The sequence below is a fragment of the Podarcis muralis genome, chromosome 12 (assembly GCF_964188315.1).
Source record: "Podarcis muralis chromosome 12, rPodMur119.hap1.1, whole genome shotgun sequence".
NCBI lineage: Eukaryota > Metazoa > Chordata > Lepidosauria > Squamata > Lacertidae > Podarcis > Podarcis muralis.
The window spans coordinates 43,388,239-44,537,338 of NC_135666.1; the positions used below are offsets into that span (position 1 = coordinate 43,388,239).

Genomic DNA, 1,149,100 nt, shown 5'->3' on the forward strand with positions numbered 1-1,149,100 from the left:
TCCCAACTGGTTTTAAGGGGCTCTCTAGGCGAGAATCTTGTCACGGTGACGTCACTATCGCTTTATCCTCCGAAGCTCCTCCCATTAAGAAGCCGGTCTGGAAGAGGCCGGCATTCGCCCCGCCCCAATAGGTAGAACCCCGCCTTTTTCTTCCCTAGCCTTCCGCGCGCACGCGCCCTCCCGCGCTGTTCGTTCGCCTCCTTCTCTTCCGCTTCCTCCCTCTCTTCGACGCGTGCGCCGTGATGCTGTCAGGCAGACGGGTAGCGCGCTGAAGCTTCGAATTCCGCAGCCGGCGCATGCGCCGAGAGAGTGTGTGCCTTAAAAAAAACAAAACCCCAAGGTTGAGGGACTATGACCATGTTGTTGCTGCCGCCGCGACTTCTGTAGCTACTGAGGTGCTTCCCTCCCCGACCCTAAAGCAGGGAAGCTGGTACATGGAGTCTGCCCCTGGTGCAGCAGGTAGGGGCGGTTGCTACCCCCTCCTCTTGACGTGCCCGGGACATGAGAGTGCAAGGGGGTTAGGCTGAGGAGCTGCCAGTCCAGACCCGTGAACTTGCTCCTTGGTTCACGTGTGAACCCTTGTTCACGGGTTTACCGCCGACTCAAGGGCTCCCAGCCCTCACGTGCTCTTAGTTCCCTTCGTTAATGAAATGGGTGTAGTTGTCTGACTTTTAAGATGATTGTTGAGATTCCTGCACTGCAAGGGGGTTGGACTAGATGGCCCCCCGGGATCCCTTCCAACTCTACAGTTCTATGATGAATGCCTCAGAAGGTTGTTCCACTTTTAAATTTAAATGTATGAAGAACACTCAACATTACCTCTACAAAATAGCCTGGTAGTGGGGCGTGTCATTTCAGGGGGCAAAACTTAATTTTTGCAAACTTCTTCAGTGAAGGGTCTTAAAAATATGGTGTTTTTTTTGAGGGGGGGGGGATTCAAATCTGCTCTTATTATTTTTTGTGTCCAAACAGTATTTAGCTTGGTAAATCTACATTTGGTGAAGAAGCACATAAACGGCTTTTGGAAAACCAAAGAACTTTAGTTTTACCTTCTGAAAATGTAAGGTAATGTTTAATATTAATATATAATATAACTGCAAGAATTTTTAATGATTTCTGTGCAGTTTTACACACATTTTACTTACCAAGCAAAAAAGCTAAATTATATTAATTTAACCAAAACATATTTTGAATTCCCAAGTCATGATACAACTTGTAAGCCCTCCTCATTTTTTGGGAATTTGAAAGTTGAAAAATTCAACATGCTTTACTGGTAAGGGCCTTCTTGGTAGTGGTTGTGGATTATGCTCCCCAGAAAGTTTTTTCTGTCTCCTACCTTGTTCGCCTTCTGATGACGGACATAGAATTTTTGTTTTCCCAAGCTTTTTAGATACTATTTTAATACTGCTATCTATTTTATGGATTTTGGTCTCTCTCACACACCCTGGTATTTATATTTTAACTGACTTAATCTTTTTCAAAACCACCTTGGGAATGTAGTTGTAGTGTAGCATTAAAATAAGTATAATACATAATAAGGTACACTTAGTAGTATTATCTTTTGTAATGCAGATAGTGGGACTGAGGCTAGAGAAAGGGGCTTACCTAGGGAGTTCATGGCAAAGGTAATACTTCCTGGTTGGTATAGCCCAGCTACACTATACCAGTTCTCAAGTGTACTAGATTGTGTTGGTGCTAAAAGGGAACAGTGAACTTGTCACTATACTTCAGGACTAGCTTGATCCTCTTTGTTGTTGTTTTTCAAATTATTTCTTAGGATTCATGGGCACATTTTATTTGCACTTTAGCAGTGGCCTTTGCTTATGATTCTTGCTACCACTACTGCTAGTTATATTTTGTACAAAGATGGCATGTAGGCAAACACACCTGGGAACATAGGAAGTTGTATTTCAGTAGGGCCAGTTTGTCTGTCTTTTGCCTGTAGGTTTGTTTGTTTATGGCATTTATAAGTTATCCTATAACAAGTTTTCAGGGTAGGGCTGGTTTTTGTATTGTTTCTTTGCATTTTCTCAATCATTTGCAACTGGTGTAGATAATCTTTAACTTGCATAACACCTTTCCTATAGTTTCATAACTTAATGGTTTTGCTATGTAAACCAATTGAGCCATTTGTTCCTATGTACAGTGGTACCTCAGGTTAAGTACTTAATTCGTTCCGGAGGTCCGTACTTAACCTGAAACTGTTCTTAACCTGAAGCACCACTTTAGCTAATGGGGCCTCCTGCTGCCGCCACGCCGCCGGAGCACGATTTCTGTTCTCATCCTGAAGCAAAGTTCTTAACCTGAAGCACTATTTCTGGGTTAGCGGAATCTGTAACCTGAAGCGTATGTAACCTGAAGCGCATGTAACCTGAGGTACCACTGTAAATAGCTTCAGGAAGGCAATTTTAATCTTGACCATGGTGTTTGGGTTTGGGTGGAAGTTAAATTCTCCTCATGCAGAGGTCTTGCCTACTGTACCTCACCCCAGCTTCCAGTTACTTTTTTAAAAAAATGACACATTAATTACATTCACAGAAAAAAGTTGCCTCTAGCTTTACTCTCATTTTGGCCTGTTAAAAATAACGATGATTAGCCTAAATCTAAGGGACTGATAAACAAACTCCTATTCGGTTTGCCTTCTATGGAAATAATATATCCCAGGAGAAGGGCTGGATGTAGCAGACCTCACAACTGGTCATCAGGATTTTCTTCACTCTTGAATCTCCAAAATATTTTATTAGCAGCTCTTACATCCCTATACAATATGCCTCACATTTGCCAACTTTTCTGTGTTATTTGACTCCCTTTGTATTTCAGTTCTATCTCGGATTATTTTTGCTGATATGAGGAATCATCTTGTTTCTAACTTAGAGAATCCGGATCAAAATGTATTGTACCCACTCTTGTCTAAAGCAGGATTTGATGGCTTCAAAACAATCAAGGCAGTTGACACCAAACTTAAATATGGTTAATACTACAGTATTTGAAACTGGTTTTAAAACACTGACTAATAGCAAACCCAGGCTAGCATTAACCGTAGCTATGATTAGTGCCCAGGTTTTAAATATGTTTAATATGCTGTGGGTTAAACCACAGAGCCTAGGACTTGCCGATCAGAAGGTCGGCGGTTCGAATCCCCACAATGGGGTGAGCTCCTGTTGCTCGGTCCCTGCTCCTGCCAACCTAGCAGTTCGAAAGCACGTCAAAGTGCAAGTAGATAAATAGGTACCGCTCCGGTGGGAAGGTAAACAGCTTTTCCGTGCGCTGCTCTGGTTCGCCAGAAGCGGCTTAGTCCTGCTGGCCACATGACCCGGAAGCTGTACGCCGGCTCCCTCGGCCAATAAAGCGAGATGAGCGCCGCAACCCCAGAGTCGGTCACGACTGGACCTAATGGTCAGGGGTCCCTTTACCTTTACCTTTTTAACATGGGGTGGGGAAATGACCACAGAAGAGGGGTGTTAATATAGTATGTAAGCCTGAGGCCTGCTTCTGACTCCTTACACCAGCACCCTAGTTGAGAACCACCCTGAGATGTACAGGTATAAGTCAGTAAAGGTAAAGGGACCCCTGACCATTAGGTCCAGTAGCGGATGACTCTGGGGTTGTGGCACTCATCTCGCTTTGTTGGCCGAGGGAGCTGGCGTACAGCTTCCGGGTCATGTGGCCAGCCTGACTAAGCCGCTTCTGGCGAACCAGAGCAGCGCACGGAATAATAATAATAATAATAATAATAATAATAATAATAATAATAATAATAAAAATAAAAATAAAAATAATAAAAAATTTTATTTATATCCCGCCCTCCCCAGCCGAAGCTGGGCTCAGGGTGGCTAACAACAAACAAAATAATCCAACATTCTAAAAACATTCATTATAAAATTAATTAGATCAAATTAAAATCAAATTAATGGCAACCATCAAGCAAAATTCTGTGCAGATTGCCAGAGGAGGGGGTCAGGCTGCACCCTGACCAAAGGCCTGGTGGAACAGCTCTGTCTTGCAGGCCCTGCGGAAGGATGTCAGGTCCACCATTTCCCTTCCCGCCGGAGCGGTACCCATTTATCTACTTGCACTTTGACGTGCTTTTGAACTGCTAGGTTGGCAGGAGCAGGGACCGAGCAACGGGAGCTCAGCCCGTCGCAGGGATTCAAACCGCCGAACTTCTGATTGGCAAACCCTAGGCTCTGTGGTTTAGACCACAGTGCCACCCACGTCCCGTAAGTCAGTATACCAATATAATAAATAATAATAGAAAAGCATAGACTGGGTTCAGCAGCACTGGCTGTACTCCTTTCTATTCTTCTCATCCAGAATCCAGCTACATGTTTTATGTTCATCGCTTAGCTCTCATGTTTATTTGTTTTGTTTTCCCCCTACTATAACAGTGTCATACCGGGGGGTGCAAACCTTCTCTCTCATGTTTTCACCTTTGCTAGAAAAACACTTTTTTATTTTTTGAGGAGTTCTACATGCCCGGTTCTGTCAAGGCACATTCTCACCTGTGGTTGGTGATGTGCTAATAAGTGTATGACTGATACATGGTTGCTGGAGATCTTCCTCCTGGGACCATTCTTTCCAGCAGCAATATGTGCTGAAAATGTTGTGCTTGGCTTTGGCAATGTTAAACTCCTTAAGTGACTGCCATTGCCACTTTACCTTCGCTGTCATGTATACCTATCTCTGCTTGAGGTTACAATGAAAGTGGTGATGGTGGTGTACTTATCATACAGAGAGAATGACGCTTTGCGTTTAAGAAAGTTGAGGAACATGTACTTTGCAAGCCAAAACACTCAAGTCTGAAATTCCCTGTAATTTGCTTGGTCTTACGACTTTCACTAATGCTGCAGTCCTTGGCATACATACTTAGGAAACAGGTCCTGGTAGGGAGCTCTCAGGTCTCAATGTGTCATTTCCTCTTCTCTTGCTGGAATTTGTTCTAGGAATCTCAGGAGGTGCTGTTTGCAACCAAGAGGACCCAGCTTTGCCTGGTGTGTCCCTGCATCCTTTCCTTGATTATCAGGGCCTCATCTCCTTATCTCAAGAGCTGCTAATTTGTGGCCCTCCCAGCCTTGCTGGTTTCCAACTTGCATCATCCCTGGCCACTTGCACCATCCCTGGCAGGACCTGACAGGAGCTGGGAGTCCCAACAACACTTGGAAAGCCACAGATTCTCTTACCCTTGCTTTAATCCATATCTAGGTAGTGTCTTGATTTGGAAGGGGTAATATAATGTGCCCTTGGTTTAGCAGCCTTTGAAGAGAATTTGGAAATGGCTTTCTATAGAAGGCTGCAGCAGGAATTGTAGCTTGTGCAAGGCTGGAAAACGAGGAGTGGGGACAGGGAATGGAAGGGCATCTGCTAGAAAAAGGGAAGCTCCATAGCCAGACACTGGAGAGACTTGTCAGGAATAAGCATGGACCAATGGTATCAAATAGTATGGGAAACAGCCTTATCAGAAAAACTAACCAACAAACTGACACAGGGACAAATAGAAGAAGACGCCTTCACCCCAGTTTGGTTCCCCTTTATCATATATACAGCCCAACAAGACAACAACAAGAATCCCCCGACAGCATACGAATCAATCTGTCTAACCTGATTCAAAAATACACACTCATACCCTGCTCACACACAAAAACAATTCTCACTACAGACAACCAAAGACAACCAACCACACCCTAAGCCACACCCCACCTCTTTCACCACCAAGGAAATACAACAAGTGAATTGTAAGAGAACCCATACAAGTAACACTGACACAACCCTTCACACACGCTAAGTAGAATAATAGAAGCATAACCACCCCCCCACCCCACCTGCCACTCCGTCCTTCACCTCTTCCTCTTTCTTTCTTTCTTTCTTTCTTTCTTTCTTTCTTCTTCCTCCTCCTCCTCCTCCTAATCGTTTAAACCAAATCATAAACCAAGAACTCATACCGTTGACCACTGATAATGAAACATATGTTGTGGATATTTTCCCACATTTATTGTGCTATTTTTGTGATATACAAATGACATGAAAAAATATGGTATACTTATTTGTATAACATCATTCTTGTTTATAAAACCCAATTAAAACAGCAAAAAAATAAATAAAATGGGAAGGCTGGCATATCGAACAACAGTATTCCACACTGCAACATTTTGTTGTGGATGTAACTTGCATTTAATTGCTGTATTTACTGATTGAAGGTTCAACCACATAGAAAAATTGGCTTGATGTGGAAGGAGGGTAACTGTTCTAGATAAAGTTCCCTTTCCCCACACACCCCAGGCTCGCTGTATTGATTAGCATTAGAATTTGATGGGGAGAGCTTCTCAGGGTTTTAACCGCCTATGACAAATCTGGACATGCGTTTCCAGTTCACCCTCCAATTGATCGGTTCGGAAAGAAGTCAGAGGTTAAGTATAGTGTGCCACTCCAGGGGATATGATAGGATGCTGTGTAATTAAGGTGGCTAAACTTGGCCTTCTACATGCATGGCTCAGAGTGGATTTGTTTGGTGTGTGTGTTGTTGTTGTTTTTTTAAAAAAAAACTTTGCAAAGGGCAAGAAGAGAATGCATGGCTGTAAAATGTAGTTTCTGTGCAACAATATTTTCTCTGAAGCTCCTATAATTCCCAGGGGGCTGTCTGATCTGCCATCTCTCAGCAGTTAAGCTGGCTATTCTGAGATGACTGTAGATAAAACAGGTCAGATGAAACTACTTGCAGAAACAACTCTCCCCCTTCTCTACTGATTATATTGTTTTGTATCCGAATTAGTCAACATCTATAGTTGCGCTCTCCCTCTGTTCATGTTTTTACTTTTATGTTTCCCCAAAATGTTAAAGAATTGGTTCAGAATCTGATCCCCAACCTACAAGAATATAAGCATTGTGACTTTTTTTTTCTTTTTAGCAAACATGCTTGTCAGTATTCTCATAATCCAGTACTGCTATATTGCAAGAACACATGAGCCCCAAAGCAAAATGTAAGATAACAGATTCAGCCAGTGAAAAAGGTGAAAATTGACTTCAAGGTGATGATAGAATAGTGAGAAGTTAAAGCTTTGAAATTTTTTCCCTGGTGTTGTCATCCTTACTCTCTCTCTTAATTTAAATTGATGCGAATCTAAGGTAGTACAATCTCAACATTTGGAACTTATGGAAAACACAAATGTATACAATTTTCTGGGCTATTTTTAGAAACAAACCTACATAAAAGCAGCTAAAGGAACTACTAAAGGAACCAATCCTGCGTATGTTTCAGTTGCTGGGAAATTTCCCTGAATTCAGTGGGGCTTACTCCCAGGAAACACTGCATAGGATTGTACCAAGCTGCATAGTGGTTAATAGAATGAGAGTTTCACGGTTCTAATAAGCCACTCATATGTAGCAATTTCTGCCTACCATTAACTTCTGGCCTGTTTTATCAGAATGCTGTTTGCAGGTTTTTCTTTGTCAAGGAGAAGAGCTAATGTCCCCTAATATGCAACCTTTTTTTCCAGGTACAACTGCTAAACCCTTTCTTCTTCTTTAGTTAATTTTTATTGAAAGTTTTCAACATAAAATACAATAAAAGTCAAACTAGATAAAGAAAAGAGGAAACAAAAAAGAATTAAAGGCCTTTCATCACAGTTATATCATATCCTTTATCCACACACAGAAAGGTAGGCCCTCCCAGCTCCCACCTGGGAGACCCTATTTTACCCTGCCTCTCAAACAGGGACCACCATCTTCCAACTGTTACCTTCCTGTGGAACAAGGCACGAGTGCTAAATTGATGTTTGGAATGATTAATGGACCGGGTGAAGGTTGCTAAGCTGAAGCTCAGTCCTGAAAAGACAGTATTGATGGGTAGTTCATATGTTTTGGAAGTTGGTGTTCAACCTGCTCTGAATGGGATTGCACTCCCTTTAAAGTAGGGGTGGCTAACCTGTGGCCCACCAGATGTTGCAGGACTGCACATCCACATCATTCCTGACCATTGGCCATGCTGGCTGGCACTGATGGGCACCGGAGTCCAACAACATCTGGAACACCACTGGTCTTCAGGATCAGGCCTGCAGTCTTAAATGCTGATTGCTCCAACTCTGCCATTGGAGACTTCATGGCATGCTGCACCTTTTACCAGGTTAAGGAAGTACACCAGCTGCAACCCCACCGAGGTAGAGATAGCCTGGCCACTTGTCACCCATGGCTTGGTAACCTCCAAATTAGATTAGTGCAGTGCGTTATATGTCTCACCAATCTGTCAATCAGTTTTTGTGCGCAAACTGAAAATGCTTTAAAAACAATGCTTTGCATGTGTCATATTAGCTACAGCAGGGATGGGGAACCAGTGGCTCTTAATATGTTTGTGGACTACAACTCCCATCACCCCAGGCCAATGCATGTGATAGTTTGAGGCTGATGGGTGTTGGAGTCCCAACTGCAGCTGGAGGGATCATAGATTCTCCACCCCTGAGCTGAAGTGATGGAAAGGTTATCGTTCCTGGGTCTCATATTGTGAAGTTATCTGCTGTTCTTTATTTCTATAAAGATGAAAGTTATAATGCTGCTTTTTCTGTGTGATTGGTTCATATTCCTAAAACCTGCTTATGAATATGCGTATTGCTATGAGCCAGTGTGGTCAACTAGTTAGATTAGTGCAGGGATCCCCAAACTTGGCCCTCCAGATGTTTTGGGACTACAACTCCCATCATCCCCGACCACTGGTCCTGTTAGCTAGGGATGATAGGAGTTGTAGTGCCAAAACATCTGGAGGGCCAAGTTTGCCTATGCCTGGATTAGTGGAATGGGGCTATGGCGAATGGAATTCAGATCCTGGTCACTGAACAGCCTTGGACATGTTAGCCCTTCAGAGGATAAGATGGGAATGACCCTGGCATGTCAGACTCCTTAGGCATATTGTTTGCAAATACAGCAAAAGAAGGTATTGGGTGGGAGTCAAATAAGTTGTTCTGTGCTTGGAATGAGATCCATTCACATGGCAGGACTTCCCCTTCTGCTCCCCGCACATACCACCGGATGCTGCCTAGATCACTTTGCGGTTTGCTCTCAGTCCTCCACAACAGAAAATTATGTGGGAAGACATGCAGGAGAAGGAGGGGGTGGGAATTCTATTGTACAAGCAGACTTTCTATGTTGAATTCCACCCATTGTCATCTTCAGTGTTACCTTGATATATTTTCCAGTGGAAACCCAGCCAGATGGGTGGGGTATAAATAATAAATTATTATTAAATTATTATTAATTGTTGATAGTAGGACGTTATATACATACATGTGTTTTGTTTCAGAACTCCGGATGTATTAACATCCCTTCTAAACAGCATTCTTGTTCTTTCAGTTCACCTGCGACTTGCCATCTAAACATAGAAATATTTTTGTTCTCTTGCAGAGGAGCCACAGCTCAGGCACGTAGAAAAGGATGTTTTGATTCCAAAAATGATGAGAGAGAAGGCCAGGGAACTATGTTCTGATAAAGTACAAGGTGAGAGTGAAATTCATCAAAATACGAAATCTAATCACTTATGTGACCTGAATTTTATCATTTTCCAAGCTGTCATAGGAGCAGTGATCATAGGTGTGTGATTTTTATCTCTCTTCTTTATTGCATGCTCAGTACTATGCATTGTAGAATGCTGGGCTGAAATAATTTGCTGAAAAGGGTTTGCTGCAACGTGGGCACCATACTGAAGAAAGGAAGCATTCCGTACTTTTCTTTGGGAGGGATAAAGACAGGATCATAACAATGACTGCAACACAAAATAGATTAAAAGAAATTAGGCATGCTGTTGGGCTGAACCTAGTGGTAAACATCAATGGCAAATATTCTCATTTAATTTGCACTGAAGGGCCAGGATATTGTTCCCAGCTACCTTGATTGCCAGAAATCTGGAAATCTGTGGGCATGTGCACTTGCTTGCAAACTCCTAAACAGCTTAGGGTGTACCCTTGTTTCTTCACCCCCACTGCTTTTCCTTTTAGTGCAGTGGTGCCTCGCAAGACGAAATTAATTCGTTCCGCAAGTCTCTTCGTCTTGCGAGTTTTTCGTCTTGCGATGCACGGTTTCCCATAGGAATGCATTGAAAATCAATTAATGCGTTCCTATGGAAACCGCCTTCAGACCAGGTCCGGGGACAGTCTGTCCCCCGACCTCTTCTGAAGGCTGGGGGGGGGGGACAAGGGCTTTTCTTCCCACCCCCAGCATTTTAAAAAACCCCGGGACAGCGGAGGACTTCTCCGCTGTCCGGGGCGATCTTAAAATGCTGGCGGGCGGCATTTTAAAATCGCCCCGGGACAGCAGAGGACTTCTCCGCTGTCCGGGGCGATTTAAAAGCCCCTGGGAAGGCAGGCAGGGGGGACAAAGACTTTTGCCCCCCGCCAGCCTTCAGAAGAGGTCCCGGGAAGGCAGGCAGGGGGGAACAAAGACTTTTGCCCCCCGCCGGCCTTCAGAAGGTGTTCCCGCCCCGCCGCCCGGCTTCGGAGCATCGTTCCAAAGCCGGGCGGCGGGAGGAGGCGTTCCCGCCCCGCAGCCCGGCTTCGGAGCATCGTTCGGAAGCCGGGCGGCGGGAGGAGGTGTTCCCGCCCCACCGCCCGGCTTCGGAGGAGCCTTCCGAAGCCCGGCGGCGGGAGGAGGTGTTCCCGCCCCGCCGCCAGGCTTCGGAGGAGGTCCGAGGACAGTGGGGAAGACGCGCTGCGCTTCCCCGCTGTCCCGGAGATTTCCCTATGGGCTGTCGTCTTGCGAAGCAAGCCCATAGGGAAATTCGTTTTGCGAAGCGCCTCCAAAACGGAAAACCCTTTCGTCTAGCGGGTTTTCCGTCTTGCGAGGCGTTCGTCTTGCGGGGCACCACTGTGTCTGTATAACAACACAATGGCATATTTGCAGAGAAGTGACATCATAATTTTTGAAGTTGTCAGATGCTTCAATTCACCTGGAATCACTAACCCAGTTCTATACTACAACTCTCATTGAGGCAAACACATAATGGTCAGGTACCTTAGAAGAAGCTGATTAGGGTTATCCAGTATTATGGCATCTAAAATTCAATTGGAGCGGTCTGGAGAATGCTGTTGTACGCTGCATTGCACCCGTGCATGTCGGGCCATGAAAGATCCTCCTTCACAGGCATTGATAATCTTCAGATTGAAGGTGGAGGAGATTCCAGTGGCTGCCAGAAATGTATCTCCCTTTGCAGAAAGCATGCTGGAAGCTCTTTAAGAGCAGGAACCTGCTTATATTTTGCCTCTTTGAATTCTGTAAGGAGCCATATACACAGTCAGACCTGTATAAAATGATAATAACTGGCAGAGATCTAAAATAATAAAGTCTGTATTTTTCTTTGTTGCCTTTAGTTAACACTGAGCTTTATACAAGTTAAATTTGATTTATAATAGTGCATGGCTTTTGAGGGAACGAGAAAATGGCATAAGACTCTCACCTCTGCATTCAGCTAAACTGCCAACGTGCAGAGCAACTCCCCATATGTTTTGGAATTGCAGGGGAAAGAGGTGTGATGTTGTGAAAATTGCAAAATAACCTAAGTCCTGTGAACAGGAGAAAAATAGAGAGGCTGAAAGCATTCACTCAGGGGAAGTAGGTCATATAACTGGGGGTAGTTCCTGTACTTCCAGACGTTGTAGCTGTTACCTTGGGTATGCAGATCAGCATAAAGGACAATCAGTGATTTGAGACCTTAAAACTATTTCAAGTATTTATCATTGAAACTTTTGACACTTAAAGAACTTGGGAACATGATTCACTGTGGTGTTGGCGTATGAAGAATAGAAATAGCTCTGTACTATAATGCTTTTAATATGAGCCAAATAAATTGTGTGTGCATTGGATAATTCATTTGATTTGTCAGAAGAAAAGCCAGTAACACACTTTTGAGAGTTGTGCCATGTTTAACAGAAAGCAAAAGAACAATCATGCTTCTACTGAAATTACATATTCAAGACACTGTTACAATTCATTGACTTTTTGACTTAACATCTGTGGTGTGTTTTTTCAAGGTTACCCAGACAAAGTAAGATTGTATTCTGTTGTTTAATGCACAATAAATATTGCCAGGTTAAGTACTTAAGGATAACTGAAAGTAGAATCTTTGAAAGAATAATTAAATTAAATGTACATTTTTAGGTATGGAAATCTTAAATGCTTTGCTTGGTGGTATTTATTGTGCATATAAGATTGTTCCTAAATATTTAATTTTTATCCTGGTGTGTGAATATTATGCTTAGCATACCATATTGAGTATAAATCCCAATTATACTAATCAGTGGGAGCTTAACCATTGACTTTGATAAGATAAAGATTTCCAGAGGGGCAGCCATGTTTATTTATTAATTAAATTTTTATATCACCCTAGTCCCTTGTAGCAAAAAAACAACAGTTTTGTGGTACCTTAAAGACTATGACATTTTCTGGTGGCATAAAATATTGGTGGGTGGTATCGAGAATGGTATTCTGGAGTTAGCCGCTGCCTTGTGGGGCATCTTTGGGAGAAGAAAAGGCTAAGGAGTAAGCCCTACAGCAATCCAGAGGGGAATCACTAAAACGGTTGGATGGTATCTTGTATGCCTCCTTCCAGGAGCTCCTGCAGCCAAGCTGGTGCCAACTCTGCTTTCCTCTGCTCTGCTTTCCTTTGGACCATGCCAGTGAGGCCGAGAGGGCAATATTGCCGCCTGGGCATCCCAGGACCTGTACACACTGCCCAGGCTTGTGCCCCTAAGGCAGGTCTAGCTGCCCCTAAGGAGGTCACTTCACGGCAGCTAGAACAGTGGTTTGACTTCATGCCTGGAGGTGTACTCCATTGTCTCTCAAGACAGATGGATGCCAATCTCTCTGGGTGGGTGTATACAGGCATACTTTCTCTAGTCATCAAGACTTCATCCTAAAATTATTACCCCAATTTTCTGCTGACATCATGAAGGGAACTTATCAGGAAAATATGTGTAGCTTTGAAGTAAGCTACCTCCCTCTTCCCTGAAAAACCTGTTCCCTAACAGTTAGGTGACCCTTGGTGAATATTGTGTTGCCAAGGGGGAAGTTGGGCAGATATTGACCCTCTGTGTGAGTAAAACAGCAACTTAAGATCCAAGCCATTGTATAGGTAAAGGTAAAGGTACCCCTAACTGTTAGGTCCAGTCGCAGACGACTCTGGGGTTGCGCGCACATCTTGCTCTATAGGCCGAGGGAGCCAGCGTACAGCTTCCGGGTCATGTGGCCAGCATGACTAAGCCGCTTCTGGCAAACCAGAGCAGCGCACGGAAACGCCGTTTACCTTCCCGCCGGAGCGGTACTTATTTATCTAATTGCACTTGATGTGCTTTTGAACTGCTAGGTGGGCAGGAGCTGGAACTGAACAATGGGAGCTCACCCCGTCGTGGGGATTCAAACTGCCGACCTTCCGATCAGCAAGCCCTAGGCTCTGTGGTTTAGACCACAGCGCCACCCGTGTCCCTAAGCCATTGTATGTTCCATACTAAATACAGTGGAACCTCGGTTGTCAAACGTAATCTGTTCCGGAAGACGTTCGACTTCCAAAACGTTCGACAACCGAGGCACAATGGGTGGTCGGTCAATTTCAATGGAGAAAATGGAGAAACACGCCTCAGAAGCCCTTTGACTTCCGAGGTGCGTTCGAAAACAAGCATTCACTTCCAGATTTTCTTCGTTCAGGTTCCGAATCATTCGGCTTCTGAGATGCTCGAAAACCGAGGTTCCACTGTACTGGTTGGTTTCATGTGACAATAACATGAATGTATGTATGAATGCATGAATGTATGCTGTCTCTAACACTGATTTTGCTGTTCATTGAAAAGTTACATTCTTATTCCCAACTGCATTGCAATCTGTTAAGAAAGCTATGGAATATTGAATATAGGTGTTCATATAATTGTGATACATTGTTAAATCCACAGTATTCCAAGCTTGCACTTCCACATATGTTACTTGATTGTGTTGCCTAGGTGTGACTAAAACACAAACAAGGAGAACTCCCTTTCTGTATATTTTTATTAATCTGATTACTCTGCTGCAAACAGTCCTTTCATTTTCTCCTTTCATTCATTAATGTATTGAGCCAACTTTGTTTACAGGGTCTGTCTCAGATTTAGACTCTCGATTCAAGTATATGTAATTTGTACATTAATTATTTTCTTTTTAAACTAGCATTTCAGTGCAAGAACGTTCAGATTCCACTCAGGGATAATCCTTGGTGCACTCTGCACTAGTGAGTATGCAAACATGGTCTCACCTTTTCCTGTGCTAGGTAGGCTCACTTTCACTAAAGCCTGAATATCCAGGTTACAGCAATTATTTGGCACGTTTTCGATAAAGTGGGGAAATAGGCTTTTGTGTATCTCTGCACCTGATGACTCTTTGGAGACTTTCACATGTGCACAGTCTGCTGTGGCCTGTCTTCTGAAGGAGAGAGATCAGAAGCTCATTACGCCTGTCTTCAGTCCACTGGCTTCTGTTGCCGTGCAGACTCTGTTGAAGGCACTGATGAAGACCTGTAAAGCCCAGCACCCCATCCTCCCGCCCTGTGATCAACCATGATGATCTTTAAGCCAGCCAGCACTATTATCTTAGATATGGAGTGGGTGGTGCTGTGGTCTAAACCACTGAGCCCCTTGGGCTTGCCGATTGGAAGGTTGGCGGTTCGAATTAGTGCCACGGGGCGAACTCCCGTTGCTCTGTCCCAGTTTCTGCCAACCTAACAATTCAAAAGCATACCAGTGAAAGTAGATAAATAGGTACTGCTGCGGTGGGAAGGTATACAGCATTTCTGTGCGCTCTGGCACTCGTCATGGTCCTCCTTGCGCCAGTAGCGGTGTAGTCATGTTGGCCACATGACCCGGAAAGCTGTCTGTGGACAAACACGGCTCTCTTAGCCTGAAAGGTGAGATGAGTGCCACACCTCATAGTCGCCTTTGACTGGATTCAACCGTCCAGGGGTCATTTACCTTTTTTTTACCTACATAGAATCATAGAGTTGGAAGGTACCACAAGGTTCATCTAGACTCCCAAGATAGGGCTCAAACCTTTGACCCTGAGTTTAAAAGTGCCATGCTTTACTGACTGGCTGATTCGGAAAAAAATATTGGGGAAGCTTTAGGTTGTACTGATCCATATTATTTGTAGGCATGCATTCAGACCAGCCTTTGCTTAAATTAACGTAATATTTTCCATTTGATGGGGTAAATAAAATGAGAAGATAGAGAGAGCAAATTAGGTGAGAAAACAAAAAAATCCTTTTTGCTTGGGGTTCCTGCTAACTAGAAAGTCTTGATAGTTAATCTAGGAAAACGGTTTGGAAATTGTGGTCACCTGGTGTCTTCTGGAACAGTTTAAGAGAGCTCCGAATGCTGGGAATCATTTTAAACACATGGCAAACAATGCTAATGTTGGACAGTCATTCCCTAGGATACCCAAATAATACATTATTTTCTACTTGGGTTTTGTCCTCAAGAATTGGTTATTGACATTGGGGGTGGAGTGTTAAAGAAAATCATGATGGGATTCATAAGGAGAGTTTATTTCTATTGTTATTAGTTCTTCGTTGATGAAATGTCCACATTTTAATAAAAGCAAGTGTATTCTGAATATTTAAAGTGTGCAATTGTGATAGTCATAGATCTATGGATTGCAGAATAACCCCATACAGTTACAAATACTTGGCCAAGCCGAACAGCTATAATTAGGAAAGTATTCTGGCAAAGGCTGTTTCCAAATGCCACCATTCTTCCTCTCCCCAGGGACAGCATTGATACTTAGTAAAGTTGATGGGATGAAACACCACTTCGGGCTTTCCTAAAGTAGAGTAAGGCCAATGTCAACCATTGTTTTAGTAATACACACTTAATCAACAGTCCACTAGTAGCTGGGATCTTATCTGTCCCTCTAGGGGCCACCTGCACCAGAGCATGACCCTTGCACCTGACACATCAAGCTCCATAAAAGGAAAGCAATTCCAAATCCTTGGGCAGATGTTGGCACTGCCTGTTTAAATGCCCAAGGACACCTGGAAAAAAAACACTTTATAAATGTCTTGTGTTCTCTCATCAGAAACACAGATAAGGAAATGTGTGAAATACTTAGTAGCATCATGCTGGGATAGGTTTATGCCCATCACTTCTACTCTCTATTAATTAAAAAAAAAGGACCAGGTTCTATTAACTGAACATAATATGTGTCGGAGGCTAAGGCAGAGGAAATGTCTTGGCACAAGAACATGGGGATCTAAAGTGCCGTTAACACAGTTTGATGCGAGGACTTGAGGTGCTAAAAGAGCCGGAGTAATATAGTTTAGAGTGTCAGGCTACGAACTGGGGAAGCTTGAGTTCAAATCCCCACTTAACCATGAGGGTCACTGGATAGTACTGGACCACTCTCTATCTCTCAGCCTAGCCTACCTTGTATGGTCCTTGTAGGGAAAGAATGGGAAATGGAGAGCACCATGTAAAGGTAAAAGGTAAAAGACCCCTGGACAGTTACATCCAGTCAAAGGCGACTATGGGGTTGCGGCGCTCATCTTGCTTTCAGACCGAGGGAGCCGGCATTTGTCCACAGATAGCTTTCCGGGTCATGTGGCCAGCATGACTACACCGCTACTGGTGCAATGGGACACCATGATGGAAACCAGAGTGCATGTAAACACCGTTTACCTTCCTGCCGCAGCGGCACCTATTTATCTACTTGCACAGATGTGCTTTCGAATTCATAGGTTGGCAGGAGCAGGGACAGAGCAACGGGAACTCACCCCTTTGCAGGGATTCGAACTGACAGCCTTCTGATTGGCAAGCCCAAGAGGCTTAGTGGTTTAGACCCTAGAGCACCATGTATGCCACCTTGAGCTCCTTAGAAGGATATTAATTTAATTAATAAATATTTTGAGAGCCTGAGATACTAGTGCATTAGCAAGCTGCTTTGAAAAAAAAACACAACCCTGTAAATTCACTTCCACATTTACTGTTACTTTGGTTTATCATTTATTCAATACAGTAATGCCACAGTTTATCTGCATTTAACTGTGCCCATTCAGCTTTATGTGGTTGGCAAGATAGTTTTAGAAAAGGGGCAGGCGTCCAGGGTAAAAATACATTGGCAATCCCATCTGCCATTGGACCCACTGTGCTTTGACTATTATGTGATTTTGGCTTTAGATGCGATCCCCCAAATGTAACCCCCATGTAAGTTGCAGGCTTACTGCATTGCAAAATGCTCAACTGATTTTATTTTATTTTTTGAACCAAGCAATGCATTGTCTGCTATTGCAGATTCCCTCTTAATTTTCAGAGTGTGCTTTAAATGAAATACTAGTGGGGGCATCACTATCACTCTTTTGTTTCATTCTAATTCTGTTTTTATAAAGTATGGGATTAAAGAGCGGAGATGAAAGTGAAAGGCAGTATTTTTCCATAGTTTAGAAAGATGCACATGACTGGCATGAGCCGAAGTGAGACTCAGGCCTGCGCTATTCACACACTTCATGAGTATCAGTTTTCCTGAGTCTCATTTTGTTGTGTTTTCTTGTCTAGAGATCTTGGTTTGTCATAGACTCTGGTCAGGTTCAAAGCTAACCAATTTCAAGCCATAGTTTATGAAGCTGGCTTGTTAAACTGACAGCATGTTTGGCTATACACTAAATATTTCACATGTAGCCGTTTGAACTCCCTACCAGTAGCTTCATGCTACATATCTGCATTTATCATTACATCATGCAATTCAGGGAGCATAGTGAAATAAACTCGTATAAACACATCTCATCTTATGAGTAGACAATGGTATGTGCTAAAGCTTCAGTGTGCATTCTTCGATACAGTATTGTAATGTGTGAAGCATCCTAGAGAAACTGTGTGAAAACTATACTTCAGAGAGAATTCCTTATGCTGTGGGTGATATCACCTTCTGCATTAAACAGTTATATGTCGCTATGGTTCATTTGGATATTTGCGTTCATTGATGGAGAAAACCTAGATACTCATAGGCCAGTATTAGGGATTCCAAGGAAAGTTGGTTGAAATGAAAGGTGTGGCTGAGCAGAGATTTTCCCTGTTTGGTTTTTCCATGTCATTTCAACCCAGCTGATCGCAAGAAATGGGTCAGGCAGCTAACATTAACACCGCAACTGCATGTATTTTTTCCCCTTAAAGGGAATGGAACAGCTTTTGCGAGGACAAAGAGAAATGAAATCACTTTCAGTGAAAGAAAGAGGCCTCATTATAGCCACCAACAGCAGTTATTGACAGCTACACTTCCTATTAACAAGGAGCATTTAAGAGTTTGGCTGTTGGATCTTTGGACTTGATCTAATTTGCTAGCATTAATTAGTTTCTTTTGAGCACAGACACTTGGTGCTCACAGCTATAGATTTAGATGACTAATTAGGACAGAAAATTGAACAGAATGGGGTAAGGCATTAACCTTCAACCATTACCAGCTGGGGCTCTTTTAAAGACGACAAAGTCCAAATGCTTCCTATTCATATAAGGAGTATCCTAATGAATATCAATTTCAGCCAGGTTGCCTTATTCCTATCAGCACTGTCTTAAATTTTATATTACCTTCAATAAAGTTTTAATTGCATCTCTCTCATTATCCAGATTTTTAGTGTAATGTCCAAAGAAGGCAAGCATGATGGCAGATTAACTTGTATCTCCTCAATTATCTCTCATTTTGGTTCTTTAAACAATTGACATTGGTCTAGGGCTTTAACCAAGACTTGAATAATTTGGGGTCAATATGCCATTACTATCTTAATCATTATAATGTAGGTAGTTAAGCCATCAAGTTAAAACACCGCCATTAACTGAGAGGTGTTTAATCCTGACACATTCCCTGAATATATTTGCATTAATATCCGCAGCAAGAACTCTGATACAACCAACTCCTGAGGCTTAAACAGTAGCTTGCTAATTAAGTACATCTTTATCATTAGCTATTCTAATGATATGCGAGCAGTGTGGTGATGTGTTAACATGAGTATCTAGGTTCAGGAGCAGGAATATTCTTTGGGCCCATAAACAACATGCATCCTGTACATGCTTACATGAAAGTAAGTCTTCATTGAGTCCCATGGGTACATCATAAGATTGGTTTGTAAGAACTGACAGACTCACATCCATAGAAGAACAATACTGTGTCCTTTAAGAGAGAAGGTATTGAAATCTTCTCAATTTCCCCAGTGAGACTTCTCAAAGAGCTTGTGTGTTTTAGATGACACTGATGCTGGTAGATTCTTCCACACTGAAGAAGGCTGGGGGAAAGTTCAAACTTTCTCTGTTTCTTATTCAGTAACATCTTTGGAAAATAGTTGCTGACATGTAAGACTGCTTTTCTAGGACGACTTCTGGAATATAATCTAGGCCGGTGGTGGCCAAACTCAGCCCTCCAGCTGTTTTGGGACTACATTTCCCATCATCCCTGACCACTGCTCCTGTTAGCTAGAATGATGGGTGTTGTAGTCCCAAAATAGCTGGAGGGCCAAGCTTGGCCACCACTGATCTAGGCTGTTCCTTGTGTCCTGTGTATTGCTGCCATTATGATCTTTCTAGGAGATAAATGGGTTTTAGTCCTGCTAAGAAGGGAAGCAGGGTTTCAGTCAAGGTCAGAACTTCATAGATGCTCCATAGTGTTTCAGTGGATGGAGAAAAACTGGTGGCCAGGTTCAGAGTGCTTTTAAAAGGGATGAAAATCTTTGCCTTTCAGATAATGGTCATCATGCTGAGATGACCACCATCACTGTGTCATCTAGGTTTTAGAGTTCAGTGTCACTGCTTCATCTCTGGTTTTAAAATCCCCAAACATGTGCCACAGCTTGTAACCTTTATTTTTGACCCAAGTATGTATTTTCCTCTGATTTCTCTTTACTTTCACTGATGTTGATTAATGCCTGTGGTTCTTTCAGAAGACTTTGCTGTTAAGGTGCTTGGGCTTTCAGTTGATGCTTAGGACAAAAATTGAGTTTCATACATAGAATTATATTTCTAAATCCATTAAGAATGTGATGCAAAGAGAGATAGCTCAATTTTAAAAAAAACATTAAAATATAATAATAATAATTTTTTATTTATACCCTGCCCATCCCGGTTCAGAAAACCAGGCTCAGGGTGGCTAACAACAAATTTAAAACACTTAATTGTGATACAACAAAAAACAGCATAAAATACAATATAAAAGTGTGAAAAACAATAAATGCAAAGTTCTAAAATCAAAGTTCTAAAATCAATTTAGGGGAAAATCCATCCAATAAACATTAGATGATCACCAGGGCTAGCTGGCTAAATTGGTCCTATTTGGGCCAGCAAGGAGGCCAGGGGAGAATTAGCTGTGGGATCTCAGAGCGGGTAATCTTCATAAAAGGGGAGGGGGAGGGAAGGAAGGGGAATAAAATATCAGGATAAATTCAAATTGAAAGCCAGGCAGAATAGCTCTGTTTTACAGGCCCTGCAGAAGGAGGTTAAATCCTGCAGGGCCCTGGTCTCATGGGACAGAGCATTCCACCAGGTCGGAGCCATCACTGAGAAGGCCCTGGCCCTGGTGGAGGATAATCTGACTTCCTTAGGGCCCGGGACCTCTAAGGGCTATACGTTGATTCAATAAATCAGCAGTGGCTCAAAAGGGCAGGGTGTGTGTGTGTGCTGAGAAGCATAAGGATTGAAGGCACTACTTTCAAAGGAAGGTGGATGAATGGGGGATATTGCTCCCGGAGCTCCTCCACATTCTCTCTTACAATGTCTCTTCTTCCTGAGGCACCAAAATACTTCCAACAAATACTGACACAGAGATACTTTTCTGATGCTGCATTCAGGTTGCGCTCCTTCCTCCTTGGAGACCTCTCCCAAGCCCTCTTCGGATGTTGAGAATCAAGTAATTATGCAGGGTGCGAGAAGGAGAAAAAAGCACACAACTTCATGTCCCCCCATTTGGTCACTGTCTCTAAGTTGGATCGCGACCTTCTGAAGCAGAGAGCTGCTTCTACTCCTGCAGGCCTTCTGTGGTTGTGGAACCCTGGAAAATCGACAGGTTGTCCAAAGTTCATTCTACCCAGAGTAAACCTATTGAAATAAATAGACATGACTAACTTGGGTCCATTAGTTTCAGTGGGCTTGCTCTAAGTAGAACTTGGTTGGCCACAACCCTAAACATACTCATCACTTCGGTTGCTTTGTTGCAATGATTACTTCACACAGTTTCTGAATGCCTGAAGAATCACTCCAATCTACTCTCTCCCTGCGCCTTAAAGCGTTTAAGGTGTGCAGTATCTGGCAGTGCTTTATTTATTGCAAAACTTTGCACAATACAGTACCTTTTTTTTAGTCGAGTGATGATATTTATGGGCTAGCATAGCTATATTTGAGGATCTTATTAAATTATACTTTTGTCTTCTTTCCAGACAGCATGCAATAAATACTGTGTTAGCTTTTTGTAGCTTTTAGATGCCCTCGCTATTATGTGTAATAGGTTGTCTTTGTCTGTGTGTACTTGGCAGCATGTAAACGCAATAGCTTTTAACAAATTGTCTGTAGGTAGGGGTGTGAATTGTGATTATGTGTGCTTGTCACTACACCCCTTTATATACTCTCTATCCACACATGCAGATCCCAGCTTGCGTAGGATTCACTTTCATGACTTGTGCAGCATGGCACTGCAGTGTACAATTGGTCTCTATACAGATGTCATAATTAAAATGTGGATGTTGTGGGTGGAGTTAGCGGCATGATCATAATTCTCCCCAGTGAACAGTTGCCCAGAGCTACTGCCACAGAATCATAGAGTTGGAAGGGACCACGAGTACCATCTGGTCCAACACCCTTTCAGGCCTACCATGCTGGAAAAGAAAATTCAGTTGTGTGTAAATATCCTATGCTCCCTTTCCCCTTCACTCCATCTCTAGATTTTTCTGTTTTGACTTCTGCTGCAGAGAGATGAACGAATCTTTGCATTCAGTCTTGTGCTTACTCACTAGTGGAGACGCAAATTCTCTTTTTCCTTTTCTCTCTTCATCCCGTTGCCAAAGATTGGAGGGTTCTGAACCTGGGGCTTTACATATGTAGAGCACATGCTCTTCCGCTATAGCCATTCTTTGTTGCTTACACTCTTGCAAAATATTTAGAAGTTGTCTTAATAAACCATAAAATCTGATCAGAGAAAGCATTTGGAACGTGGAGGCAGCATCTGCCGATTCCCCAGTCTCTCCCTTGTTCGTCCTCTCCCCGCCTCCCCAAATGTATCACTCGGTTACTTGTTTACACTAGTTAGTCTGTCATTGGTGGTGGTTTGAGGATTTTACTTGGTTTTGTTTCAGAGCAATTAATATTGCACTTCTAAGTGAGAATAGAAATATCTGCAAATACTGTGGCATATGTCACTTCGACACTCTAAAAATAATATAGCAGTGACATGTTGCTAGGATAGCTGCATATGAATGCGTATTGTTGATGAATGCTTGCAACAGTAATATGAAAATAAGAGAAAAGGGGGGCTTCTTTCTCCTGTTTTGGCAATGACATATGCTTTACAGTCAAGAAATCTGCTTTATAACTGCTACATATGCCTGACATTAAAGAAATCTGCAGAAGCGGCTTCAGTCCTCCCCCCGCCCCTTGTTTCATTCAACATTGTGGACTAATGCAGTTATCTGTGTGTTTGTACATAAATAAATTTCACCAGGAAAGTCCTACTATGTTTTCTGTACATATGTGTAAATATTTATATAGAGTATAAATTATTAACACTGCCCTAAGGTTACTTTCACACTAGAAATAGGTTGTTTTTCTACTGTTGAATCTGATGCATCTTTTCGTGGAAATTATTTACTTTAGTGTTGGAAAACTGCTTCTGCTTTTGATCAAAAGAGCTACCCATTTAAGTAATCCTCGTTTTTCATTCAAAGCTACCAGTCAATTGAATGGCTTTCCAACAAATGATGGCAGTGGACCTAATAAAGGAACCATTATTTCTCTCCAGTTGTCAACAGTTTAAGCGGCTCTCCTAACCCCACCTACCTGGGCCAAAGCCACATTGAATTTTAAATATTTGTGAACATTGGACTGTGCTATTAGACTATGTGCCTTCAGAATTAAAAAGAATCACACTTTCTAAATTACAAAAAAGTTTTTAACCAACAAAGTCCTGCAGCACCCTAAGATTTGATCAATTTGTACCGTGGTTTATGGAAGTTTGCTGCAATAAAATCTGTTAGCCTTTAAGGTGCCACAAGACACTTGGTTGGTTTTGCTGCAAAGGACCAACATGGCTGCCTTTCTGTAAGCTGTAAATGCACTTCAATTACGTAAATAAGTTTTAGTAATACCCTATAACTGTAGATGGATATGGACGCAGGTGGCGCTGTGGGTTAAAGCCTCAGCACCTAGGACTTGCCGATCGAAAGGTCGGCGGTTCGAATCCCTGCGGCGGGGTGCGCTCCCGTTGTTCGGTCCCAGCGCCTGCCAACCTAGCAGTTCGAAAGCACCTTTGGGTGCAAGTAGATAAATAGGGACCGCTTACTAGCGGGAAGGTAAACGGTGTTTCCGTGTGCGGCTCTGGCTCGCCAGAGCAGCGATGTCACGCTGGCCACGTGACCCGGAAGTGTCTGCGGACAGCACTGGCTCCTGGCCTATAGAGTGAGATGAGCGCACAACCCTAGAGTCTGGCAAGACCGGCCCGTACGGGCAGGGGTACCTTTACCTTTACCTTTATAACTGTAGATATTGCAAACAATAATGTGTCTATCAAGCTCAGACTCTGCACTATAACTGATGGCACTATTCCTCTCCAAAACATGCTTAAATCTTTTCTTTTCTCACATACACGGGCAGGTGTAGAAGAAACAGATTTGACATGCCTGAAGCAAACCACTCAGCCAGACATAGCCTATCTAAAAATACAGTGTACCTTTTGAATTATGGTGTATAGGTTATTGGCTTACAGGACATGCATGTTAACCTAACATTAACACATGGCCTTGGACCACCAGGAAACTGGTGCACATTCCTCAATAAATCTTGTTGAATCTCTGCGCACATGGTTTTAAGTAAGGCAGCAGGGGTTGGGAACTTGTCGGGGGGGGGGTCCCCTCCCGCCCTGGATGTTGTGCGGTTCCAGCTCCTATCGCCTCCAGCAAGCATGAGCAGTGGCAAGGCGTTAGGGAAGCTGCAGTCCAACAGCATCTGGAAAGCCAGTTCACTGTCCCTGGTTTTATCCTATAAAACGGCTCCAGAGACCCCCATGCCGATCTAATTGCAGTTGCTTGTAAGAGTAAACAAGAAGCATAGAATCGTAGAATTGTAGTGTCGAGAGGGGTCCCATCTAGTTCAATGCCCTGCAATGCAGCAATCTCACGTAAAGCATCCATGACAGATCCACTGTCCCAACAGCTCTTACTGTCAGAAAGTTCTTCCTCAGAATCTGCTTTCTTGTAACTTGAAGCCATTGGTTTTAGTCCGAGCCTCTAGTGCAGGCATAGGAAAATTCCGGCCCTCCAGATGTTTTGAGACTGCAATTCCCATCTTCCCTGACCACTGGTCCTGTTAGCTAGGGATGATGGGAATTGTAGACTCAAAACATCTGGAGGGCCAGAGTTTGCCTATGCCTGCTCTAGTGTAAGAAAAACACTGGGGCCTCATTTGATCAGTAGAATTTTTGGTATCTGGTGGGCGGGGCTTGTGTGTTATGCCCCTCCCTTCAGTGTGTTCAGTTAAGAATGTCAGTTAAGAGGGACCAACTGCCTCTTGCTTCTTGCCTCAAGATTTGCCTCATGTTATTACACTAAGTTTCATGTTGCTGTACCGTGGTACCTTGGGTTACATACGCTTCAGGTTACAGACTCTGCTAACCCAGAAATAGTGCTTCAGGTTAAGAACTTTGCTTCAGGGTAAGAACAGAAATCGTGCTCTGGTGGCGCAGCGGCAGCAGGAGGCCCCATTAGCTGAAGTAGTGCTTCAGGTTAAGAACAGTTTCAGGTTAAGTACAGACCTCCGGAACGAATTAAGTACTTAACCCAAGGTACCACTGTATTTAGTTTCTCTCATTACGTTATTTTGTTACAGTGTTATTAAAGCTTAGTTTACATTTACGCGAGCCACTTATTTTTCCTCAAAGAAAAGGAAACTCTGCTGAAGAATGGTGGACTATCCTAAAGTTGGGTGAGTGAGGGAATATTCCCAGTTTGCCAGGAGTATTGATTTTGTTAATCATCCTTCCATCTAGAGCAGGAGAAAACAAGCTTGCTCCATCTTCTATGTGGCAGCCCTTTAGATATTTGAAGGTGGCTATCCTATCTCCTTTCGGCCTCCTCTTTTCCAGGCTAAACCAAACTCCTTCAACTGTTCCTCATAAGGCTTGGTTTCCAGACCCTTGATCATCTTGGTCACTCTCCACTGAACATGTTCCAGCTTGTCAATGTCCTTCTTAAATTGCGGCTCCCATAACTGGACATAGTATTTCAGGTGTGATCTGACCAAGGCAGAATAGAGTGGTACTGTTACTTCCCTGGATCTGGACACTACACTTTTGCTGATGCAGCCTAGCATAGCAGTAGCTTTTCTACATGTATTCTAATTCCTAATATTTAAAGTGGTGCTAATCAGCTTTTTGTCGAATGGAAAATACTTCTATTTAGCCAGCTTTAGAACTGCATTTTTAGAACTAGATTTTGCTGAGCAACTGAAAAGGAAAAAATAGTAAATTGGCAGCACTTTTTGTCAGTCCATATGGCTTCCTGCCTAAATCAGCTGCTACTCACTGACAAAGTAGGTTTCTTTATTGAAATCTATGGAGTGTCATGTAACCAAGCCCTTTATTTCATTTAATCTTTGTATGGTATTCTAACATTTGTTCCTTAAAAAAAATGTTTTTAAAAAATATTTCCATGCATTTTTCGGTCTTAACATTATTACATTGGGCATTCCAGCACAGAATAAACGGAGTGCGTTTTGCGGTTAGTTGCACAGAAACTTCAGAGTCATTCCTTCATCACACTTTATTCATCAGTTTATCCATCCCAATGATATCTGGAACGAATTGCTGCTGTTGACTCAGCTTTCTAATGGTGAACTAATATGGTCTTACCAGCAACAAAAAAATAGTTTGCAGTAATAACTTAATAGCCTGAAAGGCAAATAGTGCAAAAGAAAAATTTCCTTTTTTTAAAGTCTTGCACCAGTTATTTGAAAAATACCACTTGTATTTAGCTTGCTAAACATTTGCTTCATTGTGTTATTTCCAACACCTAAAAATGTATTTTTTTAAAAATGGGAAGAGTGTTGGTTGCTTAATTTGTACTGTGCAAATTAGGTGACTTTGAGGGAAATAGTCTGATCAATATACAGATGTTCCACCATTTCCTGTATTGGAAGCTATTTCATAAATTCCATGCCAAAAAAATGTCACTCTGTCTCAGTCACTAGTTTTGACTACTTCTCTTTCATTCCAACTCTTTTTTCCTATTTTAAAATTGTTCACTCCCTAATGATTTTAGGCAGTTGACTTCTCAAGCCTATACATGCCTACTCAGAAGTAAGTCCTATTGAGTTCATTTGGGGTTTTTTCCAAATAAATACATGTAGACTAGGAAATAAAGCATTGGTGAAATTAAAGACATTGGGGGGGGGGCTTTTAAAAATAATTAAGGAACTGATTGTTTAGGCCTACTCTGAAACTTAGTTGCCCTCTAGAGGTTTTCATATAGCAGTACAGTGGAACATATATTGTTCATTTGTCTTTTTTTGAAAGAGAGAGAGAAAACCGTCACAGTTTAAGGAGGTAAGATTTATATAAAATAAAATGGACACATACTCATTTAGCTGTGTTAGGAGGTGTTCGTGGCATTTTATTTTGACAACCTGGAAATACTCTTGATTTTATCAATCTTCATGCTAGTTTGGAAGTGCTGAAGTATTTACAATGTGCTCTTCACCTGATGGGCTCATGTGCACTTCATGTACATCTCAGATAGGCATCATTTCCATTATCTTTTTTATGCCTGTTGGAGCTTTTCCTTTTTTTTAGCAAGTGGAAAGATACATCCCAGAAACTTCATTGGCCTAGAGATGGTGTTTAATATATGAAATTGTGTGGCTGTTTTTATTGTGCAGTTGCTTTCGGATATTTTATGGGAAGGGATTAATAAATGCCTTTTTATGCTTATTTCCTCATCTTTTTAAGTGTGATGCTTCATGAGTGTAGAAAAACATGTGGTTGAAGATTTCTTTTTAATCCCAGTACTGGTTTTGACCCAGAAACGGTTAAGGACTGCCTCTCTCCATATGAAGCCACCCAGACCCTGAGATCATCATTCTTCATGTGCCTCCTCCACAAGAGCTCTGTAGGGTGGCAATACAAGATTTTTTCTGAAGTGGCTCCCCATTTGTGGAGTGGTTTCCCCAGAGAGGCTTGCCTGCTGCATTTGTTACATATCTTTAGGCACCAAGCAAAAACGTTCCTCTTCAACCAGGCCTTTGGCATCCGATGCCGTTTTAAATGTGTTGTGGGTTATTGGTTTGTTTTTATTCTTATTGTGTATTTTGTGTTTTTTATATTGTAGTTTTATGTTGTGAACTGCCCTGAGGTCTGTGGATGAATGGCAGTATACAAATTTAATAAATAATAATAATAATAATAATAATAATAATAATAGGTGCAGAGCTTCTTCTGTTTCAACTACAGTGGTACCTCAGGTTAAGTACTTAATTCGTTCCGCAGGTCTGTTCTTAACCTGAAACTGTTCTTAACCTGAAGCACCACTTTAGCTAATGGGGTCTCCAGCTGCCGCCGCGCCGCCGGAGCATGATTTCTGTTCTCATCCTGAAGCAAAGTTCTTAACCTGAGGTACTCTTTTTGGGTTAGCGGACTCTGTAACCTGAAGCGTATGTAACCTGAAGCGTATGTAACCCAAGGTACCACTGTAAATGGTAGAAGAGGCTCTGTCTTCCACCTTTTCCATGGAAAAGAAAGCCTTCTCTCATGAAAAGTAGTAGGAGATGTTAGTGAAACATGGAGTTATATGCCTCAGAGTGGTGGCTGTAGCATGAGTTTGGAATACAAAAGCCTCTGTACAGATAAACTAATTTAAAGGCATTGGTTAAATATAATCTGCTTTATCCCCATCTGGTGGTGAAAAGAGGTGTGTTCACCACCAAGAATCTCATGGGTTTTTCCCCCCTGCCTTGCATACGGACATGAAGCCTTTTGAAGGCCAATTTAGGCTGCGGCTAGAAGCCTTAGTGCTACAAACTGTCTCCGTTTTAGATTCTATATCGCACCCGCTGTTGCCCAACTGTAGGGCACTTGATCCTACAGGATATGGGAAAACTGAGACTGAGGCTATGTTGCCGTGTTGGAGTTTGACACAGGTTAACGTAGCAATAAGCCCTGATGGGAGATAGCTGTAGGGGAACTTTGTGTGTGTTCTAGTTCTGCCTCGTCCAGACCCTGGTGCTATGATGCCTGATGTCAAGAATTCTTACTAAGGAAACAGGAAACTAATTTACTAGCGCTCTTGAAAGGGACCAGCCTAATAGGCAAAAGAGGTATGTTTGTCACAAAATATAGATCTCTTTCTTGACAAAGCCTGCTTCATTTTTACAGGTGTTGGGACGTGAGGAAGGAAAAGTCTATAAAATGAGTGTTTTTGGAGAATGATATCCCCAGTGGGCTTGTTTAGCCTACTAAAAAGGAGGGCACGAGGGAAGAGGGCATGTTCACACATTCTCTAAAAACATTGGAGGGCTAAATGCATTGGAATGTGGCAACTTGGTTTATGTTAGTAATTTTGAAGAGGCCACTTGTACTCAGTTCTTAGCTGACGCAAGGATTAAATGAGGGTATTTTTCCTCAGCACTTTCCCACAGGCACTAGACTAACCCAGCTCCCATAGGTGTAATATTGTGGTGCCAAAAAACAGTTGGTTTTAAGATGCAGCTGGGGACATTTTCTGAGAGATTTCAGTATCTTTCAAACTGTGTTGTGGTCTCTTTGGTTGTCAGAAATGTCTCCAACTTCCAGGGTGTGGGACAAAGGTGGCCACAAGACAAATACAGTCGTACATTGGAAGTCAAATGGAATCTGTTCCGGAAGTCCGTTCGACTTCCAAAACATTTGGAAACCAATGTGCGGTTTCTGATTAGCTGCAGGAAACTCCTGCAGCCAATTGGAAGCTGGTGAAGCCCGGTCGGACATTGGGTTCCAAAATAACATTTGCAAACCGCAACAATCACTTCCGGGTTTGTGGCATTCGGGAGCCAAAACGTTCGACTCACAAGGCATTCGAAAACCAAGGTATGACTGTAGTCCAAAAGAACAACGTCCTCGAGTGGGTGGTTGCGGACCAGATCTTGGAGGAAACTGATTTTCCAGATCCATTTCAATCAGGATTTAGACCCAGTTAGGCACAGAAACTGCTTTGGTCACCCTGTATGGTGACCTCTATTGGGAAAGAAACAGGAAAAATGTGTCCTTGTTAATTCTTCTCAACCTCTCATTTCTTCTCAACGGGCCTTTTCTGCAGTGGTCCCCAGCTTGTACAATGCTCTCCCCAGGGAGGCTCGCCTGACACCTTCATTGCATAACTTTAGGCGCCAGGCAAAAACATTTCTCAGGCTAATTAAACCATCTATGGCCTTTTAAACTGTGTATCGGGGTGTAATTGTTTTTGTTTGTTATTATGGTATGTATTGTAGTGTTTTTATAATGTAGAATGCCCTGTGATCTTCAAATGAAGGGCGGTATAGAAATTTAATAAATATTGCTCATTATTTTGCTACGTCTTTCTCCAATCAGTCTCTGCTTCTGCTGCCTCTTGCTTGCTGTTGTGTGCTCTGAATCCACAGCACAGTATCATGTTATACTCTTCCGTTTCTTCAACGAGGGTTGCAGTTGTAAATGATTATCTCGAGCATTCAGGTTGATCTCCGTTATATTTTTAGTTTCAGAGTTGGTGTTGCTCATTAACTTGGATTAGATCTGCAGACGTGCCCCTTGAAGAGGGATACTTGGTGCTGTCAGATGCTTGACAGCGCCAGTCACCTGCACACAATTAATCTACGGGCCCTGGCTCTGTGATCTCCTGTTTCAGTTGAAATGTCTCCTTGAGTCAATGTTGCTTTCCCTGCAGTCTTTTCATAAACGTTTTGCTTGTCCCTGTGTCTGACTTCTTTAGGGCCTACCCCAGAGGCACCCCAAATAATGCATATCTATCTGATTGACTGGGCTAGTCTCGATTTGAAGCAGGAAGGAGAAAGGGACTCTTTGCTGCCTGCTGTTCACTTTTCTGAGATCAGTGTGCAGGCTTTGTGTGTAAATGAGGAAGGGGCTTGAAGCTAGTGAGAGATGACTAGCAAATGCAGTTTCGTTAGAAGATAAAATGGTGTGAAATGCCAGGAGTCTGCTCTTTCTGAAGCATTTTGCATTGAAAAGAGAGCAGGAAACCCGTAGCTGGGGGCCACCTTTTAGTAGGATCCCCTTAGTCCTCTAAGAAGTGTTGCATGGTGTAGATTACCTGAATTTGCCTGGTGCTAATGTCATACCTGCATAAAGGGACTACCCTGGCTTTCTCAGGGCACTCACTGGAAAAGCTGTGTTTTTACCATTGCAGTTGAATCTAGCTAACTTTTCTGTCAACAAATTGGGATTAATGTTCAATAAGCAGGTCTTCTGAAAGTGCGCCACCCCGAAAGATCTGCAGAGAAAGGACACAGACTCACTTGGTCTTTGTTTTTGCAGATAGTTCGGTGTCAAAGGCTTGTTGCTTCCTGGGTATTGCTTTTGTTTTCATTATTACTTTTTCATTAATTTTACTACTGGCCTTTTGTCTTGCCAAGGCTGCTTTTAACTCCTTTGCCCGGCACTCGTCTTTCTAGGCCGGGACTAAATTTAGTTCCCTTTCTGAGAAGGCAGATCGTCTCTGGTTTAGTGAACAACTTCTTGGCTCTCCTCCAGGTCATTCTAAAAACAGTTTTGGAAACTGGAAAGGTCATTCTTGGGGAACTTGGTGTGTTCTGGGTGTCCTGCGACTTTAGCTCAACATGAACTGTCTCTCCTCTCAGAAATTGCTATGAATTCCATGAGAAGCATTTCATGAACGCGACAAGATGCATTTGGCCAAGGCTGCTGCTTCCATATGGGTCACTTTTAGAACTACCCAGTTATTATTATTCTGTTGCAAGCTAGAATTGGAATTGACTTTCTATACTATTGAGAGTATTGCATTTTGCTATATATGCACCTCACTGCATTCTGTCCACACCAGTGGGCATGACATGTGACTTGGGCTAGTTGAATCTTAGCACACACAAAGAAGAATGGATAACCAAGATGATGGACTATGCTGAATTGGCAAAAATGACTGTGAAGATCAGACACCAAGATGATAAGAAATTTAATAAAAAGTGGGGGAAATTTATAGAGTACCTTAAAGATCACTGTAGATACTTTAAAATGTTAGCAGGATTGTTATAGCACTTATAATGTAATAAGGTTAAATTTAAAAGTGGACATAAAACCATTTGAAAATGTAATTACATGCAGTAGAAAGACTAGACAAATATTGGAAGGCGGGGGGGGGGAGCCCAGGGATTCAAGTAATCCCATATGTGTAAAAAATTGAAAATGATTTAAATGTAAACAACACTGTTAAAAAATGGAAAAATATCAAAAAAGAGAAAGAAACTTAGCACACAATCACTAAACGACCGCCCCATTTGTTCATTTTGAATCTGCCTTTAATTATTACTACAACACTTTCATTAAAACAGAAAAGATAGTGCCATAACAATATAATACTATAATAATTGATTCTGGTGCTGTAACACTATACTACCATAACACTTTGCTTGGCTTTTGTGGCAAAGCATCCGTGCAATAATTAAAAGATTGTTTATAAAACCAAAAAAAGTCACAAAATGGGGTGTTCACTGCAAATGTCATGTAATAATAAATATGTGCACTTCTGACAGTTCAAAAAGAAACTGAAGATTCGGAACCAACCCTTTTTCTAGTTCCCCTATTGTTCTCTTTGTGGTGTTGTAACTCTGCTTGTATGTGTTAGCTGAAAGTCACTGAGGATGGTGTGCTTGTGAGTTTTCCCCAACTCCCAACCTTGCTGTGCATGGCCTGTGGTGAGAAATAATGAGAACTGTAGTTCATAACATCTGGAGAACATCATCCTGGGTACTCCTGCCCTAGAGTGACTAGTACTGTGCCGTTTAATTTCAGCTGCTGCTCTAGTGCCGCAAGCTGGTACAGTGGTACCCTGGTTCTCAAACTAAATCCGTTCCAGAAGTCCGTTCCAAAACCAAGGCACACTTTCCCATAGAAAGTAATGCAAAATGGATTAATCTGTTCCAGACCTTTAAAAACAAACCCTAAAACAGCAATTTAACATGAATTTTACTATCTAACAAGATCATTAATCCGTAAAATGAAAGCAATAAACAATGTACTGCAGTCAATCAATCAATCAATCAGTAGCTGAACTGGGTTCCACACAGTCACAAAAACAAAAAAGGCGCAAAACAAAAATGCAAAATAACTAACAAAAACAGACAGACCTCAGCGTAACTCTCAAAACGGAAGTGTGGCATTCAAAACGGAAGCATAACACTCAAAACGGAGTATGTTCGGCTTCTGAAAAAAGTTCGCAAACCGGAACACGTACTTCCGGGTTTGCAGTGTTTGGGTTCCAAGTTGTTTGAGTACCAAGGCGTTTGAGAACCAAGTTACCACTGTATTTGCTGGAGTGGTAGCATATGTGGGATTGGTCTACAAGAGCCTATAGCTCAGAATACCCCAGTTTACCAGAAGGAAATAAAGTGGCTGCGTTGTGGAGTAAGGTTAGATTGCAGGGCTGGCAGAGAAAGAGACCTGTTAAATTTGAGCAGAATTTGATTTTTAGTAGGCTCTTGGTCTTTCTTTCTCCTGTCCCTCTAGAGTTTCCCACACGTGCCAATTTCTGAAATGGTTCTGTTAAGGAAGATGTGCTGGGTTTGTTGTAGGGACTTTGTTGGAGGTAGGGTAGAGGATCATTATTTAATATGGGATTATAAACATAGTACGGCAGGCATGAACGCGAAGGCAAATGGATGTTCAGATCTGACAAATGAGGTAAATTTTTAGAGAATAAGAGTTTATGCTATGTCAATCTTCTGCTTGCCCTATAATTACTTCTTTCCATCTCGCCATATTCGGATTTAATCTTGTTTTTTTCTATATGTCCTTGCTCAAATTAGAATAATTCTTTAATCAGCTCTGTTATGCATGCCATAGTGGGCCAAGCTGGGAAAAGCCACTCCTGGCACACGGCGATGTGTATATTTTATTTGTTGCTATAATTTAAAAGTAAAATAAGAAATATTGATTTCTACTTGACTGGAGAGATGATTTAGTTTGAATATCAGTCTGATCTTAATCAGGTGAGAATTAATTGAGTTGGAGGTATTAGATATTCAGTGATGTTAACCGAACCGTGATCAATCTACAGAGAAGCCGCCTTTTGTACTGTGTCAGAAATATCAAATAGCTCACACACGACAATTCAGAACAGTCTTTTCATGTTTGCTGTACCTTCTACTTGCCTCATTAAATGCGCCCGTAAATCCATTCTTTGCACAATGTGTAATCTTCAAAATAACAAGTTAATAAATCACAAAGTCAAAGACATAACTTTGTTTTTATTTTATTTTTTAAAAATCAGCATGTTTATAGCTTCAGTCATTAAGTATGAGCCTTTAGATCTCTTACAAAATACATGATTTCAAATACCCAATACTCTGTAGCACCTAATCACTCCAGATTCTCGCTCCCCACCCCCAAATTGAATCGTACAGCAAAAAAGAATGATGTGAATCTTAGGGGATATGCTTTTTTTCTTTTCCTTTTTTTCTTTTTGGTTCAAAGGGGGGGGGGAGCTAACTTTAAGCTTGTTCTGGTTCATGGTAGATTTTCTTATTTTAAGAGTGTGATAGCAATATCATAAGTGTTGAAGAAAATATAAATGGTGAGGTAACACCTCCATAGGACCAGCTCTTAAGTAGTAAAATTGTAAACCCTTTATATATAAACCACAGAGGCAGGTCCTAAGATCGCCAGTGTTACTTTGGCAGTGGTTTACTTGCTAAGTGTATAGGGGAGAATGACAATTAAATCATAAATCTGAGTGAGACACTTTCTTATTACATTATGAACATTTTAAAATTTGATATACTGTGTTTCTCTAGTGTGAACAGCAGCAAAACTTTTATTAACAAAGTAGCTGAGGATGGTAATAATCTCCCATTTGTGTACTTCCATAGACTATTTGAACTTTCCCCAAATGAATGCATATCCTAGTTAGATCCAGGAAGACCGTTCTACAATGTTTCAGTTTATAAGTTGTTTGATGTTCTTTTAAACTATACAGCCTCCCTCAGTTAAATAAATAAATAAATAAATAAATAAATAAATAAATAAATTTTTAAAAATTGCATAAGGGAATAGCAACACTGACCTACTTTACAAGGTTGGTGCAAGGATTGTCGGAGATGTTACATTTTGAATATTCTCAGAAGTGCTATATAAATGCTAGTTGGCATTAAGTAATTTGACATGAGATTAGCATCAGTTTTCTTGTTTCAAAAACAGCTTAATGAAGTTAACACTTTGTTGTGAAAGTTCCTCACTTCCACAAAATTGACACACCAAAATAACCAACAGTGGGATACCTTTTTGCATATTAAATATTATAGGACTTATCAATTTTAAAAGGCATGCACAACACCACTTTTTGAGCTTTCCTGGCCTGTGAATCTTGCCTTCTTTAAATAAACAAAACACCATCCCCTCTGTAGTTGTGCACTGAACCTCCTTTTTGTAGAAACCTGAGTGCTGTAAAGTGACTTTGTATGTGGGATGCTTAGCTGCAAAGATGCCTATTAACTTGATAGGTTTGGTCAAGCCACACACGCCTGCTGAATTGGCTCAGTAGCTGTAAAACAGGGAATGCTACCCTTAGTGACTTACCTTTGCAGGGTGGATGGTTCTCTGTGAGGGCAAATAGTATAGCTCTATTAAAGCACATTAATTGCTATAAATATACACAGTGTCATCTTCAAATATCTAAAGGGCTGTCACATGGAAGATGGAGCAAGCCTGATTTCTCCTGCTGTGAAGGCTAGAACATGAACCAATGGCTTCAAGCTACAAGAAAGAAGAACTTTCTTATAGTAAGAACTATTCAATGGTGTAACAGACTTTCATGAGAGTTAGTGGACTCTCCTTGGAGATTTTTAAGCAGAGGTTGTCGTGTATGATCTAGTTAAGATCCTGTCATGCAGGGGGCTGCAATAGATGTCCCTTAGGATCCCTATGATTCTATAATTTACTTCAGTAAGTGACTGACTAGTTGCCATGGAAGCTCAAAATGATTCAAACACTAGAATTAACCAAATTACTTGGTGGGGCAGGTATGTTGTTGTTTAGTCGTTTAGTCGTGTCCGACTCTTCATGACCCCATGGACCACTGCCTCCCGCAGTTTGGTCAAACTCATGCTGGTAGTTTTGAGAACACTATCCAACCATCTCATCCTTTGTCGTCCCCTTCTCCTTGTGCCCTCCATCTTTCCTAACATCAGGGTCTTTTCCAGGGAGTCTTCTCTTCTCATGAGGTGGCCAAAGTATTGGAGCCTCAGCTTCACGATCTGTCCTTCCAGTGAGCACTCAGGGCTGATTTCCTTAAGAATGGATAGGTTTGATTTTCTTGCAGTCCGTGGGACTCTCAAGAGTCTCCTCCAGCACCATAATTCAAAAGCATCAATTCTTCGGCGATCAGCCTTCTTTATGGTCCAGCTCTCACTTCCATACATCACTACTGGGCAGGTATATGTACATTCAAAACTAAAGATTCCTAGGTTCACATAATATAAGTGTTACAGTATTCAAATTTAATAAATAAGAATGAATGAATGAATGAATGAATAAATAAATAAATAAATGATGTTAATAATATCTACATAAAAATAACACATGCATATAGCTTTTTTCTTCTGTTTTGCTACTACGCTTCTATACATAGCTCTACACCCATGAAGGCTGGAAAAGCAAATTGTTTTGTTTTTTTAAATGAGAAGCAACATTTCTAAACCGATAAGCCACACAAACGTGCAGCCATACAGAAGCTGCATGTTTTTCCACATCTGCTATATGGTAACTTAAAAAAACAAAAATAAAACCACAGGAAGTTAAGTTTCATTATTTTGCTACAAACCTTGTGGGTTGTTGTTTCTTTAAGAGTAGGCTCAAAAATACAAACGATGGTTTATGGATTATTGGATAGCCTCGTCCCTCCTTTTCTTGCAGTGCGAGACTAGACTTGAAAGGCCAACTGTTCCTCACTCAGCATGCAGTATATGTCAGCAGATTGCCGCCTGATTGTGAAAAGGGTAGTGCCCTCCAGTTATTATCTCAATTGGTAGCTTGTGGAAAATACTGTGAAAACATGGGGAACGCAATATTCATCTTTGGTCTGTCCTTCAAGTTGATGAGCCTTCTATTGACAACATGGAAAATAAGTAAAGCTGAACGGGTAGTAGGGGGTTGATTTCCTGGAACTTAATTTTAATATTTGGGAGTTGTATACACCTGGTTTTCTGTTTGATTTCTGAATCCATTTTATCCCCCTCCCCCAAAGTGGATTTCAATTATAGCTGTTCTGAATTTTCTGCCCGGAGAAAAGAAGCTTCAAAATCGGTTAATAAAAGTGAGAGGTGCAGCGCTTTTGGACTTGAATCTAGTTAACATTTGTGTAGCTAGTCTTTTGTAGCTTCTTCCCCCCCCCCCCCAAGTATTTGCGGGATTTAAAAGGGTTTGGGATACAGAAGCCAGCAATTAAGCTGTGTGATACATTCGCATGGTAGGATTCTTATATCCCCGTGCCTGCTCTCCCTCCCCATTTCTTTTCCTTTTTAGTTAGCATTAACAACATTAAAACCATATAGCTGGAAGCAGTTTTATCACTTTGTAATGATGCTTCCTGTGTGCGTGGCCATGGCTGTGTGTAGCTCAGGCAGGGCTGCTCAGAAGCTGGGGTGTGCTCTCTGTAGCAGTTCAGGCTCCGTTCACTAGGACATCACACCTTTAACCAACTGAAGCTGGTGAGCTAACAAGTGAGAGGGACCTCCTGTTGTCTTCGGCTTTTATTTTATTTGGTGTGCATGTGGGTGTATTTTACTTCACAGCTTTCAGGGGGAATGATTGCAAAAGGAAGAAGAAAAGCTGGCCAGTGCCAGTGGGAAAGCAGAAATCCAATTGCTCTCTAGACCAAATGTTAAGCTCGAGAATCCCATCAACATTTTTTACAGCTTATTATATCCACTGTGTTTATATGAAATGAGAGAAACAGTGTATATCTATGATACACATTATATTTTAAGAGCCAGATGTGAAATTTTTAGGTTACTAGATTCCTTGGTCTTGCTTTTGGTTACCAGCACAGAACTTTGACATGTCTAAATGCAGAGCACACAGGATTGTCACTGAAGAAAATGCATTTTACTTTTGACAATGCAATCCCAAATCTGTTTACTCCAAAGTAAGACCTACTACATTGAATGGGGTTTACAGCCAGCTAAAGCATATATAGCATAGCAGCCTGAGTTTATTAACTCATTCATTCATCAGTTGAATTTGCATATACATAAGAACAACAGTACTGAAGAAAAAAGCATCCTTTATTTCTTTTTTCAGATGATCTGCATATGATCGTAGCAGGCACGATCTTATTATGTAAGCCACATAGAGATATTTTGATTAAGCAATATATAACATCTTAGAGGCATTCCTTATTGTAGGATGTCCCCCGCCCTCCAAATGATGTTGGACTACAACTCGATATTAATCCCTTGCCATTGGTCATGCTGTCTGGGGCTAATGGAGGACTTGGGAGTTCAATGACATCTAAAGGTCCACAGGTTTCTGATCCCTGCCTTACTGTGTGAGAGAGAAATGTCCTGTAACCCAGTGCTTGCTATTTTCAGAGTTTGTGCAGACATGTAATTTTTAAAAATAGATCTTTTTAACCCAATGCCCAATTAAGCAGGTTAACAGTTTTCATTGATCAGAAATGCTCTTTATTTAAACTATCCCCTTAAACACCAGAGCTCTCATATGTATTCCGGATTCAACACTGATCAGAACTATTGCAAGCCCACTAGGAGACCGAATATGTTGGAGTTCCTTTTTCAGAAATTTCCTGGAGGATAAATAATACCACTCTTGCCATCTGAGCACTTCTGGCTTCATAGAAGATACCAGGAGTGCTTTTTTTGCACGCCAGAAGTCCTGGGTGACAACCATACGAGAGCTGGTCACCTTCTGGATTTTGCACATGGCAAAATACATGTGTGTGTTTATCGCACGTCACGAGACACAATGGGCTTTCAGACACGGAGGTTGTATCTGCAAAAGAAAACAGGCTTGCGTGAAGTGGTCCATCGGAATCAGCGGTGCAAAATGCTAATCAAAGTCTAGCTGTGTTATCACACGGGCCCTGACTTGTTGAAAGCAGTATGAAAAGGAGAAGGGTTTCACCTCCTGAATTTGTTACAGAATAAATACTGTTTCATAAATAGTTTAGTAGTATTGAAGATCACTCCCAAGTATGAGCAGTGTTAATTTGTTACACAGTGCGAAGCGGCGGGGGCGGGGAGCCTAATTACAACCTTGTTGCTAAACAAGTGAGAAAGACCTTACAAAAAGCTCAAGGCAGCAGGCCAGGAGTGGCTAAGCTTGAAGATCAGAGCGGTCACCGAGTGAGAAAATACTTCTCCGCGAAGGCTTGTTTTATTTTCGACTAATACAATCAGGCATTATCAGTGACTTGGACAGCTTCCCAATGCACATTTTAAATGGCTGGAATCATTTGATGCATTTGGAGAGTACCGATAAAACAGCCTAAAAACACACACACACACACACCATCAGAACAGTGGAGCCCTTCTCTCCTCCCCTTGTGCTCCTGCACTTGTGGGCTTCCCATGGGCATCTGATTAGTCACTGGGAGACCAGGATGCTGGACCAGGTGGGCCATTGGTTTTATGCAGCTGGGCTCTTCTTACATCCATGTGTTTTCAGTGCACCAATGTAGTGACTGCCGAGTTTCTGGTCATTCAAAGCTGAGCAGCACCAGGGGTTGATCACCAGGCAGCCTCGAGACCTGTGGCTACTGCTGGAAGATGAAATCCCTCATGAGCACTGTTTGGCTGCTTCCCTACCTCAGCATGGAAAAGTGATATTATTTAGCGAGACTATGTGGCAGGCAATATCTGGCTGAGCTTCCTGGGAAGGGTTAGAGGAACTTTGGAGTTTTCCCCATGTGATCTAGTAAGGTCATAAAGTTGTAAAGGGAGGGGAATAGGTAAAGAGTGGAAACCTTGTTTAACAAGCTTAGGGTGATGGCAGGGTATTACAATACTGTGCACAGGGTTTTAAAATGTCCACAGCTAGCCCCTTTCAAGCCCTCTTCCACTACTACCCTAGCAGAAGCTAGCACAATCAAAAGGTCAAGCTGTGTGCATCTATAGCCTACACTGTGTTTATTATTCATCCAGACTAAGGAAGATTTTATACCAAACCCATTTGACATAGAACAGCTGGTTTATTGGGGCAATATGGACTGCTTTGTTTCGGCCCCAATATAAATGTTGCTTTTTGTTTTGTTTTTTCTTGAACTATTATGGGATATGTAAGTTTAGTCCATTTTGTATGGGATATTACATCACTTTGTAATAGGAGCAAGTTCATTGTAACAGTTAAATTTATAAAATTCACAGTGCAAAGATGGAGAAGAGTAATTTACTAGCAAATGAAGGTGGGGTGGGTGTTGTTGTTTTAAACACTTTTACATGCTGTACTGTGGAACAGTCCTTGAGATTGTACATTAGCAAAACTGCTTGTTTGAAAATTATCTAAATCTTCCTGCACATAAAGGGGTTGCCCATTGGGCAAATTGTTATGCAATATGTATAGTAGTGAAGGAGGAGATGGTATTCAATCTTTTTCTTGAATACACTGGGGATAGGCATTATCATCAGATTCTCCCTTCATCCCTCACCATTGGCCATACTGACAGGGGCTGGTGGAAGTTGGACTTCCAACATCTGAAGGGTCACAGGTTTATTGCCTCTGATGTAAAACTTTATTCCTCAATCAAGCCAACATCCCTGTAGTCCAATACTGCCTCTAATACTGTGACCAGTCAATAGCGCAAAAACACTCTACAGTATTACCGGTATTGAAGAGGTACCATTGGAGCATTCTGCTTTAGTGCACAAAGCAGTTTTCAAACAAGTGACATCCCACATGTTCAGGGTGATAGTTGTGTGATAGACCTCTGTCATTTTTCAGAAACTTAAGTACACTACTGTGCTGAATGTGTACTTTGCTGCAGTGAAGTTCTATTAGACTACTGATAAAGAGCAAGGTCACAACCTATTTACACTTGACATGTTATTCAGTATAACCCCAGTTGTCCCAAATTTTGTTTCAGCCTTCACCAAATGTTGCCAGGATTCAGGCATTCTGATGGTGGTAAAATGCAGAGAAGAAAATGCAGCCCTGAAAGAATGCGTCACTGGCTAGTAAGTACAATGCATGGAGATAAGTCCACACCAAGCAATAAATTAAAGGAAGAGTAATCTAATACCATCTTGCTCTGTGTGTGAGCTAATTTAGAAGAGGACTAAAAATAAAGTGGTCTCTAGAAGCTGACAAGATAGATCATCTTAGTCTCAATAGGTAGTATATGATACAAAATCTAGATGTATCTATACTAGCATAGCTAGTGCTCTTTTTTGTAACAAATGAGATGCAAATACTCTTTTACATTAAGTGTCAGGTGTGCCAGCACAAAATGGCTGCCATGGCAAGCAAAAAAAAAAAGTTACTCCATACTACTGAGTACTTAAAAAAAATATGCCCTGCGTATAACTTGTATGGGCTGTTACCCTTCTGGTTCACTAACTTGATAAAGCATCTACCTAGGTTATACCATTGCATCTTCTGTCACATTAAAAAGCTTGAAGACCCAGTCCTATGATGAACAGTTTAGGCTGGAGAAGAGATGATTAAGAGGTGATATGACAACCATTTTCAGATATTTGAAGGGATGCAACGTAGGATGCAAATGTACGTTGCTTCAGGGTGTAGGAACTGAACCAATGGGTTCACATTACAAGAAAGGGTTTTTCGACTAAACATTCGGAGGAACTTCCTGGCAGTGTGAGAACTGCCACTTACAACAGTCAGAGAGACTTGCTTGGAAAGTGATGGAGCCTTCCTGCTGTAAGTTTCTAGTCAGTTTTAAGAACAAAGCAGCTATTGTGAAATGCATCCTTCTGCTCTGAGGTTGCCTGTTTAGTTAAGGGGACGTAGGGTTAAATCCAATGTTGTGTGAGCCTTAGTTCCCAACAGCGCCTTCATCTCCCCCCCACCTACACATGCCTAACCCTCTGGGGAAGATTGAGGGTGTAATGGAGGGTTGCAAGGCGCAGAATCTGAAGTTCCATTTTGCAAGTGCACAGACCCTAGAATTAACAAGGCAGTACTATTTTTTCTCTCGTACTCCTCTTTTCGTATGAGTTTGGACCATATATTGCATTCTACACCCCTCCCCCATCATTTGTAGCAAGATGAAAAGAGAAGGTCCAACTGCTAAGTATTAGAAGGAAGGTGATTTACTCTCTCTCTCTCTCTCTCTCTCTCTCACACACACACACCCTTGCAGGCAATTCAACACGAACTATCAATTTGTGGTTGTGGGGTGTAGGTATCAATGCAGTCTCCTACACACATTTCACACATCTCTGCAACAGCAGGCTAATGAGTTGCCTTCTCTTAAAAATGAGCAAGAAGTAAACACCAGCTATGGTTGCACACTCACACAGAATACCCACCACAGAATTAGTATCGCTGTTGTTGCTTTCCCTGCACCATTTCCTACATATTTTAAGTAGTTTAGTAACTAAAACCGAGTAGAGAAATTGTTAGACCTAATGAACGCATTTTGCCTGTCTTCTAGCTACAATGATCCATCCTTTTATGAAGAATGCAAGGCTGAATATTTGAAGCAAAGGGAAGAGTTCAGAGAAACAGGAAATCGTCGAAAGCAGCAGAGGCTTCCTACAAGCATGTAGTCAAAGTCTTAAATGTTTTGGCTGACACTTTAACTTTATATACCTTTGATATCATGGAATTGAATAGATCTTACAATCACTTTTCCCTAACCCAATCTTGCTGAAATAAATGGAGCTTGTATGCTTTCATATTGTAATACAGGAAGCCAGAAGGCGTGATCCTCTGCTTAAAAACCTCAAATGAAAAGTCTTCCAAGGAAGGTAAACTATTCCAGTTCAGTTTTACACATTTATTCACAGTAGAAGCAATTTTCCAGGCACCTTAAGCTAAATGTATACTAATTTTTTTCAGGATACCGCATTTCTAAAAGCTCTGATGTCATATGTAACATCAGGCATGAGGGCAGGTAGAAAGGGCTGCAGAAAGCGGGATAAGCTGATGAGTGGAGAGTTGACTCTTCAGTTCTGCTTGGGAACTGGCTCATGTGCCCAAATTCTGCACACCAGCTGATGCTGAAGTATACTACAAGCCCTGCTCCAACTTACCAGGGTTTCGCAGAAGCTGTACTGATTTGTGTATACGCCAAGCATGGCAATCTAATCCTCACTTCCTCTTGCAGTCTCCCCACCCTGGTTTTTATTCATAAGGCCATGAACTGTGAAGGAAAATAAAGTCAAGATACATTCAAATGTCCATTGAGGTTTTCCTCCCATCTCTTCAGGGGAAGCCCCCTTAATTGAGATGAACTTACTAGCAGGGCAAAAAGGCACTGAGCGTCTTGTTTTGGAGTGCAAATAAGAGAGCAAGAGGATCAGTGTAAAAAGGGGGTGTGGAGCAGCAGCCTCCACATGTTTGAATGCAACACCCCTTGTTACCAAGGATTGGCCAGACTGGCTGGGGCTAAGTGGAGTTTGGAGTTCATCATCATCTGGACAGTCACAACTTTCCCTTTCTGATGTAAAGGAAAAGCGGGGGGGGGGGGGGAATTGTAGAAGTGCAGGATAGGAAAGTGTAAAAGTGCTGTTAATTAATGGCATGATACTGTAAACCTGACTGTCCAGACAGGAAGTATCGCTATACTAACTACACAAAATAAAAGGTTTGTTTTAACATTCCACTTATTTTTATTCACCATACCCTAACTTAGTATATTTGTTTCAGTTCAATTCTGTAATGATCATTGGATATGCAGCAAAGCATATTGCTGACCAAATCAAATTTACAACAAAACTTTCCTAAGTTTTTTTTTTTTTTAGTTTTTTTTAAAAAACACACCCTGCAACTAACCCATTTGCAGAGGCATCTCTTTCAACACTTCTGGGAATTTCCAACTTTCACACCTACTTCCATATTGATCAGACCGGCTGGATTTGTGTACGAGGCAGCCTTTAGACTTTCCATGGTACCTCAAGGCAAAAAGCCAGAGCAGGAAGCCTTTGGTGTTTTAAAAAGTAGAAAATGCTTAAAGGGGGCAGAGCCTTATTTGTCTAATTGAAGACCTTGCTAAAACAGCAATGCATGAATGCTTCACAAACTCACAAGTTCCGAAGTGATTTTAAACTCAAAAGTTTTGCTTGGGAAGGGAGGGAGAACTGTGAGAAGCAACTGAATGGCAAATTCAGATTACAGCCATTCTTCCCCTGCTAAAAGCTACTGGTTTTCCTCCTTAAGTTAGCCCCATCTTTTTTATTGCTGTATCCCACAGCAGTGTAAAAAGCCATAGGAAGTTGCCCTTATGCTAAGCCAGGACACTTATCCATCCACCCACTGTTATCTATGTTGAACAGCAGCAGATACCAAGGGGAGGGCCTTCCAGCTGTTAGTGGAGTACAACTTCCATCAGCCTTAGCCAACATGGCGGATGGAATGTGCAGGCCAGAAACATTAAAGGGCACTGCAATGGCTTTCTGTGCTCCAGGGTTTCTTACAGGATCCTTCCCAACTTTATCTTCATAGCCTGGAGATTTGAGTGTGGCATTTTCTGCATGCAAACCATACACGTTCTACTATTGGACTTCTGCAGGTTAAGACTCATGTAGCACAAATAGGCTCAAGGGTTCCTTGGTATGGTAACACCTAGACTAGAGTGTCAATGTATGGAATCGGAAGGTGAAAGAGAAAGAATAACCACTTCAATGAGTAGCTCACCTAAAGAAATTGAGCTGGTTAATGTTCCCACTACTTCATGGCACCTCATAAAACATACAAGTCTCCTCCCACTTAGGAATGCATATACCTACACAATGTATTTAGATGAATATTGTTATGCACAGTAAGGGAGCAACAAGCGGCCCAGCAAGAAAATTAAAAATCTACAAAGAGATTGCTGAGGTGTAGAATTATGCACCAGAGACTAAAGTTTCATTCATGCATCTTGCAGTTGTGGACATTTCTGAGGTACAAAAGCTACGTAGCAGTCAAAAAAATAATGACTACTTGCATCAATTTATAGAAAGCCATTTTCAAAGAAAAATAATTTATTTAAAAATACAACCGTTTCTCCAGTACATTGTTTAAAACATTAACTGTGTCAGTGTGCTGGACAGTGATACTTATTCAAGTCCCTGTAACCCCAAGAAGCAGCCTTGAGAAACGCATCAGAGCTCTGCAGCCACATGAGAAATGGCTTTTGCTGCTTTGTTATTACACAGGTAGTTGGTTCTATCAGCTAAAGTCTAGTGACTTGGATTTATTTTATGCATATTGGATTCTGTTCTATTACTCTTCAGGAGATTGTACTCCCTTGAGTCAGCTATGTTCATTGGTCAGAATAAATTCCAGCATCTGACACCATTTCCATTAATCACAGACAAGCCAGGTTATGTGAGCGAGTATCGGGTGAATGGTATGTACCTTATTTATGTATGCCATTCACTAACACAGTAGAAGTCATCCTTTCTCCCTCTTCCACAGATAAAACTCTCTCCAGTATGAGACAAAGAATAAATATTTAAACTGCAATGCAAGGAAGGGAAGACTTAGCCATGATTCCTTTTACAGAAAATCACTGATATGCTTGCACTGCTCTGGCACACAGCACCCAGGCAAGTGATTTTTATTATTTAAGAACATGCATCTTAAGTGGGGTGAAGAACATTTTCTGTCTCCTTTGGGGTATCTGTCAGGGGCCACATGCCAAAAGCAGGCAGGGCCAGAGTCAATACTGGGTGTGGCTACACTTTTTCTCTCCACTCAGCAAGTTACCAGGAAGGGACATTATTCTACCAGATGATATGAGCATCAGCAGAGGGCTTTTGGAATTGGGCCAAGGCTTGCAGTTGCTCACCCCTGATCTCTTAGGTCCAGTGCAGATTTTACTTTTCCCCAGTCGTGTTTCAAGTCCAAGTTGGGAAGGAAGGAGGAGGGTGGCATAATGCATTCATTTGTAACTGTTGAAATGATCAGATGAGATTCTGGCACAGAACTAGGGAAGCTCGGAGCTGATCTCTCACTGTTATCAGCCCTCACCAGCCCTTTCCAACATGAGAGAATCTTACTCCACTGCATCTCACAAGGCCAAGCAGGAAAAAGTATTGCTGGAAACCCGGACATTAACAGGCTCTGAAACCATCCACTATTCTCTGCTTGAAAACAAATCAATATTGATTAATAGGTTTTGCTACAAAATCTTAATTTCAGCTAATCAGTAATATAGGGTAGGGACCAGGAGCTTAAGAATTATCTGACTGCCAATAGTTAGAATATTGAGAGTATGTACATAATGTTTCTGACATTTCAATGCACCTTATGAATATAGGACATAAATTTTATCATAGATTAAATGCGTTTATCATATTACAGTTCTTCCTGCTTAAGGCGCCTGGAGGTTTCTACATCAAAGCAGTCAGTGAGCTTAGGAGTCATAAAGCAAAGTTTTTGGTAACTGGCAGATAGGCACCCGAATGGTCACTGCATTTTGGCTAGGATCATACCAGAACACCACTATTTATGAAGGAAGTATTTGCCATTAAGTTTTTTACTCCATTTCTACTACCTCAGATTCTTCACTGTAAGGCTAAAGATGACACACAGCTGAGACAGCAAATCTACTCATTTGGCTTATTGTTTTAGTCACAATCACTTCAATCATTTACCTGTTCTTCCCTGCGCATGCCACAGAGTAGGGAACAAAAACCCGACACTGTTTCAGAACTGGAGGTAAAACCTACATCACATTCCATTGTTTACTTGAGAGGCCTGGAGGAAGAGACAGTGTCAAAAAAGGAGAGGGGGAAGGACATTCTCGAAGCTTGTAGAAATGTCTGAAGATACTGTATTTTACGCAACATTCACACAATTAGCTGCAATGTACAGCTTTTGTTTTACTCGGAGGCTTAATATTCTAGTAATTTGCAGGAGTGCAATCCAAAGACTGACTCGTGTATTCTAGGCCTTACACCATACGCCATTTCTATTGATGTACATGGCCTGCTTTCAAAATTAGACAAGGGAAGAGTAAAATCCTGCTTGGATTACCACACTTTCACCCTCCTTCCCATTAGCTATTTTCCTCTTAGGTGTATGGGAGCCCATTCAGAGCTAAATCAAGTTCCACAGTTCTTAGCTCTTGTGCAGGCAGTTTTGGTTACAGTGATCCAAACTGTTTTCTGGAAAGTTTAAGTGAGACGCTCTGTTTTTCGTTTCCCAAAACACAGTCTCACTAGGTTTTGGAGGGCTTGGGAAGACCCAAGAATTATCTTCCAGAGAGCTCTTTCCGTACGAATTAGGTTCCTGAAACGGAGAGTCATGAACTGGGACAAGTCTCTCGTCAGTACACGAGGGGGAAGACACAACATTGCTGAAAGTGTGGTCACTCGGCGGAAGTAGCCTCTTTTTGTACACAGCTCCAGAAGCAGCTAAATAAAGATCTGTGGTGTCCCTTTCAAGGTCTTCAATACACTGAACAGGAGCATGTGATGGCACTGTGGAAATAGCAGAAAATACCTAATTAACACAAGAGACACTCAAAACTAATACAATTGTTATACTTTATTTCAGTAGACAAAAGCCAATTATAATGCATTTCTTAACTTCTGTCCATTCAGTTGGCTTTACTGCAACTCAGTTCTTCAAGAACCTCAATACCCCACTGTTTTAACTCGTTGAGAATTAAGTACATCACCTACATACGGGAATAAATCCAATCTTCTCATTGAATGGGACTTCTGGAGGTGACAGAGTAAAGGAGATGGCAGCTTCTTGCTGTAGTTTCTTGAGGGCTGATTGTTCCTCTCCAGGCTAAGTCTCATACGTCTTCCTGCTTTGTTAACACACTCACCAGTTCAGCTATAAAAGTGTGTGTGCGAGGAAGAAATGCTAAAAAAGAGGGTGACAGGAGAAAAGCTCACCCTCTACTTTAACAGCCCAGCCTTCTGCTGCTCTCCTAAGTAAATCAGCAAGGGGGGGGGGGGAGCCTTAAAGCAGCAGAGCACGGCATGTAGAGTAGGGGGTGGGTTTTGGTTCCATCCCTGTGGGTTAACAGTTAACACTCAACCCCTGCTTTATAGCTGAACCAGTGAGCCTGTGCCAATTAGCTGGTTCAAAGTTGCATGGAAATAGGCGACCGCTTATGTTCTTGAGCAGGGATGACGAAGCTGTGCTCTCCAGATGTTGGACTCCCCATTTCCATCGCCACCCAAACAGGAAGGCCCATAGACCAGGGATGATGGGAGCTGTAGTCCAGCAAACAACCTAAGGGCATCTAGGGTGGGATTTAATGCTGTGCTGTTCCAAGTGGTCCACAAAGAACAATAACCCTTCCTCCCACTGTGCACTATTCTAGGGGTTCTGTCCCCACACAAAAATAATAATTTGGGGGAGGCACAGGGAAGAGAGAGGAAATCCCTGTGGAGCAAGTGGACGTCCTTGCACAGGGCTTCCCCTGACATGGCTGGTTAGGTGAATTTCAAGCCTAGATTGTAGAAGTGCTTTCTGGGTTGAGGTTTAACTGTGTATAAAGCAGCCCTGAGGATTAATGAATTGTCCCAATAAACAGCTAAGGAAAATGTAACATGAATTTTCTTTTGGGGCGCGGGGGTCTGCCTCACCTGCTTTGGTTTGTTTTAAGAGGAGACTATTTGTACAGGAATGCATTTGAAAAATGAAATGTCTGTTGCTGCTTTTTCCAATATGAAGTACTTGTGGTAAAAAAGGTCAAATACAACTAAACTTCACACCTCAGCCTCGTACAAATAAGCAACACTTGACCGAGGAAGAAAGCCACATGGGAAGAGAAAAACCACATTTAAAAAAAAAACCCCATCAGCAACACCTTTATGTGTTAAGTTGACCATTATGAGACGGAAGTCAAGAGAGAAAACGGAGGTTTCTGAGCTTCAACTGATGAGGTTTTGAGAAGGAGCAATAGGCAGCTGTACTCCAAAATGATGCAGCTTAGGTAAGCAAGCGACTTGCATTTCCAAGACCTCATCCTGCAAACTCTGACTTGCCTTTCTTGGTTGCAGATGGGATCAGTTTCAGTTTCCTGAGCATTTCCGCTTGCACTTCCGTCACCAGATGCAGATTAGACATCTCCCGCTTCAACTCCCAGTACGCTTGCTGAACGTTTTCACTGAAACATTTTAGAAGTTACAACATTTCAGCTTTGCTGTTTGTCTCAGTTCCTGTACTACTATGATCTACAGAAAGCTGCTCTAAACAAAAGTAGGTCTGGCTGGGGGGGGGGGGGGCGGATCTCACAGCACTATTTAGCATGTAAACAGTTGTAATCAAAATTATTCAACCCCCATTGCAAATCAGGTTTATTAACAAAATTTACAGACTTTTAGCTGTTTGCAATGAGCAAATCAAACAAAAGCAACGGAAATTGCTCAACACCTATAATTTCTGTATACAGCAAGTTTTAACATCTAACAATCTAATGATTCAAATTCCTGAAATAGCCAGGCTAGCTTCCTGGTGTGATAATGGCCCTCTAACTATGGGTCGTTAAGGTAACAAAGGAAGTGGCGCTGTGCCAGATGACAAGTGAATGAGTCCTGCTCCCTCAACATGCTGGTAGTTAGGAAAGACAAAGGCCAGAGTTGAGGGTGAGGGGGTGTGTGTGTGTGTGTGTGTGTGTGTGTGTGTGTAAGCTAGGAGCTGAAGGAAGAAGGAGGTTGAAGTCTCTGAGAAGGAGATATGTCTGATTTCTACTCACATCCAAGGCTGTGACAAAGGCTGAAGCAAGACCCGCTTGGGGTGTTAATGCTGTGATACTGTCAGTTGTAGGCTCAGGTTGTATATATGCATAAACCATATGTCTTAAAGACGGGGGCGCGGATGACACTGCGGACTAAACCACTGAGCCTCTTGGGCTTGCCAATCAAAAAGTCGGCAGTTCGAATCTGCACAACGGGGTGAGCTCCCGTTGCTCTGTCCCAGCGTCTGCCAACCTAGCAGTTTGAAAGCATGCCAGTGCAAGTAGATAAATAGGTACCGCTCCAGCGGGAAGGTAAACAGCGTTTCTGTGCACTCTGGTTTCCGTCACGGTGTTCCATTGCGCCAGTAGCGGTTTAGTCATGCTGACCACATGACACAGAAAGCTGTCTGTGGACAAACGCCAGCTTCCTCAGCCTGAAAAGCAAGATGCGCACTGCACCACCTTTGACTGGACTTAACTGTCCAGGGGTCCTTTACCCTAACCTATATCATAAAGACACCATAGTCTCCGCAGTGCCTCATTTGAAAAGGAAACATGAACCCAGAGTAAGCACCTGGAACGCCTGGAATCTCATACAGCTTGGAGATTGGGTGAGTGTGCAACAATAAAATACTCAAGCTTGGGACCAGAAACTATATAGGTCAGCAGGAGAGAGTCCTAGATAAGGTGAGAGGTGAAAAATGTCATTTCTCCCTGCCCACCTAAAAAAAAAAAAAAAGTCCAAACAACACACTGCTCCATTTCTAGGCTGGCTAAACAGAAGCACTCCTTTTGCAGGACAGGGATACATCCCAACAAGTAATTAACGGAATGATATTTAACCAAGTCATACTCAGAGTATGACTTAAATCCACTAATTTCAATGGATCCCCTCTAAGTATGACTAACATTGTATCACCTCCTAACTTTGAAGTGGTGTTTAGCATTACAAACCCCATGCAGAAAGAAAGCCTTATTCATAAATGGAAGAACACCTAGTTTCTGTGAAAAATGCAATTTGTAGCTTCTTGCAGAGTGCTTACAAGCACAAGACGTTGCTCTTGTACAGACCATGACAGTCTGAACTCTAGATAAAACATTGCTCTGATTCAGACTGCCCAGCACACATCCCACCCCCACCCCACCCCCAAAAAATCAGTCTCCACAGAACAACTCAGTTGCTTCTTAAATTACAAAAAGGCAAGAACTCTGTTTCCCATGTGGATCAGGTCATATATTTCTGTCAGCATCCACAGAGTATTTGCATCTCTGAAAATACCCAGTCAACACGTCACTGGGAACAGAATCTGGCAGATGCCCCCTCACACTCTTTGGGTAAAGAGTTCCCCCATAAATATAGGAAACTGCTTTCACCAGTCTTTAGGAAGATAACAGATTGGCCACACTCAATGTGGACAGAGTTCTTGAGAAGCAGCATTTCAGGTAATTACAAGTATCTCCTTCAACCCAGAAATGATAGAACAGAAGTCAAGAAGCACGTAATAATAGGCAAATACACAAGTTTACAGTCAAGTAGAGACCACGATTAGTTGCAATGTTTGATGACCAGTTTAAGCAAACAGTGCACCCAACTGCTAGCTTAACTTATCTGCTAAGCCTGTATTTCTTTGTTGAAGCAAGACTTTTAAAAAGCAGGATGCTGTCACACAAGGGAAACAGCTTGAATATTCTTTTCTCTCACTGATGGACTGGAGTTCCAACTGTGTGTGTCAGTATCCCTTAAAACTCTCAATTACTGCACAGTGTTCAGTTAAGACTCATTGACCAACAAGAACTATAACAGTTCTCTCCAAACTAGGAGCAGCATAATGAGTTCTGCTGCTGTGCTTTGTATGGGTGGATATATTATACCCCCAGAATTCAAATCTCAACAGAAAAATGAAGGTGCAGAATTTTGGCCTGAGACTTCGGGGGGGGGGGGGACACCCATCAGGAATCCTGACACTGCAAACAAGCTGAAAGATATACAAAACTTTCTAGAGAGGTAATAAGGAGTGGTCAGGTGTTATATCCTGTATACACCAATATTTCTTAGTTGCACCAACAAACAGATGCTCATAAGATGCAAGCTTTCATATGTTGCTTTTCTTTAAAGCTACTGCAGTGTCATTCAGTGTTCCTCAGTTGTGCTTTAGTTGAGATATATTAATGTGAAGTATGTTTTTTTCCCCTTATGACTCCATCATTGTAATAAAAGCAATTATTAAGAATTTGCCACCACAAATTATATCACTCTAGTCAAAATAATTCCCGTTGGCAATGAAGTCGCCCAGCCCTATCTGCAGAAGTGCTTAGCTGCTGATAAGCAACAATTCGTATTCAAAGAATCTCTTGTGTCACTGACAAGTGACAAATATTTCACAAGAATATTAGGTAAGTGAATATTGACATTCATATTAAAGCAAAGGGTACTTGCTGAAAGAAACATTTCAAAGAACTTCCTCTAGGTGTGAAAAGAGCTGTGGACTTGTTTTCACAGTCGATGTGAATTACATAAAATAGTTGGATTTTTAACATAAAAGTCTGTATGTGCTAATTTACATACCAGGCTGTTATCAGAGAGATGCTTTAAAAAAAACCACACAACTTATTTTAATAGAGTGAAGGGCTAAAAGTGTCACTTAGCAAATTACCTATTTGAACATTGTTCTGGAGAAGCAAAAACATTAGCTGGCTAGCTCATTAAGACGAATAAAGGATATACCATATGGGTTATTAACATAGTGGAGGCCCAATGAAATGCCTTTCCTTCCATTTTTTCCAATGCAAGCCACGGAATAGCGATCATGTCCTCTTCTAACCAAGTCCTACTACTCCCTCATGTGGAAAACAAGGAAAATGCATTTCTGAGGACTGAAAACATAAATAAGAATCTTACTCCTTTTCTCAATATTTAGAGGAAGAAGTAGGGCTTGGTTAGAAGAGGCGTAACTACATCAACGGCACTTTGAAGAGAGAGAAGGTCACAGATTGGGTTGTGTGCTCTCTATACTAATTGTCTCCAGGACAACTGCTCCTGTAGGTTATCTCTGTTCTGCAGCTGTACAGGTTTCTCTTGCAGTTTCCACCCAGACAATGTGATGGAGGGTTGCTAGGCAAGAAGCAATGGCTGAATAACAAGACAGCCCTGTGCAGCACTCCAAATAAGAGCTTCAAGTAATACGTTACCACATAAAGTCTTACAGAAAGGGCAATTTAGCAATATGGTAGAGACAATGTGATGGATTCCCTTAATTTCACAAGGCCTGCATTATTTCTTCCAACGTGCTTCAAGTTTGGTTTCATCCACGTTCAATGTTGACTGCAAGCGCTAGAGAAAAGCCACTCTTTCTTATAAGTCACCTGAACTCTGACTTGAGATTTGTGAAGATGTTTCACATTAAGCTAGATCTGATGTTGCAAGAGGACCAAAGAAGAATCCAGCAAATGCCTCCGCGCGATTGAGGGGATCCCCGGCCATGTCATCCCCTGGCCAGCCAATTGGCTGGCCTAGGGGGGGCATGGCTTGCGCGATAACACACTGGTGCGGCTGGGGATCTCCCTCTTTTGCCGCCTCAGCTCAACGGGTTTCCCCCCCTCCCGCCCTTTAGGTTTTCCTTTTGACCTTGCTATGGACCTCGGTTGGGCGCCGTTAAAGGGCCTGGTAGGAATTTTTTCCACTTGGCAAATTGGCACCAGCCACTTGGTTTTTCGCCTACCTCGTAGCAAATCGTCAAAACTTCCTCGGCATTGGCAGTTTGGCATTGGTAGGGGTATTGTCATGTAGATGAAGGGGGGGAGGAAGCACCATCACCTCCCCCGAATATCGAAGGGTAGTCCGATAAAGGATTCCGGGGGGCGTGGCCCTGTCTGAAGCCTATGGAGGTGAGCGCCTAAGGCACGCCCCCGAGCGGTGACCCCGGGGGAGTTCCTAGTTGATGTGCATCAGCAGGACTCCCCCTACTGGTGGTTAACCCTTTCCAGTCTTCAAGCAATCGGGCTGAAGCCGGATAGTCGGTTAGGACCAATGCCTAAGCCAATACCGCTCATTCCTGTAACCAATAAAGTTGTGGCCATTTTTTGCCCATTAATCTAAATATTTGTGTCACGTGTCTTTATTTCCACTGGGGGGAGGCGGGAACTCGCCACGCAAAGGACTTTAACTTGCAAGCACTTAGGGGTGGAACCTCAGGGAGGTGCCTTCAGCTGCAAATAGGATTTTTGGATCCTATTAATGTGATTCACTATATAACTGTGTACTGGTTAGATTCTCATGTAACAGATATGCTGCAACCGGTTTATCATTTGCCTTCAAAATCTGAGACACTGAGTTTTATGCAATGTAGTGCTATGGTAAACATTCCATTAACGCACGGATTTCTCCCTGCACAATGGGACATTTCCTTCCCACGCATCACCTAAATTTGTTCCGGTGTTAACACTAAACCTTGCGCCAGCACAAACTATTTAGTTGCATCCTGTCCATTGCTGGATAGGTTTTCCACAATTAACAACTTATTTTGTCAACACAGATTGCTTGTTTATTTTAAAATTTCTACTCCACATCTTTTGAACAATAAAAATCTCCGTATGCAACGAAAGAGAACATAGCAGCAGCCAATGAAGAATGAGAAAGCACAGCACTTAGTGTACTGTAAATATGGAATGTAATTCTTTTCACTCATCATCTACGCAGGGGTGCCCAAACTTTTTTCAAAGAGGGCTGGATTTGATAAAGTGAACATGCGTGAGGGCCAACCAAAGTTGTTGACCATTTTTAGGGGCTGGATTAAGCCGAACAGCGGGCCGGATTAGGCCCCTGAAACGGATTTTGGATCCTAGGGGAGCTAATTTACAGCCTTGGTGCCACCACTGAAAAGGCCCCTGTTCCATATAATCGCCTACTGTACTTATGATGTCAAGAGAACACAGAGCAAGACCTCCATAGATTTCCTGAGTGAATGGGTAGACTCATATGAGAGAATACGATGCTAAGATTATCTGGTCCCGGACTGCTCAGGACTTTAAAAAGGGACAAAATCTGCACTTTGAATTCAGCCCAAATCAACTATAAGCCAATAAAGCCATCTCAAAATTCATGTTAACATGCTTTAGATAGTCCTGTCTTGCTTTTGCATACTGGGTGAACTGTCAGTTCTGAATAGTCTTCAAAGGCAGCTCCACAATGAACTAGTTTTAACATGCTCTACCTGGCTGTCACTAGGGTATGCCTAACTGTGTTCATATCTTTCCCAATTTAGCATGTCTTCAAAGCAGTGTCTCCTTTGGATTTAAGTAATCTCACTTAGAACTAACACAAAGATGACTAATCTAACATAAAGTGAAAACAAGTTCATGGGATCTACATACCTATGAATGCTTATCTGCTGTTGGATACACTCTCCATTTGTTAAAACTCCTTCCTGGGATACAACCTGGTGGGGGAAACAAAACATTTGGCTTTGAAAAAAGAATGGGGAAAGTCTGCCTTACTTGAAGCAAAAGGAAAAGAAAGCTTTAATAGCAAAGTTGGAAAGCTTAGCAGGCAGTGGTGAGGCAGGCTTTCAATGATATTTTTGAATCAACCAAGTGCTGATACTTCATTGCCTCCACCACAGTGGTGCCAAGCGGCATGGGACTTATTAACATGGCAAAGTAGAGTATTGGAACCTTCAAAGCCCTGCTGTAACAAGCCTGAAAAGCACTTTTGGGGATAAAGCTGGTCCCCTCCATGACAACCTAGATGCTATTGTGTGATATTAGAGTTCCGGTTAACATGTTGTTAGAGGCAAGAAGGCTTCCTTCAAAAAACCGAGGTCTGAACGAAGAGAACAAAAAGGAATACATATTAGCAGCGTATGTTAGAAGTATGATAACAAGGCATATAGAAGAACAAGCATTACTGAGTTATCATGGCTTCTACAAGGGCATGTAATATCTCAAGAACCTATTAGGGTTCTTTGAGAGGGTCAAGGAGCATACAAATAGCAGTGAGCTGGTTGACACAGTGTACTTGATTAAAAAATAATAATCAATGAAGTAGCTCAGCCAGGATTTCTAAGAGGAGAGGTCCTTTTGTGGATCACAAATTGGTTAAGTTGCAGGGTAGAAATAAATAGTCCAAATGAAGAAATTAGAAAGTGGAGTCCCTCCAAGGATCAGTATTCGGACATGTCCTTTTTAAGCTGCTCATAAACAAGAGGGAGCAGTGAGATGGGCAGGTTTCCTGACGATATTAGATTGTTCTGGGTTGTTAAAGCAGAAAGAATTTCAGAGGGACCTCTACAAATTTAGAAAATGGGTGGGAAATGGAAAATGCAATTCAGTGTAAGTAGTATAAAGTGATGCCGGTTGGGACAAAAAAATATTAATTCCACATATATGCCCGGCGGGTATGAACTGGTGGTGACTGACTAGGAATGAGGATGTCAAAGCAGACAACATGAGGAAGACATCAACCTAGTAGGTGGCAGGTGTGAAAAAAAGGCAAATTCCATACTAGGGATCACTAGGAAATGAACTGAAAAGGAAATGTTATCAAAGAAACGTATGGAGCAGCTGCATTTGTAGTAGTACTGTAAACAGAATTTTTAAAAAGTACTTTTAATGGGATAAGTAATGTATGTTGACTTCTCTTCCAATTTGTGATTGATATTCAATAGGTCTGGTGTGTGAGAACAATTCTAGTCCTTAACCCTGTCAAGGTTAGTTACACCACCAGAGTCACATGTGAGTAGGGCTCATTTGATTACTATCATAAAAAAGGATCACTCACACAGGCTAATCACATTAGATAAACTACATGTGCAAAAATCCTTATTCAGAAGCTAGTGACAGCTGCAGTTATCCATTCTGAATTTTCTTCCAACCAGCGGTTTCATTCTAAAAAATCAGAACTTCCTAGCTGTCAATAGTGCTTGCACTTATCTCCAATATAATCATAGTGATTATAGGGTGAACTTGCTTGAGTCATACTACACTTACAGATGGGAGTTTACCGAAGTAGAATAGCGTGACCGTGTGACAAGAACCCACACGTAATGAAATTACGTTTCAATCAGCTTCTACAGGGAAACAACTGGAAGAAAGGATTATTTATGAATAATCCCACCCAAATCAGCAGAACCCATAAATAAGCGCCATAAATTACATGCTCAGTTCAGCAAATTTTAAGCAATGGGATTGAAAAGGAGCCAGTTTCGATATCTGCAGGGCTAGCTAACAGGAATTCAAGTCAACATCTTGTGCTTAGCTCCATCTAGTGGAGCTTCTTGAAATTTGCAATCTAGTTTCTGCTATGTGAGAGACATTTATGTTAAACTGAGTTGTCATGTTAAACCAAAATAATGGTAGATGTAATCAGCAGATTCACAGATTAGCCATCAAACAAAACCGATGTGATAGACAGGGCCATGACATTCTATTTGCCATCCCTCCCAGGCTGTTGGCAATTCATCCTTTGCGGCTTTAAAACCAATTGAGACTGCAAGTTGAGGTAGCACCTACTAATGTGTGTAGTTATCTAGGCATGAGGCGGCCAGAAAAATCAGCATCAAAACAGAGCAGAGTAGCATATCCACTGCATTCCCCTCATGCAGATAACTAAGTACTAAGGAGGAAAATACACTATAGTTGTATGAACACATTTAGCAGATAACTGGCAAGAATTAAAAAAAACCTGAACAAACTATTAGTTCTGCAAATGCAAATAACTCTGGGAGGGTGACAGAGGGCTTGCTCAATCACATGGCGAACCTCTTTTGAAAAGACTACCTTCAAAAGCAGTTTGGCATGGAAGTCAGAAGCTGAAAATCTTTAAAAGTCTTTTAAAGCCTTTAGGTGTGCATCACAACAACTGCCTCAGCCCTGGCCAATAATACCCTTATTACAATTAGTCTTCCACAACAGAAGGGCACCAACATTAAATTTTACATTTTCACACACCATCTCCGCAACAGAAGCCATAACGCGCCAGTACCTTCTGAACAGATTTTTGTAGTTCTTTTCTAAGATCATTGCATTCGTCCCTCAGCTTCTCCAAATCCTGCTCCAAGCTGTGCACTTTTAGGGCATTATTCAGCTTTTCTATTTCCCAGCTAGATGGGGTAGAGTTCAGACTCTTCATCACTGCAAAGAAATATGAAAAAAAGCCACTTATCATTCAGTCAGAACATAATCAGGCATTAAGAATGGCGTGGTTGGATTCAAAGTTATGGTCCCATGAGCATAGCAAAGGCCCAAAATTCAAACCTTGGACGTTTTTGAATTTAATTAGAGTGATCACATTATTAAGAAACATGTGGCACTGGAATAATTCACAGATGTTCATATGTACAAAGAAGACCATGTATTACGTTATGTGTCTTTTGTAATATGCTATAGGCTGTACATGTGGCTCATTTCAAAGTGCTGGTTTTGACCTCTGAAGGCATTCATTACTTAGGATAAGGATACCCAAATAATAAATAATGATGTATTTATTTATTTATTTATTTATTTATTTATAATAATAATAATAATAATAATAATAATAATAATAAATATTATTATTATTATTTATACCCCACCCATCTGGCTGGGTTTCCCCAGCCACTCTGGGCGGCTCCCAACAGAATATTATTATTATTAATAATAAAACAACAAAACATCAAACATTAAAAACTTCCCTAAACAGGGCTGCCTTCAGATGTCTTCTTAAAGTCAGATAGTTGTTTATTTCTTTGGCATCTGAGGGGAGGGCATTCCACAGGGTGGGCACCACTACCAAGAAGGCCCTCTGCCTGGTTCCCTGCAACCTTACGTCTTGCAGAGAGGGAACCGCCAGAAGGCCCTCGGAGCTGGACCTCAGTGTCCTGGCTGAACGATGGGGCTGGAGATGCTCTCAAAGAACATTTTATCTCTGTGTGTGCTACCATTCACCCAAGAGCCTTCTTTGGAAGCACCAAACCTCTGAGGCACAGATTACAGGGGAAAGGCTATACATGGTGTTGGCACAACCATAAAATGCTCTTCCAGGTGGCCTTACCTGGCACATACCTCAGTGTCATTTTGGCACAAAGCAAGCATCTTATTTTACCATGCTTTTTAATCCTGCAGACAAGCTCCTATGCTGCTTGGTATTTGGTTATAATTTGGTATTTGGTTATGGCATTTTATGTTATTGTACTAACAGCTTCTGTTTTGTTTTTACTGTAATGTTAATGTTTTGTAAGCCACCCTGGGAACTTATTGAAGGGCTGGGAGTAAAAATCAAGACTTTTTAAAACAACATATTTTTCTGAAAGGGCTTTGGAATGTGACTTTAAACTGACGGTTTGACCAATTTTATTATTACACCTGTGCTGTATTTTGATGTTGCACACCACTTTACTAATTTTCCTATGCAAGCAGTGTTAGTTTTGACAAGGTGTAGTAAGATGTGGAGGGAAGATTTCAACGTGCAAGAAGCGGCAGTTAGATCAGTGCAAACATATGGCAGAAGTACATTCTTGCATTGCAATGTTTCAGCTACTATGGTGCCTATGGCACGAACACGTGATTTCCTTGCATAATCAGTCCACATCAACAAGTTGTGTGCAGGGCTGATGTAAACATAAAAGCAAAAGCAAAAGGTTTCTTCCCATTGCCAGAGGTCAACTCAGGAGGTATTTCTGGGAATTCCCAGATATGCACATGCACTTCCTGTATGAGAATACACTGTCAATGCTAACTGGAGCATGCAAAGGGTGTTGATATATTAATGTAACACCCAATGGTAATGCCAAAGGATTAATATGGCTAACAACACAGACCCTGCTCCTTGCTACCCTGGCAGACCAAGGAACATTGTGGAAAGGGAGACCTTGGGGTCTGTTACAGCAGAAAAGCTCTCTCTCTCTCTCTGTACATATAATATATACCGTATTTTTCGCTCTATAAGACACACCAGACCATAAGACGCACCTAGTTTTTGGAGGAGGAAAACAAGAAAAAAAATATTCTGAATCTCGGAAGCCAGAACAGCAAGAGGGATCGCTGCGCAGTGAAAGCAGCAATCCCTCTTGCTGTTCCTGGCTTCTGGGATAGCTGCGCAGCCTGCATTTGCTCCATAAGACGCACACACATTTCCCCTTACTTTTTAGGAGGGAAAAAGTGAGCCTTATAGAGCAAAAAATACGGAATATGTATAGAGAGAGTAAACTATAACTATATAGTTTGAAAAGTTGTATGCCCTTTGTCTGTTCTTTATGCATTTGGATACTCTTCAAGCTACTGCAACCAAATTTTGTATGATGGTTCCTTGTATCAATGTTTTCATCTATGTTTGGCTACAACCGGCTGCCATTCTGAATCAAGATGGCAGACTGAAACTGCCAAAACTGCACTGATTTTAACAACTTACTTTTAAAAACTATTATTTTGGGGTTTCTCAGAATGGCACACACGAACGCCCCTACCCGTCCCAGCATTGTGAAGCAATGCATTACTTGGCAAAGTTAACAGCCAAGATTATGAACCAGAAAGAGGGCCTTCTCGGTAGTGGCACCCCCCCCCTAATGAACACCCTCCCATCAGATGTCAAGGAAATAAACAGCTATCTGACTTTTAGAAGATATCTGAAGGGAGCCCTGTTTAGAGAAGTTTTTAATGTTTGGTGTTTTATCATGTTTTTAATATTCTGTTGGGAGCCACACAGAGTGGCTGGGGAAACCCAGCCAGATGGGTGGGGTATAATTGGCATTATTATTATGAAGTTGCTCTTGTAATTATAAATGGGGGCTACAATGTCAAGAACTGCTTTCTATTTCTACTGTTTCACTATCTATTTAGCGCTGGCTTTTGACGTTAGCGCTGTTATAAGTAGAGATTTTACGTTTTACACAGTATTCAGCTTCTTATTTTTAGCTATGTTGCTCAAAATGTTGATTACAAGTCTTTCAAAATAAAACACATAAATGAAACTGACAGGGAAAAGGAGGCAGGGGCAGCATATGCAGACCCATCCTCTCCCTCACACAGCCATAATTGTCTGAGAATGAACACCATAATGTTTTGCTTCTGAACAGTGATCTGTAATAATATTCCTTTATGCAAATTGAACACGTTAGCATACCGTATTTTTCGCTCTATAAGACGCACCAGAACACAAGACGCACCTAGTTTTTGGAGGAGGAAAACAAGCAAAAAAATATTCGAATCTCAGAAGCCAGAACAGCAAGAGGGATCGCTGCGCAGCGAAAGCAGCAATCCCTCTTGCTGTTCTGGCTTCTGTGATAGCTGCGCAGCCTGCATTCGCTCCATAAGACGCACACAGATTTCCCCTTACTTTTTAGGAGGGAAAAAGTGAGTCTTATAGAGCAAAAAATACGGTAAATGTATGCATACTGGCTACAGGCCTTCTTATACGGAAGTACAGCTTCGTAGTCAAGCACATAAATTTACACTCTGAGAGACAAGGGGCACCTTGTTGAGTTTCCACTTCCGTTCTGAGCTGCAGGAGCTCCACTTCTTTGGACTGCAACTGCTCATTCAAATGTTTCAGGGATTCGGTGTTCTCTTTCATCTAGTTCGGGGAAGGAACACATTGCCAGGATTTAGTCTGTCCAGCTTTCCAATCAATAATAAAATCCATACATGCCTAACTCTTAGAACTAAATGCTAACCAGCTCTACTTCTTGAAGAATCGGCCAAGCTGTCAGATGCTCGGTTTCTAAAGCACTGAAGTCAAGATCAGATATACATGCTGCAACCTTTCAGAGTATGAAAAATAGCACTTTTTCTTCAGGCACAATACCAGATCCTGTGGCTATGAGGTAAGGCTCTCCAACTGAGCTCAATTAGTTAGCAGGTTTTCCAAATTAACTACCCCTTTTCTTTGTTTGTTATTCTTTGCTTTTATCTGTTCTTTGCCTTCTCTGCACCACATGGGATTTTTCCTCCAGTTGTCGCTGGCTGCGCACTGCATCTCTGGAAGGATTCTGTAATCTGAAACTTCTACAGCATTTCCTTTACTGGTGAACGCAGGTGGTTGAGTGTTGACAGAGTTGGAGCCAAATGTGCCCACTCAAAGACGACTGAGACACGAGAATAGCTGGGTGACTTCTGAAGAATGCAGAAGTAAAAACACGCACACACAAAATTAAAACCAAAAGGTTGCCAAAGAAGAAAAGGAAAAAGGAAAACTTTTAAAAAGGACCAAGCATGCTCAGTGGCCTCCAGTAACCAGAGATAACTGAGTGTCAATTGGAAAAGAAAATAGCACCTCAGAGAGGGAGAGTAAGCAGGGAAGAGTGATCTGGCCTGCTTGAGTCTCTTACACCTTAGAGCAGGGGTAGGGAACCTGGTACTCTCCCGATGTTGTTGGGCTACAACTCCCATCATCCCTGACTTCTGCCGATGCTGGGTGGGGCTGTTGTGCAAGCGGGGATTATTGAGTTGTCTTTTTAATTACATACAGCCATACCTTGGTCGTCGAACGGAATCCCTTCCGGAAGTCCGTTCAACTTCTGAAAACCAAGGCGCGACTTCCAATTGGCTACAGGGGCTTCCTGCACTCAAGCGGAAGCCACGGAGGATGTTCGGCTTCCAAAGAACATACAGAAACCGGAACGCTCACTTCTGGGTTTGCGGCATTGGGGAAACAAAACATTTGAGTCGCAAGGCGTTCGGGATCCAAGGTACGACTGTTATTTTGTAGGGGGGTTTTATATTGTGATTTTAAGTTGGAAACCACCCCAAGGTATAGGGTGGTATACCAATTTAATAAAACAACATCATCTTTAAAAACAACAATATTAACATCTGGAGGGCCACAAACTCCCTACCCAGCTTAGTATCACAGAATTGCAGAGCTGAAAGGGGCCCTGAGAGTTCTCTGGTCCAAACCCCTGTGAAGCTGGCGTAACTGGCTAGAAACCTAACATCAAAGTCACAATATCCTTTTATAAACAGCACTCGCATGGTATCTTTCTTTTAACCTACTGCAAAGCACGTACCATTTTATCCAGTTTACTTTTCAGATTATCCCGTTCGATACAAGCCTCTCGATAGGCTTGGTAGGCTTTGTTAACCTGCTCGCGGCCAACGGAGCTTGCGCTTTCTTCCAAATGGGAGCCAAGAACCTAGACGATTAGAGGAAAATGCCAAAATTACATTTTTCCTAGCTTTGTTACTCTTAGAGCATCAAATTTAAATACTTCAAGTGAAACAAATTAACTGGCAGCCAGGAAACATGGGTTTACCGTGGGCTCATTGTACACAGCATCAGTTTTGCCTACAGAGCAGCTCAGGATCAATCCCCAGCATCTCCCAGTATAGCTGGGGGAGAACCTGCTCTGAAATTCCAGATAGCTGCTGCCAGTCAAAGTAGAGAGAACTGGGCTACATAAACCAATGGTCTGACTCAGCAGAAGACAGCCTCTTGCATTATGGTGCATATTTTTTTTATTAAGAAGTCTCCTACCATCCCCTTTGTGTTCAGTTATCCTACTCATTGCTAAAGAACAACATCCAGGTACTAATTATAATCATACCAGAAAAGTAATGTTTTGCTACTGAAACGTTTGGCAATTACTATTTTCACATGTAAAGTGCACAGGGAAATCCCAGCCATATCTACAATGGATTCCATAGGAATCACTCCCAGCTAAGTGTGCATAGAGTTGCAGCCTTAAGATACCTTATCATTCCCCCCCCCCAAAAAAAAGGCATGTTTCTGTGAATTGCTAAACCGTTACTTACCTTTTCTTCTAACACTCTTACTCTTTTCTTTAAGAGGGAGTTCTCCCTTTCTGTCTCTTTCAGTCGTTTTTTGATATCTTCATAAGCAGTGACAAGTGCAAAATGTGAAGCAACAGACTCTTCGCCTGAATACACGGGAGTAGGAATTTCTCCATCTTGCTTAGGATGAGTGTCTGCTTTTTCATGGTTCAAAATATAAATGTCATCTTCGGCTAGTTCATCCATGGCAGCTGAATAAAAAAGGCATGTTGTTAGGAAAGATCCTAAGTATATATCACAAGCATTTAATATCTTTCAAATTGGAAGAAATGCTATAGAGCACTTGTTATAGTTTAGCCTTTACCAGAAAATATCACCTCAAGCTTACAGTAGATTTCCCACTATAAAATTCTGAAATGGCTCTCAGATGACGGTAAAGTATTGATGATAAAAAAATAGCTATTTGATTTTGTTTTTTTATCTAGAACATATTGGAAGGGTTCCTTCCACAAAGCTTCCATTAATATGCTATAATACAGTGGGCAAGCAGGGGTGGGCATTTGAAAGTGAGCCGTACAGCTTAGAATCCATACAGCATCAATACACACTTCAACTGGAATTTGATTCTAAACCAGCCAGTTGATTCCCCCTCTCCCTACAGATTTAGTGTTTATTTTTCACTCTTTGCGAGCTACATCTAGCTTTGATTCAGTTTGAATGCATATTTTGAAATCCACTCATGGTGTTGAAATGCCTATTCCGAAGTTTAGAAGGGAAAGAGAGGGTCCAGGGAATTTCCTTTTGGTGCAACTTCCTTTTGGTGAGATCAGAGCATAATTTAAACACATACATAAACCACAACCTCCTCCTTTCATTAAAAAAATAAAATAAGCTAATGAGAAATGCTAGGTTACCTCTAAAACAGGATGTTCAAGAGAGCATCAGTTTCCAACTTGTCTTAGTAAATAAAGTGTTCGAATCAGATGTTTACAGTGCTCTTAGACAAGAGATGCAAGAATGCTGTATGGTGGAAAGGACGGTAGCTCAGTTGGTTAGAGTGTGGTGTTGATAACACCAAGGTTGCAGGTTTGATCCCTGTATGGGACAGCTGCATATTTCTGCACTGCAGGGGATTGGATTCGATTATCCTCAAGGTCCCTTCCAACTCTACAGTTCTATGATCTCAGAATTTTAAGTTGAAAAGAAGGACTGTTTGAAAATATTTGTCTGAGAAATGGGATTCTGCACAACACATGTAACAATATCTAATGTTATGAAAACTTTACATTGCAGTTGTTGATGAGATCTCTGGATTAGATCTCATTTCAAAAGTTCTAAAGTTATATCATGGTCTGGAGAAGCAAAGCTTGGGAACAAGAGTCTAAAAAATATATATCTTCTAATGATAGTACTGTTTACATAAGAACTTCTTCAACTAAACATTCCCGGAGTAAGAGCCAAGTCTTAGAGAAAAAATATATCCTCACCAAATCCCTTCGGCTACTTGCGTCCATGTCAAAGTCTCAAGTCCTTTCCTATTTTACATAGATGTTGAGTTTTCTGAACAGTATATGGTGCATGGGCTAGCTCCAACTTTCTTCCCTTTTTTTGGCAAGGGGGGGGGGGAAGGGTGCCAACTTGACCTAGTAAAACTCCTTATCTTTCTTAGGTGGGAGGTTGGAGAAGAAAAATGAACACACAGCTGAGAAACCATCCCAGAGTCTCCTGCAACTTCACAAGCAACTGTAAAGTAAGTCACTTGATTTAAGAATAGACACAAAGCAGTCGAGACTAGAAGCAGAGGTCAGTAGTTTTGGAAAGAAACCTCGACAGTTGCTTTGACCCATTAAGGCGAGAGAGAAATGAAAGTGCTCTTTGGGCATAAACTGTGGGCAAAGACTTCTGTTCTTCCCCACTGATCTCCAATTCCAAGTGCCACAAAGCTGACAAGGAGAGGGGTATGAAGCTATAGATACAGGAAGAAACATTGTAGACTGTTTTACAGAATTGTTTTTTCCTATGTAAATATTTCAAGGCAAGGAAAGCAAGTGTTGTGGGTCACATTAAAAGTTTAATTCAACATATTGAATAACTTAGTGAAACACTTCTATTAAGTTGATTAACATGTCCTTTAAAACATGTTGTGTGTTGGGGGTGATTGTTTTTGCTCCAGTTTTTATGTCTTTTTATGATGTGAATGGCCCTGAGATCTTCGGGTGAAGGACCATATACACATCTATATTCACACACACATAGCAGGCAGTCAAGTGTGCATCATCACAAAATTTGTCCCAGCTTCCCAGTCTGTAGCAAAAACAAGCACATTTCTTCAGCCTTGTAGGGCCATTTGCAAGATGTCAGCTTCCCACCACGAACAAGACCTAGAAAGGCTCCACATTCTTAAGGCCAACATAGGAGATGGGATGTTTGCCAGAGCTGCGACACTTCACACGACCGAGCATTTATTTAAGACACGCACGTTATTAAAACAATACCAAGGTGCTGCACCACAAACTTAGGTGCAGCAAAACCATTCAATAAAAACCGCATACTGCAATTACAGTAAGAGGGGATCGTTCCAGCTGGCATGGCGGGGGGGGGGGGGGGAGAGGGAGAAGCTGGAATCAATCGTTTGTCTTTAACAGCTGGATTCTTCCATATGGTTCCCAACGTGGGGCACACGCCACGCAAGGGGGCAATTTGATTTTTAAGGGGGGCAATTCGAGAATGAGTTATTAACAGTGGCTTCCTCCACGTGAATACTTCACTTTTTGAATAATAACCATTATATGTCGCGGGGGGGGGGGGCAAATCGGGATTTTAGAGATGCTTAGGTGAGGCACAGCCCCAAAAAAAGTTGGGAACCACTGTTAAAAACACATGAAACTCTCTACACACATCGGCAGCACATCAAAGGGAGGGAAAGGGCTAGGCGAGAGGTTCACGGACGTGCTAGTTTCCTCCATTCGCTTGTTTTGTCCAGAGGGCCGCTTAGGTTGCCTGCCGTCCGAAAAGCACACCATGGAGCGCTACCTTCCATGCGACATGGCGGGACTTTAAGAGTAAATGTGAATTATATGAGCCACCCCCTCTCCCCCCACCCACCCACTCGCCTGCCTACGTTTTGCAGCAGTTGCATCCAGACACGGGTTTGTCCTGCCCCGTCTCGTGAGAAACAGGCCACGATCTGGTGGTGGGCGATGCGAATTGCGGGGGAAAGGGACGCGGATGCCCCCCCCCACAGGTATACTAGGGATGGCGGGGGGGGGGGGAGCTGGGGGGGGACCGAGGCGAGCGGGCGCAGGAGGTGCGCCGTGAGGGGGAAAGGGGTATTACCTGCAGCCAGCGAAGGGTTACCTGCGGACAGCGAACTCATCGCGGGCCTTTCCCGGGGCTCCCTCCCTCAGCAGCGCGACGGGGCCCCCGCTCCCAAGCCCCCGAAGCTCTTCCTCCTCCGCCGCCGCCGCCTCTCGACGCTCATCGTTCTCCGCCCAGCCCGAGAGTAGAAGCAGCAACAGCAGCGGCCGCGGAAGGAGCAGCGGCGGCAGCAGCCAATAGCGGAAGCGCCCGCAGGAGCCCTTTCCCCTTTCCCTTTCTCTTCCCCGCCTCCCTCCACGCAGCGCCGGCTTCCGCCCAATCTCGCCCGCCTCATGTGACCCTTCACAACGGCCGCCGCCCCACCTGGAAACCAAAGCCTCGCGACGGCCCGAGCAAAGAAGCGAGGCACGCCGGGATTTGTAGTCCCACGCGGCTCCGTTCCCCTTTAACTTTTGCGCGAGGGTTAAACGGACGGCGAAGGGCGCTGTTCCCAGCGTGCAGCGCGGGCGCGCGGAGCATGGCGGGATTTGTAGTGCCGAGTTTCTGTCAGGGCTTCGTCTCTGGGGAGGTCGTGTCGTGAGGGGAGGCTGTTTCTCGTCTCTTAATGCCACGGCCGCGTCCACCCTGAGTGGAGTCACTGGAATGCGTGTGGCTTACTCGCGAGTAGGCATGCATAGGTCTGTAGTGCCAGGATGCTCCCAGACAAAGGGCTTGGGTGCTTGGTTTTGTTTTATTTTTAAAACACTTCTTCGTTATAATGCTTTGTAGTCGAAAGGATTCCATAAGCCGTAAAATATTTGCAGCAAGACAACATTTAAAATAATAATAATTATAACAACAACAGGCATAGCGCTTGGGAGACCATGGTGCAAGTCTCCCCTCAGCCATAATGCTCGCTAGGTGACCTTGGGCCAGTCACCATTTCTCAGACTAGCCTACCTCTCAGGGTTGTTGTGAGGATTGAAATGGAGAGGAGGAGAACCTTAACTCCTTGGGAGAAAAGGCAGCGTATAAATGTAATGAACACCAACACCCATAGCAGCCGCAGGTCAATGCCTGGGAAAATGCTTGGGCAAACTAGTGTTTTTTATTTATTTATTTATTTATTTATTTATTTGGTTTGTCAGATTAAAGTTTTACTATCACATATCCAACATACATCATAAAAACAAGATTCCAAAGTATCTCCTGGACTTCCCTCCTCCCCTTTGTGGGTCCTATTGTAAATCATTTCCTCCTGCATATTTTATAATATAATCCAAATCTTCTACATCTCCGTTATGTCCAAAATTCACCGTCAAACTACAAGTGTTATTCCAATCCTCCTAAGAATTTTAGCTGTTTACAATGGTTTTTAAGGTAAATTATAAATTTCCTCCATTCCTTGTTAATATTTTGGTCTTCTGGTTGTTCTGGTCAAAAAAAAAAAAGGCAAACTAGTGTGTTTTAAGCATGGGCTGGAAACTCTATGTAGTTATTGGAGCTAGTGTGGTATAGTGGTTAAGAGCAGTGGACTCGTAATCTGGTGAACCGGGTTTGCTTCCCTGCTCCTCCACATGCAGTTGCTGGGTGACCTTGGGCTAGTCACACTTCTCTGAAGTCTCTCAGCCCCACTCACCTCACAGAGTGTTGGTTGTGGGAGAGGAAGGGAAAGGAGATTGTTAGCCGCTTTGAGACTCCTTAGGGTAGTGATAAAGCAGGATATCAAATCCAAACTCTTCTTCTAACTTTACCTCGGCTAGGAGAGTATTTCACAAGGTAGCTGCCACCACAGAAAAGGCTCTCCTGGTTTCCATAGTTTGGGGCACAATCAGAAAAGTGTCGGCTGAAGATATTGGTGAATGGTGGCAGGTCTATATTAAAGAAGGTGTTCTCTCAGGTAATCTGGTCCAAGTTACTGCAAATGAATCATTCAGATGCCACAAACAGGCCACTGGCATACTATGAAAAAATAATAATACTGGCTTTTATTTTGATGCTGAGGATACATGGAAGTTGTAAAAAAAAAACTTACATGCGTGAGCAGCACCAGCCCATCTGGAAGCACCCTAAATCACCCGAGTTCCCAGAATAAAAACCCATCTAGAAACACCTGAAGTCACCTGGCTTGTTTTAAACCAGTCTTCAACAAGCTGATGCCTTCCATGTCTTTTGGAATCAGTCCCAGGCATCGTAAAAACTTCCAAACATGTCGGCTTGGTCATGTGGGGAGGAAGGGGAGCAATTGAGCCCAAGGCTTGCAGCTTATTCATGTTATGCTATACTTGTCATAGTGCAGCAAGAGATCTTGGCTGGTTCATCTGTGCAACCAAGTTCCACACAAGGAAGTCAATCAGGCAGGTGGTCGCTGCGGAAATCCATTTCCCAAGCCCTAAGCTTGATATGTTTTCTGAGCATAAGGCTGGCAAGGCTCCTTGTGCTGCAGTTCCCAAGTACCTGGCAACCGGCTGGTTGGGACAACTTACCTGCCAGTTGCCAGGTGTCATCATGAAATCAGATGACTGACAAGTGGGTTGACTGCCCACATGTCAAAGCTGACCCACAGGGGTGGAGACAGATGACAATCTGGTCCACCAGGCCAAAAAGGTGTGCTAAACCAAGGCTTAGCGCGGTATTTTAATATGACCAGTGAGTTGAAAAGTACGGCTTGAATTTGCAGCTTGCAGCATGACAACCTAAATACACTCCTAAGACAAATTTTGCATAGAATGTTCATTCCCATCTTTTGTGGTATTGAAATGGTAGACAAAATATGAAAGCGATACACCTCTTGCCCACCAGTTTTTGAGACTCCCAGTCTCTTCACTGAGCTGTGTGGGTCGTCATCTGCTTCATCACCAGCCATTTGTACTCATTTTGTCTCAGCTGGGACATCATCTGCTTTACTACTACTGTATCTCTAGTCTCTAGATTTCTCCTAACCAAGGATTCCACTTTATCTGGGTAGAACCTCATATTATGGCCCTGTTTCTACCATCCTTTCGGCCTACAATAGCCATGGTTTTTAGTGAGCAATGGTTTCTAGCCACACAGCCATCAGTATGTGATGAAGATCAATCACTGCTGATCACCGTTTGCTAGGGCGAGAGTGAGGACCCACGGTGGCTCTCCAGATATTTGAGTTCAATATCTGGAGTTCAACTCCCATGAGCCCCAGCCAGTGTGGCCAGTGGTCAGGGACGATGGGAGTTGTAGTCCAAAACATCTGCCATAGGTCGGAGAAGGTTGGCCTGGAGTCTAGTGACACCTTAAAGGCAAACAAATTTTACTACGGCATAAGCTGTCATAGAGTAGAGCCCACTTCATAAGATGCATGGAGCATGCTCCCAACTTACCATATGCATATAAAACATGATTGTAAAGAAAGGGAAAACATAAAGGTTGGGGTTAAATGGCAATATAATACAAATACTAGACAACTGAGTTAGAGCTTATATGCAAAATGACTTTTCACAGAAACAGTAAGTAACTGGTTGTTATAACAACCAACAGCCTGTGGAGGGTTGCAGGCTTTTCATCCTTGTGCTAAGGGAAGGAAGGTGTCGGTGCAGTCATTTATTATTCACAGTCTTCATTTCTAGGAATGGTATAGTGATGAAGGGTTGTTGGCATTTAATTTTGGTATCTACTTTGTTCTCTTAAAATTTACCCCTTCCTGACCCCTTTTGCATAATTTTTCTTCATAAATGTTTTGACTAGTAGATGTTCTACTTTACCCTGGAAATAGGTCAATACGTGCTAATTTTCTGCAGTTTCCATCAAGCTGCAGTCAACTATCACTTGCTTTTGAGAGCTTAGCTAGGGTTTTACGATTAATGGAGTTTAATAGTAGTTATTTGTTTTGGGGGTTTTGGATTTGTGTTAATTTGATCCTGTTCTTTTCTTTATATTTCAGAGGACACAAGTATTCATCAAGCTGTGACCTGTAAGAGTGAAGATCCTATATTATATGGATTCTGTAACCGAGCATAATTTTTATTTAGATAAAGTATGGGTGCAGTGTGAGAACAGCAGCTGTTTAAAATGGAGACTCTTATCACATGATGATGCAACACATATTGCTCCTAATGAACCATGGTATTGTTATATGAATCCTGATCCTTGGTTTAACAACTGTTCTGTTTCTGAAGAACATTTTCCAGGGGAGTCTCAGTTTCAAAAACATGGATTAAAATATGTGTATTCAAAGCTTCCTCTAGGAAGCTTAGTTTTGGTGAAAATGTACCGGTGGCCAAGGTAAGGTTTTAAAAAGTTAACATTTAATTGCAGGTAACACAGATTCGCTATATATTTTGAATGCAGTAGTCTGAGAAGACATAAAAACAATTCTAGCCTTGAAGAATGGGGGACAAAACAATTTCCCATTCTACTTCAGTTATTCTGTTCTGATATTGTCTCAGGAGGCCTAGTTAAAAAGTATACCAAAACAGTATGCTTCAGAAAAAAATAGGAGAAAGTGGAAAACAAGTTTGTTTGTTTTGTTTGTTTTAAAAAAAGATTGTTCATGATAAGCACAAGCAAATGTTACCTCCAAACTTGTGACAAAAACAAGGAAAGGAAGTAGGGGAGCAATCCTATATTCCCCACAAGGCTGGCTAAAGAGTCATAGGATGTGGCAGAAATGCTGCTCCACCAGCAGAAAGAGTGTTGTGCCAGCAGGTCAGCCCTGGAGGTTCCTCCCCAATGTACCTGTGAAAAGTTCAGTGAGTGTAAATGTACCACTAGCATTGTTCCCACTAGTGGTGGGCTCCAAAATGAGGTATTCCAACAGCTTGTCAGGCATGGGCTTGGACCTAAAGTATTCCTCATTCTCTCAACATGCCCCCAAAGTGAGCCTTTAACTATGACAGTCGAGGAGCTGGCATGGTTATTTTAGGATTTCATTTCATTTTTTTACAACAGGATGAGAACATCCATGTACACACAGCTTCTGCCTGGCCATGCCAAACTAGCAGGCTGTGGATTTGTGAATGCTGTACTGCAGATCCCCATCAAGTACATAGGATTGCTCTGCAATGTGCCTTTATTTTGAAAGACAAGTTATTAAAGATCCCTGTGCTGATGGGTGTGGGTGGGTGTGTAACGTTGCCAGTTATTGATGTTTCTGACTAAAAATAATTTGGGAGCATGTGTATTATATGCTTTTTCTTTCCCCGAACTGATTTTTTGAAAACATTTTATTTTAAGATGGCCTGCCATTCTTTGTCCTGATCCTACAAATGGACAGTATGTAACATACGACTCGGATGGAGATGTTGAAAGTCATCATGTAGAATTCCTGGGAAAACCCCATTCTAGGAGCTGGGCTGCTATAAAATATATTAGCGTTTATCCTAGCTCATTTAAGGTAGGAGTTTTTAAAACTGTATTTTTTTTCTCATTGATCATAACTTTAAAACCACATAATACATATCTGCTAGATATGAACTTCCCTCATAACTAAAAAACAAAAACAAAAAACACCTCATAGAAGCAGAATGTTGGGATTGAAAATTTAGATTTGTCAACAAACTCTTTAGGGTTATACAGAACACCCAGAAGCATTACCTCTGACTTATAGATTCCAATGTACGGCAGCTTACACCTACCACTTGAATATTCAGCAAGGTAATTTTTGAAAAAAAACTGGTTTTTATTTATTTATTGCTTGCTTTATTCTAGGCATTTGTACCCCAACAGCTGGTGAATTATTAGGCCAAAATTCCACCGATCCTCTCTTTGGAGTAGCTGGAGAAATGAATTTGGTTTCTCCATTTCTCCAAAGGATGGTTGGTACTGTCAGAAATGACTTCACCCATTTGTTAAATAATACACAGATTCAAACTTGCAAGAATCACAGTTCTGGTTGGTGGCTGTAGATTTATTTTGAAAATTCCATACACTTCTGCATGGAAAAGGTTCTGCTATTATAAGCCTTAAAAAATCTATGTAAATGGCATATATTGAGCTAATAATGTGAAGCCTGCCGGACCTGATGGGGTCTGTAAATGTACCAAATTCTAAATTGATCTAAAGAAAATTGCCACAGATGCAGCAACTTTCACGAAAACTACAGATGCACTTTATTCAGTGCTGAGGAAGGCAATCTTTCACTGGTTTGATGAGGTTCTGAGCAGCGTTAAAAAGGTTATTAAGATTTTCATGCCCCATCATTGAAGGCTGTAGCAGCAACTGTGGGCAAAAAAAGGAAGATAGGATATGCACAGATTGATTTTTGAAGCAGAATTTTTGCCAGGATTACAACAGTATACAGTGGTACCTCGGGTTACATACGCTTCAGGTTACATATGCTTCAGGTTACATATGCTTCAGGTTACAGACTCCGCTAACCCAGAAATAGTACCTCGGGTTAAGAACTTTGCTTCAGGATGAGAACAGAAATCGTGGTCCGACGGCGTGGCAGCAGCAGGAGGCCCCATTAGCTAAAGTGGTGCTTCAGGTTAAGAACAGTTTCAGGTTAAGAACGGACCTCCGGAACAAATTAAGTACTTAACCTGAGGTACCACTGTATACAGAAGCTACATACTGGATGTTGTGTGCAATGCCTATTTATTTAGTTATGAAATATGACGGGTGCAACGGTTTGGCAAGTGTTTGTCAACCTTTAGAAATCTGAGACGTATTTGGAAACCTGAGATGATTCCCTGTAACAAGATTGCTCTAGCATTGCAGTAAGGCTCTGATGCTTCATAAGGCAATACAGGACTAAGACGTGGGGCATTTTTGCTGACCCTAGAACTTCATCCTCACCATCTGGATTTGGCCTAAAAGACCAAGGAAAAGTATGGGAGCATGGAGGGTAAGTTGTAAGTAAGCACAATTTGTGATATTGCATTACATCATTATGGTGTGCATCCATTATGTGGTATATCAGCCTTAGCTTCCAGTTGCCTGGCTTTGTGAAGCCAACATGAGAGAGCCTTAAATCTGGTCCTAAACTGGATTTTAAAAATAATAGTAATAATGAAATAGTAACAGACAGAGAGTCACAGTAATGTGGTACTCTTGTAACCCCAGACAAACATTTATTTCAAGCTCATACTGTGGCAAGGAGAATGAAGTTGAAGTGGAGGAGAGCAACCAACCTTAGCTTGCAGTTTGTCTAGATAAATTCTAAAACTGGAGAATTACAGTTCATTCACTACCTTTAATGCACAAGATTTAACTTTTGGAATTCAAAACATGCTTTGCTCATCTAGGCCAACAGCAGGTAAAGGTAAAGGGACCCTTGACCATTAGGTCCAGTCGTGACCGACTCTGGGGTTGCGGCGCTCATCTCACTTTATTGGCCGAGGCAGCCGGCGTACAGCTTCCAGGTCATGTGGCCAGCATGACTAAGCCGCTTCTGGCGAACCAGAGCAGCGCACGGAAATGCCGTTTACCTTGCTGCCAGAGCGGTACCTATTTATCTACTTGCACTTTGACATGCTTTCGAACTGCTAGGTTGGCAGGAGGGAAGGCCAACAGCAGATAGATGTTCCAATTATATAACTTTATTCCAACAGAGATTAGGCAATCCTCATCTGTTGTTAACTTTAAATTAGCTTAAAGACTCAGGTTTATTTCATTTTATGTAAGAAATTTATATACCACCCTTTGCCAAAAGGCCACAGGGTGGTTTACTGCATAGTATCATCTTAGCATGATTTAGGTACATAGAATAATGTCCACAAAATACAAAAAAATTAAGAGTTATATAACTGCTTCATAATACATAGTTGGCCACAGTGTTTAATTATTCACAATGTCAACACAGCAAAAATCCACAATTTAACCCCTCCCTGCAAAATACAAGAGTCTAATAACATTATTATTTACTCATATCAGGTTCAATTGTGGAATATAACGTAACCTAAGATATTGGATGCGGTTTTCAGAGTGAGGTGTGTGACTTTGTTTCGGTATGCTGGTCTAAATGCTTTTGGGATGGAACTGGATACATTAAACTGTTTAACATAATGTTGCTGGTGGATTTTATGGACATGTACTGTATTTGTATATGGTTGTAAACCATTTTGAGAAACAATCTTGCCTAAAAAGCAGTCTAAACGTCTATAAAATAAAGCATGAATTAAACTGTCAACATACCTTTACTAACAGTTTTGAGCAAGTTAGCTGTCTACCAACAGATGGATTTTCCATACACATGCTAGCGTTTACGGATTTTGTTTTTACTAGTCACAAGGGCTATATGTTAGCTTCAGGATCAGAGGCTGTGTATACATTTTGTTTCCTCATTTGCACATTGTTGTACATGCTAGAACAGTTGGATATGTTTCCACATCACCTGCTGTAAGTCTACATCTGTGGCTGGAGAGGGTTTTGAAGAATATACTTCAATATATTTTCATAGTCCCAAGTCAATTTATGTGGTTAGTTGCATCACGGTTGGGAAGTTTTGATTGTAACCACTTTCCCATTCAATCTGATGAAAAAACTGTACTGGTTTTAAGTTGATTTCACCACTCACTTGTGTTGAGCGGTTGTGGTGTGATGTTCTTTTACCTCCTTAATATTCAGCTGTCAGAAATGGTTTTCAAACAGCAAATGTCAAGATCCATTCGCTTTTTTATGTTATCAAAGTTAAGTGTTAGTTTTGGTACAACATAAAAATGCTGCTCAAATCTTTTCTTTTGCTCCTTTTAGTGCGGGTAAAGTTTCTTCCTATTTATTGTATGAACTCTTCTGTAGCTAAATCTCCTGCCAATCATTTAGTAGTTTGATAAAACACCCTTAAATCTCCTCTTATTTCTGCCATTTCCACTTCAAATGCCTGCCTATCAATAAATGCTCTTCTGTCCTCTGATTGATCTTTTAAACTCCATCATATTTTTTTCTTTATTCTTCCTTTCATTCTCTACTTGGCCTGTTTTCTTTTTATGTGACATTGCAAATCTACTCCTTTCTTCTTCCCTTACCAAATTCAAGGACAGTCACTGTTGACTAAAGAAATGACTGATGACTGTTCTCAGGCCTTTTCCATGTCATTATCTGAGAGACGGAAAAGCCTGAAAGCAGATATACACAGTCAGTCTTTATTTGGCTGTTGTCATACTGTCTCCACTCAAGGCCATAATCTTATAGCTCTATTTGCAGGAAGTAAATGTGGTTTAGCTTCAGCTGCACCAGCTTACAGTCTTTATTCAACCTTTCTTGGAACATGCACCAGGCTAATGATCTATTGGTTTCACAAATTTGTGTATCCTTAAGCCATCCTTTAGGACAGGAACGCCCACCCTCTGGAAATGTAGGTTCACATTAAGAATTATGTAGAAGAGGGAATTTCAGCAGATGCAAGTTGTACTGCCATAGCACTGCGGGTGTTTGAAAAGCTTTGTCGCTTGAAACGCCCCAATTCTAAAATGCTTGCTATCACTGCTTTTAAAATATTCCTGGCTTTTTAAAGGCAGCTACTCCAAAAGCCGCATATGAATACTGTTATGTATTGAAGTACTCACCCTGGCCACCAGGGGTATTGTGTATATAGTTTTCACTCAGGTCCACGTCAGTTAATTTAGATGGGAAATCCTGGGATGTTGTTACAATGTTGACAGCCAGCTGCCTATAAAAGCAGGCCAGCTGTTCAGTTCAGTTCAGTCCCAGCTTACTATAAAGAACCACTTGGAGAAATTTCTGTGTCGTCTGCTTTGTCAACCCACTACTTAATAAATACAGTAATTAATATATATATATATATTAATTGGCACCAACATTTGACCTCTGCTGTGTACCTCTCTCTGAATCCTATTTTCAGGACATTCTTCTTTGGGAGAGCTTTTTGATTATGCATTATAGGGAAATGGTTGTGATTCTCTGTCTCAACATGTAATAAACAGATGACTTAACTGCCGGCTAGGTATGGGGTGGGGGGAAGCTTCTACCGTTGAAGGAATACTCTAGCTGAATGGGTAACCATAAACAATTATACTTTTGCAGCAGAATTCTGAAATACATTGCTCCAGAATTAAAAGCACAGGTAACAACTTATTATTTTATACTTTTTAGGCCAGGCTTCCTCAACCTCGGCCCTCCAGATGTTTTGAGACTACAATTCCCATCATCCCTGACCACTGGTCCTGCTAGCTAGGGATCATGGGAGTTGTAGGCCAAAAACATCTGGAGGGACGAGGTTGAGGAAGCCTGTTTTAGGCCATACAGTTATTGGAACATCTGTATGGCTCCTCAAATGTATCCAAGCAATAGTGCTACATTTTGATGGCAAAAATGTGGGAGGTTACAGAGCCTAGTTGTAGGGTTCATAGATGATTCAAACAGCTTCTAAACACAGGATGGTGCTCTGTTGATCAAGAAGTGGCTCTACTTTATAAGCAGACAAGCCTGCTATTAAGATTAACTCAGATATAATTACCACAAATTGCACTTGAACCAAAGGCTTCTTGACATTGTGAATTCCTTTGTCGGCTTCTGAAATTAGCCTGTTCCTGATATTTTCCTTTATCCCCAAGTGATTTACTATCTTCACAGATATGAAAACACCACAAGATAATAATAAAGCACACTATAGTGAAAACAACAACAAGTAAACATCAATATCTTTTAATTACTGGCCAGAATAATTGGATATGCATAAAGTAGATTAGTCTTAAAAATAGAGGTGGCAGAGATAAAATGTGAAACCCAGAAACATTACCAATTAATAATTTTCAGAGATATTTAGAAATTGTTATCCTATGCAATCCATTAAGGAAAGCTTAGTTTAATAAAATTGTCTTAACTAGATCTTGTAAAAATATTAACTAAAGGCTTAAACATGATGTACCATGTTTTAAGTCCACTCCAGCTTCTGGTTCTGACAACATCTGAATACTTGTTTTCAGTGCCATAGCTCCTGCTTATGGGTTTGCTGCTTTCATTGGCACAGCTCCAGGAAAATGCAGGTATCTTTTTATTTTTGTCAGTCCTGGTAAGTAAGTTGTACTGCACTTGCCCTACTCACTCGTGTGAGATCATAACACTTGAATGAGCATGTAAAATATCCATCTGGGAGATGCTGCCATTCAGGGGCCAATATAGCATTTTAGAGTTTATCTGTGCTTTAGTTTGAAGTTTGACTGGTATATCTTAAGCATTTTAATTATAAGTTCCTGAGTTATTCCGAAGTTGAATATTTAATATTATGATCTAGAAATTGCTTTTCAAAAATCAGTTGCTCTTTTCTCCTGATGAAACCTGCCCAAAAGATTCTCAGTGACGGCTGCCAAGTCAATTACTTTTGGTGAATTTCTGTCCTGTTTATAAATCCAGATAATTTGCACTTTGTAAAGGCAAGTTTAAATAATGTTGCCTTTGAAATTTCTGGGTTGGGATCTATGTATCAATTCTGGATTGGAATCCATGTGCTATAGATGTATAGCTGTTAGGTGTTAATACATGCATTTTGGAGATTGGTGAATTTTCCACTGATTAAAAAGTACTTGAATCTGTTTCCAAGCAAATATGAGGCTCAGATAATAAACCCTTCCTGCCAGCAGCACTTTTCTGGTTGCAGTCTCAGAAAGCAGCCAAGGTAGAAGGGAGGGAGGCTGCTGGTATATGCAGAGAGTTTGTTTCTGAGACTGCACACCAAAGAAACTGGTATTGAGAGCAACTACTACTAGGGACCGTTGCACTCCAGCAGTAGCTTCCATGGGTGTAACCCTTCAGAGCAGCATTAACTAAAGATCGTAATTCGAGCTGTGAAAGAATTTGTGGTGGGCTTCTGATGCTCATCTCGTGTTTGAAGTAAGCATTGCCAAGCCCCCAAAGTTAATTCCCAGGCTGAGCCTAGCAAACTTCAGTGGCATTGGTACCTCAAATTTTAAAAAGGAAAAGGACCCCTGACAGTTAAGTCTAGTCGCGATCGACTTTGGGGTTGCGGCGCTCATCTCGCTTTACTGGCCGAGGGAGCCATTTGTCCACAGACAGTTTTTCCGGGTCATGTGGCCAGCATGACTAAGCCACTTCTGGCGAACCAGACCAGCGCACGGAAACGCCGTTTACCTTCCCGCCGGAGTGGTACCTATTTATCTACTTGCATTTTGATGTGCTTTTGAACTGCTAGGTTGGCAGGAGCTGGGACCGAACAACGGGAACTCACCCCATCATGGGGATTTGAACCACTGACCTTCCAATCGGCAAGCCCTAGGCTTTGTGGTTTAGACCACAGCGCCACCCACATCCCTGTACATTAAATTTACTTCAGTTAAATAATAAATGATGCCTCATAATTGATGCTCCCTTGCACCATTAGCTCATTTAACATGGATTTCCCTTAAAATGCAATCTTTGAAAGCACTTCTTGAATAGTTAAGTCAATTTCTGGAAGTGTTTAGTCACGTAAGCAGATTGTATCTGCCTGTAAAAATAGCAGTACCCTGTTTAAGCTGAAATGACATTTTTAAAGATATCTGCTTCTAGATATTTGTTTCATCTTTTTGATATGTTATAAACACACCCACCCACCCACATGCACAAAGTGAGAAATAAGTTTTGTAGAGGAAAAATACCCCAATGTGAATAGAATAATCAATACAAAATAGGATAATTCTACTAAGTGGAATATTTGAAAAGCTTTTTATTTTAAAAGGGAAGTTTCATTCTGATTCCAAAATCATTTACAGCCTGAAATACAGTTCAGTTAAAACCTAAGAACTAGGATTTAAACATATACTGCATAATCAGCTTAGATCTGTATGTCATCTTAATTGGATAATGGATTAGAGTTTGAAATGGTTAAGCTGGAATACACAAATGAGGTATCTTGAAAGAGCTGTAGTGAGGTTTTTTAAGCCCTAGGAATTGCTTTATTAGATTAGATCAAATGCCTATCTAGTTGCACGTGCTGTTTAAAACAGTGAGTAAGTCAGATGTGTGGAAGCTTGCAAGCTGAGTAACCATGGAGATGACTATCTCCAGTAATTTCCCCCAGTATCTCAGTATCTGGTTATTAAAAGTATGATGCCTGAATATGGAGGCTCTATTATTATTATTATTATTATTATTATTATTATTATTATTATCATTTACTATCACAGCTAATAGACTTACAGATCAATGACTTTCTGTATTAAGTTTCCATCTAATTTAGCAGCCATCACTGTTTCTTAGCTATGGTTTGCACAAGTTGATTCCTTTTGCTTATTTTAATTGAAACGAGTGAGCATTTTTATTGGATGGGCTGGGAAACTAAAATTTAGAGAGAGAATAATTTCTCTACCTATTTCAACATTTTATGAATCTATATCATGTCTCCCCTTAGTCATGTTTTCTGCCATCATAAAACCACTGCTTTAGTTCCCTAATCATTTTAGTTGCTGCTTTCTATACCTTCTCCAGTTATCCTTTTAGAAATTGAGTTACCAGAGGTGAACACAGTGTTCTGAAAGGCAGTGCAGCTTCTACTAACACATTTGGATAGGAAGACTATCTTTAGCTGTTTTTGTCCCAATGGATATCTGAGATCAGTTGTAACTCCTCTTAGGGGAGAAAATATGGAAGAGAAACAATCTGAGGAAAGAACAATTTGAGATTTGAGGGAGAAAGTTTAGCATCCTCCTCGCCATGGGTGTAGCCAGCATTTTTGTTGGGGGGGGGACAGGCCTTTTGTTAGAACTTGGGGAGGAGGCACAAGTTTCCTACCCTTAAGTTAGGTTTTTTCGTGCCTCAGATTCCTTGCAATCAAATTTTAAGATGATCTTTTAAAATATGTATTTCACCACAAGGTGGCGCACACGTATATTGAAAACGCACTAGCTTGAATCCTTTGTACAGTACTGTAAATAACTTTCTTGGAAATTCCTTATTTGTATGCTTGTATTGTCAAGAAAATACCTTAAATCAGGCAATACACATTTCATCACAATGTCATTTCTTTAAAAAGTATGCATTACTACATTATGTGCGCACATAATTGTTGTGCACATCAAACTTAAGAGGTTGTGAATGACGTCTTCCCTTGTAATTAGCATGTATCCGCCTTGATAGACACACAAAAGGCTGGCTACTTTTGCTATCATAATTCTAGTTTTGTTTCGTTTTTAATTACAAGTATTCAAAGGGCAAACGGGTCTTTCATTAGGCATAGTTATTTGGAGCAATTAAGGGAATTAAAATAATTAGGATTTTGTGTTAGCTGTTGTATTGCTGTTCTGAAAAAAAGGTGATTTTTCAGGAAGATTATGTTAATTGAACCAACTATGGAGATCTAACAACACAATTTATTTTAATTTTTGTTCTTAACATTTGTGCTTGGGTTTTTTTAAAAAATAAATAAATCGAAAGCTTGCAAACAAACAGTGTAGTTCATTCGGTTTATTAAAATAATTACCCTTTTCTATTCTGTGTATGGGACGCGGGTGGCGCTGTGGGTTAAAGCCTCAGCGCCTAGGACTTGCCAATCGAAAGGTTGGCGGTTCGAATCCCCGCTGCGGGGTGCGCTCCTGTCGCTCGGTCCCAGCGCCTGCCAACCTAGCAGTTCGAAAGCACCCCCGAGTGCAAGTAGATAAATAGGGACCACTTACTAGCGGGAAGGTAAACGACGTTCCGTGTGCTGCGCTGGCTCGCCAGATGCAGCTTGTCACGCTGGCCACGTGACCCGGAAGTGTCTGCGGACAGCGCTGGCCCCCGGCCTATAGAGTGAGATGGGCGCACAACCCTAGAGTCTGTCAAGACTGGCCCGTATGGGCAGGGGTACCTTTACCTTTTACCTATTCTGTGTATGCTCCTAAGTAATATAAAGTTGCAGGTTCAGGGAGGACCATGTACACATGCAACGAGGATGCAGAGCATTCCTTGCAAAGAGCAAGTCGTTACTTTTGTATGGTGTGTATACTTAAAAAGTTAGCTTCGCCTATTTGAACAGCTTCATGGTTTGGACAGCTATACAGAATATGTAGGGTTGGATTCAGAGATAGGCATGCTTAAATTAGTTAAGTATTCCAACTTAATCCCATTGATTATAGTGGGTCTGTGCTAAAGTTGACTTAAGTTTAGATTCCATCCCATTGATTTCTCTGGGTCGGTTTAAAAAATACTAAACTGTATTTAACTCAGAGTTTAATAATAATAATAATAATGGGAGTTAAAAGGATGTTAATAGAAAGCCTTGGCCTGGGGTAAGAGCATTATTCATCCATCAAGCAACATTCATCTGAAGCAACACCATTCATTTTAGTAAGACTTGTATGTACAATGGATTGCACCAGAAACTGAAGTGGGTACAAAAATAAAAAAGCCATACTGGGAAAGCCTGCGTAATTGTTGTGGGTTACTCTAATTTTCCCAAACGCAGAGAGGTGAATGGGAAGCTAAACAGCTGCTCAACCTTGTTAGATGACACGAAGCTTGGAAATGTCTCCTAAAGCTACAATTCTAAATGAATTTACATGTAAATAAAGTGTAATTCAATCCATTGGACCTTACTTCCAAGTAAACATGCACAGGACCAATTTGTAATCTTAAGTGATTCTACAGTATGGAAAAACTGGTTTCTTTCCAATGTGTTGTCATTTTGGCTGAGGTTGGCTTGGACTAACGTTATTCCCCTTCTTTTTGTTTGTTGCAGGGACATTTATTTCAGAAGTTTAGGAAAGCAAAAACAATTTAATAAAGTGTTTGTGTGCTGGGTACATGTTGTCCCCTTTGTTGTGATCCGTGGTATTACTGGCACTTTGATTATTTTTTAATGCAGTAGTCAAGGCTAAAGGCGAAATGAGGGCATTCCCACAGCTATTCCTTTTGAAGCCTTTACCAACCCAGAATAAAATAAAAATAAAATCATATGATTGATCCTATTTGTGCATGAGATCTTAACAAAACTTCTGGGTTCACAACATCATCTGTGAATGTGCTTGGCTTCCCAAGGCAGAATTGCTAACCAAGGTTGTGTACACATGTCAGGAGTCCAATCCCTGGCTTGATAACACAGCGAGCGTAGCTAATTTAAAAGGATGATTTATTGTCAAAACAAACAGACAACTCCGGACAGCTCTAACACAGCCCCCGCCTTCATCCGTCATGATGACCCTTCTGAAGCCTGCTTCCGGCGAGACCAGAAGCAACTGAACTTTCGCTTCACATATCTTTTTTACTTCCTATCTTGGAGCCCTCCCATTCGTCGAGACCTCAGACTGAGTGCGTCAGCACCCTACTCTTTCCCATTCTCTGAGAAGCTGTCTCTTAATTCTTCCCTACCTGTTTGTGTTTCCGGCAAGCTTTGACTGCATTCTAGCTGGCTCCCCGCCATTCCCTTATCGGTTGGCATTCCAAGGGGCGGGGGAGTTGGCACAAGCCGATACTCATCCTGCATGGCAGTTAACCCTATCTGTTCCTTGCTGCTGTCTTCCGCTGGCAGCAACCCTTCCCTGGGAGGTGGCTCATTCATGACAGCACATTACTGGTGTAAAATGCAACCAGGTTGTTATTTTTCTCAATTTGGATCGAAGCTGGGCTGGAGAAAAACACATCAGAACAGTAATTCAGCAAAAACACCACCACCAGATCGTGTCTAATGTTGTGGGTGAACCACTTCCCAAACTATCAGTTGGAGTGTCATGGTCTGGTTTACAGGTGGTCGAAGTCCTGGCGGAGGACATCGAGACTGGGGGAAAGACAGCGGGGTGGGAGCAGGAACGAGAGTCCAGAAGCCAGGAGTCAAGAAGTCGAGGATCCGAGGATCAGGAAGCAAGGAGTCAAGAAGCCAAGGGTCCGAGGGTCAGGAAGCAAGGAGTCACGAAGCCAAGGGTCCGAGGGTCAGGAAGCAAGGAGTCACGAAGCCAAGGGTCCGAGGGTCAGGAAGCAAGGAGTCACGAAGCCAAGGGTCCGAGGGTCAGGAAGCAAGGAGTCACGAAGCCAAGCACAGCAAGGCAGGAAGTGTGTTGCTGTGGCAAAGAGCCAAAGGGAAATGCTGACCTTATATCCCTTCCCGGCTCTTGCCGCCAGGTGCTGTGAGTTACCAATCGGCCTCACCTGTGCGGCCGCGCCTTGCCTCTTGAGAACAAACTTAGGAAAGCCCCAGTCCTGCGAAGCCCTACTGGCCACAGGGCCTGGCTCCTGCACGCACTCCTGATACGGAGTGCCTTGGGTGCAGAGTAAATGGGAGTGTGTACACAGCCTAAGTGTTGAAAAATGACATGCTTCAAAAGTATTTTGACTTTTAAAAATTGAAGCCAGTGGTTCCCAAAGGGGGCAGGTGCCACCCCCTGCGAGATGGTGGGATTACCTAGGAGGGCACTTAGAGGCATGGGGGCAGCAGCTGGAGGTGTAAATGACTATAACAGTTTGAAAAGCTGGTATTGCCGGATCAAGTTTGTGAGGAAATTAAACTAGTTTTAATTAGGTTTTGCATAAGTGTGCAATTAATTTTTTACTGTGTTGAATTTTATTGTGTGATGTTCCTCAGTGGGTCTTGGAAACCACTATTTAGAATAATATTCTTTTTTTTACAGGGTAGGGGGCACTGGGGAGTAGCTCATGGAACCAAGGGGGCAATGCCCCCCCCCCCAAGTTTGAGAACTTGGTCTAGGCTCTATGAGAGCATTGATTGGAAGCTTTACTTGCAATGGTTGAGGCGAAAATCCTTTCGTAAATGTTTTTTGGTTTTGATTTAGAATGTCACTGTGCACACTAATTCTCCCAATACTGGCAGTTGTATAGATACCTTAGATCATCCTTGCATGGACCTAGAAGTTTGAAGGCTGTCAGAAGAGAAACAGGAAGCCCAGGACCATATGTCTACAAGGCAGTGCAATCTTAAATGTTTCAATAACAAACACTTTTAGCCAGGGCTCCCCCCCCCCCCAGTCCAAACTCACCAGAACTCAGTTCCAGCACCTCTTTCTCTAGAAAAATAGTATTGCTTTTAGCCATTTTACTCTGCTTGGTAGCGCATTTGTATTTTAAAGGAGTAGACGAGATCTGGATAAAGAGACAAGCCTATTGTGAAAGGGGTATACCCAAGACAGGCGAGTCAGCTTGTAGAAGAGAAAGAGATGCCACCATTTTTGATAGGTAGGAAAATGAATTATTATTTTTTTGAAAGGTTCAAAGTGACCTTGTGTATTAGGAGCTGATCTATAAACCCATGAGGGTACTATAGTTGAGTGCTTTATTATCTCAACTTTGAACTGGAACTCTAAAGTGTTTCTTAGGCTGCTTTTATGCATTAACTGCAAGATGTACAGTATACATAAATAATTTGCTTGCTTCCTTTACTCCATTTTCCCGGATATAAAATGTGTTTCTTTTTATAAATCCACATTCGCTGGAATATGAGCGGTATGGTTTGTTTCTTTGCTTTGTGGGGGTTCCAGAGAACATATGGGGCATCTGTATAAATATAGTATATAAATAACTAAATAATTGATAGGGCAGATATTCCTGGTCAAAGGTAGTTCAGTAAGCCTGCAACTTATGTTCACCTTACCTACGTGATCTCAATAAATAAAACACAGGAAAAATCAAAATATTTTCATTTATCTGCACTTTGGACTCAGATAACTAGTAACTGAAGGGGTGTTAGTTGAAGAAAATTATGTTGTACTGGTTTCATAACTCATAGTACCACATGGGTATAGCATAGATCAGAACTGAGCAGAGCCAACACAAGCTATTTTGCTGCTTGAGAAAAAGGTCAAGATGGCACGCTCCCTGTTCCAAATGCAAATGCCAGATCTTACTTGGTGAAAGGACCACATCCTCTCGCTTACTTGAGGGCAACATAATAACTTAAGAGGTGCAAAGGGAATGGTAGAAGGATTCCCATCTCTGACATTAGCCACCTGAGGCAGCTGTCTCACTCTGTTTAATGGTAGGAGCAGCCCTGGAACTAAAGAAGAGCAGGGCCCAAGACAATAGTCAAGAAAGCATGCAGAAACTGTTTCCTTCCCTTTTCTGAAAAGATAACATTGGTGAAAGCAGCCTTTTGTCTATAGAGGACTAGATTGAGATTCCACGCTCCCCTACACAAACTGTATCTTCCTGTAGGAAACTAATCCAACAAGCCGTGCTTCAAAAAATAGACTGACTGTTGACAAGATGATGGTAAAAAGAAAGAAAATATTAATAACTTCTAATCAGTTCTCTTTATTATCAAGGAGAATGCAATTTACAATTTCTGCATAAGCAGGGATTAGATGTTGAGTTTAGTTACTGGTGCCTAGCAACAAGCTAAAGGCATTTCTGTTAGATTTGTTTTCTATAATATTAAGGTAACCCTCTAAACTTAAATCTCTTTAATCATATAGCCTATATTTTGGGATTGTATAAATTAAGAATAGGAGCCTTTCATCTTTGCCTCTAAAGACTTCTTTTTTCCCTCCCAACTTTGATTTCAGTTCAGTAAATGCAAATGCTAACAAACAGCATTACCAAGTTGCAATATATTGTTTGATCAGCAAGTACTGCGTTGAAGTTCATTGTTTCAAAGGTTCCAGGTCATGCTCATAGTTTTGCTAACTATTGTGCCTTAAGCCTACAAGAGAGATTGCATAACAACTGAAATGGTTATGACACATAGTTTAGATACCAATAAATGGCTCTGTACATAGCAGAACTGGGCATGCTCAAGACTATGTGAAAAATTGCGTGGCTTCTACAGTTCAGCTTCTAGTTCACTGTAAACTACATTTTCCTTTTGTCTAAAGTGTTTCCCAACCTTGGGCCTCCAGCTGTTTTTGGACTACAATTCCCATCATCCCTTGCCACTGGTCTTGCTAGTCAGGGATGATGGGAGTTGTAGTTCAAAAACAGCTGGAGGCACAAGGTTGGGAAACACTCTAAACTATGCTGTATTCCTTTTTTCATTAATACAGGAGTCTTCTTTCTCACCAGTGCTTCATCACACCGGAAGTCCTCAAAACAGCTTTCTTTTTACTTCACTTTCACTTTATTTCACTTTCCACTCAAAGCAAAATAATTCTCAAAGACCTAATTATAGTTAGTACAAAACTTAGTAAAACAGCATATTTTTATTGGTTTGGGCTGAAGTCATATCTACAGTACAACTATTTGAACTCAATACGGCTTTCTTCTGAGTAGACTTGTATAGAATTTCACTGTTAATATGTTATTTCAAATGCCCACGTTTAAATTATAAAGTTGTAAATGACATGGGATTTTTTAAAATGATTGATGGCATATGTAGTTGATACTGGATTTCACAGTGTAGTCAAGGCAGGTGTCTGGATTTACATTCATTTATAAGCTCCCAAAAACGAAGAGTTCAAAACTCTACCAACAGGACCTAACTCAGGATGAGGCAAATACATTTTGATCTATGAGACAAAATCAAATAATCCTCTTCCTCGTTTAAATGGGAGAAATAGACAACTTGCTGTCCTTTAATGTCACCCAAAACTGCCAAATATGGGTCAGCTGTGTGTGTCTCTGCCTCATGTAAGTTCTAAAAACTGATATGGATAGCTAATTTTTTTAAAATGGATGTTTCCATTTGGGGGAGGGGTATTAAAATGGGTTCATAATCTTAGATTTATAAATATATAATTATATATATTTGCAACTGCAGGTGTATGTAATACATCCAAGACTAGCTGAGTCCATGCATATATTTTTTTGCAGGGATTTGTAATTTCAGAAACATAGTACTAATACTTTGATAGCTAATATAATGTGTGTGTTTTTCTGTAGGCAAATGTATACAAGAAGGCGAAAGTCTGGTACGAAAGTGCATTAGAAGAAGCAAACAAATTGCTGGCCTGTTCTGCTCAGCAAAGGCTTGAAATGTGCTACCTCTCAAAAAAGGGTACAGTTATCTGCCTTTCTGTCTCTATATATTGACTTCATTGTTTGTTTGTATGCAAAGTGGATTCTTTCCCTAGTACAGTAATTGTAATGTACTAGTAATTGTGGTATACAGTAATATAATGATTTCAAATTATTAAATGAAAACTAAGGCTTTATATGTATAAGTGCTTCATGCGGATTGCTTGTGACCCTCGCTCTTTTATCTGTCTTCTACTTTGAGTGCTCATTCATGACATGCACCCGTTTGATATGTGGGGGTTGATTCTGCACAACATGTGTCTCTTCAAGGAGTGGCTGGATTGCTGCCATGGTCCTCCCTGTAACATCTCAACATCTCATCCATGTTGACCGTGTCATAATCCTGAATGTAGACATCTCCAGAACATATCAGTTGTAGATAGTGAGGCTGGTGCTGCTTACTGGGAGGAGGGGTGAGGCAGCAGTGAGGTCAGCATGGTGCGAAGGCGCTGGCAGAGCCATTCTGGCACTCCTGGCAGTGCACTTCCATGGCACTAACCTCCCCACCACCTCCCCGCTTCCCTTCTACTTTCCAGTAAGCAGCAGCAGCATAGGCAAATGGAGGTCAGGTGAGCAACACAGCCCCCCAAAACCATCCACTGCTGGAAAACACGACCACCAGAGGTGATAAAGGTAAAGGGACCCCTGACCATTAGGTCCAGTCAGGACCGACTCTGGGGTTGCGGCGCTCATCTCGCTTTATTGGCCAAGGGAGCCTGCGTACAGCTTCCGGGTCATGTGGCCAGCATGACTAAGCCGCTTCTGGCGAACCAGAGCAGCGCACGGAAACGCCGTTTACCTTCCCGCCAGAGAGGTACCTATTTATCTACTTGCACTTTGACGTGCTTTCGAACTGCTAGGTTGGCAGGAGCAGGGACCGAGCAACGGGAACTCACCCCGTCGCGGGGATTCGAACCGCTGACCTTCTGATCGGCAAGTCCTAGGCTCTGTGGTTTAACCCACAGTGCCACCAGAGGTGATAGCACTGTGTAAAACAATTCCACAGGCGGGGGCTACATAATTGATCACAAGATGTGGCACATGCACACCATTTGAATGGCAATGCCCTTCAACTTGGGACGGGGGCTCAGCCCCCTGAAATCTTTCATGGGGGGGGGGGGCAAAGGGACCTCAGCCCCCAGGAGTTTGCTGTTATGTCCACAGCAGATTAAACTATTTGTGTGTTTGGTGCATATTTGGAAAACTTGTGCAGGTAGTTACAGCAGTACAGAAAGGTACCATGCAATCCGTTATAATATAATTATATATTTAATAAAATATTTTTTTGTACCAGTACTACATCTTGTTATTACAACTTGATGTATCAGAGAACAGATTGGAATAACTATGAAAAGTAATTTTGTTTGCCAGTAAACTATTTTTACTCAGTTATTGCTTTTGCTCATTTACCAATGTTTTTTTTTTTAATAGATGCAGTAAAGAATAAAGAAGCCGAAACCAAATCTAACATGATCACTTGCAGAAAAAATGTAAGATTTAATATGTATTCTTACATTCTTAATGGATTGGTGGACCTACTCGTTTGCAAACCAAAGTTACACTTTCAGCTTCAATTTCTTGTTGTTGCTGCTGCTGCTGTTTTGGTGCTGTTATCATTATCTCAGTGGCATTTCCTTGATAGTGGAATTCACTTCCTAGGGAAGTGCAGTTGCCTCCCACACTATTAATTTTTAGAAATCAGCTGAAGGCATGCGAGTTTTCCCAGGCTTTGGGGAGGTAAATCTTCCTTAAATCTAGCAGTATTATTGTGCTGTTGTCCTTTAATGTTGTTTTTAGTTTTGTAGCTTTTAGACGTTTAAATTATTCTGTGTAAATGGTTGTTTTTATTATGCTGTGCACCGTCCTGGAATCCTCCAGGCGAAGGTTAGTGTATAAACACAATAAATAATAATAATAATAACCTGTCTGACACAGTTGTTTCATTTTCACCGATCTCATACCTGGATTTTTTATTTTTATTTTTTTTGCAACCTTGTTTGAGATACAGTATTCTCCTTAGCTTATTTAAAATCTGCTTGAATTTGAGGTTGGTGCCATTAGTTCATACATTTTCCTATTTTCTCTGTGTATTATGCTTAATCAAAATTTTAAGTGAACAATTTTGGGGAAGGGGATGAGTGTGTAAAGAGATAAATATAGAGAGAATTTAAATATAGAATCTCACTTAGGAATGAAACAACAGAACACCTCTGTCACCTTACCATGGTAACACTTTTTGACATTATACAAATTGGTAACCAGCATACATTTTGGACAGGTGTCGACTGAAATATGTGATGGGAGTGAAGTGGACTGGAGCGGGGTGGGGAGCAGTGATTTTATGAGTTTGTGAATTCTAATAAAATATTGGACACAACTGTTTTTGACGTAGAGGAGAATCAGCTTCGCTTTTTCAGAAAGAGTAAAGAGCTGAACTGGGATGCGGGTGGCGCTGTGGGTAAAAGCCTCAGCGCCTAGGGCTTGCTGATCGAAAGGTCGGCAGTTCGAATCCCCACGGCGGGGTGCGCTCCCGTTGCTCGGTCCCAGCGCCTGCCAACCTAGCAGTTCAAAAGCACCCCCGGGTGCAAGTAGATAAATAGGGACCGCTTACTGGCGGGAAGGTAAACGGCGTTTCCGTGTGCTGCGCTGGCCCGCCAGATGCAGCTTTGTCACGCTGGCCACGTGACCCGGAAGTGTCTCCGGACAGCACTGGCCCCCGGCCTCTTAAGTGAGATGGGCGCACAACCCTAGAGTCTGTCAAGACTGGCCCGTACGGGCAGGGGTACCTTTACCTTAAAGAGCTGAACTAAACCTTCAACAAAGGTATTGTCAAACACCACCATGCGTTGGTGAATTTTCCCCAGCCAGCTGTTTCAACTAGTAAAACTCCCTATGTGAGTTGCGCTACCCAAACGGAAAGATTCTCAGTCCCCAGTCGTTGTCTGTGATGGCTCCTGGTGAAGATGGGGAAAATGACCAGGTTGGCCGTGGCTCACATTTTGAATCCTATTGAAACAACACGACTAGGGTGTACGAGGGAAGTTTAGCACAAGCATCCCAGCAGCAAACATAACATCATGTTAAATAAAAATATTTAATATGGAAAGCTTCAAAGTATGGTTTTTTTTGTTATGTTTCTTAGACAAGAACCTGGACAAAAACTTGTGGAAGGGAAAGTAGCTCCACAATTGGAAGAAAGAAAAGGTAAGCATTGGGTTAGTTTGACTTTATTTGGTTACTTTTTTAAACCATCCCTTCGGCAGCCTATTAACACTACGATTACTGGGCCAAGTTGTGTTGTTATAAGATGGTGGTTCCCAGTGTGATTTTTCTAGAAAAAGAGGAGTTGGAACTCACCATGAACTCCTCCTTCTCTTATATTGGCAATGGTGCCTACCTGAGAGGTACCATTCTCCGGCTGAGAAAAATGCCCTGGTGGCTCCCATGATGCTGAGGGAAACGATTTTTGCACTTGTTGGCACTTGGCATTCATTCTGATTTGCTTGCACAAAGCTTATGTGGTGGTTAGACCGTGTTCAGTCTCTACTGAGCATCCCTTCTGATTTGTTTGCAAGGCGGATATATGAATTTGATCATACATCATGATTTGCTGGTGGGGTGCTTATACGTCTTCCTGTTATGTTCATCGCATTTCCCCTTCATATTCAAGACCACAAAAGTCCAGTATTTTAAAAGTGGATTTGTTGTGCTAGGGTAACAAAATACTTCCCTATTCTTTCCGGGGGGGGGGGGGTGTTTTCAGTAGAGAGAAAACTTTTTAAAAGCAGGAAACTTCAAAACAGATGAAGGAGCAAAAGAGTGTTTCTTCAACCTCACTTCTGAGGTTCTGAGTGGGCAGTTAAATTTCCTTCAGATTCCCACTCTCACCCCATTTAGGATCAAGCCCTATAATATTTAATATTCATGCTTATAGATTAAACATTCAACTTGTCTCTTACAAGCTTTTATTTTTGTTTAGTTAGAGCAGACGGTCACTTTCACACATAATTTGGACTATTTATCTATCTGATTAGTGGATACAAAATGACTAAAAACAGTGACTAAAATTTAGCCTGCAATTATTGTTTGAAGATTTAGCTCAATACAGCTATAGATAAAAATTGCCCCTTCTAACATTTCCTCTTATCAAGGGGACACCAAAGGGACATAATCCTATTAATAAATGATCAAGTGGTTTGTGATAAATTATGCCTACAAGTAGTAACCGAAAAGGTTTTAAAGATGAGGTGCTTTTCACAAATACCTAGCAATATTCTTCTTGTATAAAGGCAGGATTTGGAAGAGAATGCTTTCTGCATATAGAAGTATATGTTTCAAATATTATCTGATTCTTCTTGATTAGATATTCACAACAAATACATCAACTTCCTCTCTCTGTGTGTGTTTTTTAGGAAAATAACATTAAGAAGTTCATTTGAAATAGCGGGCTCAGAAGATGTATTGTCAGATGAAAATCTAGGTTTGTATAAATGTGTAACAATATATTAAATCAGGACAGCCATATTTTCAAAGAATTTATTCATATCTAAGTAGGATACAGGACATGCACCTTTCACTGTGAAAACTTGTGCTTGTTTCTGAAATATAATATTATGTCAGCCATATATGTGTGGTTATACGGAAAGAAACTGGGAAGTGTACATAGACAGTAACATTTTCACATTGTTTGCAAATAAAAATGGTTAAGCAAGGGTGCAATCCTGTGTGCCACGGAACTAAGTTACACTTTTTTCTGTGTAGATACTGTATGTATAGGGACACGGGTGGCGCTGTGGGTTAAACCACAGAGCCTAGGACTTGCCGATCAGAAGGTCGGCGGTTTGAATCACCCCGTGACGGGGTGAGCTCCCATTGCTCGGTCCCTGCTCTTGCCAACCTAGGAGTTCGAAAACACGTCAAAGTGCAAGTAGATAAATAGGTACCGCTCCGGCGGGAAGGTAAATGGCGTTTCCATGCGCTGCTCTGGTTCGCCAGAAGCGGCTTAGTCATGCTGGCCACATGACCCGGAAGCTGTACACTAGCTCCCTCAGCCAATAAAGCGAAATGAGCGCCGCAACCCCAGAGTCGGCCACGACTGGACCTAATCGTCAGGGGTCCCTTTACCTTTACCTTTACTGTATGTATAGAACTGGGCTGTAGAAGTGTAATTGTTTTTTTAAATTGGCATTTTCTAACTTTGAGACATACAGTATATTTAATTGGCTGTTGATCAATGTGATGTTCAATGGGGAATGGTAAATGCTGCCAGTTAAGGGAATTTAGCTTCAGTCCTTCTCCCTCTCTTCCTGGCCTCTGCTGCCCGTCTCATTTGTCTGATTTCTGTGTCCCTTGGTGTCCCTTCCTTCTTAACAGCATATAATTATACGGGGGGGGGGGGGATATTGTTCCTGTTTCCATTTTCCATTGTTTGCTGTCCTTTCTCTTTCACAGGTCCTTTAATCAGATCTTTGCTTCAAAATCCATCACATACTCTTTCCATCCTTTGTTGGCTACCTTGCCCACCTCCATAGCCCTCATTTCCAATGTCCCCTTGCCTTTCATCATCCTATTCTTTGGCACTCGCCAATACAGAAACGTCACCTCTGCCTCTATATTCTACCTACAGTGTACAACCTCTCTCGACTCTTAGAGCTGTGTGTGTTTTGTTCCCCTCACCCCACCCCTGCTATCCTCTCAGACAGACTTTTCACTTCCTTTCACAGAAGCTGCATTCTTTCTTTGTCATAATTCAAAGGTTGTGTAAACAAATACAGTGGTACCTCGGGTTAAGTACTTAATTCGTTCCGGAGGTCCATTCTTAACCTGAAACTGTTCTTAACCTGAAGCACCACTTTAGCTAATCCGGTCTCCTGCTGCTGCCCCGCCGCCGGAGCCCAATTTCTGTTCTTATCCTGAAGCAAAGTTCTTAACCTGAAGCACTATTTCTGGGTTAGCGGAGTGTGTAACCTGAAGCGTATGTAACCTGAAACGTATGTAACCCGAGGTACCACTGTATCAACATAATACACAGCTAGGTCACCCTTTTAGTCAATTCAGATTGAAACTGGTTTGGGGGGAAATGCATCAAAATGCAGTTTTTCGTAAGAAATGGCAGGATAGATATGGATTGTGGCTAACGTCATGTGTGAGAGGGCGCTGGATGCAGAGTTAACTAGCTTAAGTCCACAGCCGAAGAGTAAGTATTTTGCACACAGAAATTAAAATGTACTTGAATATTCCATGGAATCACAGCAGCTCAGCCAATGGCTGGGGAAAGACTCACAGTTTAAAGAGTATTTCCATCTCGATACACCTGAACTGTTTTGCAGTTGCAGCTTGATTTAAAATGATATGATTGCTAAATCAAACTTATAAAAGATGAGTGACTACAACTCCCATCATTCCTGGCTAACAGGACCAGTGGTCAGGGATGATCATCTGGAGGGCCAAGTTTGCCTATGCTTGCCTTAGTGGATCAGATAAGTGATTGACCTGAATCAGGGACCAGGGCCTTATAGGGGACCTCTCAAATAATACAAAACAGTTAAAGTAAATGTGTCGGGCTAAAAGGGCTTTGCAGTCAGATTTGATTATAAAGCTGGCTTTCTACAAAGTTCAGAGAATGCTTTCTAATATTGTACTTCAAATTAGGAGGTGTGACATACCAATATCTAAGCATCCGTGGTTGTAGCTAAGGTGGGGCAGAGTGACAGCTGCCCTCCCCTAAACCAAGTAAATCAATAAAAATACTTAACTAACTGAGTTTCTGCCCCCCTAACATAAATCCTAGCTACTCCCATGTAAGCATTAATTGCTAAATTTCATTTATTATCTTTGGTCCCTGTTGAACTGGCACATCTTTGGTTGGGTCAAGGAACAATGTTATTGAAAGGGAGCGGGGAAAGGAATAGCTGCTGTTGTATCACCCAAGACTTTTATTATAAAGCTGTGTTCAATTGGGAAAAGGTAAGAGCAGTACACTTGGCAAGGTGAGGTTGTTTGCCAGCCTGTAGACTGCTTATACAGGATTTCCCCCAATCCCAAAGTTTAACCATGATCATGTTTATATTTCACTCCATTGTCAGCTCAATGCAAATTCTCTAATACGCCCTCTGAGTTGCTGCAAATCCAAGCCATTTCAGTGCTGACAAGTTCAATTTTAACCTTATTGTGCAGTTGCTGCCTAATGTATCTAAGGAATATGAGATCCATACTGCAAGGCAGGCCCTTCGTAATAAGCTCCCAGGCTATTACATCTGTTACCAGCTATGGAAACATACAGATCACAGCATGTATTGCTAGACATTATTTTAAAAATACAACCCATCTCTTTTAAAGTAAAACATGCACAGTTGCATATCTTCTGCCTATTCTTCTCTGCTCGGTATCAAAGACCAGATATTAGCTGTTCTCCTGATGGCAGAATTTTTAACAAAGATGCAGGTGACAGAGATAAAAGAAAAGAGGGAGGAGAAATCACGTGTACAAGGTGAAAGATAGTCAACAGCAGCATTGCTGTGATTGCGTGCAGGTAATAGCAAACTGAACATGATTCAGCAATGTTGTATTTGTGGCACACAAATATAGTGCTATCGGGTTATAGTATGAGCAGCCTGATAGCAAAAAAAAATTGGAGAAAGAGAGAAAGTGAAAGAGAAGCTGTCTATTCAGAACAGGTTTAAAATACTGATTTAATAATGCTATGTTCACTTTTTAGCTGCCAGAATTTAGGTAGTATATTGACAATTGACAAATGGTTGAGAGGTGGAATTGTGACATATAGATAAAACACACAGGTAACATAAACTATAGATACGTTAAACTCTTAGGAAAGCATCATAACTTTAATAAATGATTAACAATCAAACAAGCTGCCCAGGAATGAAGCTGAATTTCTTTTCTCAGATCCTTTCAGAAAATCCTGTATCTGGAATCTGTCAGGGAAATTTTAGGCAGGAATACTATTTCTCAAGCAAAGGATATACCTCATGTTTTATAAGTGAGTTTCCTTCCAGTTCTACGTGCATAAAACATTGGGAAACATGTTGCAAACTATTATAATCATGAACATTCTGAGATATATGCAACATTTTGAAAGTTGTCAATTTGTACATTCTGGATAGTGTAAAGGTACCTTTCAGTCTTGATTTCATTCTACCATGTGAGTCTAAATTGGCTTAGGTGCAAGTTCATATATTATTGCAAACCAGCTGGATTTCCTAGTGGATTCACATAGCCATTTTACACAGTGATAACGATGATCATGTAATGGCTTGATAGTCTAAAACAGCCATGTATTGACTTCTAAATACCTTTTAAATATGTATAAAGTGTAAACAATAGTGACTGAGGGGAGTAAAGCTTTGTAGGGCATGATGATTGAAATAACCCACGTATGCAAGGCATTCTATTACCGTGAGAAATTACATTATATTGATTGTTTAGGATATTCTACATTCAAGAGAACTTTAAATTCTGCTAGCTAGCATGAGAGTTTTGATTTTCCCCGTCTTCCCAAAATAAAAGTGTGTTGTTAGGTTCTTTTAATGGTGTACAAAATGTTTGCTTGGTATGCTGACAGCCATACTTGCAATAACTACAAGAGGCTCCTGTAAATTAAATGCTTCCTGCTGCCCCAGTTCTTCTAAATCACAGCAGTAGGGGTATTAGCTAACATTAAAGCAGACAGAAGTAGTATCTGCTGACTACATTTATTAAAGTTCTGTTTACAGCCTTAACTCCTCTCTACTTTCCGATCAGTTCAAGGCAGGGCTTTTTAAAAGGAAAATTTAGAACCGCCCAGAGGTATGTGATTATAATTTGCAGGCAAAGCATGTGTCACTACAACCCACCCGTGTATTTTCCTTGTGTGCACACACATGCTTTCCTCCGTAATAATTGGGAGAAAATTATCCAAACTTGGATTTTGACAGCTCTAATGCAGAAGGATTGCTTTCATATCAGGAATACTCTATGGAGAGAAGGATTGGATTATATGGACACTGCCTTTGGCAGGGAGAGGAAAAATTGGTATGCCTGATCAGCGTCTGGAGTCCTAGGGGAGACTGGACTACTTAATTTACTTTTCATATTGTTGACACTTTTTGCATCACTTAACATAAAATAGCGTCTACACGACTTGAATTTTTGAACTGCCCATTTCCCTCCCTCTAACTTCCCATTCTGAGTTTGGCTGCCCCTTAAAAAAATTCCTGGTTCTGATATTATGACTAGTAATAAAGGGCACCATCCAACTTCATTAAAAGGCATGCAGATTATGCTGTTGATTTCAGTGGGTTTTGGAAAATATGGCGTAGCAAAAAGCTTAAAGAATTCTGGCAACTATAAATGACATAATTGTGGTTTTCTGTCCTTTGCCTGTATTATACAGGAGGAGTCTAGATGGGAAAGCTATTAGGCAGTGGATATTGAGAGAAAGGGATGCGGGTGGCGCTGTGGGTTAAACCACAGAGCCTAGGATTTGCCGATCAGAAGGTCGGCGGTTCGAATCCCCACGACGGGGTCAGCTCCCGTTGCTCGGTCCCTGTTCCTGCCCACCTAGCAGTTCGAAAGCACGTCAAAGTGCAAGTAGATAAATAGGTACCGCTCCGGCGGAAAGGTAAACGGTGTTTAGGTGCAGTGCTCTGGTTCGCCAGAAGCGGCTTAGTCATGCTGGCCACATGACCTGGAACATGTACGCTGGCTCCCTTGGCCTATAGAGCGAGAAGAGCGCCGCAACCCCAGAGTTGGTCACGACTGGACATAATGGGCAGCGGTCCCTTTGCCTTTTTATTGAGAGAAATGTAGTATGGGGACAAGGGTCCCCCCCCCCAAGCCTGGATTTTAGAATTGACAGATGGGTTTCAAAGAAGACAATAATTCATTTTTATAGTGAAAAGAATTGTGAAGCACTTCTTCAGTGTGATATCAAAGTAGCATTGAGCTTGTGTGAATCTCCAGAAACAGAATTTTACATCTCCATTGAAAAGAACACATAACCTACAATTCTTAATTGCTAGGTAAATGGAAGCCATACCTTGACACACTTGTAACTAGTGTGACTAATAATGCATAGAGGTTAACACAATAAGTACCAGCTGAATAAGCCATAAAAAATACCTTTTCAGTGTAAAGCCTGCTATCAGTAGCTTCTGAGTGTCATGCACTAAATTGACTAGATATCTAACACATCTAAAGCTTTCCTAAGGTAACTTTAAAGGATGACACCAGTGAAAATTGGATTAGATTGTATCTAACCCTAACTGTAAGGTTTTATTTGATGCTTAATTAACTCTGGCTTCTAAGAACACAACTGAGACTTTATATTTCGACCAGTAAAGTTACAAAGAATAATTTTCTGTCCTCATATTGATTTATTTGGCTTGTTTGCTTTTACTTCAAATATAGTTGTCTTCTGAAAATTTCAAAAGCTAATTGTATCATAATGAGAATATTGTTTACCCCAAACACACTGAACATGGTTATCGTTCACCTCACTTGAAACCAAAGTTTGGATAGTAAAGAGATTCAAACTGTACACAAGAAAGATGGATTGGTGAGAGGGCAAGAAGTGAGTGTAGCTGTGATACAACCTTCTTTCTATCTTTTTTAAAGAAATGATGGTGGTGGTGATTATGACAAATTAGACAATATTTTATCAGGAAAATAGATATACAAAGGCAGAATCAAACAAGACAAGATTAACACTTATAATAAATAAAACACAGGGTTTGTATTCAGACGAACAGCACAATCCTGTGTATGGGCATGATCCAGCACAGCACAAGGAGTATCCACTAGCACTTCTCTGTCCTCTCCACCCCATTCCAGCCCCCTGCCTAACTCCAAAAACTGTTCTGGTATTTTTGAGAACCCTCAGAACAGATTTATCTTTCTGGGGGAATGGAGGATGGAGGGAGAAACTGGAAGTGCCATTGCACTAACAGAGGCTACAGGTGAATGTACGTAATTGGATCTCATGACTAAGGCAGAGGGCCTTGTCGATAGTGGCGCCCACCCTGTGGAACACCCTCCCATCAGATGTCAAGGAAATAAACAACTATCTGACTTTTAGAAGACATCTGCAGGCATCCCAGTTTAGGGAAGATATTAGCATTTGATGTTTTATCATCAGCCCAGAGTGGCTGGGGAAACCAAGCCAGATGGGTGGGGTATAAATAAATTATTATTATTATTACATTAATTTATTACATAATTTATTACATAAAATTATTACATTAATTTTAGTGGGTCTACTCTGAGTAAAGGTTAGTTGGATGGAACCCAATAGTTTTGGAAATGATTTCAGGGTTTTTTGTGTGGGGGGGGGACTTTCCCCCCATAATCTTTATCTGTAACTTAAATGCAATTAATTAATTTTACAGAAAAATTACATTCATAATTTATTTTTATTCATGCTTGGGATGTTATCTGTCCTCCAATACTTTGTGTACATTATTCTACCCATTTTAATCATGTATGCAATCATTTCACACTGTGTCAACAAAAGATTTTGTCTTTTTTGCCCAAGTTAGTGCAATTTATATTTGGATTAACTCTACCACAAATCAGATCATTCTGTTTGTTGCTATTTTAATATCAGACCAAAATTACATGCTGTGTGTCTGCCAAATATGATAAGAAGTTACTATTTTTGTTTACATTTCCAAATAAATAGGACTGTAATTACTGGTAATTTCTATCTGCAATTTATTTTAACTGAAACAGTTGGAATAATGTTCATTAACTCTATTTTGGCACCAATGCACTCATTTAATCTATTTGCTTCAGTTGGTTGAGTTGTAGGATCTGTCTTTCACATGGCTATCCTAACCATGTCTAGTCAAAAGTTAGCCCTGTTGAATTATGTGGGTCTTACTTCCTAGGTATGTGAGGTTAGAATTGCATCCTTAAATTGTTAAGTGATGAGTACAAATGGAGTTTCCACCAGAAGCCAGTCAGGTTGACCCCAGTGAGAGCACTTGACTTCATTTTGTTGCACAGGAGTACAGTGCTATCTTGGTTCTTAAACTTAATCCATTCCGGAAGTCCGTTCCAAAACCAAAGCGTTCCAAAACCAAAGCATGCTTTCCCATAGAAAGTAATGGAAAATGGATTAATCCATTCCAGACTTTTAAAAACAATCCCTAAAAGAGCAATTTAGCATGAATTTTACTATCTAACGAGACCATTGATCCATAAAATGAAAGCAATAATCAATGTACTGCATAGCTGTGAACGTTTCCCTTTTTTAAAGGGAAATTTCCTTATTCCGAATAGGATTCCTCGCAAGAAAAGGCAAAAGTTGACAGCTATGATGTACTGTACTATAAAATAAATAAGACAGCATTGTAGATGATAAAAATTAAAATTGATTCTTTTTACTACCTGCACTGATGATAGTCATTATTTGAAGGGGGGGTTATCCATTTCCGCAGTCGCACAATCAATCCACCAGTAGCTGAACTGGGTTCCACACAGCCACAAAAACAAGTTAACCAAAAAAGCCTCAAAAACAAAAATGAAAAATAAATAGCAAAAACAAAAGCACCAAACTCAATCCGTTCCGGAAGTCCATTTGACTTCCGAAATATTTGAAAACCAAGGTGCAGCTTCTTATTGGTGCAGGTGCCCTGGAAACAATAGCTGACAGCTGCATCGGACGTTCGGCTTCCAAAAAGCGTTCCAAAACCGGAACACTTCCAGGTTTTCGGCGTTTGAGAACCAAAGCGTTTGAGAACCAAGGTACCACTGTAATGTCATATAAAACACTTTTCTTTTTGTATCTAGAATTAGGATGCTTGCCCATTCCACTTAACACTTGTAGTCCAAGCAGTTGACTGAGCAATAAATAGCATTGCATAAATGTACAATGTATATGTTAGCTAAATTATTAATATTGCTGTTTTTATTAGGTGTTTCTGAGACAGAAATGATACTAAAAGAATTGGACCACATTCTCAAGCATGTTGCAGCCCCCTCCTACTCATCTTTGGCATCATTTGTGGATGGAGAGAACAATAATGGGAGAGAAGAGGTATAAATTATTCATAGTTTCTCTACTAATTACTAATGACTGGAAAAACCACTTTAGTAGAATCCTTATTTTTGGCTAAAAACACAACCTGAAATATTTGCTTATCTTTTAATGTACTTACAAAAAGCATCCACACCAGGCGCTAAAGGGTTATATTTTAGGGAATTATAAGACTGTTTGAAAATGAAATAGTTAAAAGTGTACGCCCTGCAATAAGTAGAAGTACATGCATCTAACAAGACCATTTTTGAAATATTTATCACTGGGATCCCAGACCAGGGAAGCTGCAATCACTGATAACCTTGTTTTTATTTGCATTGCATATATCTGCATACAAACAGGCAAAACAGCTACTACTATAATACTCTGCCAAGCCAAGTTCCATATTTTTTAAAGGGGTAGAGGAACTTATGGCACTCTGAGAATTTTTAGTTCTTTGTTTTTAAGGAAGGAGGAAGGAAGGGTAAAATATAAAATATATTATCATTATCATTATTGTTGTTATTGTTATTATTGCTGCAATATAATTCCTGAACATTTTCCAGGCATGCTAGAGAACAAACCTGCAACATTACAATTATTTAGATATTTATGTAGCATTTTAGCAACTTCAGCCTAGTGCACGCATTCAAAAGCTACTCCATGCAAAGTGTTCTGACTGTTTCCAAGAACGCACAGAAAATGTAAATTATGTTGTAGGTCATAGAAGGACTTGTACCAGCAGTGGACCTTGGTATTATGCTATCCTGTGCAAGGCCAACATTTGACGCCCTCCTCCCAGTCCTGGTGGCACTGGCTTAAGCCCAACTTTGGGAATGAGACACAAGGCTCTGGCAGAGTCCTAGAGCCCTCCTACCTCCATCCCAAAGCCCAGTAAGTGCTTGCCCAGCTTTTGGAAGGAGGCAAGACAATTCTAGGACCCTATCAGAGCCTCACACCTCCTTCCTGAAGCTGGACAAGTGCTTGCACCAGGCTTTGAGAAAGTGCCCTCCTCGACTATGCCCTATATCTGCCTCTGTATGTATCAAGCATGATACAATGCCATTGAATTTTGTTCTGAAATTTGCATGACTTTCTTATCCAGAACCAGGAAAGTACAGTGGTACCTCGGGTTAAGTACTTAATTCGTTCCGGAGGTCCGTTCTTAACCTGAAACTGTTCTTAACCACTTTAGCTAATGGGGCCTCATGCTGCCGCTGCGCCGCCGGAGCACGATTTCTGTTCTCATCCTGATGCAAAGTTCTTAACCTGAAGCACTATTTCTGGGTTAGCGGAGTCTGTAACCTGAAGCATATGTAACCTGAAGCGTATGTAACCCGAGGTACCACTGTAGCAACCTTTTAGTATGAGTTTGCAGTTAATTTTTTTACTAATTGTTTCTTGGTTACATTTGTGTACCACTTTCCAGCAAAGCTCACAGTTATCTTTCTTGCCATTAATCCATCCAATATGCTGAATCAGAAAATGAAATGAGGGGAGGGATTATAACCGTTTTTCCCTGTTGATCTTCAATAACCCACATAAGGTTATCCAACAGTGTGAATGTATAACAATCCATCAATCAGTATTTGCAGCCTGTTCACATAACAGTTTTGTGAAAGGTTTAAAAAATAGCATTCCACTTTTCTAAAAAGAGAGAGAGAGAGAGATTTAATGTTGTCTGTTTGCATATGGTGTGTACACATGAACTCACGTTTTTAGGTACATAGGAAGCTGGTGTATATCATTAGACCATTTCTCAATCCAGCTCAGTGTGGCTGCCGCTGATTGACAGGAGTCTGCCCAACCCAGGACTGGAAGTTGAACCTGGGATCTTTTGAATGCAAACAATGTGCTCTGAGCTGTGGCCCTCACCCAATTTTCTTCCATACATTTTACAGTATGGAGATTTGAAGGTTAATTTACCTTAAAACATAAATTAGGAACCAATGACCTTGATCCAGCACTAGTTGATTACAACTATTTTAATGCAAGAAGAGCTTCTGGATAAGAAGAGTCGTAATTCCCATCTGCATTAGAAGAAGAAATAATAATAATAATAATAATAATAATAATAATAATAATAATAATAATAATGCAGTACTAGCTGATACTAGATAAACAAATGCATTCAGATTGGTGATCCATGTGTATGTCTGCTTCTGCTGGTAGCTCTCCATTCCTGTATCAGGTGAAGATTATCTGTTGCAAAATTGTATTTAATTTTAGAATACGAATATTTCCCCCCTTTTAGGTAGCTAACTTCTGCCTGGAGTATACTGAAAAAAGGCCAATGGAAATCAACGCCCAAGAGGACTGTATTATAATTGATGGAAAAGCTTTCAAGGCTGGAGAGTGCATTGAGAGTATAACAGACAGGTTTAAGGAAATAGAGTCTTTAATGGCTGAATTCCAAGACAGCTTGTAGCGCTGATAAGAGAGAACCTATTATACTATTTACAGCTTTAGAGTGCATTCTTTTTCACATATAGAGGGAGATCCTTAACAGCAGTTCAACAATATAGTTACTGTGAAGTTTAACAAAAAAATTTTGGCCTGCTCATTGATAAAATTGATATCAAACTTAGTCCGTGTTCAGATTAAAAACTGGAATCCAATAGCACAGTCATGCACGTTTAGATGTCTTCCCCTGACAATTATTTTCTCTCTCTGGCTTTAAGCAAATTGTAGATTTCTATAAATCAGAATGAAATAAAGAGCTATTTTACTTGAATGTAGAGAGATTCTAAGCATTGTATTTCTCAGGCTTTCAAAAAAAATAAGAGTTGTTTGCAACTCTTCAGGAAGTCATATAAAAATATCTTATAGGAATTTTTAGCTGGAAATTTCAGTTTTACATCCTCAGCCATATGGCTTTTCTAGTATGAACCACTGATGCCTCCTTTATTCCATATATATAATTACAATTGGGTTGTTCTCAGTGGGATTCATCTGTAGACAACACAGAGGCTGAATATTTTGTTTAAAGATGTGTCCTTTCATAAATGGTAGTCATGCTTTCCATTTTGGATAGATGCTAAAAGTTGCGTAGGAATAATTGTGACAAATTCATACTGTTGTCTGTAGTATTATAAGTAGGAACCATAGGTCAATTCACAGTATCTTTTTTATGTGTCGATCTGCAACTCCATGTATCACTTGACTCAGCTAAAAAGATTCAGAAATAGGTTAAGCCAAGATGAAGGGAATTGTGATGTAATGACATATAACAGTACCCACAGGATCAGTTCATTATGTGAGATATAAATTCATGAAGACTAGACCACACAAAATACGGTCACATGAGCTATCTTACATGTCAGTCATTGGGCCTCCCCAGACTGGTGTTTTACTGTGGTTGCATTCTGCAATATATTCTTGGCACAATAATTGTGCATTAATGGTGGATTTCTTCTGCTTTAGTTTATTCTGTGATGCTTCCCCAATGCTACCACTTTGTTCCTGTCTGGGGCTGGGGCCACCTTGCAACAATATATAAAATGTTACAGGATTTCAGCAGGAATTTATGTGATATACACTAATTTGAAATAAAACTGTGTGACCATCCCCAAACCTTTGCAGGCACAAACAGTATTAAAAGCAGGATCATGTGTAACCATCCTGGTAGCATTATAAGCACAAATCATCAATGTGCAATAAAAAGGATGTCTGAAGGAGCCCACTTTTGGATGAAGAAAAAAACAACAATATTTTAAAGCTCCTACCTTCCCACCCCACCAAAAAAAACCCCCTGCCAGATCCTATAAGTTGTGAATAGGTCTACATCTCATGAAAATAAGCAGATAAATAGTACAAATGGTCTTTACAGGATTAATGACTTGCCACAGATATTTATAGAAAATATTATAGCATAGAGACAAGTGGGTGAGGAAGCAGTTGACCAAAGGAAGCAGTGTATCATACCAAATGAATTTGGTAGTATCGCGATGAGCCTAACAAAAGCAACCAGGAGCCAGGAATCTGCCAGAATGCAAAAGAAGAGCTGGACCACTGTTAACATCAGGATCTGGGAGGCAAATTTTTGCAGGATCTGGACTGAGAGAGCCAGAGTTGGAAGATAGGTAAGCAAGACCGGGGAAGAATTTGAGTCAAATAACAGGCTAATAACAGAATTTTAGTCAAATAACAGAATTTGAGTTACGTAAATAACAGGAGTCTGGGAAGGGGGGGGGGGGATAAAGGACTAAGAAGACATTCAGTGATACATAATGAGCATAAAGAACTTCAGACGATACCTGTTGACCTGCATGTCCACAACCCCATCCCAACCGTGAAAGCCAATGTGGTATGATCGTTTTCTTACAGAAGTGCAACAGAATCCAATGGAGAACCTAAGGGTACTAAGGCAGTAGCATAGTGGGCTATTTAGTCCAGAAAAGGATTTTGTTTCACTGAACTATATATTGAATTATGCAGCCATTTAACCACATACCTATTCCTGGAACATTATAATCTCGATAATGTGAGTTGTTTCTATTAGGGGTACATAACATGTGGCATAGACGCTGATTAATTTGTGGACTAAAGGGAATGAGGAGCCAATCAAAGGGTTAGGGCTTTGAATCATTTGGTATTCATCCTCTTCACTCAGGTTTATTAAGATTTGAAACAGTGCTAAATGCTGAACATGTCTCCATATGCAGGATGCCTGGCTAAATTCAGGAGGTCTCCTATCTAAATTGTGATGTTAATTTTTTAGCTGTGTGAAATAGAAGAGGAGCCAATTTTCTGTCATAGGTTAATTTGGACCCTGCTAGGACTAAGGAATCGTCATCTAATGGATCATGATGGAAACGTACATCTCTATGCCATTTTGTGGAAACTGAAACTCTTTCTAACTCTAAATGACAGTTGTGTGAAACTGTGGCATCTTGAGGTGATTAGAACCTGATGATAAGGAAAAAGGGAAATCATACCTATTAACAGTGCTATTTTTCTAGAAAAAGAGGGGCTGGAATTCACCATGAACACCTCCCTCATTCTCTTAGAATGGCAATGGCGCCCACCTGAGAGGTGCCGGAACTGAGTTCTGGTTAGTTCCAGATGGAAAAAAGCCCTTCCTATTAAGCTGCTATAAAGAATACCCAACATCATCACAATGGATGTGGAATTACAGTATAAACATTGTTGAATTGTTTGAAAGAAAATGCTGGATTATTTTTAAGTGATTAAGACCTAAATACAGAAATACCAGAAAATAAGGATCCCAGTTCCTTTCCCCAGTTACATTATGGATATTTGTAGGCTGCATCTTATGGGAGCATTGACATAAAGGGTGGAAAAATATGTTCTAGTCCCAGATCAATTAACGGGTATACAGGGAATAATTTTTCCTCTCTTTTTCCCAGTTGCTGCCTATCCAGCGCTTTTTCACTTGCTCTCCCCCAGCTCTATATGGTTAATTATGAGCTTTATTCTAAAATGCTATGTATCATAGGGAACTTAAGAATTTGGATATGCTGCGAAATTTAGAAAGTCTGTTTGCTAAACTATATGACCATATCTTCCATTAGAATAGGAATCAGCAAGCCCAAAATTCTCACTCAAACGGCTTTTATTACTTTGTGAATGCAATTATGCTGCTATTATGCAGTTTCTAATCCATATTATTTTCTAAGTACTAAATTGCTGTCTTAGATAATAATATGATTTGAATGAAGCATTGTAAATCAACAAACCCAACTGATTTGTTTCAATTACAGTCTGTGAATCAGTGATCTTTTATCACTGGTTGTCTTCACTTCCTGACCCCCTGAGGTTGCTAATGTGCAAATCTGAACCCTGACTAGATCACTAAATTAACACAATATAAAGCAGGGAAGAACTAATCGAGTGGTGTTCTTCACTCAGGCTTGTTAGGATTGTGTGAAGGTGCTAAAACGAGTAGGGAACGTGTGACCCTCCAGAGGTTGCTGAACTCACATCACCCCTACCATTGGTCATCATGTCTGGGACCAATGGGAATAGCAGACTAGCAACATCTAGAGGGCCACAGGTTCTGAAAGCCTATGCTTTCAGAGAATAGTTTCAGAGAATATGCAAGAATAGTTGCATATAGTCTCTAGAATGAGAAAACCAGCCAGAAGGCAGAATAGATCTATTTACTTGCACGACCACCATTCACGAATAAATAAGAAAACCCAGCCGTTACTGCAAAGAGTCATGGCTGCAACTGCTGACAGACATGGTTAGGATTGAACTGTTGAGGCCATGTGCTTCAGATATAACCAGTGTTCTTTGACTAGATCAGACTCGTGAAAACTATCCAGTCTTGCCTCCAAACTGTGCCTTGATCCTCCCTTAGCTAATTTCTCAAGCTGTTCCTGTTTCAAAACCTACCTTGTTCTTTGACAACCTATGGCTTTGTTCCATCCTTCTAATTTGGCACTTCGTTCCATGGGCACAAAGCTGTGACTTGATGTTTACCCTGCCCTGCTACTTCTATTTCTGATTCCCGTTCCCTTTATTTCTAACACTGACTTCTAAACGTCCTCTGCCTATTCAGAGCATTCTCTTCCCGCAACCATCAAGGCAGCACGCAGGTGCCTTCCCTGGTCCTAATCAGTGGCGTAGCGTGGGGGGTGCGGGGGGGGGGCAGCCGCACCGGGCGCAACATCTGGGGTTAGGCCAAATCCACAGGTTAGGGGGCACAAATTCACGGGTTAGGGGGTGCAAATCCACGGGTTAGGGGGCGCAAATTACTTGCCTAGCCCCGGGTGCTGACAACCCACGCTACGCCACTGGTCCTAATGCTAAATGGAACATTTCATACCAGATTAGGCTATTTTTCCCAGCCAGGAATTGGAGAGAAGTTTGATTCATTTCGCATTTAAAGGGGAAACTGCTTAACTCACATGTTGCAAAGCCATACAAGAACTAGAACACAGTTGTCCTTCAAAATCTGCACTTCTCCTAATTTTGTAGCGCAGTTCTCCAGTCCACTGTGAACAAAAAGGCAGGTACCGGGGTAAAGCACCCATTAAAAATGTACACATTAGTGAAAATTATATAAAACAATGCATTATTTGGGGGGAAATTGGTTTGCAAAAATGTGTACCTTAGGCAAATTGCATACAAATGTTTCTATTAAAATGCTGATTAATTTTCATGAGAGCATAAAAAAATAAAAAAATCACAAACTGAGTGGAACGGTGGAGAATTGAACTTCAGATTGGAAAAACAAGAAACCAAAGCAGACACACATTCAACCCCAATACGGCTTATAGTTACTGGCAGCAGTTTTCAGAGTTTTGGACAAAGGTCTTTCACATCACCTGATCGTTTGAACTGGGGATACTTAGGGCTTGAAACTTAGGATGTTCTACTTGCAAAGGATGTGCTCTAATACTTACTGATTGGTTAGAATGGAGATTGAAAGTGTGTTAAGAGGTAAATTGTTATACAGTGGTACCTCGGGTTACAGATGCTTCAGGTTACGTGTTTTCGGGTTGTGCACTGCGCCAAACCCGGAAGTACCGGAACGAGTTACTTCCGGGTTTCGGTGCTTGTGCAGAAGCACTAAATTGCGCTTTGCGCATGTGCAGAAACGCTGAATTGCGACCCACGCATGCGCAGATGCGGCACTCCGGGTTGCGAACACTGCGGGTTGCGAACGTGCCTCCTGCATGGATCACGTTCACAATCCAAGGTTCCACTGTATCTATGCAGGTATTAAAAGTGACAGAGTGAGGGCATTTTTTAATAGGGGACCCCTAAGAATGCATTTCAGTCTAACAAGAAACATATTTTAACGTTTTTGATGCAAGACATGGCAACGTCCTTCCAAAGCATATGTACTTTTTATCCAGTGTTGCTTTTACATTTAAACTACAGATGAGGGAAACGGAAGTCCTGTTTTTTTCAGAAAAAAATGCCCTGTTGTTGTTGCTCTCATTACTGTACCAAATATCACATGGTTTAGGGCAGGAGTGGAAGATCATTTTCATGTTGGCTCAAGTCCATAGTGACCTGATTGTAAGGTCTTACATCACATACTAACTTTCACTTTTTGTATGTCGCAACAAACTCCATTAATATGGCTTATTAATGGCATGTATATAACGGGGAGCCTCTGTGTTGTTGGACTCCAATTCCCAGCAGACCGACACTGTGTATCCAATGGCCAGGGATGATGGGTGATGCAGTCCACCAATATTGGGAGTGCCACAGGTTGCAAAACATAGATGGAGAAATAAAATGCTTAAGTTTCCCTTCCCTTCCAACGTATGCTGGACAAAGTGCTGTAGTTCATCTCTAATGCTATTGCTGCAAATACTTTCCTACAATTACTTTTTGGCGAAAACTGTGACCCCAGGGGTTAGGGCGCCGAGGGCTCATTTTATTGCCTACTGTGAAATGTGGGGTTTGCACTGCCAAACGTTGCATGGGGCAATTTGCAGTTGTTTGGCACCGCTTTCGTTTTTGTTTTTTTTAATAAAGATTTTTATTGGTTTTCCAAACACAAAATAAACACAAACAATATACAATACACAAACAAACAAACATTAAACATGTATAATTTCATAACCCTCTTTTCATAAACCTTACTTCCCGGACTTCCCCATGCCTCCCCCTTTCTGCATCCTTATTTTTGCGTTTCTTCAGCAACTCCCCCAATTAACTAATTATTCAGTTCATTTTCTTTTTAGTTCTCTAACTTATCAATTACAGCTGCAATTCTCTATTTCCCCATCCCTTGACATTTTAACACTCATCAATTTTACAACAGTTTTTAAGGTATATTTTGAATTTCTTCCAGTCTTCTTCCACCGTCTCTTTCCCTTGGTCACGGATTCTGCCAGTCATCTCCGCCAGTCCCATATAGTCGATCACCTTCGTCTGCCATTCTTCCAGCGTGGGTAGTTCTTGTGTCTTCCAATACTTTGCTAAAAGAACCCTTGCTGCTGTGGTAGCATACATAAAAAACGTCCTATCCTTCCTTAACACCAATTGGCCAACCATGCCCAGGAGAAAAGCCTCAGGTTTTTTAGGAAAGGTCCATTTAAGGACCTTCTTAATTTCATTATAGATCATTTCCCAAAAGGCTTTAATCTTCGGGCAGGTCCACCAAAGGTGATAAAAGGTACCTTCAGTCTCATTACATTTCCAGCATTTGTTATCGGGCAAATGATAAATTTTTGCAAGCTTGACTGTTTGGCACCGCTTTCGAGTGAATCGGGTTTTTGGCGAAAACCGTGACCTCATGGCTCATTTATTGGCTGGAGAACAGCATTGCAGAATTCAAAGATGTGTAAATTTCAAAAGATGGCTCAGTTTTAGTTCATATATGAAAAAGCAAATGAAGTTTGCCTTTAAATGCAAATTGAATCATGTTTCTCTCCTGCCCGTAGTAGCCCCATACCAATAATAATATTAATTTTTCTAATGTTCTTGTCTAGATCTTGGGAACTACCCTTAATAGCCTATGCATGTAGATAAGATAAATAAAGGGGAGTTTTTAAATTTTTCTTTAACAGACACAGTAGCCTCTGGAACTACTGCAGGACCAGGAGCCTTGCTTTCCTTTTTGCAATTGGGAAATTTTGGAGCCAAATTCCTGAAAGACCTTTTAAAAAACAAAACAAATTCTTCCAGATGTGTCTGAATCCGTCTCTGAACTCAACACTTCAGACATTTTGCAACATCCCGATGAATACATCCACTTAGTTAAGCTAGACTGTGCCGCATTGGAAAAATAAAAGGAGCTGCCAACTTGATTTCATAGAACTTGTAAGTGTGTGTGTGTGTGTGTGTGTGTGTGTGTGTGGCGCACGCTGGCCTTGTGTGAGAAATCAATAAGGTGCAGAGCCACTCAAAGCTGCCAGTAATCTCTGATACTTTGCTTTAACAGAACAGATTTTTTTCCCCACCATACCAATCCTCTAGCTAATGCAGGCCCCCGCAATTTACAATAACAGCCATTTCTCCTTCTCTCCTGCTCTCCAGGCAATTCTCTCATATTACGTGAATGAAGTCAAATGCACTAGATCATCGTATTGTTCAATTGTTTTATTAGGCTTCAATTTTCACGTATTGCTTTTTTCCCTTTGAAAAAAAAGAATGTGCCTCCAATACAAGTGAGTGAAAAATGGAGGTATATATCTCTAAATTTGCTGCTTATAAGCAAATGTGGGAAATAGAGACCTATAATATGCAATTTTCACCACGCTTTTTTCTAATGGGGTCATAGCACACACTGTGTGGGCTACTATCTCGAGTCTTATATTCATTGACAGTTGAAGGCTTATGCTACAATGTTGTCTATGAGCTGGCTCACTTGACATGGTAAGTCAGACATGAATGCATTATATTAGAGGAAAAATGAATTATATTAGAGGAAATCGCTTTGCAAAAATGTGTTTATTGTTAGAAATTTGCACTAAAATGCTGATGAATTTCCATGACGATTTATTATTATTATTATTGCTAATTGTTACAGAAATGTGGAGTATTTCATTTCCGACTGGAAAACTGAGCACCTGAAATGTACAGAAGTACCAATTCCTAGTCTTCACTAGCTACAAGCTTCAGCCAAGGTTACCTTACCTGCATGTGTCCATCGACATCGGGTTATGTGTGAGTTGGCTTTTGCGTGTGTAGATTCTTTGCCAGTAAAAGAGTAATGAATGAACAAAACTCTGTCGGTGTGAACAATTTGCATCCTATAAAAGGAAAGGTGAGTTTGAGTATTAACCCTCAAGGCTTTCAGGGAGCTGACAGTGTCATGCCCCATTTAACTGAGCATTTCACTTGACCTGCATTTTTTTATTTCAGTTCCAGTTTATGATCTTTATGTCCATTACTGTGTCTATTTACATTCTATCTGTCCTCAAAATGCCTGATCTTTGGCTAGTTAGCCTGACTGTTTCCATATAACTTCTTAGGGAGTAGGGACCTGCTTCTCAGGCATTACAATAATCCTTCAAAATTAAAACACTGTTTTCTGAGATAACTCATGGGGCTTTGAAAAGATCAGGGGAGCAATTTCACCTAACTGACATTTGGCACTCTTGCTCTCAAAGCTATTGATGAGTTTTCAGCACTGAACTGTTGCAATTATCTTAAATTAACTTCATTGAGCACAGTTTGCAGAACAACTGCCACCACCACAAAAAGCTCGCTTTTTTGTTTTTTGTTTTGCTTTTTGCAAAATCTGCATGCACATTTTAATCTCCCCACCTGCACAGTAAGGACTACAAACATTTTCCATTAAGAAATACAAAGACCGCCAGCATCTTCCTTCCCAGGGCAAACAGCAACCCAGGGCAGAAAGTATTCTTGTTGGGACCACATAGGGAAAGGGTGGTTGAGTTAAGCCCCTCACTGTATGCTGGCCTGATCACTATCCCTATTGACTGTAATTTAAAAGAGAGAGAAAAAGGCAAGTTAAATTGCACTGATCTGAATATAGGTTGCCTTCAAATATAGGTTGCACTTACATTTATTGTAAGCCAATTTTTTTTTGGGGGGGTAGACGTGCAGCCTATATTTGGGTCAATATGATGTACATTTGACACCCCATCTATATGTCCCCAGCATCATGGTTCACCTGCTGTGTGTCTCACTCTCTATTTTCTCATTTTATGCCAGTTTTATGTCTTTAAAAAAATCTATGTATCTATAATCTATCATCTATCTATCTATCATCTATCTATCTATCTATCTATCTATCTATCTATCTATCTATCTATCATCTATCTATCTATCATCTATCAATCATCTATGTACTTATCTTTCATTGCTCTCTATGGGTTATCATTTAAAGATGGGATGTTACAAGACCAGAAGGAGAAATGGTGCCTTTTTTTTTATGTCTTGGGATAAACTCCAGAAGTGCCTGGGGAACACTGAGGATGCAATCTTAAACCAGCTTACTAGGGCAGACGCCACATTGAAATGAACGGGGCTGATTTTTGACTGAACCTACATAGCTCCGGCAGCCTAGTTAAACTAGGTATTCCCTAACTAACTGTATGCATCACCTCTTTACCATACACATATCCTTTTGCCTAAGGAGAAATAACAATGAGATGTAATGGGGCAAATCTAAAAGGGGAAATAAATTGAACAAACGTTGGAAGAAACTGCCCTGAATGAGCACTACGTTTAATGAAAAATATGTGAAGAGCGTGTTTATGTTCAGATAGGTAATAGAAGGCATATAAGATAAATCACTCGTTGTGGTTCAGCTCGGAGAATAATCTAGCCCCAGATTATGATAGCTTTAAATAAACATCTATATTCTAGATTGAAAAGTAGGGGTAGAATTTTAGAAGACACCTGAAGGCAACCTTAGGGGAGTTTTTAATGCCTTGAGTTGTTAATGTTTTTAATGTCTGTTGGGAGCCACGCAGAGTGGCTGGAGAAGAGATGATGATGATGATGATTTGCATGTATTACTGATATGTTTCCCTCCTACTCATCCTCCAAGGAGCACGGTTTCACTCTCAAAAAATGGGAACTTTAAGATGAGGCATAATGACTTTTTCCAGGGCAAACCAACAACTCCATGCCTGCACAGGGATTCAAACTGGTATTTTTCTCATCTAGTCCCGACACTTTGGCTACTGCATAGACACCCTTCCCCTCCCTCAAACACAGACTGCTATAAAATGCTCACTCTTCAATCCAGGTATTTGCAGAAGAGGGAACAGTTGGAGATGAAGAGACCAGGATGCTTGTCAGATTCTCAAAGGCATCTGGCTACTGTAGGAGACAAATCTCAGGACTGGACTGAGTGAATGGATGGAACTTTAGCTCTCCTGACAGCAGAGGCTGGGACTTGATGACCCTCCAGATCTTGTTGGACTCCAATGCCCATCAGTCCCAGCCAACACGCCCAGTGGGGAAATATAATGGGAGTTGTAGTCCAATAGTACCTGGAAGGCCACAGGCTCCCCATGCTGCCTAATAGATTTATGTGTGGACTTTCAGTGTGCAAACTGTATCCATTGTTCCTTGTGTTTATATTGACTGCTGTCCCATAGGCTAGATCCCTGTGGGCCTTGCTTTACAGATGACACACTGAGGCTTTAGAGAAGGAGATTGTGCACAACAGCAGACGTTGAACTCATCTTCTCTTGGCCCTTATTGCTTTTCTTCACCACTTTTTCCGGCACAGATAAGAGCTTCTAATGCTGTCTTAGGTAGTGTATGGTTGCTGTATTCATTAAACTGCTCTTGGCAGAGGCATCTGATGTGGGCAATATGTAGAGCAGATGGTAGACTTGCTGAGGGAATGGATTGCGACTAGTGTAATCTACTACAGGAAAGCGTTTCTGACACTTCCTGCTGAAAATCAAACGGGTGCCATGTTGCCTTTTTGAAGAGAGCTCAGACAGCTGAAGCTCTTTGTACTGGGAGTCGCCATGAGACACCCCGTTATCAGCAAATCATCCCTTAGGCTATCTATCCCTTAGAGCAGGTTCAGATATCATTTGTGAGTACATCATTTGATGCTGGATCACAAAGGGTCCCGGCGTGATGCATGATTACCAGAATCCCTGTCCTTGCTTACTCTCCACACATCCAGACGATCTGTGATTTGGGAGCAAGGGGTCACGCTTCAGATCCTTTCCCCACACATCCACCGGCTCTTGAATAAATTGAATAAATTTATTACGGTCATAGACCAGAAGAAAAGAAAAAGAAAAAAAAACATAAAAGGCAACAGTAGTTTACGAGGGAATGATGGTGTCAATTAAAAGTTGTAAAATTATACATAAAAACAATACACATATGCACACACACACACGCACACACACATATATACTCATATATGCACTACAGTATATGTATAAATTTAAAAAAAGGGGGGGGGCTTGTCCAGGGGTCAGATCTTTTACTTTTTTACAACTAATGCCCTCCGCTTGATCGCAGCCGCAGAAAACTTGGCCACTTTCAGTGTTACTTCTGGGTTTTTATCTCCTAGTAGGATTTTCAGCCGCTGAGATTCAGATCGACCTGGAAATTTCTGAACGATAGGGGAGATAAACAGCGACCTGATATCCCCGTAAAGGTCGCAGTGTAACAACACATGTGAAGCCGTTTCCACCTCCTTCAGACCACATGGGCAAACTCGTTCAGCATAGGGTGTGCCCTCGTATCTGCCCTTTAGTAAGGCAGATGGCAGTACATCAAATCTGGTAAGGGTAAACGCCCGCCTATATTTTGCGATTTGTAGATCCAGCAAATATGGGGTTAGATTAAACCCTTTTCCATAATCTTGGATAGCTGGATATTTATCTATCTTGCTCATATGGTCCTGAAGCTCTACATCTCCTATTCGCTGGCTCACCATCATTTTAGCCTTTTCAAAACCTGAGGCTATAAGTTCTTGTGGGGAAAGCCCCAGGCCCTTCAATTTTTCATAAAGCGACAATCTCCATTTAGACTGGAACGGGTCTAGTAGAGTCAATGGAGCCACTCCCACTGGGAAAAATATGAGTTTTAGCCAGAAGTGAATCTTCAGGATCCATATCCTGGCATTAATAGGGAGTTGACCTACCTCCAGCCTAATGGCAGTGTTGGAGACACAGGTAGGTAACCCTAGTAGGGAGCGGTAAAATTTAGTTTGTACAGATTCCAGGGACTTGAGTTTTTGACAATTAAAAATCTGGGTGCCATACATCAATTGTGGAAGTATTTTTGCAACAAAGACCTGGGAGGCAGCAGGAACATATTGACCTCCTTTTCTGTAAAAGAATCTTATGATAGCTCTGAAAGATCTTTGCGCATTTACAATGGAATTCTTAATCTGATGGCACCAAGATCCCTTCTCATCAAAAATTATTCCAAGATATCTAAAAGATGTTACTTGCTCAATAGGTTGGTTATTAATTTTCCATTTATGTCGGAGTTTTCTCTTGGAGAACACCATAATTTTTGATTTAGTGTAATTTATTATTAGGTGTTCAGCTTCGCAATACTCTGTAAGAGCTCGTAAAAGTTTTCTTAGACCCACACAAGAGAAGGAAATAAGTGCCGCATCATCTGCGTACAAAAGGACTGGGATTGGTATATTATTTAGGTTTGGGGAATGAGTACTTGCTTCCTCCATCTTTCCGACTAAGGAGTTTATATAGAAGTTAAATAGAATAGGGGCAAGAACACAGCCTTGCTTGACACCATGGAAACTTTGGATTTCCTTTGATAGGTTCCCATAACGGTCGCATCTAACACGGATCCGAGTATTTTCATGTAGTCTACGGATAAGAAGCAAAAGACGTCTATCGATGTTTGTGGCATTTAATTTTTCCCAAAGTCTGTGCCAGGGTATCAAATCGAAAGCTGATTTGAAATCTATAAAGGCTACATAGAGAGAGCCTCCTTTCTTTGAGGTGTATTTCTCCACTAGATGTTGCAATACCAGTCCTTGGTCTAGAGTTGATCTATGTGCCCTGAAACCAGCCTGGGCTTCCTTTAGGATGTGCTCCTGTTCCAGCCAGTCCGCAAACTTTTCACGTAAGTGAGTTGCATAAAGTTTGCTAATGATGCTTAAGAGACTGATTGGTCTGTAATTGGCTGGATCAAGTTTACAGCCTTTCTTGAATATGGGAACGATGATTGCCAATCCCCAGTCCTCTGGTATTATTGCTGTTTGATCTATGCTGGTGAAAAGGGTGGCAAGGACTGGGGCCCACCAGTCAATATTGGCTTTGAGAAGCTCAGGAGAGATATTATCTGCTCCCGGGGCTTTTCTGTGTTTGAGTGCCTGAATAAGCCTCCTAATCTCCGCAACCGACACCGGAGGCCACTCATCACCTGCTGCACACTGTATTAGTGGCTGTGTCAAAGGCAGAGCTGAATATGAAGATTGGAAAAATGCCTCCCAAGTCCCTGCAGGTATAGTATACTCCACTTCTGAGGAAGTAGATCTCACTCCATTTGCTACCAGTCTCCAGAAGGTGGCCGAATCTCTCTCTCTGGATGCATCTATTAGGCATTTCCATTCTCTTTTCTGTGCCAGGAGTTTTTTGTTTTTGATCAAAATTTTATAATTTCGTTTATCTTCAAACCAGCCCGTGGGGAGTTGGGGTAAATTGGCAGATCTATAATTCTTGTATTTTTTCAGTAAGTTTAGCTTCATGTCCTGACATTCTTGATCAAACCAGGGTTTGGAGTTTTTATATTCTGAGGATTGCCTACTTGGCCTGTTCCTTTTTTCCTTCAGGGAATCTTGAAGGAGTGAAATTAACTCCTGAAATAAATTTATCTTTAATTCATGGCTTGAGGAAGTTATAAGGTTTTCTCTCTTAGTGAGGAATTCCTTTGAGCATAGCCTACTTGGAATTTCCTTATGCAGTTCATCTGTCCATCTGATACGCGAATATCTGAGCTCCAATGCTGTAGGGCTCGAATGCTCGATTTTCTCAGCGCAGGATAAATCCTTTCCCGCAGCTACGAGTGCACTTAATGGCAGATGGTCACTGTCTAAGCGCTCCTCCACTTTGCATTCCAGAACTTTGTTTTGAAGATCATACGACACGATTATATAGTCTCTTGTATACCAAACTATATTAGGCTACCACTCCATCCCATAAGCCCCACTGAAGTGGACACCCTCCCTCCCATCTATTCTAAACAAGGGAGGAGTGCAAAGAGCTTCTGTCTGTGAGTGAGCACAGCAGCGACTGATGTGAGTGCCTTTTAAAAAACCACATACCTGTTGATTGGGTGGTTGGTGGGAGAGCATGCGGGCACCATTTTGTGTCCTGCATATTCTGCTAGTTTAGATGTGACAGTCTTTTTGTGTTACGCCATGCCCCACGGCAGCCATTTTGTGACTGGCTTTGTGGCACTTTCCTCAAAATTCAAAACATGCCCACTGGCCCAGAAAAGGTTGCCCATGGCTGTCCTTGTGGATTACGTTCCATGTTTGTTATTGGAAGAGAGGTGTTATTCCTATTCCTCCAGTGTAAGCGACGAAAAAGATTAGAATACCCAAGACAGTATGCCATATTTTTATTTTTATTAAACATAACTCAGAAGTGAAGGGAGGAAAGTTTTTCAAAACTACTCACCACATATACATCAACTTCATAGTTACTTCAGCATTCTATGAAGTGCTGTTTTTTAAAAGTTACTTCAGCATAAAAATAGTCATTTAATTAGAATATATTTGGGACAAATTAATGCAGGCATCTGAAAAGGAAGGTGCCAAATGTGATTCAACTATTCCTTCAAAAAAGCCAAAGCCTTCAAAAATGCTCGAAGCGTCTTCAGAACATCAGGGCAGTTGAGTATTTTTCAATTAAGTTGCATGAATACCTCTCCATTTTCCTATCCCTGTTTAACTGATAAATCAACTTGCTTATAATTAAGCAGGATTTCTAAAGGTACACTATCCCAAATCCATTTTAATATTGTAAAGAACTCATACCCTATGTGCATTGTCATTTGGAATAATGAATGCGTTGCTATGGTAAACTCTTGCCTTTTGCAAGACATGAGCTTTTGTTCCAGTATTTAATATATAGGATAAAACCCCCGCTTTATACAGAAATCTAAATGCAAAACAGCTGAATACAAAGAGAAGGGAAAGTTCCTACCTGCACCTTAAGGCCATTAACAACAGTACAACATGCTCTGATGATAATTGAAAGGAACTAAAACTCTGCTAAAGATAACTCTCACAGATGCTCACCACGTGCAGAATGTACTCAAATATCTGCTTCCTCTGTCTCAGCAATTTGTTTTTAGTTTCAACATCTCTCTGTATCAGATGTGGATGGTTTCATTGAGATCGGGGAGCCCTTTATAAAATTTTCAAATCAATGAACTGATGAATGGCAGCCACCAGAATCACAAACTTGCCTTTGGTAAGACCTAGTAGACTGAAAATCTGTTCCATGAGTAAGGGTAATTTTGTTGTATCTGTAGCAACTTTCCTTTTGTGTATCCTGTATTCTGAAAAATCAACACAACTTGTTATATTTAAAAAAATAAATCTCAGTATCAGATGTGGGGAACCTTTGGCCCTCCAGATGTTACTGAGCTTCAACATCCACCATCCCAGGCTATTGCCATGCTTTTATGCCACCTAAGTGATAGTTTAAAACCTGTAAGTACTGAAGTTACCCTAATGTTTCAGTTCTACAAATCAAGTACCTTCTAAATACTGTAATTCATATTCAAACTCATTAAGATCTTCCTATGTTCTAGCCTGTGGATTGTTTTCAACTGGTTTTGAATTATTGGTTTTATTGCAACATGACGCAATATTCGATGGTTGTTTTTATGTAATCTACCTTTTCTGAAGGCTTTGCCCTAAAAGGCAGCATAGAAATCATTGCATTCTGCAAGGGGGCTAAGAGTTGGTTCAAAAGGAGAGGGGGGGTATAAACTTGTGGGTTTCATCCCTTCGTTGCCTCACAATGACCAGCACTGATTTAACTGTCTTGCCTTATACAGTGGTACCTCGGGTTAAGAACTTAATTTGTTCTGGAGGTCCGTTCTTAACCTGAAACTGTTCTTAACCTGAAGCACCACTTTAGCTAATGGGGCCTCCCACTGCTTCCGTGCCACCACTGTGCAATTTCTGTTCTCATCCTGAAGCAAAGTTCTTAACCCGAGGTACTATTACTGGGTTAGCGGAGTCTGTAACCTGAAGCGTCTGTAACCTGAAGCGTCTGTAACCCGAGGTACCACTGTATATGGATAGGGCTGGCCTTGAGTTATTCTGCTAAACACAATACAAATGCTAAAAGCCTTAGATCACACCTCTTTAAAAAAATTAGCAGAGGCTTCACAGATGTACTATTCAAAAAACAAAACAAAACAAATTTGAACATGAATTAAATCCGCTGGTGTCGTTCACATCAAAAGAAATCCGAAGTCTTTGCCTCCTGTGAGAATTGCGTAAAGGAGTGTGGTGGTCTTTCCCCCTGTCCCTGGTAGACTTGGGTTGTTCTGCAGGATATTTCTGTCAGGTTAGCAGTCTGGAAATGTAGACAAAGGCATTCCTCAAAGGCAAATCTCGGAAGGCCTGTATGTAAAAGCTCAAGCATGACAGTCTCCTCTGGGCTGCTGGATGTTTTGCGGGCTTGCTCGAAAGCCCCTCAGAGGAGCCGAGATCGATGGATGGGGAAACGACTCGATGTACATCTGTGTCATCTGCTTTGAAATGTATAGTACAGAGGGAATTATCGATAAGGCCGACTTGTGCTTGAGGAAGCAGCCCTGCACATCCCAGACTGCAAGAGCTGGGAGTGCCAGCTGACAGATATGGCAGCGTTGACGGAGGCCCCAGGGAGTTTGAATCAACACGAGGAAGTCTTTGATTTAAACTGTTTGAGGGTGGTAAAAGGTCAAAGCGATTCAAATGCCCATTGTGGCTTCTACACCCTGCGACACAATGCAAACTCCGAAGAAGGTTTCAAAGTCTTTCTGTTTAGACAGCCCCATAGAATACAACCAACGTAACAGAAGAATGCTTGCTGGTTGTACAGTTTGGTTTTATTTTAATCTAGTTTTGAATTTGCGCAGTGGCGTAGCGTGGGGGGGTGCAGGGGGGGCCGGCCGCACCGGGTGCAACATCTGGGGTTAGGGCAAATCCACAGGTTAGGGGGCGCAAATCCACAGGTTAGGGGGGGAAATCCACGGGTTAGGGGGCGCAAATTACTTGCCTTGCCCCGGGTGCTGACAACCCACGCTACACCACTGAATTTGCTAGACTGTTTTTTCATGGTGTTAATGGAGAAGTGCCTGGGTTTAATGTAAGGTTACAGAATGTCCCCGTTTCCGGGGAAAGTCCCTGGATTTACAAATCAGTCCCCATACAAAATCAGTTGAAGTTCAAAAGTGTCCCCGGATTCATTGAATTTTTTTTGGTAAACTTAGTTTAACGCCTGCCTCCCCCCTCCTGCCCCCAGGAGGCCCACACGTGATAAAAGGGCAGTACAGAAATCAAAATGAACGAACAAATATAACCAGAAAGGCAGAGCATTTTGTTTGTAGCAAGATGAAGGGCTGCTTTGTAGATGGTATTTCTCTCGCGCGGATACAAAATGCTTCCCTCTATCAGCCATGTAGAGTCAGCTCTCAGAAGCTGCCCTTGCTGCCAACGAGGCACCAGAGACTTGGTTTTACTGTCTATCAAAACTGTCAATCTTGGCAAAGATGCTCAGGCACCAACTGGGAGGCTGAAAAGTGTCTCTGCGTCATTTGAGACCCCTTCCCAGACTGGCCAGTCTTTTGATGCCTCTCTCTCTTCTGCCACATACAGTGGTACCTCGGGTTACATACGCTTCAGGTTACAGACTCCGCTAACCCAGAAATAGTACCTCGGGTTAAGAACTTTGCTTCAGGATGAGAACAGAAATCGTGCTCCAGTGGCGCAGCAGCAGCGGGAGGCCCCATTAGCTAAAGTGGTGCTTCAGGTTAAGAACAGTTTCAAGTTAAGAACAGACCTCCGGAACGAATTAAGTACTTAATCCGAGGTACCACTGTACCTGGCAAGATGTGAGGAAGGCCTTCCGTTCTAAAGACCAAGGAAAGGTTGTGTGTACTTTACAGTGCAATTCCCCCACCCCTCCACCAATAAAATAAAATAAAATCCCAAGTTTTAAAATTATTCAAACTGAGCAATTTTAAGTAAGGTTTAATCCCCCTCCCATGTTCTCACTGTTATGCACCATAACATTTGGGATTGTTAATTACAGAGAGTTTGTGTAGCACTGAAGTCCGAATGCAACCTTTTATTATTATTATTATTTTTAACAAAGATTGTAAGATTGTACGGAGTATCTGGTCTTGGTTTTATGTAAATCACTCTGGGAGTCTTTTTGGCTGAAGAGCGGGGTACAAATGCTATAAATAAATAAAACAAATAAACCCAAAAATCTATTTTAGTAATCTCTCTGGAGCCTGAGATTCAGCAGACATTTACAAAACAGCAGTTAGTTGCATAGTTGAAGCCATTACAAAACATTGCCCACATAGATTCAGGCACGTCCTCAAAGCACTGAGAACTAGAAATTTGCTTTTAAAAACCCAGCCAGTTTTTCAAATGTTGAATTCTGCTAGCAGTACCACAATTCTGAATTTTTATTTTGGCATTCCTGTGTAATTGCACAGTCCATCACAGCCTCACAGGTAAGGGCCCAATTTGTGTGATGTTCCTTAACCCTCTTCCTTTTGGAAGGGATTTGGCTTTTGCACAAAGCTAGGGATGGGCAAATTCCCCCAGCTGGAACTCACATGGGGGGGGGTCTACACTTGTGATTTATAACGTCAACAATGTCTTATTAAAATGTGACACCAGAGGGCGCTGCAGAGCAGCAAGCCACCAGCAAAGGGAAAATGTATGTTGTCCTAATGACATTTAAAATGGCGCCATTGTCATTCTAAGATAACAAGGTGAGTTCCGGCACCTCTTTTTCTAGAAAAAAAGCAGTGGGCAAATCTCTCAATTCCATTTTCACCGAATTTCTCATTTTCCTACTCTTAAGCTCAGTTCATGTCAGTTTGCAAATTCTTTTTTTAAAAAAGTTCTCATGAAAATTCATAAAAATTTTAGTGCAAATTTTTCCTAATAATATACATGTGTTTGTATGGAATTTTTCCCTAGCGTACACCAGCTAGATTCTGCCAGATTTCCAGATGTGGATTTTGCATCGTGTGGAAGATCAAACAAAAGCACAGAAATTAACAGGTAAGGAAATGTCAGGAATAAATTGCTATCTGAATGCAGCAGCAGATGTACAAAGATCTCTCTTGAAATGGAATGCCTACATGCTCTTTCACCCACACATGTTGTTCCAATAAAAGGCAGCTGTTGTCTCATTCTCTTGGACCAAGACAGGGAGAAGTCTTCCAAGCTGATTCTCTTAGGTCATGGACTTGCACAGTTCTGTTCAGCTGACGCCGGACTATTGAGCTGAATTGGCTTGTGCTCTCATTTTTCCACTTCTCTGTTCATGTGACAAGCCAGTCGTTGTTGTCCACAACAGTTTTCTCTTTGGAAATGGCACAGCCAAGGGTTCCATCCAATTGCCTGCCATGTTTGAGCTGCAAAGGCAGCCAATGTTTTACAAGCTGATAAAAGACTACGAGTCTCACATTTCGGCTCTACGCCCACTTCTGAAAGGTTGGATTGCAAAGTGTGATGGAATATTTATGTAAAGTATAGGAAAGGGGGAAAAAGAAAACAGGCTCTAAGCTTTAGTGCTGAAAAATAGCTCCTCCAAATTTATCACCACAAATACTGAGGATAGATCATGGAACACTAAATGTTTTCTGCTTGACATTTCGCATTGTGCGTTAAGAACCAGTTTGGTATGACTGGGCTAAGACATAGGAAACTCTGGCTAACACCCTCAATGACCCATGTAGTTCACTGGGCGGCAATGGGCAAATTGCTGGGTTCCTGGGTGCTGGAGTTCAACAGCATTAGCAGGGGTTGAAGTTAGCCATGCTTGCTATAAGTCAAGGTCTTTGCTAAACAAATGTACAGTAAGCATTAGACCAGGGGTCAGCAAACTTTTTCAGCAGGGGGCAGGTCCACTGTCCCTCAGACCTTGTGGGGGGCTGGACTATATTTTGGAAAGAAGAATAACGAATTCCTATGCCCCACAAATAACCCAGAGATGCATTTTAAATAAAAGCCCACATTCTACTCATGTAAAAACACCAGGCAGGCCCCTCAAATAACCCAGAGATGCATTTTAAGTAAGAAGGTGTAAAGGTAAAGGGACCCCTGACTGTTAAGTCCAGTCGCGAACGTCTCTGGGGTTGCGGCACTCATCTCGCTTTACTGACTGAGGGAGCCGGCGTTCGTCTGCAGACAGTTTTTCTGGATCATGTGGCCAGCATGACTAAGCCACTTCTGGGGAACCAGAGCAGAGCACAGAAACGTCTTTTACCTTCCATAAAAGGACACATTCTACTCACGTAAAAACACGCTGATTCCTGGACCGTCCGCGGGCCGGATTGAGACGGCAACTGGGCTGGATCTGGCTCCCGGCCCTTAGTTTGCCTACCCATTAGACAATGCAGACCAGAAGTCTTTTCCAAGTTAGCATTAGATATCATTATCCTCTGAAACATAAACATGGGGGGGGGGGGACCTAGAATCTGACTGTGTGTGGACCACCCAGATTTTTCAGAAGATCATTGTTGACATTTGGGGTTAAATGTTTCAGGATCAACTGAGGACTCCTCCTTCCTTGTGGGTACACGCTTTTGGAATGGGCTTGCCTTGGCGCTCTGCCAATCCCCGACTCCAGTAAGTTCAGGCACATACGGTAAGATCTTTGTATTTATTTTAGCCCTTTTCCTGGTTTTCGTTTTAGCCTCAGGGGCTGGAGAATTTGGGTCTGATTTTATTTTCTAACAACAAGAAGACACCAATTCTTCATTGTCCCCCCCATTACAGAGAGACTTGGGTGTAATTTATCATTTTATTAACTTTGTAAACAAGTGGCTAGCAACTATGGCAAAAGTTGCTGTGTAAATCAATAAAGCAACAAAGAAGACAACACTTTTAATTAGCTTTAAAATGGTATTAGTTGCACAATCTGTCACCCAGGTAATGTTTGGGAGGCTGCACATATTAGCACAATTGAGGTCCAGGGTGGCAGAACCGGGTGCACCCAACAAGGAATATTTACAGTAAGACATTAAACAACTCCTCTGATGCAAGTCTATGGAAGAAACTGTGAACAGACCAAAAGCTGTTAAGCGGCTGGGAAATTCATGTTCTACATAGAATTGCAGAGCTGAAAGGGACCCTAAGGAGCATCTAGTCTTGTGGTCTCGTTGTGAACCACCCTGAGACCTCTGGGTATAGGGCAGTGCATAAGTTGAATAAATAATAATAATAATAATAATAATAATAATAATAATAGTCCAACCTCCTCCAATGCAGCTGTCCCATATGGGGATCAAACCTGCAACTTTGACATTATCATGCTTGTATGAAAAAAAGAGGATTCTCTGGATAGTTGTATCAACAACCTAACAACAATTTAAATGGGGATATAGAGGGGGAAATATTGTTGTTGTTCAGGGCATGACAGCAGTGTCAGAAATGATCTTAAGAAAGATCACCTTAAAAAAAGGTTTAAACATTATGTATGTGTTGAATCAGGACACGGGTGGTGCTGTGGGTTAAACCACAGAGCCTAGGACTTGCTGATCAGAAGGTTGGTGGTTCGAATCCCCACAACGGGGTGAGCTCCCGTTGCTCTGTTCCTGCTCCTACCAACCTAGCAGTTCGAAAGCACGTCAAAGTGCAAGTAGATAAATAGGTATTGCTCCGGCGGGAAGGTAAACGGCGTTTCCGTGTGCTGCTCTGGTTCGCCAGAAGTGGCTTAGTCATGCTGGCCACATGACCCGGAAGCTGTACACCGGCTCCCTCAACCAATAAAGCGAGACGAGTGCCGCAACCCCAGAGCCGGTCACGACTGGACCTAATGGTCAGGGGTCCCTTTACCTTTATGTGTTGAATCAGCCTTGTTAATATTAATAAACCCACGAAAGTTACTAGCCAGAAAAACATTACTGACCTGCTAGAGGCTAACACAGAAGGTATAGCTCTATCACTTCTGCAACAGCCCCCTGTATTTGTATTCTGGGTCCAGAGGAGGGACAGTGTGCTCCACCTCTCCAATGCCAGCCTGCATGTGACTCATTGTAGTCGGTGTCTTGTGCTTAAGTACAAAGCTCATGGAACATGCACACACTTAGGAAGACCTTCAATATTTAGCTGAAGCAGAAAGAGGAAGCCTTGAAGTACATACAAGCATTTTAACTACCTGACAATGATTTACAGATGGTATCTAAGTCCGAGTAGACTTGCAAAGATGTATAAGACTGAATCAGATAAGTGCTGGAGATGCAATGAGACTGGGGGTACATTCTGTCATATGTGGTGGACCTGTAAAAGGGTGAAAGAGTATTGGGAAATAATCCATAATGAATTGGAAAAAATGTTTAAAAGTACTTTTCCAAAAAACAAACAAACCCTGAGTCCTTTTTGTTGAGGATAATTCAGATGGAAATTCCCAAGTGTCAAAAAATGTTATTTATGTATGCCACTACTGCGGCTCGAGTTTTGTTAGTCCAAAAATGGAAATCGAGTGAAGTCCCAACTAAAGAAGAATGGCAACTTAAACTGTTGGAATATGTGCAGCTTGTGGACCTAACATATAAAATAATAGAACACGAAGAACATACGTTTAAAGAAGATTGGAAAATGTTTACTGAATATATGGAGGGAAACTGTGTTTATTTGAAAACGTGGACAGCATTAAGATAAATTCAACAGTGTAAACAAGTAAACAAGTTTTGATGGCTGCAATAATACAATACTGAATGGTATAGTTTCTGTAAAATATGCAGGGATTTATGATATGTAAAATGAACCATGGAAAGAGAAGGGAAGTCACTGATATTTTTAAGGTTGTTTAAATGAATATTCTAAAATGTAAAACAGAAAATTTAATAAAAATTAAAAGGGAAAAAAGTAGAAGTACAAGCATTTTGATGGGCTCTTAGAAGGTGAATGGTTTCTCTTTTAAATGCAGCTTGCCTTTTTGAGGGGGTGGGTGGGTTATGATGGATCTTTGGTAGAGGAGGGGGCACTGCTAATGTTTCATCCCTGGCTGTCTTCCTTTCTATTTCAGTTGCAAGATCTGCCAGTGTAGATGCAAGCTAACAAACCATTTTAACCATTCTGGATCTAGAGGCAAAGTTCCATAGGGCTCCATGTCATGCTACACAAAGGGCATTTTCTCAGAATATCCTTGGGTCAGGGCATCAGCTGATGCAAGCAGGGTGGCGTGCGAGTTTCCATGAACTGGGAAAATATTCTACAGCTACATGGAATGAGACATTTTCTCCTTAGAACCATGCATACTGTGGATTAAAAAAAAAAAAGTATGCTAAAATTTGTCGGCGTATGTTTCCAGGTAACATCCAAAGCAGCAATGGCAGCTCTTTAAGGCAATGTTAGCTTATATTTGGAAATTTATATTTAGAAACGCAGCCTAGTCACCTGATAAAAGAGTCCTGATTTAAGAATGATCAGATCAAAGCTTGGCTTTCATTCAAGAGAACACTTTCACACTATTTATTGGCTTGTTGGGAACATCATACACACGGGTACTTTTCAAGTTGCTGAAAAACCCAGAGGCCAACTCTCCATTGGAGCACCCTGCTCAGTTCCTATCCAAGCATCCTGCGTCAATGTCATCCCTCCTCAACTGAACTGTAAAATCTGTCCGTGGTGATGTGTTGTCCGAGTTAATGTGTTGTCGAATTGCAGAGTTGGAAGGGACCTTGAGCGTCATCAAGTCCAACCCCTGCAATGCAAAAATATGCAGCTGTCCCATATGGGGATTGAACCTGCAACCTTGGCATTATCAGCACCAATGAAGCTATCCACGCTGTGGTATTGATGTTTGTTCCAGGTGCAAATGCCCATACAAATTAAAAACAATTACTGTTCTCCCTCCCCACTTGTTTCTAATATCGGTAAAAAGGTAAAGGTAAAGGAGCCCTGAATGGTTAAGTCCAGTCAAAGGGGACTATTTGGTGCGGCACTCATTTCGATTTTCAGGCTGAGGGAGCTGGCATTTGTCCACCGACAGCTTTCTGGGTGATGTGGCCAGCATGACTAAACCGCTTCTGGAGCAACGGGACACTGTGATGGAAGCCAGAGCGCACAGAAACGCTGTTTACCTTCCTGCCGCAGCGGTGCCTATTTATCTGCTTGCGCCAGTGTGCTTTCGAACTGCTGGGCTGGCAGGAGCTGGGACAGCAGCAGGAGCTCACTCCATCACGGGGATTCGAACCGCTGACCAGCAAGCCCAAGAGGCTCAGCGGTTTAGACCACAGTGTCACCTGCATCCCATTTTACCTTTTTGGGTGGCGCTGTGGGTTAAACACAGAGCCTAGGACTTGCCGATCAGAAGGTCGGCCGTTCGAATCCCTGCGACGGGGTGAGCTCCCGTTGCTCAGTCGCAGCTCCTGCCAACCTAGCAATTCGAAAGCATGTCAAAGTGCAACTAGATAAATAGGTACCGCTCCGGGGGGGAAGGTAAACGGCATTTCTGTGTGCTGCTCTGGTTCGCCAGAAGTGGCTTAGTCGTGCTGGCCACATGACCCGGAAGCTGTACGCCGGCTCCCTCGGCCAATAAAGCGAGATGAGCGCCGCAACCCCAGAGTTGGCCACAACTGGACCTAATGGTCAGAGGTTCCTTTACCTTTACAAGCTTCTTTCACTTGGTTTTTTTTTCTGGGGGGGGGGGTACACTTGTAAAACGGAAGGTTTTAAAGTGTAGGTATGAGACCACCTCGGAGCAACTCTCTGGGGACAGAGTCCGAGGAGGAGGAGGAGAGGCCCTCTGCACATGCCCAGAGGCGCCCATCCTGATGACTCCACATTTTCACAGCTGGCATTCCAAAGAAGCCCCTGAGCTTGGGCTCGCCCTTCCTTTCAGAAACAGCAACTATTAATCTGAAGAATCAATCACGAGAGCTCATCAAGCCGCGCGTGCGCGGGGAGGGGGGCGTCTCTCTCTCTCTCTCACCCGCGCGCGCTCCCCCCCCTCACGCCCGCCCTTTACTCCAGTTCCTCATGCGCTGCGCTGGCCGTCTGGAGAGGGAGCTCCAGTTGCGCATATATGTATAGATACACGGAGAAAGGAGCGCGCGCGCGGGCACAGCGCAGAGATTAGCATCAAGGAGACACAGAGGCTTGGAAGAGGTGGGGGAGAGGGAGCGAGCGGGGGGGGGCGCTGTCTCCTTCATAAACCAGCCTCTTCCCCACTCGGGACTGAAACCAGCGGCTCCCTTTACGCGCGCCTGCCTGGGGTCCTTGTGGCGACAGGGCGGGGCGCGCGCGGTGCGTTTGCGCGCGCGAGAGGCGTTTTAACTTTTCCTCGACATTCTCCTCAGGACACCCCCGAGTTCCCCTTTCCCCAAGCCCCTCGGCGGCTTCTCTCCCTCCCTCACGCCGCCTCGAACTTCTCCATTCAGAGGCTCCCCTAACCGCCTCTCCAAAAAGAGAAACAGCGTCGGAGGAGGAAGGGGTAAATTCAGTAAGAGAGACCCATGCAAAAGGCTTGCCCGGGCCTGGAAGCCCCGGCTGGCGGTAGTAGCACCACCACCAAGTCTCTAATCCTCGCCGAGGGAGGAGGACGGTGGGAGTTGGGTCTGGCAGGGGGCCGCGCGCGCTTCGCGGGCGTTTTCGCTGCTAAGGGGCGGCTGGAGGCCACCGTACCCGCCGCCGGCAAGACAGCGAGGCGCACACGTTGGCTGCAAAAGTCCGGTGGATCTCAAGTCTGTGTTTGTGCATGAGATCGCAGGCGCCGGATCGGTGCAGGAGAGGAACCATGTGAGTGATTCTCCAAGCCAAATAAATGCACGCGCATAACCGGGGAAAGGGAATCAAATCCTAAGAGAGAGAGATTGGAGAGGGAGAGAGACGCCGGGGTGGCGGAAAGTCTCTTTCTCCTTGGCTGCTTTTGTTTGCAAATCCGGCGGCTTGGAAGATGGAGATGGATGTTCGGGGAGTTTCTCCGTGCCCGGAGCCCATCCCCCACGCCGCGCAGGGGTCTGGAGGCTGTCAGCAGCAGCGGCAGCAGCAGCAGGATGGGCAGGCAGGGGAAAGCGCCGGTGACAGCGCGCAGCAGCAGCAGCAGCCGGAGAAGAGGCATAGCGGCGAGAAGGAAGACAAAAAGGTAGGTTCCCCCACCAACTCTGCGTCCTTCCCCCTTTGCCGAGGCGGAAATCGCCGAGCGCGCACAGGAGGGGTGGGGTGCGGGGTGGGGAAAGCCGCCTTTAAGAAACTGGGAGGGTCGAGCGGGTGGGGGAGAGCAATCTGGATATAGGAAGCAAATGATCGTGGATGGGGGAGGAAGGGGAGTGGGAAAAAAAAAGAGCCCTACGTCTCTCCGTGCAGAAATGGTGCCTTGGATTTTAAGCCTAAATGTATGCGTTGTATGCATTTTTTAAAAACTTATGTTTTAGAAGTGCTCTTGTCATCCCCCACCCCCTTTAATGCATTGCTTTTCTTTCCTTCCTTCCCCAAATCGAAAACAATGAGTTATTCGGCGCAGACAAGGGCGGTCCTAATGTGGTTTAAGGGCAAGGCAAGATTAAGAAGTCTGAAAGAGCCACTTGTTAAGGGTGGGACCCTTCTCTGTAAAGGATTGTGGTTCTTTTTCAACGGCGTTGTTCTGGGTCCAGTGTCGAGGGCGCGGTGAGGGGTGGGGCGCTTTACGAACTGCAACGACAACGGAGGAAAAACTGCTGGCTCAAAAGTTTGCTTTAACAGCACATCCCTTGCTGAAGTGTCTCCTCTGGCATATAGGGAACACGGGCCTAGAATGTGCTGAATGGATATCAAAGGGAGAGGAGGAAAGCCTGCACGGTTTGGGGTTTTTTTGCTGCTACATCCTTGCTGTGTCATTGTAGATGGGCTGCTTCATCTTGTACCAAGAGCAAGAATCCTTTGGCAAACTGAAAGAAATGGGTCAGGCTTGCCTTCCTTGGTGGTGCTGATAGATCTTCTGCTCTGCGAATTCTCTGAAGCAGGCTTCCAAAGAGAGGGGAGCATGTCCCTGCTAAAGATAATGCTAGTGAAACACATTGATCAGTCCTCCTGTCTGTAGGCATGCCTGCCTTGCCAATAATGTTTCCCAGCATGGGTTTCATAAATGGAAGGACTGGTGTGCTTGCAGCAGAGATGCTCACAATGGCCTAAGCTTGCCTGCAACGGTGAATGTGGACTACAGTATTGATCGAGTGAAAACATTTGCATGCTGCAAAAGTTGACTAACGTTCCATTAGAGTTCGTGTGCTGCCTATCCGCTGTGGACGACTGGGGCGTTAGTAGTAGGTTGTTTCCTTCTTAAATATGAATGGCTGCGCTATCCTGGGAACTGGTGTGTTTTCATGGTGTAGTTTTCTCATTCATGGGAGAGTTCTGATGCTTGTATTAAAAGATGTATAAGGAAAGAGCCACTCAACCAACCAATGGAGAAACAGATAACAGCCACAAAAACTTATACATGGGTCAAAGGAAAGAGAATCTAGTTACTTCAATAAAGTAGTGTTTATGAAGCAAGAGATCCTCTATTGCTTAATAAATTCCAGTTGCACCTGGAATTAGATCTTTTCTGATCTGTGTCAATTGAGTGCCTCCGCCTTGCTGTGCTATATAATTAAACATTATGTGCCAACTATATAGGACATTAATTTTTATTGTCAACGGGAAAGGATACTCATTCTACTGAATTCTCTCTCTCTCACACACACACACACTAGAGGCTGTTGGTTGACAACACTACATTTAATTCTTGTGCCTCTACTTGTATTGGTTACTTCCTAACATTGCTGCTGCTGATATTATTACTACTACTATTAGGATCTTTCCTCCCTACGCTCAAAAAACCTGGAATGCCAATCTTGCATTCTTGCTCTTAAGCTTCCTAAGGTGTCCTGTGTTCTAGTAAGTGCTAGTAATTTTTTGACTGTTCAGGCCTACAGAACCATTCCAGCTTGTGCATATTCCTCAAATATTAGCTTGCACGCATTAATTAAATATACAGCGAGAGCTACTACTGAAATGTTTGGCGGCTGTGCCAGACAACGCCTTCAGCATTTCAAAAGCATGCCATCAGCAGAAATCAGTGATCAGTAGTTACTTCTAGATGTACTGTGCACTCTGCCTAATGTTTTACTAGCAGCCGGTAGCAGGAAGTCAAATAATGTGTGCCTGCAGGTTAAAAGACGACACTGATGATGCTTGGCGAGATTCATAGCTAATTAAAACATACGTAATTGAGCCTTCCACTGAGATGGGTTTTCTGTTGTGTTTGTGAGCAACTTCTTGACACAGTTAACAGTACAGCTTTCCCTCTGGTGTTGCCTTTCAAATAACATGATGACAGCATTCCTCTTGGTGCCCGGTATCAAAGCTGAACTTACCTTATTTATTGCCTAAAGAACTCTGTTTCTTGGACTGGGTGTGGGGAGAAGGGAACTACTAATCAATTATGGGTTTACAGTGCTTTCACCAGTGCTAAACTGTTCCAGGTCTTTTTTAAGGATACCACTGATTGTCAGCAACTAAATCACTTCTGTTTTATTTATTTCAAAATATTAAACGGACCATTTTCCAAATTGATACATCATGCACATGTATGGGCATACACACATAGTCTCTCTTCCGTGTATTGAAACGCTGCATACTTAGTTGTTCTATAGCACTCTTAGTGTGAAATTTGTGCGATGCTCACTTCAGTCGTGCTCAAAGCTATCTTGTGAAGTGAGTCAGTAAGGCTGCAATATTACAGATACTTTCCTAGAGTAAACCCCTGTGAAAACAGCGGGATTTACTTAGGAGTACATTTGTAGGAATGTGCTGCAATACTGCCTTTGCATAAGATGCGGCTAACTTCTGCTTAAGCCAGGCTTTAAATCCAGGTCTAAGGAGCAAGGTAACATTCTGCAAAATCATGTTTTTGAATTCTTCTCTTCTGCAAAGCTTGAGTGCAGAAAACAGTACAGTGGTGCCTCGCAAGACGAAATTAATTCGTTCCGCGAGATTTTTCGTCTTGCGATTTTTTCGTCTTGCGAAGCACGGTTTCGGAAAAGTTTTGGAAAAGCTTCAAAAATCACCAAAGTCTTCAAAAACCTCAAAAAAGGCTAGTCGCAACTGTATTAACGGTTTTAAGAAAAAGTAAACAAACTTGCAAGACGTTTCCGTCTTGCAAAGCAAGCCCATAGGGAAAATCGTCTTGCGAAGCAACTCAAAAAACCAAAAACCCTTTCGTCTTGCGAGTTTTTCGTCTTGCGAGGCATTCGTCTTGCGAGGTACCACTGTATATTGGAGAGAGACAAAACTAAGTCTCCCTGGAGAGCTGGCTTTCTACAGGAAAGTATTCCATATTTTCCCTCTTTGCAGCGAGTGAATGTTGGTTTTCCAAGCAGGGTGGCTGTGGTGGTAGTTTCAAAGGTGGCAGCTGGGAGGCAGGACAGTATTTCTGCAGTTTCTGGCAAGGTTTCCAGACAGTCTATAGTAGTACAACCTGCAATGAATTGTTGATATTTAAGGAGGTATATTCAAAACATCTGTGAACCCTATTGATTTGTAGAATGATATCTCAGTTGGTAGAGCATGAGACTCTTAATCTCAGTATCGTGAATTTGAGACCCACGTTGGGCCAAAAAAATCCTGCATTGCATGGGGGTTATAATAGATGACCCTTGTGGTCCCTTTCCAACTCAGCCATTCTGTGATTCTCAAGTCAAGGCTTGAAAGCTGAAAGAACATGCATTGGTTTTCGAACGATTTCGGGAGTCAAACGGACTTCCGGAACGGATTAAGTTTGAGAATCAAGATTCCACTGTACTTCTTTTCAGGCAGACCTCAAAAAGTGGCTCATCAATGATTAAAGGAGTCTTCAAACTATTAAACAGAAGAAAACAACACTTTTCATTACAAGGCATTTCATCAAAACTCTGTAGTTTTCAAAAACTTCCCCAGACATTAAAAAAATCTTCCGAATTGGACGTACTTTACAGGTTAGCATAAGCATTAGAAGCATCACTCTTGCCTTGCAGATCATACAGAATAAAGTCTGACAGCGGGAAGAGAAAACGAGAGGGAAGGAACTAGAAGGGGACCAGGCCTTGTACCCCAACAGAGATGATGGGCAGGGGAGAGGAGGAATTCTCTCTTATGGGAAACATCAAGTGAGCTGTTTAATGGGTAGGAAGAGAAAGGCGCTGAAGCAGAAAGGTACAAACCCAAGTTTTGAGTGAAGAGAAGGTGGGGAGCTGTTTCAAAGGCAGCAGAATGGCCATGGAGGAAGCAGCAAAGAGTAATTCAGGGAGGTGGTTTCTTTGACAGTGCAGAAGACAGTAGCCAGCTTGCTAGGGATTAAACAGAGTTGTCAGAAAGAAAGGAGAGACAGATAAAGCAGAAAAGGGCTCACCCAATGAGGCAGTCATAGCAATGGCCGCCTGGCAGCAGCAGCAGCAGCTGGGAGGGTGAGTTGGATGGGGGGGGGCTGCAGGGGCTGCATGGCACACCAGTGGAGTCAATCTGGCGTTCCCCCTTGTGTGCTACTGGAAGGTCCTCTGGTAGCAAGGCACCAGGGCTCTACTACCAGAGTTGCTAGTTTGACCCTCCCAGAGTCTTACAGGGGGTGTCTAAATAGTTGTCCATTGGTTAGAGCAGGCACCCCCAACCTTTGGCCCTCCAGATGTTTTGGATTACAATTCCCATCATCCCTGCCCACTGGTCCTGTTAGCTAGGGATCATGGGAGTTGTAGGCCAAAACATCTGGAGGGCCACAGGTTGGGGATGCCTGGGTTAGAGGCTTCCAAGACTTCATACCAACACTGTTCTCTGATCTATCCATGCTTGTTCTTCCTATTCCTTCCTGTTACTGTGCAGTTACTGTTGAGATGTTGAGATGAAACACAAGCAGAACTAGGCTAGGGCTGGTGTTCAGGTTGTACTGAAATATGTTCACTATGACTATGGAGTCCAGCATGGAACTAAGCTGAAGCTTGTATCAAATAGTGAGCTAAACAAAATTTAATAATTGCTAATCCATAATACTTGAAGGGTATTTCCTGTTTTGAATAGAGCATGCCTTCCTTGACCCGTAAGCTCTGGTTACTCTAGATCACCAAGACAATTTGCAGTGGACACTGCCATGTGTCTTCTTTTGGAAGCCTATTAAGACATGGGAAAGTTAGATCTCCAGTAGCAAATCATTACCTCTGTGTTTCAAGTTAATTCCTGTGAGAAGGACATCTTTTGTTTCTATATTCTTTATTTCCATGCACTGTCTTTCCGTTACCTTTTCAAAATTGCTTTTTTGCTCAGTCTAATGAAGTTGGTTCGTCAGCTTCTCCCAAATGCAGAGAAATGATGTTAACAAAAGAGGGTTCTTGCAGAATCCGTTTCTGAATTATTTTAAATTGAGCTCATGCTGCAGACTAGCAGAGAGAGCCTTTGGTTAGACTTCATAATGGCTTTGTCAAGTCTCATGCAATGTTGGGGGATTCTGCAAAGGGACTAATAAATACACTATTTTTAAAAATTACTTGGTCGCTGAAAAGAATTGCGGAAGCACACTGAGCCTGAACAGCTGTTTGAATTTTTTTCAGCCAAATGATCAATAAGTGGATGAAGCTTGAAAAGCCACTCACACCGATGATGATTCCTGGGGCAAGTGCAGAAAATGCTATTTTAATGGGGTGGGGGGTGGGGAATCTCATTAAAATAGGTACTATTTTGAGCAGAGGCGATCACAGAGTGGAGTGAGGTGTGTCAGTGAGTGTTTGTATGCATGTGCAGAGAAGATTGATTATATAAACATTTGCACAGTTAGAAATAATGAACAAGAAACAGACCACATGGAGAATGCCCTAGAACACACATTTAATGTAACTACAGCTTTGTCTATTAACACGTGAGCTTTTATATTCATGCCCTGGAGCTAAGGGTGTATGGATTGGCTTATACCCGGTCTTGCATTTTTTCATTCTTAACTCTTGTTTTCTCTTGTTTATGCGTCAGTCTGTAGATTAACTTTTAAATGACCCAGGAATGTGTATTATTTAACCCCAATGTACGTTTTACCCTAAAATGTGCATTTTGTCTGATGCATCATATCCTAGAATATAGACTTTTGTATCCATTTTATCGTAAAATAGGCATTTGAGTGTGCGTATTAACTACTGGCAATCCAGCCATATGGGTGGGGTATAAATAATAAAAATTATTATTAAAATTTATTAACAAATGCACATTTTATCTGCTGTTTTTCTGCACGTTTTCAACTTGATAACTCTGTTGCAAAATTTGGTGGTGTGAAAACTAAAGGATAGCTGGACTTTGATTAGTCCAGGAAGTGCCAATGAGGTCCTTAAAAATGTCGACCAAATAATTCATTGAGCATTCTGCACCTGAAGCAAGTCTGATATTTTCAGTATAATTCAGTAGGGGCTGGCAGATGTCCATTGTTTTAAAGGGCACATCTTACCACAATAGAAAACCACGTCTGTCTCCCCTGAATTCAGCTGCATTTAACTAATAGAACAAATGCCAGCTCTTCCACCTCTACTTGAGTGTCTGCATATACTTGCTTCTTAGAAACTTGGAGGCGTTGTGGTATCTCCTGCTGCAGCCCAACCCATTGTCGCCTTTTTCCCAGTCAGTCAGATACCCTACAAAAAAAGCAGGAATAAATCTCTGCTGCAATACACATTTTGCAAAATGTCTACTACATTTTGATGTGTCTGCCATGGATAATGTCCAAGGTGAATAACACAGTCCCCTCCATAACACGAAACTTACATTTGAAATGACATTTGCCATTTTTAATGTGTGAATTTACAAGAAAAAAAATTGCCCAGTTTTCATTCAAAGTGAAATTAACTAGACCAGAAGCTGCTCTTGATCTTCGCTAGTCCATTTCACTTCACATTTTGATTTTATCAGGCTACAGAGAATAACTGTGCCTTCATAGACGCTTGCCCTTGCAAAGGTTTTCCTCCCCCCTCCCCAATTTTCTTCTTACTGTTGTCAAGGTGCTGATCAAGGCTAGAGCAATAGGAGCAGGAACAAGTAAGTTGCACTCCCAGGAATTTTGCCACGGGGGAAAAAATGTATCTCTGTACAGGCATCCAAGTATTACCTTCTGAAAACCTTGCAGGTTCTGATTTCATATCTCTGCTTAGCCAGCTGTGTGATGCGCTAGTGATGGCTGGTGGGTTGGGGTATATTGCAGTACCAGCCACTGCCACTGAGTGGCAACCAAGAGGAAGGGGTTCCACAACCTCAGTCCCAAGTGTTGCATGGCATGGCAGTGGACTAACGGGGAAAAGAATTGGCTTGTAGAAGGATTACCTGTTGCCACTGGTGCCCCCCACTGTCTGACGTGTATTGGCGACATCCTGGGAAGAGGGTCTTCTTATTTGTGGCATCATGTCTTTGGAAAACTCTCCCCAGAAAAGCTCACCTGGTGCCTTCGCCTTTTCAACAACCTCTTTCTGTTTTCCTTTGGAACTCCCACAACTCGATTGTTTAGGCCAGGGGTCAGCAAACTTTTTCAGCAGGGGGCCGGTCCACTGTCCCTCAGACCTTGTGGGGGGGCAGGACTATATTTTGAAGGGGGGGGGGATGAACGAATTCCTATGCCCCACAAATAACCCAGAGATGCATTTTCAATAAAGGGACACATTCTGCTCATGTAAAAACACGCTGATTCCCGGACCATCTGCGGGCCAGATTTAGAAGGCAATTGAGCCTTAGTTTGCCAACCCATGGTTTAGGCCTCAGTTGTACCTTCTGTTTTTACAATGCTTTTGTTGTTGTTGCTTTATGATTTTATTAGAATTTTTAAAAATTCATTATTGTTAGTGTTCTTGCTACCTGTTATTGAAGGGTGGGATCGTCATTTGCGAAATAAATTCAACCATCTGCAGTCCTGTGCACAGTGGGACTTAACTTCTGTGCAAAGTTGCCTAGTTGCATTTGTGGCATGCCTGCCTGTTACTGCTAAACTATACATGGTGATTTTATATATAGCGACTAATGCCACAGGTAGTTTGCTGCTGAATAACAACACACACCAGAGATTTGTGGACAGAGTTTTCATGCCAGAGAGCCTTTGACTAATTACATTCCAGTCCAAACAACATGCTTCAGTTCCTTCTTGAACATTCCCTAATACATATGAGCATATTCCTAATATAATTTCTGATAAAAGTAGTGCAGTTCGTCTTCCAAAGTAAAGAACTAGAATGCAGGAGCTGTCCACCAGCTTGGAACAGATGGACACCAATTAGTGTTTAATGCTTTTGAAAATGTTGCTCTGTAGTTCTGAAGAGATTTCAGGTCTTTTGTGCTTGCATTGAACAACTTAGGATCTATTCCACACCTGAGGTTTAAATCAGCAATGTTTTAAATGGGCTATTCGTTGGAATTTATATCCAGTTTTTCTTCTAAATTTCCTCCTGTATATACAGCATTCATTTGTGACGCTAAATTAATGAAAGTGTCTTAAATGTGCTTCGTAGATTGCAGTCCTGTGCACATTTATCTGAGAATACCACTGAAGTCAGGAGGATTTACTTCTGAGTAGACATTATTTTTATTATTATTTATTGAATTTATATACCACCCTATACCTTGGGGGGGGTGTGTCTCAGGGTGGTTCACAGAATAAAATCAAGATATAGAACCACAAAATACATAATAAAAATAAAAATAACAACCCAATAGTCCAGTGCATAAGATTGTGCTGTTAGTGTATCACATATGAGAATGTACTTAGGCTGCAATTCTCAGCATATTTACACGGGAGCAAGTCTCTTTGTATTCAGTGGGACCTAATTCTGAGTAATGTTTGGGATGGTGTTGCTAGGTTCCAGATTGCTTCTGTGTTGCTGGGATATTTATCATCCCATGGAAATGCAATAGCCAGTAATCAGTGTAAAGGGTAAAGGGACCCCTGACTGTCGCGGACGACTCTGGGGTTGTGGCGTTCATCTCGCTTTACTGGCCGAGGGAGCTGGCATTTGTCCGCAGATAGCTTTCGGGTCATGTGGCCAACATGACTAAGCCGCTTCTGACGAAACCAGAGCAGCGCACGGAAACACCATTTACCTTCCCGCCAGAGTGGTACCTATTTATCTACTTGCACTTTGACGTGCTTTCGAACTGCTAGGTTGGCAGGAGCTGGGGCAGAGCAATGGGAGCTCACCCCGTCGCGGGGATTTGAACCGCCGACCTTCTGATCGGCAAGTCCTGTGGTTTAGACCACAGCGCCACCCGCGTCCCTTCAGTAACTGGTGTAGGTACTCGCAAAAGAAAATAAAAAATTATACAGCTCAGATCTCCCTAGACTCTGGCTGCAGGAGCACTGCTTCTATGATATTTTTGTGTGTGTCTTTAATACCTGTCTGGCATGCAGCATCCTCTGCTTTGAATTTTTTATAATTGTGGGATTCTCAAACTTCTGCAGAGTGTATCTGGCCAGATAATAAATAAACTGCCCCCCCCCCCAACTTGAAACCAAGACAAAGGCATGATGCCAAGCGGGTCCCTGGCTGGGAGAGAGAAGTATGTTTATTCCTGTGCTTTAACTTCTCCCAAAGAGTGAGTTGCTCAATAGGGTGTCATCATTCAATACAAAGGAAGTGAAGATACATAGTTGATAAGGATATTGAGGGAAATCCGGTCCATTGTCTGCCGCTACTCACTCAAGAGATACACAAAAGCTTCTTAATATGTGTGTGCGTGCAAGGGAGAAGCTCATGCTTCTCTGCATGTAATCCTTGCAATTGTTTTCTCATGCAGAAAACCTCCAAACCTGCCTGTGAAAATATAGCAAAGCCATTTTCCTGCTGAGCATTTGTCTGTTCTGGGTTCATCTGGGGTCTTCTTCTTCTTTGGCGATCGCTCACAGGCGAGTAAGATTGTCTTCCATAAACACGGTTTTAACAATGAGTCCGTAAGTGACTGTGGAGGCCAATTCTGGATCCACACGTCCTTCCACAGTGGGGACATTGGTTTCCGGGTAGGAGTTGATCATGGTAAGGGTTTGCCAAGCGTGCCTTCCTCTTAGCACGTTTCTCCCTTTCATCCTGAGTTCAAGGGTCTTCAAAACCCATGACACCTTTGGTAAAGGCTGTTCTCCAATTGGAGCGCTAGCAGGCAAGTGTTTCCCAATTATTGATGTTTATACTACATTTTTAAAGATTTGCCTTGAGACAGTCTTGAAACCTCTTTTGTTGACCGCTAGCATTACGCTTTCCATTTTTAAGTTAGGAATAGAGTAGCTGCTTTGGAAGACGACAATCAGGCATCCGCACAACGTGACCAGTCCAACAAAGTTGATGTTGAAGAATCATCGCTTCCACACTGGTGATCTTTGCTTCTTTCAGTACTCTGGTGTTAGTTCGCCTGTCTTCCCAAGTGATGTGTAAAAATTTTCAGAGACACCGTTGATGGAATCTTTCGAGGAGTTGGAGATGGCGTTTATAAGTGGTCCATGTTTCACAAGCATACAGTAAGGTTGGTAGTACAGTAGCTTTGTAAACAAACATTTTGGTTTCCTGGATCATTATTATGGGGAAGGGCCATAGTGTGTTTCCTAGATACTTCCAGGTTCAATCCCTACCCCAGCATCCCCAGTTGGAGAAATCCTGTAGCAAGGGAAGGGGAATACCTGTGCCTGAAGCCCTGGAAAGCTGCTGCCAGTCAGAATGCGCAGTACTAGGTTACATGGGCAACTAGTCTGACCTGGAATAAGGCAGATTCCCATGTTTCTAATTTTCAGTGGCCAAATGAGTCTATAACTTATATCAAGGCACAGGAGTATAAGGTCCAGAGGGAGTGATGACTAGAGTTATTAGTGAGCATTTGGAGTACTGCCTTGCTTAGGAGCGAAACTTTGTGCCCCACTGTAGCTCATTACTTTCATGTCTACCTCTGCAATCTTTCTTTATCTAGCGCAAAAAAAAAGGGTACAATTTTCATCCACATAGAGGTTGATCCTCTATTCAGCGCTGCCAGTAGCAAGACGCTTTGTGTGGCCCAAGATCAGAGTGAGTGGAAATAAAACCCATTAACGCCTTCAGGATGCACAGCTGAGCAAGGGCAAGGGAGCTGCAGTCCAGGGTTGTCGCTAACTGTCCACTTGTTACCGACTGCAGCGTGTTGCCTTCCATGGGAATTCAAGAACAAAAGTCTGCTTAGGGAACGGGAGTTGAGAAATCATGGCTAAATGATGCTACTAATGTGTAAGGAATATACAACGGTAGATCTAACTGCACGAAATAGAATATATGGCCATATTTCCTTCCTTCAGCTAGAGAATCTCAGGGGCAAATGGAAATATTTAACGTGGTGAACCTGATACCACGTGGTAAGGAAAGTGAGTGCTATGCATTAGTAGTATGGGGCCTATACAGTGGTACCTCAGGTTAAGCACTTAATTCGTTCTGGAGGTCCGTTCTTAACCTGAAACTCTTCTTAACCTGAAGCACCACTTTAGCTAATGGGGCCGCCGCGCCACCGGAACACGATTTCTGTTCTCATCCTGAAGCAAAGTTCTTAACCTGAAGCACTATTTCTGGGTTAGCAGAGTCTGTAACCTGAAGCGTATGTAACCTGAAGCATATGTAACCTGAGGTACCACTGTATACGTAGGATAGGTTCCCTTCCTCTAACAGAAGCCTCTTCTTCTGATGAAAGCATTCCTTTCTACGATGGAAGGAGAACACCTATAAGAGGAAGACTTTTCCCATCTGGTCAAGGATGGGGAACCTGTGGTCCTCAGGATATTGTTAGGCTCCAGCTCCCATCAGACCCAGCCAGCAAAACCAGTGCTCAGGATTTGTGGGAGTTCAGTATGAATGCATGAATGATGGGAGTTGTGTTTGATTTACAGCAGGAGAGCACTGGGTTCTTCTTCATCCCTACTTTACAATCAGCCCATAGCCTTGTCCTTTCACAAAATCTCATATTATGTTTAGATTGAGAATGAAAGGTTTGGATTCCTGGGTCGTCTGGCAGTTTTACACCTTTGTCCCTTGTGACGCGAGACACACTCACACACACACAAACATATCTCTATATCTATATCTATATTTATCTTTTATTCGTGCTGCTTTGTGTACAAATGGTGATGAATGGTAAACAGAGCAAAACGGAAATATTAAGTCAATTGTTGTTGTGTGTATATCTGTCTGAAGCCTTTAAGCAGATATACACACAGCAAACATCTTTCCTTGATTTTATTGTTTTACCTTTTTGATAAACTGCTTTGAGGTAGAATCAAATGGTTTATAAATTTTATGAAATAAATAAAATAGATAAATTGGATATATTTTATGATAAATGATTTTAAATAGATAGATACCTCTGGGTTCAGGAAGGGCTGATGTAGGGGTCAGTGGTCACCTCTGCTTTCATGGAAGAAGGCAGCACATCATGATTGTATGTCTGTGTGTGTGTGTGTGTGTGTGTGTGTGTGTGTGTGTGTGTGCAGGGTCTGGCACTTTATAGCTTCCGCTGGTAATCTTAATTTAGGCTTGCAGAGTTGGAGTGGGTTGTTTGATGCAAGCTGCCTTGAGCTATTTAAACGGAAGAGACAGGTTATAAATTTAATGAACTAAACAACAATGACAACAAAACCCCCTATTGGCAATAACTGCTCAAGGGTCGTCGTTACCACCCACATTTCTGTAACTGGAGTATTCAAGCTCTGTGATAAGGACTAAACAAGGTGTGTGTTGAGATGGTCTTTTTCCGTCAAAGTGCTTTTGCGCCGACCAGCTCTGGGCTAGGTTTCTTGGCACACCTCTTTGTAACATAAGAAGTTGCCTCCAGACAACCTGCTTACTTGAGCATTCATCCTCATTTGCCTGCACAAAGCTTGTGCAAAGTTAAGACTGTGCCCGCTCTGTACTGAGCATTCGTCCTGATTTGTTTTGCAGGGACATTATATGACAATGGACATTCATCCTGGTTAGTTTTCCCAGTGTATATACATTTTCCTATTTATCATTTGTCCACCCTGCACTTCTTAGTGTAAAAACACAGGAAATCCTTAAAAAAAATAAAATTTTGTGCTAGGGTGATAGAGTGCCTTCATCCACTTTAATTGCACGAGCTTGAATTTCCACTGTGCGTTGTGATCCCTCCCCCAAAATATTGACAATCAGCCTATTTGTCCTCTTAGCTTAGCTTGTCTGTTCTGACTGGTTGCATTCTTCCAGCATTTCAGGCAGACCTGTTTTCTTCTACCTTTCCTTTTCATTGGCCGCGCTGTGGAGTGAACCCGGGACCTTCTGCATGCCAGCCATGTGCTCTGATATGCAGCCACAGCCCCACTGTTAAGTTGTGGGTGAACATATCAGACGACACAGCGATTCTTCAAACAGCTCTTGTTTATTCACAGGCCAGAACAGAACTGAACTGAAGGGTTCAGCCAGCCTGCTTATATAGAGCTCCACTAGAACGTAACAGTAACCATTTTCTGTAACTGCCCAATCACTGAACGTCACTTTTGATCCCTTATTTGCATATGTGGACCTGAACTATCTACAGTATCCCCCTGCTGGCCCAGGGTGAGAACTTCAGTACATAACACCCACCTTTTCGCTGAAGCTGGGAGTGATGGCAAATCCAGATGCTCAATGCAGAATGGAGTTGGTGGGAGCAGTGTTAGGGAACAATTCCCCAAGAGTCATTTTTCGCACTCTTAGCTGCTTGTCTTCCATTTTTAGCATTTTGATCTTATTTAAGTGTACAATAATGAGGTGTATTTCGGCATTCTCTTTCTCTGTATTGCATCAAAGCTTTTTCTAAATTATTTTTTAAATCGCATCTTTGGACGTACTTGTGGGATGGAAGCGGAGTTGCAGCAAAATGTCTCCAACCAGTTACAGGAGTCGTCATTAGCACACACAGCATATTGGCCTAACAAAAGGAATCAGGTGTTTGAAGTGCCTTGGAGAATACGGAGCCATGTTCTGAAGTTGAAACTGTCACAAGAAATAGCGCGTTTTTGAGTGATATGTCTTAAAAAGCTTTTCCATTAGAATAAGCTCTTTCATGTTCCGAGCACTTCCTCCTTTTGCATAGGAGGGTCACATAAAATGTCAGATGTCGATATTGATGTACTGCACCGAGTTTAACATGTTTAAAATTAATGTGCATTCAACGCTGTGCCCTAATGTCATGTGCGGGAATGTCTGTGGTATATCAAACAGGCTGCGGGAAGTGAAAACCCCTCTTTTATCGGCATTTGGTAAGGAATCTGAACAGGAGGCCGGATTCCTTTGACCACAACAATATTACAGTTTAAATACATACATACATACATTTCAGTCAAATGTTTTCATTCATTCTGGGCTTAAGGAATCCTTTCCTCCAGCACCTCTTTGGGATGAGTGCCTACCTATTTTTTAGAAATTGTTGCAACATATCCATTTCTGCATTTCAGGGTACGTTTACCTGGGAATAAGCAGGGGGACTTACTTCTGAGCAAACCCATACACAGGATCTTGCTGTTAATGCACACCCATGCTGTCTATAATTTCAGTACGGCTACATAGGTGGCAACCCAGGCTTTGCAAAAAGCAAAAACTCCCAAGCACAGGTGAAGCTCCGCTCTAATTTGTATACAGGGATTTCTCCTAAATTTGAATTTATGGGGTGCATTCAGAGCTCATCTTATATTCAATAATCAGTCTGCCATAATATATAGCGGGACTATCTAACTTAGTATTTCAGCCTGAAAACCTTGGCAACAGCATCGTTATTTTTATGCAAATTGAGAAATTTGGGAGATTATAAAGTGAGTAATTTCTATTCCGTAGGCACTGACAGCGCAATGTTTTTCTTTGACACTCCATCTGAACATGCAGCGCTGAATTAGTCAAAAGGCAGTGATGGCTTTTCTGGATGAAACTAGACTTTCACAGGGCCGGCTGAAGACGTTTTGCTGCCTGAACACAGGGCAAAATGGTTCTTCCTCCCCTTTCTGTGTACAGAAGCAGACTGGACTGTCACTTTAATCTTTACTCGTTCGCCTAGCGTCCTCCACCGCCCCTGAGGCTGCACATGGCAACAGAGAGGGGTGCCTGGGGGCTGCTGCTGCCCCTCAACATCTGCTGTCCGGGGTAGTTGTGTTTGTCTGCCTAATGGTGGAGTTGGCTAGACAATTCTGGCCAAATTGGTTCTATCCACTGCATATTGTTCACTTTGGCTGTTGAAAAGAGAGCCATTGAAAACCAAGCCTTTCCATATCTGCATATTTCCACCCCCTTCATCTGCATAAATTGTGGGTTTTTGTTTTTGCGCCATGCTGGAGTATGAGAAAACATGGCACCTATAAAATCTACATAGACAATGTTGTAGGCTTTGTGTTACCTTGCAGCCCTCAAAAGAACTCTCTTCACACAGCAAGCTCCAGTTGGTTGTCCAAGGTTTCAGAAGTCAAGAAGCACCTATTGGTCTTTTCCTTCATGCTTCCATGTTTGCTGAGAAAGCAGTTCAGGAGACCCTCCATATGCCACTTACAGGAAGTCCTCTAAATTGGTTCCCATTTCCTTTTCCAATCCCTACACTCTACTGAGTGGGCTCTTGCTCTGCCTTGCTTTTCGAGTGGGTTTCAGTCTTTGCTCCTGGCTGAGGAAATGTTTCGGGCGCTGCTGCCTGTAGCCCCAGACTCCTTTCCCTACCTCTCCTGCCAAACTACCAGAAAAGCATCTCGGCCACCAAGGCCGTCTGAGACAGAGCTGAAAATGGCGCTCTCGTGTTCTGCAAGTCAAGGTGCATGAGACCCAAGGCTGATCAAACGGTATTGCCGCCTGAGGCATAAAATTATGCAAGCGTGTTACCCTCACCCTCCCTGGCAGGGAAAGTAAACAATTGATTGCCTTTTCATCACTCCTCACATCAGCCACTCAAGGCAGTTGCCTCACTTTGCTTAATGGTAGAGCCGGCCTGCCACCCACGGTTTCCACAGCCAGTCAGCTGTTCCCTCTAGCGGCTCACCTGTTGGCTCCCCATCTCCTTTGCCCCCTTCCCCACATTCCTGTATCCCATGGCATTGGTACAGTGGGCTTATCACTTAGTTGCATTGCCCTCTTACCAACCTTGGACACAGTACAGGAATGCTATCAGGAAGCCTGTGTTAACTCAGACAGGAAATATTTCCTGTGGTTCTGTTTCCTGTTCCTTATTTTATGAGCATTTTCATTTCTTTTATATATCTATGATACAGCACAGTGCGGTGTCCCAAAATGAACAAAAAGTGACAGGTGCATAAAATGTGCAGCTGAGCAACTAAAAATGAACAAAGTGCTGCCAGTGTGTGTGTGTGTGTGTGTGTGTGTGTGTGTGTGTATTATAAAGAGCTTGACACATGGTACATTTTTCTCTATAGCTTGTGTCCCATTAATACAATGTCTTTCCCAAGGAGAATTGTTTTATATATTTAATTAATTAATGTATACACCTCTTCATATTTCAACAGAAATCCGTAAGCAATTTACAAATGCGGTGTTTACATTACACTTTTGCTTTGACAAGCATTTCCAGCTGGAGGAAAAGGTCTTAGGTGCTGTAGGTGCGCATTCTGCATTCCTTGTAAAAATCTGTCTTTAATTTTTATTTTTATTTTGCACTCGTATCAAAACTATTTTTAGCTGTTTTTCTATAGTCTTTAAGAGTAATTTAGAAACCCTGTCTGACTCAGTGACTCTATTTAAAATGGTGGTTGCTTCCGCCAACCAAGGAACGGTAATTGCAATAAGCTTTATGCCATGTGATCATAATAGGGATCAAGACATTAATGAGGTGCACCGTTCTCCATTTGCAGTTGCCAGTAAAACCGGGTGGGTGGGTGCGTTGAAAAGTCAGTAGACTTCCTTGTAAACTTCCTTGAGACGCATGTGGAAGCCGAATCATTATTTAGAAGCTAATAACATTATACCCACAAAAAAAGAGAAGCAGTAGAAGAAATGCAATGCAAATTCCACGTTCAAAATCAAAGAATGCTACTGCTAATAATAATAATAATATTCTCACATTTTAAGTAGCTGTTATTAAATGCCTCTGAACAGTGTTCCTCAGTAGAACAACTCAGAACCACAAAACAAACACCACCAAAATACATCTAATGCAACACAAATTAGGTACGGTGGTACCTCAGGTTAAGTACTTAATTCGTTCTGGAGGTCCGTACTTAACCTGAAACTGTTCTTAACCTGAAGCACCACTTTAGCTAATGGGGCCTCCTGCTGCCGCCGTGCCGCTGGAGCACGATTTCTGTTCTCATCCTGAAGCAAAGTTCTTAACCTGAAGCACTATTTCTGGGTTAGCAGAGTCTGTAAACTGAAGCGTATGTAACCTGAGGTACCACTGTATGTCATGAAAATCTCACAAACATTGCAATCCCCTGCCATATAATAATACAGTCACCAAAATACACATATTCACACTACACCAAGCAGTAAGAGTGGAACTTATATGATACCTTATCTGACATTGTCATTATCTGACAATATTTAAGTTTAACACAAGCCATAACATGACAGCATCGTGCTACGCAGTGTATGATTGGCTAGTAGGAGTTTGCAACAATATACAGTGCAATGACGTGATGTCTGGGGTAAGGTAGACCAGGGACAGCCAACATAGTGCCCTCCAGATATATCTGGACTACAAATCTTATCATCCCTGAGCATTGGACATGCAGTCTGGGGCTGATAGGTTTTGGAGTCCAAGAACATACAATGATTGCTGTACATTGGCAGTCATGGAGCCAGATATTGCGAGGGAGTGAAGAAGCTAATGGGTTGTAGCTGTGCTGTGTCTCTTGTGACATCTCATTCCGCCCTAAGGCTTGGAGAACGGTGCATTCAGTGTGAACAATTGTTTTGGAGGCAATAGTAAAGCTGTGCGCAACAGCAGTGTCAGTTTTGTCACCTGAAAAGGCCTCCACTCTACAAAACTAGCAAGTGTTCCTCTCTAATATGACCTCCTCCCGTAAATCGTGTCCTCCCTTAAAAAGGGCATGTGTTGCAGTGAGACCTGAAAACTGAACCCCTGCGTTGTGGGTGGGTAAGATTGGTCAGCCACAACACCCAATTGGTAGGTCCCTCGAAGCTGGGTTCAATCTGGCCAATGGGGCGCAGTCCAAACGGATTGAGGGACCTATATATACCCATGCATGTGACCCAGAGCTTCCTCTTTCGGCGCGTGCATTTGGAACAGCAACAGCATGTCCTCTGTGCAGCCGAGAGAGAGCGATTTACCTTCGACAGATCGTCCTGGTGATATCTTTCCGTTTCCCCTTCTTTCCCAAATCCAATTTATTTCCTTTGCCCTCCTTTGTTAATTTTGCTCCTTCCCCTTCCTTTCCCTTTCCTCCCCTATACAGGGGCTTTTGCCCCATGGGGCCTTCGGCCCCTGAGTGCTTTTGCTTTGAGTCAAGCGTGAATTTATTTAGGGGGGAGGTTTCTGGGTCTGAACACGCAACAGCCTAACCAGCTCAGCCTTCAGTGGCTGAGATACCAGGCCCATTGAATCACAGGCAGCGCTGCCTGTGATTAGGGGCTGTCACAATAAATTTAGCCCTCATCTGTTAGAGCAAAAACCAGGTTAAAGGTCATTTAATGCTTTTATTTGCTCTAATTGAAAATTATAGTCAATAAGAATAATTTAGAAACCCTGTCTGACTCAGTGACTCTATTTAAAATGGTGGTTGCTTCCGCCAACCAAGGAACGGTAATTGCAATAAGCTTTATGCCATGTGATCATAATAGGGATCAAGACATTAATGAGGTGCACCGTTCTCCATTTGCAGTTGCCAGTAAAACCGGGTGGGTGGGTGCGTTGAAAAGTCAGTTGCTGCAAGCACAACTGATTACGGCTTTGACTAGCTCCTTCCTTTCATTGTTTTATCGCAGGAGATGAGAGTCCCTGGCTGTTTACTTTAGCAAAGCATCGCTAATAATTGCATCAGACTTCTCTGTTAAAATAATAACCAAAGCAACTTGCAATAAAGTAAACCCCCCAAATAAATTATATAGGGTTGCAGACCGAATGAAGTTAATGGACACGACAGAGGGGTTATCCACACTTCCTCTCGTCCCGTTGCATTCCCCTGTTTATTACTCTATCGGAGCAAACAGCAATTTGTGTTTTCTTGAACTTGACATTTGCTTCGATTTAGCTCTCTAAAGAGTGGGTTTTCCCTGTGAAAGTAACAGGGCAAGTGGAAAGCTGCACAGCTCCGTGTTTTCTAGGCAGCGGACAAGTGGAAACATGGGTGAGCCCTAACTTAGGTTCATTCATTTCAGTGGGGCTTCTTTGAGTAGCACTTGCATTGGTTACAACCCAAAGTTAAAACACACACACACACACACGATTCCAATTACGCATGTTATAACGCATGTAAAGCAGTTTTTCTTTACCGATGTAGCTGACTTCCTTGTGTGGAGTGGGATGCTCTTACCTTCTGATGGGGACAAGAGGGAACATGGTGAATCCCCTGGTGTTCCATAGCTGAGAAAGCCTTAGCCCAGGCACCCCCAACCTGTGGCCCTCCAGATGTTTTGGCCTACAACTCCCATGATCCCTAGCTAACAGGACCAGTGGTCAGGGATGATGGGAATTGTAGTCCAAAACATCTGGAGGGCTGAAGGTTGGGGATGCCTGCTGTAGCCTCTTGTAGGTAAAGGTAAAGGTAAAGGTACCCCTGCCCGTACGGGCCAGTCTTGCCAGACTCTAGGGTTGTGCGCCCATCTCACTTAAGAGGCCAGGGGCCAGCGCTGTCCGGAGACACTTCCGGGTCACGTGGCCAGCGTGACAAAGCTGCATCTGGCGAGCCAGCACAGCACACGGAAACGCCGTTTACCTTCCCGCCAGTAAGCGGTCCCTATTTATCTACTTGCACCCGGGGGTGCTTTCGAACTGCTAGGTTGGCAGGCGCTGGGACCAAGCAACGGGAGCGCACCCCGCCGCGGGGATTCGAACCGCCGACCTTTCGATCGGCAAGCCCTAGGCACTGAGGCTTTTACCCACAGCGCCACCCGTGTCCCTGTAGCCTCTTGTACTCACCTGCTTAACATCCTGTATGAATGGGATAGATAGTGGGGCCTCCAATCTTAAACTATGGGTAGGTTTGTATGGGGGCAGGTGGTTTGGAACCTAAACCATTGAAAGCTTTCAAGGTTAATACTAGCGCTTCAAATTCAACCTGAAAACAAGCAGGCAAGCAGATGAATGTAGGTGATGTATGCTGGAACTCTTTGCTTTAATTAAAGCTATGCAGTTTCACTTGAGAACATAAGAAGAACAGCACCCTGTTTTCCAGTGTAGTCAACTAGGGACACAGGCAGCACTGTGGTCTAAACCACTGAGCCTCTTGGGCTTGCCGATCAGAAGGTCAGCGGTTTGAATCCCCATGGCGGGGTGAGCTCCCATTGATCTGTCCCAGCTCCTGCCAACCTAGCAGTTTGAAAGCACGTCAAAGTGCAAGTAGACAAATAGACCATTTTGCGACGGGAAGGTAAACGGTGCTTCCAAGCGCTCTAGTTTCCGTCATGGTGTTCTGTTGCTCCAGAAGCGGTTTAGACATTGGCCACATGGCCCAGAAAGCTGTCTGTGGACAAACGCTGGCTCCCTCGGCCTGAAAGCAAGATGAGTGCTGCAACCCCATAGTCACCTTTGACTGGACTTAACCGTCCAGGGGTCCTTTACCTTTACCAACCAGATGCACCCAGGAAACTCCCACAAGTGGGAAATGAGGGCACTGCTGTTCCCTAGCAATGAGCATTCAGAGGCATGTTGTCTCTGATTCTGGAGATAGCATTAGAGCAGGCCATCAGCAACCTTGTAGCCCTACACATGTTTGGGACTACAACTCCCAGCAGCCCCGGTGAGTTGTAGTCCTAAACAACTTTATGTTCTTGGGGAGTTGCTCCAACCTCGTTTTGGTTGCCCTTTTTCTGAACATTTTCCAGTTCTACGATCCCCTTTCTGAGGTGAGGCAACCGGAACAGTTTTCCTAAATTCCCAATACTTAACTCATGTCATAAGTTAAGAGAGCCAGTGTGGTGTAGTGGTTAAGAGCGGTAGACTCGTAATCTGGGGAACCGGGTTTGCGTCCCCGCTCCTCCATATGCAGCTGCTGGGTGACCTTGGGCTAGTCACACTTCTCTGAAGTCTCTCTGCCCCACTCAACTCACAGAGTGTTTGTTGTGGGGGAGGAAGGGAAAAGGAGATTGTGAGCCGCTTTGAGACTCTTTAAAGGGAGTGAAAGGTGGGATATCAAATCCAAACTCTTCTTCAAACTCTTCATAATCTTTAGGAATGGTTATATTCAATTTTTAGCCGATCATTCTGGTTCAGGAAATGCTTAAAAAGAACAATTGCTGTCAAATAATTTTTTAAAATGAGTCCTTGTTGTGCTTAGTTGCAGATGCAGCAATATATCATATATCCTACACCCCATGCTGGGTTCTCCCAGTTATTGGATTGAGAGCTATTGTAGATAATTGCCCAGTCCGTCCCCCCCCCCCCCCCCCCGCCTTGCTGTCTGTCCTTGTGGAGGTTTAGATTCTGTCTGAGGATTAAATAGAATCGAAACTCTTGCAATCTTAATGACAGGTATTTCTAAGTGCTGGAGCATATGCACATATGATTCTCTGTTGGAAACATATTAATTAGCAGATGTAGCCATTTTTTAATTAGAAGTTATATTGTTAGAAATATTGCAGATTATTCTTTCCCTGCCAAAACACCACTATGCATCAGTTTCAAGGCCCAAGGCAAAAATACAGAACAGTAATTCAAGAAAGATTTAATAACAAAGTGAGGAAGGGCGAGAAATATTATTGCATCGGATTTTATATTTGGGAAGGAAGGAGGGGGAGAGCTATGACTTTGGTGAGAGATTTATAGCACAATCCTGTACATGTCTACTCTTAAGTAAGGAAGGGGGGTTTTTAATTCAGTTCTTAATTAAAAGCAAACCCACCTTATTTGCACTTTCCAAATCAATAGAACTGAAACAGCCTTTGAAATTCCCACTTCTCCAAATTTTGCAAGCAGCTCTCCAGCCAAAAATGTGTATAGAAGTGTCAATAAAATGCATATATTACCGAAAAGAACCATACACAATGCACTGTATTGGAGAACTGGCATTGCAATAATGTGTATATTAGGCAAAATTGCATATTAACCCATGTGAATTAGGAATTGGAACCAAAATGCTTAACATTTTTCATGGGGATTAAAAAAAAAACTGATGTGGAAATGTATTTATTTTATTTCGGTCAATGACCGGTAGAGAAGATAAGAAGAAAACACAGCACATAAAACACAGGAAAATACGTTAAGTATACCATTAAATGTAGAGCTAAAAACAATGTAAAAGATTGCTCTAAGATTAGATGGGTTAGATTAGATTAGAAGATTAGATAGATCAGCATCAGAGTCATGGCTTGGGACCATGGTACCTGAAGGATTGCCTCTCGTTGCATGTCCTTGTGGGTGCCCTGAGATCATCAGTGGAAGCCTTACCGAAGTGCTTCCGTAAGGTTTGATATTGCATACCTTGTACTTACAAAAACAAACAAAAACAAAAACAAACAAAAAACAAACAAACAAACAAACAAAACCAGGGCCTTATCAGCAGTGGCCCCTTGTTTATGGCATATCCTGCCCAGAGAGGCTTGCCTGTGATGTGTTTCAATGTCTTTTTGGTACTAGACTTTTTTATCCTCAGCGACTTTTAAAATCTGATACTTTTAATCCTGTATTGTGCTGTGATTTAATACGGCTCTCTTACTTTCCCTAGAGTTTAATATTTTGTATTATTTGCTGCTTGGTATGACTTTCTTTTTTCTTTTTTTAATTGATACAGCAAGAAAAGAAAGAAGAGAAAACACAAATACCAAATTTCTTTCAAGTTTTCCCTCTCTGTTTTATAGTAATTGTCTTAGCGCTGCTGCACAGAGCACACAGTTCCAATATCTTTAGTGGGCCTGAGTAGCATTCCTAATCTGGCACTAATGTCTGTTCACATGAGATCATCAAGTGCCATTCAGTACATTTTCAGTGCATTTGAGTGGTATTAATAGCAATGTAATGGCACAGTGCCAGCCTCCCCTAGCTTAAATTTGGTCTCTGTTGGACTCACTTCTTCCCCTTTAATAGCAGAGCAGCCTCAGGACTGGTCTAAAATATGTTGGCTTCTGTCTTCATCATTTAAAAGTCCTTGAATTTGCGTTTGATAAATTCCGTTAGCAGTGATGGCAGTTGCATTTCCATTCTATACCCACGGCCTTCTTGCAGGGGATTTACTCTAAGACCCCTATTACTCAGCGTCTATGTCCATGCACAATGAACGAAGTAGAGGACTTCATACATTTCTTTTTCTACTGCCCTATCTATGAGCCAATAAGAACTAAGCTCCTCCTCTTGATCCCGTCCACCATCACATCTAAGGAAGACTGTTTGAAATCGCTTCTTGTGGACGCAAATCCCCAAATTTCACGTGGGGTGGCAATCTTTATAGTGCAGGCTTTGAAACTCAGGGCTACTCTGACTGGGTAGTGTGTTCTAGACCTGGACCTGTTTTAATTCTTTTATTACCTCTTAACCTAATGTGCCGAGCCTATTTTGGGGCCATTATATGCTTTATATACATCCGCATTTTAGACTCCCGGCGCTGGCAACTAAACTTTTACTTTATTGTCCTAGGGTAATTTAAATGTCACAACGCCAGTAATATCGCTTTGAATTTTGTTTGGTTGCTTGTCTCTAGCATTTTTGTCTTATCCTGCTATGGCTGTATGCTAATGCAATAAAGGTTTGATTGATTGATTGATTGAGCTGCATTACCGGATTAGGATTGGTTGCTTTATTTGTTTATTAGCAGTCTTTTTTATACTGCCCAACAACTGACATTGACTGATGTTACGTTAAGTATAAAATGGTAAAGCCGTAAAGGTTAGAAAGAGCAAAAATTTGGACTACAATCGAACAATCACAATGTAAATTAAAACAAAAAAGATTCTGTGTGAAATAACTCTCTTTCCTGTGTTTGAATGTTTTGGTGTTGATGTCTACGACTTTGCTACAATTTCAACATCTCACTATGAGATTGCCCAAATTGTATGTTTTATATCTTATACCCCCCTTGTGCAGGGTATGTCGCAGGCCTTGTAAGATTAGGCTGAACCACATATAAGAAAAAAAGGCGTGTTTCTTGGAGACAACACATACTGACTGGAGAAAGTGCATATTGCCTAGAGAATACACAGAATGTACACCCCCCACCACCAAAGCCTGTTGGAGATTATGTAGAGTTTACAAAACACAGCCAAGACTTGCACATTCCCCAAGACCTATGGGGGATTATGCATAATGACCAGTACAAAATTCCACCTAAATGTGAACATTCTCCAAGGCCTGCTGAAGATAATGCATGTCGCCTGTGAAATGTGCACAGTTCTCTCTTCATTGATGAATTGTGTGCACATTCTCCATGAGGTCTGGGTCATTGTTACGCATATTAACTACTCAGTTTAGCTCATTCACCTTAACAGATACACACCTGTCAAGTCAGGTGCTAAGATATATGTGCTCTCTGAGTGTTTAGAACACCCTCCTAAACTTCTAAAAGGGGCTCCTAATTTGTTGGGAGTTCAGAGCAGCATTTCTGCAGTTCATTTAGTTCAGCAGGAGAAGGAGGAGGTGGTGAGTGTGTGCTGCCTTTCCACAGTTCAAACCGTGCTCAGTGCGGCTTAGAACGTGAAAAAAAAATGCATAACAAAAATAGTCATAAACAATAACTAAAACATTTTTAAAGTGCACAACCAAACTGAACAATTTCCACATAAATTGCAAGAAGATCTAAAATAAAGTTGTAAAATAGCAACAGCAACCCTCTTCCCCAGCCTTTTTGTAGCTGGAGTCAATCCTCCCTGGCGAGGTGAAAAAAACCCTGAAAAGCAGGCAGCAGATCTTCCAAGATTCACAGCCAATGGATGGAACAGACTTATGAATAAGTGCACGTGAAGCTATATCATGAACTGGAAATATACTTGTCAGAGACTGCCTCCAGGTCCCAGCTCACAGAGGACCAACGCTAGCCAGCGGTAATATACAAAAGTCTTTATTAAAGTACATTATCCATTTTCAAACCCTAGCGTGCGTCTCTACGTCTGGACACTAGACCGGCGAAGCTCCGTCTGAGTCTCCGCCCCCTGTACACCAGCTTAAGACTCTAGCCTTACTCCACCTTTTCCGTCTCTCCTTCCGCCTCTGGGTCCTACCACCCCCCGGGGTCCCTTCCTTCCTGGACGCTTCGGAGGCGGACCCCTCGGACTCTTCCCCCTCCCTTCGTCGGGCTTTAGGACCTGGCTCCCTATCCGGGCTGCTCATTGCGCCACCCTCTTGTACATTTGAACTTGGCGCGCGCGCGCTGCCTCCGACCTTCCTTTTGACCGTTTCCTCGCTCTCTGATGCAGGCGTGGCTAACCCTGACTCATGTCCTTCCGCTGACGGAAAGCTGCCTGCTGCCGATGCCTGGGACTCCTCCCCTCTACTGCTCTCCGGTGGGGAAGCTGGTCCCGATTTCCAGCTGCTGCTCTCGGAGTCCCCTCTGGCCCCTCCTTCCTGAGGTGTTCCCTCTGGCAACCCCCTAGCTCTGACCACTGGAGCCCCTTTCTGTGAATCCTCCGATTCGCTGGAGAGACTTAGAGACCTCGGGCGGCTCTCATCGCTCACTTCCCCCTCGGATTCCTCCCCCTCGGTCTCTAATTCCTCCCTTTCCTGTCCCTCTGCTCCTGAACCCCTGACAATACTGATCGTCCCAATCCTAACGGGGAGTAAGGAGCTGGGATAAAGGCTTCATGGAAAACATGGGCTTTGAGGAAGGATTTGCAGGAAACGAGAGGTACATTTCCTGGGTGACACTTCTAGGTGTAATGAGCAGCAAGGAAGAAAGAGATGACTTTCATAAACCTCATAGGCTTAGTTTGCAACAGGGCCAGCCCTACCATTGGGCAACGTGAAACCCAGCTGCTTGCTGGGTTGTAAGGTTGAGGGAACAGCGATAGCCCCTCCAGCCTTTCGCCTATTTACCTCTGCCTGATCTGTCCCTCTTACCATCAGCTGCAAGTTTAGTTGGCTGCTGCACATGTAATAGGCTTGTCTGGAAGCAAACTGTCTTGGGCCAAATGGTCTTAGTTCTTGATTCGGTTTCAAATTGTTCCGGGCTGCTTTTATGCGCCACACAGCACCAGCATCAGACGTCTGCGTTCAGCTCTATTTATTTGTCTTTGTCTATTGATTGGCTGTCATTGTTTCCTGTATTCCATTTGTTTTTCCTTGAGTTTAAAAGACCAGAACATTGAGTGGTTGATAAATAGATTTGAAAAGTTGCCTTCGTTCCATGGCGGCTCCTCTCAGGAATCTCCCGTTATCCTCTGGTGAAATGTTACCAGGTACTTTGTTACATTAATGGTCCTCAGTGATACGTTACAGGTATTGTTTTGTCTCAAACACAAGCAATGCTCTTAGAGAGAATTGTTCGCCCTTGTCTCAGAAGCACATCCATTGCCACAGAAGTGGATACTTGACTGGAGAGCAGTTCTCATGATCAATAGATCATGTCAGCTTCCCTCCTCTGGAGCAAACCTTCCTGATTTTTAATTGTACACACACACACACACACGTAGTAGCAAGTTCCATCAAATGTTTTGTAATGTGAGAAGGGGTGTATATATCGAGCTTCTCATAGAAATTCAGAAGGGGTGTGTGTGTGGGGGTGTGTGTGTGTGTGTGTGTGTGTTTGTATCACTTATTCATCCCTGGCTAATCCCTTCCTGATTTTTATCTCCTGGAAAGCGATTTATGTATCCAGCAGAGAAAATCATGCACAAGCTACCTAAATCTGATGTGCAATTGACCATGTGCATCTAGGACTTTGCCAGGAGTAAGAACCTTGGGGGGGGGGGGGATGTGACGCTGAATCACTGCTTTTGCTGTAAAGCCAGTTGAGTTTGAATGAATAGCAGGCTAACTGGTGCAATTTCCCCCTTGAAGATTATCTAATCTTCCCCGAAGATTATCTTCAAACAGGTGTTTTACTACTTTCGGTCAAAGCCTTTTGTCAGTGTTTGATTGGCAGAATGGCTGTTGAGATTCAGTGGCAATAAGGTTATACAGTGGCACCTCGGGTTAAGTACTTAATTTGTTCCGGAGGTCCGTACTTAACCTGAAACTGTTCTTAACCTGAAGCACCACTATAGCTAATGGGGCCTTCTGCTGCTGCCACGCCGCCGGAGCACGATTCCTGTTCTCATCCTGAAGCAAAGTTCTTAACCTGAAGCACTATTTCTGGGTTAGCGGAGTGTGTAACCTGAAGCGTATGTAACCCGAGGTACCACTGTACTTGCTTGAGGGGGGATGTTCACATAGAGAGGTGGCATCGTTTAAACTGACTACGGTTGCTGGTGGTGTAATAGTTCACAACTCAGTCAAGTGCAAAAATGGCCATTCAACATTAGGGGTAATTAGTTATATGCTTGTAAGTTCTCTCAGAAGGCTGGCATCACTGAGCCAGTGCCAAGGCCCTCAATATAGCAAGAACCCCAGTGCCAGATTCCTGAAATTCCTGGCTTTGCACTGTAAGAAGTGCTGGGCTGGTGCCCACTGGTGCCACATAGTTATATATGTAAAGGTAAAGAGACCCCTGACTGTTAGGTCCAGTCGCAAACAACTCTGGGGTTGCGGCGCTCATCTCGCTTTACTGGCCGAGGGAGCTGACGTTTGTCCGCAGACAGTTTTTCCGGGTCATGTGGCCAACATGACTAAGCCGCTTCTGGCAAACCAGAGCAGCGCACGGAAACACCGTTTACCTTCCCGCCAGAGCGGTACCTATTTATATACTTGCACTTTGATGTGCTTTCGAACTGCTAGGTTGGCAGGAGCAGGGACCGAGCAACGGGAGCTCACCACCTCGCAGGGATTTGAACCGCCAACCTTCTGATTGGCAAGCCCAAGAGGCTCAGTGGTTTACACTACAGTGCCACCTGCATCCCTTAGTTTTATATATATAGTGTGGTTATAAAATCTGCCTGTTTGCTGAGAACTTCCTTAAAGGTACTGTTCTGTCATTGGAGATGAGATGAGCGGTTCTGGGAGAAAGTGTCTTCTCAGTTGTCCTGTCCCAATTGCTGAACGCGCTATGGAAAAAAATAGCTGAACCATGCACCAGTAATGTGTCTGTTTTACAGTTTTTCTCCATGCCTTTTCTGTTTACTGGCTGGTCAGTTTCTTGCTAGGTTTTACTAGTGCTGGCTTTATTATTGCACTGTAGCACGGAGTTTTGGATTATTGTTAAGGTTTGAGCTTTTTATGGCATTATATGCATTAAATACTTTTCTGTCTAAATGCAAGTCAACTTGGCAATTAATTGGGAAAATGGACTATAGTTATCTAAGCTGCTTGGAAAGTATAAACTGGGCCAAAAAACCCCCCTGTAATCAGTGAGATATAAATGTGCATCCCTTATTTTTGTGGTTTGACAAAGCCCAGATTTAGTGTGCTATGAACCTAAGTTGTACATATAGAGTTAGACGTTCTGAAATTAATGGCCCTAACATATTCATGCACATTCATTTCAGTGAGACTTCTCTAAGTAAGGCCTGGCAATTTATAGCCTCCTTACATTGACTAGCTTTTAGTAGCCAGAAAGGTGCTGATAATTATATAATTTAAATCAATGATATATAATTTATGACTTCAGGTTATAATTCTAAACCAAAAGCAAAACAAACAAAAGTTAGAGTATGGCTTTGAATTAATATTATTTTTGAAATGTTGAAAAGCAACCAGGGGCCACAATCCAGCCCTAGTCACGTGCAAGTCATTTTTCTCTCTGTCACTCACTCACACATTCCCAGAGAAATTGAACCGAATGATTCTGAGCAACATTTCGTTGCCCTGGATGCAATATGGATCAGCTGCAGGCACGCAAACCTGTTTTTGCATGCAGATCTCACTTGCCGGATCAGGTGAGTGCATAATTCAGTTTGATGGATGAGTTCCCCGCTTGTTGTTGTTTTGCCAACGTTCTGAATACGAATATCTAAACCGTTGCTCTTTGGAGGGAGTGTCTGGGGAAAACGTATGTGTTTGTGTTTGAGGGAGTGCAACAGAGAAAGTGGGAGGGTGTTGAACCTCATTATGAGATGTCAAATGTAGGGGCGGGGGCAGGAATTCGGATTCGTTTGCATTTTTATGCGAACCTACTTCATTCACTCTTCCCCAAACAGTATACAGTGGTACCTCGGGTTAAGTACTTAATTCGTTCCGGAGGTCTGTTCTTAACCTGAAACTGTTCTTAACCTGAAGCACCACTTTAGCTAATGGGGCCTCCTGCTGCCGCCACGCCGCCAGAGCACGATTTCTGTTCTCATCCTGAAGCAAAGTTCTTAACCTGAAGCACTATTTCTGGATTAGCGGAGTCTGTAACCTGAAGCATTTGTAACCTGAAGCGTATGTAACCCGAGGTACCACTGTACAAGCCAAATCATGACTAGCCTTCAAAATGTGCACTTCTCCAAATTTTGCAGTGCAGTTGTCCAGCCAAAGATATACAGTGGTACCTCGGGTTACATACGCTTCAGGTTACATACGCTTTAGGTTACAAACTCCGCTAACAGAATAGAGAACAGAAATTGTGCTCTGGCGGCAGCAGGAGGCCCCATTAGCTAAAGTGGTGCTTCAGGTTAAGAACATTTTCAGCTTAAGAATGGACCTCTAGAACGAATTAAGTACTTAACCCGAGGTACCACTGTATAGCTAACTTTGGGGGAAATGTGCATTTTGAAATGGATGGATGCATTGGTGAAGATGCCATTAATAATTAAAAAACAACAATGGGCATTACATTAGGGGAGCTCGCTGGCGGAAATGTGTATATTAGGCTAAAATGACATCCTGTGTATATGAGAAGAGATTGGCAGGAAAATGCTGATGATTTTTACAAGGATTTGGTGCAGGGTGGGGAATTGCAAACTGATTTGGAAATATGGACTGAATTAAAGATTGGGAAACAGAGAAATTAAGAGAATCCAAAAGGGACAGACTTGGGCATTCCAAGTTAAATGTGGAAAAGAAAGACCATTGCATAGCAAAAGGTTTGCAATGGAGAACCTCACTTCCTTCCCCTTGCATGGTCCCGCCTCTTTATTTCAGCCAGTCAGAATGTAGTTATTTGCATAGTGAGGGCTATGCAGTTATTTCTCATTAAGCCAACTAGGTTTCTTGCTCCCGCCAGAAACCTGGTCGAAAGCCCTGTGGGTGGGAGCTGTGGAGCTTTATGAATAAACAACCTATCCGCCTTTCCAGCATCTCGTTCAGCACCGAGGGATTATTATGACTAAGGTAGAGCTCTTAAAATGCAACTACCCAGGCTTTAAAAACCCTTATGAGTGTGCAATGGAGAATAATCCTTATTGAGCTGTGGGGAGGGGGTTTGAAAAGGCACGGGAGACAGAGGATCAAAGAGGTTAGCAGGAAGAGAGCACGTTTCAGCAATAATGAGGTTGCTCTCTGTCAACTCAATATATTAAATGTACCCTACTTTGACAACCCTCTTGGCCTCTGCTGGTTGGCTTATTTAGCCCTAGGTGTCTGCAAGGCTTGCCGCTGTATCCAGCCGGAATGAGGGCCTAAATTCTAATTGGAAGCACGGAGAGCAGGAAGAAGCTTGCGGCCTCATATAAGGCACAAGTGCTCTTAAGTTATTATCCTAACCAATGCATTGATCCATTCCACTGCCTATGCTGTTGGGATTATTATAGTGTGTTTCCTTGCTCAGTGCCAGGAAAAGGAGCCAAAGTTCTCTGATTAAAAGCATACATCTATGCTGACCTGAAATAACTTGTGCTTTTCAGAACCGGGGGAATCCAAGACAAATGTCCGTTTCCCTTAATAATTCCTTGCATTGTGGTTTTCACCAAAGAAATCTTATCAAATCTGAATGCCTTCTTCTGCTTTTAATTAAAATGTACTTTAAAAAAAAATTATTAAAGATTTTTTTGGGTTACAAAAGTACACACACTGTCTCTGTTTTCAAATCATGAAAGCTCCTTTCTACAAATCAGTTCTACTCAGTACTTTTTTTCTGGGCGTATTCAAGGGTATGCAGTACTGGAACCTTTTGTTTTGTTTTCCTAGAAGAAAAGCACTGGTTCTACTCGGCGTGAGTGAACCCAGGCTGCCATTTTAGGGGTAGATTTTCGTATATGTATTCCTTTTCTGGCTTTAACTTTTAAAAATCTATGCGCTTTGCATAAAAGGGCATGAGATATTTATGAAAAATAGCAATAAAATAGACTTTGAAAACAGGAGATGTCATATAATCATCAAAATATAGTTAATAGTGATTTTTTTTTTAAAAAAAAACACACCCAGACATTGCTGCCGCATTAACCATTTTAGGATTGGACACAATGGTTGTACCTCTGCAGAGTTAAGGCATGGCATTGTGCATTAACCCAAGAGCATCATTGCACCCACACAGTCCTGCAATGCCAGGAAAAGCCACTATAAGGAGAAGAAGAGTTTGGATTTGATATCCCGCTTTATCACTACCCGAAGGAGTCTCAAAGCGGCTAACATTCTCCTTTCCTCCCCCCCCCCACAACAAACACTCTGTGAGGTGAGTGAGGCTGAGAGACTTCAGAGAAGTGTGACTGGCCCAAGGTCACCCAGCAGCTGCATGTGGAGGAACGGGGAAGCAAACCCAGTTCTCCAGATTACGAGTCCACCGCTCTTAACCACTACACCACACTGGCTCTAAGGAGGGCAACTGTTGTGGCTGGGGTGGCCTAGCATGTGTTTTTCTTTTCTTTCCGCCCATGTGCCAGAAAGGCCAATCTCCACCTGCCCAATTTTGCTCTTTTTTTAGCTTTACATCGGGGATGGGGAACAATTTTCACCCTGGGAGCCCCTTCCGAGCAACTTTCTTGGGAGCTGCATGCAAGTCCTAGGCAGGAGCAGAGCAACAAATATGAATTAACCTTTGTACAGTGGGGTAGTTTCTACACACACTCATGCACCTCTCTGCATTCTCCATTCCAGACAAACAAGAAGCATTATCATAGTTCAGCGTTGTATTACAGCTAGGCAGAAACATTCAGTGAGGGTGCAGAGCAGCAGCAATTAAAGGAGTACAGTGGTACCTCAGGTTACATACGCTTCAGGTTACAGACTCCGCTAACCCAGAAATAGTGCTTCAGATTAAGAACTTTGCTTCAGGATGAGAACGGAAATCGTGCTCCGGCGGCGTGGCGGCAGCAGGAGGCCCCATTAGCTAAAGTGGTGCTTCAGGTTAAGAACAGTTTCAGGTTAAGAACAGACCTCCGGAACGAATGAAGTACTTAACCCGAGGCACCACTGTACAGAGCTACCAGCAGAAGTCCCAGGGTGGTTTAACAGGGAACCTTGGGAATTGTAGTTCTGTGAGGGAAATATGTGCCTCCTAACAATTCTCAACACCCCTAACACACTACAGCTCCCATTTTGGGGGGAGGCAGGGTGGAGCCATGACTGTTCAAAGTGGTATCATAGTTCTTTAAAGGTAGTTTAAAGGCAGTTCGAAAGCACGCCAGTGCAAATAGATCAATAGGTACCGCTGTGGCAGGAAGGTAAACAGCGTTTCCATGCACTGCTCTGGTTTCTGCCATGGTGTTCCGTTGTGTCAGAAGCGGTTAAGTCATGCTGGCCACAGGACCCGGAAAGCTGTCTGTGAACAAACGCCGGCTCCCTCGGCCTGAAAGCGAAATGAACACTGCAACCCCATAGTCGCCTTTGACTGGACTTAACCATCCAGGGGCCCTTTACCTTTTTTACCTTTTACCTTTGTCTGCCTCCTATGATCTTCTCCTGGAATGTGCACATCTCCAAGGTAGTGTGAATGCATTGACATCCTTCCAGGGTACATATGGCAAAGGTGAGAGGCACTGCAGGCCTGGCCGTCGCTCCAAACACATCTTAACATCTTCTGCAATGTACAGTCGCGCTGCATGGCAAATGACCAAAGGGGTTGCCTTCAGACTGTAGAAGTGAGAGGAGGTATTATCCAATTTATTCTGCTGCCCATCAGAGGAACAATGTCTGCCAAGTCAGCTGCAGCACCTTTGTACAAGTATGAGAATACCTACCTGGTTCCAGGTGGCTATAGATGCCCATTTACAACTCACCACTTTGTTTCAGTGTTACCCACTGGGTCTCTCTTCTTTAACAACGACTTCATTCCCCTTTCCTTGTATACCTGCTCTGCCCTCTCTCTTTTTATAGATGTGAACCATTCTTTGGTGACGATATATGGCTGAATGGTGGGATAAAAATATGGGGAGGTATAAGGGGATTGTTATATGCATTTTCATAAACCGAATGTTTAAAATATGAAGAATACACACACACACACACACACACACACACACACAGAGTCATACCTCATGGTACGTTTGCTTCATGTTACTTTTTTTCAGGTTGCATCCCGCGGCGACCTGGAAGTACCGGAAAGGGTTACTTCCAGGTTTTACCGCATGCGCAGAAGTGCCAAATTGCGCCACGCACCTGCGCAGATACGGCACTTCAGGTTGCGGGCTTTTCATGTTGCGAATGGACCTCCAGAACGGATCCCATTCGCAACCAGAGGTACCACTGTGTATATATGTGTGTGTATACAAACACACACACACACACGGAAATAACTAGAAAATAAAGCAATCCCTGAGGATAACAAGGCTTCTTCTTCTTTTAATGCATGACATGGGCTTATTTATCATGGCTCCTTTAAAATATATACCGTATTTTTCATCCTATAGGGCGCACCGGCCCATAGGACGCACCACGTTTTTTTGGGGGGGGGGATGAATAAAAAAATATATATTTCCCCCCCAGCCGCGGCTGCTGCCCCAAGCCTTGCGCACACCTGCCAGAAGCACGGGGCGCCCTCCGGAGGGCTCCCCGTGCTTCGGGCTGCAGGCTGCCGCCCCAAGCCTCGCGCGCCCGGCGAGGTACTTTATAACATTGATATTGCCTCAAATGGGCATGAAGTTCTAAGCCAGGTTTTGTCTACAACTCCCATCATCTCTAGCATGCAGGACCAGTGGTCAGCATGATGGGAATTGTAGTCCAAAAACAGTTGGAGACCCGTTTGGGAAGCCATGTTTCAAGACATGGATGGGGAACCTGTGGCCCTCCAGATATTGCTGCATTACAACTCCCATAGCCTCTAATCATTGACCATGCTGACCTAGGGCTGATGGGAATTGGAATCTAGTGCCATCTGGAGAGTCACATATGTTCTAAGCCCTCATCAATTGCCTTAAAAAGGTATGTATGCTGCTTGTGCAATATGCTTAACAATCTGTAGATATGGGAGTTAAGTCAGATACATTATGTGTTCTTTCATATTCTGCTGGAAGCCACCCAGAGTGGCTGGGGCAACCCAATCAGATGGGCAGAGTACAAGTAATAATTTGTTGTTACCAGTGAGTTTCTTAATCTGTGGTTGCAGGGTAGAGTCCCTCCCGATATACTGTATTTTTCCGTGTATAAGACTAGGTTTCCCCCCTAAAAAAAATATGCCAAAAATTAGGGAGCATCTTATACATGAGGCCATCTCCCCCCATTTTCTTAAATCTGAGTCCCCCAAAATTGGGGGTGTCTTATACATGGGGGCATCTTATAGACGGAAAAATACGGTACTTAGGCTACTTTGGGCCATGCAGAAGCAAGTGTTGAATAGGAGAAGAAAGCAATGGATAATCACAGGCAAAGAAGTACTTTGTGGTGCATATTGTTAAGGCAGAGACTAAAGGCTCCTTTTCAGAAGTGACAGGTTTAACAGATGGGATGGTTCTTGAAATTGTGGGATAGGAAGATGTGGTGATATTGGGAACAGCACGAAACAGATGCCCTAGAAAAGGCCAAGAGAGAGGGTCAGATGCAATTCCTTTAGGAAAGTCGTTCAGAAGAATGCATTAAATTTAATGAGTGCATAATGGAGTGCTACAACAATTCTGTACGTGTTGTTACTAAAAGCTGGGAGATCTGATAGTGTGAAAATCCGCAGGAAGGTGCAAGAAGGGACAGAGGCCACTATGAATACTGCATTAGAAGGGAAGGTGGGAGTGAGAATGGGCGTATGATGTGACATTCTGCCAAGAGAAAAATGTGCAGGTAGATTCAAGAAGGTACAGGTTAGCTCATAAGTATCAGGAAGTTGACATTCTCCCCCTGGATTCAAGCCACTCTGTTCTGGTCATGTTAGAACAGCAAGAATACAAGTAGGTGAAGGTTGTGTTGGTATATTGGTCAATCTAGCTCAGTGTCATCTATGTTGACAGGTGAAAGTTCTCCAGAGTTTCCGACAGTGATCTCTCTCAGCCTTACCTGGAGATGCCAGGAATTGAAGCTGGCCATTGCCTCCTGGATACAAACCTTATGCTCTACACACCTTCTCTTTCTTTCCCAGCCATTTGTCTACTCAATCCATTCCCCTAGCTGCTCTTTTTCCAGACGGATGGAAACACGTAGATCCATGTATCTTTCACATTTGGGGGAGAAAAGGAACCAGGGGTAGGGGAATCTGAGGCACAAAATGGCTGTTGGGGAAGAAAGAGATAAACCAGGGGTAGCCAACACGGTGCTTTCTAGAAGGACTACAAATCCCATTAGCCCTTAGTCAGGATGGGCAAGGTTGAGGGATGATGGGATTTGTAATCCACAATATCTGGAGGGGGCCATGTTGGCTGTCCTTGGTTTAAACCAGCCCTTTCTCTGCCCTCTACCTTGCCACTACCTTTTCATAAGACTTAACAACAACAACAAAACTACACTGAATTGTAGAACAACAACAAAAAGATGAAAGAAGCTGGATGAGAGTTGGAGGAACCAGAATTATAGTCCCACCTGTAGAAAGTCTCCTGAATTGTAGATACATAGGCATTCGAAGGAAATACACGGCTGGTCATAAATGTCAATTTTCCATCGACCTTGACCATCAGTGCATTTCTTCTTCAGAAGGAAAATTTAGCTGAAGCTGCAATCCTACTTGATTAAAACAAGATAGAGAGAGAAGATGAACAGGGAGGAGTCAATAAATGCAAGCAAAGGGCAGTGTCCAGAAATCGCTATTTTAAATCCGAACCAGGTTATTGTTTCTTAAAATTTGACTTGATGCAAGGTACATGTTCTGATTAATAAAGTACATCAGAGGCCTTTTGGGGAGAAAAAAAAATATTAAATGATCCCCGCAGTGCTATAAAAGCTAAATCAGAAAGAACTACACTGCATAGCAGAATTCTGTAAGATAAATCAATAACTCTACATGCTCTAGCAGTGCTTTGTAAGCTAAAGCCGGAGTGCCCTTCCCCGTAATCCACTGAGGATGGCTTCAAACATTATGCATTTCCTACAGGAAGTGTGAAATTCCTACGTAGCATGTTCCATTTCAGTTATAGGTTGGGGGAGAAAGAGGTTTTCAGAACAGGCTATAGCTTTGTCCTTAGAAATACTGATGACAATAATAATGGGTTTTGAAATTAAATGGCAGAAAAAAGCAATGTTTTTTTGGGGGTTTTCTCATAATTAAAAGGGGCTAAGTCGTCATTGTTCTTTTTAAGCTAAGGGACTTGTGCCTTTCTTGGCATGTGCCGCCACGCAAGCTGATTTCCTTGTTTATAACTACAGCTATTCAGTGCATAGAACCAGTGAGCTTGCCAGGTATGTACGTGCTACAGAGGAACAATTACAGAGCTCTGAAATGTGGGGAGCCCCTGGTCTACTCTTAATGGTATTCATGCTAGATAGGCTTCCTCTTAATCTATTGTCATGGGATCTGCTGAACAGGGTTGCAACGTTTAGTTGATTACCTGGTTAGATTAATTAACTAAAAAACATTTGATCCACTAAAAAGGTGCCCCTGGTTAAGTTGGCAGCACATTATTTTAAATAAATGATACTTATTTTGAATACATGTACTTATTAAAAAATGCAAATCACAGGCACTGTCTTAGAAGAGGCTCCCCCACTTTTAATGGAGCTGTAGCTACCAGGTCAGTAGCTTTCTTTGCCTGAGTGTTGTGCTGGATCCTTTGCCCTGCTGTTGGATTCCTGACAGGAAGGAGCCAGCAATAAATCACACTGCAAGTTGGAGTTAACTCTTCATTAGCAAGAACACGATCTGCACAGACTTGGAGGAGTGTCAGGCCTAATGAGCACAGAAGCTCAGGCCTAGGTCTTGCCCCAATGGCTCGGTTGTTGAGACCGAAAGTCCCTGCCTCCCTACACCATCCCCTCCTCTCCAGGGTTTCCCCCCAAGCAATTGGAGACTGCGCCTACATGAAGCCAACCTCTCCTCCACCCTTTTGATGCCTCTTCTGGTTCTGGGAGGCAAGGGGGAAGGGGAGCTTGTCGCAGGAGGAAAGCAAGACACCCATGACTCTTCACCAGCCTGGATGATAACTGGTTTTCAGTATCATAATATATCACCAGCTAAACACCATGATATAGCACGATATCTGAATTAAGGAAGGAACTACGCAGAGACGATCAGGACAATGATGATTTGGTTTAGCTGGTGATATGGTGAGGTTTAGTTGCTGATAACATTGCAGTGTTTAGCTGGTGAGTTATCACAATGTTTAGTTGGTGAGTTATCGCGATGTTGAAAACCCTAGGCATAGGCAAACTCCGGCCCTCCAGATGTTTGGGACTACAATTCCCATGATCCCTAGCTAACAGGACCAGTGGTCAGGGATGATGGGAATTGTAGTCCCAAACATCTGGAGGGCCGGAGTTTGCCTATGCCTGGCCTAGCCCTTACACACATTGTGATTTGCGATACATTGCCAGCTCAAATATTATGGAACAATTAACACAATGTGAACTTCAAACCAATGTTAGACGATATATTTATATATCGCCCAGCCCTACACCAGCCTGACGCATCTATGCCTCTTGGCCCTCCTCTCCCTGCTTCAGCTTCTGCCTATAATTCTGGTCTTCTTTCTGCCACAGATTCTCCCAGCTCACTAAGCCCTGTTACCTTTTCAGCTTCCGACTCTTCTCCCTCCCTCTGACCACTCATTGTTGTCCCATCACCACTCTCTGGGCCCTGAGCCTTCTTTCCTTAGTGGTTCCCCAGCTGGTTCCTCCCACCATTCTTCTGCATCCAACAAGTCCATGACATTTCCTTAGTTTGAGATCCCTGTTGCCTTAACCCGGGTCCCTTTGTAACCATAAGAACTGGGCAGAGACTGGAGAAATCTCAGAATCAAGAGATTCCTGTGGCCGGTGGGTGCAACTTTATGTCCCTTCCAGTCCCTCCCTCCATCTGGTTAGCAAGAGCAATGCAAATTTGCATCAGTTATTCAGTATTGTATATAGTTTGAGGCAGTGTGTGTGTGTGTGTGTGTGTGTGTGTGTGTGTGTGTGTGTGAAAAGTCAAGAGTTTCCTGCTCTTACTCTGTTCTTGCTGAAGAGAGGCAATGAAGTTTTTGCCTTGGCTGCTGTGACCTTGACAACAGGGATTGATGGGAATGGGTGTTGCTTTGTAACATGCACCTCTTAAAAGGCTGTATTCTGCAACCTTTGTACTTTAGGAGCATTTGAAAGATCTGCAGTTAAGCTTTTAAAAAACCCTGTCAGAAAATACTTGACCAAGACATGTTCATTATTTCATTAACCAGTGATTGAGGATGCTGTCTCCCTTCTGTCAACCAGAGTTGCCGCATTGCACCTGAGGCAAAATATTATTACAGGCCACATAATGCACATTATCCTTTTTGGTTTTACCTTGTACTTTTCCTGTATAACTTGAAGCACCAGCATTTACTGTTGAACCCTGAACGATTTCACTTCTTAAAGCCAAGCTGTAATTTGCTCTCAAGTTCCTTTTCCAAATCTTCGTAATTACACATTTTTAAACAAAATTCCTCTTAACTCAAGAATTACAAGCACAAAAGGATCCCAGGAAACAATCAGATAAGTATTCATTTATTTAACTCAACATATAGAATTATGTTGCCAACAGTTTTTTTTTTACAAAAGTTAAACTCTTAATTAGCTAAAGAAGGTTTTAAAACTTTTTTTCCTCTTTTTTCAGAGATTCACACTGAAATCCTCAGGAGTTCATTGACTATGGTAAGAAATGACCACCATTCAATACATGTTTCTGTGCCAGAGTTCCCTTTTGCCCCTCCATATACTGTACCTCCCAACTAATGAGTTGACTGTAAACACATTAAAATCATCTGCTTCGGCTATTGGACATGAATGAGAAATGGGTTAAACCTGGGAGATTTTGCTTGCATTTCCATAAGCCATTTCAGTTTTCAATTGGCACTTCTTCATCAAGCATAATCATGCAGCTTTTGTGTTTTGGGTGTGTGTTTCTTCTAGGACTAGCATTCGGAATATGAATTAGTAGGTCAATGCATTGCCGTGCTGCTAGGAAAAAAAATATTTGGAGAAATATACACACCCCGCTCTCAACGTAGGGCGTTGTGTTTGCTGAGCTATCAGAAATCCAGAAAGCTCTTTACAGACTCAAAAGTCCTCATTTGAAGGCTTAGGATTTCTTTGTTTTGCTCTGCAATCTACTTAGTATAGCTGAACATGTATTACAGGGAATCAGGAGAGCAGCACCACAATCACACCAGTTTCATTTACTCCCCCCATTCAAATCTGCTTGTAAGGTACCCCTGCCCGTACGGTCCAGTCTTGACAGACTCTAGGGTTGTGCGCCCATCTCACTCAAGAGGCCGGGGGCCAGCGCTGTCCGCAGACACTTCCGGGTCACGTGGCCAGCGTGACGAAGCTACTCTGGCGAGCCAGAGCCGCACACGGAAACGCCGTTTACCTTCCCGCTTGTAAGCGGTCCCTATTTATCTACTTGCACCCAGGAGTGCTTTCGAACTGCTAGGTTGGCAGGCGCTGGGACTGAACAACGGGAGCGCACCCCGCTGCGGGGATTCGAACCGCCAACCTTTCGATCTGCTTGTAGCACAACTGAAAAACCCAAAGCTCTCAAGAAGTGATTGTTTAGTCAGCAACCTAAGGCCCATGGGCCAGAAGCGGCCCGTGGAGGTCGTTTGACCGTCCCCAGAGCCTCCCCCGAACCGAGTTTCCAGCTCGTGCGCTGTGCTAAACCAGTGCAGTGAAGCTTCTGCGGCTCCAAAAATCGCGTCTATGCGTGTGCAGACGCCGGAAATCGTGTCTGTGCATGCGCAGAAGCCAAAAATTGCATCTACGCAGACGCCAAAAATCGCGGGCAGGCGCGATACAGCCCACAGAGGGATCTCCGTGGGAATGATCCAGCCCAGGCAAGATAAACCTTGCTGACCCCTGGTTTAGGCCAAATCAGTGTGTGAAAATCAGACCACTCTCCAGTATTTCCTAGGAACGCCCCCCCCCGCCCCCGGCCGCTTAGGATTGCCAGCTCACAATACAACAATTACAACAAAAACAGCAACTGGCCTCAGGGGTCTTTGTCCCATAGCTTCCTTTGCCCCCGGGGGCACAAGGCTAAGATGGAGCCAGCAAGTATGGGCCCATTCCATTCCAGCCATACCCTTGGAGATATGTGTGCGGAATCTGCAAAAAGTTTCTTTGCAAGCTGGCTTGAATTCATGGCAGGCTGCAAAGGAAGATCCCTTTGCTGATCCCAGCAGAATCTGCAGTCAGCACTGCTTTTCGCCATGGATCTGCTGCACCCAAGAGCTCCAGTCAGGAAATCCTGTGTTGGAACCAGTCCCAGTGGGGCTTGTGTTTGGTGCCAAATTTAAAAGATGCCAAATGCGAGCCCTGCATTTTCTAGGGACAACCAGGAACACAATTTAAGGCTCTTCCTCCTCCTCCTTTTGCAGATGTGTCTTCACCTGCCACATACCTGACATTACATATTATTTCATTACACCTGGATACGATTTGGAGGAAATGGCCTCATGGACTAAAGATTGATCTCACTGCTGCCTTTAAAGCTTTATAAAACTGTAATGAGCAAAAATAACAACCATGTTTTTTTATTCATTTAAAAAATGGCTCTTGAATTTTAGCAATCACTATACAGTACTTTTTTTTTTAATGGGACGCGGGTGGCGCTGTGGGTTTAAACCACAGAGCCTAGGACTTGCCAATCAGAAGGTTGGCGGTTCAAATCCCCGTGATGGGGTGAGCTCCCGTTGTTCAGTCCCTGCTCCTGCCAACCTAGCAATTCGAAAGCACGTCACAGTACAAGTAGATAAATAGGTACCGCTCCGGCGGGAAGGTAAACGGCGTTTCTGTGCACTGCTCTGGTTTTGCCAGAAGCGGCTTAGTCATGCTGGCCACATGACCCGGAAGCTGTACGCCGGCTCCCTTGGCCAATAAAGCGAGATGAGCGCCGCAACCCCAGAGTTGCTCACGACTGGACCTAATGGTCAGGGGTCCCTTTATACAGTACTTTTAAAGCATTCTTGTACTACTTTAACAGTCCTGGAGAATCCTGGGAACTGTACAGTCATACCTCGGGTTGAATGCGCTTCGGGTTGAGCGTGTTCAAGTTGCGCTCCACGGCAACCTGGAAGTAACGGAGTGCGTTACTTACGGGCTTCGCCGCATGCACATGCGCAGACGCTCAAAATGATGTGCGCATGCGCAGAAGTGCCAAAAAGCAACGCACGCGTGCACAGACGTGCCATCACTAGTTACGTTTGCTTCTGGATGCGAACGGGGCTCTGGAACGTATCCCGTTCGTATCCAAAGGTACCACTGTAGTTTGTTACCAATACTGGCAATTTTAGGTCCGTGAGGTCAGTTTTATGGACATGCAAGTGTCATACTCCGTGAAGGACACAACAGAATCCAACTTTGCAGAGGAGACTTGATGAGACACTTTCTCCTTTGTTGGAGGAGATCTGAATCTCGTCTCATCATGCAGGTTTCCTTGAGGCTTAATTATTCCTGCGAGGCTTAATTCCTATACCAAGTTTTACATACATCTATCCTTGCACTCAGGTGTCTCCAGGCCTGTGCAGTTGCTAGATTAACAACCACATGCGTCTAGCCTCACCTTGCTTTTCTTGCTGCCTCTGTGGAGTTCTCCTGAAAACTCCATCATTCACTGCTGCTGCTGTTGCAGTTTGTCCTGACTTCTCCTTCCTCCATCCTGCCCCTCGCCTCCTTTGCATTCAGGGAACGAGCCAACATCTTTAGGCTGCTCTGGCAGCCAAGTTTCATCTTCTTGTGTCCAGCTGTGTCAGATCTAGTGGAGTGTGGGAGTCGAGGCTGTCCCTTCGCTACTTCTCACCAACTGAGAAATGCTGGTGAAGGGCGTTCCTTTGTTAATATTAATATGCAGATGCCACAAGTTAGCCCCACGTCTGAAAAAATTATCATGCCATTTTCCTGATGAGTTAACAGCCCTTTTGGACAAAGCAGATGAACGTGCTGGAAGAAATTAGGTTGGTGTTAGGAAACATGCGGCCCTGTAGATACAATAGGGGTCCATCATCCATCAGTCCCAGGAAGAACAGTCAAGGGTGGACAGGTGGTTGTAGTCTGGCTTCACCTGGAAGTCAATAGATTCCCCACCTCTCAATCAGAAAATGCCTGGTCTGTATCTCCACTGTCTAGACCAGGGGTAGTCAACCTGGTCCCTTCCGCCCACTAGTGAGTGTTTCAGGATTCTGGGTTGGTGTTAGGGGGTTCTATGGCATGTTACTGCAGCACTGGTGGGTGGTAAGGAAATTTTACCATTAAGAAAGATGCATTAGTCGGAGGTAGGTATAAAAAGGTTGACTACCCCTGGTCTAGACCATAAAACGAATCTTTGTCTTCAAGCTATTTATATTGTTGAAAATACAGATTTCAGACCGCAAGCCTATACCCGCTTACTTGATCCTAAGGCCTATTGACCACAATGGCACTTCTGAGTAGACATGTCTAAGTCTGCATTGCTAGTTACTCAAATTACTATTTAAATCATTCAAGCACATGCTATTTTTAAAAGCCAGACAAAACCTTTATCAGCAGGTATCTTACATGACTGCATAATAGACCTACCTAAATATGAAACCTTTAATAAAGCACCTTGGTATATAAAAGTGTACAGGTATGAGCAAATGCCATTGTTTTCTTCCCACTTAACTCCTATGGAATGGATGCTATATTATTTAGGAAGAAAACTCCCCCATGAATTCTTCCTTCGTGAGATTTCTTGCCTTCCTGTCTCTGCTCAGTAGGATAACTTGGACTTCAATTCATGTTTTCCCTCCAGTTCCTCTGCAACACAATTCTTCTAATTATTGTGATTACTGCATCTGTTCAACAGCTTTTGTGCCCCTTTCTAAAGAGATTTATCACAGAGGCACACCTGCTGCCTTTACATTGAACTTGATGTTCTGGTGTTAATTTCAGCCAGGAATTTAATTGTATTATTCTGCGAAGAACCAACCAACCTGGTTGTAAAGGACAGGCACATCCATGCGTGTGTGTGTGTGCGCACAGGTTTCGACCAACCAAGAATCGAAACATAGGTGCAACCATTAGTATCTCACCTATCCATCCTTTTGTGAACCTTAGGTATGGGGAACCTTTGGCCTTCCGGATGTTGCTGAACTGCAACTCCCAACATCCCTTGCCATTTGCCATGCTTGCTGAGGCTGATGGGAGTTGCAGTTCAGCAGCCTTTGGTGGGCCAAAGGTTCCACACACCTACTTGGCCTTATTCAAGACAGAGTCTCTCTCTTCCCATGCCATATATGAGGTCCACAGACTGGGATATTGGTCATCTGGAAAGTTGGATGGGTGGCAGGTAACGTCCATAGAACAGTAGCTTATTTAAAGCAAATGTGGCCTTCACATTTAACATTTAATGCTGGGTTTTTCCCTGACAAAGGCTCTGTGCACAACAGTCAGAAATGCAGCGAGTGCAGACTTGCTTAGCATGGGATTTGTGCCGGGGAAAGCTTCACATGGGAGTTCCTTTGCAAGTTTCCCTTTGAAAGGAAAAGATAGCAATCCTCTCACAATGTCAGTAGAGCATCATCTCCAAAGGGGCTTCCAAAGTTAACGACTCAGCTCCCCACAGTGGCATTTTCTCATTCATACAATACATTCAGCTGGATTTTTCTTTAAAGCTATGAGCCTGGAACACTAAAACAACTTCCACTAATTAGTTTTGAACTGTGCTTGGGAGTCGCTATCTTTTTCCTACCACTGTACAGAATTTAAGATAGCATAGTAGGTCTCTTTCAGCCATGGCTGTATTTGAGAACTAGCCCTGAAATATCCACCTGGTGGCTATGTGTATTCAGAAACTGTGTGTTCGTTGCTAGAGATCTGACCACTGTGATTTAAATCAGCAGCCTCTTCAGTGTGGTAGGTCTTAGGTCTCTCCCCCTCTCTGTTCTTTCCCTTTTGAAAGTTTTGGTTTCCATCATCCCTGACCACGGGTCCTGTTAGCTAGGGATGATGGGAATTGTAGTCCCAAACTTCTGGATGGCCGGAGTTTGCCTATGCCTGGCATAGATTATATTAGGGGAGCAGAGTCAAGGATGGGGTAATCGCAGGAGTGGAGCAAGGCGTGATCAGCTGATGGTGTTGGAATCACCTTAATGAGGTTAAGATTGATCAGGGAGATCATACCTGCCTTTAATGATTCCTCTTATGCCTTGCACAAACTTTTCATTCCTCCCCATTTTTTTATTAGTTTTCCACATTTTTAGACAAACAAACAAACACAAATCATAACTAAAATCGATCCAATATTAATATCATAGTTAAATGACTTCCTCAAATTCCCTTGACTGAATTTCATTATGTATCATTGTAATGGCTTTCCAAAATAATATCTCATAAAATTTACTTAATCCTCTTAACATCTTTATCTCTTTTCATCTTAACTTTAAACATATTGTTTTATAATTTCACATATTCAGATCCTTAGCCTAACTATTATTTTGCAAGTATTTCTATTTAATTTATCTTAGCATTTTTAGATAAATAGTCTTTGAATTTCTTCCATTCTTCCTGATGTTCCTCCTCCTGCTGGTCGCGGATTCTTCCGGTCAGGTCGGCTAGCTCTGAAACGTCCATCATCTTCATCTGCCATTCCTCCACTGTTGGTATTTCTTGTGTTTTCCAATTCTTGGCTAATAAAATTCGAGCTGCAGTTGTGTCATACAAAAACAATCTAACATCTTTTTTGGGAAATTCCAGACGTATTATTCCAAGAAGAAGGGCCTCTGGTTTCTTAACAAATGTGTATTTCAGCATTTTTTTCAGCTCATTATAAATCTTCTCCCAGAAATCTTTCACCTTGGGACAGGTCCACCACATATGGTAAAAGGTACCCTCCTTTTCTTTACATTTCCAGCATAGATCATCACTATTATGATAAATCTTTGCTAACTTAAGTACCATCTATACATCATTTTCATTATATTTTCCTTTAACATTGTACATGCAGTAAACTTGACCCCTTTCCTCCACAACCTTTCCCAATCTTCAAACATTATGTTATGTCCCACATCTCTTGCCCAATCTATCATCACAGATTTAACTTGTTCATCCTTTGTATGCCACTCCAACAACAAATTGCACAAGCTTTTCAAAGCCTCTTCAGATCTAGCTTCAGAGAAGACACTTCTCCAATGGAGACCAAATCACTGCCAAGTGGAGCAGTCTAGCTCCTCAATCTGTCTGTTAGAGACTATGCTTCTGCTAAATTTGTGGCAGAGGGCATTTGCCATCCTTGCAATGTTTCCAATATTGGACTCCTGTTTGCAATTCACAGCGCCTCATCGCATCCTTTTGACCAACAGCTCTGCTTGGTTCTTTACCATTCATTTGTCACTTGGGTGTTTATTCTTCCCCAAGTGAAATAATATTACTTTTATTATCTAAAAGCATTTTTAAACCACTTAATATTTTAAAATCTCCAAGCGGTGTACAAAAATAAAACATGGAACAACGAACAATATTATTTTAAAAATGCAACATAAAAAGCCAGTTAAACAGTATTATAAAAATAAAAATAGGAATTTGGTAATAACAGGGTCCAAGCTTATGAGCAAAAATATATGTCTTTAGAGGATGCCTGAAGCACATGATGGATGATGTTTCACATATGGTAGAAGGAAGGGTATGGTACAGTACAGAGTCAGTAGCAAAAGATGCCTGTTTTCGGGTGTGGTACCATGAATCAAACTTCCCCAGATGATATAAGATGATATAGGTAAAGGTAAAGGTACCCCTGCCCGTACGGGCCAGTCGTGTCCAACTCTAGGGTTGCGTGCTCATCTCGCTCTAGAGGCCATGAGCCGGCGCCATCCGAAGACACTTCCGGGTCACGTGGCCAGCATGACGAAGCTGCAGCTGGCAAGCCAGCACCAGCGCAGCACACTGAAACGCCGTTTACCTTCCTGCTATAAAGCGGTCCCTATTTATCTACTTGCACTTAAGAGTGCTTTCGAACTGCTAGGTGGGCAGGAGCTGGGACCGAACGCCGGGAGCTCACCCTGCCGCGGGGATTCGAACCGCCGACCATACGATCGGCAAGTCCTAGGCACTGAGGTTTTACCCATAGCACCACCCGCGTCCCCAGATGATATAAGATGATATACAGGTCTATAAAAGGGCAGGTGGTCTTTCAGATAATTTGTAGTTGATCGACAGTTCCCCCATCACAGGTGTAATCTGTAATATACTCTATGTATCTAGGGTGCCAGGTGCAAAAGAGGACAGGGCTCCTGCCCCCTAATAGTTGTGCAGTTCTACACAACTATTAAAACTGTAGCATCCTTGTCGTCTGTTCCCTCTGACCATCCTATGTATCTTCCTTTCGTAGAATTTCATTCCTCGCTTACTGTCCCAAATTACCCATGTTGGCAGAATCATTCTGAAATTCAATCCTGCCCTTTGGTCTTCCTCTGGAGTCAGACAAATGCACTTTGGACATAAACTTGTGGAAACTTCCCACTGAAGTATTTCTCCCCCAATATGAAAACGGCTTTTAAATCAGTTTATGAGTCTTTCTGATTGCAAGTTGCCTTTTGCAGTTCTGTTAAAGCTTCCAAATGATTCGATTTGGTACATATCAACTTGCTCATTGCTTTGTAGCTGCTGTGGAAGAATGTGTGTTGGTAAGGTAACTGTTTTCTGCTAGCAAACAGTGGCATTCCCCAATTTATCCTTAGATCCCCTTTCTCCCCTCCCAAAAGAAAACTGGGTTATTTCCAACAAAGCCGTTGCTTGAGTGGAACGACTTCCACTCGCACAAGAGAACTTCCCTTTCCCCTCTCCTCCCTCTCATGCTCCCCAGCCCAAATCTGTTCTGAAGGATCCCCAGTCCTGAGAAACAGATTTAGGGCTGCAGGGAGCATGAGGTGGTAGGAGACACTCACACCATGACTTCGTTGGGTACAACCCACTGAAATTGCATACTTCTCCAGATTTCTGGCTTTACATGCTTTCCCCCCACCAAGATCCTTTCTTGGGTTCACATTTAGCCAGTTCTTCTGCCGTAAATTCATTCTGATTAGCAGAGAGATGGATATGTTCACTTTACTAACATTTCCATTCTCTTTTCTTCTCTTTCAGGAACATTGTTGAAGGATCCCTAGCTGGAAATAGCTCCCAGAAGAATTTCAAAACCTGTGGCCAGGCGGGCAAGGATATATTGCCAACCTGTTTCAAGTGTTAAAATCAGGAAACCAAAAGTGGACAATGTCCTCTGAAACTTTTTATTCTCTTGTAGCATACAATTTGTTTTGTCTAACGCTATGTTAAAATTTTTACAATATTGTCAAATGAAAAACCGCATTGCAAAGCCAGTGTTCCTCTTTCATCTGAGACAACTGCATCAAGTTAAATAACCCAAAGTAATAATAACATTTTGATCTTTGTTCTGTCTAAACCGACTGTATATCGTAGTGTGTGTGTGTGTGTGTATATATATATATAGTGGTACCTCGCAAGACGAATGCCTCGCAAGACGGAAAACTCGCAAGACGAAAGGGTTTTTTTGTTTTTTGAGCTGCTTCGCAAGACGATTTTCCCTATGGGCTTGCTTCGCAAGACGGAAACGTCTTGCAAGTTTGTTTCCTTTTTCTTAACACCGTTAATACAGTTGCGACTTGACTTCGAGGAGCAACTCATAGCACGCGGTGCGGTAGCCTTTTTTGAGGTTTTTGAAGACTTTGGTGATTTTTGAAGCTTTTCCAAAACTTTTCCAACACCGTGCTTCGCAAGACGAAAAAAATCGCAAGACGAAAAAAATCGCGGAACGAATTAATTTTGTTTTGCGAGGCACCATATAAAGTTATAGAGATATCAAGAATAAAATACATGCCTATGTTCAGACCTGCTACATATTTTTAAAGGGTTTGTTTTTAGTTGTAAAGTGCATTTACATTTCTCCGGTAAAGCTTAAAAGACTGTGGGATCTGAAATGGTTCATGGTGGTGTGAACGTTTCAGCCTGCTTCATCAAATGCCGGATACAGGTATAGCATTACCTGAGATGTGAGTAGCAAGGTATGTAGATCCAGATAACAACCCCCCCTTTTTTTAAAGGAAAAGCAAATACACAAGTATAACAGAGTGACTCTGAAATATTCTGTCACTCTAATTCCAGTACTTTAGTTCGCAACCCTGCTCTCTGATACCAGGGAATGAGTCCCATTGAATTCATTGAGGTAGACATATATAAGATGGTATGGGGCGCCTAACTCTCCAGCATGCTGCAGGGCTTCAGTTCAATCCTGATTGGTTCTGCCAGCCTCTGGTGGTGCAGCAGAGGCCTTTTCCATCCCCATCTGCACAACCTTCCACCTCATCAGGTCTTTGCAGCAGGGCTGTTGACGTGGTGGAAGTCACCGACTCCCTCCAAGCCCAGGGGTTTGGATTGCGCTCCTAACCTATTACCATACCAATTGTTGTTGTGAGGGCGGGCTGTAAATAGCACCTTAAACTCCTTTGAAGGGAAAGCTGGGATATACCTATGTAATGATAAGGTAAGTGGCTGTAGGATGGCAACCTCTCAGAGCTGTCTCACCATAGTGAGGAAGAGAGAAGTTGTGGTGGAGGAACCACCAGATCTTAGATCATAGGCTTGCATGGTTTTCTTGCCTTTCTGGGTGCATGCCAAGGAAATGGTGAGGCACTGGATCCTTTAGCATCCAAGCATCATAGCAATACACACTCTCTTTTTTTGTCCTTGTGCCACTGAAGATGAAGATGGCTGCAGAGTTTTCCACAATAAGGAAGCTTCCACAAGTACACCTCATCTCCTCCGCAGGTGGAAGGGGAAATCTGCTGGGATGTCCTTCCCAGGGACCATAGGACTGGTCCCTTAATAGGCTTAATTTAAATCCTTTTGAGGCAGTCGTTTGGGGATATACCTGATAATCTCACATTTGAACAGCAAAACACCATTTGACTGACTGCAAGATTAATTAAATGTGCAACTGTATAGCCTTCCCCTCAAAAAGAAAAGTCTTACACAGCTTCCAAAAAATAAGAAAGATAGCCTAATATACATAATGAAAACTGGATCGCAGAAGTATAAACACAAACCTGAATAAAACCCAACCAAAACCCTTGAGAATAGAACCAGAAGTTAATAAAAAATGGTGTTGTGTGCTGCATTAATTATCCTTAGAGAACAGCCATCGAAAATAATCGACATGACGGCATGGGTCTAACATGTTAATTTCAATGGGTCTGTTCTGAGTAAAACTTTGTTGGCAACAACCCATGGTATTCTGGGGTTAAAATCTCCTGGTTTTGCCTGCTGCCAGAAGGACATCTGCATCAGCGCTAGGAAGCCTAGGCAGGACGTTCCACAAATTGGATGGGCCACCTCCACCACTTGTTCCCCAGTCACCTCTAACCCTGCTGCATCTCAAGATGTAAGCGATGCTAAAAAAAGGGGTCTCACTAAGGACCACTTCTCCATTCCCTCATCTAAAGAGATGACAGCTGCAGCTGTTGCATACCCAGCCTTTGCAGAGTTTAGGGAAATCAGTTCATCTCCAGTAATTGCTCATTTTCCACACCCCCACCCCTCTCTCCTTGCTTTCATATGCACAAAATCCTGTCATTTCAAAGTCACACCTCTCTCTCTCTCTCTCTCTCTCTCTGTCGTCATATTGCTGGGGAAATTAGTCACTTGTATAACTGTCTGGCATATTTCATCAGCTTTCTCATCTTGTGCCACTCTGTTCCATCTTGTGGGGTGTTTGGGTGCTCTGGCTTTTGTGTGTGTGTGTTTCAGTTAATTTATTTGTCTACGTGCAAATCAAAGTGACCTAGAGACCTATAGTGCAGATACGGCAATGGCAAAAAACCTAGACATAAGGCAGCTTTTGTACATGCAACCTGGTCCAGCAAAGGAAATGGTCATCATGGGAGATCGCACACCGTAGGCGTATCGTGTCACATCAGTGATGGTTTTTCAGTAGAGCTACTTCCTGTTTTTGGCCTCAAGCACCCGCTTGGACAGTTGACTTCTATAAAGCGTGGGAAGGGAGATAAACCCTGTTGAATGATTGCCGTCGCCGCTGGATCAGACCAAAGGTCGATCTACTACAACATCATGTCCTCGCCTTAGCTAGCCAAAGGCCTGTGGGAAGCCCAGGCAGGGTATTCTCAGCGATATTATTGTCCTGCTTGGATTCCCCAGCAACTGGTATTCAGAGGTCTACTGTCTCTGGTTCTGGAATAGTATATAGCAATCTGTACAGTGGTACCTCAGGTTAAGTACTTACTTGGTTCTGGAGGTCCGTTCTTAACCTGAAACTGTTCTTAACCTGAAGCACCACTTTAGCTAATGGGGCCTCCTGCTGCGCTGCCGGAGCACGATTTCTGTTCTCATCCTGAAGCAAAGTTCTTAACCTGAAGCACTATTTCTGGGTTAGTGGAGTCTGTAACCTGAAGCGTATGTAACCTGAGGTACCACTGTACTAGTAACTGTTGGTAGCCTTATCTTCCATTAATTTGCCTAACCCATTTTAAAGCATTCTAATTTTGTGACCACTATCGCTGCATCTTGCGGTGGAATATGCCATAGCCTGTTTAGGGCTTTAGAGGTCAGCACCGACAATTTGAAATGTGCTTGGCAACATACACGGTGTTATGATAGTTGCAGATCCTGTTGCAGTGAAGTTAAAAGTTGCATCCGCAACAAACCCAGGGTCTCGTCTGGTTATTCCAGGTGTGATTACAGTCCTCCTTCTCCTCCCCCCCTCCTTTGGCCTCCCCTTAGCCTAGCAACTGATATGATTAATGGGGTGTGCTGGGTTAATGCCTTCTGTTTTGGTACTTAAATTACCCAAGCCATTTTGAGCAAAGCTTTTAGTCAGGATGTGAGATTGGAGGATATTTCGAAGCAAGCGATTGGTTGGAACCCTCACTTCTATCAATTTTGCCACAAATCAGTTGTGAATTATGCTCCCCCCCCCCCAATGATAATTTTTCACGAGATTGGAACTCCGGTGATGAACATTCCTGTTTCGGAGGGAGAAAAAGTGTAATTTCCCCCTAAACCAGACCTTGTTGGAAAGAATATCATGATTTATGAAAGGAGGTAGAGGCAAAAACGTATTATACTTTTACCTGCCCACCTTGTGTACCTGTCAGTCCACTCTCTCTTCCTCCCTCTTGCAATACTCAAATAAAGCTGTTTCCATGAGGATACTTGGTATTACTTTTGCTGTAAGGGGCTGCTTACGATCAATCATTTTCTGATGCTTGACACCCAAGAAACTAGTAAGGTAACATGAAATATTGTACTTGCTGTGTTGGTCATTTAGCAGTGTCGTCCGATCTGGTTAGGTAACATGGTGAACATTTGTCTATATGATTATGACATTTTTTTCTTTTTAAAATATTGAGAGAGATCAGTTTTGCATGTGTATAATAATAATAATAATAATAATAATAATAATAATAGACACCCTGAAAACCCCAACTAATACCTGGCGTATTGGAGCAGACTTTGCCAATCTAGTGCCCTCTGGAGGGCTACAGGCTGAAGAAGGCTGTTGTAGAGGTTAATCAGCAGTGGGGTCTATATTAATTGTAGGAACATAAGAAGCAGACATACTACTTGCCAATGAGGACTAATATTGCCTACTATAGCAGGCAGCTGAATTATGGTGCTGGCATATTCCACCGCGAGATGCTGGAGGAGACTCTTGAGAGTCCCATGGACTGCAAGAAGATCAAACCGATCCATTCTGAAGGAAATCAGCCCTGAGTGCTCACTGGAAGGACAGATCCTGAAGCTGAGGCTCCAATACTTTGACCACCTCATGAGAAGAGAAGACTCCCTGGAAAAGACCCTGATGTTGGGAAAGATTGAGGGCACAAGGAGAAGGGGATGGCAGAGGACGAGATGGTTGGATAGTGTTCTCGAAGCTACCAGCATGAGTTTGACCAAACTGCGGGAGGCAGTGAAAGACAGGAGTGCCTGGCGTGCTCTGGTCCATGGGGTCACAAAGAGTCAGACACGACTAAACGACTAAACAACAACAACAACATAGCAGGCAGCAGACCTCCAGGGTCTTAGGCCTTTCCTATCACTTCCTAAAGACGGGTTGGAAACGGGCTGGCGCAGAGATTTGGTGGCCAGGGCACGATGATTTGAGCATATTACACCGATCCTGGCCCAATTAGCTTCCAGGCCCAATGCAAAGTGCCGGCTTTGACACTATAAAGCTTGAAATGGCTCTCAGGACTGCAGTACCTCAAGGACCGCCTCTCCCCATAAAACCGGCCTGGACTCTGCGACCATCTTTTGAGGCCCTTCTTCATTGTGCCGCCTCCGTGAGAGGTCCAGAGAGTGGCAACATGAGAAAGGGCCTTTTCTGCAGTTGGCTCCCCCGTCTGTGGAATGCTCTCCCCAGGAAAGTTCGCCTGGCGCCTTCATTTTACATATTTAGGCACCAGGCGAAAACATTCCTCTTCATTAACATTAATATCGTACGGCCTTTTAAATGTTTTTGTAGGAGGCGGGTTAGTGTTCTGTTTTGTTTCAAACTATTTATTTTGTGCTTTTACCCTGTGAAAGGGATGTGGGTGGCACTGTGGTCTAAACCACTGAGCCTCTTGGGCTTGCCGATCAGAGGGTTGGTGGTTTGAATCCCCGTGACGGGGTGAGCTCCCATTGCTCTGTCCCAGCTCCTGCCAACCTAGCAGTATGAAAGCACACCAGTGCAAGTAGATAAATAGGTACTGCCGCGGCGGGAAGGTAAATGGTGTTTCCATGCGTTCTGGTTTCTGTCACGATGTCCCGTTGTGCCAGAAGCGGTTTAGTCATGCTGGACACATGACCAGGAAAGCTGTCTGTGGACAAACGCTGGCTCCCTCGGCCTGAAAGCAAGATGAGCGCCGCAACCCCATAGTTGCCTTTGACTGGACTTAACTGTCTAGGGGTCCTTTACCTTTTTACCTTTTTTATGTTGTGAACTGCCCTTAGATCTTTGGATAAAGGGTGGTATATTAATTTAATTTAATAATGAACAACTGCTGATGCCCAGAGTTGAACATGTGACCTTCAGTTGTATTCAGTTTGTGGGCAAATATTATTTCTTATTTTGGAAAAAAAATCCTCCCTGTTACCCTTCCAGACCCACTTTCAGATTAAAAGCTTGCCAATGTGTTCAAAGGGGATGCCCTTCCCTCTGTCATACGTGAAGGTCACATCCGCCAGTTGCTTCAGATACTTTGCAAATACTTCATTTTTTTGCCCAAGTTTTCCCTGAATTGGACCCTGATTTATATGTGTGAATCCCCCCCTGAATCTCTGTTTTATTTGCTTTTGTAAGCTTTTCTGTTTTTATATTGTTTTAGCCTGGGCTTTTCCCCAGCCAGAACTCATGTCCGGCACCTCTCAAGTGGGCACCGTTGCCATTATAAGGGAACAAGGGAGGTGTTCATGGTGAGTTCATCCCTCACCTGTTTTTCTAGAAAATTAGCACTGGTTTTAGCAACTTTAGGGTTATTTCTTGTTTCATTTTAACAGATCTTGAGGTTTAAAAAATATTAAGCAGCTTAAGAATGCGTTGAAATAAAGAAAGGTAGTCATTGGTGGGCATCACGAAATTTACTGCATGAAATAATTGTATTTCAGCAGGCACTTTTCACTTGTAACACCTCATCTGACAGCATAATATTACAGAGAGTAAGAAGCTTCATAGTACTGAATAAGACTATGAATAATAGGAGGACAGGAAGCTGCCTCATACAGTCATACCTTGGAAATCGAACGGAATCCGTTCCGGAAGTCCGTTTGACTTCCAAAACATTTGGAAACCAAAGCATGGCTTCTGATTGGCTGCAGGAAGATCCTGCAGCCAATCAGAAGCCACGGAACTCACATTGGACGTTCGGGTTCCAAAGAAGGTTTGCAAACCAGAACACTCACTTCCTGGTTTACGGCGTTTGGGAGCCAAAACGTTCGACTCGCAAGGACTTCTGAGGTACGACTGTACTGAGTCAGACCATTGGTCCATCTAGTTCAATATTGCTTAACACTGACTGACAGCAGCTCTCCAGTCACGCAAGGCCTGTTCCAGCCCTTCCTTGAGATACCGGGAAGTGAAACTGGGGACATTCTTCAAGCAGAGCTCTACTATTGAATTATGCCATAAGTCACAAAACGCTGCACACACTGTCTGCACCCAGTATTCAAAAGCTTCTCCTAGGCCTAGTTTTGTGTACAATTTTAATGCATGATATTTAGGAGACTCAGCAAATGCATTTTAAATAATTACCAAATTACAGCAAAAATCATTACCACGAATTCAACTGTACTTTTAAACTAAGATTTTTTTTTTAACTTAAAAAAAAAAAACATTCTCAATGACGTTTCCATTTCCTTAATCTCCTAAAGCAATTTCCCTCCATTATAGCAAAAGAGTAGTATGCAATTTTCAGTAATTATTACCTGGGGTGACACCTTTCAACACTGAAGGAAATAAACAGGTGGAGTTAATTAGCTCCAAAATAATTTACATCTTCATTATATTCCTTGTAAAAGGCTATGAAAACTTTTAGTAGCAGGAGAGGGAACATTTCAATGCCATCTTTGGTCTCGAAACTGTTTTGTAATATTTAATGGAACTTTCAGGGTTTAGGAATGATTCCAACTTGATGGTCTCCTTTGCAAGTCATAAACATCTATTTATCGTACGATCCTGTGCATGTCTACTCAGAAGCAAGCTCCAGATTTTGCAATGCAGTTTAGGTCCCCCCAAAACATGAACAAAAATAGGAATTTTCTGTGTGTTGCGGGGGGAGGGGGAGTATTCAGACTGCATATTTTAGGGAGAAAAAAATGTGTCAAAAAGCATTGAAATTTTACTATGTTTTTATATTTTATGTAAGCTGCCCAGAGTGGCTGTGGAAACCTAGCCAGATGGGTGAGGTATAAATAATAAAATTAATGTCGTTGTTGAAATGCATTGAAAAATGCACATCTAATGGGAAAAGTGCATACAAAATGTTTGTTTGTTAATTGCATTTACCTAATTGAGGTAGCTTAGGCCGTAAAGCAGTGATTGGTCCAAAGTCACTCAGTGAGCTTTGTGGCTGAGTGGGGATTTGAACCCTGCTCTTCCAGATCATAGTCTGACTCTCTAACCATTACACTACATTGGCTCTCATGAGAGGGAACCTTGCCGCCTTAGGGTTTGCAGATGCAGAGGAAGCTTCTAAATGACTGCATGCACTTCAAAACCCTCTTCAGACCTTTGTGCTAATCTGAAGAGCAGTCAGTGTGCCCAGGAATGCAGAACTTGTGTGCACGGCCCACCTCTGTTTTTACACATCTCATTTTCAGGCACACACTGGAACGCGTATTGTTGACAACATATTTGCACCGGCAGCCCCATGTTAGGCATGGTATATATTTCTGCAAGGAGCATAAAAGAAGCAGGAGGACTGCATAAATTTTCTGGCGTGTTGCTTTCTTTTCTTTTTCCAAACATAGCAGCGTTGCTACCAGTTTTTCTGCATTCCAGCTTCCCCCCACCCCCAATTAAGAAGGAGTGGTAATTTCTGAGTGCAATTCAAAGTGTTGGTGCTGACCTTTAAAACCCTAAACGGCCTCAGCGCAGTATACCTGAAGGAGTGTCTCCACTCCCATCGTTCAGCCCAGACACTGAGGTCCAGCTCCGAGGGCCTTCTGGTAGTTCCCTCCCTGCGAGAAGAGAAGCTACAGGGAGCCAGGCAGAGGGCCTTCTTGGTGGTGGCGCCCATCAGATGTCAAAGAAATAAATATCTGACTTTTAGAAGACATCTGAAGGTAGCCCTGCTTAGGGAAGTTTTTAATGTTTGATGTTTTATCATGTTTTTAATATTCTGCTGGGAGCCACCCAGAGTGGCTGGGGAAACCCAACCAGATGGGCGGGGTATAAAATAATAATAATAATAATAATAATAATAATAATAATAATAATAATAATAATACCATTTGGTCTGTCTAGTTCAGTATTTTGGACATTGATTGGCAGTGACTCCTTGGGGTATCAGACAGGAGTCTTTTTCCACCTGGTGGTGCCTGAAATTGAACCTGAGACCTTTTGTGTATAAAGTTTATAATTTGCTACTGAGCTGCACTCCTTCCTCTCCCTCCCTTTGTTCCGCGAGAGAGGGTCTGCATTTTTAATGGCTACATGAATAGCAGAAATTAAATAGATGCAGAGTTCCCTATCATGGCATCATCACGCTGGGGAAAGCTTGCCTACTGTGATGGAAACAAAGATGGCCAGGTGTGTCGTTAAGAAAGCAGAACCAATGGGTGTAAGAAAGATGTATTAACCAGCTGTTCCTTATTTTCTAGTACATTATATTTCTTCATTCCAAATATATGCAACCCCCTTCTCCCAGTTTGCAAAACATTGTCTTTAATTCTATACCCACTCACCCAAGTAATCTCCATTGAACCTAATGGGGTCTACTTATGAGTGGACATGCATAGGGGTTGTGCTGCAAGGCTGCTGTGCTAAACACAGTTATCTGGAGGATAATGCGGGTGGTGATGTGGTCTAAACCACTGAGCCTCCTGGGTTTGCCGATCGGAAGGTCGGCGATTTGAATCCGCAAGACGGAGTGAGTTCCCGTTGCTCTGTCCCAGCTTCTGCCAACGTAGCAGTTTGAAAGCACACCAGTGCGAGTAGATAAATAGGTACCGCTGCGGTGGGAAGGTAAACGGTGTTTCCGTGTGCTCTGGTTTCCATCATGGTGTTATGTTGCGCCAGAAGTGGATTAGTCCTGCTGGCCACATGACCCAGAAAGCTGTCTATTGACAAACGCCAGCTCCCTCTGTCTGAAAGCGAGATGAGCGCTTTGACTGGACTTAACCGTCCAGGGGCCTTTTACCTTTTTTTAATCTGGTGGAAAATCTAGCTGAACTCAATGGGATCTCTATATGAGGAGACGTATCTATAGGATGGCACTGTAACAGCAGTGCCACTCCTTTGGGGCTACAAGCACATGCAGCTGTACATTTGTATGCATCAAATAATCCAGCAGAACCACAAATCATTAGTATAAGGGGGAAAACACTTGCATTATTGAGGAATATCAGCCTGCTTAATGTGGTACAAAATAGAACACACTTAAAATAGAACACATTATTATTATTATTATTATTATTATTATTATTATTTATTATTATTATTAATAATAAACTAACATCTCAAAGCAGAGGAAATTTTTTCAAACAAGAGCAGCAGTAAAACACAATAAAATAAGAGCAGATAAAGTAAAAATGATTTTGACATGGCAGCTAAAGGAGAACAAGCAAAGCACCAAATGGACCTCTCTAGGGTTGATGTTCCATCATGTGGTGCCACTGTTGAAAAGGTGCTCTCCCTGCCATCGCCCACCATAGGTAGGGTTTCTGAAGGAGGTTATAATGCCCAAGGCCAGAAAAAGAAGCCAGCCTGAAACCCAGAAGTGTCATTGCCATGCAATGTAGATGGCACCAAGCCAGAGCTGTCCCAATGGTTTGACTTTGTATTAATCAGTATGCAGAGTGCTGACCCTCCAAGTGTCCCTATTTTCCAGGGACACCCCAGATTTAGAGAAACCGTCCTAGTTTCTGATTGGATCCTGGAATGTCCTAGTTTTCATTGGAGAAATGCTGGAGGGTATGGACTTATCTGACCCCCCAAGCCATCTGTAGGCAATCCTGTATAGGGAAGTGTTGCTGTTGTTGTTTTAATTTATATACCGCCCTATACCCAGAGGTCTCAGGGTGTTTTTTTAAAATTTTAATGGATTATAATTTTATATATACATGTTGGAAGCTGCCCAGAGTGGCTGCGTCAACCCAGTAAGATGTGTGGGGTATAAATAGTAGAATTATCACTATGGAATGAGACATCCCTAATTTCAACGGAAAAATGTTGGAGGGTATGAGAGTGGGGGAGGGGAGTTCAATATCCAAAGTGTTTTGGATCTCCCAGGTCCTTCATCGGGGAGCTTCAAATGCAGAAGTTCAGTCTTTTGTCTACTCCCCGGTAGAAGGTATAAAAAAGTGGAGATGTACAGCGGTTTACAGTGGTACCTCAGGTTACAGACGCTTCAGGTTACAGACTCCGCTAACCCAGAAATAGTACCTCGAGTTAAGAACTTTGCTTCAGGATGAGAACAGAAATCACGCGGCGGCAGCGGGAGGCCCCATTAGCTAAAGTGGTACCTCAGGTTAAGAACAGTTTCAGGTTAAGAATGGACCTCCAGAACGAATTAAGTTCTTAACCTGAGGTACCACTGTACTTTTCAAACTCCCTGATGATGCACCTGGGAGATTTAGAATACTCTGGACATTAAACTTTTCCTCCTACCTCTTTGCTCCCTTCTCGCAACCCCCCCCCCCCCCGCTGCACATTTGCCTGGAGTTTCTCCCTTTTGCTGAAGTGACGTCATATAAGGCCAATTTCTGTGGGAGCAGGCATTTGTCCTCCTTCAGGGAAGTCCTCCTCACCCAAATAAGGAGCTCAATATTCTGACAGGACTCATCCTCCTTCAGTTTACTCCTGAATAAATTAATTTAACAGTTGTCATAAAACACATTTCGTTTATATTTCCCTAGTTAACTTTGAAGCTGTCTTCTTCCATCTCTTGCATAATAGCCGCTTTTCAGTCGTATCTGCTGAGGTCAAGTGGCACGTGCTCCTTTTGTTTCAGCTATGTGTGCCCACCACCCAAAAAATGCACATACCGATTGGTTGGCTCTGTTGCAATGAATGGGGTGGCTTTGTTGGGGAAAGATGAGTGCATTTCAGTGTTGCTGTGCCTGTTTTTAAAAAAAGGCCATAGAGCTGAGCCGTTCTAAGCATCAGAATGACAAAATGTGTCTTGTCTCTAAGGAGATAGCACACCTGCCATCTAGAATTGAAGTAATACCAATACCTCTTGTATCCTTCAGATGCTTTTTATAAAAGCACAGTGTCATTTTAGCAGGAAAAGCTGTAGGTGTTGGCCTTGAGCTCCATGCTATATCTTCCTTAATTAATTTCTTACATCTAGCTGGTGAGATGTGTCCTGCATCTTAATTTTAATGCTTTCCTACCTTTTGGATTCAGTTTTGTGTTATTGATACTAGAATAAAATGTCAAGTGATTATGAGTGTAAATAAAATAATAATAGAGAGGGTGCTAATTTCAGGTCACGGTACAAGCAAAATATACAAACAACCACTCGCAGCCTACAAGCAAAATAGCTGCTACCAGCATATTGTTATTTTTTTCTGGTAAAGAAAGAACCGGACAGATTTCCCCCACTTCTCATGCTGCTTTTACGTGTCACAAAGAGGGTGATCAGATGCAAAAGAAGACTGGGGGGCTGGGACTCCTTCATCTTTAATAGCATGAAAAACTATACCTGAAATTCTCTCTTCTAAGTGCTCCTGCCAACCTAGCAGTTCGAAAGCATGTCAAAGTGCAAGTAGATAAATAGGTACCACTCCAGCGGGAAGGTAAACGGCGTTTCCGTGCGCTGCTCTGGTTCACCAGAAGCGGCTTAGTCCTGCTGGCCACATGACCGGGAAGCTGTACGCCGGCTCCCTCGGCCAATAAAGCGAGATGAGTGCCGCAACCCCAGAGTTGGCCATGGCTGGACCTAATGGTCAGGGGTCCCTTTACCTTTACCTTTACAACTATTAAGGGTGCAGGAGTTCCCTGCCTGTGAGCCACAAAGCAATGCCAATATTTCCTTCTAGAAAAGTCTAGCAAGTACACCTGAAACTGAAAGACCTGCTCATATCGATGGATCTCGCTTGACAAAACAGGCTGCTGACTACATCCACCATGCTTCATGTTGTAAAAAATAAATAATGACATCCCTCACGTTGTTCCTTGGCTGTGGGGAATGTAGCCTTCCGTGTGGGTCTCACTTTTTGCAAAGCTTGCAGTGACATCATGAGAATGAGCAACGGCAGTAAATTATTCCCATTTATGAAAGCATTCTTCTGGGCAGAGGGCTATTATGACACCTTCAAAGATTGGGTGGGGAGACTTCAAGGTTAAGTGCCTATTTCCCATAATTCCCTTTTGTGGCTTTGTAAGGAATTGGTTTCTAGCTCTCGGTTTTGCATAATTGTACAGCAACTGGCATGCAACTTAGCTTGCACCTTATTTTTTATTTTATTTTTTTGTCTGCTGCCAAATGCCTTTGGCTGAATTTTGTAAAGCTGCTGAACGTGCACATCTTCTTGTTGCTTTGCTGTGTTCTAAAGAAATATCAGTGAACTGGGCTTCTTTAAAGTTCACAATGACCTGGGAAGTATGAGGAGCTGTCTGCTGTTTATTACTCGTACCAGATTGTATCTGGTTTGAAACATCAGTTTGGTTGAACAACATGATCTCTGTCTTTTTTTTCAGGGATTACTTTTCAGCTAATATGGTTTTCGGTGAACAACGTTTAGATAAGATAATATCTTAGGGTGTGCACAGATGTCCATAATTTGAGCAGGGCACCCAGGGTATCACTTAAGCAAATCATTTCGCTCATATGTACAATCTTCTGCCCACAACTGCACTCAGGGAAAGTCAGTCTGATGCGTTTACAGTAAGTGTTAGCTGTGTGCAGTGGTGATTGGCAGGACACCAGTAACTCTGCAAACCAGTTTTACTCCCTCCCCCCTAAAAGGATGGGACCCTCCCATTAGCCCCTGCCATTATAACCAGTGGTCAGCGTTGATGGGAGTTGTAGTTCATCAAGCAGCTGGAGAGGGTGCAGGTTCCCTGGCCCCAAAAGAGCTAAATCACTGGCTTATGATTGGCAGTGAGACCATATAAGGATGCTAAGCTGTGAGGAGAATTTAGTAAGGAGCATCTGGAGCTGACTAGAGAATTGCCTGTAAGCCTGACTCAAAGGAAAGCAGCTGGATTCTAGAGTAGCTGGTTGTGAGATTGATGGGGGAAGAGGGACTAAGAGTAATTGGCATGTAAATTAAATAGGGCTAGGAACTACACTTTACCAGCCAGTCTTATATAAAACCTCTGTCACTCTCATTTAAATACAGTCACACCTCTACTCCTGAACACCTCCATTTTGGAACGTGTCGGCTCCCGAATGCCGGAAACCCAGAAGTAACTGTTCCAGTTTTTAAATGATTTTCAGATGCTGAATGGCTTCCGGGGAGTATTTTTCTTTTTCTTTGTCTCCATTGACTTTGCTGACCGCCCTTTGATCCTCGGTTGTCGAACGTTTCGGAAGTCGAACAATCTTCTGGAACGGAGTACGTTCGACAGCCGAGGTTTGACTGTAAATATTAACCGTATTAGAGCAAACATGAGTCTTACAGAAACAGAAACAAATCGCAAGTACCTCATTTACATTTCATTTACCTCATTTACATTTCTGTCTCATAATAAATAATATGTTGTTAACTTTTATTTAATTGTGGAAGTGTGTCTGGCTGGTTTTGTATCATAACTAAAGTACCACAGCTATATTTAAAATCATTGGTATGTTTAAAAGCATCATTAAGCAGTATAGTACAAATAATGTACCTTTCCATCTATAAGACGCCCCCATGTATAAGACGCTATTTTTGGGGACTCAAATTTAAGATAATGAGGGGAGATGGCACAGAGTTGTTGAGCTTATTTTGTGGAAGATTGCCCAGAGTCGTTGAGGTTTTTTTTGGGGGGGGGGTTTGCCGAAAATCACTCAGCCACACGCATCACGAAATCCGCTTCCATTTCTGTCCCATCATCGGAAGAAGCTGCTAGCTGCCAATTGCCTGCCCAACTACCAGAGCGTCAGCCAATCAACATCACCCATTAACGCAGCAACCAATAACACGCACAATAGCCACTGACAGCCGCGGCAGCAACCAATCAAACGTCCACCCTATGCACTACCCATGTATAAGACGACCCCCACTTCCCCACTTTTTAGCATGATCATTAAAGAAAAAACATAGTCTTATACTCAGACAAGTACAGTATTTGGTGGCAGTGGGTTGAAGGGGAATCGACTGGTTCTCCACATATAAAGGAAAGGTAAATTCTCAAAGGGGAATGCATGTCTATACCTCTGACACTTGTGTGGCTGGAATGTCACCAAGCGTGCAAAGACATGGAGCGACAACATTGCTCCGCCCACTTTTGGCTCTACCCTGACCCACTACTCGCATGCATCCCCGAGAAGGTTCCCCACAAAGGCATGGGCTGCAAAAGGCTCCCCTCCTGCAGGGCTACTCGATGGAAAGAGACGTTATCCCAACATGACAGATTTGCCTTGCATTGCAAACTGCTGGGCGTGAATCGCTTTCTAAATAAATAAATAAATAAATTCTGCGAAATTTTGACGGCACACTGAATGGTGCTGCTAGATTATAGTGCTTTAACCGGTCTAGTTCAATTGATGCAAATTATGTTGTTAGTTAGCTTCATTTATGTCAATTACGCAGACAAGTAATGTGTTTGCAAATCCAGCCCGGAAAGTCTTTCCACTGGCAAGATGTTTGTGCCAACTCTGGCGGCGAGGTACAAAACATTCTACCCAGAAATTCTCTCGCTGGCGTTATGATTTCTTTAGAGGTTTTCTCAGAGTGGACAATTCGATTATTAATTATGAATTATGTTATCCATTAACTCTCTGAGCAGATTTAGGAATCATTGTGGAAACAGAGAAATGCTGTTATGTTAAAAGGCAGTTGGTACAATGGGGCAGTAATCTTTATTATTGTACTTTAAATACTGAAAAATATTTATTTTAACATTTTCGTAATTTTATGCTGACAGTTTTTCCACTGAACACAAAGCCACTTGTTCAGACATGACTGTCTCTCAGTTTGAGGATTGTAAAAGCTGTCTTTCCCGATTTGCATTTTTTATTCCTTTATTCACTGTTTGTACTTATAGTCTGCCCACGGTGAGTTACAAAAATATTGCAGTGAAAACAAGCACAAATTGTAATAAATTTATAAAGTAAAACTATAACCAATAACAGAATTAATTTGTGATTCAGAAAATCTGCAGGAATGATGGCCTGCAACGGAACTTATACTCCAGAAATAAATAGGAATTAAAAACAACAGACTTAATTTCAATCTCTTTATTTGCATAAAAGTTGAATTAGAGGTAGGAGTGTTTATGCTACCAGGAAAATTCGGGGTTTTAGACTCCTTTCTCTCATCTTGATCTACATGATAAGCAGAATGAAATAAATTCCCTGTACAAAGAAATATAACCAGTCATGGAGCAGACTATGGTAGAATCCTTTCCCCTGAAATGCTCACTTGCCATGAGCAGGGCTTTAAAAAAATACATATGTGGAAATCATTCAAACACAGACTCAGGTAGTACAGTCCAGCAAGAAACATGTGTGGCTCTGCTTTCTTTCAGCCCAGGTGAAGTAATAGTGCAAACAACAGCATGTTCGTTATCCGTTAAATGGTCTGAAAGTGTCTATTGAACCACTAAATCACAGTGTGCATATAAATATATACAACTAATATCATGTGCATATAAATTCCTAGCTCAGTGGGGACTTACAAAAATGCATCATAGTACAGAGAACTGTTGTGTAAAAATGTGTAAATTAAGAGAAGTTAACCAATGAAGTCCTAATTAATTTTCATGATGACTTTAAAAGCAACAACAAGAAAATTGTAGACAGGGAAATGTGGGAGACTGAACTTCATATGGGGGGGGGGGAAACCCCCACGAAACTTAGAGAAACAGAAATTGACATATTCACCTATCCCTATACATAGGGAAGAATTCCTGTCTTAGGACAACTATGCAGAGATAACTTCTGAATTGTGTGTAAATTCTGGATCAAGTCTCTGAGTTCAATGGAATCGCAGCAGCATACATCAGTGGTATCTGGCAAACTACCCAGCTGTATCTTTCCATCACATTATTTGCTTATCCCGTCTATAGATAGGTGTGGAGATGTAGTTGCTTTCTAAAACTATTCTGCAAAACCTGTGTGTTTCCACTGAGTGATGGCGACTCCACGCCCATTACCCTTAGGAGAACAAATTATAGTGTCTCATAAGGGAAGCCAGAGATCTTGGGTAGCCAAACTGGGGAGCATCTCTGAGAAACCAGAGGGCCCCCCCCATCCCCACTCTGATGGACAAACATTTTTCAGCACTTCCCTGTGTTTTCTGCATCCAGGTAGCTTACTATTTTTGTAGCTTATTTTTGCATTAGATTCCAATATACCGTATTTTTCTGTATATAAGACTATGATTTTTTTCAACCAAAAATTAGGTTTAAAATTAGGTTTATACATGGGTAGTGCTGAGGGGTGTTTTCTGAATTTGGAGTCCCCAAAAATATTCATGGGAGCATCTTATACACAGAAAAATATGGTACGTCCAAGGAATACAGAGAATGGATGGGTAGCAATATATTTATAGTTTCCTTACACATTTGGTTAATAATAAGCCTGGTTAAAGAGTAATAGGCTCACATTCAGTTTAAAATAATTGCTGATGGACTGTAATCCACTTAATTGGCATCCTGATCAATGCTAGGCTTGCTAAATAGACAGTGAATCATTTTGTGTAATGCATCTCAATTGCGATGTAGATCATACAGTGTGTTAAAGCAGTTTGAATGTTGAAGTGCCTTATGTTGCCTGTCATAAGGTTTGAATAAGAACTAATAGGCGAGAACTGGAGGGCTCAGTACCTTTTATCCCTGCAGCCGCCTTGTTAGCTTTTTTGTTCGGAAATTGTTGTTGGCATTTGCCTGACTCGAGAGACAATGGAGCGCACGTCCGAGAGGGAAGTCAAACTGCCGCATTAGCAGCACCGAATTCAAGCCTGGGCTGTGTGTATGCCGGTTCTGGGATGCCCAGATGATAAGACCCCCCTCTCGGCCTCACGGATGTGATGCAAAGGAAAGCAGAGCAATACGATGGGCACCAGCCTGGCTGCAGGAGTTGCCGGAAGGAGGAGGAGGAGGAGGAGGAGGAGGAGAAGAAGAAGAGGAGGAGGAGGAGTTTGGACTTGATATCCCACCTTTCACTCCCCTTAAGGAGTCTCAAAGTGGCTAACAAATTGCAGTTGACTGAAGCTACTCCACTCAGTGCACCTCAGAGAGGCTCTGCTCAAAAGCCAGCCGTCCAACTGCTTCCTAGGTGTCAAGGACTGGCAAGATGAGGAACAGTGGTAGAAATCACCCACCCAAGGGAAGAAGAGGAGTTTGGATTTGATATCCCGCTTTATCACTACCCTAAGGAGCCTCAAGGGGATGCGGGTGGCGCTGTGGGTTAAACCACAGAGCCTAGGACTTGCCGATCAGAAGGTCGGCGGTTCGAATCCCCGTGACGGGGTGAGCTCCCGTTGCTCGGTCCCTGCTCCTGCCAACCTAGCAGTTTGAAAGCATGTCAAAGTGCAAGTAGATAAATAAGTACCGCTCCGGCGGGAAGGTAAACGGCATTTCCGTGTGCTGCTCTGGTTCGCCAGAGGCGGCTTAGTCATGCTGGCCACATGACCCGGAAGCTGTACGCCGGCTCCCTTGGCCAATAAAGTGAGATGAGCGCTGCAACCCCAGAGTTGGTCACGACTGGACCTAATGGTCAGGGGTCCCTTTACCTTTAAGGAGCCTCAAAGCGGCTAACAATCTCCTTTCCCTTCCTCCCCCGCAAGAAACACTCTGTGAGGTGAGTGAGGCTGAGAGACTTCAGAGAAGTGTAACTAGCCCAAGATCACCCAGTAGCTGCATGTGGAGGAGCGGGGAAGTGAACCCGGTTCACCAGATTACGAGTCCACCGCTCTTAACCACTACACCACGCTGGCATACATGGCATACAAGGTGCCATCCAACCATCTTAGGGACTCTGCTTTGGATTTGTGTAGGGTTTACTCCTTAGCCAAAGATTTCCTGCAAGGCAGCAGCGGTTTAGGATCAAAGTATTCCTTCTCCTAGATGGGCTACCTTCCCAGGTTGATGAGCCCCATCTGCCCCTCACTTCCCTCTTCAGCACAGGTAGATGCTGCTGCTCTGACCATTATTGGAGGCTCTCACCTGGTTTATCTGGCCAATCGCAGCCGTTCCTGGGGTGTGGCCGCTGTCACATACTGGCAGCTTCTAGGAGCCGCAAGTGAGAGCTGAGTGCAAGGTGGGGACCAAAGGTTGATAAACTACCCTGGGAGGAGCATGATGTGTCCCACACCAGAGATTCTGCCCCTCCCCTAACACCCCATATTAGGAACTGATGATTGCACAAACGTATGTGTATGGAGTGGTCAAGTAGAGCTCGTTGGGCTTGGACCATGGAAGTGTTGGGTTCAAATCCTAGCTCTGTGTGTTTGTGAAATGTACTTTTTAAAAACACCACTAGCCAAAGGCTGCACCATAGCGCCTGGTTCATGAGGTAAAATGTTATTAGGATCAACTGTAGTCCCTTCTGGTCATTATGCCACTAGAAGACAACTGCAGGTGAGTACAGTGGTACCTCGCAAGACGAATGCCTCGCAAGACAGAAAACTTGCAAGACGAAAGGGTTTTTTGTTTTTTGAGCTGCTTCGCAAGACGGTTTTCCCTATGGGCTTGCTTCGCAAGACGGAAATGTCTTGCAAGTTTGTTTCCTTTTTCTTAACACCGTTAATATAGTTGCGACTTGACTTCGAGGAGCAACTCATAGAACGCGGTGTGGTAGCCTTTTTTGAGGTTTTTAAAGACTTTGGTGATTTTTGAAGCTTTTCCAAAACTTTCCCGACACTGTGCTTCGCAAGACGAAAAAAATCGCAAGACGACAAAACTCGCGGAACGAATTAATTTCGTCTTGCGAGGCACCACTGTATAACAGCAATGTCTCTTGAGATCAAGAGGGATTTTCTACTTCTAGGACAACCGATCGTCCTTTTCGGAAGTTTTGTTTCTGTGCTGCCTTCCTTCCTTGGCAACCCTCAAGGTGGGGTTCACTGGATTCCCAAGTCACTTCCTATCCAGGTACTGACTAGATCCAGACCAGCTTAACTTCCGCAAGATTGCTGCATCAGATCCTTTCAGATTACACCCAGGACTTGCAGTTGCCAGAAGGTAGTCACTTTGAGAAAGGTTTCCTCACACGTTCAAGAGTTTTGAGATACCACCACGCTCACACATTTACAGTGTTGTAGAACCAGCTTCCCCATGGAAAACAAATTCCATCATACTTATTTCTTACCTTTGATTGATTTTTGAAGGCCAATTGAGCCAGCCAGCACTTGCCTCTTTTTGTAGTCTATGATAATTTGTTTCTCTCGCCTCCTAACGCGAGTCGGGTCATTCCCTTCTTCCATAACAGCAGAAACAACTGCTGGCAATATAATAGTGAGCAAATAAAAAGAGCTGGCACACACAAAGTGGGATTTCCTAGAGAGAGGGGAATTTGGTTCCCATGTGTAATTGCTACAATTTCCCCCTTCTCGCCGATGCAACAGCGCAGTGACATTCGCGAAATTGGAAATAGCGATGAATGGGCAAACTCTGTGTCTTTCCATTACTTAGCATGCCTGTGAAATGGGACTCTTTTATTATATGTATCAAACTCCCCAGATGGCTGCGTAGACATCTACATTCAATTGTATCACGGCTTTGCAATAGATGCGCGGTCCTATTATTGTCTTTAAATATGTAATTGTCAACCCCCCTTCCCCCAGGATGAGCTTCATAGCCGTGTAATGATGTGCAGTTGCTGAATCTGTTTTTCCAGAATTTTATTTTACAAGTAACCTTCCTTCGTCTGACAACTCACTGCCGACGTTGTCGAGATAATGAAGTCCCTCCTTCCTCCCCATCTCAAATATTGCTAGTGACAGTGATAAGAATCATTTTGTAACTTTAAAAATAACCACGATTCCCTCGACATATCTGAACAGAAGTGAGGAATCAGTTGGAAGTGTAAAAGAACATGAGTTATGAGAGCTTAGGAGCAGGAGGATATGTACGGGAAGGGAGGAATTAGGAGAGATGGATGGGTTTCCTCATTCTCATTTCCTTAGGAGCTGTCTCCTCCAAATTGAAATCCGCACTTTAACTTTGAGAATCCGTTGAACACAATTGAAGGTTCTGTGCGGATGCTGTTGAAGAGGAAATGGCATGATACACACTTATACATCTGGCAGGGACACACACACCTCCAGACTTAACGTTCTTCCTATTAAAGTTTTGGGTACTGCTGTGCTGATATTTCCCCCATGTTCTCTCAAGTTGGAGAACGTGGATGACATTTTCATGGGGGCTTGCAGGTTGTGTGCGTGTGAAGGTGTTGTCTCTTGCACTTACATTAAAAAGCACAATGAGATAGCTTAGTTGTGCATTTTCTAGCTTTTGCACTTTTTCTTCATAGCAGTTTCTCGTTGACTTTCCAGCTTGAATAATAATAATAATAATAATAATAATAATAATAATAATTTATTTATATCCCGCCCATCTGGCTGGGTTTCCCCAGCCACTCTGGGCGGCTTCCAACAGAATATTAAAATACAATAGTCTATTAAACATTAAAATCTTCCCTAAACAGGGCTGCCTTCAGATGTCTTCTAAAAGTCTGGTAGTTGTTTTTCTCTTTGACATCTGGTGGAAGGCCATTCCACAGGGCGGGTGCCACCAATGAGAAGGCCCTTGCCTGGTTCCCTGTAACTTGGCTTCTAGCAGTGAGGGAACCGTCAGAAGGCCCTCGGCACTGGACCTCAGTGTCCGGGCAGAACAATGGGGGTGGAGATGCTTCTTCAGGTATATTGGGCTGAGACCGAGCTTCTTGAAATGCTGGTTTGGAAGGTGCTATCTCAGGAGACATCTTCAAGAGGGCTTTCCAAGAAGTTGGGCCAGCCGGCCAGGAGGCAGCCTGCTGAAGAGCTCTGGCGGATGGATTTGTTGTTGTTTTAAAAAGGAGAACTGTGGAACTTGACTTTTGGCAAGATCCTCAGCTGCTCTCCTTACCCTTCATGGGAGGATTCCTCTTGCAATGATACAAGCAAGTGTGGGGAATCTTTTAGCTCAAGGACCACATTGTCTCATGGGCAACCTTCAGCAAGTCTTCGTGTCACTGGTGGGTGGGGCAACAGACTTGACACGTACCTTTATACGGTAGGTTATTTGCCAACTGTGCAAAAGCCATTGTCTGCACAAGCACACCTCTCTCCATCCAGGCTAACAAGAGTTGTGTGTGTGTGTGTGTGTGTGTGTGTGTGTGTGGTGGAGTGTGTATAATGGGTTTTAGTGTGGGGAAGGATATGTGGGGGCAGTTGGAGTGTGAGATAGGGAGTGAGGAGATTCTCCACATGAGTGAGAAATCTAGGGGTTTGGGGTGTATGGATATGGTGGGGGGAGGCTATTTAATGTGATGTTGGGGCTCTTCATCTGGGTTCAGTATGGGGCAGGATATGTGAGGTTTCAGTGTTGAGCTGTGTGTGTTTCATATGATATGGCTGCAGAAAAACTGGAGGTAGGGAGGATCAAAGTGTCAATTGTCAGCACGTTTAATCTTACCATACCTGTGGCATTACATATTGAATTGGCTTGACCTGTGGCACATTCATAGACCTCAGTGGATTGATGATATATATCAGTAGGGAGCAGTGGTAAGAGCACTTGACTAGGACCTGGAAGATTAGTGTTCAAATCTCCAACCTCATTCACAAAGCCCACTGGATGACTTTGGGCTAGTCACTGTCTCTCAGCGCACCGTGTTGTGAGGATCAATGGATGCTGTGGATACACAACCTCACTGATTGCCATCAGGCACTATGGTCATCTGCAAGCGATTCCCACATGGTGGGGTTGATGTTGCCAGCCTTTGTGCCTCGTTTGCAGACATCTTTGTAACACAGAGTTGGTTTGCCAACGGGCCTGGTGCCTGAAGCCAGTTCCTCGTAGCGCACATCCTTGTGGATCCTGCTAGCCGAGACCACATAACACCCGTCCTGAAAGACCTACATTGGCTCCCAGTACGTTTCTGAGCACAATTCAAAGTGTTGGTACTGACCTTTAAAGCCCTCGGCCCAGTATTCATGAAGGAGCGTCTCCACCCCCATCGTTCAGCCTGGACACTGAGGTCCAGCTCTGAGGGCCTTCTGGCGGTTTACTTCCTGCGAGAAGTGAGGTTACTTCCCTAACCAGCCAGAGGGTCTTCTCGGTAGTGGCTCCCGACCTGTGGAACGCCCTCCCATCAGATGTCAAGGAAATAAACAACTATCTGACTTTTAGAAAACATCAGAAGGCAGCCCTGTGTAGGGAAGTTTTTAATGTTTGATCTTTTATCACTTCTTCTTCTTCTTCTTCTTCTTCTTCTTCTTCTTCTTCTTCTTCTTCTGCTAGGAGCCACCCCAGCGGGGTATAAATAATAAATTGTTATTGTTATTATTAGCCTTTTAAAGTAGGTGGTGTGGAACGAGTTGCTTCTTATTAATATGAAATAATAATAACAACCTAATACATGAACAGGACCTCTGACCACATTGAGTACTGGTGTACCATGCATGGGTGGAATATATTATGATCTTTGTAATTCATTATTCAACAGCTAAAAGACACAGAGAATAACACCACAGTGGTTGAAATGAGAAGAAACAGGCACATCGGGGGTGTGTGTGTGTTGTTTTTGTTGTTGCTGTTTGTGTCTGATTGCTTTGGGCAAAGAACAGGGATTCTAAGCAAATACAAATAACTGGGAATTTGCTAACAAATAGGTAATTTAGGTCTCACTTGAAATTGGTTTCCTTTCATAATGTACATTGCTCAACATTTTAATTGATTTTGCTATGAATGTGTCCAGATGAGTTAATACATTGCGCACACTTTGTGTGTACACTACATAAATTTTGAAGTTCCACAATGCAGAGATTAGAAAGAGCAGACAATGAGCCAGTGACTGAGAAATTCATAAACTTAATAAAATTAATGTCCCCCCTATCCTTATTAATTTATAATCATAACACAACAGATAAATCAGCAAGAGCTCTGTAACAATAAGGGATGAAAAACACCCTACCCAGTTCCCTTTCTCCTTCCTCTGGCTCAGTACAACTATCATGCCAAGTCACAATGTGTGAACTTTAACTGGGTCTTGGTGCAGCATCCAAATTGGCAATCCATGGTTTCCCCCTCCCCAACGGGAGGCAGTATGCCTCTGAATCACAGTGGCAATCACAAATTAACACCCCGGTCTTGCTTCCCTTTGGATGGCTACTGTGAAAGCAAGATGTGTTGAATGCTGGTCTAGGTGGGTTTATGGCCTGATCCTGGTCTTCTTAGGTTCTTATGTAAAGTCATGGCAGTTAAAAGTCTTTGCCTCTTTCTTTTTGCTTGTTTATCAGAAATTTTAAAATAAACGAAGTTTTTGAATAGGCAGAGGGCCTTCTCGGTAGTGGCACCTGCCCTGCGGAACGCCCTCCCACCAGATGTCAAGGAAATAAACAACTATTTGACCTTTAGAAGACAGCTGTAGGCAGCCCTGTTTAGAGAAGTTTTAAATGTTTGACGTTTTATCATGTTTTTAATATTCTGTTGGGAGCCGCCCAGAGTGGCTGGGGAAACCCAGCCAGATGGGCGGGGTATAAGTAATAAATTTATTATTATTATTATTATTATTATTATTATTATTATTATTATACACTTGACGACCATTTCGCATGGGGCTTCCATTCCCATCCTCTGCATGCATCGGCAGAGTACATATAAGCGCACCCTTTCCATGATATTTTGGTTGACATTTTCAGTCACTTCCAGGTTCAGCATTGTGCATGCATGCGCGGTCATGCGTCTTTTGGACGTGCATTAGTTGGTCGTTTCCTGTAGCTATTTGGGTTTGGGGTTTTTATGTTCATACTTTGACTTTATGATTTGGGTTTAGATCAGGGGATCGCTGCATATTCATTTTATTTATTTGTTTTATTGTTACTGTTTAGATTTTTTCTGTTCATTGACTGAAAAGAATGTTTGTGTGTGTGTTTTTAAAATAAATTCCCTGGGAGGAAATTCTAGGCAGCAAGTAGAGGAAAGGAAAAATATTGTAATAAGAAAGTAAGAGTCCTTGGGGCAGCAGAGGGTGGCAGAATTGACTTGGTGTAATGATTGTTATTTGCATCCGATTTTACCTCTTGATAAGGGATCTGTCAATTTCAGTTCTCCCAGTTTCTCACGCTTCCAAAATTAATTTCAGTTCTGTAGTGTGGAGCTTAATAAACCAAGACTTGCAGAGCTCTTAAAAGATCTTCTTTGGCAACTATTGCTTACACAATACTGAAGCTACTGTACATTGTGAAGTATGTTATTGTGTGTTGGCTGCGTGGGCGGGGGGAGACACATCACAAGCAACAGATGCTGTGCTTCTAAACTATCTGAACTCTCAGATGTTCTTTCGTCTTTTGATCTGCATTGTGCCACATCTGCTGTCAGCTTGCTCACGAAGCAGGGAAATTACCATTGATTCAAGCGAGCTTTATTTTACTTCTGTCCCAGTACTTATTGCCTTTGCCTATTGCACTTTCACGAATTCTAATCTAAATCCCCTACAAAACTAATAGCCCTGAGAAAGGAGAATGTAATGGCAGACTTTGTATCGCATTACAAAGCCATCTGCTGCCGGGCCAGGAATAGGAAATCATGAATAATAATTTCAGGTGATTCAGGACACAACCATGAAACTTGGCCACTTGCTTGGCTGGTATCAATAATCTTGACAGATATCACAGCCAGCCATCTTCCTTTATAGCTTGGAAGTATTGGTGTCACCCTCCGAAGAATTGATGCTTTTGAATTATGGTGCTGGAGGAGACTCTTGAGAGTCCCATGGACTGCAAGAAGATCAAACCTATCCATTCTGAAGGAAATCAGCCCAGAGTGCTCACTGGAAGGACAGATCCTGAAGCTGAGACTCCAATACTTTGTCCACCTCATGAGAAGAGAAGACTCCCTGGAAAAGACCCTGATGTTGGGAAAGATGGAGGGCACAAGGAGAAGGGGAAGACAGAGGACAAGATGGTTGGACAGTGTTCTTGAAGCTACCAGCATGAGTTTGACCAAACTGCGGGAGGCAGTGGAAGACAGAAGTGCCTGGCGTGCTCTGGTCCATGGGGTCACAAAGAGTCGGACACAACTAAACAACAACAACAACATTGGTGTCACCATCACTATATTGGTAACGTTAGTTGTCACACTCCTATCACATTTCCATGCTGCTCAGAATATCCTACATTGTTGTCATCCTGCACACTACTTTATCCCCAGAAACTGTGAGGTCGGTTAGGCTGAGAGATGGTGACTGGCCAAGGTCAGACAGTGAGCTTTATAGTGAACAGAGATGTCAAGTCACCACCTTCTGGTCTCAAGCAAAACACATCTTATCTGATACATTGCAGTGGTTCATCGTATTGTAAATTGAGTGCAATTAAACACAGCAGAAGAGAAACTTGGTTGGGTGAGATCCCAACCAAGTTAGTCCCTTTCTAGTGCCACTGAAATTAGTGAGGCTTGGATAAGTTGCGACTAACTTGCCCCATAGGTTTCACTGGGAGTAAATCATGACTTAATTTTGGTCTAGATCCACATTTTTCCCTTAAACACAAATGCAAAGAATGGGAACCGTGAACAGTCCTTTTTGATAGGCATTCTATTATTATTATTATTATTATTATTTATTATTTGTACCCCGCCCATCTGGCCGGGTTGCCCCAGCCACTCTGGGCAGCTTCCAACAAAGACCAAAAATACACTAAAATGTCACACATTAAAAACTTCCCTTCAGATGTCTTCTGAATGTCAGGTAGTTGTTTATCACTTTGACATCTGATGTGAGGGCGTTCCACAGGGCGGGCGCCACTACCGAGAAGAAGAAGAGTTTGGATTTGATATCCCGCTTTATCACTACCCGAAGGAGTCTCAAAGCGGCTAACATTCTCCTTTCCCTTCCTCCCCCACAACAAACACTCTGTGAGGTGAGTGAGGCTGAGAGACTTCAGAGAAGTGTGACTAGCCCAAGGTCACCCAGCAGCTGCATGTGGGGGAGCGGAGACGCGAACCCGGTTCCCCAGATTACAAGTCCACCGCTCCTAACCACTACACCACAAGAGAAGGCCCTCTGCCAGGTTCCCTGTAGCTTTGCTTCTCGCCATGAGGGAACTGACAGAAGGCCCTCAGCGCTGGACCTCAGCGTCCGGGCAGAACGATGGGGGTGGAGCTGCTCCTTCAGGTATCCTGGTATTCTAGCCACCCAAGGAATGCTAGATGGTTGGAGCTATCAAAGTGTGTGTGGTCAACCTCATCATTGCATTTGTATTCTACCATGCCACCTTCCCATAGTTAAAACCATGCTCAAGGCACCTTGCAACATGAAAAGTTTTACGTAATTACAAAAGAAGTCGTAAACAAACAAAGCACACAACAAAACTGAACAATTTCTACATAAATAATAAGATATAAAATGTAAGATACGGAATAACTGCAACAACAAAAAATCTTAAATGATACCCCAGCCTTTGATTCTGTTCAGCAGCTTCAGGATTTGTAGCTGGAATCAGTCAGGGCCCTGCTCTCCCAAGCCAGATGGGAAAAACCCTGCAAGGCAGGGTTCAGGACTCACAGCCAAGATAGTCTTTGGCCTCTTCAGCTGCCTTGTAGCTGGAGTCAATCAGGGCCCCGCCCTCCCAGGCCAGGTGGTGCAAGGCCAGCAAGGCAGGGAGCAGGTCTGTGAATGGCAGGGAGGAGGGATCAAGGCTCCCGAACACAGAGCAAGGAAGATGAATTGAAACAGGACCATAAGGTCCTATTTTAGAATTATATGAAGGTGATGGCAGCACAACCTAGGAAAAAACTGTTTTGCTGAAAAAGGTAAACCATGTTGCATTATACCACCACGTACAATTGTAACTGTAGCTGTAAATACAGCCGGCATAGTGTGGTGACCATGAGACGCATCTCACTTAAATGGGGGAATCTCCGCCTACTTCATTATCAATCTTTTCAGGGGCAGAAATGAGGCACGGGTGTGTTACAGATAGAGGTGCAATTGCATGAATGGCTTAGGTGATTAACAGGAACCCAGTCCATAGTAACCTTTTGGTTATTGTAATCTGCATGCCCTATCCGAGCCCTTTGCTGATTACCACAATGTAATTTCATTTGCTTTTATTAATTACAGCTTTCTTCTTTCACTGTCAGATTAATCTGGAAATATTTCCATTGTGCGAGCTCTTTAACCTCCCTCCCTCATATCCATAGCAGATAATCAGTGCAATTTGATTAAAATGAGATTCTGGCTTTTTGATTCATGCTTCCTTTCAAAGACACTGGAGGAGGGAGAAAAATCCAGTCCTGTTCTGAACTGCCTAAAATACTAATTAGGGTATCATGCCAAGGAGAGCCTCTTGGTATGACTGGCATTAGCATATTTGCTCCCCTCTTGTATTTGTTCTCAACATTCATGTTAAGCAATGTACTGTGTGCATTTGCCCGATGTGCTGTTTCTCAAAGCAAAATTTGAGGAAGAGATTGAGAGAGAGGAGGGAGGGAGCGCTCAGTCTAATTAGTGGAAACTCTTGTTGCTAAGAAATCCCATACGTTGTAATACAAAGGCGTTTGCCTTAGCGGGATGTGAAGGATCCAAACTAAACAATTCCAGTGAATAAACAGCCAGCATTTTTATATAGTTTGAGGCTTTCAAAAGCAATTGGCCAAGTAGCTCATGACAATGAGATCATATAGTGATGGATTAAGTGATGGTTAGAGGAATTTGAGTGTAGTGACAGACAAGCACTGCGTGGCTTTTAGTTCTGCCCAATTTTTTTAAATAAAAAAAAAATCATGCTTAAAAACAGAAGAACAAATTTGCAGATGGCAATTATTTTAGTTCAACATGGCTACTCTCTGGGAAGCTGCAGCAGAAAAATAGCAGGAGGAAACGAGCAGTTAAAAAACAAGGTGAAAATTGGGAGTTGATAAAATGCAAAGTAATAAAACAGTGTATTCAAACTCAGCTAGGATCAAAATTAGAGGACATTGCTTAGAAATAGCAGCACTGGGTGTCTAACGGGTATACATTGGCTCAGGGTTAAAAAAACCTCAGGGTCCCTCTCCCCCAAAAAAGGTTTTCTTTGGTAGAGAGAGAGAGAGAGAGAGAGAGAGAGAGAGAGAGAGATTAAGATTTATTTTCTACCCAAGAAAGACTATGGCACAAGAAACCTGGACATTTTGGTGAGGTACTGTAGCTAAGTGGTAGACAGCATTCTTCTTTGCAGAAGGACCCAGATTCCACCTCTAACATCTCAGGTAGCAAGTGATATGAATGACCTCTGCAGGAGACCCTAGTGAGTGGCTTCCAGCCAGAATCGATAATTCTGGGCTAGCTGAATAAATAGTCCAACCTGGTCTAAAGTGACTTTTTCCAGTTTCTTTATGGTACTGAAGGACCATAAGAAGCTGCTTCATCCTGAGTCAGATCTTTAGTACATCTAGCTCAGTGTTTCCCAACTTTGGGTCTCCATCTGGTTTTGGATTACAGCTCTCATAATCCCTAGCTAGCAAGACCAGTGGTCAGGGATGATGGGAACTGTAGCCCGAAAATAGCTGGAGACCCAAAGGTGGGAGACACTGATCTAGCTGAATATTGTCAATACTGGCTGAAGATGTTTCTCCCAGACCTACCTGGACATGCAGGGGACTGAACCGTGGGCCTTCTGCACGCAGAGGAGGTGTTCTGCCACTGAGCTTGTTGTTGTTTAGTCGTTTAGTCGTGTCCAACTCTTCGTGACCCCATGTACCAGAGCACGCCAGGCACTCCTGTCTTCCACTGCCTCCCGCAGTTTGGTCAAACTCATGCTGGTAGCTTCGAGAACACTATCCAACCATCTCGTCCTCTGTCGTCCCCTTCTCCTTGTGCCCTCCACCTTTCCCAGCATCAGGGTCTTTTCCAGGGAGTCTTCTCTTCTCATGAGGTGGCCAAAGTACTGGAGCCTCAGCTTCACGATCTGTCCTTCCAGTGAGCATTCAGGGCTGATTTCCTTCAGAATGGATAGGTTTGATCTTCTTGCAGTCCATGGGACTCTCAAGAGTCTCATCCAGCACCATAATTCAAAAGCATCAATTCTTCGGCGATCAGCCTTCTTTATGGTCCAGCTTTCACTTCCATACATCACTACTGGGAAAACCATAGCTTTTACTATACGGACCTTTGTTGGCAAGCTGATGTCTCTGCTTTTTAAGATGCTGTCTAGGTTTGTCATCGCCTTTCTCCCAACAAGCAGGAGTCTTTTAATTTTGTGACTGCTGTCACCATCTGCAGTGATCATGGAGCCCAAGAAAGTAAAATCTCTCACTGCCTCTATTTCTTCCCCTTCTATTTGCCAGGAGGTGATGGGCCCAGTGGCCATGATTTTTGATGTTGAGCTTCAAACCATATTTTGCGCTCTCCTCTTTCACCCTCATTAAAAGGTTCTTTAATTCCTCCTCACTTTCTGCCATCAATGTTGTGTCATCTGCATATTTGAGGTTGTTGATATTTCTTCCGGCAATCTTAATTCCGGCTAGGGATTCATCCAGCCCCAATTTATGAAACAATACCTGCCTAGACCACTGTTCCCACTTTTGGCACCAGCAGAATCCTTGTCGAACCTGCCTGCAGCAGTGTGATATGTGCAGAGCCAAGAAGCAAAATAAGCCAGATGTGAGCCTCCTGTAAATTAAGCATTTCTGTTTCCCGCTTGAGACCACTGGGTGGGAGGTCAAAAGCGGTGGCTTTTCATATGCCAGATCCAGCAGCAATGTAACTCACACCTCTGTTTTGGACGAGTTACAAGTGGAGAAGATGAGCTCAAGCTGCGACGCTTTGGCCAGGATCCAGATTTCAGACATGGCCTACTGGATCTGGACGGTCTAAAAATATGAAGTTAATCAGACCTCTTGCCTGTTTCTTTTAAACAGGTAACCTGCAAATCAAAGGCATGATACATAACCCTGTGGTTTTCAACATGAATGTGTGCAAAATGAGTGATAGCCTATGTTGACATCTAACAAGACGTGTACATAAAACGAAGGCGATGCAATGAGAGGCTGGATGGCCAAACACAGTGAAACTGCACATGGCCAGATCACAGGCAACTCTTGACTCACAAGGCTGCTGCCATTTGGATGAGATGCAAATGACGTAAGCTCTGTGGAATAAGACTTTGGTTTGACGGGAACAGGAAAATTGATGGTAGTACTTGGAAAAAGCTATAAGAGCATAGTAAATATAAGATGGTTCTGTGTGTTGAGATGTTCCCCTCTTAAATACCATCCAGCTGCATCTCTTAATATAGTACCTAGCTTCCGGAGTGAACTAGATTTATATCTAACACTTGTCAGCCATCTTTATCTCTTAAGCCAGTATTTTATCTGTGCTTTTATTCCACCTGACAACATTGCTAGCGTTCCTTCTGAAGTTCTGATTTGCACACCAGATGGAAGGATATATGGCGTTGTGCTAACTGAACGATACATATGTAACACGACAAGGTTCATCATCGTCGTTAATAATCACACTGTGATATCAAACCGTGTAACGCCCTTCTTTGAGTGAGCTTAGGTGGCAGCGTGCATAGATGTGGGCTATCTCACATTATCCTCATGGCAACCCTGTTAGCTAAGAAACAGTGAATGGTCCAAGATCACCCAGTCAGTGAACTTTATGGCTGAGCAAGGATTTGAATTTGTTGTTGTTGTTATCATCTTCTGAGGCCTTTCTTTGGGTGCCTCCACCAAATCAGGTGAGGCAGATGGCCATTACAGAGAGAGCCTTTTCAGTAGTGGCACCCCAATTGAAGGATACCTAGCAGAACCAGGGTACCTAGCACCCATCCTCCCATTCAATATCTTTGCATTCTTCAGAGGAGACCCTGACATCTTGAAACCTTGGGCAAACAGGCCTTTTCAACTGTAAACACCCTTCTAAAAGAGATTCTGGAATCTCCTTTCGGTTGGATATTTTAAATGTCTGTTAAAAAAACCCTTCTTTTCTTTTACTCAGGAATTTTCTAATTTCTGGAAAGGTCATCTTGTTCAGCTGCTGACTGTGTTGTTTTCAAGGGATACATTTTGTAATGTCTTCCTTGTTTTCTGACTTGTTTTGGTAACAATTTGTGATACTTGTAAACCACTAAGAGATTTTTTATGGAGAAAAATGCTAAGCAGTACAGTATATAAATTGTCTAAACAAAGAAATGGTAAAATCTTATTCTCCAAGGAGTTCTTCAGCAAAAAACTCACACCTGTTGATGCTTTTTAGATGCTTGCACTGCTGTTGTCCTCTGCTATTGGCTTTCTCTGATTTTATTCTGTGGTGGTTCAAATTAGTTTCAAAATTTATGTTATGTTTCATTGTTATGCATTTTATGGTGCTTTTTTTGCCACATTGGTGCAATACACACACACTTATAGTCTTAACTTGTAATAATTGATCAGGAAAGAGATCTTAGGGTTCTGGTGGATAGCTCCATTAAAATGTTGATCCAGTGTGCTGAAGCTGTGAAAAAGGTGAACTCCGTATAAGGGATCACCAGGAAAAGGGCTGAAAATAAAACTCCAAATATTGTAATGCCATTATGCGAATCTATCGTGTTTTCACATCTGGAATACTGCATGTGTTTCTGGTCATCTCACCTCGAAAACAATGTCACAGACTGATAGAAAAGGTTCAGACAAGAACAGCCAAAATGGGCATGGGGCTGGAAAAGCTCCCCTATGAAACAAAAAAAATAGTTACAAGTTTTGCAACTTTTTAGTTTAGGGGGAAAACAGTGAGTAAGCACTGCATGGTATGAAGAAAGTGGATAGGAGAGGGTTTTCCCCTCTCCCACGTAATACTAGAAGTCACCCAATGGGGCTGAAAATTGAAAGATTCAGGACACTCAAAAGAATTAATAATAACAATAATAATTTATTTGTATCCCGCCCTCCCCGGCCAAAGCTGGGCTCAGAGCAGCTAACAACAAGTAAAAATAGCACAGTGTACATAAAACCACACAGTCAATTAATTAAAATACATTCTAAAATCAATTCGGAATCAAATTAATGACAGCCATTGGGTAGAATTCTTTGAAGATTACATTATTATTATTATTATTATTATTATTATTATTATTATTATTATTACAGAAGGAGAGAGGGGGTCAGATTGTGCCTTGGCCAAAGTCCTGGCGGAACATGGCTAGACAATGGCATTCACTACCCAAAGATGTAGTAATGGACATCGACTTGGATGGCTTTAAAAGTGCTTTAGACAAACTTATGGAAGGAAAGACTGTTAGCCAAGATGACTGTGTAATACCTCCCGTATTGGATGTGGTAAGCCGCTGAATGTCATTTGTTAGGGAACATGAAGGAGAGAGTGCAATTTTGCTCATGTCCAACTTGTGGACTTCACTTAACATATTTGGTTGGTCACTGTGAGAATTGGGTGCTGAACTAGAAGGACCTTTGGTCTGGTCCAGAAGGACTTGTGCTACGCTCTTAAGTTATTTGATGCCACTAAAGGCTGAGACAGGGGAGATCCATAGCTGCCTCAGTCCCCTAACCACCTCTCCTATTCAGGGATGCAACTATGTTGTCCCTCGAGTGGGCATAGTGAATGTCTCTTCCAGGAGGAGGGCATCATGAGCCAGCAAAACCTTGAGAAAGGATGAAGAAGCACAGGAACGAAACCCCACCCTCACTTATGCTCTGCTTGGGTGAGCTCAGCAGGACACTGAAAAAGTGATGTGCTGTGTCATGTTTCAGTTCACTCCTTTGAACTGTGGCAAAAGATATGCATACAATTAACACATCTGTTTGTTGTTGTTTTAGTAGTTGGTATTTAAACTGCAGCTGTGAGGTAGTGGTAGACATTCAGGTAGAGTGGTCAATCCTTTCTCTCAATGGCATGAGCTCAACAACAAAAAATCCCTCCAGTGATAATCAATACTATGAGGGGCTGTTTGTTGTTGTTGTTGGAACAGTGTCACGGGGAAAGGATATAATGTTGGTTAAAGGAAAAAATAAAATAAGATATAGGTGTAAAAGGGAAGAATTTCTGGATGCCATATCCATGTTTGGGGCACGTACTCTTTGGTGAGAGAACCCCAGCAGAGATTTAAAATCACAAAATATGCAGCAAAATAGAGCACTTAAATATAGGCTGTTAAACTTTTAAAATATGCCCTTGTGAGTTCCAGAACTTCCCTCTTTCCCCAGCATAGAAGATCAAACATTTGTTAAGTTAAAATTTGGTTTACTTACAAACTCTTCAAAGGTCTGGTTCATGTGCTTTTCCTTACAGCATTCAGCTAAAGTTGTACAGACAGCAAAATCATACAGTGGTAGTTTTTCCTAAATTATTGGTATAGGAAGTGTGGCTTGTGAGAGCCATGTGCTCCAGCTTTGCCTTTTCATGTGCTGAGCTTCTCAGGTACTGAATACAACAATATTCTTGATTACCCTTTTCACCCAAGGTAAGCCAAAGTGACCTCACTAAGCCTGGCAGGATAGCTTACTCTATGGTATTAACCCCTTTATACATTCATTGGACTTCAGCTTGTTGGCTGGTTATCCCTCATATAATACCCTGATGGTCCTGATCATGCCCCGCTCAAGTTTAAAATCAACAAACATATTAAATATAATATTGCATTTAACAGGTTATTGTGTCGTGATGTAACAAAAACCAAATGTGCCTGTTGTGTGTGTGAAGGGGGACTGTAGCCAGTATGTGATACAGGAGCAGTGGAAGTCAGTTCGTAAAAATAATATGCTTGAAAGCAATCGAACTTGATACAGAGCAGTCAAACGACTGAGCTGCAGTAACCTTGAAAGTGCAGCAGAAAACTGCAAATGCAACAATGCCCAGGGAATTGCAGGCATTGAGAATTCAGGAAGACTCTGGGCTTTGCACTTAGGTCTTAAGGTATGGCTGAATGTTTAACCTTGTCTCTGGGGCCACTCTGGGCCTGCAGCCAAGGCTGGACTGGACGATACTCTCTGGATGGGATCTCCTGCCAGAATTTCCCCAACACACTTTACAGAGTCTCTGACGTGACAAAAAAGCATTGCACTGTGCTGTGTTTTCACTCCAGCTGGAAACTTGAACTTAAGCATGGGAACCTGGCTGCTGTGCACTGATCATTATTCCGTCTACTGAGTATTGTCTGAACTGAGGGTGGGAAACCTTCTCCCTCCTCAAGGGCGTAATGTGTTTGGGTCTGCATGCCAACGGCGTCCGTGGCCAGAGTCAAAATTTGATGTGGCCTCTCTCTCAGTTGTGTGCATAAACATGATCTCACTGCAGTTTGCATTGGGGCTGAAGCCCCATTCACTCCAGTGAGAAGTGCCCTCCCTCCATGCAAATAGCAGGGACTGAGAGACCAATCCAGACTGGAGCTTCAATGTGTGTGGTTTTATATTATGGTTGGCATCCATCTGTCTTGAGGGACAATGGAGTGTGTGTGTGTGTGTGTGTGTGTGTGTGTGTGAAGTCAAACTGCTGTGTTAGCAGCACTGAAGTGACCTTCCTCGGGCGCAAGCCTGGGCAGTGTCTTGGGCAGCTCAGACAACAAGACTCCCCTTGGCCTCACTGGTTTGGTCCAAAGGAAAGCAGAGCAATACGTTTGGCACGAGCTTGGCTGCAGGAGTTGCCGGAAGGAGGTGTACAAGGCACCATCCAACTGTCCTAGGGACTCCACTCCAGATTTGTATAGGGTTTACTGTTTTGCCTTTTCTTCTCCTGAAGATGTCCTGCAAGGCACCAGAGTGTCAGGAGTGCATGCAGGAGCCAGGCCCTGTGACCAGTAGGGCTTCGCAGGACTGGGTCCTTCCTAAGTTTGTTCTGGAGAGGCAAGGCACGGCCGCACAGGGGAGGCCGCTTGGTAACTCACAGCACCTGGTGGCAAGAGCCGGGAAGGGATAGAAGGTCAGCATTTCCCTTCGGCTCTTTGACACAGCAACTCGTTTCCCACCTTGCTGCGTTTGGCTCTTTGCTTCCTGATCCCTGGACCTTGGCTTTTTGACTCCTTGCTTCTTGACCCTCGGACTCTTGACTTTGTGACTCTCTGCTTCCTGACCCTTGGACCCCTGGCTTCTGGACTCTAGTTCCTGCTCCCACCCTATCATCTTGCCCCTGGTCCTGACGTCCTCAGTCGGGACTTCAACCGTCCGCAGACCGGACCGTGACACAGAGGTTTTCCTTCTCCTAGATGGGCTACCTTCCCATGTTGATGAGCCCCATCTGCCCCTCACTTCCGTCTGCAGCTTTTCTGCTCAGTCCTCCGGAGCCTGCCTTTGGTTGTAATGTATCTTATCTAGCTATAGATTTCTGTGGAGACAAACACACACACATACACATGCATGCCCCTGCTATAGTCTCCTTACCTGCAGTTTGCATTTAAAAAGAAGGATCCATGGGAAGTCTAAACTGGATTGGGATTGGATTGGGGGCCAAAAGGTCTGATCTGCCTGTGCATGTTTATGCAGACTGAATGAAACGCTTCATCCGTTTTGATGGCACTGAGAGGGTAACAAAAGAAGGGTTAATGGAAAGTGCCAGTGTGGTGTAGTGGTTAAGAGCAGTGGACTCATAATCTGGTGAACCGGGTTCGCTTCCCCGCTCCTCCACATGCAGCTGCTGGGTGACCTTGGACTAGTCACACTTCTTTGAAGTCTCTCAGCCTCACTCACCTCACAGAGTGTTTGTTGTGGGGGAGGAAGGGACAGGAGATTGTTAGCCGCTTTGAGACTCCGTAAAGGTAAAGGGACCCCTGACCATTAGGTTCAGTCGTGGCCGACTCTGGGGTTGCGGCGCTCATCTCGCTTTGCTGGCTGAGGGAGCCGGCATACAGCTTCCGGGTCATGTGGCCAGCATGACTAAGCTGCTTCTGGCGAACCAGAGCAGTGCACGGAAACGCCATTTACCTTCCCGCCGGAACGGTACCTATTTACCGTATCTACTTGCACTTTGACGTGCTTTCGAACTGCCAGGTTGGCAGGAACAGGGACCGAGCAACAGGAGCTCACCCCGTTGTGGGGATTCGAACTGCTGACCTTCTCATCGGCAAGCCCTAGGCTCTGTGGTTTAACCCACAGCGCCTCCCGCGTTGAGACTCCTTAGAGTAGTGATAAAGTGGGTTATCAAATCCAAACTCCTCTTCTTCTTCTTAAGACTTTCTGCTTTCAGATTCTTCTTTCAGGTTTAGTGCTCCCAAGGTGCCCTTGGCACAATGCCGACATTGGTCTACCCGACCTCCCAATACACAGGTTCAGGGCAAGATCCAGCTCTGCTTTCAGTGGCCACCACATGTTTACTCTACCCACTGTTGAAAAGATGCCAGGGAGGGCAGTGCGGGTGGGTTGGACTGGTGAGGACTCAGTCCAAAAACCTAAGGCCCTTGGCCAGTGTCCAACCTGGCTGACTGCTAGCACTGGGCCTGAATGTTCCTGTTGGAGGGAAAAGAACAGGAGGATGGAAAAGCTCCTTTGCCTGAGGTCCAGTTCCTATGTTACCTGAACAGTGGGGTGGGGGTGGGGCACTGGGATGCTGCTGCTTCCATCATGAAGGAAGCCATCATGTGGATGGGCCACCAGTTGACATGGTACCTTCCTGAGCCAGCATGTCTTCTGGTTATGGTCTGCAGGCGAACTTGACAGAATCCCTTTAAAATACAGGCTTTCGTTTGCAAGGGGAAAAAGATATTAGGAGGAAATAGTTCATTAAAAGGGAGAGGCAAATTAGAGTTCAAGCACTTTAGGTCAGTTTGATTGGGAGTTATACGGCACCCAAACAAAAGTGCTTATAAAGATGAATTGAGAACTTTAAATGCTATCTTTAAATCAGAGTATTCTAGGCAATCAAAGGTTTCCTTATCACTCCCCAAAATGACCTGCTTAGAGAAAATTGAAGTGCTCTGATGGTTCGGATAGCTCTACAATTCATACCCCCAGAGTAGTGATCACCTTTACATTTAAGCACTTAATTTAAGAGCTTCAGTAATTTTAAATTGCTGTGTGCCACTCAGAGTGACAGACGGTGACTTGAGTGCTTCAGTAGTTTCAAAACACTTCAGCGCACACTTGAAATGTATTTTTCTACAGAGATTTATGGAAAACTGGTTCAGATTTTGTGATTAACACTGAAAAGTGAGAAATTGAACCATAACACACTTGTCAAAATACAAGGGAGCTCATCTAGGGGGCTGCCTCAGTTCCTTCAGATCGGAGAGCAATTTTCATGTTATGACTAGGGTTGCCAAGTATTTCCCCAGCAAGGCTCCTGTGCTTCAGCAGTTCCAGCGCAATCAGAACCCCAGCATGTGACGCTTTTCTCCCAAAGGGGTTTGCATTCCAGAAAAAAGTGTCTGCTGTTATAGCAATTATTATAAGGTTTGGCTTTTAAAAGGCAAGTTCTTTTTTCCTTTCGAAACAAGATACCTGAATAGCATGTTACAGAAATTCCTATTTGAATGTCTGGGGTGTTCTCCTCATTCTCTTTAAATTTGTATCTGGTACCTCCTTGGCCTTGGAAACGAGAAGGAGGGGTGATAAGGAGTTTCTCCTCCGCATCCTCCCCTTGCAGCCTCCTATGAGTCTCCAAATCTGCTTCAGAAGATTGTAGGGCCCTCTGGAGTAGACTGGAGGGAGAGGGAAAACTGGAAGTCCCATTGCTCAAACAAATTATCAATCTGCAAGCAGGTGGGAATCATTGTGGAATTTTCTTGCTGTATTTTATTTTTGTGCAAGTGAAAATCGGAATAGGGATGGTCTGATGTTGTTCAGGTTCCAGGAGGATGCACCCAAAAAAAAACCCTGTTTGCACCTCTTTTGCCTTATGCAGACAGTGCTCCCAATTACAATATTAACTGTACTCATCATTTTCTAAATTAGCGTATAAGTTCGCACATTCAAATCTGCGTCCTTGTTTTTATGGCTTTTGGGCCAATGCAGTAGTAGCCACCCTATAGTCTACTGTAGCAAAGGCTGTTGCTGATGCAACAGATGTCAAAGAGATAAACAACTACCTGACATCTAGAAGACATCTGAAGGGAATTTTTTAATGTGTGACATTTTAATGTATTTTTAATCTTTGTTGGAAGCCGCCCAGAGTGGCTGGGGAGGCCCAGCCAGAAGGGCGGGGTACAAATAATAAATTATTATTATTGTGCTCATGACCCTTTTTTGTTTTAGAGAGGGGGGGGCATCCTATGACAGCAGCAAGACAAGGGACGGCCACTTAAGACTGTCATACACCTGGATTTTCCCAACATTACCAGGATTTCAAAGTCAGAACTGACGTCCAGGGGAGATTTCTGAAATATGGTGCTTTGTCCTGGATCTTAGGCAAGTCAGTTGAAAAATTGTGAGGGGTTTTTTTGGGGGGGGGGTTTACACCTTTTATGTAAAAAAAAAAAGAGTTCAAAAACTTTGGGGTTTTCCTAAAGAAAGGTAAGCAGTTTTTGTGGTGTCCTGGGTTTTACTTTTTGAAATATATGGCAATCCTCCTCCTTCATTCTCTCACAGAAGCCCAGAGGGAGAGAGTGCTAATGGTGGTAAAATTCACCACTGCACTGCTTGGCAGGATGCACCCCGAAGTAGAAATTCCCTCTCGTAGTATTCTGTCAGTGCTAGCAGTCCACAACTTGGGGCTGATCTGGTTCTTATTTTTTTATTACATTTATATACCACATTTATCTTCCAGGGATCTGAAAGTGGTATACAGTGGTACCTCGGATTAAGTACTTAATTCATTCCTGAGGTCCGTACTTAACCTGAAACTGTTCTTAACCTGAAGCACCACTTTAGCTAATGGGGTCTCCTGCTGCTGCCACGCCGTCGGAGCACGATTTCTGTTCTCATCCTGAAGCAAAGTTCTTAACCTGAAGCACTATTTCTGGGTTAGCGGAGTCTGTAACCTGAAGCGTCTGTAACCTGTAGCATATGTAACCCGAGGTACTACTGTATATGGTTCTTCTCTTCCCCATTTTATCCTCAGAACGACCCTGTTAAGGCTAAGAGATGGCGACTGTCCCAAGGTTGAGTGGGGATTTGAACCCTGGTCTCCCAGGTCACAGTCCAGCACTCTAACCATTATGCCACACTGTCTTAACCTTCCATGACAGGTGGAAGAGACTTTACTAGTAGAGAGGTTACTTGTATGGAGCCTTCCTCAGCCTGGTGCCCTCCTGGTTTCTGGGACTACCATTCCCATCATTCCGTTTTTTTTTAAAATAAAAATATTTTATTGGTTTTTACAAAAACAAACTCAAAATGATAAAGAGAAAAAACTTTCCCCATATCCATATATGAGATTCTCTGAATCTCGCAACTTCCCGCCGCCCCCTGCCTGAGTCCTTAAAACACTTTTTCTAAAACTACATATCATCACATTCTCCACAGTTTTCATCTCTCTGAATTATCCATATTTTTTATTTCTTTACAAGTTATTTTTAAAGTCCAGCCAACGTTTTTATTTGTTTACAATAAGTAAATCATAATTTCCCCCCATTCTTTTAAAAAGTCATTATCTTCTTGATTCCTGAGTCTCCCAGTCAGTTTTAACAAATGTTACAGTATTTAAAACATTTTTTTCCAATTCATTGTATATCAATTTCCAAAAAGACTTTGTTATCTTTTGTGACCACCACATATGATAAAAGGTACCCTCCTTTTCTTTACACTTCCAACAAATATTCAACTTGTTTTATACATTTTGGATAACTTAGTAGGAGTCAGATACTACCCGTACATCATTTTCATATAAATTTCTTTCAGCGTACAACATGCTGTGAATTTCAAATCTGTTCTCCATAGCCTGTCCCAATCTGCCATTTGTATGTTATGTCCTAAGTCCTTTGCCCAGTTTTCCATTCCCATCATTCCTGACCATTAGGCCATATTGGCTGGGGTTGATGGGAGTTGCAGTACAAAACATCTGGAAGGCATCAGGTTGGGGGAATGCTATTTTGCAGAGATCAGATTTTGCTCCGCAAGATGATGTGCCCTTCAAGCCTTCCGTGTTAATGCAAAAGATAACCTAGTAGTTATCTGCGGATCTGATTTCACGGTGACTGTAAAAAGCTACTGTGTTGTGGGAAAACTGGAAAGCGCTCATCCAACTTCTGTCGTCAGACACTGCCAAAGGGTGATGTTTTAAGGACATGCTTAGTTTTTTCAAGCATGACAAGACACATGGCCCAAATCTTTCTGCTTGCTTACTTCTTGAGATAAAAACAAATTGAATGTTTTGTGTTCAGAACTAAGTTGAATCCTGTACTCTGCTGTGGTTCAGTTACTTCTACAGTATCCCAGGGAATTGATGGGGAGCAGAGGTTATTTCCTACATGTTCATCCTTTTTTTAAAGGTAGGATTCATTTCCAAGGAGCTGCATTGATACCTCCTTTTTAGTTGAACTGACCTGCTCCAAACTTTACTGTCGCTGGGTGTTTTCATCATGCTTTTCTGGGCTGAGACTCCAGTTCTTGAAGGAATGTTAGCAACATTTTGTTATCAAACTTGTTGAAAATTGCAAAGAAGTCAACGTAATAAAAGCACAAACATTTAACTCCCTAGCTAGTGGTCAATCTAATTTATTATCCCGCCAATGATTTTTAAAAAGGAGGATTTGAAACTTAGATACTTACAGGCCTGGAGTAGACACTTAGAGAATAATCTAAATTCTTCTTCCTAAATGCTGGCAGCTAATATAACTCTGTATCCACAGATTTATTTCGCTTGTAATATATTAGCCTTTTCTAATACAATTTTGACAAGGAGATTCCCATCACCACCACTGTGGTGCAGTGGCAGAGCGCTGGACTAGGATTGAGGAGACCTGGGTTCGAATCCCGATGCAGCCATGAAGCTCATGGGATCACCTTGAGGTAGTCATAAACACTCAGCCTAACCAACCTCACATGGTTGTTGCAAGGACAGTAGAGGGGGAAGACCACTCGTGATACAGTAGATAGAGTGTCAAACTTAAACTGAGCAGACTAGACGCACACCCATTCATGAAACTTGATGGTTGACCACAGGCTGGGAAATGGTGCTTGGCCCAACTTACTTATTCTTGATATTAAAAAAGGTGCTCCTAGACATTATGTTGTTGCTCCCATAACCTGGGTTTAAGGTGCCATTTAGCTCCCAGCTTTCGTATCTCAATTTCTATCACTGAAAATGAGGGGGAAGGCACATACTGTACATGCTCTCTTGAGATGCTCTCTCTTCCTCTTTGGAGGAAGGGTGATAGAAAAATGTAATAAATAGACAAGTGAGACCACAGTAGCATTGTTTTATTGTTACATGGTGCACTGGGAAAACTTTTTGGGAGAAGGACGGGGTGAACACATTCTTTGTTGGATGACAAACAAAGAGCCAAATTAGTTTACTTTGCAAGGACTACTAAATGGAAAGTATTTGTTCAGTTTTTAATGCAGAACTTTTTTCTAATCATTTAAACTAGTGCCCCTTTCATCTATTTTTGCTTGGTTAATGTCAACAGCGAGCTACAGGTAGGTAGGTAGTTTTGATAAAATGGCACATCTACCTGCTTGTATTATTTCAATGATGTGACTTCGCTTTCGCACACTGCACACAATCACAAAATGACCGGGATTACCACACTCCCCCTAAATATCCCTGTTAGAAGGGGGGAGGGAAAAGAGAAATTAAAAGCATATGCACACTGCAGAACACCATCAAGTTTAATTTGCAGTTTCCCCCCATAATCTGTCATTTTGGAAAATCCATAACGCAATCATGTTAACGTCGTGGGAGCAGTTTCACAATTTAAGAGCGTGTGAGACCCTAAGAGTAACAATGTGGACACCCCTCTGTTTCTCTGCAGGGCTAAATTACCATACTCAGGGATGTTGATTGGAAAAAAGCTAAGATGTCAGTGTTCATCTTTGTTTTAGACTGCAAACTGAATACCTGAAGGAGATAAAAGGGCTATATTTTAATTGTTAGGAAATCAAACCAACTGCAGCAAATTTTTGGGAGCTTGTTCCTGAGAAACATAAATAAAGCATTGTCTTGATAGGTATATGAGAGCAATAATGGGCTTCACTGGCAAATTACCAATATTTTGGAAGCTCATCATATATTTGCATGACTTCTCTTTAAAGATTGTTGTCTTATACTGTACTTGAAACTGGATCATATAGTGAAGAAAATGACTAGCCTATTCATAACTATGCTTTGCAATCTCCAACACCTTCCTTTACAAACAAAATCTTTACTACCCAAGAGTATTGGCTAACTGAGCACAATCTGATCTATATTGTTCACAGAGTTTTTTAACCTTGATTTAGTTTCTGTATGACTGCTTAATATATACTGTTCGCTGCCCCCAAAAAGAAAAATTCAGAATAGGTGACTTGTTTAAAAGCCCAAGGTTAATGCCAGTGGAAGTTTATAAATTCATGAAGGCAGGGAAAGACTTCAACAAAATCAGTATGTCTTTAATTCTAAGCTTATGCTTGTAGCAGCTCCGCTCAGCACAGCATAAATACACTCCATTGCCATGCCATAAGACATGGATGGGGAACATCTTACCAGTGGCATAGCGTGGATTGCCAGTGCCCGGGGCTGCCAGGTGGGAGGGAGGGAAACAGACAGAGTATGTATGCTCATTCAACTGTGTAATGGTGTCCGAGTCATCCAAGAGATTGTAGACACAGAGATAAGAAAAGAAGAGTTGTTCCATTGTCTGGAGAGGTCACTTCCTGGTTCACATGAAGAAGCCGTTTTCAACAGAGCCCAGTGACGGAAGTGTGCAGCTGTATTGAAGCAGCACGGGGTGCTGAATTTTTTTGGCCCTAATAATTTTGTTCCTGGGGCAACCACCCCTGTGCCCCCACCGCTGCTATGCCTCTAGATGATGCCAAACGACAACTTCCATCATGCTGGATGAGGCTGATGGGCGTTGAAGTCCAACCACATCCAGAGGACCACAGGCTCCCCCATCTTGCCATAAGATGTGGCTGCAAAACATCTACTTAAATTCTCTTGCATGAGTGATAACAAGTAAACTCCCCTATGATGAAGTTAGGTTAAGCCAGAGCATTTCAACACAATCTCAGAGGTGAAGTTGCCGGTAAGAGCAACTGCTTAGCATCAATCTCCTACCAAGTTGACTTTGGTAAGTGCTATCTAGAGGGCAGGGGATTCAGGTGGCACTGTGGCTTAACCACAGAGCCTAGGACTTGCCAATCAGAAGGTCGGCGGTTCGAATCCCCGCAACGGGGTGAGCTCCTGTTGCTCGGTCCCTGCTCCTGCCAACCTAGCAGTTCGAAAGCACGTCAAAGTGCAAGTAGATAAATAGGTAGGGAAGGTAAACGGCGTTTCCGTGCGCTGCTCTGGTTCGCCAGAAGCGGCTTAGTCATGCTGGCCACATGACCCGGAAGCTGTATGCTGGCTCCCTCAGCCAATAAAGTGAGATGAGCGCCGCAACCCCAGAGTTGGTCACGACTAGACCTAATGGTCAGGGGTCCCTTTACCTTTATCTAGAGGGCAGAGCCAGCATCCTTGGGCATTTGCCGGGATCCCAGCAGGTAGTTTGCTGGCACAGACCGCTTTCATTTTCTGCTACTGCCCCTGAGATAGCACTGCTCTGGGGCATCGTGGAACGCTAAAATGGTAGGTAGCTCCCAGCCGCCACAACCAAGTAAGTTTAATGGGGCTCTCTTGACGTAGAAGGGAACCCATCACACCTAAAGGCCTGTGATGAAACAACTAAGTAGGTTTACAAAATTCCACAATATAATGTATACTGGATTAGTTCAATCTAAGAATAGATTGGGATGAATATTTTATGTTGTTTATGTCTGAGTTTTCTTTTTAATGTACTAATATAACTTTACTGTTAAAAATAGATTTTTAGAGGCAATGCGATAACAAGTACAGGGGCAGCCAACTTGCTGCCCTCCATAATCAGGCCCAGCCGGCATAGACAATGGTTGGGGATGATGGGAGTTCTAGTCCAGCAACATCTGGAAGCCACCTCTGGTGTAGTGGATAGTGTTGGCTTGGGAGACCTGGGTTCAAATCCCTGCTCCACAATGATGCCAAATGGGTGACTCATTGTTATGCATTGCATTTATATCTCGCTATTCTTGCAGGCATCATCCATGGTTCTCTATTCCCTTTTATCCTCGCAACAGTCTTTTAAGAGTACGTAGGGATGGGTGGATCAGTTTATTTCCAACGTCTGCCCTTTCATTATGTGTGCCACCCCATTTCTGCATGAATCTCTCTCTCTCTCTCTCTCTCTCTCTCTCTCTCTCTCTCTCTCTCTCTCAATCAATCATAATACTAATTTTATTATTTATACCCCATCCATCTGGCTGGGTTTCCCCAGCCACTCTGGGCAGCTCCTAACAGAACACTAAAAACAGAATAAAACTTCAAACATTAAAAACTTTCCTAAACAGGGCTGCCTTCTGTTTGTATTTAAATATGTATTTTAAACACAAACCTAAAATGCATTCTAATCGTAAAATATTATTTCACTGCATATTTTATCTCAGTGTACACATTTCTAAATATATCTAATCTTAAAATATACCTTTTAATCCGAAGGATAGTTAACATTCCAGTCCGCACAGTGGTTGGGGATGGGCATAGATGAGGTACAAGCGACCCTTGTTTTGTCTGAAGGTTATGTTCCAGACCCCTGCACACATTGGTGGAGAGCATGTGTGAGCATGTTCTGCCCTGTCCCTTTTTGTGGCATCTTTATGACATTTCAGGGCTACTTCTGGGTTTGATGCCATGCACGTGTGTGCAATTGCGTGTCATTCAGACACGCCTAAATAGGTTGTTGCCTGTAATTCTATATTAGAATCCATATAAACTAATTTCCTAAATCCTCCCTAGAGCTTTGTTGGGCTGAGAGAGAGTGGCATGCCCAAGTTTATCCACATAGGTAAAAAAAGGTAAAAGACCCTTGAACGGTTAAGTCCAGCCAAGGCGACTATGGGGTTGCTGTGCTCATCTCGCTTTCAGGCCGAGGGAGCCAGCGTTTGTCCACAGACAGCTTTCCGGGTCATGTGGCCAGCATGACTAAACCACTTCTGGCACAACGGAACACCATGATGGAAACCAGAGCTCATGGAAATGCTGTTTACCTTCCCACCACAGTGGTACCTACTTATCTATGTGCACTGGCATGCTTTCAAACTGCTAGATTGGCAGGAGTTGGGACAGAGCAACAGGAGCTCACCCCGTCGTGGGGATTTGAACTGCCTACCTTCTGTTCGGCAAGCCCAAGAGGCTCAGTGGTTTAGACCACAGCGCCACCCGCATCCCGTTTACCTCATCCAGATAGTTCATTGGCTGCACAAGGATTTTATCCTGGACCATCCAGGTATTTGTCCAGCCCTCTAACCTTTGCTTCACCAAACTTGATACTGAGCCAGTCCCTATATCTGAGATTGACCTACCTCATAGAGTTTGGTTGTAAGAATTTTTGCAAGCTGCCTCAAGGAACATGGGAGGGTGGTTTAGAAATATTTCAAGTAAAACAATGTATATAAGCTGGCCTGTGCACTTGAGCTTGAAAGGCAAACCAGATGGTATGTGCTGTGTATGTGCTACACAGAGGTAAATGGCTCAAATGAGCCAAAAACCCCAACATTTTCTATTTTCCTGTCATTGGTTTTCTTTCATACTCGGTGTCCCTAGCCTAGTTCCATTTGAGTGGCATTTTATCAGAGATAATCTAAAAGCATGGTTGTGAATGACATGCCTTCCTTTTGATTAATTGTTTCATTCATATATTATTATTATTTTGTACCGTTTGAGGCATCCTAGATAGGGAGATAGCCCTGGGATGCTCACTATTGTGAATCTTAATCGGTAGGCAATTGACAAAAGTGACAGAGCTGAAAGAGATTTGTACTTATCAGCTGAGACTCCCACTCCAAAAAAATAATAATTTCTAAGCAGTGTCTGCAAACGCTTGTGCCTTATCACAGAGAAGTCACTGTAGTTAATTTTGGACCACAGAATCGATTAAGGCAGAAAATAAAACATTTAAAATATGTTTATTTCTCTTTTGAACTTTTTTTTTAAAATAAAAAAATGGAAGTCCTAATTTAGCAGATGTATGATTTCCCTCAAAGTAAATTTATCTTTGATCCATTTCCACCCCACTATTCCTAAACATCACAATTTTGATAAGTGAGGGGAAATCCCAGTATTGTGTTTGGCTATTTAATCTTGGATTAGCTTCTCAGAGCTTTGTTTGTCTTTTTCTATCTAGGATAAACTTTACCTTGTAGTAGTTTTGTCTCATACCTGGTGCCAGGGAATAGCAGGAAATAGGAAAGAGTGATCAAAACAAAGGACACTGAAATGCTTTGGGCAAAATATGGAAGGAAGGAGAGACACTATATGGCATGTCCAAAATGGCTGGAGGCTTCTCACTCTTTTTACAGCTTCTAACATATCATACACATATAACAACATGTGGAAAATCATGGGGGAAAGACATCACTAAAATATAATGTGCCAGTAACTGGCATTAGGAAATTCGAGACTGGGGATAGGTTTGGTTCATGTAAGAACGCTATATTTTTATACAACTTGTATGAAAAGACTGGGCCCCCTTCTTCCTCCCATGTAAAACATGGGTGCTCACTGACTGCAAGGGTGCTGATAGGGGGCTGCAGGAGGTACATACCTGTCTTGCCCTCTGGACCATGGGTAGGCAAAAGACCCGGGGGCCAGATCTGGCCCAATTGCCTTCTAAATCCGGCCCACGGTCGGTTTGGGAATCAGCGTGTTTTTACATGAGTAGAATGTGTCCTTTTATTTAAAATGCATCTCTGGGTTATTTGTGGGACCTGCCTGCTGTTTTTACATGAGTAGAATGTGTGCTTTTATTTAAAATGCATCTCTAGGTTGTTTGTGGGACCTGCCATGTATTTTTACATGAGAAGAATGTGTGTTTTTATTTAAAATGCATCTCTGGTTTATTTGTGGGGCATAGGAATTCGTTCATTCCCCCCCCCCTTCAAAATATAGTCCGGTCCCCCACAAGGTATGAGGGACAGTGGACCGGCCCCCTGCTGAAAAAGTTTGCTGACCCCTGCAGTCTGGACACTCGGCAGCAGGGGGGAAACAATTTTGAATACGTCTATTCTTTTCTGTTTTTCCCTTTTCTTTTTTGAAAAAAACATTTCCTTCCCATTTGGAACAATAGGCAATGGACTATACCACTTCCAGTGTGGTGTAGTGGTTAAGAGCGGTGGACTCGTAATCTGGGGAACCGGGTTCGCTTCCCCGCTCCTCCACATGCAGCTGCTGGGTGACCTTGGGCCAGTCACACTTCTCTGAGGTCTCTCAGCCTCACTCACCTCACAGAGTGTTTGTTGTGGGGGAGGAAGGGAAAGGAGAATGTGAGCCACTTTGAGACTTCTTTGGGTAGTGATAAAGCGGGATATCAAATCCAAACTCTTCTTCTTCTTCCTGGGGTGGGCATAGTTTTCTTCCAGGTTAGGGTGCATGCCAGGGGATTTTGGATCCATGCTCTGCTCCTGCACACCCTTAATCTGTCCTTCTTTTGTGCCCCTTGAACCAGCATTTTGCATCTGGTCCCAACTAAAGTTCTAGCAAGCAAAGGAATGAACAAGCAGAATCAGGAAGTTTGTATCCGAGATATAAATGTGCAATCCATCCGTTTCTTATAGGCACTAATCCTCCGCAGTACCCCGCCCTGCCCTGCAAAAAGTGCTCCAATTATATTGGTGTAGGAAACACAAGCTGATTTGCATGCCTCTTACCTGGTGGTGTATACTGATCTGTTCTCATTTTAATGAATGGGTTCGTGTCTGTACACTGTTCATGCAACACACTACAGCGGTGAATGTTATACTGGATTGGAAGAACTGTAGACCTGAGTATAGCAGGGGTTGGGGGACCCGTGTTTCACATCCCCCAGCATTGCTGGACTGCAACTCCCTTCATCTCTGACCATTGGCTATACTGGCTGGGACGGATGAGAGATGGAGTCTATCAAAATCTGGAGGGCTATGCACCTTTTACAATCCTGGAGTACACGGGGGGGGGGGGGAGACACGGGGGGGTGGACTTACAGAAGACAACAACCCACAATTGACTAAAAAATGCTTTAGTTTTCTTTTTCAGATGAAGGCATGGTGTATATTCGCAAAAGAAAATTGCAGTGCTTATTCCACCCTGATCACTAAAAAAAGGTCTAGACCATTCATTCAAACACCATGTCCTTACTGTCCATTCTATTCTGTTTTAATTAAAATTTCTTTTCTATCATCTGAAGTTGAAATGAGAAGTTATAGTCAGCTTGTTAAGATATTTTTGTCATTGAAATATGTGAATTATATACTAGACGTTGCAGCATCAGATTTACTTCATAGAGAAGCCTGTATTTAGCTTGACTTCTACCCCTGGTTCTGTTGCGATAAGTAGATGTTGGCAATGCATGATAGATGTAAAGTGAATAATAATTTAATTGTCATTTTAGGGTTGTTTTTTTTAGAAACAGCTGTAAAATCCCAGAATGACAATTTTGCTTCAAATAAATGAGGCTGATCATAGTTGTTACAAATTCAAATGTGATAAGAGCCAATTACTGAAAATTCACGTGATTGTTCAGAGCACTTAGATATATGACAGTTTAAGTAAACACTAGACTGAAACAACTCCATTAATTGCAGCTCTGCATTTCAGCACATGGTTAGCTGTCCCACTAATATTCACGTAGAGTACCTGTATTTAGAAAGGACGCGGGTGGGACTTCCGGAGGCGGCGCGAAACCGTGATGGCGGACCTCTTCGAGCTCTGAAGAGGGGCACCGCAGAAAAGGGTTGTTTCGCTACGGCGCAGCGGCAACCCATCAAGATAAACCACGGACAGAGTGAGTTCGTGGCCGTGGGACTCGGCGGGCACCTGGAGCGACCCCAAATTCGCAGAAGGGACCCCGTAAGGGGCTCCGGAGTGAAGGAGGGGGAGCGGTGCTGTGAGTTCATCGCTCTTTCTGCGGAGGCGAAGCCGCGCGGCTGTCACGGATGAGCGCTGACCTTTCTTCCAAAAATACCAGCCTGAAACAGCAAACCCGTGAGTAAGGATTTAAGATTTGCTAAAATAATTTGAAGAAATTTGGCTGAAACCGGGAGACGAGAAAGAGGAAGTCCGTCTTCCGGCACTGCTTTCAACATCAAAGCAGACGGTTCAAAGAGCGGAAAGCGCTGTGAACAGGGAAGCCTTAAGGCTTTAAAGTGGGACTTTCGTGCACATTTGAATTCTATCTTTAAAGAAAAAATACAGCTAAAAATATAGCTTAAAAACTGACTTGGAGCGGTCTCCCAAGGGGTGAGGGAAGACTCTAACCCCAAATCTTCGGGTGGCCGGGTGAAGTTGCTTAACTGCGGAACTGTAACAAACTTCCAGATACTTTTGTAACTGAAGTGCAACTTTTGAGCTTACTTAGCTTGAGTGGATACAATTGCAGGCACCTTGTTGGAACTTTGTTAAATGTTTTAAAGTGCTCTGCAGGACTTTCTTCTTAGTGTTTTGGAACTAACTTGTTTTTAAAATTGTCTTCAAAAATGGAACAAAAGGGACTTTAATGGCGGAAAAGTTACCTTCTTCTTACTAAATTTTGGTGGCACTCCCCCTAGAGGATATTGGGATAACAAAGGCCTGGGAAAAGTTTTTTCTGTTTACCTTCTCTCTCCAGACTGTTTTTAAATTTGGGCTTGTCTTTCCCATGGGATTACAACATTTGACCTTGAACATTGACTGATGAGTGGCACAGGAAAGACAAGAGCAGCCAAAGCTAAGGAAGCTAAGGAAAAAGAAAAAGCGAAAAAGCAGGCACAGCTCTTGCAAACAACTTTAACTCAGGGACGCAGACTATCAGTCCCAGCTGTGCTTGCAACACAAAAAGTAGAAAGTGAAAAGCCTGAAAAATCTGAGGAGGAAGATATGGCATCAGGAGGATCAGAGGCAGTACTGAAACAAGTCTTGGAACAATTGTCAGCATTAAACCAAAAAATTGATAACCAATCAATAAAAATTGACCAAGCTACATCCTCGATCCAAAAACTGACAGATCAGGTTTCCCAACATACCCAAGCAATTGAAAAATTGCAAGGTGCAACAGAAGAGAATCGTAAATTGGCAGGGGAAGCCGTTCAAATTGCAACAGCAGCTAAAAAAGAGGTTGAGGAAGTCAAAGCAGAAGTCAAGCCTCTGCACAAACAGATAGGGGACCAACAAACCTACCTCTCTTTGGTGGAATTGAAAAATCGCCAGACTAACCTTAGGCTGAGGGCGGTGCCAGAAATCGAACAAGAAGATTTGATTGGATTTTTGACAACAGAGTTTTCAAAGTTTTGGGGCCTAAAAGAAGATAGTGATTTTAAAATAGTATCGGCTTTTCGATTGGGAAGATTGGTAAGAAAAGACAGATCAAGAGACTGCTTAATAGCTTTGAGATCAAGAGAAGAGAGAGACAAAATATTAGGCCTACACTTTAATAACTCAATTGAGATACAAGAGAAAAGGGTGGAAATTTACCGAGACATCCCTAAACAGCTACTGGATTTGAGAGCCACCTACTCAGAATTGGCCAAGCTGTTGAGACTCAACACAATTCCTTACAGGTGGGAGTTTCCACAAGGACTATCTTTTACTTACAAACAGAAGAAGGTTAAAATAAGAACGCCAGAGGACCTACAAAAGTTCCAGCACGACCACGGAGAAGATCTCCAAAAAGAAGCAGCAGCCCATTGGCCTCTACCTAAACCAGGACCCATTCTGCCAGTAGGCGGAGGGACGCCTATACCCTCGGAACCAGAGGAAAAAGAAGACACACCGCTCTAGGTGTAACAGAATAGTTCAGGATGTCTCTGCAGCTACTTAGTTGGAATATAAATGGCGGAAATTCCCCGGAGAAAAGAAGGAGGCTATTTCATATATTGAAGAAAGAGCAATTGGACATTATTTGTTTACAAGAAACCCATGTAACCAGGCTCCACAGGAAAGTTTTGGTTAACAAAAGACTAGGCCAAGAGTTTATCTCTTCAGATAAGGTGAAGAAAAGAGGAGTGGTGATCTACGCTAAGGAGAGCCTGACACCTAAATTTCTATTTAAAGATGAACATGGAAGAATTTTGGCAATTGAAATTCAGACCCAAGGAGAAAAAATATTGTTATTAGGAATTTATGCTCCAAATGACGGGAAATCGGAATTTTTCAAGAAGCTGCATGAGACTTTGCTGGACTATCTGGACTATGCTAACATCATAATGATGGGAGACATGAATGGAGTGGTGTCTACACATATGGATAAGTCTTACAACCAAAATTTAACATCAGACGGCAGACTGCCTAAAACTTTTTTTGAAATGACTGACAATCTGGATTTGATTGATATATGGAGGACAAAGAACCCCCTAGGTAAAGAAGGCACTTTCTTCTCTGAGGCCCACCTGTCCTGGTCAAGGATCGACCAAATCTGGACCTCCAGGGGGCTGGCACCCAAGACCAAAAAGGTGGAAATCTGCCCAAAAACATGCTCCGACCACAACGCCTTGAAAATAGAACTCAGATTAACTCAACCCGGTTCCTTCAGATGGAGAATGAATGACACACTACTAAGAGATCAAGAGATTGTGAAAAAGGCCCAAAAAACACTAAAGGACTACTTTGAGATAAATCTGAACACTACAGTAGAAAAAAGAACAATCTGGGACGCAAGCAAAGCTGTTATGAGAGGGTTTCTGATACAACAGAATACAATTAAAAGGAAGCTCTGGAATGGAAAGAAAGATAAAATATTGGAGAAAATACACCAAGGAGAGGAAAAATTGAGAACCAAACCAAAGTCAAAGGAGCTGCTGAGAGAAATTAAATTCCATCAAGCAGAATATTCAAAATTGATTAACCAGGAGATTGAATGGAAAATAAAACAGATGAAGCAAAGATCTTTTGAATCAGCAAACAAATGTGGAAAGCTGCTAGCCTGGCAGCTGAAAAAAAGACAAAAGTTAAATACGATAACAAATCTAGAGATTGAAGGAAGGATGGTACAGAAACCAGAAGAAATTAGGAAGTGCTTCCACAGATATTTCAAAGAACTTTATACACAGGGGCCTCAGAAAGAATCTGAGATAGATCAATTTTTAAAGATAAATGGACTATCAAAAATAACTCAAGATAAAAGATCAATCTTGAACTCTACAATAACTACTCAGGAAATTGAAGGTGCCATTCAGAACATGCAACTAGGCAAATCTCCAGGCCCGGACGGGCTTACCTCCAAATACTACAAGACTTTGAAGGATTATTTGATACAACCTTTGTTGGAGGTATGTAACCAGATTTTGGATGGGAAGAGGGCACCAGAAACGTGGAAAGAAGCCTTCATCACATTGATACCTAAGACAGAATCTGAAAAGACTCAGCTCAAGAACTACCGCCCCATCTCACTCCTGAATGTGGATTACAAAATTTTTGCAGACATTTTGGCAAGTAGACTTAAAAAAGTTTTAAATGAAGTAATTCACAAAGACCAAGCAGGCTTTCTCCCTGGTAGACATTTATATGAGAATACCAGAAACATCATTGATATTTTGGAACTTTTACAAACCAACATGAACACAAGGGCGGTGTTAATCTTTATTGATGCGGAGAAAGCATTTGACAATATATCTTGGAGGTTCATGAAGAAAAACTTGGAAGGGATGGGAGTGGGGCGGGGGTTTGAAAATGGGTTACGAGCAATATATTCAGAGCAAAAGGCTAAATTAATAGTGAACAATGTGGTGACGGAGGAGTTTAAAATTGAAAAAGGGACACGACAAGGGTGCCCTCTATCCCCTCTTTTATTCATTTCAGTCCTGGAGGTGCTATTGAATATGATAAGGAAGGACCGGTTGGTACAAGGGATAGAGGTCGGAGTGAAACAATATAAATTGAAAGCTTTTGCAGATGATCTAGTTTTGACACTGCAGGAGCCAGAATCCAGTACAAAAAGAGCTCTTGAACTTATATCTGAGTTTGGTCGGGTGGCGGGATTTAAGTTGAACAAACAAAAAACCAAGGTTTTGACCAAGAATTTGACACCTACAGAAACAGAGGGGTTTCAGAGAGAAACAGAACTGAATGTGGTAAAAAAAGTGAAGTACCTAGGGATCTATTTGTCTTCCAAAAATTTGAATTTATTTAAGGACAACTATGAAAAATGTTGGTCGGAAGTTAAGAAGGATTTAGAAATTTGGTCAAGATTGAAACTTTCCTTGTTGGGAAGGATTGCAGCAATAAAAATGAATGTGTTGCCGAAAATGTTATTTTTGTTTCAAACCCTACAGATCGTGGACAGAGTGGAATGTTTTGGAAAATGGCAGAAGGATATATCTAGGTTTGTCTGGCAGGGCAAAAAGCCCCGAATAAAGTATAAAATATTAACAGACTCAAAAGAAAGAGGGGGGTTTGCCCTGCCGGATTTGAGGTTGTATTATGAAGCTGCAGCCTTCTGCTGGTTGAAAGATTGGTTTTTGCTAGAAAACACCGATGTCCTAGATCTGGAAGGTTTTGATAATGCTTTTGGCTGGCACGCATACCTATGGTATGACAAGGTTAAAGTTCACAAATTGTTTAAAAGCCATATTGTCAGAAAAGCAATTTTTGCAGTCTGGACGAAATATAAAGACTTATTAGAGAGTAAAACACCGAGGTGGCTGTCACCGGTGGAGGCCAAGGCTCAAAAAAGACCCAATATGGAGGCCTACTGGCCGAAATATTGGGAATTAATTGAAAAAATTGGAGACAGTTGGAAGTTGCAGAGCCAGGATAAACTAAAAAACAAGGTGCGAGATTGGTTACATTATGCTCAAATGCAAGAGGTTTTTAAAATGGATAAAAAAGTTGGTTTCCAGGAGGAGAAATCGAAACTAGAGACAGAATTGTTAGAACCAAAGACCAAGATTCTATCTAGAATGTATAACTTGCTGCTTATGTGGAACACACAGGACGAGTTAGTTAAATCTGCTATGATAAAATGGGCACAGGATGTTGGACATAATATTATGTTTGAAGACTGGGAGAGGTTATGGAACACCGGAATGAAATTCACGGCATGTAGTGCCTTGAAGGAAAACATTATGAAAATGATATACCGGTGGTACATGACCCCAGTCAAGTTAGCTAAGATACATCACCTGTCTGACAATAAATGTTGGAAGTGTAAGGAAGCAGAGGGGACTTTCTTCCATCTCTGGTGGACCTGCCCAAAAGTGAAGACCTTCTGGGAAATGATTTATAATGAATTGAAAAAGGTATTTAGGTATACCTTTCCCAAGAAACCAGAGGCCTTCCTGCTGGGCATGGTAGACCAGAAAATGCCAAAGAAAGACAGAACCTTGTTTATGTATGCCAGCACAGCAGCAAGAATACTCATTGCTAAGAGCTGGAAGACACAAGATTTGCCCACGCTGGAGGAATGGCAGAAGCAGTTGATGGACTACATGGAGATAGCTGAACTGACCGGCAGAATCCGAGATCTGGATAAAGAAACAATTGAGGAGGACTGGAAAAAATTTAAAGACTATTTGCAAAAATACTACAAGCTGTATGAATCTTAAGATAGTGCATGATTAGGAAAAGTTATGCTTTAGCAATCATGATTAAGTAAATTGTAAAATAAGTGATAAAAGAGAAAATGAGACAATTTGAATCGAACATGTTATGTTTATTTTAAAGGTATGGAAACTGAGATACAATATATCGAATCTGGGTACATAACATTTGAAAGTTACAATAAGACATGAAATAAGGTAACAAAATGCTGACATTGTTAATTTAAAGAACGCAGAATCGGAAGGGGTGGGGAAGTCCAAGTTGTTTTTGTTTGTTTTTGTTGTTAAAAAAAGGGAAAATTTGTTTCTTGCAATTATGTTATTTGTTTGTAACCTATAAAACTATGGAAAGAAACGCAATAAAAAATTTATAAAAAAAAAAAATAGAAAGGACGCGGGTGGCGCTGTGGGTAAAAGCCTCAGCGCCTAGGGCTTGCCGATCGAAAGGTCGGCGGTTCGAATCCCCGCGGCGGGGTGCGCTCCCACTGCTCGGTCCCAGCGCCTGCCAACCTAGCAGTTCGAAAGCACCCCCGGGTGCAAGTAGATAAATAGGGACCGCTTACTGGCGGGAAGGTAAACGGTGTTTCCATGTGCTGCGCTGGCTCGCCAGATGCAGCTTTGTCACGCTGGCCACGTGACCCGGAAGTGTCTCCGGACAGCGCTGGCCCTCGGCCTCTTGAGTGAGATGGGCACACAACCCCAGAGTCTGTCAAGACTGGCCCGTATGGGCAGGGGTACCTTTACCTTTACCTTTAACTTAACCAGGCATCCTTTAATACAGGTATGAAGAATCTGTGTCGCTTCAGCTATGGGGACTCCAACTCTCATTGACCCCAGCCAGCATGGAATTATGGGAATTGTAATCAAAGAACAACTGGGGGTCAACACAGTTCCTACTCCTGACTTTAATGCATCACCTATGCTTAATAATGCTTAACATTTGATTTCTACACACACACACACACACACACAATTTCTACACACACACACATTTATATCCTGCTTTCTCCCAGTGCAGGACCCATGGCAGCTCACAACATAAACTGGAAAAAAAAATACAGTTAAAAAAACACTGATTGCTTTTTAATAAACATTTTTAAAAAGCAATTAAATAAGTCATCGTACTGAATAAGAGGCAATGAATCAGTCACTATCTCTGTTGTCTTTTTGGCAGCTACTCTTTCAACAAGCCTTTTAAAGTTGAGGTTTGAATTCTAATTGTTTTCAATATGTTTTTATTTATTTTTTGGGGCTTGTTGTTTACACCCTGGACCCCTATGGGAGGACGGGCTGGATAACAAGCAAGCAAGCAAGCAAGCAAGCAAGCAAGCAAACAAACAAACAAAATGGTGTTCAAAGCCCTTCACATTCATTATTGTCCTGCCATCCTTACAACAATCCTGCTGTGAAAGTCAGTATTATTATTGCCCTTATTGCAGATGAGGACTGAGGTTCAGAGACAGTGGCTCTAGGGAGCCAATGGCAGGGACAAGATTTGAACAAAGTAATTTGTGCTTTTTAGCCAGTAGAGAATTTCACCCCCCAAAAAAACAACAACAACAACAACAACACAGAAAGGGGAGCAGAAATTGTTGTTGTTTGCCTATTTGTCCATGTCTAGAACAGAAATCAATAAATGCCTTACTTCCCAATTTGCATGGGTTTCCTTTGCGTTGAAATTAATGGTGTGCCATGATGTAACAATCATGTAATGAAGTATGTGTTTAACTACATTTTGCCAGTAGATTGAGCGAAAAAGAATTGGATAAATGTGGAAGAGAAAAAATGTTGAATCACTGCCCTTTCAATCATTAAAAACACAGCATATTAATAATGAACATACAAAATCACTATGCCTGGGCCTCTCTAATGGTATGGAAAAGAAGAGCAATCTAGGCTTTCCCCAATGTCTTCACTACTAATTCCCTTACAAGCATACCCCATGACTGCCATGGCAGCTCAATGGGCTGAGAGGGGTTACTTGTGGGCTCAAATTTTTTTTGCGTGGCAGGGAATCCAGTCCCCACTGAACAATTGAGTATAAATGTAGGTGTGATGGACACCTGAGCTAGAGCAGAGTCGAGTGATGCAGCGTCTCAGAATGCTGGAGCCGCTCGCTCTCTGATTGGCTGCTATTCTGCCAGAGTGCTGGAGCTGCTCTCTGATTGGCTATCGAGACCTCTAGCTGGAGGCAGGGTGGAGCCTGAACTTTGGGAGGGAAAATAAAAGGAGCAGTTTCTGAGAGAGAGTTCAGATAGTTGAAGGGGGTGAGTTGGTGAGTTGGTTCTGGTCTGCGCGCAATATCCACTCTGAGGAAAATACCTGCAGCTAGAGAAAGGAGTCTCTGAGCTTATATTGGAAGACAGTGTTCAGTGTCATGGGAGAGTATTCTGACAGGAGTTAACTGGGAGGCTGAGTTTGAGCAGAAGAAGTAGAAGCTGTGAGGTTACAGTCTACTTAGGTCTCATTTCAGTCAGGAGCTGAGAGATCTTTCAGAAAAAGAAGAATTTCAAACCAGTTAAGAGGGGTGTGGGGACCCCCTGGTCTGTTACACTGCTAGAAGTACCTCAGGAGTGTGATTATTAAAAGGTTGGGTAACTGATGGAAAATAACCACCTTGGTTAGGAACCAAAGTATTAAGCTGTGCATTGAGCTTGTTTAAGAACAAAAGCATCCAGCTGTATAAAACCTATACAACAACTAAGTTAAGGAACTGAAGCAAAAAGTCCAAATGAGCTAAGCGTTTCCCATCTAGTCTAGAAACCTGTAACATCTAACTGAAGTGTAAGCAACTGAAGCTTGTTTAGAAGCCTGTAACATCTACTATATTCAGTATACATAACTGTTTCCTGAAATAATTTTTTATCTCCTGACACAGTCTTTGTTTTTATCAACTTCGTGCTGTAAAACAAACCTTTCTTATTTGTTCAACTTCTACCTGAGTCTCACAAGTATCTAAGTTTACCCTCACACAAAAACAAAAAGGTAATCCGTGGTGGTTATTAAAGAGGATATGTAGAAAAACCGCATGCAAAATAAAATACAGGGCAGAATGGAAATTGATGCTGTCTTACATCCTTATTAGCCAGCATCCTAAGCCATTTCCATAGGCGCCGACTCCATGGGGCTTGAGGGGGCCCGAGCCCCCTCAAAAATTCGTTTGGGGGGGCTCCGCCCCCCCAATAATCTCCGGCGCCCCTCCAGCAGAGCGCCATCGCCGCCCCTCCCCCAGCCCAAAATGCACAGGGAGGGGCGGGCTGCATGCCTCCTGCCCTCCCTCCCGAGCAAAAGCTCCACCCAATTTCCTTTGGAGCTGATTAATAGGTGCAGCACGCTCTCCCCTATTCGCTCACGAGGAGGCGGCGCCACTTTATTTGCATATTCATGAGCTTATTTATTATTCATGAGCTTTCCCGGCCCCCCCCCCCAATATTTTTTATAAGTCCGCGTCCCTGGCCATTTCTCCTGTACACCAGCTTCCCCACTTCTTGTGTATAAATATAGATTACTACACACACATTACTGAATGCATGTATTTCCCACTTCAGCGGAATTAACTGTTGTACAGTACAGTGGAATATGGACTATTTAGTAAAGTTTCCCCCAAATGTTTGCTCTAAAGGACATTTAGACCCTCTTGGCACCTTTTTTCCCAACTTTTGGCTGAAGAGGGCAGCCTTTCATCATATTTTTGGAACTACCGTAATCTGAAATGGTTACTGTGCATTGTGAATATTTTTTGCACTTCACACTTTGTGCAGACTGGTGCATTTTGCTGTTATTGTTGGAAAAACAGCAACAGATTACTCGTCACAAAAATACTGTTTGATAGGAATTTTGTCCCTGAATCTAAAAAGCAATGGTCATATGAAACAAACACATTATTGTCTGCATATACACAGGGCAGGAACATGCTCTCGATTGCTACCGATCTTCCTCACTTTAATTCTTTTTTTTAAACCCTAAAATGCTCTGCAGTGACCTTTTGGAAAGATTAGTCCAGTGCAGTGTCGCTACTGTCTATAGAGTTTTATGCTATGGGCCGCCTAGGGATTCTTCCTTGAAACTTTTCAAAGCACAAATCTGTGTCTTACGATACTTCTAGGACAAGACAAATGGCTACTCCACATTTGCAATTAGCATGATAGATTTAAGGGGCTCTTAGAAGAATTTACTGCTGAGATGCATTTCTGTCGTATTGCAGGGAGGGGTGCTTGAAGAAGTAAGAATGATAGATTTTCACTGTTATTGCTGCTGCAGTCCCTACATTGCATCACTTCTCCTGCAGTGACAGACAAATTTGAATGCCTGTCTAACCTTTCCCCATGTCATGATTTAGATTCTTTGACGGGCTTTGGAGAGAATAAGAATGAGCTATAGAAGGAGTGAACGTTTCAGCAAAGGAATCCAGGACTTAGTCCACCAAGGAGCTTCCATTCCTTTGAATGAGAGGAAAGGTCAGCAGATTGTGCCCCAAAAATATTTGGCAGTGAAACAAAGCTTCCATTTCCAATGTATTTAATGTCTCAGTTTATACCCTGCTATTCCACAGGTTCCTTGGGTTGTTTATATAGTGTGAAAATTGCAAGAAAAGAACAGAATGTGAGAAGTCTGTTGAATATTAAGTTGCAGCTACTAAGTGCACCTTGCCTTTTTGCATCAGGATGGGGGTGGAGGTGGGTGGTCTGGTCTGTAAATTAGAAAATTACCAGTTGCTGGAAACCACAGGGACAAGGGTGCTGTTGTGTTCAAATCTTGCTTGCAGCTTTCTCATGGGCATCTGGTCAGCAACTGTGAGAACAGGATGTTGGACTAGATGGGCCATTGACCTGATGTTAAAATCATTTTGCAGGTTGTTGTTCAGATTAATTGAATGCCACGAAACAGAGTGAATTGTATCATGTATAATTTTTAGGCTGCCCAATGAAACTGGATAGTGTAGCTGTCTTGAAAAAATATCAGTTGGAATCCTAGAATCATAAAATTATAGATTTGGAATCCTAGAATCGTAAAATTGTATATTTGGAGGGTCATCTAGTCAAAACCCCCAGAATGCAGAAATCTCAACTAAAGCATCCATGTCAGATGGCCATCCAACCTCTGATTAAAAATATGTACTGAAGGAGAGTCCACAACCTCCTGAGGGAGTCCACTCCACCGTCGAACAGCTCATACTGTCAGAAAGTTCTTCCTGATGTTTAGTTGGAATCTCCTTTCTTGTAAGTTGAATCCGTTGGTTCTGGTCTTACCCTCCAGAGTAGGACTATCACTGTTTTGCCATCTTATTTTATATGAGGTTCTATTTATTTTTGTAGCTTGTAAGGCAGATGGGAAAAGTTGTGGCCATATAAGCAAGTGTACTGGCCATGCGGCTCTGAGGAACAATCAGCAAAAATATGTGGCATTGAAATTGATGGGAGTTAGTCACTTGCAATCCTATCCATGTCTACTCTGAAGTAAGTCCTGCTGAATTACTTCTGAGGAAACATGCATATTATTTCTTAACTGTGAACTTACCCCATGGATTCTTCTTTGTTTACCTGTTTAACGAGAACCCATTAGAATTGTTGTAATGTGATCATTGCAGAGGCTCATGTAGCCAGTTGTGACAGTGTGGCAGTGTAGAAGATTGTCTACTCAACCCTAAAATATCATTGACGTTTAGCAACTCAGACGTGATTCATTGGAATACTGGAAGTTGCCTTATACCAAATCAGCCCTTATAGCAAATCATTTGCCAATCTAGTAGAAATGGATGAATTTGTCGATTTCCCCCCTAACCTAATGTGCAGTTCACCCCATATCCACACCGCATATACACCCCCCCAAAAAAATCTTCATGGAAATGTGTATGCATTTTAAAGCACAGTTCCACCAATTCTTTCACACAATTTTACCCAGTTTTTGGAAGTACCGTTAACTACCTCTAGTTATGTAGTTCTGGGACTTCATATTCACTAATATATGTGTTTTTGTGAACATTTTTGGGTAGGAAAATTGCATCACAAAATTTGGAGAAGCTTGAATGTCAAAGGATACCTCAGTTTCAGTTTGCGTATTGGTTTGGGAAGTGCAAATGAGAGAGGACTAATATCTCCTCCATCATCAACGTCTAGTTCAGTATTGTCTTTGTTGACTGAGAGGGACTCTCCAGACTTCTAGCCAGGGACTGAACCTGAGGCATTGTGATTGGATAAACAGATGCTCTACCACCTGGGCTTTCCCTACCGATAGCAATATATTTGTTTTATTTTATGAAATGAAAGACCCACAAATATGACCATAACCTCCTGTCTCATTTTCTATTTTGCTTTGAATAAAAATGGTGTACTAAATAATCTTGCTTTCAAATGAAATGTAATACCTTAAAAAGGAAAGGAAAGAACAGAAGTCTGAAAATGCTAATCAATAAATCTTGACAGGAATTCAACCAGTCTGAGGATCCCCCCCCCCCTTATCCCATCAGTATAAATGATTTGAACATCTCAATGGTTATTTGCTGGTAAAAAAAATTCAACAGATATATAACATATCTGTAGATATTCATTGCCAATGAGATGCTATACTCCCATAAATCCATTCATTATACTCAGACCATCAAAGCTCATCCCCGCAGCTCCATAGAGACTCTGAACTGATGAATTTTGATGGAATAAGTATAATGAATGGATTTTTTAAAAAATGACTGGCATATCCGTATCTGTTCCGGCCTTTTCTTGTTGCACTGATTCCTGTAAAATGAAAGTTATCTTTGATATTACTGCCCACAATAGTACCTTTTCCTTTTAACCCCTCCTCAGTACTTTATATACAACAGATAAGTCTGAAATAGATGTGTACCAATGTATACATGCTAAGCTTCTTCATACATTGGTCAAATCACAGTAGTAGTTTGGGCAGCTGCGGCTGCTGAACATGTCATGATGGTGCAATGTGAACAGTGGTTTAAATTACACAGTGCTTGGCCTCATGTCTTGAGGAGCACATCCACCATGTTCTGAGATAAGGATGCTGGGTGCACTGGGTTAAAATAGCAACCCCAGAGAGGTTGAGTATATGACTTGTTGCGTCATTCACTCTCCCATTGGTTTAGGAATGTAGAGATGGGTATAATAGTCTCTAGGGCATTGCTTTCATTAGGTCTTGTTGCATGTCCTGATGCTGTCCTGTTTCTTGTCAGGATCTGACTCTGAATCTGTGAGAGTCAGGGGAAGAGACTGTGAGTTGTTGTTTTTACACAGCAGAGTTAGCTAGCACACTGATAGTGTTAGTAGTTCTCTCTGTATATATGTATCTTTACTTTGAAGACTGGAATAAAGGTATATAGTAAAAGGTAATGGTAATGGACCCCTGGACGGTTAAGTCCAGTCAAAGGTGACTACGGGGTTGTGGTGCTCATCTCTGCTTTCAGGCCAAGGGAGCCGGCGTTTGTCCACAGACAGCTTTCTGGGTCGTGTGGCCAGCAGGACTAAACCACTTCTGGTGTAATAGGGCACTGTGAGGGAAACCAGAGCGCGCGGAAATGCCGTTTACCTTCCCGCCACAGCGGTTTATCTACTTGCACTGGTATGCTTTCAAACTGCTAGGTTGGCAGGAGCTGGGACAGAGCAATGGGAGCTCACCTTGTCATGTGGATTCGAACCATCGACCTTCTGATCAGCAAAGCCAAGAGGCTCTGTGGTTTAGACCACAGCGCCACCCATGTTCCCTTGGTCTATAATAGATTGCAGCGATTAGCTTTGTCTTGAGTCTGGAGACAATAAACACCTTTTTACTTTGAACTGTGCGGGAGGGGAGTTTTTCCGTTAACCAGGGACTCTGGAAGAAGCCGTTTCCTGGGAGCAGGAATTCTCTGAGGACTCCGCTGGGGTTCTGCATACTCTGATGATACATCACACTGTTTGAGGTGTGGTGAACCACCAACTGACTTTCACAAGTCACCTTCAGGTGGCAAGGGTGCGGCTAACCAGCATACCCTTTCAATGCATAGGAGAAACAACTCAATCACATCCTATTTTGCTTCTTGTTAGCGTGAGTTTCTTGAGGTTTAATTTTTCAGTGTTCTACTCCTTCCCTGGAGTCTCTTGGAATTAAATCCATTCTATTATGATATTGTTCTTGTTTGTTTGTTTGTTTGTTTGTTTGTTTGTTTCAAATATTATTTGGGAACCAAAAGGAAGAACGCCACACAGCCCTTAAACAAAACCACAAATTAAGGAAAAAGGAAACTCACTGATCACAGTTCTTAGTATAGAACAGATTAAAAGAAATTCACTAACTGTTGAGAAAGTTTGGGTGTTATCTCCTTACCAGAAAGTGAGCCCCGCTGAAGTCAATGGGACTTACTTCTCAGTGGACCTTGTATCAGATCGCACCATAAGTTAGGTAACCAAATCATAGTCAGAAAAAAAAAATATGAACTTATTATTGTTTGCATTTACCTGGAATCTACATTTCCTCAAAATATTCAACAAGATTGTGCTTTGATGCTACAAATGTACTCTAAATGGGGGGGGGGGGGGAGAATCAAAATATGAAGTGTTACTAGAATAATTTTTTTCAAAATATGCTCTGTTGGGAGTAGGTTACTTGAATTCTCTATCCTGCTTTGGAAGTTACATTTTTTTCTACACACTGCAAAATTTTCTTAAAACAATCTCTAAAGGAATCTACTTTTCCCCCAACCATCCAGCTCACTGTTTAAACATTCTTTTGTATTCTGATGGTTTCATTAGTAAGGAGCTGTCTGGAGCTTTTTAAATTTTTATCTTTTTAATTAAAGTAATTTGGATTAAAGGGAGGCAGTTGCCATATTAATAATTCCGTAATACAGCAGTATTTTACACTAATAGTGGCTTCAAGGCCTTTAGTGCTTATAAAAGACAGTATATAATGGAGCCTTGGTATAAAATGGAATGAAGCGTATGAGTGCCTTTTTAAATTTCAGGAAAAATAGCAACAAGAAAACAGGTTATTACAAGTGGATTAATGTGTCTGCTTCCTGAACTACATTGCTGCTTTTTGCAGTGTCAACTGGAAAGCTCTATTCCCCTCACAGAACGACAATTCCCAGAGTTCCCTGGGAAGAAGGATTGATTGTTAAACCACTCTGGAAATTGTAGCTCTGTTGAGGGAACAGGAGTTCCCTAACAACTTTCAGCATCGGCAAGCCATGACTGTTTGAAGTGGTATCATGTCATAGTACTTTAAATAGAGGGTGCAAATATGGCCCCAATAAAAGGGCCTCAGAGCAAGGATTTTTCTCACCCTACTCCTTCATATGTGTTTCAGTCAATGTTTAATGAGATTTAAGAGGCATCTCTGTGTCTGGGCTACACTTTGGTTTTATTCCTGAATGGCTGTGCGGCAGACAGTTTATCTGGAAATAAGGTTACCTAGTAAGCAAGTTCTATACCTGCTTCCTGGTTATGGATGGGGGAGAAACTCAGTTCAGTTCACATTTAAAGGCAAACCTACCTTACTCACATGTTTCATAACAGTATGTGAACCAAAACACAGCAGTCCTTTGAAATTCTCCAGATTTTGCAGTGCAGTTCGTTAGCTAAGTGATGTTTCTACAAATACACATATTAGGGTAAAGTTTGCATAAACATGCAAACGTTGGCATTAAATTAGGTGAATAGCTTTACAAAAATGTATACGGTATTTGTATAAATACTGGTGAATTTTCATGAGGAGTTTTAAAATTAATAAAAAAATTGCAAACTCGTGTGGAAATGTGGAGAACCAAATTTAAGATTGGGGAAAAGGAGAACCGGAGGACTGAAATTGACCGATTTATCCATCCCTATTTCATGTTGGTAGAATTTTCTTTTCCTTTAATAACATTGCTCCCACTTACTGGGTCTTACGTTCCCTCCTCCAGCATACCAGGCACCTCTCGGTGCACATTGAAAGCAGGCCATAGTGTCATCTTCCAAATATCCATGGCTTAATCTTACTCTTGGTGGATTAAAACTGTCACTTGTGTTTTGATCATCTGTAAAAAGGTACCGAGCATGTAGATTCAGTGAAGTGGTCTATTCCTGCCGTACCAGTTTCCCCCCACACCAACAGACCTATCTTCAGAATGCACTTCAAGCAAGGGAATAATGCAAAACCAAAACTAGTGTCTCTGATAAATGGAAGACAATATTTTGGTTATAGGAGGATAGCACTTGACTATGCAAGAGTGCTGCTTCCATATTGTTGAGGCCCACAGGTTACCCCTCTCTTCACAAGCACTTTGACAATATTGCCTTGATCCACTGTGTGCTGTGATCCAATAACTGTAGATTTATATTGGCCCAGAACAGTGGTGAAACTAAAGAAATCTATGAAAGCTTTTTTAAAAATTTCTTTACTTTACGAAGTTGTTATTGTACTTCACCAGATTTTAACCTATTACAGCATTTGTAAGAATGGATTCCAAACATAATTGAACTTTTCCATGGCAAGTCTGCGTTTATATGCAAGTTATCCATGTGTTGCGTGTTTGTATAAGTCTTCAATCTAATCGTAGAAGGGAGCCACGTTTTTATTTTTCCAAAACAAAAAAAATTCCTTCCAGTAGCACCTTAAAGACCAACTAAGTTAGTTCTTGGTATGAGCTTTCGTGTGCATGCACACTTCTTCAGATACACTGAAACAGAAGTTGCCAGATCCTTCTATATAGTGAGAAGGTGGGGAGGGGTATTACTCAGAAGGGTGGTGGGAATGGGTGATTGGCAGATAGCTGTGATGAGCCTGTTGACGACTCTTAACGACTGCAGTCGGTCTTACAGGAAAAAGCAAGGGGTGAGAAGGTGAAAAATGGCTTTGTCATGTATAATGAGATAAGAATCCAATGTCTTTGTTCAGACCAGGTCTCTCCATGGTTTTAAGTTTGGTAATGAGTTGCAATTCAGCAGCTTCTCTTTCCAGTCTATTTCTGAAATTCCTTTGTAGTAAAACAGCTACTTTGAGATCTTGTATAGAATGTCCTGGGAGATTGAAGTGTTCTCCTACTGGTTTCTCTGTCTTGTGATTCTTGATGTCAGATTTATGTCCGTTTATTCTTTGGCGTAAGGTTTGGCCTGTTTGTCCAATATAGAGAGCTGAAGGACACTGTTGGCATTTGATGGCATACACAATGTTAGACGATGTTATTTTTCCAGTTCATCAGTATCAGTCTTTTTGCTGTGGTAAGGGCACGGAGATCTATAGAAATCTATGAAAGTTTAATTATATCAAGCATCAGCACGGACATTGAGATACAGCTCCGAGGGCCTTCTGGTGGTTCCCTCACTGTGAGAAGTGAAGTGACAGAGGGGCTTCTCAGGAGAGGTTCCCACCCTGTGGAATGCGCTGCCATCAAATATCCAAGAGTTAAACAATTATATGACTTTTCATAGACATGCTGTATTGGGAAGTTTTTAATGTCTGATGTACCTTTATGTCTTTTTATATTCTGTTGGAAGCCATCCAGAGTTGCTGGGGCAACCTAGTCAGATGGGCAGGGTATAAGAAAGTATTATTGTTGTAGTAATAAAAATTACGTTTTTCCTTTCTTTTCAAGAAGTCCACAGCCAGCAAGACTTCAGGTGCTCCCTCGTATAGCAGATGGTCAAGTTCACAGCCACATCAGGTAATATTCCTTTATACTGCTTTTTAATCATCTTTTATGTCAAAGAAAAAAATCTGTTTAATGTTATTCATGGTTGAGGCCTTTTTGTGTATGCTCTTCATCTGGCCATCACAATCAATAAAATTCAAGTGGTGTTTGAGGACCACAAAACATGAAGTACTTTGAATGGCTGGCTGCGGCTGCAAGCTGTTCGTGTGCCATCACACAAATTCCTCCATGCCATCACAAACACCCGTACTAATTTGGACTGTGAAGAGACTAGTTTGGACTAGTTTCCACTGCTGCCTCCCCGTGTGCTTCCTGAAAACCGGATCACCATGCTGGAAAAAGGCTAATTGCCTCAACTCAGCTGAAGTTAGTCATGACTATGTAACACTGAATCAATGGAAAATGTTCATTGCAGGTTATTTGCATTCTATTCATTTCAAGCTCTGGTGTTAACCTGGAACAAAGTCAATATGATTACTGTCTGCTATAGAAAACCAAAGCACTGTATAAAGCCATTCCACATTGCACTGTCTCTGCAGAGTCAGGGTATACGTTTTATTACAAAATGTTGGAGGGACTTTTAAAGACACCTTATAATTAGCAACCTCGCGCATTCAATACAGAATCTACTGGAATCTATAGAACACAATTTTATAAAAGGACTCTACTGTGTTTTCCAGTTGGAATTAGTTTTATATGCTGAAATTGTCAGTGGATTCCTACTGATCTGCTTAAGGCAAAGATGTAATTGAATATTGTTCTTTCATTGTACACTTCCAGCACGCTCTCGCCTGTTGATAGCAAATGCACTCAAAAATTAAAAGATGCACCTTTAACATGCCCAATTGAATCCACTTTAGAGTGCATTGTTAATTCTTGGTTGCTTTTCCTGGGAGAAAAAGATAAGCGTATATTCAAGATTATTGTTTTGGAGCTTTAAAATCCTGTTAGCAGTTGAACAGGGTTGAAAGATTAACTAGCAGGAATGTTGTTTGAAAGTAAATCTGAAGTCATTCTGCATCTATTGGAAAAGCTTTGTCCTATTATATTAAAACATGCCTGTGGTACTGCTTCTCCACCTCCAATATTATACCACATGCATTATAATCTTTCTCCTCCGTTTTGTCCTTTGTTTTATAATCTCCTTTCCCTTTTTATCTCTTTATTGTAAAACTTTATCATTAGTGTTTGGTTCTAATAAGCCTATAGACTTGCCTGGTGGATATTAAAATGCCAGTACCACCAGTGGAGAGAAAAAAGAAAGTGTTACAGCTATGTAAAGAAATCCCAAGGCACAATTTTCTTTTTATGCTAGGGCTCAGCAAAACATTTATATTAGATCATAGATTGTATTCCATGTGGTCCTCTAAGGGTCTTTGTTGTTTACTTACACATTTAGAAAATAGTTTTCCAAGAACAAACAAGATTATGGCGCCAATTCATATTGTCTGCATTTTCTTTGCCTCACGCTGGGAACTCAATGAAGCCATATACATCTTAAAAAGAATCCATAGAAAATTGAATTGAACTACACAAGTGTGACCTTTGGTGCATCTAAGGAATGTTAAAAGTTAAATTGACTTCCTCTGACTTTATACTAACCTTTCTTTCATGTTTTCTAAATTCATGTTGGAGTAAAAGTGGGGACTGAGGTTGACTTAGGCCTCTATAGGCCAAGAGAAACTGGCTATTTATTTTCTGTGGTTCACATGAATTGCAGTACAGTTGTCAACACATACATAATTAGTCCCACTGAGTAAACAAACAAAAAATCTCAAGCCAACAGAGGCTAGACTGGGGGTGATTCCCCCTCCTCAATTATTTGTTTGTGTGGATCATAATATAGCTGGAAGAGTCCAGAGTTAATTTCACCCAAGTGCTAGATCAGATGTATACCTACCCCAAACCCCATGTAAGGTGTGTTCTGTGCAGAGTTGATGGGTGTTGATGATGAGCCTGACAGAATTCCTTAGCTTCATCACCCATTTTCCTGTGTAAATGGATTTTTCAGAAACACTGACATATGAACAATCAAATAAGATAGTTCTGAAGGATTCAGACTTCAGTCTTAAGTAAGCTAACTCAAGAGTAAGCCCATTAAAGCACAGCTGAAACGTCTAACTAAATATACATATGGTTTATTTTTATCTTGCAAATAATAATAATAATAATAATAATAATAATAATAATAATAATAGTTTCATTTGTTCACCATCTTATTTTTTTAAATTTCTCATGGCAGCTTACAAAAAAAGAGACACCATTCAAATAAAAACGTTTCCTAAAACATTGAACGCTCAGTATGTAACATAGGTAATGTTGGTCACTTTCATTTGAAGGCAATATCCGACAAATGGGTCAGTATGATTCACAAAGTGAGGATTTCTCCATCTCATGCTGAAAATGTGTACTGCCTCTGTTCCAGGCATTCAGAGGATTTGTTGAACAGAGCAACTCTACAGTTCAGGCCAGACCTAAAGTCTCTATTAGCATGCTATCAATCCACTTTCACCTGTGCTATTATCCTTTCAACTGCTACCTTGGGTTTGCTATCAGATTCCTGTGAGTAAGACTATCGGTGTGGATTGCCCCAGGCAATACCCGGCTAGCATCTTAAGAGTTGATAAAAGAGTGTTGATAGCTTGTGATGTTCCAATGATGTGTCTCTGTGGGAGCTAAGAAGGCTAGATGGTCAGAAGAGATGATTCAGCCAGATTCTCCCTCTAGCTGGGGTGGGGTGAGCAAGGTGTCTGCATAGGAAGAGACAAAACAGAGAGAGACAGCAGTTTGAACAAGGCTGAGAAAGGCATGGAGAGCTGAGTTTGGTCTCTGAGAATCTTATTTATTTATTCTTGTGTATTTAATACATTTCTAAGCTGCCTTTTAAGAATAAAATTATCCCCAGGGTGGTTTCACAGGGTGCTGCCTCCAAGAGTAGCTGGTGTAGCTCCCTTATTGGAATGTTAAAGTTTGTCTTCAACCTACACGCAACCTGCATAAATTTAAATAAATTAGAGCTGAGCTGAATTGCTCAGAATAAATTTTCTGATATATCTTTGAATTTCCTTCCTTCCTTCCTTCCTTCCTTCCTTCCTTCCTTCCTTCCTTCCTTCCTCCTTCCTTCCTTCCTTCCTTCCTTCTGAACTGTTTGAGAATTTCAGTCCTCCCTTGAGAACATTTGGTTCAATTTAACAACCCATGTGTTTTGTGCAGAAATGAGGATCCACTCACAAGTAGGGGGTATCAGCAGGCATTCAGGAACTCCTAGGTTTGCAGAAGTACACACCAATATTTAGGGAGGGGGGATATTGGGGGGAACCCTCTCAAATCAGCCTAGTGAGGACTAAGTTGACTAGGGGCAATTGATTGCTGACTGTTGAAGGCACAAGTGTGTTGGGAGGAGAATGGGAAATGGGGGGGCAGAGGGGGGAATGGCATGGGGTATCCTATAAATGAGCAGGTTTCTAGCCAGACAGCCATGAGCAAGAGCACTCCACCTGCAATGCTTCATTGCAGGCTATACTTCTATAGCGTAATGTCCACATGGTTCATGGTGGGCATATGCAGCTATTGTAGAAACGGATTGCTTCCCAAACAAGCAAGCACAATACTGGAACCATTGAACTGAATCAACTTCTGTACATGGTATATTTAGAGCCGATTGGAATTATAGAATTGGAAGGGACCCCAAGGGTCATCTAGTCCAACCCCCTGCAATGCAGGAATCTTTTGTCCAATGTGGGGCTCGAATCCATGACCCTGAGGTTAGGAGTCTCATGCTGTACCAACTGAGCTTTGTCCCAGATTGAATGGTTCTGTGGCACCATGTGTTCCTGAAGTTAAACCTGTATGCAGTTGATGAGTCCTTGGATTGCAGAGCTCTCTCTCTCTTGTGTTTTTCTTCCTTCCGGGCAATTTACTCGCTAGTCATGTACATTGTCATGAATGATCCCACATTTACTTTCCTGACGTTCCGCAGTAGTATGAAAACTGTTGATCAATACTACAAATATGTTATTAGTGTTCATTGATTAAAAACACACACACACATAAACCCAGAATATAACTTTCTCTGACTTTACAGCAGAATTCTATACAACGTGTTTACTCAGAAGTAAGTCCCAGGATGTCCTGTAGTGCTTAATCCTATGTAGGGCTGCTTAGATTTGTGGCCTTCTGTTCCCAAATCTTGAATGCAGTGGATGAATAAATCATGTGACAAGTGAAGTGGGATGAGGTAACAAAGCAGATTTATCTTCAGAAAGAGGCAGCAAACAATTTTAATAGCTGTGTAGAGAGACAAAAGAGGAAGGGATAATGCAGCTATTGGGCTTTCATTTGAGCTCCACTTCCTAGGTGCTGCTGGTGAAAAGAAGCAGAGGACTGTGGTGAGGCTGAGGCTCCTGCGAGTAATGAAGATGGTATGATAAAAGACTCAGCTATTCTGCCATCATGTGGCTAGATCCCTGTGGTGAATCCCTAAGCCACACCTGAGTGCAATAGTGCTTCCCCATCTTGTGATTCCCAGCAGCTAGCTTTGAGAGGCATATACCACCTCCAACACTTCAGATAATTTGTAGAAGTGCATTTGTGCAACTAACTTTTCTCCAGGACTGTGCTCAGGGGAAGCCACTTTACAGCAGATGTGTTTTTATAGCAGAAACTGGCTGTGCTGGCTGTGAACCAGTGTGATGCCACTAACCAACACTCCTTCCTTCCTTCCTTCCTTCCTTCCTTCCTTCCTTCCTTCCTTCTTTTCTATTTAAAGGAGGGGATAAATATACTTTTAACTCAGGTATGGGAAACCTGCGGCCTTCTATGTGTTGTTTCATACCCTTCAACATTTCTCCAATGAAAATAGGGGCCTCCTATTCCATTCTGCTGCTACTAATAATAATTATATTATCTATACCTCACCCATCTGACTAGGTTGCCCCAGCCACTCTGAGCGGCTTCCAACAATATTAAAAGATTTAAATACCCTATAAAAAGGTAAAGGGACCCCTGACCGTTAGGTCCAGTTGCGGACAACTCTGGGGTTGTGGCGCTCATCTCGCTTTACTGGCCGAGGGAGCCGGCGTACAGCTTCTGGGTCATGTGGCCAGCATGACTAAGCTGCTTCTGGTGAACCAGAGCAGCATACGGAAATGCCGTTTACCTTCCTGCCAGAGCAGTATCTATTTATCTAGTTGCACCTCATGTTTTCGAACTGCTAGGTTGGCAGGAGCTTTGACTGAGCAACGGGAGCTTACCCCATTGCGCGGATTCGAACCGCCGACCTTCTGATCGGCAAGTCCTAGGCTCTGGTTTAACCCACAGTGCCACCCGCATCTCAAAAAGCAAAACAAAACAAAAACCCTATACAGGACTGCTTTCAGGTGTCTTCTAAAGGTTGTATAGTGACTTATCTGCCTGGCTCTGTAGTCGCTTTACTCCAGCTCACATCTGCCCAAGCCATCATAGCCCAATGGCCAGAGATGATGGGAGGTAGTTGCAGCAGCATATGGAGGGTTGAAGCTTACCTACCACTGGTTTAGAGGATAGTCTTAGTTATCTGCTGAACGGATTAAGCACATTGCACGTGAGGAAGAGGCAAAAGATTTGACTTGGGCCTAGTACATAATTTGAACAGCACTGTTGAGTCCTCCTCTCTTTATTATTGCATTGCTCATCGAACTTTGTCCCTTTTACTGATAGATCTACCACTCGAGGAGCTGAATGGTAATATATACCATGATCCAGTTTCACATAACCGTTTATTGGAACAGGTGACCATGCAAATCCCTGGAGAAGAGATCGCAGCCACTGCTTCTCCCCTGGCCCTTCTGCTGCCATACTGCATCATGGTTTCGATTAGCATGTCCTCCTAAGCTGGGCTTGTGGTTTGTCTGGAAAAGGACAAACCATAAGCTGTAACTAAGATTTGTTCTTGATTTGCAGCTTGATTTTTCCGGAGGAGACAAACCATGACAAATCAGGTTCAGATGACACACTAAGCCAAACCATGGTAGTGCAGCAGCAGGAGAATGAAGGAAGAGCACTGTGGCCATTGTCTCCTAGCCTGGAAACTACATGATTTGCTCATTCATGCTGAGCCATAGTTTGGGCAAGGAGACGCCTACCCTACTTGAAGCATTTTGCAATGCATTTAAATACGCCAAGGGCATTTCAATACATCTCTGCATTTGAGTAAACATGAGGAAGACATTACCAGAAACAGCTTGCAACCTGAAGTCCTACAGAGACAAATCCAAAAACTAGACACATTAGCGGTTGATACAGTCTCAGTGGAAATTAATGTGGCTCTGTTTACTGTAACAGGAAAAAAAACCATAGAAGGGTAAAACAGGGGGGACACCCTTCATTCTGTTATTAGACGTGAGAAGGACACTCATTCATCCATTCAACCTTGTGTTTTACTTCACCGAAACACAGTTGTAATGGGGAAAGATTTGTTGCTATGCATACTCCATCCTAGTTGACAGAGAGAAATTCCAAGTTGAATTGCACAAATACGACGCATTTGATTCATTTGTATCCTCCTTTCAGGAACAATTACTTTCTCCCATTCTTTCCTGCCTACTGCAGCTGTGATGCATTATCTAAACCGAATTACATCTGCTCATTTAAGTCTGTAAAGAAAATGAATGAAAATAGATTGCATGCTATAGACAAAGGGCAGATATTCTGAATGTTAGAGCTGCTCGGCTCATTCATACTGCCAATGGCTGCTTAATAGAACAAAATGCAGTAGTACATAAAGATGCTTTTTTTACCAGTCATGACATATTTCATATCTGATCAAATAGTGACTTCAAAGATGCCTTATAATTTGTTGCATTGATCTTTCCAAGCAATCAGATTACATGAGAGCGAGGGAAACAAGAGGGGCTGGTGTCTATTGGGCACTCCATTTACAATTTAATGTGAACAGTAAAACTAGAAGCCACTTACCAGCTCTTCTTATACCGATGAAAGCACATTCCCACCAAAATAGCTGGAGACTTGTGATTCCACTAACCAACCTTGCTTCTTACTTCCCTTCCCCCCCAAAAAAAGAGAGGGGGGGGATGGATATACATTTAACTCAGGCGCAAGAAGCCTGTGGCCTTCCAAATGTTATGAGACTCCAACTTGCAGCATCGCAAGGCAACGGACTGTTAAGTCCAGTCAAAGGCAACTATGGGCTCATCTCGCTTTTCAGGCCGAGGGAGCCGGTGTTTGTCCACAGACAGCTTTCTGGGTCATGTGGCCAGCATGACTAAACCGCTGCTGGCACACAGGATTGTGACGAGTGCCACAGCTCACAGAAACGCCATTTACCTTCCCGCCACAGGGGTACCTATTTATCTACTTGCACAGGCGTGCTTTCAAACTGCTAGGTTGGCTGAAGCTGGGACAAAGCAACAGGAGCTCACCCCGAAGTGCGGATTCGAACTGCTGACCTTCCAATCGGCAAACCCAAGAGGCTCAGTGGCTTAGACCACAGCACTACTCACATTGCCAGTTGTCAAGGGTGGTGGGAGTCCAACAACAGCTGGAGGACCAAAAGTTCTCCACCACAACTTAAGTGACCTCATATACTGTAGGAGGATTAGTAGAGACCTCTGCTTAACACCCCAGAAACTCACCGCTAGTAAAAGTTCATAAGACCAGGCTGGATGCATCAGTGGTCTGACTCAATATATAACAATGTCATATATTTACTTGGGGTTGTCTTCAACCCACCTTTAGTCAAAGTAGACATGAGTGGACTTAAGATAGTCATAGTCATTCTTTTCAATGGGTCTAATCTGAGTAAATGCTAGTTGAAGGCAACCCTTGGTTCAAATGATTCCAGTTGTTCTCATTATTCTTCTTCCATATTTTTGTTAAATACAGTGGTACCTCGGTTTTCGAACGTAATCCGTTCCGGAAGACTGTTCAACTTCTGAGACGTTCGAAAACTGAGGTACCACTGTATAACAATGATGTGCATACAAATATAAACTAAACAAAACAAAACATAGGCACAAATGAGGTGTAAACTGAGGTAAACTAATAATTCTTCCCTCGATTATGAGGAAGACTTTTTCTTTTAGCAGATTTCAGACCTTTAGCAGGAGATAGACTTTTAGGAATACAGTGGTACCTCTGGTTATGTACTTAATTCATTCTGGAGGTCTGCTCTTAACCTGAAACCATTCTTAACCTGAGGTACCACTTTAGCTAATGGGGCCTCTCACTGCCGCGTGATTTCTGTTCTCATCCTGAGGTAAAGTTCTTAACCCAAGGTACTACTTCCGGGTTAGCGGAGTCTGTAACCTGAAGTGTTTGTAACCTGAGGTGCTTGTAACCCAAGGTACCACTGTAGTGTTGTTCTGTTATGCTCCGTTACATAACGCAACTTGCATTAAATGCTCACAGGCTTCTGGTGAGCAAACTGGCCATTGAGAGCTTGACAGTGCTTTAAAAAAAAAACCCACGCACAGCCACTTCATAATGTTTGTGACAGAATCCGATAATGGGGAGGGAGACTGAAAGTGAAAGCTGATATTTTGCCTTTAATTCTCCCTAGTTTGCTTAGGTATTGGAAGTACTGGAGCACATACGGCAGAGGAAAGGTCACTTAGTTATGTGAAAGCAATGAAAGAGTCTGCCGCCCTGGCATAATGGGACGTGTTAAGGAAAGTGTGTCATTCTTAATGTCAGATCTCCTGGCTATTATCATTTGTGTTGGAGCCTGAGCTTAGTTTACTCTGAAGTTTACTAGATTCTTGTCAACCTCGGCTTTCACAGTCAGCATGTGCTCTTGGCTCAGTCTTTTCCCCTTTTCTCTTGTTTGCTTGATTTTGAAATACAGTGGTACCTCGGGTTAAGTACTTAATTCGTTCTGGAGGTCCGTTCTTAACCTGAAACTGTTCTTAACCTGAAGCACCACTTCAGCTAATGGGGCCTCCCGCTGCCTCCACGCCACCGCTGCACGATTTCTGTTCTCATCCTGAAGTAAAGTTCTCAACCCAAGGTACTATTTCTGGGTTAGCGGAATCTGTAGCCTGAAGTGTCTGTAACCCGAGGTACCACGGTACACATACTGCCCTTCAGTGTTGTGCAGTTTATGGATGATGATAATAATAATAATAACAACAACAACAACAACAACAACAATTTTCTTATTTGTACCCCTTCCATCTGGCTGGGTTGCCCCATCCACTCTGGGCGGCTTCCAACATATATAAAAACGCAGTATAACAGCAGTCGAAATAAATAACAAAATTAAAAAATTGTCCAGTAGCACCTTAGAGACCAACTAAGTTTGTTCTGGGTATGCGCACGAAAGCTTATACCCAGAACAAACTTAGCTGGTCTCTAAGGTGCTACTGGACAATTTTTTAATTTTGTTATTTATTTCGACTGCGTCAGACCAACATGGCTACCTACCTGAATCTGGTATAACAGCAAACATTAAAAACTTCCAGAAAAGCAAGGAAATAGGGTTACACCTTTAAAAGAAGGGGATAAAGGAGAAAATAGATTTCATAAATTTTGCATGTGCTCATTTGTATGTGTAGATGCAAACTTAGAAAGAATCACTGTAATTTAAGTTGGAATACAGTAGTGGGGAAGATTGTCACCAGGTGTCCTAGACACCTGTCCAGGTGTTCACTGTTGACAGGCAGCATCAAAGCCCCACCCCCCTGCTCGCCACCCATTCAAATGCTTTCCTTAAAAAGCCAAAGCTCATGTGGGACTTGACTCTGAAAGGATATCATCCAAATACATAGAACCATAGAGTTGGAAGGGACCCTGGAGACCATCTTGTCCAACCCCCTGCAATGCAGGAATATGCAGCTGCCCCATACAGGGATCGAACCTGCAACCTTGACATTATCAGCACTACGCTCTAACCAACTGAGCTATCCGTGCTTATATATCTGATATAAGTTTGGCTGAATCTGCTACCCTGTGCTGGTGGTAGTCAATATGGGGGCGTGAGGATAATGGCTATTAATGGGATGCTTTTTAGTGCCTTTTGACAGAGCTAGCATGCTGCCTTAACACCATAATGAACTGTGGTGAGTTGTTTATTTTACATACCACACACAGCATGTGTATACACTGACATTTTGACTTATTGCTATGAACTGAGCCCTTGTACATGATTTGATAGTTTAGGCTCTAATTGAGCTGGTGGCATGATGCTGCTGACAAAATGAGTTTTTAATGTTTTTCAAATCTGTTTAGTCATAATTATGCACCTCGGTGGCTTGCTTACTAATAGATATGTATGAGGTTTTTTTTAAACCCCCCCCCCCCCCGCTTCTAAACCCAAGAATAGCATGAGAGGATCTGTATTTGGGCAAAGCTAATGCACTTTTCATCGGTGAAAGTCGATGAAATCAACTTGTAACATAAAATATGCATTATTAATACAGGAAGGCAATGGATTTTTATTGCCTCTTTAGTCACCTTAATCCATGTGTGAATATAAGTTGATAGTTTGCAGCAGTAATTCACATACCCTGATGCTGAAATCTGCTTTTTAGTTCCCTTCGTCGTCCCCCCCCCCCCTTACTTATAAATCAAGCGGAGTTTGGCAGGAAGGCGAAAAACAGTCCAGAGTTGCAAACAATTATATTACCTTTACTGTCATTATTGCGATACTTTATAAGCAAAATAAGTAAATAGCTGCGCTGCAGATCACATGCTCAGTTCATAATCTTGTCAAATGCACAACCATGAGAGCTTGACTGCACAAACTGGTACTCAGAGAGGGTGGCGTGGTGGGTAAGGGGGCAAACCTTCATTTCTAATTTTGTTAGGATTATTTCATGCCATGTACCCTAAACTAAGCCTTATCCTTTGAATATGTAGCTGCTGTTTCTCCTGAGGTTACTGAAAGCCATTCATGGAAAACAGAAATTGCCATGCTAGGTTTTTCCATAAGTAAATAAGGTTTCCTGTAACATTTTCCCCGCCCCCTCTTCCCCTGCCCCAGCTTGCTGTTTCCTGTGGAGAATGTTTAAGCCTTTTGTGAAAATGTCTTTTGTGAGCTATTCACAAACAGCTGAAGTTTTGCAAGCCCCTGATGGATCTTGTTAGGGATTAGAGGCATAACCCACAAGCAAGGATGTGAAGAAAACAGCAATACATCTGTCAGCAAAACAGTTGATGAAATCTGCACTCGGTGTGTTTTGGCTGGAATGAAAGGAAGTGTGTTCCCCCCGCTACCCCATCTTTCCTTCTCCTCCTCCCCAGACCCGACTGTAGCCTCTGGTAAAAGGTCTAGTCGTGTTGGTTGTCAGTGGGTTCTTTAGCACTGGGTTCCTCCCTAATAGAATAAATGGCAGAGACATCAGTGTGTTTGGTAATAACATGTGGAGAAGCTGGCAGGTCAGATGCGGGACGAAGCGGCATTTCCGATGCCTTCTTTGAATTAAGGTTGTTTTCCTAGTACATAGCCTTGTAGGAAACAGACCTCCTGAATGGAATAATATTTCATGGCGTGGAAACGGAGGGCTGCTTAGAACTGAAGCAAAATGAAACGGGCTTATTTTGTTCTCTTCCGCAGCCAGAATTGCCGGTGGCTGCAAAGGGGATGAGAAAGCACGGCATGACCTGGGTAATCAAAATAGATGATAGCTAGGACACAGAATGCACAGAATGCTCTCCTTTGCATGGGGCTGCCATTGAAGATGGTTTAGAAGCTGTAGCTAGTGCAGAATGCAAGTGTCGGGATGGTGAGTGGGCCAGCCCAATGGGACCATGCGTCGCTCATCCTGAAAATGCTGTACTGGCTGCCCAATTCAAGGTGTTAGCACTAGCGAACCAAGTCCTAAATGGCTTGGGAACTGTGCATCTAAAACATGGGTAGGCAAACTAAAGCCAGGGGCCCGGACGCGGCCCAATAGCCTTCTAAATCCGGCCCGCAGACGGTCCGGGAATCAGCGTGTTTTTACATGAGTAGAATGTGACCTTTTATTTAAAATGCATCTATGGGTTATTTGTGGGGCCTGCCTGCTGTTTTTACATGAGTAGAATGTGCTTTTATTTAAAATGCATCTCTGGGTTATTTGTGGGGCATAGAAATTTGTTCATCCCCCCCCTCCAAAAAAAATATTGTCTGGCCCCCCACAAGGTCTGAGGGACGGTGGACCGGCCCCCTGCTGAAAAAGTTTGCTGACCCCTGACCTAAAAGATCACCTCCTTCAGTAGCAAGCATTTCAGACCTTAATATTAGCAGCAGAGGCCTATTGTTGGTATCACCACTGTGTACTGCTGCTGATCCATGACAGGGCCTTCTTGGTAGTGGTTACATGCTTGTAGAACGTCCTCCCTGATGAGATGCATCTGTCTTCCCCCATGATTAGCAGAATTTTAAAACGTTCCTATTCACCAAGACATTTGGCGGCTGAAAGCTATTTTTCCTGTCAACCTTGGGATTAGTTTTGAGGACACCTGATTGTTTTTAAATGCTTTAGAAATGCTGTATTGTTGATTGTTTTGCTGTTCTCTGACCTGGCCTCCTTTGGGAGGAAAGGCAGGTTACAAATTTAGCTACTTACTGCTGTTTTCTACTACTGATCACAATAATTTCAAACATTGTGAAGTCAAATAGCAGTAAATTGAACAAACCACATAGAATCAGAAAGCTGGAAGGGAACAAAGCCATGGCTACTTAAAGTGATACAATAGTGCTTCAAATGTGTGGTGCAGATGGAGCCCAAGTGACAGGTGGGGAACCTGTGGCCCTCCAGATGTTGTTGGACTCCAACTCCCATCAGGCTCAGCCCGCGTGGTAAAGCCTGGTGGGAGTTGTAGTCCAACAACACTTGGTGGGCCATCGGTTTCCTACCCCAGATCTAGATGACAGTGTGCTAGATACCCTACAGAAAAAGATGTCTGCTATCTAAATCTCTCCACAGAAAGCAAGGAGACAGCCAGAGAAGAAAGAAAGAGAAAGAGAAAGAAGAAGTCCAGGGTCTCTGAGTAATTAGACCTGAAAGCACATACAATGGTACATCGGGTTAAGAACTTAATTCGTTCTGGAGATCCGTTCTTAACCTGAAACTGTTCTTAACCTGAGGTACCACTTTAGCTAATGGGGCCTCCCGCTGCTGCCACACGATTTCTGTTCTCATCCTGATGCAAAATTCTTAACCCAACTTACTATTTCTGGGTTAGTGGAGTCTGTAACCTGAAGCATCTGTAACCTGAAGCGCCTGTAACCTGAAGCGTCTGTAACCCAAGGTACCACTGTACACATCCAGATCCCCAAAATGGCACAGAGATTAAGTATGAGTAAAATCTACTCATGCAGAGAGATATAACTTATGATATCTTCACAAATCCTGCAATTTGACCCAAGGTGTCAGAATACAGAGATGTTTCTTCTTAACAAAAGTGCAGAACAGGAGACAACATAATAACTCAACATTTAGCTTGACACTTAATAGAGCAACAAGAGACGTAGAAATATTAGAGAAGGAAGACCAAGATCAGAAGAATAAAAGTACAGCTGAAGGTCATCGTCACAAAAGTGATAACAATTGATAACATTAAAAAAAAAAATTGCTCCAAGAAGAAGAGAATAAAAAGGAGAATCCAAGAAAGCTGCTTGAGGAACTCCAGTTAAAAAAATAAATGTGAGGAGGGATGGAGAATCACTGTTAATAGATACAGAAAAAAAGATATAAGAGTGAAACCAAAAATGTACCCAGAGAACGTAATGATGAGAGTATAGCTGGATCAATGGTTTCAAAAGCTGGAGTTAAATCAAATTTTAAAAAAGCAAAGAGCGTGGGATTTAGCAAGTAAGAGATCATGGAAGATGTGAGTAAAAGCAGATTCAGTGGAGTGACAAGTGCAAAAGCCAGATTGGAAAGGACCTAACTAAGTTGTCAGACAGAAAATTGAGAAATTGAATAAGAACAAGATCTTCAGTAAATTTAAAAAATGAAACGGGGGGTTTCATTTAGGTGCCTACAGCACCTGTTTGTTTCCTTAGGCATATGATGAATGGGGAATTGTGTGGAAAATGATGTGTGTAATAGGGATGATTTTATATGGTTATACGAGAGACCTCTGCACTTCCATCAGTGCTTAATTTCCAAAATAAGAAGTGCTAAGAGGGACTCGTGCTGACCTGGTAGTTGGGGAGAGTTAAACACCCAGTGGAACTGCCGAGTCTTATACTGACTCCTGGCTTTGCCAGGTAAAAGCACTGAATATTAACCTGGAAACCAAGGCTGGTAACAGTGTAAAGTTGGGGTATTAGTACAGTCGTACCTCGGAAGTCAAACGCCTTGCGACTTGAACGTTTCGGCTCCCAAACGCCGCAAACCTGGGAAGTGAGTGTTCCGGTTTCTGAACGTTCTTTGGAACCCAAATGTCCGACGCGGGTTCCGCAGTTCTGATTGGCTGCAGGAGCTTCCTGCTGCCAATCGTAAGCTGCGCCTAGGTTTCTGGACGTTTTTGGAAGTCGAACGGACTTCCGGAACGGATTCCATTCGACTTCCGAGGTACAACTGTAAATGTAAAGCCACGGAGGTTGTTCTGTTCCCCCTGGAAATATTCCTGTTGATTGAGTTGCCACATAGATTGATGAAGGCAGAAGTCTTTCCACTTGCTTGGCCAATTGATGGAGTCAATCTAAGGTCTGTCTATCTGTGTTGCTGAAAAGAAAAGCTTCTTTGGGACTAATGCTATCTATCCTGGCAGCTACACCCTTGTAGTTTTACAGACTTTGTTTTAAAAAATGCCAAAGGGCATTAGTTTTCTCACTTGTATTTTTCTTTCAAAGGCTACCTTGAACATCCAAACACTCAGAGTATATAAGTATTTAAACCTCTCAAGCACACTTAGTCTGCCTTTTAAACAAATTTATGGCCCACTTTCTCCCTTAGCTGAATGCACAGTAAGCATCCTGTAACATGCTGTTTAGCCCTCAATAAATTGGACATTGTTTTATTAATTTTCAATATTTTATTGTTATCCTCATTTTCACCATTTATTGTCATCCTCTGTCAGCACTTTATAGCCTTAGCATACCATTGTGTACATAAATTTTGTATGACTGGCTGCAGCACATCCTAAGCGCTGTGCTAATCAGTAGATTACAGGCATAATTCTGTTGCTGTTTGGATCTAAAATGGATTATTGGTGCAAGGAAAATGGCGTTATCCTTCCCACCCCACCTCCAAGAAGGCAGTATTAGGAACCACAAAAAAAAATATGTTTTCATTCTGCTTAAAAAATTTTGAAGTCACTGAGACTTCTTCTGACAGGAAATGAATCTGAAATAAGTTGTGATTTCTGGCTTTGAAATATGAGGACAAATTGGCCTGTTTTGACAGTCTTAATGTACATTACAAAATGTTGTCAATAATGTCTAGACAGGTGACTTCATTTATCTGTGTCTATTTACTTAAGTAGTACATCTGAATATTTTTACAAGAATGTAAGAAACATGAAACAAATTACCTGTGTTGTCCTAGTTCTCCAGCACCTGACACACGTTATGAAACCTTAAAAATACCATTTGCCTTTTCCTTCATAATGGCTAACGAAGGGCTATGAAACTGATGTTGCCAGATACACTATTGTGTTTTTGTTTTGTTTTGCACGAAGCGGAGATACGTGTGTGTAAAGTCGCCCCTTTCATTAAGAACTTCTGTCATTTAAATGTATTTGCATCCATTCGAACCCTCCTGTGATGCATCTGGCTGTTAACTGGAAGGCTGGTGGTTCAAGGATTCTTGTGCACTGCAGGGGGTCAGTCTACTCTAGACGATCCTTGGGACCCAATTCTAGAATTTTATGATTTAGGGTCTTTGCGGATAATAGCTCAGCCAGAGTCTCAAAATGGGGCTGCTTGATTTTATGTCTTGTGTGGTTTGCTGATTGTGGCAGGATGGAGTTATTGATGTATGAATGTAAACAAAATGCCTATAGGAGCAGCAGATATGATGCCCTCCAGATGTTGTTGGACCAGAGGGCTACAGGTTAGCGACCCCTGCTTTAGAACACTAACCTTATTGAGTGTCCAGCTTTTATATTTTGACACATTATTGTGTGGTCAACATGTTTATCCATCTGTGTTAGAACTATTCTCTTGATAACTTATTTTCTGTTTAGCTGCAGGTTGTATTCATTTGGGGGGGGGGGATCCCAGAATGCAATTAAGTAAATAAAATGGACATCTAATCTGTTGCCCAGATATGCTTTTTTTTTTAAAAGGTAATAGGACTATGGACACATTTTGTTAAACTCACAATCCCAGTCAAGTACGACTGCAGGATTGTAGTAGTGGTGAAATCAATTGCTTCCTCTTTCATATCTAGTTACATTTACTAGGGAAAGGCCTACAAAACGTTTTGTTTAATTTCATCTTGGGTGTTTTCTCCAAAGGTTATCTCTGTTAATCACCAGCCTTCGTCAGGTAATCAGCATTATAGGATGAAAACTCTGAGAAGGGGAGATCAGTTAAACCAAGAGGGAGGCAAATGTTTGTAGTAAATATTTTATTGTGAGCACTGTCGCAGCATTAATGAACAGTCATTTTTACAACTTTGTTAGTTTTCTCTTTATCTTCTCCAGTTGAGTCTATAAACTCAACGTGCCTTATGTAAATGCAGAGCTAAACATGCTGGCAGCGAAGTCACTGCGGAGGGGTGATTTGCCCGTGTAATTTACTGAAAGTGTGTAAACAAGGATGAATGGAATGGATTGACGGCACTTCTGGGGAACAAGGAGAGAGCAATGTCAAAAATATACACCAGATGAAGCTGTGAAAACTTAATATAGCATCATGCAACAAGGTCTATTTCAGAGCATTGGGTGAAGCCAATTACTGTAGTCTAGCCAGAAGTGTACAATAAATTCAGCTGCCTGTCAGCTGAACTTCCTTGCCTGGGACAGCGAACAGACACAGAATCTTCAAGTTGTTAGGAAATAAGATTTCTTTAATTTTTTTTATATAACATTATTAGGCCAGAGATTAATGTTGCATTTTGTTGCGTTGCTTTATTGCTGTCTGGGCATCTCATGCTGTGTCATTTTGTGCCAGGTGTTGAGCAGCTATTGCACATGGGATTCTAAGTGCTCCCATTGAAAAGCAGCTGTACTGCACTGCTGCCCTTACCGTTGCGTCCAAGCGGTCCGTCCAAAGACCTGATAGAGAGCGTAGCTGTGGGAGAGAGTAGCTGGGAGAGAGTAGCTGTGCATCCCAAATTATTTCAAGTGGGCCCATTTTAAGCAAACCACAGTTAACAGTCATCCCAGTTTGTTAGTTCGGATAAGATGGGATGCTGAAGCTAAGCACAAATGAAAGCAAAATTTTCCCAAACTGCCCCTAGTGGCTGTGCCAGAGGACAAGGCAGAAGGAGGAAGCATCTGAGCCCAAGACTCACCTCGGTTCATTCAAGTCATACTAAACTAAACTTTTGTACGATTTCTACATGCAATCATTGGGTTGCTGCAGTTGACTAAAATTGCAGTTGACTGAAGCTACTCCACTCAGTGCACCTCAGAGAGGCTCTGCCCAAAAGCCAGCCGTCCAACTGCTTCCTAGGTGTCAAGGACTGGCAAGATGAGGAACAGTGGTGGAAATCACCCTCCCAAGAGAAGAAGAAGAAGAGTTTGGATTTGATATCCCGCTTTATCACTACCCTGAGGAGTCTCCAAGCGGCTAACATTCTCCTTTCCCTTCCTCCCCCACAACAAACACTCTGTGAGGTGAGTGGGGCTGAGAGACTTCAGAGAAGTGTGACTAGCCCAAGGTCACCCAGCAGCTGCATGTGGAGGAGCAAGGATAGATGAAACTTTATTCGCATTAGCCAATGGCCATAGCAACAATAAAACATTACAGTATACGCAGAAAAGGAAATTTGATATAAGAGCACAATTTAAAGTCCTGAATCAGCCGTCAGTTAGCGGCTCTTATTCTGCCATGATGTCCTTTCTTCTATCAGATGAGCAGACAACAGCAAAGGTTGCTAGGTTCATAGCAGGGGCAATCAGAATAAGGGAGGAGCAGGGACGCGAACCCTGTTCACCAGATTATGAGTCCACCGCTCTTAACCACTACACCACACTGGCTCTCCAGGGAAGGCACAGAAGAAGACAACTTAGATCCTGGATCTTGGTGGTGGGATACTGGGCACACCTCAGAGGAGAGGTCAACCGGGGAGGTCCTAGAAGCAGGAAGCTTGAGGGATCATGGCAAGGGAGAAGAAGGCAAGTGACTCAGCACAGGTGAGGTTTCCAGTTTGGATGCAGGCTCTGACAGAGGAGAGCCAGACCCTGAATGTCTCCCACAGCTCCACCATGGCAGGTTCTCTGCTGATGCCTCTCCAGCCCCAGAACGTGAAGGATGATAGATGTTGCCAGGCACCATGCCAGATAGGCACAGAGAGAGGCTCCTGGGGCTTTACAGGGGAGGAGCCCTGATGGAGAAGGCTAGAGAGCGAAGGAGGGGCTGTATGCCAGTTCAAGAAACTAACTGCATGTTAGCCTCATGTCTCCCTCTCTGATCTGTGAATGACCTGATCTTCCTGTCAGCCCTTCAGTGCTAGTTGTAAGATGGTGCCCTGTGCCTTTGGATCTGAAAGACCAGAATCCTTGGCCTAGGGCACTGAAGCGACAAAAAACACACGGAGACGCCTATGTTTGCAATACATCACCTACAGGTTGATCTTAAAATAATATATTTTAAAGCATAATATAGGGTGAGTGGCTTTGATGTCCCTGCATATCCCCCCTCCCCAACAAACGCAGCGGTGCAGTGCATAACTTTAACAGGCACAGAGCTATTCCTGGCCGCTGTTTCCTATGGAGATTAAGCAGAACATCTACTTAGTCAGCAAAGCTGCCATGTTGCTGTAAAAAGGAAATCTTGATCCTTGTATCTGCTTGGTTGGAGGAATAATGTTCTTCGGCAGTCTGACTGAGAGATCCTGTTATTACTGTTACTCTAAAGCAGCAGAGCATGCTTGACACTTATACCAGTGTTTAATTTTGAAAAAGAAAGACTCCAGAGTTCAAGCTTGCCTGCTTGAAAAGTTACATCTTCTGGTCTCTTAGCCCTGAACTTAAGGTGTGCAGCAGCAGCACTAGGTCTACGGAGGGATGAGGGAACAGCACTCCTCAAAGACTCAGAACCACTAGGGCTGAGCTCTGTCACTGAAAACAGGCCCCAAGGTTGAGCTTCAAGCTTCTAGGGTTAAATCTAGACTTTTTATTAATCATTGCACGATTCATGTTATTGAGGGCTTCTGTTTCTCTCTCTCCCGTATTCAGCTCAAGCCATGGAAGAAATCATGCTCACATTTGGTAAATGTTATGGGGGAAATGCCAGTACGTGAGTGGAACCTGCAAATAAAATGTTGCAGCTTGGAGTGGTTTTGTTGATGATGCCAGCCAGCCATTCCCTTTCCCAGAACACTCCATTCAACTCCCAACAGTCAACCAGCATTCCAGGGCCATTGAGCATGCTAAGTCATCAATGGGGTGTTTAGGGATTCAACTCCTGTTAGGGGTTTTGTTATTAACTATTTTCATCTTGCACACATATGTTGGGGTTCCACCGTACCCACTGACATCTCTCTCTATCTTGTGCATGGATGGTGCTATTTTGGTGCCATTTTGGAACCACAATTAGAGAATGGGTTTGTGGTTTGTATAGAGTACATGAGCCCTTGGGGCGTGCTTGGCCCAGCACTCTGGACAACTGGTATTATGCTGTGAAAAAAAGAGAAGAGAAAGGGGAAAGGCTTTGGGTCACTGCTATTTACTAGCTTTTTAACCTAAGAAGAACTCTGCTGAAAGGTCTAGCTAGGGCATCTTGTTTCCCATAGTGGTCTATTGGATGTTTGGAGGTAAGGTAAAAGGTAAAGGACCCCTGGATGGTTAAGTTCAGTAGAATTTGACTATGGGGTGCGGCACTCATCTCTGCTTTCAGACAGAGGGAGCCAGCATTTGTCTGCAGACAGATTTTCCAGGTCATGTGGCCAGCATGACTGAACTACTTCTGGCACACGCAACACATTCCGTTTCCCACTATAGCAGTACCTATTTATCTACTCATGCTGGTATGCTTTTGAACTGGACATGTTCCTTCCAGCTTTTGTAACCTGGAGGCTCCTTGTAATTTAGCTTTGTAGAATATTCCGGCCCACACACCCTCAACCACCCATGCTTCTCCAAGACTTGATGTTTTTGAACTCAACTTTTTACAGCCGAAATGTTGCTATCACTTCTGCTTACCAAAAATTCCAAAATAAGTCTGTCTAGAAACAACTGCATCCCTGTGATCTGATGAACAGAATGTTGGATCAAACTAAAACTCTGTTCTTCTGAGGCATAAAATGCTATATCACCTACCCAACAAGATCCCAAAGGACTAGCAAAGTCTTTTCCAAATCAAGTATTTAGAAACACAATGGGGAATTAACAGTGTCAGAAATATAAAGGTTCTTGGAGTTCAGATGTATCACAGCTGTTAATTCTACCATCACCTTTGACCTGGAAGAAGAAAAATGAAAGGGCCATTGATAAATGATATAATTGCACCTGAATTATGCATTAAGGCTTACAAGAGTGCAGTATCGGCCACCTCTCACTACATTGGTGTTTTTGCTTTTGTTTTGAAGACACATGCATAAAGATGCAAATGGGAGAATGGAAATCATTCTAATTAAGTACTTGAATTGAGGAGTATATTACAAAAGCTACTGGAACAGAAGAGAGTATGAATGAAATAAATAATAAAACAACCCCATTTATTCCTTTCTCCCTCCTTTCCTTTAATATTTGATGCTCATCTTATGAACTCTTTAATTTATATGAAATATCAAATTTATCATAAACAAAAAAAAAACCTTAACAGTTATAACAGTAGGATCTCCTCTGGAGATTCTAGGACATTTTCATAAGGGAAAAGAAATGACAAGATTGTCTTCTGTTTTACAGCAGTCTTCTTGGGGAAATATTCTTATAAGATCTGCCACGCAAAGTGTCGTGTTATGCGGCTGAGCCAATCTCTAAAATTCTCACACTGTGGTTGCAATGTTAGCCATACTAGGATTATCTCATGGGATAATTGTTGCAAATAGTCATAACACAACGTTGCTAGATAAATATAACATGATCAGTCCAAGTTCATAGTAATATAATTCCAGAATACTTACTTACGATGAGCTTGTGCAAATAATATGGAAGAAGACCTACTGTTTTATCAGTATTTTGTCAGTATTTCGAGGCGAGACATAGCACTGTGAAATAACTGACAATCATTCTAGATTAGGGATGGCCAGCTGCCAACCTGTGGCTCAGATCAGGTCCCAGAGGCAATTTTATCTTTCAATAAAGGTGTGATCAAATGTTTGCCCACAGTTTCATAAAGGAAAGGGAAGCGTTTTCAAGTTCTAACACACAGAGTTTTTCCACAGTTTAATATTACACCTTCTTCTGATTTCGTATGTATCAGGGATGTAATATTCATGTTTTCATGCATGTTTGCTCATCAACTGTGAAGGGACATCTATATTACAGTGGAACCTTGGTTCCCGAACGCCTCTGTTGTTGTACATTTCGGTTCTCAAACGCCAAAAACCTGGAAGTAAATGCTTCTGTTTCCAAACATTTTTCAGAACCCGAACGTACAACGCTGCTTCTGCTGAGTGCAAGAAGTTCTTGCAACCAATGGGAAGCTGCGCCTTGGTTTTTGAACGTTTCGGAAGCCAAATGGGCTTCCAGAACGGATTTCATTCGAGAACCGAGGTACCACTGTACTAGATGTACCTGAACTAAGAAGATGCATATGTCACCTGCTCACAGTCTTCATCACCAGAATGAGCTGCATTGTATTTATGTCTAAATTGTAGCAATCATTTTAAATTGGCACCTATGTTTATAAATTAGCAGCTACAAATTTTATGTACATATGGGTCCTCTGAAGACTTTTCCCTTACTTTGGCCTTTGTTGGTTCTTAATGCCTATTGAGAGTTACAATTTATTTGGATTACTGATTGCATTATGATTTCAGTTTCATTGCCTTTTATGTTGTTGTATGCCACCTGGAAATGCTTGTTAACGTATTTAAATAAATAAGATCTTATGTGGTTCTAATTAGAAGTAATCTCCAGTAATAAGTCCAGTGGAGCTTATTCCAAGGTTGAGTTTGCATAGGATTAAAGGGAAAGGTAAAGGGACCCCTGACCATTAGGTCCAGTCGTGACCGACTCTGGGGTTGCGGCGCTCATCTCGCTTTATTGGCCGAGGGAGCTGGCGTACAGCTTCCAGGTCATGTGGCCAGCATGACTAAGCTGCTTCTGGCGAACCAGAGCAGCGCACGGAAACACCGTTTACCTTCCCGCCAGAGCGGTACCTATTTATCTACTTGCACTTTGACGTGCTTTCGAACTGCTAGGTTGGCAGGAGCAGGGACCGAGCAACGGGAGCTCACCCCGTCGTGGGGATTTGAACCGCCGACCTTCTGATCAGCAAGTCCTAGGCTCTGTGGTTTAACCCACAGCGCCACCTGCGCCCCTTTGCATAGGATTACAGCCTAAGAAATCCGGAGAAGTTCTATTCAGAAAACAGTAACGGTTTAATAGGGAACCATTGCGATTTAGTAAGTTATTTGCAGCTACTACATTTACTGGGTCTAACCAATAGCAAAATTAAGGGGACGGTGCTCAGACTGCCCCACCTCCGACATCTCCTCTGATCAAAAGCAGGCAGTTCAGTCCCTGGCAAAGCAAGCTGGATTTCTAGTTTATACCTAATCTGATTAAGCAACTTCCTACTTCAGTTTCACCGGGAGGAAGCATGATTGATATACTTCGCACACACAAAAAATGCTACCATTACTGCATTGTTTCTTTATTTCTTTCTCTCCCCCCACTTTCTCTTCTTGAAGCATTCCTGACTCAATTCATTCCCAGTTCTTGTTGTGTGTGTGTGTGTGTGTGTTTTTTTTGTTTTGCAGATGTTTGTTAAGCTTGGGCAATACCGCAGTGAATCAAATGAGTGGGAAATGCTATAATGCCCAATTATACAACTCGCTGAATGTCTGTAAGATGAACAATGGAAAGTACTAGGCCTTCTCTACCCATTTAACTTCATTTAAACTGTTCTTGGCATCCATGTTGCATTAATGCGATAACTTTTGTGTAGCAATTAACAGACTGTGGCAATTTGGAAATGTTCAGGCAGCTCATCGGGAAAAAGGGCTGTGGAGTGATAGTTCAGAGTCTGTGTTAATGTACTGGCTGCTTGGGATTTAAAGACACATACTCTACTTTCTTTAAGAATTAAGAGAAACAAAACAAAATAAAATAGCAAGAATATAAGGAAGAGCAGAGAAGGGAGGGGATAGCTTCATCTGCCTTGTGCCATTTAGACCATAGTTTTTAGTTTGCAAATAATGTTGGCAAGAATATAATTCCCCCCTCCTGAACTCTGGTAATTAGGAGTTAATTTAATTTATAGCCAAGTGGCTAATTGGCCAGTTTATGATGCCTGGGAACTGGCTGTTTCTTTCATTTGCCTATTAGATTTCTGGTGTGTGTGTGTATTTAAAAAAAGATACATTTCTGGAAAGAGCTGGGCAAGACATGGACAAAGAGCTGGCCTCTTGACACGGAAAGTCTCTCCAATCCTTTTCCATCCACAACCCTTTCTGTCGTCCCTTGGCACAGTTTGCCTTCCTCGTTACCTTGTGTTTGATGGGAACGTCTGTGAAAGATGGATCTGTTGCACTAAAGTCTGGGATGGGAACTGGCAGAAAGTGCTGCTCAGTCAGTGAGGAGGCAAAATAATTCTGTGGCAGAATCCGGAGAGAGAGTTTAAAGTAAGTCTGCATGTTTGCTTCAGCATTTAGTCTGACCAGGTGGTGTTGTTGTTTTGAGCCAGGTGTGGTCATGTTTTATTGCAGCCACACTCCACCAGAAAGCCTTCACCTTGACCATGTCAATGCGTCTCCCCTTAAAACAGGCACCTCCAAACTCAGTCCTCCAGATGTTTGGGACTACAACTCCCATCATCCCTAGCTAACAGGACCAGTGGTCAGGGATGATGGGGATTGTAGTCCCAAAACATCTGGAGGACCAAGTTTGGGGATGCCTGCCTTAAAATATATATATTGCCCGATTTTCTCCATCAAGGGAGGGAAGCCTGTGTCCCTCCAGATGTTATCCAACATCTCTGCCTCAATTCTGCATCCTTTCTGGAAATGAGCAGGTGCCCAGATTTGCACAAGTGTCTTCTAAATTCATCTACGCTTTGAAAACACACACACACAATTTTAAAATAATAATAATTTGAATTCTTTTTCTAACAGTTTCTTACCAGGATTACATTTGCCTTGGTCACTGCTACAATACCCTGAGTTGATGAAATCGGGTTCCTCTCTGTTCATTAATATTTGTGGTTGTGGTTATATATTTATCCCAATCGACACCAATTGAATTCAACCCTCCTCTGTCGTCTTGTTACACGGTCACTGTATGTGGACAGAACCACTTGAGTCTAGATTGTGAATATAATCAACAAAATAAACTCCCAGTGCACATCTGTGTCGTTTCCTCTGTTGATTGCGGAAATTGCCCATCTGTTTCTGTCCTCCCTATGCTGTCTTCCAAGCCATAGATCAGCTGGTATTTGGTTGTTTGATATGAAGGGAATAATAATTTAGGTTTGTTTGTCAATGATTCTGCAAGTTTATGTACCATATTTTTTGCCCTATAGGACGCACCGGCCCATAGGACGCACCTAGTTTTTTGGGGGGGAATAAAGAAAAAAAAATATCCCCCCCCCCAGCCGCGGCTTCAGCGCGCCCCGCGCTCCGGGCAGCAGGCTGCTATCCGCAGCCTAGGGAGCCCTGCGGGAACTCCCGCGGGCTCCCCAGGCTTGCTGATACCTTCCTGAAGCCTGGAGAGTGAGAGGGATCGGTGCACACCGACCCCTCTCGCTCTCCAAGCTTCAGCGAAAGCCTGCATTCGCCCCATAGGACGCACACAGATTTCCCATTCATTTTTGGAGGGGGAAAAGTGCGTTCTATAGGGCGAAAAATACAGTATATATTTTTCAAAAGAACTCAATTCTTTCACTATGTATTTTTCAAAATCAGGGTTTTTAAAAAGCATTTCATTGTAAAATTATCATTATCATCATTATCACTATTATTATTCTGGTTCTAAAATACTTTCTGTCTTGGCACTGTTCTTCTAGTATGTTATGTATTATGTCAAGAATAGCTGCACATCAGAACCCTTTTATATTCTATTAGATTCAAACCATAGCAATGGCTTGTTCTCTCCAGTGATTACAGCTAAGTCTGCAGTTGTTGAGAAATACTGCATAATGTTATGCTTTCTTTTTCCTTCTTTGCTTTTGCTTTTTCCTACTTAGACAAATCATACCGTATTGCATCTGTCATGTTTTGCGGTAGTTGAACTTGATGTGTCATCCATCCTCCTAGCCATTCCTTTTTTTCCTCTTGGCTTTCTTTTCCCTTTCTATTTTTAAAATTTTTCCAATATTTTTAACAAAAAATAATAGAATCGTAGAGTTGGAAGGGACCCAAGGGTTATCTAGTCCAACCCCCTGCAACTCAGGAATCTCAGTCCCCCATCCAATTCGAAACCATACCAGACCCTGCTTAGCTTTGCAAATGTGCCAGCGGTTTTATTGCTGCACTTCTCGTAAAGGTTTGCTAATCCAGCAGCCCTGAAGTTTGTGCCTGATCATTTCTGCATATGGAACTGTTGCTCTACAGGGGCAGTGCTGCAGGAGAAAATCACAAAGTGTCATTTGTGTGGAAGCATACTGAGACATGGTACCTGTGGGTGGCCGCACAACAACAGCGCCTATACTTTGTTTCACCCAGGAGTGTTGGCGTGCAGCCTTGCTGCTGAATTTGTATGCCACGCTTGGTTGTGACTGCTCAAGAATAATGGCTGTGTACAGTAACTTGCCCGTGTTACTGGCATGTGGGTAGATTTGCCTGAGTGGCTTCTCAAATCAAATCTAATGTAAGTGTGAGGAAGTAGCTCTTTTATGCACATATACTGTGTATGAGCTGTTTAATCATTCATGGCTGAAAATTAGCCGCACGCCATTATTCACTAAGTTACATTAACGGCAGCCCATGTTTTATTGTACTCCCGCTGCAGAACGAAATATTGGAACAAAAGGCATGTTCTGGGATAATGTAGTCTGCTGGATAAATATGTATTTCAAAGGGGGCACACCATTAGCAAACAGTAAAAAACCAAAATCAAAAATCAAATGAACCTATTTGCTGAGTTGAAATCCCTCCCCTCCTTTCCAAATAATGCAATATGGCAGGACTAATGGTCAGATTGTATCTGGTGTGAAAGTATTTGCCGGGGGGGGGGGGATTGCTCCATACACAGCCCCACTGCCAAGCACAAACATTTTTATTCTTCTTCAGTTAATGTTCTTCATCATTGAAATGTCAAACTATGCGTCTGGTAACATTTGGGGTCAGGTCCTGAACTTTTGGATTCTTTTTCCCTTTCTGTTTTCTCTCTTTTTATTACCATACTCTGACATTTTTAGACTTTGCGGCAGTGAGGACTAGAAACCTAACAAGGAATACTGGGACTTGCACATGGGATGAAAAGGGGGCTAGGAGCCACATGCAGGCTGGAGACAGTTACTTGTAAGAAGAAAGGTCTTTATAAGTTACGAGACTGAAATAGATCTTGTTATAACTTGCATTTCACCTGTGGCTCATCAGGATCATGAAATATTGTGCATTTTTTCTTTATGGTCCTTACGTCCTTTTCCTGGGCGTTAGGAAACCATGGAAAGGATGTTGACATTTTGGAGCAGTGACTAATCACATTTTCCTTGAGGTGAATCCTTTAATGGATTTTAGTTGCTTTCAGAGACTAACGGTAATACTGATATCTAGATAAATATATGTTAGGGTCTGGTAGGAATTTTTACCCAGATTATATCACTAGACAGTGCTTTCGTCGCTTCTGTTTCTTTTCTTTTTGCCTCCCACTTTAGAGAATGTGGTTTGGCCTCGTTTCATGAGTCATCTAGAGGTGTGAAGCATCTTTCTGCAGTACATGTTCTCTCTGTTTATGATGTATTGTAGTCTGGGTTACAAAGGCTGATGACTGAGGGTCTGACAGCCTTACCTTATGTGCCTGAGGGAAGAGTAGAAGTTTTCTTGCAGATGACTAACTGGGGGCGGGGTGGCGGACGGTGGCAGCAGCAAGCAGGGTCTCCAGAAATGCATTTTCGGCTCAGAACACTTGGAGACCACCAAAGCACCTCTGGGTCTAAGATCATTGTCGTGCAGATACGGAAAGGTCCACAATGTTTGAAATTCACTTACTACATGGATGGCACAGAATGGATAGAGGATGTTGTTCTTGTTTAGTCGTTTAGTCATGTCCAACTCTTCGTGACCCCATGGACCAGAGCACGCCAGGCACTCCTGTCTTCCACTGCCTCCCGCAGTTTGGTCAGACTTATGCTTCAAGAACACTGTCCAACCATCTCGTCCTCTGTCGTCCCCTTCTCCTTGTGCCCTCCATCTTTCCCAACACCAGGGTCTTTTCCAGGGAGTCTTCTCTTCTCATGAGGTGGCCAAAGTATTGAAGTCTCAGCTTCAGGATCTGTCCTTCCAGTGAGCACTCAGGGCTGATTTCCTTCAGAATGGATAGGTTTGTTCTTCTTGCAGTCCATGGGACTCTCAAGAGTCTCCTCCAGCACCATAATTCAAAAGCATCAATTCTTCGGCGATCAGCCTTCTTTATGGTCCAGCTCTCACTTCCATACATCACTACTGGGACAAAACTCCGTGGACAAAGACAACAGGCATAGACGACACCCATTGCTATTGACACACTTTCCTGTAAAAGGCATCTCAACTGTCTGCATGATTAGGGCCACTCAGACTGTAAGCAATTTCATACCTTACAGTCCCTTCATTGAGCAACACCACATGCTGTGTAATGTTTGTAGTTGTCCTTACGTTTTAGAGAGAGAAAGAGAGAGGTTGCCTAGTCATTCAACACTTTCATGTTATGTGAGTTAGAATTATAATGTGGTTTTCTGTTCAAACTGCTTAAAGGTAAAGGTAAAGGTACCCCTGCCCATACGGGCCAGTCTTGACAGACTCTAGGGTTGTGCGCCCATCTCACTCAAGAGGCCGGGGGCCAGCGCTGTCCACAGACACTTCCGGGTCACGTGGCCAGCGTGACGAAGCTGCATCTGGCGAGCCAGCGCAGCACATGGAACGCCGTTTACCTTCCCGCTGGTAAGCGGTCCCTATTTATCTACTTGCACCCGAAGGTGCTTTCGAACTGCTAGGTTGGCAGGCGCTGGGACTGAACGACGGGAGCACACCCCGCTGCGGGGACTTGAACCACTGACCTTTCGATCGGCAAGTCCTAGGCGCTGAGGCTTTAACCCACAGCGCCACCCGCGTCCCTTCCTTACTCCACAACTAATTGAAGGTTGCGGCACATAATACCAGCACTATTCGGAAGCTACTTCCAGTTTCTTCTCATGATGGCTGCCTTAAAATGGCAAGCCATTCATGTGCATCTACTGTAGATTGAACAATTTTCTCCATGTCATCACATCATCTGAGAGAGAAAGAAGCTAGCAGTGGAATGAGGGTGGGAATTAAACCAATCTGTGATGAGCTGATTATTTTGTAGAAAAGTAATTATTGGAGAGGTAGTTGTGTTACCCGGTTACGGTAAAAATAATAAGATGTGTTGCAGAACCTTAAGTCTAACAAATTTATTGCGGCATCGACCTCTTCGTGCATGTCGTGGGTTTACAATTTTTCTGCTCCCTTGGCATGTGCGTTTTATATCTGACAATTGAGAACATACTCAAGTGAGAACTAGATGACGAAAGTTTATGTCACACTCATCTTTATGGTGCCTCAGACTAGTAAGGACCGAAGAGTCCTGTTGGATGAGACCAAAAGCCTATCAAATCCTCCAGTATTCTTTTTTTACAGAAGCCAACTAGGTCTTCTGCAGCCCAATTAGGTGGGCTCTCAAATTTCAGCAGTGCCCTGTGCAATGCTAAAATTCAGTTCAATCCCACCCACCCCAATCTGATGTGCTCCGTTCTACAGCATTATTGTGGGACCCCCTGCAGTGTGGCACCCACTGTGGCCATATTGGTCATGCTACCCTAAACCTGCCTCTGGCCTCTGCGAAGCACAAAGGCAGAAGCACTCTCCTTTTTTGTTTTGCCAGTGAGCTAGTCTGTAGTCTGTTATCCACTTACCTAGGAGCAAGCCTCATCAAAATCAGTAGGACTTACTTCTGGGTACATATGTATAGGATTGTGGTTAACGGTTTATTGTCTATAGAAGAAGAAGAAGAAGAGTTTGGATTTGATATCCCGCCTTTCACTCCCTTTAAGGAGTCTCAAAGCGGCTAACATTCTCCTTTCCCTTCCTCCCCCACAACAAACACTCTGTGAGGTGAGTGGGGCTGAGAGACTTCAAAGAAGTATGACTGGCCCAAGGTCACCCAGCAGCTGCATGTGGAGGAGCGGAGACGCGAACCCGGTTACCCAGATTACGTGACTACCGCTCTTAACCACTACACCACACTGGCAGAAAGTCTCTGTGGCCCTCCAGATTACATCTCACAGATAGTCTCTGTGGCCCTCCAGATATTGCAGCATTACATCTCCCATCACCCTGGATCATTGGCCGTATAGACTCAGGCTCATGACAGCTGGAGTCCAGCAACCTCTGGAGGGGCATTGAATCCCCAACTCCTGCTTATAGACTTTCATTGTCAATTTTATTGGCTTGTTTTTAACTGTAGATAACTTTACTTTCCCCTTTATTTATGCTTTCAATTTATATCCTGCCCTTCCTCTTAGAGGAGCCCAGCATTTGTGGAATTATGTCCAGAAAGATGGCAAGCTTCCACCAGACCTTTCAGATTAAAGAGGAATGCTGGACATTGAAAATGGTGAATGCATTTTTTAGCAGATCAGATGTAGCAATCAGAGAAGGCATTTCCTTTCATTCCCTTCCTTCTAAGGAATCGTGTCATTGCCTTTTTCCTCTTAGTGCCTGCTACCCTCTCACTTCCCCTCGGTGACCAAATACATATTAGTTACGGGCAGGTTCTTGAAATTAGATAGACACTGGCAAGCAATTGTTTATTGCTCTCAGGTTTTTCATTCTTTGCGATACCCTACTGGGAGCTTGAAAACACATTTTTATTTCCTTATGATTTTGCCCTTTTCTGCTTGAGAAAACATTGATTCTCATTCCCCTCTAGAATGGAACACAAGTCAACATAAATGCCCTTTCTTTCCTGGCCTGCCCCATCCACATTGTTAATGTCAGCCTAGGGTTGGTTAACCTAGATGCTCTTTCTAGCAGTGTTAAAGCTGAGATCCTGCTCTATAAGTGGTGGTCGCAGCACAGACAACTGCACTTGCAGCAGACAGATTCAGGGCCACTGCTGGCACAAACAGAGGTGTCCACATCACAGTAAGTAGAGTGGGAGCTAAGGAAAAGAAGAATCCTGAAGAAGAACACAGGGAAATGTCTTCTATTGAGTCAGACCATTGGTCAATCCAACTCAATATAGTCTACATTGACTGCCAGGGGATCACTAGAATTTCAGACAAGGATCTCTCCTAGCCCTACCAAGAGATGCTGGGGATTGAACCATCTGCATGCAAAGAAGATATAATACCACTGAAATTGGATCCTTCCTCTTCTGTTTACCCCCTGCCAGGAGATCAATGTTAGGGTTTCTGAGTCAACACCTTCACATTTCTGATTGTTTCTTGAAAAGAGAGAAGGTGGTACCTGACCCCCCCCCCACCAGCCCACACATTCCATTCCTAATAATAATAATAATAATAATAATAATAATAATAATAAGTTATCATTTATACCCAAACCATCTGGTTGGGTCTCCCCAGCCACTCTGGGCGGCTCCAAACAGAACATTAAAACACGATAAAACAGCAAACATTAAAAACTTCCCTAAACAGGGCTGCCTTCAGATGTCTTCTGAAAGTCAGATAGTTGTTTATTTCCTTGACATCTGATGGGAGGGCGTTCCACAGGGCGGGTGCCACTACTGAGAAGGCCCTCTGCCTGGTTCCCTGTAACCTCACTTCTTGCAGTGAGGGAACCACCAGAAGGCCCTCAGAGCGGGACCTCAGTGTCTGGGCTAAACAATTGGGGTGGAGACGCTCTTTCAGGTATAATGATACAGACTGTGGGTGGCTTCTTCAGGAAGCCTATGGGAGGCTGTAGAAACTGCCCTACGCACCTGGAGCAATACACAGCTATTGCTTTGTTTCAGGACTTGTTGCATGTTTTTGTGGCATCCTTGAGCGCAGAGTGTCTGGCCTCTTGTTGTGACTCCCTTCCTCTCCCCTTCTCATTGTGGCTTCCTCCTTCTCTCCATCGTAACTCCTTTCCCCATCCTCACTGCACACCATGGTTTCTTTCCACCCTGCCACTGCCTGTGTTGAATATTTCTTGGAGGGAGCAGAGCAGAAGGGGGATGCTGCCCTATGGACCTATCCTATCATGAAATAGGAGCGTGCCTCCACAATGCTGCCTTGGCAGTGATTTCCCATCACCCTGTGGGAGAGGTGCCTGGAGGAGGCAGTGGCGAGTGGCTCTTGCACTCTGTTTCTCCTGCTTCCAACCAACACTTCTCCCATTGGGAGATGGGTCCAGCTTCTTGAGTTGATGGTGGGCCCTCTGACAGGCTCTGGGTGCCTAGCCCTTGATACCATCCCTTTCCCCTTCCCTTCAGCTGAACAGGAGCGGCAAGCCTGTTTCTGCTGTCAGCTTGCTCTTGCTAAACTGAGTTGATTGAGCCTAGTACATCCCCATTGGATGTAATGAAGTTACACTGATATACGCTATCTGACGATCTGGTCTTGGTTGTTTCATTCCGAATTCTGAACGACTAACCCAGTGCCAGTGATTCAGAGGGTAATACACGATATGTGAAATTGCAGTAATTTTTTTGTCACAGTAGGTCAGAGCCTGCCCCTTAACTCACCAAGTGCTCCAGTTATCTTAACGTTTCCTGCTATGTTCTGTCTTTATTGTGTTTTTGTAAATGCAACTTTCAAATGCGCTGAGAACAATCTGTTTCTGGTTCATTTGCTGTTAAGTGAAATGAAGATTTCTGCAAGTTGGACATGGATACCACCCTCTCCCCTTTTAACAAAAAAGTTTGTGTTTACCAAGGTGATGAAAAGCATCCCACAAAGATTGTGCCCTGCTGTTAGGCATGTTGGTATGAGAGGAGTGTAGGCTTTTTCATCTCTCATCTCTGCCTTCCTTTTAAACAATGAATAATGGACTTTGTATTTTAAAATGGCATTTCAGTGACTGTGCTAGATTGAGCTATATTTCTTTGGCGCGAATATATTCGCGTGGTGATAAACTACTTATGGAGTTTGCCTTGGGGGTCTGTTTAATATAATGTACTTTGATGCAGAAGAGCTGGTGAAATTTGTCAGCTCCTTTCCAGTGCGGTTATACCCAACCTTCTTGTAATATTTTCATTTATTCATACAAAGCTTTAAATATTCTCCAAATAAATGAAGCATATATGATCCCCGAGAGGCTCATCAGTTTAAATCTGCAGAAGTTGGTGGTTAGAGAACAATATTAGTCCTCTCTCTGGGGGGCCTTTCTGGTGTTACCTGCATAGCAGGGGAGCCATTATCGTAAGTGTCCTTTTCTACTCCTAAAAACAAGGACGATGGGAGGAGTATGGTAGTGCACCTTCCCCAGGGCTGCCTCAAGAAATTTTGCTGCCTGACACGAAGAACAAGATGGCGCCCCTTCCCTTCCCCGCCATTTGTTGTACCAATGGAAACTGGATTAGTAGCTGAATATTACTTCAGTAAAGGTAAAGGGACCCCTGACCATTAGGTCCAGTCGTGGCCGGCTCTGGGGTTGCGGCGCTCATCTCACTTTATTGGCCGAGGGAGCCGGCGTACAGCTTCCGGGTCATGTGGCCAGCATGACTAAGCCGCTTCTGGCGAACCAGAAATGCCGTTTACCTTCCCGCCGGAGTGGTATTTATCTACTTGCACTTTGACGTGCTTTTGAACTGCTAGGTTGGCAGGAGCAGGGACCGAGCAACGGGAGCTCACCCCGTTGCGGGGATTCGAACCCCCAACCTTCTGATCGGCAAGTCCTAGGCTCTGTGGTTTAACCCACAGTGCCACCCGTGTCCCTATTACTTCAGTACTGGTGACCAATTAGCAGTATCAAGCAGAGCTGGCCCAAGACATTTTGACAGCTGAGGTAGTCCCCAAAATAGCATCCCCCCCCCCCAGCCAGGGAAGATGGAGTAAGAGGAGAACTATATCAGTGACAAGGGGGAGGGAGAGACAGACATTGGAATCTGCTGACTTGGTGGATTCTGCTGCCTGAAGCAGTTGCGTCACCTTGCCTCATGAGTGGGCCGGCCCTGAATAAAGATCTGCATTGGGATCTGCTGCCCCAGTGTATCCTGCTGCCTGAACTCCAGTGTTGATGAGCTCTTTGTGTTTTAACAGGAATTGCCAAAAGAAGAAAAGCAAGCATTCTGTGCCTCCTGTTTTTTGTGTTTCTGGGAAATGCCATGTCTTTGTTTTATTTTCTTGTTCTTTGCTGCATTTTGGTTTAATTTTGATACATGACTGTGTAGCACTTAGCTAAATGGAAGCAGTAGCAGTGACTACAGGTCTTATTTCTAAATATCTGAAAGGGCTTTCAGAGAGTTACTGACCTTTGAACATCAAATGAAGGTGTTCTTTTTAATTGAATTGATTTTGACTGGAGTTTTTAAACTTTTTTTTATTTATTTTAAATTTCATTTGGAAGTTTAGAAGGAGTCCAGCTACAGAGGAGGTAACATCCGATTTGAATGATCTGGTTATTTCTTACAGGTATTATTTACATAATATAATAAGATAAGCTAATTAAATGTCAGACCATTTGTAAGACAAAACTCAAATGAATCGAATAGGTCAAATGAAGCAGCAATTAGTTATGCATGTATAATTCAGTTACATTCATATTTAGAAAAAGGAGATGTCACGTCAGGTCAACATTTTATTCTAATTACTTTTTCATACTAATTTGTCATACAAAATTGCTGAGAGCAAACCAAATATTTCTTATTAGAAGTTTATATTAACTTTAAAAAGTTTGGATTTGTGGTTATTGCAGCTACAGGAAACTTGTATTTCGGAATATTGGATATGTCGCTATGATGTGGGACATTGTAGAATAAGGTTCTATCTGCCTGCAAGTCTGTCTCTCTGCTGCCCTAAACTGTTACGCCTGTGTAGAAGTGAAATTGAGTAGACTAGATATGAAGGACCTGAAACCAGTTGCTTGAGAAAGAACCTCTCAAATGCCCCGTCTTTATAAATGCCAATGTTATGATGGACCACATGTCTTTTGAATGGATGTTACCAGCTTCAGTTCCCAGGTTGGGTGGGAAAAGATACCTGTTTGAAACCCTGAGACCATTGCCTGCATAGCCAGTGTGATGACCTCCAGATGTTGGTGGCTTTCAACTTCCACTAGCCCCAACCAACACGACCAATGAGGGCTGGACTAACAGGAGTTGTAGTTCAACAACACCTGGAAAACACTATCCCTGGTATAGTCTGGGCTAGATGAACCAATGCTTTTGTGTGTGTATGTCAATGGAAGCTGTCATGGACTGGTTGGATGCAGAAGAATGGTGGGAGGAACCAGCTGGGGCACCACCATGGAAAGAAGGCTCACAGCCTGAGGAGTGGTGGTGGGACAACAACGAGTGGTCAGAGGGGGAAGAGGAAGAAGACTGGGCAGAGGAGGTGTCGGAAGCTGAAGAGGTAATAGGGCTTAGTGAGCTGGGTGTGCTGGTCCCGAGAGTTAACCGAGAGGCGAGGTCCTAGTCCAGTCCATGGTCAAAGGTGCACAAGGAGGCAGTCCATAGAAGCTGTAGCTGGGTGCAAGGCAGGGAGTCAGGTGATGTCAGGAGCAGGCATCCAAGCAGGGAACCAGGGCTGGTCAGGAGGTCCGGCAGGAAAGCAGGACAGGGTTCAGGCAGGAACTGGCAACCAGCAATGTTGCTCCCGCAACTTGGGACTGGGGCTGGCTGGCTTTTATCTGCCCCGAGGCATAGGGTGGCCCCGGTCCACAGGTGACTCGCCTCTCCTGGCCTGGAGGCGAGCACTTCTCCTGCGGGAACTTAGTTCCCTTCACCTCTCTGCCCTGACCCTCTGTAGCTCAGGAGAGGCTGGAGGGTTACCGGACCCAGAGGAAACCTCAGCTTCCCCTGATGGGGCTGAGAGTGGAGCACCTGCAGGCAATGGGTCCTCCATCACCTCAGGAGCCAGAGGAGACACAGCTGGTGCCTGCACCTGAGGATCCAGCACAGGTGAGGACCCTTCAGGCTCATGCCCCAGCCCCAGCTCAGCTGGTTCTGGAGGCGGGGACTCCTGTGCAGGCTGGGATTCCTCAGGTTCAGCATCCGAGTCCGAATCCCAGGCCACCACACTGAGAGAGTCTGTGGCAGAGAGAAATCAAGAATCGGAGGCAGAAGCTGAATCAGGAGAGGAGGGAGGCCGAGGCAGAGGTGGGTAAGGCTTGTGAAGATGGCTCAGGCTTGTCTTCGCCTCCTGCTGCAACAAGCTACCCTCCCCCCTGGTATCCCAGAACCAAAAGAGGCATAACAAATGGTGGAGGGGAGGTTGGCTGCATGCAGGTATGGTCTCAGATTGCATGGGAAAGGCACTGGGGAGGAAGGGAATTAGATGGCTGTGAGGAGGCCGGACCTTTCCGTCTCGGCAACTGATTTTCATGGAGTAAGACCACCGGAAATGAGCTTCTCTGCTTAATTGTATTCACTACACCCCCCTGCACTGCAAGTGTCATTCAGTGCATGTTGCAGAGAGAGAGAGAAACCAGTTTGCCAGCGTAAATTTAAAAAGATAATAAATACTATCAGCGTGTACATTTTCACATTTTCCTACTCTTGGCACCATACAGATACCATGTTGCTTCTGCTCTGTTCTGGATGTACGGCAAGAATACGTTTAGTAAGCTGCTTTGAGAGGCTCCTTGGGTCTAAAGTGGCATACAAGTTCTCTCCAGATAAATAAATACAAGTGTATAAAAGTTATTTTCTCTTCTACAGTGGCCTAGATTTCTCTGGAAATCTTTTGCTTGGATATGTCCAGATGTACCCAAAGTTTGGGTATACCTCTAACATATTTTATGTGTGTTTGAGAGAGAAAGAGAGTGCGCAATTTATCAATGGTGGAAGAAGTTGACCTCGTTTTCTGACTCTTCCTTGTGGGTGAGGTACAAAGCAAGGTTAAATAACTAGGGGCATAAGCAAAATCTAATGAATCCCTCTCCACTAATTAAATTGACTTTTACAATAGATCAGTTTAATTAAATAAACCATTGTGCTGCGTGGGCATGCTTCCCTGGGTCTCCTCCTTCACTCTGCCACCACTTCCTGAACCTTTTCAACATACAGCAATTATGCAAGGATAAAGGAAGACTCTTGCCCTCTCCAAAGGATTCCCAACTAAATGATGAAGTAAGGCAGGTTCATCCCCTCCCCATTGTATGTACCAAAAGAGTGAGTGAGTAAGAGAGAGAGAGTGAGCAAGTGTTCGTTTTTAGATTGCTAGCCAAGACACTCATCTGCTTTCTGTTTCAGGACCCATATCCACCTGATCCAGCCCTTTTACAGCAGATCAGGCAACCTAGTCTACTTGCTAATTTAATCGCGTTTCTAGAACTAGACCGTACCTCCAATGATCTTTTGGGAGCGGGTGGCGCTGTGGTCTAAACCACTGAGCCTCTTGGGCTTGCCGATCAGAAGTTTGGCGGTTTGAATCCCTGCGATGGAGTGAGCTCCCATTGCTCTGTCCCAGTTCCTGCCAGCCTAGCAGTTCAAAAGCATACCAGTGCAAGTAGAAAAATAGGTACCGCTGCGGCGGGAAGGTAACCAGCATTTCTGTGCGTTCTGGCACTCATCACGGTGTCCCGTCGCGTCAGAAGCGGTTTAGTCATGCTGGCCACATAACCTGGAAAGCTGTCTGCAGACAAACACCAGCTCCCTCGGCTTGAAGCGAGATGAGCGTCGCACCTAATAGTCGCCTTTGCCTGGACTTAACTGTCCAGGGGTCCTTTACCTTACCTTTCCCAATGCTCTTTATATTCCCAGTCTTCTCCAAAAACCAGTTCACTTTAATGTAGAAATAGAAGGCAACATGGGGATCAAATTATTAATCTACTTAATAGTGTTACACTCCCCTCCCACCCCATCTTTGCCGAGCGATGCGAGAGTCCAGGGATATCCAGCGGTGCAAGAGTCCAAGGACATCAGGACCTGTGTTCTGTTTTGGGACAATGAGGCACAGCAGAGGCTGTGGTGTCTTTATACTATTTGGTTTACTTACATATGTATACGGCCTGAACCTAGATGAAGGGATTGCAGAGCGTTCACACCTCCTTTGTAAGCGCCACACTGAATTCAAAGAACAGCAAAAGGCCATGCTCTGTGTCTCTCTTGTTCCAGCTTGATACAGCCAGCCCACATCATATTCTGGCACCCTGCTCCTCTGCTTGCCAAACTGCTTGCAGAACGGACACTCCCCCCCCCCCCCTGTTCGCTTGCATCACCCACCCTGAAATCCTAACCCCTTTGTCTCCAGAAACACACAACAGTGGTGAAAGGCTGTGCCCCTTTATACTCACATTGTCTCTTAATGCAAATAATAACTGAATAGGGCTAAAACGACAGAGTAATCCTAAAATGGATATTTGTTGAGAGTTTTCTATGACTTTCTGGATTTATTTTGTTTCAGACAGTAGCACCAATGGCTGCTGAAGGAAGTAGGGGTGATATGGCCACCTATTTTAAAACCAGAAAGATGGGGAGTAAATGAAGATTTGTAGAAGTTGCTTCTAATCAACCAAGAACATTTGCTATTTTTTTTAGGAAATGCTGACCTTGGCTGTCTTATCATCCTGGTACCCAGAATCCTGTTACATGTTCCTCCATTTCCACTGTGCATCAATATTATTGTATATGATGGCTTGAAAGCAGACGTACAATTATTATTAAGGATCAGCCATAGTTTTGAGGAGGGGAGAATATTAAACTCTGTAATTCAAGAAGGAAGAAGCAATACTATTGAGATAGCAAGGGGTCATAATGGAAATGCAATACTTTGGCAGGTGGGTTCTCCTATTCTGGTGCTGGACAGCCACCTGTCAGGGATGTTGTAGTTGCAAGATCATAGGGTCGGAATAGATGACCCCCCATTGTTCCTTACAACTCTTAAAATTCGCTGACGATAAGTTGCCTCCATGCCAGTAATCCTTTGTGGGGTAACTGCTGCTATGGAGGAAGGGGAGTAGCAAAATTTATGGCATGAATCTGCCTCTAGGTTCATGAAACTGATGTGGATTTCCATGTGCATTAGGTCTTTGCCTTTACCTAAGTTTGCTACCATTTTTGCAAATGGGAGGAACTCCTGTGTTGCCTTAAAGAAAATTCTTTTGAAAGCTATTCATGACCTTTCGTATGAAAGATGCTGTATTCTGAAGTAAGTGGCAGCTCTGTTCAAAGTTGGCTGAGTGTGCGTTCATTAGCATGCATGAAAATTCTGCAAATTAAGTTAAATAAAACTGGTAATTGCACTATTTGACTGCGTGATTCTGAAGCTGTGTGCTTTCATCAGTGGCCGTCAGGGAAACAGAGTGCAAATTTACTCGGCAGATTTGAGATGCAAAGTTCGGCTTGTTCTCCACAGTTAAGCATGCATTTGGAGCACAAAGTCATTCTTGTGTTTCCGCAATTGCTAATGGAGATCCTGGCGTGAATTAATGTGTGTGTATGTGAGTGTGTATGTGTATGTGTATGAGAGAGAGTGTGTGTGTGGCTCAATGCACCTTTTAGGTACACTGATGAACAGTAAAATATAGACCTTATTACCAGAACAACCAGCAAGCTGTACAAATTGGAGCTGTTAACAAAATTTAGCAGGAAAAGAAATTGCACAGCTGCAAGAGGTCTGGTAGACATCTTATACCTAGAGTATTGCAGCCAGATGTCTGTCCAGCCTTTTCTCTCTTTTCAAAAACTGAAAGGCAGGGGACACCTTTATTCAATTGCTGAATCTAGGACATTTCTCTCAGAGTTTCCTAATGTTTAACTCTCTCCATTCTAGTGGTTTTAAAAAACCTTTGCCCCCCGAAGAATGAATTCCCTGTATTAGCCACCACGAGTTGCAATCTTATGCTCAATTCCTGCAGCATGTCCACTTACTCACCACAAAAGAGTGAGGACGGTGCAATTTGCATAAAATGCATGCATGCTAATTTATATGTATAGATGCAAATTTAGAAATCACTTCTATAATTTAAATAGAAACACAGTACGTCTCACAGATGCTGGAAGTTGAAGTGCAAAACATTTGAAGGTCACACAGGTTTGCTAACCTTAGGCTGTTCACTTCAGAAACTATTCATAGACTCATAGAATCATAGAATTGTAGAGGTGAAAGGAACTATTAGGGTCATCCAGCCTAACACTCTGCAATGCCGGAATCTCAGCTAGATCATACATGACAGATTACCATCCAACCTCTACTTAAAAACCTCCAGTGAAGGAGAGTCCACCATCTTCTGAGGGAGCCTGTTCGTTCCACTGTTGGACAGCTGCTACTGTTGCGTTCACACAATTAAGGCCAAATAGATTTGGATCTAAAATAATAGCTGTTGTCCTTCTCTGCATCTTCTCTGTCTTCTGGACCTAAACCACTGAGCCTCTTGGGCTTGTTGATCAGAAGGTTGGTGGTTCAAATCCCCACAACTGGCTGAGTTCCCGTTGCTCTGTCCCAGCTCCTGCCAACCTAGCTGTTCGAAAGCATGCTAGTGCAAGCAGATAAGTATGTACCACTGTGGCAGGAGGGTAAACAGTGTTTTCGTGCGCTCCGGCACTTGTCACGGTGTTCTGCTGTGCCAGAAGCGGTTTAGTCATGCTGGCCACATAAAGCTGTCTGCAGACAAATGCCAGCTCCCTCGGCTTGAAGCGAGATGAGTGCCACACCCAATAGTCGACTTTGACTGGACTTAACCGTCGAGGGGTCCTTTACCTTTACTACCACTTCTTCTTCTTTACCAAGACATGCAATATGCTTGGGATAGCGCTGATTCTTTTTTGCCTCTGTACCTGTTCTCCGCATTCAATATTTTATAATAATCTCTGACATTTTAAAATAAGCTTACATGCACATGGCAGTTACAAGATTCCACGCAACACTTGGGTCAAAGTACTGCTTACTCACTTCAGGAGAACTTAAGAGGGTGATCTCAGTTCCCCCTTGTTCTCCCCTTAGTGCTAACCAAGCTTTTGCTGTGCACACCCACTTCTCATCTAACATTCCTCTACATCTATACTGCCTCCACATAATAGCAGCGCCATATGATATGCAGATCCCTGATGAACTGAGGCAGTTTGATGGGGAAGGAAGGGGAGAGCTTTTCACTACAGAGGGAAAGCGATGATAGTGCCTGCATAGTTAGAGGAATGCCTTTTCTTCCCCCACTTTTTTTTTTTTACATTACATTTGTATCATAAGTCTTGTAAGCACACAAACAGGACTTAGTGTCATGCAGGTCATTATTCCTCATTGGGTTTTGTGTCAGTTTAGTTCTACATTGTAGGATTTGGAATGAGAAATGCTTACTTAAGCATATGCAATGCGTTTTATGGGAAGGAAGAGAGTGGATTAGTTTTTGTGACCAGAATGAAAGATTCCACATAAAACGTTTGGAATGGATGCAGCTTTCGCCTCAGTTTAATGCTTGTAGAGCCAGTACCGGAGAACTAAGCTGTGTAATAATTACTTGCGGGAAGCATGGACTTGCAGAGGGCATCCAGCAGACAACAGCTCCATGGAAAACACATGCTTTACACAGACAAGGTGCCGGGTTCAACCCCTGACATCTCAATTTAGAAAGATTCAAGGAACAAGTGATCATATTTGCTTTGATATTGTATTCCCATGCTGCTTTTCATTCAAATGAATCTCAAAGCGACTTACAACCAATGTTTGAGACCATGGAGATGACCCTACCAGTCAGTGTAAAAACAGAACAAAACAGAGGGCTAGATGAGTGATTAGTCTGACTTCAAGCAAGACAGCTTCTTGCATTCTGAAAGGCCACTTGGTTGCTTAAATAGAGATTTCAGACCTCAGTTAAGTATTTTTTTCTTGGGGAGGCATTAGCAAGCAGGCATTAATGTGACGCATATGACGCATGCAGTAGGAGGATGATCTAATGTGCACACGTCCTGCAAAGGAGGCCATGTGGACCATGTCTTCCCAGGCTTGTACATGCAGAAATGTGTACATAAAGGAAGTATCATAACTTGTGGTCCATAGGGCAATCTCATGTTAATTCCTACAAGATTAGGCACTGCATAACAAGTGAAGCAACTCATTGTTCTGGGGTCTCTTGGATTTTTGCACTCAGATGGGTTCAGCTCCAGATTTGAGCAAGGATGGGCAAAGTCTACTCCAGTGGGTCCCCCTTCTACATAGCTGGGCCTCTCCAGGCAGTGCCATACAGCTGGGTCTGAGAGTCATCAGAGCATTGTGGAAAATTAAATATACTTTACCAGGTGTCAGGGACGTGGCTGAATCAAAGATGGTTGACCCCTGTAGTGTAGATGAAGGAATGCCAATACAAATGGCGACAGAGTCTGACTCTGGAGACGAGGAATTGCAGCCACAGCCAGAGCAGGATTGGGCTAGTTCGGGGCCCCTTCACCAAGAGTTCTCAGACTCAGAAAGCTGACAGGCAGAGGGAGGGGAGGAGATAGATTATATTGAGGGGGTTGCTATCATTGTTTAGAGGAATCTTCATTTGATAGTGGGAGGGGGATTCACCCATCTTCTCCTTGAACCAGAAGAGCTGAAACGGTTAAAATGCAATGGAAGTGTAAGAGAGGAAGCACTGGACTTTGGCACCCTTTGTGCTGTGACAGGGGCGGAGCCTCAGAGTGACCAACTCGTAGATAATGACGGCAGGTCCAGAGCTGCTCTCTGGATGTAAATTGTAAATAAACGTACATAAAACTGCCAGAGACTCATTAATTCATATCAGAGCTTGCTTGCCTGCCTGAGATCGCTACGCCAGGTTTTGTTAGTAGGCCCTGTTAGGGTCTTGGTATTAAATTCCAGTAGCAGACAGAATGGTGATGTGGCAGCACTCACTTGAAGGTTGCATCATTGCTGTTTACTGGGAGGCAGAGATGAAGGAGGAAGGCAGCAGTGATGTGTTGCAGGGTAAAGACATCAGCAGGAGCACAAATTTGACTGTGCTGGTGCATTTTCACCATACCGAACTCTCCACCACTTTGCCCCTCCCTCACTATCTCCTGGTAATCAACAGGACCAACTGGAAATCCACCAGCTCCTTCAGGATGCTGTGCTGGGTTTGGATGTGGAAGATCTGGGTTCAGGACCCTGCTTACCTGTTTAGCTGGTGTATAATTTCAAAAGGATTATGAGGATGATAAATAAGATAAAAAACAACCCTGAAAGTTCTCGATGCTGAAGAAGAGGTGGTAATGATACCAACCAAGAAGATGGTCGTCACATTTATACTAAGACATAGGAATCTGAGACTGCAACATACTTACTTAGAGTAGAGGCAAGCCCAGTGGGTTATACTTAAGGGTAAAACATGCATACAACTTTTGCTGTGAGTATTTGTATTAGGAGAAAAGGAAGAGGAAATTAATTTGCAGCTGTTTTCTGCCTACTATGTTTCCCTAAGAAACAAGGAAAACCTATCTCACCTTGAGGGACTTGAATGATCTTTTAGAAAATTCCCTCACCCTAAACGCGTCAACCCCAGTTATTGATGTGCATAAGGAATTCTCTAAGTCCATGCTCACTCTTTTGCTTTTCTCTGAAGCCTGGTAATAGGTCAGGCTTTCTCTGAATTTACTGCTGCTAAAGAACTTCATTCCACCTGCTGATTTTTCTCTTCCTTCTGAAATGACAGGCAATCTGGGTGCTTCCTGTTTGGGGCTACTTAGTGCTGGATCTGTGCTTAAGAGGCAAATCCACATGGATCAGCAGGACAGAATCTCAGGCACTACTCCCAGTGGAAATACAGTTTTCAAGTGAGCTCAGGCAGCTTTCGAAGCAATTCCACTGCTGTGGAAACAGTAAAGTGTCCATTATTTCGCAGACCCCATCTGTTAACAGCACATTAAAATAGAAAAGGCATAAAGGGGGAGATTCTACTTTTCGCTAGAGGATAAGCTATTGAGTTGGCTTTGTGGCATGCTTCACAAATCTATAGCAGTGGTGAGGAGGGCGAAGGGAAGCATATATATAACAGCTCTAGGATTGTCAACTTTTTTTCTGGCAGATTTCTGTAACGTGAACAGCTGCTCTTCAAGCAGCAACTGCTACTAAAAGTAACAGGTAATGTTCTTCACAGTATAGAGAAAAGGCAGGGGGTATGGAAGTTCATCGGCCAGATTTATGTCCAGCAGCCAGTAAGAACATAGATGCTCTGCCAGAAAAAAAAATCTGGCAACCCTAGAACATAAGATGCAGGACAGGGCCTTGTCAGTGGCTGCTCCAAGACTTTGTAACTCCCTTCCTAGAGAAATTAGATGAGGTCCCTCCTTGTTATCCTTCTGCCACCTGGTGAATACTTTCTTTTTTCCAACAGGCTTTTGGGAACTAAGTGTTTTAAGGAAAGGGTAGGTGCTGTTACGTTTTTATTGTAATGGTCTTTATGTTTTAATAAAACATTTAATAGAATATATACAGAGGGAATATATATTCTATAATGTTTAATTGTTTTTTAATGATAATGTTTCCCCCCTGTGTTTTTAGTTGTTTCTGTTTTAGCTGTAACCCACCTTGAGTCCCTACCAGAAAATAAGGCAGCACACACACACACACACACACACACACACACACACACACACACACACAGCTTCATTGTGGTAAATCAGGTTCCTAAAAGAGGTAAAGCTGCTTGCATTCTTTATGATGAGATTTATCTCCCTCAAAATTATTGGTGCTTATAATGTTTTCGATCAGTCACTTTCAGGACAATGTTAGGTGTTACGCCCATTCTCCATGACTTGAGAATAGATTTTTCTCTCTCTCTCTATCTCTCTCAACTAAAAAGAGTGTTCATGTGAATATTGTGGTTATCTAATAAACATTCAGGCCTTTTCTTTTACTGGATTTGCACTCCAGCCCTATGCAGGGATCAGTTCATTGAAATAAATGGTCTTATGCCTAGCCATACAATAAGACTGAGCTGTTGATGGTGTAGCTAAGAATGTATGGGACTCCCTTGGGGAAATTTGTACAGCTCTTGAAATTTTTTCTTTTTCATTTTCCTCAAATGTTTCACCTAGGGAGAACCCCTCCCCAAATTTATTTTTGAATCCCACTTCAAGTGAAATCAACCTGAGACATTTTGCAATTCTTTTGTCTCCCCTAGGAATTCCCCAAGTTGCATTGCATGGCTTTGGAAAAATTGTGACGGCAACTACTACACGTGTACCTATTATGTAAGGATCAAGGCTTGAAATGACAAGTTGTGACAGCTATGTCTACCTGGGGGAGACATAGCTATTTGTGGGCTATGTCTCCCCAACTGGATCAGGCAGATTTCTCTAAGCCAGGGCTTAGGTAAAAGGTAAAGGACTCCTGACAATTAAGTCCAGTCACAGACGACTCTGGGGTTCTGGCGCTCATCTCGCTTCACAGGCCAAGGGAGCTGGAGTTTGTCCGCAGACAGTTTTTCCAGGTCATGTGGCCAGCATGACTAAGCCACTTCTGGTGCAACAGAACACCGGAACCAGAGCAGCACATGGAAACGGCGTTTACCTTCCCGCGGGAGCAGTACCTATTTATCTACTTGCACTTTTTTGGGCGTGCATTCAAATTGCTAGGTTGGCAGGAGCAGGGACCGAGCAATGGGAGCTCACCCCGTCATGGGGATTCGAACCGCCAACCTTCTGATCGGCAAGCCCAAGAGGCGCTCAGTGGTTTAGACCACAGCACCACCCGCATCCCATTTGGTTACCTGAGGGTAAATCTATATCATGAACAAGCCCAGTCAGTTCGACAGGCTTCAGCAATCTGGTGCCCTCCAGATGTTTTGGACTATATCCCCCTTCATCCCCAGCCAGCACAACCAGTTGTCAGGGATGATGGTTATCGTAGTCCTACAACATCTGGGGAAACCTGCTTTAAAAACAAAAGTGTCTACAGTGGCCATCAGTTGTATTGTCATGCTGGCCTGTATCTGAGCTAAAATTGCTTCAGTCCAAAACTGACACATAATACTCCTGACTGATATATTGCTTCAGGAAATATCCATGTGATGTGAGGCAAAGAGGCTCTGCCCCAGGCAGTCTGCCCTGTTTTTACTTTTCTTTCACCTGCTGTGGCTTTTATGTGAATCCTGTTTTGTGGCATCAACTGCAATTGCTGAGCAGTCAATAGCTCCCCAGTTGATCAGTATTCTTTTCCCTATCTGTGAGCCTGAGATAATGCAAAAGGTTAACAAGGCATTCAGTCTGCAGAGATTTTGCTTCAGTGTGTGTGGGATTATGACACTATCTGCTCTTTTACTAAAACTTAAGTGCAATTGAAACATACACAACAGAGACTATGGATGGGGAGAAATGCTGTTCGGTTTACCTGTTAATGCGAACCTAAGTCATTTGCATTTCCCAACCAATAGGCAAGTCGATTCACAGTCCTCTGAATTTTGTGCTGCAGTTTTCCCACCAAAAAAATGTACAGAAAATGCATATATTTGGGGAAAGTGTGCATAAAAAATGCATATATTCATGAAAACAAGATGGGAATGAATTATGTTAGGGAAATTGTCACCTGCAAAATTGTAAATACTAAACAGAAAAAAAGATGTTGAAAGTAGCAGTCTTATGATTCAGAACATGGTTTCCCAAACATGGGTCTCCAGCTGTTTTTTTGGACTACAACTCCCATCATTCCTAGCTACCAGTGGTCACAGATGATGGGAATTGTAGTCCAAAACCAGGTAGAGACCCAAGCTTGAGAAACCCTGGTTTAGAAATCACAAACTGAGATCACTCAGACTGAACACTGTGTCCGCTTACCAGAGAAACTGAAACTAACATATTTGACCATTCATATCAGAGAGGTCTATATTCAAATGGAGGCATCCAAAATATTTGGGTAAATGGAGGACCCCATCATAAATGAACAGACAAAAGACGGGACCCATATTATGCTTGCCTCCCCCTGCCCACAGCAAAGCTATTAGTAGTTTCGTTGGCAAACTGCATTTTGCTTAGGAAAATGGCATGGTGGGAGGAATTCTAAAACGCATAGCCAGTTGTCTTTCCCACCCCACCCCTAAGCTGCTTTTGAACTTTAGAAAAGACATCAGAAATTTGATTAGATGACTGAGACATGGAGCAAATGATATTTTGCCTGGCAACCATTCTTCATGTTCTGTCAAACGACAGTCTCGACTTTGAAATTGTTACTGTTTTGTTTTCTAAGCAGTTGTAAAATGGTCGTGGATTTATAAAACACAAACCGGACTAAAATTACAGGAAAACAGAGCTAGAATACAAATAGGTCTTGTGTGTGGGGAAAGAGGAATTCCAGAGCAGAAATCCCTTGAGACTTCTTGTAGGGTCTCTTGAAGTTGCTTAAAAATCCATTTTAGGGAATTCATTCATTCAGTGGCTTAATTGGGAGTGTTGCCAGTAGGGATGTATTGATGATGCATGATGGGAACACTGGGTGGGAGGCATCACTAATACCAAAAAGAATTGGGAAATTATGCAGAATTAATCAGATGACTTCATGAAATGGAGTAACAGAAATCTGATGAAATTCAGTCATGCAAAAGCATATGCTCATAATGCTGGGACGTAATGAGAAATCTTTGGTTGTACATGAGGATTTTCCAGCAGAAAATAGCAGAGGAGGGGAGAAGATCTGGGGGTGTTGGTCAGTGTAATGATAATATTCCCTTAATAATGAGAGCTTCAAATTTTAATAGGTAAGTCAGGTGGCATTTGGGCTTAGTTCGGGTTACAAAGAACAGAGAGACATGTAGAGACCACCCAGAAGTTTGAAAGGTTTCACCTTTAAATAAAATCTGTGGTTTGGATCCTGAATAGGTTAGCCATGCTTTAGCGCCATTGTGATCAATGGCACTTAAGTTAGTGATTAACTTTCTCTGGGTTCATTGTTTATGAAGTAGTAGTCTTCACAAAGTTATGATAACCTAATAGTCAAGGTCTCTGAAAGCCATCAATGATGTGTAGCTTCAGAAAGGAACTTGTACTTTGAGTAATGGTAGGCTTAAACCCAGAGTAGAGAACCTTTTCCTCCAGATGTTGTTGAACTACAACTCTCATCAGCCCTAGCAGACATGCCAGAAGCCGGGGATGATGGGACTTGTAGTTTGGCAACACCTGGAGGTGTTCTCCACTCCTCAAATGATTAAGGCTGCAATCCTGTGCACACTTATTTGTGAGTGAGCACCCATTCAGTGAACACCATGTTGTAGAATGGTGGGGTCTAAATTTAACAAATAAACACATACTGGATCTTTTTTTTAATCAAACCCATAGAACGTCTGAGTAAACAGAAGGGCTGTAGGGTTGTGCCTGCAGTTTATAAAAACATGACTTTCCCAGTGCTGTGTGTTATAAACCAAACCTGTTGCTGGCCACAAAATGCAACACAAGGTTACCATGTTTACAGTCCAACCAAATTTATTCCTTTGTTTACATGGTTGGCTGTTTCTGGGCCTGGCTCGCCTTTTCTGTCTTAATTAATACAGATGTGCTCCTGAAGAACCCCATCTGGTTTTGTCCATTAAATGTGCAAGCACAGATGTTTAAATCAAATATTGATAAATACAGCTTGGAATACAAAGGCTTCTCTTGTAAGCAAAACTTGTGTAGGTGCATTGCTTGTGATGCGTCACTCAGTTTTCTGCTTTCCCATCTGCTTGCATCAGGTCTTAGAGAAGGAGAGGATGTGGGTTGCCTAAATTGACTATGGAATTAGGCTTGGAACTTGTGTTCACTTTCCAGTCTCCAAACTATACTGATATCAATATGTTTCCTATGGCATCTCCCAGTCTCTTTCCCAATTGCAGCTGTTCAGCATAGATACACTATTTTAATCTGTTTTATAGTTTGATCCCCACCAAGGGCTTGTTTAATTATGGCCAGAAAACTTATTTGAGACACATCTTTGTGGTATTGAGCCCAGAAAGTTTTTTTTAAAGCCCATATCTGAGTTTCTCATTAGTTAATGCTTTTACTTGGGGTTCTTATTTCATTTATTTGTTTATTTGTTAGATTTATATGCTAACCTTCACCCAAAGAACATGGGATAGTTTACAACAACTTTGCAATTTGGCTGAAGATGAGTGCCTTTAGGTACATCGCAACCATCTCCCATGTGTACAGATTTAGGAGACAAAACGTCTGAATCAGAGGTCATGGCTTTATTCAAACTAGAGTCAAAAGAACATAAGGAGAGCCTGCTGCCATTGGCCCACCTAGTGCAGCATATTGTTCTCACCGTGGCCAACCAGATACCTGAGGGAAGCTCACAAGCAGGAACTGAATGCAATAACACCCTTTCCTCCTGCCATTTCTAGCAACCCAGTATTCGGAAGCCTACTGTCTCCAGCAGAGGAGGTAGAAATGTGTGTCAGAGTTTGCAGCCACAGATAGCCTTATCCTCCATTTATTCGTCTAATTCTCTTTTAAAACCATCTCAGTTGGTGGCCATCAGTGCCTCCTGTGGGAGCAGTTTCCATAATTTAACTGCCCACTCTATGAAGAAGTACAGTGGTACCTCGGGTTACATACGCTTCAGGTTACATATGCTTCAGGTTACAGACTCCGTTAACCCAGAAATAGTACCTCGGGTTAAGAACTTTGCTTCAGGATGAGAACAGAAATTGCGTGGCAGCAGTGGGAGGCCCCATTAGCTAAAGTGGTAACTCAGGTTAAGAACAGTTTCGGGTTAAGAACGGACCTCCCGAACAAATTAAGTTCTTAACCCGAGGTACCACTGTACATATTTGCAGTCTCGTCTTGTTCCTGAAGCAAACTGAGTCCTAGAGGACCCAGGTTCCAGTTTAACTGGGACATAATTTTGTCCTTTTCCAATGCCCAGGCTGTATGTGCTGTTCGTTATGTAGCCAAAATGGTGCCAGCTTTGCAGAATGTGTGTGTGTGTGTGTGTGTTTTGTTATCAGGAGGCTTGCACAATTGCTAAAGCAAAAGCAAAACAAAACCCACAACCCAATCAGAAAGGAGTCTACTCTGTAGCCATGGGATGCTGGCGTTATTGCTAAGAGAGAAAAGTGGAAAATAGATTGGCGGGAAATAGAATAGCATAGCTGCAATTTTGAGCAACTGCTCCACACACTAGATCATATATATAAATTATGTTTTCTCTTTGAATGTGATTGGTATATTTTAAATCCCAATAATCTATGGACCTGGCTCCGCTGTGCAAAACGCAGTGAATTGGTACCTGTCTTCAGAGTTCACAATCTACGTGAATTGAACAGACAGAATTGAACATGCAGTCACATTTTCTGCAGAATAAATTATATCCAACAACAGCGTTCAAGTAGATGTGGCCGCAAATAGTTTATTTTGGGGGGGGGGGGCGGAAACACACCACGAACATGTTACTACTGTAATCCTGTATTTGCAGTCATGTATACCTTCCTGAAACCTTTATCTCACAGGCTCAGAAAGAAGGGATTGTTTGTTTTATCTGGAGCTGTTTTGTTTGCTCTGTAATAAGTCGAAGAAGCTGAAGAACTGCTAGGGGCCAGAAGATGAAATTTGATGGGCTTAGCTTTGATTTGGGAGGGTTTCCCATGAAAATCAGTTAGGAGTTATGATCCACTGGAAAATGCACAAACTTTTCTCTCCTAAGGCTTGCCAGATAACCGGCTAGCCATAATTTGTGTACAAGGGAGGGTTGTGGGTTTGAGCTTACTCATTTATCCCTTCTTTATTCATAATAAAAACAAATGGTTTATAGTGCAACCCTATGCATATCAAGTATATAGAACTGCAGTGTAGGGTTGCCATACATCTTGAATTTCCCAGACATAGCTGGTATTCGGCCCTTGTTAGCAATACCCGGGCAGAAATCGCTTAAATGTCTGGGAAAATCCAGACACATAGCAGCCCGTGGAAGTATAGATTTTGGCAAATTTAATTAAAAATAGCTCAGAAACTCAACAACTTTGCCAAAAAAAGCTCCAGGTTTCCAGCTTTTGAAATATGGCAACCCTAGTACATTGGTACCTCTGGTTGCAGATGGGATCTGTTCCGGAGGTCAGGTCAGATCCCGAGGTTTCCGCAGCCTGAGGACTGCTTCTGCGCATGCATGTGCGTGTGGTGAAACCCGGTAAAATACTTCTGGGTTTGCTTCGCACGCATCCCGAAGTTTACGTAACCTCAAATTCAATTGAGCTGTCATTTGTACATGCACAAGGGGCTAACTCGAAGGCACACACCTCAGTTTAATTGTGGCTTGTGTTTTCCAATCAGATGGAAGAAGGTTTGAGGGGAAATGTATCAAACAGCAGTAGAATTTCTTAAGAAGCTACAGGCTAGAGATGGATTGTAGCTAATGTCACTTCAAACACCAGTGGTGGGAGTGCACTGGAACTGGAGTAAATGATAAGAATATGTGACCAAAGATCCAACTTCCACTTTATCTCCCACCCTGTTTGCAAACAAATCAATATTGCTGGCCACCACCCTTGGTCCTCTGCACTGCATATTGTGAACAAGATTCTTCAGGAATACAAGTAATTAGGAATATGCAGCACTAGACACTGTGCCTGACAAATGGTAGAGTCCCTAGATTTTGCTTCTGGTATATGAAGCACTAAAGAGTTGAAGACCTGCTTTTCTGAAATATCACATTTCCCCATATGATCCTGCTGGAGTTCTTACGTCATCCAATGAGACTCTCTTGTGGAAGCCATATGCTCCAGAAGTTAATTTAACACAGCTTTTAGTGTGTTGGTATCCACACATTGGAATGCACTGTCTTGTTGGTACAATACCAACAATTTGTTCTTTAAGGTGATGCCTCCTTAAGAATTTTTTTATTCCTTAAGATATATCAGGGTAGCACTGTCAGAGATTGTTCAATGTTGGTTTTACAGACGGATATACTGTGTTGTTATTGTTTTAACTTTGCATCTTGCTTTTATTATATTTTTATGATGCAATTTTTGAATAGTGAGTGCTTTATAAATTATTTAAATAAATAAGCAATAATTTAAGGCAACAATCCTAAATATATTTAGCAAGGACTTCAAGTAGGAGTTATTGTCCGTAATGGGATTTCATCTGAGTAAACATGCATAGGATTCATCTCTTAAAATCCTTTCTTACCTCACCAGAAAAAAGTACGGTAGTTTAAATGGCATGTAAGCATTCCATTGTGAACTTAAAAACTTCTCTAAGAAAATGTGTTTGCTTTCCTACAGATCAATATGTACAGTATACATGGCAGATGCTATTATCTCAGTGTTTTACAGAAAAGTGACTGATTAAGGGTTCAATCCTATATTTGCCATCTGAGAAGGCATAGGATTTGGCAGAAACCTTGCTATGCTGGCAGAATAACAGGTGTCCCCCAATGCCATGATAGAAAAACCCAGATAGTCAGTGGAATACACTTGCAATGGAGCGAAAATACACCGCTGAAACATACGAAACAGAATCCCCCAGTGTCGTGATATTATAGGATTGCTCTGCCGAATACTTCAATCTAGACAAAATCCTTTGTTTAGTGTACATTCATACCAGTAAAGCGCAAAATAGATTGAAGATCAAATGTTTTATGCTGTAAATTGTGCTTTCTCTAAATTAACGCTAAAAATAATACCAATACTTTGAATTCTGTCTTTTTCCCCACAAACAAAATCGCAAAAAAATAAAATGGCAACAGAATATGTGAAATATATGCATGTGCTTTATAAAAAGTAACACTATTAAATATCAGGCTTTAAAATGCTTGCAGTATGTGCTCTGTGGGATTATAGTGCCTTCATATAAATGCTGCGAGCATCAAGAGACTTAATTCCAGCTTTAAATTAAGCAGTTTGGGGAAGCATGTTCTGGTATTAAATGGCAAATCCTATGAATTGCTCTTAGGACACTTTCCTGGTGAATAAAAGGAGAAAGATATATATGTTGGATTTCACAAGTCTTGAAAAGTATACACACACACACACACACACACACACACACACACACACCAGAGTCTTTTTGTATGGATTGGTGAAGCTTAACAGTAGATAGTCACTAATTTTGTTTGTGTGCATGTGCATGCACACATACACACAAATTAGTAGGAAAATTGCTTTATTCTTGTAAGTTTTTCTGTCTTCTTTGTTTCTTTTAGGGGAGCCCTCCATGGTAGTGTTATTGCTGTGAACAAATCCCAATAGTTTATGCTGTTTAATTTATTTGTTGTTGTTGTTGTTGTTGTTGTTGTTAATAATCTTATGAAAACAATTGTGGCCCTGTAAAATATGGCCTTCCTTTCACTTTGATTAGGCATTCACAGTGCAACCCTCTATGTGTCTACTCAAAAGTAGGGACGCGGATGGTGCTGTGGTCTAAACCACTGAGCCTCTTGGGCTTGCCAGTCAGAAGGTCGGCCGTTCGAATCCCCATGACGGGGTGAGCTCTCTTTGCTCTGTCCCAGCTCCTGCCAGCCTAGCAGTTTGAAAGCACACCAGTGCAAGCAGATAAATACATACCGCTGTGGTGGGAAGGTAAATGGCATTTCTGTGTGCTCTGTTCTCCGGTGTAACGGTGTTTCGTTGCGCCACTAGCTGTTTATTCATGCTGGCCACATGATCCGAAAAGCTGTCTGTGGACAAACGCTGGCTCCCTCGGCCTGAAAGAGATGAGCGCCGCAACCGCATAGTCACCTTTGACTGGACTTAACAACCCAGGGGTCCTTTACCTTTATCTTTTTTTTAACCTACTCATTGATAGCAAGGCTTGTTTCCCACCAAATGGGTATAGGATGCCATCCTAAGATAAAACTATTATTAGATCATTCCACTGGAATATTGAAACTCTACTGTTCCTATGTAAGAAGCTAACAATTCCTGCATGTTCAGAGCATGCTTGCCACAGGCAGCCTTGCCAAATGTGCACAATCTGACCCTGAATGCTCAGGGTTCCAGCTTGCACTCATTTAGCACTGCAGACATTTTCTGAATGACCATTAGGTGCTGGGGAGGGGTTGGCACAGGGCATGCTGGCTGGGGCTGATGGGAATTGTAGCCCCAAACAGCTGAGGGCACCTGGTTGGGAAAGGCTGGGCTAGAGTCTATATAATTTCATGAGAACATGGGAATAATTAAATCACAATACACTCATTCTGCATAGAATACCCCATGATTTGCTAGGGTTGGGGGTTTTTTTTGGGGGGGGGGGTTGTAGTGAAAAAAAGAATAAAACTTTCCACACTGCATATTAGAAAATGGCTCCGGAAACTATGTTATTTCGGTTTCTACTAGAATGCAATTTGGCTGGAGCACATTTGTATTAATCAGTCTGCTCTAGGAAATAAACACCTACATTTATTGTGTCATTTTAACTTCACTCCTAACAGCATTTGCACAGGAAAATAGATATTATGCAACCTGATACTCGTTAACTGGGTGTTCACGAGCTGTGATGGATTACTTTTAATGGTTGGTATTTACCTACTTCATTAAACGTTCCTTGATAGACTGCTATATAGGGACATGGAGAGAAAAGAGCTTTTAATATTTTTCATTCAGATTAGCGCAATGCAGTTTGCGCGCGTGTGTGTTTTAAAATAAAGCTATCTAAACTTCAGCGTTTTCCTAAAGCCCTGGACTCCTTACCCTTACATGCTTTTGTCACTATCTGACTGGCCAGGTGCCATTTTCATGCCAGTATCCATGGCAACATCTTTAAGGATAAAATAACAGAAATGTGAGGAAGCCGCTTGCCCACAGAAAAATAAAAAAGCTGCCACATTCTTGGTGCCAGAGCCCTGACTAGACAGAATCCCAGAGCACTTTGCATTCCAGAAGAGTTAGGCAGGTTTACTACAGCTGGTTTCACTTAAAGGGGCAGTGTCGCCCTCCGCTCCAGCAGAGCAGGGGAATGTTTTGTAACTGATTTTCTCATATTTCGAAGGTTATCTATTAATATCTCCATACGAATTACCCTCTCCCCCCCCCCCAACTACCTTATTGGCTTCTTTGCATAATATCATTCTGTTGGTTAAATAGGTTTCTTATAGGCTCCTCAGTTTTAACATGAAACACTACTTCCAATAAGCTAGGGAATTTTCCAGGGGAGCTGTTTACTGGCAGATAATATCTTACCAAAACATTTTCTGTGCTGGCTGGCCTGGCTGGGTGTTTTACAGCGTTACCCTGTGTGTGTTTTACTCAGTCTCATGACTGCTATGCTGCATGGGGCTTTCTCCCAGGTAAAGGTGCTCACAGGATTACAGTCTCAGTTGGAACTTGTGACCCAACAAAAGGAAAATATTTGCACTATTCCTAGCAGTGTATGGTGAATTATAAACTGTAATTCTTACTTTAAGTTCATAAATCACTTTGCATCTTGCTCATCAAAAGTACTGTAAAGTTTTGATCTGCACAGGATACGTGTTTCCGTGCATGTAAGTCATACTGTGTGCATTGGTGCGAATTTTCAGATAAGTGAGGATGCAATTGAATTTGCAGTCATAGAAGTGCATACCCCCCAACATTTCTCCAATGAAAATAAGGACATCCTATTTTTTAGTAGTAGTAGTAGTAGTAATAATAATAATAATAATAATAATAATACAGTGGTACCTCGGGTTACATACGCTTCAGGTTACAGACTCTGCTAACCCAGAAATAATACCTCAGGTTAAGAACTTTGCTTCAGGATGAGAACAGAAATCGTGCGGTAGCGCCATGGCGGCAGCGGGAGGCCCCATTAGCTAAAGTGGTGCTTCAGGTTAAGAACAGTTTCAGGTTAAGAACAGACCTCCGGAACGAATTAAGTACTTAACCTGAGGTACCACTGTAGTAATAATAATAATAATAATAATAATAATAATAATAATAATAATAATTTTATTTGTATTCCGCCCATCTGACTAGGTTGCCCCATGTGTCTTCATACATATATAAAAACACAATAAAACATTTAACATTTAAAAAACTTTCCTATACAGGGTTGCCTTCAGATGTCTTCTAAAGGTTGTTTAGTTACTTATCTCTTTGTCTCAGGAGTCCATAGGTAAAGGTAAAGGTACCCCTGCCCGTACGGGCCAGTCTTGACAGACTCTGGAGTTGTGCGCCCATCTCACTTAAGAGGCCGGGGGCCAGCGCTGTCCGAAGACACTTCCGGGTCACGTGGCCAGCGTGACAAGCTGCATCTGGCGAGCCAGCGCAGCACACGGAAACGCCGTTTACCTTCCCGCTGGTAAGCGGTCCCTATTTATCTACTTGCACCCGGGGGTGCTTTCGAACTGCTAGGTTGGCAGGCGCTGGGACCGAGCGACGGGAGCGCACCCCGCCACGGGGATTCGAACTGCCGACCTTTCGATCGGCAAGTCCTAGGCGCTGAGGCTTTAACCCACAGCGCCACCCGCGTCCCCAATGGGGACAGGAGTCCATACCCTCCAGCATTTCTCCAGTGAAAATAGGGATGCCCTAAGGAGAAGCGAGACATTCCAGAATCAGATCAGAAACCAAGACAGCTTCTGTAAATCTGGGACTGTCCCTGGAAAACAAGTACACTTGGAGGGTCTAGAAGAGTGCTGAGCTCTGAATCTATGTTACCAGGTAAAAATTAGCCACACAAAAAAGCAAGATGTTTCCCACATCGTGGTCCTGACACGACAAGGAACAGATAGCTGTACAGCTATAGGAATGGAAGGGCTTTGTGGGTTGCGATGGGTGATGATTCTGTCGATTTTGGTTTGGCTAAGTTCACATTAAAATGCAAGTTGAACAAAATCCTCCCCCTTTCCAAGCTGTGGAACGAGCAGTGTGATCTAAAATAGGTTCAGTATGGGAGGCAATTAAAAAACAAAACAAAACAAAACAAAACAGACAATGCATATTACTTAAGTAGATGGTGAGATTTAAAGCGAAGTCAAGAAAAGATGATATAGTATGAGTTTTTAATACCATCACACTTAAGGGCTTTGCCAAGTAGCCTGCTAAGCCAAAACTGGTGAAGTAAATGGAACACTGACTTGGCATTGTAGCTTATTCCCATGTAGTGACTTTGTCTGTCTGTGTGTTCAGGGGAAAGAGACATACTGCAGTGGTTCTCAGACTTTTTTCTCTGGGGCACACTGTCAGAATAAAAAATTTCTTGCACCACACCAACATTGTTTAAATAAGAAATACATTGGAAAACAAAAAAGAAACAACTTCTACAAGTGCTAAATTTTTAACAAAGAACACAACTTTATCTTCTTCTTTGGCGATCACTTGTAGCCGAGTAAGATTGCCTTCTGTAAACACAGTTTTAACATTGAGTCCATAAGTGACTGTGGAGGCCAATTCTGGATCCACACATCCTTCCACAATGGGGACATAGGTTTTTGGTGGGCAGGAGTTGATCACAGTGTGGATTTGCAAAGCGTACCTTCCTCTTAGCGCGTTTCTCCCTTTCGTCCTGAGTTCAAGCATCTTCAAAGCCCACGACACGTTTGGTAAAGGCTGTTCTCCAACTGGAGCGCTCGCAGACCAGTGTTTCCCAGTTGTCAGTGTTTATACTACATTTCTTTAGATTTGCCTTGAGAGAGTCTTAAAACCTCTTTTGTTCACCACCGGCTTTATACTTTCCATTTTTAAGTTCGGAATAGAGTAGTTGCTTAGAACAACTTTATAATATGACATTGGGACTTCTAGAAAGTATAAAACAATGCATCTACATAAGAAGATGAACCATTCCCAAAGTATAATACTAGTTGTCCTTGATTCTTCCTGCCATACCAGTGTGGTGCTTCAGGCACTTTGAGAAACACTGGGCTACGGTAACAACCTGTTGCTTTTTTACATGGATGGATGTATTTAAAGGGAGAGATGGTTTTTGAAAGGTGAACAAAACAAATCTTCAAGGGTTGGTTCCAGGTTTGTGGGGCCCTGGGCAAAAGGTCTTCTGGTGGGCTCTCCTCCAACTTCCTTGGAAGCAGTGACAGGCACCTGGATTCAGCAGCCAACATTTTTAATTTCCCATAATGACACAAGTGTAGTGGCACTCTGAAGCATCATGGGAAATCAAAATGGCAGCATCTGGATCCAGACACTTACTCCAAGTAGTGCAGAGGCAGGCTTGAGTGGCAAACATGGTGGGGTAGTGGACTCCTGACAGCTGTTTGGCTTTCTCTCCTCCACAGCTTACCCTTTCTCATGTCCTCATCAAACTTTGAGCTTTGTTCTAGACTTGCTGTTTATTTGCTTGCTTGAACCGTTTCTACCCTTCCTTTCCTCAAAAAGACGTCCAGGCTAGCCAGTTGTATCAGCACCCAGCAGTATCTGTGCCAAGCGTCTGGATGGCTTCACAGCTGCATTGGCCTCAGTTGCCGCTTCTCCTTATTTCCAAGGCTGGATTCTCCCTGAAAAGTGGGTTTTCCCCTGTGGCATTTTGGGGAACACAGAATGTCACAAAGAGACAATTTTTGTTTTTTTAACTCTGTGAACAAGCGCTTTCCTGACACTGGCAAACATCATTAAGGTCACAATCCTATGTGCACTCGCTGAGGCTGCTTTGATCACAGGGCAGCTGGGTTTGTGCCTTGGTTTGTTCTTCGTGACACATGCTGTTTTTAAAACTTCCTTAAAGCCAATTTAAAATGATTTAATGTTTTTTGGTCTGAGATTCCTCTGAAAGTTTTGTTCTGCTTTGCTTTTAATTTCTAAAGGGGCCTCTATTTACAACCATCTTGAACAGGGTGAGAAAATTGCTATGGCACCAAATTTCTGGCAGATCAGTGTTGTCTTTGCCATAATAATTGGAATCATTTTCGCCAACATGTGTAAAAACCATTCTGATTGCTCCCCTGTAAATGCACTTGTCCCAATAAATAACTTTATTCTTTAATAAGAATAAAGACCCCTGCTAAGATAAATGCTAGTAATTGGGTATTAATCTTGGTGTTATATTTTTTTTGAACACCACCCTCCCCTTTAAAAGAATCCCTCTCCCTCTTTCTAGATAATTGTCTCATGTCTGCCTGTATCAAAGAACAAGGATCATTTCTTAAGTCGCAGATGCTTGTAGCATAAAGAACTGTTTGGTCATTCTAAACCGGCAGCGTGTCTTGTATAAACCGCTACATCCGACATTGGACAAAAGCACGTAAAAGCATGTAGAAATAGGTTATCATAATTGCACTCTTCACAGAGTGCCCTTCAGAGCAGCTATTAGTGAAATGAGGAGAAGAGGCAGTGAAGTGCTCCTTCACATTCTCCTTCATGGGGGAAGAATTCTTTCGGAAAATATGGGAAAGCCGTACCCTTGAATATGCCCCCCTAAACGGGGGTACTCCCTCTCATGTGAATTTATGGGACCTTTCCAATAACAACTTCCCTCTCTTTAGAATTCACTGCTGCTGAATAATCAGGTGTCTGTCAAAGCCAAATATGTTTTTGGTGGCTGTGTGTGCACAGACGTCCCCTTTCTCCCAACTCTAATTCATTGGTGACTTTGGCGCGGGCAGCTTCATTCCTGTATTGTCCACACACATGGTTATGTAAAGACTGAATAACACTCCCAAGTTCCTCCTTTTTGTTGCATTTCAGGCTGGAAAAATGCAATGGTTATTGTACCCTCCCCTGCAGAATGGGTAGGGGCAGTTGACATTCTTTGTTAAATGGAATTCCTAGGGCTACCTAGAACCTGTTAAAGGGAAATCCTAGGGCTACCTAGAACCCCACCCCCAAATTCACTCATAATTAAGTTAAGACAACTTAAAAAAAAAAATTGGCCCTGCTCCAATTGCTTCCAACTTTTGCACATAAATACAAATCCTGCTCTCCTGCAGTCACAGACTTGTGCAAAAGTGCAGCTTCTGAGGAATTTCTGCACCTGAGGAATTACCATGTAGGATCTGAAGCTCTAATATGAATAACAATCCAGGTTACTCATAGGGTAACCAGAATGGGTCCTGGAGATTCGCACTATGTGTACTTTCAAAATAAATGGATGATATTAGAGATGAATCAGAACCCACTCAACCATTATTTCCTGTTTTTTTATTATCTCTTCCCTAGCTAGTACTACCCAGCCTTCTGTGTAATCCATGTAGAACAATATACCCTTTCTTAATTGCGAGAGAGAGGGGGAGAGAGCGTGCACGCTAATGTTAAGAGGTGGAAATAACAGAGCAATTTTTGTTTTTTCAGAAGGGAACCATTCCTGTTTAATTAGTTGACCAGATTTGTAAGTTCTTTAAAGAGTTTTCTTTCTGTAGGGGTTAGAGACAGACAAGAAGGGAGACCTAGTACTTCTGTGTACTTAAGACAAAGGAATGTCTCTGTTATAGGGAATGATGCAACGGATAAGTTCTTATAAACTTATCCAGTGTTAGAAACTGAGATATGAAAGCTGGGAGCTAAATGGCACCTTAAACCTGGGTTACAGACACAACAACATAATGTCCAGGAGCACCTTTTTTATAACAAGAATACAAAGCTGAAAATGAATGAACTGTAGCTAAAATAGTCAACCTTTTTATAATACCTACTGCCCACTAATGCATCTTTCTTGATGGTAAAATTTCCTTACCGCCTACCAGTGCTCGATGGAAGGAGGATTCAGCTTGTGCTGTAGAACCCCCTACTGCCCACCTAGACTCCTGAAACACCCACTAGTGGGCTTTAGGGACCAGGTTGACAACCCCTGGTTTGGTCCTTCTCCTCCCCCCCCCCTCTAATATTCTTCTCCAGTCTTCAGAGAGCAGCTGGAAGTGGGGAGGCAGAAAAAGGTCCTCCTTTCCTTCCACTCTGCAGTTTAAATCAGAAATCTTGGGCTCAGTACTGCACCCAGAACTCAGAAACTGCTCGTGCTAATGAAATTCCTAGTCGCACAATGTGCCTAGAACAGTGGGGGTTTCGAACATTGGCTCAAAGAAGCTACAGGGAAGACAAGGGTTACTAGAGCTGGAACTTGCAGGATTTGGTAGAGCAAATACAGTTGTTGTTTTTATTGTTATTTTGGTCCACCAATGCAACACCTATAGGTAGTTTCTGCAATCCCAAAATGAAGATTATAATTTGGAAAGACCCTAGTCAGGCTCGGTCCACAACATTTTGCTGCTTGAGGCAAAGGACAAGATGGCGGCCACCCCCAATTCCATATACAGAAACTGACTGCTCTAGCAGTTGAATTTTACTTCAGTGCTGGTGACAGTTTAGCATCCTAAACCAAGCCTGAGACAGCAGGCCAAATTAGGAGAAGCCATGTGACAACAGAGTGGAATGGCTAGAAGTTCAGGAGGGACAGCTATAGGATCCTGCTGCCCCTGAGCACTTGCCACCTAAGGCGGTTGCCTCACTCTGCTCAATGGTAGAGCCAGCCCAGAGCATCCTATTGCAGTTGCTTTTGCTGCATAACTTCTTCACAGAATGTCATGTTCACATGATTACTGGAGTGCATTGGTAAAGGAAGCCAGGATTTGGCTGCACACACCAAACACATTGACCATTGAAACATTAAACACTATCATAAAATACGACCTAATGCGCAATAATTCAAATGCATTGTTATAATATAGAAGGGTGCTGCTAGCTTAGTACTGTCAAGCTGGCCAATCCTTAGCTGTCAAATCAATATAGTCAAGGTTCATTCCAATTGGGTTTAAGCATTCTCTGCCTATGCCATAACAGACAATGTTAATCTGCAGTAGGACTGGAATGTAGGTCAATACCCACCCATCATTGTTCAGCCTTCTTCCCTGAAAGTGATAACTGATTGTGTGGCATGAGTGAGGTCACAGTATAAGACTTATGCATTACACTAAGGATCTTTTTGATTCCTAGGAGGATGAAATATGGATGGGTGATTTGGGGCTACATAGATGAGAGCAGAATAGCTTTGCCCTTTATGCCAAGCATAGATGCTATGGTAGCAGCAGTGGTACAAGACTTAGTCACAATTGCTGTCATATATGCATAAGTCTGGGTGGTTGTATTTTGAGAGAGTAGATCGCAGCAGTTCTTTTATGCAAATCTGCCTATTTGCATGTTGTCATAATCAAAAGTCCAAAGTGCTGTATTCTTAAAACATGTCTTTGCATTTTGGGGGGATATTAGCATAAATTATCACAGTGTGTTGTTACAATCTTTGCATGCTATGGAGTCCATTAGTTGTGACTAATTATCATTGAAGACTATTTTTCTGTCATTAAGGGGAGGGAGGGAAGCCCTTCTTCCATCTGGCCTCATTGTTGTGATTTGTCTTGTGCTAAGGTAAGGCACGGCGAGTGGGGAAATATTTCACTTCATATACCGGTACGCATGCAGGAGTAAAATTAAATGTAAAATATGTTGTTGTAGCATAAAAACCCATTCAGTGGAAAGAAGGGGAGAAGTTATCACTGGTCAAGGCTAGCACTATCATTTTCTGTAGACAACAAGGATACCATATGTAAGATTTAAGGAAATGCACTTCAAAAGGCTATTTTAGATCAGGGATAAGGATAAGAATTTGTTGCCTTGTGAGAGCCAGCGTGGTGTAGTGGTTAAGAGCGGTAGACTCGTAATCTGGTGAACCGCGTTCGCTTCCCTGCTCCTCCACATGCAGCTGCTGGGTGACCTTGGGCCAGTCACACTTCTCTGAAGTCTCTCAGCCTCACTCACCTCTCAGAGTGTTTGTTGTCTGGGAGGAAGGGAAAGGAGAATGTTAGCTGCTTTGAGACTCCTTAGGGTAGTGATAAAGCGGGATATCAAATCCAACTCTTCTTCTTCTTGTACCTGGAGTGCTATAATCCATATGTTTGCAGTTTGTTGGTTCATAAAAGTAGGTTTCAATACAATTATTTTTAAAAACCAAACCAAACCAAAATAATAGAAACTTGACGTCGTGCCATATTCTGTTGCCTGTTCCCTCCATTAATTAATGACTTAGCAGTTTCTGGTTTGACAATGATGTACTCAGAAGCCCCTTCACACATTAGACTCTTAGTGCTGCCCTGATGTTTTGGGGCTCCCCAACTCTTCCCTTGAGCAACCACACATTTTGAGCATGCATGTCTACAGCAGACAAGCCCATGTGCATAGAGCACCAATAATGCTTGTGCATAGGATGCGGCCCTGCTGCAGACACCCCCACTCAACATGCAGTGCGTGGCGCTGTGGTCTAAACCACTGAGCCTTCAGCTTGCTGATCAGAAGGTTGGCGGTTCAAATCCCCGCGGCAGGGTGAGCTCCTGTTGCTCTGTCCCAGCTCCTGCCAACATAGCAGTTCAAAAGCACGCCAGTGCAAGTAGATAAATAGGTACTGCTGTGGCGGGAAGGTAAATGGTGTTTCCGTGTGCTCTGGTTTCCGTCACCGTGTCCCGTTGCACCAGAAGCGGTTTAGTCACGCTGGCCACATGACCCGGAAAGCTGTCTGTGGACAAACGCCGGCTCCCTCGGCCTGAAATAGAGATGAGTGCTGCACCCCATAGTCCCCTTTGACTGGACCAGGGGTCCAGGGGTCCTTTACCTTTTTCTACCTGCAACATGCAGCTACTGGAGGCAAAGCATGGCCATGAGGCATCAGGGGCAGAACCTGAGGCATGGCCCCATGACCTCATCAACACACAGAACCTTCCCTCTTCACACATATACAGTGGTACCTCGGGTTAAGAACTTAATTCGTTCTGGAGGTCCGTTCTTAACCTGAAACTGTTCTTAACCTGAAGCACCACTTTACCTAATGGGGCCTCCTGCTGCCGCCGTGCCGCCACCACACGATTTCTGTTCTCATCCTGAATCAAAGTTCTTAACCCGAGGTACTATTTCTGGGTTAGTGGAGTCTGTAACCTGAAGCGTCAGTAACCCGAGGTACCACTGTAATTCACAAAGGGATGGGGCAAAAATAGAAACCAAACTCTTCCAAGATTTTTGGCCATTCAATATACCGCTTTTGCTGAGAGGGGATCTGCATTCAAAACCACACGTTTTTCTGACAATGTAGAGCCATTCATTCTCAATATTTCAGAATAATTAATACTAGGTTTATGCAAAGTCTAGTTGGAATAGTCTTGACTCCAGTTTTCACCCTTGGCAGGGATGCTTTATGAGTGGTAGCAAGGGTAAAAAAAGATTTTATCAGGAAATGGTTTGGTGCAATTTCAGTTTGACTTTTGTTTTGCGACTGTTAGCATCACACCAGGCCTGTGCTTTTCTCAACACACCCTGCATTTATGTTATCTGAATAAGGATGTTCTTGACGACAGTCTTCAGTTGCTTCCTTGCATAGAGATTTTTGTACTCTTTGGAAATAACAGCCAGAATAACCGGGTCCTGGGAAGTTTCCTTGGAGTTCATATTTGACTTTAATACTAAGGTCTTGGTGGACAGCCCCACATGAAGGCTATCTTATCAATATACTGTAAATAAACACCAAGAGACCAAGAGACTCAAGCATGATCAACACAAACTGTTTATGCTATATAGAACTAGGTATTGATTATATCATCCTTTTAAACCTGCAGACATCTGATGCCTTAATCGTCTGCACCCAGGTTGTATATCCTTTTAATATATATTTTTAGTGCCATCTTCATTTGTAGTTCAGACACATTTAAAAGAAGAAAGAATCCCAAACAAAACAAGGAGATGCTTCAGCTGAAATGCTAGGAAGGCTTTGCAATTTGTTTTAGGGCCAAGGGTCAGTTACTCCTTTGATGTTTTCCCTTTCCTTTCCTTCATGCACGGGCCATTAAATTCCCTGAAAGGATGCTTTATATTGTGCAGATAAATGAAACAGCAGTGTTAACAAAGTCTCATCATTTAGTGCTGGAAACAGGTACAGAAACCATAATGTGGAAATAAATACAACAACCAGGCTATATGTTGAATGGGGCCATTTTTAGGCGGAAACAACTGATTAAGTGTATCTTGATATATATTTTGCATTGGGTTTTTGTTTTTGTTTAACAAAACCATAAACAACACTGAACTCAACTACAGGAACAGTATTGCAGCAGTAGCAATATCTGTGGCTGATAGAAGGTTGTTGCTTGTCAGCGGATCATTTCTAGAATCAGTAGAGCAGGTTGAAAAGTTTTAGAATTCCCATAACCATCGCAACTTCCTGAATGTCAAGGCTGTAAAGGCTGTGGGGAGAGGACTCTTGTCTCAAATCTGAACCAGAGGAAAGTTTTGTTCAGCTCTCATGCAGATTCCAGATAAATGCATGGCCGTGCCAAACCATCCGAAACCCCAGAAACAGAAGTTTAATCAGACTTATATGTGTGGCCCAGAAGGCTGATCGCCGAAGAATTGATGCTTTTGAATTATGGTGCTGGAGGAGACTCTTGAGAGTCCCATGGACTGCAAGAAGATCAAACCTCTCCATTCTGAAGGAAATCAGCCCTGAGTGCTCACTGGAAGGACAGATTGAAGCTGAGGCTCCAAGACTTTGGCCACCTCATGAGAAGAGAAGACTCCCTGGAAAAGACCCTGATGTTGGGAAAGATGGAGGGCACAAGGAGAAGGGGACGACAGAGGACGAGGTGGTTGGACAGTGTTCTCGAAGCTACCAGCATGAGTTTGACCAAACTGCGGGAGGCAGTGGAAGAAAGGAGTGCCTGGCGTGCTCTGGTCCATGGGGTCATGAAGAGTCGGACACGACTAAACGACTAAACAACAACAACAAATACGTGTGGCCCATCAACTCCCATCAGCCCCAACTAGCCAAGGATGATGGAAGTTGTAGCTCAGCAACTTCTGGAGAGCCACAGGATAACTACCCTTCTGTTAGAGCTGTGTGTGCATGTGCAAACACACACAGAGAACTATATATATTCTCAAACCATCAAAACCTGCATCTAACACTTAATGTCATATAACATGGCACACAGAGCTAGTTTCCTCAGTTCATTAGGGGAAAGCTACGATATAGCTAATCCAATTTTCTTTACTAATGTTGACCTGCCCAATGATGCCACTGCTACTTATATATTGTCCACTACACTGACATTAAAAAAAATAATTAATTGAATTTTCAGTTTTACATCACAAAGTAAACATTTTAAATACTGTTAAATATCCAGTGACTTCCCTCCTTCTCCTTCCCTGGTTCATTTTGCTTATCTATCATTCCTGCATATTTTGCTATAACCATTTTAATCAGTTCTCCACTTTTACATCACTCAGACATTAATTACACTGTTGATTTTATCTTAATACTGCCAGCGTTTTCAGCTGTGTACAATTATTCTCCATATACAGTGGTACCTCGGGTTAAGTACTTAATTTGTTCCGGAGGTCCGTACTTAACCTGAAACTGTTCTTAACCTGAAGCACCACTTTAGTTAATGGGGCCTCCTGCTGCTGCCGTGCCACCGGAGCCCGATTTCTGTTCTCATCCTGAAGCAAAGTTCTTAACCTGAAGCACTATTTCTGGGTTAGCGGAGTCTGTAACCTGAAGCGTATGTAACCCGAGGTACCACTGTACTCCATAAATATTTTCCACTCTTTTTCAAAATTGTGTGCTTCTTACTCTCTTATTCTCTGTGTTAAACCTGCAAGTTCTGCATATTCTATCATCTCTAGTTGCCAGTCCTCTTTGCCTGGGACCTCCCTTACTTTCCATTTTGGGGCTAACAAAACTCGATCCACTGTTGTTGCATACATAAATGCCGTATTTTTCGCTCTATAACACGCACCCGACCATAATACGCACATAGTTTTTAGAGGAGGAAAATCTGTAGGCATGCCACCCGTAGGCATTCCCTCCATAACACGCACAGACATTTCCCCTTACTTTCTAGGAGGAAAAAAGTGAGTGTTATGGTGCAAAAAATACGGTATATATTTTTTCTGACACCTAGGAACATCTGCCTGAATTATTCCCAACAAAAAGGACTCTGGTCTTTTTGGAAAAGTTGTTTAAACATTTTTTTCAGCTCATTATAGATCATTTCCCACTATTCTTTTACCTTTTTACATGTCCCACTATGTTGACAATTTGATCATCTGACTAGCACTACCAGCTACTAGGAAGGACAGTGTATCTACACTTGGATAGATGTTTGCTTGGTATTACCACTTTAGGCAGTACACACTGGTGCATTGATGAGCAGATAAAACTTATTTAGTTTATTTATTTATTTTAAAAACTTGCATCCTGCCATCTCCTTCCTTTGTTACTTTCAGGCACTGGTGGCAAAGCACTATTAATGCATTTTCTGTTCCCTTATTGAAAACATTTAATCTTGATGTATGTTATCCTTAAAACATACCGTATAGTGAAAGCCATGGTGTTCCCAGTAGTGATGTATGGAAGTGAGAGCTGGACCATAAAGAAGGCTGATCGCCGAAGAATTGATGCTTTTGAATTATGGTGCTGGAGGAAACTCTTGAGAGTCCCATGGACTGCAAGAAGATCAAAGGAAATTAGCCCTGAGTGCTCACTGGAAGGACAGATCGTGAAGCTGAGGCTCCAATACTTTGGCCACCTCATGAGAAGAGAAGACTCCCTGGAAAAGACCCTGGTGTTGGGAAGGATTGAGGGCACAAGGAGAAGGGGACGGCAGAGGACGAAATCGTTGGACAGTGTTTTCGAAGCTACAAACATGAGTCTGACCAAACTGCGGGAGGCAGTGGAAGACAGGAGTGTCTGGCGTGCTCTGGTCCATGGGGTCACGAAGAGTCTGACACGACTAAACGACTAAACAACAACAATATCCTTAAAACATTTCTTTACAATGTGGAAATACGCTGAGAAAGAGAGTTAGAAAGCGTTGAAAGAAGAGAAACTTAATAAGTGTTCTTTTATTTTTCTTTGTCTACTGAATTTTCTTAGTGAATTGTTTGCCTTAATGGAAGAGTCTCCTCCTCAAGGTATTTCTTTAAGAGCAATTAATAGTAAATTGTGAATTTATCAGCAACTCTAAGTATGCAGAATTAAAGAGCTGACAGAGTAAACCAAACTATTTATTGTTAATCCTACATTTTCAATATATGAAAAAATATAGTTATATGGACATTATAGAGCAAGATCTTCCCTCAGATAACAAAAATAAAACGAGTAATTATACTTCAGTTTTGGTTCAAAATTGCTATTGTCTTATATTCATGGAACCTGTCTGGTAGAAATGCAGTTATTGCTAAGCAAATACAATCAGAGCAATAGTTTGGTGTCCACATAATCTGATGGAGCACAATCACATTTCTAACGTTTTTAAGGATGAACAGAGTTGCAAAGTTTGGCCACGGTCTGAGTGTTGATGAATCATTAGGCCATTTCCCAAAGTGCCTACTTGTGCCTTTCAATTGTTGCCATCTTCTCTTTGAATAGATACTAGCTGACACCCTGACTGCCTTTATTGTAAATCCAGTTGCAAAGAACAACCAGTGAGCAACATGCCACTTTGATACTTATCCTTGTGGAAAGCAGTAGCTTTAGATTTTTGTAAAATGTAGACGTTCCAGACATATTGACTTACAGCTGCCTAGCCATGAAAGCTCAAGCTGGGCAAGGTTAACACTACCAATTGTGATTTCCTCTCTGGAGTTTCAGCTGGATGACTCTCCATCCTCTCTCTCTGTTCATGCCTTGTGAAGCTGGTGTGCCAATTCAGCTTGATCTTTTTTCAAGCTAAGCTCTTCTTCGAAATGTACAAAGTGTACAGGAAGCACAGTCTTTGGATAGGGCGGTTGTGTTGATGTGCTGACACATCGCCTCAACATTTGACGACCTGATTGATGAGTGTCAGGCTTTGCTAACGAGCACTAAGGAGACATGGTGTGCATTATGCAATTTGATAACTTAAAACGATATGCGGACAAGATGCATACATGTTGCAAAATCACATATGCTGTGTTTGTTTGAGGTGGGGAGGAAATACTGTCAATTTAATGCTTTGCACAAAATGTTTTAAGACATGTAAAATAGAAGTCATTGCCTTGTGCTGGGAGCCAGTGTGGTGTAGTGGTTAAGAGCAGTAGTCTCATAATCTGGTGAACCGGGTTCGCTTCCCCGCTCCTCCACATGCAGCTGCTGGGTGACCTTGGGCTAGTCACACTTCTCTGAAGTCTCTCAGCCTCACTCACCTCTCAGAGTGTTTGTTGTCTGGGAGGAAGGGAAAGGAGATTGTTGGCCGCTTTGAGACTCCTTCGGGTAGTGATAAAGCGGGATATCAAATCCAAACTACTCCTCCTCCTCCTCCTCCTCCTCCTCCTCTTCTTCTTCTCCTTCTTCTTCTTCTTTACTGTCTGTGTACAATAGCTTCTCCTTGGTTGGTTCTTGACAATGGCACCCCCTCTGCCTTTGGCCTTTGGCCGTGTTCCTCTGATACAACCAAATATTGTGGTTAAGCTCAGGGCCGGATTTAGGTTTGATGAGGCCCTAAGCTTCTGGAGGTACTGGGGCCCTTTATATGTCCAGCTGTCCTTTGTCAACAACAAATTGTCACTGTTTCTTTGTGTTGAATATATGCTATATGGTAATTTATGGACCTAATAGGCATCTAAAGCCATTTGCACATGTTCCCTTACTATTACTAGACAAAAGAAGTGTAAACTAACAACAGAACCACCAGCAGCAGTTAGAACAGGGGTCAGCAAACTTTTTTAGCAGGGGGCCAGTCCACTGTCCCTCAGACCTTGGGGGGGGCAGACTAAAAAAACTTGGGGGGGGGGATGAACGAATTCCTATGCTCCACAAATAACCCAGAGATGCATTTTAAATAAAAGGACACATTCTACTCATGTAAAAACACACTGATTCCCGGACCTTCCTTGGCCCGGATCTGGCCCCTGGGCCTTAGTTTGCCTACCCATGAGTTAGATGATCGGAATATAAATAACGTTTAGCTTATAACAGGCAATATTTCCTCTAGTCCACTGTCTATGTGCTCTATATATTGGCATTTACTTAGCTTCATGTAGCTTGTCATCAAGTTATTACTAGAAAGGTTTCCCATTAATATGCAAGATAATCATGGGAGTGAAAATGAATTATTTAAATATCAAATAGAAGCCATCACAACTTAATTGCAAATAAGTGCTACTTAAACAGAAAAGGTGCTCCATTCGGTTCAATATCTTACGTTTATCCTGGTCTAATTCAAATTGAGTTCTTTAAGATGTATATGTCTAACAACCCTCTAATGAACGCTAGACACAAGATAGAAGTTTATTACCAATTTATATTTCTCTCACTATCTTGTTTATCACATCTGTTGATTTGTCTTTTTACAAGATTATCTATCTTTGTATTGAGTTTGTATGCATTAGTTTGTTTATGTGTGTGGAACGATTTGTTGTACTGGTATGGCTGACCTTTTTTGAAATATCAATAGCCTTAGTGTCATTCCCACTATTTTAGGAAAATTATACAGAACTGAGGTATTCATTCTTTCTCCACTTTTCTACTTGTTTCCTCAAGATTTGGGGGTGTTAGCTGTTTTCCCCACCCTACCCCACAAACACTTAATGGGTGTTTGAGAGCTGCAAGCAAACATATAGACACACCTTTGTGCCTAAGAAGAAGACCTATAGGGTGGTTGTTTTATTGGATAAAATGGCATTTATAATATTGGCAGCAAATTTTCAAGTTACACAGAACTCTTCATCCATTTGAATGTCCAGGAGGGGATATCAGCATTCACTCAGCAATTTATGCAAATGCCATTGGGCTTGTTAGCTTTGCATCACTTATCACCTCTTTATGGCAAGCAAAAGGGCTTTTAACCAATAGAATGAAAGATTTTGCTACAATAGGAAATGAGATCTGATCCTCTTGCTAGCTAAATTAAAAAATAATGGTGAGTAGCAGCAATGCTTGACAAGGAAGGGTGCATGAGATTTAAGCCCTTGGCTAATTATAGGTAATTGACTTATACTTCACTCTGATAGTTTCCAAATTGCAAAACCAATCAACCACACTTAATTGTCCCCGTCCATGGCCAGGCAACAGCCAAAAGCATGTTGATACTCATGCTAATCAAATAAGGCAGCAGGAACTGAGCAATAGGAGCGTTGAGAAAGATGCATGAGGACACCTCTGATTCACATACAGTCCTAAATAAAATGCAGCAAAACCTGTGATTACCGTCCCTTCAGCTTTTGTAATTTCAGCAGCACTTTGCCTAACAGGTCTATTTTGCAGTGACGTGGATGCACAGCAGACTTCAGTATTGTAGTTTGTTTTGCTTGGGATGGACTGATTTCCCAAGATGGGGATTTTCTGAGGAGGTTCAGGCACGGAGTTGGGGAGTTGTTACCCTCCAGATGTTGTTAGACTCCAACTGCCTTCATCCCTGACCAATGATCATGCAGCCAGGGCTCATGGGAGCTGGAGCCCACCAACATCTGGATGACTATGAAGTCCCCATCCCTGTAATATCATGTTATTCGGGGGGTGAGGTGGGGAGAAACTAGAAGCTAGAGAAAGAGAGCAGGGAGGCAACATATCAAAAAGATACTGAATTGTCCCAGAATATTTTTTTCCCATTCCCAATTCTGCCTCTGCCTTTTTTTTTTTAAATTGCCTTCTCTAGAGGCAAACTCAGACCTTATAAATAGCTCTCATGATTGCCACGCAAGTACCTGTTGATTCCACCAGGACTGATGGTGTATGATTTGAGTTCTTGTCACTGATTTCCTTAGTCTGTGTTTGTTTCAGAAGGCAATACAACACAGAATAAACGGAGCTAGATACATCTGCTCTTCCTACTGCTGATTTCCACAAAGTCAAGCGTGAGGCAGTGGATGGGGCTGGGAAGGTTATTGTTGTTTAGTTGCTGTCATTACCATAAATTTCAACAATGCTTTTACTGAAATTCTGTGCATGTTGTTCTTGGAAATAAATTTTTGTGTTCTGTACCAAGCACGGACTTCTGAATAACTGAGGGTAGTCCTATATGGTGTGCAATGCAGCTGTCTAATCTATGGATGGATAATTTTCATTTTCTGCACATTTTTTAAGCAAACCGACCTCGTTTGCACCTCCTGGAATAATGCACAGATTGGAAAGTAATTATCTTTCAGACCGTGCAGTTCATAGCTCAACAGAGCAAAATGCATTAAAATGTGGTATATTTAAGGACAAAATACATGCAGAAATACATACATTGAGATAACATATGTATTGAATAACATTTTCATACAGATTAAAGCACAGAGGGGATGTGATTCTATGATTCTGTGAAGGAACGCATGTGAAATTGACATGGAATGGAATCTAACCTTGGGTTATGAAGGCATAATTAATGTAATTCAGTAGTTCTGCTGTATTGAGAAAAATAATTTGTAATGCCAAGATTTAGCACACTATTTCTGTGCATGAAACTGGATAAACCGGAATGAGAATCTAATGCTGCTTCATCCAATTTTTTTTATTGTCTTTTAATGAATACCTTGCATAATTTTTCTCCTCTCCAGGATACCGAAGATTTAAAACGTCCACAGCCAGTATAGCCAATTGTTTTGAATACTTTTAATGTTGAAAACAAATTCAAGAAGAGCTTAGCACTGTTTTATCTCTTCCATCTCTCTAATCCCTTTATAAACAAGCAAGATTAGTAAAGATATGGAAGAATTTGTATAATTTGTATAAACAGCAATTTTGTAGCCTGGGAAGAAGAGGTGCTCTGCTCATCACTGATATTTCATAAGAGAGAAATATTGTAATGATAGCTTGATCAGTCCTTCCAGCAGACATTGCCCTCTAATGCCAAAAGACTGGCAATACAGTGGTCAAGAAAATTAACAGCTATTGCATCAGACCATACAATTGTAATAGTGTTGTACAATATTCTGAATTAAATTGAAACTGTGTTCAAATCTCATACCATAATACATGAACTGTTTCTCTCTACCTTTCCAAAGAGCTGATTCGTGTTATACCTCTTGTCTTTCTGTTGTTGTTGTTTAGTCGTTTAGTCGTGTCCGACTCTTCGTGACCCCATGGACCAGAGCACGCCAGGCACTCCTGTCTTCCACCGCCTCCCGCAGTTTGGTCAGGCTCATGTTTGTAGCTTCGAGAACACTATCCAACCATCTCATCCTCTGTCGTCCCCTTCTCCTTGTGCCCTCCATCTTTCCCAACATCAGGGTCTTTTCCAGGGAGCCTTCTCTTCTTGTGATGGGATGATGAGCTGCTTGTGCGTAAAAGCGTAGTCCCTCAGAGTCTGTGCACGTTCACAAACCTCTGTCTGTGACGGAGCCCCTCAGACATGGCTGCTCTAGTCACTTGCAGATTCCGACAGTGGTTGCTTTCGGAATCGTTTCCAGCATAAAAGCTCCTTAACGGAAACACGTCTTCTGGACTCACGGCGTGACAGTTTCCGGCGAGGCGTGGGTCTCCCTATGGGAGCTTCAGATACCTCCCCACTGTTCTCGCTGGAAGCGTCTCTGAGCCCTCCCTCCTGCTCGCATTCCCTCAGAGATCCACTCCTCCCCCGGCTGGTTCCTGCTTCAGCTGTTGAGTCTCTCCCAGCCTCCCTGAGCCCCTCCACCACCTGTTCCTCCGATGGCAGTTCCCTGACATCCACCTCCCCTCCAGGGCCCCCTTCACCCCCTCCCGTTTCCTCTCCTCTGGGAGGTGAGGAGGTAAAACCCCAAAAGGAATCTTCTTCATCTTCAGACGTCTCGAACATTTCCCTCCATCGGTCGCCGTCCCGGCTCGCTGAATCCTCCTCCTCCTCGGACTCTGTGAACCCCTCCAACTCCTCTTCTTCGTCGGTGGTGGCAAAGTATTCCCTCCGGAACCTCGCTACAGGCTGAGGCTTGCGTGGGAACCTCTGATGAAAAGTTTCTATTAAAACCTCGTCATTGACATCCTCTGCCCTGACCCAGGTGTTTTCCGACTCCGGTTCCCCTTCCCACATTACCAAATACTCTACTTGATCTCCCTTCCACCTGGAATCGAGGATCTCCGCTACATGGTAGCTTTGTTCCCTTTCCTCCATTGCTGGTCCCCGAGTGACCCTCCCTTCTCTGTCCCCTTTATACAGTGACAGCAATGACCTGTGGAAAACTGGGTGCAGCTTCATGTGGTTCGGTAACCGGAGTCTGAAAGCCACTGGGTTGACCTGTTGTGTGATTTCAAATGGGCCCAATCTTTTGGGTCTTAACTTTTTACAACCCCCTTTGAAGGGTAACCCTTGGGTTGACAGCCACACTTGGTCCCCCACCCTAATGGTTTCACCTTCTCTCCTGTGTTTGTCTGCCTGCCTCTTATATTCCTCCTTGGCCCTGTCTAAGTTAAGTTGGAGCTGGCGATGGATCGCTTCCATTTCTTCTACGAACTGTTCGGCAGCTGGAACGCTCCATCTCTCCCCTTCCCCCCCTGGGAAAGCCCTGGGATGGCACCCGTAATTAGCCAAAAAGGGGCTCATCCCCGTGGACACGTTCTCCGCATTGTTGTAGGCAAATTCCGCCAATGCCAACTTCTCCACCCAATCATTCTCTCTGTCATTGACATAACACCTCAAATATTGCTGGAGGATGCCATTGGCTCTTTCCGCCTGCCCATTGGTCTCAGGATGCCGGGCAGTCGAGAAATTAACCTCTACCTGCAGTAAGCTCATGAGCTTCCTCCAGAACCTGGAAGTAAATTGTTTCCCTCGGTCAGAAACCACCCTCAAGGGGGCGCCATGCAACCTAAACACATTTTCTACAAACAATTTAGCTGTTTCTTCTGCCGTGACAGCATGTGAGCAGGCTATAAAGTGTGCCATTTTGGTTAACAGGTCTACCACAACCATGATGGCTGTTTTCCCTCTGGACCTTGGCAGATCAGTCATAAAATCTATGGCCACTGCTTCCCATGGTCTTTCTGGTGTGGGTAGCGGTTCTAATAACCCTGCCGGCGCCCGCCTTTCCCCTTTGGCTCGCTGGCATTGGTCACAACTCCTCACATACTCCCGCACGTCTTCCCTGACCTTGGGCCACCAAAATTCCCTGGTCACCAGCCACATGGTTCTGTGATGCCCAAAATGCCCCGCTGTGGGGCTATCGTGCAGCTGCTTGAGTACCTTCCCCCTCAACTCTCCTTCAGGTATATATAACGCTCCCTTGTAGTACAAGGCCCCGTTTCTCTCCTCAAAACCTCCGGGTTTATCTCCCTCCCTCCTGAGTCCCCTGAGTTTGTCCTGGGCGTATTCATCATTCTCCGTTCCCTCTACCAGTTCTCTTTGCCCCACCAATGCCGCCCCACACACCCAGCGGTCCTCTGGAATGACATGTCTTTCTTCGGGTGCTCCCTCCCCCTCCAAATATTCAGGTTTGCATGAGAGAGCGTCCGCCCTAACGTTCTCTGGGCCTGGCACGTAACGAATCTCAAAGTTAAATTTGGAGAACTCCTGGGCCCACCTCAACTGCCGTTGGTTGAGCACTCGTGCCGTTCTCCAATACTCTAGGTTCTTGTGGTCAGTGCACACTTGCACCTTATGTTGTGCGTCAATTAGCAGGTGCCTCCATCTCCGAAAAGCCTCATGAATAGCAAGAAGTTCTCGATCGTACACCGTGTAGTTCCTCTCGGATTTGTTCAGCTTTCGCGAGAAAAAAGCACACGGCCTCCACTCTGACGCCTCCTTCCCTGGCTGCAGAAGAAGCACCGCCCCTATGGCTCTGTCTGATGCGTCCGTTTCGACTCTCATCTTTTTTTGTAAATCCACATGCAGAAGTTGTTCTTCAGAGGCGAAGGCCCTTTTTAGCTCCTCAAAAGCTCGCTCCGCCTCCTCAGTCCAAACGAATTTCTTCTTACTGCTGAGACAGTCCGTAATGGGCGCCGTCAGGTGGGCAAAGTTTCGGATGAACTTACGATAAAAGTTCCCAAACCCTAGGAACCTCTGCACATCCTTCTTTGTTTTGGGTGTTTTCCATTCCAGCACTGCCTGGACCTTGCCGGGATCCATGGCCAATCCCTTGTCTGACAGGCGGTACCCCAGGAACTCCACCTCCTTGGTATGAAACTGACACTTCTCCAGTTTCACCCACAGCCGGTTGGCTAGCAGCCTGCTCAACACTTCTCTGACGTCTCTTACATGTTGCTCCTCATTCTCAGAATACACCAACACGTCATCTAGGAAGGCCACACAATTCTTGTAAAGCAAAGGCCCTAGTACGTGGTTCATCAGCGATTGAAAGCACGCCGAGCCTGCTTGTAATCCAAATGGCATAACGAGATATTCAAATGCCCCCAAAGGGGTGAACATGGTGGTTTTCCATTCATCCCCTTTCCTTATACGTATCAGGTTGTACGCCCCCCCTTAGGTCCAGCTTTGTAAAAATCTTTCCCTTCCGCACCCTGTTCAAAATGTCATCAATCCTGGGCGTGGGGAAAGCCAGGGGCTCTGACACTGCGTTCAGGGCCCTAAAGTCACACACAAGTCGACTTCCGGAGGCGGCGCGAAACCGTGATGGCGGACCTCTTCGAGCTCTGAAGAGGGGCACCGCAGAAAAGGGTTGTTTCGCTACGGCGCAGCGGCAACCCATCAAGACAAACCACGGACAGAGTGAGTCCGTGGCCGTGGGACTCGGCGGGCACCTGGAGCGACCCCAAATTCGCGGAAGGAACCCCGTAAGGGGCTCCGGAGTGAAGGAGGGGGAGCGGTGCTGTGAGTTCATCGCTCTTTCTGCGGAGGCGAAGCCGCGCGGCTGTCACGGATGAGCGCTGACCTTTCTTCCAAAAATACCAGTCTGAAACAGCAAACCCGTGAGTAAGGATTTAAGATTTGTTAAAATAATTTGAAGAAATTTGGCTGAAACCGGGAGACGAGAAAGAGGAAGTCCGTCTTCCGGCACTGCTTACAAGATCAAAGCAGACGGTTCAAAGAGCGGAAAGCGCTGTGAACAGGGAAGCTTTAAGGCTTTAAAGTGGGACTTTCGTGCACATTTGAATTCTATCTTTAAAGAAAAAATACAGTCTAAAACTGACTTGGAGCGGTCCCCCAAGGGGCGAGGGAAGACTCTAACCCCAAATCTTCGGGTGGCCGGGCGAAGTTGCTTAACTGCGGAACTGTTACAAACTTCCAGATACTTTTGTAACTGAAGTGCAACTTTTGAGCTTACTTAGTTCGAGTGGATACAATTGTAGGCACCTTGTTGGAACTTTGTTAAATGTTTTAAAGAGCTCTGCAGGACTTTTTTCTTAGTGTTTTGGAACTAACTTGTTTTTAAAATTGACTTTAAAAATGGAACAAAAGGGACTTTAATGGTGGAAAAGTTACCTTCTTCTTACTAAATTTTGGTGGCACTCCCCCTAGAGGATATTGGGATAACAAAGGCCTGGGAAAAGCCTTTCTGTTTACCTTCTCTCACCAGACTGTTTTTAAATTTGGGCTTGTCTTTCCCATGGGATTACAACATATGACCTTGAACATTGACTGATGAGTGGCACAGGAAAGACAAGAGCAGCCAAAGCTAAGGAAGCTAAGGAAAAAGAAAAAGCGAAAAAGCAGGCACAGCTTTTGCAAACAACTTTAACTCAGGGACGCAGACTATCAGTTCCTGCTGTGCTTGCAACACAAAAAGTAGAAAGTGAAAAGCCTGAAAAATCTGAAGAGGAAGATATGGCATCAGGAGGATCAGAGGCAGTACTGAAACAAGTTTTGGAACAATTGTCAGCATTAAATCAAAAAATTGATAACCAATCAACAAAAATTGACCAAGCTACATCCTCGATCCAGAAATTGACAGATCAGGTTTCCCAACACACCCAAGCAATTGAAAAATTGCAAGGAGCAACGGAAGAGAATCGCAAATTGGCAGGGGAAGCCGTTCAAATTGCAACATCAGCTAAAAAAGAGGTTGAGGAAGTTAAAGCAGAAGTCAAGCCTCTGCACAAACAGATAGGGGACCAACAAACCTACCTTTCTTTGGTGGAACTGAAAAATCGCGAGACTAACCTCAGGCTTAGGGCGATCCCAGAAATCGAACAAGAAGATTTGATTGGATTTTTGACAACAGAGTTTTCAAAGTTCTGGGGCTTAAAAGAAGAAAGTGATTTCAAAATAGTATCGGCTTTTCGACTGGGAAGATTGGTAAGAAAAGACAGATCCAGAGACTGCTTAATAGCTTTGAGATCAAGAGAAGAGAGAGACAAAATATTAGGCCTACACTTCAAAAACTCAATTGAGATACAAGAGAAAAGGGTGGAAATCTACCGAGATATCCCCAAACAGTTACTGGATCTGAGAGCCACCTATTCAGAATTGGCCAAGCTGTTGAGACTCAACACAATTCCTTATAGGTGGGAGTTTCCACAAGGACTGTCATTTACTTACAAACAGAAGAAGGTTAAAATAAGATCGCCAGAGGACCTACAAAAGTTCCAGCACGACCACGGAGAAGATCTCCAAAAAGAAGCAGCAGCCCATTGGCCTATACTTAAACCAGGACCCACTCTGCCAGCAGGCGGAGGGACGCCTATACCCTCGGAACCAGAGGAAAAAGAAGACACACCGCTCTAGGTGTAACAGAATAGTTCAGGATGTCTCTGCAGCTACTTAGTTGGAATATAAATGGCGGAAATTCCCCGGAGAAAAGAAGGAGGCTATTTCACATATTGAAGAAAGAACAATTGGATATTATTTGTTTGCAAGAAACTCATGTGACCAGGCTCCACAGGAAAGTTTTGGTTAACAAAAGACTAGGCCAAGAGTTTATTTCCTCAGACAAGGTAAAGAAAAGAGGAGTGGTGATCTACGCTAAGGAGAGCCTGACACCTAAATTTTTATTTAAAGATGAACATGGAAGAATTTTGGCAATTGAAATTCAGACCCAAGGAGAAAAAATATTGATACTAGGAATTTATGCTCCAAATGATGGGAAATCAGAATTTTTCAAGAAGCTGCACGAGACTTTGCTGGACTATCTGGACTACGCTAACATCATAATGATGGGAGATATGAATGGAGTGGTGTCTACACATATGGATAAGTCTTACAACCAAAATCTAACATTAGATGGCAGACTGCCTAAAACTTTTTTTGAAATGACTGACAATCTGGATTTGATAGATATATGGAGGACAAAGAACCCCCTAGGTAAAGAAGGAACTTTCTTCTCTGAGGCCCACCTGTCCTGGTCAAGGATCGACCAAATCTGGATCTCCAGGGGGCTGGCACCCAAGACCAAAAAGGTGGAAATCTGCCCAAAAACATGCTCCGACCACAACGCCTTGAAAATAGAACTCAGACTAACTCAATCCGGTTCCTTCAGATGGAGAATGAATGACACACTATTAAGAGATCAAGAGATTGTGAAAAAGGCCCAAAAAACACTAAAGGACTATTTTGAGATAAACCTGAACACTACAGTAGAAAAAAGAACGATCTGGGACGCAAGCAAAGCCGTTATGAGGGGGTTTCTGATACAACAGAATACAATCAAGAAGAAGCTCTGGAATGGAAAGAAAGATAAAATATTGGAGAAAATACATCAAGGAGAGAAAAAATTGAGAACCAAACCAAAGTCAAAGGAGCTGCTGAGAGAAATTAAATTCCATCAAGCAGAATATTCAAAATTGATTAACCAGGAGATTGAATGGAAAATAAAACAGATGAAGCAAAGATCCTTTGAATCAGCAAATAAATGTGGAAAGCTGCTAGCCTGGCAGCTGAAAAAAAGACAAAAGTTAAATACGATAACAAATCTAGAGATTGAAGGAAGGATGGTACAGAAACCAGAAGAAATCAGGAAGTGCTTCCACAGATATTTCAAAGAACTTTATGCACAGGGGCCTCAGAAAGAATCTGAGATAGATCAATTCTTAAAGACAAATGGACTATCAAAGATAACTCAAGATAAAAGATCAATCTTGAACTCTACAATAACTACTCAGGAAATTGAAGGTGCCATTCAGAACATGCAACTAGGCAAATCTCCAGGCCCGGATGGGCTCACCTCCAAATACTATAAAACTTTGAAAGACTACTTAATACAACCTTTGCTGGAGGTATGCAACCAGATCTTGGATGGGAAGAGGGCACCAGAAACGTGGAAAGAAGCCTTCATCACATTGATACCTAAGACAGAATCTGAAAAGACTCAGCTCAAGAACTACCGTCCCATCTCACTCCTGAATGTGGATTACAAAATATTTGCAGACATTTTGGCAAGTAGACTTAAAAAAGTTTTAAATGAAGTAATTCACAAAGACCAAGCAGGCTTTCTCCCTGGTAGACATTTATATGAGAATACCAGAAACATCATTGATATTTTGGAACTCTTACAAACTAACAGAAACACAAGGGCGGTGTTAATCTTTATTGATGCGGAGAAAGCATTTGACAATATATCTTGGATGTTTATGAAGAAAAACTTGGAAGGGATGGGAGTGGGGCGGGGGTTTGAAAATGGGTTACGAGCAATTTACTCAGAGCAAAAGGCTAAACTAATAGTGAACAATGTGGTGACGGAGGAGTTCAAAATTGAAAAAGGGACACGACAAGGGTGCCCTCTATCCCCTCTTTTATTCATTTCAGTCCTGGAGGTGCTATTGAATATGATAAGGAAGGACCGGCTGGTACAAGGGATAGAGGTCGGAGTGAAACAATTTAAATTGAAAGCTTTTGCAGATGATCTAGTTTTGACATTGCAGGAGCCAGAATCCAGTACAAAAAGAGTTCTTGAACTTATATCTGAGTTTGGTCGGGTGGCGGGATTTAAGTTGAACAAACAAAAAACCAAGGTTTTGACCAAGAATTTGACACTTACAGAAACAGAGGGGTTTCAGAGAGAAACAGAACTAAATGTGGTAAAAAAAGTGAAATACCTAGGGATCTATTTGTCTTCCAAAAATTTGAATTTATTTAAGGATAACTATGAAAAATGTTGGTTGGAAGTTAAAAAGGATTTAGAAATCTGGTCAAGATTGAAACTTTCCTTGTTGGGAAGGATTGCAGCAATAAAAATGAATGTATTGCCGAAAATGTTATTTTTGTTTCAAACCCTACAGATCGTGGACAGAGTGGAATGTTTTGGAAAATGGCAGAAGGATATATCTAGGTTTGTCTGGCAGGGCAAAAAGCCCCGAATAAAGTATAAAATATTAACTGATTCAAAAGAAAGAGGGGGGTTTGCCCTGCCGGATTTGAGGTTGTACTATGAAGCTGCAGCCTTCTGCTGGCTGAAAGATTGGTTTTTGCTAGAAAACACCGATGTCCTAGATCTGGAAGGTTTTGATAATGCTTTTGGCTGGCATGCATACCTATGGTATGACAAGGTTAAAGTTCACAAATTGTTTAAAAGCCATATTGTCAGAAAAGCCATTTTTGCAGTCTGGACGAAATACAAAGACTTATTAGAGAGTAAAACACCGAGGTGGCTATCACCGGTGGAGGCCAAGGCTCGAAAAAGACCCAATATGGAGGCCTACTGGCCGAAATATTGGGAATTAACTGAAAAAATTGGAGACAGTTGGAAGTTGCAGAGCCAGGACAAACTAAAAAACAAGGTGCGAGATTGGTTACATTATGCTCAAATTCAAGAGGTTTTTAAAATGGATAAAAAAGTTGGTTTCCAGGAGGAGAAATCGAAACTAGAGACAGAATTGTTAGAACCAAAGACCAGGATTTTATCTAGAATGTATAACTTGCTGCTTATGTGGAACACACAGGACGAGATAGTTAAATCTGCTATGATAAAATGGGCACAGGATGTTGGACATAATATTATGTTTGAAGACTGGGAAAGGTTATGGAACACCGGAATGAAATTCACGGCATGTAGTGCCTTGAAGGAAAACATTATGAAAATGATATACCGGTGGTACATGACCCCAGTCAAGCTAGCTAAGATACATCACCTGTCTGACAACAAATGTTGGAAGTGTAAGGAAGCAGAGGGGACTTTCTTCCATCTCTGGTGGACCTGCCCAAAAGTGAAGGCCTTCTGGGAAATGATTTATAATGAATTGAAAAAGGTATTTAGGTATACCTTTCCCAAGAAACCAGAGGCCTTCCTGCTGGGCATGGTGGACCAGAAAATGTCAAAGAAAGACAGAACTTTGTTTATGTATGCTAGCACAGCAGCAAGAATACTCATTGCAAAGAGCTGGAAGACACAAGATTTGCCCACGCTGGAGGAATGGCAGACACAGTTGATGGACTATATGGAGATAGCTGAACTGACCGGCAGAATCCGAGATCTGGATAAAGAAACAATTGAGGAGGACTGGAAAAAATTTAAAGATTATTTGCAAAAATATTACAAGCTGTATGAATCTTAAGACAGTGCATGATAAGGAAATGTTATGCTTTAGCAATTATGGTTAAGTAAATTGTAAAATAAGTGACAAAAGAGAAAAGGAGACAATTTGAATCGAACATGTTATGTTTATTTTAAAGGTATTGAAATTGAGATATAATATATTGAATTTGGGTACATAACATTTGAAAGTTACAATAAGGTACGAAATAAGGTAACAAAATGCTGACATTGTTAATTTAAAGAACGCAGAACCGGAAGGGGTGGGGAAGTCCAAGTTGTTTTTTGTTTGTTTTTGTTGTTAAAAAAAAAGGAAAAATATGTTTCTTGCAATCATTTTATTTGTTTGTAACTTGTAAAACTATGGAAAGAAACGCAATAAAAAATTTATAAAAAAAAAAATAAAGTCACACACAAGTCTCGGCTTGTCCGTGTTTTTTTTATCCACAAAAAACACTGGGCTACCTCCCACCGCTCTTGACTCTCTGATGAAACCTCTCTTCAGGTTTTTGTCAATAAACTCTCTTAGCACCTGTATCTCTCTGTCTGACATGGCATACAACTTGCCTACAGGGAGCTGTGCCCCAGGCAGTAAATTGATTTGACAATCAAAGGGTCTATGCGGTGGTAATTGGTCAGCTTCCCTTTCGCTGAACACGTCGCTGAGATCTGCATATTGTCGTGGTACCTTCACTTTCTCCGTTACTTCCGTCCCTGCTAGGGTAGCTTGGGCTCCTGCTGAACCCTTTCCCTCCTTGCAGTGTTCTAAGCAATGTGCGGAGCCAAAGGAAACCACTCTCTGATGCCAGCCCACCAGCGGATCATGTAACGCCAGCCAGCTCATCCCCAAAATAATGGGAGCCCCTCCCAAGGTGGCCACATTAAACGCTATCAGTTCTGTGTGCCTTGCCACCTTCATTATCATTGGGACGGTCTGCAAGCTGACTTCTCCTCCCAACAGTTCCCTGCCATCGATCGTGGTCACCTGCAGGGGATTGCTTAAAGGGATCGTCCGTATCTGGTGTTCAGCTGCAAACTCTTTGCTCATGAAATTGCAGGAGCTGCCTGAGTCCAACAGCGCCTTTATCTTTAGAGGGTATCCGTTTTGCAACTCTAGTGACACTTCTATCACTAGGGCAGGTTTAGGAGGTTCTGGCGTGGGCACTTTCACTGCTCTTTGGCCTGGCTGCTGTGCCCCGACGGTGGCAGCCAGGCGTTGGCTTTTACTTGCTCCAGTATTTCCTCCACTCCTCCCTCCACAGCCCCCACCATCCCTTGCCATTCCTTCCTCTGGGGGCATACTCTGGCAAAGTGACCTGGCTGTTGGCAGAGATAGCATTTCCGGGCGCCTTTTCCCTCCTTCTTCCCCCCTTCACTGGGCTTTGAAACTGCGCGCGCGCGCGCTGTTCCGATTTCCATCGGCTCTGCCGGCGGGAAAGCTGGCTCTGGAATGTCTGGAATGCGGAACTCCTTGCAACGTTCCCCCTTCCCTTCCCGCCTCTCCAAAGCTCTCGCCTCCTGGCGCGCTCCTATGGTCAGCGCAGATTTGGTCAGCTGATCCATAGAATCCGCCCTGGGCCCCCGGGAAAGCTCATCTTTCACCGCCGAAGCAAGACCTTCTTCAAAAAGCATTTGAATGGGTTCCGCCGATAAGTCCCACCCCAATCTGTGCACCAGCATGGTGAATTCAGTCCAGTACTCACGGACAGATCGGCTTCCCTGCTTGCAAGCCATTAGCTGTCTGCGCACCACTCCCTTCTCAATATCGCTGGAAAACATGAGATCCATTGCACGAAAGAACTTCATTGTGTCCTTTAGGATGTCATTATGCGTTGCCATCAGGGGCTGAACCCAGTCCCGCGCCCCCTTTTCAAGATGCCCAATCACGAAAGCCACTCGCGATTCCTCGTCAGGGAATTCCTCAAACTGCACATTGAGAGCATATTGCATCTCTGTTCTAAAGGCATGGTAGTCCTTGGGGTCCCCCCCAAACTTCTGCACCAATCCTGGTACCTTTCTGGTGAACTGGGTGGTTTTCCCCTTCTTGTCTGCATCCTGCGCCCTTCTCTCCTCAAGCCTCGCCGTCTGCAGCGCCAGTTGGATCTCCAACGCTCGGTACCTTTCTTCCAAGCTTGGACCAGCTCCAACCCCTGCTCCTCCGGTTCCGGCTGGGTCACTCATGATGCCTTTTCCTGCACCAGCAGCTTACAAAGACTATCGGAATGCTGTGATGGGATGATGAGCTGCTTGTGCGTAAAAGCGTAGTCCCTCAGAGTCTGTGCACGTTCACAAACCTCTGTCTGTGACGGAGCCCCTCAGACATGGCTGCTCTAGTCACTTGCAGATTCCGACAGTGGTTGCTTTCGGAATCGTTTCCAGCATAAAAGCTCCTTAACGGAAACACGTCTTCTGGACTCACGGCGTGACAGTTTCCGGTGAGGCGTGGGTCTCCCTATGGGAGCTTCAGATACCTCCCCACTGTTCTCGCTGGAAGCGTCTCTGAGCCCTCCCTCCTGCTCGCATTCCCTCAGAGATCCACTCCTCCCCCGGCTGGTTCCTGCTTCATCTGTTGAGTCTCTCCCAGCCTCCCTGAGCCCCTCCACCACCTGTTCCTCCGATGGCAGTTCCCTGACACTTCTCATGAGGTGGCCAAAGTATTGGAGCCTCAACTTCACGATCTGTCCTTCCAGTGAGCACTCAGGTCTGATTTCCTTAAGAATGGATGCGTTTGATCTTCTAGCAGTCCACGGGACTCTCAAGAGTCTCCTCCAGCACCACAATTCAAAAGCATGAATTCTTCGGCGATCAGCCTTCTTTATGGTCCAGCTCTCACTTCCATACATCACTACTGGGAAAACCATGGCTTTAACTATACGGACCTTTGTTGGTAAGGTGATGTCTCTACTTTTTAAGATGTTGTCTAGATTTGCCATCGCCTTTCTCCCAAGGAGCAGGCGTCTTTTAATTTCGTGACTGCTGTCACCATCTGCAGTGATCATGGAGCCCAAGAAAATAAAATCTCTCACTGCCTCCATTTCTTCCCCTTCTATTTGCCAGGAGGTGATGGGACCAGTGGCCATGATCTTCGTTTTTTTGATGTTGAGCTTCAGACCATATTTTGCGCTCTCCTCTTTCACCCTCATTAAAAGGTTCTTTAATTCCTCCTCACTTTCTGCCATCAAGGTTGTGTCATCTGCATATCTGAGGTTGTTGATATTTCTTCCGGCAATCTTAATTCCGGTTTGGGATTCATCCAGCCCAGCCTTTCGCATGATGAATTCTGCATATAAGTTAAATAAGCAGGGGGACAATATACAGCCTTGTCGTACTCCTTTCCCAATTTTGAACCAATCAGTTGTTCCATATCCAGTTCTAACTGTAGCTTCTTGTCCCACATAGAGATTTCTCAGGAGACAGATGAGGTGATCAGGCACTCCCATTTCTTTAAGAACTTGCCATAGTTTGCTGTGGTCAACACAGTCAAAGGCTTTTGCATAGTCAATGAAGCAGAAGTAGATGTCTTTCTGGAACTCTCTAGCTTTCTCGATAATCCAGCGCATGTTTGCAATTTGGTCTCTGGTTCCTCTGCCTCTTCTAAATCCAGCTTGCACTTCTGGGAGTTCTCGGTCCACATACTGCTTAAGCCTGCCTTGTAGAATTTTAAGCATAACCTTGCTAGTGTGTGAAATAAGTGCAATTGTGCGGTAGTTGGAGCATTCTTTGGCACTTCCCTTCTTTGGGATTGGGATGTAGACTGATCTTCTCCAATCTTCTGGCCACTGCTGAGTTTTCCAAATTTGCTGGCATATTGAGTGTAGCACCTTAACAGCATCATCTTTTAAAATTTTAAATAATTCAGCTGGAATATCATCACTTCCACTGGCCTTGTTATTAGCGATGCTTTCTAAGGCCCATTTGACTTCACTTTCCAGGATGTCTGGCTCAAGGTCAGCAACCACACTACCTGGGGTATACGAGACACCAATTTCTTTCTGGTATAGTTCCTCTGTGTATTCTTGCCACCTCTTCTTGATGTCTTCTGCTTCTGTTAGGTCCTTTCCACTTTTGTCTTTTATTATGGAAATCTTTGTACAAAATGTTCCTTTCATATCTCCAATTTTCTTGAACAGATCTCTGGTTCTTCCCATTCTATTGTTTTCCTCTATTTCTTTGCATTGCTCGTTTAAGAAGGCCTTCTTGTCTCTCCTTGCTATTTTTTGGAAATCTGCATTCAATTTCCTGTATCTTTCACTATCTCCCTCGCATTTTGCTTGCCTTCTCTCCCCCGCTATTTGTAAGGCCTCGTTGGACAGCCACTTTGCTTTCTTGCATTTCCTTTTCATTGGGATGGTTTTAGTTGCTGCCTCTTGTATAATGTTACGAGCCTCCATCCATAGTTCTTCAGGCACTCTGTCCACCAAATCTAAATCCTTAAACCTGTTCCTCACTTCCACTGTGTATTCATAAGGGATTTGACTTAGATTGTATCTTACCGGCCCAGTGGTTTTTCCTACTTTCTTCAGTTTAAGCTTGAATTTTGCTATAAGAAGCTGATGATCTGAGCCACAGTCAGCTCCAGGTGTTGTTTTTGCTGACTGTATAGAGCTTCTCCATCTTTGGCTGCAGATAATATAATCAATCTGATTTCGATGCTGCCCATCTGGTGATGTCCATGTCTAGAGGCCTCTCTTGTGTTGTTGGAAAAGCGTGTTTGTGATGACCAGCTTGTTCTCTTGACAGAACTCTATTAGCCTTTGCCCTCCTTCGTTTTGAACTCCAAGGCCAAACTTGCCAGTTGTTCCTTTTATCTCTTGATTCCCTACTTTAGCATTCCAATCCCCTATTATGAGCAGAACATCCTTCTTTGGTGTCATTTCTATAAGGTCTTGTAAGTCTTCATAGAATTGGTCAATTTCAGTTTCTTCAGCACCAGTAGTTGGTGCATAAACTTGGATTACTGTGATGTTAAAAGGTCTGCCTTGGATTCGTATCGAGATCATTCTATCATTTTTGAGATTGCATCCCAGTACAGCTTTCACCACTCTTTTGTTGACTATGAGGGCCACTCCATTTCTTTTACGGGTTTCTTGTCCACAGTAGTAGATATGATAGTCATCCGAACTGAATTCGCCCATTCCCGTCCATTTTAGTTCACTGATGCCCAAGATGTCAATATTTATTCTTGCCATCTCATTTTTGACCACATCCAACTTACCCAGGTTCATGGTTCTTACATTCCAGGTTCCTATGCAATATTTTTCTTTACAGCATTGGACTTTCCTTTCGCTTCCATGCATATCCGCAACTGAGCGTCCTTTCGGCTTTGGCCCAGCCGCTTCATCAGCTCTGGATCTACTTGTACTTGTCCTCCGCTCTTCCCCAGTAGCATGTTGGACACCTTCCGACCTGAGGGGCTCATCTTCCAGCGTCATAACTTTTATATGCCTGTTGTCTTTGTCCATGGAGTTTTCTTGGCAGGGATACTGGAGTGGCTTGCCAGTTCCTGCTCCAGGTGGATCACGTTTGGTCAAAACTCTCCACTATGACCTGTCCATCTTGGGTGGCCCTGCACGGCATAGCTCATAGCTTCTCTGAGTTATTCAAGCCCCTTCGCCACGGCAAGGCAGTGATCCATGAAGGAGCTTGTCTTTCTAGTGCACCCTAAAATATATATCCCATGCTAGTCTCCCCAAGGCCTCTGAGATCCATTAACTCAGGGGTGGCTAAGCTTTTTCAGCCTGAACGCCAAATTCATAGTTGACCACTCCTCTGAGAGCCACATGCCTGGCGTGGCCAAAGTGAAAATGTGCAGCACATGTTGCCTCCCCCCCCCCCACTGGGACACGCACACACCCTCACCACACACATAGTATTTAACACTCATATAGATCAGACACACACTTGACACACAGAATGGCCGATACACATACACACACTCAGCAGGAGAGGCTGGCAGGCAGGTACATACATTCAGGCAAGCAGGTAGACAAACACACAGTTCAAGGAACTTGCCTGAAGGCAGCTGCAGCAGATGTTGCTTAAACAATAACAACAACCACATGGACGCCAAAGAACATGAGCTTTTTTTGCCCTCTTCTGGCTTGCACGGTTCCCTCAGTCTGATGCAGCTGACTTGTGTCAGCAGGGGCTCCACTCAGTGTTGTTTACCTTTTCAAAGCCTCACCTGGAAAGCACAAGAGGAGCGGGGAATGGGAATCTATGTATGTATAAGTGAAAGAGAAAAGTCAGACACCTAAACTTTAGCATAACACATTCCCCTGCTTATCAGATCGATCTGATAAACGGGAGGGCGGTGATCATGTCCCCACTGTTAGGTTCGTCTGATGGAGAGGACAAGATTTTGCACACAATAGTGTGATGCTGGAGTTCAACATCACTCCCCTCCACGCCAGTGTGGTATAGTGGTTAAGAGCAGTGGACTCGTAATCTGGTGAACCGGGTTTGATTCCCTGCTCCTCCACATATAGCTGCTGGGTGACCTTGGGCTAGTCACACTTCTCTGAAGTCTCTCAGCCTCACTCACCTCACAGAGTGTTTGTTGTGGGGGAGGAAGGAAAAGGAGAATGTTAGCCGCTTTGAGACTCCTTTGGGTAGTGATAAAGCGGGATATCAAATCCAAACTATTCTTGTTTGTTTGCCGGACTGATTTCATTAGCAGTAGCAACAGGGGCAGAATTCATCCCCCTCATTGTATCAATCTTGATGGAGAGGTTGAAATCTCTCCATTCACCCAATGTGCCACCCGCCACAAGCAAAATAAATAAGTGTCTTTAAGGATAATAATGATAAACCCCAATACAGCTGCCACATTGTTGGGGAGTGGGGTAGCAGAAATTGTTTGGGGAAGAGGTATGGCCCATGTGCTATGGCTCAACCACTACAGCTGTACTTCAGCAGACCTACTAAAGTGGTTCCTTGGGTTACGAACCTAATTCGTTCCAGAGGTCCATTCTTAACCCGAAACCCTTCTTAACCTGAGGCATGCTTTCGCTTATGGGGCCTCCCGCTGCCACCACGCCGCCAGCGTGCGATTTTCGTTCTCATCCTGTGGCAAAGTTCTCAACCCGAGGTACTACTTCCGGGTTAGCGGAGTTTGTAACCCGAAGTGTTTGTAACCCGAGGTACCACTGTACAGTCAACTGTGCATAAAGATAGACAAGATTGGTACCCATTTGAAAACTGTTGCGTGCATCATTCCCCTAAACAGGTACTGCAACAGTGTGGAACGTTTGACTCTCCAGATGTTGCTGGAGACCAGGCGTAGGCAAACCTCGACCCTCCAGATGTTTGGGACTACAATTCCCATCACCCCTAGCTAACAGGACCAGTGGTCACTGATGATGGGAATTGTAGTCCCAAACATCTGGAGGGCCAGAGTTTGCCTATGCCTGCTGGAGACTATAAGCCCCATCCTACCACACATAATGATCAGGGAGGATGGGCATTGTTGTTAGAGAAGCAAAGGTTCTTCACCACTGACCTGAGAGGCATATCATTTGAGATACAAAAGATAAGACACATCTATCGTGATCCAGGAAGACTTGCTTGCTATACAAAGCTTAGTGCCGTCCTGCCTCAGCAGTGGTGTAGTGGAAGAGGATTCCAAGGGATCATCTGTTAAAATGCCAGGGTAAGTGGAGGACTCTCTTTGCTCTGGCCACTGGCTGAAGTCATAATGAGGCTTTCAATTTCCTTCGTAACAGATTAGCATAGAGCGCAAAGAGTTCCCAACATATATTTTTTTTAGCCAAAGGGAACAATTGTAAGTATATGGAGCTGTCATGGGCACCACAAAATGCCCATTTCACAGAATGAAAGCTGAGGGTACCATGCTGCCCATGGCGCTACATTAAAGACCCAGGGCATAGAAGAAGTCAGAGAATGTGAAATATAATCAAGCAGAGGTTTAATGCTTCTTTTTTCTTTTCTTTTGATGGCGTTTTCCCTTCATGCTAGCAGTTTAAATGGAAACACTTTATTGCAAGATGATTTGCATTTTTAATTAAAAACTAAAGGCTGCATTTCAGCTGCCTGAAGATTCCCCCTTAAAGCTCAATGTATTTTACAAGTTGGATCTTTGCAGTCAGAAAGAAGCACAACTGAGTTCAATGGAGCTTACACCCAGCTAAATATTCATGCTGATCCTAATACATTTGGAGTATTATGATGTATATATAGTGTTGTTCTTTGGTATGTGTCACACACAAACACCCCATGGCTTTTAATTCTCCTTGGGGTGTTTCTATGGAGGCAGTCATTATGAGTTCCTGCACTTCAGAATTTACTACTGCCTCAGAAGTTATTACAAGCAGCCGATAGGCAGCAGAAGTCACCTATTAAATAGGCAAGAGAACAATGTTGACCCAAGATATTTTGCTGCCTGCTTATGTATGCAACAGGGAAGACAGTGGGCTAGTTCAGACACAGGCTTTCTTCCTCCTCTCCCTCCTCCCTTGACACAAACTGATCCCTTGGTTATAGGTTCTTGGCAAACCATAGTTTCTCATTTTGTCTGTACTGGGCAGGCTATTATTTGTGTAATGGGACTGGAAGCAGGAGGAGGGAGGACACTGCTACAAGGCTTCTTCACATGCCCCCAAACCATTCTTTGGCATTCCATCTGAACCAACCCAGTATGCAGGAAAGCCTGTGAGCATTTTGCTAGAACCTAGTAATTGTACATTTCTTGCATGCGTTTGATACATTTTAATATAATTATTTAACTGCTCTATTCCGAACTTAAAAATGGGAAGCGTAATGCTGGTGGGTCAACAAAAGAAATTTAAAGACTCTCTCAAGGAAAATCTAAAAAAATGTAGTATAAACACCGACAACTGGGAAACAATGGCCTGTGAGAGCTCCAATTGGAGAACAGCCTTTACCAAAAGTGTCATGGGCTTTGAAGATGCTCAAACTCAGGACGAAAGGGAGAAATGTGCTAAGAGGAAGGCATGCTTGGTAAACCCTCACCATGATCAGCTCCCACCTGGAAACCTATTTCCTCACTGTGGAACGACATATGGATCCAGAATTGGCCTCCACAGTAACTTATGGACTCACTGTTAAAACTGTGTTTATGGAAGACAATCTTACTCAGCTACGAGTGATCGCCATAGAAGAGAAGAATAATATAATTATTATATACAGCCATGGCAGAAGTTATTCTACCTGGTTATTCAATCTGTTTATTCAGTCTGAGACCTCAACAGCAGTCCTTGTTTGTGTAGATCTGCAGCAACAGGAGTGCAAAGACCATGCGCTGGTGTGGGACCGCTGATATGAATGATAATTGTTTACATGAGGGATGACTCCAGTGTCTATAGCATGAGAGCCACACATATATACCAGTATCTTCAGTTGCAGCCCAGTTCACTCTGATAAACTGTTCTATGGAATTCAACATCTCAAACTGTCATGTGACATCAACACAGGGGACCTTGTAAATGTTTTTTCCAAGGATATGTTGGGAAGGCAAGAGTTTCATATGTCGCTGTACTACTCAAAGAAACTGTAAAAGACATAAGAAGAGGAAATGTAACGAGAGACAGTCCTGTGACTTTAAGCATAGGAAGGTTTCAAAGATTCCCCCACCCCTTGTTGACACAAATCTAGTTGAATTTGTGGGTGTTTGTGGTTAAAATGTTGTTAGCAAAAATATTATGAGAGGGCAAAGTAATTCTCAAGGATTTAAAGTAATAAAATACAGGAGTATTTTGAAAATTATGATACTGTGCTCCACTGTGGCTTTTCCAATCTTTGGGGAAAGCTACAAATATAAATGGCAGCTATGTTTCCCCCCCCCCCTACCTTATGCCAGATTTTTTTTTATTTGTGTGTTGACAGTGGCTGCCAGCAGAAGCACAAAGAAAGTTCAAAGTAATTTTTGAGTGTCCATCTAAATCCAAGGTTCCTTATTTAAAACCAGAAATACGCTAAAAACAACAAAGAGCTGAGAAAGATGTGGGAATTGACATTGCAGATTCAGATAAACAAAGAGGACTGGTCAAAGCTGAGGGGCTTTAGATCAATCTCAGCACAATCTAGGGAATTGCCTTTAAAGCTTTTGCATGGCTGGTATCTAATGCCCAGAAGAGTGGCATTTATGAAGCCTGGTACAGTTCCTTTATGCTGGTGGGGCGTGCCAGCGGTTTGGCACCTACCACCACATGTGGCGCAGCTGCATGAAGACCCATAAATTCTGGGGGTCAAAGCAAAATATCTCAGAATCTTCAACACTTGACCTTACTAAGCTTGTTTGATGGGACTGATATTTCCTATCTTTTATTAGTAGCCTGATCCACCATAGCCAAAATCTAGAAGAATTTTACATTTCCTAATTTGGATTACTGGTAGCGAAAAGGCGTGGAGGGTGGAATTATTTGAAAAGTTCACCTGTAAGATGAGAGTACTTAAAGGTCAAAGGGAGTGAGATCCATTTCTGGGGACATAGTAATCCTTTATTGAACATCTGAATATGCAAAGTGGTCATAGACTGGATCCAAGACAATGTTTGGCTCTTTCAGGTCTGAATCCCCTTTCTTTACTTCATTATGTCTGTTCCTGCCATAACCAAGTATCATGAATACACTTTGGATATGCTGATGATATTACGCTCTCTGGGGAAGGGGTGGAGAGTGGATTAGTGGATGCTGGGGGAGAAATGGGACTGATGTTTTTCAGATCTGACTACAGTATGGTTTTAATCTCTGTGTTGATGTGTTTGTTCTGAAACACACTAAAAAAAATATATTAAAAAAAACACACCAAATTTTTTTCTGCGGCACCTTAAACACTAACGCACGCATTAAGGCACAGGCTTGTGGGGATCACAGTCTGTTTCACCAAATGCATAAACTGTTGTTCTGAGTTACAGAATAACACTCAGGATGACCCTTGATGCATTAGGATAGCTTCATGAGCCTGTTAAAGTGAACTGTAGTCCACAAAAGCTTATAATAAGTTCGCAAATCATTGAAGTGCCACAGGATTCTTTACTGTTTCTGATGCAACAGACCAACATGGCTATTCCTCTGGAAATCGTTACTAAAAATGTGATGGCCTAGTGCAGAAATACATTTAGGACAGTCTGGCGAGAGAGAGAGAGAGAGAGAAAGAGAGAGAGAGAGAGAGAGAGAGACTTGTTATTATTCTTTGTTTCATCACTGTTTTTCTCATTTCTATTTAATCTAGCCCTGATTTGCCTAAGAGCTCCCTCGATTTTTGCTTGTCAAACCTAGTCTTTTACTTTTGTTAATAATTACTAGTCACGTGAGTTTCAGGTATTTCTGTTAAAAGTGTGTGTGTGTGTGTGTGTCTGTGTATGATTGTGTGTAGGTTTCAGATGGTACTGTGGGTCGGTTGGGAAGGTCATGAGGAAGCCTGGATTTTAATAGTACTATAATAAACATACATTATAGATGGCTGTTGCTATATTTGACAGGGCTCCCTATCATTAGCCAATCCACCCCAGGCAGCAGGTTTTGGGTACCATGAAATGGCAATAAATTGTGAATGATTTAGTTTGTTATTTTATTTTTACCATCATGGAAAGGCATCTTGATTATCTGCCTCAGGCCCCAAAATGTCATGGTTTATTTGTCTGATTCTGGGTACTTAAAAAATTGGCATGCCTCTGTGATTCTAGGTACTTCAAAAACACAAGGAAGCAAAAAAGTAAAAGGGAGTATGGAACTTTATTGTGCAGAGTTATGAAGGAATCATATGCATAATTCCCTTGATAAAGACACCATTGAAATGTGTTGGGAACACCAATCTTAGCAGATGTCCTTTCTTTTTAATGTGTACTTCAAACAAGCCTAACAATCCGATTTCTTTCCCCCTTTTCTTTCTTTCTTTCTTTCTTTCTTTCTTTCTTTCTTTCTTTCTTTCTTCTTCTTCTTCTTTTTTTTTTGCATTTTTGTAAGCTTCATAAATCTGCATTAAAGATGGACAGATTTTTTTCTGACACAGAGGACAACATCCAAAGTCATGCTTTTCAGCCTTGGGCTTTCGGAAGCCCTCTGGGGCTTCTCTAGAGCTGGGAATGTTACTATACCTGTTCTATTTTGCTGTGGAATTATGGGACTTGTTGGCATCTGTCTGTCTCACGAGACAATAGAGGAGCACACCTTTGAGGGTGAAGTCAAATGCTGGAAGGGGAAATGGGGGGCAGATGGGGCTCTGGGAAGGTAGCCTATCTAAGAGAAGGAAACCTCTGATCCTTAACCTTCTCCTTCTTGTGGCTATACTCGTTCATGAAAACAGCTTTGGGAGCAAAACCCAAGGAACAATCCTTACCCACTGCCTTGTGGGACATCTTCGGGAGAAGAAAAGTCTGAGGATTAAACCCTGCATAATGCCAGAGTGGAGACCCTGAGATGGTTGGATGACACCTTGTATGCCTCCTTCCAGCAACTCCTGCAGCCAAGCTGGTGTCAAACATATTGCTCCACTTTCCTTTGGATCACATCAGCGAGGCCAAGAGGGAGCCTTGTCTCGGCGGTCCAGGACCTCCATCCACATTGCCCTGGCTTGTGCCCCAGAGAGGTCACTTTGGTGGGACTCGTACAGCCCATGATTCCTGTACAGCATTGGTGGTTAATCTGTGGCCATCCAGATGTTATTGGACTTCAACTCCCATCAGCCCTAGCCACCACAGTCAGTGATCAGGCATGATGGAAGATGCAGTCCAGCAACATCTTGAGGGCCACAGGGTAGCCATTCCTGCTCTACAGCAAAAGGGCCCAGGGAAGTTCTGTTTCCTCCACCTCACCACATGAGATCCAGTGTGGTGTAGTGGTTAAGAGCGGTAGACTTGTAATCTGGTGAACTGGGTTCGCGTCTCCGCTCCTCCACATGCAGCTGCTGGGTGACCTTGGGCTAGTCACGCTTCTCTGAAGTCTCTCAGTCCCACTCACCTCACAGAGTGTTTGTTGTGGGGGAGGAAGAGAAAGGAGAATGTTAGCTGCTTTGAGACTCCTTCGGGTAGTGATAAGGCGGGATATCAAATCCAAACTCCTCCTCCTCCTCCTCCTCCTCCTCCTCCTCCTCCTTCCTAGGAGTTATCTTTGTGGGGAAAAGTAAAGATAGAGGAGAGGGATGCAAGATGGTTTTGCATTTATCCATTGTTATAGTTCCTACTGCCTATTTTTAAAAAATTGTAATCAGACCTGGAATCTTTTTGATGGAGGGTGCTATAGAAACCTAACCCCGAAAAAACCTAATAAATATGAACCTGCATTGCATTTTTGCTCTCACCCAGTTTGTGATGACAGTCTTAGGATGCAATTTTTAACCTACTTATCTGTAAATTAGCTGTCCTGAATTCAGTGAGACTTTGGTAGACATGCATAGGATCGTGCTGTTCGGGTATCTCCTGTGGAAGTTAACCATACAGCATATTGCGCTAGTTACCTGCCTGTGTGTGCGCTGTAACCTCTCAAGATAAAAGAAGCTTCGAGTGAATACTACGGAAACGGCACTCAAGTGAGCATTCAAGGAAATATTTTTAGCTAGCTTATCTCAACCATTAAGACTGTCTGTTATATTGGATTCCCTAATTGCTTGTGTCACAGTTGTTTCGCCAAAGGCTTGGTAGTGCTGTCTGTAATTGAAAACTTTCTTTCGAAATTCCCTTCACAGGATATACCTGGCAAAAGCTCAAAATATTTCGCTCTGCAATCTTTCTGCTTATCAGCGCTGAATAACAGGGATAACCCTGCTGTCCTTTTCAAATGTGTCACCCTGTGGTTCGACCCTTTTCTCCCCATGTGAGGGTTGGGGGAACCTTGAGGTTCAAACAGCATTAGCAGCGAAGGGACTTTTTTGAACCCCTGATAATTTTAAGATGCAGTTTGGGGGAAAGAGGGGATGGGTAGGAATAGATGCATACTTAGCTTGTACATGTGCATCATGGAACCACAGCTTTAGGGCAGATTCACACCAGACATTTAAAGTGGTATGATACTGCATTAAACAGTAATTGCTTCTTCCAAAGAATCCTAGGAGCTGTCGTTTGTAAAGAGTTATTATTATTGTTATTAATAATAATAATAATTTTTATTTGTACCCTGCTCTCCCCAGCCGAAGCCAGGCTCAGAGCGGCTAACATCATACAAATAACTCAGTATACATAAAAACAGGCATCAATTAATTAAAATACATCTTAAAATTAATTCAGTCAAATTAAAATTTGGACAAATGACAGTTATCAGGTTAAGATTGAGAGCAATTAATACTTTCCAGGACCAGCTGTTTTCACTGAAGAAGAGTTTGGATTTGTTACCCCGCCTTTCACTCCCCTTCAGGAGTCTCAAAGCGGCTAACAATCTCCTTTCCCTTCCTCCCCCACAACAAACACTCTGTGAGGTGAGTGGGGCTGAGAGACTTGAAAGAAGTGTGACTGGCCCAAGGTCACCCAGCAGCTGCATGTGGAGGAGCGGAGACGCGAACCCGGTTCCCCAGATTACGTGACTACCGCTCTTAACCACTACACCACACTGGCTCTCAACTGATCATATAAGGACCTGTGAACAGGCTGGGAGGCCTCCTTCATGCTTGTTCTTATACAAAATAAAATAGGTCCGACTACCCCCTGGCCAAAGGCCTGGCGGAACAGCTTTGTCTTGCAGGCCCTGCGGAAAGATGTCAAATCCCGCAGGGCCCTAGTCTCTTGTGGAAAGCGTTCCATCAGGCCGGGGCCATGGCTGAAAAGGCCCTGGCTCTGGTCGAGGCCAGTCTAATTTCCCTGGGGCCCGGGATCTTCAGAGTGTTGTTTGCAGACCGTAAGGTCCTCCGTGGGACATACCAGAGGAGGTGGTCCCGTAGGTATGAGGGTCCTAGGCCATAGGTTAAAACCAGCACCTTAATCTTATTATCCATTATCATTCTTATCTATTAAATGCAAGCTCGTGTGTGACAAGATGAGCTAACTGGCTTCATAGATCTAATTATTATTATTATTATTTTGCTCAATTTTTAATAGTTAGCAGATGTTTATCTCTACTCATCAGTGAGCTCAACATGCAATTCGGAGTAAAGGATTTTCTCCCCTCCTCCCCTTTCCCAACTTGTTGTTCAAGGAAAGATACATTATCATTGGGGGGTTGGTCATATTTTATCATTCCAGTCGTTTGTGGATTAGGCCTGCAATCTCTACTGGGGCATGTTTCAAGTTGGGGCATCTTGCATCTCGGCCAGAGGCACCTACAACAATGTCATCCATTCCTGCAGTGGGTTTTTGTCACATCCAGGACTCCTCTGGGGAGTCAAAAGAGAATATGCTGGTGGTTGAAGAGAAATGTGCCTAATAAGAATCTCCAGGCACAATTCTTGTGGTTTCTTTTTCTTCCTTTTTACAGAACTACAGACGAAGTAGCCAAAGGCAGAATGCTTTTAATAATAATAATCCAGGGATTGGAGAGACTCAAATTTATGTCATTTCCCCCAGACCGCTCATACTTCTGAGAAGTTCATTTTAAAGGCTTAGCAGCTAAGACAGCATGGACTCAACTTTGGAAGTCATTTGCACACTTCTTCTGAAGTCTGATGGAATAGTGGAACTTGGAAGAGAGTTTTGACCTATCTCATTAATATGTCAACTGTAAAAAGGGAGTGAAGCTACTTGAAAATTTTCTGGGAGAAAAATAATAATTATGGACTGTAGTCAATTAAGGGTTTCAGTACCTTCTGCAAGGAAATACTAAGGGGGGAAAGAGAGAAAGATAAATGATTAATTTATTCCATGTGTCCTTTCCAAATCTTTTAATGATCAGTGGTGCTTCTGTGTAATTTTGAACTACCTGACCGCAGATATAGTGCATATGGGATTCAAAATATATAACCTCCCGCCCAAATTATGCATATTATTTAAGTGCAAATGTGCAAGGAAATGATGGGCAGGTGTTGACCTAAAGGCTGCATGAAATGCCTGGACCAGTCAGTTTTCTGACAGTTTAAGTGTCTGTCAGCTTTGAAGCTGAATGCTGTTCTCTAAATATATGGGGGGGGGGGGCTTTTTAAGTATTGAAGGAACAGTCCCTCAATGAATTAAGAGTACAGTATGCCATGACTGAATAAAAACAACCACTGGTTGCTGGGTCTTCAGTGGCACAGAGAACCAACAGGATTTTCTCCATGATAAACAAGTCACATAGTCCAAGGACCTGCCATTAGATGAGTAATGAATGTTGCTATTCAAATCAGACCTTAGGAAACTAGATCAGCTCATAGCTTGGTTGGATATAATCAATGGACTTTAGTTGTCAAAGCTATCCACCTCCTATTTTGGACTCATCACAACCCGCCGTGTGTAACATGTTTACTCAGAAGCATCACCTAATTGTGAGGAATGGGGATTAATCCCATGTAGTCTAAACCACTGAGCCTAGGGCTTGCCGATCAGAAGGTCGGCGGTTCGAATCCCCACGATGGGGTGAAGTCCCGTTGTTTGGTCCCAGCTCCTGCCAACCTAGAAGTTCAAAAGCACGTCAAAGTGCAAGGAGATAAATAGGTATCGCTCCGGCGGGAAGGTAAACAGCGTTTCCGTGTGCTGCTCTGGTTCGCCAGAAGTGGCTTAGTCATGCTGGCCACATGACCCGGAAGCTGTCTGCGGACAAACGCCGGCTCCCTCAGCCAGTAAAGCAAGATGAGCGCCACAACCCCAGAGTCGTTCACGACTGGACTTAACGATCAGGGGTCCCTTTACCTTTACTTTTAAGTATTCCTAGGATCACAGCCTTAGTTGCACTGGTTTGTCCATGCTTGTGCCCTTTTTAAAAGCTTCACAACATTACTGTTTGCAAGTTGAGAAAAATAGCATCTGATAAGGCAGGTGATGTTACATGAACTGGGTAAACTCTTGCAAGGAGCTGGTATGTAAGAGTAAAACTTTATATGTGTAGCTACGGTCTCCTAGGACATTACACACACACACAAACCAACAAACCCCTCAACCCTCCAGGAACTGGGAACCTCACAACCTACATCTGGGTGAATTACCTAAGACTACACACACCTTTGACTGCCTTCTTCATACACCGAAGGGAATAGGATCATACCACATTGTACTCTGCAATCGGCAGGCTGTATGAAGCTTTGGAATTGGCCAGGTTTAATATAAATATGAAGAGTCTGCACTTCTGGCCTTGCCTGGTCAACAGCTGCTTTCTGGCCTTGCCTGGTCAACAGCTGCTTTCTGGCCTTGCCTGGTCAACAGCTGCTTTCTGGCCTTGCCTGGTCAACAGTTCTTACTTCCAGCAACTGATTTCAGGGACCTTGGGTTAGAAAAAATCCACTCCAGGTTTAGGATTTGGGTATGGGCCTTTTCCAACTTTCTCTGGTACAACTGCTATAGCCATGCCTGGCTAAGAACAGGCTGGCCACAGTAGGACTACTGTTCACTGGGAACCTTGAGACTGGACTACTGCAATGTGCAATGGGCTCTATGTGGGACTGCCCTTTGGCCTGGTCTTGATACTCCAGTTATTGTAGAATGCAGTGGCTAGACACCTGATGGGGAAAGACACCTAAGAGCATGTGGCACTTCTGCTAAAACGTTAGAACTGGCTGCCCATATGCTACCATGCCAGGTTCAAGGTTATTGTGTAGATATACAAACCCCAAGGACCACTAGAGCCCTTATGTCCTAGCTTGATCACCAAGATCATCCCTGGAGTGTTTTATCTTCAACTAGAAGTTGGTCTTTTCATGTCAGCAGGCAACATCACTGCTAATTTTCAGACATTGTCTTCATATGCTGAAAGGCTCTTGAGTTGTTTAAACTTTTTCAGTGTGGGGTAGTCATATTTATTTTGTCTCATGTTTCTGGTAGCTTACATTTTATTGTACTTCCATATTTTGTTGTGCACTGCCTTGATATTTTATGTTAGGGGGCGATTTATAAATTTTTCCTCTAAAATAAATAAATAAACTAGAATGGCTATCTGGTCTCTTCTGATCCCAGCCCCACCCAGAGCCCAGTGCTCTGTTCGTTGGGAAATATGAAATTTCTTTCTGATGAATTTATGAGATAGGCCAAAGAAAAGAGAATTTATATTGCATTCCTTTGGGGAATTAAAGTGAAACCTTTCCTTTGATATGCCAAGATTCATAGCTCTATAAAAGGCTTAATTGAAGAGTGGAGGGAAGATCTTCTTCAAGTATGAGGGCAGTGTTTCTCTCCAAAAACCTCTTCAGAATGAACAAAGTAACCCCTTGTCATATACTGTGACTAATGAGAGTTTAGGGTAGCTTTTAATGTTCATTTGTATGCTTTGCGTTTGGAGAGTTGTAAGTTAAATCTGCAGAAATCGCACCACAGGAATCCCTTGACATGAACCAAAAGGGAGCAGCCCTCTGCTTCAGATACCATAAAGTGTTGCTGAGGGTAGCGTGGGGAATATCTGCTCTTTGGTGGGATCTCTCCTCATCAGCTGGAAATAAGCATGCATCAGAAGGCATGACAGAAGTTGACGTGCATTGTGTTTGCTAGCTGTGCCACCCTTGCATTTTACAATTTATAAAGCACAATTAGAGCCAACAGAAGGTGTGGTTTCATTCAGGGTGGCTTGAATGTCAGAAAGAACAGGGTGCAAGTGCAAGGAATTTAGAAGGACCCTGTTTCCAACTTTACAGTTAAAGGCCTGAGGGGTCCCAGCTAGATTTAAGGCAAATAACCCTAAGAAGGGGGAGGAGGAGCCTTGAAATTATTATCAACAATTAGCACCTGCACAGCAGACTGAGCAGGCACCCAAATCACCTGGCCAAAGTCTTATCCACTATGGTGAGATGCATTGTATTTCCACTTCTTCTTTTTTTTAACCTTTTACCTATTTCCACCTAAAGTATAGTATTGATTCTTAAATTTTCATCCCGATAAATAAATCAGCACATGCCAGTATTATGCAAATTGGTTTCCTTACTTTTTCTTCGTTGTTTGGTGATGCATAAGTGGCCCCCTTAGAGGGATTGTGCAGATTTGCTCTGTACAGTACCTCCGTATTTTCAGAAGCTGATTTGATAAGAGTTTGCAAAATGATTGTGAATGTCAGCACTTGCGGCATTTTGCCCGTCTGCTGCAGGTCGCCACATCTGTGCCCCCTCTGGGGTCGGGTCACAGGTAAACTTCACTTGCAAGCGATTACAAGTCCACTTCTCTCTTGTCTTCTGGAGAGTCACTGTTCCCCAGTACAGCATTCCTGGACTCTTAGCTTCATTGACTTTCCAGTATTCTTTCATTTTCTGCAGGGGGGGGGGAATGTCTATGTGCTTTCCAAATGCAACATTGTGTGTGTTTATGTGGAGTCCAATTATTTGCATTTTACATTTGCTTTTTTCTTTCTCTCTCGATAGCCTAATTCCACAGTGAGAACGTACCAAAACAGTAAATACCGAGTGACCATGAGTCCTGGCTTTAGTTCCCAGTGGAGCAGCAGCCAACCTCTTTGGAACACATACACTTTCCCAAGGACAAGCTTGCACTACCAATCCCACGCTAGCTACACCTACTGTGCTGGACACACTGCGGTGAGTAACTATAGCAACCTGCATCCTGTTGGTCGGTGAAACATAGTAGGACTTGCCATCACATGCTGACAAATGATTGGGCTTCACCAGTGTTTCCTCTATGCCAGTATAATTGGAAGTGGCTTGTCCTTATGTGGGTCAACTGTTGTCATTCTACGACCATATACTGCCTTCCTCACCATGGGTCTTGCTGCATCTGTGTTCTGTGAAGATGAGGCACTGGCTATGATTTAGTAGTTGTATTAGTTGTAATGAAGGTGTATTAACTGTTTTCTATTCTAGTCCTTAACTTTTGAGACTTAGCATAGCTAAATGGCTATTCGTTGAGCCCAAAGTCTGTAGAGTGTTCGTTAATTATAATGGTTCTTCAGTAGAACCTATTATCTTCTGTCATCATCTTTGGTCAATTTGCTCAGCACACTCGATAGAGAACATAATTGCCACCTCTGTGCTAAGCTGCTGAACATATTTGTACCTAAACAAGTAGTGAACAGTTGGGAAAGAGCTGAGAACATAATGCTCACCTCATCTTCCTAGTTTGATATCAGTGAAAGGACAATTATGGCTGTCATTATGAAAACAGTTTGGGGACCACTTTCCAAAACTTTAGTGCAGTGCTAAAGAAAAGGCTACGTGTTTTGGCTTCAGGAGGAATCTAAGAGTGAGAGCAGATGTTATGCAAGCCACAGGAATGCTGTCAGAAACATTGTGATGTATATCCTCCACCCCTCCTCCTAATTTTTGGGCATGCTCACCAGATTTTTGTTGTGGCTTACCCCATTCCACATCATTGGCCAACACTGGCCAAGAACATCTCCATGGAAGTGTTTTCTGCATCACATTCATGGCAGATGCAACATATTGCCCTTAGTGCTGATTCGCGTTTGCCTGTATATCATTTGACCTGGGCTAGAATTGTAGAGATGGAAGGGGGGCAGGGGGTCATCTTGTTCAACCCCCTGCAATGCAGGAATCTTGCCTACAGTTGTCCCTGGGTGAGCTTGAACTTGGTATGTGATGACTCACAGATGAGTTCGTAAGTTGTGTTCTTTGGGTAGTGTCCAGTGTGACGTGGGAGCAGAAGACTCAATGGATATTTTTATTCCCCTCATTCCCCCTACAGTCAGGTGTAAATCCCCACCCCAAAATAAGCCTTAGGAAGAGCACCTATTATATTGTGTGGGCTGTGTCACCTGCGGCTGCAGTAGGAGATGGAAAATCTCTCCGAAATGGGGAGAGGAATTTTCCACTAGATTCCTCTCCTGATTTCAGGTATTCCCCCATCCCAGAGCAGCCCCAGGTGACAACAGTTCACAATGGTCCCCCTGAAGTGGGGAGGGATATTGGTTACATAATCTTGCCTTCTACCCACACTGTGTTTGAAAAGTATTGTGCTTGACGTGATGTCAGCTTTATGGAAGCTCCATCTGTGGTGTGTGGTTGTGAGGGCTGCTTTGTACACGTCAGTTGCCGACTTGATGAACTTGTGTATGAGAACTCTTTCTGAGGAGGTCAATGAGATAGGGGCATGGGTTTTTCTTTTGCAACTCTGTCCATGATCGTGGCTTGTTCTCTCATTGTAGTTTGCAAATCAAAATGCATCAATAATTGTATGGTGCCCTGTAACTCAAAGTGTAAGTGGCTCTCTTAGCATCGGTTGCATTTCACCAATAATGCCAATGCATGCTCTCTCTCGTATATTACATTGAGGTGTCTTTGAACAATTTGTGATTGTGTGAACTACTTCCAGTCTACAACACTCCTTGGTGAAGTTTGGACTCAACGACAGCTATCCTAAAGTTGGGGGGATGATTAAGATGATCCACCCTCAGATATTTATGGATCCTGATGGAATCCTGAATACTCTGGGGACTTTCTAGTAGACAGAGCAGGTGATCCAGCCTAGGCTTTTGTCTTAACTGTGGAACAGTGAGATACAAAGGGTGGTTTTCCAGGCCCCTGGCCTTCACTACTGACTGAAGCTTTGGTGTGTTAGCCTTTGCCCTGTGGAACTCCCTACCAGCATGGCTTCAGCAGGAACCACTCCTCCATTCTTTCAGAAATATTCTTAAAACTTTTGTTTTCGTTGTTTACACACTCCTTTACAACACAGTTTTTTTCTTTTAACCAACCAGTGTCTACTTAGTTTTACTGGTGTTTTAATTACAGTTTATGGATATTGTAGACTGAGTGTGTGTGTGTTTGTGTGTGTGTGTGTGTGTGTGTGTGAGAGAGAGAGAGAGAGAGAGAGAGAGAGAGAGAGAGAGGTGGAAGTTATGCATACTAAAATAAACATGGTGGTGTGAGCTACAACTGCCATCATCTTCACACATTTGTCATGCTGGCTGAGGCTGTTGGACACTAGAATCCAACTTCTGGAGGGCACAACCTTGGCTTGTGATCTTCTTCATGAAAGGGTTTGCTGGAAAGTTCATTACGAAGTTTACCTAGCGTGTGTTGCATTAGGGAATTAATTCTAATTCTGAATCACTGTGCAAATCTGAAAGCACATTTAAGTGCAGTGCTGTGGAATGCAGCTAACTTTTGCACTGGAAGAGGTTACTTCTGCATTCCTTTTAATTTTAGTTATTGCTGATGAGCGCCTCCAGAACTCTCCCACATCTCTTAAAAAATGCTGGAGAAGAGAACAGCGGAAGTGCTCTTGACAAATAGTGTAAATGACCGAAGTTAAAACGGCCTGCAAGAAGATGGGCATTGCTTAAGTTTAGGCAATAGCCCATTTCCCCAGCGATGCTCAGTTAGGTCCTAAATCAATGGGAAGGTCTGCATTCTCCCTTGGCTGCCTAACAAGAAATGGCTGCAATTCTGCACCCTGTGGCTAAGGATAGCAGGGTGTACTATGACTCTCACTATCCTGCCAATTGGCTCTGTGCACAGGGGTTTTTTTTAAGGCTTTTGCTTCCATGGACATGACACATCACAGATTGAAAGACTATTTTGGATATTCCTTACTTTGGATGATAGAGGTTTTTTCCCCCCTCTCTCTCTTACACACACACACACACACACAGAGAGAGAGAGAGAGAGAGAGAGAGAGAGAGAGAGGTGTTTGAGAAGCTTCCTGGAGTCATGAATGAAAAAGCACGGCTTCAAGATTTGCAAAGTACCGTATTTTACGCACTTTTCCCCTCCTAAAAATTAGGGGAAATGTGTGTGCGTCTTATGGAGCGAATGCAGGCGGGAGGCTCTGCTCAGCGCTCCCTTTAAAGAGCCACATGGAGCATGTGTGCGGCTCTTGGGGGCTTTTCCCCGGCCAGGAAAGGCTGCGCACGGCTAAACAAAAAGCCAGGACAGCCAGCGGGATTGCTGCGCAGCTTGCTGTCCTGGCTTCTGGGATTCAGAATATTTTTTTTCTTGTTTTCCTCTTCCAAAAACTAGGTGCGTCTTATTGTCTGGTGCGTCTTATAGAGTGAAAAATACGGTAAATCAATATAGACCAGGGGTCGGCAACGTTTTTGGGGCATGGGCCAGTTTGCGATCCTGCAGCCGCCACGGTGGGCCGGAGTGCACGTGTGTGCTTGTGTGCGCGTGCATGCATGCATAAACGCCATTTTCAGCGCTTCTTCCAGCGTGGAGGAGGCGTGTGCAGCTTCCCATTGGCTGGAGGAGCTTCCTGCAGCCAATGGGAAGCCACCCAGGGTCGCGGAAGGTGGTTCCTGCTCTGCTCTGTGCCGGTTTAGCGCGGTGCACGGGAGCGAACCGAGTAGCTGGCGGGGTCCATGGGCTGGTTAAACGACCCCCATGGGTCGCTTCTGGCCCATGGACCTTAGGTTGCCTATGCCTGATATAGAGAGTTGCAGGAGAACACCTGGGGCAACATCAGGGCAACCTTCCACTTTCCAATGCTAACTGCTGACATTTTTATTTTTTTAAAAAATGTTTATCTGCGAAAATCATCTTAGAGTAACAAAGTCACAAACACCAGCTTATTAGGAATAAATAGAGAGCCTACACATCCATTGTGTTGGGTTCCTTCAGGGGAAAAGATGTCAGGATCAAACAAATGCATCTCTCAATTAGCTTACCCTACCTAAACCTTCCACACTTCTTTGCATCTGAAGCAAACCATCCCAGTGGCTTCTTAGATTGCTTTTGCTGCTGCCTCTTTAGGCCAGCTTTTTCAAAGCAGCAATCTCATGCAGTTAATTCAAATCAAATCAGCTTATCAGCTTGGTTCATTGTAAGTCTTTCATAACCGCTCGTGTGTGACAGCCCATTAAAACTTGGCCAGAGTCTTTAAAACATCACTGGGGGAAAAAAACCTGCAAATATATTTTACATTCAAGCTTTTGAGCTGCCTGGGCATATTTGTTTTGTACTATTAACCTTTGAAATTGAGCTTCTTTCCAGGGGTTGTAGGGACAAGGCAATGGGTAATATATCGGTTTAGCCTAGGTAATTTACCCAATTTTACTTTATATGGGATTAGCTTTATTACGGAGTGGGGAGGCAGGGGGGAACACCATCAGAAAAATCTGTTACCTACATGGGCAGGGTTACATAGTTTGTCCAGCAATTCTTCTAATGGGTACTTCACAATTCATGTGAATGTTTACATCTTTGTATTCAGTTTAGGGGAAAAAAAGGTACACTTGGATAGCCAACACACTGTCCTCTGGATGTTGTGGACTACAACCCCCATCGTCCCTAACCATTTGTGATGCTGGCTGTGGATGATGGGACTTATAGTCCAAAGCAACTGGAAGGCCACAGAATAAAAAAACAAAACCCTTCCAGTAGCACCTTAGAGACCAACTTAGTTTGTTATTGGTATGAGCTTTTGTGTGCATGCACACTTCTTCAGAGACCAACACGAAAGCTCATACCAATAACAAACTCAGTTGGTCTCTAAGGTGCTACTGGAAGGAAATTTTTTATTTTGTTTCGACTATGGCAGACCAACACAGCTACTTACCTGTAACTGGAAGGCCACAGGTAAGGCATCCTTGGTGTGCAGAAATCATGAGATGGACTGTAAGTCCCATAATTCTGCAGCAAGATGTAAGAGCCACAGCATCATTTCCAGCCATAGATAGGCCCAGCATGTCTGAAACGTGACTTGAGTGCTATTTCAACCAGGAACCTGCTGGAGAAGTTGTATACTCATCAGGGTCAGCCCTACTATTAGGCAAAGTGATGCATCTGCCTCAGGTGGCAAATACAGTGGGGTGGGGTGTGAAGGAAGAGCTATGAGGACAATGCTCTAGTCTAGGTCAGCCTTTACTAGGAGAATAGGAGAAGTTGATCTCTCAGCGACTTCTGACACCTTCTGGAATGACTCAGCGGGTTGGAAGTTGGAATTTACTGTTATTACAGTGATTATTTTCCTACCTGAAGAGTTGCTGCCAGAAAGTAGCACTGGGGACTGTTACTTAGTCCCATGTCTTTGGGGCTATGGGATCCCACAGCAGTATAGTCTGCCTCCAGTGTTATTCCATATCTATATGAAACGGTTTGGAGAGGTCAGCTAGGGATTTTCAGCTATTCCATCTGAACCAGGAGAGGTTACGAAGGTATTGGACCAGCGCCGGGAAACAGTGAAAGACTGGATAGGTACCAATAAAGTGAAGTTGAATTGCAATCAGATGGAGGTTCTGTGAATGGGTGGTTGGTCATATTCAGGAATTAGGTAGTACAACTTGGTCTAATAGGGGTTGCACTCTGAAGGAACATATTCATAGTACATCTGGGTCCCAGTCTGTCACTGGAGTCACAAGTAGCCTCTGTGGCTAGGAGTGTTCATCCCCAGCTCCAGCCATTTCTGGACCAGGATAGCTTAGCTGCAGTAGTCCATGTTCTAGTGACATCCCACCTGGACTACTGTAATGTGTTCTATGGGGGTTGTCCTTGCAGACGGTCAGGAAACTGCCATTAGTGTAGTGGAGAATACGGCTTGTCAGGTTGGTGTGTGGAGCAGTTCAATGGGGGACCACTGCTAGTAATCTACCAGGCCCAATCCAAGGTGTTAGTACTAGTGTATAAAGCTCTGATAGTGTTTAAAGGGTAAAGGGACCCCTGACCTTTAGGTCCAGTTGTGGCCGACTCTGGGGTTGCGGCGCTCATCTTGCTTTATTGGCCGAGGGAGCCGGCGTACAGCTTCCGGGTCATGTGGCCAGCATGACTAAGCCGCTTCTGGCAAACCAGAGCAGCGCACGGAAATGCCGTTTACCTTCCTGCCGGAGTGGTACCTATTTATCTACTTGCACTTTGATGTGCTTTCGAACTGCTAGGTTGGCAGGAGCTGGGACTGAGCAACAGGAGCTCACCCCATTGCGGGGATTCGAACTGCCGACCTTCTGATTGGCAAGTCCTAGGCTCTGTGATTTAACCCGCAGCGCCACCCGCTTCCCTTGTGATAGTGTTTAGGCAGGCTCTAAAAAATAGGGGGGGGATAATGAGGGGGTGCAATGGACAGTTTTCTCCATTTTTAGTCTTATGACTGGCTATGATAATGATATATTGATCTGAAATAGCTTTATGCTCCTATTATGCCAGTGATCATGTTGCTTTCATTTTATAGTTTCCAATTGTTTTGAATCTTACGAGGTGCCATGGGAAGCTACTGTATTCTGAATGGCCGTGAATAATTTTGAAAGTAAATAAATAAAAAGAACAACGCAGTCTGCTTTTCCAAGCATAAGTGTTTATTGTTCAGCAAACATAATCATCTAAGGAGGAGAGGAATATACTTTTTCTTTCTGAGTTTGATAGCTGCCTTAGAAAAGCAGTCAAACGAGAATTGCATCTGTAGATATTGTACCCATAGAGTGTTTCAGCACAAGACTGCTATGAATAATCTGCCCATACAACAAACCTATACAGCACTATATAACACAGAGACTTAAAAAATATTTTCTGAATGCCAAAGATCACGCCTCAAAACCTCCTAAAGAAACTATTAGTTGGGGTGGGGGGATTCAGTGTAGGCCCAGTTTTTATTTGGAAAATATTTCTTATTTGAAGATGGAAAAATAACCCTAATTTAGAAACTTTGAGGGCAGGGGCAGGGAAGAACTTCCTCACCCAGCCTTTATACCCTGTGAGTTACACATAAAATAAACAAGATGTGTTGTCCCTGTAAATTTTACGTTAGGGAATAAATTTAAAAAGCTTGGACTGAGTAGCTTTCTCTTCTTTTCTAAAAAGATTATATATATGAAATCCATAAACATATTGTAATTTTGACTGGTAAAGTGGTAAGGAAGTTGGCGTAACTTTGCCTCCCCCACCCCCCACTAATCCATTTCATGAATGGGAAAAGCACTTGCCTTGTGTACTTACCTTGTTTCCATTCCAGTCATGTGTTCAAACTGTTTCAGGCGCAGTGACATTCAGTGCACCATCAGCAGCGACCCATGCTTGCAGGCTGACTCACTTTGGTTACAGGCCCATTGTGCTCTGGGTTTATGACCACTTAAAGCAAGGAAGCATCGGTGATGCAAATAAGTTGTGGCGCATAAGGCAGTTGCCATTGATGGCATTGTCAGAGAGCATCCTTAAACCCTGAAGGTGGAGTAGGATTCCTAGCTTAGCTTATACAGTGCCATGTATACAGAAAAAGGACTCTGTTGTCCAAAACATCGACAAGTCTTGTACAGTAACCCATTTACTCACCTATTTCAAAGAAAACAAATATAATCGTACCTTGTTTTGCGGCCGGGATCCGTTCTGGAGCCCCGGCTGCCAGCCGAAAAGGACGCAGGGCAAAGTACCATGTCTGTGCATGTGTACGGAGCAGTTTGCACTTCTGCGCATGTGCGAGCGGCAAACCCAGAAGTAACCCGTTCTGGTACTTCCGGGTTTGCTGCGGACGTTCGCTGGAATGGACGCTAGACAAGGTGGACGTTTACAGAGGTATTACTGTACTCGAGTTGGTGCAGCATATCCTGAAGAGATCAGGCCTTCTTCTTTGAACTCAAGAAAGAATTGGAATGGTTTTCTGGAAGGGATGGACTGCTGTTCCTTGACCCAGTCTTTAATGTTTGAGGAACACCTTATACTTAATATATTTTACTATCAAATGATTTTTCCAGACCCAAGTGCCTTTTGGGGGGGCATGGGGTAGGGATCAAAGTCAGAAATAGTATAATTTCTCCCTTTTTCATCGGCTGCAGTAACAGGCTCACAGAGTAAGTTGTTTTTCTACCTGACTATGAACATTGCTTTTTCTTTAAATCTCTTCCCATACAGCCACTACTTAGTGTCTTTCGTCTCGCCAAGTGGGACAGGTGTAATTATTCACCTCTGAGCTGTGGGAAGGAGAATATAATTCAATGCAGTGCTCCATCAGCCAGTGCAATTCATTGCTTCACATAGCGTTTACTTTATGTGGGTCAGTTAAAATGTTGAAAGGGTGCATTGTGTGAGCCTCCCCACTGTAAACAGACGTAGCAGATCATCCTTAAAATTTAAGCATACAAGGTGACACGGTACGGTGGATCAGGGCTTTTCATTCAGGCCTAAAATGACTGCAGTTGCTTGAAGTAATCATAGAATCATAGAATTGGAAAGAGCCCTGAGGATCATCTAGTCCAACCCCCTGAAATGCAGAAATATGCAGCAGCCCCGTACGTACCAGCATTTAACCTGCAACCTTGGTGTTATCAGTGCCATGTTGTAGTCACCTGAGGTGAAATGGTGTTGTAGAAGATGGGTCTTTGTCCCCTAAATAATTTGGCTGGACAGGGTCGAGCGCCATTATGCAGTATAGTTGATGACTCTCACAACAATACCAGAACAGGTATTCCATTCCTCCCTTTGCCCCAAAATAAGTATGGACAACTTTTGTTGTTTCTGTTGGTTGGCCTACGATGCATTACACTCCAAGAGGTTACTGCTTCTCTCATGGCCACAGTTTTGGATTCCAGCAGAAGTCAGCCAGGGACCTCCGTCCCTCTGCTCAGCATCACTGCAAAAACCCAATCCCTAAACTCTGTTTGAAACTGTGCCGTGTTGTCTTCTAACTAACTCTGAGTTGAAGGAGAGACCACTTTCTCTGGCGAGATTCCTAATGACTCATCACTTTCCTTTTGTTCTCACCCCATGCAGTCTCCTGAACATAGGAAGCTGAGTCTGATTTTCAGTTTAACTCTCTAAGCATTGATTAAATTCTAACACTTACTAAATCCAGGAATTTAGGGAAACCTGGCGCCCACAAGGGCTGGTACTCCCAACACACACAAACTTACCGTGTCAGAGGCAAGTAATGCCAGAGCCAACAATGGGCCCCCCTTTTCTATCTTTCTCGCCCTTGTTCCTTTCTCTCTCTCTGTCACCCCCTTTTCTACCATCTCCCTCTCTTTGCCACCAGCATGAAATTAGACTGCATGCCATATGAAACTGAGGTTGAAGCCATATGCAGCCCTAAGGCTACAAGTTGCCCACCTCTGAGGCTTAGGAGAATTATTACTTTAGTGGCACACAATGAATGTGAGATTACCCCCTGAAACTATTAGACAACTAGTTTATATTGAGTCAGACCATTGCTTCAGTATTGTTTACACTGACTGGTAAGAGTTTCAGACTGAGGTCTCTCCCAGTCCTATATGGTGATTCCAGGGATTACAGCAGAGACTGTTGCCACTGAGCGACTGTAACCACCCTTCAAATTCCATTGTAAAAACTCATTCATGAATTGGTTCTTTGCTACACACATGTATAAGCTATGCTGGTTATTTCCAACTTTTTGTATCACTTCCCCATACGGTTGGCCAATAAGGAACCAGTACTTCTGAATCTATGCATACAGCAGAATCAGAATGGGACACGATGTAAACAGAACATATATGCAAATGTCTGCTTGCTGTTAGAAATGCATTTTGCTGAAGAAGAGAGGGGGGGAAACACAATTAGCTACAGCAAAGTGGAAAAGGCTTGAGGTTGGGGAATAGCCAGCTGTGTTCCTGCATCATGGCTTCATATAGTCAGGACATTACTTCCCACCCCCCACCATATGGCAGTGCAGTCGAAAGAATCATGTTACGTTAACAATAGACAGGAAGCATGTTAAAGCTTCTTTAAGACATTTCTGCTATCTGAAGCCAAAACTTTGTGACGCACAGACACACACACACACGCCTCCAAACCTGTTGGAAGTCGTGGCATCAGCATAAAACTCAGGAAACAATTGTTTTCCCAAATCTCAATGACACTTCTCTTTGCTAGTTTTTGAGCACCGTTATAGCCAAATACAAGGTACTCTGTCCAACAAAAACTCCCTTTCAAAAGCTTCCATTTAAGAGCACAAATCATTTACCTATCAACTTGGATGCAAGTCCCACTGATGTCAATAGGACCCACTCACAGGTTTAAACAGGACACTTTGGACTGGGAAAGTGTGTGAACATATTTTCTGATTTCCAAAATAATAATAATAAATGGGGGGGGGGAGGGTTGAAACCGAAGGAGCTAATCAGGTTCCATGGGGCTTTCATGACATGATGATTGCAAAAATCTGTGCAACAGAGGAAAAATTGTCACCTTTGGATCCTACTCTCTCTATGAGTAGGCATATGTAAAGCATGACCTTTAAAATAAATCCTCTCTCATCCTTTGGAAAACAGTAAATTTTTCATGAACCCAGAAATCGTTCTTATAAAAAACTGAAGCCTCTTGGTTCTTGGTTATCGTTTCAAACTGAACGGTCACATGCTGGAATTTACAATGGACTGGAATCAACCAACTTGGTGCACTGGGCTCTCACCAGTATATACCTGGGGTTTTCTTCCCTCTTTGACCCATTCCCACTTGCATTTCCCCTACAATTGCTTTGGAGGGTCGGGCAGGGAGTGGGGTGGTTGTTCTGTCTGGGAAGTCGAAATGCTTGCGCAGATCAGAAGACTGCAACATTTAATCCCTTTTAACGGTTCAAATATTCTGCTTTTTAAACACAAGAGAGACTGATTCATATATTTATGTATTTATATTTACACTATTTATAACCCCTGTTTTCCCAACCAGCATGGGCCGCTCCAGGTAGCTAAGGAAAGTATAAAACTAGTTATTCAAATGACAAAAGGTAAATGTAGCCAATGCTGTTTATGTATTCTTGAGTGCTGCTCCAAAACAAAATGCCTTCAACATTTTCCTAAAAACAAGATAAAATCAGACTTAGATAAGCTTCCTTAGGGAAGGTTTTCATAATTGTGGTGTCGCAGCTGGAAGCTCCATACACTTGGAACTAATTTGAAAAGTAGATGGGGCTCAGTGCAAATAGAATTTTTGTGTAGGATATAAAAATGGAAACAGGTTTTTTTAAAAATAATTATAATAATAGAATTGTTAAAGAAACAAGGAATTGGCAATGGGCTGGATGTGGATTTCATTGGTTATGCTTTAGTCCCATTGACATCTATTAAGTTGCTCAGGACGAGAATTCAGTCCCATTGATTGTGGCGAAAGCATGGCCAGCTCACAGAACGGTTCTATATTTCTACTCTTATTTTTTATTCTTCAGTTTGGTTGTGTATTTTTTAATGTATTATTTATTGTTTACGGCTGCTTTTGTTATGCTGTAGTTATGTATTGTTTTTATAATGCAAGCCGCATTGAGCATGGTTTGAACTGTGGAAAGATGGCGTGCAAATAAAATTATGTACGTATAATAATTTAATAATAATTTATTATTTATACCCCATCCATCTGGTTGGGTTTCCCCAGCCACTCTGGGCGGCTCCCAACAGAATATTAAAAACACGATAAAACACAAACATTAAAAACTTCCCTAAACAGGGCTGCCTATACAGGGTTGTACATACATATGTACGTAAGTAAGTCCCATTGAATTCATTTGGCTTTACTCTCTCGGGGGAGTTTGAATTCTTGGGCAAATTCTGGATACAACCCTATGCAATAAAAATGAGACAGTGAGAAAGAATGGAGGTGGTTAGATTGGTGGAACTTTCTGATTCGATGTTTTCTTTAACTTTCTGGTATAATTGGATCCAGCATGCCCTTTTTACATGTGTACATGCAATTAAGCACTTAAGCTTCTTTTTCAGTATATTGTCATGCTGATTACCAGGTGCATGCCCAGACTTTGCATGTTTGTCCCAAAGAGCCGTTTTATTCCGTTATATGGATTACATTCCATGTGAGTTTTAAACACCTTTAGTTGCTGGAATTTTGGTGGCAGCTGTTTTATGTGCTCGTATTTCGCTGCGTTTTGCATATGATTCTGTCCTGTGCATGTCACTGGATTCTGGTGGTTGGATTTAGATTCTGTATTTGTGTGTTTGCTCTTTGACTATGTTTTGTTGCATCTCAATAAATATGTAGGACAGAGCTTTCTAAACTTTTCATGTTGTTGACACACTTTTTTAGACATGCATCGTTTTGCAACACAGTAATTCAGTTTTACTAGCAAACCAGAAGTAAACTAACCTCTTTCCAGCCCCGGGAGGAGCGTAGGAAGCAATGGTATGAAACACCTACACACGGCAGCCGACACACTAATGGGTCGCGACACACAATTTGGAAAGCTCTGATGTAGGACAACAATGATATCTAGATGGCAGTCCAACATTTCTTTCTTACATAAGAATTTTGTTACTCAAGGAGCACTGGGGTACAAGATTCCCACCCCCATACTTTATATTGACATTACATTTATATCCCACTTTTCCATGAAGAAGCTCAAGGTGGTGTACATGGCTTTCTCACTCCTTACAACAAATCTGTGAGGTAGGCTAGGCTGAGAGGAAGTGACTGCCCCAAGGCCACGGAGTTATCTTCATGCTGGAATTTGAACCCTGGTCTCCCAGGTCGTAGCCCGACACTCTATAACTGCTACTCCATATACTGGTTCTTGTTAAAAGCTCTGCCATTTCTGTTGCTGCAAATGAATATTGCCATATTGTACAATTCGTTTTCATTATTTGCCACCCGCATCTACCGAGTAGAATGAGAAACGTGCTTAAGAGTGTAAGTTAGAAGCATCTATGAAAAGGAAGTCATAATATGTTTTGAATGCGTGGAAAGGGTGGAAGGATAAAATAATACAGTTTGAGAAAAAGTTTGCTCCGTTGAAGAAAGGAAGGTGCAGCCAACACAAAATCATTTACCACATCCTGGCTCCAGGCTGTATGGCAAGACGGGAGAGGTGTCGGAGAAAAACACGCAAGTCTTGACAAGGGAAGGGGCGTGTTGTCTCAGTTTTATTGGTACGAAAACAACTTGCATTAATGCTGCCAGTCTTGTGATGTATTTTTATCTTTTTGTCCCTACATCCGAAGATGGAGCATGATCTAGCCTCCCCTCCAAGGGATGGTTCACAGGACAATTGTTTTTCAGAAACATTATAAGATCGCCTGTTTGAAACCTCTACTGCAAGCCAGTTAAGAGGGAGAGTTAAAGAGGTCAATGCTTTTCCATCACTTAAGTCACAATGCTGTCAAATAGGGAAGGATCGCATGTTGGGCATGGATTCATAGGTTATGTTAAGTATACATGCACAAGGAATTCTGGAGTCAAATTCCATTTCTGATTATCTTAGGTCAGGAATAGATCACTGTCCTTCTCTCTGGAAATGTGATCTACTGTTTACTAGAGATAACCTTATTATTTGTGCACAGCAGTGGTAGGTTGCCTTTCTATCCTGCTTCTAGACGATGATATCCTGTTTGAAGGGCTCCCTGGTCCAAGTCCAGTTTAAATATGTGAGAGCAGGCACCCAGCCATCTGGTCACAGCATTCCCCATTATGGTGAGATAGATTGCATTTCTGTTTAAGATAGATTGCATTTGAGATAGATTGAGATAGATTGCATTTCTGTTTAATATTTCTAAATTTCCATATACAGTCGTACCTTGGAAGTCGAACACCTTGCGACTCAAATGTTTTGGCTCCCTGCAGCCAATCGGAAGCCGCGCCTTGGTTTCCGAACATTTTGGAAGTCGAACAGACTTCTGGAACAGATTCCGTTTGACTTCCAAGGTACGACTGTACACTTACAAATTCTGTGCAAATCTATGTCCTTTTTTTGTTGTTGCAACTGATGAAACCTGCTGATTTGAGAAAACATGAACAGCCTTTGTAAAAATTGAGAGTCCTTGCCTCCGCTTTCTTTCAATCCATGCTTAGTGAGTACACACACTGTACACTAGTGGCCAAAGAGAGGAGGAGCATTTCCATTTACTCACCAAGCAACAACTGGGTGGAATTTTTCCTAGACCATGAAAGTGTGGAACCAGGGCGAAGGAACGATGACTTCACAAACCAATTACTGTACCGTGTTCCGTGCATTGTAGTGTCTATTGAAGACCTAGAACTGTCATACCCAAACTTCTAAATTGCATAAATCAGAAGTTGTCTTTTTGAACAAAGTGCACGACACGGAGCACCTGAGAGGAAGGAGTTTAGGTGGGTGGAAAGGAAGCAGGGCGTGTTCTGTGTATAATTATAGAACTAGTCCTGAACTTGTCGGTGTGTTGTTTTTTGGCATTCTTGGCAGTCTTCGGAGGAAGTTCCTATCCTTGTTTACTTCCTCCCATTTCAAAACGGGCCCTCCGTCAGTGATAGGGGGAAAAGCAGTTAATGTATGGCAAGATTATGATCAGCTAAGAGAGGGTGGGGAGACACTAACACCAGAGACTGCATTCATGGCAAGCAGCCCAATGTGAATCTCATCTGTGGCTAGTTTCATGAAGTGTAAATGTGCCTGCAAAATAGAAATGATGCACAGAGGGATGTGCATTCTTTGCACTCCTTGGGATCTTTAGCTTAGAGTTAGCCATCAATCAAAAGAAGTGGCGCTGTGTGGGGAGGGAGAGCCTGCAGTCCTTGCATACTAACAGCTTAGTCTTATAGATGTCTGCAAAGGGTTGCTGCTGCTGCTGCTGCTGCTGCTGCTTTCAAGAGTGCACAAGCTTGCTGAGCATCATGCTCCCAGTGTCATTGCCTGCCATCCTTGTGGTGGACTGTTTCTTTAGCTGGCTTCCTGTTCAGTGCTTTTTCTCTTCCCCCTTTTTTTGTGGTTTCTGCACAAAAGGGTGAAGTCTGTGACAATAATCAGCGATATGAGTTCCAAGACATAGCATAATGCGCTGTGAGATGGATGTTTGGGCTTGGCACTTGGTACCCACAGTTTAGATGTACAGTGGTACCTCTAGATATGAACGGGATCCATTCCGGAGCCCCGTTCGTATCTAGAAGTAAACGTAAGTAGCGGCGGCACGTCTGCGCACACGCATGTCACTTTTCGCCGCTTCTGTGCATGCGTGTGACATCATTTTGAGCGTCTGCGCATGCGCAAGCGGTGAAACCCGGAAGTAACGCGCTCCGTTACTTCTGGGTTGCCGAGGAACGCAACTCGAACGCGCTCAACTCGAAGCGTATTCAATCCGAGGTATGACTGTAATGCTCATGTTTTGTCTAATATACACAGTAAGCTAAGGGCCAAAATAAACATGACACAGAGATGAGTTCAATGTAACTCTATGGCAGAGAGACAGCTGAAGAAGGTGGGTGCTTAACGTTTAAAGCCCTAAGCAATTTGGGATGAGGTTACCTAAAGAATCGTCTCACTTGCTCCATGTATCCCTGCAACTGTGTTCCTTAGATGGGGCGCTGCTAAAGGTATCATAGCCACCAGGGGCATGCTTAGTTTGTACTAGAAACCCGGCTTTTAGGTTCTAGGAATCAGTTACCGATTCAAATTAGACAGGTGTCTAACCTCTTGACATTTGTTGTTGGTACCCGTCTGTCTTAAGAGACAATGGCGTGCACCTTTTGGGGTGAAGTCAAACTCCTGTAGAATCACAGCGCCTGTTGTGGCTGCAGAGACCAGTCACTGCTGCCTCCTGTGTTGTTTTTGCTGTGTTAGCAGCACTAAAATGACCTCCCTGGGATGCAAGCCTGGGCAGTGTGTATGGAGGTCCTGGGCTGTCCAGATGACAAGACCCCCACTTGGCCTCGCTGATGAAACCCAGAGGAAAGAGCAATCCTTTTGGCACCAGCTTGGCTGCAGGAGTTTCCGGAAGGAGGTTTACAAGGCGCCGTCCAGCCATCTTAGGGTCCCCCCTCCAGATTTGTGTAGGTTTACTCCTTAGTCTTCTCCCAAAGATATCCCACAAGGCAGCAGGTATGGATTTTTCCTTGGGGTTTACTCCCGAAGCCTTTCCCTTGAATGAGTATAGCCTTAAGGCAGCGGAGTTTTAGGACCAGAGTTTTCCTTCTCCTAGATGGGCTAACTTCCCAGGTTGACAAGCCCCATCTGCCCCTCATTTCCCTTTATAGCACTTGCGGAAACCACCTTCTTGACTACAAATACCTAAATACAGACATTACATTAACCCTTGCTAGATTCAACGTGCTGCCATCTGCCTTATTGCAGGGCAGATTTGAGGGTAAACCATATGCGGAACGAGTCTGCCCCTGCGGCTTGATGGAGGTAGAAACTGTCTCTCATGCCTTGCTACACTGCCGTTTCTACAGGGATATACGCTCGGTATTTATTACCCCTGCTATGCAAAAATCTCCAAATTAATCCCAACTTCAATGTCTAAAATCCCTGGTAGAGGACAAGGATCCTGAGATCACGTTAAGGGTAGCCAAATTCTTTGCAATTGCCATAAAACTTAGGGAACAAGCTGTGCTACCATAATGATTAAGGTTTTAAATGATAATTTTAGGTTATATGTTAGTGACTAATTTTTAATTTATTTATTTTTTAACTGTTGCTATATCTGTATTGTCCCTGTTATACCTAATTGCAAATTCAAATGTATCCCTATTGTGTTTTATGACTTCCTTGATATTGTATGTGGGCTGGAACTGGTCTGTGACCGAAATAATAAAATTCATTCACCTTCTTGACGGCTGGACCCACTATTGGTCTCGTCCGCTCAATCTGCCTATATTATTGCAGGGGAATCCCTAACTCACCATGGATTTGAGACCCATCAGCTACCCGCACCTGGTTCAGCTGCCCACTCAAAGCTGTTTCACAGGGGATGCCCGCTTTCACATGCTGACGACCTCTAGGAGCTACTAGGGCTGGGCGATGTTAGGTTTTCAACATTGCGATGTATCGCCAGCAAAACATCGCGGTTTGGCGAGAAACCACAATGTTGAAACAAGGTGCACTGGCCCCAGCTGGCAAAGTGCTGAGAGATACTGTCTCAGCTCTCACGACGGGAGCTGAGGTGCTTTCAGCCCAGTATCTGTCAGGCTGGGGACAATGCAGCTGGCCTCAGCCTGCTGCTCAGCTGTGGGGCAGAAAGGCTCCTGCCCCCAACTGAGCAAGCCCCGATGTTGCAGTGAGCAGGAGCGGGATTGAGGCTGCTCAGCGCAAAGCCCCCACTTCTCAGCTGAAAGATCCCTGCACCCCTCCTGTTTGCATGCATATTCTGCTGAGTGAAACCGCCATCATGGTCTGCCCCTCATATATCGCCCAGGCCTAGAAACCACAGGTGATTGCTGAGTGCAGGGTGGGGACCAAAGGTAGACAAACTACACCAAAAGGAGTATGTTGTATCCCCAACCAGAGGTACTACCAGAGCCGTAGCTAGGTGATCTTGTGCCCCTGGCAGAACTGTCCAAATTGCGCCCCCTAGCCGCAGACAAATTATCTCTTCTTTCCACCTCTCCTCCAACCCTCCCCTTCCACCCACACAATTCATCCTCCATTTAAAACCATTTCTTATGAGGCAATAACTGATATTTATGGACATATTTTTGGCCAGTTTTGCGCCCCCCCCCCCCCCGCATCGCCTGAGCCCCTGGCGGGGGCCCACCTCACCACCCCCTAGCTACGGCCCTGGGTGCTACCCCTCCCCTAACACTCCAGACACCACACTCTTGACATTTAAATGGTTGTTAAATATCTTTTTTGTTTTAAGGAAGCTTCCCCTGCAGTTTGAGCCAGTCAGCTTATTAATTGTAGAAATGGTTGTATTGCTTTTAGAGTTTCTGCCTTTTGTCTTGCTGTGTAGGACCCCAGTAGCTTCTTGTTGTGAACTGGTTTATAAGTCAGTAAAATAAAATAAAAAATGCTTTCCCGCCTGCTTCAGCTCTCCTTGAGGACGCAAAGGCGTGCTTGTCCTGAAACCCAACACCAGGAAATAGGGTTTTTCAGAATGCATTGACCTTGCCTTTTCTACCCAAACCTATTCAGTTCTTTTCTAAATTGTTGTGACCATCCAGTCATGGGCTGTGCTGGTTTTATTCTACGCTCTCTCCTCATTTTTCAATAAACATAGGTTCTTTTGTATTGTTCGTACTTTTCCCAAGCACAGTCAAGTCCAGTCTATGGGAGTTTAAGAAAATAATCTTTTAATGTGAAAGCACTGTATGCCATCAAGGAAGGGTAAATGTAATTTTGATTCTCTCCAACCTTCACAAAATGGCAAATGAAAAACTTAGTGAACAGAGATAAGTCTGTTTCTCAGCTTAGCCGTGTTTGAATAGCTTAATTAGACTTTGGATTTAAGGTGTTTTATGGGAAGAAAATTGTTTTTCAATAGTTCAGTTGCAAAAAGCAGACGGGGGGGGGGGGAGTCCAGGGCACTTTCCCATGTTCTTTAACTTGATTAAATGTAGCAAGGGGGCCCTTTTCCACAGAATAAATTACCTTTGTCCTGCACGGATGTTGATATAAACTTTAAACGCTAAATGCTGTGCTTTGCTGTTTCATTCCAAGGGTTCCTCTCACAGGAAATCTGGTTTTGCGTAAAGGATAGATTTATAGTTTCTCAAGAGAGACGGGTGGGGTGGGGGAATAACATCACCCCAAGGTTTATGTATTCAACAGTAATAATAATAATAATAATAACAACAACACGATAAGCCTCATCAGAGCACATGCACGACATCACTTAGAGTCTAAACATTCCAAACATACCTTCATTACCGCTGTGATGACAATTAATATCTGCCCATGAATATCCTGGAGGGGAGATTTAACGGTGCCGTGAATTGATTGTACATTATTATCTTGAACTAGCTTCTGAAAAACAATAAACCCTTCAATGGGACTTGGTGTTTATCGATTCTCCTGATCAGGATTTGATTGGACTAACAAGTAACATTTAGCTTTTTGTGTGTGTGTAATTCATGTGTTTGTGTTGAGATTAAAGGTGATGTTACATACATCCTTAAGCAGCACAATTGTATGCATACCTACTCAAAAAATAAACCCAATTCAGTTCAGCAGGGCTCACTCTCAGGAAACCTGGAATATGATTGGAGTCTTAATCTCCCTCTTTTCTTTTTTTAAAATCGAACATAAAATATATGTGCTTCTTGAGGAAATGTCCTTCAATCATATACACATTTACTTGGAAGTAGGTCCTATTGAGTTTTAAGCCATAACTGAATCCTCTGAAGACTATTGACATATGTCATAAACATTGATAACTTTCTGTTTACTTTCCTGGATGTCCTTGGATTTATATTATGCTCGTAGAAGCACAGTACCAAAGATGGTAATCACCTGTACTTGGATAATTATTTAGGTAAAAGGTAAAGGTAAAGGACTCCTGGGCAGTTAAAAGGTAAAGGGACCCCTGACCATTAGGTCCACTTGCGGACGACTCTGGGTTTGTGGAGCTCATCTCGCTTTATTGGCCAAGGGAGCCAGCGTACAGCTTCCAGGTCATGTGGCCAGCATGACTAAGCCGTTTCTGGCGAACCAGAGCAGCACACGGAAACGGTTAAGTCCAGTCAAAGGTGACTATAGGGTGCAGCACTCATCTTGCTTCAGGCCGAGGGAGCCGGCATTTGTCCACGCAGACAGCTTTCTGGGTCATGCAGCCAGCATGACTAAACCGCTTCCGGTGCAACAGAACACCAAGATGGAAGCCAGACCGCATGGAAATATCGTTTACCTTCCCACTACAGTGGTACCTATTTATCTAATTGCACTGGCAAAAGGTGGGACAGAGCAACGGGAGCTCACTCCATCGTGCGGCTTCGAACAGCCATCCTTCCGATCGGCAATTGCCTAACAAAGGGATGTACCCATCACTTTAGCAGTCCTCTTCCCCAGATATAGAATTGGAAGCGACCTTGGAGGTCACCTAGTTTAAGAGTATAGTACAGTGGTACCTCTACTTACTAACACCTCTGGTTACGTATCCTTCGGGATACGCACGCGGCAAACCTGGAAGTATTTCCCCGGGTTTCGCCACACTCACATGCGCAGAACAGGCACCTCCGGTTGCGAAAACCTTGGGATCCCACCGGAGTTCCGGAACGGATCCCATCCACAACCGGAGGTACCACTGTACATTTACAATAGTACCTTTGGTGAACTCAAACATAAAAGCATACACAGATGGGCCGGCAGAGTTTTGGTTCCTTGTTTTCATTTTCCCAATCTTAAATGGCAGCCGCAGTATGTGAACTTTGTGTAAAAAGGTTGTGTAAAAAATGGGGCCATGAAAGAGAAAGATAATTACAAAACATATGAGTCTGCTTTTCAGACCCTACTACAATGGGGAGGCTATGCAATAATCAGCACCAACGTTTGTTTGTTTGTTTGTTAAGTCAACATGGTAGAATAAGTAATGAGGTCCATTTCAGATCCAGTTTCTCCTTGGTAAATCACTCAAGTCTCTGAATGTTCATTGTATATTTTATAAACATGTTTTAAAGAACTGAAACAGAAATTCATTAGTATGGACTCTGGGATTTTAACACACACACACCACACACCCCGCATTTATCTTCTCTCCTGAAAAAGTGGATTTTCTGCCCACTGCATGGTTTACAGGCGGGGGCTGTTGAATATTGCTTATTCAGGCTATAGACTTGGTGGGCTGAAGCGTTAAAAGTTTATTAGCTCTGCCTTAGGTAGTGTTATATTAGATCCCGTGTAATTCCTGCAAGTTTATAGGAAAACATGTTAGGCCTTCATGAAGGAATGTGAGATTCTGAACAGTAGAAAGCTGTGTGGGTATTATTGTGATGTTGTGCACCATCGTGTTAAGCTCTCTGGGACCTGGTTATTTTTATTAGCGAGGACATTATTTATCCTACAGCATCTTTGATATTTGACATAAAAACAAAAAAACACTCATGCAGAGGTGGGAGTTGCAATAAGATGCCCTATAACTGTGTTAATAGGAGAATTATGTCACACTGAATACATGAGAAATATAACCAGTGCGCCCAAGAAAATGTGTTTCGTACTATCATTTCACACACTACAGGGTGCCGGTTTCTTGAGTGGATAGCAAGTCTCAGCATTCAGGAAAGGCATTTTCTGCTTTTAAAGTGGGTGGGGGTTGTTTTTTTGAGGCGGGGTGGATAACAAAGCATAAATGGGTTTTTCAGATTTATTTACCACCCTATCAAGACAACTGTTGAATTGGGTTCAGTCAGGATTCCACTAGGATTTTCTCAACCAACTCGCTGCAGACTTCAATCTTGTTGTACATCACAAATTCAGCAAGGATGAATCTCTCTGTCCTACGTGAAGATCCCACAATATGGAAAGAAATAGGCTAACCACTTGGACGCAACCCAGTGGAACAGAACTCAGGATTCATCCTTCAGTGAACCTGCCTGTCTTCCTTTTGGCAGGGGTCAGGGCAGACAAATATTGGCAGCAGTACAGCTTTAGCTGTATATTGCAGGAGTTAGATATGCTCAATGGCAACATTTGAGCTCCTGGGGCGGAATATTTTTTTAGTGGGGAGAGTTGAGCAAGACGTACCTAGTTATTGGAGGACAACCAACCTAGTTGTTATTATCTTGGAGTCTCATAATAATAATATATTATTTATACCCCGCCCATCTGGCTGGGTTTCCCCAGCCACTCTGGGCGGCTTCCAACAAAACACTAAAATGCAATAACCTATTAAACATTAAAAGCTTCCCTAAACAGGGCTGCTTTCAGATGTCTTCTAAAAGTTTGGTAGTTAATTTTCTCTTTGACATCTGGTGGGAGGGCGTTCCACAGGGCGGGTGCCACTACCGAGAAGGCCCTTTGCCTGGTTCCCTGTAACTTGGCTTCTTGTAGTGAGGGAACCGCTAGAAGGCCCTCCGCTGGACCTCAGTGTCTAGGCAGAATGATGGAGGTGGAGACACTTCTTCAGGTATACTGATACTCCATAATCCTGGAGTGTTGGAATAATAGAAAACAGTAGAAATATTTAGAAAACTTTCAGTTTATGTTTTGAAATTAATTTTAATCAAATATCACACTCTGGGCTCCAGAATGGGTTTTGATGAGGTTACTCTCAAACTCGTATATAGTTGGTTGTTGTTGTTTTTCTGGAAAGCAAGTGAAAGTAACTCCTTTCTGACTTCAGTGTGCTACATACATGCGCGCACACATATGGCAGAAGCTCACCAATTTGTTCTCAGACAACCAGAATTAGGCAGCTAGACCACTGATGGAGGCAGACGGTCAACTGTACCTGACAACTCTGCTAAAACATGTGCACAGGCTTTGCATAGGCCAGGTTAAAAGTTTTAATTTGACCCAGGCCTCTTCAGGTGTTGGGCAGGTAAAAATAATGCTGAAAGCACAGTTTGCAGGTACCACCTAGCAGCTGGTTGGAGGTGCCTACAAAGCCTTTGCTGACGTGATTTGATTTCAGACTGCATGGGCAAAGGAAGCAGAGTTTGCAAGAGGTGATAATCAGATGACTGGCAGTGCTTTCAAAGCCTTGTGCCTTTGCCCGTACAGTTTACTAGGTTGATGGGCTGGAGGTTTCTCGCTGCTGATCTAGGGCCTTTCTCAGTAGTATACAGTGGTACCTTGGGTTACATATGCTTCAGGTTACATATGCTTCAGGTTACAGACACCGCTAACCCAGAAATAGTACCTCGGGTTAAGAACTTTGCATCAGGATGAGAACAGAAATCGTGCTCCGGCGGCGCGGCAGCAGGAGGAGGCCCCATTAGCTAAAGTGGTCTTCAGGTTAAGAACAGTTGCAGGTTAAGAACGGACCTCCAGAACAAATTAAGTACTTAACCCGAGGTACCACTGTATTGGAGATGTTAATTTCCATTGCCTAAAATTGCCAAACTGCTAGAGTGAGAATAGCAGGAGGGCAAGTGGACTTTGGTGGCATGGAAAAACAACAACCCCAGTCTGCATGGAGGTTTGTTTGTTTGTTTGCTTGCTTGCTTGCTTGCTTGCTTGCTTGTTTGCTCCATAGACACAGCCATACCGTGAAGTTCTTTAAAATAGACCCAGGTGGGGGTAGCTGTTTCATCTGCACCATAGTACCTCTGTCCTTAATGCATCATTTGCAAGACTCCAGTTCAGGAAAAACAAGTTCATCAGGGACTCTGAAAAGTAGATGCTTGTTTGGAAGCTAAGTTCCCTTTTTACTACCAAAGCTTTGCAAGACAGGGACCTAAGTATGACGTGTGGCGAATATATATATATATATATATATATGCAGGTTTTGGTGTCCTCGGGTGTCTTCCCGTGTAAAAGTTGGGGTGTCTAGGCGACGTTTCGACGAGGTCTCACTCGTCATCTTCAGGCTGGTGTTTTCGGCTTCTTGTTACTGGAACAGAACCTCTGTTCCAGTAACAAGAAGCCGAAAACACCAGCCTGAAGATGACGAGTGAGACCTCGTCGAAACGTCGCCTAGACACCCCAACTTTTACACGGGAAGACACCCGAGGACACCAAAACCTGCATTCCTGTACCCGTGAAAATCTACGAAAGCATATATATATATATATATATATATATATATATATATATATGATTTCAAGGGGTTTTTTTATTATTTCCCTTGATACCTCTAAAATATACAGGCAGTAAATAAAGTTGCAGCGGAGCAATAAGGAGCTTGAGTATTGTATGATCATAAAGTAAAATTTTAGAGGGAGGGAAAGAAAAAAAATAAGGATTACTCATTTAAACAAGCTGTCTGATAATACCTCTTTGCTGTACCACTTTCAGAATGCACAAGTAATAGTTAACATATCTGCGAAGGCTGTACTGTTCTTTTTTGCAGTGGCCATTAAAAAGGAGGTGTAATTTTGAGGATTTAAAATTCCTGCATCTCTGGGATTTGATGAGGAGAAATGATTTGGGTGTTCCACTCTCGTTTGATTATAACCATGTTAGGGGAAGAGCGGGGTTATGTTTGCTAGGTGTGTTCCCACTGCACCCTATCCACAATACATACATAGGAGGAAGGTTTGAAATGGGAACCTGCCACTAATCCTATCCCATAAGGGCCCTGAATTATGTGGGTAACCTATGAAAGGAGAACAAGATTAAGGCCTTCATCCCTAATCGTGGAGGACAGGGATGTGCAGGGGAACATGGTCAGTGGTCCCAGCCCCATTCTCACCAGAGTGCTCCAAATTGCCACTCTTACCATGCTTTGTGCCCAGTGAAAATAACAACAGCACATACATATTTCAAGCAATCATTTGAAATACTATATACTATATCACATTCCACCTGTACAGGTTGGCTGATTATTTAATTTGCAGAATGGTTTGTGTGATGCCATTCCTGTAGGGCCCAGTGTTTTGGTACCCTCTATATTTTAACATGGGGGACGCGCGTGGCGCTGTGGGTAAAAGCCTCAGCGCCTAGGGCTTGCCGATCGAAAGGTCGGTGGTTCGAATCCCCGCGGCGGGGTGCGCTCCCGTTGTTCGGGCCCAGCGCCTGCCAACCTAGCAGTTCGAAAGCACCCCCGGGTGCAAGTAGATAAATAGGGACCGCTTACTAGCGGGAAGGTAAACGGCGTTTCCATGGCTCTGGCTCGCCAGAGCAGCGATGTCACGCTGGCCACGTGACCCGGAAATGTCTCCGGACAGCGCTGGCCCCCGGCCTCTTGAGTGAGATGGGCGCACAACCCTAGAGTCTGTCAAGACTGACCCGTACGGGCAGGGGTACCTTTACCTTTATATTTTAACATGGCTGAAGAAGCTTTTGAGGTCACAGGAGACCACAGAATCCATAGCTGTTCCCAGAAGTTTACAAAGAAAATTTCTGTTCTCATCCTGAAGCAAAGTTCTTAACCTGAAGCACTATTTATGGGTTAGCGGAGTCTGTAACCTGAAGCGTATGTAACCTGAGGTACCACTGTACTACTTTACTTGTTGGGTGTGGAAAATGAAAAGATTGCTGAGACGTTGAGGGGATGATAGCCTATATCACTGTTATACATGTGGGTGCTCCCTAAAAAATGGATAACAAAACATCAAATTGTCACTCTCCACTCCCCCCACAGCCCACTCTTAAAGTGTATGTATGAATAAGCCCAACGATGAAAATAGGAATCTAACACACAGGCCTTTTGATTTATAGTGGGATGTAATGCATATCTCTCATGTCAATGGCATTTTGAGGGACATCTTATTTTCAGCGAAGTCTTGGCTGCTCTCCAAATGTTAACTTAAGAAGTATGGGTAGATGCAGCTTTGCAAACTAATTTGGGATTGGAAAGTCATGTTGTTGTTGTTTTAAAAAAAGAAAATATGTGACATTCATCACCATGAAGGACAGTTGAGAGCCAACCCCTCCCCCCCAAAAAAACCCTCAGCAACTCCTTCCCTCTTTCCCTTATAATTCTCCCCAGTAAAAACAGATCTTTTGTTTTCTTGCATTAAACCTTCCCCCCCCACAACTACTTTCTGGTTGTAGGAGTATATACTTTATAGTCGGGGGGGGGGGACCTGTGGCCCTTCAAATGTTGCTGTACTACATTTGAACAGGCAGCCCTGTTCAGGGAAGTTTTTAATGTGTGACATTTTAATGTATTTTTAATCTTTGTTGGAAGCCGTCCAGAGTGACTGGGGAAACCCAGCCAGATGGGCGGGGTACAAATAATAAATTATTATTATTATTATCTCTCCAACCACATCTGGAGAGCTACAGGTTCCCTATCCCCAGACCAAACTTGGGTCTGCCACTGTTTTCGGACTACAGTTCCCATCATCCCTGACCACTGGTCTTGCTAGATAGGGATGATGGGGAGTTTTAGTCCCAAAACAGCTGGAGACACACGTTTGGGAAACACTGCCATAGACCAATGAATGTATACAGAGCTCGCATAGGAAGATCTTTGTAACAAGACAGTCTATTTAGCCCAGTATTGTATACTGTGACTGGCAACAGCTCTGCAGGATTTCAGGCAAGGGTCTTTCTTGACCGTTTTAACTAGAATAACAGGAATGAGCTGGAGATCTTTGGCATGCAAAGGATGTGCTTTACCACTGAGCTGTGTGCCTTCCCTTATGGTCACTGGTTCTCATCAGTAGCTCACTTCCAGCACAATCAAGGGCAGCTTACCATATTGAGGTAGAATGTAACAAAAATATAATTTCACATATTTTTTACCTTGCAAAGTAGTACTGTTGCACAACCAAAGCTGTGAGTTACCCCTTCTTCCCGTGGTGAAATTTTTCATAGGGGAACAGAGGCACTAGCTTGTAAGGGTAGAAACTTGCCAGGCTTTGGGAAGGAGGTTCCAGACTTTAATACTTTAATACTCTACTGGGAACATTTATGGGGCTAGTCTAGTCCCTCATCTCCACTGACCACACACCACTGCCACCTTCTTTTTTTTGTCAGCTTTATTATTCTTCCCCAAACAGTTGTGTGATTCAGTTCAAGATTAGGTAAAGGTAAAGGGACCCCTAACCGTTAGGTCCAGTCGTGGACAACTCTGGGGTTCCGGTGCTCATCTCGCTTTACTGGCCGAGGGAGCTAGTGTACAGCTTCGGGGTCATGTGGCCAGCATGACTAAGCCGCTTCTGGCGAACCAGAGCAGCACACGGAAATGCCGTTTACCTTCCTGCCACAGTGGTACCTATTTATCTACTTTCACTTTGACGTGCTTTTGAACTGCTAGGTTGGCTTGAGCAGGGACCAAGCAATGGGAGCTCACTCCATCGCGAGGATTCAAACCACTAACCTTCTGATCGGCAAGCCCTAGGCTCTGTGGTTTAACCCACAGCACCACCCGGGTTCAAGATTAGGTCACAGTAATCCAGGGATGGGGAACTTATGCTCTTCAAATGTTGTTGTATTACATTATCCCTGACCATTAGCTGTGCTGGCTGGCTCTGATGAGAGTTGGAGCCCAACAACATAATTGCAGCAAACTTAGCATAAAGCACACATTAAAACATAGGTCTCAACTGCAGTACTTCTAAATGACACAATTGAAGTCAACCGGGGCTATTGTAGAGTTAAGTGATGGCAAGACAACTTTATACAGCAACACAGTTTTGCTTCAGTGCAGGAACAGTGGTATAGTATGACCAGGTCAAGCAAAAAATGTTAGCAATATGTTTTCAGAAACTTTTCAAAATTGAATCTCCAATCTAAACAATTTAGGCTGTCCAGTAGATAGTGGCTCTCGGAATATTAGAGGTGACATAAGGGCAAAAGCTCGCCTGCGAAACCTCTGCTCTCCATTAATCTTCAAAGTATTCATAATAAAATAAGAAAGCAAATCTCATCAGACAACTTCTTCGGACTTTGTTCATTTACTGAAAAATGACTCAGCTGAAAGTCAAAAGCAACAGCACAGTCGAAAGAGAACTAATAAAGTTTATTATGTAAACAGACACATAGCCAAAGAGAAGAGCTGAATTTTGAGTAGCACCAAATGAAAAATTAAAACAATTCAGGGTCAGTAATTTGGGACAGTGTGGTGGCTCTCTTTGGGATTCAGAGCACCAGGTTAGACCTTTATGAAATATATTAGACTCAGCATCAGTGTTGTCTGTGATGTGCCATTTTCTACTGCGCAACTGAAGGAGCATCAAGGGCAGAATCTCTTAGGACAGATGTTTTCAACCTTTTTGAGTTCACGGCTCCCTTGACCAACTAAATTCTTTCTGAAGCATCCCTGTAGGGCTCAGGAGCCCAGTTATGTCACCCCTTGCCTGCAGAGCCAACAGCCTCTCACCCTTCTCTGAACACCCTCCCTTGTGGAGTGGTCCGACAGCCTCCTCTCTTCAGGAGTCCTCTGGGAATCCACTGGTGCTGCCCCTGGTCTCTGAACTGCCCACCCCCACCCCAAAGAGAGGTGCCTCCTCAGACTGCCCCACTGGAGCCTGAGAAGCACCCCCTGGCCAGCCCCAGAGGCACCATTCACCTGGGGAGCTTGTAGCCAGGGCTGCTGCAACAAACAGCTGTGCAAGCCTTTGGGAGGCGCTGATGCGAGAGGGCATCAGAGGAAGGGAGGGAAGGAAAGAGGGACAGAGGCCAGTGTTGCCCGCAGCACCCCTGACCATCATGCAAGGCACCCCAGGGTGCCAGGGCACACTGGTTGAAAACCACTGTCTTAAGAGATTCTCCTGTGTATAGACCAATGAAATGGGTCTAAATGTGTATGGGCTTGCACAGGCTTCCTCAACCTCGGCCCTCCAGATGTTTTGAGACTACAATTCCCATCATCCCTGACCACTGGTCCTGCTAGCTAAGGATCATGGGAGTTGTAGGCCAAAAATATCTGGAGGGCCAAGGCTGAAGAGGCCTGGGATTGCATATAAGTGTTCCAGCCTTCCAGCAGAAGGTAGCAAGCGGCAGAAAGATGTATTTTGGGAACTGTAAGGAAGACCAATTTCATCAGTTGTCACTGGCTGACAGCCTTCCTCAACCTTGTGCCCTCCAGAGATTTTAGATGGGGGTGGGGTGGGGATTTCAGCCCAAGGACTACATTCCCTAGAGGGCAAAATTCCAGGGGCCACTTGCCAGTGGGGATGGGGCCAGAGGCAAAAAAAAGTGTATAGAACAAGGGGTGGTGACTCTTACCCACAATCAGTGGCGTAGCGTGGGGGGTGCAGGGGGGGCCGGCCGCACCGGGCGCAACATCTGGGGTTAGGGCAAATCCATAGGTTAGGGGGCGCAAATCCACGGGTTAGGGGGCGCAAATTACTTGCCTTGCCCCGGGTGCTGACAACCCACGCTACACTGCTGCCCACAATAGACTTGTGACAGGAGTGAGCAGGCAGTAAATCACACCATTCAATTTGGAATTAACTCTTTATTAGCAAGAACATGATCTTCGCAGTCTTGGCAGAGTGGCAGGCTGGCAGCCCTAATGAGCACAGCAGCTCATCCCCAGTAGGTTTTGCCTCATGCTGAGACTGGAAGTCCCAGCTTCATCACAGCCATCTAAGTTCCCTTCTCTCCAGGGCTTTTCCCAAGCAATCGGAAGCTGCGCCTGCATGAAGACAACCTCTCTTCCACTCTTTTCATGCCTCTTCTGGTTCTGGGAGACAAGCAGGGAAGGGAGCTTGTCGCAGCAGGAGGGGGATACACCCATGCCTCTTTATCAGCCTGACTCCTCTCTGCCTCTTGGCCTCTTTCGTCCCACCTACCTGCTTCCTCTTCTTCCTCTAATGCTTGACTTCTGCCTGCCACAGTCTCTCCCAGCTCAGAATGTATGGTAGCATTTTGAAATCTCCCCCACCCAAACATTTGAATAACACTGATCGAGAAGATAAACATATGGAGAATTCCTGCCAAAAGAGTCTTCCTAACACACCTTTTGCAAACCTGATATTTGTCTATTACTTATTCCTTCCTGTCACTGCTAGTACAGTGGTACCTCAGGCTAAGAACTTAATTCGTTCTGGAGGTCCGTTCTTAACCTGAAAGTGTTCTTAACCTGAAGCACCACTTTAGCTAATGGGGCCTCCCGCTGCCGCTGTGCCGCCGGAGCTCGATTTCTGTTCTCATCCTGAAGCAAAGTTCTTAACCTGAAGCACTATTTCTGGGTTAGCGGAGTGTGTAACCTGAAGCGTATGTAACCCGAGGTACCACTGCACTCATTTTCATCCAGATGGATTGATTCATCCCTATGTTTGCATGTTGCTTCACTATACACTGCCTCAAAAGTCCACCCGTATCAAGATTTGGCATTTATTTATCTATATTCTAAGTGGTTTACAACTATAAAACGAATTATAAAATTAATATATTATAAAAACAGACAGTAACAATTCTCCTGGGGCGTTAAAACCTCCTTAGTTAAACTATACCATGAATCAAGCCAGTCCGAAAGCATGGCAATTAAAAGAGTGAAAAAAGCAATAAGATCAGAACTTCAGTTCAGAGGAATGCTCAATGACACGATGAAGTCACTGAGGACGAGTGAAGTCAACTGAGAGTAAGGACAAGGCTTCCTGGATGAATTGGATGTGGCTACGCACAACATCACTGAGAGTAATTAACTAATATTTAGGAATGAAACACTTTTGATGCTTTCAAATCCATCCCCATTCTTATTGTCAAAAGCATGGGTGCTTTTTAACATTGCCAGAAATATTTGTAGAAACTGCTTTTCTTTTATCCAATCCCCAGTATTTATAGAAACTGAAAGGTGGTGATAGATTTAAAAACAATGTTTTGAAGAAGACATTGAACAATAGCATCAACACCACAACTGTGTGATAAAGCTGGAGTGGCTTCAAGCCTCTTCATTGTATTACTTGCAAAGCAATCATGAATGGATTGTTCTTCCATTCCATGCATATTGTGAATTCACGTCAACTTTTCTCATTTTCTTTCTCTTTTTCATTGCTCTGCAGATTCCCCTCCCCCGCAGCTTGAATGGTAATTAGTTTATTGTTTATCCAGTGTCATCAGGTCCATATTTGTGTGTGTGTGTGTGTGTGTGTGTGTGTGTGTAAAATCCCAAATGGAACAGAAAAGATAGTGAAATTATTATTTCTATATAAATCATATTTAGAAACATCATTTGCATTTGAAGCACATGAAACATGGTACCAGTCCAAATGCCAAGTTAACTGAAATTGCATTCTTAGGTCAATAATAAAAATGCATATCTCATCATGGATTTTGTCACAGATTTTATTGTCTGCTCCTATGGGCTGTTACAGATTGGTCACCCAACACGTTTTCTGATTTGACCATTTTATGTGACTTAAACCTAATGAATGAGATCCAAGGAGCAAAAGTTCCGTTCACCAAAGGATTCTTCTCACTCGCATATGACTCCCACTGCTTTTAATGGAAGTTCCTTCCATTTGTGGAACAGAGACTTTGGGTCCATCCTGTTGCCCCATAATCTGTGAATGCTCTCAGTAATTAATGGGTGAAACGGCTAATAAGCCAGCCTTCCCTATTCACACCCTTGTGGCTCGCTCAGACAATTGGAAGAGATCTGACTGGCATTGCAATGAGTAAGGAATGCTTTGTGTAAACTGGAGAGTTCCTGTGACTAGGAAGAGAGTCAGGGTTTTAGTCTTACACACGTCTTGCGTCTTACCAGATGCCCCTAGTAATTGTACCAGGCAAAGGTGTGGTATATTAGCAGTCCCACATGCTTGTCAAATTCTCCCCTTTTGGGGGTAGATATTTGGGAAATTTTTCATTGGCCTGTGAGAGCCAAAAGTTAACTCTGGTGTGGCCGTTTCCCAGGCTGCCTTTTCATGTTCTCAGAGAGATGCTTCTTTTGGGAAAAGGGATGCTTGCAAAGTTATGTAAAGCCAAAAAGGTCCAATTATCTTGTCAGAGAATGTAATACATTATGAAATGTCAGGCAACGAATGAAGTCTGGCAACAGACTTGAGGAGGATCAATAGCAATTTGGCCACATCTTTAAATATTCCATTATTGTGCGTTACACTCTTAGCGTGGAGCACGGTTGTGTTTTGTTTTTTATAAAAAAAACCCCAAGGGGGGGGGGGGGGCTTTAAAAAACTTTAAAAAAACCAAACCCAAAATGCATAAGTGTAAATTTCAAAGTGAACCGCTTCTGCTTCCAGAGGATTCAATTTTGGAGACCCGAAAGCTTGATTTTTTCCCAAAATGTGCTGGAAGTTTCAAGTCATGTTCCATACTTTAATATCAATTGCTTGTGTGCCGTGCTGGACATTCTCAATATAAGTTCTGCTGAACAGATGAGAGATGACCAAGTAAGAAAGCAGGTGCAGTATAGTACAGTATAGTCTTGCTATTTTTCTTTTCAAATGGAACATGATGTTTGAGTTTGTTTAATGTCACTGATGGCATAGAAATGTGTGCCCCCAGTGTATGCCAGTTTAACTTCAAGGTGAGCCTCACACACTCGATAAGATAACCTAATGCATTTTGAATAAAAGCAGTGGAAAAAAATAAGCAAAACAAATACTGTTATATGAATATAAAACTATAACAGGTGTATGCCAGGGCTATGATTCAGTGCACCTGATCATGTGGCTGGGTGCAGGGATCTGAAATACCAACAGTACAAAAAAGCATTGTATTGGTATGCAAAAAGGGAAAATACGGCATACAATTCCCCCCCCCCCTGAAAAACAAGTACTGTATGTACTTCTATAGCAATAAAAAGCAATAAAAGGAGTTGAGAGGGGAAGGAATCCTTAGAGCTTTTGAGTCAAAAGCGGACTCACTTGATTCCGTCAGGGTGGATTCCTTTATGAGGTGGTCCGAAGGCTTCAGCACTGCCTCTGTCATCATTAAATTAAAAAAAAAGCTACAAAACTCCAGTCTGCAGAAGTCTTCCAGCCACCCACAGCCTGAAGCAGCTGATAAACACCAGTGGGAACTTCTTGCCGTTGCACGATTTTGAGAAGAGTTGAGGACCAGGTTTCCCTGGAAGCAATGGGATCATAGCTGTCAACCGCCCCTTATTTGGCGGGAAAGTCCCTTATCCCAGTGCTGTGTCCCGCTGCTGTCCCTTATTGATGTTGTCTCTTAAATTTCCCGGGTTTCAAAGGAAGCAGCTCCTCTCCCTCCCTCCCTGCCTGCCTGCCAGGGAGGAGGGAGGCTCCAACTGTGTTGCTTGGCTGCGTTGCTCACCCAATAAGGAGTCTAAGAACGACTGGGGGGTGGAGCTTGCATGCCTTGTGCCGATCAAATTGGCCGCGTTGCCTGGGGACTCGCCTTTGCTCAGCGCTTCCCAGCGGAGAGGTGACGGTGGTTTCCCTTGCTGCATCCTCTTTGCCGGGTTGCTGTGCTGTGGGAACCACTGCTTGAGGCTTCGTTTGGCTGCTGGCTGGGCTTTCTGCCTTTGGCTCGGAGGGCCTCGGAAGTTGAACATACCTGTGCTTGGAAAATCCCTTATTTTGGCTGCTGATCCCTTATTTTTGAGGCTGCTGGTCCCTTATTTTCAAATCTGTAAGTTGACAGCTATGAATGGGATTTGAGTACATTCTGTTGCTCTCAGAGGCCTTGTACGGGGAGTGGGAAGCGCGACTGCCTGCCCCCCATGTCATTCCCAGTTTCTCCGATTGTGTGCACAGAAGATAACTGTTTGATAAATTATTTCATTTTCAAAGAAAGAGTGGGCCTAACTCAATGATAAGAGCACATACTTTGCATATGCATAGTCCCACATTTAATCAATGGCATCTCCAATTTAAAAGTTTAGGCAACAGATGAGGAAGGAATTCCGAAATGCAGTCATGTTGGGATTCCTTATGAAGTGTTTGTTGAGAAGTGAGAAAGGAGCCTTCTCTTTCAGCATGTGGGCTTGCTTTGGCTGCATGAGCTATTTGACCCATCAGCATCTTTCTGCAATGCACCTGCTGCCTGGTTGTGGCACATAGTTACCTGGATACTTAGATCTGATTCCCTTCCAACCTGAAGGGTTTTTCCAACTTAGCTATACTCAGCATAGGCCCACCGAAATTAATGGATCCAATTTAGTCATCTCCATTCTGAGCATGGTTAACATTGGAAACAATCCAAAATTAGGATTATAGATGATTGCTTCCCTTTTTTCAGTACTTACAAGCAGAAATCACTTCAGGTGTTTAAAGGCAGCATGCTATTTCATAGCGGGAGTCTATTTTCAATTTTATTTTCGAAGCAGAATATCAGATTTCCATCACAGAGGAAGTCATTAGTCCTGTAGTGGTTACCCTTCTTAGGCAAACTGGCATGGTGACCATGCGATTGCTTATCCTGGAATAATCTTAAAATAGCAGAAATCAAGGTAGCCACAGGTGCTTAGGAAATTCGGCTTGGTGACTGACGCTTGAATTCCTGTAGAGATCAGACATTTCTCCACATACAGTGGTACCTCTGGTTAAGTACTTAATTCGTTCTGGAGGTCCGTTCTTAACCTGAAACTGTTCTCAACCTGAAGCACCACTTTAGCTAATGGGGCCTCCCACTGCTGCTGTGCCGCCACCGCACAATTTCTGTTCTCATCCTGAAGCAAAGTTCTTAACCTGAGGTACTATTTCTGGGTTAGCGGAGTCTGCAACCTGAAGCGTATGTAACCTGAAGCGTATTTAACCTGAGGTACCACTGTATATCTGGCTTGTAGAAAATGTCACTGTCTGCTAAAATTTTTAAAACATTTTAGATTCCCAATCTGAGGTAGGGGGTTGGGTGTTTTTCCTTTCTGAAACATGAACTCTGGTAATATTAGTGTACTTTCTAGCATCCACTTGACAATTGTAGACGAGGAAATATATCCAGTTTGTTTTCTGACAAGGGAAAATAATGGTGCTTACCTTCTTTTTGCACCATATTTTCTCTCACTCATTTGCCAGATCCCTGAATTTTTACCCAATTACTTTCTACTGTGGAATTATCTTAATCACCATGAGTAGATAGAAGGGCTGCATCTAATCCTCATCAGTTTTGCTGAAGTTGTTTAGAAAATTAAGTATGTTTTGCAGTAGGTTGGCCTAAGGTCTTTTATGACATCACTTTGGCACAGAAGTTGGTACTCCCCATTCTAGAGAGGTACATTTCTGAAGAAAATGCTAGGAACATGCTGTGAGCCTAAACGTTTGATAAACTGCAGCATGCTAAAAAGTGCATTTAGCACATCTGTCTGAAAGGCTGCTTCTATTTACTAGTATTTGCATCGCTAATGTTGAACTCTCACTACATCCTCCCCCCCCCCCCCGGAGTCTTCCCATTTGCTATCAGATTAAGTGCAATAATAATAACCCCTTACCCCACCTTTTTATTGTTACAAATTATTACTACTACTAATAACAATCTTCTTAAAGCTATTTTTGCTTCTTGCTCTGTCCAAAGCTGTCTTCGATTTTTAACATTTCTCTGATAGCCAGTTCAAATGTTTTCATTACTCATGAGTTTTCCAGAGGCGAGAGCCACTTGCTCTTCAGAATCCTTGTTAGCAATGTAACATAATGTTATTTTTTTTAAAATAACTTTTTTAAAAAAACCTTGCACCCCAGTCAAAATGCATAATGGAAATACAACATGGCACAATGGCCAGGATCCAAACAGCAACCTCGTGCAAACATCTCCTAATACATAGCTTTTGTGTGCAGTTTTCACTAATATACACTGTCAGAGCTGCCCTAGGTCCCAGCTCACAAAGGACCAACGCCAGTTCGTTGTTATATAAAACAGTCTTTATTGAAGCTCAGTTTTGCTTTCACAGCCGCGGCGCGCAGCTCTACGTCTCAAACTCTAGACCGCCGAAGCTCCGTCTGAATCTCCTCCCCCCAGACACCAGTTTAAGACTCTAGCCTTGCTCCACCTCTTCCTCTGCTCTCTTCTCCTCTGGGCCCGCCTGTCCGCTGGGGTCTCGCCTCTCCTAGACTCTTCTGACGCTGAGTCTCCTGAGTCCCCCCCCTCCCTCCGGCGGGCTTTAGGACCTGGTTCCCAATCCTGGTTTCCTGCTGTGCCGCGCGCCTGTACATTCGAACTTGGCGCGCGCGCCCAGCCGGCCACCTTCCTCCTGACCGTTACACTGCTCCTGTCACTGCTTCCCCCTTCGGGGAGGCTAGCTGCACCTGACTCTCCCTCCGTTCCCTCACTCTGCGATGGAGGCGTGGCCACCCTTGACTCATCCTCTCTCCCTGCTGGAGGGGAAGCTGGCCCTGATACATGTGACTCTTCCCCCTCACTACGCTCTGGTGGAGGAGCTGGTCCTGCTCTCCCGCTGCTGCTTTGGGATTCCCCGCTGGCCCCTTGCTTCTGGTGTGTCCCCCCTGGGACCCCCCTTGCTCTGGCCATCGGCGCCCCCCTCTGGGAATCTTCTGATTCGCTGGAGAGACTCATGGAATCTCTCGGGCCAGTCTCATACTCCCCTACGCTGCCCTCAGATTCTTCCCCTTCGCTCTCCATTTCCTCTCTCCCCTGTGCCTCTGCTCCTGAGCCCCTGACATACACATTTTTGCCAGCAGTTTTCCCTAATGTAATGCATATCATTATTGGACTGCTATATGCACTTTGTATCATATTTTGACTGCTATATGCACTTTGTACACAACTGATTGGTTGGAAAATTGCATTGCAAAATTCAGAGAGGTCCGGATTTTGAAGGATAGCTGTGTATTGGTTCCCATAATGATGTGAGACGTGTGAATCGGGCAGTTTCTCATTGGGTAGTTTCTCATTAAAATGCAAGCAGAATCAAATCTCTCCCTTGCCCCTACTCACAACAGCCCCTTAAGTCAATTTTGTAGGCAGAGGCCTTCTCAGGGGATCATACTCATGCATTTCCTTCCCTTTCAAGCTCAAGGCAGTATGGCTGGCAGTTCCAAGCTGGAAGTCCTCGCACAACCCCTCCAGCAGATCTGTGAATATCTGTGTTAAACCTCTTAAATTTAAACCCCTCTTACAGCAGCGCGACTTGAAGCTGAGAGCAGGCTGGGCATAGGTACATGCCAGTAATGTGTACATTGGCATTGCTATGTCTCGGTTTACAAAAGTTTTTCAATAAGTTGCTCAGTGCTGTTGTTCTGTTGGTTTCTTTATTGGTTGGTTTTGTGGTTGTCATTTTATGATTTTAATTGCAACCCGCCCTTGGACCATTTGGTGAAAAAAGAAAGAAAAGCTAAAGGACCCCTGGACGGTTAAGTCCAGTCAAAGGCGGCTATGGGGTTGTGGCGCTCATCTCGCTTTCAGGCGAAGGGAGCCGGCATTTGTCCCCAGATAGCTTTCTGGGTCATGTGGCCAGCCTGACTAAACCGCTTCTGGTGCAACGGAACACCGTGATGGAAACCAGAGGGCATGGAAACGCTGTTTACCTTCCCACCGCAGAGGTATCTATTTATCTACTTGCACCGGTGTGCTTTCAAACTGCTAGGTTGGCAGGAGCTGGGACAGAGCAATGGGAGCTCACCCCATTGCAGGGATTTGAACCGCCGACCTTCTGATCGGCAAGCCCGAGAGACTCAGTGTTTTAGACCACAGCACCACCCGTGTCCATTTTACCCATTGGCGAATGGCAGGCAAAAAGATAACAACTACTACCACAACAATTACTAACTCTACTTTTTATGCCCAATATGACTTTTTGTCCAGTTTCTTTAAAAGTGGCTCTTTCCCCCCACATGGTAATCCACTTTTGGAACTAAGGAGTTTTTCAAAAAGAGTTTGTAATATGATACAGGGACCTGCTCATTACAGCAAGGAAATCAAAATCAATCAGTCTCACTGGGCATCCCTTAATCAGCCTTCCACCAACATGGTTTTTCTCCACATAGCATTGGACTCCAACTTACGACAACTCCAGCTAGCATGGCCACTGGTCAGTGATGATAATGGGAGTTGTAACACAACATCTTGTATGGCAAAAGGCTGGGCAAGGCAACCTTTTTATCTATCTATCTGTCTATCTATCTATCTAATCCTAAGGCCCGTGGGCTGGATGCGGCCCAATTGCCGCATCAATCTGGCCCATAGACGGTCCAGGAATCAGCGTGTTTTTACATGAGTAGAATGTGTCCTTTTATTTAAAATGCATCTCTGGGTTATTTGTGGGGCATAGAAATTTGTTCATTCCCCCGCCCGCCCCACCCCCCAATATAGTCTGGCCCACCACATGGTCTGAGGGATGGTGGACCGGCCCACAGCTGAAAAAGGTTGCTGACCCCTGATCTTATCTATCTATCTATCTATCTATCTATCTATCTATCTATCTATCTATCCATCTTTCATCTATTATCTTTAGCTTACACTCTGCTGTTCTTTCATGATGGAACTCAGGGAGCATATATCAATTTCTCAGGCAGTCTCCCATCCAGCCATTGACCAGGCTCATACTTGCTTATCTTCAGCAGTCATTGGATCAGATGCCATGGTTTAGCTTAGTACGACATGCAAACCCGGCCGGTGACCAAGTAACAATTGCTCTCCCCTGATAGTCTACATAGCTCAGCGAACAGCCAGATGTTCAAGCAAAAAATTGTTTGATTTGTTAATTGTTCTGTATGATTTGTGCTGCGCTCGTGATGTTCTATCACATTTGTTATTATCTAATGTTTGTAAGCCGCTTTGGGATTCATTTGGACAAAAAGCGGCGCAGAAATGTCATAAAATCAAAATCCAATGGAAACATTCAGAAGCATTGCCGGCGGGAGCGTCGGGAGCTGGGTGGGAGAGAACCGCAGGAGCGATACTTTACAAAATAGTGAATGAAATATTTATACGTTCTGCTGGAGCTGAGCTTATGTTCTAGAGGGAGAAGCCCTGTTGGGATGGGTCTTCCCCTTTGTTCTGAATCTATTTTTCCAATTGCTCCGACACAGCTGTTGGTTTCACAATCGCTCTGACATTGATGAGATTAGAAAGGAGAGGCCTGCCTGCTCAGCATGTCCAATGACAAACATAAAGTTTGTATGTATTCTAAGCATGTAGCCCAAGAGTGAGCGAGTCCTTTGCACTCCGCTTCAGCATGCACAAATTGGTTCTTTCAAAATTTAGTAGTACAAGGCTGGCACGGCAGGCATGCTCTGAAAAGAGCAAGTTTAATGTCCTGTAGGACACACATTTACGGGTGTTTCAGACGAGGGTTACCTATCCAAGGGCTCAAGCAGTTTAAATTAGGACGTGTGCACATTGATTCCAGACAAGGTGCAAATCCGGTTTATGACACACAGAGAAAATGAAATTCCGTGGATGAATGTCAGAGTGTTTACCTTTCTTGGCATAAAAAAATGGGATTGGGCATCTTGAAGACTAATCCACACAGCCCAGTTCCACCAATGCACATGGAATTTAAGTTGCTTTGAGTTGAGTAAAGGTAAAGGACCCCTGACCATTAGGTCCAGTCGTGGCCGACTCTGGGGTTGCGGCGCTCATCTCACTTTACTGGCTGAGAGAGCTGGTGTACAGCTTCCGGGTCATGTGGCCAGCATGACTAAGCCGCTTCTGGCGAACCAGAGCAGCGCACGGAAAAGCCGTTTACCTTCCCGCCGGAGCGGTACCTATTTATCTACTTGCACTTTGACATGCTTTTGAACTGCTAGGTTGGCAGGAGTAGGGACCGAGCAATGGGAGCTCACCCTGTCAAGGGGATTTGAACCACTGACCCTCTGATCGGCAAGTTCTAGGCTCTGTGGTTTAACCAACAGCGCCACCCGCGTCCCTTGAGTTACATAGGATTTAATTAAACTCACCTGGTTTCAGTCTAGATAACTTCTTGGTCTGGTGCATGTAATGTATTTCCTTCTGTAGCTCTGTGATTTGTGCTTATATTCTATTGTGATGGCCATTGGCTATAAACAATAAAAATCTATTGATTGATTGATATTGGGATCCAGTCTAGATAACTGAGGATCAGGTTATAATTTCCAGAAGATAAGAGTGCCTCAGTTCTTTCCATCTTTGATAGGCTCTTAATTTTAGAGGGCTGCATCCAATAGTAAATTATCTTGTAAAAGCCATATTAGGAACATAGGAAATTGTCACATATACCATTTGTCCATCAGTCTCTGTATTTGAGTTGGAGATACCAGGGATTTCCAGTTGAACTTTGAGGAAATAATCAATTTCCTCATCCCTTCCAATCCATTTTCCTTTCGTGTCATATCTTTATGGGCAGAGACTGTCTTATTTAAAAAATGATTTGTAAGCTGATCTGGGATCCATTTTTAGCTGACAGGCAAGCTAAACAATAATTTAAGCCAGTGGTTTTCAACCACTGTGCCGTGGCACCCTGGGGTGCCTTGAATGATGGTCAGGGGTGCTGCTGGCAATACTGGCCTCTGTCCCTCTTTCCTTCCCACCCTCCTCTTATGCTCTTTGGCCTCCCAAAGGCTTGCACAGCTGTTTATTGCAGCAGCCCTGGTTATAAGCTCCGCAGGTGAATGGTGCCTCTGGAAGACACTTTTCTTTGGGGTGAAGGCGGGCAGCTCAGAGACCAGGGGTGGCGGCAGCAGCTGCCCAGAGGACTCACAAGGAGAGGAGGCTGATGGAACACTCCACAAGGAAGTGTGTTTGAAAAAGGGTGAGAGGCTGCCAGCTCTGCAGGCAAGGGGTGACATAACCGGGCTCCTGAGCCCCACAGGGGTGCCGCAGAAAGAATGTGTGGTCAAAGGAGACCTGGACTCAAAAAGGTTGAAAACCTCTGATTTAAACAAACAAATAAACCCAGGCCCTTTATATGCAGAGCCTGTGCTCTTCCACTGAGTTGTGAGCAGTACCCAACTGAAATAAATTGGGTCTGCATAGGAGCTTGGCTCCCATAGCTACAGTGGTGAGCAATTGCAGATTGATTTGGGGTGCAAGGAATAAAGGAAGCAGCCTTATCAGTCCATAGGTCCATCTGCTTGGACTTGCAGTGGCTTTCCAGGGTTTCTGGCAACAGCTTTCCCCCAAACTGAACAGTTTAGGGACCTGCAAGCTTATGGTTGTTTATCATTATGCCCAGCTGCCCTGTTATACGAAAGAAGCTCCTCGCAGGTGCTAACTCTAACACCAAGGCTGATTCCCTTAATGACAGCAGTGAACGGAAGAGACCTTAAAAGCTAATTGACTCAAGTGCTATATCATTACCAAGTATATCAATGCAGTACAAATTTCCCGCCACATGGTCATAAGCGGGTCTTTGACAATCCAAAATCACAATCAGGTGACTGCGGTGTCCCTCATGAGGGGAAGTGGTGGCACTTTCCCAGAAAACCCAAATTTAGACTAATTCTAACAACATTAGATATATCCAGCAGCATTAGCTGTGACTAAGGTTGCATATTTCTGGAGCATGTGCAGAGTTCCAGCTGAAACAGCTTCTTGGCAACACAGCTTGAAGGGGCAATAGTTTGCCCTGATAGAATCGTTTCCTGTGTTTTTCCCTGAGCCAGTTTCCCCTCAGGAGATTCCAAGCATGTTTTCAGGGGGCAAAATACATTTGGAACTTGGGAATGTGGAAACACAGTGGCATAGAGTAGAGAAATACATTCCCAGCTTCAAGCTGCCCCTTCACAAAGGACTCCTCCACCTCTTTCAAAGGTCCAAGGTCAGTTACATATGTTTCCTAATATTTGGTTAGGGCCTAGGACAATGAAACCAGTGAAAGAATAAAATGTGTCATATAAGTAATAACGTTGAAATACGATTTTTGTCATCTTGATTGCCTGCCTTGGTTGCATCTTCCTTATCTGTAAAATGGGAACAGCTCTTTCTACTTCTTCCCGGCTTCGGAGATGCTTAGAGCATTGCATATTTGTGAAGGGGGGGGGGGCGGGGAGATGTTGCTAGCATAAAACGGACACAATTAAAAGAATAATAAAATTATTTTAATTTGGCTGTTTTGTTTCTTCAGCAGAAATCATTATTTCCCCCTCTTCTTTATTGATTGCCCATTAATGCAGCTAAACAAAGGAAGGCCCATTCATCTCAAGCTCACTGACAATTAGCACTGTTCTAAGAGATTCTGCTACATGGCAAATAAATGGAGGTTCCTACCTCCGCCCCATGTTTTTTCGTTTGATGTTATGCTTGGAGGGCTAGAATGTTAGAGCTCATACACTGTATTTTATGTGATATCCCTTCCAGTTTAATTGAATATTAAAGAGAAAGAGCCGGAAGCCTTATGGGCAGCCGAGTTGCCAGCAGCATGCATCATATCCTATTCTTCTAGGACAGTTAATGAATACCACTCCTTCTTCTTTTCCTTTACCAGAAGAAACCATGAAATATGCTTTGCTACTCTAAGTGTGAAAGCTGATAGTTGCTGATTTCCATGCAAAATATTTAAAGCAAACATTAGCATGCTAACAGGTAAGTTAAACTAAAGGAAGAAGGAAGTTCTGGGCCATTTAAAAGGATAATGAAAAAATTATTTGGGCCAAGATGGTTAATTTTATAGCGGACTTATACATGTTTAAGCAGCTGTGAAATCTGTAGTATATTGTGAAATGGCAATATTCTATTCCATTGCGGCAATGAATGCAGGTTACCCTCTGGTACTTGTTTAGAGGACTTCAAACTTCTTTTGAATGACAAGGAGTATCTGCCATGCAATGCAGCTATAAATAGAATGAAGAGCACAAAGGCCATCCTTGTGGAATGGAGAAAAAACTGCATTGGAGATGGACTCCCCCCTTATTACCTGTGTATTCACTTCTTAATCAGCATCCCTTCAGCTTTGAGTAGAGACAACAGACCTAAGTTGCTTAAGTTTTAGTTTGCATACTGGTGTTGCTCTTGGCATTGTATCAGTATTGGTATTTGGGGAAATTAGAAATCAGTTCACACTGAGTTTCTCAGTGCCCCCATTCCTAGTGGAGCTGTCTCTGACACTGCAGGGACTGAAGAAGCCCCCGATCTCCCAGAGTTCTAGGTGTGCATCTGCACGATCCCTGGAACTATTAAATCGAGGCCCATGTTAACGGTCTTGCTGGTCTAGAGATGCAAATCGCATTACAAGTAACTTACCGTTTACTGTTGAGCTATCACTGTATCCAGTGCCTCGAGAAAACGTTCTGTGTTGTACTGCTTTCTCTTGGAAAGCATCAGACGTTCATGGCATTATGAGTTTTGCTCATGGTTTTATATTGTAATATGATATAATTATATCCTCTCCACTGTGGCTCCCCTAACGCAGCTTTCTTGCCAGAATTAGTAACTTGTTGGTGCTGTCAGGACTGTTATTTCTCCACAGGACTTATTGCTTCTGAGGCAACTTCATGCCCTGGCGTTCGATTAGTATTGCTCCCCTAAGGCAAGAAAGTCGCTGATTTTTCTCCCTGTCTTATTTCTGCCTTTCTCACTGCCCTCCCCTCAAATTTATTTCTAATACCATTCTTGTTGCTAACTGCTGGTGATGCTAATTCACTGAGAGAATTAACGCACCAAGTTTTGCAGTTGAACCGCGTTCAGTGGCTGCTAAGAGAACTCGGCGCACTTCAAACACAATTCTGAGATTATAGCTAAATGTAGCACTTAACATCTTAAATGAACACGCGAAGCACAAAATAACGGTAGTGCAATGGCTGTATCTTGCAATAAGCTTTTGTTGTTGTGGTGTTGAGCCAAAATGCCTCCAATCCTGCTCCCCCGTACATAAGACTGTGAAGTTGGGGATGCCGTTTCCGTGAGGGATGGGGGTGGTCACAAAAGGACAGAATGAATTTACCCAACTCTTGGCAGAAGCAGCAGGCCTAGAGCAAGTTCAGGAAGCATTGCCCTAACTCTCTTCGGCTTAATAGTGATTCTATGTGTTCCACAGTTCCTGCCCTCATTTGATACCTCTGTGGGGAGGGGGGAAATGATCATTCACTGGCAAGGTTTTGGTAAGTTCACTGTTGGATATGTTGTTGTTTAGTCGTGTCCAACTCTTCGTGACCCCATGGACCAGAGCATGCCAGGCACTCCTGTCTTCCACTGCCTCCCGCAGTTTGGTCAAACTCATGCTGGTAGCTTCGAGAACACTGTCCAACCACCTCGTCCTCTGTCGTCCCCTTCTTGTGCTTTCCCAACATCAGGGTCTTTTCCAGGGAGTCTTCTCTTCTCATGAGGTGGCCAAACTATTGGAGCCTCAGCTTCAGGATCTGTCCTTCCAGTGAGCACTCAGGACTGATTTCCTTCAGAATGGATAGGTTTGATCTTCTTAGAGTCCATGGGACTCTCAAGAGTCTCCTCCAGCACCATAATTCAAAAGCATCAATTCTTTGGCGATCAGCCTTCTTTATGGTCCAGCTTTCACTTCCATACATCACTACTGGGGAAACCATAGCTTTTACTATACGGACCTTTGTTGGCAAGGTGATGTCTCTACTGTTGGATATACACCACCCATTTATTCGCCTCTCAGAAAACACTTAAGTGATACACACCCTACCTCATGGTCTGCAAGTGGAAGATGGGGATTCGGGGACATGGAAACAGTTTCTAGCTTTTTTTGTTGGGAATACCTCTATTAAATTGAAATTAGTGCAGAAACTGAGAAGCCAGTTCTTCATTTGGTCAATCTCGGAGCACACACTTTGCATTCAAAAGATTTGGGGTCTAGTCCCTTGCCTCTACAGCCAAAGCCACCTTCAGTACCAGGACTGGGAATGATCTTTGTCTGAGATCTTTCTGAAAGGCGCTGCCTGTCAAAGCTGAGAGTTCTGGGCTAGTAGATTGGCCACCATCTACTCACCCCAGCAGTGCAGCTGCTGCTTTGAAAACGTGGGTCTTTGTAGCAGAACAAAGCATACAAAAACATAGTAGCTTTTTATCATTTGCTTGTACCGTATTGCGAATGCCCTAGGAGTGCAGAATATGGCCACCCATAGTTATGGGATCAGATTGCAGATGAAATGATGAAAATGGAAATAGGTTGCTCATACCTTTGGGTTCTGAACAGATTCACACACTCACACACATACGTACTTGTGTTTGTATTGCTTTACCCATGCTGTAAAATTTATATGTCACGGGCAGCGCCTTATTTAAAGTTGTGACCTTAACTCTGCAGAAGACTGTGATAACCTGATGTACAAAGTCACTCCTGACAGTGGGTCTCTTTCCCCCCACCCTCTCTCTCTGGCAGCAATCAGCTAGTAGACTGCATTAAGCCTGCCTCAAGCTGTGACTTCTTTATTGCAAATAGAATTTCTTTTTACCAAATGTCAAGAGATCAACATGCATATAAGCATGCAGACTGCATAGCAAAGGTTGCTACACAGCTCAAATTAGGATTCCGGTCAGGCTGACTATTGCAGAGGCTTAGGGACCTGTGGCAGCTTTTTTTGGTGACCCTAGTAGCTAGAGTGACAAGGCATACGGACAAGCCTACACGCTACCTAGAAATGTTGTGTTGTCTGGGGAACAATGGCAAGCTCAGATGTTTCATTGCTCTCCATTTAAGGCAAACTTTAATACTGTGGCTCTTTTAAGTTATGAATAGATAGTTCTTGAATACTGTGCATATGTTTTGTATTGGGAAAAATGGCATTTCAGTTGACACGTTACCTTTGAAAATAGCTCCCTGTGAACATGAAGGATTCTCATTTACAAATACTGCCAGTTTAAAAAACCCCCAATAATAATGTGTTATTATTCTTTCCCCCAAAAAGAAACCAACGTTGCTGTATTGGAGCAAAATATCCTAGTTTTGTACGTGGGTGTTTTGTTTTTGCCACATACGTTTTTGGGAGGGCAAGGGGGTGTTAACAGGGAACTCCAACTAGATACATCGGGTACACACTTGGCAGTACAAACTCTCAGTTTGTGGCACAAAACTATTGTGAAACTTTGGCTGAAGTTTTAAGGGGTTATGACAAAGTTTGGGTTGGGGTGTTAAACTGCTGTCTGGATATGTCTGGTACACACTTCTAAGCCAGTGTGGTATAGTGGTTAGAGTGTTGGACTAGGACCTAAGAGACCAGGGTTCACATCCCCACTCGGCCTGAAGCTCACCGTGTGACCTTGGGCCAGTCCCTTCCTCTCAGCCTCATCAACCTCAGAGAGTTGTGGGGATTAATTGAGGGGAGGGAGAACCATGTAAAATGCCTTGAGCTCCTCAGAGAAAAGGTGGGATATAAATGCAACCAAAAAATAATAAAATAAATCTTGATGTTTGTGGCACAAAACTAGCACTTTGGCTTCATGGTTTGTGCTTAACACTTCTAGGCTTATATAGGGTCAACATCATTAATGGTCTCCAATTCCATACTGGAAGATTTTACTTAGAAGTTCTCTATAGAAATGTCATGAGCTGGAGCCGAACTAAGATTGGAATCCTATACTCTTACCTGGGTGTAAGCCCCTTCTTGCTGCCCAATGGGACTTCTGAGTAGGCAAAGTCTATCCCTTGAGGCAAAGAAGAAAGGGCTGGCTGGCTGGTTGGTTGGTTGTAAGTCACTTTGGGTTGCCTTAGGCCAGAAAAAGCGAGTAACAAATATAACAACAACAACAACAACAACAACAACAACAACAACAACAACAGGGGGAAGTGTTGACTTTCATTGAGAGCATTACGCAGAAAATCTTGAGAAAAGAGAAAATAATGTATAAGGCATTTAATTATACATTAAGAGATACTTGATTCGATTCCCTCCTTGCTTTATGAACTTGGTGACAAGGTTGTCTAGTTCCGTTGGCCAGAAAACTTTTCATCAAGTTTCTGGATTTCTCCAAAGATTGAACAGGATAGAAAATAAGGACCCACAAGTGCATTGTCCATGTTATACAGCAGGGGTGGGCAAATTTTACTAAAAATAAATAAATCATTGAAGGTTGCATGGGACAGTGGACAGTAAGCTGGGAAGCTGCATACATGGGCAGGTCCAATGGTGGGCAAACACCATTCCACTCTTATCTCTCCACATGGGGATGGGAGGTGGAGTTAGCAGGGTGTGCTGGAGACTGAGGTTCACCAGGCCTCAGTTTACCTCTAGCCTTCATTGCAGTGAGTTGCTCACCAGGAGCTGTCTGTGGTGCTAAAAGTGCTTGACTTTCTATAGTGACTTTTGGGTAACTCAAGAAGGATAAAATTGTAGAGTGATCCTGATGGACCCCTTACTTTGCAGATGGACCCCTTGCTTTGTACAATAATGGACCATGAGGGATTCTAGAAAAGGGACTGCAAGAGGCCCACCCATTTTTTAGTTCGGGGATGGGAATACTGTGGCCCTCCAGATGTTTTTTGTATGCCAACTCAACTCAGCCCCAGCCGGCATGGCCAATGGTAAGAGATTATGGAAGTTGTAGTACAAAACATCTAGGGGTAACCATGATGGAGAAGTTTGCGTTAGCACATTTGCAGCCCCAGCACATGAGCAATATTCTTCCTGTCTGCTATGAAATAAATATTTAAGTTTTACAGCACACCTTTTCAGTCAACCTGCAGCAGTTATTTACTGAGTAGCTTGGGGCTTGTAATGAATACCTGTACAGGCCCTGAGCATCAGTGACCTCCTTCCTAATGATCCTTAAGCTGAAAATTGAATTGAATTAAAAATCACCCCAAGTTCCACTGCAAAAAGGAAATAAATTCACATTCATTTTACCTGGAAGTCATAGGAACTACTTTCAAGTGTAATGCAGAAATATTTGAATTAATGAATACAAAGTAGTTTGTTTGAAGCACTGGAAGACCCTCACTAGATGAAGTCAGAAAGTGGGCAGGTTGATACAAAGGAAGTTTGTCCTCTGGTATTGTAGTCCTAAGCCGCTCAGAGCCTTCAAAACTCTTTTGTTGTTCCCAAATCATATTGGAATGACAGGACAGCAAACGTGCAACATCTTCCAGCAATGCAGAGAGGGTCAGAGAGGGTCTTCTACTAACCCAAGTTTTGGTTGATGGGGAGGAAAATGCCACTGCCTTTGAATCCTACCCCTCCCTGGAATTTTGCCCTCCAAACATCCTGTTCTGAATTTCAGTATAACTACAATAAAACAAAGTGCTACTTTTAAATATGTTGCACTTCAGAGCACATATGCATCAAAGACTGCCCACTTCATGGGGAGACTTAAGTTGTTACCAGATTTTATTACTAGGAAACTACTGCATCTGATGCTGTTGATTAGTATAAATCTTGATCCTGTCGCATCTTGCTGCTGGGATTTTAGTCAGATTAATTGGGGAGGAGGTGGAGAGAGAGGATACAGGTTGTTGAATGAACTACAAGATTCCAAAGATTGTATTGGTACATCTGAGTTTGAAAGTATTTGAATTGAATACGATGACAAGACTAGAAATAAAATCAGTATTCTTCTTGTAACCCATTTTAAACAAGCTGTCAGACATCACTGCGGACTCTTTAGAAAACAGCTCTTAAATAAAGAAAAATAAAAGCATAAAGATGATGTCAAAATATAAGCTCAATATCATACTTATCTGAGTATTGTGTCTTTTAACTCTTATATTTCTTTAGTAGATGGCAGATTGCTTTCAGATGCTGAAGATGAGCATTTTTGCATTAGCTTTCCTTTAGACAGCTTTGATGTTATTTTGATGTTGGATAATGCTTCTAGAATATTACACTCCTGCTTTAAAGGAGGGTTGGATTCATAGTGATTTCTTCTTAGCTTGGGTGCGTGAAAACTGCTTATGGGCAGGATTCACCTAACCAGTTGAAGCTTCCCATTGGTCCGCACATTGAGCCAAAAGTGATCTAGCATGAGTTCTGCAGATAATGCAGAAGTCTTCCACAACTGAGTTCAGAAAGGGCAGAGCTCATCATGGAAAGGGTGGGGGGGGGATAAGTAAAGATAATTCCCTTTGACTTGGATACACTATGGATACACAGAGTGGCTGGGGCAACCCAGTCAGATGGGCGGGGTAAAAATAAAATAAAATAATAATAATAATAATAATAATAATAATAATAATAATAATAATATTAATAACAACAACAACAACAATAAACAACAACAACAACTTCCTGTGCTCCCCAGTGTGTCATGAGAAGCTGCCATCTTGAAACATCTATAGTTAATGTGTTTGATCTGAGATTAAGTTAATCTGATCTGAGACTAAGGCTGCCAATTTTTCATTTTTAAAGATACTGGCCTCCTAGGTGGAGCCAGAAATTGAAGGTCAGGTCTTGGAGAAATGTGGATTTTATCCCATCCATTTTGAAAAAGTGGTGGGTTGGCTGCTGTCTTTTTGCATACTTACGCCCCTTTGTTTTGCTTTTCATCGAATAATAGAATTGTAGAGTTGGAAGGGACCATGAGGATCATCTAGTCCAGCGGTTCTCAACCTGTGGGTTCCAAGATGTTGGACTACAACTCCCGTCATCCCTGAGCTCTGGCCTTGCTAGCTAGGGGTGATGGGAGTTGTAGTTCAACAACATCTGGGGACCCACAGGTTGAGAAAAGCTGATCTAGTCCAACCCTCTGCAATGCCCAATATGGCGTTTTTCCTCCAAAATGGGGTTGAACCCATTAACCTGAGATTAAGACTCCCATACTCTACTGATTGAGCTACTTGATTTGTACTTTGCAGCTCAGCAGAACAGCATGAATTAAACAGAAGTGATCAATGCCTTTATGTATATTCACTTGCACCCTCTCCATGCCTGCATCCCGTGCGGAGAGGTCCTGAACTCACTTCTCCCATGTTTCTACCTCACTGGCTCTGCTCCTTGAAGTCAACTTGCCCCTTGGCCATGCACCAGTAAAATGTTGGATTAATTGGTGCTGGCAGTTGCATGATGAGGTTTCCCTGTGCAGGTGGTATTAAGATTCAGGTTTTACTTTCAGGTGCATTGGAATTCTACTCACTTGCAGGCTTTTGCTTCCTAGGCTGCTCACAAGTGGGTTCATTCTTGAGCTGATCGTAGCCATCCAAAGCGGGGAAAGAAAGTTCTTAAGTTAGCCAGCTGTTGCTTACTGGGACTGAACAGCTTGCCTTTTCTTTGCTGAAGCATTGACACTTAGCGCTCGCTCTGCAGGCAAACTTCTATTTGAGCTCACAATTTGATTCTGTTATTCAGATGCACAGGGCAGAAAATGAAGGGATTTCTATTTAAGCAGTGTGCTCCTGAGTCACAGATGATCTTTTTGATGTCTATATTTTGCAGATGGGTTTTTATATTTTTTTTTACATTTTCTAGCTCCAGCAGCCTTTGAGCAGCTCCTGTTATCTGAATTTGCTTTCATAACTGTTTATCTGCATTCCACCCCAAAATTTATTTCCCCCTTCAGTCGCTCACATTTTCTTCAAATCGCATTCACATTTTTATTCCATTTGTCAACTCACCAAGGGCCCCATTCCATGAAGTGACTTCAGTGGAAATTAAGAATGCCTAGCATCTTGGGGAATCAAACCTTTCTTTCTTTCTTTTTGTTTGTTTGTTTGTTTGGTCATACTGTATAAAGAATTTCACTCCCACGTACTATATAGACAATACAGTAAACTCCTGGTAGGTAGAAGCAAATGGTTTTTCATCTTGAAATCTTTTCCCTTTACCCAGTTACTAAGATTAGCTGTGATTGCTGATTACAACCTTGAGTTGATTTTTATATAACTCGGGTATACAGCTATGATATAACAACATGGCCAAAAAATTCCATTGCAAGGGGATTGGGACCAGCTGACCCTCATGGTCCCTTCCAACTCTATGATTCTGTACCATAAGGAGAGCCCTGTTGGCTCAGACCATTCTAGTCCAGGATCCTGTTTCTCATAGTGGGCAACCAGAGATGCCTACGGAAAGCCTACAAGGAGGACATCACGGCAACACCACTCTCCCACTTTTTCTCCCCAGTATCTGCTACTCAGAGTCATGTGTCACCTCTGATCCTGGAGGGAGTATACAACCAGCATGATTCAGAGCCATTAAGAAGCCTTTGTCTCAATAGCTTTTCAAAAGCCGCCCAAGTTGGTCCCTATCACCACATCTTTTGACAGCAAATTCCATACCACCATGTGAAAATGCGGGTGGTGCTGTGGGTTAAACCACAGAGCCTAGGGCTTGCCGATCAGAAGGTCAGCGGTTCGAATCCCCGCGACGGGGTGAGCTCCCGTTGCTCGGTCCTTGCTCATGCAAACCTAGCAGTTTGAAAGCACGAAGTGCAAGTAGATAAATAGGTACCACTTCAGCGGGGAGGTAAACGGCGTTTCCGTGCTCTGCTCTAGTTCGCCAGAAGCGGCTTAGTCATGCTGGCCACATGACCTGGAAACTGTACGCCGGCTCCCTCGTCCAATAAAGCGAGATGAGCGCCACAACCCCAGAGTCGTCCGTGACTGGACCTAATGGTCAGGGGTCACTTTACCTTTATGTGAAAATGTACAGCCTCTTGTCCATTCTGACTCTTAGCGTTCAGTTCAAATAGGTGACCTTGGGCCCTGTTATTATGAAAGGAGGAAAGAAATTTCTCCCTGTCCACTTTCTCTATACCATGATTAATTTTATACATCTCTGTCATGTCCTCCGCTTCTTGCCTCCACCCCTAACTAAAAATGTAACACTTTATCATAAGGCCACTTTTGGAGTTGACATACATAAACTTTGTTTTTGACTTTTTCTGAACTTCTGCAGAGGCTTGCTTGCTTGTCTATTTATTATGATCAGAGGCAGCTGCCCACCCTTCAGTGATAAGCTGATGTTAGCTGTTTAACTTGTATTCCACCTTTCCTGCAAGGAGCTTAAGGTCACAAACACTCCTCCCCATTTTATCAGTGCGACAACCCTGTGAGGCTAAGAGACAGTGACTGGCCCAAAGTCACCCAATGAGCTTCATGGCTGAGTGAGGATTTGAACCCTGACCACTTTCTGGACATGGCCCAGGAGGAAGGAGCGGAACCACTGTATAACAGTGCCCCCAGCTCCCAGCTCCTCTAGACAGTCCAGAAGGATATTATGATTGATTGTATCAAAAGCCACTGAGAGATCCAGCAGAACTAGGAAACAGCTCTCACCTTTGTCCCTAGCCTGCCAGAGATCATCAACCAGTGCGACCAAGGCAGTTTCAGTCCCATGATGAGGCCTGAATCCCAATTGGAAGGGATCCAAATGGGCCACATCCTCCAGGCGTGCCTGGATTTGTTCAGCAACCACCCGCTCAATCACGTGGCCCAGAAGTAAGCCAAGCTTTTTCCTCATTTAGGGGGAAATAGTTTGAAGTATTTTGACTCAACATGATGTGAACTGTGGCAGTGGGTTAACCCATCACTCATTTTCTTGCACTGTAGCTTTTACTGTTTGTTGAAGAGGGGTAATTTCCAAGGAGCTGAGCTCTGTTGAGGAGTGGCACTCTCATTTGGTACAGTTTTATTCCACTGCTAGTGTGGTAAAAATGTTGGGGTTATTGAACTGGAAGCTCTGGCAGTAGGACCCAGCCTCTCTGTATAACCATAGCAGCTGGCAAGAGGACATAGCTGCTGGTCTGATCTCTATTGAACTTCAGCAACACTGCTGTGCATGGCTATAGAGTGCTACTGTGGCTGACAGCTCAACAAAGATCAGGTGATACATACAAAAGGTGAATGAGGATTCATCTGGTCCCATAAAACTGCAGACTCTGGCTGGCTCCTCCACCTGATCAGCTCTCAGGCTCCTTGTTTGCTTTGTGGTTCAGCTCCTCATTTGCCACCTGATCATCAGCCATGACAAAAGAAAGTAGAGGTTTAGTGTTAAAGAGTCTATATTGTGAAATTAACAAGGAGTCTGGGTGAATGCCAGCAAAAAGAGCATCTGAAATGGATCCCCATGGGCCAGCTCCATACAGTTAAGCTATTACATTGCCCATATTCCATATGTATTCATTTCCCCTTAACCTGACTGAATTTATGTAGGAAACAAGATCCTTTCTAAAGTATTATACCGGTGCTTCCCCTGGGGGTTAAACGTCTCTATGGAGACAATGGCTTGGGGCATATTGCGCCACATACTTTTTACTGCCTACATAGCAAAACTGAAAGCAGCAGCAAGTTCCTTCACATGTCATGAAAATATCATGAGAGCAGACTTTAACTGGATTATCACTGTTTTCAGATGCAGGTTATAAAGTAGAAGCCTCTGAAGTAATAGTAACTGAGCACAGAATATGGTTAAAAGCTTGGGAAAGGCTGCTGCATACTGACGCGATTCATCATTATCCACCGCTGAAAGATTGTAGGATATTGTTGTAACGGGAGACAAGAGGGTTCTTTGGGTTCAGAACCAAAGAAAACATAAAGTTCTTGAACTTGTGTTCTGGCTACAAATGGAGCATTGCTTTGTGATTTGATTGATTGGGAATTTAGTACAACGCATGATAGTCAAACTCCAGCCAAAAAGGGGGTGGAGGATGACAATCTAATCAAAGCAGTGCATGTAAAGGATACTGTGTGGAAGTGGACACAGGTGTTTTAGGGCAACAAAAAGTTATCCTGGTGTAGAGAACTTAGAGGCAGATATAACGATGACATTCCATACAGCTAGGTTCAAGGTCCATACCTGCCCAAAGCTCTTCTTTGTTGCATTATTGGTATTTATGATGCAAGGTCAACTTCAGGGTTTTATCTAGTGCAGGATATGCCCTTGCCTAATGTAGTCATGAAATTGAAAAAGACGCCTGTTTCTTGGGAGAAAAGCGATGACAAACGTAGACAGCATCTTAAAAAGTAGAGACATCACCTTGCCGACAAAGGTCCGCATAGTTAAAGCTTTGGTTTTCCCAGTAGTGATGTATGGAAGTGAGAGATGGACCATAAAGAATGCTGATCGCCGAAGAATTGATGCTTTTGAATTATGGTGCTGGAGGAGACTCTTGAGAGTCCCATGGACTGCAAGGAGATCAAACGCATCCATTCTTAAGGAAATCAGCCCTGAGTGCTCACTGGAAGGACAGATCGTGAAGCTGAGGCTCCAATACTTTGGCCACCTCATGAGAAGAGAAGACTCCCTGGAAAAGACCCTGATGCTGGGAAAGATTGAGGACACAAGGAGAAGGGGATGACAGAGGATGAGATGGTTGGACAGTGTTCTTGAAGCTACCAACATGAGTTTGACCAAACTGCGGGAGGCAGTGGAAGATTTTCTCAGGGTCTTGTGAAAGAACAATGTTAAACAACAATTGATGACTTCCTTCTACCAGTCCACAATAGAAAGTGTCCTCTCATGTTGTATCACAGTGTGGTACATTGGCTTGACAGCCACAGACAGAAAGTCTTTACAGAGGGTGGTGAACACAGCACATGATATCATGGGCTGTCCCCTGAGCCCGCTAGATGACATCGCAAGGGATCGTTGCCTTAGGAGAGCGAGAAAAATTCTCAGGAACGATTCACACCCAGGAGAGCACCTCTTTAATCTTCTAACCTCGGGTAGGAGATCTAGAAGTATAATCAGTCGTATCAACAGGCTAAAAAGCAGTTTCTATCCGTGGGCTGTTAGGCTGCTGAACAGAAAATAATATAGTGCAACTGACTTTCAGGGTTAGTGTGTTGTGCGACAAACACACAGAGTGCAATGAGATTGAGTGTTTCCCAATGGGAAAACTTATGGAAGATCAATTGGAAATTCACAAATTGTTATACGATTAGAGAGAACTTTCAAAAAATGCAACACCGATGGTACCTAACACCATGGAAACTTTCGAAAATGTATAAAAATGTGTCAAGTAATTGTTGGAGATGCGGAGACTCAGGAACTTTCTACCATGTGTGGTGGATATGTAGGAAAATACAGGTATTCTGGGAGAGTATCCATGCAGAATGCTAAAGATCTCTTTCAACAAAAAAACAGAGGCCTACCTCCTGGGAATAACAGATTTGGATATTCTGCAAAAAAGGAAGGGTATCTTTTTATATGCGACAGCGGCAGCAAGAGTTCTGATCGCGGCAAAATGGAAGAGTAATGAAATCCCCTCTATACAATATTGGATCCAAAAGCTGACAGAATATGCCGAATTAGACGGTTTATCAGAAAAAATAAAGAATAAATCAAAACAGGAATTTGTTTCAAAATGGGAGGTTTTCAAAGAATATTTGAAAAATATAGTATAAATTCTGTAGCAGCATTCGAGGAACTTCAGTAATAGTTGCAAGGTAGATATAAGAAATTAGATATATTAGAGAAGAAGAGTTTGGATTTGATATCCCGCTTTATCACTACCCGAAGGAGTCTCAAAGCGGCTAACATTCTCCTTTCCCTTCCTCCCCCACAACAAACACTCTGAGAGGTGAGTGGGGCTGAGAGACTTCAGAGAAGTGTGACTGGCCCAAGGTCACCCAGCAGCTGCATGTGGAGGAGTGGAGACGTGAACCCGGTTCCCCAGATTACAAATCCAGCGCTCTTAACCACTACACCACACTGGCTCTCGAAAAGAAAAAGTTTAATTATGAAAAAATGTGTATTGGCAATAAGTAATATGAAATCGAAATATGGAATAGATGGGAGGTTGGGTCTTTAGTGTTAAGACCAATATATGTTTTATTGTTTGTTAAGAAAATTATGTGTCTATGGTTATTCCTGTGTGTAATTTGGTATTTGTTTCTTTTTTCTTATTGTATCAATAATTTTTTTTAAAAAAATTTAAAAAAAAGAGATTGAGTGTTTGTTTGTTTGGGAGGGAGACTCAGTTAATTTCATTGTACACAGCTTGTACATTGACAATAAAGGTATTATTATTTTAGTGCCTCTTTCTGCTAGATCTAGAAGTTGTTGGGCTACAACTCCCTCTGTCTGTGACCATTGGCCAGGCTGGCAGGGGCTGATTGGAGTTGGAGTCTAAAAACATGGAAGTCTACAGGTTCCCTGCCCCTGTGTTAGATGAAAGATCTATTCTACCCAAACTCAGATGGATTCCCAGCTACCAAGAGCACATCCATTCATTAAGCATCAGGAGATCATCCTGGGACTATTAGCCAACCATCTGCTGTACAAATAACCTTCTCCAAGGCACCATAACACAAATGACTTGAAACCTGCTGCCTTGAATAAGTCCTCTGCTTGCTTTAGTATACTTTGATCCTAAGTCTTAGACTAAATACATTTTGGTTTCTTTTTTATTAGCCTTAAGTTTCCAAAACTTTATGGCACACTTGTGTCACATTTTCCAGCATTTTCTCACAGCTGTAAGTTTTGGAAACACAGAGAGTACTCCTTAACGTTTTGCAGCGACGGACGCTGTCCCAGCAATGAGGCTTTAACTAGTTAAACAGTGTCCTAAAGATTACTTTTCAAAGTAAATAATGGCAAAGCAATCACCTGACAACAAACTCACCAAACATGACAGGCTGTAATTTTAAGAGGGAGACGAAGTGATACATACTAAAGCTCTAAGTCAAAGCTGAAAAGATTAGCTAAACAAGTTGGACCTGTAACAAAATGTTGCTGTGTGGAGTATCCCCCCCCCCAATAGTCTGTACTTCTGGAAGCCTTGTGATTTCCCCCAACCCCACGGATACTTAGCTATTGTGTGCAGATGATGCCATTTTGGTTACATAAGGTATGGTACTTGGTAGAAGCATTCACTATTACTATAGTGGATTTAGATATTTGTGAACCAGTGTACAGTATTCCAGTGCAGGGGTCAGCAGACTTTTTCAGCAGGGGGCTGGTCCACTGTCCCTCAGACCTTGTAGGGGGGGGGTATATTTTGAAAAAAGAAAGAATTCCTATGCCCCACAAATAATCCAGAGATACATTTTAAATAAAAGGACACATTGTACTCATGTAAAAACACGCTGATTCCTGGACCGTCCATGGGCCAGATTTAGAAGGCGACGGGGCCGGATCCAGCCCCCAGGCCTTAGTTTGCCTACCCATGTTCTAGTGCCATCATTTTTAGATCCACAGATCACCAGTAGTCATCAGAGCATTCATTAGAAATGCAAGCACCATGTTGTTATATTATCAGTTTAATCAATGTTATTTATTGTACATTGATATTTTGGATTATCACCTTATCATATATCATATCATATTTTAGTGTATTAAATTACACGATACTTCAATAATAGAGAGCCAGTGTGGTGTAGTGGTTAAGAGTGCTGGATTTGTAATCTGGGGAACCGTGTTCGCGTCTCCGCTCCTCCACCTGCAGCTGCTGGGTGACCTTGGGCTAGTCACACTTCTCTGAAGTCTCTCAGCCTCACTCACCTCCCAGAGTGTTTGTTGTGGGGGAGGAAGGGAAAGGAGAATGTTAGCCGCTTTGAGACTCCTTAAAGGGAGTGAAAGGTGGGATATCAAATCCAAACTCTTTTTCTTCTTAATACTTTCCCTTTTTACATTTGGTTAGCTTAGTACAATAACAGCAGACTGGCAATGTGATGCAGAGTATGATGTTTGCTTGCCCATATCACGTGCAGGCATGTGCCCACAAACCAAAACACAGCTGGCATGTCTAATTTTAGCCCTATCCAGCCTTGACAAGTGTCCCCTAAAAAAAAAAAAAAGGAAAAAAAGATTCCCTTCCCCTTCCCTTTAACAATTTGCTTGATAATATAGCAGCTGACAACAGTCCAACTGGGGTATTACACATGCTTTAAATAAAAACAAAAGAAACCACTGCTGCAGTGCTGTTTTATTTTCTTTTTATATACAAATCTCAGTCAGCAAAGCTGAAGATAGATCTATGAATGGAGTGGCAGTGTAAAGGAGTCTGTACACACATAGCCTGTGTACAGTCAATAGATATTTCCATGGACTTGAGATGTGGCATTGGTAAAAAATATTGTTGCTCACTGCACACATTATTATTTTGTTGTTGTACATCATTGTTCCTGGTAAAACTTGTTTGCAGGTTTTTGCAGCTCTAATACTGTATGTATAATTTGTTGTATTAACTGTTTAGTGTGGCGCTTACTGGATAGTGCTTATGATAAGTAATATAGCGTCTCCTTTTTTCTCTCACGCTGTGATGTCTGACTCAGTTTTATAAGTATTTGGGGTTTAATAATAATAATAATTAATAAGCAGGATGGGTGAATATTTTCAAATATGCTCATGTGGCCCTTTAAAAGGATTGGGGATGGAAAAGTTTCCTTCCAGAGTCAAATTGAGTAGACCAGAAGCTTCTTGCATCTACACTAGTCAGTTTCAATACCATACTGGTTTGTGTGGGATTAGTGGAAGTGTTTGCAACAATCTTTTCCTGTTGACAGCAACTGAAGGGGTTGGGTATAGGTAAACGTACAAGGTAAATATCCTCTGGGCGGTTAGGTCCAGTCAAAGGCAACTGTGGGGTTGCAGCGCTCACCTTGCTTTTCAGGCCAAGGGAGCCACCGTTTGTCCACAGACAGCTTTCTGGGTCATGTGGCCAGCATGACTAAACTGCTTCTGACGCAACAGGACACCGTGACGGAAACCGGACCGCACAGAAATGTCATTTACCTTCCCACCACAGTGGTACCTATTTATCTAATTGCACTGGCGTGCTTTCAAAATGCTAGGTTGGCAGGAGCTGGGACAGAGCTCACCCTGTCACAGAGATTCGAACCATTGACCTTCTGATCAGCAAGCCCAAGAGGCTCAGTGGTTTAGATCACAGCACCAGCTGCATTGGGTATAGCACATCACTGTGCATGGAGATACAGTTCTCATATATACCCCACAGCCAGTGAGACAGTGCACAAACTATCAGGTATGGAGAGCAAGTTTTGCCCTCACTACAGCTGGGTTCTCCTAAGTGCAGGGTTTTCTTTTATTAAGTATGTCCTTTTAGCTGCGCAGCTGCAGTTCGTACTCTCTTGTATTGGACACCCACAATAGCATATTGACCATATATCAGGGTTGACCATATATCAGGCTCGATGCAAACTAAGTCAGATGCTTCAATTCCATTCTAAGGATATAAGATAGTGATGAAATCAGTGTGACTTAAGTTTGTCAACAGGATGTAAAGGGGACTAGCTGGATCCAATCCAGTGTAGTATAATATAGAATTACCTTCTTGGTTTACAGGAGGGTAACCATTTACATGCTTGCTTGGAAGTAGCTAGCACTGAACTTGAACCACCTCAAACACAGTGTTGTTCTATACATGCCTACTCATAAGTAAATCTTGCTGAATTCAATATGGCAGAGCATGTTTTCCTGCCAGATTCTCCCATGAAGACACTGGCTGAATCATACCCAGCAGGTTTGATAGAAAAAAACATCCTGCAAAACTGGACATGTTGCGATAAGGAACGTCAGAAGAAGATGCACTGGAAAGTGCGGGGTAACAATTACTTGGTGCAACATCATATATCCTCCCTGCACACAAATCAGAATGAAATCCTCAAGAAACAACTGGAGTTGTCTAAGCTTCCTGCAAACTTTGTGCAAAGAAAACTGGATGAAGGCTCAGGAAACAGACCACCTGGATGCAACCCTTTGCATGCAAATTCCTTCTAAGGTTGGGATCCACTTGCAGGGATTGAATTTAGTGGAACTTATTTTCAAGCAAATACATAGCTGTCAAGTGTCCCTTATTTGAAGGGACAGTCCCTTATTCCAGTGCCATGTCCCGCTGCTGTCCCTTATTGATGGATGTCCCTTAAATGATGTCCCTTAAATTTCAAAGGAAGCAGCTCCTCTCCCTCCCTCCCTGCCGGCCAGGGAGGAGGGAGGCTCAAACTGTGTTGCTTGGCTGAGTTGCTCACCCAATAAGAAGTCTAAGAACGACTGGGGGGTGGAGCTTCCATGCCTTGTGTGTGGCTAGTTAATGCAAGCTGAGGGGGTTTTTGAATGCTGGACGCCATTTTGTTGCACGTGCTGCTGCAAACTTTGCAGTACAAAGCCAGGCCGGGGAGCCATCTTAAGTTGAGGCTGCATAGGCCTTGTGGTGCATGTGATTCAGATTCTATTCAGCTGAACCTCTGGTTACAAAGTTGGTTGGACAGTGTTCTCGAAGCTACCAGCATGAGTTTGACCAGACTGCAGGAGGACAGGAAGACTGGAGTACCTAGAACAGGTGAAGCTGCAGGTCCCTTATTTTGGCTGCTGGCTCCTTTTCAAGGCTGCTGGTCCCTTATTTGCAAATCTGTAAGTTGACAGCTATGCAAATAGGCATAGGATCAGACTCTTCAATTTCACAAGCCAGCAACATCCTGAGTCAGTGACCCAAACGCTACTCCCAGCAATCCACGCCTGAAGTATATGGCTCACTATTTGGCTAAGCCAGGCTGCAATGGATATATTGTAGATCTCGAAAAGTTCACCCAAAGTGGGAGTGACTGGTTTTTAATTTTGAACCTCCTAAAAGAAACACACAGTCTCGCCAAAGCATCTCTCCAGGAGCCGTTTTCAGCCCTGAATGCCTGCTTCCCATTCTTTCGCCTCTTTTGGAGGGACTTTGCTGATGCGTGTTGTGCTTTAGCGTGCGCTTTTTGGGTGGGGGGAACAATACTAATTAAAAATCCCGCAGCCCCTTTCTTGGAGGTGCTGCAAAGGTCCTCCTTAGGGGAACCCTCTCTCCAGCTTTCAAAATACAGGCAAAACCCACAACCCCGTCTTGAGGTGCTTCACCAGCGCCTTGGAGGAGAAAGGGTAGTAGTGGCAGCGGCAAGTATTGTTATTTAAAGAGACAGGCAGGCTTTCCCCCTTCTCTTTTCCCTGGCTTGACTTTGCTTCAGAAGCGGCAGCTACCGTGCTTCTGCTGCTGTTTTCACGGGTAACTTTGAGAAGAGTCTGCAAACAGGGGAGAAGGCTGAGAAATGCGATCGCTGAGCGCCCCCACCTCCTTTCCTCCTCCTCCTCCTCCTCCTCTTCCTCCTCCTTTCCCTGGGTTTTAGCAGCAGCAGCAGCAGCAGCGTTGCTGTAAAAGCGCTCTGCTCTCTGCGATAGCCAGCAGAGGGAAGCGGGGCTTTGCTTGCAGCAGGGGCTGGAGCGAGCCTTCTTGGAGGAAATACTGCAGCCTTCTGGACTGCGTCTGCTTCTCGAGGGAGAGGCTGGCCGTGGAGTTCCACCCACCGGCTGGAGGGAAGGAAGGAGGGGTGGGGGTTTGAATGAAAGGCAAGGCGAGACCTTAAACACCATGCCGCTCCGCAAGGGAGGCAGTAGCAACTAGGCTCTCGCAAGCCAAGGCGCCTTTTTTTTTTTTTGCTTCCCCCCTTTTTCTTTTTCTTCCCCCCTTCTCCCCCCCAACAAACAAAAAACCCCCGCTCCCCGCCCCCTTTTTGGCAAAAAAAAAAAGAGGGGGTAAAAAAAGGTGGAGGGAGAAGGATCTGCGAGGACGCTGATCTGCAGAGATCCTGAGTTTTTAACCCGGTCTTCCTGATTTCTCCAACCGGAATCCCCCCTCCTCCCCCCCCCCGCGCACCTTTTTCTAGACACTTGGCAATTGACATTACTTCAAGCCAAAGCGGGTGGGAGGCAGGAAAACCCCGCTGTGTGGGAAGGAGGGGTGGAAAGAAGAGCGCAACAATATATTTACATCTCTCTAGCTATAAATTCTTCCTTCTGCAATTTTCCCCTTCTTCATTTTTAATTATTATTTTTTTTAAACACAAAAACCTTTCCCCCCACCTTTTTTCTTTTTCTTTTTTGCTTCTTGCTGTGTTTGGAACTAGCGAGCGGTTTAGAAGGCAAGGAAGTCTGGACACAAAAAAAGAAAAGAAAAAAGAGCGCCTCTCACCAGTCATCCGTACTGTCAGGAATAGTGGGGTTTTAAGCGGAAGAAAGGCCTGAGGCTCTACAGTCTTGTCAACGAGTTTCCCTGCATCGGAGATAAAGATTCCAGCTACATGGGCAAACGCTTGGAACAGCAACCAATGTACCCTCAGTACACTTACTATTACCCTCATTATCTCCAAACCAAGGTACGTGGTGGGTGTACTTGCAAGAAGGACTTCCTGGGGTTCTCCAGCAGCGTCGATATGATACCATTAGGCACTTAGTGGATGATGGATAGTTGATTGGCGTAAATTACAGGCATGCTTGCTTCCTTCCTTCCTCTCTCCCTCTCTGTCTCTCTCTCTTTGAATCATGAAGGAGTAGAACTAATGCCCAACAAATGCAGCCAAAGGAGAGAAAACATTATTATTCTTAATAGTAGCAATGACAATCTATGGAACTAGCAAGGTCAGAATGGATTTAACAATCTGTTGTGTGTTAAAAGCAAAAAAGAAGAGGGGGGGGAGGTTTTGTTTAGTCGAGATCTTTTTATTTGCGCTTGTGGGTGGGAGCGAAGGGGTGTACATGTGTGCGTGTGTGTGTATAGACACACACATTATTTTAATTAAAATGAACCAGCAGTACCCAGGTAGCACCCTCATTACGCGACAGGAACTGTCTGGATAGTGTCAGCCCTGCGCCTGGTGGGTTTAAGGGGACTTTGGAAGGTGATCTGAGCTTGTGTGCGTTTGGAGTGGTAAAAGCATTTTTTTGCTGTTAGGAGAGGCATTGTGGGCACTCCCAACTTTTAATTTGACACACATGTGAAAGCCCGGCCGGGGTTAAGGGAGGGCAGAGAGATGACCTAATAAAATCCTTGGGAGTTTTTGTGCTTGCCGGTCCGAGGTTCTATTAAACATTGATAATGGGATGAGCATGCACTGTGTTGTTTTTGAAAGGTTTGCAAATAAGTGCTCGCTACTTATAAATAGAAAGCAGGAACCCTGGTTGAGGTGTCTTTCTCAATTTGTGTTTTACGTGTGTGTGTGTGTGTGTGTGTGTGTGTGTGCGCATCAAATAGCAAGTCCGGCCTTTATCTGCTAGTAAGACTGAACTGCACCCCACCACAAAATGAATTAAATAGTGCATTGTAGATATTTTTTCTATGGCTGCTGCATAGTTCTATTCCCGGTAACCTATATTATTAGTGAACTTTCCAAAATACAGCTATGCCTCTCACCCTCCCACACATGCTCACAAACATGAATCATTTTTATGCCATCTTTTGAAAAATTACTACCTCGAAGTTTGACCTTAGAATTGCTGATTAACATATGTGAACGCTTTTCCGGGAGATTACAAACTTGTAATACGTTTGATGAGTTGAAACACATGGGGTGCAATGCTTTTTTGGGGGGTGACTGAGCATTCGGTGCTTTTGGTTCTGGGTGTGGCAAGATCATCACGGTTTTCTGTTGCTGTGTTCACTTTTACCACTTCTGGAATCACTTTTCAGTTTGGATTTATCGTTTGACCTCTCAGGATATGAAATGACCAGTCATGAGCAACAAGCGTGTAGTTAGGTATCTGACACTCACACGGATGTGTGATGAGAACCTTTTCCGTTTCTAACCTGGGTACCACTAATTTGATATACTGCAGCACTTGGGGAATCTTTGTGCCACATCAAGCCCTTTTTGAACAATTGTTGTCACTTTTTCCTCCTCCTTCTCAAGGTCGATTCAAATTGCATTTTACCTCTGTGACGATTTGGTATATATTGCTGCTACTACTGCTGCTGCTGCTTCAGCAGAAGCCTGTAGCTAGCTTGACTGCTATACAGTATTGTCTATAGTTTTAACTGTTTGGAGGAATGGGGATGAGATACATGGCATTCCTCAAAACCTGGCAAGCGAAGGACAGGGAACAATTTATAGGGATTTTGTTGTTGTTGTTGAAAGAACAATAGCTTCAAGTACTTGATGAGGCATTCCATGCCTTTTACTGATGTAGCTTAAATGAAGCGACTCTTGCTGTTCTGGAACTCCTTGTTTCTACTTTGCAAAATACGCTTTGGGGAAAGCCTAACCTTGTGGATGGGTCAAAAATAATAACAGCCATTTATTTGTACGGGGACAATTTTTTTTTTAAAAAAAGGGCTCTCTTGAAGTATACCTTGAGGATGCCAATATTCTTTCAAAGCATTTGGCATTAAAAAAAAAATGGTTAGAGGCATTAAAATGTGGATTAACAATAGAGCATATAACACTGTAGATGAATTAAAACATGCTTTTTTCTTCTTTATTGCTGTTGAATTAGGTGGGTACATTCATAAATATAGACATTGTTACAAGCTGTTCAGAGTTCTAGTGAAAACATCTGAACACAGAGCGTTAAGTTTTCTTTTACTTCATGTGTGTTAGTAGCTACACACATGTGTTTGTTCATGCACGCACACAAACAAAAGCCAAACAAATGTACATAATGGATATACAATACAATGAATACACATACATGTTTCTGCGGTATCTTACTAAAGATTTTAAAGCAGTGCAGACAGGCAATGTCTGGCTATCTTTTCCTTGAAGCTATTCATCAGATTATGAGACTTTTTTAAAAAAATAGAGCAATCATTTCTGTCAGACTAATATTTTGGTAACCAAATAACTGTAAAAGTGATCATTATCACAGAAATAGATAATAATATATTGCCAAATTACTTCATCCATACCAGGAATATCACTATTAATATTGAGGGAACTCAACAAAATGATATAATCAGAATGTGCACCGATATGAACTCCCATTTGAAAATCAATACATAGGTTAGTGGCAGTGCAGTTATTAGAAATTACAGAGAGCTGCAAGATATTAATGTGTAACACATGAAGCACTCATAATGTGGCTTGCCTTTTTCAATACAGTATATCTTCGACGTTTTCCTCCAGGTTTTTTATTCATTTAATCTTCCCAATTTGAAAGCTGTCATTATAAACATACTTGCAGGTGCATAAGCCCCACTGTCCACAATGGGGCTTACTTCCAAGTAAACATGAATAAGGTTGCACTGCACATTTACAGTGTAAATGGGCACTGGCTCTGTTGTTTTAAAAGTATTCTTATATGGTGCCCAGATGAAATGTTGACTTCAGGATTTGTTACAAAATTAATGTCTGCCTTTTTCTACACACTTAAGCCATTGTTATCAGATGGGTCGCCTATCCTAGACATTCTGCAGAATACTGAATGCATGCAGTTGGGTTTGAGTTCCTGAAATAAAATGTCTTGTGTTAGAATATAAATGTTAAGTTTGGGCAAACTCAGTCTAATCGAATATAAAGATCATGTGTGTGTTTTTTCCAAAAATGTCTCTCCTTTCCACACGTTAATGAAAATGTCATGTAATATCTTCTTTCTGATGGGGAATTGTCCATGTTAATTTAGATTGAAATTATAGCAGCATTGTAGACAAATCTTCATCCCCAGACTAGTTATTTCAGGCATGCTATGAATCTAAGTCCATCCAAACACATTTTGCTTCCATAATAAAATAGAATATATGGCCTTAGACTGCAAAATCATATTTTAAAAGGGATTCATGCTCGTCACACAAAAACAGGATGATTTACTGTTTGCTTGGAACTCATGCTAAAAATATATATGTTATTGCTGTGGGTTATGTGGTTTTAACATAATTAATAAAATTAAGGGATTGTTTAGCTGTGTAGCACAAATCATTGCTAACAATGAGAAGAAAGAGATGTCCCTTCTGTTTGGTGGCTTGTTTTCTAGATGAAAGGATTTGACATTTATATATTGGAAACAATTCTAGCAAAGCTCGTTATTGGAGTTGAATCCGTTCTGTTTTCTTCACTTGGGAGTAACTATTTTCAGCAGTGTGCCAAATCAGCAGTGGTGTTTCGGTTCATAGTTATCTGTGAATGGTTATTGGCTTAATAATTTGAAGCCTGGGTGAAACACTGCCCATTAGTATAGTCCTGCTCACCTGTACATTCAGATCAGCTGTGTTGGGTTTTCAGTTCTAGCCTATTGTCTGCTTTGGGGAAATTTTGACTGTTGTCTTAAGTCACATGGCGTTTCATTGCGCTTTCGGATGAAACAACTGCAACTTCAGAAAGAAGCTGTGTGCAATACAGTGAAACAAACGTACAGGTTGTAATCATGTCATGGGAACAAATTTAATGAAAAGATGTTATTTCAATGATGCGTATGTGCATATGAAATGTATGCAGCATTGAGATTTTATTTCTTTGGGACCCTAAGGCTCTGAAAAGCAACCCCAATAGGCACGTGAGCAGCAAATGGGAGATAGAGATTGCTTTGTATTTCACTGCTGAGAATTTTTGTGTGGCTACTTTTGCTTATCCCTAAATCACCTCCAGCAGCTATGAGTTTATAGGAGGGAAATCACCAGAAATGTGCGTATAATTGTGAGAAATGTAAAAGGTGTTTTTCCCAAAACAGGTTGCTTTTTTAAAAAGCATTTTTAAGTCACTGTTTTACATCAAATGAACGCCCCCTTGTGCAAACTTGCAAGAGCTCCGCACTTTTAGGAACAATAACAAGCATGCACCATTAAAAAAAAAATACACCACAAAACTAACCACCCTCCTGTTTTCTTTCCCCCCATCTAACTAATCAAGTGCTCGTTTCTCAGTTTACTGCATTTCCCCCTGTTTTGGCCATCTGGCTTTACCAAATGCCTTGAGGAGAGACTTCCAGATACTAAGATGCCTGACAAAGCTCCCCCCCCCCCCACTCTTCTGACTGGTAGTGTTCAGCTAGTGTGTTGGTGCCTGGTGTGAAGTAGGGGTCAGGTGTAAGGAGTATTTCATCAACCGCACACTGATTTCAGGCTGCATTTCAAACCATCTGCAGCTTGGATTGCCGCCAGGGCTCAAAAGTCTTGCTGGAGCTTATAGTGCCAAAGTAGAGGCAAATGTGTGCAAATAGAGAGAAACGCATTTCCAGGAATGAAGTTGGTATTCACTTAAGTCCTTGTTTGGGTTGATAAATGGTAGCATTTCTGTCTCCCTCTCTTCTCCCCACCTCCCACCCCTCTCAATGTCTCGCAAAGCTGCCAGAGCCGGAACCTTTTATTAAAATACATGGATAATAATGGATTGACCTTTGATTGTAGTAAAGTTTTTGGATTAACATCCAGCCTTGGCACAATGCCATCATTTTTGATATGGAATAGGAAAGCATGAAATTTGTTTCCCTTAGACACCGAGAAATGCAGACTTGTCCAACATAATTTTCGCATACTTACTGGTTTAAAATTATTTCTGTTGATACCAAGGGCACGGCATGTTTGAATCATGTTTTGATGATTTTTTCAGGTTCTTGTGCATGAGAAGCTGCATTTCCCCCTCGCCTCCAAACCCCAGTCAACTTTATACTCCTATGCCTGCCATAGGGCTGTGCTTTATAAAACACGCAAATGGTTTTGCCCCCTGAAAAAAAAGATGCACGTGTACACATTCGCCAAATCAGGCCTCGAAGTTCAGAGGATAAAGATCTTGCTAAAGCAAATACCCAGTATTAATATTCGTTGATGCATAGCAGCATATTACACATAGCATAGTTAAAAAGTCAACAGCCGTTTTAATTCCAAGAATGTGCCCTGATTTGCATGAAAGTCAGATGAGGGCAGCTGTCTAGAAGGAGCACCTTGGGTTCACTTTGGGTCTCATTGTAACAGGCAATGGACAACCTTAACTTTGTAATGATAGGATGTCTTCTAGTCTAACTTTGCGTTACCCGTACAGTGGTACCTCGGGTTAAGTACTTAATTCGTTCTGGAGGTCCGTACTTAACCTGAAACTGTTCTTAACCTGAAGCATCACTTTAGCTAATGGGGCCTCCCGCTGCTGCCGCGCCGCCGGAGCACGATTTCTATTCTCATCCTGAAGCAAAGTTCTTAACCTGAAGCACTATTTCTGGGTTAGCGGAGTCTGTAACCTGAATCGTATGTAACCTGAAGCGTATGTAACCCAAGGTACCACTGTACTTCTGGAAGGGAGTTTCAAGTTCATACACAATCCCGATCTAAGGTATCTGAAGTCCATCATGGGAAAATACAAGTAGTCATTCCAAAGAGGTACACAAAGCTGTGAATGCGCTTTAAGCTCTCTTTTGTGGCTAGTCGATGATGCAGCTACTGGCTGGCGGTTCCATTGCCTCCTGTTGGTGGAACCAAGCATCTTACGCCTCTTTTTCTAGGGTAGGATGCTTCCAGCTCAAGCAGTAGGTGTGGGGTGCTTTTTTCCTCTAGTAACAGAAACTCTAGGAGCTTCCAGCTTATTTCCCCATTTATTGTCTGCTCTGACTTGTAGCAGCTCTCTAAGGCAGCTGATGCTCTCCAGATGTTGGTTGGACTCAGCAAGCATGACTTGTGGTCAAGGATGATAGGTGTCCTATTGCAACATCCCCCATGGGCAACACCTTGGCTGTATCCCTGCTCTAGGGTCTCGCCACAAAGTTTTTTCACATTACCTGCTACTTGAGGTGTTAGTGGATAGAAGAAACCAGGATCTTCTCCATCACAAGTATACAGAAGGTCCCAGGGGTGTTCATGTGAACACACATAGTAGGATGAAGAGGCAGCAGCAGTGGTGGCAAGGGGACAGGTGAGCAAATGTACTTGGTTTCAAGTGTTACTCTGATATACTGCAGTCACATACACTTTAAAAAACACATGCGTTCAGGATTGTGGGCCCAGTTCTGTGGAGCTCATTTGTGGCTGACATATCCCCTTACTGCTGAACTTCAGGCACTTGGTGAAGACTTTTTTTTTTATTTCAGCAGGTATTTAAAGATGGGTTTTCTAATTTTAGTTAATTTTAACCGAGAATATCTTTTGTGACCTCATTGTACACTAACTGAGACTACTGTATTAAGTGGTACACACATTGCGGAAGCAAGTAGATAACTAAATACAGTAGACCCTCCGGATACAAACTTAATTCATTCTGGGGGTCTGTACGTACCCCGAAAAGTCAGCATCTAGAGGTGCCGCTTCTGCGCACATGCGCAGTGCGATAGAGCGCTTATGCGCATGCGCTAAACGTGCTTCTGTGCATGCGCACGCGTTCGCAACCCGAAAGTTACATTACCCGAAGGTAACGTAACCTGAGGGTCCACTGTAACAGAATTCAACGTGTGCTCATGGTGTGTTCATAGCCTCATGCACATCTGTCTTCTTTCCAAGTTATCACAAATTGATACTCCATTTCAAACAACAACAACAAAAACTGGTGTCCGCCCTGTCACACCCACCCCACCCCATGATGAAAACATTGCTAATGGTTATAGGGGTAAATAATAGCAAAAGTTTCGCCAGAATTTGCTGAGTTTTTAAAAAACCTTTTTGTTTTCTAAGAGTTCTCATAAGCTGCAGCTGTGTGCGATTAAATGCAGTAATATCGAAAGCATGTGTGAATTAGGGCTATTGTAATATACCAATAAGATGCAGATATGGAAGAGAGACAGTTGTCCTATTTTGGAAGAGAGACAGTTATCCTATATTGTCATTATGTCTGTGGTAGGTTTATTTATTTATATATTCTGTCCTTATGTTGAAGAGTCTGTCTGTGTGTGTGTGTGTGTGTGTGTGTGTGTGTGTGTGTGTTCCAGTTTCTACTTATGTGTCCCCCCCTTTCGACCTTGGGAACGAACGACAGGGTGTCTTTTCATTGTGATACATTTGAGTGGATTGCCGAAGGGATGATCAGAGGGGAGAGTGATCCGTGTGGCCTGTGCAGACAATGGCTCATATATCTCCATGCACAGTAGCAGAGTGTACTTACGCAGTTGCATATGAGACTCGATCTTCCCCTCTGAGTAGATATTGCTGTTGGTTTGCGCAGTGATGGGTCATTTGTTGAGGGGAGAGATGCCTGCATCAGCCCCTCCTTGTGGACTCTAAAGAGGTGGTTCTGTTGTCGAGGCCAACAGTGCAAGCCCTCTGTTTGAAGGGGCATGCGCAAGCAGGAGTGTGGTGCTGTGTCCTCACACAGGCGCAGGGCGTAATATTCTTACCTGCACAACACATGCACACTATTCCGTGAAGCATTTTCCTATGCATGCATTCATACTATATCCAGAAAGGTACATTGCTCATGGGAGTCTCTTCATGCAGAAGGAAGGGGAATGAATGGGATTAAATGTGCAAAACTTGGAGAGAGACTCCAAATGAACTTGGAATGAATGCTGCCATAGCTTTCAAGTTGCTTTCTGAGATTATTTGAATCTCAGCCCAAACTGATAGGGCTTCTGAAATTGCATGTACGCTTACTATTGAGAATAATAATTAAAAACAGGAACCACCTTATTCTTCAGGTCATATATATATAGGCTTGCCCTGGAATGAAGATCAATCAAAGCCCTATCTCTCTGTGCCAGTTCTTCATGTCCTGGAAGTGAACAGGGGAAACAGTGCCTTTTCTGTGGTGGTGCCACAACTCTGGAACACTTTCCTTGTGAAACTCTATCAAGCTTTTTGTGTCTCATTCACCACTGTTATCTCAATGACCTCTTAATGTACAACATATTCTGCCCTTTCTGCTGTAATTCATTTAAAGTGTTGGTTTTCTCATACAGGGCTTGCCTGCTCTTTTTTATTTTTGATGGGGAGGGGCCATGGGCACAGCAGCTTAAGTTGGTGCCGTTAATTTGGAAGAGGCAGGATATGCAAAACAATAATTCACTTAGGAAATAAGTGGAAAACTTGAGCAAATAAAATGGCGGCACTCTTAGGGCAGTGGGCACTTTCCTGGTGTGGGGGTCCTGGAAAATGCCCAGCCTTGCCACCTTCTGGAGCTGGTCTTGATATTATATGCTCTGCCTTTTAAAAACTGGCTGTTTGTTGTACTTTTATAGTGATGCTGTATGCATCATCACATTTAGTAGAGGAGTAGATATAAATAGGCTATTTTAGGTAACATGCTCAGTTTCTGAAGGGGCACAATGTTGAATTAATGCCTAGTTGAATTAATACTGTTGATTTGCATTTGTCTGGTGGTGACTTTCATTCTTTTAACTCTCGCTGTCTCAGCTCAGTAACTTGTTAGAAATGCAAAAAATGAGCATACAACCCTTTTGACGTACAATAAGAGTCTGAACAAAAACTTTGTTTTAATAAACATGATTGTTTCAGGTGAGATAGTGCACTCAAGGTTTTCAGAAAAAGAAGAACTCCAGCAAAAACAAAAAAAAAAAAAACCCAAAAAAAACACGACTTCAATGACTAAGAAAAATAATGTAGTTAGGGGAAATGTTCTGTTGTTTCTCGGTTAGGTTGTATTGTTGTGCATGTATATGTCTCTTCTCGTTTGATGTTACTTGTTATAGCTGTGTATAGGGTGAAAAGGAAAAAAAAGATCCAAAAATGTTCATTAGATGTCTGAGAAAGTCATTTGAATGTAAAGCATGTTAATTTTGATTCACTTTCAGCCTGTCCTTTTGAAAAGTTACAGGTGTGCTGTGCTGTGAAATTATCTAGTTACAAGCTTCTGTCTCGCTGAGAAGGCATCACTTGCTGGCATTGTTCTTCTGTCCCGTTTCCCTCCCTCACTTGTCTGCTAAAGTTTTCATTTAAGGATTTCTTTGATAGGAAAACAGTAAGCTGCCATTTTGAGTCAGACCCATTGGTTCATCTAGCTCAATATTATCTTGATGCTATCTAGGGTTTCAGACAGGAGTCTTTATCCCATTGCTATTCTATTAGTCACACCCTTTCCTGAACATTTCTTCTTTGAATAATAAAGAGAAAACTAATCAAAAATCTGTCAATATCATGTAATAACATTATTGCCATGCTTGCAGAACTTGTGAATCACCAGGCTGAGGACTTCTCACAGGCCATGTGGCCAGCAGGCACTTTGTAAGACTCCCGTTTTGGGTGCCTGTTTGGACCTATGCAAATAAGGTTCTGGCAGGCCACAAAAAAATGGCTGGTGGGCACTAGTCAGCATGCAGATGCACATATCTGTGCATATTTTCGATTGTTCCATCGCTCTAGGGAAATATATATTGTGTTAGAAAATACCTTGGACTTCTGTTGGATTCAACATGCCCTCCAGGTGGCTGGGGCCAATGGGAGTTGTAGTTCAAAATATCTGGTTGGTTGGTGCCTTTTAGGTGTCATTCCCTGATCGTTGACTCTGCTTGCTTGGGTTGATGGGAATGGACAACATCCGAAGGATACCACCCTTGTCTAATCATTCATATGTTTAAGTCAGCTGCATTCTTGACATGGAACAAAGGGCTTCTTGGATGACAATTTTCCAGTGTGATAATGTCAGCACAAAAGTTTTGATGAAGCACTGTATAGCTACAATAGACACAAAATATTGGTATGTGAAAGTTAGGATTGATAAGATAACTTTTTATAGAAATGCAAACATTATATTCACTTTGAAATAGCATTATTTTCGGTTGATAAAATTGTATTAGCCAGTCTGTTTAAATGCTGCATCTTTTGGGTTGTCAGCCTAGGAGAAGACGTCTGGTGAAAGGTACATAGTTCTATGCCTGTTTCCATATAGAGTTACCTCGTTTTTTGTAGAGTAATAAGTTTCTCCATGACATATCTTTTATCTGTGTTAGTCAGTGGTGAGTGTTTATTTTTATGTTGCTACATAGGGAAATGACCTCATTTCACTGTGATTAAAATTTATATAAGAACGCAGTTGTGAGCTTTTCTTTCCATTGGATATGAATCAAGCACTGCTTTGTTCATAGCTCGTACTTCTCTAAGTTGGCATCTTCGGCAGAATAAATCATTGCGAATTGAAACTGCATGTGTAAATGAATCTATCAGGTTTGTGTGTTATAAAGCATTTTCCAGGGTTATACTGTATTTATATGACACTGATGAAATATTCAATGAGGTAGATGCATGACGCATCTGAAACATGAAAAGAACCTTGCCAAAATTTAAAACCAAGGTTTGCAATCTCCTTCATTGGCACTTGGATTGGAAAGATTGTGTAGTGCCTGCATAATGCCATGCTTTGTGACACCTCTTTGTCTAGCAGTCATTGTGCTCCATTTATGTAAGCAAAATAGGAAGTATTCTCCTAGGGTGAACTATGAAATTCACTACCAGAGATCAACTTGGATGGCTACAACAGAGAATTAGACAAATACATGAAGGATAAGGCTATCAATGACTTCTAGTCATAGCTATATATGACCTTTTGTATTGGAGGCTACATACATGTGACCACAAGTCGCTGGGCAGCACAAACAAGAATGTGCTGCTGTGCTGAGGTACTGCTTATGGGCTTTTCTCATTGGAAGCTGGTTGGCCACTGTGAGAACAGAATTTTGGGTAGGCCTTTGGTCTAACCCAGCAGTATAGGTGCAGCAGATTTTAGAACAGCAGGTTGAGCTTGTCTGACCCTTTTCGACTGGAAAAAAACTCATAATGATTCTTCCCATAGTAGTGGTGATGGTTTCTCAAAGATGTGCATGGCCCAGGATTAATGACAACTCAGCCTAGTTCAGACCATGGCCTGAAAGCTTCTGCCTTTGCAACACATGAGAACAATTGTCTATCTGGTTTTTTAGTGAATGAGATCTTAAGCATTTTTTTGCAGTTCTGCATGGATACTCTCCCAGAATACCTGTATTTTCCTACATATCCGCCACATATGGTAGCAAGAGTTTTGATTGCAGCGAAATGGAAGAGTAATGAAATCCCCTCTATACAAGATTGGATCCAAAAGCTGACAGAATATGCCGAATTAGATGGTCTATCAGAAAAAATAAAGAATAAATCAAAACAGGAATTTGTTTCAAAATGGGAGGTTTTCAAAGAATATCTGAAAAATAAATATAGTAGTTTAAATTCTGATGCAGCATTTGAGGAACTTCAGTAATAGTTGCAAGGTAGATATAAGAACTTAGATAATTTAAGAATAAGTTTAATTATGATAAAAGTGTGTATTGGCAATAAGTAATATGAAATTGAAATATGGAATAGACGGGAGGTTGGGTCTTTACAGTTAAAACCAATATATGTTTTATTGTTTGCTAATAAAATTATGTGTCTATGGTTATTCTTGTGTGTAATTTGGTAATTGTGGTTTCTTTTCTTTTTTCTTGTTGTATCAATAAAAATCTTTTTTTTAAAAAGAGAACAATTGTCTACCCACATGACTCTGGTGGGCAGGACTTATTTTCATCTCAACTCCAGCACCACTCAGATGGACACCGTTGCCCTTCTAAGAGAACAAGGGAGAAGTTCATGGTGAGCTCTGGCACCTCTTTTCCTAAAAAAAATTAGCACTGATGGTGGGAGTATCTGCAGGTAGGGGGAGATTTTAGGGGGATTAGGTTCTCAAGGAGATCAATACCATATCTGAGGAAAATGTGATTAATGTACCATATTAATGTGGCTTCCATTGTTTGACTTAAGGTGTGTGTGTAGCATTTAAGGACTTGATTAGATTCACATTACTTGCTAGCAGGTTTGGGATAACCCAACAGTGGAAGAGCAATAGAACTCTTGTTAATGACCTGTGATGCAGTAAACTTTTGGAAAATGCCATTGCAGGGAAGTTTGTGCATCAAATTCATGTAATCAAGACACAAGCAAAACACACTTACTTTTTATTTGCAGAAAGGAGTATTTTATTTTTCATACTAATAAGACTGGCTGTACAATTTTGAAAAAATAATAAATAATGATTCATGTTCCTTAGAGGCTATCATCAGTAAATGTTGTTTATGATGCCTTAAGTCCCTCCGCCTGGTGTATTTCATAGCAATGGTGGTCTTCTTCCATTAGAAACATAATCTAGAAGAATATTACGTTAAATAAAAAGAATTTTAAAAAATCAACTTGCAAAATGGTGACCAAGATATAATGCTTTTTTTGTGGTACGATTGTGTTTTCTGCTTTTGGGTCAGGGCACATTGTAGAATCAAAATAACAGGCAAGTCAAGGCGGAAGACTGCATGTTTCAGGACCTTGTTAATTAAAGAAAAATGGAGATGAGTCTTCATTGGGTGATACCGGGGTTGCTAGGGCTTCTCACTTTAACCTTCTCCTTACCTTCTTTGGAGTTTGAAGGTCGCCACTTTTTCTTCTGTGAAATGAGTTCTTTGTGGTGCCCTCAGCAGTTCCTTAGATTTCCAAATGTGCTTCTGGACCATAAAATGTCGGGCATCCCGAACTTACTGTGTGAGCATGAAAATCTCGCTGTAAAGGATCTGGAGCTGCTTTTCCCCTTTTACTGAGGCTGCTTGTCTCTCAAGGATGAGAGCAGGTCTGCCTGCGAAGCCGATTTATTGTTGTTCTGACTTTACTCCCAGGAGGTATGGAGACTGAGGCTGTATTAAATAAAAAAAAAGTATGTTTGCTTAGAAGTGAACCCCACTGAGTTTAGTGGGATCAAATAACTGTGCTTAGGATTGCTGCCTGAGTGAGACTTGCTACTTGTCTCTCTGTTGTTACGGTGAGAAGCCCCATTTATAATTATTTTTAGTTATTTAAAATATTATATTGTATCCTTACTCCAAGGAGCTCAGGACATCTTACAGAGTCCCCCCCCCCCCCTTTCGCTCATGTTTTCCTCTGTCAGGTAGGTTAGACTGACAGAGTGACACACATCAGTCCTTAAATATGTTCTAAGCCCACTCCCACCCCTCAAAATTTAGATGCTCTTGGGGAGCTCGTGGCAGCTATAAATGGAAAAAAGTAGCCTTGAGAATCTTTGCACGTTAAGGAGCAAAGGTTATTTTCATGTGTGGGCTTTCTATTGATTTCCTTTTTATTTAGTTATTTCTCGGCCTCCCAAAAGCTGCTGTCGCTGAATTTGCTTTGCAAGACAAGGAATCATTTCTTTCTGTGGAAACTGAATCTGTGATTCTTATTTGGGCCTTCTCCTGGTTTGCTGGAAAAGCTTGTCAGAAACTCCCAGTGTGGAAGGATGCTTTTAGAAGCAGAAACAATAGTGGAGAATGTAGTTTTAATCTTAATTGATTTATTAAATGTGTATACGGTTCTTCGATTTGAGGATCATAGCGGTTCACAACATTAAAATACTGTTATGAGTTTAATGAGGGGGAGGCAGACACCCACCCACCAAATAACAGTGTGTCCCTATTTTCCAGGGGCAGTTCTGGATTTACAGAAGCCGTCTCAGTTTCTGATCTGATCCCAGAATGTCCTGCTTTTCCTCAAGAAGTCCCTATTTTCCTTGGAGTAATGCGACCCCCCCCCCAAGCCAAAGAGATAAATAACTATGCAATCTTTAGAAGACACCAAAAGGCAGTCCTGTATAGAGAAGTTTTTAAATGTTAAATGATTTATTCATTTCTTTATAGTATGTTGGAAGCTGCCCAGAGTGGCTGGGGCAACCCAGTCAGATGGGCAGAGTATAAATAATAAAATTGTTGTTATTGAATAGCTTGGCCCTATTTTCATCGGAGAAATGTTTGAGGGTATGCAAGAATCTCTACATCCAGTGAAGGGTCAGAATTTGAGCAAACTCGTAAATTCATAAATTTAGCAAGGGCTGTGATAACACCAACTAGCTTCCTCATGAGGCCAGCCTGGCGAAGTTTCGCTGGGGGACATGAAAGGCTTATAACTTGTCTTGGTTTGTTTGATAATGGGCGCCATCGGCCAGGCAGAAGACATGCCGGCATGGAGGGGGAACGGGAAGACATGCACCCTTTTATACCAAGGAGTCATTTTTCTGCAAGGGCTTCTGGGAAGCAGGAAGAGGAGGAAGTAGGTGGAATTCCATGCGGAGCCTGAAGGGCAGCAGCTATGTTGGTTGGTTGGCTGGAGCAGGCTGTTGCAGAGAAGACACAAGGGCGTAGGATGCCTCTGAATCCAATGCTGTGCTGCTAAGAAAGACCCCTCATAGGAAGTGAGTGCTCTGCCATCGCTCCATCTAGGCTCAGATTGTATATATGTGTAAATAAGCCATAGATCATAAAGACATCACAGTCTCCACGGTGCATTTCCAAAGAAACATGAACCCTGGTCAAGTGCCAAGACCCCTGAAATCTTGCTGCCACTCAGCAGCGATCAGGGTGGCCTGTAACAATACATAATAAAACAAAAACAAACCAATAAATCTCTCTTTTTCTTCTCCTACGACGGGCCTTTGGTTTGCCGCCAGTGAATGGAGTGCACAAACTTGCCCCTCCATCTTTTGATTTACGACAGAAGTGTCGAGGCTTTTGCTGTGTTTAGTGATCTCTTGTTTTATCCCTTAACAAACTATGAAATATTTAACACAATGTAGGAGAAGGAAGAGAGAGGAGAGAGGGCTGACGCTCTTCTAATATGTCCAGGATTTGGAAGCACGATTTCATATTTAATGAAGACTAATGCAGGCATTAAAATACAAATAGGAACGTTAGTGAGCATGTCTTGGGGAATTCCACATGTGAGAATAAATCAGTATGCATTTTTTATAAACATCTTGGAATTTTTTATTATTTTATTTATTTTAAGACAAGCTATCTAAACGGGTGGAGGTTGGGGAAAAGTAATCTGTTAAACTAGAATTATTCAAACCATTCGGATCCTTATTAATTCCAGGAAGTTCTTTCCCTATTCAGACTCCTAAAAAAACAGTTGTTCTTCATTTAAACTTCGTCTAGAAACAAGACACTTACAATGGGAAGTGTATGGCAGATTCCCAATCTTTTCTCTTTCTTTCTTTTGGTTGAGACGCCGATCAATTACCTACATTGGTTATTTAGCTATATATATAGTGTTCTTACACGCTTTGCTTGCAAATGAAACCCATCCTTTTAGGATGGCTAAGTGAGTGAAATGCTGAACCGCATAAATGGCTCCTATGCAGTCCTGCAGTATACATAGGAAGCTGAGTCAGAGTTGTCCCTCAGTTATGTCTACAATGACTGGCCGTGGTTTTCCAGGCTTATAGATAGAGGTCCCTCCTAGCCATACCTGGAGATGCCAGGAATTGAAATTCAGACCTTCTTCACACAGATGCTCTGCCACTGAGTTACAGCCCCTCCTTGGTTCTGATGACACCTAACTAGCCTTTACTGTTTAGGAGAATGAATACAGTGGTACCTCGGGTTAAGTACTTAATTCGTTCCGGAGGTTCGTTCTTAACCTGAAACTGTTCTTAACCTGAATCCCCACTTTAGCTAATGGGGCCTCCCGCTGCTGCTGCACCGCCGAAACACAATTTCTGTTCTCATCCTGAAGCAAAGTTCTTAACCCGAGGTTGGGACGCGGGTGGTGCTGTGGGTTAAACCACAGAGCCTAGGACTTGCCAATCAGAAGGTCAGCGGTTTGAATCCCCGCGACGGGGTGAGCTCCCGTTGCTCGGTCCCTGCTCCTGCCAATCTAGTAGTTCGAAAGAACCTCAAAGTGCAAGTAGATAAATAGGTACCGCTCCGGCGGGAAGGTAAACAGTGTTTCTGTGTGCTGCTCTGGTTCGCCAGAAGCGGCTTAGTCATGCTGGCTACATGACCCGGAAGCTGTACACCAGCTCCCTTGGCCAATAAAGCGAGATGAGCGCCGCAACCCCAGAGTTGGCCGCGACTGGACCTAATGGTCAGGGGTCCCTTTACCTTTTTACTATTTCTGGGTTAGCGGAGTCTGTAACCTGAAGCGTATGTAACCTGAAGCGTATGTAACCCAAGGTACCACTGTATGTTCCGTAACTGAAATAAAGGAGAAAGAAGTCTCTTTGTAGCCACGCATCCAGCAAAACAGTCAATGTGATCTAGCAGTCTAGACACACTCATCCTAAGCACACTTCCTGAGAGTAAGCTTCGTTGCAATTACAACATACCCTCCAACTCTTCACTGATGAAAATGCAGGTGATGTATATGAGCTTCACCCCAACCAGTATCATACATTGCTGATGGCTCTGCTAACCTCCTTTATGTTGTAGTTACAGTGGAACCTCGCGTTACATTACCCTCAGGTAACGTAAACTTCGGGTTGCGAATGTGGCCAACCCGGAAGTGTTTCGCTGCTTGCGCATGTGCAGAAGCGGTCTACCGTTGTATGCACAGAAATGCTAAACTGCGCTGTGCGCATGTGCACAAGCGGTCCTCCGGTTGTGAAAACTTCGGGATACGTCCGGACCTCCGGAACGGATCCCATTCACCACTGGTGGTACCACTGTATTTGCACAGTAGCTACAACCTCCATGATTTGAAAGCCAATAATGTGCTTTGTTGGGACGCGGGTGGAGCTGTGGGTAAAAGCCTCAGTGCCTAGGGCTTGTCGATCGAAAGGTCGGCAGTTCGAATCCTCGCGGCGGGGTGCGCTCATGTTGTTCGTTCCCAGCGCCTGCCAACCTAGCAGTTCGAAAGCACCCGTGGGTGCAAGTAGATAAATAGGGACCGCTTACTGGCGGGAAGGTAAACGGCGTTTCCGTGTGCTGCTCTGGCTCGCCAGATGCAGCTTGTCACGCTGGCCACGTGACCCGGAAGTGTCTCCGGACAGCGCTGGCCCCCGGCCTCTTGAGTGAGATGGGCGCACAACCCTAGAGTCTGTCAAGACTGGCCCGTACGGGCAGGGGTACCTTTACCTTTTAATGTGCTTCGTTAATTATGTGTGTGTGTAATGATATTCTGAAGGGAGCAGAATTGTTCAACCATACATTATCAACAATTCAATTTTTAAAAAATGTATCATTACGTTTATGCCCCACTCTTCCTCCAAGAAGCTTGAGATGCCGTACATGATTCCCACCCTCCTCATCTTATCCTCACAACAAACTTGTGAGATTGTGACTAGCCTAGCCTTTCTCCACCCTGGGTCTCCCAGATGTTGGACTAACACTCTCATCAATCCTAGCCAGCATGGTCAGTGGTCAGGGATGATGGGAGTTGTTCAAGAACATCTGGGGACCCAAGATTGAATAATACTGAGCCAGAACAGCCTATTATGTGAATTGCAGCTCTATTGTGCGAATTGCCGGGCTATATGTTGAACTGGCGCATTTGCCTACTTGGGCACTAGAAGTATGATCTGAGCACTGAGCTGTTTGGATATTTAGCTTCTAGAGACCCTGGGAAATGAGCTGCCACTGAGCTGCAGGTGTACGTAGGTAAAACTCTCTGCAGGTAAAACCGTCTTTGGGTTTCGAAAGAAAGCGCCTATGAAAAAATGAGGACGGCAAGGGAAGCAGTTTTATGCAGCGTGGTAAAGAAAGTGCAGGCAGCTCTGTTGCACGATATCATTACAAGGATGCAGTCAGACCCATTCTGCAATTCCCAGCTTAGATACTCTTGGCTCCTGTTCCCGTTCTCCATCTTCCAACTGTGACCATGCAAGTAGGTCCTAGCCAGAAGAACAAAAGCCTCTGACTTTTGTAAACTTAGAAACATTTCATGTAGGGATTAATTTTTATTAACAGAAGAGGTTTGCTCTAGGAAAATTGCCAGTGTCTGTGATACCTTGTTACTTTGAGGGATAACACAGGATAGGAAAAATAATTATTTATTGGGAGGTGTTAAATAAGCAACATTAGATACATAAGAAATGATTAGAGCCAGCTGCTCCTGGGTATCACATGCTGTGTATCTTGCAAGGGTGTTTTGGGTTTTTTTGGTGTGTTTTTTTACCCTCTCAGTTTTCCCTCACCCTTTTCCTTAGTCATATTTGGTTCATATGTTTTATATTGGCTGTGAATAAAATTTGAAAAGTGTGCTTTCTTAAGAGCAGATTCAGTAGGCGTTACATGAAAACATATTTACTTAATGGAGTATGCATAATTTACATCCTATTAAGCAGATCTAGATTGCCTCTAAGACAATAATGAGAACGCTCATATTTTTCTGTATTTCTTGGTTAAGATGTGGGGAAGAGCTGACCTGCTCAATCAGCAGACCAGAGATTGGGAAGTACAAGTGAAATACAAATGTCTCACTTGGACACTGTCTCAGTTCTCACATAATGTTAAGCCAAACCATGGCTAAGTGAGAATGAATGGGTACATACAGGAAAATTCACAACTGCTTTGCTCCTTCCCCAGTTTTTCTCCTGCCATGTTGCCTAGAACTAAGTCATGGTTTCACTTAGCTTTACAACCTGCATTTATGGTTTGCCTTACTCCAGAAAAACCATGAACTATCAGGAGTTGTTAATTGGCTTACCACAAGTGGTGCATTTGGGGGGGGGGGGGGACTATGAGCCTGGGTTTGGACATAGTGCTAATCCAAACCATACCCTTTCTCTGAGTCATATGAAGATTGAGGGAGAAGTGAAGCAGCCATGATTTTTCCTGTGAATACCCACGTGTTCTTACCTGGGGTAGTTTGATAAAAACGATGAATTTCAGGACTTGATAAATCAATTACCACAGTTTTGTCCTGCCATTGAAATGCTGGTATACCTGGTTTTTGGAAATTCATTGACAAAATTCTCTTGAAGGGGGATAATAATAATAATAATAATTTATTATTTATACCCCGCACATCTGGCTGGGCCTCCCCAGCCACTCTGGGCGGCTTCCATAGAAACCAAAAATACACTAAAATATCACACGTTAAAAACTTCCCTGAACAGGACTGCCTTAAGATGTCTTCTGAATGTCAGGTAGTTGTTTATCGCTTTGACATCTCGTGGGAGGGTGTTCCACAGGGCGGGCGCCACTACTGAGAAGGCCCTATGCCTGGTTCCCTGTAGCTTTGCTTCTCGCAGTGAGGGAACCGCCAGAAGGCCCTCGGCGCTGGACCTCAGCGTCCGGGCAGAACGATGGGGGTGGAGACGCTCCTTCAGGTATACTGGACCAAGGCCGTTTAGGGCTTTAAAGGTCAGCACCAACACTTTGAATTGTGCTCGGAAACGTACTGGGAGCCAATGTAGGTCTTTCAAGACCGGTGTTATATGGTCTCGGCGGCCGCCCCCAGTCACCAGTCTAGCTGCCGCATTCTGGATTAGTTGTAGCTTCCGAGTCACCTTCAAAGGTAGCCCCACGCAGAGCGCATTGCAGTAGTCCAAGCGGGAGATAACCAGAGCATGCACCACTCTGGCGAGACAGTCCGCAGGCAGATAGGGTCTCAGCCTACGTACCAGATGGAGCTGGTAAACAGCTGCCCTGGAAACAGATTTGACCTGTGCCTCCATGGACAGCTGTGAGTCCAAAATGACTCCCAGGCTGCGCACCTGGTCCTTCAGGGGCACAGTTACCCCATTCAGGACCAGGGAATCCTCCACACCTGCCCGCCTCCTGTCCCCCAAAAACAGTACTTCTGTCTTGTCAGGATTCAACCTCAATCTGTTAGCCGCCATCCATTAGCCGTTAGGCTTCTCTCTGAATTCCTGTTAATGGATTTACAGTGGATTGTGTCCAAGCTTCAACTTGAGTGTTGCAAAGAGTCTTGTGATCCTTTCCCACATCCTTTTTGAAAAACCCAAAGCAGCCTGAGAAAGATCCGAATTTTTAGAGAAACCAAGGTGCACACAAACAGGCTGATTAACCTTTCTCCCCAGTCCTTTTCTGACTCAAAATCATTCCAGGTTGCTTGGGGTTCAAAAATAATAAAGAAGAAACCTGGAACTCAGTGCTCCTGTACCTTCATCCCCCTGCCCTCGTGCAATTCCTGTCGTTTGAGAAGAAGGCAGTGTGTAGGATTGCCGCCACAGCTTTTATGTGCTTTGCAACTGTACTTTTAACAGGCATGTGCTCTAGCCGCCTTGAGCTGTCCTGATTCTGTGCCAGCTCTCATGGTTATACAGGTGTTTTTACTAACTGTTCAAATTCTTTAAATAGTTATGGAGTGAAAATTCGTTTGTTTTTTAAATGTGAAGGCTAACCGCCTAGGAGAGCATGCATTTTGGTTTTAGCGGAATGGCAATTTGGAGAATGTTTCTTGAGGATGCTGGAAGCAGACGCTGCATGTGGACTTACCTGTTGTGGCCAAAATGTGTCAAATTGCCTGCTTCCCAGAATTCCTGGTGCAGGGCTGCTTGGCAGCAGATTGCAGAACAATGTGATGGCTGGTGCTGCATGGCCACAGCCAGGGTAGGTTGTCCTGCTTCTAGAAGGATCTGTTTGGTGTTAGGTAATTTGTTCAGGCTCTCAGTGTGGTTTAAGTCACAGCTGAGATGTGGTCAGTGTGCTGCATATATTTTATGGAAACATTTATTACTGTATTATGTTTATTTATAGCCCATCTTTTTATCTAAAAAGCTCAGGGTGGTGTACAGTGGTACCTTGGGTTACATACACTTCAGTTTACATACGCTTCAGGTTTCAGACTCCGCTAACCCAGAAATAGTACCTTGGGTTAAGAACTTTGCTTCAGGATGAGAACAGAAATTGTGCTCTGGTGGCGCGGCGGCAGCAGGAGGCCCCATTAGCTAAAGTCGTGCTTCAGGTTCAGAAAAGTTTCAGGTTAAGAACGGACCTCCGGAACAAATTAAGTACTTAACCTGAGGTACCACTGTATATGGTTCTCCTCCTCTGTGAAGTAGGCAGTGACTGGCCTGAGGTCACCCAGTGAGCTTTGTGGCTGAGTGGGGATTTGAACCCTCGTCTCTCATGCCTTGGTATCATAGAATTGTAACGTTGGAAGGGACCCTGAGGATCACCTAGTCCAACCACCTTCAGTGTAGGAATATGCAGGTACAGTCGTACCTTGGAAGTCAAACGCAATCCGTTCTGGAAGTCTGTTCGACTTCCAAAGCATTTGAAAACCAAAGCATGGTTTCTGATTGGCTGCGAGGAAGCGGCGGAAGCCCCGTTTTACGTTTGGCTTCCTAAACGACGTTCGAAAATTGGAACAGTCACTTCTGGGTTTTGATTGTTCGGAAGCCAAAACGTTCGAGAACTAGGCTGTTCGAAAACCAAGGTACGACTGTATTCTATGTGGGGATCGAACCTGCAACCTAGCCATTACCGGCACCGTGCTCTAACCAACTGAGCTGTAAATCCTCCTACACTCTAACCAGTCCACACTGGTCGAAAATATTGGCACCAAAAAGGAAGAACACCACGTAACAACACAATGCGATGGCCAATTAAGAGAGGGGAAGTGAGAAAGGACACTGTGGTTTACAGGCCGTAGTTATTTCACAGTGGCCTTGGCTGTGTCGCTAAGCTTCCAAGCAGAGGCCTATTCACTTCATGGTGCCGCTACAACACTTGTTTGCTTTAATGTGAAGCAAACTGATTTTCACCTGTCAAATGTTGGAGAACATTTCTATCTGAGATTTGTCCTGCTTCTGATTTTTCCTGCTTAGCAAACGCTGCAGGCTTACATCTCAACCATTTAATCAGTCCTTTCCCCTGCTATGACCAATTATTCCCAACTCAAATGGCTGGGTGAGTGACCCACAAGAGCTCAAAGGTAGCAACCCCACTGTAATTAGGGATCTGCTTTTCTGTCGAAAATGTCTTTGAACACAGAGTCCGTTTGAGAGAGTGTGGAGCTTGCAAGAGACTCCTATTGAGACTCCTATAGGTATGCTGTCCTGAGTGGAAGGAAGATCAAAGCGTCATGCAGAATGTGCCTCTGTGATGTGACTGTTCAGAAAAGCAATCTGCATCGAACGCCTCCATTTCGGAGTCCTCTTGAGCTGATTCTCTTCCATTAGTTTTCTTGCAATAATAATAATAATAATAATAATAATAATAATAATAATAATAATTACTTATACCACGCCCATCTGGCTGGGCACCCCCACCCATTCTGGGCAGCTCCCAACAGAATATTAAAAACACGATAAAAGATCAAACATTAAAAACTTCCCTGTACAGGGCTGCCTTCAGATGTCTTCTAAAAGTCAGGTGGTTGTTTATTTCCTTGACATCTGATGGGAGGGCGTTCCACAGGGCGGGCGCCACTACCAAGAAGGCCCTCTGCCTGGTTCCCTGTAACATCACTTCTCGCAGCATTTTATCTGCAGCATTCAAAAGAGAAAAATACATTTTGCATAGATATTACAAAGGTGATACATGCTTTTAACCACTGAATGGCCCTCTGTCTGGTTCCCTGTAACCTCACTTCTCGCAGTGAGGGAACCACCAGAAGGCCCTCAGAGCTAGACCTCAGTGGCTGGGCTGAATGATGGGGGTAGAGACACTCCTTCAGGTATACTGGGCCGAGGCTTAACACCTCTGCTATAGCCTTTTCTTTATATGCTTTCTCTGAGATCAGGGTGCAGGAACAAAGGAGGACAGGGCAGGGCAGGGTAGGCTCCCATATCTTTTAAATAGTCCTCAGATGTTGCTAAACTATAACTATCCCTCAACCATTGGCCGTGTTGGCGGGCCTGATGGGAGCTGCAGAGTCGAACAGCATATGAAGAGCCACAGGTTGCCCACCCTACCTTAAAGAGCTGTGTCAAACCAGAAATTTGGAGAGGTACTGCTTGTCATGCACAGGGAACTAAAAGCTGCACATTTTGAAATTCCATCTTCTTGTGCAACTATTGAAGATGCAGGAACCCTGATTAGTCCTTAATTATATCAGGCTGCTGTAGTGAGAGCTGGACCATAAAGAAGGCTGATCGCCGAAGAATTGATGCCTTTGAATTATGGTGCTGGAGGAGACTCTTGAGAGTCCCATAGACAGCAAGAAGATAAAACTTATCCATTCTTAAGGAAATCAGCCCTGAGTGCTCACTGGAAGGGCAGATCCTGAAGCTGAGGGTCCGATACTTTGGCCACCTCATGAGAAGAGAAAACTCCAAGGAAAAGACCCTGATGTTGGGAAAGATGGAGGGCACAAGGAGAAGGGGACGACAGAGGGCGAGATGGTTGGACAGTGTTCTCGAAGCTACCAGCATGAGTTTGACCAAACTGTGGGAGGCAGTGGAAGACAGAAGTGCCTGGCATGCTCTGGTCCATGGGGTCACGAAGAGTCGGAAACAACTAAACAACGACTGTAGTTAGGGACCAGTAGCACTATCCTTCGTATAAACAGTGACCAAGAAGAGCCTGGCTAGACATAGTGTGGCAGCTGCATCCGTTTGATCACCCGTCTGTTCTCATCACAGATAAGCAGAAAGGGTGTTTTGTTTTTAGAATGTGAACCCTGCCTTCTAGCTTCTGGTTATACCATGAGCCAGGGCTTTGTAGAGGAGCCTGGGAATGTCATAAGCACAAAGTACATGAGCTACTGGAAAGAACCTGGGCAAAGCCTCAAGCTCATGCACTCATCCATCCTTCTCTTTCTACCTTGCAGCCAGGGGACAGACACCACTAGTGGTTAGTTTCACTTTCAAGGAATCCTGGCTTCTTCTCCTTATGCACAAACCAAATACTGTGGCTTAAAACCAACACTTGACTGTTTTCTAAACAGGGGCACCTCCAAAGCTGGCCTGCTTAGCTAACCCAAAATGTTCTTTGTATGTTTGTTTTGAACCACAATTTCTGATTCATGCCTAAGAAGAAGTCAAGATTCTTTGAAAGTGAATGCTAGTGAAGTCCTTCTCATGGCCACATGGGAGAAGACAACGAGAAGTGGAAACCTGACAGCCCCAGCTTTCGCTCAGGCTTATCCTAGCTTGTGAACACAGTGCTAAACCATGGTTTAGCATCTCCATGCAAGCAGGCTCATCATGTCTGTGTTTCCTGTGTAGAATCGGTGGTTGCAAAATTTTCCAACCTTCTCCCAGATCAACATATTAGCAGCGGTTTAAGGCTTGCAATTGTTAACTGAGTCAAAATGAAGATGGATCAAGATATAAAGTTCACTTATATCCCAACATTATGCGAGGCGAATCAATAGAAAAGGGAAGAGAGAAAGACAGAACCACTTGGGCCTATGACATGCCTGCTTCTGAAAAGTCTGGCTGGTGTTTCAAAGGTAATATCTATTGCTGGGTTTGCTTGTTCATTTTTTAAAAAGTAAATACATATGCTGAGTGGAGGAGACAATTCAAAGATATACTGTCAGAATGGGGGGGAAATTGTTATAAAAGAGGTTATAAGATGTCTATGCAGATATTAGAAGCATCAATAATGCTGTAGCAGATGTATTATAAAGCACAGATAAAACCAATTTTACTTCTGTTTTGAACCTTCACGCATATGGGATAATAGAAGTATTTTTATGCATCAAGTTGTTCACATTTATTTATAATGTTTAGCTTTCAAGTGCAGCAGAGAAAAGCTGCCTTAAAATTAAGGAAATATTGATGACATATTTATAATAATCTGAAGCTGTATTTATTTTACACATTTGTTGTTGTTGGCGATGTTATTTATAACATCCCGTAACTTCAGATATCTAATGCAACTTGAATTATTATGCATATTCCGCTTCATGTTTGGCCTTTACCCCCAGGTCAGGGATTATGAGAGTTCTGGCTCCAGCAACATCTGGAAGGCACTGGGTTGGCTACCCACAGTCTAAGGAGAAGATAAGCTGCCAAGGTTCTTGACTTTCTTTGACAGCTTTGTGGCATCATTCCCTGGAAGGGGAATATTTTCTATAGCTTGAGAATAATCCATCATTTTCCGTGTTCTACTGATAAATTAATCCTGGATGTTTATCTGGTGTAGGTATTTTGTTTAATGTAGACACTCTGATATAATTTGAAAAACCTGCAGTCATCTTCCATTTTTTCTGATGTTCTTGCCAGCCTTTAGGAGGACTGAATTAATTTGTTTATACCTATCTGTTTGTTTGCATGTGCAAGTGGGTGTATCAAATGCCTGGACTTCTAAAGAAATGACTGGGGAGGAACAGATTAATCAAGTTGGAAGTTTCATAGACCGATGACATCTGTGATTATTCTAGTAGCTTTCAAAAATGCACCAGGGTGGTTGTTTTTTTCAGAGTTTTTACTAAGGAGGCCCAGCAGTGGAACTTTGACACCATTTTGCAATTCATGTGTTGCTTTTGCTTCCGCACTCCGACCTTGCAGTAAAAATCTCCTTAGGGAAGGGATGAAAAAGTATGTCGCAAAATCTTTCATCCCTAACCACTTGCCATGTTGGCCAGAGCTGATGGGAGCTGGAAACTTACAACAAATCTGAAGGGCTACCTGCCCCTTCCTTGGAGTCGTATTCTGAGAGAAGAATCCTCTCATGTTTGGAGATTGTTTCCAAATCATGGTGTGCAATTCCTAAAATGGTTTTGGTCACAGTCTAGTATGCTGCCTCCTTGCAATTTCTGGTACAATCGTTCCTTAACATGATTTTCCAGTGCCTTCTTTCTCCATGGAAAATTTTCCATTTCGTAAGTTTCGTTCGTAACAGTGAATGGGTGCCAATGGCAAGTACGATATTAGGCAAGTCTGGCAGTTCCAATGTTTTTAAGCCTTGTTTACTAAATACAAATAAAATAAACATGCTCAATTACATCAATCTCTCAGGCATCAGTTGTTGTTGTTTTTGCAAACTGAAACATTTCCAGTGCAAATCGGTCTAAAAATGTGGGTTTTCCAGAATGTTTTGATGTGGGGAAAAAATTATGAAAACCCCACATAGGTTGGGAGGGATGCTGAGGGAGTGATGGTGGAAGGCTCACCTTTAGTATTTTAGAAGGCAGCTCCCCATTCTGTTGAGATGCAGCTCTGAGAACAAAGCCTGGAGAATGGATGTACCTTTTTCTTATCACACAGTTCTTGTGACCTTCAGAGCACAGCAGAGGACTTCTTTTGAGTTTGTTGTGGGCTTCCTTGCTTACCTGAAAGAATCGTGTGTGTTTCAGTAGCTCTGGTGACTGAAAAGAGACTGGAAAGAGAAGCTGCTGAATTGCAACTCATTACCAAACTTAAAACCATGGAGAGACCTGGTCTGAACAAAGACATTGGATTCATATCTCATTATACATGACAAAGCCATTTTTCACCTTCTCACCCCTTGCTTTTTCCTGTAAGACCTATTGCAGTCGTTAAGAGTCGTCAACAGGCTCATCACAGCTATCTGCCAATCACCCATTCCCACCACCCTTCTGAGTAATACCCCTCCCCACCTTCTCACTATATAGAAGGATCTGGCAACTTCTGTTTCAGTGTATCTGAAGAAGTGTGCATGCACACGAAAGCTCATACCAAGAACTAACTTAGTTGGTCTTTAAGGTGCTACTGGAAGGAATTTTTTTTGTTCTGGTGACTGAGAAAGAGGAAAAGAACCATCACACATAAGCAGGTTTTTCTGGAGCCCAAACAGTAGCACCAGAAGACTTTAAAAAGTGAAAGAGGCAGCCAACCTTTCTTCTTCTGTTGTCATCTTCTTCTTCCCTGCAAAACCTCATATATTTTCTCTGGAAGTAGCTTTGCCTCTTGGCCTCCAATCAGTTCAGCAATTGGCAGGGGAGGATCCCAGTGGGGCAAGAGAGTGGAGGACTGATCAGTGGCTGAGATGGAGGGGGCTAAGGGAGACAAGGGGAGCTGCAGCAATGGCTTCTGCCAAGGAGTTCATCAGCCTAGCCAGGCAAGCAGGGGTGGCCAAGCTCTAGTGACATGTGTTCATTCTTTGGGCGGGGGGAGCTTGTTTCAGATCTTCTCATTATCTCCTGGGAACCTGTAAGAGACCAGGTTTCCTTGCTGCATACTTGAAGGTGAAATGCATTCAAACCCAGCCATTATACCCAGAGCTGCTGTGTGTTTTTCCTGTAGCAAGCAACGAGCCTCATGTCTTTCCCCCCGCATAAACAACAAATCCATATCTTGCACACAGTGGCATCCTGAAAGTTCATATGGCTTGCTTTTGATTTGCCTTTGTGTACTATTGACAGCTCTGACAGCTCCAGTGATCCGATGCCACAGGGGTGTTTTCTGTGTTTGGCTCCAGGATTTCCTCGAGCCCTGGAGGGAAAGCAAATCACAAAGCGTTGTGTAGCGACTGTTCCTGGAAACTTTAAGAAGCTTGACCCATCATCAGGGAACCCTGCTTAGGTGCCACGTTGCACCTGTATAGTTGTGTCAGTCCCCAGAGAAAGAAGTTGGCAGCACATTCCGTGGTCTCAGAGAAGAGTTTTTCTCAGCCTACCTGCAAATGCCACCTGGGACCTTTCGCATGCATAACACGACTTCTACCACTAAATTAATGCCCCCCCCCAAATCCATTCACATTACTGTTTTGTGTGCACACATCTGGATGATATTTAATGAGGTGACTTTCTTGAACTGAGTAGAGAATAGAGAACCCTGTGAATGTATACCTGGAGGCGTTAATCAGACTGAAATTACTTGTGAGTCTTTTTCAACAGCAGGCAAAACCCACAGACTGTTCCTTTCAGTGGCTGCATTGCCTCTCTGCTCCCTTCCATTGGCCACCAGGTTCAGAACCTGAATGCAGCTGCAGGATGTTGATAATATTCGCCATCCACTTTGATCCCATACGGCCCTTTCAGCACAGAACAAGTAAATGGAAAGCTGGACCGGGCTTGGAATGTCATCATGCTGTTATCATGCATGCTTCATATGTGATGATAATGCTCCAGTTCCGGAGTTACTGCTGAAGCATTTTCACTGCTTTGAGGGTTCTTTTTACCTTAAAAGCAGTATATAAATTTTGTGAAATAAGTAAATTAACCAGTTTACCATCAGTCATTCTGGAGTCTGTTGGCCATGTGTTGGGATGGCAAGATGCCTAGGAGCAACTCAGAATCTCATCCTCCTGGTCATGTATTAAGTGCCAAGCAGGTAATGCATTTGTCGATAGATTATGACTATCTTTGGACAGCTTAGTTAACATATCCATTGCTATTGTTTGGCTCAAATTCTTGTGCACATTTTGCTTAAAATTGCTTGGAGGGGGAAAAATCAAATGCAAACAGGAGGTACCAAAGTCCTCCTCCTTTCTTTCTAGTTCTATCTTTCACGCCTTCTTTCTTCCTGTGTCAGGAGGAAAGTCAGGAGGGCTCTATGTTGCCTGGGGTTTGTGCCTTCAGAGTTTTTAATTTAAAAAACCATGGCGTAAAAAGAATCAAGGGTTTAGGTGCCACACACAATTAAAAGTCCAGCTTTTTCTTGCTCTGAATGTTTCCATAACATAGAGCAGAAGAATGAAACCTGCCTAATAGTGTTGTCTAACCGAATGTATTTCCAAAGAGCAGAAGTAGTGGTATCTGGGGTGGGGGACACCCCATATCCTAGCACAGGCATAGTCAAACTCGGCCCTCTAGATGTTTCGGGACTACAACTCCCATCATCCCTAGCTAACAGGACCAGTGGTCAGGGATGATGGGAATTGTAGTCTCAAAACATCTGGCGGGCCGAGTTTGCCTATGCCTCTCCTAGCAGGTTCTGAGATAGGAGCAGGTATGGGCGAGACTAATGTGAATGCTTTCCTTTCCCATTTTGCGTGTTCCAGGCAGTGCCAGCCCTGCCATTATACAGAGTGAGGTGACCTCCTCAGGTGGTGGAGTTATACACGCGGCATGCCACACAGCCTGCCCTGTGCCCCTAGGCTAGCATGCTGTGCTCAGGTGCTGTGGAGGATGTTATCCTACCACTAGCACTGAACTGATACTCAAACACCAGTCTGTTTGACAGTCTGCCTCAGGCAGCAAAATGATTTGGGTTGGCCCTGGTTCCAGGTCTGAGCCCTGGTGCTGAAACTGACTTCCAGGAGCAGGGCCTTGCTCAAATTAAGTCCTGGTGTCACTTCTCAATATAAAAGATTTAGGAACCTTTTACAGTGGTACCTCGGGTTACAGACACTTCAGGTTACAGATGCTTCAGGTTACTGACTCTGCTAACCCAGAAATAATACCTGTGGTTAAGAACTTTGCTTCAGGATGAGAACAGAAATCACGCGGCGGCAGCGGGAGGCCCCATTAGCTAAAGTGGTACCTCAGGTTAGGAACAGTTTCAGGTTAAGAACAGATCTCCAGAATGAATTAAGTTCTTTACCCGAGGTACCACTGTATAGCAGAAGATGCTCATGCTTACATGGGAACAAAAGATAGCTAAGACCTACTGGTGACGTCCTCTTTTCCACCAGTCCTTTCCTAACTGCTATTCAGAAACATAATTCTTGCTTCGAGGAGCGTCTTCTCCCCCGCCAAAGGAGAGCATAATAACTTCAACCACCTTCAAACAAACAATGAAGCAGCTACTGAGACAGCTGAAAAACAGCACACCTCTTAAATACGGAAGAGTGTTTTTTTATATATATAAAAAGAATGTAGGCAAAAGGTGCACCTGAGAGATTTTATTTTATTTTTTAATGGAGGAGTCATATTGTCAGGCTGTATTAAGGAGAAGTGGCTCACAGATCCACTGTACTGTGAGCGAGGCTAAGACTGTTCTTCTTCCTTGCAAATCTGCCGCTGCTCGTGTGAGACCCTGCAGCTTCAGCCATCTGGCATTGACTTCCTGGAACATTCTCAGGTCAGAACTTCACCTTTTTTTCCAAGTCTGTCCCTGACAAATTACCAGTGTCAAGAAATAGCAGTAGTAAATACCCTCTCTCTTACACACACACACACACACACACACACACTCACTCACACTCAGATTGATGAGGAGCTAGGGGCTTATTAGATCCCACCTGACTTATCCTATCTTTGTACATTTAGCAGTTTACATGCACACACATTTCTCTCTCTTTCTCTCATCTGCTCTAATGCGTAGATGATATTTGCCACAAACACCAACGTGGGCTGTGAACCGCACAGAACACCAGTTTACGCAGCATACTGCCAGAACGTGCTAAACTTAGTTGGTTAATCTGGGCATGCTTGTTTTGGGTCCTTTGCATGCTGCAGAACAGAAAAGTGGGAGCTGGATGTCAGGGTGATGTATGGTGTCGACGACGTGTCGGTTCAGATTTCTGCTCAGTCATAAATCTCACTGGGTGATCTCTTTCATTCCAGCCTACCACACAGGGTTGTTGGGAGATAAAATTGAGATAACCCCTCTGAGCAGCAAATGGCTAAATGGAAGTAAATCCATAGGCACATGGTATGAAATTATTCCCTAGGCATTTGTAGATCTAGAAATATACCTGCAATTATATGTTGCAAACCACTGTGTGATCCTCAGATAAAAGGTGGTATAGAAATTTTAATCATCATTGTTATCATCATCACCATCATCATCATCATCATCATCATCATCATCATCATCATGAGATTTGGAGTGAGCCTTCACGAATATGCAGAGGACACCCAGATCCATCTATTTATTCCACCTACATCCATCCTGAGAGGCAATTACAGGTGGTGATGGGCTGGGTGTGGAAAAGATAGAGGTGTCATGTGTGTTGAGTTCTTGTGTCTGCGAGGTGAGGAGATGGCCTATTCTGGATGGAGTTTCATTCCGCTGGAAGGAGCAGATCCATAGCTTGAAGATACTTCTTTAAAATAATAATAATAATAAACATTACTCATTTTTATCCTTTTTATCGCAAATAAATCATAATTATGTATACATAGGATTCTCTGAATTCCCAGACTTCATGGTTTACATTGTTACCCTTTTCCAACTGCATCTTATAATGTTCTCCATATTTTCTTAATACTCAGTTCTCACCATGGTTCTCGCTACATTGCAAGTGAATCCTGCCAATGCTTTTAATTGTTTACAAATGTTCTTTTAAGTAACTTATACATTTTCCCCATTCTTTATTAAATTTATTATCTTCTTGATCTCTGATCTTCCTGGTCATTTTTGCCATTTCTGCATAGTCCATCATCTCTATCAGCCATTCTTCTTTTGTAGGTAGTTTATCTTCCTTCCATTTTTGGGCAAGTAGCATCCGCACAGCTGTCGTAATGTACATAAACAGTCTCTTCTGCTCCTTTGGTATTTCTGGACCTAAAATTCCTAGTGAAAAAGCTTCTGCTTTTTCCACAAGAGTTTTCAAACATTTTTTCAACTCATTGTAAATCATTTCCCAATATATTTTTGTCATGTTGCACGTCCACCACATGTGGCAGAAGGTGTCTTCTTTCTCTTCACACTTCCAACATGTGTTTGTAGCAGTTCTATACATTTTTGCACTTGAAGGTACTTCTAGATCTAACAATAAATAAACAAAGTTGTGCACATAATTGTTCATAAATGTACACATAATTACAGTATCACGTCGTTTGCTGTTTTCCCCACAGATTTGCCCATTGCTTCGGCCATCTTTAGCCCTATTATCGTAAAGTGAAGACACATGTGGTGGCAGTGAGGATGATCATGCTAGCTCCACGACTGCCAACGCTCATCCTCACCATCACTGCCAACCAAGGGAAGGAGCCTGTATCAATACAGGAGGCCCTTTACACAGTCACCCTTCATGAGTTGAGGCAGAGCCAGTGTGCTCAGCCCTGCTGCCCTTCTCAAGTGTTTTCATAGCACTTAGTGGTAACACCCAAAGCGGGCTTTAACACAGAAATTATGTAGTGTGCAATCCTGTGCATATTTACTTGGGAGTAAGACCAGAGAATTTAGTGGGACTTACTTGAGAGTAAAAAGGCATTAAAATGAGCAGGGAGACAGGCAATAATATAAGCAAAAAATTAGGATGGGGGAAAAGTCGGAGGCACATTCCCAAAGGTTTCCTTAGTTTTGTTTCAGAAGTCACGTAGGTGATGTATTCCTTTTCTCTATCCACAAATGAGACTTTTGAGGTTTTGCATTTTTATTTCTCTATTGGGAAAGAAACCTTCTTGAACATGTTCCTTGCAGTACAAGATAAAACACCCACTAGGTAGACTATCTGTCTTCTTGCTGTAGTCAAACAATACTACTTTATCAGCACAGCACAATGCCATTTCAAAGCATAAAGATGTCCCTTTCAGGCATATATGACATGTGTCTCTTTTAAACCTTCATCTGCTACATTGTCAGGAAGACCCGGATCCATGTTCCAGCGTTCTTTTCAGAAGGCAGTTATTTAGGCAGGAATATATCATTGTTCCATGGGTGCGAAAGAGAGAAAGAAAAAGCTTCAATCTCTCTCTCACTATAGGGTGCTGTCAAAATCTGGTATTTCTGTCTTGCTGTGAGTAACAAGTTTGGGATATTCTATGAATCTTTGTTTTGTGTTGTCAGGTTTGGTAGAATGTGATGGGTTCAGCATCTGATAATTTCAAGGTCCTAGAACAACAATGGGAGCAGGTTTGTTCAGCATGTAGAACCATGTAAGAAATGACTAATGAGCTGGGTTGCTGCACTTAACCTGAATATTTGTGAAGCATGTAATCAACATAATGTACAAATATTCGCCTTAGACGTGAGAGATGTCAAAATATGGCCTTTGGAATTTATCTTGCAGCATTCTTCAGCAGATGTTCCAATTAATATATAGTTCACCAAAACCATCAACTTGCAATGGAAGGAGATTTCCCAACGCAGAATGGCTGTTTATGGCATTCAAATCCATAATCCTTGAGACCACATTTAACAGAGGAAATAACTTATTCTGTATACAGTGGTACCTCAGGTTACATACGCTTCAGGTTTCAGACTCCGCTAACCCAGAAATAGTGCTTCAGGTTAAGAACTTTGCTTCAGGGTGAGAACAGAAATCGGGCTCCGGCGGCGCGGCAGCAGCAGGAGGCCCCATTACCTAAAGTGGTGCTTCAGGTTCAGAATAGTTTCAGGTTAAATACGGGCCTCCAGAATGAATTAAGTACTTAACCTGAGGTACCACTGTAGATCTAATTGGCCACTAATATATTCAAATGAGACCCTCCCGGTTGTTCCACAGGCTGCGTAGGCCTATCTTGCAACAGCTAGAGGCCTTTTTTGTTGTTGTGGTACCCACAACACATGGATCAACCTCCCCTCTGAGATAAGGCACACACTTACTATTTTGGGTTTTTGGTGCTTGCTAAAATCCCATTTATTCTCCAAGGTCATTGCTGTGCATCAGTCCCAGCATGTGGAGTTTATCCTGCCTTTGCTGTGTTAATTATGGCTATTGTTGTATCTGCATTGATGGATTGTGGGTAAAAGTATTGGTGGTGTTCTAAGAAAAAAAATGTGGGTAGTCCTGTCTTTTGGACAAGGTAATTGGACATTTCCCACTTTTCAGTTCTATAAACATTTTGTTCAAAAGCTGAGAATCTGAAGGAGACCAAGAGGTACCTGTAGCCAACACAAAATTTCCCAGGGTAATGCTTGGGTTTCATTGGTTGTGCCTTGTTCACTCTTGGCCTAGACTTTACCAAATGAAACTTTAAAGGAGATCTGAAGCAATGTCTGCAAAACATTAGGGACTGAGCAACTGTTCTAAGCTTTATTGGCGAGAGACATCTGGTTTCTATGCCCTGATCCATACTGCATGATCTGCCATGCATGGACAAAGACTTTACAGTCATACAATTTTGGACTATGGCAGAAGGAGATAGGTATTTTAAGTTCTAGGATTACCTCCTCACCCACACCCAATTTTATTTTAAGTTTACTACAGACTCAAACAGATCAAGCCTTTGCCTCAAAAAGGGCCTCTTCATATCATGAATAGCGAATATTACATTAGCAATTTGGATCCTTGGAGGACAATTTGAGACTAGAAAAATGGTGAAATGGAACCCGGATATGCCTCTTTTGATCCCTAAACCCAATTAAGTCTGCTGTCTTTTTTCTCTCTCTCTCATCTGCTTCTCCCTAGTGCAGGTCCAATACTAGATTGATATTATTTCCTGGAATAGAAGTCATTTCATTCCAGGAAGAGAATAATAATGATCCTGTGAAAAATGAATCTGGCTTCTGAAGGAAAGCAGAGAGACAATTAAGTTTCATATTGGCTCTTCCTTTAATGCCCTGCAACTTTCCCCAGTATCAGTTACTTCCTCTCTCGCTTTCAGATGGACTTCATTAGTGCTGTTGTTCTGACATGGCATTAGAATGCATTTGAGTTGACACAGCCAACGTCTGTTACAACATCACCACTTACTCCGTGATGGGGGAGAAAGTCCATATGCTGAATTAAATAGTGCATTTTTAATTTTTTTTTACCTTTCAAGAGCTTAATATTTGTGGATAATTTTTTTTTAAGGAATAACATTTTGTGTTATGTTTGTTATTCTGGGATGGAGCCAAAGCCTGTGAAATAGATTGGTTCACTCTATTGGAAGTTGGAACTAGCTTCTCTGAGAAGTGGGTGGATTTGACGTTCCATGTTTTTCCCCCTTGACATTTATCATCATAATGTCGTTTATATCTCAGAAGGTTATGGTGATGCAGACTTATATCCGGAAGCATAAAGAAAACAGTGCACTTGGGGGTAGGGGAATCAATTGTGGGGGTAAGCGCTGGAGAGGAGAAAAATGGCATAATATGAATGTCTTAGGTGGCTAACTTGGGCATGCTTAGTGGACATTTGAGGATGTCTTGTGAAGCTTCTATATGCCCTTATGAATTTAAAGCATTAGGCAACAAATGCTCCCCTTCTTTGACTTCAGTGCTGAAATCCTAAGCATGGTTGCTGGAGGAACTACCAAGTAAAATATGTGTAGGATTAAGGGCTAAGATGCCTTGCTTGTGTAGTTAGAAAGTTTGTTATTTGTGGGTGGTATTTTAATGGAGCTAATAGAGCTCTAGGGCTGGCCCAAGACATTTTTTGCCTAATGGAGTACAGGATCAGGTTTAAGGTGCTGGTTTTAACCTTTAAAGCCCTATACGGCCTAGGACCCTCGTACCTATGGGACCGCCTCTCCAGCTATGTACCACAGAGGACCTTACGGTCTGCAAATAACAACACCCTGAAGATTTTGGGCCCCAGGGCAGTGGCGGAGCTTCATGCTCTGGCACCGGGGGGTGGAGAGCAGGCAGGGGCAGGGTTGGTGCGCGTCCTGGGGGCGTGGCGTGCTGCCCGCAGGGGCATGGCGCATGTCCTGGGGGCGTGGCGCTCAGTGTGGGTGGGTGGGGGCAGCCACGATGGCACCCCACTGGAATCACGCTGCCAGGGGCGGTGCGCTCCCTCCGCACTCCTCTTCCTCTGCCATTGCCCCAGGGAGATTAGACTGGCCTTGACCAGAGCCAAGGCCTTTTCAGCTGTCGCCCCAGCCTAGTGGAACACTCTCTCACAAGAGACCAGGGCCCTGCAAGATTTGACATCCTTCCGCAGGGCCTGCAAGACGGAGCTCTTCTGCCAGGCCTTTGGTCAGGGTTCAGTCTGACTCATTTTATCTTGGTATAAGAACAAGCATGAAGGAGGTTTCCCAGCCTGCTCACGGGTCCTTATAATATCCGTGGAAACAGTTGGTCCTGGCAAGTATTAACCGCTTTCAATTTTAACCTGAGGGTTGTCATTTGTCCAGTTTTAATTTTAATTTATTTGAATTAATTTTGGGATGCATTTTAATCGATTGATTGCTTGTTTTTATGCACATTGTATTATTTATATGATGTTAGCCGCTCTGAACTCGGTTCTGGCCGGGGAGGGCGGGGTACAACTAAATTGTTATTGTTATTATTATTATTGCAGAACAATAATTATTATTATTTGAATTGATTACCCACCCTTCGCCCATAGGTGCCAGGTTACAACAATTAAAAATACAACACTAAAAAAAGTTTGGAACAACTTTCACACACAAAATAGAGTGGGCTCTAAAAATATACACCTTTGCCTCAAAAAGGGCCTTTTCATATCATGAATAAGTGAATGTTACATCAGCAATTTGGATCCTAGGAGGACAATTTGAGACTAGAAAAATGTTGATTTTTTTCTAGTCTCAAAGACCAGAGTGTCAAAGACCAGGGGGAGGTGTCTCTTCAGCATTCACCAAAAGTTTTGTAATGAAGTTGCCAGACACATGTCTCTGGAGAGGAAGTTCCATAACTTGGGGGCTGCCACAGAGAATGGCTTCTTCTGGGCTGCCAAGCCCCCCCCCCCCCCCAGCTTTTGATGATAGCGGAACTGCCAAAATCTTAACAACCAAGAGCATCTATTGGGAAAGAGCCAATCTTTCAGATACTTGGGGCCTGAGTAATTTAGGGCTTTAAATAAATGGAGAACCAATGCAGCTTTTTAAAAAAACTGGAGTTCTGTAAGATCTAAATAACAAACAAACAAACAAACAAACAAACAAACAAACAAACAAACCCTAGCCAGTAATCTTACCACATCGTTCTGGATCAATTGAAGTTTCTGAGTCATCCTTAAGGGCAGCTGCACATGGAACACATTGCAATAATCCAATAAATGTCAACCTCCCAGGTCAAGGTGCAGAACACCCAAGGCTAGCCATCTTAAATAAACATCTCTACCTCCCTGGCAGTAAAAAATAATAATACAATAATAATAGTAAAATTTAAAAGTAACTTCAATTTTCTGCCATTTTATGGCAGCCAAAATCCACTGCCTCAGGTGATCACTTCATTCTGGTGTTTCTTTTATTTGTCAGATGCAAAGAATGTGTACCATACAGTATAGAACATATAACATCAATATGCTGAAGTCAATACACACACACACAAAGTAATCTGTACTGAAAATAGAGCTGGGCTGAATTTTCAGGTGTTTTGATTTTTCCTGCCAAAACGTGCATCTGTAGTTAGGGAGACCCTTATGTCCAAATGCACACAAATGGAAAAGTATTTCTCTGCTTTTCATCCAAGTCCTAGATGTTAATCAGAGACCAGGCAGAGCTTTGTAAAGGTCCCTAAAAGCAGATGCTAAAAGTCTGTGGAATTGTGTGAGGTTCCTTGAGCTAGTTCAAGGGCTCATCTCAGAGAAGCCACAGAGTCTTCAAAGCAAAGGAGCTCTGTTATCCCTGGTTTTCTGACTAAGCTTGGGAAGGGTCCCCAAGCCAACTGAGCTAAAACTTTATGCAGAGTTATTCCCTGTACTTTCTGTGAGTATCTTTATACAGCGATCAGGGTGGGACAGTTACCAGGCCATAGTGCTAAAGTAAAATAAAGTCTATTATGTGATATATACAGTATGTAGCTAGCTATAATGATGATTAAAATCAACACGTCTTCTCAAAAAAAAAAAAAAAAAAAAAAAGTCTAGGTTTCCTGCTGCAAAATGTCCTGAAGTGATTTACAGCCAGAATAAATAAATAAATAAATAAATAAATAAATAAAACCATGCTGAAACCATAGTCAGAATGCAAACATCTTATCATTGGTGCTGCCCAAATGCCCAGGAAAACAAATATGTCTTCACCTGGCATGAAAACAGTGGCAAAGTTCATGCCAGGCAGCCCTTCATGGGAAGTGCATTTCATAGACTCCTACAGAAAAAGGTTGTTCCTTTGAGATTATCCTACAGACATCTTACAGAACTGACATGCGCAGTAAAGCCTCAGATGATAATCTGATTCATCTGGGGGAAAGGTGGTTCTTTAAGTATTGGTCCCATGCCATACAAAGCATTAAAAGGGTTATTGCTTTGCCCAGTATAGCAGATCAGGCAGTATTTTTTGTTGAGTACCGTATTCCTTTGAGGGAAATCTGTCAGAAATATGGTTGTGGGCAGAGTCAGAAACAAGGGTGAATATGCTACCCACATGAAATCGTGTTGCCCACCTGGGCTGTATGGGAACAAGGATGGAAATAGTCAAATTAATGTAGTGCTTATCAAATCAACACAACCCAGGTATGGCTGCCAGAGTTGTACAGGATTAGAGAGAACCTGGGAGATAATTATAGAAAATACAGAGCAACAGCATCTACTACATGAATTAAGATGTCAAAAAGGATATCAACCCTAGTGCCATAATTCTAGTCTTATTTCAAGCAGGTGAACCAGAAGAATTCAAAATCATTGTTTTAGTAGGAAGTCATTTGTGCATTCCTGTAAAATACAGTGGTAAGGAGATTTTTGTCTGGCAGTAAAAAAAAAGCAAAGCAGCAATGCCAGCCATAACAATGAACGGTACTAAATAAATTTAATCTACCCACTTACCCCCCCAAAACACACCCACCCAGAAATTGTTGTTGGAGACAGCTGGAATTAGAATCACTTTTGATATCAAGACATGAACAGAAAATGTAATCATCATCATCATCATCATCATCTGTACCCCGCCTATCTGACTGGATTGCCCCAGCCACTCTGGGTGCTTTCCAAATGAACATGAATAAATAGAGGTGACAGATGCGGAGCAGAACTTGGTGATGCCTGTCTCACTGCAAGTTATATCACACTATTGGTGCTTATAAATGTTACACTGAAAACCTATGTCCAGCAGTTTGATTGGTAAAGACCATCACATAGAATTCCTGCCCATCTAGGTATTCTACCAGTTGACTGTGTGGGAGAATATCTCTCTCCCATCCATAGGAGCCAAAATATTTGAGGGGGCTGGGCTCCCACAAAACCGATGAGCATTGCCATTCAAATGGTATGCGTGTGTAGTGCATCACGTGATTGATCATGTGGGGCAGGCCTTACCTGCCCCCCCAATATTTTATTCAAGTTGGCATCCCTGCTCCCACCTCTTTCAACACCTCCACCATCAATGCAGCTTTCGCCTTTGTTAGCTACCTCCTTCTCTTTCTCCCTCTCCAATAAAACAATCAAAATGATAGTTTATGTGTTGGGATATTCCATTACAGTCATTTCGTTGTGTATGTATGCAATCAAAGGGAAGGGAAATTAGCTTAGAGATAGTCTAGATTAGAACACCATGCTTCAAGGGAATGGATGGAGAGAGACGTCGTCCTGGGCTGGCACAGGGATCTTGTGTTGTGCTGCATTGGACTACTAGACCAAGATGGTATTTAAATGTATGGTTTGGGCTGGCTTGAAACTATACTAGGAATTACCCTTCATTATGCCTGCTGCTTTGTTGAAACCAATTGTATATTATTCCTTCCCTAAAAGCAAGATATATTTCTTGTTTGCACTGGTTGACAAGATTTAGTCTCTAAAGATGGTATCACATCTCACACTCGTGGAGAGTTGTTCCGTTCTGATCATCACTATACTCGGTTAAATATAATGTGTGTTGATATCTTTCTTGCCTCCCCTGTGTTTTGTTTACTCACTAATGTACTATGTCTCTCAAGAGATGAATAGACTGGGAAGCAGCAGAGGTTCTTGTGAGGTTTGGCATCCTTTTGGCATGTATGAGAGTTGCTCTCTTCCACTGTCCCTGCCGCTTGCCCTGTTTTTGGCTCGTGTCCTGGCTTCTTCAGTATAATCCTTTTTCTGCCTCACCTTGGGCTTGATAAATGTGTCCATTCTAAAGTGCAGTGACTTTGTTTGCTTTCCTTCAGCATTTCCCCCCAAATCAGGCAGCAGCTCTGTAACTAAAACCATAAGATATGATATTTCACTTCGTAACTAAAATCATAAGATCATTGATCCTCATTGAATAATATGTTCAGAATGGTTAAGGATTTGAAATCACAGAAGTCTTTCTTTTTTTGGTTGTTAAGAATTTCCATAGTTAGTAAGAATAAACTTGGGGATAGAACTGTTACGTCGGTGGGGAATTAAGTTGTCATGATTCGTCTCTTAAACTATTCAGCCAGAGAACAGCTTTCTCTTTTCCAACCCCCAACCCATTCCTTAGAAAACATTTGCCTGGCTTTAAAAATTTCATTAAAATTCTCAGCACACCACTTTCAGACCTTCGTTCTATCCACAGGTTCCTGCAGTGTGTCAAACCTTAACATACAATAGAGTCATTTGATGCTGGACCTTTGCAAACACCTCATAAGTGCTATGCCAACAAAGACATTGCCAACAAAGGTCCGTATAGTTAAAAGCTATGGTTTTCCCAGTAGTGATGTATGGAAGTGAGAGCTGGACCATAAAGAAGGCTGATAGCTGAAGAATTGATGCTTTTGAATTATGGTGCTGGAGGAGACTCTTGAGAGTCCCATGGACTGCAAGAAGATCAAACCTATCCATTCTTAAAGAAATCAGCCCTGAGTGCTCACTGGAAGGACAGATCCTGAAGATGAGGCTCCAATACTTTGGCCACCTCATGAGAAGAGAAGACTCCCTGGAAAAGACCCTGATGTTGGGAAAGATTGAGGGCGCAAGGAGAAGGGGACGACAGAGGACAAGATGGTTGGACAGTGTTCTTGAAGCTACCAGCATGAGTTTGACCAAACTGCGGGAGGCAGTGGAAGACAGGAGTGCCTGGCGGGCTCTGGTCCATGGGGTCATGAAGAGTCGGCCACGACTAAATGACTAAACAACAACAAGAAACAACATAAGTGCTGAACTTGAATCAATATAACACCCCCCACTTTATTCTTGGGGTGAGCCAACACTCTGCAAAAAGAAATATTAAATGAAATCTATTCATACTTCAGTTACAGCCTTTTTCATTCTTCCACGTTTGCTTTGTTAAAACAAATCACATTCTGAAAGTTAACACCAACATTCTTGAGAAACATTGGGCGAACTCTTAATACTAATCTCTGAGTCGAGTAAAATTTGGATCGTAACGGAAAACATGTTTGGTTTTTAGCTATTCATGAAGGATCTTTACTTAAATTATTAAAACTGCTATGAAGCAGGTTTTCTGATCTGTGTGCTTAAAGATTTGCATCTTATTACATTCTTCTTCCCTTAACACTGCTTTACTTTAATTGCTGACAAAATCTTTTCCCCACCCCCCACCCCTTCACTTGTCCAATGTCATAAAGAGGAAGGGGAAGACAGTGACATGTAAAGGATGTGAAGAAAACAAAAAGATCTCATTGAGCCAGTGTCATCTGCAGGTTTGGGAGAGACCATTGGTGGACCTTCCCTGGGTAGTAAAAAGGTAAAGGACCCCTGGACGGTTAAGTCCAGTCAAAGGCGACTATGGGGTTGCGGCGCTCATCTCGCTTTCAGGCCAAGGGAGCCAGCGTTTGTCCACAGACAGCTTTCCGGGTCATGTGGCCAGCATGACTAAACCGCTTCTGGCACAACGGAACACCGTGACGGAAACTAGAGCGCACAGAAATGCAATTTACTTTCCCGCCACAGTGGTACCTGCACCCGCCACAGTGGTACCTGCACTGGCGTGCTTTGAACTGCTAGGTTAGCAGGAGCTGGGACAGAGCAACGGGAGCTCACCCCATTGCGGGGATTTGAACCGCTGACCTTCTGCATTGGCGGATCGGCAAGTCCAAGAGGCTCAGTAGTTTAGACCACAGCCCCATCACTTGATCTTTATCTCTGTTGCTTCTGCCCATTTGGTTAACTCTACCTTTTTGGCCTGAATCCACACAATGGGCCAGAGCAGGAATGGGATCCTCTGATCAAGAAAGGAGGCCAACTGTTGCCTCCTTGGCTTCTCTTTCTCCTCACATCTCTCTTTTTGGCCCTGCTTTGCACCCAAATATTTTTGCTGGGATGAAATGTTTCCCTGAACTTTCAGAAGGAAAGGAGAGTGAGGGATTTTGGTCTTGCACTTTGCTTCTGACATTGCTAATTTGCTTAGTGAGAGCTGTTAGCAGGCACCGGCATCTAGGCAGAAGAACAGCAAAGTCAGGAGGCTCCCACAGATGGGATGTTGGCATTGGTGGATACCTGGTAATGCCGACTACTGGTTCTTGACCTGCATAAAACCATTATATATTCTCCACTATTCGTAAAACCTTTTTGGCTTGTGTTATTTAGTCCCTCTCCTTCTCTGCAGGAGAGTTTGGAAATCTCTTTAAATGTCTGCCTGAAAAACAATTATAGCAAATTAAGAAAACAATGTTTATGTTCCATTTGCTCATGAAATTAATGGTGAACTGACTGGAAAAAAGGCAAGTAATTATAGGGTAATTTTTGCAGTTTCATACAGAAATGTGAAAATAAGGGGAAACAGTCAGATATGAAGTACCAGTAAAAGATTAGTAGGTGGAACAAAACCATTATAACACAAAAAAATTGCAATTATAACAAAACAACAGCTGCGTGAGCAGTCTTCAAGCCCTTAGTAGGCTATGGTCACATGAAGAGTTGCTTCAGTGAAACGTATCCTTTATATACCTTAACTCACGCTCTGTTTTCATTGAGATCTGCCTCTGCAATGATTAGCCATGATTCTAGAGAAATGCGCATGGCTTTCCTTCCTCTACCCATCAGAGTGTCTCCTAAATTTGGAGGAGCGCTACACTGTCATATCAGCATTTACATAGCATGTGACTAGAACCTTTTCCCGCATCATTTGCAGCTTATATTTGGTGCTTTTGTTTTTGCTCTTTATTTGGGGGGATGTTTATTCTGCAGGCATCGGCTGCTGGAGGCGTGGGAGTTTGTCCTGTGGCCTTCTGCAAAGTTTGGAACGCAGATCAAAGCAAGGAGAGCACTAAGTGACTCAAAAACAGATGAGAATTTTTAACCACATACACAGATACAAGTCAAATCTTGGGGCCTCTGTACACTTACTCACATTTCCCATCTGATTTTCAATGTGGCTAGGAGTGACCCCACCATTAGGAAGAAAGTAGTCTTGGCTAGCTGGTTTTGTTGGTGTCGTGAAGAGGCAGCAAAGTTATTTTTCTGCCGTCAGGTGCCAAAATGTTCTGGGTTGACTCTTCTTTGACCATCACAAATGTGACTCTCTAGAAAGCAGAATAATAGACCACAACAGTATACAGTGGTACCTCAGGTTAAGAACTTAATTCGTTCTGGAGGTCCGTTCTTAACCTGAAACTGTTCTTAACCTGAGGTAACACTTTAGCTAATGGGGCGCCGCAGTGCGATTTCTGTTCTCATCCTGAAGCAAAGTTCTTAACCCGAGGTACTATTTCTGGGTTAGTGGAGGCTGTAACCTGAAGCGTATGTAACCTGAAGCATCTGTAACCTGAGGTACCACTGTATGCTGAAAAGCCTGAGCTGGTCTTTGAGTTTCTGTTGCTTGCTTGCTTGATCAGGGAACATTTTAATTCGGGCCACGGTGGTACAGAATGAGTTACGTTGTTAACTGGATTTAGTATTTTTATTCTCTGCGACCTTTCGTATATCGAAAGTGTATTTCTATTTGTTGAGCAGCAAAGGGAACCTTCTCTCCTCAGTTCCTCTGAGGGAGTCAGCGGGCATGTGAAGGATTTGCTTTCAGAACGGCAAATGTAAGCCTAGATCAAAAACCAGATGCAGTTAATCCTCAGAGTTATTTTGCAACAAATTACTCTGGTCTTAATTTTAGAGTCTGGTTTGTCTTCTGTTTAAAAACCACTGTTAAGGTTTCCCTGGTATAAAATGTACAAAACTGTACTGATCCATTCAGGCCTAGCCAGATGTGAAAAGCAGTATGATAACTAAAAAAACAACAATCTAAAATGTACTACCACATTGGGTAAAAAAAGGTTGCTGAACATCTAGAAAACCCCCCAAATATTGCTGAGGATATATATATATATATACTGTATGTCTCCTCTAACTACAAGCAAATTGCAGCTTTCATTAAAATCTTATTACTTGATTTACAAACTCTTCAATTCAGCCCTTTAAAAAATGATTTAAATATATTTTGTTCTGCCTAGCTCCAAGACATTAGAGCTTGGATGTGTAACTTAATAAGCTGGCCATATTTGTCTTTCCCGAATTGTTCTTCCTATGAAAAGCTGTCAAATAGATTGGCTGTATAATTCTTCTTCACATGAAATAATATGATAAAGATCTTGGTATCAAATTGAATGCTTTACTGGAACTAGCATTTGGAATCTTTCATGCATGGGCTGGAATCGTTTTACAATAAAAGTATTGTTTGGTGACAAACATACTCATTTCCTAACATCCATCAATTATGCTTTAATGGTATATATTATACTGCTAGCCATTGGTTTCCATCTCAGCTGTAATCCACTGGAAAATAGAGTGTGCTTTCCAGTTATTCTTGACATTGTTAAAATGGGTAAATGTTCAAATTATGCTCGCAGTACTGCATCTGTTTTTCTTCCTGTCCCTTGTGCAAAAACGGAATTTGTTCTATTTTGTGTGGTATAGAGACTGGGGTGGGGGAGTGTGTGTACAGGGGGCTCTATGCTATAAATTGGATTCTGCATTAACGACGTACGCTATTATGTTATGAGAACATATTTTCCCATTTGTTGTGATTATATTGTTCTTAATGAAATTGTTTAGGCCTCAGTTCACCATCAAAAGAAGCCGTTTTCTGCCATGTGAGCCTCAAGTTGAGGTCACAGATTTTGCTTCTGCTGTCGTTTGAATCAGTCAATGTGGCTGGGCAAGAGGATAATTTGCAGCTAATTTCAGGATTATGCAGTAAAGTAACCATGCGTAAATTGGGTGGCCACTTAGACATCACTAAAAAAGAGGGAATGTGTCACCCAAAACGACACCGACTTGTATATGCTACTTCTATATGTGTAGATGCAAATTTAGAATTAGTTTCAATGACTTAAATAGAAATACAATACATCTCACTATAGTGTGGAAGATTGTGATCTGCATGCCTGCCGAGTCTACTGTCTAGATTGCTAACCAGGCAGAGGGCCTTCTTGGTAGTGGCACCCGCCCTGTGGACCGCCCTCCCATCAGATGTCAAGGAAATAAACAACTATCTGACTTTTAGAAGACATCTGAAGGCAGCCCTGTTTAGGGAAGCTTTTAATGTTTGATGTTTTATCATGTTTTTAATATTCTGTTGGGAGCTGCCCAGAGTGGCTGGGGGAACCCAGCCAGATGGGTGGGCTATAAATAATAAAATTATTATTGTTGTTATTGTTATTGTTATTACTGCTACTAGTACTGTTGATTGGCAACTTCTCTTCCTTCTTATTGGTGGAGGCTGGGCTACTGGGGCAGAACCCTCCTGCTGAAGGGCATTAAAAATGCCCTGTTCAGAATCTCAAAGCCTGTCCCCTCCACCTACCCAGTTTTTATTGAATTTACAGAGGCATTTCTGTGAATCCCCTGTTCTCTGGCCAATCGACTATCTGCACTACTCAATGAATCCCAATCAACTGCTATGTCAGTGAAATCCCTCTCCATGTTCATTTAAAGGGACACAAGTGTCACTGTGGTCTAAACCACTGAGCCTCTTGGGTTTGCTGATCAGAAGGTCAGCGGTTCGAATCCCTGTAACGAGGTGAGCTCCCATTGCTCTGTCCCAGCTCCTGCCAACCTAGCAGTTCAAAGCACGCCAATGCAAGTAGATAAATAGGTACCACTGCGGCGGGAAGGTAAACTGCGTTTCCATGCACTCTGGCTTCCGTCACAGTGTTCTGTTGTGCCAGAAGCGGTTTAGTCATGCTGGCCACATGACCCAGAAAGCTATCTGTGGACAAACGCCGGTTCCCTTGGCCTGAAAGCGAGATGAGCGCCACAACCCCATAGTCGCCTTTGCCTGGATTTAACCGTCCAGGGGTGTTTTACCTTTACCTTATGTTCATCTAAGCAAGAAAAGCTTGTGACTGATTGAGCTGCCGGAGACTCAGCCCTGATAAGAAAGTTCTTGTTCTGTTGTTCATGAGGCTTGCTCACCACAGCTGCTATAGCAGATACGGGAGGAGCCTGGGTTGCTTGAAAATTCAGAAGAATACATTGGTTCTGAGCATGGTCAGAGATATTTCCCTGAAGGCCAGGGAAAGCAACAGGGAGTGCTTCTTACTTTAGTTTTGTATTTGTTTTGTGGCCTTGCCGGAATGAGAGAGAAGAGCAAGCAAAAAGCCTTTTTCTGTAATATCTATTTTTTACTAAATAGTTTTGCTCTCTTTCAAAAAAATGTGGAATTAGGAGGCAAAATAGTACATAGCTTTTTCTCTGTGTTGCAACAAACTCTGTGTTAACCATTGCCTAATTATAAGTTATATAATTATAAGAGAAGAGAAGTCTCCCTGGAAAATACCCTGATGTTGGGAAAGATTGAGGGCACAAAGCGAAGGGGACGACAGAGGACGAGATGGTTGGACAGTGTTCTCGAAGCTACAAACATGAGTCTGACCAAACTGCGGGAGGCAGTGGAAGACAGGAGTGCCTGGCACGCTCTGGTCCATGGGGTCACAAAGAGTTGGACACGACTAAACGACTAAACAACAACAAATTATAAGTTGCAGTAGCTGTTGGATGGTGTAGGGCAGTCAAGATAGATCTGGGCCTTGTGAATTCCATAGTATCTCCAGAGAAAAAGTCTGCTTCCAACAAGAAACATATGTCATGTGGTATGGATTAATTTCTTTATAAAAGGTATTGAGTCATTCCCCCGCCCTTCGAAAAATTGTAGTTGGGCCCCCTTTCATGGAAACATAGATATGCAGAAAATAATTGATTTTTAAGAGAGAAAGGAGACAGTGGATTCCATTGCATGTCATTGGGTGTGTCGTAAGCAGAGTGCTCTCTCTTTCTTTCTCACTGTTTCATTTGATTTCCCATTTTGCACTGGAGAGAGGGAAGGAGGTGCAACATTTCTGCATAGGAAAGTCAAGCCATGTGGAAGATGGCTGAACCCCCATAAGAATGGAAGGTTGTGCCAAGAAGAAACTGGAAGAATTTCTTCAAAACATTGACAACAGAGACTTTGTGTGAATGAATGAGATTTTGAAGGGGCTAGCAAGCTATTCAGCAGCAGCTACAGTTGTGAACTTGAGCTGATGCCAAAAACACTATCGCAGAAGAATCATTGGGAAAAGAAGCATTGTTTTCTTCTGTTATGAATGACCAGTTTGCTCCAAAAGGTTGTCAGAAAAAAGAGTACACTCATACCTCGTGTTACAGCCGCTTCAGGTTGCATTTTTTTGGGTTACGCACCCGCCGAAACCCGGAAGTACCAGAATGGGTTACTTCCGGGTTTCGGCGCATGCGCAGAAGCGCCAAATCGCAACCTGCATGTGCGCAGATGTGCCGCTGTGGGTTGCGAACGCTGCAGGTTGCGAACATGCATCCCGCACGCATCACGTTCGCAACCCGAGCATCCACTACTAGCTTTTCTTCCAAACTGATTTCCCAAAGTCTCCAGCATAAATGGTTGGAAATCAATCAGAATAATATAGGGAGTGCTTCTTGTTGTGTTACTAGATTCTGGGCTGCTTCATCTGCCAGTGTCTCAAAATGCTCCCCTTAAGAAAGTATCCATGACTTTAGCCCAAAATTGGTTACCACTAGTAGTAATCAGTGCTAATGAGAAGTGTAGTGCAGAACTGCAGAAAGGAAAAGCAGCACCTCAAATAGAGATGATTGCTTTGAATCTTGTCTCATGTGAGGAGGAGTCTCCTGTAAAGAGATCACAAGGAGGGACAGGGAGTGTGGGAGATGAAAACAGCAAATGTACCCAGTGCCACTGAAAACAAAGAAACCAACACTTGAGAAATTGTGTTTCCAGCACCAAGTGGACAGGCCAAGCTTCTGAACCAGAGGCTGTGCAAAACCTCATCAGGAGCCCACAAACAACCACCACTTGAAGAGCAAACCATCACTTGGTCCATCACACTCCAGCTGAGAGATGCTCGCTACATAGCAAAAGGATCCATAAATCTATAAATCTGTTGGGAAGACTTTGTCAAAGCGGGAAACATCCCAGCAGACATTGTCATTGCTTCTAGGCGTGTAAGCTGGGGAAGTTCTGAAAAGAGCGATGAGGTGCAAAAGCAACCCCAGAGTGCCAGGAGAAAACCAAGTTATAAAAGAGCAGCCGATGAGTGAAATGAAGGACAATACTCAGAGGAGGACTTCACCCTCCTGCAAAGGAAATGGGCTACATCTCCAGCATGGTTGTCTGCCCTTTCAAGACATTCATGCGCACAGTGCATAAGAAACAAGGTGAAACTGTCAAGCTCCCTTGTTATTTTTGCTGCTTGATGTTATTAATGTAATTAATGCAATGTACTATTTATAGTACTGAAATGTTGTTTTGTGTGTTGTTATATTTGCTAATGTGATGCTGTTTTATTATGCTATTGTGTTTGATTTGGAACTGCATTTCTGTTTCCTTTGTTGTAAGCCGCTTTGACCATGATTTCTTTTTTGGGTGGAAAAGTGGCAAACAAATAAAATGATGGGTGGATGGATGGAATGACGTTCTGCGCACTTAAATATTACCAGCCACCACTGCTGCTTAGGATTCTTTCCTTTAAAATGGACTTGGACCAGATGGGTCTTCAAACAGAGGACTCCTTCAATGATTATTCAGTGTTGGTACAACTTAGCAGGAGTGCTCTGAGATCCAGCGCCTGTGAGTGGGACACAACTGTGGATCTAGTTTTGCTACTGCTTGATGTTATGTAGGAGAGGAAGAGCCAGGGCTTTATGTAGGAGATCTAGCGCCGAGGGCCTTCTGGCAGTTCCCTCATTGCGAGAAGTGAGGTTACAGGGAACCAGACAGAGGGCCTTCTCGGTAGTGGCGCCCACCCTGTGGAACACCCTCCCTTCAGATGTGACGGAAATAAGCAGCTATCCTATCCTTAAAAGACATGTGAAGGCAGCCCTGTTTAGGGAAGTTTTTAATATTTAATGCTGTACTGTTTTTAACATTTGATTGGGAGCCGCCCAGAGTGGCTGGGGAAACTCAGCCAGATGGGCGGGGTATAAATATTATTATTATTATTATTATTATTATTATTATTATTATTATTATTATTATTAAATCTGAGGTCCCAGTTATGGATTCGCATGATCACACTGGAGATTTATAATCTGCTTTTCTAGAGGAATTTCTACAAAATGGCTTACATTTTATATACACATCCACAAATACACACATTCTCAACACTTGTGAGCATGCATCTGTCTCGAGAAACAAAGGAATGTACCTCTGGGGGTGAAGTCAAACTGGAGAATCGTGGTGGCTGCCGCAGAGACCGGTAACTCGTAACTGCTGCCTCCCACATTGTTTTTGCTGCCTTAGCAGCACCGAAGTGCCCTCTCCAGTATGCAGGACTGAGCAGTGTGTACAGAGGTGCTGGGCTGCACAGAGGACAAGATCGCCCTCTCAGCCTCGCTGATGTGGTCCAAATAAAAGCCGAGCAATACTTTTGGCACCAGCTTGGCTGCAGAAGTTTCCGGAAGAAGGCGTACAAGACTCCATCCAGCCCTCTTAGGGACTCCACTTTGGATTTGTACGGGGTTTACTTCTTAGCTTTTACTTCTCCCTTTTCTTTCACCATGAAACTCCATTAGATTCCTGGCCAGACCCAGCCTTACTTTGTTGCAGCAAGCTTTCTATATCATGTGCCATCAGTCCATATCCTGAGATCGACATGTAAAAGGAGAGTGAAGCATATTTCTGATAACAAGAAGCATGCAAGTGTTGGGACAGTGATGAAAAATAAGTGTATGGACACTAATGGATGCTTTAAAAACCCCTTGACAGGCTCTGAATAGATATTATGCAGAATGAAGTGAGAAAACTCTGGATCATATATAGACTGCATGGTAAAGGTAAAGGGACCCCTGACCTTTAGGTCCAGTCGTGACCGACTCTGGGGTTGCGGCGCTCATCTCGCTTTATTGGCCAAGGGAGCCGGCATACAGCTTCCGGGTCATGTGGCCAGAATGGCTAAGCCGCTTCTGGCAAACCAGAGCAGCGCACGGAAACACCGTTTACCTTCCTGCCAGAGCGGTACCTATTTATCTACTTGAACTTTGACGTGCTTTCGAACTGCTAGGTTGGCAAGAGCAGGGACCGAGCAACGGGAGCTCACCCTGTTGCGGGGATTCGAACCGCCGACCTTCTGATTGGCAAGTCCTAGGCTCTGTGGTTTAACACACAGCGCCACCTGCGTCCCTCCAGACTGCATGGTACATCTATCAAATAGATCACAGGTCCAATATGAAACTCTCCTGGTTGTTTTAGCTACTCCCAGGATGTGTAATGTTGCTGTATTTATATAGTATTGACATGTTTGTTGAATGCTGTTACACTTACTATATTTTTTCTGTTTTATTATTGCTAAGGTTATTAAAACTATTATTCAAATACTTGATTTTGTGTTCATGTCCTTGTAAGCTACTTTGAGTAATTTTTTTGTAGAAAGGAATTGATGATAAGCATATATTTTAATGTTGCTTGAAGGAAAGTAGAACGTAAGAAAGAAAATAAACCTATTCCTTGCATGCGCAGAATGTCCTTTAGCGGATAGAAATAATGTTTGTTTCATCTGCTAAGGTAAATTGTATTGAAAATTGTGTTTTCCTTTGTTTTAATCTTCTTCTGGTTTGAGATGCTCCCTAACTGGTGGCAGGTACTGAGTCAATTTAAACAAGAAATAATCTAGTGACATCTTAATAACTACCAAATGTATTATAGTATAAGCTTTTGTGGACTAGAGCCTACTTCATCAAATGCAATCAGATGGTGGTAGTTTGTCTCTCTTCATTACTGTGTTGTCTCAGTTTAGGCAAAGACCTTTGTGTGGGGAAATACTTTAATGAAATTGTTTCCATTTCCTCCACTGGTCTAGTTGGGATTATTGTTATTTGAATGTATGGACTTGTCTTGGATATAGAATTCCTCCAGGGTGGATGGCGAGAACATTTCTATGTGTGGCACATAGTGACTGTACTATCTGCCAGCAACTAAAATTGCAGTTGGAAAGGAGTTCTGTGGTGCACTGAGTTTTGTTGAAAATGCCAAGTTTTCTGTTTTCCTTGAGTAAATGAATATGAAACAGAGAGACTAGAGTTGAAAATTACTGAAATGCAATGTACGCAATCCTCAACTTTTGTAAACACATTGGTACCTCGGGTTAAGTACTTAATTCGTTCCGGAGGTCTGTTCTTAACCTGAAACTGTTCTGAACCTGAAGCACCACTTTAGCCTATGGGGCCTCCTGCTGCCGCCGCGCCGCCGGAGCACAATTTCTGTTCTCATTCTGAAGCAAAGTTCTTAACCCGAGGTACTATTTCTGGGTTAGTGGAGTCTGTAACCTGAAGCGTATGTAACCTGAAGCGTATATAACCAGAGGTACCACTGTATAGCTTTTAGTATTAAAAATGCTTCATTTATTAAAACCATCTTGTACTGAACTGTTAAAGATGCATAGATTTAATTGCCTTTTTTCAGTCTCGCTTTTGTGTTCTGCAATAAATTATTTATTATTATTATTATTATTATTATTATTATTATTATTATTATTATTTTCACCTTCCCTCCCACCCTCCGCTCTCAAAGGACCATATCATAGAACAGAGTAGCATGCAACAATTCTTTCATTCAGCCACGTGGCAAGTTGGAGCTGGCGAACAGAACAGAACCGTTCTCATTCATCATCTCAGAGACTATTTTAATGTCATATTTGATGTTCTAAGTGGATTTTAAGGTCCCCACCCCCTACCCCCTCCTTTGCAAGGCCACTTCAGAAGACCTAGGAACCTTCTGCACTGTATGTGGAGAATCTTTTAAAAAAAAAGTCTGATGGGAAGTGTTGTGCAAATATTTTTAAAAAACCAGGAATTCGTTTGGGTATATTTATGGTTTTTAGTAGGTGAAAGTGAGTGGTGAAAAGTTCAATTCCAGCTGAAGCTTTTTACTTCACTTGCAGCCTGTTGTTAGTAATAAGAGAGCTGTTATAGGCCTCCGTGGTTCACAGTTAGACCTGTCAGGTTATATACTAGACAATTAAAGCCTGTTTTTTTGTCTTGTTTTGTTTTTCCGTGAAAGCTGCTCATTACTGATGGCCATCATGGCTAATCATTTTATTTGGGTCATAGGCTATTGTGGGGTGGGGAAGGCTACTTCATTTAAACCTTTCAAGCTGGTAGCAACCACCCCTTCTGGCTTGCACTTGAAGATTCAGCAGGTTAAGTTGAGATGGGCCAATTATCAGACATTTTGTTGGTTCTCATTACCTCATGGGTAGGGGCTAACGGGATAGCATAGATCAAGGTAATTATAAGGCACTGGTCAGGGGGTCCTGGCTGAAATAGTATTGTTCAGGGTCGATATAGTTTATGTGTGTTCTAGTGGTCAGCAGAGAGATGGAAAAAAGTCTGCCTAGAGGCTAAAGAAGATCTGATTCACTGTAGGCAGAAGGTTATTAAAAACACTTGGTTCAAATGGAACTTTGTACGTGCCCTATACTACCTATGCTGGCCACATGACCCGGAAGCTGTACGCCGGCTCCCTCGGCCAATAAAGTGAGATGAGCGCCGCAACCCCAGAGTCGGCCACGACTGGACCTAATGGTCAGGGGTCCCTTTACCTTTTATACTACCTATATGTAGGTAGTTTGGCATTCTTCTGAGCAATGGGTGCAACCATTGTTGAGATAAAACCAAGGAAACTGTTCAAGGCAATTCTTATTCTGGTAAGATAACGGTGAGCAAACCACAAACATGAAGAAGCTGGATAAGCGTAATTAATCCCCCAGAAACTGGTGCCATACCTACTTAAGAAAATGCCTCTAATTTGGCCATTTATTACCCCACAGAGCCATGTAGTTCCTCCAGAAGGCATATTCTTTCCTAATTAAAGCAAGCACTCTAGTTTGCCTTTCCTGGGAAATTCAAGCTCAGTCTCTGCTGTGAACACAAGGGTACCTCTTAAACCATGATCTGATGGGCAAATATGTTTTTGTGGCTCTGCCACAGCTCTGTGGTGGGAATCTTATGTATTTATTTATAAATGCATGCCACCAATTCATACGATACTACATTGCAGTTCACAACAATATATGCAAGCTATATCTACATAGCTGCTATTTTCATTTAAAACACATGCACAGTAATATTGTTCCATGCTTGCTGCTCATTTTGCAGCTTAATTTTTCTTGCTCTGACTGCAGGTTCTAATCTCATTATGTAATTCCTTTCCCTTTTCTTTTGAGATTTCACTGAGACATCCTGGGTCTTCATTTTTATGCTTTTAGAAACTCAGCTTTAGATTTCATCAAGCTCTGCATGTGTGTGCGCTACTTCACTGCCTTATCTTTACGTTACCAATTTTAAAATACAGTGGTACCTTGGTTTTCGAATAGCTTAGTTCACGAACAACTTGGAACCCGAACGCTGCAAAACCGGAAGTAGGTGTTCTGGTTTTCGAACTTTTTTCTGGAAGCCGAACGTGGTCCGTTTTGAGTCCCCCTGTGTTTCCTGTTGCGCTGCTAATTTGTGTCTCACCCCCGCCCCCCATTATAATTCAAGCCTTCCGTTTCCGATTGCAGTGTTCTGAGGTGATATTTGGAGCTTATATTTGGTGCTTTACTTTTTTCTTATTTATTTGGGGGGATGTTTTTGAGGCTTTTTCAGTTAATTTGTTTTTGTGACTGTGTGGATCCTGGTTCAGCTACTGATTGATTGATTGATTGATTGATTGATTGTGTGACTATGGAAATGGATAAAAGCCCCCCCCCCCATCCAAACAATGACTATCATCCATGCAGGTAAGAAGAAAAAATAATAAAACACACTGTTTTATTATTTTATAGTACAGTACATTGATTATTGCTTTCATTTTATGGATCAGTGGTCTTATTAGATAGTAAAATTAATGTTAAATTGCTGTTTTAGAGGTTGTTTTTAAAAGTCTGGAACGGATTAATCCATTTTACATTACTTTCTATGGGAAAGCTCGCCTTGGTTTTGGAACGCTTTAGTTTTGGAACAGACTTCCGGAACGGATTAAGTTTGAGAACCAAGGTACCACTGTATACAATAGCCAGTTTTGGCCAAATATAATTGAAGTGGGGAAAGTTTCAGCCGTGTTCATTCTAAAAGCTCAGTATAGACTGGGTTTTTACTATAGTAAACATGGTACAAACCTCTGAGGAAAGCCAACAAGAATGAAAATTTCTTTTTCTTAATCCCTACAAATAATCCACTCAGTTATCTCTGTTTCCCATATTTACTCATCCATATTACTACTGTAATGCTTGCTTTGGTTCATCGTGTCCCTCAAACATTTCCCCCATATCTTCCTAGTATATATTACATGATATATGTTGCAGAACTTAGGTGTTTTTTTTGTATAGCACTGACTGCTGAATTTCTGAGGATGAGAAAGTATGTTACTTTGTTCAAAACAGAGGTGCTAGCAGGGAGGAGAGATCTGTGCCCCTTGGCTGCCTTTAATTTATGGGACATAAAGTTAAGTAGCAACCTTAGGTCATACCACATAGGAGGTTGTGTGAATAGATGGTGGATATTTTTGGCTTTGGTTTTTAGAAACCACATTATTTAAACCAGAGTTCTAATATTTATTTTATTTTCAGTGTGTGTGACAGTGCATGAAGAATTATGAGCGTTACTTCAACAGAACCACAATTTCTCTTGCAATCTTATTCCTGTTTACCTGGGAATAAGTCCCACTGAACTGAATGGGAATTGCTTCTGAAAGAAAAAAGGTTTAGGGTTGTGTTGTAACCAGTGGCGTAGCGTGGGTTGTCAGCACCCGGGGCAAGGCAAGTAATTTGTGCCCCCTAACCCGTGGATTTTAGCACTGATTTTAGCACTGCGAGTGCGAGCGTGCCCCCCCCCAGATGTTGCGCCCGGTGCGGCCGGGCACCCCCCACGCTACGCCACTGGTTGTAACGCCTCCACTTAGACCTGTGGTGTCTTTTTTTGGAGTAGTCTGTTAGAATAGCTTTTTGGAAAGTTTGCCAGTTTTAGGATTTGGTGGGAAACAGTAAAGGAATTCCAGTGTATCGAAGCGTCAAGAGGATGCATATCTCTGTGTCTTAAATCTGGAAGGAACTGTCCTGAAGTTGGGGATACAGTATGGTTTGGTAGATAATGTAGGAAATAGATCTGAGAAACTATGTGTGTTCTGTATCAGGCTCCTGTTTCAGTGATTGCTGGCACCAAGGTACCTCCAGCTAATGGTATTGTGGAACGTAGTTCTGTGCCCAGCCCTATAGTGGCTTACACCGCTGGTTCTCCTGAGCTAGCTAGCACTGGCAGACTGGCAGACTCTCAGACGTCACTCTGTGTGACACTAAAATTTGACTTTATGCTGCCTTTTGTGTTCCATTCTACAGCATTGTTTCGGCATCTCTTGCAGTACAGCGCTCAGTGCAGCTAGCTCCTCTTGTAGAAGTCCACTCTTTGAGGTTTGTCCTAGCATTAAATTGTTAGGAAAGGTGGTGTGTTTATTAACTTGGTACAACTTAATGTCATAGGCTGCAATCCTATGCATACTTACTCCCAAGTCCTATTGAACACATAGCATTGGGCTGTGAGTGCATTTGGATATACAGTGGTACCTCGGGTTAAGTACTTAATTCGTTCTGGAGGTCCGTTCTTAACCTGAAACTGTTCTTAACCTGAAGCACCACTTTAGCTAATGGGGCCTCCTGCTGCCGCCGCACTGCTGGAGCACGATTTGTGTTCTCATCCTGAAGCAAAGTTCTTAACCCGAGGTAATATTTCTGGGTTAGCGGAGTCTGTAACCTGAAGCGTATGTAACCCGAGGTACCACTGTAGTTGAAGTTCTTTAGTTAACACTTCTTGTGAAGTTTATGCTTTGTCTGTTACGTTCTATCTATCCCAGAAAATAATATACTCACTTCGTCTTAAGAGAAAAAAAATCTCACGTCTCCCTTACCAACAGATTCGTGATTGTGCCGCGCGGTAATATAGGGACCTGGAGACATGGCCTGGTTTGAAAAGGTGCTGAGCACCCAAAAGCTACTAATGAGGACAACAGGGACTACTTTGTGTTCAGCAGTTTTCAGAATCAGCCCCCATGTTTGGGGGGTGATTAACAGCGAGATTTCCTGTGTGTTGGATAAGGGTCCTTCCCTTCAGCTTAGCTTTGCAGTGTTCCCTACAGTATTAAAACATTCACAGCTTAGCTCCCCTAAAAATCAAAAGAAATAGCAGTACAGAGTCCTAGTATTCAATTGTCTGCTGTAGTCTCTGATTTTAAAAACTCTTGGGCTTTACTCTTCTCCACAACTACTAGTTACTTTTTTTTTTAAGTGTGCCTGAAACCTCACACCTTTTCCTCCCTACTGCTCAAAGGAAAAGAATAGAAACAATAGTATATTATAATGGGGTAATTTAACAACTGAAACCTAATGGGAGCCATTCCATCAGGCTGCTGAGAAAGAGGGAGATAGAAGTATTAGGGTTGTCCCATTCTCTCTGCCAAGAGATGAGCATCCTGCAACTGTCACCTAGGGACATAAGGCGCTCTCAATTGCTACTATCCTAGCTGGTTGTTTATATAAACTTTAACTTGAATTGGCTACAGTGGTGCCTTGCAAGACGAATGCCTCGCAAGACGAAAAACCCGCTAGACGAAAGGGTTTTCCGTTTTTCGATGCGCTTCGCAAGACGATTTTCCCTATGGGCTTGCTTCACAAGACGGAAAAGTCTTGCGGTTTTTTCCGCTCCCCCCCCTTTTTCTAAGTCGCTAAGCCGCTAATAGCCGCTAAGCCGCTAATAGCCTTTTAGCCGCTAAGCCGCTAAGCCGCTAATAGCCGCTAAACCGCTAATAGCGCTAATCCGCTAAGCCGCTAATAGGGTTGCTTCGCAAGACGAAAAAAACCGCTAGACGAAGAGACTCGCGGAACGGATTATTTTCGTCTTGCGAGGCACCACTGTACTGGCAGAGTTTTGTTTCCCCCCTCCTCCTTCTCCATTCCCCCTTTCCATGTGTGATGTCTTTTAGATTGTAAGTCTGAGGACATGGACTGTCTTTCCACTTGGGAAAAAAATAACTTTTACTGTTCGGTTTTGGTGTGATTGTTGATGGGAATCCCACATTTGTGGGACAGCCACTATCTACCGCCTTTCTTGCACGTACCAGGATAATACGGAGAATGATAATTTTTCAGCTAATTTTAGAAACTAATACAGTGGTACCTCTGGATACGAACTTAATTCGTTTCGGAGGTCCGTTCTCAACTCGAAACCGTTCTTAACCTGAGGCGCGTTTTCGCTAATGGCGCCTCCCACTGGGCGTGCGCCTCTGGCGTGCAGCATCCGCTTGCATCCCGGGGCAAAGGTCACAACCAGGAGCAACTACTTCCGGGTTAGTGGAGCTCGTGACCCAAAGTGTTGAGCAGGTCTTGCCCTGTAAGTTGTGTGGGTGGGAGATCACTCATCTTACTTCTTGAAGGAAGAGTAATGGCATCAAATAGTAAATGAACCACTGCAAGTCTTGTGTTTGTCTCTCCCATAACATTTCATAATGTTATCTTCACAATCTATTCCAAATATATAGTGCATTTAACTCCTGCCTTTTCTTTCTTTCTTTTTTGCCTATTCAAAATACTGATTTGTTGACTATATTCTGTTCTTCCAATAATTCAGCATGGACTTAACTTCCCAGGTCTTCCCTTTGCAGATTGAGTGCTTAGCTCCAGCAGAAGTCAGCTATTTGCTGGAATTGTATCATTTATCTAGGCTCCATTATTATTTGAAAAGTGCTTGAAAGGTAATAGGTGGCAATTTGCATCCTTTTGTTCTGTGATTTCTACCTTTGCAAGCTGCCTTTTGTAGGGTTCTTTGTTAGGGTGAAAGAAACATCACAGGTGAAGGGAGAGTGGAGCAAAATCATGATCCGATTATTGTCTGCTTTTGTTGCTTTGAAACTCTACCAATTTGGAACTGCTTTGCTAAGGCAAACAGAGAAACAGGAAGCCACATTTTTCATACCATGAAGAAAGGAGACTAAATTGCTTCTGGGGGCATGCATCGTGACTGCTCATTCTTCTTCTGTCATTCAGGTAACTCTCTCTCTCTCTCTTTCTCTCTCTCTCTCTCTCTCTCTCTCTCTCTCACACACACACACACACACACACACACACACACACCACACACAAACACAACACACACACACTTCCAATACACAGACCCTCTTTCAGTTATTTACTAGGACTCTACTACAGTCTCTCTCCCCCCCCCCCCCCCGTGTGTGTAAAAAGAGGAAAGGAGATACAGATATAGATAGATACAGTGGTGCCCCGCAAGACGAATGCCTCGCAAGACGAAAAACCCGCTAGACGAAAGGGTTTTCCGTTGCGGAGGCGCTTCGCAAGACGAATTTCCCTATGGGCTTGCTTCGCAAGACGAAAACGTCTTGCGAGTCTCGCCATTTCCCCCCCGCTTCCCCCCCCCCTTTTTCAAAGCCGCTAAGCCGTTAATAGCCTTTTAACAGCTTAGCCGCTAAGCCTTTAATAGCCGCTAAGCCGCTAAATCGCTAATAGCGCTAATCCGCTTAGCCGCTAATGGGGCTGCTTCGCAAGACGAAAAAACCGCTAAACGAAGAGAATCGCGGAATGGATTCTTTTCGTCTTGCGAGGCACCACTGTATAGATATCCTATAACACCTAAATTCTAATGCCGTATTTTTCCGTCTATGAGACATATAAGATGCCCCCTATTTTGGGGGACTCAGATTTCAGAAAATGGGGGGAGGTGGCCCAGAGTAGGACGCCTCCTAATTTTTGACATTCTTTTAAAGGGAAAAAAACCTAGTCTTATACACGGAAAAATACGGTAATTCTTTCTGCCGTGTGCCTTATTTTTTATTGAAATGTGACAACTATATGTTTTTTGTTTTAAATCGAAAGCCAGGCATGTATGCTACTTACCTTTATTCAGAGAAGTCAACAACCCCACTCTTTTTAAAGATAACTTTATTAACATGTTTTCCCTGGTTCTTTTCGTAACCTGTTTCAGTTTTCCATTTGGTTGTGATGTAAAGGTGGATTATGAATTACTGATATATTTTGTATCTTTCTCTATAGATAGACAGATATAGATATAACCAGTGCTTTTTTTCTGGGGGTACGTAAGGGTACGCATACCCCTAAACATTTTGTGAATCTTTGTACTTTTGTCCATTTACTATATTTATTTTTCCCGATTTGAACTATAAAATGGTGGTTTTCTTGAGTCAAAATGAGAGTACCCCTAAACATACTTTTTTTAAAAGAAAAAAAGCACTGAATATAACGGTTGCCCAATTCAGTATGTATTTCAGTAAGTGTTGCTTTTATATGAAGAGGTTGTGCATAAAAACGTATGCCTACAGAATCTTGCTAAAGAAACAGGTTTGATATGAAGCCCTAATGCAGCTGTTGACAGCATAATTAAAGTGATTAATTTGGGGCTGGAGAAATTCTGTTGACATTAAAAGAAAAAAAGAAAAAGCCAGGACAATACATTAGATCAGAACAGGGGAAAAAAAGGAAAGAAAATTTGTGTAGAATGTGGGAAAGAGAATGTGTCCAGAATTGAACTGGAATCCAGATGTTTTTACAGACCTAACATAGTTTTAAAATAAAAGCTTCAATTAGGCAGGCACCCTTGCTATATTGTTTTAGAAGCCTGCTGAAACATCATCATCATCATCATTATTATTATTTCAGCATGGCTATCAAGACATATACTTTAATTACTTGTACTGTATTTATAATTTCTTTTTTAAGATTATATGTGTTCTAAATAATTATTTTATGCACTTCAAAATTAGTTTTGATGCATTTTAGCTTTGTGTCATCTGCTTCTTAGAAAGCTGTTGGATTCAACAGTTTGTAAATCTTTCTAAATAACAACAAAAACAAAAGTGGAATCTAAGAAAATGAGCTTTTATTGAAATGCATTTGCTCTCCTAGATAACGCTGCATATGCAAAGCTGATAGTTCCTACTGTTGATTAAAATACTTAGGTTGCTTCCAAACAACCACCAAAGAAGCATTTTATACCAATACTATATTAGTGTGAGCACTTTTCAGGGCAAGTTTCACAGTGTGAAGTCTCTGTTTTTATTTTGTCTTATGGATTTCATAACCTGCCTTAAAAAAGTCCTTCGCATTCTAACAATATAAAAAATTACATACATATAGTAAAAAGAGCACAGCTAGAAAACTAATTCAAAACATACTAAAAATCTCGAAAGAGAGAGGGAGTTACTAGAGGCTTACTTAGAGAGTTCTGGATTTGGGTTCTAGTCTGGCAACTGTTGTGGTTAGAAGTACCTTTTGACCAGCTTGTGCCAGTTGTGTTGGCATGTGTCCTACTTTACGGTTCTCTATCTGAAGTCGTCTTATAGTTGAAGGGCTGTTCAGTCAAAACCCAGTTTGAGAAACTGAGAAGAGCAGGGACATTGAAGTTGCCCATCAACAGTTAGCAGACACATGGGTCGCTGTTCTGAGACGTGCTGCATTTTCCACTTTCTGCTTCCCAGAAAGAACTCCGAGGACTCTGTAAATGAAATAAAAGAGAGCACAATTCTCCCTCCCATCTCTCCAATAGCTATGAGATTAATTCCTGCTGGCTTGTGCTTTTTTTTTTTTACTTCCCTCTCAAAAATCAGAAGTGCGCTCAAATCAGAACTGCACAGTTGTGCCATAGTGTAAGAACTCTGTTGCGTTTCATAACCGCTAATGCTATGGAACTGCCCTGCATGCCATCAACTTAGAGGGCTTTCAGTATAATAAATGCCGCCTAGTTGTAATGTACTATATTAAGTTGTTCAAGTAGGGCTTCATTTCAGTATGTCACTATTGTGAGGTGTTTTATTTCTGTAGTGTTTCATTTTCAGTTCGCAAGAGACAGCTTAAAAACGACAACACTCAGACAAGTCAGATGGTCACGAAAACACTGCCATTCACTTTCCCTCATAAAAAGTAGTACACCTTTTCATGGTTACAGGCTGCTGTTTTCTTGTAAGCAGGGCTTTTCCACCATCACCCATTCTTTTCCCCAACAGTCTTTCAAATGTCTGTGAAACACACTCTGTCCTCATTGGGTTCTTCTTCTTCTTCTTCTTCTTCTTCTTCTTCTTCTTCTTCTTCTTCTTCTTCTTCTTCTTCTTCTTCAGTTGCTCTTTTTCGTAGGGATGTCCTCCTTCCTTTTTTAATAGTGTACTCCTGCAAACTTGCTGATATCACCCTCTTGTTTCTCAGTCTCCCTGCTTTTGGCTACAATCGTAATGGCACTCGCTACCCGAGTTTGCCATTAGAAGACATGGCGAGGGAATCATGTAGCCAGACATTTGTTTGTAAGTTTGCCTATGTGTAGACACAGCTTGTGAGGTTTTGTGATTCTGCTACGACCTGTTGCACTGGCCAGACCTTGGCATGGTCTGAAGGGACGTGATTTAGCAACCTTCCTGAAGTTGGGGCAGGTTTGGGTCAGTGCCTGGAAGGTAAAGAGTGGGGGGAAAGGTAAAGGACCCCAGACGGTTAAGTCCAGTCAAAGGCGACTATGGGGTTGTGGCACTCATCTTGCTTTCAGGCCAAGGGAGACAGCATTTGTCCACAGACAGCTTTCCGGGTCATGTGGCCAGCATGACTAAACTGCTTCTGGCGCAACGGAACACCGTGACAGAAACCAGAGCGCATGGAAATGCTGTTTACCTTCCCGACGCAGAGGTGCCTATTTATCTACTTGCACTGGTGTGCTTTCGAACTGCTAGGTTGGCAGGAGTTGGGACAGAGCAACGGGAGCTTGCTCCGTCGCGGGGATTCAAACTGCCAACCTTCTGATTGGCAAGCCCAAGAGGATCAGTGGTTTAAAGCACCTAGGAACCCAATGGATGCCATCATGAGTTCCTTGGAAAGAAAGGCTGGAGAGAAATGTCCTAAGTACAGTGGTACCTTGGGTTACATACGCTTCAGGTTACATACGCTTCAGGTTACAGACTCTGCTAAACCAGAAATAGTACCTCAGGTTAAGAACTTTGCTTCAGGATGAGAACAGAAATCGTGCTCCGGCGGCACGGCATCAGCAGGAGGCCCCATTAGCTAAAGTGGTGCTTCAGGTTAAGAACAGTTTCAGGTTAAGTACGGACCTCCGGAATGAATTAAGTACTTAACCCGAGGTACCACTGTGGATATTTCTGTACCCCGTATCAGAAGCAAGCAGTTGCTAACTTGTGTGCGCCCTTCCCCAACCTCATTCTCCTTGAATAGAAACTAATGTCTTTTTCCCCCAATGCATTTTTATTCATATTATACAAAAAGCAAAAGAAAATCAAACTACAAAAGTGTAACAATGTAAATACATATAAGCACTCAAGATCCAACATAGATATATCCATGACTATATCAATATAGAAATAGGTATAAGTATAGTTCATTTACAAAAATTATTGTTTCCCTTCCCCAAACTAAACCGAAAAAGGAAACATAAAATAGTCCTAAAAAATCATAATATGTTAGGCTCTATCGAGCCTTGGACTCCCCTCCACCCTTTTGGTAATGAATAGAAACTAATGTCAACGCAGGTTTGAAATCTTCGCAGAATTCCTTCCCCGCTTAGCTAGGTCAGGAAATGTTTCAGGAATGTAACGGGAATGCCCTTTGACATGTCCTGGGTCACCCATGTGCACAGAATTCTGTGTATGCTGGAGACCCTTCAGGCAGAGTAAAACAAATTAGCTGGTTTAGGTAAATGGTGCTTGAAAGTGCTTAACTCCTAGCGGTTCATACATTCGCCTTCCCCCTTAGAACGAAGGATTGATTTCCAGCCATTTTATTTGCAAGCGGTAGTGTTAAGGACTAGAGTCTGCATTTCTGTTCCCAGCCATTTTTTTTGTTTCCTTGTTGTTGTTTTTCAGAGAGTGCAGGCATCTTCCGCCAAAGGATCTGTTAACTTTTTTTCTTTTTCTTTTTTTTGGTGACTGAACTTTGTGTATAAATAAGTGGTTACTAATTTCTCTTGGGAAGAAGGAAGTTTGATGAATCACAGGAAATAGTAAATTATATGGATTCTAGAAAATTCCCAGGGTTTGCCACAACTATCCTCCCCGCTACTACCATATAGGGGCTTCAGATGGTCACTGGTTCGGCTGGAATGTGAGATCAATTTACTGCTTGGGGCAGAGAGTGGGTAATCTCACAGTTTTTACTACCCGAGGCAGAGGAATATGTTTCATTTCTTGAGAAGGAAACGGATGCATTTTTTTTAAAACTTAAAAAACCAAAGTTTAGTGTTACTTGAAATAGAACTGTCATTTTCTTCATCAGAGGCAACAAATATAGATGCTCCACTCCTATGCTGTATTTTTTAAATAATTATTATTCTAAATCTGATTTAGAGGGTTAACTGTATACATCAGTGATGGCCGAACTTGGCCCTCCAGCTGTTTTGGGATTACAACTCCCATCATCCCTAGCTAACAGGACCAGTGGTCAGGGATGATGGGAATTGTAGTCCCAAAACAGCTGGAGGGCCAAGTTTGGCCATCACTGGTATACAAAAACTGACAATAACATGCACAGGTTTGGGCACATGTGCTATATTTTTTATGCTGTGAACTGCCCTGAGCTCTTCAGGTGAAGGGTGGTATACAAATTAAATAATTAATAATGAAATAATAATAATAATAATAATAATAATAATAATAATAATAATATAAGCAATATTAACAGTGAACCTAGAAGCCCACTCTAGCAAAAAGTCTACTTCTGTCTTTTCCTTTCTGTTCTCTGGACTTCTCTGTCACTTAGAGTAATTGAGGCTGAATATATTTCCCAAAAGGAGATATCCATGCTACAGCATTTCAGGCAAAATTGTTTGCAAGGCTCATAATCTCTCTCTCCTCTCTCTCTCTCTTCCTCCCTTCCCTTTTCTCTTTCCTTCTCTCTTCCCCACCCCTAATGATGCTTGTAAAAATTCACCATTCTTCATGGTCCATCCAACTAGACAAAGCATTTGTTACGACTAGGAAAACGTAACTTTAATTTATGCAGCTCATCAAAACATTCTGTGGTGGGTCATGACACAGTTTTAGCAAGGGGACTTCTACAGTTTTCTTTTGGCCTTCCACGACTGAACTGTGATTTATTTAAGGAATAAAAAACAAGCAATCTTTTTTTTAAAAAAAAGAATAAAGAATCTCAAATTTTCCTTTCTGTCTTAATTATTGCATTCATGGTAGTTGCCCATAGGGAGTTACTTGTTGATTTACTTTGAGACCATAGTGGTCTCGTGGGACCTCATGGAAACATTAAAACACTTGGATCTGAAGAGCAGCAGACTAAAGCTTGGTGTCAAAGCATATCTTATGCATGTAGAAGATTGAGGTTCAGTGGCTGATGCCTTCATCTAGGGTCAGGTGATGCAAAAGTCCTTCTTGTGCTCTTGCATGCAAGCCTGGTAACACATGGAGAACTTATTATTGAAACTCACATACATTCAGTTGAGGCTGCAATGCTACACACACTTACTGGTGAGTAAGCCCATTGAATGGGGAACTTGTGGCCCTCCAGATGTAATCGGACTGCAACACCCTTCATCCCTGACCATTGTCCAACAACATCTGGAGGACCAAAAATTGCACTGTAACATTATGGTAAGGCGGATGTAACAGTGCCCTAAAACCTTATATCTATTTGTTCTATGGTGCTATTTTTAAACCCTCCTTTGATAAGCACAGACTTATATTTTGGGCTGTCTCCTGAAGTCACACTTTGCTGAAATGATTACTGAGAAAATAGGCTGGAATGAAAACAGTTTGTTTTCTCTGATTTCCCTTTTTTTTGGGGGGGGGGGGTCATTGGCATACAGAATTGCCTGCCCCAAAGAATTTACAAGCTAAGAAGCTGATTTTGCAAATGGTTAGCTCTGTGTGCAGTATGCATAAGCATGAGTAATTCCGCCGAAATTGTACTACCATTGGCAACTGACCAACAGCAGGCCTGGCAACGTTGCAGTTTTATTGCAAGGCTTTTTTTCTAGGTGCTTTATAGAGCTGTAACAGATATCTGTTGTGTACTCAAGTGATGCAGAGTTGTTAGGTATGAATTTGAATAGCACAAGTCCCTTTGCTTTTGTGTGCAGTGCTAGTGTGTGCTTGTGCACACACACGTACACAGGTCACTGGAGGTCACCCTCCCAGGTAATAACAGGGTCAGAGCCCCCAACAATGGAACTCTGTTATGTGTTTTTAAAGGATTGTGCTGATTTTTTGGATTATATGTATTTTTCTTCTCTTTGCCTTGTTGAAAGCTGCCCTCTGACTTATGTCAAGGGTGGTGTAGGGTATAAAACATCTAAACAAAAATAAATAATGATGGAGGTGTCCACTTGCTTCTGAGAAAGCCCAGTCAACCAAAGTGGGCTGCTTTGCAAAGTTTCAGGCTTCAAAATAATAATAATAATAATAATAATAATAATAATAATAATAATAATAATAATAATAATAATATATTTATACCCCGCCCATCTGGCTAGGTTTCCCCAGCCACTCTGGGCAGATTCCAGCAGAATATTAAAATACAGTGATTCATCAAATATTAAAAGCTTCCCTAAACAGGGCTGCCTTCAGATGTCTTCTCAAAGTCAGATAGTTGTTTATTTCCTTGACATCCGAAGGGAGGGCAATCCACAGGGCGGGTGCCGCTACTGAGAAGGCCCTCTGCCTGGTTCCCTGTAACTTCGCTTCTTGCAGTGAGGGAACCACCAGAAAGCCTTCAGGGCTGGACCTCAGTGTCTGGGCAGAATGATGGGGGTGGAGACACAAAGCAGGTCTTCTCTAAAGGAGTTTGAAGCTAACTGGGCTGACCCTGAACCTTCATATGCAAATTGAAGATTCACATGGGTGCAAACATCCCAGATTCCCAGATTAAAAAGAGTTTAAATTCCGAGGGCTGGTTTTACTCAAAGTAGACCCATTGAAATCAATGGACCTATTTTATTATTATTTATTAAATTCCCATACCACCCTTCCTCTGAAAATCATAGGACTTACAATATAATAACAGAAAAATACATAAAAAGAATACCCACCCCCCAGTTTAAAAGACCATAGATCACTTAATTAGCCAAAGGCCTGGGACAGTGTTTCTCAAACGGATCCTCAGCTGTTATTGATCACTGTTCCTGTTAGCTAGGGATGATGGGAGATGTAGTCTAGCAGCCACTGGCGACCCAGGTTTGAGAAACACTGACCTGGGAGAAGATGAATGTCTTTATCTTTACATAAAGATATGTTACAAAGGTGCCAGGCAAGCCTCCCCGGGGAGAGCATTCCACTAGTGGGGAGCTACCACAGAAAAGGCCCATTCTCGTGTTGCCACCCTCTGTACCTCTTGTGGAGGACACACAAGAAGAAGGGCCTCAGATGGTCTGGGTTAGTTCATAAAGGGAAGAGGCAGTCCTTGAATACAGTGGTACCTCGGGTTACATACGCTTCAGGTTACAGACTCCGCTAACTCAGAAATAGTACCTCGGGTTAAGAACTTTGCTTCAGGATGAGAACAGAAATCATGCTCTGGCACCACGGCAGCAGCAGGAGACCCCATTAGCTAAAGTGGTACCTCAGGTTAAGAACAGTTTCAGGTTAAGACCTCCAGAACGAATTATGTACTTAACCTGAGGTACCACTGTAATACTAATTGATTTTAGTGGGTTTACTCAGAGTAAAACTTAGCTCAATATTACCATATATTTGCCTCCCAAATATAAAGAAAAACTATAGGTTAGGTGAATGCCCTCCCTTTCACACACACACACACACACACACACACACACACTTCACTTTCAATGTGTTGGCCATTGAAAGTAATTAAATCCTTTGTGGTATGTATGTATGAAAGCTCCACATGTTATGGGGGGAAACAAGAAGGTTAGGGTGTGAGCATGCCTCCCCTAGGAATAGAGGGGAAGGAATGGCAGAGAAAATAATGAGGACATGGAGACAACAAAGAATAGAGTTGATCAGGCAAAGGTTAAGAGAAATGGAGGCCATGTGAAATGGGGAGAGAGCAAGGGGGATGCAGCTGTTGGCACTTGAGTAATGATGTAGCAAATTATTATGTAGAGGCAAACAATTGTGTATAGCACCCGTTATGATTGAAAACAATCCTCATTCCCCTGTTGGCACCAATTGCCATCGTTTTCCTGCCTCCTTCAGCGAACAACATACTCTGTAATCCCTCCTTGAGTGAAAATGGCGACTTTGTCATAAGAATCACCAAGCTCACTCCATCTACTCCAATGCTCTTTCCAGCCAGATCCCTCTGGAAGCTCACAAAGAAGTCCCATGGGTAATGGGCATTATCCTCCTCCTCCTCCTCCTCCTCCTCTGTATTTATTTAGAGCAGTTACCTTCAGCACTTTCCTGAAAAATCCATGTGGTGACCAATGCTAGCATAATTTGGATCTGCCTCCACTTGGATCTAAAGGCGCTCCTTTGGATAAGTTTTTTTGTTGGAGGACATACAAAGTAAAACCAAACATTCATTAATTGTTGTCAGAATCATATAATTTTAGGCTTGGAAGGAGCCTTGGAGATCAGTGCTGTCCAACCCTCTGTTCAGGGCAGGAATCTTGCAATGCCAGCATCCTTGACAGATGCCTATCCAGAATCTGCTTGAGTACTACCAGGGAAGGAGAGCTTTGTAATGAAAATTACAAATTTGTGGAATATAAGACTTTGCAAGTAAAGTGTGGGTTAACCAGTGAAACACAATAGCAATACATCCAATTGAAACATACGTTGGAAAGGCAGTTTTGCCCTGACGCTATAGCAACATCCGAAACACCCATGCTGCTACAAGATTTAATCTCTGCAACAAAAACAAAAATCTCTACACTTGCACTATATAAAACCCTACTCAACAGGAAGAAATATGATTTAGACTATGATAGACAAAAATGTAGAGTTAGGGGTACAGTTAACAAATGATATATGGGAGTCAAGTAGAAAATCAACAGAAATAGCCTCTATGGATCTAAGACTAAGGCTTATTCAACAGAAAATAATATTCAGAGACCACAGGACTCCAGCAAAACTATACCAGAAGAAAATAACAAGTGCAGACAACTGCTGGAGATGTGGGAGTAAAAATGCGAACTTAGTACATATGATGATTAACTGCCCGATGATAAGATCATTTTGGTGCGAGGCGAGGATATTTATAGCAAGAGTAATAAAAAGAAATTGTTATTTAGGGGAATTGAATTTAATTCTAAATTATATTCCGGAAATGTGGGAGATTTCAAGGGGTAAAAAAAATAATGGATATACCGTGCTATATTAGAAGCAAAAAAACTTGTTTTGATGAATTGGAAGAGCTGCAAAAAGATTCCATTGAGCACATGGATTGATAATATGGACAGATACATACGAACGAATTGCATGTTGATGCAAAATAAGAATGGAGAAATATGAAGAAATCTGGAACGAATATTTAAGCGATAAGGCAGATAATGGTGGGAGGAGAGAGAGGTGGGAAAATATTGTTAAAAAAAGGTGTAGTCATAGGTATATCAGTGTATTCAAATCTGAATTGTCAAATTGTGTTATTATTGTTATTATGGTTTTGTTCAATGTGTCTTTTGCAGTTGCTCTTTGTATTTTTTTTAAAGGAGAGCTCACCTTTCCCAAGGCAGTCTGCTTCATAGTCCACAGCTCTTACAGATAGGAAGTTGCTTCTAATGTTTAGTTGGAACCCTGCAGTTTCTACCCATCCATTATGGTTTAACAGCAGCAATGAAGTCGTCTTCGTCTTCAACATGACAATCTTTCAGATATTTAAAAACAGTTGTCATGTCACCCCTTAATCTTCTCTTCTCCAGGATATACCTAGCTTCTCCATCCTGGTCATCATCTGAACGTGCTGTAGTTTAGTAGCAGCCAACATTTGTCAATGCCCTTCTTAAAAAGTGGTGCTATCCTGTTTGAGAGAGCCTGAAGCTTACTAAAGGGAAAGCTAGGGTCGTGTTATGGGTAGCTGGCAGTAGGTGGAATCACAGATCTTACAAGTTTAGAAAACCATATCAGCACTTTGGAGAGTTCCCAGAGTTCTTCTTTCACTACACATGGGAAGATGTTTCCAGAGCAAGGACTTAGAGTCACCTGCAACCTTATAAAGACAGATAATGCCTGTTCTGCTCCAACCACTGCTCTCTGCATTGAGAAGGTTGTATGCCTTAAAGAGGCCTTGCCTGGGTTTGTATTACAAGTTGCAGGCAAGCCGATAAGCAGGCAGTGCAGCTGAGACTCATCTTCTGAGTCTGAAGGTAGAGTTAAGGCCATGTTGTCTGTCTGGAATGGGTTAAAGGAGATTCCCCTATATGCCAGAGTTGTCCACCATGCCTTGTGAGAGTGTCCAGCTTATGACAGGCACCCGGAACATGACAGGCACCCGGAACTGGACACAATTCAAATATGCTCTAGCCACCACAGAATAGTATGGAGCTGTTTCTTCTCATGAATGGTTCACATGATAGATCTAATTTATCTCCAGTTGTACAGCTAGGGAGAGGAAGGTGCTCCAGAAGGTCATAACCACAGCCCAAAGGATTATTGGTCATCCTCTCCCATCTTTGGAAGAACTGTACGGTTCCCGTTGTCTTAGGAAAGCAAACAACATCCTGCAGGATTCATCTCACCCGGGACACAGTCTGTTTGCACTACTGCCTTCTGGCAGGAGATATAGAAACATCAAGTCAAGGACAAATAGACTGAAAAACAGTTTCTATCCAAGAGCTGTGGCCTTTTTGAATGCTGTAACTCGATAGTGTGACCTGGGAGTTTGATGGGTGTTGGTGTGGGTGTGGCTGGAATGTGGTTTGTTTGGTTGTTGTTGTTGTTTTGCTTTTGTTGTTTTTAAGGGATGGCATCCAATTTCGTTGCACTTGTGCAATGTTGCACTTGTGTAATGACAATAAAGAATCTATTCTATTCTATTCTATTCTATTCTATTCTATTCTATTCTATTCTATTCTATTCTATTCTATTCTATTATAATTATCAGTGCCCCTGAATCCAGATTTGCTGCTTGCAGAGACTACACTAATCTCATGTGCACATTTTACTGAATTTCTGCAAATTGGGACTCTTGAGTTAGAAACTATGAGGAAAAGGTCACTAAATGGTATATATATATATATATATATATATATATATATATATATATATATGCAGGTTTTGGTGTCCTCGGGTGTCTTCCCGTGTAAAAGTTGGGGTGTCTAGGCGACGTTTCGACGAGGTCTCACTCGTCATCTTCAGGCTGGTGCTTTCGGCTTCTTGTTACTGGAACAGAGCAGGATCTCAGTGTTTGAGTTCCTATAAATACTGTTGAGGAGGTGTTCCCAGGCTAGTGTGCCTTTTCTTCTTTTGTTCCTTAATTACTTGAGGGATATCTTGAGTGATTTCTTGAGTGATATCCTGAGTACCACTTAGGTGGGTCATTAGGTGTGGATTAGTTGCTAAGGCCTTTGTGTCTTGACCTCTTGAACTTTGTGAAGAGTTTTTCTGAGAAGATGGCTGTACTGAAATTAGTTGTGTTCTGGCTTGGCTTCGTGTATAGGGGCGAGCTGTGGTTTTGTGGCCTGTGCCAGCCAGATCTGTGTAGGGATTGCAGGGGGGTGCAGCATCCGGAGGTGCCACCATGGTTTGGCTACTGGATGGTGTCTGTAATTTATCTGTGGAGAGGGTCTGGGTTAGGGTCTGGTGTGGTTGATTGGTGATGGCGTTCTGTGTGCCTCTGGATCTGGTGTCAGTTTTTGTGGGGAGGGCTAATTTCCAGATGTCTGGCAAGCGGGATGTGTCGTCACGCTTGTTCATGTTGTGAGGGTGTTTCTCTATCTCGATGGCTTCCATGATTATTCTCTTGTGGTGATGTTCCATGTTAAAGAGCAATTTGGAATCTGCAAAATTAATTTCGTGTCCTGTTTCTACGAAAGCAATCTACGAAAGCATATATATATATATATACACACACACACACACACACACCGGCCATGCTAATCCTTACCCAAAAAAATCTGTTTTAGTGCATAGCTCATATGGCTTTGCTGCAGTTTTGCTTTGCTTTATTTATTCCAGAAGCGTGAAGGACCCAAACTTGCCTTGCTAATATGAAAATAGGAATTCCAGATGGGAGTTGTAAAGCTGAAGGGAGTTAGACCAAAGCCTGCTGAACTGTCCTAGCATACTAAAGACCTTGGGTCTAGCCACCCTGTTTGATACAGCTTGTCAGTTTACTTGTCACATAAAAAGGAGAACAGCTTGCAGCTCCCAACAGCAGTACTTTGGATGCAGAGAAAAGTTTGGTCCAGACTCTCACCCTGATGTGCTTGTAAGGAAGGAAGACTTCTGAAGGCTATGCAGCTTGTACATGGAGTATTAGGGGTTTTCAGTGGATGTGGATGAATCCCAAAGTGAAGTGGGCTACTTCAGAGGTATTCCGAGCTCCTCTAAGACAAAGCAGGACCTGTCTGAGGTAGCCCAAACCACAGTGGAGACGTTCAAAGTGCTTAATGGTGCCTCAAAGATTCCAAACATAAACAAAGCAAAAACTGCTGCAAATAAGCGTCTATGAAAAGCAAAACTGTATTTAAGCTTCGTATATAAGGAAAAGGGATGCGGGTGGCACTGTGGGTTAAACCACAAAGCCTAGGACTTGCCGATCAGAAGGTTGGCGGTTCGAATCCCCGTGACGGGGTGAGCTCCCGTTGCTCGGTCCCAGCTCTTGCCAACCTAGCTGTTCGAAAGCATGTCAAAGTGCAAGTAGATAAATAGGTACCGCTCCGGCAGGAAGGTAAACGGTGTTTCTGTGTGCTGCTCTGGTTCACCAGAAGCGGCTTAGTCATGCTGGCCACATGACCTGGAAGCTGTACGTTGGCTCCCTCGGCCAGTAAAGCGAGATGAGTCGGCCACGACTGGACCTAATGGTCAGGGGTCCCTTTACCTTTATATAAGGAAAAGACTAGGGTGGGGAGAGGAGGTGGGGAGGGCTCCTTTGTAGCTTGTAATTGGAGGTAATGATTCTATTCAGATTCTGCAATCCCTATTCCCCCCTTTTAAGTTGTCATGAAATTTCTTGAGGCAATATGGCAAAGCTTAAACCATTCACCAGATCAGAGAATGAGTGCTCATAACAGTTAAGTCTTGTGGGAAGAGTCTGGGAGAAAGTTACAAATGATTAAAAAAAGAAAATACAAGAAAGGGGCATTTCTTTGTTTTGGAATTTATTTCTCTTTCCATTCAAAGTCACTATGTTGCTCTAGATGAAATATATTCATCCTTTCTCCACCGACCACATAATATAATCTTCCTGTATACATATTGAAGTCATCAGAATATATAAATGCTCATCTGTGGGTTTTTCCCTAAATAAAAATCAAGCATGGTTGACTTGTTGCATTGGTGAATTCTTCTGTAGAAACTTGTCAGGCGTTCTTCATCTTTTCTTGAAAGAGAATCAGAATGAAACTGGGGGTGTGGGGTGGGTGAGTTTGCCCTAAAGGTGAGAAATATGGAAACTCTTAATTTAAGGCTGGGCAGTTTTTGCTTCAGATGGCAGGTGATGCATCTGTTATGCAAACTACTTTTTGTAATATTTTGTGTGAGCCTGCTATGTCTTCAATCTCAACCCAATGGGAAACCACAGGAAAAATTGGTTTTCCATCAGGGGAAAACTAACATGCTACTTTTATAACATTTCTAATTGATTGGAAGCAAATTTATGCATAAAAAGGAAAATGTAAACAGAGTTGAAAGGCATATATATTTTAGCAGTTATTCAGAAGATGTACAAAGGGAGATTCTGATATTTAATCTTCAGAAATATGTTCACTGTAATGAGTCCTCTGGTGTCTAAGATAACATAAAGATTTTATAAAACTCCAATGAAAATTTATTTTCATTGTTTATCTTGGTGTGATAAATGGGGGAAAAGTATGGTTACCAATAGACAATTTCTTGGTGCAAAATACCTGAATAAAAATGGTTCGCCAACAGACTATTTTCACAGACGAGTACCGTCTGGCTATCTTACTCTTTTTGGAATAGTAACAGCATCCTTTCATTCCCAAATGACACCAAGAAGTTTCTTACCATTGAGAATCAGACAGGAGTGTGAGGGCTGCGACTTTCACACAATCTGATAAGTATTCATAAGTCTCTGGCAGTTTCCGCTTAGCTAGCATTTATGAATAACAGTCTCTTTTATTGGTAAACTGACAAAACGTCTTTGACACCAGAAGCACGCAGACAATTCTGATGAGAAAAGAATAGCGAGTGTCCGGTGGGTTTTTTTTAACACTCTCTTTACTTTCGGGCAAGCCTTGCAAAGCTAATAATGTGCAGTGAAGGGGAAAAAGAACACTCTTGAAAGATATCTAAAAGATACATATTATCTAGTCTCTAGACATGGTGTGAAAACTGTTTGCGCCCAGCTTGTCTATTTACCGAGATAAAAATCAAATCAAGGTTACTCATAATTAGAGATGGGCCAAGGATGTGATGTTGAGATCTGAATACGGATTAGAGACAGGCTGCTGTTTAGATTTGAGGCGTAATGATTTTGTCTGGACTTGAGAATGCTCTTCCAAATAGCATTTGACTCTAATGTCAAAATGGTCATGGGCAAGACGACTTTTTTTTTTAGAGCTGGGCCATAACTCTTCTGGGGGGGGGGGGTTGAGATTCTGATATATTTTTTGAACTGTTGGATAGTTCCACCCCCCTCTTCACCAATAGTATATGAAATAATAATAATAATAATAATAATAATAATAATAATAATAATAATCTGGCTGGGTTTCCCTAGCCACTCTGGACGGCTTCCAACAAAAGATTAAAAATACATTAACACATCAGTCATTAAAAACTTCCCTAAACAGGGCTGCCTTCAGATGTCTTCCAAATGTCAGATAGTTGCTTAATTATTTGACATCTGATGGGAGGGCATTCTACAGGGTGGGCGCCACTACCCAGAAGGCCCTCCACACTCTTGCTGCCTGTGAATGGGACACAACTGTAGATCTAGTTTTGCTACTGCTTGATATTATGTAGGAGAGGAAGAGCCAGGGCTTTGCTTACAAGGGGATGAAGTCCCCCTGACCACCTACAGCAGCAGCAAGAGCAAGTGCAATGACATACCCACTGCCGTGTGCTGGCTGCTTGTGACAATTTGGAGTATGTTTCAGCCCTCTGCACACTAAAAGCAAGTCGTATAAAAACTGGTGACACTTCTCAGCAGGACCACAACCTCATGGGCAAATGCAGCAAAAAGAGGAGAGGGAGATAAGTGTGCCATCCCAGTATGTTTCTGAGCACAAAGTGTTGGTGCTGACCTTTAAAGCCCTAAATGGCCTCGGCCCCAGGATACCCGAAGGAGCGTCTCCACCCCCATCCTGGAGGTCCAGCTCCGAGGGCCTTCTGGCGGTTCCCTTCCTGCAAGAAGTGAGATTGCAGGGAACCAGGTAGAGGGCCTTCTCGGTAGTGGCACCCGCCCTATGGAATGCCCTCCCATCAGATGTCAAGGAGATAAAGAACTATCTGACTTTGAGAAGACATCTTGAAGGCAGCCCTGCTTTGGGAAGTTTTTTATGTTTGAAGTTTTATTGCTTTATTATTAATAATAATATTCTGTTGGGAGCCACCCAGAGTGGCTGGGGAAACCCTGCCAGATGGGTGGGGTATAAATAATAAATTATTGTTGTTGTTGTTTAAAAGGTAAAGGTACCCCTGCCCGTACGGGCCAGTCGTGTCCGACTCTGGGGTTGTGTGCCCATCTCACTTAAGCGGGGCCAGCGGGGGCCAGCGCTGTCCGAGGACACTTCCGGGTCACGTGGCCAGCGTGACGAAGCTGCTCTGGCGAGCCAGCACCAGCGCAGCACACGGAAACGCCGTTTACCTTCCCGCTAGTAAGCGGTAACTATTTATCTACTTGCACCCGGGGGTGCTTTCGAACTGCTAGGTTGGCAGGCAGGTTGTTATTGTTGTTATTATTATTATTTAGTTATGGGAGATTTATAACATTTTATTCCCTGGGCTTTTGGGACCTGTGTCTTTGGTCCTATGAGGAGAGGAGTCAGTTCTTGCCAATAGACGCTGGGTGCGGCAGAGAACCCAATTCCGTAGGCATCTCTGTCTCTCATCTAGAATGGCCAGTATCCTCCTCCAACCCGCAACTCTATCCATAGGTACCTAGCTCTAGTACCTAGCCCTAAAGTACCTGACAATGGCATTATTGCCTGTCTCCAGATGCTCTGCTTCTTCTCTTCAGGGTGAGCTGGTTTGGAAGTAGGTTTGTGGGGACACTTAAACGGAGGCCGGAAAGGCCCACCTTAGTTGACCCTACTTGGAGCTGGATGGTGGGGCATTCAGCAGAATGTTGTGTTTCCTTTCTCCCAGGGGAAGCTGGTCTTCTTAACTAGACTGGTGCTAACAGTTGTGGAAGGAAAAGCTACCTCAGCTGGAATCAGCAGAAGCTGGCTAGTAGGCAATACCTTCTGTCACACCTCACTAGGTCATGCTTAGTCTTCACAACACTGGGTCTTGAAAACATAAGCAACAGTTGCATTCTTAAATCCAGGTAGCAAGGTTGGCATCCTACTAATCAAGCAATTCTAGATTAGGGTTGCCATATTTCAAAAACTGAAAATTGAAGTTTTTGAGCTTTTTTAATTTTTTAAGTCAATTTGCCAAAAAAACCCAACACTTCTGACTTAGGTTGCCATACACCTGGGTTTCTGATCTACAGAAATTCCGCCTGGATGCCATTTTCAACGAACAAATCACAGATATTTCCAGGAAATTCCAGACATATGGTCGCCCTGTCCAGATTATTGTTGGATGCTTTGGCTCCAGTATTATGTAGAATTTAGTGTGTATCGTCGGTAGGTCCTGTTGAGAAGTACGCTAGCCTATTTTAGGAAGCATACAAAGGGAGGGTGAATTATATTTAAAAACACTGAAGGTGGTATCAATACGGTTTTGCTTCTTATGGTATGCATAAGTTTCTTTTGCTTCACTATCATCTCAAACAGGTTACCCCCCCTCCCACCCTAATAATAATAATAATAATAATAATAATAATAATAATGCAGAACTTGTTTCTTCTGTCTTCAACCCAGAGCATGCTCCCATTTGGTTCTGCAGTTCCAAGGCAGCCAAGTGTGTTTTCTAGCAGGGAGTGAGGAAGCAAGCTCCCTGTAGCATCTTCTTTGGGGGGTGGGGGGCAAAGAATAGGAGCAGGCTGGTGCTCCTCTTGCTGTGATGCACAGCCTCCCAGTGGTTGTTTACAAAGGCCAGAGTGTGCTTCTCATCTGTTCTGCCAGTTCCAGGACAACTTTATTCCTTGGGATAGTCACTGGAAACAAAATCAACCTCATGGGAATAAAGTGAGCATGCCTTTGATGTTAAGATTGGTTTCTTTTCAGGCTTATGGATAATGGAACAGAGAAGGGTTAACAGCCCAGTAGACTAGATGGTATCTATCTAAATGCCTTTTTACATAATTTATATGTTGCTTGCTATAAAAAGATGATTTGGAAATGATTCAGTATGCCCATCAGGAATAGTCCCAATCTCTGCAGTCTTATTAAATGCATACAGCCACGTCTCCCCGAGAGACACTCATGCTGCGAAACTCATTAGAATAATAAATTAAGTTTCTATGTATACAGACATTTTTTAAGATTCAGGTGAAAATGCCTCCTATGTTCTGTTCTACTTTTCAGTAGTTATCTGCTGCAATAAAAGGGGACGGAGACAAAAATCCTTCCAGCATTCACAGTTGGCTAACACATTGAGGGGTAAAACTACAGTTCCCATGATCCTTTGGGGAAAGTCATGGGCTTTAAATGGGCTTCCAATGCATTGTATGGATGTGGAGGGTGTTGCAGCAATCTTGGGGTTATTAGACACAGTTCTGGGATCTGTTAAAAGATGAAGGATGGTTAGAAAATAATAATAATTAAGAAACAAATTGTATGTGAGTGGGGCTTACGCAGGCAGCACCAACCATTGGTGCAACCCCTTGGAATCTTCATGCTCGCAAAGAGATGTGAAGCAAGCACTTTGGGCAGCAGACTCCAATTGATTTTCCTAGCCAATGACTTCCAGTTGCAAGGCAAATACTCTCCTCCTCACAGAGGGGAGGTGTTGTGATCGCGAGCCGTTCCCATGCGTTGCAGGGGGCGTTCCGGCCCCTGCTCAACGTCACTGCTGACGTGCCACGCCCCCGGTCAGTCTTCCTGTCAGTGGGAAGTTCGGGCCAGGGTTTAGCCGCTCAAATGCAGCCGCGGCAGGTCCTTCCCTCATTGCGCTGCCGGGTGGCGGTTAGGCATTGGAACTTATTGTTGGTGTATGGAAAGGCAGGGTGTGGCCATCGCCTACCCCTTCACTTTGGGTATTCCGTTAAAGGAATCTGGCGGTCATGGATCCTGTCCGGTGCCCTGCTGGGGCTGGTGGCCATGGCACGACCCCCGGTGACATCAGGGGAGATGTATTTGCATCAACAGTCTCCCCCTACTGATGGTTAACCCCCGCTAGACTCACCTCTCCCAGACTGGGTGGAGTCAACTTTGCTGTTATTCCAATGCCTAAGCCAATACCTCTCACATGCTGTAATCAATAAAGTTGAGGCCTTTTCTAGCCCATTAACCTAAAATACTGTGTCCATGTGTCTTTCTTATTTCCAAGCAAAGGGGGCGGGTCCTCGAATCACAACTTTCTCTTGCAGTGAAACAGTTACAGGCAGCCACTGGTGGTGGGAATTTGGCTGGGCAAGGATTTTGCGTAAGGGCAGCACTGCTGTGATTGAGGCCACAGTTGGAGGAAAGAAAGAACTGAATGTGAAATAGCTCAGCTGGTAGAGCACAAGACTCTTAATCTCAGGGTTGTGGGTTCAAGACCCACTTTGGGTAAAAGGATTCCCACATTACAGGGCTAGATGATCCTTGTGGGTCCCTTCCAACTCTCCCATTCTATGAACGGAAAAGTCCCAAACACCATTCGATGAAGCTTTCGCCTAATAATTGCTTTCTGATCAGGGTACCCTTTCCCCAGTTTAGTTTCATAGCTGTAATGCAGGAGAAAACAAAGCTCTGGCTTTCCAGTCTGATAGTCCTTTCCAGGCGGTGGGATAATTATAGCTTGAGGAAGGTTATACAAATGGGCATAGGTGTTCAGCAAAGGGATGGCTCAGCAAGTTTCTAGTGTGCTGTGACACTCATTAGATTAATTCAGTTTAGTTGGTGTATTGTCTTCAGTATAATTCTGTCTTCTCACTGGAGTGTTCAGACTTTCACAGTGTATAGGTGGAGCTACGGGATTGCTTCCTTCGCCTCTCTGTTCTTGTTCTGGAAGCCCTGATCCTACAATGTTCATGGGGCAGCTGACATATATCCAGGGTGGGTCAGTGTTAGAAACTCAGATATATAAGCTAGGTGGCCAAATGGCTCCTTAACCCAGGGTTACAGTCACCAAAACAGAATGCCTAGTTGCCGTTTTTGGCCCAGGTAGCTTTTCCAGTACAACTTTTTGGTTCCTGAAACCTAACTTGATTGTGCAGATAAAATATAACAGATAGAATTCTACAGGATGTGTTGCTTGTGTGTGAAAACAGTCGATATCCAAGGATCCCCAGGAATCTCCAGATGGTGGAGATGTGAGGTGCCATCTTGGCATCCAGACGTCTTCACCTGGTTGCAAGTGGCCGACAGACAGGTGCAAAATGCACTGGGGATGGATGGGTGTGCTGGGGAATATATCTTGCAGGGCTGGAAAAAACCAGTGGTTCTGCTAAGATCTGTGAGATTGGGCCAGTAATTTTTTTTGGGGGGGAGAGGGCGTTCTTACTCTTGGTTTCATAGTCATTGCCCAACAAGGAATGCTAGCAGGTGTGGCTACCAGCTTAGGAAAGGCTTGGAGTAAGGTGAGAGTGGGCTGCTTTATGCCATTGCCTAGTCATTAGCAATCAACACAGGAAAACAACAACAACAACAACAACAACAACAACAACAACAATAATAATAATAATTTCATTTATATCCCGCCCTCCCCAGCCAAAGTCAGGCTCAGAGCGGCTAACAACAGTAAAAATAACACAGTTTACATAAAATCACAATCAATTAATTGAAATACATTCTAAAATCAATTCAAAATCAAATTAATGGCAACCATTGGGCTAGAGTTCTATGTGGATTACCGAAGGACTGTGCCTTGGCCAAAGGCCTGGTGGAACAGCTCTGTCTTGCAGGCCCTGCGGAAAGATTTCAAGTCCCGCAGGGCCCTAGTCTCTTGTGACAGAGCGTTCCACCAGATTGGGGCCACAGCTGAGAAAGCCTAACCTCCCTGTGGCCCGGGATCTCCAAGATGTTTTTATTTGAAGACCGTGAGGTCCTCCATGGGAAAAAGAATGCTAAAGTGGTGCCCACCCTGTGGGACGCCCTCCCATCAGATATCAAGGAATTAAACAACTATCTGACTTTTAGAAGACATCTGAAGGCAGCCCTGTTTAGGGAAGCTTTTAATGTTTGATGTTTTATGGTGTTTTTAATATTCTGTTGGGAGCCGCCCAGTGTGGCTGAGGAAACCCAGCCAGATGGGCGGGGTATAAATAATAAATATGTTGTTGTTGTTGTTGTTGTTGTTGTTGTTAAATAAACTGCTAGATCTGAGTGACACTGTTTGAGCCACTGTGCATTTAAAAGTTTGCAAACAAATAAGCAATGTGATCCTGTGCATGTTTCCTTGGAATCAAGTCCCACCTTTAATCAGTGAACTTGTGTCTAGAAACCTTTGCAAAGAATTGGCAGCCTGAGGCAAGAGTTTGGGCCTTTACGATCTCCCCCGCCTGGCCCCCTATGGCAGTGCCAACTGTGGGGAAACCAACTCCACCCACATTTATTATTGCCTTTAATATATATGGTAGACCACAATGTGGGTGAGGCATGTGGGTGAGTTAATCGGGGTTTTCACATAACTCCCTCTCTCTCCAGATCCCAAACCCAATGGCTGTGGTGTTAGGATGTGAGAGCCACGTAGCAAAGCCGCAGGATGAGTGTGGGCCCAATTTGGCATGCCATGCTTTGAAGACTGTCCCGCAATTAATGAGAAAAGCCGCAGGCTGTCCCACACTGGTGTTTGCTTCAGCGCTGTGGGCAACAGTATTTCAGAGAGAAGGTGACAGACGTCACGGGTTATTACCATTGCTGTGGTGAGCGTGATGCCTCTTGGCTGCTGCCCGGTGTTCCAACTTCCTTTTGTTTTTGAATGTCTCCCAGGTTTAAAAGAAACCACCTGTGTGTGAGTGTGTGTCTCCTGAAAGTTGGAGAAAACAGGAAGCAGGTTGATGAGATTGCTTTATAATAAAACCACTTGCCACTGTTTAATGCTGCCTTTGAATGTCTGGAATTGTTCCTTACCCAAAGCGAGTCAAATTGCAGTATAAGAGAGAGAGAGAGAGAGAGAGAGAGAGAGAGAGAGAGAGAGAGAGAGAGAGCTTTGCTTCCTTCCCTTATTTCAGCAAAAGAGGCCAAGCTGGTTTTTTGACAGGTGGTAGGGAAAGTTTGATTAATTGACTTATTGGGGGTGGGCGGGGGGAGAACTGTAGCAGTCAGCAGTCTGCAGGCTTCCTCTTCCCTGATACAGTTTTTTTGTATAACAGAGCAGTCAAATGACGTCCACATTCACGCACGCCCCCCCCCCCCCAACCTCTGGTGTCTAATGAGTTTATGCTGAGGCTGTAGATCTACTTGCAACACATTAATCGTTTTATAATTGAAAAATAAGCCCCTACCTAGAAGTCAGGGCTACTGGTGTGCAGGTGAAGTTCAGAGACTGGAATATCGCTTTCATAAATCCTGCCACCCTGTTCTGAATCCGTTTCTCTCTTTGTTCTTGTTTTCTCTAAATAGCCACACCTTATGGTTTCGAGGATGTCATTTTGGGGCTGGACTTTGATGTTTTGCTAAAGCGTGCACGAATACCGAAACCTTAAAAGTTGCGACGGATTTTTTAAAAAAATTATTGTGATGTGATAAAGGAAAGTTGGCTCTTTCTCTAGTGTGACTTATGTCTGGGAGGCCTGAAGTACAGCTTGCTAAAAGCATAATTAAAAGCACCCTACAAATGGGTGTGTAAATCAGCCAGACAGAAGCGTAACTCATCCGAAATGGCTGCGTTTGGGCGCCCGGACGGCCATAACTTATACTATTACAGCAAAATTGTTTTGGTTTTCTAAACATAATAAATGACACAGCAAATAGCATTTGGCCAGTGGCGTACAAGAAGCAATCCATAGTATATGGATTTGTTCAATGGCATTTAAAGGACCTTGATTAAAATTCAGCCCAGGCTGGAGTGATGAGAAGACTGTTTACTGAAGGCTGTTTGAAGTCATAAGTTGCTCTGCAGACAGAGACCACAGGGATACATAGATTGAAACATTTCTTACCTTGCACGTCTGGAAACTAGCTGTCAGGAGCATCTGACATTTTAAAAGAGGGGCATAAAAAATTCTAGAGCAGTATGACTGCTGCGGCGGCTGCAGCTTATGAGTTTTCGTTTCCATTGTTATGCAAGTTAATGGCTCCGCATCAAAGATCAGGGCAATAATAACCATCTTGTTTGCCGGCTCTGTGTTCCTTCTGGAATTATTGCAGATGTTGCACTATGCATTCTCTCCCCCCCCCCTTTTTTGGTAAGTGGTGTGCATCAGAAAGCATATAATGTAAAGCAGACAGCTTTGTCAGTTTCCCCTGTGCACACTAGGACAAAATAGCCTTTCTTAGCGGCGGAGGATGAAATAATTAGACCACGGCTCACCATAGAGAGGCCAGGCACCATTTTTTTCCTTTTCAAGCACGAGTCGCACTTGCGTCTCCGGCCAAAGATTTCAGTTTACGGTTGGAGCAGGAGGGATCAAACTTTGCCAGCTGCTTTTGTCCCCCACTCCCCGTCCTCCCTTCCCCTCCCCGGCGCTTCTCTTCCATCCTACAAGCCGAGACATGTGTGACCAATTGGAAAAGAACATTTTGAATATGGTATTGTAAAATACTTTGAAGAAAATATTTCATGTTTAGTCTAGATTTCAGAGCAGTTCATTCTTTAATCAGATAAAGACTCGGCTATTGTGTGAGAATGGAGACTTAGCTTTTCTTTTCTCTCTCCTCTCCACGCCCCCCCCCCCCCCCCCCGGTCTCAAAATAGGAAATGTGGCAGCGTACTGTGCTTTAGATGTCACGGAGAGTAACATGTTGATCAGGTGATCTTTTTGTTTTGCATCGGCTGGGTTTCTCAGCTTGCGTGGCGTGTGAATTCCAAACGAAAAAGTACTCTTCCGCAAGAAGCTGGAGTGGCCAGGACAGAACGTAGGGCTCTAGGGGAAGACAGACAGACATAAAAGCGGTTCGAAATTGCATTCTGAGGCATCCATTGTCTGGCCAGAGAATGTCTGTCCTTTTAAAGTGCTTCTACCACACTTAGAATGTCCATCTCTTCTGGCTCTAGGCTTATTGACTGACCAGTCACTGCTGTTGGCACATAGCAAGCCTGCTCTCTTGTTAGAAGAGTATGTTCTCCAGACATAAAGTGACCTGATTCACATGTTCTGGGTTCCCTCCCCCCCAAAAAAAATCTTAAACTGAAAATAAATTATGCAAATAAATAATGTGCAGATTTGAACCACTTTCTCACCTCTTGAATGTTCCTATGCAACTCTCAGCTCAAAATGTGCTTAGAAGTTCATATTTTGCAATAAGTTGTGAATTCAAAGCTGTGCTCCTTTTTTCCAGTTTCCTGGAAGTAAGCCATGCTGAACTCGAGGAGATGTGCATTTGAGTAGACATACATGCGGTTGTGCTAAGTTTATGTGCAGATGCAACAACAATGAGAACACAGATCAGTGTGGAAACAGGATATAATTTACTGTGTATTTTGGATAGCTGTTTGTTCACTTGCTGTGCATTTTGACACCTCTTAAGATGCCATAGCCAAGTTTCACCTATTTATTTATTGCATTTATAACCCACCCCTTTCCCAAGGAATTCAAGGTACTCACTCTCATCTAATCCCCACAACAACTCTATGAGGTAGGATAGGCTGAAAGGCAATGACTGGATACCACAAAGGAGCGTAGCTAGAAGAGCAGATAAATAAGTATGAGGTAAGAGAGAATTGACAATATAGAAGTAGCCAATATGGTGCCTTCCATTTGTTATTGGGCTCCGAACTCCCAGCAGTCCAGGCCACAAAGTATAAAACAGATTAGGCAGGCTGACAGAGATAGAGGAGGCAGAAAGGCCAAGCAAAAAGAATACTGAAACAATGGAAGAAATAATGGAATAGTGGAAATAATAATAATAATAATAATAATAATAATAATAATAATAATAATATTTTATTTCTATCCTGCCCATCTGGCTGGTTTTCCCCAGCCACTTTGGGCGGTTTTCAACTGAACATTAAAAACAGAATAGATATTACAAAGGTGATACATGCTTTTAACCACTGAATGGATATGTGGGCAGAAAGAATTATAAAAATCAGATAACACTGAGCTAAACACCTAGAGGAATGGAAGTAGAGTTACCTGGTAGAAGAAGTGAGAGTGGAGGAAAATAATGTGTTTGGGAATGGTATCTGAAGCTCAGTCCCGTCCTTTTTTAGGAAATAGCAGTGTAAGCATCAGAAGCCCTCATTAAGGATGGAGAACTCAGATTGGGCAACAAACAGCAGACTGGGAGGTTGTCCGTACAGAAATTATATTGTGAGACCGAAAGAAGGAACAGGGGAGTCAAGGCTACGGAGAGAGATAGCGGGAAAGGGAGAGGGGCAACAGAGTGGAAAAGGTGAGGGGAAAGGAAACACGGTCATAGCAAAGTGAGAAGAACTGCAATAAGCTAAACAATTCAAGATGGTGGAAGAGAAAGAGAGAGGGATGCTTGGACCCAAGAAAGCTCAGTACCAACGGAGTCTAGAGTGTGCAGAGAAAGCAGTGGAAGTGCACAATCCATCATGTTGGGTGAAGCTTCAAGTTGAGGACCAAAAGAGGCTAGGAAACAGCAAGGCATCAGGCCGAGTTTAGAGCAGTTGCAGCTATGCTGCTAGGCTAAATCCAATTTCTTGGTAACTGTTTTACATCCCTGTGCAATGGCTTAAGCAGTGTCAGGCTGATGTCCACTGAGACTGGTAGCGCAGAAGGCATGGAACTCAACAATAGGTTGAACGAGAGCCAATGACAGACAGAGCCGGTTAATTCTAGCTTTGCCCCTGTTCTCTCTGCTGAATTCTCTGATGGCAGCACTGAGACAAAAGACATTGAGGCTAATCTGGGCTCTGGTTGAGGCTTAACTGAGGTTGTTGAGGCAGTGTTCATTTGCCCTTATGACCAGCCTTCCTTGGGTTTAACAGGCAGAATCTCCTATTACAGCTGCCAAAAACACAGAAAGAAGGATAGATCTGCACAGCATTGTAGATGCACATCAGTTCCATGTGGTAACAAGCCATTTATTGTGAACAGCAGTTGGAAGCTGCCCAGAGTAGCTGGGGCAACCTAGTGAGATAGGCAGGGTAAAATTATTATTTTTATTATTGCAACTTGAACACACAATAAAGGACCACCTCCCTCCATATGAACCTACTTGGACCCTGAAATCAACCTCTAAGGCCCTTTTTCATGTGTCTATGTGTCTCCTCCATGAGAGGTTCAGAGGGTGGCAACACGAGGATGGGCCTTTTCTGTAGTGGCTCCCCATTTGCAGAATGCTCTCCACAGGGAGGTTTGGCTTCATTTTACAACTTTAGGGAGAGCCAGTGTGGTGTAGTGGTTAAGAGCGGTAGTCACGTAATCTGGGTAACCGGGTTCGCGTCTCCGCTCCTCCACATGCAGCTGCTGGGTGACCTTGGGCCAGTCACACTTCTTTGAAGTCTCTCAGCCCCACTCACCTCACAGAGTGTTTGTTGTGGGGGAGGAAGGGAAAGGAGATTGTTAGCCGCTTTGAGACTCCTGAAGGGGAGTGAAAGGCGGGATATCAAATCCAAACTCTTCTTCTTCTTCTTCTTCTTCTAGGTGTCAGGCGAAAACATTCCTCTTCAACCAGGCCAGGCATAGGCAAACTTGGCCCTACAGATGTTTTGAGACTACAGTTCCCATCATCCCTGACCGCTGGTCCTGTTAGCTAGGGATGATGGGAATTGTAGTCCTAAAACAGCTGGAGAGCCGAGTTTGCCTATGCCTGAACCAGGCCTTAGGCTGATTAACATCCAATGCCCTTATTAAATGTCTTGTGGAATGAGGGATTATTGGTTTGTTTTTGTTTTTACTTTTATTATGTATTTTGCATTTTTTAAGTTGTGAACTGCACTGAGATCTATGGATGAAGGACAGTACTACTACTACTACTACTGCTACTACTACTACTACTACTAATAATAATAAAATAATGATGTCCCTTTGTGTTCTATGGGGCTTGCTTCCAGGTGTGTGTTTATAGGATTGCTGCCTTAAAGGTTATATTAATATTGGAGTAACCATGTAGGGATGCGGGTGGCGCTGTGGGTAAAACCTCAGCGCCTAGGACTTGCCGATCGCATGGTCGGCGGTTCGAATCCCCGCTGCGGGGTGTGCTCCCGTCGTTCGGTCCCAGCGCCTGCCAACCTAGCAGTTCAAAAGCACCCCCGGGTGCAAGTAGATAAATAGGGACCGCTTACCAGCGGGAAGGTAAACGGCGTTCCGTGTGCTGCTCTGGTTCGCCAAATGCAGCTTGTCACGCTGGCCACGTGACCCGGAAGTGTCTCCGGACAGCGCTGGCCCCCGGACTCTTGAGTGAGATGGGCGCACAACCCCAGAGTCTGTCAAGACTGGCCTGTACAGGCAGGGGTACCTTTACCTTTACCTTTAACCATGTAGACATGATTCTGTTGGAACCTGGAATAAATACAGTATTTGACATTTGTGCTCTTGGCATAGATGCAAAGTGAATTTGAATCTGAATCCGTGCAAAAGGAACTCAATAGCTACCTATGCTGGGTATAATTCCATCAACCATTTGGTCACTGAAGCAGTACCAGAGCAACGTCTTCCCAGGACAGCAGACTGAATCACTGTTTGCTTTGACAGAGGTCAGTCATGCAAGCAGCACAGATCCAAAACAGTTCAGAATGATGGTGGTGGCTGTTTTTTCAGCTGCAAGGAAGCTTTCAAAATGCTCAGGTTTCAGCCTCGCTCATCAAACAATCCTTCTTGTAACTAGATCAGGGTAGCAGGAAATAAACCTAATGTGTGTGATGGGTTTGGGGCAGGGATGTGCAGTCACAAAAGCGCTGAGGTACTGCTGTTTAGTATTTATTTGTCAGGAATGTGCAGCTGAGATGGTTTATCTTCTGCACATTGAGATAGATGTACAGGTGGTCTTAACATTGTCAGGCATGTCTTGGCTGAAAGCACTTTCAGAGGTCTCATTCTCTAAAGAACTTGGTTGCCAATTCCTTTGTATGTAAGCTATGCTGAAAACTGGAGCGGGAGCTGCAAATCTAAACCAAAATCTCACTTACTTGGATATTTTCCTGCGAGATTTTAAAAGCAAAAACAAAGTTCACCTTGTATTTTCAAATCTCCTTGTGGCTTCAGTAGGCTCTTGGTTGACAGGATGTGCAATGAGAAGAGTCAGATAACTATTCTGATTGAGCAGCAATGCAAACATTTTAAAACTGAGATGCTTCTACCAGTGAAAGGAATACCTTGCTGGTAAATAAATGAATTATATAATCCTGCAAAGGAGAAATCATGAAGCTGTTTGTAGAAATAATTTCCTTTGACTCCATATTATATACAAATCCTCTAGGAATTCAGTTTATGGTTTAGTTTATGCTAAAGGAATATAACCTGGCTTTGTTGCTTGTATGAAGAAATGTACATAACCTGTTGAAAACCACTCTGTTTGTGTCAGTCTTATGAGATTCTGTATTTTTAAAAGCCTGCTGTTTTAAATTGGCAGCTGACTGACTAATCACGCTGCTTAATCTTTTAAGCAGGAGCTAATGTAAGTGGAAATCCGTAGAATATTGGTCAGAGGAATCTGTGGAGCAGCACCAAAGATAATCACCAATACTTTAAATGTATTTTGGTCATTCACATGAAATGGATCACATGTTTTTTTTACAGGTTTGTTTAGACAGCATTTCTCTTTGTTGGCATGCTATAGCCCAAGGAATATATAGCACACACTGGATACCCTTGTGCTCACTGCAGAAAGTCACCTCTGCAACATGCATTTCCCAGTCGTCATCATCTAGGTGGATCGGCAAGGACTGAGATGGGATGAATTCCCCCCACAGGTCTGAGTTACATGGTCCAGAAATGCTGAAACAGGCCTTTGCGGTATTTGCGGAGAGTGCGCTAGATAAAATTAACTCGGGTGACTACATTTCAGTTCACTTCTCTTCTCCTTGATCTGATCCCTGGTTATTTTCGGTCCCGAAAGGATGGCTGCCGTTCCCTTTCCCTTCCCAAACGGCATACTCTGGCTTGGTGATCCTGTCACAAGCAACATGCTTAATGCCTGCTAACTTTGTCTTATCAGAATGATATTTGCGTTGGCACTTTTCGTGACCTACTATGCAAGAGGAGTCATTTGCAGAACTGCTGATACAGGACAGTGCAAGGGGAACTCTTGTCATTTGAAAGGCAGTTACTGGCTAGAAAAATGATCTTCTAATCTTAAGTATTATACGCAAGGTCCTCCAGTATAGAGCAGAGCCTTTCCAAGTAACAGTAGTTTGTGCTGTTTATGCTGACATTACTTGCAGCATTTGCTGTGGTGTCAGCTGTTTCATCCGTAATATGTTAACTTTAAAAAACTGACTGCCTTCAAATTTTTGAAATAATACAAATAAGCTTCCTCCAAGGTGTTCATTATTTGTTGGAAAAATCTGATTTGTAATATATTTTTTGCTCACCCTGAATATCATAGAATCTTTTAAAGAAATTTATTTTCCACCTTTAAACACTAATTGCTATAAGCACAAGCACACAAACTTACATAATATATGACTATGTGTGTTTTATTTTTACATGCAGCAGGATTCCCCCCCCATAGTATAATATCTAAAGAATGCTTTACACATTTTTATGACCTGGTTTGCCCCGCTATGTAATGCCAATAACCCACCCTTCTAACGTCTCAGGTTGAGTTTATCTTCTTTTTAGGATTCATTTCTTTAAATCAGACCTTCAGTTATTTTATGGAATCACGGATTTCGAAGAGACCGTGATGATAGTAGCTCTGTTCTTTATCAACCCCAATTATGCTTTTAGTTAATAAGTGCTTAAAATGTTTCTTATGCATAGTTCAGGCGATGTGGCTTAGCTAACATGTAACACTAATAAACCATGGTTTGGCACTATGTGGATGAACCTCAATGAACCCAAGTAAACCATTGGGCTTGCCTACTCCCCAGTCCCTTTCCCCGTGAACTCGGGAGGAGAACTTGAATTTACTGTTAAAGAACCTTAGTTTATTTTTGCTGGTTTAAAACAAACTCTGGCTAATTTAATAAGCAAGCTTATTAAGAAACTGTCCAGAATTTGTTTTAAATCTGGATTCCAGATTTCAACAGTTAGCTGAGATTCTTTTAAAAGAGAACGTAAACTCAGCTGACCTTCTTGTCCTAGAGCCCTGTAAGAGGAGAAGGGAATGGGAAGCTTGGAAGTCCAATACTTAATTTGGGCTCACTGATGCTTGTTCGTGTAATACTAAGGCATGGTTTAGCATTATGTGGAAATGTGGCTTATACATCTAATGCAACAACAACAACATCCCTCCACTGGGGGAAAAAATTATATGTGTGATTGACATCTGCGTTTAGGTTCTGCATTATTTTCTACATTGAAGTGTCTTTCATACAGGGACTTGCTCGTGCATCTCTTAAGAAGTCAACACAAGCATATTGATATGCTGTGTTACACAAAGTGCATTGCTGATATAAATCTGTCGGTATCTTTTAACGGTGCACTGCATGCTGTGATTTCAGTGTGAGTGACTTTCAGGCCAAGGTACTCAGCAACAGCAGCACAATAGGCTAACTAATGTGCACAAATCCCAGCAGAAAACATTGAGAGAAGAGCATCCCTAAAAGGAAGAACAAATCAAAACGAGGCAAAATCTTATCAAATAGATTTGCTGGGGGAGAAGCTTGACGTTCCATTGGTACTTGGTTGTCACCCTGTGTGAGCAGGTTCAAAATGGAGCTTAGAAGAAGAGAAGTAAGTTGTGCGGACTGCCAAATGGGTGACTAAGCCACAAAGGAACTGAGGCATTGTTAAACTTTGTGGGTTACATGAGGCAGACAATGGCATCAAATTAGCAATGGTATAGATCATGGGTAGGCAAACTAAGGCCCGGGGGCCGGATCCAGCCCAATCGCCTTCTCAATCGGCCTGCGGACAGTCCGGGAATCAGCGTGTTTTTACATGAGTAGACTGTGTGCTTTTATCTGAAATGCATCTCTGGGTTATTTGTGGGGCATAGGAATTCGTTCATATTTCTTTTCAAAATATAGTCCAGCCCCCCACAAGGTCTGAGGGCCAATGGATCGGCCCCCTGCTGAAAAAGTTTGCTGACCCCTGGTATAGATAGAAATACTTCCATTTAAAGACTTCTGAAAGACTTAATGAACTCTATAAATACTCTTTCAATTCTCTCCATAACCCTCAATACTTCTGCACTTAATGAATTATTTTTCTTCTTCCCACAAAATTCCTGGATATCTCTCCCCATGACTTGAATGGAAACCTTGAGGTAGCTGAGAATTACTCTCTGTGCGACCTTATTCCCATGACTTCTGCAGGGAAAACTCCTCTTGCTCTGTGAGCGGATTTTAAAAATCAGTGCAGGTGACAAGTTAAAGGCACTGATGCTCAACCCCTCCGGATTCAGACGCAAGAGGGTGGGATGGGAAGCAGAAAGGAGAAAGACAACTCAGTGATCAGAAACATGGTGGGCTGATGGGCTATTATGAGCAAATGATATGTGATAGGAAAAGAATTTCCCTAAAGCAAAGTATTTTCATATCAGAAAGATTCACCAGAGGGGGAAGAGGGAGTTAGTTCAGAAACAGTCATACCTGGCACTGTTGCAGGAAGAGACCTTTGATGTATTTCCCTTCCAGCTGGATTTATTCACCATGCAGCTAATGCTCTTCTTTATTATAGTAAAGTTACACCCCACTGCATGCCGTGATAATAAGACTACAGTGACTGGCTGTGTTAATATAGGTAGTGAGATTCTATCTCTGAACCTGTGGTCGAAATGAAAATGTGTGATAAGATGCTCACATTCCAGTCACTTAGAGTTGTGAAACAGTGCGTCTCACTGAGCCCAGGGCTTCTCTGAGTGAAGTGTTGTCAGGAGTCTTCAGGGCTGTTAGCGGGAAAGGGGAAAGAATTTCTTTCTTGTTAGCTCAAATTACCTTGTTTGGGGCAAATGAAGTTTCTTCGTTAAGCTGTTCTGCCTTGTTATCGTTTGTCTGTCCATCAGACGGACTTCCATCGCGCTGCTCTCAAAGTGAGACGCAGAGCTATGTGACTGTCCCTTCAGTAAATCATGAAACATTTTGCAAAGCCACACTGACTTAGCCTTGCCCATGTGAGCAGGCTGACAATGGCTTGCTTGTATTAAGAAAGGAACTTACGGAAAGCAATGTACTGTACTTTTCCATGTATAAGACTAGGGTTTTTTTTTACTGTAAAATAATGTTCAACATCTGGGCTTGTCTTACACACGGATAGTGCAGCTGGGGGATTTTCTTTAATTGGAGTCCCCTAAAATAGGGGGTGTCTTATACACAGGGGCGTCTTATACACAGAAAAATATGGTAATCTATAAGCAGCAAGGTTAGGGGTGCCCCCAGCCCAGATTTCAGACTACAGGTGAGGTGCTGGTTTGAAAGGCTCCACACATGGAACCGCAAATAAAAATGAAACAGCAAGGTACAGCTGGTTAATATTTCCATGCATGGACTTTTTCATTCAATTGTAGCACTGTAATTCATTCTGACAGCAGGTGGACAATTGCCCTAGAATTCTACCACTTTGTATTGTTGCATGTACAGATGAGGCCCTTCATAGTAGAGTGGTACCTCGGGTTACAAACGCTTCGGGTTCGGGAGGCCCCATTAGCTAAAGTGGTACCTCAGGTTAAGAACAGTTTCAGGTTAAGAACAGACCTCCAGAACGAATTAAGTTCTTAACCTGAGGTACCACTGTATATTTATTGGTCTTGCTATCTGTGGTGACAAGTTGAGGTCCTGACAGGAGTCTAAATTCTCAAGCGAGGGCTTATAAATGGGTTGGAAATGTATGTGCCATTTCTTTTGAAGGTCCCAATTTATTTCTACAATTTTCAAAAAAAAATATGGAGGATGTAAATAGTCACTCCTTAGTCACCTGTGGTAGGCAGGTGTTGCTTCCAGGCAACCAGAAGGGAGGCTTGGTTGATCAGCTTGATTCTCTTTTAACCAGAGAAGTAAATTATATTTGCAGAGAGAGATAATTATTGAAATTAAAACACTGGGATAGGAAGTGAATAAGAAAAGTTCCATCAAATTCATTTCAATAGATTTTCAAACCAGTGTTAATATATTAAGCTTAATCAACTACTTAGATATTCAGACCCTTTTGCTTAAGTAGTCAAAGGGAAAGCTATTTCTAATTAATGCATATATTCTAATAAAATCAATGAAACAGAAACCCTTTTCTTTTATACTTGGGTCAATTGGGCATATATTATTTGAATCTGATTTCAGCCCATGCTGGATCAAAATGGGAGGTTTTGATGCATATACAGGAATGATATACCATATTATTTCTGCAAAATTCAGTATTTATTTGATTATTCTTCACCAGGTATACTGGGAACAGAGATAACTTGATGACCACAGTTGTCCACATTATATTATACCCCTTTTGGACATAGTTCATTTTTTTTTTATCTGGGTGTGATAAAATTGATGTAGTTGATTCAAAATACAGTGGCTTTGTTACTTTCTGGTCATATGGATCGTATCCCATCAGTTTGTAAACAATGACAATAGCTTCTAGTCAGTTTCTGAGCACCAGAGTGCTGGTTCTTATATTTAAAACCCATAGAGACTTGCAACCAAGGCGATTTAAGAATCCTCTCTATCTGCAGTAACTTGACTGGGTCATGCTCTGAAGGATGGTAGGGTTGCCATATTTTGAAGAGCAAAAAACGAGGACACATTGGCGGGAGGGGGAAAGGGGTGTGGGAGAGAAGATGCTGGCCTAGATAGCCCTATAGTTTGATCCTGCAGGATCCTTTTTATGGCCCTATGGGTTCAGCCTAGAAACTCTAACAACTGTGTCATGTTGGTTCTCAGTTTAATTATTGAGAGAATCTTCTAAGGTCCTTTCTGCACAGTAGGTGAGCCACAGGATGGGAGCTTTCTGATGTTGACGGCAAGAAAGGAACCATAGCTCTATGGTTGGATCCTGCAGGATCCTTTCTATGGCCAAACACTGAATTAGCTCTTGTCCAATTTTAACACTCCCAGAACATCAGTTCCTGAGTGTGCGCGTGCTCCCTTGCTACCAAAGAAAAAGAGGACATTTTGGCAAATTCAAAAAAATCTGCCAGGGCAGAAATCTTTCCCCTGAAGAAGAGGACATGTCCTGGAAAAAGAGGACGCATAGCGACCCTAAATGGTATCTCTGCAGGAGATGAGGTTGGTGATTGGAAATAGAACCTTTTCCATTGTGGTGCACTGCCTCTCAGGAACATATTCTTCAGGCAAGTTCATATGGACCTAAGTCTGTCTTCTTCTTTTTGGTGCCAGGTGAAAAGCTTTGTATTAGCCCAGGCTTTTTAGATGTGGTTTTAAGACGGGGTAGGCAACCTAAGGCCCGGGGGCCGGATGTGGCCCAATCGCTTCTCAATCCAGCCTGCGGACGGTCTGGGAAGCCATGTTTTTACATGAGTAGAATGTGTCCTTTTATTTAAAATGCATCTCTGGGTTATTTGTGGGGCCTGCCTGGTGTTTTTACATGAGTAGAATGTGTGCTTTTATTTAAAATGCATCTCTGGGTTATTTGTGGGGCATAGGAATTTGTTCATCCCCCCCCCCCCCCAAATATAGTCTAACCCACCACAAGGTCTGAGGGACAGTGGACCGGCCCACGGCTGAAAAAGGGTGCTGACCCCTGTTTTAAGACCATGTTACTGCTGGTTTTTTTTAATGTGTTCTGCTTTAAAGTTTGTTTGAATGAGCTTCTTATTGATTTTTATTTTTCATTGCATGCCACTCAGTAAGCCCTGTGGGCTGAAGAACAGGGCAATAAGTGCCTAAAATAAAATAAATGAAGCCAGTGGATAAGTTCTGAGCTAGAACCATTCAAATTAGCTCATAAATCCAGGTTGTAGATGAGCCACAAATAACTGACATTGGCATGTGTGGTTAGCTGGGTCACTAAAGGTTGTTGATGGGCTAATAATATTTGTGGATTTCTTTGTACTTCAGGCCCGTTCTTCATTTAGGAGAAGCATATGATGAAGCTATTTTACTGTAGAGGGGGCACCGAGGAGGAAGAAGATATTTAAAAGAAATTAAATAATAGTCTGGCTTTCATATGACAACGCTTAATCTTTTTCAAGTATTACAATTTCTAAGGGGCAAAATAATGTAATGGAAGCAGGAGGATTAGTCTGGCACTACACTCTGAAAAAAAATGATAGGCAAGAAAAAGGATTTTCCTTGGAGAAGATACTTTAACAGACTCTTGAACAAGATTAATTTTAGGGATTTTATTTGCTATTAAGACACATTACAGAGACCTATTTGCTATGTATAGCACACTGCACATAATGCAGAAAACAAACATGAAGAACAGAAGAAGGTTGCTCTCATTCATTCTTGTCTGTTTCTCTAGGTATAGCACATAGCAGACTATTAAGCTTAGATTTTTATCAAGTCAGGACCATGAATTTAAACTAAGGAGCTTCCTAGTACAGGAAGAAACTTGTTACATTCCCCGTAGGATGAAGAGATGGGAGTTTGAGGTTGATAGGCAAGAATGGATTTTTTGAGCCGTGTTCTTCCCTCAAAGAGGACAAGCCAGGCAAAAAGTAGTGTTGTTTGATACGGGTGCCATAGGAGAGACAAGAGATGTGAGTGTGCGAGAGGGAGACCACAAAATGACAAATCTGTACCCACTTCAATTCAACTTCCTTCCTCACAACATCCCTCTGCATTTCCTCATGGGCTTAGATCCGGCGATCCTGTGAACACACAACTCACGCGATGCTCCCATTGGAGGAAAGAGGAAGGTTATATCCTCTGATTCCACTAACTTGTGTGGCCTGAAAAACTGCTCTGGGAGTGTTGTGGGGGCTTTGGGGGAAAGTGGGAATTGGCAGAAATTATGGAATGATTGCAATTCCTTATGTGGAAGGCACAGTCTGGATCAAACCCCTAATATTTAACTGGCTTATTCACGATTTCTGCTGTGGTGGCTGTTTCCTCTCTCTGTGTGATTTTATTCTGACATGTGGAAGGTCCTAGGTTCCTCTCCAGACAGAGCTGGAGAAAAAAGACAAAAAACACTGTAGTCTGAAACCCTGGAGAAGCCATTGCCACCCGGTGGAAGAAAGGCTCACCTAGATAGACCAGTGGCCTGACTCAATATAAAGCAACTTATATTCCAAATTCAGTTGTTGTTGATCAACTAAACTTATTGAGATTGCTTTTAGCTTCACCGTTTTTGAAAATTATTTCGTAAAGCTGCCATAAAAAATATATTTTTTTAATGAATGGTGGAGTATAAAGATATAAAGTAATAAAATAAGGAAAGGTATAATTGGGCATTTCTTAATCTCAAGATTTGCAAACTTGCAATTTGGATAAGGACCAATCCAGCAAGTGGCTCCTGTCAGCTTTCTCAATGCTTGCTAATAAAGAGAGGTTAGTAGATGCTTTTTGCCTTCCAAGAGTTCAAACGCGCTGCTTGATCTTTCCCAAGGTCCCAAATGTGGTGGGTGTTTTGATCTGAGCGCGTCACAAATAAAACCTTTGAGTCGAAATTCCCGCCGCTGTGCCGCCGCTGCTTCAAAAGAAGACAAACAATAACAAAAAAACTATATATCCGTTCCTTTTTTCTTCCCTCAGAGTTCAGTCTAGTCGGGCCCTATTCTCTGTAGCTTAAGGCTATAGTTACAGCAGTTAACTTTTTTTAAAACAAGGAATTAATGTACATTAAAGAAAGGCTTCTTTGTGCTAAGCACTGTACAATATAGTGTTTTTAAAAGTCGGAAAATATGTTAGCAGAGAAGCCTAGGCTGTAATTTAGATAACAACCCTGACAATGAGCTAGCTTGTTAATTGTAAAGACTTGTGGAGAGCTGCCAGGTCCAGAACTCTCCTTTTTATAGCCTGCTATGAATTCCTCTTGTAGACAGAGAATGACGTGACACTGGGTTCTGTGCTATATTTTGGACTCTTTCTCTTGGTTTCTTGCCTCTGCGCCGTGACAGTCATTTGACGGACGCTTTTACAGTGCAAAAAAGAGAGGCACCCAAACCAGCATAATGGGTGGTCCTTGAAGCAAGGCAGGCCAAAAAAAGAAAAAAAGGGGGGGGGGAGCGCTGCAGATTGCATGTTGATGCTCCAGACCTCATTGTAAGCACTCCTTAAACCCAAGAATGCAGGACGCAAACGGGGAACGCTCGCCAAATTACTCATCTCGAAACCATTCTACAAATTGTGGTTGGTGAGCTATGCTTTCCAGCTTTGTACTTCACAGCAATTCTGTCAGTAATGCTGTGTGCTCGGAGTTGCAGGGCTGTTTCCAGTGCACGCACACATCCCCTCCAGTTAAACGCCGTAATGAAGAGGAAAGCTGTGTTTTCTTTGATCTAGTTTGCTGGATTTGTTTTCAAGTACGTGTGGGGAGGGGGGTGAGAGGAGGAGGGATTGTTCCTTTCCAGCAACTTGTGGAATAAATTTGCTTCGTGTATGAGATGTTAGCGTCCTTGCTAGGAATGGACAAATCAATCTGTTTCGGGCCTGTGCTACTTTTTTGTTGTTGTTGCATGTGTTCTGTCTCATTTCTCCATTGGATAAAAAAAAACCTACCAAAAATTGTCCCTGTAATAAAAAAACACCAGATACAATACATCACATAATTTTGGATTGCCTTCTTCTTGACACCCCTCTTAGTGACTCCCTTACACCTTAAAATATCGATTTACGAAGAGTCTGTAATCCAATATTTGTTGAGGGATGATACTCCCGAAACTACCAAGATTGTTTTGGGGTATTCGGCCACGATCTTTAAAGCTAAATCTAAAGTTTCCTGATTTGTTCAATGGTGGCTGTCTAGATATCTAGTCTTATATAACGTATGTGTTTGGATTATCAATGTATTTGGATGACTTTGTATGATTTTATTGTTTAATCTTATGCCAATAAAGGCCAATAACAACAGCAGCATTACAATTAAATGTGCATTTTGGACTCCTTTTGAAATATGCATGTTTAAAAAAAGTATTTTGATCTTTTTGGGGGGCTGACAACAGCATTTGAATGTTTAGGAAGTGCAAAAGTTAGTAGATAACTTAAGTTCTGATCCCTAGATTAGTCCCGAAGATATGGGTTGGGTCAGCTTCAGAATTCACAAATATCTAATTTTCAAGGCATCAGTAAGTCTTTGCATTTTAACTGTTGCCAGCTTTGGCTTATTAGTTCCTTTCATTAAGGGTTGAATAGCAAGGTTGAACTGAAAAAAACTTTTTTATTCCTGTGCAGTGCTGGGCATGTGAATGGGTGAAGATGCTGTGTTATTGTTTTGTTGCATACCCAGCTTATAAAAAACAAAAGACAAGGATGAAATGCGGTTGGCTCAAGACTAGGGCTGTGCCAAATATTCCTTGGGGACAGGATATTCACTGGGTCATGTTCAAAGCATGCAGAACAGGGCCAGATTTAGGTCTGATGAGGCCCTAAGCCACTGAGGGTAATGGGGCCCTTTATATGTCCAGCTGTCAACAACAAAATGTCACTGTTTTTGGTGTTGAATATATGCTCTATGGTAATTAATGGGCCTAATAGGTATCTAAAGCCATTTGCACATAACAAATAGGAGCCTACACAACACAAAACACTGTTGCTGTATGTAGGTTTTATTTTATTTGTTTTTTATATTATGTTTTGGAAATGTACACCCAGTTTTTTTCCCCTTTAATTTTTTGGGGGGCCACCCAAGAGAGTGGGGCCCAAAGCAGTAGCTTTATTAGCACTGATGCAGAAGCCAGTTGAGCTTGGAACCAAGCTGCTTGGTGATTTTAAATGGTTTTTAAGATGCAAAGAAAGGGAACCCTCCCCACTTTGTCTGTCTGTCTGTCTGTCTGTCTGTCTGTCTAATTATCTAATCTATCATCCACTTACTTACTTACTTACTTACTTACCCAAAAGAAAATGATATTCAACCCTCCTCCCAACAAAATTTTCCACCTCACCTTCTCAGTAGGCAAAATTTTTGCAACGGTTGGAAGGTGATGTGGAGGAGATGGGTAGCAAGTCTTTTAATTGTTTATTTTTTATACCCAAGTTTAAGCCAATACATCCCTGGGTTTATTGTTGTAATTGGAAGTGCTATCTACTTAATTATGGCATACAAAATAGAATTACATCATTTTAAAACCAAAATTATATGATTTCAAAGACGTGTTGAAATGTTGCGGCTCTCACGTGGATGACTACAGCCCCCAAATGCTTTTCTACCTAGCAATAATCCACATGGAAGCTGTATTATTTGGACCAGCTCTCCATAAAGTCAAGGGATACTTATTTTCTCCCTTCAGTTGTGTACCCTGTACATGATTACTTTGTCACTATTCACTGGTGCAGTGCCTTTTTTTAAAAAGTATTTAAAAGTGTTTATTGAGTTTGGTTAATTATAACTTTTGAACAATTAATTTTCGAACAGTTAACAAAAGCAGTCACCTCCTGAAGGGGAGAGGAGAACGATGAGATCAAGAAGCCAGTTTGCTAAATCAGCCAAATAAAATAGAAAGAAGAATAAATTTAAGACCTGAGTGAGGGAAAAGGTTAGAATATTGGAAGCAGAGGTGCAGCAACAGTGGAGACCAAGTGATGTGTGAAGTGAAATACTGGATGCATCATTGATCAAAGAGATACAGAAATTCATGCCATTTGAAACTGAAAGTCTCCAGAGGGCATCCCTCTTATTGTAGATTGTTTGTTTAGCAGAGACAACCTCAGTGTCACTGAGCCCTTGGCCCACTGAAGAAGATACACTAGACCTCTGGTGTTAACACAGATGCTCTTGACTCCTTGTGCAACTACGCAAATCTATAATTCCTAGTTCATAGGGAGTGTCCACAATGCATATGCATAACCTAGAATTTATCTGTTAAAATAATAATTTAAAAGAGGCAAAGTGAGATTGATCCTAGGTTCAATGTCATCCTCAAAACATGCAGTCAAGGTGAGCACCTGATGCTAATGACAGGACCAGCAACTGTCTGTCTCACAAATTCCAAGATGCTGAACTTTGATTAGGTATCAGTGCACACACAACAAATCATTTTGGCGAATGAGTCTTAGGCACAAGCCTAATGTAGCAGATCTAATAGATTTTAGCACATTTTGACACTGAAGATTATTGAGTTGAGTGATAAATAACCACTGATGCGGTGATGAATATTGTCCAAATCAGGTTTAAATTAGTTGGTGGAGTTAGCGGAGCGCCTCTTTCATTCTTAATTAAAGTAGTTTTTACTTTTTCCATTATTTGATCTTGATAGAAATTTAATTCTTCCCAACTCTGTGGTAGCTGTAGAGGAAATATTACAATTTTCTTTTCACTTATCAGTTTTATAATAATGGCATTGTTCTATTAGAAAACTGGCTTCTTGATTCGTGTACCAATATTTGAAATCATGTCAGCCTGCTCGTCAATGTTGTGTATATAATTCATGCTGCCCTTTTCTTTTAATTTTCTATTCTGATAGGTTAACACAGTTGGGGTGTAAAAGACTCAAGTAACAAGTCAGGTGTAAATATACATCTAGAGCACAGAACACAACTTATCCCTCACTGGAGACCAATGGGAATAATAAAGTGTGTGTGGCCTGTCTCCTCAAGAGAAACGCCTAGTCTGTCATAGAAATTCTGCTCCCCTCTCCATAGCTCACTGGGGACTAGTTGGATCCTTAGGTGTGTTCACATTACTGTTTACTGAGGCTCTAGCGTACTCCCAACACTGTTTTTTTTAAAGCAGGGTTAACATGACATTAGCCACAATCCATCTGTATCCTGCAGCTTTTGAGAGAAATGCTCCTCTTTGATGTAAAGTGGTACCTCGGATTAAGTACTTAATTCGTTCCGGAGGTCCGTTCTTAACCTGAAACTGTTCTTAACCTGAAGCACCACTTTAGCTAATGGGGCCTCTTGCTGCCGCCGCGCCGCCGGAGCACGATTTCTGTTCTTATCCTGAAGCAAAGTTCTTAACCTGAAGCACTATTTCTGGGTTAGCGGAGTCTGTTACCTGAAGCGTATTTAACCTGAAGCGTATGTAACCCGAGGTACCACTGTATTTTATCGCAAACCATCTTCCATGCAGTTTGAAAATGGAAGTCCTGGTTATGCTGAATAAACATGGCCCATACAGTTCCGAAATTGCCACGCTTTAAGATGCTTGAGGTTCTGTTGAAGTTGTCTTGGCTAAGGCAGTCCCAGTCTCATGGGATACTACAAATGCAACTTCAGCTGGCTCCTGGATTTCTCATCACCTTTGCTCCAAACCTTTGCACTGAACTCTGGTGATGAAATCCACATCTTAGAATACCAAGGAATGCATTGTTCATTGTAAGCAACCCCGGAGTGCTTTCTCCCTTCCCTCTTGCGGTTAGGAGCATTACGACAGATATGCCGAGTTGACTATTTTGAGAGGATGTGTCAGCGATTAGAAATATTATGGAATTCATCTTGATCTACCTTGCACTACTTGTTAATGCAGCAGGTACAAACAGCCCAGGTTATATACATGTTAGCTGTCCTGTGCAATCCTATGTGTGTCTACTCAGAAATAAGCCCCATTGCTCTGTGAGATTTATTTTCAGGTACAGTAGTACCTTGAGTTAAGAACTTAATTCATTCCGGAGGTCCATTCTTAACCTGAAACTGTTCTTAACCTGAGGTACCACTTTAGCTAATCGTGCCGCCGCACGATTTCTATTCTCATCCAGAAGCAAAGTTCTTAACTCAAGGTACTATTTCTGAGTTAGCGGAGTCTGTAACCTGAAGTGTCTGTAACCCGAGGTACCACTGTAAATGAGTACAGGGTCACAACCTTAAGGAACCAATTCCCTTGAATTGATAATAGGAAAACCTACATTCTCCCCCAAACCAAAGGTGTGAATGTGCTCCCTGAATATTTACCGGCTTAATTGGATGTGATGTTGATTGCATTAATGCATTTAATGCGTATGTTGGTTATCTAAACAGGTTTAGCTTGAAATACAGACTCTGCTTTTGAGATGTGATTTTTGTCTGGAACTTGGCCAGGAGAAAACTTCCCCTCTCCACCAGTCTTAAGACTTCTCCATCTTCCCTTACTTTATCTATCAAGAAGATGTTTGTGTGAATTGCATTCACAGAATTTAACATCATGTTTACTTGGGCTTTCATATTGATATGTGTACGAGAGCAATGTTACTTATTCATTTGATGATAATGATGATGATATAATGAAATTTATTGAAAGCAATTGCTGGTGTGGAGTTCCAAGTATGGATTTGAACACCAGGGAGTGTCATATTTCAGCCATTGTGTGCAACTCAGTGAGTGAGTGTTCCATTTGAATACCACTGAAATGAATGTGAGCACACTCTTTGTAAGATTGTGCCGATTTTTAAAAAAGTAAGTTCAGTTAGATCCATGAGATTTGTTCATGTGTGAATAGTTGTTTTAGAGTTGACACTAATATTTCAGTCATCATTTGCATGACAAACATGTTTAAAGCTAAGTGGGAAAATAGCTTTTTCAATGTAGATAGAATTGGTTGTATCCAGTTGTAGCCTTCTGCTCATGGATCCAGCACAGCTTTCACAAACTGAATGGAAGAGGAGATTTTATGAAGGTTCCACTTTTACCTGCAGCCTCCCCATGCCACCTACTGTGTCCCCCAACCTTTTGATTCAGAAGGGTGTAGCAGGGTTGCAGAGAAAAGGGAAGAATCAGTGGAAATTACCTGCCTGCTGATGGCTGCCTCTGCTGGATCAAAAATCCTTCTATCAGTCAAATGACACAATTGATTACAACCCAATGTCTTCACAGTATGCTCTGTTGCCTCACATGCTGTTTTGCTCAGGTTGTTTGCTGTTCAAGAAATATACCTCTTCCACCTATTATAATCAGATGGGACATTTTGCTAGGTAGAAGTTGGTTTGCCATATCTGCAGCCTTCCTAAAGGAGTATTTGCATAGCTCAGTTTCAGTTTGATGTCTACTAAAACAAAAAAAAACCACCCCAATTGCATGCCATCAAACAACAGTACAGTGGTACCTCGGGTTACATACGCTTCAGGTTACATACGCTTCAGGTTACAGACTCCGCTAACCCAGAAATAGTACCTCGGGTTAAGAACTTTGCTTCAGGATGAGAACAGAAATCGTGCTCTGGCGGCACGGCAGCAGCAGGAGGCCTCATTAGCTAAAGTGGTGCTTCAGGTTAAGAACAGTTTCAGGTTAAGAGCGGACCTCCGGAATGAATTAAGTACTTAACCCGAGGTACACCTGTATCATCAGGTGATGATGTAGTTTAATAATGAAATCAGACTAAGTTTTTATGAGGTTTTTTAATTAAAGCCAATGGGTGTTTGTGTGTGTGTGTGTGTGTGTGTGTGTGTGTTTGTGAGAGAGAGGTTTGCAATTATCAGGTGTGTTGCAAGACATTCTGTAGAAGTCAGTAGGTATTGATCTATCCTTGCATGGAGGAAATGAAAAGCAGGAGCCATCTATGAGATTTTAATATTAAAGAGACCGATCATGCAATGTGCTCAGCAGTCAGATTTCCCTCTGAAGTGAATAGGAGTTAAGGCTGTTCAACAGATGTTCAAGAAATCTCACAGCTTGGCACTGTTTAGTCACCAGAGCTTTGTTTTAAAATACTGAAAGGTAAAGGTCAGGTACAGTCAGAATATTTTATTCTCTTCAGCATGTGCCTATGAACTCCGCTTAAAAACAAAACGAGACACCACAAATCCTTTACCAAGAGAGCAAATTTAGGAAGCCAAACATTCAAATTCAGAGGTCATATTTATATGCACATGAAGGGTATTATACAAAGAGTACTAATTTCGAACTCTTGGCTACAAAACTTGTATTGACTTTTCAATTCACTGTCTGGAAAATGACCCCTACGCCAGGATTTTGAGGGCCCTGACTAGCACAAGGAGAGCTCTGCTTTGTGGGCCTCTTGATTTTATAGTGTATAGTTATCAACTCTTTGTTCTTCCTACTACCTTTTCCTGGTAAGTAGAGGGAGCATAAAAGAATCACATGGTGGCCAGGGAAAACATTTACCCCCCCCCCTACAAACACACACACACACACACACACACACACACACACAGGGACACAGGTGGCGCTGTGGGTTAAACCACAGAGCCTAGGACTTGCCGATCAGAAGGTTGGCGGTTCGAATCCCCGCGGCGGGGTGAGCTCCCATTGCTCGGTCCCTGCTCCTGCCAACCTAGCAGTTCGAAAGCACGTCAAAGTGCAAGTAGATAAATAGGTACCGCTCCGGCGGGAAGGTAAACAGCGTTTCTGTGCGCTGCTCTGGTTCGTCAGAAGTGGCTTAGTCATGCTGGCCACATGACCCAGAAGCTGTACGCCGGCTCCCTCAGCCAATAAAGCGAGATGAGCGCCGCAACCCCAGAGTCAGTCACGACTGGATCTAATGGTCAGGGGTCCCTTTACCCTTACCTTTACCTGTACCTTTACACACACAGGAAGAGAGGGAGAAAGATCATTTTGATTTAAAAACAAACAAAAAACAATGCTTCTCTCCCTCATTGTGGCAAAGTTCGCTTAAGAATATAATTACAAAGATAATGAAGGATCTCTCACTAATGCTCGTTTATTTGGTTGGTCAGTCGAATTAAGTGCACTTATTTCCGAATAAGTGCCACGGCCACCATTTGCAACTGCTTTCTTCCTTGCAATCCTGTAAAATGTCACCAACTTTTTGCACCTGAAGTACTTCTCTGGCTCTCTCTGGCCCTTCTGGCTCATTGCGTGCTTCCAGTGGGGTTCCTCAGCAGCAAAAGAGGTAGCTGCTCTGTCGTATGCCCATTTGCTTCCTGAGCGTGCCATTTGTCAGGTGTCAGTTTAAAGAGACAAACCTATCTAGCCCATCTCTGGAACTGTGGATGGTTTAGAAAGAAAATGGATTTAAACAATAGGAGTGATAATATTTAGTTCAGGCAGCGATGGAGCTGAACTCGATGCTCTATTCCAAGCAGGGTAGATTTATGACCTCGGAGCAGCAGTCAAGTAAAACATTCTTGTATTTCTTTTTTCCCTCCACCCCCCCTTTCCCCCTTCCTAACATATAAGGCAAGCGGTGAGGAGTGATATTGTGTACAAGGCTATTACACTTTCTCTTTGGCCTGTTTAATGTCCTTGACACATACCAATTTCATCCAGCGACAGCAAGTATGCAAATTGGCGAAAAGCTCCATTAGGTTGTTTGAGGCTAGGGAGACCCATCTGTCAGTGCCTGTGACATTTCCTAGCCTGGATCCTCATGTGGGAAACTGTCCTTGAGATACCCAGACAGATGAGTTTCCTCTAGTGTCTAATGTTCTCGGAATCTCTAAGGAAGTAGCCATACATTTTTTATCGCCCTGACACTTTTGGTGATATGTGGTTCCCCTCCTTTTGCGCACATGCACAGAGCACTGGTAGAGACAAAAATATATATTAAAAAAAGAGAGGAATGGGGGAGGTTTGTATCTTTCTGCAGTGATCGCCTTGTTCCTGGACAGTGTTTCTACGAGAAATCTAAATAATGTCTAGGAATGTGGGCAACAGGTTACTTTAACAAATTGCCTACTGTCTTGATGCTTGGCTGTTTGACGAAGGATTTAAAGCAGGGAGATGGGGAGCGAAACAGATCTGCAGCCGGCCAGAATCTGAATTCGGTGTGCTGAATTTGGTGCCAGTTCGGTGTATGTCTTCGCAGAAGAGCAGGATGTTAATGTTTGAAAGAAACGAATGAAGATAGCAAGTTGGGAGTTCAAAGTACAAGTGGGGTGAGACATTAAAGTAAAAAAAAAATTACCAGAGTGGGATACAACAGGTCCTAAGACCTCTTGGTGTAGACGGGACCTGCCAGTGATCATGGTAAATCATCGACTCTGCCTATTGCAGTTTGGGTAGCTGGAAATAATGATGGGGTGGCTGAAGGTTATGCCATGCGGACAAGTAAACACCACCTTGTGTCTTGTGTTTGTGTTCCTTTCCTGTTATTAGGGGCACATGGAAATTACTGCCCAAGCTCTGGATTGGTGACTTTAGAAGTGGCTGTCCTGGCGAAAGGCAGAGTTCTGTCCTTTCCTCTAATGGGGTAGTTAAGGTTTGTATGTTATTCTACTAAGTGTGGTAAGAGCGGTAGACTCGTAATCTGGTGAACCAGGTTCGCATCCCTATTCCTCCACATGCAGCTGCTGGGTGACCTTGGGCCAGTCACACTTCTCTGAAGTCTCTCAGCCCCACTTACCTCTCAGAGTGTTTGTTGTCGGGGAGGAAGGGAAAGGACAATGTTAGCCGCTTTGAGACTCCTTAGGGTAGTGATAAGGCGGGGTATCAAATCCAAACTCCTCCTCCTCCTCCTCCTCCTCTTCCTCTTCTCCAACCCCACTGCCAGTAATTGTCTGTTTACTTAAGCAGCAGGAACTAGGATTACTGCTATCTGTGATATATTCCCTGAAATCTCTCGCTCTCTCCTTTTTGTTCCAGTGAAGCGTTTTGCTCCTTGAGCAGTGTTGGGTTCAAAAACTGTAAACATGACTCTGGTGGAATCTGTGGGTCCTACCATACAATTGCATAGGAGTATAGGAAGCTGCCTTCTGCTGGGCCAGACCATTGGCTCATCTAGCACAGTACTGTCAACAGTGACTGCCAGTGGCTCTTCCGAGTTTCACACCTTGAGTCTGCTGGAGATGATAGGGGTTGAACTACATGCAAAGCAGATGCTCCACCACTGAATTTCAGTACTCCCATAGTAGCAGCAGCAGCAGCAGCAACCGCTGTATGTTCTTTATGCAAGACCTTCCTAATGTTTGATAAGATATTCTTCTATTAGCTGAAAGTATCTGGTCTCTAGGGGCCTGTCCCTTGGGTAGCACAAGGTGTGCTGTGGATGAATATGCCCTTGTTGCAATCTTAGACCTTTGGTCCTCCCAGCCACCTGTCTAGCAGCAGAGTGAGCACTCAGCTGCACATCGTTGTTTAGATACATGTGAGGCATCACAGACAGAGTGTTTCTATTTTCTTAAATGCCAAACCCCCCACAACATAATGGCTTTATCATATCTCAGAAGACATCGCGTCTATGCAAGCCTTCCCTTTAATAAAAGAAAGACCAGGATTGATTTGGCAATCCCAGTGACAGCGTTGGCCAGAGACATTTTGGCACCTGAGGGGCACCCCAAAATGGGGCACCCCCCCTTCCTGCCAGGGAAGGAGAGGTGAGTGAAGATCAGAATCAGGAAGGGTCAACCTTGGGATTTGCTGCCCCCGTGGACCCTGCTGTCTGAGGCACTTCAGCAAACGTTTTTACAAACCGTGCACCTCCAAAATCATATTGATTAGTTAGTCACTAGGCAAGGTGAGGCCAGATAACTAATCAATATAATTTTGGAGGTGCACGGTTTGTAAATAATAATAATAATAATAATAATAATAATTTATTATTTATAACACACACGTCTGGCTGGGCTTCCCCAGCCACTCTGGGCGGCTTCCAGAAAAATATTAAAATTCTGTAATGCATCAAACATTAAAAGCTTCCCTAAACAGGGCTGCCTTCAGATGTCTTCTAAAAGTCTGGTAGTTGTTGTTCTCTTTGACATCTGGTGGGAGGGCGTTCCACAGGGCGGGCGCCACTACCAAGAAGGCCCTCTGCCTGGTTTCCTGTAACTTGGCTTCTCACAGCGAGGGAACCACCAGAAGGCCCTCGGTGCTCGACCTCAGTGTCCGGGTAGAACGATGGGGGTGGAGACGCTCCTTCAGATATACTGGACCAAGGCCGTAAAGACGTTTGCTGAAGTTAGCGTGCTGATCTGCAAGCGGAAATAAGGATTTAAGGCAGCCTACCTGGAACAGGCCCGGCGCTGCTTCACTGGCTTGAAAGTATGCCGGCGTGTGTGCCTTGCTGTGCGCACTGGAATCCCTAGAGGGAAATTATAGCAATAACAGCAATTCTGTACCTTCGCTACAAATCCACAGAGGCACCGAAGGAAAGGAGCCACTCACTTGCTTCTACTTTTTCTGCCAGGTCGCAAGGGTAAGATGATGCTTTTGTTATTTCCACAAAGGAAGGATGGAAACAAAGCTTTATTCAATGAGCTTCGAGAAGGTAGATAAAAATAGTGCAACAGAAGAAACTGCAGTGGGTGATTGGAAGAATTAGTAGGCAAGGGGTGGGAAGCGAAATGTTGTGGGTTTTTTTCTTCCTGTGTGAAATCAAAGGAGAAAAATACAATGTTCCTCTTCCCCATATGTTAGATCAGCAAGGACTGCACGTTATCAACAGAATATCATTTGGAGGTGTATCTTATATGTGACAGCTCCTTTTTTAATTTCCTCCTGGTGACATGTAAGAAGCCTGAATACAATACTGTGAGCAAAACAGCTAGTCAGACATTCGTGCCAGCGGTGTTCAGATGCGCGAGATAATTGTAGCATTGTCCACAGCAGATGCCCTGCTCTTCTGTCTGGCAGTTTCCTTGTCCATTGTGCAGATAGTTTCTAGCTCATCTATTTTGATGGTGCTAATATTTCATGTCCATCAGAAACTGGACTTTTTGCATGGATATTTACATAATTTGAAAAGCAATGGAAGTCTTAAATTAACTTTTACATCAGTTTTCGGCATACCGTTAGAATATTCAATGTCTTTATAAAGGTGTGGTAACCATAAATATTCAGTGTCTTGAAATAGGTAGTCATAAAAACATTTTTAAAAATTTTTTAGTGGCATAAGCTTTTGTGAGCCAAAGTCGACTTCATGTGATGAATGTAGACTCTGGTCCATGACAGCTTATGCCATAATACATTAGTTACATACGTACATTCTTTATTTCGGTCCGAAGACCCACAGAAACATTTTCAAAAGCAAAATAAAATGGAAATGCAGGGAAAGGATTCCAAGGTGTTCACTCTGTTTTATCCAGAGCATGTAGGTTTCTATTTCTTATTACTTCCGAGAAGATCTTAGCCACAGCCAGGGTCCTTATGCTGTGGTTGCCTCCATCGTTCTGAGAATATTGGGTTTGATTTTTTTTTGGTTGAGCAGACACCACAGTCCAAGGTGGTTGGCACTGGCAGCTGAACGCAAGCTTCCCTGCACATTCCCTAAACTCTATGAGCAATTTGTGCATGCAAATTGAATATTGTCCACAAAGGTCCTCACCAGATGCAGCTGCCATGTATATAAAATTGGGAAGAATTGCAGAGAAAGTCTAATTTTTTTAACTGCTATTAATAGCAATAAGATATGTAGAATTATGAGACAAAGAATGCAAAGTTCTGAGACAATGTTGCTTCGTAATTGTTAACTATTATTAAAAGAAATGCAGTCTTCATATAAACATACAGTGGTACCTTGGTTTTAGAACAGCTTAGTTTATGAACAACTTGGAAATAGAACGCTGCAAACCCGGAAGTAGGTGTTCCCATTTGTGAACTTTGCCTTGGAAGCAGAACATATTCGACTTCCTGTTGAGTGTGTTCTGTTTGTAAATGGAGTCCCCCGCTGCTAATCAGAGGCTTCCTGTTGGCTCTGTCGGCAACACAGAGGTGATATTTGGAGGTTTTGTTTTTGCTAATTTTTTGCATTTGTGTGGCTTTTTCGGTTTTTTTTACTGTGACTTGTTCTTTGTTTTATGGGACTGACTTGTGACGGTGGCTTGTTACTTCGTTTTTGTGACTGTGGAATCCAGTCCAGCTACTGGTTGATTGTGTGACTGCAGAAATGGATAAAAGCAAACAATGACTATCATCAGTGCACATAAGAATTAAAAAAATAATAATTATCATCTTCAATACTATCTTATTTATTTTATAGTACAGTACATTGATTATTGCTTTCATTTTATGGATCAATGGTCTCATTAGATAGTAAAACTCATGTTAAATTGCTGTTTTAAGGGTTGTTTTTAAAAGTCTGGAACGGATTAATCCATTTTGTGTTACTTTCTATGGGAAAGCATGCCTTGGTTTTGGAATGCTTTGGTTTTGGAACAGATTTCCGGATTGGATTAAGTTTGGGAACCAAGGTACCACTGTCTTCTTCCATTGTGTTAATCCTGATTGGGGGGAAAATCTGTAAGAGTATGAGTCATGGGGGTGGGAATCTGGAATTATTTCTCCTAGAGTTCTGATTAGTATGATTTCTGATTTGTAAAAAATAATTATGTGAAATGGATGGAGATTTATCTCCTGTGTGAGCATACGGATGGACAGCTCAGTCCATGTCTGGACCATGTCCAATGCACCTGTATATATTCATAAATCCATTCTTGTCTGTTCTCTATTATTTTTTGTTTTTTAAAAAGATAAATATTACACACACACACACACACACACACACACACACACACACACAAACATACACACTGTATAAAGATTTTATATGTAAAATAAATATTTTATCTTAGGCTACATGCATTGAAAGCACATGGCTTTCCCCCAAATAATTAAGGGAAATGGAATTTCCTTCTCACAGAGCTACAATTCCCAGCACCCTTAACAAACTACAGTTCCCAGGATTATTTGGAGGGAAGGTATGCGCTTTAAATGTATGGTGTTTATGCAGTCTCTCAATGTATGCTGTTGTAGATAACTGTATCAGAAAATTTAGAGAAGTGCAAAATCTGAAGGGTAATTCTGCGTATTAGTCTGGGAAGTGAAAATTAGGTCAATTCCTTTAGGAATGACATTTCCCTCCATCCCTAGTTTGCACACATGCACACATATTCACACACACACACCTAGAACCTAAACATGGACGCAGACTTTCCCCCCTGATTTGCTTTTAAAAAGGTAAAGGGACCCCTGACCATTAGGTCCATTCGTGACCAACTCTGGGGTTGCAGTGCTCATCTCGCTTTATTGGCCGAAGGAGCCGGCGTACATCTTCCAGGTCATGTGGCCAGCATGACTAAGCCGCTTCTGGTGAATCAGAGCAGCGCACGGAAACGCCGTTTACCTTCCCGCCAGAGCGGTACCTATTTATCTACTTCAGTGTTTCCCAACCTTTTTTGGGCAAAGGCACACTTGTTTCATGAAAAAAATCTCGAGGCACACCACCATGCCAGATGGGGAAAGGTCACTTTTTACTTATGTTAAAAAAAATAAAAAAATAGTAACAGCATAGAAGGTAATGGTTAGGCTAGCATCCCTCTTCCAAATATGCTAGGTTTTTATTTGCAGGGACTGTTCTACATGGGAAAGCATTCAGCACTGTCATTCTCCCATCTGCCATCTGAATTGGTACTATTCTGGGTCAACTTACTCTGCTGCATGTGTAGATGAAAATGGCACCAAGTGTGGGGGAGGGGGCAGAACAGGTTTCAGATACAGGATATTAAGCATACACGTACTTCAGATTGAACTGGTTGCTTGCTTTGCAAGTTTTCATTTCCCAAATGACTGCCTTGGCAAGCGCAATACCTACCAGGCTCAACGCCGGTCTCGCGCTGCCGCTTCCCGCGCTCTCAAGGACCCGGGAGGAGGAAGGCGTGAAGGGAATCCCGAAGGCGCGAAAACCTCGCGCATGCGCAGGCCTTCCGCCTGCGACAGCCCAGTAGGCCGGCCGAAGCGAGCGGCGATGGGATGTGGGAGGGAGCTCGCTCGCCGCCCCGCGTGTGCCTATGTGGGGCACGTTACAGCCCCGTGACGTCAGCGCCACGCAGGCAGCCAGGCAGGCAGACGGCGAGAGCCCCGCGCTGGGCGGCCTCTCCCCGCCGCCCCGCCTCTCGCCGCCCGACTCGCCCGCCTCCCTCCAGGCAACATCTCGCGGCACACCAGGCAACGTCTCGCGGCAACACCGGTTGGGAAACACTGATCTACTTGCACTTTGACGTGCTTTCGAACTGCTAGGTTGGCAGGAGCAGGGACCGAGCAACAGGAGCTCATCCCGTCGCAGGGATTTGAACCGCTGACCTTCTGATCGGCAAGTCCTAGACTCTGTGGTTTAACCCATAGCGCCTCCTTTGGGGGAACCACTTATTCCAGGAAGCAACCAGATAGTGATGGAAACCCTACATCATGTGATATTTGCATTCAAACCAAGAAAAACATTTCTTGAGCAGACTACTGCTGAACTGTTGCTGGTAAAATGATAGCTATTAATTTCCTCCATGAATCACTGCACCGAGGACAGTTTTGAAATGAATGCTAAGAAGATGTCTTTTTTTTTTTTACATTAATGCAAATTACCAGTACTAAATGCTTGCTAATAGACGTTAACAGCAAACGATGTTGTTGTGTATTTATTTATTTTAATGGGGGGGCGGACTGGTTTTGTTTCAAGAAGACTAAAGAGGTTATATGATGGCTTGTTATAAAGAAGCCTGGAAGGTAAATGTGTCAAAAGCACCACATTAAACAAATATCCAAATGACAATAAAGCCTTTAATTTTCCTCGCTACCGTCTCATTTCCCCCATTTTTAATAAAAATCTTTTGCCACTCTTTGAGTTAATTATTGGTTTATGGTAAATGTGTTGCTCTCAAAATACAAGCCAACCATTTAATGCTCTCTTTTTCTTACTGCTATTGTGTTACTATAATACCAGAGGAACATTATTGTGGCAATATATGTGATAAGTGCGGCCTAATCCACAGGAATGGTCTACCCCATAATAAAGCTGTTAGGCTTTAAGGTACTGCAAGACATGATTCTGAATATAAGGATCAGTTTTCCCATCTCTCTCTCTCTCTCTCTCTCTCTCTCTCTCTCTCTCTCTTGTATTAGATTTTGTGATCTTGTCTTGACTGATGAAAGGTAAGGGACATGGGTGCTAAAATTTTAAGGATACTCCATGAGGTTGCCTGGTCTAGTGCAGAACTGAGCTTGCTCTCATTCACAAATTTTTGATATTGACAAATTGTCGATACTGGAGCCATCTTAAGCAGATTTCCATTGGTTATTCATAAAAACAGCCTGCTGAATCAGCCCAGTGGCCCATCTAGTCCATCATCCTTTTCTCACAATGGCCAACCAGATGCCTGTGGGATTTAGAACATCAGAACCTACAATACTTTCATAATATATATATATAATGAAAACCATTCATCTAGCCAAGTGTTGTCTTCTTGAGCTGGAAGGTTGCTCTCCAAAGTCCCAGGCAAAGGACCTTCCAGAAATCCTTTATGTTAAAAACAAATAAAAACCTGCCATTCAAACTGGTTTCTGATGCAGCCCAACAAAGGAAGTTCTAGTCTCCTTAGGGAGAGGTAGAAAACTTATGTCAATTATTTTTTAGACTTTTCCAAATTTCTTTTGCTTTTCCCAGTGCTTCTCAAATATCTCTTATGTTTCCCCAACAAACCTTGAAAATTGCCTTGTGTTTTGCTTTAGACGACAGTTACTACCACCTTTAGTCCCAGATTTTATCAACATTGGCCACTATGTGATATTATTTCCCAGACTGGACCAGCTAATGCTGGTGAGATTTGTATGACTATACCCTAATGAGCAACTGCATTCATGTTGACACCAGGTCTCTCAGGTGGCCTCTCCTGAGAAATTTGCCTATTCTTTTTGTTTCCCTTGAAATATCTTCATTGTTGTTCAGTTTCAGTTTCAGTTTCTGTTAATTGGTTCTCGTGGGAAACTTGCAGATTCTGGCTTCTCACAATTAACTCAAGGTGGTGTCAATTTACTCTTGGCAGAAAGCCCAGGTCTGCTTGACCTAGAAACTACTCACTCTGATTGGTTAACGACCAGCACTCTGCTCTGTTATCAAGGGATTGCTAGCTCAGTTTGAAGTGAGGTGTTGTTAGGAGTAGAAGTGCTGTGTATGGTTTTGAGAGAGAAAAAGAGAGGGTTTATTTTACTTTTACTTGTATGCAGAAACTCTGCTGTTTTATTTTCTCCTTTTTAATAAATCCTGTAAATAGTTATTCTGAGTCTAGCTGACTAGTCATTACTGCCGCAACTAGCTTCTTCGCTGTGCAGGAAAACTCTGCTACGTTTGGGCTAAAGCCAATAGGGCTATGCCTGACACTTCAAAGTTCCATGAGGTTATGGGCATTGTGCTGCCAGCCTGAGTTGCGGTGGTGTCAGCATCAACGGCGTTGGTTCCAGTAGTTCCAGAGGTGGTTGTTCCTGGCTGGTTCCTGACCGTGGTGAGCTGGTGACGCAGTGGACACAAGGACAACAGCTGCAGCGTGTGAGTGCTGGGTGCTGTGGTTCCTGTTCTCTCTCTCGGTGGTCGTGAGTAGCTGGTTCCGGGTTCCAGGGACATCGCTCTCAAGATGGCCTCACAACCAGGTCAGATGGCTTTTGAGCGTCTGAATGACTCCAATTACTTGCTGTGGTCGGAACGCATGCAGGCAGTGCTGCAGAGGGATCGTCTCTGGCAAGTGGTGAGTAAGTTTCCTGCGAAGCCTGATGATGAAGACCTCGATAAAGACCAAAGAGCAAGGGCCACAATTGTCTTGGGGCTGGAAGATTCCCAGTTGCCGTATGTGAGGGGAATCAAGACAGCTAGAGGTGTGTGGCAAGCACTTAAAGAACTCCATGTGCGTGAGACAGCGGTTTCCAAGCTGTTCATTCGCAAGGCATTGTACAAGGCAATGTTACAGCCTGGGGTTACAATGCAGGAACACCTACACAGTTTACAGTTAAAGTTTACTGCGCTACAGGAAAGAGACTGTGCGTTAGACCAGCAGGAGAAGGTGGCTATTATTTTGAGTTCTCTCCCGGAAAGCTGGGATAATTTAGTTTTCTCTAGAAGGCATGCAGGAGCATGATTTATCAGTCAGTTACGTTACTGGGCGTTTGATTGAAGAATGGCAGAAGAGGCAAGAAAGGTCGTTGGCTGCAGAGGCTTCTACAGGTGGGCGGTTTGAAAGGAGTTCTCATGCCGTGCCAGAGGTGGAGCAAAAGCAGCGTACCGGTGAGGAGTCAGCGTTTGCTGTTAGGCGTTGTTTCCAATGTGGGTCTTCAGCGCATCTAAAACGACAATGTCCGGAGTTGGTCAAGTCTCAGTTGCCGGTGCAGGAGCAGAGACGAGATCAGCAGCAGCAGCAGCGTAAAAAGAAATTCTTCAAACGAAAACAGTCGGCTCAGCTGGTGACCGGCGAGGTCAAGATTGTTGATGAGAAACAAGCGGTCTGGGTGGTCGATTCGGGAGCATCTCGCCACATCGTAAATTCAGATGAATTGTTTGTTTCCAAGAACTCAGCACAGTGCAGCCAGGTGGCTCTAGCAGACGGAAGTACTTCCGAAGTGATTTCGGGGGGTGCAGTTTTTGTTCCTTGTCTTCGTGAATGCCTGCAAAATGTACTTTGTGTGCCGTCATTAAGGAGCAATCTGATGTCTGTAGATTGTTTGCTAAAAGCTGGGTTTAAAGTGCATTTTGAAGGAGACAGTTGCATCATTAAGAAGGCTGGTGAGATTTTAGGCACTGCTAAGTCAGAGGGAGGCTTGTTTTGGCTTAAAGCAGGTTCTCAAGTTGCAGCAGTAGTCAGTAAATCTCAGCCTGCAGTGAATAACAAAGCTATACATGACAACTGTGTGCACTTATTGCATAGGAAAATGGGGCATGCTTGCTGGAAAAGTGTACTAAAAATGTCTGAATTGGCTGATGGGGGTAATTTAAAGAGTTGTAACAAGTACCTTGATTGTAACGTTTGTAAAAAGGTTAAAACCCACAGAGTCTCTTACCCCAGAAGTGACAGAGTTAGTGAGTCACCGCTACAGCTGGTTCACATGGACGTAATTGGTCCATTTGCTGTAAGCAGGGGTGGATCGCGCTTTTCACTAACAATTGTGGATGACGCCACACGTTATTCCTGGGTTTTTCCCATGAAGAATAAGGGTGACGTGTTCACTAAGTTTAAAGGCTGGGTGGCATCTGTGGAAAGATTTCTGTCCATTAAACTCAAAAGGATTCAGACGGACAGAGGTGGCGAATTTATGTCAAATGCCTTTAAAGATTGGTTACAAAAGCGTGGCATTGGGCATAGAAAAACGAACGTTTTTCCCCCAGAGGAGAATGGCGTTGCAGAGCAAAAAAACAGATCTTTGCAAGATATGATGTTTGCCATGCTTGACGATGCTGATTTGCCCATGTCTTATTGGGGGGAGAGCATGCTCACCGCGTGTTATCTCCAAAACAGGCTCTTTCATCAAACAATAGGTACAACCCCGTACTTTAAATTGTTTCAGAAAAACCCCAAAATTGACCATTTGCATGTGTTTGGATCAAAAGCCTGGGTATTAATTCCAAAACAAATGAGGAAGAAGGGAGATCCTAAGACCAAACAGTTAGTGTTTGTGGGTTACCAGGAGCTGGGAAAAGGTTTCCGCTTTGCTGAAGGGACAAATGGCATTGTGATCTCCAGGAATGCCAGTTTTTGTGAACATAGTGGCTGGGAGAGACTACATGCCAATACTGAGGTTTGGTTTGAACCTTCCCAGGAGCTTCATGACTCTGAAGGTAAACAAAGAGAATCAGAGTCTGAGGGGGAGGAAAGTTCAGATAAGAGCTCTCAAGAAAGTGGAGTTAGCCAAAGACCAGTTGCTAAGCAACAAAAGAGAGGTCGTAGTTCTGAGGAGGAAAGTGGGTCAGAAGAAAAATTTTCTCCCAGAAGATCTAAAAGACAAAACAAAGGAGTGCCTCCGGTGCGTTTTTCCCCAGATACTGCAAATGTGTTTAGTGTAATTGCAGAACCCAAGAGTTTTCAGGAGGTGTTAAAGTTACCAAAAGAGGAGGCAGAGCGCTGGAAACAGGCAATGGAGGAAGAGATGTCCTCTCTGAATGAGCACAAGGTCTTTACACCAGTAGCAGCGCCTGAGGGGGCAAAGATTGTAGGCTGCAGGTGGGTGTACAAACTTAAACCTCTGGTGACAGGAGAGTACAAATACAAAGCTCGTTTAGTGGCTCAAGGATACTCTCAGAGGCTTGGAAAAGATTATGACGAGACTTTTCCCCCTACTGCTAAGGGAGACAGTGTAAGGCTGATTTTAACGCTTGGAGCAAAGAGAAAACTCCTGTTAAACCATTTTGACATTCAGACTGCATATTTACATGCATCAATATCAGAAGACCTGTATCTAGCCGAACCGCCTGGTTATGAGACAGGTTCCAATAGAGTGTTAAAATTAAACAAAGCTCTATATGGTCTCAAACAGGCTGCAAGATCTTGGAACAAATGTTTCCATGAGGCCTTAGTGTCATTTGGTTTCAAGCAGAGTACAGCTGACAATTGTGTTTATGTACGTGGTACAGGCAGTGATCAAGAGTTTTGTCTGATTTATGTAGATGATGTTTTGTATGCTTGCAAAACAGATAAACAAACTAAAAGGTTTGCCAAGCAATTGTCCAGTAAGTTCAAAGTGAAAGACTTAGGCCCGGTTAGGACATATCTAGGGTTGGAAGTGTGCTGGGCCCAAGATGGCAGCTGCCTAATTAGTCAGCAGAACAAAGTTAAACAACTACTGACTACATACAGGATGCAGGATTGCAAAGGGGCAGTGGTGCCTATGGATCCAGGTTTCATAAAATCACTTCATATAGATGAGAGTCCTGAATTTGAACATCCTGATGTATATCACTCTGTAATTGGAAGTTTATTGTATCTAGCACAGTGGTCCAGACCTGACATTAGCTATGCAGTAGGCATATTAAGTAGATTGGTCTCAAAACCCACACTAAATGCATGGAAAGGGGTAAAACAAGTTCTGAGATATCTCAAACAGACAATTGGCTATATGTTACAATTAAATTCTTCAGAGGATGAAATGTTGAGTTGCTTCTGTGATAGTGACTGGGGAAATTTGCCGGATAGAAAATCTGTCACAGGACTAGTCATAATGGTCGGTGGAGCTTTAATCAGCTGGCGGTCACGCAAGCAAGACGTTGTAAGTGTGTCATCAACGGAATCAGAGTACGCCGCATTGAGTGAATTGTGCAACGAGGTGATTTATTTCAAGCATTTGTTAGCAGATTTAAATGTAAATTGTGGAGAACCAGTACAAGTTTACATTGATAATCAAGCTTGTATAACCTTAAGTAAAACAGAGGGTTTCAAATCGCGTTCCAAACATATCTCTGTAAAATACCAAAATGTACGTTGCTGTGTACAAGACAATATAATCACCTGTACTTATGTATCAAGTGAAGAAAATGTAGCAGATGTGTTAACTAAACCATTGGCAAAGGTAAAGAACAAGCGAATGTGCAAGGGTTTAGGTTTGCTGGAAAAATGATCTTCTACATAGGTGTATTTGGTGTTAATTGTTCAGCAGAATCTGTGAGGGGGTGTTCAGTTTCAGTTTCAGTTTCTGTTAATTGGTTCTCGTGGGAAACTTGCAGATTCTGGCTTCTCACAATTAACTCAAGGTGGTGTCAATTTACTCTTGGCAGAAAGCCCAGGTCTGCTTGACCTAGAAACTACTCACTCTGATTGGTTAACGACCAGCACTCTGCTCTGTTATCAAGGGATTGCTAGCTCAGTTTGAAGTGAGGTGTTGTTAGGAGTAGAAGTGCTGTGTATGGTTTTGAGAGAGAAAAAGAGAGGGTTTATTTTACTTTTACTTGTATGCAGAAACTCTGCTGTTTTATTTTCTCCTTTTTAATAAATCCTGTAAATAGTTATTCTGAGTCTAGCTGACTAGTCATTACTGCCGCAACTAGCTTCTTCGCTGTGCAGGAAAACTCTGCTACGTTTGGGCTAAAGCCAATAGGGCTATGCCTGACACTTCAAAGTTCCATGAATTGTTTCACCTGAGGTAAAAGGCAAAGGAACCCCTGACCATTAGGTCCAGTCGTGGCCGACTCAGGCCGCTCATCTCGCTTTATTGGCCGAGGGAGCCGGTGTTCAGCTTCCGGGTCATGTGGCCATCATGACTAAGCCGCTTCTGGCGAACCAGAGCAGTGCACGGAAACGCCATTTACCTTCCCGCCGGAGCGGTATCTATTTATCTACTTGCACTTTGATGTGCTTTCAAACTGCTAGGTTGGCAGGAGCAGGGGCCGAGCAACGGGAGCTCAACCCATCACGGGGATTCAAACTGCCAACCTTCTGATCGACGAGTCCTAGGCTCTGTGGTTTAACCCACAGCGCCACCCGCATCCCGTTTCACCTGAGGAGGGACCTCTAAATTAACTTCAGCACGTCTTTCTGTGTCACCTCTAATTCTCCTTGTTCTTCAGCAATGGAAAAAAGTACCAGCACCTCAGCCGCAGGGGGTTGAGATTACTACACTCTGAACATTAGGAATGGTTCTGAATGATTAGCCTTTCCCGAAAAGATTGTCTCACTTCTGCGCTTATCCAGCACTGCTTTGGACTCCTTTGTCTTGATTTTATTATTTTTAATTTTTATTTTGTCCTTGTTTGATCTACTTCTTTGTATTTCATCCATGTCTTAGCTTCGCAGAAACTTCCAGTTTCTCCACTTAGTTTTATCTCTCTGTTCATCTTTTCCAAAACTGACCAAGTTCTCGACATACTCTGGCTATGACTCCAGGATGAACCCTTAGTATTCAGTTCTGCCAAAATGGCTCCTATTTTCACTGCCAAGACACTTCTGCAATCATTAGTATCTCTTGCCTTAATTACTGTAATCTTGTACTGTCTGTCCTTCCTACTTTTAAAGGTCGTAAATCTTTCTAAACTAAAGCAACATAGGGGTTGTGAATTTTTTCTCTTAGCGTAGCTGAAAATATCTGCCACTTGATGGACAAGCAAAGTTGCTTCCTAACTCCTGTTTCCCATTCAGTTCACCCGCAAAGCTTCTTTTTAAAAAACTTATAAAAGTGATAGAATTTTATACTACTGTTTTCTCCAGACTGTCAGGTATTAGTTATAAACCTCTTATTAAAGAACCCACAAATTATTCCTCTTGACTGGCTAGCCCAGTCAAAACAGTTAGTGTGAAGAAAAAATGCAGTTTTGAAATGAAAAATAAATGGTTTTTTTTTATAGGAACTGGAGCTCACATAAAACACAGGATGTGTTTTTAAGAAATATCCTCAAGATAGTTCTCTTGGTGCTGCCCCTCTGCCTTAGTCTCTCTGCTTAGGAGGCAAAAAGAGCTTCAATTACACTCAGAAGTGGGGTTGAAACGGTCAAATTTATTGTCAGGTCGCAGGGAGAGGGGCGTGACAAAAACATTCATAGGAATCAATTCAGGAATCAATTCATGTGATCTTGAACTGGAAATCAATTGCAATCGAGGTCTAATTAATTTTAAGTCAAATTTCAATCAGGTTGATTAATTGAATACACCTTAAAAATCACAAATTACCCCAATTGTTCATCCATTTAATTGTGAACTCTTTCAAGTTTTCATGCAAATGAAATGAATGTACATGCCATAGAAAATAGTGAAAGTTAGGAACTAGTAAGGTAGCATGGAACCAGTGGTGAAATTGAATCACGGCTGGAGTTCAATCTGGACTCTGCCTCCACGAAGAAAAGGCAGGTGCTTCACACATTAATAAGTAAAAAGGTAAAGGGACCCCTGACCATTAGGTCCAGTCGTGGCCGACTCTGGGGTTGCGGCGCTCATCTCGCTTTATTGGCCAAGGGAGCCGGAGTACAGCTTCCGGGTCATGTGGCCAGCATGACTAAGCCGCTTCTGGCGAACCAGAACAGTGCACGGAAATGCCATTTACCTTCCCACCGGAGCGGTACCTATTTATCTACTTGGACTTTGACGTGCTTTCAAACTGCTAGGTGGGCAGGAGCTGGGACCGAGCAACGGGAGCTCACCCTGTCGCGGGGATTCGAACCGCCGACCTTCTGATCAGCAAGTCCTAGGCTCTGTGGTTTAACCCACAGCGCCACCCGCGTACCCTTTAATAAGTAGGTGTAGGCAAAAGAAGTGGTTCTGGCCGCCAGACAGAGGGATAAGAAAAGGGCAAGAAGTATACCAGAGCACGCCAGGCACTCCTGTCTTCCACTGCCTCCCACAGTTTGGTCAAACTCACTGTCCAACCATCTCGTCCTCTGCCGTCCCCTTCTCCTTGTGCCCCCCATCTTTCCCAACATCAGGGTCTTTTCCAGGGAGTCTTCTCTTCTCATGAGGTGGCCAAAGTATTGGAGCCTCAGCTTCACGATCTGTCCTTCCAGTGAGCACTCAGGTCTAATTTCCTTCAGAATGGTTCGGTTTGATCTTCTTGCAGTCCATGGGACTCTCAAGAGCACCATAATTCAAAAGCATCAATTCTTCGGCGATCAGCCTTCTTTATGGAATACATAGATGGTCTAAAAATTGTTGGCGGAGATCATCATACATTTTACATTTAAGGGCCATGTGAGCTAGAGTTTCCACCAGGTGGGCATCACATGGGCAGATCCTATCTCCTTCTGCCATACCCACAAACTACCCCAAAGGAGGTTAGAAGGATTAGAATTGAACCTAGCCAGCGAAAAAGCCCTTCTTTCTTTTGGGTTAAATAAAAATTGTAAATAATTAAGGTTAAATTCCTGCACCCAAGAGAGTCGAAAATAAAGAGGGGAACATGTTTTTTCCGTAGCTGAGATTAGTTCCTGGCAATCTATGTCCCACATCCTAGTTTTTAACATGGCCTTTGCGATTGGGAAAGCCACAGCACCCAGGAGATCCTCTGAAAGCCCAAGTTGCCGTATCTTTGTGCAAAACAGTTGTAGCCCTGGGGAAGGGAAGGAGCCTAACAGAACTTCGCTAAGTAAAGCATCTTTGTCTGCTGAAAAACAAATGTTTAGCCAGCATAAAAGAAAACTCGTACCTGAACTAGTTCAATCTACGCTCACGTGTGTTTCCTCTGTAAATAGCAGCTTTGGAGAAGCCTGGGCAGCCTCACACATTTTCTCACCATGCTGAGGTCCCCACAAAAAGCACTCGCCTAAATTTCGGAGGAAGTTTCCATTCACAACAATGGCACATTCCCTTGAAATGCAAACAGTAGCTTCAGAGAAGAGACTTTTGTCAAGACCCTGGCAGGGTTTGTGTGAGAGAGTTAAACTTCCTCACCCACCAAGGTCCTGACGATGTTCAGGCTTCCCTAGCACTATTTACATACCATAAATATGCATGTTAATTGCATTCACACAAATAATGTCTCATTGTTTCAAGATGCTTCATAATAAAACAATTAATTAAAAGTAATAGTAGTAGTAGTATTAACCTACCTACCCTTATATGTTGCATTTCTGTGCTGTTGCAGGTTTGCATTTGGATAATATAATCCACTAAGAATCTTAGCCCTAGTACCTTCATTTTTCTTACGTTGCTTACTAGAGTTTGGTGAGGTATAAAATTTGATTAGAGAATTAGCTGCGTAAGCATAAAAGTGTGTTTGCAAATGTTCCCTTTGGCATAATCTTTTGCCCATTTTCACTCAGTGATATATCATTGTGAGTGCAATTATCCATTAGGGATCTTGTGCTTCTGTTTCTGTTTCGTTGCTTTGTTGTTTTGTAGGGTCAATTTGAGCGTTGTGCCTAGGGAGGTGGAATGTTTTTGCTTTTAATTTCATTGAACATTGGGGCTTCCTCAGATGTTACCACTTATTGCAAAGGCATAATGGCCATCACCGAGTGTGCAATTGTACAAGGAAAAATAGCATGCGAGCCAAATGTTCCTAAATATGAGCTGCAGAAAATCTAATGGTTTCTGAAGAAGATTTAACAAGCAGAGGCTTGATGGCATTTGTCAATAGCAAGACTCAGTAGTATTTCTGCCTCACACATGAACCTGCTTTGTACATCATGGTAAGCCAAATGGAGGAGGTCCTTCGCTAAAAACAGGAGGTCTTGTTTTGCTCCTTCCTGGTCTTTTTAACCATAAGACAAATATTGGCTAGAGATCATGTTTAGAGATGAAAGACCATTACAGTGGTACCTTGGGTTACAGATGCTTCAGGTTACAGACGCTTCAGGTTACAGGCTCCACTAACCCAGAAATAGTACCTTGGGTTAAGAACTTTGCTTCAGGATGAGAACAGAAATCGCGTGGCGGCAGTGGGAGGCCCCATTAGTTAAAGTGGTACCTCAGGTTAAGAACGGACCTCCAGAACAAATTAAGTTCTTAACCTGAGGTACCACTGTACGGTGATCCCCGGTTTGGATGATACACTAAGCTAACCTTTGGTTTAGCTTCTGTGTCGCCCATTCAAGAAGACTGCCTGTTCCTTGTAATCAGATGAAGAGGCCCGCCCTTGTGTTCCTTCTATGGTGTGAGCATAGCTGGTAGGCAGAGCCTTCTTAGTGGTATCACCGGTATTGTGGAACCGTTTACCCAGTGATGTCGGGATGGTCTCTTCTCTGGCTGCCATCTGTTGACTTGTGAAGACTTTTTCATATTGGCAGGTTCTTCACCTGGGAGGCTAGGGATTTTTACTTGTCCACTTAGTGGATGAAGTTGTCATTTGCTGTGCCTGCCTATTTTATGATTTGCTGTTAATGCTGTTATATTGTCATATGGTGAATCTGGGTTCCTCCAGATGACCTGCATATTGATCATTCATCCTGATTTGCTTGCACATAGCTAATGTGGAGGTTAGACAATGTATTGTCTTTATTGAGCATTTATCCTGATTTGTTTGTTCATTCATCCCCCACTTTTCAGCGCACATCCTTGCCACTTTTCTAAGCACAAAAAAATCATTGAGCGGCAGAGTTCTTTAATCCACTTTATTGTGCCAACCTAAATGGAACCGATCTTTCAATCAGAGCTTCCCAAACCATGTGTTGTGACACATTATTGTGTCGGTTGCAGTGTGTAGGTGTGTCGCGCAAACACACCCCATGCTCCTCCCAGGGCTGGAAAGGGGTTAGTTAAACCTCTGGTTTACTAGTAAAACTGAATTACTGTGTCGCGAAATGATGCATGTCTAAAAAATGTGTCACCAACATGAAAAGTTTGGAAAGCTCTTCTTTAAATGCTTTAAGCCACCTTCAGTAGTTTTGCAATAGCATTAATAGGGGGAGTATATCTTAAAATAATATAAAGGTAAAGGTACCCCTGCCCGTACAGGCCAGTCTTGACAGACTCTAGGGTTGTGCGCCCATCTCACTTAAGAGGCCGGGGGCCAGTGCTGTTCGGAGACACTTCCGGGTCACGTGGCCAGCGTGACAAAGCTGCAACTGGCGAGCCAGCGCAGCACACGGAAATGCCGTTTACCTTCCCGCCAGTAAGCGGTCCCTATTTATCTACTTGCACCCGGGGGTGCTTTCGAACTGCTAGGTTGGCAGGCGCTGGGACCGAATAACAGGAGCGCACCCCGCCGTGGGGATTCGAACCGCCAACCTTTCGATCAGCAAGTCCTAGGCACTGAGGCTTTTACCCACAGCGCCACCTGCGTCCCATTAAAATAATATACATTATAATAAAAAAGTAAAATAAATGTTGCAGTGCTGGAGGCATCACTGCTCCTATATCTGTTCCTTTGGCCTCTGGGAATAATAATCTCAAATCATTTTGGTAATCTGAGCTGTATTTCACTGTAAGAATGAGGTCCAAATAAATCTTTCCCTGAAGGTAGGAAGGTTTCCTGGGACCAGAGATGAAGGCATAAGAACTCTAGTTGCTACAGGAAGGTAGCCGATCTGGTCAATGAGGCTAATGCCTCATTATAGACTTTTTGGGGGGTTTGCTATATTAATGTCATCCTTCAATGCAAGGGAGTAGCAGAAGTTCACATTTCAAATCCTGTTGATGATCGTGCTGCCGGTCACTGAACTCTATTGGACATATTAGAATATGGGGCTGTTTATCCTCAAGCAAATCATCTCATTTAGTGTCAGGCTGCAACCCTTTATGAAACAGTTTTCTCTATCTTTAGCAAAGTTCAATGAAACTAATTATTTATACAGTGTAAATAAAAAACGATATTGTCCAGCTGGGCAATGTGCTTTTACTGCTTATCTGTCAAGACCAGCAGCCCTGGCAAGCAAAAGGCTGAAATGTTTCATTTGAGCAGTGCCTCTTTCTCAGTTGCAAACCAGAGTAGTTCTTATCAATTCATTTGTCAACTGGTGAATTTCCGTGATTCTGCTATGAATTACATTTACCTAGATCTTACATATCCTTCCTGCTAGTGGCAACTCTCTCTGAAAGATAGCTATGGAAACCAAACAGTTGGCCTTTGGCATGCACCGGATTGCGTGAAAAGCACATACTTTCAGATAGAATTTTCCTAGGGGAAAATAACACTTTACAGGAAAAAAATGAGTGGCCTTTTTTCTATTCTTCTATTCTCATCTCAAATGGTTGCTTTATAACAATATCTGGATGGAGCAAGATGTTTGTAAAGGCTGAACGCTAGTCAACATTGTGTTCCTGTAAACTGCTAAGAGGAAGGTCAACTTGGTTAAAGAGGAGTTACGAACCCTACTCACAGTCCGTACCAGAATATAATCCCTTTCTATCCACTATAAAGACAATACTTCTGTTTTTGAATGCCCAGCAGGGCAACTCTGGGAGAGCTAAATGACCCCACTAAGTGGATTTATAAGGATGTTCTTCACAGAGAGAATTACAGCGTGATCTTCTCAGATTCCTTCATACAATAAATACAGATGTGGTTATGCAAGCTATGGATGGTGCATATCGGACTCAACAGTGTTCATTCTTACATTGTGCAATGTTTTTTTTAGTTTATTATGATAAGAATCAACATTCACTTCAAAGATATTGTGCGCAGGGCTATCTCACAGATAGACAAAGGTTAATATGTGCAAATGGCCAGTTGACCAAGGTTAGTTGTGGAGGCACTTGGAATATGCAGAGCTCCTCCAAAGCTGCTAAACTGATATCTGTCAAGGAAACAGAAGGTCAGGGTGAGAAAGCAAAAATCTTAAATGAGGACTGAGATTTTCATCTAGAGGTAACAGGTGGGGGGAAAGAAAGCTGTCATCTGTTGTAAGGAAAGTATTTAAGTTATAAATCAGTAGAAGGGGGAAATGTTTGGGATCAAAGGTTTCTTATATAAAATGTGGACCGATATAACAGCGGTAAAACACTGCAGCTTTAGCCTCCTATCAGATGAAATGTTTTGCTTTATTTCCCCCCAACAAAACTGGCTCTCTTTCAGCATTGACGGATCATTAGCTATTGGATAAGAAAGCTGAAGCATTTCATTACTTCTGCTCATTGGCCAGTTTATTTACTGCAGAGTGCTCAAATGGAATGACTTGCTCTGCCTGTAGCCAGGTGAAATGAATCTAACAGTATGCTTTCCCTCATCTTTAAATAACGGGGAAGAGGGGGCACACATTTCAATCCCCTGCCCCAAAGCTGGGTGGACTGAAATAATGAGTCACTCAGAACACTTCATTTTTAGTTAACATTTGGAATGGTGAAGCCCAACAATCCTATAATTAATCAGTCTCTCTCTCTCTCTCTCTCTACCCAATGATTTTTCAATTCTTCTAGAATAGGTATGCTGGACTATAGTTCTCATGTGTACAGTATTCCCACTTACCCCCCGTGAATGCTTCAGCGTTTATAATGATACAGAGAACCCCCGTGGTTTGTGGAAACTTTGGATTAGTCTGTGTTGCATGTGTCCCTCTTGAATCTCTTTAAAAGTTCTAGTTCTGTGATCACTGCACCTCCTGAAGAGATTATCAGGGTGCCATGCACCATCCCATATGCTTGCCATGCCACAACCACTTATGGAAGGATAATCAGAAGAGTATTCAGGAAGCACTGGCAGCATAGCAATGCATGTTTATGGTATCATGATGAACTTGGCAAGTATCATAAGCTGCACCACTGGAGAATTGGGCAAAGCTATTTTATGCGATAGAGAGATGTGCATTTTAATTATTTATTCTCTCTCTATATATACATATGCATATGCATACTACTTGTGTTTTTAAAAAAGTGGTTTACATTCTAGGGATGAGACTCAGAGCAACTGTCCTTTGCGCAGACCTAAAGGCATAAATCTATGTTCTTATCATTTGTTTAGAAAGCACTAAGGTGGGATTTTAGGGACACGGGTGGTGCTGTGGGTTAAACCACAGAGCCTAGGGCTTGCTGATCAGAAGGTCGGCAGTTCAAATCCCCGTGACGGGGTGAGCTCCCGTTGCTCGGTCCCTGCTCCTGCCAACCTAGCAGTTTGAAAGCACACCAAAGTGCAAGTAGATAAATAGGTACCGCTCTGGCGGGAAGGTAAACAGCGTTTCCGTGAGCTGCTCTGGTTTGCCAGAAGTGGCTTAGCCATGCTGGCCACATGACCCGGAAGCTGTACGCCAGCTCCCTCGGCCAATAAAGTGAGATGAGCGCCGCAACCCCAGAGTCGTCCGCAACTGGACCTAATGATCAGGGATCCCTTTACCTTTACCTTTAAGGTGGGATTTTAGTAGCTGTGTTGATGCACATTTTCAGCCAGATATATATTCAGAAATGGGGTACCACTATGGTCACAGGAATTGCTTCTGACTGTCTGTGATTAATTACCCAGTTCTTACATTGTAATTACTCTTGTAAGCATGTGTTCATGGATCTAGGGAATGCTCAGAGGGATAAAAGGAGTGTTGTGTGAATTAGCCATTAGATGGAAATTGGCCATTTTTATTTCCTCTTTTGCAAGACGCTGATATTTTGATAAGCCCCCTTGTTTCCCCAGTGAAAAACTAACTGAATAGACTTAGTTTTGATAGCTAATATTTTCTCTATGAAAGGCATGCAATAATTCCAACTGTGTTCAAAAACAACTAAACCATTTTCTTGTTTTGGATTCTCAGAGAGAATTAGTATTTTTTTAAAAATAAAATGATACATTTTTGGAGATAATTACTTTGTTAGCACTTATTTGCAAAGTACAATGCTGAGTTGACAATGCCAGATAAATTAAAAACAATAACTTCCTTACTTGATGTTTCTTTGAAATATCGAAATATGACCTTAAGGTACTGTTAATTAATTTGCAATTATAATCGGGCTCATCCTTAGAAGAGATCAGTCATTCCATGGTTAATTTTTCATAATTATTGCCATAGTTTTGCTAGGCACAATAGAGTGAAGAGGACTATCATGCCATGACAATTATATTTAAGGTAACACATGCAGTGCTGTATAAATGATGTGGGATAATAGTCCTACTGCTAAAAAGATAAATAATCATAATACAATACAATGGATAAGGCAATGGTTCTCAAACGTTTTCTCTCTGGGTCACACTTTCAGAATAAATTTTGCTTGCACCACAACATTTAATTTATTTTTTTGGTAAGAAATTGGAAAACACAACTAGGATTGTCCTCAATATCGCTTGATGTTCTTGCTCTCATTTTGAAAAGATCAATCCGTATTCTGCAAATAGGGGGGGGGGGAATACTTTGATATAATACTGTACTATACTACACTGAAATGTTTCTTTAAATGTCCTTGAATCTTCCTGCCACAGTTGCCATCCTCTCCTGCCACAACACCACCCTTTGAGAACCACTGGGACAAGGTGTTTTCAAACAGTACCTATAGTGTGATGAATCACAGCATTTGTCAGAACCTTCTCAATGACCATCTCTTATCTCAGCCGTGTTTCATTTGTCTGAAGTGATAAGAGGCACTGCTGCCGTTCCTTGGCATCTTCCTCTATCTCCTCCAGTTCGAAATACTTCCATTCTCAACATACAAATTCTGAAGAGCACCACCACCACCTGTGATTCATTTATGAGTTTTTAATGACATCCAAAGCAGAGCTAGTCAGTGTGGTCAGGTTGTTCCAGACCACTAGCTGTGATGTCTGGCGCCGATCGTAATTGAAGCCCACCAGCATCTGAAGGGGACCGCATTCACTCCCCCCCTGTTGGACCATGTTTCCCTGACAATTGGTTATGCTGACTGAGGCTGGTGGGAATTATATTCGCCAGGATGCAGAAGGTTGTTCTTAATTTCCAGAACCTCACATCCTTGAGATTATTTCCTATTAACATATCTAATTGTTGCCATGACAGTGATATGGGTTTTAATGATGATATTACTTGATTGAACTTTTGGCAGTAACTTCATTCTTTCTGACAGCTTTTCTAGGCAATGAACTTTGATCATTTTCACTTACTATCCTCCATAGTGAGCTCATATAATGTGTTTTTGTTTTTAATTCTCTTTTCTTTGTATATCACAACCTGGACAACAGGTTGAAAGTCAGCACATGCTCAGTATCGGAGGTAGAGGGACAGATTTAGTTTGCCAGTCACAGGAATATAGGAAATTGCCTCATAGACTATATGTTCATCTAGCCCTAGATTGTCTCCTTTGAGTTTGAGAATGGTTCTCCCAGTTCTCAAGCCGCTAGGGATTCTTCCCATCCCATTACCTGCTTACCTAATTCTCTTTGAGATGCTAGGTATTGAACCTGGGACCTTCTACAAGCAAAGCATGTGTTCTACCACTGAGATGGCTTCCTCATTTTACAGGTCTTTGTTTGACACGCCTCTGACACCCCACTTCTTCTCTTACAAGATATATTGCATTACATGTTCTGACTTCAGGCATATCTTGAGTGTCTTGTGTGAAAATACTTATATCCTGCTTTTCTGTTGTATGTAGTAGATAGGAGCATCCAAGGTGGCTTACAATCAGTAGGAAGTTATATCTATATCTATCTACAGAGGTGCCTCGCAAGACGAAATTAATTCGTTCCGCAAGTTTTTTCTTCTTGCGAGTTTTTCGTCTTGCGATGCACGGTTTCCCATAGGAATGCATTGAAAATCAATTAATGCGTTCCTAGGGAAACCGACTTCAGACCAGGTCCGGGGACAGTCTGTCCCCCGACCTCTTCTGAAGGCTGGGGGGGGGGGACAAGGGCTTTTCTTCCCACCCCCAGCATTTTAAAAAACCCCGGGACAGCGGAGGGCTTCTCCGCTGTCCGGGGCGATCTTAAAATGCTGGCGGGCGGCATTTTAAAATCGCCCTGGGACAGCGGAGGGCTTCTCCGCTGTCCGGGGCGATTTAAAAGCCCCTGGGAAGGCAGGCAGGGGGGACAAAGACTTTTGCCCCCTGCCTGCCTTCAGAAGAGGTCCTGGACCTCTTCTGAAGGCTGGCGGGGGGGCGAAAGTCTTTGTCCCCCCTGCCTGCCTTTAAAAGCCCTCCCGGGAGAGCGGAGAAACGCGCTGCGTTTCTCCGCTCTCCCAGGAAGGCAGGCGGGGGGACAAAGACATTTGCCCCCCGCCCTCCTTCAGAAGAGGTCCAGGACCTCTTCTGAAGGCTGGCGGGGGGCGAAAGTATTTGCTCCCCCCCGGCCTGCCTTCAAAAGCTGTCAGGCCAAGGCTTCGCGGACCTCTCCGCAAGCAGCGGAGAACAGCTGCCGCTGCTTGCGGAGAGTTGCCGGCATGCCAAAGCCTGCGCGCGCTGAGATCAGCGCGCCCAGGCTTCGCGGACCTCTCCGCAAGCAGCGGCAGCGCTGCCGCTGCTTGCGGAGAGTTGCCGGCATGCCGAAGCCTGCGCACGCTGAGATCAGCGCGCCCAGGCTTCGCGGACCTCTCCGCAAGAAGCGGCAGCGCTGCCGCTGCTTGCGGAGAGTTGCCGGCATGCCGAAGCCTGGGCGCGCTGAGATCAGCGCGCCCAGGCTTCGCGGACCTCTCCTACCTTCAAAAGCCGTCCGGGATAGCGGGAAGCGCTTCCCTGCTATCCCGGACTGCTTTTAAAATGCTGGCGGTGGGGAGCAAAGCCTTTCGGCCCCCGCCAGCCTTCCTGGACCTCTTCTGAAGGCCGGAGGGGGGGAAAAGGCTTTGCTCCCCACCGCTAGCATTTAAAAGAGGTCCCCGGAGATTTCCCTATGGGCTTTCGTCTTGCGAAGCAAGCCCATAGGGAAATTCGTTTTGCGAAGCGCCTCCAAAACGGAAAACCCTTTCGTCTAGCGGGTTTTCCGTCTTGCGAGGCGTTCGTCTTGCGGGGTACCACTGTATATGCTTTGTCACTATATGTTCAGTGCAGTGGAGTGGCCTAAATCTAACCTTGAGACAATGGCATGGTGCTTCCATAAATGCAGTAGAGGGTAGTCCATCAGCGAGATGCACTTAGCTAGCTCTCCATTGCCTGCCTCTTTACAACCAACCAACCCTTGGGCTTGCCATGGCTGTCAACTTCTTCCTCCTTAGTTTTGCCCTTGCAGAACTCAGCAGAGAGGAGGACAGTGACATCACTAGAATTAGTTGACCACTTGTCATTGGCTTCGGTTCTCCTTACCATTGCCTTCCCCACCCCGGCCTTTTGCCATTCCAGTCCCCAAGGGCACTAGCTACCACTGCTTTGATGTCTTACTGAAATCATTTCAGCTTCAAGGGGGTGGTTTTGTGGACTGGCTGGACGCAGAGGAATGGTGGGAGGCATCAGCTGTGGAACCCCCAGGGAAGAAGAAGGCTCAGAGCCCAAGGAGTGGTGGCGGGACAGTGATGAGTGGAAACCTGGGAGGAGGAGGTGTCAGAAGCTGAAGAGGTAACAGGGTTTAGTGAGCAGGGAGAGTCTGTGACAGAGAGAAGTCTAGAAGCAGAAGGGGTAGCAGGCGAGGAGAGAGGCCAAGAGGCAGAGATGAGTCAGGCTGGTGAAGAAGCCAGGGTATCTGCCCCGCTTGCTGCTACAAGCTCCCCACCCCCCATCTCACAGGACCAGGAGAGGTATGAAGAGGACAGAACACTGGCATAGTCTCAGATTGCTTGGGAAGGACCTGAGACAGAGGGAGACTTAGTTGTGTGAAGGCAGGGATCTTCAGTCCCCGCAACTGCCTCAAGACCTACTGAGAAGAGTTGCTATGCTCATTAGACCTGGCACTCCTGAACAGATCTTGGTTCTTCTAATAAATTATTCCATGTCATTTATTGCTGACCCGCTCCTGACAGGTGGAAACTAGTTCATACCATGTCGGCCTGCAATAAAGGCTTGGGTTGAGGAAGTTGCTTCACAGCTGCCATTAAATACACATGATCGCTCAGGGGGACACTGTTGTCTCCTGTAATGCCACTGATCCACTGATGGTTTTTATTTCTTTCTTCTTTTTTTGCCAATAATGATCTTTCTTGTTTTCAGCATTCCTATGCACCAGCTCCCCACCCCATGGCTCCTCCCAGCCCCAGTACTAATAGTAGCAACAACAACAACAGCAGCAACAGCAGCAGCGGCGGCGAGCAGTTGAGTAAAACCAACCTGTACATCCGAGGCCTTCCACCCGGCACCACCGACCAGGACCTTATCAAGCTGTGCCAGCCGTAAGTATAGTGATTTGTTACCCTTCCGGCGGCTAAGGCATGTGCCTGAGTGTCACGTCTACAAGGACAAATTGTCCCAAGCAGCTTCTAACCTCGCAGAGGCAGGTTTATTTATGTGCAAATGAAGTAGTTAGGTGCAAGGTATAGCTGACAGTGGCAGCACCCGGTAAAGGATAACTTGCATCTTTTTAGCTCAAGTGTGATAAAAATCTTCCTGACAACCTGAGCTGGAAAGAAGCATAATTTGACCCGCAGAGTCTTTGGAGAGTGTGAAGGAGAGGCAGCTGCTTGATCCCAGGTGGGGGGGATGCATTAGTGGTTGCTAGGGAAACTTGCTGGGGTTGGAAAAGAGAGGGTATGGCAGGCAGGCAACAGATAGAAGCCCCCGCCCTGCTATTGCAGCAGCAACTTTTTAGGATATGTGGAATGGCCTCTTGAAAATCTTAACGCTGCCAGATTAGTGCATTGGATCAAAATTAAGTTCTTTTGAACAAGAGCTACCATAAATCTTCTTAATTGGAACGAAACGGAGGGACCGAAATATATCGGTGTCTTATTTCTGCATACCTCTCTGTAACTGAACGTTATAGCAGAGAACATTGAATGACAGTATTCATGCAACCAAACAAAGGGGAATTTTTAAAAGAGAAATTATGGGGGAACCCATGGCAGCTCACAGAGATTTGTGCTTGCTGCTCCCTGCTGCAAACCTCCTCCCCCGCTACCCGCTTTCCCAGAAGAAAGCAAGTCTTAAATCTGCTTCACATGGCACTGCGACATCAGTGTTTGCATGGTGTGTGTTGTGGAGAAGCTTGTGAAATGTGAAGGGGAGATGCCTGTCTCTGAACACATAGTGAGCATATTCCTGGCAGCCAATACTTTCCTTAGCACATATATCTCCACCCCCAGCATGATCTCCTCTTCAAATGAATAATAATAAAAAAATGGCTGCATTCATACTGCCAAACATCTCCTATTCCTCCTGGAATGGGGAGTAAAGGTAAAAAAAGGTAAGGTAAAGGACCCCTGGACGGTTAAGTCTAGTCAAAGACGACTATGGGGTTGCGGCGCTCATCTCACTTTCAGGTCGAGGGAACCAGCGTTTGTCCACAGACAGCTTTCTGGGTCATGTGGCCAGCATGACTAAACCGCTTCTGGCGCAATGGAACACTGTGATGGAAACCAGAGAGCACAGAAATGCCGTTTACCTTCCCACTACAGTGGTACCTATTTATCTGCTTGCACTTGGCGTGCTTTCGAACTGCTAGGTTGGCAGGAACTGGGCCAGAGCAACAGGAGCTCACTCCATCAAGGGGATTCGAACCACCAACCTTTTGATCAATATACGGTGTTTCCGTGTGCTCCTCTGGTTTGCCAGAAGCGGCTTAGCTGGCCACATGACCCAGAAGCTGTCTGCGGACAAACGCAGGCCTCCTCGGCCTATAGAGCGAGATAAGCGCCGCAACCCCAGAGTCGTCCGCAACTGGACCTAAAGGTCAGGGGTACATTTACCTTTAAGCATTGAAGTCTTGTAATGGACTAATGTATGTGCCTGACTTCTGGATATACCGTAATTGCACTGGGTGGTGCGCAACTGCATTTTACTCAAGAGTAGACCTGTTGAAGTTACTGGACCTAACTTAGTCGTGCTCATTAATCTCAGTAGGTCTGCTTTAGTTCCCTAGCCCATGTCAACTTTTATATTTTAAACAGAAGGCCATAATCACTCAATTATAACTCTCGAGCGGCCCCTCTTTCTGTCAACAGCGCGCAATTCTACCTTGGCTCTGCAGCATTTCCCCAAAGTTCACATTTGTGTCAGCCCCTCCTTTACCTTGATCTTCTGTTGTTTGGATTTCTGCCTCCTTTCGGGCCTGACAGCCATTTCGGTGGTGGGAGAGAGATGCTGGAGGCAGCAGTGGGAGCTTGCTGGTAGTGAATATTTTGATTGGCTAAGCAGAGGAAATGGGCAGAAGCCTGTCTGTCGGTGGAAATGCCTTAATAATGACTGTGGGGAAAGACACTGATTCCAGCAGTGACTTAGCAAGTGAAGTGACACTGGGAAAGCAACATGGAAGGGATGCAGCAGCAGTTCTTCTCTGTTGTATTTCCGCTGTTCAGAGGTGTCCTAGTATCTAGAGCCATAGGAGGAGCTTCCATAGCTGGAGCAAAGGGTGTGTGATGTATGGAACCATTCAGTAAGGAAGCATTGCTGAATTTTTCAAAGATCACTTCCTGATTGTTGGGTCTAAAGCTGTGAGTCTGGAGCTAGCAGGGATCTATAGACATGCTTTGTTGTCTGTGCTTGTTGTTTTGTTCCTATTCATGTTGCATCCTTTTGAGCTTCAAATAAAGTTATTTGAGTTTGTATGCTGCTTTTGGCTTGAAGCCGACACTGAACAGTGTAGCAAGAACATTTAGCAAGAACTTTGAGCAGATGGTTGGGTTGGAGCAGCTTGGCAGGAGAAATGAAAAATACTTATTTTCATTTTCACTTTATTTATTAAATTTGCATCCTGCCCTTCCTCACAAAGGAGCCCAGGGCACACACACTAGATAGATAGATAGATAGATAGATAGATAGATAGATAGATAGACAGACAAGCTGGGATGCTTGGAGAGGAGGACAACCAAATGATAAAGGATAAGGAAATCAAGCCTTGGGAGGAAGGGTTGAAGGAATTGGGTTTGCTTAGCTTGGCAAAGAGCAGACTGAGAGGAGCTATGATAGCAGTCTTCAGATATCTAAAGGGCTGCCGCATGGGAAATGGAGCAAGCTTGTTTTCTTCTGCTCCAGAGGCCAATGCATTCGAGTTACATGAAAGGAAAACCTGACTTAACACCAGGAAGAATTTTCTGACAGTAAGAGCTGTTTGACAATGGACCCTTTGGAGGTGGCGGCCTCTCTTGCTTGGAGACTTTTAAGCAGAGATTGGGTGTAGGGTTGCCATATGTTCTCTTTTTCCAGGACACGTCCTCTTTTTCATGGATAGTCCTCACAGCGATCCATAGTTAAAAGTAGAAGTCGGAAAAAGTGCCTTCTTTTTTTGCTTTTCAAAATATGGCAACCCTATATGGCCATCTGTCTTGGATGCTTTAGTTGAGATTCCTGAGTTGTAGGGGTTGGACTTAGATGACCCTCAGAGTCCCTTCCAACTGTGCAATTCTATTCTGGCGAACTGGCCACACTCCCTTAAATCTGCCTTTGGAAGGAGTATTCACCCATGGCCTGTTGAATAAGGAAGCTTGAAGGGGTTGGCTTTCTCTGCAACAAAGCCCTGCCACGTCATTCACCTTGCAGTGTTCTCTCACTCGAATGCCCCACATTTCCTAAATGCTAACCAAACTTTTCTGCAAATCCAGCCACCTAATCTCCACCACAAGGGCCTTGCTTCATTCTGAATGGAGACGTCAGCTTACATGTTTTCTTCATATTTATAAATTTGATAGGCAGGTTGCCATCTTGTTAAGAACAGAAGAATAAGTAGAGCCTGGCCAATAAAACTTGATGGTTTTATTTCTTACCTGAATACAAAACCTGATCGAGCGCAGAATGGCCAAAGATGCCAGTCAGCCATTAAAATGTCTAATCTGCTTACATATTTGCTTTATTTTACTGTCACTGTTTACATGCCACCCAGTAAGTCTCTGGGCAGCTTATAATGAAAGTTAAAAGCAGTTGTATTAAAAAATAAGAGCATGAAATATAATACAGCATGAAACCAGTGGCCATAAAACAAAGCTCACAGTAGCACCACAGATTCACAGGTCTTAAAACCCCAGATATATCCACTAAAATATAATTACCTGAAAGATTTTAGGGGAGGAGGGAGAGGGCTTACAGATTCCTGCTATTCATCTTCTTGTAAAAAAAAAAAAAGAACTTGGGTATCCAAAGTATCTAATACATGCCTGTACTTCGAAAATCAATTTTAAAAAAGAATGAAATGATTGAAAAAATCTTTGATTGATTATTACATTTATATCCTGCCTTTCCTCCAAGTAGCTCTAGACCAGGGGTAGGCAACCTAAGGCCCGGGGGCCGGATGCGGCCCATTTGCCTTCTCAATCTGGCCCACGGACAGTCCGGGAATCAGCGTGTTTTTACATGAGTCGAAGTGTCCTTTTATTTAAAATGCATCTCTGGATTATTTGTGAGGCATAGGAATTCGTTCATCCCCCCCCCCCCCAAAAAAAAATATAGTCCGGCCCCACACAAGGTCTGAGGGACAGTGGACCGGCCCCTGCTGAAAAAGTTGCCGAACCCTGCTCTAGACTAATGTACACAATTCTCCCTTCCCCTAATTTTACCCTGCTTCCTTCCGGGGTACATGAAGCTGAGAGATAGTAACCGGCCCAGCATTACCTAGTGAGCTTCATGGCTGAGTGTGGTTTTCAAATCTGGGTGTTCCTGTAGTTAATATAATACAGTGCCGGATTTAGGGTTGTGTGGGCAGTTCCCCCAAACAGGATGCTGAGTCTAAGGGGTGCAAAACAACAACAACAACAACAACAACCTATATTTATACGGGTACCTACCTAGAAGATCCATAAAAAAGCAAGTGTACCAAAATGAATTATAGTGAAAATAAAAAATATTTGAAGAGGGGGGGAGCCAAATTTTGTTCTCGCTCAGAGTGCCGTATTACAAAAAAATCCAGGCCTGCCCCATACTGTTGCCACTTTGCCATTCCACTTCCAAACTTACAACCATCCAAAGGTTTGGCCAACCTTTGGCTGGGGTTTGGGTGAAATCACTTCTCCCCTTTCACATTTTGGGGGCATCTGATTGGGCTCCTTACAGTTCCATTTGCCCGGAAGCAGCCATTCTTGTTTTTTTCTATGAATACCTTGTCTGGAGAGGGGAGTTTTGAGGGGAAATGGTGGCTGCTGGAGCAACGAAGAGTTTCAGTAGGTTTTACTGCTGAATATTGCGTGCTTCCATGCTTCCAAATCACCGAAATATGACCGCCCTGATTTGCCAGTGGGACTGCATTTCAGATTAGCCCCATTTTGTGGCAGACTAAACGATGTAAGCAAGAGTTCATGGACCTAGGAGTTGCGGAGGTGATCTGTGGAGGATCATACAATAAACTTACAGGATATAAACAATATTCTTTGGTCTCTCCCAGATCTGCAGTTCTCTGATATGCCCCCAACACCATGCTTTCATTTGTCTTTTCACTTGTGACAGTCGCAGAGAATTTCAGAAAAGATTATATGGTCTAATCCACAACAGGTGTAAAAACACAACTAGCGGTAGTCTAATTTATACCAGCTGGCATTTTAACATTCAAGAGTCCAAAAAAACCCCCCTCCAAAACAACCCACATTTTTTCGTTTATTTGCTCGTTACCTTAGCCATATCTCACAAGGTAATGCCTAATACCACAGGACTGTTGTGGTTGTCTAGGGTAGCTTGCAGTCCATGGGACATATGGCACAGCAAACTTTATGGCCCTTCTAAGTTCTTATAGAATTATGGAATCATAGAATTGTAGAATTGGAAGGGACCCTGGGGTCAACTACACCCAACTCTGTGCAATGCTGGAATATAAGAATCCCTCAGATGGCCACTTTCTGTGCCATCCAGTCATAAATGTGTTGTGGTTGTTTAGTCGTCTCCGAATCCCCATGGACCAGAGCCCGCCAGGCACTCCTGTCTTCCACTGCCTCCCGCAGTGTGGTCAAACTCACTTTGGTAGCTTCGAGAATACTGTCCAACCATCTCGTCCTCTGTCGTCCCCTTCTCCTTGTGCCCTCCATCTTTCCCAACATCAGGATCTTTTCCAGGGAGTCTTCTCTTCTCATGAGGTGGCCAAAGTATTGGAGCCTCAGCTTCAGGATTTGTCCTTCCAGTGAGCATTCAGGGCTGATTTCCTTAAGAATGGATAGGTTTGACCTTCTTGCAGTCCGTGGGACTCTCAAGAGTCTCCTCCAGCACCATAATTCAAATGTGTACGCAGAACTAAGTCTTTGATGGGATTTGCTCCCAGAAAGTGTGCATAAAACCATATAATTGTATAGTTGGAAGGGGCTACCAGGGTCATTTAGTCCAACCCTGCTATGCAGAAATCTTTCACTCATTGTGAGACTCGAACTTATGACCTTGGGATTTAGAGTCTCATTCTGCACCATCTGAGCTATCCACAGCCTTAATGCATATTCACAGGGTAAATAGACACTTGGAGTTTTGCATGCTTTGTGACAGTGAGTGTGGGTGGGTAGCAAGTATCCCTCTTTTTGCCATTATGCTCTGAAGGTTATACAGACTTTGAGAGCATTAGAACCCCATCATTAAGCCCAGCAAATATAAAGGGAAATGATATGAGGCTGGAGAACCCTTTCTACATGAATGTGGGAAAAGTTCTTAACTAGGCGCTTTGTTTTTTTGTCAACAATCCATTTTTCTAAGCCTCTGCTGTTAATAAAGGCCGTTATTTATATGGTCCCAAAGAATGGGATGGCACTTAGTACAGTTTTAATTGGCCTTAATTGGTGTGTAGTTCTGGAGAGTGAAAGAAAGTAGGTTTTCATGTTTGATAAGTGTCATTGTTATCTAAGCCTCCTGACACTTCCGCATCTCAATGGTATGCCTTTTTGTGCGTGATGTGTGCAGCGCACTGAATAGAAAATAGCCAGCTGGAATGCTAGTGACACTCCTGCTGCAGAGTCCATTACGCACAATGCCAGACATTTTTGACAAATGGATCGACACCATCAAACCTTTTATCAATTTAAGGGTAACCTTGTCACAGTAGTCTGTCAAGCACTGCAGATAGAACTACTGTACAAGAAAACAAGTCGTCATGAACTCAATGGTAACCAAGTAAATAAGAAAAAGGGAAAAAATGTTGCTGGGAGGTTTTTCTTTGCTGCGTTACATTTGATCTTGAGAAATGTGTAGACTCTTTTACGGTGGAAGAAAGGCATCTACATTTCCTGCTTCTGGCGGGGGTAGCCAGTGTGGCACAATTGTTAGAATGTTGGGCTAACACCTGGGAGTGCAGGGTTCGAATTCTCTCTTAACCATGAAGCTCACTGGATGACCTTGGGCCTGTCAGCATCTCCTAGCCTAACCTACCTCACAGGGTTGTTGTAAAGATGAAATGGGGAGGAGGAGAACCATGTGTGCCACCTTGGAAGATAAAGGTGATCTATCTATATATCTACCTGTCAAATAAAATAAAAATTAATTTGTTGCAGCAAAATCAACAGAGTCCTGTGGTACCATAATGACTAATTAATTAATCATAGCATAAGCTTTCATTGACTACAGTCCACTTCCTCAGATACGTAAAGGTTAAGGGACCCCTGACCATTAGGTCCAGTCGTGACCGACTCTGGGGTTGCGGTGCTCATCTCGCTTTATTGGCTGAGGGAGCCGGCGTACAGCTTCCGGGTCATGTGGCCAGCATGACTAAGCCGCTTCTGGCAAACCAGAGCAGTGCACGGAAATGCCGTTTACCTTCCTCCCGGAGCGGTACCTATTTATCTATTTGCACTTAGATGTGCTTTTGAACTGCTAGGTTGGCAGGAGCAGGGACCGAGCAATGGGAGCTCACCCCGCCGCGGGGATTCGAACCACCGACCTTCTGATCGGCAAGCCCTAGGCTCTGTGGTTTAACCCACAGCGCCACCCGCGTCCCTCCTCAGATATGTACACATATTTAAATACATATTTCACCTACAGTTTCATTTTCGTTGTACATATGTGTACCATATGCCACAAGAACATTTGTGTTCTTATAAAATGGTCCAGTAGCAGTCTGATTAAATGAACTCTGCGATCAACAATCATATTTTCCCCTCTTGTGTGTTTTCTCAGGCATGTGCCCAAAGCATCTGTCTACCCCTTTTGAATCTTTTTTTTAAATTGACATCTATCCCAAAGTGTTTAATTTTTGTGTTTGCAAAGCTTTATAAAGTACAAATTTCATAGATACCTTTTTCTGTAAGTGTATATAGCCCTATATACAGGGATTGTAAACCAGTGTCCATCTACATGTTGTTGGACTTCATCTACCATCAGCACCAGCCAGCAGGACCAGTGGCCAGGGATCATGGGAGCTGTAGTCCAACAGCCTTTAGAAAGATGCAAGTTTCCCATCTCTGCCATTATATAATCATGGAAATGGTAGGTTGGATCCAGAGGAACTTCCTTAAAAAGAGATACTTGCTCTACAGGAAGAAAGGCCTCCATTTGTGGAATATGTCCAACACGGTGTTAGTGCACATTCATTAATATGTATTACTGTTGTTGTTGCTTTTTTAATATAATTGGTTTCCTGAGCTAAAGAATGCTTAACTTTCTGTGGTTCTGGCCAGCTTTGGAGCACTGAAGTATAAACTGCACGACAATTCTCCCGATTACTTTTCCTCTTCAAACCTAAACTTGTCCAAAATCAGAAGTGATCTTAACTAACATCTTTGATTCAGGGCCAGCATAAGATTATATTTGTTGAGACAGCATTTTAAACAGTTATTCCATTTTAGCCCTGTTGACTTTGTTGGAAATCAACTCTTAAGTGAGAGATCTGGCAATATAAATCAATTCAAATTAAATATTATGAATACCATCAGCATTTGAAAAAAAAGTGTTTTAATAGTTTTGCATACTTTAAATGTCATTCCTCTAAACTAGTATTTTCCTCTGACCATAAATTTGAATGAATTTGATTACCTCAATCTTCAAACTATTTATACCTGAACAGTTTCAGTACCTCTGATAGGACTGCTATAGGGTAAATGACTTGATTGCAACCATGGCAAAATTGAAGTATTACTAGTCTTGTTATCTTTTCTTTTAGTACCCACTTTGTTTTCCTTATTTATATTAGATACTGTGTCAAGCAGCCAGATCTAATTTCTGTAAGGTATGGACCAAAGTCAAAGAGCTTTAATTTATAAACGCAAACAATTGCACATAAAGACAGAGAAATCTGAGTAGTAGTCTGATGAAGTTGTCTGAAGGAGAAAAGAGAACTTGACTCCCTAAGTTTATTAGCATCCATGCTGTCATGATTATCATTGGTGCTGCGTTTACTCAGTAACTCCCACATTCCATTATCAGAGATACACTTGTGCATTGAGTCATAGCCCCATTCTTTTCCAGGGACAACAAAATTGCATTGATAACTTTATCCGTGTTAGTTGCTAGAGAATCCATTACTCTGCAGTCACTTTGCATAGCTCCACCCTCATGGAAGTTGATGGGCACTTCTTGTGTTTTTTTAAAAAACTATGTGTGGGAGCTATTTCTCTGTTTTGTTTTGCTTTTTTAAAAATAAAACTGGTTACAATGCTGTGTTAAGCATTTTTTTTTTGTAAACTTGAGAATATTTTGATACATTTTAATGCTTCAGTAGTCTGCTATTTATTTATTTATTTATTTGTTAGTTACTTTGAACAGTTTAAAAGGAAAAGTGGGATATAAATGCTTTTAAATAAAACAACATTAAATGCTTATTCCCCAAACAGATTATTACACTGTTGACTGCAAAAAGCTCTCAGAAAAAGTCTTTATATAACCCAGGTTGTGACGTCATCAGAGGCATAACAATGTTTCATGCTTAAAATAAAGCATGGTTGGCAAAAAAAATAATCCTACTCATATTAAAATACTGTTAGAAGTACAGTTGTGGGGGGATCTGTAAGAACCATTTCTGTTCTGTGTTTACGTATTTAGAAGTAACGTGTTGAAATTATTATTATTATTATTATTATTATTATTATTATTATTATTATTATTATGAAGAAAGTTGCCAGCCCTGGATCAGCAATCCACAACTGAATTAAGCAGCTCTATTATTTTAACCTTGAGCAGAGTCGTAGAGCTGGTGTCAAAGTATTTTAAAAGTATCCAGAATTCTCTGGCTATGAGCATCTTAGCTTTTGTAGTATTTCACATTTTAAAAACTCTTAACAATAATTCTTCGAACAGAAATACTCTCCAGGATTCCTTTGGACCTCTGTTCTGGATTCCTCATAGTTAGCTGCTTATTTTATAACTTGGGTTTCGGTTCCTTTAAAATGAGCAGGAGTGGACCCTGTGATGATCCACTCTGTTACAAGCCTTTCCCCAGAGCTCTGCTGCAGGTGGAGACAATTGTTGTCTAATGAAGCTAGCTAGCTAGAGAGCAAAGGCTGTGGGACCCCTTTCATGATGCTTCTGAAGTCAGGCCAGGGCTTCTTCTCAGCCAGAACTCCATCTTGGCACCCCTCAGGTAGGTTCTGGCATCTCTCAGGTGGGCGCCATTGTGAGGGAGAGAATGAGGGAGGCATTTGTGGTGAGTTCCGGCTCCTCTTTTTCTAGAAAAATAGCACCCCTGGCACTTGAGGCCTGCCTTGTAGAGTACATTTCCTGCTTATTCTGCTGTGTGGAACGAATCTGCTTCCTGAATGGTCCTCACGAGAAACAACTTTGTTAGGTATGCATGCTTGCCTCATTTTCTACCACCATGCCAGTTCCCAGAGGCAACATTTGGCACAACAAGTTATATTGACAGAGGAGACAGATGCTGTTGTACATGTTTGTGGTTGTGTTCCATGGTGTTTTTTATGTTGCTGTACACACCAGAGAGGGACACGGGTGGCGCTGTGGGTTAAACCACAGAGCCTAGGACTTGCCGATCAGAAGGTCAGCGGTTCGAATCCCCGCGACGGGGTGAGCTCCCATTGCTCGGTCCCTGCTCCTGCCAACCTAGCAGTTTGAAAGCACATCAAAGTGCATGTAGATAAATAGGCATCGCTCCAGCAGGAAGGTAAACGGCGTTTCTGTGCGCTGCTCTGGTTCACCAGAAGCGGCTTAGTCATCCTGGCCACATGACCTGGAAGTTGTACGCCGGCTTCCTCAGCCAATAAAGCGAGATGAGCGCCTCAACCCCAGAGTCGGTCACGACTGGACCTAATGGTCAGGGGTCCCTTTACATTTATGTAGGCACCAGGTGTGTGTGTGTGTGTTTTTTTAAAAAAAAATCATATTTGACCAGGATTTGGTTTGCTTAGTTTGCTTTCTTGTGGATTGGCTGCTGGTTTTAGATGTTTATGCAATTCTTAATAACAGGTTTGTTGCAGAGCGTGTTTCTAATTAGGTTGTAAGCCTCCACTAGCTAGGTAGCAAGGAAAGATAAAATGTTCAGCATTAGTGATCAGGAAACATCTGGGCAAATAGGTATTTTTCAACTGCAAGAGGCATAGGAGTCAACTCCTAGGGGCCATGGGGGCTTTGGCCCCCACAACAAAAAATTAGAGGGGGCTGCCCTCCCCCAAGTTGATAGGCATTGCCATTCAAATGGTGTGTGTACACTGTGTCATGTGATCGATTATGTGGGGTGGGGATTACCTGGGCCCCCATAGTATTTTATTCCATTTGGCACCCCGGTAAGAGGAAGTTAGTGCCCGTCTGAACCTCTAAGGGAAGATATTCCACAGGGTAGTTCCCCATGACATTCATTACACTTTGTCTGTTTTTATACCTTACACGTTGCTACAGGTAGAGATGTCATAGAAATAAAAACAATGCTTGGTATTTCTCTGTCGGGGATGCCTTTTGTGACAAAATAATACAGGGCCATTCAAATGAACAGGCATCCTGCTGTTCACTCCCCACTACCCCACCCACCTCCGGCAATAATCTACTTAGCTGGAAACAAGCTTCAAAATGAACCTTAACAAGCAATCAGCCAGTCTTCCCAATACCTTTCTGTTTCATCGAATAGTGCAGAGCCCTGGGTCAGTGTGTGCCTGAGGCAGGCATGGCCAAACTTGGCCCTCCAGCTGTTTTGGGACTACATTTCCCATCACCCCTGACCGCTGGTCCTGTTAGCTAGGGATGATGGGAGTTGTAGTCCCAAAACAGCTGGAGGGCAAAGTTTGACCATGCCTGATCTAGTCCAATCTGAATATTCAGCTGTCCCATACGAAAATTGAACCTTGGCATAATCAGTGATATTTTTCAAGAAAAAGAGGTGCTGGAGCTCACCACGAACTTATTCTTTTACATGAACTCTGGTGAGCTCCGGTGGCGGCGGCGGCGGGGGGGGAGCCCTGGGTATTGCTACTAAGTTAGCTAGGGATGATGGGAGTTGTAGTCCCAAAACAGCTGGAGGGCCAAGTTTGGCCATGCCTGGCCTAAGGCATTGCAGGAAGTCCCTTCTGGGAATTGAAACTCTGCGCCATATAAGGAGAAAGAACAAAATAAGCTCAAACCCGAACACCTGCAAAAGTCCTTGTCTAGAAAGTTAGCCACCTTTTTCCGCACTGGAACGTGGCTGTTTTTCTTTTTTCTTCTTTAAACTCTTTTGTTTTCAGAAACAGCCCCGACACTGAAGCACATACTGTGCGCACATTTCCTTCTTCTCCTCGCACCTTCCGAAAAAAGGGCACATAGGAAAGCAATGCAGAGAGATTAGCTTCAGTTCAGTATTTTTAGAAGAAATCCTTCGTAAAGATTGAAAGACTGCCTGTTGTAATTGAAAATATATTTTATTTGTCTTCTTTGATGGAAATGGGATTGAGTTCCCTGATCTCACTGGTCTCTGCGTTCAAGGTGGTGGCGGCGGCAACAGATCTATAACTCTGGCAGAGACTTGGCCAGAGTTTCATTATGGAGGAATAGTCCATTATGGAGGAATAGTCAGGGAAGCGCCATGGGACAGTGATTGAGCATCTGCTTTTCATGCAGAAAATCCCAAATTCAATCCTTGGCATCTCATGTTAAGGCTGGGGAAGATCCCTCTCTGAAACCTCACAGAGCCATTGCCAGTCAGCGTAGACCAGGGTTTCTCAAACTTGGGTCTCTAGCTGTTTTTGTACTATAATTCCATCATCCCTGCTAGCTAGGGATGATGGGAGTTCTAGTCCAAAAACAGCTGAGACCCCAAGTTTGGGAAACGCTGGTGTAGACAATAGTGAGCTAGATGGGCCAATGGTCTGATTCAGTATGAGGAATCTTCCTATGTTTCTAATAAGCTTCCAGCATTTTGTGACCTTTTATCCCAGAGTTTAAGGTGAATCTGCTGTATGGGGATCTCTTTTTTCTGCTGGTATCTGGGCTCACAGCATTCCTCACAAGACCTTTCCTATGTGCACAGGTGAGCTGAAGATTAAGGGCACGTAATTGGAGAACAGATAAGAGGACTTCTCAAGAATTAGGCACCTCTTCTAGTTTGATGGAAGTGATTGATTGATTGGACTGGATAGGAAGAAATAATCATTCGGCTGTAATGTAGAAGTGCATACAGCTGGTTGATGGCAAAGGCACAGTGAGCCCTGAGCGGCTGGGGACCGGGGACAGATACAACAAACACAGGGTGCATATCTTGGGATTAAACAGGCTACAACTTTCTTGATTACAGATGTCGGTAGGTTTTGGTGTAGACATTGGGTGTGTATCTGGAATCATCAAGCCCAACTGTTGGTTGATGAACTGTCGGAGTTGATCCTGGCTTAAGGATCTCCCTATGACATACATCAAGGGACGCAGGTGGCACTGTGGGTTAAACTACAGAGCATAGGACTTGCCAATCAGAAGGTCGGTGGTTCGAATCGCCGCGATGGGGTGAGCTCCTGTTGCTCGGTCCCAGCTCCTGCCAACCTAGCAGTTCGAAAGCACGTTAAAGTGCAAGTAGATAAATAGGTACTGCTCCGGGGGAAAGTAAACGGCGTTTCCGTGCACTGCTCTGGTTCGCCAGAAGTGGCTTAGTCACGCTGGCCACATGACCTGGAAGCTGTACGCCGGCTCCCTCGGCCAATAAAGCGAGATGAGCGCCGCAACCCCAGAGTCGGTAACGACTGGACCTAATGGTCAGGGGTCCCTTTACCTTTATGACATACATCAAATGCTGGATTGCCATCAAAGGGAGTACTTTGGCCCATTGGCCCCTATCTGGACAGAAACACCTCCCCCTGGATCCCTTTAATGGGGCACCCTACTTCTTTTATATGGGGGTCAGGGAAGGCTCCCAGCCCCCACCCTCCACCCTGACTTGTCTGCCAACAAGTTGTGACAATTGCTATGAGCTACACAGGCTCAATTTGAGTGGAGAGAAAATTCCTGCCTGGCCTCGAATAGGGTGGCCAAGTATTTCCATAGCAAGGTCTAAGCATGACCTGCCTTTTCACTTTCGGGCAAGGGCAAGGATGCTGTACAGGGTGGGAGATCGAGCTCTGACTCATAAGCAGGCGCCAGTTTATAAACTGTGCCCATGAAAGCAAGACCTGTCTCAAAGGTCTCCCCCTGGAACCTCGGCATTTGCCTAATTTGCCCGATAAACGTTTATTCCTGGAATTTCCTAAGAGAAAAAAAGGGCTGTTTATCCGGACAAAAGCAAACCCATCGGTTAGGGTTACATCAGTGGTCACTGCTTGTTGCTCTCCTGTTCAGAAATGCATTGGGTTGGTGGGGATTTTATTTTGTTTTAAAGCAATACTGGTTAATTTTTAACAACTCGCCCTTTGCTTATCAGGGGGTTAAGGGACAGCCACATCAAGGAACCAGGAAGGCAAGCACATTTAATGAGTGTCTTCTGACCTCTTGGAGACACTGGTGGTTCCTATTCTTTCATTATCCTCTTCATTTCTGCTCTCCCCCAGCCTGTATTCTGCATCTGGCCAATCAACCGTAGCAGCACTGCTGGATACGTCCATTAGGCCCTGAGCTGTTTGCTTATTATTAATGTAAATGTTTGAGAATCTGAAAGCACCCATGGCCTGCCCAGGCCAAAGAACAAATAGCAGCTGCATATGTCTCCATCTGGAGTCCCGGTTGCTTGCTCCTATACCCCTTTCCAGGATGAAACATGAAACTTCGTAGCTTGTTGTCTCTCCGCCGATCAGCATAAGCAGAGGATTCAAACTATTAAAGTGAAGTTGTGTGCTTTTGAGTATTCTGGAGTTCAGCAATCCTTCCCACCTCTTCTCCCATAACTTGGAAAGTCATGCAATGCAGGCAGATGAAGGGACGCGGGTGGCGCTGTGGGTTAAACCACAGAGCCTAGGACTTGCCGATCAGAATGTCGGTGGTTCAAATCCCCGCGACGGGGTGAGCTCCTGTTGCTCGGTCCCTGCTCCTGCCAACCTAGCAGTTCGAAAGCATGAAGTGCAAGTATATAAATAGGTACCGCTCCGGCGGAAAGGTAAACTGTGTTTCTGTGTGCTGCTCTGGTTCGCCAGAAGCGACTTAGTCATGCTGGCCACATGACCCGGAAGCTGTATGCCGGCTCCCTCGGCCAATAAAGCGAGATGAGCGCCGCAACCCCAGAGTCATCCACGACTGGACCTAATGGTCAGGGGTCCCTTTACCTTTACCTTACTTCTTTGAATGCCAGATTCTGGAGAGAGTCTGAAAATCCAAATACCCCATACACATGTGCGCGCGCACACACACAAGTTTCTCTACTGTGAGAATGGGTGAGCTAATGTTGACCCACCTTTTCAGTTTACTAAGTATTTAATTTTTTTTAGACTGCCCCTTTAGGAGACACCCTCCACCTTCTGCGATCTATAAATTTAAAAACTGGGTCCAATATGTCTATAAGAGCAGGCTGAGGAATCAGCTCCTGGAAAATAGCAGACATGCTCCTGGCACATCTATTTATCCTCAAAACAAAAACAAAAAAACTAGGTCTGGAGAAAAAGAAAAGAAGATTTTTTCCCCATAGCAAACTCACTCGCTGTCACGACTGAGCCTAGCCTCTTCCAACTTCTCCCCATCTCCAAATGTTTGGCATCAGCCCTTTCATCCATCAATTTCCCCTGCTCATTGCTATTCTCTGTGGCCGTCTTGTTTTCAGCACCTGCTGAAAACCTTATATAGGCAAACCTACCCAGACATGTACTTTTAACTTGCAATCTTAACATGTAGTTTCTTTATGTATACAGTCGTACCTTGGAAGTCAAACGGAATCTGTTCTGGAAGTCCGTTCAACTTCCAAAATGTTTGGAAACCAAACCGCAGCTTCTGATTGGCTGCAGGAAGCTCCTGCAGCCAATCAGAAGCCACAGAAACCCCGTCGGACATTCGGCTTCCAAAAATAGTTCGCAAACCAGGACACTCACTTCGGGTTTGCAGCGTTCGCGAGCCAAAACGTTCGAGGACTAAGCTGTTTGAAAACCAAAGTACAACTGTATTTGTTTTTAAATTACTGATTTTTATTTATGATTTGATGAATTCCATGTCCATTTGCTTTTAACAAATCAGTATATCAAGTAACATTTCTAGGGTTGTTGAGGTTTTTCTTTTGCGGGGGGGACTTGTTGAACTTTTTATAGTTTTGCTAGTTTGAGCTATTATTATGGAAAAACAGCACAGCCAATCTGGGCTGCCGTACACCCGGAATTTCCCAGACATTGGATTGATTTCCGCCCGGACACTGCTCCCATACAGAAGGGAGAAGGTTGGAAAGCCCCTACCTACAATTCACACTTTACGAATCTCTTGGTACCACTCACGTATAATTCCCCAAGGAGCACTTTACTTCATGCTACCATGTCATATGTTCTCAGTGGACCTGCTTGGCCATTTCTAGAGTGGAGTGGAAGAATGCCCTTTGTGATTGGCTAGCATCCCCCAGATATGATAGTCTACAAGTTCCAGACTAGGGAGCTGTGGGAGGGATTAAGTGTGTGCTCTTTTGATTATTCTGTCAGTTCTTCTTGCCAGGTGGAACATTTCCTCCTCCCCTCTCCTTGTGTACTGTGCTGGGAGTGGATTTGGGGAGATACAGAGAGAGTGCAAGAGGAGGGAGGAGAGGAAGAAAAGCCCTGTTGCTCTAGCAGGACACTGGTTTTTGCTAGTGTGCTGGGCTAGTTGAATCCAGGCCTATAGCACTTTTCTGGTGTGAAATGCACTTGCAGGAACGAGAGTGCATGAGGTCTGTGCTAGATTTTCAGCTATGCTTCCTAACCAACTTAAAAAAATAAAATAAAACAAAGAACCCTTGTCATCTTGACACATGGACCTAATTCCAATCAATATTTACTAATGTGCAGGCATTAGGAGAAGAATGTGGCATTCGCCTTTGATTTCCATGGTGGTCACAGAGTAGAAAGTGATCTTTATTCCCTGCTCTCTGCAGAAAAGATGTGGAGCAGTTCTTCAGAAATGTTATCTTAATGCCATAATGTGACTAGTAATAATATTTATAATGAAACGTCAGAAAAACCAAACATTCTGAGCATCGGTTTCTGCTAGCACTCAGAGTTTAAGCATATGGCCTCCCTTTTAACAAGGGGAAACAGAATAAGGGGCTGATGCCTTCAGTATAGTGCCATGCTATCAGTACACAAAACAAAAATGCCATTGTTCTCCAAATAGCTAGATTCTCCCCCAGCCGTTTTGAACAAGCAGCAACAAGAGCTTTGCCCCATGCAAAACGCAGCAATGTTTATTCCAAGTATTTGGTAACTTCCTGGAATTATTTGACTGAGAAGCATTTATGTATGATTTATATTTAGAAAGCAGGCAGCTATAATGCTACTTAAGAGATATTTGTTGGCACGGAAGGTTCTTCCCTGCTTTAGCAATGAGCGCTGTGCACATGTTCCATGTTTACTCTCGCTCCAGTTCACTCCCACTTCCATCGTGGGTTCACCTTAGCCACAATCCATATGTATCCTACAGTTTCCTGAGAAATACTCCCTGATGATAATGCTTTCCCTCAAACCTTCTTTCTTCTTTGGCGATCACTTGTAGCTAAGTAAGATCGTCTACCATGAACACGGTTTTAACAGTGAGTCCGTAAGTCACTGCGGAGGCCAATTCCGGATCCACACATCTTTCCACAGTGGGGACATAGGTTTCTGGGTGGGAGCTGATCATGGTGAGGGTTTACCAAGCACGTTTCTCCCTTTTGTCCTGAGCTCAAGCATCTTCAAAGCCCAATACACCTTTGGTAATGGCTGTTCTCCAACTGGAGCGCTCGCAGGCCAGTGTTTCCCAGTTGTCAGTGTTTATATTACTTTTTTTTTTAAGATTTGCCTTGAGAGAGTCTTTAAACCTCTTTTGTTGACCACCAGCATTGTGCTTTCAATTTTTAAGTTTGGAATAGAGTAGTTCCTTTGGAAGACGATAGTCAGGCATCTGCACAACATGACCAGTCCAACAAAGTCGATGTTGAAGAATCATTGCTTCAACACAGGTGATCTTTGCTTCTTCCACTACACTGGCTTAGTTTGCCTGTCTTCCCAAGTGATGTGTACATTTTTTTGGTGACACCGTTGATGGAATTTTTCGGGGAGTTGGAGATGGTGTTTATAAGTGGTCCACGTTTCACAATCATATAGTAAGGTTGCTAGTACAATAGCTTTGTAAATGAGCATTTTGGTTTCCCTGCGAATGTCCCAGTCCTCAAATACTCTGCACTTCAGTCGGGAGAAAGCTGCACTCGCAGAGCACTTGCACCTTCCATCTTGTTTGAAAACTTAAGACTGCAGTTAAGCTGAGGTGTGTACATCTGAGACAGTCATTGCACATGTGCAGATCACAGCTTCATTGAATGGTGTTTGTCGGTGTTGTGTTTGTGTATGTCCACAGGCTTTAGCCTAACAGTTAGGAAACAACACTAATGAAAATGGAGAGTTGGGAGGGGGGGTTATGAAAGCACCTTTCAGTTTTGCTTCTTTATACAATCACACAGGCACAGTACTTTCTAACAGAGAATATAGATAGCACTGAGCTACTAGAGCAATAAATAGAAAGGAAAAACAACAAAAACAACCCAGGGACACAGAGGATAATTCTATTGCTCACTCATTGTACAGAGGGTCTCTTTAAGATGTGGTTGTAATTCTCACTGATGGAAGAAAAGGGCAGGCTGTAGCGATGCGGCTATTAAATACTGCCGACACTGAAACAAATATTTTATTTTATTTAATTGTATGATTTCTCCTTTGCCATCTCCAGTAAGCTGAAAACAATGGCCTTGTCCTGTGTAATAAGGGGAAGGCGGCCTAATAAATATTTTATAGCTCTCCTGAAATTGTTTGGTCTGTTGCTGTCATCTTTATTACACTTTACACAAGGCGGGGGGGGGGGGGGCGGCTTCTTAATTATGTGAAGGTCCCTAGCCTTTTTATGCTGCTCTAGCAACACCTTAAAAAAAGAACAAACCACTGGCTGTTAATTCTTCCAGTTATTGCAGCTGTATGCCCATTCTGCTTTTGAACAAAGACCCCCGTTCGACTCCTGGGCTTGCATTCTTCTGCTGAATGTCAGCCGTTCAAAATCAGGCTGGCTCAATGCAAGGGGGCCTGGGAGGATGTGAACATACGTTGATGCCTTTTCACAGGACCAAGTACCATATTGGTGACACCAGTGGGTGGGTGATGTAGTTGCAAATATATCCACTGTAAGTGGAACTCCAGGCCGTGGAAGTAGGATGCTACCCAGTGCCTTAAATCTGGCAACAGGCTCTCTTAGGACCCCTTGTATTAAAAACACACACAACCAAAATCTTATATTTTAGATATAGATATTATTATTATAATCAGGTGCTGGTGTGGTTGTTCGAGAGCAAACAGTTATATATAACAGCAAGCAGTTATATTGCTACAGAAATGTGAACTGAATTTAAGATTGGAATAGTGAGAATCTGAGGGAAATCAAAATGGACAAATTTGGCCATCCCTTCTACTCACTAATCTGGTTCATACATAATACTAACCTAAGGTTTTGCATTATATGCCCAAAGCTCTGGAGTAGAGTAGAAGCTTTTACTTCCATTTTCAAATAACCAGTTACAGTGGAACCTTGGTTCTCGAACGTCTCTAATGACAAACGTTTCGGAACCCGAACGCTGAAAACCCGGAATTAAATGCTTCTGTTTTCGAACGTGCATAAGTCTAATAGCTTCCGCTGCATGTTTTTCAATTTTCTCAGCTGAATATGCCAACAGCCCTTTGCGCCTCGTGGAAGTTGAACAGTCTTCCGGAACGGATTATGTTCAAAAACTGAGGTTCCGCTGTACTTTTTAATGTCTAAAACCAGAGAAACTGTGGTTAGTTTAACTGTGATTTAGGGAGACTAACCAACTTCTACATTAATTATCCCGCATCGTTTCCTTAAACAACAGCTAACCCTAAGCACCATTCTTAGTTTGGAGGAAACAAGTAGCCACAACGTATGGGAAATCTTATGGAAGTGAAATCTTCTGATCTTCCCATCTTCTGACCATGCACAGAGGGGGAAGATGGGGAAAATGCGAGCCTTGGGCTCACCCAAATGCATTCCCATAGCTCTGAAATATGACTTTGCATGATAGCACAACACCATTGGACTAATGAAAATAAAGGCCACCCTTTTCCTCAGTTAGATCCTTAAGGATTGTGTGTGTGAAAGCCTCACAGTCAGCTAAGGCAGATAAGTGGTGCAGGCTTACTTTAACACAGCTGGGGGTCTGTTTCTTTTATTTTTCCCTTGCTTGCCCCCTTTTTCCCTGCAGCAATTCTCTGCAGCAAGAATTTTCGCTAACAGGCAGGCTGCGCTTTTTCAAATCTCAGTGGCCCTTTTTCACATTCCCCAGAAATAGGACACATTTCAATCTCTTCCTATCATTAAAGTCTGCAGAGTGACTACAATTCATGCACGACTCTCTATAAAGAGAGAAGCAGCCACCCAACCTGTCAACATGTTCCACTTTGAATGTTGAAGATTTGCCGCTTGCTTTCAATAATGCTGTGGACTTTGTGGAAGAGGGCTTTCGCTTACTTCAGTGGGAGCTTTTATATGCACAGGGCTTGCCGGATCAGGCCGGATGCCAACCGTAAAGTGCTCTTTTGTCTCATGACGTCGCTGTCTCCCAGTTCTGCTAACTGGAGGCGCACGGATGGGGCTTAATACTGCTTGGTAATTGTGTGTGCTGAGAAGTATGTGCTCTCGTAACCCCTCAGATCCTCTTAATGCTGTGGATAATTCAATCACAATCACAAAAAATGGCATTATTATAACATTAGGGCCTAGTGCAGATTAGCGAAAGACAGGAAATTATAGCGTGCAGGACCGAAATTCTATCCTTGGTTTTACCATAGTGTGCGGAGGTGTGCTGAAGGCCCCTTGAAGAAAGCTGATTCACATATGTCCAGCTGGATATTCATTTGCATGGAGCAATGCAGATTTCAGTTCAGTGTTTTAGATCCAGATCAGGAAAAGGAGAAACTATTTGGTGTGGGTGCATTGCATTCTGGCACGGTTAATTAGGAGTGTGCCGTATTCTTAAGACCCACCATAGGTTGTTGCTGGAAGTGCCCTCAGCAAGAGCTGGTATTTAAGATATCAGAGAGCAACTTTTCATAACCCACCTATTCTCAGCAGCCAGAAGCATCATAGCCAGACACTGGAGAGACCTGTCAGGAGTCAGCATGGACCAGTGGTATCAAATAGTATGGGAAACAGCCTTATTAGAAAAACTCATAGGAGAAGACGCCTTCACCCCGGTATGGTTCCCCTTTACCACATACACAGCCCAACAACACAACAACAAGAATCCGCCGACAGCATGCGAGTCAATATGGCTAACCTGATCCAAAAACACACACATACCCTGCACACACACAAAAACCAAATCTTACTATAGCCAACCAAATACACCCAACCACACTAGGTCTCCCGCAACCTCCCTCACCGCCAAGGAAATACAAAAAGCAAATAGTAAGAGAACCCACACAAGTGACGCTGACACAAAACCCCACACATAATGCTAAGTAGAATAGAAGCATTGCCACCCCACCCCACTCCCCATTCCCCTCTCCCCCCGTTTTCTTCCTAACCTAACATACTATGCAATACTAAAGTTCTCACAACAAATAAAACTGATCTGTGGAAAACACAACTTGAGAAAGAGACAATGCACATATTTTTGTAAACCAAGAAATCTTTCATATAAATATATATATATATATATATATTTAAAAACACAGCACAACTTTTTAATTTTTGTAATCTTTGCTGTTATATTATGTTTTTATATGTGTTGGAAGCTGCCTAGAATGGCTGGGACAATCTATCCAGATGGGTGGGGTATAAATAATAAATTTTATTACTATTATTAACTTAGCCTTTAATAGCTCATGGAGTGCAAAAAAAGGGCCAAAATACAGCAAAGGTGCATTTGTTCAGTATGGAATCACCATACTAAATGGATGTGGCAAAATTACCTCACAGGGACTTAACCATTTTAAAAAAAAAGTGTAAATTAGATCTCAGTCAAGGAGAAATGTGGAACCAACAAATACCATTTTAATTTTTTAATTTTTTTTAAAAGCAATTGGTAGTCTACAGAGTGCAGGATTTTGTTACTATAAAACGCAATTACGTTATGGTTGTTTTATTTGTTTCGGCTGAAATAATTGCATCAGAGAAAAATGTGTTTGAGTTTCCTCTTTGAGGTGTTAAATACACCCTTTTGAAATGAATAAAACTTGATATATCCCCCTTGAAAATAGAGTGAATAGAAATATTTAATGAGCCGAAAGCTTCCTCTGATACAGTTCCTATAAATAATTTCTGAAAGGAATAAACTCATCTGGAAAAGCACTGGTATTAGAATTTTACAAATAATTATTACTATAGAAAGCCCAGACAAGTAGACATCCATAATTTGTAAATAATGAAAAGAAGTTTCTAGGCTCACGTGTGATTCTTGCACACGCTGTGTGAACTCTATAAAATGCTTAACTTGCAGTGATTTGTTTGTTGACAGTCCCTGGTGGTAGAAGACTTTCATCTTTTCTCTCTCTCTCTCTGAAAAATGGAGTTTTATGTTATTCTGTTTTTCTACCCAGAAGCACTATATGTTTAAAAAAGCGAAGGGGAGACTAATGGATTGAATGGAAAAGCCATATAAAATGCAGAATGAGTCGTCGTCTTAGATTAAACACTGTGCAATCCTACACATGCTTACTCAGAAGTAAGTCCCATTAATGCAGCTTACTCAGAGGTTGTTAAATGGGTATAGGATTGCAGCCTGAGGCTGTTGCTAGATTATTGGTTCATTTTTGGCAAAAACTGGATGTGGTTGAAATACTACTGTACTTTGAGCACTTGCTATCCTTCCCAGAGATTGGGTGAAGTTTATCATCTGATCTGGATCCTGGTGTCCCAAGATTTGCATACCTGCAGGAATATTTAGTATTTTCAGTCTTTTCACTTGGGGAGGGGAAGCAGTAACTGGATGAATGACCTGCTGTTCAGAACTTCTATAATTGTGAACAACATGTCCTCTCTCTCTGAATTTCAGAAAACATCCTCTAGTGATTCTCTCTGCCCCCACTTCCCCCCATGGTAGGGCTTTAAGCCACTGGTTGTTCACATGTAAACACAGATGCGCGCGCACACACACTATTTTTTAAAAAAATTTTTTTTAATGTGCCTCGTAATGTTGTCTTTTGATGTTTATATTTTGACAGCGTAATCCTATACATGTCTAGTAAAGGTAAAGGGACCCCTGACCATTAGGTCCAGTCATGGCTGACTCTGGGGTTGTGGCGCTCATCTCGCTTTATTGGCCGAGGGAGCCAGCGTACAGCTTCCGGGTCATGTGGCCAGCATGACTAAGCCGCTTCTGGTGAACCAGAGCAGCGCACGGAAACGCCGTTTACCTTCCCGCCAGAGCGATACCTATTTATCTACTTGCACTTTGACGTGCTTTCGAACTGCTAGGTTGGCATGCCTACTCAGAAGTAAATCTAATAAGAAGTAAATCCAGGGATTGGACAAAAACAAGGTGAGCCCCTGGATTCCTTTAACGGAATTCCCTAGCATTGGAGGGGCAGGCACAGCCTAACCACATCCCCTCCACCACCATTGAACAAAGGCCTAACCTCCAAGCCTTACAAAGTTGTGACGATTTGCTACGCAGCAGGCGAAACCCAAGTGGCACCAGCCAATCAGCCAAATGGGAAAATTCCTACTGGGCCCCTGTCCCAAGAACAGACGACCCATGGCGGCATAGCAAGGTCATAAAGACCCCTCACCATTAGGTCCCGTCGTGACCGACTCTGGGGTTGTGGCACTCATCTCGCTTAATTGGCCAAAGGAGCCGGCGTACAGCTTCCGGGTCATGTGGCCAGCATGACTAAGCCACTTCTGGCAAACCAGAGCAGCGCACGGAAACGCCGTTTACCTTCCCGCTGGAGCGGTACCTATTTATCTACTTGCACTTTGACGTGCTTTCGAACTGCTAGGTTGGCAGGAGCTGGGACCGAGCAACGGGAGCTCACCCCGTCACGGGGATTCGAACCGCCACCCTTCTGATCGGCAAGTCCTAGGCTCAGTGGTTTAACCCAGAGGAAGGGTGGGCGGGTGATCCAGTGCACGAGGTGAAAAAGAGGAAGCTCAATGCAACGTGCAGCAGTATATATGGGTCCCTCGGTTAAGACATGAAATGATTCCATTGGCCAGATTTATGCCTGCAACCGAGGGACCACCAATCGGGTTGTTGTGGCTCTCCAGTCGCTCCCACCCACAACAGCAGTGAGGTCAGTTCTGGTGATCTCACCGCAACACGTGCTCTCCATGAGGAGGACATGATTTATTTGAATTGCTTTTACATGGTTTTGTTTTAGTTGTATTTGCATTGTACAGGTGTTATTTATTTATTTATATATATCATATTGAGAGATGTCCAACTAACCAGATCCACTAGCTGACGGACTTGCAGATGTGCAGTGGAATTTCTCTATCCTCTTCCCTTCCCTGTGTGTGTGCCCCATAAACTTGTTCCAGAGGAATAGGGTAGGGGAACAGATTTAGGGATTGCACAGGTTGAGGGGAGGGAATTTCCTTTGCACAGCTGCAAGTCCTTCCTTGTGTTAGCAGATGTGTTCCGTTGGATATTGCCCTTTTGTTTGTTAAGTTCTACCCTATTTTGACATAGACCAGTATCTAATCTTTAGAAATACAATAAAACAACAACATATTTCAGTGGAGATCTGACAGCTGGCAGGCATATTTTGGGAGAAATTCTGGAGTTACTTTGCCCATTATTTCCATTTTGAAACACATTCTCTCTTGAATATTGTCTTAAGCTGCAACGTGGGACCCATTTAGATTGGTTGAAGCTAATTGAAGTGGGTGAGATTTAAGCAGCTGAACTGAGTGCAGGATTATAGCCTTGGTTAATGGCTGTGAGTACTGCATCAAATCACCAAAGTGACAGGCAGCTATATCCAGCACTTTTTTTTCTAGAAAAAGAGGTGCAGGAATTCCCACTCTTTTTTTGACAGACAACCCTAAATTGGTGAACTGGGGGCGGGGGCCAAAGTTGATGAGTTCTGGGCGTTGTGCCACTATACAGTTACCAGTATGCTGCAGAGAGGTGGTGGAACTCTGTTCCAGTGAGTTCCAGATGAAAAGAAGCCATGACTATACCTGCAAAGGAGTAGAGTAAGTGAAATTAAGATAGTGGGTTTCACCTTTGTCCCAAGTACCTGAGCCATTTGGAATAATTCTCTAGTTAACTAGTTTGTAGAACTAAGCTTTAGGAACATCCAGTGAAAGGACACAGGAGACCGCAGGTTAAATTACCAATCAAGTTAAATCACCACACAGTCATGAAATCCACTTGGCATTGGCATAGTAACTGGAAATAATTCTGGGAAGTCAGTGAAATTTAGAAACAGAGTTAAACATTTGGTTCCCATTGATCTCAATAGGAACTTAGTATGCTGAATCCAGAGAGAATTATGCCTACTTACTCTTGCAAAAGCAATATTAAAAAGGTAAAGGGACCCCTGACCATTAGGTCCAGTTGTGGCCGACTCTGGGATTGCGGTGCTCATCTTGCTTTATTGGCCGAGGGAGCCGGCGTACAGCTTCCGGGTCATGTGGGCAGCATGACTTAGCCGCTTCTGGCGAACCAGAGCAGCACACGGAAACGCCGTTTATCTTCCCACTGGAGTGGCACCTATTTATCTACTTGCACTTTGATGTGCTTTCGATCTGCTAGGTTGGCAGGAGCAGGGACCGAGCAACGGGAGCTCACTCCATCGCGGTGATTCGAACCGCCGACCTTCTGATCGGCAAGTCCCAGGCTCTGTGGTTTAACCCACAGCGCCACCCGTGTTACATGACGTTAAAATAATGGGAAATAGGGATGCACTTTAGTCTGGTCTGACTAGGAAAGGGCAGATTAGCCTATTTCTGTTTCATGTCAGTCTTGCATACAGTCAGTTTAAGGTCTAGACCCTTTAATGACTTTAAAAGATGTGAAAAAACTTAATTATAAAATGTGTACAAACTGCCTTTACTGCTACTACTTCTAAAACACTTTTTTGTATGCTTTCCAATACAGTTTCCCTAAAATACAATTTTTTGTGCATACTTATCTGAAACCAAACTGGCTCACAAAATGGGATCTGATTGACAACTGTGTTCTGATCCATGGTCCAAGAAAGCAGAATAGGTTTGCTTGCTTTAAAATGCAGACCTTATGATCTTCTCTTCCATCTGCTGTCTAAGTCTTTATGATAAGGTGGCAAAAAAACCTTTAGCAGTAATCTCCGAGCGCTTGCTCCAAAGCAGTCTTGAATTTAATGAGAGAAGCCTCATATTTTCTAATTACCAAAAATTATCTTAAAACAGATCTTCTGTGAATACTCTATGTGCACATCCCAAATCATGGTCTGAGCACAGAATCATTCACCCAGCTATTTAAAGGGGGACGGGGTGGAATTGTGTATGTTGTCGCATTGCTTCCTATTATAACAAGATTATGTTGCAATCTTCTTACTGGTAATTATTGCAGCATATTATTCTTCTTTCACATGTAACCAGTACATATTTCTGTGCTTATTTGCCAAGGCATTTGCCTTTTATTTTTACTTCCAAATTGCTTAACTTGTTGGAGGCCTTGGAAATCTAATTACTCCTGTATCAGTAGCATAACCAGATTAAAAAACAACAACCACGTTCCCCCATGACATTTCTGAACAAGACATCAATCAAACTTTGTTGGCTGAGGAATATTGCTTCAGTAAGCCTTGTTCCATATATTAACTTTTAATGTGAAATATCAGGGCAAGGATGGATTGGTTTTTATAATTATTGTAGATAATTATTTAAGATAATGCAACTCCTACGTCTTGGTGCATATTTTAGCAACACTATTTTCTGGACAAAAGAGTCTTGTGAATTGCCAATAGATTATGGAAGCGAAGTACAGGCAACATTTACATGTGTTCAGTTGATGCATGACTGTGCACATGTGTATCGCAGTTACTCAAAAGTGGCCAGATCAGGGCAGGGGCGTGGGCATGATGAGGACAAGGCATAATGAGCTTATATACACTCAACTGTTGCATGTGATGACCAGGAACGCAACTCCCATGCAATTGGAGGGTTGCTTGTACAATATCATAATAAAATAAACCATGCAAAATCTTAAACTAACAACTTAGGAATCAAGAGTTCTTAAAATATCAGCAACAAATTTATTGTGCTAGCCATTGACCTTGACAACTGCTAAATACCTTGGTTTTCAAACAGCTTCTTGAACGTTTTGGCTCCTGAACGATTGAAACCCGGAAGTGATTGCTCCGATTTTCGAACGTTCTTTTGGAAGCTGAACATCCGACGGGGCTTCTGCGTCTTCCGATTGGCTGCAGGAGCTTCCTGTCGGTGACAGTGAATGAAGGTCAAGAGAGAGAGGCTGACATTCAACTCTACTCCTACTCAGAATAGACCTATTGAGGTTTATGGACTTGACTAGAAGTCTGTGAAATTTCAAACTGAAAATCTACACATGTGCACACACAAACCAGTGATACAAGAATACAGAGTTAAATATTTTTTACAGAGTTTTAGAGGTTGTTGTTGTTTTTAAAAAGAACAAACAAACAAACAAACCATGGTTAGTATCAAAAATTAGCAGGCCAGCTCTGTTATGCATTATGCCATTCCATGCTATTTGCATGTAGATTCCCATTGTGTAATGCCCTTTTGGTATCTCTGCGTGACAAGAATTAAAATTGCATTGCTTGCAATGATGAGAAGAGCCATATCCCCAAAGACAAATTACAGCGCCAGACATCTAAGCAAGAAAAATTGGTTATCAGATGTTATTGTTCCATTTATGACCAATTATCAGAACTTGGGGTCTTGGACGCTGCAATTAATTATTAACTTTTATTTAGGAAAAACTTGTATTTTTCGCTCCATAAGGCACTTTTTTTCCTCCTAAAAAGTAAGAGGAAATGTCTGTGTGTCTTATGGAGCGAATGTGGTGTCCCTGGAGCCGACTCGCCCGAGTGCAGGGGCAAAAATCGGATTGTGCGTCATGGAGGAGGGAAGGCTGTAGAGAGGAGGCTGCTGGGGTTCCTGTATCGGGCATATTTTGGTGTGTGTGTGGAAGCGTGTGAGTCGTGTTGCTGCACAAGAGAGTGTGCGGTTAAAGTGGGCATTTGGGCATTTGAGTGTCCTTGTGTGTGGAGCCCCTCGATCGCTGTACAGCATCCCAAGGCTACCGTCTGTTCACCAGCCCTGTTCCCCTTGCCTAATTATTGTAGCGCCTTCCTAAGGATTCAATTGCGACTCCTATTTTGTTTTGCGCTCCCAGCCATGTATGGTTTTAACTGGGCGGTTAAAGTCAGCCTCTGCTCCCCTCCTTTTGTTCTTGTCCCTTTCTGGCAGGGAGCGCACAGCTGCAGTGAATTCCTTTCCTGCCCTCTGCCTCAGGGTCTTACTGCCCACCCTTTTGTGCTTTCCGTTGCTGTGTTTGCTCGGATCGGGCCAGCGATGGCCCATTCCCCTTGCTCAGCGCGTCTGCTTGCTGCGAGGTGATGCGGCTAGGAAGGAATTAGCAGGAGGACACAATCCTTTTCCCTTCCATTGCTCAGCACCGGCCGTAACAGCATCACCTCGCAGCAAGCAGACGTGCTGAGCAAGGAGGCTGGTGGAAGACAAACGCAACAAGGAGCAGGGAAATCCCCTGCCTTCATGGCAAGCAGAGGGGAAAGGACCGTGTCCTTCGTGCTAATTCCTTCCTAGCCACATTGTGTGCAGGCTCCAGCCCACCCGGATCAGCTTCCGGCGGCTAGGAGCACAACTGACGGCTGCTGCCACCGCCTCCTCCTCTCCATGCTCCAGTGCTGCTGCGGTGTCCAGGGAAGCATGCCAGGGACGCATAGGCAGCCGGAAAACATGCAGGTGGGACAGAGAGAGAGAGAGCGAGAGAGAGAGCGAGAGCGCTGGCTTGAGTGGTGGTGGGCGAGAACTTTTGCCTTCCTTTCCTCCCTCCCCTTAAATCCCTCTCCTGCATTGTTAGCCACCTCCTCTCCACACACCCCACGCGTGCCGCTTGCCCCTCCAGTGTTTTTCCTTCCCTCCCCACTTAAAACTCCTCTCCTACAACATTTGATTCAGACTATTTCCCCCCTTTGTTTTCCTCCTCTAAAAACTAGGTGCGTCTTATGGTCAGGTGCGTCTTATGAGGCGAAAAGTACGGCATGTCCGATTAATTCGGATACACCATTGCATTGACATTTAAGTGCTTTGTTGCTATGGACAATAAGTACTGCTAGGAATACTTCCTTGGGCACCAGGTGTGTAAGGCCTGTTGACCTGGAGCAATGAACAGGATGGGGCATGTGTAGGTTAAACATGACCACAACTTTATTGGTTGCAGAATATCAGGATTTTGCACAGGACAGAGCAAGGATCCTATTAGTGGGCAGCCCAACTGTTGGCCAATGTCTCTCCTAACCTGTGTGCTGGGTAGCCCTGAGGGCAGGGTCAGCCTTGCCCAGGAGAAGGACTGAAGCAGCCATCTTGTGTGGTGAAATCCCACAATGCATTGCCTTTGCTGGTACTCTACTACCAGCCACTTCCAGGGCCGCTCAGCTGCTGCTGCTGCTGCTGCTTCTGGCAAGATGCCGCTGAAGATTAAGCTAACAGCCACATTCTATAAGTACATTATCATATACATTGTACGAAGAGCTTTCACAGACAGAACAAAGATTTGGCATCATTATGCTTTGGAAGTTTTTGCTAATGCAAAATCCTGCAACTTGCCTTTTGACCAGGACAGGACTTATTCTGGCTCCCTACTGGCTTCCAGACACAATTCAGAGTGCTGACAATGACCTTTGAGTTGCTACATGGTTTGGGGCAGGGGTGGCCAATGTGGTCCCCTCCCAGATGTTGCTGGACTCCAACTCCCATCAGCCCCAGACAGCCTCTTCCAGAAGAAGAAATATAAGCCCTTTTTGTGGAATTCCAGCTTTCAATTCTATCAGAATTGTGTCCGGCCACTTCTTTCTTTGTGTTTCAGTGTCTATTTAAAAACTGGGAGGGCATTTAGTATTGGCTGAAAGTTTCTTGATTTAATTTTATGGTACGCAGTTATTTGGTTTTAAGTGCATTTTTAGACTTATTGATTTTTAGAAATAGCTTTTAATTTTGTTTCAATGGTGATTTTTGACAAAAAAGCACAGCTTTTGTGGCAATGGCATGGTGCTAAGTCAAGAAATAAATGCAATCTGGCGACCTTCCAAGTTCTCATATTTCGAGAGGGAGAAAAATTCCCTCCATTCACACCAGTCATAATTTTAGAAACCTCCATAATGTTCTCTTCCCTTAGTCACCATTTCCACCCCAAAAATGTAAAAATCCCTCCATGCGCAATTGCACACAAATCAATGCGGTGTGTTCTGAAAACAGGCATCCCCTTGGGCTGGCTGCTGAAAGTCTCCCATATGTTCCACTCTGGCATTGCCAATTTCAGAGAGTGGTCTATTCTGTGTCTTGGAAAATCACCCATTCATCTCATTTAACCAAGGGAAAAAACACAGGTTTAGCCTGATCTAATCAACACTCAGGAAAAAAACATCTTTGTTTGCCTTGACATCCCCCAAATCTGCCACTGTAATTGGTCTCTTTGTTGATTATCAAAGTGCAAGCATAGAAAATTAACCACCTTTGTAAGGGTAGCTTTTGAAGGTCAGGTGAGAAATGCAAATACAGCATGCAGGATATTACCATACAATATTGTTTGTGCTGCACTTTTCAGGAGCACTTAAGTCTCATTTTCTTTTAAGTATGCTTGACAACTGGATCAGGTTTGAAACAACAATAAAATGAACATCCCTATTTCTCTCCCCAACTTTTGTTTTTCAGGTATGGAAAAATTGTATCCACAAAAGCAATTCTAGACAAAAACACAAATCAGTGCAAAGGTAAGTGCCAAAAGTCCTCCCTGCAAATTCCACATCAGATTGATTGACTGGTGTTTGCGCTGCAAAAGTTCAGACTCTGGCGGTGCAATCAACATAATGTACAGTATATTGAAAACATGTTTAATAATGCTGCGGCTTCGAGTTCTACTTCCAGTAACATTGCTCATTAATTTTTTTCATTAACAAACAAAATGAAAATCACAAATCAGAACAACTATCAAATTGCTTCGGCAGCAAAGTAAATTACCTCCTAACCACACAGTGTCATCTGATTTGAACAATATTATCGGTGATGCAAATTGATTTCCTATGTAAAAATTTGAAACTCTTGGGAAAGCTTTCCCAAGCAAATCCTCATTCTGCTTTTCTCTCTTTTGATATCTTGTGCTCCGTTCTTATAAGAAAATGTTAACTGTGGCCCAACTGCATCGCTTCGGAAATAGTGGCGTAGTGGAATGAAAATGAATCTGTGTAGCTCTTGCAGTTTATTTTCATTTAATGGCTAATGCTTTAAAATATGGTTTGTCGTTTAAATGAATTTGAATGCAGAGTGCACCAGTGTGGCATAGCATGGTTGCCTACATAATATTTGTATTCCTACATGTTTTGTTTTTTTCTTGATATGCAAAATATACTTATGGCAGGGAGTGGTGAACTTGGGCCTAGCGGCTGAATTTGGCCTTCCAGGCTTCTCTGTCTCACCCTAAAAATTCACCCCAGGTCATTCCCCTTACTTGCCCTTTTCCACACCATCCCCAAGTGCCGAGAGCCAGTGTGGTGTAGTGGTTAAGAGTGGTGGACTCATAATCTGGTAAACCGGGTTCGCGTCTCCGCTCCTCCACATGCAGCTGCTGGGTGACCTTGGGCCAGTCACCCTTCTTTGAAGTCTCTCAGCCCCACTCACCTCACAGAGTGTTTGTTGTGGGGGAGGGAGGGAAAAGGAGAATGTTAGCCGCTTTGAGACTCCTTAAAGGGAGTGAAAGGCGGGATATCAAATCCAAACTCTTCTTTTGCCCTTGTAGGCGTGTGTCCTTGAACTCCCTCTTGCTTGCCTGCATGGGTCAATTTGTGTGTGGAAAGCTACAGGGAGGTGAAACTTTGCACGACTGGAATGCGGTCCGCTGCTGAGAAACAAGAGCCATGTCTGTTGCTCTGTCTGCTTTTCCATCTGCCCTCCCGCCCTTCCTTGAAAGGTTGGTTATGAGGAGAAGCTGCCCTTGGCCTGAAAAACCCCCCACCACATATCCTACCCCTGTTCTAAAGCGTGATAATGGAATTTGTAATTGATTTATCAACACATTATCTCTTTTGTGGGGAGATGTTTCACCGGAGTTCCGACTCTTGCAGCGCAGTTTACATCTTTATACCATAAAATATTCATTTTGCACGTCCGGTATCCACCATTAATCTTCTGTCTGGCAACCGTTGCTCAGACAGAAATAACAAGTGTGGATTATAGTATTAACTTGTTAGGGTGCCAGATATCAAGGCGTAGCGGCGGCTTTGATTGACATGTTTTGCACTTCCACCACAATTATTTCAAATCTGACGCCATCGTGGTTCAGGTCCCGTTTGGAACGGGCTCGATTCTTTTCTGGCCTTCCTTGCTACTGCCCATCCCCTTTCTCAAGACCCTACCTTACTAAGTCAATGGGAACAGCCATGCAGAGAGGCCTTGACTCTCACAAGTGTTATTGACAGCGCCCCATGGAGCAGCATAGATGGGGCACTGATGCTCTCCCTGTGCCCCTTTCTCCTTCTGGCAATTGCCCATCACACGCTGTGTTCAGAAGCTGGGAGAGCAGCAAGGCTCCACCTACATCTCCACAAGGTCTGCTACTGCTTCTTGACATTGCTCACTGAAATAAGGAAGTGGGGACAATATCATTTCCAGAAGTTAAATCAAGCAACATGGGGACTGCGTTTCCGATGCCTCTCTGTTTCATTGTGTGTCGAATCCTTTTGTGTGACAATCCAGGCCACAGGGAGGTTGTTGAGAAGCCATCTCATCATCCTTTGGCGAGTTCTGCGTTTGGAAAAAAGCAGGTAGCAGGGAGGGTTTCTGCCATGTTTGGGAACACGATAGGTCTCTGCTTGGAATCGAGCGAAGTTCACACGAGTTGTGGTTCAGATCCAAAGTGAGAATTAACTTGTTGAGGTGGGTCCCTCATAAATCAAGCTGAGGGGACGGAGGCTGGGATTTCAGGCCCAAAGTACATGGGGTGTCAGGGAAGTCTTGAATCTTTAAACGCAGGCCTGCATTTCAATTACAGTGGTACCTCAGGTTACAAACACTTCGGGTTACAAACACTTCAGGTTACAGACTCCGCTAACCCTGAAGTAGTACCTCAGGTTAAGAACTTTACCTCAGGATGAGAACAGAAATCGTGCGGCGACAACAAGAGGCCCCATTAGCTAAAGTGGTACCTCAGGTTAAGAACAGACTGAGGTTGAATCCTGACAAGACAGAAGTACTGTTTTTGGGGGACAGGGAGCGGGTTGGTGTGGGGGATTCCCTGGTCTTGAATGGGGTAACTGTGCCCCTAAAGGACCAGGTGCGTAGCCTGGGAGTCATTTTGGACTCACAGCTGTCCATGGAGGCGCAGGTTAACTCTGTGTCCAGGGCAGCTGTCTACCAGCTCCACCTGGTACGCAGGCTAAGACCCTACCTGCCCGCGAACTGTCTCGCCAGAGTGGTGCATGCTCTAGTTATCTCACGCTTGGACTACTGCAACGCGCTCTACGTGGGGCTACCTTTGAAGGTGACCCGGAAACTGCAATTAATCCAGAATGCGGCAGCTAGACTGGTGACTGGGAGTGGCCGCCGGGACCATATAACACCGGTTCTGAGAGACCTGCATTGGCTCCCAGTACGTTTCCGAGCACAATTCAAAGTGTTGGTGCTGACCTTTAAAGCCCTAAACGGCCTCGGTCCTGTATACCTGAAGGAGCGTCTCCACCCCCATCATTCAGCCCGGACACTGAGATCCAGCGCCGAGGGCCTTCTGGCGGTTCCCTCATTGCGAGAAGTGAGGCTACAGGGAACCAGACAGAGGGCCTTCTCGGTAGTGGCGCCCGCCCTGTGGAACGCCCTCCCATTAGATGTCAAAGAGATAAATAATTACCTGATATTCAGAAGACATCTTAAGGCAGCCCTGTTCAGGGAAGTTTTTAATATGTAATGCTGTACTGTTTTTAACACTGATTGGGAGCCGCCCAGAGTGGCTGGGGAAACTCAGCCAGATGGGCGGGGTATAAATAATAAATTATTATTATTATTATTATAACGGTTTCAGGTTAAGAATGGACCTCTGGCACGAATTAAGTTCGTAACCAGAGGTACCACTGTATATCTAAAATAGAAGGTAGCACACAAATGAAAAATGTGTGTCCAGTGGAGTCTTTCTCGCTTCAGCTATGTCATTCTTGCTTGGACTTTTAATATGGGCGCCTGGTTAGGTAAAGAGGACTCTGCAGGATGAGCTACAGCTAACATGGTGTCCCCTATGCTGCGGGTCCAAATTCTCATCAGCCTGCACTGCCAGCGTTCAGGGATGATGGGAGTTGTAGTCCAACAGCATCTGAGAGGGCAGGGGTAAGTATGATGAGTGAACAAAAGTCTGCACTATCCTTTTGGTCATTTAAATTGCATCATCTCCTTGTTAGACTAAATTGAGTTGGACCCACAATTTGGAGGCACGGGTCTGCATGCTAAATCAGTTGTGACATATTCTTGAAACAGAATCACCTGCATCTTCGGCATCTTAAAGGCAGCCTTACTGGCGTTGGACTGAGCAGTGGGTGATAATGACGTAAAGGTTACTGTGCATAGTCAAAAGCTTTTGAGAACCTTGGGTTTTTGATAGCCTTGTAATTTCTGATCAGAGTAGCATTTCACATTAGCTTCACTGTCTTATCTTCGCTTTTTGATCTCATTATACTACCTACACACATCCTTTCCCCCCTGGAAATCTTTCCAAATTACTTCAGTTATCATGATGTAATTCTCTAGTGAGGATGTGAGAGGAGTCCTACTTCCATGACTATATTCATATAACACTTTAGAATAGAAGTCCCCCCCCCCCCAAAAAAAGACCCCACCATATACATATCTGATAATTTGTTCAATGGAGAGCAAGTAGCTAGAGCACATGTGCGAATATCCAATTGCCAACTCACCTAGGGGGGTTAAATGAGGGTTTTCTCAAGGTTATTACAGTCTGTCTGGAGCTGTTGCAGCACCACACTCCAGGGAGAACTCACTCTACTTTCTTGTAACATTGACAGCGTGAGGATATTTAAAAGTTCCCCTGTTCCCCTGCCAAATTGTACAGATCTTCCTCAGAGGTGCTTCCCATTGGTACAGTGAAGGGAAAAGACTGGGTGTGTTTGTGTGCAAAGTTACTGGTCTTTTTTCGGAACACCAGAGAAATTAATAGAATCTTAGAATTCAACCCTCTGCAATGCAGACTCTTCTTCCTCTGACAAGTAAATAATAATAATAATAATAATAATAATAATAATAATAATATATTAATTATACCCTGCCCATCTGCCTGGGTTTCCCCAGCCACTCTGGGCAGCTCCCAACAGAATATTACAAACACGATAAAACATCAGACATTAAAAACTTCCCTAAACAGGGCTTTGTAGCTTGTTTGCATGAGATTATTGCAGTGCGAAGTCCCCAAGAATGAGGGGAAATAAGTGGAGGCTGGAAACCTCTTTTCTTTGATGGCGTTCCCATTTCACACACGTAGTTCAAATGGTAGTAACACTTCCTTGCGTCGTGATTTGCATTTCTAAGGAGAAGCTAAAGATTTGCATTTCGGCGGAGGGAATATATTTGTTGAAACTCGGTGCGTTTCACAAGTTGAACCTAAGCAGCCAGCACTGAGTTCAGTAGTTTGTTCTCAGAAAAACTGTGCATAGGATTACAGCCTTGCTCTTCGCTGCGTCCCTGCTCCTGTGTGTTGTGAGTCAATGTATAAGTGGATCAATGTGTGGATTCTCGTGGTGGGCATGGCTATGAAGGCTGTCGAGATGAGCTCTTGCGCTTCGAAATTTACAATACCACTGATTGCCCTACCTTTGGAAGTGAGGAAGGTGGTGGGATTCAGGGTTTTGATGTGTTGAAACCCCACCTCAGGTCCTGTCTGAAGGTTTCCTGCAGGCCATTGCAAGAACAAGATGCTGGACTCAATTCTCCATTGTCCCTATCTGGCAGGCTCTTCTTATGCAAGCATGGAAGCCTCCCTCTGGTGCTGTTCACCTGGCACCAACCTTGCAAAGTTTTAAGCGCCAGGTGAAACGTGTCCTGCTTCCTGTGCTTTCAGTGGGATTGCGATGTTTGCTTTTGCTGCTATTACGAGATCCGGTTTTTATTATTCCTGTTATTTGTATCTGGCTGCGGGCTGCTTTCTGTTTTGAAGTTCTGTGCTCCACTGGAATAATTTCTGAATAGACACACAGGAAAGATTCACTCTGCACATCTGTTTCATTTCGGTAACTTTGAAAATGGCTCCCCTTCCACTCCCCAAAAACACTTTTGTGTTTTGTTTTAACGTAGAAGCTACCCTGAGAGTCTTTTCTAAGATTGAAAAGTGCGCTAGGAATAGGCTAAATTAATAAATGGTTAAATAAATAAATGCATTTTATTTATTAAATTTATACCCCACTTTCCCTCTAAGGGACTCAAAGCCATACATGTGATCCCTCCATTTTTATTGTCACAGTAACTCTGTGGTGTCTAGGCAGAGAGATGACTGGCCCTATTGACTTCTTGACTGAGTGAGGATTTAAAACTCCCCAGTGGTTCTGTCTCCCAGTTGCTCAGCCTGCAGCCGGCCAGTTGCTAGCTGCCAGCTTCTAGCTAACATAGTTCTCAGCTCCGTCCTTTGCCCTTCTAACTACCAGAAATTCTAGATTCAGGGAGGTAGCCGTGTTGGTCTGCCGCAGTCGGCATAAATAAATAAAAAAATTAAAAAAATCAGTAGCACCTTAGAGACCAACTAAGTTTGTTCTGGGTATAAGCTTTCGTGTGAATGCACACTTCTTCAGATACACTGAAACAGAAGTCACCAGACCCTTATATATAGCGGGAGGGTGGGGTGGGGTTTTTCTCTGAAGGGTAGTAGGAGATGGGTGATTGACTCAATGGGTATGGTAAACCTGCTGACGACTGTTAACGACTCCAATGCATGGATCAAACCTATCTATTCTGAAGGAAATCAGCCCTGGAAGGACAGATCCTGAAGCTGAGGCTCCAATACTTTGGCCACCTCATGAGAAGACTCGACTCCCTGGAAAAGACCCTGATGTTGAGAAAGATGGAGGGCACAAGTAGAAGGGGATGACAGAGGACGAGATGGTTGGACAGTGTTCTCAAAGCTACGAACATGAGTTTGACCAAACTGCAAGAGGCAGTGGAAGACAGGAGTGTGTGGCGCGCTCTGGTCCATGGGATCACAAAGAGTCGGACACGACTGAACAACAACAACAACAGCAACAACAACAACAACTGCAATTAGTCCTTCAGGAAAAAGCAAGGGATAGTATGCAGATGACCAAAAATAGCTTTAGCATATGTCTCATTACCTGCATACAGGTTTACCATACCCATTGAGTCAATCACCCATTTCCTACTACCCTTCAGAGAAAAACCCCACCCCACCCTCCCACTATGTATAAGGGTCTGGTGACTTCTGTTTCAGTGTATCTGAAGAAGTGTGCATGCACACGAAAGCTTATACCCAGAACAAACTTAGTTGGTCTCTAAAGCGCTACTGGACAATTTATTATTATTATTTAATTTATTTTAACCACCAGAAAGTTGAGGAAGGGCCCTCCACCCTTTTGTTATCTGGCACAGAGCCACTTCCTTTGTTACCTTAATGGCCCATACTTAGAGGGCCATTACCTCACCAGGAAGCTAGCCTGGTTATTCCAGGAATTAAATCCCATCTGGATCCAGGAATTAGAAGGGGGCTCAAGCATACAGCCTACATCTCCCCCCCCCCACACCTCATAACACTATAAACAAGTGCCTTTAGCGACCCAGTGAAGGATTTGCCCATCTACCTGGATGTTAATGCTACCACCTTTGCCTCCTAGTTGTAAGGAGGCAGTTGGGTGTTTGGTTTCCCAGCTTGGAAGAGAAGGAGGTGATGGTAACAGCAGCTAGGCAGAAGCAAAGTAGACCCATTAGCATTTGCTTTGCTGTTTAATATTAAACCCAGAGTGTGCTGTCTGTATAGTGTCATGATTCTAGCCTCTTGTTAAGCAGACTTGATGGCTTAAATGTTTGGTGTAGATGTAAAGTTCATTGTCTGTAAACTGTATAGCAACGAAATCAGATTTATTGGCTGCAATCCTCTGCCTATGTACCTGGAAGTTTGCCCCTTCGAACACAGTGGGACTTACTTTCAAGTAAACATGCATAGGGTTGCATAGAATAGATAATTGCCACAGTCTTTATTTCAAAACACACACACACACACACACACACTTGTGAATTGAGCCATCAGACCTCAGGAAATATCTTCACTTGCTGCAAAAGGGTTCACTGGGGACGCCTCTTGATGAAGCCTCTCGTTTGAGACTGTTCTTCCTTGGGTGGCGTGCATACTAATTGACGCATAACAACAGCAAGCGAGCGTTCTCTAATAGGACTGCATAAAACAAAACAAGAGCTGTCAGCATAGAATGGCCCAAAATCATTGAATAAAGCAAGGAACGGAACTGCATATGGGGAAGAATGAAAAACAGATACATGATACAATCAGATGCAAACATTAAAAGATGCTCAGTAAGATGTAAAGTTGGGAAGTAGTTTTTTGTTGTCGCCTCCCTGGTTTATGATTTGCATATTTCTTTTCTTTGCTAATTTGAATGGTCAGGGAAGGCGAACTGAAGAATTTAACGACAACAAACATGTATCTTAAATGCATAGTGGGGCTGCAAGGTTAGCAAGCACACGCGCTGAGCCCTGTCTGTGGAGCTTACCCCCCCCCCCCCAAAAAAAAGAATGAGATGAGAGACCAAAGTACAGTGGTACCTCGAGTTACATACGCTTCAGGTTACAGACTCCGCTAACCCAGAAATATTACCTCGGGTTAAGAACTTTGCTTCAGGATGAGAACAGAAATCGTGCTCCGGTGGTGCAGCAACAGCAGTGGTGCTTCAGGTTAAGAACAGTTTCAGGTTAAGAACGGACCTCCGGAACGAATTAAGTACCACTGTATGGGTTCAAGTTGGCCACAACTTTATTCAACTTCAGCATGTGGGAAACTTGGCCTTGGCCTTGTCATGTAACCCTCTCAGCCCGACTGGGATTGAGGATGTGCAGGGCAATGAGGTGCAGTAGGAGGGGACTGTAAAGCACGAATTTACACAGCTTGCCCTCCCACTTTACCTTGGCCAGGAGTTTGACCTACATGTCGCTGCTCTAGGGCCAGGGGCTCCTGCAATCAACCCTTTAATGGGCCATGTGTCCCCTCCCCAGCGCCGCCATCACCAAAAACAAAAGGCCACCATGCGGCCTAAAGAGGTCGACGCACACTGCCTTCTCGGGCTCGGCGAAGCGTTCCACGGCAAACGGCGGCAAGGGAGGGGCCTTGCGCTCCCTCCCAAGTGCCGCCGCTGCTGAAAACAACAAAAAGGCTGGCAAGCAGCCTGTAGCTGGGGTGCACGCTGCCCTCTCAGGGCTGGCGAAGCGCCCAAAAAACAAAAGAAACCAAAATTACTCACCTCAACCTGGCTGCTCACAGGAACACGTCCTGAACCTGGAAGAGGAGGAAACAGAGTGAGGTTTGGCCAAAGGGGTCAGCCTCTTTTCCCTTGGCCCTCGACCCACCCCCAGCCATACATCCATTGTCCTCCCAGGCCGGGGGTGGGATGAGGCCACCCTAAAGCAGGTGGGAGGCACCCAAGCAGGTAAGCCCGCTCAGTGTCGCTAACCCCGCCCACCTGTTGGGAAGGGACGGCGGAAATTCTCATATAATCCTCCACACCCCCACACCTTTCTGATATAGCTAAGTGTTCAGAGGGATTGAGTAGTGGAAGTTTCAGTACACTGTTTCCATACTTCATGGCAATGTTCATCTGCCATTTCTCAGAGTATGAATTACTGCCCTCTGCATCTGGCCTTGTGGGCTCTTTATAACTGTGTGCATGCCAGTTTGATTTCCTGGTTTAATCAAGAACTCTGACTAGCCCCGTACATCTGCTTAGGAACTGAAATGGACGTGACGTGGGAGAATAATATAGGATCCTAAGCACCACCATTCTGATAGGCACCTGGTGCTTGCCATTCCTTTTGTAGCCTACACACAAGACAACCTCAAGGTTTGCAGAAGTACAAAACATCTTTTAGAAATAAAGGGAAAACAACCCTAAGAGGAGGAAAACCACCCAAGGCAGACCAAGTGATGTGTGCTCAGGGCCCAGACTGGATGTTGGGTTCATGAATAATATGCCACTGCATACCTTGGTTTTCCTTAATTAATTACACGTGTGGGGAGGAAGGGGGTTCTTACTGGGAAGATGAAGAAGATAATTTCTTTATTCCCTCTCATACACGTGTGGCTTTCTTTCTTGAGCTCCAAACCAAAGGCGTGTGTGTATTGAATCTCAGACTAAAGGCCTATCTCATCTAATTGGTTGTGAATTGGTGCCCAGTGCAAAGCTTTCAATACTAGTGTTTCGTGTGTGTGTGTGTGTGTGTGTGTGTGTGTGTGTGTGTGTCTAGCCAAAGATAGCCACCAGCAGCATCACTGCCAATTCATTACCAAGTTCGATTCAAGGTATTAATATTGACATTTTAAAGCCCTAAATGACCGGGGTCCTCAAATATCTGAAGCAGTTCCTCCTCCCATGTCCATGTATCCGGATATTAAGATTTGCAGGGGAGGCCCTGCTGCCACTACTGCTGCCACTGTCTGTGGTTTGGGGGGCAGTGGACAGGGCCTTCTCTGTGGTGGCTCCCAGCTTGTAGAAAGACCTCCCTTCTGTAGTGCATTTTTGAACCATCACTTTATTCTGTTTGACAGTTTGTCAAGATACGCCTCTTTACCCAGATTCTCTGCATGGCTATGCACTGCAATTCTGGTTTGGAGTTTTCTTCTTCTGTTGTTGTTGTTTTGATTTGATTTTATGGTTTTAGTGTATATTGTACTTCTTTGGATTGTGATATTTGTTACCTGCCCTGGGTGTTAGGTGAAAGGTGCGAGCTGTGAGTACAAATAAATAAAAGAGCAAAACAGAATAAATTAACTTTTTAAAAAAGCTAATATTACTAAAAAGAGCATATAGCCCCCCAAAACACATTTCAGAATAGCACATAAAACAGACCCAGCATGCTCTTCCCCTGTTCACAGTGTGAACAGATGGGCCTTGAATGGATTCCAGAAAGTTTCCCAGAAACAGCGGTTCTTTTAAGAAGCCAGTTATCTCCCATTCCTAATAATTTAGCTGCTGTCAGGTACCATTTCCCCTCACATGCACAAAACTTCAGATTGATATTTATTTACTTGTTTTTACATTCACATTCCACCTTTCCTTCAATAAGTTCCAAGTGGTGCCCATGGTTCTGCTCCTCCTTGTTTTATCCCCCAAACGGCCTGGTGCTCTTAGTTTTACTAATCATAAGTAACATACAGTGGTACCTTGGATTACAGACGCTTCAGGTTACAGACTCCGCTAGCCCAGAAATAGTACCTCGGGTTAAGAACTTTGCTTCAGGATGAGAACAGAAATTGTGCGGTGGCAGCGAGAGGCCCCATTAGCTAAAGTGGTACCTCAGGTTAAGAACAGTTTCAGGTTAAGAACGGACCTCTGGAACGAATTAAGTTCGTAACCAGAGGTACCACTGTATTTCTAATTCTGTGGTTCCATGATAACATGGGGTAGGGGTGCAGGAGGTCCCCAGTGTTAAGTTTTGTCCAAGTTACCTTTCATGTGAGCTCAAGGCTTGTATCAGAACAAGGCCATGTTGTTGAATGCAATGCAATGATGAATCCCCAAGTTCTGCACAAGTCCATGTGGCCTCAAGGTATCAGAAGAATGTGGCAAAAGGGACAGTAATATTTCCAGTAAGGTGCTACTGGAAGGAGTTGTTGTTGTTGTTGTTGTTGTTGTTGTTGTTGTTGTTAGTAATACCTCATACTTTGAGCCCACTGGGGCCAGACCAGTGGAGGAGATCAGCAGAAACACCAGCCCATTTTTAGATTGGAGAGCCTCTTCTTCCCAGCTCCAGAGCAAACTCTGTGGTCACTCGGACTGAAAAGGGACTAAAAATGCACCAGGGTTTGATGGTCTTTTTGTTGTTGTTTAGTCGTTTAGTCGTGTCCGACTCTTCATGACCCCATGGACCAGAGCACGCCAGGCACTCCTGTCTTCCACTGCCTCTCGCAGTTTAGTCAAACTCATGTTGGTAGCTTCGAGAACACTGTCCAGCCATCTTGTCCTCGGTCGTCCTCTTCTCCTTGTGCCCTCCATCTTTCCCAACATCAGGGTCTTTTCCAGGGAGTCTTCTCTTCTCATGAGGTGGCCAAAGTATTGGAGCCTCAGCTTCACGATCTGTCCTTCCAGTGAGCACTCAGGGCTGATTTTCTTAAGAATGGAGAGGTTTGATCTTCTTGCAGTCCATGGGACTCTCAAGAGTCTCCTCCAACACTATATTTCAAAAGCATCAATTCTTCGGCGATCAGCCTTCTTTATGGTCCAGCTCTCACTTCCATACATCACTACTGGGAAAACCATAGCTTTTACTATACAGAGCTTTGTTGGCAAGGTGATGTCTCTGCTTTTTAAGATGCTGTCTAAGATGGTCTTTAGCTGCCACTAATTATGAGCCTCATGCTGAAATATTCCCAGGTAACCTTGGATTTTTTCATAGACTTTGCGTCATGGAACTTCAGTAACGTCACCATTCTTAAATTAGGGCCTTACCTTTCAAGGTGGGTGATGATTATATGTCAACATATGAAGAACCGCCATAGTGTTTTCCTGTTCTTAATGTTGAGGGACTTGGATGAGTATAGCAATATGGAACAGGTCCATGTGAAATAATAAAAGTGGTGGAGAAAGTGGCTAAGTTGTGCCGAAACCTCTTTTGCTAATAAATTTTATTCATTGGGTATAGCAAAAAATTGAAATAAACGTGCTACTTTATTTATGTTTCTCCCAACTGACATTTTTGTCAGTGGGAAAATTTGAACCAAATGGGTTCATACCTATTTAATGACTCTAGGCTCACCACATTGGGCAGGGGATCAGAGCTCCCTTTGGAGTAGAAAGGACCTCGTAGAAAGTAAATAATTTGCAAAACTTTGGATTTTGAAGCTTAAAAAAAAAAGTTGTACTGTTTAGCCGCCAAAATGTCTGGTGGGTATGATGGTAATCCTGTCCTCCTAATTATTTTCTTTTGCCTATTACCTTTAAATTTTTTAGTATCGTTACTGGTGACATAAAAAAATAACCTAGGAACTCCCTTAAAAACAGATATATATATATGACGCTGAAAGTGTGGAAATAGATGGCTCATTTATAAATTTAACACAGGTAGGCTTTCTCCCCATGGTGCTGCCACCATGTTTAGGATTGGCACCCAAGAATCCATACTAATCCAGACTCTGGAGCACAGTGTGTGTGTGTGAGAGAGAGAGAGAGAGAGAAAGAGAGACTTAAGTTCTTCCAAATTTGGTAAGGAAGCAAGTCTTGTAAGTTAGTAGGAGATTTCATTAACTGGCTGGCGACAATTAGCAATTACTCTATACTGTTTGGTAGCCTAGCTTGATTATAGGACCTATGTCTGTAGAATGATAGGCATTTAATATGTGCTAGAATTTGTCAGTAGTCTCTGACACTTATCTCCTTCAGTTTTTGTTTCAACTATCACTGCAGATAAATTCCAGTAAGTTTATTTTTCCCTGCTGTGCCTTAAACAATTATAACATTTTAAATGTAATCCTGAGATAATAGTATTGACTTGCTTCCCAGGGCAATAGGTACTTAAAGGCACTTTTCCTGATTTGAAGAGGGCTTGGCAAGGTAAAATATCAGATTTAGTAGAAAACTGTTTGGATTGGCAGGTGACCTTACATAACTCCTGAAGGTCTTTTGATAAAACAGATTATGTGCTTACAGCACGAGAAGATGCTTCTAGGTATAAAATAGCACAGTATATCGGATCATGTCCGCAGCACCACCAATTTCAGAACTTTGTGTTCATTTCTACACTTGTATGGGGCCACCTTGATTTAGGGTTAACCCATTATAGGACAAGAATACCAAAAACATGTGTTGTCTGGCAACTTTGACCAGGAGTTCTCTCAAATTGTATTCTTTCTTTGGTGATCACTCGTAGCCGAGTAAATTGTCTTCCATAAACATGGTTTCAACAGTGAGTGACTGCGGAGGCAAATTCTGGATCCACACCTCCTTCCACAGTGGGGACATAGCTTTCTGGACAGGAGTTGATCACAGTGAGGGTTTCCGAAGTGTGCCTTCCTCTTAGCACGTTTCTCCCTTGCGTCCTGAGTTTGAGCATCTTCAAAACCCATGACACCTTTGGTAAAGGCTGTTCTCCAATTGGAGCACTCACATGCCAGTGTTTCCCAGTTGTCAGTGTACACTTTTTAAAAAGATTTGCCTTGAGAGATCACTCACTGGATCATCACCTTGTCATGGTGAGTGGGCTTGCATGTTCCTGTGACCCTTGTGAGCGAAGCCATCAGGACTCTTGTACTCCCAGCAGGGTCCAATTGTGTGCACGTTGCTGTCAGAACCAAGTGCCTCCAGTTGTGCAAATTAACTGTGCCCCTTCGGGTATTTACACAAGTGCCGGTGTGAGCTTTGGAGCTGGCAGCTGCATCTCATTAACTTCATCAGCCTTTGGAACTTGGCCCACTGAACGAATCTTTAAAGGCAAAGTCTGGTCAGCTTGTCTCCAACACTGTTGCAGCTTTATTAGATGGTTGGATTCTTTAGATACACTCTTTTTTAGGAGGGTTAGAGAGCAAATACAGGAGCGGCAATAAGCAGGTAGATTGTTTTCCTTTGTGCTTGTACTTTTGACATCTTTCGTGGTTGCCTGAAGGCGTTCTGCATGCCAATCGGGTCTTGGCACCAAACTGGGGACTTGGTGAATGGGACACTCGAATCCCTTTGTTGGGTTAATTAATTCAGTGTCTTCACATTGTGTACATTTGTACATGTCACCAAGACCACCCTTACAGTTACTGGAGCATCTCTGAAAATTGGCATATATATTTATTTATTTATTTATTTATTTATTTGAGGACTCTGCCCCCTTTTAAAATAATGGTCAAATGTTGCTTCACATATGGTGCAAGAATAACTGGTGGCAAATGAGATCCTTGATTTCATTTAAATTGTATTCTGTCATAAGTCGTGTATAGTTTTCTCCCAGGGTTTAAGGTCAAATCTTGGGGAGAGGCAGCTTCATCCTAATTAGTTCCCTAGGCTCTTCACTTCCCCCCCCCTCCCTGAAACATAACTTTTTGGAGCCTATTTCCTGTACTATGTTCTTCTTAATAAATGCACTTCTGGGTTTAGCAGCCTTTTCAGACCTATAAAAACCTCAAAATGTTCTAGTCTAGTGCATGAGATAGGTTAGAGAGTGCTCCTGATATGATAGTCACTTCCCCACAATATTATATACACGGTTGGGGAAAACAAATTCAGATGTTAATCAGGTTTAATTGACAGCCCTTTAAAAACAACAACCAACAACACATTTTCCAGCCGAACTAGTATTTGCTGTGTTAAATTTGTTACTCATAGAAAATTGCAGGTACTTCACACAAGAGCTGACATTTTAACAGTGACTGCTTTAGTTAGCTCTTGGTTTTTTTCCACTCTGTTGCATGCTAAGCTTAGATGTCCACCTGAATTTGAATATGCCCAAAATATAACAGACCTCCACAATTTGTGACCTGGAAGCTATTCATGCATTGTTGTTGTGTTGGGTGCTTGATAGCTTCTTTTGCTTTTTCAGCCCCAGATCAATAAAGTTTGAAAGCCCTTGCAACAATCCACTATAACAGCTTGTGTTACTCACAATAGACTCTCCAGAATGCTCATCAATGAAATTAAGTCTACACTTTTTGCTATGCCAACAGGCAGAGAAGTAATAATCTTTTTGCTTCCCACTGTTTTCCGACTTTCGGTTATGATTGTGGAGCTATTTTTGTCTTAATGATAAAGGGAAATGTTTTGTTTTTTTCTCAGTGGGTAATTAACTAAAAACAAAGCATTAATAGACATCCTGGCCACGCCAGCATAATCTTCGTTTGTGTTTCAAGATGACACGGTCAATTTTAGATGCCATTCATATCTGCCAGAAGGTGTGTAAGAGGATAACAGAAGTGAGGCAGAACAGCTGTGGCTCGGGGTCCCATTTGTGGTTAGGGGACCAGTGGGTGGAAACAAGTCGTCCAAATACTGCATTGTAAAGTGAACCAGCAGACTAAAATGAAAGAGAATCTAGAATGTGTTTAATCTCTTCTGAATTTTGAATGGGGAAACAGCTAGAGAAAGAACCTTGCCTCCCAAGGCAAACCTTCATTTTTATCCTTCCCTCCAACAGAAGATTTGTAGTTATCAGCCTTATCTGAAAACATAATTCTGCTGCAACAGTGAGACCTACTTGAAACGCTAAAGAAAAGGACCCGTTCCTGAACAGAACACAGAAGCTCTGCTAATAGTTTTGCCGCTAATGGCAATTTAAAAAGAAAATGCACCCCAAACCATAACACAGCAGTATCTTGAGTTATTGTTTGGAAGACAGTGTCCATCTGTCTTCATTCACGGGAAGAAGATAGCAAGTAAACAATCAAATAATGAGCAAAGCACCAGTGATGGAATGCTACCATCAGCTGAAATAATTGTGAATTTCACTATTGACCTCAGTAGGGCAAGGTTTTATCTAAGGGTGGTTGAAGAATGGGATATTGTGTCGCTGTTGGATTGTTCTTCCAGTTTCAAGAGCACTGAAAGCACAGCGCCTCTCCAGCAAGGGCAATATGCAAGTGTGGACACTTCAACAAAACAAGCGAGAGTTCTTCTTTACTTAAAAATAAAAATAGGGGAAGAAGAAGGAGCACAGTTATAGGATTATTGCAGTTTTCTAGGATGGTTGGAACAAGTGCATGCATTTATTTAGGTTCAATATTTGTGTGTGCCACCCTACAGCCTATCAATCTCTTGGTGGCTTGCAATAAATAAGAAAACCCTCCAAATACAAAATAACCCATTGCAAGCAATAGTAATCCAACAAAAGCAAAACTCAACTCAACCTCAAAGCTTAAACACATGTACGCATGACCAAGACAAGATCTCCTCTTCCTACGTAGGAATGCAGCTGCTGTACCAAAGTAAGCTGATAACAGACACTCTTAGTCATCCAAAATTTAAGAGATGGTAGGTGGATTCCACTCTGCCCTGAGAAAATACATGATATACCTTGCTTGAATTTTCCCCAGTTTATGCAATGCTACCAAGGTTTGTGCTGCCAGCGAAGGAAGCAAATTAAGGGGTGACCCCCTCCCACCCCAATTGCTAGAGCTCAGTTTTTCAAATTAAGCTCTTTGCAAAGGTTTATTTCAAGTTGGATTGGACCCAGGCTACCTGAAAGATCAGGTCTCCCTTTATGAAGTTGCCTGGGTGCTACGATCCTCGGGTGAGCACCTTCTCTTGGTCCCATCTACACCAGAGGCATGATTGGTGGTGAAACCAGAAAACCTTTCTGTGCCTGTTCCCATATTGTGGAATTCTGCCGACAGGCTAAGAGCTTCCTATTTAGACAGGCCTTTGAAACTAAGGTGCCTATGATGCTGACTGCTGGGCTGATGTCAGGGCAAACTGTATTTTAATACTGGTTCCAAATGTGTTCTGGTTTATTTTAACTAGTCTGTTTTTATTACTTTGTATTTTACAACAGTGTTTTGAAATGTTGCAAGCCACCTTGAGTTCCATCTTGGGAGAAATGGACAAAAGAATGAGTCAGTTAAAAAGACAAACACTTTGCAAGTGGCCCATTTCAAGAATGTAATTGTTAAGTTATAATTCTGTGCTCCCTTATCTGATAGTAAGTTGCATTGCACTCAGTGGGACCCATGAATCATTATGCATAGGATTGGGATGTTTGAGACAAAAACTAAAGTAAGTCTTTTACCATTGCATTGCATTGCAATGCAATGCAATGTTCTCAGCTCATCAGCTGCAAAAGACACAATTCTGCTGTTCACAATTGTGGCTTTTTATTTTACACTTCTGAATGTGATATGAATTTAGGAAATGATGGAAATAGCCGACTTCCTGCCCCCTGTAAAAATAAAATCTAGATCAGGTTTTTAATGGTTCACAGAGAAGACATCACAACATGGAGGGGGACAATGGGAGAGGGTAAGAAAAATATATATACTTAAAGCCATACTACGCTCTTAAGGCCTGTGTGCAGTAAATGAGGCAATCAGCCGATGATTTCTTAGTTATGGGATTGCTGCATGTGAGCAGGGGAGAAAGTTCTACTATGGATTTTGAAATATTGGCAAGCGTGCATATAGCAGGGACTGTCATCAGTCATTTTTCTGGTAGTAAACCTCATACCAACATGAGATTTTCTAATTAGGGCTTGAGAACTCAGACTTTCAGCTGCATATAAGAAAGAAGCAACTGTAAGCACATGTGACCACAGGACTAAGTAAAAACAGGAATGTCGTATCTGTTCCTGCTTAGATAGTATATTTCCCCCTGTCCTCCTAACATTCTGTTCTTCAGTTTGGCGTTCCTGTAATGGAAGAGAAGTGAATGGAATGCAAAGAGGAGAGACATTCCATGTAACATTTCGTTTGAATTTACATACACTAAAATGAGTTGCATGTTTTGATTCTAGAGCTGTTCCGTTCCACCCGCAAAAAAACCCCATGTTTGCTGCTTTGTAAACCTAGTGTTTCATGCGTTGCTTATGTGTCTCTGGTTCATTACTTTGTCATAATGGATAAGAGTTTAAGGAGACAAAATATGGGAGTCAAACAGAAATTTACCTGGCTGCCACATAACTCCATGTACCTCCGAGCACAATTCAAAGTGTTGGTGCTGACCTTTAAAACCCTAAACGCCTCAGCCCAGTGTAGCTTAGGCTTGGACTTTCTTACATGTGCAGAAAGTGTATATGGGGGAGATGGGTGGATCTTTGCCCCCTCAGTGGTGTAGTCCCAATCCAATTCGTCCTCAAGGGACTGGTTGTAACTCTGGAAAACAAACAACCACTTTCTTGGCAAAAGAGAGAGATTATAATTTCCCACCCTGTGTTATAACACGCAGTATGTTTGCTCAGAGGTTCCACTGGGTTCAAGCGCAGGGGCAGAGGAAGAGGGGTGTGGGGGGCAGTCTGCCTTGGGTGTCACCACTGAGGTGGGCGACAAAATGTTGGGTGGTACACACTGGGGTTTATTGCAGCGCACCTGAACCATGTGTTCACCTGGGAGTGACGCGGTAGCTTGGGTGCCCATAGGCTCCCCACTGCCCCAAATGGTCAGAGGCCCAAGGGAGCGTCCTGCCCTGGCTGGCCCCGCCCCTGGCCGCAGGGCACACGCACCGCACCAGACACCCAATCGGCTTGCTCCGCCGCTGTTCAAGGGGGGGGGGAGGTTCTGTTTTCCTCCATTAAGTGTGCATAGGATTGTAGCCGGAGCGCACATAAAAAAAGTTAAATCTATTTGAATTAGTTGTACTTCCAAGCAAACATGTTAATGACTGAACCATAAGAGCATAATTTAGATTTCCAGCATACCTTCAAAGTGTCCCGATTTTAAAGGGATTGTCCTCGAATTCCGAAAGCCATCCTAGCTTCTGATTTGATTCTGACATGTCCCTATTTTCCCCGCCAGTCCTGGTAGTCATGCCGATTATCTGGATAACCTAACTAACCAAATATCAGCTGCTCTTTTCTAGAACTAGATTGAATAGCTTTCCTTTGGTCATACTGGGTGTCTGTTTGGGGGGGTACAACACAGCTTGTTTCTGTTCTTAATTAGTTTATATAAATACCATCCATGTATGTTAGAAATTGCATGTTTTCCCCCATTTTAATTTGCTTTTACTGGATCTGTATAATAAAAGTTCTGGTTTTCTATAATGGCTTCAGCTAGAGAAATTAAGATTTTAGAATATATTAGCAGTCTGAAAACAGAACTAGAGTTGGTGGCACAGCTTTGGATTTTTTAAATTTCCACAGCTATATATTTTGGGAGTAATAGACAGATATTCAAATACTGATGAGCTGCTTCTATGCGCCTTCAGTGTTTAGAAATGGAACTCAAGGCCTGGTTTTATTCTTGCCGAGTATTTGATTAGGTCTGACTAGTACTTTCCTTGCCCAGTAGTGGTACCATTCATTTATTTTATTTTTTGCCGTGCATATGATGTGTTGTTTGTTGAAGCTTGGAGTACTGAATCAAGCTCCATATGAGTGTTGGTAATGGTTTTATTAACACGGTTTGATGCTGCTCCCAGCCAGTGCTCTAAATCACCAGTCTGCAGCAGAGTTTCTCATAGAGCAAATGAAGATGGGTAGCAGGACGTCCAGAGGCGTGGCTGCACTTCAGAGGACGGTGCAGCATTATTCACTCTCTCTGAAATTCAATAGAACACAGCCATCAGGCTTCCCAGGCTTGTCCTCTGCAGATCCTTTCCTGTGCTAGCTATCGCCATCAAGATGCTTTGCTGCTCGCTAAGGGGAAGGAGAATTGTGGCTGCCTGGAGATTTGGCCTTTCTAATAGTGCGAGTTGTATCTTTAAATGATAAACAACTGACCCAGTGTTTAACGTGCCCACTTCCCCTCTTCCCCACAAAAAAACCTGGAAATGCATTACTAAAAGAGAACAAATTGCATGAAAAATGCATGTGCTAATTTATGTATAAATAATGACTCTATATTAACCAGAAATACATCACTAAGAGTCACATAAAAATTGCACATGCTACTCTATTTACGCGGTGGCGATGCGGGTGGCACTGTGGGTAAAACCTCAGTGCCTAGGACTTGCTGATCGTAAGGTCGGTGGTTCGAATCCCCGCGGCGGGGTGAGCTCCCGTCGTTCGGTCCCAGCTCCTGCCCCCCCAGCAGTTCGAAAGCACCCTTAAGTGCAAGTAGATAAATAGGTACCGCTTATAGCGGGAAGGTAACGGCGTTTCCATGTGCGGCGCTGGTGCAGGCTCGCCAGCTGCAGCTTCGTCACGCTGGCCACGTGACCCGGAAGTATCTTCGGACGGCGCCGGCTCCCGGCCTCTTAAGCAAGATGAACACGCAACCCTAGAGTTGGACACGACTGGCCTGTACGGGCAGGGGTACTGTAATGGTTCTAGGGGTTGCTTGTGCGTAAGCCGGTGCCAACACCTGGCTGGGTTGCCTGAGTGAACCTTTCCTGTCTGGACAGCCACTCACCCGTGGCTGTCTCAATCGCTGGCAGAATCCGTCAGTGGGCGTTTCTTAAACTTCTTCCAACATAGAAGTTCCTTCACACCCAGTCTCCTCCTACTCTCCCTGCGCGGAAGCCTTCTGCGCAAGGAGGGTGTAGGCAGCGGAGGACCCTTCCTCCCCCCCCCTGGTTCCCGGCAAGGAGTCATGTGACTCCCTCTCAGATTCCCCCATCTGCCCCCCTTCTCCACTGGAGCTGAGCTGATTCCCTTCCCCAGAAGATGGGCTGCCTCTCCCAATCCCGGGACGCTCTCTGGGATCCCTCTGGAGCTTGCTCTCTCCCTCTGGCACTGATGGCAGTTCCCTGACAGGTACCTTTACCTTTTACTTTATTTATGTATATACAATGCCTGTATTTTAAATATAAATACATCTCACCAGTGGCGTAGCGTGGGTTGTCAGCACCCGGGGCAAGGCAAGTAATTTGCGCCCCCTAACCCGTGGATTTTAGCACTCGAGTGCGAGCGCGCCCTCGGATTTTTCCGGTAACACTTGACTTTATAGAATCATAGAGTCGGAAGGGACCCGATGGTCATCTAGTCCAACCCCCTGTGGTGATGATGATGATGATGATGATACATTTTATTTATACCCCGCCCTCCCCAGCCAGAGCCGGGCTCAGGGCGGCTAACACCGGTAAAATTACAATAGAAACATAATGGGGGGAGGGACCAATTTAAAATACAGGTTAAAATGCAATTTGAAAAGCAGCCTCATTTTAAAAGTAGCCCACAAATCAAAACTGTAAGGGGAGGGAAGACATAAGGGTCCCACTGAGTCCAAACCAAAGGCCAGGTGGAACAGCTCTGTCTTGCAGGCCCTGAGGAAAGATGCAGGACCACGCAGCTCTCCTGTGCGGGGATCGAACCTGCAACCTTGACATCCCTATTTCCATAGGGTTCGGGTTTCCGAGTGGCTAGGGAAACCAAGCTGGATGGGGAGGGGAAGCCACAAACATGAGTCTGACCAAACTGCGGGAAGCAGTGGAAGACAGGAGTGCCTGGCGTGCTCTGGTCCAGGGGGTCACGAAGAGTCAGACACGACTAAATGACTAAACAACAACAACAACAACAATAATAATGTATGAAGTTACATTGAAAGACCTACATTGGCTCCCTGTACGTTTCTGAGCACAATTCAAAGTGTTGGTGTTGACCTTTAAAGCCCTAAACGGCCTTGGCCCAGTATACCTGAAGGAGCGTCTCCACCCCCATCATTCTGCCCGGACACTGAGGTCCAGCGCCGAGGGCCTTCTGGCGGTTCCCTCCCTGCAAGAAGTGAGGTTACAGGGAAGCAGGCAGAGGGCCTTCTCGGTAGTGGCACCTGCCCTGTGGAACACCCTCCCACCAGATGTCAAAGAGAAGAACAACTACCAGACTTTTAGAAGACATCCAAAGGCAGCCCTGTTTAGGGAAGCTTTTAATGTTTGATGTATTAATATTTTTTTGGAAGCCACCCAGAGTGGCTGGGGAAGCCCAGCCAGATGGGCAGGGTATAAATAATTTATTTTTATTTTTATTAGACACCCCCCAAGCCAAGGAGATAAGTAACTCTACAACTTCAGAAGTCATCTGAAGGGAAGTTTTTTTAAAATGTTTTATGTTTTATTATATTTTTATCCAAGGTGACTGGGGCAGCCCAGTCAGATGGGAAGGGTATAAATAATAACATTATTACTATTATTATTATTATTATTATGGAATAGGGCGTCTCAATTTTCTTTGATGAAATGTTGCAAGGTATTCCGATTAATGCTTTTTATAGGCTATTGGACACGGTGCGAGTTTATGGCTGCCAAGTATTGGCCTGAAAGGAAGCGCAGCCGGCATCAGGGAACTGCTGGAGGATGGAGCTTGCAAGTGTTAGAATGCAAAACGCGGACAGGTTCAGGCGCACAAGAAGGTGGGGGAAAGGGGAGCCCAGATGGCTCAGTTTAAGAGCACGGCGCTGATAAGGCCAAGGTTGCAGGTTCGATCCCTTGTAGGGGGGCAGCGGCGTATTACTGCATTGCAGCGGGTGGGAGTAGATGACCTTCGGCTCCCATCCAGCTCGACAGATTCTATGAAAGCGCATGGAGCGCGGAAGTTGCATTGCAAGTAGTACGCAGGGGGGGGGGGGCGCAAGGGTTGCAGAGGGAGGGAGGGAGGGAGGGGGGAACTGGCCCTCCGCTGGACAACTTCTCAGGGAAGCAAGAAGTTGCAATCCAAAGTTGCAGAAGCGCCCTGCTCCTTCTTCCGTGGAGGGAAACGCTCCTGCGGAGGCGAGAGGCAGCAAGGAGGCGACGAGGTGAGGCTTCTGGAAAAAAAGGGGGAAGGGGATGGCGTCGGCGTCGGGGTGCGGAGGCTGCCCGTGCCCGGCCAGGCGTCGGTGGCGGCGTCAGCGCTGCTGCAGCGGCTGCTCCTGCTGCGAGCAGTGAGTGGAGCGCAGCCGCAGCGGGGGCGGGGGGCGCGCGCGCGCTAGGGCGCAAGGCTGGTGGTGGCGGCGGGGAGCCCAGCGGAGGAAGGAACTTGTCCCTTCCCTCTGGACTCGCGCCCCCCGCAGATGTTGCGCCCGGTGCGCCCGGCACCCCTGGCACCCCCCACGCTACGCCACTGCATCTCACCATGGTGGAGACTGGTGGAGACTGTAGTCTAGATGCTAACTGTGGTCAAGTCTCCTGCTCTCCTTTATAGTTTTTCTGTTTTGTTTTTAATTTTTAAACAAAACTTGGACAGGACAGATCTTCAGATAGAGGGAATCTCCACCATATATTGTCCTATGCAAAGCTGGACGCATGCTCATGCTACTGTATTTGTGTGTCCATCAGGGTGGGGAACCTGTTGCCCTCCAGTTTGGACTCCAACTCCCATCATCCCCAAGCAGTATCACCAGTGATCAGGGATGATGGGAGCTGGAGTCCAGCAGCATCTTAAGGACCACAAGATCCCCATTTCCCCCATGGATAAACACTTCTAGTCGGCCATTTTGCATACGTAACTATTGTGTACGTGTAATTGCACGCACACAATATATGCGACAGGAGATACCTTACAGCAAATGGAGGTTGAGTGTTGCTTTTCAAGTTGCAAAAAACTTTATTGCTTGTTTAATTATGATTCTCTGTGTGCCTGATTTTAATATCTGTTGCCCAATAATAGAGCACATGGGATTCCTGTAATAATCCATCATAATAAAAGTAGCTATGACTGCTTTCTGTCCTGATAATTTGTTTTCTACAGTTACTTTGAGGGGGGGGGGGACCTTAGCAAAAAAGAAAAATGGAAAATGCTATCCATTTTTATTTTTTTTAGAATCCCACAAAGACTTTCTTTCTAAAGCCCAGGCTGCTGAAATTAAGTTTTGAGATATCACTGACCAAGAGGATATGTTTCTTGAATGAGCTGAGAACCAAAGGAAATTATTTCAGGGTTTAAAATCCTTTTATTTCCTCTGTGAACGATATCTACGCAGCTGAAACTAACCACTCCAGCTGGATCTCAGCCAAACTTTATGGGAACTGAGATTAGGAAGCCTGTATGGTCAAAACAGCCATTGAACAAATTGCTTCCAGTTTAAAGTTTCACATTTCCTGATAAACGCTATGACTCTCGACCTGTCTTTCCCCCCCTCACACACACACGAGTATCTGACCTGCAAGTCATTATAGATGGTGTTTTTTATCCTCTCCTGATCTCTGCAGGAATCTCACAACTACTGTAATGTTTAGCCGCGATGCAAGATAATGTAGTGGAGGGCATTAAAAATATTAACGGGAGGTGGTTTGGCTGTTAAAACAAACTGAACTTTCTCATTTTTTAATTGCTTGTTCTACCACACATGAAGCAATTTTGTTTTGCTGCTGGAGAAACTTCATATCTGGAAGAATTAACATCCCCCCCCCCCCCCCCCCGTTTATCTGCTTCATGTGGCATTTCAAAACTGCTGAGATGTTAGGAAGCAAAAAAATGCATGATAGTAAGAAAAATTTTGTTAATTCAATTTGGAGGTTGTAAAGAGCTTATGGTATGGCCGTCAGAGGCCAATGGCACTTCCCGGTGGTGGGATATGGCCTGGGATGGAAATGGTCCTCTGTGGTGCACAGAGAAGGGTGTGTGTGACATGGTACACAGATATGGAGTGGCAGAGGGCACACAGTGGGCAGAAAGATGGGTTGGAAGAGAGACAGGGAGAGAGAGTGCTATGCAGTCTTGCAAAGCTGCAAACCACCCACCATCAGCTCTGGCCCTGCCCAGTAGTGGCATGAATATCCCAACAGCTGCACTGGCTCCCGGTGGAGTACAGGGTCAGATTTAAGGTGCTGGTTTTGACCTTTAAAGCCCTTCATGGCCTAGGACCCTCATACCTATGGGACCGCCTCTCCCGGTATGCCCCACGGAGGACCTTAAGGTCCATAAATAGCAACACCCTAGAGGTCCCAGGCCCTAAGGAAGTTAGATTAGCCTCAACCAGAGCCAGGGCCTTTTCAACACTGGCTCCGGCCTGGTGGAACGCTCTGTCTCATGAGACCAGGGCCCTGCAGGATTTGATTTCTTTCCGCAGGGCCTGTAAGACAGTTGTTCTGCCTGGCCTTTGGCTTAGAATCAGTTTGATTCCCTCCCCCTCTTTCTTTTTCCTTTCTCCTCCCGTGAAGAGGCTGCATCCTAATGTTTTAATGTTGTATTTTAATTTTGTTTTTTAAATTGCATTTTAATCAACTTGTTTTTATTATTGGTTGTTAGCCGCCCTGAGCCCAGTCTTGGCTGGGGGTATAAATAAAATTTATTATTATTATTAACAGCTTGCCTCCAGAAGAATGCAGTCCTTGCCAGAGAAAAGGTGCCTCATCTCTGACGTGGCTTGTTTGAAATCATCCACAGAACCTAGAAGCATTACGAAGAAGACTTGTTCAGAAAGCATTTCTTTGATGTGTTAGGGTCATTCCATGCCAAATGGTTAGCCCATTCAACAACAAAAGTATCATACACGTATTAGTTTTGGTTTGTGCGCTATGACTTATCGAACCTACTGGGAATAAAATGACAAAAATTCATTTTGAATGGTCGGTGACCCTTTTCTGTGGCACTTAATACCATTTTTATACCTTGTTTTGAAAGAGAGCACAATGAGCTTTATTTTGATACCAAAATAAGCCAAAATCGGTTGAAAAATAAGTGAAATAGGAGGTTTTTTCTAAACTGATGCAGAAATTGCATTAGCCTAAATCACGTGAAAATTGAAATTTTCAAAAAATTCTCCTGCGCCCAATTTTGGACCAAAAAATCTTAAAACATTAATTTGAGGTTATCTCATAGGTATCTACACATAAAAAAGAATTGAAGAAAATCATAGTCAGTATTAAAATCAGGTGATTTGGTGTGGAATGACCCGTTATCATTCCCTGTGCTGAAAGCTTTTGGTGCAGGATCTGCTTTCAAGCAATCCATCTCAGATAAACACACTGACTATTCTGCCCCTGTTTCTTCCAAGAACACATCCTCCCAGCTCCTTGTTTTCCTGGTCAGCTGTAGCGAACCCTTATGTCTTCTGCCCTACCTGAGTGTCTGCCACCTATTAGAAGTAAATATTCTGACCTTTCTTTGTCTGTGGTGTGAACAAATAATAGTCATTTGAATGTAACCCAAGTGGTAGAATAATGTTTTCCTTCTATAGACCAGTGTTTCCCAAACTTGGGTCTCCAGCTGTTTTTGGACTACAACTCCCATCACCCCATCTAGCAGGACCAGTGGTCAGGAATGATGGGAATTGTAGTCCAAAAACTGCTGGAGACCCAGGTTTGGGAAACATTGCTCTAACATGGCCGAACTTGGCCCTCCAGCTGTTTTTGGGGACTACAATTCCCATAATCCCTGACCACAGGTCCTGGTAGCTAGGGGTGCTGGGAGTTGTAGTCCCAAAACAGCTGGAGGGCCAAGTTTGACCATGCCTGCTCTAGGCTTACATGGAGGGAGGCCTTAAGGAAGCCATTTTTATTCCTCAGCGCAATTTCTTCATTTGTTTTGCTCTCTCTTTTTTGTTTTCTTTTTCGTCTCCCTCAAGGATGATAAGTTTTCTGGTAATTATCGAACCACAGAACTCAATCGCACAACCAGTGAGTCCCATGACCAAAATGTGCATGGAATCCTCAGAAGTTGTGAAAGCACAGGGGAGATGAGTTTGTTGTAGTGGGATTGTCGGTTTACTTTGTTGTTCACCATTATCTCTATTCAGCAGGTAACAAGGTGAGCCTGTTTTAGTGAATTTAAGCAAATGTCAGGCTGGTCGATATAACCGCCTTAGCATTTCTGGCTAGCCTAGTTTCCCTGCCAGTGTTCTGTTGTTCCTTAGAGTATAGCACAGTATGTATTTGTATGTTATTTCTGCAATAACTCTAGGGAGTGGTTTCTTCTTTTCATCTGGGAACTCATATCCTGGTGTAATAAATCTCATTAGCAAGAGCGTCTTCTTTATAGCCGTTCTAAACTTTGCATTTTATAATTTAATCTCAGTGCAGTTCCTTATTGCTACCTTAGGTCCCCAAGCACCGCTCTAATTAATTCTTCTTCTTTCCCCCCTTTTCTTTGTCTTTTTATTTTAGGTATAATGAATTTAAATCTTCTCCTTGATATTTGCTTAGCCCAACATGCAAAGGCTTTCATGAATGGGATTCTCCCTAATTTTTGTTCCGGTGTATTGTCTTATTTTAATTATTATTTCTTTCATAAAATTTACACACCGCTTAATTGTTAAAAAAACAAAAACAATTCTGAAGCAGTTTTAAAAAAGATAAAACCATAAAACTGAGGGGGGAAATACAGCCATATTTTTAAATGTACAAAGGTTATAATGCTAAAATAGATTAAAATTGCCTCAACTTCCTAAGCCTCTGCATAGGCTTGCCTAAACAAGAATGTTTTTAGCCAGTGCTGAAAAGAGTACAGTGAAGGCGCTTCCTTGATCTTAATAGGCAGGGAGTTCAAAAGTGTAGATGCTACCACAATAAATAATTGAGTTCTTACCAGTATGGAACAGGTACTGTGTGGCACTTGTAGTAGTGCCAATTCTGCTGACTGAAGTGGTTGAGTGGGCACATGTGGTTGAGTGGGAGATATCGCAGCTAAACTGGTCCCAAGTTGTTAAATTGGTCCCCAGTGAATTCCTATCTCCCAAACTGCCCCTATTTCCCCCAAACCAAGACAACGAATGGTCCGTGTTACAGTGAAATTATGGAACATTTTAGAAGCCCATTTTGAATGCTTTGGCCAAAGCAGTATAGATCATTCTCGTGTTTCTAATATTGCAATAATCCTGAAAACCTGGAGGACTGATGATGGGAAAGATGTGCTTATTTAATGAAATCTTGCAACATCTGGGACCAATCAGATTTTACATCAACCATGTGCTGTTCCATAGCTTTATATATTCAAACTGTCCTCCTTTTGCTATCTCCCTGCCTCCTGTATGCTCCAAATGCGTTACAAAGCTCAGCAGTGGATCCTACACCCTCACTAGCATAATTGAGCCTTCCTTTTTCATCATGAACCCCTTTATAATGGAGACTATCATTTGCCCCTCCCCCTTTGTTCAGTCTTTCTGATTTTTCCTTACGCTGGACTGATCACACCAACATAACTAACCTAATCAGCTTTCTAATTAAATATCCATGTAGCATTTCTCCAGAGCTGTGTTGCCTTCCCATTTAGTTTCTTTCTCATTTGCACCGAATATTGCAACTTTCTTTAGCATCTGCTTGTGGAATTGTTTGGGAGTGCTTTCCAAACTCCATAGCTATTCTCTGGGCTCATTCTCACGTACCTTTTTTTGCACAGTGTCATGTCTGAGCGCTTTTTGGGGGGAGGTTGCCCCACTGTTTCCCCCAGGAAAACCCGCTTTTTAACACCGAATCGCATTGACAACAATTCAGTTTTTCCAACCACGAGATAACCTACAGCAGACATGTCCAACGCGTCGATCGCGATCGACAAGTCAATCGCTGGATGGATTTCCTTCGATCGCACTATTGCCAGGCAGCCTTTGCTCCTCCCTCGGAGCCAGGGTTCGGCTGTGGAAGGGAGCAAGCTGCGCCTCCGCTTCTGCGGTCCCGTGAGCTCCAAAGCGTGCGCGGGCAGGCTGAATGGGACTTGCGAGGCGGCTGCAGGAGGGAAAGAGTTGTGCCTCCACTTTCACCATCCTTGGCTGGTTTCTTGTATGGTGTGGAGAGGGTGCAGCGGCCCCCCTGGGGAGCAAAGGAAAGTGGGGGCACAGGGGTGCCGATCTTCCATATTTGGGATGAGGCTGGATAAAAGGAGAGCGCCTTTCCTTCTTCCTCCATACAGAGCGACTTGATCAGCTATCACCTCCATTTGGGCAATACATGGAAGAAGGCGATGGAATTGACTGTGAATCCGTGCTAAGGAAAGAAAGGGTTTTTTTCCTGACCACCAACACCTTATCCCTCGCCCCTAATGACAATGGGATAGTGTGGTAGATCACTGCCAGTTTATAATGCTGGATAGTAGATCTCGGATTACTTGAAGTTGGACATGTCTGACCTACAGCATTCAATGTAATATACTAGAGAGGCATTTTACTTCTCTAGGATGCAACAACCCAATCTACAGGTCACATCATGATACTCTATTGTTGTTGTTTAGTCGTTTAGTCGTGTCCGACTCTTCGTGACCCCATGGACCAGAGCACGTCAGGCACTCCTGTCTTCCACTGCCTCCCGCAGTTTGGTCAAACTAATGCTGGTAGCTTTGAGAACACTGTCCAACCATCTCGTCCTGTTGTCTCCTTCTCCTTGTGCCCTCAATCTTTCCCAACATCAGGGTCTTTTCCAGGGAGTCTTCTCTTCTCATGAGGTGGCCAAAGTATTGGAGCCTCAGCTTCAGGACCTGTCCTTCCAGTGAGCACTCAGGGATGATTTCCTTCAGAATGAAGAGGTTTGATCTTCTTGCAGTCCATGGGACTCCCAAGAGTCTCCTCCAACACCATAATTCAAAAATGATACTCTCTAATGCTTACTAATCATCACATGTGCTAGGTTCCGCCCAACCTTGGGAGGTCCCAACACACCCATGTCCTTCCCCCCACTTTCAGGAAAACCTGTCTTAATTTTTGGATTTTCTTTGCAAAATTTGACTTAATAGATATACCCCATGTAAAGAGTTCATACAGACTGCGGTATTGACATATTTTGTAGAATACGCAATTACTGCCAAAAACTATTTTAGGTTGCAGTAATGTCCTGTATAGCTAAGCAGGAAGTTTGTTTTCCACTTATTTATCATTCAGGAAACTATTTCTAGGACGATAAGTTCAAGGAAATGCTAGATTGGGAAACATTTGAAGTGTATGTACACAAAACAATGCTGACATAAATATAACAACCTGTTGTAGGCTGTTCTTGATTTTTATGGGGTCTTGTTGACCATGATGAACCCAATCAGATTGATGCTCTCTAAAATGTGTATCTGTTGTTGTGAATCTAATTTGGGGAATGGATTTCACAATAATGTAGTTCATGGTGAAATGAACTATTGAACCTATTGAACTCAGTGGGCCTTACTTCTAAGTAAATATGCATAGGATTAGGCTATTAGTCTGCTGTCTTCTAAATTCACATCAAACTGGCATGCAGATTTTTGCATTTTCACCATTTTCCGCATCTTGGATTAATTTGTTAAATAGTGAAGCGTTCAGCTATCCTGACAGGACACATGGAAAACAGCTGCAGGAAACCATGCAAAACTTTTATTAAGCACTCAACAGTCAGTGTAAGTTCCTTTTCCCCACTACAAATGCACTGACATCTGGGTCAAATCTCCTGATGTGCCTCGTGCACAGGCAGAGAAGATGGAAAACACCAAATTGTTCGCCAGAATAACTCCCAGCATTTGAGAAGGCAGACACTGAAAAGAAGTGTTGTGCTGTGGAGTCTTAGTTTGCATTCTCACTGGTACATCTATCTGTTCTTGGTCCAGTAGGTGAGGCTTGAGATAAAGAAGCCAATTTCAGAAGAGCATAGAAATAAACATTTACAATCAAGGAGGCAAACTGTTCATTAGAGATCAAAAGTATGATCGGCTGGGATTTTTTGATTAGCAAAATTTGTTAGTCTCAGTCTTTATTTTATTATATGTAAGCCTAGGCTTTTATTTGTCCTGACTGTTGTTTTTTGTCATGGACTATAAAAATAGGGTCCTTTGCAAACTTTGAAACTGGGTATTTCAATGCCTTATATATTGATAGCTATCGTGTTAAACCAATATATATATTGCTTTTGAGCATCTACTAGCAGGACAGACTAACAGCAGTGCATTTTATTTTTCTCTTTTTTGTTAAATATTTTTATTGAAAGTTTTCAACATGGCATACAGCGAGAACTAATCTAAAGAAAAAGAAGTAGTGCAAGGGAGACTTTACATAAAAGTCATTTTTGCCCCTGTGTACTAATTTTGTGTTGATTTAGCAACTTTCTTGGAAGTTATCACTCATATATAATGCCAACATACACTTTCCCCTAGCGATCTACTTCACTCCATCATAAGAAAAAAAGACTACAGCTGAGCCACAATCTTGAATTGATTAATACCTGTGAATAAGTTCTGTTTGATTTCCTTCTATCATGCTATAGTAAGTATACTGACAAATCTGTGTTATAAAATGTTGGTCCAGTTCCACTGTAAACTAAACAAGGAGAGATTTCAATATTGTTGTTGTTGTTAAATTGGAAACAAAGTTGGGCAGCTCATGAGGAACAGTCATGTTCATTTGTTAAAGTAGCTTTGCATACCTTTGTTTACAGTGGTTGAGATTTTAGGGAATCAGTTGCCCTCTGTTTGTCTGTGGATTCAATAGCATCCTTATTATTTAGGCTCTGATAAATACGTGAGCATACCTTGACTGCTAGAATTGAATTGGCTGTATCTTGATGCATAGTGGACAGTGTCAAAAGAGCATATTCTTTAATTGAGCCCAAAAAGTCAATAAGAAACACATTTTGAAAACAAGCCTAGAGGCATCCATTATTTTTCATAAGCCCCAATCTTTCTTAATCTTGCTTTCTCACAAAACACTGGTTTTCTTCTCTTCTCTTCTCTTCTCTTCTCTTTTCCAGAAAATATCGGAGCTCAGTTACCCGGAGTATGTTCCCCTCCCCTTCTTCTGTTGTTGGCTGTTCCCCAAGAACAAAATCTGAGTAGGCTTTAGATCAAAATAGACCCCAGAAAAAAGCATTCCTAAACTTGGACCTTTTGTCCCAGCTTGCTTCCTGTTGACCGTGTGATGGCCTTTTTTCATGGCTCTCTGTCAGGTCATTCACACGGAATAGAGTTCAATGTTCCAGTGGGTAGTAGATTAAAAGCAGTATGTGATGCTCTTTGGGCAAGAATACTGCATCTCCCCACCCCTCTCTTTAACTGAGTATACCAGTAAATTACTATTCATTAAGCTGAACTATAAAATCTTATCTGTTTCCTTAAGCAACGTTTTCAGTCTAGCTCGTAGGGGGTAAGTTCGGTCTTATTAAGGAACATGTTGTTGCCAGTTGTTGCCAGTCATTCCCAATTTGACCTCTGTGGCTTTCCCTAACACCATCAAGCCCATCCTCAGCTACAGTGCAGGATTTTCAGAGATAAGTAGGAATTTCTTATCTGTGCTTGGCCAAGTTTGGCAGGTTTTTCCCACCTACTCTGTACTGTACTGCTATTGGGTTTAGGAAAGTTGGTGGGGTTTTAGAGGAGACGGGGGGGGGGGGGAATCTAATAAAATTGAAGTCTCAAATGAATACTGTAGTTCCTAGAATATAGTTAATAGGGCATGGGGAGAAAATTTTGCCAAGACAGGGGAAAAGATACCATCACAGAACAATCTTATATTAAATTAGGGTACAAATGGAAGGAAGTGAGTCTGTCTCACTCGACACTATTTCAGTACAGGAGACAGGAGTGACCGGATATGTAAGTTAAGAATGCCATAGATTTTTCCTGAGTTTGATCATTACAGGACACTCAAAGACTTTGCCATTGATATGAGCTACAGAGGAAATGCAACAGTGTTAACCTCTGTGTGCCCCCACACAAACCAAAATGTTCAGACGTTGAAAAGTTCAACCGAAGCGCATGAACCTAATATTTTCATTGCAGCCATCCGAAAACAAAACAATTATGTTGTACTGTGAATTCTGCAACAGATAAAAAGATAAGCCTTTAGATGGTCTGCATATTTTTGTTCTGAACTGGGTTCATAAATCCCCTGAGATAATACATGAAGAACGTTTCTGATGCTTAGAAGTAATTGAATATGGGTTGTATTTATTTGATTGTAAGCTGTCCCCTTGAGTTTTATATGGGCCCAATCCTTTGAAATTTTCACCTGCAAGTCCCACCGAAACCCAGAGGCAACCTGAAAATTTCATAAAAGACATCGCTAAAAGGGCAGAATAAGATTTCACGTAAGTGCGCAATTTCATACAATTTCACATAAGTGCGCAATGACCCAAAAAGCAACCCCCCCCCCCCACAAATTGAGGGTTACCTGTACAAGTTATGAACTGGTGAAACGTGTGTGTGTGTGTGTGTGTGTGTGAACGATGTAAAAAGTTGAAGCCAAAAAGTTGGTCATTATTATTACTGCCTTATATTTAGTTTATTTTAAAACCTCTGGAGCTCAAATTTTGAAATCTAAACTTGAATTCAAAAATGTTGCCAAGTTTTAAATTTGGTTTTGGTTTCAGTTGCACTTTTGAAAGACTGAAATGTCTATGTTATGCTGCACTTCTTGCCTTCCAGCTGCTGTAGGAATGTTGGGATATGCATTCTCTGAAGGGAAGAAATCTGTCAGTTTCACTTGGGTTAAAACACCACACAAACCCCAACAGACCAATGGCTTTGTGGGTGGGGCGGGGTGGGTTCCAAATACTGGAAGGTAATGAGGTTTTAAGGGCAGGGGGTTACTCAGAGAGGGGTGTAGTGTAACTAATAGAATAAGGAAGGGAGAATTGAGAAAGAGGCTGAGGAGAGGGGCAGAGAAGATAGGGTACTTCAGCAAGGAAAAGCAAGCGAGTAAATGGGTTCTGGGGAAATCTCTTATCAGCCACGAGATGCTGTATGTTATTGGAAGCCAGGAAAGCTATGTAAGATGGCTGAGTGGCTGAAGGAAATGCTACTTGAAAAGCAGGGGCACAAGGATGATGGGAGGATTAAGAAAAAGAAGAAGACAAGAAGTTGTGCACTGTTGGCAGGGGAAAAAATCCAGAAGATAGGTTTGCCTGTGAGCCAGAGAGCTAGGGGCTTGATCCTGGCTGGGTTGTTTGCTTATCCATTTTAAGAATTGCATCTAAGAGGAATTCTGCCAGATATGGCTTCTAATGTCCCCGTGGCAGTAGTGTGACCTGGCATCCCTAAGTGGGTAACGAAGACCAAAGAAGCAGAGACTGGGTTGAATTTCCCACATTGAATTGGAACAGTCCACCAGCTGTTTTGTTACACTAAAATGTCAGCAGTGACGAAACAAATATATCAGTACAGAAGTGTTGAGCACCAGGAAAATAAACCGATGCAAGCTGATTAGAAATTTGAACAAACTCACCCGTTATAGTTTGAAATTTAGATCAGATTACTCACATTTAAGGCATCTTTGGGATATTTCCAATATACAGTCGTACCTTGGAAGTCGAACGGAATCCGTTCTGGAAGTCTGTTCAACTTCCAAAATGTTCGGAAATCAAGGCGCGGCTTCTGATTGGCTGCAGGAACCTGCGGAACCCGTGTCAGCCGTTTGGGTTCCAAATAACATTAGCAAACCGGAACAATCACTTCCGGGTTTGCGATATTCGGGAGCCAAAACATTTGACTCTCAAGGCATTTGAATTCCGAGGTACGACTGTATAGTCTATCCGGAATAATTGGCTTGAAGAAACATGTTGGCTTGAAGAAAATCTACAGAAAGGATTATATGACTTTTCTAGTAACATTTTTTTTACTGCACTTACCTACAAAAGAAGAGACAGGTGTAGTGACAGATTCTCATGACTCCCCCCCCCCTTTCTTCCCCATAGGGAAATCGTTGTGTGTGTGTTTTAAAGATCTGTTCCTGATTTGTTCAGTTTTGTGTGAATCCAACATCTTGGGAATATGCTTTCTGTTGCCTTTGTTTCCAGAGACTCATGAAAATCAGTGTCAGATGGAAGAATGCTTCTGTGATCTATTTTAAATTGGAGTTAATACACAGGAGTAAGCTTGGAAAGTGAACATTTGTAGTAAACAGACAATCTTATTGAATTCTCCCCTTCTTTTTTCTCCTTATTCTGAAATCTACATTGAAGTATTTTTCTCATACAGTGCGGTCTTTCTCTGATTGATGTAATGCTCCTAAGTTCTTGTTTAAATCAGCTAGCTCTAAATAGCTATTTGTCTTACTGTTTGGAAATTCTGTCACAGGAGCAGGCCATTGTGCAATATTTTAGTGCTAAAAAGCCTGGTGTACACTCAGAGAAAAGTTTGCAACACTGCTGATTGCATGCTTACCATTGAACTCATAGTGTAATGACCAACATCTTCAGACAGGTGCAAATAGGAGTTCAGGTTTGTGCCCAAATCCTTACTTATGTCCCACTGTGTTTTTTGGACTATAGAAGTTTCTGGATTTTAATAGGAGGAAGGGTTCAGAATATCCAGCTTGTATCCCAAACCAAGCAGCCTCTGGCTTGGATCATAATCAAGCTTGAGTATACATCTTCTGCCTAGCGGTTCCTCATTGTACTTTAAAAAAGTGACAAGTGGGGTGCGGCAGGGTTCTGTCCTGGGCCTGTTGTTGTTCAACATCTTTATAAATGACTTGGATGAAAGAATCAAGAGGATGCTCATCTAATTTGCAGATGACACCAAGCCGGGAGGTGTAACTAATGCTGCAGAAGACAGCTTTGAATTCAAGATGACCTTAACAGAGTGGAGAACTGAGCCCAAACAAAATGAACTTGGATAGTGACAAACTTAAGGTTGTGCACTTAGGCAGGAGTATCGAGTAATCACAAATACTACCGGTAAAGAGAGACATTACTCTGATATCCTAGAACTCATGTGCCCCAAAATTGCAAGTTCACAGTGTTTATAGTTCCCTAAGATCTATGATAAAGTTATGCATCAGGAATAGCCAAGATGGTGCCTTGTTGGGTTCCAGCTTCTTTCAAGCCTGGCCAGCATTATATGTAGAGAGAGACAGAAACAGGGAGAGGGAGAATATTATAAATCCTTAGTTGTGTGTTACATTTTGATCACCGACAGCTAATTAGGGGTTGCTGTCACTAGGTTTTCTTCATGGAAAACAACATGATTTCACTTGGTCTTCCCAGAAATTTGACACAGATTTCCTTGGGTGTTCCGGGAGTGAATATGGTGTGTATATGCATGTGTGTTGCTGGGATGGGGGCTGTATCTTCATTGATTTTATTGTGACCCATATAAACCACAAAAGATAACAGCCTTGTGCACAAAGCTACTCTTGGGTTTAATAGATGCAGTCAAGTCAATTGCTTGATCAGCTAGCTTCCCATGCCAAATACGGTTCTGTGTTTAGAAAGCATCACCCTGAGAGCTGATCTGGGACAGCTGTTTGGCTCAGTCAAGCTGTTGTGTAACAAACACGATTTGGTGGAATTTCCCTAATTATACGATAAATTGGTAGTATTCGGTGACTATTTCTGACTACTTCTTTGCTCAAGCAAACAAAGAAATGGTATACAGAAAGTACTGCAATCATGTCCTCTAATGAAGTGATGAACTGTCTTTCTTATTTCCCCCCTAACATGTGAACTTGCAAACATCTGAACAGTTGACACTGGACAAAATGTGTACATTATATAGAAGAAAGCTTATGTCCAAAAACATGATAATATTCAGGCAAACCCTCCTGCTGCAAAGTAGCTTTGAGAAGGATTTGGCTCAGGAAAATTCTCATTTTGCTAGTTGCTCATTTAATGTGAGGAGAAACATATTGCCAAGCAGTGTTGTAGCACCGATAGCTATTTCCCATTAAAGTGATTCACACATTAGTTGTTATAGCCCAATATGAATATTTGACGGAGCACCTTTCATAAATAATTCTCTTAAAAGATAAGTAGATGTGGCCAGATGATTTGTGTGAAAGTAAAAAGGCACACTGCACGGCTGTACCGATTTCTTGAGCCTAATTAATGGCCTACCAATTACCTTAAAAAGCATTTCAACAGGGTGAATATCAAGTAAGGAGGTGAGAGGGAAAATGATGACCATGTTTGTGGAATTAATGAAGCCATTGCTGGACCTGCCACATGTCTTGTTCCAATAGCCGCAGGTCAGAATCAGAAAAGAACTGAGAAGGGTTCAGGGGAGAGCCACGGGGCCAAGTTTGATGTCTGGAGCCTAGATTGAAATGAGACAGAGTTAAGAAACTCAATATGTTTAGTTAGAGAAACTAGACTCTAAAAGTGTCAGTTGGGAGGTGACTTGAGCAGTCTATAAATATATAGGCCCAAGATTTTTGATGCTAGACAGCTCTTTAATATCACAGGCCAAGACATAATGAGACCCAGTGGATATAAGTTGAAGCTAGACAAATTCTCTCGAAGCGCCAACTTTATTGCTCTGTGTCACTGTCAAGTTGTGAAGGATACTTTCTCCCAGCCTCTGCAGGCGATTCCTTCCTGTCGTTCTCAGAAGGCAAAGGGTGGCACCAGTTGAAATAACATTACATTTCTTTTTCGCCTCTTTTGGTGCTCTCTATTTACGCATTGTTGGACTAGGAGGCATGTGTACATACCACGCATGGTTCAAAAGGTTGCTACTGAATTGTGTCATTGTGGTCAAGGCCCATGAGTAGTAGCCGCAGTGTTGCATTCTGTAATTATGGGCTAAAATTTACCTACCTCCTTAAGCAGAAGACTCACCCAAGACAGGTACTAGTGTATCCAGTTGTTTTACAGAGCGATGGTCAATTTCATCTTGTGATAAAGGATAACCAGGATCTTTGAAACTGTCCCAGGACTCTTCAAAATTAAATCTCTTATCTGTGTTGTCCTTTAAATTTGAAACTTTTGCTGGAGAAGGAATTGTCATTATGCCACATTCTGTCACAGCATTCATTGCAGTAGCTTGGAGTCCAGAAGTGGCTTGTTTGAGCTGAGTTATTCCATCAAAGATTTTCCCAGGAAATGCACGGCTTCAAAAGTAAGGGTCCCCCCCAAAATTTCAGAATGTTGGTTTCTGGCGGACGATTTGGTGCCCGGACTCCAACCTTGGGATTTTAAAACTTATCTGTCCTAGTGCAGATTTTCACCTGTGTTACTAAATGAGTGTGGGACCCAAGGGAGGAGAGATTTCTTTTCAGCTTCCCGAAATTGAGGGGGAAGGGAACATTGAAATGGACTGTCACTTTGTTGATTATGTTTTGCTGACTGTATTCTCGTACTTGCACTTATATTGGTATAAATTTGGAATGGCTTGTTGACTTTGCAAGCTGGTGCAACTGTAATATAGTGTTAGTGGGATCAGCATCTGGCTCCTATCTGGTACTTGCATGTTTTGATTTTGTTTTCAAATTGTCTGGGTGGTGACAAATTAATTACAATTAAATAAGCCTTGATTACTCATCAAGCTTTGAGTGCTGCTCCGCTTGGCTCTCAGCACCAAAGCTGACATGCTCACTGACATTCCTTGTCACCATGCAGACTCAGTGAATAATTATAAATGGAATGGTGCAGTCATCAAGGAGCAGCGATTGGGGACAGGGCTGTAGAAAAAAATGAAGTAAAAGCAAGGCCAGCATTATCAATGTCAAATATTTGGGTAGCCTGTATTAACCAGCATTGGGCATTGCATTTTAAAGGGAGAGTATCATCTTCATTTAACCAGTGGGGTGTCTAGTCTAATTCTAGTATCTGTCAAAAATTTCTCTAAACCTGAAACACATGTAACATTACCTCATACAATGCAAATCATGGAACATCACATGCAGAAGACATAGGGACCCAAATACTACCCTGATAGAGGTGCCAGCAGAACATTATTAGTGTGATCTTCCCCATGTTGGACAAAACAGACTCTTCTGGACTTCCCAACCCTACAAGTTATTTTCTCTCTCTGTCTCTCTCCCTTCCTCTCCTCCCCCACCCACACCACCTACTTCCTCCCCTCATGAGTATCTTATTTAAAAATACAGAGATATCGGGTTGACTTCACCTTCCTCTTGACAGATGGATGCCAACAAATATCAGGAGATCATCTCTTAAACATTATTTCCTATTTATTTAACAACAATTTCTTCTGGAATATTAACCACCAATTTGCCAAATAAAGGAATCATTGGCGAGTTGTAATCAAATGATATCTGAGAACTCAGGGATTCCTCATTCCCAATGTAATGAACCACAGTATGATCAGCATGTTTCTCTGTGCCCGTCTGTAAAAGTATATTCACTTAACAAGGACCTCAAGGACATCGTCTCTTCCCGGAACTTTTAGTCTCTTCGGGGAAGACTTGGAGAGCTGTGGCCTTTCATGGTACCCAGCTTGATGGAAGGAGTAGCTTTACATAGTCCTAAGCCTTGGAGAAGGGATATATTGAGATGAAATAATGAAGGAGACCAATGGAGCAGCCAAATTCTACACTGCAGTACCTAGAATTATGTGAAAGAAGTTCTTTGTTCAGGCAAGTTCTAGCAACGTGATAGACAGGGAAATTCAAAATGGCAGCCAGGAAAGTGCAGGTAGGGGAAAGTAGCACAGTACATCTGTTAACAACCTGAAAGCGAAACCATTTGCAAAGTGGATGAAAAAACTGCCATCTAGATATGCTATAAGTCATTTTTATATGGGTAACCCTGGATTAATGAAATCAGCCACTTTGTTATTGAGATCCTATAGACATTTGGACATGTTTTTGTTAAGAATGTTGGCATAACTGAATGTTCTTGTTATGTCATCCTTCCCTCCTACCCCGCAAAAAAACTTATTGGTTGTACTACATGTTCTCTTTTATTTCGTGTACCAAGGCTTTCTGTTATGATACTTGGTGATATGGAACATCTGATATTATGACTACTCCTAATTTTCTGTCATATCTTGCTACCATAGCTTTGCAAGTGATATAAGAGGCTCTTACACCTGTCAGAAAGGCTTACTTAACTCATATGTTAAGAAAGAGCAAAGCCCGCTTGCTGAAATGAGCTGCAAATTTGAAGTTGCATATTGGGCCTGGTGATTTATTTGTTCACAGCACAGGTCAATTAATTTATTTCACCGTGATGTAATATTTAACTCTTTTTAAAGAACAAATGGATTCAGCATAGTTGTTTGTCTAAGCAAAAGAAAAAGAGTAATTTGTCCGTCCAGCTTGGAACAGGTACAAAGTGAAACATGAATAAGTTTATCCAGTAAATAATAAAGGATATGTGCTGAGATGTTTCAAAGACACAGTTTTGTCTTAAAAGGAAAAGAGCGAGATTCCTCATCCCACCTCTGCTATTTGGGAATGGAAGAAACAATTGTCAGCACAAAAAGGAGCTGCAACGTTCCTGTCTAAACTCTAGCTTAGGGGAGCCGCAATCTCTCAAGGTAGCCTGTTGCACTGACAGCTTCTATCATGAAGAAGTTTTCTCTTGATGTTTTGGTGAAATCTGCTTGCCTGGAATCACCACCCATCACCACCCTGGAATCACCACCCAACACAATAGAACATCAAACATTAAAAACTTCCCTAAACAGGGCTGCCTTCAGGTGCCTTCGAAAAGTCAGATAGTTGTTTATTTCCTTGATATCTGATGGAAGGGCGTGCCACAGGGTGGGTGCCACTACCAAGAAGGCCCTCTGCCTTGTTCCCTGTAACCTCACTTCTCACAGTGAGGGAACCGCCAGAAGGCCCTCGGAGCTGGACCTCAGTATCCGGGCTGAACGATGGAGTTGGAGATGCTGCTTCAGGTATCCTGGGCCGAAGCCATTTAGGGCTTTAAAGGTCAACACCAACAATTTGAATTGTGCTCAGAAATGTACTGGGAGCCAATGTAGGTCTTTCAGGACCGGTGTTGTATGATCTTGGCGGCCACTCCCAGTCACCAGTCTAGCTGCCGCATTCTGGATCAGTTATAGTTTTCGAGTCACCTTCAAAGGTAGCCCCATGTAGAGCGCATTGCAGTAGTCCAAGCGGGAAATAACCTGAGTATGCACCACTCTGGTGAGACAGCGGGCAGGTAGGGTCTCGTACCAGGAATTCATAGAAATTCATGGAAGATATGGTTATTGATGGCTACCAACTACGCTAGCTCTGTCCTACCTCTAGGATAAGAGGCACCTTGACTGAATACCAGTTGCTGTGGATCTGTGGTCCTCATGGCCTGCTTGTGGGTGTCCCAGAGGCAGCTGTTTGGCCACTGGGGGCGGGGAACCAAGGTATTGGAGTTTGGTTTTGCTCAGTAGGGTTTTTCATATGTTCTTCATACCTCCTGCAGTAGGCTCAATTTGGGTTTCCAATAGGAAACACCTGCTTTTATTCCACCCATGTGATTAACTGCTGAATAGCTCTTCTGAAGCAGAGAATGAGTTTATGCCTGGAGGTGAAGGAAATACATTTCACTGCAGGGTGAAAAGCCTTCCCCCCAATGCCTAACTGAACCCAGGTCTCCTAATCAGATATAAGTTAATGGAGTGGTAAAATTGAGTAGATGGGATCACAAACAGCTTGTGGTCTGATCAAGTTGAATAGCTGAAAGGGGAAAGTGTTTAATAATGGGACATCCCTGAGAGGGGAAAGTAACCTTGCATTGTTTTCACCTCTCTCATTTTGGGAGGTTATTGTGTGCATTTATGTGGATAAGTATTCATTATAGGAATATTCGCCGAATGGAAGTTTTAGTTCAGAGCCTACTTCAGAAAGCAGGTTGATTTGGCTCGGACTACTTTGGAGAACACCAACTTCATCTCAGGTTTGAAACAGAACCTCAACTTTGGGAAATCTGTTAATCCAAACCCCAATGCCTCCCTGATGGGTTGATGGGGAAATCAGCCAATTGTTATAGCTTTGCTCCCTTTTTAGACAGAAATGGATGAAGTTTGCAGGGAATGGATCCTTCAAAATTTTAGACAGGTGCTTTTCATGCCAGGCACTTTTTAAAGCTAAAATTCACTGATAAAAAGGGATTTGCTCTTATCCTCGTAGTTTCATTGGCATTTTAAAAATGAAAATCGCATTCACTGTAGAGATCACTCAGTTATGATACAGTACTTCAACATTCTTGCAGAAAGCGCTGCCATTTATGAGCCCTTGTAAAAAAAGTTCCCTGTGATTAGAAGCTAGAGCTATCAGTTGCAAAAGTGTACCCACCTCCATGGGGGAGAGCTTGGGAGAAGCATCTGTCTTCATAGACACACTGTATTGCAGAATCATTCCTGAAACTTTGGGAACAGGCCAGATTTAGACCAATTCAGAGTGAACCTGCTTCACTTTGAATGACACCTGAAGCTCTCTGAAGTGGACTATTTCAGTTCAGGATTTGTCTAAAGTGATGCAGAACCTCTAGTACACATTTCTCTGTATATTTAAAAACCGTAAAGACCCCTTTGGATAAAATACTAGTGTTTTTATCGGACCTTTTTGTGTGCCCGCTATAGTTCCATAAAAGGTTTTGTTGTTGTTTCACCTGAATGCTCAATTATAATTCATAAACATTTAGGCTAAAGGTTTCCCAGCATTTTCTGACGTTGTGTGACTAGCTAGGCTATTGTGATCCATTTCTCATATACGTCTTTAAAATATTAAGCAAAGAGAGGTCTCCGTGGATATCCCTGTTGAAGGATTCAGGAGCTCATGGATATTGGAGCAGGTTACATCACAGTAAAATTTGGGAAAGGGATGAAGTGCAAGATTCTATTTCCCAACTCCTTGGTGATAAGGTGAAACTGATCACTGGGAGAAAATGGACAACAGGTGCAGAAAGAGAATAATATATAGCTAAGTCTTATTGAGACTTTGCACAAATTTGACTTAGGACTTTAAGATGCTTCAATACTCTAATCTTCAGCCACTAGGTAATTCTAAGTAATGCAATCAAACTGAAGCAGACTGGTGTTTTAAATTATGAAAACTTGAGGTAAATTTTGAAAGCATTCCAAGTTGTGAATAGTGTGCTTGGCTTTCTGTACCATGAAGTCAGATCCTGAGAAGACCAATGGTTACTGAAAACAGAAAATACAGCAATATTTATTTACACACACACACACACACACACACACACACACACACACACACACACACACGTACTTTGGTTCTCAAACTTAATCCTTTCCGGAAGTCCGTTCCAAAACCAAAGCGCACTTTCCCATAGAAAGTAATGTAAAATGGATTAATCTGTTCCAGACATTTAAAAACAACCCCTAAAACAGCAATTTAACATGAATGTTACTAACGAGACCATTGCTCCATCAAATGAGAGCAATAAACAATGTACTTCAGTCACACAGTCAATCAATCAGTAGCTGAACTGTGTTCCACACAGCCACAAAAACAAAAAAAGAGCTGCAAAAACAAAACAGACCTCAGCATAACACTGAAAACGGGAGTGTGGAACTCAAATCAGAAGTGCAACAGTCAAAATGGAGCACGTTCAGCTTCTGAAAAAAGTTTGCAAACTGGAACACTCCCGGGTTTGCAGTGTTTGGGTTCCAAGTTGTTTGAGTACCAAGGCGTTTGAGAACCAAGGTACCACACGTGTATGTGCTCAAGATTTCACTTCTTCCTGGTTCAGTGATAGTGGTTATGTTCTCTATATAGGAGTGCCTAAGTTCAGTTCCCATTATCTTCACTTAAAAGTTTAGCATGTGATATGTATGGCACAACCAGTGATAGAGATTTGGGAAAGGGCAACACTCATGCAAAGAGGTACCACATTCAATCCTAGGCATCTCAAGTTAAAAAGGTCTCATGGAGAAGGTCTGGGATAGACCATTTGTTTGAGCTTCCCATATTTCATATGGAGTCCAAAAACGAGTCCTAGGAAATGCCAGGTCCACTTCAAAAATGATGACATTGGGAGGGAAGGAAGAGAAACTGCAAACGTTCCTCTGCTCCACTGGCTCACCCAAAATAGCATTCTCACATCCTCTTGCCACACTAGGAAATTCATGTAAGGAGGAGCCCAGGAGGGCGATGTAAATGTCGGATTTTGGATGAGATAGAGAAAGAAGCAAGTAAACTGAAAGGCAAGACATTTGTGTTTCCTGTTCTGTCTACCACATCACAATGTCCAAAGCAACTCCTTGCCATCTGTTAGCATTAAATATATATATTTCTGTTTTATTGCCAGCTTTATCAACTGATGTTTACTGCCAGTTTAACTGCAACGAGATGGTGATGAAATGTATGTTTAGTTTCAGCAGGGTACCTGGAGTGTTCAAACAGATAAGGGGATTGTGTCTTATAAAGTGGGAGTAAAACCACCCCTGTTTGTGGGAGAGTGTATTTTATGGGTTCTGTCTCATACTTATAATATATCTATTTGTCTAAATTGCAGGTCAGTTGTAGAAAAGCACTCAGATGGCTTTACCTGAAACCCATAGCCCCAAGTAGATGTATAGCCTTAATGAAAACCATTTTATTACACAAGGGGCTTCCCCCATCACTCCACCCCCAGAGTAATCGAAGTAATGACAGGCTCATCAATTTGGTTTAGTTGCATGTTTTCCTGAGCCACTTGCCAAAGCATCCTGCTTTCATTGTTCTAAATACTACTTCCAATAAAGCGCAGTAGGTTTGGTGTGCTCACTGAGTTCACTCTTTCTTGTCAGTTCCATCCTGTTTACTTCTGCTTTGAACACTGCTGCTGCAAAAGACATAAACGACAAGTTCACTTCGGGTTTGAAATAAATTTTGCCTTCGCCAATTCATAGCCCAGCTTCTTGAATTCAAATTTCCTCTGTTTCTGTGGCAGCTAATATTTGGGATGTTTCGTTTATCCTGTCGTCATATGACCTAGGTCGACCTAATGCTGTTTTTAATCTGCTGAACACTAAAAATTCATGAAGACCAGAATGTTTAAATAATAAAATAATGTCCTAATTAACAGTCTAGTCTTACTGGCCACTGAAAACTGCCTCAGCATCTGGAGTAGCAGAGCCATGCAGCTCCTTTCTGCTTTTATTTAAATGTTCCTAAGGAAGCTTTGGCTGCAGGTAGTGCGTATATATTAACTATGACACCTAAAGGTCCCTGACGAGTTTGGCTGTGAGAATTTTAGAGGGTGATGTTCAGGGGTAGTGTGGTAGAAGTAAACAATATATGGTGAGGCAGACAGTGGAGATGTAGCTAAAACAGCGAGAAATCAGGGAGACACCAGAGGCCTCTTGAGGGATAGAGAAGGCCCAGTCTTCCACCGTTGGGAAGAGCATCTGTTGCCTCTGGAAAGCTGCCAGTAATGCTTTCTGCTGTTTTGAGATGGATAATTGATGAAGAGCAGAGGTTTGTGGGTAGTTGATAGGTGTGCAGTCAGAAACAACGATGGAGACTCCTCAAGCTCATCTGCGCATGTTATCTCAGAGCGCACATTGAATAGGTTGAGCACCATAGGCACCAACTCTCTGGGGCTGAGGACACCCACCCCTCTCCAAACTATGTGGGGATGGGACTGAGCCCCACAATCTTGAGGGATCGGGTCACGGTGATGACAGGCCACACTGGACCTCCATGCACTGGCAGAGGGCCTTGTCAGGCCTCCCTGTGGTGGCAGCGCTCCCCATTGGGACTCCCAGTGGTGGTGGAAGGCCCCACCAGCTCATGCACATGCAATGAGCACCCCACCCCAAAATGTTTGGCAGAACTCAGTGCCTTTCTTGAGGACCATGGAACTCTGCATTCCTCAGCTATCTCTGAGGCCTGTCAACATGGAGTAGGGCCTTTTCGGTGCTGGCACCCACCGTGTAAAATGCATTTTTGGTTGAGATTTACCAAGCCCTGACACTTTACAGCTTTTGGCATTTGGCTGAAGCTTCCTTGTTTAGGAAGGCCTTCAGCTGAAACTCTTTCCTCTGTTGTTGAAGTAAAAGCAAAGAATAGCTCTTGCCTCCTAATCTGCATCAAGGCTGCAGTCTTAAACAGACATACGTAAGAGTAGGACCACTGAAGGCAGTAGGACTTATGTCCAAGCAAATAATCCCGTAGTTACCTGGGACTTAGCCCCATTGGGACTCAATCCTGAATCTAGAATTGGCATGTAAATCTCAGCCTTTAAAACACTCTGACCTCACCTTTATAAATGAATTTCTAAATCTACAGGGGCTAAAACTTTGGTCTTTCTTAATTTAAACACAAATGAAGGAAATGGGCATTACAATGAAAGGAAAATTTGGGTGTGTGTGGCGGGGTTGCGGTTTTATTGCCTCTGCTTAAGTACCATAAAGAGGGTGAAGTTTCTGTGAAAATTTCCCCAAATGAACAATAGGGAACAGAAACCTTCAAGTTTATATATTGCCTCTGTAACAAACTGGGTGCCTTGGGAATCATTCTAAATAAAATAAATATATCCTCGACCATGATTTTGTATCCTCTGTGGGTTGTGGAAAATCTTTTCTCCTTTTGGCTGTCAGCTGCTCTTAATTATCTATTAACATAGGAATCTGACCAGTCGCAAGTTAACTACTAACTTAAAATCATGGGTTTTAATAATTCAAAATGTTTCATGGTTAACACGTTTATGTAGTCAGAGATGGTACAGGCTATGTGAATGTTACACAATTTGCACTTCGTAATTTAGTTTTCAAGGGCAAATCAACCTCTCTGCTTGCTAACGCTAATTTTCCAAGGGTTATAAGACTTTAATTTGATTCTTTATCCACTGTGCATAAAACAATCACTGGAATTTGCATAGTAAATTATCAGATAATCACTTTTTATGCCCACTACCTGCTAGTCGGGATGCACATTACTTTTAAGAGATACCCTAGGTAAGCACATGGTGTAAACCAGAAGAAACTTTGCTATAGAACAGATGGTGCAAAGTCTTCATGGAGTGAGTGCACGAATCTTGTACATAGGAAGGAAGACGCATTATCAGGACTGTATAGATATAGATTATTGAATTCATTCTAGATGTACTCGCTTTATTTCTGGTTATCTGCCCACTTTTGAATAAGCCTATCTATGGGCTGTATGCTAGATTCTCACTCTGATCCAGCTAGGTCAGGGGTCGGTAAGGTTTACCTCGCCTGGGCCGATTCACTCCAGCGGAGAACCCTCCATGGGCTGGATCGTGCCCGCGATTTTCAGCGTGTGTGTCTGCGCAGACGCGATTTTCGGTGCTGTGGAAGTGAGTCGCTGTGCTGCACGGGGACTCACCAAGTGGGCGGCTCGGTTCGGCGGTGGCTTGTGGGCCGGTTAAACGACCAGTGGTCCACGGGCCTTAGGTTGCTGACCCCTGAGCTAGGCTGATTTACTTGCAAACGGCCTTGGCCCAGTGTACCTGAAGGAGCATCTCCACCCCCATCGTTCAGCCCAGACACTGAGGTCCACCTCTGAGGGCCTTCTGGCGGTTCCCTCAATGTGAGAAGTGGGGTTACAGGGAACCAGGCAGAGGGCCTTCTCAGTAGTGGCGCCCGACCTGTGGAACGCCTTCCCATCAGATGTCAAGGAACTAAACAACTATCTGACTTTTCGAAGGCACCTGAAGGCAGCCCTGTTTAGGGAAGTTTTCAATGTTTGAAGTTTTATTCTGTTTTTAGTGTTCTATTGGGAGCCGCCCAGAGTGCCTGGGGAAACCCAGCCAGATAGGCGGGGTATTAATAATAAAAGTATTATTATAAACAGAGATTTAAAGATGCATATTTCATTATGAATCTGGAATTATGAATTGGGTCCTGACAAAGTTAATTACACTTGGGTCCCACTGAAATGAATGAGAACAAAGTGCAACTGACTTGGTCTCAAGATATGAACCTATGGCTAAAGTCTAATTGATTTCATAGAATCATGGAACTGTAGCGTTGGAAGGGACCCCACGGGTCATCTAGTCCAACCCCTGCAATACAGGAATCTCAGCTAAAGCATCCATGACAGGTGGTCATATAAACCTCTGCTTAAAAATCTCCGAGGGAGAATGTTCTGCTGTCGAACAGCACTCTTCCTGATGTTTAGTAGGAATCTCATTTCTTATTTTTTAAAAAAGCGTAAGACTGTTTTAATAGATAAATAATGTTCACACATTGCTCACATCTGAGTGTTGTTGTTTTCTTTAAATGTAGCCATGTAACAATTATTTGAGTTTGCCCAGTCCTGCCTACCATATTCTTAGGTATCTGAGAATGAAATTGTTGCAATTTCATGATATCTGTTCCTGTGAAACATGGACAAGCAGTTAAATGTAAGGCATAATATTTAGAAAGCCTTTTTGAGGGGGGAGGGGGCGGGAAAGCACTTGAAAATCTCCAGGCATCCCATCTGTGTTTAAAGGAACAATAATAACAAAACTTTAAATTAGCATAAGAGATTTAAGGCATTTCAGGAAAACATTGATTAAATCTGCCAATGAAACGAATGTGCTTGGTGAGTGACCTAATTAGTGTATACTTGGTTCTTTTTCACTGCACTGCTTACCACTAATTGCTGTTCTGCTGGTCTTCTCCTGACAAGCCGCAGAAAAAGACAAGGATGAGGGATTTGTTGCGAAAATAGTGACATTCAGTTTTAATTCATTTGAACCTGCTGCCAAGTTAATTATGGAATTGAGAAACTGAGCTCAGGAGGCTCCCAGCAGCCATTTAGGTTATGGGAGACATAGTTGTTTAGTTTCTGACTGTGAGTTTCAGACAGAGCTTATTACGCCACACATAAAAGTCCACTTGCTGTGTCTTTAAGTGGGCTTCCCCTACATGTACACGTACACAGACTGGTGCCTATAGATTCACTGTTGTTTTTTTTCTCTGCATGCCATAAAGCCTAAGTAAAATTAGTCACTTGTTTTCCTTTCTTTCAGGTGGGGGTTCCTAGCGGTTAGTAAACACAAGGGACAGTCTTGACACAGTTATATACATATTAAATTTCAGAGTTGGAGGCATTCCTCCAAAAGCGAGTGTGGTCCTTGCTTCTGAGAAACCGCACCTTTGTCCATGTGGATTTCTTTTCTGACCTGCCTTCATCACAGTGCTGTTTCCATTTGGCTTCTGCCAAATTCTACGTCCTTTGTCTCGCCGTCTGCTATTTCACGCAAGTTACGTATGCTACGTAACTCTTTGTGCAACTTATATACTTAACATTCATTTCAGTGTAAAGGAAATGTCAAAAGCATGTAAAACGAACCCCATTCATTATTTGTGTGCATGCACACAAAAGCTCATACCAAGAACAAACTCTAAGTCTCTAAGGTGCCACTGGACAATTTGTTTATTTTTTTTATATATTCCCATTCATTAGGTATCATTTGTGGACATAAAAACAACAATAACTTTGGGAAGTTGGGAACTGTGGCAATTTCTCCTTCTTTTTCTGTATATGTTGGAATACTCTGACATCCATTTAGAAGTCATGCTTCACTTTTTTTTTTTTTTAAACAATACTAGGGTCTTTTTTTAGCTTAGAAAGTAGTATTTCATCATAGGGGATGTGTGCAAAATTATTCATAGTGTGGAGAAAGAAGATACATGTATATTTAAGGGATGTCCAAAGTCCATTTCGGGGGCCTAATCTAAGCCACCGGGCGGCTTAATCTGGCCCCTGTGGCAGTTTATTTCCTGGGGTAAAATCCTAAAAAAAGATCAACAACTCATGTTCACTTCATCAAATCTGGCCCTCTTTGAAAAAAGTTTGGACACTAGAAGTTGAGCTCATCCAAGGAAGGTGAATAATGTTATTCAGAGCAGGCAAAAAGTATTTATTGATTCTGTGCATTTCTTAATACTGTGTATAGTTAAGCTATGAAATTTGCTACCTATCTCAAGATGCCATAACGGTACTAACATGGAAGGCTTTAAGAGCAGCGTGAGACAAATTCATAGAGGTTAAGGCTGTCAGTGACCACTAGCTATGATGTTTGTGAACTACCTTGAGTCCGCCTGGCATAACAGTTAGAGTGTTGAACCAGGACCTGGGAGAGCAGGGTTCGAATCCCCACACAGCCATGAAGCTCAGTGGGTGACCTAACCTAACCTACCTCACAGGGTTGTTTTGAGAATGAAATGAGGAGGAGGAGAACCATGTACAGCACCTTGAGAACCTTGGAAGATACAAGTGGTATATAAACAACAACAACAAGCTCCCATAGTGGGTTGTTACTGGGAATAGTTACTGGGGAGCACAAGTGGGGAGGGTGCAGTTCTGCTCGTCTCCCGCTTGTGGGCTTCCCATAGGCATCTCATTGGCCCCTCAAACATCAGGAGGCTGGACCAGATGTGATTTTGGTCTGATTTCAGCAGAATTCTTCTAACATTCTTCTAGACCAGCGGTTCTCAACCTGTGGGTCCCCAGATATTGTTGGACTACAACTCCCATCATCCCTGAGCTCTGGCCTTGCTAGCTAGGGGTGATGGGAGTTGTAAGTCAACAACATCTTGGGACCCATAAGTTGAGAACCACTGTTCTAGACCTTACATTCAGACTGTGGGCATTGCTTCTGAAAATGCCTACTTATAATGGAGGATTCCTTAACAGACTTATTGTCAGGATGCGTATGAATTTGTTCTCATTTAAAATAAGAATAGTGAAACAATTCTTTGCCTGCTAACAAGGATTAATAAATGTCAGAAATGCCATTTTGGGTGGTTCTGTCAAACCAAGGGTGGAATTAGCCGGAATGCTTGCTGGCCAGAAGCTGAAACTACAGCTCCATGAAGCAGTTAACGCGAGAGATGTATTGGAACCTGAGATCTAGATGTTTGTGTAATCCCTTACTAACAATGGGGCAGAACACTTTTTAGGACTGCTGTGTATAACAAGTTCATTTCTTTGTAACATGCTATGAGAAGACTAAAAAAAAAAAAAAAGGAGGAATATGGTTGGGAATATAATACGGTTAATTAAAACATAAAAACATAATGCTAATTATGTTTTTGGGTTTTTTGGTGGCAGCGTTTGTAGGGAGGCAGCCGCAGTAACTTTGCACTGGACTTCTTACGTGTGTAATATATGAATATTCTTCCTAAAAAGTGGGGGGGGGGGGAATAAGAGTCCAAAATGCAAAATAATAATATTTTGTTGTGTTATAGAACTCTTGGGAAGATGCCAGATATCTCTTGTATGACAGGTGAAGAGCCGCTGTCATGTGTTTCCATTTGTTTGCTACTACTAGGAGTTATGAATTTTTGGTAATTTGTCAAGAATTTCTAATGCAACTCGTACAGTCTTTTTTTACTGTGCTTTCTCTTGTGCAAATTATTCCCCCCCCCCCTTTGCAGATGTGGAATTGAAGCTGAAGGGTTGACCACACATCATTTCAGTTCAGTCATCTGTGGGTTAGGCAGGGCTTTTTCCAAGCAGAACTCACTGGTACCTCTTTAGCGTTAGGGCTCAATAACTTTGGCTGGATGCTCCCCCAACAAGTTCCAGCACCACTTTTTCCAGGAAAAAAGAAGCCCTGAGTTTAGGTTACTGGGAATAAATGCCTCTCTTCTTCTCCACTCAGGAGGGGAGAACAGTGAACCCCTCAGTCTGATCCCGGGTTGTTCAAATTATATTTAGTTTAAAGCACACCGTAGTGCCTGAGTGTGGGTGTAACATAGAACTGTGGCTTCTTTAAGTAGTACAGTCAAACCTCAGTTCCTGAATGCCGAAAACCCGGAAGTAAATGCTCCGGTTTCTGAACATTTTTTGGAAGCCGAACGTCCGACGCGACTTCCGCTTGAGTGCGAGAAGCTCTTGCAACCAATCGGAAACCGATCCTTGGTTGTCGAACATTTCGGAAGCCAAACAGGCTTCTGTAATGGATTACATTCGACAACTAAAGTTTGACTGTAGAAGCTCACCAAAGGGGCAGAAGGCAGGGAGAGTGTGTGAGCTTGAGATGCACTGCAGCTTGTTTCTGGTCGCATAAAGTGGGCCAATAAATCCTAGGCAAAGGTGGGATTTCTTAAAACCAGGTATCTCAGTTGCAAAGTCAAAGTCCACCATTGTTGATATTTTATAAATGGTTGCATTGACTATCAGGACTGCAATCCTGACTCAATGGGAGAGGGATTAGGGTCGCACATAGCTGCTTCTCTGCTGGTGGCAGTGGGGGAACTAACTCTATGGAGGCTCTGGAGCAGTGAAAGTCTCAAGCTTTGACCTGGCAGGTGCGAAACTATTGTGGATAGCAGTCAATGGAAATTTCTGGGCAGGCAGCAGAGGCGGATCCCATTAGAGCAGCCTTGTTCAACTTTGGTTCTCCAGTTGCTGGACTACAACTCCCATCATTCCTAGCCAGCATGGACAGTGGTCAGGGATGATGGGAGTCATAGTTCAGGAACAACCCAAGGTTAAGAAAGGCTGCCTTAGGGACTCCCTGCGAAACACCTTCCACCCTAGCCGGCGGGGCTGTAGATGTGATGGTGAATCTGCTTCTTCATGCTGTCTGACCCCCTGCATAGGAATTGTTCTTTCTGATGATCAAGGAAACCCTGCAAGAATGGAGCTGTTGGATTAAATTGCTGTGCAAAGTTGCCTTAAAGTTAATTAAAGGTACTTGTGCTTTGCAAGAGTTCAGCTGTGATGATTGCTTTTCAACAGAGTACTGTACCAGAAGACCTGCTGTTCATTCTTAATACTTGTTCAGTAATAAAGGATCCGGAAACCCTTGGTGTGTTAATGTTCCTTTTTTAAAGGAAAAAACCCAACGTGTTTTAACGTGTTTTATTTGTTATGTTGTTGGCATCTGTCTGTCAAGAGAGAGAGTGGAAGAGTGTGCCATCAGGGGCAAAGTCAAACTGTTAGAGAGTTATAGCGCCTGCTGTGGCTCTATAGACAATGATAGGGAGCAAATAACCAATATTTGTCATATTTATTCATTCACAATATTGTTATAATATTTATTATAAAATATCTAAAGAAGCCATTGTGCCTTTATTGTGTCAGTTGATCAATAAAAAGAATCCTTAGTCAGAGAATGGAAGAGACCCCTTTGTGGTCAGTATGTAAAAACAAGTATTTGCCCCTTCTGAATTTTTGAATGTTGGAACAAGGACAAGTGTTGATTGCTAGAACTTTACCTTGGCTGTCTCCCTGCCCTTTCCATAATACAGTCGTACCTTGGAAGTTGAACGGACTCCGTTCTGGAAGTCCGTTCGAATTCCAAAACGTTTGGAAACCAAAGTGCAGTTTCCAAAGCTCCTGCAGCCAATCAGAATCCATGGAAGCCCCGTCGGACGTTGGGGTTCCAAAGAACGTTCGCAAACCGGAACAATCACTTCCAGGTTTGTGGCGTTCGGGAGCCAAAACGTCCGAGTACCAAGGTGTTTGGGATCCAAGGTACGACTGTATACATTTATAAGACAATCCTGTGCATGTCTACACAGAAGTAGGTACCAGTGTGCTAAATGGGAGATAGTCTGGGATTTCAGCCTTACAGTGCAGGCCTACATATGTCTACTCAGAAGGACTAGTTGCAGAGTAATATACCCTGTGGGATCCCATAAGGTTACCCCAGTGGTTCTCAAAAGGGTGTGGTGTGTCACACACAGCTCCCAGCCCCAGACGGTCTGGAAGGATGTTATGCTCGATGGTATCAAAGCCGCTGAGAGATCCAGCAGAACTAGGAAACAGCTCTCATCTTTGTCCCTAGCCCGCCGGAGATCATCGACCAGTACGACCAAGGCAGTTTCAGTCCCATGATGAGGCCTGAATAAGATATCTGACCTTCAATATAGGGTTGGGAATGGCATTTTATTATATTGGGAATTCAATATTGATAGACTGTGGGATTTTAATAGGGTGCTTACATACCTCTCCCTATTACCCCCTTCTGATTCATGCACAAGGTTTCTGGATAAAAAATGCAGTACAGTCAGTGTAGCCACATATTTGTGGCTGCCTTCTGTATTAATGCATATTGACCCAGTAAATGGAGATGTCTGCCTGAAAGCTGTTAAGCTATCAGCATTCTAGTGCTAATATTATTATAGCTTTCAGGCAAGTTGGTGTCTGCTATATGGATTGCAGCAAGGATTAAGGGGAGGGCGAAGGTAAAGCTGTGGCTTTTCACTGAGAGACATGTTGCATATATTCCAAAAACATACAATGTGTATTAAAGGTCCAAAATAGGTTTGAATGCAATGCTTCTTGGGTGCATCATAATACTAAGAGTACTTTGAAATTAGTGCCATGTTCACCAAAGAAGAAATGTAGTTTTCCATGGCTGACGAGAGGGGAATGGTGGAACGTCAGAAATTGTTTCCTAGAGGTTCATTGTTAATATTCACAAGCAGATTCATGTAGTAAACATGAGATACGCTGTGGTCTAAACCACTGAGCCTAGCTCCTGCCCAGCTAGCACATTCAAAAAGCACGTCAAAAGCGTTTGAAAGCACGTCAAAGTGCAAAGTAGATAAATAGGTACCACTCCGGTGGGAAGGTAAACGGCGTTTTCATGCACTGCTCTGGTTCACTCTGGCCACATGACCTGGAAGCTGTCTGCGGACAAACGCCAGCTCCCTCGGCCTATAGAACGAGATGAGCGTGCAACCCCAGAGTCGTCCGTGACTGGACTTAACAGTCAGGGGTACCTTTACCTTTACCTCAGTTTTGAGGTGATAGGGAAAGTCATGCAAAGAGGTTGAGGGAACGTTCTTTCACATGTGGTCATAATGAACTGAAAAAAATGTTTAAAGGTACTTTTCCAAACAACAACAATGAGTCCTTTTTGTTGGGGATAATTCAGACTGAAATTCCCAGGTGTCAAAAAAGGGTATTTATGTATGCTACTCAGGGCTTTTTTTCCTCTTTAAAAATGTTTAGGGGTCATTTCTTGAGTCATTTTGACTCAAGAAAATCACCATTTTAAAGTTCAAATCTGGAAAAATACAGTAAATGAACAAAAGTACAAAGATTCACAACATGTTTAGGGGTATGTGTACCCCTGGGTCCCCCCAGAAAAAAGCACTGTTGCTACTACTGCGGCCCATGTTTTGTTAGGCCAAAAATGGAAAACAAGCGAGGTCCCAACCAAAACAGAGGGGCAACTTAATCTGACAGAATATGCGCAGCTTGCAGACTTAACATATAGAATAAGAGAACAAGAAGAACATAAGTTTAGAGAAGATTGGGAAACGTTTATTGAATATATTGGGGGGAAATTGTGTACACCTGAAAACGTTGGCAGCATTAAGATAAATCCAACAGTTTAAATAAGTTTTGATGGATGCAGCAATGAAATATTAAATGGTTTAGCTTTTGTAAAATATGCAGGGATTTATGATGTGTAAAATGAACCATGGAAAGAGAAGAAGATGAGATGGAGGTGAAAAAACAGTTTGTTTATATAAAAGTATTTTTACCCTATCCTTCAGTTAAAAAAGACTCCCAGAGCAGACTACAGAGATTAGAAATAATTTACCGGTAATTAGATTATAATCTTACAGTCTTAAAGATGTGGCACATAAGGAAATGGTAACAGGAGGGAAGAGGGAAAAAGCAAGTGTGGGGACTAGTTCTTAGTTCAGAAGTTCAGGGAGTGGTAGTTTAGCAGGCCATGGAACTGGATCTAGCTAGGGCTGCCATCTCTTGAAGAGCAAAAAGGAGAACACCTTTGCTGAGTTATACTTTTAACTACGGATCGCTATGACGACTCTCATTTTACATATTCATGAAAAAGAGGAAGTGTCCTGGAAAAAGAAAACATAGGGCACTGTGGGGTGGCTGCCGACTCCTTTCTGTCTCGCTGTCTCAGAAATGTCATTTGGTAGATAGAGGAAGCAGGGCTAACTTGGAAGCCGTTGTTGATAAGAGAGAAGTTGTTTAAAAAGTTGGATGTTCTTTGAAGGTATTAATGAATACTTCTGTATTTCCCCCCCTAAAGGTTATGGTTTTGTAGATTTTGACAGCCCAGCAGCAGCACAGAAGGCAGTAGCATCTCTTAAAGCAAATGGAGTTCAAGCGCAAATGGCAAAGGTAAGATCAATGAGAGGGCATTCTTAACTATGTAATGTTGTGTATTACTCTCTGCGGTGATAATTTTGTGGGATTGTTCCATTTCCTTGTTGTTTTCTAAATCAGGATTTCTTGCAATCTTGTTTTATTACTCAACACAAGTTTGTCTTCTGACTCTACTGATTTCTTCTTCATCTTCTTTTGTCTGTTGGCTTGCCAATGTGTATGATGCCTGTGATTTGCCCGGGTCCTGAAACGTGGTGCTCTTAAGTTCCATAACACTCTCCTGCCATCTTTCAAGGAACTTCATAAGACAAGGTTAATACACCTTTAGGTTCCGGGTGAAAACTTTCCTCTTTGGCTGATTGACATCCAATGCCCTTTAAAAACATGGAAAGGGGGATTATTAGGTTGTCTTTGTTTTTATGGTGCATTTTCTGGTTTTGTTTATATTGTGATTTTATATTGCGAAGCACCCTGAGATCTACGAGTATAGGGTGGTATACTACTACTACTACTACTACTACTACTACTACTACTACTACTAATATGCTTGAGATGGGAAGAGCACTGACATCCAGGCCCTAAATATGACAGTGGAGAGGTGGAATGTGTGTTCCAGGGCTGGCTAGTTGGTACATGGTTACTGCACAGCCTCAATACTTTGGGGCTTGGTCAAGCCTTGCACCATTCTGCATAAACCTGAGATGGCTTATGGGAGAAAGGTTCTGGAGGCAGTGCCCTTGGCTGAAGCTGCAAAGCATATGCAGACATTGAGATCATAAGGGGCTTCCCTTTGGCCATGAGAGGTTGCATGCAGTATCGGACAATTGATGGATCCAGCGAGTACACCTGCTGGATACCCCAGAAGACAAATACGCATTATAGAGTTGCATGTCTTGGTTCTCCAGCAGAGAATCTTGGCTTGGCGAAATGCAGCAGGGACACACAGATTGCCTGGTTTTTGCACGCATGAGGAACTTTGGCGACCGTGTATTGATTGTAGAGCCCATTGCAGATTAAATTATTTTTTAGCAACCTTCTTTTAATGGGGATCTCAAATGATCTGGCTGTGCCAGGTTCTGGGACACTTCTGTTTCCCCAGGCAATTTATTTTCCTTACTCTCTCAGCCTGCTGTGTGTTTTCTAGCTGCCACCTCATATTCTGCCGAACGGTATGGTTTTATTGCATATGAATAATTCATTATGTATACCTATTGCTTGCCATTCTGAGATTGCTTAGATGAAAGGTGATATGCAAATGCTTTAAATAAAGATAAGCCAATATATAAGATAAATCCCCCGTGACCTTCTCGCTAGTGCTTTAAGATCTGCATGGGAGGTCATGCTTGTGGAGCCGGCAGTGGACAAAGTCCATGCAGTGGTAACACGAGGCAGAGGCCTCTCAGTGGTGGCCCCTCTGTCTATGCAACGGTCTCCTCATTGTCCCCCATATTGCTGACATTTAGGTGTCATGTTAAATGCTTGCATTTCACCAGACTGTGGTTCCTCAATTTAGCAGAGAGTTTACAATGCACTTCATTGTGGTTTAAAGATTGCTGTTGATTGGTTGATAAGATTTTAATTGTTGTTTTTATCTTCTTTGCATTGTATTTCAGTATTATTGGTAGTTGCTCTGGGCACTGGCTGGTGTTCAAGAACAAGAGATTGATTGATTGATTGATTGATTGATTGATTGATTGATAATGGGGGGGGGGACTAGAATCCACCCTCAGTCTAATTAAATTATGTGCATTTGTCTGTGCCACATTCTGTGTAACCATGGCTATGGTTACTTGTGTTTTGGTAACCTCCAAGTTGGACCATTGTAATGAATTCTACCTGGGGCTGTATGGACCAGAAATTGCAACTAGTGCGAATCACAGCTGACAGGGGCAGTCGGCCACAAGCATACGGATCCTCTTTGGAAGCGTCTGTATTGTTTGCAAATTGTTTTCTGGGACCAATTGAAGGTGCTTACTTTAACATTTAAAGACCTAAAAAGTAGGGGACCCAAATACTGGAAAAACACTTTCCTTCGTATTGAACTGCCTATGCTTTAAGATCAGCAGTTGAGTCCCTACACAGGTCGATGTGTGTGGTGTGGAGGTCCTGGGAAGAGACTTCTTAGTGCTGGCTTCTCACATGCAGAACCCCTCCCTTCTTAGGTGTGTCTGGCCACATCTTTATATAGTTTGGGGTGGTTTGTAAACACATCTTTTCCAACAGGCATTTGGAGGAGACACCTGACTAGAAAAAAAGGTTTCATTTGCTGCTGCGCTTAATAAACTGCTACCTAGTTAAATTGTTATGAGTCGTTGTGCTTTGCATTTTAATGATCATGTCATTTTATGGATTTTAGTACATTTATATATGGGTATGGGTGTTGTTTGACCTTGGTGTAAATTGACATATGTTAATAGTGGTATGTAAGTCATCTAAATAAATTGTTGTGTTATATATTCAATTTCTATCTTGCCTTTCCCCCAAAATGTTTTTGGTGAAACTCTTTGATGTCAGTTATGCCTATTATGTACAAATGGACCGTGAGATGCAACCATGGAGTTCAGATAATGAAATTGTTCTAAATACCTCAAATTCATGGTTTCTCCATAGGGATGCTTCCAATGCGCTCAACTAGGAGCAAGCACAAAAAAGCTGTGTAGTCTTGTAGTTAGAAACCTCTGTAAATATAAACATGTAAATTCATCCTTAGTAGGATATGTTGTGCTGCAATTTGTTTTCTGTCCAAAGAACATCTGAAGAGCTAGAAGTTTCTGTCCAAATTTTGAACAGATTGTAATTTTCAAACAAACAGTATTTATGGAAGCCCATCAGGGATCGATTCCAGACATTTTGTCATTTTCTTCTTTGGAGTTGGTGACATGTTGTTGATGCCCCGTTTATTTCACTCTGTCTTGTTCTGTTGTTGTTATTATTATTATTATTCTCTATTACACACATTCGGATAATGTGTTTATGTGCTTCTTATTTTGTTCTTTGGTGCTGGCCATTGACCACAATAATAAATATTTGATTTGATTTGTATTCATGGAAGCATGAGGGCCCAATAGGAGAGATTTTGGAATATGCAGGCCCTTCCACAAGTTGACATTAGTTCTTTAAGATCTGAACTTTTATCTGCCCTGTTTAGGGAAGTTTTTAATGTTTGAAGTTTTATTCTGTTTTTAATGTTCTGTTGAAAGCCTCCCAGAGTGGCTGGGGAAACCCAGTCAGATGGGCGTGGTAGAATATATATATATAAAATTTACAGTATAAACCTCCCATTTGACTAGATAACTTGCAGAATGAATTGGTTCACACTGATCCCCTGTAACCTGAGGCGGAGATTTCAACTCCCCCCACCCCCACTTATTTAACAAATTCATAGACTGCTTTGTATCGTATTCATAGACCACTTTGTATTTTTTTGTTGTGAACTACCCAGGGATCTTCAGATAAAGGGTGGTATACATATTTTAACAACAACAACAACAATTAATACATTGAAGCCGTGTGCAAGATTTAAACCCTCCAGAATAAAACACAAGTTCAAAAAACAATAAAATAATTTCAGTAAACTCTTAAAAGCAATAAAACCATATTTACAAATTCTTTTTAAAAACAACAACCAAAACCCATTTCCTGCCCCATAAGTGAGTGGGTCATCCATCAGGTAAATCCTTCTTTTAAAAAAAAATGTCTTCAGCTATATACCCTGCACAGCATATCACTATATAATGTGGGGGGTTCCCATATCACATAATGCAGTGACATTGCCCACAAATGATGGGCAGTACTTCATAGAAATGGCAACAGCTGGACAAATGTGGCTGGAGTAGACACCCTCTGAAAACTGACACCTGTCAATTGATTTACCTTTCCTGACAATTTTTTTCGAAAGAGGGCGATTTTGTTTCTGTTGAATCTTTTTTTGCCAGAGAAGTTTTGAAACTTTTTTCTGAGGCTGCTTATGGAAATGAGCCATAAGGGTGAATTAGCTGAATGATTATGCCAGCCAAGATCGGAATCTCAATGCGGAAAGCATGAAATATTGATGCAATTTGGAATTCCTGTAGTTCCTTCACCTGAGAATCTCACATTACATACTTCCAATATTAATTAAGTCTCCAAAGGTCACTGTGAAGCAGGCTGCAGCAAGCATTATCTGCATTTCAAAAAAATGGGACAAAAATGGTGAACGAGAAGAGGATTAAAGTTGAGGTTGTACCTGAATAAGGGTGAAGTGGAGTTATACCGGAAGAGAGGTGAAGTGCCTTTGAGTTACTGAACCCAGAGTTCCTGACAAAAGCTAAGCGGTTCTCTTCAGTAGTTCTCCACTTGCTCCTCTTTTGCCCTATGCTTATCTCATCTTTTGTTCTCCACTGTTGAAACCACAACTATGCACATGCAGGCATTTGAGACAAGTGGATTGGGGTATTGAAAGCCAGCTCAAGATTTATAGCCGTGGCACAAGTGATTGTGCCGCCTGAGGTGGGTGGCTGCTCTGCTGCTGCCCGGCTGCTATTCCTCTTCCTGCCAACCTTTGCCCCACTCCTGCTCATGCCCCCTTATTTATTTTTCCTTTCCTTTTTTTCCTTTTTACTGTTGCATTGGTGGCATCAGAATTGGCCTGCCTCGCTTTTCCACATTATGGGAAAGGCGCTAGTAGAGTTGTAGATTGTTGTTGTTGTTTAGTCGTGTCCGACTCTTCGTGACCCCATGGACCGGAGCACGCCAGGCACTCCTGTCTTCCACTGCCTCCTGCAGTTTGGTCAAACTCATGTTGGTAGCTTCAAGAACACTGTCCAACCATCTCGTCCTCTGTCGTCCCCTTCTCCTTGTGCCCTCAATCTTCCCCAACATCAGAGTCTTTTCCAGGGAGTCTTCTCTTCTCATGAAGTGGCCAAAGTATTGGAGCCTCAGCTTCACAATCTTACCTTCCAATGAGCACTCAGGGCTGATTTCCTTAATAGATGTTAATAAAGTTGTAGACAATGAAGTTGTAGATGACAGGGTGCTGGCGTTTTGTACCTGTTTCGCCCTGGCAGTCCAAATAATCAAAAGGCCGCTGTTCGCCCCCGATGGGGCCCTTTAACTGGGGCTTGCAGGGAGACTGAACTTATCTAATAAACTGAGTCTATTGAATCTATTGAAACCAGACATTATAAGTTCATTTTAGGCTGGGTAATTCGCAAGTCTTTGTGGCTTTGTTTAATGTTTTGTATTTTTCTCAGAAGGTTGATAAAGTATATATAATTATTGTTCTGTGTATATTAATCGCCAACCTGTTGCATGAGTCGCACTACTTCTATCAACAGCACAGGTTGCATTTTTCTAACATTATGGGAAAGGCCTTCTTCAGTGTGAGGTCTTCTGGGCGAGGTGGTAAGGAGAGCACCTGGTTTGCTGCTGTTTTAAGCTAATAATGTTTTTAGCGTTGCAAAACCAAAGCAACATAGCACAGTGTTTGGGAAGAAGTCCATGGCCACTCAGGGGAATGAGCAGGAGGGGGCCCCCAATGCCGAAGGGACCGTGTATCACATTGTGAAGTAAGTGAAGCAATGCACAAGGGAGGCTTGTAAGGCCATAAAGCCCGTAGTCTACAGTTGCCTCCTGCACCATTGCCTGTGTTGAAGCCAGTGGCAACTGTACTCTGTGCATCCAAGGGAAGTCACTGGCAAGAAGCCGACTGGAGTTTCTGTCACTTGAACCCAGTACCTGTGAGGAGGTCATAACACCCAGGTATCAGTGGTACTCTAGTTTGCTATCAATGCTGTATTCTGTCTTTCAGTGGATAGGAAACATAAGGCTGGATATTATTCTGTATCTTGTTGTAACTAACTAACTAACTGACTAACTAACTAACTAACTAACTAACTAACTAACACCTTTCAATCAGTTTTCATGACTTACTCCTCTAGGTCAGACTTGGTATTTAAGTTTGAGTAGAAATGCTACTAGCTCATTGTCCCACCCCATTCCCACTGACTTTTTACATTTCCACAAATTGCAGTGTTCTCCCAATCCTGCTCATACCTTCTTGTGATTGAGTGACTATGTTATGGGGACATGAGCAAAAATAATAGCATGAGCATTAGAAATAATGGTAATGGTGATAAATGTCCTCAGTGATTCCACAAACAGAAAGCTGTTGGTTTCAATGCATCTTCTTGTATTGAAGCTGAAGATACAGGGTAGATATGGTTTGGAATCTCAGTGTGAAAAAGACCTTGGCAGAACCATATATTGGATCATGAAATAAGTTTTCAAGAAGATGTGGACAAAATAAAGGAGAGTGGATTGTCTCTACATCTTGTTTAAAGGAACGTTTTATTAATTTAGCATTGATAGGTTGTTGTTGTTTCTTGCCTAGCCCCAAATCTTCTTCTTCTTTGGCGATCACTGGTAGCCAAGTAAGATTGTCTTCCATAAACATGGTTTTAACAATGAGTCCGTAAGTGACTGTGGAGGCCAATTCTGGACCCACACATCCTTCCACAGTGGGGACATTGGTTTCTGGGCAAGAGTTGATCATGGTGTGGATTTGCCAAGCGCGCCTTCCTCTTAGCACGTTTCTCCCTTGTGTCCTGAGTTCAAGTGTCTTCAAAGCCCATGACACCTTTGGCAAAGGCTGTTCTCCAATTGGAGCGCTTGCAAGCCAGTGTTTCCCACTTGTTGTTGCTTATACTACATTTTTAAAAAAAATGCCTTGAGACAGTCTTTAAACCTCTTTTATTGACCACTAGCATTACACTTTCCATTTTTAAGTTCGGAATAGAGTAGTTGCTTTGGAAGATAATAATCACGCATCCGCACAACATGACCAGTCCAATGAAGTTGATGTTGAAGAAACATTGCTTCAACACTGGTGATCTTTGCTTCTTCCAGTACACTGGTATTAGTTTGCCTGTCTTCCCAAGTGATGTGTAAAATTTTTTGGAGACACCGTTGATGGAATCTTTTGAGGAGTTGGAGAGGGCTTTTATAAGTGGCCCATGTTTCACAAGCATACAGTAAGGTTGGTAGTACAATAGCTTTGTAAACAAGCATTTTGGTTTCCCTGTGAATGTCCTGGTCCTAAAACACTCTGCACTTCAATTGAGAGAAAGCTGCACTCGCAGAGCTCAGGCGATGCTGGATTGTGGCATCAATGTCAGCTCTTGTGGAAAGATAACTGCCCAGGTAGGAGAAGTGATCAACGTTTTCCAACATTACACCATTAAGTTGGATTTGTGGCGCTGCAAAGCGGTTATTTTGTGCTTGTTGGTGCAGCACTTTGGTTTTTTGGATGTTGAGTGATAGGCCAAGCTTTTTGTAAGCTTCTGAGAAGATATTTAGGATGGTTTGGAGGTCATACTCTGAGCATGCACACACTATGTTGTCATCAGCATACTGAAGCTCTGTGACGGAAGTTACAATAACCTTACTCTTTGCTTTCAGCCTGCTCAGATTGAAGAGCTTTCCATCTGTTCTATAAATGATTTCCACTCCGGTGGGGAGTTTCCCTTCGACAAAGTGTAGGATCATGGCAATGAAAATAATGAATAGAGTTGGGTCAATAGCACAACCCTGTTCAACACCTGATCCGACTGTGAATGGTTCACTTTGAGAGCTATTGTTATCTGCGATTGTTGTTGTCATATTATCATGGAGGAGCCGAATGATGTTCCTAAATTTATCTGGTCAGCCAATTTTCTTCATTTAGCACTGATAGGTTGGTGTTGTTTCTTGCCTAGCCCAAATATTGGTTCTTTAAACTAGATGCTTAATATTAAATACTGACATTTTCCTAGGAGAGGTATCCAGTTGTTTCTGCTTTGCTTCCAGAAACCTTTCCTCAGCAATGTATTATAGATCATTTTGAGAAGCTCACAGCATTATGTACATGACAACATGAGTAGATGGAATTCCATCTCTGCCATCATGGTTAGAGTGTCAAACATGGACCTTGGGAGATCAGCATTCAAATCCCTACTCAGCTGTGATGCTCCTGGGGTGACCTTGGATCAATCACTGCCTAACCTACGTCACAGAGTCATTATGGGGATTAAATGAGGAGGTGATAGAACCATGTAGACTGATGCCTTGTGGAGTAAAAAGATGGGAAATCTAAGAAATAAATATATATGATCACACATGATATAAGAAACCAGGGCCAAATTGCGTAGAAAGCTTTGAGTTCTGCAGTCAGGATGATGGTTTTTAGTTTGCAATGCTCCCTCCCACTCTTTTTATGAAAAACTTCTTGATAATTACTACATAATTACTACCATCTAAAGACTACTTAGCTTTGCACTTGATGTCAATTATTATTATTTAGTTGAAATAAATAAACCCCGGCTTCCTAGATCCCATTTTGGGTGATGGGTTTGTGTGTGTTCAAACACCAGTTCTTTTGACTCTGTCACCCTTGGCCACTTTTTACGATATCGCAGCAGGATAATAAATCTGAATCTTTCGGCGTTGGAACTTCAGAGTTGCTATTTTAATCTTCTTAATTATCTGATTTTTCTCTAAAGCAAAGCATTCATTAAGAGCCATAGTAAGGCTTCAGTAAAATTGTTTTCATCATTTACACCATAAAGACTAAGTAAGACCTCCATGGAAACTTTGGAGACTTAAGCAGCATGGAAATTGTACAGAATACTTTTGTAACGAGGCTGACGACATTCCAGAGCATTTGATGAGGAACTCGACATCTGTTAGAAGTATAGGTTCCTATCCAATTGCTGTATAGAATGTTTGCACACAAAAACACAGTATAAAAATCTGTCCATCTCGTGAAAACATCAACTGTCTCAAATAGTACTTATACTTAGGCTTGAGATGTACTGCCTCAATAATAATTCCTAATTAACTTGCAATGGATCTTCAGGGATGAAGGCAAAAGGAAGGTACCATCCGCTTTGCAAAAAGGATTCCTCTCTCTGCTGCTTGCTTAGGCTGCTATTTGGCTTCAAATCCTCCTGTTCTCCTCCGAAACAGGCCTCCCAGGAGCTAAGCAGCTGTTTGTGAAGAAACTTTAGAACGTTAAAAAAAAGTAAGGCTAAATAATTAATGTTTCCGGCCGCCATGTAAGGAAACCAAGGTCAGGCGACATGAGAAGGTGGAAAGCCCTTGTGTAACACTTTTGGGATGTTCATTTTAATAGTGCAATAATGACAATCATTAAAATATTAATTTACGTCTATTAGGATTTATTTATTTTTTAAACTCACTTTAAGTTACCGTGCGTAAGTCCACTAACACAACACAACACAGACAAGAAGTATTTGTGTAATGAATCAATGTACATCACACCCTCACCCAAACTTTTGGGTATTGGACAAAAAAAAGACACCTAATAAAATATGGAAGTTCCTTATAATACCACATCAGATAAACATCAGTCAAATTAATTTTTGGCACGAAAGCCTCAGAGGAGCTATTTTCAGTTACCATCACTCAATCAGTACTGTTCATGAAAGAGTTGAAGGCAATATGCAGAACAGCTTGCATTGACTGCTTTGTGTTAGTCGTCAGTGGTTACACTCACAAAATTTCATGTAGTTTTTATTTCATTTTTGTAAAATAGTTTTCCCAGAGTTGTTGCAGTTAAAGTCGGTGATGGCTCTGTCATACTTCTCAGAGGAAGAAGACTTTTAAGCAAGCCTGATTTGTTTGAAATTTCCCATTCCTGACCTCCAGTCAACTTCCTTCTGCATCAGTGCCCAGGCACTTGACAGTTTTTTCACTGGGTATTTATCCTCAGACTGCGTTTAAACCTACTTCACAGGAACACCAAGCCATGCACAATGTGGCAACAAATTTAATAAATAAATAACTGTTTTCCAACCGGCTGTACGCCGGCTACAGGACTGATAAGTAGAGCTGCTCATTTGGATAATCAATGAAAAACACTTTGAATGGCTAAAAGGATAACCTCAGATAAATATATTTGACCGCCTAGAATACAATATACAATCATGAAAAATTCAACAGAAAATAAGGATGGCGATCTATGACCTATATCAGGAACAATGATTGAAAACAGGCATAGGCAAACTTGGCCCTCCAGCTGTTTTGGGACTACAGCTCCCATCATCCCTAGCTAACAGGACCAGTGGTCAGGGATGATAGGGATTGTAGTCCCAAAACATCTGAAGGGCCGAGTTTGCCTATGCCTGATTAAAAACAAGCCACTAATAGGTTTTATTTTGTAAGTATTTTTTTTTTTTAAATTAAGTTGTATCCAGTGCTGGACAAGCAGTATTATAAACCCGCTTTCTCTCCCTTCCCTGTGAACCCCCAACATCGGCTCCAGTGGGTCCTCCAACGCTCTGCAACAGATTTTGAGGGTGTGCAAGGGGCTGCAAGGGTGAGATGGGGGAAATTCTGTTGCACAGGTGGACATCTGCTGCACAGTCAGAACAGCAGCATTGGATACAACTCTCAAGTTTATAACCCCATGTTGAGGACTCTGCTGACCAGCATGGAGGCAACACCACTGGTGTGTATTGGGTGGGAGAAATCCACTGCAGGCTGAGCGTTGCCTGTAGTAAGCTTTGTCTTGTGGTAACGTTAAGGCTTACTGGGAAATGATATAAATTACATTGGTACCTCTAGCTGCATGTACCTCTGGATACATATCCTTTGGGTTAGGCTCACGGCAAACCCGGAAGTATTTTTCTGGGTTTTGCCTCATGCGCATGCGCAGAAATGCTTTACCGCACCACGCACATTCGCAGAACAGGCACCTCCGATTGCGAAAACCTCGGGATCCGACCGGAGCTCCGGAACGGATCCTGTCCACAACCGGAGGTACCACGGTATAATGAAATGAAAAGGGTGTTTAAAATAACGTTTGTAAAAATAATTTTAAAAAGCTTTTCTTTTGAGAATTATAGGGCCAGAATTACCTAAAATGTATAAAAACTTATTCATGTGTGGCACTACAGCAGCAAGAACGTTACTTGCTGCAAAACTGAAAGAAGCAGAAGTCCCAGTAAAGGAAGAATGGATACAAAAACTTATGAAATCTGTGGAAAAGGCAAAACTTACTGGAAGAATAAGAAATCAAGATAGCAATATTTTTTTATTATCAAAGAATGGAAACGAATATTTACAGATAAATTATAAACAGATAAAAACATTGGCAGGATTATTGTAACAACCTACAGTTTTATAAGAGTATATATTGAAAGAAGATGAATAAATGAGCAAATTAATTTGGATATGCAGAAGATATTAAAAAATAAATTTAAGGAACCACAAAAAAGAGGGGGATGGAAGTCAAGTTTTGAAATGTCAAAATGAGTGTAAAATTTCTGAAATGCATAAGATTTGTGAAATGTATAAACTTGAAAAGTATGTATGTATGTATGAGCCTTGCCCAGGCAGTCAGGAAGCTGCCGCTGGTACTTCTCCTCTGGCCAATAGAGCACAGAATGCTTCCTAATAAGATGGTATGTTCTTCAGGAGTCAAAGTTTAATTGGACCCTGTCTTCAAGCACATCAATCATGCCAGCGGTCATAGCTAAATGTTTTAAAGCCCACCTTTACCATCTACCCTGACAGCCACCAATCATCAGTACTTTAGATGTGGTGGTGAATCCACTGATCATCTGCCCCATTTGGGTTTGCTTTGCAAAAATGTAATGGTCGATTTGTTTCTAAAAGTTGGGACGAGAAACTATCAGATAAATAAGTAAAATTGTTTCCAGTATTTAATAGCATTTATTTAACTCGTAATTTAATATTGCTCTCTGGGTGAGAACTGGGGTAGTCTAGAATCTGGCAGAGAGCAGGTGGAGTGAAGACAGAATCCAGGAGTTGTGGAAAGAGACTGGTGGATTTGGGGAAGAGTCCACAGTGAGAATTCTTTGTTGAGTTGGCTAAGCTGTTTTCCTGTGTTTCAGTGCCTGCCATGATGCAATGCACTGGATGGGCTAGGAAAATAAAAGAATGAATGAGTTCATTTTATAAAACAAGACGATTCATGAATAAGTATGAAAGATTTCTTGACTATGAAAAATTTCCCAGGAAACTGAGCCAGAAGAGATAACCAGCAAGTCATGTGATAATGTATTCATATGAAATCTGTGCTATGCTGCTTTGATGGCTCTTGCGAATTCCCTTGGCCCTACTTTGATATGCATTGCAGGAGAATTAGGATCACTTTATGTAGTGTAACACTAGCTGAGATGGCATCAGACTTAATCATAAATTATTATTTTTTACTGTTTCCCAGCTCTAGTTAGGTAAAACATTATATTACAGAAATGAGCAGTACGTCAGCTTGAGAAAACAGGGCACTCACTTTGAAGTGCTTAGACAACGCGGTATTTTGGAAAATGTTGTGCATGGCTTTCAAACCTTTTATATCTGGCAAACAGGAAATACAAATCCGGCAAATGAGTTAAGCATTGCAGAGCGATGCCTATTTTCCTTTCGTGCTGAGGAAACTCCAAACACCACATGTGTGAGTTGTTCAACCGCAGCTATGAAGTATAAGAACCTGGTTCTCAGTTTGCGACGTGTGTTCGTTCCAGCCTTGGAAAGCATGCCTTAAATCGCCAAGGACACAGCAGCCCACTCTTTGGTAATAATTTATGTTCAGTGCATTGCATTTGTGCAGAGCAGAAGCTAGCATTTTTTTAAAAATGCTGTGTCATTATATCTAGAGCTGGTCAGTAATTTTTCCCCATAGGTGTCTGTTAGAAAAGGCATTGCAATACTCCCTTGCTAAGTAGCTTTAGTTGCAGAGGGGAAATCAGTAAATGTCAATAAGCAAAAATTATATATGGCCTGTGTGCATGTTTGTCTACATGTCAGGATTCAAGGCAACTGCAGGTCCAGAACCTGGGACCTTGGCAAGGCAAGAAAGAATTTAAGTCTGTTGAACAGTTCTGGCCACAAGAGGAATCGGGAAGACTGTCATAGCCCTGGACTTAGTGCGCCAGTTATGTGTTGCCAAAATGAAAGGACAAAAAGAGGATGCTCATAAAATGTGCATATGATAATTTATATGTAAAGGCACACCTTGAGATATAATTGCTATAATTTAGATAAAAATGCAAACTATATTGCATAGTGGGGAAGACTGTGAGCAAGTGACCGATGCACCTGCTTCTGTCCAGGTTCTATTGATGGGCAGCTTCAGTGTCCCAGTGCTCCCTTTTTATGGTTTGCTGTCTTTAAACTGCACTTGGACTTGATGCCCCTTCAGAGAAATGACCCCTCCGATGAGAAGATAGCCGTTCAGATAGAAGACCATAAAATAGGACATGTCCGCCATTGTGGCAAATGAAGAGCAGAAAGAAACCCAAAGAGCTGTGTGTTGTCAATTCCTTGCTCCTTCTTTCCACTCAGTACTCATGAATGATGTCTCCCACAGCTCTACTTCCCCAATTACAGAGGCAGTGAACCTCTGGCTTAGCAGAGTGTGGTCTCAAAAGCAGAACACTGCCCCTGTAACTCCCTGATCTCCATGGAGGTGGGAACCAGGACACATAATGTCTGTGTATGAAGCCTTCAGTAAGCCTCTGACTAGCACCAGTGCTTCATAGTGCCTGCCCTCTGGTCTAGACCAGGCTTCCTCAATCTCGGCCCTCCAGATGTTTTTGGCCTACAACTCCCATGATCCCTAGCTAGCAGGACCAGTGGTCAGGGATGATGGGAACTGTAGTCTCAAAACACCTGGAGGGCCGAGGTTGAGGAAGCCTGGTCTAGACTTTGCTGGTTAGCCTCCAGCTTGCACAGTATGGTAGCTCAGGGTTTGAAATCAAACTCTGCTCTCCAACATTGCCTGCCTGCCTACCTTTCAGGTTCTGCAACCCTTGAAAACCTTCCTTCTCACCACCAGCCAGTGACTTCCCTATACCTTAAAGGTAAAGGGACCCCTGACCATTAGGTCCAGTCGTGGCGGACTCTGGGGTTGCGGCGCTCATCTCGCTTTACTGGCCGAGGGAGCCGGCGTACAGCTTACGGGTCATGTGGCCAGCATAACTAAGCCGCTTCTGGCGAACCAGAGCAGCACACAGAAACACCGTTTACCTTCTCGCTGGAGAGGTAGCTATTTACCGTATCTACTTGCACTTTGACGTGCTTTTGAACTGCTAGGTTGGCAGGAGCAGGGAGCTCACCTGAGCAATGGGAGCTCACTCTGTTGCGGGGATTCGAACCGCCGACCTTCTGATCAGCAAGTCCTAGGCTCTGTGGTTTAACCCACAGCGCCACCAACGTCCCTTCCTTATATCTTAGGTCACTGCTAAGAACTGGGGTGCAATTTCACCCCCACTAACATCTGGGCAGCAACCATGGTTTCCAGATGAGGTGGGTGTATTTTGGGTTGAAGCCAAGACCCATTCCTCTTCAGTTTGCCCTGGGCCTGCTCTGCCGATGCAGAAAAGGGGAAAAGCTTGACTCTTGCTCCCTGCCTCTGGCCACACTAGTTCCACGCCATATTCCTATGACTCAGTGTAGGAGCAGTGGTATTTTGACTGACCTCTCAATGCATTTGCAAGCTTTTCATTGGAATGGGCTTTGCAAGCATGACCTAAGGATGTCCCTGTGGCAAGCTGGGCTCTCCACGCCAATGCAAAGTTTTCAGATGCAGCAACTTGCCCGTATGACTGCTCCTTCATTGCAGTGGAGAGCTTCACATTGCTGTGCAAAGGGAAGAGCTTGGCATTGCTGAAATGAGCTGCCGCTATTTTTAGGAAGTCATGATGTGTAAACGATGCCTTCTGCTTGCATTGAGGCTGTGTGTGGTGTGTGTGTGTGTGTGTGTGTGTGTGTGTGTGTGTAAGAAATAGGACTGACACCCTAACAGGGGTTAGGGATTGAAAGTTGGGGTGGGAACTAGGGTGATTAGGAGAGATCAGGTCCACCTCCTCAGCCATCTCCAAATGCCACAGGCTCATAATTGAGTCGTTTCTCAAAAGACAGCTTGACCACTCTATAGTTTCTGGGTCACCACAACTATTTCCTATTCTAAGCATAGCAAATAGCTGTGGTTATCTCTGAGATGATTATGCTGAGTTTTGGGTGAGTCTGACTTTGAACGTGTGCTGCTGCTGTTCGTTTTCACATTTCCTAAAATCCCAGTGCTTTCGCTTTTGTGAGGTGGTGTTCTTCAGCTGGTTTTGCTATTAAACACAGAGCGCTCCAAGTTTGCTATTAAACACAGAGCGCTCCAAGTCTTTCCGAAACGTACGGTTAGGTTTTTCTTCTTATCAGCTCAGTTTATTTATCTGGAACTGCACTCTGCAGGATCCATATTCTACACCATTTGTTACAATTTGTTTCATAATTTGATTGTTTGGCAACAAGAATAATGGCTTTATCCCAAACTCAATTCCATCCTTTTAATAGCCTCCCCCCCCCTTTCAAATGGAGACCAGACCAAAGCCATTAACAAGACCTTACTCAAATTTCAACTCTTACATTATAGACGGCTAAGATTTAGTAAAGTAATAAGGCATATGCTTGATTCTGAGTGGCCTTAATTAAACATACATGTATAGCTAAATGTCAGTGTGGGCTTAAATAATGTACTGAATTGGGGGCTTAAAAACCAGCATAATGGTAGTGAAAAGGAGCCTGATGGGAATCTAGGACACCATTGCACTAATACTTGAGATGTTTCCTAATGCGATGAATAATTCTGTTGAATTCATTTTGAATTATACTGTGTAAGTTTCAAATTGGAATCTCACAACAATAGAAGCTTGAAATTATTCCATCTTTTTTTACACCTAGATAATCATGGCAGCTGCCTCTTGAGGTCAAGAGGGTGCTGTGTTCTAATCAGATAATTGGAAGGAATACAATAGTTGATAAAAAATGATTTGCCGGAAGATTTTGGTTTTGTCTGCAAGAACGTAGGAAGCTGCCATGTACTGATCCTCTTGGGGTTGTATCTAGTTCTAGTAGTATTCAGAGATGACCCGGTGAATTGAATGGGCATGAGTAATGTAGGTCTATGGGACTACTCTGAGTAAAACTTAGTTGGATACAACCCTTGGGCCATCTGGTTCAGTATTGTCTACTGGCAATGTCTCTGCAGGGTTTGGGGCAAGAATCTTTCCCAGCCCCATCTGCTGTTGATTGAACCTGCAACCTTCTGCACACAAAACATGAGCTACGACCTTGCCCTTTGCTTGCCTAGTGCAGAGTCTGTCTATACATGCCAATCAGTGACCGCAATGGCACCCGTACATGAAAGCACCCATCACAGATAAAATACATCAGTCAGGCCTAGCTTTTTATCACATCATGCAGTGATATTCAACGGAAGCAACACACAGATGTTCCTCAGAGAGTCAGAAATTGTAAGGCATTTGGGTAGTGTGGAATACATGTATATATAAATCAGCTCTTGGCTAGTAGGTAAAAGGTAAAGGATCCCTGGACGGTTAAGTCCAGTCAAAGACAACTGTGGGGTTGCGGCGCTCATCTTGCTTTCAGGCTGAAGGAGCCGGCGTTTGTCCACAGACAGCTTTCCGGGTCATGTGGCCAGCATGACTAAACCACTTCTGGCACAACGGAACACTGTGATGGAAACCAGAGCGCATGGAAACACTATTTACCTTCCCGCTGCAGTGGTATTTATTTATCTACTTGCACTTTGATGTGCTTTCGAACTGCTAGGTTGGCAGGAGCTGGGACAGAGCAACGGGAGTTCACCCCGTCATGGGGATTCAAACCGCCAACCTTCCAACTGCAAGCCCAAGAGGCTCAGCGGTTTAGACCACATTGCCACCTGCATCTTGGCTAGTATAGAAGCCTCAAGAGCAAGCTGAAAGCCTGAACCATACCTTCTTTGGGAAAGCAATCTAGCTGAGTTGTGGGGTAGATGCTTTGTGTGCAGAAGACCCCAGGTTCAGTTACTGGCAGCACATTATTGGGCCAGATGGACAAACAATCTGAACTGGACTAAGGAAGCTTCTTATGTTCTTCACAACACAACAGCTGTTGTGGTGTTATATGCCAACAATTTATTTTAATGCCTTACAAGCCATAATTGAACTCATTCTCCATATGTAGGCAACGGCACTATCCCAACACAAGACATCGACAGGCTTGGGAGAACCCTGAGCCTTGCTGATGTACCAAAACAACAACAACCTTCAGACCTTCAAGTCCTTATTTGTTCAGAACTAAACCATTCATACGGGACGCGGGTGGCGCTGTGGGTTAAACCACAGATCCTAGGGTTTGCCAATTGGAAGTTCAGCGGTTCAAATCCCTGCGATGGGGTGAGCTCCCTTTGCTTGGTCCCTGATCCTGCCAACCTAGCAGTTCAAAAGCACATCAAAGTGCAAGTAGAGAAAAAGGTACCGCTCCGGCGGGAAGGTAAACAGCGTTTCCGTGCACTGCTATGGTTCGCCAGAAGTGGCTTAGTCATGCTGGCCACATGACCCGGAAGCTGTACGCCGGCTCCCTCAGCCAATAAAGCGAGTTGAGCACCACAACCCCAGAGTCGCCCACGACTAAACCTAATGGTCAGGGGTCCCTTTACCTTTACCTTTTAAACCATTCATGGCACAGAAGCCCTTGTAATCAGATATCCAAATGGTTATATGCCTGCCTAGATAACTCAGTTGGTTAGAGCATGGTGCTGATCACAACAAGGTTACAGGTTTGATCCCTTTTGATCCTAAGGGTCCCTTCCAACTCTAGCTACGATTCCTAAACTGAACCTCAAATCATGGCCCACTGAGAACTGAGCATGCTCATTGGCCACAGTTGGGGGAAATAGAAAGTGTGCGTGTTGTGTGTGTTAAATGTAGTACAGTATCTTGAAAGAGCGTTTGGCGGGCTGGAACCCTGGAAAGGAGCCCTCCATACTGTTTTATTGCAGATCCCACTTGTGGGTTTCTGTTTCACAAATCTGTGCCCTTCTCTCACATGGTTTCCCTGTGTGCACCAGATAACGGGAGTGCTTTACCCTTCTTAAGGAAGCTGTGGGAGAATGAATGAGGCTGCAATCCTGTACACACGTTTTTTGGAGTAACACAGTGGGAATTACTTATGGGTACGTAAGCTTGCATAGGACTGCTGTGTAGGCTCCTGAACTGTAAAAGTTGGTAAGAAGAGATCGCTTGGGATGCATATGCAGTTCAGAATGCTGTTCCTGACAGTGGCTAGCAAGATGCTTACATGCAGAACAAGAAGGAACAACCCTGCCCTGTTGTTTGGCGCCGTCATCTGATAAACAGAAATATCCCACTTCTGAACCTGCAGGTTCCGTTTAGCAATTCTCGTTTGTTTCTTCGTCCTCTAATAAAGTGTTACTCGCACCGTCCCCTTCTGCCTTCACTTTGAAGCTGTTCAAGGCAGAGGTTTCTTTGAAGATAGCTTAAATTGCTGCAATCCCATTTATTCATAGGATGTTTTTAGTCCGGTGTGTGATCTGCCAAGTACAGCCAATATGGTCAATTATAGCCTTAACACAGCCTTCTTTATTGGCTGGCGTTGGTGGCCTCGACTGTTTTGGTTCATTTCTAAATTAAACTCAAAGCAGGGGAGGAGGGGAGAGGGGAAATCTCTTTCCTTATGCATTAATTTGCAGAGATCTCCGGAAGCTCTCTGCCCCAGTCTCTTTGTGGCTGCTGGATCTAAACGTTTCTTTTTGTGATAACTTCTGCCTTCATGAGACAAATCACATGGCTCTCTTGCATTTCAGGGCAGGCTGTGTGGAGGGGAGGCAGGGATGAGACTCAGCTCAGTATTTTAATTATTTCTGAGCCTTTGTTGTGATAAAAATGAGGGTTGGGTAGAATTGGTTATTTGCTGAGCTTTGGGCTCATTTAAAGAGCTCTTAAAAAAAGAGAGAAAGGCTTGTGGCTGTGCTATCATTCACAACCCAATGCACTCATCTTTGAGTATGTAATTTACAGATGGAGAATACTGGAGAGGCTGAACTCTTTTTCCATTCCACAATTAGATTAACTGCTGGGGCATCTCTCTGAACTTGTTCTGAGGTTATACTGAACTGTTCTTTGTGATCTGAAGCACTGGTACTTTCTTATCTAAAGCACCACTTGGGAAAGAACCAAGTTATCCTCCAAATTCCTGTGTGCTTTCCCTCCTCAATGCATCATCTGAGATCTGATATTTTCATTAAACTATTGATACCAAAGTTCAGTTTGGGGGGGAAAGCCTTCGAAAAAGAAAGAAAGGAAAAAGAGAACCGGCAGCTTCTAACTGAAAAAGCACCACAAAGAACGATAGCGCCAGTATTTTATTATTTAGCTCACTCTTCAGAGCTGTAGACTTTTTCCCTGGTGCTTATAAATGATATTTTATGACTGTTTCTATCTTGTTGTGCTTCGCTGATGCTTTGCTGGGTTTACATAAGGGATGATGCTGTCTGTGACAAGAGCGATATTTGTATGCCTATTAGAGAGATGACACATGTTGCACTTCAAAAATCATTGATACCAAATTCTTACTGTAAACGAACGCTTATTCTCACTGGGTTTGGGGTTTGTCATTTAAAGGAGAAATTGAAAAGCAAGGCAGCTTTAAAAATCTATGCCCATTAGAGTACTTTTTTTTGCTTTTGGCTGTTTTAACCAACCAGAAATAGGCATTGCAGGTGGTAACAACTCCTTCTGTCCCTTCATGTAAAAAAACAGGCTAATTTTTAAAAAGAACCATGCACAGCAGTTTAAGAATGCAAAATTTCAGTTCCTCAAATTGGAATTATTTGCTGATTTTGAAAATGTAAGCAGTGATGCCTGACAATAATATGCAATCAGCTGCATTTTAAAAGCAGGGAAACCAAACCAGATCGGATGTTTTCTGCAAGGTGTACTCATTTTTGTATTATAACGCTGGGCTGGAGTGGCCTTTTTGTGATTATGCTTTTTTAATTGATCTTAGTGATTGTGCTGGGACTGCAACTGTTGGGGCACAATTTGCTTTAGTGCTGGACCAGCAGTGTCCCCCAAACTTCTGATACCTGAGGCTTGCTTCCCTCTCCATTACCACTTCAGACCAAGAACTGAAAATAGAGGCATTCAGCATTATTATACCCAGAAATGTATGCATATAAAGTGAGAAAGAGTTACCCATTCTGCATGTTTCATTATGAGTCACTAAGAACATATGATGCACCAGATCAAAGTACTATCTAGTTCAGCATCCTCTTTCTGCCAGTCAAAATAGAATAATAATAATTTATTATTTATACCCTACCCATCTGGCTGGGTTTCCCCAGCCACTCTGGGCAGCTCCCAATATTATTAAGAACACGATAAAACATTACAAACTTCCCTAAAACAGGGCTGCCTTCAGATGTCTTCTGAAAGTCAGATAGTTGTTTACTTCCTTGACATCTGATGGGAGGGCGTTCCACAAGGCGGGTGCCATTACCAAGAAGGCCAGTAAACCAATAATGACAGATATGCTCAGTATTAGACACAGATCTGAAAACTATTTGCACCAGTAAGATGCCTATGGGAACCCTAGAAGCAGGATGAGGGCTGCTTTTGTTCTCCAGCTAGCCCTACCTCCATGAATGGGTCTAATTCTGCTTCAGCGCCATCTAGGTTGGTGGCTACTCCCTTGTTCTGGATTGGAAGGAGCCCAGAGCAGTGGCTCATGTAAAGACCAGCAGGCATTCACCTTTGTATCGGGGCGAGTAGGTGCTCCAGTCACATCCAAAGAAGAGCTTTTTGCCCCACCAATAGATGCTTATTGCAAAGAGACAAGACCAGGTGGTGTTTCATTCAGAAGTGTGGGTAGGTACTGTCCTTCTCAGGATAGCTTTCACATTGCAGTGTGCCTGCTCTCTTCTTGCTCCACTTTTGAAATCCAGACTTAGGCATGCAGCTGTTCTATCCAGAGTCAGGCCACTGGCCCATTTACAAGGATTGTTGACAACAGCGGGCAGGGCTGTCCAAGTAGAGATCCTTCTCACATCTACTACAGGAGGAGCTTTTAACAGGAAGATTCCTGTGACTGAAACTTGAGTATCCTGCATGCAAAGCAAGCTATGGCTTCTCATCTGCACCGGGAAAAGGCATATCCTTAATTTCCTTTTCTTTGTGGTTTTCTTTCTTTGCAGTATATATATATCGTTCATAAACAGTGATTCATGCACAGTGATTTTATTTAAAGGGCAGATTCCTTCTAGTTTTGCACTGTAACTCAGCTAGAGCCATGGCAGGCTGTAGACCATGAAGGAAATCTCAGTTTGTTGCCTTTGCTTGTTTTATCTGTGTCCTTTCAAAAAAATATGGGTTAGATATGTGACCGGACCAATGTCCCACAGTTCATTTGGTGGACATAAAGTATTGTAAACTCATGTGTGGAAGTGGTAGGGGCTGTGAAGTCCAGTCCAAAGCATGTTTATTTGACACGAGTTGCAGTGAGTTTATATTTGTTACGGCAAGTTTATACTCTGCCTTCCCTTATAAAATGCCCAAGGCATGGCTTACTTCAAGTAAGTGTGCATAATACTTTGCTTTCCAATTGTGTTTACTTTTGCACCAAGTGTGGTTTAAAACGTGTTTTGGAATAGAGGCAAGAAAGGTGGTATGGTGGACTAGGCACAAGACATTTAATTCATGGCATTTCCCTTGAATGTCTCCTTTTCCTCTCGGCTCTCCCCAAAACTCCTGGATCTTCTCTGATGCTGCTTCCTTGAAGTCTAGCCAGAGACTGTGGTAGGTAGGCCTTATGTGTTCCAGGGGCAGACCAGACCTGGGAAGTCTTCACTCCAGAACCATCTTTCCCATAGGGCTTAGTGGTGCGTCGCGCCAGGGTGCCAGCCTCTCAGGGGCTCGCGGCTTTGCCGGCGGCCTCCCCTTTCCCTATATGGTTGGAGGGGCACAGCTTCCCTCCCAAGCCTCTGCTGGGATTGCTTTCCCGCAGCGGCATGGGGGAGAGTTGCGCCCCCTCCCCGATGGCTGGCAGTGCGCAGCTTCACGCCCCCCTCTATCCATGGTAATTTGGGGGCGCTGTGCGGATATTTTCACCCCAGCGCCACATCTGCTAAAGACAGCCCTGCTTCACTCCAATCCACCTCTAGAGCCCTGCCCCTAGGAGTTTTGTGATGGCACGGATTGGCTCCCACCTCCCTAGGCAACCTTGCTACCCCTGTGTGGCAGCAAAGCACCCAGAGCCACACTGAAGGGAAGCAGCATGTTCTCTGCCAGCTGTGCTGACTCGCAAATACTGTTTCTAGTAAGTCGAGAATGAGGCATTATTGTATGTTAAATATGAGTTAAAGTTTGCAAAAGGCCAAAAAATTGTAGGGGGTTTTTTCCTGGAGCTGTGCTAAAGAATCTAGAGTTTCCATATTTTAATTACTTGTTTGTTTGTTCTTTTTTCACATCAATACCACGCCAAAAAATCACCCTGCTGTGAAAACAGCGTATTCAAAATTGAGACTCGTAGAAAACATATTTACTGGCAGAATCATCTGCTACCTCGGCACTGTCCTAATATTCTGTAGATTTTTTTTGGACAGAAAACTTTGAACTCGTACTTCTTCTTTTTCCCCAAAACGCAACAACAACGCAAGATACATGGGATTATTGCAAATGAATTTAACCGTCATTGTATGAGAAAGATATTGATTTTCACACACAGTGGTTAAAAAGAGAAATAGTACGTAACAGTAACTTGACCAGTGTATGCTACAATTTCTGTGCCAGCTCCTGGCACCAGTGGGAGATTTCCCCTGTAAATCAAGTATCAGTTTCAGAAAAGGAATTTTCCTCAGAGCCGCAGCAGGAGAGAAAAGGATTTAATTCCCCTTCGATGCTTGCTCTGATCCTACTAATGATCAGGCTGATGCAATAGGCTTTTCTTTTAAAGCTGCCCATTAGGTGCCAAGAGAACATTGCATTTAGTTTAGCCTGTAGGAGAAAGGGAAAACATATACAAATAAAATTTAGTTCACATGGCAGGTATATTTTTTAATGTTCCAGGAGGGTTCAATGCAGACATGATGACTCTAGCAAATGATTTAAGAAACTTCTAAGTACTGTGTTGTTGTTTCGTCAATGTCCCCCCCCCCCCCATGCCTTTCACATCTGCACATTGAATTATCAAAGTGCTGGAAGGAGCATCTGGTTATTAAGATGAAGGATTATTATAATAACTGTCTGCAGTCACTGATGGTGACCTTATAGCTTGTCTTGCCAGCAGTTTGTTCAGATGGGCTGCATTAGTTTCTCAATGTTAATTCCATCTTTGACCTGGCCAGATGAGAAATTTCCCATCTCATCAGTTGGTTATTTTGGCCTCAACAAATGGGAGGCTGCGCCCAGGCAGCCAAACTCACATGCAGCCCACACTTTCATGTAGATCAATCTTCATTAATAACTTGAATGCAACTTGAGAAGCAAATAACATAAGAAAATGCAGTTGATCGAATACCTAGCTATAGAAGAAAAAACAATGGATGGTTGAATCTGACTGAGCTAAATGAGACTGTTATGGATGAGATGAAAAGCCTCTTCAGGATGCAACTCAAGACTGGCAGGGAGAACTTGTTTAAACAGGAGTAGATAGTCTGTATAGGAGCAAACAATCATTGTATCATGAAAACAGATACTAAAGCTTGATCAGTTGCTAACAGATAAATGTGAAAATTAATGCAGTTCTAAATATGGAGGCTAGGAACGCGGGTGGTGCTGTGGGTTAAACCACAGAGCCTAGGACTTGCTGATCAGAACATTGGCAGTTTGAATCCCTGCGACGTGGTGGGGTGAGCTCCTGTTGCTCGTTCCCTACTCCTGCCAACCTAGCAGTTCAAAAGCACGTCAAAGTGCAAGTAGATAAATAGGTACCACTCCAGCGGGAAGGTAAACGGCGTTTCCGTGAGCTGCTCTGGTTCGCCAGAAGCGGCTTAGTCATGCTGGCCACATGACCTGGAAGCTGTACGCCGGCTCCCTCGGCCAATAAAGCGAGATGAGCACCGCAACCCCAGAGTCAGCCACGACTGGACCTAATGGTCAGGGGTCCCTTTACCTTTTAAATATGGAGGCTAATGGGCAACCTAGCAAATAACACAGTTCTCTGTTTGGGCAGAACTTTTTGTAGGTGTAGAATGTGTAGATCTGTTTATAGGAGAAGGGACCAGAACATGCCATGGACAAGATGCCTGGGCCCTTACACTTAACAAATAAGTTTTCATTTGCAAAGTCTTTCTAGGGTTGGTTCCCGGTTTCATATCCTGATCTGGATGGAACCCACAAGCCACAGTTTCTCTGTTCCGACATCATAGGAAACTGTGGCTCAAGAAACCAAAATTACTTTGCTGAAGCCACATGCATGATGGCAGGAAAGCTAAGAAGGGAGCATATGGGCACACAGCTCGTTCTTTGAGCCAAGATTAAACATAATTTATAGGACTGGGTTCATTGTGTTTGAACCAACCAATACCAGAATAAGTTTTTTGGAGGGGCGGGGTCAGGGCTTTTCAACTTCAACACAACTTCTTTGACATTTTCTACTTTGTTGATGTAAATTTTAAATGGCCTGTTCAAATCGTTGCTGCTCTGCCATGGTTGGATTCCATATTGTATCTGTAATTTCAGAGGCTCACTTGGTTATTGGGATCACATGGATACTTTCCCTTCAAATGTCCCCTTTATATCAGAGCACTAACAGTGCAATGGGGAGTACCATTATGATCAAAGTGACCCCACTGGTGGAGGCCTTCAGGTGTTGCCAGTGTAATGTGGGAGCCAATCATCATGCCATGACAGCTGTACTATAAAGGTAATGTTTGAAGCAGGCTGAAATTTTATTCAGATGTAGCTATTAATAGTGGGTGGTGAATGTCTTTTCTTGGCTGTTTATTTATCTCATCACTTGCATTTTGATAGTAGGAAATGTGTACCAAGGTTGTAATAAATGCCGAAGAGTTGCTGGATTTATTTCTGATGAGATGCTTAACACCAAAGGAAAGAAAATGCCACGGGAACAAATATAGTTGGCATGTAAAATTTAACCACGCAATTCAGACAAAATGTTAAGAGCTGTAAATTAGTAAACCTTTAGGGGACAATCCACCAGAAAGGTGTTCTGCGGAGCCCCATTGAAATGTAAGGACAGTGTGCTCTGCACTCGCAGCGGATTGTGGCCCGAAATGTATCTATCAAATGTATAAGTAACAGGAATACACTGTCCTTTTCACTGACTCTTCCACCAATTAGTTCCACGACTTTTAATGACTGCTGCCTTGTGAAAATCAAAAGAGAAAGATTCCATCTGTGGACCTTAATGTCTCCATTCCCATTACTCAAACATAATAATTTGAGTTTGTTGGTCATAATACATTGAACCTGTCAAATCATTAGGAAATTTAATTTAATTTAACTTAATTTCCCCACCTTCATTTTAAGGCATATGGTTTGATCACATATTGAAATTTTGTATGTTGCGAATGTGGCTAAGAACTAAAAAGAATAAGAATGTGAACAGGTATTATTGATATAGTACTTGAATCACATTAACTCAGGGTGCAATCCTATCCCCACTGAATTTGATAAATCTTCTGAGTAGGCATGGTTAGGATTGCACTACAAATTCTTGCAGTCATCATATAGGCCCATACAGCAATCGTAAAACCATACAACAGCTACATAATAGATCACAAACAGAGGCTGAGAAAATGAGATTCTAGCTTGTATATGGCAATTCCATGAGATCATGCCTGAGCTGAGATTTTAATAATAATAATAATAATAATAATAATAATAATAATAAATAATAATAAATAATAATAAATAATAATAAATAATAATAAATAATAAATAATAATAATAAAAATACCTCTGCCCATCTGGCGGGTTTCCGCAGCCACTCTGTGCGGCTCTCAACAGAATATCAAAAACACGATAAAATATCAAATATTAAAAACTTCCCTAAATAGGGCTGCTTTCACATGTCTTCTAAAAGTCAGATAGCTGTTTATTTCCTTGACATCTGATGGAAGGGCATTCCACATAGCGGGTGCCACTACCGAGAAGGCCCTCTGCCTGGTTCCCTGTAACCTCACTTCTTACAGTGAGTGAAAACACCACAAGGCCCTCAGAGCTGGACCTCAGTGTCTGGGCTGAGCAATGGGGGTGGAAATGCTCCTTCAGGTATACAGAACCGAGGTCGTTTTACCAAGGAGCATTAAGGAATGCATGTTCTAAGTCACTTTTTCCAGCTGTATTTGAGTATTTACATTGGTTCAGTTAATCATCCTAAGTTTTCCTTACAAATCACTAAAATGCTGTTTGTTTGTTTGTTTGTTTGTTTGTTTGTTTGTTTTATGATTTACATTGTAAGCCACCTTAAACTGTGCAGGGCAGGATACCAATACTTTAAATAAAATAAGAACATATGAAGAGCTTGCTGGATCAGGCCAGTTGCCCATCTAGTCTAGTATCCTGCTCTGGATACAATGCCATCTCCCAGCATTCAGAGGCATCCTGCCTATCCAACAGCAGAGACAAAACGTAGCCATTGTGACTGTGCTTTCCAACAGCAATGCTTTCAGGCTAATCTGTACACTTTAATATGCTGCTCCGTTTCCCAGTTCTGAACCTGCCGAGATCTTCCTGCAAGACCTTAGATTTGAGCTAACTCGAAGCTCAGCTGGTGCAAAGCTTATGCAGATTAAACGCGAAGGAATAGGGTTCTCGTAAAGAGGTTTGCTTTCAGTTAGCAGCCGGGACTTCATGCAGTTTAATAAGATTCCACGTATGGAACTTTTGCTGGATCAAATAACAGGGCTTTGCTAAGTGCGTTACAAGTGGACATTTCTGGTCTTTGCTCTCCTTTCTCCTCCCTGTGTTCCCATTCCCCCATCCCAACATAACAAATGCCAAATATGTCTTTTTCTGGAACAATTCCTGTCTGCTTTCTGACATCAGTAACAGAAGTTGTCGATCGCATAGCCAAACCAGGTTTTAGTTTTGTGACTGAGATACTTTTCTTTGTCCTTAGCCGTCTTGTTTGGCCCTCAACAAGCTCTGCTAGGCCAAACATGAAATCACACACTGGGTGAGGTGCCCGTGATCTGTTTTATAAAACACTGACTCAGCACACAAGTATTTTACTATTTATGAACTTTAGCTTCTGTTAATATGATTGAAGCAAGTGGAAATGGAGATTGTCAGGGCAGCTTAACAAAGAGACCCTGTAAAACTCATTACATCCCTGGTAGTAAAATCACTTTAGAAAGCACATTCTTCAAACCTGAGTTTTTATTCAGTGAAATCACATTGGTGCATGGACCTTTTATGGGCCTTATATTTTGGAGGGAGAAGGGGAAAGCAACTTGAACAGTCTGAGGTCTACGTCTTAAATAACTAGTAGCTAGATTTGAATAGGCTCTAGATCACACAAGATCAGGGCCGTCTTTACCAGGGGTGCAAGGGGTGTGGGTCACCCAGGCACCGAATTCTGGGGGGTGCCAGGCACCCACCGCTGAAGCTGCCTAAGCTCTTAACTATCTACCTGTTATGAAATAAATAATTTTGATCAAGCTAGAAAAACAAAATACATATATACCTAGGTATTACCGGTGGCACTTGTTAGACTCGACGACGACGCTTGGCATTCTCAATGGCGCCGTGCACGTGAAATTAACTCTTACATCATAATAAAAGTTAATTTAGGGGCCAAACTAAATTTGGGGGTGCTGGGCAGATCCTGGCGAAGCATATGCTAAAGACTGCGCTGCACAAGATGGCATACCATGTAGGTAAGTCTACACTCGAGACAGCTAACTCGCCGGTCCTTCATACCCCACAGAGCAGTAAAAAGCCAGTCTTGTCTTGATTTATTTCACTCTAAAATGAAGCTATCAGCAACAAGTTAGTAATGTACGTTCATCTGAATTAAATGTGAAATCAGATATAATAATTTATTATTTATACCCTGCCCATCTGGCTGGGTTTCCCCAGCCACTCTGGGCGGCTCCCAACAGAATATTAAAAACACAATTAAACATCAAACATTAAAAACTTCCCTAAACAGGGTTGCCTGTTTATTTCCTTAACATCTGATGGGAGGGTGTTCACAAGGCAGGCGCCACTACTGAGAAGGCCCTCAGCCTGGTTCCCTGTAACTTCACTTCTCACAGGGAGGAAACCGCCAGAAGGCCCTCAGTGCTGGACCTCAGTGTTCAGGCTAAACAATGGGGGTGGAGATGCTCCTTCAGGTATAGTTTATCTGCCCTGTTTCAGTCAAAACTTTCCAATATTGGTCTATTGATTTGAGCCACCTAGTGTCATTTAAAACCCCATGGCATATTGACAACACATAGTTTACCCATTTAAAGGTTAAAGATGCAGTAAAATTAATCTGAAAGATGGAACCCATGGAGGGAGGGAAGGAGGTCTAAGGGTTCGAAAGAACTCTGTATTTTAATGTTTGAAATCGCTATGTTTTATATGTATAAAGGTAAAGGGACCCCTGGCCATTAGGTCCAGTCGTGGCCGACTCTGGGGTTGCGGCGCTCATCTCGCTTTATTGGCCGAGAGAGCCGGCGTACAGCTTCCGTGTCATGTGGCCAGCAGGACTAAGCCGCTTCTGGCGAACCAGAGCAGCGCACAGAAACGCCGTTTACCTTCCCGCTGGAGAGGTACCTATTTATCTACTTGCACTTTGACGTGCTTTTGAACTGCTAGGTTGGCAGGAGCAGGGACCGAACAACAGGAGCTCACCCCGTCACTGGGATTCGAACCACCAACCATAGTTTCATTTACTACTGAGCTTTAGTCCCCATCTCTAATAAAACATGATAACTCTTACCAGGTCAGAGTTTCACCTGGGGTCAACCATTCCATAGACTGCCTCAAGTGGGAGTAATGGGAAGCAGGGCTCATTCCATCAGCTTTGCTGAAAGACCGGCTCCATCTGGTATCTCCTATCCCTGAACTATGCAAGTTGGATATAATAAGAACAGCTGTTTCAGAATCAGTGCCTGGGTTTTGCTCCCTCCCCTTCTCTCCTTGTCCCTTTTTGCTTTTGTGCGTCGTCGTCATCATCATCATCATCTTACTGTAAGCCTGCAAACTGGGATTGTCTCAGTTTAAGCTACTCTGGAAAACTTTTTTGGCTGAAGAGTGTGACATAATTGCTATAAATAAATAAACTGGCATTTGGAATTCCCATTTATCTACCTTGTCCAGAGTTATAACGTTTGGGTTAACGTTGAGATATGGCAGTGCACATCCAGGTGTGCAGTGCAGTGGCAATGCAGAAGGCTCTGGGTGTGTATGGCCCTCTCTTGTTGGATTAGGGCAAAAGATCCTTGTCCAAGGATGGATTGTGTAATCTGTGTAAATTAATTGTAGGACAGAAGGCCAAGTATAAATTGTTACATGGATAAAATAAATGAAAGGTGTGTAGGGTACATCTGTATTAAGTGTAAGCAAATACTTAAAACATTGGCGGGGGTCGGGGGGGGGGGAGAGTTGCCCATCACATTACCTAGTTAGATGCAGCATGATGCTAAATGCCTGAGGTTTTTTTTTAAAAAAAGAAAACAAAATAAAAGCATACGCATAGCATTTAATGCCAATAGGCTACACAAGCAGACTGGTATAGTTTTTTTAGGACTGCAGTTTTATTTAAGAATGATATGCACATTGGGAGATTGGTGCTGGATCAATCACACAATGTCTTTTTTTATTATTTTGGTAACCTCTTATTCTAAATATATCTTATTAAAAAGTTTTAAGCATCAGAAGAACTGGCAAATGATCTGCATGCAAATCACGTTGAAAAGTAATTTCAAGTTGTATATTGAAAAATGTCCAAGTGAACAAGTGCCCAAACTGCATTTGCAAAGTAGCATAATTTGCAAAGTATGCCTTATTGTTCTGCATGCTGTTTTCAGGAAACCCCTCAAATACTCACACTTTTGACCCCATTGTGAAGGCCATAAGTAACAATTCAATAACTTTCACACACATGCAAAATCAGCCGCTGACATCGTAGAACATAGTAGCCAGCTGCTAAATCAGTCACCTGATAGCGGTTAGTGGCAAATAGTTTACATCATTTATGATATACAGAATATTTTCTATCTGTATTAGGGTAGTTTGCAAACAAACAAATCTATATGTTAATGGGGAGCCCCTAGCTGGACTAATTTCCAAGATTTTCTTCCGTTCAGTGCTTTACGCATCTTATTTCTCCTAGACCTGCCGTTTCCTTATCAGAACACTTCCTGATCTTGTTTACTGGAAACTTATTCTCTTAGTTGAAGGAAGACAGGAGATAAGCAGCTGAAGATATCAGCAAAGTCAAGGCTATACAACTCAAGTAGGAAGACTAAAATGCATCTGCAGCTGCCCACAGTTTGTAGCTATATTTGCAAGTGTAAGGTCGTGATTACTAGATTAAACTGTAGTTAACCATCCAGGACAGTATTGCTCTCTGGGGTTGTTCTCATAAGTATGGCCATTGCAAGCTTATCCACGTGGGTCACTATACAGTGGTGCCTCGCAAGACGAAATTAATCCGTTCGGCGAGTCTCTTCGTCTTGCGGTTTTTCGTCTTGCGAAGCACGGCTATTAGCGGCTTAGCGGCTATTAGCGGCTTTAAGAAAAAGGAAACAAACTCGCAAGAACTCGCAAGACGTTTCGTCTTGCGAAGCAAGCCCATAGGGAAATTCGTCTTGCGGAACGACTCAAAAAACGGAAAACCCTTTCATCTAGCGAGTTTTTCGTCTTGCGAGGCATTCGTCTTGCGGGGCACCAGAATCTGCTCACGCACAGAGTGGCCAGACACAGCTCTTAGGTGTGTATCTCCTTTGTGCAACCATAGCATGCTCCAACAACATTAAAGATAACAGGGAAATCCTTGCCCCATATAGGTCCATAAGGCTAAGGGGGATGGGTCGAACTTAAGCAAACAGTGAAATATCTCAAGCCCTATAAATTCCAATGGGCTTTTAATGCACATAAATAATTATGGATTGCCCCCATCCTGTAGTCATTCTTTCTAATTGCTAAATGCAATACTGCAATCTTGAATTTAATTCATAAGTAAAAATGCATAGCCTATCCTGGCGATGTGAATTGTCGTAATCTCTTTAAAAAAGAAACAAGTTCAAATGACTATAACATGTTGACATGTTGGATTTGATACAAAATGTGTTGCAGTTTTCACCCACATTTTCAAATTAGAATCCAGTTTTTCGCCGTCCTCATGAGACTGGGACTGCTGAGACCTTGGATGGAGGTGGTGAAGATTATGACTTTGTGGGTCTTCCATTATTGAACATTCTTTCTGTTGCATAAGAACATGCTGAATGGCAATCCTAAAACTTGACTCATTTTTCTTTAAGATATCAGGGCTTAAAATGCGTAGCTGATGATGGTAGATCTCCGTGTTCTGATCTTCTGCCCCCCCCCCCCAAATCCATAGCTATTCAGTCAGCAGTGAAGCTAATCTGCAAACTAAGGAGATTTGTTAAATATTGCTCAAAAGGCACATTTCCAGGTTGTTAGGTGTCTATTAACAATTTGTGCCTGTGATTTCCTCCCATCGCATTTTTGTGTTCGGTTTTCTTCTTTTCCCTCTCTTCCTCTCCCACTCCCCACCAGTCTTCTCCTCTGTGTTTGCTACAAGCATCTCTTTCATACTGAACGCCACATTTCGACTGGATACCAATGACCTCCAGTTGTATTCTAGAAAGGGTAGCATTGTCAGGAGAAACAGTAACTCCACTGATAATGCCTTTGATATAAATGATCCATAGTAGGAGGAGAATACACATTAAAACGCGATTACAGAGGAACTTGCTATGTACTATCAATTCCCAACATAAGAAGATTACGGTTTTCCTTTCGCAAATCAAATTACTTTGAGCCTTTGTGCTACCTCTGTTAAAATATCGTTTGTGAAGATCACATTTTACGTGACGCTGCTTGTTTTATTTGTTTCTGAGACACAGATCGTTGAAAAGAAAATAATATAAAAATGAATTCAGTCATTCTGTCCCATTCCATTCCATTTGTTCAGGTAATGTGGGTGCCGGGAGATCCTGTGTGTGTGTGTGTGTGTGTGTGTGTGTGTTTGTGTGTGTGTGTGTGTGTGTGTGTGTACATGTACAGTCATACCTCTAGTTGCGTTAGGTTCACATTGCATTTTTTCTGGTTACGAACATGGCAAACCCAGAAGTGTTTACTTCCGGGTTCACCGCTTCGTGCATGTGCAGGAGCTCTCTGTTGCGCCATGCGCACACACAGAAGCAACGCTCTACTTATGGACTTTTCAGGGTGCGAACGGCACCCCAGAACGGATCGCATCTGTAAGTAAAGGTACCACTGTACATCCTTATCCATTTACTTTGATGGAGGAAACAGCTCTGTTCATAAAGTAAAGTAGCAAAGGTTTCCGAGGTGACTTCTGGGTCAGCAAAGAGAAGCACCCCCCACCCCCAAGGCCAATATAATTAGTATTCACAGCAGCCGTGATATAGTTTACGAAGCCGAGAAATTTGCTTTTTCACAACTCACATGCGCACAGATGGAGAACCCATGTCTACAACATAGAGAAATATTTCCGCAGTGTTGTTTTCGTCTTGGCACTCTCTTTTTTTGCTAGCGCAAGCCACCCACGTTTCTTCACTATGCATTTAGCAATAAATTTGCACAAACCAATGGAACATAAAAATACTGGGCTGTATCCAACACTGGAACTGCTCAGAGCAGACTCCCTGAAATTAAAGAGCATAACTAACCTAGATCCATTAGTTTCATTGGGCCTACTCTGAGTAGAGATAGTATTCGCGGCAACCCTTCATCGCACGGGTGATATTTTCCCCTGTGTCTTAAGACTTTTCCCCGGTGCTCTTCCAAACAATTCTTGGGAAGTCATCAAATAGCATCACAATGAGTAAATTTACTCTCAGATCTATTGACATAGCATCAACAGGTTCCTGAGAGAATTAGTCGTGTAAGTCACATTGGAGCCAGCGGAAGGCATCTGCAGGGGATAATCAGAGGAGAGCGAGCCTCCTTCCTTATCCACACCAATTTTGCCTTTCAAATGACACCTGCATAAGCATGTTTGGAAAGACCCCTATGGTAGAAACAATGCATTGTTCTATCCTAAGCTCCATTATTCTCTTACCATCTTCTTAATAATAATAATAATAATAATAATAATAATTTTTATTTATACCCCACCCTCCCCAGCCAAGGCCGGGCTCAGGGCGGCTAACAAGCAATAATAAAAACAAGTTGAATGATTACAACTTAAAAACAAAATTAAAATACAACATTAAAATGTTGAAACATTAAAATATTAAAATGTAGCCTCATCGCGGGAGGAGAAAGGAAAAGAAAAAAGAAAGAGAGGGAGGGAGGGAATCAAATTGGCTCCAAGCCAAAGGCCAGGCGGAACAACTCTGTCTTACAGGCCCTGCGGAAAGAAATCAGATCCTGCAGGGCCCTGGTCTCATGAGACAGAGCATTCCACCAGGCCGGAGCCAGTGTTGAAAAGGCCCTGGCTCTGGTTGAAGCTAATCTAACTTCCTTAGGGCCCGGGACCACTAGGGTGTTGCTATTTATGGACCTTGAGGCTCTCCATATAGCATTATAATGCCATATATCATTCTAGTTTGGTTTCTCTCTCTCTCTTATTTTAACTGCACAATCCAGCGCATGGTTACTCAGAAGTAAGCTGTGCGTAATGGGATCCACTCCCAGGTAGTCATGTTTACAGTTGCAGTGTATGTGTGCTTTTATTTATGTGTACAGTGGTACCTCGGTTTACGAACTTAATCCGTTCTGGAAGTCCATTTCTTAAACCAAATCCATTCCTAAACCTTTCCCTAATGAGGCCTCCCGCCGCCGGTGCCCTTCCACCGTTTGGCTTCCGTTCGTAGACCGAGGTAAAGTTCACTAACCGGAACACTACTTCCAGTTTTGTGGAGTTTGTATACTGAATAGTTTGTAAACAGAGCTGTTCTGAAACCAAGGTACCACTGTATGTGTAAAAGATAGGAGGTAGTTGAATAAATAGGGGAGCTTTTACACACACACACACACACACACACACACACACACACACACACACAGCCAAGTAATATTATTGTCAATGGTCCTTAAAATTACCAGCCTGGAAATGTTATGGACTTCTAGAGTAAGGGAAAATAGAGATGAAATTGTTTTATTTAGAAGCCGCATTATATAAGTGTGGCTGTACTAAAGTGTTTCTTGGAAATAGAGAAGAGCGTTCAGCAATGTTTGCCTCAAAATCAATACAATGTAGGCGTTTAGTGTATTTGAAAACACCTATAACGGAAAATGTTAGCAAGCCCTACTGATTTATTTCTGTTATTACTGGGTCCTTTCCCAAAATTCCCAGTGCTCTGGTTCCTTTCTGACACAAGGCATGTGAGGATAGAGAAGTAGAGAATTCTCTGTTGTTTTGCAGTTTTGCATATGTATAAATAAAAGCAGCTCCCACCTTACTTTCAGTGTCTTTTGTCTCAGTGTTGCCCTTGTATAGAAAAGGGGCAAAACTAGAATTAGTCAGTTCTGCCTGTCATTGGCTTTGGCGCCACCTACTGTTCAGCTCCCTGCCTTCCTCCCTACCAACCCCAATGGATACTAGGTACCACTGAATGAAGGAGTCCGAAGGGAAAATAGCAAAATAAAGTATTTTCTTTCTAGAGAACCTGCAACTAAAAAAACAAAACAAAACAAAACAAAACCCACCAAGCAGATGTCAAGGCAATAAACAACTATTTTACTTCTAAAAGACAACTGAAGGCTGCCCTGTTTAGGGATGTTTTTTATGTCTGATACTGTACTGTTTTTAATATCCGGTTGGAAGCCACCCAGAGTGGCTGGGGAATAAATTATTATTATTATTATTATTATTATTATTATTATTATTATTATTATTTATTTCTGTTCAGAGCTATCCTAGGAAATCAGTTGGAAACTGCCAAGTCAGCTCAGAGCTGGAACAGAGCTGAGAGGGGAGAAAACCATCATATATTCTTAACTCAAGAAGACTCTAAAATGGAGTGTGGACATAGAGGAAAGGGCATGGATCCATTGCTGTTAAATATAAATTGCTGCAAGCTGCATAAATAATTGCACGATTAACTCAATTTTGAATATGTTGATAAAGGAGGTTTCTAGTGACTTGGAAAGATGGGCACAATTTAAATGTAATATTTGGGGTAAGGGCAATATTATGGCATGGATAATGTATATATACTTTGTGGTATTTATATTCGCCTTGTATATTTTAAAAGAATAATGGGATATTTAAGAAATTTGTTTGGGATAATTCTCTACCTTGTTTTTCACTTTAGAAATTGCAGCTACCAATATCAGAAGGCTTTAAAAAAAAAGTTCCAGTTATTAGTTTATATAATAGGGCATATTTTTTAGCATGTATAAACAATTGTCAAGTTTCCCTTTATATTAATACCCCAGCTAGGGTACTTTTGGAGGTGGCTTTTTAACACCCCTATTTGGATAACTAGTGCTGGGAACTGCATATAAGAAAGAAAGAAAGAAAGAAAGAAAGAAAGAAAGAAAGAAAGAAAGAACCTATGTCACCTTCAGTCACAAGGTTAACTTGTACCACTGGTTTCAAAGTGAGTTGTAACTAAAATTGGCTTCTATGATAGAGATACATTACCGTTAATTTCAGAAAGGATTTTTCTCTGTCCTGGGCAGAGAAACCCTGGGGTTGATTGTTTATCAGAACATTACTTATTAAATCCTTATTCAGACCTCCATTATCTTTATCTTTTATCTTTTTTTGTTTGCTTAAGTCACATCTCCATTTACTATCCAAAAGGGAATATTTTGTAGCCATGTAATTGTTTACTTAAGGGACTTCGTATGACTGAGTTTTAGAGGGGAAAACAAAGATTCCTTTGATCCTCCAGGAAAAAGTTTTTTCCTGTAAGTAGCCTCCTCATGGTGAGCTTTTGGAAATCTGGACAGATCATTGTCCCATCTGTTTCTGCAACTTTCTGTGATCGCCATCCAGAAAGTGCTCTTTAATCTGTGAAGAATAGACGTTTCCAAAGTCGAAAATGTGCTTCCCAGGTGCTGAGAAGGTCACAAAGCCACACCACTGACTGAAAAAACATCGACAGGAAACGAACATCCATGGAGACTTTTGGTTAGAAAGGCCAAGTCCCTGTCCTTTAGATTTTTCACAGGGTGCGATGGAGTTCAGAAACAAGAGGTAGGCAGCAATATAAGACACCATGCTGATCCCACATCCTGTAATCTGTTCAAAGTAGCAAGAGAGAATGTGATAGAGATAAGGACTGGAGACCAATAACAGAATTAGGGATCACTCTTAATATTTTGGCCTTTAAAATTCATAGGACAAATACTTACATGCTTCTGCATAAGGATGACGAAACAATCTCTCCATTTGAAGCTATTCTGTACTGAAGAAGAATAATCCAACAACCAGTCTTAACTTTTGGCATAGGGAGATATTTCGATCTATAAGACTTAGTTTGGTCTGGGCCAAAATGGTCTTTGAATTTTTCCAGCCTATTTATGGTTGAAATATAATAAGAACCATTTCAGGGGTGTGTGGGGAGAGAGAGACAGAAAGAAAATGTGTATGTCTACTAGGATTATTATTATTATTTTATTTTAAAAAGGCAAGGGTAAGCAGCTGTGTCTCAAAACAATTTTCTGATTCTCCTTCAGAACGTGTCCCTGTTCTAGCAACCATTTGGGGGTAGAATGCTTAAAATTTTGGCCTAGCCTTATTGCTCAAACCCAGCCATTAAAATGGCGATTATAACATACGGTAATTTCTCTACCAGTATTGTATATAGATAAGAAATACCAGTCACTTATTGTTGGGTTAACAATAAATAAGGACAGGTAAGCTGTCCTGTTGTTACAACATTAGCTTGGGCTTATGGCAAGATTTTTTTTTTTTTAATTAGTTAATGTATTTTCATCATAGATTTGGTTCATGCCCTAGACGTAGTGACTAATGCTGTCCTGTCTTCTCTTTACGATACAATACGATAATCTTTATTGTCATTGTCCCATACAGAACAACGAAATTGAAAAAATCTACATCAGACATTCAAAAACCAACAAGCCAGCTATCCCAGCCTGGTTAGCTCTCTAAAAACTCTGATACCCCATAATTAAATACAATATACTCCCATAGAGACTACCTTACACTGCGTTTAAAACCAAAATTGCATTTGGCTAGAAACTGTTTCTCAGGTGGCTAGTCCTAGTCTTTATAAGCCTGTACCTTCTTCCAGAAGGCAGAAGCTGAAAGAGGTCATTTCCGGGGTGCACACTATCCTGCATTATCTCTGCAGCTTGTGACACCTGGAAGCATAGATTTGATCCAAGGTGGGAAGAGTGCACCCAATTATTCTCTCCGCAGTCTTTACAACCCTGGACAGCATTGTTCTCTGGTCTGCCTTTGGTCCCCTCACCTTCTCCAACGTTCTGCTGCCAAAATCATTCATCATCACTCTGACCACATGACCCCACTCCTTAAATCCATTGCTTCCTGTCTGCTCCTTGCTCATCTTGACCTTCAGAACCCTCCATGGCCTCTGCCATTAAATCCTGAACCCATGTCTGCTTCTGTCCTCTCCCCACCTAGCTCCACCATCCTCAGCCTTCTAACCACCCATCCCTCAAATGACTCTGCCCTTCCCCCCTTGCTTTCACTTATGCCTAAAAATACCTTTCAGGTTTCTGTGGTGCCTTTTGCAAAACCTCTATGGCCTTATTATAACTAAGCAGAAATATACCTAACTGAAATATTAGCATTTCCTTTCCTTGCCTACCCGCCCTTCCTCTATTTTGTCTTGGTGTGTCTTTTTCTTAGATTGAAAGTTCCTCGGGGCAGGGACCTGCCTTCTCATTCTTCGTAAGGTGTGTGTGCCTTGTACATGAATAGCTTTGTTTGTGTCTCAGGCTGCTGAGCTGTGGTCCTCCTGAAATTGATGGCCTTCAGCTCCCATCGGCACCAACCAGCCTGAGCAATAATCGGGGATGGTGGGAGTTTCAGAAGTTGTTGGACTACAAATCCCATCATCCCTGATTATTGGTCATGCTGGCTGGTGCTGATGGAGCTGAAGTCTATCAACATCAGGAAAGACACAGCTTAGCCACTTCTGAACTAAATAATGAATAGAATAGAGAAGAGAAGAGAAGAGAAGAGAAGAGAATATTTCTTAATGTTTACACCAAAGCTACTGCTGTTGATGCTATGAAGGAGCAAGCCAAAAGGAAAAAAAGGAAGTTATCCTACAAGATTTGAAACCCCCAATGACAACCACCATTAGAATTAATTATTTAAGAATGGTTTAATATTAGATCAGTAAAATTTGTTTTCAGGGATGGTTAATCACGGGGCGAAAACGAATATGATTAAGCAACCAAGATTTATTTAGTCAGATGTTGGCTGTAATGATTGTATTTTAGTTCCTTAAGTTGTTGAGCAAAGTTCCTTGTCTTATCTTTCTCTCTCCCTGTTTTCTGGAAAGAGCAGACTGAACCTAAAGAGAGAGGGAGCTTAAGATCTATATCCTTTGATTCAGGATGTTCCACATATTTTCATTCCGGCAAGAGAGACAATTTACCATAGAAGTTGGATGTAAACAGTGTGTGCTACTATTTTTGTTCCCTCGGACAGGTGTGTGTGTGTGTGTGTGTGTGTGTGTGTGTGTGTGTAAGGAAAAGCAACAAGATTTGGATTATCTTTTCTCATATGAAGCCTGGAGCTGTTTATTGCTAGTGAAAGGACTCCCATTTTGATACCAGGTGTTTTATCATCTTCAGAACATTTAGAGCTTCCTCATGGTTTTGTTTTTCCCCCCTGAGAGCACTGACCTCACCAGCAAGCCTTGTAGTGAACAAAGGTCTTGAGAATAGAGTGTTAATGAACCTATTCATTTACGTTCATTTCGTTGGGAGAGCCCTTTGAGGGTAAACATCCTTGTGCAAAAAGGGATTTGACTGGTTCAGACAAGACCCAGAAGAGATGGAGGGGAAAACACAAGGGAGTCTGATCACTTTCTCTTTAGTTATTTAACTAAATTGCTGGTTATTTTTAGCCAAATAAATACTGCATAAAATATGCATATCGACATTTTCTGTGCTTGCCAGTGAATGACAGAATTATCTTTAACAGTTCTTATATAATGGCATAGTTAAATTATGCTGGGTGTGATTGAGAATTGTTCAGTACTATGCATAGCCCAAAAATAAGTCTGAATTTCTCTTTTTGGACCATATCATTATAGTAGACCCTCCCCCAACTGCAATTCATACAGATTGGGAAAGAAATGAATGAAAATTTAAAAATTAAAAAGAGTGGGGAGGTGAAATTATTGTGCTCCACCCACCCATGTAGTTTATCCTGTGTTAATGCAGGACACAAACTTATTTCAGGGATGTTTGATAGCAAGGAGAAAAGTAGTGTCAGTGTTACAGGAGCAGGTTCCTGTGGATAAGAGATATGTTCCTTCAAGAACTGATCTGTTCTTTCCTCAGTATTTTCCCTGTTCGAGGTGGGAAGGAAACCATTCAGAAGAACTTCTTTTGCAGGGATATTTGAAAATGTTGGTGTCCTCAGAAGTATTCAAAATAATTCGGCAGCCCATGAATTTATCTCACCCCCATTAGGTTCATTATCCCTCTTTGAATGTAAAATTAAAAACATAATTTAAATATTGATTTTAATACATATTTGTTTTAAGCAATAAATACACATTAATGTGGGAATGGGGTAGAATTGGCTTATTGGAGGACACATATGAAATAGGCAGCAGATTGAAAATAGGGTGATCATCTACCCCTGGGGTAGTGGTGGTGGAAATGTATACATGGTGTACTACAAGTGACTCAGTGGGTTCTGGTCTCAGTGATGTCAGCTGGAACCTCTGGTTGTGTTTTTAGAAGTCGGTGCAGAAGAAACTGGACTGGTACGTTGTTTGTTTTATGCTTTCAATTATCCATGTCCTTTGGTTGGTTAGGGAAGGATGTGAAGATATGAACAACAATGCTGTCAGATAATGTGGTGTAAAGCTGTAGCCTAAGGCACTACTTCACCTTTGAAATAGGACTGCTGTTTGTTGGCTCAAAAACCACAGGGTCGGGTTTCAAGGGGTGTGCCTTACTGAAAGCAAATCAAGGTTGTTGTTTTCTTTTTTTTCTGGCAGTCTCAAATTAGCCTGGCGTTCTAGCATTGCTATTTGCATTGCTCTCTCCTCCCATTTATGGAAATTAATTCTCCAATTGGTATTAAGTCTATTTATTGTCATCAGCGCTTGAATGGACTTAATTACTTAACTGCCTGTCCTTTAGTACAAAGGTGGCTAACCTATCCCTTCCAAATGTTGTTGGACTACCTTCCATCGCCCCTGACCACTAGCCTTGCTGGCTGAGGGCTATAGGACTTTGAGTCCGGGAACCTCTGAAAGGCCACAGCTTAGCCACATCTTCTTTAGCAAAGTCATTTGAACCATCAGTTTTGTTTTATGTTAATATGAGTCGTGGAACTGTGATGGGTCCCTGCCTTATTTAGCCTCTAAATCAGGCATAGGCAAACTCGGCCCTCCAGATGTTTTGGGGCTACAATCCCCATCATCCCTGACCACTGGTCCTGTTAGCTAGGGATCATGGGAGTTGTAGTCCCAAAACATCTGGAGAGCCGAGTTTGCCTATGCCTGCTCTAAACCTTTGGTTGTCAACCAGTGTACTGGGGAGACTTGGGGAATGTTCAGGGTTGCCCCAAGAGGTTGTCCTTTCATTAACTTGCAGCCCATATCTTCCTCCATTATCTCTCCCTCTTTCTCTCTGAGGAGCATTCAGGGGAGCTGGTGGGGGCAGAACAGGGCTGGGCAGGGATGGAATGGGGGGAATCCCCACTTAAGTGTGTCCTTTAATGGAACACCTGTGTAAGGGGCTCCCATAGGGGAGCCGCATAAATAATCTGGTTGGTCAAGGGAGCCGTGGACTCATAAAGGTTGAAAATGAATATCCACCGACAAGGGAGTCCCATGAGTCATCCTCTTCTTCACTTGGCTAACTGATTGCAAGCCAATAAATGGACTCTGGGAGGACCACTGTGGTGAGTCAGAGTTCAATATTTTAGTGGGAATTTGAACCGTTTGAGTGTTGCTTAAGTGAAACCTTAGAGCAGGCTTCCTCCACCTCGGGCCTCCGGATGTTTTTGGCCTACAACTCCCATGAACCCTAGCTAGCAGGCCAGTGGTCAGGGATGATGGGGATTGTAGTCTCAAAACATCTGGAGGGCCAAGGTTGAGGAAGCCTGCCTTAGAGAGTAACCCTTTTCCATTTTATGTTGTGTCTCCATTTGCTGCAGAGGTTGGGAGTAGCTTAAAATGTCGCTGTCTCTTTCTTGCAGAGTCAGTATTTTTGCCCAGCGGGGACCACACACTGTTCATGAATGCACGGCTATTTTGGTTTGGCCACTTCTCGCGGCAGGATGCAGTTTTCTGCAAAGGTGTATAAACTACTGTTTTAATTAGTCCCTTTTATTGCACTTGAGTATAAGAGGGAAATGCTGTAAAGAATGCAGAATACAATGCACAGGAAAGGAAAGGAAAGGAAAGGTGGTCTGTTAACAAATGGCCAATTTATGTTTATGTAATGAAACCCTGTATGTGCAAAATGCAATTGTTTCTAATTTAAGAAAAACTTCATTGCTTCAGTAACAATAGTGGTGCTCATTGGTACTAATGAGTTTTAGGGAGCCACATAAAATAACAGCATAGCAATGATGACTAACATATTTTGGTTAAAGCTATTTCAAGGGGATTCACACTGTTCCCTGTATCGTTTTTTAGGGTTCCTAAAGATGTCACCCACAAATCAGCATTATTTTTCCAGCCTTGGGTTATGTATATTCTGCAGGCTGTCCACCAATTTGGATTATTTTTTTTATTAGTCACCTAACTCTAAATTGACTAATCAATGTAATGGTTATGAATTAAGTAAAATATTTAATTGGCTAGTATAATAATAACAACAACAATATATGTCAGAACCTCAGCAAAAGTTTTTAGATGCTATTGAATGAAGTCTCCTCTTAAATGTAAGATGACTGCTTTTTTATCAGTTTGGGAAGTTCTTCGATGGCTTCAAAAAGTGAACAAGCTGAAATTTGATCAATATTGTGGAAGTACCATATTTTCAAAAGCTGCCCTGGTATTGATTTCAAGAGTGCAGCGCCTACGGGTCTTATTTCAAGGTGGAAAAGCCATAGTGGTTTTATCAGCTATGTTCAAATATCTGCTCTCTTTGGATACAAACTGGGAGGAAAAACTTATCTCTGTGATTGACATTGTGTTCTAGGTAGTCTGCATACCAGTATGCCCTTCGGTCTCAGGGGGCAATGTTGCTATGTGGCCTAGTTGGCTAAATTTGCCCTAGATTTTGTCCATGCAACCCGGAACCTGTTCAGACCATTAGCTACTCCAGCTTTCTTTCCCCCTCTTCTAGACTTTATTTTGAATCAGAAATATGAGACACCCAAACTATGTAACTAGTTTTCTATCCTGTCATTTTGTGACTAAGGAGTCTATTCCAACTTTTTTTTATTGTTGCAGCCCATGACGCTTTGGTGCTATTTCATGTAGAAAATGTGGTTTCTTTTCTATCTTTCTTTTTTAATTGCCATTCCAATGCCAGTATGGTCCTTTATCCCATTTAAATTGCCTCCATTCCCACCTTCCCAGCCGATATTCATCACTGAACTACATATAGAAGCTTTGTGCTTCGATTATATGTGTAGCTTTAAAAACAACTGCAAAAAAGACTGATATTTGCACATGAGACTGAAATTTGCATAGTCAGAAAGTTTTGCTAGCCAGATTTGTGGAACTAGAACCAGGGGTTTCTTAAGCGTATGCGGCGCCGGGGTGCAAATATCCTCCTGGTGCCCCCCCAATTGCCCAGTCCCAGGCGTGCAGGAGGGCGGAGCCGGCCAGCCACCTCAGCGTCTCAGTGGCTCGGTCACCCCCGAACTCGTGGCGCAGAGCCGCCCACAGCAGAAGAGCCTGCCGCGGAACTCCGACCAACCGGCGGGCTCTTCCATGGACTCAACTCTGGCCTTGGACTCTTGGCCTGGCGCCCCTGAGAGCCTGGCGCCTGGGTGCCCCGCACCCCTAGCGCCTATGGCTAAGATGTCCCTGATTAGAATACAGTGGTACCTCGGGTTACAGACGCTTCAGCTTACAGACGCTTCAGGTTACAGACTCCGCTAACCCAGAAATAGTACCTCGAGTTAAGAACTTTGCTTCAGGATGAGAACAGAAATCGTGGTCTGGCGGCGCGGCGGCAGCTGGAGGCCCCATTAGGTAAAGTGGTGCTTCAGGTTAAGAACAGTTCCAGGTTAAGAACGGACCTCCAGAACGAATTAAGTACTTAACCCGAGGTACCACTGGATAGCTATTGCGTGGTCGTATTTTGATCTGCAGTTAAACCTTTCTCTGAATAATCCACCACTTGACTAAAGCTAATATAACTAGGTTCTCTTTTCCCCGCCCACTTGTTTATTTAATCTTTACTAGTGATGTTTCTGAATATTTAGTATCTGAATATCTACTAGCTTTTTAATTTTTCCATACACCTCAGAGTATAGTTTATAATTTGTACATACATGTGTGCAGTGTAAGATGCAGAAAGTGCCTCACTTTTTTTTGGGGGGGGACGAAATAAAAAATGCCCTGCTGGCCATATATTCTAAATGCAGCTGGAATTTGTTCACTGTTTCCCCCTCAATATATTGTTTCAGTGAGGCATAAAGCGGCATATTTTCCAGGACATAATGTGAGAATTTGAGTACAGTACATGTGATTTAAGGCATATGCCTAAAGTCAGGCATCCGCTGTCTGTTATGCATTTAGATTCTGAGTTCTTTGCTCTAGTCAGGACAGCATATGAAAAGGGAGACCTGACTCCCATATGCATCTGCATTGTGTGACCTGAAATGACCTTTCGGAGAGCTGAAAGGAAACCTGTATAACCCTGGTTCCTACAAAGAGCTTCTGTGTCAGTGGCACAGGCCTAATTTTAGAAAGGGTAAAGCTATAGCTTGTCTTCTCCTGGGCATTTCCCAGCACTGAAAGCACATGAAGTCCTTTGAATGCCCCTTTCCCAAGTTTATGGTTTTTTTTTTTCCTTCTTCATTTAGAATAATGCCTTGAACAATTATGTTTCCATCCTGTGTAGTTGTGTGTCTGCGTACACTAAATCAGTAGCATACAGCTACATCTTTAGTTCTTCTTTTTTATATTAAAGGTGCAGGGGGAGGAGATCCCAGTTCTTACAGAGAAAAATACCCCCCCCCCCAAAATAAAACTTGGCTTAGGAAAAAAGTTTCCACTGACACCAATAGGAATCCTCCCCCCCCCCCCCAAATCCTCATATTCATAAAGTGGCAGGAGTGGATTTTTTACTCTGTATTGCAGCGGGGGTGGGATGGTGGTTAAGCCTCCCCTTCCAGCGCACTGCTGTCCGAATAAGAATCACATAAAAACTGTAGCTGCATATTGTGCATTTAGCGCTGTGTCTTTCATTTGGCATTATAAGTGCACTCAGCTCTGACATAACAATTGTACAAACTGACATAAAAAGAATGCCAGTAGTATTGCACCAGGGACACGGGTGGCGCTGTGGGTTAAACCACAGAGCCTAGGACTTGCCGATCAGAAGGTCGGCGGTTCGAATCCCCGCGACAGGGTGAGCTCCCGTTGCTCGGTCCCAGCTCCTGCCAACCTAGCAGTTCGAAAGCACGTTAAAGTGCAAGTAGATAAATAGGTACCGCTCCGGCGGGAAGGTAAACGGCGTTTCCGTGCGCTGCTCTGGTTTGCCAGAAGCGGCTTAGTCATGCTGGCCACATGACCCAGAAGCTGTACACCGGCTCCCTTGGCCAATAAAGCGAGATGAGTGCCGCAACCCCAGAGTCGGCCACGACTGGACCTAATGGTCAGGGGTCCCTTTACCTTTAGTATTGCACCACTTGCAATTTTCATTCACAACAGGGACTTGTACACACGTTTGTTAGGAAAGCAAGCCACGTGGACTGCAGTGGGGCATATTCCCAGAAGCTTGTTTTTACTTTATCGCAATCTCCGTGATGGATAGTCATTTTGTGCATCTTTAAAAGCCCTGTATGGAGCGTTGCATTTTAATCACCCGCATAAGCAAGGTTGGCATCAAGAATCTGCATCAACAGGCTCCTGCAAAGGCTGGTCAGGGACCCATTGCTAATCTTTGCTAAGTAGAATTTTCTCCAACAGTAGCTATAGCCAGAATTTCGGGGGGGGGGGAGGCAGGGTGCTGCGCACAAACCCCCCCCCTCGCTTCCTTTAAAATTAATTATGTGGTTTTGCCTTGCCTTTAAGTGAGCATGAGGCTAAGTACATAAAACCATGTGATTTCAATTTATCAGTTCCCATTAAACGTTCCTGATCAGGTTTGTCAAGACAGGTATGCTTTAATCAAACATAATGGCATTTTGAATGAACTGGTAAGTGCTGTGGACAATTTTCATATCAGCTCACTGGCTGGGCCAGCCAAAAAGAAAAAGAAAGAAAAAGGACAGTTGCACCCTTTGAACATTAAGGGGAAGAAGCCCTCCCTCCCTCTCTGTCGATCTCTGTTTGTTATTGTGGAACATGACAGTTATCTGAAGAAAAACAGCAGGATTTAATCTGACAGCCCAGTCAGGGAAGAGTGCCACCAATCTAATTATCCAGTAATCTAGTCAGAATGGGAGTAATTCTGGGCCTTACTCAGACTGCTAATCACATTTCCTGTGCATTAGGAGCCACACATGCTGAGCTTTTAGGGATGAGCTTTTAGGCCAGAGCAGTCCCAGGTAAACACAGAAGGAACACACACACACACACACCCGCAAAAAGAAAGAGATGATGACGTGTATCTGTTAGAACTTGTTTGCTTTCCCCACTCATCCCTTTCATCAGCAATCTCTACCTAAATTCTCCTCCAGTCATTAGCTGTAAAAGGCTTTCCTCGCTCTCCAGTTATTTTAGAGAATCTCACGGCATCTTAACTGATGACTTTTGGCAAGAAAGGAGCAACTGTCCATTGGGACCATAAGCACCATTCCTTCTCTGCCTGCGGACTGTCTCGCCAGAGTGGTGCATGCTCTGGTTATCTCCCGCTTGGACTACTGCAATGCACTCTACGTGGGGCTACCTTTGAAGGTGACTCGGAAACTACAACTAATCCAGAATGCAGCAGCTAGACTGGTGACTGGGGGCGGCCGCCGAGACCATATAACACCGGTCTTGAAAGACCTACATTGGCTCCCAGTACGTTTCCGAGAACAATTCAAAGTGTTGGTGCTGACCTTTAAAGCCCTAAACAGCCTCGGTCCAGTATACCTGAAGGAGCGCCTCCACCCCCATCATTCTGCCCGGACACTGAGGTCCAGCGCCGAGGGCCTTCTGGCGGTTCCCTCATTGCGAGAAGCAAAGCTACAGGGGACCAGGCAGAGGGCCTTCTCGGTAGTGGCGCCCACCCTGTGGAACGCCCTTCCAGCAGATGTCAAAGCGATAAACAACTTCCTGACATTCAGAAGACATCTTCAGGGAAGTTTCTAACGTGTGATATTTTACTGTATTTTTGGTTTTTATGGAAGCCGCCCAGAGTGGCTGGGGAGGCCCAGCCAGATGGACGGGGTATAAATAAATAATAATAATAATAATAATAATAATTATTATTATTATTATTATTATTATTATTATTATTATTATTATTATTATTATTATTATTCTCTGGTGAATCAGACAAACCTGGGAATATTGGGGAAGGGCCATAGGGCTCCAGGTTCAATTCCTGGCATCTGCAGGTCAGGCTGGGAGAGGTTCCCTGTCTGAAACTCTGGAGCACAATAGATAATACTGAGCTAAATGGACCAAGTGAGAGTGTGTTTATATTATGTGCGCATTTAAAGCACATGACTTATCTCAGAGAACCCTGGGAACTGTACAGTGGTACCTCGGGTTACATACGCTTCAGGTTACATACACTCCAGGTTACAGACTCCCCTAACCCAGAAATAGTACCTCGGGTTAAGAACTTTGCTTCAGGATGAGAACAGAAATTGTGCTCCGGCAATGCGGCGGCAGCAGAAGGCCCCATTAGCTAAAGTGGTGCTTCAGGTTAAGAACAGTTTCAGATTAAGAACGGACCTCCGGAACGAATTAAGTACTTAACTGAGGTACCACTGTAGTTTACCACCTACAGAGTTACAATTACCAACACCCCTAACCAGTGTCCCCCCCCCGGGGGGGGGTATTCAAGGATATACAATGCCGGAACCTTTCTTATTTCCAAATGTTAAAAGTTAATAACTTCATGGTGAGTACCGGCACTCCCCCCCCCCAACTGCCCCTAACAAACTGTGGTTCCCAGCATCCTTTGAGGAAAGCCATGTTTTAAATGTAGGGGACGCGGGTGGCGCTGTGGGTAAAACCTCAGCACCTAGGACTTGCCGATCAAAAGGTCGGCGGTTCGAATCCCCGCGGCAGGGTGCGCTCCCGTCGCTCGGTCCCAGCGCCTGCCAACCTAGCAGTTCGAAAGCACCCCCGGGTGCAAGTAGATAAATAGGGACCGCTTACCAGCGGGAAGGTAAACGGCGTTCCGTGTGCTGCTCTGGCTCGCAAGATGCAGCTTGTCACGCTCACCACGTGACCCGGAAGTGTCTGCGGACAGCGCTGGCTCCCGGCCTCTTGAGTGAGATGGGCTCACAACCCTAGAGTCTGGCAAGACTGGCCCGTACGGGCAGGGGTACCTTTACCTTTACCTTTTATGTTTTAAATGTATGTTGTGGATGTGACTAGAGAGTAGTGGAAAGGCAGGGATTAGATAAAATCCAACGTTTGCACTCTGGGTAAATTGTTCCAGAACAGCTACACTCTCAGTTCAGTAAACTGAGATTTGCTTGCACTCTTTATAAAGATTTATTATTGTCCACGCTGTGCTGCTCAACCATTTCTACCACGTCCTTTCTTTTAGCAGATCAAGATGATCAGGTGGCAGCAAAAACTGCAAGGTTTTTAACGGGGGCAATTAGAATAAGATCTATTATTTGATTCATGATGTTAACCCCCAAAAGGTGTTTTTTATCGTTAAGTTTTTACCTCTATCTTCAGTACATTTTATTTTATTACTATGGCTAGTGGCTGATGCAAATACAGATTCTTCTTCTTCTCAATTCAGTATTAGAAGTTGCTGGTGCTTCTCATGGCAGTTAATGTTTGTTAAGGGGCCTGGACCTGCAAGTCCCTGCTAGCAAAGCCTTGCATGCAGAAGGCTGAAGATTCAGTTGCGTGTCGAGACCCCGCAGCCACCCCCTCGTTGGAAATAACTCACACAAGGACACAGATATTAGGTTTATGTTATTGGGCAAATTTTGGCCACAACTTTATTGAAATTACAGAATGTGAGCGGTATTGGCTTAGGCATTGATTGGACCTGACTATATCTGACTCCTGCCCATTGTGCAGGAAGTCCAATAAGGGTAAGCCACTGGTAGGAGGAGCCCTGTCGATGCAAACCAACTCAAGCTCTTCCTGGTGTTCCCGCTGGGGTTGTGTCAAGGCCCTAGCCCCCAGCCGGGCTTCAGAGTAGATCAACACCCCTGGATTCCTTTAACGGAATACCCTTAAGCATGGAGGTGCAGGTGATGGCCACACCTCCCCTCCCCCACACAAGGTCAAACACTGCAACCCTAACAAAGTTGTGACGATTGCTACGAAGTAGGCGAAAACCAAGTGGCCAGTGCCAATTTGCCAAGTGGAAAAATTCCTACCAGGCCCCTCGGACAACCAAGGCGACCAACTGAAGGCCATAGCAAGGCCATTGCCTAACCTGCAAAATAGGGAGGGAGGGCGGGTGATTTGAGGAAGTGAGCCAAAGAGGAAGTCCTGTGACTTGCTCCTCCATTTAAACGGCTCCGGCCACACACCCTCAGGCCAGCCCAGGCTCTGACGTGGCCGGGATCCCCCAGGCAATGGGGAACAAAGTCCTCCGCCCCCCGGTGGGGAGTGGGTGGCCACAGCAACTCCTCCCCACTGGGAAACGGAGCGGATTTCCCAGCACCTCCACCTGGAAGGTCTGTAGGTAGCAGAGCTAGGGAACAGGTGTGACTGGTGAAATGAAGCAGCCCTGGTTAGATGAACTAGTCAGACTAACTTTAAGTAAGGCAGCTTTGTGTGTTCTCTTTTTATTTTATTTTTAAGAGGGAACAAAACGGCACTAATGTGAACAACCCTGCATTGCACACCAGAGTGAAGCTTTGCCTGTGTGTGCAGCAGGTAAGGCAGCAAAGTAAATGACAGGTTGAAAACAAACTCTCTAATGATTACTGCAAGACTGCCATGTTGTCTCCAGGCCAGTTGTCAAGAAATGTGACATATCTGTGTTAAAGTGCCGATGTTGGTGGGAATTGCGGGTGGATTGGGGGGGGGGAGCATTTAGTGTTGTGACAAAATTCAGATTTATTTTATTTAATTTTTTTTTTTTTTTAAGCAAACCGCTCTCAGGGCATGATTCTACTGTGTGCTGGTTGTGTGACAGCGGCATTTATCCTGCCTGTCATTCCCCACCCCCTCCCATTTTCTTGTCAGGCCGTAAGGGAAATTATTTCATAATTCCACCCTCAAATGTATAAGATGCTGGAACGATACTCCGAAATACCCAGTTTATGTTATGTGATGGGAGGAAATGCTGAGATTGGGTGTTTAAGGATATTTGTGCTTGAGCTAGCAAAATATATGGCAAGTTATTAAAAAAAAACCCAACCCACCATCACCAGGAATAGAAACATTTATTAAACCAAAATACTCAGCAGCTATTCTTATAATTTTCATAGTAACCGTGATTCTGCATTTTTAATTCCCGAATCACATGGAAAACACACCATAAAACTTCAGGGAAGTTTTTAATGTGTGATATTTTAGTGTACTTTTGGTTTCTATGGAAGCCGCCCAGAGTGGCTGGGGAAACCCAGCCAGATGGGCGGGGTACAAATAATAAATTATTATTATTATTATTATTATTATTATTATTATTATTATTATTATTATAAAAGGTCATGTACCTTTAAAAAGAAGCCTGTTTTAAAATACAGTTCTTCAAAATAGTTCTTCTTTTTTAACCTTGCCTTTCTTTTGTGGCAAACTGCAATCTCATCATGCAAATGCATTTTTCCAGGAGCACCAATATAAAGGTAAAGGTACCCCTGCCCATACGGGCCAGTCTTGACAGACTCTAGGGTTGTGCGCTCATCTCACTCTAGAGGCCGGGAGCCAGCGCTGTCCGCAGACACTTCCGGGTCATGTGGCCAGCGTGACAAGCTGCATCTGGCGAGCCAGCGCAGCACACGGAACGCCGTTTACCTTCCCGCTAGAAAGCGGTCCCTATTTATCTACTTGCACCCAGGGGTGCTTTCGAACTGCTAGGTTGGCAGGCGCTGGGACCGAGCGACGGGAGCGCACCCTGCCGCGGGGATTTGAACTGCCAACCTTTCAATCGGCAAGTCCTAGGCGCTGAGGTTTTACCCACAGCGCCACCCGCGTCCCTGATGCACACCAATGCACAAGTATAAATCCAGGACATGTGGATGTCTGCATGATTAGAGTTGCATGCGCAGAGGATTCCCCGGTGCAGAAGTTCATGCTCGATAAAGCAATGTCAGGGTTATGAAGCCTCTAGTTCTAGCTTAGCTCCTCAGTCCCAAGTCATCAAAATAATAATATATATATATTTTAATCTTGGCTTTCTTACGTGGCAGACTTAATCTCAGACTGCCCATCTCCACTTGTCCACTCACCTGTTTGACAGCCTACCTGCTTCTTGGCTCAACAATTTGCTTGACTAGTAACTGTCTGCTTCCAGACTGCCAACCTCAGCAGAATCTAAGCAGACGACACTTTCCCCCTATAGGAAACCACAGTGGCTTAATTCCTGAACCGGAACATACTGAACATACTGCCAGGGTAGATTTGATTTAAATCAAATCAATTTAAATCACGATTTAAATCACTAGTCAGTAAGACTTGATTTAAATCATTTTTCTTTTCTTTTTAACAGAAAGACTCATTCTTGCTGGAATAATCTTAATATTTACAACCAGATGAAGGTTTCATTTTTGGAGTAATAAATTTTACAGTTATATCAAAAATTACTGATTTGGTTATACTATTAGAAATACATAGACAGATAATTATGAAATTATTGTGAGGTTTAATAAGTTAATTGTTTATATTTGGACATCTTTTCTGCTGTACTTTATTGGAAGGAGAAAAATAATCATTTCCTTAATAGCAATTTATTTAACTAAAGCAATAACATTATAGCATATGTATCCATGTTTGTTAACTGATGTGGTTAAACTTAAAACAAAAACTTTGACTGAGTTTTAGCACACATGAAAAACTTAAAACAAATCCTTATTTCCTGAGGAATAGCCTTTGGACTGTAATGTAACTTACATAGAAAACTATCTTTAGAAAGATTTTTCCTCCAAAAGCATTTTATTATATAAAAATCCGATTTTTAAAAAATAAATCTGATTAAAATAAAATTTAAAAATCCGTTTTTATTTATTTATTTATTAAAAATAATTGATTTTTATCCACCCTGCATACTGCCCTATATTGAGTCAGCTCATTTTCATCTACTCTGATTGGCAACAGCAACCCCAGGCATCAAGCAGAGAGTGACTACTTAAAAACCTGGCAAATCTACCTTTCCCTCCCTGGAGTTAGCATGTGATTGCAAAAGCCAAGGTAGACTTGGGGCTTCTCTAGGTTTCATTGAGCATTCATCCTGATGCAAGTGCTCACAGATTGCAAAGAGGTTAAACTACAGCCAGTCTCTCTTGAATATTCATTCTGATTTATTTGTGGAGCAGTCTTACAAGGAACATTCGTCCTGATGTGCTTACACATGTGCGTTTACACATCTACCAGTTAACCATTTGCTCACCCCGTCTGTTTCCCTTGCCATTTTCCTAAAAGCAAAATGTCAGGTTTCTTTTTCCTAAGTGGATTTGTTGAGCCAAAATGACAGAGCACTTTGATGGCGCAAACCCTAAATTTCTGAAAGGCGCTTGAACCCCTCACTCTCATGTCTGTTCTTGAGCAGGCAGCTACTGCCAAGCCCATTCATGTTTTCCCAGTGCTTTTAAATTTCAGCAGTGATCTCGGTATGTTTGGTTGCTGTGTGACTCGACTGTTAAAATTAATATCTGCTGAATGAGCTGTGCTTTATAGATCTTTAGTTTCTGTCTTGCTCATTCTTTGCCCCAGTGCCTGGTGATGGCAGAGAAATTTTCCCTTTACAAGAGGGCCTTTGTAGAGGAGCTAAGATGAAGGGGCTTTAACTGGTGTATATGAATTATCAGAGTGCCTCTCTGTACAAAGAAACAGCCATGTATTTTGAACTCTGAGACAGAATGATAATGGGGTGTTCATATACAGGGTCTCCCATTTTTCTGTTATCAGATTTAATTTTTGTGTGTGTGTGTTTATTTTGAGTCTCCTTCTTTTAAAATGGCACTTTAACTGAGATAGATTAAGCTCTGTATTACTACATCTATTTTCTTGGCAAGTATAAATGTTTGAGGTCGGATTCTAAAATATTTGCTTTTCATCAGATAATTTCTACAAGCAAATTTAAAGTATGCATGTGTGTGTGTGTGTGTGTGTGTGTTATCTCACACATAAACTGCAAATCTTTCCTTGCTAAGTGCCATTTTAAAGCTATATATAGCAGCATTCTGAATACTATTGCTGTGTCTTTTCAATATTCAAATGGTGTGTGTGTGTGTGTGTGTGTGTGTGTGATACTTTGGATCCCGAATGCCTTGTGAGTCGAACATTTTGGCTCCTGAACAGCGCAAACCCAGAAGTGAGTGTTCTGGTTTGCGAACGTTCTTTGGAACCTGAATGTCCAACACGGCTTCTATGACTTCCGATTGGCTGCAGGAGCTTCCTGCAGCCAATCGGAAGCTACCCCTTGGTTTCCAAACATTTTGGAAGTCGAACAGACTTCTGGAACAAATTCCATTCAACTTCGAGGTACCACTGTATATATGTGTGCATCAGACCATCTTAGGCCTGGTTTAATTTAGTTTTTCAATGAAGATCAGGGTTTGTTTGGTATTGTGGTAAAAAGAAGTTTGCCTGGAAAAGTTCGCCCTAATTTCCAGTAGATCACATCTAGAAAGACAAGACATGGAAGGAATAATTTCCTGGCCATGTAAGTCAGTTAGCACACCTCCATCCCTCCTGACCATCTCCCCTCCTCCTCCAGTTTTCATGTTGTTTTCTGCAGGTAGAGGTGACTTGGCTTGCAGGACTAGTGTGCTTTGTCCGACTCCCCCAGCGGAGCAAGGGAAAAATAACCCTGACCCATCTCCAGTAGGAACAATGGTTTGGGTGCCTTACATAAATTTCTCTGGCTGCTGCTCGGTTAGCAGTCGAAGGCAGGTACTGCAAAATTACAATCCTGAAGGTAGATTCTGGAGATAGGTTTTCCCAATGCATAATGTTTCCCCTCTTCTGTCTTCTGGTGTTAGTAGTCTAGGAGAAGCTGGTTGTCCGAAGGGATCCAATCTTAGTTAATTTGGCAGCTGTTACTATGGTTCAGTGTTGCAGGTGTTAGACACCCTCCCTGGAAATCCAGAAGAATAAAGTCACAGAGTGAGAATCAAGATGTTTGCAAGGCAAACCAGTGAGCATTTAAAAATTGAAATCGGAGATTCGTCATATGCTATGAAAATATTATCCCTGCCTTTCCACTATGAAAGACCATGTCTTATCTTCGATACTCGACCATATCTGTGTGCTTGAAAGCATGTGGTAAATATGTCCCAGAAACCTATGACCACTGAACCTCTTGGGCTTGCTGATCAGAAGGTCAGCTGTTCGAATCCCTGCAATGGGGTGAGCTCCTGTTGCTCTGTCCCAGCTTCTGCCAATGCAAGTAGATAGATAGGTACCGTTGTGACGGGAAGTTAAATGGCGTTTCCGTGCACTTTGGTTTCCATCATGGTGTTCTGTTGCGCCAGCAGCGGTTTAGTCATGCTGGCCACATGACCCGGAAAGCTGTCTGTGGACAAACGCCGGCTCCCTCAGCCTGAAAGCGAGATGAGCGCCACAACCCCATAGTCATCCTTGACTGGACTTAACCGTCCAGGGAAACTTTACACACATGAGTGCTGTTCTCATATTATTGTAACTCTGAATAATTTAGCTTTCTTGTGGGATGCTGGGACTGTCTCCCTGCTTTTGCACAAGGAAGCTACCATAGGAGACCGAAGGGCTCTTTCTGAGAAGACTCGGCTGGTTTTCAGAGGAGACAAGCAGAGTGTTTTCCAAAAGTCATTGCTCACTGGAGATTTTGGAAAGTAGTGCTTTAAGCGTAGTGCTGAGCTTTGAATGTGGCAAATCTCCATTCATGTTCTGCTGTGAAACTCGGTGGGTTCCTTTCAATCTAACTTACAAGACAGAGTGTTGTGTGGGGCTAAAACGCCACATAGATTTCCTTCGAGGAATGACAAGGGCATAAATATAACAAATAAATAAATAGTGGGTAAATAGTGTCGAAGAAAAAGAAATGACTACAGGGAGAGTAGAGTCTCTAGATAGAGTATGTGCAAATTCAGCTATATAGCCTATTTCCTAAAAACATTCATTTAATGTATTGGGTTGAAATAGCAATATGTTTAGAGATTGAGTGTATCTTGTTAAGTTTCCTTAAACTAAAGACATTGTCCTTTGGTTCAGCTTCCATGCCTGAGGGAGTGTGCGCACTCAAACAAGAAAGCATGCAGGTCCTTTGTCTTGTTAACTGCGGCCTGCTTTTTCTTTAAAAGCTTCATTCTTCAAACTGCAAGAAGCTTGTGTGATCACCTGAAGTGTAGCTTTCCCATGGGGAATCTCTGTGTGTGAATGTGTGTGCGTGTGCATGCAGATGTGTCATTGGGGAGAGATGGCACCTGTGAGGAAGACGCTTAAGAACATCCTGAATTCATCATCACGTTGAGAAAAAACCTCATTTGAACAAATAAAAACGACACACATTTCCAGGGCACTGTGTGTATGTGTGTCGCTGCAGGAGAAGGACGGTGAGCAACATCATGAAATGGTTGCTTCTTGTTGCTATTGGATGCATAATGTTGTATATGTAATCCTGTTAAATTTATAGTACGGACATGCTTTTCAAATGTTAGTATACAGTGGTACCTCGGGTTAAGTACTTAATTCGTTCCGGAGGTCCGTTCTTAACCTGAAACTGGTCTTAACCTGAAGCACCACTTTAGCTAATGGGGCTTCCTGCTGCTGCTGCCGCGCCGCTGGAGCACAATTTCTGTTCTTATCCTGAAGCAAAGTTCTTAACCTGAAGCACTATTTCTGGGTTAGCGGAGTCTGTAACCTGAAGTGTATGTAACCTGAGGTACCACTGTATCTGTTATTTGGGTGTTTTGCTGTGCCATTATGAAATAGCTTGATAGTGTTTGTTTCTAAATACTTCTGTGTGGTAGGCTGCTTTGAGCTCTCTTTTTTGTGTGTGGAAAATACGGATACAAATAAAATGAATGAATGAATGAATGAATAGTAAAATGTATGTAAACACGTATTGACATGGCTTCTCCTCTCTTTGATACTTGACTGATTTGATTATTTAATTTCTGTACCGCTTAACATATTAACAATATATCTAAGCATTGTACAAAAAATATGATATTCATGGCCCAGCAACTTTTGTAATAGCTTATCCCCCAGTTTGGTTTGTTGTTGTTGTTTAGTCGTTTAGTTGTGTCCGACTCTTCATGACTCCATGGACCAGAGCACGCCAGGCACCTCTGTCCTCCACTACCTCCCGCAGTTTGGTCAAACTCATGCTGGTAACCTTGAAAACACTATCCAACCATCTCGTCCTCTTGTCGTCCCCTTCTACTTGTGCCCTCCATCTTTCCCAGCATCAGGGTCTTTTCCAGGGAGTCTTCTCTTCCAAAGTATTGGAGCCCCAGCTTCAGGATCTGTCCTTCCAGTGACCACTCAGGGCTGATTTTCTTAAGAATGGACATGTTTGATCTTCTTGCAGTCCATGGAACTCTCAAGAGTCTCCTCCAGCACCATAATTCAAAAGCATCAATTCTTCAGCAATCAGCCTTCTTTATGGTCCAGCTCTCACTTCCATACATCACTACCATAGCTTTAACTATACGGACCTTTGTTGGCAAGGTGATGTCTCTGCTTTTTAAGATGCTGTCTAGGTTTGTCATTGCTTTTCTCCCAAGAAGCAGGCGTCTATTAATTTCTCGGCTGCTGTCACCATCTGCAGTGATCATGGAGCCCAAGAAAGTAAATTCTCTGATGTGCCTCACCCACCATAGGCCATTTAAAAGGCATCAAAATTGAAGCCACGAGGAGCATACTTTAAGGCTCCCAGATGTTCCTTGCAGCTGCATCTTTCTTCTTTACCTGCCCCACCCTGGGTATCAGCCGTGCCAGAATTATCTTCCACTGGCTCTGAATTTATATTCTTGTCTGTGCACCTTCTGGACAAAGTGTGGATTCTAAATGTAACCATACAATTAGGGAGCACTAGAGGCAACCTAGCAAGGTCTCTTTGGGGCCTTGAAGATAGCAAAATGAAGAAATGCCCTGTGGAATATGTCAAATGTCTTCTGTGTTTATATGCTGAGCTTTCCCCTGAGCAGTGGAAGAGTCTTGTGGTACTTTAAAAAACGAAACACATTTATTACTGCATGTGTAATTTCAGTATTCCTAAACGTATGAATGCAGTCATAAATACAGCATCTATCAGTATAAAGAGAAGGAGAGAATGTTGAACAAAGTTCTGTTTCCCCAAAACTGGTCACTAATATATCATCACTACTTGCTTGCAGAGTGGTCTGCACAGTAAACATGGTCAGTCATGGTTGCATCAGGATAATTTCCCACCTGGGCAAATGACTGTCTAGGATTGCAGCTTGACCTACGACAGAGGGGAGAGGGGTGTATCTTAGCACCAGTTTCAGAACAAATGAGTTTAATATGTACTAGGAATATTTAACTGTCTATGGAAAAGAGGGAGGAGAGAGGGACCTGTAAAATTAGAAAATGTGTATTTATGATGTAGTGTACGCAAATACTTCATCTGCTCCCACCGCAATGCCAGGCTTGTTTTTTCCAAACTGAAATAATTTCTTCATGCTTGCAAGGAATGTGAGCTTTTTCTCAGCACCTATTCAGCTTTCTCAAGGCAGAAGTTGGGGGTCACATGTTAAAACTGAATACTGCATGAAAAGTTAACAAACAACGAAGTCTTTAAAAAAAAATAAATCTCTTGGCTTTTGCAGGTTCAGCACCTGAAAATATTTTGATTTCAAGCCTTGTCAGCTCTTGCAATTAATTAAAAAATACACCTCTCTGGGTATAACACTTAAAACCGCTGGTTATTTTTCCAAGCTCTGTCAGCATTCAAATAGTAATTTACAACCCAGCTCTCCAAGCAGATGTCTTTTTCTACGGATCTTGTTTACGGAGAAGTACCTGTGGAAGAGATCTAATGGGACGCAGTTCTAGTGCAAGTGTTTAATTGCTCTTGCTTCCAAAGTGATGAGCTGGCAGCTTTAAGTTATGGAAGGTGGGGGCAAAGAACCTAGACTTAAAAAGATTGCCCTCTAGTGAGAGATGGACTTTTCCTTCGGGCTGTTTATAATAGAAAGAAATGTGATTTGTAACAGTGATAACATATGTATTCTGGGCTGAGTATGCAGCTTTTCAGAATCTACGGTGATCATGATTTCATTAACGAAATAGTTGTAACTAGCTCAGTAAGGAACTACTGAAGAAAGTATGAAAGGTCATCATTGTCTTACCTGTTAGTGTAATTTAATAGTCACTGCAAGACTTCTGGCTTCTGGTCTAGTTGTTGCATGGGCATCACTATGCTTATGCAGAGTGTAGCAATTTGTTGACCATTTGCTTGCATTCCTCCAATCTAGACTCATGGAATTATTGCTCTTTAAGTGACCCTTATCAGTCATTGCTTTCAGTTCATACTTTTCTCTTTTCATGTGAGAAGACAAGGGGAGTGTGATGTTGAAGGCTCAGGGAAATCAAAAAACACTAGCAGGACCAGTGGACCTTGATTTGCATTTATTTGATCCCAGGATAATTAAACAGTAGAAGATTCCTAGTGATGGGCGTGGCTCTCACTTCGACACATATGCTTTGCCTATCAGTGTGTGTAGAATCAGCCTATTTGGGGCATGTACGCCACTACTGAAGTGTAGCTTTGACATATCATACAACACTGACTGTCTTTTACCAACGCAATGAGGTGAGCCTTTAATTCTATGCAGCCTTACCCCATTGAACTATTTCCAAGTTAATATGTATGGCAGAGGTGCAGAACCTCAAACCTGGAGGTCAGATGTGACCCTTAGTACTCTCTGTCCAGCCATCAGGACTCTCCCTAGGCCATCCTGTTAGGAGCGTCCTACTCTCGTGTAGGACCTTGGTAGAGACACATGCCCAACGGGCATGTTCTCTCCCTCCTGGTCTGACATTCAGGAGCTTCAAAAGCTTTCTTCTGCCCGAACATCACAGTGACTGATGCCTTGGAGACATCAGCACACTTAGGGATCCACAGAGTATTCACAGTTTGCGTAACAGAACCAATAGCACAGCATTTTGGCTAATCTACTTTATTTACATATAATACACTCGGAGCATTCTGACTTGGCTCCTGCCTCTTTCTTATCAGACAGCAAAAAGTGTGAACAAAGGACAATAGTCCCACTTCATGGAACACAGTAATACAAACATCCTGTCTCCATCACTTCCCACACTGTGGAATGAAAACATACATCGTCATGTGGTAGACAACAATCCCATGACTGCAGACATGGGGAATGAATCTCCAACACACCCTTCATCAGCTTGGTGCTATGAACTACAACTTATGCTTTGAACAACAACTCTCATCAACTGCACAGGCTGATGGTAGTCCAAAACACCTGGAGGGAATCAGTTTGGGGAGGGATACCCTAGGCTGGACCACCCACTTCCCCAGGCCACTTCCTCTCACTGGCCCATGGCCTCACTGAATGTTTTAGTTTGGGTGGAATTTGTCTTGGAACTGTGATGATGCCTCTTGTTTGGCTAGGACTTGGAATTGTGTGTGTGTAAACCTTTGACTTCTGCATGGCTGGAATGTAGCCCACCGCACAAATATAAGAGCCTCATCCATTGTTCTGCCCACTTTTGCCTCTTACTCTATCCTCCCCTGGCATGTGCCCCCCCATAAGGTCACCTATGAAAGAACGCTGCTAAGAAAACATAACCCACCCCGATGTATAGGATTCTGCTTTATGTTATTTGCACTTAGGTTCCTGTTGAAATAAACAGGATATGTCAACCATGACTTTATATCCCATTTATTTCAGCGGGAATGAAATGGAAATAATTTAGGGCCAGACCAGGCACGGAGCTATTGACATTTCCCCCCACTCTGGGGTGAGTTTGATTAATTTTAATATTTAGACATTATCAGGTGTGAGGGCCCACAAACTGGATTGGGACCGTGAAGTGGGCAAATAGCAGGACTATAATCCTTTGCCCATACCATGGTCCTGATCCAAACTGAGGAACCACAAACCTGCTGTTTACATGGGAAGGTTTCCTCTAGCTACGAAAAGCCTATTGCTTGGATATGATTAGGAAGAAGTCCAAATGTTCTCTGCATTGTTGAGATATGTTCTAGTGCAAACATTTTCAGTTTTTAGTTATACATAGGGGTGTGGTTTGCGACCCACTGCAGCACGAGATTAGGGCACAATTACTGCCCATGCCACTCTGTCTACAAGAACATATATAACATAGCAGGATATGAGCAGGAAATTGTATATGAACTTTATGTGGTCCTCTTTTTTATCTAGACTGAGCCTTCTATAATGGATGGACATTTTAACAGTTGCTAAATTTAGTTATGACTGCATTTGGCTATCTAGTAGTAATATCAGATGTATTCAGGATAACTTAATATTCCACAGACTGCGAAAGAATTACATTTGTTCCTTTGGGTAAAGCAAGGTTGCATGATTATAGTATACATTGGTTCGGGTAACCATAAAAAAAGATAAAATTATACCAAATTTTATTCAGCTCATCTCTCTTGATTGAATAAATTATATGTATTGTTTTCTGTTTAAGCTTACAGTGATTTGGAAGATGAAAGACTCAACTGAAATACAGTATGTCACGCAAGACCCTGTATTGACATCTTTTTCATAAAACCTAATATCAACATATGAAAGGGGAATTATTTCAGAAATGTTCTTATGGTAATTGTGTTTCATACAAACAGATAAATCATGCAGATAGGTCACTGCCTACATTCAAGTTAAGTACAACTAGGAGCTTGTCAGTATAAATCATATACTATTTTCCCCAAGTGCTAATGGAAATGGGCTCGATAACTGAGAATGCATAAGCAATTCTTGTAAATAAGCATTAGTTGTTTGCGCTTAGAGGTATGGGGACGGGGGAGTGAATAATTTAAACGTCTTCAACAATTTCTTAGATCATTGGCTAGTATTCTTGAGGCTTCAATAACAAATGCATTCTAAATAGTATAGAAATTAGTCTTATTTCTGTCTCTTCCATAATGCCTTCTTATTGTGTTTTATTATGGAACACATTTTCCAATTACAGCTAGTCTGATTTTTTCAACATTGCTGTTTTCTACAGAGTTAGCGTCTCAGTTCAGCCAAATCCGTTTCCCATTTTAATTTTGAGACCAGGATCATGCCATGGAGTCCCGACTCGATTCCTCTTTCTGTCCTTCACTCAGGTGCCTAGATTCCCCTCTCCCTTGCATAGCTAACTCTACACTTGGTCTGCCATGATGTTCAAATCAGAGGCCACCAGAACTGCCCAAAATCATGGTTTGCAAATCTACTTAGTTCCACACTAAGCTGTGATTGCCAGCAGTCCTGGTTATTTTAAGTCTTAGCCCCAAACTGGCTGTTCCAATGAAGCATAGCTACAACAAACTAGGGAAGGAAGAGAAAGTCCAGGAAAGAAAGAAGGGAGGAAGGAGAAGGCAGAGAATACAAGCCTATAGCTGAGAAATGGGATGTCTGAATTAAGTTGGTGTCATTCACCAATGAATTCTACCTCTCTCAGATCCTGAATCGGCATTGCAGGTGTTTTTTCTTTCTATTACTCTATGCATGGAACTGGCTGGATGTGTTTCCTGCTTACATTAGATGCAGTTCCATTCCATTAGATGCAATTCCAATGCTTACATTAGATGCAATTCCAATTTCCACTTAGCTGTGATGCTTCCCTTAATTCTAAGGTGTAGACTTGCCTGAGTCAATGGCCGATATATGTCTCTCCAGGTTCTTGTGCCATTCATATCTTTCAGTGATGCTTCTCAGTGCAGGTTTGGAGTCAGTATCTAAAAGGAGGCAGAGGGGAACCCAAGAGTGAGCCAAAAGTTTGATCTTCATGCTTTTCAGCTCAAAGTTTGGGATTGCCAGCCCCACCCCCTCAAAGCGATAGGAGTTTTCCTTTTGCAGCTATGGTGTCCAATAAAATAGTTCTTCATCATGCAGAAAAAGTGATGGGGAAACTACATTTTGTAGGGGCGACGAAGCCAGTCCTGGCGCCACAGTGCAACATGCCATTCACTTGAGAGGAGAATGGGAGAGGCTTCCCTTCCTTTGCATCTAGCAGGTGGTAAAATGGTGGGAATTGGTTGGTTGCATTGTGCTATGGATGGATATTAGAAGTCTAAATAAATGTCTGAAATGTTCAGAATTTTAAATATTAATTTTATTAAAAGTGACACAATTCATTAAATTTTTTAATACATTTACATCTGTAAATATGTAGCATCTGTTCAGCTCTGTCAAACACTGTTCCTTTAGGGAATGGCTGAGAAGGAATAATATGTTGGCTTGAATCGCAATGAACTTTTTACATTGCATCGCACAAGCTAGATAATTTGCACAAAGAGGGCCATTGTATGCACCTGTCTTCTTTCTGGATTTCCTGCTCTCTTCTCATAGACTTCAGGGAACTTCAGCATGCTTTTGGGATGGCTGCCGGATCGAGAGGGAGGAGGTGGTGGTAAAAAGGCAAAAAAATATGTCTGTTTGTCTGACTTTACTGAAATAATGTGCAAATAGTGTCATGGGCTGAAAAAGATGGCAAAAACAAGACACACATAAAATTATAAATAATGAATGATTTGGATTAGATGATTAATTTTTGCAGGGAGAAAGCACTTGTTAGCTGTTCCATAATTGATCAGATAATCTGGTGCAGTTGGGTCCACAGATGTTCAACATCAAACCCACACCATAAAATAGTAGCTGGTCCATACTAACTGCTATCGAGACATGCTGTTGTTTTCCAAAACTGCAGTCTTATGAGCAACTGCTTAGTATATTTGGGTGTGGCAGCACAACGACTTGAATGAAACAAGCTGGGTTGTATTGGGACTCCTGTTACACTGCTTAGAGGTGTCTGTGATTAAGCAGCATACAAATTGTTGAAAGAATAAGTAAGCAACACCAAGCTGTGCCCCTGCTCCTTTTGAGGAAGTGCAATCTCTTCCATAACAGGTTGAACATCTGGCCAGGAGAACCAGTCACACTGCCTCATTCTTTTCTGGATTGAGTTTCATTTCATTGGCTCTCATCCAGTCCATTACTGAAGCCAGACACTGATCCAACACGTCCACTGCCACACCTGAAGATGTAAAGGAGAAATAGAGCTGTGTGTCATCTTCATATTAATGACAACACACTCCAAATCTCCAGATGATCTCACTCATTAGTTTCATATAGATCTTAAACAGTGTGGGGGATAAGCAACCACTGGAGCCACATTGAAGGCTTCAGAGACCAAGCATCATTCCTCAAGCACTACTTTCTGAAGGCGAGCATCCAGATCGTGCAGGAACCACCACAAAGCACTGCCATTCAATTCCAGATATAAAATGGGCATGCTGGAATTGGAGACCACTAGGCTATTGTTTTCTACCAATGTCAGTGCTTTGTAAACTTTCCAGAACACCTTGCGCTTGCTTTGCCAGCTGTAAAAGTTACAACACTGAATGGAACTGCAGAAAGGTGATAATACAGAATTACTACTGCTAAACAACAAATTCCCCCGTTAACTTGATCATCGTTTTATGTTCTGCTCACCTACAAGATACATGAGTACTCCTCCATCTGCTCAACTCAGCTCTGCCAAAAATGGCCAGACTAATCAGACAAGCTTGGCAACACGTTCTAGAGGTCAATAGACTTTGACACTGCCAGGCCACAGAGGAGAAAACCTAGCCAAACTCCTCGGTTATTCTCTGCCACTAGCCCCTGTACAATATTACGACTGCTAATGGTAGCCCAGTAGATTGCAAAGCGATCTTTCCAAAATACTGGTCATTAGGAGTGCTTAGTAAAGGGGTATACAGAGGGAAATCTTGGCATGTTGGGCTTTTCAAAATCCGCACCACCTCTTCCCTTACCTGACAGGGAGCTAAGTCCACTTGCACTGTTTAGCCCTGGAAAACTATATCTCCCCGTCTTCTTGCACCTTCTTGCTATTCTTACAGCATTCCAGGTATCCGGAAAGAGAAAGGAAGAGGCCAAGGGAGGGTGGCAAAGGCTAATAGGAGGTGCTAATAGGAGTTAGTGGATTGAAAGACCTTGTTGCCCTCATATGAACCACTAAGTCAGCTTGGTTTCTACCAAGGGGCAGGGAAGAGTTATGGGGTATGTGGAATCATCACCTCATTCATTCACTTTTTGCAGTGTCTCACAATGGCTCAAAAGGACGCAAGGATTCTTTAGAGTACAGAAAATGAGATAGCAAAAAGAGAATATAATTTAGGGGGAAATGAATGATGGGTGATCCAAAAAGGATTCTCCCATAACTAAGAAGGCAATTAAAAGGCGATACATCTTTGAAAGTGTTAAACAAGGCATTAATAATCCTCATTTGATGAATTGATGAACTATGTTTGTGTGCATACAAGGTGCCTACAGACTCAAATAGTTCATTATACACTGACTTCAAACTTTAGGAACACAGAAAACCACAGAAAATGGGCCCTCTACATTACAGTAATATGGCTAAAGACAAGCCATTCATCAGCATCATCGGCATCATTCATACTCCGCCCATCTGGCTGGGTTTCCCCAGCCACTCTGGGAGGCTCCCAATCGAATATTAAAAACACAATACAGCATTAAACATTAAAAACTTCCCTAAACAGGGCTGCCTTCAGATGTGTTCTAAAAGTCAGATAGTTGTTTATTTCCTTGACATCTGAAGGGAGGGTGTTCCACAGGGCGGGCACCACTACCAAGAAGACCCTCTGCCTGGTTCCCTGTAGCTTCACTTCTCGCAGTGAGGAAACCGCCAGAAGGCCCTCGGCGCTAGATCTCAGTGTCTTGAAGACTTCTATAGCAGTTGTTGCAGAGCAACATCTTATGCTCTGGGTAGTTAACTCCTAACACTTCCCTAGAGAGTTGATGTGGTCCAGTGCGGGTGGCGCTGTGGTCTAAACCACTGAGCCTCTTTGGCTTGCTGATTGGAAGGTTGGCAGTTCGGATCCGCACAACGGGATGAGCTCACATTACTTTGTCACGGTTTCTGTCAACCTAGCAGTTCAAAAGCATACCAGTGCAAGTAAATAAATAGATACTGCTGCGGTGGGAAGGTAAAACAGCATTTCCATGCGCTCTGGCACTCATCACGGTGTCCCATTGCTGGCCACATGACCTGGAAAGCTGTCTGTGGTCAAACGCCGGCTCCCTTGGCCTGTAGCAAGTAGAATGCCGCAACCCCATAGTCGCCTTTGACTGGACTTAACCGTGCAAGGGTCCTTTACCTTTACCTGTTACCCGGTAGAATATGGGACTTGAACTCAAGAGACTTGCTTTGTAATCTCTTTTCATCTGGAAGCATAGGTAGTTTTCAGATCTGGCCCTATTTCTAGGTCCCATTTCCCCATCTAAAAATTGAGAATGATGTTTGTCTTACAAGTTTGTACAAAGGTAAGGTGTTCGCACAATGAAAGAACTAGCCATGGCGATAGAGTTTAAAATTATCAATAGTTTATGATAGCTTCTGCATGCTGGTACCCTCAAGTTCTTTTGGATTGCAACTCTCAGTGGCCCCAGCCAGCATGGCGAACGTTCAGGAATAATGAGAATTGCATACCAACAAATTTTGGAAGATAGAAAGCTGCATTATATTGGTCCTTCTTGTCTTCACTGATTGGCAGTGGCTTTCAAAGGTTTCAGAAAAGGGGCATTTCCAGTCCTACTGGAAGATGCTGGGGGTGGAAACGAGGTCCTTTTCCTTGCAAAGTGCATATTCTACCACTTAGCTACAGACCACCCTCCAGGTTGGGGAAATCTGGATTAAAGAACAGTGATTTAAAAAGAAAATAACTTTAAATTATTAGAAATAGAGAACAATGGAGAATGCCGAACAATATTTTTTTTTTAATGTTATGGCAAAGCCTTTTCTCGAAATGGAAAGCTCCTTTGGATCACACAACTGCCTCTATTTATAATAGCTTCTCTGTCTTTCCATTTGTCTTATCAGGTTACCTTCTAGTATTTATTATAGCCTGTTTTCATATACAATAGATTGCCAGAATCATGATTAAGGAGCTTATTCAAATGCATTAAAAAATGTTTAAATGAAAAAAGAGAGAGAGAGACAGAGAGAAGGACCCAAAGTAGTAATCGCCAAAATTTAATCAAGGATTTAATTTGTACTACAGACCAGCCAAATGGATTTTGCCATTTTCCCTGTGCTGTTTGTACAAGGAAATTAAAAAGTATAAAGAGTCAAAGACTCAGCAGCATAACCCTTGAAGAACATTGCCGCATGCTCACTTATTCTCATTAGCTGTATTATATCAAACTTGCTCCTCAGGGCTTGCAGTTTGCAAAGCCAGACCACAGACGGGTGGAAAAAGAGATGATAGCATTTTTTTTCCAGTGTCATAAATTATTGCCAGCACATATTGGATGATTTCTCCATGCATTGCTGTAAGCACTTCAATGATGGGTTAAGCGTCCCCCTTTTTAATGCCACTTAGTAATAAATGCCCTCATCTTTGCATGTCAGCTTTAGCTAAACTGTAATAACGGAGAGACTGAGGGACTCTCCTGGCTTGAAATGTGGGTGGGTGGGGATTTACCACAGTGAAATAACACACATGGCTCATTGTGTGGTGTCTAAAGTATTACAGTAAGATATGTTCCTATTGGGATGCGGGTGGAGCTGTGGGTTAAACCACAGAGCCTAGGACTTGCCGATCAGAAGGTCGGCGGTTCGAATCCCCGCGATGGGGTGACCTCCCGTTGCTCAGTCCCTGCTCCTGCCAACCTAGCAGTTCGAAAGCACGTCAAAGTGCAAGTAGATAAATAGGTACTGCTCCAGTGGGAAGGTAAACGGTGTTTCCATGTGCTGCTCTGGTTCGCCAGAAGCGGCTTAGTCATGCTGGCCACATGAACCGGAAGCTGTACGCCGGCTCCCTCGGCCAATAAAGCGAGATGAGCGCCGCAACCCCAGAGTCGGTCTTGACTGGACCTAATGGTCAGGGGTCCCTTTACCTTTAGGTCCCTAAAAAGAAATAAGTGTTTTACCATTGAGTAGAGTTTGTATCCATATTTAAACCTCCAAGGACCATCTACACCCCGCCCATTCATATCTGTATTCTCCTTTTTTCCAAATTATTTTTATTAATTTTCCAAACATACGATCATTATCATTTCCTTACGTGGCCACATCATTTCTTATTTAGAGTCCAGTTGACACCCTTCACTTGCTGTTAAACCATTCTTCCAGCTGGCCACTTTTTTCACCTTACAAACAGCACCTCCATTACCCAGTCATTTCTGTCTTAACGTATTAGGTGAACAAACACAAAAAATGGTGAAAAGGTTGGCTTTGGTGAATTTAACTTCATTTAAATGTGCTGGGTGGGTTTTTATTTATTTCAGTGCTCCAAAGGGAAGATGCGAGAGTGCTCCATAAAAGAGAATTCATCTCAATTTTCTGTTGAAAGCATTTTGGAAGGGGAAAATTGATTCCCTTCGAATCTTCTGCATCTTTATTTGGTTCTGTTTCCATACAGACTATCCACCACAGCTGTCAGTCCTGTCTCCTGCTGTTTACTTATAAAATATTGAACAGGAAAAGAAATTTCAGATAATGCTTCAATAGGCTCATACAGCACAAACTTCACAGACAGTTAAGTGGAGTTGCCAGGGTTCAATTAGTCATTATGCCAATTATGGCGTCCGTAATGGCTGAGATATGACCATCCTACAACTTGGATATGGAAACTGTTTACTTATTGTCTCCTTGTAAGTAAGTAAACAGTCAAGGAGACTATAAAAGGGAACTAATAGTGGACGTTTATGATCTTCAGTGGTTTTCTTACATGCAGTTAGAGATTTTAAACTGGATAAAAAGTCTTTTGGTGTAGAACAAGGAAAGACAGACTTTGAAACTCAACTGTGCACAGATGAACATGTTGTTGTGAAAGTGTTTTACAGGGGACAGTCAGTCCTGTATTCGAAGGAGCCCCCTATATGAATGGCAAAGACCCATATGAAGGGAAAACAGATGCCTTAGAGTCTCATTCAGTCTCATGAAAGTAAATGTTGGTTGGTTTGCTATCACACATCTGCCTCTCTTAAATATTGCAGGATGTGTTTGAGATGAAGGAACTGACTTGATATGTAAGTGAAGCTGAGGATATGTATGTTGGAGCTGAGAAATTTTTTAATGGGTTTTACATTGATATTGCTACTGGGATTTATGTTATGAGGGGCAGTTCTCCATTTGAAGGACCGTCAAAGAATTGTCTGCTATGCAAATGGCTGACAGTCTAGTCTTGTTTAAAGTTAAATAAGTTGTCCATCAACAGGTAGCAGATTGAGCAGTCTTCTCCTCTATGGAGAGACAGATTGTATTTATATTCAGTATACAGTAATTATTTCCAAAATTGCATGTAAACCTTAATTAGCATTTGCAAGTTTTAGGCACATCTGCATCTTCATGTCTTTTTTCTGTGGTGATACATTTCCTCTTTTTAAGTGACCACTCAGTATTACAAAAGTTTACAATCACATGATGTGCAATATGAAACTTGTTACTGTTCCTACTACTTCCAATCCAAGGTGAGAATTGTGACCCCAATAATTCAGGTTTGGATTGCACTCTGAACCAGAGAAGAACCCCTACACCCACCTCCTTTTTTCTCCTCTCTTTTACCTGACTACCATGGTAATGGCGGTTCAGTCCCTACTTCTCACTCTCCTGGGTGCCATTTTTCAAAGACCCTGAAAAATTGAAATTTGCCTAGGTCTCTTGATGTTCATCAGGCTTGCTGGGAAAATCAATTTCTGTCTGTATGGCTGCTGCAGAAGTGACCAACATATATAGAGGAGGGAACTGCCTTCCAACATCCAGAGCTACAACCACTGCAGCCGCCTAAGGGAGAAGGGAAACCTGCCAAGTGAGGGAATTCGAGAAGACATGAGCAGTTGAAAAAAAGATTTAGACTCAATTGCCTTCTGGTGATGTCTTTATTTATTTCACTTGTGTCCAAGAATAACTCATAATTGGACTTATAAACGGAGCTGTTTCTCAACATTTTAGGAAAACAGCTCAGCCATTACAAGTTACAAGTCAAGTTTGGGGTTTGTGTGCTGCCTTTCGCTGTTTATGTATAGGCTCTAAATATGGGGGGTAGTCCAAAATGTCCCCAGTGTTGGGCCCCCACATTATTTCATCTGAGTCTATAGTAGAGTTTTAAGTACAACAGAAACAATTGCTGTTCTCAAATCCTTTCTAACAGACTGAGGAAATACAAATGCGGCGAGGCTGACTTGCTCCCAGTGGCGTTTCACAATCTGGCATTGGGGAAGCACAATAGAAGTGGAATGGTTGAGGTGATAAGCTCCCAGCGAACATTTCTGGGAATTTGCTTTCTGAATTGGTGATCTGCCGTGTTGTGCCTGTGTGTTGGCCATTTCTGTTCCTTATCGTGAAATTGGCAGGCGGAAAGTTCACCTCCTCGGGAGCAGAATTAACATGTCACAATGTAGTTTTTCCTGTAGCCGACACTTTGGAGCCACGTTGGAAGATAGAGAATAATGAATAAAATAGGGTGTTTGGGTTTGGGGGTTTTTTCCTCCCCTTAAAGGTGAATAAAACCAGTAACACCTCAGTTATGTTAAGGAATCAATCATAAGCTTGAGCTCATTCGTTCCACTGCACTATATAGTCATATAAGAAGAGGGCTGCTCGTTCCAGGGAAAAAGAAGTATGAATAATGTGATAAAACAAAATGAACTGCAGAATATATTCTAGCCAGCAGCCACAAAATTATTCACACTGACATGCATTACAGGTACAGTATGTTTGCTGTCTAGAAGATTGTCTTCTATTTTCTCTTAATATATGCGCTTGAGTGGATATTTGGTTGTCCTGCTAATCTTCTGCTTACATATGCATGTATACTTAGGCCTAATTTCTATGCTACTGCAGCAATATAGCACTGTCCAAACCCAAACCCAACCCCCCAATTCAGTATTGCATTTCCTTGGTTTCCTATGAAAGTATCACGTAGATAATGTTCAGTCTGGTTTCTAAGGTAAAACAGAGTGTGGTAGCCTCTGCTGATGAAAGGAACGCCTTGGTCAACATGGCTTCACATGACCAGAGCTTAATAAATCAGTGAAATATAGGCTAAGAGGGGTTCAAATATCCTGAGAGAGCCTCTCTGGCCCTCATAATGTTTTTTATTTCTTCATTTTAAATACTTATAGCTCCCCTTTCTCACTTATATTCGAGACACCCAAGCTGTAAACATCATTGAATATCAAAACTCCTGAGCACCAATAGAATCAAAAGTAGATAATGAGCCGCAAACATGCTAAATTAGGAACTGGTCGGGCCACATGGCTGCCAGAGCATAGAAGTTTTCAGCTTTTTCACGCACAGGGAGGTGGTTAAATAGACCTTCCAGGGCAGGGAGTTCTTGGGTGTCAGCGCAGAGAAGGTCGTTTTGCAGCCAGCTGCATCTCAGATGGTGGACTTGCTGCATGGAGTCCAAGAGAGCATCCTTGGCTGATGTTGTGAGGACAGCGATTGTATACTGTATATTACGTGAATGACAAGAACTGCTTTGGGTTTCTGCGTACTTGCAAGTACAGCACCAGTAAGGGTTGGGGTAGGCTCAGCTGTGCCAATAGCCTCTCATGACCTATCATGGGGCATTTTGTGATGGTGTCAGTGGACTGAGAAGTTGTTTAGGACACCAAACTGAGGAACTTATTGTGAAAGTAGGAGATGGTGCAGCCATCCTAGTCAGCAGAGGCCAATTTTTGAGGGGTTATTAAAAAAGGTAAAGGTACCCCTGCCCGTACGGGCCAGTCTTGACAGACTCTGGGGTTGTGCGCCTATCTCACTTAAGAGGCCGGGGGCCAGCGCTTGTCTGAAGACACTTCCGGGTCACGTGGCCAGCGTGACAAGCTGCATCTGGCGAGCCAGCGCAGCACACGGAACGCCGTTTACCTTCCCGCTGGTAAGCGGTCCCTATTTATCTACTTGCACCCGGGGGTGCTTTCGAACTGCTAGGTTGGCAGGTGCTGGGACCGAACGACGGGAGCGCACCCCACCACGGGGATTCAAATTTTTGAGGGGTTATTAAATGGCTGCAAAAGGGGGGGGGGTTCTGTGAAGCTTTTGGTGGGGAAAAGTTTGGCTTACTTTACTATGAAATACTATGAGGTGCCAAGGGTTCCTGTTCTATAAATTTTGCAAAACGAAGCCTGCTGTTTTATAGGTAAGTAAGACAAACATACACACACCCTCTACCAAAGTATTCACATAATTTCTTCTGCCACCCTTCTGTGTTCAGGGGTGGTTTCTCTCCACACTCCCAATTGTTGGGAGGGGAGAAGTGCACTGAAAACACCAGCCCAGCTCTAATTTAAATTTTACAAGTCATTTATTTTCTGTGCATTTGCTTGATATGTAAATAGCTCTTTGGGAATATGGTTTGTTCTTTTGCTAAATTAAACCAGAGCATTGCCTGTGACGCATTTGTGTTTTGTCATTGATCTTTGATGCTAGTCTTTTTGTTTGTTTGTTTGTTTGTTTGTTTCACTCTCCAAAATGTTTGGTTTTGTTTGGTTTCCTCTCAAGCTAATACTAGGAAGAGTGAAGTCATGGGTTTTTGAAAGAGCATCACTGTGTGAGAATTTTCTCTCCACATAGCTTTTCATTTAGTCAGATGCTTATTCTTGGCTTGCTCGGTTCCTTATACTATCTCCCATAAAACTGTGTCAGCTGAGGACATGATTCTGAGTAGTGGGAGCAGGGAATCTAAAACTCAGCTACTATGAAGCAACATGGACCAGGCTCCTGTGTCTACTTTACAGAGTGCCAGACTTGATAATGTAACTGCTTTTCAAGCAAATCTGTTCTTTGCCCCCCACCCCCCAAATGCTTTGGGGAGGGTTAGTTTGCCAGCCAATACTGCTGATTTAGTAATGCTTATTGCTAACCACGACCAAATGTTTCAGAGTTATTCTTACCAGGTTTGTGTTCCAAACCAAAAATTAGGATTAGAGCACGGCTGAATAGCAGCTGTCTCAGATCTTGTGAAGGTGTTATAAAGTCCCACAGCAATAATGCAGCGTGGCGAGTAGTTTCATGGGACTGCAGCATATAGCTTTGCAATCAAGAATAGAGAAAAACAGGGTGGCCCCAGCTTTTCGTTGTTGTTGCTGCCATCTTGTCAGATGCTTATTCTTTGCTTGCTTAGTTCCTTATACTATCTCCCATAAAACCAATAAATATCTCCCATAAATATCTCCTTATACTATCTCCCATAAAGCCATCAAAGGAATTAAAAAGATGGCTCTAATAGCTGGGATCTCAACAGGCCAAAACTTTGTTATATGTGTATCGCCTGGCCTTCTAGCTATTAAGAACAATTTAGAATGGGTGTTGTAACCCTTCCTGTTGAGTTGTCCAAGTGTATGGGCATAGACAGGCAGCTAAGATGTTCCCTGGCACAAATTGGCTCACCCCAAGTTACCCCTGATCAATGATCTGTTTACCTTCAGAGAGTTAAGTGTGACATAGATTATAATTTTGGACAACCAGCCCCTGTTGGTTTTATCACCCCTGTTGGTGGCGCTGTGGTCTAAACCACTGAGCCTCTTGGGCTTGCCGATCAGAAGGTTGGCGGTTCGAATCCCCAAGACAGGATGAGCTCTGTCCCAGCTCCTGCCAACTAGCAGTTCGAAAGCATGCCGTGCAAGTAGATAAATAGGTACCGCTGTGGCGGGAAGGTAAATGACATTTCCGTGCACTCTGGTTTCCGTCACAGTCCTCCATGCACCAGTAGCGGTTTAGTCATGCTGGCCATATGATCCAGAAAGCTGTCTGTGACAAATGCTAGCTCCCTCGGCCTGAAAGCAAGATGGGCGCTGCAACCCCATAGTCAACTTTGACTGGACGTAACCTTCCAGGGGTCCTTTACCTTTTTTTACCTATCTATTATCTGTGTTCCAGCGTTTCAGACAGGTAGTCTCTCCCAGCCCGACCGGGAGATGCCAGGAATTGAACCTGGGGCTCTATTGCCCTTCCCCAATATTCCTAGTTTTGTCCGGTTCACCAGAGAAGGAATGGTGCTTATGGTCCCAATGTGGTGTGGTGGTTAAGAGTGGTGGACTCGTAATCTGGTGAATCGGGGTTGTGTCTCCGCTCCTCCACATGCAGCTGCTGGGTGACCTTGGGCCAGTCACACTTCTCTGAAGTCTCTCAGCCTCACTCACCTCACAGGGTGTTTGTTGCAGGGGAGGAAGGGAAAGGAGAATGTTAACCGCTTTGAGACTCCTTTGGGTAGTGATAAAGCGGGATATCAAATCCAAACTCTTCTTCTTCTTCTTACCTTTTTACCTTTTACTATCACAGAAAGCAACCCCAGGTGTCTAGCCTTGTCACTGGCCTGTTTCCCCCATGCACCCTCAGGTAAGATGAACTTCAGGGTACTGGCACTTTGGCCCAATGTTGATGTTTCCCCTTCTGCACTGGTCCTTTTGCCAAAAGTTATAATAATAAGAGATTGGTCACATAGCCAAATCCACCAACTGGCACACCATGAAGCTTACTTGGGCCAGTCACTCACCCTCAGCCTAACCTACTTCACAGGGTTGTTGTGGAAGGATAAAATGGGGAGGAGGAGAACTGTACAGTGCTACCTCAGGTTACATACGCTTCAGGTTACATACACTTCAGGTTACAGACTCCGCTAAGCCAGAAATAGTACCTCGGGTTAAGAACTTTGCTTCAGGATGAGAACAGAAATCGTGCTCCGGCGGCACGGCAGCAACAGGAGGCCCCATTAGCTAAAGTGGTGCTTCAGGTTAAGAACAGTTTCAGGTTAAGAACGGACCTCCGGAACGAATTAAGTACTTAACCTGAGGTACCACTATACACACCTTGAGCTCTTTGGAGAAATGGTGGGATACAAATGCAATAAATAATTGTGGGGTGGGGAGAATGATACCTACCTCAGAGAAGAACACTTCAGGACGCGTGAAAAACATGTTCAAGCTCAGTGGTGATGTATTCACTAAGTGCAAGAGGACATGACTCTGCCTTAAGGAGCTTACAATCTAAAATTTGCCACAGGAGGGGGGGAAATAGAGGGAAGAGAGGGAAGTAGGGGAAGGCAGGGCTAAAACGGAAAGCAAAATGTGGCAGTTTCAGTTGCGTTGGCTTTGGCCGAGTCTCAGCAGTATGGCATGAGAACTAGGGGGCTGAGCGAGTGACTTAATGGGGAAACATAAGTCTTGAAGAGGAGTTTAAAAGAAGGACGGCAGATGGGGCATCTAGGGAGAAAGGCTGGAGTCTTTTGAGGAAGCAGGAGGCCTTCAAGCTGTAGTGGAGCTGGAGGAGGAAAGGGAAAGGAGGTGAGGGCTGGAATGTATCTGGAAATAAAGGGGAGGCAAGACCATGGGATGTTTTCAAGAGAAACACAAGGGGTTTGTGCTGGATCTGGGAGCAGATGAGAAGCCAAAATAAGGATTTAAGCGGGGGTTGTGTAATCAGAGCAGTAAGAGAGCCATCCATCACTGAAGATCCTTCATTTTTATTTTATTTTGCATTACCCCATGTTCTCTCCTGTAAATCCAACGCTTTGTCTTCCAAGAATGCAGAATATTTGTAATGGTTCAGTGGGCGGGGTGGGAGAATTCCAGCAGTTTCCTCTCCCCCCCCCTCTCCATCACACATGTGTGTTTGCTGGTGGGAATTAATATAGAATTATGAAGCATTATATGAATTGCTTCAGGCTTCTAAATGCCTTCCTTTTTGCCTATGGCATCTTTTGCCTGTAACATACATTAAAATGAGCACTCTTAGTATGGGACTATCAGAACCTTTCTCCGATCATTGCTACTGCTGTTTGATTCTGCGTTGATATTATTTAGTGCTTAAAATCTATTAAAAATGCACAAATGAACTTATGAGAAAACATTGCCCTAAGCATATTTTTATGACCCACACATTTTGAATATTTAAAACTATACTACTAATAATAAAGCAACACATTCTCTGGGGTTTAATTTTGCTTGTGTATGTTGATCTGATGGTTTGTGAGTTTTACTACATTCCATTAGGGAAATTTTACCAGGGAAGTAGAGTTAAATGCACAAAATGGTTTATCTTAAATTGGTAAAATGAACCCTCAGTAGAGCTCGTTTACAAGTACTGATTCCCTTGAATACTCCCATTGTGAAGGAGAATTGCACATGTAGTTTATTGCTGATACACTGAAGCAAGAGAGAGAACACAACATGACTATTAGCAATTGCTTACGCAGTATATCCCACTCTTTGAAATTGCTCTGAGCGCTTACTGCTTACTTGAAGAGCATCCTTTGCATCCTTATCATAGGCTATAACTGAAGAGGCACCAGCAATGTCAATTTCAAATTTGGCTCTTATATCTAGGCTAAAAGTTGGGCTTAAGGCCTATCCGTGCCATAATAGCACAGCAGCATCAAAATTTAATAAGACTTGCAAATAGGAAATGTTCACTTACGGAGTAAAGATGTGCATTCATCATGGGAGAATGAAAAGTTGAATTAAATCGGGCACACTGGAGCCTATTTCCATTTGTTTCAAAATTAATGCAAAAGGGGAATGACTAGGCAGTGACTTCCAGTCTTTCCATTAGGTCTCTGTGCATTAACTTCCTCAGTGGTAGGGATCATCTTCAGCTTTCCCCTCCTCTCTGGTGATGGGAGAAGCTGACTGCTGCAGCCATCATTTTGTTTTTACTACATTGTTCTGGATCAGTGCGACATCTGTAAACATTTTGACTGAAAGGCAATGGTAGCTGCAAAAATAAGCTCCCCCTTGTTGTCAGTTTTCGCAAACACGCTGGCACTTACGGAATGGGACAATGCCCAGAACAGCTACCAGTTATGGTTAAGCACTGATGAGCAGGACTGTAATGTGGCACAGAATTGAATTTGTGAAGTCTTGTACTTAATCATACACCTGCCACTTTAAATTGCAAAGCATCCTGCAGATAACCATGCAATGTTTACAGAAAATGTAGACGTTAAGACAAGACAGTTGACCTCAACCCCTGCAATAAGGACCTGTAACATCTGCTTGATAACTGTGAAATTCATCAAACCCTTTGATTTCCACTTGAGTTTTGAGTGTACGCTCTTGCAAATGACCGTATGTTAATAGCTTTAATATTGAGCTAAAAATTGTTGTCATTAGTAGTATCAAAACGATAATGCACCGTCTTACTGAACGGAGAATTTTCAAGTACAGTGCCCCCAAACCACCGTGTGTAAGAAGACATTAGGAACTCTTAACATTATCAGTATGTTGTTGTTATTGGAACAGCAGCTCTTTATAACCACCAAGCATATAAGCTGGAGAGAAGTGATAATGTTTTAGAAGTCTTTGAGCCATGGAAAAAACCCCATGAATAGGAAATGTCTTTGTTAGTGCTTCCCTCCCTGCCCCTGCTGGTTATAACAATATGACCAATGTATTTTACGGTAAATTGGGATTCAAATATATCAGCTTCCCATCGTGTATCAAGCAAAAATAGCTCTTTTTAAATATGTAATTTGGATGATATCTTACAACCTTGATTTTTTTAGAAATTGTGTTTTATGGGACTCCTCCGAGATGGTTGGGAAAGTCCACCCTGGAGCTAGGGGCCAGGTCAAGTGTCCCCACACTTTTTGTGTGTGGACTCTGAGGACTGGAGTAGGAAAATCAAGTGACTTTTTCAGGTAACCTTTTTTCTCTATTTACAGTGCTATATAAAGTTGTCCAAAGGCTTTTAAAACTTTCTCTCCATCTTTTTTATACTTTAAAGCAAGACACAGCTTTGTGGTGTGCTTGGCAGATACCACTTGCTTTGAAAGTGGGCTCTCTCAGGGACTTTGTGTGGAAAATGGAGCTGTCCTCATGGGTTGATTGGGGGAAAGAGAGAGATTCCCCCCCCCCATCCGATGGAACAAGATGAGTTTCCAAGAGTCATGCATCTCATGGCCACACAGATCATGGAGGTGTATTTGCAACCAGAACATGTAAAATGTTTTGCATTCAATTGTGAGAAACACAATGTGCAGAATGTTCCGCCTCCCCATAGTGGCAATTCTTTTCAGAAGGCAAACCATGAGTAGATTCTAACATTAGCTGATAAAGAAGGGTTTATTACTGAGAAAGCTAGTGGCATGATTAAATATTCAGGGAGAAATCTAATGCATTACAGGAAATACATGAATATATTTCAAGTCACTAATGTTTTTATCTTGTCAAGATTCACTTGAAGAAGAGGAAACTTCATTATTTCTAATATACAGGTTCTACATGAGATGAATAAAGCTGCTTTGTCCTGTTCCCAAAAAGCTCCAGCAGAGGACCAGGTTTCTGTGGTACCTTCTGGAATATCATGATTAAATTCAGAATCTGTCGGATCAAATTGGCTGCTAAACTTTGCTGAGCATGAATGGCAAAGCCAAGTGAGGCCGGGGAGAGAGTACAACATACCCAGGCCATTCCAGGCCCTGGCACAATTGTGCAAAGGTATATCGTATCAATCACTTAATGTATGCCATCCATTTTTCAAAGTCACACAACCAATATGTGCATGTACAATGAGGCTTTCTGTGATCAGAACATGTACCAAGGCCTTGCACAGAGAATTATAAAATGTTACATGTCAGTGCAGGTCAGAAGCTATAATAATTGAAAGATATCACAATGCAAGGGCAGGCATATTGTTGGAAACAGGATCAAAGAAATCAAATATATGATACTGGATACAATCAAAAGCAGCAAAAAGCTCATCTTAAAACTAATCCAAAGTATAGTGAAATAAAAGGGTGATAGTTTCTAGAAATCAGGAATCAGCATGCTGGAATCAGCATACAGGGTACCTCATTTGCTCACTAGATTAGTCGAATTCCAGTCACACTGACACCAGATTTAATAGAAATTATTTGGTAGGGTCCAGAAAATTCTGGATTGTGATTGGCAAATACTCTGACTCATCAGGCATGGACATCTGATACAGGTTTCCAGTATCTCTTGTGAGTCAGTACTGTCATTGGTCTCCATTGCTGTGTGTTGTTGTTGTTGTTGTTGTTGTTGTTGTTGTTGTTGTTGTTGTTGTTGTTGTTGTTATACCCTGCCCATTTGGCTGGTTTTCCCCTGCCACTCTGGGCAGTTTACATCATATATAAAAACAGATAAAATATGAAGCATTTAAGCTTATCGATACAGGGCTGCCTTCAGATGTTCTCAAAAAGTTGTGTAGTTCTTTATCTGTTTGACATCTGAAGGGAGGGTGTTCTACAGGGAGGGTGCCACTATGAAGAAGGCCCTCCACCTGGTTCCATGTAACTTCACTTCTCGCAGTGAGGGAACCAGCAGAAGACCCTTGGAGGTGGACCTCAGTGTCTGAGCTGAGCGATGGGAGTGAAGTATCCTTGGGCCATCTATGCAAGTATAGATAATCTTTTGACAGAGTTGCTTCATCCTTTGAAACGAAAAAGGACATGTTTTTAAACAGAGGAACCTATGTTCAATTATTGTTTTTATTTATTTTGTAAATCACATTGAGATCTTGCTTGAGGCAAAAGGTGGTGTGCAACAGGGATGTCCGAGCTGTATGGACACACTGGCTCCGACCAGGGTACCAACACAATGCCAACCTCCCTACCACTTTGCTCCTCTCCCTTCCAGTAAGCCACAGCGATACTACTGCTAGGAGGTCATGTGGTTGCAGCTGCCCCTTCTCATTGACTGCTCTTGCTCAGAGATAAACTGGGCATGTGGACTTTGGGAACACCACATTATTACTTATTCCTGGCAAGCTGCAGCAATGCTGCCTTTGGGAGGCCAGATGTGTGCAGCTGCTCATTCAAGCCAGCCACTCCTGTCTCTGAGCTGGTTACGTTTGTATGTATTTCTTCTTCTTCTTTGGCGATCGCTCATAGCTGAGTAAGATTGTCTTCCACAAACAAGATTTTGGGTTTATGGAAGGTACCTGTGCGTGAATTTGTTTTATGTGTGCAGATCAGTGCACGCTGGCCAATGCACAGTCTTCGCAGTAAGGTTCTATTCTGATGGCATGAGTAATCATGACGACGGGTAGATTCTTTTCTGCTGCAGCCTTCATCTGCCTTCATAGCCGTTGTAACATACTGCTTGTTATCTTCCGCCTGTTTTGCCATTGAGGACTTTTTGGATCATTCTTTGTCTAGCTCCTCCCCTTTGACCTTACCGCCTTGGGTGACCCTGGTGGGTATATGAGACTCCCAACAGCTTCGCTCACAAGGGTCACAAGAACGTGCAAGCCCCCTCACCATGACAAGGTGATGATCCAGCACATATTCACACCCCAGTGATGACTGTTGAGAAGATACTAAGGACTCTGTAGTAGCAAATCAACATGAGCAGAGGCAAAGTTGTTGAAGTTTTGTATCTCTTGTAAGTACTGGTAATCAAACAAAGTCAAACTGTGCAGAAATGCACAAATACTGTGCAGAAATGCAAGAGGAAGACGAGAGCAGGCTGTTCCTCGGAGGGGAGGGCCAGCACACAAATGCAATCACATACAAGTTTGTCGGCAGGTTTTCTGCCCCGGGGACGTCATGCGTGAAGAATTGGAGTTGAAGTTTGGTGCACAGTCGGGACTGGAAGTAGAAGAAGAAGAAAGGAGATGTCTGGGTCATATATGCTGAATGGCAGAAAGCTGTTTACCTGAACCAGATATCATTGTAGAATGGGAACCTGTGGGAGGAAGCAGAGAGAGAGAGAGAGAGAGAGAAGGGAACGTTAAAAGAACATCCAGAAACAATGGAGATTGAGTTTATGGAACTACAGCGTGACAAGTTGTGATGGTGATTATGTCAGACAGCTCTCCACATGTCTTCCATACCTCAAAAAGAGCCCCCTGCTCCTACTTTCTATGGGAAGGATATTTGTTCATGATTTAGGTGACGCCATTCCAAGCACAATAAGATGCTTTTGGGGTCACCATTTAAATCATTGTAACCAAGGGATGTACTGAAGTTGTTGTTATCAGGTGAAGAAGACCTGAAAAGGCTTTCATAGCCTTGGAAGCTGCAGTGATTTAAACCACAGAGTTAAACCACAGAGCCTAGGACTTGCTGATCTGAAGGTCGGTGGTTCGAATCCCTGCGACAGGGTGAGCTCCCGTTGCTCGGTCCCAGCTCCTGCCAACCTAGCAGTTCAAAGGCACGGCAAAGTGCAAGTAGATAAATAGGTACTGCTCCGGCGGGAAGGTAAACAGCATTTCTGTGTGCTGCTCTGGTTCGCCAGAAGCGGCTTAGTCATGCTGGCCACATGACCTGGAAGCTGTACGCCGGCTCCCTCAGCCAATAAAGCGAGATGAGCGCCGCAACCCCAGAGTCGTCCGCGACTGGACCTAATGGTCAGGGGTCCCTTTACCTATACCTTTCTTGAAGCACAGGCCACTGGGTGCTTCTGTTGCATAGCCTCCATTTATTTCAGCAAGGCTTGTGTGGAAGCAACACAAGCAACTCCTTAGTAACATTAAAGAAGGTAGCATAATTGTGATGTGCCACTCAGGTACATGTGCGTGGTAGAATGAACTGGGATGCATGGCACATAATTGTGTCTGCCAGGTGGGTATCAGGACTTTGTGAGGCCAACGTGGGGTGGGGATAGCAGAGATGTTGGCAGAAGGGACTGGATGTGGTTCACAGGCCACTGGCTTCCCACCCCTGAATATGTGGTAAAGTAGCGCTATTTGTGATCGCGGCAAGAGAGCCCTTTCTTTGGATGGTAGATTTAGGAAAACCACTCCACACAAATTAGGCTTGCTTTAGTTCATTCTCATCCTCGGTTGCCCTGCTCTATCCATTTGCTGCAGGCACAGAGCGCCACCACACACAAGGCTCAACCTGTTCCTTTTGGTGGAAGAGTAAATTCAGCATGTGTGTCTATTTGTGCATTAAAACGCAGGAACACAGAAGCATAGCGACCCAGTGGCTTCATTTGAAAGTATAGGATTGTACTCTGAACTTTAGAACTAAGCAATGGTGCTTTTTAAATTTTACTTTGTTAACAATTACAGAGGTTGGTTTGTGCACCTGCTGAATATAAGCATTGCTTCTTTAGTTTACATGTAGTATCTTACACAGAAGGAACAATCGCCCTCTCACACATTTCTTACTTGTTTTGATTTTCTTCCTCAAAGGAAATGTCCTCACTGCAGTATTCTGATATGCTGAAGTACGCACAGATTTCCCCACATGTAAAAAGCTAGACGCATCCAATTGATTCTTTTATTTAAAATTATTTTAGATGGCTTTGCATTGGCCTGTTAATAGCACAGCCTTATGTGGCTTGTGAGGTTGCTCCTTTGTTGCTGTTTTTATTATTCCTGTGGAGGTTATCAAAAGAAAGACAATTCCTTTCTTTTTCCTTTCCCCTTTTTGAAGTTGGTTGCTTCTAAGAACGGTATTAAGACCACCAGTGGGTTCTCTAAGGAGATTTCAAACTTAGATATGATCGAACCTTTAGGGTGGCATGAAACAAAAGAGCAAGAGTTAAAAGGCTTTGCATCCATTCATGTAAATAGTTTCCAGAAACCTGATTTACACAGAGGACCGGTCACCTAGTGTGAAACTCCTGTTGGTTCTGTTAGGTGTTTTAGTTGGCAAACATGGTGCCTCTCTGGTGGTTGCACAAAGCTGAAATCACATTTCCTTCAGATTCCAGATGTCCTTATGCTTTTTTTGTGGAATCCACAGAATATATGCATACCTTCTCAAGTTCCATGTTATGCTGGAATCTGTGGGTTGTATTCAACCTAGGTCCTACTCACAGTAGACCCACTGGAGCCAATGATCCATTAACTTCAATGGGAAACTCTGTGTAGGACTTGCATTCATCTTTCATATAAAGCATATTTCATGTAAAGCTATGGAAGTAACCATTCTGCTAATATCGCATTAGATAATCTCTCCTTACTTTTGTATGGGCATATGTTCCTTTGTATTTGAGCACCTAACCTCAGTTTTGCTAGATTATTTGGGCACAATACTTGAATGTAGTTGTTTTAGATGTTTCCTGCCACGTATGGACTATGATATATGAGTATTTGAGAGCTAAGAGGTGTTGAACTGGTAGATTTGGGACCAAGTATAAAACTTAAAAACCCAGCAGTTTTGGCACCTCTATTTCTCAGTAGTATTCTGAATCACAGTGTCAAATTTGTATTTCCTTTTGGAGCTGAAATGTAAATCTCCTTCAGGCACTAGCACATCTTTTATTCTTGTGGAGCTCTGTGGGTTTTGGGGTTGTTGTTTTTTTTGGAAAAAAATCTTGTTTGAGACTAGGAAGCAATGGTGCTTTGGGAGAGTGGAAAGGCTCTCAATAGCAGCTTTATGTCGAGTTGATTTTCAGATGCAGACACTACAAATCCCTCGATATATAGCCATATATTTGACAGTTCACATTGTTCCAGTATACTTAAGTACATGCCTAAAAGCTAAATGTAACTGACAAGGAAATGCCCATGCTTAATAAAGTTAGAATTTGAGGGAAATAACAATGGTTCCATCTGAATGCTTAATAAATTAATGCCACTTAATGAAGCAGGGCAGTTCACGGAGATGTGGTTTAAAGCAGGCCTGCTAAATATCGAACAAGTCTTTTTGTAGAAAAGTAGACTTTGATATCATATTATGAAGCTCTTCTCTGGATGTTCCCTGCACAGACTTCCTTCGCGAAGAGACTCACCTACTGAATTACCTTTGTGGCACCAAGCAAAATAATTTTTATTTCCCCAGGCTTAAAAAAAAAAAGTTCTATTTTTTTAAGGAGTACATTTCTGTGTCTCCTGGAAGGGTGTTCCCATAGCCATACCAGGTCTCCCACTCTTGGATGCTGAAGACAGAATTCCCAGCACTTGGGAGAGAGATCCAGTATCAGATCCCACCACCATGGAAACTTTCAAAGCACTGGTCCATCCAAAGTTGGCAGTCTGAACTAGATGCCGTTGGTTTCCTTCCTAGGCACAGCCTTGGTCTGCCCAGTAAGTTCTACCACCTGAAGTGAGGGATAGTATTTACCGGCAGCAACGAAACCCCTCGTAGTGATGGAAATGACTGAAAACGATTTAAAAAACTGGGGGATTTTTTTTTTAACTTTCTGAAAAAGCACCGTATTCCCAAGATATGCAATTATGGCTGCAGCTCCTCTCATCCCTCAATGAAATAGGCTGCAAGGGTAATTGATTCTCTTTGAAATAAGTTATTCATACATGCTCTAGTCCTCATGCTCTTCTCTCCCCCCCCCTTGCCCCTAGGAATGTGGCAAGGTACTGCTATGACATCAATCAACAGTGACACGTAATCAAGTTGGGGAGGCTTGTGCAGCTGTACTGAAGGGACCTGATGCTTTCCCACTTCCTTGTTTGTTGATGCAATAATTTTGACAGTAGAAGGCAGGTTGAGAAGATGTCACAAAAGACATCCTAGTGGGAAAACTGTGGAGTACGGCCATTTCCAGCTTTACTTCAAAGTGATGTCGGTGTAACGCAAAGATATATTGTCTAACCTTAAACTCCCTAAGCACTCTGTCGGTGGCTGATCCATTCGCTTTTGACGTGATCTGTCCAAGAGCTTAGGAGGAACACTTGGTTCCGTGTCTACTCCTTTGTGGCTGCCATCTCCTTGTTTTGCTAAGGTTCAGGAACAAATCGTCCATGAAGCTTAGGCTCAGTAATAAAGCACAGCATACTAAAACAATAAACCACCATAATGATTCAACCAGGCTATTGCGTGTGCGAAAATGCCCTTGTTGTCTTCAGTATATGTTAGTGTGCATGGGCACTATAAGCAATTAGCTCAGCTTGAAGTCTGCCCATGCCCCAAGAACATGTGTATGACTTTTTTTAAAATCATTTTTATTAATTTTCCAATAAAAACAGTCAATTAACATATCCATCAAATCATAATCATAATCCAATTATAATCCAATTAAAAACAATAAACTAAAATTTAAAAAAAACAACCAAATTACAGTCCTAATTGTTATTTTTTCCAGGCTTCCCATAGTCTGGACCGCTGAAGTATATCTCCAATATCTTCATTCCTGCCTTCTTCTAGAACATGTGGATGACTTGATAAATCAGCAAAAGGCCCTTTGGTGCAAGCCAGCACTATCCCATCTGACTGGGTTGCCCCATTCACTCTGGGCGGCTTCCAACAAATTTAAACACAATCAAACATCAAACATCAAAAACCTGCCTTCAGGTGTCTTCTAAAAGACAGATAGTTGTTTATTTCCTTGACATCTGATGGGAGGGTGTTCCACAGGGCAGGTGCAACTACTGAGAAGGCCCTCTGCCTGGTTCCCTGTAACTTCACTTCTCGCAATAGGGGCCAGAAGGCCCTCGGAACTGGACCTTTGTGTCCAGGCTAGACCAGGGCGTGGAGATGCTCCTTCAGGTATACAAGGCCGTATCTCTGATCCAAGCATGTGCCAGCCACAAGCTGCAATTGCCTAATTGATCATTCAAAACCCTGTGCCATATGTGCCTAGAATCCAACCATTATATCACCCCTTGTAAATGAATAGAAGCCAGACAGCAAGCAAGCATATCCTAGCGTAATTAAACCAAATCTGCTTTTTGCATTTGTTCAGAAGTCATTCCTTTGCTAACACAGAATGTAATAAATAAAGTAAGGTTTTACTAACCATAACACTTTACTAAAATAATATTTGACAGGTTGGAGATGCCTTTGTGGCATGTATTTAACCCTCTGGCAGGAACTCAGTGGATATGATGCAATGCAAACTATCCTAGTAAGTTCACACCTAAGACTTTTGTTAGATGATGATAAATTATGTCCAGCCTGGACCCTTCATGGAAAGCCCTTTTCTAGATGCTGGGTAAGGTTCGCTGATAGGTTTGTCCTCTCACTGGCTATACATTGCACACCCATTTTGTTCAGCTGCTGGCATCACTCCAGAAGGGATGGAAATGAATAAAATACATACCAAGAGTTTGCTATGTCAGAAACGGAGGTGTCAGAATGGTCCAAACAATGACAATTGTCCTATATGCTAGAAATGGTTAGTAAATTTGAAATAATTACAGAATTGTAATTGTGTGGTGGTGGTGGTGGTATTTATTACTAGCAACAGCAGTAGTAGCAGCCGCAGGAATGCGGCTTGCGGAGGTGAGGACTTTATCTTTTACGTGTTGCTGCTTGTCAAAGAGAAATAATAACTTACTTAGGAGAGTGCTTCCTTCTCCTGGGTCTCTTCGTGGCCTCTAACACTGACCAATAGCAACACTATCCATCAGGGCAGCAAGGGCACACAGAGATGTTTCCTCCCCTGGAGAAATTTGCTGCCCTAAGCCCTAGCCAGATCACCTTTCACAAGAGTTGGAAGGCCTGTTATTTGTACTGGCTTTTGGAGTGCTAGAGCGTTAGATAATGATGATATTTCAACTCTTGTTATGAGCTTTTAACTGGACGTTTCTGATTTGTTCAAAAGTTATTGAAATCCTGCGGTTTAGGCGGGTTGTGAATTTGCAGCACTGACCCAAGCACGCTTACTCTGAAGGGGGACTTGCTGGTTTAGCAGGGCTCACTCTCTCTGACTAAGTGTGCATGGAACTGCAGCCTTAAATAAGCAATTAATAGCACATGGCTGTCCGGGGAGAACAGGCTGGGAGAGATTCTTTTTGTTGTCTTGGAAAAAAAGCTGTGTATCTCTTAAAGCGAGAACAATGTGATGTGGCTGCACCCAACAGGTATGGTTCACAAACAGACTCCTTTGCATATATTTGTTTGGTTTGCCTTGAATGTTAAATTACATGTGTCTGAACTATCTGTCCCTGGGGCTGACAGTGTGGTGGTATTGTTCCTAACAGCAGATGTAATGTGGGGTGATTGATCCCTCCATTTAGGAAACAGAATGCCTTTTGAAGTCAAGAACAGATGAAAGGGCTTAATGATTGACAGCAATTTATGCTGCCTTTGTTTTTAATTCTTTGACTCCTGACACTTTAAGACAGGACTTTAGAAAAGAAGGATGCCGTATCCTAGGGATACCGCTCTATTCATAATGGAGAAATCTCGAAGTAGCAGTACAAACTGATACCCAGATCTCAAATATATTAGGTTTTTATTTAAATATGGGGTGCAGAGGTTTGTGGGCATGCTGTTTCTGTTATTAAATCATTATGCACCTACCTCGGGGGTGGAAGGGAGGGGGAAAGCTAGCAATCTAACCAGAATAAACATTCTTCACTCTCCATAGTATAAGGCTGCTATATTAAAAATTCTTCAAATAGATGACCCTGACAGGTGTTTTATTTGAGCAAAGAAAACAATAAATAGTAATATAATCCCTGTGGAGCTGGCATAGGGCTGTGTGGGAAATGCATAATTTCCCTTACTAAGTGTTAGAAGGTGCACAAATTTAATTTTGTTGTATTTATCCTTAAATTCAAAGCATTCTGCGAGCTAAATACAATTAAGTATCATAACTTGGTATGGGATTTTGTATCCTCCCAACCTTTTCTGGTTTACTTGTGATTTTTCTCACATCCTTGAAATCCTAAGCATGTTTACTTTGTCCACTGTATTCAGAGGGGCTTACTCCCAAGTAAGCATGTATATTATTGAAGCCTCCGTTGTGATTAGATGTAAAACTGCATAACCATTGCCATTCTTTTTCTCTTAAGAGTAAGTTCTGTAGTGAATGGGGGGGGGGGCGGAATCAGGAAACATCAGATGCAAAAGAACGTGTTTGTTGTGTAGCATAATAAGATTTTGTAGCCTATAGATCTTTAGAGTATCAGAGCTGTAGAAAACAACGCACCTGTCTCGTGAGTGGTGAGAGACTCCAGATTCCAGGCTTTACTGAGGATTCAGTTTCCTTGGAATGAAGGTTGATGGAGACTGTAATGTATTTAGCATATATCCTTCCTAGGATGATACAGCGTTCATCCAGGTGAGGTGGTAAAGCGTGTTCTCCTTCATGGAGAGCACGTGTTGCGGTGGGGTCTAACAGGACATCCCCTTTTGGTTGCTGGGTGGGGTTGTTTAAATGTCCAGGGTTGTGATTGGCTATTCTGGGTTGTTGGGCAAATTGTGATGTTGCCAATTTGTGGGATGGCTTGAGGGTTTATATACTTAGCACGCAGCATTTAACATTCCCTCCTGTGTGCATCAGATCAGCCGCCCACCCTCCCTAAGTTAGGGCTTGTGTGTCTGACCTTGCTATGCCTGTCATGGGGTCGTCTGCTTTTGGGGCAGGGGCCTGGTAGGAATTCTGTCCATTTGGCTGATTGGCTGGTGCCATTTGGTTTTTGCCTACTGCGTAACAAATTGTCACAACTTGTAAGGTTGCGGTTAGGCATTGGTTAAAACTGGTTGGTGGAGGGGTAAGGATTGGCTGTGCCTGCCCCTCCAATGCTGCTGCTGCAAGGGGATTCTGTTAAAGGAATCCAGGGGCTTGCCATGCTTTTGTCCGAATCCCTGGTAAGGGGCTTGAGCCGTGCAAGCCCCTGGGAGCATATGGGGAGAGGTGAGGGTCTGGCGCCCAGCTCCATCCTCTCCCCAAATGTTTTCCCTTACTGACTTTTGCAGGGTTGCGGAAGTCAGTTATGTCCCTGGGTGGAGACAGGTCTAATGCCTAAGCAACCACTCACATTATGTATTTAATAAAGTTGTGGCCAAAATTATTCCAAAAACCTTAAACAAAAATTCTGTGTGAATTGCGATTTATTTAAGGGGTGGCTTGGAGATGTCGACACGCAAAAGGCCCACCTGTCTCCTAGAAGCAGTTCCAGTTATAATGATGGCAATGTGACTCATACATTTAAGAGGCTGATGAAGGTACTTAGCTGGGCCTGGCTAAAGCCCTTAGCCTCACAAAGAAACTGGTCTGCCCAGTTCAGCAGGTTCTTCTACTAGAACAGGGTTTCCCAAACTTGGGTCTCCAGCTGCTTTTGGACAACGACTCTCATCATCCCTGATCACTGGTCCTGGTAGCTAGGGGTAATGGGAGTTGTAGTCCAACAACAGCTGAAGATCCAATATTGAGAAACCCTGTACTAGATTATAAACATCACAGATACAGAATAATATGCTTGGAAGGGGACGCACAGATACCATCCACCCCAAGCCCCTAATCCTGTAACAATACTTTGCAGTCATTAACTTAAAGAAGTTCATGGAAAGAAAATGTAATGACTCGTAATCTGGTGAACCGGGTTCGCCTCCTGATCTTCCACATGCAGCTGGTGGGTGACCTTGGGCCAGTCACACTTCTCTGAAGTCTCTCAGCCCCACTTACCTCACAGAGTGTTTGTTGTGGGGGAGGAAGGGAAAAGGAGATTGTGAGCTGCTTTGAGGCTACTGAAGGGGAGTGAAAGGCGGGATATCAAGTCCAAACTCCTCCTCCTTCTCCTCCTCCTCCTCCTCTTCCTCACCTGCGCTCCCAGAAAGCTTCTCTAGTGGTTTGGAGGGTCCTCCTGAACTATGTAGGATGGGACACAGGAGGCTGCTAAGGATAGGGGTAAATCTCTCCAAATCAGGCTCTCCCAGAACGAAAGGATAGGATAAGAAACATTCTTTCCAATGACACTCTTCATTTCACTTATCATAGCATCCTAGGCATTTTTTTTATCAGCCGTTGGATATTTAATATATATGATTTTAAGTTAGTCCCGTTCTACTATCTGTTGTTGATATGTTTAAAATATTACTTTTCACTTGTGGTTGGCTGTACAAGCTGGCAACCAGTTCCTAGACATTCAGTTAAAATTGCTTTGTGCTAGTTTACCTGCTGTTTCAAGGAAGGAGCTCTTTTGTGACTCTGCATTCTCTAATAGATTTGATTCTGGAGCGATCTATTGCTTCGCCTTTTAATACCCTGAAACAGCAATGTCAATAATGAGCACCTGCCCCATGTTCTTACATACATCATAAGATGTTTATTTGACTACTGTTAAAACACAGTAGTCACTGCATTGGATTTATATATATATATCTCAAGTGGCTGAGAGTGAAATTGCAGCTGAATCTGCCTATATCACCAGTGTTGCCATTGTGCTACATTATACTTCCCTATTAAGGGATCACGTGAGCCCTCTGCATTTTATGCAAGTTCCAAGACTGTGCCAGGAGAGAGAGAGATGCTGGTTTCTGCAACAGTGCTGTTTTCCTTGTTCATTGGCTAGGCTGCTTATAGAATCATAGAATTGGAGAGGTGGAAAGGACCACAAGGGTCATGTAGTCCTACCCCCCCCTGCAATGCAGCCCAACATGGGGCTTGAACCTCTGACCCTGAGGTTAAGAGTCTGAAGCTCTACCAACTGAGCTATCCCAGGAGTCAACCATCCTTTTATTACATCTTGGTGTAACCAGGAGACTGTGCGCTGTACCAGCTGCACCAACAAGCCATGTGCGCTGTACCAACTGTACCAACACAGACAGGAGACTGTGCGCTGTACCAACTGTACCAACAAGCCATGTGGACTAAGAGAAGCTGGTGGCAGTGAATGAAAAACGTTTAATTTTGGATTGCCTAAAGCCCCCACCCCCCTCCCCCAAAACACAGTTTTGTTAGCTGCCTTGTCTGTTTGGCCATGCAATTTCCATGTAAAGGATGCAGTCTTTCAACACAGACACCAAAGTTGTGCGTAACTCTTAGCACTGTTCATTCTACTCCAGCTATCACAGCTGCACTCTCTGCAATTGCTGCAACACAACACCTGTGCAGGAGATGGGCAATCAGTCATTAGATAATTCTCAGAGAGTGGGCAATCAGTCATTAAGAGCCCTTGACAGATGATGGTCTGGAGGGACATTTCTCATGCCCGGTAATGGGTGGAGAAAACACACAGGAATTTACTATTTTTAACCTGGGTTTTTGTCTTGATATTTGATCTCTAACTTCAGCTCTCCATTGAAGTCCTTCTAGCGGAAGGAAGGAGTCATGTTGGAACTGACTGCTAGCTAGCAATAAGCGTAAATTAACACCATGATGACTAAAGGCAAAATATTTATTTTCTCTGAATCATTTGTTTCATGTTGAATGTAATTATGCATTTTTAAAGTCTTTCGCCTCAGGCATTAATACATGCATATGTTATTAACCAGCAACACAAACAACCTATCATCTGTGCTGTAGTAAGTGTGAGGGCACTTCAGATGTGCCAGAAATGTTGTTTATAACGAAATGTGGCAGTGTGTACAGAACAGTGTTTAGCAGAAGTAGATTTGGATGCCGATTGAATCCCAACATTTCACAGTGGGCTTCCACATCCCAAACTGCAGAAGAAAGGTGCAAACAGCAGATAGATATTGAGGGGTCAAGGATCCAGGTTTGAGGATGTTAGTCCGCCATCTTCACTTAGTCCCCGATGCTGCTCTCATTCATTTTTACCGGATTCCCTATCAACACCGGAGCCCCCCATTACAATTGCCAACCAATCATTTTCTGGCTGGACCACACAGTTTTCTTGCCCGTTGCAACATTGGCACTTTTTTTAGAAATGCAAAATGTGTGTATTACTCTCTCTTAATCTTGGATTTCTATAAAATAGGTTTGTGGTGGTTTAAAATATAAAGAAAAAAGTATAAAATAAGATGTGATCATAACAGTAATAAAAATTATGCTAGCAAACACGGGTCAAACAGCTGTTTGTAGCAGTTTCCTTCCCATCTCCAGGGACAGTTCTGGAGAATAGCATTGAGCGACTTCTGCTTAGTCCTAGGAGAAGCATCTTGTGGGGTCCCTTGGGTCATTAGGGGATTTGGAACCAAGTCTCTTCAATATGCTGATGACACCTAGCTATATCTCTCAATTATCAGGAGATGAGATGCCACCACAGATAATGTCCCATCCCCTCTCATGTGCGTGCATGCGCGCACACACACAATTGTGTCCATGAAATACACGCAAGCCCACTTTCAGCAGAATTGGAGTAGGGGAGGCAACTTCACCCTTCTTTCTCATGTAGTAAAGGTAAAGGTACCCCTGCCCGTACGGGCCAGTCTTGACAGACTCTAGGGTTGTGTGCTCATCTCACTCTATAGGCCGGGAGCCAGTGCTGTCCGCAGACACTTCTGGGTCACGTGGCCAGCGTGACAAGCTGCATCTGGCAAGCCAGCGCAGCACACGGAACGCCGTTTACCTTCCCGCTGGTAAGCGGTCCCTATTTATCTACTTGCACCCGGGGGTGCTTTTGAACTGCTAGGTTGGCAGGCGCTGGGACCGAGCAACGGGAGTGCACCCCGCCGCGGGGATTCGAACCGCCGACCTGACGATCAGCAAGTCCTAGGCGCTGAGGTTTTACCCACAGCACCACCCGCGTCCCCTTTTCTCATGTAGATAGATTTAAATCTTTCTCATGTAGATAGATTTAAATTGTCTAGGAAGTAGGTAGATATGCCTTCTGGATAGGGATAGGGCTTGCCATCTGTGCCTGTTCGTCTTTCCAATCACATTATTGTTACTCAAAGTTGTGTTTAACATTTCATGAAATTGGTACAACATCTCAGCCTGGCCTGGCAGTTTGCAAAAAACAAAACAAAAACCACCCCAAACACTGTTTTTAATTCTCCTTACAGGGTTGTGATTTCACTTGTGTAATGGGTATTGCTATTTACAGTATTGCTACTCTTTTGAGTGCCCAGCATCAAGTATTTATTTGTTTATTATTATTATTATTATTATTATTATTATTATTATTATTAATAATAATATTTGAATTTTATATACCACCCTATACCTGGAGATTTCAGGGCAGTTCACAGAACAAAATCAAAATATAAAGTCACAAATTATATAATCAAAAGAAAAACAATAACCCAATAACACCCCCCCCAAAAAAACGCATTTTAAAAGGGCATCGGATTTGCATGTCCCCAGGGTTACTGCAATTAGTCTGTCTAGGCATTTATATAATAATGGGTGATTGTTCTGTGTCTTGGAAAGACTGTGGAGGCAGGGGATGGGAAGGAGAGCTAGACTTCTTTTATTAAAACAACAAAAACCTTAGAAATAACAAAATGGTTTATTAAAAGGATTAGTTGTTTGGGTGGGAATGGGAGCAGAATTCCATATACAAGCCCCAGAAGTAATGGAACCTCTTTCTAACAAACTATACTAGACTACAGGTCTGCTCTACACCTTATTTCCTTGGGATAGGAAACTAAACAAAAAGATTTGAAATGATTCTTTGTGTGTGAATGACGCACAGCATCAGGCAGAGGGGAAAATATAACAGATCACAACAGATCCAGTCATCTCCCTCGCCAGCCCTTTGCTTTCTCCTTGTGAACAGCCACAGGCAAAGAAGAAGCTAGCAATTGCTGCAAAATGATGAGAAAGGAGCCGCATTTTGAAAATTGACCAAGTGGGTTTAAAGCAGGGGAAGAAACATGTCAGATGTACTGGAGCTTTCTAAAAATCTTCACTGATTTTGAAATCTTGAGGATTCTTCTCCCTGAAGTATTTGCAGTTAGAACACACTTCCCTCAGTGGTGCGTAGTTGTGATCGAGAGAAGAAAGTCTTGATCGCCTTTTCATAACTTTTTGAAGGCACTGGTCGCGGACATTTAATTTCCAGAACTTCTTTCATGCTAAGGTAGTTATTTAAACCACAATTTGAGACGGACAGTTTACAAGCATTACAAGATAGGTTTACCCAGTGCTATTTTTCTAGAAAAGAGATGCTGGAACTCACCTTATAATGTCAATGGCGCCCACCTGAGAGGTGCCGGAACTGAGTTTCTGCAAGTTCTGGTTGTTGTTTTTTTAAAAAAGCCCTGGGTTTACAGGCATTTCCCATTGCAGAATTTCTGAGACATTGTGTTGCCTAGGCCACCATTTCCCTACCTGGAAAGTGTAAGTAAAAAGAAAGCTAAAGGCTTTTGACCAGATAATTGGAATATGAAATAGAAAGGTTGTGCAACACTTCTAAATCAAAGGAATGAGAAGAAAACTTGCAGAGGACCTGATTTTGGAATGCACTCTTAAGTTTTCAACCCATGAATGAGATATTACTGTTTCTGTGAGTTCTTTTGAGGCCCTATCACTCTTTCTGCCTCAGTTTTGTTATTCTGTGAGGCCACGTGTGGTTCAGTTACTAATTATGTTTACATTAATATCCTGACTTTTCTCCGAGGAACACAAGGCGAACTAGATTATTTCTCCTTCCCCATTTTACTCTCACGTAGGAAGAGAGTTGGTTTAACACTGTGAGAACACAAAACTGGACTAAACGGCCCATTGGCCTGTATCAACAGGCTGCTCCAATGTTCTTAGAGAGTGTTTGACCCATGGTCACCCAGCGAGCTTTGCATTAATCCTGCTGTGACCCTAAACCACTGACTACACTACAGTGTTTCTCTTTAGGGCAGTGTGATGTTAGGGCTGCCAGTGAAATCAGTGTAAAATATAGAGGTTTCCGATACAGTAGCAGCAACCCTGAAATGTATTCTTGGTGTTGGAATAATGCTTAGCATTTAATATGTAGCACTTTTCATAAGCTTCCAAAAGTGCTTTATTTGCATTATATCAGTAATTCTTGTAAGCCTAGGCTGGCATTATCCTATATTGCAGATTATAGTTGAGAATGAGAGGCAGTTCCTCCTCTCGATTCACCCCTAGACTTCTGAGCTATTTGGAATTTTGTGGCATATAATTTGTTCTCTTTTCTCATCTCTGAAGGGGGTATTGTGTCCGTGCTTGTGGTATAGCTGTTGGCTCCCACACCACTCTATGGCCACCTTCCTTTCCCCACATACCTATAGCAGTTCTCTTCTTCATATCTCTTTTTCATCATGCTCCCCACCTCCACAATTCAGCTGCCCCTCACCTGATGAGTGTGGTAACAGCCATTTTTACTTTTGGGAAGCTCCAGAACTTCTTCCTTCCTTCCTTCCTTCCTTCCTTCCTTCCTTCCTTCCTTCCTTCCTTCCAAAGCCAACACCATTTCCTCCCCATCCCACCATACATTTACATTTGTATTTCCTCAATCCATCATATTATTCTTTTCTCCCACTTCCCTCTGCCCCCACTCAGATTTCCTCCACATTATACAATTTACAGTGGTACCTCGGGTTACATACGCTTCAGGTTACATACGCTTCAGGTTACAGACTCCGCTAACCCAGAAATAGTACCTCGGGTTAAGAACTTTACCTCAGGATGAGAACAGAAATCTTGCGACGGCAGCGGGAGGCTCCATTAGCTAAAGTGGTACCTCAGGTTATGAATGGATTCAGGCTAAGAAAGGACCTCCGGAACGAATTAAGTACTTAACCCGAGGTACCACTGTACATACAATAATCTTTGTATTCGACAGTCTTCTCAAATCATCTATACAGTGGTACCTCAGGTTACATACACTTAAGGTTACATACGCTTCAGGTTACAGACTCCGCTAACCCAGAAATAGTACCTCGGGTTAAGAACTTTGCTTCAGGATGAGAACAGAAATCGTGCTCTGGCGGCACGGCGGCAGCAGGAGGCCCCATTAGCTAAAGTGGTGCTTCAGCTTAAGAACAGTTTCAGGTTAAGAACAGATCTCCGGAACGAATTAAGTACTTAACCTGAGGTACCACTGTATATTCTTATTATCTTTCCTTGCTAATTTTTCTTCCATCCAGTACTTCACATTTTAATCTAGCTCCAGAACTTCCTTCTGCAGAATAGACCTGCACAACTGGCCCTTACTTCAACCCACATTAATTAAAACCGGAACATTGAAACCTCGTAACTTGAGAAAGGCACGTCAGATATTCCCCAGAATAGAGGATGGGAGACCTCTGCAGCATCCGGGGAGTTTTCTACCTTTTCTAAAGCCACCCAAAGGGGAAGCTTGAAAGACGTCGGTGGTTTGCGGGGAGATGCCGCGAACAGCTTTCTCGCTGATCAAAGCATGCTTCTGAAACTACGCTAACTCTTGATTTTCCTCTCTCTGAAATCTGGCCAGCTTGCACCCTTCACAAAGTAGATTTCCCACACAGAATTTCATAATGATAGGGGTAATGCCTTGATTTAACTGACGATGAATAGGACTTTCAGTTTTTATTATGGCCACATGTGGGGAAGGTGGGATAATCTCCGCAGCCAGGAGAATAACAGAGAGATTTCTCTCCCCCACCCCACTCCCCCCCCCACCTCACTTGGGGCTCACAGAAAGATGAAGTGCTCTTCACATTAATGATAACAAGCGCTGAGGCAACTGATTCCTTGCCCTTCACAACGGAGGATGACAGCTAAGGAAGCGGCCTCTCTCTTGGGGTGCCGAGTTTCAAATGTTCATGGAGCAGAACAGGTTGTTTTGTAACTTTGAAGGTGATTTACTTATTACTGGCAAAGGCAGAAAATTAAATTACACACTCTAACCAAGAGATCAATGTTAACTAAATTGCAGAGGCTCTCTTTGCGTATGGCGGTGTTGGCAAATTTTGCTCATTCTGCTTGGGCTATTAGCATTTTCTTTTTGCATTCTTCCCTTGTTTCCAAAGACAAGAAGTTGCCTGAGAGGTTGGGTACAAGTTCTGCCTCAGTGATTCATTAAAACAGAGCTGAAGGAACGGAAGTCGGTGCTTTTCTGTGGGGTGGGGAGGGGGAGGGTGCTTTATTGTTCTAAATACTGCTGTGAATGCCAATGATTCGAAGGCTGCGGAAAGGGGCCTTAATGAGCTTCAGCATTTTAATGTACTGCAGGTTCCCAATTGTACAAATTTAAGAAGCTTAGCAATTCAGTATCTCCTGAATAATAGCATTTATTTTATACTCTGAATACACTCGGGGAAGCCTTGATAATATTGCAACTTCTTCGCAGTGTAATAGCTTTACAGGGCCTAATTGACTTGAACAGTGGAATTGGTCCTTTAAAACACACACTCATTCTCGTTCCCTCCGTCTCTTTTGATTAATGAGCCTGGTAATAAATCATTAATCTTTTTGCCTCATAAATTATATGAATAGTGTTTTGGGGGTGGGAAGGTTTGCTGTGTTCCCCCGCCCCTGTGAGGTTGCCTTGCAGGCATGGGGTGGAATTTGGGCACTAGACAATGGCAAAATTCTCACGGATTGCAAGCTTTCTGAGCTCATAATGGTTTTGTTTCAAAATGTGGAATTTTGAATTCATTGGAAATGACCTGCTTTAATTTTATAAAACATCTAGAGAATACGGCCAAGGAAGAAATTGTTCTCTCTCCCTCTGAGTAGTCATTTTTACCATATCAAAGCAACAAGTGTCCTTCATTTTGAAGTGCCTTAACAGAATCTCTGAAGGACTGAAGGTCATTTGCCAATCACTTAAATTTCATCACTTTTCTTGGTGCTAAATGACAAGTTGTATAGTACAAAAGGCAAGGAAAGGTGTTCACCACTGAAAAGCTGCAAACTGTTATAGGAAATTAGAAAGCAATGTTCTGGGGTTGTTGGGGTTTTTTTGGGGGGGGGCGGTGCTTGTCACAAAGTTGTACTTCAATAACCTCTCCCCCGACACCCAGCCACCCCCTCATTAAATAGTTTTATTATATTGGAACTGGGATGGAGATGGAGGGAAAAGGGGCCAATGTCATATTCCAGAATCATTTGCTGTGTTGAACATTCCTGAGTGTTTCTGTGAAATTTTCTCCTTCAGTTGTTCCAGGCACAAACATGCTTCTGCTTCTGCTATTACTTGAAACAAAAAAAAATAAACAGTCAAAATCAACTTAAACATGTGCACCACAGAGTATATTGCATCTATTGATTTTGAGACATCACTCTGTAATTTCTAGCTTAGATTCATTACATGCAGTGCTTTTTTTCTTAAAAAAAATGTTAAGGGGTACTCTCATTTTCCTACTCATGTTGAAATACTGCCCCTCAATGAGGCCAAACTTTGATTCGCAAAATGTTTAGGGGTATGTGTACCCCTGTGTACCCCCAGAAAGAAGCACTGATTATATGTGAGGCTGCCTTTGAAGACAGTTCAGAAACTGCAGCTAGTGCAGCTTTTAGCAACCAGATTATTGACTGGGACCAGAAGATCTGACCATATCACACCAATTCTGGTGTAGCTGCACCGGCTACCAGGCTTAATTCAAAGTACTGGTTTTGAACTGTAAATCCTTATACAGCTCAAGGTCTGCCTCTCCTTACATGAACCAGCCTCCCTTCTCTATGTGCCTCATTGAAAGGAGGTACAGAGGGTGGCGCTGTGGGTAAAACATCAGCGCCTAGGACTTGCCGATCGCATGGTCGGCGGTTCGAATCCCCGCGGCGGGGTGCGCTCCCGTCGTTCGGTCCCAGCGCCTGCCAACCTAACAGTTCGAAAGCACCCCCGGGTGCAAGTAGATAAATAGGGACCGCTTACCAGCAGGAAGGTAAACGGCGTTCCGTGTGCTGCGCTGGCTCGCCAGATGCAGCTTCGTCACGCTGGCCACGTGACCCGGAAGTGTCTGCGGACAGCGCTGGCTCCCGGCCTATAGAGTGAGATGAGCGCACAACCCTAGAGTCTGTCAAGACTGGCCCGTACGGGCAGGGGTACCTTTACCTTTACCTTACAGAGGGTGGCCTTGTGAGAATAGGCTTTTTCAGTGGTGGCCCCCTGTATGTGGAATGTTTTCCCTGCAGAAACATGTCTGGCACCATCACTGTCACTTTTTGATGCCAGACTATGGCATTTCTATTCTGTCAATTACTTTGATAGTTAAACTAGCCTCTACTGCAGTGCTCATTTTGTGTGTGTTGGGGCCAGCAAACTTTTTCAGCAGGGGGCCGGTCCACTGTCCCTCAGACCTTGTGGGGGGCCGGACTATATTTCGGAAAAAAATATGAATGAATTCCTATGCCCCACAAATAACCCAGAGATGCATTTTAAATAAAAGGACACATTCTACTCATGTAAAAACATGCTGATTCCCAGACCGTCTGCGGGCCAGATTTAGAAGGCGATTGGGCCGGATCTGGCCCTTGGGCCTTAGTTTGAACAACTTCTTCTTCTTCTTCTTCTTCTTCTTCTTCTTCTTCTTCTTCTTCTTCTTCTTCTTCTGGACTTGTGCTTCTTATTGGATGGACATTTTAGGAATTTTGTATTGCAGTTTTTTAAACAAAATTGGCTGTTAATTGATTTTATCTGTTTAAATTTTACCTTATTAAGTTCCCTTAAGACTTTTTGTATCACATGACTAATAAGTGTAATTAATAAATAACAACGAGAACAACAACTCCTCCTAGATGTTGTTTTCACCTGCCTGTGAACTTACTTCCTTGTCTTGGGACTCATGGGGGCTCTCCTCCATGTTCCTTTGCTGAGCATGACACACAGGAGGTGATTCTCTGACGATGGAACAGCTTGCCTACAGAAGTATGCTTGGTGCCCTCACTGCCCACTTTCCAATGGACAGTGAGGGCAGCCTTATCCCAGTACCCATTTAATGAATGCCATGTTTCATAGGAATGTTTTAAACTCCTTCTGTTTACTGTTGTATTGTTTCACTGGATGTTCACTGTTTTAGCCTTATTTGTGAGTCATCTTGTGTGCACAGGTGGCAGAAAAGTAGCTTCTATATCCCTGCAATTATAAATAAATAAAAAGTCCACCTACTTGAGACAATCTTCTTGTCCCAAAAGGCCTCCCCCGGCTCCCTGAGGCCTCAGATGAACCACTGTTCAGTTGTATTGGTAGTTTAAAAAAAAAATGCTGTTGCAATCTCACATAATCTGGTTCTTCAATTATCTTTAATTTGTATGTATGTTTGTGACAATGTTGTGATTAGGTCATAACCTAAAGCAATGGCCCTCTACTGCATTTTCCAAAACAAACCTGTGGCTATCATATTTCATTTTGCTAAGGGAATGTTTATATAGATTGTTTCCCCAAAGCTTTATTCTTTAAAAACAAGCGAGATTTACTGGACGCATCTTGAAATGCTAGGACTTTCCCGTTTCTGCATAAAAATGACTAACTGCATCCGCAGGCAAGCAATATGAAATGAACTCTGGCTAAATTCATGCAAGCCTCTATCCCAACAGGAATTCCCAGACATGAAGATCTCAGAGTCATTTATGGCTTATAAGAGCCGGAGTAAAACATGACAAAAGGAAGCATTCATCTGTCTTTACAAGTAATCACTGGGGATGTAACTGTGGTTTGTGTTTGCTTCTGGTCAAAAGGTCAAGCAATAATATAGCCCTATAAAGTCTCTCAAAACTTCTGACACTTTCCCAACACTGCACATTTAGTGTCCTTCCATTCACCTCGGCTCCATGGCCAGAAATTTCCTGGTGAGGGGAACTAGAGAGGTGGAGAAGAAAACTGGAGCAGCCAGAACATAAATGCAAAGGGCCTAACAAGTTTAAAGTTATTTCACTGTTTTACTTTGTGAACCGTTAGATTGCTGCTTGCATGGTTTTTGTCTCCAGAACTAGAATAGCCCGAGGCTCAATTTGGAAAGAAGAATAAAGCACATTTCGTAAGTTTGACTTTGTATTGGGGTGAGGGGTTATTGTCTTTCTGCTCGCCAAACCCCAAGCTTTTCGTGTAATATTTAAACTCAATAAACTATATGCCTGTGGTGGGGGAACCTGCAGCCATCCAGATGTTGCTGGACTACAACTCCCATCATTTCTGACCCTTGGCCTTGCTGACTGGGGCTGTTGGGAATTAGAGTCCAACAGTATCTGGTGAGGCCACAGATTCCCCATTGCTGTTAGAAGTGCATAGGCTCAATCTGTGTAGTCAGTGACTTCTGCCTTCTTCATTGTGCGAACAGAACTTGTGTGTGTTCAAATGCAGATAGACTCTTTCGGGCTTTAAATAGGAGCTACATAGCGGTGTGTGAAATTCTCCTCTGCAATCTATGAGCTTTCTGATAACATTCTGATAACAGGGGATGCGGGTGGCGCTGTGGGTAAAAGCCTCAGCGCCTAGGGCTTGCCGATCGAAAGGTCGGCGGTTTGAATCCCCGCGGCGGGGTGCGCTCCCGTTGCTCGGTCCCAGCGCCTGCCAACCTAGCAGTTCGAAAGCACTCCCAGGTGCAAGTAGATAAATAGGGACCGCTTACTAGCGGGAAGGTAAACGGCGTTTCCGTGTGCGGCTCTGGCTCGCCAGAGCAGCGATGTCACGCTGGCCACGTGACCCGGAAGTGTCTCCGGACAGCGCTGGCCCCCGGCCTCTTGAGTGAGATGGGCGCACAACCCTAGAGTCTGTCAAGACTGGCCCGTACGGGCAGGGGTACCTTTACCTTTACCTTACATAGCGGTGTGTGAAATTCTCCTCTGCAATCTATGAGCTTTCTGATAACAGTACCAGGAAGCAGGGATGGAAGAATCCTGAAGCGGCAGGCTGGCCATTCCAGGACCTCTGTAGTTGCAGCTCTGATTTCACTTAAGTATCTTCTAAACATGACCAAGGATAGTCAGATGCATGACTTACGTTGCTTTGTGACCAATGCACAGAATAGCTGTGGTTTGCTGAAAAAAACTTTTTTTTACAACTAAAGGACTACAATCAACGATTCGGCTGCTAAAAGGGAGGCCTCTGTAAGTTTGCACAAATGTCTAAATGGCTTTATAGATAAGGACCAGCACCTCAGATTGAGGGGGGGGGGAATAAAATGAAGAGGCAACCCAATCAGCTTATAAAAGGATCAGAGTCAACACACTCAAGGTTTGTCCTCACTTCCCTTTTCTCTGCTCTTTTCAGGCAAAGTCATGAAAACCCACTCTTTAAAGCTCAGTCGGAAGAAACAGCAATCTGCAGCAAATCCAAATATATGTTTGTTCCGATTGAGCACTAAAGCACAGGTTTTTTTGGGAAAGTTCCAGGTAAAAAAATAAAGCAAACAATCAGACTCGGAGCTATTAAGCGTCAACCTGTGCCTGGAAAGAGCGAGCAAAAGGTAATTGTGGATTCAAAAGTTTGGTGGTGGCGTTGTGGACTAATTGAAGTTCTTTGGATGCTGTTCAAGGGCAGCCTGATGTAGATCATGTCATGATAGTCCAGTCTGGAGGTTATTAAAGCATGAATGACTGTGACCAGGTTAGCGTACTGCAGAAAAGGGTGCAGCTGGCATTCCAGCAGCTTATATTACTGCTGCCTCTGGCCTGGCTTCTCCGCCTGAACATGTCATTGAGTGCCAGTTGAGCTGTTCCACGCTTTCTGGAATCTCCTTCTGGGCTATTGAGCTGCCAACCTGCCTCCCAGGTTGCCCTCCTGGCTACCAGCCCTGACAGTAACTGAATAGTATCCACTCCAAATAGAGACTTGGAGTCTGTCTGTCTCTCTGATTCAGGACATCCTTGCACACCTCTGAGGATATTGGGGTGTGTAGAGTCATATCTGCTCAATATTCCTTGCTTATTTCAGTTGTAAATGTGCAGCTTCATATATGAATTCCTCTATGTGTGAAGGGAAGGGTATGTGTGGGCCTCCCTACACAAGGCATGCGCCTTGGCATGAACATGCAGCTTTGTGTGGGAGCCAGTGTGTGAATAAGCTAGGAGCCATTTCTCTTTCCATCAGTAGCAGCTGTCAAAATAGGGGTTAACAGACTGGCTTAGAATTAAAAGAGCATAAAAAACGAGACAACCAGACTCTGCACTGGCTTATGATAGTTCTGGTTGAATTAGGTCAATATTTTGTGCTCAATAAAAAAACAAACTAACAAACCGCAGATCTGATATTATGTTCGAAAGACACAGTCCACTGCTGGCTCCCTTGCAACCAAAAATGAGAAGAAAATCCAATCATTATTGGCAGATAATATGTGTGATGGAGGGTTCTGCGACAAATACAGTAAACAAACCAGCCGGTGCACAGCTTTCAGCAATATCTACTTTTGGAATTGTGGGCACCATTTCTAAACACATTTACTAAGCATCAGTCTCCGTTAGTTCATTTAGGAGAATTTGCCTGTGTGTGTAAACTATGCAAGCTGAACATATTAAATATTATAGTATAGGAACAATGGCACTCTTTGTTGCAAAAAGTTTGTTTTATTTTCTTTTCTGTTTATAGTTGGTATCCTTGAAATTGCTGGTTCATGGACATACATTAACCACTTATTTAAACAAGTGGTATTTTCCTTTAAAATAACTGTTAAATCAATTATTTGTTTCCTGTCCGCAGCAGGTGGCTTCTTTTTGTTGATGGCCAAAGGGAAATACTTTTTTGTATCAATATCAGTGCATGCCAAATAACAACAAATCTAAACTATACTTTGTAATATGCAAGTGCAAGAGTTAGAAGAGTGTTTTCTGTATGGAGTTACTGGGAGATTCATTGGGTGGTTACATTTAGCCTAAATGTACTCTGATGTACGTTTAGCAAAACGTAATGTCATGTGAATTATGGTGCTGGAGGAGACTCTTGAGAGTCCCATGGACTGCAAGAAGATCAAACCTATCCATTCTTAAAGAAATCAGCCCTGAGTGCTCACTGGAAGGACAGATTCTGAAGCTGAGGCTCCAATACTTTGGCCACCTCATGAGAAGAGAAGACTCCCTAGAAAAAACCCTGATGCTGGGAAAGATTGAGGGCACAAGGAGAAGGGGATGACGGAGGACGAGATGGTTGGGCAGTGTTCTCGAAGCTACCAGCATGATTTTGACCAAACTGCAGGAGGCAGTGGAAGACAGGAGTGCCTGGCGTGCTCTGGTCCATGGGGTCACGAAGAGTGGGACACGACTAAACAACAAATGTCATGTGAGAAAGGTTCTGCATATTTGGTTTCACACAGACAATGCAACTAGTGAGTTCTAGAGTTGCGACCCCTTGACATAAAATTTCTGATGTTTTGGTAAGGCATGGGTCAGAGCCTGCTGGGTGAAGCTTTGCAGACTATAGAAAACACTCCATTTATCCAAGGCAGGGTTGGGGAACTTGTGGTACTCCAGATGTCTTGAACTCCAACTCCCATCAGTCTCAGCCAAATGGTCAGGGATGATGAGAGTTGTAGTCCAGCAGTACCTGCAGGGACAGAGGTTGCCCACTCATCCAAGGCATGCACCTGTTGCAGAAGCTTATCAGTAGTAGTGTGCCAGCAAGCAATAGGTAAGGCATGTGCTAGGGAACCCACACGGAGCACAACGTGATCCAGATGGAAACTCTACCACAATAAAAAAATATGAAACACAGGGTGTTCTAAAGTATATCCCCAATTACTTGAAATGCTCTGGCTGCCTGTCAGTATTTTGTACCTTTCTGGTCCTCCTTTGACCTCTTTTTCCTTGCCATGCTCTTACTCACTGAAGCCAACACTGCAGCCATGGCTGCTGCTCCTTGCCTTTGCCTCCAATTCTTAACAACAGCCGAGAGGTGGTATGTGGCAGCTCTTCTAGATTCTGTAGCCTCTGTGTGTGAAAAAAGAACTTAGAGCACTGAGTCTCTTTCCTTTGCAGCAGTATCCACAAAAGGGAAATTTCCCCAGCTTGTTTGCCTACCAGATTTTAAAGCCATGATAGCCAACCCAAGGTCCTATTTCATGCAACCTTATCGTAACCCTCCAACATTTCTCCAGTGGAAATAGGGACATCCCATTCCATAATGATAATTTTACTATTTATACCCTGCACATCTTACTGGGTTGCCCCAGCCACTCTGGGCAGCTTCCAACGTATATAAAAACATAATAAAACATTAACCCTTTTTAAACAACAAAACAAAAAACCTTCCTTATACAGGATTGCCTTCAGACACTTCGGGGCTCGGATAACTCCATACCCTCCAACATTTCTCCAATGAAAATAGGGACATCTTAAGGAAAAGTTGGGACATTCTGGGATCAAATAAGAAACTGGGACGGCTTCTCTAGATCAGGGACGTCCCTGGAAAATAGTGGGGACACTTGGAGGGTCTGCTGCATATTCTAAAGCTGTTCTTAGGATCTCTTCCTATGAATTCTTTCCCACTATAGGGGTGGTTTCTGTGATAATCTCCCATTAGCAGAAGCATGTCATATGATGAGACCTTAAGAGAGCAATGAGCTTCTTAATGTATTTTTAAGGGGTGACTGGTATGTTTTGATTCTGAACGTGTTGCTAATATGCTGGAAATGGACGTTTCCAAGGACTATCTCAAATGAAGTGGATAACACTTTGTTCAACATTTCACATTATCCTCCAACACACAATCTAGCCGGATGTTCGAGTCTCTGCGCCCCCTCCTCTTTTATTTCAAAGTGTCTCGGCTTCAGCCATGTGGAGAATTTCAGCTCGAATCAGTTTTGATTGCTCCCAGAAGAGTTCCTTGGCACAACTCTGGAGGCTTGACTCAGATCTTCCTCACTGGCAGCAGTGACAGAATTTCTGGCCACATCCCCTACACAAATGTTCCTAACTGTTTCTCAAGCTCGGCTCTCACAGCAAGGTGCTTGGTGCCAAGTGCTTAAAATGCTCTCACGCTGCAGTTAGTGTAAATATTGTTTTTAACATACCATTAATTTGCTGGACTGCGTTTCCAGCCAGCCAGCCAGCCAGCCAGCCGTAATCTGGCATGAGATTTGTGCACACCTGTCTTCACATATACACATTCTCATTCATTCTCTCTCTCTCTCTCTTGCACGCACACACTAGGGCTGCGTACACACTGTTCTGTTATTGCACATTCAAAGCACGTTCTTTTCCTCAAAGAATTACAGGCGCCAAAGTGTACCCCTCACAGTTTTTTCCCCTTAGAGAATTATGGGTGTCATAGTTTGCCCCTCATAGAGTTACAATGCCCGGCAACCTTTAACAAACTAATAATAATAACAATATTTTTTTTATACCTCGTCCATCTGGCTGGGTTTCCCCAGCCACTCTGGCTGGCTCCCAACAGAATATTAAAAATACAATAAAATCTCAAACATTAAAAACTTCCTGCCTTCAGTTGTCTTCTAAAAGTCAGATAGTTGTTTACAGTGGTACCTCGGGTTAAGTACTTAATTCGTTCCAGAGGTCCGTTCTTAACCTGAAACTGTTCTTAACCTGAAGCACCACTTTAGCTAATGGGGCCTCCTGCTGCCGCCGCGCTGCCGGAGCACAATTTCTGTTCTCATCCTGAAGCAAAGTTCTTAACCTGAAGCACTATTTCTGGGTTAGCGGAGTCTGTAAACTGAAGCGTATGTAACCCGAGGTACCACTGTATTCCCTTGACATATGATGGGAGGGCGTTCCACTGGACAGGCGCCACTACCGAAAAGGCCCTCTGCCTGGTTCCCTGTAACCTCACTTCTCGCAAGGAGGGAACCACCAGAAGGCCCTCGGAGGAGGACCTCAGTGTCCGGGGCAGAATGATGGGGTTGGAGACACTCCTATAGTGCCCATAATTCTTTGAGGGGGAAATATGCATTCAATGTGCATTCCAAATGTGCCAACCGCCCCAAAAGAGGTTTGCAACCCCTGAGATGTACAGTAATTATAAATAATACACTTAAACTTAACTTGTGTACTCGTTTGTCTGCTTGGTTAGCAGAAAAAACAAAAATACTCTGTTTCAGGATCCTTCCCGTTTTACTGTTTCTGTAGGTAAAACCAGTCATGTTGTAAAGCACAGAGTGCCCTGGGGGCATGGCTTCTGCATTTGTGGCACAGCTAGCTAAGTTCTGAACTGGGTGACATCTTAGAGCAGCCAGTCATAGGAAACAGGCTTATTAGCACATGGTGCATGCAGAGGTGCTTTGGGGTAATGACATTAAGAGACCCTTTATGCCAATGGGTTGGTTCTCTGAGATCCAGCGCTGAGGGTCTTCTGGCGGTTCCCTCATTGCGAGAAGCGAAGTTACAGGGAACCAGGCAGAGGGCCTTCTCGGTAGTGGCCCCCGCCCTGTGGAACGCCCTCCCATCAGATGTCAAGGAAATAAACAACTATCTGAAGACATCTGAAGGCAGCCCTGTTTAGGGAAGGTTTTAATAGCTGATGTTTTAATGTATTTTTAACCTTCTGTTGGAAGCCGCCCAGAGTGGTTGGGGAGACCCAGCCGGACAGGTGGGGTAGAAACAATAAATTGTTGTTGTTGTTCTCTTGCATCCTTAGCACACTGGTGGATGGTTGTCCTTAGAATGTAGGCTGTGTTTAGGAACAAGGAAACAAGTCTTGATTTACCACTCTTTCGGGAGGATTGTTTATTTCGTGATGCTTTACTCCTCATTTGCTTTTGAGTATGAACAAAGGAGGCGGGCGGGAGACAGAGCTTCCTTGTTTTCTAGGTACATTTGGCTCACTGCTTGGCGGCCATATTGGCACCAAAGTTGCAATTCCACTGCAACCACCAGGTGTCTTGGAGCAGCGTGTAATGCCAGAAAAAAGCCTCCTACTAGCACTGAATTACTACATTTGCCTGGTTCATCCATAAAGTGTTATAAGGAGTTAAGAAGGTTTTGTATTTGACTGTAGTAATCTAGTCATCAGATGGCCACCTATACTTTGTTTTTCTCCTTCAAATGTGCCAAATGTAACAGATGGATTATGTTTATAAACCCAAAATGTATGAGGAGAAAACTTCAGTCGTTGTTGGAAATGTTGGTGGGTGTTTAAGACATGAAGGTTGCAAGTTTCTTGATAATATGATCAAATATTTCTGCCTTGAATCACTTTGAGGTTCTTATGAAGAATCAGTGCTAAATAAATGGTCTAAATAAATGGCAAAGAGAACAAGATGCTAGATTAAATGGATCCAGCCGTCTGTTATTATGTACACCAATAGTTCTGAAATGATGGAGATTGGAGTAATTCCTGTTTGGGTCATAATTCCTCCACCAAAAGAGTGGAATACAATACTATTGCCCTATGCTGACCTAGGGAACAAGAGCAATTGAGGGATTCTCCTACATGAAAGGCCACAGTTCCTTAGACAGAGTCTGTTACTTTCCTGTCCAACCCATCTTTCTGATGGTACTTTTCCTCCCCAGCAGAACAGTTCCAGAGGAGAAGGCAGGCAGGCAGAGATGTGTCACATCTGTTATAGAAGATAACTATTAAAGCCAGTTGCTTATGCTGTTCGCCTCCGGTTGAGTCAAGCAACATTTTTTGTCCACGGTGCCCTTCTTATTTTTTTGTGGGCCCAAAGGCTAGTCCATAAAACATATCATCTTGGTTCAAAGGTGGGCAGTTTATAGCTTACAGCCCAAATACTGATCACAAGCTTGCAGTGTTCTTACAACAATGGCACCATAATTCAACATCCTGCTATCGAAAAGAAGGCAAGCCTTAGCTTTTTGCACCACCATCGAGAGATTTCGATTCATCAGAAAATGCATGTTTCCTGAGGACTGTTTCCTATTTGATCTAAACAAGGAGGCTTTATGTGACTTTATAATTGCTTTTGTCTGCTCCTCTCTCCTTTGGATTGGAGGGTTTGTTTTTTTAGTTGTGACAACTGATAAATCATGTTTGCAGGAATATTTGTGAACACATACACTGTATAGAGTTATTGTGGAGTTGCTCTTGTGGAATATATACCTGGTGTATGTATACATGTGAGAATCATCCTCATTTATGCACTGGAGTTATCTCTCCCCCCCCCCCCCCGGTTTATCTTGTTTAGCAGGTCCTCTGCTGAACTTCCACATGCTTTTATTTTGCCTTTCTGAAAAGTCTTTAAAAGCAGTTTCAGGAAGTACCCTCTGGTACATGTACGATCTTATTATCTATCTATCATCTATCTATCTATCTATCTATCTATCTATCTATCTATCTATCTATCATCTATCTATCTATCATCTATCTATTTATCATCTTCTATCTATCTATATCAGGGGTCAGCAACCTTTTTCAGCCGTGGGCCGGTCCACTGTCCCTCAGACCATGTGGTGGGCCGGACTATATTTTGAAAAATAAAATAAAAAATGAACAAATTCCTATGCCCCACAAAAACCCAGAGATGCATTTTAAAGAAAAGCACGCATTCTACTCATGTAAAAACATGCTGATTCCTGGACCGTCCACGGGCCAGACTGAGAAGGCGATTGGGCCGCATCTGACCCGTGGGCCTTAGGTTGCCTACCCCTGATTGATCTATCTATCTATCTATCTATCTATCTATCTATCTATCATCTATCATCTATCTATCATCTATCTATCTATCTATCTATCTATCTATCTATCTATCTATCTATCATCATCTATCTATCTATCTATCAAAGCCCGCCCCCCAAAAAAATCCTGGTTACGCCCATGTATCTATCTTCTTATATTAGTTTAGTTTCCCCTCTTATCTTCCCCTCTTATGTGCCAAGTACCAAAAGCACCACTTGTGAAACAGGACAGAAGGAGCGGCTGAAAGTGAAACACATAGCACCACAGTGTTGTAGCTCATGGTTCACAGCCCAGTCCAAAGTTAACCCTTACAACCCTTTGATTTTGCAGTGCTTGGAGCTCTTGTGTCCAATGGTGGCCGTGTTTCTTTCTCATTGGGAGAGCTAGAATCCACCAGCAAATAATGTTGATGTGACTTGACTGCTTTGCGCTGCCCCCACCCCTCAAAAAACAGTTGTGCTTATTGCTTTTGTGACTCTCGAGGCGTAGCTATAGCTAAAGACTGTTCTTCTGATAGTGCTGAATCTAATAACGCTGTTTTATTTGTGTTTGGGTTTCTTTTCTTTCTTTAGCAACAAGAGCAAGACCCCACAAATCTTTACATCTCAAACTTGCCCATTTCCATGGACGAACAGGAGCTGGAGAATATGCTGAAACCCTTTGGACATGTCATTTCCACCAGAATATTAAGAGATGCTAATGGCGTCAGTAGAGGAGTCGGCTTCGCCAGGTGAAAACCTTGTTCTTCCTGACTTGTGTGCAGGAGTTCTTTCTCTTCTTATTATGTGCTCTGGACTTTTTGCAAGTGCTGTCTTTGCTCTGAGATCTCGTGCCTATAGAATACAGAGGAGGAGGAGGAGGAGAGCTTTATCAGATTGTGTGGCTTTGCTTGAAAACACCGTTTATTTTATTTAGCAAAATGACAGTAAAATAATCAGGGATAATTAGATAGCAGTTCAATTTCAACACTAATAAGAATAAATGTCATTCTGTCCAAGCTCCTGTATATGATTATGCTTGATACTTCTTAATTTAACGACAGGAAAATCAGAAAGCGGGAGTGTAATCAGAAATAGATGGGGTCTGTAGCCTCCCTGTAAGGCACTTGGAAGATAGTGCTATGACTTACAGCAATATCATGAAGTTGAATGTCTGTGTTGCTACATCTGCAAACAAAGGGAAGTTATCCAGTCCCAGCTAATCTTTTTCTCAGAAACAAAAACTGCTTATAAATATTCTGCAGGAATATACAAGTATACTCTAGAGTTATGCTCCATCAAGGAACATTAACATATTCTCCACCTTGGCTTATGTCACCAAATAATTTGACAGGCATCTAGAAGACTTGCCTGAAGAGTTTAATAGGAGATGAAGTTGCTAATACTAATGTTCAATTTTCATTTCTTGAGCCAAGATGCTGGAAATTGATAGCGCTTTTACCTCTTTTTGCTTCTCTCTTGTGGATTGTAATAATTGATAACCAACAGCAGAAGGTGTTCTTACTATCTGAGAAATGCCAGAGAAACTAGGCGCCGTGGGTTGTTTTCAGCTAAGTAATGATCAGAGTAGACCTACTGAAATTAATGAGCCCAAGTTCGTCATGTCGATTAACTTCAGTGACTCTGCTCTGAGTAGGACCAGCATTGAATTCTACCTTTTATGCCTGTAGTTAAGTTACACTGTAGACTGGTGAGAATGAACATTTGATTTAAAAAATGGCTCTTCTCTCTTTTTTTGTGCTTTACTATGCACACACTAACATACTGGATCCTGGAAGGAAGTTTTAGCATCATGCACGAAAGAACAACCTTATGCTAAAATTCTAAACATGTTTATACTAGGAGTTATCATTTTGTCCCAGCAGATACATTAATTTCTTTTTTAATTTTTTTTTGAGTGTTCAGGGTCAACATCAAAGCTCATAAGAACCTGTCTTTTAAAAAAAGGTGCTTTGTGGGGGCAAGACAAACCCATACGATCGCACGTTGGGTTTTGGAATATCTGGGCTGTGCAATCTGTATTGGCCTGTTTTTGATCTACTGTGAAGGCAGGACTTGGGTCTCCAGATGTTGTTGGACTACAACTCCCATAATCCCTGAGCTCTGGCCTTGCTAGCTAGCGGTGATGGGAGTTGTAGTTCAACAACACCTGTGGACCCACAGGTTGAGAAAGGCTGGGTTAGGTAGATGGACAGGATGCAGTTAATGAATCTATTTGATCCCCCAAGAAAACCCTTGGCAGATGTGCTCATCTATATAATGTGCGATCTATGGCTGTTATACAGCACAGGCAGACTGGCCAAAAGTGTCTTGTAGAAAAAAAAGCACATCTGTTTTCACTAAAGATGCAAGTTTCTCAAAATGTTTGAATATAGTCTAGACACCACTTTTTTTTAAAAAAAGTGATGATACTTGCATTTTACGTCATCACTTTTTGCTGCTTTTCTTAAGATGCAGAAAAGAAAATCTGTTAATCAGAAGGCAGAAATGAAAAGCCAAAGAACTGTTGTCATTCACAAAAATGATTTGCGTGAAATTGGTTTTAGCTGTTAGCAAAATCACGCTTCTTTAAAGAACCCCTCATGGCAAGGGACTTCTGATGAGCAAGTAAAACCGTAGCACCTATTTCATGCATATCTGTGTGATGCAACATATCTTAGTCCATCATGAGCAAGGCAGGTTTCCCCGTGCACTAATAAGGTGTCATAAGTTAATAGGCATTGTGATTTCACCTTTTGTCCTTGATGCAAAAGAACCTTGCTCTGAAGAAGATGTTAAAATAACAGGGTCTGCATTCAAATGGCAAAACAGACTGAAGGATGAGGCTCTATTGCCTCCTCCCAGTGAATTCATTAACTTGCCTTATTATACATTTGCTAAGGGGAGATGCATATCTGGAACATTTAACTTGCGCTTGAAAGCTTGAGGTTTTTTCCCACAGGAATGAATTTAGCAGGGACTGGGGAGGGGAGGAGATGACAAGGTGGAATATACACTTTCAGAAGCACCAAGTAGCACAAACTGTGTTTCCATGAAGTATAAAGGCAGCCAGCATTGGGGGTTATTCTGGGATATGTGCCTTGCCTGCTGTGTGGTTGAAATGCTCTTTGTGTACATGGAAAAATTCAAGGGCTGCCCAAGATATTTTGCTGCTTGAGATGACCTCTGTGGCCAGGTATGTTTTTTACCAGCTGCAACAATTACAGGACCACAATAAGAGTTTGGATTTGATATCCCGCCTTTCACTCCCCTTCAGGAGTCTCAAAGCAGCTAACATTCTCCTTTCCCTTCCTCCCCCACAACAAACACTCTGTGAGGTGAGTGAGGCTGAGAGACTTCAAAGAAGTGTGACTGGCCCAAGGTCACCCAGCAGCTGCATGTGGAGGAGCGGAGACATGAACCCGGTTCCCCAGATTACGAGACTATCGCTCTTAACCACTACACCACACTGGCTCTAATAGCCTGACCTCAGTGGTCCATGCATTGACAGTCTCAAGCCTTGATTACTGTAACATGCTTTTTGTGGGGCTGCCCTTGTATTTGGTCCAGAAGCTTCAACTTGTGCAGCATGCAGTGACTGGACAGCACACACGAGCAGATTACTGCTGAGAAGGCTCACAGGTTGCCAGTTTGCTACCGGTCCAGCTTCAGGTTCAAGGTACTTATGTTAATTCACAAAGACCTAAGTAGCTTAGACCCAAAGTGCCTTAAGGACCCTCTGATTCCTTATGTCTCACCTCTGTCCCTGAGGTCGTCCGTTGGGGCACTTCTGCTTGTTCCCCATGCCCATGAGATTTGGTTGGCTTTTATGAGGCACTGCGTCCTTGATGTGTCAGGCCCTGCCCTGCCAGACTCCCTGCCAGCAGATTTTGGGCAGAAACAACCCTTCCCTTCTTTGTATTTTGAAAACTATATTGTTCAGAAGGGCTTTTGCAAGATTATTTCTCTCTTTTTGACCAATCAGTATTTATTGATGCTTTGTTGATGCTTGTAATGTTGCTTTTACGGATGCCCTTTTCCTGATTTCATTCTAATATATAAAATACCATTTTTATGGAAGTGCTGATTGTAAATACATAAAGTTCACAAAGACAAAACATTGCAGAAACAGGAGATTGAGGGCAGGGGATAGTTCTGCTACCTATGGCTCAGAGCTACTTCACAGCTTATGCAGAATAAAATTATGGCACGTCTGAGGACAAAGCTGCACATTATACTAAATCCATAGTGTGCAGCTAGGTGTGTTTTTTTCTTTAATTACAAGCAGTGTTGGAGAGGGAGGGAGGGAGGGAGAGTAAGACTGCAGTTGGGTTTGTAACATGTACGGAGCAGAGAGTCATATCCCTTCTTTTCCCAGCCACAATCTGGATGAAAATCGCCCTCCATGTGGCTATAAGGCTTTGAACGAAGTTTCTATTGGCACCAGCACACAAATCTAAGAAAGATGTATTGATTTATCCTCATTATTGATTTATGGATCACCTTCTAAACAACTGTCTCAAGCAGTATATGCTCAAGAGGATTAAAAACAGTTAAAAACACAATGCGCCGAGGACTTTGCAAAACCGATTTGTTTGTTCCAATAAATACTTCCTCCTTCCAGCTCACTGACCTCAGAAATACCCACATAATGGTTTGCACTTGCATACAGAATCATTATTGGGTATACGCAGACTTCTTTTTAAAGCTGCTATGTGGAAACACAAAACACGTGTGTTTGTGGCTTTAAAGCCACACCATCTTCCTCCCTGCACTGGGAAGCAAGATCTCTAAGCAGTGCAAATCCCATTGAAAGATGAGAGTGCATCTTATGATCTGAAATTGTATTATAGGTGCGTCCTCATGTCCTCCACTGGGAAACATATCCCTAAGCAGTAGAATCTCCATTACAGGACATGGATTCGAGTTTTTATCACTAGTGTAGAAAGAGCTGTTGTTCTTGATAAATGACAGTTACGGACAACTAACTTTCATTTTCTGAAGCTGTTTCTTAATGATGGAAGTTTGCAGAAGTAGTAGGCGCTATAACTTTTATTGGGGGGGGGGGGGGGCTGACGTCTTGTATCTTAAATTGACCTTCCAAAATTCACCCCCAAGTGACATTTTATAGCAGACTCATAAAGCTCTGAAAAGAGAGAGAGAGAGAGAGAGAGAGAGAGAGAGAGAGAGAGAAAGAAAGGGAAAAAATGAGGGAAATGCTTACAGCCAGACACTCATCTCTTGCAGTGCTAGCGGGTACCAGTATAATACTTAAACTGAAAGGCAACATAAATCAATCAGTGCCTGGCTATGTTTTATGCTACCCATTTCCCTGCTCAGGAAACACTAGTAAATGTGTTGAACATAAACTGCTTTAGAACAATATTGCTATATGGGGCACATAGGTAGAAATTGAGTTTTTCCTTACTTTAATTTTTGTAAAGGCCACACCTCTGCCCAGCCAGGGGGCATACGCATTTGAAAGCTTTGGCCCTATACCTGACATATTTCTAGTCAGAAATATAATAATGATGATGATGATGATAATAATAATAATAATAATAATAATAATAATAATAATAATAATAATATTTATACCCCACCCATCTGGTTGAGTTTCCCCAGCCACTCTGGGCAGCTTCCAACACAATAATAAAATACAATAGTCCTTCAGATATTGAAAGCTTCCCTAAAATATGATTGTTCAGGTCATCCCTTTGAGAATAGAATGGGGGAGGCCTTCTTTTACATGCCTTATTGTAGGTGTAGGCAAACTCAGCCCTCCCAGATGTTTTGAGACTACGGTTCCCATCATCCCTGACCACTGGTCCTGTTAGCTAGGGATGATGGGAGTTGTAGTCCCACAACATCTGGAGGACCGAGTTTGTCTATGCCTGCCTTATTGTCTCCCTGGACAGCTGAGTGGTCTTATCATCAGGTTTTGGTTTCTCCCCCCCCCCCCCTTTTAAACTAGGTCTCATGCATACATGTGTAGCTAGATCAGACATTTAACAATCACTGAACATTTTGTGAGGCCAAATGACTGGATCTTCTCCATTGTTTGCTTTTAAGTATCATGGCATGTTCTGAAGGCTGTCTGGCACCTTGGGAGATGTCATGATAAGTTTGTTGGCTTCTCTACCAAGCAGATGCATTCCATAATCATACATTAGAAATTTCAGGGGAGCTGTTTGTAGGGAGTTAAATTGTATGCGTTACTATGACTTGATGATAAACATCCAGACATACAGTTCACTTGCAGGATTGAATCACTGGCTGAAATTTGGATAGATCCCCGTGCTCCCATAGTAACCTTTTTAGTGTGCCACATCCCATAATGCCTGTGCGCACTTTTAAATGTTTTATGGTCATAAATATGCTTTTGGTTTGATATGTGGGATATTGATCTCTCAGGGTTTCCTTTCACCTTTTAGGAATAATATTTCAAATCCCAAGAGCAATAATAAGCTAGAGGTACAGACTTGGGATTTGGATCAGAATTAAAAAACATTTTGTCAATTTATAAGGATGTTACTTATACTGTACTTTTAATGGAAAAGGAAAGGAAATTGGAATAATATATTTTGTATGGCAGTGAAGGAAAATTACACAGTTGTTCCACTAACCTATTATTTTAGGCTTCCAACATTTTGCTAGCAACTCATTTAATCATCTCATTATTTTTGTAATACATATTTTGTCTTTTTCATTTGTGGTTTGAATTAATTGGCATAATGATCATGTACAGTTGACTTAGTTCCATAAGGTCTCTGCATGTAGTATTTATTTTTGTTATCTTTGTTCAGGCTCCCTATTACTTTCATAATTCTTAATGACCATGTTGGGTCAATTATGGTTTCCAGCGGAACCAATATCCACAGGATATTCTGAATATATATATATATATAATATTATCCCTAACACAAAGATTGTGACTGGCATTTGGCTTAAATTATCAACTTTGAATGTCTAACTTTCAACACTTATGTTTTATAAGCATCATGGGTACACAAATTCACAGCGGAAAATTTCACTAAAGTAATATTTCTTCGGATGTTCCTGGTATTTTTCTCAATTTCTGTGAGCCAGAGAGGCATTGACAGTCACTTTCTTTGAAGCAGCTGCTGCTGATTATATATTTATTTTTATCCCGCCTTTTCCCTTAATGGGACTCGAGGTGGCTTGCAGATAAAATAAGAACTGCTAAAAACATGGGGAAAACAATTAAGCACTGATAGAATTAAAACTATCTGTCTGTCTATATATGATATAGCTTGCTTTTTGAGTCAGACGGGGCTAATTCACATGAAACTTTGGGCATATCTGTGAATCGAAGCGACTGATGGTCTGCTTGTGATGAAAAAATCAGGAGGTTGCCTTGTCATGACCATGTATCAATATCAAGCACATCTGTGGTCTGCTGCGTTTGGTAGGTCATCACAAGCTCGGGCAAAATAGCATTCCAAGGTGTGCCACCCATAGGACTTTAAAGGAAGACACCACTGATTTGATCTGGAATCTTATGCTCAAAAAGCCTGCGCACTATCCTACAAAGCCTGTGATCTATGGCTCTTCCAGGGCCAACATCAAGTTTCAAAAGACCCTGGGCAAAGTACTGTTGTGGGACTCCCTGGAAATGAGGGCCCTCCAGCAGCAGCAGCAGAGACTGGCCCCACATGCCCATTCCCACTCCCAACCCCAGAGGCAACAGGATTACTGGGTAGTGGTACATAGCAGTGCAGACCTTGAAGAACAGGCCCACATCATTGGACTCCCCAGCACATTCACCAGTAAAACCAAGCCGCTCCCCGGACAACTGGGAAACACTGGCCTGCGAGCGCTCCAGTTGGAGAACAGCCTTTACCAAAGGTGCCTTGGGCTTTGAAGATGCTTGAACTCGGGACGAAAGGGAGAAACGCGCTAAGAGGAAGGCACGCTTGGCAAATCCACACCGTGATCAACTCCTGCCCGGAAACCAATGTCCCCACTGTGGAAGGATGTGTGAATCCAGAATTGGCCTCCACAGTCACTTATGGACTCATTGTTAAAAACGTGTTTATGGAAGACAATCTTACTCGGCTACGAGTGATCGCCAAAGAAGAAGAATATTAGATGGGTGCCTTCTCTCTTGTCTTTCCAATGCCTGTTGAAGACCTTTCTTTCTCTTGTCTTTCCGGTGCCTGTTGAAGACCTCTTTCAGCAAGCCTTTTTAAGCTGAGATATTTCCCAGTCTGCATCTGGAATTGTTTTTATGACGTCTTTATTGTTTTATCACTTGGACGTTTGCCGCCCTTTGTGGGATATAAATTTAATGATAAATAAATAATCCGCACAATGTAACAACTGCCGTGTATACATTATGGGCACACATTATAGCGATGGAATTTAAATGATGCAGGTGAGTCCAGCCACACAGGACTGACAATTCAAGGTCAGTGCTCCAGCCAAGGCCGCCCCAACCCAACAGTAGTATTTATTTATATTTTATTTATTTATTAGATTTATAAACTGCCCTTCATAATAAGATCTCAGGGTGGTTCACAAAATATAATAGTAGTTGTAGTGGAACCATGACAGCCTAGAATCTGTGCTAATGGCAGCCCTGCATTACTGGATTCTGCCAAGCCATTTAAATTTTCTCACAATGCAATACCCTCCATGCGAGCTCTTGTTAACACTGGGCCAATATAAATATTTTTAAAGAGATAGGTAGGTAGGTAGGTAGGTAGGTCTGCAGAAGCACAGTGGTGGTCAGTACTTTTGAATACTCAGTATTCATTATATGTGTTAGACATTTTTGCTCACTGGGTGGGTTTCTCGTTCACTAATGAAATAGCTTACATATGTTAGCTTCTGTAAAATACAGCAAAAGTATATTTTAGAAGAGTATATTCTGGGAGGGAAATGTGTATATGCTTCTGCTGGGAGATATATAAGGTAGAAATATGTTTCGCAGAGTGGATGTCATACTGGTAATTCAGCAAGCCGTGTCCCATATAAAGCAATTGCAAATATATCTCTGGCATTCAAGCGGACCCAGCGGAACGTGTGAATTTTCGTGTTGCGATCTGAAGCCAGGCTTAATGTGTCGTGGACTGCCTGCTACAACATTGTTCTAGGTAGCTCCAAAGGATTCAGGTAACGTGGAAGAAAAATGGGCCCAGTTGTAGCTATTGAGCACTGCGCTTGAAAGGAGTATGTCGCTACAGCTTTGTCTATTGTGCTTCGTTTTCAGATGGGATTTGATAATGCTAGTGTCTGTTTCAAGTGAAGTGTGTGCCAGATTACAGATAGCTAGCCCTAGCATTTGAAAGCTGTTAATTGTGGAACTTGAGAAGAAAATGAACTCGTTCTTTCTGAGGTGGCTATTCAAAATCTGGGCCTCCCCACTTTTTTACTTTTGTGTGTGTGTCATTCTAGAGCACTGTGGGCTTCGCTTTTATTTTCTTCCCACATAAAATGCACAGAGCGTACAGGCGCTCTTTCATTTGGCAGCCTCTCCCTTGCCTTCTTTGCTTGGGAATACTTTTGGGTTGTTAAGGATGTGCCCCCATGTATTAAAATGAAATTGTCACTGCTGTGTGGTGCAGCGTAACATGGTTTGACACTCCACGCCCGCAGCTACAGAAAACAGGCTTTTATTGCATTTATTCTTTCAGAGACAAGAGTCTCTATAGATTTGCTGCCGACGTACGCTTAGTTAAATCTGAATGAAGCCAAAGTGAACAATCTTCGGCATCAGTCGTTTTGCTCTTTGTCGAAAGGTCCATAGCCCACGTGGTTGTGGCAGCATTTAAAAAACAAAAAGCAGGCGTACAAAAGATTGCAATGATTACAAGTCAAGAGGGACAGTTTTAGTGCCTCCTCCTGAAATAAAGTAACATGCATTTTGATACCATTAAATCATCCCCTATTCACATTTTCGAAACTGCCTCTGAAAACTGCTACAGGAGAATGCAAACCCCGTGTTGACACTCTGGAGAGCATCTTCCCACTTCAGAAGAATGCATATTACCATATCGCATATTTTTGAGTTTTTGGGTCAGCCTTTGGGGGCTGTATGTTAATGCACTGTGGAAGGAAGCTGAGGCAAGCTACATGAAAATATATTGAGTTTTTAGCAGTATTCTTGCTGGAGGCGCAGCAAGCTGGGGGCCGAAAATTCAAGTGGCAGCCAGTATTGGGAAGAGAGAGAAAATGGAAAAGGTTGATACATGTTTGTAAGGCTGGAACTTTCTATACTGTCCCTTTAGCATCATTTCTTTGGGGAAATCCTACCAGATCTTCTTTCAGAGTCAGATATGAGTTTTCGATTTTCACAGCTTGGTATGGCTGGTCTGCTGGGGATGGAGCTTTTAAGCAGAAAGCAGAAATGGGCTGATAGTAGCTCCCTTTTCTGAGCAGTGTGGATGAAGTATGTTTTAAGGTTAGCCAAGGCATTTTGAGGGGATTTAAAAACTTTTTGGGGTGTTGGAAGTATGTGACCAGGGTAGGCAACTGGAATTGATTTGAATTTATTTGTTAGTATATATTGTGTTTTTGCATGCAAAGTGTAAGTTTGGAAAAGGGGAAGGGGGCACCGTGAAATCAATTGGATGCACACAGAATGTTATGCAAGTTGCTTCAATACTGAGCCCAAAGCACAGAACCATGCCTGGTTTCAGTACCGCATTTGAAAATACAGTGGTACCTCTGGTTACGAACTTAATTCGTTCGGAGGTCCTTTCTTAGCCTGAAACCTGAGGTACCACTTTAGCTTCTGGAGCCTCCCACTGCCGCCGCGCGATTTCTGTTCTCATCCTGAGGTAAAGTTCTTAACCCGAGGTACTACTTCTGGGTTAGTGGAGTCTGTAGCCCAAAGTGTTCGTAACCCGAAGCGTTTGTAACCCAAGGTACCACTGTAATGGTTTTCATCACAATCCCTATTTGCATGCTAACTAAAGGTGGCTGGGAAACAGAGAAGATCAGGAGGGGAGGAGGAAATGAAGATCTCCCTCCTCTGAGCGGAAAGTGCAAAATGTGGTGTTGAAGGAAATTTGGTGCTTCCATCTCGTGGAAGTGGAATTGTGGTACCCAGGTAGATTCAGCTAGCAGAAAGCTTTTTGTGACCGTTTCTTCTGGAGAACTGGACCTCTGAAGTATAGGGGGAGGGGAATTACTGTCAGATGCAGAACAAGACATTCATTTTGGCCTCAGAAAATGAGAAATGCAAAGTTGGTAAAGGGTAAGATTCACTCAACCAACTTGCTACTTCAATCTCTCAGAGCTTTTCTTCAGACAGCAAAAAATTGCAGGAAGGACCAAAAAGTCTGTGTGGGGGGCTTGTTTTCCTCAGGAGAAACCGCTCCGATAACAACTACTGCCATTTTGAAAATTAGAATCCTTATGTTTTGTTCCGATGGACTGGTTTAAATCTTTTTTAAAAGTTTAAATTTAAAATATTTTCCCCATTTTACCCCGGCTGATTTAACTTTCCCTTCTGTATTGCTTGTATTGTGGTTGAGGAAGTTTAGTTGGGTGGGGGGGGAATATATTATCCCGACTGAAGGTCTTACCAGGAAGCATTTCATAATGGTGATATTGTCTGGGAAACAGAGGGTCACTTATGAAGGGGGGACGTGCATACCCCCCCACCCCATTTCTCAAGGATGCCTGGAACACCACAGCCCATTCAAAGTTTATTGTAGCCTGCACCTCAGTGAAACATGTTTTTAAAACACCAAAAGTAGCCAGTTTCCCTTTGAGGAAAGATTGCAACGTTTGAAACTTTTAAATAAAATATTGTGCATGTTGTAGGAAAAGTGGATAGGGAAAAGTCTCTCATAATAATAATAATAATAATAATAATAATAATAATAATAATAATAATAATAATCTGGGGCCCATCCAGTGGAAATGAATGCCAGAAGATTCAGGGTAAACAGAAATAATTATTCGCACTGTATATTTATAGCATGCACAGTACACTTTTAAAGCACATGTCTTCCTCAGAATAACCCTGGGAATAGTAGCTTCCCCTTCACAGAGTTATAATTCCCAGTCCCCTTAGCAGCCTACAGTTCCCAGGGTTCTTTGCGGGAAGTCATGTGCTTTGGATGCACGTAGTTAGTAAAAGTCTAGCAGGAACTGAAAAACGAGCAGCCGGTGGCAAACGAAGAGGAAGAAAACGGGGGGTGAAAATTGAGCAGCTAATAAGGGTGGGAAGAGAAACATCAAGATGGCCGGTTGGGGAGTCATTTTTTCAATCTGAATTAATGAGATGTCAAATTTGTAAAAAAAAAAAAAAATTAAAAATTGAAAAGCAATAAAAATCAAACATATTAAAAATAAATGTGCCTTAAAAGTATTGTGTGGATTTGAAGGGAGTGACGGCCACCAACTCGGATTGCTTTAAATGGGGATTAGGCAGTTTCATGGAGTATCTGTAGCTATTAGTCATTCTGATTATGTACTACCTCCAGTTTTAGAAGTTGCTGGAGAATCCCTGCATGTGGGATTTCCATAGGCATCTGGTTGGTCACAGTAAGAACAGGATGCTGGACAAGATGGTTCATTGGCCTGATCCACCAGCCTCCTCCTCCTCCTCCTCTGCCAACCTGATTTTCAGAACACACACACACAAAAAGGTAATGTTGTGAGTGTAACTGACACAGAGACTTGGATGTACAAAACCAGTGCATCCAGACAGAAAAGCATCGCCATTCCTGTTAAAGCATCAGTATAATGGAGGCAGGCGGCACGTTTCATTATCAAGTGATATTGCGTGGCTTTTTCTTGATACCTGTCATCTGATCGATGCTCCATAATTATTATTATTATTTCTCTTTCTCAGGATGGAATCTACCGAAAAATGTGAAGTAGTTATTCAGCATTTTAATGGGAAATACCTGAAAACACCCCCTGGTGTGCCAGGTAAGTGTTGTGTGTTCTCTCTCTGTGTGGTAAAATATGGAAGCTCCTTTTCCAGAAATGGCTCTTGAGGAGAGTTCTGGCTTGACATTTCACATATTGGTGTCTCCCTCTCCAATTTGCATTGAATTTGTGCTGTTGTATGTCTTAGGTCTAGACACCCCCACCTCCACATTAAGTATATTACTAATTAAACAAACCAAATAAACTGGGCGGGGGAGGAGAAAATGAGAGTGGAGGAAGATAAAGGGGAAATAGATTTAACTCAGCCTATGGAATCTCATTACATAGAAAGGTCACTGAACCCATTTCCCACTCTCATGAGTTCTTACTTGCCATCAATGTATTTACTGTCCTTTATGCCACAGCGACTGGACCTAACGGTCAGGGGTCCCTTTACCTTTACAGCATTTTAGATTGAGCTTGAATTGCTGTAGTGTTTCCTCTTTGTTGCTCACAATTACAGCTTCCCATTTTTTTATTTGTTTTTCTTACTTAAATGGAGAGCAGAATGAGAATGCATGTATTATGCGCAAGATCTAGGTTGACTTATGAGTGTAAACAATTGGAAAAGTATGTCACCTTCAAGTCACACAAAATGTTGTGTTGCACTTATGGCCACTTGGAGTAGAATATTATTGCTATTATTATTATTATTATTATTATTATTATTATTATTATTATTATTTGGATAGCACCCTTCACCTGCAGATCTTATGTTCACAACATAAAATTACAATATAAAAACCACAAAATACATAGTAAAAATAAGAACAACAAAAAACCAATAATCCTCCTTCCACAACACATTTTGAAAGGGCATCTGATGTCAGTCAGCCAAAGGCCTCGTTAACAAGGAATGTTTTTTTCCTGGTGCCTGGAGGTGCACCAGCCAAACCTTCCTGGGGAGCCGCTGCAGAAAAGGCCCATCCTTGTGTTTCCGCCCTCCAGTCCTATCATGAGGGAGGCACATGGGCCTCAGAGGATGATCTCAGGGTCCATGTAGGTTCATACAGAGAGAGGCAATCCTTCGGGTACTGGGTTCCTGAGCCATTAAAGGCTTTATAAGTCAAAACCAGTACTTTGAATTAGGTCCAGAAATTAATTTGCAGTTGAGGCAGAATCGGTGTATTGTGCTCAAACTATCTTGCCCTTTGGTTGTATGCAGGGCCAGATTTAGGTTTGATGAGGCCCTAAGCTACTGAAGGTAATGGGGCCTTTTATATGTCCAACTGTCCTTTGTCAACAACAAATTGTCACTGTTTTTTGTGTTGGATATATGCTATTTGGTCATTTATGGACCTAATAGGTATCTAAAGCCATTTGCACATGTTGCCATGTAGCCAGTCCATGTAGAATGTAGGCACCCTATATATAGAAATGAGCAAACCAGTGATATTTTAGGGAGCAGGCTAGCAGGCGGGGCCCTTGACTTACATCATAGGAGCCTACACAACACAAAACAAAACACTGTTGCTGTATGTAGGTTTTGTTTTATTTGTTTTTTATCTTATATTTTGGAAACGTACATCCAGGTGCCCCAAGCTATAGCTTGTTTAGCTTATACATAAATCCGGCACAGGTTGTATGATCTGTGAATGACACTATATGTTTCCATCTCGCTTTTCCTCCCAGGAGATCAAGGTTGTGTACATCTTGGCAAGTTACATATATACAATAAGCAGCAGATCTTGTCAATAGATTGCACATGATGGTGGTACAGGGCCCCCAATACACATACAGTATACTGGGCCCAGGAAATCCTGTTAGCATCCATGATGATGGCATCCAACCTTTCAATGCAGAAAAATACATCCATTGGAAGAGCCACTCACCCCCCCACACACCCCGGTTAAGTAAATATTAACAATGTATGTGAGTAGACGCGGGTGGCGCTGCGGGTAAAACCTCAGCGCCTAGGACTTGCCGATCGCATGGTCGGTGGTTCGAATCCCCGCGGCGGGGTGCGCTCCCGCTGCTCGGTCCCAGCGCCTGCCAACCTAGCAGTTCGAAAGCACCCCCGGGTGCAAGTAGATAAATAGGGACCGCTTACTAGCGGGAAGGTAAACGATGTTTCAGCTTTGTCACGCTGGCCACGTGACCCGGAAGTGTCTCCGGACAGCGCTGGCTCCCGGCCTCTAGAGTGAGATGAGCGCACAACCCTAGAGTCTGTCAAGACTGGCCCGTATGGGCAGGGGTACCTTTACCTTTACCTTTTATGTGAGTAGATTCACATGTTATCCCAGGGAAACTCAAGATCGGTCACAGAATATTGTGGTACAATTCTACATACAAAGATACCAACAGATGGACATTCCTTCTCTAGCAATTGCAGTAGTTGTGATATGAACCTGCCTAATATCATAGCTACACCCGATGGAAATGCGAAGGATAGCAATGATTTCGAGCAGATTTCCAGTCAACAGAATCCTTGTCCTCTGTAAACAATCTCCCACGTCATTCAGTAATAAAATGCTCTTAGCATATGTGAGTCAGCTGGCCATAAATGCAGCAGCTTTATGACTTTTAACTGTAGGATTTCCCCAAGTTTTATATGCATAATATTGAATTCAGAGTTCTCATCCAAAGGAAGTGTTAGGTGGAACTGCGCCATGTGTAAATTATCTAGAAACTATGGGCTGTTTTAAACTTACACAATGTTACCTACAATCCTCAAATCCAGCATTCATGCTATGGCAGAGCTTCCAGCAACCAATGAAGCTGCAATAACTAAATTTACAGAGCTCATGTTTGGGCTCAGGAACTATTTCAGTGTCCTTTAGCTTTTGGAGAACTGGGAGTGAGTGCAGGGAACTCAACTTCCAAGTTTTGGCTTCTGAACAGGAACTCTAGAGTGGAGGCAAGGAAGGAATAAGGACAAGTGAATCTGTCAAATTATGATTTCTCTCTTTCTCATTTTTTCCCCCAATCTTGTCTTTACATCTGCATGGGTTTCTACATGGGTTTTCTTTCTTTCTTTCTTTCTTTCTTTCTTTCTTTCTTTCTTTCAAAAAGAGCTCATGAAAATTTATCAGTATTTTAGTGCAATTTTCTCCTGATATATGCATTAGTGTATTTTGCCTAAAATGCAAATTTTGTAAGCAATTTTCTGTAATGCACTTTTCTATATTATTGTTGCAAATATATCTACATTTTTATGCACATTCTGTATGCATTTTTGCACACACATTCCTTGACTGGAGAACTGCATTGCAAAACTCTGAGAGTGGAAATTTTGATGGATGGCTGTTTTTTTCAGTTTGCATATTATTTCAAGAATTGTCAGTTTGGTAATTTTGCTGTGAATTGTGAACGAAATTTCTATCCTATTCCTAGCAAGGCCTTGGAATCCCTGAATGGGAGTCAAGCCCTCTTTCTCCTCACAGCTGTGTCAAACAGTGGGGACAATGCCCCACATCTTGCAGGTCTAAGCTCCAATCCTATTGGATTCCTAAATGGTCAGCCTCTTGATGGGCAACAAGGATAAGCATTATTAAGCAAGTCAGTACTTAGACGAAGAATGGGGATAAACAGCAGCTCAGCACTTAACACATAGCACTATGATCAGCATTTTGAATCACCAGCCATTATGCCAACATTTTGATTAACATATGAACATACCGTTTGGAAAATAGAACCCTTGAAAAGCTGTAGCCCTTGGGAGAACTACATCTCCCATAATTCCATTTTCTTTTCTACCATCGCAGCTGCTGTTGCCACCGCTATTTAATAAGGCGTGTGCTTTGGGAAGTGGGGGCGAGCAGAAAAAGGTCCCCTGGTTTTTCTGGAAGATCCCAGATCACCTCTGAATTAATCCTACGAGTTTAGGAGAGACCACCCATCTAAGAAGCTGAACTCCCTATCTTAGGAGGTTTGGCTGTCCCCCAATTTCCCAGTTTTTTTAATCACCATTTCTCCTACGGCAGTCCTCTCATTTATCTGCTTCATATGTTTTCTTCCGCTTAGATCAAGTCTCTTAAGTTTTTCTTGCCGCCTTTTTGTATTTGATCTAGATGCATGGCATTTTTATTGATGTTGTGGTTAGGTTTTCATTTTGTTCCGCAAGTTAGCTTGGGCATATCCAGTCTGGAAGTGAAAAGTCAGTATAAAAGTATCTAAATGAGTAATAATATAAAAACCTGGTGCAGAAAAATAGCAGCCTTGCTGTAGTTTTTTACCCTCTAGTGTCAAGTGGGGAAGAGGCATTTGTGAAGAGCTTTCTCACAAAAGGAGAAATTTGAATGAGGATATATACTGTATAAGTGTAAGCAGATAAACTTGGCTTTTTAATGTAGCTAATCTTCCTGATGGCACCTTTCTGTCTGTTTTGCAAAAAGGAACATTACATTTCAAGATTCCTTTATTAAATGCTTATCTCTCTTCCCCATATAGGTGTGTCTGGGTGCTCTGAGATGCTTATGTAGAAAATATTTTAAAGCAGTTACATTAGCTGCCTGTCATTAGGAAAATAAGGGTATGAAAACAAGAGAAAACTGCACCTCAATTACATGGTATATTTAAATTACAAATGTGCTTATATGCTGCCTGGTAGAATTTGATTTTAATGATCACAGATTGGATTGATTGCATATGTGTACATGGTAGAAATCAAACCCCGTTTTTGAATTCTAATTTATCCAGTGGCTTTCTGCTTTCTTCACCCTCAGATACGCTTCTCAGTGGGATATTGTTGTATTCTAAAAATCCCCTGGAAAGTGACTCAGTGAACTCCCTCTAGCCTTGTAAGAGAGAATTGCGGATCTGTAAATATGATTGATTGGGAATTATCACCATTTCATTGATTTGTATAGGGCGAGCATTTGGGTGTAATTACCTAAGCCAGGTGCTGTCAAAATACATATTTGAGACAGTTGTACTGTATTGGTTATTATACTCCTTAAGAGCTCACACAGCAAAAAAAGAAAGAAAGAAAGACCGAAGAAAAGAAATAACAATATTTAAGATACAGTGAAAAGTTATAAATTGCTCCATTCCCTGTTGGTGGGTTTAGCTTGTCCTTTACTTCCTCCAAGACGAGAGGGAGGGGAAAAGGTTAAGTAGAAGTTTCTTTATATTCATGTAGTTTCCCCTCACAGCTTCTACTCAATTTATACATCTCTGTAATAAACCTGGATTTATGCCTCTCAGCAAAGATAGAAGCATTATGCTTTATCCACCTCCAGGCAATTACTGATCTTCCTGCATGGCGAGCCAAAGAGAATCAAGTCTCCCAGTGTATTTGGAAAGGCACAATCAGAGTCTGAAAATTATCCTCCCAGTGCCGCAATAATTGGCATGAAAGGGAAAATGGGCTCTAGTTATTGCTGTGACCTCTTTATGAATTTAAGTAGGAAATTCGGAAACTTGAGAGCATGAGACAGAGGGATATGTGTATGTAAATAATAATAATACAGATATATATCAGTTTTTAGATGTTAGCTGATATACTGACCAGCTGTCTGGCTGCGAGAAAAGATTTACCAATCAGTCAGAGGTTAAATACAGTCGCTCCACACTTTTCACCTGGATTCCTAGCGGACTGTTAGAAGAGTCTGTACAGAATGGAGCAGATTTCATGTTTGGGGAAACATCTTGTTTATTCCAGGTTTCCTCTCCTACTTGCTAACGAGCCTTTTAATGGAAACATGTAACCTTTCCAGTAGTGGATTTGACTCATTCCCCTCATGAAGGACAGTTTCTCCCAAAGTTCTTTTTGCTTTTTGGCTTTGATCGCTCTCAAAATATGAGAAACTGGAGGGACAATAATAAGCAGCACCAAATATACCTTCCCTTTTTAAAACAACAACAGCAACAACCTGTGTATTTAAATTGAATGGGAATTGCTATGTTTATCCATATTATGCCCTCTTGGTATTGATATTGAAAATCCATCTCATCCGGTTTTGGACATTTAATTTTGTTTCATGTTCTTTCATAAGCTTGAATATTTCTCTTAGGCCTCTTAATGCCTTCTTCTGCTTTAATTATTGTTCCTAAGAAATAGCCTCAAAATGGGAAATTACACACTTAAGAGCAATATATTTCCTTAGAAAGAGTAACTGAAATAAAACTTAATATCCTGCCAGAAGATTTACTAGGAAGTTCTGTACTAGTAGCATCTTAATTTTCTTTTTATTTTCTTACCCTTAGAAACAAGAATCTTTTTTTTTTTTTTTTTTTTTTTGCACATTTCTCTCTTCCTGCCTCTCACCCTAGCTGTTCAGATTGCTGTTTAATAGCGATACATTAGGAAGAATTACCATGAAGGACATCCTACCAGTACTCTTTCCTGGAGGTAGTTTTCTTCCATATTCTGACATATCTAACAGTTTATCCTCTATCCATACCCATTATGCATCATAATACTTTAAAACCCACAGCTTACACATGGGTTACGTTCAGCCAGTTCCGAGGGCATTCTGGCGGTTCCATTACTGCGAAAAGTGAAGTTACAGGGAACCTGTGGAGCACCCTCCCATCAGATGTAAAAAGCAAAACTTTTTGTAGACATCTGACAAGCTCTTAAAAATGTTTGAGGTTCTGTTTTGTTCCTTTATATTTTGTTGGAAGGCACCCAGAGTGGCTGGGGTAAACCAGTGTGATGGGCGAGGTATAAGAAATAAATTATTATTATTATTATTATTATTATTATTATTATTATTATTATTATTATTATCATTATTATTATTGCTTATATCCTACCCTTCCTCCTCAAGGAGCCCAGGGCTATAAACAGACATACAATTTCAAATCAAAAGCAAAGCAGAAACAGATTAAAACATTCTTAAAAATAAAAAAATAAAATAAAAAACATACTTCCAATTTTTTATTTTTAAGAGCCCAGGGTGATGGCACCTTCTCAGCACTGAAACTAAGCATTTTCTGCCTAAACTCTTTGCCAGTCAAATCGGCAAATTGGTTCATTCCCATTGTGTTGTAGGTGTGTTTCCCTTGTGCAGCATCGCAGTTGTGTTATTCGATTGCTCTCCCAATACATGCATGCAGTTCCATTTGTAACTGCAGATTGTATGGAATGGGGAAGTTTGGGCTAGCTGTAATCTCCATGTTGGTGCAGAATTCAGTGTACAGGTTGCTCATAATTTTGAGTATATTACACTGATTGTGTCCCGAATGCACTGGCTGCCAATTAGTTTCCACCACCCTGACCTCCCAGAGGGTGAAACCAAGGCAACAGCAGGAGTAAACAAACCAGGCAGGACAAAGTTATGGGATTTAAACTTGGCCACAGCTTTTATTGATTACAGATGTTGGTAGGCTTTGGCACAAGCATCGGGTATATATCCATTATCAGCCTCCAGATGGAGGGCTGACACTTAAGCAGGGTTGTGCCAGGGGTGGAGGGCCACTTAAGATGTGGGTCTACTAAGGTGGCCCTCCCCAGGCAGCTGAGGGAAGCTGTATGGTTCATCTTCTCCACTCTTGGCTTCTGGACAGATACTTGCACATAGACTCCTTTAACGTGATACCCCAAGATTGCACCTGGCTGCTTAAGGCTGGGGTGATAGTTTCTGGGTGGTAGTGTCAATATTTAGGAGGCATTTGGCTCCGCCCCCGGCTCCTCGCAACATCGCATGTACAATATCAGGGTGTTGTGGGACGTCACGTGCATGGCGTCACATGGCGTCGCACCCAGGCCCCCTCAATCCTCTTAAGAAGATGGCGCCTCTGTTGTTGGTGGTGTTTTGATGGACTGTAGGTTTTTTTAATTGGATTTTAATTTGTTTTTTCCTTCTTTTTATTGTAAGCTGCCCTGTGGCCTGTGCAAAGAGTGTTATTATTGGTAGGAAGAGTGTTGGTTTTGGTATTAAGTAGTATATAACTATGTGAAATATGTAAACCATTGGGTCACTGCAACTTTTGATGACACGCCCTGACACTGTTGGATGGCACGATGACATCACAGGCATGTATCGATGACATCACAGGCATGTATCATGGAAGCTATGACAGGGCATGCATGAGGTAAACTGGTTGAATAAAATGCCAGCATTTGCCCTGCTTAGTGTGTTGGTGAGGATAAAAAGGGTGTCAGAAAATGCTGCAAGTACGCCCCATTCAGACAGTCTTGTCTGTGAACATTTTGTACTGAAGGCAATTACTTCATTTTTAACATGAAGCTTCTGCTGCCATCATCTCTTTTTATTCCGTCTGTGTGGTTTTTTTTTTTCTTCTTCTCCTCTTGTATTCTCCTCAGGCTTTCAAGTCATTTTAAAACATTTTGGATTTAAAGCACTGAGGAGTTAATAGAGCTTTAGTTATAAAATATTTACAATCAGAAACTGGATGATATTTCCCAGATTGCATGATCTTTTGAAGTTCAAATATGACTTAGATTTTCTTTTCAAAGAGCTCCTAATGGCTCTCCGTGAATGTCCCCTGACAGTGTAAATCAGCTACGTCATATTGAGTCATCTTTTTTTATTATTATCAATCTTCCTCCCCCCCCCCACCTCCTACATTAGTCTTCGTATTAGAGTATTGCTTAAGTTCTAACATTTCCCCAGCACTCTCCCTAGATTAGAACAAAACCTTTCCTTGAAGGTTCAAAGGAATGTGAATAATTAAAGTTAAAAAGAAGTATGACACTTTTCAGAAGTTTCCATATTGGAGCCATTTTAATTGGCTTTCCACTGCAAAAAGAAATAGCTCTCTTCTCTGCATCTCTCTGTCTCTCTCTCACTCTTTCAAAAACAAAGTGTTCACTTGGCAAGTTATTTAGAAGTAATGATAATTTTTTCAATAATCAATCGAAGTGAACACAAACTCTTTAGCTTTGAAGAGCCAAGAGTCCCATAAGGACAAGACTTTGTCAATGAATATGTAGCAATTGAAAGTCAGCAAGGAACTGTTGATTTTTTGGTGGTCACGTGTGGGAAGAAATATTCCTTTTTATTAAAGATAAGTCACAGCCTTGCAGTGACATGATCCCCGAGTTTATCTATAGTCTTGTCAGTGCCGTGCCAGACTCAAGCCTGAGAAAATGAGTCAGTTGCACGGTATGGATCTTGCTGGGGGTGCATCTAACCTGCAGGAAGTCAACTGCAGCTGTGATGGAAAGGTTCAGTTCTTGGACAGAATTATTTACATACTAAGTCTATTGTAAGTTCAGTCCCTTGAGCAGCAATGCAGATAATTTTTACAGCATAAATTATTATTTTTCAAAAGCTTGCCATCCTGTAGAGTTGGAAGACAGTAAGCGCTTGGCCTTTTATTAAGCTATCTGAACAACAGTATCATTTTATACCCAGAAGTTTCTGCCAGATGTTTCAGCGCTCCATCCATTAGGCACCTGTTGTCTTCTCCCATGTTTTAAATTATCTTTTGATTGCTAGTTAATAGATCCCCCTTGGCCACTATTTGTTGCATGTTCCACAATGCATAATTTTGCTACTGGAGTCTCTGTCTCCTACGGTGCTCTGCAGATTACTCCTTGAAATATAGATGAGATCCATCAAGGGTGAGGGCAAGAAAGTGTGAAATGAACCACGATTCCAGTGCTGAAAAGTTTGCAATAGTTGAGGATTCACTAGCGCTGAGTAGAAAAGGGAAGGGCTCTCTCTCACACACATTGAAGCTAGGGTGATCCATAGAAACTGAATGTTGGAAAATTCAGGGGGAAATAACTTCACTCAGTGCATAGTTACACTATGGAATTTGGTACCACAAGATGTGCTGCCCGTCAAGATGTGTGGGTTTAAAATGGGAGTGTATAATTTTTTTAATGATGCACCTATCAGTGACAACTTGTCTTCTTTAGAATGGTTTTTATTAGTTGTTTGTTTGTTTTACACAAAATTTGACATTATTCAGTGTACTTTCAATATAATACATTTTGACTTCTCATCCTTATGTCTGTGATGTTTCTGTCATGGAATCTTTTACCTGCTGCCATAACTGCTGTTTCTTTTTTTTTATTGTATTATAACTTATATCACAATCATTTCTTTATTCTCCTTCTCTGGCCTGCTATTCAATTCCTGTTCGCGATTTCATTTAGCTATAGATCCCCCCTCCTTCATATGGTCCGAAAAGAACCTCCACTCTTCAACAAAGCTCGCGTCTTTTTGATCTCTTATTTTTATGCTGTCAACTTTGCCATCTCTGCATAGTCCATTAACTATAAAATCCATTCTTCTTTTGTGGGGACTTCTTCTTTGCACTTTTGTGGATACAGGATTCTGGCTATGGTAGTAGCATACATAAACAGCGTAACCATCTCTTTTGGAACCTTTGTCCCTGTAATCCCCAAAAGAAATGCTTCAGGCCTCATGGGAATGACTATTTTAAAGATTTTTTTTTTTTTTAATGTAGTGACTGCTTGTCTTGATGGTCCTATATCCTTTTACCTCCAGTAGCAGAGCCAGTACACTTCTGAATTTCAGTTGCTGGGGGTCACAAGCAAGAGAGTGCTGTTGTATTCATGTCCTGCATGTGGATTTCTCACAAGCATCTGGCTGGGCGCTTTGATGTGGTCCAGCAGGGCCCTTCGTACAGTCTTGCAATTTTCATGAGCACGTTATTCTCCCATCAGCACCAGCCATAGCTGTCAACCGCCCCTTATTTGGCGGGAAAGTCCCTTATCCCAGCGCTGTGTCCCGCTGCTGTCCCTTATTGATGATGTCCCTTAAATTTCCTGGGTTTCAAAGGAAGCAGCACCTCTCCCTCCCTCCCTGCTGGCCAGGGAGGAGGGAGGCTCCAACTGTGTTGCTTGGCTGCGTTGCTCACCCAGTAAGGAGTCTAAGAATGACTGGGGGGTGGAGCTTGCATGCCTTGTGCCGATCAAATTGGCCGTGTTGCTTGGGGACTCGCCTTTGCTCAGCGCTTCCCAGCAGAGAGGTGACGGTGGTTTTCCTTGCTGCATCCCCTTTGCTGGGTTGCTGTGCTGTGGGAACCACCGCTTGAGGCTTCGTTTGGCTGTTGGCTGGGCTTTCTGCCTTTGGCTTGGAGGGGCTCAGAAGTTGAACATACCTGTGCTTGGAAAATCCCTTATTTTGGCTGCTGATCCCTTTTTGAGGCTGCTGGTCCCTTATTTTCAAATCTGTAAGTTGACAGCTATGGCACCAGCGCTCTACTTTTGGTGGTTTTTGAGGAGTCCAAAGAACACCACAGTGTTAGCACATTTTGCGGAGAGTGGAGAAAACACAATCCTGTTGCCAAGACGGTCAGGGGGAGACCCCTTGCCTTATCTCTCTGCAGTAAAACATTTCCATTGCCAAGATAGATCATTGACTGGAAGGACAGGCATCTTACTTCTTTTTAATCAAGCAGCGGAGAACAGGAACGCATTAACTGCAAGCAGCCATGAGCAACACCCCAGAAGGTATGGTTGGGAGTTTTTCAGAGCACCTGTTTTTGCACTCTCCAGCTCAAATTCTGCTTATGCACTGAATGTTTGCAGCTGCGATCTTTCGACTGGGCGCCTGTGGTCCCAATCATAGGATTTCGTCATAGGGCTGGCTGAAATGCTGAACCACTCACTTAGCGCCATGGGAAATGCCAATAACCTGCAGAAACACACTTATATGTATACATGCAGCGAAAGGCCTTTGTCGAAGCATGGCCACTCTTTCGCAAATGAAAAGTAGCCTTTGGCATGGAAGGAATAATGACTGAGGAGATCTCTGGCAGGACCAGTTCGAAAAGCAGAGGAGCTGCCATACTGAAAAATCAGCTCTTCGCAGAAGTGGAAAGTTAAAGGCAACACATGTTAGGGATTGCTGGCGGTTTCCAACTTCCTTTGCCTTCTCGTATAAAATACACGCCATGAAAATAAACCAAAGGTTGAAATGACTTCGTGGTTGCTACCTTAGCATAAATTGTGTGTGAACGAGTCATAGGGTGGGCTGCAGCGCTTCTGAATTCCATTACCGAGTGAGCTGGTGACTCCTAGCCAAAGTATAGAAAAATTGGTTTAATTTTCATGTCTTCAGTAAGTGTCTAAGTTCCTTCCTGTCTGTAAGCTAATGGCTACATTAATTATTGACTTCAGTGCACCTTAGGGGGAAAATGTTTAGGATATTGGCCAGCGGTGAAGGCAAGAAATTGTTTCAGCAGTCCTGTGAACTGGTCAGACATTTCCACTTCCTGTGTTTATATAAGGGAAACCCTGCCCCACCCGCATTGTTCTTCATGTTATCAGATTTTATCAATATTGGAATTATTACCATTTTGTAATAGTGTGGTCTTGGATGGCCTCGGTGTTTTAGCATGCTCAATTTAATGCAGAAAGATTAAGAGGTTTCGATGGAGTGAAAATCCCAATCTGAGGGTTATAATTATTATATTTTCCTCACTAGTATTGCATCGTCCCCCCCCCCGCCCCCGAAAAGGCATCTTGCCCTTGGCTAGCCCCCATTCTGAATAGTTGTAAGCATTCTGCCTAGAATCATTTCCTTAAAAAATAGTTAATCCATTCAGCTAATTAACATTTTCTTTCTCTTTGTCAAAACTAACAGCTCATATTTCAAAGCTTGTGTATCAGGCTATTTTGTTCTAACTGTCCATTCTAACTGTCCATTCCTGCCTTCCTTTGCAATGTTTGCTGATTGCTTGGAAGAGCAAGAGGGATGCATTTATTTGGAGATACATTTCTCTGTGGTTTTTCCCCTGTTACTGAATAGTAGCATTATCTTAGGATTCCTGCTTATAGCATTTGCTTATTCCACCACATCATCATCATCATCATTATTATTATTATTATTATTATTATTATTATTTCTTTCTGTGTGGTTGCGCATAGATGTTACAGAAACCTAAGCACACTTACTAAGCATTAGAGTAGGCGATTGCAATTAATGCTCCAAAGTTAGTCAGCTCTATTGATTTCAATCAATCTACTCTGAGTATAGCTAGCATTGGATGCAGCCCTGGATACTTGATTTGCCCTACATTTTCAGAATAAAGTACTAGATTGTGCTACAAGCATGTGCAGCAGTATTTGGAGATGCTGGAACATAGGAAGGTGTGCTGCCATGTTTCCTAGCACTTCTAAATTCTGCCAGGCATGTTCAATGAAGGCTGGCTAGCATGTCTAACAAGAACATTCTCAGTTTCCACCACCCCAGTAACTACCAGGGAAGTGAGCAACAGGAAGCACTTCTGTTCTGCATAGCAGTTCACTCGAGACCCTTGTCAGAGGCTTTATTACTTTGCAAAACTTTTTGATGACGTTCAGTTAAAAACGTCCAGGTTCTTCATTTCTGGAGTGAAATGGGAGTGGGATATCATGCCCCTCAGAGAACAATCAGAGTGGACCTATCACTATCTGGGAGTGACCGTCAAGACTGTATAACAGCAGTCCTGAAATAGTTACATTGGCTCCTGGGACGTTTCCGAGCACAATTCAAAGTGTTGGTGCTGACCTTTAAAGCCCTAAACGGCCTCGGTCCTGTATACCTGAAGGAGCGTCCCATTGTTCAACGCGGACACTGAGGTCCAGCGCCAAGGGACTTCTGGCGGTTCCCTCACTGCGAGGTTACAGGGAACTGGGTAGAGGGCCTTCTCAGTAGTGGTGCCCGCCCTGTGGAACACCCTCCCATCAGATGTCAAGGAAATAGCTATCTGACTTTTAGAAGACATCTGAAGGCAGCCCTGTTTAGGGAAGTTTTTAATGTTTGATGTTTTATCATGTTTTTAATATTCTGTTGGGAGCTGTCCAGAGTGGCTGGCGAAGCCTAACCAGGTGGGCGGGGTATAAATAATAAATTATTATAATTATCATTATTATACCTTTCCCAATTTATCATTATTATACCTTTTTCCAATTTATAGACCTATCATAAAAGTAGCTAAGATGGTTTAAAAAGCAGTACGAAAGAACATTGGGGAAAGGGGGGTTGAAACTATACAACATTAATACCTACGGTGGAGACTTTTTCTCCAGCTACAAAAGATTGTCAAAATAAAAATGTATTCAATTTATTTCAGGAAACTGAATATAGTAGGCACACGTTGTATCTCCACAGGAATGCTGTTCCATAGAACAGAGACAAGTTGCTGTGGAGCAGGCTTCTGATATTTTGGGGACTTTAAGGAAAAATTATCCAGCAGAATGCAGTGCCCTGGGTGTATAAGGGATAAGGAGGTCTCTCGAGTGATCTGTCCTCAGCTATATAGCACAACAGGCTATTTCAAGGAGCACAATGGTCCTGAAACACCATTGCCATCACATTGCCTCTCAGCCATCTCCCTCTGCTGTCCCTGAGTGTGCTGTTGGGGAAAGCAGTGCCAAAACAACAGTACGCCAGGGAAAGATTGATGTTTCCTAGGATACAAGAAGATACCAGGGTTGAAAAGGCAGTATCCTTAATCAGGTAGCAAATAAAAGGATTCCCTGTAAAGGACCCTGTCTCTGAGAGTAAGAAGAGAAAAATGTGGGCTGGAAAGCAAGAGATGGAGACAATGAAGTTAACAGTGGCTGCAACTCTATTTGATTTGCAATCTATAATCTAATTTTCAACGTATTCCTCAAGGAGCAGGTGCTCATTTTCCCCTACTATCCAGAGTCTGTTGAGTGAAATCTCTCTCGGTCCCACAAAGCACCCTGGTCTATCAAATAGGACGCATTAAGGGAAGCTAATCCATCTGCTTAACCTCTTGTGTACTATTTTGGGTAATCTCCAAATCCGTTGTGCCTCTTTCCCCAAGCGCTGTTGTATAAAGATGCAATATGCTGCTCTCTTCGTGATCTTATCAGCTGCCAAGAAGAAGAAGGAAATAGCTGGATTGTGTTGTGCATCTGTGTAATTTTATTCCCCCTTCAAAGGAACAGCCCCACTTTTGGCTGTGACTGCTGGTACCCCACAGCACATTTCTTTCCAGTGGAGGCTTCTGTGAGTAGAAATGGGGCAGAGCGGACTTTTCTTAATCCACTCTTATCTCTGCCAGCCCCTATATCCTTTATCTTCTCTAGAGAGTTGGGTCACCCTTTGTAACTTCAGGGAAAGTGGTGGGAAGCTGCAGGAGAAAGGGTGTTGGGGGGGAGGGGGAGCCCAAACCATAGTTGTCAATGTTTTCCTTTTTTTAAGGGAAATTCCCTCATTCCGAATAGGATTCCTCACAAGAAAAGGGAAAAGTTGACAGCTATGGCCCAAACACAAACCTCCACCTGACAGAACCCTTCACTGGATCAAAGAGTTTTCCATCAGCAGATGTCTATGGCAGTGGTACCAGCTTTTGACCTTGGGCTAGTCACACTTCTTTGAAGTCTCTCGGCCCCACTCACCTCACAGAGTGTTTGTTGTGGGGGAGGAACGGAAAGGAGAATGTTAGCCGCTTTGAGACTCCTTAAGGGGAATGAAAGGCGGAATATCAAGTCCAAACTCCTCCTCCTCCTCCTCCTCCTCCTCCTCCTCCTCCTCTTCTTCTTCTTCTTCTTCTTCTTCTTCCTCACCTGTGCTCCCAGAAAGCTTCTCTAGTGGTTTGAGGGGTTCTCCTGAACAATGGGATTGGACACAGGAGGCTGCTAGGAATGGGGGAAATCTCCCCAAATCAGGCTCTCCCAGAACGAAAGGATAGGATAAGAAACATTCTTTCCAATGATACTCTTCATCTCACTTATCATAGCATCCTAAGCATTATTATTTTTATCAGCTGTTGGATATTTAATATATATGATTTCAAGTTAGTCCCTTTCTACTATCTGTCGCTGATACATTTAAAATATTACCTTTCACTTGTGGTTGGCTATACAAGCTGGCAACCAGTGATAAAGTGGGATATCAAATTCAAATCCAAACTCTTCTTCATATTTGCATTTTTTGAGTGAGTATCAAAAGTACTACCCTCTTTGGTCACTTCTCTCTCTCAGATCATTCCCCAGAAAGAGAGAGAGAGAGAGCATACACGGAGACTTTCCCAAGGGATCTGTATAAAAGTCAGATCCAGTAGAATTAATCTGAACCTTGAAAGGAACTTAGATCTGAAAGAAGACATGGGAAAGAGTGTAGCTCATTTGTCATTATAGTTGAAGTGGGAAACTATGGTTTGACTGAGATCTCCAAACCAGGATTGCAAACCATGGTTTGATATTCATGTTCAGTCCTGGTTTGGAGGACTCGCTCAAACCAGTTGGATCTACAAACTATTATTTATAATAAAAATAATAATAATTTATTACTTATACCCCGCCCATCTGGCTGGGTTTCCCCAGCTACTCTGGGCGGCTTCCAACAGGAGATTAAAAACACATTAAATCATCAGTAATTAAAAAACTTCCCTAAACAGGATCAAGCCAGGTTGTTTTATTAACCTGTTCACTCAAGGGGCGGAGGGAAGGGATGCTTGAAGGCTTAGGACTTGTCTCCAGCACACACCCCCAATGGTTTGCAAACACGACTGCAGCCCATGGTATGCTAGCACCATGGCTGAATGGAGACTGAACCCCAGTCTCCCTTGCCCAGGTCATCATACTATTCCATGTTCCACTACCAGTAAACATCATGGCTTGAAGTGGGAAACTATGGTTTGACTGAGATCTCCAAACCAGGACTTCAAACCATGGTTTGATATTCGTGTTCATTCCTGGTTTGGAGGACTTGCTCAAACCAGTTGGATATACAAACTAATAATAATAATAATAATAATAATAATAATAATAATAATAATAATTTATTACTTATACCCCACCCATCTGGCTGGGTTTCCCCAGCCACTCTGGGCAGCTTCCAACAGGAGATTAAAAATAAATTAAATCAGCAGTCATTAAAAAACTTCCCTAAAAAGGATTCAATGACTTGAAGTCCTATTCACTTGACTGTGCTTGCTTTGATTTTTGAGTATTATTTCAGCAGTACTTATGGTAAATAAATGTCCATGGTATGAAGAGATCAAAAAGGTATTTAAGAGTTCAGTTTCCAAAAAGCCGGAAGCATATTTGCTGGGCTTAATATCCAGTGATATCCCCAAGGATAAAAGGAATATCATCCTTTACACAACTGCGGTGGCTAGGTTATTAGTGGCAAAAAATGGGAAATCAGAAAAAATACCAGAAATATCAGAATGGCAAGTAAAAATCTGTGAATTTGCTGAGATGGCAAAACTAACGGCAACAACCAGCGGCTGTTCTAATAAAAAAATAATTCACAAAGAGTTGGAGTGGTTAAAGGAATATATGAAAAGGTTTTGGAGCTCAAATTTAATATGCAATAGTTAAAGTTAAATAGTTAAAGTCCACAAGGATATAAGACGATATCATAACATCCATGGAACAACAAATACAAACCTCTGTCAACACAACGAGAAACAATGTAGAGAAGGATGAAGGAAAGTAACGAGCATAGGGGGAGGGAGGTATAGGGCAGTATTTGGAAATATTGTTAAGGATATATATGTGATTTAAGAGGTCAAGAACAAGGAGTCAAAAGAAGCAGACTAACAGTAAAATTAGGAAATCTGAGAAGAATTTGGTACAAATGAAAACATGTGAGTCATGTTCTTGCTTGTATTTTGGTTTATTTTGTTTTTAAAGTCTTCTGTTGTAAAGCTTGTATATAAAATGAATAAAACACAAAAAGTAAAATGAATGAATGAATGAATGAATGAATGCCCATGGTACATGTACACACACACACACACACACACACACATACACACACACCAAAAATTGAAAACTCCTGATTTTATTTCTGCAAAACGGGAGGCAGTGAATATCCTCTTCTCTCTGTTACCTTGGCAAAAACTAAAAATGGCAACGGCGTCACCAAACATTCAAGCTACTCTCTTCAACAGTACCGCGATGTTTGCAGTGCAACAATGGACGGTTCAAGATCAAGCCCCCGCAACCATTTAAATGCGTCTGAGATATTTATTTATTTTTTAAGTGCTCTTGGAAGAAAGGGATCCATCCCAAGTCAATTTAAGCGTTGCTTGTTCTCTTTAAATATTTAATTACATTAATTTTTCAGAACAACAAAACAAACATTCATCAAGTGAAACTAAGCATGTCACCCTCAGATCTCTACATCTGTTGCTGTCCTGCTGTTTTCCTGCATAATTCAGTTTAATACGTTTAAAGTGTACACTTCATTAAAATTCTTAACATTCACTTCCATGGAGAGTTTACATTCTAGACAAGGGCAGGAAGGCAGGCAAGGAGACTCGTTAACTGCAGAAAGGTGTGGCTTCTTCCCCCCACCCCTGCTTTATGTATGTATGATGATGTCTATCTCGGTGCTTCTGTCTCAGCATGCACTGTCTTATCTATATATCTAAATCCATCTGTCTCTAGAATGAGTCATCCTTTCAGTGCCATCAGACATTTCCTTCCGGATGTATCTTTCTCCCTCGAAGCCTTTGTTCTTTATAGAAAATATATATATATATATTCTATCTTTATTCCTGCTGTCTCTTCTCCAGTCACATACTACACACAAACAAACCCACAGTGTGGCCTACATACCAATCAAACTAAACATTAATCATGCTCTCTAGATATGCTTAAGAATGGACTATGTTGATGGGTTACAGCTGTGTAGCTTTCCCCCCCATTGTTCTAAGATCCAGGATTTTATAGACGTTAGAAGCATGCATGCACAAGCAGAAAGGCAATGTTCTTTTCTCGAGTTGGAGCTAAAATAATAGGAAAGTATTTCCAGTTGAGACCGAGATTGAATAGTATGCAGACGGGGAACTGGGATTGCAAATTAAAGAGCATCTCTACTTGGAAACCTTCCTCACCCCTAATTTGGCGATTTAGCACTACCCCCAAGAAGAGAATCCCAGGCTGACAGCCCACCTCAGAACCTTCAAGCAACACGTCTTATTTAGATGGTCTGAGGTGCAGATTATGGTGCTTGTGAGGTTAATCAGCGTTGCCACTGCAGATAGACAGAGGGCGGTATTGTAGGTAAAGGGATCATGTGACAAGGAACCAATAGGGGTTCCACTAGGTCTTATGGTTTGCAAGTAGCTCCTAAGCCTGAGCAACTTGTCACTGAAGGAAAGGCTAAGCTGCTCTCAGACTGCAATTCACCACTTCCCTTCATGTTGTTTAGTCGTTTAGTCGTGTCTGACTCTTTGTGACCCCATGGACCAGAGCACACCAGGCACTCCTGTCTTTCACTGCCTCCCGCAGTTTGGTCAAACTCATGCTGGTAGCTTCGAGAACACTGTCCAACCATCTCGTCCTCTGTCGTCCCCTTCTCCTTGTGCCCTCCATCTTCCCCAACATCAGGGTCTTTTCCAGGGAGTCTTCTCATGAGGTGGCCAAAGTACTGGAGCCTCAGCTTCACGATCTGTCCTTCCAGTGAGCACTCAGGGCTGATTTCCATAAGAATGGATGCGTTTGATCTTCTTGCAGTCCATGGGACTCTCAAGAGTCTCCTCCAGCACCATAATTCGAAAGCATCAATTCTTCGGCAATCAGCCTTCTTTATGGTCCAGCTCTCACTTCCCTACATCACTACTGGGAAAACCATAGCTTTAACGTAGGGTTGCCATATTTCAAAAAGTGAAAATCTGGACGCAAAAGTTGTTGAGCTTTTCTTTTTCATTTCTTTTTTTGGGGGGTGGGGAGAGTTGTTCCAACTGACTTTGGAAATTTCACCCAGACGCTATTTCCGAAGGACAAATCCCAGATATGTCCAGGAAATTCCAGACGTGTGGCAGCCCTGCTTCATGGCTGCCTCATTGACCTCTTGACCACATTAGCATTGGGATATGATTTTGTATTAGTGCAGATTCTGAATGGCTTCATATACGCATTAATGTCTAGGGAGGTGAATGCATAGACATCATTTCTTCCCCTTTTCTTTCTTATATGTAAATGGCATGGAGTAAAGATGCTTAAAACAGGTCCCTTTAGCCCTATGAAGTTCTCCACTTTACCTCTCCATGCTCTCAGAGATCTGTGGAAAGGCTGCAGAGTATTTTGGATGCCCTTCTTTTAGGAGCAACTTACACATGTGTGTGTCTCTTGAGAATGATGTACATTTCCACTGATGTACATTAAAGCATGTTCAACAGCTAAGTCCCCCTTTCTTCCCCTAGTTTTATCAGTTTTATACACAGTGAGCCACTGAATATTGCTTGTTGTTTCCCTTATGGAAAGTAATTGAGGCAGAATATGCTGTAAGGAAGATCGGGAGTAATCATCCAAACCTTCAGATCAATATCCAAGTTTGAAATTAAACCCAAAATAAACACATTAAAATCAAAGCCAACCTATGGTGCAAGCTGCCTGTCAGATTACCAAGCATTTCCTTCCATTTCATGTTTGCCTCATATGTTTCAGCTGTGTTATCTTGCCTTAAATTGTCTGCAGTCGTTGTACACCAGGAATCATCTGCTAGCAGGGAGTTGATACACAAGTTTGCGAAAACCAGTATTCTTGCAGTGAGAGTACAGAGCTTCCTAGTGAGGCACAAGCAGTTGGCAAGGTATCATGAACTCTATACTTCTTAACTGCAAAAGAGGAGAACACTCTGGATTGTTGTTGTTGTTGTTGTGGTGTGTTTTTGATCTTATGCAAAAACCAGCCAGGGTAGGTGTGTCCTGCATCCCAGCTGGTGTCCTTTTTTTGTAACACCTGAAAGGGGAAATGTGAAGGCAGTACAGTAGTACCTCGTTGTAAGTCCGCCCTGTTCAGCGTCCATTTCGTGGAACGTCCGTGGCAAACACAGAAGTACCAGAATGGGCTACTTCTGGGTTTGCTGCTCGTGCATGTATAGAACCACTAAATCACGCTTCACACATGCGCATAAGTGCAAAATCACTCACGTGCATGCGCAGAGTGGCGCTTTGTTGAGCGTCCCTTTAGTCAAGCATCCAGGGCTCCGGAACAGATCCCAGACTCAAAACTAGGTACCACTGTATGTGCATCTATAACCTGTGCATTTCTTTGCACAAGTTTTCCTGTGGACATGACAAAAGTGTCAGGCCAATTGTGCATCCAGTTGCCGCTGTTTCCTGTCATTCCTGATGACCTGGCTTATGAAAATGTCAAATCGTTTCTTAACTTTCTCTAATGCACAGGAGATAGCAAGCAGCCTGGTTTTAACCCCCAGCAGGGCATTGTCTGAAAGGGAAGAGGTCTTTGCCAATAATCCACAAGTTTGCCATCAGTTGCCTTTAGTGCTCCTTTGGAAATCATTCTTGATGCAGCAGCTATTGATCACAGAGGTCTGTTATGTTAATCCTATTGCTTTTAGTTGCAAATTCTTCATTAGTACCCTAAGGGCTCTCTTGACCCTCAGAGGATAATGAAAGTTTCTCCTTTATGGAGGTTTAGCAGTGCAAATTGTATACTCTAATTTATTTTTCTCTAATTGAGGATAATCAGCTTGTCCCTGCAGGATATAAAGCTATATATATTTGTGTGTAGTTGTTAATTTCTTTTTGCATTAGAGAAGGGTTGCTGAAAAGCAGACATAGTTATTTATTGTCAGGGACACATTCTGACCTGAGGCCATCAGCTGCATCAAGAATCCACAGAAGAGCCAAAAGAAGGAAATGAGAATATTTTCATATTGAATAGAAGGAGGCACTAAGTAGGAAAGTGAGAGCAAAAATCCTACGCATCTTAAATGTGTCATCCCTGGCAAAGCTTGTAGGGCATAGCGGGATAGTTCTGTCTCTGGAGCACTGGGAAGAACAGCAACACTCCTCCCACTAAGTGCCTGGAACATTTATTTATTAAATAAATAAATTTGTAATTGCGGTCTTATTCTGTGGTCTGAGAGCAACCATGTGCAACATTTATAAGTGGTCATCCCTTTTCACCTTGTGTCAAAAACATAATGCTAGAAACCCAATTTGTGTGTGATGAGGGATCGAAGGCAAAGGGAGGACCAAGATGCAGGAAGCATTATGCACAGATCCAGGTAGACCTAAGGCAAAGATCCAGGTAGGGATGTGAAAAGCCTGTACTCTTGAGCCAAAGGGGTGGAAGGTTCTCACAGGCATCCAAAGGAAGCAGGTATCCGTGTATATTTTGTAATATCTGCAGAAGCAGTTAGACATTTCGCGGGAGATGATTCCACTTCGATGGGTCCAAACCTATTTGTTTACATGGGTCAAAAACCAGAGGGCAAGGTCAGAACAAGGAAAAAGCCAACCAGGCTCTGCTGTTATTGTTTGATCCTTGACAGAGCAGGCCTGGATGCACTGCTTAATGTCAAATTGAATTGAATTGAATTGAATTTTATTATTACGGTCACAGACCAGTTCCAGCTCACTTACAATATCAGAAAAATCATAAAACACAACAGGAATACATTGGGTTGCAATTGGGTATAACAGAGACAATTCAGATATAGTGGCAGTTAAATATATATATTAAATCTTGATCACTAAAATATAACTTAAAATTGTCATTTAAAACCTTAATCATTTTGTTAGTACAGCTTGTTCCCTAAGTTTTATGGCAGTCGCACAGAATTTGGCCACCCTTAGCGTGATTTCTAGATCCTTGTCCTCTACCAGGAGTTTTAGACATTGAAGTTCGGACCCATTTGGAGATTTTTGTATAACAGGAGTGATAAATACCGAACGTATATCCCCGTAGGAACGGCAGCGTAACAAGACATGAGAGACAGTTTCTACCTCCATCAAGCCGCAGGGGCAGACTCATTCCACGTATGGTTTACCCTCAAATCTGCCCTGCAATAAGGCAGATGGCAGCACGTTGAATCTAGCAAGGGTAAATGACCGTCTGTATTTGGGTATTTGTAATTTTGACAAATAATTTGCTGGGGGCTTAATGTCATTAATGTTTGATTTTTTAATTGTATATGCAGGAACCTGGATATAAACTACATAGGATAGGGCAGTGATGGCGAACTTTTTAGAGACCAAGTGCCCAAACTGCAACCCAAAACACTCTTATTTATCGCAAAGTGCCAACACGGCAATTTAACCTGAATACCGAGGTTTTCGTTTAGGAAAGAACAATCCGTACATTAACCGCTTTTGTCTTACAAGAAAAACACAATAACAGAGCTTTCAATGATACAAACCACTTTTTATTGAAAGGTCCAAGTTTGCATTTGGCATGCTTTTGAACAATTAATGTGAAGCCTCAACCTCGCAGCGGTAGGAGGAGGAAGGCGGCTGCTTGGAGCTCTTGGCAGCCCACCAACGTGGCAGTGCACCTCTGAGCGCATGCAGAGCGCTGTACCCTCCCCACCTCCAGTGGAGGCTCCCCAAAGGGAAAATGCGCACCCTGGGGGTTGTGGCTCCGTTTTGCACGCATCCAAAGCGCTTCTACTCGAACACAAGTCCCAGGATCCACGCCCAGCCTCTGAAAACCACATGAGTGCCTGCTTAGGGATAGCGTCACGTATCCGAATGCGGCCAATGCCCCACCCTTTGCGCCTCCTTGACACGAAGGCGCCTTCTCAGTCTGGGCATCCCAGGCAGAGTGCCTGAGCAAAAGGAGCCCTAAAAGCACTGCAACAAACAGGCCAGTTTGGGGATTTCGGCTCTTTATTGTCCTGCACCTGAAACTGAGGGCCCACCATAATCATAATCAAAATACTAATTGCCACAATAAGTTCTGGAAGCCTCCGCGCATTTGGGTGCGATGAACTTGGGCCAAAGAATAGCTGCGCACACATGCCCACAGAGAGGGCTCTGAGTGCCCCCTCTGGCGCGCATGCCATAGATTCGCCACCACTGGCATAGGGTCTTGTTATACAGTCCATTTGCTTCCTGCTATTCTTTATTTCTATGAAGGCAGGTCAATATCATTCAGCTTGATTAACTAATCAGATTGAGGTTACTGCTTCTTTCTGCGGAGTTGTTTGTTTTTGTGCTAATGTAAATGTTGACAATTTCCCAGTAGATTACATGGGATAAGCAACCATCAGTAGGATCTTACAATATTTCAAATAGACTTTAAATAATGAAACAGGTAATCTCTCGCCGTTATAATCCTGCAGCATGATAGCATACAAAAGCTGCCCTCGAGTCAAAATGAGAGATTGAAAATTTAAAGCTATCTAGGCAAATGTTTTCTATTAATGATAACAAAATAAATGTGTTGGAAAGAGGCTTGTGTAAACATATATTTGATTGCATAGCAGCCCATGAATGCAAATATAGTTGTTTCAGAGACCTATTGGTGTCTTCCTTAAACACACTGAAATATATATGCTTTCTTTCTCAATGCACTTGCTCATTGACCTTAAATAAGTGCAATTATTTATATCCAGTTTGTATTCATAGTAGTGCCTGAAATGCAGACTTCGATATTGTCAAGCACATTGTGTCATAGCCTCTGAGCAGACTTTCCTGATGATAGTAATAATGTTATAATAGATACTGGGTTATTGGTTGTTGTTGTGTTTTTTTAAAAAAAAAGCTGCATGCCAAAACACCAATTTTCACATATGATGTGATATAAGGTTTGAATGATCATTCAAAGAATCTAGAGAAGAGATAAACACTTATTTGCTCCAGATCTTCTTTGAATACACTATATCATACTGCAAGTCATTCCTTTAATTATCTTCATCATCTTTAAACCAGTGTTGGCAAAGTAAAAGAGAAAATGCAAAACTACCCTGTAGAATTTATAGTGTGATAAAAACAACCTTGGCCATGCGTAGGAGCACAAAAAAAGTTTGTGTCATTGCAATGCACGAGTGCAGTCAGATTTGCATGATACATGTATGTAATATTTTGATAACTGGAGACATTGAATTATCCCAAACCACTGGACAATACCGGCCTTATTCAGACACCCCGCTTAAACCAGTTTAGAAGCTGGAAATTAGAAAGGGGTCAACATGTTTCTTTCTCATCGCTCCCTCCCTCGGTGCTTACATCCTAGTTTAATGAAACCACAGTTACCTATTACATCTGAAATGAGAATTTGTGGTTCAATATCAGTTTACTAACTAGGATCTTAAACCACAGTTCGACGTTGGATCCTGATTGGTAAATCAACATTAAACCATAGTTTCCCATTTAGGATGTAAAGGCTAACTGCAGTTTAAACAAACCATAGTTTCCCATTTTTGGGACATGGGTGGCGCTGTGGGTAAAACCTCAGTGCCTAGGGCTTGCCGATCGCATGGTCGGCGGTTCGAATCCCCGTGGCGGGGTGAGCTCCCGTCTTTCGGTCCCAGCTCCTGCCCACCTAGCAGTTCGAAAGCACGCTTAAGTGCAAGTAGATAAATAGGTACCGCTTTATAGCGGGAAGGTAAACAGCGTTTCCGTGTGCTGCGCTGGTGCAGGCTCGCCAGAGCAGCTTCGTCACGCTGGCCACGTGACCCGGAAGTGTCTCCGGACAGCGCTGGCCCCTGGCCTCTTAAGTGAGATGGGCGCACAACCCACGACTGGCCCGTACGGGCAGGGGTACCTTTACCTTTTTTACTAGTTTCCCATTTGGGGTGTAAAGGCTAAAAAACCAAGCATTCTGTTTCCTACAGTGGGGGACCTGATGCCTCTGGGAAGCCCACAGACAGGACTTAATGTCATAGCTATATACTGCTATTGTCTTCAGGTGCTGGGCCTTCAGGTCGCTTTCTGCCTCTAAAGATAAAAGTTAAAGTATTTTGAGTGAAATTCTGGACTTTAGAAAATCTTAGCATGGATTACTAGTAAAAAGTTTAGGGTCAGCTGCTCTGAATAATATTACATTCATTCTGGACATACACATGCAAAAGTTAAGTAAGTTGTAAGTATTTTATTACATGTATTTGTAATAGTATCAAAATCCTTGAGTTAGAATTAAAATAAAACTTAAAAGTAAGATACTAAACTTTTTACCCCCTCCAGAATCACCATCGTGAAAGACCAGGCTGTGTGTTGAAAATGGCACAGTATAGAGTTTCTAGTTACAACTCAATTTATAGTATAATGGAAGAATTTTGATACTTGCAAGGCGGACATTTAAAACACCTGTACTTGCCAGTGTAGCTGTCATTCAAAGCAAGGGGATCTTTTGCACCTTGTGCTACAGAAATGTAATCCCATGTGGCCTGACAAAGGCAGTTTTGTGTAGATGCTGAGAGACTGCATGCTTTCTGGGTCATTCATGTTAACATTTTGATTATAGCGATGAGTTACAGAGGATAAGCTGGAAAGGCTTACGAGGCTGCGATGTTACAATGGAATGTACTACTTTAGATGGAGAAAAGAGCTTTCATCTCAGAACCTTTGAAGCAAAAATGAATTGCATAAACAGCTGCCTCTTAAAGCAAACATTCAAACATTCATCTGCCGTCCGTCTCCTTCTAATGCCATCTTCATCTGGCTCTCTCATCTCCTTGCTGCCTTTCAAAGTTTCCTTTTGTTTTACTAGAGTCATGAAACATGGGCATTTATCTGGGATCTTGAATACCTGTGTTTTTGAGTGATCTTTTCTTTCCCTGATTTCCATTCTACATTTTAAAAATATCTGTAGTTCATGGACGTTTATCTCAAATCTTGAATACCTATCGTTTTAAGTGATCTTTTGTTTCTCTGATTTCCATTCTACATTTTAAAATTATCTCCGCAGCTCACAGAGCCTGTATGTAATGGTTTGTGCATAGGTAATAAAACAAAGAATTTAAAAGGCTGGTGAGAACTGTCCAATCATAATTAATGTGAATACTGCTTTATGATAAAAAAGTTAACTCCTATTTAGTATGCAATACCAATGTTGGGTGATTTAACCATAGTATTACCTACCAGTTATCATCATCATTTATTATATGGTTACAGTCAGCCAAGCTACAGATTGAAAACCCAAACAGTTGTGTGGTGTTATGTCTAAATCTTTGCTATCTTATGAAACATAACTGGCAGGTGACTGTCAAACCAGGATTTCAAACTACAGTTTGAAGCTGGCTTGCAAACCATAGTTTATGCTAACTGTAGTTTGAGCCTATGGTTTGTCTTAAGAGGTTGCTGCATCCTGGAGACAAATTTACATAAACATGTGAAGCTGAGTGCTGAGAAGATAGGCAGCTCTAAGCCACAATTCCCCTGCCATACATCTAGAAGCTCAAAACATTGGGGGCCTTGGTTTGAGTATGAATTGAGTATAGAAAGAACTATCCAGTTTTACGTTCTGCTCAAATGTGATTTTGAAGTGATGATTGCTTACAACTTTCTGTGTGTTTTACTAATGATGCATCGTTTCTCAGCTTCTGTGCCTGAAAATATTTTAGAAAGTATCTACCCTATCAAATGGGACACAGGTGGCGCTGTGGGTTAAACCACAGAGCCTAGGACTTGCCGATCAGCAGGTCAGCGGTTCGAATCCCCACGACGGGGTGAGCTCCCGTTGCTCAGTCCCTGCTCCTGCCAACCTAGCAGTTCGAAAGCACGTCAAAGTGCAAGTAGATAAATAGGTACCACTCCAGCGGGAAGGTAAACGGTGTTTCCGTGCGCTGCTCTGGTTCGCCAGAAGCGGCTTAGTCATGCTGGCCACATGACCCGGAAGCTGTACGCCAGCTCCCTCGGCCAGTAAAGCGAGATGAGTGCCGCAACCCCAGAGTCGGCCACAACTGGACCTAATGGTCAGGGGTCCCTTTACCTTTACCCTATCAAATAAAACTGGATCTGTAACCTTTCTCTCTGCTTAGGGAACTGCAGTTGTGATAGGCTCAGAATTTCTTAGGCTACCCTCATCAAGCTATAGTAGTAGTAGTAGTACTTAATAATAATAATAATAATAAATTCGTAACCTGCCCATCTGAGTGGGTTGCTACAGTACAAGTTTATTTTTGCACAGGGAAGAATATTTCAAATGAGGAAACAACTAACATGTTTGCATGGGAGATGGGCCACCGTTTTTTGTGAATCTACAACAGTTGATTAGTATAAACGTGAACCAGTTTCAATTGCTACCGAGTAATAGTGGCTACAGGGTCCTGAGTGTTATTTTGCTCACGTCCCACTCCCCTAACCATCTAGTTGGCCCTTGTGAGAACATGCTGCTGGACTTGAATGGCCTTTGATTTGATTTGATTCAGTACAGCTCTTCTTATATTCTTAATATGTTCTTATGTCATTAATATTTTGGAAGCATTTTTTTCAGTGAAATGTTAATAGGAACAAAGTCAACATTTGGGTGTCTTTTGATCCTCTGATTACCCTTCCAGGGGAAAATCTTGTTGAAAATGCCTTTTATTTCACGCCCCCCCCCTTGAACTTTCCCACATATTTTGCTGAACAAAAAGAACTCTAAGCTCTCCACCTAACTACAATTTTGCAGTTCCTCACTTTTGTGTTTGTTTTAATGCTAATGTTGTTGTCATATGCAATTTATTTGCAAGCTCATGTTTGCAGCAAATCAATCAGCAAAGCCATCCTTATTAATAAAGGATCTTCCATAGAACCCCAACATTGATTTCTCCATCGCTGCCTCTTATTAAAAAGTTCCCTGGTGTGAGAAAGATGCTAACTAGAAACTAATATGCATTGTAATATCTCATACATTTTCTTGTTCAGACAAGGGAAGGTTGGCAAATGTTTTGCTCAAAGGATTTACCTGCTGTTATGATAAAATAAAAGCACGTTATCCCAGATCTTGCTTCTGCTGACAGATCTTTTAAGGACTTTGTATTTGTCCCTTTTTGTTAGTTAGCTTTTTAAAAAAATGTTAAAGCTTATTTACTATACCTTACTGTGCTGTTCTGTGGTTGCTGGGTTTTTTTAAATGAGCGACAGGTGCTTATCAGCTCCCAGAAATTGACATGTCAAAAGACCTAGTAGATGCAACAAGAATACTAATGAAATTATTTTAATAATAGGTTGAGTTGCGCTCCAGTGAGCAGTATGATGGAAGTAGAATTATAGTGCTCAGTGAAATTCTGTTGGCTTATAGGACTGCAAATTTTGTTGGTTCGCTTACAGCGGAATCCTTTGCACATTTACTCAGAAGTAAGCTTCTCAGTGTTAAGTAGCATTTAAATCCTGGGTAAATGTACATAGGATTGTAGCGCCTGCAACTGGAACGTAAGTACTATTGGAAAACCTTCTAACATAAAACTGAATTTTGGTCAAGGATGAATTTACTGTTTCCTTCTTGGTGGTTTTTTTTTTTTTTTTAAGAAAGAGCCCGTTAAAGTAGTAAATGTAAGAAAAAGGCACTTCCGAGGATTGCATTGAGTACATAACCTTTTGACTGGAGTATATTGGGGAAATGGCCATTGCAATTAGTTTCTGAACTGTTGGTATTATTCTGGAGCACCTACATTGACTGTCATATACTATTGCATGACAGACTATGCCAGGCTAAAATGACTGAAATTTATACAACTATACACTGGAGAAAGTAAGTTCAAAACAAAATAAATCTCTACATTATGTGTAATTGTGCATTTCACTATATAAAATAATTCAGACGTATGCAAGATTTGGTTGTGAGTTGCTTTCATATTTAGAACAACAGATTGCTTGAGATTTTAAATGTTTTACAGCTAAGCTGTACCCCCAATTATCGTCAGGGAAATGCAATTCTTACTGTGTAAATGAACTTAACTGAACAATAATCTTTTAAACCTCTAACTTCTAAAAGTGCAACAGAAAGGGTAGCACATTTCCCATGTAATCATTTCGATTAAGAATAGGTTGCTTCTGTCTTAAGTCTCTAGTCGAACTTTGGACTGATTCAAGCATGGCAGGAACCATGTGGACATGCTGGCTCTTAGAGAGAAGAGAGCTTAACCACAATCCCTCATTCAGATGAAACATTAAGCCAAACCTTAGTTTAGCTGCCACATAAAGGTAAAAGGTAAAGGGACCCCTGACCATTAGGTCCAGTCATGACCGACTCTGGGGTTGCGGTGCTCATCCCGCTTTATTGGCCGAGGGAGCCAGCGTACAGCTTCCGGGTCATGTGGCCAGCATGACTAAGCCACTTCTGGTGAACCAGAGCAGCACACGGAAATGCCGTTTACCTTCCCGCCGGAGTGGTACCTATTTATCTACTTGCACTTTGAGGTGCTTTCGAACTGCTAGGTTGGCAGGAGCAGGGAACGAGCAACGGGAGCTCACCCCTGGGATTCGAACCGCTGACCTTCTGATCGGCAAGTCCTAGGCTCTGTGGTTTAACCCACAGCGCCACCTGCGTCCCACATAGCACTGAACTAAAAGGAGTGCGGAGGAGCAAACAAATTCACTTAAGTTTTCCCTACCCCTGAGACCGTTGATTTGACTTAGTGTTACATGCAGACACGATCATTGTGTCCCTGGAGCTGCAGGACCTGTACACATGAAACCCCTTTTAAAAATTGCACCGTGGGGGAAAAAAAAGATGCTGTATAGATATGGTGACAATGTCTGGAGAGCGTGAACTTAATTTTTTTCCTGCCAGGATTAGTCTTAACTGTGAATGTGGTTTAACCTTTCCCCAAAGGTGTGTGTTAAAGTCAACACACTTTGGTGGTCATTCACACTCATGGATTTCATGTTTTGTTGTTTAACTTCTGGAGCATTATAATTGGGTATATTCTGCGATAATTGAATTTCCCCAATAACGAAAATTTCTGGTTAATGGTGCCGGGGAATTGCAACATTCCAGCAACGGACCTGAGGGGAATACTCCGGCTCTCCTGCAGTAAATGAGAAAAAAGTTGTTAACGAGGAAGAACCAGATGCAGTTTTGTCTGTGTCAGACTCTGTTACCCGACGCTTCCTTTCGGATCATAGCGAGGACTTTCATGCAGTCAAAAAACCTGGTGTGTTATAGCTCACCCCTACAGCAGTTCACGGTCGGCCTTCGAATGCTCTTGTACTGCTGTTATCTTTCTTCAAGGAAAGCTGGGTCCCTGCGGAGGCTTTTTAGGTTTCTAGTGGAAGGGGAGAAATAACAGAACCAAAAATGGCAAGAGGACGGAGGAACGAGTACCTTGTTAAACGGCTGAGTTCAGCCTTGCGCATGGTGACAGGATGGTATTCGCGTCACGTAGCTTAGGCTGCATATTTATAAAATATCCAAGGCAGGCGCACCAATTGAGTTAAACCCATTAACAGTGAATCTCACAAGAATCCCTGTAGCTTCTCATCACTCAATATCAGGCATTAAGATTGAATTCAGGCATCACCATACAAGATTACAGTCTCCGTAGAACCAGCACCGGACAGCAGAAATGGGCAGCTCATCATCAGGCATAGAATTCTTCTACTCCAAATAATTGCCTATTTGCTGTGCATTCCTGCTCCATTCCTTACACTTAGACCCTCCTGCACATCTAGTTAGAACTTGCAGAATTAATATTGGGTTTCCTGTCACCTCACTCATTACTTTTGTCAGGGGAATTCAAGGAGCGAAGTCAAAAACCTGTTTTTAAGAGGCTATCTCTTAAAGTCTTTCCCCCATTCTTTTTGTTTAAATAGAAACCTGTCTGTTAGCATGTCAGGTTATTTCTTTCTGCTATACAGGGAAGGACATCTGAATAAATTGCAATTCCACAGAGCTGGCATTGTTGATAGATCACTATAAGTTCTCTAGCCAGAGACACACCTTTTGTAGAAATGCAAAAGGTTTTAGAAAGGTGTGGGGGGTGTGTGTGTGTGTGTGTGTGTGTGTGTGTGTGTGTGTGTGTGTTGCAAACCACGTTAAATGAAACAATGTTCTCAATGTCTGGTGGAATCTACCTGTCAAGGGTTTGAACTACGGCAACGGAAGCCTAGAGCAGAGAAATGTAGTGTAAATAAACAGTTGCATAATTGTGTTCATTGTAAAACTTTTTTCCTTGCGAATCACTCCAGAGCTGCAAAAAAAGGGTCATATTATGAACTAAGAATGTGCTGGAAAAGAGCACTTGCTTGTTTCTCCCCCAATAAATGCTTCTTTTAATTATCATAATTTAAACTTCAAGCGTTCTAATAACTGAACTAACACAGCTATTTTGTTGTTCTGATGATTCAATTCGTCTAGAGAGAGCCATACTTGCTCCTCATAAGCCTTGGTTTAGGTAAGAAACCATGATAGCTTATCAGAAAATATGCTGATGCACCGCTAGGGTTTTGTGCTGTTTCCCCACTCACTTGCTTTATTGAGGCTGCATTATTTGCTTTCTTTTATTGCACAATTTACTACGTTGAAGATCAAGCTATCAACAGTCTGTTCAGACACCACAAAAAGCAGGAGTACACATCTTGGGCCCTACGTACGTAGCTTCAGTTATTTACATAGAAGTTTCTACAAACAGAGATGGAACATCTGAGTGTATGTGGGAGAGCTAGGAAAAAAATGTGGAGAAGTCTACATCACAGGCTTTCTTTAGTGCTCAGGATTGGCTAATGAATAGACTTGTGAATTGTGGAATGCTCTCCCTGGGGAAGCTCCCCTGGCACCTCCATTACATATCTTTAGGTGAAAACATTTATTTTTAACCAGGCCTTTGGCTGATTAAGCATCCTATGGCCTTTGAAGTATGTCTGTGGAAGGGGATTTATTTATTTGGTTTGGTTTTATCATGCATTTTGTGTTCTCATTTTGTATTTTTACGTTGTGAACCACCCTATGATCTTCGAATGAAAGGCAGTATACAAATTTTAAATAGATAGATGATAGATAGACTATGTGCTCCTTTCATTCCTTCCTCATTTTATATTAGATTTCATAAGCTTTGTCTAACGCCTACCTGTACAAATACTGAAACACTGGTGAAAAACGCCCCAAGCAGTCTTAGTTAGCAAGAAAAAAAATAGAGCAATTGCAAATATGGAGAAGGGGGGCTGTTTATTGACTAAGATGTTTGCCAAGATATGCCTTGATTTCTATGGGAAATGAAAACAGATGTGTGTTGGGTGGGTGGGGGGGAGTTTTTCATCTTACCCATGCTAGTTCCTGTAATGCTAGACAGAAAGGAAATAAATGTGACAATGTTATTGTTTATAGAAATGCTTTCTTTAAATGGATCTTTTAAATAGCCCATAATAGGAAAATCAAAAGTAATTTATTGTGTCAGTTCAAGCATTAGCAGTTCATGTTCTACATGATACCTGATAGGATAATAGTAATGTCTAAAGTGATCAATATCAAAAGCTATTAACTGAGAAAATAGATTTAAGATTAAAAAAACAAGAGTGATGTATTTCTTGTGGCATAAAAGCTTGCATTTCCAAGGTCCCCCCCCCCCATTCAGGGGAACATTAAAGACATTGCTGAGAGGTGGAATAGCTGACCACAAGGGCTTGTAGGTCACCTCTTACTAGAGACTTATTTTACTTCCATTAGACGTGAACTAGAAAGCAACACAGGCCATTGGTATATGATCTTCTGCAGTAAATTAAAGTACATGAAATCATTTAAATTCGGCTGGTACATTTGATGAAAGCTGACTTTGTTTCTGTTCCATAATAGCATAATGGTAAAATAACATGGCATCATTTTTCATTCAAATAAGATGCTATGACTTTGCTAAAAGAGGTCAAAGGAACCGTTGTTTTGTTTTTAAGAAGCTGTAATACTGAACCTGGCTAATCAAATGTTCCACTGGAGTCAGTGAAACACCTCTGGAATATATAGTTTCAGGACAATTTTTTCATGAAACCTACTGTCAATGTTTGTATTCTGACTTTAAGGCTGGGCGATATATCATCCAAAACTGGTTTGAAGTCCATATCATGATATGTTTCAAAAAAATTGACAGGGGAATATATCACGAGTCTTGATGTGTGTGTGTGTGTTATGCAAAAACCAGTGTGGGGAAAACCATGAAGCCAGCCAATGCCTCTACATAGCTCCATCCTTTTTTCAGACATTGTGATACATCAGTAAACAGGTGTTTAGCTGGTGATATGTGGCGATGTTGAAAAGTAGATATCACCCAGCGCTAGCTGACATCTTGCTGCTAGTTAAGAACACGGACTTCCCATTGAATTTGGTGAGATTTGGGGATACTTCCAGGCACAAGGTTGCAACTCTAGATCCTCAGGACAACACCGCTGAAACACGGTGACCACTTGGATGTAGATACTCTCACACCCACTTTCATACCCTGTACAGTGGTACCTCGGGTTAAGAATTTAATTTGTTCTGGAGGTCCGTTCTTAACCTGAAGCACCACTTTAGCTAATGGGGCCTGCAGCTGCACCGCTACTGCACAATTTCTGTGCTCATCCTGAAGTAAAGTTCTTAACCTGAGGTACTATTTCTGGGTTAGTGGAGTCTGTAACCTGAAGCATCTGTAACCCGAGGTATCACTGTATTAGGACACAAGAACAACCTCTGGGCATCATTTCTGCCATCATCTCTCCTGACACAATATGCCAGCTTCATCCCTGTTGCCGACAAGATACTAGGACGAGATTCTCAGGAGGACAGTCTGACGAACAAGGGCAGGCCTCAAATGTCTAGATAGCTGAAGGCTGTGTGAAATTAGGCCAAGGGACTGAGGTTCCTCACCCCAGTTGCAGAGACAGGACAGTCTGTAAACTCTCAGAGGTCCCCTCAAAATCATTTCTGCCGTACTTGCAAAAGTGCTTCATTGCAATTTTGGTTCTGAGGTATCTCATTTTTTTCCAGCAGCACAGCAGCAATTCATACTGGGAGAGGGGGGAACTTATTTCTCTCACAATTGTCCAGTTCTAGCCTTTGATCCACCTCCAACATTTGTCTCTGTTATCTTTTCCTGTGTCTGCTGATGTTTTTTTTTTGGGGGGGGGGCACACTTTTATCGAAGTTGGACATAACTGGCTTATAAAATGCTCTCCTGTGCTGATCTTCTGTTGTATTGTATCCATTGTATCTTTCCAAATGTCATAAGTTATTTTGAGAGATTGATACCCGTATGTAAATGTATCTAAGTTTTAAAGCATTTAAGTATCTAAATGCTTAAAATGAATAAGAAAAAATACGGTAAGGTTTTGTATCTCAGATAGCTTTTAAGTAAAATACCAAATTAGTGACTGGGTCATAAGGATATACGTTAGGTATAAACAGCACACATATTAAGAATGTAATAGAATATTGAACTGCGTAAATTTTTAAGCTATAGTCTTTCATGGGGCTGATGCCACACTCAGTGATACAGTATCTTGAATATAAACCACTTGGAGGAAGTAACATTGACCTCAATGCAACATGCTCCCGAAAGAAATATGTGCAGGTTTGCAGTCTTGGAATGATAAAAGATTGTTATGCTTCTTGTTGTTGTTGTTTAGTCGTGTCCGACTCTTCATGACCCCATGGACCAGAGCACGCCAGGTACTTCTGTCTTCCACTGCCTCCCACAGTTTAGTCAAACTCATGTTCGTAGCTTCGAGAACACTGTCCAACCATCTCATCCTCTGTCGTCCCCTTCTCCTTGTGCCTTCCATCTTTCCCAGCATCAGGGTCTTTTCCAGGGAGTCTTCTCTTCTCATGAGGTGGCCAAAGTATTGGAGCCTCAGCTTCAGGATCTGTCCTTCCAGTGAGCACTCAGGGCTGATTTCCTTAAGAATGGAGAGGTTTGATCTTCTTGCAGTCCATGGGACTCTCAAGAGTCTCCTCCAGCACCATAATTCAAAAGCATCAATTCTTCGGCAATCAGCCTTCTTTATGGTCCAGCTCTCACTTCCATACATCACTACTGGGAAAACCATAGCTTTAACTATACAGACCTTTGTTGGCAAGGTGATGTCTCTGCTTTTTAAGACGCTGTCTAGGTTTGTCATTGCTTTTCTCCCAAGAAGCAGGCGTCATTTAATTTCATGGCTGCTGTCACCATCTGCAGTGACATGCTTCTTGAGTCTTTACTAAATCAGAGTTCCTATCAAACCTGGTATCTCCCTAAGTATGCATACAAGTATTTTAATGTAAGGCTTAATTCTGTTCAATAACCCTCATTTTCATAAATCTGCTGTTAAAGAAACAACACAGTTTAACTTCATTTCCATCGTCTCGGCAAGCTTTTACAAACTGTTCAGATGAACAGAAATTTTCTTTCTTCATAAAACTCTTGTTTTAAATATTCAGAAGAAACAATTTGCATTGTTCACAAAATCACAAAATCGCTTCACAAATTGGTCCAGCTTTACATATTTAGCTTTATCTCTTCCTTTTTGGTAATGTCTTTCCTTTACACTCATTCTCACACAGTTTACCTGTTCCTATCTGCAGTAAGGTCTGCAGTTGTACGAAGAAGCACTTTATGATTTACGAGATGATAAGAGAAGCTGTAATGTGTACTCGGATGTAATTGTTTTGGTATTGACCGCATAACAAAACATGTGCTGTTTCTTCTTTTCTTAAATTTGAACGTGGTGATTACAGTATTCATTCAATGCCATCGTTCTATTGGGATAGTGTTTCCACATCTTTTTTCAACTTTGACCTTCTTTCTTGGTCTTCCCAATGCAGCATCCATCATCTTGTTTTGCAGATTAATGAGGAGAGACATCCTTGCATGCAGTTGTGTGAGACCTCAGCTAAGCTCAGATATAGGCTTTTTCTAACAAAGTTGAGTTCAAATGAGATGTTAGGTCAGGCTTGCATGCCCAGAGAGCATCCACTTCCTCTCTTGCAGTTCTCTTGCTTTAGCATTCATACTCTTCTCATTCAGCTCTAACCTTATGTGTTGCCTAGATTGGGGAGTACGAGGCTCCTAGTGTAGTGTGAGTCAGTGTTAGAAACTGAGATGTGAAAGCTAGGAGCGAAATGGCACCTTAAACCTAAGTTATGGGCGCAACACCACCTTGATGGCAGAAAGTGAGGAGGAATTAAAGAACTTTTTAATGAGGGTGAAAGAGGAGAGTGCAAAATATGGTCTGAAGCTCAACATCAAAAAAACTAAGATCATGGCCACTGGTTCCATCACCTCCTGGCAAATAGAAGGGGAAGAAATGGAGGCAGTGAGATTTTACTTTCTTGGGCTCCATGATCACTGCAGATGGTGACAGCAGTCACAAAATTAAAAGATGCCTGCTTCTTGGGAGAAAAGCAATGAGAAACCTAGACAGCATCTTAAAAAGCAGAGACATCACCTTGCCAACAAAGGTCCGTATAGTTAAAGCTATGGTAGTGATGTATGGAAGTGAGAGCTGGACCATAGTGATGGTAGTGATGTATGGAAGTGAGAGCTGATCGCCGAAGAATTGGTGCTTTTGAATTATGGTGCTGGAGGAGACTCTTGAGAGTCCCATGGACTGCAAGAAGATCAAACCTATCCATTCTTAAGGAAATCAACCCTGAGTGCTCACTGGAAGGACAGATCGTGAAGCTGAGGCTCCAATACTTTGGCCACCTCATGAGAAGAGTCCCTGGAAAAGACACCTCATGAAAAGACTCCCTGGAAAAGTTGGGAAAGATTTAGGGCACAAGGAGAAGATGACAACAGAGGATGAGATGGTTGGACAGTGTTCTTGAAGCTACCAACATGAGTTTGACCAAGCTGTGGGAGGCAGTAGAAGACAGGAGTGCCTGGCATGCTCTGGTCCAGGGGGTCACGAAGAGTCGGACACGACTAAACGACTAAACAACAACATGGGTGCAACAAGGGAATGTCTAAGCGCACTTTTTAATTACAATAATACAAAGCTGAAAATGAATGAGCTGCAGCTAAAAACTTATATTCATTTTTCACATGGTCTAGTTTTCAGCTGAAGACTGGAAAAAAAACCAAAGCCATGCTTCCCCTGCCTTCCCCTCTAATATTCTTAAGAGGGTCTGTTCTCCATTCTTCAGAGAGTGGCTGGAAGTGGGGAGGCAGGAAAAGGTCTTCCTTTCCTTCCACTCTGCAGTTTTAATCTGAATTCTTGGGCGCAGTAAGATGCTCAGAAACTGCTCGCGCTTATGAAATTCCTTGTCGCAAAATGCACCTAGGACAATGGGGGTTTTGAACACTGGCGTGAGCAGGGTGAAAGGTCTCCTGGTTGACAGGTTCCAGCTCAGAGCCAGGGCCTGGGTTCTTTACCTCTGTGGCTTGTGCAATGGCAGTCATCCAGATTCAGCAGCTTCCTCCTCTTCGGTCTCCTGGCTCCTGTTTGCAGTCAGGGCCATAACACAGACAAGAAAGAGGCAAAGCGAGAGAGGCGTACCCTCCAACATTTCTGGACATCTTCCAACATACATAAAAACATAATAAAATTTTGAACAACTTTCCTATACAGGGCTGCCCTCAGATGTCTTCTAAAGGTTGTATGGTTGCTTAACTCTGTGGCTCGGAGGTCACATAACTCCATACCTTCCAAGTTTTCTCCAGTGAAAATAGGGATGCCCTAAGGCAGGCATGGCCAAACTCGGCCCTCCAGCGGTTTTTGAACTACATTTCCCACCACCCCGGACCACTGGTCCTGTTAGCTAGGGATGATGGGAGTTGTGGTCCAAAAACAGCTGGAGGGCCAAGTTTGGCCATGCCTGCCCTAAGGAAAAGCGGGACATTCCAGGACCAAATCAGAAATTGGGACGGCTTCTGTAAATCCAGGACTGTCTGTGGAAAATAGGAACAGTTGGAGGGTTTGAGGATGCATATTCAGTCTTAGAGAAGACTGTGTGAGAAGATACCTGGATTTGGAATAGTTGGAACGCAGGCATTGGGAGCTGCGAAGCACAATATATCTGATTGTATAGTAAAGTCACGCGCACGGAAAAACCATGTGAACAAAGCAGCAGCTCTTTCTAAATCACCTTCCTCCTCCAAAATGACAGTCTGTATAACCCTCATTGCAGAGGATCAGCCAAGAGGGGTATACTGGGTATTCAGTATCACTCATCCCATGCTGTGGAACGCTCTTCCAGCAGAGATTCAGCAGGCATCTGGACTTTGAGGCACCTCTTGAAGTCTTTTTTTATGCCGACAGGCTTATGCAGTTGTTTAAAATATTATTGAGGAGCCGTTCGTTTTAATGGTTGTTTTGTACTGCTTTTAATGGGTTTCTATGTGCTTATATTGCTCTGTGCCACCCTGATATTTTATGAGAGGCTGGTGCATAAATAATGCCTATAAATAAATATAAAATAGAGGACCAGCTCAAATATACTAAACGAGAGAGTTGTATCTTGCGTAAGAGACATCTGGAAATGGGATAGATATATCTTTTTCTTTATGACACTGGCCTAGTGCACAAAAAACCAGTTTGCCTTATAGCTGTCAGCAATTGTTTCCATGCTATTTCAAGCCCTTTTTTTGTGGCGATGTGGAAAAACCATTAGACTCATGTGGCAAGACCCTTCACAGAGGTGTGGGGAATGGGGTGGAGACTTCACTAAGGAGGTAAAATAGGCACCAGCTGTCTTTTATGTTGACTCCAGTGCCCATAGTGGCTGGGGCAACCCCGTCAGATGGGTTGGGTACCAACAACAACAACAACAACAACAACGTATTTTAAAACAATGTTTTAATGTGTATAGCATAGTGTTTCAACCTTAGAAGGAAAGTATATGGACACAAATGTTATATTAAAATAAGAGAGCCTGGGTCCTGTATAACCAAAGGAGCATCTCCACATCCATCATTCAGCCCAGACACTGAGGTCCAGCTCCAAGGGCCTTCTGGCAGTTCCCTCACTGCAAGAAGTGAGACAGAGGGTCTTCTCGGTAGTGGCGCCTGTCCTGTGGAACACCCTCCCTTCAGATGTCAAGGAAATTAACAACTATCCAACTTTTAGAAAACATCTGAAAGCAGCCCTGTTTAGGGAAGCTTTTAAAATCTGGTGAATTGTTGTATTTTAATGTTTTGTTGGAAGCCGCCCAGAGTGGCTAGGGAAACCCAGCCAGATGGGCGGGGTATAAATAAATTATTATTATTATTATTATTATTATTATTATTATTATTATTATTATACTACAAAAGATAAACACTCTCAGGTAAAACCCGTTGCATATCATTTAAATTATTTCTACGTTATGTTAGTTTCTCCTCTCCGCCTGCTCTCATCCTGTGAACATTGAGCCTCAAAGGTGATGCAAACCTGCCTGTTAGATGCAGATATGCATATAGCATCCCATTTAGTTGTGGGGCTTGACTTCCTGCATTTGGGTCTTCTGACATTTCCTTTGCTCTTGGAGCTACTACCTTCTGGCCAACTGGTTTTGAAATCATGACCTGTCTGGAATTCATAGAATCGCAGAGTTGATTAGAAACCAATCCGTTAATAATTCTTTTGTCTTAACTACTGCCTCAATATAAAGCAGCTGTTGTATTGCTCTTTGAGGAGTCTTTTAGCTGTGATTTTTCTGTAACTCGAACCTACCTAGGGGTGTGACCAGCAAATTGGCACTGAAAGATGATTTTAAGTTCTGCAACGACATCAGTGAAATCAGAGCTTTATAGCTACAGTGGTACCTCGGGTTACATACGCTTCAGGTTACATACGCTTCAGGTTACAGACTCGGCTAACCCAGAAATAGTGTTTCAGGTTAAGAACTTTGCTTCAGGATAAGAACAGAAATCGTGCTCCGGCGGCGCGACGGCAGCAGGAGGCCCCATTAGCTAAAGTGGTGCTTCAGGTTAAGAACAGTTTCAGGTTAAGAACGGACCTCCGGAACGAATTAAGTACTTAACCCAAGGTACACCTGTACTTGTTTCTATGTAAGGACTCACCTGAGCCATATATTTCTAAATTCCCACACTCTTGGAGGTCCAAACAGGAAAAGATAAATACTGAAAAATTACCATCTTATTGTGTCAGCTTGCATCATTGACATAATTAAACTGTTGCGTGAAGTGCACAGTGGTACCTCTGGTTACATACGCTTCAGGTTACATATGCTTCAGGTTACAGACTCCGCTACCCAGAAATAGTACCTCGGATTAAGAACTTTGCTTCAGGATGAGAACAGAAATCGTGCTCTGGCGGCTCAGCAGGAGGCCACATTAGCTAAAGTGGTGCTTCAGGTTAAGAACAGTTTCAGGATAAGAACGGACTTCCGGAATGAATTAAGTACGTAACCAGAGGTACCACTGTATATATCTGAGGATTGTTAGTACAATATGTGTAGTACTTGTCCACATTCAGTTTATCACAATGACTTTCAGTGACATCCCCAAATAAAAACAAACCACTTGCTCATGCACAAACACACTTTATGGACAATATTGAAATCCACTGCTTTTTAATGCAATCAGTGGAATATAGAGTGGCACAACATCACATCCTTCTCCATGGGCTATAACTGGCCAATAACCTTTCAAATAATACATATATGCACACACAAACATGCACTCCCTCCCCACTCGAAGATTTTGCAGTTACAAAATAACAATGCATTAGCCAACATTTCATTAAGCACTCATTTCAAGCATAGCCACCGATTTTTGCTTACATATTCTCTATTCAGAGTCACCAGAGATCAAATTTACTGAAAGCTTAGCACAACATATATTACAAATTGCTATGACCTTCACCAACAACTTTTAAACAGATTATATTTTTTAAGGAATAGAATACTGAATCGAGCAGTCCTTTTATAAATCCCTTTTTACAGTCACCAGAAATGAGAGCCATTTCTCCAATAAATCATCCTGGAAATTAGGATGCAAAGGAACTCTGATTTACATAGATATATTATAAGTGATATGTTGGCAAGTCTCTGTTGTAAGCCGGTTGAAATTTGGCTGCTGTTAACAAAATGCCTATTCATGTTGTGTATTTGGAATATTCTTTCTCCAAGTTATCCAACAAAATTGTAAGTGGGTTTAAGGGGATCATATACTCTGTGATGAGTTTTATACAGCTAAGGATTCTTGCCCAATATCAAATTACCTTTGGAAATGACCACCAAATATGTAACTAAATTTCTCTGTAGCCATACCTCATCTAACATTTTTTAGGATATTTCTTGTTCATTCATCAATAAGTTTTTTTATTTTATTAGTAAACAGCTCTGTTTTGTTTGTTTGTTTTTTTAAAAAAAAGAAGAATAAGAATTGGGAAAGGATGCTTGCTCAGTCTTTTTCATAAATTTGTTTTCTTTTTCAGTACTATTTCATGCCAGCATGTTAGGAGTCGTTTTTTTGGTCTGAAGCCTTTTGAACATTCGTTGAACAGTTGTACATTAGCTGTGCTGACTGTTTTATGATGAAAGACTGGGATCTCAGCTGGGGAACATGAAGAAGGTCATCTGCCAGCTGTCTTAAGCTATAAGGATTTAATGGGGGGAACTAAGCTAATTTGATTGTTTGGCAAAAGCCTCCTTTGATCTCCTTGTATTTATTTCACTTACTCAAATATGTAAGCACAGGGTGCTGAGATACACAGAGGAAGAGTGAAAACATATTACTCAGACAAGCTTGTCTACTCTCTTCTTTCCCCACTAAAAAGAAAAAAAGGGGGGGGGGAGCGGCAGTGTTTATGCTTTAACTAATGCCAGCCACGAATGTCTTAACTAGAATAGATGGCTAACCCTACAACTCCAGTTGAGCAATTTTATTATCAACCTAGGAAGAGCTTTGCTGCCTTGGACTGAAGGTCCTTGTAGTCTAGTAACTTTTTTTTCTGACTTGGCCTACAGATCATCCAAGAAGCTCACAGGCATGCAAAAGCCTTTCTCTGTTTTGTCCCCTACCATAGTGCTTCTGAATATGACGTTTCCATATAGCCAGTTACCAATAGCCTTTGATATTAGTGGCTGTTAGTGGCTATCACCCATAGTTGCCTTTGATTGGACTCAACCGTCCAGGGGTCCTTTGCCTTTGCCTTAATACAGACCTTGCTTTTCCTTTCTTCGCAGCCCCAACAGAACCTTTGCTGTGCAAATTTGCTGACGGAGGGCAAAAGAAACGACAGAATCAAAGCAAGTACACGCAGAATGGGAGGCCATGGCCACGAGAAGGAGAGGTGAGTCACAATTATCTTCAGTAATGCCTTGGGTATTTGGGTTGAGGTGATTGAGGAGCTGACTTGAGGTACCTTAATACAAAATAGGTCAAATGAGTCTAAGGATAAATCCATATTAAGAAAGGGCATTGCAAAACCATGCGTTAAATGCGTTTAACTCTACTGTTCTCACTCAGTAGTGTTAAATGAGCAAAAATACATATATTTAGATAGGAATCGCTGATTGGAGCCTTAGGGGCAGTAGATTTGTACAGATGAGTTATCAATACTGTTTTCTATTGCAATGCTCATAAAATGGAAAGGACATCTATATGAGAGAGTTAGTTGGATCTACGTATAGTTTCACTTAGTTGAAATCAATGTGCAATCATGGCTAACTTAGGTCTCCTTGATTTCAGTAGGAACTTTGCCCAGATCCAACTCAGTGATTTAGTTCAGGAAATCAGATATTTTATTCCAACGGATCCATTCATTATTAGGCCAGCAGTATACATAATTAATGGGACCATTGTAGGAGTTTCATTCATCAAGTCGTCTGCATAGCTGGCTTTCCGTCATTGGCATCTACAAAGATACTTTCCATACTCCTAGAGGCACACTACAAAGGAGGTTAACAAAAAGCCATTGTGAGGACATGCCTGTAACACAGGGCATATAATCTGAAAAGGAATTCTACAGCTAGCATATCCACCGTTCTGTACCTGGGCAGGATTGTTCCTAGTTGAGGTGTGCTGTTACTGATATTTAGGATGCTGTATTTTGGGAAATGCATGAAGGAATGAAAGGCCACATACATTCCCCTAAGGGGAACAAGTTTGACCTATTCATACTTAGGATTTTTGCTCTATCTCTGTTGTAACAAAATGCAATGTTAGGACGTACTAGTTTCCCACAAGGGCATTAGAACAGCCTAATTTTAATTACCTTCTTCTCATTTCTATTCTTCTAAACATTTAGGTGTGATGAGCTCCGTATGTGCTTTGCATCACAGAGTACTTATGGAAGAAAAGAGGAAATAGGCTTGGTACTATTTTTTCTTTTTTTTAATATTAGTAGCACATTGAGCCATTTGTATCACTGGAGTAAATCTCATTCAGATTCTTTCACATTCTCATGGAAATGATTAGTGAAAGCATATTTTTAAACCAGGGAGCATCCTAGCAGTTGTCATTTGGGTTATAAAAGGGTGTCTCTCTAATATAATTTCAAAAACAGATTTATTTATTTTTAAATTTTGATGTTTTCTGTTTGTATGTATGTGTTTTAAATGGCTAATAACTGGTGGTTTTTAAAGATAGTTAGCAGTTTTCAACCACATTTTGCCCTTTACAAAGTAAGAATGTGGCTTGATAGTGTTGGCAGATACGTTATGGACCTTCAGTCTGGAGAAGGACATACTTAAGCACTACCAGTTACTCACAAAGACCAAGAGGAACTCCCCCAGGCGCGGAAGGCTTGCGGACAGCTGCGCGAAGCACGGGGCGTCCTCCGGAGGGTGCCCTGTGCTCCGGGCTGCAGGTTGCCGCCCGCAAGCCTTGCGCACCCAGGGGAACTCCCGCTGGGCTTGCAAGGCTTGCGGATAGCTTCCTGAAGCCTGGAGAGCAAGAGGGGTTGGTGCGCACCAATGCCTCTCACTCTCCAGGCTTCAGCGAAAGCCTGCATTCGCCCCATAGGACGCACACACATTTCCCCTTCATTTTGGGAGGGGGGAAAGTGCGTCTTATCAGGCGAAAAATACGGTACTTGTTACCTAAGAAGGTCTCCAAGTGACTTACATTTTTTTCAAAACAGAAATTCATTCTACCAGAAAAAAGGGGAGTCAATATAAAACACTAACCTTTTTATCATTAAAAGCAGCCCCCCAATGTCTTGAAAATTTGAAAGCAAATTAACAAAACCTAACCAATTTGGTCCGTCATTGGCTTGGGAAAAAGGTACGTTTTTGCCTGGCATTAAAAGTCTCGGGTCAACCTCTGTGGGGAGAGCATTCCACAGGTGGGGAGCCTCAGCCGAAAAGGCCGTCTCCCTTGTTATGACCCTTTGAACTGTGCTCAGAGGAGGGATACAGAGAAGTCCCTCAGATGAAGATCTAAGGGTCTGAGTCAGTTCGTAGATTCATAGAATCACAGAAGTGTAGAGTTGGAAAGGATTTTGAGGATAGTCTAGCCCAACCCTCTGCAATGGAGGAATCTCAACTGGGTGGCCATCCAACCTCTGCCTAAAACCTCCAAGAAAGGAGGGTTCGCAGCGGTGCCAGCTTGAATAAAATATTGTGAGGGCCCAGGTAAGCCCCACCCTGCATAATCAATCACATTATGCAGTGCACATACACCCTGTCAGGGTACTGCCATCGGAACAGGGAAGGGAAGCAGAGGGGCAGCTGGGTTACAGGGAACCTCCGAAAATCTTGCGAAGCAGTTCCTCTTCCTGTAGTGAGGAAAGCCCCACCTCCAGTGGGGAAGAGGGGAAAGGACCAGAGGATGGTGCTGGGAGCCTCAGCACCGCTCCTGGCCAAGCCGGCCAGGAGGGAAGCACGCTGCGCCCACCCTGCGCAGAGGTGTAAAACGCAAAGAAGGAAGGAAAAGGCTGGGGGTGACGAAATTCTTATGTTGGGGGAGGTCCCGGAAACAACCACTCCTGGATTCTGCTAGTGATTGAGGCAGACATGAACTTGTGGCACTGCACTGTAAATAGTTTTGCACCAAAATAAAACCTGTAAAAGACAGGTCTGAGTCCCGACTGATTACTCACGAGCAACTACTACTGCCATCTGACACACCCTATATGAAGGGGAATACCCATCAACTTTGTGGTGGCCTGACCCCCCCCCCCTCAAATATTTCATTGTGGGGGCCGAAGCCCCCACAGCCCCTAGGAGTTGGCTCCTACAAGAGTCCACCACCTCCCGGGCGAGTCTTTTCCGCTGTCGAACAGTTCCTACTGTCAGAAAGTTCTTGGTGTTTAGAACTTTCTGAGAGAGGTGTTCCTTAATATATGGGCATCCTGGGCCATAAAAAGAAGGTGAAAACCAGCACTTTGAATTGAGCTTGGAAGCATAAAACAAGCCAATGTAACTGGTACAGAGTTGGTGTTCTATGATCCTGTCACCTTACCCTTGTCAGCAGTCGGGCAGCTGCCTTTTGCATGAATTGAGGCTTCCGCCTCATTTTTAAACACAGCTCCATGAATATTCAGAAAATTCTACGTGCTGTATTTCCAGTTTGAATATTGATCTCGGCTGCAGTTAAATTTGACTGAAGATAGTGTTATTTTAAAACTTGAGGTTGAAATTATTTATCTGTAGACAACATATGTACAGCGGCTTTTTATAAGAAATGATTAAAAATATATAGTGAATATTCTGGTGCTATATTACACAAAATTCCTTCAAAGATATGGTAAAAAGGTAAAAGACCCCAGGATGGTTAAGTCCAGTCAAAGGTGACTATGGGATTGTGGCGCTCATCTCGCTTTCAGGCCAAGGGAGCTGGCATTTGTCCACAGATAGCTTTCTGGGTCATGTGGCCAACATAACTAAACCGCTTCTGGTACAACGGGACACCATGATGGAAACCAGAGTGCACGTAAACGCCACAGCAGTACCTATTTATCTACTGGCATTGGAGTGCTTTCGAACTGCTAGTTTGGCAGGAGCAGGGACAGAGCAATGGGAGCTCACCCCATCGCACAGATTCGAACCGCTGACCTTCTGATCAGCAAGCCCAAGAGGCGCAGTGGTTTAGACCACAAAGAATCAGACTGTGATTTTAAAAACATACTTGACAAATCTGGATAAGTTAGATTAGGAAGAGCAAAAGATTCATTGCTCTTACATTGGCTTTTTGAAATTATACATCTAAGTAGAAAATGGACTTAAATGAGCCACAGCAATAGCCTATATAATGCATTTGGAGACTGATCTCTTTGCAATAATAGAGTCATGAGCAACCCGGTCATATAACTCTGATGATGAGTTTCCCTGAGATTAGACCAGGATGAAATTAAGTAGTTTACTGCAGATAAGGGATCATAGATGCTTCTTTCATTCTTCCCCCTCTCTTTTCCACTTTTAATACGCTTATCTAGAGCTAGGGCTTCCTTTGTAAATAATCAGGAGGCAAACCTATGTACTGTATGTGCTCAAGCATGGAAAGAAAAAATGAATTATCCTTAAAACAAACACACACACACTTTTCTTACAACTGTTCCTTTAACTTTCTCATTTTTGACCTACCATTTATTACTTTTCTACTCAATGCCCTCTAGCAATTTAAAGAGAGAAATCTACAGAGGTCATTTGGGAGATTGGGATTTCCCTACTTGGTTGTAAAGTCAATAGCTGCAGGAAAGTCAAAGTTTCTGATCCTGGTGCCAATCCTTTTCTCTCTACGAGCAGCAGGCATTTAGAAACGATTAGCAGGTCTCTGTTGGGTGTATTTCAGATCTCAGACACAGGCTGTTTTATGCTTCCAAGCAGACAGGTAATACTGCATTGAGCTCCATAGTCCTCTATGGACAGAAATGATTCAGTCTGATAGCTGGCAGAGTTTTAATTCTTGGCTCTATGCACAAGACTATTAAGGGACCTGGGAACTCCAGCAGATTGGCCCCAGTTGAAGGGCCCCACATTCCTCTGACCCAAAACATACCAAATGATCTGTCATATGATGTGGGGACATTAATCACGTTCACAATGATTATCTTATTATAATGGGCATTCCTATGGGGCTGAGGCAACAAGATTCCTGGGTGAAGATGGGTTAGGGTGCTTGTCCTTGGAATCAGGCTGGATTTGAATTTTTTGTTTTCTGGTTGGTATCTCTGGTAACTTCTCTTTTTCATCATGAATATTGGCGCATACACACAAGGAGAAGGGGGCGACAGAGGACGAGATGGTTGGATAGTGTTTTCGAGGTTACCAGCATGAGTTTGACCAAACTGCAAGAGGTAGTGGAGGACAGAGGTGCCTGGCGTGCTCTGGTCCATGGGGTCACGAAGAGTCGGTCACGACTAAACGACTAAACAACAACAACATTGGCGCACACTATGGATGCCTGCTCTGCAGTGAGTCAGAAAATAAGCAGTGGTGGTCTATAGGAGGGAGAGAAATAACGCAAGTGAGAAATAGAAGAGAAAATCCTGGCAGAACATTTCCATATGTCTCAACCCTAAGCACTTGAGTCGTGTTCATTTCCTTGGAATTTACTTCCACTTAATTACATTTAGGATCACAGCCATAATGTTTAGCTGTGTCAGTTCAAATAGTTTCAGTGCACAAAGCACATGTGGTACTTGTCTTTCATACATTCACTTTCAGGTCCTCAGGCCTATGGAGCATAGATTTTGGGGGTTTTGCTGGCCCCCTGTTGGAATACCAGGTGATTTGGAGCTAATCTGGGAGGTACATCTATAAAGCAATGTTCCTCCTTGAAACAATCAGGAGATACCGTAATAAATAGTACAAATCAGAAGATAACAAATACTGGGAAAGATCTTTAAGGACTCATAACATTCACATCAGATTGGGTGTAGGCTTAATCTTTCCAAGCTTCTTAACTCCTTCAGTATCTAGTTAATTTTTGCTGTTTTTATGCTTCAACCGAAGCAAAATTAGTGAGGAACAGAATAAGATGCGTATGGAAAGAATGGCTCCCCCTCCCAGTGAGCCTACACCTTTCCCCTTTCATTATTGCTAGGGCTAGCATCAAGAGTTGATATCATTATGTGCCTGATGACATCTTGACAGAAGGTCCATCATGGATCAGAGCCCCTTGACACCCTCTCCAGCTGCCTCTCTTATCTGGTTCCCTGTTCTCATGCAATGAGCTAGCAGGTAGCAGTTATAGCTACAAGGAGGACATGGTTCAGTTCAGGACGTGTGCCAATTTTGTGCTCATAAATCCATTTCTTCCTGATTCTGCTTTGATGTACATTTCTATTTTATTTCTTAAAATGAAAATATGTACATAATGCATATAAATACATAAAAATAAATAAAACAAATACGCACACACACACACACACACACACATTTCTAAATATTTGTATCCTAAAATATGCTCGTTAAATGCATTTTGGAATTTTTTTGAGCTGAGGAGAATTTGGAAGAGTGCAAAATCAGAAGGGTGGTAATATTTCAGTTAGCACATTAGTCCAAGGAGTTAAGATCAGATTACTTCACAACCTAATTCACAAAGATCAAATTCACCAAGCTTCTCTAATGTTTACATAAATGGCTACCATTTCTGAGCACCCGGTATTGGAAATGTCAGCTGTAAGCATTTATAATAGATCGGAACAGTCACTGTATTAAAATCAAATACACTGGTTCCATTAATGTCATGTTTATTTTTCATGCAGTGTGCATTGAAATGTATTCTGCAGCTACGCGCAGTGTGGTTTTAAATACAAGCCATTTTCAAAAAAGGGTGTCAGCATCAAAGGTAATCCTAGGGATTGCCTAGTAAGAGGCAATAGAGCTTAGCAGGGGATAACTGCTAGGAAAGAATTCTGAATTCCTGGACCATTTTTTATATAAACATGTTTGTGGATTTGGAGCTGACTTGGCTTGGCCTAACTCAGTCCCATACAGGTCTTACTCAAAACTGCACACACAACCTTAATAGAAGCCAGAAACATTATTTTCATAGCATATCAGTGAGAATATGTAAATTGAAATGAGTGTCTCTCAGCGTGTTTCATTGGGGAGAACATCTTATTTCTTGAACGTACAGCTGTATGTTCATAACATGCTATGTCTAAATGTTTGATTTATTGTTTAAAATGTTTTTTTTTAAAAAAATTGTAAGCCTTTCAATCACACAGTATTTTTTTTTTTAAGTTAAAACTGTCATAAATTATCAAAAGAAAGATTAATGCCAAGTTAACTCACCCACTGAGTAAAGCTTATTTTACAACAGGAATGTTTAAACCAAATCTCATTTGGTCTGTTGGCTCCATCCTTTTCTTCTTCAAAGAGCTTCTAGCTCAGAATACTTACAACGAGGAAGGTTTATTCTCTTTCTGTTTATTTATTTTCTTTTTCTTTTTTTGCCAAATCATCCCCCATGTTTCTTACAACTTCTAAACAATTCCTGTGACCCATTTGCTCTCCTCTTCTCTTCCTTATGTGTCTACCACATGCTTACTAGTTTCCAGATCCTTATTGTTTACTTTCTACCTTGCATCTTGCTTTCTGGCTGGGCTTTCGAGTTATAGTCCATCTCATTTATTTGGGTCATTATGTGTGCCAGTCATCCTCCTCTGGATGGCTCACCTTGTCAGGCTGACATTGCACTTAAATTACAAGTTCATACCAGCAGGCAGGCTGTTTGCTTTTATTTTTCCAACTGAAGAAGATGGAGACAAGCATACAAAAGGTGTATAGACCTCTGATGACACACCGTCTATCAGTTTACAGGAGGAGTTTGGACTTGATATCCCGCCTTTCACTCCCCTTAAGGGGTCTCAAAGCGGCTCACAATCTCCTTTTCCCTTCCTCCCCCACAACAAACACTCTGTGAGGTGAGTGGGGCTGAGAGACTTCAGAGAAGTGTGACTGGCCCAAGGTCACCCAGCAGCTGCATGTGGAGGAGCGGGATCCCCAGATTACGAGTCCACCGCTCTTAACCACTACACCACGCTGGCTCTGCCAGTCAGCACTGTCAGTCAAAAGGGAAATAACCAATAATGGTATGGATTGCACTGGATGATTGGCCCACGGTTGGCATTAAGAGTTGACACTCAGTTCCTCTGATTCCTTTTACATTTTAAACATTATTACACGATCTGACCACCCCACTCATTGAGTAAGCAGAATAAACAGGGTAAAATGTAGCACAACTGTATTTTGTGATGTCAGGTCCAACAGTGGTTGCTGTTACCAGCGTTGCAGTTTTATCTCGTTTTGCTGGTTTAAAAGCAACATCCCAAGTCATTGGGGTAATGTTATCATTACAGTACCACTGAACATAACTGCCCGGGCCTAATAATTATTGTGTCTCAACATAGTTTTGCTGGTTTAGTAACTGATCGTTTGTCTGTAAGAAGGGAATGAATGTGAACCAGCTTACATTTTACACAATTTAACTGTTTTGCAGTTCGTATCCTAGTCATGGTCTATAAGGCGCAGGGCTGCAGCTAGGGGGTGGTGATAAAGGTCCCAGCCAGGGGTGCAGGTGAGGGCCCCCCCTTCAAAATTGGTTAAAAAAATAAATATTGGATTTTCTGTGAAATAATTCATTTCAAGGTGAAGTGTGTGAGGAATTGAATGGGTGGAGGGAGGGTTGGAGGAGGGGTGGAAAGACGAGTTCATTTGTCCATGGCTAGGGGGCGCAATCTGGATGGTTCTGCCAGGGGCATAAGATCACCTAGCTATGGCTCTGATCCACAACAGGATTAAAGTCTCCAATGCTATCATGTGCTCTAAACTGAGCGTTTTAAATGCTTGACACATTCAGCTAAAGAAAAATAAAATAACAGGCAGCACAGAAGTTGCAAATCAGTGGAAATAAACAGAACACATTTACCGGGCAAGTGTATCCTATTTCTTGGAGAATAAAAATATCTACATGGTGTTGCATCTTTCACCTCCATCTTCAAGAGGGTGAAGGGGAATCAAAGTGGTTTGCAAGGAGAGTGGAGGAGAGAACTTTGAGCATTGCTTACTGAATGTATGAAGAGGCCAAATGGCCATTTTTCTACTTCGTTAGAAAAAAACACCACAGTTCCTGAGGTCTCTCCCTGCGCCTATGAGCTCCTCATATAACGTAGTACATTCTGGCGCTGCTTCCTAGAATGGCCATTCCGTAGCCCGTAGGGATTCTAGGATATAAGCTGTGTACAAAGAACCTCAAACTACTCTAAGCACAAATGGGACTTTCATAAACTCCAGAGAAAAATTGCAACTTGCAACCCTCCAAAGGTTCCTGGAGTCCAACCCCATCATTCCTGATCATTGGCCAGACTGCCTGTGGCTGATGGGAACTGGAGTCCAACAACAGTCACACAACATTAGGGGTTGAAATTGTCAGCCAACGAGGGCTTGCCACGATATACCATTTTATAAAGAGTCATGCACGGGATTTTTTTGTTTTAACTCAAAGCGGGAAAAGACCACCCAGGCACCACTCACATTTGTGAAGCACAACCTGCACACAGACACCACAACATTTCTTCTAAGTTCCTCCGCTCTCGGCAAGAGAGACAGAAAAACAACAATGCCTCTTTTATGGTGAATGAAGACTTTTGTGAAAATAGAAGCAGCGTTTGGCACAGCACGAAACTGACATCAATAGAATGCAAGTTTTAGAAAGCACTAAAAGTCAATTTAAGACCAAAAAAAAAGGGGGGGGGGATTATATAGTGGGTTCTCTAATTTCTCCCATTTTTCCTTGGTTGTTGTGTGTATGTGTGATATAAAAAGAGTAACCTTCTGTTTTCCCCCCTAACTGTGTACAGGCTGGCATGGCCTTGACATATGACCCCACAGCCGCTATTCAGAATGGGTAAGTAGCATATACTTTACTATTTTAAAAATAAAACACAGCACCATGATCTCCCCCTGCCCCCGACTGGTTTCCAGCAGCAAAAAAAAAAAAAAAAAAAAAAAAAAATCATTTAAAGAACAAGTCACCCACAAAAATGCTGTTGAAAACAAATTTAAGCTAGCTTGTCAAACATAAATGCTAGTTTTCTTTTTTCCCTTTTTTGCATCCTGTTGTTTATATCATCTAGCTGACTGTGAAGCCTTTTCTCATATCCATTTGGCAACTGCAGATTTATGTAGGCTTGTACGTTCTCTGGAGAAGGAGTCATTCTCTTTCCCTGACAGCAGATATGTTCTGGCAATAGATAGTTCCCTCACTATGCCTAGTTCCTTCACTCAAGAAGCATACATATTTAAATTATCTTCAGGACTAGGGAAGGATCATTTCTCCCCTGAATGCCCCTCATAACAAAGGTCTTTCTTCTTCTTCTTCTTCTTCTTCTTCTTCTTCTTCTTCTTCTTCTTCCAGATATTTGTCAGGCAGCGTTTATCAGTGCATTTTACACTTCCAAACCACCATTTAAAGGTGTTTCTGATCAGCTTTTAGCGAAAACTAGCAAATGTCCCAAACCCCATCCTCCACCCTCTTGGAGAAATATCCACTCATTTGAAGAGAAACATTTTTTTACTCTGGAGCAATGGCTCCCTTGAAAGTTCAAGTACTCCCATTCGTGGGGAGTGACTGAGATAAAATTGTAAGCTTCTCAATAATATACATTTTCCTGTGTGGACAATCTCCATGACAACATCGCAGTTCACATTGGCTTCTCGTTTTGTCAGAGAGAGAGATTCTCCATGTGCACATAAAGTAGGCATCATCATAATAATTTATAATAATAATTTATTATTTATACACAATACATGCATGAGGGAGCCATTTTGGGTTGTTTCCATGCATGGGTTGGTGACTCCCAAGCAGGGTATCACCAGATCTCATCACCAGAATCGTGCCTCAGAATTTCTCCTTTGAATTTCCAAGAAACTGGAGGTTGTACTGGGCTTTTGATTCATGATGGTTCTTTCCTCTCAGCACTCTCACTGGCTCCCTCTCACACAGCCCTCTCTAGAGAACTTGACGGATGACATCTTTCCCTGCCTTGTCATCCGCAGAAAGGGTTGCGCATGGTTATTGTAAAACAGACTCGCTGGCTCCAACTCATCCTTCTCATTTCTAATCTGATATCACGGCAATGAAAGCCTCCAATTTAATAATGCTTGGTAATACTTAAGCTTTATGTTAGCCCAGGGATATTGTTCATGAGCTTTTTGTCAGAACTACCTATGGGCATGCCACGCAAGGAGATAATGTTTATTTCTGAGGATAAATATGAGGCATTGGCGTTGTACAACTTCATAAAGACATAGTGGTAGTGAAATTTTTGGCACTGAAATACAGCCTGTATAGGAGAAACGATGATGCATTTCCCAACCGTGGCTTCCTTCTGTGATGGAGACGTTGAAATATGTGAGTTGCCTGCTAGTTATCAGCAATGTGTCCTGAAGAACTCTGTTGTAAACCAGGTGTTATCTTGTTAAGGACATTTGTAAATCTGTCCTTGTAGCCTGTGTATATACACCAAAGATGTTAGTATATCAAAGAATAAAATTACGATTGCAGAGTGTAGTTACAGATAAATAAATGATCTCCTGTCAGGTGTGTTACTCCATATAAAAGGTAAAGGGACCCCTGACAATTAAGTCCAGTCACAAACGACTCTGGGGTTGCAGCGCTCATCTCTCTTTAAAGGCCGAGGGAGCCGGTGTTTGTCCGCTCCCGGGTCATGTGGCCAGCATGACTAAGCCGCTTCTGGTGAAACCAGAGCAGTGCACGGAAACGGCGTTTACCTTCCCGCCACAGCGGTACCTATTTATCTACTTGCATTGCATGCTTTCGAACTGCTAGGTTGGCAGGAGCTGGAACCGAACAACGGGAGCGGGGATTCGAACCACCGACCTTTCGTTCAGCAAGCCCAAGTGGCACAGTGGTTTAACTCACAGCGCCACCCTAGCCACATGCTTTTAAAGTCTGCCATGTCAGATTGTGGAACTTACTGGGTTTTAAAAAATAATTCATTATGCCTTTTTTCCTGCTTTGCCATACAAGGAACCTTACACTCCCACAACACATTTTATGAACTAGAGTATTTTCTTGTCTATTAATTCATTGGGATTATGCGTCTGGATGCCAATTTCAACTGATATTGAGTGTTCCTGATTTCAAAACCTTTTGAGCGTTAAAAGAGACAAGTGAAACCATTATTAGTTAGAAGACCCTGCATGTATGGCAGAGGGGGTGAGCTGCATTGGTTCATACTAACAATGTCCTGGGCCCGGTCCAATAAGTTCTCATAGCATTTAGACATCCAGCTGGTGCTTGTGAAACAGAGCACTTACTCTTGCTCTTGATGTAAAATAATGAAATTCTCAAGTGACCAAAAAAATAAAAAATGAAGTGTTTTCTGGGGCAGTAGTAACATCCCATGGGCTTGTTGTTTTGTTGTTTAGTTGTTCTGTGATTGATTGAAAATGGATGCCTTGTTTTTTGAGGTAATTTTGAATTGTACACTTGATTGACATGGGAGCATTCCCTGGACTGACTGAGGAAAACCCCGTTTGGTATGTTGAGGGTGGGAGCAAGTGATAACAGAACTGACAGGAGGAATACCAGGAGACAATTTGGGGGGATATGAGGGTAGAGTAATGGAAAGAGAGACTGGGGTCTAAAGGTTTAGCTGGAAAATGGCATTTATTTATGTTTGAAAGCAATATTGTCATAGCTAAAATGTTTGTAGTTTTGTTGCTGTTTAGTCGTGTCCGACTCTTTGTGACCCCATGGACCAGAGCACGCCAGGCACCTCTGTCCTCCACTACCTCCCGCAGTTTTGTCAAACTCATGCTGGTAACCTCGAAAATAGCATAACAAATGCTGCTGTAGTAGAACAGTTTGGGATATAGAAAAAGATGTATTTATCACTAGCTGCTTGAATTGTAAATCTCATGTTGCTAAGATGATCATCTTCCTCACCATTATTTATTCAATTTATTAGCCACTTGCCACATAAGGAACATCCAAGCAGCTTACAACATTTTAAGAGCATGAAGCATAACTTGACATCATAAAAGAACAATACACTTCTAGCAATAAGGTAGAATTTGCATTTGGAAGTTAGAGAATTCTCTTCGTTTTTCTTATCAAATACATTTTTAAAAAAGAAAAGTAGCCAGTTTTGAGTGTCTTGATAAACACTCATGTCTTTGAACTCCTATAATGCTGCTTGCTGACCTGGATAGAGAATTGAGAGGGGTGTGTGTGTAAAATTAGCCTGCTGTACAAAGGAAAAATTTACAAAGGTGGTCCACTTTTGCCTCTGCCCACCGCTGACATGTGGCCACTGAAAGCTTTGCCTAGAATGGAATGTGGTCCTTAGGCTAGAAAAATGTCACCCACACCCTTTGTATGGTCTTGTGAGATTTGGTGGAGTATGATCTTGTGAGATTTGGTGGAGTATGATCTTGTATGATCTTGTGAGATTTGGTGGAGTCAATCAGATGCAGTGTTAGAAGAGAATATGCAAAGGTCAGAGCAGTTAGCTGCTGCGAGAGATGGAAGAGAGCCTTTTTTGAGGTTTGCTAAGGCTAAGAAAGCAGCAGGTGAAGAGGGCAGTAAGTTGTCTTTCTTTTGGACTAGAAAGCTCTGGAGAAACCAGAAAGACAGGACAGGGTTCCAGTGTGCCAACTCTTCGGATGTCTTCTTAACTTCTTACAAAGATTGTATAAGCTATAAAACAGGCAACCTAGGAGATAATGGGAATTAACTTTTGATCCTTTTGCTTCTCCATTGGTCTGAAATGGGATTTCTAAATGTTCCTTGGTAGAAATAATTACGAGTGAGTGAGGAAGAATTTTTAAAATGTATGTATTCCTCACCTTTCAATGCCAAAAGAAATCTAAAACCCAACCAAGGTGGCTTAGAGTTATGGAAAATTGAGGGAAGAGGAAAAAAGATGAATTCTTTAAGAGGAAATGAATAAAGGAAAAAACTTGTTTACGTCCAAGTACTATGTCCAAGTACTTGTTTACGTCCAAGTACTATGTCCTTCCTACCAGACCACAGAACTCTCCTTAAGCAACAAAATCTTGTCTTCTCCTCCTGAAAGCTTAGGAAGCTGCATGAGCGTCTGAATACCTATTTTATCTTAAGTCTTATAAGAGAGCATTTGCAAGTTATTACGGTGAAAAGTCCTTGACATGAAAGCTGAGAGAGACATGTGGTGTGTGTGTGTGTGTGTTTTGCTACTTGCTGTTGCTTGAGTATGTATTTTCCAGGCTTAAATGCTATTTAGATAACTGCTTCTCTTTAACTGAAACGGAAATGGTTAGCTGCCTATCAAGTCCTGGGCTTAAGCAAGCCTTTTTTGCAAAAGTCGCATCAAATGTGATTCACGAAGAGCTTATTCCCAGGTAGGAGTATTGGGACGTTCAAGTAGGTATACTTGGTATACTTTCTTACCCTCTTACAGTCTTTCATCTACATTACATCCATCTAAGTGGCAATGTTTTTAACCTCTTAGGGGGAAATATTGTCCATGTGATGGAAAGGATTATAACAGAAAAGAGCAAAAACACACAGCGCTGGTTACTTGCAGGCTTACTTACATTTATTTCATTTTCAAACTGAGTGCCCTATAAATCCCAGTACTATAATCTTGTACTGATCATTTTCATTTAGCTTCTCTAGATTCATTTTGCTTATGTACTTAAAACCAAAATTTGTCAGGGAACCAGTGTCCACTCCTAGTGGCCAACACAGGCGTGCTAATGAAATAGAGAGAACTCGCCAATATTCCTGGTGAGCCAATGAAATATAAATGATTCAGAACCCACTTTGAAAAAAATAAAAGGCTCTAGCTTGATGACCAAAGAGCACCAGTGGTGTGTAAAATGTTCCTATCTCCTCATTCATTACCTCATAAATAGGACACCTGCAAAATATTACCCAGCTATGTTTGAAAGCTAAAACCACAGACATTTGTTGTCAAGCATTTAGTGTGTAGGCAGTACTGAACAGAAATTTATTGCTGTTTTCTTTAATTCCCCTCCTCCACCACCCCTTCCCAGAGCCTAGTATGCTTGCCACGCATATTTTGAAATCTTCCTTTTTATTTATTACTGAAATGAAATTTCTGTCAGATTACTTTTGACTTCTTCTTTTTCTCCCTGCCACTGTCCCCATCTTAACACAACTAAATGCCCGATTGCTTAACTGTAAGCTCTAAACTTCAAGAGAAAATAAACCAGCCTCTCCCAAGAGGTTTGTTCCTCCAACTCACATCAGCCAAATGGTCAGGAATGATGGGAGGTATAGTCTAAAAAAATCAGGAGGGTATCAGGTTGGAGAACGGGACAGGCTTATATGAATTTATGTTGTCATTCAATAAGTGATTAATAAACTCCATCTTTGAATAACCCTATTGTCCCACTGAGTGCTCTCATTTGAATCGTTACAGTGCAGTCTTAAACATGACTATGCTCTCAAGTCAGTATGTATATGATTACAACGTTAGGCCTATATATAAGATCCCAGATCCGGAAAAACCAATCCAGCAATGGTGACCGATCAATTCTTCCCCAATATGCAGCAACATATGCATACTGCAGTAAGTAAACATTTTACCATTTCCAAATTTGTTGAAGAGACCTCACAAGCATCAGAACAATATCTGTTGGTAAATATTATCCTGTAACTTCTTAAATTACATTTTAAATTTCTTATCCAATATAGGCTGTTAGCTGAAGAAGTCCAAATACATATTAACAAAATTTGACTTAACGTGTTCTTAGCATCAGCAGTTAAGGTAAAGGTAAAGGTACCCCTGCCCGTACAGGCAAGTCTTGACAGACTCTGGGGTTGTGCGCCCATCTCACTCAAGAGGCCGGGGGCCAGCGCTGTCCGGAGACACTTCCGGGTCACGTGGCCAGCGTGACAAAGCTGCATCTGGCGAGCCAGCGCAGCACACGGAACGCTGTTTACCTTCCCGCTGGTAAGCGGTCCCTATTTATCTACTTGCACCCGGGGGTGCTTTCGAACTGCTAGGTTGGCAGGCGCTGGGACCGAGCAGCGGGAGCGCACCCCGCCGCGGGGATTTGAACCGCCGACCTTTCGATCGGCAAGCCCTAGGCGCTGAGGCTTTTACCCACAGCGCCACCCGCGTCCCTGCTTCAGCAGTTATCCTTATTTAAATTTTACTTAACATACATGGACTCAAATGTCACTGGTATTTTATAATCACCTTCCTTTATGTTTTTAACTCGCAATTTTCCGAAAGACTGTTTTCAACTCCATTCTCAAATTGTACTGGAGATGCTGGAGGGCAGGCTCTTTTCTTGTCCTCTTTAATATTATGGGATGTGGTATCCAGTATCATTAATAATGTATACATTTTGTCTACCAGACCAATGATCATATTTTCCCCATAACTATAAATGCATGATCTAATTTGAAAATATGGGAACCAAAGAAGAAGATTTTTGTGTACCTGTGTTTTGGGGAGGACTTTATTTCTCCTCATTTTGCATGCACATTGTAACACAAATCACTTTGTGAAATGGACAACAGCATTCCATTCAGTAAATCACCGTATGAAATGACTACATTCCATTAAATATTTTATTTTTGCAAAACCATAGCTTTTTCAAATACAAACATCTCTATGCGGATTCTGTAGCTTTCACTGCGCAGCAATCCCTCTTGTTGTTCTGGCTTCTGAGATTTAGAATATTTTTTTCTTTGTTTTCCTCCTCCAAAAACTAGGTACATCTTATGGTCTGGTGCGTCTTATAGAGCGAAAAATACAGTAATTCATTAGTAATATTGTAACAAATAGAACTATTTGGGGGCACATAATTTGACCATTCAAAAGAAAGTCCGTCCCCCCATTGTAATGTTTGCATATATTACAAAGTAGTAGTAGTAGTAGTAGTAATTATTTATTTATTTATACCCCACCCTCCCCTGCCAAGACCGTGCTCAGGGTGTCTAACACTGAATATAAATACAGTAAAAACATTAAAAATAAAAAAAAAACAACCAGTTGATTAAAATATAAGTTAGAATACAGTTTAAAATGCAGCTTAAAATGCAGCTTCGTTTTAGTGGTAGCCTATAGATCAAAGCCATAAGGGAAGAAAATGTCAAATATTCACCTGGGCCAACTATCCATGCTGGTCCTACATGGTGCAGCAAGAAGAGCCGGGGGAAAATTTATATACAAACATTTATATTGACAAAGGAATCAGTCATCAAGCTATTTGAATCATAAATTTTTGCAAATTTCACTGAAAGATAAATCTACCATCTGTTTTAATAAGTAATACAGGGTTCCAGAATAACCTTCATCATTATAGCTACTCTTCCAGGCTAAAGTTTTGTTTTATTTATTTGCAGTATTTATATAGGCCTTTTGTTCTCTGCCAAATACATTTCCTCTAATTTAGTGACTTTCGACCACCTCTTTTAATATGGAGGCAGATAATACCAACGTTTTCCTTCTCATTAGCCTTGCAGTTTTCCATCTTTTTAGAGGCAGATTAGTCCTTTGATGTTCACAGACAAGGTCTTATTTATTGTTATGTATAGCTGCTGCTCAGTTCAAGAAAAGGACAGAGGAAAAAATGGGGCGTAATATAGAAATAGAATTAACTGACAAAGGCTAATTATCCTTAGAAGGAAATTTCTTATTTGAGCTAGAAACAAAAGCAGAGGGAGAAGCTCGTTTTAGCAAGTTGGTCAAATGTGTAAAATCAGTCGGGCGTCCTCTGTTGCGTGTGGAGGTCCCCAAGCCACCCCTCAAAATAAATCACAATTCACACGTAATTTTAGTTTAAGGTTTTTGGCATAAAATTTTGGGCCACAACTTTATTAAAATACATAATCTGTGAGTGGTTGCTTAGCCATTGGTTATGACTATCTGTCCCCCCGCCTGGGACAGAACTGACTATCCAAACACCCTCGGAAGCCAGTGAAGGGATAACAATGTTGGGGATCAGTTGAGCTGAGCGTCAGTCCCTCACCGCTCACCCAATCTGCTCCCCAAGGCTTGCCGGCCCTGGTCCCATTTCAGGGATTGGACGAAATTGTGACAAGCCCCAGGATTCCTTTAACGGAATTCCCTTCCACCACCATTGGAGGGGCAGGCCCAGCCTATCCTGACCCCTCTTCCACCAATTTTTATGACCAATGCCTAACCATAACCTTACAAATTGTGATGAATTGCTAAGTAGTAGGCAAAAACCAGATGGTACCAGCCAATCAGCCAAATGACAAAATTCCTACTAGGCCCCTGCCCCAAGGCAGACGACCCCATGACAGGCAAAGCAAGGTCAAACGGAACACAGGGCGGGCGGGCGGGCGGGCGGGTGATCCGATGCACACTGCGAAAGAGAAAGCAGAAGCAGTGAGCCCCAATATTTAAAGCCTAAGGTCCCACCCACCCAATTTGCAACATGCAATTTGCCCCAGCAACCCGGTCATCCAATCGTTGCTTCAGGCCATAACCATTTAACCTGCCTGGCAACAGATGTTTGGCCTGGCAGACCCCCCCCCCCGCAACCCGTGCCCTCATTCAGGGAGAACACGCTTTGTTTAATGTTGTTCAACTATAGATAAGGCCCAACAAAGCTTCTTCCTCTACATCTTGTTTCCAGAGACCCAGCCTCATTCTATAAATATTTAATTAATAGGGAATGTCTCATTGCTACATATATTTTTTTCATTCAGACACATCATCTGTGCTTATGGGTGTGTACCTATCACAACCTCAATTTTTTTTTTTTACCTTTTATTTCAAAAAGGTCATCATTTCACATTTTCCTCAAAATAGCCTCCCTTCTGCAGATGCCGATTGCAGAGACATCTCTAGCCATTGTCCTTTAATGGGTTGAACTTGCATTAGCCCTCTAGGCTAATCCAATGGCAGCTGGACATCTGAATGTCAAATCCTTTTAAACCTTTGAAATTGTTCTACCGGATAGCCTAGATTCCCCTTGAGTTTGGACTTTGAACTCCTCAGGAATTACTCCTGAGCCTCAAAGTGTATTTTCTCAGAAGAAAAACTACCCCTTTTGCTCTTCGCTTGACAAAAAAACCCGAAGAAATACCTCGATTTCCCATCAATAGTTAGTGAATCATTGTTGCTCAACGAATGTGATCATCAACACTTGGAGAGAGATCAAAGCTCAGTAGTGGAGCACATGTTTTGCATGTACGTAGAAGGTTCCAGGTTTGGTCTCTGGCATCTCCAGTTTAAAAAGGATCACATAGTTAAGTGATCTGAAAGATCTCTATCTGGGATCCTTGAGAGTCACTGAGAATCAGAGCTGTTTCCTCTACCCATCAGTTAACTTGGTTTAGCAATCCGTTACCAACTGATGCAGCACATAATTAGGTTGTTCAATTATGCATCTGTTGCCAGAACAAAGACTTGTGAGTTTCATTTGGATTCGTTCAATTATTTTGTCTATTCAACCTTTGAAGATCTGCTAACTGTAATTAAACCATGCTCAGTTCAATAAAAGACTCAAATGATTACAGTAAATCATGACTGGAGTTCTCTATGATTGATAGTTCAGTCCTTGCAATTAAGCAGTAGTGCACCTCATTGAAGTAGTTCAGTGGCTACAGAACTTCACTCGATTCATAATAATAGTTGTAGTCAACAAATGGTTATCATCACTGAAACGTTCCATTGGATAGTCACCTACTAGTTCCAAAGCAATAGGTCAAAATATGAGTTCAGGTGGCGCAAGGTGTAAGTGCATCTGGCTGTTAACCAGAAGGTTAATGGTTCGAGCCTCCCACCCAGGGACGGCTGTGGGCCAGATTCCTGCATTGCAGGGGGTTGGACTAGATGACCCTCAGGGACCCTTCCAACACCACAGTTCTGTGATTCATCATACAGCAAAACCCAGATTGTAACGCATCTCTTCCCAATACTTTCCATAGAATGTGGTCCTCCTGACTGCTGCATACGTGTATCAAGAAGTTTTAAACGTTTTATCATTTTTTAAATATTCTGCTGGAAGCTGCCCAGAGTGGCTGGGGAAACCTAGCCAGATGGGTGAGGTATTCTTATTATATTACATCAGCTTTTTCCTCTCTGCTCTCCCCAAGTGGATGAGTAAACTCTGCTACGCATTCATACATGACATGGTCCTAGTTCCTGCTAAGGTTTTACAGGAGGGAAGCAGCAAACTCCCCTTCCTCAAGTACAGTGGTACCTCAGGTTAAGTATTTAATTTGTTCCGGAGGTCCGTTCTTAACCTGAAACTGTTCTTAACCTGAAGCACCACTTTAGCTAATGGGGCCTGCTGCTGCTGCGCCGCCGGAGCCCGATTTCTGTTCTTATCCTGAAGCAAAGTTCTTAACCTGAAGCACTACTTATTGGTTAGCAGAGTGTGTAACCTGAAGCGTATGTAACCTGAGGTACCGCTGTACAACTCTCCCAGTCCTTCATTGGGGCGAGGGATTTCCAGTATCACAGGCGAGTGGTTCAAACAGAAGCAGCCATTGATGCCCTGCGGAACTTCCAGCACATTCTTATTATATTATTATTATTATTATTATTATTATTATTATTATTATTGAATCTATATACCTGGAGGTCTCAGGGTGGTTCACAGAATAACATCAAAATAGAAAACCACAAGAGACATGATCAAAATAAAAACAACAACCCAATAACCCCCACCCCACCCCCCAAAAGAAACACATTTTGCTTCTACAGTTGGAGTTGACGTCATAAGAAGCAGAGTAGGGAGGCGTAATTTAATTCTGCTCCCATGTCAAGAATGATTTAATAGATAGTTTTAATTATCCATCTCTATCTGATAGGGATTGCAAATCAATCAAACTATGGCACCCTCCATTCTCTTTATATTTCAAACATAGCGTTCCCATCCCATTCCCCCCCCCCCCAAAGGGGCTGTGTGTTAATTGGGTTGTAAACCACAGGCAACAAGTGAATCAGATAAGATGTGAATTAGATAAGAAAGTTTGTAGGTCTTGGTTCTGTTGTATTTGAAAGTTTGTAGTTTTTAGCTGGCATCTGACTTTAAAGTTGCTGGAAACCTGAGTAATAAAATAAACTCTCTGTCTCTCCCTCTCTCTCTCTCTCTCTCTCTCTCTCTCTCTTTGTTATTCTCCCAACATCATGGCCAAGATCCAAAGAACCGACGGTTCTTGTCTATAGCCCAGAAAAAATGTAGCAGTCTAACTACTTAAGAGCCTCAAGTCTGCTCAAGTTGGTTGAAGCAACTTGACAAATCCATTACGCCATTTGTTAAGGGTTCTTGTGAAGCTTCATTGAGTTTTAATCACCAGCCAACATTTTATAGGCAGTTCCTCTCCATTGCCCAGTACTGTGCAGATGCTCCACTTAAAGTCTTCTGTTTTAGCAATCCCTGCCTTAAATGTACCTCTACTCAACTCTCTTGGTTGCTTCCAAGATTGTGATAATGTTGCCCTTATTCCTCCATCATTTGTTGCTGCCTCTGCTTGCCTCTCTTCCCACATCTTCCCAATCAACTTAGATCAGGCAAACTTGGCCCTCCAGATTTTTTGGGACTACAACTCCCATGATCCCTAGCTAGCAGGACCGGTGGTTAGGGATGATGGGAGTTGTAGTCCCAAAACACCTGAGGGCCAAGTTTGCCTATGCCTTAGATGCAGGTGGGTGTTGTGTCAGTGATTCAGGCTGCAGCCAATCCATGCCCCCTCTGGCCCAGCTGTGGTGGATCTAGTGAGCTGCAGCAGTTAGGGCTGTTCCCAGCTTCTTGACCAACACATGTGAAAAGAAAAAGGCACGGGGTTGCTGTTTTTCTTTTCTTTTTTTGTGGGGTGGAGAACAGGACTCCTGTTTATGTTTGGCTGTTAATGGCTATGAAACAGTTCATTGCAGCATGTCAGTCCATCACCTCAAGACTCTTCCTTTTGTTTTGTTTTTTGTTTGCAGATTTTATTCCTCACCGTACAGCATTGCTACAAACCGCATGATCCCACAGACATCTATCACGCCATTCATTGCTGCTTCCCCTGTCTCTACATATCAGGTATGTTGGAACTGCATGGGCCCCCCGTATCCCTAAGTGAGTCTTTGTGACTTGCATGTCAGCATGGTGAATTGCTGCACACTTTAGTCACGCTGTTATATAAACTGTTTTGGTAGCGTTTAAAATATATGTGCATATTTGTTCTAAAATTCCTAGTGCGTTCAGGATCTAGGTGTACTTTAAGTAATAAACCCTATTACGCATTCGTCATATTTCAACCAGCTTTTCAGATAAATCTCTGGTTTTTTATTTTATTTTCAGTCAGTCAGTCCTACCCAAAACACACATAGGATGTTTTCTTTTGCAATGGGTAGAAGGTTGCCAGAATATATTTTGTCTCCTTTGGGTTTTAACGCTTCACTCTGAGTTTGTTATATCTGCCCAGTGAGATGTACTTCTCTTTAAAAGTACCCATAAACTAAAACCTTGATTTTACAGTAATACCTTGGGTTGAAGTAGATTCGGGATAAGTATTTTCGGATTGCGCACTGCGGCTACCCGGAAGTAATGGAGCGCATTACTTCTGGGTTTTGCTGCTCGCGCATGCGCAGACGGTCAAAATGACGTCACACGCATGTGCAGAAGCAGCAAATCGCGACCCGCAGACGCGGGTTGCGTTCGCTTCTGGATGCGAACGGGGCTCCGGAACAGATCCCGTTCGCATCCAGAGGTACCACTGTATTTATTTTATTGCATTTATATTCCACCTTTGTTCCAAGGAGCTGAAAGTGGTGCACAGGATTCTCCTCTTCCTCATTTAACCCCCCCCCCAAACAAATCTGTGAGGTAGGTTAGGCAGAGAGGTAGAGGCTGGTCCAAGGCAGGTGAGCTTCGTGGCCAAGTGGGGATTTGAACCCTGGTTTCCCAGGTCCTAGTCAGGCACTCGTAACTACTCCACCACACATGAAGACTGGCATTAAGGGAAAAAAAGTGGCGAGCTGTAATAAACAATCATAAACATTTTTCTAAAAAGGTTTCCTGTGTTATCAACAAAATGTATTCTGGGCTTCCCTACTCCCAAGGGTATCTTCCACCCTGACTACTGTGCTGCCTTAATCTGGCAACGTTTTCTTCAATATTTCCCGCAACAACTTCTGTCACTGCTTAAAATAAACATTCTGCATAGCTCTTACCAGAGAATTGCACTTTTCTTTTTTCATGGCTCCTTAATTCCATGAAAGGGACATGGGTGGCGCCACAGAGCCTAGGGCTTGCCGATCAGAAGGTGGGCGGTTCAAATCCCCGCGACGGGGTGAGCTCCCGTTGTTCGTTCCCTGCTCCTGCCAACCTAACAGTTTGAAAGCACGCCAGTGCAAGTAGATAAATAGGTACCACTCCAGCGGGAAGGTCAACAGCATTTCCGTGCACTGCTCTGGTTCGCCAGAAGCGGCTTAGTCATGCTGGCCATATGACCTGGAAGCTGTACTCCGGCCCCCTCGGCCAGTAAAGCAAGATGAGCGCCGCAACCCCAGAGTCGTTCGCGACTGGATCTAATGGTCAGGGGTCCCTTTACCTTTAATTCCATGAAACAGAGGGCCATACTACAAGTGGAAAATTGAAAGGAACCACCCAGGGGGTCCCAGTCTGGATTGGGAGCCTAGTAATGAGGAAACCATTCCCATGGGAGTGAAAGGGACCTCCCCCACCTTCATGATTTTCAAGTCCAGGAAGCCTTCTCAACACCACGTGCCCAGAAGCAAGTCTAGGACTTCACACAGTTCTTTCTTCTGCATGAGAGTTCACCCATAACAATAGGTGGCAGTGCAATTTAAGTTTTCTCTTCCGAACTAACACATTTTGGCTATTTTAAAGCGAATGCTATATTTTACATTACCTTCAACATTTTATCAGTCAGTCCTGCAACATTTTCTCACATTTCTTTAGATACTGTCTTAATGTGTCCTGTGTATGATATGAGAAATAATAGCACATTGTAGAATATGCTTTGTTTACCAGGGATTTCTTAGACAGTGGATTTATATAACTTTAACTTGATTACAGAAATGCTTATTAGGTGAGCGTAGAAGGATTTGTTAGCTTTTTGTATCCCTGAGTATGAAAGCACATACTGCCTTAAAAAAAGGATATTTGACAAAAGCCACTTTGAACAAAAGGAAAAGGTAACCCTTTCCTAGATTATATTCTGGTTTTCTGACTTGTATGCCAGTGATTCTCCTTTTCCTACATGCAAAGCCAAATCAAATAGCCCTTATTAATGTGTAGAATAATAACTGGCCATCACCAGGTATGTATCAGATAAGAAAAGAGTAGAAACACCACAGAATAAATAAATCAGTTGTTAGCAATAGGAGTTAAATATTGAGGGACTGATGGGAGTTAAAGGAGACAACTGATTTTGTTCAGGTTCAGTTCATGCAGAAATTGTGATGATGATAGATAGATAGATAGATAGATAGATAGATAGATAGATAGATAGATGATAGATAGATAGATAAGCATATTTAATAGAAGGCTTTAATATACTTAGGGTCCCACGTTTTAGGCTAATGAAGGGTCCAATTACAGAGGCTGACAAAGCTCACACAGTTACCTGGTTCGGAATACAAATTTGTCTGTTTATAATGCTCTAAAAATTATGAGACAAACATTTTTATTTTTATTTCCCACAAAGTTTTTCTACAGTCTGAAATGAAAACCATGAGCAGTCCTTTCAGGTGCCTCAGTTGTTCTGTGGAAACTACAGCGTTTGCACCCAATACCAAATATAGTTTTCACTGAACAGCTGAAGCATTTGGGAGGAAGTATTCAGTCCATTTGGTAGAAAGTGGGATTTGGGCGGGGGGGAGCACAGGGTTGGCTGGTTTTCTGGCCAATCCGTTCTGGTGAGTAGTCTGGTTGTTGTATTGAACAATTGCAATGTTCAAAGGCAGCCTCATGTACTATGGAACTGCATAAGCCTGCTCTGGATGTTGTTCATATTATAGATAGTACCATATGTTTCCTCAAGGGAATTCTGTTATTTAGCCGCAGATGATTCTGTTGAGATTGTGTTTTCTAAGTATATCAGAGGGACAGTGCCATGTTGATAGCTAGGAGAGGAAGGATAATATTGAAGAAAATGCAAGGAAGCTAGAGGTAGAGATAGTAGGATTTCTTATAAACAAAAGTGTCAGCAGAAGAGGATGTCAATCACAGGAATAGATGAGGTGACTGAACACAAGGGAATATATGGCGTAAAAGTTCTAATTTGTTTTTAGGGAAGGCGGGCAGGTAAGATACAAATCTTGCTGCTTTGGTGGCTATGAAGTCTGATAATAACAAATAAAGGCAGTGAAGAAATATGGGTTATTCAAAAGAGGTTAGGGAAGTTATTTTGAATTTTCTGCCTAAGGATGTTTCAGGAGTTATGGTAGTAAATAAAAGCAAAAGAATTTTATGTGAAATAGGTAGATAAGATACAGAGCACAATGGGCAGATACAGGGGAAGAACTTTTGTTTCTGAAACATCTGAGGAATTAAAACAGATTCTGTGGAATGTGGGGGAAAGTATTTGTCAAACAGAACCGAGAGGGGGAAAATGAGTACACAGCCCAGAAGGAATAGGTGTAAACTTAAAAGGTTTTAAAGTTTTTTTCAAGAAAGGAAGACAGAAGATGATGTTTAAATGCCTTTTGAGATATACATTTAAATGGATGAAAATCCACAAAGGCAAAAAGAACGGCACAAACTGTTTCCTCTGTAGAAGACTTAATTTCCAGTTCAAAGAAAGTGTGCAGTTCCATTTCTCATCACCAAGTGGCAATGCTTCCTAGCCAAGCTTGAAATTCACTTGGTGGTATTTGCCGATTATTTCGAAATCATCACTTTTACCGCTGCCTGAAAATGGATCATCCCCTTATGAGAATTAATACCAACTGGTGGCAAGTGCCCCATAACCTGTAGTCCTAAACACTGATAATCAATATTTGAAAAAAGTAGAGCCTTTGTGGAATGTGCGCGTGCACACACACACACACTCCAAATTGTGGTTACTTTACTTTATTTGCAATCAGTTATTCATATTCTATGATCACTTCAACAATGCAAAGTTGCTAGGGAAATCGGAAACATTTACTAAAAATGCCACCAAAGGAAATGTAGCTGTCAGAGCAATAGTCAGAGTGAACTTTGATACTTATTGACTCAGACAACTTGAATGGGAAGGCTGCAATGTCATCAGAGTATTTTGCTTGATTTCTAATTGACATGAATGACATACTTTGGGGATTATGATCATCTCCCTTATGGAACACGATTTGCTCAGGCTCTCTAGAACCATGTTCCTCTGTTATATGTTGTGTTACAGTAAAAGCTCTGTAAATTGGTCAACAAACAGTGAGTACAGTGCACTTCTGAGTAGACAATACTGGACTATAGGCCTGATATAAGACATTTCCCTATATTTCTAGCTGTTCTTTGAAAAATATTTATCCTATGACCTAAGGGCAGTGACAGTATTCATTGAGAAACTGGAATATTTTCTGAAAGGCTACTGAACTTTTAACTGCCTACCAATAAGAATTTAATTAGGTTACTTAGGAATCATGCTTCTCAACTTTTGAACTGTGTTTTTAATTTAAAGAGGATTTGGTCAACATAGGATGTGCACATTTCTTGCTCAAGAGCATGCTAATTATTCCAGAGTAAATGCTAGTCATCATTCTCTTGAGTTGATTGATTTTCCTGGAAGCCCATTTATGTAATGTGAAAACTGTCCCTTAATTGTCTAACTCTGTAACATATTGCTTTGATTGAAGCCGATAAATTTTATCACAAACACCAAAAGCCTCTGTCAGTAGTACACTTGTTTGTGTGTACATCTCTTGTGTGTACATTGACTCAGAACAAATTTGTGAGTCAAGTAGCCTGAAGTCCATAAACCAGGGGAATATGCCCTCTCAACATAAACTTGCCCTGGCTCTGTTTTAGTTGCAATATTCAACATTGTTCGTTAGTTTTAGTAGCATTGCTTGCCCATTTATCAGCATAGCTGTCAACTTAAAGGTAAAGGTAAAGGTACCCCTGCCCGTATGGGCCAGTCTTGACAGACTCTAGGGTTGTGCGCCCATCTCACTCAAGAGGCCGGGGGCCAGCGCTGTCCGGAGACACTTCCGGGTCACGTGGCCAGCGTGACATTGCTGCTCTGGCGAGCCAGAGCCGCACACGGAAACGCCGTTTACCTTCCCGCTAGTAAGCGGTCCCTATTTATCTACTTGCACCCGGAAGTGCTTTCGAACTGCTAGGTGGGCAGGCGCTGGAACCGAGCAACGGGAGCGCACCCCGCCGCGGGGATTCGAACCGCCGACCTTTCGATCGGCAAGCCCTAGGCGCTGAGGCTTTTACCCACAGTGCCACCCGCGTCCCAGCTGTCAACTTACAGATTTGAAAATAAGGGATCAGCAGCCAAAATAAGGGATTTTCCAAACACAGGTATGTTCAACTTCTGAGCCCCTCCAAGCCAAAGGCAGAAAGCCCAGCCAGCAGCCAAACGAAGCCTAAGCGGTGGTTCCCAAAGTGCAACAACCCGGCAAAGGGGATGCAGCAAGGAAAACCACCGTCACCTCTCCACTGGGAAGCACTGAGCAAAGGCGAGTCCCCAGGCAACGCGGCCGATTTGATCAGCACAAGGCATGCAAGCTCCACCCCCCAGTCATTCTTAGACTCCTTATTGGTTGAGCAACGCAGCCAAGCAACATAGTTGGAGCCTCCCTCCTTCCTGGCCGGCAGGGAGGGAGGGAGAGGAGCTGCTTCCTTTGAAACCCGGGAAATTTAAGGGACATCATCAATAAGGGACAGCAGTGGGGCACAGCGCTGGGATAAGGGACTTTCCCGCCAAATAAGGGACGGTTGACAGCTATGTTTGTCAGGCTCTACTTTCACGCAACATTTCTCTCTATGGGCTGCCACCTGCATCAACCTTGCAACTGTGCTCCTACCTGCAAGGTGAACTGTTGGGGACCAGAAGGATGATCAGAATTGCTGCCATGCAGTTTGGAGGATGCATCTGAGCTGCAGCATCAAACTTGTCTATGAGCAAGGCCCTGCTATTAAGATTTAAAATGAAAATCTGTAGATGATACCTGGGGAAAAAATTACATCCATTAACTTGCAGCAATGTGGCTGCAGCATTCTCCAAAGTGCTACAGCAAGTTTCAATTTGCTATGTATTTTATTCAAAGCAAGATTATTGCCAAATTTGGGTGTGGTTTTTTTGTTTTGTTTTTACACCATTGTGCTAATATAGTGCTTTCTGATACACAGGTTCAGAGTACTTCATGGATGCCTCATCCGTCATACGTTATGCAACCAACAGTAAGTGAGCATACATGCACTTTTCTTGTTTCTTCTTTTTTCTCTGGGAGTTAGTGGAACTTGAATTTCCTGGTTGTGGCAGGTTTACCACGGTTACTGAAGTTAGTTGAGAATTTACTGAGAGTAATATCAGCTGCAAAAAAAAAAAAGCCAAGGATTAGTGGAATAGTTATTAGGCAGATCCAAGTTGATAGATTCTGTGCATCTTTCTTGTGTGTGGTGCTAACATGCATTGTAGTTAAAAATCATATGCACAGTCAAGGGCAATATGGTTCAATTTTCAGCTGTGTAGGAACTCTTGAGTATTAAAGTTTCCCAGGCTGAGGTTTAATCTGACTTTTAGAAGACATCTGAAGGTAGCCCTGTTTAGGGAAGTTTTTAATGTTTGCTGTTTTATTGTGTTTTTAATATTCTGTTGGGAGCTGCCCAGAGTGGCTGGGGAAACCCAGCCAGATGGGCGGGGTATAAATAATAAATGATGATGATGATGGCTTGTGGGAGGAGCCATAGCTCAGTGGTAGAGCACTTGCTATGCATACATTCCTGTGTGGAATCCTTGGCATCTTCAGTTGATATGATCAGGTAGCAGTAGATTGGAAAGACCTCTGCTCTGAGACCCTGGAAAGCTGTATGTCACAGTGGGTTAGAAGGACCAATTATTTAACTAAGTGCAAGGTCACTTTATGTGTTATGGAGTAGCTTGGCCTTCTGCATAACCCTGCTAAATAGTTATGAGGAATTTAGTGTGCTTCAGGTGTAGATGTGCAGCAAATCCTTAATGATAAATAAGTTGACATTTTGATAACGGGTTCCTGTACTACTGGTTGCAGAATTTGGGGCTAAACTGGAAGTTTAAGCAGAGTAGGATCCAGAAAATAATTGGGACAATGCTGTTTGAGGTTTTGCGTAACGATTCCTGGGTTGGCGTGTTGACCCTTAAATCTCCCTGTCTGCTTATTCTGCCAGCAAGGGGATCAGGGCAAGGCCCTAAGTGGGTTCCAGGTGTCAGGTGTGCTGAGGACATCCCTTAGGGGAGCTCCCTGCATTCGGTCTCATTTGCACGGAAATATTATGTTAGTAGGTATGCTGCTTGGGAGGGTTCTGTGCTCGTTAATGATGGTAAGGGAATTGCAAAGTAAAGTACACTTTGTGTAGTCTATGAATCATTACATTGGGGAGAGCAGAGGAATTGCACTCCTGTGTATTCTCAGTTGCCAGGATGAGCACATCTGCTGCTACTCCTGTTTCATTCTTTAAAAAAAATAAAAAAGGGTCTTTATTGTTGAGAGGAAGGAGCCGTACTGAATTGCTGAAATATTCAAACGGATGCAAGCAGTGAATCAGAGATGGCATTTAGAACTACTGTGATTGGTTTGGATGACTCCTGTTTTGATAAGTGCTCTCTAAAGCATTTTTTTAAAAAATGCAGCTTATCCGATATGGTGAAAATTCCAAACTTTAGTATCGTGACAGCTTCACTGAAAAAGAAATAAGTATGTAACTTCCACTTGTCTTGCAAGATAATGGGGAAGACTTCTTGTGAGATGGCATGAGATTTAGCCGGATCCAAAGACGCTTCCTCCTTTCTGGATCGAGCCCATTGAGTATTTGCAAATTTGCAGAGGTGTTCTGCAATATATGGCATAAAATGGCATTTTCTTAACATAACCCCGAAGATCACTTTTGTAAGTGAAATTTGCACCACTATTCGGGCTTTGTTCCTGGTGTGCTTAGAGGACCTGACAGGGCACTTGATAAACAGTGGCTTATGAAAAGGCAATCAGCCACCAGGTTTTATCTGGTAAATAATTTTGCCTTGCTCCTCTTGACCGTTTCCCGTTTTGGATTTCAACAGTTTTATCAGAAGCAGCTCAGTTTGAAAGTATTAAGTATACAGAGTCATACACTTAATCCACTGGACAATTTTTGTCTACTTGATTTGGAGATATGGGAGACTGATAGAAAGTGAGGCTTTGGTTTATTTTTTGGTTTTGTTTTCTGGGCACATCAGTTCACTTCTCAATGTAAGTATGACTGTTATAATAAATAGATGATAGATAGATAGATAGATAGATAGATAGAGTCCATCTGCTAACATAATAGGTTTTGGTAGTGAGTTCTGCTGTGCATGAAATTATGGGAATGACTTTTAGTGGCTTGGAGTAAATATGCGTAGAATAGATATAACATACTCACCTACATGCAATATTACTCTAATCCTGATTTGTAGCACTCTGGCTCATCTGCCACTGCTGCCCTCCAAGTGCTATTTTTAAGACCTCTCACACACACAGTCTGCAGTCATTTCAACTGTGTTGAAATCTGCAACATAAATTCGAGCCTCTACAATTTACATGCAAGAGCCATTTCTATTCTTAAGCTGGAGGCGAGGATGTCAGCCCCTTTAAACCACATATTTTCCTCACTTACATTGATAATTCCTTGCTTCGTTACAGGTAGAAGTAAAATACATTCTGTAATATTTCTTAACGCTCTAGAATTGTGACCCTTACGTACATAGCAGTGAATCAGATTTTGGAAGCTAGGGCATTTATTTTGAGCCTGAATCGCCTGCATTCCTGCAAAAAATAAAATAAGAAATGCTTAGGATTTTAGTATTAAAAACCAAGCATTTCTTCATCCCTCTCACAGAATAGAGCTTACTGTCATGCTGGCAGTCCTTGGATATGATTCTGCACAGTGGCACACAGTACACTCCTAACCATGTTTACTTAAAAGTATGCTGTATTGAATTGAGTAGGACTTACTCCCAGGTAACTGGGGTTAGTCCAGTTACTGACATCTCCAGGTAGGGCTGGAAAAGACCCCTGCTTCAAACCCTGGAGAACTATTGCCTGTTAATGCAGACAGAAGAAGAAGAAGAAGAAGAAGAAGAAGAAGAAGAAGAAGAAGAGGAGGAGTTTGGATTTGATATCCCACCTTTCACTCCCTTTAAGGAGTCTCAAAGCGGCTAACATTCTCCTTTCCCTTCCTCCCCCACAACAAACACTCTGTGAGGTGAGTGGGGCTGAGAGACTTCAAAGAAGTGTGACTGGCCCAAGGTCACCCAGCAGCTGCATGTGGAGGAGCGGAGACACAAACCCGGTTCCCCAGATTACGAGACTACCGCTCTTAACCACTACACCACAGTGGCTCTCAGTACACAGCTAAAGGAGCAATAGTCTGACCTGTTCTATGCTGAGCTCTTCCCTTATAGTTAGGATGCCACATTATTCTTCCAATGTAACGTTAGAAAATTATGAGCATGCCACATTATTCATCTAATTCACCCCTCTCAGAGGTGCCAGCTTCTTCATAGGATTTTTTTTTTGGGGGGGTTGCATGATGTCGTGAGGAGCCAGGGGGTGGAGCCGAACACCCTCTGGAAATTGAACGCCCTCTGGAAAATACATTCAGGGGGCTGAAACCACCTCAGCCCCTAGGGGTCAACACCTATGACCCCTCCTGTTCAGAATGTATGGATTCCATCTCTTTTTGCATTTCGGGATATCACTCAATGTTTTCATGAGATTCATCCTTTATGGATTCCTAACTTTGAAACCATCCAGGGTTTCCCCTAAACTACCCAATGACTTCTGGAACCTATTCATAAATTTACCCAGCAGTTACCCTAAAGGTAACCTTGAAGCCTGTGCTTCTAGATAGATAGATAGTGTATATTCAGCCATTTCCATTGACATGTTGTTCTTTTAATTTACTATGGGCTATTTTGCTTTATTGGAAAGCCTCCAGATTGCAACATATAATTTTAATTCTTTGGATGCAATAGCCTTAAATAATTTAAGCTCCTTGTGTGTCATCACAGAACTATCTCATTACTATAGTTACTTTACGTAAATTGTAAGTTAAATTATAAGCCCATTTGCATCTGAATAGAAAAGATGAAGGGAACTAAAGCATAAATTTCGTAGACAGATACATTTGGTGTCCAAAATGAAACATAATTAGGTTCACCTACACAAGAAAATAAACATAAAACATGAAAATAAAATTGACAACTAATCTCTCAAAATTCTGTGCATTTTAATTCTTTGAAAATGAGTGTGCTAAAACATATAAGGCTGAAATAACTTAGCTGGTACCAAAACTCAGCAGAGCAATCTTCCAGTATTTCTTGAGGGAGAAAATCAAGGACTGCCGCATCGATAACCTTGATAATCAAGATAGTAATTGGCAATGTCTCTCTGGGACTAGTATGTCAGATTGAGGTCACATCAGCCTTCCTCATGCTCTAATTTGTGGATGATCGTCTAACAGTTAGATGAGAATTCACCTACAGTTCAAATTGGAAAATGCCCAGAATGTGCAGTACAGAATTTATCCCTCCCTTTGGGAAGATGAAGAATGCCACCCAAACTGGTAGAACAAGCTGGAACAGACTTTTAGCTGAGGGTTGAAATAGATACACAGACATGTACAACTGGGTTGAATAAAGATCACATTATTGAACATTAAACCAAACCTGCTGTAGGATACTGTAGGTGCAGGAACTGAGTACAGTCGTACCTTGGTTGTCAAACGCCTTAGTATTTGTCTGTTCTGGCTCCCGAACACCGCAAACCCAGAAGTAAGTGTTCCGGTTTGTGAACGTTCTTTGGAACTCAAACGTCTGACACAGCTTCCGCGGCTTCCAATTGGCTGCAGGAGCTTCCTGCAGCCAATTGGAAGCCGCGCCTTGGTTTCTGAACATTTTGGAAGTCGAATGGACTTCTGGAATGGATTCCGTTCGACTTCTGAGGTACCACTGTATAACTAACAAGGAAATACCACACTGTAAGGGTGACCAATACTCTGCTGGGTCAAGGACAAGCCATTATCCCTACCCCCCTTTTTAGTAACTCCCTGAACATGAGTATGCATCACCCCACTGTCCCCAGACCCCAAATCCCTGGCAGATAAGGCAAGTTGGCCTCAGAGGCACTCATTGGAGGACTGGGCCTGTATTCTCCCAAACATGGATTATCTACCCAGTAGTCTTTAGGATTTGATACAGCATTCAAACCTCATCAGTGTTTCGCACGAATATTTTGAGGAAGCACTTAGGGTTCTGAAACCTTCACGTAACTTTGGGTTGTACAAAGTAGCAGCAGCAGAGTATGTGCTTTGAATTCCTGGCACCCTTCAGTTAGAAGGATTAATCGGGAGATGCTACTAGTCAGAACAGAAAATACGGGTCTAGAAGGTAGAAAGCACTTCCTGTATTCCTCTGCGCGGTATATATTACCTTTAAATATTGTAATAGCGTCTTCTTGGAAGTGTTAAAAGGTAAAAAGAGTTTCAGAGTACGATCCACAGCTCTGCTGTGTTTCACTGGTAAGACCTCGTCTTCCTCTAAGAGTTCAATAACCTGGCTGTTGTAAATCATATGGCGTAAGACGGTGATGGGTCTTGCACAGTTTAGTGGCATTGCAAAAGCCACTCCTAGTAAATGGTTGGCCAGGAACAGGGAGGTATCATTTTGCAGTACCTGGCCATGCCCTATGCAGCTTAGTGTTGGTTGCCTAAAGACTGCTGAAGCTAGGGAACCATCCAAGCATATTTATGTATTTTCTTCTTTTGGGCTAGGTTCAAATGTAGCTTCAAAGCGAGACTTATGTTCTTAGTTGCACAGTTCCAATGGTGTGCAATTGGTATGCAAGTATGGATAATCCAAAAATGGATTGTTTTCTATTTTTTAAAAAAACCACTCTTTGAAATAGCAGCAGTAATATCGCAGTCAGACATAGTGAGTTTTATTGTGTAACATCAATTTCATTAAGAATATATGAGAGTATAATGAAGGGGGGAAAGGATTGACTCTGTTTTTTGAACATTCAGAATGCGTAATTTCTTTTTGTTTCTTTTAAATGAGGACGTTAATAAGGCAATATCTGTACCTTCACAGACAAATTTAGACCTGTGATGGAGTAATCCCAGCTGACTTTAAGGAATCTCGAGATAGTCTGATTTTCATTACCATTAGATGCTTCATCTGGTCACTTTAAAAAAAACAAAAACAAAAGACAACTGACTCCTTCATAGACTTAGAATATTGTTTTTCTCTACTAATAAATTTTAATGTGGCTGCGCCGCTATTAACAGGGTATGGATTCACTAGAGAACAATTCAAATTGATTTTGTTTCTAGCTCAGAAATATATTAAAGTGGCTTCCCGGTATAGAAAAGTCCTTGCGTGGTGAAGTGAACTTGTATCATGTCTTAACGCATCTTGTAATGGGAATCAGTAGCTTTTAGTGAGAAGTGGTGATTGATTGAACCATCCTGCGGACATCGAATTAGCCAGGTGCTCTTAGCTCCATCATAATGATACAGTCCCTGAGCTTTTCAATACAAAATGGCTCATTTTTGTGTCAAAGGCACCACCACTAGGAGATCAGTATTATCTTCCTCTGGCATCAGCTGCATTCCTTTCCAAAAAACGCTTCCTGCTTGAAGTAACATTACTCCCACGCTGGAAATTTCTTTAAAGGATGTGAATGTTCTCAATTCTCCCCCCCCCTCTCTCTCTCGGACTTGGTTGTGGTCACTGAGTTCCTATGAGATCAGAAGAATGGAATGAAAGTGTCCGCAAATGACACTTGAGCTATTTTCACAGCTGGATGCACACCAGCCAGTGTGGGCGATCCCTTACAGATGAATTAGCTCGTTCAAGTATGTGATACAAAACATCTGCTACAGACAGGACCAAAAAGAGAGAGAGAGAGAGAGCGTGCGCGCCTTTGAAGGCATCAGTTGAATGGGAGCTGCTTCTAACAATACTGAGCGAAATGTTCAGCAGTGAGGCAGCATTTCTATTCTTCTTTGCCGTTTAGTTATGTCCAACTCTTCGTGACCCCATGGACCAGAGCACGCCAGGCACTCCTGTCTTCCACTGCCTTCCGCAGTTGGTCAAACTCATGCTGGTAGCTTCGAGAACACTGTCCAACCATCTCGTCCTCTGTTGTCCCCTTCTCCTTGTGCCCTCCATCTTTCCCAACATCAGGGTCTTTTCCAGGGAGTCTTCTCTTCTCATGAGGTGGCCAAAGTATTGGAGCCTCAGCTTCAGGATCTGTCTTTCCAGTGTGCACTCAGGGCTGGTTTCCTTTAGAATGGATAGGTTTGATCTTCTTGCAGTCCATGGGACTCTCAAGAGTCTCCTCCAGCACCATAATTCAAAAGCATCAATTCTTCGGCGATCAGCCTTCTTTATGGTCCAGCTCTCACTTCCATACATCACTACTGGGAAAACCATAGCTTTAACTATACGGACCTTTGTCGGCAAGGTGATGTCTGTGCTTTTTAAGATGCTGTCTAGGTTTGTTATCACTTTTTCCTAAGAAACAGGCGTCTTTTAATTTCGCGACTGCTGTCACCATCTGCAGTGATCATGGAGCCCAAGAAAGTAAAATCTCTCACTGCCTCCATATCTTCCCCTTCTATTTGCCAGGGGGTGATGGGCCCAGTGGCCATAATCTTCGTTTTTTTTATGTTGAGCTTCAGACCATATTTTGCGCTCTCCTCTTTCACCCTCATTAAGAGGTTCTTTAATTCCCCCTCACTTACACAACCAGAAGTTATATATTTGAAATATTTGTTGCTTAATCAAGTGAAAGAACCACAGTTTGCTGCACATAGTCACAATTTGATTCTTGGCAGTTTCCAGCAAGAGCAAATTCCAGCTTCTCAGAATAGTCTTGTGAGATTTGGGCACCTTTAATACAGCGGCCAAGCCCTAGATGAATAGCTTTGAAAGCCAAACAAGTTGACTTGTACAATAACTGTTATTCTAACTCTTTCTTGCTAGTGTTGCTTTAATACCAGCTTTTTTCCCCTCCACCACCCCCAACAAAGTGCAGTAGAAATTCATTTCTGTCCATGCGACTCAGTGGCTGAAAATGCCCCAAAAATGTGTTCATTTGCAGCACGAACTGTTCAATACTGAGCCAAATCTAGAGATTTTCCTTCATCTTAAATAACCATATATAAATCATAAACATTCCCACAGTATTCTGTTTGGGGGCTGTTGCGTTTAGAAGCCTATTCTTTTTCTTCTGCTGTTTTCAGGTAATAATAAAAAAATATCAATAGTATGTGTCTCAGGACTATACAAACATGCTAAACACAAAAAGGAGGAGAAACTGCCTAAAGCGGATCAATCAGAGGTAGATGCACGTTAGTTATTACAGATCGATCAATCACGGGCTTTTGACAGTTTATACACAGCACAATATGCTTTACAATATGTAGTCTGTGCAAGCTCAGCTATAGTGAAGGTTAATAACTGAGATATATTTTTAGGGATTTTTTGGGGGAAACCATAAATTCATAGGAAACTAATGTAAAGCATACAATATATAGTAGAATGCAGTGATTGCTTTATGTGAATAAAATTAACCTACAGGTGGCTGAAATCTATTTTTATAATATATGTTGTCATGATTCCAGCAGCGGTTTTAGATTAAAATGTGGCCGTACATTTTGCCGCTATAAATACAAAATAGACTAGTTATTCATAATGTATGGCACCATTCAAAATTTATTCCCGTGTTACCTTACAACACATAGAAATTAACATTTAACATTTTGTATCTTCTAATTCTATTTGATATGCCAGTCATTCGGGTAAAAACAGAGACCCCCCCCAACCTATTACACATTCTTCCCAAAGGAAGTCATGAATGAAAACATTTTCAGACTTCGTCTAAACAATAGCAAGGTTGGGAGCTGACTGTGTTTCTTGGAAGGAGGAGGAGTTCCACAACTGTGGGCTGTAATGGGGGCGGGAGACGTCCTATCTCTCATTCTCGCCAGCCTGATCTCTCTTCCTGAAAGGCAAACACATTAGGGTATCTGGTTACAGATAGGTAGCCGTGTTGGTCTGCCATAGTCAAAACAAAAAAATATTCCTTCCAGTAGCACCTTAAAGACCAACTAAGTTAGTTCTTGGTATGAGCTTTCGTGTGCATGCACACTTCTTCAGATACATTAGGGTATCTGTCGCTGATCTTAAATCTCTGGCAGATTTGTATGGGCAGAGGTGGTTCTTTAGGTAACTTGGAATCAAGCCATTAAGGACTTTAAAGGTTATGGCCAACCTTTTGAATGGCGCCTGGGGGGATCTCCGTAGGGAGATCTACCATATTGAAACAGACTCACACCTGATGGTGAACCAAAGTCTTCCTAGCTACCACTACTGCCTGCGCCCTAGATTACTATCGGTGTCCCTTCCAACTCTACAAGTCTAACTATGATTCTAAATATAGCAAATAAATAAATAAATGCCCTCATTTCAATGTCTCTGTGTTGTTTACTATGTTTGACTATTGATCTATTTGTTTCCAGATATATCGGTGGGTTTTTTTGTGCTTCACTACTATACAACACTGTATTCACTGTTTTCCTTCTCATTTTTTCCATACGATCTGCCCTATCCTGTGACTTCAGAGCTTGAAAAAAGTGGTTTGGAAACAAGTCCCTTGCAGCTCATTAGGACTTAGGTAGCCGTGGTCACTGTATGGCAATGAGGGTAGGATCAGGAATTCCCACCCATACTGTTTGGAATCAGAAGGTGGTATTGGAGGTGCAGCACCATTCAAGTGTACAGTTGCTGAGAAGATAGTCGGTCCTGCTGATGTCAGTAGCTGTGCACGCAGAAATATATAATCTTGATATTTACAACCAGAAGTAGGTTTTATTTTTGGAATAATAAATTTTCAGAGTAGTTTTTACAGTTCTATCAAAAATTACTGATGTGGTTATACTATTAGAAATACATAGACAGATAATTATGAAATTATTGTGAGATTTAATAAGTTAATTGTTTATATTTGGGCAACTATTCTGCTGTACTTTACTGGAAGGAGAAAAACAATCATTTTCTTAATGACAATTTAAACAATTTATCTAACTAAAACAATAACATTATAGCATGCATATCCATGTTTGTTAACTGATGTGGTTAAATGATTTTTTAAAAAAAACAACTTCGACTGAGTTTTATTTAGCACACATGAAAAATTTAAAACAAATCCTTATTTCCTGATGAATAGCTTTTGGACTATAATGTAACTTAAATAATGTAACTTAAATGCTTTCCTCCAGAAGCATTTTATTTTTAAAATCCCATTTAAATTTTTAAAAACCTGATTTTTTTAAAAAAAACAACATTGAATTTTATCCACCCTGCTGCCAGCACGTCTACTACCATCTCCTTGCACCAGAAAGTGGGACATCTTCTCCTCCCTCTTGTGATGCAGCCCCCAGTGATTTCAGCTAGTCGCCTTTGTTTAGTCATTTAGTCGTGTCCTACTCTTCGTGACCCCATGGACCAGAGCACGCCAGGCACTTCTGTCTTCCAGCTAGTCGCCTTACCAGCTGCCATATCCCTTTAGTAGAGCAGCTGCCACCACAGATGTGCATTAAGTTTTTAAGCGGCATTCCTAAATACCATGCGAGGAACTGTGGAATGAAACCATGAATACACCTACAAAGTGAATACATGATAATGTAATAGGCGTACTGAGCTCTTCAAAATAGTGTTGCACTCAAATACTACTACTCTATCTGAGTGTATTAACAGACACCTGCATTTTCCGACCATCTCTCTTAACAGAAAAATAGCTCATCTTTACACACACACACATACACACACACCCCACATATATTTAAAACATACAGTCCCTGGGGGGGGGGGGGGGGAGATATTGAGAGGTGCTGGTTTTCTTTATCAAACTCTTTATTTATAATGAAGGGAATGCAAGGAGGAGAAGTCTAGTTCTGTTTCAAGTGCCGGGAAGAACAAACCAGTTTTTCTTCAAATTGTAGATAAAACATGACACAGCTAAAATATTCAGTCACTGGTGACACTCTGCTTTCCCACAGAATTGTTTCCAATGAGCATTCATTTGAATATCTGAGGTCAGAGCCTCCATGAAAACCTCAAAGAAGATTGTTGCACCAGACAGCATCACTCTTCATATGTCAGAATCTGCAAAGGAAGAGACGTTTCCTGCATTTTTTGGAACATTGGCAGTCCACAGGCAAACCACTTTTGAAATTGAGGAAGCTTTCGCAATCTGATTGTGATTATGGCATTAGGGTCCTCATGCAAACACTTCTGATGTGCTTTTAGAGTAGATTTTTGGCTCCTAGTCTATGTAGTCATGTTAATATGTTACCTGTGAAGTTACCGCATTTTTCGCTCTATAAGATGCACTTTTTCCCCTCCAAAAATTAAGGGGAAATGTGTGTGCGTCTTATGGAACGAATACAGGCTCCATGGCTTCAGCGGATAGCCGATAACCCATTATGGTTCAAAAACATATCAAAATGCATTTAGAAATTTTTGAGAGGTTTTCATGCAGATCTTTAAAATAATAAATTAATAATAATAATAATAATAATAATAATAATAATAATAATAATAATAATATATTTATACCCCACCCATCTGGGTGGGTTTCCCCAGCCACTCTGAGCAGCTCCTAATAGAATATTAAAAGCACAATAAAACATCAAACATTAAAAACTTCCCTAAACAGGGCTGCTTATAGATATCTTCTAAAACTCAGGTAGTTGTTTATTTCCTTGACATCTGATGGGAGGGTGTTCTACAGGGCGGGCTCTACTACTGAGAAGGCCCTCTGTCTGGTTCCCTGTAACCTCACTTCTCGCAGGGAGGGAACCGCCAGAAGGCCCTCGGAGCTGGATCTCAGTGTCCGGGCTGAACGATGGGGGTATACTCATGAGTATACTCATGAGCAAACAGAAAGTGGCATCGACCAGAAATAGATCCACCCAGCTCTGCATATATATATCATACCTATGTAAAATATATATGTGAACAATACACAGCAATTCAGGAAAGATGTATTGGGTGGAAGGAACAAGTTAAGTAAGCTATTAGTTACATGACACTAGACTACAGTCATCTTTGGAGTCGGTAAGATAATTCCAACACACCAGTGATCTACAAGCATTGAGTACAGAATTTTTTTTATTGTTGTTATTGTTACTATTGTTATTACATTTGTATACCATCATACAGTGGTGCCTCGCAAGACGAAATTAATCCGTTCCGCGAGTCTCTTCGTCTTGCGGTTTTTTCGTCTTGCGAAGCGTGGCTATTAGCGGCTTAGCGGCTATTAACGGCTTAGCGGCTCTTAACGGCTTAGCGGCATTAAGAAAAAGGAAACAAACTCGCAAGACGTTTCATCTTGCGAAGCAAGCCCATAGGGAAATTCGTCTTGCGGAACGACTCAAAAAACGGAAAACCCTTTCGTCTAGCGAGTTTTTCGTCTTGCGAGTTTTTCGTCTTGCGGGGCACCACTGTATACCCGCACATCTCAGGGTGGTTCACAAGATAAAATCACAATATAAAAATGTAAAATACATAATAAAACTAAAAGCAAGAACAACCCAATAATCCCCCCTCCCTTTCCAACACATTTTAAAAGGACATTGGATGTCACTCAGCCAAAGGTCTGGTTAAAGAGAAACGTTTTTGCCTGTCACCTAAAGGTGTATAATGAAGGACCAGCTGAACATCCCTGGGGAGAGCATTCCATAAATGGGGAGCCAGTTCAGAAAACGTTTGAACCTCTTGGCCAGTTAGGAGCTAAGACCAGGAATGGGACCTCTGGTTGGTAGGAGCTTCAAGTAATCCGTCAGACTTTTGAAAATGTTGGTACTTTCTTTTTTGATCTAGGTCAAAATAACATTAACATAATCTGTCCTATGAACAGCTGTAGCTGGATAGGAGGGGTATCTGATTTTTTTCCGAGGGGGTCAAATTAAGCAGGGAACTACTTTCATTTGATGTATTCAATTAACTATGCAAAGTTAAAGCAACAATGGCTAACTATTTTGCATATGGATCTATTGCTTTCTTCAATTTACATTCCTTTGAAATCAGGGGATGAAGCTTATACAGTCAGCAGCACAGCAGGTGAGCTCTGCAGGGACCACTGCTCAGCAGTTAAGCAGTCTTTTACATAAACAAACACCCTTCATTTTGGGTAGTCCTAATTAATGAGCACAGTCAGCAAGACCATGGTGCAGATAATCCTCCTCTCCTCCTCCCCATCAACGCAAGCCACCTTCTGTGTTGTTGTTTTTAAAATAAATTTTTATTAAGTTTTGCACAAATATCTCCAATCAAACAATTTTACAAATAACATATTTCATCTTTTGGACTTCCCTCAGCTTTTCTGACAATCATCCGTATTTAAATTTTTATCTACGCATCCCCCAAATTCAGTATCGCCTTTTAAAATACCTTTTCGAACATATTTACATTCTTGCAATATTCCTTATACAGTGGTACCTCGCAAGACGAACACCTCGCAAGACGGAAAACCCGCTAGACGAAAGGGTTTTCCGTTTTGGAGGCGCTTCGCAAAACGAATTTCCCTATAGGCTTGCCTCGCAAGACGAAAGCCCATAGGGAAATCTCCGGGACAGCGGGGAAGCGCAGCGCGTCTTCCCCACTGTCCTCGGACCTCCTCCGAAGCCTGGCGGCGGGGCGGGGACACCTCCTCTCGCCGCCGCCAGGCATCGGAACGATGCCCCGATGCCGGGCGGCGGGGCGGGAACCTCTCCCCCCACCGCCTGGCATCGGAAAGATGCCCCGATACCGGGCGGCGGGGCGGGAACCTCTCCCGCCGCCGCCGGGCATCGGAACGATGCCCCGATGCCGGGCGGCGGGGCGGGAACCTCTCCCCCGCCGCCCGGCATCGGAACGATGCCCCGATGCCAGGCGGCGGGGCGGGAACCTCTCACCCCGCCGCCGGGCATCGGAACGATGCCCCGATGCCGGGCGGCGGGGCGGGAACCTCTCACCCCGCCGCCGGGCATCGGAACGATGCCCCGATGCCGGGCGGCGGGGCGGGAACCTCTCACCCCGCCGCCGGGCATCGGAACGAGGTCCAGGGCCTCTTCTGAAGGCTGGTGGGGGGCAAAAGTCTTTGTCCCCCCTGCCTGCTTTCCCAGGGGCTTTTAAATCGCCCCGGACAGCGGAGAAGTCCTCCACTGTCCCGGCGATTTTAAAATGCCGCCCGCCAGCATTTTAAGATCGCCCCGGACAGCGGAGACGTCCTCCGCTGTCCCGGGGTTTTTTAAAATGCTGGGGGTGGGAAGAAAGGCCCTTGTCCCCCCCCAGCCTTCAGAAGAGGTCGGGGGACAGACTGTCCCCGGACCTGGTCTGAAGGCGGTTTCCCTAGGAACGCATTAATTGATTTTCAATGCATTCCTATGGGAAACCGTGCATCGCAAGACGAAAAACTCGCAAGACGAAGAGACTTGCGGAACGAATTAATTTCGTCTTGCGAGGCACCACTGTATTTTCCCAAAGCTTCTTTAAAACCCACTAGCGTTGTTTGTTCATCACATACACTCTTCAAATAATCTGTAAATTTTCCCCAGTCCTCAATGAACTTGTGATCTCGTTGATATCTTATTTTTCCAGTTAGTTTATCCAGTTCTGCATAGTCCGTTAGCTTCATTCTCCATTCCTCCAGAGTAGGTAGTTCTTCCTGCTTCCATTTTTGGGCCATTAATATTCTCACTGCTGTTATTGCATACTGAAAAAGTTTACAATCCTTTCTATTTATATCATTTTTTGTTATTCCTAGGAGAAAGGCTTCTGGTTTCTTTGCAAAAGTATATTTCAACATCTTCTTTAACTCATTATATATCATCTCCCAGAACCCCTTCACTTTCTTACATTCCCACTACATATGATAAAAAGTTCCTTCTTTTTCTTTACATTTCCAACACTTGTTACAAGTTTAAAACATTTTTGCTAATTTAACCGGTGTGATATACCATCTAATATACCATTTTCATAACATTTTCCTTTAATGTGGTGCATGCTGTAAACTTCAAATTATCATTCCATACTTTAACCCGGTCTTCAAAATGTATATTATACCCAAAATCTCTGGCCCAATGAATCATTACCAACTTGACTTCCTCATCCATCGTATACCATTCCAACAACATTTTATACATTTTCGATATTGTCTTACAATCATTATTTATTATTTCTGTTTGAAATTTTGAATCTTTTTCTTTATAACCCTTCTCTTTCGAGTCTTTTTTAAACATATCATTTATCTGATAGTAATGCAGCCAATCAAATACATATTCTTTTACTTGTTCATATGGCTTCATTTTCCATTTCTCTCCTTCTTTAATCACCAATTCTCCATAAGTGATCCAATTCCCTCTCATATTAATTTTCTTGACACACATGACTTCTAATGGAGACAACCAGTGTGGAACTCCTGGTTCCAATAATTTTTTATATCTCTCCCAAACTTCAATTAGCGATTTCCGGAAGATGTGGTTTTCAAAAGCTTTATGACTCTTCTTCTTCTCTAACCATAGATACGTGTGCCACCCAAATCTGTTATCAAATCCTTCTAAGTCCAACAATTTTGTATTCTTTAATTTTATCCATTCTTTTAACCAACAGAGACATGATGCTTCATAATATAGTTTCAAGTCTGGCAGGGCAAAACCACCTCTTTCTTTTGCATCTGTTAATAACTTAAATTGAATTCTCGGCTTTTTGCCCTGCCAGATATATCTTGAAATCACTCTTTGCCACTCTCTAAAAAGCATTGTCCCCTTTAGTATTGGAATCATCTGAAATAAAAATAACATCTTTGGGAGTCTTTTACATAAACAAACACCCTTCATTTTGGGTAGTCCTAATTAATGAGCACAGCCAGCAGGACCATAGTGCAGATAATCCTCCTCTCCTCCTCCCCATCAACGCAAGCCACCTTCTGATCCCAACTTTTCAGGGATTCAAACCAGCAACCAGATCTTCGTTAATCAAGAACAGCAATTGTGCTAGCAACCTAAGTCATTCTGCATATCTATATTTGCATATAAAGGTTAGACTTGTGATCTGCAGCTGGAATGTTCCCATCTCATCTCATAAAATGACCTACTTAAGAGGACCGATATCAAAATAAACAAATACTGAGATCATACAATAAGTTTCTCTGCTTGGCAAATAAGATTTCACATGGATTGTGCTGAGCAGAGTACAAAGGCTAGCGACATGGACTCTTATCCACTGACTTTGCCCGTATGAGCTGAGACATAGATGCAAGACACAAGAGAGTCACCTGAAGAACATGATGGGGAGATCCTAGGGTACCTTTTGGGGGCTGAGGGTCTCATTACCTAAGTGAAATGTTTTTGGGGCTGCATTCCAGTATCAGGTGAGGCTAGATCCACAAAAAGCAACACAGTCTTAACACAGAGACACAATCACACACACAGATATTTCCCGTGGCAACAGAGACATGTATTTTTTAACTCCACTCAAACTTTACATTCCATTTTCTCCATTGGCTAAATGAGGAATCTCCCTGGGGTCCAAGAGTTTCCTACCCCCAGTGTATGAGCTGGGAACTTATCTCTTAGTTGTGTGAGTAAGGCAGCACTTTTGTTTGCAGAGTACATCTGTTCTGGTAACTTCTTACTGGATACTATAGTAGTTTTTCTGCGGAAGTTACTGGTGTACTTGGTAGTACTATAAAATCCACTGGTTGGTAAGATGTGGTAAGACATGGGTCTATAACGTCCAGAAAAATCAACCACATTGCAGCTTCACTAAGCAGATGAGGGTGTGATGGATGACATGCTTTCTAGCTGACAAAGTATCTCTTAGGAAAGCAGGGAAGTTGCAGGCAATGGAGATGAATGGCATTCCAACAGTCTCTAAAGGTCGCACCAGGCCCACAGTGTGGAGCCTTCACATTGTTAGAAGAAAAAACTGCTCCTTTTCCCTTATGGGGAATCCAAGAACCCGTATAGGGTCCTTAAGTAAGTTCCCTATCGGTAGGAGAAATAACAGGGGCCAGACAGAGTATATTGAGAAGCAGAGCAGCTAGTAAGCCTGATCTTTATTAAAGTGTTGCAACATGGTCCCCACTCACCACACACAGGACGGAGGAGAGAACCCTGAACAGTGGTGCGCAAGCCCTTATATAGACGTTTGAAATTGCCCACCCTGTAGTCCAAGACCACCCCCCTCAAACATCATACATACATCACAGAAGGAGGCGGTCTACAGCAGAAATCCTATCTGCCAGGATACCTGATAATGGTCATTGATTGCATTGCCTGGGCAGCCTGACCATTCTTTTGTGATGGGTAATACTTTAGTTCCCGAATCCAGATCACAGGCTCACCCTATTCATGCACAGATATGCCCTTAAGGATTTGTAAGCAAAATACAATAGAGAGGCTTTCCCATTTCCTTCCTCCTTGTAGAGAAATATTTGAGGTCAATTTGGGAGAGTCAAAATGGCTTCAGGATTGCTCTCCTGTTCTATTTCAGACATGTGGTTTATATACCACTTATGTACGTGTTTGTCTTGTGCATTTATGAACATTTCATTTATATTTGAGACCTTAGAATTCTTATAACATTAACTTGAATGAAGAGGGAAGCCAGGGTGCAAAGCCTGTTAGATCAAAGTAAGGGCTCAGAACCCTCTATGCCATGTACTCCTAAAGAGCCTAATATGAACGCCAGGCAAAGTGGGGAAGGCAAAAAGTCCCACCTTCGAACTTGAAGGACCATAAAGCTGCTACATTGCATGTTCCCCCAGTGAGCCTGATGTTTAATGCACGTTTAAAAACTAGAATTCTAGGTGTAACATGTCTCTGAAGACAAGAAGAGCAAGGTGGGGAAAGGCAAGCGCCAAACACCACCATGGCCCCATGCCTTGATATGGGGATCCTCAACGAATTTAACACCAGCCGAGAAACATGGGGAATAATAATAATAAAAATATTTTTTTATTTATACCCCACCCTTCCCAGTTCAAAAACCGGGCTCAGGGCGGCTAACAACAAATTTAAACACTTAATTATAAAAACAGCATAAAATACAGTATAAAAACATGAATAACAATAAAAATAAAACAATTAGATAATCCCCAGGGCTAGCTGGCTGAATTGGTCCTACTTGGGCCAGCGAGGAGGTCAGCGGAGAATTAGCTGTGGGGTCTCAGAGTGGGTGATCTTCATAAAAGGGGTGGGGGAGGGAAGAAAAGGGAAATAAAAGATCAGCTTGAATTCAAATTAAAGGCCAGGCCCGATGGAAGGAGGTTAAATCCTGAAGGGCCCTAGTCTCGTGGGACAGTGCATTCCACCAGGTCGGAGCCATCACTGAAAAGGCCCTGGCCCTGGTGGAGGATAGTCTGACTTTCATAGGGACCTCTAAACTATGGTTATTCATGGACCTTAAGGTCCTCTGCGGGAAGGCACAGGCAAAAGCCAAACCTCGTCCCCACATTTCCAAGTGGCCCAGCACCTCAGTGATACCATACAGTAATCCTAGTGATGCTGCTGGTTCAAAACGGGCCACATGGAGAGGAGCAGATACCATGAGATGTCAGGGTGGAGCAAAGTCACCTCCAACTAATGGTAGGAAACAATCTTATAGAAGTCCAACTTCTTTACATCAGGATGCACTAAGTGTGATAATTATTAGGCTATATTCCCATACTCTGGCAAACATTTTGGTAGCTGTGAAACTTTATCATGTAATTGAACACATTTATCTTCTGAAAGAGTGATTGGTCTTGCTGCATTTATCATGTGCATAATTATGGATCAGATTGCACACGCCCAGCAGCAAAGTAAGAAGATATTTTCAACAACTTCTTGGAGAAAAATTATTTGGGGCAGAAATAGGAAAAAAATATGAATTTGCTTGCATGGAATGACTTTTCATTTTAACATGAAAATATTAGCACCGTATTTTCAGCACAGTATATAATGTGTATGGGATATTTGAAGGCAAGAATTATACTCTAGATTTGGGAAGTTTTTGACTCAATATGCTTGTATTCGGTACAAAGGAATTAAATTAAGAGTTAGAACTTTTTTTCCTTTTCTTTTTTACTTTTCAACAAACAACCTAAACACTCTTAGTTCTGAAAAACGTAGTTTTCCAGGAATACTGAGGGTTCGTGGATGGTGGCAGGGGATTTGGGCAGTTATACAGGGACTTCCAGTTGATCAAACTATATCTTTTTCAGGAGCAGTAGGGAGAAGGGAAGAAGTCAGTTTGCCATACCCAGTTATGTACTAAATTAGGGTGGCAGGCTTGCTCATCACAAAGAGCTTTTAATAGCTAAGAGTCAATATCCAGTTCCCTTGCTGCACACAGTTTAATTTTGTTAACATTAAGACTGGATTGTTACTGAAACATGAAGTTACCTCAAATCAGTTCTTTTACAGTGGTACCTCGGGTTACAGACGCTTCAGGTTACAGACTCCGCTAACCCATAAATAGTACCTCGGGTTAAGAACTTTGCTTCAGGATGAGAACAGAAATCATGCTCCGGCGGTGCAGCGGCAGCAGGAGGCCCCATTAGCTAAAGTGGTGCTTCAGGTTAAGAACAGTTTCAGGTTAAGAATGGACTTCCAGAACGAATTAAGTACTTAACCCAAGGTACCACTGTATTTTGTAAAGGGGGAAAATAAAGCAAAAATAATGATTGAGAACAACCTTCAAAAATTCCCTGGATTTATATATGCTGCTTAACCTCAACCTCAGGTAACTGCTAGTGGCCCCCCATGGCTCAGATACTCAGCTTATATCCACCAGGAGCTGTGTGTTGCCCTGTCGGCTCAATTTTATGGAACCCCATTCCAGTTGAGGTCATAGAATTGTAGAGTTGGAAGGGACCTGGGGGTCATCTAGTCCAACCCCTGCAATGCAGTAATATTCCCCCCCCCATGGGGCTTGAACCCACGACTCTGAGGTTAAGGGTCTCATGCTCTACCAACTGAGCTACCCCAGGTCAAACTCTTCCCCTCCCTGCTGAACTTTTAGCACCTTCTGAATCCTTTATTATTATTATTTTCCAGAAGACATTTAAATAGGATTATGATTTTATAACTTTAACTGATATTTATTTGCATTTACCTGAGTTTTCTTGTACACTGATTAGAAACAATTGTTAATTGAGCTGTATACGAATTGCCCAAGTAAATTTTTGTGTGTGGGTGGGATCCAGAGAACTGTGATCAGAAGGAAGATGGCTGCTAGCAGTGTTCTGCAGGTTGTAGCACAAAAGGCTTCTGGACTTTGGTATCATGACAATACTTATAAGAGGATGTTGTTAGTGGCACTAAAAGAATGGTGGCAGTATATCGCGATATAAGGGATTGTTATTTCTGATGTACCACCTGATCAGTGGCTTAGATTTACACTAGTTAACCAGCAACCGTTGTTCTTGCCCAGAGCCGTCCTTCCCATTGGTCTTAGTGGTTCGTTGCGCCAGGGCGCCGGCCTCTCAGGGGCGCCCTAGCGAGTGAGGGAGCTGCACGGCTTTGCTGGCAGCCTCCCCTTTCCCTGCACCCCTGCCAGCTGTGCCCCACCAACTATATGGCTGGCGGGCATGCAGTTTCCTTCCCAAGCCTCCACAGGAGGAGAGCGATCCCTGCAGAGGCCTGGCAAAAGGCGGTGCGCAGCCTTCTTGGGCGGCCTGACACCAGAGAGCATGTCCGCAAGCACGTTTTCCTGCTTGATCGTTGCCACCACGCTGGGGATCAGGGCGGTGGGGGAGGCAGAGGACATTTTCCACTGCCCCCTCCCTTGTTTTGGAGTTGCCGGGGGGGGGGGGGGCACGCCGGAAGGATATTTTGAGGCCCTTTCTTGCCTGCCGTTGATGAGCTGTGTCCTTCATCTACACAATCAAATCAGGTTTCCACTCTCTTCTCCTGTGCATGTATACACACACACACACACACACACACACACACACACACACACTCTTACACTTTCCCCCTCTTGCTTTCCATGGGGACTTCTGAAATTAATTGCCGCAGCCACCTCTGACAGTCAAATATTTCTTATGGCTACAGGCCATAAATTGACCATCTGCATACGATATGATATGGAACTGGGGTTTGTGTGTATTTGCAGGTGTATATCTTTGTTTCCTTCTTTTTCTGCAAAAAGATGGGTCCTTTGTGTCTGTGCAAGGGAAGAGGGTAATAGGAAGAGCGCCAGAATTAGCTGGATCTGTCTACCATTAGCTCCACCTGTTGTGACCCCTGGCTCTTCCTGATGTTAGCCAATCTGCCCTCTGACCCCACCAGTGCAAAGGGCAGCAGCTGCCACTGGCAGTAAGGTTATCTGTCAGTGATGCTTTTTGATAGGTGATTATGAGAGGCAGGAGAAGAAACTGTTCTCTCTCTCTCTCTCTCTCTCTCTCTCTCTCTCTCTCTCTCTCTGTGTGTGTGTGTGTGTGTGTGTGTGTGTGTGTGTGTGTAAAAAAAAATTCAACAAACAAATTTATCTTGGCCTTAGGGCACAATGTATGAAGAGTGCCTCCAGATTACTCTCATTTCCTATCTTTCTGAATCATTTTGATAACTAATGCAGGAGAGCTGAGTCTGAGCAACACATATTCCAAGACAATTGCAAGCTCTCAATTCTGAAGATGGTTTGTATTCTCAGGCTACGTTGAACGTCCAAGAAAATTACAGTCTCCTTTAGATAAAGGATATTGCACGGTATTGCCTCAAACCCTGGAAATCATTTGTTTGAAAGAAGAATAAGCAACAGGGTGAAAGGATCTTCATTCAGAAGATCACCGAAAAGTTCATAATAATCAAATCAGAACAGGACGCAGTGTTTTTAAAAAAATATTGTTTGTAGAGATGACATTCCAAAGAAGAGAGCATTCATTCTGTATTTCTAGGTTGCTTTTCAAAAACTGCTGCCAAGGAGATCAATACTATCTAACAACCACACATAGGAATTAATATAATTGTAAATAAGATAAACCATAAGATAAACCATTAATTAAAGTAACAAGAGCTGCAGAAAATAATCTATCAGGGACTAACTTCGAAAAGCAGAATGGAATAATGGCGTGATAATCACCTGTTTTGGAAATGAAATGAGGGTTTGTGAAAATGGACAGCATATGGAGGACCCACTACTCTGAACCCTCATTCTTGTGAGGATCAATCTGTCATCCACACAGGGGTTTTTTCCAGCCAGAACCCACCACAACTCAGTTCTGGCACCTCTCAGGTGGGTGCCCTTGCCATTATCAGAGAACAAGGGGGGGACATTCATGGTCAGTTCTGGCACCTCTTTTTCTAGAAAAATATCACTGTGTCCACATAATACAGTCCCTGAAGCAGCAGTTATTTAGCAGACCTCAGACTTGGAGGGAACGGGGTTCATACAGAGAGCTTTGCATCAAACAGTTAATGTGCTCTTATCTTGGCAGGAAATGGGTAACATTCACCTTAATAAGCCTGGTGACACTTGCAAAATGGTGTGTCGTGAGCCATTCAGACTTCAGAGGCTTAACATATTGCAGACATTGCCCCCCTGCCAGCCAGCCAGCTTCCCCCCCCAAGCGATCTACCTCAGTGTCTTGTGTCGAGAATAGCATGTCTGCCTGTAAATCACAGGTGCTGCAATAGGTTGTAGTAGTGATGCTGTTCTGAACATCAGTCAGTCCCTTGGTGTTTGACGTTATTGTAATGGAGTTGGCAGAAAGGTGAATGTCTACCACATGCGTGACTTTCATGTCTTCAAAGAGCCTTTAGCCAGCCAGGAATATTATGTTCTCAGTCTCTTGAGGAAAATAAACAAGCCCATGTCACTCACCTCTGGATCTCATCTGTGGGTTTCTTCTTCTTCTGTTGGCAAAGCAGATTTGTGTATTAATTGAGGCTCTTAACTCTAACAAGATGCAGAGCTCTGTGGTATCTTTGAAGAACCGTAGGATGGTCTGTGTGGCCATTCCCTCTCTCCTTTTTGTATAGAACTGATGTCTAACGGATGAGCGCAGGTGGAGGAATTCATTCTAGCGTAGCAAGTTTTGTAGATGGGTAAGAAATTTTCCCTCTTTCCTGCCATAGGTTTATTATGTGTGCTCTGCCTAACACAATCAGTTATTCCTCTTGTTCATCATCCCATAGCTATCACCTCTCTCTCCCTCTCTTTATGCAATGTAACACCTTGTGCACATTCTTTTATAATAATAATAATTTATTATTTATACCCCACCCACCTGGTTGGGTTTCCCCAGCCATTCAGGGCAGCTTCCAACAGGATATTAAAAACACAATAAAACATCAAACATTTAAAACTTCCCTAAACAGGGCTGTTTTCAGATGTTTTCTAAGAGTAAAGGTAAAGGGACCCCTGACCATTAGGTCCAGTCATGGACAACTCTGGGGTTGCGGCGCTCAGCTCGCTTTATTGGCCGAGGGAGCCGGCGTACAGCTTCCGGGTCATGTGGCCAGCATGACTAAGCTGCTTCTGGCGAACCAGTGCTGCGCACAGAAACGCCGTTTACCTTCCTGCCAGAGCGGTACTTTTTATCTACTTGCACTTTGACGTGCTTTCGAACTGTTAGGTTGGCAGGAACAGGGACAGAGCAATGGGAGTTCACCCCGTTGTGGGGATTCGAACCGTCAACCTTCTGATCGGCAAGCCCTAGGCTCTGTGGATTAAGGTAGTTCTTTATTTCCTTGACATCTGATGGGAGGGTGTTCCACAGGGCGAGCGCCACTACCAAGAAGGCCCTCTGCCTGGTTCCCTGTAGCTTCATGTCTCGCAGTGAGGGAACTGCCAAAGGCCCTCCGAGCTGGATCTCAGTGTCCAGGCTGAACGATGTGGGTGGAGACGCTCCTTCAGGTATACTGGGCCAAGGCTGTTATAGACTGTGGTCAGATCCTGTGCAGCATACTTATCCAGAGTTTGAAAAGCAGGGAAAGCTATCTATTCAAGAATTAATGTGAACAGTCTAACTGCACGTGTACATGTCTTTACATGAGTCCCGCATGTGCTCTGTGTATTTTAATAATTTGTAACAATGTGGGATCCTTCAAGAAACCGAAAAATGCCATTCATGAGGATACATTCTTGCACCTGGAAAAATATACTAATTGCCTTGCTAAGTTGTACCACTGAGTTTTTATATGAAAAGAAAGAGGGGCATTTGTGGAGAATAGTATTGAATGAGATTGTTTTACGTAGGCTATTCTAAAGGATAGGTAAGGAGCATTTGGTTTCCTCTGGTGTTTACACACCTATGCTTATTTCTTTGTAAAGAGTAGGAAGCCAAATATGGCATGTATTAGGAGCTGGCATATAATTCAGGAACTGGGATATAATAGGCTTGCAGTGGTGTCAACGTTTTATGTATTTTTGTTGTAAACAGCTTTGATGTATTTTATGAAATAGCAGTGTATAAATAAATAAATGTGTTGGAGGGGGGTTATTGAGTTGTTTGTTTTTGTTTTAATTATGTATTTTGTGTTTCTTATATTGTGATTTTAGCTTGTGAACCTCCCTGAGACCTGCGGGAATAGGGCGTTATACAAATTCAATTTAACAACAATAATTCCTGAAGCAACAGTAAAGTTGCTCTGTCATTTTGCTTTCTGGCTTTAGTTGTGACAGTAACTCAGGTTGATTAAAAAGAAACCCTTCATTGAAAGATTTTGGCAGAAAAGCCAAGTGTTCCCCATATTGGTTAAAATAATAATAAACTGAATATTTGACCATTTGCTGCTCTTTAGTGGTACTCCAAAATCTGGTGGGTTCCCTCTCTTTCCCCTCTCCCTGTCTCTAGTCATTTGTGTGAATCAGATGTGTTTTATGTGGTGAATTTTGTTTTGGGTCGTTAAATATGAAACTGAAGTAAACATTGTGATAGAACCTATGTGTGTTTGTAGGGTGCTGTGTTAACGCCAACAATGGACCACACAATGTCCATGCAGCCAGCAAGTATGATGGGCCCCCTGACACAACAGATGAATCACCTTTCTTTGGGCACAACAGGAACGGTAAGCTTAAATAATATGCTTCAAATTCTCTCTCTCTTTTTTACTACTTTCTAGAATCTCAAGGTCGTTTTCCAGTTAATCAATATGTTTATATTTAATACTAGAACATTTCCATAGCTTAAAAACTTGTGTCTTTCTATAGCGTTTTTAAAAATAAATTTCTAATTGCAGTATGACGTCAAATGAAGAGAACAAAGTAAAATTTCTACTTGATGTAACATTGGAGAGCAATGAATAGGAACGTCCATTTTAATAATAAAATTTAAAAACTAGCTGAACCCAATATGTTTCTTTTTTAGAAAAGAAAACATCTCCCCTCCCTATAATTTTCTTGACTAAAATCATTTGCAGACACTGCTATTCCTCCCCCAGGCAAAAACGCGCAGAGATCTTTATGATGCTTGGGAATTTTTCAGTATTTGGTTAATAATAATTCTTCTACTGTAGAAGTATCCAGTTGACAAGTAATGCAGCCATGTGGATTCCATGAGCGAAGATCGTTCCTCCCTGTCTAATTCTGCTGCTGTGACGCTACCTAGGGCTAAGCCATAGTTTAGTTTACATCCAAATCCAGGTTCATGATTTGTCTCATCCCAGACAAACCACAGGTTGTGAACAGAGTACGTTTTTGGTTTACCACTCATGGTTTGGGGGAGTCAAACCATAAACTTGGGTTTGGACATAACACTAAACTAAACCTGGATAGTACCAAAAAAAAACCAAGAGAGGAACATTCCAGCTACTATATTTGCTTTGGGAATCCAAATTTTTACTTGTTCACGCTAAGTTATGGTTTGGGTTAGAGTTTTTCAGTCAAGAATTAGTAAGTATAATAACCAGAAATGACATTTCCAGTGTAACCAGTTACAGAACTCCCTCTCACATTATCTTAGCTTATAATTTCATTCTTACTGTGAGGCCTAGGTTGTGTCATGAATTTAGAACACCATGTACCTCCATTCAAAATATGATACAGTCATGAAGTAAAAAGTATGTTATAGACACACACACACACACACACACACACACCACCCATAAATTGTTTAAGTAGGTCATAAAAAACAATAATCGGTAAGACAACAGCAGAAAACAATAAACATCAGTGCTAAGACAATTTTCTGCCTTTATTTTGCCTCTTTCCAGCCTATAAGATTTGATTCAGAATATTTATATTTACAGATGAAGATTTCTTTTAACTAAAAACAAAAATGTCTTTTTTTCTTTATGTGATATATGTGTGTGTGTGTGATAAATGTAGTGATTTTCTTGTCTTTTCGAGTCTTTCGTACATGCGTTGTCAGTTCGTTCGTTAACAAGTTCCAGAGTTGTGAGTTCCAGATGAATGAATCTTTATTTGCATCAGCCATAGCAATAAAACAACAATATGATATTCAAAGAATAGAAATAAAAAGTCTATTATATAAAATACCTTTTAGGGTTTTGGTGAGTTCCGGATCACCAACAAGTCTGCATCTTGCAATACATTGCAACCGTAAGCCATGCAGCAGTCATCCTAAACCATTTGTAGTAATGCATGTTATAAGGAGTTCTGAAGGCCACTTCAAAGAGTTCCATATTTATATGTCCATATATAGAAATCCGAACCAAAAGTTTTTTACATATTGCACGCATATTTCAAAATGCAGTGCTTGTTGCATGCTGTATATTAACTTCTTTCTGGGATACGCTGCTGTGTAAATTTTAATGATGGCATTAAATTCTAACCCCAAATTCTTTATTGGAAGGTCTACTATTTAGAAGTATTAAAATCGTTTCAAGATGTGAAAGAAGCATTCCATTTGTTTAGATAGAAGTGGTAGTTTTAATTTCCTTTAAATTCTTCAAGTCAGGAAATACAGGCAACAGAAGTGGGTCTTGAGCATTTCCCCTACTTCTCGTTTCGCCTTCACACATTCAGTTTATTGACTTGAGGGATGCTGCAGTGGCTAGTGAGCTTTTATACAGACATTACATTGGAGAGCTGAGACTTTATTAAGCGTAGAGCAGGCATAGACAAACTCGACCCTCCAGAAAATTTTGGGACTACAACTCCCATCATCCCTGACCACGGGTCCTGTTGGCTAGGGATGATGGGAGTTGTAGTCCCAAAACATCTGGAGGGCCGAGTTTGCCTATGCCTGGCATAGAGGTTGCAGGGTGTGTGTTTTTAATTGCCAACTTGTACAATGGTTTTGATTATTGGCTAATATGGTTTCGCCAGTAACTTGAACACAAAAGTGAAAGACAGGAAATGTGTGATGAAAGGAGCCACTCCCCTGTAGTAGTAGTAGTAGTAGTAGTAGTAGTAGTAGTAATTTATTTATACCCCGCCCATTTGACTGGGTTTCCTCAGCCAATCTGTGCGGCTTCCAACGAAAGATTAAAATACATTAAAACATCAGTCGTTAAAAACTTCCCTAAACAGGGCTGCCTTCAGATGTCTTCTAAACATCAGATAGTTGTTAATTTCTTTGACATCTGCTGGGAGGGCATTCCACAGGGCGGGCGCCACTACCCTGTGGGTTAAATAGAAGCTTCAGGAGAGGGTGTTTGGTCAAACCCCACAAGTACCTATTAGATTCTTCCCTTTGCTGCCCGCTGCTGTTCATTCCTTTTCATTCTAGTTTGGTCCACCAACCCTGTGCAGATAAAAGCTTAATTAACATTTGACAACATGCTCTGTAAGAGTCGCTCTTAACTGCAGCAGTGCAGAGTGTTTCGCAGGAGTATATCTCCAGCAGTATTCTACAGAATTGTGGCGTTGGAAGGGATCCCAGTGGTCACTTAGCCCAACATCCTTGCAAGGCAGGATCTTTTTGCCCAGCGTGCGGCTCATACCCACACCCCACGATTAAAAGTATCATGCTCTACCAACTATTTGTGCTACTGCTGAAATGATGTTTCTCTCCTCTCTATCTCACATCAACCTAGGACTAACAGGAACTGAAAGGTAGATTCGCCACCAAATTTTGCCTAAAGAAAAATACTCATGTGAATTTTGCGAATCCCAACATGGGTGAATTTCTGTGAACGTTCAGGGAAGTGAAAATGGAACTTTGATTACATTTCTCAGGGGCAGGGGTTGTGCATCTCTACAGCTGCGCAGGGCAAGTCAATGGTTGAGGCACCAATGTCATGGTTGAGGTGGAACTTACGAGTTGACAGAAGAGAATTTGTTGTATCCTTAGCCAGTTCTAAGGTAGTGCTGTCCAGACCTGTGAGTCGCTTTGCCTGTGCATTCGATTGAGTCTTCACAAAGTGCTCTAAGTGTCACATAGTACAATTACTTTTAACAAATTCTGTCCACTATAAATCACTACTTTTCAATTAACCTACAGTGAAAGATAACTCACATGCTTACGACAGTCACGTAATTGACATCATGAAAATGACTTAACCCACTGGTACTCAAACATTTTTCTCCAGGCAACACTTTCAAAATAAAAATTCGTTTGCGCCACACCCAATTTTTAATTGGTAAGAAATACACTGAAAAACAAAAAGAAATAACTCCTAGCAATGCTTGATTTTGAAGAGATATCTGCCCATATTCTACAAATAAATACTTTTATACTATACTAATCTACGCTACGCTACACTACGCTACACTATACTACACTACACTACAATACACGACACTACACCATACCATACCATACCATACCATACCATACTGAAATGTTTAAATATTTCTTTGCTTGTCCTTTCATAACTTCTAACTTAACCCATCAACCTCTAAAAGCCTCCTAAACTCACTTTTGTTGTATATACTTTGCCATTTTGAACATTGCATTTAGAGGGGATGGTGTTGGTCACAGATGTTATACTAAATAAATAAATAGCTGCGTTCCGTAGCCATCTTGAACTTTGTTCTTGCCGTTGTTCACTGACATCTGAAATTTGCATTAGCTGAGCACAGAACCACATACAGTTAAGTCATAAAGCTGTCTTCTACCATTTATAGCAATGAAAGGTTCTATAAATACGTTAGATTGAGACACTCATGTTGCTGCAGTTGCACTCCTCTGTATACCAAAGGAGACCTTTTGAGAATCTGATTTTCACCTTAAACTCGGGGTTCTTCCCTTCCACGCCAATGAGCCTAGAGCTGAGTCTGCAGCTTAGACTGAGAGCTGCTACCAATAAAGAAGCAGCATGGAATAATTCTAAACATCTTAAAATAACCAAACATCGCAGGGAATTTTATGGGGCCTCCCCTTTTTTAACTACGGACTTCAGGAATAATGTTTCGAGATTTCGACCTACAGGGAGCTTTTTCTAAGCAAAAATGCATTCTCTGTTAATACGTCTGCAAGAAGCTCGCTGACCCTTTCCCTGTGATTATTTTCTCAGCAGGCTGTAGTCTTTATCAATAGTTTGGGATTAATTACTTTGAGCCAGTTTCTATATAATTCAGAGAAGCCCTACTCTGTTTTGCAGAGCTGAGTCTTTTCGGGGCACTGCAATCCATATGACTCCAGCCAGATGAGGAAAAGAATGTGACTGTAATTATCTCAACAGGATCACATTTTATGGCAGATACAAAGCACAAACAATAAATTTCCACTGTGCTCACACTTCTAATGTTGTCCTTTAAAAATCTGCAAGAGGGTGCTATAAAGGACCATTGGCTACCTTTCAACAAGCTGTTTTCAACAAACAAGCCAGAAAGTAATGAACTATTCTGCGTCATTAGTATCTGCTGCATTCTGTCCCAGATTAATTTAAAAGCTTGCAATATGCAAACTACTTTTATCAAAAGGCATTCATACATTCACTTCCTTTGACAAACCATTTTGTTAATCAGCATAGCATATGTTTCAGCCAAAAACTGCCCTCCTCAGGGTTTCCTTGCTAGCAATTTGGCCGGGAGTGTACTAACAAACACGGGGTAGGCTAATGATACAATACAGACTTGTGTTTATCCAAAATGCAGACTTGCAAAGTGTTTTCACGGCCTAATTGATTCTAAAAGACAAATTTCACCTGTGCCACAAAATCTGAGTGCGAGGTTTGCTGTCAGATGTACAAGCTAATACTCAAGTAGGAAAAGTTCACCTCTAGGAACGAAAGCAGGGGGTTTACTCCCCCGTCATGTACTGCCTGCTCTAGAATCAGGTCACGTTGCCGTGTTGAATGATGGAGTGTCAACTCTGGTGCAGAGTGTCTCATCACTGGAACTAATGAAAGGAAGGGGAAGTTTTGTAAATCCACATAATGGTTTCTTTCCAAAGAAATCCCAGATAGCTGGAGGTTTCTTATGGCGCGACGTGGTCCTTTCTTCTTCTTGAGATTGCTGCTGTACTAGGAAAAGTGGTTGTAGGAAGCATATTATAGTTGCTAGGTAACTACCTAGCAGACCTTACCCATCAGTGACTAAAATCACAAAAGACACACAAATAAAGATTGACAGCACATTCTCAGCTCCCACAGTTTTGCTCTGTTTGTTCTAAGTCTTGGGATAAGACCCGGGAGTCATTTTGCAACTACAAATGCCGGACTGGAAGAGGCATGAGAATCATGGAGTCCAGTTCTCAAAACGTGGAACTATCACAGTCCCCTTTTGTGGCCAGCTTTGATGCCTTGCAGGAGGTTGAGTAGGGAAGAAGTGGAATGAGAAGACCTGCCTTCTTGATTAAGCATTGTCTAATATATCGCATTAATTTCTGCATGAAAGAGAAGCTTGTGAAGAATATTGGCATTGTCACAAAGGGGGGACACCAACCCCCAATTTCTGCGCAAGATTCCAGGGGATTCCAGGCGCTCACTCAAGGTAGTTTTTCTCATGGAGAATCAAGACATGGCAGAGACTTAAAGATATCTGGTTTATTCACATATACCAGGCATGTCCAACAGGTAGATCATGATCTACTGGTAGATCACTTGACGTCTGTGGTAGATCACTGGTAGATCACCCCCCAAAGAAGCTCACAACTTTGTTGGCTCCCCTAAAAAAAGCTCAACATGTTTGCCCTGAACCCCCAGAAAACAGGACATTCCTTCTTTAAAAAAAGCTCAACAACTTTGACCTGAACCTCCCAAAAGGGAATAGATCACTGCCAGTTTTTAACTCTGTGAGTAGATCATAATCTCTTGGGAGTTGGTCTCCCCTGACATATACAACCTGAGTGTAGGTGGAAGGAGCTGCAGTTCTTACACCATTGCCATCTCCAGAGTGTCTCTCCCTACTTCTCTCGTTGCATCAGCCAGCTTGAGTCTAAGGCAGCCAGCCATTCCTCTCCAGATAGCAGCCAAGAGGGTCCTGACTGCATGGCCTCTCCTCCTTCTTCCCAACACATCTCTGCTCCAAGCAGATCCTCCCATCTGCCTCTTAACCCATGCCTAATTTTTAGAGGCACCTTTTCCCTGTACCTTAGGAACCTTTGTCTGCCCGTGGCCAGGGATTCCTCTTTGTTGTGGGTCATCAACACATTTTGTCACCCCAGGGGATGCACTGACGTGGAAAGGAAGCTTAGCCTGCATTTTCCACTGGCCTGAAATCCTCCATTCAATAATCCAAATATTAGCTGAATACTACCATTTATTTAGCTGAATATTAGCTGAATGCTACCATTTACCAGGGATGCAGGTGGTGCTGTGGGTTAAACCACAGAGCCTAGGACTTGCCGATCAGAAGGTCGGTGGTTTGAATCCCCGCTACGGGGTGAGCTCCCGTTGTTCAGTCCCAGCTCCTGCCAACCTAGCAGTTCAAAAGCACGTCAAAGTGCAAGTAGATAAATAGGTACTGCTCTGGCAGGAAGGTAAACGGCGTTTCCATGCGCTGCTCGGTTTGTCAGAAGTGGCCTAGTCATGCTGGCCACATGACCCGGAAGCTGTACGCCGGCTCCCTCGGCCAGTAAAGTGAGATGAGCGCCGCAACCCCAGAGTCAGCCACGACTGGACCTAATGGTCAGGGGTCCCTTTACCTTTTTACCATTTATTAATTTCTGCTTATTCACTAATAGACTCGGGCACCCCAACCTGTAACAGTATTATGGTATTATCTCCCAGTTTACACCTGCTCCTTTTAATTGTGATATTTATGATATTTTCTGTATAAAAATGAACATCAGCACTTTTGTTAAACTTATGCCTTTGCCTAGCTAGACTCGTGTGTATCATTCACCCTAAACAATAAAATGCATTCTTGGGAGTGGGGTGGAAAAAGAAGGAGAGAAGCATTAGTCTATGTTTAATAATAAAAGGATTCCGAAATTGCTCCATCATCAGGCTGTCACTCATAATGTGTCTTAAACCACCATTGATCTGACATCACTTTTGTGGTTTAATAAAAGTTGTGATTGACAGCTTGAATGGGGGATACAATATAAAACCTCCTTTGAAAAATAAAACCAAATAGCCTGATCACAGTTCCCAGAATCAGTTACTTAGCTTCTTTTACTTCAGCAATAGCATTTCTGAGGCATCAAGAGCAATATTCTGGCATCTCAGCAGAAGCATTTATTTGCTGTATAATATTTCCCCTTTTGTAAAGTTTATTCCTGAAGGAAGCTTTAATGTCAACACGCTGTCACTTCTACTTCCAATGAGTATTGAAGATAGCGCGCGCGCCCCCCCCCCCCCCAACATCCTACCATAGTACTGGGAGATATGCAGTCCTGCTGATTATTATCCCCTTTTGAGAAACTGCCACAATAGCCTCCTTTCAATAAGGGAAAAGAGTCCAACAGATTCAAGGCTTCAGACATGTATTTGCAATAGTAATATAACTCTACAAGTCCCAAAACTAACATCAGGTCTCTGAAACAGCTCTTGAGTTGGTCTGGATGTGGTGTGTCTTTATAGTCCAATAAAAAAAGGGAAATTGAGCTAATATATAAATTCGGGTACTCATATTTCCCCCCCCCTCAAGTGAGATTTATGATGAGTTAGAATCACTTCATAGCTGCAGAGTGCTGAATTTGGGCAAGGTGGGACAACTCAGGTGAAAACTCCAGTTTGCCCATGAAGATCTCACCACTTGTTTTAAGCAGAACTTTGAAATGAAAATTATTCAAGGCAGGACATCCTTCTAAGTTAACAGCTGAATTTTGTTGGAAACACGAATCTTCAGAAATGACATCTCTTTTCCCTGTTCATTTATTTAAAAGAGCATTAGAGCTGGTGGTTGACACAAATAGCGGTGTTTTATTTGGGAAGGGGGTTCCATGTCGAACTGTATGAATAGTGGAATACTTTGAAATCCTACCGTTCTATGAAAAAGCCAATTTGCAACACTGCTCTCCTCCATAGGTATTTTCCTACTAAGGACTTTAGCTCAGATTCTTCACAGTCCAGGGACTCAAGCATTTCCAAAGGTTCTTTCACACATTTAAACCTGTGGCAGAGAGTAAAATGGCTTGCGCGACTGCTTTTTGCCAAATGTTTCATCTGGGAGCGGGGGGAAAGAAATGTACATCTCCCCTGTGTGGATAGGTGCACAAGAATCTTCTTCAGAGACAAGGTAGCATGTGGCAAAAAAAGGAAGCAAGAGTCACTTGAGTGTCTGCTTTTTTATTTTATTTTTGGCCATAAGTTTATTGAATCTTTCCTTGTCAAACAGAAGCTTTGGAAATTGTGAGGCATGGTGGTGTTAGGGGTCAGTAGCAGTGGAGCTTTCCGTTTTTCCTCCACCCCAGATTCCTCTTTCTAGGGGCATTTTCATTTGATTTGTTATTTATTTGTTCCCATTAATATTGCACTTATATAAGCTATCTGGTACGCTCTGCAGAGCATCTTCAGGAGAAGAAAAGGCTAGGAAGTAAACCCTACACAAATCTGGAATAGAGTCCCTAAGACGGTTGGATGGTGCCTTGTACACCTCCTTCTGGCAACTCCCGCAGCCAAGCGTGTCCAAAATGTATGGCTCTGCTTTCCTTTGGACCACATCAGTGAGGCCGAGAGGGGGGTCTTGTTGTCTGGGCAGCCCAAGACCTCCATACACACTGCCCAGGCCTGCACCCACTTTGGTGCTGATAACAACGCAAAAACAAGGAGGCTGCTGTTACACATTGCTGGTCCCTGGAGCTATAGCAGGAGGCACTGTGATTCTCCACCAGATTGACTTCACCCCTGGAGTCTCACAAGACAGGCAGATGCCAAGTCGTTTACAGAGCCTCTTTACTGGTAGATCGTTCTATCGTATGTAATTTATTTTCTGCACTTTCAACATAGATTTGCAGAGCCGGAGTAGCAATACAAATACAGTGTAGTAAATATTTTTTGAAGTGAATGCAGAGTGCATGGCTGACAAAAACAGCAACAGTCCATTCAAATAAATACTAAAAAAAACAAATAAATCAAAGCAGCTCTAAAAAGTCCTAGCTCCACCCCCCCACCCTAATATTGATAGCTTTGGGGCTTAGGATGGTGTGTTACTGCCATGACAAAAGCCCTCAGCTTTGGTAGGGGGAGCTATCGGCGGTGGGTTTTGTGCCAGCAGAAAGCCCCCCAATAAGAGAGGGCACCGGAGGCTTTTAATCTGCAGGATCCAAAGGCCCATAGATCCAAAGGCCCCAAAAGGGAAATGAAAAACTCTCTCTTTTTTTCAACCCCGCCTCACAGAAGCCAGCCAGGCCTTACAGGGGACAGTGAATCTGGAAGCAGGAGATAGAACCAAATCCGAAATATTTTAGTAAATGGCACTAATCTACTTTTAAATTATTTAATTTCAATGCTTCATGCCATTTGTCAGTTTGGGGGTGTAATGAGGAGGAAAACGGCTGAAACAGGAGATTTTCGGATGCCATTTGTGTGTAAGGCCCAGCAGCACCACGGTGCTCATGCTTGCAGGAGTACATCCCTTTTAGATAAACTATTTAATTCCCCCACCCCCCTTTTAATATATCAATCATGTAACCGAGATTTTTCTCTTTGTTTCCTGCAAAATGCTCTCTCTGTTTTCCCGACTTACAATGTCATTGGCAATACCTCCATGGAATAACAAAGCTAGTTATTCCAGGACACATTTTCTTATCTCTTACTCTGTTAGCTTCTGCTGTTGCCTCAAATTTGATAACATCTCAAGCGGCACAGCAAACTTGTTACATATCCCGTATCTAATATTTTCTTTGGATCACCCACGGCCACTGGTGGTTTACAGTGTCACCAAAAGCCCTCTGTGGACTACCAGCTTTGTTAGATCTGTTCCTTATCTGCAGTTGGATTTCTGCATGCTTTGATAATTCACGGTTTATGACATCAACTAAATCCCACAATGCTTACCAAAGTTCTTTTTAAAATGAAAATATAGCTCCTATTATTCTAAGTGTGTACAGTGTAGCCCCTAGAGATGTTACAGCTGCACATTTTTAACAGCTCTCTCATCAGGTCTAAATCTGGAAGCTCTCTTACTTTCTTTTTTGATCATCTGTTATGTGAGGTAAAATTGCAATGTCCGTCTACCTAACATCCCACCATTACAAGCCAAGATGTGGCATAAAGTCCTTGAAGATATAGGCATAAAAGGCTCCTGGAACAAGAGAAGATTGGAAGCAATGAAATACCTGATCACCCTGGTATTCAGATGTTTTGTCTTTCCTATACAGTGGTACCTTGGTTCTCAAACTTAATCCAATCCGGAAGTCCATTCCAAAAGCCAAAGTGTTCCAGAACCAAGGCGCTTTCCCATAGAAAGTAATGCAAAATGGATTAATCTGTTCCAGACTTTTAAAAACAACCCCAAAAACAGCAATTTAACATGAATTTTATTATCTACCAAGACCATTGAGCCATAAAATGTAAGCAATAAACAATGTACAGCAGTCACACAGTGAATCAACCAATCAGCTGCACTGGGTTCCACACAGTCACAAAAGCAAAACAAAAAAGCCGCCAAAACAAAAATGCAAAATAAATAGCAAAAACTGACAGACCTCAGCGTAACACTCAAAACGGAAGCGTGGCACTCAAAACGAAGCACGCTCAGCTTTCGAAAAACGTTCTCAAACTGGAACACTTACTTCCAGGTTTGCAGTGTTTGGGTTCCAAGTTGTTTGAGTACCAAGGCATTTGAGAAGCAAGGTACCACTGCATTGAGAAATAGAAATCAATTGCATCTAGCAGAAAATAAAAGAGTAATGCTGCCCGTTAAGCAAAAAACAAAGAAACCACCTCAACACAGCTGGGAACCCTGCACTGTCAGGGTTCCTGATCAAAATGTGCCTTCTAAGCATTTGCAGCTAAGGAAGGGCTATGGCTCAGTGGCTTTGCATGCAGAAGGAGAGACCTTGGGTGATGATGATGAGGATTTTATTGATTCATTCATTCATTCATTCCCCACCTATCTGGTTGGATTTTCCCAGCCACTCTGGGCGGCTCCCAGCAGAATATTAATAATAATAAAAAAGCGATAAAACATCAAACATTAAAAACTTCCCTAAACAAGGCTGCCTTCAGATTTCTTCTCAAAGTCAGATAGTTGTTTATTTTGTTGACATCTGATGGGTGTTCCACAGGGTGGGCGTCACTACCAAGAAGGCCCTCTGCCTAGTTCCCTGTAGCTTCACTTCTCGCAGTGAGGGAACCGCCAAAAGGCCCTCAGAGCTGGACCTCAGTGTCTGGGCTGAGGGGTAGAGACACTCCTTCAGGTATACTGGGCCGAGGCCATTTAGGGACAGCTGTTGCTGATCAGCGTAGATAATACAAAGCTACATGGACCAATGGTGTTCCTGTGTTGAGAAATATCTTCAGGGAAAGTTGGGAGTGAAGTGATTGAGGTGCACAGATGTTGAGACTGGGGCTGGCATGCGTGGCTCCATGTTGCAACTCATGCTGTAATTCCCTGTTCATAATGTCTGAAGGGGGCTTTGGATACAGATGCAGAATGTGTCCTCATACCACTCTGCTTAAGGTGCAGCAGTCTATGCATCACCTTGCTGTGATGCCAAAGTTCATAATTTCTCAGGTTGCACTATGAATTTGTCCAGTTTGTAGCACTCAGAGGTATTACGTACAGTTCCCCCCGTGAAATTCTTCATCGACTCAGGATGAAAAATGAGATTTTGAACATGCCTTGTCAGTGGCGTCTCACCGTAATTACTTTTGTCAAAATGTTGGACGTTAAACATAGATTAGCGAGAGCTGTGCTCTGCAAAAGCTCTTAATGGCTGATTTTAAGACTCAAGGGAACCACGTGGTTCCTAAACTATTGGTGCAGTGGGTTCCTATGCCTTGGGAGCAAGTGAATTGTACTTTTTCAGAACTGTAGCCAAGGTTTGTTCTGGACTACAGAATGTGGTTAAAGAGGAGGAAGTTTAACTACAGTCTTGGGTTCAGATGACATATTAAGCCATGATGTACGTGAGAGAGGGAATGTGTATACAGTCGTACCTTGGATCCCAAATGCCTTGGTACTCAGACATTTTGGCTCTGGAACGCCACAACCCCGGAAGTGATTGTTCCGGTTTGCGAACATTCTTTGGAACCCGAACTTCTGATGCAGCTTCCGTGGCTTCCAATTGGCTGCAGGAGCCGTGCTTTGGTTTCTGAATGTTTTGGAAGTCGAATGGACTTCCAGAACGGATTCCATTCAACATCCAAGGTACGACTGTATTATTATTATTATTATTATTATTATTATTATTAATTGACTTTATATACCGCCCTATACTTGGAGGTCTCACAGCGGTTCACGGAAAATATCACAATATATAAAATCAAAATAAGAACAATAATCCAATAACAGCCCCCCCCCAAGAGTCACATTTTAAAAGGATATAGGATGCCAATCAGGTCAAGACACAATATATATGCCAAGACAATGCCCAAAGGGACAGTGCTGTCAAATGAGGCCCCTGGGTGCCCACCCTAAGGCTGGTTGGAACACACAATGATTGAAAGAACATACTAACTAACGTGACTGTAAAAATCAAACTTGCTCTAAGAGCACAATCATAGCTTTTAAAAAAATTAAAAACCTGAGGCTTCACTTTCTTCTTGCCTTCCATTTTTGGGCGTGGAGCCTCTTTTACTCTCCCTCGCTTTTCTTACTGATATAATGATATATTAAACAAGTGCTTTTTATGAATATCCAATATGCCACAGTTAAAATAAGTGTAGTAGAAACAGCTTTTTGTGCACAGCATTTAAAATGAGGATAAACATGAGGATAAAAACAAGCTAGCTAACCCCTTCCCCTGGTTTTGTTGTTTTTAAAATGGTAATAATAGAATTTGTGACAAACAGTTCCAACAGGTAGCGTATAATTTTACAAAAGGGAATAATTCCTAACGCCTTACAACATAGATTGCCAATCCCCTGTGGCTGGAGTGATTGGGCATCTTTGATGAGAAGTGAGTAAATAATTCATTCCATTATGTTAATCTCCCCCCCCCCCCCCACATCAAGAACATTGCAGGGGGGAAATGTGCACTTGGTAAGACTCTTCTAAAAATGGATTAAAGTGAGAGCTAGGTATTCTATAATTGGAAACCAAAAGGAAGCATTCTGCTGTCTGTAGCAGGGAAATTCTGTGGTTGGAATAAATCAAATCCCAGGTTTCCATATTTTTGTCTTTGTTGTGTAATTGATCCTGCTTTAGCTTGTCATGGGGAGGGGATGTTGTTGCACAGAACTGGAGCTCCACCCGCTCTGAACATTCAAAGCCCTAGGTTTTGTAGTAAAATATCCCCCAGCTGAATTGGATCGACTCTGCAAATCAGCCAGCTAGCGCAAATATTTGCCTTCGTGAGCTCAGCCTTTGCTTTCTAAGAAATTTCTCTAATATTTGCCTCAGCTGAGCATTTATATGGGCAAACATAAGACTCCCAGCAAGTTCGTCGCAGAGAACGTAACGTAAAAGAGGCGCTAAGAGAGACGAAGTCAATTCACTTTCTCATTCCAGCAAACATTCGTTGGATGAGGAGAGTGGAGGGTGGCCATTCATGACTCAATTCCTATAGATATGTAGCTTTTCCCAGGAGCTTCTCAGTGGGACTTCCTAGCTCCTATGTTTGTCATGAATGGTCTTCATCCATTGGATCAGAGGAAATTCCAAGGAGTAGGGAGGTTCAGGTGCCCCTCCAAAATATTTCCTATTAGCTTTCAGTCACAATGATAGAATCGTTGATCTTTTCATAATTGGCTTTGCCTCCCATTCACTGTCCCCAGTGATTCTTTCCGGAGTTGCCCTGCAGTGGGTCGAAGTGATGCCGTGTTTGTGTAGACATTTTCTTAATGTAGGGGAGAAGCTGGCTTTGGAGAACTCCTAGTTTAATTGTTCTCACCTGCCATTTAGCAGCTGGTTCCAGAGTGGGTTACAGCAATCTAAAATTTAACATAATAGCGAAAACAAAACACAGCCATAGGAATAGGGTGGGCTGTGATAAAATATTTACTTTCATCAAGTTATATTTAACAGAAATTAAGATACACAGAGAACTTAAATAGCCACTAGTGGTTTATAATCAAAACATTAATGGTAAATATGAAAGTTGTGTTAACATTGTTATTTGTGGTAGTGATAGGACAGCATCTGTCTCTGTTTTATTTTCTTTCTCGACAGTCTTATTTTCCTAGCCTTCTTTCCCATGATCTTTTTCAGTTAACAAAAAGTTTCAGTCCTGAGGCCAGGATGAGTGATAAGCAGCTGCTGTCTCAGTTTGTACAATTATAATTCCTCTTTGGGTTAGTTGACTCACACCTCCAGAGGCAGAATTCATCACCTTCTGAAATCAGCCAGTAATTGAGAGAACTGCTGAGTCTCTTTTTTCATCTCTGAAAATACTCTCTCCTCAAACCTTTAAAACATTAGCGTTATTGATTTTGAAGTTCAACACGGTTTAGGTATATATGATGACATAATAAGCCTAGAACAATGAAAGCTAGTCTTTGTAATGGGAATCCTTGCGGGGGAAGTACTTTTTATTTTGTTTTAATCCTACTTTTCAGAGAGAGAAACCCGTTACTTGGGCGGCTGGCAAATGGCAGGCTTGCATTTGCAAATGATTTGCCTGCGTCAAGAGATTGTAGCTGCTCTTGTTTGAAAACAGCTTTAATATAGATGGGGAAGATTTTGCCAACAAACACCGGTTGGTATAGGAGAAAGATGCTTGGGCTTTTCTGTCGGTTGCAATGCCATATGGCTAACATGCCGAAGCCTAGGAGTGAATGAGAGGGATGGGAAGCTAAGAACCAATCAGATCCCGCAGGAGCCTTGTGGAACGTGTATCCCTCCACAAGCCTGTGTTGTGGTCTTGAGAACAGAACATCATGTACTACTTGCTTGAGCATGTATGGAGCATAGGCACAGAGCGGGAATTCTTGAATGTTGATGAACAGCTTTTGAAAGACTAGGACAAGGGTAGGAACTGGATCTGGCTGGCAGGCCAGAACCTTATCTCTCCCTCACCCTGTGGGCTATGCTTGTCAGGTGGGCATGCACAGAGCTTTGCAGTTGCCACTGATCAGCTGGTGGGTGGTGCAAGCCACATCTTTACCTGCCCTTAGTCATATATGTGAATTATTCTTTAGAGAAAGGGTGACTAGAGGGCATAGCTGTCAACTTACAGATTTGATAATAAGGGACCAGCAGCCTCGAAAATAAGGGATCAGCAGTCAAAATAAGGGATTTTCCGGGCAGAGGTATGTTCAACTTCTGAGCCCCTCTGAGCCAAAGGCAGAAAGCCCAGCCAGCAGCCAAATGAAGCCTCATCAGTAAGGGACAGCAGCGGGACATGGCGCTGGGATAAGGGACTGTCCCGCCAAATAAGGGACACTTGACAGCTATGCTAGAGGGAGGGCATGATAGAGCTTTGTTGAAGTATGCATGGTGTGTAGAAAGTAGATAAAGAATTTCTCTTCTCTCAACAATAAGACGCAAGTCTGGAGCACGTCTCATGTTAACTAAGAAAATTTAGCTGTGTGCTGTTCTGCATGATTTGTCAGTGTTGCTGGTGTGTAGACACTGAGCAGCAGATCAAGCCCACCCCACCCCCAGCTCCATTTTGCAGTGCATATCCTATGGTGGGCTCAGGCCTTGCCTTGAAATATATTCAGACGGTTCTCATTTCGAAACCATTTTCAGTCTCCAAAAGATCCTGCATCGTTGCAAAGATTATAGTTGGAGGTGGTAAAGATGGAAAAGCTCTGCTGGATCATCCATTCTGTCTGCCTGCATATCTGTCTGCCTGCATTGTCTGAAGTGCTCTCTGTGGTACGATTTCCCCTCTTGGTTATCCTGGAAGATTAACCGATCAGTGGGCCACAGAATCTTCCTCTATGTCAGCTGAAGCCTTTTATGCAGGTTCAGAAAGACAGAGACACCACAGAACCATTTATTGTTGTATTTTACGTGGTCTTTTAAGCTGTTTGGTTGTTCCCCACACTAAGACTTGGGCAAGCCTTCATAATTCAAAGCACATTTCTTCTTTATAGACTTGAAACAAGAGTCTCACAGATCCATCTTCAATTATATAGAATTATTTAGAATTTCTGGCAAACATCACTATTACATATGCTCTGGATGAAAGGTGTCACTAAGCTTTAAAATATGACAATTGTTACTTTCATTTTTCATTCTGTTAATTACATTTCCCCCAAATAATAACCTTGATCATCATACCAATATAATTTTAGCTGATGCCCACGAGTCACCTTTCAAATGCATTTTCTTTTTCCATCCTCCCAACATTTTTCATAGTATTATTCACAGCCTCTCAGCTGATTGATTGGATATGCTACATATTTCCTTTATGTACGTCCTCATAATGTACACATCACATTTCTTCCCAGTAAGATCTTAATCAGAACAGGTAATGGCCTTCAGCTTTCTCATTAGCAAAATGGAAAGGCACCTTAACAAATCCACTAGAAATAAGCCCTTTTAATAAAAAACTCGCGGAAAAAAGAAATTGCAATATGCCAGCCAACATGGAATCAGTTTACTTTAAATGATTTCCGACTAAATAAGCGATGGGGGAGCATAGGAGAAAGACTGCCACCCATTGTACATAGTGAGCAAACATTTTCAGACTTAAGTCATCACAGTTACCTACAGGTATATAATTTGCTCTTCAGTGGCTGCAACCCAGTGCACACTTACTTGAGAGTAATCTCCTTTGAACATAATAGCACTTGTTGAGTTAACATGTGCTTAATGGCTTTAGGGAGAATTAGGGACACGGGTGGCACTGTGGGTTAAACCACAGAGCCTAGGACTTGCCAATCAGAAGGTCGCGGTTCGAATCCCGGTGACGGGGTGAGCTCCCGTTGCTCGGTCCCTGCTCCTGCCAACCTAGCATATCAAAGTGCAAGTAGATAAATAGGGCGGGAAGGTAAACGGTGTTTCCGTGCGCTGCTCTGGTTTGCCAGAAGTGGCTTAGTCATGCTGGCCACATGACCCGGAAGCTGTACGCCGGCTCCCTCGGCCAGTAAAACGAGATGAGCGCCGCAACCCCAGAGTCGGCCACAACTGGACCTAACGGTCAGGGGTCCCTTTACCTTTACCTTATGTGACATGAGGCACATTCAGAACGGGGGGGGGGGGGGTGTATGAATCTTGAAACCATTTCTTTTTCATCATTACATCTTGCTGTTTTCTGTCTCTTCTTTCCTGCAACCTTTCCTCCCTCTTTGCTTTGCTCCGAATATATTTCTATACTGAATGAAACTTTAACCAGAGCAGCCATTGCTCACTTCCTTTTTCCATCAAGCATTTACCAGAAGTTGTGTGTCTCTTTCAGTCTGTCTGAAATTATTTACGATCAGCACACCAAAATTTCAATGTGGAGACAAGACTTGATTAATTCCTTTCCCATAGAAGTGGATTGCTTTCTTTCCCCCAGCGCTGATTTCATTAAATGCTTCTTTACATTAAAATTCCCAGCATTGATGTTTGCCTTTAGATTGAGGAGGGCAGTAGAAAGGGCCGATGCAGTCAGCTGCATTAAATGGCTGTCTTTATGAGCTGGCTAGGTGGGCAAATTGGTGCTGAAACTTTCCCCCAGATAAAATGTTGGTTTTGTAGGAAAATACTTCAGTGGCATTCTATTCCCTCCCACTCCCAAATACATTGAGGCCCCCTCAAAGTGGGATTGATTGCACTCCGGAGGGCCACCTGAACAAGGAAACACGCACATATCTGTATCATGGCTGTCAACTTTCAGATTTGAAAATAAGGGATCAGCAGCCTCGAAAATAAGGTATCAGCAGCCTCACCTGTCCCGGGGACAGTCTACGGGATAGCAGCGGGAAACGGCGCTGGAATAAGGAAATTTCCCGCAAAAAAAGGGAAGGTTGACAGCTATGATCTGTATGTGTTAGTGCAATCAGAGTGGCTGGGGAAACCCAGCCAGATGGGCGGTGTATAAATAATAAAGTATTATTATTATTATTATTATTATTATTATTATTATTATTATTATTATTAGATGTGCAAGGCAAGATGCATAAGGAAACAATTAACTGTGAAACTGCCCCACTCTGGGGCTCTGTGTCTTCAGACACTGATTTTTCTCACACTCGTGGTCTGCGTGAGGATAAAAGTTACTCTGGGTGTGCAGAAATTGTGTCTACATGTAAATTAGATTCTCTGTGGAGCATTAATTAAAATGCTGAGCATTAATCGCAGTTCTTTGTGGTGGTTACCAATCTTAGATAGCTGCCTCTTTCACAACAAGCACACCAGCTTCTGCTCGCCCTTTCATTAAAAAAACAACACATTTTTATTTGATTAGTTAAAGTGCCAAATACATATCCACAAAATGAGATTTCTCTGAATCTCGCGACACCCCCCCCCTCCAGTCCACTCCTTGGGTCCTATGATCATTTCCAACTGCCTGGTATTTCATAGTCTATGTTTTGTATCTGTCCAGATTGTCCATAATATCTGTTACATTACAAGTGGGATTAAAATCCTGCTAATGTTTTCATCTGCTTACAGTGGTCTCCTAAATAAATTATGAACTTTCCCCATTCTTTCTTCTGCCCGCCCTTTCAAAAGCAATTTGTAACCTAATTCCAGAAAACAAATATTGAGCATGCATATAAAGCTATAACAGATAAAGTGTTCTGGGGCAACGGCTTGATGCAATTTAAAAGTGCTTGAGTGCTAGTGGTGAATCACCTGGATTCTGCAAAGTGGTGCTCAGCACTAAGACAGCATGGTGCATCCCTCCAATAGAGCCTGGTGAGACAATTCACTGGTTGGAGCTTCCATTGCCAGGCCATCAGGAAAGGACTCAATCTCATGGCACTCAACTTTTTTCTGACTAAGCACTCAACAGATTGGGCTGGTAGGTTGCTTCCAGCGGGGAGGATGCACTGAGTGTTGTGGAATTTGCTGGTCTTTGTGGCACAGCAGGATTTAATGGGAGGAGCACAGTCGAAACGAGAAATGTTGTCCAATACAACATTTTGTACCCCTTTGCAGGCCTTTCTCCTGCCTTAGATAAAATGTGAGTGAGCAAAACAGGAGATGATATAAACCCTCAATAAAATCACAGGTGTGCTTCCCTTCCTGATTTCAAAATTTATTTTAACCTATCTGACCTTATTCATTTTGTTGCATCATCTGTTTTTTCTGTCCCTAATCTAGAGAAAGCTTCATTTTCTAATAAATTCAGTACAGAGGTCTCACTAGATTACTGTGGCTGAAACAAAGCTGTTAGCAATTAGTGGGTATTTCCTATAAGTATAGGATCATATCCTGTATTGGATAAGTATGTATTTATGAACCACCTTGTGCATTTAAAGTACTGCTCACCAACAAAATGTCTGCTTTAATTGGTAATGTTTTCATAGTTCAGCCATCACAGGAAGCAGCCATAAATCAATTGTGTCCAAGATTTTTGCAGGTGTGGTGTCATAGGTAGAGTATTGCACTATGGCCTAGGAGACCAGGGTTCAAATCCCCACTTGCTATAAAGCTTACTGGGTGTTCTTGGGCCAGTCACTGTCTCTTAGTCCAACCTACTTCGCAGGATTGTTGCGATGACAAAATGGGGGGGGGCAGAAGGGGGGGATGTACACTACCCTGAGCTCCTTGGAGGAAAACGTGGTATTTAAAATATAATAAATCAATAAATAAGAACATACTTGTGACAGTATAATGGTCAAGAACCATTAGTCAAGTAAGGCTAATTCCCAGTAATCTTCCCAATATATACAGTGATACCTCGGGTTACATACTCTTCAGGTTACATACGCTTGAGGTTACAGACTCCGCAAACCCAGAAATAATACCTCGGGTTAAGAACTTTGCTTCAGGATGAGAACAGAAATCGTGCTCCGACGGCGTGGCGGAAGCGGGAGGCCCCATTAGCTAAAGTGGTGCTTCAGGTTAAGAACAGTTTCAGGTTAAGAACGGACATCCGGAACGAATTAAGTACTTAACCCGAGGTACCACTGTACAGAGTTTCTAGAACCAAGAATGTAGGTCTGCATCTCACATTATATTTCAAGTCATGGCTGTTTTCATTCTCATCATTCCTGAATCTGCCCATAGGAGTAGGGTGGGGTAATTGTGTGAGAACTATAGTACCTCCCTCAGGGAGAAAGTCTAGGCTGAATATTTTCCTTGGCAAAAAACAGATGTGTCTTGTAATGTAGCTAGAGTGTCACCCTGTGGGATTCAAGTAGAACATCTTCATGTACTAGTTTGCTTGAGAGCTCCATTACTTGGGGCATGTAGAAATATATTTGGCATCAGAATGGATAGGATGACCTCTAAGGTTCTCTGGTGTGGCCCCAGAACCGTGGCCACCATATCTGATGCTGAATTCTGTGTTACCCAATTGACTAGGATTATGATGCAGGTGGCGCTGTGGGTTAAACCACAGAGCCTAGGACTTGCTGATCAGAGGGTTATTGGTTCGAATCCCCGCAACGGGGTGAGCTCCCGTTGCTTAGTCCCTGCTCTTGCCAACCTAGCAGTTCGAAAGCACATCCAAGTGCAAGTAGATAAATAGGTACTGCTCCGGCGGGAAGGTAAACGGCGTTTCCATGCACTGCTCTGGTTCGCAAGAAGCGGCTTAGTCATGCTGGCCACATGACCAGCCAGTAAAGCGAGATGAGCGCCGCAACCCGAGTCGGCCACGACTGGACCTAATGGTCAGGGGTCCCTTTACCTTTTATGCAGTGAAGAAGCCCTTTTAAGAATATATGGTGCCTGAGCAACAGGAGACGGGGAGCAGTGGCTGCAAATCCCACAAAACAATGGGTGGCTCCTCCTTGGAAAAGGCACCTGTTGTTGCTATGAAAATTGCACCTCGTGAAAATTCAGGGCAGCAGCATGGTGTTTCTGAACAATTTGCACCACCTGCCCCCCACAGTGTGCACTAAATGAAAGTAGGAATGGGTGTCATCTGGTCCATTGCTTCTCACTTCAGCTCTTCTGATGGCTGACACTAACGCTGGATAACTTTGAGATTTCTCCGGGTCTGTCATGAAAAGGGCCACCTCCCAGACCAGCACAATACTTCCCTGACCCTTAGGCTGCACCTTGGCAGCAAGAGCCCACCCTCTTTGCAGACAGAACTTCCATCAAAATCAGGATGTTATTGCCTGCATGGATTTCAGTATCAAAATATTCGTGTTTTCTTTGCTTCCCTCCACTGTGACCCTTTTTCTACCTCACGGTGTTGTGTTGGCGTAGGTGCAAGAATTCAAGGCTCATTTGAAAAGAGATGTTTTAAGGCACGTTTTGTAAAAAAAGGTGTTTAGCTTTTCCTATTTCAGCAGGTAAATCTGGTCCATATTTTAATCATTTTAAGACCCATCAAGCCACATTTAGGGAACATTTGGATATTCTGTGCTTCTCTGAAGATAACAGGTGTTGGAGGTGTCTTGCTGACGTGGATGAGTATTTTTGCCAGTGAGCGAGAGAGTGGCGAAACAAAGCAATGTGACGACTTAATATTGATAGGACATTGAAGGATTTGAGTAATTTGTTGCCTTCAGCCAAATTCCTCTACAAGCAATACAGGAAGGGAATAATGCTGTAAGAGTGTCAGAAAAACACTCATAATTAAGGATGTTTCTGTAGCACTTGAGGGCAAGAGCTTTTCAGGAGGATTTCTAATGTTGATAGCTAAGACGACTTCCTGGAAATTAAAAACAATTCATGCGTAGAAGGAAATCAAGTTAGCGGTCTCAGCTATAGAAGGGGAAGCTCTGAGACATCTGTTCCTTTTCTTTCTTTGGCGTTCCCTGCTATTCCCCCCCCCCCCTTTCTTTCCAGGTCTCTAGACACTTAATTGTTCTCATTTTAAATAGCTGTAAGGTAGACTGGATGAAGGTGACGATCAATTACATGAATGTCAGTTTGGTGACTTTTCCTGCAAAGTAAACAGGTTTGGGAATGTGTGGCACCAAGTTGGAATCTCCAAGTTAGTTACTGAGGAGGAATCACAAAGGCTTCACTTGTGCTACTCCTAAGGGGTGTTGGTCTCCTCCGTTTTTAATGCGTACAGGGGTCATGTGGGAAATAACCTTCAGGGTTCAAAGACCAAATGCATGCTATGCTGTGCTAGCACTTTATCAAACATGAATGCTTAGCTTTCTCTGGGCCAAAATAGGCATGATGCTAAATGCCTACATCATCTTCTCTCTTTTTTAATGTATAGCAGTCGGCAAGGCTGTGTGTGACTTTTTTTGCTTCTGTGATGCACAGTGCTGTAAATTAATTCTTTTCCTCCACAACCACCACAGTCCTGACAAAAATCACCTCCCACAGGCTGCCATCAGGCCAAGGAAAAACCTTAGGTAGCACCAATGGTAGCATCCCTTCTGGGCTTAATAGTGGCCACCAGAGGGGAGGGGATGACCCTGGGATGTGGGTGGCACTGTGGTCTAACCCATTGAGCCCCTTGGGCTTGCCGATCAGAAGGTCGGCAGTTCAAATCCCCATGGCGGGGTGAGCTCCCGTTGCTCTGTCCCAGCTCCTGCCAACCTAGCAGTTCGAACGCATGCCAATGCTAGTAGATAATTAGGTACTGCTACAGTGAGAAGGAGGGACGCGGGTGGCGCTGTGGGTAAAAGCCTCAGTGCCTAGGACTTGCCAATCGAAAGGTCGGTGGTTTGAATCCCCGCGGCGGGGTGCGCTCCCGTTGCTCGGTCCCAGCGCCTGCCAACCTAGCAGTTCGAAAGCACCCCCGGGGTGCAAGTAGATAAATAGGGACCGCTTACTGGTGGGAAGGTAAACGGCGTTTCCGTGTGCTGCGCTGGCTTGCCAGATGCAGCTTTGTCACGCTGGCCACGTGACCCGGAAGTGTCTCCGGACAGCGCTGGCCCCCGGCCTCTTGAGTGAGATGGGCGCACAACCCTAGAGTCGGACATGACTGGCCCGTACGGGCAGGGGTACCTTTACCTTTACCTTACAGTGAGAAGGTAAATGGCGTTTCTGTGGATTAGCTAGTTGGACTGAATTCATTTAGAATCGGAATGCTTTAGCAACCCACCAGGGCCGGATTTAGGTTTGATAAGGCCCTAAGCTACTAAAGGTAATGGGGCCCTTTATCTGTCCAGCTGTCCTTTGTCAACAAATTGTTGCTGTTTTTTGTGTTGAATATATGCTATATGGTAATTTATGGACCTAATTGGTATCTAAAGCGATTTGCACATAACAAAATATGTATTTTATCAAAGTAATTGTTGAACTGAAATACAATTAATACATGTACATCCAGTTCCCTCCCCTTTAATTTTTTTTGGGGGGCCCCCAAGAGAGTGGTGCCCTAAGCTATAGCTTGTTTAGCTTATACGTTAATCCATCACTGTAACCCACACTTCATCTGTCACATTGGAACTGCTCAGTAGACTAGAAGCCCCAAGGTTATGTGATGCTGCTTGCTGAAAATAATTGGGTACAGTGCAATGAACGTTTCTACAATAATTTTGCATTTGCCTCGTTCTAGTATATGACGGCTGCTGCTCCTATGCAAGGGACGTACATCCCCCAGTATACTCCTGTGCCTCCAACAGCTGTCCCTCTTGAAGTAAGTCCACTTGGCTTGTGTTTTCACCTTGTTTCACCTCTTTGGGAAAGCATCTCTTTAAACTGTTTTTAAGGATGGGACCATCTGCTTGTATGGTGTAGCTCCCCTTAGAGAAATACACAGGTTTGGTTTTAGTTTTCACCGAAGATGAAATGGAACCTTCTGTTGAGTAGTTCAGTCTTCATGGGGGGGGGGGGGAGGTGACAACAGGAACAGGTAACCAAAACCAGACGTCAGACCACAAACACAAAAGAGGTTCAAGAAAAGAAGACTGCAAAGAAATGGGAGGTTTGATGCTCTCCTTAGCATAAGGCTTTTGCCCATAGCTGATTTCTGAAAGCCCTTGAGACCCACCAGAAATCGTGACTGAGCAAAGGAAACCTTCCTCTTGTATATATGCAGAACTGGGGGCTGCTGCACTGACTGGGTGCTTTTTCATCCTTGATGAAGGATTTGCTCCCTCCCACCTTGGGGCCGAGTCCTGCTGCTGACAGTCTAATGAGTAAGTATTTGCTCGGCACTGTGGACCACCAGCTACCCGGAAGAGCTGACTTCTGCTGCTGTTCATCTTCATAAGGCCTTCTGGACAAACAAACAAACAAACAAACAAACAAACAAAAAGGAAAAAAGGGGACCCTTGAAGGGAGAAGAAAGGTGGTGTTCACTCTTAAATCCATGTGTTTCTTTTTGGTTCTTCACAGTTTTATCATAGCCTACTTTTCACCCAGTTTTATATATATATGTGATGGGCACAGCATGGACTCAGTGATGGTGTCTTGAACTATGCCTCGTTTACACCGGATTCAGCTGTCACTCCTTGGATAGCTGAAGATGCTTTCCCCCCAAGAAGCCACCTTGGCACGCCTGTGCTGTAAATATTTGGGCTCTGCATAAAAGACTTCTACACTGTGTTGCCTGCAAATAGCCGTTCTCCCCAGTGATCACCTCACAACTGTTTTATCCATTCTTTTGAAAGCTTTGCAGTACAGTGGTTTTTCACTCTCTATCATGTTTTGCTGTCAACTTTAATCCTTGCATTCCGTTTGAACACTCTTCATAAACCTTTATAAACTAACACCATGGTATATATTTTTGAAAAAATAATGATGATAATTCTGAATTTGGAACTCTGAGCGTTAATTGGCTACCTCTTCAGCAGAAAAAAATAATCTTAGTCACATAGGATTCAAGAAAGAATGAATTTGAGATTTTTAGAACGCAATAACAAAGCTATTTTAAATCAGTAATATGCCTTCACCGAATCACAAATTAAACCAGAAATGCTTCTGAGAACTATTTTTTAAATGTTTTCTTTAAATGTTTTTCAAAATAGCAAATACCTATTCCCGCAAAAAATACTTTCCATCAAATTCTAAAGTATAATGTGCGCAATTTTACAAGCCACAGCAAATCACTTCATAATGCTGTCGTGTTTCATCTTTCCATTACCTATGCAGAAATTACCTTTTTAAAACGATCCGAAAAGCCCTTGCATTGTTGTCCAAAGCATGATACAGAAAGTGCACTTTTGTGTGTGTCGCAAACCCGACATGCCTGTCTGGTGGGTCTGGATTCCGATCTCACGGCAACGAAAAAGGGAACACCCTCATTGGGTCAAATATTAAATCGCTCTGAGTGTGATCCAAATCAGACCAGCCATGCGTATGTGACGAAGTAGAATAGCCTGGAGAGTGTGGATTTCAACACTGCATTTGTATGGGAAGAGCTTTCTGCAGGTCTTCAGTGCAAAGCTGCAGTCTTGGCATGCCTCTCTATTAAACGTGTAGCCTTTGTGTCCTACCAGCATGCTGCTTCCGTAATCCCTGACACTCCACAAAATAATGCAATGATGTACCTGGAAAGAAATAATGAAGCTGGTGAGATTATATACCGCCTCTTTTCTCCTGTATGTCGCTGGTGTTATTACAGGCAGTAAGATCTCTTGTGCTCCTGTTCATCTCCTCAGGGTGTTGTCGCCGATACCTCTCCACAGACAGTAGCACCTTCATCACAGGAAGCCAGTGGTCAGCAACAACAGATGGCTGTGGAAACGTCCAGTGAACATGCACCCACGTATTCCTACCAACAGTCAAAGTAAGTTGACGGCGTTCGTCAAATGTGAATCGGGAACACATCATAATTCAGAGGAAACATTTTGAAGTGGCGCCGGTTAATAGGACAAAAACAATTATGCATTGTGTAGGGACGCGGGTGGCGCTGTGGGTTAAATCACAGAGCCTAGGACTTGCCAATCAGAAGGTCGGCGGTTCGAATCCCCGCGACAGGGTGAGCTCCCGTTGCTCGGTCCCTGCTCCTGCCAACCTAGCAGTTCGAAAGCACGTCAAAGTGCAAGTAGATAAATAGGTACCGCTCTGGCAGGAAGGTAAATGGCGTTTCTGTGCGCTCTCTGGTTCACGAGATGAGCGCCGCAACCCCAGAGTCGGTCACGACTGGACCTAATGGTCAGGGGTCCCTTTACCTTTACCTATGTGTGTGTGTGTGTGTGAGAGAGAGAAGGGGGGGCCTGTCTTTTATTCCCATTTTAAAAACGGGGAATTGAGAAAGATATATTAAGTCTATTGAAACCATACCAACAATGAAATCCGCTCAGTGCCCACCCTTTCATTAAAAACAGTCAGTTCCCCAAAGCCTCTTTGAACAAGAACATTTTCACCTGCTGGCAGAAGGACAGCAAAGAGGGAGCCAATCTAGCTTCTCTAGGGAGGGAGTCCCAAAGTCTGAGAGCAGCCACCAGGCTCATAACCAGCATTTTGAATTGTGCCCGGAAACAGATGGATAGGCAATGGAGCTGTTGTAGCAAGGGAACTGTCTGCTCCTGGTCGACAATCTGGCTGCGGTTCTTTGAGCCAGTTGAAGTTTCTGAGCACTTTTCAAAGGCAGCCCCGCATAGAGCGTGCCACAGTAATCCAAATAGGATGTAACTAAGGTGTGTGTCACTGTGGCCAAATCAGACACCTCAAGGAACAAGCCCAACTGTTGCACTAGCTTAAATTGTGCAGATACACTCCTGGCCACTGCAGAGACTTGGGCATCCATGTTCAGGGCTGAGTCCAGGAGCAAGGCCAAAATGCAAACCTGTGTCTTCAGGGGGAGTGTTATACCATCCAACACAGTCTGAATCCCTATTCTGCCTTCCAGCTGACCCAAAGCACATCTGTCTTGTCTGGATTAGGTTTCAATTTGTTCCCCCTCATCCAATCCATTACAGATGACAGACACCAGTTTAGAACTGAAGCAGCTTCCTTGGGTTTAGGTGGGAAGGATAAATAGTGCTGACTGATTTAACCTTACTATTATTTCCTTTTCCCCCTCACTCTACACACAGCTTCCTTGTTCTTCTAGAGCAGCTGAAACTTGCCCCATTTTCTGCACACTCAGAGTTGTGTTCTGTCTTCTGTTTTAGAGCAGAGCCACACCGTACATTTAAAGGACATTCAACACACATTAAAAGCACATGGCTTCCCCCAAAGAATCATGGGAACTGTACTTTGTTAAGGGATCTAGGAATTGTAGGAGAAAACTGCAGTTTCACAGATTTTGGACGGAGGCGCCATATCCTTTGAATGTGCTTTGAGTGTGATGTGCACATCTGCCATTAGTGCACCTTGAGTCGTTTTTAATTTATCAGCGCTCTGTTTTGTAATCCCTTTGAAGCTGCTACGCACAACTGTCTGTGATTGCTGTAGCATACAGTACTGTGATAGCACTGTGCACAAGCATTTACCGTGGTAAGCAACACAATTTTACCAGGAGCAGTATTATGCCACACCCTTATTGCTGAAAATCCTTTGCTGTGTCTGATTTGGAGGCACACGCGTGGTGCTGGCAGCAGGCCATACGACACTCCTGGTTTAGCAGCAATGGCAGGAATATTGGAAAATCTGCCAAGTGTGTAAGATCTTACACGGCACTGGGTGAGATCTTGCCCCAAACCAGCACAATGTTGCCTGAAATGGCCTCTGATAGTGGTGGTACTTCTCCACCAGCAGCAGATTTGGCAGGGTGCGTGGCAGTGACAGAGCGGGCAGTCCACACAAGAGGCAGCAGCAGGTATAGTGGTGGCGGCGGCAGCGACAGCAGGACAAGGCGAAATGGGATAGGGCTCCCCTATCTGGCGTAAGACAATAGTTTTAGGTACAGTGGTGCCTCGCAAGACGAAATTAATCCGTTCCGCGAGTCTCTTCGTCTTGCGGTTTTTTCGTCTTGCGAAGCACGGCTATTAGCGGCTTAGCGGCTATTAACAGCTTAGCGGCTATTAACGGCTTAGCAGCTATTAACGGCTTAGCGGCTTTAAGAAAAAGGAAACAAACTCGCAAGAACTCGCAAGACGTTTCGTCTTGCAAAGCAAGCCCATAGGGAAATTCGCCTTGCGAGTTTTTCGTCTTGCGAGGCATTCGTCTTGCGGGGCACCACTGTATTCTCTCCACGGTCAGGCACTCTGAGCTAGAAAGAGCTAAGATGATCTTAGAAAGTGCCAGGCAGAGTTCTGGGTTCTCTGTGCAATTATAAAATTCTTCACTGGGTCAAAGGAAGATGCATGCCATTAAATATATTCTAACAGAAAGGATGAGTGAAGAAATTATTGACAGCAGGGGGTGTTACAGAGAGTGGCAGGTGGGAAGTTCAGCTGAGAAGAGACGTGTCAAGAGAGTTAGAGAGAAATAAGTGACTGAGTTGAGGGAGAGTGAAAATAGAGGCAAAATGCTTTGGAAACTATTCGTTATAATTTATTAAGTGTCTCCTTGTTCTATACTCGCTGCCTTGCGGGACATTTCGGGAGGCTAAGAAGTAAGCTCTGCACAAATCTAGAGTGGAGTCCCTAAGGCAACCTTCCGACAACTCCTGCAGCCAAGCTGGTGCCAAACGTATCGCTCTGCTTTCCTTTGCACCATATCAGTGAGGCCGAGAGGGGGGTCTTGTTGTCTGGGCAGCCCAGGACCTCCATACACATTGCCCAGGCTTGCACTTCAGAGAGGTCACTTTGGTGCTGCCAGAACAACATAGGAGGCCGCAGTTATGAGTTACCAGTCTCTGCAGCCACAGCAGGCGCTGTGATTCTCCTGGGATTTGAATTCACCCCCCAGAGGCTCACTCCATTGTCTCTCAAGACAGATGGATGCCGACAATGACTTGTTCTTGCTGTTATTTTTCAGATCTCTATTACCCCCCCCCCCCCACTTTTAAATCCATTTATGATATATGGGATTCTAGGTTAGCAGATCTCACCCACTGTCCTCCTTTTGAATTAGCCAGGTAAATAAATACAAGGTGTGCCTGACTACTGTCTGCAAATCAGTAGCGGGTTATTTTGGGGACTGTTAAGGGAAAGTTTGATTGGACCAACCAGGTGATCTCTAGGGCCCAGGGCATTTCAAGAATTTTACAGATACACTTATTATAATCCTTTGGTCTCAATGTATTTTTTTAAAGCATTTTGCATTTTCTGCATTCTCCCTATGCTAAGTAAGTTCAGCTTGGTTATAGCCAAGGGGTGGGGATTTTTTTTTTTTTTTTAAGTAGGTAGGCAGGATTATTTTGATTTAATGATTCCTTTAATTCAATTGTTTTTGCAGACAATAAACAGGACTGAAAAATGTCGGTCTGAAAAGTTTGCCTTGAATGGAGAAACTTCACCGAGCAAGAAGTTGGCATCCAGTTTGCACAGGCATCAACAGAGTTTTCTTTTAATTTTCTACCTTACCCAACGAAAACAAAACAGTGTTTCTATGTGCTGTGCAGATTGTTCAGTCATGTAGTCTGATAGTTTTATTTTTGCTATTTTTTTATTAAAGAAAAAAAAACCCACGGCAAAACACTGGGTTGGTCTTTTATCTGGATGAACATTTGAAATTCAGAATTTACTTGGAAGTGTAGATAGATTTGTTTTTGTTTTCCAAAAAGACACAAAAACAGAGAACCGATGATGTCAAGAGGGAGCAAGCTGAGATGAAAACTAATGGTCTTCCTCAAGAATCCAGCTACTCTTTCCCCTTTCCCTTTCTCCGTGAAATCCAGTGTGTCTTTTATTTTGGGTTCATTTTTCTTTCTTTGTTGTTTTTTTTTAGAAATGTTTAGGTAAGGTTTATCTTGAATCTTTATTGCCTTAATTTTAAGGACGTCAAAGGCTCTCAAGGCAAGCTGTCAACGTCTTGGTAGAAGAAAGGAAAATGGATTCAAACGTCCACGACATCAACTGGTGAAGTTCAACAGACTGAATTTTTAGGATGAACAAAAAATATATATAAAAGCTGTACAGTTTAGCAGAAAACGATCTTTTTCTTCTTTCGAAGAAAACTTGTTGATAAAGGAACTGTGGAGACTTCGAGAATTGAAAAACATGCAGACTTTTATGAACTTTCTTAGTGTTGACAGAGAAGAATCTAGAAAGCTAATGTGTTTTACAATAAAATTATTGAACTATGGGGGGGGGAATCAACTTGCATTTTAAGGAATGCAGGTTTTTTTCTTGCAGAATGGAGGTTTTTTTTTTAATTTACAAAGTGTGATCGCTGGCAAAAGCATTAGTGCTTTTTATCTGCAGTCTTTTTTATGAGCTTTAAAAAGTTTTTAGTCTGCTTAGCTTGTCACATTGCAAACACCTAGCTTAAAAGCATTGGGCGGGGGGGGGGAACTTAAGTAGATAGGAGCTTATGGTCAAAAAAGTGCAAAAAAAAAAAGCAATAGCTAGAAGAAATTGTTGACAATTTCTGTAGTCTTTCCTAGTTGTGATCAAATGCAGCCTATGGATGGCCTATTTTATACCAAAGATGAAATGACAACCTACCGCAGTCCAGAAGATAGAGTCGTTCCCCCCCCCCTTATTTCTTCATTATTATTTTTTTAAAAAAATCTTTATTTGACCTACATGGCCGGACCAGTTTCTTAACTTTGTGTTTGTTTAAACTACCTTCCACTGGTGTTGTACATTCTATATGCTTAGGCTTGTAATGGAAAGTTCTGAGTAGTTGGTACTTAGCAATGCTTAGCGGAATTTCACAGCATGAGAAAGATATCAGTCGCCAGCTGTTCTTACCCAGGTGCATTTAAACTTTGCTGAGCTTTTCCATTGCGTTGTCCGATTTCTTTTGTACTGAACCTACGGTCTTCCTTCTTCTCAGCATCTCACAGGTTCGTTTCCTCCTCCTCCTCTTCCTCCTCCCTGGGTCATCTTCCCGTGCTCAGAACCAGCCATCTCCATTTTGCATTTTGGCGGTCTGCTCAAGTCACTTAGAAGATGATTCTAAAAAGTAGGCGATTGGTGTTTTCGTCTTAACTCTCCCCTGCAAGAAGAAAGATTAAAATGGTTAGTTCTCTCATGCTAGCATGAAGCTAACAACCACTTTGTACTAACTGGCTTTCTGTTGTCTTAATATGTTTGCTGACAATCATTAATTAGTTTGATTAGGCAAAAGACAATAGCAAGTACGTTGAATTGGCAAAGAAACCCTATTTTTAAATGATAAAAGAGTTTATGGAGTCTATATATTGGAGGGCCTAAGAGAATTATCCTTCCCCCACCCAAAAAAGGGAAGGGTGTCATGCAGTGAGAATTCTAAGACTGGCAGTGAAGAAGGCGCCTCCAAATTTTACCAATTCCCTTATAAGTGTATGTGGAAAGTTTTAAAAGTATGCATTCCATTCATTTCCAACTTCCTTGTTCTCTAGTAAGTTTCAACAAGCGGCACAATCCACTGGGAATCTCTGCTGTGTAAACACGGTTTAAAAACGAAGGGGAGTTAAGCATAACATAAGCCTGAGCATTCCCATAGAGGTTGGGCAGGTTGCTGGAGATTACTGCTCCAATATTGCCACCACTCTTGATGAATGAGGCACCAAAGTAGAAGATTTCTGTTCTCTGTAGCAGGCAAAAAGATCTAGCGAAGGAAGCACTTAAACAAAGCCCAAATGATTGAAATGGCCTCCAGTGGCAACAGCGGTGGGGTGGCTGTTAAATGTTGATGGGTTCACCGCAATGACAGTGGTGTCTTCAAAACAGGGTAACCATACTGAAAAGTGACAATAATATTATATATATATATATAAATGCTAAAACAGGTTTCCTTTGAATCGACCAGGTTCAATGGCCCCAGTTGTGATGTTAAGGATGCAACCTATGAAACACACAAGCCTCAGCGATAGGATAGGAAGTTTGTGGGAGGAATGTCCACGGAGTCCATGGTTACTTTAAATGACTTTTTAAAGAATCAAGTATTTTTTTAAGAATGCTAAAAAGTGTTTCCTTATTTTTAAATGTAAGTATCTCTTGTTTGGTGGGGATGGGATTGGGTTACCCAAACAAATGGCTGCTAAATATGCAACGTTAAATATGAAAAACGTAAAAATTAAAAACAGTGGAACCATCTAGCCAACCGTTATAGACAAGGGGGGCCTGGCTATGTGAGATTCTAAAAGTACATGTAGTTTTCCAGTTACTACATATGGACTATTCTGACTCAAAGGACCACAGCGCTGGGGTCATGGGGGGAGTTTCCATGTTATGTAAAGATCTTTAGCTTCTTCCTTTCTTTCACGTGCTTTGCCACTGCTGTTTACTTTCTGTGATCATCACTTGATTATTTTCTCTTTTTTTCCTTTGGAAAGCATGTGCCTGTTGGATGGGACATGGGGAAAATAATCAAGCCAGCCTTATTTTTCTTCCTTTTAATGCTGTATCTTTTTTTCCTGTATGTATAAAATAGAGATTATTCTTCTGTGGCACAATTTTGTTGAATATGAAAGAAGCACGCGTTATTGTTTTGTTCTTTTTAAAAAAAAAAAAATTGTTCCTGTACAAATTCTAGTTTGGTGCAAAGAAAAGTCTCATTGCTGTTGACAGTGAGGCTGCAAGGTAGCTACCGTGTGGCTGGTGGGATATGCTGAAGTACCTTCCCGATTCTTCTGTTCGGAAATCTGTTGCTTTATTTATACATTCTCATTTTGTTTGACTTGGTTCAGCAAATACGGTTAAATCACGGAAGATTAAGTTGTCAGTGGGGCGGCGGCAGCAGCAAATAGTCCATATCATGACTTCAGGTGTTTTTTAAAAAGCTGTTTCGATTGTTTAATTTCCTTTAGACATCCTACTTCTTTGTTGTTTGGCAAAAGGAAAAGAAAGAACTATCCGTTCCTATAAATCACCTGACATTGATAGATCCACTTTGATAAACTGACCAGCTAACAGCCTGGAAGTAAATCCATAATATGTTCGGGGCTGCACTGGCATAAATGGCCACTGAACACCCCCCTCAAAAAGAAACCCCCCAAGGGTGAGCCTTCATTCTAAATTTAGTTTTATTAACAATTTGATTTGCTTCACATTTATGAGTCTTCCTGCTTGGTCCGGGGGTGGGTTCAAGATCTTTGTCCGGTTGCTGCAAGATGGTAGGAACTTAATATTTTGACCTTGTGCAGACCCGACTGCGCAAAATAATATAAATGGCAAGTTGGAAAACAAGATTCTTCTTCCTCTAGTGAACATTTCCATGCATAGTCTTTATCCAACTCCAACCTAAGATGGTGCTTCAATTTTGGCCTAGATAGGTCCAAGTTCAAAAATCCTTAGAATTACGTTATCTGCTTTGCACAACCACAGAAGTTTTATTTCCCCCAAAAACTAGGTTCCAGATTTCAAAGCCGTTTTCAGTACAACATGGTGTGGCTGCTGTTAGAAGAGATCTGAGTCTTGCTGGACATGTAAGCTGTCTGATGCCCCTCAAAGGTGCTTGCAAGTTTGCAACCTCAATATACATAGACTTTGCATTTCAGAATGTCCGCAAGGTCTACCCAGACAGTAATGATTTTTATGTGCTCAGTGTTAAAGTTCTTTGTGAGTATCAGCGACTCTTTCTTGCAGGGATATCTAACCCCTTGATATCCTATAGAGAGAAGGAATTGTGAAACTTCCACTATTGATTAACTTATTGCACTGAGCATTCCCTTACTGCTACAGAATATTGGCAATGTTTACATAAGGACTCTCGATTTCTCAGAATGAGAGTTGAAGTTAACGGATGGAGCTGAAACCCACTTATCTATACTTTGCTCCAGTAATAGGGATGTGGGTGGTGCTGTGATCTAAACCACTGAGCCTCTTGGGCTTGCCAATCAGAAGGTTGGGGGTTTGAATCCCCACGATGGAGTGAGGTCCCGTTACTCTGTCCCCGCTCCTGCCAACCTAGCAGTTCGAAAGCACCCCAGTGCAAGTAGATAAATAGGTACCGCTGCAGCGAGAAGGTAAACGGCATTTCCATGTGCTCTGGTTTCCGTCACGGTGCCCTGTTGCACCAGAAGCGGTTTAGTCCATGCTGGCCACATGACCTGGAAAGCTGTCTGTAGACAAATGCCAGCTCCCTTGGCCCTGAAGCAAGATGAGCACCGCAACCCCATAGTCACCTTTGACAGGACTTAACTGTCCAGGGATCCTTTACCTTTACCTTTTTACCTTGCTCCAGTAATGTATTTTGAAGGAAAACAAGTTTCTTTGCAGATCCCTTCTTTGAGCACACACCATCACTTGCGTTGTCACCTGCACAGACGGGCACTTACACAGACACATGGAAGTCCCCATAACTTCATCTTCTTCCTGATCTAATAATCCTGCACCTTAAATGTACAGATTAGGTCACCAATCAAAAGCAATGCAGAAGGAGCCCCTCAAATGCCAATATCAGCATCAGCTGGGTGGGTGATGGGATGCTGGCATGCAAACAACTCTATTAGGGTTATCCAGTTGTGATTCCATCTTCCACATGTTGCCAAGGCAACACGGAATTGCTGAGAAGCAGTTTTTGGATGACTAGCCACACAACTGTGACGACATCTGAACTGGGCCTTAAAAGATAGACTTCGATCTTGATGTTATCTTGCAACAAATTGTTTGAAGGATTCTATGGCTTTTTCAGCAGTTCCAGATCTCCGCTCAGCAAAAGTATTTTGATCTGAGCTGATTTCCTGCCAATTCATTTGAATCCAAGTATTTGATTATGGTGACTAGTTACGGAGCAAAGGGTAAGATTTTAAAATGCTGGAAAAGAGACTTTTAAAAATTACGCAGTTGTCTTACAAGATTCTATTTTTTGAAGGCCCCCTGGTAGCATCCAAGGATTTTGGATTCCTCTGTCAGTGAACCCTGAAAGTGTTACTGGATGTGGGTTTGTAGCTGCATGGCTTGCCAAGAAGCTTAAAGTGTCTCACTGCAGTAGTTCAAAGCAGAACTTTAGAGATATTTTGAAGTAATTCCATTGTGTTCTGCAATATTGGTGTTCACGTCTGAGGAAGAAAAGTGGTGAACAGGCAAACAAGGGATTTTGCAGTGAGCCTAAGCATTAAAAATGCATTTTACGTTATCAAAAATAAGAAGGAAGGATATTATTTATGTATGTGTGGCGACCAAACTCAGCAGATTTGAGAATGCCTGCAGTGTAATAAAAGTTTATTTTTAATATGTCACAGTATTTTGATCTAAATTATGTTGTCTATGGTATTAAAGAAATGATGTGAAATATGTAGAAAGTTGCCTTGGTTCATGATTTTAAGCCTGAAGGTGGCTTATCAGCCACCACCCCTATCATTTTAATGCTGAGACTGACATGAGTGAAACAGGTTTAAGGATAGTCTCCGGGACTATTACCTGTATAGTAAAAGTCATGTGAAAAGTGTGATTATGGGCTTAACATAATGAATCAATCCACATGGTGATGAGACCAAATATGGAATTTGAAGATAGTTGTGTTTGAGTCATACATGGCCAACATTTCATTTCAAGGCTTTATTTAACATGAAATTGGTTCTGATGTACAAAGGTATAAAGGATTTTCAAGTCCTCAGCGTTAGACCAAGGATATTCTAGCGGTGTGATGACATTGCAAAGGGGAAAAAAGCACGCTGCATGTTTCAGAGAACCTCTCCTTTTTTTAAAAAAAAAAAAAAACCCTATCTTGTTCCTCTACAGCGGTGGGTGAGTTACTTCATTTTGAATAAAGCATAAACATAATCATGCATGTAAGCACCCATGTGCGTACTTGGCAAGGAAGGTCAGTGACTGATCCGATCTTTCTAGTCCTTGTTGAGCAGTTTCAGGAATCATGAAACATCAGAAGAAAGGTTATTTCTCTTAGGAGGGGAAAAAAACCCTTCTTCTACTGTCATATCACCTAAAGTGGATTCCAGTCTCAAATTCCTCTTCATACCTCAGACTACAGAAAAGAAACAGTATTTTCACTTTTACTGACATGTTCTTTGTTAAAAAAAATAAATGGAAATGTTTGACAAATGCTGTAAAGTGAATGTCGGGTTTGCTTCTGTGGGGATTAAAATTCTTGTGTTTACATAAATGGGTTTATATTTTGACAGCTATTACACTTGAGGTTCTTCCATCCTAATAACTATTTGTTAGGAGCTGTGAATGATCTGCTATTAGTCCCGAATTATTACTACATTCTGATGCTGAAAGATTTTTTTACTGAAAACAAAAGCTGGGGGAGGGAAGGGTTTTGTTCTAGATTATAATTGTGTTTTCTAACTTGATTTTGTTTTTGGTTTTTTTACTTTGGAAAGAAGTTTTGTGCATCTAAAAGGTTTGGGTCAATAGGTTATTCAAAGCTGAAAAATTGCATGGGCCAGTTCATCAAACTTGGTTGAATTGGTTGAAACATGTAGGTTGACTGTTCATGCTGTGCCTTTGCAGTTGGGGAAATAGAAATTTTAGTGCTTCACTGTGAAGTTATAAAGTATATGAGGTGCTGCCCTTAGATGTTTTTACATCTGAAAAGTCAAAATGATCCCTTTGATATCCTAATTGATACCCTGGTTGAATATTGAAATGAAGGGAGAGGTATGCCACACTGATTGTATCTCCTTGTGGCAAGCAAATCAAATGACCCAATCACAAGCAGAAAGCCAATAATATAAGCTGAAATAAAAAAAATCACCATGTGTTGGGTGGTTGTATCCAACCTTCATTCATCCCTAACCTGACCAACAATCTTTACAAGAAGCACTCAGGTGAATATTTGGACAAAGACACATCATGGGCCTAGTCTATCTACAGCGCAAAAAAAATATATGTTTTGTTCATTGGTCTTACAAAAACACAATGCTACTAATTGGAGATTGCAAATTTAAGATTGGCTGAACTAGGCTGGCCTAAATGGTCATGCTGGAACAAGCTCTTTTCCCCCTCATTGATATACACCTCAAGGAAATAAGTTTCTTGTAATAAAACCGGAAGTGTCAATATTTCATACAGCAAACTTTAAACTGTTCCCTGCCCCCCTCTATTTCAAATGAAAAGGCTCCTGTCTGGTTAAAACGAAATCGAATCAAGGAACCAGGGCTGTGAAACAAGATTAAATTCCTACCCAGCAAATGGAAAACACTTTGCAGGCCTCCCAGTTCCCAAAGCGCAGCCCAAAAGAACTCTGAAAGGAATTAAAATAACAATTCTGACTTGTAAGGGCATCTTTGTGCTAATGTTTCAAAATGTCATGAAAAGTTCTGTATTGCTGAGGGGGAGGGTTTCCCCCTCGTTCTCTTTTTTTTTATTTCTGTTTGTACCACAATCCTAATAGCTGCCATTTTCCCAATCCTGGGGCTTTCTGTAGATCAGTGGATGTTAGGTTTAAACCTCTCTTTTCTTTGATGAAGCTTTCAATAAAAAAAAACAAAACTAAAGAAAAGCACTGAGTCTTGTGTTTTCTTGAGGCTGGCGTGGATCAAACTGAAGGGTGGCACAGTGTCCAGCACTAACGGGTCAGAGTGAGACCTCTGAAATCCTCCTGAGAAATGAAGACTGTCACAACATCTGGACCGAGATAATCTCAGTGTTTGCAAGGAAGAAAGTGTATTCTGTGGATAATTACACTATTATAACATAGCTCAAAAGACCCTGAAATGCACAGAAATTAGAATAATCTGGGGGTAATTTTTAAAAAGGAACTGCAAGCTCCAACAGAATTGAAGAACAGTCCTATAGCTATGAGGAGAGAATCCATGGTTGAGGAATCGCCACATCCTGACATGTTCTCTGGCCACAATCTTCTATCTGGTGCAGACTTCCCTAAAAGGCTCTGTTTCTGACTACAGAAGACCACAGAGACCTCCAGGGATAGACTTCCCTCAGTCAGTGAAGAGGGAAGTCCACAGCACCCAGTCACCCTCCTAGCGGGCACAGAACTGCTCTTTTAATTGGCAGACTAATAAATCAGAGTTTTGTAGGGCAATGGTTATGTCAAGTTTGCTTGGAAGTAAATCCCACTAGGTTCAGTGGGACGCTTCCAAGTAAAACAGTAAAGGAAAGCAACCTAAATCACATTAAAATTTGCCCGGGCTCTACAATTATTCCGTGGCGCTGAGACTAAAACTTAAGTTGGCTATGCAGAGTCTCCCATCTCTTTGTGCATTCGCGGTTTGCAAAAGCTGTTGCTCACCCCATTTGAAAGCTCAGCATTTATCCTTTTGCTAGACCTAGGGCAAGTCATAGAATGAAAGGCTGACTTTTCCATATATCCCCGGTGCAGATTTTTAAAATTATTTAATTATATGCTATTTTAACATTAATGGACGTCCTCCCTCGTTATATTTGTGCGTTTACCTTTTTGTCCCTCGGTCTACCCCAAGGACACACTTTTTCATTTATACTTAACCACAGACAAAGGGGGGGGGGTGCAATGGGGGGACAGACACAAGGCAAACTTGAGCAGAGACATGGATGTCACACTTACCTTTGAAGAGTAGGCTGCATTCCAGAGGTTTCTCAACACACACACACACGCACCTCCACCCTTCGTCCGAGGAAGCAAGAGGCATTCATTACGTCAGTTAAAGGATGATCTTCAGCCAGTCAAAATGATTCCAGGATGATGAGGGGCCGTGGCCTGGGATTCAGCTACACAGCTGCAAATTAAACATTTAAAATATGTTGTAAAGTGCAATATACAAATGTGACACTAGATGGTGAAAGTGAGCTATGCAAATTTCAATGTATTTTTACAAAACATTTTAAAATAGAGCATTTTCACATTTTTATTATTTTTTTAATATGTGTATAGATTCCACCCTGGTGTAATCTTGAAGGCTAGACGGAAAGAGGCATTTAGCTTGAGGTTCCTCACCGCAGCTCTATATCACCCCATTATTCCTTTCTTAATGTAAACAAAAGATTTAGAATCGTAGAATTGTAGTCGGAAGTCAGACCGCCTGCTATCAGTGGGGCGCAGTTACATTTTTCAAAGGGGAACCGTTAGGGACAGAGGCTCTAGCTTGCGAGGGGCGTGAGGGGTCAATGTCATGAGTGTGACATTTGACATTGCGCATGTGAGCATTGCGCCTCCCACCCTAAGCCAGGCAGAAGCTTCCCAGGCTTTGTGAAGGAGGTGCCAGGGCTCCGACAGGATGCTGAAGCCCTCCTGCCACCTTCCAAAAGCCAGATGGGCTTTGGGAAGATGGCAGGATGGATCTTGGACCCATCAGAGCCTCGCACCTTCCTCCCTAAGCTGGGCAGAAGCTTTCCGGGCTTTGAGAAGGAAGCACCAGGGGAACATTAAGGGGACCAGCCTAGTCCCCTTAATCCAATGACCACACGCCACTGCCTATAATGTTTAGGGAAGCTTTTAATGTTTAATAGGTTATTGTATTTTAGTGCTTTGTTGGAAGCCGCCCTGAGTGGATGGGGAAACCCAGCCAGATGGGTGGGGTATAAATAATAATAATAATAATAATAATTTTATGCAGAAATCTTTTTGCCCAATGTGGGTTCAAGCCCATGACTCTGAGATTAAGAGTCTTGCGCTCTAGCGACAATAAAACAGATTGTGTATACCATTACACACAAACCCAAGCGAAACAACATTGCTTTTGTTCCTGAGGGGTACTCAAGAGTACGCAGTACCGACACCTTTTCCCCCTAGAAGAAAAGCACTCAGTAACAGTGAAAATTGATTTCCTGCTGTGCTACTTTGACATGAACTCCATAAAAAACAGCCCGATTCTTTTCCAAACGTATCTTCATTATGTACTTCTTGTTTCACTCCTTATGCCAACGCTAGCTTGCTTAAGGGATTGGTATCTCACTTTTTTACATAGCATTTTCTCTATTTCCCCCTCTTCATAGCTATTTGGTAATTAAAACAAAAAACAAAAATGTAGGTAACTCTCCAAGTGGAAGGAGTATGCTGCTTTGGACGATAAGACAAAAACAAAGTTGAACTTCTGCTTTCCTTCCCAGTAACTTTGAGAAATCCCAACAGCACACAAACTTATTCCTAACAAGCTCTCTTAGCTGTTTGACCTTTCATTTGAACTGCCCGTTCTCCAGATACCCGCAAGGAGCGACCACCTCCTCTTTCCTTTCAATAGAGTTTCTTTTCCTCAACTTAAAATTGTCTGTTCTTATGCTGTGCTTATGCTGCATACACACCCGTTAAGTGCTTTGAGTTATTTTTATATACATTAAGCTTGAGCCATAGTGTTTGTCTTTTTAGAGTTACGGATATGGATGGGAACTGAAATTTAGCTGGGCCTCAAGGGAGCTGCAGGCAAATGTTACAGCACTGTCTCGGGTTTTTAGCTACAGGCACGAAAGTTTCCTCTTATCAGGGTCACATGGCTACATGCAAGTGGGGATCTGGTTTAATATGAATTTTGCATGCTTATAAAGCCCACCAGCGTTCTGAACAAGTGACCCCCTAGGGCTGAGCGATATTTGTTTTTCAACATTGTGATATATCACCCATTAAATATTGCGATATACCGATATATCACAATGCCTAAAATAAGGATGGAGCTATGTAGAGGCATTGGCTGGCTTCACAGTTATCCCCACATCATCTTTTTAGCATAGTGCGCGCACGCACGCGCGCACACACACACACACACACAAAAGCTGGGCATGTATTGATTTGATCTATTGATACGTTATCAAATATCAGTTTGATTTCATAATATTCAACATGACGATATATTGCGAATCGTGATGTGTGTGTGTGTGTGTGTGCTATGTAAAAAATTGTAATGTGGGTGAGGGGATGTGAAGCCAACCGTTGCTTCTCTCCCGATTCCTTCTATCCCTGTTACTCTGTATTGTAAAATACATGTTGTAACAACATGTTAAAGGTAAGTAAATTTTTTAAAATCAGTTTTAGGCCCCTAAGTAGCAGTTGCCAGGACATTATCCCATTAGCCTCTACATAGTAACAACCTTATTTCAGACATCACAATGTTTAGTTGGTGATTATATATATATATATATCACAATGTTGAAAGCCAGACATCACTCAACCCTAACACACATCATGATTTGCGATATATTGCCAGGTCAAAAATTATTAAAGCCATATGGACTTCAAACCGGTTTTGGACAATACAGTGGTACCTCGGGTTGCAGACGCTTCAGGTTACAGACGCTTCAGGTTACAGAGTCCGCTTACCCAGAAATAGTACCTCGGGTTAAGAACTTTGCTTCAGGATGAGAGGCCCCATTAGCTAAAGTGGTGCTTCAGGTTAAGAACGGTTTCAGGTTAAGAATGGACCTCCGGAACGAATTAAGTTCATAACCAGAGGTACCACTGTATATTGCCCAGCCCGACCCTCTTCCGCCCTCCCTGACACCTGGGAAGCTGCCTCAGTAGAATTCTAACTTCCAAGGGCCAGGGAGGGAGAAGGAGGGTGTCTTCTGCCTCCATCCTTGCTGCCATCTCCATTTTTGCTGAAGCAATGGCACTGCAGCCAGGTCAGAGGGAGGGCTCAGAAGATTCAAACTCTCTCTTGCTCCCCATGATATGTCATCAGAAGCACAACGGAGTCTAATTTGGGTTCAAGATTAACCAAGCCCAAGTCCAAATCAAATCCAGGAAGGGGGAAGGTGTTGCCCAGCACTACAACATATTATTAAGGGGTGTGTCACAGAATCAGGACATTGGATCCTTATCTGAGACGCTGGATTTCCTGAATACATCGGGCAAAGAGATTAAAATGCTGAGAGCTTAACCTTTCTCTAACAGAGTCATATGGGGGACCTTTGGCTTCCCAGATGTTGCTAGACTACAGCTCGCTCTATCCCTGCCCATTGGCCATTCTTGCTGGGACCGATGGGAGGTTCACAAACATCTGGAAAGCCAAAGGCTGCCCACAGCTGATGGAGAACTTGCTGTGACCATCAGCCTTGCGATATCACTTGATTATAAAAGGTGCAGCAAGGTCACCGTTCTTCCCCTCTTCCAAGGCTTCCAATACCATTGAACAATATCCGTGATGGGTAGAAATTTGTCAGTCTAGCTCCACCTAATCGCAGCATCTTCGAAACTCTCTGCTAGTATGGGCAAGCCCTGCAAGGTCGAGAGAACAAAGGACTATTCTGTGATTCTTTCCATGACACTAGACCCTTTTGATTGAATTGCTGGAAGTGCCCAATGCAGGTCCAGAAATGCTTTGCTAGATATTTAGGGATTTGAACCGCTAGCTAGCCAAATAGTTATTTTTGGATAATATTTAATGAAATGTGTTTGTTAGTGTAGAGTGCCTTTGTGAAATGATGTCTAGGGAGTTATAGCAGATTGCAACACAGCCTTATCTTTTAGCCTTGCTCTGCCACAAATCACAGAATGAGCTAGCCAGCTTCCCTAAGGTGCTTTCTGGATCCCAGGAGTTAAGGGCTACATCCAAAACAATACTATCATTTGGAAGCCTGTACATATTATATAACTACAGCAGTGGTCAATTTCTCAGTCCCATATCTGGTCTCATGAAATGCTTCATCTGCATGTTACATATTGGCACTTTTGCAGTTTTATAATATGTGTGTAAATTTGGAGAAGTGTGAAATTATGTTCCAATTTACACATCTGCCTAGAGGAGATGTGAATTGGGCTGGGTCACCCTGGAATTTATGTAAATCTAATTTCTCATGCATCCTAGCCTCATGCCCTGCACATGGGCTTTTGAGAAGCATTTTGGTCACCACTGTGAAGAACAGGATTCTGAAGTAAATGAACCTTTATTCAAATCCAGCAGGAAGTCTCATGTTCTCTAGAAGTTTATAGTTGTTTTTTTTTTTAAAAAAACTGTTTTTCTTAAACTGAATTTGCTGAATTTAGAAGACCACACCAGATGGCTCAGTCTGTAGCGCATGAGACTCTTAATCTGTGGGTTGTGTGTTCTAACCCCACATTGGGCAGAAGATTCTCACATTGCAGTGGGTCAGACTAGATCACCCTCGCGGTCCCTTCCAACCCTACTATTCTGTGATTATTGTTTGCTTTGTAACAATAGCTTATATAACCCTTAACACAATTCCTTATCTGTCATTTTCTGCTCAGAGACATCTGTACTGTCTCCTGGACCATTTCCCTCCTCTCAAGCGAAGATGAATCATTTGAGCAGCAAGTGGTGCCGCAAGCACTTAGAAGAATAATGCCAATCACAGATGCCGTTAACATTATGTCTGATTAGTATTTGAGAGCAGCAGCAGTTGAGCCGAGAAACAGCACACTCCAGGCAGCTCTGCCAGGTACCCATCTAGTAACTGCTGTCTGTAGATTCTTATAACTGGTTTTCCATGCCAAGGTGAGTTTTGATAGCTAGGATGAAGTAGACCCACGAACAAAACAAAACAAAAACCCTCCCCACCCCCTCCCACAACACATTTAAAAGGGCATCAAATGTAATCAGCGAAAGGCCTAAAGTTCAAATAACACCATTCACACAACAGACCAAAAAATGTAAACAACAACAACAGGCAAATAATGTGAATTTGAAGGGTGTCCTTAAAATTACCCCCATTCTGAACCAGTACAGTTCCTAGACCATATCAACTTCAGAGTCAAGCTACAAATTTCTCTAGCCGATGTCATCAGCACATCTCGGTACAGAACTATTTCCCTTGCACCATAAGAGTGACAACAGCCCACAGACACTCCGGACGGTATGTATTTAAAAACGCTTTTGGCCTAGGAAGCTTAGTGGCGATAAATCTGCATAAATCACATCTGTATATTTTAATCTGTCCTGTTAAGTGTCGTTGGAACTTTGATTCCATCCACACTGTACATTTAAAGCAGTATCATCCCATTTTAAACAGTCATGGCTCCCCCCCCCCCAATTTTTTTTTAATAATAATCCTGTGAATTGTAGTTTGTTACAGGGCTTGTTCCCAGTGTGGTTTAGCAACCAGTCCCTCTTCCCAGGAAACACTGGCGACTGTATCTCTGTGAGAGGAATAGTACCTCCCCCCGGTAAAAAGGTAAAGGACCCCTAAACGGTTAAGTCATTCGAATTTGACTCTGGGGTTGCGATGCTCATCTCGCTTTTCAGGCCAAGGGACCCGGCATTTGTCCACAGACAGCTTTCCGGTTCATGTGGCCAGCATGGTTAAACCGCTACTGATGCACAGAGGACCGTGATGAATGCCAGAGCGCATGGAAATGCCATTTACCTTCCCACCGGAGCAGTACCTATTTATCTACTTCCACTGGCGTGCTTTCAAACTGCTAGGTTGGCAGGAGCTGGGACAGAGGAACGGGAGCTCACCCCGTCGCGGGGATTCGAACCGCCGACCTTCTGATCGGCAAGCTCAAGAGGCCCAGTGGTTTAGAACATAACACCACCCGTGTTCCTTAGTTGGGACCTAACAAGGACCAGCACCTGTAAAAAACTACACTTCCCAAGATTCCTTGGGGGTTCTATGGCTGTTTAAAGTGGTATGATACTGAGCTGAATCTTGAATGGCCATGCATTTAGTGCCTATGAGCAGTGGATTGGGGGGGCAGCTGCACTGGAATCCCTTCTACAAAGTGTGGGGGGGTCCCCCCTCACAATGTAAGCCTGTTAGCCCTGATTCATGTGTGATGCCCTGGTTTGACAAGCTCCTTCAGTAACAATTTTGTAATGGAAACTGGCATTGGCCAAGACAGCTGGCAGTCCTTTGCCTCTGCAGGACAGCGTCTATTCAGTATTTAATTGATGGCTGAGAGTGACAGAATGTGACTCCTTATCATTTATTATTTGTGTTTACCATTCCTCAGCCAGGATGCAAGCTGTGTGGGGTGTCCGTGTTCAGACTGAACTAAATTCCAATGAATTTCAGATGCATTTTTGAAGAAGTGTGCCAAGTTGCCTCATTAAATTGCAATTGTGTGTTATGTGTTGTTTATCTGTCACTTTTAAGCACTTTGACCTTCATCTTGTTTCAGTGAATGGCAGCATCCTCAATGCCTATCATGTTTATGCACAGAGCAGAAATATGCTTTTAATTTCACGAAAAGTGCTATTAAGTTTATTTGAATGTATTTGCTGATCAGCTTATTTCTCACTTGAGCATTCTTTCCATGTGAGCACTCCTCTATCCTTTGGATAAGGAATAGAGTTAGGACCAGTTACTAAACTCTGCTTTATTTTCTCTGTTGTTTCTAAGTTAGCACATACTCAGGAAGTGTTGGCTTCCTTCCAGCAGATGGCGCTATTAATCTGTAGACATGCATGTATGCGGTTAAAGCTAGGGCTTTGGGTTCAGTTAGCTCAGCACATACTAAAAGAGTAAGCCACTGGTGTGGCTGATATTCTTGTCCCATTTCTTAAAATCTCATTTGGGGTGCAACTGGAGCACAGAAGAACAGATCAGCCAGAAATGGCCCTTGTAGACAATGGCTGCATCTTCAGATCTGAAAATGAGATTAGAGGCAACATATTTATCGATTCCAAAGGCAACATCTTTATATTGACCTACGATAATAATGCCATTCACGGTTCAGCTGTGATACCATCCATTATAGATGATCAACTCTTTCCTGCTATAGTCGTCCTAGCTACCTTGTCTTTGAAGGTTTGTGAAGACTCTGTTACAGAGGCGGAGAAATAAGAAGTTGAACGTCCAAAAAACAGGGTTGCAAAGGGCGCAGTTATATTGAAGGATCCTGGCACATATACATTAGCTAAGAGCAGTGTAATTAGAGTAGTTCTAATTCCGACAGCGGTGCTGAGAGAGACTAGGACGGCCCGCTAATCAAGATGTTCCCTGGTATTTCCTTCATGTGTTGTTTAGAACAGGAAAAGTGGTTTAGTCATGCTGGCCACATGACCCGGAAAGTTGCCTGTGGACAAACGCTGGCTCCCTCAACCTGAAAACGAGATGAGTGCCACAACCCCATAGTCACCTTTGACTGGATTTAACTGTCCAGGGGTCCTTTGCCTTTTACCTTTCCCCCCCTACGCTTGAACCATTCAGGCTCTAGGAATGCCATGCTCTCCTGCATCACAGATTGACCTTCTAGGCCCCCCTGCCTCTAGTTCTCTCTGGATTCTACATCCAACAGTCCAGAGGAAGAGGTCAATCTAAGGTTACCAGATTTTTTTCAATGAATCCGGGGACACTTTTTCAACTTCCTACTAAATAGATGGATTTTGTCAGTGGGCTGATTTGTAAATCCAGGGACTGTCCCTGGGAAACGGCGACGTCTGGTAACATTAGGTCAATCCAGCTTGACTCCCTTTTGCCACCCACAAGCCTTTCCACAAAGGCCTTAATGCCCATTTAATGTTCCTCCATTAACCAACGCACTCTTTAAAAAATAATAATAATAAATTGAACCCCAACCTCCTAAACACATAGGAATTCCAAAAGGCGATTCCAGGTTGTCTCTCCTCAGCAGTCAACAGTGTTACTTATATCCCTGTTCATCTTCCACTTTCTCCATGCCTTGCATAAATTTATAAACTTTGATCCTGTCCCCTCTTGCTTGCCTTTTCTACTAAACTAAAAAGTCCACAATGTTGCAACCTTTCTTCATAGGAGAGCCTCTCATTCCCCATGACAATTCTGGACATGCAGATCAAGATTTCCCTAGAATGCAGCAGAGAGGTGGACCTGGGAAGTCTTAGGAAAAGAGAGAAATGATGGATACTGTATGATGTGCATATAAAAGCTGGTAAAGGTAAAGGGACCCCTGACCATTAGGTCCAGTTGTGGCCAACTCTGGGGTTGCGGCGCTCATCTCGCTTTATTGGCCGAGGGAGCCGGCGTACAGCTTCCGGGTCATGTGGCCAGCATGACTAAGCCGCTTCTGGCAAACCAGAGCAGCGCACGGAAACGCTGTTTATCTTCCCACCGGAGCGGTACCTATTTATTTACTTGCACTTTGATGTGCTTTCGAACTGCTAGGTTGGCAGAAGCAGAGACCGAGCAACGGGAGCTCACCCCGTCGCGGAGATTCGAACCGCCGACCTTCTGATCGGCAAGTCCTAGGCTCTGTGGTTTAACCCACAGCGCCACCCGCGTCCTGTATAAAAGCTGTTAAAATTGTATAAATAAAAGTTTAACAAAGAAATATTGGGGGAGCAGGTAAGCCCCTCGCTGTACAAATTCAAATATCTTTAATACGGTCAATGACCAGCTCCGAAAGCGACCCCGCAGGAGTTGCTCGGCAGATCAGGCGCGGCTGCCCTCGGCGGGGGCGAAGCTGTGGCAATGACTGGTGGCTCCTTAGCCCCTCGCCGTACATAATCAAATCGCCAAACATGGTGCACGCAAAATAAATTGAATGGGAGTGCCCATGAACTTTGTGGGCCCCCCCCTAAATGTTTTATTGGGACAATCGGCCCAATAGGAGCTGCTTCCTGTTGCTGCAATCACACACAGAGGTGGCATAGGAGAACTTTTCCATGTGACGGTTTCTTTCAGATATCGTTCTGAGGTTACACACACACACAATCTCCGTCTGCCCAAGCTTGCAATAACAAGGGCGGCGGGGTATCGTTACTATTTACTCCTTCAGGGATCAATGTCATTTCCTTAAAAGCATATAGATACATTTTTAATCATATCATTTTGGGCTTTGCACCCCTGCAAATGAGATGCTTTGCAGCCTTGATTGCTCTCCATTTGTCCTTTTGGGGGGGCCTTAATTTGATGAGCTGTAAGTGCACTTGCAAGCCCACTGTGCGCATTCAATAATCTAATGGTGCTTTGAAGTACGTTTGCCTCATTGCTGCTGCACGGAGGCTGATTATTGCAGACATAGTGCATTAAGAAATCACACTCATATGCCTTTATTGGATCATCCTTATTGCTCATAATTCACTTGTAAAAATATTGTTCGCCCCTTATCTCACTTGTAACTTCGCGGGAAGCCACTCTGTTAAATGGCGCTGCTGTTGTGATGCAATTAAACCAGTAGGCTATGCTTTTACATTTCTAGCTTTCCCATCTAGATTTGGGGTTTTTCTTTTGCTTATGCAAAACAACTTTTAAAACTTTAATGCAACTTCTGATGCCATTCCGCCAGCAAAAGGATATGATCCACCAGTGCCTCCTTTACTTAAAGAAGATTTAGGCTGTTTCCATACTCCTTTTTTTTTTTTTTTACTCCTCTTTAGTGCGCACTCAGTGTGTTTTCAATGCTAGGTTTTCAATCTGTGTTCACATATACAATCCACCATAGGTATGCTGTAGTTGTTTTAATAAGATATTACTGTTTGATGTGTTGCTGCTCAAACCACACATTGGGAGGACAGGGATGGACTTTTCTGTGCCCTGAAGTGGTTTGTTGTTGTTTAGTTATGTCTGACTCTTCGTGACCCCATGGACCAGAGCACGCCAAGCACTCCTGTCTTCCACTGCCTCCCGCAATTTGGTCAAACTCATGTTAGTAGCTTTGAAAACACTTTCCAACCATCTCGTCCTCTGTCATCCCCTTCTCCTTGTGCCCTCCATCTTTCCCAACATCAGGGTCTTTCCCACGGAGTCTTATCTTCTCATGAGGTGGCCAAAGTATTGGAGTCTCAGCTTCACGATCTGTCCTTCCAGTGAGCACTCAGGGCTAATTTCCTTAAGAATGGAGAGGTTTGATCTTCTTGCAGTCCATGGGACTCTCAAGAGTCTCCTCCAGCACCATAATTCAAAAGCATCATTTCTTCGGTGATCAGCCTTCTTTATGGTCCAGCTCTCACTTCCATACATCACTACTGGGGAAACCATAGCTTTAACTATAAGGACCTTTGTCATTGCTTTTCTCCCAAGAAGCAGGCGTCTTTTAATTTCGTGACTGCTGTCACCATCTGCGGTGGTATCATGGAGCCCAAGAAAGTAAAATCTCTCACTGCCTCCATTTCTTCCCCTTCTATTTGCCAGGAGGTGATGGGCCCAATGGCCATGATCTTCGTTTTTTTGATGTTGAGCTTCAGGCCATATTTTGCGCTCTCCTCTTTCACCCTCATTAAGTGGTAATGTGCACATGTAACAAGCCACCGTTGTGCCACTTATTCTATGCCAGCCATTGCCAACCTGGTGCCCTCCAAATGTTTTGGACTGCAACTCTAGCCCCAGCCATGGTTGGGCACCAGAGGTTGCCATAGGCTGCTCTGTTCTGTTGGGATAGGATATACAATTTCCACAAAAGGAGCTATTTTGACTGCTGCCAGTGGAGGTGATTCGCATGAAGAAACAGGCATCTAAGTAGCATCCTCTTCTAAATCAGGAACTAAAACAAGAATACATGTTGTATATATAGTGCCTGTAGATCAGTTACCACATCAGGCATGTGGGACAGACACGGAATGCAAACAATTGGCACTGTGACCTTTCGTGCCCTTCGTCTTAAAAAAAAGTAATTGCTGCCGTCAAGGTTGGTCTTGGGTGGATCTACACACAGGGTAATACATGCTATAAGTAAGAAATTAAACACTGTAACAAAAGAAAGAAAAAACACTATGTAAAATAACATAGAAAAGTTTTATGCTCTCCACCGCCATCTGGTGTTTCATGTTTGTAACACATTCAAAACACTGGTGTTTTTTTTACTAATGTAGCCGAGTTCCTTGTCAGCTTCCTCAGAGTCTAGAATCAGGGCTGCGGAATCTGTGGCCCTACAGATGATGTTGGACTCCAAGTCCCATAAGAATTTTTTTTTCATTTAAATTGGATTTTTTTTTAAAAAAATGCTTTTTAGAGGAAACATCTTTCTAAAGATAGTTTCCTATTTAAGTTACATTAGAGTCCAATGGCTATTCATCAGGAAATAAGGATTTGTTTTAAGTTTTTCACCTGTGCTAAAACTCAGTCTAAGTTTTTTTATATTAAAAAAATTGTTTAAAAACATCAGCTAACAAGCATGGATACATATGCTATTATTTTTGTTAAATAAATTGTTTAAATTGTTATTAAGGAAATGATTTTTTTTCTCCTTCCAATAAAGTCCAGCAGAAAAGTTGTCCAAATATAAACAATTAACTTATTAAACCTCACAATAATTTCATAATAATTGGTCTATGTATTTCTAATAGTAGAACCAAACCACTAATTTTCGATATAAGTGTAAAAACTGCACTGAAAATTTATTATTTCAGAAATGAAACCTTCCTCTGGTTGTAAATATTAAGATGCTACTAGCAAGAATGAGTCTTTCTGTTAAAAAAAAAAGGATTTAAATCAAGTATTATTGACGTATTTAAATCAAATCCACCCTGCGGCCACCAACACTTTTGCTGGGATGGAAGTTGGGCGCAGGGGGCATTTCTGTCAAAGCTGTAGGCTACACCCATTCAGGCCCTGCCACTGGGCTCTTTCGTTTCTTGAAAACACAAACACAGATCCCTAAAAAGCATTCATACATTTGTTGCATCATCTAGTTTGGCTGGGGAGATACAGGAGGATATTCATTTGCAACAGCCCACTGCTACACATATAAACCTCTGGATTAAGGAGACGGTTTATAAAGAATCCTGAATGTTTCCCAGCTTGAAGTCTTTCTTTTTCAAGTGAGCTATTATTTTCTTTTTAATCCTGCAAGTTAAACTGTATGTACAGAAGGAGGAAGCTTCGCCTTCGGGGGGGGCGAGGAAAAAAGTAAAGCAAGTGCGCTTAGGTGTACATATTGTGGATGGTTTTCGTAGATATGGGGAGCAGCTGTGAGCTCAGACCATGGGTAGGCAAACTAAGGCCAGATCCGGCCCAATCGTCTTCAGACGGTCCGGGAATCAGCGTGTTTTTACAGGAGTAGAATGTGTCCTTTTCCTTAAAATGCATCTCTGGGTTATTTGTGGGGCATAGAAATTCGTTCTTCTTTTCTCCCCCCCCCCCAAAAAAAAATATAGAGTCTGGCCCCCCACAAGGTCTGAGGGACAGTGGACCGGCCCCCTGCTGAAAAAGTTTGCTGACCCCTGGCTAAGATTGTCTTGTAAAAAAAGTGTAGGGGCTATGTCTTATATACCTGTCTCCATCCTTTTCAAAAGCACCTCCCGCTTCTCTAAGGTATCTTTACCAGGTGAATTCTCTTAACCTCCTTGTTTTAAGAGGTTAAACAGGAGCCAGGATGCTCCAAACCAGCGCTTTGTGTCATCGACCTCCCCTCCAGGCTGTGTTCCATAATTTCCCCTGCTGTGCTGGATTGATGCTTCAGATAATGCCTCGTCTCGGTGTGCGAAATAAGAAGCCGCCGCCTGAAGAGGAGCCACGCAGCCTTCTCAAGTGCTGAGGAGCAGCCGATAGGCAACACAAGTGCAATTTGAGAACTGTTAAAACCTTGCAAAGGGATGCCGCCTCAGAGAGGGAGCTAGGGGGTGGCGCGAAAACCGGAAGCAAGTCGGAATAAGAACAAGCAGGGAGGATATAATGCAAGGGGGAAGGACGGAGGGACGGTGGTACCTCAGGTTACAAGCACCTCGGGTTACAAACACTTCGGGTTACAGACTCTGCTAACCCGGAAGTAGTACATCAGGTTAAGAACTTTACCTCAGGATGAGAACGGAAATCGTGCGGCAGCAGCAGCGGGAGGCCCCATTAGCTAAAGTGGTACCTCAGGTTAAGAGCAGTTTCAGGTTAAGAACAAACCTCCAGAACAAATTAAGTTCTTAACCCGAGGTACCACTGTAGTTTATTTGCAGTTATACACTGGGATGTGAACTATCTGATATTTGGACTACTGCAATGTGCTCTACGTGGGGCTACCTTTGAAGGTGACCTGGAAACTGAAATTAATCCAGAATGCGGCAGCTAGACTGGTGACTGGGAGTGGCTGCCGGGACCACATAACACCGGTCCTGAGAGATCGGCATTGGCTCTCAGTACGTTTCCGAGCACAATTCAAAGTGTTGGTGTTGACCTTTAAAGCCCTGAACAGCCTCAGCCTAGGGTACCTGAAGGAGGGTCTCCACCCCCATCGTTCAGCCCGGACACTGAGGCCCAGCTCCAAGGGCCTTTTGGCGGATCCCTCATTGCGAGAAGTGAGGTTACAGGGAACCAGACAGAGGGCCTTCTTGGTAGTGGCGCCTACCCTGTGGAACGCCCTCCCTTCAGTTGTGAAGGAAATAAGCAGCTATTTTATCTTTAAGAGACATCTGAAGGCAGCCCTGTTTAGGGAAGTTTTTAATATTTAATGCTGTATTGTTTTTAAAACTTGATTGGAAGCCGCCCAGAGTTGCTGGGGAAACTCAGCCAGATGGGCGGGGTACAAATAATAAATTATTATTATTATTATTATTATTATTATTATTATTATTATTATTAATTTCCAGTTGTCATACAGCTTACATCTAGTAGTTATAGAAGCAGGTTCTTCTTTGCCCCCCACATGCAAGTTCTAAATTGATTTCAAATAGGTTTGCAGTGTGAATGTGCAAACATGGGCAAGACGTCTTATCTCTGATTAAATTCAAATATGGTATAGAAACTCTCCTTGATGGTTTCCATTTCCCCTTTCTGCACCTTTTCCAGAAATATCCTTTTAAAATATTCTACAAATATCCTTTTAAAAGATAAAGTAACAATCTACCATCCCTTACACAGACATTGTAAGTGCAGGACACTTATCTGCAAAACAAGAGGTGTGTTTCTTGTAATGTTTGAAAAATATAAGGTTGTAGCCAACTGAGGTTTACTCAAAGTAGACCCAGTGACATGAACAGACCTACATTATTCGTCATGTCCATTAATTTCAACGTGTCTGTTCAGAGTAGAATAACGAGCACTGGACACAACACAATTTCTGTGTAGAACTACTAGCATCATCTTCTGCTAGTTAATTAATCCGGATCACCTATTCTTCCTGATCCATAGATCTCCCACATGCAACTTAGATCACTGAAAAATAAAGGGACTTGGTCACCTTTTCAGTCAGTGAATGATCCGGTTCTAAGCTTTCCATTTGGCTCCAATACACAACGTGTTAAAACAATAGTTTGTTTCAGGATGCTTGGCAACCACACAGAAGAAAGAAAAATTAAAGACTTTGATGTCTCTTCCTTTTTCATCAGTCCTGGCTATGTTATCCTGCTTGAAGCTGGGAGGATTTTCTTGCTGCTAGCTGAAAAAGCAACAGCTTAAATAATGTCTCTTCTGCCTTTGAACTGGTAGGAAGTACTTCAAGGACAGACCCTTTAGTATTGTTGTTAAAATGTACTTTGAAAAATATATGCCTTGAAAAAGGAAAAAGGGAAAAAGTTTATCCATAAACTCAGAATTCAGGGTGGTTGGTGTTTTTTTTTAAAGCCTCCGTTTGCCACACTGAGAGATACTGTGCTGTGAATGACATAATAAAACAGATCACCGTAAATATCTTATGATCTAAATGTGATGTTTGCTTAGGAATGGCTCCCTCCCATGTTTACACTACTTGTACAACAGTGAGCAATATTTTTTGGAAAATTTTTTTTAGACTAATATCCATATACTTCCCCAAAGCCAGCCTTGGCTTCTTAATCAAGCTTTTGAATTTGGACAACATGCACACCATACCTGCCTGCTTATGATAGGGGGGATTATTGTGCAGCAAGACAACTACAAACCATTATATATTATATTTACAAGTATTACAAGTCTATGGTGAAAATCGCCCTTTTATCATTCAAACTGAATGCACTTTAGTCCTCGCAAAAAAAATAATGAAAGCTGTACTCACAAGCACACACATAGGAAACTTCTACTTATAATGAATAGCATTCCCACTACTCAGCTGCAATTATTTTTTATTTTATTTTATTGAATTCTGCCACAGGAAATGCCCTTTCGATTTGACACCAGTTACCTCTGAAAGGCTCTGTCCACACTTTGGCCTGCTTTCTGAAGCCAGTATTTCTGCACATTTGCAGCCACACAGAACTTTTCTATCCTTCCTTGGAATCTTAAAAAAATTGTGGTGCCTCTTTCTGGCATCACAATTACACAGGAACGGAAAGATTGAGTGGACATGTAAGAATATTGTCAGGGGACGCGGGTGACGCTGTGGATTAAACCATAGAGCCTAGGACTTGCCGATCAGAAGGTCGGCGGTTCGAATCCCCACGACGGGGTGAGCTCCCGTTGCTCAGTCCCTGCTCCTGCCAACCTAGCACGTTGAAAGCATGTCAAAGTGCAAGCAGATAAATAGGTACCGCTTCGGCAGGAAGGTAAACGGCGTTTCCGTGCGCTGCTCTGGTTCACCAGAAGCAGCTTAGTCATGCTGACCACATGACCCGGAAGCTGTACACCGGCTCCCTCAGCCAGTAAAGCGAGATGAGCGCCTCAACCCTAGAGTCGGCCACGACTGGACCTAATGGTCAGGGGTCCCTTTACCTTTAAGGATGTTGTCACACGCCACCCCCAATCTCCACAGCAGTGAGAGATTCCAGGGAGTTCCAGGCATGTTTACCAGGGTCTGTATCTCCTTTTGGATGAAGAAGCACAGCAGAGACTGTGGTGTCTTTATGATATATGGTTTATTTACACATATATACAGCCTGAGCCTAAGATGGGGAGGTTCAGGGCACCAGCGTTCCAAGAGTACCCTGCTTCTCCTATAGGCACAGGAGCACCCTTGCTCTCTCAAGGCACATTCCAGCTTCCTCTCAACCTTACTAACCTAACCGCTGGCCTTTTTCCTAACACAGATAGAGGACCCATCCCTTTGACCTGTTGTTGTATTAATGGCCCATTACCCCAGGCTAACACCTCAAAGGACAATTATCTTTCAACACTTGTTGATTCACTAATATTAAGAAGGATCTAATATACAACTTCAAATGCCTCAATGGCTGTCACATGGAAGACGGGACAAGCTTATTTTCTCCTGCTCTGGAGGGGAGGACGCAAACCAGTGGCTTCGAGAAGGGAGATTCTGACAAAACACCAGGAAAAAACTTTCTGACAGTAAGAGCTGTTCAGCAGTGGAACAGACCCCCATGAGAGGAGGTGGACTCTCCTTCCTTTGAGGTTTGGAAGCAGATGTTGGATGGCCATCTGTCATGGATGCTTTAGCTGAGATTCCTTCATCACATAGGGTTTGGGGTAGATGACCCTTACAGTCCCTTCCAACCCTAAATTTCTATGATTCTATGAACTTGAGAAGTTTGTCCAGCTAAATTAGTTCTTTCACACCATGCTAATTCCAGTGAATTACAAAGACCTGAGGAACGAGATCATCACCCCACTTGTACTAACTTCCCAGGGCACTCAACCACTGCCACAATGTCCTTTTTTCTATCAGATCAAAATGGGCAGATAACAGCAAAGGTGGCTAGGTTCATAGCAGGGGCAATCAGAATAAAGGCCACTGACTGACAACTGATTCAGGACTTTAAATTGTGCTCTTATGTCAAACTTCCTTTTCTGCGTATACTGTAATGTTTTACTGTTGCTATGGCCATTGGCTAATGCGAATAAAGTTTTATCTTATCCAGTGAATTAAAAGCATCCAGTACACAGCTCAAACACACACCATGGGCCTTGCAATAAGTTTAACTCGCAGGATCCGGCATCCAGCTTAACACACAGGGCTTAATTAAATCCTACCACATGCTGGACTTAACTAAATTCTAACACGTACCGAGTCCAGAGATTTATGGTCTGGTCCCAGTTTTAACACACGCACACACACACCAAAGTCGTAGGAGTCTAACCCCCACAAAAACATAACAATATGTTGTTTTAAGTTGCAACAACACCCTATACAGAAGTCCCTTTCAGGGGTGGACTTACGAGGCAGAGAGAGCAGCTAGAATATATAGGTTAATCCATCAGGGAAGTTTGGGTGGTAAGTGCCTATAATGAAATGCAAAGCATCAAAATTTCTCCTTCTCTTAAGAATCACTGTATGAGCAAAGGCTGTCCTATAGCAGCAAGGTGACTGGTTCATGTAGCCTGAGTTTTGCATAAATCCACAAAATAGACAGATTCACTCAGGGAGACCATTATCAGAAAGGAAGGCAGACATTCCCCCAAGTTAAACAATGTGTAAAATATCACCTCCTTGTACTTTTGAAGGAGCCCCACCTGACTGATCACCTGCCTTCCCAGTTGTCTTTCTCGACCCACCCCCACCCAATATGAAAGTAAGTTTTAAAATGTATAATCCTTGTTTTGCCTGGAGAAGCTTTGCTTATTCCCTTCCATGAAGGTGTTGAAGTAAGAGTAGCGAAATCACAGCTAAGAAGCTCAGATCATATATATGACTAACACCCTTCTTTGGAAATTAAACCACTACCTAGACTTAAGCATTCAAAAACTTTACTTGCAGGAACTTATACTTATGGGTGAATTAAAACATAATATTTATAGTTGCATGCTCCTCCATGCATGGGTTTATAGTTTCTTCTTCTAACTTCCAAACAACTGTAGTTTCCTCTTTCCAGAGCTCTGCACTCAGCCTTCTGTATCTCAGTTAGGCCATGCCTTGCAGCTCCTATGAGAGATTTCCACTTTTACCTTCAGCAGCTTTGCCCTCTTTCTTTCAAGCAGAGAAGCAGCACTCCAACACTCGATTCAACTTAGCAGTGTTCACAGTGGACTCTAAAACAGTCATCTTGCTTCACAAAAAATGTAGTCCCTCCTTCACCAGATACCTCCCAAGTGACCAGCGCTAGACAATCACATGAGAACTACTAGAGAACTCTCTAGAATTCAGTTACAAACCAATCAAATTTAAACACATAGTAATGCATACAAGCACTTACAATTTCAGTGAATTAAATTACCATACTTAACGGAAGGAGCCCATAAAAGTAGCAGGGAGAAAGATGCAATGCTTTCATATATAAGCTGCTGAAACTCATCTAAAAATGTCTATATCAAGTGTTAGGACTAGTTAGAAAATTGAGTTTATTTACTACAATCTCTTTTAAAAAAGAAAAGAAAAAAAGACTTGAATTAGAAATCTGGAGTTGACCGAATATTGTGCTTACCAGTACTGTATTTTGGGGTTTTTTATTTTATACTGTTTAATTGTTTGCCTTTTCTGTTTTGAAACCTCATCACTAGAATTATCTTCCAAACTACCCAAATAAACGTGAGGCTGGAGCCTGCCTTATTTTCAGTTCCATATAAAAAAGTTTTTGTTGCCCAGACCATTTAAGCATCTGATGAGGTTATAAGCCAGCATTTTAATCTTACTTTATTGCTGTGCTGTGCGTATCTCATTTTAATGATTGATTACTTATGGTGGGGGGAGTTGTATTTTTGTAAACCATTCTGAGAGGGTTGCTCTGAAGCGGCCCCCATAGATGTTCTAAAACAAAGAAATGACATAATATCCATGAGGTTGTGCGGTTCTCCTTAGTGGCTTAGCTCCCATCTCAATTTTGCATGAGAAAAGCCCATTATACATCTCATTAAATATAAAAAATAAATGAATGATATAGATAAGAATGGGAAAGTAATTGTTTAAAGCTGCCCAGAATAGCTGGGGTAACTCAGTCCAATGGGTGAGATACTATAACTATCATCTATCTATCTATCTATCTATCTATCTATCTATCTATCTATCTATCTATCTGCATGATGAACAAATTGTTTTTATGGTTTTCAGCCCCCAATTTTTCAGAATGGATATAGATGTATATTATACCACACATGTTTTCACTTATACCTTTTACTGAAGAATGAATCAGTGCTAGATATGTGGTAAAATTCTTAATACCACAAGAATCCCTCGCAGATGATCAAACTATATCAAATTGAATTCCCCACCCACAAAGCTTTCTTTCAACCAATAATGACTATTTTACAACAGCTCAGGTGCGAGTGTATGGTAAAATGTGTTGTAAAGCCCTTGGAGACAATAATTTTACCACACATTTTACTACAAAGTGTGGTAAGTGCTCTTAAAGTCATTGCTTGATGAGCATAAAAATCTTCATAAATGCCTTATCATCTTCTTGACAGGCGCCATTCACTTAGAATTTGCATAACGTTGGAAAGACTGACGTTGGCCCTTTAGAGGGATGGCACACCTGTCTATGGGATGTGACCTTACTTGGGGGGGGGGGACTGCTGGTTGTTGCTTAGAGCTCATATCATACAGCCTTTATCATTGGAAGTGTTTCCAACAAAAAACCAGGGTATAAATTACTCAGAGTTGTCAAGAAAGGTGGAAAAACTTGATGACTTCGGCTCAAAATGATTTTTCCTTTATCTCCCAGGAGAACGGCGCTCCCAGGCAGAATTCACCCATTCCTACTTTGCATTCTTTAGAGAATCAACAGGTCATTGAAGAGACAAATGAGTTTGAAATCTATTCTGCAATGAAGGCTGTTTTTTTGTTTTGTTTTGCTGACTGTGGAAAAAAGTATTTGTTTATTTGTTATTGTGCCCTTCAACAGCACGCCCCAGAGTGGGTTACAAAAATTTACATTTTGGGAATTACCCTATTTTTTTTCAAAAAATAACAACAGTTAAAGCAAATTATAGTCACAGGAATTAGGGTGGGTCTTGAAATCACATGTCTCAAGTATTAAATGCCGGGGTAAAGAGAGGTGTCTTATCATGGATATAACTTCATGATGTGAGTACAGTGGTACCTCGGGTGAAGAACTTAATTCGTTCCGGAGGTCCGTTCTTAACCTGAAACTGTTCTTAACCTGAAGCACCACTTTAGCTAATGGGGCCTCCCGCTGCCGCTGCACGATTTCTGTTCTCATCCTGAAGCAAAGTTCTTAACCCGAGGTACTATTTCTGGGTTAGCGGAGTCTGTAACCTGAAGCGTCTGTAACCCGAGGTACCACTGTAAATGGTGGTTGCATCCTATCCACAATGTTCAGTGGGTTTTCCCCAGGTAGGAATGTAGCCTTAGCTGAGAAGTAGACAATGATGGAGATTGAAATACTCAACAGTCTCCTTTAACGATCTAAGGTTTCCCAGCTCATTTAAGAAGTCCAGCTCTTTTCTGACTTGTTTCCCTCTTAACTTCAAACTGTAAGAAAGACTTTGAAGCTTTTGTTTTATTAAAGACCAGCTTTTTGAGGCACAAGAGGAAGAGGCATCAATTGCCAAAATAAACAAATGTACAGAAATAAAGGCTTTTTCCCTTGCCTTGAAATGTAATACAGAGTACTCAGAGCCAACTGTGTTAAAAAAACACAACAACCCTACAACTTTGATTTCATTTGATGTAATAATATTAGGGTTGGTTTAATGAATGGAAACTAGACTTTGACAGGTGATAATGAGGGGGAAGAAGACATAGCAAAGAATTTGGTTTCTACAAGGTCCTGGATGAAGTCAGGGGGGTTGGAGAGATCTGTTTTGTTAAATCAAAACCAAATCTGGCTCAGTTGGATTTGTATTTACTTTTCTTTTGGTGTGTGACTTCTGGGAATGGTTTATGGAGCTAAAGTAATATGTGGCTCACTTTTTCTCGTGCTGCTTTTGACCAAGCAGGAAATGAAATCACATTTAAGGAGTATATATAAAAATAAGCTGAGCCCTATAAACGGCACCCCGAGGCATTACAAAAGCCCAAAAAGGAACCTAAAACAAGGCAAAACTAGAAAACATGGCTTACGCTGATAATATATAGATACTATCAATGATATATGTCCTCTCTGCAATTTGAAACAAAAACAAAAAAGAAAGTTCCTGTTTTAGAATCCGAACAGAATTGAAGTAAACCTACCCTGGCCAATTAACTCGGGTGCAATTCACAATTTCTGTTGTGCCTGGATAATTGAGATTGAACTCAGAGTCATGTTGGCAAAACCCGTGTATGTGAAATGAGCATGTGAGGCCCCAGAGGCACTTTTTAAAAAAAATGTATTTTTATTAAAGATTTTCTTGATTTACAAAAGTATGTGCAATGTCTCGCTCTCGTATTCTCCCCCCCCCCCCCCATGTAACATTTTTACAAATCAGTTTCATTTGTTGAGACATTAGGAAGAAACGGGGGAAAGACGTGGAGGAGGGGAAAGATGGGTGGGGTTGGGTGGCAATGTTTCTATTTTACTTCATAGATGTAGGTCCAGAAGCACTTCTTGAAGGTGAGTGAAGTGATTCAGACACTCTTGTGGCCACCAATTGCCCCTACAAAAGCCTCCCTCCCAGGGCAGTTAGAACCTGGTAGGCGGAAGGGAGCCTTTAAAATGGTGAGAGCTGGTGCATTAGCAGGTGAGAAAAGCAAGAACAGGAGAATAGTTTGGATTTGATATCCCGCTTTATCACTACCCGAAGGAGTCTCAAAGTGGCTAACATTCTCCTTTCCCTTCCTCCCCCACAACAAACACTCTGTGAGGTGAGTGGGGCTGAGAGACTTCAGAGAAGTGTGACTAGCCCAAGGTCACCCAGCAGCTGCATGGGGAGGAGCGGAGACGCGAACCCAGTTCACCAGATTACGAGTCCACCGCTCTTAACCACTACACCACACTGGAAGCAGCTCCCACCCCTGGACAGGATTATGAAGGAAGCATGGGACTGAGAACCTTAGTTAATGGGAGGCCCCATTAGCTCAAGTTAAGAACAGTTTCAGGTTAAGAACGGACCTCCAGAACAAATTAAGTTCTTAACCCGAGGTACCCCTGTATGGAAATTCTACTGTGGGGGCCCATGATGCTTGTAGGCTGGGATAAACCAAAAAGAAAGATTGGTGTCTCCTTTCCTTCTTCTCAAGCTGAGACATTATGCATTTGCTCAGGTCACAAAGACCAGCTTTCAGGGAGCTGGCACATTTATTGAACCTCTTGTCTAGAAATAGCCTAGAATTGGTTGCTGGGAGGACTACAATTCCCATCATCCTGACTACTGGCTACGCTGGCCAGGGCTGATGGGAGCTGTGATCCAACAACATCCAGAGATACCTTTAGCCTTTGCTTGTCAGCAAAACATAGCTCTCTGGGCATCCTTTTGACATAACAAGCCATCCATACTCCATTAAGCAGCCCTGTTGCCTGAAGTACACATTCTTCCCAGGCTTGCAAGCTGATCATTATCTTCCTGTGTCGGGTTTCCTGCCCTGCTATTATGAACTCTTTATCTCGAATTGGCTCAGCTACACACCAGTGTTGTTCAGAGGAAGGCACACCACCCAACTAGAGAAGACAACTAATTGCCGGGGTGGGGTGGGGGGACAGGCTAGCGTAGCTGCACCTTTTAAAGCAGTCGCTGCTTTTCACAGCAAAGGGAGAAATATTTAATTCACAGCTGGAAAAAAACATATCATGACCTGTGCAGCCCCATTCTCTGTTTGTGAAAGTTGGGAGGCGCTTCTGACATTTTTAGAGGCTGGTTAAGTCTTTAATATTTGAGGACCAGGGTGCAAAACTTACTTTACTATAGGAAGTAGCAGGGAAAGTTGTCTTTCTCCTTTCTTTCTCTTACCAGAAAATCATGTCCTCCTCCCGGAGAGCACGTGTTGCAGTGAGATCACCAAGACCGACCTCACTGCTGTTGTGGGTGGGAGCGAATGGGTAGCCACAACAACCCGATTGGTGGTCCCTCAGTTGCTGGCGTAAATCTGGCCAATGGGATCGTTTCATGCCTTAACCGAGGGGCCCATATATACTGCTGCATGTTGCGTTGAGCTTCCTCTTTTTCACCTCATGCACCGGTTCACTCGCCCACCCTCCCTCTATTTAGGGTTCATTATGACCTTACTATGCCGTCATGGGTCATGTGTTCTTGGGACAGGGGCCCAGTAGGCATTTTCCAATTTGGTTGATTGGCTGGTGCAACTTGGGTGACAAATATGACCACCTGTACATGTAAAATGTATAAAATGTATAGGACAAGAAATAAGGAGTGTTGGAAATGTAAATAAAAGGAAGGAATTTTTTACCATGTGTGGTGGCCTTGTAATAAGGTAAAAGCATATTGGGAAATGATATATAATGAGTTAAAGAAAATGTATAATGAATACCTTTGTTTAAAAATCAGATGCATTTTTATTGGGTCTAGTGGGAGAAGAGATACCAAAGGGAGATCAAAATTTGTTTATGTATGCAACAACAACAGCCAGAATTCTTTTAGCTCAAAAATGGAAGCAACAAGAAATACCAACAAAAGATGAAGATGATGGACTTCGCAGAACTGGCGAAGCTGACCGGAAAAATCCGAAACCAACGTGATCAAGCTTTCCAAAAAGACTGTAGTAAATTTATACAATACTTGAAGTACCATTGTAAGCAATTAACACTAGCAGGGAGGTAATAAGACTTATAATGATAATGGTTACTACCCTTTTACATTTATTCAAAAATGGTGATTTTTGAATGAGTGAAATGGAAAATGTACAAATGCTATGATATACATTGAACTTTGAAAACCTTGGGAAGTCGATAGGCTCATATGAGCAAAAGAAGTAAAGTGGAAAAGAGGATGTGTTTAAATATTACAAAATGGAAATTTAATTTAAAAATAAATATAATAACTGTACATCGAAATACTGTTTACGTGCACAATTCTAGAGGCTGCATGAAAAGTTGGTCACCCTTATTCGGCATGGAGGAAACACGATGTGTAAATGGAAAAAATGGAAAACGCTTAAATAAAAATTAAAAGAAGAAAAGTTGGCCACCCTATTCCACTAGATTCCTCTGCCAAAGCAAGGGCTTGGAAGGGAGGGAATGAAAGTGTTATGTACTGAAGTTCTCACCCTGGGCCAGCAGGGGGATACTGTAGATAGTTTTCACTCATGTCCACATATGCAAATAAGCAATTGAAAGTGACGTTCAGTGATTGGATAGTTACAGAAAGTTGTTACTGTTGCTTTGTAGTGGAGCTCTATATAAGCAGGTTAGCTGAACCCTTCAGTTCAGTTCTGGCCTGGCCTGTGAATCGCTGTGTCGTCTGATATGTTCACCTACAACGTAACAGAAAGCACCTGCAGAATACAATGAAGATGGCTTAATAGCTATTACCTTGCCTCTTTTGACTGCATCTGTCAGTATGAGGCATTTAGGGTGCTTAGGGTTGTTTTTTAATAGCAGTGAGCTGCAGCAACCAGGCCTCCTCTCCCATCTTTTGCAACCTTCCTCTAACTGGAGACAAAGTAGAAGCTTACAATGGATCTTTTAGTAAGTAGGCATCTAGAGATGTTTATGTACAGTGGTGCCCCGCAAGACGAATGCCTCGCAAGACGAAAAACTCACTAGACGAAAGGGTTTTCCGTTTTTTGAGTCGTTCCGCAAGACGAATTTCCCTATGGGCTTGCTTCGCAAGACGAAACGTCTTGCGAGTTCTTGCGAGTTTGTTTCCTTTTTCTTAAAGCCGCTAAGCCGTTAATAGCCACTAAGCTGCTAATAGCCGCTAAGCCTCTAATAGCCGTGATTCACAAGACGAAAAAACCGCAAGACGAAGAGACTCGCGGAACGGATTAATTTCGTCTTGCGAGGCACCACTGTATTTGTAGCTGCGGTCAGCAGCAGCATGTAAATGGAAGTGCAATACATTCCGCCCCCGTCCTCCTGGTAGATCTGTCCTCTTCTCCTATTGATCCTTATTTCCAGTCCCCTTGGCCAGATAAATGGAGTTTGCTTTAGAGATCAGTATTGCAGGGGATTAAACAAGGAGCCGCTTTGAGGTTTCTACCGGGGCATCTGCTAGGAAAGAATAAGATATTTAACCTAGCAATATCGGATTGGGAAAGAGTTGGGAAAGAGTCATAGGATCATAGAATTGTGAAGTTGGAAGGGACCACAAGAATCATCTAGTCTAAACCCCCTTCGAAGCAGGAATATGCAGCTGTCCTATACAGGGATCGAACCTGCAAAAGCATGGGTGAAGCAGCTCCCCAGGGTGTTCCAGAAACACTACGAACAGGCCATTGGTAAACTAAATCACGTGAAACGATTAAAAAAGGATTGCTTCATTATGCTCAAAAACATGGGCATGAGGAGCCACTTCACACGGAGGGTCTGTCCTGTGGGACTACTCCTACACAACTGTAATCACTGCTTTAAAATCCTATATAAGCAGAATCATTGCCCGAGTCTACCTGTCACACGCTGGACAGGAGGAATCATCATAGACAGCATTTCCTGGAGTTTCCCTCATTTCTACTATCTACTCAGTGGTCAGATGAAGCAAACTCTAATCACACTTGGGCCAGCTCAAAAGTTCTTAACGCAAATTTTCTCTGTACAGTGGTTCCTCCAGTTACAGACGCTTCAGGTTACAGACTCCCCTAACCCAGAAATAGTACCTTGGGTTAAGAACTTTGCTTCAGGATGAGAACAGAAATCGTGCGGCGGCAGCGGGAGGCCCCATTAGCTAAAGTGGTACCTCAGGTTAAGAACAGTTTCAGGTTAAGAACGGACCTCCAGAACGAATTAAGTTCTTAACCCAAGGTACCACCGTACCACCCTGCGTCCCAAACACATCAGTGCACCTAGAGACTAATCTTCCCTCGGTAGAATTACGGATCTGGCATAGGACACTTAACTATTGGCTTCGCCTAAACTCAAATCCCCCCGGTCTAATATCCCTAGTGTTGCAAGGTTGTCACAAGCACACCTGGACTAAAATTGTCTGTCAAAAACTTCACTCTTGTGGTTTATCACCACAACAGCTACTCACTTCGGGTTTTAGTAAAGCAAACAGTTGGATTTGTCAGTGCCTAAATGATATCGAGTAGGGACGCGGGTGGCGCTGTGGGTAAAACCCTCAGCGCCTAGGGCTTGCCGATCAAAAGGTCGGCGGTTCGAATCCCCGCGGCGGGGTGCACTCCCGTTGCTCGGTCCCAGCGCCTGCCAACCTAGCAGTTCGAAAGCACCCCGGGTGCAAGTAGATAAATAGGGACCGCTTACTGGGGGGAAGGTAAACGGCGTTTCCGTGTGCTGCGCTGGCTCGCCAGATGCAGCTTTGTCACGCTGGCCACGTGACCCGGAAGTGTCTCCGGACAGCGCTGGCCCCCAGCCTCTTAAGTGAGATGGGCGCACAACCCTAGAGTCTGTCAAGACTGGCCCGTACGGGCAGGGGTACCTTTACCTTTACCTTAAATGATATCGAGCATCAGAACAACTTGGCCACAATAAGGAAATTTTGCCCATGGTATGACTATTTCCCCCCTTCCCATTTTGACTCTCTAGCACCCTATCTGCATAACCTAGCAATTCTAAAATATAGACGCGCTTTTACTCTCACAAGATTGAATGTATTGCCTTCGGCTGTACTTGAAAGACGTTTCCAACAGATTCCACACGAAAAACACTTATGTCCCTGTGGAGATGGCAGTCCTGAATCGGTGGCACATGCCCTTCTGGCTTGCACTCTCTATAAAGACTTGAGGAATGAGATTATCACCCCTCTTTTATTGTCCATCCCCGGTCACTCAACCACTGCCAAAGTGTCCTTTCTCTTGGCAGATCAAGATGGGCAGGTGACAGCAAAGGTTGCAAGGTTTTTAGCTGGGGCAATTAGAACAAGATCCACTATTTGACTATTGAGTCAAAACCCTAAAATGTATTTTATATAATTGACTTTTTATTTCTATTCTTTGTGTATCGAATTGTTTTTTTATTGCTATGGCCGATGGCTGATGCAAATAAAGATTCATTCATTCATTCGTTTGTTTTCCAGACTGGGGAGGATTGCTATGCTAAAGTTTGAAAGCCTGTACATTAATAAGAAGCTCACTTTTATCTCAGAAATAGAATTGACATGTTCATGAAAGCTTAAGTACTTATTTAAAAAGCAATCATTTGTTGAAATAAATTTGTTGTTTGTGTTTCAGCTTCATGTTACTTTAATACACAAACATTATTCTTATGATTGAATGTAGACAACCAAAAGCAAAAATAATATTTAACACCACATATAGCAACAAAAACAGAGTTAAGAAAACACATGGTGTGTGGGGTTTTTTAAAAGTACAATTTTTAAAATTGCAATGAAATGGCTATTAGATAAATTCTTCATTAATAAACCAATAACAGGCCAAGTTGTAGCATACTGAATATACTACAGTGGTTTGGACTATTATGGATTTGCTACTTAAGTATTTATTTATCTGACAATTATTATACTGTAATAAAAAATGTACTTTTTCACATTGTTATGTTTGAGCCACTAGGTGGAGAAAGCAAGCCTTCTTCCTGTACTAAATGGATAGCATTTTCATAAGAATGCCATGCTGACCTAGAAGACTTGGCAATACTTTAAGGAAGAAAGCAAATTTCTGTGTAAGTTTAACTGATAGTAATGACAGAATAGAGAACACATAGAGAACACTTTTTTTTTTTGGTAAGGAGTGCTTGAGTCCAATTGAAATCAAGGGTAGATAAATACAGATTTCTGTCAATGGAACACAAATATCGCTGATCCAGTGCGCAAACATTTCAACAAGTGTGTCACAAACTAAGACTAGTGGTGCAACTCTGGCTCACACTGCAGGTTGTTTGCAAGCGGGAGCCAAGCATTGCCCCTGGCACAAACTCCCAAACACATACCAGGATCCCATCCCATACATACATGAATCACAAAACAAAAGTTTCTTTTACAATTCTGAAATTACATTTTCTACTTTTCTGAAATTATACTGCGGCCCACACTATGGCTTCCCTGCCATGCCCAAAACATTCTCTCACCCTTTCACTATTTTCGTTTAACATCCAGCCTAAACAAGAGTCCTAAAAAGTGTATTATTTTGCAACTTTGGGGTTGGTCCTCATACAGTCCTACCTTGGTTGTCGAACGCCTTGGTACTCATACATTTTTTAGAGTGTACAAATGTTTGCAAAAACTGGAGAATTGATGGGTGTCCTTGTTCTGTTTGTTTAATCTTCTTCTGTTTCTGCTGCCTGCTTTTTATTTAGGTAAAGGTACCCCTGACCGTTAAGTCCAGTCGCGGACGACTCTGGGGTTGTAGCACTCATCTCGCTTTACTGGCCAAGGGAGCCAGTGTTTGTCCGCAGACAGCTTCCAGGTCATGTGACCAGCCTGACTAAGCTGCTTCTGGTGAACCAGAGCAGTGCACAGAAACGCCGTTTACCTTCCCGCCAGAGCGGTACCTATTTATCTACTTGCACTTCATGCTTTCGAACTGCTAGGTGGGCAGGAGCTGGGAATGAACAACAGGAGCTCACCCCGTCGCAGGGATTCGAACCGCTGACCTTCTGATCGGCAAGCCCTAGGCTCTGTGGTTTAGACCACAACACCACCTGCATTTTTATTTAAACATGGCAAAATGTTATGTGCTTGTGTGTGTGTGTGTACTAAACAACATGTAAACGAAAACACACCTATCACTCAGAATTTTGTGGTGACCTTCTCCCAACTTAAAAAGGGTATATTAGAGGGTACGGGAAAATGAACATAATGGTGAAAATAGCACACAATAATTGCTTGTAAAAATGTGCAAATATATCATACAAAAATGTGCATATTAAGAGAAATGCACAGTAAACTGCTGCCATGTTTTCCCCAAGGATATATCTATATACATATACATAACACATGAACAGGGAAGCTGAAAACAACCAAAGTTGACTGATTTGCCCATCCTTGGTTGTTGCCTGCTAATTCCTGGAAGAAATCTAGTTTTCCTAATCAGCATCTACAGTGATGGACCTTTATTGGTGATAGGTGGTTTAATCCAGCCTCCCCCAGCCTGGTGCCCTCCATATGGCCGGTGCCTGGCAGGCACTAGGGCTGGTGAAGGTTGATTTAATCTATCCCATGCCGGGTGTTCAATGCTGCTCGGAATACGCACACCTTTTACAAACAGAGGAAGAAGTGTCATAACTTCAGGGAGATGCAAATTGCCCCCGGAGCAAATTGTCCAGCTCAGCGGAATGACTCGTGTAAACGCATCTTTGCATAATCAACGGCTGTGGAACTGCTCAAAAGAGAAAGCACGGCAGATGTATTTGCACGATGAATCGTGAAGGGAAGTTATATAATATGGTTCCCCTTCGCTGTTCATTATATAAACACATCTGTCATGCTCCCTTTGTATCCCAGCGTTGATGTGTGCTTCCCTCCCCCCCAGTCTGATCACCTGGGAAGATGAAGGCAGATCACACACAAACATTGCATGAAAGGGGATAGCTTGGCTGAGAAGAATTACGATGAATAATCTAGCGGCAGTTTGTACAAAGAGGTGTGAATTAAAGCTCTAGCAGAGCAATCCCATACATGTTTGGACAAAAGACAGCCCCCTGGAGCACAGTGAGACTTGCTCAGAGGTAAGTGTACATAATATTGCACAGCAAGTCCCTGCTTTGTGTTGCGCTCTCTCTCTCTCTCTCTCTCTCTCTCTCTCTCTCTCTCTCTCTCTCTGTGTGTGTGTGTGTGTGTGTGTTTAGAAAATGCAGTATCAGCTCCCCACTTTCTCTCTCTTTTTTACGTCACCTCCAAGTCCTTGCTCCTGCACACATTTATCACTGTTGGCACAAAGGGAAGCCACATTCAGCTACGGACGTATTCAGAAGACCTTCAGGGACTGGAGAAACTTAGGGGGGGGGGGGGCTTAACCAGCATAATGATGTGCTACTGTATTGATCACCCCAGCACTTCCCACAGTTTCCCTGCGACTCGACTGCATTGCCAAGGCCCGTTTCAGAGGCTCAGACCAACCCCTTAATTAAGACAGAGTATTTTGATGAATACCTTTGATCAGGCCAAGGTGCTTCACTGCAGGGAGTGCAGGATAAACACTGAGTTGCCACGTAGACAGTTTCTGAAGTGTTTTTGTACGGCAGCGTCCACAACCATTTCAGAGCTAGAGCTTACATGTTAGTTTTAGCAGAGACACTGCCCGTGCTCCCCTGAACTGGTCCCAAAATTTCAGGAACAGCCCGGTTTTCTTCGAACTGATTTGGGGGAGACTCGCTTTGCTTCAGACAACTCCTGAATCTTTTCAAACAAGACTTCTTCAGTTCAGGATTTGACCGAAGATAATTAAGCTGCGATTTTAGTTTTCGCTTCGTTAAGGCAGCCTTCCCCTGCCTAGGTCCTTTGGGGTTTGTTGGACAACAGCTCTCATCCCAACAGTCTCATACTGTAGTACTAACTGAAGATGCTGGACCATTTTCAAGGGAAGCCTTATGTAAAACACATTTCCATAACACAAACATGAGTTTACCTGAGCATGAGTCTCTGTGGCTAGACTATCTCCACCTGCGACCAGCAAAACCAGATGACCTTCCTCCAAGGGCCTTCTGGCAGTTCCCTCACAGGGAACCAGGCAGAGGGCCTTCTGGGTAGTGGCGACCGCCCTGTGGAACGCCCTCCCATCAGATGTCAAGGAAATAAACGACTACAGTCATACCTCGGGTTACAGACGCTTCAGGTTGCGTTTTTTTGGGTTACGGACCCACAGCAACCCGGAAGTACCGGAACGAGTTACTTCAGGGTTTCAGGGGTTGCACATGTGCAGAAGCGCTAAATCGCGCTTTGTGCATACGCAGAATCGCAACCCACGTGTGTGCAAATGCTCCACTGCAGGTTGCGAACGCTATGGGTTGAGAATGTGCATCCCACACGGATCACGTTCGCAACCTGAGCGTCCACTGTATCTGACTTTTAGAAGACATCTGAAGGCAGCCCTGTTTAGGGAAGTTTTTAATGTTTAATGTTTTAGTGTGTTCTGATATATGCTGTGAGCCACCCTGAAAGGCTGGGCAAACCCAGCCAGATGGGCAGGGTATAAATAATAAAGTTGTTGTTGTTGCTGGGTTTCATGCTTATAATGAAAACGAAAGCCTAATCAAACTACTACTTTTTTCAGATTTCCTGCCCATGGCTCTATTTATGAGGGCCATTCTGAATTTCATGTACAATCTTAGAAATGGGGGGGGGGGGATTGTTGCATTTATATCTCATTCACCAACCAACCACCTCACGTTGGTATATATGCCGTGACTCCCCACGGTATTCTCACAGCAGCCCTGTGAAGTAGGGTAACCGTGAGACCATAGGGACTGGCTCACTGAGCCTCACAGCTGAGAAAGGATTTTAATTTGGCCCTTGCCACAGACACTCTGCCCATTATGCCACCTTGGTTGGCAAAGCTTTCAAGTGAGGTAATTTACTCTCTCTTTTAGTTTACTCTCTCTTTTAGTGCTTTCAGTCTGGACACTGGTAGAGCAGCCCGCTGATAATTTGCTTCATCGCTGAGAAAATGTTTGGGTATGCAGCCTGAAATTTGTTGCAAACGCTGATTTTGTACACGCACACCTCTGTGTTAAATGCCAGCTGCACGTGGGCCACAGTTTGATTTGCGAGCCGGCATGATGCGTGGCTGGATCTTGTTGTGAAATTGCTACAGCGCATATTTTATGCCCGAAGAATGAGGAAATAGCAGTGCAAGCTGAGCAGCTGAGAAACGCCCCTCATCTTCAGAAAGTCACTGCCACGCTGATATGAGGCCACTAAAAAGGAACAGGAAATTTTAAAGTTCAGAATTTGATGGAGGTCTTTATTCTCTGCTTTCTTAATGGTTTGAAATGTGTTCCTTTCCTTTTAGCTGCATTTTAGTGGGTTTTTTTTTATTTTACTACTTTATTGTTTGCTGCCCTGGGCGCCTTTGGAAAGAAAGGGTGGGAGAGAAATCAAATAAATAAATACCGCTTTTCCTTTGGAGGCTGTTTCTGCACAAATTTGTATCTGCAGTGGCCAGAATACCAAACCGAAGCCAGCGCTGCATTAAGCACGAAAACCAAGCCACTTCTCGGACAAATACAGCCAAGTCTTTCCTGTATGAACTCATGCTAACCTCGGACAATCAGGCAGTGTTTCAGCCTTGCTGGCAGTAGGCGGTCAGAATTTAGATTATGAAAGATATTCACTGTCTCCCTCTCTTCCCTCCTCCGTGCACTAGCTAAGTTCCAAGTCCTTTCATGGCCCTCTCTGTTTTCCCCTTCCAACAGGGCATCATTATGGACGCTTGTATACAAATCTACTTCAACAGTGGCACCAGTATGATCCAATTCGACCGCAGAGGGATGATCAGCTAATGGAAGCCTACACAATCGGCTTTAATTAAATAACCGAAGCATACTTCTCGTTTAGGCTGGTGCAGTGGCAAAACATTCACGCTCTTCAAAAGAACCGTGCCAAGCAGATTAAGTTACTTTTGAAAGCATTTCGCCTCCTGTCCTAGCCAACTGAGAAGGCGGGGTGGGGGGGGGGTGGAGAGGACATTGGCCACAACTGCTTACCGATTCCATCAGTAATTATGGAAATGCCAGTGAGGAGCCGTGAAAAGCTTTTTGGCCTTGCACCATAAAGCTTTAGCCCGGCTATTTTCATGTCTCTCTCTCTAGTTAGCAGCTAATAGCTGCACCAAGATGCTAATCCAAAGCTAAGGGAAATGAATGGAGAATCTATCAGCTCATTTTTATTTGTATTCAGCTTTGATTGTGTGACAAATTATTTGAAAACAATAATGAGCAAGGGCAGCCACTTGCAGAAATGAAAATAGGTTATATGGTGTTTTTATAGAAAGGTAAAGGGACCCCTGACCATTAGGTCCAGTTGTGACCAACTCTGGGGTTGCGGCGCTCATCTCGCTTTATTGGCCGAGGGAGCGGGCGTACAGCTTCCGGGTCATGTGGCCAGCACGACTAAGCCGCTTCTGGCGAACCAGAGCAGCACACGGAAACGCCGTTTACCCTCCCGCCGGAGTGGTACAAATTTATCTACTTGCACTTTGACATGCTTTTGAACTGCTAGGTTGGCAGGAGCAGGGACCGAGCAACGGGAGCTCACCCCGTCACGGGGATTCGAACCGCTGACCTTCTGATCGGCAAGCCCTAGGCTCTGTGGTTTAACCCACAGCGCCATCCGCGTCCCGGTGTTAATATATATATATTATAAACACCATTTTGATTATATTAAAACTACAGTGGTACCTCGGGTTACAGACGCTTCACGTTACAGACTCCGCTAACCCAGAAATAGTATCTTGGGTTAAGAACTTTGCTTCAGGACGAGAACAGAAATCGCGTGGCGGCAGGCCCCATTAGCTAAAGTGGTACCTCAGGTTAAGAACAGATTCAGGTTAAGAACAGACCTCCGGAACAAATTACCGTATTTTTTGCACCATAACACTCACTTTTTTCCTCCTAGAAAGTAAGGGGAAATGTCTGTGCGTGTTATGGAGGAAATGCCTACGGGTGGCATGCCTATGGATTTTCCTCCTCTAAAAACTACGTGCGTGTTATGGTCGGGTGCGTGTTATAGAGCGAAAAATACGGTAAGTTCTTAACCCGAGTTACCACTGTATACAGAATCCAATTTCTAGTGGAAAGCATGAATTGGCGAAGGAGTCATCTCTTGCCTGCTTCCCCACACCTCCAGTTACAACCCAGTCCACTGGGTTGACCACTTTTGCATCTAGTTTGGTCGTTTATATAGATATAAACAAAGATATACTGTGCGTACACATACATATGCACACATATACAATATTTGCCATTCCGTGTAACATCACCAGATGGCAGTGTGGAATTCAAATCATTCTTTACTATTTGAATTAGTTTGTACAATGCATAATCTATCCTCATATTACCTGGCTCAGGCTGGTCAATTCTGCACTTCCCCCTGTTAAATATAGGTTGTTGGGTGTACAACAGTGCTGGTTACTGGAGGTCGATAAACAGGTTTTTTTGTGGGCTTTGATTACACAGGAACTTCTGACATCAGTTAGGAACAATGGATATAGAAAGCTGCCTGATACAGATTCCATCTAGCCTAGTAATGTCAACACTGGCTGGCAGCAGCTCCCCAGTGTTTCAGGCAAAGGTATCTCCCAATCCCATGCAACAATGCCAGGGACTGGACCTGAGACCTTTTGCATGCAAAGTATGCAGTCTGCCTTCTGGGTACCAGTGACAATGGAATATGGAATTTCGAACCTTCCATGTAGCTTCACAATTACATATCTGTTTGGAGATACACTCTAACGAGCAATACTGAGCTTAATCTGAACACAGCAATGGAGAAATTTCTGAAACAACAATGGGATATCATCTCCACCCAAGGCATGATGGAGAACAGCAACAACTGGGAAAAGATAGACATAACATTTTACAAGGCCAGGAATAAACACCACGGACAGGATAATTGCCACACACAGGAAGAACAAGGATATAGTTTGAGTGCCTCACTTGTAGATTTATAAATCATTTAATCTGTCAACACAAATAGGACTTATTAATATTGCAGTTGTTGTATAAGGGATTGTTATTTTGACCGGGATGTAATGGAAATTAATAAGATTTTGGAACTCAGAAATGAAGAAAATCGTCAAACCATCAATTCTAGCACGTGGGAGGCCACCTAAATTATATAATTTGGTATTTGAACAATTGGTATTAGTAATTGTATTCTAATGTGGTATTGTTTTAATGAGGCTATTATTGGATTGAAATTGAAAATTATTATTTAAAAAGTACTGAGCTTAATCTGAATTTGTATCGATTGATGGATGAAATTTACTTGTACTGAAATCGATGTTGTAAATCAAATAGAGGAATGGCATACTATTTTGAAAATGAAGAAGAAGAAGAAGAAGAAGGTGATGATTCACAATTACGCATGTTACTGGAGCAGTGTGGGATGCATGTTAATGCATGAATTGGGCAAAAGCTCAGCCTCTCCGGTGAGGCAGGGATGGGGATGTCACCCTCCAGATGTTGCTGAACTCCAACTTCCATCATCCCTGATCATCATTCCAACTCCCTAATGGGAGTTTGAGTTGAAAAACATCTCAGGGTCATTCCTCATTTAGACAGTGTTCACTCTGCTAAGGCCTTGGTTACGATTATGTGTGCACATACTCCAAATGTCCTATTAACTGGTATCTGCCTGTCGTCAACCAGTTTCCTCCTAATTTTGTCTTTTGGAGAGATTGCAGGGAGCCCTTTTTAAATGGTGTTAGTACGAATTCCGAAATTTGCCGTTCTTTAGGTTTCAACCCCATTCTAAATTCAAGCTGGATACTGAAAAGATGGGTTTTAGCGCTGCACCACAGTGGTTTGACTTCACCCCCAGAGGTGCACTCCATTGTTTCCAGAGACAATTGTCTAAACTGTTTAAGTTATTATTGGAATGGGAAACAAAAGATGAGCTGGCAAAATCATCAATGATTCACTGGGCAAGAGATATAAGACAAAATATAGAATTTGACCTTTGGGAGAAATTATGGAAGAAGGACTTAACATTTACTGTATGTTAGACACTGAAAAGGAAAATTACATGAAAATGATATATTGATGGTACTTAACTCCAAGTAAATTAGTGAAAATGTACAAATCTAAATCAGGTATGTGCTGCAAATGTAAAGAAGTAGAAGGGATGTTCTCTCCCTGTTCTATCCTATGTGGTGGTCATGCAGAATAGTTAAAGATTATTGGGGAATGGTTTACAATGAGATGGAAAAGTCGTTTAAAAGAACATCCCCTCCCCTCCAAAAAAAACAACAACAACCAACCAGAGGTTTTCCTTTTAGGAATGGTGCAGATGGAGGTTCCCAGGAGTCAGAAAAAACTTTTTTGTGTATGCAGCTACAGCAGCTCAGATTTTGTTAGCCCAAAAATGAAGGTTGGGAAAGGTCCCAGAGGAGGAGGAATGGCATTTTAAAATGATGGAATATGTAGAGTTACCAGGTCTAACCAGCGGAATAAGAAAACAAGATGATTGAGTTTATAAACAGGAATGGATTTTTTATTTTTTGGTGGAATGTCTGGAAAACAGTTGCAAACAAGTGAAAACGCTAGCAGGATTAAGGAAAATTCAACAGTATAATTCAAGTCGAGGTAATATGAAAAAGGAGGGGGAAATAAATGGCTGAAATAGAATATGCAGCAATAATGGGAAAATTAAAAGAACCACGGAAGGAGGAGGAGGAAAGTCAATGAATGTATTGTTTTACAGTGGTACCAGACACTTCAGGTTACAGACTCCACTAACACAGAAATAGTACCTCGGGTTAAGAACTTTGCATCAGGATGAGAACAGAAATTGTGCGGCGGCAGCAGGAGGCCCCATTCGCTAAAGTGGTGCTTCAGGTTAAGAACAGTTTCAGGTTAAGAACGGACCTCCAGAACGAATTAAGTTCTTAACCCGAGGTACCACTGTATTGGTAGACATTTAATTGTGGGAAATGTACAATGGAAAACTTTAATATATATATTTTTTAAAAAGAGACAGATGGATGCCAACAATATGGTGTGAGTTCTTGAGTCCAGGAGGTGGGGAAATGACCTGCCCTGGATGAGCTTGGAAGGAACAAGTCTGCAATTTGGGACTGACTCCTGGATCTGACTTCGTCAATGTGGGCTCAGGTGGCTTTTGTGACAATGAGTGCCTATTTTCAGCTACAGCTGCTTCGCCAACTCCTGCCTCTTTTGGACAGGGATGACTTGGCCGTGGCACTCCATGCTCTGGCAATTTCCAGAATGGATGATTGCAACATGCTGTGCGTGGGGCTGCCGCTATCGATGACTCAGAAACTTCAGCTGGTCAAAAAATGCAGCGCCCAGATTCCTGGCTGGGGTTCCATTCACAAACTGCTTAACTCCTGTTTTGAAACAAGTGCACTTGCGGCTTGCTCATTCCAGACCCAATTCAATTTGCTCAACAGAGTGTTAAAAGCCCTAAACAGCCAAAATATCTGAAACACCGCCTCCTTCCTTTAAAGACCCTCTGAAGATTTGCACCTACCTTAGGTCAGATAATAAAGGAAATAAATAATGAGAATTACAGTGGTACCTTGGGTTACATACGCTTCAGGTTACAGACTCCGCTAACCCAGAAATAGTACCTCAGGTTAAGAACTTTGCATCAGGATGAGAACAGAAATCGTGCTCCGGCGGCACGGCAGCAGCAGGAGGCCCCATTAGCTAAAGTGGTGCTTCAGGTTAAGAACAGTTTCACGTTAAGAATGGACCTCTGGAACGAATTAAGTACTTAACCCGAAGTACCACTGTATCTGAAAGTTAACTTCTGAGCGTGTCTTGATTCTACTGCATACACATGTTGTTTTTTTAAAAAAACCCTCAACAGAGTGTGCCATTTTCCTTCCCCCAAAATTTTTCATGTAACTGCCTATTAAGATAAGGAATGCTACTGAAAGTGTCTGAGTTTGCAGCGTTGGGGGGACAGCGGCTTCGAAAATATGCAAAAGTGCGTGGGCGGAGGCGGAAACTTTGATCCCTGGTGTGTGAATAAGGCTGTTAGAAGGACACAAGAGTGGCTTTATTTTCATCTGTGAAATACTGACGGGTGTGTTTGCCTGATGGAATTTGAATTCCACATCGCAGGCCGCTGTGAATCACGGTACAATGCCTGGGTTTCCTGTAATCTTATCATCTCTTGTGGCTCGGCACTTCTGAACCACTCAAATGCCTGGAACAGTTTTTTTTTTAATCCCTGAGCGCTGGGGGGAAATGACAGTGACCCTCTTTAAGAGGTCAAGCAACATTCCTCCAGTAGCAGGCTCCTACTTTGGTGGCGCGGTCGGGTACATATTTATTTATGTTTCCTTGTCCTTCTTTCCTGCACTAAAACCATTTTGCATAGGTAGATTTGAAGTTACTAAGTGGGGGGGGGGGAGAAGCTACTCCCCAGGACTGCCCAGGTACATGACCTTGTTTAGATTCCTTAAATTACAAAGAGGCACTGCTTTCAATTGTGGTTCAAGGCATCTACATGAGGCTGTCCCACGTCCATGTCAACCAGATGTGAATAGAATTTTATTTCAACATGGGTGGTGAGATGGCAATCTACGTAGCATTTTTTTTTAAATTATTTTTTTATTTTTTACCAACAACCAAAGCACAAACTGTAGCCTTATTGGAGTTCACCGATTGGGTCTGCGTTGCTCCGGAACAGGAGGAAGGAAGTCAAAATGACACCGAGTTGGTTCAAAGAAAGAGTTTATTCTGCTCTCCGGATAGCAGAAGGCACCTGCGTGGTGAGTCCACAGCAAGTCCAAAGAAATGACAAGTTTCATGCAGTATTTATATCCTCCAGGCACCCTCTCCCTCCTCCCCTCAGAGCCCAACCACGTCAGCCTATGTACGCGGGTTGACATCACATATGTTCCTGCTCTGGCACTCTTAACCTTAAAAGGGATTTCCTTCCTGCACTCCTGACCATAAAAGGATATTTCTGTTCCTACTCCTATCTTGGAGCAAGAGGTCACTACTTCCGAGAACATGCTCTGGCGTTAGTCCCAGACTTGGGTCTCTGCGTCATTTGTGGTCAGAACATAAGATATGTCTGTGTCTGTTCTACTGGTAAAGTCAAGGCCAGTCTTGCCGTCAAACTGATAAGGGAGAGAGCTGTGTTCTTGTTTTGCATTTGCTCAACGGCTGAAGTTTATGCATTTTAGCTAAGGAGAAATGGGGATTTTGGTGCAGTTTAAAAACTGCCTGCACAGTCAGTTTTTGGGTTTTGGAAACCCATTCCTTCAAAACAGTGAAACCCCCCCAGGCAGCCCAGATACATCGGGTATACATAATCAATAATAACATATTCAATTCAACCATATGTGCAATTCTATATACGTTAACACTCCTCCATCCACAAGGTTTATTTAACTTTTAACATTTTAAGTGCCCCAAATTGTTCAAACCTACCCAAATAATTCAGTATCTTCTCAAACCAATCCTCCTCTTTCTCACTGACCTTAAACCCTTTCATTTTGTGTATCTTCACAGTTAGATATTCTAAAATCATGATATTATTCAGTTTTTTCCTCCATTGGTTCACCCCTAGCTCTTCTGCATTTTCCCAATTACTCGCTATAACATGTCTGGCTGCAGTTACCATCAACCCATTTACATTCCTCTTTTGTTTTTAACTTGGTGCTACTCAGACTAATAAGAACCATTAATTTAGATATTCCCACCTCCTACCCACAATTCCCAATATTTCTATACCAATCTGTTTCCAAAATTCATTAACTAATGGACAATCCAGCAATCTACATAGCAGAAGTTGTTGAAGTTGTTTATGTATGTAACAGCAGCAGCTAGGATTCTACACGCGCATAAATGGAAGAAATAAGAAGTTCCGACCAAATATACTATGCAGAACTGGCAAAATTAAGAGAACCTATTGACAAGTGTTTTGTGGAAAAATGAGTGCCTTTTTCAGACTGTCTAAAGACATAGTAGGATGAACTTGTGAGCAGGATTTGAGCTATGAGCAACAGAAGTAATTAGATTATAATATTGTGGTTATGATTTAATAGATAGAAGATAGGGGGCAGCAGAAAGGAACAAACAACAACTCCATGGAAAATGGGGTAGGAAGCTGATAAAAATAGGAGAAAAGATGAAATTGTCTTTTGATGGTGTATGCGGAAACTAATTGGAAACTAATTGGAAATGGCAACTTACTCTAGGGGCAAGGGACAGAAATTAACTCAGTTTGCCACACTTTCACAGGGATTTGCATTTTTTCTGATTTCACAAAAATCCATCTGCATTTTAGCGCATGTTTTCCCCAATATACATTTTTAATTGCAATTTTGCCTAAAATACACATTTTTGCAAGTAGCTCTGCATAATATAATGCATTTTTCTTGGCTGTTTTCGTTAATATGTGCATTTCTATGCAACGGGACGCGGGTGGCGCTGTGGGTTAAACCACAGAGCCTAGGACTTGCCGATCAGAAAGTCGGCGGTTCAAATCCCCGTAATGGGGTGAGCTCCCGTTGCTTGGTCCCTGCTCCTGCCAACCTAGCAGTTTGAAAGCATGTCAAGTGCAAGTAGATAAATAGGTACCACTCCCACAGGAAGGTAAACGGCATTTCCGTGCGCTGTTCTGGTTCTCCAGAAGCGGCTTAGTCATGCTGGCCACATGACCTGGAAGCTGTACGCTGGCTCCCTTGGCCAATAAAGTGAGATGAGTGCCGCAACCCCAGAGTTGGCCATGACTGGACCTAATGGTCAGGGGCCCTTTTGCCTAGGCACCTTAATGTATAGGTTTTTGTACCCATCATTGGGCTGGAGAACTACATCACAAAAATTTGAAGAAATACAAATTTCTAATTGATAGCTGCATTTTGGTTTGCCTATTGCCTAGAGAATTGCAAAACTAAACCAAAATTCTTGCCTATCCCTGCCATCAATATGTCATTACCATGCCTTGCTCTGCAACATCTCTGTCTCTTTCTGCCTAATGGAAGGATCAGCTGGGCCCTGGTTGATTTTAAGAAATACTAAACATTAAATTATGGTTTTTCAATACCTAAGCGAGCATTATCATATTCGTGAACAATTCACAGAATCATAGAGTTGGAAGGAATCCCACAAGTCATTTGGTTCAACCCTCTGAGATGCAGGAATCTCATCTAAAGCATCCATGACAGATGGCCATCCAACCTCTGTTTAAAAACTTCCAAGGAAGGAGACCTCAGCACTTCTTGTGGGAGTCTGTTCCACTGTCAAACAGCTCTTACTGCCCGAAAGTTCTTCCTGATGTTTATTTGGAATCTCCTATCTTGTAACTTGACTCCATTGGTTCCAGTCCTACCTTCCAGAGCAGGAGAAAAACAAGCTTGCTCCATCTTCCATGTGACAACCCTTTAGATATTTTAAGATGGCCATCTATCACCTCTCAATCACCTCTTTTCCATGGTTCATTTATTTCCCTATTGCATCTTTTAACTATAAACTCAGCTGCATTTTAAGCTTGTCTAGGTTATAGCTATGGGACGCAGGTGGCGCTGTGGGTTAAACCACAGAGCCTAGGACTTGCTGATCAGAAGGTCGCGGTTCGAATCCCCGCAACGGGGTGAGCTCCCGTTGCTCGGTCCCTGCTCCTGCCAACCTAGCAGTTCAAAAGCACTCAAAGTGCAAGTAGATAAATAGGTACCGCTCCAGCGGGAAGGTAAACAGCGTTTCTGTGTGCTGCTCTGGTTTGCCAGAAGCGGCTTAGTCATGCTGGCCACATGACCCGGAAGCTGTACGCCAGCTCCCTCGGCCAATAAAGCGAGATGAGCGCCGCAACCCCAGAGTCGGTCACGACTGGACCTTTACCCTTTATCTTTATAGGTTATAGCTATGTCCAGTCTACAAAGGAAGTTAACCAGATAAGCTATAAGCAAAGGAATTCATAAGACTTGAGTAGCCACAGGATTAAATGGGTGTTTGACTTCACCATTGAGGTAGGTCCCAGCAAGGTCTGCCTGGCGACATTTGTTGATATCCTTTTGGCTCCAGGTAAGGACTTACCTATTTTCCTAGGCTTTTAATAGACTGGTGTTGTTTTGTTACTAGCCTGCTGCCAGAGCGTCCTGTGGCTGTTGCAGGGCTTGTTTTGTTTTGTTTTGATGGTACAATGTATTTATATTTATGTTTTTAATGTGTTGTGAGTTGCTTAGAGACCTTCAAGTAAGAAGTGACTAACAAGTGCAAATGATGATGGGTTGCTTGGAGACTGTCAGATAACAAATGGCTAACAAATGTAGAATAATGATAGATTTTAAGTCGGGCTGAGCCAAATCTTCCCACTGAAAGTTTCTCATTTGATAAGGCAGATGTTTTTATCAAGAACCTCAGCAGTCTGCAAAACAGGAATGCAATACTGACCTACTGGAAGCCTGAGAGCCTTGCCCTGCCTCTCTCCACCTGGCTTGGGGCAGGGCCTGAAGGGCCTGCTGCTGCTGCTGCTCGACAGAGATGGCTCCTTTTAAAAATTGTTGTTTTTTTTAATCTATGTCATTTTAAATTTTTATTGATATTAATGTTGTATTTTTTAGTTTTAGATTATATGATTTATGAGGAAATTGTTATCAATTTGGTTGTGTACATTTTGATGTCTTTTATTTATTGTTTATGACTTTTGTTATGTTGGTAATTATGTAAATTATGTCATGTTGTAAGCCGCCTTGAGCATTTTCTAACTACGGAAAAGCGGCATACAAATCATCATCATAATTTATTATTTATACCCTGCCCATCTGGCTGGGCTTCCCCAGCCACTCTGGGCGGCTTCCAACAAAATATTAAAATACTGTAATACATTAAAAGCTTCCCTGAACAGGGCTGCCTTCAGATGTCTTCTAAAAGTCTGGTAGTTGCTGTTCTCTTTGACATCTGGTGGGAGGGCGTTCCACAGGGTGGGTGCCACTACCAAGAAGGCCCCCTGCCTGGTTCCCTGTAACTTGGCTTCTCACAGTGAGGGAACCGCCAGAAGGCCCTCAGTGCAGGACCTCAGTGTCCAGGTAGAACGATGGGGGTGGAGACACTCCTTCAGATATGATGATGAAATGATGACTTTTAGGCATGTCGGGGATGGAAAATTAAGCTGCTCATCTTGGATGCGGTGAAGTCCTCGAGTCAGTTCTAAAGAGACAAGCCCAAGGAAGCTGCTCGGCCACTTTCAAATTCCCATCTACTCATAACTATTTATCCTGCTTTAGAAACTCTTGTCATGAAAGATCTGGGATGAAAGAAGTTCATCTGCCATAGGCAGGAGAGATACTGCGTCAGGACAAAGGCTTTGCAATACACATTCTGCAGAATCTGGGGCGCTGAAAGTCTTTTGAAATTTTGAGAGGCAGCAGCACAAGCTGTGCTATGCTGTGCATCAGATGCAGGTACAATTCTCGTAAGGGATGCAGGTGGCACTGTGGTCTAAACCACTGAGCCTCTTGGGCTTGGCTTGCTGATTGTAAGGTCAGCAATTTGAATCCGCGTGACAGGGTGAGCCTCCATTGCTCTGTCTCAGCTTCTGCCAACCTAGGAGTTCGAAAGCATACCGGTAAAAATAGATAAATAGGTACTGTGGGGGCGGGAAGGTAAACGGTGTTTGTGTGCGCTCTGGCATTCATCATGGTGCTCTGTGCACCAGAAGTGGTTTAGTCATGCTCGCCACATGACCCAGAAAGCTATCTGCGGACAAACACCAGATCTCTTGGCCTGAAAAGCAAAATGAACGTTGCAACCCACAGTCAAATTCAACTGGACTTAACCATCCAGGGGTCCTTTACCTTTACATTCCCCCCCTTGAAATTCCAGTAAACCTCTTCAAACTTAGAGAAGATAGGGGGCACTTATGCAGAATTGATATGAATTCTGATAATTTATAATTACTATGGGCTAAAAGAAGTACAGCCATCTCAATAGAGTGGGGAAGACAGACCAGGTAACATGTGTGCTCCTCAGCCTGCTGTCTAAGTATCAGGGGTGCCAGCTTGAATAAAATATTTGGGGGGGGGGCAGGCAATCCCCTCTCTGCGTAATCAATCACAAGACACGGTGCACGCACAGCATTTGAATGGCAACGCCCATCAACATTGCCCCTCCCAGGCCCCCTCAAATATTTTATGGAGGGCAAAGAGACCTTGGCCCCTAGGAGTTGGCTCCTATGCCATTGTTGATGGGGCAGCTGCCAGTCCATTGTTCTCCCATTCTTTGGTTATTTAAATTGGACTTTGTGTTGGGATTCGCAGGATGCTGAGTAAGTCTGCAGGCTTACAGGTGGCAGTTATCTAGCCGTGGGTGCTGGAGGTGAGCTGCAGGGATGGAGCAGTCCAGAGTTGGCGTGTTGCTGGAGAAGCTGATGGCCACGAACTACAGCATCTGGTCGGTCCGCATGCATCACTTCCTCAAGCGTGAAGGCCTGTAGAAAGACAGACACTTTGCCCTTCTGAACTTCCTCAAATAGAGGACTGCTCGCTATAAAGTGAGTCACATGGCTATATAAGGAAACTGGAGAGGGCTGGTGGTGTGTTGAGAGGCGGGATAGAACGAGTCCAAGGAAGAACTCAAGATTTACAAGAAAGCAAGAGAAGATGAAGTTTCTGCTTAGGCCCCTTTCCATGTTTCGAACAGCAGCTCTACAATTGTTATGATGCTCTTCTTCACCTGTGCCTCTGTGCTGCATGCTAAGTGGCTGAACATAAGAAGACATCTGCTGGACCAGAACCAATGCCCATCTATTGCAGCTTCCTGTTCCCACTGTAGCTAACCAGATGTCTATGGGAAGCCCACAAGCAAGACCTGGGCACAACAGCACTCTCCCCATGTGCTACTGGTTTTCAGAGGCAAACTACCATTGGAGGTAGTACATTGCTGGACGCCATTAATAGCTTAATTTTCCATGAATTTATGAACAAGCATGGCTTGATCGCCCTTGACAGCCAAAACCCACCTCTCCCATATCAGCTCTCTAGGGAAAAGGTTACCATCCTGAGAAGTTCACAGAGCCCAAACCCCTGTTGAGTTCAATGGGACTTATGCCAGGTAAGAGCGTAGAGGACTGCAGTGCTGTCTCAAACTGTTTTATTCTTATCCTACACGTAGGGGTAAGTCATAACTGGCTGCGTCATCAGCACTGGAGAGCCAGTGTGGTGTAGTGGTTAAGAGCGACAGACTCGTAATCTGGGGAACCGGGTTCGTGTCTCCGCTCCTCCACATGCAGCTGCTGGGTGACCTTGGGCTAGTCACACTTCTCTGAAGTCTCTCAGCCTCACTCAGAATGTTTGTTGTGGGGGAGGAAGGGAAAGGAGAATGTTAGCCACTTTGAGACTCCTTCGGGTAGTGATAAAGCTGGATATCAAATCCAAACTCCTCCTCCTCCTCCTCCTCCTCCTCCTCCTCTTCTTCTCCTCCTCCTCCTCCTTCTCCTCCTTCTCCTCCTTCTCCTCCTTCTCCTTCTCCTCCTTCTCCTCCTCTCCTCAAGGAGACACACCATAGACTATCAACAACCATTGCTTCAAGGCACAGAAATCTGAAAGTTAGTAAGTCTCCAATGACGTCCACATTTAGTAACCAAATACAGTCGTACTTTGGAAGTCAAACGGAATCCGTTCTGGAAGTCCGTTCTGGAAGCTCCTGCAGCCAATCAGAAGCTGAGGAAGCCCCATTGGACGTTCAGATTCCAAAGAACGTTCACAAACCGGAACACGCACTTCCGGGTTTTGGGTGTTTGGGAACCAAAACGTCCAAGTACCAAGGTATTTGGGATCCAAGGTACGACTGTATGGGTAAGCACTGCACCCTTTAAACAACACTTGGAGATGTGGGTTGAACAGGAGAACTTAATAGCTTGCAGAAATAACCAAAGGAGTTTACTTTTTTCCAAAAGTAATTTCGCCATAATTACTGCTGCTCATGAACCAACTAGGAAGTTGCTCATCAACCACTGTTCCATTTCCTTTCCTTTTTCTTGTTGTCGTCTTGGTTGGCATATGGTTGCAAATGGAGCACTGCTTTTTCACATTCATGAGCTTCGACTGAAGTTCTTCGAGTCGCTCAGTAGCCAGGCTGATTTATGTCTTGGCTTTCTGCATGATATCACACAATTATCTCCAGATGGAAAAATGGCAAAGGAGGAGTGCCAAAGAATATTAGCCCTTAAAAGTACTCAGCCATTACAATCCATTTAATCCTGTGATTATTTTTGTTTTGACTTCACATATTTGGGCGGAAGCACAAAACCTGTTTCCTTTCGGCGAAACCGTGACTTTCTGTCATCCAAGATACTGTTGAGAAGACAGCACGCTCCCTCAGACCAAAGGTCAAAATAGACTTTGACCAATGGCAGGCCAGCCTGACCCAGGCACTGGGGTCAGCTGACTTAATTAGAGCGGCATTTATCAAATTGCTCTCAGTCCATTTACCCTCTTCTGTACAGTGGTACCTCATGTTATGGATGGGATCCGTTCCAGAGGCCCGTCTGTAACGTGAAACACCCGCAACTCAACAGGCACGTGGCATAATTTGGTGCTTCTGCGCAGGTGCAAGCGGCAAAACCCGGAAGTAACCCATTCCAGTACTTCCGGGTTGCCTCGGGACGCAAAACGAAAACACACAACCTGAAGCGGATGAAACATGAGGTATGAATGTATTGCTCTACTAGTTCTGACCCAGGAATAAAGTCCCATAAACCTGCTTGATGAATTTGTTGCACAAGTAAAAACTCATCGTGTGCTGCCCATGGTAATCTGAATCAATTGGCCTTCCTGAACCCATTCCTACTAACGCTAACTCAACTCACATGTACTCTGTACTCTAACAGCATTTTAATAAGTGTCACAGGCACCCTGTTGGCAAGATGTACGACAATATAGGCAAAGTTTCCAGGTGTTTTGAAACAGGGAAGCTATGTAATGTGCATTATGTGCCCCCAATACTGGGCTGGCCCCAGACTAAGCTGGTTGCACTTAGGCCCCAATGAAATCAATGAGACAAGTTGGTCGTTATGAATTTCACTGGGGATGATGTGCAACCAACCTAGTCTGGATCCAGCCCATTGAAAGGATGTGATGGAAGTCATCATAATTAAGCGACCGTACAACTGATCTCGAGTGTCATTTCTTTCCATCCATGGAAGCCGTTTCAAACTTGGATGGTTTAGATATAATTTCTGTAAGATAAAACAGCAAAGAACAATTGTTTGCCGTGCTGAAAAACACACCCATACGCACAATGTTGAGTATTGTCACAAGCTGCCTTTTAAAAAATTTGATGCACCACAGCAGCACTACATTAGTGGCATTGTGCGGTATTAAAATAGCATCTCCCAGCCGCTCAGCTTTAATTCAGGTCACTGCTGGACCTTCAAAATGCTGCCTGGCCTTAAGTCAGGTAGGTACTTGCACATATACAGGGGAAGCGGGCAGCACTGAGCCAACAGTCAAGAAACATTCCTACCAAAATGCTTCCCTCATTCTGGGTATACTCATGCTTGTGAGATGATAATCCACCTCCAAGAATTGGCCAAGCAGATAGATAGCTCCCTGCTGACATCTTCATCGAGTTGTTGTCCTTTCCTTGACAGCCAGGTGGACAAATTTATAACAAATTTGTTTCACTTCCTGGATATTAAAATTCAAACCATCCACAACAAACCCATTCACACCATCCACAACAACCCATAACCACTGGTCAATGGGCAGAGTAAATGAACAGAATCCTAAACCATAACATGATGCGAGGCGACAGGCGACAACCAAAATATCCAGGTTTGGTTCGCTCTCTTCTCTCAAACAAATGTTCATTGTATTATCTGTATACTAATAGGGACGCGGGTGGCGCTGTGGGTAAAACCTCAGTGCCTAGGGCTTGCCGATTGCATGGTCGGTGGTTCGAATCCTCACGGCGGGGTGAGCTCCCGTCTTTCGGTCCCAGCTCCTGCCCACCTAGCAGTTCAAAAGCACCCTTAAGTGCAAGTAGATAAATAGATACCGCTTTATAGCGGGAAGGTAAACGGCGTTTCCGTGTGCTGCGCTGGTGCTGGCTCACCAGAGCAGCTTCGTCACGCTGGCCACGTGACCCGGAAGTGTCTCCGGACAGCGCTGGCCCCTGGCCTCTAGGGTGAGATGAGCGCACAACCCTAGAGTCGGACACGACTGGCCCATACGGGCAGGGGTACCTTTACCTTTACCTTTAATAGGGACAATTTACTATTTATTTATTTATTATCAATCATCCTTTGGGCTAAACTGCATTTCATTTGGAGGAAGATGCAATCCCCAAAGTCAAAGAAACGAAAAGGGAGTTTTTTCAGAAGCATTTTCAGCTTTAACCATGAAGTGTCATGTGAGATATTCCATTAAACCACTCAGCTTGATTTGTGATAAATAACTGTATTTTTGTTTTTATCTTCTTTTTACACTCGCTTTCAGGGGGGAAAGCCATGTTTTTATTGTTTTTTATGTAAATTGCTTACAGGTTTTAATTATATGAAGTGGTACATTTTTAATTAATAATTAATTAAACACCATTTAATTAGGCCCAATAGTCATCTTGTGTGCGGTAGCCACCCCCAACCTACTTTCTCAGACTCCTACATTACATCAGGGGGAAACAAAATGGGAAACCCGACAAAAGACCCAGATCGCGGCACTCACAGAAATTCCTCCACAATAAATTCCCACTGAAATGCAATCTAGTATGCCATTTCATCAGACTGTGTGATATCAATAGGATCCAGACGAGGTCATTGATGATGTTTCTCTCCAGAGTAGCTCAATGCTTCCTTGCTTTTAATTAATTTACAGATGCAACTTAAAAGCACCAAGGCACAACAGGGTGCCGGATAAAGAGGGCTCCTGGTGTGCTTCCTGAGGGGACAAGGTAATTGGTGTACGGTCCGCTGCCTAGTTATGTGCCAATAGCCTCTTATTAAAATCTCTCAGCCTGGGAAAAGTTAAGCAACCACCAAAAACAGAATGGGAAAATGTGGGATCTGTTGGCTCGATAGAGAACCAAAGTGATGCAGCCATTTGCGTGTTGAGGTCCCTCCATAAAAGGTACCCCTGCCCGTATGGGCCAGTCGTGTCCGACTCTAGGGTTGTGCGCCCATCTCACTCTATAGGCCGGGGGCCAGCGCTGTCCACAGACACTTCCCGGTCACGTGGCCAGCGTGACATCACTGCTCTGGCGAGCCAGAGCCGCACACGGAAATGCCGTTTACCTTCCTGCTAGTAAGCGGCCCCTATTTATCTACTTGCACCCGGGGGTGCTTTCGAACTGCTAGGTTGGCAGGCGCTGGGACCGAGCAACGGGAGCGCACCCCACCGCGGGGATTCGAACCGCCGACCTGACGATCGGCAAGTCCTAGGCGCTGAGGTTTTACCCACAGCGCCACCCGCGTCCCTGAGGTCCCTCCATAGCCACCCTCAAATAAAGACACAATTCACACAGAATATTGTTTAAAGGTTTTTGGCATGATTTTTGGCCACAGCTTTATTGATTACAGCATGTGAGTGGTTGCTTAGGCATCGGTTCGCAACTATCTGTTCCAGCCTAGAGGTAGGAAGAGAACTGACATCTGCAAGCCTGCGAAAGTCAGTAAGGGAAAACATTTTGGAGAGAGCCTAGAGCGGGGCGCCAGGCTCTCACCTCTCCCCAAATGCTCCCAGGGGCTCTTGTGTGGCCCTAGCCCCTTGACAGGGGTTTGGACAAGAGCATGGCGAGTCCCTGGATTCCCTTAATGGAATATCCTTGCAGCAGCAGCATTGGAGGGGCAGGCACAGCCAACCATACCCCCTCCAGCAACTAAAATTAACCAATGTGGGTTAAACCACAGAGCCTAGGACTTGCCAATCAGAAGGTTGGCGGTTCGAATCCCCATGACTGGGTGAGCTCCCGTTGCTCAGTCCCTGCTCCTGCCCACCTAGCAGTTCGAAAGCACATAAAAGTGCAAGTAGATAAATAGGTACCGCTCTGGAAGATAAGGTAAATGGCGTTTCCGTGCACTGCTCTGGTTCGCCAGAAGCGGCTTAGTCATGCTGGCCACATGACCCAGAAGCTGTCTGTGGACAAACGCCAGCTCTCTCGGCCAATAAAGCGAGATGAGCGCCGCAACCCCAGAGTCGGTCACAACTGAACCTAATGGTCAGGGGTCCCTTTACCTTTAACCACAACCTTACAAGTTGTGATGATTTGCTACGCAGTAGGCAAAAACCAAATGGCACCAGCCAATCAGCCAAATGGCAAAATGCCTACCAGGCTCCTGACCCAAAAGCAGACGACCTCATGACAGACATAGCAAGGTCAATGCGAACAGCCCTAAATATAGGGAGGGTCGGCGGGTGATCTAATTCGTGTAGCGAAAAGAGGAAGCTCAATGCTGCGCACAGGGAATAAATAGCCCCTCATCAGTCAATCATAAAACTGCTACACCAAATTCTCCCCAACGACTGAGGGGAGCCCAATCAGAAACATGGCGATCTATACTAACCCGCCTAGCAACAGAGGGATGTCTTGGTTGCCCCCACCACAACATGCGCTCTCCATGAAGAAGAACCCACTTTGGGGCCTAGACTTTGACCAGAAAGGCCCGAGTTCAAAGTGTCCCGTCCCCCCACTGAGTCACAAAGCATACTTTTCTGAGGATAAAGCAGAGAACACACCGGTTGACTTGTCTCCCACATGGTTAAGTTCCCAACTGGGATGCACGTCTTCCAGTTAGTGCTGCCATGAGAGTCATGTGACCCATGTGAGATCACAGGGCCCAAAATATGTGCTGTTTTTGGGGCCATGCTCTCATGTCGCATGAAAACCCATGTCTTGGTGGCAAAGCATGAGATCACAATCCAGAGAAAAGCACTTTTTCAGGGCTGGGTCTCAGCGCAAATTTGTGCGAGATCACAGTGCCCAAAATGGCCGCCGTGCTCTCACAGGAAAGAAACGTTTCTTTTTCCGGGACACTTGCGGCGTATGGGATGAATGGCAAGAGTAAAATCACAGTAAAAAATGGGGGGGGGGGGTGTCTTCAACAATAGTGGTGATCTAGACTGCCACAGTCCAAGTCTGAGGGTGGTAATACTGGAAACTGAATATTTAAGTACAGTGGTACCTCAGGTTAAGAACTTAATGGAGGTCCGTTCTTAACCTGAAACTGTTCTTAACCTGAGGTATCACTTTTGCTAATGGGGCCTCCTGCTGCCACCGCCCCACCGGAGCAAGATTTCTCTTCTCATCTTGAAGCAAAGTTCTTAACCCGAGGTACTATTTCTAGGTTAACGGAGTCTGTAACCTGAAGCGTCTGTAACCTGAAGCGTCTGTAACCCGAGGTACCACTGTACCCTTTTTCTTTCTTGAGTATGAGGGTCTGGAGAACTCTCCTGCTCCCAGAGTGGCACCGGGAAGAGAGGAGCCTTTCCCACTCTGGGGCCCTCCAAAATTTTTGGAGTACAACCAGGCCATTAGCCCCAGACAGCACAGCAGGATTTTTGCAGCAATCTGGGCTAGACAGGCCACAGGACCAGCGAAGAACAGAGCCATTTGAAGACGCTGCAAGCTGGATCCTCAATTTCAAAGTGAGATGGTTAAATAGGGAGGGGGAATCTTCCCAATAGGGAAACGGTAATTCCGTTTTGTGTTTATGCTCTGGTTTCTGCTGCTACACCACTTCATGCATGGATAGTAAATGGCAACACCTTGAAACGCAACTTTCATCTCCTTCGCCTGTTTTCTCTGTGTGTTCAGAGACAAGGGAAACAGATGAGCAACGAAGTCAGGGGGCAGATGAGCCACAATATACAGCTGCACATCTGTCAAATCCCCTCAATCATCCATTTGATCACGTTGCTTTCAAGGCTCGCAAAGATCAAAACTCTGTTCCCACAGCAAGCCTCTGAGGAGGCAACCATTGAACTCCATCAGAGAGAGGCAGAAGGAAATTGATGAGCTGGTGTCCTCCCGAATAAAAGCTGTTTTGGAGCTGGTGAATCAAGTAGCAAGGGAAATGGACAGGTTTTGTGTAGGAACATTGGGGTTTTATATTATATTAATCATCATCATTACTTATATATATACATACAGTGGTACCTTGGTTCTCAAACTTAATCCATTCTGGAAGTCTGTTCCAAACCTAAAGCATTCCAAAACCAAGGCACACTTTCCCATAGAAAGTAATGCAAAACGGATTAATCCGTTCCAGACTTTTAAAAACAACCCCTAAAACAGCAATTTAACATGAGTTTTACTATCTAATGAGACCACTGATCCATAAAATGAAAGCAATAAACAATGTACTGTACTATGACATAAATAAAAGCGTATTGTAGATGATGAAAATTTAAAAAATAAATAAATTCTTGCCTGCACTGATGATAGTCATTGTTTGGATGGGGGGCTTTTATCCATTTCCACAGCCACACAATCAATCAATCAATCAATCAATCAATCAGTAGCTGAACTGGGATCCAAAACAAATTAACTGAAAAAGCCTCAAAACAAAAAACGCAAAATAAATAGCAAAAACAAAAGCACCAAATATGAGCTCCAAGAGCACCGCAATCGGAAACGGAAGGCTTGAATTACAACGGGGGGGGGGATGCAAATGAGCAGCGCAACAGGAAACACAGGGGGACTCAAAACGGAGCTCGTTCAAAAACCAGAACACCTACTTCCGATTTTGCAGCTTTTAGGTTCCAAGTTGTTCGTGAACTAAGCTGTTTGAAAACCAAGGTACCACTGTAGATATAAACACACACACACACACACACACACACACACACACACAACAATGAACAAGCTTTCTTCACAATTTCCCATTATAGCAGGATAGGCTTTCCCAGCATGTAAGTGGTCTGCCTATAGGGGATGCCACAAACTTCCATACACACGTCATAGAATTGTAGAGTTAGAAGGGACCGCAAGGGTCATCTAGTCCAACCCCCTGCAATGCAGGAATCTTTTGCCCAATGTGGGGCTTGAACCCACAACCATGAGATTAAGAGTCTCATGCTCTACCAACTGAGCTAAGTCCTCCTGCAGGAACTTAGTTCCCTCCGCCTCTCTGCCCTGAGCCTCTGCACCTCAGGAGAGGCTGGAGGGTTACTGGACCCAGAGGCAACCTCCTCCTCCCCTGACGGGGCTGAGAGTGAAGCACCTGCAGGCAATGGGTCCTCCATCACCTCAGGAGCCAGAGCAGACTCAGCTGGTGTCTGCTCCTGAGGATCCAGCACAGGTGAGGACCCTTCAGGTTCAAGCCCCAGCCCCGGCTCAGCTGGTCCCGGAGGCGGGGACTCCTGTGCAGGCTGGGATTCCTCAGGTTCAGCCTCTGAATCCGATTCCCAGGTCATCACCTAAGTACTTAACCCGAGGTACCACTGTATATGGGAGTCCCAACATGGCAGAGAGGTTGAAATGGAGTATCCAGAAAAAGGATGGGAAGAAGCATCACACAGTATGACATTTTGTTGCAGGTCCCACTTGTCAGCAGGAATGCCATCTTTCTGAGAGTGGCTTTGAGCCATCAACAGCTGCACGACAGGCAAACATTTTAACAGATGCAGCTTTCGCCAACACTGCATATTCAAAAGATGAATCTGAACGTGTGAAATAACAAAGATTAATGACTGCCAGTAGAATTTTCTTAGTAAATGAATGGATTAATTGCCCACAAAGCCAAGCTTGTCAAGTGATAATCTTACTATGTACCTGTTGGCATTGTAAACGGACCTGCTTGGATAGATAAAGGAATTTTTTCGCCCAACAGCATAGATCTGTTAAAGCTGTTAGTCATGGTATGGGATGTACATATCCATCTTCCTTTCCAGTGTCTGTAATTCTTTGAGAGCCAAGTGGGGATTGGCAAATTTGTCAGTTTTCTACATTTCTCATTTTTCAAATAATAAATTCAGCATATGTACAGCTATTTGGGAATTTTGTAAATAAAATTAAAACCCTCGGAAAAAGCATTTCAGATCAATCGTTTCCTAGCACAATTTAACGCAGTCTCGACGAATATGCACAATTTTTCTAGCCATAATTCATGCTTGTGTGTCATTTTCACCAATATATGCATTTTATGCAAACTGGTACGTGCACTTGGGGGCACATAATCTTGGCTAGGAACTGCGTTGCAAAATTCAGAGAAGTGTGGCTTTCAAAGGATAGCTGTATTTTGGTTTGCATCTTGTTTCAAACAGTGCTAATTAAGCCAGGGAGAATGAACATGACATGAGGATGCAGCCCTGTGGCTACTGGAACATGCTGCTTAGCCCTGAGCCAACTTCTTTCACTTTTAAGCCCCCCCCCCTCATTTCAGCCTGAATTTTCTGCATGCCTCTGTCTTTGTTTGCCTTATGGTGAAAGCACATGGTACTGCATGTAGACTGACAGTGAAGCGATATAGGAGGATATATTTTCAGCTTGGGCAATGAGATGCACATGTCTCATTAACAAGAAGAGGGCCAGTATTGCTTTCCCCCACCCCACTAAATAAATCTACTAGCAGAAAGCCTATCCCTTGATGAGCAACAGATGGGGTTTCCATAATGGCTCATTACCTCCTTGCTTTGTCATGCTGCTAAAATGAAATGAAACGTTATTTATGGTTAGAAATGATGCGCAAGATTTCTACACAACTTTCCCCCATTGTTGTTGTTGTTTTGGATGAGCTTCCATTCCAAAGCTTCTCCTGGGACTAACAAATTTGAGGAGCTGGCAAAAGGCCCGTTGGGAATTACAGAAGTGCCCCTTCTCTCTAACTATTAAAAAAAACGCAATCTCAAGTCTCCAAAGTGAAGCTCTGGTTCTGCAAAAAAACTGGAAATCTGCACATTCAGAACAGAAAAGCTGCCACTTGTCGCCAAATGCCTTTTGTCAGTCGTCCTCTGCGATTGGGAAGGGCTATCACATTTGAATGGCTGCAGAAAGCACTAACCACCAACGATGGATTTGGTTGGGAATGTGTCATTTAGGGCAAGGTCGGGCAACAGCTGCAATCTGCGAGCCACAATGAATGTGGATAATGAGCTTGGGAGCTGTGGCTGATTGGCATATTTGTTGTGGCATGCCGTTAGCATAATGCAAGTACCGCTATCACAGATGAGTTTGATGTCAAGTGAGAGTCAGTCAAGCATTCCAAGATCTGTGTCTCTGCTAAATGAACGGGCTCCGAATAAGCCCACGTTGCAAATGCTAAAAGTTAGCTGTCCACAACCAGTTAAATGAACTTGCTTGAAGTTGCATATGGGTGTGTAGCAAAGCACACACATAGAATCATAGAGTTGGAATAGACCACAAGGGCCATCGAGTCCAACCCCCTGCCAAGCAGGAAACACCATCAGAGCACTCCTGACATATGGTTGTCAAGCCTCTGCTTAAAGACCTCCAAAGAAGGAGACTCCACCACACTCCTTGGCAGCAAATTCCACTGTCGAACAGCTCTTACTGTCAGGAAGTTCTTCCTAATGTTTAGGTGGAATCTTCTTTCTTGTAGTTTGGATCCATTGCTCCGTGTCCGCTTCTCTGGAGCAGCAGAAAACAACCCTTCTCCCTCCTCTATGTGACATCCTTTTATATATTTGAACATGGCTATCATATCACCCCTTAACCTCCTCTTCTCCAGGCTAAACATGCCCAGCTCCCTTAGCCGTTCCTCATAAGGCATCGTTTCCAGGCCTTTGACCATTTTGGTTGTCCTCCTCTGGACACGTTCCAGTTTGTCAGGGTCCTTCTTGAACTGTGGTGCCCAGAACTGGACACAGTACTCCAGGTGAAGTACTGTGCATGCATGCACGCACACCCCTACAACCCAGTCCTCATCTAGAATCATAGTTGGAATGGACCCCAAGGGCAATCTAGTCCTTGCAATGCAGGAATCTTTTGCGCAAGCTGAGTAGGTTTAGCTCGGAAAAGAGAAGACCGAGGAGAGATATGATAGCCATCTTCAAATATCTCAAGGGCTGTTACATGGAAAGTACTTTTCTGCAAACATTTTTACAAAGCCTTGTGCAAGAGGTTGGATATGTAGATTTTTGTACCAGTCCTACAGCAAAAAAGAAGCTAATATTATTCCAGGCTGCATCAATAGAAGTATAGTGTCTCGATCAAGGGAAGTGATAGTCCTGCTCTATTTTGCCTTGGCCAGACTCCACCTGGAATGCAATGTTCAGTTCTGGGTACCACCATTTAAGAAGGATATTGACAAGCTGGAACATCAAGATGATCAAGGCTCTGGAAAGTGTGACCAAGATGATCAAGGGTCTGGAAAGCCTTATGCGGAATGGTTGAGGAAATTAGGTATGTTGGTGAAGAGGAGACTGAGAGGAGATACGGTAGCCATCTTCAAATATCTCAAGGGCTGTCACATAGAAGAGAGAACAAGCTTGATTTCTCCTGCTCTGGAGGATAGGACTCGGACCAATGGCTTCAAGTTGCAAGAAAGGAGATTCCAACTAAACATGAGGAAGAACTTTCTGATGGTAAGAGCTGTTCAACAGTGGAGTGGTCTCCCTCAGGAGGTTGTGGACTCTCCTTCCTTGGAGGTTTTGAAGCAGAGGTTGGATGGCCATCTGTCATGGATGCTTTAGCTGAGATTGCTGCATCACAGGAGGCTGAACTAGACAACCGTTGGGGTTCCTTCCAGCCCTACAATTCTATGATTCTATGCATGTGGGGTTCAAACCTGCACCCCTGAGATTAAGAGCCTCATGTTCATCCCAGGGAGTAAACAGGACCCACAAAGCAGCCCTATTTGTGCCTCTCCAAGACTATTGGGAGCGATTTCAGCACTGCGGCCTTTGAAATATAATAAGAGCCAGCTTGATCGGACCAAATGACCATCCGTGTCTGGCATCCTGTTTCCCACAGTGATTAAGCTGATGTCCTGGAAAAGCCCGCAAGCAGGACATAGAGGCAAAGGCCTTGCCCTGAGACTGCCCCCCAGCAGCTGGGACACAAGAGGTATAATAGCACCAAGCCAGCCAAATACTTAGATGATTTAATCGCACTTGCTCAGGAAGTATCTGACCTAAGCGAGGCAAAGTTTGCTCGCTTCCCTCAGAAATCTAAAGAGGGGTGATCCGATCTTTTTCATATTTTTAACCTTGGCTGCGGTTCCTCGGACTCACTGAATCTGGACGGAAGGAACCCATCTGGCCTCTCTGAAGTGCTTCACAGAGAAACACAGCCTTTTCCCTGTCGAGAGTGAGGGTGGGGGCATGGTGTGTGGGGCCCAGGGGGTGCACTGTCCAGAGTCCTAGGCGCAGGATTTTTAGGGGGCGTGAGCCATCCTGCTCTGCCTGCCGCCGGGGTTCTCCATTGTAAAGCAGCCAAATGGATTGGCAGCTGAATCTAACTTCAACGCCTGTGGGTGGCAGGTTAGCTGAGAGATCTGCATTGGCTCCCAGTACGTTTCTGAGCACAATTCAAAGTGTTGGTGTTGACCTTTAAAGCCCTAAACGGCCTCGGTCCTGTATATCTGAAGGAGCGTCTGAGATCCAGCGCCAAGGGCCTTCTGGCGGTTCCGTCATTGCGAGAAGTGAGGTTACAGGGAACCAGACAGAGGGCCTTCTCGGTAGTGGCGCCCGCCCTGTGGAACGCCCTCCCTTCAGATGTCAAAGAGATAAACAACTACCTGACATTCAGAAGACACCTGTAGGCAGCCCTGTTCAGGGAAGTTTTTAATGTGTGACATTTTAGTGTATTTTTGGTCTCTGTGGAAGCCGCCCAGAGTGGCTGGGGAAACCCAGCCAGATGGGTGGGGTACAAATAATAAAGAAGAAGAACAAGAAGGAGGAGGAGGAGGAGGAGGAGGAGGAGGAGGAGAAGAAGAAGGAGAAGAAGAAGGAGGAGAAGAAGAAGGAGAAGAAGAAGAAGAAGGTGGTGGTGAGCCAGGTCAGGCTGTGGAGCACATCTCACTCTGCAACAGAGGGGAATAACTGGAAAGTGGTGCAACTCTGCTATGAATCACTGCCCTCCATCCTTACAGTGACCTCCTGGCTCTTTTCATTTCTTCCCATGTTTCTTTATAGTACTGCAATGCAGCAGCCTAAGATTAATATATTCCCTACGTGCACTTGTGCTGAAATAGCCTTCCAGATTTGTGGGAAAATGCCTCTTGCAGATTGTTTAGCATATAATGCATAGGTGATCACAGGATATTCTGCATGTTTCCTCTCTGTGCTGATTAGAAAGGAGCATAATAAATAGATGGAGAATTGGCGATGGGGGATTTTGCTTTTGCTGAATATGTGCAAATGGTGTTCCTTCCTGTTGTTCAGTCACGTGCTTTCCTGGGTTTCAGATTCTGCCAGAAGAATGAGCTCTGGGCCAAGCAAACGCCTGCAAAACAAAGATTAAACGAAAGATAATCTCTACATGGTGCTCTTTGTTCTGAAGTGGTTTCCTGAAAACGTCCCAAGATGATTGATCCAAGATGACTCATCCAAGATGACAGCTCAGTAAATCTCAGGTATTTCTAGTCAAGGAGACAGCACAATTGTGTCTCTGATGATCCAGGTGGTTTGGGAATATTTTCAATGAAGCAGCTTCGTCATGCAAATATTCCTTTGCAGGAAAAATTGTACAAGAGGGAAAACAAAGGATTCCACCCCTGCGTAGGTGCTATTTAATACCTGATAAATTATCCAAAGTGTATAAGAAGGTTCCTAATAGCTGCTGGAAGTGCAAACAAACAAGTGGTCCTTTTTTTATGTGGTGGAACTGTAAGAAAGCAATGGGATTTTGGGAAATGATATATGATGAGATTAAAAAATGCTTGAAGTGATTACACACACACACACAAAACATCTGAAGCTTTTCTTCTAGGGATTATAGGGTCAGAAGTTCCAAAAAAGATGGTTAAGTTGTTATGTATGGAACTACAGCAGCCAGGATTCTCTATTCACCAAAAAAGAAAAGATAAGCAAGGTGATGGACGATGTTGAATCAGCAAAGCTAACAACTAAAATAAGAGAACTTAATAACTACTGTTTTATGGAAGAATGAAAGGCTTTTTTAGACTGTTTAAAGAACTGTTACAATACGATGAATTTGTGAGCAGGATTTGAACTGTGAGCAACAGAAATCATTAGAGATAGTTGTATTGTATCAAGAAAAGAAAATTAAAAATCCACAAATTTCGTATAGAATTCCAGTACTGTACATAATAATTTTAACACACACACAAAACCAAAGCCCCCACCTTGCAGCTTAGTTCAGGATTTTAAACTAATTTTTTGTTACAGCGCATCAGTCACTAAGTTATGCACATGACCCTGGTTCCCCGGGCAACAGGCCTTGCAACCAAAGAGTGATGTGGAACTCAAGCGGATGGGTCATCTAGTTTTGTGGGGACCCATCTTTGGGGAGACCTCAGCAGTTACTACAACTGCTATAACTAATCCAGAATGTGGAAGCTAGACTGGTGACTGGGAGTGGCTGCCGAGACCACATAACACCGGTCCCAAAAGACCTACATTGGCTCCCAGGATGTTTCCGAGCATAATTCAAAGTGTCAGTGCTGACCTTTAAAGCCCTAAACGGCCTCGGCCCAGTATACCTGGAGGAGCATCTCCACCCCCATCGTTCAGCCCAGACACGGAGGTCCACCTCTGAGGGCCTTCTCATGGTTCCCTCACTGCGAGATGTGAGGTTACAGGGAACCAGGCAGAGGGCCTTCTTGGTGGTGGTGCTCGCCCTGTGGAACGCCCTCCCATCAGATGTCAAGGAAATAAACAACTATCTGACTTTTAGAAGGCATCTGAAGGCAGCCCTGCTTAAGGAAGTTTTTAATGTTTGAAGTTTTATCGCGTTTTTAATATTCCGTTGGAAGCCGCTCAGAGTGGCTGGGGAAAACCAGCCAAGATGGGCGGGGTATAATTAATTAATTAATTACTACTGCTATGATGATCTGGCTCTGGCTGTTGAGCTCCGTGACAAGAATGGAAAAGCCACTCCATTTCTGGTCTATGTCAGATTTGCAAATGGTGCACTCAAAGGCCTTTCAAATTATATTAAAAGTACTTTCTCTATCTCTCTCCTTTCTCTCTCACTCACACATAGCTATTTTAGCATTAATATATTCTTCTTCTGCCCCATGAAATTATACAGACTCAGAAGGTGCCAGGTTCCTGTCTGTTTAATATTCAAGGCACACTTCAACCCATTAAGAGTGTGCGTGTGTGCCTGCTTTGGCACACGCCGATGGCTGCATTGAAACTATCCCAAGAAAAGTCCCTGGTCCATCCGTCCCCCCCCCCTCCAGCTTTCTTTCCAAGCGGCTGCTTATTAGCCACATGGTGAGCACAATTATGCTGCAGCTCAGCTTTTAATAAATCATTGGCCACTTGGCGCTGATGAGGCTGCCGGCCTCTGGGTGTTCAAAGCACCGTCTGCAAGAGGGAAATAAACAGGGAGCGATTGCCCTGTTTGCAGCGGCGTATGTTATCTTAAAATCTGGTCAAAGCCTAACGTTGAGGTGTTGGCTTATTCTGCAATCCCCACCTTTGGTGTTTCACAGCTGCAGTTCTGGCATCCGACTGTAACTGGACTTGGGGTGATGTAATGCGTGCAGGGAATCTGGGAGCCGAGAATGAGGAATACGGATAGTTAATTTGAAAGCGGTGGCGATAGGTCAAGGCAACGCTGGAAGGGCCCGTAAGGTGGAACTCATTTGCAGAGGTGCTCCAGTACAGGCGTCAGAATAATTAGCGTGCCATTTTATGACAGCTCGCAGCCACTACCGTAACAAGAGGCATGCCATTTCTTCGCTGCACCGGTCAGATAACGGAGAAAGAAATCTGCGCTAAATATATGAAAGCATCATTTGCCACCTCTAAGCTGAAGGTGAGAGGAGAAGGTTGAAAAGTACCTTCTGCAGGATTTGAAGGTATACAACCAACAACCTAATCTGGATTTATGTCACCGCTGCAGGAAGTGTTAAGAATACTGGGCTGGGTAGACTAATTGCAGCGTTTGTCAAACTTGGGTCTCCAGCTGCTGTTGGACTACAACTCCCATAATCCCTGCCCACAGGTCTTGCTAGTGAGGGATGATGGGAGTTGTAGTCCAACAACAGCTGGAGACCAAGTTTGACAAACGCTGAGAAGCACTGAAAAGCTAGCTTCCTATGTCCCTCCATTACAAAACAAAGTCTTGAAGATTTGGAAAAGCCTCATTTCCTCTGGGGGAAATTGAAGGATAAGGGAACAGGTGAGCCTCCAGGTGGGGAACTCATGACATTCCATCTCCCATCAGCCTCAGCCACCATGGCCAGCAGTAATGAATGATAGGAGCTGTAGTCCAGCAACTTATGGAGGGCCACCAATGCTGTGTCTGTTGCATAGTGCATAGAGAAGAAGAAGAGTTTGGATTTGATATCCTGCTTTATCACTACCCGAAGGAGTCTCAAAGCGGCTAACATTCTCCTTTTCCTTCCTCCCCCACAACAAACACTCTGTGAGGTGAGTGAGGCTGAGAGACTTCAGAGAAGGGTGACTAGCCCAAGGTTACCCAGGAAGCGAACCCGGTTCACCAGATTATGAGTCTACCGCTCTTAAACACTACACCACACTGGTACACTCTGATACATAGAGCTACACTGCATCTGAACTTGAAGCGATTCACTTTTTACAACAGGACTGTAAGCTGAATTAGTATGTACAGTACTCATTTCAATGGCATGCCTGTATTTGTGCTTTGAATCTTAAAAATGCAAAAAGCAGATGTCCCCATAAAAGCCCCCTTTCTTCCTCTCTTTTATCTCTTTCTTCTTAGAGCATTTAGCTACTATACCAGACCGTAGTTCACAAATCAATTCCATTGTGATTATTTGTCTCTTTTATAGAGCCCAGGAACAATCCTTCAAGCAGTTGGCTCTATTTTAAGCCAGAGGATCATAGGAAAGTTGCCTAGTGCTTTTTAAATGCACAAGCTTGCATTTAACGTTCACCACAGATTTGCCTCTCCACGAATTCCTAGCACACGTGGCACAAATCCAAATGGTAATTTTTTTTCGGGTGGTGCTGTGGGTTAAACCACAGAGCCTAGGACTTGCTGATCAGAAGGTCAGCGGTTTGAATCCCGCCACGTTGCTTAGTCCCAGCTCCTGCCCACCTAGCAGTTCGAAAGCATGTCAAAGTGCAAGTAGATAAATAGGTACCGCTCCGGCGGGAAGGTAAACAGCGTTTCCATGCACTGCTCTAGTTCTCCAGAAGCGGCTTAGTCATGCTGGCCACATGACCCAGAAGCTGTATGCCGGCTCCCTCGGCCAATAAAGCGAGATGAGTGCCGCAACCCGAGTCGGCCATGACTGGACCTAATGGTCAGGGGTCCCTTTACCTTTACTATTGTACCAAATGCCACTTTCCTCCTCCTTGCTAAATATTCTGGCCGAGCAGGCACCATTTTTTTCAGCACAATTATTGTGCATGCCTCTTCCTTTCTTAGAAAAGCAATGCAAATTGAGGCCAGTATTTGGGATAATATATACATTACATTGAATCTCAAGCTCTTGGCTCGATCTTAGCAGTGTTACACATTAGTCGAACCATTTATTATTTGTTTCTACAAGTTCACAGTTGCTCCATAGACCAAGTTGAGAGTACTCCCCCCTTTTTTTTCAGGGCCATATTCTGAAGTGAGCAAGGGCTGAGAGGCCAATAGAATTGCAGAATTGGAAGGGACCACAATGGTCATTCAGTCCAACCCCTGCAATGAAGGAATCTTTTGCCCAACATGGGGTTTAAACCCACGATCCTGAGATTAAGTGTCTTACGCTCTACCAATTGAGCTATCCCAGCATATATCTTGAGAACACCAAGTAAACAGGCAGAGAGTTCTTCAAATGCCTCCATGCTAGCAATGGGCAAATAATCCATTCAGTCTAGAACTGGGCTAAATTAATTATATCTATCTATGGGACGTGGGTGGTGCTGTGGGTTAAACCACAGAGCCTAGGACTTGCCAATCAGAAGGTCGGCGGTTCGAATCCCCGCGACAGGGTGAGCTCCCGTTGCTCAGTCCCTGCTCCTGCCAACCAAGCAGTTCGAAATCACGTCAAAGTGCAAGTAGATAAAGAGGTACCACTGTGGCGGGAAGGTAAACGGCATTTCCGTGCGCTGCTCTGGTTCGCCAGAAGCGGCTTAGTCATGCCGGCTCCCTCTGCCAATAAAGCGAGATGAGTGCTGCAAACCCAGAGTCGTCTGTGACTGGACCTAATGGTCAGGGGTCCCTTTACCTTTACCTTTATCTATCTATATCTCAAAAAAGCTCCCTCTCCCTGGCCCAATTTGAAAATTCAGAAACCGTGTCATACCAGCCTCCTCCTTACAACCTCCTCACACACACCGCAAGCTGCCCAAACTCCAAAATGAACACCCGCCCCAAACACAAGGACCTGACTTTGAGTCCACATTTACAACTGATCTGTCAGTTGAGTGATGAGAGGATGAATTACCGCTGGGAGGAACGCAGAGAGAAGAAATGGCATGGCGCATCTGCAACAACACAACCGGACACCTTCATCTGCCCCACCTGCAACAGAACAGGTCTCTCCTGCATTGGTTCCCTACAGCCACAGCAGGCGCTGCAACCTCCCAACACTCCCAAAGGCATCACTCCTCCATTGTCTCCTGAGACAGTCAGGGTTTTGACCCAGAGGTCCTGTACGGCTGCAGCAGAATTCATTCAATAAATAAACAGCAAGGCATCCTTCATAGGTACCCTTTTATCAGTGGTCTTGCCAGGTGCGCAGCCTGGGAGTCATTCTGGACTCACAGCTGTCCATGGAGGTGCAGGTCAATTCTGTGTCCAGGGCAGCTGTTTACCAGCTCCATCTGGTATGCAGGCTGAGACCCTATCTGCCTGCGGACTGTCTTGCCAGAGTGGTGCATGCTCTATTTATATCCCGCTTGGACTACTGCAATGTGCTGTATGTGGGGCTACCTTTGAAGGTGAACCAGAAACTACAAATAAACCAGAATGCAGCAGCTAGACTGGTGACTGGGAGCGGCTGCCGAGACCATATAACACCGGTCCGGAAAGACCGACACTGGCTCCCAGGACGTTTCCGAGCACAATTCAAAGTGTCGGTGCTGACCTTTAAAGCCCTAAACAGTCTCGGTCCAGTATACCTGAAGGAGCATCTCCACCCCCATTGTTCTGCCCGGACACTGAGGTCCAGTGCCAAGGGCCTTCTGGTGGTTCCCTCATGTGAGAACCAAGTTACAGGGAACCAGGCAGAGGGCCTTCTCAGTAGTGGCACCTGCCCTGTGGAACACCCTCCCACCAGATGTCAAAGAGAAAAACAACTACCAGACTTTTAGAAGACATCTGAAGGCAGCCCTGTTTAGGGAAGCTTTTAATGTTTAATAGGTTATTGTATTTTAATATTCTGTTGGAAGCCGCCCAGAGTGGCTGGGGAAACCCAGCCAGATGGGCAGGGTATAAATATATTACTGTATTATTATTATTATTATTATTATTATTATTATTATTATTATTATTTAAAGTAAGTGAAATCCTACCTTGGAGAAGCTGCATTTCCATGACACCACCATTCCTTAAGGTCAGGATTCCATCAAAGTCATTAAAACAGGGATGAGGAGCCTGTGTTCCTCTTTAGATATGTTGGACTACAATTCCCAGCATGCCTTCTCATTTTCCATGCTGGCTGAGTCTGGTGGGAGTTTGAGTTCAGCAACTTCTTAAGATGGGTCCAGGTCCCCCATCTCTGCATTAAAGGCGCTCAGAAGGCCAACTATCTTGACCGATTGCCAAAATATTTGCAATATCAACGTACCATCTGGTGCCTGCTCACGTCATTAAGCAAAGGTGCTTTATGAGAAATAGATATATGGCAACAGCAAATGGTTAGTAATTGAATTCAAAGGAATCACTGGCGGCTTTCCAGAGCTGCGCTAGCAGTAGTTAACCCTGCAGAAGCTCAGCAAAACCATCAATTAATCCATTAATGTTTGTTTGTTTGTTTGTTTGTTATGTGAGTGCCCTGCCCTTCTGCCAAGATATTCAGAGCAGCAACATACATGAGACTTCCACTTTAGGGATTTTGTGTGATAGGAGACAGTGCTTTGCAAACAAATGAGCCGCCCAGGCATAACTTGGAAGATTCTGTTATCCATCTAATTCCAGATCAATAAAAACAAGACAGCTCCTGCTTTCAGACGACAGTCTTAAACAGTTAAGGCCAAACTTGGCCCTCCAGCTGTTTTGGGACTACAACTCCCATCATCCCTAGCTAACAGGACCAGTGGTCAGGGATGATGGGAACTGTAGTCCCAAAACAGCTGGAGGGCCAAGTTTGGCCATTACTGGTCTAAAAGATGCAGCATAGAAAGTAAATGTATCAGGAGGGAGGAGGAAATAAATGAATGAGAAATGGAGAACCAAAACTGACAGATCCATCCACCTTTGCTCAGCGGCCAGTTCTTACTTAAAATTGTCACTTAGAATTATAGAAATGTAGAGTTGGAAGGGACTCTCAGGATCATCTCTAGTCCAACCCTCTGCAGTGCAGGACTATGCAGCTGTCCCATACAGAGATAAAATCTGCAGTCTTGGCGTTATCAGCACTACGCTCTAACCAGCTGAGCGACCTCTGACATTTGCAGTGTGGTTCTCCAGCCAAGTAATGTGTACCAAAATGCATAAATAAATAAATAAATAACTAAATTAATTTTATTTGTATCCTGCTCTCCCCAGCCAAAGCCGGGCTCAGAGCGGCTAACATCATATAAATAAGACAATATGCATAATACAATATACAATATGCAGATAAAATAACCTTCAACATTCATTAAAACATTATAGAATAATATTAAATATCAGCATTTCAAAATTAAACAGAAATCCACTCAACAGTTACAATAAGTAATTTCTAAACTCCAATCAATAAAACAACAGCAAACCACAGTGCACAACATAATACAATACAAAATGAGAAGCAGAGACTGGAGGGTGGAGCAAGGCAGGTGGAAGGAGGCCTTGCCTGATAGAGTCTCTCCCCTCACCAGCATATACTCAGCATATACTAATGAAGAGCATGCATATGAATGCATATATTTTAGGGAAAAAATAACGCAAAAAATATGTGTGTGTTATGATAAATTCACAGGGACGATTCAGAGCTGCATTTGATTCATTTCTTCTTTTTTTTAAAAAAGGTAGTTTTATTGCTAAAGCTGCATTACGATATTTGAGGCTACATTTCCTCAAATGTAATCACAGTAAACTTAAACTTATTTATTTTAACTCTGCATTGTGCCCACCGGTTTGAAGAGGTTTTTTCCTGAACAAGTTAGCTATTATCCCTTTTCTGAATGGCCACTACAACACACACACACACACACACACACACACACTTCCAGTTAATTCAGTACAATGTGACCTCAGCAATTCTCAACATCAGGCTACTAGCATGAAGTTCTGAACTTTTACAATTCCTGGCAGCGACCCCCACAAATACTAGAACAACCAAGGCCCCATTTTACAGGACTGGAATTCCAAGAAGCCGTATAACTTCTAGGAATGTTGCTATATAACATTTTCATACTTGAGGGAAATCATAGCAATGAAATTATGCTCTCCACAAGGCCAAAGTTTTAAAAATGAGACAGTAACATTTTACAGAAGCCTATCGAAGAAAACGATGGCCATATTTTATGCCATGGATAGGCAAACTAAGGCCCGGGGGCCGGATCCAGCCCAATCGCCTTCAAAATCCAGCTCGCGGACGGTCTGGGAATCAGCCTGTTTCTACATGAGTAGAATGTGTCCTTTTATTTAAAATGCATCTCTGGGTTATCCATTTCAATAGATCTAACTCCATTCAAATCTCCCATCAAAATTATCTTTCCATTCTTGAATTCCCTAAGCTTCTCTTCCAATTTCCTGTAAAATTCGGATTTGTTATTATTTGGGGCATACACTCCTGGGTTATTTGTGGGGCATAGAAATTCATTCATTTTTTTCTTTTCAAAATATAGTCTGGCCCCCCACATCGTCTGAGGGACAGTGGACCGGCCCCCTGCTGAAAAAGTTTGCTAACCCCTGTTTTATCCATTGGAGAGGTTGGGGGAGAAACCAAAACTGAATGAAGTAGCCCAACCCACAGATCTTGTTATGCTTTTGAATCTTTCAGACTGTTTCACTGTGCTGTAGGCCACATGACTGTCTTTCTCTGAAGACCAAGACCAGAAAAATAAATGTTTCAAGCAGAGGCTACTAGGTTCAATTTCCAGAATCTCCAGTTAAATGGAGAACTGTACCATCTACCATTGTGAATGGGCCAAGGGTTACTAGCATGGAGCCTACAAATGTTGTTGAACTACAGTGGTACCTCGCAAGACGAATGCCTCGCAAGACGGAAAACTCGCAAGACGAAAGGGTTTTTGGTTTTTTGAGTTGCTTCGCAAGACAAATTTCCCTATGGGCTTGCTTCGCAAGATGAAAACGTCTTGCAAGTTTGTTTCCTTTTTCTTAAAACCGTTAATACAGTTGCGACTTGACTTCGAGGAGCAACTCATAGCGGTGTGGTAGCGGTGTGGTAGCCTTTTTTGAGGTTTTTGAAGACTTTGGTGATTTTTGAAGCTTTTCCAAAACTTTTCCGAAACCGTGCTTCGCAAGACGAAAAAAACGCAAGGCAAAAAAAACTCGTGGAATGAATTAATTTTGTCTTGTGAGGCACCACTGTACAACTCTTGCCATCCACAAGTACTGACATGCTGGCTGCGTACCCCTAGGCCTGATAACAAGAGATTGCACCCCCTACAACGCAATGCAACGCAACACCCACACACGCACACAAACACATATGCCTTCCTGGGGGCCACGATCCAGGTTTCAAGCAAGTATTCCTGGGTGAGAGAACCCCAGCATAAATTTTAAATCACAAAACATGCAGCAAAACACAGCATGAAAAATATAAGGCTGTTCGACCTTTAAAATTATACCTTGTGAGTTCCAAAACTTCCCTTTCCCCCAAAGCTTAGAAAAGCTGCGCAAGTTTGGTTAAGTTAGAGATGGTCTACTTACAAACTCCTCAATTCACGTGCTTTTTCCATGCAGCATTCAGAAAACAATGTTGCCCAGGCAGTAAAACTAGGCTTAGCTATAGTGGTCCCTCAATCACTGGTCTAGGAACTCATGAGTGGCTTCACCTGATGACTTCATCAGCTGGGCAACAATGGCTTGATTACCTAGTTCCTCCCAAGGTGAGTCAAGCCCTCCAGGACAGCTTACTCTATGGTATTAACCCCTTAATGTCTTAATGAGACTTTAGCATGTTGGTTATGTGAGTATGGTTATCCCATGCTTTTCTCCTCCTCCTCCCTGATGCTCCCCACAACTGAGTAGTAGATGTTTTATGATTTGTAGAGTTGTAAGGAAGAATGTGAGTGTGATCTGTAGTGAATCAGGTTGTGTCTTGATAAACGGGAGCACAAAGAGGAAAGGGATCCCCGACTCTAGAGATGTTTCAAAATGTGCTGCTGTGTTTTTTGTGATTTTATTGCATTTGATTATAGCTTTGCATGGCATTGTCGTCTCTCGGCTTCATAGGTAAAGGTAAAGGGACCCCTGACCATTAGGTCCAGTCGTGGCCGACTCTGGGGTTACGGCGCTCATCTTGCTTTATTGGCCGAGGGAGCTGGCGTACAGCTTCCGGGTCCGATCAGAAGGTCGGTGGTTCGAATCCCCGTGACGGGGTGAGCTCCTGTTGCTCGGTCCCTGCTCCTGCCAACCTAGCAGTTCAAAAGCATGTCAAAGTGCAAGTAGATAAATAGGCACTGCTCCAGCAGGAAGGTAAATGGCGTTTCCATGCGCTGCTCTGGTTCGCCAGAATCGGCTTAGTCATGCTGGCCACATGACCCGGAAGCTGTACGCTGGCTCGCCATAGTTTGTTATATATACTGTATTTGTTGTTTGACCACTTAGTGATGGTCTTTAGCATGAAGTGGTATCTATCTATCTATATATCTACCATCTATCTATCTATCTATAATGAGAGAGAGAGAGCCTTAAACTCTATTAATTTGACTTATCAGTCAGTGGTGACTAGACGTGATGGTTGTGTACTTCCTCCAGGATTAGAAGCAATATTCCTCTGGTTGCTAGAAACAGCAAGTTTCACTGACGTCTTGCTTGTGGGTTTCCCATGGGCATCTTCTGAGAACAGGATGCTGGACTAGATGAGCTTTAATTGATACAGCTGGGCTTTTCTTATGCTCTTAATCTTGCCCACAAATTTCTAAACAAAACAGTAGTGGGGAGGCAGTGGCAGGTTGAACTGCTTGTGATCATTTCAAGCAGATCTTATTAATCCATTATTCTTAGGTCCACCACTTTTTGAAGGTATTTAATAGATCAACATTAGATAGGGTTGCCCAAAAGTAAAAACCAGGACACCCCAAAAGTTGTTGAGCTTGCCTAAGATCCAGGACAAAACGCCACATTTCAGAAATTTTCCCCAGACGTCAATTCCGCCTTTGGAATCCCAGTAATGTCCAGGAAAAATCTGTACATATGGCAACCCTACATTTGAACAGTTGGGCTGTGAGGGACAGACGAAGCAATGAATACCCTGAGGGGACTTGGAAAAGAGCAATTAATTTGGGAGTACATAGGATATGGGGAAAGGAACAATTCATTCTGCGGGAAATAACTAAGAGACAAGGTTGGGGGAGTGGGGAAAAGAGGAATTAATTCGAAGGTGGGGTTAGGGAATGAACAAACATTTATTGAGTACAGGTGAGAGGAAAAGAGCCATGAATTCAGAACAGTGTGTTTGTTTCTATGAAGGAGAGAAAACCTAGCAGCAGTGAATTGTTTTCATATGTGAAGGCTGGGGATGACTTTCATAATACTGCAAATATTGGCTAGAAAGTTGGTAGAGATCCCTCCCTCCCCCTTTCCATGTAATAACAGAATTCAGGAAGACTCTCACACCTGAGGAAATTGATTGGTGGTGGGTTCATGACAGACTAAATGTTTTTTTCTGAGGGGTTGGCTAATTGGAGATTAGTGGATGGTGTTTTTGCATATCCTCAAGGGCAATCTTTTTTAAAAAACAAAAAGCCCAATGAGTTTTCTATTCAGTTCTTTTCTTCTAGAAAATAGGTGTCGGTACAGTGTATCCCTGAGTACTCCCATGAAAAAACACTGATTTTATAACAATTCAAGGAGTGAACCCACTGGGAGCATCTTGTTGACCAAGGTGCCCTTCAAATCTGGAGCTGATAGTAAATACGGTACATTTGATTCAGCCATAACATACAGAGCACACAAGTAACTGTTCTCATAACATAATCTATTGCATCCTCAGATTTACAGCCCACGTCCTAAAGCTTGCTAGGAGCCACTGCTTCTGTTATGTACTGGAGTTCTCATCCTGGGCCAGCAGGGGGATACTGTAGATAGTTCAGGTCCACATATGCAAATAAGGGATCGAAAGTGACGTTCAGTGATTGGATAGTTACAGAAAGTTGTTACAGTTACGTTGTACTGGAGCTCTATATAAGCAGGCTGGCTGAACCCTTCAGTTCAGTTCTGGTCTGACCTGTGAATAAACAAGAGCTGTTTGGAGAATCGCTGTGTCGTCTGATATGTTCACCCACAACTTAACAGCTTCAGTCCTAAACCCATTTACCTGGGAATAAACCTAATAGAACTCAATGGTTTGGATTGTACTGTAAACTGTAAAAATATTACTAGGAACTGTGCTGCACTGCATTCAGTAGGATTAATACCAGTAAAACATCTTTAAGATTTAAGCTTCAGGCTGCAATCCCAACCCCATTTATGTAGGAGGAAACCCCACTGAATTAAATCGGACTTACTTCTGAGTAAGCAAGATTAGGATTGGGCTGTTATGCTCTTTTGCATTTGCCTAGTTTCTGACTTGCCCTGTCTTTTAGCTTCTACCCTCAAAAAGTTTCATCACTTGCGATTCGGTTAAGCAAAACTTGGACAGGAACAGCTGGAGGAACACCTGCCGCAAGGCCTTTGATCTATTGAAATGCCACAACAGCTCCTAACGCTTGGGAAGTTTGCCTGGGGCAGGAAGCAGGCATGTAGGAAGCTTGATGCTGTCCAGCCGTTTCACTGTTTCTGTTGGTCCGCACTGTGTTGACATAGCAACTGCAATGGTAGGTAAATTTGTCATCCTGATGGGTCAAATGGAGCAGGGAGACTGGGCTCACGACACGTTCTACCACGTTGCAGGGTCTGCAGGTGTCTCTCAATATCTTACCTAAAAACAGATAAAACCCTCACTCCCCAGGTTTCATTGCTGTATTTTCAACATTGCTGTTGCTATTATTATTATTTTATTTATACCCCACCCATCTGCCTGGGTTTCCCCAGCCACTATGAGCAGCTTCCAGCAAAATATCAAAGCATGATGAAACGTCAAACGTTAAAAACTTCCCAATACAGGGCTGCTTTCAGACGTCTCCTAAAAGCAGTGTAGTTCTTTATATCCTTGACATCTGATGGGAGGGCTTTGTAACATAGTGTGGCCTACCATCAATATAGTTGGCAAGCATCACATTTTTGCTTAATTTTTATTGTTTAATACATACGCTCTTTAACCCTGCCTGCCCCTTTTAAGGTGGAACGGAACTATATCCTAACAAGCAGAGGCTGAACCGCAGTTGGAAGGGGAGGGCTCATCTTGGTCGCCAAGGGCCAGAAGGTGCCTCCATAGACTCTCCCACCCAAATTGAATATGGGTTTACAAACTCAACATTCTCACAAGGCAAAAGAGCCTAATCTTTAAAAGCTTGGCATGAAGGGCATGGGAACTTATTAGGACATATTTGTCGCTTCTGTTCAGTTCTGAAATTCTTGCCCGCCTCATGAACTCTTGACTCCTCCTGCTATGCCTACTACTGAGCTCATGCCATTACTTGCCTGAATAAAGATCTGTGTCTTACACGCAGGTAAGAGTCTTTGTGTTTTGGGAGGGAGCCAGGACAGACAGCGTACGATGGGCAGGAATACAGCATCTCATACCCGATTCAATAACTTGTCCTCATGCATAACAAATCTATCTGCATTCACGTTCCTAGCAGATTTATCAAAATTGGACGCAGTAATAAAACTTCGAAACTGTAAAGTAGACTTGGGTTAATAAAAAGTTAACAATGAAGCAGCTTGCAACAATGAGTGACTTGGTATTTCCTGGAAAAAAAATTGGATGCACAGGCAAGATGAAGAACAGATGGAAATTTCCATATATATTATGAATAAACAGCAGCATAGTAGGGAGAACATAATCTTTGACACTAACCATTGGGCAGGGTGGCAAGGGTGGATGGGAGTTCGAGTTGATTTCCCATCCCTAGCTCAGAGACACACCAGGCAGTCAGGGAGCAAACTTTATTATCTGTCTTAGGAAACTCGTGAATCCACCTAGATACCACTCAATCCAGTTGCACCTAGTGACTCAACAATAGAATGATGCTATTGTTAATTATTTGATTTTATATCTCATCCTTCCTTTCACACACACTTCCTACACACTCGTCTTCCTGAACAAGAGTTTGGCAAAAGGTCTGCTCCAAGCTGCCAGTTTTTATAATGAGTTTTGTAAAAGCTTGCCTAAGTGTGTCAGTTTGGCCATATGGTGGCCATATTTGGTTTCCTAGTGGAGCTCCTGCACCTTTAATGTGAGGGAGATGGATCTCTCTGCTGGCCATCAGGAAAGGCCTTGTCCCGCCTGCCTTGACCCACCCTCCAGCCCTCAGAGCTTTCAGAAGGAAGTTGCTATCACGGCCATTATGTGAATGTGTCTTGTGATGATCTGAGTGGAAGACTATGAGTCATCAGGGTGGGGAGGGTTGGTGGCTGTGAATTCAGCAGTGCTTAGTTTGCTTTTGGCCGTTAGTTTGTGAATGTTGCTAATATTGTTTTGTGCATTATGAGCGCTCTCACACTTCCTTAATTTTATAATACGACTTTTCTTGTGGTTGTACTGTTTGATCTATTTTTTTAAAGTTGTTTTGTTAAGAATGTTTTATAGAAGGTGGTTCTTTTATGGATAATTTGTGAGTTATTTTCTGCAACTCATGTTGCAAGTGTGATGTTCTGCTATGTGGTTATTTGCTGTATGCAAGCCACTTTGTGACTCATATGAGTGAAAAGAGGCACAGAAATAGAGGGTTACCTTGGTAGTTGAATGGCTTGGCTCCCAAACAAATCGGCTTGCAAATGCCACAAAGTGTTCCGGTTTGTGAACGTTTTTCAGAAGTCGAACGTCCGACATGGCTTCCATGGTTTCTGATTGAGTCCAGGAAGCTCCTGCAGCCAACCGGAAGCCGCGCCTTGGTTTTCCAACCGTTTCGGGAGTCGAACAGATTCCCGGAATGGATTAAATTCAAGAACCAAGGTACCACTGTATAATAAACGAACGAAATGAAATCAGTGCATACATTATGGCTCAGCATAGAGATGCAGAGGTGGCGAAAGCTGCACAAATGTTGAAATTTCTGCCTGTCGTGCCGGCGTTAAAGGCCCAAGTGCCCTAGCTCTTTAAAAAATAATAATAATTCAAAATTACAAAACAGTGTTCAGTAGCAAAACAGCTCTTCAGGAGACTTCCTTCCAGATTGATTGGAAGTGGCAGAGAGAACCCATGTGCGCTTTTCCTATTTATTCTATTTAAATAACCATTAGTTCCTCCCGCCCTCACACTAGACATTAATTAAGCACTAATGTCTGGTTCTATTCAAGCTGGAATCCCTCAGGCTTTTTCTAAAAAAAAACCCCACTATTTACTTTTAAAGATGCAGATCATGACTGTAACTTTGTGGGAAACACAAAGTTTCTTACTGGACTGACCAAAGTCCCACCTTCCTGATGCCACTGATAAGGTGTTCCTTCTAATCTTTCACCTGACAAGAAGATTTTCATCCAGGCTGTGGAGCCCCAAGAAGGTTGAGAACTTAGCAGAAGAATTCTTTTCTCCCCCCTGGGTCTCATTAGCATTGCCTACCAAGGGTCCCTTCATAATTAGTGGTGAAGGTGACCACCTGGAATCAAATCACAGAGGCAGCCAAGTGTGGTATTTTCCAATTTCCGAATCCCCAGGCAGGCATCTGCCACCATTATTCCAGCATCCTCTTGAGCCTGCTATCAACACTGTGTTTTGTAATGTCCTGTGTAGTATCATTTCTCCTGGGCGCCATCATTGTCCTTCTGAAGATGTGCTTTACTAACAAGGTGCAAAGTGGTGGATAATGAATGTGCAAGATTATTAAACGTGGGACTCGGAATATGTGATTAAATACACCCAAAATGCAAATAGCGACCAAATGCACAGCAAGAATGTGTTGATGGGCTTCTTCCCAAGGGCTGGCATGAATAAATGAGCGGTGGGGTATCATAAAATCTGGTAGACACTTTCCTTTTCTTTCAAGGATGCATGTAAATACTCACTTGCTTCAGGACTGGGTTTGAGTAACAAGACCGAGAGTGATAATAATAATAATTATTTATTATTTATACCCCGCCCATCTGGCTGGGTTTCCCCAGCCACTCTGGGTGGCTTCCAACAGAATATTAAAAACACGATTAAACATCAAACATTAAACTTCCCTAAACAGGGCTGCCTTCAGATGTCTTCTAAAAGTCAGGTACATACGCTTCAGGTTACATACGCCTCATGTTACAGACTCCGCTAAACCAGAAATAGTACCTCGGGTTAAGAACTTTGCTTCAGGATGAGAACAGAAATCGTCCTCCGGCGGCGTGGCCGCAGCGGGAGGCCCCATTAGCTAAAGTGGTGCTTCAGGTTAAGAACAGTTTCAGGTTAAGAACGGACCTCCTGAACGAATTAAGTACTTAACCCGAGGTACCACTGTAGTTGTTTATTTCCTGGTTGGGTGGGTGTTCCACAGGGTGGGTGCCACTACTGAGAAGGCCCTCTGCCTGGTTCCCTGTAACCTCACTTCTCACAGTGAGGGAACCGCCAGAAGGCCGTCGGAGCTGGACCTCAGTGTCTGGGCTGAATGATGGGGGTGGAGACACTCCTTCAGGTATACTGGGCTGAAGCCATTTAGGGCTTTAAAGGTGAGCACCAACACTTTGAATTGTGCTTAGAAATGTGGGGATATGTGGAAGGCACAATGCCAATCTGTGCACCCTCTCCTTTAATGTGATTGTCAAATTGCATGTTTTATTATAATTATTAATTTCTGTATCTCCCACAATCTGAAGATCACAGAGCAGTTAACAATATAAAAACACAAAAATACATACCATAATAAGAAATGAAAACAATACACCACCCCCCCCCCAGTTTAAAAGGACATAGATGGTTTAATAAGCCAAAAGCATGGGAGAAGTGGAATGTTTCTTCTGTCTAGCACAAAATATTTTAGGCACAAGAAACTATAACTATCCTGTCCAGTTTGGCCCTGAAAGAGAGACCAAGTATGTGAAAGAAAGAGATTTGATGGCAGACTTATTTCTTGTTTATGGTTAATTGTTATGATAATAGAATATTTTATTAGGTAGACCAGCCTTTCTCAAGCTTGGGTCTCCAGATGTTCTTGAACTACAACTCCCATCATCCCTGACCACAGGCCATGGCGTGGAATGATGGGAGCATTTAGGGACACAAGGTTGAGGAAGGCTGAGATACAGATGATGTGCAGTTGTTTCACATAACATGTTCCAGAAAGGGCTTCAGACTGTGTACATGCCATACAATTAAAGCACTCTCCCCAAAGAATTCTGGGAACTGAAGTTATTACTTCATGGAGCCACAATTCCCGGCACTCCTAACAAACTCCCAGGATTCTTCTTAGTGCAAGCTTGATATGTAATTTAAATGTATGGTGTGTAAGCAGCCACATAGTGACGGCTTAGAAAAGGCATGTATGTGGTCGATGGAAACATGACAGCTTTTAGCGTACAGTAATCAAGGCTTCATCACATCATAATATCTAGAGAAAGAGCATATGACAGCCACATGATCCAAAAAACAAATCCACTAGGATTCGTGGAGATAAAATGCATACCAGATGAATTCACAAAGGATCGCATTAATAAAAATAAAAAGTTGTACAAATGTTTGCATCGTGATCTCAGCTATCAAATAAAAATCAGCCTAATGTGCTAATTTAATTACTTTGCTGTTCTCGCCGCTTTCCAACCGAGCGGTAATAGTACATGTTTGCAGCATTACATTCTGCACAGGACATTTGGCATGCGGATGAGCTGAGCAGTTTTTGCTTGTAAAATTTGTCGCCTCTTATTTTCGGAGACGTCAGTTTTCAGTGCTGGATTTGGGGCCAATAAGCGCCCATAAAACCATGTACCAGTTATTACAACGGCTGCTTGCCTGTCCCTAAAGTTAGGTCATGCACCACCGAAAGAGAGGTGAAATATACTCGGAGTCAAGTGTGAATTTCATTCTCTTTATTCAGCTCATAGTAGCAATGAATGAAACTTTCCCCAAAAGGTCTAGCTATACATGCATTATTTACACAATGGGCCCCACGTGATTGGCTAATTCCGGGCTGCTACTGTAGGCCAATCAGGTTGCATATTCACCTCCTCCAGAAGCCTGGTTGGCTGCTCCTGCAGGCCAATCTGGTTGCTGGTTCACTTCATTCAGGAGCCTGATTGGCTGCTCCTGCAGGCCAATCATGTTGTTGATTCACTTCCACTTGGAGCTGGATTGAGTGGCTCCTGCGGACCAATCAGACTGCGGCGTTCTGGACCCTATTGATCTAGGATTCAGCTCAGTGCATAACAACAGGACACAAAAGGGCAAATATTTGCACTGAAATTTGTATGTGTTTCCAATTGTATGCATAGCTGCAAACGTAGAGAAAACCACTGAGATACCCTAAGCACCCCAACAAGCCTTACATTTCAACGTGCGAGTCCAGTATCGTAGAACTCAAAAATATATCAAAACTTCAAAATGCTAACATATTTAGAAAATACAAAAGGCAAGACTAAGCTTTCCAATTAAGCAAGTTGCCTGCAGAAAAGCCTTGAACAAATTACAATGCTGCTACAGCTTAGCACTGATTTTCATTGAAAGAACAGACATCAGAGAAAAAGTGGGGGCGGGGAAGCAAAGCCTAGCATTTGTTATGCCAAAAGGCACCTCTCACACCCCCCCCCCCCCCGGGCCTCACTGCTGCTGAAAACCTCAGTGAACTATTAGTATTTTTTAAGTAATTAGCAGAGGCATTAGCAGTGCTCCTCATCCTCCACTCTGAGCACAATCGCACTCTAGACTCCCGTTCCTTCCATCACACTCTGCAGTTGTGTAGGGGGTGGGGAGGGCAAGTTCTGATGAACAGCTGACTTGCAGAACCAGGGGTGTGTTTAATTCAATTAGGGTTTCAATCTATGAGGTTGATTTTTTGTTTTTGTTTTTGTAAGCAGATTTTTTAAACGGAAAAGTAAAGAAACTATTTTCAATGTGCATACAGAAATCTATTAAATAATTGCATAAATATAAATGAGCGCACCTCTGTTTTATCAGAATGCATTTTAATGTAAGATACTTCCATTTCAATAAACACAGTAAATAACGCCCCTGTATGCATTCTCCTACATATTGTGGATGGGGGTGGAGACGCTCCTTCAGGTATACAGGACCAAGGCCATTTCGGGGTTTAAAAGTCAGCACCAACACTTTGAATTGTGCTCGGAAACGTACTGGGAGCCAATGCAGGTCTTTCTGGATGGTGTTATGTGGTCTTGACGGCCACTCCCAGTCACCAGTCTAGCTGCCGCATTCTGGATTAGTTGTAGTTTCTGGGTCACCTTCGAAGGTAGCTCCACGTAGAGCGCACTGCAGCAGCCCAAGCGGGAGATATAACTACAACATGTACCATTCTGGCGAGGCAGTCTTTATTCAAAACAGTATACAACGCAGCGAACCTTCGAGACAGAGCTGGTTCCCATAAAACAGTTGTCGGGACTGAAGGGCTCCTCCCTCTGTCTCTTCCTCCTCAACAGGATGTTTCCCAAGCAGCCTTAAACTACACCAGGGAGGGGCCCCCTGTGCTCTTTGTTCTGCTACATGCAAAGCTCTTTGTGGCCTGGGAGACAAGGGAAGAGGGGGAAGCTTAATACAGTAGGAAAAGCAAGCTCCTGGGATGCTTCTGTAGCCTCTGGCCTCTCCTCCTCTTCACCCTCTGCTGAAGCTGAACTGCTTTCTGTACCTGGCTCTTCTTGCTCTCTAGAGCAGTGTTTCCCAACCGGTGTTCCGCGGCACACTAGTGTGCCGCGAGACGTTGCCTGGTGTGCCGCGAGATGTTGCCTGGAGGGAGGCGGGCGAGTCGGGCGGCGAGAGGCGGGGCGGCGGCGGCGAGGAGAGGCCGCCCAGCGCGGGGCTCTCGCCGTCTGCCTGCTTGGCTGCCTGCGTGGCGCTGACGTCACGGGGCTGTAACGTGCCCCACATAGGCACATGCGGGGCGGCGAGCGAGCTCCCTCCCACATCCCATCGCCGCTCGCTTCGGCCGGCCTACTGGGCTGTCGCAGGCGGAAGGCCTGCGCATGCGCGAGGTTTTCGCGCCTTCGGGATTCCCTTCACGCCTTCCTCCTCCCGGGTCCTTGAGAGCGCGGGAAGCGGCAGCGCGAGACCGGCGTTGAGCCTGGTAGGTATTGCGCTTGCCAAGGCAGTCATTTGGGAAATGAAAACTTGCAAAGCAAGCAACCAGTTCAATCTGAAGTACGTGTATGCTTAATATCCTGTATCTGAAACCTGTTCTGCCCCCTCCCCCACACTTGGTGCCATTTTCATCTACACATGCAGCAGAGTAAGTTGACCCAGAATAGTACCAATTCAGATGGCAGATGGGAGAATGACAGTGCTGAATGCTTTCCCATGTAGAACAGTCCCTGCAAATGAAAACCTAGCATATTTGGAAGAGGGATGCTAGCCTAACCATTACCTTCTATGCTGTTACTATTTTTTTATTTTTTTTACATAAGTAAAAAGTGACCTTTCCCCATCTGGCATGGTGGTGTGCCTCGAGATTTTTTTCATGAAACAAGTGTGCCTTTGCCCAAAAAAGGTTGGGAAACACTGCTCTAGAGCCTGTTGCTTCTTCAGCATCCAACCATTTCTCTCCTCCCTGCTCCCCACACCCTCTGACCTGCCCTCAGTGTCCCACCACTAATCCCCGGGCTCTGAGCCTTCCTCCTCCGCGGGCTGAACTTCCTCCTGTGGTGGGAGCAACTTCCCTAGGGGGTTTGCCAGCTGGTACCTCCAACCATCCTTGTCATCCATACCCTGACAATATGATGTTATCTCCCCTAGAACTCTGCAGAGTTACTGTAGACCTCCTAAGCCAGTGATGGTCAAACTTGGCCCTCCAGCAGTTTTGGGACTACAACTCCCATCATCCCTAGCTAACAGGACCAATGGTCAGGGATGATGGGAATTGTAGTCCCAAAACAGCTGGAGGGCCAAGTTTGGTCATCACTGTCCTAAGCCAATGTATGAGTCCATGTATTGAAGAGGCAGCAGGGCTGCTCCACCGGCCACAGCTTTGATGTCACATGGCTTCCCCAGCCTGACCCCTGTTTCCAAGCATCAGTCATGGATGCCCGCAAAAGGAAGGCCTGTACATGTAAACCTCTAGGGGTTCAGGAACTCTGTACGGTTCTAGTCCCGTGAAAGTTTTTCCTCATTTCATCTTCCTTGCTCAAACTTCTGCTATGCAAAAGCTCGTTTTCTTTTTACTTTAGGATGGGGTGGGGGAGAGAGATACTGAAAGAGAAAGTCAGGGGTTTTTTTGGGCTACATCCTCATATTATTTTTTCTTCTGTATTCAGAAATATAAAATCCTGGATATTGCCTTACGTTCCCCTGTGAATGGGAAGTTCAGTGTGCATAGCTCTGCATTTCATTACTGTGACGCTGAAATAATGAGATCTTATTGCCTATTGGGAAAAGGTAACTAAATTTTTGCTCTAGGCCACTTTTCACCCCCTCATGCCCTCTGAGAAGCACTTGAGATTAAGCACAGTTTTGCATAGTTTAAATGGATTACCATTGGGGGGTGGAAGAGAGACAGAGAGAACTCGGAAACTGAGCATTCCATTTTCTCTCTGCATCCGACTTATTTTTCCCTATTTATCTGGGCCATCTGCTAATGTGCCTTGGGCTAAATTGCCTTTTAGTTAAAAAATGTCTGATGGCAGTGTATCCGTTTCACTACAATCATCAGAATTATAATGAAGGCAGATGGAATCTGTGCCCTCATGTCTGCTGGGTGTCAGGATGCTCATAAACATGTCTGCTACACCACCCTTGCTTTTGTCAGGTGTTCCATGTCACTATCACTTCAGAGCCTGGACCAAACTCTGGCTGGATCTACACTGGTCTGGAAAACGCTATAAGAATACGCCATAAAAAAGCTCTCGGTGCAATTTCGCATTGGCAACAGATTGCTGCTCTACAGCACCCTCTGGTGTCCCATTTTTATAACACGTTTTTATTGTTATAACTCACCAGTATAGAGGAGTCTTCTGCCACTCTCACTCGTAGCATTAGGGAACATAATTGATCACAAGACGCGACACATGTCCTTGAAATGTTTTTGCCACTGTCCCCTTTTCATCCAAAATAGAAAGCTTGCCAAAGTGTATTTGTTCATGAAAAGAAAAAAACACCCTTCCCTTTTCACTCAGCGTTGGTTCAAAGTGCACCTGTTTCATAGCCACACACACACAACCCCCCCCCCCACACACACACATTGAGTGGTTTAAGATATGTGTATTATATCAGCTGTATGGAGCTCATAACTGGCTGCCTTTTGCCCATGGGAAGACATGTGTTTTGAAAGATAAAGCATGAAGAGGCCCTCCTGGCTATTGGCCTAGTATCCTAACCAGATAGTGCATTGTGTACTTATTACACTTGTCTACTGGGAATTCTATTTTTATTAGTGGGAATGGCTGCAACTTAACTCCAAGGGCTAGGGTGGGGAAATCACCTAACAAACTCAATTCTAAAAGCCTGGGAGTTTTGTTATGTTTTTTTTTAAAAAAGCAACACTAATCTTGGCAACTATTACTTTCAAAAGGGTTGCTCTGGTTTGCTATGGGTCATTTGGGAAATGTAAGGAAATGAATCACGGCAAACAGCTGGGTTTTAAAATAATAATTAAAAAAAACTACTGGCAAATGTCCATCATATGCCAGTAAAAGTGCTGCAAAATCAGCAAGTACAACCCATTACTTATTGCGGATTTGCTGATATTTAAAATCTGGCTTTGTTTCTACTTTACTGGGCTCAGAGAGCACGTACTGTATGTTATATATAATTTATATATTTCAATGACGGGAAAAGCAAATGGATCAGTTTGCCAGTAAACACGAAGCTGTGAATGTTCAGTCCTATACACGCACTTATGGGGAGCAGGCCCCACTGATTTTAGTGCAGAACTTACTTCTGAGTACAAACGCATAGAACTGCACTGTAATAGATCCTAATTGCCTAATTGAATTGGGTACTGGCAGTGACCAGATAGGATTTCATGAAACCTTCCTTTGTTTGTTTGTTTTTCCTTTTGTAATTAATACAGGAAACCTGGTAATAAAGATTTGGCAGATCTCGATCTGTTGCAACACCGAGTGCACAAGCAGACTGCTTCATACAAACATTCAACAGGAGCTTTCATGAATTCGCTGATCCCTGAACAGTTACAGGAGAGGACATTCGCAAGATGAATTAATGTGGCTTAGTCACTTCCTAAGCGACATTAACTAGCTCTTTGTTCACACAATCAGGATGGTGAAAGAGTTGCTAAATCATAAACACTGTGTACTTCTGACTCCCCTGCTCCCATATGATGAGATGGGGATTCTTATCCATGTTTCTAGCTTCCAAGGCAGGCATCCCCAAACTCGGCCCTCCAGATGTTTTGGGACTACAACTCCCATCATCCCTAGCTAACAGGACCAGTGGTCAGGGATGATGGGAAATGTAGTCCCAAAACTTCTGGAGGGCTGAGTTTGGGGATGCCTGTTCCAAGGGCACAATGCCTAGTTGGTGAGCCTGGAATAAAAGACATACATTGATCTGCATGATAAGAATGCAATGAAGCCCTAACAAGAAAGAGGCAGTAATCTTGCAGACTATTTCTATGTACCGTATTTTTCGCTCTATAGAACACACTTTTCCCCCTTCAAAAATTAAGGGGAAATGTGTGTGCGTCCTATAGAGCGAATGCAGGGTGCGCAGCTAAGCTGTTCTAGCTTGGGGATGGCTGCGCAAAGCCAAAGACCTGTCCCTTAGAATAGAATCACAGAATCATAGAATCATAGACTCATAGAATCATAGAATCATAGAATCATAGAGTTGGAATAGACCACAAGGGCCATCGAGTCCAACCCCCTGCCAAGCAGGAAACACCATCAGAGCACTCCTGACATATGGTTGTCAAGCCTCTGCTTAAAGACCTCCAAAGAAGGAGACTCCACCACACTCCTTGGCAGCAAATTCCACTGTCGAACAGCTCTTACTGTCAGGAAGTTCTTCCTAATGTTTAGGTGGAATCTTCTTTCTTGTAGTTTGGATCCATTGCTCCGTGTCCGCTTCTCTGGAGCAGCAGAAAACAACCTTTCTCCCTCCTCTATATGACATCCTTTTATATATTTGAACATGGCTATCATATCACCCCTTAACCTCCTCTTCTCCAGGCTAAACATGCCCAGCTCCCTTAGCCGTTCCTCATAAGGCATCGTTTCCAGGCCTTTGACCATTTTGGTTGCCCTCCTCTGGACACGTTCCAGTTTGTCAGTGTCCTTCTTGAACTGTGGTGCCCAGAACTGGACACAGTACTCCAGGTGAGGTCTGACCAGAGCAGAATACAGTGGCACTATTACTTCCCTTGATCTAGATGCTATACTCCTATTGATGCAGCCCAGAATTGCATTGGCTTTTTTAGCTGCCGCGTCACACTGTTGGCTCATGTCAAGTTTGTGGTCAACCAAGACTCCTAGATCCTTTTCACATGTACTGCTCTCAAGCCAGGTGTCAAGCCACCCTTCATGACGAACTACTTCTTAAATATGAAATGGTAAAGCTGGAATGGTCAGTGGTGCTTTTTCTCATCCAAGGCTTCATTACACAGTCAAGGGTCCCTTTAAAAGCCAAGGCAACTTCTTTGATTCTTGGCAATTTAGTAGGCTTACTAACATTTTCAACCTTAGATTACTTTCAGTGCCTGCTTTTTACATGTTCTATTCCCATATATGGCCATATTGCACAAACATGTGTAGTCACACTCCAGCTTCCACTGTCGAATTGGGCTGTTTCCTTTGGTTTCAGTGAAAGTCTTTTTTCCTCCTTTGAATTTTATGACCTGAGATTCAAGGTTCAGGAACTCGCTAGTTATTTTTCCTTGTTGTTTGACGTAGGTAGAAAAGAATGTTATTCTTCCTAGGAGAGGTGTTTTACATCGGGCATACTGGAATTCTAATGGCTTACTGAAAATAAACTCACATAGCCTTGCTTGAACAGTTTCCCCTCTAACTATACAGTGGCAGAGGTTGCCATTCTGATTGGTACCCTGTTAGACCTTTCAAAAAGATATCCTAGTTCTCACAGCCCCTCCAAGTGCCTGTATTTTCCAAGGACAGTCCCAGACTTAGATAAGCCATTCTAGTTTCTGATTCGATCGCAGAATGTCCTGCTTTTCCTTAGGACACCCCTATTTTCATCAGAGAAATGTTGGAGGGTATGGAGTTTTGCAAACTCTGAGCCAAAGAGATAATTAATTATACAACCTTTAGAAGACATGTGAAGGCAGCCCTGTAGAGGGAAGCTTTTAAATGTTTGGTGTTTTATTATGTTTTTATATACAGTGGTACCTTGGTTTTCAAACGTCTCTGTTGATGAACATTTTGGTTTTCAAACACCGTAAACCCGGAAGTAAATGTTTCAGTTTTCAAATGTGCCTCAGAAGTCAAACATGAAATGCGGCTTCCATATTGGGTTTTCCGTATTGAGTTTTCCATTTTGAGGCTTCTGTACTGAGTGTTTGGTTTTTGAATGTTTCAGAATTTGAACGGCCTTCTGGAACAGATTACGTTCAAAAACTGAGGTACCACTGTATGTTGGAAGCCATCTAGTGTGGCTGGGGCAATGCAGTCAGATGGGTGGGGTAGAAATAGAAGAAGAAGAGGAAGAAGAAGAAGAAGAAATCCCTATTTACATCGGAGAAATGTTGACGGTATGTTCTCAGGCTGTCAATGACGCTGATTTTGTCAGAAGAGTTGGGAAGTATCTACTGAAAGATGCAAACACCACTCATTGTGGCCCAGGACTTGCTGGTTTGAAGAAACCAAACAAAGCCCATTCAGCCTTCGTAGAGTGCCCACATTGGTACCACCAAAAATATGCATCACCACAGAAAAAGTCAGATTTGCACAACACTTGTGTATGCTGATTGATATGTTGACCGAGGCTGGAGAGACCTCTTTGCTGTGCCAATTCACCCCCACCCAAGTTGGAAGTAAACACAGCTGTGTGGAAGGTGTAATTGGGTGGCAATTTCCCTTTATCTCAGCATCACAGGCAATGACAGATTGGAAGTGTGGGAGACACTAAGGAGCGGATTGGATAGTTGGGCAAGGTTTTGAGTGAACTTCAAGAAAGGAATTAATTGGTTGGAGGAGGAAGAGGGGAGCCTGACTTTGAAAGTTCTGTTTACTTGTGCCTGGGGCCCTAAGGATAAGAAAAGTCCTGGACTTCTTTGTTAAGGGGGAAAGGGATTTACCAAATCTCCCCTAAATTAAAGGCAGTAGACCTGAGGCTTCATAGGAACCATATAGAGCTGTTGCTTCTCTCTAACCTCAAAAAAATTAAATCATTTTGGACTTGTTGTTTCATCAGGACATATGCATACATGCACATTTAGAAATAATCCCCGTAGTTTAAGCAGAACACAATTCATCTTGCCATAACGGAGAAGACTGGTCTGTGGTGGGACCTGCATGCATGTAGGCACGTTCCTCTACACTTTATTCCCCCATGCACGCGGCTGGCGCTGTGGTCCAAACCACTGAGCCTCTTGGGCTTGCCAATCAGAATGTTGGCGGTTTGAATCCCCGTGACGGAGTGAGCTCCCGTTGCTCTGTCGCAGCTCCTGCCAACCTAGCAGTTCGAAAGCACACCAGTGCAAGTAGATAAGTAGGTACCACTGCGGCAGGCAGATAAACGGTGTTTCCATGAGCTTTGGCTTCTGTCACTGTGTCCCATTGTGCCAGTAGCGGTGTAGCTATGCTGGCCACATGACCCAGAAAGCGAGCTCCGCAACCCCATAGTCGCCTTTGACTGGACTTAACCATCCAGGGGTCCTTTACCTTTACTTTTACCTTTACCTTGATTCCCTCATGGATATCTCAGTTGGTTAGAGCTTGGTGCTGATAATGCCAAGGTTGCAAGTTTGATCCTTGGATGGGACAGCTGCATATTTGGGTTGAACGAAATGATGCTCAAAGTCCCTTAAGACTCTATGATTCTGTGAATCTATGTGTTCTTTGAATTCCTGAGCAGGGCTTAGATTTCCCTCTGATTTTTCCTTCTTTGATACCATCCAATCAAAGACTGGGGGTGGGCTTAATTATCTTTAGCAGCTAAAGTTGCCTATTGCCTTATGTTTGCGCGCCATAGCTGTTCTTGGCAGAGGAAGCAGCGCCCACGGGACGGGACCTGTGATTTTTCACATCAATAAAGTGTTCCACACACACGCCAGCTCTTTGTTTTCACTAGGAGAGGCACACAGTCAGCAGCGTTTTCCGTTCTTTTGTAAGCAGTGCACTTTGTTAAATTGTCTTCTAATCAAATGGGCATTGTTCTCGACTCGTTTTCATTAAAAGAAAAAAAATCTGCCAAAGTTTTCCCCAACGGTGCATGGGTCAACTTTAATGTTCCCTTTGTTCTATTCATTGTGACATCAATATGTCACTCCCCACCCTTCGAGTTTGGCATTCATTTGCTACGGTCTTAGCGCTTAGTTAACTTTGTTCATAATATTCTGACTCTAACTGTGATCAATGCAATATGTTCACCTCAGACATTAATTAGTTCTTTTAGTATCTTTCCTGGCTTTTTGTTGTTTTTGCATGTTGTTTTTCTTGTCTTTGAACCGTTTCAGAGAAGCTGTTGCTTTTGCCTGAAAACCCTTCTCTTCCCGCACAGAGCACGGTTGATTACTTTGCTTCTCACAATAGCTTTCAAGGTGTCTTATAACAGTTTTTCTTGAGTTCCCTTTGGTATCATTCATTTGATAAACATTTTTAATCTCATCCACCAATGTCTCGCAAACCACCAGGGCTTTAAGTAGCTCATTATTAACTTCCTGGAGGTTCCAGAATATCCTTCCCTGGTGCAAAAAGCTAGGCTGTTAACTTCTGATCAGAAATAATAATAATAATAATAAAAGAACTTACTTGTGGACTAAGATAACTTTTTCACATCATCCATCAAAGCAGACTCTGAAGCCCTATGGGAGATAGGCCTGCAATCCCCTGAACCAGCAGCAAGAGTGTGAGTTCCCATCTTTACACAATAAATTGAAGGAAGGGTGTGTGGCAAATATGGTGCATGGAGACTGTGAGACCCAGAAGAACCATGTTGGTATTATTTTCCTCTCCTTTTAAAATATAGACTGGTTAGATTTGCACTCCAACACACAATCAAACAGATTATTCCACACAATCAAACAGATTAGGCCCCTGAAACAGACTTTGGACATGTCTGGTATAGAGCAATTCAAGATAAAATCCGTAGTTTGGGCATTGCTGTTGAGAGCCTGGAAGCATGTGATGAAAATTACATATTCCACACAATCAAACAGTGGCTCTACGGCCATGAAAAAACAGCGCTTGTTACTTCATACTCTGAGATCCTGTTCTCCGGAGGCCTTAGGTATCACAACACACGACGGAACCTGTGCCAAATATCTAAAGGACCTACTACTCCCTTCCCATCAAAGAGCCTTTATTCTTGTGAAACTAAATGCCTTCCCCTCTGCAGTGACCACAGGTAGACTCTCACACATTCCATATCAAGCCCGTCTGAGTACCTGATTCAATGGACCACATTCTCTAAGATTGCCCTTTACACAGCAGACCTAGCCAACTGATGCTGAGCAGATTGTTGGACCTCTGGCCTATTACTCCGAAAAGAAGTTAAATGAGGTCTCTCCTGGCAGATCTGGACAAAGATATTACTGTTTTAGTAGCTTTCTTTTTAGCCACATTTTTAACCGAAAGGGTTCCCAATGAACCAGCCTTTCAGGGAATGGACAGGGAGAAGCAGAATACCTAAGTGCACAAGATCACTTGATCCTCGACAGCTTCACCCTTGCGCCTTTTAATTATCCCAGCGACCTGAAATGTTTTATACTGTGATGCCAAGAAAGGTATTTGATTTGATTTGAACTTCTGATCAGAAATAATAATACAGTGGTACCTTGGGTTATAGACGCTTCCAGTTTCATACGCTTCAGGTTACAGACTCCGCTAACCCAGAAATCGTACCTTGAGTGAAGAACTTTGCTTCAGGATGAGAAGAGAAATCGTGCTCCGGTGGCACAGTGGCAGCAGGAGGCCCCACTAGCTAAAGTGGTGCTTCAGGTTAAGAACAGTTTCAGGTTAAGAATGGACCTCTGGAACGAATTAAGTATTTAACCCGAGGTGGTTGTTGTTGTTGTTTAGTCGTTTAGTCGTGTCCGACTGTTCATGACCCCATGGACCAGAGCACGCCAGGCACTCCTGTCTTCCACTGCCTCCCACAGTTTGGAAAAACTCATGCTGGTAGCTTCGAGAATACTGTCCAACCATCTCATCTTCTGTCATGCCCTTCTCCTTGTGCCCTCAATCTTTCCCAACATCAGGGTCTTTTCCAGGGAGTCTTCTCTTTTCATGAGGTGACCAAAGTATTAGAGCCTCTGCTTCAGGATCTGTCCTTCCAGTGAGCACTCAGGGCTGATTTCCTTAAGAATGGATCTGTTTGATCTTCTTGCAGTCCATGGGACTCTCAAGAGTCTCCTCCAGCACCATAATTCAAAAGCATCAATTCTTCGGCAATCAGCCTTCTTTATGGTCAACCTCTCACTTCCATACATCACTACTGGGAAAACCCAAGGCACCACTGTAATAATAAAACAGAACTTACTTGTGGACTTAGATAGTTTTTTCACACCATCCATCAAAGCATGGTCTGAAGCCCTATGGGAGATAGGCTTGCAACCCCCTGAACCAGCATCAAGTGTGTGAGTTCCCATCTTTACACAATAAATTGAAGGAAGGGTGTGTGGCAAATATAGTGCATGGAGACTATGAGGCCCAGAAGAACCTTGTTGGTATTATTTTCCTCTCCTTTTAAAATATAGACTGGTTAGATTTGCACTCCAACACACTTGGGGAGCACAGAGCCTCTTAAAACTCTGGGGAGTCTAAACCACAGGCTATTTAGAGCATCTCCACAGCAGGGAGAATCAGAGTTCATGGTTAAAGAAAGTGCTACCTCACTTTTGGATTGCGTAAAGAAATACAACACTCAAAAGCCACTTCTCCAGATGTGTGTTCCCTCTTCTGAAGCACTGGTGTACTTATTTTCCTTCTCTTCCTCTAATTATGTAGCGAAAAGTCCAACCCTTATTTAAGCTTTTGTGAATACATTGAGCCAAGATCTTGCCTAAGTTCCTGCTATCTGAAGAAAGAATATTTCAAATGTATGCTAACAAAAGAACAAAGCAGATCAAAAGTATTGGAAGAGAAGGAAGACAGTCAAGAGAGAATTCTGAAAGCATTTAAACTATAACAGCGGGGGAAAATCCCTTTCTTATTCTGTGTCACATCTGAACTTGAAATTTAGTGAATTCTGCTCAGAGAAGTTTGAGAAGGCAGGGGAAGATATGCCACCTTTTCAAAAAGAAAAAGCTTTGTAGAGCAAAACGAGAATTTTGAAATCTATTGTGGTGCTCTGATCACTTTAACCATGGGAAGGTAACAAGAATTCTTTTCACAGATGTTGGCAATACGAAACAGGCGATAAAACTAAATGTGGAAAATAAACCCCACACAGATGAGTGGGACCCAAATACCTCCTCCAAGAACATGATGTTTTCATTTTTTGGTCATACTCCATAGGAGTGAATTGAAAAGAGAGATGGGCCTTCACTTGTAAAGTGCTTTTACAAATGTGTTTTGCAGAATGCGGGCGTTTAATTCAAACGGAAAAGCTGGGAGCAGCATTTTGCTAACCACAGAAAGGAAAACAGGGATGCCAGCGAAACAGCAAAGTAAAGGAACATATTGCCGACCACATATGTGGTTCCTCACACCCCTTCCTACATCTTCATTCAAAACTGTACACTTATCTTTAAATTCATCTTTCTTCCTAGTGATTTCCTTCAGCTCATTGATGTTCCAAATGCTAGTGGGTTTTGGCAGAGCTTTAATGTTTTCCTTGGCACTCGTGGCTACTTGGAAAAGTCTTTCCTCTTCTGAGGAGCAGTCTCTGAAGCCCACTGCAAGATAATGCCACCAAACTTGTCCAAGACCCAGCCCATTGTGTGCCCCTAGCAGTGACCTTATATGCAAAGGAATATGTGGCATCATCTCCACAGAACTCTTTCTTTAAAAAAAGAAAATATTGAAAGGAAATAGTTAGGAACGCCGGAACCTTCCTCATAGTGAGTCAGAACATTGGCCCATCTAGAAGAAGAAGAAGAAGAAGAAGAAGAAGAAGAAGAAGAAGAAGAAGAAGAAGAGGGGGAGTTTGGATTTGATATCCTGCTTTATCACTACCCGAAAGAGTCTCAAAGCGGCTAACATTCTCCTTTCCCTTCCTCCCCCACAACAAACACTCTGTGAGGTGAGTGGGGCTGAGAGACTTCAGAGAAGTGTGACTGGCCCAAGATCACCCAGGAGCGTCATGTGGAGGAGCGGAGACGCGAACCCGGTTCCCCAGATTACGAGACTACTGCTCTTAACCACTACACCACATTGGCTCTCGGCCCCTTTCAATTGGCTCCAGCTGAGTATTGTGTTCACTGATTGGCAGAAGCTCCTCGGTGTTTCTCAGGGAAGCAAAAGTAGAATAGGAGGACCATAGGAATCTGTCTTAAGGCAAGTCATTTAGTTTGGTATTGCCTAAACCAGTGTTTCCCAACATTGGGCCTCCAGCTGTTTTTGAACTACAATTCCCATCATCCCTGACCACTGGTCTTGCTAGCTAGGGATGATGGGAGTTGTAGTCCAAAAACAGCTGGAGGCCCAAGGTTGGGAAACACTGGCCTAAACTACCAGGCAATGCACCAGGGTTTTAGACTGGAGATGAGGGGATTTGAACTTGAAATCTGCATGCAAAACAGAAGCTCTGCCAGGAACTAACAGCCGACCCCCAGGTTGTCTTTGTATTGTATTTTGAGCATTGCCTGTAAAATTATAATTCCAGTTTCCACCAAACATATTTAGTCTTTCAACAATGTAATGACACAGTTACTGTCATAGGTGGTCTAATAAACAAGAAATGAAATTCGATACCTACTTACCTGGGAGCAAGGCCCATTGAAGTGAATAAGTATTCTGAGTAAGCATTTTTAGGGTTCCATTGTAAGTTAACTGAGTTATTGGTTTGTTGGTTTGTTTAGTGCTGTCCAACATCTTCATGACCTCCTGGAACAGAGCACGCCAGGCAATCCTGTGTTCCACTGCCTCCCACAGTTCGGTCAAACTCATGCTGGTAGCTTCGAGAACACTGTCCAACCATCTCATCCTCTGTCGTCCCCTTCTCCTTGTGCCCTCCATCTTTCCCAACATCAGGGTCTTTTCCAGGGAGTCTTCTCTTCTCATGAGGTGGCCAAAGTATTGGAGCCTCAGCCTCAGCTTCAGGACCTGGAGCGATTGGTTATATTATTTTTTTATTCTTCAAGGGTTAAAACGAATTTTCAGTTTGTCCCAATGTAGCCTTTTGCCATTACTGATACGTTTGATATCAGTTCTTCGACAACAGTTTCCCCCCGCAAAAAAATAAATTTAAAAAATTGCCAATAAGATGTACAATGTTCATTTCTATGATTTCAGGACTTGTTTTTAACAATTCCTTTACAGCCTTGGCTATCATGTGACGTGAGCAGACGGCATGAAGCAAATCCATGTGAAAGGAATGATATCTTCAACAATTGTCTGTGACAGCTTAAATATATTTCTACCCATCCATCATTATTTCTATTTCTGACGTTTGGGCTTGAATGTTGTTGCAAATGTTTCCAAAGTGGCAGCCTCCTAACACAAGCAGGTGGTATCTTTCCCAATTGGGAGAACTCCAAGATGTTCAGGAGGACATTTTTTTTTTTTAGTAAAAAAATGTGGGGAGGGAGAAAAAATAAACTACACGGGGAACTGAGTGGAAGGAGCAAAACCAACCCAATGAGGTAGTGCCGGATTTACGTATAAGCTAAACAAGTTATAGCTTAGGGCCCCACTCTCTAGGGGCCCCCAAAAAATTTAAAGGAAAAAAGCACTGGATGTACATTTCCAAAACATAAGATAAAAAACAAATAAAATAAAACCTACATACAGCAACAGTGTTTTGTGTTGTGTGGGCTCCTATGATGTAAGTCATGGCCCCCGCCTGCTATCCTGCTCCCTAAAATGTCACTGGTTTGCTCATTTCTATATACAGTGGTACCTCAGGTTACATACGCTTCAGGTTACATACGCTTCATGTTACAGACTCCGCTAACCCAGAAATAGTGCTTCAGGTTAAGAACTTTGCTTCAGGATGAGAACAGAAATCAGGCTCCGGCGGCGCGGCGGCAGCAGGAGGCCCCATTAGCTAAAGTGGTGCTTCAGGTTAAGAACAGTTTCAGGTTAAGTACGGACCTCTGGAACGAATTAAGTACTTAACCTGAGGTACCACTGTATAGGGTGCCTATATTCTGCATGTGCAAATGGCTTTAGATACCTATAAGGTCCTTAAATTACCAGATAGCATATATTCAACACAAAAAAACAGCAAGAATTGTTGTTGACAAAGGACAGCTGGACATATAAAGGGTCCCATTACCTTCAGTAGTTTAGGGCCTCATCAAAACTATAAATCCAGCCCTGCAATGAGGACTGAGCTTGCTCAGTTTCCATGAAATGCTTACGGGGAACAGTATGAGAGACACAGCCATGAAGAAATGGAGCTGAATGTCATGGCGAAGCGATTCACGCTGCAACATTTTATTGTAGCTCCCACTTGTTTGAATATTTATGACATCCAGTTCTGGATATTAGAGTGATTTCCCTTAAGATCACTACAGTACAAACCAACTGTTGCATTCATCCACATCCAGTACTCTGGGAATGCTGCCTCTTAAAACAACGTTCACATTTATGCATATCCTTACTTGTGGAGCTGAGGAAAACATATGCATCCTTCTAATTATACTTTTTAATAGACGTCATTACATAAAATCCATGCTCGTAACTTATTGAAATGGAGGGCAGTATAGAGATTCAGCAAATACATTTTCTGTGTTTGAAAATCTAGAATTAAAAATAATGATACAGGCGTACCTTGGATCTCAAAAGCTTTGGTACTCAGACGTTTTGGCTCCCAAATGCCTTTGGCCAGTCACTGCCTCACAGCCTAACCTACCTCACAGGGTTGTTGTGAGGATTAAATGAGGAGGGAGAGGACTACATGTGCCACGTTGGGTACCTTGTAGAGAAAGGGTGGGTTACAAATACAGTGATACCTCGGGTTACATACGCTTCAGGTTACACACTCCACTAACCTAGAAATAGTGCTTCAGGTTAAGAACTTTGCTTCAGGATAAGAACAGAAATCGGGCTCCGGCAGCGCGGCGGCAGCAGGAGGCCCCATTAGCTAAAGTAGTGCTTCAGGTTAAGAACAGTTTCAGGTTAAGTACGGACCTCCGGAACGAATTAAGTACTTAACCCGAGGTACCACTGTACAACAAACAAACAAACAAACAAACAAACAAACAAACAAACAAACAAATAGGGCTATTGGAGCTTTCCTGGTTCTCTTTTCCTTTATTTGTATTTGTGGGGGAGGGAGGGAGGCTTAAGGGTTTCTGTTTCTTGTTTCTCTCGTGTATTTTGTATTTTTTATGTTGTCAACCACCCTTAGATCTATAGACGAAGGGCGGTATGCAGATTTAACAAATGAATAAAATAAAAATAAGTTGGGCTTACTTTGAGTGTGCCGAAGCGTTTCTCGTCTGCATTGAGGGTGTGGGATTACCTTCGCAAGCAGAAGACATGAATTCATATCAGCATATAGGTGACTTCCTGAGGGAACAGAACAGATAATTTTAGCTCTCTAATTTCCTGTTCGTCCGTGCTTCACTTTATAGCCTTTACCCCCTCTTGGATGGGGGCGATTAATTTAATACGGAATCAAGTTGGCTTCAATAAAGAGACCGTTGTTTTTAAGTTACCGCCACAGACAAAAGAAAATGTCTACGAGGAGCATTTCTTTCTATTTCCAGTGAAGCAACAGTGCTTCAGGAACTGCTGGTGTCAACTGGTAGGCTGGTTTGTTGCAGCCTGATGATGTCTGAAGCCATTCTTGGCAGGAACCCTTCTTTATATATATATTAAAAAAAAACCTGTCTAGCTTAGGTGAAAATGTGGCAGCGACGTCTCTGAAGAGGCACCGAAGGGAGCCAACGAGGAAAATGGCATGTAAAACTTAAATAGGGGTTGTTTGGGCTCACATACAAAGGCCGCGGGACTGAAGCCGTGCTGGGAAGTGACAAAGAAGAAACCTGAGCTCCCGATATAAATAGAAGATACTGCTGTGGAGTCTGACTTGTTTATTACCTCAGGCCAGAAGAAAGAGCCTTGAAAGAACACACTGCTGTTGTGATGGTATAATTCGATTGAGGTATTGTCCTATAAAAATAACATTTGAGAGTCTGCCTGTCCATCACGCAGGGGTAAGCTCATGAGATCCAGCTGTCTCTAATTACTACGGACAGCCCCTGTTTTCTGTTACCTTTTCTGGGTAAAATCACTGCCCCTACTGTGTCGCTCTCCCCCCCCCCCCCCCTTAGCTTGTTGGCGATGCCTTGTTAACATTGTGTTGTCGTTCTGCAAGGTTCAGCTCCCTCTCCAGGGTCTCTAGAAGTTAAATTACTGTGGGAGGGGTGCTTGTGGGAGGGGGGGGGATATGCATCTTGACTGTAGCGCATCTGCATGGGAATGCGTGCATGTGACCATGCGGTGCGCAGGCTGCAATTTCACACACAGCGGTTGCCAAGGTTTATTCTGAAGTGCGATAGCCTGTCATTAGGCAATGATGCTGTTCTGTGCGTATCTTTAAGCAAAAGAATAAGCACAGTCATGGCTGGAGGCTCTTGCAAAGGAAACCAGGAAGCTGGCTTATACCAAGTGAAGCCATTGGCTCAACTCGCTGAGTATTGTCCACACTGATTGGTAGCAGCTCCAGAGGTTCAGACAAGGGACATTTAGCAAGTCAATTTGTTCGTTCGAGGTTATTTTTGGGCTTGTGAAAGTTTTCCTTTTTTCATTCATTAGTACTTTCAACCAGAAGCTGTTTTTAGAATAATTGCGCAACAACAACAACAACAACAACAACAACAACAACAATAATAATAATAAATTTATTATTTATACCCCGCCCATCTGGCTGAGTTTCCCCAGCCACTCTGGGCGGCTCCCAATCAAATGTTAAAAACAGTACAGCATTAAATATTAAAAACTTCCCTAAACAGGGCTGCCTTCATATATATATATATGTGTGTGTGTGTGTGTGTGTGTGTGTGTACGTACACACACACACACACGCACACACACATACATATATGCATGACTTCAACGCAGGAAGAATTAAATGCAGAAGAGAGAATTGGGGAAATGGACCAAAGTACCTCTGCATTTTGCTGAAACACCAAGAGATTACTTCCCCAGAGCTCAGATTCTCCACATAGCCACATGCATGCATCCTTTTAATTAAGTTGCAGCTTTCTCCGCTATTAGACGATAACATAATTTGTTGTGAAGATAATTTTGCCTTCTCAGCAAGGCATGAAGAGGAGCTGCTCCGTCCTCCAAATTCTCAAAATGGATTTTGCCTCATTGATTGCTTACTGCTTGAATTCTTTGTCAAGGTTATGGACTTTGTATCTGATGCCGAATGTGGGCTCAGCAAACTGGCCCACCTGGGATTATACAGGCCTAGAGGAGCAGAGGCAGAGATGCACAGATTGACAGCAATCCTGAAAGATATAAAAGAAACTGCTCACCCACATGCAATTCTGACTAAGGATGCATTAGAGAAAAGGGGTGGGGGTGGGAAGCAGCTATATGCTGTTTCCAATGTAGGGCTATGTTAAAGTCCTGAGATAACCAGCCTCATATAACTAACATGCTTAAGTCTAATTAATGCATGAAGGGGTTAAAACCATAGAGTAAACTGTCCGGTCAGGCTTAGCTCACCTTGGGAGGGACTAGGTAATCAAGCCTTCATAATCCCGCCTCTCTACCAGAGAATCTTGACACATGAGAAAGTCTGAGTTGGCATGCCCAAGGATTAAGACATTCTGGGAGATGATTTATAACGAAATGAAAAAGGTATTTAAATATATCTTCCTGAAGAAACCAGTGGCCTTTCTCCTGGGCATGGTCGGCCAATTGGTGCTAAAGAAGGACAGAACTTTTTTTATGTATGCAACAACAGCAGCAAGAATACTCATCGAGAAGTATTGGAAGACACAAGATTTACCCACCAGGGAAGAATGGCAGATGAAGTTGATGGACTATATGGAATTAGCGGAAATGACTGGCAGAATCCGAGACCAGGGAGAAGAGTCGGTGGAAGAAGACTGGAAAAAGTTTAAAGATTATCTACAAAAACATTGTAAAATTAATGAATGCTAGAAGAATGTTGGAATGAAGTGATATGGCTTTAGTAGAAATGTTATAAGGAATTAAGTATAAATAGATTTATAGAGTATTAAAGGAAAAATAAGGTTAAAATGTGTTAAGATAATTATAGGATAGAAAACAGGGGAAGATGGAAAGGAATTGCTGAAATAATTAATAGATGTGGAATACAAAAAGGGAGGTGTGAGGAGGTCGTGGAAATATGTGAAAGAAAGAAAGATAAGATATTGAATTTTTTTTCTTTTTTTCTCTTTTTTCTTTTTTTGCTTTGATGTGTTTTTAAACTGTTTTTGTTTTCTCTTGTTAGTTTAATGTTTTAGTGTTTCTTTGTATTGTAATGTATTGTTTTTTCTGTGCTTTTTCTTTTTTGTTTAAATTGTTGTAAAAGTAATAAACATTATTTTAAAAAAAAGAGGAAGTCTGAGTTGGTTGGTGATGAAGGAAGAGATGTATGAGGGTGTTGCTTTCCTCTTCCACCCTTAATCAGGCTTACAGGGGCTGAGGGCTTTGTAGACTGTATTCCTGGCTCTTTTTCAACATCTCGTGAAATCTCAGCCTTAATCCCAGTTCTCACGAGACGTCAGGCAATCAGAGCGCAAAGCCTCACAAGTTGTGAGGCTCAACAACTTGCTGCCTCTTCCCAACAGCCGAGACCTTTCAAGTGTCCCTATTTTCCAGATTTACAGAAGCTATCCTGGTTTCTGGATTGATCGTGGAATGTCCTGCTTTTCCTTGGAACATCCCTATTTTCATCAGGGAAATGTTGGAGGTATGGAGTTATGTGACCACTGAGCCAAGGATATAAGTAACTGTACAACCTTTAAAAGACATAGACGGCAGCCCTGTATATGGAATTTTTTTAATGTTTAATGTTTTGTTATGTTTTATATATGTTGGAAGCTGCCTAATAATAATAATAATAATAATAATAATAATAATAATAACAACAACAATAACCTGGAGCCTGTACTCCGGCTCCCTTGGCCAATAAAGCAAGATGAGCGCCACAACCCCAGAGTCGGTCACAACTGGACCTAATGGTCAGGGGTCTCTTTACCCTTTACCTTTAAAGGGACCCCTGACCATTAGGTCCAGTCGTGGCCAACTCTTGGGTTGCGGTGCTCATCTCGCTTTATTGGCCAAGGAAGCCGGCGTACAGCTGGCAAACCAGAGCAGCGCACAGAAACACCAATTACCTTCCTGCCAGAGTGGTACCTATTTATCTACTTGCACTTTGACCTGCTGTTGAACTGCTAGGTTGGCAGGAGCTGGGACCGAGCAATGGGAGCTCACCCCGTCGCGGGGATTCGAACCACCGACCTTCTGATTTGCAAGTCCTAGGCTCTGTGGTTTAACCCACAGCACCACCCGCGTCCCTATTAGATTATTATTATTAGATAGGACGTCCCTATTTTCATCCGAGAAATGTTGGGGAGTAGGACAGCTTTTCCTCTCTTACATGGGCCTTGTTATGGTGGGCAAATGGGCTTCTTGTCAGGAATCTAACATATGAAGGCATGCCATGAATTGTACAGAGACCACAGCAGCCTTATCCAGCTCTGGAGAGGAGGACTCAAACCAAGTGATTCAAGTTACGAGAAAGGAGATTCTGACTAAACATCAGGAAGAACTTTCTGACAGTAAGAGCTTGAGGGAATGGTCTCCCTCAGGAGGTGGTGGACTCTTCTTCCTTGGAGGTTTTTATTTATGATCCAGCTGAGATTCCTGCACTGGAAGGGACCTCAGGGTCCCTTCCAACTCTACAATTCCATGAGTCCATGATTCTATCCTACCACAGAGGCCTTTGGGCAGTTCCCTCACTGCGAGAAGTGAAGCTACAGGGAACCAGGCAGAGGGCCTTCTCGGTAGAGGCACCTGCCCTGTGGAATGCCCTCACATCAGATGTCAAGGAGATAAAGAACTAAACAACTTTTAGAAGGTATGGGAGGGCATGGAGCTTTGCAACCCCTGAGCCAAGAAACTATACAACCTTCAGAAGACGTCTGAAGGCAGCGCTGTATTGGCAAGTTCAAATGTTTGATGTTATATTATGTTTTTATGTGTTGGAAACTACCCAGAGTGGCTGGGGCAACCCAGCCAGATGGGTGGGGTATAATAATACAGTGGTACCTGTAATCTGTTCCGGAAGTCCGTCCGACTTCCGAAACGTTCGACAACTGAGGCGCAATAGACTGTTGGCAAAATCCAATGAAAAAATGGAGAAATGAGCCTTGGAAGCCATTCGACTTCTGAGGCACGTTTGAAAACGGAAACATTTACTTCTGGGTTGTCAGCATTCGAAAACCAAAACGTTCGACTTCTGAAGCGTTCGACAACTGAGGTACCACCGTAACAACAACAACCACCACCACCTCATGCTCTCTCTGGGATATTAATGCATTGATTTCAGGTGAGATGGGAGTTCAGCTCTTAGCAGCCGGCCCTTCATTTCTGCACTCTCCTACCCTAGTTCTCTTTTTAAAAAAACAACAGCTAGGCTTGGGGTGAAAGCAGATACAGCTTTCCTGAGCAGTTTTCCAAAGATTTTCTGTTCCTGGCATGAATCCGTAGATATACAAATGCCATTGGTCAGACAGACCGCCACCCCTTGATGTAGGGGGGAACAGAGGTCAGTCTGGAACATTCTGTAGGGCGAGCGCCATGCGTTTTGTTCCCAAATTCCAGCAAAGAAGACAAGCCTTTGGGGCTGTGTTATTTATTTATTTCCCATAACATTTCTCCATCGGTTAGCACACAGCGAGGTTTGTGATGATGAACCCCTGAGTCACTCCCGACTGCGGAAGTTGCCAAGTATTTAAAAAGCTTTTTACTGGGTCCACCTCATTGTGAGTCAGAGAGGCTCCAACAACAACGGCGGCTGCTCGCTCCACAGCTGTCAGAGATCCCTCGCTCTTTGTTGCACTTCCCAGAAGTGCGAGGCTTTGATTTGTCTCTGTGAAAATGATCGCTTCCAATTGCATAATCCCTTAAGCTTTCGAGAGTGATTAAGCTGAAACGTTACTGAATTCCTCGGAAAGCTTGCGGATGTCTTGTGCAAGTTTTGTCTCACATCAGCCAGTCGTAAGAGTTTTGTGAAATTGTTTTGACCTTTCTGTGTAAACTTCCAGAAATTTCTTCTGGCAGAAGGCGGATAATGAAGATCCATTCTTGTGGCTTAATTTGAGAAAGGGGTTGTGCAAGGGTTGTGCAAGAGCTCTGCAACTCTTTTCAGACATTGGGTGGGGTGAGAGTGAAGCTTACTCACTTGCAGTTTGTTGGCTGTGTTAGTGTGCGTTTCTGTCCTGTTATGGGAACAATACCCAATTTCGTGCTAGTGGACACAATAGAACCCCTTTCCTCCTCTTCCTGCAGCACCTTCCTTCATTCTGCTCCAGAAGGGCCTTCAACTCTTTGGAGTAGATTTCGGGGTGTGGGGGTGAGGCTGAGGAAAGAGCAGAAAGGATAAATGTCTGTTGTGTAAGCAGGATGTCCCAACTGGATGTCAGCCTTAGTCTCTAGTCATGTGCAACCAGTAGAGTTGTGCAAAACATGCCTTTCTGTGTCTGTAGAGTTTTCTTCACTTTGCCTCACTAAACTCTGCATATGGAGATTTCTTGGTGGTCCTGTTTTTGTTTTCTGTCACAATAAGTAAATAAATAGCAGATTATAGCACTATGCCAGCAAATGCATTCTGTGCCAAGAGTAACAATCAAGTCTCTAAAAATTGTTCGGAACATTGACCCATGTGATGTAATAACTGCGCCTTCTGCCATTGAAAGTCTACGCAGCATTGGTCCAGAGTAGATTCCAATGTATAGTTAGCAGAGTAAGCACGTTGCAGGATTCCCCAAAAAATAGATTAGAGGCAATTGTATTTCATCCAGCAGAGGTTTACTGCTACTGAAGGCAAATGAGCATAATGGTCACAAATCCAATACATTGAGAATTGGCGCTGTCCATAAGAAATCCAGTTGCAGCAGACGTAACTTAAACTTACAATAACTTATAATAAGTCTTAAACCTTAACACCAGTGCTTTTTTTCTGGGGGATGCATACCCCTAAATATTTTGTGAATCTAAGTTTGGCCTCATTGAGGGGCAGTATTTCAGTTCGAAAGCACGTCAAAATGCAAGTAGATAAATAGGTACCACTCTGGTGGGAAGGTAATTGGTGTTTCTGTGCGCTGCTCTGGTTCGCCAGAAGCGGCTTAGTCATGCTGGCCACATGACCCGGAAGCTGTACGCCGGCTTCCTCGGCCAATAAAGCGAGATGAGCGCTGCAACCCCAGAGTCGGCCACGACTGGACCTAATGGTCAGGGGTCCCTTTACCTTTACTAGGAAAATGAGAGTACCCCTAAACATTTTTTTAAGAAAAAAAGCACTGCTTAACACTAAGCACACTATGTACAGAACACCAGAACGAAAGACAGACAGAAAGAAAGAAAGATAGAGAGTGAAACCCAGGCTCTTTCTGGTCTCTTATTATGGTCAGCATGACCTTGACATAAAGAGATGACAGAACCAGTTCAAACCAGCTGTACTCAGCTTCTCTGAAGGAACAACCCAAGCATCATGGATCTTCTGCTTGCTTCTTGCACACAGAGAAGCCTCCAGAAGCCTCTTGAATTAAATAGAATAGGAAAGGTCTCTACACATCAGGTCAATACTTTCTGTACTAAGAAATGCAAACTGACACCTTTTTCCCTTGGGCGTCCCCCAACTGGTTCCTCCCATCATTTCTCTGTGTCTAATCGGTTTGTGACACATATGCAGCATAATGGGGGGGGGCAGGGGCGGGGGCTGCCCCAGGTTCCATCATGGAGGGGGGTGTCAAAAAGGAACAATTACTGCCCTACTAGGGTGGTTCATAAAAACTTTTTTTAAAAAATGCCTGCTCCAAAGGTCTTATCTTACTACACTAGGGATTATATAGCTATATCTGAAATTTCATGCGTATCAGTTAATATCTTAGAATCATAGAATCATAGAATCATAGAATCATAGAGTTGGAATAGACCACAAGGGCCATCGAGTCCAACCCCCTGCCAAGCAGGAAACACCATCAGAGCACTCCTGACATATGGCTGTCAAGCCTCTGCTTAAAGACCTCCAAAGAAGGAGACTCCACCACACTCCTTGGCAGCAAATTCCACTGTCGAACAGCTCTTACTGTCAGGAAGTTCTTCCTAATGTTTAGGTGGAATCTTCTTTCTTGTAGTTTGGATCCATTGCTCCGTGTCCGCTTCTCTGGAGCAGCAGAAAACAGCCTTTCTCCCTCCTCTATGTGACATCCTTTTATATATTTGAACATGGCTATCATATCACCCCTTAACCTCCTCTTCTCCAGGCTAAACATGCCCAGCTCCCTTAGCCGTTCCTCATAAGGCATCATTTCCAGGCCTTTGACCATTTTGGTTGCCCTCCTCTGGACACGTTCCAGTTTGTCAGTGTCCTTCTTGAACTGTGGTGCCCAGAACTGGACACAGTACTCCAGGTGAGGTCTGACCAGAGCAGAATACAGTGGCACTATTACTTCCCTTGATCTAGATGCTATACTCCTATTGATGAGGCCCAGAATTGCATTGGCTTTTTTAGCTGCCGCGTCACACTGTTGGCTCATGTCAAGTTTGTGGTCAACCAAGACTCCTAGATCCTTTTCACATGTACTGCTCTCAAGCCAGGTGTCACCCATCTTGTATTTGTGCCTCTCATTTTTTTCCCCCAAGTGCAATACTTTACATTTCTCCCTGTTAAAATTCATCTTGTTTGTTTTGGCCCAGTTCTCTAATCTGTCAAGGTCGTTTTGAAGTGTGATCCTGTCCTCTGGGGTGTTAGCCACCCCTCCCAGTTTGGTGTCATCTGCAAATTTGATCAGGATGCCCTTGAGTCCATCATCCAAGTCGTTGATAAAGATGTTGAATAAGACCGGGCCCAAGACAGAACCCTGTGGCACCCCACTAGTCACTCTTCTCCAGGATGAAGAGGAACCATTGATGAGCACCCTTTGGGTTCGGTCAGTCAGCCAGTTACAAATCCACTGAGTGGTAGCATAGTCAAGACCGCATTTTACCAGCTTCTTTACAAGAATATCATGGGGCACCTTGTCAAATGCCTTGCTGAAATCAAGGTAGACTACATCCACTGCGTTCCCTTCATCTACCAGGCTTGTAATTCTGTCAAAAAACGAGATCAGGTTAGTCTGACATGACTTATTTTTCAGAAATCCATGCTGACTATTGGTGATCGCAGCATTCCTTTCTAGGTGCTCACAGACTGTTTGCTTAATGATCTGCTCCAGAATCTTCCCTGGTATTGATGTTAGACTGACTGGGCGGTAATTATTTGGGTCCTCTCTTTTCCCCTTTTTGAAAATAGGGACAACATTTGCCCTCCTCCAGTCTGCCGGGACTTCGCCTGTTCTCCAGGAATTCTCAAAGATGACTGCCAGTGGTTCTGAAATCTCGACCCTCCTCCACGAAAATAACTGTTTACTTGGCTGTTTTCATATGTCGTGAAGGCTGAAATTTCAATTCAGTGGAGCCAAAACACAACCCATCCTGTAGATTTAAGTATCTGTCCACAGTCGCCTCCTTGTTATCAGAGGCCCAGAATCCACATTCCTTTGTAAGAAAATATGAAATACAGTGGTACCTCTGGATACGAACGGGATCCGTTCCGGAGCCCCGTTCGCATCTAGAAGCAAACGTAACTAGCAATGTCACGTCTGCGCGCACACGCGTCGCTTTTCGCCGCTTCTGCGCATGCGCATGACATCATTTTGAGCATCTGCGCATGCGCAAGCGGCGAAACCTGAAGCTAACATGCTCCATTACTTCCGAGTTGCCGCAGAGTGCAACTTGAACGTGCTCAACCTGAAGCGCATTCAACCTAAGGTATGACTGTAATGTAAAACTATTTTTGCAGGCAAAAAAAAAAAATCAATGTTGGGGGGGGTGACAAGAAATTTTCCGCACCAGGTACCACCTGACCTTCCTACGCCTCTGGGGGAGGGCAGAACAAGCCCCACACATTCCTACAGGCCCCTTTGTTTATTTGCCAGCCGACACCTGAAGGAGGGTTTCAGCCATGAAGCAAACAAGGTGACCTTGGACTGGCTGCTGTCTCTCAGCCTTACCTACTTCACTAGATTACTATGATAATAAAAGAAGGAGCATGCCACCCTAAGTGTCCTGGTGTGATTACAAAACAACAACAACAACCAAAACCTGCATTAAATAACACCACAATAAATTTGTTACCTGTCTTGAAGAGTCCCTGAGATTCTTAGGTTTTCTTTTCTTTTGTTTTTCATTCTACAGTGCCAACTACTCGTCCAGAAAGCTGCTGTGCTCAGATTACAGTGGTGCCTCGCAAGACGAAATTAATCCGTTCCACGAGTCTCTTCGTCTTGCGGTTTTTTCCTCTTGCGAAGCACGGCTATTAGCGGCTTAGCGGCTTAGCAGCTATTAACGGCTTAGCGGCTTTAAGAAAAAGGAAACAAACTCGCAAGAACTCGCAAGACGTTTCATCTTGCGAAGCAAGCCCATAGGGAAATTCGTCTTGCGGAACGACTCAAAAAACGGAAAACCCTTTCGTCTAGTGAGTTTTTCGTCTTGCGAGGCATTCGTCTTGCGGGGCACCACTGTACAAAGAGGATTGCTCCATCATTTTATGTACTAGGGCAAATGTTTAGGATTGTGATACCAATCGGGCCAATGTGTCCGGATAGAATACGGGGACATGATCTTATATATAGTTCATTTGGACGTGACCTTCTACAGTCTATCACATATTCTACATTATACAACACTGGAGGGACCGGCTGGAAAATGAGTTCCATTTTTAAATGCTATTACGTTTAATTTGCTTAGGTTGAGCAAAAACTGATTTTGCAAACATCCCTGGGTAACTTTGACAAATTGTGTGCTATCTTTGGTGTACTTCGACTGATGACTCAATTTTCTTGCTTCCTCATTGTATTTCACAGCATGACAGGAATGATCATCGTGTTCCCCGGTAAAGGTGACAAGAGCAGAGGAGTTTTAGAAAGGCCCATAATTCTCCACAAATAAAATGTGTTTAATATATCAGTTAATTCCTCCACAGCTGCACATTTTACACCCTGCAAGAACAGTTAGGGTAGGTTATGGGGGTCGTATTCTATTTAACAAGTATATCAGTGTCTGCTGCCACTGCTATTTGCCATCTCAATAATATCAGTCTCCTAAAAGAGATTGTGCTTGCAGTCCTGTGTCTGCTTCCTTGGGAGCAAGCCAAATTGAACAACGGGGGTTATTTCTAGCTAACAGCATGGTCCTATATAAGATGAGAAGAACCACTGCCAGACTCACATTCAACTTCTCACAGTCATGTTTCATTTTTATCCCAAGGAGAGGAAACAGTTCTGTAGCCAGAATGCATATACTAGGGTAAACAATGCATACAAACGTATATATCTTACAGAAAATGCACTACATTAGGGATGAGTTTGTAAAAAATGTTTACATTCAGGGAAAGGTGCATATGAGCACATGTACATGAAGAGAAGTTTGCACTAAAATGCACATTTTCATGAGGCCTTTAAAAAATAATAATCACAAACTGGTGTGGGAATGTGGATAAATGAACTTAGACTTGGAAAAATGAGAAACGTGGAGAAACAGAAACTGAGAGATTTGCCCATCTTAATCACTACATAGGGACACGGGTGGTGCTGTGGGTTAAACCACAGTGCCTAGGACTTGCCGATCAGAAGGTCGGCGGTTCGAATCCCCACGATGGGATGAGCTCTCATTGCTCGGTCCCTGCTCCTGCCAACCTAGCAGTTCGAAGTGCAAGTAGATAAATAGGTACCGCTCCGGCGGGAAGGTAAACGGCGTTTCCGTGTGCTGCTCTGGTTCGCCAGAAGTGGCTTAGTCATGCTGACCACATGACCCGGAAGCTGTACGCCGGCTCCCTCGGCCAGTAAAGCGAGATGAGCGCCGCAACCCCAGAGTCATCTGTGACTGGACCTAATGGTCAGGGGTCCCTTTACCTTCACCTTTTACATCATACATTGTAGGAAGGATTATTGTGCCTTTAAAACAAAGAGCTGCTCTCCCCAGGAAGATAGGATTCCGGTATGTTTGAGCTAGATTCTTGCTGCTGGGATCCATACTGATATTTCCTTCAAGTCCATCATTATTCAATTTGAAAGTCTGATGCTCCTGAAGGGAGTCGAATTGTTAGTTTGAAGAGCAAGGAAGAAAAACACCCTTGCTACCACTATCTAATTATTTTCAAGTCAATGGCAGGGTTTGCACTACCCCAGCGGAGAATGGAAATGCAGTGTTAGAGAGACATGCCATAACAAACAAGAACCCCTTAATTTTGGCAGAAAGCTAGACTGCTTGTTAAGGAATGTTTCTTTTCCTACAGTTCGAGGTGGATGCAAAACTTTTTGCAAGGCCTTCAGAATGTAAGAGAAAAAGGAAAGGTTAGAATGAGGTAAACTTCACAGGAAAAAAAATGCCCTGGTTTGTAGTCTGACACTGGAATTTTTTAAGAGAGGGAAATGCCCACTGAGTTAAAGAAAGATTTTTTCCACTATATGAAGTTCCTTGTTCTTTTGCGTCCATTTTCCAGAAGGATAAGTTATTTGAAAAGAGAAATGGAATAAGCTGTCGTAACAAAGTCAGAGAGGAAAAATAAACTGAACATAATAAAACAAGGACTTCAAAAAGCAGCAACCTGTAAAACAGGGGTGCTTGAGGAATTTGAACTTTGTGAATCCGAAGAGAGCAGAGGTTGAGGTGGTGATTTTCTATCCACCTAACCTAGGAGGAAGCCCTCTTTGAGTCAGAGATTTTTGATTTACGGATTTGCTTTTGAGGAGACAGCTAGAGCAATGTGTTGTGTGTTTGATCGATGCATCTGCCTGCAACTGTGCCGAATCTGTAGCTTTGTAATTTTTTAAAAACAAAAGTAAATACTGAGAAATATGCAGAAGAAGAAAACCCGGTAATGTGATTTGGGTGGGTCGGTGGGTAGAGGACAGAGAGAGTGGGAAAAATGTAAAACAATATTCTCCCCTCCCACATATTCATTTTCAAACTGAGGGAAAGGACATTAATTTGTGAGCAAAATGTAATTCTTTGAGATAACTATGAAATTGAAATATATTTCCATTTTAATGCAACAAGACAGATTAATCAGTCACTGCAGAGATAAAGATACATTTTCCCTGTTTCATCTCACACATCGATTATTCATCTGTTACCCAAAAGACAATAGCTTTACCCACCAAATATCTTATCTCACTCTTTGGCTATTCAGAAATTCTTTGGGGTGCCTTTTAAATCAGACTAATTGAGGCACAGACCATCCAGCTGTGTCCATGCCAAATGTCTTAATTTGGTGTTATTGATGTGCATGGCATCTCTACCTACAAAGTACTGAAGTGTTGAGATCACTAGCCTTAGTCTAGAAACATACTGAAATACGTGCTTTTAATATGAACCAAGTGTCATTGCCAAGACGTTAAGGGACTTGCCTGCTTCCTGAATTTTCAGACTAACACCTAAAGTTTACATTTTGCTAGGGCTTAGACAAGAATTTGTTCTCAGCGCTAGCAGAGTCTGGCTTGGTCAATTCAAGGTCACGGGTAGCTAAGATGTCAGTGCCTTTGAGCATATACACAGTGGGCAGATTCAGAAGTAATGCGAGTCCATTTATGAAAATGACGCTAGGAGCCCAAGCTCTCAGGCTTGCAAGTTCCACAAGGAAAAGATGGCAAACTTTGCCTTCCATTTTTTATTGGCTACAGCATGCTAGGTCATCTGAACTCCCAAAATTGTGGTTGTTATGTACTGAAGTTCTCACCCTGGGCCAGCAGGGGAATACTGTAGATAGCTATGCAAATGAAGGATCGAAAGTGATGTTCAGTGATTGGATAGTTTGTATGCAAATGAAGGATCGAAAGTGAGTTCAGTGATTGGATAGTTTTAGAAAGTTGCTACAGTAACGTTGTACTGGAGCTCTATATAAGCAGGCTGACTGAGCTCTTCAGTTCAGTTCTGTTCTGGCCTCTGAATAAACAAGAGCTGTTTGAAGAATCGCTGTGTCGTCTGATATGTTCACCCACAACTTAACAGTGGTTAACTTAACAATGGTTTGTTGAAGCATGCCAGCTTGAAATTATGGTTTAGAAATTAGCTCGTGTCAAGAAATCATAGTTGAGATTAATCACAGTTTAGGGTTTGGATAATGATGAACTGTGGTTAATCTAGAACAACACTCTTTGTGGAAGTGGTGGAATAGGAAAGAGGAAGGAGTATTCAAGCCTGTGACTTATTTTTGTAATAAAAAGGTAAAGGTACCCCTGCCCGTACGGGCCAGTCTTGACAGACTCTAGGGTTGTGCGCCCATCTCACTCAAGAGGCTGGGGGCCAGCGCTGTCCGGAGACACTTCCGGGTCACGTGGCCAGCGTGACATCGCTGCTCTGGCGAGCCAGAGCCGCTGTGCTGGTCCCGGGGGAAAGGTTACTGGTATCGTAGTCAAAGTTCAGTCCTAAGTCACTAGCCTGGTAATAGTCCACAAGGTGCGAGGCGAGATCCGAAACAGGGAGCCGGGCGGGGAACAGGAACGCTGGAAGGTCAGAAGCAGGAAGCCGGGCGGGGAACAGGAACACTGGAGGAACAGGACTGGATGCTGGCCGAAACAGCTCTTCAATAACGACGTTGCTCCCGCAACCTGGGACCGGGCTGACTGGCCTTTATCTTCTCTAAGGCCAGGGGCGGTCCCGGCCCCCAGGAGCCCCGCCTCTCCTGGCCTTAAGGCGAGCACTCCTCCTGGGAGAAACCAGTTCCCTTCACCTCTCTGCCCTAAGCCTCTGCAGTTCAGGAGAGGCCGAAGGGTTACTGGGTCCCGGGGGAAGCTCACCTGTAGACACTGAGTCCTCAAGCACCTCTGGGGCCAGAATGGATTCACCTGGTGCCTGCTCCTGAGGATCTGGCACAGGTGCAGGCTCCTCAGAATCTAGGCCTTGCCCCAGTTCAGCCGGCCCTGGAGGCGGGGACTCCTGTGCCAGCTGGGATTCCTCCGGTTCGCTCTCAGAATTGGAATCCCAGGCCATCACACCATCCCCCCTCCCAGGCCCCCCCTCCATCGAGGGTCTGGACCCGGCTTGCTGGGGTACGCCGCATGGAAATCTCGGAGGCAGGCAGGTGCATGAACGTTGGCTGCCGGTTCCCAGGAACGGTCCTCCGGTCCATACCCCTTCCAGTCTATGAGGTACTGCAGCTTCCCCTTGCGGAATCGAGAGTCCAGAATGCGTTCAACCTCGTACTCAGGTTCCCCCCGAACTAAAACTGGCTGCGGTCTGGGACGGTTCGGGTGGAACTCGTCGGGTGGGGCCACTGGACTCAGAAGGGACCTGTGGAAGACCGGGTGAACCTTCAGAGTTGCAGGCAACTGGAGACGGAATGCTACAGGCCAGACCTGGTCCACGGTAGGAAACGGGCCGGTGAAACGGGCTTCCAGCTTCCGCGAAGGTCGAGAGGGGTGGAGGTGGCGAGTGGAGAGCCATACCAGGTCACCGACGTGGAGTTCCGGCCCCACCTGGCGGTGGCGGTCGGCCTGGGCCTTGTACGCCTCCTTGGCCTGGCGCAGTTGTTCCATCAAGAGCTGTTGCTGGGACTGGAGCTCCTGAAGCCACTCCGTCACCGCAGGAACCGCGGATGCTGGCAGCACATCCGGAAACAGCCGTGGATGATACCCATAACTGGCCTGGAACGGGGTCTGCTGGGTGGACGCATTCACCGCGTTGTTGTAGGCAAACTCCGCCAATGCTAGGTGGTCGACCCAGTCATCCTGCTGGTAGCTGCAGTAACACCGAAGGTACTGCTCCAGCACTGCGTTCGCCCGTTCCGTCTGGCCATCGGTCTGTGGGTGGTAGGCTGATGAGAGACAGACCTCTGTCCCGAGGGTCTGGTGCAATGCTCGCCAGAACCGGGATGTGAACTGAACGCCCCGGTCGGACACCACACGCTCCGGTAGGCCATGCAGGCGGAAGACATGCTGAAGGTACAGCTGAGCGGTTTCCTTGGCTGTGGGTACAGATGGGCAGGGGGCACAGTGCACCATCTTAGTGAAATGGTCGGAGAAAACTAGAAGGCAGGTACAGCCACGAGACGGGGGTAAGTCCACTACAAAGTCCAGTGAAACCGTGTGCCAAGGACGTGGTGGAACTGGCAATGGCTGAAGCAGGCCGGGGGGTCGCCCAGTAGGGCCCTTGGCCCGCCGGCAGACATCACAACCAGCGACGTAGCGAGCCACGTCAGCCTTCAGACGGGGCCACCAAAACTCACGGCTTACCAGATGGGTGGTCCGATACCGCCCAAAGTGCCCCGCTGCTGGAGCATCATGGGTCATCCGGAGAACCTCAGCCCGCAGTGGCCCTGGCAGGATGTACAGGCGACCGTGGTGCAGCAGAAGGCCCTGATGCAAGACCAGCCCCGGATACTGAGGGCATGACCCTTCGGCCAGTTCCTGGAGTCGTTCCTGGGCCCAAGTGTCGACCCGCTGCTGTTCCCGCACCCGAGCCTGCAGTGGCTCAGCCTCCTGGGTGGCAAGGAATGCAGCCGGTGGTAGGATCGTGGTGGGTACTGCCTGCTGTACCGTGTCTGCGTTGTCTTCAGGTTTCCGGGACAGGGCATCCGCCTTCTGGTTTTGGGAGCTAGGGATGTAGCGGATCCGGAACTGGAACCGAGAAAAGAACAACGCCCACCGGATCTGCCTTTGATTCAGCTTGCGGGTGGTCTGGAGGTACTCCAGGTTCCGGTGGTCGGTTCTCACCTCCACCGGGTGTCGTGCCCCCTCAAGATGGTGGCGTCAGACCTCAAAAGCCACCTTGATGGCCAGCAGTTCCCGCTCCCATACAGTATAGTTACACTCCGCTGGCAGGAGCTGGCGAGAATAAAAGGCGCAGGGTAAGAGTGGCACATCAGGTCCATACTGCTGAGACAAGACGGCACCGAGAGCCGTACTGGAGGCTTCGGTCTCTACCACAAAGGGTCAAGAGGGGTCGGGATGTTGTAAGATCGGCGCTCTCTGGAAACAGGCCTTCAACCCCTGAAACGCCTCCTCTGCCTCGCTGTCCCAGGAAAATGGCATCTTGGGGCGCAATAGCCAGGTCAATGGGGTTGTGCGACGAGCGTAACCCGCAATGAAGGTCCGGTAATAGTTGGCGAACCCCAGGAAACGCTGTAGGTCCTTGCGGTTCCGAGGTGCCGCCCATTCCCGAACCGCTGCCACCTTCCCAGGATCCATCTGCACCCCATCTGGAGAGAGTCGGTGACCAAGAAAGTCCACTGTCCGTTGATGGAACTCGCACTTGCTGAGCTTCGCATACAGGCGGTGCTCCCGCAAGCGCTGCAACACGGTCCGGACATGGCCCTCGTGGCAAGCCGGGTCACGGGAGAAAACCAAAATGTCATCCAAGTACACCACCACGTACTTGTCTAGCAAGTCCTGGAACACGTGGTTAATGTACTGTTGGAACACAGCGGGCGCGTTGCACAATCCGAAGGGCATAACCAGGTATTCGAACTGCCCGTACCGGGTCCCGAATGCTGTCTTCCACTCATCCCCGGCTCGGATCCTAATTAAATTGTAGGCCCCCCGGAGGTCAAGCTTGGTGAACATCTGCGCCCCTTGCACCCGCTCCAGCAACTCCGAAATAAGGGGCAAGGGGTACCGGTCCGGGATGGTAATTTTGTTCAGGGCCCGGTAATCATGGCAAAGGCGAAGCTCCCCACATTTCTTCTTAACGAAGAGTACTGGCGCAGCGGTGGGCGAGGTAGAAGGCCTAATGAACCCACGCTCCAGGTTCTTGCGCAGGAAGTCCTGCAAAGCTTCGTGCTCTGGCTCTGTTAGAGAGTATAAGCGACTCACCGGCAGGGGCGCTCCGGGCTGGAGGTCTATGCCGCAGTCAAAAGACCGATGCGGCGGCAGCTGGTCTGCCCCCCGTTCCTCGAACACGTCTTGGTAGTCCCAGTACACGGCTGGGAGCGTGGGTACTGCCTCCTCAGTGGGTGCGGCTGCTAGCATCTCAGACCGAGCATGGGGACATGGGTCTGGGAAGTGCACAGTCCGATTAACCCAGTCAATCTGAACATTGTGAGCCTCCAACCAGTCCATTCCAAGCACCAGGGGGAACCGGGGCATGGAGGCAATGTCCAAAGTTCGCACCTCCCGGTGCTGCTGGAGACACAGGACCAAGGGCTGGGTCTCCCGAGTGACGGCACCTGAACGCAGGAGCCGTCCGTCAATTGCCTCCACCTGTACCGGTTCTGGCTTGTTCTGAAGTGGCACCTGATGATGAGCGGCAAAGCACCTGATGATGATCGTCTATCTGCAGACTCCGCTGAATGAGGGCATCCAGCGTGGTGGGACGATCCATCATGGCCAACTGGTCCAGTATCTCATCCGACAGTCCCTCAAGATACTGGTCCCGTAGTGCAGAGTCATTCCAAGACAAGTCTTGTGCCAACAGCCAAAATTCTGTGGCGTAGGCGGAGGCTGTGGACTTGTCCTGTCTCAACTGACGAATCGCCCGATTGGCTTGGCTCTCCTTCAGAGGGTTGCCAAACACAGTCTCTAAGTGATTACAAAATCCCACATAGTCCGTTAGCAAAGGAGTCTTGCCGGAGCAGTGGCAAAGCCCACTTGGCTGCCTGGTCCTTTAACAAACTGATCAGAAAGTGCACCTTGGTGCGGTCGTCAGGGAAGTTCCGGGCTCGCCCCTGAATATACAACTTGGCCTGGGCAAAGAACATGGGAAAACTGGCCAGGGTCCCATCAAATTTCTCTGGCAAGGCCACTGGGTACTTGCCTGGAGCTGGGGCGTCGGCCCCAGAATCTGGAAAGGCATCCAACCGCTGCTGAAGTGCCGCAACCACATCGTTTAGCTGCTGAACAGTGTGGGTCAAGGCCTGGTTCTCCTGGGCCAATGCCACCAGCGCCACTGCCTGGTCAGCCATGGCCTCTGGCTCTTCCCGAACGCACCCCAACGAAGGGGGAGTGGGGGTGTGGCGGGAGCAAACTGTGCTGGTCCCGGGGGAAAGGTTACTGGTATCGTAGTCAAAGTTCAGTCCTAAGTCACTAGCCTGGTAATAGTCCACAAGGTGCGAGGCGAGATCCGAAACAGGGAGCCGGGCGGGGAACAGGAACGCTGGAAGGTCAGAAGCAGGAAGCCGGGCGGGGAACAGGAACACTGGAGGAACAGGACTGGATGCTGGCCGAAACAGCTCTTCAATAACGACGTTGCTCCCGCAACCTGGGACCGGGCTGACTGGCCTTTATCTTCTCTAAGGCCAGGGGCGGTCCCGGCCCCCAGGAGCCCCGCCTCTCCTGGCCTTAAGGCGAGCACTCCTCCTGGGAGAAACCAGTTCCCTTCACCTCTCTGCCCTAAGCCTCTGCAGTTCAGGAGAGGCCGAAGGGTTACTGGGTCCCGGGGGAAGCTCACCTGTAGACACTGAGTCCTCAAGCACCTCTGGGGCCAGAATGGATTCACCTGGTGCCTGCTCCTGAGGATCTGGCACAGGTGCAGGCTCCTCAGAATCTAGGCCTTGCCCCAGTTCAGCCGGCCCTGGAGGCGGGGACTCCTGTGCCGGCTGGGATTCCTCCGGTTCGCTCTCAGAATCGGAATCCCAGGCCATCACAGCCGCACACGGAAACGCCGTTTACCTTCCCGTTAGTTAGCGGTCCCTATTTATCTACTTGCACCCAGGGGTGCTTTCGAACTGCTAGGTTGGCAGGCGCTGGGACCGAGCAACGGGAGCGCACCCTGCTGCGGGGATTTGAACCGCCGACCTTTCGATCGGCAAGCCCTAGGCGCTGAGGCTTTTACCCACAGCGCCACCCCCGTCCCCTATTTTTGTAATGCTAAGCCATAATTTAGTGTTATGGGAAAAACCTCCCAGAGTTGTTTCTCTTACTACTGGGAGATCATATACCTACCACGCATCTACAGGTGGTACTGTGGTCTAAACCTCTGAGCCTCTTGGGCTTGCTGATCGGAAGGTCAGCGGTTTGAATCCACGCGACGGGGTGAGCTCCCATTGCTCTGTCCCAGCTCCTGCCAGCCTAGCAGTTCGAAAGCACACCAGTGCAAGTAGATAAATAGGTACCACTGCGGCGGAAAGGTAAACAGCATTTCCATGCCTCCCACCACCAAGCTGTGGTCCTTCCCAGTACCGGCGGAACCCTCTCCGGCACCCGGGGCAGGGCAGGGTAGCCTGTACGGACTGCGCATGTGTTGCATCCCATACGAACTGTGCGTGTGTGGCGACCATACGGAGTGCGCATGCACAGCAGCCCATATGGTTGCCGTGCAAGAGGCAGCCTGTACGGACACCCGTATGGATGGCGCACGAGAGCAGCAGCCCATGCAGTCGCCGTGCGAGAGGCAGCCCATACGGACGCCACGTGCCCTCGGCCGCTCTACAGCTGTGGGGAGGCAGGGGCCATCTTGTAAACACCCCCCCCCCCAGAGTGACACCCAGGGCGGCTCGCCCCCTCTGCCCCCCACTTTGTACACCCCTGGTCCTTCCCCCAAAGTGTTGGTCTCTGCAAATCATTTCCGAGACCAGAGAGTAATGACCTTGAGAAATCATCTGTCAGAACTCTGGATGTTGAAGCTGACATTTCGGATCCACATTTTCGGCTTTCAGATTTTGCTTTCTTACAACCAGAATGCTTTGAGGGCATAAATCATTTCACTTATTAAATGTAATTCATATCTTAGAATGGCCCCATCCCCGCAAGCATAATATACCAAGGGCGGGAGAGATGTTCTGCTGAATAGTTTAAAATTTCTGCAGACTATTTGCATATATTCACCAGTCTTCATTCCTGTTGTCTAAATTGGAAAGTTGTGCTTTTTGTGTGTGTGTGTGTGTTTCAGTGAGGATCACCGCATATAATTATCATTCTCCTATTATTGCGATGCAGAGTTTTCTCTTTGTCTTATTTGCATAAGTCAGCAGGGATTCCGTTTCCCATTTCCGAAGAATGATGTGTTTTGCTTCCGAGATTGATATCAAAATTCATTCCACATCTCTTAGTTGTGTATTATCCAGAACTGCCAAAACATGAAGGATTAATGTGGGTGTGACCCACAAGCAACTGCAAGTAATTATTTGGTTACTCATAATCATGTACAAACCTTTACATACATTTCCCCACATACTGATGACTGTAGTTATCTGTTGTGACATTCGGCCTATGACCCCACAGCCCTTGTTCAGCAAAACCCGCCTGGCCAGGCAGATCATTTTGAAAGAGCTGAGAACATGGAATTTCCTATATGTCTCTTAGTGAGTTCAGATGCTTTCCAGGATCTACATTATACTTGGGTTCAGGATCTCCCATGCTGTAGCTAAGAGGGTGTAGCCTTGATCAATGTATGGGTGGTTCTCTATTGGAATCAGCATGTGGCGCTGCAAGCAACTGACTCATGGGTCTGGGCCATTCATCTGTGGTTTTGTACACCATGTATCTATTACATGTAATAGATTATTACATGTAATAGATTATTGTAACTCGCTCTACGCGGGGCTGCCCTTGAGACTGACCCAGAAACTCCAGCGGGTGCAGAATGCCGCGGCGAGACTCCTTACGGGGTCCTCACTGCGAGATCACATTCACCCGGTGCTATACCAGCTGCACTGGCTCCCGGTGGAGTACAGGATCAGGTTTTAAGGTGCTGGTTTTAACCTTCAAAGCCCTAGGACCCTCGTGCCTACGGGACCGCCTCTCCTGGTATGTCCCACAGAGGAACTTACGGTCATCAAATAAAAACATCTTGAAGGTCCCAGGCCACAGAGAGGTTAGGCTGGCCTCAACCAGAGCCAGGGCTTTTTCGGCTGTGGCTCCAATCTGGTGGAACGCTCTGTCACAAGAGACTAGGGCCCTGCAGGACTTGACATCTTTCCGCAGGACCTGCAAGACAGAGCTGTTCCACCAGGCCTTTGGTCAGGGCGCAGCCTGACACCCTCCTTTGGCAATCTCTACAGAACTTTAGTTTATGGTTGCCATCAATTTTGATTTTAATTAATTTTTATAATGTTTTTAGAATGTTGCACTATTTTAGTGTTGTTAGCCGCCCTGAGCCCGGCTTCGGCTGGGGAGGGCGGGATATAAATAAAAATTGTTGTTGTTGTTGTTGTTGTTGTTGTTGTTGTTGTTACAATTATGTAGGATCAGAATTTTAAAAGATAGCTTTACCCTGCTGGGGCCTCTAGACCAGACACAGGAGAGGGATCCTTGACTGAGGGAAAGGCCATTGAAGATTGGACAGAGAGGGAACAGCCTTGGAAGCAGCAGGGGTTATCATGAGCCTCATTAGCCAGCCCAGGCCAGGACAGTGACCTAAAACCATAGAACTGCAGGGTTTGAAATGACCTTGTGGATCATCGAGTCCAAACATCCTGTACTCTGCAGGAAATCCAGGGCTAGAGCATGCTCAGCAGATGGGTATCTAGTTTCTGCTGGAGGACCTCCAGTGAGGGAGGTCAACTCCACTAAACAACTGGTTCTATTGTCAAGTTGCTCTGCCCATCAAGATGTTTCTCCTTATGTTCAACCAAAAGCTTCCCTCCTAAGTCCATCAGATGGTCCAATCCTGCCTTCCACTCCATCGGATCTAATCTGAAAGGACAACTCTTTGCCCTCTTCTGTGTAATAGCCTTTCAGGGATTTCAAGAAAACGTGTCCCCTTTCAGACTTCTCTTTTCTAGGCTAAATCTAGCAACCATTCCTCATTGCCTCAGAAGTAGGGTGGCACAAGAATTCTAGAAACCTAGAATGGTGGAGTTGGAAGGGACCCTGAAGAAGACCTTTCATTTTAAAAGCCACATGTGAGGGGCCAGCTAGCTCGGCACTCTGCTGACAGTACGCATGGTGGAAACTGCCACACATGCCAGTTGGAGGTGAACTGGTTGCACTTTAAGCAGTCATTTGAGGGGACACTACGTACATTCACATCAACCCACCAAAAGACATATCATGCGGGGAGCTTTTGCACTCACTATCTTGGGCCCTGTGGTGACATTCAGAATGGGGCAAGATTGATCAGAGAAGGTGTTATGTATTCAGTGGTCTGGGAGCCTTGGAAGAACTTGAGTGATGACTCAGGGGAGGGTTCTGCCACGTTGTGGCCAGATGACATGGAAAGTGGGGAGCTGCCTAAGTCAGTCTCCATTTCACCCACTGAGCATTGTTTCCATGATAGCTGAGGAGGCCACTGGTGAACTGGCAGGGCTGGCCAGCCAAATTTGAGGCAGAGGGAGAGTTGGAGGGTTGGACCCAGGTTCTTGGACCCTGGCATAGACTTATCAATTGTGTATCCCATAACCCTCAGTTAACGCTTACACTGTGTGCCAACTTCTTGAAGAAAGTGTTTGGGTTTCCTCATACAGAGAGTCCAAGCACTGTGCCCAGAAGTGGGAGCCATCAAAATACACAGCCATTGTGAAGGGAAATGAAGAAGAAGAAGAAGAAGAAGAAGAAGAAGAAGAAGAAGAAGAGAAGAAGAAGAAGAAGAAGAAGAAGAAGAAGAAGAAGAAGAAGAAGAAGAAGAAGAAGAAGAAGAATTTATACCCCGTCCATCTGGCTGGGTTTCCAACTCTGGGTGGCTTCCAACAGAATATTAAAAACACGATAAAACATCAAACATTAAAAACTTCCCTAAACAGGGCTGCCTTCAGATGTCTTCTACGTCAGATAGTTGTTTATTTCCTTGACATCTGATGGCATTCCACAGGGTGGGTGCCACCACCAAGAAGGCCCTTTGCCTGGTTCCCTGTGACCTCACTTCTTGCAGTGAGGGAACCACCAGAAGGCCCTCAGAGCTGGACCTTAGTGTCCGAGTTGGACAATGGGGGTGGAGACATTCCTTCAGGTATACTGGGCCGAGGCAGAGTACAGTTGACATGTGGGGCAGTGGTGGTGGCGGAGGGCTAGGCAGCACAACACTGTGATACCTCCACCGATGATTTCAGCACATGAGCAGACACAGCCCTACAGTGAAGCCTGCTGAGGAGTTGCAGCCATGGCAATGGTCTCCCTAGAGGTAGGCCGAGAACCATGGAGCTCTATGGCTCCACATGGACAAAGAAGTAGCTAGGAGTCTCAGAAAAATAAATAAATTGGATAACATTTGCCCTCTTCATGATACCATGGAGGTTCAAGGTTCACAGCAACATGTAACATAAGCAGATGGCAATATGTACCTATTTCTAGCTGGTTGTTTAGGCTGGTTCCAAAAAGCAGTGTATTGAACTGCTCCAAAGTTTAACAAATACGGGCTGTATCTGTTTACACATCATGCATCTTTTTAATTTGGTTCGCTCATTATTGAGAAAGATTTTAATCAGGGGAGTTAGCGAACTGAGTAATCTGTCATTATTGTGCTTCCCATTACCCTCCGAGATCATTCCTATGCTGCGCCAGTATATTTAAACTAAATGAGGATTTAGCATTCAAAAGCACCAGCTTGTAATGATTCATTATTTCTAATATATTCAATTCATACCAGATAATTTCAACGTAAATCCTGTTAACTAGTTTCCCCCAGCCGTCCTAATTTTTGCCATTATTCTCTAAAGAACACACAGAATTCCTGTACAGTATATGTTGCAGGAAATTAAGAACTGTGTTTGGTTTTTTCTTGGGTTTTTTTTAAAGAATTTGTGTTGCCATTTCCTTCTCTTATTGTAAATTCATTGATTTAGCCAGGCTAATACCAGGAGATGAGATTATAATGAAGCCCCTTATGTAGATGACACTTGCTAATCATTGATAAGGCAGTATGGATCCCGGACAACACACACACACACACACACACACACACACACACACACAGGTCTCTTCACCAAACATAACACAATAATATTTTTATTTTATTTTTTCAGAGTGCAATCAAGACAATGGATCATAGAAAAGGTATGGGGGAAAATGTCTGGGTTAACCAGGGATGAGGAACTTGAACATCTGTGATCCTCCAGTAAGTGATGGTCTTAAAGAAAAGCAATTGATTTTTTAATGCAAACAGCATTTCACTTCAGGTAAATCGAGAAAACTAGTTGTTTAGGTATTTTTGCAGGGGGGATTTAAATATCCTCCAAATTTTAAAGGTAAACTTGAGATGTATTTTTATATTGCCCTTCTTCTTCTACATATTATGGGATCATACGTAAAATTACATAAACAAAAATATATCTTGTCCATCGCACTGCATTGGAAATACTTCCTTAAGTTTATAATATAGCCAACCATATCTTGTCACTGCAGCATTATTTGAGGTGGACAGACCTCCGATATCAGACTGCAGTCTTATTCTCTTTCCAATGCAGACTGACGAATGAACACATGCAAAGCTGACACAAACCAGCAATAGAGAGATCTGTCCATCCCTAGCCTAAACACCTCCAGTCCAGATGGACCCACTTCCTGTTCGTTCTTTACTGGAAAGAATTTTTTTCCAAAGAAAAATAGCACTTCTTTTTGAAACGTCGTGACAATTAACCTGGAGTTCAAGACTAATGATATAACCAGGGAAGCTGCTAAATTTCGATAGACGCAATCTTGACATTCAGAAACTGAATGGGGCATGACCCACCAAGCTGAACCTACCAAACTATCTCCAAGCCATTGGGCAAGCCTGTTTTTGCAGTCCTGATCAGTCAGCAAAGTCAGATGGTCCTTTGGTTGCAGGTAGGCTGCAGTACATAGCTGGTGGCCTGTGCCCAGTTAGTGAGGCACAGGTTGTTTTAGCATTAACCACACTTTTCTAAAATCATAGCAGGCAACATGTTTTTTGGGACGCTTGGCATAATAGAGAGAAACAAAATTTATTGGAATATAAATGCAATTTATTATTTATTTATGTATTAAATTGCATTTCTATTCCACCTTTCTTCCATGGCCTGCATGGGTTCCTCATTTTATCCTTGCAACAATCCCGGCTGGATCTACACTGGCCTGTTTAACGTCGTTAGAACGATATTAGATATATCGTTCTAAAACATCACAGGGCAGACTTGTAGATTAAAAGCGTTTCTTACCTTGTTTTGTCCATCAAAATGCTGTTTCCCTATTGCTGGTTCCTGGTTGCTCTGCAGCCCTGTGGTGTCACATTTTAATAACGCATTTGGAATGTAAAAAGTGGGACGTAATGTGTCCATCTACATTATGAAAACCATTCCTTAACCCTTCCTTAATGTTATAAACCATGACTGTAGATCCATCGCCCATGAGGTAGGTTTGGCTGAAATACAGTGGTACCTTGGGTTAAGAACTTAATTCGTTCTGGAGGTCCGTTCTTAACCTGAAACTGTTCTTAACCTGAGGTACCACTTTAGCTAATGGGGCCTCCCACTGCCGCCACACCGCAATTTCTGTTCTCATCCTGAAGCAAAGTTCTTAACCTGAGGTACTATCTCTGGGTTAGCGGAGTCTGTAACCTGAAGCATCTGTAACCCGAGGTACCACTGTACTGTGACTTGCCCTAAGTGACCTTAAAAGGGATTTGAACCCTGATTTCCCAACCAACACTTTAACCACTACACCACATTGGACTGGTTCTATGGCTCAAACTGACATGCAAGTTGCAAGTCTCTTTCTCCAGTTTTATTTAAGAAATAACAAATAAAAAAGAGGCTACAACCAGGAGCAGGAAAAGGTGGAGAAAAATGCTCAACACTCTCCTTATGGCCATTTCTCCAGACAAAACCATCCTTCCCCAAGCTACTTCTCCATCTTTGAAGGAAAATGTAAAGGGTCCCCCATAACAACATAGAAAGAATATCTCAGCAGCCCCTTCACTACATGCCAGCAGTCCCCATTCTTCCGCTCCTACTTACAGTCTCCAAGGCTGCTGTTAATTAAAAAAAGCAAATTGGAAGAAAGACATCTGTGACAGTGTGTCACATCTAGTTTGTGTCCCCGAGACACAAATCCTCTTTGTCAACACAGAGGGTGCCTTTTCTAAAGAGCAAATCTCCCTCCATGTTTTCCTCCCTCTCCCTTACTCCAACATGTTTTGACACAGGAGGAAGGAAACGCATGACATTTCCTTGGGCTTTGTATATTGTCTTGATGCTTTGGTACACAGAATGAACTAAGAGATTTAACAATGAGTGCAGCACTCATCCAGTCTATCAACCCCATCTCCGATAAGGGTGCTCATTTTTCTTCCTTTGTGGTGTGGCAGTGTGAACGTATAGCTCTGGTAATTATTTGCTTTCTTTCCTTCCACTTCTTTCCAATCTACTTTGGAATCTACTCTAACGGGAGTCGGCTTTGCCTTCTCTGTTGTCTATGTTGTTAACTTCTTCCTCCTCTTCCTCCTGCAATAAAAGGGTCAACTTCCTTTGTTTTGAGTTTCATACAATGGTGACAATGATGTGTGTCCCCTCAGGCTTTTGTTGTAAAAGAGTGCAGGAATTTTTTCTGTACATTCCCATGCAAAAGTACTGTGGTTATTTCTGCAAACAATAGCTTTTTTATAAAAAAACCCCCGACAACACAAAGGTTGCAGAGGTTAAGTGGTGTTCACTGGAGGTCACAAATTAGTCTAGGATGACTGTAGCGAATGGTGTCATTGTCTCTCTTGTTGCTTCATAGTTTTGCCATGAGTTGCCTCTTCCATCTTCCATTGAAATGAAGGATATTGTGTTGTTTTTATTATATTGTATTTGAACTCTTGTACCCAGCCCTGGGGACGCGGGTGGCGCTGTGGGTAAAAGCCTCAGCGCCTAGGGCTTGCCGATCGAAAGGTCGGTGGTTCGAATCCCCGCGGCGGGGTGCGCTCCCGTCATTCGGTCCCTGCTCCTGCCAACCTAGCAGTTCGAAAGCACCCCCGGGTGCAAGTAGATAAATAGGGACCGCTTACAAGCGGGAAGGTAAACGGTGTTTCCGTGTGCGGCTCTGGCTCGCCAGAGCAGCAATGTCACGCTGGCCACGTGACCCGGAAGTGTCTCCGGACAGCGCTGGCCCCCGGCCTCTTGAGTGAGATGGGCGCACAACCCTAGAGTCTGGCAAGACTGGCCCGTACGGGCAGGGGTACCTTTACCTTTACCTTACCCCGCCCTGGAATCTGTTTGGATGAACGGTGGCTTAGAACCTTTTAAAAAACAAAGGACTGAATTTAGCTGGGGAGGGGGGGATCAGAAAGCTAGATATGAATCTTCTAAATCACTAGCTACAGAACTCTCACTGCAGACAGAATAGTCTTGACTTTTTCACTATTCAAGTGAAATCTTCATGCAGTAGGGAGTCTTCCTCTTCAGTGTGCCTTCTCAGGAGACACTCACACAAGCACACACACATTTTGAGACAAACACACATACAGTCACAGCAAGATTGCTTTTTGTTGTTGTTGCTGTTGCTTGCTGTTTCTTTTTTTCTTTCTTTTTGAAATCATTTTTATTTTATTTTACAAATGTAAATTAATTACAACACCAAATACATATCCCTAAAATGAGATGTCTCTGAATCTCGAGACTTCCCCCCTCATCCCCTCCATGGGTCCTATTGTCAACATTTCCAACTGCATATTATTTCACAGTCATAGCTTCATAGGTTTGCCATTTCAGCGTTGTCTAACAGCTCATTCCTCTCTGGTAGGAACTCTTTCTTCTTTCCATCTCTGGGCTAGTAGCATCCGTGCTGCTGTTGTCGCATACATAAAGAGCCTTTTCTGTTCCTTTGGAATATCAGTACCAATAATTTCTAATAGAAAGGCTTCTGGTTGTTGTTGTTTTTACAAAAATTCTTTTAAACATTTATTTCAGTTCATTATATATCATTTCCCAGAAAGCCTTTACAGTGGTACCTCGGGTTAAGAACTTAATTTGTTCCGTAGGTCCGTTCTTAACCTGAAACTGTTCTTAACCTGAGGTACCACTTTAGCTAATGGGGCCTCTCGCTGCCGCCACATGATTTCTGTTCTCATCCTGAAGCAAAGTTCTTAACCCGAGGTACTATTTCTGGGTTAGTGGAGTCTGTAACCTGAAGCATCTGTAACCTGAAGTGTCGGTAACCCGAGGTACCACTGTATTACCTTACATGACCACCACATATGATAAAAGGTACCTTCTTTTCAGAGGTGGAGCTAACTGCTCTGACACCTGGAGCGGCACACATGCTGTGCACCTGAGGGCGGGGCCTGTCAGCTTCGCCTTTGTGCCGGTGCCAATGACTGGGCTCAACCTCTTCTGCCCCGACTGGGCTTGGCGAACTGGGAAGCACTTCCAGAGACCTTCCACTGTGGGAGAGCAGGTCTAAGTGCAACGGATCCACAACATTGAGCTGTGAGCACCAAACTCAGCACCGAAGTCAGCAGAGTATGAACTACACAAAGGAAAGCTCTGAGGCATAACTTCTTTATTCTCTTAGAGCTACAGTGGTACCTCAGGTTACATACACTTCAGGTTACAGACTCCGCTAACCCAGAAATAGTGCTTCAGGTTAAGAATACCACTGTATACTCAAAACAGCTTCTGGTTGAAAGTACTAATGAATGAAAAAAGGAAAACTTTCACAATCCCAGAAATAACTTGGAACAAACAAATTGACTTGCTAAATGTCCCTTGTCAGAATCTCTGGAGCTGCTACGAATCAGTGTGGACAATACTCAGTAAGTTGAGCCAATTAGCTAAAGTGGTGCTCAGGTTAAGAACAGTTTCAGGTTAAGAACAGACCTCTGGAACGAATTAAGTACAGTGGTACCCCGGGTTAAGTACTTAATTCGTTCCGGAGTTCCGTTCTTAACCTGAAGCTGTTCTTAACCTGAAGCACCACTTTAGCTAATGGGGCCTCCTGCTACTGCCGCGCCGCTGGAGCAAGATTTCTGTTCTTATCCTGAAGCAAAGTTCTTAACCTGAAGCAGAGGTTAAGCGGAGGGTTAGCGGAGTCTGTAACCTGAAGCGTATGTAACCTGAAGTGTATGTAACCCGAGGTACCACTGCACTGCAAACTAAAAATAAACTAAAGACTAAAGGAGGCTTCTGGGCTGCATGAGTGTTGCAGTTTCTTATGCAGTCATCTTATCTCTACACAGATAACCCTCAGACTCCTTCAGAGTCAGGAAGGAGCGGAAGAAGCGAAGAGCTTTCTGAAAACATTGTCAGGAGATTCTTGCAATGGGAGGGAGTGAAAATATTCACAGGGCTATGGGGGGGCGAGGCGAGAATCCCAGAGGGTCACCGCCCGCGGTGAGCACCCCAGGGGGCAAGGCGCCCAGGGGGGCAGAGCGAGACACCCGTGGGGTGGGGTGGAGTGAGCCACCCATGGCTGGCTGCTTCCTGGGCGGCGGGAGGGAACTGCGCCGCTTTGCCAGCAGTCTTCCTCCCTTCCCTCTTCCTTTTGACAGCTCGGGGGAGGCTTCCCAACCCAGAAAGTAGCCCAGGAGCGGGGGGCAATGGCACGCCCCACACCCGTTACTCCCAAGCCTCCCCCAAGCTGTCAAAACGAAGGGGGAAGGGTCACGGCTCAGGGTAGGCTTGGGAGTCAAGGGTGGGCTGCGTGCTGAATGTCACCCCCCTCAGTGATGACACCCAGGGCAGACCGCCCCACCGCCCCCCTTCCTCCACCCTTGTTTCTTTTTCTTTACATTTCCAGCAGGTACAGTGGTGCCTCGCAAGACGAAATTAATCCGTTCCGCGAGTCTCTTCGTCTTGCGGTTTTTTCGTCTTGCGAAGCACGGCTATTAGCGGCTTAGCGGCTATTAGCGGCAGAGCGGCTTAGCAGCTAGTAACGGCTTAGCGGCTTTAAGAAAAAGGAAACAAACTCGCAGGAACTCACAAGACGTTTCGTCTTGCGAAGCAAGCCCATAGGGAAATTTGTCTTGCGGAACGACTCAAAAAACGGAAAACCCTTTCGTCTAGCGAGGCATTCGTCTTGCGGGGCACCACTGTATTTGTATTTGTTTTATACACTTTTGCAAATTTACTAAGAGTTACATACATCATTTTTATATAATTTTCTTTCAGTGTACAACAAGCCGTGAATTTCAAATCTGTTTTCCATAAGTTTTCCCAATTTGAAATCTGAATATTATGCCCACAATCCCGGTTGCTTGCTGTTTTTAATCAATGTACATGGGGGGGGGGGAGGGAGGAGAGAGAGGGATGCCAATGAACTACTGTAGGAAACTGAGCATAAAGTTCAGGGCCTATCGAACACCATAAGTTAGTCTGGAACCTGTTAACTATAGCAAATATTCTCACAATTACTAAATGGAGAGATAATGAGACACGTCAGTTGAACATGTGGATAATTAAAGTCTCTAACATTGGAGGGATGGTTAAAATGGCCAAATATATTCATCTGAAATGTGGTAAATTTTTTAAAAAGATAGAAATTTCTACAAGCACCAGGGATGTTTCTTTGATAAACAAGTATTAGAATTCATTTAATGTGGTGTTAAATAAGACAAACAACTATTTAGAATGAGTGTATTTAAAGAGTGATGTAGTGGTTTGGAGTTACTCATGCGTAAACCGACCCCGTTTGGGTGCTTGGTTGCCTGGTTAAACCCTTCGGACTGCACAGCCCATCTCCGCTTGACTGCCTCAGTCACTGGCAGAATCTGTCTGTGGGCGTTTCTTAAACCTCTGCCAGCATAAAAGCTGTTTGACACCTAATCGTCTCCGCCTCTCATTGCGCGGGAGTCTCCTGCGCAGGGTAGGCGTGGGTAGCGGAGTGCCTGGGCTCTCTTCACTGACTTCCAGGGAAGAATCCCGGAGCCCTTCCACCTCCTCCTCCCCTTGCTCTCCTGGACTCTTGGTGTCACGCGTATTTCCTTCCCCTTCCACCAAGCTGAGTCTCCCCCTTGTGCTAGGACCTTCACCTGCAGAATCTGAGACCCTCTCCTTCTCCCGTGTCTCTGATGTCAGTTCCCTGACAAGTGATGTGTAGAAATTGTATGCACTTGATGGCAGTTCAAAGATTAGCACTTTAGATTATACATACATAAATATATATTAAATGAGGATTTTAGAAATTGATTTGCTTATAAGGCAGTACGTTTTGTGTAATTGCTGGAAGTCCTTCCAAATGTTCCAGCGTGTATTAAAATACATCAAATGGGTAAAAAAAAATATTAACGAAAAGTGCTCATATTCAGCTGTGATACTGCAAAAGAATTCCTGGAACAAGAAGCGCCAATTTTCTTCTTCTTTAATTAGAAGACTAGTTTCTCATGAGCATTCATGCTGACTTAAGAATACCTATTGTTTTTAATTTAAGAAGCCGTTTAATCTTGCACAATGAAAAGATATATACAACGTAGCCCCATATTTATAAAGCCTGGGTTTCTGCCTATTTAAATATCACTGTTGATCATAGGGAGATAGGAAACAGCTTTACACTAATCCAGAATCTTGGCCTTATATCAAATCAGACATTTAGCTTAGCACTGTTGACTCTAAATGATGCTGATTCTCAGACAGGAGTCCTTCCCAAGCCATCCTCCTCCTCCTCCTCCTCCTCCTCCTCCTCCTCCTCCTCCTCTTCTTCTTCTTCTTCTTCTTCTTCTTCTTCTTCTTCTTCTTCCTTCTCCTTCTCCTTCTCCTTCTCCTTCTCCTTCTTCAAATATGTATACATTCATCCCTAGAACTCAGGGCAGTTCACAACATAAAAATGCAAGATGAAAACACAAAATACATAATAAAAACTGTTATGTACTGAAGTTCTCACCCTGGGCCAGCAGGGGGATACTGGGTTCTCACCCTGGGCCAGCAGGGGGACGTTCAGTGATTGGATAGTTTGCATGCAAATGAAGGATCGAAAGTGACGTTCAGTGATTGGATAGTTTTAAAAAGTTGCTACATTTATGTTGTTCTGGAGCTCTATATAAGCAGGCTGACTGAGCCCTTCAGCTCAGTTCAGTTCTGGCCTCAGAATAAAGAAGAGCTGTTTGAAGAATCGCTGTGTCGTCTGATATGTTCGCCCACAGCTTAACAAAAACAGTGACAAAAATCCCACACAAACCAGTAACCCCCCCCCCCATAAACCTCTTCAACTACTAAACACAGACAATGGAAAAATGAAGTATCTTTTCATTTTTCCATTGTCTGTGTTCAGTACTTGAAGAATCTGATTTCTCCTAGATTGACAAACTCTAAGCAAATACAGACGCTCCAAGTGTCCCTATTTTCCAGGGACGTTCCCAGATTTACAGAAGCTGTCCCAGTTTTTTATTTGATCCCGGAATTCCCCACTTTTCCTTAGGACGTCCCTATTTTCATCGGAGAAATGTTGGAAGGTATGAAGATATGCGACCCCGAGCCAAGGAGATAAGTAACTATACAATCTTTAGGAGACATCCAAAGGCAGCCCTGTATAGGGAAGTTTTTAAGCGTTTAATGTTTTATGATGTATTTATAAATATATTGTAAGCCGCCCAGGGTAGCTGGGGATATTATTTATCCCTGTTTTCATTGGAGAAATGTTGGAGGGTGCACAAACATGCCTTGCAATCCATCTACCTGCTTTGATTGTGCTTGTAAATACACCATGCATATACTACAAAGCATGAGTCCTATTCAGACATTCAGGCATTCATTGTACCCAGGTAGGGGCCAGAGTTAAATGCCTCCTAATAATAAGGAACTCTGGATTCAGCTAAACAAGGTTACATTTCCCAGTACGTTTCCGAGCACAATTCAAAGTGTTGGTGCTGACCTTTAAAGCCCTAAACGGCCTCGGCCCAGGATACCTGAAGGAGCGTCTCCACCCCCATCGTTGTACCCAGACATTGAGGTCCAGCGCCAAGGTCCTTCTGGTGGTTCCCTCACTGCAAGAAGCAAAGTTACAGGGAACCAGGCAAAGGGCCTTCTCGGTAGTGGCACCCGCCCTGTGGAACGCCCTCCCACCAGATGTCAAGGAAATAAACAACTACCAGACTTTTAGAAGACATCTGAAGGCAGCCCTGTTTAGGGAAGCTTTAAATATTTGATGCAATACTGTATTTTAATATTTTGTTGGAAGCTGCCCAGAGTGGCTGGGGAAGCCCAGCCAGATGGCCAGGGTATAAATAATACATCATCATCATCATCATCATCATCATTATTATTATTATTATTACAATCCACTTTCAGAGTTTCCTGCTTGGAGGTGGAGAGGGTAGCTTGTATGTATGCTTATGTATGTTATGCTTGTATGTATACTTTGTACAGTGGTACCTCGGGTTACATACACTTCAGGTTACAGACTCCGCTAACCCAGAAATAGTACCTCGGGTTAAGAACTTTGCTTCAGAATGAGAACAGAAATTGTGCTCCGGCGGCATGGCAGCAGCGCGAGGTCCCATTAGCTAAAGTGGTGCTTCAGGTTAAGAACAGTTTCAGGTTAAGAACGGACCTCTGGAACGAATTAAGTACTTAACCCGAGATACCACTGTATGTATACTTTGAGATCGGTGGGACTCAATCAGAACTGCTTTTGCTAGGCTGGAACCTTAATTATGTGGGTGCAAAAGCTTTATGTAGGTCCTGGGTGACTTTTTGGGGTGGGTGGGGTTGCTGGGTGTCAGGGGAGCTGCAGGCCGTTGGAGCCGCTGTCCGTCCCTCAAAACGGCAGCTAAAGAAGTTTTGGCTATGTTTACCCCAAAAGCTCATCAACTTTGGCTGATCTCCTAAAAACAACTTTGGTCTCTTAAAAAAGAAAAAGCTCCACCTCAGGTGCCGGAAGTGGTTGCTATGCTGCTGAATGCACAGGAGTTGAGTGTCAATCAACCATACAGTGGTACCTCGGGTTAAGTGCTTAATTCGTTCCGGAGGTCCGTTCTTAACCTGAATCTGTTCTTAACCTGAAGCACCACTTTAGCTAATGGGGCCTCCTGCTGCCGCCACGCCGCCGGAGCACGATTTCTGTTCTCATCCTGAAGCAAATTTCTTAACCTGAAGCATTATTTCTGGGTTAGCGGAGTCTGTAACCTGAAGCGTATGTAACTTGAAGCGTATGTAACCTGAGGTACCACTGTATTTCTTACCAAGACAAACTCTCAGTGCACTGGAGACTCACTCAGAAAGCCTTGTAAAGACTGTAAAAATCAATTTTGTTAAAACAAAAGCTTATAGTATTTCTATTAGTGCTGTTGTTTGAACTTGATTAAACACACTTTGCATTATTAGCTGTTCCTTAATCTATCCTGAAGCTGAAACTCACCCAAAGGGTTTAGGGAGAACAAACATGCCACCAGCAACTTCTCTCATAGGATGGGGGAAGTAACAGTAGTAAAATTAGCTCTGTAAACAAGGCTGGATCAGAAAGAAGCCTTATCTACATGATAAGAGAAATACCCTCTGATCCGCAGACCCCAGAACTCCTGTGGCATCAGCTGAGGCTGAAATTGAGAAATTAAACACAGGGTGTCCACCGTGCATGCTAGCATTACTTGGAAGCCAGTTCACTTGGCTGCCGTTGTAGTTCCACATTATGCGCTTAGGACTGGCTGTAAGTTTCCATTACTTTGCTTCCATTGGCACAATCGCTCCTGAGAGTCTATTTTCGACATATGTTTCTTTCATGCCGTCAAAATCCAGCCCTTTGCTGAAGGTCTCTTTGTGGCTGCGGCGGAGATAATTTGTATTTTTTGGAAGGGCACAGCAGGCTGAGTATACAGTCGGAAACAAGTAATAAAAATAATGCTGGACAGAGCAAATAAATATGAGGGGGGAAACATCTCGAAAACACAGCGTTTCATAACGTCTTCGGCGCTGCGTGCATTTGACACTGTCGGTGAAATCTCTTTGAATGGTATCATTCATCCTCGCTTACTGGGGCATGTGGCCGAGCAGGAAACGGTTCAGGTCTCGCTTCAGCCACAAACTCATTAGGTGGCCCATAGGCAAGACACTATCTCTTAGCTGTAGCTGATATAGTGCAGGGCTGAGGAGCCTGGCATCCTCCAGTTGTTTGGTTCTTCCCCCTTTCTCCATCTTCTTTAATTTTAACAGTCATAACAATGAGCATACTCCGTAAAGACATGATCTCCTTTAATCAGTGGATTGATAATATGATAACACTTGCAACCTACGAACGGACTGCTTACAGACAAAGGCTCTGCTTGTTTAAATATGACAATATTTGGAACGAATTTATACAAATGTGGTAGGCTACATTAGTGTCAGGGAACTGCCATCAGTGCCGGAGGGAGAGAGCAAGCTCCAGAGGGATCCCAGAGAGCGTCCCGGGATTGGGAGAGGCAGCCCATCTTCTGGGGAAGGGAATCAGCTTAGCTCCAGTGGAGAAGGGGGGCAGATGGGGGAATCGGCGAGGCGGTCACATGACTCCTTGCTGGGGACCAGCGGGGAGAGGAAGGGTCCTCCGCTGCCTACGCCCTCCTTGCGCAGAAGGCTTCCGCGCAGGGAGAGTAGGAGGAGACTGGGCGTCAAAGAACTTCTTTGCTGGAAGAAGTTTAAGAAACGCCCACTGACGGATTCTGCCAGCGATTGAGACAGCCACGGGTGAGTGGCTGTCCGGACAGGAAAGGTTCACTCAGGCAACCCAGCCAGGTGTTGGCACAGGCTTACGCACGAGCAACCCCTAGAACCATTACAATTAGTATTAGGATAATAATATCAGATCTATAAAAGAATGTATGGGTTAGGGTATTTTTGTATACAGTGGTACCTTGGGTTAAGAACTTAATTCGTTCCGGAGGTCTGTTCTTAACCTGAAACTGTTCTTAACCTGAAGCACCACTTTAGCTAATGGAGCCTCCTGCTGCCACTGTGCTGCCGCTGCACGATTTCTGATCTCATCTTGAAGCAAAGTTCTTAACCCAAGGTACTATTTCTGGGTTAGCGGAGTCTGTAACCTGAAGCGTCTGTAACCTGAGGTACCACTGTATATTCCTGTCCCCCCCCCTTTACACAGCTGTGTGTTTTGTTCTCCCCCCCTTTTTTGTATCACTTTAGGTAAAGGTAATGGGACCCCTGACCATTAGGTCCAGTCACAGACGACTCTGGGGTTGCGGCGCTCATCTCGCTTTATTAGCCAAGGGAGCTGGCGTACAGCTTCCGGGTCATGTGGCCAGCATGACTAAACCGCTTCTGGTAAACCAGAGCAGCATACAGAAACGCCATTTACCTTCCCGCCGGAGTGGTACCTATTTATCTACTTGCACCTCATGCTTTCAAACTGCTAGGTTGGCAGGAGCTGAGACAGAGCAACGGGAGCTCACTCCGTTGCGGGGATTCGAACCACTGACCTTCTGATTGGCAAGCCCTAGGCTCTGTGGTTTAACCCACAACGCCACCCATGTCCCTTGTATCACTTTATTGCTTTATAATTGAAAACTTTTCTCATATATATAAACAATGAGCGTACTCAGCTCCGTTAAACTCAGAATTGGCTCAGTAATTGTGAGCTCTCTCAGCAAACATGAAAGGGGAAAGTGTCTGTTCTCTAAAAATACCTTCATGGCTCAAAATTATGGTGCATGCCACCATAGATGGCACCACAAAATCTGCTTTATCCTATTGCACTGTGGGAAATGTAGTTCCCAGTACCCATCCCGGCAAAGAGATGCTCATATCTTCAGCACACACACCCAAGCAGATATCAAAGAGGTGTTTTGTTTCTTTGTTTCTATATAAAAAAATCTTCGTGGGGAACAACCACTGCACAGAAACAGTATTGCACCAAAATAGTGAAGATGCCACATAAAAAGGCTACTTTGTTGGCCGGTCTAATCATGTAGTTCACAGCAACCAGATTTTGAGAAGGGGCAAAGCAGGGAAGAATGGGGAACCTGTGGATCTCCAGATGTTCTCGGACTCCAACACCCATCATCCATGACAACTGGTCCTATTGACTGAGGATGCTGGGGGTTGGAGTCAAACAACATATGGAGGGCCACATGTTCCCAATACCTGCAGGTGGGGGCTTAACTTTAAATAACTTCTGTGCATATGACTAATAGGGCTTGGGATCCCCAGATCTCTTTTCATCCTGATCTGGAGATTCACTCTTCACTCTCCTGAGTGTTCCCCTTGAGAGTGAAGCAACATGAGTTGGGGAAAATTGTACTCCAAGCCAAGTAGTTATAAACTTCAGTGACGACATGAATGATTGGGACTTCAGGTGCACAATGGCAGAGGGAGGGAGAAGAGAGGCAGTTAACAGAGCTGGGGAAGGACAGGTGGAACAAGCTGCAGTACAATTTCCCAATTGAAAGGAAAGGGGAAATCTCTGTGTTGCAATCTGGTGGCTGCGGTGTGTGAGAGAAGATCTAACAGTTCTGACCTTAGTTTTAATCTGTATTCGGTATCCAATTTCCAGAACTGCTGTGAAGATAATATTTTATGACCAATGTTCTCTTTCAGTGCAAATGAATTTTTAAAAAGTTGGCAAGCCTTTCCATGGGGCTGCACCTGCAAGTCATATAGTTAAGCTACAAAACGCACCATTTGCATCTGCACATCAGTGAAGACACAAAATTGCACCTGAATTATCTGCTTTGTGGGAAAATGTACAGCACTTGCTCCTATGATTTGGAGCTGAGAAATTTGACGGCAGAATCATTTCAAAATTGATTTCTGTATTTGACACAATACGTAGAACTCCAGGGAATTTTAGGAGGCTTGGCCAACATCCCCTTGAAAGAAATAGGACTCACATCATGTCCTGTTGTTGTTTAGTCGTTTAGTCGTGTCCGACTCTTCGTGACCCCATGGACCAGAGCACGCCAGGCACTCCTGTCTTCCACTGCCTCTCACAGTTTGGTCAAACTCATGTTAGTAGCTTCGAGAACACTGTCCAACCATCTCATCCTCTGTCGTCCCCTTCTCCTTGTGCCCTCAATCTTTCCCAAAATCAGGGTCTTTTCCAGGGAGTCTTCTCTTCTCATGAGGTGGCCAAAGTATTGGAGCCTCAGCTTCAGGATCTGTCCTTCCAGTGAGCACTCAGGGCTGATTTCCTTGAGAATGGAGAGGTTTGATCTTCTTGCAGTCCATGGGACTCTCAAGGGTCTCCTCCAGCACCAGAATTCAAAAGCATCATGTCCTAATCATATTTAATTAACCAATGGAGTAAATTCTCATGTGAGCCTAGAAGTACTTGAAGTTTCATGCTGAATCGTCCAGTTGTCTACAAATTGAATAAAAGTAATGCTTCCATTGTGGAGCTGATGTTCTTATAGACGATCTGAGAGTTTCCTTGAAATTTTGCAGGCTTTTAGGCAGCGAATTGAACTCAAAGTAGATATTGTCATTTTCTTTCCAATTTTTAAGAAATAAATGCTTTCCACTCTCTTGTGGTTAGATAGAGTCTAACATGGTTTTTTATTAAAAACAAAAAACAAATAGCAGGGTATATCAGCCACACAAAAGTAATGTTGACTTCATCGCTAAATAGTCCATAGCCACAAATCCATTTGCCCTTGACCTATGCACAACAATGGTAAGTTTGCTCAATATCATGCACTGCTTTTGTTCAGTGGTTGCAAAACAAAAGAGGAAATGGAACACTTTTTCACTCCAGACAAATAACCAGTGGGTCATTTTGGAGTCTACTGAAGGCACGGACTGTCCACAGACACTTGGGTGTAAGTGAAGGATGTCTCACGGACTTAAGTGGGGAAACATTTCATTGCCAAATGGTTTCGCCAAATGGGGAGGTGCTCACAATAGCACTGGCTCCCCCCTTTATCGCCAGTGGAAAATAATGTGTCATTTTGTTGCTGCATGAAGCAACTGACCCATGATTCATCACTGTCCTGCTGACTCCCATGGCTCTCCACAAATAACCAAGAAAATTCCAATAAGTACAAAAAGTGTTTGCTCCCAGTGCACTACAGACTACAAGTGAGGGAGGGAGGAACATGAGCAGCGTCTTACAAGCTTTCTAAATTTATGGTGAAAATTCAAAGTGTTGGCTAACTGAACGCATTCCAAGGTAGCCAAACCTTAAATTGAAAATTTCTGCTGTTCTCAGCTATCCCGTGTTGTTTAATCAATCCTCCATTCCTTCTTAACATCCTATTAAATTTACAGTTGTTAAAATGCACTAAAGCAGTGTTTTCAGCTATTTTAAGGGTATCTTTAAATGGGCTTCTTTGATCTGAACAAAATTACTTTCCTAGATTGAGGTTATCTGTGCATGCTTTGTAATAATGGCAGTGCAAGTCCCATAATGGCAATGAACCCCTTCTAGACTCGATAAGCCGTACAGGTGGGAGCTTTTTTTATGCTGATTAAAATGACATCTCCCAATTTTTATCTACCAATCAAATTTCTCAAGTCTTGTTTGCATGGAACTTGAGAGATACAGCAGGTGGCAGGCAGTGGTTTTCACCCTAAGCAGTGAATATAATATAAGAGTCGAACAACTCATCATCCTTGGCTTCATGTGATGATATTTATGCCAGCCACCAAAATGCTTGGTAGCATCTAAGTCTGTATTTTTTAGTGAAGTAGCAATGCCAGGTGCTGACATTGCTTCCAAACTCTGGGAACAGGTGTGGAAAATCTCAAGCACAAATGCAGCCTTTTAGGCCTCTATATTAATTTAAGACAGCATCTTAAAAAGTAGAGACATCACCTTGCCAACAAAGGTCCGTATAGTAAAAGCTATGGTTTTCCCAGTAGTGATGTATGGAAGTGGGAGCTGGACCATAAAGAAGGCTGATCGCCGAAGAATGGATGTTTTTGAATTATGGTGCTGGAGGAGACCCTTGAGAGTCCCATGGACTGCAAGAAGATCAAACAGATCCATTCTTAAGGAAATCAGCCCTGAGTGCTCACTGGAAGGACAGATCGTGAAGCTGAGGCTCCAATACTTTGGCCACCTCATGAGAAGAGAAGACTTCCTGGAAAAGACCCTGATGCTGGGAAAGATGGAGGGCACAAGGAGAAGGGGACGACAGAGGACGAGATGGTTGGACAGTGTTCTCGAGGTTACCAGCATGAGTTTGACTAAACTGCGGGAGGCAGTGGAAGACAGGAGTGCCTGGCGTGCTCTGGTCCATGGGGTCACGAAGAGTCGGACACAACTAAACGACTAAACAACAACAACATTAATTTAAGAATCTCAAATGCTGAGACTTTGGGGAGCATTGTTTTTGCCTGAACTTGGCACAGTTGAAAATTGTGCAAAAGACAAGTCCAAGTGACATTTTCAGCAACACCTTAGAAGCCCTCAGAACCCCAAATTTGAGCTGAAAGTTCTAAGTAAAAATCAGACGCATACAACACACACAAACGATTTTATATAGGAATGGATCAGATGAAGAGATAAGCTTCCCCTATTATGTCTGTCTCAGCCATAAGACGGGATGAGTCCCAGGGATTTCCTCCTGGCTCCCAGGTCATACTCAGTCATTCTGCTACATCAACTCTTCAGTTAGATTTGATTGAAGCAGACAGAGAAAAGTCTGCAGGTCAAGCATTAAATCTATCCTGGGCAGTAACAGGCCATTTCTAATGAAAGGACCGTACCTGAATAAAAATCATATGGTAAGTCAATTTTATAGGAACATTGTCCTTGGAATGGAGAGATCTACTGTGTTGCGGATCAGAGCAGATCCTGCAAAATCCCCACTTAACGCACCAGACCAGTTCCACTGGTCCAAGTATTGATTCTTTTCCTTAAATGAAAGGGGCAGGTTACATCAACAATAGATTCAGAATAACCACACGGTTACAAAAAAAAAGTTAATGTCATAATTGAGAGACCTTTAAAAAGAACAAAGGGGGGAGCCTGCACTCGTGCGTTTTGTCCACAATTAAAAAACCAGCTTACAATTCATTAAGGTTTTGCAAAGTAGGACTCATTAATGCATGAGCTTACTTAAACAGGCATCATGCTGCGCAGTGCATAATGCTGGCACATCCCCTGAGATAGTCTCAGACGTAAGAAAAAATCAGCGTCTTTGTTGTGCCTGATATTTGCATACGGTACGTTCTCTATAGCTGTGCTCCCCACCCCCCACCCCACCCGCCGGCTTATTTACATCCAGCTCCTTTAGTCTAAGGTTGGAAATTGTTTTGACAGTCAAAGAAAAAGAAAACTTTCCAGCTCATTTAATGCGTCATTCCTTGCTTCAGCAGAAGAAAGTGTTTGTTTAAGCTTACTACAGGGAAATTCAATTTTTTCCAAAACCCACAATATGGAACCGGGCTTATTTTGAAGTCAAAAATCCACATTGGGGGGTGAAGGTTATTTGCAGGGCCCACAGTTCCAATTTAGGCATCCGTTCAAAAAAGAGTTTGCTTCTGCTTCAGCAGAGAAGGAGAAAAGTCTTGGACCACACTCTGAAAGTTCATATTATAAATACTCAGGGCCAGTTCTGTCACTGGACAGAATGAGATGGCCAACTCAAGCAGCTGATCTTAGCTGTCCTGAAAGGGTAGCAAATTGTTAATGTGCTCCCTGCCAAAGAAGGTGAAGGCTTCCCATGGGATTTTCTGCCTCAGGTGCCACAATAATTTGACCAGCCTTGGGCACTGTGTACCACGGAGGGCAGAGGGCACCACTTGCTTCAGGCAGCAAATTGTCTTAGGCCAGCCCTGGAAACTTGTAACCATCTGTGTACAGTGGTACATCGGGTTACATACGCTTCAGGTTACAGACTCCGCTAACCCAGAAATAGTACCTCGGGTTAAGAACATTGCTTCAGGATGAGAACAGAAATTGTGCTCCGGCGGTGTGGCAGCAGGAGCCCCCATTAGCTAAAATGGTGCTTCAGGTTAAGAACAGTTTCAGGTTAAGAACAGACCTATGGAACAAATTAAGTACTTAACCTGAGGTACCACTATATAGCCCATTCTTCATGCAACAGGAAGACACAATTCCATGCGCCACACACTTGATAGCTTTCAATTCCCAGCATCTCCAGGAAGGCTTGGAGATGTGCCCTCTCTGAAGCCCTGATACGCCACTGCCAATTAGTGTAGACCAGGGGTCGGCAACCTAAGGCCCACGGGCCGGTAGCAGTTCATGGGGCTCATCTAACTGGCCCATGGGGACCCCTGCCGCCCCCCGCCCCCTGCTCTTACCAGTGCATTGCAGGGACTGACTTGATGGTGCCTGTGCACATACGCACGGATGCTCCTTCGACCTGGATGTGCGCTGGAAATAGCGTGTGTGCACGTGTGTGGGATGGAGATGCGCCTGTGTGCATGCACACACGCTCTTTCTGGTGCACCATAGCTGTCAACTTTCAGATTTGAAAATAAGGGATCAGCAGCCTCACCTGTCCCGGGGACAGTCTACGGGATATCTAACAATCCGGGTAAGCAGCGGGAAACGGCGCTGGAAAAAGGGAAGGTTGACAGCTATGCAGCGCACATCCAGGTCGGAGGAGCGCTAGAAATAGTGTGTGCGCACGAGCACGGGCGCTCCTCCGACCTGGAAGAGTGCGTGTGAGCACATGCTCCGACCCATCCTCCAACGCCGACCCCTGGTGTAGACTATACTAAGCCAGAGGAACAGTTTCCTAAGCCCTTATGATCACAAATTTGTTCTCAAACATCATCTCCTGGAGTCCTGGACCTTTTAGTGAAGATCCCTTCAAGATAACTCCCCCAAAGTGAAATGTGGTGTTAACCAAATAACAACAACAACAACAACAACAACAATTGTGAGTATGTTTTTAAGCAAGGAAAGGAACGCAATTGCACAACTAATGCAGCGTATGAATTGAATTTAACATTCACTGAGCCCTCGAGGAGAAATTAGGCTAGGAAAACAGCCTAGATGCAAAATAATCTTGAGAAACTATTGAGCTAAATAGGTTGTTTTTTTTTTTTTTAATGTGCTCCACTCTGAACTTGAATTTGAATAGAAATTTGGTGGTGCACTTGAAATTAGCATTCTCCAACATAATTTGTCTGCTGGGGTCCTCCCAACAACTCTCAGCATCCTTAACAAACTACATTTCCCAGGGTTCTTGGAGGGAGGCCACAACTGTTTAAAGGGGCGTGATACTGTTTTAAATGTATAGTTTAAATGAGGTCTAACTATCAAGGAGTCCTGAACAGGCATTAGGAATGCGCGTGACCAAATTCTTATGGAAAGAGGGTATTCTCCTAATCTCTTACATGTGTTGCATCATACAATTATCCTCTTTCTGTTTAAGTAATATTCATTTCAGGGGTTTTTTTGTGTGGACATGTGGAATTGTAATAGAAGAATGATATCTTTAAATCATGAGAGTGCGTAGCTATGGTTTGTATTAATATAGGAAATGCGTCTTTTGTCTTCTGAATGGAAGAATGCATTGAGAATAAAACTGTGCTCTAATTTTTAGGAATACGGTACAGCAGTATCTGTTTTGTCCTTATTGCTTTCAGTGGACTCTCTTTTAGAAGCAATTAATATCAGATTTTACAACTGACCGAACATCTGCTAAATCAAAGACATTCCATACAATTAACACTTTGTTCCAGTGTTGAGTCAAACGGCAGGCTTAATTGAAAGTAAAATACAAAGCAATATATATTTGATGGAAAGCAAAGTTCACCAGTGATTTAATTCTAAAACCTGGTTGTTGCTTTTATTGAATATGCCAATCATTAAAGTCTCTTTGAAAAGTATCAGAATAGATGTCCCAAGATTGTCCAACACAGTTTTGATTACTGTACAGTTGTACCTTGGTTTTTTAACAGAATGTGTTCTGGAAGTCCGTCCGACTTCCAAAACGTTCAGAAACCAAGGCACAGCTTCTGATTGGCTGCAGGAGCGTTCGGCTTCTGAGGCAAAGTTCGCAAACTGGAAGTTCGCTACTTTCGGGTTTGCGACATGAACTAAGCTGTTCAAAGACCAAGGTATAGCTGTATTATGTAACCAATGCTGTTCTTCAAAATGATACTTTCTAGGTTCTTGTGAATCTTAGGATGGGGGATAAAATTGGCTGTTATAGGCATCAACAGCCAGAACTCTCCATTTGGCAACTGCTGTTCCCCCACCTCAGTCTCTAAAGACACCCTATATGATGATGTAGCATTGCTCCAATGGGGAGTTCTGGGAAAAAATGGTACCCTTTTGCCCCAAAGTCCTCATCAGATGCCAACATATCCAGCATGAAATGTTGTTCCTGAGAGCTCTGGGAAGGGGGGAAAGGCAGCAGCTGTAAGTTAGATTTATCTGGGAATTGCACTGTCAGTGAGCTGTGGTGAATTTCAATTAAAAAAACAACCACTCCAGCCCAAAGGAGAATGTCTTGCCTGGAAATTTAAGTGTTTCTTTACTTCCTTTCTTGGAATGATATCACTGCCTGTTTTTTGTTTGTTTTTTAAATAATAATTTTAACATATGAATTATAATACATACCACAAAACTTCACCACTTGTACAATCTTTTTATGGACTCCCATCAGCACCTCTGATGATCCCCCGTTTTAACCACTTCTTATGCATTTCTTAAATTCATATTGCCTTTAATTATCTTAACTAACCATCCTCCCCTTTATCCATTTTTGCAATAGTTCCAATAATTCACCTCACAAAACTTCTTGCAAACCCACAAACGTAGTTTGATCGTCACTATTACTTTTCAAATAGTCTGTAAATTTACACCAGTCTTCTGTGAATTTCTGGTCCCGCAGATTTCGAATCCTTCCTGTTAGTTTGTCTAATTCTGCATAGTCCATTAATTTCGTCCTCCATGATATCACCGCCTGTTTTAGCCATTGGGAACCAGATGTGGTTGGACTAAAGTTCCCATAAGCGTCAGCCCAAGACATTTTGCCGCCAGAGGCAAAAAGGAATTATGGTGCCATCCCATTCCATGGATAGAATCCTTTTTGACTGGCGGTGAAGTCATACTTGAGGACCGGGGATGGGATAGCATCTTCTGCTGCAGCTGATGGCAACTAGCTTTGCAGAATCAGGGCATCCAGCTTAGAATGATTCAGGAGAGAATATAGAGGGATGTCCCATGCCTCACTCTGCCTAACGATTGGACTGACCTTGGCTCCCACTGCCCCTGACCATTGGTGATGTTGATGGATGTTGAAGAACCACATCTGGAAAGCTACATGTTTCCCATCCCTGACATATCTGTGGTCAAACAGAAGGGAGGATTAATGCTGTGCAGATCCTGCCCTTCCGAAGGCATGGAATACTAGATACAGTCTACATATGTCCATGTTCCTTCCACTGCTCATAATTGAAAAAATTGCTGTCCTAGAAGACCAATCCTTCCCTCAATGGTTGTCCATTTTGAAAAGCTCAGTCTTAATTAGAATACAGTGGTACCTCAAGTTAAGTACTTAATTTGTTCCAGAGGTCCATTCTTAACCCGAAACTGTTCTTAACCTGAAGCACCACTTTAGCTAATGGGGCCTCCCACTGCCGCCGCGTCGCTGGAGCACGATTTCTGTTCTCATCCTGAAGCAAAGTTCTTAACCCGAGGTACTTTTTCTGGGTTAACGGAGTCTGTAACCTGAAGCGTATGTAACCTGAGGTACCACTGTATAGCTATATAATCCCTAGTGTAGTAAGATAAGACCTTTGGCGCAGGCATTTAAAAAAAAAAAAAAAAATTTATGAACCGCCCTAGTAGGGCAGTAATTGTTCCTTTTTGACACCCCCCTCCGTGATGGAACCTGGGGCACCCCCCCCCGCACCCCCCATTAAGCAAAGTTCTTAACCCGAGGTACTTTTTCTGGGTTAACGGAGTCTGTAACCTGAAGTGTATGTAACCTGAAGCGTATGTAACCCGAGGTACCACTGTAGTTATTTTGAAAAACAAATGAACTTGCAGCATGTGGGTTACAGAATCAATTTTCTCCCTTTCCCCCTGCAGCCTCCCTCACTACCTCTCACACTATTCTAGAGGTTCGGCATACCTTCTGTAGCCCATTTTTGGGGGGCTCAAAGTAGAAGCTGGTGCCAAGGCCCAAGAACAGCCTATATCATAAGCAGAATCCCGCCCATCTTTTCTGCTGGGATCTCCACTTTGGTTTTTATGCCCCTCATTTGTGAGGGCACAAATCTATTGAAGTCTAACGTTGGTGATTTTGATTCATTAAAGGTTTAAGAACTTGAACGTTGATCTTCTATAAACATGCTTCAAATTATACCTGACTTCCTAATGATTGTTTATTACCACTGGGTGGTTAGAAAGTATTTGTGTTGTTTAGCAGGCTATTTCCTATACTGTTTTTTTTTCTACAAACCCTCTTAAAAATAATTCCCCCCACATTTTTCAGATCTAATGGATTTTCATTCCTACCTCTTAAAAATGCTTCCAAGGTCAAATGTTGAAGCAGCATGCAATTTGCTCCAAGTAATGGGCTGAAGTGAGGCAGCTGGGTGGCGGTGAGATCATTGTTCGTACAACCCAGCAGAGTGCAAATGGGATGTTCCAGATTTTTCACACTCGCAGTTGCAGTGCAAAACAGCCACAAAACCAGACCTCCTTTTCCTTCACCTGCTCTCTTCTTCCCTTTTGCTGAATGACTCTCGTTTGCCAACCCAGAGAAAATTTGTTCCATTGGCTGCAATCCCAGCAAGGTTATTTGGTACTTCATTTTACTCAGCGACTGATTACATTGATAGGTTTGCAAGTGGATTTTCCATCTAACGTTCACTGCAAGTCCCGAACTATGCCCAGAGATTCTCATGATGATTCCACCATTCCTGGACCCCACAGTCACAGTTATTGGCTGCGTAGCATTAAAGGCATAGTCGGTTGCACAACCGCTTGTAATTTGGGGTGATGAAAAACAATGCTCTTGTAATAAAAAAATTAAGGTCTTATACAGTGGTGCCTCGCAAGACGAAAAGAATCCGTTCCGCGATTCTCTTCGTCTTGCTGTTTTTTCATCTTGCAAAGCAAGCCCATTAGCGTCTTAGCGGATTAGCGCTATTAGCGGCTTAGCGGGCTTAGCGGATCAGCTGATAAGCAGCTTAGCTGATAAGCGGCTTAGTGATCAGCTGTTAAACGGCTTAGCGGCTTAGCGGATCAGCTGATTAGCGGCTTAGCGGCTTGGGGAAAAGGGGGGGGGAAACCCTGCAGGAACTCGCAAGACATTTTCGTCTTGCGAAGCAAGCACATAGGAAATTCGTTTTGCGAAGCACCTCCAAAACGGAAAACCCTTTCGTCTAGCGGGTTTTCCGTCTTGCGAGGCATTCGTCTTGCGGGGCACCACTGTATATATAATAAATGTTCATAAATGTACCAACCAAGCACGTACGTAGATATGTGGACCACATGTCTGGAGCAGCATAGGAAGACCGTCCTGAAACCATTTTGACTCCCAAACTGACCAAATGTTTTCTCTGCAAGGAGGGAGGGCATGAGGGAACCTTCCTATTGTCTCAGGAATTGGGTAATCACCATTTCAAAGGAAAGGCAAAAGGAAACTACCAGGAAAGGCAATCAAATAAGGCATTATCAGATAACCTGGCAGACAGGAAAAACAACAACATTCAAATTTCTGTTGTAGACCACCTTTTCTGTGATGTAGGTATGATGTTTGTGGGGTGTGGTCTTGGGTTACACCCTTTCTGTGATGTAGAGAACCCACTTAAGGACTCTATATGGGCCCTTGGATACCCCATAAGGGAAGAAGGGCAGATTTTGTTTACAACATTCTGGAACTCTGATTCTGAACTTGTTGGGTCTGTACAATGAGCTGAATCCAAAGTAGGGCAAGCAAAACTCTGTCTGGGCAATGGGGCTTTCTCATCCCCTTCTGCTTCACTGTGTCCTCTGAAACGCAACTCAAGTTTGGGGGACCCTCCGGAATGGCATGGGATGGGGCTGCGGCAGTGGGGAATCTGTACTGCAGACAACACCAAAGTGGTGCTCATGGATGCCAGTGCGCACACCAGCACCTCCTATGGATGGACTTGGTAAATATGCCCTCAGAAATCCATGATACATGAGAGACCGTTTGCTTGTTCTGCTTAGTTCCTGTTTGCACCGGCTCAGCCCCTCCTGAACATGCCCCTTTAGGTATCCCCACATTTCACTGTATACCAGGATAGAGCATCTTCTGTTCCTCCTGTTCTGAACAGAGAAGGTGCAAAGAGCTTCTGTCAGCAAGGGAAGCATTGGCTGATGGAGATGCCCTTTTCCTGTTGATGGGGCGGCAGATGAAGAGGCATGCAGACAACATCTTGTGGTCCTCTCTCTCTCTCTTTTGGATGTGGCAGGCATTTTGTGGTTAAGTAACAACTCTACAATAGCAATGTTGTTCCATCCGATGCCCCCACAGCAGCCATTTTGTGACTGGTGCTCACAACACGTTCTCAAAATTTCAAGTGTGCCCACTGCCCCCTCCCCACCCCCACCCACCACTGTTGTAGTGGGAGGGAATAATTTGTGGAAATTACAGGGGCATACCCTCCAACATTTCTCTGATGGAAATAGGGATAATAATAATAATAATAATAATACCCCACCCATCTGACTGGGTTGCTGCAGCCACTCTGGGTGGCTTCCGACATAATAAAAGCATAATAAAACATTAAACATTAAAAAAACTTCCCTCTACAGGGTTGCCTTCTGATATCTTCTGAAGGTTGTATAGTTACACACACACACACACACACACATATATATATATAATTTGTACCCCGCCCATCTGGCTGGGTTTTTCCAGCCACTCTGGGCAGCTTCCAACAAAGATTAAAAATACATTAAAATGTCACACATTAAAAACTTCCATAAACAGGGCTGCCTTCAGATGTCTTCTAAATGTCAGGTAGTTGGTTATCTCTTTGACATCTGATGGGAGGGCGTTCCACAGAGCGGGCGCCACTACCGAGAAGGCCCTCTGCCTTGTTCCCTGTAGCTTTGCTTCCCGCAATGAGGGAACCACCAGAAGGCCCTCGGCGATGGACCTCAGCGTCTGGGCAGAACTATGGGGGTGGAGACACTCCTTCAGGTATACTTATCTCCTTGGCTGGGGGGGGGGGGTCGCATAACTCCATACCCTCCAACATTTCTCTGATGAAAATAGGGACGTCCTACCATACCCTCCAACATTTCTCTGATGAAAATAGGGACGTCCTAAGGGGAAGCGGGACATTATGGGATCAAATCAGAAACTAGGGATGGCTTCTGTAAATCTGGGACTGTCCCTGGAAAATAGGGACACTTGGAGTGTCTGCGGGGGGAGCATACCTTGTAAAACAGAGGTCCCTTTCTGCTTGCCTAGGCCTCTGCCATTAAACTAATGAACTATGGCCACAGTGAGACATTCCCAATAGGTGTCTCCTATTACATCTATGTTCAATCAAGAATATTTTTTGGTGGAGTTAAATGTTTTAGTTTACGGTAGGTTTTCCTCATCCATTTAAAACACAGAATGATAAATCTGTTTCCGAAACAAAAGAGAAGAAGAAGAAGAGTTTGGATTTGATATCCCGCCTTTCACTCCCCTTCAGGAGTCTCAAAGCGGCTAACAATCTCCTTTCCCTTCCTCCCCCACAACAAACACTCTGTGAGGTGAGTGGGGCTGAGAGACTTCAGAGAAATGTGACTGGCCCAAGGTCACCCAGCAGCTGCATGTGGAGGAGCGGAGACGCGAACCCGGTTCCCCAGATTACGTGACTACCGCTCTTAACCACTACACCACACTGGCTCTCTCACCAAAAGAGCAAGCACTTTTAAAAATCCATTATTGTTATGTGGCATGAACTCATGAAGAAGTAAAAAACCCTGATATAAGTGCATCAGAGAGGTTGTTGAGCAAATAATTGCTGCTTTGCACAAGTTCAACTAACCCTGGGCTGTCTGTTCTGTTATGATTTTTTCTGATTTATATTGACGATTAAGGATCATTTAAGAAATCTCCTACTAGGCAAAACTGGAAGGGTAGCTCATATTCTGAAGGACGCCTTTATGAGAAAATACCATCTTTCCTTGACAGCTGCTCTGAGCCTTCTGTGATACCATTCCAAATATTTCAAGTTGTAAATTGGCGGCACCATTTTAATTGCAGAATGGGCCTTTTCTAATCAGCAGCGAGCCTCATCTCCGAGGAATGTCCTTTGGTTAAAATACTCCATCTTTGTTGGCTTGAAGAATGGCTTTATTACTCTGTGGGCTGAGGAAACTCCTTGAGAAACAAAGCTATAGTTTCATTCCTGTAGGGCTGCACATGCAAAAAATTGCTGATGCACGATAAAGTATGTAGCCTTTTGCCATTTGGCTAACCCCCGAGGAATGCACTGTAAAAGGGAAGGGAAGAAGTACATTTGTTCAATTACTTTTCAAAAGCGCTCTTTTCAATCGCACAAAGCCTCAGTTTTCCAACTTGATGAATGCATTGTTCATGATTTGTATGAGTATCACTGAAGCCTTGACCAGTATTGTTGACGGCAACAATTCTACTATTGTTTCCATGTTTCAAAATGCTTTTCAATTGAGGGAGAATGCAGGATATTAAATATCATTTCCCCCACTCCCAGCCTCAATCCTGAATACTGTATTCTTTTTTCTCATCTCTCTCTCTCTCTCTCTCTCTCTCTCTCTCACACACACACACACACACACACACACACACACACACAGAGAGAGAGAGAGAGAGAGAGAGAGAGAGAGAGAGAGAGACAGAGTTCAGATAATTGTAAGGCACCAGTATTGGAGCAAGGGAGATTTTTCACTCCCCCTCACCTTTGTGGGGTTCATCATGAGCTTAGTGAAAATGAACACAATATCCTGTACACAAATGCTTTATGACTGCATGTAGTTTGAAGAACAGCCAGGTCAGCAATTAAGTGTGAGAGAGACAGCTGCCTTCAGCAGTTGCCTGGCACAGATTACAATTCTGCACTTTAAATAATAATAATGCTGCAGCAGCAGCAGCAGCCCTGATTTATGGGGAGAAAACACCTCAGCCCATTCTTAGGACGCAGTGACAGAGTGATGTGGGGATTTCTCTTAGTATACAAATTTTTGCATGCAGTTTGGGGAAATGCCAATTCTAAAGGGTAGGCTTCTTTTTGCGTTCCCCTTGTTTAAGTGCAAATTACCGTATTTTTTGCTCTATAAGACTCACTTTTTCCCTCCTAAAAACTAAGGGGGAATGTGTGTGCGTCTTATGGAGTGAATGCAGGCTGCACAGCTATGCCAGAAGCCAGAACAGCAAGAGGGATCACTGCTTTCGCTGTGCAGCGACCCCTCTTGCTGTTCTGGCTTCTGGGATTCAGAATATTTTTTTTCTTGTTTTCCTCCTCCAAAAACTAGGGGCGTCTTATGGTCTGGTGAGTCTTATAGAGCGAAAAATACGGTATGTAGCTGCACATTAGAATGCAAACTGAACCAAATCTCCCTCCCATCTCCAATGCTGCTACTTCATCTCAGAGAATTGTAGATCTCAAAGGGACCCTGAGGATATGCTAGTCCAACGCCCTGCAATGCAGGAATATGCAGCTGCCCCGTATAGGATTCGAACCTGCAACCTTGGCGTCATCAGCACCACGCTCTCCCCAGCTGAGCTATCCAAGCTATCCTCATTCTGGGTTAGCTCCTCCACCTCAAGGAACATCATGGTATCCTAATGATATACAACTGAAGAAAGCATGGAAGCGGGAACGCACCATCACCCGCAATTATTGCCAGCCTATGTATTTGCTTCTTATTGGAATGATAGAATTGTATACAGTACGCCGTGATCTCTTCTTAGTCTATGGCCCCTGCCACTGCTGACATCAGTGAGGCATTTCTGGATTGTAGTGTGATGGAAAAGAAAGATATCAGACTTCACAGTACATATGAATGTCTCACCAACAGCTTATTACACGGTGTCAGGGGCTCAGGAGCAGAGGGACAGGAAAGGGAGGAATTAGAGACCGAGGGGGAGGAATCCGAGGGGGAAGTGAGCGATGAGAGCCGCCCGAGGTCTCTAAGTCTCTCCAGCGAATCGGAGGATTCACAGAAAGGGGCTCCCGTGGTCAGAGCTAGGGGGTTGCCAGAGGGAACACCTCAGGAAGGAGGGGCCAGAGGGGACTCAGAGAGCAGCAGCTGGAAATCGGGACCAGCTTCCCCACCGGAGAGCAGTAGGGGGGAGGAGTCCCAGGCATCGGCATCAGGCAGCTTTCCGTCAGCGGAAGGACATGAGTCAGGGTTAGCCACGCCTGCATCAGAGAGCGAGGAAACGGTCAAAAGGAAGGTCGGAGGCAGCGCGCGCCAAGTTCAAATGTACAATAGGGTGGCGCAATGAGCAGCCCGGATAGGGAGCCAGGTCCTAAAGCCCGCCGAAGGGAGGGGGAAGAGTCTGAGGGGTCCGCCTCCGAAGCGTCCAGGAAGGAAGGGACCCCGGGGGGTGGTAGGACCCAGAGGCGGAAGGAGAGACGGAAAAGGTGGAGTAAGGCTAGAGTCTTAAGCTGGTGTACAGGGGGCGGAGACTCAGACGGAGCTTCGCCGGTCTAGTGTCTAGACGTAGAGACGCACGCTAGGGTTTGAAAATGGATAATGTACTTTAATAAAGACTTTTGTATATTACCGCTGGCTAGCGTTGGTCCTCTGTGAGCTGGGACCTGGAGGCAGTCTCTGACACACGGGCAGGCCTCAGATGTCGTTGGAATACAACTCCCATCAGCTCCAGCCAGCACAGCCAAGAGTCAGGGATGATAGGAGTTGTAGTCAGAAGAAAATTGGCTACTCTTGGCTTATGGTTTTGATACTCATTTCGGGGGCAATTCAGGCTTTATGTATCAGATGGCATTGCTCTGTCATAAGAATTATAAGTTCTAAGATATACAATAAATGTACCAGGCAAACACATACATAAATATATAAACCACATGTCTGAATCAGTACAGGAAAAATCCTGAAACCATTCTGTCTCTTCCAAATTGACCTCAAATATTTCTCTGCAAGGTCGAGGGAAATGGGGAGCCTGCCCATTGTCTCTTTGCTCACAAATCCTGTCTCAAGGGCACATTTAAGATATGAATAGGGTGAGCCTGTGACCTGGATTCAGGAATTGAGTAGTTATCATAACAAGAGAGTGGCCACGATGCCCAGGTAATCCAATCAGGTAACCTGGCAAACAGGATAAAATCAACACACTCAGATTTCTGTTGTAATCCGCCCCTTCTCTGATGTATGTATGATGTATTGGGGGGTGGTCTTGTGCTCCAAGGTTCAAAAGTCTATATAAGGGCTTGCGCACATGGTTCGGGGTCCTCTTCCTGCCCCCTGCGTGTGAGGGGAGCACCCTGTTGCAACAGCTTTAATAAAGATCAGGCTTACTAGCTGCTTTGCTTCTCAATATTCTCTGGTTTGCCTCTGTTATTTTCTCCTACCGATAGAGAACCTAAAAAAGGACTCTGTATGGGCTCTTGGGGACCCCATAAGGGAAAAGGAGCAGTTTTTTTCTCTTTATAACAGCTCCTTGTCTCAACCCTTCATTCCCATAGAATACCCTTACCTATGAAACGAGAGACTTAGTCTCTGTGAAACAGTGTGCCACGTATATTTTAGGGAACTGTAGCCAATGGCAGCTCTTGGGGCACAGCTTTTGTTAAATAGTGGGTAGACATGGCAGACGACACAGCGATTTCTCCAAAGCAGTTCTTTATTTTGTAAGCTGGAATAGAAACTGAACAGCAAACAGCTCAGCCGGCCTGCTTTTATAGGCAGCCAGCTGTCAACATTGTAGCAACAACAACCCAGGGTTTCCTGCCTAAAATAACTGACGTGGACCTGAGTGAAAACTATCTACAGTATCCCCCTGCTGGCCCAGGGTGAGAACTTCAGTACATAACAGCTTTCATGTATAATATAGACATTCAGGTCTCATTCAGACATTGTTTTCATGCTCATCGGCCACCTAACTTGTGGAGCAGCCCTTACCTGCCGGCCCCTGTTTTTTACATACCAGACGTTGAAATAATGTTCAGGCAATAGGCACGCACAGCTTGTGGGGAATACTCGTACTCACCACATGTCATCTGAAAAAGTTACGATTTGGAGGGGGGTGCGAAGCATAATATTTTATAAGAAGCACTTGCTCATTTTTTAAAGGAGAAAAACTGCCTCTGCTCTTGCCTTTGATTTTTCTTTTTTAATGCTCATGTAAATGATACAGTCCCTTATGACATGGTATATTTTAATATCACCAGCTGGCAAAAGGATAATGAAGAAATGCAAGTTAACTGTAGACATCAAGACAGAAATGCATGGGTTTTAGAGTCTGGCCAGAACCCAAAGCTGGAGGGAAACAATATTCAGTGTGAGCAAATGTGGCTGGAAAACAGGGGGTTTTTAACTGAGACTCACAACTAGTATCATTTCCTTTTGGAAGAGAGCTGTTGTGCCCCTCAAAGAAAAGAGGGGATGAGGGGTCGGTGTGGGTTGTTCCGGAGTGTGGGCACCTACTTTGCATGCTTGCTTTGCATGCATGCTTGTGCCAGGTGTATCTTTATGTAGTCTTATCTGCAGAAGAAGGCCAGGGTGCAGGTGGTGCTGTGGTGTAAACCACTGAGCCTTGGGCTTGCCAATCAGAAGGTCAGTGGTTCGAATCCCCGCGATGGGGTGAGCTCCCGTTGCTCGGTCCCAGCTCCTGCCAACCTAGCAGTTCGAAAGCACGTCAAAGTGCAAGTAGATAAATAGGTACCGCTCCGGTGGGAAGGTAAACAGCGTTTTCGTGCGCTGCTCTGGTTCGCCAAAAGCGGCTTAGTCATGCTGACCACATGACCCAGAAAACTGTGGACAAATGTTGTTGTTATGTACTGAGTTGAATAGGATCCAAACTGCAGCAGTCTGATTGGTCCTAGAACAATAGGATCCAAAAGGCAGCAGTCTGATTGGTCCTAGAACAATAGGATTCAGAAGCACATCAGGTCCACCTCCCCTTTTTTGAAAATGATAGAAGGCATTGGGGAGGTGGGGGTTTTTATTTAGATTACAGCACATGGGGAGGGGAAGAAGAACATTCTCTCTCCAACCACAATCCCAGTGAAAATTGCCCTCCCCCATATAATGATTAGTCCTTTTTTGAAGGTAAATAGGAGAGTATTTTTATTATTATTTAAGGGAGCTAAATTTTCATTGGGATTGTGTCTGTAGGGAGAAGAGGTAATATTCCCCTTTCTGCACTTTGTAATCACAATTAAAAATGTTTGCCATGCCTCCCCCCCACCCTCCGCCAATGACAACTATTAATTAAAAATAAACCTGGCATGCTTCTGAGTGATGTCAGGCTTGGTCTTAAGGTAGAATTATTCATGTAAATATCGAAGCATGTGATGGCCAATGGTAAGTTTAAAAAAAACCCAACAACCCATGAAATATATAGATGGAAAAATATGAACACACGTATTGTGGGAGTGCAAATGAGTCCCATTCTCTGTGAAGGGGGCAAAATTTGGGCATCATTCACCAGCAAAATGTCTTGGTCTGGCACTGTGTCAGGTACACCATGTTATTTTCTCCATCACATGCTATAGGTACTCATTCTGGGACAAAAAAGTAGAACAGATTTTGCCCTGCCAGGTGTGCATCTGTTCTAGAAATGGGAAACCTCCTGATGTTGATAGACTTCAATCCTCTTTAACCCTGGCCAGCATAACTAATGGGCAGGGTTTGCATGAATTGTAGTCTAGCAACAGAGGGCATCAGATCCTGCAGTCCTGCTCTGATCTCTTATTGGTGCTAGATAATTCACATTTTATTCTATTTCATAATGTGTATCTGATAGGATGGAAAGCAGAGGAAACATGTGCGTGCAGTGCAGGTGTGGTAAAGATCTCCCATCCCAAAGTGTTGCTCATGTTGGACTTGATGTTTTGCGCCTTGAATATTTATGGTTCATCGCAGGACGCAAAATGGTGAACATTAAAATGCATCATTGCCCATGACATCCTGTAGGCGGTGAAAGAGCGAGCTATATCAACAGCCTTGTCGAAAGGCCAGGGGTGGGGTTTCTTTGGTCAAATGCCTCTTATCCAAACAAAACCACGGAGGTCTGTATAAACAGCTGTGCATGGAAGTTGACAGTAGTCAGCATATTTCAGAATTCATGGCAGATTCCCTAGCTGAGAACCCACAGATGTGTGGACCTTGGTGACAATCCTGCCACTTTTGTTTAGTTTCTAGTTCTGCTTTTTAATACCTCCAAATGTTTCCTTCAATTGGTTTGGGGGGGGGGGAACTGTAGCTAAACAAACATGAAGGGGCAGGTTTTAATGTGGGAGTCTGCTTGTGGGAATGTTAAGGATAGTAAAAGTAAAGGTAAAGGGACCACTGAGCATTAGGTCCAGTCGCGGACGACTCTGGGGTTGCAGCGCTCATCTCACTTTACTGGCCGAGGGAGCCGGCGTACAGCTTCCGGGTCATGTGGCCAGCATGACTAAGCCGCTTCTGGCGAACCAGAGTAGCACACGGAAACGCCATTTACCTTCCCGCCAGAGCGGTACCTATTTATCTACTTGCACGTTGACGTGTTTTCGAACTGCTAAGTTGGCAGGAGCAGGGACCGAAAAACGGGAGCTCATCCCGTTGCGGGATTCGAACCCCCGACCTTCTGATCAGCAAGCCCAAGAGGCTCAGTGGTTTAGAACACAGCGCCACCCGTGTCACCAATAAAAATAGGGGTGTCCTATTCCATTATTATTATTATTATTATTATTATTATTATTATTATTATTATTACCCTACCCATCTGACTGGGTTGCCCCTTCCATTCTGGGTGGCTGCCAACATACATAAAAACATAATGAAACATTAAAGATTTTAAAACTTTGCTATACAGGGCTGCCTTCAGATGTCTTCTAAAGGATGTATAGTTACTTATTTCCTTGGCTCAGGGGGCTTGCATAACTCCATACCCACCACCATTTCTCCAATGAAAATTGGGACATCCTAAGGAAAAGATGGACATTCCAGGATCAAATAAAAAACTGGGATGGCTGCTGTAAATCTTGGACCGTCTCTGGAAAATAGGGACACTTGGTGGGTCTGCCATTGCTATAATCCTAAACACACCTGGCTGGTAGTAAGTCGAATGGGACTTGCATCTGAATAAACATGCATAAGTTTGAACTACAGATTCAGCACACCCACCCTACAGATTCTTTAGGTGTTTGCCAATAATCCTACCTGTCCTATCTATTCTTTTTAATTCTCCCCAAGGCCTTTTCTTAAACAGGAAAACAAGAACCTACTTTGTAGCAGATCAGACCGTTCGTCCACTTTACACATTGTAGTCTACCGTGACTAGATTCTTTCCCAGGTCTGCCAAGGATTGAACCTGGCATGTTTTGCCTACAAAGCCCGAATTCTGCTCCAGAATCTCATATAGCTCCTCCCCTCCACACCCTCCCCTGTATTTTAAGGGTCCTGAGAAGAAATCCCTGGTGTCCCACACTAATACAGACTTCGTGCAAAACCTTCAAGGCTGCTTTCACACAATATTTTTCCAACACAGAGTTAACTTCTCTGTGTGAGAAGTGGTGGGGGCAGAACTACAGGTATTGTTCAGCATAAAAACTGTGCTAGCATCTGTCTTTCCTGAAGGAAAAAAAAAAGTGTTTACCTCACAAGATTTTGTGCTTTTCTTTTCATCTGCCTTACAGGGGGCAAAACTGTCAGATATGTACTTTTTTCAACTTATTGAAACTGTCAGATATGTACTTTTTTCATCTTATTCTTATATGCTGACTGGGAATAAGGTTTAAAGCAGTTAGGTCCCCCTCCCCCCGCTAAAAAAAAATTTAAATTGGCAATTGGCAAAGGAGTATTCATAAAAATAATTGCAAGTTCTGTGAGTGTAGCTAGAGCAGTCTTGAGTAGTTCCTGCAGTAAATTACATTTAAACCTACTGTTTCATCTTAGATGGCCTCAGCAGGGATAACTGAAAATGCAAATTTAAATTGCTGCTAAGCGCTCATAGATTTTCCCTTGCAATCAGGAAGATACTCAAAAGATCCTGGAATAGTTTTCTTTCTCTTTTACTATTTAGAAATTTAAACTTTCTTCCAACTAGTTGAAGTGATTTAAGGCTCTAATGGTTCTTTAAAATCTTCCTCAGAGGAGTCCTTACGCGTTATCAGGTTTTCCTGCTTTTTTTTACTTTGCATTTGCAAAAGAGAAAGGAGGGAGGGAGGGAGGGAGAACACTTGAGCCAACTTTATTTTAAATATGCCCAGTTAATGTAGGTTTTAAAAGTGATGGATTTGTTTTCATATTTTACAAAACAACAAATCTGTGAGGGAGGTTGGGCTGTGTAATAGTGATTGGGCCCAAGGTTACCCAGGCTACAAACCTAAACACACCTAAACTAGGAAAAAGATCCATTCAACATAGTGGGACTTTCTTCTGAGTAAACATGTGTAAGATTGCTCTGCCAGTGAGCTTCCTGGCTGAGAATGGATCTGAACACAGGTCACCTCAACCCTTTTAACGGTTAAGTCACACTCATTCTCTCTCTTTTTGCAATAATTTTTATTAGTTTTCAATAAAAAATATCTTATTATAAAAAAATAATTAAAAAAATGTTTAGGGGTACTCTCATTTTGACTCAAGACAATCACTGGGAAAGGAAATGAAGCCACCATCGGAGGTCGTAACAACGAAACTGACCAATCACCATGCTAGATTCCAACTCCTACTTCACACATTAAACGCCCGCTTCAGTCTGAGACTCGGGAAACACCGTAACAGGAAATGAAGTCACCATCGGGGGGTAGCAATGGAACTGACGATTCACCATGTTAAATTTTTTTCTCTCTACAGTTTCTTCTCCCGTTAGATTCACAAAGTGTTTAGGGGTATGCGTACCCCTGCATACCCCCAGAAAAAATCACTGATTATAACAATACCAAATTTCAACACCAGTTCAAATACTAATCAATCAAATAGCCAATTAATAATTTAGCTGGCCCCTCGCATGCTAGATTTCACAAACTCATTCTCCATATTTCATCCTCCTCCTCAAAACTCTTGTGTTGTATTTTGCTGGCTATCTCTGAGTGGAAGGAGGAGCTCCATCCACTTGCAGCCCCTCTCTTCTTTATGACTTTCTTCATGGCTCTTCCCTTTGTTCTCCCTGATGGTTCTTCTCCCAGGCAATCTCCTGAAAGGAAAACCTGGTCTCACCTGTAATTTAGCACTTAGTTGAGTTTGGTGTCTGGCAGCACCTCTTGAATACTCCAAGCATCGCTCAAACTCCAGCATCCACTGCATCCAGGCACCCACAAACTCTGGCACCCAAAGACCCAGAACAGTATTTAAAATATCGTGGAAGTAGATTTCTGGTCGACAAACCTAGACAGCAAAAAGGAGAGACATCACCTTGCCAACAAAGGTCCGTATAGGAAAAGCTAAGGTTTTCCCAGTAGTGATGTATGGAAGTGAGAGCTGGACCATAAAGAAGGCTGATCGCCAAAGAATTGATGCTTTTGAATTATGGTGCTGGAGGAGACTCTTGAGAGTCCTATGGACTGCAAGAAGATCAAACCTATCCATTCTTAAGGAAATCAGCCCTGGGTGCTCACTGGAAGGACAGATCGTGAAGCTGAGGCTCCAATACTTTGGCCAACTCATGAGAAGAGAAGACTCCCTGGAAAAGAACCTGATGTTGGGAAAGATTGAGGGTACAAGGAGAAGGGGACGACAGAGGACCAGATGGTTGGACAGTGTTCTCGAAGCTACCAGCATGAGTTTGACCAAACTGTGGGAGGCAGTGGAAGACAGAAGTGCCTGGCGTGCTCTGGTCCATGGGGTCACGAAGTGTCAGACACGACTAAATGACTAAACAACAACAACAACAGATTTCTGGTCATCCTAGATCCCCTCTGTGTATGTAAATGTCTTTTTCTTTCAAGCAGTTATATGACATTTCTTTGTCTTCTCTCTGCTCATCTTGCAATGCCCAGTTATGCCAAGTTGGGCAGAACTTGGGAGAGAATGGAACTCTGGTCCATGGGAAAGATTGGTGGTTGGACCTGTGGCCAGGTGTGTGTTGGGGGGGGGGGGGCTACATTTGCTACCAGTCCCAACACGGAGCCAGGAGGTCACATACCCGACTCCCATTCCAGGGAAACAAGGCCTTACATTTCTGCTCCCTAGTGCATGGGTAGGCAAACTAAGGTCCACGGGACACATCAGGCCCAATCGCCTTCTAAATCTGGCCTGCAGACGGTCTGGGAATCAGTGTGTTTTTACATGAGACGAATGTGTCCTTTTATTTAAAATGCATCTCTGGGTTATTTGTGGGGCATAGGAATTCGTTCATATTTTTTTTTCTTTCAAAATATAGTCTGGCCCCCCACAAGGTCTGAGGGACAGTGGACTGGCCCCCTGCTGAAAAAGTTTGCTGACGCCTGCCCTAGTGCATAGAGCTAGCATGCTGCAATGATACCACTCAGCTAAAGCCAAGTAAGAACAAAGGAAGATATCGATGGATCAGGCCATTGGCCCAACTAGTCCAGCATCCTGTTCTCACAGTGGCCAATCAGATGCCAGTGGGAAGCCTGTGGCTTCTGGCAACTGGTATTCAGAAGCATTCCTGCATTGTTGGACTAGGCCAGTGTTTCCCAACCTAGGGTCTCCACCTGTTTTTGGACTACAACTCCCACCATCCCTAGCTAGCAAGACCAGTGGTCAGGGATGATGGGAATTGTAGTCTGACAAACAGCTGGAGACCTGTGGTTGGGAAACACTGGACTAGATGAGCCCCGGGATCCCTTCCAACTGTACATTTTTGTGGTTCACTATGCCTCCGATAGTAGAAGTAGAACATAGCCATCAAGGGCTGGATCTAAACATGTCAAAGAAGTGTTTCAGTTAAATGCATTGTAAATTTAAACAAGGAAAACAGGTAGAGAAAAACAGGACCACACAGCGCCATCTGGTGGCACAATGTTATATCGCATATAAAGATAAACGGTAAAGGGACCCCTGACGATTAGGTCCAGACGTGGCCGACTCTGGGGTTGCGGCGCTCATATTGCTTTATTGGCCAAGGGAGCCGGTGTACAGCTTCCGGGTCATGTGGCCAGCATGACTAAGCCGCTTCTGGCGAACCAGAGCAGTGCATGGAAACGCCGTTTACCTTCCCGCTGGAGTGGTACCTATTTATCTACTTGCACTTTGATGTGCTTTTGAACTGCTAGGCTGGCAGGAGCAGGGACCGAGCAACAGGAGCTCACCCCGTCGCGGGGATTCGAACCGCCGACCTTCTGATCGGCAAGTCCTAGGCTCTGTGGTTTAACCCACAACTCCACCCGCGTCCCTTATATTGCATATACAACACACAGAAATTGCTTTTTCTTTAGGAGCAATTTATGGTTTTGTCCTCCATGAATCTGTGTGGTCCTCCTTTAAAGCCACCATAGTTGGTGGCCATTACTGCCTCTCGGGGAAGTGAATTCCATAGTTAAACTCTGCTCTCTGTGAAGAAATGCTTTCTTCTGGTGCTATGAGAGAGGAATAAAAACTGCTTTCTGTCTACTTTCCCCACACTGTGCAGAATTTCATACATTTCTGTCATGTCGCTTCTTGCCTGACGTCCTGAACTAAAAGAGTAATTTTGAATTCAACAGATTTAATGAGCATTCTCTCCCACTGAAACCCATGGCATGTAAAAGTGCTTACCTTTTGCTCATTACCCCCCAGGTCGGTCAGGATCATTCTCACCTGCGGTGATTATTGCTAGTGGGAGAAAGAGGAGGGAGAGAAAATGAGAGAATTTTGAGGAGACCAATAATGGACTCCCTAAATGACACAAAGCCCACATGGAGAGTGAAATTGGAAGGGACGGCAGAGCAGCTGGATAGAACCTACAATGTATTCACTTATGCCATTTTATTTGCATTGTGGAGTGGTGGAAAATAATGGCTGAATTAAGAACTTAATAACAAAACTCTGCAACCATGCATAAGCCAAAGCTGTAATATACGGGGAAATGGAGAGTTGCCTAAATTTCACAGAAAGTGTGTGTTTTGGAGGCAGGCGTGTTATAGTTATACTTTCCCCTATTTTTAAGAAAATCATTACATCAGCAGTGCCAGCCGTCCAATTCCAAAAGGTGCCAGTGAATATGCTCTTAGAAGGTTTCCTGACTTTTTCACTTAAATAACAGGTAAACAGGAACAGATATTCTGTCAGCGTGCAATAAACTCATTCTTGACTGCGGAGAAGACCGTTAGCAGATAACACGGCTGTTTCTTTTTTTCATGGTTCCGGAAACATCTAATCCAATGATCCTTAAAAGATTAAACATGCTGTTGAAGAAACAAAGAGTCGCTCCAGAAACAAGAGCAACTTCTGCCAAAATGCTCATTAAACTGCCGCAAATTGCATGTGTGAAGAAATACTAATAAATCTGCATAAGTGAGAATCTACAGGAGGAGGGTGTAATCTCCTAGATCTTCTTTTTCATTATTTCTTGTTGGATTCTTTCATGGCAGGTGGGTGGGATTGAGCTTAAGGGGGTCCCAATATATTCTTGGGATGAGCAACAATGAATTGAGCTTCAGTGAGGGATAGAATGAATGACAAAATCCTTTTTAGGCCAAGGATTGGGACTAAAGTCCATTCCATCCTGCTTCCATGTGGGGATTTTTCAATAAAAATCTACTCAGAATTTTTTTGATATGGAAATTAAGAGGGGGGAACCATGAGGTGGTCTGAGCTGCGAATGGTTATAGTAAGGCTCCAAAGTCTGCAATTGATATAGCAACTGCAACTGGGAGTAATGGGTCTGGGTGGTGTGAGGAGATTTTGCTTACAGTGTTATCTCACATCTCCCCACCGCTTTCCTTATCCCAGAAAATCCAATCTTTGGGGGGAGCTGGCTTGCGCAACCTGAATTTGCTGGTATGTGGTTGAATCCCGCCCCAAAACAGAGATTCTGGGAGCGCTGGCCACTGGGAAAGGTTTATAGTGTAGAACGGGATTTCCCAAACTTGGGTCTCCACCTGTTGTTGATTACAACTCCTATCTCTCCTAACTACCAGGACCAGTTGTCAGTGATGATGGGAGCTGTAGTTTAAAAACAGCTGGAGGGCCAAGTTTGGAAAACCCTGGTGTAGAAGAACAGTTGAAAGGGGACGAAGCAGACATAACCCACTCTTGACCACCCTGAAATGATAAAATAAGTTGGCTCTCACAGCCCACACGCCCACACACACACACACACACACATACACACACACACACAGAGTGGTATCCCAGGTTAAGAACTTAATTCGTTCTGGAGGTCCGTTCTTAACCTGAAACTGATCTTAACCTGAGGTACCACTTTAGCTAATGGGGCCTCCTGCTGCTTCCATACCACCACCACGCGATTTCTGTTCTCATCCTGAAGCAAAGTTCTTAACCCGAGGTACTATTTCTGGGTTAGCGGAGCCGGTAACCTGAAGCATCTGTAACCTGAGGTACCACTATATATATATATATATATATATATATATATATATATATATATATACACGTGTGTGTGTGTGTGTGTAAAGTTTGTAAAGCATCCTGAAAAAGAGCGGGAAAAAGCAAGCCTTTTTATGAAGGGGAATAAGACTTGAGAAGTTGCAGGGCAGATTTTGGCACAGCACTCGTATGGACCCTTAAAATGGATTGGGTGCTTAAAATGAATTGGCTGCATCACAAGGGGTTGGACTACACGCAATGGCGTCGCAATTACACGCCGGGGGGGCAGTGCGCCCCGGGTGCCATGTCTGGGAGGTGACAAGAATGCACCTCACAGGGACTCGCAGCGGTGCGAGCAGCCATCACGCCGCCGCAGCCACATGTGGAGGATCCTCCATTTGCGGCTGCAGCTGCAAGCAGAAGATCCCAGCACCAGTGGCAACATACATAACACCGCCGCACATGTGCCGTACATAGTGGTTTGCCACCCCGGGTGTCACGATGCCTTCGTTCGCCCCTGACTACACGATTCTTCGGATCCCTTCCAACTCTAGAATTCTATGACTTTAATATCTGTCCTACCCTTTCCATAACCCGATATGTCTTTATTTCTGCAATGTTACTGCATACATAGTGCAATGTTAGGCTGCTGTCAGCAATGAATATACTTTGAAACAGTCTGAACATTACCTTTTACACTGGTGTGCGTTTCAGCTGGTTGGTTGCGAATCCCCCAAGTACCGCCTGGATTCAGCATCTGTGATTTATGAGTCATTCACAAAACTGGGAAGAGACAAGTAAAGGAAATGGATACATATTCCAATTACCGCAAGCACGTCTAATAACAGATATTTCAGGGCCTGCCTTTCTCTCGTTCCTTTTTCCAATATCCTAAAATACAAAACCCATCATAAGCAAATGGAAGTCAATTTTCAATCTACATCTGAGGCATCGTTTGCCATTAGGGTCTATGAGCACATGAATATTAATTCCCCACCTTCCAGTTCTTTCATATCTTTTTTTTAAAAGTGCAATTTCATCTTACATCTCTGAATGACAGAGTTCAATTCATTCACATCCAAATAATACGAAGGCCCAGGCTTAAATTACATCTTTTAAAAATGGCAGTATTCAGGGTTTTCTATTTTTGCGTTATTCATCTTCATCTGTCACACTGGTGGTTTTTGTACACAGTAAGGCTGAACAGCTTGTGATGAATTTCTACACACACACACACACTTTTTCTTTCCTTGCATAAAATATTTTACAAAATGTGTCTATTGGTTGGACCATAGCTGTCAACTTTTCCCTTTTTAAAAGGGAAATTCCCTTATTCTGAATAGGATTCCTCGCAAGAAAAGGGAAAAGTTGACAGCTATGGGTTGGACATGCCTAGGGCCCAGCATTAGGGTGCTATTAACCTAATCAGGCTGTACACTTTATTATGCTTCTCCTTAATGCTGGGACCTCCAACATGGCACCCTCAGACACCACCCTTGTCCCTTCCCCTTCCCCATTTGATATTTATTTGTTGTTTGGTAAAGGGATGCAGGTGGTGCTGTGGTCTAAACCACTGAGCCTCTTGGGCTTGCCAATTAGAAAGTCAGCGGTTCGAATCCCCGCGACGAGGTGAGCTCCTGTTACTCTGACCTAGCTCCTGCCAACCTAGCAGTTCGAAATCATGCCAGTGCAAGTAGATAAATAGGTACCACTTTAGCTGAAAGGTAAATGACATTTCCATGCGCTCTGGTTTCCATCACAGTGTCCCGTTGTGCCAGAAGCAGTTTAGTCATGCTGGCTACATGACCCGGAAAGCTGTCTGTGGACAAATGCTGGCTCCCTCGGCCTGAAGCAAGATGAGCGCTGCAACCCCATAGCCGCCTTTGACTGGACTTAACCGTCCAGGGGTCCTTTACTTTTACCATTTACCTACATGGGTTTTTTGTGTGGAGGGGAGCTGTCTGCTTTTTCTTCTTCTCCATGTTTCATTTGATTTAGAAGGTGTTTTGCTTAATTGAGGGGGTGTTTATGAGCACCACCGTTTTCTCCTCAGTGAAATGGTTATTTTGTGGTACCCATGACAGTTTCTTAAATTTTCATATTTGCCCCAGGCCCATATATATTGGGGAGGGAGGGCAGTTTTACTTTCCTACCATTTCTTCTGCACTCTTAAGAAACATAACATTTGCCAAGTCTCAGGTATCTGGCCAGCATTTCCCCATAGTCACGATCAGTGTAATGAATGTGTTTTAACTTCTCTGAAGTATCCCTCAGATACTTCAGATAACCTTTCAGAGCCTTTGTCTCATTGTCAGGCCACCTCCCTGGTTTATTTCTTGCTTCTGAAGCATCTAAAAGCATTTGTACTGGTAGTCTTAATGTTTTTATAATTGCATTCTTCAAATTCCTCCCTGCCCACTTTACTTATTGTCAATATACAGCTTTATCTCTCTCACTATCTCGCTGCCTTCCTTCTCTTCACTGGGACAAGACCTCTACTCGAAAAGAAAGTTATTTCTCTGCTTAATAGTTCTTTATTTGGGTTGTACTCGATGCTAGCCTTGCTCAGAGCTGGAATTAATGAGCAAGACTAACCTGAGGTTTATTCATTTCCTCACTCAGAGGAAAACTTAGTTGGATACAACCCTTTATTTATTATTACATCCTCCAAAGAGTTCAAGATGGCGGCGTACATAGTTTCCTTCCTCTCCATTTTATCCTCACAACAACCCTGCGTTGTAGTTTAGGCTGTTTACCAGCTCCATCTGGTATGCAGGCTGAGACCCTACCTGCCCGCAGACTGTCTTGCCAGAGTGGTGCATGCTCTGGTTATCTCCCACTTGGACTACTGCAATGCGCTCTACATGGGGCTACCTTTGAAGGTGACCCGGAAACTACAACTAATCCAGAATGCGGCAGCCAGACTGGTGACTGGGAGTGGCCGCCGAGACCATATAACACCGGTCTTGAAAGACCTACATTGGCTCCCAGTATGTTTCTGAGCACAATTCAAAGTGTTGGTGCTGACCTTTAAAGCCCTAAACGGCCTCGGTCCAGTATATCTGAAGGAGCGTCTCCACCCCCATTGTTCTACCCAGACGCTGAGGTCCAGTACCGAGGGCCTTCTGGCAGTTTCCTCATTGCGAGAAGCCAAGTTACAGGGAACCAGGCAGAGGGCCTTCTCGGTAGTGGTACCAGCCCTGTGGAACGCCCTCCCACCAGATGTCAAAGAGAAAAACAACTACCAGACTTTTAGAAGACATCTGAAGGCAGCCCTGTTTAGGGAAACTTTTAATGTTTGATGTATTACAGTATTTTAATATTTTGTTGGAAACCGCCCAGAGTGGCTGGGGAAGCCCAGCCAGATGGGCGGGGTATAAATAATAAATTATTATTATTATTATTATTAGCTGATAGAGAGTGACTGGCCCAAGATCACCCAGTGCACTTCATGACTGAGTCAGGATTTGAACCCAGGTCTCCTGTCCCATGGTTCCAGCCTGACACTAACCACTGTGCCACACTGCTCAGCGTTCACCCATGACTGATAGATGTTTACTAAGAAGCAATTTATAATTTCTTTCCATTATTTTAGCAACATGTTGACACATTTATTTATTTCCTCTCCGCATTTGTCTTTTTGTCAACATACATTTGCTTTGCCCTTGTTTGTGTTCCCCAAAGCTGATGCTCAACTAGAAGTCACACAGGCCTACTGGCTGAGCCTAAGCTTTGCAAAGGCTGACAAACATTTTTTAAAAGACACAAATACAACTTTGAACCACGGCATACAAACTTAGCGTACACACGCACGTCATTTTATTAATGCACCTTAGTAATGTGACAGTTATGGTTCCCCTGCAGTGTTTGTTGTATCCTGGGTAAACAGATCGCTGACACAACTGACGCTACTCCAATTATTTACACCAAGAAAAATATGTAAGTGTTCCAAGGATGCCTTTAGAGTCTGACATGTAATGTAAATCCATCTTCAGGCACTTTGGGGAAAGAAAGAAAAAACACAACTCATAATGCCAATTAGCATATCAGCAGTACACTGAAAAAGCCCAGCAAGAATTACACATAGCTATGAACTGAACATTAAAGAAAAAAAGCATCTAGCCTTTTAATGTAGGGATTTAGAAAGGTCCTGTGTCTTGAGCCCCCACACTTACTGTCCTCTTGGTCATGAGGTGATGAGGGTGGTTATTTTTTCTTTCCTCCACTGAAAAGTACACAAAGCTGGAGGAGGAAGTTGGAAGTGTGCCCCTCTTTCCTACTTCCTCTTTCAGCTCTATGTGATTTTCAAGTGAAATATACTCGGAGTCGAGAGTGGATTTCATGCTCTTTATTCAGCTCATAGTGGTGAGGAGGAATGGAAGTTCCCCCAGAATGTCTGCTTTATATACATTATTTACACAATGGGCCCCACGTGATTGGCTAATTCTGGGATTCTCCTGTAGGCCAATCAGGTTGCGGATTCACTTCCACCTGGAGCTGGATTGGGTGGCTCCTGTGGACCAATCAGACTGCTGCATTCTGGGTCCTACTGTTCTAGGACCAATCAGACTGCTGCATTCTGAATGCTATTGTTCTAGGACCAATCAGACTGCTGCATTCTGAATCCTATTGTTCTAGGACCAATCAGACTGCTGCATTTTGGATCCTATTCAACTCAGTACATAATATCAAGGTTCAGATTAATTCTACTGGATGCAACTTTCACACAGATTCCTTGGGGAAAGTGAAGTGTTTTCGTGCACAGGTTCTCTCTTTCTGTATCTAGGGTGGCACTGATCCACTGAGGGGAGGCAAAGATGTAACCAGAAGGGGTGACACCTACAGCATTCATTGAAAAACCCAATGGTGGCCGTGGAATTCAAAGGTTGGCAACTTCTGGCGTTGGAAATGATGAAGCCATCATGCCTGAAACTCTCCCCTCAATGATGGAACTTGAGTTGGTGCTGCAGCAAGAACTTTGGAAGACACAACAGAGACATCAGTTTCTCCCAGGCCCAGGTCATCTACCCAGGTCTTGATAATACATGCTAGGTTGATGCCCTCCTGCATAATCAAATTGTGGACTATTGAGGTTTTATGGCAGACCAACTTGGCACTGGGCAGCATTGGATTTTATACTTAAAACTGCAATGTGGTATGTCAATTTCACTTGAATGAATGGTGATCTGGAATTCTTTCAAGGGCTGCAGCTAGGAGAAGATCTGAACCCTAAATGTCTTTGTTTCAAGTCCATCTTTCCCTCCTTCTACTTTCCCTTCCTTCTCCAGTACACTTTCCTTACGTAAACACTGAAATAAATGCCCGGGGATCATTTAAAACTCCTTTTCCTACTCGAATGTGTTTTCTGTCCTTTAAATAACTTGATGCCATAAAGGAAAAGAATTCAGCTAGAAAAACCTCAAGGAAAACTGTGAATTTTGGTACCCAGAAGAAGTATTATGACTGACTGAAGTTTTAAGCATATTTTCTTCCAGCATTGGTAAAATAACCCTTAGTTTCCCACACACCCATTTCTTCTTCTTCTTCTTTCAGAGGTGGGGAGGGAGAGGGAAACATTATGTAGTTATAGGTAACACTAGTTACTGATTTCTGATAATACTGGCAAATTTGCAATAGAAGAGACCAGGTTCAGACTGGCAGTCATTTACTTAGAATTCTTGTTCTCAATTCAGGCAAATTTGGAGCAGTTTTTTTGTTTTTTGTTTTTTTAACAACTGGAGATTAGAAACAAGTGCTGCTGGCCACTCACAGAGTTGCTTCCCCAGGTGACTGGTTGTGTTTGGTCTGCAAAAATCTCTTCCAGCTGTTTCTCTTCTTTGCTACCATTTGTGGCACAAGCCTTACTGGTACACTTTCTGTTTATTTATTTACGTATTTATTTAACAAAATGTACACACCCCTTCTGGGATGCGGGTGGCGTTGTGGTCTAAACCACAGAGGCTAGGGCTCGCTGATCAGAAGGCCGGCGGTTCGAATCCCCGCGACGGGGTGAGCTCCTGTTGCTGGGTCCCTGCTCCTGCCAACCTAGCAGTTCGAAAGCACGTCAAAGTGCAAGTAGATAAATAGGTACCGCTCCGGCGGGAAGGTAAACGGCGTTTCTGTGCGCTGCTCTGGTTCACCAGAAGCGGCTTAGTCATGCTGGCCAAATGACCTGGAAGCTATACGCCAGCTCCCTCAGCCTATAAAGCGAGATGAGCGCCGCAACCCCAGAGTTGGTCACGACTGGACCTTATGGTCAGGGGTACCTTTACCTTTACCTTTACACACCCCTTAGTAGAACAGAAGACCTCTGAAGGTTGTCTAAAACAGGTAGTCTAAAATATTCATTAAAAATACCAATTTTTAAAAAGCAAACATTACAACGAAGCTACGTCAAACATTTTAAAATACAAAATAACATTTTAAAACCTTTAAGCTTGCTAAAATTGTCTGTCAAAATCACATGCCTCAGTAGGCTTGCTGCAACCGAAAGCCTTTTAGCAGGCTCCAAAACCCAAACAGCATCTGTGGAACAATGAATGGGCAGGGAGTTTCAAAGTATAGGTGCCACCACTCAAAAGAAACAATTTCTTTCAAGTGTGAAATGACCACTTTGTTTCCCATTCAGAAATGCCAGTTGCCCAGATCTAAGTGACTGAGTGGGCAAAATATTCCAAAAGTGGATCCCTTCTACGCTTATGAGATCCCAAGCCTTAGCAACAGTATGATTGTTTTGTACAGATCTGCCAAGTGTTTGATGCCCTGCTCTTTCCTCTTCTGACTTCAGAACAGAGAGCATGGAAAGAGGAAGTCAGCTACGATAAAGTGGGCCAACTTTTAAAACCGCAGGAAAAGGTACACTGGGCATTAGGTGGGCTTGTTTGACTTGGAGCTGCTGTTGGGCCCTGACCCAATTCAACTCCCAGCACAAGTTGTTTTGAAGCTCAAGAAGTTATTACTCTCTTGCAGTCTAGAGGAGGCCCAAAGGGAAGAATATTTTAAGTACTGTACTGTGCATTTCTCAGATCAAATGTCCCATGTCCCATTTGAAATGCAATGTGGACTGAGGCAAGGTGGGCCAGGGCTGTTGTTGTTTTAAAAACATTATTATTTTTTACAAAGAAGCGAGTACAGTGCATCCTTCTTAATACCACCTTCATTTTGTCCTGTAGACGAGCATGTGGCTTAATATGGCACAATTTCTATCCTTAGCTCATACAAGCCCTTTTCAGGGGCTTGTCTTGAGCATCCATGAGCTGAATGAAACTTGAGGGCAGACTTTGCCCTCTCCTACACAATTCTGCCACAAGTCTACATGCATATGCTTCTATGATTCTATGATCTGCCTGTCTCAGGGGACAATGGAGTGCGCCTCTGGAGGTGAAGTCAAAGCACTGAAGAATCACAGCACTTGCTGTGGCTGCAGAGACCAGTAAGTCATAACTGCCGCCTCCTGCGTTGTTGGTTTTTTTGCTTTCTTAGCAGCACCTCTCCAGGGCGCAAACTGGGCAGTGTGTATGGAGGTCCTGAAATGCCCACACGACAAGACACCACCACCCCCAGATTCACTGAGGTGGCCCAAAGGAAAGCAGAGCAAAACGTTTGCCACCACCTGCAGGAGTTGCCAGAAGGAGGCCTACAAGGCGCCATCTTAGGGACTTGACTTTGGGTTTGTGAAGGGTTTGCTCCTTAGGCTTTTCCTCTCCTGAAGATATTCCTCAAGGCAGTGGAGGTTTAGGATCAGAGTTTTCCTTCTCTTAGATGGGCTACCCCATCTGCCCCTCACTTCCCTCTACAACATCTCTGCTCAATCCACCAGATGAGCTTCAGGAGAGTTTGTCTGGACAACCTAGGGCAGGGGTCAGCAAACTTTTTCAGCAGGAGGCCAGTCCACTGTCCCTCAGACCTTGTGGGGGGGGGCGGACTATATTTTTTTGGGAGGGGGGAAATGATACAAGAGCACCATGAGCCCCAGTGGCGGGGGCTGGCGGTGGTGGCGGGATGATGAGCAGCGCGCGAAAGGGCTCTGGAGAGGGGCTGCTTAAAATGGCGGCCACTCGAGCGCTGCTGCTGCTGGCACCAACAAAGCCCAGCCCTCTTCCTCCTCTAGGCAGGGCAGGGAGAAGCCAGGAGGAGGGAGGGAAGAGGCGCCGGTGCCGCCGTGTGAGGGAGAGGGAAAGAATGCACGCTCTGGCGATCCATGCAGCGATTCCCGGACTGTCCACAAGCCGGATCCAGAAGGCAATTGGGCCTGATCTGGCCCGCAGGCCTTAGTTTGCCTATCCATGACCTAGGGAGTTGCTGCTTGGAGTGCTCAACATGGTGCTTGTGGCATTCAGCTGGCTCTCAGACCATCTGCTTGGTTCTGACCAATGGTTGCTGCCTCTCTAAACTTTTCAATTTCTTTTCGTAGAGTTGAGTTTTGGGCAGTGGCTTTGCAAGGAGAGGGCCACAGGGGTGGTTGTCCTGGCGCAAAATGGTTAGGGGCACAAAATATTGACACCCGGTGCTGCCTCAATACAGCTGTGCACTTCCGTCGCTGGGCTCTACTGAAAATGGCTTCTCTGTGCGAACCAGGAAGTGACCTCTCCAGACAATGGAACAACTCTTCTTATCTTATCTTTATGGCTGCAATCTCCTGGGTGACATTAGGCAAGTGAATGTGCATACATACTCAGTCTGTCTCCCTCCCTCCCACCTGCCCTTCCATGCTGCCCCGGGCACTGGCAACCCATGCTACACCACTGGTTTGGGAGGCTTTTTGTTGTGAGAGTTGCCTTTGAGGAGGAGATGTTACCTGCTTTTTTGTCTGTGGTATGTATAGGTGTTTTGCTTGTTTGCAGGAGTTGGTGGGTTGTGAACATCACCAGTTTCCCCCCGTGTGAAATTTTGTAGTTCACATGGCTGGTGGTTTCTTACATTTTCTGATGTGCCCCCAGGCCCATAAAAGGTTGGTGGCCTCTGGCATAGACCACAATGAGCCAGATGGAACAATCGCCTGAATCAGTATGATACAGATTAATATATTCATATAGAGAAAGAGTATTCATATCATCGGACTTGCTGCTGAAGCATATGAATGTAAGTATTTGTTTGCAAATATACAGTGACTGGAGAGGAGAGGATAGCAAAGAGGGAGAGGATTATAAGAAAGAGAACAAAACCTGCCTTCAGGGCTGTTGTGCCTCCATAGATGCACTCCTCGTGGAATTTTGATAAATGACCTTTCCGCTGTTACCGAATCAAAAGGACAGATCAGTTTCCAGATTGAGTGAAGCAGAGTGAATCACATGATCTCTGGTGAGCTTTGGAATGTTTAGCAAATGAAGTCATCGAGACAGCATTAAAAAGAGTTATGTCTCTGTTGCCCAGTCGTGTTTATGGAAAAATGAGATTGGGGGATTGGTTTTTTTGCTTAAGCACATAGTGTTCTTTGCTACCTAGTCGCACACGGATTGCTTCAATAAAGTAATCGCTGTCCTGGCCCGAAAATGCTCCCGATGAGCCTACAGAAGTGGCATCTGTGGTGGCAAGGCTATCTGTGCCCTGTGATTTCCCAGAGGTTTGGCCGCCCCTTCAGTGTGTGACTCTGTGTGCCCTTTGAAAAGGCGATCTCTGCATTTCATCCAAATTAGTAAACCAAGGAGCACATGAGATATATATCGATGGAGATTATGTGTTGTTGTTGATGATGGTGGTAAGAAAGTATATTGTGGCCTAACTATTAACGTCCATCTAAATATCTATGTAAATTGTACAGCAGCTGCAGAATTTTCCTTTTCTTCAGCCTGTGAAAAGTTCCCACAGACCAAAACTTACCTTTTAATACATTTGCCCTCAGTCATTTCCTAATCCTCAGTCCCTGTCAAAACAACCACTTAGTCTGAGCAGAATATCTATGGATGGGGATACTCAACCCAGTTCCCTCAATATGTGTCTGAACAAAACTCCCATAACCCCTGGCCTTCAGTCATCCAATTTTTATAGGAGCTACAGTATTTCAAAAGGCTAGCTAGCAATGTGTTCCCTGTCAAAAGACAATTTCACGAGGAAGCATTAAACACAAAGAAACAACCACTCCAGAAATAATTATGAACACTGGCCATCAATCAGTAGAAAGACTTGCATATAGGCAGGAGATAACTAATTTATCTTCTGTTTAAGGCAACCTAAGGCCCGGGGGCTGGCCTTCTCAATCCAGCCCGCAGACGGTCCGGGAATCAGCGTGTTTTTACATGAGTAGAACGTGTCCTTTTATTTAAAATGCATCTCTGGGTTATTTGTGTGGCATAGGAATAAGTTCATTCCCCCCCTCCCCCCAAAAATATATATAGTCCAACCCACCACATGGTCTGAGGGGCGGTGGACCGGCCCATGGCTGAAAAAGGTTGCTGACCCCTGGTTTAAGGGATAGGGTCATCAGATTGAAATGGAGATCTCCTTGTAGAGAGATCTCCAGAGTTGGTTACTGAGAGTACATGTGTGATTTTGTGTGTATAAATACATGCGCGCACACACACGTGTGCTTTGGCATGTTTCAATCAAAGAAAATTAATCACAGTTCAATAACAGGTCATATCGCAGCTTTCTAAGACAAGAAATGTAAACATTATGAGTTTCTATGCAGTCAGCCAGCCAGTTATATAAAAGCAAGGGCACTCAATAGCCCCGCAGAGATATTGCAGCCTTCCTATCAGCCCAAAGGAGTGCATATCACACAAGATAAAGTACCCACAGATTAGCACACCAAGACCTTTGGACTTCAGGCTTGTTCATGTTGGCCTTAGTACAATGGGTGTCAAAATGATTTTTCTTTAGTAACAGCACCTTTACAAACATTGCCAGTAATCTTGGTGATGCCAAAATGCCTTGATCATCTCAGTTACCCTCCACACGTCAGTGGGACTAAAACAAACAAACAAACAAACAAATCCCAAACATGCTTACAGTGGTACCTCTGGTTGAGAACAGGATCTGTTCCAGAGCCCCATTCGCAACCTGAAAGGAACGCAACCTGCGTCTGCACACGCACGGGTCACGATTTGCTGCTTCTGCACATGCGCGTGATGTCATTTTGCGTGCCTGCTCTTGCGCGAGCGGTGAAACCCAGAAGTAACCCTTTCCGGTACTTCCGGGTCGCTGCGGGACGCAACCTGAAAAGACATAACCCGCAGCATTCGCAACATGAGGTATGACTATACAGTGGTACCTCTGGTTAAGTACTTAATTCGTTCTGGAGGTACGTTCTTAACCTAAAACTGTTCTTAACCTGAAGCACCACTTTAGCTAACGGGGCCTCCTGCTGCTGCCGTGCCACCGGAGCACGATTTCTGTTCCCATCCTGAAGCAAAGTTCTTAACCTGAGGCACTATTTCTGGGTTAGCGGAGTCTGTAACTTGAAGCGTATGTAACCCGAGGTAGCACTGTACTTGAAAATCACTCCCTTTTAGGATTACAGTCTTAGACTGCACCACTTACCCAGGATTAAGCCCCATCGAACTCAAAGGAGCTTATTTCTAGGTAGATTTTAAAATGTACTTCCGCTGATGTTAATAGGGCTATGCCACAAATATATATCAAATATATACCACAAAGTATATCAGGGATGGAGAAACCGTAGACCCCAAATGCTACTGGACTCCAATTCCCATCATACCTAATCATTGGTGAAGCTGGCTCGGGCTGATGGGAGTTATAGTCCAACAACACCTGGAGAACTTTCAGATGCTTCAGAACTCCCATAATTCCAAGCACTGGGACAATGTTGGCCAGGGTGGATGGGAATCTTTGTTAACCACCTATGATGGGCCTCCTTCTTCATTTCAGGAACTCGCCCTCAGTGCTTCTGGGTAACAACTAAACATCCTTTTTGTCATCCCTAGAATATAACAGATTCTACTTTTATTGCTGGTCTTACTGTTGCTGCTGACTTAAATGTGTATAGGATATGTTTTATTTCTGGCTTTTGCTCTCTTTCAAGTTGTTTTTAAAACGTTACGTTATTTTATTGCACCTAATGTTTTAAAATGTTGTTTGCTGCCTCATTACTTTGTTCACCCTCCCCGTGGAACATCAGATGTCCAACAGATAAACAACTATTTGGCTTTTAGAAGACATCTGCAGGCAGCTCTGTTCAGGGAAGCTTTTAGTGGTTGATGTTTTATTGTGTTTTTAATATTTCGTTTGGGAGCTGCCCAAAGTGACTGGGGTGACCCAGACAGATGGGTGGCGTCATCATCATCATCTTTGGGCAACAGACTATAAATATGTAAAGGTAAAGGGACCCCTGACCGTTAGGTCCAGTCATGACTGACTCTGGGGTTGCGGCGCTCATCTCGCTTTATTGGCCAAGGGAGCCAGCGTACAGGTTCCAGGTCATGTGGCCAGCATGACTAAGCCGCTTCTGGCAAACCAGAGCAGCGCACGGAAACGCCGTTTACCTTCCTGCCGGAGTGGTGCCTATTTATCTACTTGCACTTTGACGTGCTTTTGAACTGCTAGGTTGGCAGGAGCAGGGACCGAGCAACGGGAGCTCACCCTGTTGTGGGGATTTGAACCACCGACCTTCCGATCGGCAAGCCCTAGGTTCAGTGGTTTAACCCACAGCGCCACACATATAAATAAATATCAGTGGAGTTAGGACATTCATTTGATTCACAGCAGACGAAACCAAATGCTGCGGGACTCTTAATTCCAATGACTACCAGTCAACATGACCAATGGTTAGGGATTATGGGAGTTGAGGTCCAGCAGCAGGTAGAAGGCCACACCAAGGAGTAAGTCCCATTAACTCAGTGGGACTTACTTCCGAGTAGTCTGTTTATTCATTCATTCAATTTATATCCCATCCTTCCTCCCGATGTTTCCCTGTAACCTCTAATGCATGTCTACTCAGATTTCCTACTGAATTCAATGAGACTTATTCTTAGTGAAGCACATATTGGATTGCAGCCTGTTGCATATACCTTCTTCATGCTAACTCACTTATCCCATTTAAAGTACTGTATTTTTCGCTCTATAAGACGCACCAGACCACAAGACGCACCTAGTTTTTGGAGGAGGAAAACAAGAAAAAAAAAAAATTCTGAATCTCAGAAGCCAGAACAGCAAGAGGGATTGCTGTGCAGTGAAAGCAGCAATCCCTCTTGCTGTTCTGGCTTCTGTGATAGCTGCGCAGCCTGCATTCGCTCCATAAGACGCACACACATTTCCCCTTACTTTTTAGGAGGGAAAAAGTGAGTCTTATAGAGCAAAAAAAAAAAGGGATTTCTCTCACTCTCTTCGGCATATCACTGGCCCGTTGGGGGACATTGTATGCTTTGTTGGAACAGGCAGCCCTGTTTAGGGAAGCTTTTAATGTTTAATAGATTATTGTATTTTAATATTGTGTTGGAAGCCGCCCAGAGTGGCTGGGGAAACCCAGCCAGATGGGCGGGGTATAAATAATAAATTATACCCAGTTTGCTAAACAAAACAAGCGGCTTCCTTTCATCACATTGTGTTCGTAATGTCTTTCATATGAAAAACGTGGATTCAGCATCACCGGGATCACATTCTAAGCTGGGATCTTTGGCGATCACTCCTAGCCGAGTAAGATTGTCTTCCATAAATACGGTTTTAACAGTGAAGTGAGTCTGTAAGTAACTGTGGAGGCCAATTCTGGATCCACACGTCCTTTCACAGTGGGGGCATTGGTTTCCGGGTGGGAGTTGATCATAGTGTGGATTTGCCAAGCGTGCCTTCCTCTTAGCACGTTTCTCCCTTGCACGCTGAGTTCGAGTGTCTTGAAAGCCCACGACACCTTTGGTAAAGGCTGTTCTCTATGAGTGCATAGGCCAATGTTTCCCAGTTGTCAGTGTTTATACTACATTTTTAAAGATTTGCCTTAGCCAATGTGGTGTCCTTGGATGTCGTGGACTGCTGTTCCCATCAGCCCTGGAGCACAGAGCCAATGGTGAGAGATGATGGGAATTGTAGTCCACAACATCTAGCGGGCACCACTTTGGCTACCCAGGTTCTATTCCAGGGGTGTCTAACTCAAATTCATCGGGGGCCGCATCAGCAGTTTGGTCACCCTCAAAGGGCCGGTTGTATCTGTAGGACTATGTAAAGGACATGTAAAGTGGAGGTTTCCTGTGTAGAACGGCCAGCGCCGCTAGAGGGCAGACGTTCTCTGGCTTGTAGGCTGCCGCGCATGCGCTAAAGAGGCGGCTTTCTTGTGTCAAAAAAAAAAGCGAGAATAAAAGGTGAAGGCTGGCGGCCGGCGGCGGCTACACGGGCCACATGACGAGGTCTGGCGGGCCGGATTCAGCCCACGGACCTTGTGTTTGACACCCGTGTTCTATTCTGTTCAGGTCAATTCTCAGAAGCAACGAGATTCCTTCTATTGGTTTTGTTCCTATCACTTCTATGGTTCCATGGTGTGATGATATTGAAGGAAGCGTTGCCCAGATTTGTGCTGAAGACTATTTGAGACCATGAAAATGATTCAAGAATGCTGCCATGGCTTGACCTGTGCAATTTTACCCCTCAAAAAAGGGCGGAAGAGGTATCAAATGATTCCTTATTATGCATAATGTTACATTCGTGCTGAAGCATGGAACTGTGGCTAGAACGTGGGAGCCTTTAGGTTATCCAGAGATTTATTCTGAAGTCAAGAGGCAACAATCCTATTGATTTTTGTTGGACAGGATGGGATGGAACTAAACGTTTCCAGATGAAATTACATACTTGCAAAAAGCCACATGTTGTTTTTTCACATTCTGTGCACGGAGCTCAATTCATCTTCATGTTAGGTACCGTAGCTGGTAAATAATAACCCATTTAAAAACTTTATTAAATTACAAATAATGGTACATATACTCAAAACTGCTGAAGGATGGGAGGAAGGAAACTGAAAAATAGGGGGGAGGGTGTGTGGAATACTTTTTCCACTATTGGCTAACCACATGGGGGTGGGATGCAAAGTCAGGTGTCAGGATACTAAGATCAGATTTTCCTTCTTCAAGGAATGAGGTTAATGTGGATTTTCTCCTGTCCATCAGGCTGGCAATCAAGATAGACTTGCCCCCATGCACGTGCTCCTTCCGCTCAGTTGGTTCTGCTGGAGGCAGAATAAACCATCAGAGCCGTAGATAGATTTTACAGGAAGGCATGGACCAATCCAGGCAAGATACAGATTCAAGCCAAGCTCTAAACCAGACATGCAGGTTACAGATGTGGTAAATGGAATAACACAAGTTTAGGTTGGGTGGGTGGGGGAACTTCCCTTTGTTTTTTTGTTTCCCCCTGTTTTCCAAAACGACGATGATGTAATTTACATGTATGTCGTTGCACAAGGAACTTTGTTCCAAGCATAGAATACAGAGACCGTCATTTGCGAGTCTTTCTAGGTGCACCCATTAAACTTTTCAGCCTCACTGAAGCAATATCCAATGAGTCAGTTCAAACAAGCAAAACAAAACCATGCTGACTTTTCCTGGTGATTTTTGTCATGGGCACCTTGCCCTTAGAAATTCTGCAGCACGTTATTAGATCCCAGTTCACCTTGTCTCCAAATACCACCACATAACCTAACTCAGCAAACATCTGTTTTCCTAAACATCTGTTTAACTTCAAACGTTGAGAATAATCCCAAGGTGTCGCATTTTTCAGTCAGTTCAGCGTGTTCTTTGTGTTCTTGAATCATATCCTTTTAAAAGATGGGCTGAGGGACCAAGATACTGAGAATCTTCCTTGCACAATAATAAAACAGCCCACAACCCTGTGTTGCTTTGTTAAATTTGTATTTTAAGATACTATGCCCCAATTTTGTTGCGATTGTAGTTGTATTTTTGAAAATATATGTGCGTGTCCTTCATTGTAGATGCTGATTAGGAAAACTAGATTTCTTCCACGAACTGTTGTTGTTGTTTAGTCGCTTAGTCGTGTCCGACTCTTCGTGACTACATTGACCAGAGCACGGCAGGCACTCCTGTCTTCCACTGCCTCCCGCAGTTTAGTTAGACTCATGTTGGTAGCTTCGAGAACACTGTCCAACCATCTCGTTCTCTGTCGTCCCCTTCTCCTTGTGCCCTCCATCTTTGCCAACATCAGGGTCTTTTCCAGGGAGTCTTCTCTTCTCATGAGGTGGCCAAAGTATTGGAGCCTCAGCGTCACGATCTGTCCTTCCAGTGAGCACTCAGGGCTGATTTCCTTCAGAATGGATAGGTTTGATCTTCTTGCAGTCCATGGGACTCTCAAGAGTCTCCTCCAGCACCCTAATTCAAAAGCATCAATTCTTCGGCAATCAGCCTTCTTTATGGTCCAGCTCTCACTTCCATACATCACTACTGGGAAAACCATAGCTTTAACTATACGGCCCTCCGCCCCCATAGGCAGAGTTTAAAGAACTTTATGCTGATGGCATAAAATGTGCGTCTTTGATTTTAGATCGCATGGAAGAGTAATATTCCCTAATTGTCTTGCAACAGGGATGGGGTGAGAAACTTGTGGCTTTCCAGATGTTATTGGACAGCAGTTCCCACTATCTCTGACTATTAGCTTTGTTGGCTGGGGCTGGTGGGAGTCCAGCAACATCTGGCAGGCCACAGGTTCCCCATCCCAGTCTAGCTCCTAATCTTGTATGGAGCCTCAGGACTGCAATACCTCAAGGACCGTGTCTCCCCATGTGAACCAACCCAGACTCTGTCGTCATCATCATCTGAGGTCCTTATTTGTGTTTCTCCTCTGTGAGAGGTCCAGGGGGTGGGGACACGAGAACAGGTCTTTTCTGTGGTGCCTCCCTGCTTATGGAATGCTCTCCCCAGGGAGGCTCGCTTGGCTCCTTCCTTATCTGTCTTTAGGCACCAGGCAAAAATATCTCTCTTCTCTCAGGCCTTGTCAGGGAATACTATGACGATGAAGGCTGGGGAATGCAGGAGCAGACAGATCAGCTTAGTTCATAAGAGGAGGGGGGATATTAACCACCACCACCCATTCTCAGCGTTTCCAGAAGCGGAGAGACAGGCAGAGACAGAAGCTGCACAGTTGAGAGAGGAGTTACCCAGATATGAGATAGTAGCTAAGCAACCAGAAGGGAGGGAGCAGCTGGGCAATACATCAATCGAGAGTGGGGGGGGGGGGGAAACCCCTCCCTCCCCCCAAACCTGGAGGTCCGAGCGTGTCAAAGAATAAAAGAGATGCAGAGGAAGAGGGTCACCTTGTTGGTGTGCTTCCTGCTGTGTAAGTGTGGGGGGGAGTCAGAGTGTGCTGGTCCCGGGGGGAGGTTACCGTGAGGCATGGTCAGAGTTCGGTCCTGGGTCAATGGTCTGGAGACTGTCCACCAAGGGTGAAGCGGGGCCCAAAGCGAGAAGCCAGGCATGGTCGGGAACTCTGGAAGAACAGGTCTGGGTCCTGGCAGAAACAGGTTTCCAACGACGTTGCTCCTGCAACCTAGGACTGGGCTGACTGGCCTTTATTTCCTCTGAGGCCAAGGGCGGTCCTGGCCCACAGGTGACCTGCCTCTCCTGGCCTTAAGGCGAGCACTCCTCCTGAGAGAACTTAGTTCCCTCTGCCTCTCTGCCCTGAGCCTCTGCAGCTCAGGAGAGGCTGGAGGGCTATTGGACCCAGGAGCAGCTTCACCTTCCCTTGACAGGGCTGGGAGAGGTGCACCTGCAGGCAATGGGCCCTCAATCACCTCCGGAGCCAGAGTGGATACATCTGGTGTCTGCTCCTGAGGATCCGGCACAGGTGCTGGCCCTTCAGATTCAAGCCCCTGCCCCGGCTCAGCCGGCCCTGGAGGCGGGGACTCCTGTGAAGGCTGGGACTCCTCAGGTTCAGCTTCTGAATCAGACTCCCAGGCCATCACACAGAGTGAGCAACTGCTATCCTTGCAGAGAGATACCGGTCTGGGCTCACAACATGATACTGTAATAAAAAGACTATAAATCTACCAGATGCTTGTTAATTCTTATTGGTGAGGTACCAGAAGGGAGAGGGGAACTCCTGTACTTGACAGGTCTTTGGCTAATTAAACAATCTATGGCCCTTTATATATTGTGTGTGTGTGTGGGGGTGTTCTTGTTTTAGTTTGTTGGTTACTATGGTTTGTATTTTTGTGTTTTTATATTGTAAACCACCCTGTGATTCTTGGATGAAGGGTGGTATAGATCTTTAATAAATACATAAATAAATCCCCCCCCCCTTTGGGGTTATCCAAGGACCGCTAGGACGACTCAGTACAAAATATAAGACAACTCTCCCATGGTGAAAGAAGGGAACTTAGAACTTAAACTTGTTCCTGGTCCAACAATTCTCTCCAGAGGACTGTCTATTTCTAGGAAGAAGCTGGGCCCAATTCACTTTTATATACTGCAACATCTGTACTTTAGATGGTTGTGACTCTGAGGGCAATTATAGACACAATTTGAATCACATTCTGTGCCTCATCTCTATCCCGGCCCAATTCCTGTTATCCATCATGCCTGGTTTAAAATAATGCCTGTTTTTTGGCACAGAGGAATTGATAGCACTGGAAAGTTGGCAGATATATTTGTTTAAGCAACGTTTCCCAACAGTCTGCTGGCAGGTGTTTTTGGAGGGCTTTGAGCTCAGCTTTTTGGATAGACCGTGTGCCTGCCAATGTACATAGCAACAGAGCAGGAACGTGTTTTCCTTTACCACAGTTGGGACGGTGCAGAGCTTCAGATACTGTGTTGTCAGGAACTTATTTTGGCAGCCGGCTCAACAACTGCAGAGAGATAAAGCACAATATGATGATCTGTGATAGGTTATGCTCCTGACGGTGAACCTATCACGCTCTTGTTTGTTGCTTCTAATAATTAAGCAGATTCTCTTCCTTTTTAAAAAAAAAATCACCAGTTTCCATTGTCTCCGTCCAACTGAGAAATAGTTGCAACAAGCCAATGTCTAAAGCATCCGAAGTGCGTAAAACATAATGCACTTTTTGTGCAATAAATATAATTAACCCCATGCTTATGTGGCAGAGGCTGGTTTTTCCATCCTTTGCAGAATCTGCTGGGTTCCCTCTCTGCTTGGTTCGCCCAAGATTGAGCAAGCAGGGAGATGAAAGGACTAGAGAAACTGCATGGACACCTGGGGGAAATATGGCCTCCAAAGATAAAGCACAGGAAGCAGAAAGAAATATGAGATATACACCACAGCTGCAAAGAATGGGGCTTCAAAGGGAGCCCGAGTGAAACTCTGAAGGGAGGAAGAGAGGAGAGAGATGCATGCTACCCCTTAACTGCGTGGAGCCCATTTCAAAGTTTGTGCTGCGGTGTTAAAGTAGGCCCAAGTTATACTTTCTCGGTGGGGATTTTGAAGCAGAAAATGCGTCTTATGGCATTGGTGTGGCGCCCCCTGCAGTGCAGCACCCAGCGCGACCACACTGGTTGTGCTACCTTAAAACCGCCTCTAGTGGGGGCATATGGGATGGCATTTTGATGTGGGTGACACACTGTGTAGATGCTGGGAAACATCAGGTTTAGCACTTCTCCCACACAAGACACGGAACGCTGGCAGTTTAAGTAGCTGAGGTTTATTTCTCAATTACAGGCTTACAGCAGTCCAAGCTTCCACAACTCATCCTTCGCCATCAGAGTCAGTTGACTCGACTGGCTTCTGACCACTCCCAAGGCCAGATATATATCCCCTGCCTCCTGCTGGCCTGCCTCTGCTCTAATCGCTTGCTCCGCCTCCTACTTCTTGGAGACTCAGGTGCAGCCAATTCCTCCTCCTCTGGAGGTGGAGACTCAGGTGCAGCCAATTCCTCTTCCTCTGGAGTTTCCTTTCTGCTGGGCGTGTCCCTGACCGAAAATATCGCATGCACTGAGTCCACTATAAAACTGCAGCGTGGAAGTGCCCCTTCTGTTCTCATGAGAGTGTCAGGGACTGGGCAGAGGAGGAATGGTGAAGACCGCCTCCCCAGCCTGACCCTCCCAGAGAAGAAAAAGGCAGTTCAGATTTACAGGGGTTTGAGGGAGATCACAGCTCAGAGGAAGATGAGGGGGAAAGCTGGGAAATAATGGGAGAGGAGGAGGAGGCAGAGCTGGAGCAGCTGGCTGCCACGTTCTCACTAGAAAGCATTCCATACCCACCATCTCCCAGAACCCGGCGAGCCTTAAAAATAGGAGAGCAAAGGACTCAGAAGCAAAAGGCCCTCAGTGCCAGCTATAGAAGGGATGACGAATGAGGAAGTGGGAGAGAAGGGGAGGGGAGATTTACTCAGAGCAACACCATTACTCCAAGAGGCTGCCTTTCTAAGCCTCTCTCTGTGAGCATTGAATAAAAAGCAATTGGTAAGAACTTCCTTGTCTTATCTGTTCCTGGCATCCTGCCATGGAGGTTGGATCCTCTGACGCTTGACAGAGAGCTTACATTTTACATTACTCCTTTTCAAGTCAACGGAATGATTAGTAGTAGTAGTAGTAGTAGTTTATTGTTTATATGCCACCCATCTGACTGGGTTGACCCAGCCACTCTGGATGGCTTCCACCACATATAAAAACACAATATAACATCAAACATTAAAAACTTCCCTATACAGGGCTGCCTTCAGATGTTTCCTAAATGTTATATAATTACTCATCTCCTTAACATCTGATGGGAGGGCATTCCACAGAGTGGGTGCCACGACCAAGAAGCCCCCCTCCCCAGACTGGTTCCCTGTAGCTTCGCTTCTTGCAATGAGGGAACTGCCAGAAGGCCCTCGGAGGTGGACCTCAGTGTCCGGGTTGGCCAATGGAGGTGGAGGTGCTCCTTCAGGAATACAGGTCCGAGGCCGTTTAGGGCTTTAAAAGTCAACACCAACACTTTGAATTGTGCATTTGAGATGAGCAATCACAAGGCTAGAGATTCCTCGATAGGTATGCCCTCCTCAGCCCTGCGTCCTCAGCACCAGTCACGTTAGAGAATGCCGCAGTGTAAAAAGCAGCAGTAAGTAAAGTGTCGTGAGTTTTTCCACGGTCTTTGTTTTTCAACGACAATCTCTGGGATCGCAGAGAGCGCACCTCGACCTTAAACGGATCAGATTGATAGTGACAGTCGGAAACGTCGCAGTTCGAACGTTTGCCCAAATCCAATCAGCTAATCATGCTGTTTAAATTAATCGCTGTGTATGTAATTGGTTCCAAATACCAAGAGCAAAGGAAATAAATGAACAACAAAACAATTAAGGGAGAGCAGCAAGAGGCCCTATTGTTCACAGTGGCATCCAGTCCACTCCAACTTCCGTTCAGCCTCTGGCTCCAGCTGGAACACATTCTGCATGCCTTCCAAAGTCTGTTGTGGAAGAACCAGCTCCCCTTAAACGGGTTGTTGTAAGTCACCACACCATAAGCTCCTTATTTTGAAGCATTGTTTTCATTAGGGAAACGTCCAATGCCACTTCGTTCAACAGCACCAGGCCCTAGGAGCACTTCGAAGAAACTTAGGAAATACCGTATTTTTTGCTCTATAAGACTCACTTTTCCCCTCCTAAAAATGTGCGTCTTATGGAGCGAATGCAGGCTGCGCAGCTATCCCAGAAGCCAGAACAGCAAGAGGGATTACTGCTTTCACTGCGCAGCAATCCCTCTTGCTGTTCTGGCTTCTGAGATTCAGAATATTTTTTTGTTTTGTTTTCCTCCTCCAAAAACTAGGTGCGTCTTGTGGTCTGGTGCGTCTTATAGAGCGAAAAATACAGTGCATATAGTTGAACGCTTTCTTGATTCCACTCATCTCAGCAAGGCTTCAGCATCTCTGACTTCTGCTGGACTGCTCTCTTTGTACTTCCTGGAGTCCACCGAGGGCTGATTTCATGAAGTAAGTATAAGACAAGGGGAAAGGGACTGCTGCGTTCATTCCACATTTCCTGGAATGAATTTAGCCACCTTCACATCTGGAAGTTAACAAGACACAAGACTAGCATTTCCAACCATATTGAATTTATATCTTAAAGCTCTGCCTTGGACAAAACACCTACGCCAGATGAAAAACACCTGTGTGGCTTGAAAGCATGCAGAGACGTTTTAAACTTGTCCAATAATATCCTATCGCATTTAGGTATCAAATTCACCCACTCTGTCTCTCTTCCCTAATTGTAAAAACATCCCCAAAGGGAAGCCATACACTATGCAAATCACACTAGCAGTTCAGCCACTCTTATACAACACTGGTGCTTTGTTAATGCCTCTCTTTCCACAAATTGTATTTCCATCCAGCACGGGAAGCCAAAATAGGGATTCATGCTACAGTACTGTACTGCATTATACTATAAAAGCCAAGTACTTGGGGGCAGGCTGTGCTCTGCACAAGACCTAAATAGGAAGCATCTGCAGCAAAAGCATGACAACAGAGACCCTCTGCTTTAGGACAGTACGATAGGGCACAGTTACTGCTCCCCCACAAGGGACGCAGGTGGCGCTGTGGTCTAAACCACTGAGCCTAGGACTTGCTGATCACAAGGTCGGCAGTTTGAATCCCCGCGTCGGGGTGAGCTCCCGTTGCTCGGTCCCTGCTCCTGCTAACCTCCAGTGGGAAGGTAAACGGCGTTTCCATGTGCTGCTCTGGTTCGCCAGAAGTGGCTTAGTCATGCTGGCCACATGACCTGGAAGCTGTACGCCGGCTCCCTCAGCCAATAAAGTGAGATGAGTGCCGCAACCCCAGTGTTGGCCACGACTGGACCTAATAGTCAGGGGTCCCTTTACCTTTACCTTACTGCTCCCCCGCAGCCAAGAAGCCAAGAATATCAGAGCTGGTGCACATCTTTGAGGTTCTGGACCAACAAGTGTACAGTGGTACCTCGGGTTAAGTACTTAATTCGTTCCGGAGGTCCGTTCTTAACCTGAAACTGTTCTTAACCTGAAGCACCACTTTAGCTAATGGGGCCTTGTGCTGCCGCCGCGCCGCTGGAGCACAATTTCTGTTCTCATCCTGAAGCAAAGTTCTTAACCTGAGGTACTATTTCTGGGTCTGTAACCTGAAGCGTATGTAACCCGAGGTACCACTGCAATTCTATTGTGACTTTTTTGTCCTACAGAACAGAAACTGGGAATAGGGCTGGGAGTTTTCGTGCTGTTCCTCTACAGCAGGGGTCAGCAAACTTTTTCAGCAGGGGGCCGGTCCACTCTTCCTCAGACCTTGTGGGGGGCCGGACTATATTTTTTGGGGGGGGAAATGAACGAATTCCTATGCCCCACAAATAACCCAGAGATGCCTTTTAAATAAAAGCACCCATTCTACTCACGTAAAAACACGCTGATTCCCAGACCGTCAGAGGGTCGGATTTAGGAGGCGATTGGGCCGGATCCGGCCCCCGGGCCTTAGTTTGCCTACCCATGCTCTACAGTTTCAGGCTCCATTTCCCTGATATCCTTTGCAACCTGGGCTGACATTGCCTTTAATGAACATTTGTTTGGGAGAGGGTGGTTCTTTCCATACAGTATGCTATGGATATGACCATTCTCTCCCCAACAAATGGGAAGCATTCTTATTTCCCTTCAAGAGTCACGGCTTCTCCACTGTAGTTAATTAAGGTTGGTGAGAGTTGTCAGGAGATCCTTAACAAGCTATAGTTCCTAGGATTCTTTTGGGAGAAGTCATGACTCATAAAGCAGAACGAGACTGCTTTAAATGCACAGTGAGAATGTGGTCAACTTTCCTCAACAGGATTATATTTTATAGTGTTATACCGGTACTTTGTTCATTAGCCCTTGAATTGATGCAGCACTGCAAGACAGCAATCAATCCCTTCCAAAAGTCTGCATGCATACATGCAGAGGGCCTTCTTGGTAGTGGCGCCCAGATGGGTGGGGTATAAATAAATAATAATAATAATAATAATAATAATAATAATAATAATAATTATTATTATTATTATTATTATTATTATTATTATTTGGCGCATGCTCTAGTTATCTCCCGCTTGGACTACTGCAATGCGCTCTACGCACGGCTACCTTTGAAGGTGACTCAGAAACTACAACTAATCCAGAATGTGGCAGCTAGACTGGTGACTGGGAGTGGCCATCGAGACCATATAACACCAGTCCCGAAAGACCTTCATTGGCTCCCAGGATGTTTCTGAGCACAATTCAAAGTGTTGGTGCTGACCTTTAAAGCCCTAAAGGGCCTTGGCCCAGTATACCTGAAGGAGTGTCTTCACCCCAGTTGTTCAACCTGGACACTGAGGTCCTCCTCCAAGGGCCTTCTGGTAGTTCTCTTCCTGTGAGAAGTGAGGTTACAGGGAACCAGGCAGAAGGCCTTCTCGGTAGTGGCACCCCTCAGATGTCAAGGAAATAAACAACTATCTTACTTTTAGAAGACATCTGAAGGCAGCCCTGTTTAGTGAAGTTTTTAATGTTTGATATTTTATTGTTTTTTTAATATTCTGTTCGGAGCTGCCCAGAGTTGCTGGGGAAACCTAGCCAGTTGGGTGGGGTATAAATAATAAATCATTGTCATCATCATCATCATCATCAGCTAAATGTGTCAGCTAGATCTATTTGTTGGAAGGCACCTATAGGAAGGGGTTGAAAAATGCACGAGTATGCAATTGCTCCATTAATTTAACAATTAATAAGCTAACAATTAATTATTCAATTAATATGTTAATTAACAAAAATTCTCTAATCAATTGACAAACACGTAGATGCTCAAGACTGAGTGTTTAGTTACAGTTTTGTAGCTCCTCACCCCCACGAAGATTATTTTAAAGCACATTGATTTTGCCATATTTTATCTGAATGCTCTTTAGTGTGAGGTCACAAATGACCAAATCTTGGAAAAGAAGGAAGCATAGCACATAGTCCAGGATCCAAAGAACCATGGGGTGAGTTTCATAAGCCAATGGAAGCTTTAAACTTAAAAAAAAAAAAAAAAAAAAAAAAAAAAAACAGCAGCCCCACTCCCTTCTGCTTGGCAAACCACTGTTGAAAATAAGGGGAGTTTAAAAAAAGTAGTTTGATCTGACATGGGGATGAATTGTTCCAATGGGGGAAAGTTCCACTTGCCCTCTAATAGTCTGGTTGATAAGGAAGCAAGTCCAATTTACTTATTTGGAGACACAACAGGTCTCTCGCTCTGTAGATGGGCACTCTGAGGTCACATTGATGGTCTTTAATGCAGGGATGAATAACTTGTAGCTGTCAAGATGTTTTTGGACTCTAGTGCCAATCAGCCCCAGGTAACATGGCTGGGATCATCAGGGATGATGGGAGTTGTAGTCAGAAAACACGTCCCATACCTCTGGTTTTATGACTGAATACATCTCATACCCATTGGTGTATCCAACACAAGATTATTCTTGGAGAAAAATTCCTTTTTCGATTCACAGACCATTACGAAATCCCCACCCTGATTTTAGTCTAAATATCCCATACAGTACCAGGTAGATGTCCCAGAAGCACCCGTGTACATACTGTTGTTGGTAAGTGTGATGGTTCCAAGGGGTTGCTTGAGAGCAAGCAGGCAAATGCCTCCCTGCTCGGCTGTGAAGCCTTGCTTTTGATGCCAAAATAAACTTTATCGGTCCAGAGCGCCACTCTCCCGTGGCTGGCTCATTCACTGGCAGAATCCATGAGTGGGCGGTCCTTAAACCTTCCCCAGCAGAGTAGTTTCTTGACGCCCAGTCTGTGCCTCCCCTCTTGGCGCGGAAGCTTACTGCGCAAGGAGGGCGTGGGTAATGGAGGACCTCTCTCCTCCCCGCTTTGCCCAGGCAAGGTGTCCTGGCACCGCCTCGCCTCCTCCGAGCCCTGAAGCTCCGCTCCACTGGAGGCGTGGTTACTCTCCTCCGCTGAGGAGGAGCTGCTTCCCACGACCTTTGGGGGCTCTCTGTAATCCACCCGGCTTTGCCCCTCTCGCCCCTGAGCTGATGGCAGTTCCCTGACAGTAAGTTAGTGGTACTTGACTGTTCTTTGCAAAAGAATGCTGCTTCTGATTTCTACCCTCTCCTTCTCAAGAGGATGAAGGTTAATTCAGATTCAGGGCTGGTGGGGTGTGTGTGTGTGTTTACAATTTCATGTTATACACCAGGCATATCCAACAGGTAGATTGTGAACTACCGGTAGATCACTTGATGTCTGTGGTAGATCACTGGCTCCCCCCAAACAAGCTCAACAACTTTGGTTCCCCTAAAAAAAGTTCAACAGTGTTGGCCTGCACCCCCCAAAAACAGGGCTTTCCTTCTTAAAGGAAACAACTTTGACCTGAACCCCCCAAAAGAGGGTAGATCACTGCCAGTTTTTAACTCTATGAGGTAGATCACAGTGTCTTGGGAGTTGGCCACCCCTGTATACACAATAGTCTTGCAAAATGACTCGTGGCTGGAGTTCCACCTAAGAGAAAATCCCACTGAATGCGATGGGACTGATTTCTGAATAAATGTGCATAGGGTGCCGGGCTGCACACACAGCCTCCCCCCCCCCCCGTGACTAGGAACAGGCCTTACACACAGTTCTCACACAAGGGAAGCAACATGCAGATAAGCCGCTAAAAGGACCTTTTCATTCTGAAGTATGTTTTCAGCAGTGCGTGCTAGTTATCAGCAACGAAATCTCTATCTTGCTGCTTCAGAAAAGGATCTTTGTAGATTGTGCATCTTCAACAACGCGAGGCTTGTATTCATTCTCTTTTGTTAAAGGGACAAAGAAAAGTGTTGGGATTGTAAGTTGTGGAAGCAAAACGTGAGAAACTAAACCAATGCATGGAGTTATAAATATGCAGAAAGGACAGTTAATTCTTCAAACATTTGGTTACGGTTGATACACACATACAACACTAGGACACCATGTAACAAAATATATCTCTAACACCTATAGAGCACCAACAGACAGACAGACAGACAGACAGACAGACAGACAGACATGTTACATGGGTCTCCCAGAACAGTAGTTCCCTGTTCAAGTCCAGAGACCTACTTATTTTATCAGGACTATAGCATCAGGGGTTCCCTGACCATTCTATGGGTTCCAGTTGCCACAAATTAAAATTCAGTTCCAGACATGTGGACCAAATATAAAATAAAAGTTACAGAAACTTGTAAAGGAGGTCACGGGTGGAGCAGGATGCACAAGCACCCCTGTTTTTCAAGTCCAGTATGATTTCCCTCATGGGATGTGGGTGGCGCTGTGGGTTAAAACACAGAGCCTAGGACTTGCCGATCAGAAGGTCGGCGGTTCGAATCCCCGCGACGGGGTGAGCTCCCGTTGCTCGGTCCCTGCTCCTGCCAACCTAGCAGTTCGAAAGCACGTCAAAGTAGATAAATATGTACTGCTCTGGCGGGAAGGTAAATGGCGTTTCCGTGTGCTGCTCTGGTTCGCCAGAAGCAGCTTAGTCATGCTGGCCACATGACCCGGAAGCTGTACTGCGGCTCCCTCGGCCAATAAAGCGAGATGAGCGCCGCAACCCCAGAGTCAGTCACGACTGGACCTAATGGTCAGGAGTCCCTTTACCTTTACTATGATTTCCCTCAGGCACTCATATCTAACTGCTCAGTTCACTGGTTTAACATTCCAGTTAGTGTTATAAACAGTGATGTAATGAAATGCCAAAGTTGCACAATCCTTTAGTTGGGATGGGGTGGGCGATGCAATATGTCTGTTGGAAAAAAAAAGTGCAATAGTTTGATAAGGTATTAAAAGATGGCCTTGGCACAGAGTTTAAAGTAATTTAACCTTGAATGTTTCCAAAAGCAAACCTTTGGATTTTGTTGAATTGCTTTCCTCCACTACTACGATCTCTCCCGCACGCCATCTTACTAGCAGCCCTGGATCCATGCTTCGACAAACAACCATTGTATTAAAAGTGTATCTTTGTATCCCAAGCCATGAAATGAGATCATTAATCCCAGCTACATGAGTCAGGATAGCATCACCACTCTCTGCTTCATTCACCAGCGTGCAAGGGGCAAGATGAGACAACAGCCCTGAGATGTTGGGAGACGTGTAATTAAAGTACAAAGACGGCTTTACGCCAGCATTAAGGAGATATCCTTTCAAATCCATCACTGTAACAGCTCCCATTAATTGAAAAGGGACTAAAGAGAAACTCTCCCATACATCATGTTAGAACAACATTCTAATGATTACCCATGCCTGGTTTGCTAAAGATACTATTTGCAGCGAGAGCGGCAAGCTACAGAACAGGAATCAATTGTGCTAGGCGGCACACAATGTGCAGTCTTATAGTACAAGGCTCTACAAGTTGGAGGTGACTTGGTCTTTCACCATGGGGCAGTCACTTAGAGCAAAAGTCGCTATCACCACTGCCAGAGAGAGGACCTCAGTTTTGATCTGGACTGCAGTAGAAGGATAAAGAAAGAAGAAATTTTTGAAAAACCGTTTGCACATGTTTCATCTGTTGTGTAGTGATGCTTACGGACGTAACATGGAGTTAAAGTTGTAGCAATTGTTTAGTTTGCTTAAAGAAGGTAGGTTTCCAGGGGGCACTGAGTACTGCGGTACCTCAGGTTACCTACACTTCAGGTTACATACGCTTCAGGTTACAGACTCCTCTAACCCAGAAATATTACCTCGGGTTAAGAACTTTGGCTTGTGTTTTTTTAAAGATATTTATTAAAGTTTCAAAAATGAAGCAAATTTCACAACACATAGTAAGAAAGAAAAAACACCATACAAACAGCAACAAAACACAATAAAAAACCCATCATAAAAGACAAAAAAGAAACAAAAACATAAAAAAGAAAGAAGCCATTTTCTTGGATAATATTCTCATAGTCCTCTTTCTGGACTCCCTCACATCTCCCTTTTCTGTGTTCCCTTTTACAAAATCATGTTCAGCAATACCTCACTTTTTTTCAGATCTTAATTCATATTATACACTTCAACTATGGGGGTTAAGAACTTTGCTTCAGGATGAGAACAGAAATCGTGCTCTGGCAGCAGCGGGAGGCCCCATTAGCTAAAGTGGTGCTTCAGGTTAAGAATAGTTTCAGGTTGGACTTCCGGAGGCGGCGCGACCGGCAATGGCTGCCTTCTCCGACTGAGGAGAAGGAGCTCCGCTGCGAAAGGGTCGTCCGCTACGGCAAAGCGGAGACCCAATTAGGCAAACCACAGGTAGCAGAAGCCTGTGGTCCCGGGACCCGGCGGGCGCCAAAAGCAGCCCCCAAAACGTTGAAGGAACCCCGTAAGGGGCTCCGGATCGCGGAGGGGGTAGCGGCGCTGTGGGTCGTTCCGCAAACAGCGGAGTGAAGCCGCATTGCTGTTCCCGGTCAGCGCTGTCCTTTCTTCCTGCAACTTTTCGGAACTTTGGAAACTACAACCCGTGAGTAAATTTGGACGATGAAAACTTTCTGAAACTTTTATCAACTTTTTGAAACTTTTGAGAACTTTTCTGAAACTTTCAAAACTTTTTTAAAAAAGTTGAAATTTGGCTGAAAACGGAGTGAGGATAAGCAGGAAGCCTGCCTCCCACTATACTGAACTTTAAGCAAAGAGCAGGAGGAGTGGAGACAAAAAGTTATGCTTTAACCAATTGCCGGCACCCTTAAAAGCAGATTTCTGAGTGAAAGACTTTGAGCTATTGATTCTTCTTGGGATAGTTGGGGTGTACTGATATTCTTCTTCTGTGGTACCAGTGGATTACAAAATAAGTAAGAACCCCTGGTGCTGGAGCTGCCTGGCTGAGCACCAGTCTGCAACTTTGGTTACATTGAACTCAATTTTGAAACATTCTGAGCTGGAATTGAACACATTGAAACTGATGCAGTCAAGGCACTGCAGAAACATTGTTTTGCTTTAAGTTTACTCTGCTAAAAATAATACACTGTGGAGGCTGTGGACATGGACTTAAATTTACAAGTTTAACTTGGATTTGATCTTTTCCCTGAAGACGTATTAAGCTCCCTCTAGAGGATTTTGGACTTACAGCAGTGACTTTGTTTTACTTTCACTTTCCTGGCCTTTGTTTGACTACTGCACCTGGGACTTCACTCTCTCATGGGAACAACTTGGATTGACCTTGGATTACAGACAACTCTGGAATGAGTGGCGCAAGGAGAAGAGGAAGAACTAAACAAACAACTTTAACTTTATCTGCAGCCTCACAGCGTAGATCATCTGTGCCGGCCTTGCCTTCCGCTTTGCCTCCAGACATAGAGGCGGCCTCCCTATTACAAACAGGGGAGGGTGAGACAGAGGAGCTGCACTTGGAAGATATGGCTTCAGGGACAAGTAGCTCTGTCTTGGATAAAATCTTGGAGAAGTTAGAGGTTTTGGACAAGAAGGCTGACCTACATACAGCTAAAATTGATCAGAACACAGAAAGTTTGAACAAGTTGACTGGGCAAGTGGCACAGAATGCCCAGGCTATTGGAGAATTAAAGGAGGCTGTAGGTGAAAACCGTAAACTGGCTGAAGATACTGGTCAAAGAGTGGAAAAACTTGAGAAAGAAGTAAGACCACTTAGCAAACAAGTTGGAGAACACCAGATTCATTTTTTGATGTCAGAACTGCGAAGTAAGGAGACCAACTTGAGGATACGGTCGATTCCAGAGGTGGAAGAAGATAATTTTACTGAATTCCTAACTAAGGAAATTGCCAAGTTTTGGAATCTAGAGGAAGGATGGAGACAACTGGAAATTGCAGAGTTTAGAAAAGATGAGAGACAAAGTGCGAGACTGGTTACACTATGCTCAGATTAAAGAATTGTTTAAAAATGACAAAAAGTTAGGATTCCAAGTGGAAAAGTCAAAGTTAGAAACTGAACTGTTAGAACCTAAGACTAAAGTACTTTCAAAAATGTATAACTTGCTGCTGAAATGGAACACACAAGACGAAATGGTAAAATCAACAATGATAAAATGGGCTCAAGACATTGGGCATAATATTATGTTTGAAGATTGGGAAAGGTTGTGGACCTCTGGGTTGAACTTCACTGCATGTAATGCATTGAAGGAAAATGTGATGAAAATGATGTATAGATGGTACATGACTCCTGTTAAATTAGCCAAAATATACCATTCGTCTGATAGTAAATGTTGGAAATGTAAGGAAAATGAAGGAACATTTTTCCACCTCTGGTGGACATGCCCTAGAGTGAAGGCCTTCTGGGAGACAATATATAATGAATTAAAAAAGGTGTTTAAATACACCTTTACCAAAAAACCAGAGGCCTTTCTCTTGGGTATTGTAGGCCAGGGTGTGTTAAAAAAGGACAGAACATTCTTTATGTATGCAACAACAGCAGCAAGAATATTGATCGCCAAGAATTGGAAAACGCAGAAGCTACCCACTGTGGAAGAATGGCAGATGCAGCTGATAGACTACATGCAGTTAGCCGAAATGACCGGCAGAATTCGAGACCAGGGAGAAGAAAGGATGGAAGAAGATTGGAAGAAATTTAAGACTTATTTACAAAAATATTGTAATTTGGTTGAGTGCTGAATCGGATGCCAGAGCCGAAAATAACTGTCTATCACTAAATTAGATCTAAGGATGAATTATATGCTAACTAAATCAAGATTATGAGTAAAATAATAATTTGTTTGAAACTAATTTAATAATGATGCAAGTGTATGTGGGAGGTGTGGGGGAGTCTTATGTAACAATTGAAAGATGCTAAATGGACAATGTTGATTTGTGTTTATATAATATATGTTTTATGTGAAAAACTTTAATAAATATATATTTAAAAAAAAAAAAAGAATAGTTTCAGGTTAAGAATAGGCCTCCGGAACGAATTAAGTACTTAACCTGAGGTACCACTGTAATATTTTTTTTTCCTGAAAAGGGGATAATAGGCCAAATAGGTTTGGGAACCTCTGGTCTAGAGAAAGAGCTGAGTGGGAAACTTGGGGGAAATGAACAAATATTGCCCTGGATCAGATGTAGAACTGCGTATTAATGTTTATGAGACACACTTTGGGGGAAAACAAACACACCCAGAGCCTGGATACTGTACTTGACAATCTCTCTGTCCACTTTTGGTTCTGGCCCAGCCCATGATTGGCTCTATCCCCTGACCGACTTTTCCAATGGGTCAATGGCCCTTCATTGGGTAACAGTTCACCACCCCTGCTGTAAAGGCAACCCAAAACTTTTCACACAACCTATGTTGGCTGGAAACTTACAATGCCTTTATTTACTTATCTATCACAAATAGACAGGTAGAACAGGTAAGAGAGGGACACATTCTGAGGTTCCTAGCCTCCTGTCTGAACGAGTATTGGGGGTGGGGGGAATAGTTCACACAGCACGTAATTAATGTATGGAATTTCCATGAGGTGTGATGATGACAATCACACAGCTTGGGTGGTCTTGAAAGAGGATTAGACATACATTCATGAAGGGAAAAGTTTATCTATGGCTATTTGTCAAGATGGCTATGGGTAACCTTTGGATAACAGGAGTGATACGCCTGCTCCGACTACCAGCTGACAGGGAGCAACAGTTGTGCCTACAGTCATACCTCAATTTACGTTTGCTTCATGTTACATTCTTTCAGGTTACGCCCTGCGGTGACCCAGAAGTACTGGAAAGGGTTACTTCTGGGTTTCGCTGCTCACACACACGCAGAAGCACAAAATGATGCCACGCGCATGCACAGAAGCGGCGAATCACAACCCGCGCATGCGCAGATGTGCTGCTGCGGGTTGCACTCTTTTCATGTTGTGGACGGGCCTCCGGAACGGATCCTGTTTGCAACCAGAGGTACCACTGTATATCCTGTTTGTGGGGTTTTCCAGACACTGGCGGAGCTTCATGCTCCAGCACCGGGGAGCGGAGAGCAGGCGGGGACGGGGCTGGTGCGTGTCCTGGGGGTGTGGCGTGCTGCCCACAGGGGTGTGGTGCGCGTCCTGGGGGCGTGGCACCTAGTGCAGGCAGGGAGGCAGCCGCAATGGCACCCCACCGGGATCGCGCTGCCGGGGGCGGTGCGCTCTCCCCGCACTCCTCTTCCTCCGCCACTGTTTCCAGACGCTACAGCAAGAAACAGGTTACTGGACTGGATGTGCTGAAGAACAAACTTTCTTACGTTCTAATCAGCGCATAAGCTGGGAGGCCGGGGAGGGAGGGGAGAGGGCAAGTTAATTCATTTTCAAAAGCCTTGAAAACCTATTTGAAGATTATCTTCAATGTTTTCCATATGTGGAATGATGATTTTAAAAATAAGTATACCACTGTGGTTGCTACAGTTGATATGGGACTAGGCTCTGACACACGGCAAATTTTGCCATCTATCTACGGAGCCGTGTTTTTCTTGAACAGCTCTCGAAGGACAGAATATACGCAGCAGAGAAGAATGCCTGTGCCTGCAACCCGTTTATTTAGATTATTTCACACCTATTCCTGGAATATAGATGTGCACAAAAGTAAAACCGCATTTCCGCTGCCAGTTTTGCAAAATTCAACACACTTTTTGCTCAAGATCTACAATAACTGGTGATAATGGCAGAAAATAATACTGTGAGATTTCTTTTATTTCTTTATTACATTTATATTACCACCTTTATGGGACGCGGGTGGCGCTGTGGGTTAAACCACAGAGCCTAGGACTTGCCGATCCGAAGGTCGGCCGTTCGAATCCCTGCGATGGGGTGAGCTCCCGTTGCTCGGTCCCTGCTCCTGCCAACCTAGCAGTTCAAAAGCACGTCAAAGTGTAAGTAGATAAATAGGGACCGCTCTGGCGGGAAGGTAAACGGCGTTTCTGTGCGCTGCTCTGGTTCACCAGAAGCGACTTAGTCATGCTGGCCACATGACCTGGAAGCTGTACACTCGGCCAATAAAGCGAGATGAGTGCCACAACCCCAGAGTCGGCCACGACTGGACCTAATGGTCAAGGGTACCTTTACCTTTATACCACCTTTATCTTCCAAGCATCTGAAGGTGGTGTCCATGGTTCCCTCCCCCCCCCATTTCATCCTCATAACAACCCTGTGAGGTAGGTTAGGCTAAGAGATGGTGAGTGGCCCAAGGTCACCCAGTGAATTTCAGGGCTGAATTGTAATTCAAACCCTGGTCTCCCAAGTCATAGCCCAGCCCTCTAACCATTTTTGATCATTATTAATTAAATTTGTATACTGCCCATCGTCCGAAGATCCCAGGGCAGTTCACAAAAGAAAAATACAAAATGAGAATACAAAATACATAATAAAAACAAACAAATGCAAACCAGTAACCAATATTGTAACCTTCAAATACAATAGTGGTACCTACAGTGAACAGTACTTCAGGGACCTAGTTGTCTTCTGAATGTCTGGCTTCTGCCAAGTTGTATAAGAACTTTTTGATAACATTCTGTTGTATAATTATGGGTACTTCCTGATGTTGACTGACCCAGAGATATTTTTAAAGGCAAGCATGTATGAACTATTTTCAGTTGTTGGGTACAAATGACACAAATGAATGAGAAGAAATGCTGGAAATCTTGAGAAATCCCATTGTACGTTCAGACTGAATTGTAGAACAAAGCGTCACTTGCATGTTTATTTACATTTTTAACATCTCTTATCAAGGAAGACCCTAGAGCATATCTGTAATGTCAACAACGCTATGAGCCAGATCACCACATTTTGAACTGGCTTCTAACCCTGGGCAGCGATCAAAAGAAGCTTCATTCAAAGAGCATTGTAGTAAAGTGGTTTGAAATGATTCCCACCAAGTTGAAATCTAACCAAAGAGTATTTCGGTTGGCAATACTTGCTCCTGGTCACTATCAACTCAATCCGGAGTTCCACATGTACCCTAATGCTGCAAACCAGGAGATTAACTAGAGAAGGCATAGGAATTATATATATATATATGTGTGTGCCAAGAAGGAAATGCAAGGTTAGTTTTAATGATAATCTCTGGCATTTGCAAACTTCACTTTTCACACATTGGGACACATCTCCACACATATGACGACAGTGGGCAGTGTTATGTTCTGCAAACATACGTATAAGAACATAAGAGCCTGCTGGTGGTACAGCCAATGACCCATCTAGTTCAGCATCCCATTCTCACAGAGACCAACCAGATGTCCATAGGAAGCCTGCAAGCATAACCTGAGAGGAAGATCATTCTCTCCTACTTGTGATTTCCGGAAACTGGTATTCGGAGGCTTATCGACTCAGGCAGTGGAGATAGAAAATGGCTGTCATGGCTGGTAGCCATTTATAGCTTTATCCTCCGTGCCTGTGTCTAGAATTACTGCCCTTAAGTACAAGCCTACAAAGTAGGCGGAACTCCCAGTCAATCCTGAAAAAGCAGGATACTTGATCACACAAGGCTCTGCAATCGCCTTCAAGCTTATATAGGCACCAGTGCATGGTGCAGACATGCATTTTAATGGGTGAAATGTGGGGAAGGTGATTCTGTCACTGCTCACCTTTCTCATGTTCATTGTATACATGAATAGAAAATTTGGTTTCTATGCAGGGGAACTGATAATACTCTTGTTAATTATGCGCAACAGATAATCCAAGTTAGTTATGTCAAGGAAATAAGCATAATGCAGGGTACCCTCCTGACGATTTGAGTTCAGACTGTTATAAAATCTGTTGGCAGGTAACCTTTTGTAAATGCCCTTCCTTGAGGCTAAATATTTTTTACAGCAATGAATGAATTCCTAAGAACGAGTCTGAACTAGTGGAAGTGATTACGCAAAGGGCAAAAAAGTGATGTGCCGAAATTCCTAATTGCTATGGTAGTACAATGTATTGATCATGAATACCATTTACAAGTGTTTAGCATTCTCCGGTTACACTTTAGGACGCGGGTGGCGCTGTGGTGTAAACCACTGAGCCTTGGGCTTGTTGATCGGAAGGTTGGCAGTTCGAATCCCCGCAACGGGGTGAGCTCCCGTTATTCGGTCCCAGCTCCTGCCAACCTAGCAATTCGAAAGCACGTCAAAGTGCAAGTAGATAAATAGGTACCACTCTGGCAGGAAGGTAAACGGCGTTCCCGTGCACTGCTCTGGTTTCACCAGAAGCGGCTTAGTCATGCTGGCCACATGACCCGGAAAAACTGTCTGTGGACAAACGTCAGCATCCTCGGCCATAAAGCGAGATGAGCGCCGCAACCCCAGAGTTGTTCGCGACTGGACTAAACTGTCAGAGAACCTTTACCTTTACCTTTAGCATGTGTATAGTATACTTGCTTTACTTCTATAATTGCATGGATATGCATATTGGATGCCTTCTGTAACACATTTTGCAAGCTTCATTGTTTGCTCTGCAACCAGGCGTAGTGATTTTTTGGAACTGAGTAATTAAAGACAGGGACGCGGGTGGCATTGTGGGTTAAACCACAGAGCCTAGGACTTGCTGATCAGAAGGTCGGCGGTTCGAATCCCCGCGACGGGGTGAGCTCCCATTGCTCAGTCCCAGCTCCTGCCAACCTAGCTGTTCGAAGGCACGTCAAAGTGCAAGTAGATAAATAGGTACCGCCGTTTCCATGCAGTGCTCTGGTTTGCCAGAAGCAGCTTAGTCATGCTGGCCACATGACCCAGAAGCTGTACGCCAGCTCCCTCGGCCAATAAAGCGAGATGAGCGCCGCAACCCCAGAGTCGGTCACGGCTGGACCTAATGGTCAGGGGTCCCTTTACCTTTACCTTTAATTAAAGACAAATAGTGGATAAATAGTAGTTAGGAAAATGAATGAGAATCAAGATGAAATGAAGCTGTAAATCCTGGAGACAGTATTGTTGAAAGTTGAGATTATACCATTTTAAATGGTCAGAAAGTCACTCCTTTCAAGTGCATTCTCAGAAGGAGTTAATAATTTTTTCTTTAGTATTTCCCCCCTATTGGTGTAAACAGCTTTCAGGGGGGGGTTTTTGGGTGATTTTTTTTGTTTGGGCCACCTGTCATATCATCATAATTGGGCCCATGCATCAACCAATTTGTGTGGACCAAAATAGGGTAGCCAGTTTTCTAGAAGCTTGGGGGATACACTTTGCGATTTTGCCCCACGTAGGTAAGATTGCACACCAATGGATGTCATTTGGATTGGCTGAGTGGGACTGGTGAAGGCAGAATTGACCTGCTGGCTCCATGCATAAGGCCAGGACAAAACCTGAACATATTTCCCAAACTAGCCCATTGTAGGCTTAGTGTGGTGTAGTGGTTAAGAGCGGTAGTCTCGTAATCTGGGGAACCGGGTTCGCGTCTCCGCTCCTCCACCTGCAGCTGCTGGGTGACCTTGGGCTAGTCACACTTCTCTGAAGTCTCTCAGCCCCACTCACCTCACAGAGTGTTTGTTATGGGGGAGGAAGGGAAAGGAGAATGTTAGCCGCTTTGAGACTCCTTAAAGGGAGTGAAAGGCGGGATATCAAATCCAAACTCTTCTTCTTAGGGGGCTTCTAGAAGGTCACTACTTTTGAGCGGGATTCAGGCATCAGGAAATTCAAATCACGCAATTATAGTTGATTGGGTGGACTTATGCAGCAAACCTGCTTCCCCACAGATCAGACTTTTTGAAATTAGGAAAAGTATCAGTCAAATGCAATGGGAAGTATGGGATAACACTTGTTTTGACACAGCCTCTCCACAAACAAATCAGGATGAAAACTCAATAATCAAATTGTGTCCTCGCTCAGGGCGCCATATTATCAAGCTCCACCTCTTGGGCTCAAATCTGGCTTGCGGGTTTCCTACAGGTATCTGGTTGGCCACTGTGAGGACAGGATGCTGACCCAGTGTGTGCCTTGAAGTGCGTGGACCTATCTATAAAGGTACAGGAACCCCTGACCATTCAGTCCAGTCATGACCGACTCTGGGGTTGCAGCGCTCATCTCGCTTTATTGGCCGAGGGAGCTGGTGTACAGCTTCCAGGTCATGTGGCCAGCATGACTAAGCCGCTTCTGGCGAATCAGAGCAGCGCATGGAAACGCCATTTACCTTCCCGCTGGAGCGGTACCTATTTATCTACTTGCACTGGTGTTCTTTCAAACTGCTAGGTTGGCAGGAGCAGGGACCAAGCAATGGGAGCTCACCCTGTTGCGGGGATCCGAACCGCCGACCTTCTGATCGGCAAGTCCTAGGCTCTTTGGTTTAACCCACAGCGCCACCTGCGTCCCTAGACCTGTCTATAGCACCCTGCAAAAAATAAAATCCTCCTTCTTCTTAGCATTTGCATTGCTGATGTGACAAGTACAAACAATACAAACATGGACACAGCCAGTGCTTTCCTTGTGGAAAAAAGGTGCCATTACTCACCGTGAAGTTGTTTCAGTAAGTGCCACACTTTTAACCACAGCTTTTTTTCTAGGGAAAAAAAGGTGTCTCAGTCAGGTTGCCAGTTGCGTCACTGGAACGCGCCACAACATCATCCAAGTGACCTCAGTGTGCGTTTCAATTTCAAATATAATTTCTGCTTTTCAGTTAAGCAAGATAGCTCAGTTGGTTAGTGTGGTGCTGATAATGCCAGACCCTCCAAGTGTTTCTGTTTCCCAGGGACAGTCCTGGATTTGCAGAAGCTCTCCTGGTTTCTGATTTCATGCCAGAATGTCCTGCATTCCCTATTATCGGAAAAATGTTGGATGGTAAGGTAGGACGCCCCTATTTTCATTGGAGAAATGTTGGGTGGTATGGAGTTATCTGACCCCCCAAGCTGTCTGAAGGCAGCCCTGTATAAGGAAGTTTTTTTAAAAAAATGTTTAATGTTTTGTTATGTTTAAATCTGTCCAGAGTAGCTGGGGCAACCCAGTCAGGTGGCTTGGTAATAACAAAAACAACACCATAATGGAATAGGACATCCCTATTTTCATCGAAGAAATGTTGGAGGGTATTCAATGCCAAGGTTTGATCATCACATGGGACGTCTGCAAATTCTTGCTTTGCAGGGGGTTGGACCAGAATTCCGTGGTTCCCAACTTGGGGCACACGGCCTACAAGGGGGGGGGGCAATTTGATTTTTAAGGGGGGCAATTCGAGAATGAGTTACAGGAGTTCACTTTTTGAATAATTAGAATTACATGTCGGGTGGGGGGAGGGGATCAGGATTTTAAAGATGCTTAGGTTAAGGTTACCAGATTTTTTTCCAAAGAATCCGTGGACACTTTTTTTTAAAAAAAAAAAGAGAGAGAGAAAAGTTATTTTTTTAAAAAAGTAACCATGGTTAGGTGGGGCATGGCAAAAAAGAAAAAAAAGGTTGGGAACTACTGGACTAGATGATCCTCACGATTCTATGATTCTAAGTATATTTATTTACTTGATTGGGGGGGTTCAGCCCACGCCCACAAATAAAAATAAAAAAGCCACGGCGCGTGCCACAGAGATGAGGAGGGAAGTCCCCTTCCAGGAAACAAGCGGTCGACGTGCGACGATGCCCAGCCGCCTCTCTCCGGGCACTGTTATTTTTCTTTTTGCCTCAGCGTGTGTGAGAAAAAGAGCGCCCTGAGGGCGAGGGAGGTTTGGCCTCAGGCCCTTGATTGACAGGCAGCTCCGAAGGGAGGGTGGGCCGGAGAAGGAACTGACTGCGAGAGTTAAGAAAGTCCTGCCCAGCTGTTTGCGAACTTTTTAAGATTTCCTGTTTCCTCTGCAAGGCAGGGCTGGAGCGGGGAAGGCGGGCGGGGGTGAGTCACACACGCCCTCCGAGCAAGCAGCCGAGAGCCGCGGCTGCTGCTGCCTCTGCCGGGGCCTCGCTCGCTCGCTCGCTCGCTCGCTTTCCGCCTCGAGGGACCCGCCTTCGTCTCCAGAGGAGACCCTCGCCGCGCCCCGCGCGCCCCGCGCCCGCCTCGCCTCCGCCGCCGAGCAGCCCAGCGCCCCGAGGGAGCTTGACAATGAGCTGGGCGCCCAAGCACGTTTTGCTGTGGACTCTCCTGCACTGCGCGGCTTGCCCGCTGGCTCGGGGTACAGGTAAGCCTCGCCTTTGCTTCGCTGCCTGGTCTCTGGTCTTCCGACGCTTCCCCGCCTTGTGAACAAGGCACCAGGAGCCTATTATTATTATTATTATTATTATTATTATTATTATTATTATTATTAAAGGGCCAGGTTCATAGCACCACAGAATTGCAAAGGAGCACCACAGAATTGCAAAGGGACGCGGGTGGCACTGTGGGTTAAACCACACAGCCTAGGACTTAGATCTCCCGTTGCTCGGTCCCTGCTCCTGCCAACCTAGCAGTTCGAAAGCACACCAGTGCAAGTAGATCAATAGGTACCACTCCGGCGGGAAGGTAGACAGCGTTTCCGTGCACTGCTCTGGTTCGCCAGAAGCGGCTTAGTCGTGCTGGCCACATGACCCGGAAGCTGTACGCCGGCTCCCTCGGCCAATAAAGCGAGATGAGCACCGCAACCCCAGAGTCGGCCACAACTGGACCTAATGGTCAGGGGTCCCTTTACCTTTACCACAGAATTGCAAAGGGTTCCCCCAGGGTCATCTAGCCCAACCCCCAGCAATGCAGGAATCTTTCCCTCGAACCCACGACCCTGAGGTTAAGAGTCTCATGTTCTACCGACTGAGCTACGTTGTGTTTCAGGGGTCAGGGTGGGGGTGTTGATCTCCCTCCCCCTCTCCTCCCAAAAAAGTTAAAACTTTTGGAATGGTTTTTCTTCTTTCCTCTTGAAAAGAGTGTTGTTTTGGAGGAAAGCATGCTTCTCCCCCCCCCCCACTTCTGTTCTTGCTTGAGGTGTGGTGCAGAAGTTTTCATCCTGATCTCAGGATATCTGGCAGGGAACAGCTGCCTTGTGTCTTGCAGATGCAGCCGTAGCCGCCACACCTGGCCTAGGATGAGCTGCTTGCAGCTGTGAAATCGGTGGGTTGTTTGCTCCTGCCATGATGGCAGGGCTTTTGGCAATGCAGAGGAAGGTTGGGGGTTCAAATCCCTGGAAATAGGGGAAGTGAGTCATGCGCTGATGTTTTCTGAGTCACAATTCCCCAGAAAGTAAAGGATCCGAATTCCAGAACGCCAGTTCCCTTAATTTTGCAACTATAACCCAAGTGCGCCAAGAGACTAAGAACTCCCTCGTTACAAACTTAAGGGTAAAGCGGCCGTGTGGCCTGTCACTAGCATGCTTTTAAAAAATCCTGCACCTTCGTTTCTTCCTTCAGCTGGGTTAAAGCTGTTCGGAGTGTAAGCATGTGGTCGTACACAGTTTGCGGTAGTTTGGTGGCAACTTCATTTTAAAAACCGCTACGCTAAGCATCTGTAGAGGGAAGCAGTGTCTTTCCAAGTCACTTGATCAGTGTTTTGTGTCCAGGTTTTAAGTTGTCTCATGACTCCTTGTGTTAACACACAGGTTAACTTCTTCATTTTGCTTTCCGCCTTGTTCAAGTATGGAGCTCTTCAGTCATTTAACACGCTTCAGTGCAGACTGTTAAACAGCAGCAGCAGCAACAACAACCACACTGAGGACTGATGTGCAAAGCCCTTTTACTGCAAAATCCTTTTCACTGGTTATTGTGGGTACCAGTGCTGTCAGCTGATGATATAATCAGAGTAGCTAAGTTTCACGAAACTTAACACACAGCTTACCTTCTCTCATCACATTGCTGATGGGGCACAGCACACCTTTTTTAAAAACACTTTTGGTCATCCTGGATGTTCTATTTTTACGTAGTCTGTTTAGTAGGTAGAAACAAGGTTGTACTCAAGGCTTTAGGCACATATTTTGGCCCTCAATTCCCATCAGCCTGAGCCAGCACAGCCAGTGGTTAGGAATGATGGGAGTTGTAGTGCAGCAACATCTGGAGGGCCAAATGTTCCCCAGCTGTGATCTGTAATTTTTGCCAAGAGCAGCTGTCCAGAAATCTCATGCTCCTTTAAAATGTACTGCCACTTCTCTCTCGCTTTTGGTCTCTTATTTCCGGAACTACCTCTATCCTTACGGATCCTTCCTCAAAACCCACTTGAAGCCTAAGGATACATAATTATATTTGAGCATATTCATTCCCAATTCCCTTGCACTTGCCTTGCACTTGTTCTCCTCTAGAATGTAAAGCTCTGTGGGATGGGGACTTGCCATTTTCACTTATTGTTAATGATGGAAAGTGACATGAACATTGTTGGTACCGTATGAAGTACAGTGGTACCTCGGGTTAAGTAATTAATTCGTTCCGGAGGTCTGTTCTTAACCTGAAACTGTTAAGCACCACTTTAGCTAATGGGGCCTCCTGCTGCCGCCGCAGCCTGATTTCTGTTCTTATCCTGAAGCAAAGTTCTTAACCCGAGGTAATGTTTCTGGGTTAGCGGAGTGTGTAACCTGAAGCGTATTTAACCCGAGGTACCACTATATAATGTCCACTGGCAGATTTACTAGGGACTACTTCCCTGTATACTTTCTTTCTTTCTTTTTTTAAAAAAGCCATCCCATAGTAACATAACAAACAGGGTGATGCTTTTGTATTGTTTGCAAAATGATGGTTAGTGGTGGAAAAGGAGAGGTAAAAATACAGTGCTGGGAAGGAAACCTGTATATTAAGGTTATGCATCTTACCATTCAAATAGCTACCTATAGTGATATTAAGCATAAATATGCAGGATGCTTTAAAAAAAAATCTGCTGATTTAAAGTGTTTTAGTTACTGAGCATGTGTAAAATCAGTTTAACTATGTCACAGTACAGCATTTGTAGCATTTTATGTAAAGATCCTGCAAACACTTCCATAGCTTAGTACCGTGCAAAGTGTTAGCAAAATCTGTGCATTTGCTGAAAGGTTATGCAGATTATGATAATAATGGAATGTTCCTGTACTGTAATATAAAACTTGTACGATAGAAAAGAACGTAGGCATCGCCTATCTTGGAATAAGTACTCATGTTAGAAATTCTCCTTGCCTCCTTTCCAATGCAAGTCTTTGCATCACTTGAAAGCACAGTGGTACCTCGGCTTACGAACTTAATCCATTCTGGAAGTCCGTTCTTAAACCAAAACCGTTCTTAAACCGAGGTGCTCTTTCCCTAATGAGGCCTCCTGCTGCTGGTGCCCTTCCACCATTCAGCTTCCGTTCATAGACAGAAGTAAAGTTTGCTAACCGGAACATTACTTCCGGTTTTGCGGAGTTCATATACCAAATAGTTTATAAACAGGGCTGTTCTTAAACTGAGGCACCACTGTAAGGGGATCCTCTAGAGCAGTGTTTCCCAACCTTGGGCCTCCAGCTGTTTTTGAACTACAATTCCCATCATCCCTGACCACTGGTCTTGCTAGCTAGGGATGATGGGAGTTGTAGTCCAAAAACAGCTGGAGGCCCAAGGTTGGGAAACACTGCTCTAGAGCAGGCACCCCCAAACTCGGCCCTCCAGCTGTTTTGGGACTACAACTCCCATCATCCCTAGCTAACAGGGCCAGTGGTCAGGGATGATGGGAACTGTAGTCCCAAAACAGCTGGAGGGCCGAGTTTGGGGGTGCCTGCTCTAGAGCAACTTCCCTACAACCTAATGGCCTTGCTGGGTAGGCTGATGGGAACAGTAATCCAAAAAATTTGGAGAGTACCAGCTTGGGGAGGCTGCTCTAGAGCAGGAGCCGAGACAGCAGTAGCACTTTCTGCATTTATACACGGCTGTTTGGGTCGTGACCAGTGTTATCTGAGAGCTAGCACAATCATTAAGAGTGGTGACCTTGTATAACAACTTGGCGTTCTCTCTGAGTTTTATTTCTGCTGCGTTATATCTTAGGCTGAAAGAGAATAAAAGTTTTTGTCCAAGACATGCAAACGGTATACAGGCCCAGAAACTCCTGTTTGTGTGGCCCTGCAAGCAGGATCCGTTGCCATATTCACAGTCCCAAAGGGACTCTTGGCTAAATATGCATACTTTCCTTGTGATTTCTTCCTTTCACAATTAAATGGCATTGCCTTTATCACTATAGCTATGTTCACATGTCCCAGTAAACGACATTGTCATGTCGTCTGGACTGGCAAACTGTGTGGTTCGTGTTAATTTATGACGAGTTTCAAACAGGCCAGCGCCTAACCATGGTTTCTGAAGCTGTGTCCCTTAAACAAACCGTAGCTCCATGTCAGCCACAGTTCCTGGTTTTGGAGGGTATGGGAAGCTGTGATTGGCTAAAAGCAGATGGAAAAGCTCCCAAACTCCCCTTGAACACAGGGCAAGAGGGGAGATAGAGTGTGCAAGCCCAAGGCTTGTTCCTGCTCATATCTGTGTGCTTCTAATGATCCCTCTTCATACTACCATGAATAGTTCGATTATAATTACCTTGGTGTATTCGGAATGACAATGCTTTTATTTTTATTACTTAATCTCTAATGAGCATTCCCAGGTACAGTATAAGACCACTGACCTAATTACTCAAAGCCAATTATTTCTTTTTTGCAAAGCACATTTTCCTGTACATACGACACAAGGGATATCTGCCAAGTTTATCTCTTTATCAGTCACTATGATGAAGGCATGCAGCTGTGGCAAATGCAGCTTTTTGCAAGTGAAGAAAGTTCTCTGACAAGGATGCAGTTTGCCAAATATAACTTGCATGATATAGTGCTAACATCACACACACACACACACAAAAAAAAAAAAATTGGGGGGAAACCGGACATTGATATTGCTCCCTCCCATCCTTCTGCATATATATCCTGCTTCTTAAATTTTGTTTTGTACTGTTGAATTATGCCTGCTTTCAGTAACATACCCTCTGTCTCCCAGGTTGCACTGCGGAGTAGTATGCCCTCCCTGAACCTACTTACTTCTGAGTAGCATGCATATGATTGCATTTTGCTTTGGCTGACTTGGAGTGAGTGAAAAGGGATTCTTTCTTGGGCAGGAGACTTGGCAGCGCTAGCTTTTTCCTGGCTTGTATCCCTGGGTAACCTCCGTTGAAGTAGATAAAAACAAACCACTCCCTGTTAATGGAAGACTACTGGCAAAAATCTTAGTAACATGAAATACCCAAAGTACATCACTTTCTGTACATGTACACCAAATGTATATTAGGTGGTGGAATGGATGCTTGTTGGTGTGCAGAACAGAAGGTTCAGTCCTTAAGGAAAAACACTCCATGTTTAGTTGGGAGGGGCAGAGAAAGACAGAGACTGCTGGCTTAGTTTCTCTAGTTAAGTTTGCTGAAACTTTGGGTGGGAGCACTTTTTTGAGGGAAGGGGGTGGTTTAGTGCTATCTTTGGGGGTTAGAACATAGAAAGTTGCCTTATACGAAGTCAGAACAATGGTCTGTCTTGCCTAGTACTGCCTACACTGATTGGCAATGGCTCTCCAGAATTTCAGACAGGATATTTCTGGCTCTCCCTGGACATGCCAGGAATTGAACCTGGAGCCTTCTGCATGGAAAGCAAATGTTCCGCCACTGAACTACGGCCCTTCTCCGGGAATCTACCTGGAGCAGCTCTTTGCCTACGCTTCGTTCTCTGCTTGTATGTCTGTAAATATACAGATCTTTCAGAGATAACATAACATGCTGCCACACAAAGGAAACTCGGTTCCATAGCTCTGTACCTACCAAGCCTGATGGGGTTGCCAGAATGTTGCCTTGGGCTATATCATCATCATCATCATCATCATCATCATCATCATCATCATCATCAAACCTTTTATTGCCATCACATACAAACATCCAAAACAAATCAATAAAGAATTACCACTTCCCCAATAGCACAAAACATTTGCTAAAAGAAAGACAGAGCAGTCTATCGTCACATCTCTAGGTCTCCTGGGAGATCAGACGTCTGTAGTGTATTTTGACGACAAAAAACCCAATAGAGATATTTAGCCACTAACTTGGTGAGCTCCTGTTCATTCCCCAGTAATAGAAAATGTATGACCTCCAACTCTGGTTTCCATTTGGGGATACAGAGTTGATCTAGAAATTGCTGGCTGAGATCAGCATATAGTTTACAATTAAGAACCATATCTATAAGGGTTTCCACCAGGTGGTCTTCACACGGGCAAGTTCTTTCTCCTTGCACCCTGCCTGAGAACCTTCCCCAAAGGAGATTTGATGGATTTGAATTAAACCTGGCCAGCGAAAATGCCCTTCTTTCTTGAGGGTTAAGCAGAAATTCAAGGTAATTGTGGTTAGTTTCATGTGACCTTGGGCTGTAGAGTTCCCTTCCTACCCTAATAAGGAAGTCTCAGAACCAAACTACACATTACATTAACGCGCAGCTGCATGAACCTTTTAATTTTTCACTGAATGTGGTTGCTTCTGGGCTCCCAACAGGCGTGTCAGCTCTAGGGGGGAAATGACCTCTCAAGGACCGCCTCCTGACTATGCGCCTCCTCCTGATGATGCACGTGTGACATCACAGGTGTGCGACAAGTGTCACGTGGACGGCGGGTTGCTGGCCACACCATCTTCGGCCCAAGGTGGCCTCTGGCTCCCAGTGAATATCAGCACTGTGGTGGGAGCCTTCCTACCCACCATGGTCTCAGTGAAAAACGCTGTCCACCCTGCTGTGTTTTGACTCAAGGAATAGCCAGTGGGGAACGGGTGACGCTGTGGGTTAAACCACAGAGCCTGGGACTTGCCGATCAGAAGGTCGGTGGTTCGAATCCCCGTGACGGGGTGAGCTCCCGTTGCTCGGTCCCAGCTCCTGCCAACCTAGCAGTTCGAAAGCACGTCAAAGTGCAAGTAGATAAATAGGTACCACTCCAGCGGGAAGGTAAACGGCGTTTCTGTGCGCTACTCTGGTTCGCCAGAAGCGGCTTAGTCATGCTGGCCACATTACCCGGAAGCCGTACACCGGCTCCCTTGGCCAATAAAGCAAGATGAGCACCGCAACCCCAGAGTCGGTCACGACTGAACCTAATGGTCAGGGGTCCCTTTATCTTTACCTTTCTCTTGCAGGGGCAGTTTTATTAGGACAATGGCATGATAAGAAAAGTTTAACTCCCACTGCCCTATCCTTCAGTGCATGATCCCAATTCTTACTTGACTCCAAGCGGCTGTTATTTACAGTGTTTGTTAAAAAGTGACCGTGCATCTGTGAATTTAAGTATTTAATATCTGTTGTAGCTTGGCCTTCAGGAAGCGTGCTGAAGGCCTACTCTGCTTCGTGACTTGATCACATCTTGAAACTGTGCAGCAATTGTTAAGAGTTCTGCTATGACTAGTTGGTAAAAGATGAAGGAACCGGATAGATTCTCCCTCCTCTGAAGGCTTATGGCAGACAGCATTTCACAAATAAATGAAACCTCTAAATTTGAAGAAAGAAAATAAAAAGGTGGGTGGGTGGGTGGGAAACAGGCATTAGACGTTTCTGTAGACTTTAGTATCTCTATTCCTGCTGTTTTTTCTTTATTTTTCAGGGGAAAGCTCTGCCTCTCATTTAGAAAGGGGATGTCCCAAAAAAGACATGTTGTCACTTTCTGAAAATCAGATGTCTGTGCCTCAAATTGCTGTAATTGTAAACTGAAACAGCTGAACATTTGGGGAAATCTTAGAAGAACAAAAAAATAATAATCTTCAGTTCCTCAAATTGTCTAGTCATGAAAATATGTGTTAGTTAGGTGGACAGAATAGCCAGAGCTTTCTGTTTTTTTGAGTTGCTCTTTTAGTTGCAACTCTAGCGATTTCTTACCTTTTCACATGATGCAGCTCCTAATTAGCATGAGGTAGCTAATTAAACAGGGCTGGAGATGGAATCTTCTCGTTATAGTATTGCACAAGCCAGTGAAATAGTTCAGCTCTGATTACAGCCTCGGAGCTACGTGTGAGCGGAATTGTTACCAGAAGAAGCACATGTCTGTACTTTTAAATTATCAACAAATTGTAATTGGCAGGCAGAATGGTCTGAAGGATATGTATTTACAACTAGGATTCCAGATATAGCACCTGTGTGCACCAAGATACCCTAAGAACCCCACCCCCCTTGGCTAAGACCCTCTACCAGCTTTTAAATTTTAATTTTTAAAATGGATATTTTATTTGTGTCATCCCCCACCACTTTGGCTGGCAAGTTTGCATTTTTTATAGGGGGAGAATAGTTGGCATTTCTGTCTGTGTTTTATTTTGTGTGTAGGTACGTATTTCACCTGTTTTGTTGAATTCTGAGCACCATCAATATTCCACCCCCCCCCCCTGTGAAATGGGTACTTTGTGTTGCCCACAACAGTTTCTTGTGACCCTCTTTTTTTGCAGCATATGGTTTCGACAGACAGTCGCCATTCTGTTTGTTGTGGTTCAGCAGGTATTCCATAAACCAACAACCCTGTTAGTGTAAAGGGTTACATGAGGAAGAGGTTTTTTGCAAAGAGAAAGAGTGTGCACACAAAGTCTTCAGAAGGCAAGATTGCACATGTGAACTAATTAAGACAATACGTGACACACACAAAAAATGCCAGCTGTTAACTCCCCAACTATTACATTTTATTCTCAAGATTACATTAGTTTGTTGAACATGTATTAAATATGCATTAAAGCGCATATCAAGATGAAGTTCTGTGCATTTGATTATTGCTGCACTTATAATAGTTTTAATATTTTGCTATTTTTTTTTATTAAAAAAACTCCTTCGTGTGAATTTGTAAGGCTGTTTTATCTATTCCAAGGTTCCAAGTTGTAGCCAGTGGGTGGGAAAGGAATGTTTTGTATAGATAAATAAAATAAACGTGCTACATATATGAATTGCTAATATTTACCTGGCCACATTTAATGAGCTACCTAGTGAGCTATGTATCAAGTCTATACCAATAAATACCAGCCAGGCCTATTAATCGATAGCAGCCATTTCTACTTCTGATGATAGAGAGAAGTGTGACAATTTTGGGGCGTCTTTGGTAGCCAGCCAAATATTGGATGGGCATGATCCTGCATATTCCTGACCTTATGCTGCTCCTCTAGAACTCGGTGAATCCCTTGCTCCTTTTCCCAGCTCCAGGCCTTCCCAGATTTCCCCTCAACCCTGGAGTAGGGGAAGGGAACAGGGGATTATTCCCGTAGTCTTGCTGTTCTTTGGAGCAAGTTGCAATCCAAGCACTTTGGCGCATGGAGTGTGAAAATAGCAATCCTTAGCCCTATTCTTGAGCTTTGAGCTGAAAAGGGGATTACGCCTAGAATCATAGAGTTGCAAATCACTGAGAACCATCTAGAAACTAACATGCAGCTGGGTTCAAACCCACAACCTTGGCGTTATCAGCACCACACTCTGAGTTATCAAGTTGACATCCCTGTGGTTTTGAACATCAGAATAGCCTGCTGAATCAGGCCAGTGGAACATCTATTCCAGCAGCCTGTGGGAAGCTAGGGAGCAGAACATGGGCACTTTCCCCTCCGGTAGTTTCCAGCAACTGGTATTTCAAAACATTGCTACCTCCATCTGTGGAGGTAGAGCCTAGCCGTCATGGCTAGTAGCCATTGATAGACCCCTCCTCCATGATTTTGTCTAATCCTTTTTAAAAGCCATCCAAGTTGGCGGTCATTGCCCCCTCTTGAGGAGGCAAATTCCGTAGTTTTGACTATGCAATGCATGAAGAGGTATTTTCTTTTATCGGTCCTGGATCTTTCAACGTTCAGCTTCATTGCTGTGCTTCTAAAGTCCTCCTGTGACCACCTCAGGACTAGTGCTGCTCCTGAGAGACGACCCATCCACTTTTTACAGCTCCAAGCTCAGGAGGGCAGCTGTGGCTTGTGCTGCCCAGCTTCTACGTTTGAGATACAGTACCTCAAAATCACCTTGCCAACAAAGGTCCGTATAGTTAAAGCTATGGTTTTCCCAGTAGTGATGTATGGAAGTGAGAGCTGGACCATAAAGAAGGATGATCGCCGAAGAATTGATGCTTTTGAATTATGGTGCTGGAGGAGACTCTTGAGAGTCCCATGGACTGCAAGAAGATCAAACCTATCCATTCTGAAGGAAATCAGCCCTGAGTGCTCACTGGAAGGACAGATCGTGAAGCTGAGACTCCAATACTTTGGCCACCTCATGAGAAGAGTCCCTGGAAAAGACCCTGATGTTGGGAAAGATGGAGGGCACAAGGAGAAGGGGACGACAGAGGACGAGATGGTTGGACAGTGTTCTCGAAGCTACCAGCATGAGTTTGACCAAACTGCGGAAGGCAGTGGAAGACAGGAGTGCCTGGCGAGCTCTGGTCCATGGGGTCACGAAGAGTCGGACACGACTAAACGACTAAACAACAACAACACCACCACCTCAAAATGCATCTTACATGCTTTTAACCTGTGCAGTTTCCGCCATGCACAGGTGAAGGCCAGCCGGTTGAAATTCTGTAAATTAAGTGCGCCCATTTTTGGCATGGAAAGAGCTATTAAGCTCCCTGTCTTGCTTACCAGATCAGTGTGCCTGCTCTGCAAGGAAAGGATATTCACACGGGGGTATGTGGGGTGTGAGTCAGTGTTCGATATTGGCCCGGTCCCAGGCACATTTTGTGACTGTTGCGGGCCCAATTGCAACCACATGGAGATCTCTGAATACCAGGTTGGCAACTGGGGAAAGCAAAATGTCCCTTAGTGAAGGAGCCGAAATATTTTCCTTGAAGCTTTAATTAGTTTTATTCTGGATTGTTTTATTTGGTGTTTTAATGTGTTGCAAACTGCTTTGAGATTTGTTCTTTAAAATTTAAAGTTGTATAGAAATAATAATAATAATTAATAATATCATCCCATGGGATGGGGAAAACAGTGCCTAGACATTGCATTGTGGGGACCGTAGCCCAGGTTTAAGGTGCCATTTGGCGATTAGATAATACAGTGGTACCTTGGTTCTCAAACGCCTTGGTACTCAAACAACTTGGAACCCAAACACTGCAAACCTGGAAGTAAGTATTCCGGTTTGTGAACTTTTTTTGGAAGCTGAACGTGCTCCGTTTTGAGTGTCATACTTCCATTTTGAGTGTTACGCTGAGGTCTGTCAGTTTTGGCTATTTGTTTTGCGTTTTTGTTTTTGCAACTTTTTTGTTTTGTTTTTGTGGCTGTGTGTAACCCAGTTCAGCTACTGATTGATTGATTGTGTGACTGCAGTCCATTGTTTATTGCTTTCCTTTTATGGATCAATGGTCTTGTTAGATAGTAAGAGTCTGTTAAATTGCTGTTTTAGGGGTTGTTTTTAAAAGTCTGGAACGGATTAATCCATTTTTCATTACTTTCTATGGGAAAGTGCGCTTTGGTTTTGGAACGGACTTCTCGAATGGATTAAGTTTGAGAACCAAGGTACCACTGTATATCTGAGTTTCTGACACTGGTTTGAGTATACGCAGCTTGTGTATCCATCCCATCCCCAGATCATAACGCCCACATAAGATGTGAATGTACTGTACTTGGAGCATAGCATGACTATAGAGATGAGATCCTGTTCCCTCCAACTGCTCTAGTGTTGAAGGAAAGGATGGGGCCCATCCTGTTCGTCCCAGAAAGTGATGCAACACTTCCTTTAGGGCATGTGGAGAGTGGAATTACAGGTCCCGTTATGCAAGCATTGGGAATTAATCCAATTCCTTCTCAGTGTCCCTTGCAAACTCTCTTGGATTTCTTTGGTCACTCTTGGAGAAAAATCAGCAGTTCTCTTTCCTAGTGAGAATCTGGAGCTTTCCACCTTGAAACTTCCCCCCAACACTCCGTTTAATTAAATTTAAAATAGAAACAGAAAGGACTTGCAAAATTTAAGGAGAAAAGCTGAGCTTCCTGCATTCAGTAATGCCTTGGTTTATGCCAAAAGCAGGCATTCCACAGGAAGGCGGACATTTTTGAAATTTCTCAGATGCAAAACTTTATAGCCCGCAAACATCTGAAATATCCGTTCGGAGGGCTTGTTAGCAGCCGAGCTTAACTGTTTGTTATTCTACTGAGCAGAGTTTAAAATCCGAGCTGCAGTTTCAACTGAGGCTCGTTTGTAAAAGTTGGCACTGTGTGCTTAGCCATTTTAGAGTTGTATTAGGACTTTTCTGTTTAACACCAGTGTAGGAACATAAGAAGAGTGTGCTGGATCAGGCCAGTGGCCCATCTAGGCCAGCATCCTGTTTTTGCAGCATCTGAGTGCAAGGGCACACTCCCCTCCTGTGGTTTGTGATATGCAGAAACAGAATGTCTCAGATAGGGAAGGAGTTTGGTATAGAATAGGGCATATGAGGCCTCAGGTTCTTGGGCACAGAAGCAGTGTTTGAAATTAGCCAGGCGCCAGGAGCATTTTGACCTGGCTTTTGACCACTGGCGGCCAAGTAAAGTTTCTTGGGTGCCAGGATATCGTTTGTCATAACCATCTGGGGTCATTGGATTTGGGCTGTTTTCACACAATAGTTAGTACCCCATCCTGTAGAATTCTATCAGTTATATTTTATCTGCACAATCAGAATGAATTTCTGGAACCAAATTGCATTTTGTTCTGTGGAGCAGGAGCAGTCACCATTAAGAAAAGGAGGTCGGAATAGGCGAATAGGCCAATATGTAGGTGGACTGTCTCTGGCTGGATCAAGTGACTTTGTATCTTTAAGTTCTCAAAGCTCTTAACCTAGCTCAAGGTTGCCATCTGAACTAGCCAGGTGTTTAACTGAGAATCAATCACAGTCAAGTCCTCCATTTGAAAAATAAGACTTTAGAGCAGTCTTACCCCCAAATGGCAACTAGGCATTCCATTTTGGCGACTGTAACCTTGGTTTAAGGAGCCATTTGCCAGCTGGGTTATATATCTGAGTTTCTAACACTGCACAGAAGTGCATGGGTTTAAGGTGTGTGTGTATGTGTGCGGGTGGCACTGTGGGTTAAACCACTGAGTCTTGGGCTTGCCGGTTGGAAGGTCGGCAGTTCGAATCCCCGCGACGGGGTGAGCTCCCGTTGCTCAGTCCCTGCTCCTGCCAACCTAGCAGTTTAAAAGCATGCCAGTGCAAGTAGATAAATAGATACCGCTCTGGCGGAAAGGTATACGGCGTTTCCGTGCGCTGCTCTGGTTCGCCAGAAGCGGCTTAGTCATGCTGGCCACATGACCCGGAAGCTGTACGCCGGCTCCCTCGGCCAGTAAAGCAAGATGAGCGCCGCAACCCCAGAGTCAGCCACGACTGGACCTAATGGTCAGGGGTCCCTTTACCTTATGTGTGCACCCACAAACACATTCATATAGGGAAGGTGTGTGGTCTAGTTGCAAGGAACTTTACAGTGACTGTAAATGGATCAATACGATCCGTGCTAGGTTCCAGTCTAGACCAGCCTTTGCCAACACGGTGCCCCCCACTTGTGCTGGACTACAACTCCCAACAGCCCCAGTCAGCATGACTGCTGGCTGGCGCTGATGGGAGTTGTAGTCCAAAACATCTGGTGGGCAAAGGCTGGTCCACAGAATTCTGTTGTTCCAGTTCAACCCTCTCCTTCTCATACCTTTACTTGACAGCTGTAGTTATTGATATTGGCCTCCAGGAAGCGTTCCCCGTTCTCTCCCTGGAGCACTCGCTTGCTATGCTGACAGCAGCCAGGAGACAGACATCTGTGGTGTTCCAGTTTTATGCTACTGACAGATGCATGTCTGATAAAGCAAAACTGTTGCTCAACAAGCCACATTAAAAACGAAATAAAACTCAGCCATGCAGCACTATATAGCATGGGGATGATATTAGTGAGGGCTGCAGGAGACAACTGCATTTCTTCTTAACATGTGGAAGGAATGAGAGGAAGATGGCATTAGCCCTATTGTGCTTTTAATTTAACTTGAAAGGCTTGGGGGAAGCCGACAACGCTTTCTGAAAGTCCAGAATGTCTTCACTTAAAAAAAGAACTCTACAGATGAGCAATAGCTTTCTTAGGCTCAACCAGAATGCCATGAACGGGTACAGTGGTGCCTCGCAAGACGAAAATAATCCGTTCCATGAGTCTCTTCATCTAGCGGTTTTTTCGTCTTGCGAAGCAACCCTATTAGCGGATTAGCGGATTAGCGCTATTAGCGGTTTAGCGGCTTAACAGCTATTAAAGGCTTAGCGGCTTAGCGGCTAAAAGGCTATTAGCGGCTTAGCGGCTAAAAGGCTATTAGCGGCTTAGCGGCTATTAAAGGCTTAGCGGCTTAGAAAAAGGGAGGGAGCGAAAAAAATCGCAAGACTCGCAAGACGTTTCCGTCTTGCGAAGCAAGCCCATAGGGGAAATCGTCTTGCGAAGCGCATCGAAAAACGGAAAACCCTTTCGTCTAGCAGGTTTTTCGTCTTGCGAGGCATTCGTCTTGCGGGGCACCACTGTATCAGGCTTTCAGTTTCTCCAGAACGGCTCATTAGTCCAGATGCCAGAAAACTAGAGATGCTACTTTTATTTATAAGGCAGTAAAATAACTACTGCTTTAGTTACTGAACCAAAATGTGGCTTTGTGTTTCAAATTGAATTGAAGAAATGCCCACACTATGTGGTGGTTATAAAATTATTCATAGACTTATTTTGGGGGGCAAAGTCCACCCACAGCAGCCTACACCTCATAAGCAAACAGCAGAATTTTAAAAGAAAAACACGACAATTTAAATAGCACTGTTTTGTTTTATCATTGTTTAATAGATGTCCATCCTCTTTTAAGGATCTTAGTTCATAAGGAATCCCTTTATGGTGCCAGGGGTGGGGAAATGGAAGCAAAATACATTTAATAGCACAAATAACAGTGACTTGCTGGGTTTTCACAGGCAGTAGGTAGGAGAGAAGTCTAAAACCAGGGACAGAAATGTAACTGAGAACTTATAGAGCAAATGAAAATTCTGTATTCTAGGCTGGAGGACTGCAGCTAATGTATGCCTCTTAATTGTATATCCTAATAATACCCCCCCCCCAAAGGCCAGGCTAGATTTGGAAGAGCATGGGGGATGCAGTTCTTCTGCAGTGGATGAATGTTGTTGTTTAGTCGTTTAGTCACGTCCAACTCTTTGTGACCCCATGGACCAGAGCATGCCAGGCACTCCTGTCTTCCACTGCCTCCCGCAGTTTGGTCAGACTCATGTTTGTAGCTTCGAGAACACTGTCCAACCATCTCGTCCTCTGTCATCCCCTTCTCCTTGTGCCCTCCATCTTTCCCAACATCAGGGTCTTTTCCAGGGAGTCTTCTCTTCTCATGAGGTGGCCAAAGTATTGGAGCCTCAGCTTCACGATCTGTCCTTCCAGTGAGCACTCAGGGCTGATTTCCTTCAGAATGGAGAGGTTTGATCTTCTTGCAGTCCATGGGACTCTCAAGAGTCTCCTCCAACACCATAATTCAAAAGCATCAATTCTTCGGCGATCAGCCTTCTTTATGGTCCAGCTCTCACTTCCATACATCACTACTGGGAAAACCATAGCTTTAACTATGCGGACCTTTGTTGGCAAGGTGATGTCTCTGCTATTTTTTATTTTTTTTTTGCATGCTGTCTAGGTTTGTCAATGAATGGATAGATGGCAGTAATACTTCAAAGTATATTATGAGTGTGCACAATGCTTTGTGTGGAAGTAGCCTAGATTAAATTACCAGCCCTGGAAACATCTGCAGGCATGTAGTTACAGAGTAAATAAAATACCACCCTTCTTTTAGAAGAGCTGCAAAACTGAATAAACTAATAGCCCCTCCTTGGCGTGATTCTAAACATCTGGCACCCAATTTTTCTAAACACTGCTCAGGCTTTCAGCGGCAACTGTTGTGGTTTAGGTAGTGCCATGTGGATATTGTTAGAGCCAGCAAGGCCCATGGCAAGGAATGATGGGAGTTGTAGTCTAGCATCATCTGGAAAACAGCTGGTTGGTAATAGCTGCTCTACAGGATAATGAGAATCAAGTGATGTGATGGCTCAGGATGCAGTGCTAGAAACTCAGATATATCAGCTAGGCGCCAAATGGCTCCTTAAAGCAAGGTTATCGTCACGAAAAATGGAATGTCTAGTTGCCATTTTGGGGTAAGTCTTACTTTTCAAATGATGGACTGGGTGTGATTGATTCTCAGTTAAGCATCTGGCTAGTTCAGATGACAACCTTGAGCTAGGTTAAGAGCTTTGAGAACTTAAATAAGAAAAGTCGCTTGATCCAGGGACAGTCCTATTCCGACCTCTTTTTCTTAATGGTGACTTCTCCTGCACAGGCTGCACAGAAAAAAATGCAATTTGGTTCCAGAAATTCATTCTGATTGTGCAGATAAAATATAACTGATAGAATTCTACAGGATGGGGTGTTAGTGTGTGAAAGCGGTCCAGATCCAATGATCCCCAGGCATGCACATAGCTGTCAACTTTTCCCTTTTCTTACGAGGAATCCTATTTGGAATAAGGGAAATTCCGACGAAAGAAGAATGGCAGACGAAATTAATGGACTATGCAGAATTGGACAAAATGACAGGAAGGATTCGAAACCTGCGGGACCAGAGATTTACAGAAGACTGGAAGAAGTATACAGATTATTTGAAGAGCAACTGTAATCAACAAATTACGCTAGTAGGACTACCAGAAGTTTTGTAAGGAGAAATATACGAAGTGTTACAAAGTAGAAAAAGATAGAGCTATTGGTTATGAGTTTGAAATGAAAGACTCGTCATATTTGCTTTCGTAGATTTTCACGGGTACAGGAATGCAGGTTTTGGTGTCCTCGGGTATCTTCCCGTGTAAAAGTTGGGGTGTCTAGGCGACGTTTCGACGAGGTCTCACTCGTCATATATATATATGGAATTTCCCTTAAAAAAGGGGAAACGTTGACAGCTATGGGCATGCACCTCCAGATGGCAGAGATGTCAGGCATGCTCACTTGGTCGCAAGTGGCCACCAGTCAAGTGCGAAATGCGCCCGGCTCCTGGCTAATTTCTAACACTGTCCAGATGTCAAAGCATTTGCTGTCTCCTCCTTGTAGAAACAAGCCATTAATGTGAAACACTGCATTTATCTTCTGTGAAGTACAGTAAGTCTGGGCTACTGTCGATCTTCTGTCTCCGGATTGCTTTAAATACTAAACCTGGGGTTTTTTTGCCTTAGAAAAAGAAGCTGCAGTGCTAATAATCCACATAGCCACTGTACACAGTTATCCGCTTCAAATGTATACATATGCTGACGTCCTGCTGTTTGTCAGCCAGCTATCATCACATGTAGAGTTAAGCTTTGTGCTTGTCTCCAGAGTAGGAGCTTTTGAACGTTTGTCAGAAGGTATCAAAAAGCTGATTCTGTGCACAGCGCTAGCTGCCTGGGATTGGATAGCTCTAGGCAAGGAGCTGACATGTAGAATGGGATTTGAGATGATCATCCCTACATACCCATTGGTTGTCTGAATTTTCTCTTTAATAGACCACAGTTGAATCACAGTGCAATGAATTGGTTTCCACCAGGGAATAATGGTTCCCACCAGGGAATAATGCTCATCTATATTTCCCTGTATATATGTAGTTGATTGACAGGTGCCCATTATTAAGGATGAAGTTGAGGCTTGCTCTCTGTGCTTTCCGTCTGTTTGACAACGATGATTCAAGTTCTGGCATATTGCTCAGAGGGCTGGCTTTTAAACAACAGGAAAAGGAAATTTCTGATGGGACCAATGAGGCATAAAATAGGTTTGCTGGTAACCAAACATATGGTAGATAAAATGCTGCTTTCACTCCCCCCTCCCCCATGATATCGGGCATACTGTAGCATCATATTTAGAAGTCTCTTAGGGACACTAAAAGCTTCGAAATAAGTATTTTTGTGCAACATTCTGCTAAGAGTAATTTAAGTCATTTTAAAAGTTAGTTTATATAAGTTCTGCTCTTCTGTTTTTGCCTACATAGACTTTCATTTATTTCAGACGGCAACATCTATTAAGGAAGCAAATCCCAAGGGCTTTAAAAATCTGTTCATTTTTGCCTCACATCAGGAAATGTATGACAAATATCGCATTCATGGCTTTTGAAACCCCCAAAATATTCCGATTCATTCTTGGCCCAAAATATTGAGTTGCGATTTTTTAATAATAAGGTAATGGCATATATTTTTCCCTCCATGTAAACTAGCTTAAACTAATTAAAGTCTTAACTCCAAATATTATTTTTTAACACTCAGAAACAATTCTCTTAAGTGGGGTGGGGAGGCATATTTAACTACCAGACCTATACAGAAGAACATTAAAATGTTCTGACTTCAGAGTGGCTTTATTTATGGTATTTATGAATCACCCTTTGTTGAACAGAGCCCAGGGAGATGTATGTCAAAGGATATACAATAAAATTACACCAATGAATAAAACTAAAATATTCCTAAAGTCACACTAATGGGGGGGAAAACTATCCACCCCATGCTTTTCGGGGGAAACATATCAAATTGAAAAGGTGTGGTTAAGCAAGTGTCTTTAGCTGAGGTTTAAATCCCAACAATGAAGGGAGCAAGCACAAACAATGAAGGGAGCAAGCAGGATTGAGCCATTTGGTATTCGAGGAGGCAGATATTTGGGTCCTGTGCCACTTAGGTAAAGGTAAAGGGACCCCTGACCATTAGGTCCAGTCGTGGCCGACTCTGGGGTTGCGGCGCTCATCTCGCTTTACTGGCCGAGGGAGCCGGCGTACAGCTTCCGGGTCATGTGGCCAGCATGACTAAGCCGCTTTTGGCGAACCAGAGCAGCGCACGGAAACGCCGTTTACCTTCCCGCCGGAGCGGTACCTATTTATCTACTTGCACTTTGACGTGCTTTTGAACGGCTAGGTTGGCAGGAGCAGGGACCGAGCAACGGGAGCTCACCCCGTCGCGGGGATTCGAACCGCTGACCTTCTGATCGGTGGGTTAAACTACAGAGGTTTAACCCACAGCACCACCCGCGTCCCTTCCTGTGCCACTTAGGGCTTTATAAACTGTTACCAACACCTTGGGTCCAGTAGCTTACAGGTAGCTGTTGCAGTGCAATAGAGCAGCATTTATTTATTTCATTTATTTATTTCATTTATGTACTGCCCTATACCCAGAGGTCTCAGGGCGGTTCACAGAAAAGATCACAATATATAAAATCAAAATAAGAACAATAACCCAATAACATCCCCCCCCCAAAGAGCCACATTTTAAAAGGGTATAGGATGTCCATCAGGTCAACCAAAGGCCTGGTTTAAAAGGAACGTTTTTGCCTGGTGCCTAAAAGTATATAATGAAGGCACCAGGTGAACTTCCCTGGGGAGAGCATTCCGCAGACGGGGAGCCACTGCAGAGAAGGCCCCGTTCTTGTGTTGCCACCCTCGGACCTCTCGAGGAGGATACACACAAAGAAGGGCCTCAGAAGATGATCTTGGGGTCCGGGTAGATTCATATGTAAAGATGCGGTCCTTGAGGTTTGCTGTCCTGAGCCGTTTATTTGCAAGGTCTCCCAGCTGTACAATGGGCCTTTCCCTCTCTCCTCCCTTCCCAGCTCCCATCATTCCACTAGCCAACATATGCAGTAGTCAGGAAGGATGGCAGCTGTAGTCCAGCAAGATCTGGAGTGACAAATATACCCCTTTCCTGATTTAACAGGGTTAAGTAATTTGCCTGATTTTTTTTTTTTTACACAAAAAGTTGCAGTAGCTGTTTTTATACATACAACACAAATTTCTCATGAGACTGCAGGGAGAAAAAAGTCCAACCACTTTCTTTCCTTTCTTGTTGCTCAGAACTGTAAATCACATGTGCTATGAACTTGCATGAATGTTTTTAGAAAGAAAAACACCCTAACAGGAAACGAGGCTTAAACCCATATAGTTGACATGATGTTTGCAACAAAAGGCAGGAAATTCAGCGTTAAGGCTGACATCCCACCTTCAGTAGGGCTGGGCTGGTGTGAGCGAAACATTTCTTTCCAGTTTCTTTTCCATTTAGTTTTGTGTCCTATGTTAAGTGTTACTTAAGGCTAATTTCTGTGTGTATTTGAGCGAAATACACACATGAAGTGTTTTGCAGGTATATTTGTACATATGTGAGTCTTGTTCGTTGTGCCTTTTGCATAGGCGTCCTCACTGTGTTTTGTATTGTAACTGGCAATGTGCCTGGCACTAGCCTGGCTCCTTTAAAAATGGTGCGGTGTTCATTATTTATACATTTTGGCCAGACCTCTGATTGCATCACCTTTGGCACATGCATTGTTGTAACATATTTGGTTCTTTGGGATGTTATAGTGAGAGCCAAATCTTTTATGTTACGGTATGTTACTGATTTTAAAATGAAAGCCTTACAGCTCTAGAGACTCTTAGTGTACAAAGTGCTTTTCTGTTTTTCTTTATTTTCACGGTTACTCTCTCAAATATCAATTTGATTTACAATTAAACCTTTAAAAAAAAAAAAGTAATCATATTCAGTAAGCCTCATTGCTACAGTAGGGCTTTTTACCTTTGTCTTTCCTTAAATAAAAGATACCCAGTCATCAGTGGACGATGCTTCTGGCTCTTAAATCTTACCACAACACACCTTTGGAGCAAAGGCAGTTTCGCTTCCTTGTTTTACTTACATGTTTCCATTCCACCTTTTCTAAACTTGCAGGAACAAATCCGTCAAATCAATAAATGAACTCACCGCTATAGATATGATGAGCCTATGATGTGGTGATAAAAATATTTACCTCCTCCCACAATCAAAATCTGCTCCATTATATCTCTGCTCATGCCCACTATAAGATGCCACAATCAAAATCTGCTCCATTATATCTCTGCTTGTGCCCACTATAAGATGCCAGTCCAAAAAGGAATCCATAATATTGTTTACCAAGGAGCTGAAGACTCTGAAGCAGTTAGGTTTGCCAGGCAATGCTTCAACAATAAAGGGATAATCACAGATAACCTCCCCGCCACAACCACTGGGGAAAACTTACACTGCCTCTCATTTTCATTTACAACTCTTAGCAGGACTTCTCCAGTTGATCTCATTGGGTGGGGGGCAGTTTTAGTATGCTGCTGATATCTCAGATAAATCAACCTTGTTAATAAATTCATAAAAGTGACGAGTCTTTAAAAATAGATGGTCCTTGGGACTGTGAGAGGAGAGACAAGTGCTCCATCCCTCTTGCGTCGACCTACTGAATTTTAGTGCTGCAGTTTCCCTCCTCTGCAAAACGAGCCTCTTGGGTTTGCCGATCAAAAGGTCGGTGGTTCGAATCCCTGTGACGGGGTGAGCTCCTGTTGCTCGCTCCCAGCTCCTGCCAACCTAGTGGTTCAAAAGCATGCCAGTGCAAGTGGATAAATAGGTACCACTGTGGCGGGAAGATAAATGGAGTTTCCATGTGCTATGGCTTCTTTCATGGTGTTCCATTGCGCCAGAAGCGGTTTAGTCAAGCTGGCTACATGACCCGGAAAGCTGCCTGTGGACAAACGCCAGCTCCCTCGGCCTGAAAGCGAGATGAGCACTGCAACCCCATAGTTGCCTTTGACTGGACTTAACTGTCCAGGGGTCCTTTACCTTTACCTCTGCAATCCGTTTGTTTCATAAAGAGGGATGGAGCGCTTGTCTCTCCTTAGCCAACCTGCTCACTCACCTGTGTGTAATTCATTGCCACCTGTGGCTACCAGGCTTGTGCTTGAATTTAGAGCTGAGAATACCTAACAAATATTGGACAGATTCATCACCATTCATCATCATTTTTAATTTGTATACCGTCTTTCTATCTTACAATACTCAAGGCGGTTTACAGGTTGAAGAAACAAAAAAAATGTACATCTTATAACAATCTAATGCAATACAAAAATGTGATAATAAAACATAACTTTAAAATAAGCAACCTACATCAAAAAGTAACATTCAACAATCATTAGAATAGTAAATAATAATAATAATAATAATAATAATAATAATAATAATAATATCAGCATATAGATTCAGTTAACGTTTCCTCTTAATGGGATTTAGGATGAGAAATAAAGGTAAAGGTAAAGGTAAAGGTACCCCTGCCCGTACGGGCCAGTCTTGCCAGACTCTAGGGTTGTGCGCTCATCTCACTCTATAGGCTGGGAGCCAGCACTGTCCGCAGACACTTCCGGGTCACGTGGCCAGCATGACAAGCTGCATCTGGCGAGCCAGCGCAGCACACCGAACACCGTTTAGCTTCCCGCTGATAAGCGGTCCCTATTTATCTACTTGCACCCGGGGGTGCTTTTGAACTGCTAGGTTGGCAGGCGCTGGGACCGAACGACGGGAGCGCACCCCGCCGCGGGGATTCGAACCGCCGACCATGCGATCGGCAAGTCCTAGGCGCTGAGGTTTTACCCACAGCACCACCCGCGTCCCTAGGATGAGAAATGTTTGCTTGCAAACATCCCATTGCAAAAGAGAGCGATGTAAACATTCAGAATATGAATGCAGTATCCTTGGAGCTCTGTGTTGCTTGTTTGTGTTCAGAAGTTCACAGACAAAGGAAGCTGGTGGCCGGTTTCCAAAGAGATGATTCACTTTCCCCCTGGGAATTCTGATAAAATGGATGACTCTTTCTGTGGTTGCTTGAAGAGTGTCTCTCTCTCCCCCCCCCCCTTCTGCAAAAGACTATGCACCCTCTCCAGTAAAAACAGACAAAATTCTTGCCCTCTTAGCTTGTCCTCAAATTCTTGAAGAATGCTAACTGTCAATTTGTACTATATTTAGCTAATTGCTACTTCATAGTACATCCTAATTACGTGTGCCCATTTTCTGCTGAATCCAGATTGCAGTCCTGTCACTAGATGTTGTTGTTGAATCTGCAAAAGTGTGACAACTTCTGATACAAGTGACAAACCAAAATTGCAAATCGAAAGGCTTTTCTGACAATCCTATTTTCCTCCATGGCAGGGGTCTGCAACCTTTAAGACAAAAAGAGCCACTTGGACCCGTTTCCGAAGAAAAAAAAACTGGGAGCCGCAAAACTCGTCATTATAAAAATAACTTTTTTGTCACTTTTTTATTATTCCTTTGTTTGACCCCTCAGAATTACTCCTCATAGAAATAAACGTTAAATTAACAAGTTACCTTTGTGTGTGTGTGTGTTCTTCACTCCCCTTCAAAACAGTGACCAGCGTACATGCCCCCTTTCAATGCAGTGACCAGCGTACATGCCCCTTACAATGTAGCGGGCGGGTGGGTGGGAAGGTGACGTCGGGACGGTGCGTGACTAACGCACGCACCACCCCCATGCAACGTCACAGCCAGTACAGCGCCCGCCACAGTGGGGAGTGTTGGGGTGCACAATGCGCCTCCTCCCCTCGCTAGTATCTTCCCCGGAGCCGCGGCAAAGGCGTAAAAGAGCCACATGCGGCTCCGGAGCCGCGGGTTGCAGACCCCTGCTCCATGGGGTCGTCATTGCAGTGATTTAAGGACACATGCAAAACCTTTGTATCAGAACTGAAAATCCGCATGAATTATCCAGGAAAAGGAACAAGTAAGCAAGTTCTGGCATGACTCTAGAATCTTGATTGTGGAGTTTCTGGGAAAACATTTTTGCCTATGTGTACTCCTGCTGAAATAATTCCAAGAATTCTGCCTTGCATTCAAGATTTCAAAGCAAGAACTAGACATTACCTTGGCAGATGCTTTTGCTTCCAAACCTGTATTTGTTGGGGTAATAATACGTTTGCAGAGGAGGTGTTTGCAATGTTTCTAAGGTGAAGGGGTGCACACTCTGCGAGGCCAGTTTGCCTACCAAAGGCCTTGCATCCTGTTGTTATGAGAAAAACCTGCTCCTTTTCCCTTAAGGGGTACCCAAGAGCCCATATAGAGTCCTTTTGTAGGTTCTCTATCGGTAGGAGAAAATAACAGAGACCAACCAGAGAATATTGAGAAGCAAAGCAGCTAGTAAGCCTGATCTTTATTAAAGCTGTTGCAACAGGGTGCTCCCCCCCCCCCACACACAGAGGAGGGAGCGAGGGACCCAGAACAGAGGTGTGCCCGCCCTTATATAGACTTTGAAATTGCCCACCCTCAGACTCCAGACCACCACCCAGAAACATCATATGTACATCACAGAATGGGTGTAGCCCAGGACCACTTCCCCCAATACATCATACATGAGTGTGTTGTTTACTTCCTGTCTGCCTTTTACCTGATTGCATTATCTGGGTTTTGGCCACTCTTTTGTTGTTATAATTACTTAATTCCTGAATCCAGGTCACAGGCTCACCCTATTCACACCTTAGTAAAGGTAAAGGGACCCCTGACCATTAGGTCCAGTCACGGACGACTCTCGGTTGCGGCGCTCATCTGGCTTTACTGGCCGAGGGAGCCAGCTTATAGCTTCCGGGTCATGTGGCCAGCATGACTAAGCCGCTTCTGGCAAACCAGAGCAGCGCACGGAAACGCCGTTTACCTTCCCGCCGGAGTGGTACCTATTTATCTACTTGCACTTTGACGTGCTTTTGAACTGCTAGGTTGGCAGGAGCAGGGACTGAGCAACAGGAGCTCACCCCGTCTCGGGGATTCGAACCGCCGACCTTCTGATCGGCAAGCCCTAGGCTCTGTGGTTTAACCCACAGCCCCACCCACGTCCCATTCACACCTTAAATGTGCCCTTAAGGCAGGATTTGTGAGCACAGAGACAATGGGGAGATTTCCGATTTCCTTCGACCTTGCAGAGAAATATTTGAGGTCTTTTTTGGGAGAGAGAAAATGGTTTCAGGACTTTTCTGTGGGTTTCAGACATGTGGTTTACATATTTGTATGTGTTTGCTTGGTATATATATATATGACCTTAAAATTCTTATAACACTGTTTTGGATCCTGGATGGGGGAAATGGAGAAAGGTGTTGTCAGGAAAGAATCTTTGGGGAGAGGTAAGGGTCGATCACCTCCCTCCCATTCACAAATCCTCTGCATTAACATTACCAGATAAAAACAGACTTGGTAATTCTCAAATTGCCTCATGATCTGTGGCTTTAACCTCCAGGTGACCTTTTTGTACTTGGTCATTCTGAAGAATTTATTCATGCTGAAGTATATGAGGTCATAACGACTTAAGCATAAGAGAAAAACATTTCCCCCCAGTAGTTAGTGTTTTATTTATTTTTTTAAAAAAATACTCCTTCATTATGCAATCATTTTGCTGGAAAGGGCTGTGAATTTTTAATATTGCACCATAATGGAAAACCTGCCACATCTCATACCCTCCAACATTTCGCTGATTAAAATAGGAACATCCTATTTAACAACAACAACTACAACAACATTTATACCCCGCCCTTCTGACTGGGTTGCCCCAGCCCCTCTCAGCAGCTTACAACAAACATAAAACATAATAAAACATTAAACATTAAGAAACTTCCCTAAGCATGGCTGCCTTCAGATCTCTTCTAGGTTGTATAGTTACTTATCTCCTTGGCTCTGGGGTCAGATAGCTCCATGCCCTCTAACATTTCTCCAGTAAAAATAGGTACACCCTAAGGAAAAGTGGGACATTCTGGGATCAGATCAGAAACTAGGGACTGCTTCTGTAAATCTGGAACTGTCCCTGGAAAATAGGACACTTGGAGGGTCTGATTTGCTCTGAGTCTCCATCAAATCTATGCACTTGCATGATGGCTGTTTAATCACTATAGCAGTGCTTGGAACTTTTTGAACTCCTGCTATATGGCGTGAACACAGACCCAGCTTCTGTATAAACCCAGAAGTGGTTTATACTCGCACTCACTGTCCTCAAAACAAATCCTTCAGAATGCAGCCAATGGTCTACCACATTTTGGAAGGCTGTTCTGTCTTCCATCTTCTTCCCCTCCATGTGAAGTCAATGGGCCATCTTCTTGAGAAGCTTTGTGGATTAATTAGAGTGACACGTAGCTCATGCAATTGTTTTTGTCTGGATAAACCAAAACAAAAGAGCCTGGGCAATAGAAGATTGCAGAAGGTCCTCAAGTGCCATGTTCTCAGCCAATCATATTGTTCAGGAAGCCTCAGTTGTATATGGGTGTTGGAGTTCCCTACCAGGACAGACTTTGCTCGTGTGCTCAAGACATCGATTCCATAAAACATATTTTGTTGCATTGTGCAAAATATGAGCAAGCCAGGGCTGAACTGATACTACCCTTGCTGGTACCTTTCCCAGGAAAACCAGAGGCTCACTATGTCAGGTTCCTACTGGAAGACCGGACAAATGTTAGAACATTAGCAGTGGCAAAGTTTTTATCGGTGGTTGCAAGATCAAATGAGCCCTATATTCTAAACAAAATGCTTGTTTAACCTGGAGGTAGGCTGGGTGTATTGTATTGTAATGATTTGTTGGGTCTCTGGACCGTAATAAAGATTGATGATGATGTATATGGGTGTTAGCCTTTGATAACCTTCTGAGAGGAAATAATAATAATAATTTATTTTTTATACCCCGCCCATCTGGCAGGGTTTCCCCAGCCACTCTAATTAGTGATCAATAACATTCAAAAGTGTGTTTGGAGAGGTGGGGGTGGGTTAGATAAGTGCTAATGATTGTAACCTGCCTTCCAAACGGGTAGAGTTGCTAAGCAAGCAGGCCTAAGATGATCAATGCTTGCTTCTACTCCCCGCTTGCAATACTTTAAGGAATTGCTTGTGATAAAGATCAATTTCTTGATGTATCCCTTTGCTCCGAAAACAGTGTTAAATTGCTTGTTTCTCTGCTGATCAAATTTGGAACGGCTTCTCCCTCCCTCCCTTTATACCTGCAATGAAGGATTACATTTCACGAATCTGATAAAATTGACTTTTGTCCACTAAAGGTTATAGATTTTTTTTTTTTTAGATATATGTTCCAAGGCCACCGCCTCGCCAGAGAAAGCTCTGCAGCTTATTTTAGTTTTTGTTTAGTATTTTATTTTATTTTTTAAAAACGTTTTGCCTGAGGTATGTTGATTAAAGGTTATGCCATAATAAAATGGTTAGCCTTCAAGGTGCCACAAGACAGTATGTGATTTTGACTTTCAGAAGGGTGATTTACTCCCGGTGACTTAAGATGGATATTGTGAAGAGTTATTTCATTTCAAAGGATTGTATTCAAATGTATTATACTCAAAAAGACCCATTGAAATGAATGGACCTAAATGTCAGTGGATCTGCTCTGTGTATGATTAATGTTGGATATTGCCCTAAAAGTCTGACCCAATGTTTGTAGATCTCTGGGTGGCATTAGTTGTGTTATCAAGCACAACTAAATGGCTCAGGAGCGCAATACCTCAAGGACCGCCTCTTTCCATATGAACTTACCCGGACCCTGAAATCATCTTTTGAGGCCCTCCTTCATGTGCCTCCTCCTTGAGAGGTCCGCAGGGTGGCAACATGAGAACGGGGCCTTCTCTGCAGTGGCTCCCCGTCTGTGGAATGCTCTCCCCAGGGAAGTTCGCCTGACGCCTTCATTAGATACCTTTAGGCGCCAGGCAAAAACTATCCTTTTTAACCAGGCCTTTGGCAGACCTAATCCTATGCCCTTTAAAATGTGTCTCTTTTTGGGGGGTGCTATTGAATTATTGTTTTTATTTTTATTTTATATCTTGTGATTTTTTTTGTGAACTGCCCTGAGACCTCCGGGTATAGGTAAAGGGACCCCTGACCATTAGGTCCAGTCATGATGGGGTTGCGGCGCTCATCTTGCTTTATTGGCTGAGGGAGCCGGCGTTCAGCTTCCGGGTCATGTAGCCAGTATGACTAAGCCACTTCTGGCGAACCAGAGAGCGCACGGAAACACTGTTTACCTTCCCGCCAGAGCGGTACCTACTTATCTACTTGCACTTTGACATGCTTTCGAACTGCTAGGTTGGCAGAAGCAGGGACCGAGCAACGGGAGCTCACCCCGTTGCGGGGATTCGAACCGCCGACCTTCTGATCAGCAAGTCATAGGCTCTGTGGTTTAACCCACAGTGCCACCCACGTCCCGGTTATAGGGCGGTATATAAAGTCAATAAATGAATGAAAATGATTAGCTATGCTCAGTTATCACCATTTTAGCTTGAAAAAGCAACCCCAATTTACTTCAGGAAAGCTTTGCTTCCACACCTGGTTTGTATGTAGGAACAAAGTAAATGCTTGGAACAAATGTAAATTTGTCACGTTCAATAAAGCGTGTTTTTTTCTTGTCCGCAGCTGACGATCATTTATCCAAAATGCTTGTTGGCAAATTCAAAATGGCAGCACTTTGCAAGTTTTGTGACGTGATACCAACCAGCTGCACGAATGAGGGCCATTGCATGAGCGGCTGTAACATCACTTCTATATGTGCGGATAAGAATGAAGTTTGTGCTGCCGTCTGGTAAGTTCACTCTGGCTAAATACAAGCATGTGCATTTGGTCTGTAGTTTTCTTAACCTGCAAAAGTATAAATTAAATGTTTTTCAGAATTTGCGAAGTCAGGGCTTTCTTCAATTCCATGTTTCCACCATTCAAATAGGGTTGGATCTGCAATATATGTGTTTGTAATTTGATACTTGGCCGAAAGGTCTAGAGACGGATGGCAACTAATCATTATTTTGGTTCTCAGTAAAGCATTAGATGCATATAGCCTTAACCCGTCATTCTTCATTCCAAAATAAGGATGTGCAAGATTAGTAGTGATATACTTGCATTCTAGTACTAACGAAAATGCTACACTTGCCAAGCTTTTGATTTTCCTTGTCTCAAAAGAGATTGGGGTATCTTGTTGGCCACTGTGAAAACAGGATTCTGGGTTAGATGGGACCTTGTTCTCATCCAGCAGGCTCTTCTTATAGTCTTGCTTTGAGAGTATCGAAATTCCCTGGAATGTAGTGGTGACTCTTGATTTCAGGCACACACCTCAATGGAGTTGTGAAATCTGTCAAAACTGCAATCTGATGTTTCTTACCTGGATAGGTCATGGAATCACATCACAAGATGTTCCCTAATAGTAAACTTTACCAGGTACTGCGTAGATAAAAGTGATGACATTGCTGACACTGCATTTGTAGGGACACTGAGGCCTCTTGGGCTTGCCGATCAGCAGGTCAGAATCCCCACAATGGGGTGAGCTCCCATTGCTCTGTCGTACCTCTGCTCCTGCCAACCTAGCCGTTCAAAAGCACACCAGTGTGAGTAGATAAATAGGTACTGCTGCGGCGGGAAGGTAAATGGCATTTTCATGCGCTCTGGTTTCCATCATGGGTTCTGTGCGCCAGAAGTGGTTTAGTCATGCTGGCCACATGACCCGAAAAGCTGCCTGTGGACAAACGCCGGCTCCCTCGGCCTGAAAGCGAGATGAGCGCTGCAACCCCATAGTCGCCTTTGACTGGACTTCACGGTCCAGGGGTCCTTTACCTTATACCTTTGTGTCTAGTCAAAGAAGATGTCTGGTACATGTGCAAAATCTGTACAAACAAAGATACATACTGGCAACATCTATATTATACTAATATAAAAGATCGGCAGCATGATAATTTTCCAAAAGGATACAAGTTTAAAAATGAGCACTGTACCAATCACCGTTTCAGCGATGGAGTGTCATTCTTCAAAGGTGCCAGATCCTTCTTTATATTTAAATTCCTTTCTAAAGTATATAATTCTGTCCTTGATAACATGCTATAGAATGTCAGCATTGGAAATATTGGAACAAAGTTAAACATCCAGCTGTGCAAAATTATATATAAAATACAAGCTGCCTGAAAACCCACCTTCACAAGCCAAAGGAAAGAACAAACTGCAGTATACTAATTTATTTTGATTTATTGGGCATTTGTGGTGGGTGTGTGTGTGCACACAAACACATGTAAGTTCAAATTTTGCTGGATCTGATTTTTACCCTGCCTTACAACTTGTAAGGAGAATGGACAGTTCCAGTGCATGGCTGTTGGTACACAAAAAGAGGGGCTTGGAGAAGTGTTACCTGTCAATGCTGTGACTTGCAACAAGAGACCCATCACAGCGTTACAGTACCCAACCATTCTGTATTTTAGCCAGGGCCGGATTTAGGTTTGATGAGGCCCTAAGCTCCTGAAGGTAATGGGGCCCTTTATATGTCTAGCTATGGGACACGGGTGGCACTGTGGGTTAAACCACTGAGCCTAGGACTTTGCCAATCAGAAGGTCGGCAGTTCGAATCCCCGCGAAGGGGTGAGCTCCCGTTGCTCGGTCCCTGCTCCTGCCAACCTAGCAGTTCGAAAGCATGTCAAAGTGCAAGTAGATAAATAGGTACCACTCCAGCGGGAAGTTAAACAGCATTTCCATGCGCTGCTCTGGTTTGCCAGAAGCGGCTTAGTCATGCTGGCCACATGACCTGGAAGCTGTACGCCGGCTCCCTCGGCCAATAAAGCGAGAGGAGCGCCGCAACCCCAGAGTCTTCCGTGAATGGACCTAATGGTCAGGGTACCCTTTCCTTTATATGTCCAGCTGTCCTTTGTCAACAACAAATTTTTGCTGTTTTTTGTGTTGAATATATGCTATATGGTCATTTATGGACCTCATAGGTATCTAAAGCCATTTGCACATGTTGCCATGCAGTCAGTCCATGCAGAATGTAGGCACCCTATATATTGAAATGAGCAAACCAACGATGTTTTAGGGAGCAGGTGGGGCCCATTACTTACATCATAGGAGCCTACACAACACAAAACACAGTTGATGTATGTAGGTTTTATTTTATTTGTTTTTCATCTTATATTTTGGAAATGTATATCCAGTTTTTCCCCTCCTTTAATTTTTTTGCCCCCCCCCCCCAAGGGAGCGGGGCCCTAAGCTGTAGCTTGTTTAGCTTGTACATAAATCCAGCACTGCGAGGAAAGACAGATTGGGAAGTTACTTGAAGACCAGGTACCTTCCTGACTTCCCACGAAGAATACAGCTAACCACTTGATGTCGCCTTTGCCATGCTCTGTAGCTGGCAGAAGCCCCAATGGGGAAAAGCCTAGCCACTGCTGTAGTGTTCGCCTTTGCATAGGAAGTAGGGAGGAAGGGGTGAGGCTTTGGAGATGGTATTGGTTCTTCCAGAGCCTGTTTATCTTATTCGGAAGAAAGGTTTGGTCCTAGGGTATGGCACTGTTGGAGGAGTGCCAGACTTCCTCCTACTGAAAGTTCAAACACACAGATGCAGACACATTAGATGCTATAAATAAACTACGTTAGTTTATTCTTCCTGAAGAATAGGAGAAAGATGAAACAATGATCATCTATATCTTGCAAACACCTATATCCGGGGATGTCAGAGAATTCCAACGGAAATGGGAGAGGAAATTGCCAATGCTCGCTCAATGGTCCCATCTCTGCAAGAGAAATCAGTTAAATGAATATGATCGGTATTTACTACTGCCGGTTTCTGTCTGCAAACAATACATAATTGACAACACACAAACACACACACTCCAGTTTGTGTTGTGTTTCATTTGCATTGGCATGACTGGTGTAGAATAACATACTGATAATTAAGGACGTGAATTCCACCACAGTGGACAACAAGATGGGGGAGAATACTGGATTTGCTGGAAGCTGAACTGCAGCAGAACGGAAACAGGGATGTCTTCTTACATCCCTGCATGAATCCTATGATATCACAAAATCACACATTTCCGTTGTACTAGTAGTTGGTTTCATGGGTCATAAAACGTTGCCCCCTGTGTCTGGAGCAACTTTGCAACAATTTGTGCAGACCCAGGGACTGCCACCTCTGAAATTTCTGTATTCCTATCGGGCAGTTGGCTTTCACTGTGTTAAAAATCAGCTGCAAGTTACCTTGAACTGTGGTCCTGTTGCTAGTTGGCCAGCATCACATGTCAGGCTGATGTTGGGCACATCTGAGATGTACACCCTAGGGATTTTTGCATCTCTAGGTTATATCAGCCATGATCCATCATGTTGGACAAAACCGCTAGACATGTGCTTGCAAAAGGCTCCCTAGAACACCTGTCTGAGATTGCAAGAGAAAGAGAGAGGGCAAACATCACGTAGACCTCAGTACATGGCATTTATCTTAGTGGGACACATGTTGTACAAGTTTGAATTATGCGATTGTCAGGGGTTCAGGGAGAGAGGCACAGATGAGGGAGGAGACTGAGAGCGAGGGGGAAGAATCCAGGAACGAGGAGGAGGAGGATGACAATGACTTGAGGGCTTCCATGAGTCTCTCAAGTGAATCGGAGGATTCCCAAAAGGGGGCGCCCCTGGTCAGGCCAAGGGGAGCCACAGGGGGGACTCGTCAGGAGCAGGGGAGCAGCAGGGAAACCCCAAGTGGGAGTGGGAGATCGGGGCCGGCTTCCCAGCCGGAACGGAGTGAAGAGGGTGGAGTTCCCAGTGTGACACACGGAGCAGAGCAGGAAGCAGAGAGGGGAAGGAGATCGGGGCAAGACGTCCTGCCGGAAGGGGCGGAGAGTAGTACAGAGAGTAGTATAACTGTCAAGAGGAAGGTCAGGGGTAGCGAACGCGCGCCAAGTTCAAATGTGGAGGCGCGCGGAAATGCGGAGAGCCCGGAGGAGGAGCCTGGTCCCAAAGCACGGAGGAGGGGGGAGCAGGCGTCTGGGGACTCAGCGTCAGGGGAAAGCAGGAGGGAAGGAACCCAGGGGGGCAGAAAGACCCTGCGGAAAAGGAAGGACAGGAAGAGGTGGACTAGCACAAGCCTCTTAAACTGGTGTAGAGGCGGGACTGATTCAGAGGGGACTTCAGCGGTCTAAGCGTAACAGACGTGGGGCTGCACGCCTCGGCTGTGGAACAAACAATGTACTTCAATAAAGACTTTTGTAAATAAAGTGGACTTGGCGTTGGTCTCTTGTGAGCTGGGACCTGAGGCGGCCCTGACAGCGATGAACAGGCGGAATGCAGGGCATTTTTGTTTTCGTTGTTTTTGTTCTTCCTTGTGTCTCACCTTTCATCCAAATTGGTTCCCAAGATGGCACAAAACTCCATGCTGACAAATCTTGGAAAGAATTAAGTTCACTCTGGTGAAGGATAGCGCTGTCACTCTGGAAAGATGCCTTTCGAACCATTTGCCCCCAAGCAGCGGCACCAAAACTAACCTAGCATAAGTTACGGAGAAGTTGTAGCTGCGATATTTTCAAAGTTTAGATGAGACTCGACAACTGGCTAGCTTTACCTTGAATGCCAGGCCTCTACCTTCAGGTTCATGTTGCCATTGTTTTGATTATTTCTGCTGCTGCTGCTGCTGCTGTTGTTTAAAAAATCCTATTCTTGTACAGGAGGAAGAATGATGAAAACATAACCTTGGAAACAATATGTCATAATCCCGCACAAAAGCTGCACGGGCACATTTTGAGTGACTACAATTCGGATAAATGTATAATGAAAGAGATGAAGGGAGATGGTGGTTTGCTGTTCATGTGCTCCTGCAAAGAGGAAGAATGCAACCACGAGCTTATTTTTTCAGGTAAGCGTTTATGTGTGTGTGTAAAGGTTTCGTTTTGAATATGCATTGCTCTTTTAATTTGCTGTCCTCCACTTACCCCCTTCCCGTTACGCTATCGGGTGTGGTGTTTGTGGGGTGTGTGTGTTCTTTTTAGGATATCCTCTCATAATAGAATTTCCTGTTGTGAAACTTCCTAACCTTTGTCACAGTAGAAAAGGCCAGAGGTGTTCCAGTAGGAATCAGAACTGAGGAGCTATTTTGTCACTTTAAGGTCTGCAGTGTTAGTGTCACACATGCAGATGTGGGCACCACATCCTTGCACCACATGCCATGCGATGTGTTGCACTCCGCGTGGCTTGTGTACATGACGTGAGCACATCACGTGCGCCGGCCTCCTCAGTCGTGCTTTGTAGCCGTGTGAGTCCCTGACGTCGCATCCGGGACTGCTGGGAATGACTTTCATAGAACGGTCTCATAAGCCAGATTAGGAGCTCCGTTGGGCCAAATTTGGCCCGCAGGCTGCAGGTTCCCCACCTACAAAATATAAGGAGAGAGATGTCAATGCCAAGCCGAAATTGCTAATAATTTTATCGTTCTATTATATTTGTAAACCACTTTGAGGGTGTGTTTTCTCAAACAATCCAGCAGTATATAGATTTCGTGAAATGAATAAAGCCAAGGCAGTTTGTCTGCTCAGTAAGGGTGAATCGTAACGCTATAAACAGATTAGCAGAGAGTACGAAGTGGAGGTCCAGGGAGTAAATGTGAGGTAAACGAAAACTTATCTCAAGTCAAGATCGATGCAGTTTTTTGGTCATCCACTTTTATTATTAGGTAGGCTGATAAATTCTTGCAGTACCTCTGAACAGCACAAAACCACAACAGACGATTGCCAGGCTTATGTGGTGTTTTATAACTTTACTCCTTCACATTTTGTAAACCCCTATCTTTACACAGGCGGTAAAGACACTTGATGAGAGTACCTGAGGGAGGCTTTGGCTTTGATCTTGTCTGCAAAAAAATTTTTAACTTGCATTTTTTTATCTTGTCTGCCTTACTTAATGAAGTGCATTATCTCGGTGCTGGCAGGGCAGTCAGGCAGATAATGTGCTAGTAGCCGACTTTAATGATTTCATTCACGTCTCTGTTTTCCCATCTCTGTAGAAGAAAACCACCTGGAAGGTACTTTATAGAAATGTATGAGAATTAAACAGGAATTTTGCAACACCTTTGCATGGCTTTGTTGGCCGCCTTCATGGTGGCACTGCAGTAGTGGTGGGGAGACACAGAAGACCTCTGATTAGAGCCATAAAATTGTCGAGTTGGAAGGGACCACAAGGATCATCTAGTCCAACCCCTCACAATTTGGGAATCTTTCGCCCACTGTGGGGCTCAAACCCATGACCCTGAAATTAAGAGCCTTGTGCTCTACCATCTGAGCTATGCAGCCTGAAATGCAGTATTAAATCTCAGAGCTAACTGAAGTAGGTGTAACTGTTGCCACTGCTGTATGTTGGTGCTTTTTAGTAGTTTTTATGATGTTGGGTTGTGGGATGCGGGTGGCGCTGTGGTCTAAACCACTGAGCCTAGGGCTTGCTGATCAGAAGGTCGGTGGTTCGAATCCCCGCGACGGGGTGAGCTCCCGTTGCTCGGTCCCTGCTCCTGCCAACCTAGCAGTTCGAAAGCACGTCAAAGTGCAAGTAGATAAATAGGTACCACTCTGGTGGGAAGGTAAACGGCGTTTCCGTGTGCTGCCCTGGTTCGCCAGAAGTGGCTTAGTCATGCTGACCACATGACCCGGAAGCTGTCTGCGGACAAACACCGGCTCCCTTGGCCAATAAAGCGAGATGAGCACCGCAACCCCAGAGTCGGCCACGACTGGACCTAATGGTCAGGGGTCTCTTTACCTTTACCTTATGATGTTGGGTTGTATTAAATGTAGCGCTACACAGATTGTTCTGCTGTGCAAGGGAAATTCCATGCACTGACAGAGTAATCTCTCCCTCTGCTGCCCCTGTGCACTCCCTAAATCTGTTCTAGGTTTTTCCCCAATCCTCCAGAAAGGATTTGGAGATGGCACGAGGCTACCACCCTTTGTGGTAGCACTAATCCAGGCATAGGCAAACTCGGCCCTCCAGATGCTTTGGGACTACAACTCCCATCATCCCTAGCTAACAGGACCAGTGGTCAGGGATGATGGGAATTGTAGTTTCAAAACACCTGGAGGGCCGAGTTTGCCTATGCCTGCACTAATAATTGTGATAACCCCAAAATGGAGTTGAATGCTTTCCATTGGCTTTAATGATGAAGTGAGTGGTGATTTTATTTTATTTGTAACTTGTGTTATTTTTGCACATTGCCTTAAGCATTTTGAGAGGGGTGGGGGAGAAGCAATTAAATTCTAAATGGATAAGCTCTCAACTGGAGACACACAAGCAGTACTTTGACGAGCCAAACAGCATCTCTTCACTGATGGTGCCTGTTAAGTTGTGGGTGAACATATCAGATGACACAGCAATTCTTCAAACAGAACTGAACTGAAGGGTTCAGCCAGCCTGCTTATATAGAGCTCCAGTACAACGTAACTGTAACAACTTTCTGTAACTACCCAATCACTGAACGTCACTTTCGATCCCTTATTTGCATATGTGGACCTGAACTATCTGCAGTATCCCCCTGCTGGCCAGGGTGAGAACTTCAGTACATAACAGTGCCCCAAATGTAATGTACATTCTTCTTACTTCTTTAGCACGGGTGGGATCAGTGCCACTCCTATTTTCCCCCAGATGGATTGGGAATTGTACCACCCATGTATCCCTTCAGTAAGCCTCAGTTGTTGTTTTTGCTTTCTCCGTGGGTTAAGCGTGTTACTGAAATTTGTGGCATGCTCTCTACATCTGTTTATTGTGTATGCTGTGTGTAGAGCATGTCAGATGCTCACACTTTCCTTTCATATGTGCAGCAGAGACTGATAGCTTCTAATGTGTAACAAATTATGAAACACATAGTCCGGCTGTGCTTATTGCTGTGAGTCATCTCTGTTTCACTTGACTAATAGTAATTTTAATCATATGTCAGTGCTATGGGATCTGCATTCCAAAGCCAACCAACACACCCTTGTAGATTTTGGCTGGCTTCTCACAGATTAGTCAGATTGTACTTGTTTTCTGCTTAAACTACACAAACCGGGTACAGTCCGCTTGTTGGAGTTATTTCCTGTCTTGGTGCTTGCAAAATTGCCCCAGAAACATGCCAAAAGCTGTGTTCTCATTTCTAGTAAGGCTGTTGTGTTTTGCAAAACTCCCTTGGAGTAGTGCCTGTTGCTCTGAAAGGGATAACCTACATTGCTTCCTGGAAAGACTTTAGTCAATCAATCATCTAATGCACCTCTACCACTGAAAGACTGATACTCTACGAAAGTGTCTCAAATACTCAATTCTGCAACCTTTTTCTACACAAACCCACAAGGAGAGAACCAGGGGTCAGCAGGGGTCAGCAACCTTTTTCAGCTGTGGGCCGGTCCACCATCCCTCAGACCATGTGGTGGACTGGCTATATTTTTTTGGGGAGGGGGGGAATGAATGAATTCCTATGCCCCACAAATAACCCACAGATGCATTTTAAATAAAAGGACACATTGTACTCATGTAAAAACACGCTGATTCCCAGACCGTCCGTGGGCCGGATTGAGAAGGTGATTGGGCCGCATCCGGCCCATGGGCCTTAGGTTGCCTGCCCCTGGTTTAGAGTGCAGTCCCTAACTCAACAGATGTTAACTGAGCAGGAAAAGTGGTGGCTTTACATTTAATTGGGACGGAGGGGTTGGTTTGAGTGTGATTAGGTTTGATAGTCATCTAGAAATGGCCCAAGATGAATTAGAATTGACCATCCTTTCCAACACCAGGGCAGTCTTCATCCTGGATATGTAATGTTCAGGGGGAAATAGCAGTATTCTGTAGTTTGGCTGGCAATTCCAGGAGATCTTCCTTACTAGGGCTGGGCGATATATTGTCCATTGCTGGTTTGAAGTCCATATGGTGATATCGGTTTCATAATTTTTGACCTGGCAATATATCACAAATCATGATTTATTGTTGTTAGGCGCCCTGAGCCCGGCTTCGGCTGGGGAGGGCGGGATATAAATAAAAAATTATTATTATTATTATTATTATTATTATTATTATTATTATTATTATTAGTGTGTGCGCGCACTATGCAGAAATCACAATGTGGGGGAAACCCTGAAGCCAGCCAATGCCTCTACATGCCTCCATCCTTATTTCAGACATCGTGATATATTGCAATGTTTAGTTGGGTGATATATCACGTTGTTGAAAACCAGATACCACCCTGCCGTATTCCATATCACCTACTTCTGCATGAGAGCCAGTGTGGTGTAGTGGTTAAGAGCGGTGGACTCGTAATCTGGGGAACCGTGTTCACTTCCCCGCTCCTCCACATGTAGCTGCTGGGTGACCTTGGGCCAGTCACACTTCTCTGAAGTCTCTCAGCCCCACTCACCTCACAGAGTGTTTGTTGTGGGGGAGGAAGGGAAAGGAGAATGTTAGCTGCTTTGAGACTCCTTCGGGTAGTGATAAGGTGGGATATCAAATCCAAACTCCTCCTCCTCCTCCTCCTCCTCCTCCTCCTCCTCCTCCTTTTCTTCTTCTTCTTCTTCTTCTTCTTCTTCATGCTCTGGTTCTCTTTCTCCCTTTTCTCTCTCCTCCCAGGAAAAAGGCAAACCTGTTTCTTACCGCCCCCAAACTAATATACCTTGTTCTGCCCTCCTGCTCAGGCCTCGAGACGTTTTGAGCTTTGGTGCTGCCTTCAACAGCTGGTGCTTGGGATGTTATCGGGAACGTTCCTCTAGGAAGTATTCAAGCGAGCCTCTCCAGATTTAGCGCAGGGTGTTTGTGCCTCCAGAGCAGAGCTTGGCTACTTAAGAGCGTGCTCAGATGAAATCCCAAACTTCCTTTTGCAGCACTTGCACTCCCTCCACAAGACAACTGGCACGTTGTCATCCCCCTTTTATTGTTGTGGATTAGTGTTCCTCTTAAATGGAAACAGCCCCTTTGGGTTGCTTGCCTGGTTAGCCATGGCAGGAAGACAAACGATTTTTACAGTATCAGACATGCGGTTTCCTGTCTGTGTTTAACTCTGAGCAGAACATTGTGGCCAGCTGGTCCTCTGCTCCTCCAGACAACTGGATAATAGCCTGTAATAATTTTGTCTTTTGGACTGTCATCCAGATGTACCCTTCATGTGGCTCTTGTCTTGTGCATGTGGGCTCTTGCTGCTATAGTGGGGCGTGCATTTCCCTGCATAGACTTTCTGCTGCGTTTAATTCAGATAAGACTGGGCCATGCGTTTTCTCTATAGCCGAGGTAGGGCACCCATCCCAGATGTTGGATTGCAACATCTATCACCCCTGACCATGTTGGCTGGGTCTGACAAGAGCTGGATTTAAACAACTCCTGGTTTGTCAATACCAGCAAAGTGAGTTGACCTCATGTGAATGGTCTTTGAAAGCACTTTGTTTGGTTGGGGATTTTGCCCCCAGCTTCCCCCCTCCCCCAACTGTTTGTGTGCACAGTGGTACCTCGGGTTACATACGCGTCAGGTTACAGACTCCGCTAACCCAGAAATAGTACCTCGGGTTAACAACTTTGCTTCAGGATGAGAACAGAAATCGTGCTCCGGCAGCGCGGCAGCAGCGGGAGGCCCCATTAGTTAAAGTGGTGCTTCAGGTTAAGAACAGTTTCAGGTTAAGAACGGACCTCCAGAATGAATTAAGTACTTAACCTGGGGTACCACTGTATGTGTATATATGTGTGTACAGTGGTACCTTTGTTCTCAAACTTAATCCATTCCGGGAGTCCGATCGACTCCCAAAACCATTCAAAAACCAAGGCATGGCTTCCAGTTGGCTGTAGGAGTGTCCTGCAGCCAATCGGAAGCCGTGCTGGACGTTCGGCTTCTGAATAACGTTCGCAAACTGAAACACCTGCTTCTGGGTTTGTGGTGTTTGGGAGCCGATTTGTTCGACAACTAAGCCATTCAAGAACCAAGGTACCACTGTTTTGTTTTCCTTAAAAGCTTACTATCAGCTTGAAATGCCAAACAGTTAAAGATGTACTGAAACACTTGCTTATGTTTAAATAAGCAGAAAGGTGTGTATGTTTGTTGCGAAGAGCCATAAAATCATGAGTGCAGAAACAGGTTCTGATTTCTCAAAGACGCTAGGCACTCCTTTTTAATTAAATAACTCCTAACAACAGGCGAGTTACAAAGGAACTGCCATCCTTAATCTTGTGGAAGCTGAGATTTCTAACCCCAGTCTCTCTAAAGGCACATTTCTCCATGTTTAAATATGATTGTTAGTAATAGTAGTTATTGAGAGCCCCCAAGAAACTTGACATTTGAAAATATTTGCAATGGGTAGAATTAAATCTAAAGACTGCATGTCTCGTATATTTTTATTTTTAAACTGACACTTTTTGGGTGGGCGGGAAAACGGGAACTCGGCATGTGCTGAAATGGATGTGATTCATTTTGATAAAGGCAACTTTTAACCACACTCTGTGAGTCAGTTTGATGCTCTTTTAAGCTTGCACAATCCCATGTTGTTAAATGTTATACAGAGATGTGGAGTGGTGGTGAGGGACTTTCATGGGGAAACAGGTTTGAGACTGAGTGGTATCTCTTGGTTTAGGTTATGGGCTTCCTTTGCCAAACCAAATTGTGTCAGTCTGGCAGACGACCTGCACAAACTGGAACTTGGAGCGCGGTGGGATTACAGTGGAAAACTTTGCCTTCAAAAGCAAAGTATAATGCCAAAGTGCTTTTAGTAGCTCTTTATATAACTCTTTTCAAGGAAACGTCCCGATTTTGGAAAAAGAGGCTAAGAGAGAACATTTCTTTCCAAAATGGGGACGGGGGAGCAGCAAAAAAGTAGAAATTAAGGTGTGAGATTCTATGTGACATGCCGAAAGAAAGAATTCCCAGCTGGATAGCTCGGTTGGTTAGAGAGCATGGTGCTGATAATGTGAAGGTTGCAGGTTCAATCCCTGTACAGTGGTATCTCTAGTTGTGTTCTCCTCCAGTTATATATCCTTCAGGATACGTATTCAAAAAACCTGGAAGTATTTTCCTGGGTTTTGCAGCGCATACATGCGTAGAAGCCCTAAACCGTGCCCCGTGTGCATGTCCAGAAGTGCTAAACTGCGCATGCGCAGAAGCATCACACCTCTGTGAGTCAGTGATGAGAGAGCCAGTGTGGTGTAGTGGTTACATAATATGGGGAACCGGGTTCGCGTCTCCGCTCCTCCACATGCAGCTGCTGGGTGACCTTGGGCCAGTCACACTTCTGTGAAGTCTCGCAGCCCCACTCACCTCACAGAGTGTTTGTTGTGGGGGAGGAAGGGAAAGGAGAATGTTAGCCGCTTTGAGACTCCTTAAAGGGAGTGAAAGGCGGGATATCAAATCCAAACTCTTCTTCTTCTTCTCTGCTGCAAATATATATATTTGCATTCCTGCATAACCAAAGCCTATAAAAAAATCAAGTCTCTTTAAAACTTAACCGGTTCACAATGAATGGAGGCTGCTCCCCTGGCTGCATTCACACGGCTTCTTGTGGTTTATCCGTAGCTGGTGTGCACTGCTGAGGCACTAACCTCTGTTTCGCCCCTCTCCTGTTGAAAGACGCGGTTTACCGTTACATTACAAATGTGGGCAGCATTTCAAAATGCGTGTTGGGGAATAGTTCCCTGGCCTCCTTAGCTTATTTCTTCGTTTTCTGTATATTTCTGGCAGGGTGAGGTGCTGAGCATTCAGACATGTGATTTTCCATCATCTCTCTGAATTGCTTCCCTCTTGAGAAGGGCCTACCTTCTCTTGTGACTTCTCTGAACACGTAGCTTAGTTTGAAGTCTTAACATGTCAGGAGCGTTGCTTAGAAACTGACTTTACAGGCACCTCAGCTGAGCCGGAAAAATTACTTTTTTAAAACAGTGTGTTGGATTGTCATGCAAATTGCCTACACGCTAAACATAATTTGCCCAAATGTTCGTCATTTGTAGTTGTCGGGCAATTTGGCTAAACAAATCATTGCCGGTGTATTGATTTACTGTAATTCTGCAGAACACAGTTTGTTCTTGGAGCGACGTGATCTCCCCTCTCTCACCCATTTATGGGATTATGTAAGCTCCAGAAACAACTAAGGTGAACTACTAAGGCTTTAGATGCTCGAAAGGAGTGTGGGAAGGTAAAAAGCAGGGGAAACATTTCACAAGCAAGGGGCAATAGGAAAGGAATTTAAATAATTTCCTGTGTACGAACTTAGCACTGTAGCTTGCTTATGAGGCCACCCTTAGATTTCAGTTTAACCTTGCCATGTAAGTGTTAATGAGCGGAGAGGATTGGAATATCCAGAGCACATCAATGCATTCATGCGCCTATTCATGCACAAGAATTCTAGACTGAATAATGCCCCAAATAACAGAGAGGTATATGATGTTTGAGAAAGGTGGTGTCCTGGCAAAACAGACAGTGACAAATGAGGGGGCACAATAAATTGGTGGTGTGAATACCATATTTTTTCCATGTGTAACACACCCCTGTGTATAAGATGACCCCTATTTTTGGGGACTCCAAATTAAGGAAATGGGGGGATTGCCCAGAGTTGTTGAGCCTTTTCCCCCCACTCACCCTCCTGACCGCCACTGCCAATCACACGCCTCAACAAAGCCACCAATTGTCTGCCCACTCACCACCAGCCGCCACCAATCACCTGCCCAATTACTGCACCAGCAGCCAATCGCCAACAGGCCTTGCCACAGCCACCAATCACCTGCCCAATCGCTGGTTACAATGTCCTGCTCGTGGCTGCCACTGGCTGCCACCAATTGCCCATCCCACCTCTGCACTATCCTTCTGTAAGACGACCCCCAATTTTCTACATTTTTTTATAATAAAAAAACACCGTCTTATACACAGAAAAATACGGTGTTTGTTATATTTTGGAAGGTGGGCTGAGTTATCGTCAACTGTATCTTCCTGTGGACCATTAGGATTGACGGTCACTAAACCATAATGGAGAACAGGACTATGAATGGTTGCTAGTCATTATGGCTGTATCCTACAAGATGCCACCCACTTCCATGGGATACAGGATACATCCAACATTGACAGTTTCTGCTGGAAAACGGGCCATGGCCCCTTGGAACGTGGGTGGCACTTGCCTTTACACCTCCCAAAGTAAACATTATTCATTTTTGCTCTGAATTGTATCATCAGTTTTAATTCAAATAAAAAAGTGTGCCTTGGCTGTTGGGAACTTGGGAAACTTTGCTCTTGATTATTTTTAAGGATGGATCGTAAGCGCAGTGTAATTTCCTTTAGAGCTGGAATTTACACTATTAATTCACTTAACGTCATTCCAAGAAGTACCACGTTAAACTTCAAGCATTAAAAGGGTTGCAGCCTGTTACTTGTACAACGAGTCTGCTCATTTGGGGTTTTGTGTGTGTGTGTGTTTGTTTTATATAGTTCTGGGTTCTGTTTATAAGCTTTGCACCAATGGCATTAAAACATCCTCAATAGTATGTAACTGTAGGTCAGACTGACGTTTACCATAATCGGAAGGGCCCCTGCTAGCCATATGGTGGCCCGTAGATCGCCATGTTTGGAAACACCCCGGAAATAGGCCTTTTCAGCTGCAGTGCTAACTCTCTGGAATGTTGTTGTTTAGTCATTTAGTCGTGTCCGACTCTTTGTGACCCCATGGACCAGAGCACGCCAGGCACTCCTGTCTTCCACTGCCTCCCGCAGTTTGGTCAAACTCATGCTGGTAGCTTCAAGAACACTGTCCAACCATCTCGTCCTCTGTCATCCCCTTCTCCTTGTGCCCTCCATCTTTCCCAACATCAGGGTCTCTTCCAGGGAGTCTTCTCTTCTCATGACGTGGCCAAAGTATTGGAGCCTCAGCTCCATGGACAAACTCCAAACTCCATGGACAAAGACAACTCTCTGGAATACTCTCCCAAAATAAACCCAGAAAGCTCTTTCTGATTCTCCAAATGTCTTCTAAAAATCCAGTTGCTCTCCTAGGTCTATTTGGATGATGGAGGGTGCTCTCCTGCTTAGGTGCCATTTGAATTTATGGAATTGTAGCAAAGCACTTATTGCATTCTGGTCTTTATTTGTATTATTTTATTTGTTTGTATTGTATTCTGATTTTTTTAAGTTTCTACAAATGGTAAGGATTGGGGGACTCTACCAAAAATGTTAAAGCGATGTATACATTTTCTTCATAAATTATCCAGTGCACGCCCCATAAGAAGGACTTTGGTGGATCAGGTCATCTAATGTACCTCTGTGTTTTTCGTTTTTCAAAATACTGAAATGGGAGAGTGGGAAGAGGAATCTCATTTGTGAGGATAACTCCACTCATCCTCCGAAAAAGCGAGCTTTGCCAACTTTGGTACTGAATTCTATAAAATGAAATAATCTTGTTCTGGCTGACGCACGTGATAGAATTTGCACTGCTAAGACAAAAGTCTTCAACGCTGCAGAGTTGTTACAGAAGAGATTTCAATAATTGCAGGTGGATCTAACTAACACTGGCAAAAAAGTAATTTGGGGAACTTACGCAGAATCAAACCAGAGGTGAATATAATAATGGAGGTTAATGTGCAGCATCTGGGGAAATGTAGCCAGTCTAGAGTGATCGATTTGTTCCAGAAAATTATTAGCAAGCAGATAATGCTAAGCATATACAAGTTGGAGGATACTAGTTATACAAGTTAGAGGATACATTTTATATATATTGTCTTGTTTCTTAATAATTTTTCAGCACTCAACAAAACAGCCTTGGATACTTTAATAATCTGTGGCAGTTTTAACATCTGCTTGCAACTGGTTTATACTCTGCCACGATAGGTCCATCTGTTACAGTAGTCCATGAGTGTACAGTTATTATCAGAGTACCAGTATGATCCACTAGCCCCAAGATTCGCCGCCCCTAGGGGCAACCCCTACCCTTGTTGTTGTTTAGTCGTTTAGTCTTGTCCGACTCTTCGTGACCCCATGGACCAGGGCACGCCAGACACTTCCCTAAAATCCCAGAAGCAAGAGGATCCGTAGTGCGATGCTGACACTGAGGCTACAGTTTCTAAATATACTTGCCTAGTAAGCTTTTAAAACACATTCCAGTTTGCAGCACATTGAGAATCGGAACAGGCAAGTGTGATGGCTTTGTACACACCTGAATTGAAGGCAAGGAAGTCTAACAGAGCTATTTTTGTTCCATCGTTTTCTTTTCCTTCTCGCCTGATGTTCAGTTACACCCATCTAAAGCTGTCGCAAAAGAGTCTTGTTATTTAAACAAAAGTACATGAATTTGAGTGGCTTGGGCTTGAATTCTGGACACCGTGTCATTTGCATAGGCATACTTAATGTGATTAAGAATGACTTGATTACTCTTTCAGCTTTGCATATTGGAGGCTGGGGGAGATGAGAGATTTTTTACTACCACCACTTTTTGGGAGGAATACTTCTTTTGCTGCTGGACTGTGTTGGAGGGTCAAGGGGTCAGCAACCTTTTTCAGCCATGGGCCGGTCCACCATCCCTCAGACCATGTGGTGGGCCAGACTACATTTTTTTGGGGGGGGAATGAACGAATTCCTATGCCCCACAAATAACCCAGAGATGCATTTTAAACAAAAGCACACATTCTACTCCTGTAAAAACACCAGGCAGGCCCCACAAATAACCCAGAGATGCATTTTAAACAAAAGCACACATTCTACTCCTGTAAAAACACCAGGCAGGCCCCACAAATAACCCAGAGATGCATTTTAAACAGTCATGTAAAAACACACTGATTCCTAGACCGTCCATGGGCTGGATTGAGAAGGCGATTGGGCCGCATCTGGCCCCTGGGCCTTAGGTTGCCTACCCCCTGGTCAAGGGCAATTGCTATACCAAAGTGGAAGATCACAGACAGGAGATTACATAAGGAACAATGTTGGAAGTGGTGTGTGATAATGACAAAAACCCATGTCTCGCGGCACCTTGCCATCACGTTTGACCAGGAGGCCCTGTTTCGTAACAATGGCGTTCACCTTTTGGACATGGGCACTGATTTTTGGCTGGCCAATATCATGGAGGGCATTAAGTGTTGGTTGCAGGTGTGAGTGTGTTGGCGGTGAGCCTCTGGCTCGATTGGTGGTTAGGCATTGGGTAAGCGTTATTATGGGAGGTGAGGTTTTTCCTTTGCCTGCCTCTCCATGTTAAGTGTATCCCGTTAAAGGGATCTGGGGGTGTGGTTCCTGTCCGAAGCCTGGGCGTGGGCTAGGGCCATGCCATGACCCCAACAGTGACCCTGGGGGTGCTCAATTGATGTACATCATAGGGATCCCCCTTCTGATGATTGACCCTTAAGAGAGTTCCTGCAGTCAGACAGGAGTCAGGATATAGTCTTGCTTCAACCCATTGCCTAAGCCAGACCGCTCACATCTTTAGCCAATAAACTTGTGGCCTTATTTATCCCATTAACCCAATATACTTGTGTTTGTGTATTTATTTCGGGGGGAGCTAGGGAGGCTGGGGCATTGCCATGCAAGCAGGACTTGAGTCTCCATTTGGGATTCCCAGCAACTGTTATCTAGAAACAATGGCTTTGATCCAGATTCCGCCATACTTCATTAGACTCTGAGCCTATTCATACTTCTGCTTGTCCTGTTCTTTCAAAGCATGGGTCTGAGCCGTTTTCTGCTTGTCCCGTGCTTTCTTGGCTCTGGTCTGAGCAGTTTTGCCCCCACTGCTTTCCCCAAGAAAACTCGCTCTTTAGTGCTAAATTGGAACAAATAGCTATCGGCAGAGAATCTGATTTCTGTTTCTTCCTGTTCAGCACTAAACCATGGGTTTTCTTGGGGGGAAGTGGCGAAGTGAACAGAAGCATGAATGAACCTTAACTCAAGTCCCTTTGATTTCAGTGAGTCTACTCTGTGTATGGATGAGTCTGCCACCTGTTGCCACCTGTTGAATTCAGTGATGCTTAAGTCCCATATACGTGGATTTAGGATTGCAGCCAAAGTCTGGATCTAACTCCATATCCTAAATTACAGCTAGTCTTTTTCAGCCTAAAGGCCAGATCTAGTACTAACCCACCCTCTGTGGGCCATTTTTGACAGATGATTCCGATTTCAGCCTGCCTGTGGTTTTTCGGTAAAAGCCAGCAGCTGAAACTTGTATCCAAGATAAGCCTCTCTGCTTGCTGCCTTTTAAAGAGCAGGCGGGGGCTTATCTCTGAGCGTAGCACTGGGGTTCTTAATGCTAAAAACAAAGGCGAGAGATCTCTGATCTCAACAATTAGTGCTTAGATGGAAGATACCAGATTTCTGTGCCAGACGTCAGATAACTGGCAGGTGGTGTCAGGGCCGGATTTAGGTTTGATGAGGCCCTAAGCCAGGGGTTAGCAAACTTTTTCAGTAGGGGACCGATCCACTGTCCCTCAGACCTTGTGGGGGGCCGGACTATATTTGGGGGGGGGGGAATGAATGAATTCCTATGCCCCACTAATAACCCAGAGATGCATTTTAAATAAAAGCACACATTCTACTTATATAAAAACAGCAGGCAGGCCCCACAAATAACCCAGAGATGCACTTTAAATAAAAGGACACATTCTACTCATGTAAAAACACACTGATTCCTGGACCATCCGTGGGCCGGATTGAGAAGGCGATTGGGCCTGATCCGGCCCCCGGGCCTTAGTTTGCCTACCCATGCCCTAAGCTTCTGAAGGTAATGGGGCCCTTTATATGTCCAGCTGTCCTTTGTCAACAACAAATTGTTGCTGTTCTTTTGGGTTGAATATATGGTAATTTATGGGCCTAATAGATATCTAAAGCCATTTGCACATAACAAAATATGTATTTTATCAAAGTAATTGTTGAACTTATCTTACAGTTTTTTCCCCTTTAATTTTTGTGTGGGGACCCCAAGAGAGTGGGGCCCTAAGCTATAGCTTGTTTAGCTTATATGTAAATCTGGCACTGGGTGGTGTGGCTTGCCCCAAATGGCCTTGCAAGCCAAATCAGATGCCTGGTTAGACCCAGGGCTGAGCTCTTCCCCTCCTGCGTCCTAAATCAAGGGTTTGAGCCCTGGAAGACCTGCTCCCTGCCTTGCAGGCCTTTCCCCACCTGGCCTGGGAGAGAGGGGTCCTGACTGACTCCAGCTACATGAGCTGAGGCTGCTGAACAGACTCTTGGGCTTTCTTTAGGGATTTTGTTGCTGTTTGTGGTCCTAAATTTTTGTATCTTTGTTTTAGACCTTATTGTGATCCATGTGGAAATGGTTTGATTTGGTTGCATACATTTCAATGTTCCATTTATTTATTTTTTATGACTACTTTTTTTACGTTTGCATCTTTGTGTGATTTTTTTCACGTTGAAAGCCACCTTGAGCATGGTTTTAAACCATAGAAAGGCATCATACAAATAAAATTATGCTTGTACAGTGGTACCTCGGGTTACATACGCTTCAGGTTACATATGCTTCAGGTTACAGACTCCGCTAACCCAGAAATAGTACCTCAGGTTAAGAACATTGCTTCAGGTTGAGAACAGAAATCGTGCTCTGGCAGCGCGGCAGCAGTGGGAGACCCCATTAGCTAAAGTGGTGCTTCAGGTTAAGAACAGTTTCAGGTTAAGTACGGACCTCCGGAACGAATTAAGTATTTAACCTGAGGTACCACTGTATGTATGTAAACCAGTCAACCAGCAGACTTAAAAGCTGACTTAGAGCCAATAACTTCCTTTTAAAAAGGCCACCGCCAAGGCAATGCATCATTAACCAAGTAGCCCCAAGGATCTTCAAAGCAGAACAGGTTATTCTGTTGCTCAAGAAAACTGCTTAGTTGCTTCAATCACAAACTACTGTAGTTTTCTCTCTTCCTCTTTTCTTGCTGCTGTCTGTCCCTTTTCCACCACTAGTCCTTACTTCCTGTATGTCTGATATCTTTCCTCTCTTAAAGTGACAGACATTCACAGGAGCTATTTAGAGATGAATCTGGACTTTTGATTCATTAGTGGCAAATTTCGGTGTACTATTCTGTGCCAAGGAGCAGGGTCAGCCATCATGGGGCAATGGGAGTACCCAGAGCTGGCAACAAATGCCCCTTCTCTCCCACAATCCCAATGCGATGTCAAAATTCAGCCTAGAGGACAAAGCAGTTCCTGGGCTACATGCAACAAGCTAAGTGTGTAGTGTGGCGCATCTGCTGCTTGGCAAATGCCATGAAAGTGGTTCATAAAAGCCCGAGTGGACAGTTACCCAGCAGCTGGCATGCTGATATCCCGTGAAGCCCAGTTGAGATGAATGAAGCTTTCCATCTGAGACCCCATTTAAAGCGGTTGCATATTTTTGCTAGGCCACTAAATGTGGAGTAGTCATACATTTCGGGTGACATTAAATAGGCCAGGAAAAACCCCCAGTAAGTGTTTGTCCATGCTGAACCCATCATCCCAGGGACTGCAAATCTTTATTTAATTTCAGACAATTCCAGCAAGAGGGGGGAAGTGTTAAACACCCCCTTTTCTTTTCTTTTTTGCTTCAAATAACCATCCTCCAAGCAGTTTTTCTTGTACAAAAATAGGGGGTGTGCCAGGCTATGGGTTTGTTTTTTTAAAAAAAATCATGTAACATGTAGTTCAGCCCTAGTTTGAATCTTCATTAATTTTCTTTCACTTAACTTGTGTCATCTTGTAGGAAACTGCTGATTTGTTATTATTATTATTTTAAAGGCTTTTATTCTCGTTTGTGCGTGTGTGCGTTTGTTTCAGCATCTCCTCTCTTGACTTGATAACATTTTAGTTTACTTGAAAAAATGTTTAATATTTTAATAAAATAGTCAAATGCCTCTGCGATATTCCCCCAAGCATTTTGGCTCCCCCACCCTCAAAATAGTTGAAATTTCTGCTGCCAACTGAATTGCTAGGTAGAAAACGCAAGTGTGTGATGACACAAGCCTCTCATTCCACTGTGGTTGAAAGTTCCATTGTGCCTCTTACTCAGACTAGATTTTCAGCTGTTGAGAGAGTTTTGCACACACACACACACACACCATAATCTCAAAGTACACATCTTGCTTTGCTAAACTAACTTGGTCATAACAATAACGATGACACATCCTTTAGTCTAGACTAAACTTCTTAAAGCTTTTTATTGTTATTTTTTAAAAAGGGGCTTACGAAACAAAGTCTTTCTGTGACAGCTTCCTCTTTTTCTAAATACTGTCACATACCGATAGCGACAAGGAATTACAATCTCTGTACAGGTTCTGGCTAGAATCACTTTTCGCCGGGCTTGCGGCAGTGAGAAATTGGTCCAGACCCACATTCAGCATATATGTTAGTGTAAGCACACTAAATACTCAAGTAAGCAAAAATTGCCCTCCCCTTTGTTTTGCCCGGGATGCGGGTGGCGCTGTGGGTTAAACCACAGAGCCTAGGACTTGCCGATCAGAAGGTCGGGGGTTTGAATCCCCGTGACGGGGTGACCTCCTGTTGCTCGGTCCCTGCTCCTGCCAACCTAGCAGTTCGAAAGCACGTCAAAGTGCAAGTAGATAAATAGGTACCGCTCTGGTGGGAAGGTAAACGGCGTTTCCATGCACTGCCCTGGTTCGCCAGAAGCGGCTTAGTCATGCTGGCCACATGACCTGGAAGCTGTACGCCGGCTCCCTCAGCCAATAAAGTGAGATGAGCACCGCAACCCCAGAGTCGGTCATGACTGGACCTAATTGTCAGGGGTCCCTTTACCTTTACCTTGTTTTGCCCAAATCTATTTTTACCCAAATAGAGGAGAAAAAGCAACAACAGCATTGCCTGAACTAGTGGTTTGTTTGTTTTTTGCCACTGTATACAGAGGAGTCCATTTGGTATGTATTCAGTGGGATTTGAGTGGCACCGTTGAATGATGCCTGAGAAACAGAAATTTGACCCTCTTTGGGGTTTGTAGAATTGTGAAGTTTTTGCAGATTCCGGTTGTAGGTTAAAGTGTACTACAGTATTAACTAACAGTAAAATGCCTCTATTGCCATAGCATCTTTTATCAACGCTTCAGCAATATTATTTATCTCATTCTACCAGATATCACTGAAATACCAGACGAAGACGTGATCAGTGTGATTTCCAAAGTTGCGCTGATAAGCCTCGTCCCGCTGCTGGTGATTGCCAAAGCCGTGATCCTTATCTTTTACTGCTACCGTATCCAGAGGAGGAGGAAGCTGAACAAGGCATGGGAGAAGAACGTGAAGTCCAGGAAGCATAAAGACTGCAGCGATGTTTGCGCCATCATGATGGACGACGACTGCTCTGACATCAGCTCCACTTGCGCCAATAACATCAACCACAATACTGAGCTCTTGCCCATTGAGCTGGACACTCTGGTGGGGAAAGGGCGCTTCGCTGAAGTCTACAAGGCTAAACTGAAACAGAACACATCGGAGCAGTTTGAAACCGTGGCGGTCAAGATCTTCTCCTACGAAGAGTACGTCTCCTGGAAGACGGAGAAGGACATCTTCTCCGACATAAACCTGAAGCACGAAAATATCCTGCAGTTCCTCACGGCCGAGGAGCGCAAGACGGATGTAGGCAAACAGTACTGGCTGATCACTGCCTTCCACGCGAGGGGGAATTTGCAGGAGTACCTTATAAAGCACATCATTAGCTGGGAGGACCTCTGGAAACTAGGCGGGTCTTTGGCCCGAGGGATCGCCCATCTTCACAGCGATCACACACCTTGCGGCCGACCCAAGACGCCCATTGTCCACAGAGACCTCAAGAGCTCCAATATCCTGGTGAAGAACGATTTGACCTGCTGCCTCTGTGACTTTGGGCTGTCGCTGCGGCTGGATCCCACCCTCTCCGTAGACGACCTGGCTAACAGTGGGCAGGTGAGCCGTACGACAGGGGCAGAGGGAGAAGCAAGGCAAGAGCCAAAGCTGGAGGATTTAAAACAGGGCTTGGCAAAAATGTCCACTACAGTCGTACCTTGGTTTTCAAACGGCTTGGGAGTCTTAACGTTTTGGCTCCTGAACGATTGGAAACCAGAAGTGATTGTTCTGGTTTTCAGACGTTCTTTGGAACCCGAATGTCCGACGCAACTTCTGCGGCTTTCGATTGGCTTCAGGAGCTTCCTGCAGCCAATCAGAAGCCACGATTTGGTTCCCGAATGTTTTGGAAGTCGAACCGCCCCACGGAGGACCTTAAGGTCTATAAATAGTAACACCCTAGAGGTCCCGGGCCCTAAGGAAGTCAGATTAGCCTCAACCAGAGCCAGGGCCTTTTCAACACTGGCTCCGGCCTGGTGGAACGCTCTGTCACATGAGACCAGAGCCCTGTGGGGTCTGGTTTCTTTCCGCAGGGCCTGTAAGACAGAGTTGTTCCACTTGGCCTTTGGCTTGGAATAAAATTGATCCCCTCCCCCTCTTCCTTTTTCCCTTCTGTGATGGAACTCCTATTTGGGGACTTCCCTGGCTTTTTTCTGGCCCATGTAGGACCAGTCTGGATAGTTGGCCTTGGTGAAGACTTGACGTTTTCATCCCCCCCCCAAAGTTTTGATTTGAGTTCCTACTGAAATGAGGCTGCATTTTAATGTTGTATTTTAATCTTGTTTTTAAGTTGTATTTCAATCAATTGTTTTTATGCCGGTGTTAGCTGCCCTGAGCCTGGTCTTGGCTGGGGAGGGCGGGGTATAAATAAAATTTAATAATAATAATTAATAATAACAAGGTACCACCGTACTGTGATGCCTTGAATGTGTTTGGAGGGGAGGGTTTGGACAATTAATTATTGCAAGGAATGCACATCCTCCTCCCTTGCATAGATTCATAGAGTTGGAAGGAACCCCAGGGGCCATCTAGTCCAACCCCTTGCAGCACATGATCTTTGTCAGCAAAGTCTCAGTTTTCAGGATGCAGGGATAGGTTTTGCCCTGTACCCAATAGCATCCACAAAATGTGACTCTTTACTCTAGTTTTCCATTTATGAATGGCTGTCAGCTACTCGTGCTTACAAGATGTTGAAATACCATTGGGGGTAGTGGTGAAACCTTGCGATTGCAGATTCTCCTGCCTGCTTTGCACTGCCTCTTCCATGTGCACGGTTACAACCTGGATTTTGTAGTTGCAACGGAATGTTCGAAACTTCTTGCTGCCGTTTTTAAAGAGAAAATAATTTAAAAAAACAAACAAGCACATAAAGCTCAACGTGTACAGTCAAACGGGTTACTCCACCAAAAATAATTTTTTTAACCATTTTGTGAATGCTGACAGGTTGGCACAGCAAGGTACATGGCTCCCGAAGTCCTGGAATCCAGAATGAACTTGGATAACGTCGAGTCCTTCAAACAAACTGACGTATATTCCATGGCTTTGGTTCTGTGGGAAATGACATCTCGCTGCAACAGCGTCGGAGGTATGTATCATGTGCTCCCTTGTGGAGTTGTATTTTTATTTGTTTACATGCTACTTAGCTCTAAAGGTTGTAGGAATCCTCCCTACCACACCCCCAAAATAATATTTATTTACTTAACATGAGCCCTGCCCTTTTCTTTCAAGAAGCCTGGAGTAGTAGTGTGTGATTCACACAGGTGATCTGTCATCTGAAGAACTTCCTGGGCTAGATCCGTATTGGTATTCCAAACCATTCCTAGAACTACTGAGCACCACTTCTGAAAACCTAAATGTTTTTAGGAAGCACTGAAAAGAGTATCAATAGGCAGAGATTCCAAAGTGTTGGTTTTTTTTTAAAAAAAAGATTTCTTAAAACTGCTGAACAAGCAGTGGAGTAGCGTGGGGGGTGCAGGGGGGGGCCGGCCGCACCGGGCGCAACATCTGGGGTTAGGGCAAATCCACAGGTTAGGGGGCGCAAATCCACGGGTTAGGGGGCGCAAATCCACGGGTTAGGGGGCGCAAATTACTTGCCTTGCCCCGGGTGCTGACAACCCACGCTACGCCACTGTGAACAAGTAAGCCGCCCAGCCAGATGGGTGGGGTAGAAATATAATAATTATCATTATCATTACAATCATACCTTGGTTTTCGAACAGCCTAGTTCTCGAACATTTTGGCTCCCAAACGATCGAAACCCGGAAGTGACTGTTCCAGTTTGCGAACATCCGACGCGGCTTCCGATTGGCTGCAGGAGCTTCCTGCAGCCATTCGGAACCCACGATTTGGTTTCCGAATGTTTTGGAAGTCAAACGGACTTCTAGAAGAGATTCATTTCGACTTCCAAGGTACGGCTGTATTATTATTATGAAATCAGACTGTTTCACAAGCCAACTGGTTCCAAGCTGCTGAGGGCTGTATATGCTGTTAGTCGCACTCTGAACGTGGCTCAGTTGCAAATCGGCAACCAGTACAGGTCTCTGAGCACAGGTGTTCCATACTGACAGGGCTGGGAGGAAAGTATGTTTTTAAATTCTTCAGACTGAGACACACTTTTAGGTCTTGCAAAGGTCAGTTCTAAGTTTCTGGTTTGACCTTTGCCACTGCTGCTGCTGCTTTGTGTTTTGTTTTGTTTCTGTTTCACAAGGAAACAGAAAAGCTGGTAAGATACTTTTCATCATCATTATTATTGCTTTCCTTCCTTAGCGTTTGGGCTTACGGCATTCCACAGAATGCTCCTTTTAAGGCATGGATGTTCTGTTTGTTGAGGAAGACTCTTTCATCCTTGCTGATGCCTGATGACACTTCCTGTTTCTGTTTGAAGACTCTGGAATAATGCCTAGGGAAAGAAAAGCACTCTCCCAGCAGTGCTCCACTCAGGAAGCTGCAGAGCTGCCTAAAATTAAAATAATCGGGCTTTTGTCAGGAAAGATTGGGGGGAGAAGAAGAAGTGTGTGCTACTTTATCTAAGTCCCTTATAAATTTTCCTCCTAAAAACAGAGAAAAAAGTTAACAAACAGAAAAAAGGATTCATTGTAGATGATAAGACATCACGTCGCAGCAATACCTGTGCCAAACAGGGCAGTGCTGGGGAATTAATAATCACGGAATTGCACGTTCCTGATAAAATAACCTTGCCAGCCAGCCAAAATAAGCTATTATGATGATTGATATTATACCCATACGAGAAATAAAACTAGGGCAGCTTTGCTAAATGAGATAAAGCAGTGTGGATTTCCCAGAAAAGGTGCAAAGTGCAGCAATCTTATGTATTTATTTTTATTACATGTATAGCTCACCCTTCCTCCCAGAGATGCTCAGGGCAGCAAACCCTCAAAAATGTTAAAATAAAGCAATTAAAAATGTAGTGGAAATGCCTGGGTAGGCAGGAATGTGTTTAAATTTCTTCTGCTCTGTAATGATGAAGGGAGGCAGGCACACTTCACCAGGGAAGGCATTTCACAAACAGGGAGCTACCACTAAGAAGCCGCTGTCATTGGTCCATGTCTATTGGTCGACAGCCACCCAGAGACACCACCAACAGAGCTTCCCCTGCCAATCACAAGACCTGAGATAGATGCTATTGGAATACATGCTGTTTTTAAGTACTCGGGTCCCAAGCGATATAGGGCTCTCTATTCTAGTAAAGGTAAAGGGACCCCTGACCATTAGGTCCAGTCGTGGATGACTCTGGGGTTGCGGTGCTCATCTCACTTTACTGGCCAAGGGAGCCGGTGTACAGCTTCCGGGTCATGTGGCCAGCATGACTAAGCCGCTTCTGGCGAACCAGAGCAGCGCACGGAAACGCCGTTTACCTTTCCGCCAGAGCGGTACCTATTTATCTACTTGCACTTTGACGTGCTTTCGAACTGCTAGGTTGGCAGGAGCAGGGACTGAGCAACGGGAGCTCACCCTGTTGCGGGGATTCGAACCGGCGACCTTCTGATCGGCAAGCCCTAGGCTCTGTGGTTTAACCCACAGTGCCACCCGCATCCCTCTCTTCTAGTACCAACACGTTAACTGTAATGGTAGAATAGTAACAATATAAAATTATAACAACTGTAAGCATGCAAACTGTAAAACATTTTGCACCTGCAGTAAGACAGGAAAGGATGCAGGTATAAATAGACCGACCATTCACTTTTTTGATGGGCTATATGTAGGGAACAGTGCATGTGGCAGAATCTCAGGAAATCCATCTCTTCTAGACTATAATGTTTGTAGAAAATGTTTTTCCCTAGAAGGATGGCATAGTTATTCTCTTGCAGCAAAATCAACGAAGTGCCTTGTGGCTCCTTTTGTGGCATATATATTATGGCATAAACTTTCGAGATTATAGTCCACTTCCTCTGAAGAATGAGTGTTATCCTTGAGTTACAGGAATGCGTACGCATGGCTTGAGGAAACCGGCGAGAGGGAGGGGAACATTAACAATGAGGTCAGAGGGAAACAAAATGCCGAAAGCTACAGACAGTCATACGTACCTAATTATCTGCGGTAATTCACAAAACAGTTGTTAACACAGGCATCCTGGCATTGATAAGCCAATGATTGCACATAATGTGTTAAAAATCCTTTGCCTTGGTTCAGTCCACAAGAGAGAGCATCAAACCTCTTATATTGTAATTTAAGCATGTTGCAGTTTCCCTTTGAAATTCCTTTGCCCCAGGAAGGCAATGCTAAAGTCACTTACAGAGACTGTGCTTACCTATGACGCCAAGCCAGAGTTTCTTCTTGGCTACAGATCATGGCTAAGGAACAGTGTTCGAAACTCCCATTGTCCTAGGCGCATTTTGTGACAGGGAATTTCATCGGCTCCAGCAGTCTCTGAGCTCTGGGCACAGTACTGAGCCTAAGATTTCTGATTAAAACGGCAGAGTGGAAGGAAAGGGGGACCTTTTTCTGCCTCCCCACTTCCAGCTACTCTCTGAAACTGGAGAAGAGACTCGCTTAAGAATATTAGAGGGGTGGGCAGGGGAAGGACTTGGACCATGTGAAAAACCAACATAATATTTTAGCTGCAGTTCATTCATTTTCAGCTTTGCATTCTTGTTATAAAAAAAAGCACCCCTAGACGTTCCGTTGTTGTGCCCATAACCTTGGTTTAAGGTCCCATTTAGCTCCCAGCTTTCATATTTCAGTTTCTAACACTGTTAAGGAAGAGAGACAACTTAACCAAGATCTGTTGCTCAGACAACATGCAAAGCCAGTCTTGGCTTAGTTACAGGTTCGAGTTAAAAAGACTAGGGTGGAGCAAAGTATGTGTTAGCCCTTCTCCAGGAGCCAGGACATTCACATGGCCCTGGCAAGCCATCGTTTGAGAGCCAGTGTGGTGTAGTGGTTAAGAGTGGTAGACTTGTAATCTGGTGAATGAACCGGGTTTGCTTCCCTGCGCCTCCACATGCAGCTGCTGGGTGACCTTGGGCTAGTCACACTTCTCTGAAGTCTCTCAGCCCCACTCACCTCACAGAGTGTTTGTTGTGGGGGAGGAAAGGAAAGGAGATTGTGAGCCGCTTTGAGACTCCCTAGGGTAGTGATAAAGCGGGATATCAAATCCAAACTCTTCTTCTTCTTGTGATGTGTGAACCAAGCCAATAGCTTCTTGTGAGGTTGAAGTGTTTCCCCATGGAATTTGGAATACAGTGGTAACTCTAGTTGTGTTCACCTCCGGTTATGTATCCTTCGGGATACATACATGGCAAACCCAGAGTATTTTTCTGGGTTTCGCTGCGCGCGCATGCACAAAAGCGCTAAACCACGCCGCATGCAAGCGCAGAAGCGGCAGCTCTGATTGCAAATTCCCCGGGATGCGACCAGAGCTCCAGAACGGATCCCGTTCGCAACCGGAGGTACCACTGTATTGCTATTTCTGATGGCAGATTTGTACCCATTTATGTATTCTTGCATAGAGACAGCCTTCCTTGTCCTGTGTAGAATGCAAAAGGGCATTGCTGGTGGATGATGGCATATATCACACTGAGAAGAGGAACAGGTGACTGAAGCCCAGATGTTGCAGATTAAATTGTTAGGCCCTGAAATAATAAAAAAGGTATGGTGTTGCCATAGTAGACATGGGAACAGAGTTGTCATCTGAATCTGCCACAGGGGGCTGGGCCCTGTGTCCAAACCTCTGTTATGGAGGGCCTGTTGTTGCTAGTGAGTAGTTGTGTTAGGGTTTGGGGTTGTTGTTTATTTTGGCAGGGGGTGTTCTATAAGAAGGAACAAGCCCTACCATTCAAGGCCAGTGAGAGAGGGAAACATCATTGTCCAATGTGGGCTGTAGATCATTGGTGGTTGGAGTGGTTTCAGCTGGGAGCTATAAATTGCAGCAAGTAGCATTCTATCATTTTCTCCTCTTCTTCTGTTCTTTAGTACATTATTCCTCAGTACTATTCTGCCCTTTGTTCTGCTATGGCACTTTGTTGGGTTGATATTGTAGCCTGAGGAGTGTCTGACATAAATTCTTAAGATGGGGTTCTGTCTTAAGTTCTCTGAGTTGTGAGCCTCTGTTTTAAATTCCTAAGTTGTAAGTCTCAACGGATACAGTTGTGTTTCAAGGATGGACTTATAGGCAATGGATTTTGTGGTGTGTTCTGGGTAGAAGCTGGAAGCACATAAATACACATTGTGGTCAGATGGCTTCCTGTTGTGTCCAGAAAGTGAACCTTTTGCATGGACTGGTCTAGGCTCAGGTTTACGACGGGATGAACGTTATTGAAGTTCTGGTGGAACTGATCAAGTGTCTCTTGTCCACAAATTCAGGTGATAACAATGCCATCTATGTATCTTGGACGTAGGAGGCTTGTTAGGGACAGAAGCTAAGAAAGTTTTGCAAGTCAGCTATGAATGTGTTGGCGTCTGTGGAGCCACGTGACTGCCCATGGCTGTGCCATTAATTTCTCCCCCAAACATGTTCTCCCCCAAGCTGATTGTTGGTGAGTACAGAGTTTGGTATCTAGACGGGCTGAATCTCCACATCTAGCGGTAATAACCCTCATAGATTGTAGCCCATCTTTGTGTGGGATGTTGGTGTAAAGGGCCTCAAATATCCATAGTAGCTAGTGTGGTGTTTTCTTGGAGATTGTCCATGAATTGGTAGTTTCTTCGGAAAATCAGTAGTATCCCATGTATAACCTGGACTTCTGGTAGCATCTGATATCTGAATAGGGTCTGTCTCTTCAGACACTCCCAATAGTACCCATGCCTGAAACAATAGCTGTCCAGGACTGCCTGGTTTGTGCATTTTGAGCAGTGGATAGAAGATCATAGATTTGTAGAGTTGAAGGGGACCCCTTGCAATGCAGGAATCTCAACTAAAGCATCCATGGCAGATGGACATCCAGCCTCTGCTTAAAAACCTCCAAGGAAGGAGAGCCCACAACCTCCCGAGGGAGACCGTTCCACCGTCAAACAGCTCTTACCACCAGAAAGTTCTTCTTGATGTTTAGTTGGAATCTCCTTTCTTGTAACTTGAAGCCATCGGTTCAAGTCCTCCCCTCCAGAGCAGGGGAAAACAAGCGTGTTCCCTCTTTCATGTGACAACCCTTGAAATACTTGAAGATGGTTATCGTATCTCCTCTCAGTTTTTTCCAGGCTAAACATACCCAGCGCCTTCAACCGCTCCTCATAAGGCTTGATTTCCAGATCCTTTATCATCTTGGTTGCCCTCCTCTGCACACCTTCCAGCTTGTAAACATCCTTCTTAAATTGTGGTGCCCAGAATTGGACGCAGTATTCCAAGTGTGGCCTCATAATACAGGTGTAATCCCAATAGCATCTTGGATTCAAAATACGTTCACCCAGTTGAGCCATCCATCCTCCACTGGCCTCCATTTTGTCACCGCAGCCATTAAGCTTGCTAACCCAGGAACACTTGACACTTTCCCCTGCAATGACTCAGACCCTTGCACCTGGCCTAATCCTATCCCCTTACCCGGCAAATCCGTAAACTGACCCTTGGGAGTGTTCATAAAAGGCGGGGAGGTGGATTTTTGTGGGAGAAGAAAGAAAAAGCAATGTGCTTGGTTAGTGAAGCAATATCACTTTTTAGATGGTACGTTAAACCCCATGCAGCAAAGGGGTTCTGTATCTGGGCTGGGAATGAAATTGTGAAATGGTGCAGGTACATTTCTTTGCAAAGCCTGGGAGGCGAAGTGAAGATTTTGCCGAATGCAGTTTTTGGAGTATCTCAGCCCTTCATAGCTAGTGTTGACTTTAAACAGAAAACACACATGGCGTTTAATCTGTATGCTGACACTATAAATAGCAGTGTCGCTGAAGGTGAAGAATCAGCCCAAGAAGAAGGCCGCTCTGTTACTTGCTGAGGAGCTGAAGTGTGGGAAACGGGTATAGTTTGCTTGATGTTTTGCCGGCATATAATTTAGAAGTCATATTTAGAAGCTCAGCAACTCTGCTTTTGGGGAAAGTTTGAACTGCTCCACTACCCTTTCAGCTTGGCATTTCAGTCAGCACAACAGCTGTGTACCAGATGTTACGCTTTGTGAGAAATACAATTTCCATCCAAGCATTTTGCCCTTGCAGCCGACATGGATACTGTGAGAAAGAAAAGCACGGGGAGAGTTAAGTGATCTGACAGGCCCTCTAAGAGCTGCTTATTTTCAAGTCCTTTGTTGCCAGCATATGACATCAGTCAGAATCAGCAAGGTTACCAGGGAATAATCTGGAAAATACCTTTCAAAATGGCCTCTGTTCCTTGAGCTGCTCTAAGTAATTGTGCACTGCCTGAAAGATTTGCTGGCTTGACTGAAACACTGCTTTTGGTTAAAGCGTAAATGTACAGAAAAATGGTACACAGCTGATTGCGGGAAAGAGCTCTGGAGTTTTGAGGCTCAATATTTTTGAAAAGCACCAGTTCTGCACTTCATTTGAAAAGCTTCTGGTGTTGGAGCATAAATCTGTGGTCAGGTTGTTACTGCCTGTATGAAGCATTGGGTCAGATTTCTGTGGAGAAGAGGGAGCTACCTGCTTGTATTGTCTACCATAACTTGAGATATGCGTGCTTTTAATCAGTGTGGGGAAATGACAAAAGAAGAAAAAGCCAATATATGTAAATTTTAGTTTCAACACTTAATTAAAATTATGGAGAAGACTTGAGAGGAAGCATGGCCACTGTATTTCCACAATTCCAATTATATTTCTAAAACGCGATGCTTTTAAAACGAACTGTCTTTCACTAAAAGAAAATTAAGCGCATCAACTGCAATTCTGCCCCCGGTTAGATATGCCTTGTTGACTTCTAAATAGGCATTACACAGAAGTAACAACCACATGCAAGGGGTGGTGGTTGTTGTTTTAACAAAGTTATTAGCTTCCTCCCTTTTGTCAGAAGTAAGCTTGGCACTTTTAAAAATGCCCTTTATTGTGCTTTGAGTCACACTTGCTTCCTTAGGCTGGCTCCAGGAAATATGGTTTGTGTCTGCTTTTTGTCTGCGCTTCAGTTCTGTCCCGCATCCTTTCATGTCAAAAATAGATAGTGGAGAATTATCTCGCCCAGCCTGCCTGATATATATGTAGGCTATCAGTGCTCAGCGGCAAATTGTGTGTTCGGTGATTGTACGGTGGGTGTCCATTGGAATAGAACCCAATCTATACTTTCTCATGCAAAGGTGCAGAAATCACAGGTGACAGTTCTGACAGAAGCCACAGTGGGACAGTCACTTTGTCTGAAGGCCCCTAAGTATTTTACTTCAGTTTATTGGTCGACCGGAAAGGATTTAGCTACTTAGAGAAAACAAAGCAGACCCAAAATAGGTTTCTAATCTAGCCAGGCTATCAGTGTGGCTATGTTTTGTGGGGTGTTTTCATGTGCTACATTATTTGTGCTTAATGCTACTGATGTGATGTAGGCCTGTTTTGTCATATTTACTGTAGCTGTAGCTAAGGAAGGGCTGTGGCTCAGTTGTGGAGGCAAAGACGTTCCATGCAGACAGCCCTTTATTCCATCTTCTTCATGTCTCCTTACCTGTTCATTTCCACATTTTTGTGTGACGCAAAAGCCACTTCTGGAAATCTAGTGAAATCTACCGGAAGTTTTCGCTCATTTCCATGTTAGCATCTCCATAAAGCATCCATTTGCAACATTGCCAGCTCAGGAAATTGCAGGATTTTTGTGTTGACAAAATTTGAAGCGTTATATCGGAATACAGTTGTTTCCCACCATTTAACATTTAGCTCAACCTTTAATAAGTTGATTTAAAAACAAAACCCACAGTTCTGTAACACAAGAAGGTACTTGAAGAAATGGGAGTAAGAAGTGTTAGCCACCAGTAAAACCAGCACAATAATCTTAGTTACTTTGAACGCAGGGCTAGTAGGACTTTGCCAGTACTGTACATATTACTTCAGGGTTGCAGACTTGGTTGTCGTTACAGCTTAGCTACATTTCTTAAACTTGCATTATTAGTAGTATTGTTTTCCCAGCTTCCCCCAGTGCTTACTTGGGGGGGGGGGAGCGTGGGGGGGGGCAGCAGAAAAGACCAATCTCTTTGATCCAGTGCAAGAGATTCATTCAGCTTGTGAGTAAATTCTACATACATTACAAAAAAAGCACAACAATTCCTACATTATATGGAAATCAACTGTAATTGCTCCTTTTCAGCTGAATGTTTGAGTGGTTAATATAGTTTTTAAATAACAGTAGATATGATGATAAGGGACGTGGGTGGCGCTGTGGGTAAAAACCTCAGCGCCTAGGACTTGCCGATCGCATGGTCGGCGGTTCGAATCCCCGCGGCGGGGTGCGCTCCCGCTGCTCGGTCCCAGCGCCTGCCAACCTAGCAGTTCGAAAGCACCCCCGGGTGCAAGTAGATAAATAGGGACCGCTTACCAGCGGGAAGGTAAACGGCGTTTCCGTGTGCTGCGCTGGCTCGCCAGATGCAGCTTGTCACGCTGGCCACGTGACCCGGAAGTGTCTGCGGACAGCGCTGGCTCCCGGCCTCTTGAGTGAGATGGGCGCACAACCCTAGAGTCTGTCAAGACTGGCCCGTACGGGCAGGGGTACCTTTACCTTTACCTAGATTTGATGATAGCACTTTTCCACTTGAAGTACACAACCCCCTGAATAACAAAATTAAAACATGCCACCACCCCAGTCCCTCTCTTTGTCCTCAGTCTGTTCCACAGCTGTGGGACCCCTGCTTCTTGGCAAAATCTCAAAAAAAATAATAATACCCACCTTTAGCATTTACCTGAAGTACTGCAAGACCTCCCGTTTTGGGCTGGGCCTTAGTTATATATGCAAATGGAGATAGTTGGGACTTAATTCTTGTCAGGATCCTGTGAGTTTTGCCTTGTCTCGTTTGGTTTTCCCATTTCTCACCCCCCAGCAAACAGAAACAAGACTTGATCCCTGGCTGCTTATCTCTCCTGGATGTGCCTTGCTCAAATATTGATCGACAAAACCTTTGGCTAGTCAAACTCAGTTTTGAACTGGAGGTGAAGCCGCCCAGGCCCATCATTGTCCGTATAGATCTCTTTTAGGTAGATATTACTAAAAGGGATGCGGGTGGCACTGTGGTCTAAACCAGAGAGCCTAGGGCTTGCCGATCAGAAGGTCGGCAGTTCAAATCCCCGCCACGGGGTGAGCTCCCGTTGCTCAGTCCCTGCTCCTGCCAACCTAGCAGTTCGAAAGCACGTCAAAGTGCAAGTAGATAAATAGGTCCCGCTCCGGCGGGAAGGTAAACGGTGTTTCCGTGCGCTGCTCTGGTTCGCCAGAAGCGGCTTAGTCAGGCTGGCCACATGACCCGAAAGCTGTCTGCAGACAAACGCCAGCTCCCTCGGCCAGCAAAGCGAGATGAGCGCCGCAACCCCAGAGTCGTCTGCGACTGGACTTAACGGTCAGGGGTCCCTTTACCTTTACCTTTTTAAAAGGCAGCTAGGCAGATCTTGGAAGTGAAGGGAATAGGACTAGAGGAAATATAGAGCTACAATCCTGTGTTTGTGTGGTGCTGGGCAGACGGCAAAGTATAAGACCTTGGCAGATTCCACGTATGCGAAGGAGAACAAAACTTGGCTCCACCAGAATCTTGGCCTTCAAGCCTAAATGTCTGTTTCCTTTCCTTCTCTTGACAGAGGTGAAAGACTACGAGCCGCCATTTGGTTCTAAAGTACGGGAGCATCCTTGTGTGGAAAGCATGAAGGATAACGTATTGAGGGACAGGGGACGGCCAGAGATTCCTAACTCATGGCTCAACCATCAGGTAAGAGAGCGGGTCCTTCTTGCCTGGCATATTGGCTTGTATTTGGTGGCTCCAATCCAACTGACGCGTGACAGGATTACCGGCAACAGCTCTGTATCTCCTGATAATCCCCTGAGCTTTACTGTCAAGTACATTAGAACGCAGGGCATATTTAGGCAACCTGTGACAACCAGGGGTATCCAGTCAGTTTAGTGACTGGGTATGTCAAAAATCACACACTGTGAATTGATCTTTGGTATTTGCTTATTGTCCCTTAAGACTCTTGGTACTTTTTGCAAAGCTTCAAAACCCACAGGACTCTTCTGTGTGTGCTGTAGTAGCTCTTCCATATCCATGTTCTTCCTCCGCAGCTGCATTTTTGTGTAGGCACCCTTTATTCATAAAATGAAATTCCAAAATGGATTTTACAGAGCGTTCCTCCTCCTCCTCCTCCTCCTGAATGAAATTTGCTGCACTACTGATTTCAAGTTAATGCTTTTAATATTTAGCTTAGCTTGAATGTCCTTAATATGAAAATTACCAAGAAAATTAATATTTTCAATATTGGCTGTGCTGTTGACATTGGTCAACATCAACCATTCAATTATGCAGTTAATGCAGAACGTTGTGAAGCTTTTTCTTCATTTTTTTTAAAGAAACAACATGAAAAGAGGATAGTAGATTTCATTCTAACCCGGTTCTAATGTTGCTTATCACATCACCAAGGCGAGAACCATTCTCTTTCTTGGTTTTTGCTACATCTTCCCTTTTGTTGAAATAAAAGGCCAGATAGCGTTGCCGTTCCTATTAATGAATTAATATGTCTGAGCCAGAGGCAAGCAACTATACAAGTCCTCATGTCATTAAGGCCAGCAGTACATCCAGTCTTAACGAGGCTGGGATTAACCCTTTGATTAGAGGATAGGGCCCCAACAGTTGGATTCTCATTCCGCAATAATTGTCTCACATATGGTGCAAGTTTAGTGCACTGTAATTTCTTAAGCATCACTAAGCCTTCTTTCAGCGCAGTAGCACCAATACCATGTGAGGAGATTCTGCATAAATGTGCAGAGTTGGTTGCCTTACGTTAGCTGAGAGCTTTGACGTTCAGGTGTTTTAAAATGTGTTCACTGTTTTCGCTGCACATTTCAGGGCATCCAGAAGGTTTGCGAGACGCTTGTCGAGTGCTGGGACCACGACCCTGAGGCGCGTCTCACTGCGCAGTGCGTAGCTGAGCGGTTCAATGATTTCGAGTACCAGGACACGCTCTCCGGAAGAAGCAGTTCGGAAGAAAAGATCCCCGAAGAGAGCTCTGTGAACAGTGCCAAGTAACAGCCTGCTGCAAGGCAAAACTTCCACGAAACCAAAGAGAGAGAGAAAGAGAGAGGGGCTGCTCTTGTGTTCCATGTGCACAAGAGTGGAACAGGAAGAGGCGATTAGTCTCGGATGCACTTCCTGTGTCACTGAGGTTCCTGCCTCTCCCTCCATCCCGCAGCTCCAGAGAGGGCAAAGCGGCGTCCTTCGCCGTGTCATAGGAGGAACGACGCCGTTGCTTCCTGAGAACACGAGACTGTACAAAATGCCAAGAATGTTTGCACTTTATCGATGCCTGTAGATAACTATCAAAGAGCAACTTTATGTATGTAGATAGAGAGAGAGGTATGTATATAAACACACACACACACACACACACACACACACACTCAGCAAATCTCTGCAAAGAGTCTTCCAGGAAAACATAGGTATAGATAGGAAAATCCTACCAGGAATCGTATGCAGGACGCCTGCTGTTATGCTGGCAGAAAAAAATGCCTTATTCATCCCACCGGAGCCTTAAAAACCAAAGCTGCATGACTTTTATATTTCTGCAGTTTGGGGGGGCGGGGGGGGGGAAGGATTTGGACCATATTAGTGCCTCTTTTAGCATGTAACTATGCAATGGTTGTTCAGCTGGTTCTTGTATGTTTATGATGCGTTGATTCAGTGGATCTTACTGGTCTGATTCTCCTCCTCCTCCTCCCCCCCTTCTCCTTGAATTTGGAAAGTTGTCCCCACCCACTCAACTTTCATGCCTGTGCAAAAGATCATTAATTCCTCTGCCCGTCCCTTTCTTTGAACTTTGCCGTTCACGTTAGCAGCCTGCTTTGGGGAGAGGGCAGGTTCCCCGACCCCTCCCCAGCCTCGCTCTCTGAAATCAGGCAGGGCCCAATTATAATCGAAACAGATGTTTTGAATTTGCCGTGCCTTCTGACACAAAGTAGACTTCTCCCCCCCTCCCTTTTCTGGGATCGGTAACATCATGTCTCGTTTCTTGAGCCCTTAAGTTCACATTTGATTTCGTTCCCGGCGCAAAAGGAGGCACAGTACGTGGACGCCTTTCCCCGAGTGTCTGGGTGTCTGCGATGCCGTGGAAAAAGATTTGCCCCGCTCTGGAGACATGCAGCGCTTTCGTTCCCCCTTAACTCGCCATTGTGAGCAACCCTTGCCTGCAGTCATCCAGAACTCTGGCAAATAAGAGCACATTCCTAAACTGATCCCCACAGGCATGACTTACATTCTTTTAGTCTTCCAAAATATTTAGCTTTGGAGCTGGCCTCACCAGGAATTTTTAAATGACGGAATTTTGACCGTCAGTATTTTCATACGAGATCATCGGAGCTGTTCAAATTGTGTGGCTCGTCGTGGTTTGGAGGGCTTTCTGTGCCTTGATGTTGTTTTCTAACAGGGATTTGCTCCAGAAACAAAAAGTGTATTTCAAGTGCAATGTTTTTATCACACAGGTCACAGATACATTTCTTTTTTCTCTCTAGGAACTTTGTGTATCCAATAATAGGGAATTTGGGGAGGGGGGAGAGAAGTATATTCACATAGGAATTATAAATTTATGGGGAAAAATATTTATTTTTAAAAGCTTTTTGCATCTGCTTTTATATTAATTTTTAAAGAAATATTTAAGCATTAAGTGGGGCAGGAGCTCAATAATTAAAACGGAGTCAAAGTTTAATAGCAACAGGCTATGTACTGAACTGTGGAGCTACTGGAAAGACGGGTTTATACTGGGATCATGTTCCTAAGCAGATCTGGAGTCGAGTGACCTCTAGTGGGGTTTCCCACTGAAAAAGTGCTACGCTAGGAAAGGAAAAGGAGGAGCTTTGCCCCACAAACCGGAAAGTTAGGTTTCCATCCGCATTACAGATCTAAACCACTAGTTTCAGAACTGCCATAACTTTCAGGCCTTCCTCCATAACCACAACTCTGGCTTGGAGTAAGTTCCCAGAGTTCCTGAACTGAAAATGGTGGAAGCTTACTTTGAGATGGTTTCAGAAGAAGGTTAGACAAATATGTGAGATAAAAGGCTAAGAACAGCCTACTAGTCCTCCTGGCTGTAGGCTAGTTCCCAGAATCAGAGGCAAGTTTGTCCCAGAACGTCACTTGCTGAGACAAGGCTCAAACTGATTCAGTACTGGTTTAAATAGGCAGCGTACACTTGCCCCTGGGTCTCCGCTGTGTGCATTGTGCCTGATATTTATCACGCAGCGGCAAACACTTAAGAGAGCACCCAGTAGCTCCTGGCAACTCTTTTAACTTTCTTTTGTACTATTTACATGTAAAGGGATTTATTTTTTTCTCCCATTCTTCCACGGAACGCTTTCACTGTATGAAAATAGGAATGTGAACATATATAACCTTGTTTATTCGAGCGTCTCGAGCACTTACCGTATTTTTGTATAAATAAAATGTTTTAGATTAAATGAAGTTTTGGTTTTGTTTTAAATGGCCCTTATCCGTTAAAAAAAACAACCTCTTGTAAGTTTCTTTTCAGAGGGGGAGCGGTCATCAGGTGGACTCGGTCATCAGATTTCTCTCCAGCAGTCCAAATCAAGAGATTAGTATCCTTTTTCTGTGTTCTGTTCATTTCGTACCCATGTTCTGCACATAACAGCCTCTGTGATTAAGAGGATTGGCTGGTTAAACATCAAAACATATAATAAAATTGTCCAGTAGCACCTTAGAGACCAACTAAGTTTGTTCTCAGTATAAGCTTTCATGTGCATGCACACTTCTTCAGATACACTGAAACAGAAGTCACCAGACCCTTATATATAGTGGGGTGGGGTTTTTCTCAGGCGGGGTGGGGTTTTTCTCAGGAGGGTAGTAGGATATGTTTGATTGACTCAATGGTTATGGTAAACCTGTTGACGACTGATCATGACTGCAAATAGTTATTAGGTAATGACTGCAATTAGTATGATAAACAGGTTTACCATACCCATTGATCACTGCAGATGGTGACAGCAGTCACAGAATTAACAGACGCCTGCTTCTTGGGAGAAAAGCAATGACAAACCTAGACAGCATCTTAAAAAGCAGAGACATCACCTTGCCAACAAAGGTCCGTATAGTTAAAGCTATGGTAGTGATGTATGGAAGTGAGAGCTGGACCATAAAGAAGGCTGATCGCCGAAGAATTGATGCATTTGAATTCTGGTGCTGGAGGAGACTCTTGAGAGTCCCATGGACTTCAAGAAGATCAAACCTCTCCATTCTTAAGGAAATCAGCCCTGAGTGCTCACTGGAAGGACAGATCGTGAAGCTGAGGCTCCAATACTTTGGCCACCTCATGAGAAGAGAAGACTCCCTGGAAAAGACCCTGATGTTGAGAAAGATGGAGAGCACAAGAAGAAGGGGACGACAGAGGACGAGGTGGTTGGGCGGTGTTCTCGAAGCTACCAGCATGAGTTTGACCAAACCGCGGGAGGCAGTGGAAGACAGGAGTGCCTGGCATGCCCTGGTCCATGGGGTCACGAAGAGTCGGACATGACTAAACAACAACAACAAGGTGCTACTGGACAATTTTTAAAATATGTCTCGACTGCATCAGACCAGCACAGCTACCTACCTGGGTTAAACATTGACAAGGAACACTGAAGTTCTAAATAACTTGCACAGCTTTTTTTAATAATCAAAAAAGTGCACTATGTGGTCTCGGGGCAGTAATTGTGTGTCAGGTTCTGATCCCGCCATCTGCAAAATGGGAATTCTAGGTATACATTATGCATGGGGTCATTATCGGGATGAATAATTTATGCATACAAGCCCCTCAGTCCTTTCATTTGGAAACTGTGGTGTCAGAGTCTGCTTCGGAGTCTGGTTTCAAACAATTCGCTGGGTCCCCTGTACAGGGAAGGTCGTGTAAGGTCAATAACTTTTGATGACTACCCTGATGACTACGCTCGCTCCCGGCGTGTTCTCATTTTAGGTATGGTACTTTTTCGGTGTGGGGTGTTTGTGTGCAGAAAAGATTTCAAGGGCAAACTCAGCCAGGAGATGGTTTGTATGAAAGCTGAATGAAAGAAGTTAATAACACTACACACAGAAAGAATTGCATTATATACTGTTTTGTTCTGGATTATATAGATAACACAATTAGGTAAATCTAACCAATGGGGCTGCCTAATTGGTGAAAGTGTGTATTACAGCACCCCATTTTAGGAATATCAGAGAGAGAGGAAATACTAAGGCTTAAACTTGTTTCAACCCTTTTAGATATATTCTTGATTGAAAGATGGAAAAAACACATAATTACAAGTGCACAAAGCACATGAGTACTATTTCTTTTCTTTTTGTGTCTTAAACTGTGTTTCGACTCTGACGGCTTGTCAAAACTACGAGCTAAGAAGTGTTTGAGGAAACATGTTTTTGTGGAAAGCCCACCAGTCACGATTTCGTAGTGCTGTTTCAAAACTGCAACTCCCAGGGTTTTTGGGAGGGAGTCGACTGTGAAAATGCTTTCAGACTCCTCCTCGGTTGTAGTGAAGTTGTGCTCCTGAGTTCTGTTGTGCCCAAGTTATTTAGGACTTGGATCATAGTACAGTACAGATGTTGAAAGATTTGCGTGTGATGTAAAGGAGGGGTAGACCACACTGCTGTGCTTGCAGGAGCTTCCAAGGAGATGTTAAATCAGTTCCACACTTGGGAAGTGAAAGAAAAGCAGTTTTGTTACTCTGCTAGCATCTCTTAAAAAATATATATAATCACATCTGTTTTGCTGTTCTCCATAAACCACATTTGCCTCATTACATTCGTGTTGTCGCAGTGCTTGTGTAGTCCTGCTTTAAGTGTTTTGGTGCCGCTTGCCATGGCAGCAGAGGTCTTCTCTAGGGCTGCAATACGGCCATTGGTGAACCCATCCCAAGCCCAAAAGAAATGCTGAAACTTGGAGTGGTGGGGAAATAAAGTTGAGGAAGCCACTGAAAAGACCTCTGCTGCCATTGAATGGCATGAAAGAAAGGAATGAATGGGTACAAGTGGGAGCAGTGAAATGTTGGATCCATTCATGCATCGGTGTGTTGGTTTCAGCATCAGGGGGAAACTGATACGGCTTTATTTGGTTCAATTTTTCATGGATTCCAAAGGAATCCCTGTTCCACACAGAGGGCATTTAAAATAGTCTCTCTCTGCTTGCTTCGTTAAGATCTCGTTGGATGGCTGTAGCTCAGTGGTAAGAGCATCTGTTTGCATGCAGGTTAAATCCCAGGCATGTCCAGGAAGGCCTGAAATCCTTCTGAGTTAAATGGACCAGTGGCCTGGGATAGGATAAAGGGATTTCCTGTGTCCCTATTTGTGTTCTGTTGCTTATGTCTGAATGATTTCATTCTTGCTTGGTTTATGCCTTGTGGCAGAAACAACGAATGAGAGTGTTGGTAACTGTCATAACACCGGTCCTGAGAGATTTGTATTGGCTCCCAGTACGTTTCCAAGCACAATTCAAAGTGTTGGTGTTGACCTTTAAAGCCTTAAACGGCCTCGGTCCTGTATACCTGAAGGAGGGTCTCCAACCCCATCATTCAGCCTGGACACTGAGGTCCAGCTCCGAGGGCCTTCTGGCGGTTCCCTCACTGCGAGAAGTGAGGTTACAGGGAACCAGACAGAAGGCCTTCTTGGTAGTGGCGCCCGCCCTGTGGAACGCCCTCCTTTCAGATGTGAAAGAAATAAGCAGCTATCTTCTGTTTGAAAGACATCTGAAGGCAGCCCTGTTTAGGGAAGTTTTTAATATTTAATGCTGTATTGTTTTTAACACTCGATTGGAAGCTGCCCAGAGTGGCTGGGGAAACTCAACCAGATGGGCGGGATATAAATAACAAATTATTATTATTATTATTGGTATGAAGGCATGAACTTGGCGGTAAACATGCATCTTAAAAAATAAAAAAAAGGAAGAGTTGGTGAAAGGCTCTACTGCAACCTGTCGTTGCTCGGTCCCTGCTCCTGCCAACCTAGCAGTTCGAAAGCACGTCAAAGTGCAAGTAGATAAATAGGTACCGCTCTGGCGGGAAGGTAAACGGCGTTTCCATTCGCTGCTCTGGTTTGCCAGAAGCGGCTTAGTCATGCTGGCCACATGACCCGGAAGCTGTACGCCGGCTCCCTCGGCCAATAAAGCGAGATGAGCGCCGCAACCCCAGAGTTGGCCTCAACTGGACCTAATGGTCAGGGACCCCTTTACCTTTACTAAAAGCTGAATGGTCATTAGGATCTTAATATATAGAAAGCGGGGGGGTGGAGGAGTCTTAATTTTATTTTTATTTTTTTAAAAGCCCGGCCACCTGAAATCCATTCACACATTTTAACATCACTGCTGGTTTTCCATACGGGGGAAAGAAAGGAGATTTCATTCCAGCCCCCAAATAACCCCCAGAGGGGGACATCTGTGGCGAACTGTGAAGGTTGCCGATGGCCAAAGCATCTCTTGGGAGAGCCCCTTTAAACTAGTAAGATATGCAAGACATACCTATCGTAGGCTATACCAAATATATATTCAGATCATGTTCGGATTTGCTTATTCTTTTCGCTGCTCAGTCATCAGGCAGTAATCCTTCCTATAAGAAGTGTGTGGATATATATAGGCTAACATGAAAAATGCACAATGATTTTCAAAGGCGCATATTGGGTGTTAGACTCATTACAATGGATTACTGTCAGACTCTTTTGACATCACAAGGTAAACAAGCGTTGTCACAACGAATGAAGGCATGTTAAGACGAGGCTTGGGGAATAAACCTACAAGCTCTTTTGGCCTTGAAAAGAAGGTAGAGCAATACCTCCAACACATTTTCCAATCAGCTCGGTTGCATGCCGTTGTCATCCTATAGATGTATTCCATACTTTTTTTTTTGCCGGCAGCCTTTAATTAGCATGTCAATCACAACTGCAGTTTTAAGAATCTTTTCCCCCCTGATAGCATAAAGCAAGGCTCAGTAGCATAAAGTTGTGGGGAAATGGCAAACTACTTTCAATGTGATGGAAAACTTTTCTCCTAACTCATTATTACCATTAAGAAGCTACCTCCTAACAGGTCAAACTGTTTGCCCATCTAGTTCTACTCAAGACTGGCAGTGGCTCTCCAGATATCTTGAGCAGAGATCTTTCACATTGCCTGATCCTTTTGACTGGAAATGTACTGCACCTGAGATTTCTGTGTGCAAAACTTATTGGAAGTTCGACAGCAAGAATCATTCAGTTTGTAACTTTAGGGTCAACTCTGTTATCCGTCAGGCAGCTAGCCATGAGGATGAGGAAGGGAGGTGTTGCTTAGCAACCAGTGAAGGTGGCATGATCTTTAGTGATGAGAAGCCTACTTCTGTTCAATTTCCCAGGGCAATAATACCTTTATTGTCAATGTACAACCTGTGTACAATGAAATTGCAAGGGGCAAGGCTGGTGTATTTGACAAATAGGGCACTGCCCTGCTAACCTCAGTTTGCCCTCAGCTAGTCCCAGTCTGCCCCTTTTCTGCTTAAAAACCCGCTCCTCAGTCTTGGTGTAGTCATTGCAAAACTCAGCATTGCAAAACGTCATTGCAAAACTTGGTGCAGTCATTGCAAAACTCATTGTAAAAACTCAGCAGGGAGAATGGGGGCAAAACTAGCATTCGTTAGCTCTGGCGCCACCTAGTGTTTACCTCCCTGCTTTCCACTCCAGCACTTTTATGTTGGGCGGCTTTTGAAGACTTGCTGTTTGCTGGTAGCTGTTCGTGGTTACTTTTATTGCTTTTTTATGATTTAGGGGTTAGTTTGACAGCTTTCTGATGACTAGTTTCCTATTAGTGTATTGGTTCCTTTTGAAAGCTGGCTCTGATGAGACAGAGTTATGTGTTTTAATAAAATAATAAATAAATAGAGCGGGTTCCGTTTCTTTTCTAAACATGATTCTCAGTAAACTAATTATTGTGTTAATTATGGGAATGGATTTTATAATCACAGCAGCTCCTGCAGCAATCATAGCGTGGCCTGCAGAGCCGCAAACTTCACTAGTAATTATTTTGCGGGAGCGCATTAAAGGCAATGCTGAACAAATCTGCATACATTAGTAATTCCATCTCCCGCCCCATGTTTCTCGTATGACTTCTGTTTCAATGACTATGTTAATTGACAGCCGGAAGTAATGGAGAAGAAATTGCATGCACTCTTTAAGCTGCATGTACTTCCATTTAAATTGACAGTGTTTATTTATCTTTTTTGTTATTTTTGAATTGGCAGCAGAATTAAGCATTCTAAGCTATGTTCATTTCCCATAGGTGCACGCTAACTGCAACAAGACTTTTGTCTAGATGCCGCTATAGGCACTAAATGCAACTCTCAGTTACTGAAGGACAGCTTGACACCTCTTGCTTAGAATGTCAGGTGAGCAGAGTGAGGTTATTCCACTTACGGAAGCATCGCCTCTAGAAAACTAGCTTATGCCGATTTGTAGGGCCTGCCCACCCATTAGGCAAGGCAAGGTGACTGCCTCCAGGTGGCAGGAGCCACAGATACAGTATTCCTCCTCTACATTGGCCTCTTTGTGACTGTGCTGCTGGTCTTCTCACTTACCCCTTCTTGCCTGGCAATGCCATTTTGTGGTTGGCCTCAGGTGCCAAAATGTCTTGGGTCATCCCTGCTGATCTGTCCCTACACCAGTGTGGTGTAGTGGTTAAGAGCGGTAGACTCGTAATCTGGTGAACTGGGTTTGCTTCCCTGCTCCTCCACATGCAGCTGCTGGGTGACCTTGGGCCAGTCACACTTCTCTGAGGTCTCTCAGCCCCACTCACCTCACAGAGTGTTTGTTGTGGGGGAGGAAGGGAAAGAAGAATGTTAGCCACTTTGAGACTCCTTAGGGTAGTGATAAGGTGGGATGTCAAATCCAAACTCCTCCTCTTCTTCCCTCCTACAAGTGCATTGCTGAATGGAGGCCAGAGGCTATTAACTTTCCATTTGCTGAGTTTTTCCATCTCTTAACTCCTCCTCTGCATCGCTCATTTACAGCGAGAACAAAACGCAGAGGAAACAACTTATAAAATGACTTTCCCGTTGTCCTGTCACCCACTGTTAATTTGGTCTTGCATGAACTTAGCAAATCGATATTGCCCCTGTGACCCTGTGCAATCAGGTTCTGCACTCACTAAAGGTTTAAAGAAATGCCAAAGCATTTGCAAGAAGCAGGAGGAAGAAATGAAGTCGCGTTCACGGGTGAGAAAAACTTTTTGAGAACTGGGGGAAGGGGGCAGATATTGGCACAGCACAGGAAGAAGAGCTTCAGGGAACTGGGTATAGTCTTCCTCTCTCTGAGCCTGAGCAGTTGTTGCTGAGAAAATCAGGAAAATTGGGTGCCATAGCCCCTTACACCTGCTCCTCTATTTACTGCAAAATGGCTCAGTGAGATTAAGCAACGAAAGCTTTGATTGAGACTGGGCAGAGGGGTGGAGAGCATTGATTGTAATAGCCTTCTAATAGACTTCTGAATTATCGTTGCATGATCATCTCTTTACCTGCACTCAGCTACATTAATCAGCCAAATCTCTCTTATGTGAAGTGATAAAAGCAAACTAACTGAGGACGCAACTATGTTTCGGAGGTGTTGGCTATTACAGAAATGGGATTAAAAAGCAGCTACAGTGGTACCTCGGGTTAAGTACTTAATTCATTCCGGAGGTCCATTCTTAACCTGAAACTGTTCTTAACCTGAAGCACCACTTTAGCTAATGGGGCCTCCTGCTGCCGCCGCACCGCCGGAGCACGATTTCTGTTCTCATCCTGAAGCAAAGTTCTTAACCCGAGGTACTACGTCCTGGTTAGCGGAGTCTGTAACTTGAAGCGTCTGTAACCAGAGGTACCACTGTACTAACATTTCCTTATTATAATGAGCACTGCCACTGTTTATTAAATTCGGAATCCCCTTAACTTTTT

The 1,149,100-nt window shown here is 43.2% G+C and overlaps 5 protein-coding genes, 1 long non-coding RNA gene and 1 other non-coding gene across 13 annotated transcripts; 5 read left to right on the top strand and 2 right to left on the bottom strand.

The window, feature by feature from the left end:
* The first annotated feature begins 293 nt into the window (after positions 1–293).
* Positions 294–43,206, top strand: CMC1 (C-X9-C motif containing 1). The gene is made up of 4 exons (XM_028751375.2): positions 294–459; positions 9,385–9,477; positions 40,511–40,601; positions 42,041–43,206. The coding sequence occupies exons 1-4, from the start codon at positions 297–299 to the stop codon at positions 42,153–42,155; spliced, it is 462 nt and encodes a 153-aa protein (XP_028607208.2). The 5' UTR covers positions 294–296; the 3' UTR covers positions 42,156–43,206.
* Positions 43,207–44,541: 1,335 nt separating this feature from the next.
* AZI2 (5-azacytidine induced 2) lies at positions 44,542–66,549 on the bottom strand. 2 transcript variants are annotated; one of them, XM_028751370.2, is made up of 8 exons: positions 66,293–66,549; positions 62,957–63,186; positions 62,212–62,337; positions 60,680–60,779; positions 57,216–57,364; positions 54,608–54,672; positions 48,546–48,667; positions 44,542–47,018 (listed from the first exon to the last, which is right to left on the bottom strand). In XM_028751370.2, the coding sequence occupies exons 1-8, from the start codon at positions 66,309–66,311 to the stop codon at positions 46,657–46,659; spliced, it is 1,173 nt and encodes a 390-aa protein (XP_028607203.2). In that variant the 5' UTR covers positions 66,312–66,549; the 3' UTR covers positions 44,542–46,656. The 2 variants fall into 2 exon arrangements, with proteins under 2 accessions (XP_028607203.2, XP_028607202.2); XM_028751369.2 differs by having other exon boundaries at positions 66,272–66,549.
* On the top strand, positions 61,434–102,780 carry ZCWPW2 (zinc finger CW-type and PWWP domain containing 2). 2 transcript variants are annotated; one of them, XM_028751374.2, is made up of 10 exons: positions 61,434–61,893; positions 64,605–64,685; positions 70,149–70,489; positions 71,441–71,600; positions 86,897–87,011; positions 88,463–88,521; positions 90,174–90,235; positions 91,444–91,511; positions 99,946–100,067; positions 102,301–102,780. In XM_028751374.2, exons 3-10 carry the CDS (start codon positions 70,203–70,205, stop codon positions 102,472–102,474), a joined length of 1,047 nt encoding a protein of 348 aa, XP_028607207.2. In that variant the 5' UTR covers positions 61,434–61,893; positions 64,605–64,685; positions 70,149–70,202; the 3' UTR covers positions 102,475–102,780. The 2 variants fall into 2 exon arrangements, with proteins under 2 accessions (XP_028607207.2, XP_028607204.2); XM_028751371.2 differs by lacking the exons at positions 61,434–61,893; positions 64,605–64,685 and adding an exon at positions 66,630–66,930.
* Positions 102,781–127,795: 25,015 nt separating this feature from the next.
* RBMS3 (RNA binding motif single stranded interacting protein 3) lies at positions 127,796–876,901 on the top strand. 5 transcript variants are annotated; one of them, XM_077916334.1, is made up of 16 exons: positions 127,797–128,752; positions 243,279–243,347; positions 344,234–344,407; positions 536,315–536,493; positions 567,602–567,660; positions 623,134–623,225; positions 731,469–731,626; positions 743,707–743,786; positions 786,340–786,446; positions 795,906–795,952; positions 808,002–808,098; positions 814,360–814,410; positions 839,161–839,271; positions 863,124–863,204; positions 865,171–865,298; positions 868,799–876,901. In XM_077916334.1, the coding sequence occupies exons 1-16, from the start codon at positions 128,564–128,566 to the stop codon at positions 868,803–868,805; spliced, it is 1,629 nt and encodes a 542-aa protein (XP_077772460.1). In that variant the 5' UTR covers positions 127,797–128,563; the 3' UTR covers positions 868,806–876,901. The 5 variants fall into 5 exon arrangements, with proteins under 5 accessions (XP_077772462.1, XP_077772460.1, XP_077772461.1 ...); XM_077916335.1 differs by having other exon boundaries at positions 243,282–243,347; XM_077916336.1 differs by lacking the exon at positions 868,799–876,901 and having other exon boundaries at positions 127,796–128,752; positions 865,171–865,302.
* LOC144324936 (uncharacterized) lies at positions 158,517–177,013 on the top strand. Its single transcript, XR_013390243.1, has 3 exons — positions 158,517–159,027; positions 167,768–167,805; positions 176,245–177,013. It is a non-coding gene; the product is annotated as an uncharacterized LOC144324936 (long non-coding RNA).
* Positions 876,902–930,493: 53,592 nt separating the features above from the next.
* TRNAK-CUU (transfer RNA lysine (anticodon CUU)) lies at positions 930,494–930,563 on the bottom strand. The gene has a single exon. It is a non-coding gene; the product is annotated as a tRNA-Lys (tRNA).
* A 143,552-nt stretch (positions 930,564–1,074,115) lies between these two features.
* TGFBR2 (transforming growth factor beta receptor 2) lies at positions 1,074,116–1,141,634 on the top strand. The gene is made up of 7 exons (XM_028750251.2): positions 1,074,116–1,074,572; positions 1,102,516–1,102,681; positions 1,107,561–1,107,748; positions 1,124,879–1,125,684; positions 1,127,065–1,127,206; positions 1,137,772–1,137,899; positions 1,139,031–1,141,634. The coding sequence occupies exons 1-7, from the start codon at positions 1,074,497–1,074,499 to the stop codon at positions 1,139,208–1,139,210; spliced, it is 1,686 nt and encodes a 561-aa protein (XP_028606084.2). The 5' UTR covers positions 1,074,116–1,074,496; the 3' UTR covers positions 1,139,211–1,141,634.
* Positions 1,141,635–1,149,100: the final 7,466 nt, after the last annotated feature.

What these genes read in the sequence shown, in the direction of transcription:
- CMC1 (XM_028751375.2), top strand. Translation starts at nt 297, where the DNA reads ATGCGCCGAGAGAGTGTGTGCCTTAAAAAAAACAAAACCCCAAGGTTG. An exon ending in GTCTGCCCCTGGTGCAGCAG is followed by an intron (nt 460 to 9,384) that starts GTAGGGGCGGTT and finishes GTTCTCTTGCAG; the next exon opens with AGGAGCCACAGCTCAGGCAC. An exon ending in AAAGAATGCGTCACTGGCTA is followed by an intron (nt 40,602 to 42,040) that starts GTAAGTACAATG and finishes CCTGTCTTCTAG; the next exon opens with CTACAATGATCCATCCTTTT.
- AZI2 (XM_028751369.2), bottom strand. Translation starts at nt 66,311, where the DNA reads ATGAGTTCGCTGTCCGCAGGTAACCCTTCGCTGGCTGCAG. An exon ending in GGAAGTGGAAACTCAACAAG is followed by an intron (nt 57,365 to 60,679) that starts GTGCCCCTTGTC and finishes ATTTCTTTGCAG; the next exon opens with TGATGAAGAGTCTGAACTCT. An exon ending in TACAAAAATCTGTTCAGAAG is followed by an intron (nt 54,673 to 57,215) that starts GTACTGGCGCGT and finishes TTCCCCCACCAG; the next exon opens with GTTGTATCCCAGGAAGGAGT.
- ZCWPW2 (XM_028751374.2), top strand. Translation starts at nt 70,203, where the DNA reads ATGGATTCTGTAACCGAGCATAATTTTTATTTAGATAAAGTATGGGTG. An exon ending in ATTGTCAGATGAAAATCTAG is followed by an intron (nt 91,512 to 99,945) that starts GTTTGTATAAAT and finishes TGTTTTTATTAG; the next exon opens with GTGTTTCTGAGACAGAAATG. An exon ending in ACAATAATGGGAGAGAAGAG is followed by an intron (nt 100,068 to 102,300) that starts GTATAAATTATT and finishes CCCCCCTTTTAG; the next exon opens with GTAGCTAACTTCTGCCTGGA.
- RBMS3 (XM_077916334.1), top strand. Translation starts at nt 128,564, where the DNA reads ATGGAGATGGATGTTCGGGGAGTTTCTCCGTGCCCGGAGCCCATCCCC. An exon ending in AACACCCCCTGGTGTGCCAG is followed by an intron (nt 743,787 to 786,339) that starts GTAAGTGTTGTG and finishes CTTTCTTCGCAG; the next exon opens with CCCCAACAGAACCTTTGCTG. An exon ending in CCCCTGTCTCTACATATCAG is followed by an intron (nt 808,099 to 814,359) that starts GTATGTTGGAAC and finishes TCTGATACACAG; the next exon opens with GTTCAGAGTACTTCATGGAT.
- TGFBR2 (XM_028750251.2), top strand. Translation starts at nt 1,074,497, where the DNA reads ATGAGCTGGGCGCCCAAGCACGTTTTGCTGTGGACTCTCCTGCACTGC. An exon ending in CCACGAGCTTATTTTTTCAG is followed by an intron (nt 1,107,749 to 1,124,878) that starts GTAAGCGTTTAT and finishes TCATTCTACCAG; the next exon opens with ATATCACTGAAATACCAGAC. An exon ending in ACTCATGGCTCAACCATCAG is followed by an intron (nt 1,137,900 to 1,139,030) that starts GTAAGAGAGCGG and finishes TGCACATTTCAG; the next exon opens with GGCATCCAGAAGGTTTGCGA.